This window comes from Macaca fascicularis, chromosome 6, assembly GCF_037993035.2.
Source record: "Macaca fascicularis isolate 582-1 chromosome 6, T2T-MFA8v1.1".
Classification (NCBI taxonomy): domain Eukaryota; kingdom Metazoa; phylum Chordata; class Mammalia; order Primates; family Cercopithecidae; genus Macaca; species Macaca fascicularis.
This window is the reverse complement of record NC_088380.1, coordinates 152,991,830-153,995,931: the sequence shown is the minus strand read 5'-3', so window position 1 is coordinate 153,995,931 and position 1,004,102 is coordinate 152,991,830. Positions and strand designations below refer to the sequence as shown.

The following is a 1,004,102-nucleotide window of genomic DNA, read 5'->3' as shown; positions in this document are numbered from 1 at the left end:
AATAATCTTTGTGTTATAAATAGTTCCCTTTCATACCAGATGCAACTAGAAAGTCAAAGAAAATAATGTTGTAGATGAAGAGAGGCATTATTTCTATTTTCTGGAGTGAGCACAGTGCTGCCAGTGTTCAACATTTTTTTCCCATTTCATGACTTCCACTGACACTGACTCATTGTGCAGCCCTGGTGATTTTCCATAAGAGGCTTGCCAACAATTGAAGGACCATATTTTTTCTGGGAGCAAAGAGAAATGATGGCTCTTTTTTACAACCTGAAAATTCAATAATTTCTAAATTTGTTTTTCAGAAAATTAATGCTATAGGCCAAAGTGAATGTCTTTCTAAAATTTTAACTTTGGTTTTTTGGGGGATGGGGGACAAGGGGAAGGAGAGCATTAGGACAAATACCTAATGCATGCGGGGCTTAAAACCTAGATGACAAGTGAATAGGTGCAGCAAACCACCATGGCACGTGTATACCTATGTAACAAACCCACACATTATGCATATGTATCCCAGAACTTAAAGTAAACTATTTTCTATTAAAAAAATAAAATCTTAAGTACTTTTTAAAATTATATTACTATAAGGTAGGATTTGTAAAATAAAGTATTATTGAAATATAATATCCCTGTAAAACCTGCACTTATCATAATTATATAATTATTTGGTGTGGTCTTTTATTTTCCATATATATTATGCTATTTTTCTATTTTTTCCAAAAATATATATTTTAACAAAATTGTTTTGTAACTTGACACTGAAAAATTAAATAAAAAACTAACAAGTATCTTGAATTTTATTTTTAAATATATGCATTTAATTTGGGAAGACTATATAGCAACATGTTTATAGCAGTAGAAGTCACTGCTGTTTTGTGAGACCAAGGTAATTTGCTTTTTTAAAAAGAAAATCTTTTTTGTAATTTCTAAGTTATCTTCAGCTAATACACATAACTTTTATAATCAAGAGGAAAGCCATAAAAATTACAGAGAATTCCAGTCCCCCAAATTGCAATATTTGTCTCCTTTGGGTACAATTGAATTTTTACAAATCAAATTCATTTCTCTTGGCATATTGAAATTACTTCTCTATGGTTTCATAGTTATTACTACATCCAGCCTAGGTTTTGCTAGAGCCAAATCCAGATTTGGGCACACATGGACATTTATTCATTTGACTTAGTTTTGTAGAAATATCTCTGTTTACATAGGGATGAACTGGGGCAGTGTTTCCCTGCGTTCTAAAAGTTATTATTCTCTCTCATAGCACAATATTAGTCCATTTCTCCTTCTAAAAAGGCCCCATGACTTATTGGTATGAACCAAATTAATGTGTTTCTGGAAATTAAGTCGTTATTTCCAACTATCTGCTGTGCTCATTAGAGAATCATGTGCTAATTCACTGTCAGACATCCTAGTAGTTTTCAAAATGTGAACTTTTTATTAGCCTCAACAGATTCATTTGTGGACTGGTTAAAATGCAGATACTTAGGTTTCAATCCAGTCTTTTAGTCAGAATGAATGGAAAATGGGTTGTGCTCTTCAAGTGATTGATTCTCATGCATACCTTTCAGTTCAGACAGTCTCAACTTTTCTTTCAAGAGCTGGACCCCATTCTGCAATTAAAAGTTTAGGTAGAATTATAACATATAAAATAACTAAAAAGAAGTCACTCTGGCTTAAGAGAGTTTTAAAAGCTTTACCTATTAACCCTTCTTCCCCTGACCTCTGCTATACAAGGTAATCCCTTGTCTTCATCTGTTGTGTGCTGCTGCAATAGAATACCTGATACTGGGTAATTTGTGAAAGAAAAAGACATTTATTTTCTCACAGTTTTGGAGGTTGGAAGTCCAATATCAAGACAGTGGAGGTTGGGGCCCAGTCTCTCTGCTTCCAAGATGACGCCTTGAATAGTGAGTATTCTGGAGGGGAGGGATGCTGTATCCTCACAGGACAGAAGAACAGAGAGGGCAAACCCACTTCTGCAGTTTTTCTTACAAAAAACATTTAACCATTCGTGAGGGCAGAGCCTTCATCACCTAAACACATTCCATTAGGCCCCACCTCCTAACATTGTTACATTGGGGATTAAATTTCTAACACTTGAATTTTGGAGGGAACATACTTAAGCCATAGCACCCCTGAAACACCACAGTTTGGGAGCCACTGATAATTCAGCGTCTTCAAGAATTCAGAGATCCAGAGTCCCTGACCTAAGCAATGGAGCCCATTAGAGTCTAACCTTCATAATGGCTGGAATTGCTTCTGTTTTGTCATTGACTCCCTCATGCATAGAACAGTGCCAGGCACACAGCAGATTCTCAGTCTCTATTTGGTGAATGAATAGAAGAATACAATATATAATAATTGAACCCACATTTTTATCATTTTTCTGACCATGATATTTAATTTTTACGTTGCTCATTTGTCAGATGAGGTTTGATTAGATAGTCTCTAATATTCCTTCTTTCTAAACACAGAGCATCATGAAGTTGAAATTCTGTTGTGGTGTCACAAAACCAATGTTGAAATTCAGTGTCTACAACACTTGAGACTTGGCTGTGATCTTCGGTTTTCATCATATAGAAGTTAGTACTTTTGGAGTGCAGATTATGTTCTGTTAAAATATTGGTTTCAATTTTAGTAGCAAAATGATATTCACTTATTATTTTTAAATTTAAACCATAGAGAAAGGTACAGAGAAAAGTAAAATCCTTCCCTTTGAATCCTTCTCTCAGGAAATAGCCTTCTTTACTTATTTGGTTTGTTTCCTTTCTAGCATTTTAGTGTGCACAGAGTGGTTACTCTTAGACATCTATCATATCAGAGATCTTCAGATTAACTGTATCGATAGTCGTTTTGCTGATCCAAAAACATTCTCAGGAAAAAATAAGATAAATCCATTAGTCTAAAGCAATTTCTATCCAAATTAGAGATAATTTGGAAAAAATAAAATAAAATGCCAATGAATCACTCTTTATTCTAAAAGAAAAACATTGCTTTGGCCTTTACTTATAGAAATACACAATAAAAAATGTAAAAGTCACTCAGAATCTCAAATTCTAAATAGACTATATTTTAAATGGTAACTTCCTCTATGTTATGGCTTGAATGTGTCTCCAAAATTTATTGGTGAGAAACTTCACCGCCAAAGCTACAGTGTTGGGAGGTGGGGTCTAACGGGAGATGCTTAGGTCATAAGGGTTCTGCCCTCATAAATAGGCTAATGCCACTGTAAAAAGGACCTGTCATAGTGGGTTCACTCTCTTTTGCCCTTCCTCCCTGCGTCACATGAGGAACAGCAAGAAGGCCTTCACTAGATGCTAGCACCTTGAAATTAAACTTCCCAGTCTCCAGAACTGTGAAAGAACTCATTCCTCTGCTTTTGAAATTAGTCAGTCTCTGCATAAAACAGACTAACAGAAATTTGTACCAGGAGAGGGGTGTTACTACAACAAATATCTAAAAATGTGGAAGCAACTTTGAAACTGGGTAATGGAGAGAGGCTGGAATAGTTTTGAAGTGAATGCTGAAAAAAGCCTTTATTGCCATGAATGGAGCATTGAGGGTAATTCTGGTGAGGGCTCAGAAAAAGAAGAGCTGTAGGGAAAATCTGAATCTTCTTGGATATTATTTAAGAGGTCATGACAAGAAGGCTCATAGAAATATAGACAATAAAGGTCATTCAGATGAGGTCTTAGATGGAATGAGGAATATCTTATTGGAAACTGGAGGAAAGGCCATTCTTGTTACAAAGTGGTGAAGAAATTAGCTAGCCAGTCACAGTGGAGCATACCTGTAGCCCCAGCAATTTGGAAGGCCAAAGTGGGTGGATAGCTTGAGGCCAGGCGTTTGAGACCAGCCTGGGCAATGAAGTGAGACCTCATATATACAAAAAATACAAAAATTAACCAGGCATGGTTGTGCACACTTGAAGTTCCAGCTACTTGGAAGGCTGAGGAAGGAGGATCGCTTGAGCCCAGGGGCTGGAGGTTGCAGTGAGCTGAGATTGTGCCACTGCACCCAGCCTGGTCAACAAAGCCAGACCCTGTCTCAAAAAACAAAAAAGAAAAGATTAAAAAAAATAAATTGGCTAAACTATGTTCCTGTTCTAGAACTTTGTGGAAGGCAGAGCTTAACAGCATGAATTAGGATATTTGATAGATGAAATCTCTAAGAAGCAAAGCATTCAGAGTGCTATGTGACTTCTCTTAACTGCTCGTAGTAAAATGTGAAAAGGAAAAATGATTTAAAGATGAATTTATAATCAAAAGGGAAACAAAACATAGAGAGTTGGAAAACTCAATCTGGCCATGTAAAAAATAAAAAATAAATGGGAGAGAAAACCAAGGATGTAGCTAAGCTACCATTTAATGAGAAGAATAGAAGGAAGGTGGGTGCTATTTATAAGACAATGGGAGGATGACCCCAAAAGGCATTTTATAGATCTTGAGGCTGCCCCTCCCATCACAGGCCCAGAGTGCCAGAGCCTTGGGGACAGAATGGTTAGGAGGAAGGGACCTAGGGGATACATTGGACCACAAGGCTCACTGCCCAAGGCTGCTCTAAGTCCCTGTTCCCCACATTTCAGCACAATGCTCCTCAGTCACATTAGTTGTGGCTCAGGGTCCAGGTATGGCTTGGGCAGTAAGCCTTGGTAATATCTAACTGGTGCTAAGGCATGCAGAGCACAAGAGCTGGGGAGGCATGACTTTCTCCATCTAGGTTTCAAAGGATGCCCAGCTCTCTGATTTATCTATCTCTCTTTCTTATTGCAAAATTGACATTTAAAAATAAAAGCAAAACCAAAATATATGTCACATTTTTTAATCCATTCATCCTGAGATGGACACTTAAGTTGATTTCATATTTTGGCTATCACGAATAGTGCTGCAATATACACGGGGATGCGGCTGTCTCTTCAACATACTGATCTTATTTCCTTTGGTTATATACCCAGTAGTGAAACCGCTAGATCATATGATAGTTCTGTTTTTCATTTTTTAAGGAAACTCCATACTGTTTTCAAGAATGGCTGTACTAATTTATATTTCCCACCAACAGTGTATAATACTTCCCTTTTCTCCACATCCATTTGTTACTTTTTGTCTTATTGATGATAGTCATTCTCACTAGGGTGGGGTGATATCTTACTATGGTTTTCATTTGCATTTCCTTGATGATTACTGATGTTGAGCATTTTTTTTTTTTTTTTGTATACTTGTTTGTAATTTGTGTGTCTTCTTTTGAGAAATGTTTGCTCAGGTCTTTTGCCCATTTATTAAATTGAATGATGTATTTTGCTGTTGAGTTGTGTTCCTTATAGATTCTGGATATTAACTACTAAGTTCTTGTTAGATGTATAATTTGAAAATATTAATATTTTTCCTACTCTGTAGATTGTCTCTTCACTCTGTTGATTGTTTCCTTTGCTGTACAGCTTTTTAGTTTGATGTAATTCCACTTGCCTAGTTTTGCTTTTGCTGCCTGTGCTTTTGGGATCTTATCCAAAAAATCCTTGCCCAGACCAAAGACATTTACACAATGGAATACTATTCAGCCAATACAAAGAATGAAATGCTGTCATTTACAACAATACGAATGAAACTAAAGGACATTATGTTAAGTGAAATAAGCCAGAGATAGAAAAAAAAATGTCTGATCTCATTCGTATGTGGAATCTAAAGAATCTCCTAGAAGTATAGAGTAGAATATTAGTTATCAGAGGCTGAGAAGGATGAGGGGAGGGATAAGGAGGGACTGGTTAACAGGTACAAAGTTACCTATTGATCAGAGAAATAAGTTCTGGTATTCTATTGCAGGGTCACTATGGTTAACAATATTGTATATTTCAAAATAGCTAGGAGAAAGATTTCAAATTTTTTCACCACAAAAAATGATGACCATATTAGTGATGAATATTCTAAATGCTCTGATTTGATTATTACACAATGCATATATGTATCAAAACATCACACTGTACCCTATAAATATGTATAATTATTATGTGTCAATTAAAAACAAAACAAAAACCAAAATAGTTAAAAAACTAAAATCGCCTATAATCATAACATTGAGTATTAGTCACTATCAACATTCTGATACATAGGTACATGTACATGTGTACATGGATATGTTTCTATGTTATATGTATATACATCCTCTATGTAACTGGCATGTAGAACATGTTTCATTTTATCCTTAGGCTATAGCTGACATTTATCATCTCCTCCCTTCACCACCTGTTCTAGATTTCCCTCATTCTCAGTCAGGTGGTTGAGTTACCCAAGCCTTCATAACCAGAGTATCTGAGAACTTGTTGGACTGTGCTTACTGCAGTTTCTGATTTACAATTACCACTGCACCTGCGAGTACCAAGAGATTCCTGAACCAAAGATTATGATTTCGAACTCCCAGCTCCTCAAGGTAATCAGGATCAGTAACTCTCACAAATATAGTAACTTTACTCCTTGCTTGCCCACTGATGTGAGAAGTCCTAAATAACCAGATGGTGGTCATAGTTTAAAGTTCAAAGTAAGCTTTACTGAATAGTGTTAAAGTTCCAATATCAGGAACCTGAACTTCTAATCCAAAAATTTCTAAATTCGTAGGGACAGAAAGCAAATTATTCAAGTAGGTCTCTAGCAGTTTTGGTAAGAATAGTTAATCCTATTTTCATCCTTGGTTCTCAACTCATGTATTCTAGTTGCTTGGGGACACAGCAGTGTATGGTGGCCTTTATTCAATGAACATGTGGCGTTTTGTAAGACAGCCATCAAACCATACAGGGTGTCATTCATACATGCTCCTTTGTTGCTCTGCTGCTCTTGTTATTAAATCTCAGGGCTGGTTTTCAGAATAGTTTCCCCATGGCTATAGGAGATTAAGACCATGAAATGGTTCCATGGAGCCGAAATGACTTTCACAGTGCATCTTGAGTTGATAGTTAATTAGTCTGAGACTGTTAAACTTTTTTCCCAAAGCTTCTAAAGCCTTTGGTAAAAAGTAGTTAACTTCACAATTCTTATAACTACCATTGTCCCTGTATCATTTACCTAAGCTACTACCACATGAGCCAATGCTTTGCCTTCCACTTCCATGTTATCCCAGTCCACCATTGCTGAGCATCTTGATGATTGGGAAGCATCCACTATCAGGGATGATCTTCATCCACTGACCACTGGCCAAGGGATCCTGATTGCTGTCTGACCAGTGAGTGATCCAGTTCTAGAATCCCACCCTGAGAATATGATATTTACATCCATTTCTTATACCGGCTGTCTAGGCTGTGTTCCTCTTAAGAACAGAACATAAAACAAGGGCCCTTTTGCAAGGAACCTATTTTGAAAAGTGATCCCAGGGATTAGGAATGGGGAGTGGAAGACTGAGAAGACTGGAACAGGGAAAGGGGGAAAGGTAACAGGAGAGTGGATTATTGACCTGGTCACCCAGTGGAGCCCCATTCCTCTGTGGAGCCTGCAGAATAGTCTTCAGTGTGGTCCACCTGAGGACAGACAAGGGGGTCAATTACCACTACATGTTGCTTCAGGCTATTAGAATCCCTAGTAATTTAATTCTCCCTCTAGACCGTTCCTGAACAGCATAGTGTAAATCTTCTATCACCAGTGTCTGGCACAAAACTTTGAACACAGAAGGTACTTAATAATAAATAGTTATTGAAAGAATGAATCCATGAATGTGCTCTGCTCTACAGTTATTCTGGGCAGAGAATGGAGTTACTGAAATGCACAGTGTACTTTGTCTTTCTCTTGGGTAAACTATAAATATTAACTTATGTCTTTTCCCCTTTTAACTAAAAAGTGTCAAATTTATTTTCTACCTCTCGACCACAGCTACACTGATGAAGTGGGCACTTCAGTGTCTTCCGTCCTTATTCTCTCTATGCATTTGGTCAAGTTGTTTAATTTCTCTGTTTCTCTGTTTCAATGCCTATAAAATGCTGATAGTTCTAGCACCTGCCCTGCATGACTAGCATGAGAATGATAAATAACAAGCCACAGAATATACTTTGCAAATAGGTACATGTTCCCAAAATGAGGCACTTTGTTCATAATATATAGTAACAGAAGCACCGTTTGGGCAGGGGAAATACTTGTGAGTATCTCACAGCTCCCACATCATTCTGAGTACATATTATCAGAGGCAATGCTGAAAATATTTAACAAGTCTCTGACCTGGACATTGATTAAACAGAGCAGTCAGTAGTTATTAACCATCATTATAGCCATACTGGTGTGTGCAGGCTGAATATAAGCATGCAACTCCTTCAGAACATTCCCAAAACACAGGATTCCTCTGGTTCCCTCCTAATCCCACTCCCTGTCTGCAGGTTTACCACATCATGGGGTGGTTCAGGATCGTACATAACTCTATGAAGGCAGATTCAGATGGAGACAGGCTCCTGAATGGTTGATAACAGAGAAAGGATAGTTGCTTCTGAGCAATAGCATTGATTATGGTCAGGGGAAGCCCACAGAGGCCACTCTTAGGCATTCTCCTTACAATTTCAGGGTATCAGGTGTGCTACTATTGAGAGGACATCAGACCCGCCTGGAGTCCACACCTCAGTTCTGCTCCCTCAGCTTTGAGGGACTTCCACCTCCCCTTATATAAAAGCCAAATGTCAGGGCAGCTCTCAGGCTACTGCCATGACAGTCTGACTGCATGGCTATCATCTGAAGAGGAAAAGTTTCTTTTTATTATTAGGTTGGTGCACAAGTAATTGCAGTTTACTTTCAATGGCAAAAACCACAATTACTTTTGCACCAACATAATAACTGTTGTGGACTGAATGTGTGTGTCCCCCACACAAATTCATATGTTGAAATCCTAACCCCTAATATGATGGAATTGGAAGGTGAGGTCTTTGGGAAGTAATTAGGTCATGAGGCTAGAGCCCCTGATGGGCTTAGTGTCCTTATAAGAAGAGGACGCAAGTCAGCATTTCCTCTCAGCTGTCTTTGCACCCTATGAGGATACATCTGGAAGGCAGCTGTCTGCAACCTGAAAGAGAGCCCTACAAGAACCTGACCATGCTGGTACCCAGATCTCAGATTCCTACCCTCCAGAACTGTAAGAAATAAATTTCTGTTGTTTAGAAGCCACTCAGTCTATGGTAATTTGCTATGGAGGTTTGAACCAAGACAGGAGGCACAACAGTGACTATCATAGAAAGCTTACAGACATCTGATTTCAGAATAGGGGCACACTTTTATGCACTGCCTCAGTTGATGAAACCAATAGCTAAACTATAACAAATTCCTACTCCATGATTGCAGGATTAGTGGGTGCATTTGAAAAGGGAATGAGGAAACTCTTTTGCATAATCTTTTTGCCTTTCTAAGTTCTCAATCTTCAAAGCTGAAAGCATGACCTTATAAATTTGAATCCCCAAAGACCATTCAAGATCTGTGCTGCTGGATTTTCTAATTCTCCTCCCGTGAAGCTTATCACATCAAAAAAGATTCTGAGATGTAATGGAAAGAATGTACAATTATAAGAGCTGATTTTATCTCTGGTCTGCTATTTTCCAACTGTGAGAAACTCAGCAAGGCATTCTACAATTCTGAAAGCTTCTACTCTTCTTCTGTACCAAGATCTTCCTTATATACTTTATAGCCTAGTGGTACCAACTGGTGCACCACGTTACTCTTGTACTTAGCATGAAGGGTTTTCCGGTGCATCAAGATGTATTCCCATACCCATGCCCAGTCCTCAAAGCAGCTCAGTTAGCTCTGGCTCTGTGGTATTCATAACATCAGGATTTAATGCTTCTGTCTGCCCTCTTTAGGAATTATTTGAGGGCATGTTTGGAGAAATGATGTCTAATGTAACATCTCAGAGTACCCCAAGATGAAAAGTAGCGTATGCAGCATTGGCACTCATGGATTTACTACAGCAAGCTGAGAGTGGCCAAGGAGACCTGCCTTATCAGCCAGCTGCAGAATGTACAGCTTCTCATTGTGGACAAAGAACAAACAGAGCTGCCAGAGGAATCTGTGTTTCAGGTGTCCAAGGAGCATGTCATGATGTTCAAAGTATGGCCAATAGGGATGGAGGACTGGGAAGCTAGATGGGAGTCCTGAGAGATGCAGCTGCAATTGGAGACCCAAATCTCTGTCTTCCCACATGGGGTCTATACCTATCCTTTTGCAGTGGATGGTGCCCCTTTAGCATTATCCAAACTGTCTGCAGAATTTCTTTAACCAAGCACATGTGTACTAGAAGTAGAAATTCCATCACTCCTTAAAAACATTTCACAGGAAGAGCCTGATAAGATTTATGATCTACTTTCATCATCAAAATATTTGTCAACAAGAGAGAGGAGCTTTTTAAAAAATTATACTCTAAGTTCTAAGATACATATGCAGAACATGCAGGTTTGTAACACAGGTATACACATGCCATGGTAGTTTGCTGCACCCATCAACCCATCATCTACATTAAGTATTTCTCCTAATGCTATCCCTCCCCTAGGCCCCCACCCCCTGACAGGCCTCAGTGTGTGATGTTCCCCTCCCTGTGTCCATGTGTTCTCATTGTTCAGCTCCCACTAATGAGTGAGAACATGAGGTGTTTGATTTTCTATTCCTCTGTTAGTTTGCTGAGAATGATGGTTTCTAGCTTCATCCATGTCCCTGCAAAGGACGTGAACTCATCCTTTTTTATGGTTGCATAGCATTCCATAGTGTATATGTGCCACATTTTCTTTAATCAGTCTATCATTGAGGGGCATTTGGGTTGGTTCCAAATCTTTGCCATAGTGAACAGTGCTGCAGAAAACAGATGTGTGTGTGTGTCTTTATAGTAGAATGATTTACAATCCTTTGGGTGTATACCCAGTAATGGGATTGCTGGGTCAAATGGTATTTCTGGTTCTAGATCCTTGAGGAATTTTCATACTGTCTCCCACAATGGTTGAAATAATTTACACTCCCACCATAAATTTTCTCAAGAAAGCCTCAAAACTATGTGTAAAAGAATTCCTATTTCTCCACATCCTCTCCAGCATCTGTTGTTTCCTGACTTTTTAATGATCGCCATCCTAACTGGCATGAGATGGTATCACTTTGTGGTTTTGTTTTGCATTTCTCTACTGACCAGTGATGATGAGCTTTTTTTCATATGTTTGTTGGCTATATAAGTGTCTTCTTTTGAGAAGTGTCTGTTCATATCCTTCTCCCACTTTTTGATGGAGTTGTTGGTTTTTTTCTTGTAAATTTGTTTAAGTTCTTTGTAGATTCTGGATATTAATCCTTTGTTAGATAGATAGATTGCAAAAAATTTCTCCCATTCTGTAGGTTGCCTGTTTACTCCGATGATAGTTTCTTTTGCTGTGCAGAAGTTCTTTAGTTTAATGAGATCCCATTTGTCAATTTTGGCTTTTGTTGCCATTGCTTTTGGTGTTTTAGTCATGAAGTCTTTGCCCATGCCTATGTCCTGAATGGTATTGCCTAGGTTTTCTTCCAGAGTTTTTATGGTTTTAGGTCTCATGTTTAAGTCTTTAATGCACTTGAGTTAATTTTTGTATAAGGTGTAAGGGAAGGGTCCAGTTTCAGTTTTCTGCATATGGCTAGCCAGTTTTCCTGGAACCATTTAATAAATGGTGAATCCTTTCCCCATTGCTTGTTTTTTTTTCAGGTTTGTCAAAGATCTAGATGTGTGGCATTATTTCTGAGGCCTCTATTCTGTTTCATTGGTCTATAGATCTGTTTTGGTACCAGTATCATGCTGTTTTGGTTACTATAGCCCTTGTAATATAGTTTCAAGTCAGGTAGCATGATGCTTCCAGCTATGTTCTTTTTGCTTAGGATTGTCTTGGCTACATAAGCTCTTTTTTAGTTCCATGTGAAATGTAGAGTAGTTTGTTCTAATTCTGTGAAGAAAGTCAGTGATAGTTTCATGGGGATAGCATAGAATCTATAAATTACTTTGGGCAGTATGGCCATTTTCATGATATTCATTCTTCCTATCCATGATCATGGAATGTTTTTTCATTTGTTTGTGTCCTCTCTTATTTCCTTGAGCAGTGGTTTGTAGTTCTCCTTGAAGAGGTCCTTCACATCCCTTGTAAGTTGGATTCCTAGGTATTTTATCCTCTTTGTAGCAATTGTAAATGGGAGTTCACTCATGATTTGACTCTCTGTGAGTCTATTATTAGTGTATAGGAATGCTTGTGATTTTTGCACATGGTTTTTGTATCCTGAGACTTTGCTGAAGTTGCTTATCAGCTTAAGGAGATTTGGGGCTGAAACAATGGGATTTTCTAAATATACAAGCATTTCATCTGCAAACAGAGACAATTTGACTTCCTGTCTTTCTATTCAAACACGCTTTATTTCTTTCTCTTGCCTGATTGCCCTGGCCAGAACTTCCAATACCATGTTGAATAGGAGTGGTGAGAGAGGGAATCCTTGTTTTGTTCTGATTTTCAGAGGAATGCTTCCAGCTTTAGCCCATTCAGTATGATATTGGTTGTGGGTTTGTCATAAATAGCTCTTATTATTTTTGAGATATGTTCAATCAATACCTAGTTTATTGAGAGTTTTTGGCCTAAAGGGGTGTTGAATTTTATTGAAGGCCTTTTCTGCATCTATTGAGATAATCATGTGGTTTTGTCATTGCTTCTGTTTATGTGATGGATTATATTTTTTGATTTGCGTATGTTGAACCAGCCTTGCATCCCAGGGATGAAGCTAACTTGATCGTAGTGGATATCGTTTTTGATGTGCTGCTGGATTCAGTTTGCCAGTATTTTATTGAGGATTTTCCCATCAATATTCATCAGGAATATTGGCCTGAAATTTTCTTTTTTTTCTTGTGTCTCTGCCAGGTTTCATTAACAGGATGATGCTGGCCTCATAAAATGAGTTAGGGAGGAGTCCGAGAGGAGCTATTAGAGCTTTGCAGATAAGCGATTTTTACAAATATTTGACTGGTAAAAAATTTTGTTTCAACATTTTTTATCACATACTTGAGCAAACAGGTGTTACAGGGAAGTTGTCTAATCTGATTTGAAGAGCTCTTCAGTCAAAAACTCTTTAATATAAGTTGTGTCAAGTTACTATGTAGAGGTTACACAAATTAAAGATTTAGAGCAATCACTAATACTTTGTATTTTATTCTCCTAATGCTACAATAAAATGTAATAAAATTTTCCCAAGCCCATTTAGATACTCTCAAATCTCTCTCAGTTTACTTAAGTGTTCTGCAGAAATGTTTTGATTTTTATTTATTCCTTAATGGGAAGCAGTGTGGAGGATTGCCTTATAGGATAGTTTTGAGGCTCTACTGAGAAAATTTATAAGAACATTCTATGTAAGTAGCAACTTTTATATAACACTTATTAGCCACCCTCAACACAATTTCTTCCCTCCTCAACAGCCCAGCTGAGGCTCCAAATACTTCATCAATATCTGCCTTGTTCACACACACACACACACACACACACACACACACACACAGTGGCACATAGAAGCAGACAGGGGCATGCACGTTTATTCATAATATCGTGGAAGCTGGAATCTTTCTGGGTTCAGTAGACAGAAGGCAATTCCTACCAATATGATTGCTCCAAAAGACATGGTCTGAACAATTCCGCAGGCCAAAACCTGGACACATACAACTGCTTCTTTAGTTTATACCCTCCTCTCCCCCTCTTTTTTTTTTCTTCATAGAGAAAACCTTTGAGGTCAATATGTCCATCCAGTTTTATCTTCTTAAGGATGTATTTTGTTTAAGCTTCTACAGATCAGGAGCAAGTTTGAGAACTCTGGGAAAAAGTATTTATCAGTTGGATAATGTAGATTTTATCCTCCTGTCCCAAGAGAATCAAATAATTTACTGCTACTTTTCTGGCTCTCTACAAAGTAGGTGAGGGAAGCAGGGCATTATAATCACAATTTCCATTTAAAACACAGGGACACTAAAGACATTGAAGAGACAGTATAGCATACTGGCTGTGTCCATTCAGTATGTAAAATGTGCACCGAATCCACCTGCTTTTTTAAAATTCCTTTCCTTCTCTCTTCTCTGATGTAACCTCAGTCTAAGCCATCATCATGCGTTACCCGAAGTACAGTTGTCTCCTAACTGATCTCTCTGCTGTGGCTTCCATATTTGTGTCCCTGCCAAAATCCATATTGAAACTTAATTCTCATGGCTGGTGGTGTTCAGAGGTGAGGCTCTTCGGGAGGTGATGAGGCCATGAGAGCTCTACCTTTATGAATAAGATTAATGCTTTTATAAAAGAGGTGCAAGGGAACTATTTGCTCTCTTTTTGCCCTTCTATCCTTTCTGCCATGTGAGGACACAGTGTTCATCTTGTCTGGAGGAAGCAGGGTTCAAGGAACTATCTTGAAAGTAGACACCAGGCCCTTTCCAGACCCCAAACCTGCTGGCACTTTGATCTCGGACTTCCAAACCTGCAGAACTGTGAAAAGTAAACTTCTACTATGTATAAATCACCCAGTCTATGGTCATTTATAGCAGTGGGCATGGACTGAAACACCCTCTCTCGATTGTTTACAATGTATTCCTCACATAATAACCAGATCACTCTTAAAAATATAAACCAGATTATCAGTCCCCTGATTAGAATCCTTCAGTGATTTCCCACCTTGCTTGGAAAGCAATCCAAGGTGTTGACCGTGGTTTACTAGGTTGGATGGGATCTGGCTCAGCGAGGTTGCCCCCCGCCTGCTGCTCTATGCTTAATGTGCTTCAGCCACGCTGAGCTGATTACTGACTCTTGTCTGCCCGGAGCCTTCATACTTCACAGCGTGTGCACTTGCAGTTCCCTCTGCCTAGCATCTCCTTCTGACCCTCACACAGCTTCTTCCTCAGCAGCCAACTCTCCTAGTACAAAGAATTTCCACGGCCATCCTGATTAGAGCAGCCCTCCAGCACAGGCGCCTTTCACTATAAAACTGCTTTATTGCCATCCTAGCACCATTTTTAGCACTCAGTCCAAAATATCTTGTTTAACTATTTGTTTCTGAATTTATTGTCTAACTTCTCCAATGAAAGATAAACTCCTCAAGAGCAGGAAACTTGTCCTCCTTTCTCACCACTGAGTCCCCAGCAGCTGTGAAAGTACACGACCAATAGTACTCATGCAATAATTATTTGCTGAATGGAGGAAGGAATGAATGAAGGAAGGGTACAATGCCACGCACTCTGTAATGGTTATAACAGCTTATTGGGTCAGTTTCCCCTGCTGGAGAGACGGAAAGAAAACAAGTAGAAATTGCTGAAATGCATGCTATTATGAAAGAAAATAGAATTTTTAAAACCCCCAAATCACTATGCCAAAGGGAATGTTAAACTGGCGACTGAGTCACACAACGCTGCCCTTGTTTCTTTCCTTCCCCAAAAGAGAGCTGTAATTTCACAACCCTGTGTCATAACCTCATCCGTAAGCCAGGTTACCACAACTAGGGAAGGCCACATATCTCCCCAGATGGCCTTCCTCACAAATTACTCACAAGGAAATTCCTTATGGTCCCTAAATCTTTCAGGATATATATTCTATCTATAAACTATCCCTAAAACCAAGTTCTGTTGAATCTCACCCTGAAATTGTCCATTACCAGCTTATCTTCACAGGTACAGGACAAGAATGAGAAGAGAAATCATCCTTTTGCCTACCCTGAGACAGACGCATAATTGACTTTTTCCTCTACTCCCCCTTTCACCTGTAAGTGCAGAATTACTGAGGCTAATCAGAGCCTCACAAGAATGTAAGGATTTGCCTCACTGCTTCCCTTCTCTTCCCTCTCTTTTATTCCCTTCTGCTTGCTCTTTCTCCTTGAAATACTGAAGCTCCTGAAACCCTATTCAGACAAGCACAAGTCACAGATGCTCCTGTGGCCTGTGTTTTTCCCTCCAACTTTGATTACGGTAATCTCTATCCATCGAGACATCAGTCTCAGTCACTTCCTGGTTAAGACTGTCAAACGGTGACTCTTCACCAGTGGGAAGTAGAGCCTGTCAAGAGAAAAGGAGGTAAAGAAACTTTTTTAATGTTCACTCTACTAACAGTCAAGCTGGTTTTCAAATCCGAGGCTTTGAAATGCATGGTCTTTTTGTTGTACAGCACTGACTGGAAGCGGCAGGTTTCTTTCACTTAAGGCATTGTCTAATAGCATAGTGATCTATATTAGTCCACAATTACGTAAAATGTCATCCACTCTCAATGGATCATTCATGGTGTTTGAGAACCATATTATTTTTGAATAAATATTACACTTTTCTTCCTGTGAAATTATTTCAAGTGATTTTGCCAAACCATGGGTCAGTGGTATGCTTATACCCTGATGAAATAAGGCTATATCTGTAGTAAATTTCCCATATTCTGGACCACAAAGACATGTGAGGAGAAGATGGGTACAAAAAAATGCATTTGGTTGGAAATAAGAAACTAATTCTGGGAAACAAATTTAATTGCCTGATTGGAAGCTATCCCAGATTTTTAAAAGTTACTCTTTGAAATAAAAGGATGCTCTAAGAAATTAGATGGCTGCATATAAACCATGGATGATTTCACCTCTCATCTCAGGAAGGACAGCCACTGTTGTGTAAGAGGTAAATACTCTCCCTTTAACTGTTAAGTTCTCAATTCAGAATCACAGCCAAGCAAGTAGTGTCAAAGTCTACAAACGAATCCAAGTACTCACTGGGCAAGAATTGTCTTTATGTGTCCTATTGTTCGTAGTATCAGCTCTAGTCAGTTCTATTGTGCCAAGTATTTTGCCAAGTGCTTCTGATATAATCTCATTTTGTTCTCATGGCAACCCTATTCTCCTATTTAATCTACTATGAAACTGCATCTCAGAGAAGTGAATTGACTTGCCCAAGGTCACATAGTTAATAAAAATCAAATTTTAGAAACCAAACTTTAAGTGGTTCCATTACACTCCCTACCTTTGAGGACTGTAGTATATAATGCCATGTTCTCACAGTTGAGGAATGTGCTGAATCTTTTAAATGCAAAAAAAAATCTTACAGCTAGTTCATTTTTCTGGCAATGTTGCTTATTATAGGCAAAAACATAAATTTAGTATATGTTTCTTATATTTACAGCTCATATGAACTTGGGGACTGAAGTGGCCATTCAAATATTCAACAAGTGCTGATAGTGTTTTAGGATATTGAAATAAATTTAAATATTTTTTAAATGTTTAGAGAACTTGCAGACCTCAAAAGTATGTCCCTGGACACCTCAAGAACCTGCAGATTCCAATTTGGGTAACATCTTCCACTGATCTGTTTGAACTGAAATGACAACATTACCGATTCATTAACTGTGTAAATTGGGTACCAGTTACTTAATTCTCTGTTTCTCCATCTATAAAATGGGAATAAAAAGAATGCTGCTCTCCTAGAGTTGTGAGGATTGAATGACAATGTATGTAAATTGCTCAACCCATAAGGTAAAGTTTAAGTGAAAAGCTCTATGAATATTTTCTGCATTATTCATATGATTATTAGGTGATTATGGTATGCTAAGTGAGGAAAGCAGAGATGCAGGCAACTAATATTACCCAGGGAAAAGTACTTTGTATCTTTATATACAAAGTACTCTTTGAACATAGACAAGACCTTGATAATAGCAAATTTAAATAGCTGGTAAGTGGCAAAGCTGGGATTCAAACCTGGGCAGTCTGGCTCCATATGTTGTGCTTTTGAGTTCTAGAAAGAGATTTAAAAGTTAAGTAGAAGAGAGGAATATCATCAGCAGAGTTGGTCCATCTGACTAAAACCCACACACTTAGGCACTGTGCTGTGTTGTCTCCTCTAGGTAATGCCCCACAAGCCTCAACTGTAAAAGCCCCATTCAGTCTTGGGGCATCTTTTCCTGGCGAGTGCTGCTGTTGCTCTGGGGTTCCTCCCACTTCACACATCACACATTTGCAAAGGAAAATAGTACTCCTGTGTTCATGCTGATGCAAATCACTTCGTCCCAGCATGAGCAAGCAAAAGGATCTAAACTGGTCTTCCTCTGCCACCTCAGAAGAGATGATTAGTTCCAGCACAAAGTTACAAAATGGAATGAGCTGTCAGCATTTAAATATCAGCAGGTTTTATATAATGATCCAGGTTTCACCATCTCCTGAAAAATCAGAGTATCTACTAACCTTGAGCCTCATACCCACACGACAACAACTGAATGGAGCTGAGCAGGAAAATGAGCATGTGAGCTACGTGTTGCCATAGGCTCTTTCTTAAAAATCTCCTCTGGCCTGGTTCACATAGGCATGAAGCATGAGACTCATGGAAAGCACTCCATGGATGTCAGCTGCTATTATTTAGGCTTTTGTTGTTGTTGTCTGGCTCATATCCCCCGTGTTTTTTCAGAGCCTGAAACTCAGGAAGTGTGGTAGTTTGTAAAAATAAAAATTGTCACTAATTTCCCCTCTGCTTGCATGCACGTTCCTTTGCAATATGATTTTGCTGCTCCTCCAAACAAGATGGGGGCCCATCTCTCCATCCTGTGAACCTGGGTTTGCCCATGTAACCTACTTTGGCTAATGGGTTATTGGCAAATATGTGGTAAGCAAGTGCTTGGGTGTTGGGGCCTGCTGCCCTGTCTTGCTGGCGGAAACTCTTGGCCACCACATGATAAACCCAAAGTAGTCTATTGGGGGATGAGTGACCATGTGGAGGGAGGGCCCAGCTATGTGAGCATGGCCATCTGAGACCGATGGACCAGAGGAATTAATCAGCCACCCCTGGAATCAGGACAAGTAAGAAGTCATTATTGTTTTAAGCCACTAACTTATGAGTTGGCTTTTACACAATAATAGCTACCTGACATGGAGGCAAAGGCTTATTAATGCCTCTACACATCAGATCCTGCAGCACAAGTGGTGTTTTCTAGACAGTCTTTAAATTAGGCGTTCTCTCCTTACAAATAAGGCCTAAAACAGGTTGACTCTTCTGTTTCAGTTTTTATTCCACTCTTACTGAATGAAAAAAGGACAGAAGTAAAAATCAATAGTAAGAGAATTTTTAAGGTGTTTTTATAGGTGGAGAATGAACATTTAGGTAAATATACAGAAAGCCAAGTTAAATACACAGAAATGGTACACAGCCATGCACTGCATAATGACAGTTCAGTCAATGACAAAAATATATAACCCATATACAAAAGTGTTCCCATAAGATTATAATACTGTATTTTTGCCGCTCCTTTTCTATGTTTAGGTATGTTTAGCCACACAAATCCTTATCATTGCGTTACAGTCGCCCACAGTATTCAATACAGTAACATGCTGTTTAACAAGCTTGTCCAACCCGTGGCCCATGGGCCGCATGCAGCCCAGAACAGTTTTGAATGTGGCCCAACACAAATTCACAAAGTGTCTTAAAACATTATGAGGGTTTTTTGTTTTGTTTTGTTTTGTTTTGCGATTTTTAAAAGCTCTTTGTCTCTTGTTAGTGTATTTTATGTGTGGCCCAAGACAATTCTTCTTTTTCCAGTGCGACCCAGGTAAGTCAAATGGTTGGATACCGCTGCTATAGGTTTGAAGCCCAGGAGCAATAGGCAATATCAGATAGCCTGGGTGTGTGGTAAGCTATGCCGTCATCTAGGTTTGTGTAAGCACATTCTAGGATATTCATACAGTGTTGAAATCTCCTTAAGACACATTTCTTAAAACATATCCCTGTTGTTAGGTGACACATGACTGTAAACTTTCTATAAATATGCAGAAAACATTAAGGTAAATATACAGAAACTTCTTACAGAAGTAATAGAATATATGAAAAACGCACATAATCATGTTCCTTGATAATTTTCCCAATTATGAAGACTTCATGTGCATATATTTTTCATGAAGTTATCACGATGGCAATAAATGCAATGATGAGAAGAAGAGTTTCTCTATTGAACTCTTATACACCCAGCACTTTTCTAAGGACTCTTACAGATTTTGTTTCTTTAATCTTCAAAACAACCCTATAAGGAACGTTTTATTATTGTGCCCATTTTACAGAGGGGGAAAATGAGTCTCAGAGAGATGGGGTAACTTCAGAGTTCCAGAGCTGGGACCTAACCTGCAGTTTTGTTAAAAGCCTGTGTTGTTAGCATCTGCATTTTACCATTTCCTTGTGATAGTAGTCATAGGGTCATTGTAATTAAAGGGCTTAAAGCCTCTAAAGGATGACCTGAATTTGAACAGAAGGATTTTCTAATTTCTTTCATCTGTTACGGGCTCCTTTGCAGAGCAGAGACACTTTGATTCATATCCACCAGGGGGCAGTCTAAGTCAGAGTTTGATTCTGAAATCAAGTCTTCTGAGCATTACTTGGCCGCGCCTTCACAGCTTCATTGCTACCGTTATTTTGTTTTATCTTGTTTTTCATTTTTAAATGCCTTGAGATTCCCCAGCCTTTCAGGACACTATTCTTTTTCAATCAGCAACGTGAGCCGTGAAAACATTGCTGGATAAAATGCCAGGATGCTTGCTTACTTTGTGGTCCTGCATTAGTGAATGACTCGTCGACCTTCGGAAATCACTCCGCTTGCGGGATCAGAATGATTTTAACAATGAACTGAAGAGGCTGGGCAACTTTTACGGATTACTTCGACTCTCACATTCGACCACTCCTAGTGTAGAAGGAGGCACGAGTCTTAACACGGTACGAACAAGGCTTGGGTGCAAGAAATGTCACATTTGTTGTTCATAAATCAAACTATTAAGTCCGCATCCTGCCAGATTGATGAGAAGTGTAATCTGTCATTATCGAAGCCCCCCACCCCCAACTTTCCCCACCTCGATTACAAAGGTGCCAAAGAGTCCAGGAGGTGCCTGTTCCGGGAGCCTCTGTCCACACTGGGTACCGAAGGATGTCCATTGTCCAAGCCTGTCTGCTCTCCTGAGATCAAGCACCTGCTGCTGTTTCTTGCCTGAAGGACCCTTGCCTGTGTTGGGAGTCTAGGCCCCTGTTTCTCCAGGTATGTCGCCGAGTCAGGAAGACTTTGATCAACAGCAGCAAAGACGTGTTAGAGATGAAAGCCTTTCTCTGGCTGTAGTAGCCCCAGCTAGTTGGGAGGTTGAGATGGGAGAATCACTTGAACCAGGAGGCAGAAGTTACCGTGAGCCAAGATCGTGCCACTGCACTCCAGCCTCGGTGACAGAGCAAGACTCTGTCTCAAAAATAAAATAAAATAAAATAAAATAAAATAAAATAAAATAATAACCCAGTTTGGGGTACGTCTTTATTAGCAGCATGAGAACAGACTAATATGGTAAAAGCCCAAATTTTCACTCAAAGGAGAAAGAAGGAAGAAAAGAGAATGGAGAGGAAGGGAATAGAGGAGAGCTGTCCTCAGCGACCTCTACTTTACCTTTGCAAAAATTCCTAGGAAAAGGAGATACAAAGGGCCTGGCTATCTTCATGGAAGGGGGAGAGAAACCATGAAACAAAACATATTAATGTTTAAATAAATAGTGCCCGGCCACTTCATAGGTCAAGAGTCTTGAGACTAAAACAGACAGTGTCTTGAACTATATTTAACTTGCACAGTCTTATAACCAAGATGCCACTCATTGCCTATTGGATGGTGGATTTTCTTTTGCAATCTGAAAGAGAAGACGAATAATGGACAGGATTAGTTTTTGAAACAAAATGACCAGTATTGAAGCTGAAAGTGAAGCCTAGCTGTGAATCCTGGCACCACAGCTTTCTGGCTGTGAGACCGTGGAGGATACTGACTCTTCCTTCTTCAACATGGAGGTATACAAAATCCGGATCTAGTTTAAAGGAATTTGCTGATTGCTTGAAATTGACTCAGTATCCTTATTCCTTCCCACCCGCAGGTGAGGCTGCAGACAGTTTCATGGAGTGCTACAGTCAGGCTAAAAAGAGCCCTGGCAACTCCTTTGTTGTGATCCTTTCTGCTCTGTCCCTCTGTCCACATATCCAGACCTCCTGACCTATCCTTGGTCCTGGGGGATTGATGCTTTTCTGGCCCTCTGCTTTATCTCTGAGTACATCCATTTGAATCCCATGTGTTACTCACTCTGTAATCTGAGATCTTGCTCAAGATTAAAAAACCATAACCCGCATTCGAAGCCCCAAGGCTCCCAAAATTGTCCATTAAACATAACAAATGTGGGCTGTACCAAGGCAGCTGTACTAACGCACATTCCTATTAGCAGTGCATGGTGGGTACATGAAGGACCTGCTCTTGTCCTTGAAAATATTTGGTACCCACAGACTTCTAGTCTTTGACATTCTGCTGCGTTTCAGCATGTGTGTGTTTTATCATTGTGGTAAAAAAAAAAAAAAAAAGGCATTATATGAGATGTGTACCCTTTTAACCCTCTTATGTGCATACTGCATTTTGATCATGTTTTTTAACCTGTGTATCCTGATTGCTAAGAAATTTAGCATTTTTTAAACAAGTTTATCTGGTTTTCTCTTCTGCAGTTGACTTGTTCAAAAACAATTTCCCATGTTTCTGTTGTTTTGGGTTTTTTTTGTTTACTCTTTTTATTTATTTATAAAAATTCCTTACATGTCCTAGATACTAGTCCTTTGTCTAATAAATGAATGACAAATGTATACTTCTAGTCTATAGCTCTTTTCATTTTGCTAATTGAACCTGTTGATGAAGTGTAATGTTCTAATTCTCTCTCTCTCTCTCTTTTTTTTGAATTGTGTTCTTTGTATCGTGTTTAGAAAATTTTTTCTGCACTGAAAAACTGGGTGGGATCAAATTTTAAAGAGCTTTGCCTCCACTGAAAAGACATGTCAAAGATGTTTTAGCTAATACTCCAAAAATTGACAATGACCATCTTAAGAATATTTGTTGTGTAAGTGCTAAGTCAACTAGTTATTCACAATAAAGACAATAAAGTTAGATTCCTACTTTGCACTATACTTAAACAATGCCAGGGACTTCAAAGTGCTATATGTGAGGGAAACAAAACTCAGTAAAATATATAGAAGAAAACCTCTCATTTTTCTAAAAGTTTTTCTTTAAACTTAAAAATTAAAAAAAGAAGTTGTTGGCGGAACGGGGTTGCGGTGGCTCACGCCTGTAATCCCAGCACTTTGGGAGGCCAAGGTGGGTGGATCACAAGGTCAAGAGATTGAGACCATCCTGGCCAACATGGTGAAACCCCATCTGTATGAAAAATACAAAAAATTAACTGGGTGTGGTGGCACGTGCCTGTAATCCCAGCTACTCGGGAGGCTGAGGCAGAATAATTACTTGAACCCGGGAGTCAGAGGTTGCAGTGAGCCGAGATCACACCACTGCACTCCAGCCTGGCAACAGAGTGAGACTCCATCAAAAAAACCAAAACATAAAACAAAAAACAATAACAACAAAAAAAATTTGTCCCCCTCCTGTTAGTCAGAAGGTATGATCCGATATTGTAGCTGCAATGAGTAAGTGTAACAAAGCAGAGATGGTGACAGAAGTGGCCGCACATGTGTCTGTCCACAGGTCAGGGCCAGATCACAAAGGGCTGTGGTGTTGGAATGTTGTCAAGGATAATAGACAGCCAGAGAGACTTTACATAGCAGAGTGATGTGATTATCAGATTCGCTTATAAGACCGCTCCAGCAGCAACAAGGTGCAGACACTGGAGGAGGAGAAACAGGAGTGAAGAACAATGATGAGAAGGCCATTGTGGTCAGCAAGGTGGAAGCAATGGGGCCTCGAGTCTGGGCAGTGTCTGTTGTGATGGGCAAAAGAAGAGGTGAATCTGAGAACTTTTAAGGATAGACAATGGCTGGGAGCTAGTGAATGTAAATCAGCTTCTTCCTGACCACAAGAAATTGGCCACCAAAAATATAAAATTTGGGGATGGGAGACACAGATGCAGAAACCTGAAGTCCTTATACGAGGTCAGTTCTGGGGTGGAATAAACCATTTCCATTTATCTGTTTCCTATTTCAAAACTCCTCTTTTAAGGAGACATAAGAAACGTCTATTTTTTGAGTGTTGGTGTATGATTCTTTGACAGCAGCATTTTAATACTAAAAAGTAAGTTATTTACCTTATTTTGCTAATATTTCTTGCTTTACATGTAAAAAGTAGAGGCTTAAACAGTCAGTGGCACTTCTCAGTGAAGGAAAAGGTGCTTCTGACTTACAGAGTAAGATGAATCCCAGAGAGCACAAGTCCATTTCAAGGAATTACGCTTAACAAACGTTAATTTGTAAAATGCAGTACTAGGAAACGTCTCTCCCCAGATGTCCCAAAAGTCAACATAAAGGTGTAGTGCTTTAGGAAATGAGACAACGAGGCGAAGATTAGATTGCCTTTTCATACAAAGTAGTTGGATGCAATAATATTCGTGATTTACGGATGAGACAGAGATTAAATATGCAAGTTTAAATGAGGATGTCCTAAAAATAATCACCTTCAAGAAGGGTGGAGGACCATCAAATTTTGGACAGAAACTGTCAAAAACTTGAGCATAATAATGTAAATAACATTTTTTTTTTTTTGAGACTGAGTCTTGCTCTGTTGTCCAGGCTGGAGTGCAATGGCTTGATCTAGGCTCACTGCAACCTCCTCCTCCCGGTTCAAGCGATTCTCCTGGCTCAACCTCCCAAGTAGCTGGGAATATAGGCACACACCACCACGTCTGACTAATTTTTGTAGTGTCTAATTTTATTAGAGATAGGGTTTCAGCATGTTGGTCAGGCTGGTCTTGAACGCCTGACCTCAAGTTATCTGCCTGCCTTAGCCTCCCAAAGTACTGGGATTACAGGTATAAGCCACTGTGCCCAGCCCATTTTTAAAGTTTTTATTACTTTTGAGGTCATCAGTGTTTTCCTATGACCACCCTCCCTTGCAGTGGACAATGGCTATCATGGTTTCAGGCTTCTCAACTACATAGCATATCATCAATACACACCTAATTGGTCCAAATTCAGTGAAATCTCCTAGTTAGGGTAATACATGGGCTGCTTGTCCTAAGTCAAAGTTAACTGAAAGAATCGCTATGTTCAGGGGACTGAAATTACTTTGATTAACTTAGATCTGTCAGTGTCCACCCTTGAACCTGGGGATGAAGGCAGCTTATTCTTGTATTAGTTTTCATGCTGCTAATAAAGACATACCCAAGACTGGGTAATTTATAAAGAAAAAGAGGTTTAATGGACTCACAGTTCCACCTGGCTGGGGAGACCTCATAATCATAGCAGAAGGCAAAGGGGAAGCAAGACCCATCTTACATGGCAGCAGGCAAGAGGGCATGTGTAGGGGAACTTCCCTTTATAAAACCATCAGATCTCATGAGACTTATTCACTATCATGGGAACAGTATGGGAAAACCCACCCCCATGATTCAATTACCTCTCACCGTGTTCCTCCCAGGACACATGGGGACTATGGGAGCTAGAATTCAAGAGGAGATTTGGGTGGGGACACAGCAAAATCATATCAATTTTTGCTTTTTTTTTTTTTTTTTTCCAGACGGAGTTTCGCTCTTGTTCCCCTGACTGGAATTCAGTGATGCAATCTCGGCTCACCACAACCTCCACCTCCTGGGTTCAAGCGATTCTCCTGCCTCAGCCTCCCGAGTAGCTGGGATTACAGGTATGCGACACCACACCCAGTAAATTTTGTATTTTTAGAGGAAATGGGGTTTCTCCATGTTGGGCTGGTCTCAAACTCCTGACCTCAGGTGATCTGCTCGCCTTGGCCTCCCAAGCTGGTAGGGTTACAGGTGTATCAATCTTAAAGTATAGGGCTGTCTGGGAAAAGGCTGGATACTGGAACAGTGATCTGAGTCCTGCTATGAAGGAAAGTAGGGAATACATTATCAGTCACAGCCTTATCAGCATGAGTGGGAGAGACTTGGCGTTTTCTAATTGTTGATGCCAGGTAAGGAAACTTAGCTGAAATATGGGTGTAAATATGAATCCCTTATGTCTTTATACTTCTCAGAGTTCTTTGACATTGAATCTCATTGGTTCTTCACACAACCTGTTGCAGTTTTCAACACAGAAAATATGATTCTCTCTCTTTTTTTTTTTTTTTTTTTTTTTTTTTTGCAGATGGAGAGACAGAGGGAAGAAGAGACTTGGAATCACTCCGTCCTGGCTGTGGGTCTATGAAAGAATGTGGTCTAGTGCTAAATACATTGAGTTTGAAGCTAGATAGCTCTGGTTTTGGGGAGCAAGTTATTTGATATCTCAGAGACTCAGTTACTTCATCAGTAAACAGAGATTAATTACCACATCCACCAGTAATGGCTATGGGAGTAGTAATAGGGATGATATAGGAAAAGCACTGATCACTGAATGATTCCAAAGACAGGTGCAGAGAGGTTCAGGCATCAGACAGGCTACCTGGGTCCAAATCCCAGCCCCATCATTTACTACTTTCATGGCCTTTACAAACCACTAAACTTCTCTCTGAGCTTCAATTTTCCCATCTGTAACATGGGAACTAATAAAATGAAACCTTCCTAATAAAGTTGCCAGGAGGATTCATTGAGACATTGAATGTAACGTATTTAACTCAATATAGAGTACGGGTGAGCAGCAAATAAAATTCAGGTGTTACATTTTAAGCACGTGTTCACCAAGGCTCCCAATTCAGGTGGTGAGGATTCTGCAATGATCAATTCCTCCTAAGGTATTTGTAAAATGACCCACCAGATTACGAACTATTCTTATATTTCCAGAACCCTTTGGATCTCTTTTACGTAACCTGGGAGAGCCATTATTTTTTATTTTTGGTAGAAGTGAAATCCTGCAGGAAAACGTGCTCCATTTTGGTTATTTCTGTTCTATCACAAGGTGGGCTGGATAGCAAGTTTTGGAAGCGCTGAACACCCACACAGAGCTGGCTGCTCTCAGGCGAGGAGGCATCTTCACTAAGGAGGTGAGTGAAAAACAAAACCCAACACAAATCATGCTTCAATTTATATCCATTTCCTATAGTTGGGGGAAGGCTGCAGTGCTATCTTTTCCTCATTTGAAAAAGAAAGTAGAACATTTGGTGTGAATAAAGGCTGTGGCAAGAATGACATGTTTGGACAGCTATTTCACACTCTTGTTAAAGGCATTAGCTTTTCTCCAGAATCAAAAGACAGAGTGGAGACCAGCCTTATGTCTAAATGTCAAAGAGCACTGAAATTCAAATACAATTTTTTATGCTCAATTTATAGGCCCATTTCACGTTTTTTGTCTTCTGTTTTTAATTGGTAAGCTCACAAAAGATAGGGATATGTCCTGCTTTAAAATTGTTTTCTCAATTAGGTCAAATGGTATTGTGTACAGAGATGCAGCTCTGAGCATTTTTCTGAGTCTATTTGCTTCTTAAAGACACGTCAGGACAGGTGTACTGATTGTCAGTATTTATTACAACCATGACATTCAAAAATATTTATTCAGATTCATTAAGAGCTAATTATGTTCACTACGGAAAATGGAGCAGAAAACACAAACAAAAAACTAAAAGCAATCATAATTCCAAACCAGCTGCTAACTACCGTAACATTTTCTTGTATATCTTTCCACTCTTTTACTTTGCATGTATGTTTTCATGATCATTGAGTTGTTTTAATGGGTGGTGCATGGGTGTGTTGGTATATATTTTACATATATAAGTATATAAGTTTGTAAGTATGTTTATATTTTAAACATCTTTCAATGATAGTATAAACTTTTTCTCTTTAAAATTTATTATTACAAATACAATTATTCTGGACATATAAAAAGAGGCCGAGAACTCCATAACAAATATGAGGTATCCACCACCATTTAAGAACAAATGTCATGACCAATCCTGTTGAATCTCTTCTCTGACTTGCAAACGTAATTACAGGTCTAATTTTGGCATTAATCATTTTTGTCAGGTGTATATGATTTTACTACAAATTTATGTTAGTTTAAGTATTTTTAGGATTTCCTCACTTGTTTTGAAATTTTATATAAATATTGTCATATAGTAGTTTTCCTGTAACTTGCTTTTTCCCCCCTCAGTGTGATTTTTTCCAGATTCATTTATATTGATCCCTATAGTTTTGGTTATTTTTAATGCAGTAAAACATTCCGTTTTATAAATATTTGTCACAAATTATTTGTCCACCCATCAGAGGATGAACATATGGAAGTAACTCTATATTCCAAGAAATGCAATTGCAGGGTTGTAGGGTATAAATAGCCTCAGCTTCATTAACTTTATATGTTGGCAAGTAGTTCCCCAAAGAACTGTATCAAGTCTTCCCCGAAGAATTGTATCAGTTCATACCATTAACATGTAAAATACCTTATTTCTTCAAATACTAAGTCTTTTAAATATTTCTGCCTATCATACAAGTGTGAAATGTATTTGGTTGCAGTGTTCGTGATCACTTTTATGACTACTGATGAGATTGAACACATTTCTTTTGTGCTTTATCTGTTTGAGTTTCTTCTATGTGTTCCATATAACAATGTTTCAAATGTATTACTACTTATTTTATTGACATTTAGAAAATATATGTGCATGTAGGATACACACACATGTATATAGGAGAATTAGATCCACGAAGATCAGGTGCTACAAAGAGTTAGGTACCAAATTATAAAGAAAGTAGAGAGGGATTGACCTGATACAATAGACTTGTGGAGAGTCTAATAGACTTGTGACTGGTTGATAAAACCTGGGGAACAGTGATCTAAATAACGGACAAAGAACAAACAACTAGATATCACTCTTATTTAAGCCAGAGGAAGAAAAAAATTCTAAAACTTTTTTTTTTTTTTTTTTTTTTTTTGAGACGGAGTCTCGCTCTGTCGCCCAGGCTGGAGTGCAGTGGCTGGATCTCAGCTCACTGCAAGCTCGCCTCCCGGGTTCACGCCATTCTCCTGCCTCAGCCTCCCGAGTAGCTGGGACTACAGGCGCCCGCCACCTCGCCCGGCTAGTTTTTTGTATTTTTTAGTAGAGACGAGGTTTCACCGTGTTAGCCAGGATGGTCTCGATCTCCTGACCTCGTGATCCGCCCGTCTCGGCCTCCCAAAGTGCTGGGATTACAGGCTTGAGCCTTTAGACCGCGTCTAAAACTTTTTTTTAACAGTTAAATGGAATATCCATTTAGAATTTGTCTGGTGGAAAGCTATCATGAGAAGTTATTACATTTTTTTCAGTAAAAGCCTTACTAATGGATAATGACGATCTTTGTTTGAATAACACCTCAACATTTGGAAAACTCTTGGTATAATCTAATTCTGCCATGAGGCAAACGACACAATCAGCCCTATAAAAGACAGTTAATATGTGAAGTAGGGAGGTAAGTAAGACTTGATTCTTGCCTTCAAGGAGCTCATAGCCTACTGATGGAGACAGAGGCACAGAATTTTATAATTAAAAAGGTACTTTTGGAATGTGGTGTTGCAGAGAAAGTGACCAATGCTACTATGTGGTGGGGAAAGGGAAGCTTTGCAGGGTGTGCGTGTCTCATAGGGTGAATAGTGCTTGGGAGATAGACAAAGAAGAGAAAAAGGACATTCCAGACGGAGAAGCACATTCCTAAAGGCAAAAAGAAAAAAAAAATGTTGAAGTGATGGGAACGTATTCGAAGAACAACAGAAAATGATTGTGGCTGCAAATTACTTGACATTTCTCTTGTTCAAAAGTGCAGTCTGCATCCCCCTCCTTGACTGTGAGAATCTTTGTGATCAACAGAATGCAGAAAAGTGATACTGCATGGCTTCTGAGGCTAGGTCCAGAAAAGGTGATGCAGCTTCCCACTTTGTGCTGAAATGCAGCGCTTGGACCTCAGAGCTACTGACTAAGAAGTCCATGCACTCTGAGCTTCTCATGCTGGGGAAGCCACGTGCAGGCATTCAGTTCCCAGCCCAGCGGAGCTTCATCCTGGCTGCAACAACAATTGTTCTCATGAGGAAGCCGTCTTGGACATCCAGCTCCATGGAGCCTCCACATGTCGCCAGCCCCATCTGACATCTCACTGCAACCACAGAAGAGCCTCCAATCAAGAACTGCACAGCTGAACCCGTTCTAAATTCTTAACCTCCAAAAAGCCATGCACAAAATAAAATGGTTATTTTGAGCCACTAAACTTTGGAGCCTCGAGTAGGGGAGAAGTTCCTTTGGGTAGGTGTCATTTTCCTAGGCTACCATCCATTTTCTCTTATTTTAGTGATAGCAGTCTGATTTGTGTGTGTTGTGTGTGTTTTGTGTGTGTGTGGGTGGGTCGGGGGTAACCCTGTTCTTAAGCCATGTAGTTCAGGTGCCTCCTGGATGTGCCTACGTAACCATCATATCCCCCCTACAGTACAGTGTTTGTAAAGAATTGAGCAAATAATCTAGGACGGACCACTGAGATTCTGCCTTGTGACTTCTGTTAAAATTAGTGAGAAAAAGTCAGTCTCTGGGCAGGCTGGGGTAAAGAGGGATTGCTAAACAGGTGCTAGGTAAGCCTGAAACTGCTGGGGGCCAATTTAGTATGAAGCAGGAAGAACCTAATAAGGAATAAAGTTACTCTGGAGGAAAGCCAAGCAGAGGATGGAGAGAGACAGCTTTGTGATGAGGCTGAGCTTTGGACCCAGTTTTGCCTGGAGCTTCAGCAGGCTGTTTTAGTTTCATAAGTTAATACATACTCTTTTTGATTAAGCCTATTTCAGAGGTGTCACTTGCATCCGGAAGATTCCTAATACAGATAGGTAAGATCAGGTCATGGAGGGCTTTGTGCCCTATGATGGTAAAGTTTTACTTTATTCTGTAAAGAATGAGAACTATATTTTAATCAGGAGCAGGATGATGAGACGTACACTTTAGCAAGACACCTGAATGCACCGAGAAGGGATATTTTGGTGTTAGGAAGAGGGAAATGGACTAGGAGTATATAGTGTTAGTTTAGGACATTATGATGCCAACTAATATAGCTTGTGGGATTGGAAATGCGATTTGAGAAATATTTAAGCCATGGAATCAACAGAATCCAGAGACAGGTTGTTTGTTGGGATAAGGAAGAGAAGAAGCAAGGATGACTTTTAGATGGATGGCTTATATACAAGCTGGACTATGTATCACTAACGAGAACATTAAGTCCAGTTTGTGTCTGATGACTCAGAAGTTAAACAACCTGCCCAAGGTTGTGTACCTAGTAAGAGCAGAACCGACCAGGTCTTTAGGCTCCAAGACTTTTGTTCTTTGAGTTGTATCAGGCCATTTACTATGTTCAGGCCACCGTGTGCACTGCACTCCCAAGAAATCAAAGCACATGGGGCTGCCTGCTTTTCAGCACATCATGAGGAAGGCAAAATTATTAACGATTTCTTTTGGTCCCCTTGCTGTGTCTGACTTGCTACCAAACAAAACCTCTGCCGCAGGGCATTTGTACGATTCAGGTTTTCTTGGCTGACTTATCAGCGTTTGTGAAAAGTACAGATGATTCTGTTCCAGCCTTTCTGCATTCTGACTTCAGAAGCTGATTACAGATGCAGACACCTGAAGGGAGGTGAAATCTATTTCCCAAGATGGCCTATTGATTGGTTCTAAAGATCAGAAGGGTGTGGCTTTTCAATACAGACAACAAAGTCTGGGAGTTTTTGCACAGTGGAAGAGAAAGGCAAGTAGTAAGGGTGGTAAAGTGCTCATTAGGAAGAAAAGTTAACCGGAAAACTTGGTTTTAAACCAAGGCAGGTATGAAGAGAAGGTTTTGAACTTTATGAAAAAGAGGACCAGAGAAGGGGAAGTGGCAAGCTGAGTGGTGAATGCTGCTTATCGTATATCCAGTTAAAATTTCTTGATCTCATTCTTCACCATCGTTAAAATACTTTAACGTATTTTATATACAATATCTGCTCCTCTCTAGTTATGTATTTTAAGTCTTTTACCATCTTTGAGCCACAATGATCTCAACTGTGAAATGGGACCAGTAACAGATTGCACCATAAGATTGTTGCGTGAAATAACGGCATGAATGTGCTTAGCCTGTTGCTTGTCACATGGAACCTGCACAGTTAATGCTTGTAGCCTGTAAATCTTCCCATCTTCTTCAGCAAGCTTTTATTTAATGATGCAGTTATGAATGGGAAACTCCTGCAAGAATGATCAGTGTGAGTTGGATAGATGTTAGATAGGACAGCCAGCACTAGGTTCATTTGAAGGAGAAAAAACTGAGGTTTTCAGAGGTTAAGTAGCTTGTGGCAAGGTGCTTAGCTGTCAATGAATAGGAGGTGGTTTTCTCCAGAGGGTCCCAGGTGAGATGCACAGGTGTTACCCAGTGCAGAATTTTGGTCGCCTTCACTTAACATGGTGATTTTTATCAGATGAGAAAGAAGACACCCTGGAATTGAGAAAGTGCGGTACAAGAGGAGGCCATTGCAAGGAGGAAAGAAGAGGCCCTGTGTGAGGCTAGGAAGACAGCACAGCAGTGAGCCCATGGCTTGCCAGGAAAAGATCAGAAATGGGAGGAGTGTTGTAGGCTAGTGGGACGTTCTCAAGCTTCGGATCAGGTGAATCTGTGCTCAAATAATCACTCCTCCATGTATTATCTGTGTGACTTTGAACAAGGTTGTGTAACTTTTCTAAGCCCGTTTCTTCAATCCTTTTTTTTTTTTTTAGATGAAATCTGTTGCCCAGGCTAGAGTGCAGTGGTGCAATCTCGGCTCACTGCAACCTCTGCCTCCCAGGTTCAAGCAATTCTCCTGCCTCAGCCTCCAGAATAGCTAGGATTACAGGCGAGCACCACCACGCTCAGCTAACTTTTGTATTTTTAGTAGAGACGGGGTTTCACCATGTTGACCAGGGTGGTCTGGAACTCCTGACCTCGTGATCCACCCACCTCAACCTCCCAAATTGCTGGGATTACAGGCATGAGTGACCGTACCCAGCCTTGTTTCTTCAATTCTAAAATGGATATAATAATGTCTTATTTAATTATCACTGTTAGCGTACATTGACCTATCCTGTAAAGTAACCATCCAGTCCAATTTCTTAGGAAATGCTCAATAAGTAATAATAATTAAGAGCCTAATTATTGTTTTTATTTTGGAGCAAGCCTTAGCTAAACATTTTCCCTGTGAAATAAGACTGTTTGAATGGGCATTAACCAATCTGGAGGGATGTATAACATTTCAAAAAGACTTATAAAACGAGGGATAATTTGCCAAAACTGAAAATCAATGCATTCAATGTTCAGCTGTTTTGACTGAGGACGTAGTGCAGGTAACAGACACTTGCAGCCCATCCCCATTCTTGTTTCAGTCCTGAAGCCAGGCGTGGGCTTAATGTGAGAGAGAGAAATAGGGCAATCGATGACTGAGCTTCAGAAATGGGGCAGAGCCAGAAATGTCTGTTGTAAATTAATTAATTTTAAAAAGTCAATTAGTGAAGATGTGTTTTTACATTTTGAAGCCACTACTTCCTGACTTGTCTGGCAAGCCTGAGATTAAGAATCACACTTTGGAGGTAAGGGAATACATTAGACCGTTCTTGCACTGCTGTAAAGAACTACCTGAGACTGGGTGATTTGTAAAGAAAAGAGGTTTAATTGGTTCATGGTTCCACAGGCTGTCTAGGAAGCATGGCTGGGGAGGCTTCAGGAAACTTGCAATCATGCAGGAACACATTACATGGCTGGAATAGGAGGAAGAGAGCGAAGGCGGAGGTGCTACACACTTCTAAGCAACTGGACCTCGTGAGAACTCACTATTATGAGAACAGCAAGGGAGCAATTCACCCCCAAGATCCAATCACCTCCCACCAGGCCCCTCTTCCAACTCTGGGGATTACAATTTGACATGAGATTTGAGTAGGGTCACAAATCCAAACCATATCACGGGACAAGTGATTGAAGACTCATCATTCTGTTCTGAATGAATTTTATGACCAACTTGCTATGTAGAGGGAAACATTTGCCAAATTTCACTCATAATGGGTTCTGCACACAGAACAGCTTGGATTCCGGTTAACCATTATTATTGTACAAGCTTGCATGAGTCACTTAAATAATTTGTGACCCAATGTATTCATCTGTAAAATGGAGATACTAATAGTAACTTGTTTGTAGCCTTTGGTGATGATTAAATAAGATTACTTTGTAAAGTGCTTAGACTGGTGTTTGGCATTGAATATATGCTCAGGAAATATTAGTCACTTTTAAAAGTTACCATCTCGGAAAGAGGACTGAGATTTAGCTTAAGCCTTGTAAAACTCCCTGTTGATAGTTGTGCTCATCTGCTTTCTGCTTCGCTGAAAGATTTTACAACGAAAAGGTGTGAATTGTGAAAACATCTTGTTTTTAAGTCAGCAACGAGTTGGGGGGAAGCTGCTAGTAGCACACGGGCTTTAGAAACTAAGACCTCATAGCATGAGGAGTGGGACGGCAACCACATTGAGAAAATAGACCTAGGCCAAAGAGATGGGCCCGGGGACTCTTGAAAGTGAAAAGTGATTTCATACAAGTTTAGACTTGGATCTCACAGAATGTGTCAAGTTAATATCTTCCCCTTCTAATGTGTGAAGACCACTTGAAACATTCCTGGCAAGTGGGAGTTCAGCCTCTTGTTTATTTAAATAAATTTTTATTTTAGAATAGTGTTCGATTGACAGAAAAGTTGCAAAGATGGTACAGAAATTCCTGTATACCTTGCTCTCAGTTTCCGCTACTATTAACATTTTACTTTTCAGCATGTAGCTCTATCACAACTAATGGACCAATACTGATATGTTATCATTAACTAAACTTCATAATTCATTTGGATTTCATTAGTTTTTCTTTAATATCCTGTTTCTATTCTGGGATCTCATTCAGGATACTGCATTACACCAAGTCAATACGAGTCCTTACGTTCCTCTGGGCTGTGACTGCTTTCTCAGGCTTTCCTTGTTTTCAGTGACCTTGAAAGTTTTGAGAAATACTGGCCAGGTATTTTGTAGAATGTCCTTCTTCTGGGATTTGCCTGATGCTTTGCTCATAGTTAGACTGGAATTAGGGGTTTGGGGGAGGATGACCACTGAGGTCAAGTGCCCTTCGCATCACATCACGGTGAGGGTGTGAACTGTTGGCATGACTCATCCCTGCTGTGGAACTGGATCACCTAGGTGAAGTGACGTTAGGCTTCCTCTTTGTAAAGTTACTCTTTTTTCTGCTTCTCCACACTGTACTCTTTGGAAGGAGTCACTCACTAAGTGTAGCCCATGCTTAAGGGACTGGGTAAATACGTTTTGCTATAGATGGTAAGAAGATCAACAATATTCACGAACACGTGTTATGGGCTTATTCTATGTGAAAGTCTACTTGACTCTTCCTATACATTAACTCATTTCTTCCTCAGGGCAGCCCTAAGGAGAAACCCAGGCTCAGAGAAGTGACCTGCTCAATGTCACCCCACTAGTGCCTGTGAGGGCTTAGTTTTAAATGCAAGGCTCTTTGCTTGTATACCTCTCTCCCATCAGTGGGGTTCCTTTTTTTTTTAATTGTACTTTAGGTTCTAGGGTACATGTGCACAATGTGCAGGTTTGTTACATATGTATACATGTGCCATGTTGGTGTGCTGCACCCATTAACTCGTCATTTACATTAGGTATTTCTCCTAATGTTATCCCTCCCCTGTCCCCCCACTGCATGACAGGTACTGTGTATGATATTCCATACCCTGTGTCCAAGTGTTCTCATTGTTCAATTCCCACCCATGAGTGAGAACTTGCGGTGTTTGGTTTTCTGTCCTTGTGATAGTTTGCTCAGAATGATGGTTTCCAGCTTCAACCATGTCCCTATAAAGGACATGAACTCATCCTTTTTTATAGCTGCATAGTATTCCGTAGTGTATATGTGCCACATTTTCTTAATCCAGTCTGTCATTTATAGACATTTGGGTTGGTTCCAAGTCTTTGCTATTGTGAATAGTGCCGCAATAAACATACGTGTACTTGTGTCTTTATAGCAACATGATTTATAATCCTTTGGGTATATACCCAGTAATGGGATGGCTGGATCAAATGGTATTTCTAGTTCTAGATCCTTGAGGAATCACCACACTGTCTTCCACAGTGTTCGAACTAGTTTACAATCCCACCAACAGTGTAAAAGTGTTCCTATTTCTCCACATCCTCTCCAGCACCTGTTGTTTCCTGACTTTTTAATTGGTATGAGACTTTTTAATTGGTAGAATTACTTTTTAATTCTAACTGGTATGAGATGGTATCTCATTGAGGTTTTGATTTGCATTTCTCCATCAGTGGGGTTTCTAAATGCTGTGCTTTGATCTATACAGTCTGGTGTTTCTTTTCTACTTGATAAATCAGACTCTCATGTTTTCTCAAAACTGGATATTCTTGCTAGGTTCCTGTGTGAGCTCAATGTGAATGCCATCATCTGCTCCCCTGCCTGGCCTGTGGCACCTGTGATGTGGCCTCTCAGACATGCCAGGTTGAACTTTGCTCCTGCCACACGCTGGGCCCCTGAATATGTCTCAGAGGTCAGCATGGCCTTGCCTCCAAGCCAGACTGTTCCTCCCCTAAATACATGATTTGCAACAGTGTCAGCTTTTATCTTTCATATATCTCTGGTGTTCATTTGCAGTAAGGAATATGTGGCAGCTTTTTTCTTTCTTTCTTCTTCTTCTTTTTTTTTTTTTTTAAAAAAAAGGCTAGTTGACTTTCATCAAGAATGCTTTATTCTATTTTGTTCTGAAATCCCTTGAGAAAAAAGAAGCTTTCCGTATGAAAATGTTCCCATGAACATTCTTTGGAGACAAATCTTTATATGCTATTAATGACTCTCTGATTATCTTGTGCTTTTCGTGTCTGTTCCCCTGTATTTACATGGGTAACTGAGAATCAGCAGCACCTTCAACAGAGGTAAAGAAAATCTCTCATTGTACAATAATAATTCAGCCTGTGGCAGGTGCCTATGGCAGGTTCGTAATCTTTCCGAGTCTCACATGATACATAAGGTCAAAATTTCTTGGTGTGTTTTTATTACAAAATATGAACTTGTGATGATAATAGAGAACCAGGTACAAAGTAAATAAAGAACATAGCCTGGGCTTGGAACTAGATGCCTATTATCGGTGCAACCCTTGGCTCAGTTTATGACTTTAGTGAAGTCACCTCTCTGTCCCTGCACCCGTCAGGTGTGACACCTTGTCCCTTCCTGAGACAGAGACAACTGCTATGAATGAAACCGCATTTCTAAGCCATGATGTGGCCTTTTTGCATATAAACACTACGGACATGGGAATATCAGACTCTGCTGGGCTCCACGCTTTTGATTATAGTGCAACATTATCTTTTATAAAATTGTGATGATAGTACATTACAGAAAGATGAAAAACAAAAAGCACACTCCTGGAGATGATAAGATGCTTTGGTTGAGGTCAAAAGGGTGGGCTCGATCAATAACTATAGCTTCCTCTTGACAATTAGTTTGATTATTACTAGAATTAGGTTTACAGGTCTGACCTGGGTCATTGCATTCGGGCAGAATGTATCTTGTATTTCCCAGAAAAATGACAAGACTTATAAATGAGCAAAGGTCTCTGTACCATAGTTGAGGAAAGGCCACAGAACTCTTAGTCATGCTGGGAAGTCAGAGCTGCCCAGCCAAAACTATCCTTAATTGCTACAGCTACAAGAAGTGAAAGCTCCAGTTTCTAGGGAAATTAATGTTTAATGATAAGCCGAGTACTTGAAAGAGTAGTTAAGGATGGAATAAATACTCCACTGAAGCAAGTTTTTTACTCACTTAGTTTTTGCTTCTATTTCAGAGAGATCCACTGAAGCTAGATGAAATGTGTTGTGTGTGTGTGTGTGTGTGTGTGTTGTGTGTGTGTGTGTGTTTCTCCCTGAGGCTTCTTTCATTTCCCAACTTTGCAATCATTGGTGGAATAGAGAGGATTCTGACTTAGGTATCCTTGGTTGGTTATTCTACTATGATTTCAGTTTGGGCCAGGGTATGTATTTGTGTGTGAATACGCTGTCATTGACTACTCATACTATTATAACAGCTGTGCCAAACACTGGTGGCTTCACACCTGAACAATGCACATGCTTCACATGCCTCAATGTTAACTGCGTCCCAATAGTCTTGAAATAAAATCTACAGAGTGAGGAGCAGAGCTGTGGAGTTAGAAAGAAAAGGAAGAGGAGAAACTGCTTTGCAATACAGGGACTCCATGTTCAATCACATCCCCCTGAGTGCTTTAAATCACATCTTGTAATTTTGTTGTTTTACACAGTCTACTTTTTAACCATGTAGCAATCTCATATGCTTATGCAAAGTCTAATTGTTATAAATGGAAACTTCAGAGAAAAATAACATGTCCAAGGTCTGATAGCGAGTCATCAGATCCTGAAACAGGAAACCATGGTTTCCAGAATGAACAGTGCTGAGTGAGCCACCTCTTCCCTGAAGCTGTATTGCAAGCCTAGTAATGAAACTATGTCCTTGTCCATACTGTGACAGGAATGCCCCTAGAGAAGCATGTCCATTGCAAGGATCACAGGTGTAAGAGTGAAAACAATGGGCATTCAGATCCTAGCTGCGCTACTTCCTAGCAGCAACCCTGACGTGTTGCCTAAGTTCTCAGAACCTTTGGTGGATAATAAGGCCAACCTTGCAGGGACACTGTATGTGGGCCACAATCAATTGTGATTTACAAAGGAAATCACATAGATTAACTATTGGCTTTCTGCTTTGGTGAATGGAGTATGTGATCTGTGGTGGAAGACCTGGATTGCTTGGGCAAGCACAATGGATATTTTAGAGGTTATAGGGAGAACACGAGAGGAGAGACCCAGCAACAGGGCAGTCACATAAAGAAAATTTTGAGAGAGGACTGAAATGTTTAATGATGGAATGACTTTAAATTGTGTTGTTTGGAATAGAGCAGCACTCTCCTCTGTTCTTCAGTAAACACCCCCTGAATTACTAATACTCTTGAAATTGTGCATGATGAGTGTAACTGAGTGTAATGAAAGAGAAACAATGATGTTCTGAGACATGACCGGGCTCCAAGCAAGCATGATCGGGAAGAGAGTCAGGACACAAAGTCTGTTCACAATGTATGTAATATATGCAAAATTCCTGCATATAGCCAGCATTCAGTAAGTGTTAGCTTATATTACCATTATATTCAAAACCCCTTGAACTTCGTGGTACTACTCAGAAAGAACAATATATGTTCCTGAACTAAGAACTATGCAGTGATAGCAGCCATTTCGTGGTTATCTTTTTAACAGATTTATGCAACAATCAATCAACTATTTACTGAGTTGAGCATGTGCTTGATACTGTGTTAGGTACAATAGTAGAGATAAACATCTACTTCTGCATCTCTATAGCCACATTCTCATACACATATGAGAATTGCCTTGAAGGTACTAATGGCCTAGCTGTAGAGAGACAAACAAAAAAGAGACTGCAATGAGGATCAAAGAAGGAATGTTTAGATCTACGGTGACTCAGAGAGGACTCTATTGGCTGTTATCCTCGGTCACATCAGGTAGTCTTCTGAAGGCTCCCCATCTTGCCCAGTAAAGCCAAAGTTCTTGTGTGGAACACAAAGTCTAAACTACCAGGTCCTTGGTTACCCTTACGACTTTATCTCCCAACCTATCACAAACACCTGTTTGTGTTTTCAGAACAGAAACAGAAATCCAGTTTATCTCAGTTGACTTTTGCCTCAGGACCTTTGCACTTGCTGTTCCTTTGCCTGGAACACATCTTGACAATGCATTCTCTGACTTCTTTGAGGAATCTGCTCAAATGTCATCTTATCCCAGAGTGCTTCCTTGACCACTATCTAAAACAGCAACCCTGACCCCCATCCATCTACACCTTATCCTATAATTCTTCACTATTTGTATCCCTCCCTGATGTATGTGTGTTCGTTTGTTTGATTGGCTGCTGTCTGCCTCCCCCTTCAGGATAAAACCACTGTGGAAAAGGCCATCTTTCATTAGTTCCGAAACCCCAGCTCCTAGGACAGTGCCATTTAAATGTTTGATTACATTCCATAACAATATCTTGAACCTACAATCAAGAATTATATAAAATATTTTAAAGCTTCAGGAAACATACATATTGGGTACAATGTATACTACTTGGGTGACAGGTGCACTAAAATATCAGACTTCATCCCTACACAATTCATCCATGTAACCAAAAACCACTTGTACCCCAAAAGCTATTGAAATAAAGATTTTTTAAGTGCAATGGATTGTAATGTAACAGAATACATTAAGTTTATTGAAATGTTTTAGATTCCCCATTAGGATGAACCTTTAAGAAACGTCTTATATCGTTTTGGTGTAGTGTCAAAGAATATCTACAACTCTCTAAAAAGGTTAAGACATTTCTCCCTATTCCAGCTATATGTCTGAATGAAGCTGGGTTTTCTTCATATACTTTGACCAAAACAATAAATTGCAGCAAATGAAATGCAGAAGTTGACATGAGAATCCAGCTGTCTTCTCTTAAGACAGACATTCAAAAGATTCACTAAAATATAAAGCAATAACACTCTTCTCACTTTTTTTTTTGAAAAGTATAGTTATTTTCATTAAAATGTTATTTATGTTTAAAATGTTTCATGAAATAATACTCTTATTATCTATGATATACTGTGATATTTTCTATTCTGTTTTATTCTATGTCTTTTTAAAAAGTGTTGGTCATGACCCACTAATGGGTTACAAACCGCAGACTTAGAACCATTCCTGGAAGATATTAGGCACTCAATACTAGATGCTGCAGTTCTATAAAATTGGTTATACACCATGAACTGAGTAAAGAAGCCATTCTTCAATGAAAAGAAGTGTGGTTGATGGATGACAAGGTGTGAGGACAGTAGGTACCCCAAATCTCATTGTTGCAGAGGAGTCTTTTAGAGCAGGGGTCCCTAACCCCCGGACCACAGACTGATGACGGGTCATGGCCTGTTAGGAATCAGGCTGCACAACAGGAGGTAGGTGAGTGAAGTTTCATTTGTATTTACAGCCACTCCCCTTTGCTCCCATTATCACCTGAGCTCTACCTCCTGCCAGATCAGCAGCATTAGATTCTCACAGGAGCAGGGACCCTATTGTGAACTGTGCATGTGAGGTTCTAGGTTTCGAATGCCTTATAAGAATCTAATGCTTGATGATCTGTCACTGTCTCCCATTACCCCCAGATGGAACTGCCTAGTTGCAGGAAAACAAACTCAGGGCTCCCACTGATTCTGCATTAGAGTGAGTTGAATAATTATTTAATTATATACTACAATGTATTAACAGAAATAAAGTATACGATAAATGTAATACACTTGAATCATCCTGAAGCCACCCCCTCCCAAGTGCATGGAAAAATTGTCTTCCACAAAACCAGTGCCTGTTGCCAAAAGTGTTGGGGACTGCTGTTTTAGAGGAAGCCCCAGATATATTAAAAAAGTAACTTGAAAACAGATTGTTGAATGCCAGATATATTAAGAGTTCTTTTATTAATTGCCAAATTAGCATTAGCTGGTTTCTGCATAAATGACTTAAATTCAAAAATCTTTTGAAGATCTTGCAAAAAAATTTAAGCTCTTTATTTTTTCTTATACCTTTATTACTCGGTCCAAAATAATGGTAGAAATCTTCACAAAATAGCCCTTTACTAAAATAATGCTGTTTTTGTTCCAAATACTGAAAAACCAAAAAAAAAAAAAAAAGAATTTTTTTTTTTTTGAGGAAGACGTTTATTATAAGCTTAGTTTACTAAAGTGATTAATTAATGTGGATTGAGTGCTTGCTAATTCTGTAACTTAATCATGGTACCATATCAAATCAATTTTTAACTATTCTCTATTATAAGAAAAACTAATAACATCCTCAGGAGAAAAAGGAAAGAAACAATAGCACATTAATTATTTACACATAAGATTTATTCAACTTTCAGATATATTTAAGTACCCTAATATGGAGGAAATATGATAATTAACATTTATTGAGCAGGTGTCAGGCAATATGAGAAATGCTTTATATGTATTAATCCCTTTATAATATGAGACAAATAACTGATTAGGAATACTCTAGCTACAAACATTAAGTTTAGCCATATAAAACTACTATTTTTGTAAGTTAAAAATATTAATTATTGACAACTTCATATGGTTCTAACCTAATAAAAGAGCACTTGACCTTAGTATTCTAAATATAGTTAATTTTTCTCACAAAAAGAAATTAAGAGATAAATGGCCATTGATAGTTGTCAATAATTAAGCATTTTTAACTTTACAAAACTGTATGAAGTTGGTTTTATAAGTCAAAATTCTTAATTATTGACAACTTCATATGGTTCCACCTGATAAAAGAACACTTGACTTTGGCATTCTAAATGTAGTTTATTTTTCTTACAAAAAAAGACATTAAGAGAGAAATGGCCACCGATAGTTGGCTATCAAGATTAGCATCTTAGTGAGTATCTTGGTCTCACTCTCATGCTAATTTCCTCATAGTTACAAGATGGTAGCTGTAGCTCCTGGCATCACAACTTCATTTAATTCAAGAAGAAAGAAGGAAGAGGGCAGTCACATATTTTCTTTTTCTTTTTTTTTTTTGGAAGGGAGAGTTTACCGAGAATCCCCCAACAGATTTCTGCTTTTACCCCACTATCCAGAAATGTAACTTCATTTCCCATGGCTAAACCTAGCTGCAAGAAAAGTTGGGAAAGAAACTATTTAACCTTTTTTTTTTTTTTTTTTCCTTGAGACGGAGTCTCGCTCTGTCCCCCAGGCTGGAGTCTGGTGGTGCAATCTCGGCTCACTGCAAGCTCCGCCTCCCAGGTTCACGCCATTCTCCTGCCTCAGCCTCCCGAGTAGCTGGGACTACAGGCGCCCACCACCACGCCCGGCTAATTTTTTGTATTTTTAGTAGAGACGGGGTTTCACTGTGTTAGCCAGGATGGTCTTGATCTCCTGACCTCATGATCCGCCCACCTCGGCCTCCCAAAGTGCTGGGATTACTGGTAAATACTATTTTCATAACCTCCATTTTGCAGATGAAGGAAGGGAACCCTTAGAATGTGTTGTCTGCAGTCTGGTGTGCAGCAGGGCCAGCATTTGAACCAGGTGCATTTTGCCTCCATAGTCTGAGCTGTCAATTACTGTGTTATACTGGATAATTTTGATCAATTATTACCATTTATATAAAATTTTAAGTCATAAAACCTTAATATAAGTTATGTAGTCATTTCTATCTTAAATGTAGATAGTTAAGGAAAAATTACCTCTTTGCTGATTGAGTTTTCCCCTCTCCTATCATTCATTAATGAGCTTAAAAGTAGTGACATATTCAAAGGTATATAGAGAAGCCAAACTGTAATCATATTTGGAGGGAGGCAAGAATAGGAAGAAGGAAAAATGAAAAGGAAGGATGAGAAGAAGTGGGAAGGGAAGGCAGGAAGGCAAGTCCTATGGGCACTTACTAGTTGAATGAAATCTCTGCTTGTCCAGGATAACTTGAAAGCAAAAAGTCAAGAACTTTAGGTTCTCCTTTAAAAAAAAAAAAAAAATTAGCCAGTACCATCCCTGCTGCTTCATGGTCTTTTTTTTTTTTTTTTTTCTCCCCAGAGACTGCCATGAGGCAGTGGCTAAGCAGGCAGGGCATCTCATCTCACAGCTCAGTTACATCTGTGGCTAGAACAGCACAAGTTGCTGAAGTTTGCTGCAAAACTTGAGACTGTTTCAGAGGAACTTTCTCCACTGTGCACAGATTGTCTGAACGGTAGCACCTTAACCAGGGCTAGAAATCATAATGAAGCATGAAAAGAACACTGGTGCAAGATCCAAAACAGCTTCAGTCCCAGCTCTGTCACTGTGACTAAAAACACAACAAAAACCTCTTTTTTCCTCTGGGCCCCAGTTTTCTCCTCCATAAAATAGTGGATTTAGGTGATATTGAAGATGATTTTAGTACTCATATTCTATATCAGCTGGGATTTGTTTTCAGGCAACAGAAATCTCAAAGAATTGAAGAGAAAGCTGAAGAACCAGTCCTTGGAAAGGACAAGAGTCACAGAGCTTTGGGGATCTGGGAGCAGTAATGAATGTCCATTTTGTTCAGCAGGCTTGCTTTCAGGCTGTTGGTCACCATCTAGAAGGGAAGCATCCGATTGACCTTGCCAAGGACTTCAAGCCCTCTTTGCAGGGGAATGACAAAATTCCCCTCCAAAATTGTACAATTGGGAAGGAGTCATTCTCCAAAATAGAACTAGCACATAATTAGCAGCAGAAGAAGGAATAAGTGTCGGGCAGATAAACACAATGGACAATTAGCCATGTGGTCTGAGTCTGGTTCTGGCTGGTCATCTTTGCCTCATTAATAAAAACAAAAACTTTCATTTATTGAGCACCTCCTATATGCCAGAAATGTTGCAGAATACACTAAATCTATTTTTCTTTAATCTTCACAAGTTAGGTGTTTGCCATCTACATTTTTGGAGGCGCTAATGAGGTTGATTTATATGCAGACATCTATGAGGAATCAATCAGCAAGTCATTTATTGGCAGCTCTGAACACTCCACTGCCCTCCATGTCCTCTGTCGTCTTCTAATAAAGCCTTCCCTTTAACTGTGGAAGTGCTTTCCTTTGGTGTTGTACAATTAGAATGTCAAGATGGCATTTCTTGGGAAAACTGATGACATTATTTCCTCAAAGGAATAGAGTCTAATACAAATTCTAATGTCTCTTTGTTCTCCCACCTTTTTCTTAAAAAAAAAAAACCCCTCTGTGTCCGTATTTGTACAGACATATTGCCATTCCAATTTCTATACCATGTAATTCAATAAAGGCAACAATCATAGCAGCTCTGTCGGGGGGGAATAACTAGAAATTTTATTATTTTGTCCTGGAGTAAAGATCTCTTAACACTGATATCCAGTCAATTGACATTCAAACGCAATAAGTTAGCACAGCATTTTAATAATTCACACAAAGTCCTTAGGTGCTTTGTCCATGAGAATAATTAACATCCCCTGCATCTGTGCACTTGGCAATCTTCTCCCAAAGCCTTCTGATTTGAATTGTGAAAATACATTTCCACGTGCTCTTTGCCAACACAGGGCTGTAAAATGCATCGGTAGGATTCCAAGCCTTGGGCTAATATTAGCATCAGCCTCTGGATTTTCCTTACGCCTTTCACAGATCACAATGGTAGTGTTCTGAGTTATTTCTATAGCTCTTAGGAAAGAACTCGTTGCTTTATCCCAAGACTGTCCTGTCTCCATTACTTTCCATTTTCCTGTAGAATATTGAGAGACTAAAACAGAATATAATTAAATTTTAAACTCATCAGTGATATGGGCTCAATGATCTGTCCCAGCTAAACAGAAGCTCTTGCCAAACTGAATGTCTTACTATTCCCATGTACCTCTTTCTAGCCTTGGTCTTTGATCAAAATTTTTCTCTGCCTGTCACAAAACATGCCTTCCCCTTTGTTTCTGGAGAGCTGATTAAAACACAGATTCCTGGGCCCCAGCCCAGAATAATTCTGATTCAGTAGGTTCATGGAAGGGCTCAAAAATTTGCATTTCTAATAAGCTGTCAGGTGATGCTAATGCTGCTGGTCCTAGATCATAATTTGAATATGGCTCTTACATATATTATGACAAGAAGAATTGCTAGTAGGAATCAATTCTGGGTTATGGCTTTATGATGAGGGTTTTTAAATGAGATGTAACTATCCTGAAGGTATGAATGAAATGTATGCACACATCCAAATTTGCAATGTATCACTTTATATGCTGGAATAATTTAGATAAACTACAAGTCATATGATAGCAGGAAACTGCAGAGAGGAAAAATGAAGGCAAACAGAAATAATCCCAGCAGGGATCTCCAGAAAAAATGGTGACATTGAGCTTCCATTTTTAAACTTGCACAATGAACAGGTGATAAAGTCTACAACCCTTAAAAGGTTGGGAATCAAATAGGAGATCCCAACTCCAGGGATCCCCAAAGGGCTGTATCTTCAAACTAAGGGGAAATGAGAAATCAACCCAGTGTTCAGATGAAACAGTACTGAATGAAGGGGAAAAATAGAATATATAAACATTTTCTTGAGATTTTCATAACTCCAAGTTAGTCCTTATGTGGGTTTGTGGCCAAATGTATATTGCTTGTAGTGTATAAAACATCTCCAAAGAAAAATTTGATAAAAAAGTTCTTCTAAATCAGTACGATACTATAGTACTATACAGGTAATATACCCAGAGAGGAAATGCAGTTTTTCTCTAAAAGAATGCAGCCTCAAGTCAAACCCTCCCCAAATTCCTACAGATAAATTTGCAAGGAACATGAACTCACAAACACATAAATATTCCAGTGCACACATACCTCTACATACATGAAATGTACATGGAAATAGGGCAATGTGAAAAACAATAGGCAGCAAAATAATACTTGCAAAACATATGATTTTGGAATTATTAGTAAGGCCAGTAAAAAAAATTTTGTAATGTGTTTAAGGAAAAGGTCATTTAATGAATCATCTTTGTATTTCCCAAATACTTGCATATAATGATTACTCAAGCCATATTAGTTGACCAAATAAAAAGCCAGATAACTGCTTCTTTAATGAAGAGCATCAAAATAGTTACTTACGTTCTCCCAGCAACAATCAGTTGGCATCAAGGAGCATATTACTCCTGAAAGTTATTAGGCTAGTAATCTTATACCCTCTTCGAGCCTGGTAGAGCAGCTCTTCCCACTAAAAGGATTATTTTTTCACAAAGTTAAATATTGGAAGGAAGTACTGAAGGAGCTGGTTTCTTTGTTAGTCCTGGGCACACATCTATTAATCTGAAAGACTTCCCTTAGAACTTTGACATAAGCTGCTAAGTCACTTGGTAGTGGAGGAGCAAGAATGGATGGCTGCCCAGGCATAAAATAAATCCAAAACTTTGATTGTTAGAAATAATACATATTTCCCCTAAAACTGAATTTAGAAATAGACTAAACTTGGGATTCATAGACATCTAGGGGAACCATTACTGGGCTTCAGGGGCCTGTGTACTTATGAAACATAAAAATTTACACATTTTGGGAGAGAAGACTCTGAATTTTGTTTAGATTTGCAGAGGTTCCTGAGTCCATGATCCCAGAAAATGTTATAGAAAGATTTCTTTCTATATTTTCCCCTTTAATAAACAGGGAAACTGAGGGCCAGAGAGCTAAAAAGATTTGCCCGATATCTCAAGTTCACACATGCATGTCTGTGCTCAGAATGCCAGTCATGCCCCAGGAGAAAAGTTTATCTGTGCAAAAATTTTTTCTTCAGTTAAGGCACCAAAGAGTGGGTTATGAGTATTTCCTGCTATGACAGCTCTGTTGAGAACATCTCTGAAGCTTGCCAACTTCCTCAATAATTTGTCATTTTAAAATGTATTTGTAAAGAACACATTAATTTCCTTATACTTTGCAAGGACGCTAATGTACAAATGCAGGATTTCTCCATTATGCTTGTAGTGTTCTACTTCAGGCATCCAAACCAGCACCTGGGACAGATCCTAAATGTCTATTGCCCAGCAAATACGTACATTTTTGTCAATGCTTGCACAGAAAACCAAAACCAGGGTTTGGCTTTGACAGTTTTTCAGAGTTGATCAGAAATCTCTAAAACTTGTAATGAGCCTGATGAGAATAAAGAGTTGTCTTCCCCAGAAAGATATAATCAAATAGCATTACAGATACCTTACAAACTAAGTTTTCCACAGGTCTATTTGCAAGTGTGGTTTGGTATAAAGACCACAAACTGGGTTTGCCACTTACTAGCAATGGGGCCTGAGAACGTCACTTAAGCTCCCCGAGCCTCAGTTTCTCATTTGTTAAATGAAATTGAATCACATTTAAAGTATATTCGGTATGATTTTATGTAAACCTAAGCATTGGAAAAGGCTGTTATTTCATTGAATATCTGCTGAAAAATTGCTTGGCCAGTAGAGGTCATGCTCTATGAAAAATGCGTGTTTCATGTATGGTTTTCCCACTAAGCACTTAAAATTGAAATTGTAAAAATCAAACAGGCATAATCCACAATGCAAGTAATGGTACTGCTTATCTCACTGGGTTGTTGTGAGGAGTGAATAGGTTACAATGACTGAGCCTTCCCTAAGGTTGGGACTGAGTTCTAGTTATCTTAGATATATAGATATACTGGATATATAGATATCCAGGCTCTACAAATTACCCCTTGTGTGATATTTGCTAATTTATTAAACTTTTCTAGCCGTATCTCTTATGGTATATAAAATAGAAATAGTAATAGTAGTAGTCTTACAGAGTCATGATGATGAAATCATTAAATAGGCTGGGCGCGGTGGCTCAAGCCTGTAATCCCAGCACTTTGGGAGGCCGAGGCGGGCGGATCACAAGGTCAGGAGATCGAGACCACAGTGAAACCCCGTCTCTACTAAAAATACAAAAAATTAGCCGGGCGCGGTGGCGGGCGCCTGTAGTCCCAGCTACTCAGGAGGCTGAGGCAGGAGAATGGCGGGAACCCGGGAGGCGGAGCTTGCAGTGAGCCGAGATCGCGCCACTGCACTCCAGCCTGGGCAACAGCGTGAGACTCTGTCTCAAAAAACAAAAAAAAAAGAAATCATTAAATAGCATATCCTTAGAACACTGGTAACTTTTTAATATTATTTTTGTCATGACCATCATCACTCATGCATAATGCCTATTTTCAGGCTTGGTATTTATAGATGACCAATGCTATTTTAAAATTAATTAATATTGAACAGTCAGATTGGCACATAATAGGTGCTCAGTAAACTCATTTTGAATGAGTGAATGAACTAATTCAGTGTTTGTCACATGGTAGGTGGTTGAAAACCATAGGTGGGTTTTCTAATGGCCCTACCTTCTCCTTGCCCTATCTTTGCTATCTAATCCTCACTCAGAGGAGCCAGTGACAGAAGAGGCTCCTGGAAATCCCAGACCAACTCTTCTCTTGGTTCTGCCTTAATCAGTGAGAAAAGTTTTGGCAAAATGAAAGGATACAGCTGCTGGAAATAGAGGAGGACACGATGCATGACTCCGCAAAGGAAAGGGAATATATCCCCTTGGTGTTGGCAGCCGCAAACCTGAGATGACAGACGCTGGCCAATTTCCATCCTCAAGCATAGTCAGACCTCTTTGGACTCCCTAGGCACATTTTGGTGAACTAAAGATGGAGGGGCTCTTCCTAAACCCCAACCTCCCAGACACTCTCTCATGAGTGGGAGAAAGGGACTTAACGATTCCCTGATTACCTACAGCCTCCCTTGGTAGCTGGGTAAATTCTGGCAGGCTGCTTCATTATCTGTGTGCTTCACTCATCTCTGAATTGGGAGTAAACGTAGTGCCTGCCTCATAGCATTGCTGTGATGAAATGTGTTAACACATGTAATGTGCTGAGAATAGTGCCTGAGATACAGTATCTGGTAATGCTAGGAGCAATGAATGCTGGTTATTACGAATTACTGTTCTGCTCAGGACACAGAATCTTTGAGCATAGTGTGGGAACAGATGGGAATCCACAGTTTCTTACTATGGAATGCTGGGACCTTGGAGTTTAAAGTCGCAGGCTCAATTCCTGGCTGTTCTACTTACCAATGAATTAACTTTGATCAAGAGGATACCTTGTCTGAGTTTCAGTTTCATCATCCTACATTGGATAAACCACCCACTTCCCTTCCTCACAAGACTTCTATGAGTACCAAATAAGACAGTGTATGATAAGTTGTTTCTAAGCTGTGAAGGATTTTGCTAACAGTTGGGCCTCCTCCAAGTACTCCGGCCTTCTTGTTCAGTGGAGATGCTCTGATGGTGATGCAGAGAAGGAGGACCTCAAGTGCTCCTCATGACCCTGTGATCCTAAGAAGGATTCATTCAGCTTTGGGCTGGGTATCTTGGCCCTTGTGTAGTCTGCGTGCAGTATTAGCCTGGCTTTGGCAAGGCAGCTCCACTTCTTTTAAAGGGTTACTTGGCTAGTTTTTGACTCCTAGCTTCTTAGATATGCTCATAGAAGGGAGTCTCATTAGCAAAGTGACGGGTCCTCTTAACTTTGCTAGTTTGACAACAATAATATCTGATTTATTCAACACCTGCTGTGTGTCAGGCCCTACTGTAGGTAACAAGGATTCATTAAACCCTGCCTTCATGGAGCTCAACTCCTTTTTAGAAACTGTTCATCTCAAAGATGAAGAAACTGAGGCCAGGGCTTCACAAAGGGGCTCATGCACATTATGTCTTGATTTTGTAGCTGAGCCGAATCCATAGCCCAGGTTCTCAATAGCAGTCCAGACTAAGCAAATTAATTCTCCCTTTCCTCCCTCTAATGTTACCTGTCAACTTCCAGCCTCAAAAGAATGTGGCATACAATGACTGTAAAGAACCATGAGCCTTTAGAGAATGGAATCATTATTTTACGTTGGACTCACTGCACTCTGCATTCTGCTGACAGCATTATTTTTGCCACACAGCTTTTTAACAAAAGAAAAGATGCTGGGGGCACAGCAGATAAGATTGCTAAAAACTTGCTCAGCATTAGGAGTGACCCCACTGCCTCTTGGGTCTCCACCTTTGCTATTTTCAGCTGTATCCTTTTCTCTGGCTTGTTGCCAAGATTTGGAAAGTTGCTAAACATTCAGGGGCTTTGTGGGTCTGGCTGTGCTGGCTTCCATAGCGAGGGGTGGTTCTGGATATGAACACGCTCCTGCACTAAAGGAAATGAGATTCCCCTATACAAACACCAGTGGCTCCTTGCCATCCCTCCTTAGCTTCAGCAAAGAATAGAACTAACAGGAAAACATAAGCTCACATTGAACATTTTACACCTTCAGTTTAAGTACTTAACCTTTAAATGTTCATTTACGCAGCACTTGTTTGTATTTGGATATCTGTGCTGGAACCAGCCCTGTGTGAAAGCCATTTACCACACGACCAGCTACCACCATTGAGTGTTTTCTGCCATCCGGTATGGTGCCCAGTGGTTTACCTGCATTAGCTCACTTAATGCTCACAAACCCCAAAGAGACAGATAAGGGTAATAGATAAAGATAAACATTTTGCAGATAAGGAAATGGAACCCCAGAGAAGTTAAATCCTTGTTCAAGATTGTACATTCAATAAGTGTCCGGCCTGGGACTGGTACTCAACTCTGCCTGACTCCCAAGTCTGAATTCTTTTTTTTTTGAGACGGAGTCTCGCTCTTGTCGCCCAAGCTGGAGTGCAGTGGCACAATCTGGGCTCACTGCAACCTCCGCCTCCAGGGTTCAGGCAATTCTCCTACCTCAGCCTCCTGAGGAGCTGGGATTACAGGCGCCCACCACCACGCCTGGCTAATTTTTTTTAGTTTTGGTAGAGATGGAGTTTCACCATGTTGGCCAGGCTGGTCTTGAACTCCTGACCGCAAGTGATCCACCCACCTCGGCCTCCCAAAGTGCTGGGATTATGTGCATGAGCCACTGCATCTGGCCCCCAAATCTGAATTCTTAACCAGTTACTGGGGCTGCCACTCCACGGACTTCTCATTGGAGGCATTCAACAAAAGGAAGCAGCATGGCACACTGGTGAAGGCCAGGTCCCTCCCAGTGTCTGTCATTATGCCAGTGCATTCACTGAGTTCCTATTCTGTTCTGTTTCTGGTGTTCAGTTATTTTTAATGGGATGAATATTTACTGCAGGGAAACTTCATTATCTTAAATTATTTTGTGGAAAGCCCAGGCCGTATTAGTGAAATAGAGTCTAAATATAAGACTATTATAAAAAGAATTAAGACAATGTCTCAGACTTCTCCATTCCTTCCAGTTTCCAGAGGGTCACTGCATACATATGTAATTTTCCTATATCCTTCAAAGAACACACAGCTGTTGACAGGGTAGAGCTCCAAGTGACTTCACTCTGAGTCACTGGCTTAGGGGTTGAGGACAAGTGTTTTGCAGTCAGATGAAAGTGAATTTGAGCTGCGGCTTGCCCATATCCAAGTGTGAACCTCCAGCAAGCTACTTAGCTTTTCTACGCTTCAGATTTCTTCATATATGAAATGTGCATAATGATCCCTTTCAAGGATTATTTGAAGGATCAATAAATAATGTAGTGACATTTTAGAATTCTTAGTATTACACTTGCAAAGAATAAACACTCATTAAGCCTTGGCTGTTGAGCTACTACTCACCCGATACCATCCATATCACATGCCCATGTCAATATTCAATTAATACCAACTACTGAATTCTATAGTGCCGTATGTCATCCCTCATATTTAGTATAATCATATATACTTAATAGTAATTATTTTATAATGTAAATTCACTAAGTCTAGGTTTTAGAATAACGACAATAATAACAGTAATGGGTTATACATTGAACATTTGCTAAGATCCAATACCTGAGCTAAATCTGTAATTTCAGAAGACAAATTGTAGACTCTGAGGTTTAAGATATTATGAATAATCATCATAACAACTAACATTTACTGAGCCTCTGTTTTGTATGAGGCACTTTCTTAGGACTTACAAACATCATAGCTCATCAGTCCTCATGATAAACCTACCAACTAGCCATTATTTTCCCACTGATGAGAAAAAAAACCTGAAACTCAAAAGGTCATGTAACTTGCTTAAGGTTGTACAACCAGTGAGTTGCCTAACCAAACCTGTCAGGTGTTAACGCTGCTGTGCTACCAATTGCCCTTCTGTGGCTCTTGCAATCTCCTTGGGGGACTAATTCCTTATTACCAAGGGGAGGTGGCCTTAAATACTAAGTTAAAGAAGGGATGAATAAGTTACTAGATAGAATAAGTGGTGTGTTAGTCTCTAAAGGCAAGAAGGAATTTGACTACAGTCTTCTTATTTTTATTTATGTTTGTATATATTTAAGATATACAACATGATGTTTTGGTATATTTATGCATAATAAAATGGTTACTATAGTCAAGTAAATTAACATATTATCTCACATGGTTACCATTTTGGATGTATGGCCAGAACACCCAAAATCTACTCTGTTAGCAAGAATTCTGAATATAATGCAATATTACTAATAATAGTCCTCATGTTGTACATTAGATCTCTAGACTCATTCAACCTACGTATCTCCAACATTGTATCCTTTGAGCTAACTCTTTTCATTTCCTCCCAACCTTCCACCCCTGGTAACCAGTTTTTTATTTTGTTTCTATGCATTTGACATTTTTTTTTTTTAAGATTTCACATACAATTGAGATCATGCAGTATTTCTCTTTTTGTGTCTGGCTTATGTCGTGTAGCATAATGTCTTCCAGGTTCATCGATGTGTGGCAATGGCAGGATCTCCTTTTTAAGGCTGAATAGTATTCCATTTTATGTATGAACAGATTTCAAAAAGTATATGGAATGGAATTAAAAATAAAAATGTATATAAACTTCTCAACATAAGCTACATCAAGTTCAAGACACTTGTAAGCAACGATACCAGTTATTTAGTCCATCCCTAAAGAACTGAGGGTCCTGGGAATTTAATCATGTCAATGCAATCTCTTTTACATGATTAACTGAAGAAAAATGGGTGCCCTCTAAAGATTTTTTAAGATTAGAAAAACAAAAAGAAGTCAGAGGGAAACAAATCAAGAGTGTAAAGAGGATGCCTAATGAATCCCCATCAAAACTCTTGCAAAATTGTGGTTTGATAAGAGGAATGAGCAGGAGCATTGTTGTGGAGAAGGAATCTCTGATGAAGGTTTCCCAGGCATTTCTCTGCTACAGTTTCTGATTTTCTCAAAACACCCTAATAATAAGCAAATGTTATGATTTCTTTGCCATCCAGAAAGTCAACAAGCAAAATGCCTTGAGCATCTCAAAACACTGTGCTATGACCTCTGCTCTTGACCAATCTGCTTTTGCTTTGAGTAGACATTTCTGCTTCCTAGTAGACATTGGTGTGATTTGTGCTTTGTCTTCAGGATCATACTGACAAAGCCATGTTTCATCTCCTGGTACAGTTATCTGGGGAAATGCTTCAAGATCTTGATCCCACTTGTTTAAAATTTCTATTGAAAACTCTGTTCTTGACTGGGTACAGTGGCTTATGCCTGTAATCCCAGCACTCTAGGAAGCCAAGATAGGAGGATTGCTTGAGCCCAGGAGTTTGAGCACAGCCTGGGCATCGTAGTGAGACCCCATCTCAAATAAATAAATAAATACATAAATACATGAATAAATAAGCAAGCCAGCCAGTGGACCAGCCGCATGTACTTGTGGTCCAGCTACTTGAGAAGCTGAGGTAAGAGGATCACTTGAGCCTGGGAGGTCAAAGCTGCAGTGAGCTGTGATCACACCACCTTACTTCAGCCTGGGTGACAGAGCAAGACCCCGTCTTGAAAAAAAGAAAGCAAGCAAAATCTGCTTTTTATCTGAAGCTAGACTGGATGCAATCGTTTTGGCACCCATCAAGTGGAAAGTTTGCTCCACTTCAATTGTGTAAGCTGAATCAATTGAGATGTCTCTGGTGTTGGCTGCTATTTCTGCTGTTGTCAGTCTTCTCCAATTAGAATGAACAGAATTATTTTTTGCAAATTGATGTGGACAGTCTGCTGCTGTGGGCTTTGTCTTTAACATCATGTCATCCCTTGTTAAAACTAGTTATCCATTTGTAAACTGCTGATTTCCATGGGGCATTGTCTCCATAAACTTTTCATAAGCCATCAATAATTTCACCATTCTTCCACCCAAGCTTCACCAACAATTTGATGTTTATTCTTGCTTCAACTTTAGCAGAATTCATCTTGTCCTCTAGGGCCTGTTTTCAAACTAATATCTCTATGAGCGCCTCAAACTACATCCTGTTGAAGCATCTTATAACGAGTTAGTATCAGTTAATTTTGGTGCAAAAAAAATTGAAATCCACTCATAGTTTTTTTCCTGGGATGCATTTCCATGAACTTTTTGAAGATGCCGTCACACACACACACACACTCTCACACACACACACACACACACACACACACAACATAATTTATTGATCTAATTATCTGTCAATGGATGCTTAGGTTGCTTCCATATCTTGGCTATTGTGAATAATGCTGCCATGAGCATGGGAGTTCACATATCCCTACGAAATATTGATTTGACTTCCTCTTGGTATATACCCAGTAGTGGGAATGCTGGTTCATATGGTAGTTCTATTTTCAATGTTTTAAGGAGATTCCATATTGTTTTTCATAATGGCTACACTAATTTATATTCCCATCAATAGTGTACAAAGGTTCCATTTTCTCCACATCCTTGCCAGCACTTATTATTATCTCTTGTCTTTTTCATAATCACCCTTCATTGTAGTTTTGATTTACATTTCTCTAATAATTAATGATGTTATTAAGCACCTTTTCATATACCCATTGGCTATTTGCATATTTTTTTTGCAAAAAAGTGTCTATTTAGGTCCTTTGTCCACTTTTAAATCAGGTTATTTGTTTTTTTTTCTATTGTGTTGTGTGAGTTATTCATATATTATGGATTTTGCAAATATTTTCTCCCAATACTCAGGCTGCCTTTTCATTTGGTTAATCCTCTCCTTATTTTAAAAAGCATTTTTAGTCTGTTTTTCTATACACAATTCATTTACCTTTCAGTACCGTTCCAATTAATCCCTGTTTTGTAGTAGATTAAGACAATTTTATGATACAGTTTTTCTTTTATCTATTATTAAATAAGTAATCAATAGTGGAATATTCCTACCATCTCCAAAGTATCAGAAACATTTTTGCTTGTCTTTAACTGTCTGGAACATTGACAACTGCACCCATTACGCCTTCGTATCTCAATTTTCTCCAAAGGAAGAAACAAACTGTTGGAGGTGGCATTTCAGAGCTAATCTCAGCTCTGATTCTCAGTGCGTGGGTGCTACGCTTGTATTCTTCATAGAAGCAGGGACAAGATTTATAAAGATGGGGAGAAGAACCCACAAACTGCTGAAGTATTAGCAATTGCCATCCAACCCTAAAGCACAGAGAGGCAAAGAAATAGCACTAATGGCTGACTCAGGTCCATTTTGCTTATCAAAGAAGACCCAACATATCAACACACAAATCATCTACATAATTAAGAATCTATCAAAACAATTCTGTTTCTAATTTTTCTCTTTTTGATACCCATATAGGTACTTTCTAGAAGCAAAGCAATGCATTCTCTGCAACAGGATAAAATCCTACCATATCTTGCCTCCATCACTTCCTAATCATTCAGTTTTAATAGTTTTAGCCATTAAGGTTGCTGTGGGTATTTAAAAAGAGAATGTATAGAAAGTGCTTGAATCATAGGCATACTCAGTGTTTTAAATGTTATTATCATCATTGCTATTGTTATTAGGATTATAATAAATTATGTGAAGCAGCAGATCAAATTATTGAATTATACATGTCCTCACTTCATTTTTTGTTATAATCTAAGAAAGAAGGAAAATAAAAACCATTAGAACTAGAAAAATGCCATTGTTTGGGTAGCTTTGAACTTCTGAAATATAGCATGTTACTACCCCTTTACAGCAGTTAAATTCTTCTTTGCTGAAGCACTTCTGTATTCATGTTTAGGCTCACTCAGACTAAATTTGTTTCCACTGTGAATAGAATAAAAATGACATGTGAAAATTCTCTCATCCCTATTTTTCCTTGTTAGTTATATAATATGACATTTTTAAAGACCGAGGGCTGGGATTTCAAAAAAATTCATTCTGTGAATCTCAAAATTAAGCAGAATGGAAATTTATACCTCAATGATAAAAGCTTAAATTGCTCAGAATATGTAAGAAATATTGGGAGCATGTTATTTGCTCCTCAACAGGATTTTAAGTTTCACAAAGAAAGATGTGAGACGGTCTCTCTTCCTTTTATCAAGAAGCTGTCAGTTTTCTGCTTTCAAAAGAGGCTTGATAATTGTATAAATACAGATTTTTTTTAGCTGAATATGGAATAAATGATCCATTTCAATACTGAATAATGAGATATTAGTGCCTAATAGGTAGAGCTAAAACATTTCCTGCTTACTATGTATGATTCATTGTAAGGGGTAGACAGTATAGGAGCATATTTATTTCTTAAAGTTCTTGTTAGTCACAAACAAAACACAATTGCTACCATATTTGAGACCCTACTGCGTATCAGGTCTTATGGTAGAAGTGTTATATATGTTATTTCATTTAGTCTTCTTCCAGAAGGTGAGATTGTTATTATTGTAGCCATTTTACAGCTTATAAAACTAAGACTGAAAGAGAAGTGGCCTCTGTGATTACTAGCTAGGACGTGCTAGGACTGGGATTCTAAACTGAGTTTCCTTGGCTTTGAAATCCACATTCTTTTCAGGAATGCCACAGCTCTTCTGTTTATGCTGGTTGGGTCTATTCTGCACCAGGGTTATATTCAGAACTAAAACATCTCTAGAAATGCACAAAGGCCAAGAAATACCCAACCTTTTCTACTGTTTGACCTGCATGAGGGCTGCCTTCAAGAATCTCTGCTAGCAGTCAGTGCCAGAAAATATCATTAAAACTCCATCAGTCCCCTGGAACAATCAAGTGTGCAGGCATATTTGATTGTTGAACAGATCTGAATGGAAAGGCATTTAATTTGCAAGCCCAGGCCAACTTACAAGAGATGAAAGAAAAAGAGAGTCTGCCGGTGAATTTCAAGATGCATTAAATGTACATGGAGCCAAGTCTACCTCCCTTCCCTCCATTTTGCTTTTTTGGGTCAAAAATCAGTTTTGCACAGACATATTTTGGAAACTCAATTGGAAAGCGTAACTTATAAATAAGTTGTGTGTGTGACCCACAGTGCCTTCCATATTTTAATTTGTAAGTTTAGAGCTTACAACCGTTATTTCTTCTGCTGTGCTCTTCTTGCTTAAAGCTAATCAAGTTTGCTATTCTCCAGATGCTCAGCTCCCAGTGGCCCAAGGCAGGGAAGCTGTCTGTGTATGAAGGTCCCAGAACTGGCAGGAAGAGTCATCAGATTGCCGTCTATCTGCAGGATGCCTGGCCTCCTAAGACCTTGACACTGTCCCCACATCTTGCTGCCAAGGAACCTCTAACTGCTCAGGATGCAGAGACAGTAATTCTCTACTCTGGCCTTCTACAGAATTTGACAGAACAATGAATGAGGTGTTCTCTCTACATTTTACCAGGGAGCTATAATAGCTATGGCACAAGTAATAAAGCTAACATGTGCTGAGCGTTTATTCCATGCCAAGCAGAGTTTGATCTGTGAAATGGCTCATAAAATTATCTCATTATATTCTTTCAACACTCTGTTGTCATCCCCATCCCCATTTTATACTTGAGAAAATAAAGCACAGAGAGGTTAGTAGCTTGACCATAGTTACATAGCTAGTAAGATATGTGTCCATTGGCCCAACTAGCTGGCCATCAGCATTCTGAACTACAGTACAAGCACACTAGGTTATCTCCTCTTCCTCCACTAGTGGCCTATCCAAAATTAAGAGAGAAATCCAAAGAAAGCAAACCAAAAAGGATGCTTTTGCAGTATACCTTGAAATCACTTAATTATTAGCAAAGACTTAATGAGCACCTTCTATGTGTCAGAACACTAGAGCATTGCTGTTCAAAAGAAATAAATATGTGTCATTTAATAAATTACATAGTAGCCTCATTAAAAACAAACAGGCCTAATTAGTTTTAATATATTTTATTTAAACCAATAGGTTCAAAATTTTGGTATATATTCAATATGACAAATTATTAATGACATATTTTATATCATTTTGTCATATTGTCTTCAAAATCCAATGTGTATTTTGCAGCACATTTTAATTTTGACTATCCACATTTCAAGTAATCAGTAGACATATGTAGCTGGTAGCTACCATATTAGAAAGCACAGCTCTGGATAGTTTCTGAGAGGTATAAATAAATGGTGGTTTCCACATCAAGGAACTAACAGTGGAAAAGGCAGACAACACAAGGCAATGATTGCAGAAATGTAAAAAGTGCGATGATAGGGAAGTACATAGAGCATGTTGGGATCACAGAAGAGGGACCTGTAATTCAGCCTATAACAGGGGGGCGGAATTAGAGAAAAAAATAAAAAGGAAGTCTGGTGGTCTGGCCTACCAATGTGTAATAATTAAAAACCAATGTAAGACCCTGTACAACCACTAAAAAGAAAAAAAAAAAAAAGAAAGAGCACACATAAACAGTCATTGAAGACCACATTTAGAAGAAGAATTAGCTCAGTAAACAAAATAAAAATTTTTTAATTTTTCTTTTTCAACTTTTAGGTTCTGGAGGTACATGTGCAGGCATTCCCTTGTTACATGGGTAAATTACATGTCACTGTTGTTTACTGTACAGATTACTTTGTCATACAGTTTATACGCATAGTACCCAATAGGTAGTTTTTTGACCCTCACCCTCTACTATCAAGTAGGCCCCAATGTCTATTATTCCCACCGTTGTGTCCTTGAGTACTCATTGTTTAGCTTCCACTTGTAAGTGAAAACATGCCACATTTGGTTTTCTGTTCTTGCATTAATTCACTTAGGATAATGGCCTTCAGCTATATCCATGTTGCTGCAAAAACATGATTTCACTCTTCTTTTTATGGCTGCATGGTGTTCAATGGCATATATGTACCACATTTTCTTTATCCAATCCATCATTTGTGGGTGTCTAGGTTGATTCCATGTCTTTGCTATTGTGAATAGTGCTGCAATTGAACATATTATTTCATGCGTCTTTTTGTAGAGTCATCTATAATCCTTTGGTTACATACCAAGTAATGGGATTGCTGGGTTAAATTATAGTTCCGTTTTAATTTCTTTTAGAAATATCCAAACTGCTGTCCACAGTGGCTGAACTAATTTACCTTCCCACTGGGAGTGCATAAGCATTATCTTTTCTCTGCAAACTTGCCAGCATCTGTTTTGTTTTGTTTTGCTTTGTTTTTTGAACTTTTTAATAATAGGCATTCTTACCAATGTGAGATGGCATTTCATTGTGGTTTTGATTTGCATTTCTCTAATGATCAGTGATGCTGAGCATTTTTTTACATGCTGGTTGTCTGTGAGTATATCTTCTTTTTAGAAGTGTCTGTTTATGTCCTTTGCCCAGTTTTCAATGCGGTTGTTTGGTTTTTGCTTGTTGATTTGTTTAAGTTGCTTATAGATTTGTACATTAGACCTTTGTTGGAAACATAGTTTGTGAATATTTTCTCCCATTCTGTAGGTCATTTGTTTAATCCGTTGATGGTTTCTTTTGCTATACAGAAGTTCTTTAGTTTAATTAAGTTCCACTTGTCAATTTTTGTTGTTGTTGTTGTTGCAATTACTTTTGGAGACTTCATTATGAAATCTTCACCAAAGTCTATGTCTAGAATGGTATTGCCTAGGTGTTCTTCTAGGTTTTAAAAAAGTTTTAGATTTCATATTTAAGTCTTCAATCCATTTTGAGTTGATTTTTGTATATGGTAAAAGGAATGGGTCCAGTTTCAATCTTCTGCATATGGCTAGCCAGTTATCCCATCACCCTTTATTGAATAGAAAGTCCTTTACCCATTGCTTGTTTTTGTCGCTTTGTCAAAAATTGGATGGTTGCAGGTGTGCAGCTTTATTTCTTGGTTCTCTAACCTGTTCCATTCATCTATGTGTTTGTTTTTGTACCAGTATCATGCTGTTTTGGCTACTGTAGCCTTGTAGTAAAGTTTGACGTTGGGTAGTGTGATGTTTCCAGCTCTGTTTTTGTTTCGTTTGGCTTAGGATTGCTTTAGCCATTTGGCCTCTAACACAAGAAAGTTTTAGAAATAACCTTCTCTGTGTACTTAAAAATACAAAATTCAAAATAAATAGAGAGAAAAGAGATCTGTAGAAGAGACAAGAGAAAGAGATAAAAGTGAGCTAGCACAGCTAAGAAAAGAAGTTGAAGACAAAATTATTCCAAAATTGAGACCCCTATTGGCAATAGCATGAAATTGTATAGATGCTGCTGAAAAAATAGTCACCTGAAGGACAAGCTATTTAAAACAACCAATAATACAAAGAGTAAAAGGTAAAAATAAAAGTGTGTTGAGAAAAGATGCCATGTTTAGAAAATGAGCAAGGGGAACAAATACATGGTCAGTAGTTACTGCAGAAGTACAGAGTACAACAGGTATTCAAAGGTGTGATGGGAAAGAAAGTAAAATACATTCTCTCTGGAAAAGAGGAAGATATAACTTTGTATATTAAGAAGGTACATCATACTCCTGGAAAAAAAAAATGGATAGAAAATGACTAGTACCTAGGAGATGAACTAGAAAAGAAGCTGAATGTTAAAGAAGGAGTCCTTTGCACGTCTCAAGTCAGTCTTATTCAGAGCAATGATCAGTTCCAGATGACAGTTGAATAATGTGGGCAAAGTCCTGGGAAGAGGAATAGAAAAGAGCTATCCAAGAATTTAAAAGGATCCCAAATTACCACTTATATATTGCCCAACAGGAAAATATTTGTAAACATGCATGGCCATGGGCAATGCAGCTCTGTTATTAGGTGGGTTGTGTCCCCCAACCCCCACCAAATTCATACCTTCAAATCCTAACCCCCATATCCCAGAATGTGACCTTATGGGAAATAGAGCCACTGAAGATACAATTAATTGAGATAATGTTATACTGGAGTAGGGTGAGACCCTAATCCAGTAAGACTGGTGTCTTCATAGCAAGGAAAAATTTGGACATAGAGACAGACATGCATAAAGGAAAGATGATATGAAGAGACCCAAGGAGATGATGGGCATCTACAAGATGAAGAGAGACGCCTGTAGCAGATCATTCCTCCACTTTCCTCCGAAGGAACTGACCCTGCTGGCACCTTGATTTCAGACTTCTAGCCTCAAAAACTGTAAATTTTTGTTCTTTAAGCCACCCAGTTTGTGGTATAGTCATGTATCACTTAATGACAGGAATACATTCTGAGAAATGTGTTCGGTGATTTCATTGTTGTGCAAACGTGAGAGTGTGCTTACACAACCCCGGATAGAACAATCCACTACACACCTAGGCTATATGGTAAAGCCTATTGCTCCTAGGCCACATACCTATGCAGGGCATTACTGTACTGAGTACTATAGACAATAGTAACACAATGGTAAGTATTTGTGCATCTAAACATACCTAAATATAAAAAAGACAGCCAAAATATGGTATAATAGATGAAAAACAGTACACCTGTAGAGGCACTTACCATGAATGGAACTTCAGGGCTAGAAGTCAGTGAGTGAATGTGAAGGCCTGGGACATGACTGTACACTACTGTAGACTTTATAAATACTGTGTACTTAGGCTACACGAAATTTATACATATTTTTCTTTAGTAATACATTATTCTTGGCTTAGTTTCACTTTTTATTTTATAAACTTTTGAATTTTTAAAAAACGTTTTGAGTATTTTGTAGTAACACATCTTAGAGCACAAGCTCATTTACAGCTGTACAAAAATCTTTTCTTTATATCCCTATTCTATAAGCTTTTTCCTATTTCTAAAATGTTTTATTCACTATTTTTCACTTTTTAAACTTCTTTGTTAAAAACTAGCATGCAAACACCCATTAGTGTAGGCCTACAGAAGATCAGGATTATCAATATCACTTGTCTTCCTCCTCCGCATCTTGTCCCACTAGGAGGTCTTCAGGGCCAGTAGCCATATGGAGCTGTCATCTCCTACAATAACGCTTTCTTCAGGAATACCTCCTGAAGGACCTGCCTAAGGCTGTTTTACAGTTAACTTAAAAAAAAAAATAAGTTCAAGGAGTACACTCTAAAATAATAATAAAAAGAATAGTAGAGTGAATATGTAAACCAGTAACACTTTGTTGGTTGTCATTATCAAGTATTATGTACCGTATACAATTTCCTGTGCTATATTTTTATAGACTGGAAGTGCAGTACGTTTGTTTATACCATCATCACCACAAGCATGTGAGTAATGCATGACATTTGATGGCTATGATGTCACTAGGTGATAGGAATTTTTCAGTTCCATTGTAACCTTATGGGACCACTGTCATAAATGTAGTTCATCGTTGGCCAGAATATCATTATGCAAGTGCATGACTGTTCTTTTTATGGCAGCCTTAGCAAACTAATACAAACTTTCATGAGCCTGTCTTGCAAAAACTTCACTATAGAATCCAGCCAGTAGAGAGATGAATTTAAAATACAGATCTGTAAAGACAGCAAATACTAAATCCTATGGCTAAACAACTGTGAAGGCTAAGGTTTCTATCCTACAGAATAGAAAGCAATGATTTAAAATATCAATAATATAAAATTAATAAGAAAATAAATTGGCATGAAAGAGATAAATGGAAATGCAAATCAATCAGTGTCCTCATCTTTCAAAGTCATGCCTCAGTAGATAAATGTCTAAAGTTAATACAGTGAAGAAAAATTTAAATGGCTAGGCTTAATCATTTTGGATAAAATTAGGAACAAAATAAAAATGCTTACGATAGTGATTATTTAACACCGTTCTCAATGTGTTTGTCAGTGCAGTTAGGTATGACACAGGAATTATGGTTATAAATGTTGGAAAAATCTCTTGGCACAGGACAGGATTGTTGTCATAAAATAGTAACTATTCAAATAAATATATAACACCCAAAATGTTTCATGTTAGAAATGAACCAAAAAAATACTTTAAAAATCCCAATTAAAATTGTTAGAGCAACAAAAAATGAGAGATAACTCTAGAAATAGTATAGACTATGTGTGAACAAAGCACTATTACCTGTTTAAAGACATAAAGAATGACTAAGTAGAATAATATACCATGTGCTATGGAAGACTGAATCCTGTAATATGTCAGTCAGTCTTTTCAAATAAATGTATATGTTGAATGTGGTTCCAAGTTTAAAAAGCTGGGATTGGGGCCAAGATGGCCAAATAGAAACAACTCTGGTCTGCAGCCCCCAGCGAGACCAATGTAGAAGGTGGGTAATTTCTGTATTTCCAACTGAGGTACCCAGTTCATCTCACTGGAAATGGTTAGTCAGTGGGTGCAACCCACAGAGAGGAAGCAGAAGCAGGGTGGGGCATCACTTCACCCAGGAAGTTCAAGGACCTGGAAGGACCTCCCTCCCTCAGCCAAGGGAAACTGTGAGGGACTGTGCTGTCCAGCCTGGATACTACTTTTCCCATGATTTTTGCAATCTGCAGTTTAAGAGATTCCCTGATGTGCCTACACCACTAGGGCCCTAGGTTTCAAGCACAAAACTAGGTGGCTGTTTGGGTAGACACTGAGCTAGCTATGGAAGTTTTTTTCATATCCCAGTGGTGCCTGGAACCTCAGCAAGACAGGACTGTTTACTCCCCTGGAAAGGGAGCTGAAGCCAGGGAGCCCAGTGGTCTTGTTCAGTGGGTCCTACTCCTATGGAGCCCAGCAAGCTAAGAACTACTGGCTTGAAATTCTTGCTGCCAGCATAGCAGTCTGAAGTTGACCTGGGACAATTGAGCTTGGTTGGGGGAGGGGCATCTGCCATTACTGAGGCTTTAGTAGGCAGGTTTTCCCCTGGCAGTGTTATGGAGGCTGGGAGGTGTGGACTGGGCAGAATTCACCACAGCACAGCAAAGTGCTTCTCTGGAGAAGCAGATTGCTTTTCTAGATTCCTCCTCAATGGGCAGGGCATCTCTTGAAGGAAAGGTAACAGCCCCAGTCAAGGGCTTACAGATAAACTTGCATCTCCCTGGGACAGAGCACCTGGGGGATGCAGTGACTGTGGGCGCAGCTTCAGCAGATGCAGTCTCTCCTGCCTGCCAGCTCTGAAGAGAGCAGCTGATCCTGACAAGAGGGATTCTCCCAGCACAGCACACCAGCTCTGCTAATGGACAGACTGCCTCGTCAAGTTGGTCGCTCACCCCCGTGCCTCCTAACTGGGAGAGACCTCCCAACAGGGGTCGACAACTCATACAGGAGAACTCCAGCTGGCATCAGGCTGGTGCTCCTCTGGGACAAAGCTTCCAGCGGAAGGAGCAGGCAGCAAGCTTTGCTGTTCTGCAGCCTCCACTGGTGACACCCTGGTGAACAGGGTCTGGAGTGGACGTCCAGCAAACTGCAGCAGACCTGCAGAAGAGAGGCCTAACTGTTAGAAGGAAAACAAACAAACAGAAAGCAACAACATCAACATCAACAAAAAGGACCCTCACACAAAAACCCTATCCAAAGGTCATCAGCCTCAAAGATCAAAGGTAGCTAAATCCACAAAGATGAGGAAAAAACAGTACTAAAATGCTGAAAATTCCAAAAACTAGAGTGCCTCTTCTCCAAATGATCACAACTCTTCTCCAGCAAGGGCACAAAACTGGATGGAGAATGAGATTGATGAATTGACAGAAGTAGGCTTCAGAAGGTGGGTAATAACAAAGTTCTCTAAGATAAAGGAGCGTGTTCTAACCCAATGCAAGGAAGCTAAGAACCTTGACAAAAGGTTACAGGAACTGATAGCTAGAATAATTAGTTTAGAGAGGAACAAAAATGACCTGATGGAGCTGAAAAACATAGCACAAAAACTTTGTGAAACATACACAACAAGTGTCAATAGCCGAATCAATCAAGTGGAAGAAAGGATATCAGAGATTGATGATCAACTTAGTGAAATAAGGCGTGAAGACAAGATTAGAGAAAAAAGAATGAAAAGGAATAAAGAACACCTCCAAGAAATATGGGACGATGTGAAAAGACCAAATCTACAATTGATTGGTGTATCTGAAAGTGACAGGGAGAATGGAAACAAGTTGGAAAACACACTTCAGGATATTATCCAGTAAGGTATTGCTCCTCACAAGAGGACATTAGCTGTGAGGGTCTGCCCGCAGACGCTGATCCAAATGACAGATGAATAAAATGTATACTAACATACAGATATTCCACTTCGCCAGTCCAGCTGAGGGTCAAGGCCACTCAGAGACTCCAAGGAGAGTCCTGTAAAGAATGGCAGCTGCGGCCCTGAATGGCTCCCACTCCAGGCATTTATTTAGTATACAATTAACAACAGAAGCTTGAGTAAACACATTTGTGGATAATTGACATAGTTAAGAGAATAGTTCTAAGAATGATAACCCCCCCCACACAAACACACACATCCAGAGGGCCATCTGTCTCAAAGGTTAGTTAATGAAGGTAGGGTAAACAGACTTAACTGGGGAAGCCTCTGTTGTTCCTAGCATTTACGCTATAACCTAATGCTCTAAGGTAAGAACCAGCCACCTTCAGCCTGTTCAAATATTACAAGCTATATAACCTTTAAGCCTTCCAAAAAAGTTTGTGACTATTCCTTATAACTTTCCCTAATATTTCTCTTTAATATTTCTGCCAACATCCTGAGTGAATCCCAACAATCCAGGAGAACTTCCCCAACCTAGCAAGACAGGCTAACATTCAAATTCAGGAAATACAGAGAACACCATAAAGATACTCCTCAAAAAGAGCAACCCCAAGACACATAATCATCAGATTCTCCAAAGTTGAAACCAAGGAAAAAATGTTAAGAGCAGTCAGAGAGAAAGGTCAGGTCACCTACAAAGGGAAGCCCACCAGACTTCTCTGAGAGAAGACTTCTTTCAGAGAGACAGTGGATCTCTCTGCAGAAACCCTACAAGCCAGAAGTGAGTGGGGGCCAATATTCAACATTCTTAAAGAAAATAATTTTCAACCCAGAATTTCATATCCAACTAAACAAAGCTTCATAAGTGAAGGAGAAATAAAATCCTTGACAGATAAGCAAATGTGAGAGATTTTGTCACCACCAGGCCTGCCTTACAAGAGCTCCTGAAGAAAACCACTAAATATGGAAAGGAAAAACTGGTACCAGCCACTGGAAAACACACCAAAATAGAAAGACCAATGACACTATAAAGAAACTGCTTCAACTAATGTGAAAAATAACCAGCTAGCATCAGGATAACAGGATCAAATTTGCACATAACAATATTACATTTAAATGCAACCTGGGCTAAATGCCCCAATTAAAAGACACAGACTGGCAAATCGGATAAAGATTCAAGACCCATGGGTGTACTGTGTTCAGGAGACCCATCTCACATGCAAAGACACACATAGGCTCAAAAAAAGCAGGGATTGCAATCCTAGTCTCTGATAAAACAGACTTCAAACCAAAAACAAAACAAAACAAAACAAAACAAAAAAACACACAAGGGCATTACATAATGGTAAAGAGATCAATGTAACAAGAAGAGCTAACTATCCTAAATATATATGTACCCAACACAGGGGCACCCTGTTTCATAAAATAAGTTCCTAGAGACCTACAAAGAGACTTAGACTGCCACACAATAATGGCAGGAGTCTTTAACACTCCACTGTCAATATTAGACAGATCAACGAGACAGAAAATTAACAAGGATATTCAACTGGAACTCAGCTCTGGACCAAGTGTACCTAATAGACATCTATACAACTCTCTAGCCCAAATCAACAGAATATACATTCTTCTCAGTACCATATAGCACTTATTCTAAAATCAACAGCATAATTGGATGTAAAACACTCTTAGCAAATGCAAAAGAATGGAAATTATGAAAAGCAGTCTTTCAGACCACAGCACAATCAAATTAGAACTCAGGATTAAGAAACTCACTCAAAACCACACAACTACATGGAAACTGAACAACCTGTTCCTAAATGACTACTGGATAAATAAGGAAATGAAGGCAGAAATAAAGAAGTTCTTTGAAACCAATAAGAACAAAGAGACAATATTACAAGAATCTCTGGGACACAGCTAAAGCAGTGTTAAAAGGGAAATTTATAGCAATAACTTTATAGCAGCTGCTATAAATTATCAGAAAGCGAGAAAGATCTGAAATCAACACCCTAACATCATAACTATAAGAACTAGAGAAGCAAGAGCAAACATGTTCAAAAGCTAGCCGAAGATAAGAAATAACTAAGACCAGAGCAAAACTGAAAGAGATAGAAACAGAAAAAACCCTTCAAAAACAAACAAACAAACAAACAAAAAAACAATGAATCCAGAAGCTGGTTTTGTGAAAAGATTAACAAAATACATAGACTGCTAGCCAGACTAATTAAGAAGAAAAGAAAGAAGAATCAAATAGACACAATAAAAAATGATAAAGGGTATATCACCATTGATCCCACAGAAATGCAAACTACCATCGGAGAATACTATAAACATCTCTATACAAATAAACTAGAAAATCTAGAAGAAATGGATAAATTCCTGGACACATACACCCTCCCAAGACTACATCAGGAAGAAGTCAAATCCCTGAATAGACCAATAACAAGTTCTGAAACCGAGGCAGTAATTAATAGCCTCCCAACCAAAAAAAGTCCAGGACCAGACAGATTGACAGCCAAATACTACCAGAGGCACAAAGAGGACCTGGAACCATTTCTTCTGAAACTATTTCAAACGATAGGAAAAGAGGGGGACTCCACCTTAACTTATTTTATGAGGCCAGCGTCATCCTGATACCAAAACTTGGCAGAGACACAAGAAAAAAAATAAAATTTCAGGCCAGTATCCCTGATGAACATAGATAGGAAAATCCTCATTAAAATACCAGCAAACTGAATCCAGCTGCACATGAAAAAGCTTATCTGCTACAATCAAGTCAGTTTCATCTCTGGAATGTAAGGCTAGTTCAACATATGCAAATCAATAAATGTAATCCAACACATAAAGAGAACCAATGACAAAAACCACATGATTATCTCAATAGATGCAGAAAAGGCCCTCAATAAAATTCAACACCCCTTCTTGCTAAAAATTCTCAATAAACTAGTTATTGATAGAACATAGCTCAAAATAGTAAGACCTATTTATGGCAAACCTATAGCCAATATCATACTGAATGGGCAAAAGATGGAAGCATTCCCTTTGAAAACCAGCCCAAGACAAGGATGCCTTCTCTCACCACTCCTATTCAATATAGTATTGGAAGTTCTGGCCAGGGGAATCAGGCAAAAGAAAGAAATAAAAAGTATTCAAATAGGAAGAAAGGAAGTCAAATTGTCTCTGTTTGCAGATGACATGATTGTATATTTAGAAAACCCCATCATCTCAGTCCCAAAACTCCTTAAGCTGATAAGCAACTTCAGCAAATCTCAGGATACAAATCAGTGTGAAAAAATCACAACCATTCCTATACACAAATAATAGACAATCATAGAGCCAAATCATGAGTGAACTTCCATTCACAATTGCTACAAAGGGAATAAAATATTTAAGAATAAAACTTACAAGGGATGTGAGGTACTTCTTCAAGGAGAACTACAAACCTCTGATCAAGAAAATAAGAGAGGACACAAACAAATGGAAAAACATTCCATGCTCATGGATAGAAAGATTCAATATCGTGAAAATTGCCATTCTGTCCAAAGTAATTTGTAGATTCAATGCTATCCCCATCAAGCCACCACTGACTTTCTTCACAGAATTAGAAAAAGCATCTTTAAATGGAACCAAAAAAGAGCCAGTATAGCCAAGACAATCCTAAGCAAAAAGAACAAAGCTGGAGACATGCCGCCTGACTTCAAACTATACTACAAGGCTACAGTTACAAAAACAGCATGGCAATGATACGAAAACAGATGCATAGACCAATGGAACAAAATAGAGGCCTCAGAAATAATGCCATACATCTACAACCGTCTGTTCTTTGACAAACCTAATGAAAACAAGCAATGGGGAAAGGATTCCCTTAATAAATGGTGTTGTTAGTAGGGCATGGTGGCTCATGCTTGTAATCCCAGCACTTTAGGAGGCTGAGGCAGGTGGATCACCTGAGGTTGGCAGTTCAAGACCAGCCTGACGAACATGGAGAAACCCTGTCCTACTAAAACTACAAAATTAGCCAGGTGCATGCCTGTAATCCAAGCTACTTGGGAGGCTGAGGCAGGAGAATCCCTTGAACCCAGGAAGCAGAGGTTGTGGTGAGGCAAGATCACACCATTGCACTACAGCCTGGGCAACAACAGCGAAACTCCTTCTCAAAAAAAAAAAAAAAAAAAAAAAATGTTGAGAAAACTGGCTAGCCATTTGCAGAAAACTGAAACTGGACCCCTTCCTTACACGTTATACAAAAATTAACTCAAGATGGAAAAATTAAAGACCTAAACATAAGACCTAAAACCATAAAAGCCCTAGAAGAAAACCTAGGCAATACCCTTCAGTACATAGGCATGGTTAAAGACTTCATGACTAAAACACCAAAAGCAATGGCAACAAAAGCCAAAATTGACAAATGGGATCTAATTAAACTAAAGAGCTTCTGCACGCAAAAGAAACTATCATTAGAGTGAACAGGCAACCTACAGAATGGGAAAAATTTTTGCAAAGGTCAATATCCAGAATCTACAAGGAACTTAAACAAATTTACAAGAAGAAAAAAACTCCATCAAAAAGTGGGCAAAGGATATGAACAGACACTTCTCAAAAGAAGACATTTATGTTGCCAACAAACATATGATAAAAAGTTGATTCATCATCACTGGTCATTAGAGAAATGCAAATAAAAACCACAATGAGATACCATCTCATGCCAGTTACAATGGCAATCATTAAAAAGTCATGACACAACAGACGCCTGCAAGGATGTGGAGAAATAGGAATGCCTTTACACTGTTGGTGGGAGTGTAAATTAGTTCAATAATTGTGGAAGACAGTGTGGCGATTCCTCAAGGATCTAGAACCAGAAATACCATTTGACCCAGCCATCCCATTACTAGGTATATACCCAAAGGATTATAAATTATTCTACTATAAAGACACAGGCACACGTATGTTTTTTTGTGGCACTATTCACAATAGCAAAGACTTGGAACCAACCCAAATGCCCATCAGTGATAGACTGGGTTAAGAAAATATGGCACATATACACCATGGAATACTATGCAACCATAAAAAGGATGAGTTCATGTCCTTTGCAGGGACATGGATGCAGCTGGAAACCATCATTCTCAGCAAACTAGCACAGGAACAGAAAACCAAACACCACATGTTCTCACTCATGAGTGAGAGTTGAACAAGGAGAACACATGGCCACAGGTAGGGGAACATCATACACCGTGTCTTGTCAGGGAATGGGGGGCAAGGTGAGGGAGAGCATTAGGACAAATACCTAATGCATGTGGGGCTTAAAACCTAGATGATGGGCAGTGGCCGTCAGGGAAATGAAAATCAAAACCACAATGAGATACCATCTCACACTAGTTGGAATGACGATCATTAAAAAGTCAGGAAACAACAGGTGCTGGAGAGGATGTGGAGAAATAGGAACACTTTTACACCATTGGTGGGACTGTAAATTAGTTCGACCATTTTGGAAAACAGTGTGGCGATTCCTCAAGGATCTAGAACTAGGAATACCTTTTGACCTAGCCATCCCATTACTGGGTATATACCCAAAGGATTATAAATCATGCTGCTATAAAGACACATGCACACGTATGTTTATTGTGGCACTATTCACAATAGCAAAGACTTGGAATCAACCCAAATGTCCATCAGTGACAGACTGGATTAAGAAAATGTGGCACGTATACACCATGGAATACTATGCAGCCATAAAAAAGGATGAAAAACCCATACCCAATATCATACTAAATGTGCAAAAGTTGGAACCATTTCTGTTGAAAACTGGGACAAAACAAGGATGTCCTTTCTCACCACTCTTATTCAACATAGTACTGGAAGTCCTGGCCAATCCTGGGTAAGGATTGCCCAGTCTTGTACAGTCAGGCAACATAAAGAAAGAAAGAGCATCCAAGTAGGAAGAGAGGAAGTCAAACTATCCTTGTTTTCAGATGACATTATTCTATATCTAGAAAACCCCATAGTCTTAGCGCAAAAACTTCTTAAGCTGATAAACAACTTCAGCATTGTCTCAGGATACAAAGTCAATGTGCCAAAATCACTAGCATTACTACACATCAACAGTCAACCTGAGAGCTAAATTAGGAACGCGTTCACAATTGCCACAAAAATAATGAAATAACTAGGAATACATCTAACAGGCGAGGTAAAAGTTCTCTACAAGGAGAACTACAAAACACTGTTCAAAAAATCAGAGATGACATAAACAAGTGGGAAAATATTCCTTGCTCATAGAAAGGAAGAATCAATATCGTAAAAATGGCCATACTGCCCAAGCAATGTATAGATTCAATGCTATTTCTGTTAAACTACCACTAAGATGCTTCATGGAACTAGAAAAAAACTACTTTAAAATTAATATGAAACTAAAAAAGAGCCCAAATAGCCAAGGCAATCCTAAGCAAAAAGAATAAAGTTGAAGGCATCATAGTACCTGACTTCAAACTACACTATAGGGTGACAGTAACCAAAACAGGATGGTACTGGTACAGAAACAGATATGTAGACCAATGGAATAGAATATGGAACCCAGAAATTAACCTACACACCTACAAATATCTGATCTTTGACAAACCTGAGAAAAACCAGCAATGAGAAAAGAATTTCCTATTCAGTAAATGGTGCTGCATAACTGGCTAGCCATATGCAGAACATTGAAACTGGATCCCTTCCTTAAATCATATAAAAGAATTAACTCAAGATGGATTAAGACTTTAATGTAAAACCCAAAACTATAAAAACCCTGGAAGACAACCTATGCAACACCTTTCGGGATGTAGGCATGGGCAAAGATTTCATGATGAAAGTAATGGTAACAAAATCAAAAATTGACAAATGGGATTTAATTAAACTAAGGAGCTTCTGCAAAACAAAGAAAACTATCAACAGAGTGAGCAGACAACCTTCACAAAAATGGGAGGAAAGTTTTGCAAACTATGCACCTGACAAAGGTCTAATACTTAGCATCTATAAGGAACTTAAACAAATTTACAAGAAAAAAAACAACCTCATTAAAAAGTGGGCAAATGACAAAACGCTTTTCAAAAGAAGACATACATGAAGCCAACAAGCATGTAAAAAAAGCTCAACATCACTGATCATTAGAGAAGTGCAAATCAAAACCAAAATGAGATATTATCTCACACAAGACAGAAGAGCTATTATTAAAAAGTCAAAAAATAACAAATGCTGGTGAGGTGGTGGAGAAAAAGGAATGCTTATACACTGTTGGTGGGAGTGTAAATAAGTTCAACGATTGTGGAAGACATTGTGGTGATTCTTCAAAGACCTAAAAACAGAAATACCATTCAACCCAGCAATCCAGTTACTGGTTTTATACCCAGAGGAATGCAAATCTTTCTATTATAAAGACACATGCATGCATACGTTTACTGCAGCACTGTTCACAATAGCAAAGACATAGAATCAACCTAAATGCCCACCAATGATAGACTGAATAAAGAAAATATGGTACATATACACCATGGAATACTATGCAGCCACAAAAAACAAGATCACGTCCTTTGCAGGAACCTGGATGGAGCTGGAGGTCATTATTCTCAGAAAAACTAATGCAGGAACAGAAAACCAAATACCACATGTTCTCACTTATAATTGGGAGCCAAATGATGAGAACACATGGACACATAGAGGGGAACAAAACACACTGGGGTCTATTGGAGGGTGAAGGGTAGGGGGAGAGAAAGGATAGGGAAAAATAACTAATGGGTACTACGCTTAATACCTGGGTGATGAAATAATCTGCACAGCAAACCCCCATGACACAAGTTTGCCTATATAACAAACCTGACATGTACCCCTGAATATAAAATAAAATTTATTTAAAAAGTGTTGAAAGGAAAGAGTAGTATATCCAGCAAATTTATCCATCATAAAAGAAAAAGAAATTAAGACTTTCCCAGACAAGCAAATGCTGAAGGAATTCATTACCACCACTAGATTGACCCTACAAGAAAGGCTCAAAGGAGTCCTAAACCTGGAAGCAAAAGAACAAAATTTACCATCATGAAAACACATCGAAATACATAACTCACTGGTAAAGCAATCACGCAAAGGAGGAGAGAAAGGATTCAAATGGATACCACTAAAGAAATCTACCAAACTGCACAAACAATGAAAAAGGTACAATATATAAAACAACAATAGGATAGAAACAAAATCTCACGTATCAATGATAACCTTGAATGCAAGAAAATTAAATTATTTACTTAAAAATATAGATAGTAGGCCAGGAACAGTGGTTCATGCCTGTAATCCCAGCATTTTGGTTCATGCCTGTAATCCCAGCATTTTGGAAGGCTGAGGTGAGCAGATTGCTTGAGCTCAGGAGTTTGAGACCAGCCTGGGAAACATGGCAAAACCCCATCTCTACAAAACAAACAAACAAACAAAAAAAAAATTAGCCAGACATCGGGTGCACACCTGTAGTTCCAGCTACTAGGGAGACTGAAGTGGGAGGATCGCTTTCGTGAGGAATATATATTATTTCTCTCTCTCTCTCTCTCTCTCTCTCTATATATATATATATATATATAACCATATTTACATATATATACACATACATGAACACATATATACACACACATATGCACACATATATAGATATATGAAACATATTAGAAGGCTATAGTAACCAAAGCAGCGTGGCATTGGCAAAAATATAGACACAGAGATCAATGGAATAGCATAGAACACCAAGAAATAAAGCCACATATTTACAGCCAATTCATCTTCAGCAAAACCTACAAGAATTTACACTGGGGAAAGGATACCTTCTTCACAAACGGTGCTGAGAAAATAGGATCACCACATTCAGAAGAATGAAACTGTGTCCCTATCTCTCATCATATACAAAAATTTACTCAAAATGGATTAAAGGCTTAAACACAAGTCCTGAAACTGTAAAAATACTAGAAGAAAATCTAGGGAAAACTCTCCAGGATATGAGTCTAGACAAATTTGTGATTAAGACCTCAAAAGCACAGGGAACCAAGAGAAAAATAGACAAATGGGACTTAATTACACTGAAAACATTCTGCACAGCAAAAGAAATACTCAACAGATGAAGAGACAACCTGTTTTATGGGAGAAACTCTTTGCAAACCCTTCATCCAACAGAGGACTAATATTTATAATACACAAGGATCTCAGATAACAGGATAACAAATAATCCTATTAAAAAGTGAGCAAAATGTATGAATAGACATTTCTTGAAATAAAACATATAGTCAATAGGTATATAAAAATGCTCAACATCACTAATCATCAGAGAAGTGTGAATCAAAACCACAATGAGAAACCATCTTACCCCAGTCAGAATGGCAATTATTAAAAAGAAACAAAATAAAAAATACTGGTGAAAGTGCAAAGAAAAGGGAATTCTTATGCACTGTTGGTGGGAATGTAAGCAAGTACAGCCTCTACAGAAAATAGTATGGAAGTTTTTCAAGAAACTACAGATGGAATTACCAGTGGAACCAGTCATTCCACTACTGGATATCTACCCAAATTAATGTATCAAAGAGATTTCTGCACTTGCATATTTATTGCAGCACTATTCACAATAGCAAAGATATGGAATCAACCTATTTCCATCAATGAATGAATGGGGGATAAAGAAAACGTGGCATATATACAAAATAGAATACTATTTGGTCTATAACAAAGTTTAAAATCATGTCATTTGCAGTAACTTGTGTGGAACTGGAGGTCATTGTTTTAAGTGAAATAAGCCAGGCCCCAAAAGACAAATATTGCATATTCTCACTTATATGTGGGCCCTAAAAAATTTGAATACGTGGAAGTAGACAGTGGAAAGATTGATAACAGAGACTGGGAATGGTGAGTTGTGGAGAGGTGGGAAGATGAAGCTAAGTGGGTTAGAGAGTACAAACATACAGTTAGGTAGAATGAATAAATTCAATATTTGACAGCAGAGTAGGATAAATATAGTTAACAAAAATGTATTCAGATGATGGACACCTTTAATACTCTAACTTGATCACAATGCATTATATACACTTGCATTTAATATGTGCCCTATAAATTTGTACAAATAAAAAACAAATTACTGTAGTAGAAAATTAAACTACAGAACCCTGCTGAGAGAAATTATTTAAGGCTTAAATATTCATAGATTAGATTTGAAGATTCCATATTGTTAAAATGTTATTTATCTCCAAATTGACCAACAGATAAAATGTAATCCCAGTTATAATCATAGCATATATTTTTTAGAAAATTGGTAAGCTATTCTAAAACATATAGAGAAGCAAAGGACTTAATTCAAATCAATATTGAAAAAGAAGAACAATGTTAGAATACTTGCATTACTGGACTTCATGACTTATATAATAATAGAGACTGTAATATTAATGGAAGAATTGACAAATAGATCAGTAGAACAGAATGCAGGCCCTAGAATGAAATCCTCATGGATGCTTACTTTTTCAAATGTAAACAGTAAAAATAAATAAATAAGTAAAGGAGAAAGAAAAGTCTTTTCACCAACCAAGTAGAAATAACAATATCCATTTTAAAAAATAAAATTCAACTCCTGTATAAACCATATAAAAGTTTAGAGTAAAATATAGCGGTGTATCTTCTTAACTCAGGAGTAGCAAAATACTTCTTGGGAAAACTACAGAAAGGAACAATCATGAAAGAACAAAAAAGATAAATTATAATTCTTCTACATGAAAAACTGCCTATCAAAAGATACCATTTAGGAAATGAATAGAAAAGCCACCAACTAGGATAAAATATTGTCAAAACATGTATGTGGCAAAAGGCTGATATCTAGGCCCTATTAATACCACCCCCCCCCAAAATTAATTGAAAGATCTGAACACTTGACAAAAATATATTAATGGCCAATAAACACATGGGAAAGTGCTCAGCTTCATTAATCATGAGGGAAATGAGAATTACAACTATAGGAAATGAATATATACCATTTGGAATGGCTAAAATGAAGATGACTGACACTAAATGTTGATGCAGTTGTGGAGGAACTGGACCTGTCATACGTTGCTGCTAGAAATATAAATGATACAATTATTTTGGAAATGTTCACACTACCTCTTATATAACTAAATACATACCCAAAAGAAAGAAAAATAGGAGTTCGCAAAAGACACGTACAAGAAGCCTTAGCAACTATATACTTAATAGCCCAAACTGGAAGGAGCTCTGGGGTTAATCAATACAAGAACAAATACACAGACTTTGGTATACTCAAACAATAAAATACTACTCAGCAATTGACAGAAAAATTACTAACATCTACAACAGAATGGATGACTGTCAGAAACATTATGCTGAGTGAAATAAAGCTTGCAGAAAAGAGTACATACTATACGACTACGTTTATATGAAATTCTAGTCCAAGTAATATTACTGTAAGGTGAAAAAACTTGAAGTAGTGGTTGCCTCTGGTAATGGGAAGGTGGAAGAGGCTATTGACTAAGAAGGTGTGTAAAGAAATGTTCTGGGATAAAGGTAATGTTCTGTATCTTGACAGGGGTTTGTATTACACAGGTATTTAGTTTTATCAAAACTTTGTGAATGAATAGTAAGGCCTCACTTAATGTCATCAATTCTTGGAAACTGTGACTTTAAGTGAAACAAGTAACAAAGCCAGTTTTTCCCCTCATCATCATTATAACAAAACCATGTTGAACAAACCGATGTTATTTGAAGACTTGCTGTATGTTGGTTCACTTAAAGTCAATTTGTAAGAACCTATCAACAACATGAGGTGAGGGCTTACTGTATAGTTTTAGATTTGTGGACTTTATTGTATGTAATTTTAAATAAAAATATTAAGCTGAAGTGCATGATATGCATAGTGAATATTTAGGAAGAAGCATTCCAATATTTGCAATTCACTTTAAAATGTGTCAGGAAATAAAATGATTTGGTGAATACATAGAGGAATAGATTACTGAATAGATATAAGTTAAAACAAATTTAGCAAAACGCTAATGGTATATGGGTTAGTATGTGGGTATGTGATGGTTAGTTATATTTGTTGACTTAAAAGTACTAAGGAATGCCCAGATAACTGGTAAAACATTTTTTTTCTGGGTATGTCTGTCAGGGTGTTTCCAGAAGAGATTAGTGATACGGTTTGGCTCTCTGTCCCTACCCAAATCTCATGTCAAATTGTAACTCCCATGTGTCAGGGGAGGGGCCTGGTAGGAGATAATTAGATCATGGGGTCAGATTTCCCCTTGCTGTTCTCATCACAGTGAATGAGTTCTCCTGAGAACTGATGGTTTAAAAGTGTGTGGCACTTCCCCCTTCACTCTCTCTCTCTCTCCTGCTCTGCCATGTAAAGATTGTGCCTGCTTCCCCTTCAACCTCTGACATGATTGTGTTTCCTAAGGCCTCCCCAGCATGTCTCCTATAAAGCCCGTAGAGCTGTGAGTCAATTAAACCTCTTTTCTTCATAAATTACCCAGTCTCAGGTAGTTCTTTATAACAGTGTGAGAAAGAACCAATACAATTAATATTTAAGTTTTTAGACTGAGTAAAGAAGACTGCCCCCATTAATGCAGGTGGGAATCAGGTTGAGGAACTGTACAGAATGAAAAAGCAGAGAAAGGGTGAATTTGCTCTCTGCTTGAGCTGGAACGTTCATCTTCTCCTGCCCTTAGGCATTAGTGGTCCTGATTCTTAGGCCTTCGGGTTTGGTTTGGAACTACATCACCAACTTCCTGGGACTCCATCTTGCAGATGGTAGATCCTGGGACATCTCAGCCTCTATAATCATCTGAGTCGACCCCTCATAATAAATCTGTATGTAGATATCTTTGTATATTCTCTCCTTTTCTGTGTATCTATATATCATACGGATTCTATTTCATTGGAGACCCATAATACAAGGTGTTTAGTGTAAAATTCTTTCAATTTCGCTGTGTGTGTGAAAATGTTATAATATTAAGAAGCAAAGCTTGAGATTTCTACTAGTAGGTTTAAATATATTAATAGCATTACCTGTCTGTCATTATTGTGTTGTGTGACCTTGAGCAACTCACTATTCTGTGCCTCAGGTTTTGCAATGTGAAATTGAGAAGAGTAAATTGTACCTGAGCAAGGAGTGGAAAGAAGTGACTAAGTGTGACACCCAAGAATCTGCTGTAGACACAATAAATGAGTCCTGTGCTTCACTCCTTAAAGCCATTCAGTAAATTTTCACTTAAATCAGAGAATTATAGGTTGTGGTGAGATAATTACCATAGCTCCTCTAAGACACTTCCCCTCCTTTGATTACTTTTCTCTCAGTCAAAGATAACAACATATATTCTATCTACATTATGGAATTTTTGTAAAAGTCAAATGTGTCTGGGTAAAAAGAAATTGTAAAATACAGCCTGTTATTAGAATCATGTACATTTGGATGAACAAGGATGGGCAAGACCAAGTATGCTTAATTTTCTGTCCCGGAGACTGATGTATATGTGCACAACAAAAGGGCACTACCGGCCAAGCATGATGGCTCACGCCTGTAATCCCAGCACTTTGGGAGGCCGAGGTGGGCAGATCACTTGAGGTCAGGAGTTCAAGACCAGCGTGGCCAACATGAGGAAACCTCATCTCTACTAAAAATACGAAAATTACAAAAATTAGCTGAGTGTGGTGGCACATGCCTGTAATCCCAAATACTCAGGAGGCTGAGGCAGGAGAATTGCTTGAACCGGGAGGCTGTGGTTGTAGTGAGCCAAGATCACACCACTTATTCCAGCCTAGGTGACAGAGTAAAACTCTGTCTCAAAATAAACAAACAAATAAAAGGCACTACTGAGTCTATCCTATGGCTTGCTTCTTCCAGAGGAGAATTAAAGTTTAAATATCTAGAGCCAGAATTTTGCAAAATTATGCTGGTCAAGAAAATCAGTTTCTATACAAATCCTCTTTCCTTTAGGTAGCCAGCAACTCTACTATGTAGAAAGGAGTTGAGAAGGGAATAATGTTTCCCTCCTGCATTTTCAGGGGAGAAATAGTCATTCTGATTAACAACAATCTTTGCCAATCTTTACCTGACTATTTACTCTTTCCACAGTAATATCAGTGCAGCCACAGACAGCCCTGAAAAGGAAGGCTAATGCAACCTCCTTCTTATTTGAAGACATTAAAATCCACACTATTGCCAAAGAAACCATTTGCATTAAAATTAGTGTCCATTCTATTAAGCACATCCATTACTCAACAGTCACACCCATGCAGATTTTTTCATGTAGAAGATCTTTTCTGAAAAACACTTATTTGCAAGTTGTTGATCAGTTCATTACATTGGATATAAAATTTCATGGCAACAGATACTTCAGCCCCGTGGATTTGCCAACAAGTGGAGAATTCCAAAGCTTTCTAAGGCTGTTTTATTCAAGGGAGGCCTATCTGACCAATGAAGAGATGTATCACTGTTCAAAAGGCTAAAAAGTCTGCTCCTCTACATGATATTGTCTTGAAGCATAAAATTGTACTGAGTTAACTTTACAGGTGCTTGTTTAATATATTTCTTTGTTTTAATTTAAGTTTCTCAAAGTAATATTACTTTTGATCATAACACCCAACAGTCATATTTTTTCTGCCATTGCTGTTTCAAGGGCTGAAGATGACAGTCGCACATATGACTTTTGAAAAAATTAGTCATTTTTGGTTTAAAGATGGGGCCAACATCTATGCCCCTATTGCCCCTATTCACTCTCAGAACAAAAGCGGACTGACAGCAAGTTTCAGTGATTCATTTGTTGTGTGAAGCCTTTTCATATGTCAGGGATTCAAAGAAGATGGCACAGGGAAATTACTAGTATAAATGGTGCTGATCCTTTTTCAGATTTTTTTTCCAAAATGTGTTGATTTGCTTCATGATAATAAACCTCATTTTAATTTCTGCTCTTAAGTATTAAGTTTACAAACTGTTTCATTCATCTATCCACTGAACTATTCATTTTGCCAACATTTAATAAGTGCTGAGTATGCTAATGTACTATATCAAGAAATGGGTATTTAAAAATCCATAAGGTATAACCCCTGTCCCCAAGAAGCTCATATTCTAACTAGGAAGATGACAAATAAATAGTTCATTACATTACAATATGAGATTTATAAATTTCATGTGGCATTGTTTATTTTTTCTAAATGTTATGCGGCAGCTAAGGAAGGAATTATTAGTCTCATTTTATAAATTTATAGCACACTGAGGCCCAGGGGTGTGACTTCCCCAAAGTCACACAGCTAGTTACAAGCTAAAACTGGCAGTAGAACTCGGGTCTTTTCTTTGCTAACCCACGCCTTTTTCTGTCGAAGCCCACGGTCTATATTTAGTGATTATGCCTACTGCTTTAGTTAACTTTGAATATCTACTTTGTGCTTAAAAAAAGAATCCAAATCACTTTTGCTTCAAGAAAAAAGCTGACTTTCGTAATTGCAAGTTTAACCAAGTACTAGAGTATCTATGCCTTGTACATAGATCATTACCAATTAAAGTTTGTAGAGAAGCTGATGTAGCTAATCTTGTAGAAAGTAATATGGTAAAATTGAAGCTAAGCTGCTCTGGATGCTCATGTACATGCCTAACAAAGTAGCCAGTTTGTCTCGAAGGAGCAGATCCCACAAGGGCATGTAGAGTATTAAATTTTAGACAGAATTTCTCATATTCTCAATAGGCTGAAAACGCTCTTGGTCCAACCTCTAGAACAAAGATTGACAAGCTAAATCCTTCAGTGCAAATTCAGCCTACCTCAACTTTTATAAATAAGGTCTATTTATAGACCATGACCATTCTTTTACAAATTGCCTGTGGCTGCTTTCACACTACAACAACAGAGTTGACTAGTTATAATAGAAACTGGCCTGCAGAACCTAAAATATTTACTGTCTGGTCCATTACAGAAAATCTTTGTCAAGCCTCGTTCTAAAATAAAAACTTTTTCTCAACCTTTCATACTACACAAATGAGTACAAACTGTTGCATACATTTGAGATAGAAAAGTGAACATCTGTATTAAGGAAGTTTAACAAAAATGTGCTCATATTCCTTAATATAGTAATTCCTCTTCTGTACAACATGGTGTTAGTTGACCAGTGATGGAGTGGATTAAATTATTGCTGAGCTCTTACTACATACAAGATGTGGTACTGAACACTTTACAGATGTAATCTCATCATATTATTACAACTCTGTAAAATAAGTATGATTATTATTTCCATATTACCAAAGCAGAAACTCTTTTAAGGAATTTAATTTCCCAAAATCACACCACTAGTAAATTATACACAATTTTGATACCCTGATTGTAAAGCCAAATGATCTGAAACACTGTGTTGTACTGTCCATGACAATAAAGACGAAGTGTAATGGTTATCTGTAGCTGTGTAACAAATAACCCTAAATTTAATGGCTTAAACAATCATTTTATTTTGTTGATGATTTTATAGTTTAGGGATTTGGGCAGAGCATAGTGGAAATGGTTCATCTATGCTCCACAAAGACTCGGGCGTTGTTGAGTTGCCTCAAATAGCTGGAGATGTCTGGAAAAGCTTCATTGACAAAGTATGTCTGGAGTCTTCATTCTGGTTGTTGGCTTGGTTCTTTGGTTTTCATCCATTTGTTCCTGTTGAGGCTAAAGTGTCCAAGATGGCATCATTCACTTGTCTAATACCTGAGCTGTGGTTTCTGGGCCAACTGGTGCTAGCTGAGCATCTTCCTCTTTCCACACAGTCTCTCCACATAGTCATCTTGGGCTAATGTGGCAGTTGCAAGGTATTCAGGTTTCTTACATGGCTTCTGGGTTCCCCCGAAGGGGTGTTTCAAGTGACAGTATATGGAGTCTGCCATGTTTTTAAAGTTTGTGCCCAGAAACTGGTACAGCATTACTTCCCCAGTAGTCTGCTGATCAAAGCAGTCACAGAGCCCACTTAGAATCAGGGAGTATGGGGAGTAGAGTTGAAGAATTAGCAATCATCTTTATTCTGCAATAAGGTTTTCCAGAGCCAGTAGTTTTGGAAACATTGATTAGATTATTGCCGCTAGATGATTCACAATATATACTTGTCTATTAAAGACTAATTCCCGGAATGAACAAAGCTGTTTTCCAAATATATTTAACCATATGATCTGATTTTTGCATTACAACTATTAATGTCTCCCAGCACTGACTTTATGAAATATTTTCTGAGAAAAATATTTTTTCATTTTCTAAGGAAAAATATTTCCTTAGAAATGAGATACAGTTTTATGCACAGAGGTCTTCTTTGCACTGATATTTGTGATATGGTAATGTAGCACACATCTCAATGTTGAATATCCAATATTAGGGAAATTATTAGGTAAATAATGTTTCAATAATAGGATATTATATAGGCATTAAAATTATGTTTACTGAGAATGTTCCCAGCTAAAATTGTATTTATATGGTAAAATGCTTATGCTGTATTTTGATTTCATTTTGATTTGTCTTAACTTTTTATTTTGAAATAGATGTAGGTTCACATGCAGTTGTAAGAAATACTACAAAGAGTTTCTATACATGCTTTGCCCAGTTCCCTCCATGGCAACAACCTGTAGAACTGTACTGTAATATTATAACCAAGAAATTGACATTGATGCAATCCACTGACATTCAGGTTTTCCCAGTTTTACATGTACTTACTGTGTGTGTGTGTGTGTGTGCTTATTTCTGTGTAATTTTATAACATGTATCTATATTCATGTAAAGACCAACACAGTCAAGGTACAGAACAGTAGAACAGTTCCATCATAAGTATCCCTCCTGCTACCCTTTTATAGAAACAGCACCTCCTTGTCCCACTTCTGCTGGAAGCCAGTGATGTACTTTACATTTCTGTAATTTATTTCATGAATCTTATATAAAAACATTCAGTAGCTAATCTTTTAAGATTGGCTTTTTTGACTCAGCATAACACTCCAGATTAATCCAAGTTTTTGCATGTATAATACTTCTTCCTTTTTATTGTTGAATGGTGTTCTATGGCATGGATATACCACAGTTTGACCTTTCAGAATTGAAAGACATTAGGATTGTTTAAACCTTTGGGCTACTACAAATAAAGCTGCTATGAACATTCATGTAAAGGCTTTTATTTAAATACAAGTTTTCATTTCTCTGAGATAAATACCCATAACTGGAATTGCTGGTTTGCATGGCTGCAATTTTAAGGGAAACAAAATGACAGAATTTTATATGAAAGCTATGCAAAAATACATAATAAAATACTAGAAGCAAATATATTCTGAATATTAGCAGTGGTTACTGCTTGCTGATAGAATTATGAATGATTTTTAAATCTCTTTATATTCCCTTGAATTTCCAAATTTTTCCTAAAGGCTTAATAAGAGTTTTCAAAAAAGAAATAAATGCATGTAAGAATGAAAGAAAAAAATACTGAAATAAAGTGACTATTTCTGAGTAATGGAATTAGATAATTTTAATTTTTTTTTTTTTTTTTTGAGACTGTCACTCTGTCACCCAGGCTGGAGCGCCATGCTACGATGTCGGCTCACTGCAACCTCCACCTCCGGGGTTCAAGCAATTCTCCTGCATCAGCCTTCTGAGTAGCTTGGATTACAGGTGCCTGCCACCATGCATGGCTAATATTTGTATTTTTAGTAGAGATGGGGTTTCCCCATGTTAGCTAGGCTGGTCTTGAACTCCTGACCTCAGATGATCCTCCCTCCTCAGCCTCCCAAAGTGCTGGGATTATAAGCATAAGCCACCACGCCCGGCCTTAATCTTTTTGAAATGTTTAAGAATTTTCCAAAATGTATTTGATGAAAATTTATTACTCTGAAAATTAGGAAAATCTGTTATCTGTTTTAAATGTTGAAATTGTTCTTGTATAACATATTTATTTTAGTCTTCATTTTTTCTATATCATTTCTGTTTGCAGCAAGTTTCAGAATCTCATACACTGACAAATGCTTATTCTATTTCCTATTGTATCCTGAAGCCCATTTCTGTACAAAATATACTACCATATATTTCTGTTTCAGTAGACATCTAGTGGCATCCATTATTCTTTTCCTAAATTTTCTACATCAAGCCAGAAGTAGTCTTTGGAGCCCTTGAAAATTAATTAAAGTTGTTTGGTCAAAGCATTCACACTTAACATTGATTAACAATTTTGAATCTTTCCAAAAACGACAGTGGCAAACAATAATTCAGCAGAGTGATGTCCTGTGTCTAGTGGAGTATATTAAGCTAAAAAATAAATTAGCAGCCAGTAACATCATTTCGAGCCTTTTTCAGTGTAATTCCCACTTCTCATCTGTTTCTTTTTGTTACTATATAAATGGGTCAGCCACCTCACTCAGTAGCCTATCACCAAACCATCTAGCAACTAATACTGATGTTATAGTTACCTTAAAAATAAAAATTTATAGAGTTTTGATGTTTCCCTAGCTAAGTTTCTATAGGTGAGAATTTGTTTGGTTTGTTTTTTGAGAAGGAGTCTCGCTCTGTTGCCCAAGCTAGAAAGCAATGGCACGATCTCTGCTCACTGCAAACTCTGCCTCCCAGGTTAAAGCGATTCTCCTGCCTCAGCCTCCTGAGTAGCTGGGACTACAGGCACCCACCGACATACCTGGCTAATTTTTGTATTTTTAGTAGAGACGGGGTTTCACCATGTTGGCCAGGCGGGTCTCGAACTCCTGACTTCAGGTGATCCACCTGCCTCGGCCTCCTAAAATGCTGGGATTACAGGCAGGAGCCACTGCTACCAGCCCAAAATTCAGTTTTTATCATACAAATAGGATATTACCTACCAGTGATGTTAAATTCTAAAACACATCTTTGCTGACTCTTCAACAGTGTGGCTTTTCTTAGCTTCCAACTTCATGAGTAGACAGAATTAATTCAAGTTAATTTTGAATAAAAAGTATATTGAACGTGGGCAATTTTCCTTCTAGAAGAAAAAAAGTTGAACTTATAAGAATTCAGTCTTGGAAGGAATTTACTGGTATTGATTCATTAATCCTTGTCAGAGGGACCTAAGTTCACCTCTCGTTCGTAGCTAATGGAAGAGATGAGCAGTACAGTGAAGGGCCAAGGAGAGTTAAGTGGCTTTGACAGGGCATAAGAAAATCAATGGTTCTGAATTTATAATATCTAATTCCCATGTTGTCTTATTCCATTTTGTGCTATTACTATAACAGAACACCACTGGGAAATTTATAAAGAACAGCGGTTTATTTGGTTCACAGTTCTGAAGTCCAAGATCAAGGGGCTCCGTCTGGTGAGGGCCTTCTTGCTGCATCCTCCCATGGCAGAAAGCAGAAGGGTAAGAAAGTATGTATGAAAGAGAGGGGAAGGTGGTCAAACTCATCCTTTTATCAGGAACCCACACCCACAGTAACCCACTCCCCTCAATAATGGCATTAATCTATTCATGAGGGCCCTCATGACTTAATCACCTCTGAAAATTCCCATATCTTGATGCTGTCAAAATGGCAATTAAATTTCAACAGGAGTTTTGGAGGGGGCATTCAAACCATAGCACATGTTCATGTTCAGATAAAAGTGAGACAAGAATGAACCTCATATCATATTTATGGCACCTTATTAGAAGAAACAACACTGGAGTGGGGTTAGTTTCTATTTTTACTCTGTCATTAACCCCCTATGCAAAGAGACCATTATTACCATTAAAAACCCATTGGGCCAAAAGTGTAGTAGAGCTGAAAATGGAAGGTAAATTACCTCGACAGGGCCCTGCTAAATCAGTTCTCCAGCGGATTCTGTAAGGGGCAATTTAAAATTCTTTAAAAAATGGGGCTGGGTGCTGTGGCTCATGCCTATAATCCCAGCACTTGGGGAGGCCGAGGCGGGCAGGAGTTTGAGACCAGCCTGGCCAACATAGTGGAACCCCGTCTCTACTAAAAATACAAAAAAAATTAGCTGGGCGTGGTGGCAGGCACCTGTAATCCCAGCTACTTGGGAGGCTGAAGCAGGAGAATCACTTGAAGCTGGGAGGTGGAGGTTGCAGTGAGCCGAGATTGCGCCACTGCACTCCAGCCTGGAGGACAGTGCGATACTCCATCTCAAGGAAAAAAAAAAAAAAAAAAAAAAAAAAAGAAGAAGAAAAGAAAGGCTGTATTTCTTCCATCGTATGGCTCCAGGGCTCAATGTATAATTCCAGGAGCCAAGAGCTAAGAATTTTTGCCATATTCAGACATGAATTATTTCTTTCCTGGTGTTTTTACCAAGAAACCTTTCAAGTAAGAAAGCAAAGAGCTAATGCTTATGGAAAACTTCTAGTTGGCACAGGCTGAAGCTAATCACACTAATGAGTAACTTTATATTCTGAAATTCCAAATCCCGTTTCAAATATGTATTAGATGGGGTTGACTTATGCATGCAAAACTGTTACAAGTTTCAAATCAATGGTTCATCTAGCATAGTGAATACTTTTCTTCCTCCCTCCCTCCCTCTAGCAAACATTTATTAAGCATCTTGTCAGCATATGTGATGCACTATACTAGGCATTGTGGCCAAGATGATAGGTAAACACATTATCTAAAGGGAGAGGCATGTTTCACATTTGCTGCTTCCATGAACCCAGTATATAGTTCCCTTCCTGACTCCAGATCGGATATTCCTCTGGGAATGACCCCGTCTCTATTTTTGGACCTGTGCTTTGTTTTACTCCATATCCACCCTGGGATGGAGCATGTGCCCGAGACCTAAACCAATCAGTGTATGCCATTACTTTGGGCAGTGATTGATTCAGTAATAGATACAAACCTCAATTTGAGCCCGTGAGAAGTCAGGAAATTCTCATGGGATCTTGAGAAAGATATTTTTCTCTTTGCATTAGAAGTGAACATGAGACAGGCCAGGTGCGGTGGCTCACGCCTGTAATCCTAGCACTTTGAGAGGCGGAGGCAGGTGGATCACAAGGTCAGGAGATCGAGACCATCCTGGCTAACATGGTGAAACCCTGTCTCTACTAAAAATACAAAAAATTGGCCAGGCGTGGTGGCAAGCGCCTGTAGTCCCAGCTACTCAGGAGGCTGAGGCAGGTGAATGGCATGAACCCGGGGGGCAGAGCAGCTAGGGAAAGTGTATTTTCTACTGCGTTTGTTGCTGTGAGAATATGAGCACAGCCCTCTAACACAAGGTATGAGCATACCTGGAAATAGCAGAGGGAAGTAGATCTGAGAGAGGGAAGCAGATCTGAGAGAGGGAGACTGAACCCTGATGGCAACTTGTGAGCCCCCAGACCTTGCTGTCCCTGACCTATCCCTGGACTTTAGGTTACATGAGCAAATAAATATCTTTATAGGGCTCAGAGTCTTGACTTATTCAATACCATCTTCACATATCAATATTTGTGGAACGCCTATTATGTTTATGGTATTAAAGTCTGCCTACAGGTGGCTTATTGATCGGGGAAATAAGTTTCACAAACATGGAAGAATTAGAGAATATAATGATTGCTGTTTCAGAGAAGGCAGACATCAATGTGGGCCAAAGGCTTTTGAAAGGAAGTGGGACTTGAGCTGAAAATATGAATTTATGTACAACCCACACTTCATTTTTTTCATGAAATATGTCAGCAGAGCATATTGGAGCCTTTTATTCACAGCAACACTGACACACACCTGCTCAAATAAATCGATGTTCCAGTCTCAAGTGACTCCTTTGAAAGGAAAAACAATTTCATTTCTTGTTATAAATAGAAGGAGTAAAAGAACACATAAGAAAATGAGGATGTAGAAAAGACATTTTAAAAGTGTATTAAGGTGGATAGTAATAGTGTAGTTGTAGTTGCCATGGGGGTAGTGGTGGTAGTTGGAAGAGGAGGAGGAGGAGGAGTAATGGTAATAGGATGATGGTATAGTAACAATAGTGGCAGTAAAATGGTGGTATTGATAGTGGTTACAGTAGTAATAAAAACATGGTTCTTACTATTTAGTTCTCACTATCTGGTGGCTTTGCTAAGAGATATATAGGCATTTTCTTATATAACCCTCACAACAGCCCTAGGAAGTGAATATCACTAATATCCTCACTCTAGATACAAGGCCCAAGACTGAGATGATGGGGTCAAATCTCAAAACTTGTGTATTTCACCACTATGCTATTCTGTTCCATTTCTACCTCTAAAAAGTTACCACTCAGTGTATGTATAGATATCTATAAAGGTACAAGAATATTTCAGACTTCAACTTGGATATGGCTTCTAAAGGCTGCATCAGAGGCAACACTGGACCAGCTATCATTTAGGGCCCTACAGTCACTGCGAGTGTCCCTGTAGTGGGGAGGCTATCATGCCAGTGAGAAATGGGTCAGTCTCCTCTGGAGAATGGGTTTTCAATAATACTCCATAATAATTGTTTCTGCAAAAGAATTTTGGGTAACAAATGCTGGAGAAATGATGCATTAGTGTCTTTAAATTTGAATGCTTTCTGGAGTGCAGTTTATGTGTTTTACTTGGTAAATACACATTGGATAGGACAATGATGTTTTGAAAACACCTCTTACCAAACCATGTTTATCAAATATAATCAAATTGAGTCTATTTGACTTTGTTTTGGACCTTCTGCTTTTTCAGATTCTTCAGTTTAACAGTGATTTTTAGATTCTGAATCCAATTCTAATATGTGACAAATAAAATTAGAGAGCATTTATTAAACTGTATTTGTAATTTTTCAACTATCCCAGTGGTTGTCTCCTGAAATCAGTTTTAATATTAAATGTAGTAATGAGACTTGGGTCTAGGAATCTGTTTTACTCTATTGTCTCCCTAGACTGGTGATGGTTGAATTTTTCATGTTGACTGACATTCCCTATCAGCCCCCCTGTATATTGACATCACCTCCATGATGTAGAAAACCTGGCCAATGAGACACCCTATTTCTAAGCCAATATATCAGAGAAATACAATAGGAGAGAACATTGAAGGGATGAAAACAATCTGATCAGAGGCAGAAACAAGAAAGTGCCTGTCTCCATGGTTCCCTGATTTATTCACTGTGTATGACTTTGAGTAACATACCTAGCCTCTCTAAGCCTCAGCTTTCACTTCTGCAGGATGAGAAGTGGAGCTCTTAGGGTTGCTGTGAGGATTAAATAAAATTGTACTTGGCACACCTTAAGTGACTAGTGAAGGCTACTTGCTATCATCATCATCATCATCATCATTTTAATTTCAGGAACGTAGAGATGGGAATTATTCAGATCACCAGCTAAGACAAAGATGCTGCCCTTTGCGTCTGCTGAGGCACATGAAGACCAGAGCCAGCTGATGACTCAGTCACTGTGCCCTGCAACAAAAGCCTGAGCAAGCAGAGAAGAGAGGGTGACTGGAGAAATGAAGAGTATAAGCTATAGGGGCAGATGTCCACATTTCTGTGAATAACAATAGCAACAGGGCAATGAAAACAATAGACAGGAAAATGACCCTGCTTTTCTGTAGGGTGCGATCTCAGGAGTTCTTGTTCAGTGTTTCCTGGGAGGATTTTAAATTCCCAGAAGACATCCTATATACTTTTTTGAAGGCAGACCAAGGGTAAGTAGTGAATAAATAAATAAATAGTCTTTTGGGTACAGTGCCCAGCAAACAAGTGCTATGCCAATATCTTTTAATTTTTTTAAAGACTATTGCTGCTGAAGTAGAATGGAAAAGGAGAACATCTTAAATTAATTAGGAAGATGCTTTTGACTGAATGGTTTTCCTCCAAAAATGATGTTTAGCAGTATGACTTTTGGGAGATAATTGGTTCATGAAGATAGGACCTTCGAGATGGAATTAATGCCCTTATAAAAAGAGAGAGCAGAGAGCTGGCTTCCCCACCCCTGACCTGTCAAGTGAGCATAGAGCAAGAAGGTGACCTCACCAGAAACTGACCATTCTGGCACCTTGAACCTGGACTCCAGCTAGCTTCTAGAACTGTGATAAAATACATTTCTGTTGTTTCAGCCACCCAGTCTATGATATTTTGTAATGGCAGCCCAGGCTAAGTCAGAGGGTTCTCTGCAGTCACTGATAATAGACACACTCCCTTAGGTGGAACAGGGCAGATGGGACCCTGAGACCAAGGTGGTGGCCAGAGCCGGAGCAGTGGACCCCAATTGGGCCCTGCAACAGCGCAGCTGAAAAGTCCACTCCCGCTGCATCAGAATCACCTGGGATGGGAGCAAATACTCTAGATTTTAAACATGTCTTCCAGTTGTTTCTGACAGGTGGCCTTGTGTGAGAGCCATGGGTCAAGTGGAAAGAGTCATTCAGCTTTGGATTGAAACTGACCCAGATTTTACAAACAGACGTTGTTAGGCATGAAGGCTCAGTTCATCCACTTTCTCCAAGAGACTGTATTTCTTCATATTGTAGAAAAGAGATAGTAAGAGTGATGCTAACATTTATTGAGGCCTGGCATCTTCTAGGCACCATGTGTCTATCACACATTATCTCATTTAATTCTCACACCAAATTTTGTTTTTTTGAAAATGAGGAAAATGAGAGAGAGAGAATCTAAATGCTTACTGAAAGTTCCACAGCTGCTAAATGGCAGAGTTAGATGCAAATGCAGGCTTATTAGTCGCCAGAGCGGCAGTTTCTGTGAGGGTTACTTGTGTGAATTTTCAAGTGCTGAGTATGTTAGCTGGTGTGCGGAACTTGTTCACTAAATTGTCGTAGTTGTTACCTCTGTTAAATATCAATCATCTTCCTCATTGTTATTTAGGACAGACCTGGGGTTAGTCTGGATTTCATTGCAGGCTCTCGTGGATTGGTTGTGTGGCCCTACACCACGGCAAAGGGCTTTCCAGAAAAACAGGTGTTTCAACTTGTCCCCAGATGGAAACTAGATCTCATAAAAGATAACAGAGTGGTTAATTAAGCCTTCTGATTTTGGAATCCAAAGGCCTGCATTCAAATCCAGACTACCAGCCACTAGCTATGTGATCTGGTCAAATTGCTTAACTCCTCTGTGCCTGTTTTTTCTTCTGAAAAGTAGACTTAATAAGAATTCGTCCCTCAGAAAGTGGTTTTAGGAATTAAGTAATTCTGGTAAAACATCTAGATGGGTGCCTGATAAATACTCAATATGTGGTAGTTACTATTAATATTTTTTATTATCTTTCAGGAAAAGTCTTTGACCTCTGTTACACAGTGGCTGACCCTGTTGCATGGGCGAGAACAATTTAGGCTATAAGCCATCAAAGTCTGCCTTTGATTTCTATTCCAGAATGGAAGAAAGTCTGAAACACAATTCACACGACCTTAAGTTATGCAGCATAGCCTCCTAAACTCAGGCAGGACGGCACCAAGGGAAGGCCAAAGCATGTGCCCTTTACCCAGCTCCCCTACCCAGATAGCTGTTTCAGCATTGAAGATCCAATTAGGGCCTGTCATTGCCACAGCAAATCTACACTCATTGTTCAGCTGGCGTTGAATCAGATTCTCGCCATATTTGTGAAAAATGAACAAATTTCAACTACTACATGATGGTCTCCTATACATAGGTACCTCTCACTGAACAGAAATGTGCTCCAGAGAATTTGAAGCTTCAGCAGTCTGTGAATTGAACCAGAAAAATAAGAGCTGAAACCCCACAAAGACCCTGAGCTGCCATTCATCTGGGGTTCCAGGTTTTTCCATCTTTAACTTTTATAGCCTGAAACATAAGGCTATTGATAAATAACTTATTAATAACTGCCACCATTTACTGGGAATTTACTATGTAGCAGGCAGTTACACAGCTATTTCATTTAATCATTATTCTATGAGTAAGTACTGCTATTATCTCTACTGAAGGGACCAGGAAACAAACTCAGAGGCTAAATAATTTATATTAATACTAGTTTGCACAGAAAAAAATGTGATGGAGCCAGAAATGGAATCAGTCAGCTTGATTCCAGAACTATGAAACATTAATTATAGTTTTCTCAGAAATTTTTCAAGTACTTGATTTTGTAAGTATGCTTTCTTCTAAAGTTTGATTTCTTGTCATTTTCAGAGATCCATTTATTCCCATTAATATAACATCTTTTGTGTTTATCATGAAAGCCAATGAATTGATCAGAGTCACTTTAAAATTTTGCTTTTAGACAAGCTTTGCCCAAACACATCCATTCCTACAAGAAAGGGCTACCTGGAGTGCCAATATCTAAGAAAAGATCATTTCTCTACAGAGACAGACGAATGGGGAGAGCTGACCAATTACCTGGAAAATACAATCGATGCCAGCAGGCAATAAGAATAATTTAAACCAATAAACTCTTTCCTCTCAACTGCAGAGTTGGGTGTAGGGTTTTCTTTTTCTGTCTTTTTGTTTTGCTTTCCATTGGTTGGGCTTTCCAAATAATTGTTCCATCTGTCCACTTCAGTTTGCCTGAGTAATCACAGCCAGAGGGCACTTAGAAGTCAAACGTCAGACATGCAGGGAAAACTAACGTGTGGGAGGCTGTGGGAAGAGAAATCATTGTCTGTTCTTTTTCTCTGCAGCTGGGCCAGGGATCTGGAAGTAAATTATAAGCACCAGTTGCCCCAGGGAGGAAGCTACTGTTTGGGAATGGAAATGGAAGAGGGATTTGTTGGACTCCACTGTCAGGAACGTTAGCTCCCAGGATCAAATGTGCTTAGCAATGGGATTAAGTCAAGAGATCACAGCCAAGCCAGAGATTAAAAGTGTGGAGACAGGAAATGAAAACCAGAATCCTGGGACAGCTTTTTTCTGTGCCATTTACTCTGAAGTAGGCCCCCTGCTGGTCACTGTATGTGCTTTAACTATTTTGATCCTCCCTGCAGTTCTGTTTCACAGATAAAGAAACTAAGGCCCATAGAGTTCAAGTAACTTGCCCAGGACCACACAGCTAGTAAATGGCAGAACGAAAAACTGAATTCAAGTGTATCTTAATCCAATGCTCCTGCTCTTATCTACTACATCTGTCTACTCTAAACCAGGGATGATGATCAAGGGAGAAACAGAGTCCTAGAAAGGACAAAGATGCAAAGGTGAGCCCAGATTATAAAAACATGGATAATATGTAATACATATAAAGAAATTTTACATGCATTAGAGGTAAAATGCTTAGATTTAAATACCAATATAGAATTTCAATTTATAGATGCACAGAAAGGTTTAGTAACTCACCTGAGGCCACAAAGCCAGTAAGTAGGTTAGTGTTGAATTGAACCCATGTCTTTGAACCTGGTCAAAGACTACACTCTTCGGTATATGAGGCAGCTTCCTTCCTTTCATACTATTAACTTCCAAGAAGAGCGAGTTAGTTCCGCCTCTTATAAATTATCTTCTACAGAATGCCATGTTTCTAAAGACATTTAGTGACAAAGATAGATTTGTCAAAATGTTACATTAAACAAGGTTAAGCAGAGTTCTAAAATCTAAGACGTCTCCCTGCGTCTAAGCTGCTAATATCCATTGTAAATATCAAGAGAAAGATAAGCAGAATGTTCCCAACTTAGTTGACCATGTAACCCTTTTCATTCTTTAGATAAAGGCTGGCCAGTGTGTCAACCATGGATGATGACTTGACTCCCATGTCTTTGCCTCTAAATAGCAAGATGGAGGGTATTTTAAAAACACCAGGAATCACACTGTTTATTGCCTAATACCTATATCTTATGTAGGCTGGGCTACCAACTGGGGAAATGATGAGTCTACCTTATTGCTCTCAAACTGCCCCTTCAGGACTCCACTCCTGACTTTTATTCTAAATGCCTTTATGTGAACCATCCTTCCCAGGTACACCTAGTCACATAGAGATCATTCTGTTTTGAATAAATATTAATTGAAAGTAATGGCTCCGTTTGTTAAACCATTTTATTGAAGAGCTCATGAAAAGGGAAAGTCAATGCAGAGAAATGCGTCTTTGTGCTGGACTCTTAAGCATAAGATCAACTTGTGCCTTGGGAAATGGATAGTAGCATTTTCCTTGCGCTAAAGTATAGACCACAAACTACTCTGACTACAAATAAAGCTGGCACAAGGGTGAGGGAGTTTCAGAGTATGATGCTGGGGGTGCACATTGTAGAGCTGGGATGGTCTGGCAGGTTGAATGAGTTCACAAAGGAACCCTAGAGTAAATTTTCAAGTAGACCTGTATGGAAAATTTAAGATTAGGCAGCCATAGTGGCATAACATTGAGGAAATTAATCTATAATATTATGAAGAAAGTGTATTTTTTCATATTCTACTAAACTTTGTAACAATAAAATAATATCAGCATTTAGGAACCTTGAATTGAAGGTCTGACCTGGACCAAAGGGAAAGAGGAGGCATTGATGCCAGGGGCATCTCCATCGGTCATGCCACCAATGGGAATCAGACTTGACCAAGATGAATGTGGAAGCAGTTGGTCCAGTTCTGTATGGAGTTGGAAGGCTCACTTCTTCACTCATTCGGGAAGGCTCACTTCTTCACTCATTCATTCGGTCATCCATTTGCCAGTCACTGAGTGTCTACTTCATCAGGCACTGTGCTTGGTGCCAGGAATACACAGAGAGAAATCGAAACAGCCACTGCTCTCATGAAACTGCACTCCGGTATGGAAGATAAATGTTAATCAAATTCAGACATCCTATTAAGTCAGAAAGCTTTTGCATAGAAACCTTACACAGAGTAAGGGGTCACAGCGTGTCAGGGTGATGCTATGTAACGCCTAGTTCATATCCAGCGGACACCTAAAACGTAACACAAATGAAATATCTTCTAACCTGCCTGTCCCCACCTCAGTAAATAACTCCATTCTTGCAGTCATATAAGCTGACACATCTTGGCATCATTCTTCACTACTGCCTTTGTTGTGTACCCAATGTCCAACACTCCTCACCATCTTCACTGCTACCATTGTGGTCCATTTCTCACTTGAATTATTGCACTAGCCTCCTAGTGACCTTTTTTCCCCCCTATTTTCACTCTTGTTTCTTTTCTGCACAGAAGCCAGAGTGATTTCTTTCTTAAAAGTCCCCAATGGCTTCTCATCTTATTCAGAGAATAAGGTAGAAATTCTTATAATGATAATGTCCTGAGTGTTTAAGCCCTATCTGACATGCTTTGCTTGCCACCGTAGCCTCTCTGTCTTTGTCTCCTACTGCTGCCCTCCTGCCTCTTTGCAGCCACTCCAGCCTCCTTATTGTTCCTGGGACACAAGCACATACCAGCCTTAGGGATTTCACACTGATGGTTCCTTCTCTCTGGGATGTCTTCTCCTAGCTGTCTGGCTCACTTACTCCCTTCTTTTAGGCCTCTATCCAAATGTTGCTTGTTCAGAGGGGACTTACCTGACTTTCTTTTGAAAACTTGTATCCCTGTAGCACTTTATTCCTCTCAACTAGTTTCTTTTGTCTTCATAGGTCTTACCACTACTTAACAACTCATATATATGTTTATCTCGTCATCGTCTATCTGCCATTGTCTATCTCATCACTGTCTATCTGTCTATCCTAGAATGTAAGTTTCATAAAAACAGCATCCTTGTTTGTCATATCCCCGCAGCCTTGAACATAGTTGGCCCTTAATAAATATTTGAATGACATATTAGACAAATAAATGATGCATTAAGAAACAGTACCACATTCGCCCAAAAGCTTGGAGAAATGGGCACAATTCCGATGACGTTCAGCCACTTCATCTCTCATGCTGTTTTCATTGTCCTTCCTACTGTCTGTTATTCGCGCATCTTCCTTTGCACAAAACTGTAGGAGACAGAAAGCAGCTCATGTCCTGCATATTGGGATTTCCCCCAGAAGCCCCTCTCCCTGCTGATTCTCCTGAATCTGGTTCACTGGGGCGTGTTCAACAGGTGAGCCAGGTGTCTAGTCACGTTGACACTTTCCCCACACCTGGTCATTTCAGAAGACACTCTTTCCAGTAACCAGGGCTTCAGCCAGAAAAGAGGTTTACCTCTATTTGGGAACTGTGTGGCCTGAAAGAACGAACATGTGAGGGGAGAAATTCAGGTCATTGAAAAATGGGCTACGAGCATTTTCTCCATAATGCCCCTCTCGACTGCCACCTCTTGTACTTGGCCTATATTTAGAGTTCAGAAAAATCTGAATTTACTTACTTACCATTATTAATGAATGCTTCATTTGCTAAAGGATCCCTGAGATTTCTTTTAACCAGCAACTTTCCGTTGTACCTGTAGGACAGAATTGGGGTCACAGATGTTCCGCCTGCTGTTTGGCCACAGAGGCACCTGATGAAGATGTCATGAGGAATAAGGGCTGGCTTTAGGATCGCTACACCTGATTTTTTTTTTTTTTCTTTCTTGGGTTCTTTATTTTTTTTTTAACTTTTATTTTAGGTTCAGGAGTATATGTGCAGGCTTGTTATGTAATTAGACTCATGTTATGGGGGTTTGTTGTACAGATTATTTCATCACCGAGGTACTAAGCCTAGTACCCAATACTTATTTTTTCTGCTCCTCTCCCTTTTCCCATCCTCCACCCTCAAGTAGGCCTCAGTCAGATCTGATTTCTGATTCCAGCTTGGCCACACTTAGCCACAGGCAAGCCCCTGAACCTCTCTGTGCTTTAGTTTCTTTGCTTATAAACACCTAAGCCGTGGGGCTGTTGTGAGGACTATTTGAGTTGTGCTTATCTCAGTGCCCAGCACAGAGCGTGTCCTCAACAGATAGTAGCTGCAGGGTTGGGAAACGTGTCTGTCGTGTAAAGGCAATTCAGCAGTCTTGTTCATGCATTTTTGTATGCAAGTTTCTAATCTGTGTTACCTCTGTGGGCATATATATCATGGGGATTTGTAGCTTTATTTTATAAGAAGCTAATATTGATCATGCTTACCTATTTTTCTTGGGTGCCTGCCAGAGGCTGCTTTGAAGTATATTTGAAATGGCCATCTCTTGCAGTATTTTCCATGCCTACAGATTCTGAGTTTTCACCTTGCACTTCCGTTTGCTGTCAGAGCATTATTTTAGCTTCTAACTTTGCAGTTTCTAATCATATCTACATTTTTCCACCACGAGGAAAGAGAATGAGAGTGAAGGACAGAGATAACACGTAAGGCTATACCTGCTTAGCTGCTGGATTTCCTTCCCTCTTATTTTGATGTGGCACTGTTTGATTTCCCTGTTTGCAAATTGCTTCTTACTTCCCATCTTGCCAAATTTTTTTATCATTTTCTTCTTTCAGAAAGGAAAAGAAACACAAACAACCAAATTTTATTTTCCATATAGTTTAATTGAATTGATGGCTGCTGTCACAAAATAAAATAAAAACCTCACAAATAAGAAGGCTGCAAATCCTAGGATTAGGCTACTTCTGAAGTTTTAAAAATTCTTCAAGGCACTTATTTGCAAATTCTACCCATTTGCATATTTTATAAGCATAATACAAAAATGTATTATTTATCAGGTGGTCTAGGCATGCTTGTGGAAAATGAATGGTTGCAAATTCAACCTTCATTTTAAAATCCTCATTGTAAATCCATCCCTCTAACTTGCAGGAAAACTGGGTTTTTCAACCCTAGTGTTTTCCGATTTACTTAAAATACTCTAGACTGCACACTGTGAGCAACTTTTCTTAAGAGTATGTGTCTGTAATTTGAAGAGAATGGCTGCCAATATACAAAATCACAAAACACAAAATAATTTACAATGTCAAAATCTCCTGATCTCATTGACCCCATTTTATCTGATCATCTCACTGACACCCATGCCAAAGATATTCTTGCAAGTTTTCAGGCAGAAGTATGATCTCACACTTAGACCATTTCAGTTGTCAATGGCGCAGTACTTGGGAGTTTCATGCCTCAATAACTTGTCTAACCTTTATGTACAGGCAAAAGAAGAAATCTGATTTGAGCTGTTGCTGGTTCCTGTTGAGTTTTGACTCCATGGGCCAGAAAATACCATATCCCCAGATCTGAGGCAATTGATGAGTGAATCATCATTACAGTAGAAAACAAAATTAAATGGGCATGCCATTGTTTGGCTTGTATTTTATGATTCAGTATCCATTTTAAGTATTCATTTTTAAGTATCCATTTTAAGTGAGACATTTTTAAGTGAAACATTTTAAAGTATCCATATTAAGTATGATAACTATATTTTCACATGATTGCTGTCTTTGGTGAAATGTAGCTAAGAGGCAGAAAATGCTGTAAGTGGAGGAGCATTTGCTAAAGCATCTATTAAGGCTTCCTTTTGTAAGGTAGTTTTCTTCAGGCACCCAGAAGACACACTTTTGTCCCTGTAGAGCCACATGATGTTTCCTGGACTATAGGGAGCAAGACACTGGTACAATGACAAAGTGCTGGTCCTCTCTTCTGGTTCCCTTCTGCTTGCCTGTCATATCACATATGTGACCACTGGTTTTGTATCCTGTGGACACAGCCTGTACTACGGGTTTGAAGAGCTGCTTCTCCTCCTATTGTAATTCAAATAATAACTTCCTGATCTAATAGATGCCAGGATATATTTTCAGTTCTAAAGGCATGAAGATAAATAAAACACAGATCTTGCCCTCAAGGATTTCAGAGTCCATAAACAGAGATGTAACTATATTGTACATAAATTCTAGCATAGTGCTATTTGTGTTTTGATACTTGAAATTTTGGTTGAAGGTTGAAAGTGGTGAGACAGAGGATGAGGAAAATGGATTGTACTGAACTGATTTACCTTTTCAAAACCTAAAAATGACTGTTTGGTTTATATTGTGAAAGAAATAAAAATGATGTTTAATTATACACAGATAATATCCCCTTTCTCCATTTGCATATGGGGTATTGGATTCAGCTGTAGCTGACTAAGCAGTGGCTTCAACAAATGAAGTGTTGTTGTTGTTGTTGTTTCTTCGTCACATGAAAAGCTAGAGGGAGGCAATTGCCATATTTGCTCCGAGGCTTAAAGACACCAGGGCTGAGGTCTCTGTAATCCTTTCTCTTTGGATTGCCAGAAGACTGCACAGCATCACAAAGATGGGAAGGGGAAAAAATAAATATACTATTGTAAAGTTTTTGTACTATATATGAAGTAATATAAAATCGCTACAAAACAGACTGGTAATTTAAAGATAAATACTATAAAACCTATAGCAACCATTAAAACAATAACACTAAGAATTGTAGCTCAATACTGAGAAAAGTGGGTAAAATGAAGTCAAAAAAAAAAAACCTAATATACCAAAAGAATTCAGTAAAAGGGAACAATAAAAGGTGCCACAGTAAAAAACAATAAGATGAATTTAAATCTAACTATATCAATAAGCACAATAAATGTGAATAGTATAAACTCTTCAATTAAAAGGCAAAGATATTTACTGGGTTTTTTTTTTTTTTTTTTTAAATTCAACTCTATGCTACCTACAGGAAACAAACTTCAAAAGGTACAAATAGGTTAAAAGCTAAAGATTGGGAAAAGGTACACCATGCTAATGCTAATCAAAACAGAATTGCAATGGCTATATTAATATAAAAGTGAATTTCAAAGCAAAGAATATTATCAAGGATAAAGAAAGTCATTTCATAATGATAAAGGGAGCAGGTTATCAGGAGAAAATAACAATGCTAAATATGTTAATACATATAACAACAGAACTTCAAAAATATAAAGAAAAAACTAACTGAAGTGAAAAGAAAAAATAAAACCAAATTATATAAGACTTCAATATTCCTCTTGCAACAATTGATGGAACAGAAAACCAGTGAGGATACAGAAGACTTAAGCAAACAATTAGCTGACTTGACCTAATTGGCCTTTACAGAACATTCAACAACAGCAGAATATACATTCTTTTTGGACGCATCCAGAGTATTTACCAAGATAAGCCATATTTTGGGCCATAAAATGTCTCAGTAAAATTTTTAAAAAGTAAATCGAATCATGTTCTCTGACAATATTGGAATTAAATTAGAAATTAAAATGAGAAAGATGTCTGGAGAGTCTCCCAAAGATTTCAAAAGTAAATAACATATTTCTAAATAAATCAAGGGTCAAAGAAAAACTCAAAAGGAAAATTAGAAATTATTTTGAATAAATAAAAATAAAAACCCAGTATATCCAAATTTATGGCATGCCACTACTTTACAAGAAATGTATACCACTAAATGCCTACATTAGGAAAGAAGTGTCTCAAATCAATGACTTCAGTTTTTACTTTAAGAAACCAAATGAAAACAAAATGAAACCCAAAATAAGCAGAAGAAATGAAATAATAATGATCTGAGAGAAAATCAGTGAGATAGAAAATAGAAAAACAATAGAGAATATCGATAAAACTAAAGTCTTGTTTTTTGGGAAGATGTAGCCAGATTGATCAGGAAGAAAAGATAAAAGACACAAAATACCAATGTTGGGAATGAAAGAGGTACATCTTTATAGATTCTTCAGATACTAAAAGCATAATAATAAAATATTATGAACAACATTATAACAGTAAATTAGAAAACTTAGATGAAATGCAGAAGTTCCTTGAAAAGACACAAATTACCAAAGCCACTCAAGAAAAAATAGATAACCTGAAAATATTATGTCTATTAAGAAAATTGAATTTATAATTAAAAAGCACATGCAAAGAAACATCAAGCGTAGATGACTCACTGGTGAATTCTCTCATATATTTAAGAAAGAAAGAGCACCAATTATACACCAACTTTACAGAACATTGAAGAGGGGCAAATAATTCCCAGTTTATTCTATGGGGTAAGCATTCCTTAATACCTATTACTTTATAGGTATCATAAATATACATATATATTTATTTATAAATGTAACAATTCTAAATAAAATTTTAACAAATAGAATCCAACAATATAGAAAATGATAATACACCATAGCCCAATGCAAGATTGCTCTAACATTCAAAGTTCAATTCATGTAATTCACTACATAAACACATTTTTAAAGGAAAAAATATGAGCACCTTACTAGATGCAGGAAAAAGATTTGACAAAATCAAACAAGTATTCCTGAGAAAAACTCTTAATAGATTAGAAATAGAATGGGACTTCTTAAGTAGGTAAACAGATAAACCCATATGTGAAGAATCTACAATTAACATCACACTGAATGTTAAAAAACTGAATGCTTTTACCCTCAAATCAGGAACAAATTAAGGATACCTAACTGCACTGCTTCTATTAAAATTTTTACAAGAGGTTTTAGACAATAAAACAAGGCAAGAAGGAGAAGAAATATAGATGGCAAATAAGTACAAAAATGATAGTTAGGGGAATGAATATTGAAAACACAGTAGCAAACCACGCATTTCTAGTAGAGTGGCTAATCTTAAAAATTTTGACCATACAGTATTAGTGAGGATGTTGAGAAACTAGAACTCTCATACATACTAGTGACACAATCACTTTGAAAAAGTTTTATTTCAGTAAAGTTTTGGGATACAAAATCAGTGTACAAAAATTGGTCGCATTTCTATAGACCAATAACATTCAAGCTGAGAAGCAAATAATGAACACATTTCCATTTACAATAGCCACATAAAGAAAAAAATAGCTAGGAATACAGCTAACCAGGTTGGTGAAAGAGCTCTACAATGAGAATTACAAGATACTGCTGAAAGAAGTCAGAGACAATACACGCAGATGAAAAACATTCCATGCTCATGGATAGGAAGTCTCAGTATTGTTAAAATGGTCATTCTACCCAAAGCAATTTACAAATTCAGTGCTATTCCCATCAAACTACCAACAACATTTTTTCACAAAATTAGAAAAAAAAATTATAAAATTCATATGGAACAAAAAAAAAAGCCCAAATAGCCAAAGCAATCCTAAGCAAAAAGAACAAACCTGGAGGCATCACACTACTCAACTTCAAACTGTAACTACAAGGATATAGTAACCAAAATAGCACGCTGCTGGTATAAAAACAGACATGTAGAACAATGGAACAGATTAGAGAACTCAAATAAAGCTGCACACCTACAACCATCTGATCTTTGACAAAGTCAATAAAAACAAGCAGTGGGGAAAGGATTCTCTATTTAATAAATGGTTGCGGGATAGCTGGCTAGCCGTATGCAGAAGAATGAAACTAGACCCCTTCTTTTTCACATATACAAAAATCAACTCAAAATGGGTTAAAGATTAAAATATAAAACCTAAAACTATAAAAACACTAGAAGAAAACCTAGGAAATACCATTTGTACATAAGCCTTGGTAAAGATTTCATGATGAAGTCACCAAAAGCAATTGCAACAAAAACAAAAATAGACTAAGTGGAACCTAATTAAAGAGCTTCTGCACAGCAAAAGACACCATTGAGTAAACAGACAATCTACAGAAAGGGAGTAAATATGCAAAAACTATGCATCCAACAAAGGTCTAATATCCAGAATCTATAAAGAACTTAAATTAACAAGCAAAAAACAACCCCATTAAAAAATGGTCAAAGTACGTGAACAGACACTTCTCAAAAGAAGACATACATGTGGCCAAAAAGCATATGAAAAAACGTTCAACATCACTAATCATTAGAGAATGCAAATCAAAACCACAATGAGATATCATCTCACACCAGTTAGAATAGCTATTATTAAAAAGTCAAAAATAACAGATGCTGCCAAGGTTGCAGAGAAAAAGGAATGCTTATAAGCCGCTGGTGGGAATGTCAATTACTTCAGCCACTGTGGAAAGAAAGCAGTTTGGAGATGTCTCAAAGAACTTAAAACAAAATTACTATTTGACCTAGAAGTCCCATTACTGGGTAAATACCCAAAGGAATATAAATTGTTCTACCAAAAAGACATGTGCACCTGTTCATTGTAGCACTATTCACAATAGCAAAGACATGTAATCAACCAAGACGTCAATCAACAGTGGACTGAATAAAGAAAATATGGTATATATATGCTATGGAATACTATGCAGCCATAAAAAAATTAGGTCCTTTGCAGCAACATGGAGCTAGAGACCATTATCCTATGTGAATTAACACAGGAAGAAAAAACCAAATACCACATATTCTCACAAGTGAGAGCTAAACTCTGAGTACACATGGACACAATGGTGGGCACAGAAGACACTGGGGTCTACTTGGAGGTAGAGGCTGGGAGAAACGTGAAGTTTCAAAAACTACCTACTGGATACTATGCTCACTACGTGGGTAATGACATCATTTGTACACCAAACCCCAGTGATACGCAATTTACCCATGTAACAAACCTACACATATACCCCATGAACCTAAAATAAGTTGGAAAAAACAAAGCACTTTGGCATTTCTTAAAATTGTTAAATATATGCTTATCATATGACCTGGCTATCCTACTATTAGGTATTTTCCCAAGAAAAGTAAAAGCATACACAAATGTTTCTAGTAGTTTTGTTTGTAATAGCCAAAAATTGAAAACAACCTAAATTAAGGTAAATGAATAAACAAACTATAATATATCCATATAATGGAATGCAAATCGGGCCTGGTGTGGTGGCTCATGCCTGTAATCCCAGCACTTTGGGAGGCCAAGGCGGGCAGATCATGAGGTCAGGAGTTCGAAATCAGCCTGAACAACATGGTGAAACCCCATCCCTACTAAAAATACAAAAATTAGCCAGGCGTAGTGGCATGCACCTGTTATCCCAGCTACTCAGGAGGCTGAGGCAGGAGAATCACTTGAACCTGGGAGGTGGAGGTTGCAGTGAGCTGAGATAACGCCACTGCACTCCAGCCTGGGCAACAGAACAAGACTCTGTCTCAAAAAAAAAAAAAAAAGAAAAAAAAGAAAAAAAAAGGAATGTAAATCAACAATAAGAAGAAATGAACAATTGATAATTGATACATGCAAAAACAGGAAATGATCTCAATGCTCATCAAAGGAAGCAAAAAAAAAAAAAGAGTACATACCATAGGATTGCATTTGTATAAAATTACAAAAAATACAAACTAATATATAGATACAGAGCAAATCAGAGGTGCCTGAGATTAGGAGGAAGGAGAAGTATAGGCAAAACAAAGGGCTAAAAAAGATTATGAAAAGGGCTTGGCGTGGGGGCTCATGCCTGTAATCCCAGCAGTTTGGGAGGCCGAGATGGGTGGATCACTTAAAGTCAGGAGTTTGAAAGCACTCTAGCCAACATGGTGAAACCTCGTCTCTCCTAAAAATGCAAAAATTAACCGGATGTGGTGGCGTGTGGCTATAATCCTAGCTACTCGTAGGGCTGAGGCCCCTTCGCTTGAACCCAGAAAGCAGATATGGCAGTGACCCGAGATCAAGCCACTGCACCCTGCCTGGGTGACAGAGTAAGGCTCCGTCTCAAAAAACAAAAAAAGGCATGAGGAATCTTTTGGTAGTTGATTATGTTTATTATATTGATTGCAATGATGGTTTCAAGGTGACAGTATATATGTCATAACTTGTCAAATTACACACCTTAAGTATCTCCCATTTATTAAATGTCAATTATACCTTCGAAAGCTTTTTAAAAAGAGAGGGTGGAAAGGACCGTATTAACTATTTATTAAAACCTTACTAGAAATAGTAGAACACTATCACAAAATAATTATTGTATATATGGAGAAGAGTAAAATACAATCTTTCAATCTTGGATACTTTTGAATTACACTCCAGAATGGTGTGCTAGGATGCATTAGGCAAGAAATAATGTGTCTTCTCATTTTCTCTGTATTTACTATACAGATATTTACACGGATCTATTTGAGGATATTAGGCACCTTCATTTCCTTTGATTGGTAAAATAGGGTGAGATTTCTAATGAGAAACTTTGCAGCATCATTATTTTTTTGAGAGTATAAAAACTTTCCTTTATTCAGTAAATTATTAGGATATAGGATCAAGAGCTCAATAGAGTAGCTCCACTGTTTCACCAATAGTCCAAGATTCCTTCACGTCTTCTTTCCTTCCTCATTCCTATTGCAAATCACCACAAATCCCTAATACTACCCTCTTAATAATCTGCCAAATGTAGCCACTTCCTTCCACCTCCCTTCTCTTTCTTCCAATAAATGAACTGTCGTGATGGTCAGTTTAGCCAATTAACAATTTTTCTGATTGCCAATTGAAATCCTCCAGTGAACTACACCCAGCAAAATGATCCAGTGATGGTTTTTGCATAATGTTTCTAATGGTGGATCCTGTGCAAAGGAAATGTTTGACTTTAAAACCTGATGTGCTTACTATCTCTGCTTGTTTCTGTTCTATATGAGCTCTCTGGCAAATTGGGGACACACAAGTGGCCTGTCTTTACTAAACACAGTGGCAATTGTCAAATATCAAGCAATATACAGGGTATAGAGGTGGAAAGTGAAAACTAAAAGCCTCTCTTTCTCACTGAAGTCTGAAGTCCTTATTTTTAACTGTCTCTGGAGTACCTACGTCTCTCCTTTTAGAAATTCGGCTTCCTAGATAGAAAAATTTCTACACCAAATTGGGACTGATGTGTCAGCAAGACATTCATTCATATTTCACACTAAGTGCCTGCCGTAAGTTATTGTGGTATCCTCGTAACAACAGAGAGGATTGCACCATTAAGGCTCTTTCTATGTAGTGAATATACATTTATAGCCTATAACATAATCAATTTCAAATTAGACTTCTCTCAGAGAAAATTTTTCTGGGCAAGGATCTCTCTCTCTCTCTCTCTCTCTCTCTCTCTCTCTCTCTCTCTCTCTCTCATTCTCCCTCTCCCTCTCTCTGCGGAGAGAAGCACACTGCTAGCACAAAGCCCCTGAAAATAACTCTTTACAGTCACCTCCCAATCAATAAGGAGCTTTATTTGCTGCATGTCACACTCTCTGTTCATTGTATTCACAAAGCTGAGTTGGCACAAAAGAGGCAGGACAAAGGCTGCCTCAACTCTGAAGGGCTCTGTGCAGGACATCAGAGCCCTGGGCTGGCTCCAACTCTGCTGTTAACTCACTGTGTGGCCATGCTCCTTTTGGGCTTCTGTGTCCTCTGCTTTTAAATGAAGCAGTTGGACCAAGTGATCTCCAAGGAGTGACCAGATTCAGAAATTTTCTATTCCATGATCCTAGACATGAGATAGGTACATGCTGTCTGTGGGCTGTGCTTCCAGCGATTCAGTAGGTGAGACTCGGCCCCCTTTTGAGCTGTGGAGAAGGAGAAAAGCATGAGCACCTTCCAGGATGTTTAGCCACTGGATCTGCATCAGCCTCCTGGTAGGGAATGTTGCTTGTGGACACCATTGCCATAGCCACTGATGTGTCATTTAACACTGGGGTTTAGGGAAGCTGTCAAGGTCTGCCATTTAAGAGAAACAAGTTTTCCTTTCTATGTTAGTGTAATTCTCCCAATCATCCGACTTTAGCAATGAAATACACTTCCCCAAAGAGAATTCATTAAATATAGATAGATATCTTGCCAAAACATCACCATGACAGGTAGCCTGGTGGTAAAAGAGAATCTGATATAAGAATGGGATTTGACCCCTTGGTGTCCTAGGTCTGCAACTGAAGTAATTATGGTGTTGTGAGTTCTTTTCCTTCCTAGGGTCCCACTTCCTAATCTGTGAAATGGTAAGCATGAGCTAGGTATTAAAGTGTCTTTCAGCACAAATATTCTAACCAGAGATTTACAAATTGGTGGCACCAAGACAACATTCAGCCCGCAGATATGATGTTTGCCCTAGGCTGTGTGAGCTGTGCTGTGTGAGTGTTCTAATTTGAACTTATTGAGAACATTTAAAAATGTGGAGTTATTTGAACATTTGGATTTTTCTCATAATAATCCAGATTTCTGGCTTCTTCTGAAAAACATTAGCCAATCTGGTCACACTGGGCTGAAAATTTTCATGGCAACTTTTAGCTGGAGTTGAATAGCTGCTGACCTTCAGGCAAAGCCTGAATCCTCCAGTTCCTTCATTCCTACCGCTTTTGAGATGATCACAGACTGAGATCAAGTGTCAAATCACTGAATATCTGACCTGGACAGCTTGTCTCATTTACATCCTAATCCATCCAGGCATTTGTGTTTTCAGCTGCTGCTTAGCACTTTTAGGAAAGAAATGGCATGTTCCAAACTTTCTTTGCATCACTAATTCCCTCATTTGGCAATAATATTGGTGGGAGACAGAAATTGGGTCCAATGGAAGCCTGCCTTGGACAAAACCACTGACGATATCTTGGCTGCCTGGAACCCTCACAGTAATCAACCAACTCTCATCAACCGAGCTTATGCCTCTGGGCAACCCTGTCTAGGAGTAAGCATCAGGAACTGGCATTGGTATGTAAATTGGTCACATTATTCCTTGTGAATTCACCAAGTCAGTAACTTCCATGATTTGGGTTTTTCAGATGTGAAATAAATTAATTTCACATATAAGCAAGGTTCCTCCTAGAGCTAAAATTCTCTAAAGTAGTACAAATATCTAGACATAGGCTCATATTTAAATATGCCTAGGTTTGTATGTATGCATGTGTGTGTTTCAGAGTTTCTTGCTTTAAAGTACATGTTTTGTGAAAATAGAAACAGCATCTACATCCAGAATCATTAACTAGTGATACAGGAACTGTGCCAGGACAAAAGTCAGCAGGAAATCTCATCTATAGCTAATGTTCCCTAAGACAGATGTGGTCTCAGATCTCAACAGCAGAATTGACTCAGTGTAGAGAGGGTCACTGACAACTCACAAGGAAGGGTAAGAACCTGTCAAAGAATATCTGATGCTGGAATCCAAGGCCAGAGCAGAAAGTACAAGCAAGGATCAGCACTGTGGCTGTGTCTGTCTATACACGAATAAATGCTGCCAAAGGTCTTCCTTCTCCCCTTCTAGGTGCTAATATTATTAGGAATTTTTAGCCCTGTGTCATCTTAAAGAAGACATTGATACTTTACTACTTGATATCAGAAACTGTATTCCAGCTCAGCCTTCCAAATGAGATTCTTGCTGTGAAGCCTCTCTGGGCTAAAGGGCCCAAACTGTCAAATGGGTATCCAACCTCTACACACTGGGAATACTGCAACTCAGACAGGCTTGATTGAAATTCCAACTCTGCCATGCACTAGGTGTGACCTTGAGGGAGTTACCAAAACTTCCTGAGCCTCAGTTTCCTCCCCTGTAAAATGGGGATGATAATAATGCCCTCCCCATGATTTATGTAAGAATAAAGCTGCTCTAAGTCAGGTGCTTAGCACAGTGTCTGAAATTTTCTCAGCCAATATTCTTCGTCTTTTTTTTTTTTTTTACTATGAAACCCTTTCGAATCAATCTTTACTACTAATAATAATATCCATTTTTAAGTTTCTTGACTGTGCTAATCACATTCAATATCCACAACTCTGAGAGATGGGTACTATTTTTATTGCCATTTAAGATGAGGAAACTGTCTCATTATGCTTAGAAACTTATCCCAAGTCAGAGCCCAATTAGAAACCCTGCCTAAGTGCAAAGTCTCTACTTTTAATGATGACTCTATAATACTTCCATCAAATAACCTGTCAACAACACTGAGAAGAGCATATGAGAGGCAATTCTCCTCTCATGTGGCTGAGCGAATGAAGGTTTCCATCTAGGAATTCAATACAAATCTGTGGCTGACAATGAAAATGACTACTCAGTTCCCTGTGCATTTTAAAGGTCAATTCGTTTTTGAAATTTTGTGAGTTTTTTCCCACTGGATTTAATCATTCTTAAATTCATACCATCTTCCAAAATTTGATTCTACAATATTCTCTTGAATTTTAAAACCCAGTTGAATTGAAGGGGGAAGTTCATGCTGTTGAGAAGAAAACTGGCACCCCTGCTATCCAGAAGTGTCTGTAAAGGACTCTTTTGAATATGTAAAGGAATTAGAATATCTCTTAGTATATGTATTACCATACGTATTGGCTACATATATTTGTAGAAACCAGGAGTCACTGGTTTAGCCCCATCAAGTGTCCAATTGGATCTGAAACAAAAATCCTCTTGGAACAAAATAGGCCACATTTGTCAGAAACTGACTCCCCAACTCTGTGTGAGCCACCCCGCCTCATCCCCAGCTTTGTTTTTTTTTTGTTTGTTTGTTTTGTTTTTCCCTACTCTGCAGTCAGCCTGACTTTGGCAAGCAGTCAAGAAGTGAACAAGAGAGATGGAAGTGCTCTGGGTATCTGACCCCTTACTGGCCACTCAACCATGCAAGCTGTGAAGCCCAGTTAAAAAAAAAAAATGTTGCCTTTCTTTTCCTCTCACCCCCTAACGAACTGCCTCTTTCTCTTCCCCACCATCACAGAAGGGAAACAATCAAAAGCATTAGTATTCCCGTGAAAAGGGCCAGTCACACAGGGGATGACTGCAAGCCCTTCGTAACCACTCCAAGACGCTGCCAGGGCCTGAGAAGGAACAAACTCCAATTGCTCCAGTTCAAACTGGTCCTGGCCTGGTCAGACGGAGGAGACAGAGCAGTGATTCACAGCAGGACGTGGTACTTGCAGACTGACCGTTCTCTCAGGACTCACTAGGGTCTCTTCTCTGACGAGATGATACCTGGTGTGCAAGTCTCCTTTTAGAAATGCATAGATTCTGCTATATATTTCTTTTCTTGTTGGTCTCCTAAGAACAACTGGAAGCTCTTACCTAACCTGAAGTATCTCCTTGTGTTGCTTTCAGGAATTGGGACACTCACCCAGGACACACTATGGTGCTTCAGTCAAGTGAAAGGCACTATCGAGATTGGGACCACAGAAGGTAGGAGAAATCCCCATACCCTTTTCCTTGCCTCCTTGGGAGTTTGTGCTGGTTTCAAAATTAAACACTTTCATCTTTGCTTTCACGAATCTAAGTCCCCACACACCCTAGAATTGCATTCTAAGCTAGAAATAGATTTAATAATTTCTTTCTCTCTTTATCTCCTGGTTTTTTTTTTTCTGTTGATATTTATTTTGTTCCTACCAATGAGGCAGCACTGAAATGAACTTTCAGTAAAATAGGTTTGCAGAGACAGAGGCTAAAGTAGGCAAGCCTTGTTTCAGGATGGTCATCAGCGCTGTAGAATTCTGAGTCCAAACACTTTAAGACTGTCAGTCATAATTCTCTCCCTTCCATTCTATGTGGAGGACCATTGGCAATACATGAAGTGCGGAGGGAGACTGAAGAATTCAAGTCTGGTCATATGACTTATGGGAACATTGAATCCCAATCTTAGCATATAATTGCCTTTCTGGTTCTCAGGAGACTTTCCTATTCCAGGGCCCTTTACCTGGGATAATGCATTAGTTTTCCTCCTCCTGAAGAACTGTTTATTTTTCTTTATTTTCTTCTTTCATAAGCCTGGGCTTGGAGACCCCCATGATTCTCCCTAAGGGTGTCTGCATTACAAAACACTGGATGACAGGCAATTGGAAGGAACTAGAATAGTACTTCTGGGTGTTTTAAATCATGGTTTAGCTCTTCTAGCAGAATGCAGTAGGGCTTGCCTGAAACAGATTTTGCTGCTTTGATGGTAGCTTTAGATTTTAGATGTGGTAAAACACAGGTGTAAAACTAGTTTTAAAGAATGATGAAGTGAACAGTTGACAGGATTGAACACTATACACAAACTAACATGCATAAATGCATGTGAACTTCAGGTCATTCTGTAGCACTTCAGTTCTGAGTAAAAAATGATTTGAGCAAAAATTAATCTGAGTAATTTGGAAAAGGTAGTTTATTTACAATCTTGCTATAATTCTTTTGTAGAGAATCTAATAGTGGGTGACCAAAAACCAAATACTCTATGTTTACAAAGTAGGAGAAAGCACACTAAAATAAATTAATAAATAAATCTATATAAAATTATATTTAAAATAAATTGACACAATGTTTGCACATATTTATAAGGTAGAGTGTGATGTTTCGATATGTGTATATTGTGTAATGATATCAAACCAAGATGATTAGCATATCCATTACCTCATACATTTATTATTTCTTTGTGGTAAGAAGATTCTAAATCCTCTCTCTCTTTTGAGATATACCATATGATATTGTTAACCTACTCACCCTACCGTGCTAAAGAACAAAACTTATTCCTCAGATCTGTTACTTTATATTTATTGACCAATCTCTTTCCATCTTCCTACCACCCCCCAGGCCTCTGGTAACCACTATTTACTATTCTCTACTTCTATGAGATCGACTTTTTTAGGTTCCTCATATGAGTGAGAAAATGTGGTATTTGTCTGTGCCTGGCTTATTTCACTTAATATAATGCCTTTCATGTTTATCCATGTTGCCACAAATATTTTATATATTTATATATATATATAAAACTGTATGTATCTATTCATCTGTTTATGGACACTCAGGTTGTGTCCATAATTTGGCTATTGCTACTAGAGCTGCAATAAACATGGGAGAGCAGATTTCTTTTCTATGTACTGATTTTATTTTGTAAATATAGACCAAGTAGTGGGATTACTGGATCTAATATTATATTTGTATATAGCATCCTCTATTTTTGAGATGAATTGTCAAATAGAGCCTTACAAAAGATCCTTCTAAAGCCCCTATGAAGACAGATAGAAACTATCAATCCCATTTTATGTCACCTAAAAAAAAGAATTTTGAGTGTCTTCTATATGACAGCACTGTACTAGACATTAGAAATTTTTTTAAAAAGGAAAGAAAAAAAATGACCTACTCTCTAACCTCATGGATCTTAAGAAAAGGAAGCTCAAGTGAATACATTGTTTCAAATCTTGGCCATGATTCAAAATCATTTGAACTTTTTAAATAATAGAGACTCCCAGGTCTCCAAGAGCTACTAAGTTAGAGTTTCAAGGGTCAGGGTGATACAATGTGTGTTAGTTTACCCAGTTAATTCTAATGTAGTGGACTAGCATTGGGCATCACAAAGCTAGAGGACTTGTTCCAAGTAATCCATTATTCTCTCACTCTGCACTTAAATCTTAATCTTGTCCTTGTGACTGGCTTCCCATCAATTATGAGAATTCGGAGTGTTTGCTGTAACTATAAGTCTTACCAATTGCAGACTTATTATTTGCTTAAGACAAATTATTAAGATAATACAGATACAGCATTGGCCATAGTGCTCAATACTTTGTAAGTACTCGATATTTGTAAGCTATTATTATAAATATTATTATAATTAGAGCTTCATTCTAAATTAATCTTCACCAAAACCTTATGACAGGTAAGAATTTTTATTCCCACATTACCTATGAGGATATTGAAGTCAAGCAAACAAACAAAAAATATTAAGTACATTGCCAAAGGCACTATAGCTTATAAATGGGTGATGCAGTTTTCAAACCTAGTCTTTGGGACTCCAAAGCCCCTGCTTTTTAAACATTGTTTTGAAAATAGAGACTCTGACTTAGTAGTCTGGAATGAAGGCCTGGAACGTGCATTTTACACACATGCCCTTAGATGATCATTATGAATACATGTGAACTGAAGATAGGTTGAAATGTTTACTGTGCACAATACAAAAGTAGCCTGCTTGAACTGACTGTTAGTTGGGTCAGAGTCAGGATCAAAATGACAATTGATCCCTATTTTGTTTGGAAAATGCACTTTAAAATAGTGAATAAAGGGAGAAACTTTTTTAAAAGAAGAATTAGGTTAGTCACAAACACACAGCCACTGGCATGGAGGTTCCCTAGCCAACATATCTTAGATGTCATTTAACCTGCACTAACACTGCCTCAATGGAAGTTGAATATTTGTTGAGTGAATTAATAAAAGACTTTCACTTGCTACTCGTTAAAAATCAGGTTTCCTTTGGTTTAATTGGCATAATCTACCCAAGTTAATTTTCTATACAATCAAAGTCAATAAAAATTATTCAGCTTTCCCTTCCATGTTACTTATTCCTATTAATAGCTTTTTCTATTTCAGTTCTATCACTTTCTAGCTAGTTACCTTGGCAAGCTAATGTCTCCATGCTTCAGTTTTCCTCATGTGCAGAATGGGGATAATAGTATAGTTACCCATTATGGCTATAAGGGCTAGGAGGGGGTGTGTGTGTGTGTGTATACACATATACATATATGTGTATATATTATATATATGCATACATATATGTGTATAATATACATATGTGATACATATATAATATACAATATTATATATAATACATATAAAATATATATTACATATTATATATAACACACATGTATTAATATATGTAACACATATAATACATATATAATAATATATGTTATATATAATATATATCAGACCATTACCAATAGGTTGTTATAAAATGTTCAATTTGCATCTTGGTGCAAGATACTTATGTACATCTTGGGTATCAAGTAGTAGACTAGAATTTTTTCACATGTCAAATTATTCTATAGGGCTTTAAATGAATTATACTATGAGTTCGACAATAAGCATTTGGTGAGTGCTTACTATATCCAGGGTACTGTCTCAGAAAGTAAGAAGGTTGTAAAGATAAATAAAATATAGTCCAAGTTCTCAAGAAATGCACCATTGAAGAGGAGACAGAGTATGGCCTGGAAGAGTAAAGCATCACATCAAATAAACACAAGGTAAAATGAGCTGCAGATAAAAGTACTTAGGCTAAAGACTACAATGCTTTGACTACCAGAGAGGTAGGAATCTCACACATTTGGTGGAGAAAAATAGACTTGTGGGAAGAAAACATTCAAGACAAACCTTAAATAATTTAAAAAACCATAACATTTATTCTTTTATTTTTCTGATTACTAAAACAATATATTCTCAGTGTAGAAAAGTTTAAATTTAACCAATAAAAATCAGAAAATAAATGTCATTCAGAAACCTACAACCCACAGATTAGCATTGTTAAAAATTTATGGTATATTTTTCTAACCTCTTGATTATGCATATATGGTCATTAATTGATTCAGTCAAGAAACAAGTACTGTGTATCAAATACTGTGCAAGGAATTGCTTAGTTTACATCAAACAATATCCATATTATTTTTTTTACCAAAATGGAGTCATAATGGAAATACTATTTTGTAAATTGATGTTTTTACTTAAGAATGTATAGGATCATCTTTCGTATAATAAGAGGTACATATACCCTAGTTTTATTTACCTAGACTTTCAATATTTATAACATTGTTATGAACACCTAATAGTAAAATCTTTACATTTATCCAGGAAAAGCAGTGTGATATAGTGATTAAGAGCATATGTTTCACAGTTAAAAATACCTGGTTCAAATTTAGCTTCACTACTTATGGGCATGGAGTAAGTTACCTCAAACTTTTCGTGATTCTATTTCCTGATATGTAAAATTGGGATAATAAGAGCTATCTTGAAGAACTCTTATGATAATATAATTAGACATATATTTTAAACAACATAGCACATAGACATGATTTAGTAATCATAATTAGCTACTGTGATTATGTCACTGGGACACATTCTCAAAAATAGCATTCCTTGGGCTTTATAGGAAGTCTTATGAGAGACAATGTGGCTTTATTAGAGCGGAGAAGGTGCAGATGAAGAGAAAACAGGTTCCAGGCTTGTTTTGGAGGCAATAGGCTGCATTTTAGGGGAGAAGTAAATTAAGGAATTAAGATAGTTTTCAGGTTTTAGCTTTGAACAACTGGGTGGTTGGTGGGCTCCAGTTACTAACACCAGGAAACCTGAAAAAGAAAGATATTTGGGGAGAAAAATCATGAGCTTTGTTTTGAACATAATTAATATGAAGTAGCTATGAGGCACAAAGTATAAACATCAAGAAGGAAGTTGTATGTATATATATGAGTCACATATATGTCTTAGAGAGACAGTCTCAGAGATGGAGATAGAACCTGGGGAGGCCTCAGCATGCAGATGGTGTTTGGAACCATTGAACTGAATGAGATCACATAACTTATGCAGATCATGTGGACATGCAGTCAACAAACAATTTTGATGACCTAAACTTTCACTGATATGCTGGTGGTTAGGATGCCATAAAAACATTGTTGACTTAGTTGAGTTATTGGAAGACACTTACACATTTAAAGGTTCTGATTTACCATGTGCAATGCTTGTATTTGATTTGCTTAGCAGGCGTATTTCATATAACATATGATTTCATTGCATGAAATTTTACATTATTTCATCATTAGAAGTACTTTATATGGAGAAATTGCCCACTCGATATCAGACAACTTCTTGAGACTTGGTGTCTGATTTTGTACATGGGAAAAAGAATTATCTGGTGCGGTTTCTGTTTTTATTCCAACTACAGCATATAACCATTTTCTTTCCGATACTGCAATTCTAGGGTGCTTTGTTTGTTCCTCATTCTACAGTTCTTTGATGTCTGTCAACACAGGTCACTTCATCTTATTCATGGGAAATAATTGTGATATTTATTCTGTTTTGCTACATGGGCATAACATTTTTTTCCTTCCCTCCCTCTGAAAAGATCACTCATGTAGAGGGAAGGATGAGGCATTCTATTGATTGTGCTTTCTAATGAGAGAAAAATATCAATGTGACTGTCGATGTGAGGTGTATTTCATATACCCTAAAGTAAAAGCCAACACCTGTGACTTCCTTGCAAAGAGGAATCCTCTATAACATTTGCAATAATGTTTCATTTTGCATGGATGTTTAAGTAATCCGAGGATTATAGGAATGATTTTTCAGCTTGCTTTCAGTGATTGTGACTCTGCTGTCAACAGAAAAAAAAAAAAACAAAAAACAACAATTGGGTTGTCTCAAAACAGTATAAAGACTTGTGACCTTCACCTCATTTTATAGAAAGAAGTCCGTGATTGACAAATAACCTTTCTTAGATGTTTAGATGTTTAGTTACAATAATTGTAACTTCACCCCATAGATCTTAGCCTAAATGATAGAAAACGGAATCTTACTTGCCTTGCTCTTCCCACTCCTGAATACAGGGTGAAGGGCTGGCACTGAGAAGAATTCCCATTTCGGGAAGAAGGAATCCTGTCTTTTTTGACAGAAGCTTTCTAAATCAACAACTCAAGGGGATTTTTAATTAGGCACCAATTTGAAATCAGATAATCCCTCACTTTAAACTTGGTTCAGCTACCCAGTTAGTGATCTTAGACAGGATACTAAATGATTTTCCAACATTATTGTTCATATGAATACCCTGAGAAGGATGTTAAAATGCATATTACTAGATTCTGCCTCTAGAGATTCTGATTCACTAGGTCTGGGACAGAGTCAAAGAACCTGCATATTTCACAAGCATCCCAAATAATTATTTTTATTTATTTTTATTTATTTATTTTTGTTTTGTTTTTTTGAGATGGAGCCTTGCTCTATCGCCTAGGCTGGAATGCAGTGGCGTGATCTCAGCTCACTGCAACCTCCACCTCCTGGGTTCAAACAGTTCTCCTGCCTCAGCCTCCTGAGTAGCTGGGATTACAGGCGCCCGCCACTACGCCCAGCTGTTTTTTGTATTTTTAGCAGAGACGGGGTTTCACCATATTGACCCAGCTGCTCTCGAACTCCTGACCCGTGATCCACCTTCCTCAGCCTCCCAAAGTGCTAGGATTACAGGCAGGAGCCACTGCACCCGACCCATCCCAAACAATTCTAATAGTTTGATCCAAGAGGCACTTTGAGAAATTCTGTTCTTTCTTTCCTTACATCAGAGGGCTATTCTAAGAGCAGAGAAGACAGAAAATCTGCAGGTGTTTTGAGTGCATTTAAAGGAAACAAGAATGCCAATAAATGTGAGATACTGTGCAGCCGAGTTCTCTGCCTCGGGCACGGAAGGGAGTGAAAACCTTTCCTCTGTGTGTGAAAAAGAAGTGGAGATCTCTTCTCTGCACCCAGTAGGCTACAAGGGAATTTCCTATGCAACTTCACTTTGCATGGCGCTCCAATCTGCCAGAAGAAAAATTGGACTGATTAGGAACAAGTTGTGCAAGATGAAAGCATTTTTTCTCAGCTGTGATGCAGAATGTTTTGATGTGAGAAGGCTTGCTGTACTCTGCAGGTGGGCTGGTGAGAAGTGAAAGCTGGAGGAAGGGAAGCAGGTTCTTTGCATAACACTGAAGGCAAACATCCTGTTCTCTTTGTAAGCATTAGGTAATTAAATATTTCCTAGCCAAGAAAGAGAAAAGAACTGTGACTATTTATTTCTCCTCTTCCCTAATGCCAATCACTTGAAATGTGTTTAATTAACAAATATTTATGGAGCACCTAGTATGTGCTAGGCACTGGGCTGGACGATGAGGTCAGTCATGGACAAAACACTGTTGCTCCCCTCCATTAAGCACTGTACACTTTCCTGAGGGCATCACCACATGGTTTTTAATGACAATCCAATGTGATTGTGGAGAGTACTAGAAAAAGAGTAAGTCACCCAACCCACACTGGGAACAGAGCAGGGAAGGCTTGCTAGAGTAAGATTGGCTAGACTGGAAGCCAATCTGAGACCTAAAGTAGAAACAGGAATTCGCTAGGACTTCTGGGTACATAGACCCACATTTTATTCATGGTTCAATTATTCTCTTGTGCTATTTGCTCAGGTTCCCTGGGTGATCGCCAACTTGGGAGGATGAAAGGATATGTTAATAAGATCTTTGAAAGTGCTGCACAATACCTGGCCAGGGTAAAGTAATGATAATGATAATTCTGTTTAATCAGGCTTCATGAGATCAGACTCCTTAATAATTGCTTTCAACATGTTATCTCATTCCACCTTTGCTGCAACACTAAGATATGAGGCAGGTGCCAGCTTAAGCCCATTTTACAGTGGAGGAAATTGAGACTCAGAAAGTTTAACAACATATCCATTTGCACACCAGTCTGACCTCAGAGTTGGTATTCTCAACTACTGTGATAGAGCACTCCTGGCAAGTAACCTGACACCAAGCAGGGGCTGAATAAATATTTATTGAATGAATATAGCCTTCAGTAACTAATAAATGTCAACCAACCAAAAAACATCAATATTACTGTTAATACAACAATAACGGATATTTTTAAAGAATCAAATAGCTCATTCAAAACAATCCATTATAGATACACAGAACTTTTCTAACTTTAACATATATGGATCATATATATCCTATAATCCATAGGAGATAACTAGAATCGGTCTTATAATCCCGCATTGCAGACAAAAAGATAGTATAGATATTATAGATAGTAGACCTAATTTTCTTCATAAATATGAGGAGGTGAAGGCAGCTAGAAATAAGTCTTAAATTGCCCAAGGTCTTATAGAGTCCAGAAGGCAAATTTTTGAATCCTACACCAGCAATTTTTTTACTGCTCATCTTCCGCTAGACGCACTGACTGTAAGTTTAAGATACGGTTGACTGTCTTGAAAATGCAGGGCACAGGACATCAAGGCAACTCAAGGGAAATCCATCATGCTTTCAAGATGCTTTCACTTGCAACAGAAAACTGCTATCAAAATATCTGGAACAGTAAAAGAATGACCTCTTCCGCAAATATCTACTGAGCACCTACTATGTGCTTGGCATTCTAGGCACTGGAGATTCAATAGTGGAGGGGCTAAATAATAGATGTAATAAACAAGTGGAATATAAAATATGAGGCTATAAATGCAAGAAAATAAACCAACAGGGGGTGCAGGGATATGGTGTTCTCTTTTAAATATGATGGTCAAGACTTCATGCAAAAGATGACATTTGAGCAACAATTTGAAGAAGGCAAAAAAAAAAAAAAAAGTCATGTGAATATCTGGGGAGTAGAGTTCCAGATAGAGGGAATAGCTAGTACAAATGCCCTGAGGCAAGAGCTCATCCAGTATGTTTAAGGACTGGACTTGTGGCCAGTGTATCTGAAGTTGAGTAGGCAAAGGAAGAAGTTGTGAAAGATGGAGACAGATCATGGCAGACAGATGCAAGACGGGGACCTTATAACCCATTAAAAATAGTTGGACTCCTGCCTGAATGAAATAGAGAGCCACTAGTTGAAAAACGCTCTTTCTAGCAGCAGCTCAATTAAGGGACCACTGTCAGAAGCAGGAATCGGTTGAAAGGTTATTGCAATAATCCAGCGTTCCACATAAGTCACAAGGCGGGGAGCCCCCGAGCTAATGAATTCCCTAGGTGAAGCGCAGCATAGAGGACTCAGATCCTCTCCATCTCCCTGCCTTGCTGTCTTTGGAATGTCAGCTTTGTCCCAAGACAACTGCTGCATGCAATTCTGGGCGTCACACTCAGATAAACCAACAACGTCAAGTGAAAGGACATTCTGATTTTTTTTTAAATAAACCTTTTCCCTCCAATATCCCTAGAAAATTTCTTTTGATGTCCCCTTTGCCACAGTCTAAGTCAGATGCCCACTTCTGTTTTTTGTTGTTGTTGTTGTTGTTTTTTCTTTTGAGACAGTGTCTCGCTCTGTCACCAGGCTGGAGTGCACTGGCACGATCTCGGCTCACTGCAATCTCCACCTCCCAGCAGATGCCCACTTCTAAGCCATCCATTGGCAAGGAGAATGGGATTAGCCTAACTAGCTTTATACAAATAGGCTTGCATCCGAGTTTGGAATGGGATCATCATCCCTGAGTGGAGGATGCCACAACAGAATCTAGGCTTTGCAGCAAGGAATGAGGATGCGATTCAAGGTAGTCCAACAATAGTATCAGCTACAGGAAAAAGAGACAGATAAGGCTTAACCAGTTCTATTGCTACCGCTGTGCAAAGGGTGGTGAGTTATTGGCTTGTTCTTGGTTAAACATTTGGCTCAGGCAAATCCAGACACCAAGCTTCTCTAGACTGACTCGTCTTGAAGCTGGGGCCTGAGGTGTGTGAGAAGAGCACTTGCCTTTTTGTAAATGTTGCTCATTAAGCAGGCTCAGCATCATCCTACTTACTGCCTATGTTGTTAGTTAATGGAATTTAAAAGCCAAGAATAAATAATTAAGCACATGGACATTGTGGGTGGTTCCTGTTTATTTGCTCAAGGTTTCAGTAAGCATTATGCCTTTTTCTTAGTATATTTATTTTTAGTCTATCATATAGAGCTTTAAAAAAGAGAGTATAACTAACTTTATACCAATTTGGTTGGAGTTAAGGATGTTGAATTTTATTCATCCATTTATTCAGTAAATATATATTGGGCAGTAGGTATTGGAAACACAGCAGCCCTCGAAATAGCCACAGTCTGTGATATTAATGGAGCTCACATTCTAGTGCAGAGGTGGACACTGGAAAATGCAAGCTTACAAAGACACAAGATATTTTCCAATGATGACATATGCTATAAAGAATATAAAATGGGCCTGGTGCGGTGGCTCACACCTGTAATCTCAGTACTTTGGGAGGCCAAGGCAGGCAGATCATGAGGTCAGGAGTTCAAGACCAGCCTGACCAACATGGTGAAACCCCGTCTCTACTAAAAATACAAAAATTAGTTGGGTGTGGTGGCAGGCGCCTGTAATCCCAGCTACTCAGGAGGCTGAGGCAGGAGAATCGTTTGAATCCTGTAGGTGGAGGTTGCAGTGAGCCAAGATCATGCCACTGCACTCCAGCCTGGGTGACAGAGCAAGACTCCGTCTCATGTGGGAGTGGCTAAATGAGGGAATGGGGAATGCTACATTATTAGAGGGCTTTTCTGTGAAGGGTTTTCTGAAGAGGTGACGTTTAAGCTAAGACCCAAATAATGAGTAGAAACCATGTTCAAAAAACCCATGGGAAGAGTGTTTAGACACAGGAAACAACAAGCGCAAAGACCCTGGACAGAAGCAATCCAGGCATGGCCAGAAGGAAGGCCAGGATGCCTGGATTGGTCAGTAGGGGAAGTGTCTATGTTGAAGTCGTGGAGGGAAGCAGAGGCAAGTTCAGGTGTGTAAAGCCATGGTAAATAATTGTGTTTTATTCTGGGTACAATGGGAAGCTTTCAGGATTCTAAGCATGGAAGTACTCTGATGTTTTAGGACCTAAATCCTAGGGCATTTCACCTCAATGGAGAATTTTCAGTAACATAATCTTCCTTATAGTTGTATTGTGAAAATTCAACCTCACCTCTAAACTCAACTATTTTTGTTTGTTTTGTTTTTGCTTCCAACGTAGAGGTCTTCATACCTCCCCTCTCGTAGTAAAATCCTGTCTGTGGTCTGAAGCTCACTGTGCTATCTTTGCCCAGGATCACCATTGGAATTTGTAAATGTTACAGTTTTGTTCAGTGCCTAAAAGCAATTTTCAAGGCATTGTTGAGATCACTTAAATTTGGCAGCCTTGAGACCTGACCATGTCCTTTCAGCTTACAGTTTAGGGAACATAAGATCTGTTGTTTTTTCATTTTAGTTTTTACTGTGGATGATATTTCCATAATTTTATTAGCTGTTTCTTAAGGGCCATTATTATCTATTGTTTCATGAGTGATTTTTCTGATTACGATTTAAAGCAACCTTTCCCAAAATTATGGCACAGTCATTTGTCCATGTGCACGTCTCACTCTACGCCATTAATCAAATATACCAGGTAATTTTATGTTGGCAGGTCTATACCAATGATATTCAAGCACTAATGATTTCCAAATATTGATATTAAGTCCCTATTTTCCAAGGAAAACTGATGGCAATTTTTTACAGCTTACCATTCACACATGCTTCAGAATTTATGTGCCTCTTCTTTTTTCAGTCAATGATTCATGTAAAGCACAGCTTCTCATCAGACATACCTGAGAGAGAATATTTTTCTAAAAAGTATTTTACAGCATGCTGAAGATGTGTTTTAAAAAGATTGCTCTTTAATAGCAGTTTAAACCAAATTCAGGAAACTAAAACAGAAAAAAATAAATAACAAGCTTTATTTTAAAAACAACTCTGATATTACTATTTAAAAACTTGCATTTTTTTCACATAAAGTAATACTCTTTGTGTTTCTAACAGAAACTTGAGAGCATTGGAAAGACTTTACCATAGTTAAGAGAATGAACTATGAACAGATGGCCTGGGTTTGAATCCCAATGAAACGACTTTCTGTGTCACCTTGAATAGATTGCATAACTTTATTTTGATTTAAACTCACTTTACTCCTCTGTAAAATGGGAAAATAGTAGTTTCTCCTTCATAGGCTTGTCATGAGGATGAAATAAAATAATCTAAACAAAGCACAGCACTTGACACAGAGTGAATGCTAAGTAAATGTTAGCTGTGATGCTAATGACAACACAGATAACAAGATAATAAAAATGACTCGTCATTCTACCACCCAGATCATTATTTTTTTAATGTTTAATATTTGCTAAGTTTAGTAAACGCTCTCTAAATGAACTTAAAATGGCCATCAGATCCATGTGTTTACTGAAAAGATTATTTACACCTGGGTCCACACAACGATTACACTTCATCTTTGGGAAGAGCAATAAACACCTGTAGAGGGTTCTACGAGCAAGTGGAAGGAAATTACAGACAGCAAGTTGTCTCCACATTATCAACAAACATGAACAATTAATTACCACTTCTTACACCTAATCCAAGTATTATTTACCCACATGATGTTAATGAGCAAATAGGAAACTGTGCGATTAAACACTTAGATTCATAGCATGTTGGAATTTGAAGGAATTTCCTTTGAAGGAAACTGGGAGATCTTTTCTGGAAGATCTGCCCACTTATAGACGGAGAAGGTGGAGTACAGAAAGTAAAACAGACACAATGAAGTTATGAGTTTCCTCTTCCACATTACCACTTAATGTTTCCACCACTCAGATTCCCCTGTGGCATTATGGGATAAGAGTCTCTTTGATATCCCTTCCGGTGGAAAGACAAAATATTATTCAGCCTGGAAAAAGAAAGCAAGCCTGTCATTTGTGACAACACAGATGAATCTAGAGGACATTATGTTAAGTGAAATAAGCCAGGCGCAGAAAGGCAAATGCCAGATGATCTCACATCTGTGGAATCTAAAAAAGTCAAGCTCATAGATCAGAGAGCAGAGTGGTAATTACTAGGGGTTGGGGTAAGAGGAGGTTGGGGATACAAAGGATACAAAATTTCAGGTAGACAGGAGGAATAAATTCAAGAGATATACTGTACAACTTGGTAACTGTAGTCAATAAGAAAGTATTGTATACTTGAAAATTGCTGAGTAGATTTTTAGTGTTCTCAGAAGTAAATAATAAGTATGGGAGGTAATGCATATGTTAATTAACTTAGCCATTCTAAAATGTATACATATGTTTAAACACCATGTTGTATACTATAAATTTAGACAACTTTTGTCAATTAAAAATAAAAACCTCCTGACCACCAAGCAGATGTTAGCATTTTCTACCTCTATTGTATCAGCCAGATGTTTTCTTTAACCTAGGTGGTGATCAAATGCACAAATACGAAAGGAGGAAAGACAGTAGCCCTCCAAGGGCCTTGGTGTGGTCTTTTGGCCAACACCCAGGCTAATCACAACAGCAGAGTGGTTCAGGCTGTGTATTTGGCTGTTGATGAACCCTGGCTTCCCTGGCCTTCTTTAAAGCCTTCCTCAGAAACTGCTGACATTTCCCAGTTTCTCGTGGGCAAAGGAGGCTTGATGATATTAAAAAAAAAAAAAAAATCATGATTAGAAATGGCTTTCTAGTAGTCTAAGAAAGGCATTAAGACAGGAGCTATGTCTATCTTATTTGTCTATTACAGTGCCTGGCACTTATTGAAAACTCGATAAACTTAACATTGAAGAAAAATGATAGTCAGCACCGAGCACATCTAACATGCCAGGTGCTAGGCTCTTGGTGTGTCAAGCACTTTTTAAGGTCTCACTTTTTAGCAGAGGCTGCATGACACCATAGTGAAGAACACAGGCTCCAAAAAGGCTCACCCAGGTTTGCATTCCAACAAATCTGCTATATGAGTATGGTATTTAATGTATCTGTGCCTCAGTTTCTTCATCTATGACATGGGGATAATAATTGAAGCTACATCCAGGGCTCTTGTGAGGACTAAATTAGCTAATACATGTAAAGTATTTACAATGCAGCATGGAATACAGTCAGCATTCAATAAATGCTTGCTCTGTCATTATTAGTGTTAGCACTAACTTACTCACTCCATAGGCCCTGTAAAGGAGATATCCCAATACCTAGATTTTGGCAGAGGAAACTGAGATTTGAAGAGCTTAAATGATTGAATGGTTCCTCCAAAACTATCTTTAGTCACCAGAAAACCTATGATTTAAACCTAGAAGGTAAACATTCAAGGGAATCAATAATATTCTATGTGGTGGGTAAGAGAGCAGGCTTAACCACCTGACTCTGGAGTCAGTCTGTCGGGTTTGATTCCAGCCCAAATCAGGACCCTGTTATTACCAGGTGTGGGTCCTGGAACAGGTTATTCTGAGCCTTGGAGTCCTGAGAATAATACATCCTATCTCACAGGGGTATAACAAGATTTAAAGGAGATAATGCTTGTTGGCATTGAGCTCATGGACCCACACTCACCAGGCGCCCCATAAACTCTTTCATTTTTGTCAATAGTAGCAATGGCTGTAGTTAACTCCAGTTGCTTCCTCCAAAAGCCCTCCCAAACACCCAAGAATCGTTCTTGGCTCTGCCTTCCTAACTTCCTTGAACACCCATACTCATGCACTCTATCACTAAGTCATATGCCATTTTCCCTCTTTTCTCTAAATAGGTCAGTATCTCCAATCCCTTGACCTTGCTCCAACCCCATTGCCACTATGTTACTTTGGACACAATCTTCTCTTCTCTGGATATTGGAGCAGCCTCTTTGGGTTACTCCCACTCTCCTTATTGTCTTGACTACCTCCAGTCTGTTCTTCACACTGTATCCAGAGTAGTATCTCCAGTGTGTACATATGTCACTTGCCTCCCAAAAAGCTTCATTAGGTTTCATTGCTCTTGGGATATCCCCAGCCTCACTCACCATTCTCCTCATGTACTCTCTGTTCCATGTGTCCTCTAATGCCATATCCCCTCCTCCAGCACTACACACATACTATCCCCTTTGCCAGAAATATTTTCACACTCTCTTTTTCTGGCAACCCCAGTTCATCATTCAAATCTCAGTTTTGGTTTCATTTTCCCAAGTAAGCCTTTCTTAACCCTGAACTCTGAGCTCGGTGGCCCTCGTAGAAGGTGCTGAATATTCTCCATCATACACTTGCCAAATGCATTATCATTTTCTTGCTCCTTGTATGTTTTCTCTATTAGTCCATACTCTGCATGAAGACAAGTCTGCTACAGCTACTTCCTGATATACAACTACAAGTTGTGTAAGCATTCCTAGTGCCCAGCACCATGCCTGGCATACACTAATGTTTAACAAATACATATTGAATAAATGCATGATTAAATAAATGAAAGAATACTAGCTTTCCAATCAGCAAGAAATACCAAGAAGACAGGAGACTCCAAGAAAATTCATTCTCGTGACCAAAGTGACATTTCTTACTGCTAAGTTCAACTCCTTGTCACTGCACTTGGTTTATGGAATGCCTTCTAGTTTAAATGATTTATCCTTAAATAGAGCTGCCATTTTTCAATGTGCCGGTATCAGTGGATGCCTAAAGATCTAGGTAAGACCAAATGGTAACAACCTTATATGGTTACGTTTTCAAAACACATTTACAAATATTATTTCATATACTAGATTGTTTTGATTTATATACCAGACCTGTGGGAGAATGAGGTGAGGAAACTAAGGTAGGAAGAATTACGCACAGATCTTGGTTCACCTTTCTTCTAATCAAAATATTATTTACCCTCATTATGCTGCCTAATGTGCAGTTAATGTGTCCATTATCACAGCCCAGGTTTCTGAGGCCGTATTGCTGTAAAGCAGTGATTCTCAATCTAGGGTGTGGGAGGGTAATTTTGCACCTCCGGGGATGTTCACTGATGTCAGGAAGCATTTTGGATTGTCCTGACTGGGGGATGGGAGGTGTGCTACTGGCATCTATTGGGCAGAGCACAGTGACACTACTAAACATCCTAAAACAGCCCCATCTCCCCCACATAACCACACAACAATTACCTTATCCAAAATATCAATAGTGCTTAGGTTGAGAAACCCTGCCATAAAGCAAAGCTCATAGACTGAAACAGCAAAGGAAAAGGTAATTGTGTAAATCTCTCCAGACGTAATCAAGATGTAGAGGAACTGGTGAGTACATACCCTGTTTAAAGGCATGAAGTTTGAATTAGAAAATATAATACTCTGCAGGCCAAACAGAACCCTCGTGCAAGCTGCTGTGAGCCGTGTGACACTCCCAGGGGAAGGTCCTCCCTGAATGAGCAGATCTGGTCCCTTACTGTAAGAACAACAGGTACAGCATTTTCTCCCCTGCTACCTCCTAAAAGATTTACTATTACGGCCTCTCAGAATCAAGAGGAAAGCTGGGTTAAAAGTGTTTTCTTGAAAAGACATTAAACCCAATTACTCAAGTGCCTACTCTGTATCTCTAAGGGGTAGCCTACGGGTCAGAAAACTAAGATCTTGCCACCTGGATTCGTGTCCTGGGTTCCTTTCAAATCCTCTAAAGTTCTCATCTGTCCAAAAAGAAATACGCTGCCTAATCCTGGGGAAGGCTCTAAGGTCAAAATAGATATCAGAGTCACAGTTATCCTTTTAAAATATTGTTTCATATCAGAATATTGGTTCCTTTTCATAATATTCATGATTTAATTAAAATGCAGAGATGTCTGGGAAGGAAGCAGATAGGACAATTTTTTTTTCTTCTGCAGAACAGGAAGCACATTCGGGATTTGCTTTGGAATGCTTTCTTTTTATGAAGGCTGTGAGGCATTATGTAGACTGAATAATTGGAACATTTTTTATCCCGCTTGGACAAGAAATGTTAAAGCCCACTATTTCCAAACGAGAGCTAATAAGTGCATAGCCCAAACACAGGAGCTGAAATCTGCTTTATATATTTAAAATATGTTTTTATAATTCTATTAATTTGTGGTAAATAGGAGAAAGAGTGAATTTGAGCTGTTTTAATAAAACTGATACTGTTACCTCTTACCAGAAGACTCTTCCCACTTATATCTTCTTACGTGCAAATTCTTCTTCTCCTTCATAGCCTATCTTAGATGCCACTACCTCCAGGAAGCCTTCTTGGATTCTGTCCCAATGTTCCATTTAGGTGCGAGAGTTTTCTACTATGCACTTTATCTGTTACTCTCTTTTGGCCCTTCTGTAATATTCATATATTTATTACTTAATTTTATATTTCTTTCCTATCTCCCTTCCCTTTCCTTCCTTCCTTCTCTCCTTCCTCTCTTCCCCCTTCTCTTCTTCCCCACTTTCTCCCTCCCTCCCTCCCTTTTACATCATATGCCTATACATGCATCTAATCTCACAGTCCTTGGCACCATGTCCTAGGAATAGCAAACTTTCAACACACGTTGGATCTCTGGAGGCATTGATAGGTACGTGTGCGGATTTGGCTAGATTTCTTCTACATGATTATGGTAGTCATTAGCAAACCCTTTCTTTCAAATAGGTCAGAGGTAAATTTGCCCAACCCTAATGAAATACCCACAAGTTCCAAATAAGTAGATACAAAATCTTGGTCTCAGTCTTGGTGCCATGTCCTATACGAGACTGTAGGGGAGATAATGTTCAGATCAGGCAACTCAGAGAACACAGTGGCATGGGACAGCCTGAGGGGAGGGGTGAGCGGAAAGCCTTTACTGGAATCTTACCTCCTCCACTTGTTTGCAGTTGACTTTATTTAATGTCCCTGTGTAAACTTCCTCATCTATAAACAGATAAAATAATGATATTTACTTTAATATAGGTTTTTCAGGAGGATTCCATGATATTCTAGGTATAGCACTTAGCAGAGTAACTGGAACCTAGTCACTCAGATGAATGAAGAACTCAGATGAATATAGATTTGGGTTTCCTCTTATTACTACTACCATCACACATCACTTGATGATGGGGAAACATTGTGAGAAGAGCATCATTAGGCAATTTTTGTCATTGTGCAAACATCCTAGAGTGCACTTACACAAACCTAGATGGTACAGCCTATTGCTCCTAGGTTACAACACCGTACAGTCCTGAATGTCACGGTCCTGAATACTGTGGGCAGTTGTAATGCAATGGATAAGGATTTGTGTATCCAAACATATCGAAATATATAAAAGGTCCAGGAAAAATACAGTATTATAATCTTATGGGGACACCTTCATATTTGCAGTCCACATTTGACCGAAATGTCATTAAGCACATGACTGCATTATCATCATCTGTTAAAATCAAATCATGTTTCCATGGCTCAGAAGCAAAACAAATAGACAAACAAAACCCTGTTGCCTACCTGCTCTGACTTCCCTTTATAAATTAGAAGATGTTATTTGTCTACTCTTTCTAGGTACTATGAGTGTTACTATAGAAAATTTGGTGGAAAACGTAATTGGCTTTATTGTGCTTTTCCTTCTTTCGTTCTTTTTAATGAGAGCCAAAATCTTCTGTTGTGAGGCACTGGGCTTTATTTCTCCCCCTGCTGCCTGGTAGCAGCTGCTCTAAATGGAGCCGACCCCCATCTTCAAAGTCCTCTTCAGTCTTATCTGTAGCTGCCCACCTCTCTCTTGCTTTAGTCACATGCCAAGAGAGCTGGCTGAATCATCAGTGCAGACTGCCAATCAGAAATATGAATCAACTCACTCTTGACTGCTCTGCAAGGTCTAGGGGATGCAACGAGTGAGAAAGACAACACACTACGTGTTCCCCTAGAGCTTATATTAAAGCAGTGAAACAAATGTTAAATAAACTATTTAAAAAATATGTAGGTAGTTAGTTAAATTAGAAGAGGAAATCTCTGTGAGGATAAATTGCAGGCTATAGTGGGGTAAATGAGAGGGCCAAACCCATTCCTTGGCCATTAATTTGTCTTTCAGCCTCAGCTCAAATGTCACCTCCTCCAAGAAGCCTTCCCTGACCATCAAGCAAAGCAGTCACTCTCTAATCCGTGGTCCACTTTATTTCCTTCATTCTACTTTTCACCACCTAAAATAACCTTGTTGATGTAATGGTTGTTTATTGCCTACCTCTTTCTTTGAGAATATAAGCTCAAAGAGCTAAACCTCAATATGTTATTTACTGCTGTATCCCCAACACCTAGAAGAGTGCCTGGCATTTAATAGCTGCTAAAAAGATTATATTGTATGAATGAATGGATAAATGAATTAACCACAAAGAGGATCCTCTTTCTTTCAGGCCAGAATCTAACAAGTTGTGAATTTCACACACTGGCTAGTGGGTGTAGGAAGTGTGATGGAAATTGTCAGAATTTTCTTTCTTCAGTTCAACTCAATTCAGCTCAGTTCAATCCAGCATGTACTTATCAAACTCCTGTTATGCTCCAGGCAGCAAACTTTGATCTCAGAATTCAGCAGAAAAAAAATCAAATTTTTTACCCTCTTGTAACTTAGAGTCTGGCCAGGGTGTCAGATACTAAACAGCAATTATTAAAGAATTCTAAGCACTTTACTGGATTACCTCATTTAATCCTCACAGCAGCTCATGAGTTGTATATGTTGGGAATGGTTATTATACCCAAAGAAGAGGAGTAGTTTTTTTTTTCTTTTTCTTTTCTTTTTTTTTTTTTTGAGAGAGAGTCTCACTTACTTTGTCACCAAGGCTGGAGTGCTGTGGTGTGAACATGGCTCACAGCAGCCTCAAACTCCCAGGCTCAAGTGATCCTCCTGCTTCAGCCCCCCAAGTGGCAGGGACTATAGGTGGGTACCACCACACCCAGATAATTTTCTGTATATTTTTTAGAGATGAGTATTCACCCTGTTGTCCAGGCTGCTCCCAAACTCCTGAGTTCAAGTGATCCAGCCACCTCGGCCTCCCAGAATGCTGGGATTAGAGGGGTGAGCCACCACACCTGGCTGAGAGTAGGTGTTTTATCGTCATGTTTACTATGGATTCCTTAGCACTATGCGCAGTGCCTGGCCTAAGCAGGTGCTCAGTAAATATGCTCAATAAGGAACGAGTATTTTAAAAGAGGAACATGGTGTGTGCGAGTCTGTAAGAGGGGGATTTGATCCAGTCTGAGGCGTCAAGAAACCTCTCCTTGGAGATGTAGCACTTCATTTAAGATTTGAAGAAGGAGTAGGAATTTGCTTTGCTTTGACTTAAGAGTAAAAACCTGGGCAGACTCATCCTGATTAATATTAAATAAGCTAATTTTTTTCCCTGGGATTTAGTTTCCTTCATAGCAAAATGTAAAACTGTAATGATGAACCTTCCCCCAAAGGAGGTTATAAAAACATACAAAGAGAATTATCAGGGTAACTTTTCTGTAAAACTTGGGCTTCAATGAGGTAGGCAACAAGACTGGAACCAGTGAGAACAGGCAGTTAGGAGACTCCAAGTCCATTGGCCCAAAGGCAGGGGCTCCAGCTGGACTTGGCGGGCAGAAATGATTGCTTCTGCTCTCCCAGGAGGTCAGTCTAAAGAAAAGCTTAGAGCAGCCTAGTCCAGAGCACAGCATTCAAGAAACTCCCAATTAATTGCTTGTTTGCCACTGTCAGAACCTGACATGCAGAAATCATCTGGAGAAATTTCTTGTCTCTGGACTCTGCTCTGCCACACTCAAGGGGCCTTCTCACATGGCACCTAAATGGGTCACCTTTATCTTTCCTTCCTCTGAGGCTCCTGGTTTCCCTTTCAGAGACCTCTTTCTGCTCTTCGGCTCTCCCTCCAGAAACCTCTGCCATTGCTTTAGATCCTCCCTTCTCCTTATAATGACACCATTCCTCTCCTCTCCTGGTGACCCTGCTCTTATCTGTGACGACATTAGATGTATCAGAGACTAATGCCACTTACAGAGTTAATGACTGCTAACTCTTCATTTGCTATGCCTCCCAGTAAGATAATTGCCTTTTAACAGGAGGTGTTTTTTGTTTATTTTTTTATAAATAATGCCTAATGCAAAAACATGGATCTCTAACATTGACCTTTTGGGGCTTTATAATCCCAAAGAATCTTTTCATATCCTCTTCCTGCTGTCATAGCCCATATGTGGCTGTATTAAAACAGTTCATTCATCTGTTTTTTCTGGAATATGCACTTCTTTAGAGCAGCAGTGGTATCTCATATCCTATGTCCCCATCACTCAGCCTGACACATCATCAGGGTGGCAACAAATTGTTGGATACGTGATTTAGACAAAGGTATTTGGAAAACTTTCCGTTACCCAAACTTGTCAAGCCAGAGTGTGAAATTAAACATCTTACTCCAGAGGTTCTCAAACTTTCAAGGAAGAATCACTTCTTATCCCCAGGGAATCTGGATCCACTGGCTTGAGGACTGTGAAATCTGCATTCTTCACTAGCTCATCAGGTGATTCCAGTGCGGAAATAAGGGATCTCTTGTGGATGAATTATTATATCCCCTCAGCCTGTTTTCTCTTCTGTAAAATGGGATTGTTGAGAGAATCAAATAGACAAGAAGCACACTGAAGCAGTTCAAATGGTGCAGTGCAAACTACCTGCAGCAGATTCACCTGTCCAAAGAAATTTCAAATTTGTTTTTTCTGCCTCTTGCCCATTCTGCATGTGAGTAAATAGGTGCCTAGGCCTAACACTAGATCAATCATTTAAGATTTGAATTGAAAACATATTTTCAGTTGAGGTCAAGAGGTATTGGCTGGTTTGGAGAGGCCTATTTGGGACTTGAGTTCTAGTCTCATTTTTTTTTTTTTTGCTTCTAATTGAGAAGACAGTATTTTGTCTGTTCTGTTTTGTTTTTATTGAGTTCTTTGCGGATAGCTATGGCTATAATCCTCAGTGAGTCTTTTTTTCACTCAGGAAGTAATTACTGAGTGCCTACTATTGACTTAGAAAGTATTCACTAAGTGCCTACCGTTTATTTAAGACTGAAATACACAATTAAAGTTGAAGCATGTCTATCTAAAAATTCCATAATGCCTTTGTTTGAATGATCTATTCCAGTTTTATGATAGGCTCAAATCCACTTCATTTGTGCTGTAAAGGACCTTCACACACACATAAAAAGTACAAAATATCTTCCAGAAGCTTTACCTATATATATTGATTTATCCATTCATCCATTCACTTACTCACCTAATATTTACTATCTACTTTGTGCGGGCACTGGGTGAGGAAGAAGGAATATAAAGATGAATTAGACATTGATCTTCCCCTCAAGAGTTTGAACTTTCATTATTTAGATAAGATAGGTAAGTAAAGTAATATGCCGTAATTAAGGGCTGGTACTACTGTTATAGACAATAGTAATTAAACTTAGGAAGCACTTACAATGTGCTAGACGCTGAGCTAAGCCATTTATATGAACTATCCTATTGTGTCCTCAACAATATCATTTAAGATTCTATTATTATCCTTGTTAGGCCTGTAATGAGGCTGACATATGTTAAGTAAGTTGCCCAAGATCACACAGTAAGTCAATGTCTAAGGCAGGATTAAACCCTGGCTGTCTAACTGCAGCATCACTCCTCTTAAGCACATCCCCTCTTCCACTACTCTTAGGTTGGTGCATGGCACAGAAGCTCAGAGAAGGCTAATAGCAGCAACACTGGTAGCTTATCACGTGCTTGCAATGTGCCAGATCTCTATGCTTATTGTCTCACTTCTTTCAAGAATACATGAGGAAAACCTTGCTATTGTTCCTATTTTATAGATGGAGAAACTGAGGTTTGCAGTGTTAAAGTTTGTTCATTTCTACCTGGCCACCAAGTGAATGCACTGGAATGTAAACTGTCAGGGTCAAATTGAACCCAAAGCCCACACTCCTTCCACTCTCACCCTGCGGGCCAGAGGTTAGATATGAAGTATCTCTTCAGAAGACACTCCTGCATATACTCTTGTGTTGCGAGTTTGAAATTACTCACGCAAACAAACCAGACCACTTAGGCAATGTTTAAACAGCACCTTACTTAGGATGGCCCTACCTTGCCAAGTCCTGGGTCTAAGGAGGTTATATGATTATTGCAGAACTAACTGGCCCGACTCTGCCAGCAGTTTGTCATCATGTCATAACAGTCCGAGAGCCAGAGAAGTGGCATACTGGTGGGGGAATGGATTGACATGACCATGGGCTGTTCTGGCACTCTAATGACTTTGTTTTTTCCCTCCTGGGGAGACCAGCACATTTCTCCAATGCTGAGTTAAGTATTTTTGTAAGGAAGAGAGCCCATAAAGGCTTAAATATTTTTCCATCAGATTTTCAAGGAACACTTTTATTTTTTTTTTATTTTTTATTTATTTATTTATTTATTTATTTTTTTTTTTGAGACGGAGTCTCGCTCTGTCGCCCAGGCTGGAGTGCAGTGGCGCGATCTCGGCTCACTGCAAGCTCCGCCTCCCGGGTTCCCGCCATTCTCCTGCCTCAGCCTCCCGAGTAGCTGCGACTACAGGTGCCCACAACCGCGCCCGGCTAATTTTTTGTATTTTTAGTAGAGACGGGGTTTCACCGTGGTCTCGATCTCCTGACCTTGTGATCCGCCCGCCTCGGCCTCCCAAAGTGCTGGGATTACAGGCGTGAGCCACCGCGCCCGGCAGAACACTTTTATTTTATTTTTAAAAATCTTACTCAGGAAAATGTTGGTTTTCTTTTATGGACATTTAAATCATTTCCTTGTGCCTCTGAATGCAGCATGAAGGACATTTGTCTCTTCCTCTTCATTATATACAATAGTGTCTTTGACAGATTTTATAAACCCCAAACTGAAGCCCTGTGCTTTCTTGCCTTCCAGTGATAGGGTTTCCAAAGTCATTATTATTTCATGGGCCAAAACCAAACCAATTCCCCATCCCAAATTACTTATACCTTGTGGTTGGTCATGTCCTTAAATAATATCAGTCTGTCTGTCTCTGTCTGTCTCTGTGTCTCTCTCTCTCTCTCATTTGAAATCTCAGAGTTTTGGTAAAGTTGTGTAATCCTTGGATCAACTTAGTTTTTCCATGTTTTTTAATGCCATCAGGGTACATGGATTGATGAAGGGTCAGTTCCTTTGGGTTTAGTCTCTCTTCCTGTGTTGTGGCTTTCTATTTGGAGAGTGAATAACTCAGAACTAAGTTATTGCTTCGCGGTTAAGGCTGGCAGGGGAAGAAAGAGGCAGCAGTGGAGCACAGAATCTGTCTGTGTTAGCCCTCTGTCACCGACTACTCAACCCAGCTTTGGGCTTCACCTAAATGATAAATGGTCCTATTGTTTGGGCTTTAGTATTTTAAAAAATAGAACTAAATCTAGATTAAGCAAGGACAGAGACCCATTTCATTGCACTGTACTTTAATATTCCTGAGATCCATGGCATTACGGGTAGCTCCTTTTAACAGCCATCTCTCTCCAGGGCGGAACACTATGCTGTCTTTGTTTCATCTGATCTTTCAGCTAAATAAGAGATGGTCACTTATCCTCACTACTCCCATATCCTGCTGGATTTCTCTTGCGAAAAGAGAAACTCACCACATGGGAAAAGGTAGAGGTTTCAGGCAGAGCATTTCAGCGTGTGTTTACAGGCAGGACTGACTTACTCAGCAAATCCTGCTCGGAGGAGCTTCAGCCAATGAAGAGGCTATATCCCGGCTTGCTTGGGGGCTTCTGAGTTTGAGCTGCATGCAGAAATGTAAGGCAGTGCTTCCTGGCGCTGATGGCAAAATGGGACCCATCGCCAGTTATTCCTCGGGCACCCCAGCTTTGCAAATCTGGGAAAGAACCTACATAAACATATTGGTGATGTAGCCAGCTTAAAAGGCCGAGAGAATCCTTATGGATTCAGGAGACTGTTTTTTTATGTAGATTTTTATTTTTTATTTGGAAGATGAAATGCTTCTCTCGTTACCTGCCTTACATCTTCAGACCTCCGAACACCATCCTTTCTTCCAGCTGCCACACGGAAGGTACAGACCAGAGAGGGAGAGTATCTTGGTGGGTGGGTGGGAAAAGTGGGCTGGTGTCTGACTTCCCACAGGTTCTGCTGATGCTGCTTTCTGTAGCTACTAGGTGACTGTCATTCCTGGCAAAAGCTTATATCCGACAGACTTAGATCTGCTTCTAAAATCAGTCTGTCTTGTACAAGGAAAGGGAAGCGTTTTCTGAAAAGCAGAATAATGTTGCAAAGGTAATCTCAAAGCTGACACAGCTAATTGGAAAATAACTCAGAAATATTTTGCCAATTTTCCTTGTTTCATTTACCATGCAAACAAGTCATTGGAACTCGTGTCAAGGAAAAAAAAATCAGTAGGTGCTGCCACATACATCTTTCCGAGCTCTCTGTTTTGTCACTGTCTGTTTGATAACTTGGTCCATGCCCAAGAAAGCAATTAGCAAAATAGAATTAGCTTAGTACATCACTAGGGACTGTTGATTGTTGGACTGGTTCACTTGGAGTCTGTACTTGGGTTACAGAGCAGTAAGAACACAGCTGACTTTCGGCACCTACAGGAAATGTGGTTTCTGGGGGTCCTAAGTTAATACTTTAAAGAGAGGGTAGGCTGAGCCTTCTACACCTTCCCCAGTTCCTGTTTTTTTCTGGGGACCTTCTCTGCTGCCTTCTAACCTAGCATGCTATGCATACGTGTATGTGTGCCTTGCAAACATTCTGGCAATTCCCCTTCAACTAAGCACTGCAGAATTCAACATTTCTATAGTCAGAAGCTGGTTATATGCCTTCTATATGTGATTTGCCTGTGTTTTAGATCTGACATATCCTAGAAAAAGAACAATTTCAAGAAAAGCAACTGGCTGGGCATTTTTAAGGCTTAAGGATTGTCCTGCTAGTGGTATTTGATTGAAAAGGGTTGAGGATGGTGAGGTGTTGTGACTCCAACTCATGTCTAGCCACACTGTCTTGGAACTGAACTGGCGACAAGCCTCTTCCGAAAACTCACTCTTGTCTTCATCCTCCAAGTAGAATCCTGAGATTGGGCGCTGTGTGTTTAAAATGAAGGAAGCATGCATTATACCATAAGGTAATTTTTTATTAGTACCTTCAGGAAAGGGAGTTAACATTTGGGATCACCCTTGAATTGAGACTGAGGGTGGTATTTTTCCTAGACATTGATATCTCATAGATTTTTTTTTTTACAGTTGGATATTTCCCTTTAAAAATGTATTGATGGCAAAAGGAAATGGTTCACTGAGAAATCTTTTCTTCCCCGTGGAGAGAAACTTAGTAAGTCCTTATCCATATTGAGGGGAGGAGAGGAATGGAAGAATGGCAGGGACCAAAATCTCCAGGAGAACTTTTCCAATACTAAAGATCTAAAGCCATAGAGAAACTGCCTAGATGACTTTTGTATTTCTGATTGGTTCTCTTGTCCTCTCCTGCCTGCTTAGACTTTGAAAATTTAAACTCTTGGTCTACTCAGTTGCTGTCTTGTGTATTAATCAGATGAAACATCCTATATCATACAGAAAAAAACCACTGCAACAACAAGAACTTTTAAAGTTGTTTGTGAAAATTGAATTTCACTGATTTATTTCATTAAAATGGAAACCCCATTTTGCTTATGTCAAAACAATTTCTGCTTCACCCACGATCACCAGATTTCAGGATGGGAGGGTAGAATGGCATGTATTTAAATTTGTTGTAAACCTGATAATGACAATGGGTAAGGAAAATAGCATTTGTCAAACATTAACATCATGGAGGAGGCTCTGGGACACAGTGGAAAAGACATGAGTTATGTGCCAAGGTGCCAAGGAAGCAGTGCCAGGTCACTTAATTGCTCTATGCCCAGTTTTAGCTATAACAAGGATGCTGAGATGAAATGTGACCATTGAATAAAGTTCTTTGTAATGCTCTGCACATGATAGGTGCCGTCTGTTTTTGAGTCCCATGCCCATGTGTTTTCTTAGATATTGAAGTTTGCTTTATTTTTCACATTACCTTAAGCAATGAGTGGTTTCCTCAAACACATCACTGTGTCACCAGAAACTAGTTATACTTACTTAAAGTTTGTCTGGGGAAAAAAATATCAGAATACGCCTGAGGTTGTGTTTGTGTGTGTGTGTGTGTGTGTGTTTATATCATTGGCAATCGTGTCACCCTGTAGTCTATACTAGAAAAAAATATGGCTGTGAACTTCACATTTTATTAATTTGAAAAGGTGCAGAATGAATAATGTGTGAATATCTCTGTGAAAGTCAAATAAATACAAATAACCCAAACAATCTCCTTAAGAGAAACTCTAGAACAAATTTAAGAGTTTCAACAATTTCTGGGCTTCTTAGGGGATAGAACCATCCTAATTAGAAAACTTGGCTTGTCTTCCCAACTTCTCTTTATCATTTTTTTTTTAATTCAGGAAGGCCATAGGCTTTGAATCTTAGCTCTGTTACATGTTAACTGAGAGATACTGAGAAGTTATTTAACGTCTCTGAGTCTTAGTTGCCTCATTTTAAAATATATATAACAATACTCCACAGGATAGTTGCAAAAAAATACATTCAGAATGAAATACCAGGGTGATAATAATAATAGTAATAACCAGCGTTCACTTGTATTTAGTGTATCAAAGGCATTATCTAAGCACATTATATATAGAAACAGATTTGTATATAAGGTAAATCAACAATATATGGTTCACAACTATTGGTTCCTTTTCCCTTTCCTCCCTCACTCTGAGCCCTCAAGCCTGCTTTTTCATCCATTAGATGGAGATTTGGTTCTGCATGTAGCTGTCAGAATAATTTTTTAAAAATATGATTACCTTACCACCCCACACTCTAGAACACAAAAACTCACATTTGAAACCTCTCTGTGGTTTTGTGGCCTGCGAGATCTGCATATTCTGACCCTGCCTGACTTTCCTGACTGGTGTCAAATACACTCTATCTTGCCTGACCCCCAGATACATAGGCCTTCTTTGGTTCCTCAACATTCTCCCTCCCACCATAGACTTTTGGGCTGCTTCTCTTTTCCTTCTGCCCCCTTGCCTTGTAAATTCCAACCTTCAACTCTCAGCTCAAGCTCAGAAGCAATCCTGACCCTCAGCTGATCACAGTTCTTAAAGAACTGGATTTCTTACTTCAAAGCACTTACGCTAATTTGTCATTATGGGGAAACCAATGTGACTGTTTTGTTAGTGTCTGCCTCCCTGCTGCACTGGAAGCAGGACCCATGTGTAACTGTCACACCTCCAGAACCAGAACAATACCAGGCACATTATAGGTGCTTAGTAAATTTTTGTTGAATGAAAGATGACAAATACCAAGGCTGTTGTATGGATAAATTTCCAAAACCATATGTGAAAAATATTCTGAAAAGCATTCACACCTACATGCACAAAAATTGTTTTTATCATTGTGGCTTGGGGAGCCTTCTGTAACCATACTTTAAGGAACTAGTTTTATTATAGTGTTCTTTAACTTGAAATAAGAAGATACAAACAGAAGCCAGGGCAACCAAATAGTGCAGATCCATAATCAGGGTTTTGCGAAGAGGATTGGACTGACTTCCTTCTCTGTGGACCTCATTAACGAAGCACATAACACCTTCCCCTTGGTAGGGGAGGATTCATCCACAGAAGTGGTATCAGAATTGCAGAAACAAAATTCCAATCATAGCTATAAAGAAGCCATTTAAGCCTGTAATCCCAGCACTTTGGGAGGCCGAGACGGGTGGATCACTAGGTCAGGAGATCGAGACCATCCTGGCTAACATGGTGAAACCCCGTCTCTACTAAAAAATACAAAAAACTAGCCGGGCGAGGTGGCGGGCGCCTGTAGTCCCAGCTACTCGGGAGGCTGAGGCAGGAGAATGGCGTAAACCCGGGAGGCGGAGCTTGCAGTGAGCTGAGATCCGGCCACTGCACTCCAGCCTGGGCGACAGAGCGAGACTCCGTCTCAAAAAAAAACAAAAACAAAAACAAAAACAAAAACAAACAAACAAAAAAAAAGAAGCCATTTAAGCTGGGTGTGGTGGGCACCTGTAGTCCCAGCTACTCAGGAGGCTGAGGCAGGAGAATTACTTGAACCTGGGAGGCAGATGTTGCAGTGAGCCGAGATCACACCAACGCACGCCAGCCTGGGCAATAGAGTGAGACTCCATCTGAAAAAAAAAAAGAAACAAAACAGAAAAGAGAGAGTCAGTGAAGTACAAGGAACCTTGCCTGATACTTTCTGGTGGATCTAATTTGGCACCAGGCAATGGAGGGCCTGTTATTGTTATCTAACAAATCAGTAGGGACACTTTCTTTTCCTAAAGGGACAAGGGTAGTGTGACTTGCCACGTGCTTCTTCCTTTCCCAAAATTGTCTTTCTCTCATTTCCATGCTGCAAATCTCTCCCCATGCTTGAAAACTCAGCTTGAGTCAAGTCTTTCTAGGAAGATGTCTTCAACAACTCCAAAAATGAAGTTGTTATTATGAGTCACACAAACCACAAGGAGAGTGGAAAGAAGAAATAAGAAGCAGCAGCTTCCGCACCATGGACCCTGTGGACCACTGGCTGTGTGCTAAGGGCTGTGCCTGTGCCATCTCATTTGCTCCTCACAACAGTCTCTCTTATTAAACGCCATTATCTCCATGTATATAGATGAGGAAACTGACTCGGATGCAACCTACTCAGGACCACAGCTAGTGAAGTGGTAGAGCCAAGACTCAAGTCCAAATTCTCTGAATCCCAAATCGGTACTCTTAATCTTTATATCACACTGCACATTTCCTTCTGAGTATGAGAACAGCCTTCAGATTACATTGAAACAGTCTGTTTACATGTCTGTCTCCTGAGTGGCCAGCAGCAACTTGTGCACAGGAATTCTGCCCTACTCATCTTCAGTCTTGGCATCCTGGTTTAGTACAGAGCTTGACTCTGAGTAGATGCTCAAGAAATCCTTCTTAAATGAAGGACTCAATGGGAGAGTGAATAAACAAACTGACCCATATTCTATCAACAATGCTCCTTCAAGAGGAGGACATATCTTAAAGCAAGTATCTTAGTGACACTGGAAGCGTGTTTGCTGGAAGTCCACACACACACACACACAGAGGGAAAAATAGCATCATATTTTTCTAATTCTTTGTTATATTATAAATAATAATAATACGAGAATAAGTAAAACATAGAACGCATACTATTTGCTAGGCACAATTTTACCATGTGTATATCAATGTAGGTATGGATGTGTTTGTGTGTGTGTGTGTGTGTGTGTGTGTGTGTGTCCCTAACAATTCTATAAGGTCAACACTGTTACCCTCATTTTATCCATGAGAAAACCAAGTCACAGACAAGTTAAATAACTAGTCTAAGTTGACACAGCTGTTAAATGCAAGGGCTAGGATTAGAACCCATGCAGTCTGGTTCCAGGGTACATGCTAAGAATGGATTCATTACTACTATATTTTGTGCCTTTTTCATATTTATGGATTCTTATTTTTCAAGTGTTTGAAATTCTCTTCTCAGTCCCCTTCACATATTTAGAACCAACCCACTCTTCATAGCCCACGTCAAACGCACATCCACCCACAGCTTTCCCTGACTACTCATTTTCTCATCCATCTCTCTCATCTTATAAATGCACACCTACATTTAAAGTCTTTTCCAAGTGCGCACAGCATTTCTCTGTAACATAGAAATAGTAATGTTCAACTCAAGGAGTTATTGTAAGAATTAAGTAAGGCAAAAACCTTACATTGTTTGATATCGCTTTACGTCTGAAACATATTTTTTGAATTGTATATACAATGCATAAATTATCCCTGCTCTCATCTAAGGCCAAGCCTCCACTTTAAGCCGGGTCACCTCCCCTCTGTCTTACCCAAGCACATCACTCCTGCACTTGTTCCCACTCTGCCAGCACCAAGGTTTTTCTCTCTACAGGGTCATGTTTTACAGTCCACACACATGCTATAAATCATCTCATTTTAAACACTGATCTCACGAGCCTGTATCTTCCTTCACCTGCTGCCCCATCACCTGCTCCTCTTTTCAGAAAAATGTCTTGAAAGTGTCATCCACACTCACTGTTGCCACTGCTCCTCTGATTTGCGCTTTCTATCATGCCACCAAAATTGCACTTGTGAGAGTCACCAATGACCACCACACTGCAGAGTTCAGTCATGCTTTTCCAGTCCTCTTCCCACTGCAGCCCGCAGCAACACCGACAGATGATTGCTCTGTCCTTCCTGAAGGGGTTTCTTGTCTTGGCCTCAAGACGCACTCTTTCTCTCTGTTTCTCTCTCCCTTGTAGTCTCAGACTCCCTGCCAGTTCCTTATCATCTTCCTAACCTGTAAACATTGAAGCCCAGGAATCAGTCCTCTCCTTAACATATACTTGCTCATAAGTGATCTCATCCACTCCTATGGGCTTATATATCATTGATTTAATTTCTATATCCAGCTCCAATCTCTCCCCTAAACTGCAGACTTGTACGTCCAGCTTCCTAGCCAACATTTCCAATCAGATGCATAGTAGAGACCTCAAAACAGACCTGTTGATTTCCCTCCTGAAAAAAAACCCCTGTTTGTGCAGAATTCTTCTCCAGCCTAGGAAGTAAGAGGGAACTCTGTTCTCCTGGAGACTCAAGCCAAAAACCTTGGAGCCGGCCTCAATTTCCTTCTTTCTCTCATATCATTCTTCCTATTCTGTGGTAAATCCTTTGGGCTTCACCTCTTAAAAATATCAGGAATCCAATTGCATCTTATCACATCCATCACTCAAATGTTTCTTCACCAGAGCATCCTTTCCTGGCCTTCCTATGTAAAATATCACACACACACATGCTCACTCCCTTTCTCTCAAGATTCTCTCTCTCTCTCTGCCTCCTTTCCCACCCCCGGTTACTTTTACCCTGTTTATTTTTCCTTCATAGCACTTATCTTTACCTGACCTGTTATACATCTCTTAACTTGTTTGTTGCCTGTCTTTCCCACTATAGAATGTACGTGACATGAATGCGGAGGCTTTCTCTGTTTTGTACATTTCTATATCTCCAGTAGGCAGAACAGTTTCTCCCACATATCAAACATATAATAAATATTTGTGGATTGAAAGCACGAATATATGAGGGAATGTTTACATTAAGTCTTAGGAATAAAGTGGGGGAAATGGGTTTCAAAACTAGACAAACCTGAATTCCAATCTCAGCACTCTTAATTACCTGCTGGATGACCTTCCATTACTCAACTGGTGTATTTCCTTCTCTAATGATAATATATTGAAGTATTGTTATGAGAGTGAAAAAAAGTGTTGTAAAACACCTAGCATAATGGCTGTGAATAGTCAACGAATGGGGCGTCACATTCTTCTTTCGTATTTCCCACTGCATTCACCACAGCAATAACAAAGGATAGCCCATTAAATGTTTTGCTTACCTACAAAGCTAGCATTTATTGTAGGCTCATTACTTGCCAGGCCTTGTGCTAAGTACTTTACAGTTACTATCTCTCAAAAATATTATGAGATAAGTACTATTCATTTTCCCTATTTTACAGATGAGCAGATAAGGCACAAAAAGACTGAGTAACCTATCAAAAACCACCCAGCCAAAATGTGATAGATCAGGGTGTGTACCCACACTGCCTGAGTCCGGAGTCCAGGCTCTCTGCTGCCCTACAAGACTGCCTACATTTCAGGCATTGTTCTTAGCACATGGATAATTAAAAGAAAAAAAACACTCATCTGTACTTTAAGGTACAGTGACTAGCAAGAGGGAAAAAGGCGTACGCACACAACTCTAACAGGTTTTAACCCTGGCTATGCATGGGAATCACCTCGGCAAATACACAGAGCTATCTCTACCACAGCCCTATTGAATTACATCCCCTGGAACTGGGCCCCCAGAATCTCAGTTTTTAAGCTTCCCCAAGTGAATCTTCTCTACAGTCAGAGGTAAGAACTCAGCAATGGCCAGCCTAGAGAAATATACTAAAAGCTCAAGGGAAGGGCTCTGGGAGAAAATCTCTCTAAAATGACAGTAAATCTGCAGCTGAAAAGAGGTTACTTTTGGTGAAGGCTTCTGATATCTGGCAGAAAAGTACCTGCCGTGGGAAGAATCAAGGCACTGTCATCTACCTAAGAGTTCAGTGAAACTATGTTGAGCACTTATTTGCTTCAAGGTAGCTGTGAATTTGCTTCAAGAGTTTATATTCAGGTATTGGCGAAAACATCTACCTAATATACAGAAAGTCATTTTATTTCCTGGCCTTTAATTTTATCATCTATAAAAAGGGAGGGAAATGTTGCATATATCAGACAAGTGCTTTGGTGAGTAAATGTGATCATTCATACCAAGTAGATGTGCATTACCCAGTGCAAATTAAGAGCTTAATAAAAATTAGCTATTATTAATACTCTTTATATTAGTAGAGGCCCCAGAAATCAGTTCTTGGCCTTTGTACATTTTGGGGGGTGGAGTTTAAGAAACTTTTTAAAAATTGACAAATAATTGTACATATTCATGGCATATGTTGTGATGTTTTGACACCTACCATGTACAGTGATCAGATTAGGGTAATTAGCATATTCATCATCTCAAACACTTATCCTTTCTTTGTGTTAGAAATGTTTAATATACTCCTCCCAGATATTTGAAGCTAATATAGTACGGTTAACTATAGTCATCATACAGTGGTATAGAACACTGGAACTTATCCTTCCTATCCAGCTATAAATGTGTGTCCTTTAACAAATCTCTCCCTATCCCTCTCTACATTTGTGTGTTTTGATACAACGTGGTGATAGGAAGAATTCTGGGCCTGCAGTTCAGAGTCATCTAGATTCCAGTCCTCTTCACACGTGATATCCCCTTGAGAAATTGACTAATCCTGCTATGCCTCAGAGTCAAACGACAATATAATGAAACTTGGTGATGTTGGCATCAGATTAAGGGATATGTGCTTTGGGAAGTATATCCCCCTCTTAAATCTTCCCATATTAAATTAGAAGTGGTAACCCATTTTCAGGAGTTTCTAATATAATCCATAAGGAACTCAGCAGAGGGAGGACAGATACTCAAGTTTAATAAAAACTAACTGAGCACCAGGCATTCTCCCTGTGTTATCACAGGAGGATGATTATCCCAAGTCTGCATGGTATTATCCACATTATACAGGTGAAAAGAGTGAGGGAGGACTTGTGAGATGAAATATTTGGTTGCAAATGCCTTTCACTTTGGAATCAGATAAACTAGAGTTTTAATTATGACTTATAGTGATTTATCCTCTGAGTGTGTTTTTTTTCAACTTTATAGAAGTAATAATGCTTCCTTTTCATGTTTAATTGTAAGAATCAAGACATTGAATGCAATGTGCCTGGTAGCCACCTAATAGATGGCACCTGTACTTACACTGACAGGTCTGGGTCTTACCAGCATGACATCAAGCTTCTTCAATTGCAAATCTGGGGTTCCTCCCACTTTGCTTGTTCCCAGCAAAAGAGGCTCCTGTTTTCATTCTTTGACTCTTTCAACCTACATCACCTTGACTGGTGTTTGCCTGTAACACACACTGATCAGTGCTGTTTTGATTTGTGTTTCGGGATCTATTTTTTGTCTTTGGTTTTTGTGCCCCAAGGCAATTCCTTCATTTTGACTCAATTTTATAAATCTAATAGAAAAATCACCGGCAGTGAAATCACTGCCATCGTTAGAGAGACAGGCTCATTAGTTTTCTGAGTCATTGTTTCTTCACTGGCAGACTGAACTGAGAGAAAAGATGGGCTGAGAGGGCCAAGGCCTTTATCTTCAAAAGTGTCTGCAAAAGCACAGTTAGTAGAAAAAGCAAACAGGAGGCAAATAAATGTATGACTTTGAAGATATGTATGAAAGCCTGCTCTGGATCTTATTGTTGATACATGAGAATGTCACTTTTTGGGAAATTTTGGGAGCAAATTCAGTATTCTGTGAACTGCCTTGCAAGAGCAGTTATTCATTTATTTATTCATTTATTCAAAAAATACAAACACACACATAAAGAACATCTCTATTATGTGTCAGATATTAGCTGGGCGATGGGTTCACAGGTAGTAAAAATAGATATGGCTCCTGCTATTATGGTAGGCAAATAAATTAACCTAATAAATTAATGTAAACTGTGAAAAATGCAGCAATGGAGAGGATATGACATTAGGACAAGATCTAATGAGGCTTTGTTATGCACAGGAAGATCAGGAGAGCTTCCCTAAAGAAGTGTCACTTGAGCTGAGATCTGAAGGATGAGTCAAACTTAACTAGGAAGAATGAGAGAGAGGATATTTTAGGCAAAGGAGAGTACGTTTGCAAGTTCCAGTCCCCAGAGGGTCATGGTGAAAGCAAGATTCTGAGGGAAAGTCATTGTAGCTGGAGCACAGAGACCAACATGGGGTACAGTGGAAATGAGGCTAGCAAGTGATGTGACCCTGTGTGCCTCTGTAACGTAAATTACAGAGTTTCATCTTAAGCCAGAGAACAACTGTAAATTATCAAGGGGTGTGCATTTTTTAAAAAAGAAAATATCATATTTGCTGCATGAAAAGATTTGTGTGACTGCTGTGAGGAAAATACATTAGAAGAGCTAAGAGCGGATTAGCACACAGTCATGCGTCGCTTAATGATGGGAATATGTTCTGAGAAATGCATGTTAGGCAGTTTCATCATTGGGGAAATATAGGCTGTGCTTACATAAATCTAGATCATAGGGCTGACTACACATCCAGGCTATATGGTATAGCCTATTGCTCCTAGGTTACAAACCTGTACAGCATGTTACAGTCCTGACTTCTGTGGGCAATTGTAACACAATGGTAAGTATTTCCATATTTAAACATATCTAAACGTAGAAAAGCTTCACTAAAAATACAATTTGAAAATCTTATGGAATCGCCATCGTATATGTGGTTGGTTATTGACCAAAATGTCATTATGCAGTACATGAATATATTTTAAGGGGTAGAACACACAAAACAGAGATAAGTGGTCACTGGAAACACTCCTTACTGTTACATTATGTAGAGTTGTAAATGGCTGTAGGTGTGCCCTCAAATTCCTGAATGTCTATCTGTGACTGTATCTGAATAGAACTGCTTTATAAACATGGAAACCTGTTTATTGTCTTGACATCCAGACAAAGAATTTTTTATTCTCAATGAGCAGTGGCAGAAACACATTCTGTTCTGTTTGGAAGTAGCAGTAAACATTCCAGGCATAGGGGTGAGTGTGCTCTTCCAGGCAGACCACTTACAAGAGCATGATGTTTGGAAGAAAAGGAAAGGCAGTCTTAGGACAGAACCACTAAGAATGTTTTCATATCATGTTTATTCAGCAAGATATAGCTGCTGCGTCAAAGCCTCCAGAAAGAATTGTGCATATGCTCAGTTGCATATATTCCTATAGAAACAGCAAAGCAGCCCTCTCAGGGGAGTTGACCAACAGTCACTCTTACAAGCCAAGGTTAGGATGCCACATCTACCTTAATTAATAATCTTTTCATTGTCCTATAACCCAGATGACAGGATGTTTAAGCATGGGAGTCGGAACCCCAAATGTAAACTCCTGCAGAAGCTAAGCACGTAGCATGAACCAAAAAAAAAAAAAAAAAAAGCATGATACTATCTGTTGTGAATTTGTGAGTTCAAGCCCTGTCTAAAGGCAACACAATTCAGTTTAAAAAACAAAAACAAAAAGAAAGAAAGAAAGAAAAGATATTGTGCAAGGAAAGCAGAGCTGCGCCAGTCCTGTAGCACACCTATTCCCATCCCATTAGAAAGAATTATAAAATTCCTATGCAAGAGAAGACTTCTGAATTCTTCTATGCCAGTCCTTCACAGGAGCCCTGAACCTCCTCGCAACACTCCTGACCAGATAGCAACAGACAGATCACCCCCTCTCAAACCTGGCCATTCTACTTCTGGACAATGCCAAGTATGCCTAAGTCTTTACATTGCACTGAAATCTAGTTCTTGGAACTACCAAATAAGAAACCTGAGGCCCTTTCCACATGAAAACTCTACATGAGAATGAGGAGGGTTTTCATATTCTGTACAGCCGAAAGATTTCAAATTCCTTCAAGCAGGGCCCTATGACTTCAGGGTGATAATAAGCATTTAGGTGGCTAGCCCTGTTGTGAGTGTTTTAATGTATTAGCTCACTTAGTGCTAATTACAGCCTAGTTAATGGAAAGCATTTATTGTGCTCATTTTACAGATGCAGACATCAAGGCCCAGAAAGATAATTAAGTTGCCCAAAGTCACATAGTTAGCAAGCAGGAGAGGTGGGATTTAGACCCAGGTAGGCTGGCTCCACACCTCTGTTCTCCCGCTTCTGAGATGGAAGGAAAACTCAGGCTTTACTGTCACAGTCCTGCATTTGAATAAAAGCTCCAACATGTCCCCTGGCCAACTGACTGCCCCTAACTAAGCCTCTGTTTCTTTATCTGTAAGGTGATGGTCATAAAATTTACTTCAGTATTGCTGTGAGATTAAATAAAATAATGCATGCAAAGAAGTAGCACAGTGCCTTGCACATACTGGGCATGCAGCAAAGACTGAGGAAGTAAATGGGTGAATAATTAAATGAAGACCTCCTGGCCCTACCGTCTTGTATTGGTTCACTAAGGCTGCCATAACAAAATGCCAGAGTCTGGGTGGCTTAAACAACAGTAGTTTATTTTCTCACAGTTCTGGAGGCTGAAGTCTCAGATCCAGTTGCCAGCAAGCTGGTTTCTCCTAGGGCCTCTCTCCTTGGCTTGCTGATGACCGCCTTCTAAACTGAGTCCTCGTGCGGTCTTTTTTCTGCATTTCTCTTCTTGCAAAAACACCACCAGTCCTGTTAAATTAAGGTCCCACCCCTAATAACCTCATTTAACCATAATTATCTCCTTAATGGCCCTATTATTAAATGCAGCCACATTTAATAATGTTGGGGGTTGGGGCTTCAAACTATGACTTTGCAGGGAGACACAGTTTAGTCCACAGCACCTCCCTCCCAAAGCTTTCTAACTCTTTGCCCCAATTCTCAAGCAAAAGACCTATTTTAGGTTGTCTTAGGAGTTCAGCCAGGAACAGGGAGTTACAGCATAAATAAGGACAAAAGACTAATAAACAGGTGTATAACATATTATCACCGCAAATCATTGTTCCACAATCCAGACTGTATAGTATTATTCTGCAGCCTAGAAATAATGCAAACAAGCTACAAGATATTAGCCCCTGATCTCCTCTAACTCTCCTCTTCACTCACCTCACTTCAGCCACACTGGCCTCCTTGCTGTTCTTCAAACAGACCACGTACATCCCCTCTCCTGGGGGATGTACACCTCTGTTTCCTCCTGAGGGCTTATCAAGACACATGCCTGCCATGCAGTCAATTCTTTATAGTGTATCCTTGAGGTGTTTTCCCCTCTTCACAGAGTTACTACTCAGGTCAGCACATTGTTCTAAGGTATTCCCAGGAATGTCAGAAACAGTCAAACCACTTTGCAGGTAAGTACAGAGGCCAAAACACCACCAGGTCATAGCAAAGGAAAGGGATTTTCTACTTGTGGCTCCCTCTGCCTGGAACGCTCTTCCCTCAGCCGCATGGTTCTTTTCCTCACTTCTTTTGTCTTTGCACAATCATCCTACATACAGGCCTTCCTGCCTACTTTGTCTGAAAAGCGTACCTCCCATCACTCACCCTTCATCTCACTCCCTAGATTTTCTTACTACTTGACATATTATGTATTTGTTTATCATTTCTTTCTCTTGCTAGACTGCTAGCTCCGTGAGAACTGGTTCTTTGTGTTTTTGCTCATTGTTGTACCTGGCATATAGTAGTGAATGATAAATCTTTGTTGGATGAATGAATAATCATCATGGTTAGTAGCAGCAAAAGGCTAAAAGTTGGTCTACCTTTTTCTAGGACAGTAGTTTCCAAATGTTAGCTACCATAAATAAGAATTATCTACAGTATTTGGCTTAAAATGCAGATTTGTACTCAGTAACCGAAAATCTGGGTAGTCCCAGAGCACTTTTAATTAGAAGATCTCAAAGCAATCCCCCACACTGTCATCAACAAAGCTTTGTCACTGAGGTGTTAGACACCATGAAGATATGCTAGAAAAGAGTTAAACAAATGAATGAAAAGCAAATAATAAAAATAAAGAAAATGAAGATCTGGGGACTTACAGCCCCCTAAAGATCTGAATCAGTAGATCCTGAGCTGAGCCCAAGAATCACCATCTTCAAGAAGTACCCCAGTGCCTTTTGAGGAAAAAACCCGAAGCATAATATTTCAAGAAACTTTGTCCTAGGATGACAAAGTTTAAAAAAAAAAAATGGCACCGCTGAACTTTGCGTAGTCTCCTTTCTTCTTCCATGTCTAGTTCAGGGTATGGAAACTCTGGACTTAGCACCAGGGAACAACGATGGTAGAGAAAAGGGGATTATATGTGCTGTTTATAATGCCCAGTTCTCTAAGTCTCAGTTGGAGAGAGCATAGCTGCAGACCTGCTAAAGGAAGGATGTTACAGGTGAACTCAGAAGCAAAGGAACAATGTCAGTTTTCTCCCTTGCCTGTATACAGAGCTATTTTCTAGATGGCTGCTGTAGCCTGTGAGGAGAGGAGGGCACCCACTGGCCCTTGACAGTCCTCATCAAGTCAGACAGCCAGAGTTGGAAGTGACATGGAAGCCCTTTTTAGATCCTGCCCACCATCTTGCGGAGAGGTTAACCCAAAACCACGGGTGAGCTACCCAAAACCACACAGAGAATTAGTGTAAACTACGAGGACTGAACCAGCCTGTGGACTCTACAGTGGTGTTTTGGCCTCTGTACTTACAAGCAAAGTGGTTTGACTGTTTCTGACGTTCCTGGGAATACCTTAGAACAATGTGCTGACCTGAGTAGCAGCTCTGTGAAGAGGGAAAAACACCTTAAGGATAAACTATAAAGAACCGACTACATGGCAAGCATATGTCTTGATAAGCCCTCAGGAGAGAACCAGCCTCAAGGTATTTTTAAATGGCTGAGGGAGGCATGTGTAATGGCACTATTATTTTACAGTTGTTTTTTTTTTAAAGGAAACTCATCTTTCTTTGAAAGTGGCCCTATTTACACACAGAATGAGCTGAAAAGACTCTCCGCTGTTATTAAGCCTTCAAGAATGTTCTCATAAGTGCTACCTTCCTCACACCGAGCACCTAACAGGGTAATTCAGGGCCAGGGCACATGTTACATGTTTGCACACACTGAGCCCCTGAAGCATCACTAAGTAATGGGCCAAGTCTGAGTGTTTTGAGCTCAGGGCTGGGGATTTGGGACAGTCATTTTTTATGAACTGGTTCTCCTACAATTTCTCCAGCCCAATCTCAAGCATGACCCTGTGCCAGCTTGCATTTGTCCCTGTCTGACTGACCTACGCTAAGCTTTCTGTACCTCCTGGGAACAGCCTCCTTCAAATTCACTTTATTTGCAGTTATTTCTAGTCTTCTGTTTGGAAATTGTGTTTTAAACTTTGATTCAGATAAATTAGAGCTGAGATGATAAATGGAAGTGATCCTATAGGTGAGGTGGTGGCCAAGGCTCTCATTACAATTCTCTGTTGATCCTCAGATATGCTAGGGTATCATACAAAATTATTTATTTGAATAATTATTTATTGGAAACAGCATTATCAGGTCATGGCACAGACCTCACCAAACTGATTAAAGTTTGAGGCTTCCAGTGATACCCAGTGTTCATTTAAAAACCCACTTGCCCAGCAAGACCCAATTTTATGGCAAGGAAGAAGAAAGGCATCTTCACTCTGTGAATTCTAGCTTTTTATAAGTGAGACTCTCAAAGCTTGCCACTTAACAGGGTAAACAAATGAAATAAGATACATAAAAGCATCTGAAACAGTGCCTGGGGCTTGGAAGGGACTCAATAAATGTTTCATTCTGCTCTTCCACCTGCCTTTGTCTACAGAGGAAATTTAGTGTTGGGCCATTTGTTCATCCCTTTATTAAGTATTACTTGAGCACCTACTATGTGTTGAGCATGCTTCTAGACACTGAGTATACAGTGCTGTAGAAGACAGATGGATCTCTGCTCTCATCTTACATTCTGGTGGGAGGAAATGGCTGATTAATCATGACAAGCATTAGGTCCAAATTAAGGTAGGAACTAAAAACAAGACGTGAACAAGGAGATTCAGATAAAATTGAAACGATGAACTTACATACATTTAACTGCAGAAATTGACTCCAAATTGGTCCTCCTGCAAGTAGGCTTCATAGATGGTCTCCATGGCAGGTTTCTGAGCAGTTGTGGCTCATTTGGGTGCTTATTGGTAAGTATTTTTCAGGCCCCAGTTGCAGATATCTCTTTTCCCATCTTGTACTCTAATTTTGCACAGGATAGTGGGCAGATGCATGATCCTGCACAGAAGTAGAGCCCGCTGGGATCTATCTGGGTCTTCAGACCCAAGGGACAGCATTCATTTCTTCAGTGTTTTTGAAGCCTCTGTGATGTACAGGCAGAGGTCAGGTTCTGGACCAATTACAATGAATACCGCCACCCACAACATGGCATTTGCATATTAGTAGGGGAAAATAGCCATGGGGAACATCAGTAACTTTTAAGATAGTGATAAGGGCTGGGAAGAACATAACAACAGGATAAATCATGGTAGTGACTGAGAGGTGATGGGCTACCAGCAATTGGGCAGACAGGGAAGGCATCTCTGAAGAGATGCATTTGAACTGAGGCTTGACTGATGGGAAAGGGTCAGCAACGCGAAGAGCCCAGTGGCGAGCATTCCAGGCAGAGGGAACTGCAAGCACAGAGGACTGGACAAAGGCTAGAATAAATTCAATATAGTATTCAAAGAATAGAAAGGTCATCGTGGAATACTGTATCTTTTCATGGTGGGGATTGCAGTTTTGTTTAAAAAAAATAATAATCTCAAATACTTAAGCCCTCCTACTTCATTATACTTTTAAAAGAAGCAGTGTATCTTAGTAGTTAGAAAACTTGGATTCTGGGGCAGTTTACTTAATCCTACAAGGGAATAATTTGGCCCTAGATCAGACCACCTGGGTTCAATCCTGGATTTTCTACCTACTAGCTAAGTGATGTTGAGCAACTTACGGAATCTTACTGTGCCTTGTTTGCCATAAAAGGGAGATAAGAATAATCCTATTGCACAGAAATCATTTGGTGATAAACTAGGATAATGAACATAAAGTGTTTACCAGCATAGGGAAAGTACCCAAAATATGTTGGCTATTATAATTCCTTCCTTGTTTCCTCTAGAAGTTTATTTTCTTGATCATTGTTGCCATCCTTTTGTCCCACCAGCTACTCATTGAACAGAAATCTAAACATAAAGTAGAAAATAGTTTCCCAAGAACTTTATAATTTGGGTGCAGTTGAAATCTTTGAAAAGTTATCAATGTAATTTAATAAAGGAAGTATTTAATGTAATTTAATAATGTCACTTAAAATTCTCATTAAATTGATTCTAGGCCCTGGAGAATTCTGTCCCCAGGGGACACTATATAGTATTCCTCCATCAAACTCATTCTCCTTTCCCTGATTTTTCATAGCTTTTATCACCCATTCATGTTATGCATTTACTTATTTTGTTGCTTAACTTATAAGAATGTAAGCTCTATGGGAACAAGGATTTGGCCTGCTCGTTCAATGAGCCATCCCCAGTTCCCTCTGATAGTGTTCAAATAATAGAGCTCAATAAATTCTTGTTTATTGAATTTATGTCTCTATACACCCCTAAAAAATATACCAGGAAGTGGGTCTGTTAATGGGTCAAAGAACCTTGGTTCTAAAAGTATCCCATAACACAATCTGAGTGCCAGTTTCTCCGTAACCCAGGAGGGCAATGACTCTACAACAGGAACTGATCTAATAAATACAAAACATTACATAAATTTATTACTTATTCCCTCAACAAACATTTATTAGGTCTTGACTTTATACCAGGCAGAGTATTAGATGCTGGTAAACAAGGGTAAATAAAAGAGAGTCCCTGGAGAGTACAGTCTTGTGGTTAATCACTCTAATTCTCATAAAAATCAATATTATCTGTTCTTATGAATCTGAAGACTAGAACCTGGAGAATAAATAAAACCTTCTGGCAATGTGCCTGTGAGTGGGCAGTCAGGAAATGCTGTTCCCGGTCTGACTCATCCCTCCTCACACCACTCTTAGGGTATTGGTGGTTTTCAGTACTATTCTATGCCATTCTACAGATGGCATAGATACATATCCCATGATACACAAAAGTTTCTCGCTCACTCAACACATACTTGTACACACACATACATCCCAATGTAAAATTCTCATTCAGCACCAAAATGAATGTTAGGAAACAAAGAACCTGAGTACACAAATGTATTTATGTATATATTTATACATATGTATATTTACAATTACATACCTATATATACATATACATATATGTACACACACACATACACCCCTTTCTGTCTCTCAGAGATTCAAGGATAAGTTCCCATCCTACCTTTTTTTTGCCTAACAATTTACTCACATGTAGCTAAGTTTTTCTTGGATCATAATGCCAGAAGTCACTCTGTCTTTAGCTCTTTCTGATTTGAATACTGGTTACCTAAATAAGCCTGTGGTATAGACTCTTTCAGACAATTGATTCCACTGCCCCTGTTGCTGTGACTTGCCTATCTTAGGCACATATTAATATTTTTTTTTCCTGAAGCTACTGTGGGTTCCTTCAAGAGTTGTATGCTGGGGTGGTTAAGCTGTCATTAGACTGCCCAGGTTCCCTGGGCTCTACTGCATGCTAACTTGGGCAAAGTTACTTAGCCTCTCTGGCATACAGTTTGCTCATCTAAAAACTTGAGTCATGATAAGACTGTATAGGTTTAATGTGGAATTAAATGAGCTAATTCATGTAGTGGTTAGCAAAATTTCTGACACATTTCAATAGCTTAATAGAATTTGTTGATTTTCTTTTTCATACTTCCTCTCTGCTGTTTCCATCACTTGCTAATCTAGGCACAAATTAAGCCATTACTAAATTTCACAAAATGTCTTTCTAATGCTATGTTTCAATGGATTTTAAGGGCAGGGTTAATTCTCCAAATGCATAAAAATAATTGCATTTAATCAAAACCACAATGAAATACTATCTCACACCAGCCAGAATTGCTACTATTAAAAAGTCAAAAAAACAACAGATGCTGGTGAGGTTGCAGAGAAAAAGGAATGCTTTTACCCTGTTGGTCGGAAGGTAAACTATTTCAACCATTGTGGAAGACAGTGTGGCAATTCCTCAAAGACTTAGAAGCAGAAATACCATTTGACTCAGCAATCCCATTACTAGGTGTATACCCAAATGAATATAAATTGTTCTGTTACAAAGACACATGCATGTACATGTTCATTACAGAACTATTCACAATAGCAAAGACATGGAATCAACCTAAGTGCCCATCAATGATAGACTGGATAAAGAAAATGTGGTACATGGACACCATGGAATACTATGCAGCCAAAAAAAGGAATGAGATCATGTCCTTTTCAGAGACATGGATGGAGCTGGAGGCCATTATCCTTAGCAAACTAACATAGGAACAGAAAACCAAATACTGCATGTTATCTCTTATAAGTGGGAACTCAATGATGAGAACACATGGACACATGGGGGGAAACAACACACACTGGGGTCTGTTGGAAGGTGGAGGGTGGGAGGAGGGAGAGCATCAAGAAGAAAATAGCTAATAGATGCTGAGCTTAGTTCCTGGGTGATGGGATGATCTGTGCAGCAAACCATCATGGCACACTTTTACCTGAGTAACAAACCTGCACATCCTGCACATGTATCCCTGAACTTAAAATGAAAGTTGGAAATTTAAAAAAAATAATCACTGTACTTTATACCACAAAATATTAATATAGAACACGAAAATTCTAAGAAAATTCATTGAGAAAAAGCAACAAATATTACAACACTTTGTGAAGTGATTTAGTATGATTATATTTTTATAGTACCAAATAACCAGGTAGAAAATTAAAATTTTAATCAATTATCTAGACACAAACTTTTGTTTTTCCTTTAGTTTTCATCAAAACATTTGCAGTTATATAAAGACAGACTCTTGGTCTTTGAGGTTTTTATCTTCCTAAGACTTTTCTTAACTATTTTTCTCTTTCCATTCTCTCCTATTTCAAACTAAACTTCTTGGCAGATGTAAATGACTTTCTACTTTGCATGTAATTTTGTTTCTTAGATAACAGAATAAATGGGTCAAGCTAAGCCCCAAGATTAAATGGTCTAGCAAAGTCAGTCTTTCTGATTTTCCTGAACTCAAAGTCTTTAGAGTGTACTTATTAGAGGGTTATTCTAACAGAAGACAAAGGGATTCAGAGTGAATGACCTGACTTTGGTTTGTCCTTCTGATATGGTTTGGCTCTGTGTCCCCACCCAAATCTCATGTTAAATTGTAATCCCCACATGTTGAAGAAGGGGCCTAGGGGGAGGTGATTGGATCATGGGGGACACAATCCCCCTTGCTATTCTCGTGATAGAGTTCTCATGAGATCTAATGGTTGAAACATGTGGCACCTTCTCCCCTCACTCTCTCTCTTTCTCTCCTGCTACCATGTAAGATGTGCCTTGCTTCCCCTTCGCCTTCTGCCATGATTGTAAGTTTCCTGAGGCCTCCCCAGCCATGCAGAACTGTGAGTCAATTAAACTTCTTTTCTTTATAAATTACCCAGTCTCAGGCAGTTCTTTATACAATAGCAGTGTGAGAACGAACTAATGCACCTTCCTTCTGGGAATGATGTTAAATGAGCCGAGTTAAGAGTTTGCTACCAAAGTTTCATCTGGCTGTCATGATATAAAGTGTTCTCTCTCCCTTCCTCTTCCTCCCTGCCCCACATCTCCCCCTTCTACCACCATCACTGATTACCAAATGGGTTGTTTAAAAAAGTTTCAGTCATCAGTCATTCAAAGTCTTTCTTATCATTACCTGGTTTTGTGGTCTTGAGAAACTAACGGAAACATTCCAAAACTCATACATCTTATCTATAAAGTGCACATTATAATAGGATCTAATTCAGAGGGTTGATGTAATAAATAAATGAGATAATTTAGCACCTTGACAGGAATAAAAGGTCAATTGAACATATACAATCATTATTATTACAAGAAATATGTAATAGTTCTATAAGAAGAGAGAGGGTATAGGCAAAGGAAAAAAACATGGATTTTAAACTTTACTTATTTCCTTTTAAGTAAAGAAAAAATAAACATGGACTCATTCCAAAGAAGTGACATTTAGAAGAGCAGTGGTGTGAGAGCTTGAGAGTATATTCCTTTCATTGTCATTCACTGCAATATTCCACAGATAAGTAATAAGGACCTACTATGGGTCATTATTTTATTATGGGTCACTATTATTTTAGATGCTGGGAAAATGGTAATGAACAAAACAAACAATAATAGGAAAAATATTCTAAATAAATAACTTGGGTTAGCTACAAAAATTGTGAAGAAGATAATACAGGATAGTGTGATAATGAAATACTGAGTGGCCGTTAAATATGGTGGTCCAGGAAGCTGAAGATTTGAAGGACATGAGGTCATCAACCATATAAAAATCAGGGGAGAGGATCTTCTAGACAGAGTGAAGAGCAAGTAAAAGGGACCTTAAGCAGTAATGAGCTTACTCTGTTAGCATAAAAGAAAGCAGAGCAGTGTAGCTAGAGCTTAGTTTGCAAGAGGAAGAATGATGAAGCCAGAGTCAGTATAGAAGGTAGGGGCCAGGCCATATATGGCCTTAAACACCATGATAAGAAACTTGGCTTTATTTTCAGTGTAATAGGAAACCTTTGCAGTTTAAAGTAGGTCAAGGACTTATTTTTTTTATTTTTAAGCTATTTGGTTGCTGTGTAGAGATAAATGATAGGGAAACAAGAGTAGGAGGCAGGAATACCAATAAGAGGCTATCACAGTTGGTGGACAAGAAAGGACAGAGGCTTGGATTAATGCAACAGCAGAGAAGCTGTAAAGAAATGAATAGATATTGGATCAATTATTTTGGAGGCAGAGTTGATAGGATTGCTAGTAAATTGGATAAGTTTAAGTATGGTGTCAATTGGGAAATATGAGTGGCATCCCTGTGATGAAGGCTTGACTTGCTATGTAGGCTTATAGATAGCAAAGAATGAGGATGCATCACCTCCCAATCCACCATCTGTCTGTATCCCAAACCACCTACAACCTTCCCAACCCCATTCCAGTCAGAAGTCATCTAAGCAAAAGGAAGTACAGTCTAGCTATGAGTATCTTCTCAGGTTCATTCCACAAATTGTCATTCATATTTGTTACTATGTTCTAGACTAAGTTATGAGTACTGGTCATACAGTAGCAAGCAAGATAGACACACCTCTGTTCCAGTGCAACTTATGTTTTTTGTTTGTTTGTTTGCTTGTTTTGTTTTGTTTTTTTGAGACACAGTCTCGCTCTGTTGCCCAGACTGGAGTGTAGTGGCACGATCTTGGCTCACTGCAACCTCTGCCTCCCGGGTTCAGGCAATTCTCCTGCCTCAGCCTCCCAAGTAGCTGGGACTACAGGCGCCCACCACCACGCCCGGCTAATTTTTGTATTTTTAGTAGAGACGGGGTTTCACCATATTGGCCAGGCTGGTCTTGAACTCCTGAACTTGTGATCCACCTGCCTCGGCTTCCCAAAGTGCTGGGATTACAGGCATGAGCCACCGTGCCTGGCCTGCAACTTATGTTCTAATAGGGGAAGTTGTACTGTAAAAAGGAAATACAACAAAATATCAGGCACCTAAAACTACTATGACAAAATAGGGATAGGAGAATATGTTAGTAACTGTTGGATTGCTACATTAGAATAGATATTCAAGGGCCTCTATTCAAGGGTATCAGAGTTCTGTTTGAGTAAAATTAACTTTAGCTATGTATCATCCATCCATGGAGTGACATCAAATAGGCCATGAGTTTTGGGAAGAGAACAGAATGAGAGGTGTAGATGGTAGTTAAAGCCATGCGCCTGGGTGGTTATTAAGAGAAAAAGTAGAAATTGAAAATAGAAGGAGGCCCAGGACCAAATACTTATTGGCCTGACTTCCTGATCAGTAATCTTCTCTACTTCTATAGTACAGCAGCTTTTAAATCCATTGATTGCATTCTTAATTTGAGTATTTAATATTTGTTTTCTTAACCTAAGGTTTTCATTTGTCACTATGGCATGGTCTCATAATTTTCAAAAAATTAAAAAACAGTAGATGTTGGCATGGATGCAGTGAACAGTGAACACTTCTACACTGCTGGTGGGAATGTAAACTAGCACAGCCACTATGAAAAACAATATGGAGAGTGTAGATATTCTTTAAAAAACTAAAAGTAGAACTACCATTTGATCCAGAAATCCCACACCTGGGTATCTACCCAGAGGAAAAGAACTCATTATTCGAAAAAGATACTTGCACAAGCATGTTTATAGCAGCACAACTTACAATAGCAAAATTGTGGGACCAACCCAAATGTCCATCAATAAACAAGTGGATGAAGAAACTGTGGTATATATACATATGATCGAATACTACACAGCCATAAAAAAGAATGAATTAACAGCATTTGCAGTGACCTGGATGAGAATGGAGACTATATTCTAAGTGAAGTAACTCAAAAATGGAACACCAAACATCTGTGTTTTCACTGATATGTGAGAGCTAAACTATGAGGATGCAAAGGCATAAGAATGCTACAGTGGACTTTGAGGACTTAAGGGGAAGAGAGAGAGAGGGGCGAGAGCTAAAAGACTATAAATATGGTGCAGTGCGTACTGCTTGGGTGATAGGTGCACCAAAATCTCACAAATCACCACTAAAGAACTTACTCGTGTAACCAAACAAAATAGACACACCTCTGTTCCAGTGCCATTCTTACAGGAGTAAGGCGGTATCACATTGTGGTTTTCATTTGCATTTCCCTAATCATTAGTGATGTTGAGCATTTTTTCATATGTTTGTTGGCCATTTATGTATCTTCTTTTGATAATTGTCTATTCATGTCCTTAGCCCACTTTTTGATGGGATTGTTTGTTTTTTTCTTACTGATTTGTTTGAGTTGTTGTAGGATGTTAGTCCTTTGTCAGATGTATAGATTGTGAAGATTTTCTCCTACTCTATGGGTTGTCTGTTTACTCTGCTGACTGTTCCTTTTGCTGTGCAAAAGCTCTGTAGTTTAATTAGGTCCTAGCTATTTATCTTTGTTTTTCTTGCATTTGCTTTGGGTTATTGGTCATTAAATCTTTGCCTAAGTCAATGTCTAGAAGGTTTCTTCCAATGCTATCTTCTAGAATTTTTATAGATTCAGGTCTTAAGTTTAAGTCGTTAATCCATCTTGAGTTGATTTTTGTATAAGATGAGAGACGAGGATCCAGTTTCATTATCCTACATGTGGTTAGCCAATTATCCCAGCACCATTTGTTGAAAAGAGTGTCCTTTCTCCACTTTATGTTTTTGTTTGCTTTGTCGAAGATCAGTTGACTGTTAAGTATTTGGGTTTATTTCTGGGTTCTCTATTCTTTTCCATTGGTCTGTGTGCCTAAATACAAAGCGTAGAAAATGAGAAAAAAGCCAAAAGATACATGGGATATAGTAAAAAGGTCTAACATATTTTTAATTGAGGTCCAAGAAGTATGACAGAGAGGTAATGAGCCATATCAATATTTGAGGAGATACAGACTGCGATTTTTCTAAAATTGATGAAAACCATTGAACTACAGATTTAAGAACTGTTATAACTCCAGTCAAGATAAATTTTTTAAAAAATAACTATGCCTAGGCACATCATAGTAGAACTGCTAAGAAATGAAACAACATCTTAAAACTCGAGACAAACACATACTACCATTAAAACAAAAACAGTTGGACAGCTGAATTTTTAATGAAATTATGGAACCCCAAAGACAGTAGAGTCACAGCTTTAAAATGCTGAAAGGAGCTAACTGCCACTCTAGAATGTTCTATCTAATAAAATAACCTTTAAGATAAAAGCAAAATAAAGATGTTTTTAAATGAGTAAAATATGAGATAATTTATTGCAAGGAGAGACATGCATTTAAAATACAGAAGTGAGTGAACAATAATGAAAAGTGTTGTAAGTTGATGGAAAAAATGACAGAAATAATAACATGTAAAGTTTAAAACAGGGGACAAAAATAACAAATAACAGAAGGAAGGGATTAAGGGAGTTAAAGTTTTTAAGCTCTCTTACACTTTGGGGAAAGTAGTAAGATAGCTAATATAAATTAGACTTTAATAATTAATAGATATATGCTGTAATTTCTAGTGCAACCAATATTTTTAAAATGGTAAAGTAATTCATGAGTTACAAGCTAATAGAGGGAAATTTCAGAAGTTAAAAATACATTCCTAGGCCAAAATAAAACAAATAAACCCTATGGTAGTTACATTAATTGTAAATGGACTAAAAAGCTAAAGGCTAGTTCTAGAACTGAATTTTTAAAAATTGTATTATCAATATGCATGATAAAATCTCTCAGCAAGCTACAGGTAGAAGGGAACATTTTAATGGGATATTTTCATAGAGAATATGAAAGTACTTATAGGCAAACTATTTAGAATAAATAGGTAATTTTGCAAGGTGTTCAGATACCTAATTAACATGTAAATTGAACTTGTATCTTCACATGATAACAACAAACATTTAAAATGATTTTGGGGGGTTATATCATTTCTAAGAGCAACAAAATATCAAATACTTAGGAATAAATCTAAGCAAAGAGGCTCAAAACATCAATACCAAAAAACTTTATTAGCAGAAAGTAAGGAAGACAAGTGACTAGAGGAATATATCATGTTCACAGATGGAAAGACTCAACATTGTAAAGTTGTTTATTCTTTCCTAGGTGATCTACAGCAACATGCAATTCTCATAAAAATGTCAGGATGGTTTTTGTGGAAAATGAAAAGCTAATTCTTAATTTATATAGAAATGTAAAGGGCAAGAAGCCAGCCAACACAATTGGAAGAAGAGTACAGGAATTAACCACTTATATTAGTCAGCTGGGGCTGCCATAAGAGAATATCAGAGATTGTGTGGCTTAAACAATATTGATTGATTTTCTCACAGTTCCAGAGGCTGGATTAAGGTGCTGGCAGAGTGGGTTTCTGGTGAAGCCTCTCTTCTTGGCTTGCAGACAGCTTCCTTCTTGCTGTTACCTCACATGGCCTTTCCCTTATGTGTGCCCACTTTTGGCATCTTTTCTTTTCTTATAAGCATACCAGTCCTATTGCATTAGGACCTCACTTTTATAACCTTACTTAACCTTATTTATCTCCTTAAAGACCCTTTCTCCAAATACTGTCACATTAGGAGGTTAGGGTTTTAATATATGAATTTGCAGGGGGACACAGTTCAATCTGGAACACCACCTATTAAGATACCTTATAAAGCTTCAATAATTAAAATACTGGGTATCAGATATAGGACAAACAAATAAATCAATGGAATATAATAAAGTCCAGAAACACACATTTATGTGGATTTCCAATCTTTGAAAAGATGACACTACAGAGCAATGGAGAAAATGTGGTCTTTTCAATAAACGGTGTGGAGAAATTTTGAAATTATTTGAGGAAAAATCATCTTGGTCCCTACCACAGGCACATAAAGCAATTTCAAATGAAATGTTTAAAATGTGTAAAATAAAATACTAAATTTTCTAGAAGATAACATAAAATATTGAAAACCTTAGGTAGGTTAAAATGTTTAAAATGACATAAAAAGTGATAATAATCATTAACGGAAATATTGATAAATTAGACTACATTAAAGTTAAATTTTCCTATTCATCAAAAAAAAAAAAAAAAAAAAAAAAAGAGTTAAGAGACTGGAAAGGCAAGCCACAGTGTAGAAAAATAAGTTAGCAAAGCAGGTGACTACCAACAGACTTGACATCAGATTATAAAGAACTACAAATAAGAAAGACTCTGACAGCTCAATAGAACAATAGGCAAGAGACTTGACAGGCATTTCAAAAAAGAGAATAAGTACTTGAAAATGTAGTCAATTCTATTATCAGGAAAATGCACATTAAACCCACAATGGAATACCACTACATACTGATCAGAATGGCTAGAATTAAAAGGACTAAAAATACCAGTGGTGGTTAAGGATATTGTGATACTAAAAATCTCATATGTGACCAGTGAGAGTATAAATTATCACAACCACTTTGGAAAATGGGCAAATCCACTAAAACTGCATATACACATACAGTTAATCCAACTATTCTACTAAGTATATATCCAAGAGAAACACATATATATATTCACCAAAAGACATGTATAAGAATGTTCATAGCAGTACTGTAGATGATAACGCTAAATGAAAACAACTCAATATCCATAAAAAATAGAATGACCAAGTAAATTGTGAGATATTTATATAAGGGATTGCTTACAGGAATGAAAATATACTGTATTGCTTCATTGATATACATTTCAAAAACAAAATATCGGAAGTCACGATAGTGTTTGCTTTGGGATAAAATGGGGAATGACTGAGGTAGGAATCCAAAGGTGTTTTTGAGTATTGGTTCTAGTTCTTGATCTAGGTGGTGGTTACATGGGTGAAAAAAAAATCATTTAATGCCTTTTCTGTATACATGTTACTCTTCAATTTAAAAAGCATAGTACAGTAACCAGGAGCTAAATCATTATTAGCCTTGGTCCTGCAGGATCAAGAAGGGAGAAGAGGTTACTGAATCCTAAAAATGAGAAGTCTTAATTGAGTTCTTTGCTTCTAAAGGAGCCAAGGTCTTCTGTTAAGAGGCAAAGCCAACTGAAGACCTTGCCGAAAAGAATATGTGTGTGTAAATATCTTCCACCTTCCCTCTTATCTCCTCTTGGAAATTCCTATAGTTTAAACCTGACCAGCAGTCAGAGAGCATGGAAAACTGTTGATAAAGTCAATTTCAAGGCTCTCGTCTGCCTGAAGTACAGACAAAAGCCACAAAATCCATGCCAGCAGAGTTGCCTCTTGTTAAAAAGATGTCCTGGAAGCCCCAGCCACTGACTTCTCTTATCTCTCATTGCCCAAATGAGACACTTAAGCACCCATAATTGAAAGTGAAGTTGAGAAAATGTATTTTTTAATGAACTTTGTTGGGACATAATTTGCATGCAATAAAATGCACCCATTTTAAAGAGTGTAATTCAAGGAATTTTAACGCATGTGTACTCCCATTGATCATCACCACAGTGAAGATACAGAACATTTCAATCATTCCAAAAAGATTACTTAGTGACCATTTACAGTGAATCTCCTTAGGCAACCACACCAATTTTTTTTTTTTTTTTTTTTTTTTTTTGAGACCGAGTCTCGTTTTGTTGCCAGGCTGGAGTGCAGTGGCGCAATCTTGGCTCACTGCAACCTCTGACTCCTGGTTCAAGTGATTCTCCTGCCTCAGCCTCCCGAGTGGCTGGGATTACAGGCACATGCCACCATGCCCAGCTAATTTTTGTATTTTTAGTAGAGACGAGGCTTCACCACTTTGGCCAGGATGGTCTCGATCTCCTGACCTCATGATCTGCCAGCCTCTGCCTCACAAAGTGCTGGGATTAGAGGCGTGAACCACTGCGCCCGACCCACTAATTTTTAATTGAGGTGAAATCCATACAACATAAAATTAACCATTTTCAGATGAACAATGCAGTGATATTTAGTACATTTACAATTTTGTGTAACCACAGTGACTTGATCATTATATGTTGGCTTATCCTTATAGAACTTGATATAAATGGATGTGTATTGTATGCGTTCCTTTTTGTCTGACTTCTTCCAGCAAAATGTTCTTGTGATTCATCCATGCTATTGCATGTCAGTAGTTCCTTCATTTTATCACTGCATAGTATTCTATTGTGTGAATATACAAAAATCTGTTTATTCTTTTACTTGATGATAGATATTTGTGTGGTTTCCAGTTTCTATTATGAAAAAAGCTACTGGGAACTGTGTTTTACAAAGCTTTTTGAGAACACATGCTTTGATTGCCTCTGACTAAATTGGAGTAGAATTGCTGGGTCATGTGGTTAGTGTATATTTAGTACTATAAGAAATTTCCAAACTATTTTCCGAAGTAGTTACACGCTCATCAGCAGTGTATGAGAGTTCCAGTTGCTCCACGTAATGGCCAACATTTGCAATTGCCACTGTTTTTAAGAATTCTAGTGAGTGTGTAGTAGTATCTTTTCATGGTTTTAATTTTTGTTTCCCTGGTAGCTAAAGATATTGAACATTTATTCATGTGCTTATTGGTCATTTGTATATTTTTGAGAAATATTTATTTAAATAGGTGTCTATTTAAAACAGCTTTGTTGAGGTATAATTGACATACAGTAAATTGTACATAATAAAATGCACAAGTACATAAGTTTTGACATACATAGAGAGATATATACACATGAAACTATCACTAATAAAGAGAATGAAAATATCTATTACCCTCAGAAAGTTTCTTGTGCCTCTTTGTAATCCATCCCTTTCCCTAGCCCTCTTTCTGCCATTATAGATTAGTTTGCAATTTCTAGAATTTTATACACATAAATATATAGAGTATGTATTTTTCCTGGCTTCTTTAACTCAGCATCATTGTTTTGAGATTCATCAATGTTACCATGTGTAGCAATAGTTCAATATTTTTGTTGCTGAGAAGTGTCCCATTGTATGGATATACCATACTTTGTCTATCTGTTGATGGATATTTGGATTGTTTCCAGTTTGGGGCTATTATTATATAAATACACTTGCTATGAACATTCATGGACAATTCTTTATATGGAGATCTATCCTTTTTCCCTCTGGAGTAGGTACTTAGGTGGAAAATGGTTTGATCATATGATAGGGGAACATTTTAAGAAACTGTCAAATTGTTTTCTAAAGTGATTGTGCCATTTTACATTCTCACCAGCAATGTATGAGAGTTCCAGTTCCTCAGCATTCTCACTACCACTTGGGAGAGAAAGTCTTTTTATTTTTACTCATTCTACTAAGAGTATAGTGGTATTTCACTGCAGTTTGAATTTATATTTCCCTAATGACTAAGGAAGCAGGGCATCTTTTTATGTTGTTATTTGCTTACTTCTAAATGCTAACATTTTGTTATGGATTACCATATCTGTTTCCAGTTTTAGTTTCCTCTGTGTCTTCTTTGGTGAAATGTCTGTTCAAATATTTTGCCCATCTTTCAGTTGGATTGTTTGCTTTCTTGTAATTGAGTTTTGAGAGTCCTTTATATATCCTAGATCCAAGTCCTTTTATCAGGTATGTGATTTACAAATATTTTCTCATGGCCTATGGTTTATCTTTTCATTCTCTTCGTGGTATCTTTTACATAGCAGAAGTTTTTAATTTTGATGAAGTTCAATTTATTAATGTCTTTTTTATAGATCATATTTTGGTGTCATATCTAAGAAATCTTTGCTTAACTTAAGGTTATAAAGATTTTCTCCTAGTTTGGGTTTTTGTTTTGTTTTGTATTGTTTTGTTTTGTTTGTTTGTTTTTTGTAAAGTCTTTGCGTGACTTTAGCATTGGGGTAATGGCTGCCTCCTGTAACATGTTGGGGATTGTTTCTTCCTTCTCCATTTTTTGAGAGAGTTTATGTAAGATTGGTATTTCTTTCTTAAATATTTGAAGGAATCTATCATTGCAACCATTTGGATCCACATTTGGGGGATGATTTTTTATTTATTAAAAATGTGATTTCTCTAGTAGATCATAGGAATTTTCAGATTCTTTATATATCAGTTTTGTTAAATTGTATCTTAGAAATTGTCTATTCCTCTGAACTGGAAAATTCATTAGCATAAAATGGTTATTTTCTTCTTAAACTTATTTTCGTCTTAAACTCTGTAAGACCTATAATGAGATCCCTTCTTTCATTTCTGATATTGTCAATTTGTTTTTTTCTCTTTCTCTTTTTCCTTCATTAGTCCAACTAGAGGTTAATCAATTTTATTGTTTTTTTTTTCAAAGGGCCTATTCGTGCTTCCATTTTTGATTCTGGCTCTTATCTTTATTTCCTTCCTTTTCTTCACTTTGGTTTGCTCAGCTCTTCTTTTTCCAGATTCTTATGGTGGTAGAAGCTTAGATCATTGATTTTAAAACTTTTATATTTTCTAACATAAGCATTTAAAGCTATAAGTTTTCTTCTAAGTGTGCCTTTATCTGCAAGTAATAAATTTTGATGTATTGTTTTGTCATCATTGCTTAGTTAAAATATTGTTGAATTTCTTTTCTGACATTTTTGAGCCATTGCGTTATTTAGAAATCTGCTGTTTAGAAAACCAAACACCGCATGTTCTCACTCATAGGTGGGAACTGAACAATGAGATCACTTGGACTCGGGAAGGGGAACATCACACACCGGGGCCTATCACGGGGAGGGGGGAGCGGGGAAGGATTGCATTGGGAGTTATACCTGATGTAAATGACAAGTTGATGGGTGCTGATGAGTTGATGGGTGCAGCACAGCAACATGGCACAAGTATACATATGTAACAAACCTGCACGTTATGCACATGTACCCTAGAACTTAAAGTATAATAATAATAAAAAAAAGAAAAAAAAAAGAAATCTGCTGTTTAATTTTTAATGTTGAAGGACATTCGGCTCTATTTTTTTTATTAATTTCTAATTTAATCTTTTGTGACCAGAGAGTGTTCTCTGTATGATTTTAGTCCTTTTAAATTCTCTGAGCCTTACTTTGTAGCTCAGTATATGATCTCTTGGTGAATATTCCACATACACTTTTTCTAAATGTGTACTGTTTTAGGTGTTGTGTGTCGTGTTTTTCAATGTCAATTAAGTGAAATTGGATAATAAAGTGTTTACGTCTTCTGCATAATTACTGATATTCATTCTACTTGTTCTATGAATTACTGAGAGAGGAATGTTGAAATTTCCAGCTATTATTGTGGATTTGTCTATTTCTCCTTTTGCTTCTGTTAGTTTTTTATTTACATTTTGGAAGCTGTTTTATAGGGCCAATATGCATTTCATATATTAATGTCTTTCTGATGCACTGACCCTTTTTATCAGCGTATTAGGGTTCTCCAGAGAAACAGAACCAGTAGGAGATAGATAGATAGATAGATAAATAGATAGATAGATAGATAGATAGATAGATAGATAGATAGATAGATGGATAGATATAGGAGGGGATTTATTATGGAGGCTGAGAAGTCCCATGATATGCTATCTGCAATTTGGAGAATAAAGAAAGCCAGTAGTGTGACTCAGTCTGAGCCCAAAGGCCAAGAACCACGGGAGCCAGTGGTGGAACTCCAAGTCCAAGGTCCAGGGCCTGAGAACTGGAGGGGCCTGTGGTGTATTGGTGTAAGTTCTGGAGATGAAGACCCAAGAACCTGGACTTTTTTGCCCCCTGATATCTGGGGGCAAAAGATGGATGTCCCATCTGCAGGAAAGAGAGCATATTTGTCCTTCCTCTACTTTTTTTCTGTCTGGGCCCTCAGTGGATTGGAAGATGCCAGCCCACATTGGTAAGGGTAATCTTCTTTACTCAGTCTACTGATTCCAATGCTAATCTCTTCTAGAAACACCCTCGCAGACACACTCAGAAATAATGTTTCACCAGCTATCTGTGTATCCCTTAACCCACTCAAATTGACACATAAAATTACCTATCAGTTATTATGAAATGCCCCATTTTGGCCCTGGCAATATAGCTTAGCCTGCCATCTGCTTGATATAATACTAAGATATCCCTCTTATGGTTATTGTTTACATCATATGTCTTTTTCTGTCCTTTTACTTTTTACCTATGTTTTTATATTTGAAGTATATATTTTTAGGCAATATTTAGTTAGGTCTAACATTTTTATACAATCTGTCAATCTACACTTTTTAATTGGTGAGCTCATTCCATTTTTAAATTTACCATCTTGCTATTTTCTCTATTTATCCATCTGTTCTTTGTTCCTTGCTTCTTCTTTTTCTGACTTCATTCATAGTAATTATTTTTAGCATACTATGTCCTCTATTGAATTCCTTGCTATACCTCTTTGTTTTGGTTTTCGTTTTAGTGGTTGCTCTAGGGTTTATAATATGCTTATCGCAGCGTATTATTCCACTTAAGTGTAATGTAAGAATCTTACAACACATCTTTCCCTTTCTGATTATTATTTCTACGCATGATATATGTATACATATGTGTATAAATATATGTATTCACGTGTATAAATATAATATATGTACATATGGCATAACAATTCATTGTTATTCTTTTTTGCTTTAATTAGCTTTTTTAGAAAAATTAAAAATGAGAAAATTATCTTTTATATTTACTGACATCTTATCATTTCTAATTTTTGTCATTCCTTTATTCCTCATTCTTTAGATATGAATTCACATCTAAAATCTTATGCATGACAATTAATTCACTGAACTTTTTTCTTATTTGAAAAGTTCTTTATGTTGCCTTCATTTTTGAGTGATCTGAGAATATTTTCCCTGGTTCTAGTACTCTAGACTGAGTTTTGTTTTTCCTTATTTCAACACTCTAGATATTCTACCATTATCTTATGGTTTGCTCTGTTTATGATGAGACGTCGATGGTAATTCTTATGTGTATTCCTGTACATAAGGGACTTTTTTCCCCTATTTTTAAGATTTTTATCTTTGTATTTGGCTTTCAGCAATTTTATTATGATGTTCCTTAGAAAAATTATCTTTGTATTTAATCCTAAGCAAATTTTATTGAATTTCTTAGTTCTATGGCTTTATTTTCTTATTAAATTTGGATTTTTTTTAAATTATTATTTTTTTTTTATGGAGTCTTGCTCTGTCACCAGGCTGGAGTGCAGTGGCGTGATCTCGGCTCATTGCAACCTCCACCTTCCAGGTTCAAGTGATTCCCCTGCCTCAGCCTCCCAAGTAGCTGGGACTAAGGTGCGTGCTACCCTGCCCAGCTAATTTTTTTTTTTTTAATTTTAGTAGAGATAGGGTTTCATTGTGTTGGCCAGGATGGTCTCAATCTCCTGACCTCGTGATCCACCCACCTCAGCCTCCCACAAGTGCTGGGATTACAGGAGAGAGCCACCCCGCTTGGCCAGAAGATTTTAGCTGTAATTTCTGTAAATATTTTTTCTGCCCACCCTTTATTCTGTTTCTAGAACTCCAATTGCAGTATGTTCAATGACTTGATATTTTCCTACATAACACTAATGGTCTGTTCATTTATCTTTTAGCCACTTTTTTATGTTTTAGTTTGAATACTTTATACACCATCTTCAATTTTATTGTTTTTCTTTTTTGAAGCTCATCCAGTAAATTTCATCTCAAACACTGTAATTTTTAACTACTGAAGTTCCTTTAGGTATTTTTTCATAGATTTCATTTCTCCCCTCAATATTTTCATGTTCTATTTGATGTCATTGAACATAATCTTAATAGATTTTTTAAGTGCTTGACTAATGATATCATCATCCTTACCATTTTTAGAATTTGTTTCTATTGACTGGTTTTAATCTTAATCATATCTTTGCATATCTAGAAATTTTTATTTGATGCTGAATATTTTTAATGTTATGTTGTTATCTAGATGTCTCCCATTAAAAAAATATTGGACTTCATTCTGATAGCAGTTAATTTATTCATTAATAATCATGCTCCTTTTAAGGCCTGTTTGCAAACTTTGCTTGAATGAATCTAGATTAGCTATCACCCTGTGGCTATTTTAGCCCTGCTGCTAAGGTATAGCCTTTCTTGGGTCTCCCCTCAACATCTCAGGTGGAAACTCTCTCAATTTGGGGTGGTTCTCATAGTTGTTTAATTTATACCTCCCCAGTATTTTAGGCTCACTGATAGTCACTCTTTGCCAAGCCTGTGGAGTCTCACACTGCACATGTGCATCTTAATATTCAACCAAAGATTCAATAAGACTTCTATTGCAGATTTCTCAAACTCTTTCTCTACTCTCTCCTCTCTAGTATCTGCCTCCAAATTATGGTTGCATGAAACTACCTGAAATTGTCTCTGTCTCCTCAGCTAAGCAAGACTGTCATGTTTTCCTTGGGTGCCCCTTTCGTACCCCAGGGTTCATCAAATGCCTTCAAACTGAAAGAGCAATTAAGTCTTTTTGTTTTCCTTTTTGAGGTGGTTACAGTTCCTTGTTGTTCATTGTTTGATATTCAAAAATAGGAATGTCTTTCCTGCATTTTGTACAGCAGTGGTTTTCTTGTTGTTTACAGTGGAAGAGCTAGTCTGGTACCAGTTACCCCACCATGATCAGAAACAAAAGTCAGAAACATACTGTTTCAACTCCACTTCTGTTAACTTACACTACCAATTCTGTATGTCAAAGAAGTTTGCAAATTTTTCATGACTATAAGAATTAATGACAATATAGCATATAGAATATCATAATACACCTGGAAACTTTAGTTATACAGCTCTCCAACTAAAATACTTTCCTAAGCCCTTGGTATTCGTGGAATTTGCTTGGTTTGATTATCCATTTCTTCTAGATTTTCCAGTTTATTTGCGTAGAGGTGTTTATAGTATTCTCTGATGGTAGTTTGTATTTCTGTGGGGTCGGTGGTGATATCCCCTTTATCATTTTTAATTGCGTCGATTTGATTCTTCTCTCTTTTCTTCTTTATTAGTCTTGCTAGTGGTCTGTCAATTTTGTTGATCTTTTCAAAAAACCAACTCCTGGATTCATTGATTTTTGGAGGGTTTTTTGTGTCTCTATCTCCTTCAGTTCTGCTCTGATCTTAGTTATTTCTTGCCTTCTGCTAGCTTTCGAATGTGTTTGCTCTTGCTTCTCTAGTTCTTTTAATTGCGATGTTAGAGTGTCAATTTTAGATCTTTCCTGCTTTCTCTTGTGGGCATTTAGTGCTATAAATTTCCCTCTACACACTGCTTTAAATATGTCCCAGAGATTCTGGTATGTTGCATCTTTGTTCTCATTGGTTTCAAAGAACATCTTTATTTCTGCCTTCATTTCGTCATGTACCCAGTAGTCATTCAGGAGCAGGTTGTTCAGTTTCCATGTAGTTGAGTGGTTTTGATTGAGTTTCTTAGTCCTGAGTTCTAGTTTGATTGCACTGTGGTCTGAGAGACAGTTTGTTATAATTTCTGTTCTTGTACATTTGCTGAGGAGTGCTTTACTTCCAATTACGTGGTCAATTTTGGAGTAAGTACGATGTGGTGCTGAGAAGAATGTATATTCTGTTGATTTGGGGTGGAGAGTTCTATAGATGTCTATTAGGTCTGCTTGCTGCAGAGATGAGTTCAATTCCTGGATATCCTTGTTAACTTTCTGTCTCGTTGATCTGTCTAATGTTGACAGTGGAGTGTTGAAGTCTCCCATTATTATTGTATGGGAGTCTAAGTCTCTTTGTAAGTCTCTAAGGACTTGCTTTATGAATCTGGGTGCTCCTGTATTGGGTGCATATATATTTAGGATAGTTAGCTCTTCCTGTTGAATTGATCCCTTTACCATTATGTAATGGCCTTCTTTGTCTCTTTTGATCTTTGATGGTTTAAAGTCTGTTTTATCAGAGACTAGTATTGCAACCCCCGCTCTTTTTTGTTCTCCATTTGCTTGGTAAATCTTCCTCCATCCCTTTATTTTGAGCCTATGTATGTCTCTGTGTGTGAGATGGGTCTCCTGAATACAGCAGACTGATGGGTCTTGACTCTTTATCCAGTTTGCCAGTCTGTGTCTTTTAATTGGAGCATTTAGTCCATTTACATTTAAGGTTAAGATTGTTATGTGTGAACTTGATCCTGCCATTATGATATTAACTGGTTATTTTGTTCGTTAGTTGATGCAGTTTCTTCCTAGCCTCGATGGTCTTTACATTTTGGCATGTTTTTGCAATGGCTGGTACCGGTTGTTCCTTTCCATGTTTAGTGCTTCCTTCAGGGTCTCTTGTAAGGCAGGCCTAGTGGTGACAAAATCTCTAAGCATTTGCTTATCTGTAAAGGATTTTATTTCTCCTTCACTTATGAAACTTAGTTTGGCTGGATATGAAATTCTGGGTTTAAAATTCTTTTCTTTAAGAATGTTGAATATTGGCCCCCACTCTCTTCTGGCTTGGAGAGTTTCTGCCGAGAGATCTGCTGTTAGTCTGATGGGCTTCCCTTTGTGGGTAACCCGACCTTTCTCTCTGGCTGCCCTTAAGATTTTTTCCTTCATTTCAACTTTGGTGAATCTGGCAATTATGTGTCTTGGAGTTGCTCTTCTCGAGGAGTATCTTTGTGGTGTTCTCTGTATTTCCTGGATTTGAATGTTGGCCTGCCCTACTAGGTTGGGGAAGTTCTCCTGGATGATATCCTGAAGAGTGTTTTCCAACTTGGTTCCATTTTCCCCCTCACTTTCAGGCACCCCAATCAGACGTAGATTTGGTCTTTTTACATAATCCCATACTTCTTGCAGGCTTTGTTCATTTCTTTTTCTTCTTTTTTCTTTTGGTTTCTCTTCTCACTTCATTTCATTCATTTGATCCTCAATCGCTGATACTCTTTCTTCCAGTTGATCGAGTCAGTTACTGAAGCTTGTGCATTTGTCACGTATTTCTCGTGTCATGGTTTTCATCTCTTTCATTTCGTTTATGACCTTCTCTGCATTAATTACTCTAGCCATCAATTCTTCCACTTTTTTTTTCAAGATTTTTAGTTTCTTTGCGCTGGGTACGTAATTCCTCCTTTAGCTCTGAGAAATTTGATGGACTGAAGCCTTCTTCTCTCATCTCGTCAAAGTCATTCTCCGTCCAGCTTTGATCCGTTGCTGGTGATGAGCTGCGCTCCTTTGCCAGGGGAGATGCGCTCTTATTTTTTGAATTTCCAGCTTTTCTGCCCTGCTTTTTCCCCATCTTTGTGGTTTTATCTGCCTCTGGTCTTTGATGATGGTGATGTACTGATGGGGTTTTGGTGTAGGTGTCCTTCCTGTTTGATAGTTTTCCTTCTAACAGTCAGGACCCTCAGCTGTAGGTCTGTTGAAGATTGCTTAAGTTCCACTCCAGACCCTGTTTGCCTGGGTATCAGCAGCAGAGGCTGCAGAAGATAGAATATTTCTGAACAGCGAGTGTACCTGTCTGATTCTTGCTTTGGAAGCTTCCTCTCAGGGGTGTACTCCACCCTGTGAGGTGTGAGGTGTCAGACTGCCCCTAGTGGGGGATGTCTCCCAGTTAGGCTACTCAGGGGTCAGGGACCCACTTGAGCAGGGAGTCTGTCCCTTCTCAGATCTCAACCTCTGTGCTGGGAGATCCACTGCTCTCTTCAAAGCTGTCAGACAGAGTCGTTTGCGTCTGCAGAGGTTTCTGCTGCGTTTGTTATTGTTTACTGTGCCCTGTCCCCAGAGGTGGAGTCTACAGAGACAGGCAGGTTTCCTTGAGCTGCTGTGAGCTCCACCCAGTTCGAGCTTCCCAGCAGCTTTGTTTACCTACTTAAGCCTCAGCAATGGCGGGCGCCCCTCCCCCAGCCCCGCTGCTGCCTTGCCGGTAGATCACAGACTGCTGTGCTAGCAATGAGGGAGGCTCCGTGGGTGTGGGACCCTCCCGGCCAGGTGTGGGATATGATCTCCTGGTGTGCCTGTTTGCTTAAAGCACAGTATTGGGGTGGGAGTTACCCGATTTTCCAGGTGTTGTGTGTCTCAGTTCCCCTGGCTAGGAAAAGGGATTCCCTTCCCCCTTGCGCTTCCCAGGTGGGGCGATGCCTCACCCTGCTTCAGCTCTCACTGGTCGGGCTGCAGCAGCTGACCAGCCCCGATCGTCCGGCCCTCCCCAGTGAGATGAACCCAGTACCTCAGTTGAAAATGCAGAAATCACCGGTCTTCTGTGTTGCTCGCGCTGGGAGTTGGAGACTGGAGCTGTTCCTATTCGGCCATCTTCGATAACTATCACATATGAATTTCTAAGTAGTTTTGTAGACCTAGGGATGAAGTCAACATGCTTCCTACCCCAATGAAAGTCAATGGTCTGATAGGACAAAAATTATTTATTAAATAATCATATAAATATGTCATTACAAAATATGTGTGCTTTAAATAAATGGTACAAGCAACTCTGAGGATACATCAATGGGGTGTCAGTTTTGATTCTCCAGGATCAAATACCAAGATGGAATTGAATGTGTTACAGGATTTATTAGAATAAATGACTATAGAGGAAAAAAGAGAGAAAATCTGAGTCAGGAGAGCTATAGAAAGTGATGCAAATCTAACATCTTTATGAGGAGAGGGTGAATGAAGGAAGATTGAGTAGAAAGAGCATCAGAGTTCAATGTGGCTCTGAGAACCTCTAGGCTAGGTTAATGGGAAGCCCCAGAGGAAAGACTGCCTTCTAGAGAAATCCTCTGTTGATAAGGAATGGCCAGATATAGTACCCATGCTGTGCTCAGTCATCCCTCACAGCATGTTTTCCTTGAAAGAAGATATGAGCAGTGTATTCCTGTAGCTCCCATACAGGAGAATCAGATCTAGCCTGGGAGACTGAAAAAGGCTTCCTGGGAAATATTTTAAATCATGTTTAAGTGATGGCTTTAACATCTCTTAACATGCTATAATGGAAAGAGTAGGTATTCAGATCACATAGGACAATATTTCTTAGACTAGTTGTTAAGACAAGAGCCACTTTGCTATATTTTTGGTATAGACCCTGGATGTAAAGCACACTATGCTTTTAAAATATCTTCTTTCAAAGTAATAGATAGGTTTTTTTTTTAAAAAAAAAAAAAGCAAAACAAAAAAGCAAAGTTAAACTATTTGGCCAGCATTAGATCTCACTTCGCCAGGTTTCGTGGTTCCATCCTTTCATTCAGGTCATTGTGAAAAATCTAAAATCTTCCTTCTCTCCCACTTTCATGTTGGTGGTGGATACTTTATACATATATTCCACTCTAAACATACTTTTGGTATTAACAAATTGCAAGGATGATCTGATTAACTTTCTTCTGTTTTGGTTGATAGAACAGTTGCAAGTAACAATTTATTCTGAATCTTTTCTATTTTAACTTGCTTTTCTTGACCTCAGTAGATCACAGTTGTATCTTCAAACAGCTACTGTTTTGAGTAGCTTTGATTGTTGAACAGCAGTTATTTAAATATTTATGGTCAATCTGTTCCAAAACAATACTGAAATCAACAGTGCACAGTTTAAGAAATACATAAAAATCAATGGGGCAAATTTATGTACCAGAAGATCTACATTTCTAACTAAGTGCCAGGTTTTCCATTTATAATTTTTGCAAATGAAACACTTTGGGTAGTCATAAATACTGACCTCTCTGAACATTCCTTTGTGAATTATGATCTTGCAGTAATAAACAGAGAACAGTATTTGATTTGTAGGCTGAACTATACAAAGCAAGAACTCAGTGCTAATGCTTTTGATCATTCTAATTCATTTTAACTTGCCAAGAGGGAGTTTTTTAAAATAATAACCACCATCATCTTCTGTTCTGAGTTTGCCTGATGTCTGTCTTTACATGTTTTTACCACAGTAGTTTACCTAGCATTGGGTCTGGCACCATGAGGACATCACTAAATATTTGTTTAAAAAGTTGGTAGTCCAAAGCCAGCATGGAGCACTGCCTAATTCAATCCATAACCCTTGTTCTCCTGCAAGGGGTCCCATGACAAATGAAACTAACACAACACCAACTCATACTCTGTTCCAGTCCTCTCCAGGTCCCAAATAATTTAGTTAACTAAGCTGGTTTTCTGATCATTATACCAACATTTACTGTATTTTCTAGAATCTAGATACATAATATTTCCTATTCAGAAAGGACCTTAGAAATAATAGAATCCAGTGATGACAAATATATTCGATTTTCTAAGCTCAATAAGGAAAGGTGTTGTTTTAAAAAAAAAATAAAAATGGGATCTTTTAAAGAGAGATGAAGGCATGAATACTGGACATTGACACTTCCAAATCAAGTCCAACTGTCCGTTCTAACAGATGGCCATCAACCTTATCTTGAATACTTCCAAGACAGGAAAACACTGCCTTTCATAGTGGCTATGTCATGATTGGATGGTAGAAAGTTGTTTCCAGTGGAAATCTGTGTTTCTGAAATTTCTACACTTTTATTTAGGTTCTGCGTTTTGAAGTCATACAAAATAAATTTACTCTTTCTATTCCGTATAATAGTACTTTATATATTTGACAAGTTTTCTGAGGTCCCTTTTCTTTTTGTTAGCTTATAGCCTCTTAGCATTTTTGACATTTCTATCTATGATGCTTAAAGCTTTCTAAGTGTGTGTGTGTATGTGTGTATGTGTGTGTGTGCGTGTGCACGTGTGCATGCATGTGTGTGTGTGTGTGTCCCAGACTATAATTCATCTGGGCCTGGAAGATTTCCTACATGCAAAACTACATGGTCCAGTCTTTATTATCTTCTAACTTATCTTGAGCCTTAATTGCTTTACCTTTCCAGCTTGAAGATCTTTATCTTTGTTAGGATAGATAAGCAACAGGAATGTTGGAAGCTTCTCTTTCACTGTCATCTGTTTACATGACATCATCTTTTCAAGCGGCAGGCTTACCCCTGTCTTGTTTTCCTTCTCACTCTAAACCTAATTTACAGTGCCTTTTGCCAAAGCTAATAAATGCTTTTTTGTTTGTATCTTACTTTATGTTGCACCTGCATTTGATACCATTGATCAATCCCTCTTTCCAGAAATTCTCTACCCACTTAGCTTCAACAAATTTTCATTTGATTTTCCTCTTTTCTTTCTCTTTGCATTCCTAATATGCTTCCTCTGTAGGCTCCTCCTCCTCTGCTTTAAATGCTGTGTTCACCAGAATTCTGGTCTCTACGTAAACTTCATCTTTGAGGTAGTTTACACACTCCCATGGTTTGAACCACTCTATATTATAATGAAAACAAATGTTATCTCCAGCTCAACTCTCTCCCTCCCCTAAGGTTAAAATGCTAAGTACAGACGTTCCAGTGTGACTGAAACTGAACTGTCATCTCCCTCCCACATGCCCAGCCTGTGTTTTGCTCTTTCTCTTCAAAGATGTCCTATGATTAGCATCACTGTCTGCACTGTCATCCAAATAGAAACCCAGGTTCCTCCTTCCTCCAAGCCCGTTCATACACCAATCACCAAATCCTGCTGATTCTATTGCCCATGGTTTTTGACTCCATTGCCTCTTGTATTATCCTACTTCTCTGGCTTGGGCATTCCATTTCTTTAGCTTGGAGTTTTTCAGTAACCCTGACGTGCATTTTTGTTTGTTTGCCTTTATTTTTGTATTCCTCAGATCTAACCTCTACCCTGCAGCCAGAGTAATCTATCCAAAACTTAAATCTGACCATGTTCTTTCCCACTTAAAATCCTTCAAGTTTCCCCTTTACCTGCAAAATAGAGCTCTAGAGCATGACATTTAGGATATTCTGTAACTTGGCCAACAACTCTCTCTCCAACTTTGCATTTTCCCACTCCTTGCTCTGGAATAGAAGCTGTAATCATGCCTAAATGCTTATGAAATCTGGCATATATCATGCTATTTCGGATTTCAAGTATTCTTGCCTTTGATTATGACATATTTTTCACCTGGATAGAATGCTCATTCTCTTACCTTCTTTTGACTAGTTTTCACTCATCTCTAGTAGTTTAGCTCAGCTTCCATCTTCTCTAGAAAATATTTTCCCAATGCAGAAGGATTGAATATACTGCCTTTGTGTTTCCCAAAGTACCCTAGGCTTGCTTCTATTTTCCTTACTACATATATTGATTTCACAATGTATCTGTATATGTGACTGTCTCCTCAATGGCAAGGCCCATATCTTTTTTATTTTATTTTTACTCTTTTATTTTCTTCCTTGCCCTTATGTTTTCTCAGACTTATTTTAGAAAAGCTTGGGTTGATATTTTTTAACTACAAGTCCTTTTTATATACAAGGAAATAAAATAAGAAAACCTAATGTTAGTAAGCTTCAAATTCTATGCTAACAACATCTTAGAAGTAAAACAAAGTCATAGAGGAATAGAGTTACTTGTTAGAAGATGATTGTCCCCACAAAAACTGCTATCATCTTTTTTTTTTTTTTTTTTTGAGAGAGTCTTGCTCTGTCACCTAGGCAGGAGTACAGTGGTGCAATCATAGCTTACTATAATCGTGAAGTCCTGGGTTCACACAATTCTCCTACCTTCTGAGTAGCTAGGACTACAGATGCATACCATCACGCCTGCCCAACTAACTTATAAAAAAATTTTGTAGAGACGGATCTTGCCATATTTCCCCGGCTGGTCTTGAACTCCTGGGACAAAGCAATATACCTGCCTTGGCCTCTGTGCTGGGCTAACTTTTTAGCAAGTATTTTTGTTTTAACTTAGGGGACAAAGTCATGGTCTTGGTTCTCAAATTATCTTAACACATATTTACTGAGTATCTATGTGTGTGTAGAGACAACTTAGACATTTATTCTGTTTTTAAGAAACTTACAATTTAACAGGAAATAATATACTCGTATTTCGAGGAAGAGATGATGGTGATGATACTGATAATAGATACTATTTATTGAAAAAATAAGGCATTTCCAGTATCTCAAATAATCTCATAAATCATACTGCAAGTAAACTATTAGCATTCTTATTTTATATTAAGAATGTATATTATATTATTTTATATTATATTAAGAATATATTAGGGGGGAGGGATTGCATTGGGAGTTATACCTGATGTAAATGACGAGTTGATGGGTGCTGACGAGTTGATGGGTGCAGCACACCAACATGGCACAAGTATACATATGTAACAAACCTGCACGTTACGCACATGTACCCTAGAACTTAAAGTATAATAATAATAAATAAATTTTTTAAAAAAAGAATATATTAACTATATTAGCATTCTTATTTTATGTTAAGAGAATGAAGACTCAAGAGTTAAGAAACATGCTCAAGGTCACATTGTGAAGGCATGCAAATTTATGCTTAACCGTAGCTATGCTCTCTGCAATACTGTGTTGTGCTATGAGAGTCAGCCAACCGTAAGACTCAGAGAAGGCAGAGACAGATGGTTTCCTGCCGGAGGAATCAGAGAAGGCTCCATGAAGGAGATGGCTTTTGATTTAGGCATTGAAATATGAGTAAAACTTGGACCTTCAGATAGGCAAATAAAGATATGGAGGTGGGAAACTGTATAGCACACACAAAGCAAAGCAAGGGAGATCAGTTTGAATGGAGCAAAAGAATAGCGATGAAGAAAATTAAAATGTCAGTAGAAGGTTCATGTAGGAGGTTCACATTGTTCCAACTAAGCAAGGTGAACTTCCTTTTAGAGTCATATAAATTCAATGAGAATTTTAGAACAGGGCAATGATATGCGATGAATAATACACCGTGGTCTATAAAATCAGAGAAAGGAGAGTCTGGAGGTGGTTCAGTCATTCATTTGACAAACATTTATTAAGCACCTTCTCTGTGTCAGGCACTGTTTTCTGTACTAGGAAACCTCGGTAAAGAAAAACAACAAAAATCCTTGCCCTCTTGGAGTTCTTCTAGTTGGAAGACAGACAATTAACCAATCAGCTGCTATATATAGGTTAAATATCCCTTATCAAAATCCTTGGAAGAAGTGTTTGGGATTTTGGATTTTGTTTTTTTTAATTTGGGAATATTTGCAAATATATCATGAAATATCTTGGTGATAGGACCTAGTCTATGAAATTCATTTTGTTTTGTATATTCCTTATACACATAGCCTGAGGTACTTTTATATAATACTTTCAATAATTTTGTGCATAGAGAGTAAGTTATATAGTTAGTTATATAGTTACATATAGTTTATTTGTGACATATATTGTGATATATATGACATGTTAAAGGGTGATAATTTTTACAGATGAAAGTTAAGCAATGGAAGAAAATGGAAAACTCCTACGTAGGGATGGGGGTGGAATTTATAATTTTAAATAAGGCTGTAAGGGAAGGTCCTACTGAGAACATGACATATAAACAAAGACATAGAGTAGATGAGAAAATAAATGATGTGAAAACTTGGGATAAGAGCATTCCAGGCACAAAGAACAAAATCAAAGGCCATGAGTGTGCCTGTCACATATAAAATACAGTAAAGAGGCCAAGTGGTTGGAGTGGGCTGAAGAAGGGGCAGTAGTCAGAGAGGCATCCAGAAAGGTCACAGGAAGGGAGCATGGCAAGGACTTTGGCTTTTTCTCTCAGTTACATGGGCAGCCACTGGAGGGCTTTGAGTAGAGAAGTGCCAAGGCCTGAGTCAGGTTTCTGAAGGATAACCCTGGCTTCTGTGTGAAGAATGTCTGAGTAGCGATGAGAGCAATGTCAGGGAGTCTGGCCATGAGGCAGCTCAGTCCAGGGTGGCAGCTGTAGAATAGGTTGGGAGTGGCCAGATGTGTGGACCAACTGGCTGTGGAGTAAGTGTGAGAGACATAGAGGAGTCTAGATCAGGGTTCCCAACTCCCAGGCCACAGACTACTACCGATCCATGGCCTGTTAGGGACCGAGCCACACAGCAGGAGGGCAGTAGGTGAGCAGCGGGCAAGCAAAGTGAATCTTCATCTGTATTTACAGCTATTCCCCATCACTTGCATTACTGCCTGAGCTCCACCTCCTGTCAGATCAGCAGAGACATTAGATTCTTATACAAGTGTAAGCTCTATTGAGAACTGTGCATGAGAGGGATCTAGGTTGCACACTCCTTATGAGAATGTAATGCCTGATAATCTGTCACTGTTTCTGATCATCCCCTACATGGGACCATGTAGTTGAAGGAAAACAAGCTCAGGGCTCCCACAGATTCTACATGATGGTGAGTTGTATAATTATTTCACTATATGTTACAATACAATAAAAATAGAAATAAAGTGCACAATAAATGTGATACACTTGAACCATCCCCAAACCATTCCCCCTTCCACCCTGCCCCAGTCTGTGGAAAAATTGTCTTTCACAAAACCGGCCCCTGGTGCTAAAAAGGTTGGGGATCACTAGTCTAACTGACTCTAAGTAGTTCATGTTCGCAATAACAACTGTTAATTTGTTTTTATGTATTGCTGGGTTTGTGTTTGTGTATGTGTGCTTTTTATGCACCACATTTATAGCCCTTTTATGTCAACTACAGAAATTGGAATTTCCTTCTGACAGATAAATGAATGCCCTTGTAAAGTGTGTGTTTATGAGTACGCACACATCACATTGCTCTTGATTAAGGTTCTTAACTTTACAAAGTGCGTTCTCATCTCGTTTAATGGTCAAAACATCTCTGTGTTAGAATGGTTCTAGTGAGTATAAAAAATGCTTAAATTATCTCCAGGTCCTATATCTTGAACCAAATATATATATTTGTGTATGTGTGTATATATGTATGTGTTTGTATGTGTGTGTGTGTGTGTATGTGTGTGTGTATATATATGTGTGTGTATATATACATATATATATATATAAAAAAATGTGCCTCAGAAAGTTAGGAAATAACCACTTTAACAATAATTTTACACTTGGGTAGTTGTTAAATTGGTGGTCATGTCTACATATGCAAAATATCTATATGTAACCTTAAAATCTGTGCAATATTAAAATGAATTGAAAACATGTGAAGTGATATCTTTAGGTTTGCAGATATTCTAAAATTTTGGGTGTAGCTTGCATGTCCTAAAAAAATCTCTTGTTAAAGAAAAAAATCTTTTGAGTTTTCCCATCATTTGTCTAGATGTAAAAGTAGGATGTGGATACCTCTGCCAATAAACTTAATCTTTCCTTCCACCTCATCCTTCATCTTATTCTTTTTAAAACTGTATACAATATGTCAAGTTCTAGATTAAGTATTAGGCTTTCAAAACAAAGAGGGTAGATTATCTGCCTTCAAAGAAATATGAATTATCTAAGTACGTATCCCCTACTTCACTCACACAAGGATTTAAAGTGTCTTACAGAAGTATATAGGCAAAAGGGAAAAAAATAAATAGGCGTGAGACTAAAAAGTAAACAAAGTTAGAAAAATAATGTGAAGCCAGGAATGGGATTAGTATAAAAATGCACGTCAAAACATTCTATTCAATGTTCACTCCAAGCTGTTTCCAAGCCAGGGCAAAGAGGAAAACAGAACCGGATTCACTGCTATCAACATGATGAAATCTCACCAGTTGCTTAGAAATAGTGCAGTTTTTCTTGATCTTCAATCAAGAGAACAGTTTCTCCAGCGGGTAATAAAAGCACATGACTGGTTTTTTTCTAAGCGCTTTCTAAAAGTAATGCAGCAATGGGTTTTATGGGGATCATTTTAATAATATTTCTTAGTTCAGACAGATTACACACCATTCAAGCACAGATCAGTAAAGAGGCCCAAATGGTGCAATCTAAGAATGATGTGAATATCACTTCCCACACTGTTGCTTTTAATAAGAATTGAGTAGCAGAATGATCAGGTTCTCTGGCCAGAACCTAAATTTCTGTTATTTTGTGTGATTAAAGTTTCACAATCAACAATACAGAAACTAGAGTTGAGCTCCTTCAGTGGGATATAAAGAACTTATGAAAGATGATGTGTGGAAATAGAAACCCTCAAACATCTGAGGTATGCTCCAAAGGAGGCTGACTCCCCTGTAACAACCACAGGGACATGGGAGTGGGGGGTGGGGTTGAGAAAGGCTACTTAGAAGAAGTGATTCTTGAGCTAGATCTCAAAGCATGAATAAGATTTTGATATGAAGAAGCATGGAAGCCCATTTTATATGGATAAACATCTCGACCTATGCAGAAGAGAGTAGGTTTACAGAGTATGTTGGCAAACAGTGGAAAGTCCTATTTAATTAGGACAAATGGTGATCAGTGGCAGGCATAAGGAAAGACAGCATAGACACCAGGGTGAAGATTTATGAATATACATTGGGGTGCCTATGTTTCCTCCCCCCTGAAAACCCCTCCCTTCATCTCACATGGCTTTCTAAAGAAATTAGAGCCCTGACAAAAAGTCTGTAAGTTGGGAGCACTAATTTATTTAAAAATTTGACAACTAGTCACTACATTTACACAAATCATGGCTTCCCTCTCAAGATCCAATGAATGTCATTCTCTGCTTCCTCTTTATACAAATATTTTTGTCCCTCAACATAAATGGGAGTGATTCTTGGCCTCTTTGGGAGGTACATTTATTTCATTGATGTTCAATAAATAAGAATTGATCCAAAGGTTTTTCTTGTTTTTCTAAAGAGTTTAGTTTAAGATTCAGCATTTCATTATATTAACCTTATGGTCAAATGTGTCTGGAATTAGTTCCTTCCAGTGGGTTCTTTGTCTCACTGACTTCAAGAACGAAGCCACAGACGCTCACGGTGAGTGTTACAGTTCTTAAAGATGGTATGTCTGGAGTTTGTTCCTCTAATGTTCAGATGTGTCCGGAGTTTCTTCCTTCTGGTGGGTTCATGGTCTTGCTGACTTCAGGAGTTAAGCCGCAGACCTTCGCAGTGAGTTGGCACATCTGGAGTTGTTTCTCTCTCCTGGTGGGTTCGTCATCTCTCTGACTTCAGGAGTGAAGCCGCAGACTGTCGCAGTGAGTGTTACAGCTCATAAAGGTTGTGCGAACCCAAAGAGTGGGCAGCAGCAAGATTTATTGCAAAGAGCGAAAGAACAAACCTTCCACAATGTGGAAAGGGACCCGAACGGGTTGCCGCTGCTGGCTTAGGTGGCCAGTTTTTATACCCTTATTTGGCCCTGCTCACATCCTGCTGATTGGTCCATTTTACAGAGAGCTGATTGGTCCATTTTACAGGGAGCTGATTGGTCCATTTTTACAGAGTGCTGATTGGTGCATTTAGAAACCTTTAGCTAGACACGGAGTGCTGATTGGTGCGTTGTTACAGAGTGCTGATTGGTGCGTTTACAAACCTTTAGTTAGACACAGAGTGCCGATTGGTGCGTTTAAAACCTTTAGCTAGACAGAAAAGTTCTCCAAGTCCCTGCCTGACTGAGAAGCCCAGCCAGCTTCACCTCTCAATTCCCCCTCTAAACAGGACACCCCAACTGCTGTTGAGAATTGGGCGATGACCACTCCAGCTACTTCCTGCTGGATAAGGGAGAAGAAGGGGCCCTGCGGTTGTAGTGTCCTCCAGAGGGGAACTCTTTAGGTCAGTGGAAGGGCCAGCAGGTCAGTCCAGGGGTCCTCGGCAGTTATTAGTTGAGCTCATTTGGGGTTCCATTTGTAAGACCATCTGTAGCTTGATGGCCTCAATTCTAGAGGGAACAAATTTGACAAGGAGGTTAAAAAAACAGGGCCTGAAGGCAAGTAACAAGATGGCTACCACAGGACCTAGAAAGGGGAGAAGCCATGTTGCCCAACTCCAGAGGTTGGTATGAGTTTGAAAGGAGTTATCTGATTTCAGAAGCCTTTTCCTGTAAATGCCAGGTGGCATCATGTACTATCCCTGACTGGTTAGTGTAAAAACGACATTCTTCCTTTAAGAAGGTGCAGAGTCCTCCTTTCTCAGCAGTGAGGAGGTCTAGGCCTCGATGGTTTTGGAGAGTCACTGCTGCCAGAGTCTATTTGGGATTGTAGTTACTATCCTTCCTGGATAGATTTTGTTATTTCTTGCAGACTGTCTGAGAAATCCTCTGAGAGTGTGGTAGTAGGATAATGAAATAGATAAACCTGCTATTCCAGTTTCTGTAGCAGTAGATATTCCTACTACCAGTATTAGTTGTATGGCCCTGTGCTCACGGACTTGAGCTTAGAGGGGCACAGATAGGGTCTGATTTCCATAAGATTAGAAGTTAGGATAATACATGTTACACTGTTAACTTTTTAAGCAAACTTTACTTTTGTTGAAAATCTTGTAAGTTTTAGATTTCAACTATCCTTTGCTATCAATAAGACCTCGTTCAGTCCATATTAACTTAGACTGAGTTCCTTAGATGGCTCCTTCCTGATTCTGTAAGTAATTTAATATTTGGCTGAGTGCAAACAACTCGCATGTTTGAGCAGACCAATTATTAGGTAATTTTCCTAACTCTGCTTCTACAAGAGTTTCCTTATCACTTACTGAATACCCATTGTATCTTTTTCCCTTAATTGCCAGGGAGGAACCATCCTGTCCTGAAGGGAGTTCCTCCTAGATGCGGTTGGACCTTTGTATGGTAATTAAGATTTAGATCCCCTGTTAGGAAACCTCCTGGGTTGAGGATTTTTGATAGGAAGGCTATGGGTTGTCAGTGGCCTCAGTGATTTCAGGCTATGCCCTTGTTTACGCTGACAACAAGGTGGTATTGGAGTGTTACAGGGTTATAGAGAAGACCTTCAATTATCAATTATAGGTTTTAAATTTACCCTGGCTTTTAAAGGAATAGGGTACACTGTTTTTTATTTACTACTTCTATCTCGTTCTCTCTCTTTGACTTATTTGTCTGTCTCTCTCTTTCTCTGACTCCCTCTTTGTCTCTTCCTCTCTTTCCTTCTTTGACTTTCTGTCTCTCTGTCTCTTCCTCTCTATGTCTCCTTCTCTTTGTCTGTTTCTTCCTCTCTCTCTCTTTCTTTGACTTTCTGTCTCTTTCTCTCTTTCTTTTCTGCTGCCTCTGCCAGCAGCTCATGCTGCTGTTCTCCCCTCTCCTTCCCCTTTTGATGGCTTCAGCAGTGTAAGACTGCCACCTCCTTGGGTTTTTGCACTGAGTGCAATAACTCCATGATTTCCTTGTGGTATTTAATGGGGGTTCCCCTAGAGGTTAGGAACTCCCTTTCTTTCCATATTGCAGCATGGGCATGTAGGATTAGATAAGCGTACTTACTATCTGTATGCACATTTATTCTTTTTCCCTTTCCCAGTTCTAAGCCTTGGGAACTAAGTGCCACTAGTTCTGCTAACTGGGTGCTGGTCCCTGGGAGAAGAGGCTTACTTTCAAGTACAGTTACATCACTAACTATGGCATAACCTGCCCTTCGTATCCCACTCTCCACAAATGAACTTCCATCGGTATATAGTTAAGGTCAGGATTAGCCAAGGGGACTTCTAAGAGATCATCGCGGGTGGCATAAATCTGGACTATAATTTGTTGACAGTCATGCTTGATTGGTTCCCCATCCTCTGAGAGAAAAGTGGCAGGGTTGAGGGCCGCACACATACATATTTGAAGCACTGGTCCTTCAAGGAGTATTGCCTGATATCTAAGTAGGTGGTTGTCTGATAGCCATAAACTTCCTTTGGCACCTAGTATGCCATTTACATCATGAGTAGTCCAAACAGTGAGATCCTTTCCTTGTATTATTTTGACAGCCTCTGACACTTAGACGGCCACCGCTGCAACTACTCGTAAACAGTGAGGCCAGCCTTTTGCTACTACATCAATTTGCTTACTTAGGTATGCCACTGGTTGTGGGGTTGTCTCATGAGTCTGAGTAAGGACCCCAAGAGTTATTCCTGCTCTCTCTGTAACATACAAAGAAAAGTTTCATCCTGTGGTAAGGCTTAAGACTAGAGCTTGAGTTTGTTCCTTCCAGTGCCTACACTTCAGGGTTGATTCCCTCCTCAAGCAGGGGACAACAAACGGGTAATTTGTTCCCCATATTCATGTAGATAATAGCTCCAGCTTTGTCTGATACATCCCTCTCTAATAAGGGCATGGGATTTTCAGGCATAACAAGAAAGGCATGTGAAAAGAGCAAAGTCTCCCAATTACAACTGATCAAGTGGGAGAAATACTTGGTTACAGGCTGTCCCGGGATTCCTTGGATGGTAACGGACCTTGAGGACAGTCATCCAGGACAGGAGATTAACACTGAGAAGGCCACGCCAGTGTCCAGGAGGAAGTCAATTTCCTGGTCCTCAATGGTTAAACGTACCCAGGGCTCAGCAAGGGTGATGACATGAGCTGGTGCTTGCCCAGGGCATCCTCAGTCCTGTTGTTGGATCATCTGGTTGGGGGATTCTGGCCCAGATAACCTTTGCCCTCTGGGGCAGTGTGCCTTCCAGTGATTGCCTCAGCATAGTGACATGGAAGAGGGAGTGGATTGTTTCTCACTGGATAGTCTTTTTTAAGGTGTCCTTGCAAACCACACTGGTAACAAGCCCCACTGGGTGATTGGCCTGCTGTTTTCTGTCCTCTCTGAACCACCAAGGTTTGTTTGTCTGAGGGCCATGACTAAGGCTGCAGCCTTTCTCTGATCTTGCTTTTCCTTTTGGGTCTGTTCCTCTTGGTCCCTATTACAGAATACTGAGGTTGCCAGGATTAATAATGCCTCCAGATTTTGTTCAGGGCCCAGGGTTTGCTTTTGGAGCTTTCTCCTGATATCTACAGCTGATTGGGTAATAAACTTATCTTTTAGAATCAGTTGACCCTCTAGTGAGTCGGGTGACAGGGGAGTATATTTTCTTAAGGCTTCCTGTAGCTGCTTGAGGAAGGCAGAAGGAGTTTCTTCCTTTCCCTGAGCTATGATGGACATCACTGAATAATTCATGGGCTTTTTCATAATTCTCCTTAGTCTTTCTAGAACACAGGTCAACAGATGTTTGCAACTCCAGTCCCCATGATCTGAGTCGAGGTCCCGGTGGGGATCCATACGGGGAACAGCTTGCTGACTGGTAGGGAATTTGTCCTTTTCTTCAGCTGTCATTCTGTAATTTACTTGACTAAGATACCAGGTATCTCCAAAACTCTTGGGCTGCAGCTAAAGCCACATTCTTTTCATTAAAGGCCAGGGTTTGACCTAACAATACCATGATATCTCTTCAAGTGAGATCGAAGGTTTGCCCTAGACCCTGTAGGACATCTATGTACCTGTCAGGATCATCTGAAAACTTCCCCAGGTCTGCCTTGATCTGCTTTAAATCAAAGAGGGAGAAGGGGACATGTACCCTGGTTGGGCCAAATTCCACTCCCCCCAACAGCTTGAAGGGGCCATAACCGATAGCCTGGGGGTTTTTGTGGTCCTTTGGATGTTTCTTTGCTTATTTCCTTCTGGGTGGGGGAGATTAGAGGAGGCTTATCATTAATAGGAAAGGGAGCTATAGTGAGGCTATGATATAGAAGTAAGCTGAGAGGTCCTCCTGTGGGATGCAAATTGCAAGCTTTGCATAGTTGTGGATTCTCCTTCAATGAAAAGAAAGCTTGGACATAAGGTATTTCACCCCATCTGCTTTCCCTCTTACAGAAAAGGTCAAGCTGCAGGATAGTATTGTAATTTATACTTCCCTCAGGTGGCCATTTTTCCCCATCAGAGAGAGAATATTGGGGCCAGGCCATAGTGCAGAAAAAAATGAGCTGCCTCTTTTTCAGGGTTTGCAGGTCAAATTGGTCCCAGTGGCTTAGGATGCATTTCAAGGGTGAGCCTCTTGATGCCTGAGTGTTTCCCATCTGAAAGACAAAACCACCTACTGTTTTGGTTTGTTTCCCACCCTGCCCAAGAACCCACAACAGTCCCTGGACCCTGCTGATCAGAATAGTTGTGCTCACCAATGCATCAGCAGAAACACCTCTTGCCCAAGAACCTGCAATGGTCCCTGGACCCTGGTGATTGGAATAGTTGCACTCACCGATGCAGCAGCAGAAACACTAGTTTTCCTCCTAGACCACAAAGAGGACTGAGAAAAGTCAGATTTAGTGGCCCTTACTGATGCATTCTCAAAAAGCTGTTAGAGTCCTAAGCATTCTCCTGCTAGTATTGGGACTTTACCCATGTCCTGTAAAGATGTTATGCCCCAAAAATGAAGTGGAGGGCCATACCCTGAGGGAGGGAAGGGATCTCCAGAGTTGGAAGAGTGATGCCTTTTGTCCTCACTTATATGAACAGGAAGGATACAATTTCTGAGGCTCCCCATATCCTAGATTCAGGAATAATTTTTTTTAGGCCTGCTTGTCTGAGGAAGGATCCTAAAATTCCAGATAGTCCCCCCTATGATAGGGCTTTTAGCAAAAATTATGTCTTTCTGATTTGTGAGCCTTAGATGCCTAAAGAAGGCAACAGAGTCCTGGAATTTATATTAGAAATCATTCTTATAGGAGAAACTAGAAAAGCGCCAGAGGCAGGGAGTGATTTTTAGAAGCAGGACTAGCCTCAGAGAAGAGAGGTGAGAGGAAGTTTGTCTGACAGGCATTAGGACCCAGGAGGCAAGAGTCAGGATAGATAGGATAGGTGGGTGAGTGTTGCTTGGGTGACATGACTTTGAGAGTTCAGCTCATGGCCACAGGGTCAACCAACTTGTTGTCGGGACCTCAGAGCTGAATGGCTTTCCTCTCTGTTGACCCTCGGCTCAGCCCAGAAGTACAGGAAAAGCGGAAGCTGGTTCCAAGCAAACCAACGCTCCCAAATCTGAAGAGTCGGGGGTTGTTAGAGAGCCCTTCCCCAGAAAGCCTGTCACCCATGTCATTTAATCATGCTAGTTGCTTTTAACTGGCTGACAGGTGCCTGGTATTTAGCCCCAAAATTCTAAGGAAAAATAGGACAGAATAGCAAGCCAAAGGGGTCTGATGGTACTCACTACTTGGCAATAGGCAATGGTCCCTTCATGGTCACCAAAATGTGTGTGGAATTGGTTCCTTCCGGTGGCTTCTTGGTCTCACTGACTTCAAGAATGAAGCCGCGGACCCACACAGTGAGTGTTACAGTTCTTAAAGATGGTATGTCGAGAGTTTGTTCCTCTGATGTTCAGATGCATCCAGAGTTTCTTCCTTCTGGTGGGTTCATGGTCTTGCTGACTTCAGGAGTGAAGCCGCAGACCTTCGCAGTGAGTGTTACAGCTCTTAAAGATGGCACGTCCGGAGTTGTTTCTTCCTCCTAGTGGGTTTATCGTCTCGCTGACTTCAGGAGTGAAGCCGCAGACCGTCGCAGTGAGTGTTACAGCTCATAAAGATAGTGCCAACTCAAAGAGTGAGCAGCAGTAAGATTTATTGTGAAGAGCAAAAGAACAAAGCTTTCACAGCGTGGAAGGAAACCCCAGCGGGTTGCCACTGCTGGCTCAGGTGGCCAGCTTTTATTCCCTTATTTGGCCCCACCCACATCCTGCTGACTGGTCCATTTTACAGAGAGCTGATTGGTCCCTTTTACAGAGTGCTGATTGGTCCGTTTTTACAGAGTGCTGATTGGTGTGTTTACAAACCTTTAGCTAGACATAGAGCGCTGATTGTTGTGTTTTTACAGAGTGCTAATTGGTGCATTTACAAACCTTTAGCTAGACAGAAAAGTTCTCCAAGTCCCCACCTGACCCAGAAGCCCAGCTGGCTTTACCTCTCACTACCTCTTTGGAATAAAGAAAATGCAAACCCACAATGGACAAATTGGAAAATCAGGAAAACCAAGAGGCTGTGTAACTTGATTCATAATATGCTGCCTTGAAGAAACATAAAGATTCCCCTTAGGCTTTGAAGAAATCAGTGTGAACTTAATCAGAAGGGAAACCCCTCAGGAGATGATTCAACCAAGCAACACTTGCTGATGGTGCTCACTGCTAAAGCCACACATTGTGTACTCTATGGGTGTTATCTCAATTACTATAAACCTATGTGATCAGTAAGTATTAGGTTTGTGCACAAGTAATTGCAGTTTTCACCATTAAAATTGGCAAATCCACAATTACTTTTGCACCAACCTAATACTTACTGATCACAATAGAGTTCACAATACGGGCATGAACTCTATTGTGAACTGTGCATGCGAGGGATCTAGGCAAAAACACCTAGATCCAACCTAATATTATTGAAAGTCTGCAGCTTCATTCCTGAAGTCAGTGAGATGACAGACCCACCAGGAGGAAGAAACGACTCTGGATGCACCATCTTTAAGAGCTGTAACACTCACTGCAAAGGTCTGCGGCTTCACTCCTGAAGTCACAAGACCACAAACCCACCAGAAGGAAGAAACTCCGGACACCAACCTAATATTATCTTGACTTCATGGATACGGAAAAACAAAGGCCCAGAGAGGCTTAGCAACTTCCACAAGGCTACATAGCTTGTAAATGGCAGAACACATTTACAGGAGCATGAACAAGGAGCTTGGCTCCAGAGCTTTTTCTCTTTATCGCCATCCCTACTGCCCCTCTGTTTAAAGAAGTTCAAACTTGAAGAGCCCTTAGAGGGTCATTTAGTTCAGTGATTGAGTGTGGTCCCCCAACAACAGGGATTAGAATCAAATGAATGAGGCACTCATCCTAGGTGCAAAATGTAAAGGGGTGCCAAAAAGCTCAGTAGTTATGATAAACGATATCCTAATGCCATATTTAGAAGAATCAAAAGTAATACAAAGGTTTGTGATAAATAAAATATCAAATGTAAATAAAACAGGATAGTTATCTTAAAGAATAGATTCCTCTTGGATTCCCTCTGTCTGTTAAAGGCACCGTCATCACAGCCTTGGTGTCTAAATCAGCAGCACTAGCAGCACCTGGCAATTTTTTTTTGGAATGCAGGTGTTCAGGTCCCATCTGAGTCCTCATCCATCAGAGGCTGAGGGTGGGGACCAGCAATCTGTATTTGAACAAAGCTTCTAGGTGATGCTGATGTAAGTTCAAGTTTCAAGACTTTCCCTGTGGCCTTTACATGTGGTATGTAAACCATTGGTCTGGCCCAATGACTTCATATGACACATGGGAAGAGGACATGTTAGCAGCACATCTGAGGATTTCTCTGTGAGTTTGGGGCCCTTTCTATTCTATTGCACCTCTCCCCACCCATTCAACTGACCAAGTGTGGTCAGTAATATGTTCTATGCCATATTTACCAGGATTTCCTGGGAATCTGTTCCTTTCTGGGAGACGAATCATTTTGCTTCTGTTTATTCCTGGTGTCATACAATCAAATAGAGAAGTCACATAAGGTCCCCTGAGAGGGACTGCTAACAGCAGTAATTTCCAACCTTAGTGGCTTGTGAGAATCACCTGAGGAGCTTGGGAAAGGACCAATACCCAGACCTCATCAGAATCTCTGGGGATAGGCCTTGAGTATTGGTATTTTGTTTTTTTAACTCCAAAGTAGATTGTAATATGCATTCAGGGCTGAGAATGAGGGGGCTGGCAAATGTGGGAGGATTCAGATCTGGTCTAATGTAATATTCACTGACACTGTCCACAAATCATAAGTTAGACGTCATTCTTACCACCTTCCTTGTTATCATCCTCTTTATTTTACATTTATTTCTGTGACCATTTAATCAATATCTTTATTCTACAGTAGAATTTGTGATGGCAGGAGCCTTATCTTCTTTTGTTTATCACCGAGTCCATAGCAATTAGCTAGTGCTTGGACATAAAAGGTGTTTCATAAACATTTGCCTAAACAATGTATGAACAGCCAAATAGACAATTATATGGGCCTGAAGAATTGCACAGGAAAGATCTCAAAACCAGAGACTGACTTTTTAATCCAGGCTCTGAAACTTTCTACCCCTGTTACCTTTGTAAAGGCCTTTTGCTTCTTGGGCTTCAGTTTTTTTAAACACTGAATCAGTGGTTTTTAAACTAGGTTTTGCTAAATCCCTCAGGATCAGTGAGTGATAAGGGGGAAAAAAGAGAAGGCTGAAGGGGCAAGTGGAATAAAGTCATTTTAATCTATTTCTGGGTAATTTCTTTTGAAAGAAGAGTTTAGTTACTAAAACAAAAATAGTTCGAAAAACCACTGGACTAGAAGTTACCTAAACTCCCTTCTGGCTGAACACTTCTGTAAAACTGGATGTTTTCCAAAGGAGACTTGACTCACAGAGTTCTGAGAAGATTGAACAGCTGGCAAGTCAGGTTTCTGTTTTTCTAGAAGGCTGCAAATGTGCGTGCAAATACAGGTGGGCTTTTCTTTTCAGGAAAAGCTCTGAAGCAATAAAGCCCACTTATTTAGTTGCATCTGCCCAAACAGAACAGACACGCAGACTGAGTCACTCCCACTTCCTGGGCTGGCAGTTTCACAGGCTTCCCAGATTGTCTGACTCAATTAAGGATATTTACTAAGAGCACATTCCTGGGCAGGTGGTTCAGTCTCCCAGCTGCAAAGATGATTGAAGCACCTGCATTTTCATTGTGCACACCTGAATTGTGCTCCCTGAAAGGTTCACCTCACTTCTCTTAACTCTCAGTTTTTGGGGAAAAACACAATCTCAACAAAAACACATTTTATTTTCATATTAATTAAAGCGCCTGTCCCAGGAATATGATACTTTCCCTGTGGCCTTTGTATGGGGTATGTAAAGTGAAGAGGGACTTAAAGTTATTTTCTGCTATAATGAGCCTTGCCTGGAGCTCTCTGCACCCTTGTGAGAAGGAGTGGGAGGCAGAGATGTGACCCCGACTTGTTTCACTAGAGTATAACTCAATTATCTGTTGTACCTTTGGGGTTTCAGTTTAGATTTCATTTAAATCAAAGTTCACATTGCTTTCAAAAAGAGAAAGAGTAGGTCTTGGAACCTACGCATTTAGAGGATGTAAATAAAAACCCAGCACTTATATTTGCTTAAGTAGCTGAATTTTTTTTTACCTAAGGTTTCTGCGTAATTTCTTTCCTCCTTTGTCTATAGAGATGTTGCTAGGTTTTGTGGAAATATCTACTTTATTCACAAAAATTAAATTCTATCCATTCTAAAAATTTTACCACATTATATTACTGAGTCTGCTGTTAGCTTAAAATAATGAACATATTCATGCATTATTTAGGAGTAGTGTTTTTCCTTTTATTACTCCATCTTTTAATTTATTGGTCTCAAATGTTAGCAGGCATCAAGATCACCTGCAGGGTTTGTTAAAAAGCAGAGTGCTGGGCCCCATCGCCAGTTTCTGATTCAGCAGGTTCAGGTTTGGTACTTGAAATGAAGTTGTCAGGGATGTGTAAGGCACAGCTGAAAGGCCATGTCCATGGGTGCTGTGCTTGCTCAGTCAGTCTTATACAGAATGTCTATCTGGAGGGCTTACTGCCTTGTGCAGGCAGCCCAGCTGGATTCCCTCATTCATACCATGGCTGCTGTTGATAGACACAAGTGTTTTTACCAGGGATCAGAGTAGAGAGTGGCTCTGGAAAAGGATTTGAGAATCAGAAGGGCCCCTCTGAATCCAAGTTATCCCCTTCTTCTTCAGACCTATCTCCATGGCTGCTCCGTGAAACCCCACCATTGTTCCTGGGTTTCTTGGTGAGGCACTGTGCCTTTTTAAAATGCCAGTACCTGGTGAGAAGATGGGGATACTCTGAATGTTTAACAACTGAGTACATTTCATACTGGCAGAAGTAAACTGGAAAAAAATCTAGAACTTTAGAGTGGGTGCAATCCCATGTTTGAGTCTTCTAATTTTAAAAGGTAGAAATGGAAGGTCAAAGAGGTTAAGTGATTCTTCCCAAAGACATAAAGCCAGTCTGCCTAAAGACAGTGGGGCAGAGGGGTTGGCATTGACCAAGTAGGGCAGGCCTGGAGGGAGACAGAATCTGGGGATCTGGAAAGGTCAAGGAGTGTGAGGCCTGGTGGGACATGGAGTGAGGAGAGGAGACAGTGGGAGGGAGAATGGATCCCTCCTGAGTTCCTTGCTGTTAATGACACCATCCATTGGGCCCCAGATTGGAAACCTCAGGATTGCCTTTCACTTGTTTCTCTCTGTCCTCACCCAGGCACCATAGTGACTTATCAGTAGTTTCCTCCTTTCCATTACCCCTGCCACTGCTGAAGTCCAGGCCCTCTTTGTCACTGTTCTTCTAGCCTCCTAACTCATTTTTCTGGCCCTACTGAAGTCAGACTTCCATACAGCCACAAGAATTCTCTATGGGCAAGCCATACTCCTATTTAGGGATCTTCAGGAGCTACCTAGTGCCAACAGGATAACAATCCCATCTTCTCAGTGTGGTGCTGAGTTTGCTCCATTTCCTTAAATCCACCTTGCTCTTTCACTTTTATTTCCTTACACTTTCTTCCATGCAAATATAGCCCACCCACACTGCACAACTTAGAAGTAAGTCCCTAATTATCTAATTATACCCTACACTTTCACACTCTGATTTTGTCTAAGTTACACCCCATAATAACTTCCTCTTAAAATCAAATTTTTTTTCCAGTTATTTAAGGCCAAGCCCCATTTGTCCTCTGTGAAGGCTTCCTCCTCTGCCAATTAGAAATAATTTTTTTCCTCTCTGATGACCTGAGAGCATTTTATTTGTGAATCTGTCATAGGCCTGGCTTAATTAATATCTGCATGACAGTATGCTTCTGAGCCCACCTGTACACACATCCTACTGTCCTTGGTCCTGAAAAATAACTGAGTGACTGTTTATCCTTATTCCAGGATTCCAATTATTCCTGCCCAACCACTCACAAAAATTGTCATTGAGTGTTTTCATTTTTTATCATGACTAGCGCATTGAAATTTGAACTCTGCCTCAGAACAGATTGAAGCCTGGCCTATATAATTGCTGGTTTTATATTGCTGGTTTTGAAACCTTAGGGAACTTCTGACACATCCAACAGTAACAAATTATTCCTGCTACCTCTAAGAAGTCAAGAAGGGGAAATCTTGCTCTCCTGTGTGCCTGCCCACCTTGTGTTTTGCTCGTGACTCCTGATATTTCCCCTGTTCTGGTCTTACTCCTATCATCTTGGGAATGTTTTATCTCTTATGTATTCTGAGGTTCACCGTCTTGCTCACTAGAATGGAAGTTGCATAGAACTTTCTTCTGAGTAATCAAAACACAATCCTGGCATGTAGTAGCAATGCAGGAAATATAGAGTTGAACCTGTGGGAAGGTAGGAGGTGGATACTAAAAATAACCTTTATTTCTTTTCCACTTTTTGGCAGAGTATTACTGTTTGCTTTAGAGAACTCAGAAATGCCCATATCATTCCTGAATTCAAACCTGCACATTCAGCCACAGAGAATCAGTTCTCAAAAGGCAGAGCCTGTCAGTGGTTACACCCCCAATTAAAATGCACACTTCCTTGTGGCCCCAGCCTCAACACAGAGTGTAGCTTTTTCTATAGACAGGTCATTTATTCCTTCTTTCAACAAATAATAACTGACTATGTGTAAGAAACTGGGCAAGTACTGGGGATACAACAATTAAAAAGGCAGGCACTGCTCCTATTTAATCTTAATATGAATACTGATTACTATGGAAACATATAGTTTGAAAGTAAAACCCACTGGGAAGATTCAGAAAAATCTCTGTGAAGAAGTGACATGTAATGTAAGGCTTGAATAATATGTATTAGACACCCAGTTCAAGATGGAGATTAGAGTATTTTGTACAAAGGGAATAAAATTGTGGAAACTCAAAGGTAAGACAGTGGTGACTTAAATCATTAATATACCATTGCCTCTGGGGACTCTCTTCTGCACCCACCTCAGTCTTGGGACAAGGACTCCTCCTATATATGTTCCCAAGAATTCTATACTTCCATCATTGCAGCTCTTATCACCCTGCATTGTAATTGCCTATTTACTTTTTGGTCTTTCCCATTCAATAATAAAATCCATAAGAGCAAGAACTATGTCTGTCTTGACTACCACTGCATCTCTTGCAGTTGGCACAGTGCTGAGTATGTGACACATTAAAGTAAATGCCCTGCGCACAGCCTCACTCCTTACCATTCACACGCATGCCTGCCTGGCTGCCAAACATCAGCATCTGAAGTGTTGGGCAGAGCGGGTCTTGGAGGCAAAGAGTCACAGGCCCCAGGGAATTAACACTCCTGGGAGCAGCCTCAACCAAGGACGTCAGGGTTGGTGGAAAATACTACAGTAGCTTTCTTCACCCTAAAGTGGGATAAGCCTGAGTTATATGCTCTACATGGAGGCTTAAACTCCAGTGGCCCCCTGTACTAAACTTCTTAAGATTTCATTATTCACTGGGGGCCCTCTGTTCCTTTCTGACTTCCCCACTCCCCTACCAATATTTCCTGGGATCACCTCCCATTAAAAAACAAACAAACAAAAAAAAAAACAAAAAACAAACAAACAAACAAAAAAAAACCACTCTCAACCAGATCCTTGACTCAGAGCTGGCTTCTGGGGGAAGCCAAACTAAAATGTTACTCACCAAATATAGATTGAATGACTGAGTCGCCTCCTGACTCAGCCACCCACTTATTTGCTGGGTTATGCAAGTTATTACCTCTCTGAGCCTCCACCCTTGTCCCCACTATCTCACCAGGTTGCTGCCTGGCTCCAGCAACATATGGTGTAAGAAAAGCCTGCTGGAGCTGCACTGAGTTGTTGAAATGGACCATTGCCCTGTCACATGCCCATCTGGCCCAGCTGGGACACAGCCAAGTAAGAGCCAAATGGCTAGAAGAGGTTTTTTGACTGTCTGCCTGGACCTTAAGAAGCCACAACTTGCTTAGCTATTCCTGAAGTGAGTCCAGACCCCGAGGGAAAACACAGTGGTTTTAATGAGAAGTAGTTTTCTGCAGGTCACACATAGCTCTGGGGCCTGTTTCTGCCTCCTGGCTTGAATAGCAGTTCTGGATCCTTAGAGAACAGCTACTAACTATGCTAGTATCCTAACATAGCGAGCCATAATCTAGTTTATATGTGATTTACACTTATTTAAAAAAAAAAAAACTGCGCTGGATATTTCTAGTTAATGTAACAATGACAATGATGACAGTTATGATGATGATAGCAAGTGTCATTTATTGAGCCCCTGTTGTGAGCTAGGAGGCAGTCCTGTAAGGTAATTACTATAGCCATCATTTTTACAAATAAGAAAGCTGAGGCTTGGAAACAGTCAAATTCTGCTCAGTATCACACAGTAGCAATTTATAGAGTCAAACTCGTATCCTGACGCTTATACTGTATATTCCTTATTAGATTTTTCCATCATCAGCTGGGTGCAGCGGCTCACATCTGTAATCCATGCACTTGGGGAGGCTGAGGCAGGTGGATCATGAGGTCAGGAGTTTGAGACCAGCCTGGCCAACATGGCGAAACCCCATCTTTATTAAAAATACAAAACTTAGCCGGGTGTAGTGGAGCAGCCTGTAGTCCCAGCTACTAGGGAGGCTGAGGTGGGAGGATTGCTTGAACCCAGAAGGTGGAGGCTGCAGTGAGCTAACATGGCGCCACCTCACTCTAGCCTGGGTGACAGTGCGAGACCGTGTCTCAAAAATAATTTGTTTTTAAGGCTGAGACCATTGACTTACACCTGTAACCCCAGCACTTTGGGAGGCTGAGGCAGGTAAATCACCTGAGGTTAGGAGTTTGAGACCAGTCTGGCCAACATGGTGAAACCCTGTCTCTACTAAAAATGCAAAAATTAGCTGGGCATGGTGGTGCACACCTGTGGTCCCAGCTACTCAGGAGACTGAGGCACAAGAATCACTTGAACCTGGGAGGTGGAGGCTGCAGTGAGCCGAGACCATGTCACTGCACTCCAGCACTCCAACCTGGGTGACAGAGCAAGACTCCATCTCAAAAAAAAAAAAAAAAAAAAAGATTTTTCATCACCAGAATAAAGAATTCAGATGTTCCCTGAAGACAGAGCTGCCACAGCTTTTCTTGATCTCACATATAATATCATCTACCATAGTACCTGTGCCAGCAAAGGCTGAGTGGAGAGCCTATGCTTTCACCTATAAAAATCTGTAATGAAATATCTCAACATCCCACTGGGGTGAGATCAGAGAATTCCATGTGGGAAGCCAGGACTTTATCCCAACTATGTTGTAATGAGAGCCCCCTGCCCTGAAGTGTCTGTGCAAACCATATGAGGATGATGCTGGGTTTCCACTCCCCCAACCCCGCTGCGGTGATTAGGTGCCCCTTGTCCTCTCTGTTAGGGGTATGTTATAAGAGGCCTAATGGAGAGTCAGAACTTTCACTACCACCCAGCAGAAACAAGGCCTCCCCGCAACATAGAGTAGCGCTGAAGGCCATGTGGGAAGCAGTATCAAGGAACTCATACTCCTTCCATACAAGGAGGTATATATGACAATGGATTTTGCATCAGATATTACAGAAGCCAGAAGGAAGTGGCTCAACATTTTTTCAAGTGCTGAAAGAGAACTACACTATGATATCCAGTGAAAATATCTTTTAGAAATAAAGTAGCTATCCAGTTTTCCCAACACCATTTATTTAAGAAACTCTCCTTTTCCCATTGGGTATTCTTGGCACCTTTGTCAAAAATCAATTGACTATACATGAATATTTTATTTCTGGGCTATCCTGTTAGTCTGCATGTGTGTTTTATGCCAGTACCATGCTGTTTTGATTAAAATAACTTTAAGCAATAGTTTGAAATCAGGTGGTGTAATAACTCCAACTTTGCTCTTTTTGCTCATGATTGTCTTGGCTATTTGGGATTTTTTTTAGTTCCATATAAATTTTAGAATTGTTTCTTCTATTTCTGTGAAAAATTTTAACATTGGAATTTTGATATGGATTCCATGGATTCTGTAGATTGCTTTGGCAAGAATAAATATTTTAACAATATTCATATTTCTAATCCATGAATATGGAAAATATTTTCATTTATTTGTGTCTTCTACAGTTTATTTTATAAATATTTTGTAGTTTTCAGTTTGCAGGTCTTTTACCACCTTAGATAAATTTATCCCTAAGTATTTTATTTTATTTTGTACCTGTTGTAAAATGAGATTGTTCTCTTGATTTCTTCTTTGATTAATTAGTTTTAGAATTTATAATTGACACATAATAATTGTACATATTTAGGGAGTGCAAGTTGATGTTTCACTGCTTGTATATACTGTATAATAATTGAGTTGGTGTAAAGCATTATATCCATTACTTTAAACATTTTTCATTTGTTTGTGGTGACAACATTCAAAATCTTCTCTTTTAGCTATCTTGAAATATACACTACACTGTTATTTGCTAAAGTCACCCTACTATGTAATATATGACCATAACTTATTATTTCTGCCTAACTGTAATGTTGTACCTTTTGGCCAACCATTCCTGGTTCTTCTCTCCCACCTCCCATCCCTAGCCTCTGGTAATCACTATTCTACTCTCTACTTCTGTGAAATCAACTTTTTTAGATTCCACATAGATTTATACATTTGTCTGTAGATGGGCATGTAGTTGATTTCCTATCTTGGCTATTATGAATAGTGCTGCAATAAACACGGAAGTGCAGATGTCTCTTCAACATACTGATTTCATTTCCTTTGTATATATATATACAGTAATAGCATTACTGGATCATATGGTAGCTCTATTTTTAATTTTTTCAGAAACTTCCCTACTGCTTTCCATAATGGCTGTACTAATTTACATTCCTACCAAGAGTGTACAAGCATTCCCTTTTGTCTGTATCTTCACCAGCATTTGTTATTTTTTGTGTTTTTAATGATATTCATTCTAACTGGGTCGAGGTGACATCTCACTGTGGCTTTGATTTGCATTCTCTTGATGATTAATGATGTTCAAGATTTTTTCATATATCTGTTGGCAATTTGTATGTCTTCTTTTGAGAAATGTCTATTCAGATCTTTTGCCTATTTTTAATCCTATTATTTATTTTTTGTTCTTTCTTTTTTTGCTATCGAATTATTGAGTTTCATGTATATTCTGAATAATAATCCATTGTCGGATGCACAGTTTGCAGCTACCCCTCCATAAGTTGACTCTTCAGTCTCTTGATTGTTTCCTTAGCTGTGAAGAAGTTTATTAGCTTGATATAATCCCATTTGTCTATTTTGTTGTCTGTGCTTTTGCAGTATTCAAAAAATCCTTGCCTACTCCAATTTCATGAAGAATTTCCCCTATATTTTCTACTAATAGTTTCATAGTTTTGAGCCTTGTATTTGTCTTAATTTATTTAGAGTTCATTTTGTTCATAGTGAAAGATAAGTGTCTAGTTTCATTCTTCTTCATGTGACTATCTAGTTTTTCCACCACCATTTATTGAGACTGTTTTTTCTCAATGTGCATTTTTGCCACCTTTGGCAAAAAAAAAAAGTTGGCTAAAAGTGCATGGATTTCTTTCTGGGCTTTCTATTTTGTTCCATTGGTCTGTTTTTCTATAAGTACCATGCTGTTTTGGTTACTATACTTTTGTAGTATATTTTGAAGTCAGGTAGTGTGATGCTTGCAGCTTTGTTCTTTTTGCTCAAAATTTATTTGGTAATTCAGGATCTTTTGCATTTCCACATAAATTTTAAGATTGTTTTTCTATTTCTGGAAAGAATATCATTGGTATTTTGACAGAAATTGTACTGAATCTGAAGATTATTTTGGGTAATATGGATATTTTCATAATATTAATATTTCTAGTCCATGAACACAGGATATCTTTTCATTTATTCGTGTCTTTTTCAATTTCTTTCATTAACGTTTTATGGTTTTAATTATAGAGATATTTCACCTCCTTGGTTATTATGTCTAGCATTTTTGTAGCTATTGTAATAGAATTGCTTTCTTGATTTCTTTTACAGATAGTTCATTATTAGCATATAGAAATGCTACTGATTTTTGTGTTGATTTTTTTATTTTGCAACTTTACTAAGTTCAGTTATTAATTCTAATAGTTTTTTAGTGGAGTCTTTAGGATTTTCTATGTATATGGTCATGTCATCTGCAAACAGGGACAATAGCACTTCCTCTTTTTAAATTTTGGATGCCCTTTATTTCTTTATTTCCTTCTCTTGACTGCTTGCTTTGGCTAGAATTTCTAGTACTATGCCAAATAAAGTGGTAAACGTGGGTATTCCTGTGTTGTTCTACATCTTAGAGAAAAATCTTTCAACTTTTGCCCATTCAGTGTAATGTTAGCTCTGGGTTTCCTTCATTGACCCATTAGTTGTTCATGAGCATGTCATTTAATTTCTATATATTTGAACAGTTTCCAAATTTCTTCTTGTTATTGTTCTAGTTTTATCACATTGTTATCAGAAAAGATACTTGATAGGGTTTCAATTTTGTAACATTTGTTAAGACTTGTGTTGTGGCCTAAAATGCATTCTATCTTAGAGAATGTTCCGTGTATTCTACAGCTGTTTAGTGGAATGTTCTATAATATCTGTTAGGTCTATTTGGTCTACAGTATAGTTTAATTCCAATGTTTCTTTGTTGATTTTTAGTCTAGATGATTTGCTCATTGCTGAAATTGGGTGAAGTCTCCTACTATTATTATATTGCAGTCAATCCCTTCCTTTAGGTCTGTTAATATTTGCTGTATATAATTAGGTGCTCTAGTGTTGGGTGCATATATATTTACAACTGTTATATCCTCCTGCTGTATTGAAACTTTCATCATCATATAGTAGTATTTTTGTCTCTTAAAATTATTTTTTACTTAAAGTCTATTTTATCTGATATAAGTACAGTTACTCCTGCCCTCTTTTGGTTTCCACTTGCTTGGTGTATCTTTGTCCATCCTTTCAGTTTTAGTCTATGCATGTCTTTATAGGTGAAGTGAGTTTCTTGTAGGCAACATATAGTTGGGTTTTGTTTCTTTATCTATTCAGTGACTCTGTGTCTTTTAGGTAGAGAATGTAGTCCATATATATTCAAGGTTATTATAAATAGGAAAGAACTTTCTACTGCCATTTTGTTGATTTCTGATTGTTTTATAACTCCTCTATTCCTTTATTCCTCTCTTAGTGTCTTCGTTTAGGTTTATTTTCTCTGGCAGTATGTTTTAAATTCTTGCTTTTTATTTTTAGCTTATCTATTATAGGTTTTGCTTTGTAGTCACCATGAGGCTTACAAAAAACAATGTATAGTTATTTTAAACTGATGATAACCTGACTTGAATGGCAAAGACAATAAAAGAAACAAAAAATAAAACTCTTTACTTTAACTCATCTCATCCCTGCATTCTGTCTTCTGGATATTTCAGTTTACATCTTTTTATATTGCTTATCTTTTAACAAATCATTATAGTTATTATTTTTAGTAGTTTTATCTTTTAGTACTTATACTAAAGATATGAGTGGTTACAGTATACACTTTTGTCAATGAATTTCATTTCTTCAGATGTTTTCTTGTTGCACATGTTACACATGTGTCTTTTTACTTCAGATTGAAGAACTCTCCTTAGTATTTATTGTAAGACAGGTCTGGTAGTAATGAAGTCTTTAAACTTTTGATGGTCTGAGAAAGTCTATATCTCTCTCATGTTTTAAGGATAGCTTTGCCAGATACAGTATTCTCAGTTGTCAGGTTTTTAAAATAATTTTGAATATATCATTTCACTCCCTTCTGGACTATAAAGTTTTTTTTCTGAGTAATCTGCTGCCAGACATATTGGAGCTCCTTTATATGTTGTTTTCTTCTTTTCTCTTGCTTTCAGGATCCTCCCCTTATTTTTGACATTTGAGAGTTTATTATATGCCTTAAGATAGTCTTGTTTGAGTTGAATCTACTTGGTGGTCTTTGAGCTTCCCCCACCTATTTATATCTTTCTCTTTTGAAAAGTTTTCTGTTATTATTTCTTTAAATAGGCTTTCCACTCATTTCTCTTTTTCTACTCCCACTTTAAGGGCAATGACTATTATATTTGCTATTTCGATACTATCTTATATAGCTCATAAGTGTTCTTTGTTCTTTTGCATTCTTTCCCTCTCTGTGTATTTTCAAATAGCCTGTCTTCAAGCTCACTGATTATTTCTTCTGCTTAATCAGTTCTGCTATTGAGACTATCTACTGTACTTTTCAATTGATCCATATTTTTTAACTCCAGGATTTCTGGGTTTTTAAAAATTAATACTTCAATATCTTTGCTAAATTTCTCTGATAAATTTCTGAATTCCTTCTCTGTGTTTTACTGAAATTTGTTGAGCATATTCACAATAGCTATTTTGAATTTCCAGTTTGAGAGGTCACACATCTTTGTCTCCCCAGGGACAGTCACTGGTATCTTATTTAGTCCATTTGGTGAGGTCAGATTTCCCTAATTGTTCTTGATGCTTGTGGATGTTTGTTGCTGTTTGGGCATTGAAGAATTAGTTATTTGCTTTAGTCTTTTCAATCTGTCCTTGTTTGTACCTATCCTTTTTCAGTGGGCCTTCCAGGAATTCAAAGGGCACTGACTGTTGAGTTCCCTAGGCCTCTGTTCACTGCAGCCATTTCGGCACTACATGGTACCCTAAACTCAGGTGTGTTGTAACTCTCTTGCATACTACAAGGTCCCCAGCCCTGGTGAACTTGGGGAAGATCAGGGAGAGCTCCATGAGTTCCCAGGTAAAGTTCCTCACTTTTCTGTCTTTCTCCCAGCTGGACTTTCTATGCTGCAAAGCCTAGAGTTTAGGGAGAGGTATTGTGGGCACTCCCATGGCTGCTGCAGCTGGCACCACTCTAGGTCACATCCTAAGCTCATGGCCTTCCAGACAAGTGCAGCACTGTGGCTTGCCCAAACCCCAAAGCTCAATAACTGACACTGATATTTATTCAGTGCCTAAAGTCACTTTAGTCAGCCAGTGGTAAAGCTGGCAAGGACTCAGTTTTATCCCTCCACAGTAGTGAATTCCCATCTGGCCTGAGGTAGGTCTGGAAGCACCATCCAGGAGTACCAGCCTGGCATCATAGGCTGTGGTGTTCTCATCCCTGTGTTTTAGTGTGGTGGGGTTGATACTGGGTGCCTAGACAAAGTCCTTATACTCCTCCATCTCCTTCCCCCACGTAGAAGTAGTATCTCTCTGTCTGTGTTTCACTGTCTGTAGTTTGGAAAGAGGAGATGCAGGTACTCCTATGGCTATTACAGCTGATGTCACACTGAGTTGCACCCCAAGCAATGGCCTTCCAGACAAGTGCAGCACCATGACTCGCCTAAGAACCATGGTCACTACAGCTTGCCTTCCACTGCAATTTATTCAGGACCTGGGGCCATTTTAGTCAGCCAGTGGTGAAGTGTTCCAGGGCTCAATTTCTTCCAGCTGGAGCAGGAGATTCCCTTCTTCCCAGGGATAGATCTAAATACACCCTCTGTGGATATTGGCCTGGAATCAAGAGCTGCAGGTTTCTATTTTATGTTATATTTTTCTGCCGCAAGTTGGTACTAAGTTCCAATGCAAAGCCTGACACACACTTTTCTCTCTCTCTCCTAAGCTGACAGATTCTTTCTCTGCACTGTGCTGTACTGCCCAAGGTTGGGGGAGCAGTGTGCAGGCAATGTGGGACTGTCCTTCCTCCACTCTCCAACGTGCCTCTTCTTGTTTATATGGTAAAACCAGGTAGTATGGTATCTCACCTGATTTCTTTAGTTCTTGTGAAGCTGTTGTCCTACATGAATTATTATTCAATTTGATGTTTTTGTTGGGGGACACTTGTCAGAAGGTTCTATTATGCCATCTTGCTCTACCTTTTCCTGTTCTCTTTATTTCTTTTTTTGTGTCGTTTATTGTTTTTGTATAGAAATGCTACCAATTTTTGTGATTTTGTATCCTACAGCTTTAGTGTATTTGTTTATTAGTTTAGCAGTTTTTTGAAGGAGTCTTAGGATTTTTTAATATAAAATTATGTCAGCAAACAGTGACAATTTTACTTCTTCTTTTTCTATATAAATGCCTTTTTTTGTTTCTCTTGCCTAATTGCTCTGACAAAGGACTTTCAATACTATATTGAATAATAAGTGATGATAGTGGACATGTTTGTCTTATTCAAGATCTTAGCGGGAAGACTTTTAATCTTTTATTTTTGAGTATAATGTTAGCTGTGGGCTTATCCTATATGGGCTTTATGGTGTTGGCTGAAAATGATTTAAAGACTTAAACGTAAGATGTGAAACTGTAAAGCTACTAGAGGAAATTATAGAAGCAAAACTACATGACACTGGTCTAGGCAATAATTTTTTGAATTTGACCCCAAAAGCACATATAACAAAAGCAAAAATAAACAGATAGGATTATATTAGACTTAAAAAGCTTCTGCACAGCAAAGAAAACAACTAACCATGTAGAAACAATATATGGATGAGAAGTAAACATTTGCAAACTAAGGCTGGGTGCAGTGGCCCACACCTGTAATCCCAGCACTTTGGGAGGCCAAGGCAGTCGGATCATACAATCAGGAGTTCAAGACCAGCCTGGCCAATATGATGAAACCCCGTCTCTACTAAAAATACAAAAACTAGCTGGGTGTGGTGGTGCATGCCTGTAATCCCAGCTACTCAGGAGGCTGAGGCAGAAGAATTGCTTGAACCTGGGAGACAGAGGTTGCAATGAGCCAAGATCACGCCACTGCACTCCAGCTTGGGTGACAGAGTGAAACTCCGTCTCAAAAAAAAAAAATTTGTAAACTATACATCTGATAAAGGGTTAATATCCCAAATATGTAAGAAATTGAAACAACTCAATAGAAAGAAAACAAAGAACAGAATTTTACAATGAGCAAGGGACTTGAATAGACATTTCTCAAAAGAAGGCATGTAATGCAAATAGTCAGCAGATACATGAAAAATGCTCAACATTTGTAATCACTGGGAAAATGCAAATTAAAGCCACAAGAAATATCCCCTCACACCTGTCAGAATGACTTTTGTTAAAAAAAAAAAAAAAAAAAAAAAAAGCCCAAGATAAGTGTTGATGAGAATGTGGAGAAACAGGAACCCTTATACACTGCTAGTAGAAATTTAAATTTATGGAAAACAGTATGAAGCTTCCTCAAAAATTTAAAAACAGAACTACCATATGATTCAGCAATCCCACTTCTGGATATTCACAAAAACATTAAAGTCAGTTTGTCAGAGAGATGTCTGCAGCCCCATGTTTATTACCACACTATTCACAGTAGCCAAGTTATGGAATCAGTCTAAGTGTCCATCAATAGATGAATGGATAAAGAAAATATGGCATATATACATCATGGAATACTATTTAGTCTTTAAAAAGAAGAAAAGTGTCATTTGTGACAACATGGATGGAACTGGAGAACATTATGCTAAGTGAAATAAGGCAGGTGCAGAAAAATACATGTTCTCACTTACATGTGGAATCTAAGATTATCAAACCCATAGAAGCAGAGAGTAGAATGATGGTTACCAGACCGTAGGGGATTGGAGGAATGAGGAGATGATAGAGCGTACAAAGTCTCAGTTAGACAAGAGAAATTAGTTGGGTGCTGGTCTTTTTTGGATAATTATTGCACTGCATGTTTAATATAGTTAATAATATATTGTAAATTTCAAAATTGCTAAGAGAGTAAATTTCGAATGTTCTCACTATGAAAATGATAAGTATTTGAGGTGATGGATACATTAACTAATTTGATTTAATTATTCTATATTGTGTTCATAAATCATAATATCACTTTGTACCACATAAATATATTTAATTATAAATTATTAATTTATAATAAAAATGTTTAGAAAGAATAAAGGGAAAATTAAGACATTTTCGGATCTTGGAAAACAAGACAATTTGTTACCAGCCAATCAACCCTAAAGGAATGATTAAAAGAAATCCTCTAAAGAGAAAAAACATGATAAAAGAATAAATCTTACCTTATGAAAAAGGAAGAAAAAAGACAATATACAAAAATGTGGGTAAATACAATTGATTTTCTTTTTTTTCTTGTGTTCTCTAAATTATATTTAATGGTTGAAGCAAAAATTATGACAATGTTTGATGGGGTTCTAAATTTATGTAGAGGAAATGTTTAAAACAGTTATAAATGGGGGAGAATAAAGTAATGTAAAGGGAGGTAAGATTTCTGTAGTTTACTAGAACTGGGAAAATGACGCCCCCGGGAGAGTATGATAAGTTGTGTTCATATAATGTAATATCTAGAGAAATCAATGTTTAAAAAGGTATACAAAGAAATGCTCTGGGCCAGGCGCAGTGGCTCACGCCTGTAATCCCAGCACTTTGGGAGGCCGAGGTGGGCGGATCACGAGGTCAGGAGATCGAGACCATCCTGGCTAACACGGTGAAAGCCGTCTCTACTAAAAAATACAAAAAAGTTAGCCGGGCGTGGTGGCGGGCGCCTGTAGTCCCAGCTACTCAGGAGGCTGAGGTAGGAGAATGGCGTGAACCTGGGAGGCGGAGCTTGCAGTGAGCCGAGATGGCGCCACTGCATTCCAGCCTGGGGGACAGAGTGAGACCTCGTCTCCCCCCACCGCCCCCCCCAAAAAATGCTCTGGAAAACATGATAGATAAACCAAAATGGAATTCTAAAAAATGTTCAAGTAGCCCATTAGAAATTAAGAAAAAGAAAATGAACCAAAAAAGACAAAAATAAAAATAAAATGAGAGATTTAAAACTTAATATATAAAAATTTAATTGAATCTAAATAATCTAAATACACCAATTAAAGGACAGAAATCAGCAGGGTTAATTGAGAAAACGTAAGCTAATAGTAGGCTGTCTATAAGAAACTAACTTTAAATATAAGAATATAGACAAGTTAAAAGTAAAAGGATGGAAAAAGATATATGAACACTAATCAGAAGAAAGCAGAACTGGCTACATTAACATGAGATAAAGTAGACTTTAGAGCAAATAAATTTAAAGAGACAAAGAGGGACATTATATAATGATAAAAGAATCAACTCATCAAAAGGACGTAACAATCCTAAGTGCATATGTACCACACAACAGAGCTGCAAAATATGTTAGGCAAAACTCATATAATTGAAAGGAGAAATAGACAAGTCTGTAATTATAGTTGGAGACGTCGACAACCCCTTTTTAACAATTGATAGGACAACTAGACAGAAAACATCAAGGATGTGGAAGAATGCAGTAATACTGTCAACCAACAGGATCTGATTGACATTTGTAGAACCTTACACCCAAGCACAGCAGAATGCACATTCTTTTCAAGTACCTGTGGGACCTAGACCATAACCTGGACTATAAATCAAACGTCATCTAATTTTAAAGAATTAAAATCGTATGGAGGGTGTTCTCTGGCCAAAATGGAGTTTACATTAGAAATCAATAACAGAAAAATAACAGAAAAATCTCCAAATACTTGGGAAGTAAATCACACACTTCATCAATGGGTCAAAAAGGAAGTCTCGAGGAAAATAAATATATCAAATAGAATGAAAATAAAATTACAACATATCAAAAATTGTGGGACCTGGCAACAAATGAAAGGCAAATTTATAGCACCAAATTTATAGATTAGAAAGAAGAAAATACCTCAAATCAGTAATTTAAGTTCCTACCTCAAGAACCTAGCAAAAGAAGAGCAAATAAGCCCAAAGCAAGGAAGAAGAAAAAAATAATAAAGGTAAGAACTGGTTAGAAGTGAAGTATTTTATATGGTTACTTTGGGAAGAATTTGGTTTTCCCTGGTTTGTCCTAAATTGGAAGTAGGAACAAAAAATAAGGAAACTCCATCACTGACCTAATGCTGACCATCTGGGCCGACTGCTGCACAGGTTGGGGTTTGACCTCTGGACTAGTTGCCACAGAGGTTGTGAGTCAGAGTTCTATTATTATTGCATATTCATTGTCTCAGTTTGTATATTGTATCTCTCAATTCCATTTCTATAACATTCTTGCAAAGACAAAATTATAGGATTGGAGAACAGATGAGTGGTTGCCAGGACTTAAGGAGGGGGTTCAAGTGGGAGGAAAGTAGATGTAAAAGGGCAGCATAGGGATCCTTGTGGGGATGGAAATGTTCTATGTCTTTATTGTATCAGTGTCAATATCTTGGTTGTGATAGTATATTATAGTTTTGCAAGAAGTTACTATTGAGATAAGTTGGGAAAATGATACAATTATTCTCTGTGTATTATTGCTTTCAAGTGCTTATGAATCGACAATTATCTCAAAAGAAAAGATATTTAATTAAACAAAATTTCCAAGAGAGAAGAGACTGGTTATCTTCCAAAGAATATCAGACTGACAACTGAATTCTCAAAAACATTAAAGGCAGAAAAAATTTCATTAAGTGATAGATTCAAATTGCTGAAGAAGAAAAAAAAAAACTAACTCATTATATAGGACTTTACCCAGCTAAACTCTCATTGAAGAGTAAAAACAAAATAGAAACTTCTAGTTGTGAGGACTAAGAAAATGTACCACCCAAGACTCTCCCTAAAAGAGGGATTGAAGTATGAACTTTAGTAAGAAGAAAATTGAACCCTGAATGAAGCAGGGGAAGAACTGAATCCATTACTTTAGCAAATATTTGTAGAGTGCCTGCTATGTGCCAGGTACTATGAACAAAATAGGCAGAATTTCCTGCCTGCCCTTATGGGGCTTAAAATTCTAGTGGGAGACATACAATAAACAAACAAAAAAATGATTAAGAAATACAGTATTTTAAATGTTCTGAAGTTTCACTGAGTCCTTTCTAGATGTAGATATCTTTTTATTTACTCGTTTTGGGATTCATCGTTTCTTGAATTTGAGTATCTGTGTAAAAAAAAAAAAAATGTTTAAAGGTCCTCCCCCCCCTTTCAGAAACTGATAGGTTACAACACGGAAAACTAGTAAGGATATAGAGTTTTTAAATAATTCAATTAACTAGTGTCATGTAACAAACATGTATGTATAAGGAATCTTGTATCTATACATTAGAGAAAGCAATTATTTCATGTATGTATAAAACATTCCAAAAATTGACAACATAAAGCCTCAAATTAGATGCAAAAGATACTGTAAATCAACTTAACAGAGACCACAATACCATAAAATTAGAATACATAACAAAACAAGAGAGATTAATCTATTTAATGTTCAAATCTTTCCCAGCCCATCTAGTTCCACAGTGAACAGGGATTCAACTCACATTTAGTTCAGGCAAGGGAGCCTGCATTCTCTCCCTTGAGCCTTCCTTCCTCTCTCTTCTTTTTCCTTGTTGCTGTTTCTTCCAGCTCTGTTCCTAATCTTAATCTCTGGGCTGGGTTGTCAGTCATCAGATTTCCCTTCTGGATGAGACTAGCAGGGAGGAGAGGGATGGTATAAAGGAGACAGAGGTTCACGTATTAAAAAAAAAAAACCTGAAGCATTTATCCTGCTAATTGATTTTCTCTTTGAATACCATCTCTGCTTCATTGTGCTCAGAGAACTTCTGGCTCCTTCCCTGAATTATAAGATTTCCTTCTGTTACCCTATCTTCAGTATATGCCCAACTCTAGGAAAGGAGTTGGAGATGTGGAAAGTCTACTCTGAAACGTAGATATATGCACACACTTTTATTTTTATCACAATGAAGTCATGCTCTACAAACTGTTCTGAATTTCTTTTTTCATAAAAATATATCATTGGCATCTCTCCATAGCAATAAATATATATCTATCTCACCTATAAATTATGGAATTAAATTTAAAAATTAAATTCAATTTTGTGGATATCTCAAAGTTGAAACCACCAAGCCATATTAAAAAATAAAACAAGTTTGCATTTGTGTTTGTATATATACACACACACGTACCATTTTCTCCTTTTATCTGCCATGGTTTTGCTCTCTGGAGTTTCAGTTACCTGTGGTCAATCGCATTGAGAAATAGGTAAGTAGGGTACAATAAGATATTTTGAGAGAGATCACATTCACATAACTTTTGTTACAGTATATTGCTATAATTGTTCTGTTTTATGAATTATTGTTGTTAATATCTGACTATGCCTAATTTGTAAATTAAACTTTATCATTGGTGTGTACGTAAGAGGAAAAACATTACATATGTTATTTGCACATATAGTTCAGTACTATCTGTGGTTTCAGGCATCTCCTGGAGGTCATGGAACATATCCCCTGTTGATAAAGGGGGACTATTTTGTGTGTGTGTGTGTGTGTATGTGTGTGTTTCAAGGTGGGAAGATTCAATATTAGTTCGTTGGTTCATTTAAGTTTTGTTTATTGAACATCCACTACGTGACAGTTACTACTGTAGGCACTGAGGATATAGCAGCGAATGAAATAAGTAAATTTCTTTGCTTTTACAGAGTTTATATTCTAGTGGAAGGAAACAGAAAGTAAATAAGAAAATTGTGTGGAATTTTATAAAATGATGAATTCTATGGAGAAAAAGAAAACAGAAAAGGATGAATAAGGAAATATTGAGACAGAGAAGCAATATTAGATAGATGGGCCAGAGATGTTCTTGGAAATGTATATGAGCAAAAACATTAAGAAGGTAAAAAAGCAAGCCAAGCAGTTAACTGAGGGAAATGTGTTTCCAGCCAAGGGAACAGCAAATGGAAAGGCACTCAGGTAGAAGCATTAGAGAAATAGCAAGGAGACCAACGTTACTGAAGTAGAGTAAGTAGAAATGGGAAAAGAGAGAAATGAAGCCATTCTTAAATACATCAGCTTTTCCTCCAGGTGAAATGGAGAACTACTGGAAGGTTTGGAGTAGAAGAGTGATATGCATGAACTAACATTTAATAAGATTTTTCCTGTCTGCTGTAATGAGAATAGACTTTACAGGGATGAAGTTAATGCAAGATTATCACTTCAGAGGCTATTACACAGGAACTTAAAAAGAGTCCATATAGCCAAGACAATCCTAAACAAAAAGAACAAAGCTGGAGATATCACGCTGCCTGATTTCAAACTATACTACAAGCCTACAGTAACCAAAACAGCATGGTACTGGTACTGAAACAGATATATTGACCAATAGAACAGAACAAAGTCCTCAGGAATAACACCACACATCTACAACTCTCTGATTTTTGACAAACCTGACAAAAACAAGTAATGGCGAAAGGATTCCCGATTTAATAAATGGTGTTAGGAAAACTGGCTAGCCATATGCAGAAAACTGAAACTGGACCCCTTCCTTACACCTTGTACAAAAATTAACTCAGGATGTATTAAAGACTTAAATGTCGTACCTAAAATCATAAAAACCCTAGAAGAAAACCTAGGTAATACCATTCAGGACATAGGCATGGGCAAAGACTTCATGACTAAAACACCAAAACCAATGGCAACAAAAAGCCAAAATTGACAAATGGGATCTAATTAACCTACAGAGCTTCTGCACAGCAAAAAAAACTAACATGAGAGTTAACAGACAACCTACAGAATGAGAGAAAATTTTTGCAATCTATCCATCTGACAAAGAGCTAATATCCAGAATCTACAAGGAACTTAAACAAATTTACAATAAAAAAAAAAAACCATCAAAAGGTGGGCAAAGGATATGAATGGACACTTCTTAAAAGAAGACATTTATGTGGACAACAAACATGAAAAAAAGCTTATCATCACTGGTCATTAGAGGAATGCATGTCAAAACCAAAATTGGATATGATCTCATGCCAGTTAGAATGGCGATTATTAAAAAGTCAAGAAACAACAGATGCTGGAGAGAATGTGGAGAAATAGGAATGCTTTCACACTGTTGGTGGGAGTGTAAATTAGTTCAACCATTGTGGAAGACAGTGTGGCAATTCCTCAAGGATCTAGAACCAGACATACCATTTGACAATGGTATGCTGGGTATATAGCCAAAGGATTTTAAATCATTCTACTCTAAAGACACACATACATGTATGTTTTATACAGCACTATTACAATAGCAAAGACTTAGAACCAACCCAAATGTCCATTAATGATAGACCGGATAAAGAAAATGTGGCATATATACACCATGGAATACTACACAGTCATAAAAAAGGATGAGTTCATGTCTTTGCTAGGACATGGATGAAGCTGGAAACCATCATTCTCAACAAACTAACACAGGAACAGAAAACCAAACACCACATGTTCTCACTCATAAGTGAGAGTTGAACAGTGAGAACACATGGACACAGGGAGGGGAACATCACACACCAGAGTCTGTTGGGGGGTGGGGAGCTAGGGGAGGGATAGCATTAGGAGAAATACCTAATGTAGATGACGGGTTGATGGGTGCAGCAAACCACAATGGCACATGTATACCTATGTAATAAACCTGCATGTTCTGCACATGTATCCCAGAACTTAAAGTATAATAATAATAATAATAACAATAATAATAATAGAGACTATTACACAGGAGGCTGAGGCAGGAAGATTGTTTAAGCCCAGGAGTTCGAGGCTGCAGTGAGCTATGCTTGCCCCACTGCATTCCAGCCTGGGGTGCCAGAACAAGACCCCAATTCTAAAAAAGAAAAAGAGGTTATTAAAGCAAAGGCTACTACAATAATCCAGGGATAATATAATGGGAGCTTGGACCTTGTTGGGGAGTGAAACATGATGACTGTTTTTAAGGCTGAATCTAATAAAATTTTCTGATGTGTTAGACATTGGGTATGAAAGAATGAAGGCACTCAAGAATGACTCCAGATTTGTTTTTTGTTTTGTTCAGGATTTTTTGACCTGTAGCAAAGACAAAGATGAAATGGGATATACTACTGGAGAAACATATATAGAGAGAAATATCCAAATACTATAAAATGTCAATCCTGTTCTTTTAATCTCTATGCTTGTTAGTTAGTTTTATGGGAGTGATGGGTAGGAAGGTGTTGATGGGGTGGCTGAGGAGTAGTCTAAAAATTCATAGTAAAATTTTCAGGAAGAATGAATATGTGAAAGTCACCAAGAAAATTTTAAATAAGAATAATAGTGAGGGGGCATTTGCCTGCTTACTCAGAACATAAAATTAACCTACGTTAAATAAATCCATATGGTACTGGCACCAGAATAGACAAATAGCTCAATGGAACAGAATAGAACGTCTAGAAATATATGCATATACATTAGAATTTGATATATGAACAAAATAATGTTACAGATTGATAGAAAGAAACCTTCTTTTTCAGTAAATTGTGTTGTGCCAATTGGCTAATTAGCTGGGAAAAAAAATTACAAGTTGCCCCCTTACCTTTGTACCATGTATAAAAATTAACTCAAAATGAATCAAAGACCTAAATGGAAAACATAAAACTATAAAACTCTTGACCGGGCATGGTGGCTCATGCCTGCAATCCCAGCACTTTGAAAGGCCGAGGTGAGTGAATCACTTGAGACCAGGAGTTCAAGACCAGCCTGGCCAGCATGGCAAAACCTATCTCTACTAAAAATGCAAAAATTAGTTGGGCATAGTGGTGCATGCCTGTAGTCCCAGCTACTCAGAAGGCTGACACAGAAGAACAGCTTGAACCCGGGAAGCAGAAGTTGCAGTGAGCCGAGATCATGCCACTTCCCTGCAGCCTGGGAGACAGAGCACAACTCTGTCTCAGAAATAATAATAATAATAATAATTTTTTAAAAATAAAACTCTTAGGAAAAACCCTAGGAGAGAAGCTTTATGACATTGAATTTGGCAATGATTTCTTGGATATGATACCAGGCACAGAAAACAAAAATAAAAATAGACAAATTGGATGACTTCAAAATTAAAAACTTCCGTGCATCAAAGGACACAATACAGTGAAAATGTAACCTATAGGATGGGAGAAAATATTTGCAAATTATATATCTGATAAGGGATCAATATGCAGAATATGTAAAGAACTCCTACAACTGAACAATAACAAACAATTTAAAAAATTAACAAAGGACCTGAATAGATATTTTGCCAAATAAAACATACAAATAATCAACAAGCATAGGAAAAGAGGTTCAACATCACTAATGATCAGAGAAATGCAAATCAAAATCACAGTATTACCTCACACCCATTAGGATGGCTGTCATTTAAATATAAGAAAATCATTATTGGTAAGTATGTGGGAAAATTGGAACTCTTCTGCACTGTAGTGGTGCAACCGCTATGGAAAACAGTGACAGTTTCTCAAAATATTAAAAATTGAGTTACCATATCATCCAGCCATTCCACTTTGGATATATAGCCAAAAAAAATAAAAGCATATTTGTATACCCATGTTTACAGCAGCATTACTCAAAATAGCCAAAAGTTGAAAGCAACCCAAATGTCCATGGACTGATGAATAGATAAACAAAATGTGGAATATACACACAGTGGAATATTACTCATTCTTAAAAAGAAAGGAAATTCTTATTCATACTATAACATGGATGGACCTTAAAAATATGCAAAGCAAAATAAACCAATGACAAAAAGAAAAATGCTATATGATTTTACTTATATGAGGTATAGGGAGTAGTCACGCTCATAGAAATAAAGCTAGAGTAGTGCTCACCAGGGATTGGGGGTGGGTGCAATGGAGAGTTGTTTAGTGAATATAAAGTTTCAGTTTGCAAGAGGAGAAAGTCCTGGTGATTGGTTGAACAACAATGTGAGTTTATGTAACACTACTGAACTTTGTACTTAAATGGTACATTCTATGTGTTGTATCACAATTGCAAAAGTTTTTAAACTTCTAAAATTTAAAAAAATAGGCTGGGTACGGTGGCTTACGCCTGCAATCCCAGCATTTTGGGAGGCGGAGGCAGGCAGATCACGAGGTCAGGAGATCAAGATCATCCTGGCTAACACGGTGAGACCCCGTCTCTACTAAAAACACAAAAAAATTAGCCAGGCGTGGTGGGGAGCGCCTGTAGTCCCAGCTAGTTGGGAGGCTGAGGCAGGAGAATGGCGTGAACCCGGGAGAGGGAGCTTGCAGTGAGCCGAGGTCGCGCCTCTGCACTCCAGCCTGGGTGACAGAGCTAGACTCTGTCTCAAAAAAGAAAAAAAAAAATTTATTTCACCATACACATTTTTAAAATTATACTTTAAGTGGTCAAAATTTGTTAATTTATTAAGCATGTAGTTTGTGCCTAGGATTATGCTAAACTTGAAAACACAAAGATGAATGTGACTTACCCCCAGCTCTTCCAGTGAAGAAATGAATCAATGTGACAGTTGCCTGAGTTGTACAGAGCCCTCCTAGGAAGATAGCAAGCCCAGTGATTCAGGCCACCAACCCCAGCCCTATCCAAACCCACCTCTGCCCTATCCAAACCCACCTCTGCCGCTTACTACCTGTGTGACCATCAGCTGGTTATTCATACTCTTTGGACCTCCATTTTCTAATCTGTGAAATGGGAGGAATAATAAACCCTACCTCATGGCTGGTTTTAAAGGCTATATAAATCAATGTATGTTAAAGGACTTAGAACAGTATATAGCACACAGAAAGTACTATTAGTGCATTAGTAGTAGTGTGAACTACACCTACTGTAGAACAGAGTCCTTTATTTTCTGTCTATTTTGACTTTTTTGTTCTTTTAAAATATGCATTAGTACTGTTATTCACCTTTAAATTCAAATGATACTTTCTTGTCCAGATTCCAAATAGATCTACAAAAGTTTACTATTTTCTAACTTAATCTACTTAGTTCTTTACTCTCTGGAGAAAACAAATCAATAACACTGAAAACCTTAAAATTATCATTTTGTTCATCTGCCCCCAGATTATTTCTTCAGATTTTAAAGAAGGATGGGCCTAGGATGGAACTCTAGGGAACAAGGATTCCTTACCCTATGGGTTTTGCAAATCTTGTCCTCTCAGATGAGTGCCTATTATCTATGCGCATTGTTCCCTTCGCTAATGTAGTGACTGACCCTGACAGAACTGTCCTCTCCAAGAACATGGACACTTGTATTTCTCATTTAGTTTTGATATAGAACCTTGTCAAAGATGTTTTAAAAATATAAGTAGGTTGTACCACTTACCTCTGTCATCAGTGTGCCTATGTACCACCTTAAAGAATCCTAGCCTCAAATACTATCTCCCCTCATATAATCAAGTGGCCATTTATCTCCAAACTGGGGTTGAGTTATTCGTGAGGAATTACAAGCAATGGAATTCTTCTCATAACCCCAATTTTGTAGCTCTAACTATAAAGTAATGCCACTAACCCAGTGTGACTCTGAGGATCAGCACCCTTATCTGACACTTAGCTATGGCCTGGGGCCGTGCTGCCCTTCAGCTGCTGTTGAAGTAAGGTCAAAGAAAGGGTAGCCCAACGTGCCAACAGTGGCTCAAAATGGAAATTGTGCCTGAAGATATTGAGGTCAATTTATGTGAACAATAACGTAAAATATAAGAGTTTGTGTTGCTTTGCTTTATCTGTCTCTATGGAAAGAACATGGGAATTTAAATTGTCCAGGGCTGAAGCCCCTACACATTTTTCTGGCAAAATGATCTATTGCTCATCAATAAAATAATGGAAAATAGTCCATAAATTGCTACTAGGGCAACCAAGTAACCACATGAAAAAGAAATAGAATCAAATCCTACTCATTTTTATACCTAAATAAACTCCAGGTGGATCAAAGACATAACATATCCTCAAAAAAGGATACCACAGAACATTTTTTAAAATCATCAAGAAATAGGTAATATATCTAAGTGTGACAAATAAACTACAAATCATAAAAGAAACTAATAAATTTTATTACATAAATTTTTTAAAATCCATATGGCAAAAACAGAACAGAAAAAATAAGAAACGATAAACTGGGTGAAAGTTCTTATTTTGCATTACAGAGAAAAGGCTTATTTCTCATAACAATTGACAAAAATAAAATTGATTAAAAGTTCACCAGAAAAATATCAAGAGAGTTCAGAAAGTATAGATGGTCCTTAAGCTTATGAAAAGATATCCTTACCTATAAGATAAATGCTAATTATGGGCTGGGCGCGGTGGCTCAAGCCTGTAATCCCAGCACTTTGGGAGGCCAAGACGGGCGGATCACGAGGTCAGGAGATCGAGACCATCCTGGCTAACACGGTGAAACCCCGTCTCTACTAAAAAATACAAAAAAAAAAAAAAACTAGCCGGGCGAGGTGGCGGGCGCCTGTAGTCCCAGCTACTCGGGAGGCTGAGGCAGGAGAATGGCGTGAACCTGGGAGGCGGAGCTTGCAGTGAGCTGAGATCCGGCCACTGCACTCCAGTCTGGCTGACAGAGCGAGACTCCGTCTCAAAAAAAAAAAAAAAAAAAAGATAAATGCTAATTATAATTACACTAAGATTTCCCTATTTTTTGTTTTGTTTTGTTTTGTTTTGTTGAGATGGAGTCTTACTCTGTTGCCTAGGCTGGAGTACAATGGCAGGATCTCAGCTCACTGCAACCTCCGCCTGCCGTGTTCAAGTGATTCTCCTGCCTCAGCCTCTTGAATAGCTGGGAAAATAGGCACCCGCCACCACGCCCAGCTAATTTTTGTATTTTTAGTAGAGACAGGGTTTTAACATGTTGGTCAGGCTGGTCTCAAACTCCTGACCTCTGGTGATCCACCCGCCTCAGCTTCCCAAAGTGCTGAGATTAGAGGCATGAGCCACCGTGCCCAGCCAACATTTCCCTCTTGAGTTTGGGTTTGACTTAGTGACTCATATCCAGAGATACGTGTGTGCAAAGGGGAAAAAGAGTAAGTTTACCACGAATGCATCTGGCAAATACTACCTTAACCAAATCCACAAGGTGACCGTCACCAGTGATAAGTCATGTTGATATCACCTACCATCTGATATGACATGAGGAGGGAACTTCACCTGTGAAGTGTTCCTTGCAAAAACTGTAACACCATTCTAATCATAAGACACATGTTTGAAAAACCCAAATTGAGAGACATTCTACAAACCACTGACCAGGACTTTTCAAAACACTTGAGGTCAGGAAGAGCAAAGGAAGACTGAGAGACTGTCAGAAACCAGGTGAGACTAAGGAGACGTGATGACTAAACACAATATTGCCTCCTAGATGGGATCCAGGAATATTAGCAGAAAAACTGTTAAAATCCAAATAAAAAAATAATAAAAAAATAAATTTCCCAGGAAGAATAACTGAAATGATAATGTGTCTTTCAAGTGTTAGAAGACTGCTATTAATAGTAATTAAAGTAATTTCTATTATTTTTACTTAAAAAAAAAAGAAGTTTAGGTAATAGTAATATATCAATGTTAGTTTCTTAGTTTTGATGAGTGTACCATGGAGATATGAGATGTTACCATGAGGGGAAACTGAGTGAGGAATATACAAGGATTTTCTGTACTATCTTTGCAACTTTTCTATAAAATCTAGAATTATTCCAAAATAAAAAAGTATATTAAAGATGTAATTTTTGCCTATAGGTACAGCAAAGATAAAAAGTTTGATAACCTAATATGTTGGAAATGTTGTAGGAAAATAGTCTTTCATACATTTTTGGAAGAAGTATAAATTGGAACATTTAAGAAGATCAATTTGGCAATATCTTCAAAATAACAACTGAATTATCCTTTGACTCGGCAGTTACATTTCAAGAAATTTAATAGATATACTGCTGTATGTGCAAAATAAAAAGACTATTCATCATAGCATTATTATAGAAAAAGATTGGAAATAACTTTCACATCACTAGGGACTTAATGAATTGTGGCGCATTCTTTCAAGGTAAAATTTGCAATTGGAAAATAAACTTCCAACATAGAGTGTTAAGTTTTTAAAAAGGCCAGGATGCCCTAGAGTGGAGAGTATGTTACCATGTATTTAAAGAGAAGGGGACACATGTTATATTTTCTTGTGTGTGCATTAAACACATCTGGAAGGGTAGACAAGCAGCTGGAAAATATCTGTTTCCAGGGAGAAACACTGGAATATGCCGAGGGGGAAAGAGATCTTTCTCTTTCCAGTGTGCCTTTTAGCACATTTTCAATTTTTAAAGATATAAATGTATGACCTACCACATTGCACCAAATCTCTGATGCTATTAATGAAAAGATGCAGCATTCTTTGTACAACTAAGAATAAAAAGTTGTCATTAACCTGTAGAATACCACTGATTATAAGATAAATCCTGATTTTAAATTGTGCAGCTTTGGAAATGATAAAATATAATTTTAAAATAACACTTTGAAAAATGTTTTGAAGGGATCTCTGTTTTGATATGCATAGAAAAAAAGTCTGAAGGGGGAGATACAACAAATAGTTACCACCATTATTTCTAAATAGTTGAATACTGTGATTTTTATTTTCTTCTCTGTATTTTCTAATTTTCCTACAGAGAAAAAAAACACATTTTTTTTATGATTAGAAAAGATTGTTAGTAAATTCAATGTGACTGTAAGTTTTACGGGGCAACTCCTAAGTTGCCTAGTTTGTGGTGAGGGAGTTTTTAAGAAGGTGATCTTACAAGCCACAAGTTCCCCACCACCACACCTCCCTTTACCATCTCCTTTGGAAATTCCTCTTCCTGTGACTTAAATATTCATTTCTGAAGGGTCTAACCTTCTGGTCTTCTTCTTCCTTCTTCCTTTTTCTTCTTCCTTCTTCTTCCTCTTTTTTTGAGACTGAGTCTCCTCTGTCCCCCATGCTGGAGTGCAGTGACATGATCTTGGTTCACTGTAACCTCCAGCCTCCCAGGTTTAAGCAATTCCCATGCCTCAGTCTCCCAAGTAGCTGGGATTGCAGGAGCCCGCCACCACTACCAGCTATATTTTTTTAGTAGAGATGGAGTTTCACCGTGCTGGCCTGGTTATTCTGGAACTCCTGACCTCAAATGATCCGCCTGCCTCGGTCTCCCAAAATGCTGGGATTACAGGCATGAGCCACCGCACCCAGCTGGTGGTCTTCCCTCGTTAGTCTGTGTATTTTGACACAGAAGCAGACTAATATTATAGTTCAGGGTGTAGGTTCTGGTGCCAGACTCACTGGTTTCAAATCTGGGCACTGCCACTTACTGAGGAGTCTTGAGGAAATAGTCGTTCTCTCTATGCCTCAGTTTCCTCATCTGCAAAATGGGAATGATAAGTATACCTACATTATAGAGTGTCAGTAATGATTAAAACAGTGGGAGGATGTAAAGAGGGTGGACGGTGCTGGTGGAGTAAATGACCCAGAAACTTCAGTGATTCTGATGCATCCTGGATGATTGCATCCACACACGTGGTTTCAGTTAGCATCTATGTGTTCAAGACTCCGAAATTCATTTTCCAGCCCAGATAGGTGCCCTGAGCTTCAGACATAGATTCAACTGCTTTCTGCATATCTCCACTTGAACATTCACTTAGATAAATGTAATCTGTCTAAAAGAGAACTCATCATCCTTCAGGTTAATTACCTGTTTCCCTACCACCATTTCCACCCATTCATTTACTTTGTTGCTTTTGTCAGGAATCTGAGTATCATTCTCGACTTTGTTTCCCTCAGCACTCCTTCTACCCCAAAATACACACAAATAATAGATCACTTTGTCCAGCAGGCACAACCTCCTAAATGACTCTTGATTCTTCTGTTCTTTGCCGTCCCTGTGGCCACTACCACCAGGCAGGCAACCTGCATCTCGCTCCTGGATGGCTGCAGTACCCTATAGCCTTGTCTAGTCTCTCTCTTTCCTATACCACGGGCAGAATGATCTGATAAGAAATCCAATCAGGCTGCCCTCACTTACGTAAGCTGTCAGTGAGTACTCACCATCCTTAAGACAAACTATTTTTAATATGGTTTATATGTGCTGGCTCTGTACTCTCCTCCCCCTAATCTTATCTGATGTGACCACCTTACCTTCAGCACTTTATTCAAGCCATAATGAAATACTGTGTATTTCTAAAAGTTTCTGTGGTCTGGTTTCACTCCAGTCCTTTGCACAGGGCCTTCCTCTATCTGGAACCCACTTTCCACCCTTCATATAGTTAATACTTATTTTTCTTCAGGTCTCAGATTAGATAATTTTGTCTCAGAAAGCTTTCCTCAAGCCCAGCTCTTGGTTGGATCTGCCTCTCAAGTGCTCCCATGGCATCTTGATCTTACTTCTTACAAAGCAGTTCACACTATGAGAGCTTTTCCCCAACTCAACTGTAAACTTCCTCAAGTAGGAGACTATGTCTAACCAGTAGTGTGCTGGAGTTGAGAAATACCAGCTGGCTGGAGCCAGTTGTTAAATGTCCTGGATTGTTTTGAACTGGTTGTTAAGCACAGCCATTATAAAATAGCAAATTATAGAAGTAAATATAGTATATTTAAAATGAAAATAATAAAAGCCTAAGACTCATTTCTTCCTAATTACAAGATTGTACTATAATCTATACTTTTGAGATAATATACGTTCATGTTTTACATCTCTCCTTAACTCCATGCTTAGCGGCAAAATATTGGTAGCTTGAAATTGGCCATGATGGTCATATTTGCACATGAAGATTGGCAAATGCTATAAACCAAGGCTTGATTTATTGTTAGTTAATTGTCTAGACTCAAGAAACTGATGGAGAAATGTTAATAATGCAGATTAAACTTTAAAGTGTGTCATAGTATCTGTGAAAAACACAAAAAGTTAAATAATTCTTCTCTTCAATTCAGCAAAGAAGTAGCTCAAGTAGCTCATGTCATTAACAGGTGACACTGATGTAGATCTTCGTAGTTTCAATCTTATCTTATTCATTAATGTAAAGGAAAATGCAACCAACATTCATTCATTTCAGCCCGAGACATAGCGAGCCGCTGGCCATCACTTACCAGCACCCCACTGTGTCTAACCCACTTCGGTGTTCCCAGCACCTGGCATTAACCTGAAACAGAGGTGATGCTTAGCAAATATATATTCAAGATAAGATTTGTCAATTTACAATACATAAACATATGAAAACATGAATTAATGAATACAAGGAAGCCCAGAATGTCCCTAAACACCATCACTGACTATTTCGTTGGAGGAAAGGTTCAAAAAAGGGTGGAAACTCTGAATTGATACCCATGGAATGTGGAATGACTTTGCCACTGTCCTTTGAGTGTTGCCTGAGCCCCTTTGCCCAGGTCAGCGATCCAGAAAAGACAATTCAATAAGTACAGTGTCAGGTTTCCCAAAGGGCATGTGGATAGCCCCTACATGACTTTCAGTTAACACATAATTGGCAGGATTGTTCTAGATTCATGGGGCCTTTGTTGCCTTCCTTTAGTGGTGCATGCGGCTTATATAAGCTGAGTGGGATGTCTTTGAGAAATGTCCAGACCTTGAAGGGAAAATTTTCGTCTTCTTCATCACTAGCTTGTTTGCTGCGGTGAGGATATTTTTGGTTCTTGGCTGAGTTGGTCTCTCTTTTTGGCCCATGTACCCCTAGGGAATAGCTGCTCCTACAGATGGAAACTAATTGAAGAGTAACCGTAGGCTGGGACTGCAAACCGGGAGGGAGGAGGGCTAGCTGCAGGATGCCTGACATCCCTATTTATTCCGACTTCAGTGCAGTTTCTGAGCTTAAACATTCTGGGAAGTGCTTTACTGAGTGGGGCTGCCCCTGAGGTTTTCTGAGAACCTTCCCTTACCTGATGGCAGCTAAGGGAATGTCCCAGATATAGCCCCCTAGGGTGGCCACTGGTGCTTAGGAGTGTATCCTGGAAGGAAACTGCCTGCCTAGGTTCAAACCAGGGCTCTGGCTTAGAATCCGGGTAACCATGGGGGAATTACTTAACTTCTCTGTGCCTCAGTTTCCTCGTTGATAAAATAGGAATAATATCAACAGAACCTATTTTACAGGGCTGTTATAAGGATTAAATGAGATCACTTGCACATAATAAAATCTTCAATAAATTGCAGCTAGTTTTTGTCTTTGAAGTGGAGATGCAGGAGACGTCTAGAAACCAATGAAGACCTGGCTACAAGAAAGACCAACTTGAGATTTAGCTTGGGAGAAAGGCTTCTTACAAAGGCTTAACCAAAACTCAGGCCTGGGTTTCCAGGACTGAATCAAGAAAGCTCTTTTTTATCCATACATCTAATAGAAGGCAGTATGTTGCAGTGAAAAGAGCCAGACCTTTAAACTTATACAAGACCTGGGTTTTAAACCTGAACTGAGTGACTTTCAGCAAATTGCTTCACTTCTATGAGACTCAGCTTTCAAATCTGTAAAATGGGTGAAACTGCAATAAGGATTTCAAAAGAGAGGATTAAATAAGATATGGCATTATAATGCTGAGCAAAGGGGAACCATGCTTGTTGAAATTGAAAGATCAATTCTAGGCCCTAGAAATTTCTGATCCTATGTGGGTGGTGACATTACTCCCACTAAGCAGGCATAAACAGGAACACCCCAATATCTCCCTGGGCATGGCTGCAAGTCAACAAGCTGAAATCAATGTGGACAAGATGGACACAACAGCCTCTACCATGTGTGATCAGCTGACCTGACACAACCTCCGCGATTTCCTTACCTGCATGTGTCCAATATATCCACTAGGTGGCAGTGTTCAATAATAAACAATGACAACATTAACGAGCCTCTGGCCAGCGCTAATACCGCAGGCAGCCTAAGGACCATTTGCTAAGAGCACCAACTACAGTTTTCCTTTCTAATGGCTGTACAGGATTCCAATTCCTGGCTTTGGTATGGTGGCAATTTTCTTCTCAATCTTCTTGCATTTTATGTCTGAAATAGATAATGTTTTTAATTGCCATAACCGACCACATATTATATGCCCGGGGAATGTACAAAGAGCTTTGCAAACATTATTGCATTGCATTGTTGTACCAGCTTTGCAGTGTATAGATGAAGGATCTGAGGATCGGCGAGTAACACCTTGCCTGGATGCACAGCTGGTAAGTAACAGTGCTGGGTTCAAACCTGGGTTTATTGGATGTCAGAGCCTAGCTATTAACCATCATGCTGTCCTGCTATGGATTTTAAGAAGAATTATTATCAAGATAAGTGTCATTAGTGCAAAGTAAATTATCTCTGATATTAGGGCATTATATTTGTATCCATATAATACTAGTATTCATACTACCAAGTGGAGGATTTATGCAGCACCCACCTGGAAACTGATGCAAAGCAAGCGGGGCCAATGACACTTCTGCTGACACCTCAGGACAGGGCAGGCACATAGCAGCAGAGTCTTCTGACTATGACTGACCGTTCTGACAAGGTGTCTTAGAGGAATGGAGGGCACACTGTCATTATTTTCTTCTTTACGGATGAAAAAAACAAGTCACAGAAAGGGAAAGTTGCTTGCCTGAGGTCCCACTGCAGTTCACCTGAACCACTCTCTGCGCTTTCCCATTATCCTGAAAATTGGCTAATCAGAGAGAACCTCAGCGTTCTGAACAAGTAAATGATAGTGTGATTCCGGGGAAGACCTTCTATGATATACTGGCAGATAGAGACAAATTATTTATATGTTTAAGAATTCTATAGCTTGAAAAAGATTATTATTTGGTTTCTGGGTAAAACAAACATATGGCTTAAATTTTCATCATATGTATTTTGAAGGGAGCTAGTGGATGATTTTCTTTTGGGAATCTAAGCCTGATTCTGCCATCAAACTAATTGAGTGACTGTGAATAAGTTATTCCTCTCTGGGCCTCAATTAAGAGGATGAGATTAAGAAAATATAAACGCACAGTTTGTCATGATATTCTGGTGTGTGTCCCCATCAATTCCTATATGTTTAGGTGATGGTGTGCTAGAACTGGAAGGGAAGTTAGAGACAAAATTGTATATTGTCTTCATTTAACAGATGGGAAAACTGAGCCCCAGAGAGAAGTGACTTGTTCACAGTCACCCAAATAATTGATGGCAGGACCAGGCCCAGATTCCCAAAAGAGGACCGTTTGTCAACTCCCTTAAAAATACAGGATATGCTGGCCTGGTGCGGTGTCTCACACCTGTTAATCCCAGCACTTTGGGAGGCCGAGGCTGGCGGATCACGAGGTCAGGAGATTGAGAGCATCCTGGCTAACACAGTGAAACCCGGTCTCTATTAAAATTACAAAAAATTAGCTGGGCATGGTTGTGGGCACCTGTAGTCCCAGCTACTCGGGAAGCTGAAGCAGGAGAATGGCGTGAACCCGGGAGGTCGAGCTTGCAGTGAGCCGAGTTCGCACAAGTGCACTCCAGCCTGGGTGACAGAGCAAGACTCCGTCTCAAACAAACAAACAAAGAAAAGAAAAATACAGGAGCTGAGAACTTAAACCAGAAGCCTTTCCAGAGTGGGCTCTTGTGGGCTGGTCTTGCAAGATAAAAAAAAAAAAAAAAAAAAATCCTGAAGTTAAAAAAATCTGCGAAGTTCCAAGTCAAACTATTTAGCAGGACTTGCTGGAAGCTTTAATATGCTAATGTTTATCATAAATCTCCCAAAAGGGAATTAGAGTATTTAGATTTTGCCAAGATTATTTAACCTGAAACTGTTTTTTTGATTTTTGTTTCTTTTTTTTTTTCTTTGACCGTCAGATCTATGAACAGCTCACACAACAGTGTTTAATGGAATGCAACTGGGAAACACCAACTTAATTTTTGTTTTCTCAGTTTTCCAACGTATTTGGTCATGGAATCTCATGTTTAATAGGATAATAGGATAAATGTTTTGGGGAGCATACTTCGGAATGGCTTCACTGAGCAATGGACAAGGCAAAACTATCTTTGAACCCCAGTGTCCTACCGACTTAAGGGTTACGTTTGGAGGGCCTGCATGCCTGGAGAAGGTCAAGTATCATCCGAGGAAATTCAGCCTTGAGAAGGGTAAATTATTCATACTAGAGAGCTGCCTTTGTAAGAGCCTTCTGAATGAGATCTGAAAGGTCAAGCTGTTACAATTGTTCTTTTTGGAGGACAACTCCTTTTATACAATATTTGAGAAATTAGCAGAGATAGTAAGAGTTTAATACAATGAGTTAGAGAATTAATGTCTTTAAACAAAGCCAGAATTTTAGGAGTCAGACCAATGTGGATTTGAATTTCAGCTGTGCAAGGTGTTAGCAGTGTGACTTTGGACAAGTTACTCTAATTGAACTTCAGACTTCTTAAAATGGAGATAATAACATTATGTAAAAATTGGGATAGTTTTCTCTATGGGAAAAGATGAAGAAAGGAAATTGAAGGTGCCATATATGTTCAGAATAATTGCTGATAAACCCCTTGGGGAAAAACCTGGGACCCCAAGGAAATGCTCGAGTAACACAGTTAAGTTCTCTGTAGGGCAAAAGGATAAGAAATTCCAAGTGTTGAGTGGAGGACTAACTTAGAAGTTCAGGCAGGAACCAGTGAGTGGTGAGGCGGAGAGCAAGACGGGAGAAGGGGAAAGAGGGAAAAACCTCACTTCACCCTCCAGATCCCTACTCCCTGGTGGTACTAAGAATAGGAACTCCGAGAAGAAAAATGTTTGGGAGGAATTTTCACATGAAATTCCCCAGGCGATGTCAGCCCAGTGTTTAACTACACAAAACCTCCATGAAGACAGCAAATCTCATGCAATGATTGCCTGCATTGATGATTTTGATTTGATTTGATTTGATACCAGGTTATAACCACCAGAGAGGGTTTTATAAGGACTCATAGGAAATGCCCCTAAATGAGAAGCTAAGCAAAGAGCTTGAGGTGTAACTTTCTACTATTTGTTCTTGAATAATTGCCCCAATCGAATTTGTACACATTGAATATTTTCTTGTTGAATTGCATCATCATCTCAAAGATGAGTCGGCACAGTAAAGGGGCCTGTGTTGTCTACTCAGCTCCTCTAAGAAAGTCTGAGTGCCTTAGCCAGTTGGTCAGTCCACTGGGCCTTGGTTCATTCACCTGTAAAGCAAGAGGTAGCAGGCATGGTGACTTACGAGACACATAATCTCGTAAAAATGAGTTTGAAGTCATTGAGACCTGAGTTAGAGTCCCAGCTCTGCCACTGTCTAGCTTTGGGCCTTTGGCAAGTTCCAAAGCGAACTTGAGGGTGATAAGAATCAAATAAGGTTATACTTGTAATTCTGAAATGGTATCTCTGATTGGTCATCAATTGGTATTGGCTCCAAGGACTTTTGCTTTAAGGTTTTTTGTTTGTTTGTTTGTTTGTTATTTTTTGTTTGTTTGTTTTTTGTTTTTTTTTTCCCCAGGCTGGAGTGCAATGGCCTGATCTTGGCTCACTGCAACCTCCATCTCCCAGGTTCAAGCGATTCTCCTGCCTCAGCCTCCTGAGTAGCTAGGGTTACAGGTGCGTGCCACCACACCCAGCCAGCTACTTTTTGTATTTTTAGTAGAGACAGGGTTTCACCATGTTGGTCAGGCTAGTCTCGAACTCCTGACCTCGTGATCCACCCACCTTGGTCTCCCAAAGTGCTGGGATTACAAGCATGAGCCACCATACCCGGTTGCTTCCTTATCTGTTTTTAATACACACACATTCTCTCTCTCTCTCTCTCTCTCTCTCTCTCTCTCTCTCTCTCTCTGTCTACCAAATTCTTCTCCCTTCTCCTGAAGAACAAAGGAGAAGGGAAACATTGGAAGCAAAGAGGAGGGAATGGAAAAGAGCTGACATGATCAATCTGAACTGACCCAAAGGGAAAAAACAAGTGTATTGCGCTTCACAGCCTGAGTGTTTCCAGGGCTCAGAATACACATGTGGAAAGAAGAGTCCCCACCATGTGCAGACTCAGAAGACCATACTAAATGGGAGTATGGGGGCAGGGATGTCGCAAAGAGTTTATTAACTCATTCCCTTCTTTTTGAAGCTCTAACTTGTCGTTTAAGAAAATTAATCCCAGACTAGCTAAATAAGCTTTTGCCAAAGTGTTTTCTCTTGAAAACACCTTAGATAGTGACTCCTTAATTCATTCTGTTCTCTGGGGACACACACAAGCAAGGACCAGGAATTGCCAAAGCTAAAGTGGGTCAGACCACTTTGTTTGACTAATAGGGACACCATAGAAAATCCCTTTTGGTTTATGATCCATTCCTTTGAAAAAAGCTCCTCTGTGGGGGACCAATGTCTTCCTAACTATGGATTCCTTAAGCTTAAATATCTAGTACTGATATTGGGCAGACTTTGGGCTGAATGCTCTCTGTAGATGACTGGACCAAATTATAATATTCAGGCTATAAAATGGGTTTTTAATGGGTTAATACTCTTAACATATAAAAAGCTTCACCAAACAAGTATGAGGAAAGGATAAGAAAGTGTGATTTATGAAAAAGAATAAATGCCTAATAATCATATAGAAAGGTGTTCAAGCTTACTAGTAATTAAAGAAATAAAATATTAAAATAACAATGTGGTGCTATTTTTTACCCATCAGGTAGGCAAAAGTTAGAATCAAAAATAATATTTACAGTTGCTACAGACAGAGCAAAACAGACACTTTTTTGGTGAAACAGTACATGGATACAAGCTCTCTGGACAATTCATCACTGTGTAGACCAGGCATTAAACATGCATGCCATTTGACTCTCAGCTATTCCACTTCTTGAATTTTATTCTAAGTAAATAGTCATAGAAACATGAGATTTAGCTACACTGGTGTTCATCATAGCCTTCACCCTTCCTAAGCTTTTTTTGTTGTTGTTATTTGTACAATTTAAGTGTTTATGAAGACGATATTGATACAATTATGGTACAACTGCGTAATGGAATACTCTGTGTGCTTTAAAAATGATAATGTAAATACATATTCACAGTGTAACTGGAAAAAAGCAAATCACACAACTAAGGTAATATTTCTTTAAACAACAACAGTAATAACAATAATATTGTTTTCACAAAAGGATAAAAGCTGAGGCAAGAGTTGTATAAAAATGTTAAGCTTGGTTGACTCCAGTGGGATGAAGAATAATAATTTTTACTTAAAATTATTTTTTCTCTATTCCTGGAATTTTACAATAAGCATACATTGGTTTTATAAATCATATAAATTAAAGCATCAGGGAGGAGCTGTGAGGTGTACCTTATACAACAAAAAAGGGCTTGCAGCTTCAGCATGCTAGAAATCATGCCTGTCTTTTTATTTGATTTGGAAAGTTACTACTTTTCCTCAAATATGTAAAAATCTGTCATCTAGGATCTAGGGCTGATCTCCTGCCTAAAAGACACATTGGCCAGAGCTCAGAGTCTAATTTGTTTAGGTTTGCCTACATTGCTTGGTCCATTTTCATGTAGGTCTAATGATTTTCCATTCTAATTACTGTACTTCTGTCTTCTGTCCTGCTCAAACTCTGAGTGACTTTTATTTAAAAGATCGTGCATAGCCGGGCTCGGTGGCTCACGCCTGTAATCCCAGCACTTTAGGAGGCCGAGGCGGGCGGATTACGAGGTTAGGAGATCGAGACCATACTGGCTAACACAGTGAAACCTCGTCTCTACTAAAGAATACAACAAATTAGCCGGGCGTGGTGGCAGGCGCCTATAGTCCAATTACTCAGGAGGCTGAGGTAGAAGAATGGCATGAACCCAGGAAGCGGAGGTTGCAGTGAGCCGAGATTGCGCCACTGCACTCCAGCCTGGGCGACAGAGCAAGACTCCCCCTCAAAAAAAAAAAAAAAGAGCCTGCACTTTGGGAGGCCGAGGTGGGCGGATCACGAGGTCAGGAGTTTGAGACTAGCCTGACAAACATGGCGAAACCCCATCTCTACTAAAAATACAAAAATTAGCTGGGCACGGTGGCCTGTACCTGTAACCCCAGCTACTCGGGAGGCTGAGGCAGGAGAATCGCTTGAACCCAGGAGGCAGAGGTTGCAGTGAACTGAGATTGTGCCACTGCACTCCAGCATGGGTGACAGAGCGAGACTCCATCAAAAAAAAAAAGAAAAAGAAAAAGAAAAAGAGTGTGTGTTTGTCTTTTCTTTACGCATGTAACCAGATAGTATCTGAGTGATGAAATGCCTTTTGTAGCAGAAAAAAGGACTAGGGACTATCCTAGATACTCTCAATAGAGCCAAGGGAATCTGAGTAAAAACCTAGGAGGGAGAATTATAGCCAGGTAGGGCTAAAACACAGCTGGAGGTAGATGACCTCTACTCATTAAGTCCTGGAACAATGTAGTATTATCTAACACAGCCATCCCTACAGAGGGTTAGGAAAGAAGGGTTTACAACTTTGCAATCAGCTAAAAGTGATCATGACATTTCACTGCTTAAAACTTATCAATGGCTCCTCCATGACTTTCAGAGTCAGGTTCAAAATGCTTAGCTTGGGAAATATGATCTGTCTCCTGCTGACCTCTTGAGTCTCTCATTGTCGTCTCCTACTGGGCTTCTAGTCTCCCTTGTTCTTCCTCAGTATGTCAGCTGGTTCTCCTTTCTGTATGTTCCCCCAGCCAAACCTGGAAAGCCTTGCATAGACAGACCCATCATCAGCCTCACAGCTCACTTACAGTGTTCTTGTCTATTTGTCTGTCTCTCCCATTCTCCTCTTCCCTCACCTGGCTTACTGCTGCTAAATTCTTCAGTTTCTGCACACAGTTCAAGCCTCTCTTCAAGGACCCAGAAGCCTTTCCGTTGTCCTCTCTGTCTCATCCCCAGCTGACTTAGCTCCTGCCCCCCAACCCTCCCTGCAGTTCCTCAGCACCACCACAGTGCATGCATTTATTCAAGTATGCATTTATAAATATTTGTATTCTCACTCTGCCAGGCAATGGATGAGGTGCTGGGTGGAGATAAAGCAGAGTAAGGCAGCGGCTCTCTCTTCATGGAGCTCCCAATTAATCATGCACTTGATACCTATACTACAATCACTGTTTTCTTCTGAGTCTCCACCAGACTGTAAGCTTTTTGAAGGCAGGGATTATGTCTCAATCCCCTTGGATTCCCCAGTCCCTGAAGGTGCAGGCACTCAGTAAACACACATCCATCATTGAACAATTGAATGAAAACATTAATGCCAAGAAGGCATGTTAGGTAGGGAAGTTTTGATTATTTACCATAAAATTTTATTTAGTTTCCAAGGACTATCATATTTGAAGGCAAAGACTTTAGACTTAAAATTTCTGGGTTTCTACTATACTCTCCCTCTGAACTAAATTGTAAATCTGGATATCAGTATATTTTCCTAGATATTTATTAAAACACCTCAAAAATGTTGGCTTTGGTTGGATTAAGGCTACTATGTAAGAACAACATGTGAAATAAGATCTCAATAGCTTTTTTGAATTGTTTGGATCCCACCTCCAACTACTTACTAACTGGATGATCTTGGGAATATAATTTAATTTCTCTGTGCCATAGTTTTCTCATCTCTGAAATGGAAACAATAGAACCCATTGCATAAGGTTGTTGTGAGGTTTAAATTGGTTAATACACACAAAGAGCTAAGTTCACACAAAGGCACTCGGAAGATTGTAATGATATAGTTCATGATCTGAAGGAAAGAGATCGGAGGCAGTATCATATACTGACTAATACTATGGCCTTTCAAGTTGGACAGTCTTGAGTTTATATGCTGGCTCTAGTGTTTATTAACTACATGATTCAGGATAAGTTACATAACCTCTCTGGATCTTGATGTTCTCTCTAAATGAGGTTTAATAATGGCTACATTATGGAAATCTTGTGAGGATGAAATGAAAATCATGAAAATACAGATTTAGTGTAATTGGCACATGAAGAGTAATGAATAAATATTATTTGGTATAGTTATGGTAATAAAGTAGTAAGTGGTTACAGAGGTAAGATGGCCAACACTAATTTTATGGATTCCTCATCTCTCCTTAGAAGGAAAATATGCCATACCCAGAAAGTGCTCATGGAGGCAGATCAACTAGTGATATTTCCTTCAAAAATGGAATGGAAAGATCTCTCTGGGATTGAAGCCTTTGGAATGAATATCAAGACAATTCAGAGTAAAGGGCTCCAAGGACCCAGATAAGGGCTAGAGACAGTGGCAGCTGAGTATCCTCAAGGGAAAATAAAAGTTACTTCTCTTCATAGATGGTGCCTGGAATTTGAAAGGGTGGGGCCTTCGGGAGATCTGCAATTAATGGCTGCTTGCTGTTGTATCTGAAGAACACTGGATATGGGTTGTTTGATTAATGTCTTGGCACCAGCATTTGGAGAAGGAAAAAAAAATAGGTGTTTGATGATCCTCCTCCAACTCAGATTTTCCTACTTCCCTCATTATCTGACCCTTTTCTCTCAGTCCTAGGTTCACTTTATATTTTGAGCAGATACATCTTTTTGACATGCAGTCAACACCTAGGCTGTAATTATAGTATTTTCTTCCTGCAGGATTCCCTGTGTTCCTTGTGAAGTGATATGTGTGAGACTGTAAACTGTGAACAAGGGATATGATCTTCCCACTTCCACTCCTCTGGACCTACCACTAGCCCACTGGTCTTCATACAACTTAGAAACTGAGACCATTTCTTCAAGATACAGTGTTACCATAGGTCAGAAAGTAATTGCAATAAATGTACAAAACTGTGATGACTATGGTGTGACTGGTGCCCTAAAGCTGAGTAGAGTACAACCTACATAACCATTTGTGTCAGGTGCCTATACCTGCTCCCGCTGCCCCCTAACTTTATCTCCAACAATCATGCAAATAAAGATGTATTTATTTGCTTATATCGAATCAACTGGTGCCTGCTGAATTTTCCCTGCTCTCTCAAGGCTCAACTTAAATACACTATTTGAGGAACCCTCTAACATCATTCTCTAAACTAAGTAGAATTCCTACTGTGCCCCCACCGCTTACAGCTAGCACTATGCATGGTACACACTTCTGTCATTCAATTTATCATGTCGGATTGCAGTCATTTGTTTACATGGCTGTCTCTCATTCTGAACTATGAGCTTCTAAAGCAAGACCACACGGGATGCTTATGCAAATGTAGATTTCTAAGTCTGACTGTTGATCTCCTAAATCAGAATTGCTGGGCATAGAATCTAGAAATCTGCATTTTTAAATAAGACTCACCTGGGTAGCGTATGTCCACTCCATTTTGAAGCTCACAGCTCTAGAGGGCAAGGCACATATTTACTGCAAGTGGTAAAATATTGGGCAATATGTTTTACTTGGAGAAAGACTTGGTGATTTATGTCTTCCCAATAATAAAATATTTGAGTTCCAAAATGTATTAGAAACTCTAGGATATGGCTATAGACTGAATGTTTCCGTATTCCAAAATTCATATGCTGAAATCTTAACCCCCAATGTGATGGTATTAAAAGATGGACCTTTGGGAGGGGATGAGGCCATGAAGATAGAACCCTAATAAATGGGATTAATGTCCTCAAAAGAGAGACTCCAGAGAGTTCCCTTGCTCTTTCCACCATGTAAAGATGTAAGGACACGTGAAAGATGGCCATCTGAAAACCAGGAAGAGGCCCCGCATCAGACACCAAATCTGCTGGCCCCTTGATCTTGGACTTCCCAGCCTTCAGAACGGTGAGAAGTAAATGTTTGTTGTTTAAGGCACTCAGTCTATGGTACTTTGTTATAGTAGACCAGATGGGCTAAGACAGATATATACATACATATGCATATTGTCTTCTGGAAAGAGGTAGAATCTCAAGTCTATGGACTGGTCTGTGTATTTGGCATGGGGGGACCTAGGGAAACAGATGGAGCGCACTCTGAGTTTGAAGTGGTTCTAAGCTATGCATGATGACAATATCCTGAGTTATTTCAAAAGCTGGCTGACTGAGTTGGATATATTTTTCCCCAAGATCAAAAGACTAATCTTTGGTCAAACAGAAGTGGATAAAATCTTGAGCAAGCTTTTTGGGGAGTGACGAGGGCAATTATTTTTCTGTGATGACAGTTCCACATAGTTGGGAATCAGATAGGAGAACAAAGAGCATGGGAGTCAAGAATGCAGGCAAAGTTTTTTCCATTCATGAGATTAAAGTGTAAAGGAGAATAAATTGTGCAAAAACCTTGTAATAATTAATATGAAAAAAAATTAAATGGAACTTTGATGGGAGAAAATTGTGGGGTTTTTTGCACTTATTTTTTTTAATCCCAAAGAACATGTGTCTTTTACCTTTGTTCTGCTTTCTAATGACTTTGTTGATATCCCTTCATAGATATTTTCTTAGACTTCTTAGAAAAAAGACTATTGGGCCAGGCTCAGTGGCTCACACCTGTAATCCCAGCACTTTGGGAGGCTGAGGTAGGTAGATCACTAGGTCAGGAGTTCGAGACCAGCCTGGCCAACATGTCTCTGCTAAAATTACAAAAATTAGCCAGCACAGTGATGGGCATCTGTAATCCCAGTTACTTGGGAGGCTGAGGCAGGAGAATTGCTTGAACCTGGGAGGTAGAGATTGCAATGAGATGAGATCATGCCACTGCACTCCTCCCTGGGTGACAGAGCAAGACTCTGTCTCAGGGAAAAAAAAAAATGTAATAGAAGGACTATTGTTAATGACAACCTATCAAGTGACCAGACGGAGGGACAGAATCTGTAACCTCTTCCATGCAGAAGTAAATCAGGACACCTGTACTCTGAAAGTAAGCAAGCCCCTTTGTTCCAGTTCTTCTTGTGTTGGATGTTAAAAAGACTCAGAATAGCACTTCTCTTGAGAATTACTTACCAAGCATTATTTGAATGGCTTAATTTTTATGGGTCTAGTACTACTAGGGTATGGAGACACTGTACAATTGATACTTCAGTGCTTCCAATTTATCTGGGGACATAATTTATGGTTTTCATTACAGAACAATTTAAAACATTGTATAACTGAGTGCTGTGCCCTATTGACTTGCTATTCAAAATGTAGTTTAGGAACCAACAGCATTGACATTACCTGGAGCTTGTCAGAAATCCAGATTCTCAGGCCCACACCTAGACCTAATGAATCAATATTTATAATTTAACAAAATCTGTAGGTGATTGATATGCACATCAAATACTTACCAGTGGATTCTTGGACCAGTATTGAGCTGGATGCATAAGAATCATCTGGGGGCTTTTAATTATTCAGATCCCTAGGCTCCAACAATAGTATACTATATTTTAGCACAATTGGTAGAGTATGAGTTCTTGGTAAAGACTGCTTAGGTTTAAATTATGGTTTTCACTCTCACTAGATGAGTTAATGGCCAAATAATTCAATCTGACTGGGTCTATTACCTCATCTATGAAAGAGGGAAATTATACCTACTTGGGAGGACCATTGGGCAGATAAGTTATTCATCATGGTTCTTCCTATACAGTAAGCATTCAAAGAAACTCTGGCTATTTTTATTCTGATGATCAGTGAAGTTTGGAAATGCCTACACTATGGGATTGTACCTGGTTTATTTTACTGATTAGAAAATACGTATTTTGGGGGTAAGAACTAAGTGAAGGAAACACTCAATAGCATCATTGCCACTATACCCTCAACTCAACATATATACACACACACACATATATATATACACATACACATACATATATATACATACACACACATACGTACTGGTGTGTGTGTTTCTCTAAAGATCTGGGCTCTCTTTCCTTTCTTTTAATTTTTTATTTTCATAGGTTATTGAGGAACGGTGGTGTTTGGTTATATGAGTAAGTGTTTTGGTGGAGATTTGTGAGATTTGGTGCACCCATCACCCAAGCAATATATACTACACCCTGTTTGTAGTCTTTTATCCCTCACCCCCTTCCCGCCTTTTCTCCCTGGGTTCCCAAAGTCCACTGTGTCATTCTTATGCCTTTATATCCTCATAGATTAGCTCCCAGGAATGTTTGGTTTTCCATTCCTGACCTGGATGAGATTGGAGACTATTATTCTAAGTGAAGCATGTCTTTTCAATTCATACATTTTCTGGAGGTCCAACTGATCTATTTTAAAACTGACATGGGAATCATTTCAATTAGTCATTCCATTTTAGCAGGGCAGTAGTTTTACTAAAGTATCCTTATATACTTTGAGGTCCTGGAGAACTAATACCAAGAAAACACCTTCCAGGAGTGAGGTTTGGAGGAGGGAGAGAGACTGGCTCTGATGGCTCCCCAAATTGAAAAAAAAAAAAAGATCTTTCTTGGTAAAACCAAACTATGTGATCCTGTCTTCTACAGGGAAATGCTGGCACAATGTGGTATTTATAGGGAAAATCAAATTGCATGCACACCTGCCCCCCAAGTCTACCTCACAGATACCAATTAGTAGATATTCATATCCCAATTTAGAAATACTGGAGACATTAGTTCTTTCTTAGTGAACAACCAAACTAGTTGATGCTACTAATTCTCTTTTCATACATCTCTACCTATTTTCTGACTTTGAATGTCTTATTAAAATATCCACATTTGTGTTTACAGGTATGCATTCTTACCTAGGAGTTTGGCATTGGACACATCCTCAGTAGCCGATAGTCGCTGAAACCTATTTTTAACAGTTAAATAGGAATAATAACTACTTCATGGGATTGTTATAAAATTAATGGGGATTGTGTTTATTGACAGGCTCAGTACAATGTTTAACACAGGCTAAGTATTCCATAAACATTGGCCATTATGCTATATTCACTTCTTCACTTGGTGGGATTCATTTTCTTCTGGCAATTTAGAAAATTCAATTTTGTATCATTTATATATTTTTGTCACTTAAATAACAAGTATTGGACCAACTCCACTAACACCTCTGAATTCATTTTTGCCTTTCCTCCCCTAACTTATGTGAGGTTCCCATCAGTTTGAAATAAAATGCTTGTACTATAGTAATATATGGCAACTCAGTGAGTTCTATGTTTGGAGCTGGTGTATCCATTGTGCCCTGGATGATAAAATTATACTCCATATGCCTTGGTAGCAGCCTTGCAAATGAACTGTAGTATTACATTTCAAACACATTATAAATTGCAAATATAGGTATGTCTGTGTAAGTGTATGTGTATGTATTCTGAATGCTACAGCTACAGGTCAAGCAAATGAGAAGAGTAAATGCTTTATCAGAAGCCATATTGCTGATTTATTCACAATCAGTAGTTTTGTTCAGATGCAGATTCATGTGCATTTCTTACTACATTTTCTAGTTTATAACTCAGTGCTCTGTTTTGATTAGCAGGAGGGCATGTAACTGAGTATCAGCCATTTGGCTTTTGGCTTGTGAAGCCAGGGATTCTAAATATTGTTTATCATTTTTGACATATTTTATCCATTAACTTCAGAGATAGGTTTTATTTTGAAACTTTGCAACTATCTGACTAAACTTACTATGATTTTAGTCCCCTATCCCTCTCACTTATTATCTGCTGTTTCTATTCATTTTCTAACATTTTGTCTGAAGTGGATAACCATCCAGGTCATCCATTTCCTTAAGCTTACAACTCTCACATACCTAGAAGCCAAGGTTAGTCACATAATCTCACTCCTTCATGCTTTCCACCCACCTTAGCAATAATTTATCACCAGACCAGATCTGGCAGTTCCAGACTATACAGATGGTATTACTGCCTTGCTTATAACATTGTATCTTATAGAGTTCTTCAGTTGCAAGCAACAGAAACTGATCCTGGCTAAAGTTAGCAAAACAGGACATTGTTGGCAGAACATAGGTAGTTCAGCACATTGAAAATCTAGCTGAGAAAGGGTTGGAACTGGGCAGCTAGGGTGTCTATGTCTCTAATTGATAGTCTCATCTGAAGGCTATTCCAGGAATTAATCGACCCCAACAATTTTCCCCATCCTTGTGTAGCTCAGCTCAGCGTCCAAAGTCTTGAGAGAGACAAAGTGATCATTTTAGCTTGGATCACATGCAAGGCATCTTGACTGACAGCCTCACTAAGATCACACACAGTGATGGAAAAGAGGTGCCCCATCAGGATGCTGTTGTCTGTCAAAAAGAGTGAATGAATGGAGAAAAAAATCACCAGGGGTACTTTATGGTGGTATCTTGGTTTGTAATAGTAAGTGATCATTATGCAAGACTTAGTCACCCCAAAGAAAGAATTTGAAAAATCAATAGTGCAAGAAAGAAAGGGAGAATTATTCCCTTACTCCCATGGGAAGGTATTGAAGATCATGATAATAGTATTTTCAGTTTACTCAGATAGGTAGAATTTTATTTATAGAATCTCAGCATTACAAAAGTGCTAAAGATTATAAATTTCCTTGATCCTCAAATGCCAGGGTGGATCAGCTCTGTTAAGTCACTGAGGATATTTAAAAAAAAAAAAAAAAAGAAAAAGAAAAAAAAAACAGATTCTATGTAAATTAGTTCAACCATTATAGAAGACACTGTGGCGATTCCTTAAAGATTTAGAACCAGAAATACCATTTGACCCAGCAATCCCATTACTGGGTATATACCCAAAGGTATATAAAACATTCTATTATAAAGATACATGTATGCATAGGTTCATTGCAGCACTATTCACAATAGCAAAGACGTGGAATCAACCCAAATGGCCATCAATGATAGACTGGATTTTTAAAATGTGGTACATATATACCATGCAATATTATGCAGCCATGAAAAGGAATGAGATCATGTCCTTTGCGGGGACATGGATGAAGCTTGAAGTCATTATCCTCAGCAAACTAACATGGGAACGGAAAACCAAACACCTCGTGTTCTAACTTATAAGTGAGAGCTGAACAATGAGAACACATGAACTTGAGGAGAAGAAAAACACACACTGGGGCCTATTGGGAGGGATCTGTTGGGAGATGGGGGAGTGCATCAGGAAAAATAACTAATGCATACTGGGCTTAATACCTAGGTGATGGGTTGATAGGTGCAGCAAATCACCATGGCACACATTTACCTATGTAACAAACCTGCACATCCTGCACATACACACTGGAACTTAATTTAAAAAATAAAAAAGGCATAAGGAACTTTCAACAGGGAATGGAAATGTTCTATATCTTAATCGTGTTGGTGGTTACTGGTTACCTGGGTATAATAATTATCAAAACTCATCAAACTCATCATTTGTACACTTAAAATGCATACATTCTGTACATTCTATTATACATTACACCTCAATAAAGCTGAGATTAAAAATAAACAAACAAACAAACAAAAAAGAGATTCCAGAGTCCCGTTCTCAGAAATAATGCTTTATTTAAATCTGGAGTTCATCTCCAGGAGTGAATTTGAAGAACTGCCAAGTGGTAGGTAGAGGACTTATATCAAAGGGCCATTTGCCTGGGCCTTTCAATCATGAAAAATCTCAAATTTAGATGCTTGACCTTATCTCTACCTGAGGTTGTATACCATCATAGTACTGCACTACCAGGATTGAAAGATGACTGCATTTACACCCTTTAATGTTTTATCCATATTGTCTAAAATTTTTTGGCACTAAGAATTAAATATGTCTTATATATCTGTTAATTACCTGGTAAGTGGCATACCTATGTTATTGTATCATATTTTGTGCTAACAGCATTAATTTGTCAATGTAAACCTTGGAAATTATACCATGACTTTAGTCACCCTCTTTTGACATTTATTCAAGCAAGAGACTTGGTCTGTCTTGGCGTCTGGGAGCATACAACTTGTGATGTTAGGTCCAGCACTTAGAGTCTTTCTAGGGATACTATGTACAGCCTAAACAGTGATTCTTTGGCTGAATATTTATTGTCACTACTTTTTAAAAGCATTAAAAAGAACTGTCAGTACTTGGAAAAGTACTGATGTTTGGCCCTGTCTCAGAGCAGTTGAACCTGAACTTCAGGGGATGGGCCCCAAATGTCACCATATTTCAAGGGCTTTCCAGGTGATTCACTGTGCTGCCAACTTGAAACTTAAAATTTTTTTTAAAATGTGACATTCTTTGGGATAAGTGGAACAACTGTCAGGCTCTGTGCTCTGTCTTTGGCAGTGATATCAGCAAAGATATTCATCTTTTAATGGTGCTTTAAAAAGCTAACAGTACTTCTTTAATATCATAAATTATCTATCATGTTCAAAGTTCCCTGATTGCCTGATTTTAAAATGTTTTATTTTTAATTTTTACGGGTACATTATAGGTGTATATATTTATGAGGTACATGAGATATTTTAATACAGGCATACAATACACAATAATCACATCAGGATAAATGGAGCATCCATCACCTCAAGCATTCATCATTTATTTGTGTTACAAACCTTCCAATTATAGACTTTTAGCTATTTTTTAAAGTACAATAAATTATTGTGGACAGTAATCATTCTGTTGTGCTATTAAATACTAGCTCTTACTTATTTTATCTAATTATATTTTTGGACCCATTAATCCCCACTCTTCCTACCCCCACTACCCTTCCCAGTCTCTGGTGACCATCATTCTACTCTCTGTCTCCATGAGTTCAATTGCTTGTCTTTCCGTGTCTGGCTTATTTTACTTAACATAATATACTCCAGTTCCATCCGTGTTGTTGCAAATGACAGAATCTCATTCTTTTTTATGGCTGAATAGTATTTTATTGTGTATAGGTACCATGTTTTCTTTATTCATCTGTTGATGGACACTTAGGTTGCTTCCAAATCTTGGATATTGTGAATAGTGCTGAAATAAACATGGGAGTCCAGATAGCTCTTTGATATACTGATTTCCTTTCCTTGGGAATATACCTAGCAGTGGGATTGCCAGGTGACATGGTAACTCTATTTTTAGTTTTTTTTTAGGAATCTACATACTGTTCTACATAGAGGTTGTACTAATTTACATCCCCACCAAGAGTGTAAGAGGCTTGCCTTTTCTCTACTTCCTCAGTGGCATTTGTTATTGCCTGTCTGGATGGAAACCATTTTAACTGGTTTTTATTTTAACTGGTGTGAGATGATATCTCATTGTAGTTTGGATTCGCATTTCTCAGATGATCAATGACATTGAGCGCTTCTACATTTGCCTGTTTGCCATTTGTATGTCTTCTTTGGAGAAATATCTATTCAGAGCTCTTGCCAATTTTTAAAATCAAATTATTAAGATTTTTTTCCCGTTGAGTTGTTTGAGCTCCTTATAAGTTCTGGTTATTAATCTCTTGTTGGATAGATAGTTTGCAAATATTTTCTCCCATTCTGTTGGTTGTCTTTTCACTTTGTTGATTGTAAAAAAAAGAAAAAAAAACTATTATGGAAGCTTAATAGTACCACTCATGTCAAATGTTAGCAAACTCCTAATTATCTGTAAGTACCTAGTACATGTATCACCTTCACCATGTAGCATTCCTTGACCTATTCAGGCAAAAAGTTATTATCCTGTCTTTTAGGCCAGGAATTACCCATGAAGCTCTGTTACAAGTACAGATACATGACCCCAAACCCAGTGTTTCAGAAGCTCCATGGGTGCCTCTTCTGAGATTCTGTGATTTTTAGCAAAGTCCTTAGGTGAGTCTTATGTACAGCAGTTTCGGGAAACATCACTCTATGCCCTCATGGTATGTGTGCATACTTCTGTTGTTACACATTCGCCCAATTATACTTACTTACCTGTCAAATGTATCTACTAAACCATGAGCCTCTTGAAAGGAAGGATATTATCTTAATTTTAACTCTCACATCCAATCATAATGCCCTCTTAATAGAAGTTTTTGTACCAAATGAATGAATATGAACAAATCTCCCCAAATTAGCCAAATTATCTTTAATGATTCATGATTTCTCATAGGAACACATGAATTTAAGAAAACAAAATTATAAAGATTAAGTTATTTCTTTTTTTCCCTTTGTTCTCTACTTCATATATAAGACTTAAAGAATTTAAGCCTTCTTTTCATTGTTGCATTTATATTTTTGTGTATGTACATCAGGCATTATTAGAAACTAGAAATATAATAATAATAGCTAATATTTATTGAAATTTTACCATCTTCCAGAAACAGTACCAAGGACTTCACATGCATTAAGTCATTTTATCCTCCCAACTAACCTATAAGACAAATAGGTATTAACATTATCCCTCATTGTATAAATGAGGAAACCAAGGCACAGACAGAATAGGTAATATATTTAAGCCAAACACCCTAGGAAGTAGCAGAGCCAGTGTTTAAACCTAGACAGTCTGCATCCAAAGACAACTCATGCCCTTAACAATGTTTCCTGCCTCTGAATGTTGAATAAACAAAATAGTCCCCAATCTTAAAGCCTCATGGGAGAGATGGACAGTCTCAAAAAGCATTTGCGTAAAGTGTTAAGGCTTTATATGGGGTAAGGGAAATGGTTATATTAACACAGCATGGGAAGTTTTAAATTTTGCCTTGAGGGGAGTAGGGGAAAAATATGAAGGAAGAGAACTTGGCTTAGGCACACAACCCTGTGTTCTCATGAGTGCATGCCTTTGCTTATGCCACCACTTCATTAGGAATGCCTTTACAGAGAAGGTGATTGGGTTGAACATGAAAGGTGATTAGTGGGATTTGGCCTTGAGGAAAAGAAGAGAATGCAAGGGCATTCCTTGTGAAGTGATAGCATAAGCAAAGGCATGGACTCATGAGAACACAGGGTTGCGTGGCTAAGCCAAGTTCACTTACAGCGGCTCCAAAGAAGGAAGTGGTAGATGGTCAGATGTGAAAGGACAGTGGTGAGGAAGGTGCATATAGCCATTAGATCTCTCACAGAAAGTCTGATCCAAAGTGATTTGAGCCACAAGAGAATGTATTGCCTCATCAAACGAAGTCACAAAATAGGGCTGGCCCCAGGTATATAAGGCTTTGAACCATGTGTTTAGTTAGGCACCTTGTGTCTTTCTTCTGGCCTCTCAACTTGGCTTCTGTCCCATTGGCTCTGTTCTCTGACTGCAGCTGTAAGCCTCAATCATCTCATTACACAAAGCACCAAGCTCAGCCACTGAGACAGTCCACTTCTCCAACAGTTCCAGAGAAAACAGGAAATGAATTTCATTGACACTGATTGACCAAATTTGAGTCACATGGTGGTCCCTGTTGATCCCAATCCAATCACTAGAGGACAGAATGCACAGATGTCTAAACCACACGTTCTGCCTTTGGAAATTATGAAGTAGGCGCAAAGCACATGCAGGCAGAATAAAGAAGAGTTAGACCCCAAAGTAGAATTAGGGTGCTGTTGTCACAAGAAGAGAGCATAAATGCTGTGCAGAAATATAACAAATATCCACTGAAGTTGAAGTTCATATTTTGAGAGATCTTGAATATTGTCTGTAAACTAATCCAGGCATCTGCCTCATATTATGGAATTTTTTCCTAAACCTTTAGTAATGAGCTTTGTCTGGTTACCAACTTTGTGTGGATCTCTGATTCTTTGGGGCTAAAACTGAAGAGCAGGTTGCTGTCTTTCCTTCAGTTGTGAGGATGTTCAACATAAAACAAGATGCAGGACTGAGCCTTGACTTTGACTTTCTTGAGGAACACTCAGGCTTTCTCTGTTGAGTATTTTTTAAAGCTGTCTAAACAGGTACCCCCACCCCCACCCCATCCACCCAATTCCCGTCCTATTGGCAGCCACTTTAGAGGGGAAGTGTGTGAGATGGGAATTGTTTAGATGGAAACAATCCTTCTGTAATGGCTTTGGCCTCCTCTGACATGAATTGAGCATTTACAGTAGTGAAGCCATGTTTTATTTATGTTATTTCCTCAAGACCTCTGGTTAGCTTCTCAATTTGCAATGGAAATTAGACATAGAAAAGATTTTATATATTCTACATACAATTCTCCATACATCCACATTCAGTGACAAATTGTAATCTTTTGGCCTAACAGTTCTAGTGTAATTTTAGATAATAAAAATATTCACCACTTACAGTTCTAGCTTATGCTAATAGACCCATAGTCATTAGAGATGCTGAGACTAAGCAACAGACTTGGGGCTCAGAAAAGTAACACTATTGATTGCACTGCCTTTTGAAAATGAAACTTGCAACGAGAGACTCTCACTTACACCCTAGAACTGGGAAGGAGGAGCAATTACCATGAATTCAAGCATCACTTGGCAAGTGAGCTCTTGTTGGTGTCCTATCATACTCCAAGCAGTGGTGGGGGGACCGGGGGAAGACAGATATCAGAGCCACCTTTGAAAGATGGGAAAAGAAGACTTGTCTCTCTGCATCTGGTACTGTTACAAGTTGATTGCTTCAGTGTGCACAGGGGTAGTTGGGCTACATGTGCTACTAGCTAATTGTATGTCCTTTTGTGTAAGGCTGTTGCTTAAGCGGTACAGTGTCTAAAAGGGAACGCAGGGATAAAGAGATTTTAGATAAATCACTTTATAGAATTCACGTGACTAATGGCTGGCTTGGCTCAGAAACTAAATTGTGAATTAGAATCAACAGCCCAAATGTAAGAAATCTCACTCAGCCTCTGGTCACCCTTCAGGCTCTGCACAATCCCAGTATTTGTCTTTATAAGGTAAGAGTTGCCAGCAGCTGATGACACACTGACCATTAGGCAGGGGTCCATAGTAACACCTGGCTATTAGACAGATCTGACACACAGCTCATTCTTGAAAACAATGGCTCTTCTTGCATACCATCAGTAACATTCTTTCTCAAATTGAATTGCCTTACACAATGATTGTCTGTCTTCAAAAATTAGACTCATGTGCGCACAATATAAAACCATGTTATCCCTGATGACAAGGTTGAAAATGCTTTCCCCCACTGTCCTCTAAACTTTAGGAAAACAAATTGCTATTTTTGTTTACCATTGCCTCTCCAGTGGGTGCACCCTGGGCACACAGCCCTTAAAAAACATCATCAGCAGCTGCTACAGCAGCATAACTCTAGCTCCTTGTTACAAAAAGCCTCTGGGTTGCAGTGGGGAGCAAGGTAGTCAATATATTGGACTTGGACAGTGACCAAATGACTATTACAATTCAGACCATGATTTCTGGCCCAATTCTGGAAAAGTATTTGCTTTCCAAGATAAAAATCTGTTTGGCAGAAAAGAAATGTTTGTTATAAAATAAAATCCATTTGGTTAATAATTATCCACCCAGTTTTAGGTTGCTTTCCTCATTTCTGTAAATAAAATTTCCTCCATTACCTCTCCCAGTGATTGATGAAAAGAGGATTTAAACGTTGAGGAAGGAACCTGAAGAACATACCCAAGTCTTCACTTCCCTGTTTGGTAATAGTTGCACCTAATGTCTTCTATTTTTCTTCCTGAATTAACTAGGTAATATAGTGTGTGGGGAGTACAAAGCAGGTATTCATCAGGAGTTACAGAGATTTAACATGGGTCACTGAAGTGCTGTATGTTGGCCTAATTTGAAAAATAATTCCACAACTATGGCCAACGTATACTAGAAGTCAGTTTGTCTATCTGTGTAAATGAAGTTTTTGCAAATCTTAAGTTAGAACATATTTGTCAAAGAGTCAACACAGTAAATTACAAGAGGGCATCTTTGGTTAAATAACAGAAGCTGATCTAATCACTAATTTGCAATACCTTTTCAATGAAAACAAACTATTAGACACCTCTGAGAGACCAGATCAGACATTTGTTTTCTTCTTCTCTATTATCCAGATGCCCTCTTTTCATCACAGTATTTCTTTACCTTTAATAAATTGTTTTAAAGATTGAGGACTACCAAGGGTGGAGGGAGGGCAGGGAAGAAAGGTTGCAAATGAATTTTACTGATAAAATCAGCCTTTCAGGTGTTATCAACTTGAAATAAATAGAGCTCTTATACCACCTACACAGTCTTCACACTCCTGTGAGTATTCTTCCTTTTTTTTTTTCTCTCTCTCTCTCTCTCTCTTTAAATCGTGGGACACAATTCTGCTTTCTCAGGAGATATATCGAGTTTCAATCAAACTATATAAAACCCAACCAAATAAAATCTGGTACAGGTCAACCACTGTAATAATGTGGAAAGGCTAAGAATGCTGCTGTTATTTAATCTTATGATTTCTCTGCACCTTTCAAATCATTTGGAGCTTCCCTGGGTTGCGTAATCTAATAATGAAAACAAAATAAGGTTGTGAGATCTACCTTTTCTTTTTTCTCTCTCTGATCTAAAGCTTGAAAATCTCTTTTCAGTCTCTTCCCTTCAATTAATGAAATAGTTTCCCACCCCACTCCCATCCTGCCTGGAGACACAATTGCCATGGTTACCTGGATACCTTTTCTCAAAGAATATATGTAGTGGCAATTCGGCAATTTAGACGTCTCAGCGTATTGCACTTAGGAGCAGTAATGAGACCATTATGGAACTACTTGTAGTGAAAATACCATTGATGTTACAGTCTGAGATTAAAACTTTAATTTGTATTCATTTACTCCTTTAAAGAGATAAGGATGAGGAGGCTGGAAGTTACTGACAGGAAATGTCATCCACTTGAGACAAGGTGTTGGGGCTACCTCTCCTTGAACACATGTCAATGAGGTCGAAATAATAGACAGAATCACCCACCAATCCAATACAAAGTTAGCAGTAAAAGGCCAGTGTGAAGAAGAGTGTATTTTGGGAGCAAGTGTTCCTCAATAGTGAATCCACGTGAAGGATCAGGGAAAGAGATATGCAGGGATATTGTCTTCATTTTATCTGGAAACAGTGCTTGTTTCAGTAAGCTGGATTTGGAGCCTCTCATATAACTCGTTACAGATTTTCTCTGGGGAAAGAATATTTCTCTCTGAGCTTATGCTTTTCTGCTATAAAAAAAAATATTAGTGCCTCTCTAAACCAGGGGTCTTAACATCAAGCCCATTCTAAAGAGTTGAAAGATGGTTGGCAAATAATTTGAACTACTGATAATCAAAAGGCCCAAGTGTGCCAAGATTGCAATTTAAAGAAAACACATTAAAATGGAGTCAAGATTAACCCTATAATGTCATTTGCTTTCTTACAACCTCATAGGCTGAATGGTAGAGAAAAGGGTTTAGTTACAGCAAGAATGCTGATAAATTCAATTATGAGTACGGAAGCTAAAAGTACTGCTTATTACCATGGCTCAACATTATGTCCCTGATTACTTTTTGAAGAGTATGCATTTTTCTGTGAATTAGTACAAAGCCTTTTATTAAACAAACCTGATCTCTTGGAAAGGCAAACAGGAAACACACTAAATTTCTCATTCACATTCCCAAACAATATAATTTTTAGAGTGACTTAGTAAAGAAATAAAACTCAGTTCATTCTGAAACTCTGGATTGCAATTCCATACCCTGTATTAAAAACATGTTGTGGATGGGTCAGAATTAGAAATTTATCAAAGTGTGAAAATACTAGATTAAAATTATGGATTTGGGACGGGCACGGTGGCTCACGCCTGTAATCCCAGCACTTTGGAAGGCCCAGGCGTGGATCACGAGTTCAGGAGATCGAGACCATCCTGGCTAACACGGTGAAACCCCATCTCTATTAAAAATACAAAAAAAAAAAAAAAAATTAGCCGGGCGTGGTGGCGGGTGCCTGTAGTCCCAGCTACTCAGGAGGCTGAAGCAGGAAAATGGCCTGAACCCAGGGGGCGGAGCTTGCAGTGAGCCGAGATCGCGCCATAGCACTCCAGCCTGGGCGACAGAGTCAGACTCCATCTCAAGGGGGGGAAAAATGCATTCATGTTTATTACCTAAGAATAAAGAAATACCATGGTTTAAAATTTCATTTAGGAGAACATAGAAATATTCATAAATTTAAAGTTTTTAACATATATCATACTAATACTTGTAATCTACAGGACAAAGAAGGCAGGAGAAACAAGAGTTCTTATGCATTATTGGTGGGAATGGAGTTACTCCATTCTTCCTAGAGGATAACTTGATAATTATGTATAAAAATGCATATTTTTCTTCTACACAGACATTGTATTTCTAAGCATGTATCCTAAAGAAGTAATTGCACAAGTGCAACTAAAAAGAGAAACAAAAAAACACATCACAGCATCATTTGTTATAATCTACACAAAACTGTAGACATCTTTAACTGCTTCTGTCCTTGAACTTGACTTATTCCTGCCGATGTAAGAAAAACAACATTTGTTTTGAGATATATTTGAAAAGACTTTCACCAAATTGTTAACATGGTTATTTTTGGTGGGAGGAATCTGGATGATTTTTAATTTCTTCTTTATACCTCTCTTTTTTACAACAAGCATGTATTAGTTTTACAGTCAGGCAACAATTTAGCTGTTAAGGGTTGAACATGTTCTCCCCAAAATATGTTAAAGTCCTCACTCATAGTACCTCGGAATGTCATCTTATTTGAAAAGAGTCTTTGCACATGTAATCTGAAAAATCAAGTTAAAATGAGATCATTCTGAATTAGAGTGGGTCCTGATCCAACATAATGTTGTACTCATAAGAGAGACACGCAGGAAGAAGATGGCCATGCAACCAGGGAGGCAGAGACTGGAGTGAGGCATCTACAAGCCAAAGAATGCCAAGATTGGCAGCAAACACCAAAAGCTGGAAGAAGCAATAAAAGGTTCTCCTCTACCAGTTTCAGAGGGTGGCTGGCCTTGCCAATACCTTGATTTCAGACTTCTAGTCCCCAGAACCACGAAAGAATAAATGCCTGTCATTTTAGGACACCTAGTTTGTGGTACTTTGTTACAGCAGCCCTAAGAAACCAACACAAAAGCAATTTTAATTTGGGGAGGAAATTTCACTTACTATACAGATGCAATAAAAAGTCTCCTCAGTCTACTATGCCATACATGGAATAGCAAACTCCACTATCAACTGTTCTGCATCCAATATAGTAACCTGAAATTGAATTAAATGCTCATAGAAAAAGGAAGTGAAAAGGTTCTATCAGGCAGGTGCAAAAGTAATTGCACCAACCTAGTGTTTTTTAGTTTTTCTACAGATGACATAAATGCTGAAGTGGTTCTGAATACATCCCTAGGCAACAGAAGCATCATTTTTCAAGGGCCCCAAAGACTCCTCCTTCTCTGAACCATCACAAATATTATGAAGTATCCAGAGATCTGTCTTATTGATGGACTACTTTAAAGAATTTCAGGTTGGCTTGTCATAATTTTCATTTTTTCCCTCAACCATATTAAATGTGACTATAACAATGAGCTGAAAGGAAAATTAGGTCCCAAGTGTTTTGGCATTTTTTCAGTATCGAAGGTCAACCACATAGCAGTGAGCCAGAATGCATTGTGAACAGACATATGGCATTTGTTGGGGAGGAGAAAGGGTGGGAGGAGGAGTGTCCTGTTTTCCAGCTGCCTTCTAAAGTCAGTCTTGATTGCCATAAAATCTTGTTGCATTTCATGTAGCCTCATAATCATTTTCTTTCTAAAATGCCCTTTGGTAATCTTGAGAACCAAGAAGACAAGTCTCCAGGAAACATTCCTTCTGATTGTGCTAGGTCTTCAGCAATGTAAAATTGAGGCTTTAATTGCACCAGGGGTGGACAAACATCCTAGTCCAGTACTAAAGTCTGAACACTAGGGCAAAGAACTACTCAACAAGGAATACTTCTAGGAGAAGGCTACAGCTTAAGGAAAGTATAATACTAGGCTGAAGTCGCTCATATTCTCTTTAGAGTAACTACACTAATACTAATTTAATAAAATCATACCTGTTTGGATGCTCATATGATAAGGAATTCAGTGGAACACAGCCAACTGTGGATGCATGGGGAGGATATGTATGCACCTAGTGTGATTTGGAAGATAACTAAGGGATCAAGGATTAGTCAAGCACTTGTGCAGTTTCACATGACAGAAACCCAATTCTATCAAGTTTATAACAAGAAAAAGAAAAGGGATTTTGTTGGGAAATCAAAGGGTAGAGGTGGCATCCAGTCTCTAAGGGCTTATTAAATATGTGTCTGTCACTGTGCTCCCTTTTTAGATATGTTCTCCTTGGGCAGTAGCCTTATGGTTTTTTTTTTCCTAGCAAATGTTCTTCCATCTGGATGTCTTCCATCTGGCCAGAACAAGTAGGTATAACTCCTGACTGGTGTTCTTATGGCTCGCAATCCAGAATGAAAGCAAAAAAGAGGAGAAAAATTCTCCTTTCTCTGTGTCCATATATAAATATTCCAGAGGAGTCCTCTGTTGGATTTGGAATAGGTGTTCACACTTGAGTCAACTATCCTGGCCAAGTAGATGTGGCGCTGTGATCATCCAGGCCTGAATCTGCAGCCAGGAGGGCAGGGCACTGAGACTTGTAACTCTATGAAGACAAAGTGGAGTGGAAAGGTCAACATGGAGTTCTGCTATCCAGAGAAAGAGGAAAGTGATGTAGGAAAGACAGACAGTAGATGCCCACTAGAATACTTTCATTTGCCAAATGCTAACTCATCTCTTCTTGACCTAGACTTCCATGGAGCTTGAAATCTTTGTTTTACTCTTTAGGTTACAACTATCATACATTATATAAAAATAGATGTAGATAGATGGATACTATATAAATATTCAAAGGTTACAAATGGTTCAAACCTTGCAGAGCTGACAAAAAGCAATGACAAACCAAACTCTATAAGCAAGTAAATAAAACTTGATTGCAAAATAAAATTCATACATGAGCTGAACTTTAAGGAACAGTTAGGTATATAATGTTGGGAAGTATAAGAATAGCTTATTTTTTAAAAGCAAGCTATACATAAATACAAAGCTACATAGAAAAAAAGTCAAAAAGGCAACTCACTAATTTGGGGATAAAATACAAATACCAAATGCATAGTTACAATTTTTCCTATTCAAGCAGGAATACTATGTTTGACCATTCAAAAATGTTTCCTCTATGAAGCAGGAGGTCCAGTTCACCTCATAAATAGATATAGTCAGGGTTGCATTTTCCCCTTAAAGTGGAGTCTAAGCCACCAAAATGTCTGTCTTTTAGAAAAAACATTTATGAAGAATTTTGAATGACTTACAAAACAAAAGTTGTGAATTTGTAGCAGTGTGGTTCTTAGAGATGGAGGATTTACCATTTAAGGCATAGCAAAAGTTGAAGCCTAAGCTTGACTTCTGCCCATCACCCTCTTTCCCACTCACAGGACCTAGAACATGACTTGCATGTGCTCAGGGTCTCACGCTTTGCCCCAGACCAAGATTACATCATAAAGATCTCATCCCCCAGACCCTCTGGCACCCTGAGGTAGAAATATTTATTTTCTCCTTTTAGGTATCAGCTTTTAAGGGAAAATTCCAGGTGATAAAGCTGTATTTCCTATTGGGAATCAAATAATCTTTTCACACCCTTTTAACCAGAGCCTCAGTTGGAACCACCTGGAGCCTGGACAGACTCATTTATGAGACAGGAAAGATTCAGGAGACTTCTTCATAAAAAAATAAAGTTTCTAAGACAAGGGAATTAATTTTCCAGTATTCACAAGTGTATTGTCCACTTAAAGGCCCATATCTGATTGCCTGAGCTCAGGAGTTCCAGACCAGCCTGGGCAATAGTGAAACCCGGTCTCTACTAAAATACAAAAAATTAGCCAGGCATGGCAGCATGTGCCTGTAGTCCCAGCTACTCAGGAGGCTGAGGCAGGAGAATCACTTGAACTCAGCAGGCGAAGGGTGCAGTGAGCCGACATCGTGGCACTGCACTCCATGCACTCCATTCTGGACAACAGAGGGAGACTTCATTTCCAAAAGAAAAAAAAAGAAAAAAGCTTATATCTAGCTAGTAGTTTTTCAATTAGAACATAAAATGATCAATCAAAATTGCTTCATCCAGACAATCTCTGTCAACATTTTGGTATATGTCATTCAAGATTTTAATTCCTATGTAAACATGGAATGTAAATATATTTTTTCACAGGAGTAGTTGTATAACAAATACTTTATTACCTGATTTTTAAAATGCAATATAACTTCTAAAATTTAAATTAGTATTTTTTTAACTTTAATTATATTTTACATAGAAAAACCAAACCCACAGCCTTAGAGATATAATTGCTAGGTCAAAGAGTTTGCAGAATCTTTTGGGCTTAGGTTGTTGGGCAAATTGCCATCCAGAAATGTGTAAGACTTCTCATTTTCTCTCATGTCAACCAGGGAATCAGTACGTTTTAGAATTTCTGACTATTTTGGGTGAGGGTTAATATCATCACCATGCATTTTCTCTTTAAAGACACATTTTTTTCGCATTTAATATATCTGAAATCAGAGTACATCTTGCAATAGATAGTGAGTTTATATTGTGCTGTAATTTAATGAACAGGATTTTTTTCTTTTTTAATAGCACTTCGAGTTTAATAACAGCATACCCTATAATCAATAGTGTGTTGGATTCCATGAAATACGGTACCTCAATCTAAGCAATTTTACGTTTTGGCCCAGTAAAATTTTTCCTTCCCACCCACAAGCTTCTGGGACCAGTTGCCCTTGCTAACTGCTTACAGAATGCTCAAAGTATGTAAATTCAATTCAACTTTTATTCAAGTCTCTCTGCATATGGCTCAGGGAATACAAAGACGAACATGACAGTGCTGAGAAAAACTTAATTAGGAAGGTCACTGCATAAAAACCACATAATGAATTTTCTCTCAAAACCTTTGTGGAACAAAGCAGAATATAAATAAATAAAAACATTCTACATACAGAAGGCAAACAGACATACATTTCAGATCATCTGTCCCGCACATTCCCTCTATTGTTGCAGATAACCAAGAGCTGTACCGAGCGACCTGCAGCTCCTTGAAGACATCCTGTTCTCTAAGCCTCGTGAAGGTGTAACTGCGGCTCACTCTAGCTCAAAGGATGTCTCCTTTCCTCACGCTTTTACATGGCCAACCCCTGATCAGCCTTCAAACCTCAGAGCAGAGGCCACCTCCCCTGGCAAGTTGTTCTGACTCCATCTTTCTCTTTCTCTGCCTTCTGTCAAAAGTCCCTCCTCTCTGTGGACCCACAGTTCTTCCACAGTACTTAGTACTTAAGTAACCCCTTAATAACACATATCAGAGTAACCCACTGACAGACTGTGAGGAGTGAGGAGGTGGCATGACATAAAGTGCGAAAGCAAGACTGCCCCAGCCCCATCCCAGCTCTGCCACTCACTACCTATCTTTGGGGAAGTTACTAGTAACCATTTTTTTTTTTTTTCTTTTGAGACAGAGTCTCACTCTGTCACCCAGGCTGGAGTGCAATGGTGCAATCTCGGCTCACTGCAAGCTCTGCCACCCTGGTTCAAGCGATTTTCCTGCCTCAGCCTCCTAAGTAGCTAGGATTATAGGCAGGTGCCACTGTACCTGGCTAATTTTGTATTTTCAGTAGAGGTTTCACCATGTTAGCCAGGTTGATCTCGAACTCCCGACCTCAGGTGATCCGCCTGCCTTGGCTTCCCAAAGTGCTGGGATTACAGACGTGAGCCACCGCGCCCAGCCTAGTAACCACTTTTAAATCTCAATTGTTTTATCCACAAATGGAAGTTTATACTGTCCAGTTCGAAGAATGGTTTGGAGGACTCTAATAAAGCATATGAAGCATTTAGCACAGAGACTGTCCATTAGACAGCATTGAAAACAAATAACACTGGCTCACTGGTGTGTCTCCCATAACAGACCAAGGACCCCGGGAGGGCATAGAATATGTCCTTTATTTCTATGATCCCCAGTTACCTGGCAAGGAATACATTCTCAGTACAGGTGTGTTAGAGTGTTCACATAGAAAAACCAAGCCCACAGCCGTAGGGGCTAAAAGAAATGAGATGACAGGCATCTCTTTTTGGCTCAGAGAGAGCTTTAGTGCTTTGTGCATGTCCTCCTACTAGCTCTGTGTACAGAGAGGTTCTGTTTGTTTGAGTCTAGTGATGTGAAAAGCAATCAAAAGGACTGTAAAAATCTCAATAGACATATCTTTTTTTTTTTTTTTTTGAGAAACCATCCTTCATAACTGTCTAGGGTTTTTTTTTTTTCCTTTTCTTTTCCTGCTTACAAGGAGTCTTAAGGCTGATAATAAAAAGAAGGTAACATGGATATTAGCAACCACTGCATTAGTTTATTTCATTTACTTCTTATGCCCACTCAGAGGGGGAATGGGATGATAATTTAGGCATCTTCTTAGGTAGCATGAATGACCAGGACAAAGTGTAATAATGGATGGGCACAATACCTAGAACCATTGTATCAAATGACTCCACTGCTTACAGAGGGAAATCTTTGCTTTCTTGAAACAAAGGACGGGGCTAAACTCTGACAAGAATAAGATACTGAGACCCATCAGGAAGTTACCCCACCCCAAAATGTCAATATATGTAGCTCTGCTGATGGCTAAACTGATGGTAGCAGGGCTTACTTTCCTGATACATTATTCCTTGTTGGAATGCCATTGTGTTTGACTGTAGTAACAGCAACAGCTGTAGCTCCCATGTATTGAGATATGGGAGGCACAGATATGCTCCATCTGCCAGGTACAGATATGCTTCATCATTTAATTTTCTGAGCAATCCTATGAAGTAGGTATATTCCCCATTACATAGATAAGGAAAATGAGGCTTAGAAGTGGCATAACTTGCCTAAGTTGCTGGGAAAGATCAGAACTGGAAATCAAACCCAGCTCTATCTGAGTCCAAGCATATGCGGACCTCAGAAGTTAGGTCTTAAATAGGCACAGCTTTAAGGCTTGCTCCCCGCTCTAGCCATGTTTTCTACCACCCTTTTCCAAACTTTACACTGAAGACATACCAAACTTCTTTTAGAATCTCCAACAGACTATGAGAACTTCTTTTTTTCTCTTTTCTTGCCCTCTTTACTTTCAATCCTCTCTTACCTGGCTCACACTTTCAGACCTCAGCTAAAATGCCACTTCAGGAAATGTATTTCCTGACAGCCTACCACCATCCCCACATATTGCTAGGTGGCATTGCTAAGTGTTCCCAGAGCTACTTGGCATTCCCCCATATTGGCATGGATTACATGGCATAATTACATCTTAGATCATTGTCTGTGTCCTTCATTAGATAGTGTCATAGTCCATTCAGATGGCTATAATAAAATATCATAAGCCGAGTAGCTTATAAACACCATAAATTTATTTCCCCTAGTTCTGGAAGCTGGAAAGTCCAAAGTTAAGGTGCTGGTAAACTTGGAGTCTGGTGAGGGCCTGTGTTCGGGCTCATAGACAGTGCCTTCTAGCTGTACCTCACATGATGGAAGGGATGAGGGTCTGTCTGGAGCCTACTATATAATGGCACTAATTCCATTCATGAGAGCTCTGCTCTCATGATCTAGTCACTTCCCAAAGGCCCCAGCTCCTAAAACCATCACCTTGGGGATTAGGATTTCAACGCATGAATATTGAGAGGCACAGATAGACTTTAAGAACTTTGAGGCCGGGCGCGGTGGCTCAAGCCTGTAATCCCAGCACTTTGGGAGGCCGAGACGGGTGGATCACGAGGTCAGGAGATCGAGACCATCCTGGATAACACGGTGAAACCCCGTCTCTACTAAGAAATACAAAAAACTAGCCGGGCGAGGTGGCGGGCGCCTGTAGTCCCAGCTACTCGGGAGGCTGAGGCCGGAGAATGGCGTGAACCCGGGAGGCGGAGCTTGCAGTGAGCTGAGATCCGGCCACTGCACTCCAGCCTGGGTGGCAGAGCGAGACTCCGTCTCAAAAAAAAAAAAAAAAAAAAAAAAAAAAAGAGAACTTTGAGGACTGAATCTAAGTCTGTCTGATTTACTGTTGAAACTTCAATGCCTAGAAACTAACATAAGTTCAATAAATAGTAGTAGGGAGAATAAATAAATGCATAAATTAATCAGTGGTAACTGATGGAGTATGAATGCTTTGCAGTAGAAGAGTGATAATTTCCCATCTATTTTTCCATACCAAAGGCAAATTCTATCTTCTCCATTATTCTACATTCAGATTACCCCTACCTATTTACAAACATTATCAGTTGGTGATCTGGAAGAAAGTGCTTTATGCTGTTAGAATAATAGTCCTTGTTCACCTAAGCAACACCTTTCAATAAAAAAAAAAAAAAAGTTTGCTCTCTGATTTCTCTTTTAGCTTTGAGGAAATTGGATACAACTTTCAAATATTTAGTTTTAAATGTTAAACTACAGCTAAACCTAGAAAAGTTACAGGTTTGTTTGTTGAGGCCAAAGCCTCCCCAGGCACCCAACATGTGCTTTTTTTTTTTTTTCCCACTTATGAAAAACTACCTCTTCTAATTCCAGGACACCTCAGAACCTCCGTTTGTCACAATAGGTCACACATTCTTAAATGGGTCTCATTCTGCTTCTCTCTGGATGCTTGGTAATCTCCCTGAAGCAGAAATTTCAGAATAAAGTGAGGTGGCCCTTAATGGTATCCCAAGTGTGGTTGATAATAGGTTTTATTTTTTTCTCTTGTTTTTTTCTCAAGAATCAGGCGCCATAGCCAAAATACTTATCTGAGAGAGAATGGGAATAAAAACTCCCCAATAATCATTTTTAAAATTTTTGATTTTTTAAAGAAATAATTAAGGTGCAGCTTTGACCTGCTCTGTAATCAGAGGATTGGGTTCCCTGGATACAGCCTTTGTGTTATTCTACTTAACCAAAGAGCAACTTGGGCATTTATCCAGGATACTCCTCAAGGATCTAATATGTTAATTGGAAAAAAAAGTCTTAGGAAATAACTTTACAACCAAAAAATTCATCCAATTGGAAACACATGGGATTATTTTCCAATCCCTGTTACTTGAAATCTCAGCTGCCAAAGCAAAGGATGTTAAAAAGAAATAAGAATTTCTCAAAGAGCAAACAGAATTAGTAACAATTCCAAGGTAGAATACAAACAGCTTTAATTAAAACAGCATACAATATAATTCCCACGTGGATATTTTAGCATGCTTAGTGCTGGTACAGGTAAAGAAACACTGTTTCCTAGGCTGCCCTTCCAGATTCTCAAGGCTTCTTTGATACCTCCACAGCTGTAATATCTCTGCTGGATATAGTTTTCTCCTCCTGCCCCCTTACTCAAGGAAGTCTTCTTGATCTACTTCAGCATTTGGTATTTCTCTGCATATACTAGGTGGTTAGTTTTCCTTTTCTCACTACTCTGTGACTTTGTTTATCATGATCACAAATGGAATGTATATAAAGAAGAAGAAAGCTGGGAGAAGATTCAGCTACCTGGGCCACTAGAGTCTTCAGTCTCTTCATGGAATCTATTGTCCGAAGATCTGTCTGTTAGTCTGTTCTCATGCTGCTAATAAAGACATACCCAAGACTGGGTAATTTATAAAGGAAAGAAGTTTAATGGACTCACAGTTCCACATGGCTCGGGAGGCCTCACAGTCATGACAGAAGGCAAAGGAGAAGCACAGGTACATCTTACATGGTGGCAGACAAGAAAAAGTGCCAAGCTAAAGGGGGAAAAGCTCGTTTTAAAACCATGAGACCTCCTGAGAACTCACTTGCTATCACAAGAACAGTAGTATAGGGGTAACCACACCCATGATTTAATACCTCCCACTGAGCCCCTCCCACAACATGTGGGGATCATGGGAACTACCATTTGAGATGAGATTTAGGTGGGGATACAGCCAAACCATATCAATTTATGAGGTAATTCAAATTATCCTTTCAAACCAGGATAGAAAGCTGAGGGATAGGCTGATAACTTGATAAACCCTAGAATACAATAGGCCTTGAATTCGAGAATCCCAGTTCCCTGGAGATTATTTTGTTCTACTTTAAGGAAAACAAACAAAAGGGAGTGATGTGTTGTGAATAGTTACTGAATAAATGGGTGGGCCAATCTAAACAATTCAGTTCAAGCATGCTAAGGAAGGGTCAAAGAGTTTGAAATTCTCCTGGTGCTTCAGGAAGAATGATGAGAAATAGTCCAGATTATTGCTGATGACCAGACATGGATTTGCTGCTGGAGGCTGGGGGGAAAATGTCTGGATTCATCCATTCACTCACACATGTGCATGCATCCACACATATGCCATGTGTGCACTCACACACAATTCTCTTCTAAATTAGTCTTCTACATTATATAGGAAAGGAACTTCTTTATTAGTTAAGAGAATTATTAGGTGTTTTCCATTTATAGTCAACTCACTGTGAACTATGGTATGGAAAGAATAAGCTAAGGTGGGGCTAATTAGAACCCATAGATATTTCTCAAACCTCACTTTGGACAATTTCAGTCCTTTCTACCATCCACCCAAGTTACTCCCAGGTTTTTCCCATACCTGCTAATAAGAAGCTAAAAGTGGCTTGAATTTTATTCCCAGTGTCTCATGTTTACCCTCGACTGGAGTTGCTAGGAATAATGAAATGCCTCAAAAGCCAAGAAAGAAGGAAGATGACATCTGAGTAAATCTCGATAGGCAAACAGTCAACCCCCGAATCTTTGAATTGGTGCTGTAGGGTACCCTTGACTGCGGTTAAGTTGATCAAAACAGCACTGCCCATCTAGAAAGAAGAGATTATTGAGAGAGGGTGCTATTTCTGGATGGTTCCAAGAAGGCCTATTGTGAACTAGCAGTCAAGAAATTTTGTCTCAAAGCTGCAGGGAGGTCAGCAATCTTCTTACCTCCATTTCCCATTGTGTAGCAGAAGAATAACGAGCAGATTGGATCTGCACTCAGAAACACTAAGATGGGAAACAAAAGCATGCCCACATAAAACATTTTCATCACATTGCCACTTGCCAATGTATTATTGCAGAAGGCTCTGGCTTGCATTACAGAGATATCACTTTCTCCTCCTTTCAACTATAGTCATTGAGAAGAGCACTAAAAAAAATTATCTTTAGCACAATAGAGAACAAAATATTCAGGCTAGTTGGCAAGGTCAAATGAACACCAGTGAGAATTTACATTCTCTGGACATGTGAGGGGGACTTTACGTATGGAAAAGGACTTAATTATAATATGGTGAGCAATTAAGCTTTTGCAAGTTAAAAGTAATACCATGTGGTATTTGCTGAGCATTCTCCTGGATGTTTAGCCACACCAAGAGACTAGTCTCTGCATTCCAAAAAAGAGAAAGGTGGGGTGAGAATACATAAAAAACAAATTTTAGACATAAAATTCTAATATCGACAAAGATAAATGAACTTAGGCTTCAACGAGAATGAGAACATGGGGTTCAAGAGAAACCACAACGTCAGTGAGTCCCAGGTACAAGCCTTTTCTTCTGCATTTTTAATTCATATTCCCCTATCCTCTGAGTTGACACTTCATGTCCACCTAACCCCACTGTCCTTTTTGTGAATGGTGGAGAGAAAAGATTACCACTTTAACCCGGGAAGCCTATTCAAAACAGGCTGGTCAATTCCCCCTGAATCATAGAACTGTGATCATTGCCTCTCTCTTTCCCTCCAGACCACAGGGGTTGCCACAATCCCTCCAGAGCCTCTTTTCTTTCCCCCAAGAAAGAATTATAAATTGAAAAGTCATCCCACAAATAAAGACCCAGAGGGGTTAGTGTTATTTAGAGCTACAAAAAAAAAAAAAAAATGCTATTTTTCTCCAGTACTTGACCAGCCACATGGACTTTTTATCTAATCCTGAGCAAGCCAAGCTTATTTCTCCCTTTACACATCTGTCCTTGTTGTTCCTTCTGCCTGTGCTGCTGTTCCTCCAGAGAGACCCTTGCTTGACTGGCTCCTCACTGACCAGCTCTCAGTATAAGCATCCTCTTCTCTGAAAATCCTTCTGGACTATTCAATCTGAAGCAGCCCTCCATTCCACTCTTTCCATCACATAACCCTGATTTATTTTCTTCATAATAGTGCCACTATCAGAAAATGTTCATCTATTGGTTTATGTGTTTCTAATCTGTCTTCTGCCTGCAGAACATAAATTCCATGAGACCAGGGACCAATTTCTAATCTGTATCCCCAGAGTCAGGGATAATAACTGGCAGATCACAGGCATTTAGATCATTGTTTAATTTTTTACATTGTGGAAGTTCTTACCATGTATTAGGCACTGTTTACTTATATTATCTTAATTCTAACCCCAAACCTGTAATATACATACTACCTTATTTTACAGATAAAAGAGCTGAGGCTTAGAGACATCAAATAACTCTTGTAAATGGCAAGCCAAGATATAAACCCTAGTAGTCTATCTCCAGAGCCCACATGCAAAATTGCTGCTTATTTTATTTATACAATATGATATAGAAATCTTTTTTTTTTGAAGTTTGAGCTTGTGTTGAATTTTTTTAAAATAATAAAATTAAGCCCATTTTTTCCTGTAGGACTTCTCATAACTTTTAATATGCTAATGTACCGCATGACTCACCAAGATAACTATATTATATCCATCATTTCCCAATCATTTTTTTTCTTTTCTTCTTTTTGTCATGGACTCTTCTTTTTCATGGAGTCTCTTGACATTTCTTTTAACTATGCTTCTCCTGACATTTCTTTGGAAAGTGTTCTCACATTCAGTGCATGTTTTCTAAAACTATATCAGAACCATAGATCTGCCGTTGACTTGTTCATTCAACAAATGTTTTTTGAATGTCTGTTATGTGCCAGGCACATTTCTAGAAACTGTGAAATGATATGTCACTGAACAAAAGTCCCCACCCTTTTTGAGTTACATTCTAGAGAAGGAGGAGACAGATGACAAACATTAAGGATAGAAAATAAGTAAATCATATAGTAGAAAGTAATATGCTATGAAAAGAATAGAAATGTGGGAATGAGTGAGAGGGATGTGGAAGGAGAGAGGTAGGGGGGCAGTGGGGACACACAGATGGGAAGGATAGGGTTTGCAATTATAAATACAAGGTGGGCTTCATTGAGAAGGTAACATCTGAGCAAAGACCTGAAGGAAGTGAGAGAATTAGTCACTTGGATATTTGAAGGAAAAGGATTTCAGGAAAAGAAAATGGCCAATGCAAAGGCTCCAAAAAGCCAGTATCATGTTTTCCAGAAGCATTAAGGATGCCAGCAAGGCTGGAAAGGAGTAAGAGGCAGTGTAGTGAAAGATAAGTGAATTGAAGAGGGTGGCAAGACAGACAATGTAGAGTATTGTAAGTCACTGGAAAACCTTTGGCTTTTTCCCTAAGCGAAATGGGAAGCCACCGGAATGTTTTGAGTACAAAACTAACACTATCAGCCTCATTTTTCGAAAGGATTTTTCTGGATATGATGTTGAGTATAGTATACCAAGGTTTAGGGATCACTCTAGGTGCCATGTTGAGTATGGAATATGAGAGATCAAAGTTAGAAGTAGTAAAACCAGTTGCAATAGTCCTGTGAAAGATGCTATTTCTCAGACTAGGATGGTAGCAGTGACAGTGGTAAGAAGGCACAGGGTTCTGATTTATTTTTAGAGTAAAACCAGCAGAATTTCCTGATGGTATGAGAGAGAATGAAGAGAATTAAGAATAAATCGATTTTTTTTTTTTTGCTCTGAGCATCTGAGCAGATGAATGAATATCAGTCAAGATGGAGAAAGCCTATAGGTTGAAGACGCCCCAGGTAGGAACAGTTCAGTTTTGGGTATGGTGACTTAGAGGTGTCCATTAGATTTCTAAGTGGAGATGGCATGTAGAGAGTTGGAGTTTGGGGGAGAGATCTGATCTAAAAAATACATAAACCTGAAAAGGGCCAATAAATGGATGGGATTTAAAATCATGAAAATCGATGAAATCACCAAAGGAGTAAGTGCAAATGTTCAGAAGAAAAACTGTCACAGGAGCTGAGCTTGAGGCACAAGTAAAAAAAGACATGTTCCTCAGGAAACCAACCCCAAGCCTTGACTGATATGTGGAAGCACAGCAGATAGTGTGATGAATTATACATTTCAGCTTTGGGGACTTGAAGGTGGCCAGGTATGGTGGCTCACACCTGTAATCCCAGCACTTTGGGAGGCCGAGGCAGGTGGATCACAAGGTCAGGAGTTGAAGACCAGCCTGGCCAACATGGTGAAACCCCATCTCTACTAAAAATTCAAAAATTAGCCAGGCATGGTGGCAGGCACCTGTAATCCTGGCTACTCAGGAGGCTGAGGCAGGAGAATCGCTTGAATCTGGGAGGCAGAGGTTGTGGTGAGCCGAGATCGCACCACTGCCCTCCAGCCTGGGTGACAGAGCAAGACTCCATCTCAAAAAAAAAAAAAAAAAAAAAAAAAAAAAAAAAAAAAGAAGAAGGTATGACTATGAGGTCTCATTATCTGAACCACATAATGGCTGCCTGGAGTTCTGTCTGAGGAAGATTCTGAGACCATGTCTAGGGTTAGTGGGGAAGAAAGTCACAGTCGTTTAGTGATGTGTGCTAGAGTTGCGACAGGTGTAACAGCATGCAGGCAGCATCAGATATCCGCCACTCCTTGCCTGCAGGAAAGGCCACAAGCCTGAGGATAGATGGCAAGCAGTGTTTAGAGAGTTCACTGAATGCTTTTGACTTGCTGCAAGTTAATCTGTGTGGTTTATATCAATCGTACTAAATAATCTGTTGCTGAAGTTATCTTACACACACAAGAAAGACTTTATTGCTCTAGAGCCACTAGCATGTGTTGGACTTAAGTGTGTGAAAGGGGAACAATGAAGGAAGAAGAGAGAGACAAGTCAAAACCCAAGGCAAAGAGTGGACTTTTAGCCATGACTCTAGGAGGAGGTTGGGTAAATCCTCTTCCCAAAATGCAGTGATAGAGCTATGGAAAGTTGGAAACTTCAACTATTTGTGCTCTGGAAATCAACCAAAGTCCTGTGACAATCTGAGAAGTGTTTATTTTTTTAAAAGCATGGGACATCACTCAGAAACACTGGGAATCTGAGATGTTCTGACCTAGGCCTCCTCTCATCCACCTCAACCCAGCCTATAGGTTCTGCCAACGTACAGCAAGCCATGATGACCAGTAGCTTCTCTGTAGATGTTGAAGGAGACTCAACCAGTTTGAAGAGCTGGGCAGTGCAGACACCAAGCAAAGTTGTCAATAGAAATGATCATCTTGGACGGGAGTGAGTTGGAAGGGCCATCGGCTCCAGCAGCCTGAAGTTGCGGTTGTGGTCAGAGACAGCATATTGCTGGCTGAGGCTGTGCATATGGGCAGTGGAGACTGAGGGGACAGAAGCCCTTTATATGCTTCTGGTTAATCCAAAGTCTCAATGTATGTGCATAGGAGACTCAAAAAAGTCCAGCAGATACCAGACTCAGGGGAGCTTGAAAAGAGCCTGAACTTTGTATATGTTCCTCTACCTGAAAATAGGTAAAAAAGGGCAAAGGATGGAAACCTTAGTGGTTTAAGGTGTTTGAACATAAATGATGTTCAATCATGAACTGACCACTAAGGCTGTACAGACACAGGAGCAAACTCTAGCAAGCCAAGGTTAAAAATAAAATCAGGGCCTGTAGTCCCAGCTACGCGGGAGACTGAGGCAAGAGAATGCAGTGAACCTGGGAGGCGGAGCTTGCAGTGAGCTGAGATCATGCCACTGCACTCCAGCCTGGGCGACAGAGCGAGACTCCGTCTCAAAAAAAAAAAAATAAATAAAAGTAGATAAATAAAAAATAAAATCAGGAATGTATATATATTTTAAACTAGCATAGGCATTAGTAGCCTAGGGAAACAGATTTCACGGATTTAGTCCAGGCAAGTTACAAACAAAATACCAGCAACAGCCACCATCAAGGGAAAAAAATATCAGAATTCAGGGTAGTTGCAATGTGTTATCTTAAATGTCACATTTTTAAGAAAAGAAAGTGTGGCCCATACTCAAGAAAAGAAAAACAGTTAATAGAAACTCTGTGTTACCAAATATTCATGGGCAAAAATTTCAAGGCAGCTGTTATAAATATTTCCAAAGAACTAAAGCAAACTATGCTTAAAGAATGAAAGAAAAGTAGGGTAACAAGAGATCAACAAATAGATTCTTAATAAGGATGTTGAATTTATTTTAAAAATACCAAGTGAAAATTCTATAACTGAAGAGTACAATAACGGTAATAAAAAAAAATTTCACTAGAGAGTTCAACAACAGCTTTGAGAGAGAAGAAGGAATCAGTGAACTATAAATCAATAGAAATTACTCAATCTAGAGAATGGTGAGAAAACAGACTGCAGTAAAATTAACAGACCCTCAAAAACCTGTGGGACAAGATCAAGCACAAAAACAACCACATCAGGGGACTGTCAGAAGGAGGGAAGAAAAAGGGACAAAAACCCTATTTGAAAAAATAATGGCCAAAACTTCCAAAATTTGGCTTTTTAGAAAATTAATCTATATACCCAAGTAGCTCAAATAAACCCAAACAGGATAAACAAATAGATCCACACTTGAACACATCATTGTCAAACTGTTGTACACCAAATCCGAAGAGAAAATCTTGAAAGCAGCAGGAAGAATAGAACACACCATAGAAAGGCGAGCACCCATGCAATTAAGCTGACTTTTCATCTAAAACCAAGGATGCCAGAAGGAAGAAGAATGGCAAATCTGTAGTGCAAAAAGAAAACAATGTCAAACAAGAATTCTGTATCTAACAAAACTATCCTTCAAATATGAGGGCAAAATAAGGACATTTTCAGATAAACAGAGACTGAGCAAATGTATTGTTAGCAGCCCTGTTTTACAAGATGTACCGAAGGAAGGAAGACCTTCAGGAAATGGTACTCTAAGGTAACACAAATCCCCAGGAAAAAAATGAAGAGCACTGTAAATGATAAATATGTGAGTTAGTATAAAAGATTCCATAAAATATATTTTTTCTCAATTTCTTTAAAAGACATAGGATTGTGTGAAACAATAATTTTAATATTGTAGTATTGGGTTTGTAACATGTATAGATTTAGTGTATAGGATAGTAATAGCACAAAGGAGGGAGGTGGGAATGGCACTATATTGGAGCAAAGTTCTTATATTTTCTGGAGTTAAATTACTGTTAACCAAAAGAAGATCATGATACATTAAAATGCATATTGTGAACCAACCCAAATGCCCATCAATGATAGACTGGATAAAGAAAACGTGGCACATATACACCATGGAATACTATGCAGCCATAAAAAAACGATGAGTTCATGTCCTTTGCAGGGACATGGATGAAGCTGGAAACCATCATTCTCAGCAAACTAACACAAGAACAGAAAACCAAACACCGCATATTCTCACTCATAAGTGGGAGCTGAACAATGTGAACACATGGACACAGGGAGAAGAACATCACATACTGGAGCCTGTCAGGGCAGGGGGTGTTAGGGGAGGGATAGTATTAGGAGAAATGTGTAATGTAGATGACAGGTTGATAGGTGTAGCAAACCACCATGGCATGTGTATACCTATGTAACAAACCTGCATGTTCTGTACATGTATCCCAGAACTTAAAGTGTAATTAAACATTTTTTAAAAAGTAATAAAATGTATATTGTAATCCTAGAGCAATTATTAAGAAAATAACATGAAAATATAGTAAATTAAGGGGACAATTTAAATGGCACATTAAAAATATTTATTCAAAACAAAGAAAGCAATCAAGTAGAAAGACAAAAGACAGAAAATCTAAGGCAGGTCTTTGGTAGAACTGTTATTCTTTTTGCTCCTTGTGATTTTTAGTAAAGAGGGAACTAAAAATCTATAACAAGCAGGATGGCCTACATAATTCTGGACACAAAGCAAAATGAAAATGTATGGGCCGTTATTCAAAAAGTATTTCAAATTTCAGGATGGTGAAAGCAGATCATAAAGCTAAAAAAGGAGGCCCTTCTGACCACAGGGTCCTGTGTGACTAGGCAAGTTGTTCATCCTTGAAGCTGGCCCTAATAAAAAGCAAGAGGTATCCCATTTCCTCACTCTCTGGATAAACCCCCTTTGGTGCCTCCCTGTTGTCCTGTCCTTTCTTATCCTTGTACCCAAAATCTCCAGTACTTGGGAAGGGCCCATCCTTCACAACCAGAAGTCCAAGAGACCAGATCCAAGGTGTTACTTCAACTTCAGGCAGCTACCATTATACTTTGGTGCAGATGGTTTTGCGTTGAAACCTGTAATTCCCTTATCTGTGCTGACTTTGTGCTTTTCAGTTGCAATTGTTCTTGTAAGCAAAGACAGCACGGGGGTGTCAGAGAAGAACATCATTATCTAAGTACCTGATATTTTCTTTAACTTTTATTTTAAGTTCACGGGTACAAGTGCAGGTTTGTTACATAGGTAAACTTGTGTCATGGGGATTTGTTGTACAGATTATTGCATCACCCAGGCATTAAGCCTAGTACCCATTAGTTATTTTTCCTGATCCTCTCCCTCCTTCTACCCTCCATCCTCCAAAAGGCCCCAGTGTGTGTTTTTCTCCTCTATGTGTCCATGTGTTTTCATCATTTAGCTCCCACTTATGAGAACATGCTGTATTTGGTTTTCTGTTCCTGTGTTAGTTTGCTAAGGATAATGGCCTCCAGCTCCACCTATGTCCCTGCAAAGGAACGAACTACCATTTCTTCTTTTCTGTGGCTGCATAGTATTCCACGGTGTATATGTACCACACTTTCTTTATCCAGTCCATCATTGATGGGTCTTTGGGTGGATTTCATGTGTTTACTATTGTGAATAGTGCTGCAATAAACATATGTGCACATGTGTCTTTTATAATAGAATGATGTATATTCTTTTGGGTATATACTCAGTAATGGGATTGCTGGGTCAAATAGTATTTCTGCTTTTAGGTCTTTGAGGAATTGCCACACTGTCTTCAATAATGGCTGAATTAATTTGCACTCCTACCATTCATTAATTCATTTGAAAATGTTTAATATATGTGAAACCCAAGAAGGGTTTCCCACAAACCCACTAGGGATTGTGCTGGGCTAAGCTGATCTGTTTATTAGGAATGCCAATGGTGCAATGATCTAACTGCGCAATGATCTCATCATGTTTTCACAATTAGGCTTTGTGACTGCCATAGAGAGAATCGACTCAAACACAGTTCACTAGTGTCAAATACTCTTGATAGCACTCTGGAAGATCATTGCCATACATCATGCAATCCGGTTCTACTTAGGCTCTGACAGGTACATTTTGCCTGCTTCAAGTTTGTGATGAGCTAGTAAGTGATCCCCCCTGGTCCTTCAGACCTCTGTCATACTTGTTTTTCTGGAAAAAAGGAAAGTAAATATGAGGATGAGCATGAAACAATCAAAGTTGTCACCTAGGTATATTGTGAATCTTTTAGTGTCAAGTCAGAGAAAATCTGGCTCAAAACCGGCTAAACAAAAAAAGAAAAGAAGAAATGTAGACTCTCATGTAGCTGAAACACCTGGAGCTGTCAAAGCCTTGGAGCAAGGCTTGATTACATGGCTCACCTATGTCATCAAATGCTTTTTTTTTACATTTTTCTTCTTGGCTTTCTATGACATTTTGCTTACTCCTAAAGCTGGATTCCATTATACTTCCAAAATTATTTCCAGTACCTTCTGGATCTTTATTATTCTACATGAATCTCCCACAGGGAGAGAGAACTTCTTCCCTCGTAGTTCTCTGAGCCAGGAAGCATTTTTTCCCAGAAGCCCCAGCAAACACCTCCTTATTTCTCACTGGCCTGAACTGAGTCTTCTTATTTGAACTAATCACTGCAGCAAAGCCAATCAGATGTGCTAATGGGCTTAAACCACCCAGAGTTCTACTCTAGAACTGAGAGTAGGGTGTACTTCCTCCAAGCCCATGGGCTGTATGGTAAAGGTACTGTTACCAGGATAGTGGGAGAATGCTATGTACTGAGAGGGTTAAACTAGCAAAAGCCCATTACCCCACCAATAGGAAACATTGACTATTGTGAAGTCAGTGGCCACCAGACCCTGAGCTCCGCGCCCCATGTGCTATGGAGTCTAGGATGTTGAAGAGAGCTGGGAGGAGGTGCCAAGAACATTAGGCTGCTTCCTACCATCTAGCTTACTCCAACATGTGAGTAACACCAATACAAATGAAAAGCCATCAAATGTGTCCAGTAGTGAATATCATCCTGGCAGACTCTGAACTAGGAGGGAGAGTCCTGGAGAGGTGTTTATTTTCTGATATAAAAAAGGTAAGGAGAGCTTTCATTTTGATACCCAGTACTAACAATAATCCTTGATATCATGCACACCTGGAAGAAAACAGAAAAGCAGAAACTGCAAAGGTTTAATCTTAACTACCAAGGGGATGCAGAAGCTAATTGATATTAAGATATTCATTCATTCTACCAACATTTATCAATGTCTGCTGTGTACTTAACCCTCAACTAGGCACCATATTAGATAGGTACAGTTTAGCATAGGTACAGTTTAGCATACAGGTTAGCAAAGGCTTTAGAATCTTTCAGACCTAGGGATGAATCCCAGTTCTGTCACTCAGCCTCTTTTAGCCTCAGTTGCCTTGTGGTAAAGTGAGGATAAACCTACCTTAAGTGGCTGTTGTAAATATTAAATGACAAGAAGAAATAAAAGTTAAATAAATTAAAGCATTCATCCAAGTTACTTGCACACTTATAGTCATAAGAAATGGTAGGTATCTTAATTAATAGTAGTAGTACTTGTTGTTATACTTGAATGGCTAGTGAGACATGGTCTGTGTTCTTGAGATGCCTTTCTAGGGGAGGAGGTGTGGAATGTGTACAGGTAATGAGTGTCAGAAGAGAAGCAGAGATGAACTGATATAGAAGTTCACAGGAAGATGAAATTTCTTCTCCATGTTGAGAGCTGAGAAGGCTCACCAATATGTATTTTACATGCAGAAGCTAGCAGGATGATGTCTAACTTTAGGTGACATCTTTCGAGTCTTTTCTCATGTCTTGCTAAGAAATGAAATCTTAAGTGTCAGTAAAAGGTTGTAAGAGAAAGATACATGAGCAACACTGACACTTGCATAAGCACGTGTGCTCTAGAGAAGGCGAGTTGCTGGATGTCTCCACTGCTCTGACCCGCCTCACATGAGAGATGAAATTGTTATTGCCTGTCCATGTAGCAAAAGGAGTAGCTGCTTGATTCATGGTTTAGTTGGGGCTATTAGGTTGTACTCCCAAAGGTATTTGATAATCTGTTCAACTGAGCACAGTCATTTGTCTTGTTTGCTGACTACTTAGCAGATGAATTTGTGATTTTGGTAATTACTATGTGAACGTTAATAAGACATGATATCTTTTATTAATTAGTACTTGGGGTTTCTTTTTCAAAATAGCAAAATCTAGATGATTTACAAATATTAATGAGTCACTAGTGTTAGTTTTGCAAAATTAACATTTGGAGGCTACTCACTCTAGAATAGTTTTCCCCTCTGAAGTCTTTTACTGAAGAACAAAGACCAGAGACAACATACTGTACTCTGCACCCTAGAAAAGGCTAATTAGGTCTGCTCAGGCAGAAATGGTTTAATTTAGAGATGTACTTATTTACACATTTTTCCATTTTAATTCTCTCCAAAGAGGTTTTGGTTGTGAAAGGATAAAATACTTTCAGAAAATTAAGTTATGCTTGAGGAATGATTTTCTAATAGAATTCTATGAGATTCAGACCTGTTTTTCAAATGTAGGGGGTACTGCAGATGTACCCACCCACTCCCCTACAAAACAAACAAACACACACACACACACACACACACACACACACACACACACACAGCATAAAAGGACACAACAGTGTGCTGGAGCAGCGTGCTGGAGCAGGTTGGCAGGAGCTTCATTCTGCTCTGGGGCTCTCTCCCCTGTAGCCAGCCTCTTCCTTCCATGTACACATGTACCAGCAAGCCATCATGAAAAGCCACTTCCTAGCAGGGACTGGCAGTCATGAGGTTATGCAGCAAAGAACAGCGTCTTTAGTAGGTTAACTCAGTCGGAAAGTACTTCTGAACAAAGCAATCAGATGGCACATTGTTACTGCCCTCCCTGAAGAACTCATTTAATGACTCTTAGAACAGTACCATTTCCTTTAAAGATCCAGATGCCTACTGTGCCTTAAACTGCCTGCACGGCCCATGGTTGACAGCTTCAACAAGCATTTCTTGAGCACTCACTGTGTGCCTCACACTGTATTGGTCCTGGTAAAGGCTTTATAGTGCACAGCAAAGACAGCCTGTGCCAGGCTGGGTGTAGAGCCCATGTTGCTGGTTATTACAGGAGTAACTATGATGCAGCTTGCTTTTGCCACTAAATTTAAATGAGCAAATAGACTCAAAGGAAGAGATTTTCATCTTTTCTGTTCAGCCACCTTTTCAGAAACCCAAATAATTCCTATAATGTAGGGATTATTTGTAATAATTACTATAACCTTCACTTAAGGCCTGATTATGTGCCACATATTATGCAGTTTACCTTTGTTTTTTCACTTCTCACAAAGATATCTTTGGTAATTACTTATATTTGTAAGCCCATTTTTTAGATGGGCAAATTCATGACTAAGATGTTAAGTAACTTGTCAAGTTACACAGCTATTAAAAGGCAGAGCTATATCAGTGGCTGCCATGATATGCAAACAGGTTTAGTTTAATTTTCTAAATAAATGTTTAATTCAGTGCCCAAATTTTTTTCTTATTACAAGTCACAAAATGAAACTACTGAGCTTTTCACCTGTAGAGTTGCTATTCTGGCATAATCTACAGATTAAACGTTAAACCCTCAGCTACATAGCAAGAATCTGGAGCTGTTGTTTGGGCTATTCATGGAGATGTCTTTGCCAACTGTGTCCAGTTGGGGCAGGTGAGTCCTTCAGGGGCACCCCATTAAAAGGGTGTATGAACATAGTCATCTGCTGCCCCACAAAAGTAGGCACTGGTATGGGAGGATGTGCGGAAGACAGAGCCTCTCTCAGCTGGGTGGTCTGTTGCTCTGGCTTTGTCTTTGTTGCCTGGGCAACATCTCTCTAGAATGTGAGAAACTCACTTTCCTTTTTGCATGTTGATCGGTGGGAAGGACTAACAGCTGTAGCTATAGGTTGCCTATTATCCACTACCACCTATAGTTGAGAAGCAGAAACCAGATTTTGGAGAGGTATACCATCATGCCCAGGGTGCAGAAAGATATTAAATCATCCAGCTTATTTTATGTAGTTCTGAAATCAGATGGGAAAAAGATCACGTCCCTGAATCCTGGGAGCTTTTTCTACCAAATTTTTCTGTAAGACACATATCCTATAGAAATATACTTTATTTTTCCTGTGATAACTGGAGGGAATTTGGAGAAGACAGTGTTATAGAGTAATTGTGAACATGAGTTTTGACATCAGTTCTTGATTCAAAGCTTGGCTTCACCGTATGCTAACTATGTCTTTGGGCAAGTTATTTAACTCCTCTTAACCTGTTTCCTCATCTAATAAATGGGAACATTCATATATAGATTTTGCATATGATTGATTTCTAATTATTTATTCAAAGTCTACTCTGTGTCAGGCATTCAGCTAGAGGCTAGTGAAACAACTGTGAATTAGAAGACATGGTGTCAGCCTTCATAGAGGTTAAATCTCACAGAAAAGGTGCATATTTAAATAGTCATTTCAAGTATAGAGTTACAAAAGAGTTTTTCCTCTTTTTTAACCATGAATGAACCTTGGAAGCAAACAACAGGGAAAACTTAACTAGCTTAGGGGTTGGAGCTAGCCTCTCTAGGAAAAAAATAGTAAGGTCTTAAAGGGAGGTATGAGATAATCTGGTGACTAGTAGGAGTAATGTGGTTACAAGGGAATGTATTTAAAGGCCTATAAGCAAGACAAAGTATAAACACTGGAAGAACCAAAAGTATAGATGAGACCAGACCATTCCAGAAAGGTGCAGAGTGGTGTTAGATGAAGTTGAGAGAGAGGCGAAAGTTCATGGAATCTTAGAGAGTCTCATAAACTGTGTTAAAACATTTGGACTTTATCCTAAAGGCAACGGGAAGTCCTTAAAGGATTTAAATGGGAGTGCTATATAGAGAAGTTGTGAGTATTGAATAAAATAATACGCACATATGCTTAGCCTACTATTAATACCTATTAACCTCTCAATAAATTCAAACTGTCATTATCATCAACTTCATCATTCTTAGTATTACCAACTTTAGGTAAAAGGTAAAAATCCTGCCCCGCACTATGGAAAGAAACTTAAGTAGTTTGTGGTGGAGGAAACATGTAAATCCTGAAAGGCTGGGAAAACCATTCTCTACTTGCAGTAATGCGAAGCCCAAGGCGAGTTTTCCTTCAGGTTTATTCTTCCTCCTGTTTCTTTGCTTCTCTGCCTTGCTACCTCCACAGTGAATTCACAGCTTGTTAAGCAGTGAAGTCATAATTCTTTCTGGCAGTTCTGTCATTTTCATAATGGATTCTTCGCTAGAGCCTAAACATACAAAAATGCAGGTAGACAAGATTATATGTTTTCAAGGAAAGCCAGGGCCAGGGGTGGGGAACTGCAGGGAGTATGAGGGGACATCTTACTGCAGGAAGTTTGAGGCAGCAGCTCTGAAAAGCAGATAGCTTGCATAATGACATGTATCCATCTGCATTGAGATGACTTTGTTTTAACCAGGAGGAGATGTCAGATTGCTTGGCATTTTACTGTGAAATAAATACCTTGCATCCTTGGGTAGCAAATAAAACAACAGGACTCAGTAAAAGGTGAGGAAAGCAAAACTTATCATTTCTAAGTTCATTAGCCTGCTCACATTCCTTCACCTCAGAACTTGCTACAGATAGATTATGAAATAAGATTGGACTAAAGAATTGAAATGCTTGATTTTGTCAGCCACTGTGGTATTAGAATATTGACTATGAGGCAGAAGATACATTGTTTATTTATGTGTAACCCATCTTATTCATAAAAAATGTGAAGGGACCAGGTCAATTAGGTTATAGAACCAACTCTACCATTAATTGTGTGCCCTTGGGCGTAACTTTGCACCTCTCTATCAATGAAGATCTTTACTTATAAAATGGATTTCTTAAACTGATAGACACCAATGAGCAGAATAAACATTTTTTTTGGCTCTGTGGCTCATATATAATGCTATACAAGGAATGACCTTTTACTGAGGCAGGCACTTGGTGACAAAAGCACAAACACAGATAATGGCAGTTGAGGAGGGTATACAGCAAGGATCAAAAAGTGGCACCAGAAGACACAAGCATTTCTTGAGCACCCACTCTGTGCTTCCCACTGCATTGGGCCTGGTAAAGGCTTTACAGTGCACAGCAAAGGCAGCCTGTGCCAGGCAGGGTGTAGAGCCCATGTCGCTGGTTATTACAGGAGTAACTATGATGCAGCTTGCTTTTGCCACTAAATTTAAATGAGCAAATAGACTCAAAGGAAGAGATTTTCATCTTTTCTGCCAAGCCACCTTTTCAGAAACCCAAATAATTCCTATAATGTAGGGATTATTTGTAATAATTACTATAACCTTCACTTAAGGCCTGATTATGTGCCACATATTATGCAGTTTACCTTTGTTTTTTCACTTCTCACAAAGATATCTTTGGTAATTACTTATATTTGTAAGCCCATTTCTTAGATGGGCAAATTCATGATTAAGATGTTAAGTAACTTATCAAAAGTTACACAGCTATTAAAAGGCAGAGCTATATCAGTGGCTGCCATGATATGCAAACTGGTTTAATTTAATTTTCTAAATAAATGTTTAATTCAGTGCCCAACATTTTTTCATATTACAAGTCACAAAATTGAAACTACTGAGCTTTTAGCCTGTAGAGTTGCTATTCTGGCATAGTCTACAGATCAAACGTTAAACCCTCAACTACATAGCAAGGATCTGGAGCTGTTGTTTGGAGCTGAGTGAGTATGAACTCACTCAGATGGATGAGGGAAGTCAATACAGTTTGGTTGTGGGACACGGGCTTTTAATCAGAAAAAACCTGGCTTGGAATACTCTGTCATGTATTAGCTGCATACATTCATTCATTTATTTCACATGTCTCAGGTACCAGTCATGTGTCAGATATTGGGTTTGGCTGTAGGAGTATGACAGCAACCAAGACAGATAAAGAAGAATGAAGGAAAATCACTTGCTTTATTTCTCTCTCTCATTCTCTGCCCAGCATGCATACTTGAAATCATTTGATTAAATATATAATGAGACCTACTATATACTCAAAGAGATAGAACTTTCTCTGAGCAGTCAAAAAAAAAAAAAAAAGGTAGTAACGTGTGGTTAGGATTTTCCTTGTTTTCACTCTTCTGGGTTGAAAAGAACTTGAATAACTCAAAAATTGAAATGCCTTTTAAAAGTATTAACCCTTTGCACCTTTTTGTTGTGGTTACTGTGGTGTTTCAAAACCAATATTTAAGTACAAACCATGGGTCAGATGCTGTGCAAACCTCTTCAAAGTGATACAATTTTTTATTTTCTTTAGAGATGCTATACTAATGCATTGTCTTCAAGGAGCTTTTAGTTTAACGGGAAACATAGCTCGCCCCAAAGTGAAAGTCATGCATCTTACAAGTCCAGTTTCTAAAAACATGACTTTTCCATCAGCCCTGGAGGGTGAGAATTCAGAGTAATGAGGCAGTAAGTTTTCTTAAAAGAGTTTCATTGCAAAAAAGGATGAGAAGAGAAAGATGTAGTAACAGTGTTGAAATGGAGAAGTTTTTTGGTTTTTGATTTTTTTTTTGTCTTGGTTAATGATTTTTAAATATTAGCAAGGAGGAAGCAAGCACAAGAATTTGGGCAGAGAAGAAGGACCCAACAACAGTGATTTTTGCTGCAGTGACTCAGAATGTAGCATAATATATAAACCAAATAGAATGGTATCCTGGAAAGGAACAAAGGCCAGTGAATCTATGAGTCAGTCATTAAGGAAATATAATGATTCTTTCTCTAAATCTGCACCTGAGTATGACAACTAAACTTAGGATAAAGGGACAACATCTTCAGGACAGAGGGATGAATGCCTGGAGTGCTGAAATTTCACAAGTGGCAATTGTTATGAAGGAATAGCAATGGGGGAGGGGTATGTAAATTGCACACATGTGTATGTGTTTGTGTGTGTGTGTGTGTGTAAATAGGTAGAATGACTTCTTTGGATTTATTGAGTAGGAGGGGAAGATGATGTATGAATGAGAGAGCGGTGGGCATGCAAAGGGCTATAAGAAGAATGTTTTGCATTGAAGCCAGGGTGAACAATTTGAATTTTACTCTGAGTCCAGGGGGTAGACATTGGAGAATTTTAAGTAGAAGAATGACATGATCTGATTCACATTTTGTAAAATTTTTTTCTGGCTATTTGGCAGAGTACAGCAAATTTCAAGGGGCAAAATTGGGATGTAAGAAAACCAGTGAGGAGGGTGTTACCAAGCCCAGATGAAAGATGATGGTGGCTTGGACCAGACTGGTCGTACTGAAGATAGATAAGGATATATCTGAGAGCAATGTAGTACATAAAACCTTGAATCTTCTGTTAAAATTGATATGGAGAATAAAAGAAAAGAGAAAAAAACGACATCTTGATTTTTTAGCTCTCTAATGTGTGCATTTTAACCAGAACATCTTTATGAAAATGACCTTTTTGGAAGCCACTGTTGATTCTAATGCTGAAAGTGGAAGACTGGTCAGGGAGATACATTTGAGCTGGAGAGAGACTTAGAGTATCTTGGCCCTAAATTGTACCACAAAAGATATGCCAACTCCCACTAGGTCTTGGATCTTCCATTTGGGCTACCAAATCTGCTGTCTACATCATGTAGCCAAAGAAATGGCTTTGTTCATAAAACCCAATGCTATTTTTATTCATCAACACATGACCTTTATTCTTTGCCCGTGTTCCCCTCTACTCATGTCTCATCCTTAAATTAGGGCTAACCAGGACAACAACATTTTTTTGCAGCAATAGCTCCTTTATACCATGTGAATGCCTAATTGGTTCCCAGATTTTAAGTACTTTTAAAAGCTGATTATGTCAGGAGATCAAATTTGTTAATATAGATACATACTAAGGTTGAAGATCACCAGAGATTAGTATGGTGTCCAGGAAATCATACAAGTCATTAACTTTTGGAGGTGATCTTTACATAGGCTGTAATGACATACCAGGATGCAGTGCAGTGGGATAACTGTGTGAACTGCCACCACCCTAACCACTGCTTCCCAAAGGACGCCATGGATGAACTCCTCTGAGTCCAAGTTACACAAGCTTGACAAACAGAAACCATGTGGCCTCTATTTTGCATTTCATCCTGCTCATAATAGAAGGTCTTCTTTAATAGGAAGCAAAAATATACAGCAATAAATCTTTAAAAGTATTGTAACATTCAAACTGTCAATATTGGTTTTAAATTATTGCATCATTTTCTGAAATAATGAATGTCATGAGTTGTAATTAATTTACATATGCATTAAAGTCCACTTTCAAAGAAACCCTCTTTGCTCTTTCAAACCTTGGAAATTAAATATTTATAGTTGTTGTGATTTCATATATACATAGTTAATATTGCCTCTCAAAGCCACCTGCTCTCCACCATATGTCATTTTCTTTGCTGATTCCTTATAACCTCATAGATTTGAAGTTGGATTGACCAGAACAAAAATCCTACCAAAGGCTACATAAGTAAAAAGTGAAAAGCACTGAGCTAGGTTCATTTTAGTAGGACGTAGGAGGTAAATGGGAAGTAAATAGTCCCATCACCTTTAAGTATCCCTTCTTACAGTTTAATTCACTAAAGGATTTAAGAGTTTAGCTTTTAGTCCTTAAAGTTGAATGACTGGGCAGTAATCAATGTATATTTATGGTATTAGAGAGCATTCCTCAAATTTTCCATCTCTTAATTCAGTTTATGTTTTTCAAAATAAAGATGAACACACAAACCAAGAACCATGCCTTGTGGAGTCCTCAGCTCAAGGCAAACTGGAGATCAGGAGACTGAGTGAGCTGTTTTAATGTGATGTTTAAAAAAAAAAAAACCTTGAAAATGAGAAAATCAAAAAGTAAAGAAGCCTAGAATATAAATAGAATATCAGTCATTACTGGAACTATATGTTGGCCTCTATTTCTTTCCATTTTTACTAAGCATAGAACTTCCTTGCATGTTTCTGCCTTGGATGTAGGGCTATTTTGAAACTGTGGGTTAAGATGGCCAGGCACTGTAATGGGAGAGAGTATCCTCCCTGCCTTTCTTAAACATGGGGTGGCTGCACGTGAAGACTACCTCTTCCAAAGCATCAGTCCTTTTCCTCTGCCTTCTCCTACATCCTGAATAGGTAATAATAATGATAACAAGGACAAACATTTATTTGGCACTCTTTGTGTTTTAAGCACTTGACTCTATGCTTCTAAAATCATAGCAAATAGACCTTTTCCGCCAAATATAAACTCATTCTTGTCTTCAGAACATCTTACCTGCATGGGCAGACAGGGCCTCCTCAGGACAACTGCATTCCAAAAAAAGCCTGAAATAAAGCATTAGGCAAGTATCTGCCTACAGGGCTGAACACATGGTGTTTTTAACAACATTTCCTGCAAGTTAGGTGAGAGTTTCTTGGCTATCGATAGGATTTGATCTTACCAGCATATAATCCCCAGAAGAGCTTGGACTTGTTTTTTTCCCATATGAAGGTAGTACTTGACACATTGAAGAGACTTACTTAGTGTTTGGTATGAATTAATAAGCAGATGAATGAATGAATCAAAAGTTGAAAGAGGCCTGGTGCAGTGGCTCACACCTGTAATCCCAGCACTTTGGGAGGCAGAGGCGGGCAGATTACAAGGTCAGAATTTCAAGACCAGCCTGGCCAATATTGTAAAACCCTGTCTCCACTCAAAATACAAAAAAAATTAGCCGAGTGTGGTGGCACATGCCTGTAATCTCAGCTACTCAGGAGGTTGAGGCAGGAGAATTGCTTGAACCTGGGAGGCAGAGGTTGCGGTGAGCGGAGGTCGCGCCACTGCGCTCCAGCCTGGGCGACAGAGGGAGACTCTGTCTCAAAAAAAAAAAAAAAAAAAAAAGGAAAGTTGAAAGAACAAGAGATCATGGATATGTCAACTCTGCGAGTATGCATAATGCCTAAGTATCCCTGCTCTATTCTTTCTTTCAGAATGCTCACTGTCTCCCCACCACTCTTCATGTGTATACCTCCCACTCATCATACAGATGTTACCTCAGAAAAATCTCCTCATTCAGGAAGTGGCCACTGATTCCTCAGATGATAAGGTTACTCTCTTTAGGGTATGCTGTACCTCTCTTACGGAATTTTCTCTTTCTCTTTTTTTTTTTTTTTTTGAGATGGAGCCTCACTCTGTCACCCAGGCTGGAGTGCTGTGGTGCCATCTGGGCTCACTGCAACCTCCGCCTTCCAGGTTCAAGCAGTTCTCCTGCATCAGCCTCCCAAGTAGCTGGGACTACAGGCACATGCCGCCACGCCTGGCTAATTTTTTCGTATTTTAGTAGAGACAGAGTTTCACCTCGTTGCCCAGGCTGGTCGCGAACTCCTGAGCTCAGGCAATTTGCCCACCTCGGCCTCCCAAAGTGCTGGGATTACAGGCATGAGCCACTGCATCTGGCCTCTTAGGGAACTTAATATACACTCTACACTTTCTTAAATCAGAGCTTTGTGCATGTGATTCACCCTCCACTGTGCTCAAAAAACCTTAAGTATAGGAAGTGTACCTTTATTCATTGTATATGCCCAACTAAACCTAGTGTGCTACACATTCTAGGCACTTGACAAGTATTTGTGAACTCATAAAATATTCAAAAAAAGTGGTTGCTTATGAAATAAAATTGGACCTAGGTGTGGCCATATAGAGGGAAGCGGTATTTGGGTTCACTATGAGAAAAAACAAGCAGTAAGAACTCTTAATACAAAAGGCAATAGTCTCCCACATGACGTAGTGTCTTCCTTGTCCCTGGCCAGGATAACCAGTGGCAATATTATTTTTATATCCTTCTTTAAACAATTACTTGTTATGCACCTACTGATTGCATGTTGCTCTGGTAAGGATAAATTGCCAACCAAACCAGAAAGGTCTCTGCTGTCTTGGAACTAACTTAGCATCTAGTGACACAGGGAGACAGTAATCCAATAATCAGAAAAATAAATCCGTAAGTACCAACTGTGATTTATTTTAAAAGTCAAGAGGCTGGGCACCGTGGCTTACCCCTGTAATCCCAGCAATTTGGGAGGGCGAGGTGGGCAGATCACAACGTCAGGAGTTCAAGGCCAGCCTGGCCGAAATGGTGAAACCCTGATTCTACTAAAACTACAAAAATTAGCCAGACGTGGTGGTGTGCACCTGTAGTCTCAGCTACTCAGGAGGCTGAGGCAGGAGCATTGCTTGAACCCAGGAGGCAGAGGTTGCAGTGAGCTGAGATCACGCTACTGCACTCCAGCTTGGGGAACAAAGCCAGACTCCATCTTAAAAAAAAAAAAAAAAAAAAGTGTCCGACAGAACTGATCTGGACCCTAAGGAAATGACGATTGAACTATGATATAAAAGATGAGGAAGAGTTAACTATATGAAAAGGGATGGAAAATAATTTTAGACTGGGAACAGCCTATGCAGAGGCCCTGTGACAGGTAGATGAATATGGAACATAAATTATTTAAGAACCCAAAGGAAGACCAGTGAGATTTTCAGGGAGAGCTTTAGAAGATATTGACAGAGAAGTACATGGAGCCAGATTATGCTAGGTTTGGGGGACATGCTGATGATTTTATACTATATTCTTTTAAAAATATGATTTTATACTATTTTCTTAAAAAAATAAGAAACTGCTGAAAGAATATAGTAACACGATCAAATTGTATAATACAGTGTAATATATTATTAATAGTAACATGGAGCATTTATTAAGTGCTTACTATGTGTCAGGCAATATTCTAAGTGCTTAAGTGTATTGTATCATTTTATCCTCACTATACCACCATGAGGAAGATTGCTATTACCATCACCCTTTTGCAGACGAGGCAACTAATGGTCAGAGATCTTCCCAGGACTAGAGTGAAGGAAGCGACAGCCATATGGCACAAAATTTAAGGATAAAGGTATTCACTGCATGTTTGTACATGTGCTATCCTAACCTTGCATAACCCCAAGAGTGAGTACTTCCTTTAAATCTTGCACTTGAGGCACTACACTTGTCTCACCCTTGCCTCAAATCTGGGTTAAGTAACCTATTCTGGGCATTGTAGCTCATAAATGATCAAACTAGCTTTTGCATCCATAGCTGTATAGCCTTCAAATTTTTTTATTTTTTGAAATTCTAAATGAACACCCTGCTACCCTTCTTGTTATTAGGCTCGTGAGAAAATGAAATTAGTTGCAATGAAAGATTAAATTTTATGTTAGACTTCAAGTTGTAAATAGCTAGGCTTGGCTGAAATGAATTCAGAGAATTCAGAGAATTCATTTCAGCCAAGCTGAAAACTGATATATTGTAGAATCCATCCCATAGAATGGACTATCTCAGCATTATTCAGGAGATGAGAAAGGATGAGTCAAATATTTAAAAAATAAACAGGGTTTTCCCATTAATTTTAAGCCAATGAAATGGAAATTAAATCTTCTAGCTGCAATTAGATAAATGGATGTCAATCAGATATGAAACTGCTAAAGAAATTAGCCATAGGGGTAGTCCTTAATCTGTTTGGGCTTTTTTGTGGAATGGTAGAAATGTAATCTGTTATCAGCGTAGGTATGATTGAATTATTAATAATATTGTGCAAGGCCACCTAGAAACCAGAGCTTGGGGACTCTTAAATCTATTCTAATTGAAACAGAGAACCAGCAGACTGGAAAAGACCCTGACTCTTCTCAAGATATGTCACAGGATGTGACACAGAGGACACGTGGGCTTGCAACACAGTGGCAGCTGCAAGCTGACCTCTTGGCAAATTTAATCTGTAAATGGATTCCTGTTTAAGATAGTTAATGCCTTCCATTATTATGAGGGCTTCTTTCTACATTTTGGAAATCCTGGTTAAAAATATTTCATGCCAGGTTATTATGCAGATTGCCTAGCTAACAGGGAGATTATGAATGCAAATAAATCAGGTTTTGAAATGAAGAGCTTTACTGACCTCTTAAGAGGGTAGTAATATGTGCATAATGGTGAGGAAAATGCTTCCAGATCATCAGGACAAGAAAAGGGTCACATTGTCATTCCTTGAAGTGTATTGGGGTTGGAATAAAAATCCAAGAATATCCCAGAAGCAAATGAACTGAATTCAAGAACTGCTCCACTTACTGATAAGTTAACCACTCTTCCCTCTGATTTTAGTGTGGCGGAATGTCATGGTCCAGGAGGATGGATGAGCTCCCCATGGGACCCCTAGTTAGTCTCTTAATTCCTCAGTGTAAATTTATGTTGTGGTAATAGCTGGTGGTCAGAAACAGCCAGGGTCACTCACCCTGCTACTTTCTGTGACCTCCCACTGCCCTCTCTTAGCCGCAGGGGAAATCTTCTCCCACTATTACTTCTCCATGGACCATCTGCTTTCCCTTTGGTGACTGCCTCCAGAAGCTGATCTGAAGGATCTTAAAGTAAACCCAGGATTAAAAACATGAGTTGAGCCCACCCCTGTAATCCCAGCTACTCGGGAGGCAACTCAGGAGGATTGCTTGAGCCCAAGAGTTCGAGGCTGCAGTGAGCTGTGATCAGGGCACTGCACTCCAGCCTGGGCAACAGAGCAAAACCCTGGGGAGGGAGGGAGGGAGGGAGGGAAAGAAAAGAAGAAAGAAAGCATGAGTTTTATATTGAGGGGAAGCTGGAATTGAATCCCAGGTCTGACACTGACTAGTGTAGGCCCTTGGGAAGTTTCTCGACACTCTAGGTCATCAGCTTCTTCAACTACTACCTGAAAACAATGATATGAGCCTTACAGGGTGCAGATTGCTAAACTTTTTTCTGTCCATGGAGCCCTTAGTGTCTCAGTAATTGTTTAACACACCCTTATGCCAAAAACAAAAAATCTAACAATTTCTTTATTAAGTAGTTAGGCCCAAACAGCTGTATACAAATATATGTTCAAAAAATTTAGAAGTCTTTTGAAATATATATATTGAGAGAAAAAAACAATAATTTAATTTTTAAGTAAACACCAAGTACTTACTAGTGGAATGTGTGTGGCTGTTGATTGCTACATAGTTCCTTGAAACTTGGAATCAAACTTTTCTCTTCCATATTGAATTTTGCACCATACTTAGTTGTCATCACAGCCAACCTTTACAAAGATCTGACATATAGTACACTCTAATGTTGCAACTGTGATCTACTTCAAGCTAATAGTTTATATGGTGTATCACAGAAGCGTTTCCCTCAAAAATTTAAAATCTGTCTTGGCTTTCCTGTAAGTTCGCTGTGGTGCCCTGGGGTGCCTCCAGTCACTTGGGGAAGCATGGTTATAGGTATCAGGTCGTTTGATTTAGAAGACAAAATGTGAGCATGAATATAAAGAACGTGGCTGTGGGTAAGCTTATAAAATTGTTGCTGCTGCTGTTCTGCTCAGCAGTTTTTCTCTATGATCATATTTGTTAATAAGGAAGAACAACATGATTTTTCCTTCTAGGGAATTCAATGCTGCCAACATTCGATCAGCCAGTTTGAAAGGCTAACAAAGCACTGCATACTACGGAAATGAAAGGCATGCCTCCAAGAACCTCACCATTTGGTTGAGGAGACAGAATAAACACATAGGACCCAACAGTGAACAACTCACAATTGCTAAATAATAAAGTAGTGTAGGATTTCAAAGTAGTAGAAAATGAAAGTGGTATGGGAAAAGACAAAAACTTAGCTGGGCCTTGACAAATCAACAACATTTATACAGGATAATGGAAAAGGGGGTTTCTCCCAAGTAGAGAACTTAAACAGTGTGAGGCATAGTGCATCCCACACTACAGCTGATGGGCTGGCCTCTTGCGGGGATGTTCAGGTACACCTAGTACTTTGCCCCTTCTCCAACTTGATGATGACCAGGCAACACAGAGATGCTGTTGTAGACTTTGCCCTTCTGTAAGGACATTAATCCACATTCTTTGGCTCCTGGGTAGATGAAATTTTCCATAATAGGAATATAAGCTGAACTTTGGGAACACTCATATGGGAACACATTCATTTTAACCAATGTCCTGGAGAAGCTCTGGGAGAGGAGCTGCTTGAGCTTAGCTTCAGGAAAATGCACATAGATGGCTTAAAATATGTAGTCGTAATAGTCCACCAGCTCACTTGTGCAAAAATGCAGCTTTATTTCTAGATTTTAACTTCTACGTCTGCTGATGGAAAAAAAATGTAATTTAGCCAATTCATGCCTATCCAATCGTCTTCAGACTTAAGCTGATAATTTAGGCTCTAAACATTCCATTTTATACCCACAAAAGCCTCCTGTACTTTCCTTCTTCCCTGTTGGAATGGCATCCTGCCCTATCTTCTGTCGTCACCACAGTCAGCCAAGGAGCCTCTTGCCTTTCCTGGTCTTCCCTATAGGCCTCTGTCCCTACGGCACCCCCTTCCTGTGTTACTCGTCCTATCTCCTGCTACAGTGTAACTCATCTGGTCTTCCTAGATGTAGATTGTCTCATTAAATTTAATCAGCTGCATAAAGTGCAATTGACATTTCAAAAAATGTTCTAGTTTTAAATGTACAATTCAATATGTTTTGACAAGGGCATACAGTGTTGTAACCACTGCCACAGTCATGAGGTAGAACAGTACTGCCCAAAAGACATATAATGTGAGCCACCTACATAATTTAAAAGGTTTCCAGTGGCCACATTTTCAAAAAATAGAAGAAAGATACATATATTGAAATATCACTGCGTGCCCCATAAATGTGATGATGCACAATTATTATGTGTCAATTAAAAATAAAAGGAAAAGGCCAGGCGTGGTGGCTCATGCCTGTAATCCCAGTACTTTGGGATGCCAAGGTGGGCAGATCACCTGAGGTCGGGAGTTCGAGACCAGCCTGACCAATATGGAGAAACCCTGTCTCTACTAAAAATACAAAATTAGCTGGGCATGGTGGCGCATGCCTGTAATCCCAGCTACTCGGGAGGCTGAGGCAGGAGAATCACTTGAACCCAGGAGGCAGAGGTTGTGGTGAGCCGAGATCATGCCATTGCACTCCAGCCTGGGCAACAAGAGCAAAACTCTGTCTCTAAATAAATAAATAAATAAATGGGGAAAGGTACAAGAAGCAGATGAAATTAATTTTAATAATATATTTTCTTTAACTGAATATATTCAAATATTATCACTTTGTTATAGAATCAATATAAGAATAATGAACTATTTTATCTCTTTTTCGCAATTCTTTGAAGTCTATTGTGTATTTTACACTTCCAACATATCTCAACTCAGACAATATATCTTCACTAGAAATATTTAATTTTTATTTAAAACATATAAAATTCACAGTTGAAAAAATAGGTTAAAATGTCCAAGTTGTTTCAAGCCTACTTACAAGCTTTCCATTATAACTTTTATTTCCATTTAAATTTGATTTAATTTAAATTATATGTAATTAAAAGTTCAGTAGCTACATGTGATTTGGGAGCTTCCATACTGGATAGCCCAGAGAACATTTCCGTCATCCCCAAAAGTTGTCTCCTGCTATTTTGAAATCAATCCCAACCTACCACCACTGGGCACTAGCAACCAATGATCTGCCATTTGACTCTATAGTTTTGACTTTGCTACAAAGTTACATGAATAAAATCAGATTGCACTTAGCCTTTTGTTTGACTTCTTTCACTTACCACATTGATTTTGAGATTTATGTATAGGTTATTTAATAGGAGTGAGTTTCTTTTAATTGCTAAGTACTATTACATTGTATTTATGTACTATACCATTCACTAGTTGGTAGGCAGTTGGGCTGTTCCAGTTTTTGGCTTATAAATAAAGCTGTTAAGAACATTCAGGCCAGGGACAGTGCTTCATACCTTTAATCCCAACATTTTGGGAGGTCAAGGTGGGACCATGGCTGGAGGATCATTGGAGGCCAGGAGTTCAAGACCACCAGCCTGGTCAACATAGTGAGATCCCATCTCTATTATAGAAATAAAAAAATTTAAAACTTAAAAAAAGAACATTCAAGTACAAATGTTTGTGTGGACATGTTTTTATTTCTCTCTAATAAATATGCAGGAGTAGATTGAGATAGGTTTTTATTTCTTCCTAATAAATACACAGGAGTGGATTGAATGGTGTGTGTTTAATTTTATAGGGGAATAACAAATATTTTCCAATGTGCCCTTTTCCACTCCCACCAGCAATGTGTGAGAGTCCCAGTTGCTCCATGTCCTCACCAACACTTGATATAGTTAGTCTTAGCAATTCTAGTAGAGATGCAATAGTATTTCACTGTGGTTTTTACTTTCATTTCCTTAATGACTAATAATATTGAGCTTATTTTCAGGTGCTTATTTGCCACTCATATATATCCTTTGGTAAAGTTTCTGTTCAGATATTTTGCCTCCATTTTTATCAGGTTGTCTTTTAATTATTGATTTGTAAAAGTTGTTTTAAATAGGCTGAATATAAGTTACTTAGCAAACATGTTTTGTGTATGTTTTCTGTGACTTTTTTGTATCTGGTTCCTGATATTAATGTTAACCTGCTGCTGTTAAATGTGTTACCATGACCTCCAGTACCATGTCCATGTTCTCATTTTGACTCCTGGCACCTTTGGGTTCACCACTGTGTTCTTAACTGCTTCTGCTTTTCTCTCAGGGAGCTGAAGCTACTTTTAGCAGTCTCTTTCGTTCTATACTGAGGCTACAAGACTTCAAGCAGATGTCTTCAGCCAGTCTGTATGATCAGTGGTTACAACCATTACTCAAGCACCATATTGGTTAGACATGAGGTTTGTCCAAGAAGCTTACAACCTCTCTGAGCTATACTTCAGGACTTGGGGAACAAGCTCCCAATACTGTCTGTGGAATTTTCCACAACTTTCCTGTAGTTTCCATCAGTTATCTCCTACCTCAGGAATGGGCTTGATAAGACTCATGAGAGGCTGAGTGAATGTTTAATCTCTAGACTAAGCCTACTGATTGTCCTACTTTCTGTCATTTGGTCAAACTTTGGTTTCCTTTCATAATAATGTTCTTATATAATAAACTTGCATTCTTTTCTTTTTCTTCCTCAGAATAATTACTAACCTTTCAATCTTTTAGGAACTGGGGATCAGTATTTAAAAGCAAGCTTTTGACCTTCAAAAATTTTTTTCTCCCTCTTAGGCACCAGACTCTTACAGTTCATGAGTTAGAAACTCATGAACAAGTATAATACTTTGGTCTTTCTTGTTCTATAGGAGTGAGAGAGAGAGTGATGTCTTTATTCTACAAATACTAGCCTACTACAGTTGGCTCTCTGTAGTTAGACAAGTCTCTGAGAAGACAATCCCTGCAGAGACAAGAATATCACTAATTACTCTGAGCCAGGAGACCCCAGAGCATATTTAGAAGATGACAATATAATGATCATTATGTTAGTCATGAAATGGGAAGAATCTACCATTTGGCACCATGTGGTACTGTGTGCCAACTCTGGCTTAAGCATTTTGTTCATATTACCCTATAAGGTCAGTAATTATTATCCCCATTTTGCTGTAGAGAAAACTGAGTATTCTGATACAACTTTAACTTTGCTGGGGTCAAAAAATCACTGGTATCGCAAGGAGTTGAACTCCAGGTTAATCTGATTTTAAAGCATGTACTCTTAAGCATTAGAACAGTGGTTCTTTTGACTGGGCGTGGTGGCTCACACCTGTAATTCCAGCACTTTGGGAGTCCAAAGGTGGCGGATTACTTAAACCCAGGAGTTTGAGACCAGCCCAGCAACACGGCAAAACCCCATCTCAACAAAACATATTTAAAAAGTTAGACAGGTGTGGGTGTGGCTGTGGTGGCATGTACCTATAGTCCCAGCTACTCGGGAGGCCGAGGTGAAAGGATTGCTTGAACCTGGTAGGTGGAGGCTGCAGTGAGTCAAGATTGCACCACTGCACTCTAGCCTGGGCAACAGAGTGAAATCCTGTCAAAAAAAAAAAAAAAAAAAAAAGAGAGAGAGAGAGAAAGAAAGAAAGAACAGAACAGAACAAAAGCAAAAAAGACAACCAAAAAACAGTGTTTCTCAAACCATTTGTTCTGAGGACCACCTTATAACCTTAAAAGTGATTGAGATCCTCAAATTTATTTAATTAATGTGGTTAATTTCTGTTGACACTTAAATTATTTATTAATTCAGTTAAAAATAAGAATAAACTCATTACATATTAACATTAATGATATACTTTTATGAAAATTGATATATATATCCCCCAAAATAGAAGAGTAGCATTACTTTATGTTTTTTATAAATCTCTTTAACATCTTGCTTAATAGAAGACAGATTCTCATATGTGCTTCTGCAGTCTGTTGTAATATCATATCATAGAGTGCCTGGGAAACCCTGCTGTACACTCGTGAGATAAAGAGTTACAAAAACAAATAACATCTTAGCATTATGAAAATAGTTTTGATCTATGGACCTCCTAAAGCAATTTTAGGGATCCCTAGAGGTGCTCATACCACAATTTGAGAATTGGTGCATTGAAGATAATTATAAATAAACTGATTCCAGTGTAGCAAAACTTTGTTATGTGTAGAGAAGAGGTACGCTCTGAATTGGGAAGTATAGATTAGGACCAGATCTTGGGAGGATGATTATCAGCTTAAGGAGTTTGAATGCTGTTCTCAATGCACTGGGGAACCACAGATGGCTTTTGGTTTGATCAGATCTTTGTATGGGGACAATTAGTCTGTCAATAAAATGGGTAGGATGAATTAGAAAAAGGACAGAGAAAAGGCCACCAGTTAAGAGCACTTTAACAAGGCCATGTGTGGTTGTGTATCTAGAGCCAGACCTCAGGATTTTTGTGACAATTAAATGTGTTAATCTATGTAAAATGCATATAACAAAGCCTGATCCATAGTAAGCATTGTTTGTATTAGAAGTAGTTGTAATAATTATTGTGGGTAGTAGCAACATTATTATTGCTATTATTATTTATATTATATGAGTTGTAATAAAAGCTTGAACTAGGCAGAGTTTGAGAGACATTTTGCAAAATAGTTCATAGGATGTAGTTGTTAATTGAATGTGTGGGTGAGGAAATAAAACAATGCTGAGATGACAGTATTTTGCTGTTTGACTACTATAGGGACTCAGGAAGTATTTTGACAGAGTTGATTTTTAATAAATATTTGAAAGAAAGGCATGGGGAGAGGAGAGGAATAGAAAGAAATGGAGACATTGGGGGCAAGGAAGATGATGTCTGTGTTTGTTGATTCTGAGATGCCAGTGGAGTGTGCACATCGTCAGGTCTTCGGGTAAGTCAAACAAACAACCATACATCAGTTCATGTCCTTCCTGTTTTCAGCTCTTCAGTTTTCATCACATTTTGAGTTGTCTTCTAATTTCTTACAATAGCCTACAGGCCCTGTGAGTTATGGCTCTAATTACCTTTCCAATTTCATCTTTGGCCATCCTTTTTCTCACTTACTTTGGCACAGTTTCAGTTCCTGAACCCTCCAAGCATTTTCCCATCTTGAGGTGTTTGCACTACTATTCCATTTCCTTCTAATGCAACCACCCATCACACCAACCATTACATAACTGGATTATTTGAATCGACTGAATTGTTACCTCAATGAAAAGTATTTTCCTGACCACTCTAACCAAGTAAATCTCCCTCTTCCTGCTTGCATTCTTCTCTTTCACCAAATTCTCTTCATTATCTTCCTAGACTGAAAGTTTCATGAGGACAGGGAATTTGTGTTGTTGACATAGCATCTAGGACCTCAGGTACAATGAATATTTGTTTCATGAGTTTGTAAATGAGATTCAACAGATAGGTTGAAATAGAGAGCACAGGAAATGTAGGGGAGTTTGTATTTTGGTTTTTGTTTGTTTGTTTGAGGGAGGGTCTCACTCTGTCACCCAGGCTGGAGTGCAGTGGCATGATCACACAGCTTACTGAAGCCTCGACCTCCTTGGGATAAAGCAATCCTTCCACCTCAGTCCCCCAAGTAACTGGGATAATAGGTGCATGTCACAACACCTGACTAATTTTTCTTTTTAATTTTTTGTAGAGTCTGGGTCTCACTATGTTACCCAAGCTGGTCTTGAACTCCTGGGCTCAAGTGATCCTCCCACCTCAGCCTTCCAAAGTGCTGGGATTACAGGAGTAAGCCACTGGCTGAATTTATTTGTACAGATATTTTATGTTAGCACCAATGAGTTAAATATTTGTAATGGAAGCTTCTTGGTCATATTCAACTTCAAAATTGGGTGCGCCTCAATTTGTAAAATATCTTCAGCTATATTTACATAAGAAAATATAGCTGCTATTCGCAATAGCAAAGATATGGAATGAACCCAAATACCCATCAATGATAGACTGGATAAAGAAAATGTGGTACATATATATCATGGAATACTATGCAGCCATAAAAAGGAACAAGATCATGTCATTTGCAGGGGGATGTGTGGAGCTGGAAGCCATTATCCTCAGCAAACTAATGCAGGAACAGACAGCTAAACACTGAATGTTCTCACTTATAAGTGGGAGCTGAATGACATGAACACATAAACACAGGGAGGGGGGAACAGCACACAACTAGGGACTGTCCATTGTGTGGGGGTGGAGCAGGGAGATGGGGGGCATTAGGAAAAATAGCTAATGCATGCCGGGCTTAATACCTAGGTGTTGGGTTGATAGGTGCAGCAAATCACCATGGCACACATTTACCTATGTAACAAACTTCACTTCCTGTACACATCTTTTTTTTTTTTTTTTTTTTACTGTCAATAATTATTTATTATTATTATACTTTAAGTTGTAGGGTACATGTGCATAACGTGCAGGTTTGTTACATATGTATACTTGTGCCATGTTGGTGTGCTGCACCCATCAACTCATCATTTACATGATGAGTTGGTATATACATCAGGTATAACTCCCAATGCAATCCCTCCCCCCTCCCCCCTCCCCATGATAGGCCCCTGTGTGTGATGTTCCCCTTCCTGAGTCCAAGTGATCTTATTGTTCAGTTCCCACCTATGAGTGAGAACATGCGGTGTTTGGTTTTCTGTTCTTGTGATAGTTTGCTAAGAATGATGGTTTCCAGCTGCATCCATGTCCCTACAAAGGACGCAAACTCATCCTTTTTGATGGTTGCATAGTATTCCATGGTGTATATGTGCCACATTTTCTTAATCCAATCTGTCACTGATGGACATTTGGGTTGATTCCAAGTCTTTGCTATTTTGAATAGTGCTGCAATAAACATACGTGTGCATGTGTCTTTATAGCAGCATAATTTACAAGGCTACAGTAACCAAAACAGCATGGTACTGGTACCAAAACAGAGATATAGACCAATGGAAGAGAACAGAGTCCTCAGAAATAATACCACACATCTACAGCCATCTGATCTTTGACAAACCTGAGAGAAACAAGAAATGGGGAAAGGATTCCCTATTTAATAAATGGTGCTGGGAAAATTGGCTAGCCATAAGTAGAAAGCTGAAACTGGATCCTTTCCTTACTCCTTATACGAAAATTAATTCAAGATGGATTAGAGACTTAAATGTTAGACCTAATACCATAAAAATCCTAGAGGAAAACCTAGGTAGTACCATTCAGGACATAGGCATGGGCAAAGACTTCATGTCTAAAACACCTGTACACATCTTGTAGCCTGGAGCTTAAAATAAAATTTAAGAAAAAGGAAAGGTTTGTTACAAGTATACATATGTATACTTGTAATACGTATGTACATATGTACGTACATATGTACAAGTATACATATGTATACTTGTAACAAACCTTTCCTTTTTCTTAAATTTTATTTTAAGCTCCAGGCTACAAGATGTGTACAGGTGTTTTAGAAGTATACATATGTAACAAACCTGCACGTTATGCACATGTACCCTACAACTTAAAGTATAATAATAATAAATAAATTAAAAAAATAAATAAATTAATTAAATAAAATAAAATTTAAAAAAAAAAGAAAAAGGAAAGGAAGGGAAGGGAAGGGAAGGGAACGAAGGGAAGGGAAAGGAAGGGAAGGGAAGAAGAAAAGAAAGAAAATATAGCTGGAACACTAACCTTTGAAAGTTGCCAAGGTAGCAACAATGACCTAATGCTCCTTTGCATATGGCAACAGTCTAACCTTGCCTCAAAGTCCCAGGAGTGAATGGTTCTCCCTATTTCTATATTGTATCTTCTATGCCCTATGAGCTGGCCTGCCTTTGTGTGTTCAAAGACCTAGTGATATACTCTGGAAGAAAAATAGCAGATTGGCTCAGGTGTGTTTTCTGACTGTGACACTTATTTTTGACACTTATTCCTTGGGTCGACCTATTAGTGGATCTTGTCTGTGGATGGCAAAAATAATGTTTCCTTTAAAGGAGTGTTGACAATCACAATAAAGCATCTAGCAAAGGAAGTGCATGGCTCAATAAATTTCAAGTTCCCCAGCCCCAGCCATTCAGTCAGTTGGTAGGTTGAGTATAGAAATCTTGTTTGAGTCATTATTTCATGGGACTTTGAAGTTGTCGTTTCATTGTTTTTTAGGGACCAATGTTGAAGAAATTTTCCAGTGACAATCTGATAGTTACTAACATAGACGTGGCCTGTGTTTTCCCCAGGAAACTTTTAGGGTATTCTTTGTATCCTTAGTGTTCACAATGATTATGTAGTTGTAGGTCTTTTAAAATGACCAATATGGACACACAAAGGGCTCCTTTTAATCTCAAACGCTCATTTTATTCAATTGGGAAATAGCTTTTTGAGTATTTCTTTAATAATTTCCTTATTTTTGATTTCCTAATTCTACCCGATACTTCTATTAATTGGATATGAGGCTTCACAGCATAATTTCCTAATTTAATATCTCTGATTTTGGCTTTATCTTTTTCTCTTTTTTTTTTTTTTTTTTTTTTTGAGATAGCGTCTCACTCTTGTCACCCAGGCTGGAATGGAGTGAGTGATACAATCTCAGCTCACTGCAACCTCTGCCTCCCTGGTTCAAAAGACTTTCCTGCCTCAACCTCCTGAGTAGCTGGGATTACAGGCACCCGCCACCACACCCGGCTAATTTTTGTACTTTTTGTAGACAAGGGATTTTGCCAGGTTGGCCAGGCTGGTCTCAAACCTCTGACCTCAGGTGATCCACCTGCCTCGGCCTCCCAAAGGCTGGGATTACAGGCGTGAGCCACTGTGCCCAGCCTCTCCTACTTTTTAAGAGATTTCCTTGACCTGTATATTTTAACCTTCTAATAATTTAAAAACAAATTTGCCATATTTTTTAATTGCATGGTTTTTTTCTTATTCTCTGTTTTCCTTCTTTGTATAGCATTCGGTTCTTGAATTGTAGATTTATTCTCCTTTTAAATGTTTCTGCACATACAAATTAGGATTTATTTATTTATTTCTGGCCCTAAAAGTATCTGTTTTCTCCAGTATTTTTTTTTTTTTTTTTGAGATGGAGTCTTGCTCTGTCGCCCAGGCTGGAGTGCAGTGGCCGCATCTCGGCTCACTGCAAGTTCCACCTCCCGGGTTTACGCCATTCTCCTGCCTCAGCCTCCTGAGTAGCTGGGACTACAGGTGCCCGCCACCTCGCCCGGCTAGTTTTTCTGTATTTTTTTAAGTAGAGATGGGGTTTCGCCATGTTAGCCAGGATGGTCTCGATCTCCTGACCTCGTGGTCCGCCCGTCTCGGCCTCCCAAAGTGCTGGGATTCAGTATGTCTTTTTATATTTGTTTATCTTGGTCTTTTTCCCCCTCACATTGTAGATTTTACTCAATTGACTAGATAATCTTCCTTTGCCCGGTCATATGTGAGAATGAATCAGTAGAACTGTCAAATGAATATGAATAGGACTTACCAACTAGTGAGTTTCATTATACAGTGAGTAGGCACAGAGATTACCTTGTATGTTGTAGTCCCTAATGCCAAAATGCAGAACGCTTTGCTCTGAAGACCCAACTCCCACACTCGTGACCTTAGTCCACCCCAGACCCTTTTAGTTTTCTTTCAAAATGAAGAACTTTTTATTGTATCCTCCCAGGGTGTGATGAGAAGAGTTGAACAGTGGGAATGGGGGGCAGGTAAATCCCTCTTCACACCCGCTCCATTTTTCACCCTTCATCCCACATCATCTTTGGCATTTCTAAATCCTAACTCTCCCTAGGTTTTTGCAAGATAGATGGGGGCCCTCCTTAGCTGTGCCCTCAATCTGTCATCATTCCTCCACTTACCTGTCTTCTCCCAGAAACACATAATATGCATCATTCACTTAATGACCCTCTTTATATTCTTTTCATTGTTCTGGGGCTGTATCTGCTTTGCTTCTTTACTATCATTTTAAAGAGATCTTGGGAAAAGGAGATAACAAATATATGCTCAGTTCATCATTGACCTTAATTTTCTTTTTCTGCTTGTTCTAAATCAAGGAGGATCATTACCTTCTTAAGAGGCTAAGCCAGCATTTCTTAGATGGTCCACTTCTATATCCTGAAACTGTAGTTTTAAAGTAGAAAAGCTATCTTTTTTTTTGACAGTCTGAGCCTCCACTTTTCCCCAATTACACTAAACAGCTTCTCTGCTTTCATGTATTGACAACCCCCACTAACGCCTTTAAATCTTGGAATATTCCGTTTTATTTGATGTGTGTAGGTGTATAATGTTCTGAGTAACAGGAAAGTGAATCACCGAAAAAAAAAAAAAAAAGAAAGAAAGAAAGAAAGAAACGGGCTTTAAAAATTCAACAACAAAATGTCTAAGGGTTTATTTATCGTTTTGTAAGATCTCACCACGACAGGGCATCTCAAACTGAATAGATTCTTTGAGAGAAAAAGTCGTCCTGGTGACTGTTTAGGTGTTCTTTTCAAATAATTATGGGAATTATGGCACTTTGATTCTTTTTGACAAATACCTAGTGTGTACTTACTGAGTAGAAGGCTGGAACAGAAATTTGCATAGAGAAATGTAAGTGGAATCATTATTGAGTAGAGTCAAGTAACGGTGGGTTTGAGCCCCACATCAGTCACGTTCTACTTTCTCTAAGATAGTTCAGGTCTCTGCGTCTCAGTTGCCTCAGTGATAGTTAATAATACCTCCTTCGGGGTGATCGCGAGAGACAGAGTTAATGTGTGCATAAAGACATGCATAATACCCGGCACTCGATAAGCACCTATCAAATTGCGGATGATTTGATTATGAGGTAAACAGGCTTTAAAATGTCATTGCCTACCCTCTTCTTAAAATTATGGGGGAAAAAAGCACTTCTTCTCAGACATATCAAAGTTTGTGTAACTCCAAAAGCCTAAGCATAGCCTTTCTTTAATGTGTTTCTCAGTTCCTCTGCTTTCATTTAAGGTCAAACAGAGCCAGGCGATCACGTAGACAATATTATCTAGCCCGATGAATTGTCAAACAGTAATGACCCCTTTGGAACGTTTGTTTTGCGATTTTCATAATTTCTTACTGAAGAATCACTGACTAGTCTGTGACATGACAGATTTTGATGTCTTCCAATTATGTACACATTATGGAATCTATGAATTACAGCTATTGTCCTTTCCTGTGGTGGAGATGGACTTTGTGGCTCTTTATTTGCCTAATGAGTTGGAGTCCAGGAGCTGGGCAGATGGAATTCTTTTGACATTTATTTCGAGAGAAGCCATAAACATATTACAAAATAGTATGAAAATATGCAAATATTACTAAATTTATAGAAACAAAATTTTTTATCTCAACCATACTAGTTAACAACTGCTTATAAACTGGGGCAAGAAATCAGTTATAGTCTTTCATTTAACAAACAGCCCTTATATACTGAACCCTACTATGCACGTACACGGTGATGAAACAAACAAAAAACCGCTGATGAGATTAAAAACTACTGTTTTTAATTCATGCATCCATTTAACAAACTTTTGTGTGTCCGTACTTCAGCACTGGGAATCCAATAGTGAATAAAAAACAGGCATGATTCTTTCATGAGCTTACTGTCTATTGGAGGAAACTTTTGCTAAATGAACATCCATAGGCATAGATATAGAGCTACACTGTGGTGAAAGTAATGAAGGAGACACTCGGTGCTGAGAGCAGTATTGCAGGGGGCCAACTCATCTGCATCAGCAAGAATTCTTTCCTCCTGAAAAGATGACTAATCTGAAATGTGAAGGATAAAGAGATATTAACTGTGGGTGAATGAAGAAGAAACACTCTGGAAGATGCAAAGGCTCTTCAAGTGGAGCATACATGGAGCTCTTGGGGAAGTGAAAGGAGGACAACATATTTTGACATAAAGGACAAAGGCAGGAGGATGTGTGAAAGAAAGCTCTAAATTCCTTCTCTTGTAGTACCCCAAGCTGTCCTTTTAGTTTTGCTTTCATTTACTCATTTATTCATTCTTTGATTCATTCAGGCATTCAATAAATGACTATTCCATGCCAGTTCTAGGGCCGGCACTATATTAGGTACAGGTAAGAGAGTGATTAAGATATAGCCCCAGCCCCAAAGATCTTACAGGAGAGAAAAAAATGTCAAGATGCTATGGGCCCTAGAGGAAGAGCACTATCCTTGGCCTACATTTAAGAAGCTCATGAATTAGCAGAGTTAGGAGGAGAAGGAAGATAATTTCAAGAAGTAGAAAAAGTGTGTACAAAGGTCTAGAGGCAGGCCAGGTGTGGTGGCTCATGCCTGTAATACCAGCACTTCAGGAGATTGAGGCAGGTGGATCACTTGAGCCCCGGAGTTTAAGACCAGCCTGGGCAGCATGAGAAGACCCCATTTCTACTGAAAATACAAAAATTAGCTGGGTGTGGTGGTGCACACCTGTGGTCCCAGCTGCTCAGGAGGCTGAGGTGCGAGGATTGCTTGAACCTGTGAGGTTGAGGCTGCAGTGAGCCATAATCGTGCCACTGCACTCCAGCCTGGGTGACAGAGCAAGATCTTGTCTCAAAATGAAGCATAAAAATAAAGTCCAGAGGTGAAAGAATGTTTGGCAAGGCCTATAAATCACAATAGGCTCTGCAAAGTTTCTTGTGTAGACTGTGAGGTCCTAATTAATAACAAAATATAGGTAGGAAGGCAGACAGTAGCCAATCCTTAAAGATCCATTACGTAGTATTAAGGGCCTTGGATTGTTTTCCTCAGAGTTATGGGAAGGCACTCAAGAACTTTAAGCAGGGCAATTGGCATGATCAGATCTGCGCTTTAGGAAATGATCACACTTGTGGCAACATGGAGATGGAATATTTGCTCAGAAGCTACTGCAGGAACACAGCCAGGAGATGATACTTGTCCAGGCTAACTTAGTAGCAGTGTACATGGATAGATATGGACAGATTGTTGTTGCCGTTGTTGTTGCTCTTTTGAGACTGAGTCTCACTCTATTGCCCAGGCTGGAATGCAGCAGTGCAATCTTGGCTCACTGCAATCTCCGCCTCCTGGGTTTAAGCAATTCTCATGCCTCAGCCTCCCAAGTAGCTGGAATTAGAGGCACCCATCACCATGCTCGGCTAAATTTTTTTTTTCTTTTAATTTTACTTTAAGTTCTGAGATACATGTGCTGAATGTGCAGGTTTGTTAGATAAGTATACATGTGCCTTGGTGGTTTGCTGCACCTATCAACCTGTCTTCTAGGTTTTAAGCCCCACATGCATTAGGTATTTGTCCTAATGCTCTCTCCAACCTTTCCTCCCACCCACCGACAGCCTCCAGTATGTGATGTTGCCCTCCCTGTGTCCATGTGTTCTCATTTTGTATTTTTAGTAGAGATGGGTTTTCACCATGTTGGCCAGGCTGGTCTCCTGACCTCAAATGATTCACCCGCCTCAGCCTCCTAAAGTGCTGGGATTACAGGCGTGAGCCACAGCGCCTGGCCTATGGACAGGTTTTAAGGTTGTTTAGGAATCTGGGATATATAGGACATGACACCTGACTGGATGTAGGGTAGAGGAAGATTTTCAAAATGTCTTCTGTGTTTCTGGAATGGGTCTACTAGGTGGATGGTGGGCACCACTCAAAAGGCAGAAAAAGAAGTGGGTTTCTTAATCCATGCATTTATTAATCTGTAAAGTAGACCTTATTTTAATCATCTTAGATGTTTGCCTACATCACAATAAAAGCTAAACAATTGACACAAAGAAGGCATTCAATAAAGCTCAGGAATCATTTTCATATATGAAGTTCTTTAGAAGAGTTAACCACTGGAAGTAGGAGACAGTAGTTACTGAAAATGTCAGAGACGCCTTTACAGAGCAAGTGAGCTGGGTCTTAAGTGAAGAGAAACACATCACTGGGGGATAAATGGATGGATGAGTGACAGGAAAGACATTCTTGGCGGAGAGCACAACAGGTGCAGAGCTCAGAGTTCTTCAAGAAACTGAAAATGGCCCACTGTTTCTGCAGCACAGGGTTTGTGAAGGGATTAACAGAAAACGAACTAGAAACCTAGGTTAGGAATAGATTCTAGAGGTTCTATAAAACAAGCAGAATGTCTGAGTGCAGGCCAGCATTTGACAAAACATTTCTGCAGAACACGGGTATTGTATAAAATGTAAATATAGACAAATTAACATGGAAAATTCTGATTTGAACAAAGTTAAATTAACTTTTTTAAGGCAGGATTTCTCAGAGGTTTTACATGTGCATTGGAAACCTACAGCAGAGGGCTACTATAGCATGAGGCTTTTTTTCAAACTGCACTTCTTTTCCCAGAACACTGATTAACAAACACCTCAAAAGACACTGATTCTGTGCCATTGGATTTAGGAAACTTTACACTAGGCAGTGAGGAGCCATAAGTTACAAAGATCATACTGACTTAGTGAGGAGGGTGACTTGGAAGGGGTAAAGACTGAAGGCTTGAAGATCTTAAGAAGTTAAATGAGATAGTAAGACAGAAAAATCATATATGCTAAGTAGAGAGAGGTGGTGGGAGGGACAGACAGGTGCTCACGTCCATGTGTGCATGTATGTTTTAATCAGGCACTGGACACTCAGCAAGTGCTATTTGTAGTCTGTAGAAGCTAGGGAAGGGTTTACAGGAAAATTATAAAGCTCTTTGTCAATATGAGGAATTATTATTTCAAACCTCTTTTGCATTTCTGATGCCTTTTGATGCCCCTATGTGGCATGTGTGCAAACCCACTATGAGAGAAGTTAAGAGAATTTGCTCATAGTTCCAGAGCTGATGGAATGCAGAACTGACCTTTGCTCTTCTAAGTCTGGGGCTCTTTTTATTCCATTGTGTTCCCTCTGAACTCAGACTCAAGCTGGGATTTGAAGGATAGGTAGGGTTTGCATGGGTTGAAAAAGTAAGTAAAAACATTTTGCTTCAGAGAAAAAGTACAAGAAAGAACACAGAGGCATGTGAATGGCATGACTGACAGTCTGGAAAGTGTCACTCTGCTAATGTCGGTAATCTCTCCATGAGTCTTCCCATCCTTCAAGGCAGAGCATATGACATGTGTAGTGGCTTAAGACCCACTCTTAGAAGGGTCCTGTGCTTGGTTTAATGCTCTGTTGTTGCTGTCTTAAAATTCCAAATACTTTAAGAACAAAAGACTCCCCCTTTTTTGATTTATGTACAAATTATGTAGTGAGTCTTGCTTCAAGGCCTAGGTCAGGTATTCTACTCATCTATTTTAACTTTCAAAGCTATTCTCACTCCACTAGATGCCTCTACATGTTTACATTGTGGTTAGTTCACACTTGGTTGGTCTCTTATTTGCACATAAATTGTAACAGTTATCTTTGCAATCAAGTCATGAGCTCCTTACAAGCAACTAGAAAGCCTAGTGCTAAGCACATAGTAGGCAGGTAATAAAAATTTGATGTTGAATGAATATGCCTCCATTAGAAGCCCACTGACATAAGTTTCATACTCCTTTATAATGAAACCATGAATTTTAGTTAACTTAAAAAAAAAGAGCAAATCTGTTAACATAATTCAAGGATGAAGACTACACAAGTGAATAAAATCCAGCATCCATGTAGACAATGAGAGTGTTCATAAAAATGACAGTATCCAACGCCTAATACCAAGAGTGAACATTTATTGGGTGTGCATTATGTGCCATGCATTGCTTTAGGCATTTCATTCCATTTTTACAACTACCCTATGAGTGGATCCTATTACTATCTTTGTTTCACAAATGAGATAAAACCAGAACATGATTAAGAAACTTGCCCACAGTAAAGATTCGACCTCAGGCAACTTGGTTCTCAAAAGTCATGCCTTTAGCCATTTGCCTGTTACACTTTACTGACCCATCATAGAAAGGAGACTCACATCTGGACTTATATCATTACCAGTTAAGTGCTGTATCTGTAAGAGCCACTTGTATTCTGTACGAAAAAATATGCTGGGGACATGAGAGCACTGTAATTCTAAACTTGCACTCAACTTTGAACCTTTCTTTGGACCCAGGCCTTATTTATTTCTCTCTCTCTCTCTCTTTTCTTCTTCCTATCTGTGAAATAGACATAATGAGTCAGCATTTGGAAGCAGGAAGTGCTCTAAACTGTGTTGCTGTTGTTGTTTTCCTGGGGAGAAAGTCGAAAGCCATCATTAAATTCTCAAAAGGATCTATGATCCTAAAATGTTAAAGTCACGGCTCAGGGCCTATGGTACTTTTCAAATGTAAATTTATGAACTTGGGTTTTCATCCTTTGTTCAGTCCTTGTAGGGCTGTCAGATGCCAAATGTAAATTGCAAAGGTCTCTATTTGCGGGATGTTTAATATCATTATTTTCACTCTATATTTATTCCATAAATATTTATTGAGTTTTAAAATATATACAACCTTGCTTACAAGTTCAAGGTCCATCTAACTCTTGAATTCTGGCTTCTGTAACTTATCACACTAGTACAGTAATGGCCAGAATGACAACCTTCTTTGCATAATGCCTTGAATTTGTCAACATGTTTCCCACATGATGAGCTAAGTTTACCATGTGCTGTGTCCTAAAGCTTCTAAAGCTGCCTATACTTTTCAGATTTCCTCCAAAGAAGGAGAGTGTGGCAGACCATGATGGTGTAGGTGAAGGATAATAGAACCAGTTAAAGATAATAGAACTGAGCATAAAGGCTTCCTACCCGGACCTCTATGGCTGTGGCTCAGGAGGACTGATACAGCTCCTCCTGCAGCATTTCCCTGGCCCACCACAGGGCTTAAAAGCAGAGGCAAGGGAGAAAAGAGGAACTGTGTTACTTTACAATTTTGTCCAGGGCTGGCCCTAGTGTCTTTTGAAAGACACTGGTAATTTGAAAGACAGTGGTAATTTCTCCTCTTGACACTGACCTTAGAATACTGGAGAGTTAAGCCAACTTAATTATCCAATAAGTTTGTATTAACCTTCTTAAGAAAAAGTGGTGCATATGCCACAAAACAAAAGTTAAGAAGAACCATTGTGTGTGTGCGGATGTGATCATGGGATTCAGGACACCAAGTCTCATGCTTGTCTGTCACCAAATTACCAGGTAATCTGGGCAAGTCGCATCTTTTCTCTAGGCTTTCCTCATCAATAAAACGATGGGCTAGACCTAATGCTCTCTAAGCCCACTTTTCAGCTTCAACTTTGCCAGATGTATGATTAGCACTGCCTGGAGTTAGACAACTGCTAAGTTTGAGGGTAGAATCCTCAAAACTGCGCTAACTTCTGACACCAATTACAAATTCAGAGGGTTTCTACAACTATTCTCATTTTGATAATTCACTAGAAGAGTTCACAGAACTCACTGAAAGTGATTATACTCACGGTTATGACTTATAGGGAAACGATACAGATTAAAATCAACCAAAGAAAGAGATGCATAGGGCAGAGCCTGGGAGAGGCTCTTACAAAGTTTCAATTGTCTTCAGGGGGCATTACCCTCTTGCCATTGACCTCATGCATTACCTCCCTGCCATTATCCTCCTGCCATGTGACAATATGCATAAAGTATTGTCAACCAAAGAAACTTACCTGAGCCTTGTATTTAGAGTATTTATTGGAGCTTGATTAGGTAGACATGATGGACTCATTGATTATATATATAATTGAACTTAGTGTTCAGGTCCCCTGATAACCATGTGACCCAAAGCTTCCACCCTAAGTCACATGGTCATTCTGGTATTGCCACCCCCACCCTAAGTTCCACTGGAGTCAGTCCTTACCCTAAACAAAGACATTGCTGTCATATATGATACAGATTACCTCCAAGAAGCCTAGGGCAAAACCTAGGCCTCTCTTTGGGCAAGAGTAAATCCTTTACTACATAAGCATTCTAGGTTTGTTATTCATTAATTTTCCTTCATGATTCATCCTTATTATTAAACAAACACATATACACTCTTTTATTCTTTCAAAAGATATATTAGCATAACTAGTAGTGCCAGGCACTGTTCCAGGTACTGCATATAAAGCAGGGAACAAAATAGTTCCTGTCTCCCTGGAAATTATGTTCTACTGGTATAATAACCAAAACCAAATAAATATATACAGTCTAGTTGCAATATGGGGATAGAGAGTGATGGACAGAGATGGAGGTGCTAATTTATTTTATACAGAGTAGTCGAGAAAGGTATCCCAGTGAAGTTGATACTGGAACAGACACCTGAAGAAGTAAAGCACTGAGCTATGCTTGTGTCTGAAAGAGAGGGAACATAAGATGCAAAGGTCTTGGAATGGGAATGTTCTCCTGTCTTCCTGTCCTGTCTTCCTTCCATGTCTATAGTGAGTGGTGGTGGTGGGAGGGGAGGTGAAATTTGGTGGTGCGGCAGGTGATAAGTGAAAAAAAAAAAAAAAAGACAGAGCTATGGCTGGAGCTAAATCTTTCCAGCATTTTAAGAAAGTTTTAGTCTGCATGTGTAGGAAGCCAATAAAAGGCTTTGAGCAGAAGTGACATGAAGTGATTTGCATTTAAAAGGACCATTCTGCCTGCTGCTTGGAAACTACTCCGTAGGGGTTGGGGGTGAAGGAGGATCAGAGACTGGTTCGAATCTATTGAAATAATCTTGGTGAGATAGGATGATAGTTGGAGCATGGTAGCAGCAGTGGAGATGGTGAGAAGTGGTTGATTCTGGACATATTTCAAAGTTAGAGCAGGCAGGATTGAAAAGATGGGAATGAGAGACTGGAACAGGAGGGTGGGACAGGGTATTGTGGGGCAGAATTAGGGATTGAGATGCTCTGTAGATGCCCCGTGAAATATCAGCTTGGCTGCTGGTGATATTGTTCTGGAGGTCTGGGGAGAGGTTTATGCTTAAAGTTCAGATTTAGGGTTTTGTTGTTATGTGAGTGGTAAGCTGTGGGACTGTGGACTTTGAACTTTGAACTCTAGGGTAGTTACACGTTTAGAGGTCACAGCAGTGAGGAGCTACCAAATGAGCCTGAGGAGTGTACACTGAGGCAGTAGGAGAATAAAGAGAGAGCAGTGTCCAGGAATCAGTGAAGAAACTGTATTAGGAAGGAGAGAGTGCTCAATTGCATACAAAACGAACTGTTTGCATGTATGAGTTAAAGACAATGGAATATCTAATTCAATAAGTCCTCAGATATTAATCCACTGATCATGTGACCACAACATTCTACTCTCCAGTACAATCTAAAAGACTACTAATGGTTCTCTACTAGATGCCTACCAACTATACCTTTAAATTTCTCCACCTTCATTGGTTATAATAGTGTCCAGATGCCCAGATATGAAAGTTCCCTTTTTGGCAGTGACATCTGGCTATTTGGCTTCTTCTCTTAGCTGGAATTGAAGACACAGGTGTTGAACTAAATAGTTGACCTATTAGGATGGTAACAATTACAGTGATGGAAGAATATATTACATCTTTCTTGTCTGAGTTTGTTATGTGGTATCATCTTACTATTAGAATCCTGGTCTTTTTGTATTTTATTTATTCAGCTTACTAGTTTTAGGGGAAAATGCAGATTGGATTCAAAAATTACTATTCTGTATAATATATATACAGGTATGTCTATATATATTTTCATCTTCAGTTTGTATAACTTTAAATAGCTCTGAGGCTCATCAGATTAATGTTATTTAGTTCAGTTTTAGCATTACATTCAAGGTCCTAGTAGATAAAAATTTATTTTTTAAAGAACACATTAAAATTCTTTTTGCAAATGGAATAAAAATTTTTAAATAGTTCCATTGTACCTCTGCTGTCCAATATGGTAACTGTGGTTACCAACCCCTAGAAATGTAGCTAGTTTTGAGAGGTCTTTTAGTGTAAAACACCAGATTTCAAAGATATGGCATAAGAAAAGAATTTAGATATGTCATTAGTAATTCTATATTGATAATATATTGAAAATATATTTTGACAGATTAAATAACATAATTTTATCTTCAAAAAATTCAAATATAAATATATTAAAATGAATTTCATCAGTTTGTTCCTCACTTTTTAATGTGGAAACTAGAAAATTTACAATTACAAATGTGGTTTGCATTATATTTCTATTGCACAGAGCTGTTCTATACATTCTGGTCACATATATGTTTTTATATGTGACCAGAATTGTTTCATGTGTCTCTTGACTTCCTGGTGTGAAGAAAATGGTTTAATCTTTTCTATACAAGTTTCATCCTAAAAAGTATTTCATGGAATTAAAAAATACTTATTTTTTTTTTTACTAAGTTTAAAATGATAATCTAAAAAATCCAAAATGATGCCAGAGTCGGTGGCTCACGCCTGTAATCCCAGCACTTTGGGAGGCCAAGGCAGGCAGATCACGAGGTCAGGAGATCCAGACCATCCTGTCTAACACGGTGAAACCCCGTCTCTACTAAAAGTAAAAAAAAAAATTAGCCGGGCCTGGTGGCAGTCGCCTGTAGTCCCAGCTAGTTGGGAGGCTGAGGCAGGAGAATGGCGTGAACCCGGGAGGCGGACCTTGCAGTGAGCCGAGATCGCGCCACTGCACTCCACCCCGGGCAACAGAGCGAGACTCCATCTCCAAAAAAAAAAAAAAAAAAAAAAAAAAAAACTAAAATGATGCATGTTCTAAAAATGTTTTTAACAAAAATATGAACACAAAAGAAAACTACACATAACCATTGCTAATATTTTGATACATTCCTTTTAGCATATGCACATTTTTTAACCAAAAAATTGTAGCAGTTGGCTTATTTTGGTTTATCATTTTTTAAACATCATGAACATCTATCTTTGTCACTACTTTTAAGCATTTCTACACTACCATACCTTAAGGATATAGCATACTCCATACTCCCTATAAGTAACAGTGGTTTATGATAGTGATAATTTTTAATCTTTAATAACAGCTTTATCGATATCTAACTCACATGCCATAAGATTCAAACTTTTAAACTATACAATTCAGTGATTTTCAATTATATTCAGAGTTGTGTAGCTATTGCCCCAAATTTATTTTATTTTATTTTTATTTTTATTTATTTGTTTGTTTGTTTGTTTATTTGAGACAGAGTCTCTTTCTGTTGCCCAGGCTGGAGTGCAGTGGCGCAATCTGGGCTCACTGCAAGCTCCGCCTCTTGGGCTCACGCCATTCTTCTGCCTCAGCCTCTTGAGTACCTGGGACTACAGGCGCCCGCCACCACGCCCCGCTGATGCTTTTGTAGTTTTAGCAGAGATGGGGTTTCACCGTGTTAGCCAGGGTTGTCTCAATCTCCTGACCTCGTGATCCGCCCGCCTCGGCCTCCCAAAGTGTTGGGATTACAGTCGTGAGCCACCTCTCCTGGCCGCCCCTACCTAATTTTAGAACATTTTCAACACCCCCAAAAGAAATCCTGAACCCTTTAGCAGTCATTCACATCCTTTCTTTTTTACCCTCAGTACCTGGCGACCACTAATCAATCTACTTTCTCTATCTAAGCAGTTGTCTATTCTGAATGTTTCACAGAAATGGAATCATACAATATGTGATCTTCTGTGTCTGGTGTCTTTCACTTAGCATAATGTTTTCAAGTTTCATCTGTGTTGGGGCATGTTTCAATAGTTCGTTCCTTTTTATAGCTGACTAATATTCTATTGTATGGACATATAAGATTTTGTTTATCCATTTATCAGTTGATGGACATTTTGGGTTGTTTCCACTTTTTGGCTATTATAAATAATACTACTACATGAACATTTGTGTTCAAGTTTTGGTGTGAACACATGCTTTCAATCCTCTTCAATATATGTGTAGATGTGAAATTGCTGGGTCATATGGTAACTGTGCTTATTATTTTGAAGAACTGGCAAACTATTTGTGGCTGCACTGTTATACAATCCCACAAGCAATGTAAGATTTGAGGGTTCTGATTTTTGCCACATCCTCACCAACACAATTGTGGTGATTTTCAACTGAGAGAATATTCATCCCTAACAGAGACAAGTAAGAGTCTAGTGGTGAGTGCTTTGGAAAGAGACCTCCAGGTGATTCTGTTGTGACCTAAACTCCCTGCAATAGACACACATGCACAACGTGCATACGCGCGCGTGCACACACACACGTACACACACACACTCACAATAGCTCAAATCGCAGTGGTTAAGAGCATGGAGTGTAGAGACAGATCATGGGGCAGAGCCAGGCTCTCAATTGTCTGACTTCGGGTATATTATTTACCTCTATTAGCCTCAGTGAAATGGAGATGATACTTACTGTATAGAGGCTGTTGTTAGAATAAAATGAGACAGTGCAAGTAAAGCCCTTACCACAGTGCCTAGTACATAAGAAATGCTCAATGTTAGCTATTATTATTATATGAATGAATCAATAATTTTTGATTATATGAACTCATTATAATTTGCCTAACAAATTATTTTGTTGGGCATTTGAGTTGTTTCCAGTTTTTCATGATTGTAAGCAATGTTCTTTAGAAATAATTTTATGGCTAAATTTTTGCCCCCATCCATGGCTATTTTCTTAGAATAAATTCTGTAAAGTGTTATTTCTTGGAATATTTTTTAAAGGTTTGAAAGACATTTCCCAATATTTATTCTTGTTTAAATCATACTACAATTTTACTTTGAGCAGTGTAATCAGGTACTAAGTATGTCCCTGGAGTGTTGCTAAACTGGTTTTGGAAATCCTCACCCTATACCTAACAAATACACTGTAAACTAAAACTTTCTTGCACAGGACAGACTAAATTTAACTCTAAAACCAATGATTGATAAGAGGTACAAGAAGATATTCTATCTCATGCTCTCAGATCTAGACTCTTGAGTTTTGTAACATTTTCCCCATTACATCAATATCCTCACTAGACAAGTAAAACAGCTGTCAATGAAATAATGCACAGTGGATATTTTTGCTTAGTATTGAGGCAAATCAAGGACAAGAGTAGGGTCACAATAGAACCTGAATAGTCAAAAGGAATGATTCCTTGAGAGTGGGCGTGGCCAAACAGTCCTACATTGTTAGGTCTAGGACCCTTATAAAAGCAATCACTCACAAGTCTACCATGGTAATTTCATAACCAGCCTGGAAAAGATCAGGCAAAGGCATCAAATTTCCTCTGATGGATATGGGAAACCTTCAGGGATAGGTAGGATTTCAAGAGTTATTTAACATTATGGCAGAAGTTTGGTTGAATGGTGGAATGCTCTGGAACTGACACAACTTGGGAGATTTATTATACAGAAATTGAAGAGGACTTTGCACGGATAACAGAGATAAGGGGAAAGATATATCAGCAAGTAATGTGTTTCTACTGCTAGACTGGTAAATGTTTAACAACTGGCTCTCAAAAAAAACCCTGAATTTACGTAGTGTTTTTAAAAAATTTTTCCATTATATAACTATGGCAGATTTCTGATGTTAAACTACCAACATGATGTCTCTCAAAGCAGAACTAGAAAGAGATGTGCGTGATCAGCAAAATCAGCTCTCAATAGCCAGTACCTACCAGCTTCAGTGTACCACTGTGTATTTTCATAAGTTTTTGTACTTGAATTTCAGTTGCAGAAACATTTACATGGTAAAATCCATTAAAAGTCCAGAGTCTAGAATAAATACGACACTTTGAGGACAAGAGGTTTTGTTTTCTTTTCTCAGGTTAAATGCCACATTAAAGGATCACTTATGTGGTATTACATGTTGTAGCATGCACAAACAGGAATTGCAAACTTGTTAGAAATTCAAGAGGTCATTCTCTGGACAGTCAGCACGTAAACCACCTTAGAGAGTTGTGCAATTGGTGCTTAGTGATCATAGAGAGAAAGTCCATATGATTCCACAACAGAGAAATGTGACTAGGTCTGCACATACGTAATGTCAAAGTCAAGAGAAGATAATCCCGATTCCTTTCATTTGCATAAGACTTCATGGTTTATAAAGGACTTTTTGCAAGATGATAAAATTTCATGTATCCAGTTTCTAGTTGTTCATTAAGACAGATTGATAGGCTGTAAAACTGAGGTTTCTAGGTCATTTCTGTTTACATGAACAATTGACTTGGAGTGCATCTCTCCAATTCTCTGCAAATGGGAGATCTCATGAAGTACTGCAGGAGGAAGAAGGGTCATTTTAGTGAAGCCTGGCTCTGAGCCAAACCTGGAGTAAGCACTTTGGTTACCTCTGAAGCTACCCAACAACCCTGTGAAGTAGCAACTATTGTTTTCCTCCATTTTGCAAATATAGAGGTTCAGAGATGTTAAATTACTCACCAAAGGTCATGAAATTTATAAATGCCTGAGCTGGGACACAAACCAGGACTGTCTGACATCTAAAGCCTCTATTAAGAATCTCCAGACTGGCTTAGGTCAAAGGTTTTAATAAAATTGTAGATATTTAATGTGCTAATTGGACAGAATGACCTAAAAGGTTCCCGTGTAGGAAGCATTAGCCTAAGGAAGGATAAGTGGGTATGTTGAGTGTTGGGGGAGGGGACCATAACAAGGGTGGTTAAAAAAAAATGTGTCCACATGCTGTCATATTGAGCTGGGTAACTTAAGAAGGCTGTGTAATTGTAATTGGCCTTTTCTATGTAAAGCATAAGCCTGAAATATGTCAGTCTTTCAGAGTTCCCTCTGCTGCTTCCTTTGAAGACTATGGCTCCTTTTACATGAACTGTAAATTAGACACTAAGTTCCATGACATCAGAGACCGACTACATCTTATACACTGATGTTGCTGAATCTCTGATCCTATCCCAGTGTCTGACATAGTTAAGTACTTGCACATTTGCTGAGCATTGGCGGTGGTGATGATGACGAAAGTAAATACTCAAAGTAATAGCAATGTATTTTTTCCACATATTATCTCATTTAATCCTTGTAATAACTCTATGAAATAAATACTATTCATTTTCCTAATTTATAGATAAGAAAACTACAGTTTAGGGAGATCTTGTAACTTGCTTGAAAACACACAAATAAGTGACAGAGAATGATATTGAAGCTTTGGCACTTAACATTGCACTATAGTCTGTTGATATAGAATGCATTTGCTGTATTTCTAAGAAAGCTCATGTTATTAAAATTAGATGATAGAATTTAAGTTCTAAGAAGAAAGAAACTCTGTTTTATATAAATCTATATCCTTGGCACCTAGAACAATTCTTTTTTTTTTCTTTTTTTTCTCGAGAAGGAGTCTTGCTCTGTCTCCCAGGCTGGAGTGCAGTGGTGCAATGTCGGCTCACTGCAACCTCTGCCTCCCAGGTTCAAGCAATTCTCCTGCCTCAGCCTCCCAAATAGCTGGGACTACAGGTACATGACACCATGCCGGCTATATTTTTGTATTTTTAGTATAGACAGGGTTTCACCGTGTTAGCCAGGATGGCCTCGATCTCCTGACCTCATAATCCACCCGACTCGGCCTCCCAAAGTGCTGAGATTACAGGTGTGAGCCTCCGCCCCTGGCCAGAATAATTCTTTACATAAGTGCTTGGTAAATTTTGATCGTGTATATGCATACAGGAATAAATCAAAACAATTATTTCAATAGGAATACAGCTTATGAGCTAGAAAATTTCCAGCTCACAACAGATAATTTTAATATGGGGGTTAGAGGTATGAAACCTAAATATTTAAGTAGGATATTCAGCAATTTATTCATTTGTTTAAGAAATGTTTGTCTCCAACAAAAATAATTAAGCATCTACTAAGTGCCAGTTAGTCAACAGAAAAGATCTAGTGAGGTCAGGCATGGTGGCTCACGCCAGTAATCTCAGCACTTTGGCAGGCTGAATCAGGTGGATCACTGAGGTCAGGAGTTTGAGACCAGCCTGGCCAACATGGTGAAACCCCAGCTCTACTGAAAGTACAAAAATTAGCTGGGCCTGGTGGTGCATGCCTGTAGTCCCAGCTACTCGGGAGTCTGAGGCACAAGACTCGCTTGAACCCGGGAGGCAGAGGTTGCAGTGAGCCGAGATCGTATCACTGCACTCCAGCCTGGGCGACAGAGTGAGACTCTGTCTCAAAAAAACAAATAAAATAAAATAAGAAAACAAAAGTAAAAGATCTAGTGAAAATAGCCACCAATAATAAGTAAACAAATATTATAAAATGCTGTGGGTCATGAAAAAGGCCAAAAAAAAATGTGAACACAGAAAACACCAGAGGTCGGGACTATGGTGTGGTCAGGGAAGGCCTCAGTGAAGCAGGGACAGTTGAGAGGCTGAATGCCAAGATGTGAGGAAGTGGCATAGAACATAGCATGCGGAAGTGCTCACCACTATTGGAAAGAACTTGACATTTTAGAGGAATAGAGAAGTGGCCAGTGAGTCTTTTGAAGACTGATCTCTGCAGCCTACTCCCATCTCCCCTACTCTCCCCCACACCCCCCATCTCCACAGTGGTGCACAGGGCTCTTTTCACTCCCTTACCTCCTTCACCACATGTCATTGTGTTAAAGCACAGAGCCAACAGCTTTTCCCCCCTTGGTTTTGGGTGGATGAGCTAGTTCTCTCATATTAGAAAAGAGTAGTTGGCCAAACGGAAACCTTGAAATCTACTTAAACAATAGAGACCTATCCAATTTGCCTTCTCAGAACTTGTGTCTTAGGAAAAATGCCTGGACTGTTGAATAAATGCAGGAGAAATTTTGCAGGATATGTGAAAAAAAAATGAAGAAATCCAGAGGCTTGATCTGTGGAAGGGACATTTTCCTCATTGGTTACAGTGGAAAATTCCTCAAGCACAGCCTGGCCAATGAGCCTGGGCCTACCTGATTCATCGCACAGCTCTGTCCCAATCTAGCCCATGATTCAGAAAGACAAGGGGGAAATTTTCCCAAATACTATTCCAAGGCCTCCTGAAACAATTTAAGATTGTTCCAACTGAAGGCATAATGTCTTCTCATCATTTTGATTCACTAAGAGATGAACGTAGCTTTTCCTCACTCTGCTCCTACTCCAAATAGTGCCAATATCCAAGAGAAGCTGCAATGTGTAACTACAAAAGGACTGGATGTTGGAACCTTGGTGATAGATACAGCTCATCCCATGGAAGAACAAGCCAGGACAACTGGCACTAAAGTGGATTAAATCAACTTGTACCCGTCTTCACCTGTTACTAAAATTTTAAATGTGGATTTTGAACAAACAAGTGCATAAGCCTTAACCACCAGATGAAAATAAAATGGAATCTATTGAAAGTTGAACTGAACTCCCCCCGCCCCCTCCCCCAAAACACACACACACAGACACACACACACACACACACACACACACACACACACACTATGTCAAGGAACATTTCTGCTCTTTTCTCCTACGGATATGCAGTCACTTTCTGGAGATGAGGACAAAGTAATTTTCTATCTACCAGAAGTATCCATACTGCATGGAAATCTAATGACAATTCCCAACCTCAGTTAAGGACTTGTTTTTCCATTTTTTTGAACTTCAAATACTTTCTAAATTGTGTTAGCTGAAGCATTGTATGTATATAATTAACTCATAGGTCCCTCTGGGCCCATCTAGCTAAACTTGTAGAGCTTAACTGAGCAAGACATTTGCTGATGTCTCTCCCTACAGTGATACCCATTGAAATGAATACCTTCTACAAGATGAAACCTAGGAAATGTCCTTTCCAAATTGGCTTTCTAGTGATTGGGGTTGATGTCTTTTCCAAATTAGCTTTCTAATGATTTGAGTTGCTTCATTAAGTGTTTTTGGTTGTTTCATAACAATAATGTTCTCCTTTTCTTGCAAAAGTAGAGTTTGAAATTTGGGAAAACATGGGTGGGGAGGGAATTCTATAATTTCTTCCTAGTTGAAGTAGCAAGACAGGTCTCTTTTCTGTATTATTTGGATTCCCGAAATTCCCCCAGGGTAGCAGTGGCTCTCTGTGGGCACAGGGCTCTTGTGCTTATGTTCCTGTGCTTCAGTGTACCTTCCACGCTGAGAGCAAATAGAAGGTGTTCCTGCACAAGCAAAACCTAATGGAAGGGCTGCAATAGTTTGTCCAAAACGAAGTGCAAAGGGCAAGGGAGAGTGGACTTTTTCAGACTGACCCTGTTTACTAGTCTCGTGCTTTCCTTCACCTGTGTAGACACAGATGCTTTATTGAACACCAGCCTCCTATAGTTAGAAGATATTTTGACTCTTAGGAATGGGGGAAGCAATTACGAAGTTCTGGCCCCTGCTCTCCCTCCTATTCCTAGTGGAGGGCTTAAGATAGGCTCTGAGCGGCGCTTTCCACTCTCTCCTCTCTTTCTGAAGCTTCCAGCTCCAAACCTCGCCCTTTAAATTCACCAAGGGACCACATGCATCATATAAGGGTGAGGAAAAGGGACCTGGATGTAGACTTCCTGACTATCCAAAGGAACCTACTTCTCTTTTCTGTCCTCAAGTGCAAGTGTTCGGAGAAGGGCAGTGAGCTAGGGGCTCTGGGTGCTAGCGTAAATGCAGCCCTTAGCTGAGTGGCGCGAGAGGGGAGGAGGTTGGAAGAGCACGTCTATGCATTCCACCTGAACCTGCAAGCTAGTCGCTTGCTGCCCAGGTGCCGATTCGCGGCTGCATGCGCCCCACTGCAGTAAAGAGCAACCGCAGCCTCTGCCTCGGCCACCACCACTGCTGGGAAAGAGTCCTGGGGCTGCTGACGCGGTTGGGAGGAGCCTCGCCTTTAATGCACCAGCCGCCTCCAGCCTCCTGCAGCAGCAGCAGCAGCAGCAGCAGCAGCAGCTGCGAGTGCGCGCGTGTGGGTGTGAGGGTGAGTGCGCTGGCGCCGGCCGCAGCGCCCTGCCCAGCTCCCCGCCAGCTTCCCTACCCCCGCCTGCCGGAGCCGCCCTCCCGTGGGACCAGCACCCTCATTCCGGCCAGGCAAGCCTGAATCCTGTCCCTGCCATCTCGCCACTGCAGCTCGGGTCCAGAAAGGCACCATTTTGTCGCGGCTGCCCGCTCTCCCAGGGGGAGGAGGGATCTTTTTTTGCATTTTGGAGCGGCTGCCAACGAGGGGAACCTGTTGGGCATCTCCCCAGACCCGCTTGTGAGCGCCTCCGGGGCGGGCGGGCGGGACCAGACCCCTCGGGGCACGGCGCATCTTGGCACCCGGAGGCAGCGGAGGCAGGCGCAGCATCCTCGCTGGGAATTGGAGCTGGAGTGAGCGCACCGCGCGGGAGGAGCCGCCGCAGCCTCGCAGAACCCGAGTGGAGGAGGTGACAGCTCCATTGCCGGGTTTTTATTTTTTTTCTCTCCGCCTCCCCGTCTCCTCCTCAGGCTCGGACCATGGTGCAGTCCCACTGGCTCCCCTGCCCCCCTCTCCTGTGAGACTGGCTGCGGGGAGGGATCATGGATACTTGTCTGCCGGCTTCTGGTTCCCACGCAAGTAAGCCTGCTGTCAATGGAGGAGGACATTGATACCCGCAAAATCAACAACAGTTTCCTGCGCGACCACAGCTATGCGACCGAAGGTAACGCCAGCCCCGCCGCATTCCGCCGTTGGGGCCGGGCGCAAGTTGCGGATCACTGTGCTTCGTGGGCAGCTGGGCGCGTAGTGGCGGAGACTCCTCCGGGCCCTGGGGCTGGGGCGGGGGCTCGGCTGGCCCCGGCAGCCGCCAGTGCACCCCGCATCCATCCGGGCTCCGCGAGGCGAGCCCGGCGTTCAGCAGCAGGTGGACCCGGCGCCCACGGGAGTTAAAATGGCCCTCAGGGATTAGGCTTTTCAGGGTGGGGCTCTCGCCCAGAAAGATGACCCCAGGAAGGCAGATGATCCCTTGCCCGAGATGTTTGCGGGGGTTTTGGGGGGAGATAAGAAGGGAGGGGCCCAGTAGGACCTTGGTACCCCCTCCCTGAGCGAAACGATGTTATGTCTCTCAGTGGCTGCAGGGAGGGCATGGTTTCATTTCCTGCCCATTCATCTCCCCGGCCGGCCAGGTTACCTGCTCAGACAATCAAAACCCCAAAGGCCCTTTGCAAACGGCCGAACGTCTTTCCTTTTGGAAGTGCATTAGCAAAAATAAAAAGGTGGCTGGGGAAATAGTGCTCTAGCGGCCAGCGAATGAGGCTGACACGTGGGGCGAGCAACGCGATCGGTGGGGCCTTTAAAAATCACCATTATGAATTCTGCAGCAGTAGTTTCTGCTGAATCAACAGCCAGCAGAAAGCAAGAGGGTTCAGCAAGCTGAGCTTTGCCAAGAGGTGAAATTGTCGTCTCTCCCTCTCTCCCAGCTTGTTCTGACATAAGCCCTAGTGCTGTGCGGGCAGGGAGGGCAAGTCAGCAGGTGGAATCTCATTCTTCCTTTTGTGTGTGAATAGAGAGTAGAGGCATTTTTCCCCCCAATGCCAAAACTTTTGCATTTTTGCTTTCATTTTCTACCTGTAGGCCTTTTATCCTTAGCCACTCCTACAAAGTGTTGCATTATCACATTGTAATATCCATGCGAGAAAATGTATGTGGAAGTTCTTTAGGACAATGTTGCAAGTTGTATTCATTTAAAATTATTATTCTTGGATGCTAACATTTCTGTAATATTTAATCAAATCAAAAGACTACTAGAGAAATGTGATGGGGGAGTAAAATAGTTCAAACTCTGAAAGAAATAAAAAGACACACACACATCTGGGGGTAAAGGTGGCATCTTCTATAAACATCCCTGGAAGTTCTAGATAGAAGGAATGCCCAGTGCTATTGAAAGTATATTCTCAATTTGCCATCATTTTTGGAGAGCATCAAGCCCAGTATGCCCATGGTGCTAGACAGATAAAGCAGAGTTGTAAGCTCTGGCCTCCAGGAGCTTAGAGATGGCTTTTAAGATGTGCAGTCCATCTCTCCCCTATCCAGAGCACCATAGTTACCGATTCTTTTTCTGTGCATGATGGCAACCTGATTGCAAGATGTTCTCCCTCAATCTTAGTGCTTTGTCACTGACTCAGTGACTTGATAGCATATGACTAACTCTGTAGCTAAGCATGTCATCCAAGAGAGAAGCTGGCCTTGGATCTGTTGGCTTTGGGGGGTAAATTTCTTTCTGTTTGTAACCACAAAGAAAGAAAGCTGCCTTCGTGTTTTCTTGTATATTACATTATGCAGGCAAGAGAAACTTAGCAAGCTGAGAAAATGACCAGAGTGGAGCTATGTGTATAGGAGTGTCAACTGTGAAGTGAAGAAATCAGTTTAAAATGGCATTCTTTTATTGTTTTCAGGGCCCTGGATATTACCTTTGTTCTTATTTTTATTCCATTTTTGAAAACTCTGATTCTGGATAGAATATCTAGGTTCATGTAGTCAACAATTAGATATGAGTTTATAGCAATGAGCTTTCTGGTATGTGAGAATCAACCTCTCAGATTTCTTTCTCTTTCTCAAACATATACACATACTAAACACACTTAAAACTAACAAACCTTTATTTCACAGAAGCTTCCAGGTTTTAAAATCTGATCTTAGAGAAGGTATGGAAAGAAAAGGAAAAGAGAACTTAAACGATGTAAATATCAGAAGTTAGATAGAGCAAGAAGTTCCCTATGGTTTTGACCTATTCGTTTCAGGGAAGATTCATGCAATTTTATTGCCAGAGGGGGAAGAGTCCCGGTTCTTCCAATGAATACCTTAAGAAGTGTTAGTATACCTCGAAAGAGCACCAGATCAAAAGACTCTGTTAAAATTATCCTCACTGGGGACTTGCCCCACAAGTTTTCTTCCCCCTTATTAACTTATACCCACTTACTGGGTGGGGAATTAGCTTCTAGCTCCTTCTATAGATCTTGCTTTTCTGTTTCCTTTAATATTTCTACATTTTCCTCCTATCTGCTCAGTTATGTCAGATTGTTCTTTTTTTCCTCCAAAATATCTCCTTCACATGTATTTCTGAATTTTTCTTCCGTTTGCTCAGATCATTCCACATTGCAGTGTTCTATTTAAAGCTGAAAGGTTTTTGCTGTGTAGTTAGTGTGAAGGACTCTAAACTCAATTTGCATTGTAAGTGGTGGCTGCAGGCGAGTTCATCCAGCTAAGAGCAATGCAAATGCTAAAGGACACTTTCACCCAAGCTCCCCTCTCTCAGTCTCTTTCTCTCTCTCTGTCTCTCTCAGAAGAATGCATGATGTGCATTTAATAAATAAATTTCCTAGGACTTTTTTAAAAAAATTCTGAGCATGAAAGTTACTGCCCTCCCCTACCTTTCCCTATCTTTCCTCCTCTTTTAAAGTTAACATCTTTGAGCATCTTCTATGTTCCAAGCACTGTGCTGAGCTCTTCATGTATAGCATTTCAATATATCTAAACTCTGTTAAATGGATGTTATCATTTCCATTTTCAAAGAAGGTAACTGATGCAACTGAGGACTGGAGATGTTACCAATTTGCCAAAAGTCACACATTGAATGGAAAACCTTGTCTTCAAACTCAAGCCAGTGTCTGAAGGCTAGGTTCTCCCACTAGGAAATTCTGCACTGCTTCATTTTCGTTTAGCTTCCAATCAGGTCTTATTATGGGAAAGATTGCAATGATTTTATCTTGGTGTGTAAGCTGTGTTGCCATCAGGCATAAAATCCTTTGCAGGGAGAATATGAAGTGTGTGTATGGGGTTATATAAAGGAAGGGCCTTGGGTGGGGTTGAAATTTCCCACAAAAATAAAGTCAACACAATGATTTGATTATTTATTTATTTATTTTTAAGATATGGAAATCCAGGATTCCTAACCAGGGATTCATCTCTCAAATCTCTCTATATATGGGTTTCCTGCTATATTTTTAGGCTTCAGTTAGAGCCAAGTAAAACCCTGTCTCCATTATAGCAGCCTGTGAGTTTTCTAGATTAATCTTCTACTTTCAAATGGGGCCACAGATAGAATGAATATTCTACATAGATGGGGTATTTTAAAATAACTGCCCTGTTCTTGGTTTCCTTAGCTGGAAAGTGGGAATAACAATAGAACCTATGCCAAAGAAAAATTATTTGATGCAGAGAAAGCACTCAAGCACTTGGGATATGCCTAGTACAAAGCCTACCCTTAATTCATTATAGTTGTTATTATTACTTAATATACTTGCTGGTTATATTCTGGCAACAAGTGGGTTCCATCTTCCCTCAGAAGCCTTTTTAAAAAAACTGTCTTGTTTATACATATTAAAGGAAGAACAAGTTTACTATTACAAGTAGCTCCTTTCAATTATTGATTCATTCTGCCTTTAATTCTTTCAACAAATATTGCAGAGGTGATACAGGATGTTCCAATACAGACAAGGTCTCTGTCTTCATGGATCTTTCAATCTAGCAGAGGAGACAGTATTAGACAAATAATTTTGCAAATAAATGTATAGTTACCAATTGTGACAAGTGATATTTAGGAAAGGCAGAAGATGCTTGGGGTCATAAGGTGGAAAGGTGAATCTAATTTAGATCGGGAGTTCAAGGACAGTCTCTCAGACAGCTGAAGCTGTGAACCAAAGGATGAATCTGCAATTAACAAGACCTGAAAACATTTTAGGTAGAAGAGACAATAGGTACAATAGCCCAGAGCGATACAATAGCCTAACTGATCCAAGGAATGGAAAGATGACCATGGCTAGGAGCAGAGAAAAGAGTGATAAAAATGAGACTGGAGTCTGCAGTTCATTTTGGAATGTACCAAAAGCAAGAAAGATTAATGCTAAGATACAGGGATGGGTAAATGGATAGACATATGATAAATCAAGTATAAAATGTTAATCACTGGCAGGCTGTGGTGGTGCATGCCTGTAATCCCAGCTACTCAGGAGGCTGAGGCAGGAGAATCATTTGAACCCAGGAGGCAGAGGTTGCAGTGAGCCGAGATCACGCCACTACACTCCAGTCTGGGTGACAGAACGAGACTCTGTCTCAAAAAAAAAAAAAAAAAAAAAAAAAAAAAGTTAATGACTAAATCAAGGTGGTAGGTCTATGGATAATCACTGTAATTTTTTTCCACTTTGCAGTCCGTTTGAATTTTCATAATAAAATGTTGGGGAAACAAAGACTGGAGAAGTATTCAGGGACCAGATCACATCAAGCCTTGTTGACCACAAGGAGTTTGGACTCTATCCAAAGATGAATGGAAAGTCATTAAGGGAGAAAGAAACATGATCAGATTTGTTCTTCTAGAAGCTTAGTCTGGCTGCTATGTAGGAGTTAGAGAGCCAGGCATGTAATGAAAAAGAATGAAAGGTGGGAGATAATTAGGAGGTCATGGTGTGCTCCAGGATGGTGGCAGCAATAGAGATGGAGAGAATTAGATGGATTTAAGATACATAATAGAGAAAGAATGCATTGCACTTACTTGATATGATTGGGTGCAGATGGAGAAGGTTATGTCAAGGATGACTCCCAGAATTTTGCCATGAAAACGGATGCGTAATGGGGCTCATCACTGAAAGCGGAAACAGACTTTGAAAACTGATTAGTTTGAGAAGACAGTGAGACATCTAGTTTCACAGTGAGACTTGCAAGTAGGCAATTGTATTTCTGGGTCTGAAGCTCAAAAGAAAGACCTGGACTAGATAATAAATTTTAGATTAAACATCACCAGCATATTAAAGGTACTTAAAACTGTATGAATAGATGAGATGCCTCAGATAAGAGCATTTCAGGGCAAAACTTGAACCAATGAGTGAGAAAGTACAAGGAAGCGGATCTTGGCTTGGTATGAAGAAATTGTAGCAAAAAAGTACCTCACAATAGAATAGGGCCTTGGTAAGCATAACTAACTACACACTGATATTATTCAAGTAATACTATAATATATGGCCATTTCTCAGCAATGTGGTAGGATAAGAAGAGTCCAGTCTTGGATGAGTTCAGTTTAGAGCGTCTCCAAACCTAAGATCTGAGTGATTTGGGAAATGCATTAGGTTTTTAGGGCCACAGAGAATAAAAGTGAGGAAGTAAAGGTTCCTCCTCCATCCTCCATTCCACACAAATTCAAGAAAAAGGGAACGTATGATGAATAAAGCTGGGAAAGTACATGAGAATGGCTTTTGATGTGAAGATGCTGGGAAGGCATTGAAAAAATAAAAGGGGGTAGTGTCATATGATGGAGAGCTGCCTCATAGTTCCTTAAGTTGCTTTGGTATTTGTATGCAAATGCCAGATCAGAATGCTATTTCCAATGCATATGGATGAATGTTTGAGCTCTCCACTGTTCTCAGAGAAACCTGAAATGCGAGGTGAGAAGTAGCTGCCTTACACTACTGTAAATGACCTTTCTGGGGATGGGAAATGTTCTGCTACTAAACATAATAACCAGAATGCATTGAAAATCACTAGAAAGTATTCATTATTAGCATCCAGGTCCCCAGGGGCAATCCCAAGCCATTTATGAGTGCTGGTCAGAAATGTACCAATGATCCTGGGGTGAATAATATTAGGCCAGTCCTGTCAAAATATTGATAATGCCCAATGAAAATAGCACAGCTGTAGACTGACATTCCTAGACTTTGGCATTTGCATTTAAGAAGAAATAAGGGTCCAATTTAGACACTTAGCTGAGGGAAAGAAACTAAGGTATCATGAGTACAGTCTATCCCAGGCATTTTCCTAGGTATTTCTTATGTTTACTCATTTAATCTCTTTCAACAACCCAGAGAGAATGGTTGCATTAACCCCATTTTTAAAATAAGAAATTTCGAGGTACAGAGAACCAAAGGAACTTGCATAACAAACACACATGTATTACAAACATACTCACTTGTAAGTGGCATAACCAGATTAGAGCCCATGACTCTGTGGATTCTAGGCACATGTTCTTTGCCCACCCATGCTGCTCAGGATCTTTTGGGGAAATGCAAGTTTTGCTCCACCCTCCACATATATCCCGTTGGTGCCTACTCAGTGCTGCTGGATTTACTTGATCCATCTTCTTCTCCTAGCACAGCAGTGCACATCTCTGGGCCTTTTCCATTATCCCACTGGGAGGGAGCTGAATTATCCGACCCAGTAACAGAATCCTTAGCTGACTTACTCCTGTAGATTTCTTCTGTTCTATAATAAGAAAAGAAAAAAAGCGTTTCTGGAATTGAGCAATGAAGATGTGAGAACTAGCTGGAAGTTTTTTGAATAGCCTTCTCCATGTCACTCATCCCTGATGTAGAATAGTAAGCATGCAGCTCCCGGGCTGAGCTGAGATGATCCCACTGGGCCATCTAGGCACCCACTCTCCCCAGCTCATGACAACTCATATAGTTGCCTGGGCCACAGCAAGAGGAGTATGACAGAGGCAGCTGTGGGATGGCAGATGTCCTTTTGCACACAAATATGTGGATGTCTGAGGCCTCACTTTGGCCAGAGTGGCTATCCAGCTGGTTCTCCTCATCTTCCATTAATAAGAAGATGATTTTGCTTTCACCCAACTTGTCATCTTTACCACCAAATTTCCTTCTTTTGCCTCTCCAATAGAAGTCTAGAATCAGGCTGAACGTCAGCTCCAATACAACTATATCACAGAAAACACAGATTATTTTTATAAGTTCACTAGGGACTTTGTCAGAAATAACCCAGGAACCTTTGAGTTCTTCTCCAAGTTCACTGTGGAAAGAGTTAATAGTGGGAAATATTAATATTTAATGTTCATAGTTTTCTTTGGAGAAAGGGTCATCCTGGGTAGTGGGAAGGGGTGTGTGCATGTATAGGGGGAAGTCAGACTTTCACTTCTGTGCTTTAGAGTTAAAAGACTTGATTGCTTACAACAAATGTTAAATGAAGGAGGGGTCTGTGTGTAAGGGGAAAAAAAGATGTGTGGAGTTTAGGAATCTAGTGGGGCCTCTATGAACAGGATTTAACCTGAGAAGGATGGGGTCTGTTGGACAGAGTGTGCTGAAGAGTACCTTACCTGCGGGAGGATGTGTTTCAGGTGTATTGGCCTTTGTGCTTGGTGTATTAGTCAGCTCAGACTGCATTTAAAAGAACGTCACATACTGAGTTGCCTAAACAAAAGAAATTTTGTTTTCTCACATTTCTGGAGTTGGGAATTCCAAGATCAAGGTGCCAGCAGGGTTGGTTTCTGGTAAGTTCTGTCCTCCCATGTATAGCAAACTTCTTGCTGGGTCCTCATGTGGCCTTTCTCCTGTGTGCAAGTATGAAAAGAGAGCAATCCCTGGCATTTTTTTTTTTCTTCTTGTAAGGGCACTAGCCCCATAAGACCTTATCCTTATGACCTCATTTAATCTTAATTATCTCCTTAAAGGACCTATCTCCAAATACAGTCACACTAGGAGGTAGGGCTTCAACATTTAGATTAGGGTGAAGGGGGGGTACAATTTGATCCATAATATTGGGGAACTGAAAACCTCCTCCATCAAGCATTGCTTATCACACTGGTATGGATCCTTGTTAAGTAATGAACCTGAAGTGGTCACAGAATGACAGGCCGCCTCCTCCACTTAATGTAGACGCATCAACTTGGTGTCCTTCTACAGACACACAAGGGTGTAGAGGCTGGCAAAGCTGTAAATGTCTCTAATACAGAATATTGCAGCAAGATGCTGCTGAGAGTTCCCAGGTGGTCTAAAAGATAGAACTTGAGTCCCTAAGTACAAAATACCACCAGGAAGGACCTTACCACAGTGGGAGAGCCACACAGGAAACTCAGTGAGACTAACATTGTTCATGTAGCTTTGTAGAAGTCAGGTTAGGGCTAGAGACACTCAAGGTGGGAGGTCTGTTGGTTCATTCCAACTGCATTATTGCAATTCACATTTCCCTCTGCCTTTATGTTTTTATTTATAAGTCAAATAATACTACATTCTTTCTTACTTAAAAGGATTCAAGCATGATAAGTAGATAAAGCATGAGTCACCCTCCATCCCATGCCCATCCCACTTTCCTATCCAAAGGTTGCCATTATCAGTAGTTGGTAGACTTTCTCAGAGCCATCTTTGTATTCATGCATTTAAATATACAGGTATAGATATATAGTTGGGGAGGATGTTTGCATAAATGAGTACACACTGCCTGTTTTATCTGCAATTTGTTTGTTCTTCTACTAGTAATATGTCTTCAAGATTTTTCCGTATCAGAACACCTACATCTGTCTCATGCCTTTTAATGGTTGCACAGTGCTCTATAGTATGACAGTACCACAGTTTATTTAGTAGTTCCCTGTGGATAGAAAATTGTTTCCAGCTTTTATATTACATAAGATGCTGCAGTGATTATGTGTATATGTGTTTTTGTTTAAATGTTCTCCTTCCTGATTTTATTATCTTTAAAGCTGAGATGACAGTTCCCATTTCTTAGCAAAACGGCAAGAAAAAATTAGAAATCTCTGGTATTCGATTTGTTTTCTGTGTAACTGTGGATCAGTAATGTAAACTAAAGAACCTGAATTTGCTAATGCAGAGAATGAGAATACCTGACCTACCTATTTATATGTGCCCAGTACTGTGTCTCCCAAAACCATTGTGGATTTGAATGTTAATAATTAATAATGACTGCTGGTAGTTATGGAGGGTTTTCTGTGTGCCAGTACAGGTTTATTTTTTATTTTTTATTTTTATTTTTTTTTTGAGACGGAGTCTCGCTCTGTCGCCCAGGCTGGAGTGCAGTGGCCAGATCTCAGCTCACTGCAAGCTCCGCCTCCCGGGTTCCCGCCATTCTCCTGCCTCAGCCTCCCGAGTAGCTGGGACCACAGGCGCCGCCACCTCGCCCGGCTAATTTTTTTGTGTTTTTAGTAGAGACGGGGTTTCGCCGTGTTAGCCAGGATGGTCTCTATCTCCTGACCTTGTGATCCGCCCGTCTCGGCCTCCCAAAGTGCTAGGATTACAGGCTTGAGCCACCGCGCCCGGCCTTAGTACAGGTTTTGAGCCTTAAAATATTTTTCTCATGTAGTCCAATTTAATTGTATAGGCTGATACTGTTCTTATCCCCCTTTAAATGAAAAGTTAAAGCAAAATAATATTATTACTAGTCCATTGTGACACAAGGGTGAGTAAAACAGAAGTCACATCCAGGTCTGTCTGATTCCAAACCCTGTATTCTTAAACTTGGCAAAAATTCATCACAATGTAGTAAATGAACACCTGTTTAAAAGAACAGTTATGATGTTGATAGAGAAAAGATGATTCATTTTTCTAAAAAATATTCTTCTGAATCAATCAATACAAGAGTCCAATTTCTACCAAGGATTTGAAAATGAACTGGGGGAAAATGGAAAGGCAAAATACACTATCGTAAACAGTAATGTGGAATGCACGTCAGAAGACCTGGGTAGGATTCCAGTCCTGCTACCATAATTTGTCACTTTTACTCTCTGGGCTTCAGTTTCCTAATCTACTATAATGAGGTTGAAGATGGGGGAGGGAAGGCATGCTCTCTACAGTAGGCTTTTCTGACTCTAAGTTTCTATGAGGCATCATTTCTGTATTTGTGATCATCTAGGTCTCTTTGGTATGTTCTATGTTCAACTCAGGGGTGAGACTGGGAAAACACAGCCATAGGCTTTAAATGACCCCAGAAATTCCAGGGTCAAATCATCCTTCTGGCAAGAAGGCTCTGGTGCAGCCAAGAGGCAGAGCCAGAAAGAGAAACTTCTCTTTGCCAAAAGCTGCTGCAGATGGAGGAGCCAGTCTGTCTGGGCAGCCATGACTTTGAGAGGAGCCATTTGGCAAAGTTGTTGGCAGGAGCTGCCTTGCAGCATGAATGCTGGAGACAGTCCTGGGCTGGAGTGAATCAGGGATGCAGCAAAGGTGGCTGGTGGAACAAATAACCATCTGGTGAGCAGGGTGCTGCTCATCTTGCCACACTGATGGGGAAGAGCAAGTGCCAATCAATGAGGTTAAGCTCTCAATGACATGATCTGACAGGCACAATAGAATTTCTCTCCTGCTATTTTATACTCCATGGAGCGGGTTATAAACTCCAAGGGAACGTAACTTTTTCTGAAACCAGGAAGGCCCCAATTTCTTCCACTATTATAAAATAGGAAAGAAAATTTAACAATTCAAACAAAAATTATTTATTGCCAAGTGCTATGTAGGATGTGCTGGGGCATATGGTAAAGTATGACTATTGTCTTGTTCTCAAACATCTCTCCATCTATTTGGGCAGGTGACACTCAGTTCTTCTCAAAACATAATTAACCACAGAAGCCAGGGTGTGTGAAACTGTGTCCTGTTTATCTCTCTATTATTATGAGGCAGCCAAGGTGGTGGAATCAGAGCCCACCTGGCTCTAGACACACCTCTGGCTATGCTAGTTCTGTGGCCTTGGGCAGATCACTTCATTTTGCTGAATGTTTTCTTGCCTACAAAAATATGGCAGGGGATGAGGCAACATGTTATTATTTATATGTGATAAATAAATAAATACAAAAGAATCCCTCTCTGGGACCAATAGTTGACAGTAAACTTGAAAAGTTAAGGCAAGGAGTCACAAAAAATAACATGCCATTTAAATTTATTAATTTCAATGAAAGGCCAGATGAAGAATCAAGGCCTTACCTTTGAGTATGGATTGGTGATTGGGGGTTGTAATATTTTTCTTGCATGAACCATACCCCAAATGACAAAGACCATGTCCAATTTTGATTTCCTTAAGGTTGAACAAGACCATAGATATCACAGAAGCAATCTTACTACAGAATCCTTCTAGATTCTTATGATTGTTCCCCAATTTTTATATCTCCTACTTTTAATTTGATGATTCTTTGTCAAGTCTTTTGAAATTCTTCGACTGACTTTTCATATGAAACAACCATCCTTTTTTTTACACTATTCCTCTCATCACCTTCCATGATATTTAATTAAATAACAAGTATAACTGGCATCAGGAGACTTGGAAACAAACACAAATGACTCTCAGTAAATATGCAACTCAACCTGAAGGAGCAGAAGTGTGCCTATGTACCAGAGATTAGCCTACTGAATTAGCTGTGAGTACTTATAAAGGATGTTGTAGGCCTGTTTTACAGAAAGAATGGAAGGCACTTTTTCTTCTTGGAGAGTCAGCTACTTGGAGGTCTGTTAAAAGGACTTCTGCTGTAATTATGATGATGAGGAAGAGCCACTATATACTGAGTGCTTGCAATGTAGCAGGAATCAGGTTAAGTATTCCGGATGTACTCTATGTTATATACTACGTATTATGTATCTATGGTATACTACGTATGATGTATATATTATATAGATGCCTGTGTGTGCATATATATGTGTGTGTGTGTATATGTATGTATCTGTGTGTGTGTGTATATATATATATATAAAATTTCAACTTCACAACAACTGTCAAAAGTATGTACAATTAGAGCTGAAGTAGGTGAGACTTTAGATCTTATTCACCATTGTTTATCCATCTCCTAGTATAGTATCTGGTGAAAAAGCACTCATTACACACTTATGGAGTGAAAGAGAAAATAGATTTCTACTTTACTGATGATAAAACTGAGGCTTAGAGAATTTGTGTCATTTTTCCCAGCATCAATCAGCAGATCCAGGACTTGAATGCAGGTATGTCTGATATAAAAATATATGTTCTTAAGAGCAAACTGAGGTACAATACAGTAATTTTTCTGTACAAAGTTTTTGGACATATACTTTGGATCTCATATTGCCTACGAATATCCTAATAGAATGAAACTTTGGTATTATCTCCATTTTATAAAAATGTGTCGATATTCTAGAACAGAGATCAGTAAACTTTTCCTGTAGAGGGTCAGATAATAAATATTTTAGGCTTTGCTGAGCATACAGCCTTTGTCCCAGCTACTCAATTCTTCCATTGTAGTATGTGGGCATGGTTGTATTCTAGTGAAACTCTATTTACAAAATCAAGGAGTAGCCTGTAGACCATCATTTGCTGACCCCCATTCTAGAAAAGTACTGGGAACCTAGTAGAGGTCCAAACAATGTTAATCTTGCAAGTGAGTCGCTGCAGTAAGTGCTAGAGGGAAGCTCACCTCACCAGAAGTGGTTAAGTGGGAAGGTGGGGCCTTAGTGGGATGCTGGCAGGTAGAGAGGGGTGGCAATGGCTTTCCTCATTGGAGGCAGAGTCTTGTGTGATGCTAGGAGGCAAAAGTATGCAAGGAAGATGGCATGTTGTTTTAACAAGTGAGCTGGAGATTAGAGATGTAACAGAATGTTTGACAGCTCATTAGAGTCCTCACACATAGTCATATCCCTTCTAATCAGTGTCTGTCCAATAGTTCACTCAGCAGTTATTTTAAAAATATTAATTATATATTAGGCACTATGCTAAAAAACCTAGGTATAAAATTTAAAAAAATTAAATGTAGACCCTGCTCTCACAGACCTTGCATTCTATTGGGAATAGATACATTAAAAAAACACATGTGAATATGAATATGAAACCTGTTAAAGGAGAAGGAAGAGATCCTCTAAGAGAATAAAGTACATGTTCATTGATGAAAATTTTGACTGTACAGAAAAGTCTAAAAGAGAAAATCAAATTTCCTTCTAGCTATGCCAGAGACAATCATTATAAACATTTTTGATGTGCTATATTTCCTTCCAGGCTCACTCAGTGTGTGTGTGTGTGTGTGTGTGTGTGTGTGTGAGAAAGAGATGAATGGAGAATGCTAGAATTATATGCAAAACAGCATCCTATATAGGGTTTATTTGTTTGCTTTTGCCCCAAACGCAAACTGTTAGCATTTTCTATAATATTCTATAATTGAACCACAATTTTGCCAGTCACCTAATAATGAAAGTTTAGGTTGTTTTCAGTATTTGCTATAATAATTCTGAAATATGTAAATAATATATCTGATTATGTTATAGAGTCAAAATCATGTCTTTGGTTATGTTGTAGAACAAGTTTCTAAAAGTAGCTTACTGGGTTAAATGGTATAAACAATTATGTTTCTAGATGATAGGAATAAATTACCTTCTAAAATGGCTATCCCAAGGAATACCTTTGTAATTACTGTAGGTGTTTTCTACATTTGTTCTATGCATATTTTGCTCCACCTCACATTGTCACAAATTTTCAAGGTGCTTAAGTTTATCCTAGGGAACTTACGTGGGGTGAAGATCAGAAAAAAATTCATAAAGATACAGCCATTGAATTTTAATTTGATCCCATTGCCCTTCTACCCCCCAAAGCTCCAGGTACTTGGACCCTTTCTGAGAGGAGTGGCAGGCTCAGTTCTCAGCCTCTGCCATTAAGCACATGGGTGAGTAGTTTGTTCCCTGGGATTCAGTTGCCCACCTATGTTAAATAAAATTACTTTCATGGTTCCAGGGCATCATTTGTAGATGAGTATATGGAACCTGGTGACCCAGAAATGTTAATTTTCTTCAAACTGGTGAGTAGGTAACTTCAAAGAATGATTGCCCCAGTATGACAACCAGGATGGTTGTTTAATGAGCTAGTCTCTCATGGGGTACAAATTTGACATTTCTGAAAACTGTGCTAACTTTTTTTTTTTTTTGGTTAATACTATGTGTGGTTGAACGCAATTTGAACCCAGGCAAATCTGAAAAAAATTAGACTTTAGCTATCATTGACTTGTGACTTCCAGACATCTCTAGTCTTCTCCCAAAACTGGCACTATTGTTTAATCTAAATGAAAAGTGCAGATCTTATAAATTACCACTGTAGTTAACATTCTATAGTTGAACCATAATTTTACCAGCCACCTAATGATGGAAGTTTAGATTATTTCCAATATTGCTGTAATAATTGTGAAATAGATAAATAATACCATGACTCTAAGTCATGTCTTTGGTTATTTTTTAGAACAAGTTTCTAAAGGCAGGATTACTGGATTAAATGGTATGAACGATTATATTTCTAGATGATAAGAATAAATGCCCTTCTGAAATCTCTGTCCCAAGGAATACCTTTGTAATTGCTATGATCCTTTTCCCTTTTGTTCTATCCATATTTTCAGTGAGTGACTTTTAGTCCACTGTCAAAGTATATTGGCTGTCTGCATTTCAGCAGTCTTTGGGGATTACAGTTGGGAGTCAGTTTGAAATCTCAATTCAGTTGGCCTGAGTATTTATTTAGAACATTGTTCCTCTCTGAAGTGTCTTGGGGTATTGAAAAAAAAATTAAGCTCTTTGAGGCATTTTTTAATTTAAAAAAGTTTATACAATATTTTAAAAATTATACACAGGGTAGCACATAAAATTTACAAGGATAGACGGATGGATGGATGGATGGATGGGCAGTTTAATGGATAAATATTTGTGGTGGTTAGTAGGTGACCCAGTTGCGTTCTCAGAGGACTAAAAGTGTTAAAGCATCTTCTAGAAACTCCAAGTTTCAGTGGAGATTTGGGGGTGCAATATTAAAATCTACTTTTCATCCTCTTCTTCTTCTGTCTTGGAGCCAAATGTAGGTGGGATTAATTAGAGTAGCACAGATCCGTCGGGACATGATTCCTGGAATTCATTAATGGTGCTAGTTTAAAAGGAGAAGATATGACAAGCAGAGAAGAGCTTCCCTAGAACCCTGAACTATCAGAAGAGATTAGGACAGTTTAGTGCTTCCAGCTGACATCTCCTGCAATGACTAACTTCTAATCCCTTTTCCCATTCTGTAGGATTAGCCTGGGTGAAACTGACATACTATGTTTTAGAAGTCAGGACCCTCTGGTCACTTAATACGATACAGAGGGAAGTTTTGGGTGCAGCTCCATTTGTGAACAAGATATATTTTTCTATAGGTTGCTAAGCACCCACCCGGACCTGAAAATCTCTGTGCACTGTGGAAAAAAGGAAAAAAAAAAAAGCAAAAGCAGTCTGATTATCGTATTGTACTTCGGCTGCCAACATGCTTACTCAGTCCTTAAGCTTCCTCAGCACAATTTGAGATGGAAATTTTCCGATCAGAATTTTTCCTATAAGTCTTAGAAACTTGGATTTGAGCCCACTATGCAAGCCAGGGTTTTTTTTTTTTTTAATTTTTTTTTTTTTTAATTTTTCCAATTACTTGACAAGCAGGTCGCCTTTGAGTCACTCACATGAATGGCCTTGATGCAGACGTTGGCAAATGCTGAAAAGGCAAAAAAAATAAAAATAAAAATAAAAAATTTCCTTTCTTTGACCCTTTAAGAAGATTAGTCTGTTCACAGTTTTCTCCTGTGCTTATAAACTTTCATGTTTCCTGCCTGTCCTCCTCGCATCTTCTAAGTCTCTCCTAACTGATCTTCAAAGCATTAAGACTGGCTTGTGCTGGGCCCTGACTACTCCAGGTCATTTCTGCTTCCCTGCCTCTCTGTGTGCTGTTTCCCCTTCCCTGGTACTTACAAGGCCTGCCTCCAGTCCACATTTTCCTGTGAAGTTTTTCCTGAATTCTTCAAGTTCTTTGATCGCCACAGCAATCCTATGAGCATATAGATATTTTCCCCATTTCACGAATGTGGCAACTGAGGTCCAAGTTCAGATACCTAGACCTAAAGACATAGATCCTGCACATCATCTCCCCAACAAGACATACACTCCAGGAAGACAGTGACCACGTCTTTCCCTCTAGTTTACCGTACAAAGGACAGTGCGGTTCTTGGCACACAGGTGCTTAGTAAATGGTTTTTTAATTTGATTTCAGTTTGAGAGTAGATTAATAGCATTTCTCTAGTTAGGACAGCAGCCAGTTACATATTCTTTTCTTGGGAGTTTAGACTTGCAGATCTCTCTGAACCACGTAAAGCCAGGTCCTCCTACCCCAGCTAAAGTTTAAAGATGCAGGAGAGGCTGGGCGCGGTGGCTCAAGCCTGTAATCCCAGCACTTTGGGAGACCGAGACGGGCGGATCACGAGGTCAGGAGATCGAGACCATCCTGGCTAACACAGTGAAACCCCGTCTCTACTAAAAAATACAAAAAAACTAGCCGGGCGAGGTGGCGGGCGCCTGTAGTCCCAGCTACTCGGGAGGCTGAGGCAGGAGAATGGCGTGAACCTGGGAGGCGGAGCTTGCAGTGAGCTGAGATCCGGCCACTGTACTCCAGCCTGGGCGACAGAGCGAGACTCCGCCTCAAAAAAAAAAAAAAAAAAAAAAAAAAGATGCAGGAGAGATGTGATCTTGGATTTCTGCAATCACTTAGAAACTGTACTGGCTAATTAAGATCATAATTGATTATTTGTTCTTTCATTCACTTATGTGTTTACGTGTGTGTTCTTTCATTATTTAACCATTCAGCAGGTATTTACTGAGCAAATGAAGCTTCATTCATATTACATGAGTTATTACATGAAAATATCAATAAGAAAAATTATGTGAAAGTTTATTAATATTGGCTATAAGGGGGATGAAAGCAGCAAGCCAAAAGAAAGAAAAAACGCTGTATTTTAAAGAAAGTGAAAGGTTGCTTCATCTACGATAAAAAGGGTGTGTAAAGTATGATTTATGTTATATAAAATTTTATTTGCATAGATAAAGAATTCCATGGAAAAATGGCTACAAAAATGTATTGATAGCTCAGGCTGATGAAATTTTAAGTAACTTCTACTGTTTTTACATTTTCTATAATGTATGACAGTTTTAAATAAATATATACATTGTTTATGTAATAAAAACAATAAGGCTGCCATTGTTGTGAGAAGCAATTCATGGAGTGTCTACTAATGTGACTCGTCTCTGGGATTCAATGTAGTGAATATTCACCTGAGTTCTTCCTTTTACTTTGAAGACACATTAATAATTCTTCAAATAAAAATCAGTTTGACGGCCGGGTGCGGTGGCTCACGCCTGTAATCCTGGCACTTTGGGAGGCCAAGGTGGGTGAATCACGAGGTCAGGAGAACGAGACCATCCTGGCTAACACGGTGAAACCCCGTCTCTACTAAAAATACAAAAAATTAGCCAGGCGTGGTGGCGGGCGCCTGTAGTCCCAGCTACTTGGGAGGCTGAGGCAAGAGAATGGCGTGAACCCGGGAGGTGGAGGTAGCAGTGAGCCGAGATCGCGCCACTGCCCTCCAGCCTGGGAGACAGAGACTCGGTCTCAAAAAAAAAAAAAAAAAAAAAAAAAAAAATCAGTTTGAATGCTGGAAGAGGAGTGATAAGTGAACACTGACTGTCAGATTCTATAGTAAGAATCCTTTTTAAGGTCTCTCACCTGAAGATCTAGGTGAAAGGGCTTTGGCAATGAGCCTGACCCTCAGGTTTATAGCCCCTTTGGTCCTTACCTCTTGGCTGCAACAAGAAAGGTAAGACGGTATCTCTTACTTCAGTCAATCATTTTATAAGGGGGACTAAGCAATGGTCTGGATGAGTCAGTGAAAATCAATTGCAATGATGGAAAACCCATCTAAGAAAAAATGTCCTAGAGCCAGTGAGTCAGAGCCAGCCCCTCTGCACATGAAAGATTTCAGTCTGTGTTTATTGACACAGAGGGTGGTTTTAATTACCCTGAAGGAATTTCTGGCATGTTTTGCCAAAGCCAGTTTTAAAATGTTTAATCAGTGGATTAGTGACTATCAGACCTACTGGAGAGGTCTGCGCATGGGGCAGCTGGGCAAGTGTAGTGTATTGCAATGAGGCTGTTAGTGACAGAGTATAGGTACATTTTGTCAGAGAAACATGGGAGAATACTACCATCCACTCATGAGACGATCTTGGCTTTAGAAAGTGTGGTGTGTTTTCTGTGTCAAAGGCTTGATTTCCTTCCTTGGTTTCATGAGCTAAGCAACCTCATGACCTCTGTTTTTGGTATACTGAAAAGGGAACATGGTTAAGATGGTCTAGAGCCAGAGTTTGAGTGATTAATCAAGCAATCAGTTCAAGCCACAACTAGCAACTTGAAAGAGTGAATATGTTTTTCTAAATTTCATAGGCCCAGGGAGAATGTATACTTAAAATAGCATGATTGCTTTTGTTTTACCTATTTGTGTGGACCTATAAAACATTTCAAGATGAGAGCTATAAAAGGAAAAGCAGAATGGTGGTGTCACATCACAAAGCAATTTTAATCTGCTAGATACCTTGAAAGGAAACCATAGCCCAAGATAAAGGTAAAATCACCAGAAAAAAAATTGTTTTCCTGATTTTTGTGTCTTTGCTCTTATATCTTTTGGTTGAATCTCTCCAATAAGATGTAAAAATACTTAATAGTGCTAAATACCATATTTTCTTCATCTCTCCAAGGTAAACTTCAGATAGAATTTCTCTTTTTTCCTTACACAAAACTGTCTTTCATACTACCTCCTTTCCCTGATGTTTTAATCTACAGATAGGCCATGTTCTACTCTCTAATGTAGACAAGCAAGAGACTTGGCACCTTGAAATTTGAATAGAAACCCAAAGGCATCTTTGCTACATTGAGCCCATGTTGTTGAGCTGCTATTTATGTACTGTTCATTTACATGGTAGTTTAGTGATATTCCTCGTTGCTTTCACAGAAAGGTTTATCAGGCTATTTCATACCTACATGAACTTATCTGGGGGTTTGCCAAGTTTACTGGCTCTTGACTCCTTCTTTTTATAAGATTTTTGTTTTGGGTTTAGAAGTACATGTGCAGGATTGTTAGATCTCTAAGTTGCATGTCACAGGGGTTTGCAACATGCAGATTATTTGGTTACCCAGGTCATATTTTACTCTCTTAACCATCAAAACAACTGATCAAATAGTTCACTTGTCTTTGGCACTGCTGATAGTTTTCAACTCTAAAGAATTCCCCCTTCCTCTGGCTTTTAAATTAGTTCATCAGTAAACCAACTTCACCAAACAGGTTGATACATTAGCAGCTAAATATTAGGCAAGGAAGGAGTTATATAAAGTGGTAATGCCATCTTGTACTTGTGGAGGGGTTTGTATTTCTGCAAAGTATTTTCACAGCTCTTGTTTACTCTGCACAACAAACATAAAGAGTAAATTGCCTTTCTTCTCATTTTCTCAGTTAGAAAACTGAGATCCAGTGGAGTTAATCAACTTGCCTATGATCACATGCCAGTTTATGGTGGAGAGAAGACTGAGGTTTAGAGACTGATTCATAAAACCAAGCTCTTTCTGTGATATCAGAATATGAGATAAATCAATAAACTCCTAACTAGATGAAATCTTACAGTCTTGGAAAAAAGTGCATCTGCTTGCTGACTCTCTGTAAGGCATTGACCACTAACATTTTTAGCACAAGTTTCTTTGGGTGGAACAACTTGGTGTGCCTTACACCTTTGATTTTGGGGCTTAGGCAGGGTTGTGTCTCATTCCTAAAGTCACTCATTGTTACTCTTGCCAAGTGGAAGAGTCTCTGGAACCACATTCCTGGACAGTGGTGCAAGCCTTAAAGCGCTAGGGTTTTGGTGATAATAAAGAAAAAGCCAATGGATTTAGTTCTATGTCATGGCTGTATATTGCGCCCAAATATCTAACTCACAGATATCTACCATTTGGAATCAGCAAGAAAATAGGTAAGAAAAACAATGGATTGATCATCACCAACACGATTCTGATCCCCAGAAACTAACATAAGGACAGAAAAGCAACATTTACTGAGTATTATGTGTATTTTTTGCCTCATTTCCATTTTATTATGTAAGCAGTGAAATCTTTGATAAAAAGATGGGCTCATTACTTAAATCCTCTTACTGCAGTTAACCCTATGTAAACCTAAGACAATAGTAGTAACTACCTTCCATGGTCGTTGTGAGGATTAAGTGATATAATACTTGTATATGGCTAGTTCAGTGCCTGACACAGATTAAGCATTCAATGAGTAGTTGGTTGTTTTTAGTAGTTTTAGATGACTTAAGTGGTCATAAGCATTATTTGCAATGGACTATGTGCACTTTTACGCTCCCAACCCTAGAGTTTAGAATAATGTGAAAAAAAGTAGTCAAGAAAACAGACTCTGGAGATGACTGGGTTTGTATCCTGGCCCCATCACTTACTAGTTCTTGGGCAAGTTATTTAACCTTGCTAAGCTCAGGTGCCTCATCTGTGAAATGAAGATAACAGTGCTTAACCTCATAAGGCTATTGTAAGTATTAAAAGTAACAGTGCCTGTAATGTGCTCAGGACAGTCCCAGGAACATAGTAGGTAGTAATTGCTAAATGATATTAGGCTGTATTTTCATTAATATTAGTACACTTATGTATATGCCTTAAGATATTACTGTTGAAAGACAGTTGTTCACAAAACAGAGGACAAATAAGTTAATACACTAACCTTAATCTTTGATCCAGTATCAGTACTGGCTGGTGGTGATTTGATCTCCTTTAAATAACAAACATAATCTGTTAGGTTGGATTCTTGTGTCAATCTAAACAAACTGCTGCCTTTTTCTGAATATGAAATAAAGCATTGAGGAAAATAAAATTCATTATCTGCTCCATGCACCATCAGGATATTTAAGGATAATAACTTTAAGATACTAAAAAATTAACAATAATGGATTAATTATGAACCTTTTTTTCTATATTAGTGGTATGTTGAAGCTTTCCATTAAGGCCTTTTTTTAAAATCTTACATGTTTATTTTGAATATTTCTTCTTATATTACCTTGTTCATAGCTTCTCATAGGGTATAACCTCTTAACTTCTGAACTCTTTCAGAGAAAGGGGGCTATTTCTAATGAGTGAGGTGACTTGCTTCTGCTCCTGAATAGTTCCTATTGCATAAAAGTTGTTCTGCACCAGAGCATCCTCTCTTTCACCCACTGCTCCTAGCCCTGCACCATAAAACCTTACCCCAAACACTGAGTATCCTGTCCACAGGACCCCGCTTTGGCTATATGAAGCCAGCCCTCCTAATCACTACAGCCTCTTCAAAACTCCCTAGATGCCATACAGCAGCTGTTTTCAAACTTTAACGTGCATTATTAGAACCACCTGACGTGTTTGTTAAAGACAAACTTCCAGGCTCCACCCCGTCAAGCTTAGAATAGGTCTGTAGGCCTGTGAGTTTGATTTTTTCAGTTTCCCAGGTAATCCTACTGTTGCTGATGATGATCACGAGCAACACTTTGAGACCCACGGCTCTACGTCTGTCTTCTCAAGCGAGAAGACAGTTCATTTCAGGTCGATGGGGCTGAGGCAAGGGAGCTTTTACAGTGTTGATTGTGTTACCTTGTTAGCCTGGATTTTGATGGGCCAGGAGCAAACTCTCCCAAAGAGATGGTAGGGGGTATGTAGAGAGTGTGTAAATGCACCTGTATGTTACCAAAAGTTGAAGCATCGCTACCTCCTGGAGTCTGGATCTGAACCCCATGTTTGTCACAGGAGCCAAGGGAGAACCCAAGACAGAGAATAGTGGCACAATAATGAAGCATGAATTATCCAGATGAAAACACCTATGGAAATAAAGGTATTCGTATTATTATTTATACCTACTCTTCTTGATAAAGTAGCAGTATAGAAGTGTTAAATAGTTCCAATTGCTTAAAAGTTGTTCCGTGGGACACAAATAAGTTAATTTACATTTTAAAAATAATTATTGTACATAGGAAGCATAATTTGATTTATTGTTTTAAGAACAAGAGCATATTTTGACCAAATGTACATGGGGATGATACATTATCATTGGTTATAAAATTACCAGGAGAGAAAGTGTTGGCTAAACAAGAATAGAGCCTGCTTTATTGATATTAGGTTTGTCGAATAAACTAGAGAACAAGGTAAATGTATTAACTGCTCAAACAAAGAAAAAGAGCTTTTGGGGTCAAGAGGCAAAGAAAGACAATATGGGCATCTTACTTTGAATATAACGAAAAATAAAAGTATCACTGAACGGGTAATTTCCAATGAGAAAATAGATCTAGAAATCATTGTGTAGGAAAAAACAACTTCTCACCTGTATCAAATATTCTAAAGTCCTTTCATTATTAACTCCTAAGTAGTTACACTTGATTTGGATGAAGCAGCATGGAGGCTTCTGCTAGGCTTTTTTATTCATTTCTCAATGCAGTGTGTGGTGAGGCTTTAGCTTTACAGCCTCCACATTTGGCTATGTTTTGTGGTAATGGAAAATAAAATTTAATCCAAAAGAACTGTATTTTGATTTAAGAAAAAGAATCATCAGAGATTCTCTTTAGAGGTGGAGTTTGTAACAGAGTTTGTATGAACCCTGAGACAGATCAAAGAGTACAACATTCAGAAGAGAAGAGCTCCCTTTAATAAAAGGAACGAAGGGGGAAAAAGGCTCTAGATAAATATTTTGTCATAGAGCTAATGAAATGTAAAAGGTGGTCACAGATCAAAAAGGGAAGAAAACAAAAAGCAGGTATGTGTGTATGTGTATGTATATTGTGTATGTGTATGCATATGTGTATGCATATATGTTTGTGAATATTCTCCACCAGACTATGGATAAAGATGTGTGAGGCATTTGTGTCCTAAGGGAACTATGCAATGTTAGCATTATACATTTATATAGACTCCATGCAGGTGACGTTTCTTAATGTTTTTATATAAAATAATAAAAGAGCAGGGTTTGTTTTTAAATAATGTTGGTGATGTGAGGTAGAGTTCAGCTCTTCCCTTGCTATTGAAAAATTACCTTTTGCTGTCTGGTCCAATTGAATTATATCTGTTGTAATTTCAATGTACGATTTTTTTTTTCATTCCTACCAACTAAGTAACACTTTCAGTGCATTTTAATATAATACTGATTGGGGTTTGAGTTTTTTTTGGTTTGCCCTTGATGATGTTGCTTTAATGAGATGAAACTGAATAGCTTTGAGTAGATTTCCCTGGAGCTTCCAACTTTTATGCCCCTTATTCCTCCTCCAAGATGGAGGGAGAAAAAAGTATTTTGTTATTTGGTCAAATTTTATGACTTGTGTTATATCAGACTCAAAATTTCTAAAAACATAAAAACTGTGAGAGACAGTTCAGATTCCAAATTTCAGGAGTTTCTTGTGAAGAATAGCCAGGATAAACATCTGCTTTTCACTGTGCCTCATCAAGTCCAAATGTTTCTAAAAAATCCCTTCAAAGTACAAAGACAGTGCCCTTCTCCAAATTTTGAGGGTTGGTGACTATATAAGCATTATGCACAGCTTAGTGATAAGTGTGAGGTACAAGGTGAGTGTGTGTGTATACACACGTCTGTGTTTTAATAGAATGTTAAGAGTCACTTCAAGGTGTCATTTTCACAGGTTTAGTTACTTTCTTCAGAAATTGAATCTATTAGAATTTGAGACAGCCTTGGTGAAAAGAGGTTGGTCAATATATACAAATATACGGTTAGATAAAAGGTATAAATTCTAATGTTTGATAGAGTACATGACTGTAGTTAGCAACAATGTATTGCATATTTCAAAGAAGCTAGAAGAATTTGAAATGTTCCCAACACATAGAAATAATAAATTCTCAAGGTGATCGATAACCCCAGTACTGTTACTTGATCATTATACATTCTGTGCATGTAATAAAATATCACATGTACCCCATAAATATGTAACATATTATGTATTTTTAAAATTGCCTTGAATTTTGACATGAGATTATGATCATTTAAGAGCAGTATAAGACATGAAGCCATGTAGGGCTCTCTGATTTTCTAAAATCCATTCCAGTGCAAAATAATAATTTAATGTGTGTCAGCAGATTGGTAATAAAGAGTCTGGCATCCATCCTTTTACTTATTAAGTATTTATTGTGCACTTACTATGTGTCTGATGCTGTACTCGGCGCTGGGGATGCAAAAGTTTAATATATAGATCTGGTCTCTACCGTTAAAGAACTTGTGGTTTAGTAGGGGACACATGCAGGACAACAGGCAATTATAATGCAGAATGAGAGGTTCTCTGATGAAGGAAGTACAAGGGACTGTGAAATGACATAAGAAGGGCTCATGAGGAACCAGATGGCTAAACTGAGACCTGAAGGCTGAGGAGGAGGGAAGAAGAATGAAAAGTATTCCAAGCAGGGAGAATGGTAGTCAAGACGACGGTTAGTCCCACCTCAGTTATTTAGTAATTGGGTGACTTTAGGAAAAAGTCTATCTTAGATATTTTATTTTCCTTATCATTCTGTGGGAGATGGAGATGGTGGCCATAGTGGATACTGCCGCTGGTGGAAAAAAATGATAGCAGTTAATATGTATTGAGCACTATTATGTGCCATGTAGTGTACTAAGCCTTTTCCATGCATTAGTTACCTAATTAGGGTTTTGAAATCACCTTTTGAGGTAGGCACCATTATTATCTGTTTCACAGATGAGCAAAGAGAAACTCAGAAAGGTTAAGAAACTTGCTCAAAGTCACCTTATTAGCAGTAGAAAAGCCAGGATTTGAAAACAGACAAGTTTAACTTAGAACCTGTGTTTTGCACTATTACTATACTATTCATAATCTAGCTTTCATAAGCTGATAAAAGATGAGCAGGATAATGGATTGAAAGGACTTTTTAAACTACATGGAACTCTATACTATCATTCTGCATTTTAAACTGGGGCATGAATCATGTGGTTGGTAGCTAGTCCAGAATAAAAAGTAAAAATGATTGCAGCAATATATGGGCTGCCATTTCTTGATTTGTTAGCAATGCCTCTAATTCTATGACCTCAACACATTAGTAGTCAAAAGTGGCATTTCCTAGGGGACATTTTTTGAAGCAACAGAACATTAGATAAGATGGACCATGGGTTTGCTCCTAAATGGCAACTGCTATGTTAGAAAGTTCTCAAACATTCCTAAGATCTTTAATCTCTGTTAATCACTCCATGCCCCTCTGTGACTGCTCAGCACAAAATGAAATGGAGGCTTGGCAATTATCCAATTCCTTTGAAGACTCTTGCCTCTTAATGCGGATAATCCAAAGCTCCAATTGCACTTTAAAAAATTCTAGATTACCAGGTTCACTCAGGTATACATACTCTCTACTCTGCCTCCACTTTTTTTGCCAAATAGACCTTTTTCCTGTCACTTCTATGTTTCTGGTAATTCCCAGTGTGCTCCCTGCATTTATCTCAACTCTAATCAGCCATTGTATTGTGAACTTAGGACAGTCTGTACAATTGTCCTGTAAGCAGGTCCATGTTGCTGGCCAACACATTAGCAGTCATTGGGAATTGTTGAGAATGTTTGGAGAGAGGTGGTCACACAATCTTTTGGCACAAAGAGCATGTCTCCACTACAAAGGCAAAGACTGGTTCTACAGTAGGTGGAACCACAATGAATCAAAATAATGAATTCTTCTGCATCATAGTTCAATTCCAGAGGCTAATTGTTAATTTAAGTCCTGCTCATGGCCTGATAACAGGGCTTTCCTTTTGGAAACTTGACTGAGCTAGTGTGAAAGGCAAGACTGTTATTCAGATATACTAGTGAAATGCAAACAGTTTCACATATTAATGGTCACTAATGACCTGTAGTCAGGCTATGATTTGTTAGGTTAAAAACAAAGGCACAATTAGTTTATTTGTTCAGGAGTGTAAACAGAGGGCTTTGTCAATCCGTAGATTGTTCTTCTCCATTGGAGACAGTAGGCTGGAGCATTCCACTTAAGCTGTGGCATTTGAGGACTGCATTTTCCTATCTTGAGATTCTCCCAGCTTCCTGTCCCCTCATAAGCCTGCAGCCTTGATCAAAAGGGAATGAAGAGGATGCTGTTATTGGTCCCCTTTCTCTGTGGCTTTGCTTTTTGATAAGTGAACCACTTTAATTTTAATTTTTTTCTTTCAGTTCCACTCTGGTCTCATGCTTCAAATAGCTAATTTTCTCAAAGCATCACCATTTCTTCAGCAAACATGTAACACATAATTGAGGTCAAATTATGCTCCAAATGCTCTCCTAGACCTCAAGACTTTTAATGATTATCCAGAGAGTACTGACCCCATCTGCAAAATTTACAACTTCTCCATAGGTGTCGTAAGATTTCCTGTACCACTAACTACTACTTGTAAGCTTATCACTAAAAAAAAAAATGAAGAATCTCTTGAAATGTAACAGCTGCTCTGTTGAGATATGCATCTTAGAGAGCAAGGCACTTTGATCTTTTGGGGTGCATCAAAGCTGACAATAGAGATTTTGAGGGATTATAGTGACTCCTTAGAAAGGGTATAAGTGTTTTGCCTACACTTATTTAATTTGAGAAAGTGAGTATATTTCAATTCTTAAAGGAAACCATGGCATTAAAACAGAAAATTATTTAATCCTTCATCAAGTAAAAAGAAAAGACTGTGATCCACCTTGTACCACAAAGCAATAATGATGCAGGTTATCCCAGTGAGGCGTTTGGATCACTTAAAATCATGATGAAGCAATGATTATGCCTATTATCTATTTTAATAAATGTAAATCGCTGTGGAGAAACAAACCATTTTATGCCACTTGAATCCTTTTCAAGGAAGCCTGAATCCTTTTTGCATGGCTTAGATGTATTACTGTCATTTTCCCTTCACTAGATTGAATAAAAGCACTTAAATCAGAACTTTGTTAGTGTACCCTCTTGTACTGTTTGCCCTAATAAATTGTTGTGATTTTAGTCTTTGAAATCCATATTTTGTAACATTTGCAAATTTATCTGTAGTCCCTTCCAGAATTGAGATTATGGGGTAAATTCAATAGTAAGTCAACATGTACATTATATGTGCCAAGCACTAGGGGGACAGCAGTGGAACATGGAACTCATGTGGAACATGATCTCTTTCCTTGTTAGCACTAATAGCAATCAGCAGTCATTTTATTTACTCATTTGTATGTGGTTTATCCTCTCTTCTTGAAGGTGAGCACCTGTCTCTTGGCTAGTGTGTATCCCAGGTTCTAACACAGTGCTTGGAATCTGGTAAATATGCTCAGTATATATTTGTTGAATGTTGAATGAAATCCAGGCCCAATGGTGGGAGCTTGAAAGCCAATAGTAGCATTTGGGATATTGTGAAATAAAGCAAAATTACTTGATAAACAGATCTCTAGGGACAGAATTAGGAGATGATCGGCACCATTGTGAACCTTTATTGCATGAGATTGTTTCTTCATGTCCTCTTATGTCTACTTGTATGTAATACTGAGTAATATTTCGATATGATAAAAAGGACCTCCTGTTTATTTGGAAACTACCAAAGCCTGGCAGTGATATTTATTATACTCATCCTTGGAGTGACCAATCAAATTTATTATGTGAAATGACATATTCTTCTGAATCCAAAGATAATTTTAATATTCTGGAAAGTCTTTACAGTGGTATGGATAGATTGTGTGGTCATGTTTCAGTCATTTACCTGATAGATGTTTATCGGGCACTTATTGTGTGCCAGGTATGGGGTTAGGTACCAGGAATATGGAGTGACAAGGCCCTCTGGGGAAATATATTGATAAAGAATAATAAACATAAATGTACAATTGCATCTGTGACAAGCACTCTTAAGGAAGAGTTAGTGGTACTCTGAGAATGTGTAGTAAGAGGATTATTGGACCCAGACAGAGAAGGCTTCCCTGGTGAAAGAATAATTGCTAAATCCTAAAGTCATCATAGGAGTTAGCTATGTTGAAGAGGGGATGGGAAGATGACCCAGGCAGGGAGAACTGCATGTACAAGGGCTTTATGGTAGTAGCAGTAGAGACTGTGTGTGTTCAAAGAAGTGAAAGGTGGCCAGTGTGGATTAAGTTCCCACAGGGTGAACATTAGGCAGAAGTCACATCTTGCGGAGTCTTGCAAAAATATATGAGCCGTTTTTACTTTTTATCTTAAGAGTAATAGGAAACCATTAAAATGTTTAAATGTGGGGAAGATTGGGGAAAGTGACCAAGTTTGCTTTTCAAAAATACTATTCTGGCTGCAGTACAAAGAATAGATTGGAAAGGGTCTAGAATAGATTTAAAGAGACACGTGCCTTATTCACATGAAACTGACACAAAATGTACATAATATATGCCCATGTGAAGCAGTCCCTGCATAAAGCATGTACCCTGGAAAAAGATTCAAGATGAGCTCCTCCGTGGTATAATACAGACCTCTTCAAATTCCTCTATGTCATGCACATACCTTACCCAGACATAAATTAGCATCATTAATGCAGAGTGTCACGTTAGAGCCCAGTTATACTTCCAGCTGATGCATCACTTTAGCACCTTTCTCTTTGTGCTTTACCCTCCACTTTCAAAGGCTGTTCTCAGGTCTTATTTTCCTTCCTAGAAGTGTGAGATTGGTTTTTCTGCTGTGCTATTGGAGTGATCCTCCACTTAGAGTCTAATCTGCCATGGCTTTGTGCCTGTTTGTCAGGAACTTCGAGGATGTATTAAGACATTATACAGGGTAGAAGCTCTGTTTTGACAATGATTATGCCTATTATCTATTTTAATAAATGTAAATTGCTGTGGAGAAACAAACCATTTTATGCCACTTGAATCCTTTTCAGGGAAGCCTGAATCCTTTTTTGCATGACTTAGATGTATTACTGTCATTTTCCCTTCACTGGATTGGATAAAAGCACTTAAATCAGACCTTTGTTAGTGCACCCTCTTGTAGTGTTTGCCCTAATAAATTGTTGTGATTTTAGTCTTTGAAATCCATATTTTGTAACATTTGCAAATTTATCTGTAGTCCCTTCCAGAATTGAGATTATGGGGTAAATTCAACAGTAAGTCAACATGTACATTATATGTGCCAAGCACTATACTTGGGATACAGCAATGACTAAAGCACTAATTCTGCCTTTAAGAAGCTTACAGTCGTTTCTCACTAGTGGAGTGGGAATTGACACATAAGCAAGAGGAGGATGTTAGAATGCTACATGTGGTAATGAATTAAAGTTAGAGACATCAACAAGAACCCCTGCTTAACTTTATATATACACAAGTGACTACATACAGAAATATTTATGTAGACATACATAGGGTTGTATGCACACATATATTTCTTTCTGTGTCAGCTGAGAGGGCCTAAAAGAGATGGCATCCCAGTAGCAACTAGCACCCAGATCTTGATTTCTAAAACCATTATTTAATAAAAGGAACCAGGAATTCTTGGAGAAATGTCTGATGCTACTACTAGCAAAGGAAATATATGAGTCTGGAGCCTCTTATAGAACCAGAAAATAAAGAAGCACTTAAAAAAAAAAAAAAGGAAAAAAGCCTGCGTTGATGGAGCTATGTCAAAAGGACACAGAAATCAACTGGAAGAGCTCCTAATGGCCAAAGTGGAACAATCTGAACAATAAAATATAGCATTGAATTCTATCTCAAAGTATAAAATCAATATCCATGAATTCATACTGGTATAAGTAAATGATTGAATAAATAGGAGAGAAGAAGAAAATCTCCCATGCAGAACTCCAAATAAATTGTTCCAATAACATACCTTTGAGGAAGACAGCAAGTTGGCATAGCTCCCTATGCCTTAAGGATGGGGCTGTACATCATGACTTCTTTCTAAGAGTACAGAGTACAGTTTGGAGGAGAGGGGAGTAACTTTACAATGGAGAAACCTGACAAACATTTCTTCAACCAGGTGATCAAGACCAACATGAACATAATGCATGTTGATAGTAGATACCCTTGATTGATGTGATAGGATGGAAATGGCACTTTATCTCTGTGTTCTTCAATAATGAGAAAAACGTCAAACAAATTCCACTGGAGGGGCATCCTACAGTATACCTCACTACTATTCCTCAAAACTGTCAAGATCATCAAAGGTAAGGTAAGTCTGAGAAATTGCCACAGCCTCAAGGAGCCTGAGGAGCCATGACAACTAAGTGTAATGTACCATCCTGGGTAGGATCCTAGAATAGAAAAAGGACATTAGAAAACTAAGGAAGTCTGAATGAACTATGGACTTTGGTTAATGATAACATATCAATATTGCTTCATTAATTATACAAATGTACCACACTAACATAAGATGTTCACAATAGGAGAAACTGCAAGAGGTATAGAAGAGCTCTCTGTACTATCTGTTGCATTTTTCTGTCAATCTAAATCTATTTTAAAAAATAAAATCTATTAAGATTTAAAAAAAACCAAACCCTAAAGAATAAGAAAATACAGTCTAGTGGGGGGAGCCAGTAAGTTGGTAGACAATTATAACACGGGTAAAATGACAGGAGTATGGACAGCTATTGGGAAAAACATGATGTGGCATCTAACTTGTCTTTTAAATCCTGATTTGACAACTTTGGGAAAATTCCTTAAACTTGCTGAGCTTTCATTTCCTCATCTCTAAAATGGTGATAACACCTGCACAAGTCAACATAGGCTTCCAAGCCAAGCCACAGGAGCTCGTATCCCCTGCTATGGGGCTGGGTGATTTACTAAATCCATCTGGGCTTTAGTTCCCCATCAGTGAATGGGATAATAAGAGAATAATATAATAGGAAAATAATAAGTACCTACCTTAAGGAGTTTTCTTGAAGCCTGAGAAAATATATTTGAAGTGCTTGGAACAAGTCTTGGCACACAGTACTTAAATGCTGCTGCTGCTGCTGTCTGCTCACAGGTTTGTGGTGAGGATTCAGTGGGAGAATCGTGGAGACTACTTAGTGCATGACTAGGTTTGGGCATGTGGCTTGTGTTCTACATCCACCACCTACAGAGCACAAGCCCCGTGGTAGGTTCCCGGAGGCCAGGAGATGCTTTCCCTTGCAAGGCAGACACCTATGTACCAGACATTCCTGCTACTTCTAACCTTAAGCTGAGAATAGAGTGGAAGTTGACCAGATAAAAGGAGAGTAATGGATATGGGTTCTGTAAAAGGAAAAAAATCCAAAAACCAAAAGAAGCATGGCACCTTTACAGAACAGTGGAGTTCAGAATGACTGGAGTGAGGAGCCTAAGAGGAGGAGGAAGTAGGCAAGAGGAGGAAGTAAGTCTGTATTATGTCAGGAATTAAAGGCTGAATTGAAGATTTGAACTTTATTCTGGGGTTAGTGGACAACTACAGGCAGGTCAAGCAAGAAGGCAACATGTAAGACTTTTACACTGTCTATTGTTGGAAAACAATGGGATAGAGGTGGAAGACCAGTTAGGAAGCTACTTCAGTTGTACAGATCAGTTGAGAGATTACGGTGGCCTAAATGATGGTTAATAGATGGAATTAGAATTAAAGGATTTGAACAGTAGGGTAAATAGTGATTCTAAAATTGTATGAAGATATTTTCCCACCCAATAGTCTGATGTATTATAGTTGATGATACTTGGACAATGTTCTAAGATCTACGTGAGATAAGAATACTGTAGAATAACATAAGAATTTAAGGCAGTGGCTTTGAGACTTCTAAATATTTTTCACCCTCAATATATACCATTATAGGCAAGTTTAAGAAAAATTAATAAGCATTAAAATCAGATTAACTCTGAAATGATGAGGGAATAGAGGAGTATTCTAGACTAGCATCACTCCAATAGAAATCTAACACAAGCCACATATGTAATTTTAATTTTTTTGTAGCTACTTTTAAAAAAAATAAAGAATACAGATAAAATTAATTTTTTTTGAGACAGAGTCTCTCTCTGTCACCCAGGCTCGAGTGCAGTGCCATGATCTCGGCTCACTGCAACCTCCACCTCCCTGGTTCCAGCGATTCTCCTGCCTCAGCCTCCTGGGTAGCTGGGATTACAGGCATGTGCCACCATGCCTAGCTAATTTTCGTATTTTTAGTAGAGATGGGGTTTCACCATCCTTGGTCAGGCTGGTCTCAAACTCCTGACTTCATGACCCATCTGTCTTAGTCTCCCAGAGTGCTGGGATTATAGGCGTGAGCCACCATGCCCAACTTTTTTTTTTTTTTAATGGAGTCTCACTCTGTCGCCCAGGCTGGAGTGTGGTGGCGCGATCTTGGCTCCCTGCAACCTCCGCCTCCCAGGTTTAAGTGACTCTCCTGCCTCAGTCTCCTGAGTAGCTAGGATTACAGGTACATGCCACCATGCCCAGCTAATTTTTGTATTTCTTGTAGAGATGGGTTTTGCCTTGTTGCCCAGGCTGGTTACAAACTCTTGGGTTCAAGCAATCCACCCACCTCTGCCTCCCAAAGTGCTGGGATTACAGTCGCAAGTCACTGCACTTGGCCAGATAAAATTAATTTTAATGTTTTAATCCAATGTATCAAACATATTATTTTAATATCTAATCAAAATGACAATTATGAGATGTTATATTCTTTTTCTCATATTGTCTTCAGAACTCAGTGTATATTTTACACTTACGGCACATTGAATTCAGACTGGTGTCATTTCAAGTGAGCAATAATGGCCCGTGGTTAGTGGCTACTGTGTTGCACAGTGCAGGTCTGGAGTTCCCAAAGTTAGTCAAAAGTAGTTTAGATTTATACTTGCTGGAGGAATTCTTTTTTAAAACAAGGTAATCAACATTCCTATTCCAGTATGTGCACATGGGAAACAGAATTTAGTGTACATACTCAAATTGCCTATTTTACTCCATGTATACTTTTCGAGCACTCACTGTATGGTCATGGAGCATCAACTATGTTAGCACGAGTGATGGTTCACACATTGGAGCTCCAATCATGAGCTGACCACACACGGTGTCTGTCCTTCAGCTTACACCTTTATGGAGGAGACCCGAATAAAACAGAAAATGAAATAGTCATAAATTTGCCAGGCGCGGTGGCTCATGCCTGTAATTCCAGCACTTTAGGAGGCCGAGGCAGGTGGATCACGAGGTCAGGAGATTGAGACCGTCTTAGCTAACACGGTGAAACGCTGTCTCTACTAAAAATACAAAAAATTAACGGGGCGTGGTGGCGGGTGCCTGTAGTCCCAGCTACTCAGGAGGCTGAGGCAGGAGAATGGCATGAACCCGGGAAGTGGAGCTTGCAGTGAGCCAAGATTGTGCCACTGCACTCCAGCCTGGGCAACAGAGTGAGACTCCGTTTCCAAAAAAAAAAAAAAAAAAAAAAGAAAGAAAGAAACAAAAAGAAAAAAGAAATAGTCATAAATTATGCTATGATGAAAACAAAAGAGGGGTTGAGATGCTGGATAACAATGATGAGATGGCTTTAGATGATTTCAGTTCAGATGACATAAGCTGGGAGATAAAGGATGAAAATGAGTCAGCCATACAAGAATTGGTGGGAAAGCTGATCAAGTAGAAGAAATAGCATGTCCAAGAGCCCTGAGACTTGTGTATGCAAAGAATCAAAAAGTGAGCGTGGCTGAAGGCTGGCAAGGGAAGGAGAGAGTGGTGTGAGATAAAGAAATGGACAAAAGCCGGATCTCATGGACTTTGTAAGCTGTGGAATGGAGTTGGAATGTTATTCTAAGGGCTGTGAAATCTACAGAGCTTTCAGGGAAGGGGCTTCTTGATTAAGAAGACTGCCTTAACCTCAGGTCACTGTGTAGACTAAAGGTAAAAATGCAATAAGCGAAAGTTGGAAGAAAGTTCTGCAATCTCACAAGGTTATTGAGAGAAAGATAGAATAAGGTAGTAAAAGTTCTGGAATGACAACATACTGATTTATAGATGCAAAGTGCTGGGAAGAAAAGAAGAAAGGGGGTTGTTAAACCCAGCTGGTTTTGTTGAGCTGCTCCTTGTAAAGGAATTGCATACTTTCAGTGTTCAGGGTGCTTTCTGAATGGAATCTTAAATTTGTTTTCAAAAAACTAAGTTGCACAGAATGGAGCTGGGCATGCAGGTCTTCTGCCCTCTCTGTGGTTTCTGGTTTTCCAGATAAATGGTTGGCTGTTCCTGACATGAATGCTCACAGGTGCATGATGACGTCTTGCTGAGGGTCCTGCCAACAGTTTGTGTATGTGGAGAAAGAGCAAGAATCCTAGGAAGCTAGGAGAGAAGACAGCCTTTTATTTGTCTGGCATTTTGGATGTTTCAGTATATTTTTGAAATCATTATCTCAGGGTCATGATAACTCTGTAAGATAAAAGAAGCAAGTAGAACCATTCCCAAGTTATAGAAGAATAAACAGAGGGTTTGAGAAGTGAAGGGTTAGTTTGTGGCCAAAATAGACCTTGAGATGATATCATCTAATTTGTACTTTTTTCTCTTGTGCGAGAGAACACCTGTGACTATTCTAATCCTACACCAATCTGTTACAAACCCCTCTTTTAGCAATGTATAAAATAAGGTCTAAGCTCATTGGGAATAAGTTTCCTTTGGGGCTATTTGAAACCTTATCTACTCTATCACTACAGGGTAAAGAGAGGGTGGAGTTGTTGTATATTATACATTATTGGTAAAGCAATTTGATTGTAAGCTTCAAAGTAACTGGGTTTATGTACTTCAGCTTGTATAGTGTTCAATAGGCATACAATGAATCTCACAACGTGTCATTAGATATTGAAGAAAAAATGATGTAATCAAGACCCAAATTGATCATTATTCACTGATCCTGGAACCTGGATAATTTTAAAGTTTTTTTTGAGATGGAGTTTCATTCTTGTCGCCCAGGCTGGAGTGCAATGGCACTATCTCAGCTCACCACAGCCTCTGCCTCCCAGGTTCAAGAGATTCTCCTGCCTCAGCCTCCTGAGGAGTTGGGATTACAGGCATGTGCCATCACACCTGGCTAATTTTGTATTTTTAGTAGAGAGGGGGTTTCTCCATATTGGTCAGGCTAGTCTCAAACTCCCGACCTCAGGTGACCCACCCGCCTTGGCCTCCCAAAGTGCTGGGATTATAGGCTTAAGCCACCACGCTCGGCCAATTTTAAAATATTAGAACAGAAAAAAAAATCTTCATTTAAAAATTATTTTAATATAATTTACTGAGACTGTCTCTGAGACAAACCTTCTAACAGTATTTAGTTGTTATTACCAGATCACAAGGCCGTTATCCTTAGCAAACTAATGCAGGAACAGAAAACCAAATACAGCATGTTATCACTTATAAGTGAGAGCTAAATGATGAGAACACATGTACGCATAGAGAGGAACAACACACACTGTGGCCTACCAGAGGAGGAGAGGTAAAATTAGAGAGAGGACCAGGAAAAATAATGAGTGGATACCAAGCTTAATACCTGGGTTATGAAATAATCTGTATAACAAACCTCCATGGCACACGTTTTTCTATGTAAAAAACTTGCATATCCTGCACATGTACCCCGAACTTGAAGAAAAAAAAGCATAGAGGTATTTTTTTCAAGTGTGTCTTATTTTTTTTCCTTTTTCTTGAATTATGGTTAGAGTATGGTTATTTGGAAATGAAATAAATGGCAAGTTGACCCTGGCAGATTTAGAATATAGGCTCTTATACTTTGGGGGATGTGTGGGGGTGGGAAGGAATCATGGAACCCCTTGAAAATTTGATTAAAGCTCTGGCTTCTCTCCACCGGGGAGAATTTGAAGAAAGCTGTAAATGTACAACAGGCATATAATTTTAGATTATGAATTCCCATGAAGTTGATTCCTCAGTGGCTGATCAAGCACTTCAGATTGAAGAAGGTGAAGGTTGGAGTGAACAAATGTGCACAATTTAACTGAAGATAAATATGCAGTACTTTAAGGGGAGGGTGTTGTATTCCATGCCAAGAATGGAATGTGCTTGTTTTGGCTTCACAATGATGTGGCTAGGGAATATAGACGAATCCCTGTCTCAGAGGACTCACCTCTGAAGTTTGCCCAGTCCAAGTACAATTTAAAATTTTAAAAGCTTTCTGATACCAAATCTCTCTCTTTTTTAAAATTTTTTCATTATACTTTAAATTCTGGAATACATGTGCAGAACATGCAAGTTTGTTACATAGGTATACATGTGCCATGGTGGTTTGCTGCACCCATCAACCCATCATCTATATTAGGTATTTCTCCTAATGCTATCTCTCCCCTAGCTCCCCACCTCACAACAGGCCCTGGTGTGTGATGTTCCCCTGCTGTGTTCATGTGTTCTCATTGTTCAACTCCTACTTATGAGTGAGAACATGCGGTGTTTGGTTTTCTGTTCTTGTGTTAGTTTGCTGAGAATGATGGTTTCCAGCTTCATCTATGTCCCTGCAAAGGACATGAACTCATCCTTTCTAACGGCTGCATAGTATTCCATGGTGTATATGTGCCACATTTTCTTTATCTCCCATTTCTGGGTAGTAAGAGGGGAAGCATCCACTGTCTGGGTTGTGATTATGTCCTGCCCATAAGGAAGTTTGGGAGGTTGGAATGAGGAATTTTCACAACCAGAAAGTGCAAATAGTGCATTTTCTCCCTCACTTCCTTTATTTCTCTTTTATTTCTTTTGTGTGTATGTGAGACAGTGGAAGCTAGTTGGACTGAACAGCTTCTTTAAAATCTCTACAAAGATATAAAAACCTGTTACCTTTTACCCAAGAGTAGTTAATGCTGCCTTTTGGATGAAATGGGACCCAAGTAAAATTTGTACTAGTGAATAATGAAGTAGTTCATGCAGAACTACATGCATTCAGAAAGAGAAGGCATTATTATAGCTGGCTTCTGCTTTGAGTTTTGGTGCATCTGATTTTTGTGCACAGGAATAATAGAAGACATTGAATAATCCTCCATAAGCTTCAAGTGTCTCAGCTCAAATTTCACTTTTTTCCCCAAAAAGCCTCCTTGACTTTGTCACCTCTCCTGAATCCCTACATTAGAGACTCTAGTTCAAAATTTAATGGTTGTAATACAGCATATTGGCCACTAACGTTCAATACATGTTTGTCTTGTTTCATCTCTTTGTTTAGCCTCCCTAAAGTTAGATGTTATATCTCCCTTACTGCAGAGTAATCTCCATCAGATTAAGGACATGTTTGTTTATTACTCTAATACCATCACAATGTCTCACACATTACAGAAAATGAATAGATTGTTTTTGAATGAGCAGTTCTGATACTTCAGCATCATTTATAGCTTTGATTTCTGTGCTACATATACTATACTTGCTGGCTGATAATTAAAATGAAAAGTAGTTTATTTTTGTTTTGTATAAAAACAAATTGGAGTCAAAAGAGAACTATTTGAATGGGGCAGTATCTGAGTCTGATTTTTTGAAGTCTGCCTGTCACAGCTGATGGACCTCCAAACCCCTTTGGGTATTTTAGGAGTGTCTAGATTTATGGAACTGTCTGTTGATTTTATTTTTAGTTATGTACTAGAGCTGTGCTTTTAAATCACAATTTGACTCAAAGGAGAGATTAATTTGGTTATTCAGAAGACAAGGAAAAGAAACTAAGATTTATTAAGCAACTACTGTATGCTAGGCACTGGACTTTATAATTTTAGATATGTTATTTCATTTAATTATAAGAGCCCCACATATAGTATTATATTTTCTTTTTGATGTTTAAAAAAAAAAAGATTCCAAGGGGTAACTTACTTGGACTTTAAGTTCTGTAAGAACAAAGTGCCTGGCACAGAGAAGTCACTTAATTAAACGTTTGTTATGTATATTCAAGGGTACTCAATCAGGCAGCAATTGATAAGCCTGCATTTGAACCCAAAGCTGTTGGTACTTAAAGCCCATCCTCTTTTCACTGCCACTGTTCCTCTAAATAGAAATTCTCATAGGAAAAAACAGAATCAACATAATTAACTTTTCATTTTAGCTCTTTGCTCTTTTAGCTCAGGCTACACAAGACTCAAATTTTCAGCATTTGACCTCAAACATCATTTTCCTCTGTTTGTACTATTTGCCCAGAGATGATGCTAAAGATACACTTGACTTCCTGGCAACAACTCAGAACAACTGTGTTAGAACATGCTCTTCCCCATACCCTAAGGAAGTAAAAATAAATGTTTGGAAAGAAGGATGAATAAAATTATAGAAATAGTGGCACTATTTGTATTATATTCTCTGCCCCTTTAGGACGGCAGGGGAGTCGCGGCTGTCCAAACACAGCCAAGAAGTCAGCAGGTTAGAACTTCATCATGTTTTTATCATTCCAGTTTTCAGACTTGTTTGTAATGTAAAGCTGACTCTCCAAGTTGCTGATGATTTTTTGGGATGGTGAGCAGGTTTAGCAAGTCCATTTCTTAAGTAAAAATGAGATAATATTAAATTAATATTAAATTTTATAGGACCAAGCCCTGTTTCTTACACTTACCTCGCAGATGACACAAAGACATGATATTTAATTTTTTTAGAAATTGCATATACATTTTATTTCTTTTATTTATTTATTTATTTATTTTTTTTGAGATGGGGTTTTGCTCATCAACCAGACTGGAGTGCAATGGCGCAATCTCAGCTCACTGCAACCTCCGTCTCCCAGGCTCAAGCAATTCTCCTGCCCCAGCCTCCCGAGTAGCTGGGATTGCAGGCACACACCACCATGCCCGGCTAATTTTGTATTTTTAGTGAAGACAGGGTTTCACCATGTTGCCCAGGCTGGTCTCGAACTCCTGATCTCAGGTGATTTGCCTGCTTCAGCCTCCCAAAGTGCTGGGATTACAGGTGTGAGTCACTGCACCCAGCTGCATATACATTTTAGGACTCAGTTTGAGTCCATATTTATTTGACTTGAGTATTGCATAAGTAATGTTTGCCTTCCTGCCACCCCCACAAGATCAAATAGACTAAGTAGGCACATGATATCTGAATGAAGAAGAGTATTTAGGAAGGCACGATTAGAACAAGCTTCTAACTGGAAGTTATAGGAAGGAAGGTTGGAAATCAGTATGTGGATGAATTTTCTAGTGTTCAGCCTATGAAAGAGTGGCAGGGACTGTCTTGGGAGATGATTTTTGCACAGGGAGGATGGACATTCACTTTTCAGAAATGTTAAAGAGTCTGTAGTGAGGAAGATTGGGCTAAACTTCTAATGCTGCTTCTGACTTCCCAAAATACCCTTTGCCTTGGGAAGGTAGTCATTTGTTTTTGTTTCTTATTTCAAGAAAACCTTGTCAGGAGAAATGGAAGAGAGGCCCAAGGTATAATATATGAGGAACTATTTAAGATTTGAGGGACAAATTAGTACTTATTAATCATAAATGTGTTAGTATATCACCTTCTTAACTCTCTTTGTAGCTCACCCTTCTGTCTAGTCTATACTCATTCTTGTTTTTGTATGCTCTCCTTCCCATTATGTAACTCTGTCCCATTCCTCTCTCCCTTCCTTCTCCCTTCATTCCTTCTTTCTTTCTTTCTTTTTCTTTTTTTTTTTTCTTTTGAGATGGAGGCTCACTCTGTTGCTCAGGCAGGAGTGCAGTGGCACAATCTTGGCTTAGTGCAATCTCCACCTCCCAGGTTCAAACGATTCTCCTGCCTCAGCCTCCCAAGTACCTGGGATTACAGGCACCCACCACCATGCCCAATTAATTTTGTATTTTTAGTAGAGACAGGGTTCCACCATATTGGCCAGGCTGGTCTTGAACTCCTGACCTCAAGTGATCCACCCGCCTTGGCCTCCCAAAGTGCTGGCATTACAGGCATGAGCCTGGCCTCCCTCCTTCCCTCCAACTCTGTAACCTTGGGAAATCCCCTAACCACACTGTACTTTACATTTCTCTCTTATAAAATGGTGATGTTAGTAGCTCCTTGAAAGTTTATCACAATATAAGTATTAGAGACTATATGCAAATACCAACACAGGGTCTGCCGAGCTGTAGGTAACTATTTTTAAAATTCTTCTTTCATTTATTCATTCAACATATAAAGATTTCTTTAACACCATAAGACAGGGGCATATGGGGCTCACTGTTAGGAGTATGAACACAGAGCCTACTTACCAGGGGCTCATAAAATAGTATTAGAAGAAAGACATTGCCATGTAGGTCATGATGCTAGGGAACAAACATGCCCCAGAACTCAGCTCAGATCCCCAGGTCCCTCCTAAATCAGTTTCTCTGATACCAATCTTCTCTACCTTCATCAATTTTAGAGGCAATTGTTCCCATTTTGAACTTCTTAGAACTGTGCTATTTGATAAGATAGCCATCAGAAGATATGTGAGTCTTGTGCATGTGAAATGTTGCTATTTCATTTGAGATGTGTTGTAAGTGTAAAAGACACACCAGATTTAGAAGACTTAGTACAAAAAACATATAAAATATCTCATCAATGATGTTTTAATATTGATTACATGTGGAAATGATATTTTGGATACATTGAGTTTGAGAAAATGTATTATTAAAATTAATTTTACCTTAATTTTCTTTTACTTTTTAATGTGCTGCTAGAACATTTTAAACCACATACGTGTCTCACATTTTATTTCTATTGAACAGTGCTGTCTTAGTACTTCCCTGTGCCACCTTATAACCACATCTTTCTTCTCCCATCCCTATGCAACTTTCTAACATACTATACAGATGCTCTTCAGCTTACCACAGGTTTGTATCCTAATAAACCCATCATTAAGTTGAAAATATCTTAAGTCAAAAAATGCATTTAATACACGTAATCTACTGAAAATCATAACTAAGCCTAGCCTACTTTAAATGGGCTCAGAACAACTTACATTAGACTACAACTCATCTACTACAAAATCATCTCATGCAAAGCCTACTTTTAAAGTTCGAATAGCTCATGTAATTTATTGAATACTGTGCTGAAAGTGAAAACAATGATTGTATGGATACTCGAAGTACATTTTCTACTGAATGTGTATCACTTTTGCATCATTGTAAAGTTGAAAAATCCTAAATCAAATCACCCTAAGTCAGAACTGTCTGTAGTTGTCATGTGGATTATTTTTGCTTCTAAATTTTAAACTCTTCCAGGATACTATTCCTCATTATTATTGATGCTGCTAGTTGTTGCCATAACACCTTAAACCAAGTCTTCAATACATATTTGTTGAATGAACAGATGAATAGATGGACAGGAGCTGTTTTCTGAGGTATTAGGAACTTCAGAGGAACATAATCTTCCAATGATTTTGATGCAGAAGGCAAGTTCCATGGCTGCAAATTGTCAAAAAGTCAACTTCTTTCATCAAGATAGTATGCCCATTACATTAAAAGGATCTAGCCAGAAAGCTAATCAATATATCCTAAAACTACATCTGTGACTGTAGCTATCTCTCTGAACTTTGGCAATGACTTGTTTCTACAAAGAACAGGTCTCAGAGTCCCACAAATGTTTGCATTTTGAAAATGACAGAGACCAGGTTATCGTTCATTAGGCAAAGCCACAGAACCTCAAAGTCTCTGCCTCCCTGAAAGCTGAGTCCAGACACAGGAGGAGCAGCAGTTGCTAAAGTATTCATCCTGAAAAAGCAGGCAAACAGCACTCTTCTAGGAGCTGAGCCGGGCCAGCTCAACTTTACAAAATACAAGTGGAGTCCAGTTCGTTGCAATGTGGGACAGTGCCATCTCTCAATCTGACTCAGCACCTTAAACAAAAGAGGTAAGAAAATAAATGTAATTCTTGCCATGCATCCCAATATTAAAGAGCCTTGAGAAGAGTGTGGGGAGCCACAGCCAAAGTGTACACTGTAAGTGGTTTCCCAGGAGTTTATACTCCAAGTAGATGGAGGGTATGTGTGTGGTCAGGATGAGAAGTGAGGTAGAATTTTTTTTCAAACATTGGAAAATGTAACCAGTGACATATCAACTACAGTAAGTTTGTTGGCAGCTGAATGAGGAGGGGATAGTAGGCAGAATTACTCTGAAGACCTTATAGGGAATTTTCTGTTACAATTGAGCAAATGATAAGATAAAGTAATAGTTATTGAATATTTATTATGTGTCAGGTATATTGTATGAATTATTACATATATATATGTATCACCAACAACCCGATGCGGTTGGTGGTGTTATCATCTCCTTCTTGCAAATAATGGAACTCAGGCTTCAGAAAGTTTCATAATTGGTCCCACAGCTTAAACTGGTGGAACTGGGATGCCAACCCAGATCATTAGGCTCTCATTAGCATAATGTCCAAGATGTCGTTGATGCAGAATTAGTAGCATCTGTTTTCTTTACAATAAAGTAGTTTCTAGTTAACGACATTGAGAGGAGGGAACATCGTCAGCCTAATTTACAAATGATGAATCCTTTACTAATGTCTGTACTGTACAGCATAAGCTGGAGAGGAAGCATGGGATAGTAGGAGATGGTTGGGCTGGCTCTGGAACCTGGGTCTGGATGGCCCAGGTCCTGTGACTACCTTTCTGAGCTTCTGTTTCTTTATCAGTAGACCGAGAGCTGGAATACACTGAGTTCTAAGGTTTTATATAGTGTTCTAATTCTCTGAGACTTGGAAACTTGAGGAAAAGGAGGGGTGTGAAGCAGTGATCTTTCCGCTCCAAGTTCAGTATGGACAGGTGGCAAACCAAAGATGTACATGTTTGCTAGAATTCAACACGCTTTGTGAGGGTGGGGCCCAGGCCAACTGACCTGCTGAAGTGGGCTCTGTGCTTCCTCATAAAGTGGTAGATTGAGAAATCAAAACATTCGCTGAAATTTCTGATTTAACTTGGCCATATTTCATAATTTCAGTATGTTTCTTGATGTATTTTTGAGGAAATATTTTAATATTTCCCTCAAAATATAAGTGAAAAAATAATATAATACATTGTTTATTATTAAATTGAATTATTAAGTCATCAAAATTTTTCTGCTAGAGTGTAACTACAAGTGAGAAAATAGATCCTTATAAATCTTTGAGCTTATCTTTCATTATGATTTCTGAAATCCACTTTTAAAACACAATCCATGCACCTGTTTGTTCATCACAGAACTATTCACAATAGCAAAGACCCAGAATCAACCTAGGTGTCCATCAGTGGTGGACTGGACTAAAAGAATGTGATACATTTACACTCTGGAATATAATACAGTCATAAAAAGAATGAAATCATGTCTTTTGCGGCAATGTGGATGCAGCTAGAGGCCATTATCCTAAGTCAACTAATGCAGGAATAGAAAACCAAATACTGCATGTTCTTATATATAAGTGGAGCTAAATATTGAATACACATGGACACAAAAGAGGGGAAAAATAGATACTGAGGACTGCTTGAAAGGAAAGGATGGAAAGAGGGCATGGATTGGAAAGCTACATAGTGGGTACTATCCTCACTACTTGGGTGACGGGATCGTATATCAAGTCTCAGCAACACACAATTTACTCATGTAACAAACCTGCATGTGTACTCCCAGAACCTAAAATTAAAGAGAAAAACAACAACAAAACACAATCCAAAGACTCTGAACTTTTGGAAAAATAATAAACATGTATAACTTTTCATATGGGAAATGCAGTCATTATCATTCAGAGCACCAATTAGCGTTGTGATCCTTGATAACCTGAATAACAAAGATGCTAGATGAGGTGAGACAAGTGAAATATTTATAACTAAACAAAAAAAAGTCATTTGATATAATTCAACTCACCAAGAAAGGCAGTGTTTAAGACTTTTGATTCTTGTTTCAGACAGGACAATTCTAAATTCCAGTTCTGCCACTAACTAGTTGTAACCTTAGTCAAGTCACCCGTTCTATCAGACTGTCATTGTTCTCCTCTACATAAAACATGAGTAATAATAATGGTACTTACCTCCCTGGACTTACTATGAGAATGAAATGGATTATGTATGTAAAGCACCTAGGACCTTGTCTAGTACAGTGTATGCCCTTAATGCATGTTACTATTTCTATTGTTAGAAGATAAGTAATTTATCATGGATAACAAGTATCCTTCTTAGCATTCAAGGTATCATAAAATTATATTTTTCCAAAGAATCATTAGACAATCCATAGTTTAATGTAATTGGATAAGTAGTAAGAGCGTTTGCCCAGGACATTTTAGAACCACGTTAGCTAACCCCTAGGATGAGCATGGAAGTGGCAGTCACTTCTTAATCATAAAGAGATAACCTGATTCACATGATGAGTTATCTTTAATTTCCCTGCAGTGTTATGTGAAAACAAATACAGCTCTGCACATTGAATATTATTTGATTTTGGGGGATGCCAGCTATTGATTGTTAGGGGACGAGGGGATCAATATTAATAAATGTCAGCTGTGCAGCTGGGGGTGGGGGAGGAGGATGGGACGGGGAAGGGCAGGGGGAGAGAGACAGAAAAAGAAGAGACACGGCCCACCTGATGCTCTAAGGACCATCTCATTACTACTCATTCGCCAGAGCTTAATATGAAAATGCCTCGGAGAATGGAGAAACGGTTTCAACATGTCATTCCCACAGTAGGTGAGGTGTCAAGGTTTCATAACCACCAAATGCCCTGAAGTTAGACACTGCCTTGTCACATTGAAAGCAAAGTCAAGGTGAAAAATGCCGTGTTTTCATTGCCAGTGTTGAAACAGGCTGGGGGAATTTAGTATGATGGTACAGACAGGTTTTGTTTCAAGGCAGCCTAAGAACTTGGTTTGCTTAGATCCTTGCATGTACTCTTGCTGTGACTAGTGAAAGACTTAAAGATGACAATGAAATTATTAGTAAACCTTCCATGAGAGGGAAAGTTGCACAGCAAAATCTCTCTTCTACTTGGGGATGTAGATAAAAATTCCCTTTGTAGAAAGTGTTCACTTAGAGCCTCACACATTGCACAAATATATAAGATGATCTGTTTGATGATGGACTTGATATATTGGTATTAAAGGCATTTTGAAGTGATGAGCTAATGTGGAAATTTCAGAAATGATAATGTTAGAAACTAAGTAGAAAATGAAAGCAGCCTGTGCAGTTTCAGCTGGAAGTATGTGGAAATATTTTAAGTTGGTGGCTCTCTGATATTAACTAAAGCATGAAAATGAGAATGAAATACCTTCCCTATCTAGTTTGCAAAGGGCTTGTAATATTAATACATACAGTCATGTATCAGTTAATGATAGGGATATGTTCTGAGAAGTGTGCCATTAGGCAATTTCATCCTTGTGTGAACACCAGTGTACTTACAGAAACCTAGGGTGGTATAGCCTACTGCACACCTAGGCTATATGGTATAGGCTATTGCTCCTGGACTATGAACCTGTAGAGAATATTACTCTTCTGAATAGTGTAGGCAATCATAGCACAATGGTAAGTATTTGTGTATCTAAACATAGAAAAAGCATAGTAAAAATATGATATAAAAGATTTAAAATGGCCGGGCACAGTGGCTCATGCCTGTAATCCCAGCAGTTTGGGAGGCCAAGACAGGTGGATCTCCTGAGGTCAGGAGTTCGAGACCAGCCTGGCCAATATGAAACTCCATCTCCACTAAAAATGCAAAAATCTAGCTGGGTGTGGTGGCAGGCACCTGTAATCCCACCTATTTGGGAGACTGAGGCAGGAGAATCACTTGAACCCGGGAGGCGGAGGTTGTGGTGAGCCGACATCACGCCATTGCACTCCCAGGCAATAAGAGTGAAACTCTGTCTCAAAAAAAAAAAAAAAAAAAAAAAAGAGTAAAAATACCACACTTACTTGTATAGGGCACTTACCATGAATGGAGCTTTCAGGACTGAAAGTTGCTCTGGGTGAGTCAGTGACTAGTGAGTGAATGTGAAGGCCAAGGACATTATTGTACACTGCTATAAACACTGTAAACCTAGGCTACACTAAATTTATTTTTTAAAGTCTTTCTTCAATAGTAAATTAAGCTTAGCTGACTGTAACTTTTTTACTTTATAAACTTTTTAATTTTTTTAACTTTTTGACTGTTTTGTAATAACATTTAGCTTAAAACACACACAACTATGCAAAATTTTTATCTTTCTGTATATCCTTGTTCTATAAGCTTTTTCCCATTAATTTTTTACTTTTTAAACTTGTTTGTTAAACCTTAAGAAACAAAAACCACATGTTACCTTAGGCCTACACAGGGTCAGGATTATCAGTGTCACTGTCTTCCACCTCCACACGTTGTCCCACTGGAAGGCCTTCAAGGGCAATAACATGCATGGAACTGTCATCTCCTAAGATAACAATGCCTTCCTCTGGAATACCTCCTAAAAGACCAGCCTGAGGCTTTAAAAAAAAAAAAAAAAAAAAAGACGAAGTCTCACTCTATTACCCAAGCTGGAGTGTCACCCAAGCTGGCGCAATCTCTGCTCACTGCAGCCTCTGCGTCCCAGATTCAAGGATTCTCCTGCCTCAGTCTCCCGAGTAGCTGGGATTACAGGCACGTGCCACCATGCCTGGCTAACCTGATGCTTTTTAACATTTTTTATTTTAAGTTCTGGGGTACATGTGCAGGATGTGCAGGTTTGTTACATAGGTAAATGTGTGCCATAGAGGTTCGCTGTACCTATCAACCCAGAGGCTTTTTTTTTTTTTTTGAAATGGAGTCTCATTCTATCCCCAGGCTGGAGTGTAGTGCCGCAATCTCGGCTCACTGCAACCTCAGCCTTCCGGGTTCAAGTGATTCTCCTGCGTCAGCCTCCCGAGTAGCTGGGACTACAGGCACCCACCACCACACCCGGCTAATTTTTGTATTTTTAGTAGAGACAGGGTTTCACCATGTTGCCCAAGCTGGTCTCAAACTTCTTACCTCGGGTAATCTACCTGCCTCAGCCTCCCAAAGTGCTGGGATTACAGGCGTGAGCCACTGTGCCTGGCAACCCAGAGGCTTTTTAATAAAAGTTAACTTTTTTTTATAAGCAGAAGGAGTACACTCTAAAATAATGATAAAAAGCATAGTATATATAACCAGTAACATAGTCATTTATTATCACGATCGAGTATCACATACTGTACATAACGGTATGTGCTCTACTTTTATACAACTGACAGCAGAGTAGGTTTGTTTACAGCGCCATCACCACAAACGCCTGAGTAATGTGCTGCACTCTGGCATTATGATGTCTGCAACATCACTAGGCAATAGGAATATTTTTAGCCCTGTTAAAATCTTATGGGACCACCATCACACATTGGTTCATCATGAACTGAAACGTCGTTATGCAATACACGATTGTACCACAATTGTTTTGTGAAATGATAGTATGGTAGCAAGTCACCTAATGAACTTGGAGACCAATAAATATTAAAGCTGACATACAAGTCGGATGCAATGGCTCACACCTGTAATCCTAGCACTTTGGGAGGCCGAGGTGGGTGGATCACTTGAGATCAGGAGTTCAAGACCAGCCTGGCCAACATGGTGAAATATCATCTCTACTAAAAATACAAAAATTAGCCAGGAATTGTTTGAACCCAGGAGTCGGGGGTTTCAGTGAGCCAAGATCGTGCCACTACACTCCAGCCTGGGTGACAGAGTGAGACTCCATCTCAAAAAAAAAAAAAAAAAGCCAATACACAGAAGATACTATTGGTTAAAAATACTATGTGATACATGCAGGTCGCTAACCAAGATGGAGGAAGAGTGAGGTAATATTTGTTAAGTTTCGGATACTGTTGGTTGGGCTTTATATACATGATCACATGTAAGTGTCATATTAACCTCATTGAGTGGATATGACTACGATTGAAGTCCTAATAGCTAATTTTTTATAGGCTTTAGCTTGTGGCAGATACTGTGTTAAACGTGTGGCTTAAATTATTTAGTTTACTTATTACATTCCTATGGCACACCTATGATTAGCCCTATTTTACAAATGAGTAAACTGAAGGAGATTCATCATGGTTTCTCAGCCAGAAGTCAAACTCAGATCTCTCTAATATTAGAAGCACTTTACATATAGCAGTAATAAAGTAAAATGTAAATAAATAACAAAAATAAGAATAAAAAAGAAACATCTATTGAACATTGACTGTATACTAGCCGTTGTACTACATGTTTTGCATAGAATATCTTACATAATCCTCACAATCCTATGATGTAGATACTCTCACGCTACCTATTTTATCTCTGAGAAAATACAGGCTTACCAAGTTAAAAAAAACTTGCCCAGGTTTACACAACTAGTAAGAGGCAAACATGAAACACAATGAGTGTGACTCTAGAACCTAAACTACTTGCCAATTTGCCTGCAATGAAAATAGATTACCAAAATTTTAGGCCTGTTTTTGACTTAAAAAGAAAAAAAGTCCTTCCTACAAAGTAGGGGTAGTTACATGAAAAAATGGAAGTCTGTAGGGATAGACTTCAGATTCTTTGGATAGTTTGAGACATCCTGGTTTTCTTACCCACCTGTATGAAACTGTAACCCTGTGCCTCTTTTACATAAGTCAGTTTTGCTTTGCAGGATTCTTTATATGGTGTCTCTATGAAATGGCCACAGCAAGTACTTAACATACCATTCTCTGTTTGCCAGAAACTTCCTTAAAGCATGAGAGCAGAGGGTTCCCCATTCCAGCCCCACCTTATCAGTACCTCTTGCCTTTAGCTGTGCTTGACTTCACAAGAACAATGTGATTTTACTCATGTTGCAAATGAAACAAAATGTGCTGAACACTTACCCATTTTTTAATATGATTTTTCATTGCACACAAGCATGCCCATTAATATTTCTATGCTTAAGCATATAACCCACATTTCTTTGGCAACTTACAGTTGTACTCCCACCAAAATATAACTTAGCCATTCAATTTACCAATGAGTCACAGATTTAAAAATAGGTTTTTTTCTTATTTACTTAGCAGGATATTATATTAAAAAAAAAAAAGAGTTGGTGTTCTTTGGCCCATAAGAATCATTCATTAATGTAATGGCATTAAATATGGTGGCCATGTCACCCTTGTCTTGCAGTATAATTTTCTTTTACTAGAATGAAGATGAACTAAAGCTATAATCACTCTAAATCACATTAAGCAGGTTTTTTAAAAAAATCTTTTCTTTCCATAAAAAGGTCTGTATTATTCAGCTCACTTGCCCGTTCTTCTCTATGTTAAGGAAAATATTCCTGATTCAAAAGACTGTCCTTTGTCAAAGTTTATTTTTCCTTGAATAATAGCCAAATTGTATTATTCCTGATTTTCTGTGTGATTACTTGGCATCATTTTACTAAATCATGGTTGTTAACTCATCTGGATGTCTTTGATTTTATAACCTGTGTAAGGAGTTATTTGAACATCAGAAACAGTGATAAATCACATGTGATTTAGGACCAGACCTGAGAATTCCAAAGAGGGGGAAATTCTTCAGAGAGTCTGGCTTACAATAAAACAGGATTGCCGTGTTTTTAGTGTTGTCTGTTTTGTGTTGAGGGGAAAAGATCATCCTTTTTGTCCATACAGTCACTCTCTGGTATCTCCATCTGGCTGTCTCTACAGCCTTGGGCCTCTTAGCTCTGAGTAAGTGTGTACCAGCAGCTATTAATAGCTGAATTCTACAACATTCTGCTGTCACAGATGGAATCTGAGCTTCTGAACACTAAGACCATAAAAACTCATTACAAAGAAAGCAGTACATTCTTTGGCACTTAATGCAATTAAGCTATCTATAAATAAGGAACATTCTGAAAGCAATGCACCAGCCCTTATTCTAGTTTGTAGATCTCACCCACTGATTTGGTCATTGATACAGAAGTTTCTCTTTTATGATGTTAAATGGATCTGAGTATTAATCTAAGAACTGCATCTGAAACAGCAAGAGAATGTCTTTTTTTTTTTTTAAGTAAAAGTAATATTTTAGGGTATAATAGAAAATTCCATTACAACAAAGAAGAGGGAAAATAAAACCTTGAACTAGAGAATGTGCATTATGGATGGTAGAATTCATGGAGATAATGCATGATCATGCAGGAGGGGGTTGCTCCTAACTTCCTTGAGCTGCAACTATTACAGCAGCCAGGACACCACCATGAAAGAAAGCATATATGATACTCTCTCACACACGCTCGCTCTCTCTCTCTCTCTCTCTCTCTCTCTCTCTCTCTCTCTCTCTCTCTCTGTCTCTCTCTCTCTCCCCAACTAGGCCATGGAGACTCCCAATTCTTTTTCCCCTGAGCAAGGCAGAGATTGCTGTCTTTCTCAAGGAACTGTCTTAATATTACTAAAGTGTAGGAAGACGACGGAAAAAGGGCTTAAAGTCTATTTCTGGGCCCTCTTTCTCCATTATCCCCTTTCCTTCCCAGTATTTACCAAGAGAATTAAAGGATTTATTAAATCAGATTAACTACTTGTGTCATCTGTTCTACCCTCAGTAATATCAGAGCAGCAAAGCCAGGAAAGTGAAACCCAACGCTGTGCATGGAGTCAATACTTATTGTATAAATGAATTGGAGAAATTTCCTTTATTTTCTCATTTTGTTAGAATGTGGATTCTATGAGGGCAATACTATATTGGTTTTGTTCACTTCTCTATCCCTAACATCTACCACAGTAAACATTCCTGAAAAACACATAAATAAATGGAGTTAAGACAGCTTGCAAGCTCTTGAAAGGGTTCATGCAAATTTCTTCTCAGCTCTGTGCTGAAGCACAATGCCTCAGCCTTTACATAAGACATTTCTAAAATAATTAACTCATGTGCTCTGGGTGCTCTTTCCCTTTTATTCATATTTTAGTTTACCTTACTCTATGCCTTGATCTATGGTCTGTGCTACATTTTTTTGTTATAGCTGAGAACAGAATTTCCAAACAAAATCTCCCAATAGTACTTTGAAAGTGATTCTCATCTGAAATATAAATTCACCTAGGAGCATAGTTGATCTCCTTGAACTAGAGATTTGAAAATTTCTCCTAATAGCCACGGAGTGAGGGTTGGGAGTAGGGGGTTTACAAGCTGGTGCAGTAATCCCTGACAATTCAGCTAGCTCATATTTTTATTACTGTAGTTATTCCAGTCATGCACATAAGCCCCTATGATATGCTTGGTCCCAAGGATACAGTAGTGAGTATGACAGAAAAAGTAGCTATACCCTTGTGGACTTAAAATGGGGGAAAAGAATGGGGAGGAAGCAGAAACTTAAGCAGTTTCAATAAAATGTAAGTGCTAACTTTAGTTCAAATATTTATTAAGCACCTGTGATGAGCCAGTGTTCCAGTAAGGTTGAAGACATAAGGTATAGATTTGAAAAGCCAATTAAAAATCTGTTAGATAGCAATGTAAAAAAAAAAAAAAACAGATATTCCAGGGCAATAGGTGATTTGTTGACAGATGTATGGTGTAGGCAGAAGCGATATGTACGCAGAGAAAGATTAAATTACTGTAAGTTGGAGCCATCTGTGAGTGTTCTCGGAGGAAGGGGAATATCAACTGGATCTTTAAGAATGGGAAGGATTTAAATAGATGAGATGTAATGGCACTAAATGCAATTTTTAAATTGTGTAATTATTAAAGTTGCTGAGGTTTGAAAAACACTTCCACCAGAATACATTTTAATTGAATTTCTTTATGCTGCACAAAAAGTAAGTTTTAGTTGGTTCATGGATACTGACTCGGTAAATTGGTAAGTGGTAAGTCAGTGTTCTTGTGATTCCAGGGGCTTGTCCAACCTCTGGTTTGTTGTATCATGGAAACTGGAAATTATCTTGGGTTAGATTCACAAAGCAAATTTTCTTTTATCCCCTTCCTCCTGAAAAACCTTATTTTCAGGGTGGTCTCTAAAATGCTAGACTTGGGCTCTCAAAAGTTCTACTTCAGAATAAGGGATCCAAGAAGTTTTGGCCAGCTCCTAAATTAACCTATACATAAAAGACTCATTTAGATTTAGAGGACTGTAGACATGATGGTTGAGAATGAGCTTTGAATTCAGAATAATTCAATGTCAAGTTTTGTCTCTGCCACCCTTTATTATGTTAGGCAGGTTATTTAATTATTCCTAGATCATTTACTTTAAAGAGAATGTGTTCAGATTAAACCATGACTGGGGCATTTTTAAAAAAGAAATGCCAAGTACTGAGGAGGTGGCAATGACGATGAGCTTAGAGATGGCTGAGACTTTGGGTATTAATCTTTGAATTATTTATGGGATATAAATTTTACAGCTTCTACATTTCTCTACTTTCTTTCAAGTGAAATTCTATTCTCCTTATGTCTATAACTCCTAAGATTCTCCTGGCATGAGATGGGTCCTTAATTCCCGTAGGCCTGTTCTGAATTGGAGGAGACAACAAAAACTTCAATTATTAATGCTATTCATGCTCTTTCAAGAATATCTTACTACATGTGATACCAACAACAAAAATGTGGCATGATAAATGCTTGCTTTAATAGCATGTCATAGCACACTGTCTTAGCATGTCACAGTTTGCAAAATACCTTAAAATATACCACTGCATTTAACGCTTCCAAAAAGTTAGTGACTTTCAATCACCTCTTTTTACAGTTAAAGAAACTGAGGCAGAAAAAGTAACTTGACTCAACCAGGTTATCAGCTAATAGGTAGAGGAGCCTAAATTTGAATTCAGTTACTTCAATCAGTCCATAAGTATTTCTTTTTTTTTTTTTTTTTTTTTTGAGACGGAGTCTCACGCTGTTGCCCAGGCTGGAGTGCAGTGGCACGATCTCGGCTCACTGCAAGCTCCGCCTCCCGGGTTCCCGCCATTCTCCTGCCTCAGCCTCCTGAGTAGCTGGGACTACAGGCGCCCGCCACCGCGCCCGGCTAATTTTTTGTATTTTTTTTTTTTAGTAGAGACGGGGTTTCACTGTGGTCTCGATCTCCTGACCTTGTGATCCGCCCGCCTCGGCCTCCCAAAGTGCTGGGATTATAGGCTTGAGCCACCGCGCCCGGCCCATAAGTATTTCTTTAACCCTTAAACTTATAGTCTGTTTGGAAAGAAAAAACACTTATGATACAAATAGAAATGTAAGCAAGTGCAATGATACAAATAGAAATGCAAGCAAGTGCAAATTGATGTACCTCAATGTGGTTATTAACATCTGAAGGGTAAAAGAGTAAAAGGAGATACTTTATTGAGGTAGCCTAAACAAATCAAAGCTTGTTAGGAAAGCAGAATATTAGGAGATACTATGTGTTTTCTTTTTCCAAATAAACGTGGAAGTGTGGGTCACTGCACTGTGAAATAACACATCGTTTCTGAATGTGTGTCTCCTGCTGAACCAAAGAGGAGAAACAGCTGCTTTCCCAGCACCATGGACAGCTCAGCAACCCTCTGAAGGGTTGTTCCATACACAGCATGAACAAAGTCTTGTCTGTGTGATAACATCAGGTCTGTGAAACCCAGCGGAACTGACCTGACCTTGTAATGTGAGGAACGTAAATTTAAAATATCAGCGGAGTTGCATTAAATGCTTATTCAGGAGGTTTCATTAATGTCAATAAGTATGAAACATTTAAAATTATTGATTTTTGACTGGGTGCAGTGACTCATGCCTCTAATCCCAGAACTTTGGGAGGCTGAGGCAGGTGGATCACTTGAGGCCAGGAGTTCAAGCCCAGCCTGGCCAACATGGTGAAAACCCATCTCTTCTAAAAATATTTTTAAAATTAGCCAGGTGTTGTGGTGGGCACCTGTAATCCCAGCTACTCAGGAGACTGAGGTGGAAGAATCACTTGAACCCAGGAGACAGAGGTTGCAGTGAGCTGAGATCACATCACTGCACTCCAGTCCCAACTCAAAACAAAAACAAACAAAAAACCCAACTTATTGATTCTTACATTTTTCTTAATTTAGGACTAGGAGAGGCTCAATTAATTATTGTGAAGTGTTTTCATACAGTTTTCTTTCTATCTCTGTTAAAGCCCATTTCAAAAATTACCACTCTACCACAATTGTGTGTCATGAGTCTACTTTTTCTTAGTGCACACTCCCTTCCTCTTACCCAACGCTTTCTCCCAAAACTCAACTATTCTGTGTATGGCCAACCCTCTTCTGTGATGATAAGAACCAAATGAAAAGCCATAGATGCTAATTCTGTAGCTATTGAGGGTGCCCTAGAGAGTCAAAGAACTAACTCACAAATTAATTGAAAATCATATAACATGGCTGCTATACCAGCAGTATCTGCCCTTATTGGCCTGAAAACTAGAGATGGTCATGAGGAACACAAATTGAGGCAACCTCACTATGAATGTGAACATCTTCCCCATGATTCTTTCCATGTCATGAATCTCCATCTGATTTTTAAGGCTGGGTTGGGAGGATAAGACTGACTCTATGTTCTAGGCTTTTGGAATAGAAATAGCCTCATGTTCAATAAGCTTTCTGCTTTTCAGTAAATTATGCTGCTATCAGATTTGACAGAATTACATATATACATTTCAAATCCTACTTTGTGTAGCTTCCTGTGGCATCTGATAGAGGGGAATTTGTGGCTTCGCTGCTTATAAATGAAGAGGACAGTGGAAACTTGTTGGGAGAGCACTTGAGTTTGTACCTGCATTCACTTTGCATGCACGTCTACCACCAGGGATCCAGGAGGGAAATGCAGTGCTACCCCTAAGCGTTCAGATGATACTTGCTGACTTGTAAGCAAGGACCATTACAGCATAGGTTTGGTTGAGCCAACTTTTCTTTTTCAAATTAACTTGAAATGAGGCAAAAAGGAACTTCTGTTTTGCTAGGTTTTGTAAAAATCACTGTTAACACACAGGTGGGCTACTGGGGGCTGTTATTTTTTTAAGTTATTAGAAGGAAAATTCAGAAAGTTAGAAGAACTATTTCATACTTTTGCTTGAAAAGAACAACATATGTTTGTCATGGATGATTGAATCCATTTCCAAGATTTTAAACTTTAAAGTGGACGAGGTACTATGACATTAGGAATGAGGTTACCAGATAATTTTGAAGTTAATTCTCGAAATTAGACTACTTGGAAAATCTGTTCTTCCCCTCTCAGTGCACATTCTGCTCATTATGCGGTGTGCCGTCTAAGTAAACTGTGGCCACAGAGCAAGTCCACCATAGGCAGTGATATGCAGGCTGTCAGATAAAATCTCCAGATTGAAACCAGAACAGGGGGCTGAACTCTAAATTGGAGAAGAAGCATGTGTAACCTCTTGGTTCACATGGAGGGAGTGTCTCCAGATAGTCCTTTTTGCCAAAAAACTCAGCTTTCCTTAAATATGAATAAAAACAAAAGTCTTTTGTTCTCAAGGATGTAAGAATGATGTTTACAATTTGCTCACTTCTTCCTACAAGTTCTAAATTTGGGAACTGCATTGCTTTTAGTTTTAAGGAGGTTATATAAATCTAGATGACAAAGGCATGGAAAGACTCATCTTGGTGCTTTAGTGGTGATAAGAGAAGCTTATTTCTTCATTTAGCAAATGTTTACTGAATATCTACTATGTATCACTGTTTCATGTATTGGTCATAGAGAAGTGAGCAAGATCAAGATTTCTCTCCTTTCTAGTAATATGCTATGGGAGGAAGAACCCACAAAGCAAATGAGAATTTTATATGTTGATAAATGGTATGGAGCGATTAGGACAAGTTAAATACATAGAGTGGGTGGTAAACAAATAGATGGAGAAGTATTCTTGACGGGACAACCTAAATAACAAAAAAATACCAAAAATGAAGAAAATTTAGGGAATGAGTACTTCCTGGAGAGAAAATAGTAAATGCAAAGGTCCTGAGGCAGTAATGAATGTGGAGAACATGAGAAACAGAAGACCAGTGCAACCTGAGTATAATGACTGAAAGAGACACAGTGATATGAGAATTAGGCAGGATCCAGACCATATGGAGGCTTGGAGGCCATGAAAACACGGCTGATTTTATTTGGAGAGCAAGGAGAAATCACTGGAGGGCTTAGAAACAAGAGAATTATATAATCTGAGTTATACTTTCCAGAAGATCGCTCTTTCAAATGTTCATCCTCATTTGCAAGGCTCTGCTCTAAATTGGGGAGCCAGTCCTTGTTCTGGCATCTTACCAATTTGTTATTTTACCAACTTTCTTTTCTTGTAAAATAAGCATATTTAGGAAAAGTACACAGCATAGTACAAATGATTGGATAGCTATATCATTTTTAGATGGACTCATTTTTGAAATGTGAGACAATGTTTTACATGGAAATAACACTCAAAGGCTGAGTTCTAGTCTTACTTGGGCTATGGATTCAGTGTGGATTCAGCACAGTTACTTATGTTCTCAATGTGTATTTTGCCATTGGTAAAATGTGAATATGAATATTAGTGGCTCCTTTGCTTACTTTACATAAATGGGAATTTACAATGTGGCATCATACTTGAATATACTTTTTATGACACTGAACCAGCTGAAAGCTAAATCCATTCATGTAATTAAGCTTTTTTTTTTTTTTTTGGCAGAGTACTAGGCACATGAGGTCTAAATAGTTTTAATAATAGTTGCCATTTTATTGAGTCTTAACTGGGTGTTAGAATTTTTTCACTTATTTCTGATTTCAACTATATTAAATAAGTGATATTATCTTTTTTTGAAGTGAGAAAACAGGAGCTTAGGGAGTTTACTTTCCCAACCTAGTAAGAGATGACTGAGGTTTCACCCTGACTCTGTTTGCCCCCAAAGCCTGTGCTGTTAAGTTCTGCTGCTTTTTAGGACTCCAGGGCTAAGCCTAGAGGCAGGGGTAGCAAACCTTCTTAGTACATTGTGATATACATTCACAAAGTGCTGTGACAGCCAGAGAAGGGAGAGCCATGCTTCGCTGGTTTCATGGGAGGGTGGGCTCATGCTTTGAGCTTGATCTACAAGGGTAAATCATAGCTTCAAGGGGACATTAATAGGTGGTATGACAGTGAAGAAAGGACGTCTCAGAAGATAAAAATAGCCTAAACAGACATCTAGAAATGGGAGAGAAGAGTATGGAATTGAGGGATGGCAGGTAAGTTGATGTATTTGAGGATTTGTGCTATAGTACATGTACATGTGTGTAAGCACATGTTGTCTGTGGGGATATATATATATGTTTTGGTGTTGGAGATTGTATATTTGTGTGTGTTTCTCTGTGGATATTTTTTAGTATGTGAGAAGGTTGTGTTGTGTGTGATGTGTGGTGAGTGACCTGGTGAGAAGCCAGGGTGTGGCTGAATGTGCCACTGTCAAGGAGGTGGAATGATGGAAGGAGGGAGGCCTATTAGAAGGCGATGCACTAATCTTGGTGAGAGATGGTGTGGAACAGGACTAGCACAGTACAGAGGGCATGGAGTGGAAAAGGAGATTTATGAGAGGGATATTTTGAGATAGAATTAGTAGGGCTTCTATCTAGGTCAATGGTGCAGCTGAGAGGTGTTCAGAATGAATCCTGGGTCTCTAGGTTGGCAATCTGATGGATGGAGTCCTAGGAACTTAAATGAAGAAAGTAGCAGCAGAGGAAGATTTGGAGAGAGGAGGAGGCGAAGGTCAATTTAGGACTCAGTAAGTTTGAGCAGCCTGACGTCCACATGGAGATGTCAGTGTTGCAGGTGGATTTGGAAATATGGTCTAGAGCTCAGTAGAGGTATAGCCTAGAGGAAGAGTAATGGGAAGAAAACATCCCCAAACAACATAGCGTTTTTTATATATAATATTGCAGTGGTGTGCTTTTGTGATTACATTGTTCATTTATATTGCATTTTAAAATTCCACTGAACACAGGAGGTTTTCTGAAGGAGTGTTTTCTGCCCCTAGGAAACTACTGGCCAATTCTCAATTATCCACAAATGAGAATCCATGCCAATTGCTTTTATTCTTTTTTTTTTTTTTTTTTTTTTTTTTTTTGAGACGGAGTCTGGCTCTGTCGCCCGGGCTGGAGTGCAGTGGCCGGATCTCAGCTCACTGCAAGCTCCGCCCCCCGGGTTTACGCCATTCTCCTGCCTCAGCCTCCCGAGTAGCTGGGACTACAGGCGCCCGCCGCCTCGCCCGGCTAGTTTTTTGTATTTTTTAGTAGAGACGGGGTTTCACCGTGTTCGCCAGGATGGTCTCGATCTCCTGACCTCGTGATCCGCCCGTCTCTGCCTCCCAAAGTGCTGGGATTACAGGCTTGAGCCACCGCGCCCGGCCTGCTTTTATTCTTTAACTGGCTGCTCCATTCTACCTAGCATGGTTTTTGTTTTGTTTTGTGTTTAAAATTTTTTAATGTTTAATTGACACACAATTATTGTACCTATATGGGTACAATGTGATGTTTCGATACATGTATACAATGTATAATAATCAAATTAGAGTAATTAACATATTTATCACCTCAGACATTTATCATTTCTTTGTGGTAAGAACACTCAAAATTCCCGCTTCTAGATGTTTTGAAATTACAATATATTATTGTTAACTATAGTCACCCTTCTATGCAACAGAACACCAGAACTTATTCCTCCCATCTAACTGTAGCTTTGTACCCATTGACCAACCTCTCCCAATCCCCTATTTCTGGTAACCACAATTCTACTGTCTACTTCTCTGAGATCAACATTTTTAGATTCCACATATGAGTGAGATTATGTGCCTATTTGTCTTTCCGTACCTGGCTTTGGCTTACCATAATGTTTTCTGGGCTCATCCATGTTGCTGCAAATGACAGAATTTCATTTTTTATGGCTGAATAGTACTCCATTGTATTATACGTACATACCACATTTTCTTTCTCCATTTATCTGTTGATAAACCCTTAGGTCAGTTCTTACCTTGCCTATTGTGAACAGAGCTGCAGTAAACATGGGAGTGCAGCTGTCTCTTTGGCGTACTGATTTCTTTTCCTTGGGATATACACCCGGTGGTGGCATTGCTGGACCATGTGGTAGTTCTATTTTTAATTTTTGACAAACCTGCCTAGTATGTTTTTAAGGGTATCTCTGTAATTTCTTTTAAAAAATCAAATTCATTTTAATATACATTCATACAAAAAAAACATAGTTAGAAAGCTAAATCTTATGGAGGAAACAATAAGTATTCCAAAGCTAGCTGGAGCTAGTTTTTAAATAGTACATTTTCTGGAATTACCTTTTTCACCTCCCTGTCTTTTTTGTTAGGAAGGTCAGGAGTTGACACTTTGCAATCTCCACATTCAAAGAGAGGTGCCATGTTGTATTCCATTTCAGTGATTCTGTCCTGTGATTGTGTCTCTCTCTGCATACCCCCATGCCACCCCAGTGTTCTATTTACCCCAGATTGATTTCTTGAGAATGTGCTCATCCTTAGGGTTTGTAGTATTAGAGAATCTTATCATGACAAAAGGAGAACTCTCCACATAGCCCACTGATAAACTGTTAATGAAGAAAAACATCTTTATCTCACAACACAGAAGATGCAGGAGAGCAGCAGCCTGGTGGTGAAAGTGATGAATCAGCTCAGATTTACAGATTCTTGGCCCCAAAATAGTTCATTTTCAAAATATATTATTCAGAGCAAGGCCTGAGCAAGAGAAAGAATTAGAGCTGATTTTCAGCTGGAAATTTTGTGCTGGAGAAGAAAGCCTGCACTGATTTGTAGGCATAACTGACCTTGGTAGGAGTGTTCGATTTTCAAATGCAGAGAAGGCCATCTGTTGGTTCTTGAGGGTAGGGGAAAGAGGCAGGATGATCTCCTTTACAGCATGCTGTACTTTATCCTTGGTCAGAAACTTTTGCAGGCCTTGCGCCAATTCTTCAGACACGATCTTTATATCGGGGAGTCAAAACTTGGAGATTAAAGTATTGGCTCAAGGTCACCCAAGGAATTCATGGAAGAAGATGGACTAAAACTCACATCTCCTCATGTCCAGGCCAGCATCCTTTCTATTAACCTGTTAATGTCAAATCCCTACCGTTACTTGCTCTATTATCTTAGCCAAGTTACTTAGTCTCTCTGAGTCTCAGTTTTCTTATCTGTAAAATGGAAATAATGAAACTATTTCATGGGTCACTGAGAAAATTACATAACCTAAGATGCAGGGGAATAGAACCTGCACATGGTAAAGTGCTCAAAATATGTGAGTTCCCTTGGAACAATGGGGTGAATATTGGTGATGTTCCTTCAAGATGTTTTCAAGAAGAGCTCAGTGACTTATAAATCTTGGGGCAGGGATGGGGACATCTCATTATATGGAATGAGAGTGAGGAGAAAATGCCCATCAACCACCAAGTAGAGGGAGCAGAGATTGAGTTGGAGGCATTATAAAAATCCTTGTGATTTTTTTTTCACTGATTTTTTTTTTTTAGCATAGATGAATGTCTCTGTAGTTTATTTCATTAATTATTCAACAAATATCATTTGGCTGTCTGATGTGCCAGACACAGTACTAAGAGCTACAGACACAGCATCTATCAAAACAGCTTTCCATGCCCTCGTGGAGTTTAAAATTTAGTGGTGAAGATCAAATACTTTGATCAAATAGTCACAAAAGGAGCATATAAACTCCAAGTAGGATGGCTCCTCTGTGATGGAGCCATCATAGGCCGTGCTGGGATAACCTGATCTAGTCTGACAAGATCAGGGAAGGCTGCCCTGAAGAAGTGATCTTAAAGGTAAGGTTTGGGCATAGGGCAGCCCTGCCAGGCAGACAAAACAGCATAGGTAAGGCCACGAGGTGGAAAGGGATCCATGACTTTGGAGAAAAGGAAGTGGGGTGGAGCAGTGTGAGCAAATGGGAGGATGGTGTTTTATGGGAGCCAGAGTCATGAACTGATTTGATAATTTTAAATTGGCATCAAAAAATTATTGTTATGAAATGGGTGGCAGAAACATTTGACTGTTGGTCAAAGAAATGAAACTGAGCCTAGATGAGAGATGTAAAGTAGAGCATACCACTAAGTTGTGAATAGTGATTGCCTTGGGAAAATGAGCTTGGAAATGGGGGAGACTTTTATTTTACATGTTTCCATACATTTTTGAAAAATATTTTACAACAAGCCTATGTTACTTTAGTCATTAAAAACACTAGAGACTTTTATGCAACAAAAGAAGCCTTTTCAAGTCCTGTTCCAGGATCTACATTAAAAGGGAAAAGGCTCACAATAAAAAAAAAAAAAAAATCGTGTGAGATGATGGAAATACCAATTTGCTTGATTTACCATTTCACAGTGCACATATATATTAAAAAATCACACTGTACACTATAAATATATGCAATTTTTATTTGCATATACATAAATTTATCATCAAAGTTTCTTAAAATGGTGGTGGTGGGATGGAGGTAGCATCTCTATCGTAAGTGGTGAGCACCTAGGCCAGATGTCCAAATCTGTGGGGAAGAGAAAAATGTCTTAGGCTTTCTGGTTAATGACATTGGGAATGTTTACCTTGGGAAAGAGGAGATTTGCATAAGTACCTGAAATGTCATTCTGGCTGAGTTTTAGGATGACTCACAGCTGGAAGGAGAAGGCAGAAAAGAAAGATCTTGACACTGTAGGTGATGGGCCAAATGTAATAACATGGATTGTGTGGGGATCAATGCCAGTATCTTTCCTGAGGTCTTACAAAGCCACCTGCATGCATACAGGGAGGGGAGTAGCCCTTGAGAGCAATGCTCATCACAACAAGCCTCCAGGGTCTTGGTTAACTCCAAGAGGAAGTCAAAAAGTCGTGCAGCTGCCAAGAAGAGGTGTACGTTGTTTGGCAGCATTGATAGAAATCTGTCTAGTTTAATTCTTAACCACTGGTATTCATCAAAATCACCTGACAGGCTTTTTAAAAATATGCTCAGGCCCCACCCAAACTGACTGTATTCAAATCTCGGGGAGAAGGGATAAGGAATTAGAACATGGATTTTGGAATCAGCTCCCCCATATGGGTCTCTGATTTTAAAAACTGACATAAGACTCTTCAGTGTTAAAGGAGCTACAATCTTAAATTTTTAATTTCTGAAATCATATTTAATAAAATAACCTGTGTTTTTATTTGATTATAGAAGTAATTTTTGCACCATGCAGTCTTCATTCTGAGTTTTCTACTCAAATTAGTTTTAAATAAAATTGAAATCATGTTGAATGCATCATTTTGTAATGTGATATCTTTTTTTAATATTCTGATATGGACATTTTTATATGCTCTTTAGCATAATTTTTAATAGGTGCATAAACTCTATTATAGAAGATGACCAAAATTTACTAAATTTTTATTGTCATATGTTTAGATCTTTTCCAAAATGTTGCAGTATTGTTGTTTTTGGAGATAGTCTCACTCCATTGTTCAGAGTGGAGTGCAGTAGTGCAACTGTGGCTCATTGCCGCCTCAGCCTCCTGGGCTCAAGTCATCCTCCCACCTCAGCCTCCCTGGTAGCTAAAATTACAGACTTGTGCTGCCATGTCCAGCCAATTTTTAAATTTTTTTGTAGAGCTGGAGTCTCGCTTTGTTGCCCTGGCTGGTCTCAAACTCCTGGTCTCAAGTGATCCTCCTGCCTCAGCCTCCAAAAGTGCTAGAATTACAGGCATGAGCCCACTATTATTAATAATACTGTATGTGTGTGCCACTACACTTTGGAGGGGAATATTGATATAGTGGAGTGGTCAAGATGGTGGAGGTTTCATAATCTTGGTATTAGGAATAGCTGAAAGAACTTTTATCTGGAGCAGATTTAGTGAGGTTGGAGGAGTGGTGAATATCTTCAAATATTTGCAGGGAAATCAAACAGAAAAGAAGTCAATTTATTTTGCCACCCTCAAAGGGCACCACTAGGAGCAATTGGGAAAATTTTCAAAAAAGCAGCTTTCAGCTCAAAGTAATGGATTTTTAAATAATGAAGAGTTTTGATGATCTTGCTATCCCTATCCTTAGGGATGTTCTAAGCATGAGTTAGCATTTGTAAAGAATATAATTGAGACTATTCAGATTCCTAAAGTGTGTGTGTAGAAAGGTGGGGGTAGGTTAAAATGGAGTCACAAACCAGGAGCCTGCAGGCTGCAACCCAACAGTAAAAGGATTTGTCCAGCTAATCAACTCTTCTAAACAATTCGAATTCAAATGCCTTTAGGCAGAACATTCACTCCTCAATTAGCTACAAGCCATGCTGCTCCTCCTATGTATTTCACTTGCGTTCACTCCTGGAGGCATTTAGTTTACCACCCCTAGTAGGTACTCTAAATCCTTTGATTATGTGAATCATTTATTCATTCAGATGCTTAGTGAGCACCTACTGTGTGTCAAGTATTGTGCAGCCTGCTAAGATAAAAATTAACCTAACAGATGGCGTCTCTGCTCTCAATAAGCATACAGTGAAAGTGTGTGCAGGAGTGTTGAATGAACATACATTGGAAGAGGAAATACAGCTTCTGTAATTAACTCCAAAAGGTCTTAAGACCAGTGATGATGTTAACAGCAGAGAGTGTTTTGGCTCGTTAAGAGGAGGAACTTTCATAATCCAGTTCACAAGGAAGAGAATGGACCTTGCTGGAAGCACTGGGTTTCCCCCAGCAGACTAGTGTAGGCAGCGCCAACATGCATATCCATCAGGGGTTCTATGGAGGAGATTCCAGCTCTGCAGAAGTAGGATAGATGGCTTCTGTGTCTCCTTCTACTGTAAGTGTTAGCAGTGGAATGCATCTGAGTCATGTGGCACCAAAGTATGTTACCAGAGGCAAATCTGTACAGGTCTGCAGCAACCTCAATTCTTGCCTCCTCAGAAGAAAGAATTCAACTGAGGGGCATAAGACAGAAGGAGAGACCAAGGCAGGGATGAAAGGAAGTAAAGTGCACTTGGAAGAGGGCCAAGCAGACAACTTGAGAGATCAAGTGCGCAGTTTGGCTTTTGACTTGGGGTTTTCCGTGTTGTCATACCTCTGGGGTCTTGCGTTACTTCTTTCCTGATTCTTCCCTTGGGGTGGGCTGTCTGCATGAGCAGTGGCCTGCCAGCACTCGGGGGGGACCACATGCACAGTGTGTTTACTAAAGTTGGGTACATGCTCACTTGAGATGCTTTTCCCCTTACCAGTCCAGTGTTCCTACAGGGAGGTCATCTGCCATTTTGCCTTAGTGCGCATGCTTGAGCTCACTCACGCAACTCCTGAGATCTTATCAGGAAGCTGCTGATCACCAGTTTCAGATGTTTCTGTCTATTGGGAGACTTTCCCATCTATTGGGTGCCTTTCCCTGGCACTGACTGTAACCAATTATTATTTTAGAGAGAGTTAACAACTGCCTGACCATCACCTGATGGTCTCCTGACATTCCTGGTGTGTGTTGCAGGGGAGCCCTCTCCTACTCTGTTCATTTTTGACTAGTTACCTACTGTAACATAAGGACTTGTCATCTTTGGATTTCATGTAGAAGAGCTACTAGGGAAGACAGCAGCATTTGAAGAAGTTGACAAATTAGAAAACTAACATTGTCTCCCCCAAAAAGAGAAAAAAAAAGACCGTAGGATATGGAGGGCTTTTGTTTGTTTGTTTTTAGCATTTTTTTTCCTTCAGTATTTATTGAGGGAGGGAGTGTTTTACTCCCATTCTGATGTTCATAATCTATTATAAAGCATTTACTGAGTGCATACTTTGTATGCACAGTTTCAGTCCCTGTTCTATGTGTCCCAAGTCATGGCTTTAACTGCCACAATAATGATAACTGCCTTATAGATATTCTTCAAGTGAGAGGGTTTAGCAATTTTACTTCCCTTTTTTTCTGCCTTCTCCTGAGTGTGGTGTTGTCTCCTCTCTGTTCTTACCACTTCCTGTCCTGGTCTAAACTGTTGCCACCTTGCCAGGACTCCTCCTGCTTGCTCTCTCCATTTCTGTCCCCTGTGTTCCTGGATTCTCCTCCTCTTGCTGCCCGTCAACCCTTTCTTTCTTTCACCAGTTTTCCTTCCTGCTGCTTAAGCAAGTCTCCTCATCTTTTGATTATTTAGCTATTTGGGAGGCAAACTCGTTCAGACGGCAGGTGTTCTAATAACTGAAATAGCAGCGGAGCAGAGCAGTGGAAAATAGAAGGTTTCAACTTTGAATTAGGAGATGGAGCTCTTAAAAAGGAGGTGTTTTATTGATGCTAAGAAATTTTTAAAATTATCTTCCCATGTGGCCTGCTTCAGCTCACTGAGGACTCGGGCAGCTGCCAGTGCCCACTTGGATTTGTCTCCATGGAACCAAGAGATTCATACCTCTAAGCGTTGCTTTCACTTGACTTCTACAAATAAGAGCCTGTTGGTTTTGGAGGGGCATACTGTTTGGTACAAAGTTTATAGGAAACTGTGCTTGAAGAAGCTGCTCCTCAGGTTGGGCATAAGGTAATATTCATTCTTAGTGACATTTTCAAAAACATGCTTCCAAATAATGTAACTCCAAAATTGTTGGTGTAGAAGTTGAATTGGTACGTGAGGTGCATGTGTTTGTGTGTCAAGAGAGTGTTTTTTAAATGATTATTAAAAGACTAAGATTTATTAGGTGCTTCCTATGCGCTAGGCACTGCTTCATACTCTACATATAGCATATATACACACATACTATATATAGCTTCATTCATAGTGTATATATGTAGATATATATACACACACACATATGTGTGTATATTAAAAGGCTAAGGTTTATTAGGTGCTTCCTATGCTCTAGGCACTTCTTCATACTCTACATATAGCATATATACATATATACACACACATTATATATATAGCTTCATTCATAGTATATATATGTAGATATATATACACACACACACACAGATAGACTAATAAAGATAGGAGCAATATGGCCAGGTGCCATGGCTCATGCCTGTAATCCCAGCACTTTGGGAAGCCAAGGTGGACGAATCACCAGGTCAAGAGATTGAGACAATCCTGGCCAACATGGTGAAACCTCGTCTCTGCTAAAAATACAAAAATTAGGCATGGTGGCGCATGCCTGTAATCCCAGCTACTTGGGAGGCTGAGGCAGGAGAATTGCTTGAACCTGGGAGGTGGAGCTTGCACTGAGATTGCACCACTGCACTCCAGCCTGGGCGACAGGGCGAGACTCCATCTCAAAACAAAAAAAAAAGATAAGAGCCATAGAGACTGGAAGTCAGTGAATGAGAAAACGCAGTCATGAGGTAGTGAAGGTGAAGGAAAGAGCATACACGAACTTTGCTCATAGACAAGCGTTCAAATCCTGGCTGGATGATTCACCAGCTGTGTGACTTTGGGCAAATTACTTGCTCTGAGTTTCCCCATCTGATGTTTGGCTGTGTCCCCACCCAAATCTCATCTTGAATTGTAGCTCCCATAATTCCCTCCAGTTGTGAGAGGGTCCCAGCGGGATATAACTGAATCATGAGGATGGTTTTCCCCATATTGTTCTCATGCTAGTGAGTAAATCTCACACAATCTGATGGTTTTATAATGGGAAACCGCTTACACTTGGCTCTCATTGTCTTCTCTTGCCCCTACCATATGAGTTGTGCCTTTCACGTTCCACCGTGATTGTGAGGCATCCCCAGTCACGTGGAACTGTGAGTCCATTAAACCTCTTTGTTTTGTAAATTGCCCAATCTCAGGTATATCTTTATCGGCAGTATGAAAACGAACTAATACACCGTCTGTAAAGGGAGATGTTAGTAACAATACCTGACTTTAACAAGGCTAATTATCAGGCTTGCAAATTATGAATGCAAAACCAGTTCTGGCACACAGTACCACTACCCACCAGTTTCTCAAGCCTGAAACTTGAGAGTCATCCTTGATTCCTGATTTTTCCTTACTCTACCCCCACACAACAGATTGGCTAGCAAGTCCTTTTTGTACTCCCCCAAAACATCTCACAGATTTCTTCACTTATCTCTATCCACAGTACTATGATGTGAGTCTAAGTCACTGCTATTTCCCACCTGCACTACAGAGCCCCTACCCCGTCTCCCTGCTTCCACTCTCTGCTCCATGTAACCTCCAATCCGTTCTTCACACTTTAGCTAGAGTGATCTTCTAAAAACATGAAGCACTTGTCAGCCTGCTGCCTCAAACCCTTCAATCATTTCCCATTGTTCTTAGTAGCAAACTCCTTACCAAGGCTCACCTTGCAAGATCTGGTCTCTGTGTGCCCACAGCCTCGTGGCCCACTCCTTGCTTACCAAGCTCTGGCTGCAGGCTAGCTGCTCCATCCTTCCAGTTTTAACTGATAGGTCATTTCCTCAGAGAGGGTCTTCTCTGACCACTGCTTCTAAATAAGGCCTCCTTTGTTCATTGCTACCATAGCATCTTATTTTTTTCATTCCCAGCCATTATTACAATTAATATACATTTATTTGGGTGCCTACTAGATTAAATACTTACCTTCCTCACTGGTTTGGCTGCTCTTTGAGACCCAGAACTATTCTAGTAGAGGCTTGATGAATTTCTAAATTAGCAGAGAAATTAAAGTTGGGTCTTCAATAAATGATAACTATTGTTTATTAATACCTGTCAGAGAGACGGCTGTGAAGTGTCTGCTTGTGAGCATTTGGCAAGAATTTCTGTCTCCATTATTTGCCTTAATTTCCAAAGCAGAAAGGCTGACAGCCACATAGAAGGCTTTACCCTGGCGGAGAAAGGGAAGGTCATTCTGTGTCAGTGGATCTACTACAGAAAGCTACCCGCAAAGCCCCTGACATTGGATCCATACAATACACCATTTCTAGGCAAGTCCTTGGTATGTCTTTTTGTTGCTGTTGGAAACTCGAGGACCCAAGGACATTCATCACTGGAGAAGTGGGTGCTCACACACACACACACACACACACACACACACACACACACACACCAGTGTTAGCAGCTGGCATTTCTGCCTCGAGGATTTTACATTTACAAGGTAATAATAAAAATGGTATTAGAAACCTGCAGATGGTCTGTCTTATAGAGATAAATGTTGATTGCAAACTCCAACATGAAAGTGGGATTGACTAGAAGTGTTACCAGGTAATTTAAGGTCCCACAGTGGATGTCCCTGCATATACCTTGGCAAGTCAATTCTGTTTTATTTCAGAGAGGAAATAAAACTTGCCCAGTTGGACTTTCTTTCCCCTGACAGAAATGAAGAGTTGTCACAGTGAATCATAAGAGCCAAGGCTGGCAAGGCTGGCAACACACGCCAGAGCCCCAGCTTCTGGGATGCTGTCTTTGAACTTGAAGTCAGGGTCAAGCTTTAGGACTCCCAGTTTGTTGGCTATTCAGGATTGGTCAGTTCTTCCTCTCCAGACAGCCTCTTACGTCTTAGTGAATGGGGCTCTGAGGTATCTTTTCTAAGTGTGTGCATTTAACAGTAGAGCTTTCAATACTGAGAAGCCGTGAGACAGAACAAGGCCAGTGATAGAGTGATAGTTTTCAGCAACTGGATTCTCTAAAACAACACTAGGCAATAGAACTTGCTCTGATGATGGAAATGTTCTATATCTGTGCTATTCAACATGGTAGCCACTAGGCACATATGACTGTTGAGCCCTTGAAATGTCATCTAGTGCATGTAAGAAACTGAGTTTTTAATTTAAATTTGAATCACTATATGTGGCTACTGATTAACCTATTGGACAGCACCAACCTAAAATATTGTATGACTGGGTTTGCAATAGCAAGAATGATGTGAGGACACAAAGGTGGAGTGAGAATATTTAAGAGAAGATAGCTGGGTGCAGTAGCTCACACCTGCAATCCCAGCACTTTGGGAGGCCGAGGCAGGCGGATCACCTGAGGTCAGGAGTTCAAGACCAGCCAGGGCAACATGGTGAAACCCCATCTCTACTAAAAATACAAAAAATTAGCTGGGTGTAGTGGTGGGCACCTGTAATCTCAGCTGCTTGGGAGGCTAAGGTGGGAGAATCGCTTGAACCCCGGAGGCGGAGTTTGTAGTGAGCTGAGATTGTGCCATTGCACTCCAGCCTGGGCGACAAGAGCAAAACTCCATCTCAAAAAAAGAAAAAAGAAAAGAAAAGAAAAAAGAGAAGAGAATAGAAGAGAGAAGAAAAGAGAAGAGAAAAGAAAGAGAAAAGGAAAGGAAAAGAAAGTACCCCAGGAGATTTAACCAAGAAGTTGGAGAGGGCATATCCCTGGTAGTTAAGCACGTACTCTGGTGTGAGTCAGATCTATATTCAAATCCCAGCTCTGTCATGTTCCAGCTTGGAATTTGGGCAAATTACATCTCCAAGATCCACATTTCTCATCTGTGAAATGAAGATAACAATAGAACCTACTCCGAGGGCTGTTTTAAATATGAAATGAGGTCTGTATGAAAGTACTTAATACTGTGCCTGGCATAAGTTATTATCTTAGCAACTTTGACATTATCTTTTAATATGAAATATGATCATCTTGTATATCAAAACCCACGTCTGGATATCAGTGTTGGTGAGCTTTGTGATCAGAGAGGAAAAGATATGGAAGAACGAAGACAAACTTTTCCTCTGCAAGAACTGACTGGTCTCATGTGACTATGCTGAAGTGCACTTATAAGCAAAAAAATACTACCATGCCTCCTTAGCCATGAATAGCAAGTTATGCCACTGTCTCATGAAATAGATGTTCTGTGACAGTGCACTACACTGGACCACTTACAGTATAATTATAGAATGAAAAATCTGGTAGAGATCTTGAAGACCAGTGATTCTGAAGCTTTTATGTACAAACAAATCACCTGAGAAGCTTGAAAAAATGCAGGTTCTGCTTCAGTTGGTCTGGGTGGACGTCAAGATTCTGCATTTCTGCCAGGCCCCCAGGTCTCCCACATGCTCCTAGTCTAGGGTCCATACTTAGAGTAACAAGGTTGCAGAGCACCTAGGTCATAAGACCAATACCCTCTTTTTCAGATGGGGAAATGGAGACCCACAGGGGTAGACCTAAGGTAATGAATGGGACAATGAGAAGTAGAGCCAAAGCTAAAACTAAGGTCCCCTATTGCCTGCTCCCCTGTCGGGGGCACTTTTGTACTTCCCCAGGTGGCGGCAGTCTCTTGCATCACGTGACACTCAGCAGTTGGCAAAACGACATTCTGTCATGTCCTTTTTCCATTTGTCAGCCAAGGATAACAAAAGGCAGAGATTACTCCACTTGTTCATACTATCCTGGTTGGTGACTGCTAGTTAAACTGGAGCAAAAATTCAAATATGCTGACTCTTCTCCCAGAGTACCTTCCATTATATCACAGCACCTTTGTTGCTTCATTTTTAATGTTGGGAAAGCTCCAGGCTGGATATGATGATGGCCAACAACATAAGCCTTTATAAGGACTTCGGGGTCAATCTGCATAGGAGACCACACAGCAAAAAACATGAAGGAATAGAAAGAGTCAGGTACCTCTTTTTTTTCTTTTTTCTATATTACAAGAAAGATTCTAGAGCCATTTTACAAGCCGAGCAATACCTTAAAGGTTATACACAATCTGTTTCCTGGAGGTATGTTTTATTCCTAGGGAGCCTAAAATTAATGACAGCTCTTAGTAGGAAAGGTGGAAATGAAGTATCAAACTGTCAGGGAAAAGAAAATGTTTCCTTGGTAGGGCTGAGCTGCACAGTTTCTTAAAACAACTTGGTGGGAGAGATTGAAACTTAGCCCAAGTCGTAGCCTCATCACTGACTCTAGGTGACCTTGGATAGAGGCGTGTTTCTGCTTGTGCACATGTATGTATGTGCGCATCACACACACTGTCTCTCTAGCTTCTCCATTTGTTCAGTGGCACACTCAGTTCATTTTGTCATCCACCAAATCTCACAAATGTATTTTCAGGATGAGTAAAATGTTACCTGCAAGCCTCCCAGAAAATTCTGAAAGAGTTGGCCTTTTTCTTGATGTTACTTCTTTATCGGCTTTAGTCGCCAAGGCAGGGATTTGACACTTTTCTAGGTCTTTTCCATCATATGACTTGGATTCTAGGAAATAAATGATAAGAACTAGGAAGTCAGACTCACTGAGCTGCCAACGATTAAGGGAATTTGGGGCCTCTGCTTGTCAGGTGTAGATCACAAGTGGAGCAACATATTTAGAGCTCCCAGTTGGCAAACACAGCCTTCCCCTTAAGCCACATCCCCTCTGCACAGTCTCAACTTGTTGGGATGCCTGGTTAGCCAGTAAGGTATCACTTATGTAAAATACCACTTTTAAACCACTCCATTTTTTTTCCTAAGGTGCAATTTGTACTACAGGCTCATCTGCTTTACCATATTCCATTGCTATCTATGAATTTCTTCATACGAACAACACAAACACAGAACTCATTGAATAAAGAGGGCTTTGGCTGGAGTGAAAATTAAAGTATGTTAGACAATGTCACTCCATCTTCTGCTCAAATATCTTGGATAAATGAGGAATGATCTATCTGCTTTCAGTTTTCAAAACCATTGATTTTTGTTGCAATTAGGCAACAAAGAGCTAGACCAGGCAGGATCCTTTCTCTACTTTTGAAAACAGCATTCAAGGATCCCAGCTGTTTTATTGACTTTCTCTAATTCCAAGAGTTGGGGGGAGGGGCGAATGTTCCTTGAGTCAGCATGCCATCATTGCTGGGTAAAGAAAAGAATGCTTCTGCAGTCTAGGGAAAGGTTTGCAGATGACCTCATGTGCAAATGGCTCAGGGTCCCCAAATGGTTTCTGGGTCCTCAACTTTCTATGTAATAAGAGCCATGGATATTTCTGAGCACAGTTTGACCTGCATTCTATTGATCTGAGCATTTGGCTAATCACTCTCTGCAATTAAATCCTTCTCCTTGCAATAAAGTTAATCTCTTCCCAGCACATAAAATCTGACCTCACAGCTTGAGGAGGAGAATTGCTGTTGTTTATGCTGCCATCTTGGGACCCAACAGCTTTATTTGGAAAAGCAACTCTTGGAGTTTGAGAAGTTATATTCCCCTCAAAGATTAGAATGCTTTTCTTCACTTCTGGATGTGAAGCCCCACCTAGGCTGGCTTGTTTCTGCCTAGCCTCGTTTCTTCTCGAGGACTCATCATGGAGTGTGAAGCATTAAACATGCTTTTCCTCAGGTGACCTGTTCCTTTTTGATTTCAAGGCCATTGGCACATATTTTGCAATTATTCTGTTTATCAGTTTTTGTTCCAGTTTGAAGACATTCATGTCTAATCTATAATAATATCAGAAAATCCACAGTCTCCATCCTACCTTCCGTTTAAGCTTTCTAAGGGACTCCTCATTGCTTCTAAACAGATTCTGATTTTGTCTTTCTAAACAACATCAGAAGAGTCAGTAATTCATTTGGCAAATATTTGTTGAGTAGCAAGTCACAACCGTGGCTCTCAAGGTGTTTATGTTGTTATTGATAATATAGTCAATTTAAAAGGCAATGGATCAGAGCAGGTGTAGAGGGGATGGAGGGGAGAGGGCAGGCAACAGAACTATGAACTTTGTACACAGATGGCCTTGGGTTCCAGTCCCGGGTCTGCCAGATGCTAGTAGTGATACCTGGAGCAAGTCATGGGTCTTCTCTAAGCATTGGATTCCTCTCATCTTTAAAAACAGAGATGAAAGTGCCTACTTCATTGGGTTATTGTGAGGATTAAATAATGTATATTAAAATGCCTGTAGCAATGCCCAGTGCATAGGAAGTAGGGCTCGATAAATGTTAGCTATAATTATAATAATTTTTTTTTTTTTTGAGACAGAGTCTCACTCTGTCACCCAGGCTGGAGTGCAGTGGTGCAATCTCGGCTCACTGCAACCTCCGCCTCCCAGGTTCAAGTGATTCTCCTGCCTCAGCCTCCCAAGTAGCTGGAACTATAGGAGTCAGCCACCATGGCCGGCTAATTTTTTTTTTATTTCTAGTAGAGACGGGGTTTCACCATGTTAGCCAGGATGGTCTCGATCTCCTGACCTTGTGATCCGCCTGCCTCGGCCTCCCAAAATGCTGGGATTACAGGCATGAGCCACTGCCGCCGACCGGTTAATTATATAATTATCACCTGATTTCCTCACAATAACTGCATGAAGCAGGCACTGTTATTTCCCGCTACTTTGCAGATGGAAAAACCAAGGCCTAGAGAGGCAAAATAATTTGCCAAAAACCACATAGTTTGTAAATGGCAGGCTTAAACACAGGGATGCCTAACTTGGGCTCGTATTCCTTACCATTACCCCAGGTGACTGGCTTAAGTTTCCTTTCATTTTTAGGAGCTGCACATGTCACAGGGCTTTGAAAATTTAATTTGCTAGGTCTGCTAATGATGACTTAAAGCCACATGACTTAGCTAGAATATAATATTTTCAAATATTCATTCTATTGTGTTTTTTCTCCCGATACCAAGTATTTCTCTTAACATAAATAAATTTTATTAAATGCCTAATTAAAACTGGTTAGATTCTCACTTATAACAGTTCTCAGTTCTGAATTTAAATTTAATGATATGTTAAAATATTAATGACCTTTATCTTTAAAAGTGTCTAAATTGTACTAAAGTTAACAAATGTGGCTGATAATCCCCAGCACTGTCTTAGAACATTCCCCGACATGAGGCATTTGCTAGGGCTTACGTAGTTCTAATGTCGGGTTTCAGACAGCATTGAGAAATACATGATGCAGGGAAATTTTACATTACAATTGCCTGGGGATTTGATCTCCTAATACTTAAAAAGTGTTCTAATTTCAGCTAAATAATAGTAGTTGTAAAGCATTTAGATGTGGATGGCGTTAGGCATGTGCTCTATGGAATAAATATGTTTTGGAGAGAGAAGTAGCATTTGGAGCATATGAAGGGAACAATTCATAAGCTGAATTTCACTCCTCCTCTCCCTGTGTATCCTGCTTTCTCTGACGTGAACATTCCTTATGGCTCTGGTTCCAGCTCCTTGAACATTTTATTAATGTTGATAGTGAGGACGGGAGTAAAATTTATCTGAAGCTTAGTTCTAATAGCCAGGTTGGACTCCTTCCAATTCCCCAGAAGTCCTGTGGGTTCAAAATACTTGCATAACTAACTAGTGCTGGCTTCTGAGCCTTGGGGCACAAGTTAAAGGCTTGATCTCCTTTTTTTATAAACATGTCCTTTGTGGAAAGACCTTGCTATATCCTTATCCCACCCCCACCATGATTTGGAGTGTCCAAGCTGAGGAAAAACTGTTTACCAACCTGCTGACAAAACCCTACTTGTAGGAAATCCCATGTCTTATCTGGCTAAATAACTTGGACCATATGTTCAGGTCCCAGAGCTTGGGATTTTTCAGAACAAGCTGAAATGTGCCTATTTGCATCACCTGGGGATATTGAAATTCCAAGCACAAGTTCATTTTCACATAACTCATTATGCTCCCTTGGATTTGGTGCTTAATGTGAACTTTGACAACAGATGGAATGAGATGATGTTTCAGGAGCACTTACTAATTCTTTTGTGTTCACAAATACACACAAATAGTGATAATATGCACTCAAAATTCCAAAGCCAGGCAGTGCCCTCAGGTATTCATTTGCCACCCCCCTGTTGAGTTCTTGGATAGAATTTAATTATCCAACAAATTTGGAGATAGCTATGCCAGATGTTGGGTACTGACCCAGACATTTCCAATGGAAGGATCCGATGCATTCTAGAGAGAGCAGGGAAAGCAAATTTGGGAAATAAGACTCTGGATGTGAGAAAAGAGGGGGTGAAACTGGGACTAGAGCTTGAAATTTGTGGTGACTTCCTCAGAGTCAGATGTTACTCCTTAAGCTCCAAGAACCACTGGGTATTTGTGAGGGTCATTCAGGAAGGTCTGAGAATATCACCTCCACCTCAGTTAGTCATAAAGAATCTCATCATTTGGACCCAGCCGAGGACACAGCTTTTGTCTGTTCACAATAAAAACAGAATTACCCCGTTGATTTGAATGACAGACACATGCAGCTGCTCCTCCCTTTCATTCCAGCATGGTTAAGTGGGGCCACTTGGAGCACTAGTTCATCTTCGAATTTGGGCTTAGCTCTGGAGAAGTTGTTATATTGCAGTTATAATTTGTTATTAATAAAATGTATTAATAGGATTATGATAATAGCCAGTGTTAAGTGTGGATTCTGCACCAGGCACTGTGCTGAGCACTCGTACATCCCTTTCACTCTCATAGCACCCTTATTAAGTAGGTAATTGTAATATTCCCATTTTATGGGTGAGTGAATAAAGCTCAGTCTTTTAACATAAATGCCTAAGGTCCTACAGCCAATAAGAGGCAGAGGCAGACGGCCTGACCCCACAGCCTGTATCCTCCCATCACCCTCAGCATGAACTGGATTTACTGATGGTGATTTCCCCATTCAAGGGCATCTGCTGTGCTCCAGTCTCCACTCAAAAGGTTATAGAGAGGCCCTATTTTTTTTTCTAGTTTTATTGTATATTTGACAGTTAAAATTGTGTATATTTAAAATATACAACTTGATTTGATGTATGTGTTATAAAATATTAGCCACAGTAAAATTAACATATATGTCACCTCACATAGTTACCTTTTTTTCTGTGTATATATGGCAAGAACACTTAATATCTGCCCTCTCAGCAAATTTCAAGTCTACAATACAATAACGGTAACTATAGTCACATTGCTGTACATCAGATCATCAGAACTTATTCATTTTGTCTAACTGAAGCTTTGTACCCCTTAACCAACATATTCTCATTCCCCACCCCCTCAACCCCTGGTAACCACTATCCTACTCTGTTTTTATGTTTAACTATTTTAGATTCCACATATAAGTGGGATCATGCAATATTTGTCATTCTGCATCTGACTTATTTCACTTTGCATAATGTCCTCCAGGTTCATCCATGTTGTTGCAAATGGCAGGATTTCCTTCCTTTTAAAGACTGAATGATATCCCAGTGAATACACACATATATACATACGTGTGTACACACGTATGGGATACATGTATATATACACACGTATATATATGTGTGTATACACTAGGATATCATGTGTGTCTATATGTACATGTATGTATATATGCATGTATTTATATATAATACATGTGTGTATATATATGTGTGTGTGTATGTACACATATACCATATTTTCTTCATTCATCTGTTGACAGACATTTAGGTTGCTTCCATATCTGGCTATTGGGAATGGTGTTGCAATGAACATGAGAATGTGGATCTCTCTTGGAGATCCTAATTTCACTTCCTTAGAGAGGCCCCCTATCTTGAACCCTGAGTCATTCCTACCACATCCAAGCAGTTAATTAGACTGAAGGGCAGGAGTACAGAAAGGTAGCCAATCGATAGATGGGCTTATGACTTTTTATGTGAACTAGTCCCCCCCAGCCCCCCAAAAAAGCATTAGCTGAGTCTATCAGATTTCTTCTCTTGGGAGTTGAGACTAGAAGAAAATACCATCAGGGTATTTAGCTCTGAGAACTTAAGATGAAATGAGACTATGAGATCAAGTCTGAGCTGTGAAGTAATGAGGCAGCAGTGACTATTAGAAAGCAGAGAAAATTCATTTGGTAGAGAGGGCATTAGAGAGTGCCCACCAAGAAGAAGGGTCTTGAGGAAGAAAAGAAATAGCCAGCAGCCTGGGATGCCCCTAACCTTGATGCTATTCTGGTACCAGTACACAGGCATCCTTACAATACACAGTTGTGAGGATGAAGTGAGATAATTTATATAAATTACCCAGTAGAATGCTTGATCCATAGATAGGTACTCAGTACAAGTCAGTAACATTATGTTTATTATTATTCAAAATTTTACTATAATTCATCTTCCATTTGGAAATTACAGAATATCCTCTCATTTCCAGTTTATCAAGATGCACGGAGCTAGAGCTATAAAAAGCCATATTCTTCCTTTCATCATTGAATTGGCTTCCTTAATTGTTATAATAATTCAAATTTCAGCTTATGATTATCTTCTTAGGTTTTTTTTCGGATCGATTCCACACCCACTAATGAACTATCGTGTTGAGCAATGGGAGAGCTATTCCCATAATCTGTTTCCCTCCAATCCCCCTTCTGATGCTAATGAGAAGTACCATGGAGACATCAGCCATTAGTATACATAGGCTGGTATAAATCATGGACTATGGATCATTGAGCATCTTTGTTGTAAAACAAATGGCCTGTGGTCAGTTAATCATACAAAGAAACATCTCCAGGGCCTCCTGGCTTTATTCATAACCCCTAAATTCATTTGCAGTTTTATAAACAGAACATCTGTTAAAATATGCAGAAATTACAATCATAGTCATTAGCAGAGAGCTATATAGCTTTGGCAGATTTTTCCTAAGCTTTTGATGGTGATCTCCTCTATCTGTGATTTGTGCTTCATTCCCAGTCTTGCTGAATCTCTTTTGTTCACCTCTGTTCTTTTGGGTTGCAGCACTTTTAACCCAAGGCTCATGAGTGGACATGTGTTGTCTCAGGCTGGATTGGCACCATGCCATTGTGCAGCATGGCAGAGTGACTGTAGCCTGTCGATACCTCCTTACAAAACTGTATATTTTGGGTGTGCAATATGCATATCTTCCAGCAGCCAGAAGCTGAGAAACCCTAATTGGTTTCACACCTCTTTTACTGACCTTGGACTCTTACAGTACTGGCATTTAACCAAAAGTAAATAGAGCTCCCCACTACCACCAGCAGCAGCCCAAATCTTTCATATTCATTCTGTCTTTCTGTTAAAAACTGTACTGTGTTAACAATTTAAATTAGGCTAGTGCAAATAACATCTAAGTCAAAGACAAGGAGAAATATGTTGATTGCTAGAAAACAAGATTTGCTCTGAGAACCTAGATTGGCCTCCTCATTGTTTAGTGAAGAAATCATTACTCCATGTAAGAACTGGGGAGTAAGTAAACTTTCTTTGGCCATTGCTTTGCTCTGGCTGCCCTGGAATGGGAATCAGAGGACATTTTCTACAGAAATAAAAAAGTCACCTCAGAGTACTCAGTGTATCTGTCACCTATTTTTATATACATGTTTTATAAATTCCCAGAGTCACTCTGGTTGAGCCTGACTAGATCCTTTTAAACTGGCTCACAAGGAAAAAGAAGACAGAAGTGAAGTGACTAAGATAGCAAGCTCTGAGGTCAGACAGACATGGACCTGATTCCCAGATCTACTATTTGTTAGCTGTATACCCTGGAGAAAGTTAATTCCTGAAGCCACAATTCCCTTCTATAATATTAGTGCCTACCTCATCAACTTATTGATAGGATTCAAAGAGATAATCCAAGCAAAGCACCTCGCTATGCCTGGAGCATTGTTAAGTGCTGAGTCAATATTAGTTGCTACTGTTGATAATTTTGTTTGTTCTCAGTATTAAAGCACAGTTAGATTATGTTAGGTGTTGATTTTTATCATCAGTAAAACATTTTTTTTATAAAGTACTTATATGATTTAAATGATAGCATTCATTTGTCTAAGAATAATCTAAGCTCCTGCTCTAGGCTCAGTATGCTGGTGAGTGTTGTATGGTGTGTGAAGATTTATCTTCTGAATACGCCTATCAATGGGTACCAATCATCTTAGAATGTATTACAGAGAAGATCCAAACCAAATACTGTGGAAGCTGTGGATTAGATAAATAAATTACCAGCTGGGGAAGGCTTCATCAGGGGAAGGTTGGGGAAGTCAGGGTTACAGCAGGCTTGACAGATCTCCAGTGATATGTGAAGGGAGAGAAGAGGGTAAGTCTCCTTAGAAGATGAAAAACAAAATGAGGCAACCAAGTGAAAAAAAATGGGATAAAGTAGACAAGGAAAGGGCCAATTTGCCTTCTAGGGGAATGAAAAAGAATTAGAGGGTAAAAGCCAATTAGAGGCTCAAAACCAGACTCACCAAGTCCCTGAAGATACTAGGGATAAAAATGGAAAGCTCCTGAGAAGGAGACTAAAAATAAGACAAATGCCTGTCTCGGATGGAGTAGTTACGGGAAGGGAGACTCTGAAAGGAGATTGACGGCTTGTCTGTCTATTTCTCAGCCTGTACCTGAGACAAGCTCCAGTTTTCTGCCATATTCATGGCACTTACTGGCACTTGTGGCTGCACAGCTCCCTGCCAACCTCTGAACTCCAGGAGCTAAGCCAGCCGTCTTTAGGCAGCCGCTTTCTTGCTTTCAAAAGGAAAATTGCAGTTGTGCGTTGGAGTCCTGAGCCCCAATTAACATGTCAGGCTCTGAAACAAACAAATACAGATAACAAAGAGGGAGATAATGTTTTAAAATTAGGTCTCAGGAGTCCCCCATTAATTTGGAGCTCACCAGACAGTTACTGCATGTTCAATAAATACCATTTGATGACAATAATGTGCTTAGCTGCTGGTAGTCGGAGATGCCTGGTTGATAGGTCTCTTTAAGCGTGAGGTTACAAATATACCTTGTTATATCGTACTCAGCACAGATCCAGTGTCTTTCAGCTTTACAGCTTTTGTGAGTATTAATCCCTCCGGAGGCCAGAAAGATGGGTGTTATCATCCTCCTGCTAAAAATAAAAGAAAGCAGGCAAGTTGATTTGAAAAATCCAGATGGTGAGTTCAGGATACATGGACTCACTGTATAATGTTCAATACACACAAAACCACTGCATAATCAAATACACTATGTAAATACCCAGAGGTTGTTTAGTGGGATAGCTTGTGGAAATGAAAAAATTAGCAATAGTGGCATGGATTTTTTAAAAAGCAATTATTTGCTTTATGTGATGACAAGAATCCACAGATGGTACATCCTTAAGTTCTTGAGTGTCTTGAAAGCTAAAGCAGGATTGTAGTCACACTACAAATAATAGCTGAAAGGGGGTATGTGAGAGCCCTTTATTCTGCTGATTACAGTGGAACAGGGCTTGTTATTGTATGGATCATGGTGGAGCACTTTCATGCTGTGAGGACACAGTGGGAACGTTGAGAGCTAACAAACGGTCAACTCCCCAAACTTTTGGAAGAGTTTAGCTGATTTGCTACTTCCACCTTAAAAGGTGGAGAACTTATGGGATGGGGTCACAGGCTGGTGAAATCAAACTGATTCTTCCCATTGCCAATGGTGGTATATTAAGTCACTCTCACTACTATAAAATTCAGAGTGTACTTTAATTAGTAGCAGTAATCACAAGGTGATGGTACTCACTAGGAATCAATGGCCTAACTAAGAAAAAAACGTGTGCTTCCTGGCCAGACTTAGAAGCTACAAAACAAATAAAGATTTTTGGCAGTGGTAACTGGGAACAGAGGCTTCCTAAATTTGGCTTGATTAGTTTCCTTTTCTACCCTAGGTTTGTAAATAGGACTTCCCAAATTGTACATTTGTTCATTCAGCAAATCCTTATTAATCATCAATTATGAGCCAGGTCCTCTGCTAGGTATTTGTATTGGAGAAATAGTATATTCTGTTGCTTATCTTTAGCTCAAAGATCTTGTCTTATTTGCCTTTCCTTTCCCCAGGGCCCTTGGCACAGTATATGGCACATTGTAGGCACTCTGTGAGTGTAAATTAAAAGAAGAAGAATGTTTTGCCATTTGTAGCTACTAGAGCAGTCAGATGCCAAGGAAGTGGTGTTCTATCTCATAATAACTTAAACTTATCACTTGGTAAAAATTGCATTGCACATAGTCAGGCCAGGTGGGTGGTTTTAAGTTCTGCTCACTCTATCCTTTGTGATGACTTCTGTTTGTGATGACTCGAGGAACAGATATTTATACACTTGGACATATGGGAGCACACAAGGACCCATCATTAAGATACCCTTTGTTTTTTTTTTTCATTGCCCAATTGGATAAGAAGAAGACGCCACAGCATTTAAAAATCCTCCTCAAATGTCAGATCATTGCAATGGCGTTTTTATATGGGTGTTATCTGTTGGTGTACCATTGTTTGAGTCAGCAGCAACACACTGAATGCCTACAGTGGAAGAGGTGAAACAGAGATGCTTATTAGGCAGTAACTAGGCAGCTGAGTTCAATAGTGGAATGCAAAGTGACAAAAAGTGGGGATAGTCTATTTGCAGGCATGTTTATACCCAGTTGAGCATAGATTAAAAATGTGCATAGATAAAAATGATAGTCACTAATGATAACAAAGAATTTATCATGTGCCAGATACTGTGCTGGTCATTTTATGTGCGTTATTCCATCTAATCTTCCATTTTTTAGTCATGTAAATTGACTTTTTCAGCTTTGAGACAAAACAGTTTGTATTTAAGTTGCACAACCTGATGTTTTGATATACTATACCTAGTAAAATGAGTCCACAATCAAGCTAATTAACATATCTATCACCTCACATGGTTATGTTTTGTGTTTTTTTCTTGTTTTGTGCATATGTGATGAGAATAACATCTACTCTTAGCAAATTTCAAGTATATAACACATTGCTAACTATAGTCACCATACTGTATATTAGGTCTCTGGAATTTATTAGGCCAACAGCTCCTGAATACCTCACTCCTCAACCACTGGTAGCCACCCTTCTACTCTGTTTCTATTCAACTTTTTTAGATTTCCCATATAAGTGAGATCATGCAGTGTTTGTCTTTCTGTGTGTGGTTCATTTCATTTAGCATAATGTATTAGGTTCTTCCATGTGGTCGCAAATGGGAAGATTTCCTTTTTTAAGGCTGAATAATATTTCATTTTGCATGCATACTACATTTTCTTTATTAATCTGTTGATAGACACTTAAGTTGTTTCTATATCTTGGCTATTGTGAATAATGCTGCAATTAATATGGAAGTTTACATATCTCTTCAAGATAGTGATTTTATTTCCTTTGGATATATACCCAGAAGTGGGAGCCTATCTAATCTCCTTAACAGTCCTTATGAGGTGGGTACTTTCACCAACACTATTTTAGAGATAAAGAAACTGATAACCTGCTTATGACCATGCAACTAAGAACCCATTTTCTTAATCACTACACTAAATTGCTGTGTAAACATTTAACATAATGTGATTAAGAAATTATTTCTTCTTTGCCCCCATATTTTCATTTTGCTCAAAAAAGTAGGGTGTAGGAGGAAGAAACCACTATTTGTTGTCTTGGTTTTCCTGTTTTAGAAATTAGTCCAGTCCCATTTGATTGCCTCCCAGTGGAACCAATAAATTGGATGAGTCAGTGGTTCTGGAAAAAATTCTTAAAATAAAACTGCACCATATTAATATGATTAGTCATATCACTAAAATAGAGACAATTCATAAGGACTGTTTTCAAAACCCTAAGTAAAAACATAAACCAATAGGATGTGCAAACAGTTGGTAATGGCATTTGGTATTGAAGGAAATCATTTGTGCAGTTACCTTTGATTCAAACCAAATTGGAAGAAAATATCAGCTCTTTTTTCCATGTTTTTCTGAGCTTACTCAACTGTACAATTATTGGAGTTATATGCGCATTTCTGAGAAGCTCTGTACTTGTCTATTTAGTCAGAACTAAAAAGGAAATGGGCATTCATAGCAACCCATTTTATTTATAGCTCTGCTTTGGCAGTTTATTGTACATATAGTCACTTGTTAGCATAAGTTAAAAGCTATTACACTTTGATTACAACGATCGTTAGGTAAAGTTATCTGAATAAGCTTGGGTCTCCACTGACAAATGAAAGATGTAAATTTCTCACACACTTTCAATGAGTGATTAGTGCAGACCTACCATTTGCTCTGCAAAGCTCAAGATTATTTTGTTTACTAACATGACTAAATAAAAGAAGATCAATTTCAATTCAAGTAGGAAATTGATTATGGTTGACAAAAGAAGACTGAAGACCTTCATAAAGAGTATCAAACTATTTTTCCAAGCTAAGCTATAGTCATTAGCCATTTGCAGATATCTTTCTTCGGTCACAATCCTATTTGTGAAGTTAAGATAAAGGCCAGTTTTTATTGGTCTTTGGGGATGGAGAGTTATTGGACAGAGTCAAACTAAGTCTATTTTCTATTGTAGCATTTCTCAAAAAGTGTTCAGAATTTCCTGAGACATGTGTCAAAATGAAATTTCTGAGCTCTACTCAGTATCTACTGAATCAATGTCTAGGCATGATCACCTAGAAAGCTGCATCTAGTGAATGTGACTAAGTGTGGGGACCACTGAGCAAACTGGTCTCCCTGTGTTTAGACACCTCAGCCCTTACCTTTGTCTCAGCATTGTAGTTGCAACTCACTATAACCCTAGAGACAGGGAACTGAATTCTTTTAGCTCTGTTGCCCACTCTTAGGTCCTTTATACTCTCCTTATTTCTAACCCTAAACATGTATCAGCTGATTTATAAATTCCACTTGGGAATAGGCAGCAATATTGGGTGATAGGAACACAGTCTCTAGAGTCAGACTGCCTGGGTTTCAGTCCCAGCTCAGCTATTTATATCTTTATACGCAGTTGAGCATATATGCTCTTGGCCAAGCTGTTGTGTGATCTTAACATCCATAAGCTTCAATTTCCTTAATTGTAAAATTAGGATAACAATAACAACTGACTTAACACAGTTATAGGGATTAAATAAGTGACTTAAATGAATTAGTACTTGGATCCACTCTTATTTACAATTACTCCCTTTATTATTTCATCTACTCTTGTGACTTGAAATAGTATCTATATGTCAACAACTCCAAAATTCATGTTTTTAGTCCAGTCCTGAATTCCAGATTTACTTATGCTACTGCTGCTTCAAAATTTCTATTTGGATGTCTAATAAAATATCACAGACTTAATATTTCCAACTGAACTCCTATTCATCTCCTGAATAAACCTTTTTCACCTACAGCTGTCCCTTCCTCAGTTGATAACAACTTCATCCTTCTAGTTCTTCAGGCCAAAAACTTTGCAGTCATTCTTTATTCACACTCCACATGTAATGCATCAGAAAATCATATTGGCTCTATTTTTAAAATCTACCCTGAATCTAATCTTTTTAGATCACTTCCACTGCTACCATGCTGATGCAAACAAGTATCTAACATACATTGTTGTAGCAGTTCCCTGCTTCCACTTTTACCACTGACCCCCAAGTCTCTTCTCCACACAGTAGTCATATTGATTCCTATAAAAAATTAGGTCAGATCATGTCACTCTTCTGTTCAAAATCTTTCAATGACTCCCCACCTCACCCAGTGTAAAAAAAGGGCCCTTATGATGGCCTGAAAGACCCTACATCATCTGTCCTTTGGTTTATTCTCTAACCTCACTTCCTACTGCTTTCTGCCTGTCCTATAGTCTTCTTGCTGCTGCTTGAACTCCTCAGCCCAGAAGGCCTTAGGACTGGCAGTTTCTTCTACCTAGGCTGCTCTTCTTCCAGACATCTGCATAGCCAATTTCCTTGCTTCTTCAAATCTTTAAGTGTTGTCTTTTCAATGAAGCCTTTCTCGAGTACCTATTTGAAATTGCAGTCCCCTTGCACCTTTAGCCTTTCTGATCTGCCTTAACCTATTCTACTGCTTCCCCATAGTCACCTTCTAACATACTACATACTTTACTTATTTATTGTTTGTTACATATCTCCCTCCACCAGAATCTGTGTTTCAAAAGGACACTTGTTTGTTTTGTTCATTGTTATACTCCCAACATCCTAGAATAGTACTTGGCATATAGTAAGTGGTGGTCAACTACATGTTGAATGGATGAATGCATGAACAATGTGGCATTGACTTAGAAGATAGTTTATAATTTCCCACAGGTTTTGGGCTGGGCTCTTGAACTATTAAACATTTTGTCACTGTATTAGCCAGGAATTTTTTGGTTAAACAGGCTAAAAAATTCTACTAAAAATTTGCTTAATCAAAAATTAGGCACACACACCTTAAAAGTTCTAAAGAGCACTAGTCTTGGGTAAGGCTTGATCTAGAGCCTAGCTATGTCACCCGGGTTCAATAGTCTCTGTCCTCTGATTTCTATGTAGACCCAGCAGCTGTTCTAGCCTCTCTGTGGTGGAAAATTGTCTGCCATAGTGCAGGGCTCCACATCTCCTTAAATCCTTAGGAAACATCTCCTAACATCTCATTAGCTGTGTTTGGATTCTGTTCTTATTCCTAAATCTATTCCCTATGTTCAGTAAGATGGAATACCTGATGAATTAGGCCAATTAAGACCTCACTGTCATGTGGAGGGAGGAATCAGCACCTCTCAAATTTTACTTGAGGATAAGAAAAGGGAAAGTCAGGGGATTATTGGCAAAAGAAGAAAAGAATGGGTTGCTGGGAGACAGCCAGTGGTCTGGTATAATAAATAGTAGTGAGTGTACGCTTATTAAATTAAATATGGTAGCATAAGGTTTGGGGATTCAAGCCAAAATAACATATGGAAGAACTGATGGATTTCTTCATTCATTCAAGAAGTGGAATAGCATCTGCAAAAGCACAGAGGTATGAAAATGTTTGACATGTTTGGAGAGCTTTGAGGAGTGAGTGTGAAGAGAGTAAAAGTAATATGTTGGAATCTTCTCAATGTAGCAGTGAAAATCTGGACCCAACTCTCATTGGTCCAAGTTGGATTTTTTTTTTTAATGCCTGAACCAATCACTGTTGCCAGGGGCAGGGAATATGCCAATTAGCTCAGGCCTTTAAGCTGTACAGACACACACGCACACGTGTACACACCACACACACAGACAGACAGCAGATTGGACTGAAAAATAAAAAATAGTATTTTCTTAATAGAAAAAGGGGAAATTGACACTGAGGAGGTATAAGAAGCTGAAAAAGATTGGCAAAATATCTCAGAATAGACCAATGGACTAAGATATAACAGCATGATAGTTATATGACATTGCACGTGGTACTAAGGTAAGATATGGTGTGATAGTCATAAAATTCCCTGCCACTTTTCAAAAAGACCCGCACCATTCTACTCCTTACTTTTTGTGTTATATATATATGTCCTTCCAAAGGACACAAGTAGAGAAACAGTTCCTAAAAGACAGGTGACTGGGCATAGTTGAGTCCTTCCTTTGCAGGTAGCCTCTCTTTGCCTTTTCTTCTTTTTCATCTTCCTTTGGGGTGTTTTGAATGGAGGAAAAGAAAGCCTAAACCTTGACGAATTTGCAGCATTGGTTGTGACTTTTGTCCTTTCTGCTCCACTCGTGTATCTACTCTACTAGAGTTCAGAATTAAAATGTGAAGGTCTGACTCTTCCTCAAGAGTTCATTTTATTCTGCCCCCAAAACACTATCCCACTTGCTTCCTCCTCTCTTCAATGCTAAATGAATGTGGACAATCATAATACAATGCTTCACTCTTCTTGCCATTGTAGGATTTTCAGAGAAGAAAATGTAGGTGTCTGAGGCAAGAAAAAGAAAGTGTGAGGTTTATCACAGGCGGATTTATCCTTGGGAGGGATATTAGGCAGTGCTGCCTTATGGCTCAGTGCAGGTGTGCTTATAGGTGAAGACAGACATTGGGGTATCTTTCTGTACTTGTTCCAAGGCCCCATCATATGCTCATCCCCCTTTGTGCACTGATCTCTGTTGCCTTGCTGGCATAATTAAGCACTCCCAATGCTACTGCCCCAGTTTCTAGTCTGTGGGTAGAAAGAGCTGCCCTCACCAGTGCCAGCCCCCCAGCATGTTCCCTCATTAAATCATGCATATGCTAATGAAGTGTGAAAATCAGCCAAATAACAACTCTTTCTAATCACTTAAGGTCCCAAGAGCAAAGGGCTTTTTTTTTTTCTCCTGTTCTCTTAATTTTGGGGTGGTTGTTATGATTTTCAAGCCAATCGGAAGCACAATTCTCTGGTGTTTCTCCTCTCCCAGTTCCCTTCCACAGAAATGAGGGTAATTGGCATTTTCACTTCTACCTCAAGTGAGAAGAGTCTTCAGGAAAACCAGTGACCCACTGTGCCCTTTTCATTTGCATCTGGGGCTGGATAATCCCTAGTTTTACATTCATACACAGAGCAGTCCCGAAGGGCAATTAACTAGACTACATTATTTCCTGCCCCCTGGAGGGCTAGTGTTTGAGAACATTTCCCCCAGAGATGGGGCATGTCAAGGCCCTTGTGTTGTGATTACATTTTACCTCTGCATTTCAGTCAACTTCCCTGAGACTTTGCCTCTCTACCCATTATCCTTGCAGACCTAGTAATATTCTCTGTCTCCCTGATCTGGCCCCTGCCTGCCTGACCATCTGCTACATCCGGCCATTTGCACATATCTCTTTTCTCTTCTTGGAAAGCTTCATCCACAGACATTCTTATGTCTGGCCTCTTTTTATCCTTCACATTTAGGCTCAGTTGTCACTCCTCAGAGAGGCCAGCCCTGACCACCTATTTAATATTAAATCCAATCCATTATCATTATCTTATACCACCTCCTCTTTATTCCCTTCAAAGCCCCCATCACTGATACAGTCCTATTTCTTAGATGTATTGCCTGTCTCTCCTTGAGGGCAGGGACCATGCCCGTGACTGTGTCGTTTACCACAACATCACCAGGCACATAGTAAATGTTCAGTAAATGTCTTTGTGTAAATCAACAGTGTTTTCTGAGTACCTTTGAGTGATTTTCATGTTGCAGTATAAGGTTTTATTTATTTGGCTGTTTCACCTGAGACTGTTTGCTCTAAAGATTTTGTTGTATTTTTGTATTTGTATTTGCTTTTCTATGTTAAGCATGTGTGATAGCTATATTATTAATACTGACCATGTTACTCAATTCTATAATCATTGATGATAGTGAACATGTTACTGAAAGTTTTATGGAGAGACTGAAGGGGTTATGTCACATACCCAACATCTTTTTTCTTTTCCAAGTCTTACTCATTTGCCCCCCAAGTTTTGGTTATTTTCTCTTTCCTTTTCACCCACATATTCACTCAGAAATCCTCCTTCCTACTCTTTTATCAAGACACAATCAGCTGTTGCCCTCAGATTCCACCTTACAGAGCAAAACAAAAACCTCACAGTGATCTCAACAGTGGCCACCTTTTGTTCCTGGAGCACGCTCCTTAGGGACCTGAGTTCATTCCAACATATTTGAATGAATAAATCACTGCATAGATGTTATCTTGGTCCCAACTGATCTGAGCCTTTCTTTCATTTTATTCATTTATTCAACAAATATTTACCAATGTTTGTGCCAGGTGCTGGGGTACAACAGTGAGCAAGATTGATTTACTGATGCTAAGGCCTCTGGAAGAAACTAAGAGGGATGAATTTAGAGGCCTATGTGAGTCAAAACCCCAAAGCAGAGAGTTTTGTTTCTGTTGTTGCAGGGTGTTTAATTATAACCCAAAGAATTATATTTACAGAGTACCCTTCACCATATATATATATACACACACAGACACACACACACACACACGTGTGTGTGTGTGTGGTTGTTGTTGAGATAGAGCCTTGCTCTGTCGCCTAGGCTGGAATGCAATGATGTACCATCTCGGCTCACTGCAACATCTGCTTCCTGGGTTCAAGTGATTCTCCTGCCTCAGCCTCCCAAGTAGCTGGGATTACAGGCGTGCGCCACCACGCCCAGCTAATATTTGTATTTTTAGTAGCAATGGGGTTTTGTCATGTTGGCCAGGCTGGTCTTGAACTCCTGGCCTCAGGTGATCTGCCCACCTCGACCTCCCAAAAGTACTGGGAGGCATGAGCCACCGTGCCCAGCCTCACCGTAGATTTTTAAAGTAATTTTCCAAATTGCTTAATGTTAAGATTGTAGGTTGCTCTGTCCAACCTAAAACTCCCTACTTTGGAAGTTACTGTCCCCCCACTTTTTCTTCTTTAAAGCAGGGTGTGCTAAAGAAAAAAAAATGTGGTTATTGAGTGTGGAATTTACCATTATCTCCAAAATTTGGGCAGAGAAGATTGAAGCTGAGCTATATTTTTTGGAGTCTAACAGGGAATTTTTTTTCTTCCTCCTCCAAGACAAAATATAGCTAGACTCAGAAGACACTATGTAGCCGAACCACATGAGAAAAGTAGAGGCAACTTGCACAAACACTCACACAATAGCCTGGAGGAGATAGAGAGAGGGATTCTCATTTCCAGCTGGAAAATCAGGCTTCCACTAAGCCTGCTCAGTTTTGACTTTGCCTCTGAAAGCAGACACAAGAAAGATATTTGTCACTCAACTCCTTAACTATAAGTAGAGAGAGAGAGAAATTTAAAAGCCAAAGATGCAGTGTTTCATTGAAGCAGCATGTTATTATCACACCTATTAAGATTTGAGCCTAAAGAAAGAAAGAATAGGCCAGACATGGTGGCTTATGCCTGTAATCCCAGCATTTTGGGAGTCTGAGGTGGGTGGATCACCTCAGGTCAGGAGTTCGAGACTAGCCTGACCAACATGGTGAAACCCCATCTTCACTAAAAATACAAAACTTAGCCAGGCATAGTGGTGTGCACCTGTAGTCCCAGATACTCAGGAGGCCGAGGCAAGAATGTGGGAAGCAAAGGTTGCAGTGAGCTGAGATCACCCCATTGCACTTCAGCCTGGGTGACACAGTGAGACTCCATCTCAAGAAGAAAGAGAAGAGAAGACAAGAGAGAAGGGAGAGGGGAGAGGTGAGAGGGGAGGAGAAAAAAGAGGAGAGGAGAAGAGAAAAGAAAAGAGAGGAGACGAGAGAAGAGCTCTGGTGGCCTAAGATATGAACTTTCCCTACAGACGGCTTTTGTTCAGCCAGTTAAAATATTTTAAATGAGTTGCCAATATTTGAAAAACATATAATTTTTAAATGTTAAAAAAATCTATATATCTATCTTCCCTCGACAAATCTGATCCTGTGGCCACAGTGTATACATACAGCCTTCATGGCCACAGTTAGCTGGGGTTGGCCAGTAGTGATCGCCTTGTAGATCCTGTAGGAGTATTCCAGGCTGCCATATTTCCCTTCCAGCCTGCTCCCCTCATGGAGATTATCTGCCTGGCATCTGAATTTGCAACCCTCAATAAAGGCCATGGCAAGGAAAATAAAAGGCAGTTGTAAGCACTATTTTTGTGTGTGTTTGATTTTTGACAAATCTAAAGTTAAAATCCCACATCTTCTACTAAAGATCCACATGGCCGTAAGAAAATCTATGCTTCAGTTTTTTATCTGTAAAATAGGGATTTATTATGAAAAATGAACAAGATAAACCCTAAAGCATTATGCATTTGACTGGAATTATTATAAGCATAGGTAACAAGAGTTGTTGTTAGCTTTATTATAAAGAAAAGCTTCCTGAGATGATTGAATTAAAGAAAATTTTAGAGGCCTCACCTTTTTATTGCTTTCAGGAGACTTTGTCTTTCTCTAAAGATTGATCTGTAATAAAAAGGAACTTGCTAGATCACATCATAACCAAATGTGTCTTCATTTTTTTCCTTACCAGTTTGGGAGGTTGTGGGGAGAGCCAGAGAGAATCAAACCAATATCATCTCTTTCCAAATGATACCAAGAAGGATTAATATGGTCAAAGGACTAAAAAAGCTATAAATTAAGAGCTCAGAGAAAGCAGAGGGCAATGTAAATGTCTTAAATTGTCTGGAAGTAACCTGGCCCCCATGAACAGCACTTCAGTGATAGTTGGTGGTTGTCAGGAGGCCCAGGTGGGTACAGCCAGGGGTTTCAGGAAGTGGCAGCATCTGTCTTCCTTATCAGGATGTGGGATAATCAGGAAGGTGCCAACTTCATAATTGGCACCTGGCTGACTGTCTCCAGGAGCACTTCACTTGGCAGCCTGGGTGAACCACAATAATGCATTTAAAGTAGTGTTTCCTGATGTGTGTATCACAGAAAAGTGGGGTGGGGGACAGGGTCTAGAGTTATCCTAAAGCTCAGAAATGACCCTTGAAATGAGTCCTTCTCAATAGTATCCTACATATCTTGAGTGATTCTTTTTTTCCTTTGGTTTATTATAGTTGTACTGATATATAGTAATTGTTCATATTTATGGGGTACATGTGATATTTTGATACATGCATACAATGTGTAATCATGATATCAGGGTAACTTGGGATATCCATTACCTCAAAGATTTATTATTCCTTCATGTTGAGAAGATTCCAAATCTTCTCTTTTAGCTATTTTTAAATATACAATAAATTATTGATAACTATACTCACCCTACCATGCTGTTGAACACTAGAAGTTATTTCTTCTATCTGACTATATTTTTGTACCCATTAATCCACCTCTCTTTATTCTCCCCTCCCCTATGCCCTTCCCAACCTCTGGTACCTGCCACTTTACTATCTACCTCCATGAGATCAACATTTTTAGCTCCCACATATCAGTAAGAACATGCATATATCGCTATTTCTTGATATATACATTTAATATATTTCTATTAACTCCTCACTGTAAAAAATAAGGATTTACTTCCATAACTTATCCGACTTTTTAAAAATTACTCCATTCAGATTTTTACTAGTTATTATTTTAGTTCTGTTGCTTGCCTTTGTAGCTTTAAATGTCACTGTGAAACTTCTATTTCTTGTTTCACCAACTTAAGCTATTAAGTTGTTTTTGTTTTTTGTTTCTTTGTTTTTGAGACAGGGTCTCACTCTGTTGCCCAGGCTGGAGTGCAGTGGTACATTCAAAGCTCACTGCAGCCTCCACCTCCTGGGCTCAAGTGATCCTCCTACCTCAGCCTCCCAAGTACCAGGGACTACAGGTGTGCACCACCATGCCCAGCTAATTTTTGTATTTTTTGTAGAGACAGGGTTTCACTATGTTGCCCAAGCTGATCTTGAACTCCTGGGCTCAAGCAATCTGCCCTCCTCGGCCTCCTAGAGTGCTCAGGTTACAGGCATGAGACACCGTGTCAGGTCAACTATTTTATCTTGACTTCTCACTGTGTTAGAGGGGAATGTTAGCTCCCATCTCCTTCCTCCTTTTCTATACTCTTCTCCTTTTATTATTGTCAGGGTTGATTGTGTTTATATTCTGTTTTGTAACCACTATTAAGGTTGAGGGTTTATTCAATAAGTTATCTCTTAAAGTTCAAAAGCAGTAAATAATAGTTAAACAATTTACTTTTTATTTATTGCTAAGTAAAATAGAGTGCTATGATTGCACTTTATTCTCCATGGGTGTGATGCACTCTTGGGTGATTCTTATTTTCTATTTGCTTTTTTTTTTTTTTAAATGGAGTCTCGCTCTGTCGCCCAGGCTGGTGTGCAGTGGCCGGATCTCAGCTCACTGCAAGCTCGGCCTCCCAGGTTTACGCCATTCTCCTGCCTCAGCCTCCCGAGTAGCTGGGACTACAGGCGCCCGCCACCTCGCCCGGCTAGCTTTTTGTATTTTTTAGTAGAGACGGGGTTTCACCGGGTTAGCCAGGATGGTCTCGATCTCCTGACCTTGTGATCCGCCCGTCTCGGCCTCCCACAGTGCTGGGATTACAGGCTTGAGCCACCGCGCCCGGCCTCTGTTTGCTTTTTTTGTTTGCAATCATACAGTCCAAAAGTTGATTCTTCATCTCTTTTATTCCTTTGTAAATTTATATCTAACTTATGTATGTCTAATCCTACAATTTCATGATTCTGACAAGTCAAGCATGTCTGATTCTGAACTCACCAGGAAACTGATATTCTGTAAAGTTAACATCATAGAACCTTCTTTTCTGATGTGGAAATATTTATTTAACTAGAAAAATGAACAATGTTTTAAAATCAACAGGGCAGTCATTCTTCTGAAGAGCTGAGATCCAGACAAAAAGAAATTGTATTGGTATGTTTGCGAACTTGAACTAGCACTTTTAATAGTACATTTAAGACCAACCTATAGAGTGTATATATTAATATTATATACATTATAGATTGTATATATTTGGAATTCCAGTGCTAATTGATATTCATTCTGATTTACTATTATGAGAAGGTGTGATACTTACTAAAGGTGTGAATAGAATAAATAAGATTGTAGTGGGGTAAAAATATCTAATCATCCCAAGGAATATTGTGTTGAATAAATTTTCCCATCAGTGTTATAAGAGCCAATATATTTCTTAATCAAAATAAATCCAGAAGAATTTTCATTCACAGCAATTTTTTAGGTGATATGGAAACATCCTTGACTTTAAAATAATAACTACATTTATTTTTTAAATATGTCAGAATCCAATCCAGTCATTTAGAGAACTGAGGCTGTCCTCTTCTCGCACTTTTAGTTGTGACTAAATTTTTGTTTTGTTTTGTTTCTAGCTGTTTACCAAGAAAACCTTTGCACATCATGCATGCTATTTACAGAAAAAAACTAGAAGTTGGAGACAATTTTGGGGAAAAATAGGCCGAAACGTTCAATGTTATTATTCACAATTAAAGAAGGAAAGGGTAAAATGTTAACCAGCTGAGGTTCTTTTTATTGCATAAGATTTTGGGGTACTCCGATCAATCCTTCACCATTTCGGTGCTGCTGCTTCCTTTGTGTGCCAAGTTTTATAGGTCTGGGAATTACCTGCTAAGCTAATATAGACAGGTACACACAGAAAGATATATGCATGCTCCTATCTTCCTTGATATTCTAATGTGATAAGTTAATAATGTCATTCTCCGAGGCAGAAGCACAGCCTTCTCGCTCCTCCTATCCTCCTCATCAGACAGTAGCAAAATTTCTGCAGTGCTCTGGGGTGGAATTGATATTTAGTGATTCAAGTCCTTGTTCCTCAGAGGCTTCATTTCCAGTTCGTGGGAAATTCTCATAACATCTGTCGGAGACTTGCAAATGCGTCGTCTGCAATCTTGTATCTGTTGACTATTGCAAAGATAAGCATCCACCTCCAAGAAGTTCCTTTTGGATGCTTTCTGTTAGAGGAATGTCAAAAAAATTTACAGCCTCTGATATTAATTGTTTTTTTAAATAGCATGATGTTTGCCTGATTATAAAAGTTGTATGGACTTTGGAAAATGGGGAAGATGCAAAAAGCATAAGTAGAAAAAGTGTAAATTACTTATGCTATTTTATCAACTGAAGAGAAAATGACAGGTCCAGAACAAGGGATGCTTAAAGCACCCAAAGGTATGTTATATGAAGATTTTTGTGGAAATTCTTATCTCTTTATTCAGTGCATATATCTTTTCAATGAAATCAGGGCTTATGCTATACCACACTATAACTTATGCAGAATTTGTAATGTTTGCAGCATCTGAAAATCTTCATTTTATTCCAGCTGATTATGCAGTGTAACCTGGGCCGTAAATTAAACCTGGGGATGAGACTATGACCATGCATGCTTCTGTATTAGGAATAGATCACACGTATGTCATCAAATACTCTTATGTCATGTGACTTTCAGTAGTTTATAAAGCCCATCACATTAACCTTAATTCATTTAACCTATCCTCTATTCTCAGATATTTTATGGTTTTTAGTTTTTTCAATGTTCTTAAAAACTCTTCCTATACCTACTTATCTTTTCATATTTTGGGGAAATTCACTAAAAGCAGAATTTGAGTCAGTGTATGTGATAGCAAGTTAAAAGATTTTTTTCCATATCCAATCTACGACAATCTTGTATCTACATTTCTAGCCACATTCCCCCTTCTTTCTCTCTCTCCTTTTCTACCTTCCTTCCTTCCCCCTCTGTTTCTCTCTGTCTCTCCTCTCTTCTTTCTTTTTCCTTCTTTCTTCCCCTGTTTCCTCTCCCTTCTTCTCTCTCTCACCCTTCAATTAAGTTCGGGCATTTTTATATATTGAAATAACCAAGAAAAGTTCAGACACCAAGGTAGTCACCATACATGAAGCGTAGCTTGAAAAACTATGGATCAACTCTTTAAAAAAAAAAAAAAAAAAAAAAAAAAAAAAAAAAAAAAACATGGGCAAGGATAAAAACAACTATTGAGTACTGATGTATTAGGTTTGAAGAATATTATATCCTTTGCTATGTATGATGTGACTTGTGCAAGAATTAAAAATCAAGAGAGAGCAAACAGGAAAATTTGCTAGTAACTGGAGGAATCAGGTAGTCATCAGTCAGGCTGAAGTGAATTTCTGTGGGCCATCTCTTTGGACTTTATAACTTTATAAATTGGTGGGTACACTCCAGGAACAGCTGCTTTAGGGGAAACTTAGATCCTGAGTTTCCTGGATGAATATAGAAACTGGCATATTCTAAATGTAAAGAGGATTCAGAATGGTGTCTTTATTTTTATTTGAAACAACATGTTAAGATCCTCAATAGCCATAGGAGAGTTCTGGTTCAATTATGACAATGGATAATGTATTAGTTTGTTCTTGCATTGCTATAAAGAAGTATCTGAAACTGGGTAATTTATAAAGAAAAGAGGTTTAACTGGCTCACAGTTCTACAGGCTGTACAGGAAGTGCGATGCTAGTATCTTCTCAGCTCCTGGGGAGGCCTCAGGAAACTTGCAATCATGGTGGAGGGCAAAGGGGGAGCCACTATTCAAATCGATGGAGCATGGGTCGGGGAGGTGCCACACACTTTCAAACAACCAGATCTCCAAAGAGCTTACTATCCCAACAACAGTACCAAGGGGAATGGTGTTAAACCATTCAACAGAAACTGCCCCCATGATCCTATCACCTCTCACCAGGCCCCACCTCCAACTTTAGGGATTGCAATTCAACATGAGATTTGGTGGTGACACAGATCCAAATCATATCAGTTGGTGATGAATCTGGATGGATCCAAAATGTATTTCATTCCTAGCATCTTTCTTCCTTTATTTGACTTTCAGTTGGATTTAATCTGGTTGTAATATCCTGAAATATTCTGTTTTCATAAAGTATCACATTGGGACAACTGTGACTCTGTGAAATGTTGTGGTAGGCTACAGGAAAATTCATTTTTTCCCACTGGTATTGATTAAGCAATACATACTTCTGGTCTAAAATTTTGTCTTTTTTTTTTTTCTTAGCTCAGATCTCTTACGTTCTGTTTTCATGAAAAATGCCTTGCCTGGGTATTATATGAAGCTAGGAATTTAGATGAGATTTGAAATGCTTGCTTGAGCATCACAGTTTTTCAAATATCCAGATTTCTGTGTTAACATAAACTAAATATCCAGGTGGTTGAGTGACTACACAAATTTGGATCGTTGGCATCAGATAGGCAAATGGAATATTCAAGTTGCCTTCTTCAAGGATACAGTTCAATAGACATACTTTCACATCTGTTTGTCATTAGTTGAGAATTATGAGAGAGGCAGGATAATGTAGTGGCTAAGAGCAAAGATTTAGACTTAGACCTGGGTTGATATACTCACACTACTGTTATGATGTGATTTGGGGCAGGTTTACTTAGTCTGTCTGTTTTAGTTTCTTCACTTATAACATGAGAATAATAATACATATATATATAAAAAATAGTGGCATTGTGTATGTAAGTGAAATAATTATATATGAAGAAGTTTACATAGTCCAGAGCAAATAATAAATGCTCTGTCAATAGTGTTAACTGTATTAACTGATCTCATCATTGTCTGGAATGTGGATGAGAATTGGAATAAAGTGATTTGCTTTGGCACTGAAAACTATATCTTCACAAAGCATAGATACTCCTCTCCTTCCGTGCAATTCTAACATGTGATGCCTTAGCCATTTTAGAAAGAGGTGATTTATATACAAATGAGTGACTGAGTGATCGAAAGAAATGAATACCAACAATGCACTTCTATGTTCTGGTATTTGAAGTAGATCTTGAAGAACAGGCAGAGAGAGTTGTCATGGACTAGCAATTGAGGAAGAATATCTAACCAGAGGGGTCACCAACAGCAAACAGCACAGGATTCCTAGTGATTAGTTTTCTTTTTATGTTATATATTCAACAGGCATTTCAGACTGTATTCTGGCCAGGCACTAGAACAAAGCCCATCTAATTTGGATATAGCATAGGATGGAAAGGGGAATATGCCAAACATAATTGTAGAAAATGTAATACTTAGAGTTTGGGCTTGATTCTGGCAAGTTGAGGGAGTCACTTTTGCTGTTGGACAGTCAGCCTTTAAAGCCTGAATCAGTATTCACTGCTGTATTCTCTGTATTCTTCGTACCACAGGGCCTGGATGGAGGCCTTCAGCAAACATTGGTTCTCAGTTTTAGGAAGATAGCAACTATCATTTTTAATCTACTTTATTATTACCTTACTGACCATATAAACATTGCCCATTTTAAAAAATAATTTAATGTATAAAATATCCCACAGTCAATTCATTGACTCATGCATTCAACAGTTATTTATTAAACATGTACTACTTCTCTGATTTTGAGGCACTAATCCCAGAGACAATTGAGGCTTTTTGTTTGTTTGTTTCTACCACAGCTCTACAAAGTGTTGGCCACATAATAGCTCAAAAGTAAATTGTAGTCACATACAAAGAAACAAGTGTTTTACTGTAGTAGAGAAAAATCTAACCCCATGTTACATCATCGTTTTGCAATTTTGTGTTTCTAAAAATACTTAGTTTGAGGTACTCTATGGAATACAAAAAAGCTACCTAATTTAGTGTCCAGAATCTCCAAATCTAACATAAACCAAAATTTGTCCACTATATGTAACTCAAAAGCAGACTTCACCTTCATCCCCAGCTTCATCATATGTGTATTATTAATCTAGGAATTTACACTATGTATGCCAGGCATTGGACTGAACAGAAGGGAGGGAGGCACACACCGACCTTATGCAGAGTCTATTTCAAATGTTTTCAGCATCTGAAAACCTTCATTTTGGACTAGCTAATTATACAATGCAACCTGAGCCATAAATTAAACCTGGGGATGAGACTATGACCAAGCATGCATCTATAATGTTCATGAGCTATAAGGTCATTGCAGAGAACAGCAAGGAACATAGTTGTAATAGACTGTTGGCCTCTAAGGAAATTATTAATTAAATTTTATCTTCTCCCCAGCATGCTTCAGTGGCACCACTATGAGTCTTTAGACCTGGGGAAACTACACCTCGGTAATAACCGGCCTTATCACCGGGCCGGCAGTCATTTAATATGCTTCTTTGTCTGACACCAATCATGAACTGCAGTGTGGATGTCAAGGCTTCTGCAAATGCCAATCGCACGCCTCACTGTACATCAGGCCCAGGGTTCAGATCTCATGATAGGAAATCCAAGAATCAGCCGCCAGCAGAGTAATCCATTTTCTGGAAACAAGATGTGGACAGTCTTGTTTCCAGCACCCAGCCCCTTCAGTCTCCCATGTTATCTCTGAAAGAGTTAAAATCACTCTCGAAAGACCAAAGTGAAGAGACTCAAGTGTCACTGTGTTTACACCATCTAGATGGAGTGCTATTTTTGAGTCTTTGGCTTAAGGTGCAGACTTGACTAGGAAAATCAGAGCTGAAATGTCATTTCCAGCTACTTTCTTTGAGAGATTTCCCAGATGGATTGGCTCAGCCCACGAATCAAATGGCATTTTTGTTGTTGTTGTTGTTTCTAACTGCTTGCTGTGTCAACCAGCTGTGTTCATCCTGCCCCACACTGGATCCCCCACATTAAATGTTTTCTGATCAGCTGGCAGCTGTTCTGAAGACACACAAAGCAGATTGGAGTCCGGTTCTGTTTTTCCATAGATGGGCAGCCCTGCCCCACTAATGGGGATTTAAGCATCTTCATTTTAGGCAAGACAGCAGGTAGAGAATATAAAGCACAGATGTGTTTGATTAGATTCTGAGTTTTCCAAATTGTTACTTAAATGTGCCTTCTGTGGCCCAGTTATGTATTCTGATGACTGTGCCATTTACCTCTGCTTTACAAGTTTGAGTCACTGACCCATCTCCTCTCTTCACAATCCCCTTTGTTATCAAAAACTCTTGATACAGGAAATCTAGGAGGACTGAAAATTCAACTCAAGAGACTTTGACTGAATGCCTGAAACATGGTGCTATGGCACCATCAGTGAGACCAAGAATGAATAAGACACAGTCCCTAGGAGGAAAAAATCAAGAAGTGACAACATTGGCAATAGCCATGACAATTTTTACCCAAATTGCCTCTGAGTAGGCTGTATATTTGAGGTTGACAGCATGTGTGAAAATTACATTCACATCTTTATTATGGTCTTCCTACTCATGTCATATCCCTGGGTGTTCTCCTTGGAAACACTTCTGTGAAGACAATTAGGGTTAGGAGAACTTTATTTTCCATATTACAATTTCATAGAGGAATCTGTTCCACTCTGAATTTTTAAAATCCATTTTAAGGTGATATGCTTTATGAAACCTGATAAGCTCTATGGAAATTTCAGGCAGGAGATTTATAGGAAAGAATATTTTCAGTAGAGACATCACCAGACTAGAACGGTAAATTTTTATCAGGAATGCAAGAACCCAAATTGCCATTTTCCATTGCCTCTGGAAAAAGGAAAATTGTTTAACCTTGGGAAAGTTTCTAGTTGTACACAATTCTCATAGAAGTTTAAACTCTTAAAAAGTGAAGGCCTTTGAGACCCTCATCTTGTCTAACATCCTGCCATGTGTATAAATTCCTTCTACAATTTCCCTGCTGGGCTACCATACGATTTTTTATTAGTATATTCAGTGCTGGGAATTTTACTCCCTTGTAACAGTGCATTCACTTTTTTAAACATTTATAGACATGGATTAATATGTTTAGGTAGAACTGATACAAACAATCTAACCAATTGCATTTTGCCTGTCCTAGCTATCTGGCCAAAAATATGTTTAAGTTCCAGTTTATAAGGGCCACTTTTCCTTTTCTCAATTGTGCATAGAAAAAGCAGGCATCTTTGTCTTGTTCCTAATGTGAGGATGTTCCCTTCTACGGTACTATTACAAATGCCAACAATTATGTTTATAATGGACTTCTTAATTTACCTTTTTATTGTGGTAAAATATACATAACATAAAATTTACCATTTTAACCACTTTCAACTGCATATTTAGTGGCATTAATTACATTCACAGTGTTGTGCAATTATCACCATTATTTCCGAAAATATTCATTACCCCAAACAGAAACTGCACCCATTACATGATAATTTCTCATTTCTCCCTTTCCCTAGTCTCTGGTAACCTCTACTATATATTCTATCTCTATGAGTTTGCCTGTTCTAGATATTTCATTCAAGTAGAATCATACATGTCCTTTTGTGTGTAACTTTATTCACTTAGAATATTTTTGAGGTTCGTCCATGTTTACCATGTATTAGAACTTCATTCTTTTTTATGCGTGGATAATATTTCATTTACATATGCACCACATTTTATTTATTCGTTCTTCTGTTGATGAAGACTTAGGTGTTTCTACCTTTTGATTATTGTGAATAATGCTGCATGAACATTGGTATATAAGTATCTATTTGAGTCACTGTTTTCAATTATTTGGGATGTATGCCTAGGAGTGGAATTGCTGGGCCATATCCTAACTCTGTGTTTAACTTTTTGAGGAAGGAAGCTGCACTATTTTACATTCCTTCCAGCAATGTGTGGGGATTCCAATTTTTCCACATCCTTGACAATACTTATTTTCCTTTTTAAAAATTATAGCCATCCTAGTAGATGTGAAACAGTGTCTTACTGTGGTATTTTTTGCATTTTCCTAATAATTAATAATGTTGAGCATCTTTTCATGTATATATTGGTCATTTGTATATCTCTTATAGAGAAACATCTATTCAAGTCCTTCGCCCATTTTTTATTTGGGTTGTTTGTCTTTTTGCTGTTGAGTTATAAGAGTTATTTTTATACTCTGGATATTAAACACTTACCAAATGTATGATTTGCAAAATTTTTTTTCCTATTCTGTGGGTTGTATTTTCACTCTCTTGATAGTGTCTTCTGATATACAAAGTTTTCATTTCGGTGAAGTCCAATTTTATCTATTTTTATTATTGTTACCTGTGCTTTTGGTGTCATATTAAATCTATTGCCAAATCTGACATCATACACATTTGCCACTACATTTTCTTGTAACAGTTTTGTAGTTCAAGCTCTTAAATTGAAGTGTGTAGTTTATTTTGAGTTAATTTCTTGTTTATATTTGGGTAGGGCCCAATTTCGTTCTTTTGAATATGAATGTCCAGTTTTTTCCTAGCACCATTTGTTGAGGAGACTGTTCTTTCCTCAATGAGTGGTCTTGACACCCTTGTAGAACATCATTTGACCATAGAGATGATGGTTTATTTCTGGGCTCTCAATTCTATATTGTTATATAAAACCATTGTTATTCCAGTACCACATCATTTTGATTAATAATACAGCTTTGTAGTAAGTACGTTTTGAAATTAGGAAATGTGAGTTCTCCAACTTTGTTCTTTTTCAAGATGTATTGACTATTCTTATATTCTTGGTCCTCTGAAATTCCGTATGAATTTTAGAATCAGTTTTCACATTTCTTCAAGAAACACCATTAGGATTTTGATAGGGATTGCATTGAATCTATGTGTCACTTTGAATAGACATACCACATTGGGGCAGCATTATCATCTTAACAGTATTAAGTCTTCCCATCCATGAACACTGAATGTGTTTCCATTTATTTTTGTCTTTCATTTCTTTAAGCAATGTTTTGTAGTTTTCAATGTACAAGTCTTGCACCTCCTTAGTTAAATTTATTCCTAAGAATTTTATTCTTTCTTATGCTATTGTAAACAGAGTTTTTATAAACTTCCCTCTCAGAGTGTTCATTGCCAGTACATAAAAATACAACTTTTTTGTTGTTTATTTGTATTCTGCAACTTTGCTGAATTCATTTTATTAGCTATGACAGATTTTTGTGTGTGTGTGTTCTTAAGGTTTTTAAATGTAAAATCATATCATCTGTAGGCAAAGATAGTTTTACTTCTTCCTTTCCAATTTAGATGCTTTTTTAAAAATTTTTCCTGCCTAATTGCACTGACTGGGTCTTTCATTATTATGTTGAATATAAGTGATAAAAGCAGGCATCTTTGTCTTGTTCCTAATGTGAGGATGTTCCCTTCTACTTCTAATGTGTTGAGGATTTTATCATGAAAGGATATTTGTTAGATCTTGTCAAATGCTTTTTCTTTATCAATTGAGATAATCACATAGTTTTTTTTTCCTTTATTCTATTAATGTGGTATATTACACTCATTGATTTTCATACATTTCATCACCTTTGCAATCCTGGGATAAATTTCACTTGCTCAGGGTGTATAATCCTTTCAATATGCTGTTGAACTTGGTTTCCTAGTATTTTGCTGATAATTTTTACATCAGTATTCATAAAGTATGTTGGTTTGTAGTTTTCTTTGCTTATGTTGTCTTTGTCTGACTTTAGTATCAAAGTAATGCTGGCCCTATAAAGTAATTAAGAAAGTGTTTTGTTTTTGTTTTTGTTTGGAAGAGTTTGAGAAGGATCAGTATTAATTCTTCTTTAAATATTTGGTAGAATTCATCTGTGAAGACATCTAGTCTTGGGCTTTTCTCTGGAAGAATTCTGATTACTGATTTCATTTCCTTGCTTGATACAGGTCTTCTTGGATTTTCTATTTCTCCTTAAGTCAGTTTTGGTGATGTCTGTGTTTCTAGGAATTTGTCCAATTCATCTAGGTTACCCAATTTGTTGGCATACAGTTATTCATAATATTCTCTCTCTCTCTCTCTCTCTCTCTCTCTCTCTCTCTCTTTTGAAACAGAGTCTCGCTCTCTCACCCAGGCTAGAGTGCAGTGGCATGATCTCAGCTCACTGTGGCCTCCATCTCCCGGGCTCAAGCAATTATCCTGCCTCAGCCTCCCAAGTAGCTGGGACTACTGGCATGCACCACCACGCCCAGCTAATTTTTGTACTTTTAGTAGAGATGGGGTTTTGCCATGTTGGCCAGGCTGGTCTCAAACTCCGGACCTCAGGTGATTTGCCCACCTTAGCCTCCCAAAGTGCTGGGATTATAGGCGTGAGCCACCATACCCAGCTTTATAATATTCTCTTACATCCATTTTTTTTTTCTGTAAACTCAGTAGTAATGTTAGTATACAATCCCCCAGTTTTTTTGTCTCTCTCATCATTAGGGAGGTTTTCCTTGATTTTTACTAACATCTGGATCCAAGAACCTTTCTGACATTTGGTCCTGGTTCTCAGACTTTATTATTTTTTGGTCAGTTTAAGATAAAAACACGTTGCTGATAGTGATAATAATGACAGCAATAATAACTCCCATTTACTAAATGCTTTCCACATGCCAGGTATTATATGTGAAATAGATTTCTATATCATCTCACTCAACTCTCAACCCCATGAGATAGGTATTATCATCTTATCCTATCAATTTTCAGAAAACTGAAACACAAAGTAGTTAAGTCATTCATCAAGTTAGAGTGTCCAGGAAAATCAAAGAAAGATTTAATTTTGCTTAGGATTAGTCCAAGGCTTATAAGTCCACAGAATTCACCAAGCCTACAAAATATACAGTTTTCTCTCTTGTTTTGCTTATGGATACTAAGATACCTTATTTCCTTCTGTGGCTGACATTACCTATTATGATGGGTTACAGTTGGAATGTTTACAGGTGGAAGAAAAAAGGATGAGGTATTTGGGAGAAGAGGTGGTCTGTGAAGGTAGGCTGTCAATAAGTGCTAAGAAAAACAGATTAATTGTATAAATAATTCAAATTAAACAAAAAACTCACGGCAATTAAAATTGGCCTCTATGGTAAAAATATTTCAGGAAAAGATGGATCAATGGGGAGACTATTTTATCTGAAATAGCTGTTGAGTTATGCCTTAATTTAAAAGTACAGAAAAAAAAAAGAGACAATTCTCAAACACTGCTGCTCAGGAAAGCAAGCTGAAAGGGAAGGTGGCAAAAGAAGGAATGAACTTTGATTACCTTCAGGCTCTGTATCATCCAATCCACTCACCCTATAATCTGTCAGACAATGTTTATTTTTGTAAATAGGCCATAATTCATTATTTTGTGCATGTGCTAATACAATGGAGAATGAATTCTGTTTCAACCAAATACTAAAAGTGGAGTTGTAGAATTGTGAGGCCATTTCCACTGCTTTAATTCAAATCTAGATCATAATAAACCACAGTCTGAAAGAAGAGCATGAAGCCTGGCTCTGCTTTGTGCAAGCCTTTTGAAAAGATGAAATGAAAAAGTTAAAGGAGAAAAGACACCAGCTCCCCAGAATTATATCAGACATATTAATCATGGAAGGTCCAAACGGAATTCCTGGAACGCAAACGGCTATGCAATATGGCCATTTCCCATAATTTCCAAGTCGCTCTCCATCAGCTGGATAATACTGTTTAATCCCTTACGCTGATTTAAAATTCCATCAGAGGGAAGTAATGTGTTTCTGTTCTGGAGGTTTACTATGGTAAATGAATTACTGGATTAACTTTATCTTCACTATTACAGGGGTCTTTTAGGTGCTAACACAATTTTAAAATAAAATAAAACAAAAACTCTTCTATTTGAAAATGCATTTTCCGCATCAGAACTCATTTGTGATGTTTATTGTGTGCTATTTGATATCTGAAAAGCTTAAATCTTGTCCTTTACAGGCAGAGGAGCCTTAGTAACAAAAGAGTAAGACAATCAAAACCCTTAAATGATACGGGATTAGTCTAGTGTTATGCCCAAGTGAGATCTCTATCCGTATTCCTTTGTGTATTTTAATTTTCTGATTATGAGCAATGTTGGTTGTTCTTAAATGTTTGTGGCCACAGAAACATTTGATCAAAAGAAACCTCACGGGCATAAATAAATAAAGCAGATGAAGACACACTAGTTGAGGAAAGTGGAGACATGGTTCATCCTTCAATGGTGGTGGCCCTTGAGGAGTTCCATGGCTAGGCCCCTGAAGAGCAGTTTTTTGGCTGCATTAGTGGAATGCATTCCACTAGAAAGGATTTAAATTCACAAATGCATTCCTATAAACATGCAAACAACATGGAAGAATGTAGACAAAAAAGTTGTTATCTCCTCTTTGACCCCACTCTGCTCTCTAGAGATTACCACCATGAACAATTTGGTGGGTATCATTCTGGATCTTCTCTCTGTATTTAGAAAGAAGTATATATGTGTTATTAACTAATATATAGTTTTAGGATATTAAAATATACATTCTATGTGCTGTAAGTTTTATATAGGCAGGGATATTTGTCTGTGTGGTTCACTACTTTATCCCCACTCCCTAAACAGTACCCAACATATAAATCATCAATAAATGTTTGTTGTGTTAGGGGATAAATAAATTATCCTGCAGCTTGCTTTTGTGATCAGCAATAGGTCTTGGAGATCTTTCCATGATAGCCCATATAGAAACTTTTTAAAAGTTGCATGTATTTTTTAGTATGGATATTCCAGAATTTGCTTTACCATTTTTCTATAGATGTAATTCAGGTTGTTTCCAATTTTCTGCTAGTATAAGCAATGCTGCAATGAACACCCATGAAAATGACTCTCTGTGTACATGTGCAAGTGCTTCAGTAAGATGACTTTTTTGAAGTAATATTTGTGCCTCTGAAGTTACACACATTGTGACCTCCTGTAGATTTGTGGATTCCTTTCTATTCTCCTGCAAGTGAAAAGAGCTTGGAATAGTTTTTATGGGCCAGGATATTGGGTATCTCATCCCCACCCACATTTCATTGGCTAGAAATTAGTCACATGCCCTCTTTTAACTGCAGTGGGGGACTGGGAAACATGGATTAACTATATATCCAAGAAAAATAGAAAAATCATTTGGAGAGTTTCTCACATGTCTGTCATAGCAAAAGAATGTAGCAAATGTTCTACCTAATCATGTGCCCAGCTAAAACTTTCTTATTGTTCAAGAAGGGAAGGACTGATATTGGAAGACAGCTCATCATCTGCCACTACTCTATTGACACTTGAGTTTGTAACACTTATGGAAGGCATCTCTGGGGCAATATCATCTATTTAAATCACATGTATCCTTCTCAAGAGTCATATTTTACTGAATTTTAGCCCAATCTGAGTATGCCTCAGGTCAACAGGCTCACTTGTAGCTGATCTAAAAATGACTGACAGCACAAGATGCATCTTTTTTAAAAAATTAGTAGCACCTGTTCATAAGGGATTTATTGTGTTCAGTGATCACAAGCTGAGACTTTATCATCTGTCTCCAGATTGTCAAGTCACTTAACATGGCCTTTGAAATTTCTGTGCTGGTGCTGAGTGATGAACAAGCATCAAAGAGGTATTTCACTGCTCATTCAGTCTTCTTGGCCACTGATGAGAGCCAGACCATGGGATTAGGCCTGCTTCTAGAATTCTGGCACTGGCAGCTTTGGGTCTAAGATATAAAGATATATCCTCCTCCTCCTTCTTCCATCTGATTTTATCTCATAATCAGCCAGCCAAAGTGAAACCTTGTTATAATTTCTATTTATTTGTATCATTCTTTATGCAGCAGGAAAGCTGTCTGTGGCTTTTCAAAATGCTAAGAAGAAAGCCTGGTGGAGCATGGACGGCCCATCATGCATAAGTAAATTCTGATTTTGATTAAAAAGAAAGCCACTGTCCATATGGAACTTTGTTTTCTTTTGAGAAAGTAAATAGGTTGTTCACTGTAGACTAAATTTGGTGTAGAGTTGCAAATCCCCTCTGCAACTGTTTCAGCCTCATTGAGCTATTTTTTGGCCCCCAAAGGCACTCAGCACTTCTCTGAATCCTGCTTTACTGACAACTCTTCCTGATAACAGCTACTATGCATTCTCAAGTCCCAACTCAGATGACACCTCCTGCGTGATGATACCTCCCAACCCACATAGCAGATTTACTTGCTCCCTCAACTCTGACTTGTTGCCCTTAACATTTTTCTCTTAGTAGCATAGTGCATTGCAGAACATTTGGACATAAAGAGAAGCATAAGAGTAGAAGCCTTAAATTACCTGTTGTCATACCACCTAATAATTTCTGTTAACCTTGTTAATACGTTTTCCCAATATATTTATTTTTATATAGAATTAAATATATTAGTTTCTTAGTAGTATATTGTGAACAATTTCATATCATTAAGGATTCTTTTTAATTGCAATAATATTTTAGTGTTCTGGCCTATGTCTAGGACAATTTTTGAATTCTTCATTTTTTTTTTTTTCTTTTAAGATGGAATCTCACTCTGTCACCCAGGCTGGAGTGCAGTGGTGCAATCTTGGCTTACTGCAACCTCTGCCTCCCAGGTTCAAATGATTCTCCTGCCTCAGCCTCTCCCGAGTATCTAGGATTACAGGTGTGCACTACCACGTCTGGCTAATTTTTGTATTTTTAGTAGAGACAGCGTTTCACCATGTTGGCTGGTCTCGAACACCTGACCTCAAGTGATCTGCCCACTTCGGCCTCCCAAAGTGCTAGGATTATAGGCATGAGCCACTACACCTGGCCGAATTCTCCATTCTTTTACATTTAGGTTATTTCTGATTTTTTTTTTTTGCTAGTATAAATAATGCTGACAAACATCCTTTTGATAAATCTGTGTATGCGTCCCTGGGTTTTTTTTAGAATTAATTTTTAGAACTAGAATAACTAGTCAAAGACAAGTATGTGTGTATTTTTAATGCTTTTGATAGGTTTTTCTAGGCCTTATAATAACACTTATCAGAATAAAATAATTGTGTATTTACCTGTTTTTAAATCTCACTTGTCTATAATTTCTTTCAGAACAAAGACTTGCTCATGTTTGTATTTATAGCATTTGGGATAGTGCCTAGCATATTACATATGTCAATAAATATTGAATAAATGAATGGAGAGAAATATTGGTAAGGTGGTTCACAGCAATTGAAGTTTAGTCATAAGCTAATATAGATCCTATGTAAAGCAGTATTTTCCAAGGTATGTTCCATGTCATTCCTTCATTCAGCAAATATTAATTAGCCTCAGATATTGTCTTGTACCTCAACAATGATTGCTGATCCTTACAGTGCTTGCAAATCTAGTGAGAAAAGCCAAATGCATTAAATAAAAAGAAGAAACGATTATAGTTTATGATAAACATGTAGGAAATAAACAGTATACTGCCATAGAACTGCACAAACTTTAGCATGTATCAGAATCACCCGCAGGGCTTACTAATACACATGGATTTGCCACACCCCAGAATTTCTGATTCAGCAGGTCTGGGGTGGGGCCTGAGAACTTGCATTCCTAACAAATTCCCAGATGTTCCTGATGCTGTTGGTTTTGGGACCACATTTTGAAAACTGTGATAGGGAGTAACATCAAGAAGGGCAAGGGAGAAGGTTGTGCTTTATTTAGGTGGTTACAAAAGCTTTCCCTGGTCTGTAATCCCAGCACTTTGGGAGGTTGTGGCAGGCAGATTGCTTGAGGCCCAGAGTTCAAGACCAGCCTGGCCAACATGGCAAAACCCTGCCTCTACTAAAAATCCAAAAATTAGCCAGGCGTGGTGGCGCGTACCTGTTTTCCCACCTACTTGGTAGTCTGAGGCAGGAGAATCACTTGAACCTGAGAGGCAGAGGTTAAAGTGAGCAATCCAGTCTCAGTGAGAGGCAGAGTGAGACTCTGTCTCAAAAGAAAAAAAAAAAAACAGTAACAAATCTTTGCCTGAAGATAAGATAGTAAGATAGCTAAGCTGACACCTGAAGGATGAGGAGCCGTAAAAAGTCTCAGAAACACTAGGCAGACACAACAACAAATCTCCAGGAACAGGAAAGAGCTGGGAGGAGGCCAGTGAGACTTGCAGATAATGAGGAAGAAAATAATAAAAGTCAAAGCTGGAGATGTAGGTCCGACATCCGATGGTATGGGACCTTATTGATCATGGGAAGGAGTTTGGATTTTACCTTAATGCAGTGGAAAGCCAGTTTATATTCTAAAGCGATCACTCTGTGTTGAGAGGAAAAAGGATGGAAAATAAGCAGGAGCTGGATGGAGAGACCAGATTTGGAGGCCATGACAGTGGACAGTGAGAGATGAGGTTGGTCTGAGCTGGGGAGTGAGAGTGGAGATGGTGAGAAGAGGAGGGAATAAAACTGTTAACTGTTTCACCCCCAGGAAGTTCTTGAGAAGCATTGGCTACAACAAAATTACAACCAGTTCTTAGGACTTGCATGGTGGCTCACACCTGTAATCCCAGCACTTTGGGAGGCCAGGGCAGATGGATTGTTTGAGTTCAGGAGTTCAAGACCAGCCTGGGCAACATAGCAAAACCCCATCTCTACAAAAAATAAAAAAATTAGCTGGGCATGGTGGCACGCACCTGTAGTCCCAGCTACTTGGGAGGCTGGGGTGGGAGGATTGTTTGAGCCTGGAAGGTAGAGACTGTAGTGAGCTGTGAGTGTGCCACTGCACTCCAACCCGGGTGACAGAGTGAGACCCTGTTTCAAAAAATGTCAAGAAAACCAATTGTTAACCGCTAGAGTTTTCAGAGCCTTTAAAATGACAGTGCTCACTGTGAATCTCTGAGAAGCTCTTTTTCCCCAGAGGACCACAGGTAATTGTTTCAAAAAATATATGGCTCTGGAAAAAGCTATAGAGACAGTCAAAAGATCAGCAGTTGCCAGAGTTTGGGGAGAGGGAGGAATGAATAGGTAAAGCACAGATCATTTTTAGGGCAGTGGAACTACTATATATGATACTGTAGTGGTAGATACATGTCATTCTACATTTGCCCAAATCCTGGAATGTGCAATGCCAAGAGTGAACCCTAATGTAAATCATGGACTCTGGGTGATAATAATGTGTCAATAGAGGTTCATCGATTGCAACAAATGAACCACTCTGGTGGAGGTTGTTGATAATGGGGAGGTTGTGCATGTGTGGAAGCAGGGAGTGTATGGGAAATCTCTATAGCTTGTACTCAATTTTTCTGTGAACTTAAAACTGCTCTAAAAAAAGTCCACTAAAAATACATACATGTATGTATGTATGTATGTATGTATGTATGTATGTATTGGAGTCATAATTTAAACATCAGCCATTTCAAAGCTTCTGGCTTTGTGTTGGCTTCAGCAGCATGGGAACTTGTTAGAAACACTTCCTACTGAAAGATTCACTCTGTACCAAGGAATAACCAGCTGCAGAGCCAGACAGTCTTAGGAACATGGTACCAGGAGCATTTCTGACCGTGGACTGCTAACCCCAGGCAAAGTATGAATTAAATGAAATTTGCTTACAGATTAATGACTGATGTGTCTGTGAATTCTTTGGACTCCCCAAACAGGAGACAAGGGGTGGGCCTCAGGGTTCAAATTTTGAAGGACATGAGCCACTTTTATACACTCAAATATTCCTGTTTTGTGATTTTCTTCTTGACCTAAACATTTAGTGAAGTCTGGACATATGCAAGGAGAAACTAATGCTACCTAAGATCATCTGTGCTGGTACTGTCTCTGCTGAGCACTTTTTTTTTTTTTTTTTTTTTTTTTTTTTGAGACACTTCTATGCCCAGGCTGGAGTGCAATGGTGTGGTCTTGGCTCACTGCAATCTCTGCCTTCCGGGTTCAAGTGATTCTCCTGCCTCAGCCTCCCAAGTAGCTGGGACTACAGACATGCGCCACCTCACCCGGCTAATTTTTGTATTTTTAGTAGAGATGAGGTTTCACCATATTGGCCAGGCTGGTATTGAACTCCTGACCCCAAGTGATTCTCCCACCTCAGCCTCCCAAAATGCTGGGATTACAGACATAAGCCACCATGCCCGGCCTTCTGCCAAGCTTTTTTATGGTGCCATAGGGCCCAGGGAGGTGTGGTAGCATTCACTGTTCCAGAAGCTAAGACAAGAACTTGCTATCTGTGTGACTTTGAGAACTTAACCTCTCTGAGCCTGTTTTCTCATTTGAAAGTATAAATAATCGAAATCACCTCATGAAGTACTTACAAGAATTAGTGAAATTACTCAGGGAAAGTCCTGAGCACAACATTAGCTATAATAATAGCTGCTATGTTATCAGAAGGAATTATGTGTTTTTTACCTCCGTCTTGGTCAGACGTTAACTTGGTTCTTTTCACCTGCGTGGAGCCTTTTCCCACTCCCCACTCGCTCCTTGCTTAGGGATTTAGTTCTTCCTCCTGTTTATTTGGGGTGGAATATTGTAGGGAGTGATATCTCTGGAAAATGGTAATTCATCTCGAATGCTAATTTAGAGACATTTTCTCTTTTTTTTCCCAGACATCTTTTTTAAACCTAAAAATACTGGAATTCATTTTTGTGGGAAGAATGGAATTTGATTCTTTATCATCAGCAAAATACATCAAAGACTACTAAGTATGTGGTACAGTAACTTTTCCTGAGCAGTTCAAGTTAGCAAAGACATCTTTATGCATTTAAGCTAGGAGCACATTACAGAAAGTATAAGGAGGGCTTTTCAAGAGATGCCATTGGCTCTTTTTTCCTCAACTATTAATGATTTAAGGATACTTATTTTCCTTTAAAAGAACATGTTTAGGTATCACCATCTTAATTCTTTAATCACCAAATGATAATAAATGGAGAGTCTAAAAAGGTCGGTCCAAAACAACCAGTTTAAACACTTTCCCAAAGTGACTCTCTTCTGGGCTTGAAAGTTACCAGCATGAGAAATTGTGATCCAATGGAAGGCATACGTGTGTCAGGGTGACTTAATTAAAGTCTCTCTGATGGCTGTTTGAGAGAACTAATGGGTTTCTTTGTCTAAATTCAAAATCTCCTATGATATTAAGCTTACCCCAATCACTTCCTGTGGTGCAAAATATGCATTAACTGTCTTCTCTACAAATCTGATGAGAAAACCAAGTTCTAAATATAATGTGTGCCGTGTTGGAGGAATCTGTATAGAAGTATTTGAGCCAGTGTAGTAGATGTTAAGAAAGAAAGCATGGTCTTAATTATTTCATGCTGGGCACAGTTTATTTATAATTTAGCATGTCAATTTAGATGTTATCAATAATAAGTCAGATGCTAACATAAACGGTTTTGGCCACTTCTCGTAGTATATGGTTGATGTTTTTCCTTCCATGTTCTGGGTACTGTTCTTCCAATGCAGGCTTAACTTCGAGGCTCAGAGGAATAAGGAGAAAGAGATAGATTTTCCTTATTTCTCATATGTTGTTTAAAACCCTTATGAAACTTTCTTACCAGAATGGTAGTGACTCTGAAAATTACCCTAGTACAAGGTGTGAAAACACACACTGCCTAGACGTGGATTTCCTGTGCTCAGTCTAGCTAAGGGATCTGAAAGCATTCAGATATCATATGAAAACGATATCTTATAATTTATGAATGTGAAATACAGTTATTATTTACAGCTGTGTTTCCAAGCAACCTTTTACATTTTGATGTTAAATTTTCTGCAGCATATAAGAAATCTTCATTGATTTGGAACTTAAAAAAAGATACATTTGTCATAAAATAATATGTATGACACACTTTTAACAAAATCTACGTATTCTTCTGAAACCTCTATTTACAACTATGTGTTTTCTACCAAGAGTTTAATTATTGGCCTTATTAACTCTTTTTATACCTGAGAATAATTAAATTCTTAATCGTACTGCAATGACATACAATTCAAGTAGCTTAATATTTTAGTAATAACTAGGAAGATCCGCTAGGATGGTTTAGATAAGGCAGAGTATGTCTGTGTGTGTGTGTGTGTGTGTGTGTGTCTTTCTCTCTCTCTCTCTCTCTCTCTCTCTCTCTCTCTCTCTCTCTCTCTCTAGAGGGATAGAGATGATCCATAAAGAAACATCTCTTGGCTAGCAAGATCACCTCTTGAGATTAGAAGAACTTAAATTATCTTAACTGTAGCAGACACCAAAAGGGCTGGGACCTGTGACATTCTCACTGAGGTTGCCTATGACTGAATGGAGAGGTATAATGGAGAGTAATGAACTCACTCTTGCAGGTACAGCAGAAGTAGACAAGTATGTGATCAGGGGATAAGGACTCTAGGGAGACAAAGAGCATGAGAGCTGAGAGATGCCTGCTTAAAACATTTTATCCGTTAGGGGAATGATTCAGGGTCCAGAAGTTATGTTTGATTGTATAATTACTGACTTGAGTCATCCAGAAGAGGCTATAGACTTGTGTATTTGCTTGAGTTGGAAAGAAATGAAGAAGTAGCACCCTAAATACTCTTATTATGAAATAATAATTTTCATTCCACCCTAAAGCCAAAGTGATGTATCCAAATGTAAATCTGTTCCTACTTAAAAACCTTCAGTGGCTCCTGGCTTCTCAGGGAAATTCCTTCAAAAGTGGGCCCACAGGGCTTTTGTCATCTGGTGCCTGCCCACCCCCACTCCAGACTCAGGTCCCTACAGCCCACACCTGGAGTGCCCCTTCCACTTTCCTTCATGGGGCCGGCTCCATGAAGTCCTTCAGACTCAAACCAGCTTCCATCTTCTCTGTGCTGAGCTGGTTTCCTCTCTCTGTGTGTTCTGCCACCTGTCCATTTATCTTTTCTGTGAAGTCTCTTTTAATAATTATATTAAAATTGTTGCCAGGATCAGTGGCTCACACCTGTGATCCCAGCACTTTGGGAGTCCAAGGCAAGAAGATAATTTGAGACCAGAAGTTCACGACTAGCCTGTGCAACATAATGAGACCCCACCTCTACAAAAAATAAAATATAAAAATTAGCCAGGCATGGACATGCCTGCAGTCCCACCTACTTGGGAGGCTGAGACAGGAGGGTCACTTGAGCCCATAAAGTCAAAGTTGCAGTGAGCCATGATAGCACCAGTGCATTCCAGCCTGAGAGACAGAGCAAGACCTTTTGGAAAGAAGGGTCCTTGTCTTACTCATTTTGGGGCCCCAGTCCTTAACACAGCAGGTGGCACATGACAGGTGCTTGGCAAGCATTCTTTTAACCAAACTGTGGGAAACCTAAATTGCTGTAGCTTTTATTTGTGTGGCTAATAAACTATTTTCACTGCATTTGGTCTTGCTTATCTCCTTATGAGCAGTAGAAAAGCAGTTGTAATAAGCTAACATTTATTGAGCACCAGCCAAGAGTCAGTTCATGTGTTGGGTATGTTACATGCATTAATGCTCGCTGAATTGCCAAAACAGTCATACCACTCTTGGGTAAGATTATTATCATCATCATCCTTTCCAAACAGGAAGCCAGAGGCTCAGAGAGGTTGAGAAACATACCGGAAGATCCCCAACCAGCCTCTGAACCAACTGCATTATTTCTGTCCTGTACACTAGGAAACTGCCCCTCAGTGGGTTCCCGTTTATCAAATAGCACATTTCCCTGTCTGTGCCCTGGAGCTATTTCCATTTCCTTCTTCATGTTTGCTTACTAGACCCTGAGCAGGTCATGGAGCCAAAGCACTTTGGATGTCAGTGACAAGGGTGTGATTCCAGAGTTGAAGGCTGATGTTTTAAGTGTACGTTCAGTTCAGGTTGTTATTGATTTCTCTCCTCTCCACTTTGTTATGGCCAAGTGCTCCAGGCAGAAATCTAGCAAAACAGGCTCACAGAGCTGCTCTTGGAGCCAGGCAGGTCACAGGTCACTCCACTGATGTGCGGGGCACATTAGCCAAATGACATAGGCTCAACTAGAAAACTCTAAGTGACTATAGTCAGATATTGGTGATATTCCACACATGTTCCTTATTACCTACTAGCCTGAAGCAGGGCAGACCTGGACTTGGTCTGGTTTGCTTCCAGGACAATGATGCTGGTCACCCAGGCCTTCTGTGAATCCACAGCCTCTTGACCACAACAATTACACTGCATTATAATTACTTGTCTGGGTGCCTCTCTTCACTCCTGTGAATTTCTTAAACATGATGGTTGGGTGCTGTGCATCCATATTTATTTATTCAAGTCACAATTATTAAGCACATGCTGTGCTTCAAGTTCTGTGCCTGACTCTGGATATATGGAGATGAATAGAATGGATTAGACCAGAATTCTGTTTCCAAAGAGTACGTAGATATGTAAGAAATAACTACTAAAAACTGTTGTGAGAATGCTTAGATATTTTTCACCTCTGTTACCCAAAATCTTAGCACAGCACCTTGAATAGTAAGAGTAGCGGACAGAACTGAGTGCTGACTGTATGCCTGGCACTGTGTTATGTGCTTTATATTCACTATCTCTTTTAATCCTCATAACTGTCTCTGTGCAGCTTTCGATACTATTTTCATCCCCATTTAATAGATGGGGAAACTGATGCCTTCAGAGAATGTTGAATTGAGTGAATTCAAGCGTAGTCTTCCCATTGAGCCCATGTTGTTCATAATTGCTTATTGTCGCTTCCTAAAATCTATGAAAGATTATTCTATATTCTGCAGTAAGCTGTTCTTCTGTTTTAGCCAATATCAGTAACTTTTTTCTTTAACGTTTTGTTCATTAAAGGAATTCTACCAGTCCCAAGAGCATGTTGTATGAAATCATATCATTCCATTATGTTTGGGTGGCCATTTGGAGTCAGAGCTGTTTAAGAAATACTGTCAGGCTAAGATGCTAAGATGTCTTCAGGCTGGAAGGTTTAGGTCCCCAGACAGATTGGAAATGTAGTGCTTGTCAGCTCCTTCTCCAGCCCTTCTCTGCCATCATTCCCGCATACACTCTGTAGAGAGCTCAGTGCAGTTTGCTATCTGACAAACATCCTAGATTAGCGAGTCCCATCTTTTTTTATCCCTCGTCAAGCCAGGAAAACACTACTAAATTAACTGTCACACATTAAACATGTTACACACCAGGCACCATGCTAGGTGTTTTACAAACATCTTCTCATACTGTAATTATTATTTTCCATCTTATTGATCAGAAAACTGAGGTTAAAAAAGAAATGAGACATGGCCAAAATTTGAGCGCAGGCCATCTGACTACAAAATCCAGACAGTTACAACCCTCAAATATTTTCTTCATACCCCTGGTAAACTTCAACAGCAATTTTTCAACCATGTGAGTCAAGGGTGGGTGAGAGTGAAGTCTGAGAAAGCACCCTGCCCCTGAGCCAGGTATTTCCAATGCATCCCTCACCCACAAAATCACAGCAGAGTATGCAGACCGTACTAATAATTCCAGGTACACCTTTACTTCTAAGGTCTCTTCTGACTTGCAGCTCCTCAGTCTCTTCCTCCTTTAAATCTAGAACATATTTGCTTTAAATTGTTTATTTTGATAATTCATCACATACTGTCTTATCACCTCACATCTTCCACCTGGGTGTATCTTGCCTGTCTTTTCCAGCAAGGCTATGAGTTGCCGGAGAGCAGAGAGTTCATTTCATCCCATAATAGCACATGGTGGCCACAAAGACACTTCATAAATGCCGCTCGTTTGCTTAAATAGAGGCGGTATAGTTTGCTGAACTCTGGAGGCAGACAAGCTTAATTTTCGACTTACTAGCCATGCAGTGAAAATTATAAAAATTCCATATACTTCAGTTCCTTCATCTGCAAAATAGAGATTAAAACAATACCTTATAGGGTTGCCGGGAGTATAAGAGGGTACGCATAAAGCACTTGGCATAGTTCCTAACATATAACATGCACTTAATAAATAGTAATTATTGATGTGATTACACAGCTGAATTTATTCAGTGTTTACTATGTGTTACATGCTGTACTAAATGCTTTGTATGCAAGTATCATTTAATTTTTACATAATATAAAAAGCACATTTAGCTTCAAACACACCTTTCTTGTTACCCAAGAGTTATTTAAGATTGTCAGATGCTCTGTCTTTGGAGTTGTGTCATAGGATGGGAAGGCACAAATATGATATTGTATTATACTATTGGCACATCATGTAACTGTAAGACTTATCACAATAACTACTAACAACAACTAAAGCACTGGAGTTGACAAATGTTTTGCTCTTTTATTTAAATTAATGTAGATTCAAAATAATTATGATGCCATCACTTCCTGTCCTTATACCCTTCATCACAAATGAAAAAAAAAACGAAGGGAAGAAATGAATTTGCCAATCAGAGCCACCTATATGGACACTTCATTAATATATGTTACTATAAAAAATAGGGTGTGTGAGTCACTGTCCCAGGCACTATGTGTAGCGTTAAATCTTGTAGGTCCTGAAAACACCTGTAAGGCAAACACAGCAGAAGCTGTTTTATTCAATGTGATCCGCGCCAGTGTTAACCATGAGTTATTCGGTGTACCAGTTTGTATGCTTTACAAAGAAATTAGAGCAGATTGGGGTGAGAAAACCTCACCCTACAATATTTCGTTAAAAAAAAAAATTTGGTACTAAATTGTAAGCTAAGGGATTTTTGGCCATATTCTTGAAAGTGTGCTTTATGCCTAAAACAGGAATCCTGTCCAGCTAAACAAACATATATTGAACATTGTCTACATGCCAGACTATGGGATGATTTGGGAAAAACTAAAATAATCAATTTGTGCATGTCCCCAGTGAGTAGGTCCTTGGTGAGAAAAATAAATGCATATCCTTATTGAACTGAAGTCTAGGGAGGAAGATAAGCAAGAATACAAACTGTAAAAATTGTAATGAGTTAGATGAAGATACCTGCAGAAGATGTTGAGAGTACAACAGGAAGGGATGCACCTAATTCAACTTGGAAGGTGGAGGCAAGGAGAACTTTCTAGAGGTGATACCTGAGCAGAGTCTTGGAGGATAAGTAAGAGTTTCTTAAGCCCACAGGGGAGGTGGGGGTGAAGGTGGGGGACAGAACAATCAGAATTCTATTGCTGATTGGCTGACTCTAAATATGTCAGTAATGTGCCTTTAAACTCAGTTTTAGTTTTCTGCGATGGATAATTCCTTTTTCCCGGAGTGTTATGAGGTTGGCTTAATTAATGTTTGTAAAGCTTTCAGTAATCTTCAGATAAAAGGTGAGGTAGAGGGGAAGTATATTACTTATTATCATAGCTTTACCAGCATCTGATCACATAAGGAAAATTCCCTGAAAGGTCATTTCTAAGAAGCAATATTATTAGTCTGGTGGTTCTTAAGCCTTATGTAACTTCCTGGAACAATGCAATAGCAAGGGAAAAGAAAATGACATCAACATGGAGATAATAATGAATTTAAATCATAAGCCTTATTTCCTTACTGCAGCTGCTGAGTATGAGACAAGCTTGAAGCTTCTAAACTTAACTCAGCCACTGCCTGGAAGCATCTAATTAAAAGTTTTCAAATAAAATAAATAAGTTTTTGTAGATAAAAGAGCAGATGGCTTAAGAAGAGAACTGAAAGACTGCATTAGGAAAGCATTAGGTTTTAATTCCATTTGGAAAAGAAAATTCCAGGTAAGAGAGGGCAGGGATAGGAAGTAGAAAAACCTAGGGGTCTGTAGAGACAGGATTAAGGCCTGTGCTATCATAAATGTAGCTGTGAAATTTTAGTTTGTGGGATAACTAAATTTTTCTGTGGCTCAGGATTATTCCTATGACTTACAGAAGATATTCTCTGTCTTCTGCAAACCAGTGTCCCTCCATTCCCCCAGAGAGGTTTCTGTTCATTCTTCCTTTCTTTCATTTGACACATAGGTATTAAGCTCCTAGTAGGTACTGGTACTTCTTTAGATGCTAAGGATTCAGGATAAGGAAAAATCAGACAAAGTTTGCGGCCCCTCATGGAGCCAACTTAATGGGGGAATTCATTCATTAGTGAACTGGCTATATTTCATATTTCATATATTAGTGAATTGCTATATTTCTTAGCAATTCACTAATATAGCAAGTGAAAATATTTAAATATTTTTAAATGTCATGTAAACATTTGCTGTTATTTCATCATGATAGTGCCGTATTTGTATTTTATTAATTTGATAAAATACTTGGACAGATGTCATAATTAATCCTCAGAACAAGCCTTTGAGGTAAAATGTTGGTAACTTTTAGCGAAGAGGAAATTGAAATTCAAAGAATGAGGGTTCTTGCCCCAAATCGCAAAGCTGTTTCATGGTAGAGCCGAAACTGAAACCTAGCTCCTCTGGTGCTAGTTCACCTGTTGCTTTTGCTGCTACAGATTGAGGCTTTGGGCAGTCATTGAAATTTTGGTTATCTATCATTTGTAAATCTCTAAGCCAAGGAGAATGCTTGTATGAGTAACTCCAGAGAAAGCAGACATCACTGATGTTAATGTTGAGAGGAAAGGGTGGCCTGTCAGGAAGAATATCACATAAACAGAACCATGATGTGAGCAAAATCAGCTGAGGAATAGCGTTGCAATGCCAAGCTCTATATCTGGACAGGTCTGAGTAGCTGAGAGGTTTCATGTCCTTCCTTGGTTGTTTTCCTTTGGACATCTCCTTATGTCTACTCAGCTTCATTTCAGGCGACCAAGTCATCAGAGTGCATGGAAGAGTTCCGCTTGGCCTCAAAGCTTTATGGAAAATGTAAGTTTAAACCCTGTAGGTTTTCTTGGCCTTCAAAAGCCAAGGTGATGTCAGGGCAAAGGGTTCCACTTGGGTGCAGATCAAGTCACTGGTTATTTCTGGAACTTTCTTGCAGTTTGGTTCCACAGGATAGTCTAAGTACCAGTGTGATTTGCGAAACAAGCCATATTCTTGTATTCCTTCCTTCTTCCATATCACACACATGTACAGATTTCAGAGATCCATACATAAAATTTCGGTCACTCCGGGGAAGACCCCTATGTCCTCTGTGCAAGATACATAGCAATTAGTGAGGCCATCTATGTTTTCCAGACACCCCTGCATGTCCAAAACAATGTCCTCTTCAAAGTCACCTCAAATGGGGCTTTCATTTCTCGCCTTCCACCCATTTTCCTTTAAACTCCAAAGCAGTTGTAGTTCTCTGCTGGTATGTGTCTCTTTCTTCTATTTTTGTGTTCCTACTCTGGTCCCTCCATTCCATAATCCTCAACCTACACGGCAGCCGGTACTATCTTTAAATATGTGTATGCGATAGATATTTATATGTGATACAATTATATATATGTTAAGTTTGTACTAAATGTCATAAATTTATATAAAACCATGTCCCCCCTCTGCTTCTAAACCTTCTGTGGCTTCCCTTTGTACACAGCACAAAACTGTCATGCTCCACCATGGCCTGGGCAACCTGCCTACCTCCCTCTCCACTCAGCCTCCAATTCCATTGCCTGTCAGTTCCTCACACTTGCCATGCTCTCTCCTCTGTCAGGCCCTCACTCCTGATCTTCCCCTGACTAGGACTGTTCTTCCTCACGTATTTTGAAAGGCTGGCCTTTCACATCCTAAAATAAAAGAAAACCCCATCTCACTCAGAGCTTCATTCTCTAGCTCCACTCTCTATTGTCTACCCTCCTTAATCTTGATTTTGTCTGCCTCCTCCACCAGCATGTAAGTATTGCAAGGAGAGGAACCACATTTGACATATCCTTGGAGCTTGAGCCTACCTGGCAGAGAGCTGTGCAGTAATTGAATAAATGGTGGATGTGTCTTGTTACCCATCCAGGCTAAAATGCACCTCACTGCACATACTAACAACAGTCACTGCACGTTGACTATGCATCAGGCATTCTTTTAAGTACACGACATGAATTCACTCACTTAATTCTCATGGAAACCATGTGATGCTGGTACTATTATTATCAACCCCATTTTTCAGACGAGAAAACTGACAAGTTAAATGCTTTTAAATATCTAACAGACAAATAATTTGCTCAAGACTTTGCAGCTAGAAAATGACAGAGCTAGGATTCAAATCCAGGCATCCCAGAGGCTACCTTTTAACTTTCCTGTCTTCCTGCAGAGAAGATTCACATATACTTTTCAGTTAATCGAAAGAAAATTGGAATACACACTGCAGCATGGGGAAAATAATAAACCTCACATATGCTGTAGTGTATTCTTTCCCAGGCTGGGGAAGCTAGCATGCAGTATCATTATTTCTTTAGTATGTCCATATGAAAGGAAACCAGAGTAATCTCTGCAGATGCTGGGATTGAAAGAATCATTGTCCACTCATCAGAAAGGATAATTAAGAGCCCCTCTGCCCATTAAATGAGGCAATGAATGGTAACTCACTTTGTAGGGTATAAAATCCCCTATAAATGTTATTCTTATTCCCAAGCTCTATGGAACAGCAGCTTATGTTACGAAACTACTGGTTCAGAATCTTTCACAAGTACTAAATCTACTCAGTAGTCAAGAGAAGGAAATGCCCCTGGTTTGTTCCTTCCTATCATCCTGAAAAATAAACAGCAATCCATTCTTCTCCTGCGTTTCCAAAATCCAGGGTCAGATATGCAAATATAAGTATGCAGGCTGCTTTTAAATGGTACATGAAAGGGATTTTTGAAATGAATGTGCTGTGATTGAATTTCTGGTCAGTCACCCAGAAGGCATTTTGCAGCTAAGCTCTGGACCCAATTCCACTGAAAATGCATAAGCTTTGGTGCCTGCAGCCAGTCTAGCCACAGACGAGGATGAGGGTCCTTGCCTCGGAACTGCTATTAAATGATGCAGACCCCCAGGCTCGAAGTTGAAAAACAAATTAGCACAAGCCTAAAAGAAATCCAGTACAAAGTTACTTTTAAAATACCTTTTGCATAACCTTACCTGACAACAAAACCTCTTTGATTTTTAAACCATTTGATAAAACCACAGTGCATTAATATGTAACTTGGCTTTTTCAGTAGAGCTTATCTTGGTCATTTTCAAAAGAATTTTGATGGTCTTTGGGAATACAAATATTGCCAATTGGTGTTGTCCAAAGAAAGGTCTCTTTGACCTGCTTTAATAATAGATAAGAAACATGAGTAAAAATGATCATTTATTATATATGACTTATGCTAAGGTGATTTTTAAGAGTAACTGACAGTTGGCTTTCTTAAGTAGGTTGGAGAGCTCCACCGATAACCTTGTTTATTATTAAATGAGTTTGCTAAGCAACCCTTTTACTTGGAGATGATCAAAGGTAAGCCTCAGCTTTATCTTACTTGCCATGAAATTCCAAAGTAGTGGAATTTTACATTTTATTTCTTCCCTTTTAGTGCTTTTTAAAATTATGTCAGTCAGTTATGCATGTATGAATGCTTGTATAACAAAAATAGAGACAGAACAGGTGAAGCTAATCTTATCCCCACCCTCCATTGCTCTCCTCTCCACTTCTCAGAGGTAACCCCTTCATCACTATGGCACATCTCCTGCTAGACCTTTCTCTAAACATTTGTCTCTGGGTGTATATTGTTAACTTATTTAAAAATTTATGTTTATATAAATGATATATTAGTTATCAATTGCTGCCACGAACAGTGTCTTGAAATAACAAATATTTACTATCTCTCACACTTTCTGAGAGTGAGCAATCCAAGGGCACTAAGCTCTGAGAGGTTCTAGTTCATGGTCTCTCATGAAGTTGTAGTCAGGGTCTAAGCCAGGACTACAGTCATTTGGAAGTTTGACTGGGACTGGAGGATGTGCTTCCATCATGGCTCACCAACACAGCTGTTGCTGGAGTCTTCTGTCCATCACTGGCTATGGACAGGAGGCTGCCACATGGGCTTCTCCACGGGGTTCCTGGAGTGTTCTTAAAACACAGTAGTTGGCATCCTCTAGAGTGAGTGATGGGAGAGTAAAAGAATGAAAGAGAGAGATCAAGAAGGAAGCCACAATACCTTTTTATTGCCTAGTCTTGGAAGTGTCACCTTGTCATTTATGCCATATTCTATCCACTAGAAATGAGTTACTAAGTCTGGCCCAAACTCAAGTGGAGGCGAATTAAGCTGCATCTCATAAGGGAAAGAGTATCAAAGAACTTCTGTATGTATTTTAAAACCACTACATATGGCATAGCGCACATATGCTTCTGCAAATTTGCTTTTTTCACTTAACAATCTTAGTTTTCCACGACAATACATGGGGGTCAACTTCATTCTCTTTAGTTGCTGCATACTATTCCACTACCTATTTAATCATTCTCTTCCTGATAGGTACACCTTGAGATCACTCTCAGACTTTCACTTCTGCAGAAGACATAACAGTGGGGGTACTTGCCTACTCCTCAGCACCTGTGCCAGTATTTCTCTAGTAAAAATGCATTGATGCGGAATTGCTGAGTTGAAGGGTCTGCTTGTCATAACAATTATGGCTAAATTGCCCTCCAGAATGGCTGTTCTAATTTCCAATCATCCTTCACCTGACACCTGGGGGGGTTGTGGCAGAACTTTGGTGGGCAAAATATCTTGGGGACTTTCAGATTATTTTTGGCCCTTTTCAAGCCTGGGTTTCTGATGAGAAATTATCCTGTCTGACACCCACTTTGCTCATAATTGCAACCTCTTTCATACAATTCTGCTTGATTTAAGCAAAAATCCAGAAGCTCATCCCTCGGGAGACAGGAAAGCTTAACTGCTGTTTACAAAGGACTTGGAGGTTTTCAGGTACAAGGTGCCCCTGGAGATTCAGGTTGATTACTGTTAATTCAAAACCACTTCCTCTATTATGGTAGCAGCTGAGAAGTCACATGCACAAATGAAGCATGTGGATTTCGATGCAAAGGAAAATGCCATTTCAGTAGCAGCTATTCCCAGACTCTGACTGAGCCTTCCTATGGCAAGTATTATTGATGCATAAAATCATCGAATCCTCTGGGTCCTCCCACTTCTCACTTATTTTTAGTTTAAAACCAAGCATCAGACCGACTTCCTTACATTCAAGCTGCCAAGTGTCCTTGGCTGGCAAGAATCTCCCTCCTTGTAATATCAATAATTAATGTCAGCTACCAATGCTGAGACAGCTGAACCACACAAAAGGAACTGGCCTGGTTCATTTCTACTTATTTACTGTGTCCGTCTTTGGTCAAAATGTTTGGTCAGATTCAAAATGGTGTGTCATCAAGGCAACCAGTACTTATTTATTCAATACACATTTATTGAGGTCCTACTCTGTGTAAGGTTCTATGCTGTCTATTCTCTGTGTGGGAGAGTAGTCACATGATTATACCCTCACAAATTTGAAGTCTGATGATAATTATTACCAGGCATTTTGCACTTCTTGTATACCAGACACTGTGCTAAGTATTCATGAACAATAACTTTTCCTTCTCATAGCAGCCCTGTTAAGTAGGTAGCATTCCCTTTTTACCCACATGTGTCGTGATAAATGCAAAACCCTAGTTCTGTCATGGAGCAGCTGCTTGTCTTATCCAGGTTCTGAACCCAGCTGAGCACCAGTGCGTGAGAAGGCTGTACTAGTTCTGCTTTTGCCAAAATGTGTTTCTTCCCACAAGAAGCTCCATGAAAAATTTGAATTCATAGCCACAGCATCTATGATTCTCAGAGGTCCCTGAGGCCCACAGTGGCTTCTCCTGTGGATCTCAGCTCAGAGAAGCTTCACCTGTGCTCCCCGAAGTGATTGGATCCCCAGATTACACACTTTCATACCTCCACGTATCTTTCCTTCAGAGTTATTACCACAATGAAAGTCTGTTTGTGAGATTATTTACTATGGCTCTGCCAGGCTGCTGGAAGCTCCATGAGGCTGCAGACGATGCTTTTTTTCTGCTCACTTTTGTTTTCCTAGAGTCTGGCACAGTGCCTGCCACAGATAATCAATACTATTTAATCCATTAACTAATTGCTCTGAAAAGAACTACAAACACACACACCCCCCCCCCCCAAAAAAAAAACCTGGAGACTTAACTTATCTCACACATTGCAAACCTCATTCAACAAACTTTTACTGATCTTATTCAAGATCCAGGCACTGAATTAGGTTCTAAAGATATTGCAATAAACTAAGCAGACATGGCCCTTATTCTCTTAGGGCTTGAATTTCAGTAGGGAATCCAGATGATAAATGAGTCAAATAAAATGAATAAGATAATTTCAGATATGTGTTAAGTCCTGAGAAATAAAATTAAAATGAGCAGTGCTGATAGGATGAGGGGTGGTCAGGGAAGATGTCTCCAAAGAGAAGACATTGGATTGAGACCTGAATCATGATCAGGAGCCAACATTGTGATGTTACAGGCACCGATTTTTTCATCTCAATAAATGCATCACTTACTCAGAGCAAAACTCCCGGAGTCGTTCTTGACTCCTTCCTCTCATACTCCAAGGCAAGTGCAAGGCAACCCTGTATCTCTACCTTGACAGTATCTCAAGCTGATCAGCCGTTCCCCACCCTCACTGCTACCACACTAGTCCAAGCTGCTGCCATCTCTCACTTGGACTTTTCTAATAAACTTGTAACAGGTTTCTATCCACCATCTGTTCTCTGTAAGTCAACTCATGTCTCCGTGGCTCCTCCCTACGCTGAGGGTAAAAGCCACAGTGCTAACCAAGGCCTGCAGTTTCACATGATCTGGCCTCCTCTCTACCCCCATTTCCTGCTGCTCCTCTGCCCTACCACACTCCCCTTCTTGCTACCCACAAATAGGCCAAATGTGCTCCTGCATCAGGCTCTTTGCACTTGTCGTTTCCTCTTTCTGGAAAAGCCCATGTGCTTTTGTGTTGTGCTCTATACTTCATTCAAATTCTGCTTATATGTTCACCAGAAGACCTGCCCCCACCCTCTAGGGGCAATCACCATTATTCCCTATGACTTAACACTGTTTAATATTTCTTCATAGAACTCATCACACAAGGCAGGATATTATCTATGTGCGTCTTTCTCTCCTATTAGAATGTAAACCCCATGAGGGTAAGAACTGAGTCGACTTTGTTTGCTGTTGTATTCCCAATACCTAGAATACCTATTTCTATTCAATCAATAGTTCTTGAATAAAGAGAAGAACAAAGGAAAGAATGACAAAACGCAAAGGCCTTGAGTCATAGTATGCTGGAAAGACAGAAAGAAGACAGGAATAGGGAGAGAAGAGGAGGCTAAAGATGCAGGCAGGGGCCAGACTACACAGGACCTTGTGAGTAATTAGAAGGAGTTCTGATTTTCTTCCAAGAGCATCAGAAAACTGTTCACCTCTGGGAAGCTTTTGCTTTGTAATTCCCAACAGGTGACATAACACTTGGAGAAACACTGAACTTTATGACCTCTTCCCCACTATGTTCTGTGATGCCCAGAAGTAAAGCTCCGTACTGTTCTTTAATCCTATCAATGTTTGCTCTGGAGGCAATGGATTAAATAGCACATGTTGAATAATCAACTGAATTAACCTTCCCAAGACTACCTCATGCCACGATTTGGATTCTCTGGAAAGTATCTCTTACTCTTTCCTAATGTGCTTACACCTTGGTTCCAAATGTCTCTCCTTGGAGTTGCTGTGTAAATCCACTTCCTTGGGGAGCCATCCCTGACCTCCCAGGGCAGAGTTCAGGATCCTCCTGCATGCTCTTCAGCTCCCACTGTTGAGAGCAGGCAGTGCTGCTTTGTGGTGTCTCTCTGCTGCGCCAGCTGGAGTGTATGTTCCCTGAGGGTGGGGACCTCCTTTATTGTCTCTAATTCTGAGACCACAGAGAGGCTGCTGGATCCAGTGTACCAACGTGTGTTTTTGAACTGTTTTATTTTATGTTAATTCAAACTAGGTGCCAACATTTTAGGTTTTTTAAAAAATAGATTTTTGGCTTATGTTGAAAATATATAAGCCATAGCAATGCTGTGCCCATGTTCTTAACAATGAGAAGACTTGAGTAGCAACTGCTCCATTCATAGGGGACCTGGCTTTCCTCCAGCAAGCCACAATCCCCACTGCTCCTTATTATGTTTCTAATGCTGAGGTCAAGGGTTCTTTGTCATTTAACATCTGACTAAGTTATTGTTTTCTTACAGTAGAAATATTCTGTATCCAGTCTACTATCACAAGAAGGCTGCATGTTCTTAAACCTGGTACATGGGGCCTCTTTTGAGCAACTGAATTTGTGACCATCGTTTCTCCTAAAATAAACAAGTGTTTATAAAGGCATAGGACTTGACTACCCAACGAGGCAAAGATGTTAATTCTTCCCAAATTGATATATAGGTTTAATGTGATCGCTATTAAAATCCCACCAAGATTTTTATAAATACAGATCTGACTACTCTAAAATGTGTATGGAAAGCCAAAGGAACCAAAATAGCTAAAAATCGTTTTTGAAAGAATAATAAAGTGGGAAGAATCAGTCTCCTTGATTTTAAGATTTATTATATGGCGATAGTATGAAAGACTGTAATACTAACAGAGAGATAGAGGCATAGATCAATGAACAGCGTAAAGAATCCCAAAACAAACCAACACAAATATGTTCAACTCAGTTTTTTGGGTTTTTTTTTTTTTTTTTTACAAACTTGCAAAAGCAATTCAATAGAAGAAAGATAGCCTTTCAATAAATGGCACTGGTGCAATTTAACTCCCATAGGCACAAAATTAATCTCAACCTAATCTCAATGAACTCAAAATGGATCACAGACTTAGATGTAAAATGTGAAGCTTTGTTCTTAGAAAAAAAAAAGGAAATTGGCCAGGTGCGGTGGCTCATGCCTGTAATGCCAGCACTTTGGGAGGCCAAGGCGGGCAGATTACGAGGTCAGGAGATGAAGACCGTCCTGGCTAACACGGTGAAATCCCGTCCCTACTAAAAATACAAAAACTTAGCTGGGCTTGGTGGCAGGCTCCTGTAGTCCCAGCTACTTGGGAGATTGAGGCAGGAGAATGGCGTGAACCCGGGAGGCAGAGCTTGCAGTGAACCAAGATTGTGCCACTGCACTCCACCTGGGTGACAGAGCGAGACTCCGTCTCAAAAAAAAAAAAAAAAAAAAAAAGCTTCAGGATCTAGGCTGGCAAAGAGTTCTTATGCTAAATGCACTGTCCATAAATTGAATCTCATAACAGTTAAACCATTTGCTCAGCAAAAGGTTCTGTTTAGAGAATTAAATGACAAGCTACAGGCTGGGAGAAAATACTTGAAAACCACATGTCAGACAAAGACTAGTTCCCGAAATATATAAAGAACTCTCAAAACAGCATTAAAAGAAATAATGCAATTAGAAAATGGGCAAAAGAAATGAGACATTTCACCAAAGATGATAGACAGATGACCAATAAGCACAGCAAATGATGTTTAACACTATCAGTCATTAAGGAAATACAAATTAAAGCACAATGAGATATCACTACATATCTATCACAGTGGCTAAAAATGAAATGGTAACAGTACAAGTGCTGGAATGCAGAGAAAGTCCATCATTCGTATATTTTTGGTAGGAATGTAAAAGGTACCTTCTGAATATTCTGGGGAAAAAGTTCTGGAAAACAACTTGGCAATTTCTTAAAAACCTAAAACATGAAACTATAATACCATATGACCCAAGAATTGCACCTCTGGGTATTTGTCTTGAAACAATAAAAAAAGTATGTGTACGCAAAAACCTGTATACAAACCTGTACACAATGTTTATAGCAGCATTATTCATAATTACCAAAAAACTGGAAACAACCCAGATGTCCTTAGCTGGGTAAATAGCACATGAAACTGTGGCACGTCCATACCATGGAATACCATTCAGCAATTGGAATGAACTATTGATACAATCCACAATCTGAATGAATCTCTAGAAAATATTGAGTGGAAAAAAAGCCAATTCCAAAAGCTTATGTACTATTGGGTGTACCTCTTCTTAACCCCAGGTAACCACTAATCTATTCTCCGTTTTTATGATTTCATCATTTCAAGAATGTTGTAGAAATGGAGAACAGATTAATGGTTGCCAGGGTTGAGGGAAAGGGTGGGGACTGGAGGGAAATTGGTGTGGCTATGAAAGGGCAACAGGAGAGATTTTTATAGTGATGGAAATTGTCTGTATCTCTACTGTATCAACGTCAGATCCTGGCTGTGATATAGTCCTATAGTTTTGCAAAATGTTACCATTGTGGTGGGGGGCAGCTGGGTGAATGTTACATAGTAACTCTCTATTATTTCTTACAATTGCATGTGTATCTCAAAAGCTTAATTTTTCTTTAAAAAAAATGTACACGCCTTGGAAACCAACCAGCCTTGGTTTTAAATTCCTGCTGTGCCACTTACTAGCTAAATGACCCTGGGCAGCCTCTTGGGGCCTCAGTTTCCTCATCTGTTAAATGGGGATCATAAAAGACCCATGCTCACAGTGCTCTGGAGATTAAATGAGGTAGTGCAGTTACAATGCTTAAGAGCTCGCCTGTGTTTGGCGAAGAGCTCAGTAGATGGGAGCTGCTTTTGTTGCTGTCACTGTATCACGTAGAGAATCCAGAGGCAGGTTCAGCCCTGGAACATCTCAGGTTAAACCATGCTTTGTGTAGAGCAGAGATTCCCCAAGTACCTCAGTTCATATCACCCTTAGTATCCTCCTAACTTTTTTCATGTTGTTCTTGGGCCAAAAAAAAAATTCACAACAGTTCTGTTTACTAAGTAGTTAGGTTCAGACTACTTAATAAGTATGTTTGCACTAACAATTTAGTAACTGTTTGAAAACATAGTAACGTAAATTGAAGAAATAATTTTATTTCATTCTTTTTTTTTTTTTGAGATGGAGTCTCGCTCTGTCGCCCAGGCTGGAGTGCAGTGGCCGGATCTCAGCTCACTGCAAGCTCTGCCTCCCGGGTTCACGCCATTCTCCTGCCTCAGCCTCCCGAGTAGCTGGGACTACGGGCGCCCGCCACCTCGCCTGGCTAGTTTTTTTTTTTTGTATTTTTTAGTAGAGACGGGGTTTCACCGTGTTAGCCAGGATGGTCTCGATCTCCTGACCTCGTGATCCGCCCGTCTCGGCCTCCCAAAATGCTAGGATTACAGGCGTGAGCCACCGTGCCCGGCCTATTTCATTCTTAACTACAATTGCTTACAATGAATTATGTGTCCCTGTCTGTACCGCTTCCCAAACCTTGGAATCAGATTGAATACTGTCACCTTCATTGTCTCCTCCATATTGATTTTGATGCAGTGCTTGTTTTTAATTATATTAACTACCAAAAATCCAGCTTTGCAAAAATACTTTGTAATTAAGGGGAATATACCATGCACTAATGTTGAAGTGGTAAGTTCCCTCATGCTATCCATTCTCACACTGTCTGACAGAGATTTAATATCACTATTGTTCACTCAAAATTTAAAATATCCTGCAGCATCCCTGTGAGTCTGTCATGATGCCCTGGAGTGCTTTGGTACATAAATTGGGAATTACAGGTTGAACAGTTCATTTTGGCCTCTTCCAGAGCAAAGCAAAGTAGACTCAGGCCCAAAGCTGCTCTACTGGGACCTTTCCAGTTGGAATGATCCATCTGCTGCTATCCACACCTATGTGTCCAGGATGGTCTCACAGCTAAACTGCCTACCATTGGGAGACACGAGCCATTTTTTCTGACTCAGCAATGGCAGAGATGATTAGGAATGGGATACCTTTTTTTTTTTTTCCTGGTATTCTAAAGATATTAAGCAATTTGGGAAGCTCCTCTTAAAATTGAATTCCGCATTAAGCACCTAGAAGGTGACAAGCACTGTTGTAGGTACTGGAGGCACAGAAATAAATTGAGCCTAGTCCCTAGCCCTTGAATAATTCTTCCTCCACAGATGATATGCATCATGATGTTATAGAAAAGCCCTGGAGCCAAGAGACCCGAACAAAAATTTGAACTTACCATATGAACTTGTTAGGTTGGCCTTCCTGAGCCTCAGTTTTGGTAACTGCATAATGGGAGTTTAAGTATCCCTACAGCACCTTTATCTCATAGCATTTAATGAGATAAATGCATGTAAACTCAGAATGTTATGATTAGCAAACAGCCACCATTTAGATGCGCTGCTTTTTAAAATCACTGATTATCAGTTCAAGCTGCTTTGCCCAAGAGTGAAAAGAAATCCAAACAACGAAATATATTTCTCATGCTTCTTAGAAGAATTGGGGATAGCAGGGGTAGGGCAAGGAAGAAAATTCCAAAAGATGTTATGACTGCAGTGAGAAATTGAGGAGCAGAGTTGTCCTAGAAGCCCTGTTCTCCTTTTGCAGGCTAGAGAATAAATACTTTGAGAGCTAAATTGATCTGCTCATCCTCCTGTTCCTTTCTCCTCTGGAATATGTCACTTGAAAGAGAACAACTTTCTGGCCTCTGATTTTGGCTATCACCCAGTGGCTGCTTTGTCTAATGATTGCTACATATGACTTTTTTTTTTAAACTCCCAGTCCAAAAGCTGTTTCAAAGTCAAAGTTAATACAGATGTTGTGTCATCCCAGGCATCAGTGATAGGTGTTGTTTAGTCAAGGTGGATCTGACTGGGATCTCTCTCCAAGAAAGTGAGATAATATGAGAGACCATAAAGCAGCTGTTAATTTCCCTCTCAAAGTGAGGGGGATTATGCACAGTGGTGGAAAACCGTTCTCTGCGTCCCCAACCTAATTGTCTTGATTAACACGCTGCATGGCCATCACAGGTGTAGCACATAATAGCACTATAAGGTTTTCATAGCCAGGCCAATTAAAATCTGTCATTGAGCCAAGAACTAACAGTGTGTGCATCATAATGCCAAAAGTCAAAATGAGTTCTCTAAATAATAATTGCTTGCATTTCTAGGACAATTTATCTTTTTTTTTTTTCTTTGAGATGAAGTCTCGCTCTGTCACCCAGGCTGGAGTGCAGTGGCACAATCTCAGCTCACTGCAGCCTCCACCTCCTGGGTTCAAGCAATTCTCCTGCCTCAGCCTCCCAAGTAGCTGGGACTATAGGCGTGCACCGCCATGCCTGGCTAATTTTTGTCTTTTTAGTAGAGACGGGATATCACCATGTTGGCCAGGTTGCTTTTGATCTCCTGACCTCGTGATCCACCCACCTCGGCCTCCCAAAGTGCTGAGATTACAGGCGTGAGTCACCACACCTGACCGAAAATTTATCGTTTTAAAGCATACTTTCTTTACCTCATTTTCTCCTCATACCAGAAGGCAAGCAGTTTAGGTGGGGAAACTGAAGTTCAAAGAGATTCAGTGACTTACCAATCTAGAGCACCCTAATAATTGTGCCAGGCTGCTCATAGTAAGTTCTTAAAGAATTTTCTCTTATCCCTATGACAATAACTAGCATTGATCTTTCACTTAACAGCTGACAAAATGCTGTTATATTTATTTTCTTTTTAGATCTCCTATAACAACCCTGCAAATCAGATCTTTTTTAGATCCCATTTTTATGGACAAAAAAGCTCAAAATCTTGGAATATTGATTGAAATCCTGTGTCATTTTAGAGTGAGACCTTGTTCAAGGGCACAGGGTTACCAAGTGGTAGAACTAGGATAAGAACTCAGGCCTGCTGGCTGACCCAGTGTTCTTCACATCATTCCATGCTTACAGTCTCTCTCTCTGCACATTTTAGAGTTGGGGGGAAACGAGTCAGGACGATTGACACTGAGCTGCAAAGACACAGGTTTCTTCTATTGCCACAGTGCCCAGCTTTGAGCAACTAAAGGGTTTTGGTCAATTGTGTGTTTTCCTATTGAACTGGGAATGGACAATTTATATTCTAAACTGAATATAAATTTGACCCTTGGTCTCTTAACTGCCTGATCTCTATGGTGTGTTTGATAAAGGTATTTTTGTTGTTTTACAGGTCACCCCCAGAGACCCTGAGCGATACATTTAAAAGTTCTGGGTGGCTGTGAATGACCATGAAAGTAGGAGATAAATATCTTAGCTGGCTAGGCAGACTAAGAAGTAGATAGCCTGCTTAAAGGAAAAGCAAGCTCTAAGCTATTCTCAATCAGATCCACAAACAATTTCTTGCAGTAAAATGTGTTGTTCTTTGTTTCTCAGATGAGGAATGAGGAGGAACCCCTCTTAGGCTCTTCTGATGATTTTTTAGGTTAAGGCTGAGCCCCTGAGTACAAATGATTGCCTGGCTTATATCCCAGTGCTGATGGAGCACACAGGATGGCTCCCTGGTGACACATGTGAGGGTAGGAGTGGAATTTCACATTTCTCACTGCTGGAACGGCAGTGTTTTCCACCCATTGTTCATTCTGAAAGCTCTCTTCAGTCCTAGCCTGTGTGTTGTCACTGGAGGAGGAAAGAGAATGAATTCTGTGTTCCCCACGGTGCACTGAAGCCTAAGGGCCAAGCTCCTTTCATCTAAAAAGCCAAAAATGATGATTTCCTCAAGAGCAAATGGCTCTCATTGCATCTTTGGCTGCAGAGACATATCTGTATCTGCTCTGTCACTCCATCCTGAAATCTGGGGTGTGGCTGAAGTAGCCATGTAAGAGCATTCACAAATAACCTCTTTTATTTAAAAGGTGGGGGTGGGGGGTGGTGTGGGAGGAAAATGTAGGAACAGCCTTATGTTCTATATTTTATTTCAGATTTTTAAATATTATGAAAAGGAAGAAGGAGAAAGCATCTATGCATGTAAATATATATTTGTAAGTTACTATGTATACTAGATATAGTTAAATAATTTTTTGCCACTTTATAATTTCCAGGCATGGTATGAATAAATCTACACTTGGCTTAACTTAATGCAGTTGAATTGATTTCTGTCTGCTAATCTGTGATTCTCTCTCAGTGGGAAATAATCAATAAGGTCAGTTGGGCCCACTTTTGCACGTCATTGGTTCTAGTTTTAATCTTGGTAATCCTGGCTGTAAACCACTCACTATGGAGGCGGATTGATTGGCAGCAATATTTGCTCAATGATTCTGTGGCCATATTTGAGGCACATTTTAGCTTATGACTTGGTGTAACTGTTTCTGCATTAGCGTTTGGTGCCTGTTTTCTTTCTTATACTACAAAGGGCCTATTGAAAGGAAGCTTGGGGAAAATCAACTTAACAGGGAGGGAAATGAAATAAGTTTTAAAAGGAAATAATAATAATAAAATTAAAGCACTATAGAGTCTTAGTGCTTGAGGAATTTGAATTGGATTAGACATGGGGATGGAGAAGGTCATAACATTTAGTCCAGAAGCAAAAATTGCCATCAAAGTCACTAAGCTACATTTAATCCCAATTCCTTCTCATTAGGTGAGTAGGAGCTACCTCACCTTTTCCTTCTTTTGTAAAGAATATCTTTTATGTATCACAAGTGAGGGGAGTGCTGAACATGATGCCTTCCTTTAGCCTCACATGATAGTTTTATAAATTTCTAGTGAAGTCACACATGAAGGGAATTTATAAATCCAGCATCACTGCCCAAGTCCTTTCAGTCCAGCATATGTTGAAAAACCCTATTTGAATGGTGAAAAGAGAAGGAAAATAATTCTTCTTCCACCCACCTAGCCATTCCATCCATCAATAATTCATGACAATCTTCAGACCAAAATACTGTCGTTAAAGAGAGTAAAATGATATAAGCAAAGTGCTTAGCATAGGACCTGGTTTGTGTATTACTATATTAGTTTGCTAGGGCTGCCATAGCAAAGTACCACAAAGTGGGTGGCTTAAATAACAGAACTGTATTGTCTCACGGTTCTGGAGGCTGAAAGTTCAAGATCAAGGTGTTGGCAGGGTTGCTCCCTTCTAAGGCTATCACAGAAAAACTGTTCCAGGCCCCTCTCCTAGCCTCCTTTGGTCTTCAGGCAATTTTTGGCAGTCCTTGGCTCGCAGATGCCTCATCCCACCTCTGCCTTCGCCTTCATCGCCTTCATGTGCTGTTCTCCCTCTGTGCATACCCATCTCTGTGTTTCAGTTTCCCCTTCTTATAAGGACACTAGTCATATTGAATTAGGACCTACCCTAATGACCTCATTGCAACTACTTCTGCAATGACTCTTATTTCCAAATAAGTTCACATGCCGAGATATTGGGGGTTAAAACTTCAACATACAAATTTTGGGAGGACACAATGCAACCCATAATAATTATTATCATTTACTATTGTATCTTCATTATTTGTTAGCTTTTCATAATTTCCTTTTTACTATAAATCTATTCTCTACCCTGCAGAGAATTAAAAATTTGCAAAAATAGGAAAAAGTAGGGAAGTGAAAAAATCAGAATATCAATGCACAGTGTGAATATCTTCAAGTAATGATGAACTGTTGGGCATAGCCACCATATTCAGGCATTAATGTTTCAGGTAAGAGGATCCAGAACAACTGGCCAGCCCAATCCAGTGAGGCAGCAGAGCTAGTCATTAGTTACACCCCAGCCATCCAGAGTGTTGGCAGTCTCTCCAATGGTAAGATTTTGGTATCCTTTCATACAGTGAGCAGGCAGGCAGCGGCCTGCCCAACCTCACCAGATGGTGTGGAGTCCCCCGCGTCACTGGCGTCATACGCATTTTAGATTTATTAAAAAGCCCACAAAAAAAGAAATACCCTTTGGAGCAATATAGTCTCAAATCCAACAATTTCCTGCAGTATCACAGCAAAGTTCCCCCCCGGGCAGCTGTTGAGATGGTTAGCCAGTAATTCTTCAAAACATTTTTCTTCTGACACATAGACAACATTTTCCTTTGTAAGAACGTGAAGGTTTGATTCCTCCAGAGCCCATTACATAGACAGATTGGCCCCTGAGATAATTATAAGAAGATAGTCTAATGGGTTCGATTAAGGAAATCCCATTACCTCCATGAAGAATCACCAGTGAGGTACAGACCCAGATGAGTCTTCCTACACACACAAATATAATTTCTTACCTAAAAGCATAGAAACACCATTCAGTTCACCTGTTTATATTTGGAAACTAGGCTAATATCGATCTGTCAAAACCAAAAATATTCTGTTGAACCAGAATATTTTTATTCTACTCTGCTTCAAAAATAATTTAGGATGACATTCAAGGATCTATCAAATATGACATGATAGACTACGTTAAAAGTTGGGTGGCCTAAAATTGTGTACTCTCAGTATCAGAATCCGGCCTCCCAGCACAGGCAGGAGTGACAGCTCTCACAAACCTAACAGGTGGTGAGCCAGTCCTTCTTGAGATGGCATGATTCTCAGAGCTCTGAGTTCTGTCCCCACCTCCTGAGAGGCAGTCGCCCCTCGCATTATACCCCTAGCTGTTGATTCCCATTTGCCCTGTAGAGGGGTGAGAGAGTGGAAAAATCCTTGGGTGTCCAAGAAGTATGACACCTACAAGGACACCATGAGTGTTTCACCCTCCATTCCTAGAAAGGCAGGATTTGTATGAATATGCAGCACTGTCAGCTCATAATTTATACCTTCCCCTGACACCAACACGTCCAACTTCAGATTATAAGTACATTTTTTAATGTATAAGAAAATGTTTTAGAAGGTGGAAAAAATCATTTTCATTAGGTTAAGACGCTGTATTAAGCTCATCTCTGTCCTGTACTCTGTTAGTGTCCAAGGCACATATGTACATGGAGAAAGGGGGGTTGCCTGCTAGATGAGAATCTTCCTTACTGCATGTGCTCTGTCCTTATCAACTAGGTTTTTTCAAAATCTCTCTGATAAGCATAGGAATTACCTGGGGAATTTTTCAAATTGCAGATGCCTAGATCCCCATTCCTAAAGAATCTGATTCAGTAGAACTGGGGTGGGACCCAGGAATCTGCATTTTTTTTGAGATGGAGTCTTGCTCTGTCGCTTGGCTGGAGTGCAGTGGCGCGATCTCAGCTCACTGCCACCTCCGCCTTCTGGGTTCAAGCGATTCTCCTGCCTCAGCCTCCTGAGTAGCTGGGATGGAATCTGCATTTTTAATGTGTTCCTTTGGTGACTGTGAGCTTCGTGGCCTATGAGACATAATTTGAGCAGCACTCTGCCCTCCTTTGATCTCCTTTCTTTTAGAACACTAATTTTTGCATTATTATCCTACCATCATTTTTTCAAAGTGAAATTTCTTCATGTTCATCTGTGAAAAAATATGCTCATTGTGAAAAAATAATCAGACAGTGTGAGTAAAAATCATCAGTTTTTTCAGCATTGAGATGGAATTGCCCTAAATGTTTTATGTTTTAATGGCATCTGTCAAGAACTTTGTGTGTGTGTGTGTGTGTGTGTGTGTATCTCATTTAAAAATATTAATTTGGCAGACCCAAATTTATGGAAAAGAAAGAGGGTGGTAGCTTCCACAAGACCTTTTTCTTCCAGCGATAACAACTTTTTCTTTGAGTTCTGTGACTCCAAGAGTTCTTCATTTACAACAGCCTCTTCCCACGGTGGTTTCAAAGCTCCTTATTTACACCTCTACCTGGAGCACTCTTCTTTAAAGTCTGGGTAGCTACCAGGTGCTCTTAATAACTTAGGAGACATAAGGGAAATTGCCATCTCCAAGATTCTTTTTTCTTGCAAACATTATCTTGTCACCACAGAGCTGTTCTCTTTTATCACTTGTACACCTCCTTCACTTGGAAAAAGTTAGGTCACATCAACATTTCACCTATTCATTTTTCTACCTTTGGTGAGAACCATCATTTAGCATTTCACCTCTGAGAAGTCTTTTCTAGCTAGAGAGGGCTCCCAACATTTCCCAAGGATCCCCATTTATTCAGTGCTTTGTAATCATTGTGAGGTCTTAGGTTCCTTTGAGAATCTGATGAAAATGATAATCTCTCATTCCTAAAATGAATGCATGTATTTGCACCCACATTTTTCCAAGTATTTTCAAGAGGTCCAAGGAATCTAGGTTAAGGATACTCCCTGATAATATGTCCTCAGCAGACTGAATTCCCTCAGGTCTAGAAAGGATTCCCACAGACATTATTCATTAAAAAAAGTATTGAGCATCAATTATGTAGCAGACACTGCATTGGGGTACTGGGGATACAAAGAGAAACATAGGAACCCTTGTTTTAAGGATCTCAGGATAGAAATGGAAGTAGATGGATAAATAGTGATCATGGAATGTGAGAAGTACCTGAAACACAGCAGGGCTACAGTAAAATGTTCTTAAATTATAATTGTGACTTCTTTCCTTAAAATCTTTGATGCATCCTCTTCCTATCATGCACAAAGACCTTCCTCATGAACCTCAAGCTTACTTCTCTAGTATATTCTGAACATGTGTCCTTCCTTTGCCCAGTCCTGGCACTCCATGCTTCCATCTCATTGAAATCTCTGTTGGTCCCCAAATGTACCATGCTTTATGAGTCTTTATATGAGTTGTCCCCCATCCCTGGCATTCTTTCCTCCCCATCCTTTTCCCTTTTGCCAGGCCAACTCTCATTTGTCCTTTAACACTAGGTCTGGAATGCTTTCTCCAGTATGCTTCCCCTGATTTCTCTAAATTCTATTTAGATGCACTTCTTGCCAAATACAGTGGCTCACACTTGTAATCCCAACACTTTGGGAGGCTAAGGCAAGAGGATTGTTTGAACCCAGGTGTTCAAGACCAGCTTGGGCAACATAGTTGAGACCCTGTCTTTACATAAATAAAAACTATTTGGGTACAGTGGTGCCTGGGCTCAAATGATCCTCCCACCTCAGCATCCCAAGTAGCTGGGACTACAGGTGTGAGCCACCACACCTGGCCTCCAACAACTATTTGTTAAACCAAATACACTGAAAGAAGATGGTGATACCCATAAATATAACACCTGACTGAAGAGTTTCCCATTTATAAATGTTTTCACTGGGATAAAAGGCTTATATACTAAATAAGCATTGTGTAATCACTGTATATTACTTAGGGATTATGACACACTGACAAGAAATAATGTGGCAAAAAAAAGTGGAATGGATCAAAAAGTACAAGCTTTAAAATCAGGCATACCTGATTCAAATTCCACCTCTTTTGCAGGCTTGACAAGTAACCTTCCGTTTATTTCATAGATATTTGTTGAATCATGCTCTGTGCAAGGCAATGTGCTAAGTGTTAAAGAGGTAAAAGTAAATATTCTCTACAATCTTGGAGCTTCCAATCACTTTCTTCAGGCTCTTTATCTGTAATTTGGGGCCAAAAATGTTTTCTTGGAAAGCTACTGGCAAGATGAAGCATAATATGTATCAAAATGCCCACTCTAGGTCTTTGCATGAAGTAGACACTCAATAAATGCTACCGGAAGGCACAGCTCCTATAATTTAATCAGGACAGGTCAATGAACATTCACAGTGCAGCCAAAGCTCTCTGCCAATATGAAGTCCACAGTAGCTATTGAGCCCTTGAAATGTGGCTAGTCCAAGTTGAGATGTGATGTAAGTATAAAATACACACCAGGATTTGAAGACTTACCATGAAAAAAAAGACAGTAAAATAACTCAGTAATATTTTATATTCATTACATGTTAAAAGGATAATATTTCAATAAATTGAGTTAAATAAAATGCTGTATATGATTAATTTTACCTGTTTTATGTTTTAAATGTTATCATTGGAAAATTAAAAATTATATATGGCTCACATTATTTCTATTCAACAGTCCTGGGTTAGAGAGGAAATGTACGTTATAGGTTCTAAAAAGAACAAACTGGAGATGCCAAAGGTGATCCAGAAATGTATACCACTAGGTAATGACTGAGCAGGGATGAAAACACAAAGCTGCATGAAAGCAAAGCTGCTTTCATGCCCTCATGGTGGTATTAACAGTAATTACCAGATTACACCAGAGTCAGAACATTCTCATTCACTTTAGTTCAAATACCAATTGTGGAATGTACCCATGTACACACCTAGAAAAGGGGGTGGTACTGGGGGCTGGGAGGAAGCTGGCAGAGATGTCCTCAAGCCTTACGATGGCTGCTATGATTCACTTCTTCATTTGGAAGCATGTTAAAGCAGATGGGCTTTAGACACGTGAGGTTTGGATGTCAGCATCATTCCTTCCTATGTGATCTTGGGCAAGTTAGTTATCTCTCCAGGCCTCAGTTTACTCATAATAATAACTAGATCAGAAGATTTCTGTGATGACTGAAGAAGCAAATGCATGTAAAACATGTGGCAGGGCATAACACCCAGTTGTTAGTTATTGTCACTCTATTAGTCTGTTCTCATGCTGCTAATAAAGACATACCCAAGACTGGGTAACTTATAAGGAAAGAGGTTTAATTGACTCACAGTTCAGCATGGCTGGGGAGGCCTCAGGAAACTTAAAATCATGCCAAAAGGGGAAACAAACACATCCTTCTTCACATGGAGGCAGGAAGGAGAATAATGAGTGCACAGTGAAGGGAAAAGCTGCTTATGAAACCATCAGATCTCATGAGAACTAACTCACTATCACAAGAACAGGATGGGGGAAACTGCCCCCATGATTCAATTATCTCCACCTGGTCCCTCCCATAACACGTGGGGATTATGGGAACTACAATTCAAGATGAGATTTGGGTGGGGGCACAGCCAAAGTATATCAGTCACCATCACAGCCTGTTTTATGTAATCATAAATAATAATGCCCACCACATATTTGGTATTCAATAAATGCTTGTTGAATGAATGAAATAGATCATCATCATCAAATGAAGCAATGGATGACTCTTTATTCCTGAAATTTCAGTGTCATCAGGTAGGATCCTGCTGCTATACCTCTAAATGTGGGTGTGTGTCTTGTAAGAACAGTCACAGCTACTGAGAACTGCTGACTAAGTTGTCTCTTGTTTTGACAAGTGTCCCTCAGCGTTGACTCTACCCTCAGGCCACTCCATAGCCATTCCAGCAATGTCCATGGTTTTATATTTCCCTTATGCTTTCCACTTTTCCATTATACCCGAGTGTGAGACTCTTTTTTCCCCCATCCAATTTAATCGTATAAAACCTGCTCTGATTTAGAATCTCCTTTGCAGCTAATCGAACTTTGCAGCATTCTATTAGCTCTTCCTGTTTGCTCTCAGCCCAAGCTGAGGCATCTGGGATTATTATGTAATAACCTGGGCTCATATCTGGTCAGTATATACCATCCCTTTTCATTCTGCAAATCCCCTCAGGGTTCTCTCTCTGTTTGCAAGGGGTGGGAGAAGAGAGTGGAAGGATTGTAGTGGGGGGTTTTGGTGGGAGGGGACTGTTTGCTAAGAGTTATTATCCCACACTTATCAGTATTAAACTGGATTTGACAACTCATAGCCTGGGATTTAAATGATCTAAATCCTTCTTCATTTGGCAGCCTGGTTTTACCCATTATTTATTGTGCTACCCAATTTATTATCATCGGCACACTCGGAGGCTTGGCCTGTGGTGTCTTCACAGCCAAGTGATTTATACAAATAATAAAAAAGATCGGGGTTCCTACCAATGAAATTCAAAGCAATTCCACCTCTCCTTTTCCTCTCATCTAGCTCAGTTCATCTCTTACACATTAACCCTTGGCCTTCTTACTTCTTCTCCTAGAGAAATTCATCCTCAGCTTCCTTCTGATCCCTGGAAGGAATGCTATTGGCAGGGAGAGGGGAAGGTAATGAAAGTGGCGATTTAGGTTGGTGCAAAAGTAATTGTAGCTTTTGCCATTAAAAGTAATTGCAAAAACTGCGATTACTTTTGCACCAGTCTAATAGAATTCCAAAACATAAATATCATCAGGTCTTTATATGGAAAGTACCATGCAAATCCTCTCTATACATTATAGGATTTGGTTGCCACACCAGCACTTTGAGGTAGACATTGATTTTATCCCATTTGACAGCAGAGGGTCTCAGTTTGAAATATGCTGCATCTCAATCTCACGAGGACAGGCAGAGTGGGAGAGAGAAGCATGGCCAGGGGGTGGGGTGTCTGGAACATGGCCAGGATGAGGGGTAATACTGATACCAAAACTGTAATGTAACATGAGCTTTGAAATCAAGCAGACCTGGAAGTGAATTCCAGTTCTTTAACCTATTGAGTTGTAGGACCATAAGTAACCAGTCTGTGCCTCAGTTTCCTCACCTGCAAAGTGGGAATAATAAAGTAGATAGGTAATTGTGAGAACTGAATGAGATCTTGTATATAGGGCATTTAACACAGTTTCTCCATCTGTTAAAAATGGCTAATGGCCAGGCTCATACCTGTAATCCCAGCACATTGGGAGGCCAAGGCAGGAGGAATTCTTGAGCCCAGGAGTTCAAGACTAGCCTAGCCAACGTAGGGAGGCCCCATCTCTACAGGAAAATAAAAATATTAGCCAGGTATGGTGGCATGCATCTGTAGTCCCAGCTACTTGGGAGGCTAAGGTGGGAGGATCTGCTTGAGCCAGGGAGGTTAAGGCTGCAGTGAGCTGTGATCATGCCACTGTGCTCTGGCCTGAGCAACAGAGTGAGACCTTGTCTCAAAAAAAAAAAAAAAAAAAGCCTAACTCATTTTATCTTCACAACAACCCTATGAGGTAATATATGTAAATCACTTAAAACAATTCCTGGAAATGCTCAATAAATGTTAGCTGTTATTACTACCACTACTATTACTACCACCACTGCTACTACTACTGCTGTTATTATTGTTTACTATTACTACCACCACCACTACTACTACTGCTGCTATTACTGTCATGAATCAAATTCAATACAAAATCAGTACTTTCCAGCTTGTATATTGCAAAGACCTTGAGTAGGGTCCTGGTAAGCTGAATTCACCCATGATAGTAATTACAGCCTATGCTACCATATAAATGACGTGTGTGTATGTGTCTCTGTGTGTGTGTGTGTCTGTGTGTGGTTTTGTTTTCCTTGCCCCAGATCTACTTATGGCCTTCTCAAACTGGTTGCTAATTCTAGACTTTGAGGGAAGTTTTGTATAAAGCTCTGGCCCAAGCTTAGAACAACTTTAACATGGGAATTCAGTGTCCTGTCATCTTATCTCTCTGGTCTCAAGCTTTAGCAAATCTACTTGTATTAGTTCACATGCTTCTTACTGAAAGCCAGATGTTTATGGGTAGCCTTCTATTCACTTACTTAGAATATTTACAATTAGAAAGTTTATTCATTTATTTAAAATATGGGCCAAGGGTAGCTCTGTTGGAGTATCTGCTATGTTGAAACTGGAAGAAGCCCCTCACCCCCAATTAATTTTATATCTTGCAAAACTATTTATGTTGGCATTGCCCCAACTAACCTTTAGCAATCCCATACTGCCATTGCTTTTTGACCACCCAGCCCTGTACTTTGGAAATACTGGAAGTTTTATCCCATGTTCCCACATAACTTGCACTGAGTGGGTTACTGCATATTTAGGGTAGAATGAGTAACCAGATTGTGGGAACAGCACCTCCCACTGATTTACATTTGTAAAGGAAGTGATGCTGAGAGTTCATGGTAACCTAGAAGTCCAAATTTGGCCCGTATTCTCTCTTATATCCTGTAGCTAGATCCAAGAGTAATGTTGAGTATGTAAAAATAATTTTCACAGTGAGTGTGTATCAGTAATTTATAGCATATAGATAGCATTGTTTCCAACACAACTTTGCTGAAGCAGCAATAGCAGAAGATGGGCTTTAGAATTGGTCTCCTTCACTAACTGTGTGGTCTTGAACAAGTTGTATAACATCTGTAAACCTGGAGTGCCCCAGCTACAGAGTCTATATGGAAGTAGAATCAATCTCATAGTGCTGTTTGAGGGGTAAATGAAAGAATGCTTTTAGAGTTTGTAACTGAGCACCTGACACAAAGTACTCAAATACTTGTTCCTTATTAGTATTTCCTCTTCTATTGATTTGCATATTCCTAGGCTTTTTACATACAGTAAAATTTTATTGATGTTGTATTTGTTGCCTAATATAGTCTGATGGCCACAGTGCTATTAATGCTGTTATTGTTTGTGGTAAAAATATGTTTTACCATGAGCATGGTTTCAACGGGAATTCACTTCCAGGTTTGTTTTACAAAACCTTTATATTTCCTCTTATACCTCTGCAAGATTGCCCTTTGTTCCTGATTTCAAGGCCATAGTCACTGTGGAAATTCCACATCATGCCTTCTTTCTATTTTTGTCCATCCTCCCTTTCCATCAGCTGTCACTTGGTTTTCACTTGCTCTGTGGAAAAACCATAGTTTCTGTGTATTAGCAGCTGGAAGCCTGAGGCTTCAGACTAAATATTATCATTTTTCAGTGCTGTAGCACTTGTATTAAAGAGGTCCTTGCAAACATTTTTATGAATGTATGTGTATTACAAATACTGTTTTCTCTTGTGGTCAAAAGAAGTTATTGAAATTCTGATTCTCATACTCAGCCCTATGCGGAGTGACTTACCTTTGACCTTTCACCATAAGTGAGAAGCAGAATAAATGAGTGATGATTTCAACTGCCTCCTCCTTTCTTGGGGTAATGAATGAGTCAGCATCAAGGACTCTGCCAGGAGGCCTGAGCCATAAATATCCCTGCAATCCATCAAAAATCTCTTCAGAAGGTTGTTTTTAAACCATAAACGGAGAAGGAGTTCCTGGACCCTATCTTAATCATCAAGTTAGTGGGAGATATTTATGCTTCTAACTTTCGGGTCAAAAAGAAAGGCTATAGCCAACAATATAGATAGAGAAATTAATATGACCTCATGATGAGATGGCAAACTTCTCATAGAGGAAAGACACACAAAAAAAATTCAATGAACATACCTATTCTGTCCAAATTCTTGTCAGTTGTGTCATGTTGTTTTCCTAAAACTTATTGAGGATTTATCAGATGCCAGGCAGTGTGCTAACTCCTTTATTTGCATTATCTCATTTCATCTGCACACCTCCTTCATGAAAAGCGGAAAGATTTTCTTCACTGTTGTACAGAGGAGGAAATTGAGAATGAGGGTGACTGACTCTCCCAAGGTTTTGAAGCTAATAGATGGCAGAAATGTGCTTTGACTCTCAGATCCATCTGACTTCAAAGCCCAAGCTCTTAATTACTCAGTTAAACTCTACAGGAAGCCATGGAAAATGAAGAGGGAGAGGAGAAACATATACAGAAATGCAAGTTGGCCTTCTCTCTGCCACATAAAGTACTCATAGTACAGTATAGTTAAGGTCTCTTGAAAAATAATTTTAATTTTTCATTAGCACTATAAGCAGAAAGCCAATGGATACTATAAGACCCTGAAAAAGTCCAGGCATCAGAGTCCTGAGGCTGCAGCAAGCATCAGGTACCCAGCAGTACCACAGATTTTGCAGCCATTTTAAGTGCCTAACTGGCAATAATTGTATATACCTGAAAACATCCCATTTTTGTCTCCATTCATTCTAACTTACTTGGAGTACAGTCTCCTGTCAGGCATGTCTTTGTGACACATGCAATATTTTATTTATGAGAAGAATATCAAAATATGATTGTTGGATTAGCTGATAGAGCATAGATTGGAAAAGGAGTCACCTGGTGTGTTGTATGTAGCTTCAGCAGGAAGATACATCTAATCTGTGCTTTTCTTTCCAAACTCACACCTCGTACATGGCTGAATCTTCCTCTCTAACCCTTTCTACTGTGAGCCTCAAAGGCCTCATCAGTTTCTTCTTGGAATGCAGAGAATATCTTTTGGCTACATTTCCTGGTCAGACTCCTCATGCCCATTCAGGCTTCCCTGACCACCTGTCTTTTTAATGACATAAGTATAATCTCCCTGTATTAGTCCATTTTTATGCTGATGATAAAGACATACTCAAGACTGGGAAGAAAAAGGTTTAATTGGACTTATAGTTCCACATGTCCAGGGAGGCCTCAGAATCATGTTGGGAGGTGAAAGGCACTTCTTACATGGTGGCAGCAAGAGAAAATGAGGAAGAAGCAAAAGTGAAAACCTCTGAAAAACCCATCAGCTCTCATGAGACTTATTCACTATCATGAGAATAGCACGGAAAGACTAGCCCTCATGATTCAATTACCTCCCCCTGAGTCCCTCCCACAACATGTGGGAATTCTGGGAGATACAGTTCAAGTTGAGATTTGGTGGGGACACAGCCAAACCATATCATTCTGCCCATGAACCCTCCAAATTTCATGTCTTCACATTTCAAAACCAATCATGCCTCCCCAATAGTCCCCCAAAGTCTTAATTCATTTCAGCATTAACCCAAAAGTCCACAGTCCAAAGTATTATCTGAGACAATGTAAGTCCCTTCTGCCTATGAGCCTTTAAAATCAAAAGCAAGCTAGTTATTTCCTAGATACAATGGGGTACAGGTATTGGGTAAATACAGCCATTCAAAATGTAAGAAACTGGCCAAAACAAAGGAGTAACAGGGCCTATGCAAGTCTGAAATCCAGAGGGGCAGTCAAATGTTAAGGCTCCAAAATGATCTTCTTTGACTCCAGGTCTCACATCCAGGTTACACTGATGTAAGAGTCTTAGGCAGCTCCGCCCCTGTGGCTTTGCAGGATATAGCCTCCCTCCTGGCTGCTTTCATGGGCTGGCATTGAATGCCTGCAGCTTTTCCAGGCACACAGTGCAAGCTGTCAGTGGATCTACCATTCTGTGGTCTAGAGGACGGTGGCCCTCTTCTCACAGCTTCACTAGGCAGTACCCCAGTAGGGACTCTGTGTGGGGGCTCCAACCCCACATTTCCCTCCCACACTGCCCTAGCAGAGGTTTTCCATGAGGGCCCTGCCCCTGCAGCAAACTTTTTCCTGGGCATGCAGGCATTTGCATACATCTTCTGAAATCTAGGTGGAGATTCCCAAACCTCAGATCTTCACTTATGTGTACCCACAGGCTCAATACCACATGGAAGCTGCCAAGGTTTGAGGCTTTCACCCTCTGAAACCACAGCCTGAGCTGTATATTGGCCCCTTTCAGCCACAGCTGGAGCAGCTGGGATACAAGGGCACCAAGTCCCTAAACTGCACATAGCATGAGGACCTGGGCCCAGTCCTTTAAACCACTTTTTCTTCCTGGGCCTCTGGGCCCGTGATGGGAGGGGCTGCCACGAAGGTCTCTAACATGGCCTAGAGACATTTTCCCCATGGTCTTGGGGATTAACATTAGGCTCCTGCTACTTATGCAAATTTCTGCAGCCAGCTTGAATTTTTCCCCCAGAAAATGGGTTTTTGCATAGTCAGGCTGCAGATTTTCTGAACTTTTATGTTCTGTTTCCCTCTTAAAACTAAATGCCTTTAACAGTACTGACATCACCTCTTGAATGCTTTGCTGCTTAGACATTTCTTTTGCCAGATACCCTAAATTATCTCTCTCAAGTTCAAAGTTTCACAAATCTCTAGGTCAGAGGCAAAATGCTGCCAGTCTCTTTGCTAAAACTTAACAAGAGTTACCTTTGCTCCAGTTCCCAACAGGTTCCTCATTTCCATCTGAGACCACCTCAGCCTGGATTTTATTGTCCATATCACTGTCAGCATTTTGGGCACAGCCATTCAACAAGTCTCTAGGAAGTTCTAAACTTTCCCATTTTCCTGTTTTCTTCTGAGCCCTTCAAACTGTTCCAATCTCTGTCTGTTACCCAGTTCCAAAGTTGCTTCCACATTTTTGGGTATCTCATCAGCAACACCCCACTCCTGGTACCAGTTTACTGTATTAGTCTGTTTTCATGCTGCTGATAAGGACACACCCGAGACTGGAAAGAAAAAGAGGTTTCATTGGACTTATATAGTTCCACATGGCTGGGGAGGCCTCAGAATCATGGTAGTAGGCAAAGGCACTTCTTACATGGTAGTGGCAAAAGAAAATGAGGAAGAAGCAAAAGTGGAAACCCCTGATAAATGCATCAGATCTCATGAGACTTATTCACTATCACAAGAATAGTATGGGAAAGACTGGTCCCCATGATTCAATTAACCCCCCGCCCCGGGTCCCTCATACAACATGTGGGAATTCTAGGACATACAATTCAAGTTGAGATTTCAGTGGGGACACAGCCAAACCATATCACTTCCCAACTGTTGGAGTATTACTTTGCTCCACATGAAGACAGGAGAGCAAAGTATTAACCTACAGGATGTGGAGTACAGCAGACCCATGGAGATCTGTTAACTCTGTGACTCTGAGCATGTAAAGAACATAATCTCTGAGCCCATTCTCTCTTCTGGGAGAAAAAATAAACACACCTATTCAATGTTTTTGCTGCTTAATAAGCGATAATCCCTCTTATTACTAAACATGGGGGAAAGGTCTTATTTAAAAATATTCTGTTTATAGGAGTCACACAGTGGAATGGATAATACTGAGAAGAAAATATTTTCCCCCTTCATGATTCTGAGCTCTCATAGGTAACATTTGCTACATTGGTATCTCTCCATTCTCTGTCCTTGCTTTCCTTTGGTTGGGGAATCATTGCATCTAAAAAAAAAAAAAAAAAAAAAAAAAAAAAAAAAAAAGAGTAAGTGTTTCCCTGGCAATCATATTCAGAGAAAATAAAACAGTTTTTTTTAAAGTGAGTTACTTTGTGGTATTTAAAATTATACATGCTTATTACAGAAAACTGAGAAATAGAATTATCTCAAAAGAGCAAAAGTAAAATTTTAAACTCCATCCAAGCACACAAATACTGCATGATCTCACTTATATGTGAATCTAAAAAAAGTCAAACTCATAGAAGTATAAAGTAAAATGGTGGTTACCAGGGGCTCGTTGTCAGAGTTGGGGGTTGAGATAGGTGAATGGGGAGCAACTGGGTATGGGAAGATGTTATTCAAAGCATATAACATTTCAATTAGACAAGAAGAATAAGTTTTAGAGATCTGCACAACTTGGTGACTATAGTTAATAATAATGTATTATATATTTCAAAATTGCTGAAAGAATAGATTTTGGGTATTTTATTTTTTATAATTTTTAAAAACTTTTTATTTTTGGACTTAGGGGTACAAGTGCAGTTGTGTTCCATGGATATATTGCCTAGTGGTGAAGTCCGGGCTGTTAGTGCACTCATCTAAATAGAGTACATTGTACCTGATAGGTAATAGTCCATCCCTCATCCCATTTTACCTTCCTACCTTCTAGAGTCTCCAGTGTTTATTATTTCACTTAAAAGAGTAGATTTTAAAATATTCTCACCACAAAAAGTGATAAATATGAGGTAATAGTTATGCCAATTAGTTTTATTTAATCTATCTGCAATGTAAATATATATTGAAATATCACATTGTACCCCATAAATATGTACAATTATTATTCATCAATTAAAAATAAAATTTTTAAATAAAAAAAACCTCTCATAATCCTACCCTTTAAGACTTCATCCACATCCTTCCTGTCCTTTTTTTTTTTTCAAATAAATGTTTAACATAGCTGTAGGAATCCACACTCTGGAATGAATGGAAATATCTATGAGCTAATACAATGAGACCTTGTTCTTGTCACTGTTTTCTATGGAATCAAATTCAGCATACAGCTGAGCAATTTTGAATTTCCTGAAGGGTAGTTTAGAAAATGAAGTTCCAAAAGAACCCCTTTGTAGAGGGCGTCAAAACACTAGAGTGTGTCTGTTCTATAAGATGAAACCTAGCATTCAGCAATCCTTCAGTTGTCCCTTCTTATGGGAACGCCTCCTTGAACCACGAGAAATCTCATCATGGTGTGTATCCTAGTTACAGAGCCATTCAAATCTAACATTTACATAGCCACAGAACTGGGTTTCCTCTTGAAATCTAGAACTGTATATGGCCCTCTATGCATCCTGATGATTCCCCAGAAGCATTTATAAACATAACCAACTTTTGATAATTTATACAGCAAAAGAGACTATAGGAAATCCTTTGTAAAGTAGATTTCTCAGATCAGATCCCACGAGCCTGAGATTCAGAATGGTTTTGTTGTTAAGATATTGACTCAAGGACTAGACTGTGTGGGTTTGAATCTTAGCTCCACTACTAACTGGTTTTAGAGTGTTAGGCAAGTTACCTAGCCTTTCAAAGTCTCAATTTCTTTGTATGTCAAATGAAAATAATAGGAATAAACAGATTTGCTATGAGGATCAAGTGAGTTCGTGCATACATGGTGCTTAGAAAAATGCCTAATGGGTTGTTCAACAAATATTAATTGTCACTATTGTTAATAATCAGGGTATGTGTGCATGTTTATACTTGGCCATACTCCCCTTCTGCACTATCCCAAAAGAGACTATAAACTCACTAGGGCCAAAAAGTCCTGTGTTCCACTCTTCATCCTCAGCAGCACCTAGGACAGTCATATCTAGTTTGTCATAGATGCTGAATACTCCCTAGTTGGCTTAAATTGGCCAAAATCCTGGTTTTCTTCCTGCTTGTTTGGCACCTAGTAAGTGCTTGGCTCCAGGCTCTGGGGGTGGGAATGCAGTGGTGGAAAAGGAGGCTTCACAGGATGGTGCCTGCTTTTTGTTCCTCCTCCTCTGGCATGATGGATTCTTCCCTTTAACCCTTTAATGCCTTGAAGACAAGTAATGATCAAGGCTCCAGGTAGGACTAGCAAAACCAATAGCTGCTGCTAAGATTTCAGTATTTATAATGTACATGAGATTCCATCTCTATCCAACACACCAGCCCACTGATGCTTTACAAGAAAGTCCTCAGCGCCTTAGAGTTAGCTTTCATAGTTTTCTTATAATTTTCAGCTTCCCATGTGCCATGCTAGGCACAAGGGTACAACAGTGAACAGGACAGACATGGGCCCTGCCCTTCTAGAGTCTAGTGAGGAAGATGGGCATAATGGATAGTAAGTACATGTGATAAGTTCTGTCAGGAAATGCACGTTGCTATGGGAATCTTAGGAAGGTCATGTAACTATTTTAACAAGTCAAAGAAGGCCAGTTATTTAGCTTTAGTAGGAAACAAAGCTCTCCTTAATAAAATATAAAGTAAGTGCCATATTGTGGGTTTGAAGATTTCTTTGTTCTATATAATCTGTATTTTCTGTGCTGAGAAGAGGATAGTACACTAAAAATCAGCATGTCTTGTAACTCAGTGTTTTATGGTCAACTTATAACACCTTCAACATATAGAAGAATTAAGATCATTATCTCCTAAGGCAGGCTTTCCAACATTTAGATGCATGCATGCATATCCTAGCTTCCAGATACTTGCATCCATTTCCCTATGGCTGGTTATTTTTTTCTAAAATGGGTTTTTTTCCTGCCTTCTGATAGCGTAGTGGCAGAAATACATAGTTTCTTCATGCTGTGTTTTTACTTTCCATTTTCGCAATAAAACTACATCACTGCAGAGGAAATCAAATCTAATCTGCAATATATTTAGCATGAAAGCAGTAAGAAGCATTAATTCACTCCAGAAAGAGCAAAATACAGTCGGGTACTCAAAGGAAGAATCACCATGGAAACTGTTTTCTTGAAATTCTGTGCTCTCCAGGCTCCAGGCATGACTAAGTGAAGAAAGGAAGGCAAAGGGAAGAGAAGAAATATTTTACCCTTTCTGTTGTCACTAAAAATGTTGCTGAAGAATTTCTATGAATTATTGATTACATGAATAGAAGTATATATGAATTAGAATTATGAAACTGTTGTCTTTTAAATGAGTGTGTAAAAGCACACTGAGAACTTGTTCCTCAGTGTTCTCCCTTCCTGACTGTCAAACCCCTATTGAGCAGTGTTCTCCCTTTCCTAACTGTCAATAATCCTATTAAGGTCAAAAGTTTGAAGAGAAGCACTAGGAATTGTGATGATTAAAGAATTATGTGAGCTAGAACTAAGGTACAAGGCGTTTGCATGTAACTCCCAGATAGACTTGCGTTTGTATACCATTTTGAGATGATTATGGTTTCAGAATTTTTTCAAAGATATTAAATATGTCAAGATCAGCGCAGCTCCTGCCTTTGGGACCGTGTTAATGGGATGTGATGGAATTTCCCTAAGGAACTTCTGGTAGATTAGATTCACTCTGTGTTTGTGTGCACATGTATATATCTAACAATGAGCCCACTCTTCTTGCTTTCTACATTTTTACCTCCTAATTTATAGATTTTTCTCACTGCAACTATACATTGTATTATAATAGCTCTGACAAGAATAGCTACCATGTGTTCAGTTTTCCCTGTGAGTCGATCACTATGCTGAATTCTTTGCATTATAACATCAAGAGCATAAGCTTTTATTTGGGTGCTATTGTGTATTATTTAGCAAAGCAACAATAAAAGCTCACTAATAAAATAAATGTTTATATTCTCATGTAACCCTCAAAAAAACTCTATGAGAGTCCCCATTTTACAAATGAAGAAATTGAGTTTTGGGGATGGCCATCGAATACACTGGATCGCAGAGCCAGTGAGTTGCAAAACCTGGAATTGAAATCATGTGGGAATCCTCAGTCCATGGGCTTAACAACACCACTATGTTTTCATTATCAAGGACGTAGACAACCTGCCTTTTTAATCTCTGTACAGGCTTATAACTGCCCGGGATCTGGACACGTAAGTAGGACCTTGGTATCTTCACAACAGATATGAATTGAGAATCTACCATTGTACCAGGCACTGTCCTAAATATAAAAATTGAAAATAAGATAACATCCCTGCTTTCAAGGAACTTACAGTCCTCAGGAAATGTTGGCACAAATGAATGAAACAGACAAAATAGTCAAAGGTTCAAAGAAAAAAGGGATTAATGAGATTTGTGGATCTGTTGAGTTTGTGTGGATGAATTTGTCCTGGCCCTCCAAGACGGGGAGGAGCTTCTGGAAGGTGGGAGGAAGAGAAATGAACATTTAGGGAAAGAAAACATGATTTTAAACACAGAGATGCGAATGAGTGAGAGGGGTTTCAGGACCTGTTAGAAGATCAAGGCATGTGTTTTTTTTGTTTTGTTTTGTTTTGTTTTAAATTTATTTATTATTATTATACTTTAAGTTGTAGGGTACATGTGCATAACGTGCAGGTTTGTTACATATGTATACTTGTGCCATGTTGGTGTGCTGCACCCATCAACTCGTCAGCACCCATCAACTCGTCATTTACATCAGGTATAACTCCCAATGCAATCCCTCCCCCCTCCCCCCTCCCCATGATAGGCCCCGGTGTGTGATGTTCCCCTTCCTGAGTCCAAGTGATCTCATTGTTCAGTTCCCACCTATGAGTGAGAACATGCGATGTTTGGTTTTCTGTTCTTGTGATAGTTTGCTAAGAATGATGGTTTCCAGCTGCATCCATGTCCCTACAAAGGACACAAACTCATCCTTTTTGATGGCTGCATAGTATTCCATGGTGTATATGTGCCACATTTCCTTAATCCAATCTGTCACTGATGGACATTTGGGTTGATTCCAAGTCTTTGCTATTCACTATTGTGAATAGTGCCGCAATAAACATACGTGTGCATGTGTCTTTATAGCAGCATAATTTATAATCCTTTGGGTATATACCCAGTAATGGGATGGCTGGGTCATATGGTACATCTAGTTCTAGATCCTTGAGGAATCGCCATACTGTTTTCCATAATGGTTGAACTAGTTTACAATCCCACCAACAGTGTAAAAGTGTTCCTATTTCTCCACATCCTCTCCAGCACCTGTTGTTTCCTGACTTTTTAATGATCGCCATTCTAACTGGTGTGAGATGGTATCTCATTGTGGTTTTGATTTGCATTTCTCTGATGGCCAGTGATGTTGAGCATTTTTTCATGTGTCTGTTGGCTGTATGAATGTCTTCTTTTGAGAAATGTCTGTTCATATCCTTTGCCCACTTTTTGATGGGGTTGTTTGTTTTTTTCTTGTAAATTTGTTTGAGTTCTTTGTAGGTTCTGGATATTAGCCCTTTGTCAGAAAAGTGAGTTTGAACAAGTACATTGACCATTGGTCCAATCAGTAAAGAACCATGAAAACTGGGGCAAGGAGGTTGGATTTTATCCTATCAACGCAAGTGACCTTTCAAAGGATTCGTGTGTTTATTCTGAGATGTTAACTACTTACAGTAAGGAGCATTATTCTTTTGTATTCAGCTTTTATACATGTATACAACCATGTCACCCATACCCACATAAAGGTATAGGATACTTTTAGGACTCCGTAAGATTTTCTTTTGCCCACCCTTACTTAATTCTCTCTTGCCCAGAGGTTATCAGTATTCCAACTTTTATGTGAGTATTCAAAGGGAAGTGATTTTTTTTAAATGACACTATGAAAGTTTAAAGGAAAGATGAATGACTGATGGGATGTAGCACAAAGTGTGGAGGTGAGAGGTTTCAAACAGGGAGACCAACAAGAGGATGTTATGAGGTTCACTCCCATTCATCCAGTCAATTAAATATTTATTGAACACTTATTATGTACCATACTCATACACTGGTAATACAGTGGTAACCAACATATGCTCTCTCAATGAGGAGACCAACAAATAAACAGTTATCTTATGGTGTAGTAAATGCTATAGTAGGAGGAAATATACATTGTTCTTAAAATGGGCATCTAACCCAGAATAGGAAAGTCGAGGAAGAGATGACAAATCTGAGGATCGAGGATGAATAGAGATTAGCCAGATGAAAGGGGAGACTGAGATGAGGATGGTCCCAGGCAGAGAAGCACAAAGAGGAGCAAGGACCTGTTCATGTTTAGTTAGTGGCAGCAGACAAGAAAGAAGTCAAAGAAAATATGTTTTTTAATCAAAAGAAATGGCCAAACTTAGTAATTATATTCTATCACAAGAACCATGTCAAACTGGGTTTCTTCAACACTGGTACTGTATATAATTGTGTTTCACACTATGTATCAGGCACTAACCTGATTGTGCAACATTGCAAAAAATTTCAGATGTTCAGCGTTGTGGGCTTTTTTATTATTGTTTATACTGTGGGCAACCCACCTGCTTGTCAGTCATTTCTCTTTGAAGTTGAGCCAGAAAAACCAGTCAGGCAGTAAGATTTCTAACATCTTTCACCTACTTCTGTTAGATGAAGCTGTTTTCTCATTCTTTGTAGCATATTTTTTAGCTTCCCCTTTTCTGGACTGGGCTGAACTGTGCTGTGCAAAGCAGCCAGGCTACCCCCTCTTCTGACTTTTAGTTTGTTTCCTGGGGCAGCTTTGAGAAGCTATTGAGTTTCCAACACTCATTTTTTCTCTCATTCATCAGCAGATAACTCAGTAAGCAGAAAGTGGCCTTTGTAGCCCCGCAGACCTGAGTTAAGTAAGCCCTAGCCTAAGTCTTACTGACTCTCTTTGTGACTTCAACAAGTTACTTAATGTTTCTAGGCTTTGGTTTTCTTGTCTGGCAATAATAGCACCCACTGCATATGGTGTAAATGTCATTAAAATCTAATGTTGTAAAAGCCCTAAGATAGTACCTAACATATAGCAGGTCTTCAGTAAATAGTATTTAGAGGTAGTAAAGTCGAGTGGTTTATAGCAAAAAGCTCTCAAGTGAGACTGTCCATGTTAGAAGGCTGGTTCTGCCAAAGGCTAACTGGGTTAACATAAGCTTCCAGTGGCTCAGTTTCCTCATCTGTAAAATGGGGGTGGTAATAATGACATCCACCTTATGGTTTTATTGTGAGGGTTAAATGAGTGAATGCATGTAAAGTTCTTCACACAGAGCCTGCTGTGTGAGTATGCATATCTCTACATCCTATATTAGTAGTGTTCCTGTTAACCTTAATAATTATTGTTATTTTTACATATTACTTGGCCCCATCTATGAGAATGGGAGAGCAGTACCTACCTATCCTACAAGGTTGTTGCAAGAGCTACTAAACAGGTATGCATGGCTCAGTGCCAGGCACACAGTGGGCTCCTGATAAATGTTTGTTGAGTGAACGAGAGCAAAGTGCTTCTCTCTAAATGATTTCTGTAAATGTTTCGCCTTAATGATCACCGGGAGCTTCCGCACAGGAGGAAGTGCCAAAGAAGTTCACAGGGCGGCAGCCAGGCTTGGGCCTGGTGGAATCCGATGATGTTGAACAAAATAGATTCAGATCAGTCTATTTCGTGCCATTGAAACTGTGCCAACGAGCAGCAAAATGTGATTTCATGTTGGGAGAGTGCCAGCATCCTGGTTTGCAAATCAAAGAGAATCCTACCTATTTCTAGCACCTTCTCTCTTTCTCCCCTCAAGATTCTTCTGTGTGGGTTTTCTTACCTTTGAAAGAGCCTCTGGATGTTTCACAAAATCAGGCCCCAGATGTTTGAAAGACTTTTGCAGACAAGGTAATCAATCCATTTGGTGGCCAGATGCTGTCTGAAAATTTTCCTGCTACAGCACTGCAAGTTTCTAAATTCATTAGAAACATAAATTAATTAAATCTAATCAACAGTGGGTGATGCAGAAGATTAAATAGTGAAAAACAAATACATTTCCAACTGGGTCAGATTAGAGGCAGAGAAAAACAGCTCCAGTTTGGAGGAAAATGTCAAGTTAACCCTTCATGTGATATTCTTGGAAAACTTTGCCAGGCCTGAGTCCCCAGGTGAGGCTGTGGTTCTTTCCAAATTAAGACTGCCCTGGTGGGTTGACTTTTCAAGAAATAATAAATAAATTATCTATTTCTAAAACATTCTGGAGTGGTCTTATTCTCTTATGTATTCACCGTAGTGAAAATCTCTATCATTCCTTTATCATGAAAGGTCTCTAGAGATAAGATTTGCAAGGGGCTATGCACTATGTATAAAGCAATATTTTTCAGTAGCATTCTATAGTCAGATAAATTTGGAAAGAGAGTGAAGTCTTCTTTACTCCACACTAGAATAAGTTACCTGAGTTCAGGATTGTCTGAACTGAATCTGTCAATATTCAGATTTAATATTGACTGTCAATACTGAATCTCCAGCACCAAAACGAACAGTGCCAGGCAAGTCCTTAATAAAATCTTAATGAATATCTATAAGTCCTTAGCAAATATCTGTTAATGTATGAATTGTGGGTGAACTTCTTTCTGACAGGACGACTCAATATTTACCCAGATAAATCCCCAAGATGAGGGACAATGTATGAGCTATTTCCCAACAGTGTTCAACATTTTCCCCCCAGTAAACAGCATCTTAAGGAACTAATGGTCCATAAGATATATTTTAGGTAACTAAGCTTTAAGGCATTGTTGTATAGTACCCCTATCCTTTGTCCCATATCCTCTACCTTCAGTCTAAATGAAACTGGAGAAGATTCAGGGTGAGTGAATAGTGAATTCATGCAGTCAACTTCTGGATAAGAGGCTGTCCTCCAAGAATGTGCTCAGCTTACTGGTTAGGCCAGCCCTTAGCTGTGATTTGACTGTTTTTTCATTCCACATGTGCACTTGCAGTGCTGATAAATGACCTAAGACTGTGGGGATAAAGGTGTTGCTGCCTTGCATGGCAGCCCTGTAGAGAAGTACCAGTTTGCAGAGGATACCACTCAATAGTAAAGACCAGCAGCTGCCTACAGATGCAAAGTAGCATAAAAGATGAAAGCAGAGAGGTAGAGGGAAACCTCAGGAGGGTAAATGGGAGATGGCATTTGACACTAAGGCTGGGGGTACACTAGGAAATGTTAGGAGGTGAGTAACTTCAAGACCTATGCCCCTCTAAAGGGAGCAGCTGCTTCCCCACTCAAGCTAGTAATGGCCATATGGGAATGCCAGCTCCATGTTGCCAATCTTTATTTTCCTAAAGAAACTGAAAAATCTCAATTGTTTAAAATGAAACTTTATACTTTTTAGATGGTAGAAACTTGTTCAAAATATTGGAAACCTTTGTGTGGGCTAATATTGCAATGTTAATAAACTAGTCCAAATAAAATAAATCTGCTTGTCAGATATGACTTATCCACTGCAACTGGTATCCTCTGGGCTATTTGGTCCTATGACGTGGAGCTGTGGAGACTTGCTCTGCCTTATCTGGGATCCAGATGAGTGATCCACTGGGAACAATAACAACAAATTATATATATTGAGTAGCTACAATGTGCCAGGCATCATGCTAAGCTCCTCCCCATCCTTATCTCATTTAATCCTCATAATTTCCCTCCAAAATGGCACCAATATTATTCTTATTTTACAGATAAAGAAACTGAGATTCAGAGAACTAAGTAACTTGCCCAAAGGCACATCACTTGTAAATGACAGAGATGAATGGTATATTTCTGACACCTGAAGTTAACCATTCATTATGTTACTTCTAGGTAAAATACTATCCTAACATTTAGTGCTTCTGCGTGTCAGGTACCATTCTAAGTGCTTTGCATAAATTTATGCACATAATCCTCAACATAATATCGTCTCCATTTTGCAGATTAAATAAGTAGGGGGCAGAGAGAGAGGTTAAATAATAAACCCAAGATTTGCCAGCTAGTAAATGTGGAAGCTATAATTTAACCCGGGATTACAAGACTGCTATTGATCAACTCTTAGAATTACTTCCCAAGACAAAGTCCTAGGTCAGGCACATAGAAGGTGCTCAGTAAATAGTTTTCAACAGACACCAAATCTCATTTTCGTCTTGGGATTCTGTGCTGCAGGTGTGGTTGTTGCCTCTGAGTAGCTGCTGTTTCAGCCATTATTTCATGTGACTCACTGGCAGCTGTCACTCAAGCAGCCTTCACTGTGTCACTTTGCTAATTCCAGGCATGCAGAGCAAAGACCGACAAGCCCTAGAAGCTGGCTCAGCCTCTAATGAACTGTCTAATCCAGAAATCCCTTCTCAGGGATCGGGCAATCCAATTCAAACTGCGTATGTGACTGAAATAGTTCACTGGGTCAGACTTCTTGGCATATCAAGATCTTCCCACCCAGTCTCTGGTGTTCAGTTGCCTTTCTTCCTGCAAACTGAAAGGGTGGAGACTGGTTTAGACAAGGGCTAGAATTTAAGTAGCAGAAGGGTGTGTGCACATTTTATAATGCTTGTGTTATCGTGTATATGATTAGCTCAGCATAGACCTTATTAACTAGAATGAAGCAAATGTGGACTTTATTGGTTTTCAAATTTTCATGATCTCATAGTTCAGCTACACTCAATCCAACTGAAAACTGAATGTATGTGTGTGCGTAAGAACAACATCAAAGGATATAATCCAAATGATCAGGCTACAAATATTAATTAATAAATATTCTAGAAAACCATACTTTTTTTTTCTTTTAGACGGGGTCTCACTCTGTCACCCAGGCTGGAGTGCAGTGGTGTGATTACAGCTCACTACAGCCTCAACCTGCTGGGCTCAATCTATCTTCCTACCTCAGCCTCCTGAGTCGCTGAGACTACAGGCGTGTGCCACCATGCCAGGGTAATCTTTGTGTTTTTTGCAGAGAGAGGATTAGAAAACCATACTTTTACTGAACATTGCTTGCATGTCTACTGTGTGTCAAACATTGGGCTAGGGGCCAAGAATACCATTGGTTAAAAAAAAAAAAATCAGCTGTGATTCCTGTGAATTATGAATTCTTGTGAATTATGTAGTCTTACAAGGGAGACAGACATTAACAATAAACACTCAAAACACATACATAATATACATAATGATGAATTCTGGTAGACGCATTAAAGGAAAAGGATCGAGTACTATAAAGAACAATGTGAAGACTTTAAAATAGGCTGTCAGAAAAGTCCACTCTCAAGAAGTGCTGCTGTTCAAGCTGACATTTTTTTAAATGAAGAGATGTTGGCTAAGGAAAAGGGAGGATGGGGAGTAGTTTAGGCACAGCATGTCTCCCCAAAGTAAGGGGGAAAGCAGGAAATTTATGAGATCCTGAAAGCAAAAGTGGGGCTAGAAAATGGTAAGGAAGGAGGTCGGGGGATAGTTTGAGAGGGAGGAAAGGACTCGTTTGCAAAGTTTTCTTAGTGATAACTTACCAAAGGTTGTATTACCCCAAAGCTTCCCCAAAATGGTGTCTAGTACATTTTACTGTTGATTCAAGTTCAATTGAAGAAGCAGGAGGTATATTTGAGGTTGTGGCCAGTGTTGAGTCTATATCTTCAGTGCTTAATGGTTTGATTCCTTCTGTTACCTGATAAAATATTGACATGTCATTTTTTTATTCCCCAAGAACTTTGCAGAAAACAATGCATCACAATCAGTGCTAGAAACCTGCTACGGTGTGTGTTGGAGAGAAAGGAATTTTGCCAATGCATTTAATAGTTACAGACTTTTTCAAGCTTGAAGCTTTTTCATATTCTCCAAAGGCAATAACTTAGGTTGTTGGACTCAGTACTTGAAATGTTACCCAAAAATAGAGTCCTTGGAGGTATGGAAATGTGATCTGATTTTTACTCCTTTCCTATCTGCTATTCCTAGAGAAAGCATTTCTGAAAATGGCCTTGGTGCTAGATTTCTCAAATACTGGTTTTGTTTCAGAGGTGTCCCAGGCTATAAGCCTATAGCAATGAACCATTAAAAATAATAATAAGTTGTAGGCAAAAAATGGAACATGTGTGACTTTAAGCTAAGCAGAGAGCTGTCATGTGCATTACACAATCCCACAGTCAGTTGTCCCCATGAGAATCCTAAATCTTCAGTTGTGAACCATTTATGTCATGTTTGCTATGCACAGAATACGATCCTAGGTACTGAAAAAGATGCTATCTACTAAAGAAATAAATATTATTCTGTTTTCAGGGAACTTATAATCTAGTTAAACAGATAACACATGCACAAAGTATATTCGAGCCATCTATTAACATTTATAGCATAATCCAATAGAAATGAGTCATGCCTGATAAGAAGATGCCAGCTAAGTTAGTGAAGTTTTAAATGTAAACTATCTTTACTTGGTTTCTAGAAAAGACTAATTTTCAACTGCATGTTAGAAGGGAAGGGAAACAGGATAAGTTCTAAGAGGATAAATTCCAGATTGAAGAATTGTTCAAGCAAAGGTCTGAATGCAGGGTAGTACTGAGTGATGGTCTCAGATCCCACTAGGGATCCAGAGGTTCAGAAGTACTGTGAAAATAAGATGCAGAATTTCACAAATATAAGTACATGCATGTTTATGGGGAAAGGATTTACAGCTTTTATTAGATCCTCAAAGAGGTCCGAGATCTCCTAAAAAAGGTTAAGAGCTAAATTGTATTACTAGAGAAAGGTTCAGATTTTACATTCTTTTATTCATCAAACATCAATTGTGCTTAGTAGAGTCAAAATTGAGTAAAATAGGAATTCTGTCCTTAATGAAATACATTTCAGTTAGGAAAATAGAACAAGTACACATGTAAATGACAATGTCATGGATCACACGTAAAAGTACAAAGAGTTACAGTTGTTGTGAGGAAGAAGGAATTTTTTTTCCAATCAATGAAGCTTAGAAAAGCTTCATGGAATAGTTGACATTTGAGCTGGCCTTGAAGGATTTGTGTATTTACTTTTTTATTCAGTCAGTAAACAAGTGTTTTTTGCAAACCTACTAGATGCCAATCCCTATCCTCCCACTATAATAATGCAGAAGATCTTGCCCACGAGGGACACGCTGTCTCAAAGAATGAGATGTCAGCAGGCACAATTAATGACAATAATATATTAGATAAATGAAATGGCGTGAACAGTTGGTCAGCAAAGATTGTATTTGCTTTGAGAGTCTGAGGAGTTAAACTTTGATGAAGTGCGTGACAAGGATGGAAAAGTGAAGATTGAGCCCAGAAGATACACTGGCGTTTTAAGAAGTAAAACCTGTAACTGTGAGTGAAAGATGAAAAAAGAATTTATATAGAAAAAAGAAGAGATAGTAGATGAAGAGAATAGGAACAAGAAATAATAGAAGGTGGAGGGAAAAGAAGCAGCACATAAAACGCAGTTTCTGAATGCAAAGCAAGTTTGGAACTATAGTTGGGTTTAAATCCCAGCTCCATGACTGGTCTTCCAAACATGGGCAAGTTATTTATCCTGTCTGAGTCACTATTTTCCCATCTGAAAAATGGAGAAGATACTAAAACTCATGGAGTTTGAGTGACAATTAAATGATATAACGTAAAACACAAAGCACAGATCATAACCAAAGTCGTTATCCAACGTCTAACGATGGATCTATAGATTTAGAAAGAGAGTGTATGTATATAGAGGCTCGAATGCTATGCCTGGCTTGCAGTAGACCAACTCAATAAATGGTAGTTTCAAAGAAAAACTATGCTTTTCTAAACTGTGCAGTGCTGGTGTTTCTCTTACACTGAAATGTCTTGAGGCCAAGTCAATAGCTAGTTAATTTCAGTGAGTCTTCTTTATGACAGTTGCAATTCTCTTCCTGTAGTCATACTGCAGTAAAGGAATGTGCAGCTAAAAGAGTTTTCTATTAAAGACTGACGTCCTGGAAGGGAGATCTACAAATCACTTGGAAAGTTCCTGGCACCATCACCTGGGTCTGACCATTTACAACGTGTCTGTAAATCTTGCACAGGGAAAGGATGAGAGTGTAGCATTTTTTTCCCCCACTCTGACAGACTTGTTTCTATAAGATGTTAAGGATACTGGTGAAAGTTAAGGAAGGCCAAAAGGAGGTCAGCCTACCCATGTGGAAGTGATCTTGTAGTAGATTTCTCATCATTTTAAAGTGTATATGAGTTAGCAGCCCTCTGCCTGGTACGCAGATAGTAGGTAGCTAAAAGAACAGAGTCCTTTCTGCTCTCAGCTTCAAAAGGAGAAGGTAAGAGAGGGAGAGATAAGTGGAAAGCAGAAAAGAGAGAAGAGGTGTGAGGTCAAGGGAGAGAGAGAGAAGGTAAGGAGGAAAAAACAAAAAAAAATCAAGTAGTCTTTTATTCATAACAATCACATGGATCTCTGAAATGCTGATATATGAGATAAATTCTTGCAATACTAAATGTTTTAAGAATCCTGTTAAACCTTATATGGAGAGAAGATTTCAATAGCATTTTTCTTACTATTCAGATTTTGGCTGTGGGTAGGATTTGAACCTGTACAGATTTTATTTCAAATGTTGGTGGTGACCAGTCCTCATTCCTGGCCTGTTCATCCATACATTTATTTTTTTATTCATTCAGCAATTCCACCTTCTTTCTTCTTCATTGTTATTTTTTTCCTGGCTTTTGGAACTTTCCCATCAGCATATAAACATGCGGTTATTTCTATGATATTGTAAAAGTACTCTCTTGATCCCACTTTCCTTACCATCTTTCACCTCATTTCTTTGCAACTCTTTGCAGCAAAACTCCTTGAAGGAGTTGTACATAGTCACCATCTTCAATTCCTCTCCTCTCATTCTCTCTGAAACCTACTCCAATTAAGTTTTATGGCCACCATCCCATAGAAACTATACTTTACTCAAAGTTAAAAGTGAGCTCCACAGTACTAAACTCAAAGTTTTACTCTAAACTTTTAGCTTGCCTATGAGCAGTATTTGACATGGTTGGTCACTTGTCTGAACTTAACTTGGTTTCCAGGACATTACATGTCTTTGATTTTCCTGTTATCTCACTGGTCATTCCCTTTGTTTTCTTCCTGGGATTTTCTTCTTCTCCCCCCAGCTTTTTCAGTGCTGGGGTGCCCTACTGTTCGGCTCTTGGTCCTTCATTTATTTTAATGTACTCATTCCCCAAGACCTCGTCTGGTCTTGTTGCTTTAAACACTATCTGAATGCTAATAACTCCCAAATTTATATCACCAGCTCAATCCCCTCTCCTGAACTCCAATTTCTTATTTCCAGTTATCTCCTCAACATCTGTACTTAGAAACCTCTAGCATTTTACATGCATAAAACTGAACATCTGGTCCCCAAAAAGCCTGATTTACTCACAAAATTCTCAGTGATGGCAACTCTAACATGCCAGTTGCTGAGGGCAAAAACGTTGGGATCATCCTTGATTCTATTTTTTCAAACCCTATAATCAATCCATCAGCAAATCCTCACAGGTCAACTTGCAATATCATCCAGAAAATGACCAGTTCTCTTCAACTCCACAGCCTACACCATGATTTATCTCCCCTTGATTATCTCAATACACTCCCCAATTCTACCTCAGCCTCTACGGTCTATTCTCAACACTGTAGCCAAATTGAGTCTTGTAAAAGCACATCACTTATCTATTTAGTATCCTTCCAACAGTTATCCCTTTCACTCTTTCATTGTGGTAAAATGTACATAACATAAACTTTACCATTTTAACTGTTTTTCAGTATACAGTTTGGTGGCATCAAATACATTCACATTGTTGTGCTCATTTGACTTTTAGTAACAGAGTCCTTGCTGTGTTGTACAAGACTCTATATCATCTGAACCTCTCATGTCTCCTACCTATTTACCCCTTGTTTGTTCTGCTCTAGCCACACTGATCCCTTAACACATGTTCATTACCCTCTTAAGGTCTTTCCACTGTCAGTTTCATCTCTTTGGAACACTCTTCCTAAGGATACCTGCATCGTGAACTCTTCCACTCCTTCAATTCTCCCCCATGAAGTCTGTCACAACCACCCTATTGAAATTGCAGCCTCCCTTCAAATACCAGTCCTGTTCATCTTACTCAACTCTATTTGTTTTCCATAGTACACAACATAAAATGTAATTTAGTATGCTCATTGATGATTGTATTTTCTCCACAACTAGAATGTAAGATCCATGAGGACAAATCTCTTATCATCTTTTAATTGATATTTCTTTAATATCTGGAACAGTACTTGACACATAATTGGTATGTTCAATGTACATTTGTTGAGTGAATAAATGGGTCAATGAATGAATTGATTAACCCTAAATCTTGAGACTTTGTTTGGAGATTCTAGCAGGGGAACGCAGCTACTCGTATACCCTTGACCAAAGACCAGTCCTCCTCTACTGGGGATGGTTGTGCTGTTCAACCCATCATGCAGCTCTGGAAGGGAGGCACACGGAGTGGTGAGGGAGGAAGGAGACACCTGCCTAGCCATCCAGATCATCCAAATCAACCCTGGCAATCAATGGGGTGACAGATGTTGCAACCAGATCGCCCTCATGTCCTATTAACATTAAGTATTTCCTGACTTTTCTAGTTTTAATATTATTCATTGTTATCTAAACTGCTACATGACCATGAAGTCAAATATAATAGATTTTCCAAATATCCAATTTTCAGTGGATAGATAAAAGCAGTAAGTATTTACTACACTGCCTTTATCCTGAAGAATATTTATTAAAGATTGGGTCCTGCTGCTGATGAAAATCAATGCTAGGTTATTCATTCTGCATTTTACTCTTTACCTACTGTGTGTACAGTATTGCATTCAGTGCTTTAAAATATGCATATTATCCAAAAGAGAGTATACTTTATAATATTCTTCAGAATACCACAACTCCTAGCCAGAAACTAGAAGGAGGGAGGGAGAGAGAAAAAAATACTAAATGATTCATGGTATTATAATTGGCACACTTGTTTCTAATACTTTCCATTTTATTTGCTAAGACCATTGAGAAACCATCATAACATAATAATACCTTGTGAACTATTAGCAACATATTTATTTTGTTTCACATCAGGACCTCATGTTTTAGAAGGAAGAAAATCAAATCCTTGCCTATCATATTCTTCATTCATTTCTATAGGCCCATCTACAGTTTAACAAAAAAAATGCATTGTATTTAGTGTTCAATTTGTCCTTTAGAGAAATAAAAGAGATTTATTGCATGCAAGGATATGGCTGAGATGTGTTTCCTTGAGTTCTGGTAAGGACTTCCTGCTTCCCTCTAGGAAAAAAAAAAAAATCTTTCACTTAAAAATCTCTATGATCAGAATCTTTGAACAACCTTCCTCCAACATTGTAATTGTATCCCAATATCCCATTACCTCCCAGTCCTCTAAACTGAGAGTTTCACAAAGGCAAGTACCAGTTGTGTTTATTTATTACTATATCCCTGGTACCCAGCCCAGTGACATGCACATAATAGGTGTTCATTAAATTGAATCCTTTCATCTCAGATGTATTTGCTCATCCACTCTGTCTTTCTTATTACCACCTCCATGCCCTCTCCCAAGTAGCACCCTATCTGGATATCCTCTTTCCCCCAACCCATCTGCTTTCTCTTCCTGTTATTCATAGGACTCTGAATCCCTGCCAATGCTGCAGAGGCTTTTTAGGACAAGATCTATTCTTTATTGAGCAATGTATCTCATTCTAAAATCATCAAACACTCACTATTTCAAATGAAAACTTTTTCTTCCTTCACATCTTAAGTAAATGTTTACATCTATCCAGCATACATATTTTGATTATTGGTACTTTGTTTAGGGTTATCCATTCTCTATATGTTTGTCCACTTTGGTACTGGCTCTCTTCAGCTCTCATTCAGTGATCCACTAAAGAAAAAAGATTGATTGCTTGATGACTTGTGAATATAGAAAAAAAAAAAAAAAGATTGAGAAGCATCTGTTATATACTAAGAGACTCAGCTAGGCACTGAGGGTTTAGTGGTGAACAAGTTCCTTGTAAAGTTTATGATGAAGAGGCTGAAACAGGCATTTAAATGATTCTAATATCATTGTGATAAATGCTAACGATTAGTGGTGATAACTTACAAAGGCAAAGTATGGGGAGCAATGAGGCTGCATAATAAAGGGAGCTGTCTTGGGCTTAAAAGAAGTCACACAGGGCTTCCTAAGGAAGTGATACCTGAGCCAGTCCCCAAATATGGGGAATTTTAGCTTCCACAAAGTCAATACCATGTCTTACTGACTTCAAAGCATCTGGCAAGCAAAATTTCTGACCAAACATGTGCCAGATGCCATAATATATGTGTTTGGGTAGCGGGTAACACAGGGCCTGCCCAAGAACTCCCATTTCCCCACAGATGTGAGAGCTTTCTCGTTGTGGACCTGGAGTCCTGCCGACTTTGGGGTCAGTCATAGATGTCCCATGTTGTGCGGATAATAGAACCGAATGATTGACAGAGTTTGTATTGCCTGAGCAGTTAATTACTCCTCTGCTTTTTGAAAGATTGGGTGACAGATGGTAAACACCTTGACAGCAGATTCCACTGTAAACCACACAGGCGTGTAGGCAAGTCTGGACTGCTATCAATTTCCCACTGGATTTTTCTGTACTCAGAGACGTATAATTTTTAAGACTCATTTGCCCTTTAGGCAAGTTTTGTTTCAACTATGGGAAAATTTTATCTTCTAGGCTTCTATGTTGCAAGAACTTGTTTTGAATAAAAGGCAATCTTTATCAACCCACATGTCCTTGGGTTGATTCAAACCTGTTTGGTGTTGGAGATTTGGTCAGCCTGGGGAAGCTGTGTGCATTTTAATGGGAACAGCATGGCATTCATTACTCACCTGCTTCCTACCATCTGGATTTTCACAGCTCAGCAAGCATGGTGGGCTTCCTGCATATTAGCAGGGAAAGCTTGGCTCCTAAAAAGGGTGTGGCTAGGTCCCTGTGAAGTCATAATTTTACAATGAACACCATGAATAAATTGGGGTTGGCATTCTATCCCAGTAAGCTGCTTTCATATTTGAATGGTTGAAAAATAATACACCAGCAGGGGAAGGAGGAAAAACACAAATCGTCTTAATACTGGGAATCAAGTAAGTGGGAAGGAAAATTGGTTGTGTGGTGGAGTGAAATGGAAATGTGCATGTGAGAGTTTGTGCAGAGATATTGTAAGGCAAGGGAGTTTCCAACTCAACATGCATTAATAACCTGGCCCTGTGCAAAGTGCTATAAGGAAAACAAAAGATGGAAAGACAGGTATAGTAGCATGAATTTAGTTGAATATAACAGAAAACTTACTAACAGTAGCTTAAACCAACAATTTCAGACATAGGCGGTCTTAAGGTAGGTTTTAGTTGTTCAACAGTGTCATCAAAGATATTGTCGCATTCTCCCATCTGTCATACTCAGCTTCTTAGCCTTTTAAAGTCCATGGGCTTATTACCTCATGGTCAGATGATGGCTGCCACAGCCCCACATATTATGAACACATTTAATTACAAACAAAGGCAAGAAGCAAGGAAGAGTATGGTCAGAAGGCCTCCCCTCACTTACTTACTTTTATTCAGGGAAGAAAACTCTCCCAGAATCTCTGTCCCCTCCTGTTTCCCCAGTAGACTTTCCTATATGCCTCAATGGCCAGATCTGGGTCACACAATTACCCCTAGCCACAAGGGAGGCTAAAAAGCAAGTATGTGGGTTTCCCAACCTCTACAGTGGAACAGTAGGAGGCAGGCAAGGAAGAAAGACACTGAACAGGAGTAGCCAAGGAAGAGTATCTGCCATGACACATCACCTGCCATTAATGGGCTTGATCTACAGGGTCAGACTGACATTTAAGCAGTGCCTATTTTTTAATACTGCACTTATGGTTAAGTAGGAAACAGCCATTGTGATAAGAGCTTGGGACTTGGAGCTATTGGACCCTTCTATCTGTATTATTTCATATAAGAGGTATACCAGCACCAGGTTGAAGATAAAACCAGTATGCACAGAATTAGTTAAGTGAAAGGAAAAGGATTCAGTATCCAAATACCAGACACTGGTTGGATGACAGAGGAAACAATTCTGGATCAAACAGAAAGTATGTATTATGCACAGTAGGTCAAGGATAGCAAGCATATGGTACGTGTAATCAGAACTGTGTATTCACTACTTCTGTCTTTAGGACCAAACTAAATGAGTGTGAGAAGCAATGTCAAGTTAAGAAAGTAATGCTACTGAATCAGGAACTCAAACATAGTTCCATTTAAAGACAAGGGCATAGGTGAAAAGGTAGAATACTTAATGGATAACCTAGTTTGGGTGCAGGTTGGCAAAAGTGTATTGATGGATTTTTTTTAACTCCATACCACTCAAACAGAATCCCAAATAGTAATAACATCTAGACAGAAATATTTAAAAAAATCTTTGCCTCTGTGTACTAAGAAAATAATTATTGGTGCCAAATCAAGTTGAGTCATATCAATAGAGATCAGTAGTGTTAAACCTGTGTATCTACACAGCATTTTTAACTCTTAGAAGCTCTTATATCTATCAGTTCATTTTATTCCCATAATTTTACTTCCTTTGGAAGAATTGTCCACTAAAAAGAACAGTATGAAGGAACTTTCTGGAGTAAATGGAATCGTTCTATATCATGATAGTGGTTATGGATATATATCTCTATGCATTTGTCAAAACCTGTAGAACCGGATGCCACATAAAGTGAATTTTACACACACACACACATAGATACACACACACACACACACATATATACATAGATATACAGATATATAGATTTTTTTTTTTTTTTTGAGACCAAGTCTGGCTCTGTCGCCCAGGTGTGAGTGCAGTGGCATGATCTTGGCTCACTGCAACCTCCGCCTCCCAGGCTCAAGCGATCCTCCCACCTCAGCCTCCCGAGTAGCTGGGACCACAGACACACACTACCATGCCAAGCTATTTTTTTTTTTTTTTGGTAGAAATGGGGTTTCACCATGCTACCCAGCCTGGTCTCAAACTCCTAAGCTCAAGCAATCCACCTACCTCAGCCTCCCAAAGTGCTGAGATTACAGGCATGAGCCACTGTGCCCAGCCTATATATAAATTTTAAATTTTTAAAAAGTTTTAAAGCTGCTAAGTGCTAAAATCTTTCATTCAGTTTGAAAACCAATTAAAATTGTTTACAAGTTTTAAATTGTTCAAGTATTTATGGTTATGGCAAAAAATAGAAAATACTGAAGATTTAGAAAAAGACCATAAGTAAATAAATTATGTACGTCCTACACCAAAACAGTACTATTTTGGATTCTCCTTGATAAACTTTTGTCTATAGAGAGAGTGTGTGTGTGTATGTATAGTCATTAACAATTACTTGTAGGAGAGTCCGGTTGTAAAGGAAACTTAGTTTTATATGTTAAGTGCCACCTTGTCATTAACAGAAGTTTCTGTAAGTGTACATATTGCTTTACCTGTTAGACAAGATATATTCTACCAAGAAGCATCTTCTCCACTTCTTCTGGAATCTCCGCCTAGTTCAGCCCACCTGCCTCCACTCCTGCCTCCACCATGTCCATCAGGGTGCAGAAGTCCTACAAGGTGTCTACCTCTGGCACCCGGTCCTTCTGCAGCTGCTCCTAAACAAGTGGGCCTGGTGTCCGCATCATCTCCTTGAGCTTCTCCCGCGTGGGCAGCAGCAGCTTCCAGGGTGGCCTATGGTGGGGCCAGTGGCATGGGAGGCATCACTGCCATCCCGGTCAACCAGAGCCTGTTGAGCCCCCTTAACCTGGAGGTGAACCTCAGCATCCAGGCTGTGAGCACCCAGGAGAAGGAGCAGATCAAGACTCTCAACAGTAAGTTTGCCTCCTTTGTCAACAAGGTACGGTTCCTGGAGCAGCAGAACAAGATGCTGAAGACCAAGTGGAGCCTCCTGCAGCAGCAGAAGAAGGCTGGGAGCAACATGGACAACATGTTGGAGAGCTATATCAACAGCCTTAGGCAGCAGCTGGAGACTCTGAGCCAGGAGAAGCTGAAGCTGGAGGCGGAGCTTGGCAACATGCAGGGGCTGGTGGAGGACTTCAAGAAGTATGAGGATGAGATCAATGAGCGTACAGAGATGGAGAATGAATTTGTCCTCATCAAGAAGGATGTGGATGAAGCTTACGTTAACGAGGTAGAGCTGGAGTCTTGCCTGGAAGGGCTGACGAGATCAACTTCCTCAGGCAGCTGTATGAAGAGGAGATCCAGGAGCTGCAGTCCCAGATCTCGGACACGTCTGTGGTAGTGTCCACCGACAACAGCTGTTCACCGGACACGGACAGCATCATCACTGAGGTCAAGGTACAGTACCAGGAGATGGCCAACAACAGCCGCGCTGAAGCCGAGAGCATATATCAGATCAAGTATGAGGAGCTGCAGACGCTGGCTGGGATGGACCTGCGTCTTACAAAGGCTGAGATCTCTGAGATGAACCGGAACATCAGCCAGCTCCAGGCTGAGATTGAGGGCCTCAAAGGCCAGAGGACTTCCCTGGAGGTCGCCATCGCAGATGCCGAGCAGCACAGGGAGCTGGCCGTTAAGGATGCTAACGTCAAGCTGTCCGAGTTGGAGGCCGCCCTTCAGCGGGCCAAGCAGGACAGTAGCTGCGTGCGTACTAGGAGCTGATGAACCTCAAGCTGGCCGTGGACATCGAGATCGCCACCTACAGGAAGCTGCTGGAAGATGCACAACATGAGTATCCGTACGAAGACCACCAGCGGCTATGCAGGTAGTGTGAGCTCCGCCTATGGGGGCCTCGCAAGCTCTGGCCTCAGCTACGGCCCGGGCTCCAGCTCTGACTCTGGCGCAGCCTCCAGCTCCTTCAGCCGCACTAGCTCCACCAGGTCTGTGGTTGTGAAGAAGATTGAGACCCGCGATGGGAAGCTGGCGTCCTCTGACTTCCTGCCCAAGTGAACAGCTGCGGCAGCCCCTCCCACCTGCCGCTCCTGCCGCTGCCCCAGAGCCCAGGAGGGAGGCCGCTGTGCAAGGAAGCACAAGGAACAGGAGATTCACCTGAGGAGGCCGCTGTACAAGGAAGCACAGGGAACAGGAGACTCACCTGAGGCTCAGCCCTAGCCCTCAGCCTACCCGCGGGGGAGTTCACTGCCTGGAGACCCCCGCCCCTTGTCCATGCCTCCAGCTACAAAACAATTCAATTGTTTTTTGTTTTGTTTTTTCTGTCCAAAATTAAAACCTCAGCTAGCTCTGCCAAAAAAACAAACAAAAAAAAAAAAAAAAAAAAGATATATTCTGAAATGAAAACACTTTGACAAAATTGCAATCATTTGACATAAACTGTTTTATTGACTGATTATTTTATAAATTTTATGACATATTAACATCTTTCAACAAGGTCATCTTGGCATAATCCCAGTAGGAGTATTTGGGTTTGGCCATAACCAGACTTCTTTCCTGTCCCCTCCCCAACCCCCTATTTGTGGAAAATATACTCAAATGCACTATTTCCGTTACCAAAACTTAGCAAAATAAACCTTATCAGAGAAAATGGATGCTGACTTTGGACCGTGAACCAGGACCCAAGAAGCAGACTACAGTTTTATATGGAGGGGAGGAACAACTGTAATTCCCATCAGGACGCCTGAGAATCCCGTTTGTTTAATGATCCACAAAGTAGTCATTGCCGGTCTAGCTAGAAGCCTCTGTGCTGGTATGACAAATGATACACATCCTACCTCCCCCACCACCCACCCAGATTCATTACCCATTAATCTTGGCACCCCAGCCTAGAAGTGACCCCGCAAAACCTTCTCAACACAAACCTGGTAACTATGATCATTTCACCATCGTCATTCACTATGAATTATATTTTCCATTCTTGTCTTAGCTGAAGGAGAAAACTACCAAAACCCCATCCAATCATCAGAAATAAAGCCAAGTATTGAGTGGGCAGAACTAGTCAGCTGATGCAAGTAGGGTAAATGACTTTATGATATTATCTACCAAATGTTTCTTAGATGAAAGATAAAACATTTAATGGGCTCCGAAAGCTAAATTGCATTACCCTTTCATTTCCATCTCTATGATTGATGTTGAGAGGTCAATGCTAGTGACCTGGTCAGTAAGATATTCCATCTGTAGGCTTTGAGTTTAGATCCTAAGTCTAAACTGAGTCTCCATTTTCTCAAAACAGTCTGTGAGCTGTATATCACCTAATAATATCACCCTGCTATGTGAGCTGTATATTACCTAATAATCCAGGTGCCTGCCTCAACTCAATTCTCTGGCATTGCATAGACTTCAGCCTAGCATGATACTGCAAGAGACTAGGGATGAACTAGGAGATTCCTCTGTTTCTGTAAGCCTCACAATCTTTAGCCTCACATGAGTATCACTGTTAAATCAATATCTATTATTCAGGTAAATAATACTTTATGTATGAAATTACCAGTCTAGAACTTTTGTAGGATGCTGAGATTGATTTAAAAAAAGCCTTAATAGTGCCTATTGAGCTAGAAATGGGGTTACCAGGCCACCATCTTGTGGAAATTAAATCAGCACAAATAGATGTGGAGCCGGGCAAATTTCACACTACCCAGGGTTTCCTTTAAAAATTGTCTTAACTACATTTGACCTTTCTAGCTGTTTCTGGCTTTTGTTTTTAGTCAATGTGTACTTTATCCACATCTATATAGAACAGAGGAAAAATGCTCATATAGTTTCTTGATCAACAGCATGATTAGGCTGAACATTTAATGAAATGTGGAATTGTCATATAAACTTATAATTTAAAGGTGAAAGCCGTGTTGAACTCGATGAATTGATTTCTGTTGATCATGATTTCAAATGATGTTATTATCTCTAAACTTGCTACCTTACTATTACTACATCCTATTTCCATATCTCAAAATTATTGTGTCTTGAGCAGTATATTTTCCAGTTTAAAATGCCTTACCAAAGAGCATGCTGCAAACAGAAGAGTATTTGTATCAGAAGTTTCCATATCTTGAAATTGGAATGTAGAGTGATTCATGAGTTTTGCATCAATTATTAAACAGTCATAGATGAAGATATGCAGAGATGGATGGGGCAGTAAAGTATTCCAGTTATACCTACTGGCTTAACAATGACAAATGAGTCAGGAAACATGAAAGTTCAAAACAAGTATTAACCTGAGCTGCCATGGCATATTCTCTGAAGGGAAGTAGACAATAGCATGATATAAACAGGTTCATTTACAGAGCAGCTGGCTAGTAGAATTAAAATAAAGGTAAGGTCTCTGCAAGAGGACTAAGGGATTTCAGAATCCTGCCATGCAAATCACCCTTTCTCTTACAAGGTTCTTGAGGGAGACATAGCATTGAAGAATAATAACACTTGGAAAACAAAGGAAATATTTTTATTACCTGGGACAATGCCTAATATTCCACAATGCAGAATTCTAATAATACTGGCTTAAATCATGTGACTTTGACTTGCACTTGAATCCCACCTTGTTTTGACTTGCATGAACCTTAAAGTGAGAGTAGAGACATTTTCAGAGTCTAGGAAGAAGGAAAATGTATGTGTCATCCCCTGGGAAAGCAAGTGTTGTTGTCCTTGGAGTAGCATCTTCTTGGCAACTGAGCCAAGAGCTCACGTTGGAAAAAGCTACTTAATTCTTTTCTGATACCCAACTTGTCCAAAAGGAAAGGCCCATCTTTAGTTCTCATTGTAAGGCCCTTGCAGCCCACCCAGAACTCTAGTGTTCTGCATTAGTCACTGTCCAGTGAAAGGGCATAGACTGCATGTAAGCAGAACCTTAGAACATAGCTCTAAGACAAGAGCTGAGCATTGTAAACCTCAGGCCTGGTTCCCACCACCCTCTCATTATTTCCTGCTACTCTTTCTTTCTGAGAAATGTGAGTATTTGAGCAGTTCAAGAGCCTTGAACTGGACCAGCCTTTGTACCGGACCAAAGACCAAGGTGAAAAGCAATAGCCATGCCTGCTTTAGGCTCTACCCAAATTGGGAAGCCCCATGAATAACCCTTTGACTTTTCACTCATTGAAAAGTCAGAAGCAGTGGTTAGTGTTAGAAGCATAACTTAGCACTGGTGCTTTCAAGCAGGGCAATCTGAGGCAACTGCAAATGTTAAGTAGATGCCTTCTCTCCTCTAAACATGGGAGTGGTTTGCTAAGATGGGCAAACTATAACAAAGGAAAGTGGTCAAATAACTCACTTGAGGTGTCTGACTTTCTCACTGGCTGGACTTTCTTTCTTCTCAATTCATGGGCATTGGTTACATAAATGGACCTTCTAAACTTACATCTGGAACTTAGTAACCATATTGCTTATTTTGTGTTTCCTTAAGGGTAGCATTCACTGGAGGAGCCTTCTTGAGAAAATGAACTAGATTTCTAGTTAACAGCATCAGTATTGGAATGAGATAGCCTATTCCAAATGAAGACTCTGTACACTAGAAGTCATAAACTGATAACCCACAAATCATATGCAGCCCACAGATATGATTATTTTTTCATTCTCATGGCATTGAAAAAAATACTTGCCAATGTATAAACTTTAAGAGATTTTTGCATAAAAGTCTTCATTTCCAGCTTCCTATATATACTTAAAAAATCAAAACATCAGGCAATACATGGCAATACAGGCAATCATGGCCCCAATCAGCTTAAGCTAAATAGCCACTTGTCCCTTTAAAGGAGACATACGTGGTCTTTCTAGTTCACTTGTGTTACTTTGTGGCCCTGTAGGGCTTTGAATTTGCTATCTATGAGATCAATCATCTAAGAAGTCAAAACAAGAAATCAAGAATTGTTCTTTTAAATGTGTCTAGCTTGAAAGTGACCAAGGTTTATACCTTATTTTTGTTAACTTCTGCACAATGAATAACCATAAGGAGCCTTTTCATACATGGAAAAGAACAGTTATATGTGAAGTGGAGAATTTTACACTACTTACCTGAACAAATCAGGCATACAAAGAAAATCCTGAAATGATGATATAAGAGTAAGATTTGAGATCAGAATTACTCAGGGGTAATTGCCTTAGTTTTCCACCTCACTGTTTCCCCTTTGCTTTCCTTACATAGACATTACCTTCAGAATGTTCCTGTCAAAGGCCATAGTCATAATTCCCCCTCCTCTTTTTTTTTTTTTTTTTTTTTTTTTTTTTTTGTATAACTCATTTGCACTCTTGGTAGCAATTGTTGGAGCCCTGCAGGGGAATAATTGTGGGGGAATTAACCTCTGACATTTTTCTAAAAATAGCCCTAATAAATCCAATCATAGGTAATTTACCTGTCCATGTTCCTCCAGGGGTAACCAGCATGGAAGAAAGACTTGGCAGGCTGGCATTCCGTCAGCAATTATCTGTGATCTGAGTTCCTGGTGCCTGTGCATTTTCTCTGATTAGAAGTACAGAGTACAAATTGCCCTCACTTATCTGCCCCTGTGACCTTGTTTTCTCAGCACCCTTCTCCTGGGGTTGAAATAAGGCATGCTCTTCCAAAGGATGCATTGGGCTCATAAAAAAAGAAGGGGCACGGGCCAAGCTGGAGCATTCGTCAGTTCCTTCCTTGAATTATTGACTGGCAGAGTTTTCCCAATTATTTCTTTGTGCTCTGTTCCTCCATTTTCCATGACTGAGCTTCAAGCGTCCTAACCCTGCTTCATCAGAGCCCCCAGGACTGATTTGAATAGCCACAACTGAAGCCTGTGTGGGGAAGATTCTTGGTGTAAAGGCCATGGGTGCATGAAGGGTGTGTGGTTGGTAGAAATCATCAAAGAAAATCACCATTTCCTTCAGCCATCATGAAGTTAATTTTCTCTTACTTAAAAAAGGGTCTAAATGTGCTTTTCCCTTTTATTCTCTCCAGATGTTCCAGGAGACCACAGGTCAGTGTGGGCATCTAGGAAATTTACTTCCCAAGTGCCACTTCTGGTGGCATTTAAAAACATAATATCCTTGTAAATTCCACTGCAGAGACAAAGCCCTAAGCCCTTAAATGCACAGAAAAGTATGTCTATTATCTATCCTTTCAAAGTAAGTGTGCAGTTACTTAAATTGCCTTTGTCTTCTTCTTTGCAGCTGACATTATCTCTACGGTAGAATTCAACCACACGGGAGAATTACTAGCGACAGGGGACAAGGGGGGTCGGGTTGTAATATTTCAACGAGAGCAGGAGGTAAGTGGTGGTGAATGCAAAATGCCCATTTTCTTCTCTTTTTAAAGGAGGCCTCCTACTGTTCTTTAATCCTTATGTGTCGCCCTTAACCTTGCTGCTTTGCTCGAAAACTAAAAACTGCCAAAAAGTCATTAACATCAAGAATTCTACATTCAGACTCATAAAAGCCCTGTAAAAGAGAGCCTTTTCTGGGCATGGCCTTATCTTTCTAAGTCTGGATGTTACACCTTCAAAACAACTTCACTGCTAGCCTGACCTGCAACATTCCATGGGTGCTTGTTGAGCATAACTCCTCCATTTTCAGTGGGATCTGTCATAGAGCCATTGAAATTCAGTCTCCCTTGATTTCAGGTGCTGCCAGAATATGTAGGAGGAAAAAAAAAAAACCATGGTTTATTTGCCAACAGAAGTGAAGAGGACAACTTGGGACAGGAGAGAAGAAAATGATAGCTCGCCTCACCAAAGGGATTAAAGGCCACAAACTGGCATCTGAGTAAAGCATATGACACACATCACAGTATCACTGTAGGTGACACAGAGGCTCCTGAAGCTCAGTGCTACATATACGACCATTTCTGAGCAGGAGTTCTAACTTCCAGTGACTCTCATAAACCCATTTCTTCCTGAGACACGGGTTCCACTAGGAGTTGTTTCTCTTTTTCATATAAATTGAGTTTTTTGGTGTCTGCTTCTGTTTGTCAGAATGGAATTATGGCCCAATTTGATTTCCTTGGCCTCCCCTGGCATGGTCTTGGAGCTTCCAGCAGGCCAGTCTGTGTTCTAGTAACTCTCCCATCTGCCACTGCCTGCCTCTGAGATTCACTGGGCACTCAGGAAGCGTGAGGGAGGCCCAGTGTGAGAGGAAGGTTTCACAAGAGACTTCCCTAGCAATTTAAAGCCTGCTTTGTGCCTCAAAGCCATTTGCGTTACACCTCCCCTCAAAAAAGGAAAGCCTCATTTAGAGGTGATATATTTGGTAATTGCACATTATTTGCAATTAATTTCTATAAGGGCATCGTAATCCCTCGGGGTTCCGTATAAATTCAAGTGTTCAGCATTAAATCAGGCAACCAGCCTATTCCATTGGCCCTGGAAACACGAAAATGTGGTTGGCAAGTAGAAACTAATAGCTCTTCGTGACCTGGAATTTTTCCTGCTTTTCCAGAGCTGCCTAGTGCTAATTGGTCTGGCACATACTACACACACTTGACAGTCTGATTTGGATGGTAGCAAATCAACACTCTTATAAATGTATTGTTAAGGTGGACTGGCTCTCTCTGCAAATGAGCAGGATAGTACCAAGTATGTCAGCATTTAAAGTCTTTTGAACACTGATTTTCAAACCTCCTTTTCCAGCTTTTTCTTTAAAAAAAAAAAAAAACCCAATTAGGTTCGCAGTGATGATAAAGAGGAACCGGAGGAGCTATTTAGCATAAATTACCCAAGGCAGCATGTTGCCAGTAATATTCTGCTCTACATTTTCTGTTAGCTATTTATAGGTTTCACCTATTTTAATTTAGTGAAATATTTGGGAAGCCTGATTCATTAGTGGAATGATGGGGGACACATTTTCTAAAGCAGGGTAGTTTTGTTCAATAAAAAAATAAATGTCAATGAGGATAAAGAACCTGCAATTAAGCATTAAGCTTTGTGGCCAGTCTTGGGATTAAAATGAGCACTAAATCTGAGAAACAAACCCATGTGACGTCATCTAGGACAGACCTGCTTTTGACTTCAGTGGGTGAACTCCAGGAGTGAATTCTTAGGAGGCACACAACCAGAGAGTCCGCACAAATACATTTCACACCCAGGGTTCAGCACTCTCGCTGGTCAGTAAGTTGAGATTTGGGTTTGGATATTTTATATCCACCTAGAAATACACAGTTGGAAATTAACCCTTTTATTAAGAGTCAAACTTCTATAACAAACGTTTAATAAGACTCATATTTGAATTTTTGAGTTTTTCAAAGCCTGCATCTCGAAGCTCTTGGTAATAAGGACCTAAAATACCTGAAATAAAACTTCCCTTTCCGCTTTCCTCTTCTTCTCCTTCTTTCTTTCACATCCTGTTTTTTCTCTTCTCTTCCTTTTTTTTCTTTTTCTTCCCGTTTCTGCAGACCCTTGCCCTTATGTTTAATTCTCTCATGTATGTAGTCCCTGCTGTTTGCTCATTGCATAATCAGTGCTAGAGGAAAGCCAAGAGGTAAAATCTCATCATTCCTTAATGATACAGGTAGCATCCCTGAGCTCCTGTCTGCTTTGTCACTCATGTTGGAAAGAAAAACAGAAAAAAGTAGCAGGGGCATATCTGATGCCCAAATCTGCTCCTTATGAGCTGTGAGACCTAGGGGAAGTCATTTAATATCTGAGCCTCTTTTGTCCATTTCCTTGCCCCGCCTACCTCAGAGATTTCATGAGAATCAGATGAGATCTTACAAGGCCAATGAAAGTCACAGATGCTACAACTTTGTAGTCTCTTTAAGGGCTCGATGTAAGTATTTACGAATGCCACTGTGGGATGGCTCACTCTGATGGGTGAGTGCACCATCTGTTAGGATGCAAAAAGAAAATATTAGAACTTCTATTTATATTGATTTTAAAATTTTGCTCTATTTTAATATATTTCTATGTATGCATTTATATATACTATATGATAGTACAGAAGTTCATGTGTATAATTATATTTTTTTTTCAGAGGTGCTAGTGGCCCTGCCCTCATCCCACCCCCAATGACTGCTAGAAAAAAGAGAGGGTTGGCGAGTTTTACAGTTGGCTACTATGATTTAATCGTTTGTGTATTTTTTTCCTTTCCTACAGAGTAAAAATCAGGTTCATCGTAGGGGTGAATACAATGTTTACAGCACATTCCAGAGCCATGAACCCGAGTTCGATTACCTGAAGAGTTTAGAAATAGAAGAAAAAATCAATAAAATAAGATGGCTCCCCCAGCAGAATGCAGCTTACTTTCTTCTGTCTACTAATGGTAGGTGGAAGTGATTTTTCCTGTTTGGTATTTTCAGTGATACAGTCGGCCAAACTATATATTTCAATCTCTCTTAACCTCAATTTTCCTTTGAACCGTGTGGGCTGTTGAAAAACTTAGAAATAACATTTGCAAGATGCTTAGCACAGTGCCTGGCACACCCAGATTAGGCCCTCACTAAATAGTAACTATTGTTTTTTAAAATATTAAATTTATGACCCAATTATGTGAGACCCATTATCTGCAGTTTGCAACTATCGCAGATGATTTGCAGGTGTTTTTGGAATGTGACTTCCTGTCTTAAGATTCACTGAATGTTATTCTGGGAATACATTTCAGGAAACTCAACATGTTGTCTCTGTGAGGTTGGCATATTGAATAGAAGTTATTAATCCCTGAATATATTTTAGGGTCTGCAAAGCAGATGGCTGTGTGTCTCTCTGACAAAAATTAAGTTCTAAGATAGGAGCACAAGGCAAGAAGAGATAGGGACTTTATCAAAAAAAAAAAATCAAGAAAGGGTTTCTTTCCCTATCTCCCTCCATACTTAACACCATTTGTTGGATGAAGAGGAGTTGACATAAATAGGTCAGAGAGAGAGGATGTTGGGTATTGAATAGAGAGACAAATTACATAATCACTGGGTAAGTCTTCATACAGTGGAATTACCTAACCTCCAGGTTCTTAAATCCTTGCTAAAAGAAACCACCTAAGCTCAAAACAACTTGGCATAAAGTCACATGTTAAAGGGTGCTAACTGAATAGCATAACAATTAAAAGGATTCATATTTAAAAATTAAACACCCTCTCCCAAGAACATGAGTTGGAGAATGATTCATTTTATCTCACATGTGAATCTATGAGGAATATACATTTTAATTTAAATCGAGAAGCAAGAAGCAAGGGATTTAAAAAGAAAGGGAAATGTTCATATTTCAAGTGAAAAAATAAAATGTCAATAATGTGATCAAACATACATGAATATTTTTAAAGACTGGAAGGAAATACGACATAAGGTTCATCATGATTAATTTTTGTGCAGTATGGGTAACTTGCCAATTTGTTCCTTTTGTCATTTTAATTTGTAAAGTTTTTACAATGAGTCTCATATTAATGTCATGGAAAAAAGGGGGAAGTTATTTAATGCATTGAACGCCAAATCTCTCAAATATAAAGCCAGCATAGAAGTCTAAAAAATTACAATTCGGATGCAACTGGTTTAGGGTTATCCAAGCATATCTCATCTCCTCATGACCAGATCTCTACTCATCTGTTTTTCCAGACTCCAGGTAGTTTGATTCTTTCTCATAACTGTATTTATTGTTCTGTTTACGTTTTGCAATCCTGATTTCTTGGAAGCCAAACCACATAAATTTGTTTCAATTTCTTTCCTTTTACTTTTGCTATTTAAGTTTCACTAACAGGCTTTGCAGATTCAACACTACTCGGAATAAAAGAGACTTATGATGATTTTGACTTACTTCAAGCAGAGGAAAAATGTCTGATTGTCTTCTATAGCTAACTTACTTTATATGATCAAATTTAGCCTATTGATTATTGCATTTAAAACTCAAGGACTTGGCCAGGCGCGGTGGCTCATGCCTGTAATCCCAGCACTTTGGGAGGCCGAGGTGGGCGGATCACGAGATCAGGAGATCGAGGCCATCCTGGCTAACACGGTGAAACCCCATCCCTACTAAAAAAACAAACAAACAAAAAAATTAGCCTGGTGTGGTGGCGGGCACCTGTAGTACCAGCTACTCGGGAAGCTGAGGCAGGAGAATGGCGTGAATCCAGGAGGCAGGGCTTGAAGTCAGCCAAGATCACTCCACTGCCCTCCAGCCTGGGCGACAGAGCAAGACTCCATCTCAAAAAAAAAAAAACCTCAAGGACTTATTAACTACTTTGTTGGGGAGGATGGGAAAAAAATCAGTGAAATGCAATGAAGATTAATTATATAGCATAATATTCTGTTAATTGAGTTTTTAAATAGTTTTTTGATTAAGAAGGATATTATCTTCCCATTTGGGATACTGTTTCATATGCCAACAGCATCTCAAAATGATTCTTCTAGGAAAAATTCCCATGTTCTTATGTAATTTTCTTTTTTATACTAATATTGAGGTTGAGAATCCCCCTTAGGCCAAATAGGTTAACATGCAAAAATTAATGGAAGACAATTGGAATTACTGTATAAAAGAGAAAATGAAGATAGATGATAAGATTGTGTTTAAAAGCTGCCACAAGTGATGATAAACTACCCAGAGAACCCGCAAGAAGAAAGAAAAAGTCATTACTCATATTAACAGTCACATGTTCCTTAGACTTTTTTATTCACAAAGCTTCAAGACACTGAGTCAAGAAAAATAGTGTGATAATAAAGTCAAGAATGACTCCAGGCAACCCAACCATGGGGAATTGCATTGAATTCACCTTCAATTATCTCTAAGAAAATATACTGCTTATCTTATTATAGTTAGGAACAATTTTACTTTCTGCTAGAATATATTTTCAACCTTACAATTTCAATAAAAAATAAAACCAATTCAATTGTGAATCTAGACCCTCAAATTATTTACCACATAAAAACACATTGTTTTATCTCATTTTCTACTTTAATACCTATAATGAGAGGGGGGATACACTGAATTTGTTTTTCTCACTATGACACTAGTACATGTTCATTGTAAAAAAAAAAAAAAATACAGAAAAACAAAAATAATAAAAGTGTTCCCATCCAGAGAGAACAACTGTTAAGTCTTTTAAAGAAAAAAGCAAAAAGACATGAATAAATCTGTTTGTTTCTTAACAGAAATATGATATATTCTGCAAACTCTTTTGTAACCAGGTTTTTATTAATATAACACTTAATAACAGGAATATCTTCCCAATTGTTAGTCTAAAATACCATAATGACCACATAGTATTTCCTTACATGATTCTTTTGTAGTTTACTAGTAAGCCTCCTACTATTAGTCCTTTAGCTGTTAACAAATTCTCACTATTATAAATCATATATACTATGTTATAGTATACATAATACATTCTATCCCTATAAGTATATTTGCAGGGATAGATGTTGGTATAGATAAATATGATTAGGCAAATGCATACTATAAACTAAGTATGTCATATTAAGTTTACTAAAAACAGTTACATAATTGTATACATAAATATAAAAAAACACAAAATTTGTGTAATAGATATCTCTAGTGGAATTAAGGGAGTTTTTTTTTACCTTTATTATTATTTTATTTTATTTTTCCCCCACCCCTCCTCCAATATGATTACTTGAATAACCATTCCATGTACCACTTGTATAACAAAAAGAAGGAAATAAAATGAGAAAATACAAAATCTGTATGGCAATATTATAGATTTGGATTCTACCCCCAAAGTACATAGAAAAAGTACTATAAGGATTTATGAAAAATGTTAATGATGATCGTCCCTGACTGAGAAGTTGTTGGTGATTTTTATTCTTTACGTTATACGCATGATTTCTCTGTTTCTCTGTATAGCAATTTATCATTCATGATAAGAAAAATATACAATGTTAACTTTGCAAAGGGGATAGGATACATTCCAAATCCACGCAACAAAAAAAAATTTGCTATTAAAATTGTGGGGATGTTCTAAGCCATAGCTGATCAAGAGCTAGTCACGTGACTGTATAAATATGGCCCATGTTCATTTTCTCACCCTAAAAAGCAGTTCGGTATGCAGCAGGATCTCCTTTTGCTCCTGCACAAGCCAGGGTGACTGCACAATTCAGAGCACACAAATCATACACTTAGCAGCCTTGCCAGTGTGTCAGACATGAGCAGCCCAAGTGATGCCCAGATACAAGAAAATGGGGCACTTATTTGCTGCTGAAAGCCCACTTCACAATGTGGTGCATTAAGACCTCCAAGAACAAGGCATTTGTTTCTGGCAGCTTCAAGGCGAATGGTACTGTGATCCACATCTCCTACTTAGAAGATCTGTCCTCCCAAAGGCATGAGAATTGGGAGGTGGTGGTGAAAAGTCAGGTGAGGAGAAGTGGAGGAATGAAGCAAGGGGCAAAAGAGGAAGGAATTCCCAGAGGGACGGCTTTTCTTCCCCGACAGTGTTACAGAGAAGAAATAGGATGTGCTGACATCGTCGAGGGATGAAGCTAAAGCTGTCAGAGCAACATGTTATTATGGCAGAATAGTTGCCCAATTTGCTAATTCTAATAAAAGCTGTCATTTGTGGACCATTATTAGAAGCCTAATACTGTGTTAAACACTCTCCATGCTGTGATTTATTTAATCCTCATCAGAGCCCCATCAGGAAGATACTGTTTCCCCAATTTACAAATAAAGAAACTGAGGCACCATCTTTCTTTGTAAGATTGAACTCTGAGGGATATACTCATACTAATTTTTTTTTTTTTTTTTTTTTTTTTTTTTGCTTATCTGAAATTCAAACTTAACTGGGTGTTCTGTACTTTTTTACTTGCTAAATCTGGCAATCCTATTTGTTGCTTAAGAAATACTAGTTATGGTTGGGTGTGGTGGCTCATGCCTGTAATCCTAGCACTTTGGGAGGCAAAGGTGGGCAGATTGCTTGAGCCTGGGAGTTTGAGATCAGCCTAGGCAACACGACAAAATGACGTCTCTATAAAAAATACAAAAATTCGCTGGGCGTATTGACATGCGACTGTGGTCCTAGCTACTCTGGAGGCTGAGATGAGAGAATCACCTGAGCCCAAGAAGTCGACACTGCAGTGAGCCATGATCACACCACTGCACTCCAGCCTAGGCGACAGAGACCCTATCTCAATTAAAAATAAAAGAAGAAGAGAGGGAGGGAAGAAAAGGGAGAGGAAGGGAGGGAGGAAGGGAAGGAAGAAGGGAAGGAAGGAATGAAAGAAGGAAGGAAGGAAGGAAAGAAAGAAGGAAGGAAAAAAGGGAGGAAGGGAAGGAAGGAAGGAGGGAGGGAAGGGAGGAAGGGAGGAAGGGTTATGTACCCACTGCCTGGGAATCCCCGTCCTTGGTCATGTGACTGGCATCAGAATGGGGATTGGGCCCAAGGTTGTCTAATTCCAAACCCTACCTTGTGCAGGACAGAGGAAGATACAAATAAGGCAACCAAGTTTCTGCCTTCAAAAAGATATGTTATAACAAGTATAAAAAAATGTACACTGGATCTGATAAGGAAAGCCCACTAAGGCATGTGGCCGGCAGACATGATTTGTTTGCCTGATCTTGTCTCCTTAAATAATTGAATTAGGCCAGGCGCGGTGGCTCACGCCTGTAATCCCAGCACTTTGGGAGGCCAAGGCGGGTGGATCACGATGTCAGGAGATCAAGACCATCCTGACTAACATGGTGAAGCCCCGTTTCTACTGAAAATACAAAACAATTAGCCGGGCATGGTGGCGGGCAACTGTAGTCCCAGCTACTTGGGAGGCTAAGGCAGGAGAATGTCATGAACCCGGGAGGCGGAGCTTGCAGTGAGCTGAGATCGCACCACTGCACTCCAGCCTAGGTGAAAATGAGAGACTCCGTCTAAAAAAAAATTAATTAATTAATTAATTAAAAGCCTGCATGTAGGGCATGCCATTCCAGCTCCACAGATCCTTTAGCCCTTTTTACTCATTTCTTTGGCCTGCATGACACGCGTAGGGAAGGGAGTTCTCATGGAAGTTCTGTAGGGATAGGAGTTCTCTGTTTCAATGCTATGGAGAATGACAGGTGTCATCAAGTTGTGTAAAGTGCTGGGGCAGTACAAAGCTGAGAAAGGTAGTTTCCAGCTGGAGACTCCATAGAGGCAGCAAAAGGAAAGGAGCATTTCAATGTATCTCCTTACCATTTTATTTTCCTGAATATTGATAGAAATATGCACTATGTAGGTAGATAAGATTTGTTCATTTGCCCTACTAATGTTTGTTGAGCAGCTACTATGTGCCAGGCACTGTTCTGGGTGCTGGTGGTACAGTGATGAACAAGGGAGATAGAATCCCTACCTTCAACAATTTTACACTCTAGTGAGACAAGACAGATAGTTATTTGATAAATAATCAACAGATTGTCAGGTAGTAAAAAGTATTATGAAGAAAAATAAAGCAGCAGAGAGGAGATAGAGACTGGTTCTGAGGACAGCATTTTTAGGTAGGTTTTACATAAGCCTCTCTAAGGTTGGGATGCAAATGCAAGAGAAAAGTAAAGAAGCGAATTACATGAAAAAGAGGGTAAAGGGCTTTCCTGGCAGAAGACACAGCAAGTGCAAAGGCCCCAAGGCTTAGTAAGCTGAGCGTGTACCTGGAGCTGTAGGGAAGCCACGTGGCAGGAGCCCAGTGAGTGAGCAGGGAGAGGGTGGACAGGGAGGTCAGAAAGGTGGAGAAAGTGGAGAGGACAGGTCATGAAGGGCCTTTTAGGACATGGTAAGGACGATGTGTCAGTGAGGTGAGATGCTAAAATAGAGATAATGGCACCTACTTCCAGAGTTATGACTGTTAAACAACTTTTTCATGTAAAATTCTTAGTTACATCGTAAGCTCTGTGTATGTCGCTACTCTTGTTATTCAATGTTCAATAAATGCTTTTATGGAATGAGCTAAATTAAGGTATACGCTATAGATTTAAGAGCCCATTGTCAGGGAAATCCATTTGTCCCAGCATAATGTATGTTTTTGTTTTGAAATATGAGCTCTGCCTTCAAATGACAAGGGATTTATGCACGGCAACCCTTTACGTGAGCCAGCTTCTGTAGCAATTCTCTCCAACCTTACCTCTTCCTCTTCCCACTACCCCCAGGAAAACTCCCTTATGAGCTTGCTTTTCACTATAATTCTGACTTAATCTGGTTGCCCACTGCAGATAAAACTGTGAAGCTGTGGAAAGTCAGCGAGCGTGATAAGAGGCCAGAAGGCTACAATCTGAAAGATGAGGAGGGTCGGCTCCGAGATCCTGCCACCATCACAACCCTGAGGGTGAGTGCACACGGTTGCCCTGGCCACCACGGTCAGGGGCAGGTCTCCTAAGGTTGGCCACATGCTGGTTGTTACTGTAGGTTGCAACTATAATGGGCCAGTGAGGGAACGTAGGCAGAGACTCAGCCTACCCCAGTCTCTCTGGTGGCAGATGGAGAAGCAGGAAAGGTGCCAAGCCTTCTAATGACTACAAATCCATGCTTTTCCTTTTGTCCCAGAAGACTTGCCCACATGGCCACTGCCAGACGTTACTATAATCTTAGCCTCTGTTGTTCACATTATCTAAAATGTCTTGAGCACCTTCTGTACTCAAGGTACAGGGATGAGAACCCAGATGGCGAGTTGCAGTCTTGCGATTCAGAACACAAACTTAATAATCTAACAGACCTGGCTTCAAATTCTGCCACTTACCCAAATTTCTCAATAGTCACTTAACCTTTTTGAGCTTTCACCATGCAAGTTAATTTTAGTTTCTCCATCTGCAAAATGGTGAGCACAGTACTTACTGCTGGTGGACTTATGAGGAAGAAATGCAAGAAGGATGGAAAACCCTTCCTCTATGGCTGGTCCTCAATATATGATCTCTACTCTTAGTCTGAGAGGCTTCCTTCCTGTTCTTCAGAAATACATAGTCTGATAAAGAGGAGTTGTAAGACTAATATACAAATGATTATGGCACTAAGTATAGTAAGATAAATTCATTGAGAGAGTGTTGGAGAGTTGTAGTTTGATCAAAGGAGGAAGAAATTATCTGTGGTTGTTGGAGACCAGAAAAGTTCAAATAGGAAAGTGGCATTAAAAACAGATTTCTCAAAGGGAATTTTTAAGGGAAGGGTCTCTAGATGTAAGGTAAAGTGGGTTAGGACTGGATGATGAGCTCAGTTATGAACACGTTCAATGTGAGCAGTAAAGCAGGCACATGTTAGGATAGCCCTAGCCCCAATGGACTTGTAAAACTGTGTAAAATATGTGATTTCAGACACCAGCAACTCTGCTAAAGACCAAAAGCAAGAAGGGAGACAGTGAAGCAGATGTGAGGAAAAGAGGTTCTTGTCCTATGTTTGAAAGTCAAAATGAGATGGTCATTGTATGCTTGATTAGCTCACTTGTTTTTTTGTTTAATAATTCATTTATTCATAAATCTGCTTATTCAGCAGTTACTTTTTGAATATAGACTATCTGCTGACCACCGTGCTAGGCTATTAGGTGTTTACCCTGTACTAATAGGTACATGGTCTTCAGTTGAGCTGCTTCTGAGCTCACAAGCATTGGTGACTCTCTTTCCTCTCATCAGCCTATGCCTTCAACTCTGAAGAACCTCCATTCAAGTCCACTTTATCAGACTGGGTGGACTTGGCATAAACCCAACCTTGATGCTCTGAATGTGCAGGGGTTTTGGAGGCTGGAAAGTAGAGTAGTGAAGAGTATTATTGTTGAGTCAGTCCAGTCTGGTTTAGAATTCTGGCTCCATTACTTTCCAACAGTGACCTTGGGCATATTACAGTCATGTATCATTTAATGATGGGAATATATTCTGAGAAATGCATTGTTGGGTGACTTCATTGTTGTGAAAACATCACAGAGTATGCTTATGCAAACCTAGATGGTATAGCTTACTACAGACCTAGACTACATTGTATAGCCTGTTGCTCCTCAGCTACAAACCTGTACACATGTTCCTGTGTTGAATACTGCAAGCAATTATAACACAATGGTATTTGTGTATATAAACATATCTAAACATGGAAAAGGCACAATACAAATACGGTATTATAATCTTATGGAACCAATGTTATTGACCAAAACATCATGTGGCACGTGGCTATATTTGAACACCTTGTGCCTCCAAAGTCTCATCTGTATAACAGGGATGATGATAGTCACTGCTTCCTGGAATTGTTGTGAGGATTCAATAAGTTATTTTGTGTAAGAAAGAGCTTAACCTGTGTAGTGCTGGCTCACAAAAAGCACTCAATAATGTTAGTTTCCTGCTGTTATTTTAGTATTAATAACATCATCATCACTATGGCTATTACTACCCCCTACTGATAGTGGGCTTATTAATATGAGACAATTCAGTTGTTTTTCCTTTTATACTTTTTATACTGCTGTATTTATTCTACAAACTACTCACCAATATTTACTAAGTGGCAAACACCGTACTGGCAATATAGCAGGAATAAGACTGTCTTTTGCCCCTTGAGACATGGTAATCTTATGGGGAAAACAACTGGATTAAGTGCCACTTAGAGCTTATACCAAGAACTTAACGCCCAGACTTTACCTTGCCCTTATTTGCTATGTGGATGGAATTTCTCAGATGCCATCTGTAAACCCCACTGTGGAATCCTACTGTCCATGGCATCCTATGGGATTTCATATATCTGTGCTTAACCCTGGGAGAATTCCATCCCTATGATAAAAAGCAGAGAAGGCCTATTCAGTTTCCACGAGAGCAGAGATCCTCCCCATGCCAAGCCAGTGATGCCAATGAAGTGGACTTCAGATGAAACAGAGAAGGAGGCCCTGAGGTGTGGCTGGGAGTTGGAAAATTCCAGCTCTGGTTCTCGCTTTCTTACTAACCAGCTGTGTAAACTAACTGATGAATCATCCTTCTTCCCTCTAAGCTTAGTTTCTAAGCTGCCAAGCAGAGGACCGGGAAATGCAGATTCCCGAGACCCATTCCAGAGAGGAGGTCCAAAGGAATCTGCATTTTCAACACTTGCCCCTGGTGGCTGAGACAAGGGGGGTCTGCTGTCACTGGACTCCAGCATCCCTAAGACACATTCGAGCTATCATTTTTATGAACCTTTGTTATTTTTCAATTATTTGAGAATTGAAAATTCTCAAATAATCTAGAGAGACATGTTATATTTGCTATATGATTATAAATATCAGTATCTGTATTTACCTCCTCTCCTTTCCTAGGTTCTCAAATATCCTGCATTTCAGTGTAAACATCCACACCACAGCACTCTTTAAACACTGAAAAGTCCAGCTTCCTTTTATTTTTGATCCCAGTGGTAGAAGAAAAAAAAAAGCAGGCAACCCTGAAGACTAGATTCAGAACAATGACTCCAAACAGAGAATGAGCTGACGTGATATTAATCAGACTATAATTTACCTCTTGAAATATGCATTGCCAGCAATTGTGTCTTTTTTTCCCTTCCCTGTACTATGATTACTTCTTGCTCACTTTCATAGTTTCCAGTTCTATGTGGGTATTGAGAGTGAGAACATTTAATAATGCCCGACAGCTAATTAATCCTCACTGTGTAATGTGCCTGTTCTGTTTCAGTGCTGAGAGACTCAGCTTTTCAAAGCAAGAATGTGACTGTATCTTTCATGTAAGACAGCCTTTCAAAATCAATCTCGTTACCAAAAGAGCCTATGAGAAGCATGTCTATGAAAACTATATCCCCTGCTCAATATCATAACATAAAGCAATAATCATGGTGATAATTTAATAATAACACCTTACAGTTGTAAAGTACCATTTATATTGCAAAGCATTTTCTTACCTAGTCCCTTGATTCATCTTCAGAATAGCCAGTGAGGAGGGCAGGATAGGTATTTAGCAGGTGAAATGCTGGTCTGCAGCATTTATTGATCATTTGTCATATCCCATGCACCATGCTGCACTCTATATCTGCATTAGCTATCTCAAAGGGTGTTAAAAAGCTCATTTAACAGATGAGGCTCCAAACAGTTAAGTAGCATACCCAAGATCATGCAGGGCTGAGAACCAAGCCTTAATCTACTTTGGTCTGGGATCTGAGCCCTTCAGTCCGATGCAGCCTCAGAGAGGGAAAATGACTTACCCAGTATCCCTCAACTGGTTATTCCAGGACTGGGACTACAAATCAAGAGTTAGGGCTCTTAGACATATACAATTGGGCATTTGAAATGTTTGTCTTAATAATTAGTGCCATTATTATTCCAGGTCAGGGGATCAATCGATTGATATCTATCTATCTATCTCTCTCTCCCTCCCTCCCTCCCTCCCTTCCTCTCCTTCTCTTCCTCTCCCTCCCTCCCACCATGACTCCCCCCTACCACTGTCCCCTCCCCCCACCACACACACATACACACACTTACACATTGGCTTTCCAGATCTCTGACCTCAGCAGTGGAGAAACAAAGGGCTTGAGGTCTCTATGCAGTTTTACTTCACAAGACCCTCCATGCCATTCTTCCCCAATCTCCCACTGCCCAGGAGTAACAGACCCTCAGAGCTCTTTCTAGGTAATGGGAACTCACCATTAAAGTGACTTAATCAGCCTGAAATGGAAGTTGGGTGGTGAGAAATCACACTTAGCATACTTCTCCCTGTAGGATGAGACTGCAGGTATTATTTTTCTCATTATTATCAGCTGCCAGTGCCCTGGGAACCTAGGCCAGGTTGAAATAGTCATTTTTACCTATTATAAATATAGAGTCTAGAAGTTATGAGCTCCCAAGCTGTGACTTGTCATAACCTTCCCAAAATGAAGGTGATGTGATGAATTCAATTTTTCTAATGAATTTTATTCAAACATGACTTACGTCAAATAAAAATAATTATAGCCACCATCTGTTGAGTGCTTCCTATGTGCCAGGTGCTAGATTTTATATCCTTAATATCACATAGTCCTCATTATACCTCTCTTGGGTAGGTTCTATTATTCTCTCCAGATCATCTGAAGCCATAGCCTACTCTGCGTTTCAGTATCTGCTCAAGTACTACCTAACAGGCCCTCCTAGGGTATCCCTATGGAAAAGAGCACGTACACATTTTCCATTCATTCTCTCTGCCCTTTTTTGCTTAGCTCTTGTCACTGTCTAGCATTTTCTTCGCTGTCTGCCTCTTCTCCACCCCCAGTAAAATGTAAGCTCCATGAAAGCAGGGACTCTGTTTTGTTCTCTCCTGCAGCTCCGGCACCTGGAACAATCCATGGCACATGGTAGGCATTCAGTAAATATCTGTCAAGTGAACAGATTACACAGAAATGGAAACCAAGTTTTAGAGTAGCCAAGAAGTTTGCCCAAAATCTCATGGCTAGAAAATGGAAGAGCTGGAATTCAAACCTCGTCCACATGACTCCATATCTGATGTTTTTCATTCTTATTCTCTACAGTTCTGCTTTTTAAGAAAATATTAATTGCTGAACATGGGGCAGGAATGTTTTATTATTGATTGATGTCTCTCAGAGCTTTTTATCAAAGCTTTCTTAACATATGAGCTTGATTTTGGTGGAACGGTAGGCGGGGGTTGAGGGCTGCAGAGGCTCTTCTGCCACAGGGTGGGTACACAAGGGAAGCCCTGATTTTTAGAGGAAAGGTCAAATGACATCATGTTTTACACAATAACTGCTTCTGTCTTCCTCTCGGCACAGGACACACATAGTCTCATGACTCTCCAGAACTAAACTTTTTCCACTTAAAATGACCCTGATGTTAGCCAATCCCATTGGTGGTGATTTGGACACAACCATAGGCACCGTCTAAGACACTTGGCCAACTGGCATTCAGTTTTACCAGCTCTGACTCCTGAATGAGGACTTCTTGAGGACCATTGCTAAAAGGTCATGAGATTAGGCAGGTTGACTGAAAAGACCAGCTAGTTTTCCCAAAGAGAGATCCTCTGAGTGAAACAGCTTAATTAACTACTTGATTTGTTTCCTAGAGAACTGATTAAACAGACTATTGGTTTAGGTTTACTAATAATAGCAACTATGCATGTTCAACCCTTCTTAGTGACAGGCTTGGGGCGCAGCTGTTTGATATCCATTCTTTATCATCATTCTGTGACTTAGGCATCCTGCCCATTTTAGAGATGTATAAACAGAGGCTCAGAGAGGTAAATACTGGCTTAAGGCCTTGCAGATAGTAAACAGCAAAGCCAAGAATGGAGTCCAGGTCTGTCTGACCCCAGAGCTCCTGTTCCTCACTATTATTAGGACTATTTAATGGCATGGCCCTTGATTTAAACAACAGTGAGGATGACAACATCTGATGTGCAGGACTTTTCCATGTATTTTGTATCTTAGTTAGTGCCTATGAGGCTACACACTGTACTAAGCATGCACCAGAAAGTGTGGTTCTTACAAAGATGAATGAAACACACTCTCTGTCCTTAAGGGGAATGCAGGAGACAAGTTATGAGTGGCTGAAACATAAAATGAATTCAATCAGTGGTTCTTAAATGATCATGTGCCTCATGGTCACCGGGGACTCTGCCTAGAATATAATTTCTGACCTCATCACTAGGGATGCTGGTTTAGAAAGTTTGAGTTGGACTCAAAAAAATGACATCTTTGACAGGGCCCCTCCCAGAAAATGCCCAGGTGATTCTGGTGCAGGTGGTCTCTGGACCACACTTTGAGAAATCATGGAGAAGGATAACTGTCCTGAGAAAAGCCAGATGATAACCATGGCAGTTCAGAAGAAGCACAAAGGTAGGAGACAGAGGATTAGGAAGGAGTTTCCATGATGCATCTGGAAGGTAGATGGGCTTTCACGCTGGACATCTCATTTGAGGCTCCCAAGGATCCTTTGAGGCATGCAGGATGTGCATTGCCATTTCTTTCTTTCTAGTAGTGTGGATGTGATTATCCCATTTATAAAAGAGGGTAACTGGCTCTAAGGGGCCAGGAATCTCATCAGGGTCACACAGCTAGAAAGAGGCAGAACTAGGAATGAAGCATGTTCTGTCTGTCCACAGCCTTTAGGCTTTCTTGCTCCTTCAGAGGTACCTATGTCATGATACTCATTCTGTGAGAAGGGGGAACCCCAGGCCAGATTTAGTGCAAATTATTGGTTGAGTCAGGATCAGCCTTTACTGCCCTAGGTTTTAATTTTCGGTATATGCTTTGATAACTGAGGCCTCTTAGGACATAGATACAGCCTTCCTCTACCATTTTTAATTTTTTTAGACTTCATTTTGTGATTTATTGCTGCTCTGGGAGCTTCATATCCAATCCTTTTATGGTTTCATCTTTTATTTCCTTACATTTGTTGCAAATAACAATGGCGTGTTTAGCTACTGCAGTGAAAAATCAATCAAGCCTATTCCATATTCACAGGCTTGCAATGGCACCAACAGCTCCTGGATTAGATTAACTTTGTGAATGTGTCATTCTGGTGCAGGTAATTTCTCAACCTTCGCTCCATCCTCCCCCTCCTGCCTCAGTGGGTGGATATTAAGATCTCTCATTGATTGACTGCCCCGAAAGTGAAGACTGGCATGTGATGTGTGTAACTCAGTGGGACGCACATACTCTGTGTTTATGAAAATAAATAATAATTTCTGTTATCATTATTGATTGCCATCATTATCTGATTGTATCTGTCTGTGTCATGGGGTTTCAGTTACGGGATCAGAAAGCCCTCTACGAGAATTCAGCCACTACCCTCACTGACAAGCCTTTGTGTTTTGACATGTTTCGCCTTTGGGGGATGAGGGTTGGGGATGTTTCTCTTCTGCTCATTGGCTAATATTTTTGGCTAATGTTCAGAGACATGATGGTAATTGAGTTCCATGTTAGCCAAAGGAACAGCTTCAGTTGGAATTAAAAGAGCAGCTAACATTTATGCTAATGTTCCAAGAACACTTTGCATGCATTGGTTAATTTACTCTTCAAGATTAACCTGTAACATAGTCACTGATACTATCCTTATTGTAGAGATGTGTTAGCTGAAGCCAGAGAAGTTAAAGAACTTGCCTTAGGTTAGACGGCTAGTAAGTGGTAATGCTTCGACTTGAGTGCATGTCTTTATGACTCTAAATGCTGCTGTCCTGCCTCTTATATTAAAATAGAATGCTTAGTATATGCATCTGAATATTCAGTGTAAGCCAAAACACATATGAGTAAGCAGGGGCTGGAAAACAACTTTGCAAGGAGATTGTAAAAGTTACTGGTGCCTTGGGCATAGGTGGGCTTTCTATTTTATTTTGGGAGAAGGCGGGGTAGGAAGGGTACATGAAACTAGGTCATGGCTTACCAAAGCTGGATGATCATCAGACTCTGGGAACATCTAAGTCATCCCCAACCAACTGACTCAGAATCTCCAGGAGTAGGGCCAAGGCACCCACCTGTATCACTCGGCCATATTCCTGACCATCCTGAAGATCAGCTGGATTTGAGACCCTTTGGCATAACGATCTCTCTACTCAAAAGTAGAGATTCTCAGATTTGATTTTTAAAATTCCTTCCTTTTTCCTCTTGTCTCCTCCTACCTCAAGGTTCTATATAGATTAGACTGAGGACAACATTATTATCAAAACGTGACTGCCTTTACACTAAGCAAGTGATTTGATTTAGAATGAGCATCCATGATGACTCTGTGATTGATTGTGAGCTGTTAGTGCCTTTTATAACTCAACTTCTTTCCCCTTCTTACTCCTGGTCAAGTCATGGGGGCAGCCCACTTAGTTGCCAGTGTGCTATAAGAGTAACACTATTGCAAACATTTATTAAGTATGTATTTTGTGCCAGGCCTTCTGCTAGGCAGGTACCATCTCACTATGCCCAGACGGCCATCTGTGGAGTGGGTACTATTGTTATCCCCATTTTGCAGATGAGGACATTTGATCTAGAGAGCTATAGCAATATGCTCATGCCTATAGCTACTCAGTGGCACAGCCATATTTTTAAACCAGGTGAAAGCTGACTCCAAAGTAATAACTATACTTTCTTACAGAGGTTGGGCTGATAAAGTCACTTGTTGAAGTATCTAGCATAATATCTTGTACCTATGCTTAGTTTATGTTAATCCCTTTCTCCTCTTTTTTCCCATCGTGTCTTTTACCTAGAGACTAGGAGTTTCAGGAAAGCATGATGAGTATATTGAAAAGTTCAAAGTAGTATTACATCTAGAGACAAGCAATTCATTATGCTTTGAATCTGCCTTTGTACTGACTCTCCTAAGCTGCCTTGCATTCAGAGTGTATTCACTGACAATAAAATATTTTCTTTCTTCCCAAAGGTACCTTTGTTATGCTGCACTTACCGTGTAGTAATTAGATCCAACATAGATGTAAATATAAGCAGAACCCTATACCTGGCTTAGGATCGAGTTCTCTTTGTCTTTTGCTCCCAAACCCTTTGGAAGGTGTCCATGGCTTCTTGAATGTGATAGGAACCAATAAAAGACACCTCCCATATGTACACTCAATGGCAGTGGCAAGCTGAGAAGTCCACTCGTGTCAGAAAAAGAAAAGAATCACATTACAGAAGCAAATCTGGATGTTTCCATGGCCTCTGGTGCCATTTACCTTGAGATTCCCTGGCCATAAAGCCTGGTAGTGTTCTAGGCTCTGACACATTGTCTTCCCCTAAACTTGGTTGTTAAATGGTCTGAATTTCAGAGATGTGGGAAGGTTGACAGGGCAGAGTTCTGGCCTTTTTAGGGCTTTGCAAGTAAGGATCTTGTCACTATTCCAACCTGATTCACACTGACCCAGATAGGATTTTCTCAAATGAGAAGTTATTAGAGTGATTCTCCCACCTTTTCATTTAAAGGGCTCTCTGTATACTTTTCAAAGGAAGTGAAAAATCAAGGTAATTGGATGATTGAAGGAGAGAATACTTTTATTTTCTGAATTTTTCAGATGAAATTATCTGAATTATGAGCATAATGGGAAAGATATTCGCCCCACACCAGGTCCCATTTCTGAGGTGTGAGCTCACTGTTGCTGGAGCAATGGGTGTGTCTCTGGTACCCGAAACTACACGTGCATGTGTGGGCGTGTGCAGGCATGGACATGGCACACAGTACCCAAGCAGGGCATTGCTCAAGAAGCCTAAAAATGTTAACAAAGTAAAGAGCTGACTTTTATTTATTTTTCAACTAGACTTTACTAATAGGATATCAAAAATACATGCCTAGATCCCTTTTTACTACTAGGTTATGCAAAGAACTAATTTGAAATCAGTAGAGGACTTCTAGGGCCTCTCCTTATTATGCATTAGGATTTTTGTAGAAAATAATTAGTGCAAATGGATTTGGAATCCAACTCAATAGAGGACATGATCACTTTGATCCTAGTATGTTGCAAGCCGGGCTTCGACTGATGCATTGATGTAAGCATTTTAAATACCAGTCCTTACCAGAGAAAAATATTTTAAATATTTCCCTAGGGGTAGTGTGCATAGCAAGATACTATCTTGTCTTTGATGCATAAAAACAAGATCTTGGTTGCAGAAAACTACTTACAAGGGTGGTTTCATGTTAGAGGAGATTGTTTTCAACAGAAAAATATATTTTATTCTCTGGTTTCCTTAGAATGGTTTAGCAACGAGGAAAGGAATTTTCTACCTGAAAGGTGTTAGGTTTGTGTTTGTTTGGATGGAGAAAGGTGGGTCACGCTCTTGTAGTTTGTTGCTGTGATCAGATGAGTTTATTTTCTTTACCAGAAAACTGTTAAAAGCAGTGGTACACACATGCATACGCATACTCTGTCTCACAAATGTCTCTGGCTCAAGTAATATGGGAAACTCTAGCTAAACACATTTAAGCAAATTTATTTACTTCAGGGTTTCTGGGAACTTTTAATATGATAATATGCAGTATCAAATCCAAGAAAGATATGTGGCACGAAGCGGTTTCCCCCAAACTTATTTGACCATGAAGAACTCTTTTCTCAATTCAGAGGATTACTGTTCTCTAGAACATTCTACTCCAAATGCAGTCCTTGGCCCGTGCCAGTACACAATGAGCTAAGGAGCTTGCACCAGAATATGAGTCATGTGTGCCACTAAGCCACTACATACTTCAGCTGACACTTTACTTTTCCATAGTAAGACTTTCTCAATGGATGAAGCAATGCACTGATTTTGGCTTGAGCTCCTATACCTTGTTATGGACCAGTAATAAACAGTTCATCAGTCTATTTTGAGTAGCACAGCAGTAGACCTCACTTTGGGAAATGCTGGCTGAAGGAATTGGATCAGTGAACAGGAGTTACCCTCTGGCAAGATTTTCATTCTGCCCTTACTGCCTTCCAGTCACGGAATCACCTGATGGTATAAGATTCTTACTAGCACTTCCCTCTTGACATTCAAGTTCATTAATATCAACTGAAAACATACTAGTGCCTGATATTGTATCAGGAACTTTGCTCGTTTGCTAGTGTAATTGCTAACCCCATGAGCTATGATCACCGTTTCACAATGAGGAAACTCCAGCATGTGGAGGAGGCAGTCCGTCCTCTAGCAAGTGGCAGAAGCACAGTTCACTGCTGCCTCTCTAACTGCAGATGCCTCATTCTTCACCACCATGTTACCTGGCCTCCCAACAGCAATGGCTTTTAACCATCTGAGCCATGGAGGCTTTATCCTACTTTAGAGAGTTCTTGAAGCAGAAAAGAACCATCAGCCCATCTAAAACCAATCACTGTTCACAAATGTTTCCTTCTGTCTAACCTAACATTAATCTTACCTGCTACTTATTTAAAAAGGATTCCATACATATAGTCATGATGGACATGTGTGGTCTCTGCCCTCAAGGGATTTGTAATCCAGTGGCTAGGAATCTTTGGTTTGAAAATAGTCATAACGGGCCAGGAGTGGTGGTGCACGCCTGTAATCCCAGCCCTTTGGGAGGCTTAGGTGGGTGGATCACTTAAGTACAGGAGTTCAAGACTAGCCTGGGCAATATGGTGAAACCCTATCTCTATAAAAAATACAATAATTAGCCAGGTATGGTGGTGCATGCCTGTAGTCCCCACTACTTGGGAGGCTACGGTGGTTAGAATTGCTTGAGCCTGGTGTAGTGAGCCGAGATCAGGACACCGAACTCCAGCCTAAGTGACAGAGTGAGACCCTGTCTCAGAAAGAGGAAGGAAGGAAAGGAGGGAGAGAGACAGGAAATTTTTTTTTTAAGTATAAGATTATAGCATGATACCATTAATGTAAAAAATAAAGCAATCCTGTACCGCAAAAAAAAAAAAATAGTGACGACATCAACTTCATTTGCCCTGCCTAACATTACAGTCAATCCCATTGTGTATTTAGAAACTGCCTGAGTTCTTTCTCAACATTTTATTCTGTACTCTGTGATCTCACATCGTCTCATTATTTTCAGGGAGTGAGAGTTCTGCAACATTCAATTAAATAAGGACACTGACTATTTAATGCGAAAACATCCAGACACAAGGTGAAAACTCTGTCCAATTATCTTCCCAGTTCAATATCAAATATACAGATGTTTAGAAACTTCTGAAAGCTTGAATTTTTAAATCATAGGCTCTCCAGATTCAAAGAGCATCTAAGAAAAGCATCCTATGAGGGAAACATAAGATTGTCAAAGCAGACAACAGGGCAGGAGTTCAGGAGTTATAAGGTTAGAGATTAAGATAGAAGTGACAAAACAAAGCCACACTTGGTTATCATTATTCCTTCCCATAGTAAAATCCTCTATGCAGATGGACTCAGAGGTGACCACCACACCAGTCCCAACTAGATATGCCCTTGCACTACTTGGCGGTCAAACCAATTAAGAACATAAGCACCACGTCGGTTTCTTGCTATGCATTTTAAAAAATTAATTCCACAAGCACTTATTAAGTCCCTACTGTAAGCCAGGTAGTATGATTAGCCCTGGAGTTATAGAAGTGAACATGAAAGATATGGTTCCTGCCTTCATGGAGCTAGCCGTCTCTTTGGGTTGGAAAAACATGCATAAAATGCTGCTAATGTAAAGCTGACAATGTAATGGGGCCTCTAGAGGAAAGGTGCATGGTGTACAGGAGAGCAGATTATAAGAAGAATTTGATCTTTTCAGGGAGAGCAGAGAATAATTTCCTGAGCAATTAATATTTAAACCACAGCAGGAGGAAGGTAAGAAGAGGAGCAGGAAGAATGTTCCAGGCAGAGGAGGTGGCATGCACAAAGGCCATCAGGTAGGAAGTCACACAGGAAAACACAGTGTGGAAGGAGTTGCCCAGGTGGCTGAATGCTGAGTGCAGGGGATGTGTGGTACCAGTAAGATGCAGGTGGTGAGGCAGCTTATGGCCAGATCATGCTGGGCACCACAGGTCTTGTTAAGGAACTCGCTTTTTTCTCCATGAGCAATGCAAGCCCTCACTTCTCAGTACAGGTCATTTTTTGGAACAGCCCTACTTTGCCCAGATAGTTACATGTTCTGTACCGAAGACAGGATGTTCGCCAAGGTGGAAAAGCCACCTAGATAGTTCCTGGAAGAAGAGTTTAAATTTAGGAAGCAAATGACATTTTGTAAGTTTGGCCATGTTGCCCTCTAGCCCCCGGCTGCCATTGTTTCGATACATGTCAGGGCATGGCCTCCACCGGATTTCTCCAATATTAAGGCGTCCTCCCTCCAAGGTGAATCTGCCCATGAGTGATTGAATTGTTTGGAGGGTCATAGAACCTGACAGCTCCCTATTACACAAAGGAAAAGATAAGCTTCCGATTAGTCCTGGGGCAGGAGGAAGCCAAGATAGAGTGCACCTGTCAGAACTGCTTACGACATATAAATCATTACCTCAATTTTCCGTGCAAGCAGTGGGCCAGAGAGAGAGAGAGAAAAGTGACTGAGGTTGGTTAACAGTGCAGAACCATAAAAAAGAGCTCCTGCTTTCCTCCGAAGCAGGATTTCCTCTGCTGTCCCTGCAAAGAAAACTGAGCCCCATGCCCAGAGGAATGACAGAGACAAATGCCCACTGGCTCCAGCAAGGGGCAATTTGTTTCTATGGCATTTGCTAACAGCGTTTACTGCTAATCTAACATTAACAGCCACTAAGGCTTTCCCAGACTTTAACAGGGAGCATGCTTAGTATTGTACTTGCTATATGTTTGATCCTAGATTTCTCTACTTTGTAATTGTCATAATGGTTGTTATTGTTGCCATTTTCCTTTCATTCACTGGGCAAAAATCTCTGAGACAGACCAATTGCAACTAACCTGCTATCCCACAGTCCAGGATACCAGGGTATTTATAGTGAAGTGGCGGGAACATAAAAACAAAATAAGATTAAATGAAAGATAGCAAGTCCAAAGATGCTCAATAAAGATTCAAAAGCTTAAGTTGATTGGGCAGTACCCAGATTTTCATCACAATTTATGTTGTTTAAAATACCAAGTATCAGCTGGGCGCAGTGGCTCACACCTGTAATCACAGCACTTTGGGAGGCTGAGGCGGTTGGATCACAAGGTCAGGAGATTGAGACCATCCTGGCCAACATAGTGAAATCCTGTCTCTACTAAAAATACAAAAATTAGCTGGGTGTGATGGCGTATGCCTGTAATCCCAGCTACTTGGAGACTGAGGCACGAGACTTACTTGAACCCAGGAGGCAGAGGTTGCAGTGAGCTGAGATCACGCCACTGCACTCCAGCCTGGCAACAGAGCAAGACTCTGTCTCTAATAATAATAATATTACCAATTATCTAGCAGAATGTGAGAACCTGAAATATCCTAGTTGGAGAAGCGCCAACACTGAGTAACTACTAACTTGTACAGCAAAACTCAAGAAATACTAAGTCTTGTGCTTCTTCTGGGCTACACTAGACAGAGTAGATAACACTCTGGGGGAGACTGGTTCATTCTTCAGAATAGATGTAAGCTCAGTTCCCAGAACTTTTGAGAGAGAGTTTGGTGAGTGGCACCTACATTGAAAGGGAGCCACGTGTTTGTCCAGCCCAGATATTCCTGCTGCCAATGATAGAAGAGACCTTTTATTCCACATTGGTATATTTTAAAGGGAAGCATATTCTCAAAATTACAACACAACCCAAGATGTATGAGCTGTCAATTACATTCCTTAGGATCAGAAGGGAAACATACAAACAGACCCTAAAAGTGCATCAAGACAGTACACAAAGGGATGTAGAAGCTGAGGGAATGAGTCACATGGATACCTTAAAATAAAACAAAATAATTATTTGTTTGTTCAAAATTGTGAGCAAAACGTTCTTACTGCCAGGAGAAATGTTGGGCAGACTTATTTCTACTTATTGTCTAATAGGGGCAGAAATCCCATAGTTGGAATCATTATGGGAGAGAGTCTAGGGCTTTAGAGTGACAACTCCAGGTTCAAATCCTAGCTCTGTCTTTGTATGACTCTGAATCTTTTACTTAAGCTCTCAACATTTCAGTTTTATCATCAAAAAGGAGGGATAATATTATTTAAAGTATCTCATAGGACTTGTTATCAGAAAAAAATATTAGCACAGTATCTGGCTTTTAGCACTAACCATTCAATAATAGGTAGCTAGCTCCAAGATGGAAATCAGGAATGCTCAGAACAGAGAGATAACTGGGAGACTCCAGTTGCTACTTTTGGACAGAAGAATACATTTACAAAAGAACACATAAGAGGGAAGAGACTTCTAACTTGGTTGTATGGTCAGAGTTTATTTGCCTAAGACATACTGATCTCAACATGTAAGACTTCTTAGTGATTATTTCCATCCCTTACTGGAAGGAAGTTCCCCAGAGAATGGGAAACTCTGCAAGTGCGGATCAGATGGTGATGAAAAATAAATCGTCATTTGAGATTCTGGGGATAAAAGGAGGTAAGTGAGTTCACCCTCTAATGCCTGTTTTTGAAAAATCAGTAAACTTTCAAGTTCTCGCTGAGCTAAGAAAGGTTATATGCTCAAGAGTCATTCCTTTCTAGGGAAGAAGCTGCAGTTATGTGAGTGGCCTCTGGGCTGATGGCAGCTACGGTTGTCTGGAAAGCTGTTAAAGTCAAGAGTCTAGTTTCGAATCTTCCTTTAGATTCTCTGCTTCAATCATTAGTCACCAAAAATGCAGAATTCTCAGCCTAGGCCATGGATTTCCCCTCAGGTTAAGGGATCCACTATCAAATATTAGATTTTCTGTCTTTATTTTCTAGTAGCAATAAAAAAAAAATCTTCTAAATAGGTTACTTTTCCTTAAATAAAAACAACCCCCCAAAAAGTTCTGTTGATATTTTCTCCTCTGTCTTGACCAGGGAAAAAGGGAAAAAAATATCTTTTCTTCCAGCACAAGTTCATTATTAACCCATTTAACATTTGCAAATTCAGATACAACATAGACATTAGTTCTGACTTTCCAGAAATCTCCCTCTTAATTGGACTGCTTTCCTATAAAAATCAACCTGCCAGCATCTGTGGTAAGATAGATTCTGGAAAAACAATGTGCCATGCCAAATTATCAGGTAGAATTAGATTGCGCTATATTTCTGTTTGATAACAACACTGTGCCTTTGCATAATTCTTGCTGATTATCAGAAGGAAAAAACCATAACTCAGACAGATGAGCTTTATTGGCATTGGTCCCTTCTAGGAAAGAAAGAAAAATGTATGAACAGAAGCATTTGCAAGTGCCATATATGTTGAGAGAATGAAATTCCAAACAGTCTGTAAACTTAGCTTCCCTGCAACCTTAAAAAATAAAAATGCCTCCCTATATTTGGTGTCATAACTCAAGATTTGGGTTTATCCCATTTTCTATATTTCAAGACAAAAAAATTTACATGCCTATAAATATATCTAGAATAGAATGTCATTTTAAACTAGAGAGTTCTCGTGAAGGAAAAAATAAATCGTTGGAGAGAGTTGTGAGTCAGAGTCTTTATAGAACTTGGAAATTAACAAGAAAGTGTTAAATGAATACTCAAATAGAACAGCTGCATGTACTACTTATAGAGGGAGGGAGGTTGGTCTGCCATCTTTATTTGTTTGCATGCTGAACCAAACTATGGTGTCCGTTTTCCCTAGCTGTCTTTATCCATCTCAGTTTCTGCAAGCAGTTTTCTCTGTTGGGATAGATAATGTAACTTTAATCTGGAACATGCGAACAAAGTCTGCTTATCCTTTTTGTGTCTTTCAAGCATTCCCCCCACCCCCGTGTCTCCAGCAGTATCCTCGAGAGCTTTTCTTTTGCCTCTAAGTCCAGATTCTACCCCTTTCTCTAGGAGAATCCACAAAAACCTTTTGAGCCCCTTCCCTGAGCAAATTCAGGACTTCTCTGACTACTCAAGACTCAGGAATATTTAGTCTCTGTTTCCTGTACCCCAAACAGCTTCAGATGTCCGTCAGTACCCAGGGGCAATTGTGTGGTTTGATCCTTGTTCAACATCAAAAACCAATGCTTTGCCTTTTGAGGACTGGAAAACAAGAATGTTGCTTTATAATCTTCCCCTGGGAAATTTACATCTCCTCTTGCCTCCTTGGATGTCTCCCATTGTGAAAGCGGCAGCAAATAATTTTGCTTCCCTATGTCTTTCTTTTTGGCACATTCTTACTTGTCGATCAATAAATTACCCCCTGCCAAGCTCCAGCAGCCTGGCTTCCGTCTTCACCACTTACATTTTCCTTTTGTGTTTAAAAAAGAGCTCATTATTTTTCTCTTAACCTCTAGTGAAATATTCCCTTTATTCTCTCCCTTTGTTTTGCTTATCGTTTAACTTAATGCTTAGTCCAACAGTCCCCATCTGTACCTGCCTCCGAGTCCTCCGCATTTTCCTCTTTAATAACCAGAAGTTAATGAGACCACCCTTGGAGTCACATGCTCCTTTTCTGATCACACCAGGATAAGGAAATGGGATTTAAATAGCAGTAGCAGGTAATACAATAGAAGAAAAGCCAGTCAGGTAAAACAGAGGAAGTAGTTTCGTGCTCTCTGGGATGGATAATGTCTCCTTTTATAGCAGTGCCTCAGTTTTCTCATCTGAGAAGTGAAGTCAGCCGTCACTTATAGTATCTGCTTCATGCAGTACTTGTGAGGATTAGATGAGATAAATTACATAATGTGTTTGATGAAGTGGCACACAGGAAGCCCACAGTAAGTATTAGACACTACTGTGTCATGATTATAGGAAGCAAACATAAAAGACAATCCTGCCCTTTACTAGGTTTGAAAGCTGCAGTTATACATGGGTGAGAGACAGAGGCATTCAATGTCCAGCCAGGAATCCCAGCTCTATTTGTTTATGCAAATAACTCATCAAACCCACCATTTAGCAGTTCTTAACTGAGAGAAGGTATGTGAAATAACATTGAACAACCTGAGGAAAGAGACATGTTTTTCTATTCTCAAGACCCAATATTTTGCCTGACACAGTACATTTTCTATAAATATTTAAAATCAACGTACATGAATCACCTAACATACCACCTTTGTGTACATCATTGTGATTCCCAAAGTCTGGGATATGTGTTTCTGTTGATACAAGACACAACTCTACGTAATATTGAATCACATAATTGAGGAAGTTACTCCTTTCTGTCCTGCTTTATAAATTATTATGATTACATCAAGCCCAAAGTCTCACTTTGATGTTAATATTTTTTAACCTCTCATAACACTTACAAATCTTGATTTTTTTAAACTGAGAACTGACCTTACACTCTGTCTTTTCAGGTGACTATATCTGGCTAGAATTTAAAAACAATTTTTATTGTATTTATTTTTATAATTCTTTTATGACAATTCATAGAAAACTGGTTTTCCATGTATTACAGTAATGTAAAGTTCCCTATGAAAGTAAAGTTAGTTAACTAAAAGCAAATCAGTTTAAAGAAAATACTAAGTGGGCCCCGGGCGCAGTGGCTTATGCCTATAATCCCAGTACTTTAGGAGACTGAGGCAGGCGGATCACTTGAAGTCAGGAGTTCGAGACCAGCCTGGCTGACATGATGAAACCCCGTCTCTACTAAAAATATAAAAATTAGCTAGGCCTGGTGGCACATGCATATAGTGCCAGCTACTCAGAAGGCTAAAACAAGAGAATTGTTTGAACCCGGAAGGCGGAGGTTGCAGTGAGCTGACATTGCGCCACTGCACTGCAACCTGGGTCACAGAGCAAGATTCTGTCTCAAGTAAATAAATAAATAAATAAATTACTAAATAAATAATAGTACAGGTAAAACAGATAAGACAAGAAAATCTGAAGGGTTTTTAGGACTGAGTTTTAGAAAGCACTATTCTAATTTTCCCTTAATTATTTGGAGAGCTTTTTAAAAAAAATCAGTATACCTAAACCTTACCTCAGACCAACTGAGTTCATCTCAAAGTCTGTATTTCCTCTTCTCTTTAAGAACTCTCAGGTGATTCCTATTTTTTAAAAAAACTGGTTTAGGAATCTCTGAATGAGAAAAATCAGATTTTGTTTTTAAATTATTTTAAATTCACTCAACAAACATTTGTTGAGTATCTATTCTGCATAATGTCCTGTGTCCTGGATGCCAAGGATATGATGGAAAATAATACAGATACTGTGTTTATAGATACTGTGTTCACTGAGTTTTTGCCTGCTTATGAGCTTTGCTTCTATGCTAAATTACAACCTGAAAGATATAAAAGTGTCATAATTTTGTGAACATTTTTTGGTTGTGATTCTGACATTGAGTTTACTGCAGAGAGAAGCCTGAAGCCAGCCTTATTTTCCCTCTAATACAAGAGGAATTCATTTTTAAAGATCTAGATAATCCATAAATCTTCTTATACTCAAAATATAATAACATCACCAGAAAAAAAATGCCATGGTATTGAGCATTCTCTGTAAGGTTCAGATGGTATTTGAATTCTAGTTCTGCTGATCCTGAGGACCTCATGACTTACTATGTCATTTAACCTCACTGAGCCTCAGCTCTTTAAAGTCTGTAAAATATTTATAGTATCAATCATGCAGGACTTTGTGAAGCTTAAAGGAGGTAACGTATGTAAAGCATACAGGGGACAGTAAGCGCTTTTTAAAAGGTCATTAAAGTGGCAGTTTTACAGAGGTTAGGTTCCAAAGTCATCCCATAAAGCAAGTACCAGGTTTGGTAAAAATACTCTTGAAAAATCCCATAAATCACCCATAAGATTTGTTTGTATTTATAAACTCTATATAGAATAATATATACATATAAATATATAGGATATAAAGAATAATGTAGAATATAAGCTATGCAAACAATATGAAGGGCCATTTGTGAAAAATACACTTCCTTAAACCTTAGTAACTTATTCAACATCCCACGATGCTCAGAGATGAGATCCACCCATCACCGTCGGTCTGAAGAAAAAGCAGATTAACTCCCCTCCCCCATCTCATACTCACTGGGACCTCTGACCCATTATTTAAATTTGTTTCCTTCCTTTGTTCATTTTATTCTAAGCATATATAGTTGAATTCACATATTAAATGCATATGTGATGCAATTCAGTACATAATTATATTCCTAGATTAGAGGCAAAATAAATACTCAATAGAATATAAAATAGGAAGTCAGGTACCATAATTTGATGTTCAACTACAGTGATTTTAAATGAACTGCACATTTGTTCTCTTTCCCCTCTCTATGATTAGTTTTCCCTTCTTTTTAGGTTTTCCTTTCCTTTCTGTTAGCCTCAGAGCTTGATGGTTTTTAAAGGAGGTCCTCTGCTTTGGCTATTGGAGAAAATAATTTATATTCCTTCCTTCAGGAAGAAAATGAATTAATGGAGTCTACAGTCCTCAAAGGCAATAACCTCCATCCATTCCACCCATGCCCTGCTTCCTTCCATTCTATGGCAATGCAGTTCACAACATTTGGGGGCAAAGAGGTCAGAAAGCAGTACAGAAATGGATGGCAACCTTGAAAACTTGAAGGGAATAGATAGGATTCAGAGTTCTAAAAGGATAGAGCATAGTGCTGGGACATGTGGAGAGAAAACTCAACCATTCATTTGTAGAAAGTGGAAACACAGCCAAAGTAAAGTTGCAGAAAAAGATCTCAGGGTTTTAGTGAATAACATAAAAGTGTTACTTAAAAGTAGACCAGGTGTAAGTCACCCCAAACAGTGCGTTGTTCCAGAGGAAGTAATTACCTAATTTTCTTCAGTTCAGGATAGATTCTTACTCTAATATGGTTTGAGGATCTAGTTTTTAAAAAGAATGTGATTGCCATGAAAAGGCCTCATAGCACTTCTAAGATTGGTAGGAAAGTTGGGGGAAATTATAAGGGAGCATTACATAAATGGGTTCATTGCCTAAAGAAGATTGACAGGCAATTATAACATTCTAAACCAAGTAAAATTTCTAGCTAGGGAATAGTGACCACTTGTGCTTTGCCTTCCTTGTACAAGACACTGTTAGAAATCTAGATTAAAACACTAGGAGCTCAAGTTACAAAATGATTCCAGGAAGGTTGTCAAAATAGTGACAGGTTGAAGAAGGAAGCTAGAGAATTAATCATTTTCTTTAGGACTCTTAAAAGTATACAATTATTCTTCATCATAGTGGGTACATACAAGAAAGGAGGAATGAAAAGAGCTCTGTTAACTGCAGCAGTCGGGTTCTGGGATGATTTAGGGATATGGATGGGGGGATAGAAGTGAAGTGAACAAAGGAATATCCTAGGAAAAGGTGTGGATGTGATTATGAATATGGGATGTCCAAGGGACAATGATGAGACCCAATTAGAGGGCTCTGATGCTTTCTTCTTCCCACTTTGTTTCTCTGCCTGCTTGTTTCCTTCTCTCCTTTCTGATAGCACTGAGAAATTGGGCTGAAAGTGTTATAAAATCTGGGCTGGAGTGACTCATTGGAGGCCATATTCAGACTGGTAAACAGATGAAGTCATTGGTAAAAAGAGGAGAAAGGGCCAGACATGCAGAGAGAAGGCGTTTAAGAGACCAGGTGGCCCCTAGGCGAGACAGACAAAGAGAGAAACAGAAAAACAAAGCATATTTTTCGAGGTTCCTAACAGCTTGCCAAGTCCCTGTTCTATTTCATATGCTCCATTTCTGTCTCGATGATCTGTAATATTTTTCTATCCTTCAATAATCCTTTTGGGTTTTTTTAAGTAAGTTTAGGAAGGTTTCTGTTCTTAAAATCTAAAGAGCCCAGACTAGACTACTACTTCACCTCTCTGCTTTCTTCTCTTTTTCCATTTTTATTTCTGAAAGCTTGGCATCTTTTTACTCTATAGAGTCTTATTTCTGCTTCTTTTCTCAGATACTCTCTTCTCTTGCTCATCCCATCCTGTTTACTGTTTATCTCCTTTGTGTGTGTGTGTGTGTGTGTGCGCGCCTATTCCTGCTCTCTCTCTTTGGAACCAGCAAACCTTCCTCTCTGGAGTTATTTCTTCTTCATCCACTTCATATAACAATTTATTTTCTAGAATCATTACATTCAAATTCAGCTCAGCCATTGGGGAAGAGAAGATTTAAGGTCTCTCCCACCCTCAAGCCTGAATTCAGAACATTGCCATTGTCTTCTCCACCTCCCTAACTCATTTGTTCATCTTCTGATCAATAGCCTTTATTAGACAGAAAAATCCAATTATTCAGAACCTACTGTTCAGTAGATTCCTACCACCATCTCCCACATTCACACACATACCATTTCCTACTTCCGTATTTTAAGAGAAAGTGACAGATCTAGGAGGAGAGGTTAGGAAATCACACTCAAGTTCAAAACAGTCAATAGTATAGAATAGATTCAACTTGGTATATTACTTCATTTGAAAAAAGACCTGGGAATTTTACTTGATGATATGATATGGACGATTACAAAGGGAAGTCTGTTTTAACGTACAGAAACAGAAAGCACATGTCTTCTTTGGAATAATAAATGCCTGTGTTCTGAACTGGTAGATTGTGTTCAGTGGAGCAAAGCATCTGTGGAGGCCAAGTGACCCTAACCATTATTGAAGTGTGAAGATTGGAGGCTGAGTCTTGGTATAATCTATCAAACTGGAGAGGAGATGGGTTGAGAGCTGTCCTCAAGTATCTGAAGTGCCATTGTGCAGAGAAAGGGAGTGGGCTGACTCCCTGTTCACTCTGGGAACAGGTGGACAGTTCAGGAAAACAGATATAAGCTCACAGGAATGAGGAAGTTGTGCTCATTAGAGATTCTTAAGTTTTCCCAAGAAGAGTCCAGTGGAGACTGAAGAATCTTAAGAATCCTGCCCTGACAAAACATTAAACATGACGTCTTCCCTTCCTTTTCTTACAAAAGCAATGCATGTTTATAGAATCCAGTCAAATAATACTATACTTACGGTTCCATATCTCAGGGTAACTAAGGTTGCTAGTTTGGTGTGTATCTTTCCATACCTTTCTCTGTATCTATGAATACGTATTTTAATATTAATGAATGAATAGATATGACTTTGTTTTGTTTACAAAACTGAGATCACACTAGACACATTACTCAGTAATATAAACATCCCTCCAGGCCAATTTACCTTCCTTGAAAGAGCTGCAGATATTCTAAAGCATAGGTAAGCTATGACATTAAATCATTCCTCCGTTAATAGATATTCACATTGTTTCTAGATTTTGCTATAACTAACAGTGCTACAATACATGTTCTTAGACATACAGCCATACCTTGTTTTATTGCATTTCACTTTATTGTGCTTCACAGACAGTATGTTTTTTTTTTATAAGTTAAAGGTTTGTAGCAACTCTGCAACAAGCAAATCTATTAGCACCATTTTTCTAGCAGCGTGTGCTCATTTCACGTCTCTGTGCCACATTTTCATAATTCTGGTAATATTTCAAATGTTTTCATTATTATTCTTGTTGTAGAGATCTGTGATCATTAATCTCTGATGTTAATGTTGGAATTTTTATGGAGTGTTTTGGGTCTCTCATTTTAAATCAAAAACTAGAAACGATTAAGCTTAGTGAGGAAGACATGTCAAAAGCCAAGATAGGCCCACCACTAGGCCTCTTGTGCCAAAGAGTTAACCAAGTTGTGAATGCAAGGGCAAAGTTCTTGGAGGAAATTAAAAATGCTACTCCAGTGAGCACACAAATGATAAGAATGCAAAATAACCTTCTTGCTGACATGGAGAAGGCTTGAGTGGGGTGGATAGAAGATCAAACCAGCCACAACATTTCCTTAAGCCAAAGCCTAACCTAGAGTAAATCCCTCTCTTTTGCTCTATGAAGGCTGAGAGAGGGGAGGAAGCTGCAGAGTAAAAAATTTGGAAGCTAGCAGTGGTTGGTTCATGAGGTATAAGAAGCCATCTCCATAAAATAAAAGTACAAGGTGAAGCAGCAGGTGCTGATGTAGAAGCTGCAGAAAGCTATCCAGAAGATCTAGTTAAGATCATGGGTGGTGGTGGCTACCCTAAACAACAGAGCTTCAGTGTAGACAAGAGAGCCTTATGTTGGAAGAAGATCCCATCTAGGACTTTCAAGTCAATGGCTGGCTTCAAAGCTTCAAAGGACAAGCTGACCTTTTCAGTAGGGGCTAATGCAGCTGGTGACTTTAAGTTGAAGCTAATGCTCATTTACCATTCTGAAAGTCCTAGGGCCCTTAAGAATTACACTAAATCTATTCTGCTTGTACTCAAAATGGAACAGCAAAGCCTGAATGAAAGCACATCTGTTTACAGCATGGTTTACTTAAATATTTTAAGCCCACTGTTGAGACCTACTGCCTAGAAAACCAGATTTATTTCAAAATATTACTGGTCATTGACAATGCACCTAGTCACCCAAGAGCTCTGATGGAAAAGTGCAAGGAGATTAATGTTTTCAGGCCTACTAATGACATCCATCCTGCAGCCTATAGATTAAGGAGTCATTTTTGACTTTCTAGTCCTATTATTTGAGAAATACATTTTGAAAGACTATCGCTACCAAAAATAGTTCCTCTGATGGATCTGAACAAAGTAAATTGAACATCTTCTGGGATGCACTCACCATTCTAGGTGCCATCAAGAACATTCATGATTTAAGGAAGGAGGTCAAAATATCAACATTAATAGGAGTTTGGAAACATTTGATTCCAACTCTCGTAGATGACTTTGAGGGGCTCAAGACTTCAGTGGAGGAAGTCACCGCAGTTGTGGTGGAAATAGAAAAAAAAAAATAGAAAAAAACTAGAATTAAAAATGGAGCCTGAAGATGGGTCTTAATTGCTGCAGCCTCATGGTAAAACTTTAACAGATGAGGAGTTGCTTCTTATGGATAAGCAAAGAAAGTGGTTTATTGAGGTGGAATGTACTGTGGTGAAGATGCTGTGAACCTTGTTGAAATAACAAAGGATTTAGAATATCACGTCAATATTAATAAAGCAGTGTTAATAAAGTTAATAAAGCAGCGACAGTGCTTGAACGGATTGTCTCTAATTTTGAAAGAAGTTCTGTGGATAAAGTGCTGTGAAACACCATCATATGCTATAGAGAAATCTTTCATGAAAGGAAGAGTCAATCGATATGGCAAACTTAATTGTTGTTTTTTCAAAATTGCAACAACCAGCTGGGCACAGTGGCTCACACCTGTAATCCCAGCACTTTAGGAGGCCAAGGCGGGTGGATCACAAGTTCAGGAGTTCAAGACCAGCCTGGACAAAATGGTGAAACCCCGTCTCTCTACTAAAAATACAAAAATTAGCCAGGTGTGGTGGCAAGTGCCTGTAATCCCAGCTACTTGGGAGGCTGAGGCAGAAAATTGCTTAAACCCGGGGGCAGAGGTTGCAGTGAGTCAAGATTGTGCCACTGCACTCCAACCTGGACAACAGAGCAAGATTCTATCTCAAAAAAACAAGATAAAATTAAAAATAAAAGTAAAATAAATTGCAACAGCCACCTCAACCTTCAGCAACTACCACCCTGATCAATCAGCATCCATCAACATTGAGTCAAGACCATCTACCTGCAAAAAGATTATGACTCACAGAAGGCTCAGATGATCATTAATATTATTTAGCAAAAAGTAATTTTTACTTTAGATATGTACCTTGTTTTTTTAGACATAATGCTGTTGTACACTTAACAGACTACAGTATAGTGTAAGCATAACTTTATATATACTGGGAAAACAAAAATTTGTCTAACTTTATTGCAATATTCACTGTATTGTGTTGTTCTGGAACTGAACTTGCAGTATTTCTGGGACATGCCTGTATATTGTTATATAGGGATGTTTTTATAGGATAGTTTTCATTAAAGTAGGGTTTACTAAGTCAAAAGACGTGTAGATTATTTTAACAGCTACTTCAAGATTCCCTTCTGAAAATCTTGTTGCAGTTTATGCTTCCATGAGTAAATGTTCATTGTTTATTCCATCTCCAGGATAGGATGTTATATTTTTCTTTTTATACATCCAACTGAGAGGCAGCATAGTGTAGTGGTTTAGAGTTAGGACTCCCTTGGCTGGAAATACTGAGTACCTGTCTCAGCTCCAGCAAGTACTAGCTGTGTGCTTTTAGCTAGGACACATTACTGCTTTGTGGCTCAGATACGCTGATCTGTAAAAAGAGGATGATATGAATACCTACCTCATAAAATTGTTATGAGTGTAAATGAATTAATAGTTTTAAGACTTATAACAGTGACTGGTATATAGTAAATTCTTTATGAGCAAAGTTTAAAAATTAAAAGATTCATCAGATTAATCTTCTATAAGATTAAAGATTTTAAAAATTTTAATTTGTATCTCTTTACTAATGAGTTGGACATGTTTCTTTTTATGTCTTGGTCATTTTCTTTTCCCTTTTTCTGAATTTTTCATTCATATTTTTGCCCGTATTTTTATTGAGCTGTTTGTCTTTTTACTAATTTTCATGAACTCTTTGTGTATTATAAATAGTAACCCTTTTCCTGTCATTTTTATCTTCCATAAGTGATTTCCTTTTAATGATTATAAACATAATCAGAATGTTTTAAATTAACATAAAAAACCTTCAATCAGTATAGAACTATAAAAATCATTTTAAACCCATGGTCTTAGTCTATTTTGTGTTTGTATAACAGAATACCACAGACTGGGTAATTTATAAGGAAAAGAAATTTATTTCTCACAGTATCAGAGGCTGGAAAGTTCAATATCAGGGCGCCAACTTCTTGTGAGAGTCTTCATGCCGCATAACCCCATGGCAGAAGCAGAAGGGCAAAAGAGCACGCCAGTGGGGGGCAGACATCAGTTTTTAACAAGAGGTCTTATTTGATTCTGATACTCGGCCAAGATTGGGAATCAGACAGTGCAACCCTGAAATGTCAATCTTAAATCAATTTGTTTCTAAATCAAAGTGTTGCTAGTAATTACTACTGCCATCTGTTGGTGGGAGGCAGAACTGACATGCTATGGATATCTACGAAAGGCCATGTTTTTTAAATTCTTAGAAATGCATCTTTGTGTTTATCCAGACCTTTTTAATGTAAATGACTTCTCAAGTAACTTCCAGCTGTAAGATTCTTGAAGTTAGTATCAAATTTGTATTTATCTTCTTAGTTCTATAGATTCCACAGTAATAAATGACAGAATGCAGTGTGATATTTCTGAGGCTTGGTCAATCTTCGGTGATCAAAGATTCAGTGATAAGTATCCTAATGATAGGAAAAAGTAATACTTCATCAATACCAGTTAAAAAACAGCAAAAACAATTTTTGTGATTAATCTTAACCAAACTAACCAAAAATTAAACCACTGCCTCTCCCAACCCCACTCTCCCCAGCTATAAATGTTAAATGAAATTTTCCTCTACTGGGGTATTTTAAAATGTCTCTTTTTTTTCTTGTGGCATTACACAATGTAAAACATCAAAGGAGATAACAGGAAAGGCAGTGAACAGGGAAACACACTTTAAAAAATAGTGATATTGGCATAAAAAGTAAGTGTCTGGGGAAAAAAATAAGATAAAACTGGCAGAATTACAGGTTTCTGCATGAGTTGGTAATTAGATAGTGAGTTTATCTTCTGAGAAAAAGGTATCTTTCCTCTCCTTTTCATAGTCAGGCCAAAAGAAGTCAAAGACACAAAGAGCATGAACATTTTTTGCCATGCAAACCATTTTTGATGCATTGAATTGAAAATATACACATTAATTTCCCAGACAGCTTTTATGCATTATATATTATTCTTATAGCTGGCCATAGGGGATAAGTCTTTCAAATATATATTTTATATGTCTTTGAAATATAGATATTAAACACAGATATTTGCATATATTTATGTATATATGTATATAATATATCTATGTATATGAAGTACTTTTTAATCCAAAATACCTTCATGAACTGAAACTTATTGCTGGCCTATTGTGGAAGTTAGTACTTGGTTTCTTCTATCCACTCTAGATTTGGACTGTGTTCCAGGAGAGTGTCCTTAAGACTTGGGTTTTTCAACCTTGGAACTGTTGACATTTTATGCTAGATAATTTTTTGTTTCAGGGAGAGCTGCCCTGTTCATCAAAATGAGTTTAGCAACATCCCTAGCTCCTGCACACAGATGCCAGTAACATCCGCTCTATTGTGGCAACCAAAAATATCTCCAGACACTGCCCAATAGCAAAATAGCTCCTAATTGAGAAACACTGATTTAGAGGATTGAATGCTTATGGCCCTGCTTTTGTGGGGTGAATTGTCATTTCTTTACAAACAACTTATCTGATTCCTCAATCTAAATTAGAGCCCCTATTTCTTTCTCTCATGAAACAATATACATCTCTTTGTAGCATCAGTGACAGTTTATAACAATGCATTTACTTAGAGACATTAGTGTCTTTCTTCCGTGTTAGACTTGAAATTCTACCCCTTAATCTGTTTTGTTCACTCTGTACACATACTACCTAGTACAGTGATTGGCACTTAATAAATGTTTGTCAAGTGAAAGAATATAATTCTAAGATCTTTAATGACTTGAAACACAAAGCCTGACTTGGTTCAAAGAGGTTTTTCTTCTCAGGCTTATTTCAATCTATATGACAAAGCCAGTAAAAGAAGAAATTAGGGACATATTGAGGCTGTTGAAGGGTGTGAGCAGGGAAATCTCAAAATTATATTATTTGGATAGGATTCCCAGGGGGTTTTGGCGGGGTGCTGGTGAGTGGCAGTTTCATTCTGGAAACAACAGCTCTGATATGTCACTGTAAGCCAGAGCCAGCCTATCACTCCTGCTTTCTGAACTCCATCCACCATTGATCCATGGAAGAAACAGGTTTTTTGACCAAAGCGAGGTTTAACGCTCCACTAATTCTTTGAGGGAAAATGCCCCGGAACCAGGAGAAAGATATCTATAGAAAATAAACATCAGTATAGATAGCACAAGAGGCCTTTAAATGCTTCTCTTCACATTTTTAAAAAATGGAATTAAGATGCATATTTTTTAAAATGAAAAATGACTGGCATTCTTCCTACTGAAAATGAAAAGTAATTTAATTTGTTAGTGGTTTATTTTATTTGACAGTCGTCGTACATACTCGATTTGGTTTGTTACACCGCATTACCCTTCAATAATGGGTACACACAATGTCAGACTCTGCCCCCCAGGTTGCTTTGATAATTGGATGAGCGTCCATATTGTTCAAGATTTTCATGACAATGAGGATGGAGCTATTTGCAAAACTCCTAACTAAGAGAGCTTTCAGCTTTTTAAGTTCTCAATAAAGTTAATTGCTATCCAATGACCAATCATTCCCCTAGCTACTTTTCCTAAGCAACCTTACGTTGTATAATCATGACTGAACTCCCTCGGTGGATGGAAGAGATGCTAAAACCTCATAGTCAATATAGAAAAGTCAGAAAATCTTCCCCAGGCAATCTTTCAGAATGAGCCATTTTTTTCTACAATTGGAAGTTAATGGTAAGAATGCTAATAATAGCTACCATAGGGGCTGGAGCCAGACAGCCGACATCCAGGGACAATTCTACCACTTGGCAACCATATGACTGTGGGCAAACTTCATGACCTGTGTTGCTTCAGGAGTTACATCCATAAAATGACAATGATCTTAGTACCTACTTCATAAGGCCATTGTGAAGATTCAATAACATGATGTGCATAAGTGCTTAGGACAATCCTGGCACAAATCATGTCTCCATGAATGTTTCTTCGTTAGACAGTATGTGTCAATCCTTGTGCGAAGTTCTCTTAACAGTGCTACTGAAGGTGTTACATATCCCCAACATTAAGGAAGGGAATACTGATATCAAGAAAGACTAAGCAACAAGCCCAAGGCCACATGGTTAGTAATTAGCACGGCCAGGATCCAAGCCCAAGTCCACATAACTCCAAAAATCCTCTTACACCATTCAAATTGTGTGCTTGTGTACCTCTAGAATTTTGAATAACTATGTACTTTCCTGAGCATTTTAAAGTAGGCAACTAAGCATTTCCATTGTAATGTTAAATAATTGCAGAAAATGTGATTTCAGAGTATTTTAACCGTTAGCAGTTTAAAACTTTTATATCACCTTTTTATTGCAGCCAGTGGGATTTAAATACCTCATTACTGAATACTCACCAAAACCCACTAAAAGAATATGTGAACAAATGTTTTTAAGTCAGAAGCTTTATATTATTATTTTTTCTTCTTCAAACATCTATTTTTACTGCATTTCCCCTAAATCATGTTAAAAGCTTTTTTGATCATTTCTATAACAAATATAGATGTAAATAGATTTTTTCTTTTATGAATATGTGACTGTAAGACTTTAAAATTATCTTCTGGGTTTAGTTGCTGCTTTGACTATTAATAGAACATAATACATCAAAACAACATAAACATATAATTCTGACAAATGATGACTAAATATAAAAAGTAAAATTTTATTAGAAATGCATATCGTAATGAGCTGGGGATGGGGGCGTCTATGGGACCTTGATTAAAAGTATCATGCAGATGACCCTCTCAGAAATGTTTATGAATTGCATAGTACACCTTGATAAGATTCAGGATAATTTAAGGTACATCTTCTATATCTTTCTTTTGCAAAAGGAAGAAGGAGAACCTAGGCTGTGGGTACTCCTGAGAAGATCTGATTTTGGGAAGGAGAACATGGAAGTTAGGAATGAAGAAATGAATTTCCTTAAAACTTTTTCACATAGTTCTTAGGAAGTCATCCACCACTACTGTTCCTGAGGGAACAGTATTCTCACTGAGGACAGCTGCTCTGTACCACCAAGCTGTATTCTTTGGAATTAGGATATTTACAGGAGGACCCAATGATCTCCCATTTTTATGACAACTCACTCCCTCTTCCTTGAAAATGAAGTCTGGGTGCCCCTTAGCTATTGGCTTTATCCCAAACCTATGGCAGTTGTTACTAAAAAGTCACGAAGGCTGTTTCTTGAAGGAAGCCCAGTGAAAAGGCAAGGTGATAAGTTTGAAGTGAGGCTGGAATCTGGAATTTCCAAGCCCCTCTGAGAGATTTACCATCTAGTGCCTCAAGATGGGATAACATATTCACCCTCAGGTTCTCCACTGGACCTCAAACCTGTGGTCCCATAGCACCAGGGTCAGGGTTTCCTTATACCTAGGATGAGGTGGACACCCAGGACTTCTGTTGTCATCTTTGTCTTTTCTAGATCAAACAGCCTTCCCAAAAGGGATGGTTTGAGTAACAAGAGGGAGGGGGTTACATATTGCCTACCTCCCCTAAGCTTCTCAAGGATACTCTGTGTGGCAACTTCTCAGCATGTAGTAGATGCTCAATAAATGTTTGTCAATGGCTTTATCTGGGGCCAGTGTGTGGTTATAACCTTCCTATGTGCGGTTCCTAATTGATGAGACAGAACCCACCAAACCCCATGACCTTGATATATACAGTCAGTCTAAATGTAGAGTAATCTCAATTATTTGGGGAGGGGAATGGGGAGTATCTATTGAACACTAACAAGAGATATGGAGCAAGTGTGGATTTAAACTGATACCAATTTTTTCAAAAGACCCTATAATGTTGATTATGTTGTATATATCACAATGAGCTGGGGACAGGGACGTCTACGGGGCCTTGATTAAAAGTGTCATGCAACTGTCCCTCTCAGAAGTGTTTATGAATTGCATAGTACACCTTAGTAAGATTCAGGACAAGTTAAGGAACATTTTCTACATCTTTCTTTTGCAAAAGGAAGGAGAACCTACGCTGTGGGTACTCCTGAGAAGATCTGATTTTAGGAAGGAGAACGTGGATGCTCCTTCCATAACAAAATTGATTATGCTTATACATACCAAGCAATGGTATTCAAAGGTTTGTCTGTTGAGGTCAATGAGATTTGACCTAGAGTTACTGAACAGCTACAATCCATCCACATCTTACAGACAGACATCTCTCTTTTCTTCCTTCTCCATGACGTCATCTTTCCTGTTCTTTATCTCCTGAATGGCCATCTCTTCTCTCTTCTCCGAGTCTTGCCTTGAATCTGTCAATTGACTGGGCTGCTGGAGGTTGCCATGGTAAACACAGCTGTTGTTTTTTCTCTGTGAAAAACTCCTCTCATGAAGGCGCATTGAGGGGAGTCCTCCGATGGCCTCCCCTTGCTGTGCCTTTTCACAGATGTTTTTTAAACTGGAGGCTTCGGGGGCTTCCTGTTTTCTAGGGCTCTACTCTGCTTTAATTGCATGTCTCTGAAGCAAGGCACCGTGACCCGCCAACCCCCACTTAGGTGTCATGGAAGATTGTGAAGAATGACTGGTGTGGTCACCAAATAAGCCAAATGACAGCAACATTCATTTTGTTAGTAAATGGGTTCTGGGAAGTGAAAGATGATCTGGTATTTCCCAAGAGAAGGGGCAGGAAAGATAATAAGAACCTGGGGGAGGAAGACAGAGCAGATGGGCAGAGACAGAAGGAATGGTGAGGGAGGATAGAGTCCCGTATCAGGCAGCTACTCACAGGTAGCCACTCACGCCTCCCTGAGCTTTCCTCACCCTCACAGCAAAGACGCTGGTCCGGCCCTGACTACTGATCCAACATCTTCTCCAACTGCCATGCTTCCTTACTCACTCCTCTCCAGCCATAAAAGCTCTTTGCTGACAGGTACAATGGCGCGTGCCTGTAGTCAGCTACTCAGGAGGCTGAGGCAGGAGGATCACTTGAGCCCAGGAGTCCTCGGCTGTAGTACCCTATGCTGATAGGGTGTTCACACTGAGTTCACATTAATATGGTGACCTCCCGGGAGTGAGGGATCACCAGGCTGCCTAAGGAGGGGTTAACCTGCCCAGGTCAGAAGCAGAACAAGTGAAAACTCCCATATTGATCAGTAGTGGGATCATGCCTGTGAATCACCACTGCACTCCAGCCTGGGCAACATAGCAAGACCCCATTTCTTAAAAAAGAAAAAAAAGAGAAAAAAAGCTCTTTGCTATTGTTCCTCCTGTACTCTAAGCACACTCCAACCTCAGTGCCTTTGCATTTCCTGTTCCCCCCGGCTGGAGTGCTCTTCCCCACAGAGCTGCATGACTCCCTCTCTCACTTCATTCAGGTCTCTGTTCATACACCACTCCCTCAGAGAGGCCTTCTATGACCACCCCACCTCAAAGAGCACACCCGCTGCTTGCTAGTCCCTTACCCAACTCAGGTTTTCCTCATGTACACATACACACAAGAACTTATACCCCACAGAGTGTTCACTGTTGTGGCCCCAGCCCCTATAACATATCTGCTATTGAGGAGGGATTTAATAAGTATTTGCTGAATGAATAACTAATCACTGACCTCACCACAGAAGCACAGTCACCCATCTGTATGTGTATACCTTGCTGTCTCTCCTCTGAGTTTGCACAATGCTGGTCCCTCTGACTGAAGCCCAGTTCCCTCCCCTCCCCATCCCCACCTCTCTTTGGGGACCTCCCACTCACCCTTCAAGCCCTGCCTAGCTTCATAGTCTTCTCCTTTCTGAGGTCTACCTTGGGATCCCCAGACAGGACCCCTTTGGCTGATACTGCCTGGGCAGTGCCTGATGACCTCCATGGCAGCGTGATCGCCCTTGCTGTCTCCCTCCCAAGCATCTGAGTGTGCTTTAAGCGACTAAGGGCATAGACTGCTGAGTCAAGGGGTGGAAGGAGTACCAGGCCTGAGCACTCGCCCTGCCTCAGACTCACTGCGAGCCTTCAGACACCTTCACCTTTCTGCCTCAGCTTCCTCATCTGTGCAATAGCGATTGTAACATCTACCAAGTTAACCATAGGATAGCAACAAAAATTCACTGAGGAACTGCTGAAGTGTTTAAAACACTCTAAGCAGTCAGTTGGGAAGGGGATAGACTGGAGGCTGTGCGATTTGAGGTGGGATGGTCATGGAAGGCCTCCCTGAGGGTGTGACATTTGAGCAGGGGCTGATTGAAGTGACGGGGGAAGCCGTGCCACTCTCTGGGGGGAAGAGCTCCCCAGGAATATTACAACTGAAATACATCTCTGTAAGCTTTATTGCAGATTAGATTCCGGCTGCTCTTTTGGGGCTGGTACATTATTTGGTTGATATTCTAATGTAATACTGGGTGTCCAGGCAAGACACAGGACTGGGATGCATGTCCTTTGAAAGCAGCCTAGGAGAATGAGCTGAAACTCAACCAGGACCAGAGAGGAGGGTGAAGCACCTGAGTCAGGGGACATCACTGAATTCCAGCTGCTCAACACAGAACCACCTGCAGGTAGGCCAAGGACTGGCCGCTCAGAGGGCCAAGGACTGAGCGCTGTTCACGCGGCATGTCCCTTGTCTCCGTGTTGGTCCTAGCCCCATCAACGACTCTGCCGAGGTGGCTCAGACAAAGTTTGAACTGAATTAAGACGTCCTGGCCTGATCTGAATTTTGTCTGGCTCTGCTTCTGTCATTTGACAAAAAGAGGTTCTGGTCCTGTGGAGGATGGTTCAGGCAGATGGTGTGTGGGAGCAGAAGTCTGGGACAGGAAGCAGAGACCCAGGCTGTGCAAGCAACCCTGGAAGGGTGACCATGGTGCTTCACCTCTTGGACCTCAATGTTCTCATCTGTAGATTTCAAGAACTGCCCTGGCTACTCGCTTTCACACTTTGCTTATCTACAGAAATAGTTCTTTCAGCATATTATTGAGGATGCAAGCATATAATACCAAGAATAATGAAGGAGGAGAGGCTTAGACACTATGGCCTCCCACTATAAGACTCCCACCACACACACAGATGATGTCCTACGAAGAGGCTCTAAGGGTCCCTCCAAGCCAAAATGTTCCCTGATTTGATGTCACATCCAAACACCACAGAACCTTTCCAAAGTGTTAGGTTAAACCACATGAGATTGCTGATATTTGACAATTTTTGACTTGCAAAAATGGCAGTTTTGTATTTCAACCTAATAGTTTCATTCACAGTAGTGGCTAGGTGTGCTCATTCAGGAACCAAATTAACTGGCTTCAGATCCCAACCCCCAGCTTATACTTTGTGTGACATTGGACTGGATACTCTACCTCCCTCCACCTCCCTCCACCTCCCTCCACCTCCCCTCACCTCCCCTGTAAAATGGGGCAAACAGAGGAATCTAGCTTGAAAGGTTAGTTACTGAGGGCGCTGGAGGAGATAACACCTTGGAGTTGGGTGGGGCAGGGAGTCAGGGATTCTAAACGCAGCGACTGGCACAGAAAGCTCTCCATGTATGTTTCCAGAAACAGCCCTAACAATTGCCTGTGGGCCTGACTCAGAGAATAGTGTCCAGATCTTCTTCCTGCCTGGCCTCAAAAGGAATATGTGGCCAGAGCAGAAGAAAAACACAGTCAACGTGGTTTCCTAATCAGTCCATCCTGTCCTGTTTGAACCACCAAACTTCCTCTTTGTCCTTGTGAGGGGAGTCACTGGGCAGCAGACAAGCCTTTACGTAGGCCTGGTACTGATGTTGGAATACCACGAGCGGCATTCAGCTCTCCATTCCCCCTGTCTTATCTGGGCAAAGCATTAGAGGCTCCATCCCCAGATACCTACATGGAGCCTTTCCCCATTAAGTGGTACATCATGGAATATGTCAGCCTGAATTAGCAGGCAGGCCCATCACATTAAGCTGAAGCTGTGGGCTGGCAGCTCCCACTCTGTAATACCTCTTATTCCTGGCTGCATGCTCCCTTCCATGTCGCCACAGCCACAAGAAATCTCTACAGACAATGTACACTAACCGAGAAGGCCCAGGGAAGAGTTTAGGAGGAGCCACAGGAAGTCCTGCGGATTCTATTTCTTTTGTGACTTTTGGGGTTCTGCTTTGAGCTCTGGTACCTCCTGACGGCAGAGGAACCATGTAGCAACCAAAAGCTTCAGGTGGGGAGCTCCTTTGTGACAAACTATAAAAGCATGGCACACATTTCTGAAAGAACAGATGCCCTGTTCAAATACCGTGAACACCTACAACACCTAATTGAGGTTTCTTAACCACTGCACTACTATGAATACCGCTACCATTATAACTACCAGTAACTAGTTATTCCATAAATTCTCCTGGCAATTTATGTCACTTTCAGAGCATTTATCACTTCCTACCCTGTATGATATTTCAATGTGGTGTGGTGCAGTGGAAAGAACATGCACTTTCCAGTCCCCGAATTAAACCTAGCTATGCTTCCTATAGCTGGGCAACCCTGGGCCAGTGGTGTAGCCTCTCTGTGCCTGAGTTTTCTCTTTGTATGAGTACCTATTTCACAGAGCTCTTGAAAGAATTACCTGAGATTATGTATGAAGAATGCTTGACACAGAGAAAATGCCCAGTAAATATTTCGGTGTAGAGTTTCTGAGGACAAAGTCACATTTTTATCCATCACAATGCCTTAACTCAGGCACGCCCTTAATTGATGTCCAAGAGTATATGATCTTCCCTTTAAAAATTCTACTTCATTCGTCCTTTAACTTGTTTTCCATTGTACATCCAGACTGATCTAATCAAAACCTGGATTTAATTATACCACAATCATTGCAAATCCTTTCCCTTTTTTACCCTATTCACTTGGAATAATGGCAAAACTTTTTGGGGGGTGTTGCTTCCTACCTACCCTGTCACCTCATCTCGCACAATAGCTCCCATCACTACTTCTATCTCAACTACAGTGACCTATCAGTTTTTCACTCTTGCTTTGTTCACCTCTACCATGGGACCTTTGCACATCCCTCAGACACATTCTCCCTTCCACTCCCCTCCTGGCCTGGTTAAATCCCTACCCATCTTTCCCATTCCAACACACTCATACATTCTCAGGAAAGCCTCTTCAGTCCTCCCTGAGCAGGTTAAATCCCTCTTGGCAGTATATCCTCTCTTTTGCACACCTAGCCCTTTTAATTATGTCTATCTCCCCTGACAAGAACAGGTATATGATGCCAGGACCTGTGTCTGGTTCTGCTCACCAGTTGAACCCCCGAGGACTTTGTGTGGCACTCAGTAAATATTGTTGAAAGAGTGGGTAGGAGGATGCATTGGAGGTCAGATCATCTCAACAAAACCCCAAACCACCCTTTGTGATAGTGAGGGCACAGGGAGCACAGTCACTGTTTTGCAGACAGTGTGACTGAGCTCAAGCTCAGGAGGAATAGGTTCGTTGCCCAGACCTCATAGCCTGTTGGTTAGTGGTGAATCTGATCAGAACCCTGGTCTCCCAGTCCCTGCCACACACACTTAAGCTATAGGGCCATTATCCATAATTGGGATGGGGGACCACAAAGACTTTCCCTCCATTTCCTAGTATTCAGAGGACCTCTGACCCTTCCACAGCCACACCTCAAGTCACCTCTGGTTTCTGGATTATCAAGTACCACATCTGTCTAGAATTCTGTGTTTCCTCTGAATCATTGATTTGATTTAAAAACTCCCTCATAGGTGAGTTAAAGTCCCTCAAGTCTGCACTGGGAGAATTCTTTTTTCTAAAAGGTTATGTTATGTTGGTGAGGTGACTGCACTTCAGAAAAGTTAACTTTTGTTTTTCTTCTCCTCGCCACCTGGGTTGAAGCCAATCCAGAAGTCAAAGTCTTAATCTGCCACCTGGTATCAAATCAGTCGGGGCTCAGTTGCAAGAAAATGATTTGCTTGAAAAGAAAATAGCTTTGGGTATTTTATTATCTTGTTTCTATTAAGGGACCACACCTGTGTTGTGGGGTTTTCTTTGTCTTTGGTGTTTTTTTTTTAAGTCTGTTCCCTCTCAGGCATTTGTGCTCTTACTCTCTTTCTTTGGAGCCAGTTCACCCAGAACTCAAAGGAGGAAGAGTGATAGGTCTTTGTTCACGTTTGCCAGAAAGACAGTCATGTATGGGGGACTATTTAGCTGCCGATTCTCTGACCCACCAGACAGAAATCATTTAATCATGTGTTCTCACTCACTCATTCAAGAAATACTTACTGAGAAGTTTTTATTTTTCAGTAAGGTGACCATATCATTAATGTCCAAGCTGGAACAGTTTTGCATGTAAAAGTGGACACTACCTGATTCGCACTCTAAGGCAAATATAAACCAAGGTTTTCTCAGGTCAATCAGATGTCATTGGGTTCCCTATGTATTAGTGGCTGAATCTGGACTATTAGAGTCTTGGGTGATGCTAAAGTTTCTCAAAATCCCCTTAAGGATTAAGGACAAAGCCAGGAATGGGTGTAGGCTTCCAAAGGCATGAGATGAAAAGACATAAAAGATAAATTTAGATTAAAGTTGGACTAGACATTTCTAAAATTTTCCCACAACTTCCTTTTTAAAATAAATTTCATGTTTTAAAAAAAATGGAACCATGTCTCTGGAAGGTAATGACTCCACAATGGAAGCCAAGTTCCCCTGAGATGAGGCTACCTGGAGGGGCTTAGAAAAATGTTTAGAATTTATAAAGAATGAAATTTTCCATCAGGGCTAAGTGATGCTGATATCTTTTGAAAGAGGAGGAACAGAAGGGAACAGGAACAGTGTGTGATTTGTTATTAGCCTCTTCTTTAACTTGGAGTTTCTTCAATGCGGCTATTATTTTGTGTGTGATAATAAATGATATTAGCATGCAAACTCTTTTCCTATGGAAGATCTTTGGTTCTGAAGTGATTTGTTTCTCTTGCATCCCAGGTGCCTGTCCTGAGACCCATGGACCTGATGGTGGAAGCCACCCCGCGAAGAGTATTTGCCAACGCACACACATATCACATCAACTCCATATCCGTCAACAGCGACTATGAAACCTACATGTCCGCTGATGACCTGAGGATTAACCTATGGAACTTTGAAATAACCAATCAAAGTTTTAGTATCCTTTCTTTGTGACCAAGAATCAACTGGCCTGAATCAAGAGTATTCAGGTACGAGTGGGCTTGGGGAAAATATGGAATAGAAATGCAACATCTAGCATTTGTGGAGAACTTGCCCCTTTTAAAATGTGCTGGCACCTATGAGACTCTTTAATCATAACAATAAAATTAGGGAAATATTGTTATTACAAGTGGCGAGCCAGGGCTAGCTCTGGATTGGGACTCTGAATCAATTCCTTCATAGGGAGGCATTTATGTGCCATGAATTAAAATTAGAGGTGATTTTATCAACAATAGGATAAGACCCTAGAGTTCAGATTCTTTCTCTGTTCCTTTCTCTATTAAAGGATTCACAAATCTGTATGGACTGCATGGACCACAGACATACTGGTTTCCATTATATCATAAGAGTGAAAATAATAGTGGCTGATATTTATTGAGTTCCAAGCACTTGCACTGGGAACTTTAAGTATAGTATCACATTTTTTACCTCATTGAAGTATATTATGCTTATAGAAAAGTACACATATTATAATTGTACAGTTTGATGAAATTTCACAGCTTGAACTCACCTATAACCAGCATGGACATCCAGAAACAGAACTTTACTAACAATTCTCAATCCCCTATCATGCCTCTTTATATTAGTAACTTCTACCCCCAAGGACATATTTGATAAAACAACCCTGTAATGTAAGTATCATTATCTCCTGTTTAATTAAAATATAGAAAAGTCTGCTGGGAGCAGTGGCTCATGCCTGTAATCCCAGCACTTTGGGAGGCCTAGATAGGTGGATTTCTTGAGGATTTCTTAAGACCAGCCTGACCAACATGGCAAAACCCCAACTTTACTAAAAATACAAAAAAGAAATTAGCCAGGCATGGTGGCATGCACCTGTAGTCCCAGCTACTTGGGAGGCTGAGGCAGGAGAATCGCTTGAACTCAGGAGGCAGAGGTTGCAGTAAGCCGAGATTGTACCACTGCACTCCAGTCTGGGTGACAGAGCCAGACTCCATCTCAAAAATAAATAAATAAAAATAAAAAATATATAGAAAAGTCAAAAAAATGCCAAATAGCTGGGCCAGTATTTTCACCCCCACTATGTTGACCCTCTATTTCATAGTAAAAATTGGTCATTTATTGAATACCTATCATGTGCTCCATTCCTCACAAACCTGAGGCATGAGATTTATGAGGAATGGTACTGAACAACTCAGGCAACTGAACAATTGACCTAGGTATCAATATGGAGTTTTCTTTTCCACTTACCAGCCTCCCCTACTCTAACTCCATCTATCCATGAGCCCTGCCTCTAAAATATATGTCAAATCAACTCATATATCCCTATCTCCACTCCTACCTACCTACACTAGCATAAGCCACTGTTGTCTCTCACCTCTGTGACTGCAGCAATCTCATCTGATCTCCATTCACTCTTGCTCTTTTATACAGTACAGACCCTTCAACATGTAATTCAAATATCATTCCTTCCCTGATAAAAAATAAAAAATAAAAAAATAAATTCCAGTAGCTTCCCACTGAACTCAGAATAAAATCCAAGTTATTTAACTCGGCCTATAAGATTCTACATGATCTGGAACCTGTCTCCATCTTTGATATCCAGTCATGTCACTCTTCCCTAATTCACTTTGTTTCAGCCAACTAATCACTTTTCTGTTCCTAAGTAAACCTTATTCTTCCAGTCTTTGCATTTGCTGTTTCATCTTTCTAGAAAATTTTGCCCCTAGCATTCACATGGCTAGCTGCATGTCACTATTCAGGCCCCAGAGGTACTTTTTCCCATTAACTCTTAGTATCTACCAATAACTCTTTATCCCTGTTATCATCATGGTACTTACCATGATTTAAAATTTTTTTATTTATGTATTTTTGGTTTCTTCATATTAGGATGTAAATTCTACAAGAGCAAGGGTTTTGTATGAACTATTGCTGTTTTCCAGTATGTGGAACACTCTGACACAGAGAAAATTATTGGACCTGTCAAGTTTGAAATAATAGTAGGGCATCGAAGTAGAGCTATCCAGTAGACAGTTGATCATAAAATCTAACCTGGAAATTTAATTTTAAGAGTTATAGTAAAGCTCCAAAAGTTTGTATATAGAATAGACCCCATAATGGCTCAAACAAATAAAAGATTATTTTCCTGTAAAGTCTAATATTGATGATCCCCATCAGCAGGCAGCCTCCTCCAATCAGTAATTTGGAAACTCGGGTCTCTTTCATCTGCAGCTCCCCAATGTTACCATGTTTATAGCATGACTGTAAAAGGGAAGGTCATGGAAGATCACAAGTGGGAGATTCCTCTGAGCCAGGCTCTAAAAAAGCATACATTCCATTGGCTAGAATTCAGCCACGTGGCCACCTCTTACTGCAAGGCAGCCTGGAAAATGTAGTCTGGCTGTGTGCCCAGGAAAAAAAAGACCCGGTTTTGGTACACAGCTAGCTAGTCTCCACCACAGAGAGCACTCAACAGTCTCCAAGGGCTTTCAGGGAAGGCAGCTTTAATCAGGTAGTGGCAATTATGAGATATATTTGGAGGCAATGAGAACTGACCATCAGGATCATGCCTGGCATCTTTTGTTGATCACGGAACAGACTCCACATGCTGTCTGGGCCTGCCTACAGATTTTGCCTGGCAGTGCAGCTGCTAATAGAATGAGTGTGGGTGGTGGTTCCCTTTCTCTCTATCTATTCCAAGAGCCAGAAATCTGCTCAGGCTCAGCTGGCTGTCACTCTGAGCTTCTGCTTCCCCAGTCTAGGTGACATGTTTTCTGAATTTTGCCTCTAGGCCTTCAGGGGGGAGGGGAGTTTCTTTAGGCATTTTGGGAGACAGATGCCTTGGGGAGAATGCAAAGGGGAAATATTAATAGTGCAGTTTAGGTTATATTCTGCAGATGTGTGACAGACTGCCAGATGCTGGCATACAAATGAGACCGTGCCATTCACCCTTAAAGCAGCCATATGTAAAATAATCATTGTCATCATGAGAATGATGATAAGTGATATCTATATAGTTCTTTTCAACCAGACCGCCCTAAGCACTGAGCCTCTCATCACTGAAGTATAGCCACCTCTAGGGTAGGAAGCGGCCATCTTTCAAAACAGCTTCAGAAAAATACCAGCCACCAGGCAAGTCTCATTTCCACAACACCCCTTATGCACAAAGGAGACAGAAGAAACATGGTTCAGGATAGCATAATGTGGGATTCCCAAAGCATAGTGTGGCTACTACTGGGAGTGATAAGCAACGTGCTTCTAAGCAATACATAGACTTTTTTGGTTTTTATATTGATGTATTTATTTAATGAATGTCAAAAAACATAACCATCATATCCTACAATTTCACAGATATTCAATATCTATTTAGATTACAAAGTAAGTATATGGAAAGTATTGAGTAAATAGTGAGACAAGTGATCTGGAGATATGGTTAGAAAAAAGTCATGACTTCCTGCGACTGGCGTTTGGTGTGACTTTGGCATTATGGTTGAGAACTCAGTCTTTAGAATCCAACAAGTGACAGAGTTCTCACCCAGCCCTACCACTTTCTGGCTGTATAAACTTTAACATGTTTCTTAATTTATCCAAGCCTCCATTTCTCTATTTTGTCATCTGTAGAAAGCAGCTCTATCAAAGAGGATTATGAGAATGAAATGCGCGCGCACACACACACACACACACACACACACGCACACATTTAGGGCAGCACCTTGCTAAGCCAATGCTCAGTAAACAGGACTACCACAATCATGATAATTACGGAGAGAAACAAGGAAACTAGAAAAGTTGAACATTAGAATGGTAGCTTTTATTCTGCTAAATTTATTATCTGGATCATCTTTTCAATTCTAGACTCTTCCTTTGGCTCTGCAGTTGGGTGTCCTTTGCAAGATGTCGCCCTCTACTTACTAGATGTTTGCAGGAACTCTGAGGTCTAGGGCCTTGTGTTTAGCACCAGATCAGAGCAAGGCATTGCTAAACCTCATGATACCTGGTCATGAATTCTCTCCCTTCCATCTGTAGCCAGTCTGTCCTTGTCTTGTGTAACAGGTTCTCACATAAACAATCAAACTTTGGTCTTAATAGGCTAACTACATCAGGACCATAATAAGTCATTAATAGATTAGTAGTTTTCTAGGACAAGAGACAATAGCAATAAATGAAAATTTATATTAAAGGTGTTGCTTCTTTATGAAAACTATGGTATACCTAGAATCCTTTGAACTCTTTTCTTAGGACTAAGAATGAATTGACCTGAGTTCTTACCTTGTCCAACATGGGATCTATTAAATAGACCCATAACAAGTAAAAATAACAAGCCCTCAACAACGATAAATTGAGCACCTAGTTTGTGCCAGGCAAGAAAATGAGAAAAAACAAATTTGCCACTTTCAGAGTAATGTTCATCAAATATACTGAGTATATAATTACAAACTGAGATAATTTCTGTGAAGATAGGGAATATGGTTCTATGAATGCATTTTTTTAAATCCTGCTATAGACCAGGGAAGGCTTTGCTGAAGAATTGATTAAGATCTGAAAGAGGAAGAGTATGAGCTAACTTGGCAAAGAGGTGTGGAGAGAGGTGTTCAGTGTGTACAGAGGTCCTGTGGCAGGAGAGAATATGACGTGTTGGAGGAACTCTAAGAAGGCCACTATTTTTGAAGCCCAGAGAGTGAAGTGGAGCATGGCGTAAGCAAGGCTGGGAATGGTAGCAGAAGCTTCACCTTTCAGAAGTCCAGTCTCTGAACATGAGACAGAGGAATTATCTGGGAGAAGCCAACTGGACTCTAGGGATATTTCAACTTTGACCTTGGTCCTAACAACCCTGTATAGCAGCCTCATTTTATTTGTCAACCACGCTGAGGCCCTGTTAGAGTCAATTCCCTAATTAAGGGACCACATAGCCTCAACTCTTGGCTTCCAGGTTCTAGCACTCATTACTAACATGGACAGCAACTTCCTTTTAATTCAGTGAGATTCTGTCAGGCAGGCTTCCAGGGGAGCTGTGGGGTCTAGCACAAGTTTCTCCCCTCTTGTTGCTTCAGTGGCTTTCACCCTGCCCAATACATATTTAATATGACACCATGTGTCTCTTTGTCAGTCTCCTCATATTGAGCCTAGGAATTGGCAAACACTCCATGAATATTTACACATTGGCTTTTTTTTTAAGCTCTTAAGAGAGGAATATCCCTTGGAGTCCTCTTTGGAGATTTCCAGTGTCTCATCATCAAGCAACATGTCCTTTCAGCTAATAAGATCTTTATGCTTCATAATCATTGCTTAATATCCAAAGATTAAATTTAGACCATGGAAAGAAAAAAAGACCTCAAAGCAACTCATGTCCCTAAAAGGAAATCAAACTCATCAAACAAATATGCTGTGTTCACACAAAGATATTACTATTTTCTACCTTCTGTATCGGCAGACTTTAAGTGGGATATGAAAAGCCTCAGCTGCTTTTGAATGTGGGCACTTTACCCTGGTAAACATAGATTCCACTCTTCAACTTGGCCAATGTTTATAATACTCAGCCCTGCAGAAAAGCGTCCTACTTGGCTCTCCTATCCTCAATTGGCTTAGACAGGAATTGGGGAAATATGCATGTCAGTATTAGCAAAATCAGCAGCAATGGGACAGAGGCATATGAAAGTCACCTCATAAAGGCAATGCATATAAACCCTATCCTTGGAGAAATATGTGTTTCCTTCAGAAGGAGGAATATTCACACCAGTGTAAAACTACTTAATAAATTATCTTTCCCATTATCTTGTTTGATAATCAAAATTCTTAGAGGCTGATAGGGTTATACCCATTTATAGACAAAGAAATAGGAACCCAGAGAGAGAAAATGACTTTCCCAAATTCTCTTAGCAAAATGGGAATAGAATCAAAACTGAATCCCAATCTCTGGGCCCCATTTTGTTACCATCACAATCTTTTTCACAATATTATCTCGAACTTTACCCATCGAGATGAGGTTCCTGGTCTCCCAACTCTCTCAAAGATGATTTTAAGCCAGGAAAACTGCTCATTTTTAATGCTTTTTGCTTTCTTTGTTTAATAATATGTATTCATTGTAGAGATTTGGGGAAAATGAAATGACCAATAATCTCACTACCAATTTTGCTGTCTATACATTGGATTTGCATCACAGTTGTAACTTAATGCTAGCTAATTCAACAATGTGGGTTCAGGGGAAAATAAAAGAAATTTAAAGAGCCAAAAACAATTTAAAACTCCTGATTTACCCAAGAATCTTTCTTCTTTTTTTTTTTTTTTTTTTTTTGCAACTTTCCTAAGGAAAGAAGTTCAGGTTCCTAATCCACTTTTTTTTGCATTAGGACATTCCCTTTATTGATATTATATTTAATACAAATCATACATTAATACAAGTTATTTTTTGGTAAATTACTTTAGCAATAAACAATTCACCTCTTACTCTGCTAAAAGGTTAGAACAGGGGTTGGCAAACTATGCTCCCAGACCAAATTTATCCCGAAGTGTTTTTGTAAGTAAAGTTTTACTGGAACACAGCCACATCCTTTCAGTTACATATTATCTGTGGCTGCTTTCCTGCTGCAACTGCAAAGTTGAATAGTTGTGACAAAGGCCCAAAAGGCTGAAAATATTTGCTACGTGATCCTTATGGAAGCTCGCCTAGGTTAGGATATGGACTCTCACACTTTTCTATTCATTTATACATCAGGCATATTCACAGATTATTTTATTTTGTATATAGTTGGGATTATACCATATGCATTTTTCTTTTTAAAACAATCTTTTATTTCCACAGGCTTTGGGGAACAGCTGATATTTGGTTACATGAGTAAGGTCTTTAGTGGTGATTTATGACATTTTGGTGCACCCATCTCCTGAGCGGTATACACTGAACCCAATTTGTCGTCTTTTATCCCTCACCTCCTTCCCACCCTTTCCCCCTGAGTTCCCAGAGTCCATTGTGTCATTCTTATGCCTTTGCATCCTCATAGCTTAGCTTCCACTTATGAGTGGGAACATACAACGCCAAGAACCTTCCTTCTATTCAATCTAGGACATATAGAGACATAATTTCCCTCTCCCTGTCCTGCTTTTACTGCTTAGTAGTTATCACTGCCTAATATACTGTGTATTACACTCATTTACCTTGTTTATTGACTGTTCCCTACTAGAATATAGGCTCCATGGATCAGGGGGTTTGGGGTCTGCTTTGGTCACTACTGTATCTCCTGCACCCAGAAGAGTACTGTCAGGGTGTAGATTCTTTGGAAACACTTGTAGAATAAATGAAGAAATAAATGAGTGAAAATGGGCCCTTCTCTCTCTTTCTCTCTGTCTCTCTGTCTCTCTGTCTCTGTGTGTGTGTGTGTGTGTGTGTGTGTGTGTGTGTGTGTGTGTGTGTGTAATTTATGTGGTCATAGTCAGACTGTATATACTTTGTACCTAAGTTTCCTTACCCAAAATAATACACATGTTAAGTATGGAACGTATCCTAAGTTTTTGTTTTATTTTTCAATATAGGGTCTCGCTCTGTTACCCAGGCTGGAGTGCAGTGGCACGATTACCACTCACTGCAGCTTCAACCTCCCAGGCTCAATCAATCCTCCTGCCTCAGCCTCCCCAGTAGCTGGGACTACAGGTGCATGCCACCACACCTGGCTAATTTTTGGTATGTTTGGTAGAGATAGGGTTTCACCATGTTGCCCAGGCTGGTCTGAAATTCCCGGGCTCAAATGATCCACCCCCCTTGGCCTCCCAACTTGTTGGGATTACAGGCGTGAGCCACCATGCCTGGCCCTAAGATTTTTTCCTGCCTGAAATATAACTTCATTAAAAGAAAATGTGGAAATAGTACTGATCATTGAAATCAAAATAAAAACCATTCATAAACCCACCCTGATAGAACTATCACTAATGTTTTGGTGTCTTCCCATTTAGCTCATCATTTTCAGAGTATAAGTTTTAAATGACATCATCATACTATCGTTAGAATTTTGTGCACTATGGTTTTTTACAGACTTGGAAATTTCACTGCAAAAACAATGTAAGGAGATATATAAAAATTCATCTAATCACTTCCTTCTGTATATTTATTTCAGTTGTCAATATTCTTCTAATATAACACTGGACTTTTGTTTTCATAAAAAGCTTTCTCTAAACTTGGGATTAGGAAATGATATTTGAATGGCCCCCATGCTACCTCTTACCATCCTGCCATGACCCTCTCCATTCCCTCATCCCACCGCTGATGAACCATTTATGGCTCTGGCTTCTCATTTGTTTGAAGTGGATCCCTTAAGGAGTGACCTCCTGGTGTCTTCAATTATTATTTTAAATGATGCCTCAGGCCACTGCCTGGCACAGCGGTGCCCTCACCTTCCCCTCTTCTGCCTTCCAAGCATGGAGCTCAGCTGCCAAGCTGGCTGTGCCCCCTCCTGTCCTCAGAGCTGCCTCCAGAGTCCCAGCAGAGAGCCAGATTAACCCCTTTTGTTAGCAGATGTAATTTGCCTGGGCTCAGCATTAATAAGAAATGCCGTAAGCGGTCAGGTCAAGAAGAACAGATCTGTCAAGCCCCAGGGTTAATTTAATAGCAATCTGTTGGCTGTCGGGGTTGTATATTAGCCATGAATTCAATGCTCTGTTTTGCTTTTGCCATCTAGTTATTTGGGACAACAGGGACATAATTTGGATAGAGAGCTCTAAAGGATTTAAAAAAAAGAAAATTGACTGTCAAAATGCATCATTCCATTTTCAAGATTACACATGGAGCCACGCGTTGCTCATCTTCTTTCTCCTTCCCTCCCAACATGAAGGGCAAAATTACATATGCTGAAAACATGGATTGCCCTTTAGAGCCGTGCAGGGGAAAATGCCCGGGTTTCTAGAGGATACAGATGTCGAATATCCTCTCCCATCATCACCATAAGTCATTTAATTTTTAGCAACTAGACTTCTCTCAAATGTTTCTAGAACTCACCAAATCCTCCAACAGGTAAAAATCCAAACAATCCCTTGTCAGGATTTTGTCCCAAATTCTGCTTCAAAAAAAACAAAATCTTAAAGCACATAAAAATTCTGGTTCTTGAAAATTCAGTCACCAAAGTGGTAGGTAAATTAAGAGAGCACAAGCCTAAAGCCAGAAGAGATGGGGCTGCCCTCTCAGATTAGCTGGGAGTCTTTTCAAGAGAACCAAAATTGTCACATTTTGGCCAGCTTTGTGAGGCCATTCCTCAAAGGAGGCAGAGGGGCATGGTGAGAAAGAACCCAGGCTCCAGAGTCAGACAAGCTTGGGTTCAAATCCCAGCTCTGCCCACTGTGTCACATAACCTCAAGCAATGTATCTGAGTTCCCTCGGCTGTAAAATGGAGCTGTTAATAGTTCTGCCCTCATAAGGCTGAGACGAGGGGCAAGGGGGACAACACATGGAAAGTGTTAGCACAGGGCAGACCTGGCCTCTGATCAGCATTAGCTACTGGCCATATCTTTCTCTTAAATTCAGAGTGATTAAAAAGAGGGATAATCGTGGTTTCTTCCTGGAACCCCTTTGAGTCAAACTAAACAAGCCCTCTACTCAAAAAGGAAGACTGAGACCTGCCGGGGGTAGGAAGCCAAAGGCTTGGGGATGAGGGCTGGGAGGTGGGTAGGCTTGGAAGGTCCAGTGAGAGAAGGAAAGATCCAGAGATGGCAGCTCTAGGCAGATATTGTGGGCACAGCCCCACTGGCGTCCTTGATGGCGGAGGATGTTCCTGGTTTCATAGACATGTTTAGGCACTTTGTTTTTGCACATTCTGACTTTGGGGCTTTATTTTTAGGTGGGAAAAAATAACTGTAGCTGTAGCACCTCCCCCTCCCACACAGCGAAGATCCCTTCCAGTTCAGCTTGTTTTTAGAGCTATACTGGTAGAGGTTGAGAAAGCTGACACCAGATTTTCTTTCCCTATTTTGAGAAAAGAGAAACATGTTCACTGGCACCGTGGGGTATCAAGGCTTGCTCTGGAGGATGAAGAAATCTAACAGCAGCTGAACGCTAACCTCTGTTTACCCAACGCCATGTCATGGCCATAGAGCCCAGGGCGTGGGTCAGTGGCTGAGAGAGCACCAGAGCTGCAGCCTAGAGCCTCCTTCTGAGGGGCACAGGCTCCTGCTCCAAAGCATGTGGTGCTAACTGCAATCATATTTATAACTCTGGCAGAAGTTGAGTTGAAAGGTAGTATTTTGTGAAGCCAGGAGACCCACATGCCCTGGAGACCCAAGTAATATTTGCATCTGTGTTTGGTGGGAGAAATTGTAGTAACATGTTAGCTCAGTCTCAAGCCAATTTTAGAAAGAACCCAACAGGGTTTATAAGAGATAATAAATGGGAAAGAGGCACAACCAAATACAAAGCCATTGTTGCAACAAATTGCATGTTGAAATGTTGTAGCAGGAGCATAGGTGATGTTTGATCATAGATATTACTTTGTTAGTGCTAGCGGGACTAAAAATATCAGTGCATTTTCTTGTACCACATCTAAACTCTAAGGAGGGGACTATGCTACTAGGTTAATGAAAAACATGCAAGACTTTCATCCATCTCAGTCTAATGGGGCAGTTATATCAAGTTATTGCTTGTTGATTCAATACATTGTTGTCCAAAATATGGTGCATAAACTCCTGGTACACTCATTTGCAACTATTTTATATATTATATAAAATATAATATATATAATATATATAAAATATATATAATATATATACACACAAATGCAATATATAATATATTGATCTTTATGCATGTTACTTAAAGTATAGCTACCTTATTAAACCCATGATTTTATGAATATTGGGTTACTGTTTAGATAAAGCTAAGTAAAGAAAACAGTGAATCAATTTAAAGTTGATCTGAAAGAAAAATGTCAAGTAAAACGTACTACCTGATGATGCACAGATAGGGCAAAAATCACAAAGGTGGCTCACAAGTGGGAAAAATCTAGGAAAAGTGGGAGTCCTGTTTGTCAGCTTCACTGTGTAGCAGCATCCACATCACAAGGCTCGTTCTTTGCAGGATGTTGCTGGGTCCTCAGACAGTGCCTCGGCCCCTCTGTGTCCTGATCCCCCAAGCTCTGAGTGGAGGTGTGAAGAGATCTGTACAAACCCACTCCTTCACTCATGCCAGACATCCTACAGAAGGGGGTTGTTTTCATTGAGTCACCTTCATAAATAAAAGAGTAAATGTTTCATTCCAATATACAAGGATATAGTCTTTAAAAAACAGAGGTATAAATCTTGATCAGAAAGGGAAATACTGAGAAGAAAAAACCCAGATGATAAAACTAAGGATATTTTCCATGGGACCCTAAAAATTTCCAACTAGATGGCTTCTTTCTGATACTTAAAAACTCCCTCACAAGCTGAAAAGCAGATCACAACTTACAGAGACTATAGAAGTCTTATATATCATACATGAAAGAAATGTTGCATAATTATGAAAGAGCACAGACTTTGCACCTGGGATGAAATCCTAGTGTTGTCATTTAGCCATGTGACTTGAGGCAAGTTACTTTATGCACTTGGAGCATCCGTTTCCACCCCTGAAAAAATGAGGATAAGGAAAATGCTGATATGTAGAGTTCTTGTAAGGATTAAATGAGATAAAGTACATGATATGCTTTGCACAGTGAATGGCCTATAGCTAGTGCTAAATTATTGGTGGCAGCTATTATTATTATCATCAACATATTATAAAGAAGGGCTTAGGGATTTCATGAAAGAGAGTGTGCACTCTATTATTATAGATATCACTTACCAGCCCAAGAATCCAGTTAAGGAATCAGACAAAATGAATTATTTGGTTATAATAGGACTAGTACCTTAATCATTATTATAAAATGAGAAGCAAAATCTTTGCAACTTGGTACATTTTAGCCTGATTGCACAAGCAGTTAACTTTAGTCATGAGTGGATGTCTTTTACATGTTTTTAGAGGATAAAACACAAATGAGGAGTCAAGAGACCTGAGTTCTAATGCTGCCTCTGACTACGGGGTAACCCTGGGCTGTTAAAGTTCCTGAGGCTCATCTCTCTGGGACAAGTTTATGATGAGGATCCAGCATGTGCATAGCAAATCTTGACATATTACACTAATGTAAGATGGTGCCATTGCTAATTCTACCCTTCCCCAAGTTCCTGCCTCCTTCTCCTGGTTTCTTCCTTGACTCGTCTGTGCCAGATATCGTGGACATTAAGCCAGCCAACATGGAGGAGCTCACGGAGGTGATCACAGCAGCCGAGTTCCACCCCCATCATTGCAACACCTTCGTGTACAGCAGCAGCAAAGGGACAATCCGGCTGTGTGACATGCGGGCATCTGCCCTGTGTGACAGGCACACCAAGTGTGAGTAGCAGCTGAAGGGAGGTGGGGGGACATGGCCACTGGCTCCAACATGCAGGGGGAGGGCCTGGAAGCTTATGATCTCCCTTTCTACACCAGACACACTAGGAGTAAAGAAACTACAAGTGGGAGTCAGCTCCGTATTTTATATTTCAGTAAAGATGAACATTCACGTTCGATTCCAAAACATCCAGAGATGAAAATAAATAAGACATGACCTTCATCAGAAAAGGTTTTAAATAACAGTGTGATGTGATCCAAATTATGTGTTAAGGAAATCATGCTTGCTGCCATGGGGAGAATGACTTTGAGGAATAGCAGGGAGACCAGTTAGGAGACCATTGAAGGGTGGCCTAGACAAAGAAGTGAGTGGAAATTGAGAGGGTAGATGGGTTCTGGACACATCTTTTTTTTTTTTTTTTTAATCCATGTAACCTGCACAGTACTGCACAGATCTTGGCAATAAAGTTAACAGGACTTGCTGAACTGCGTGGGAGGCTGAGAACATAAAAGGCATCTAGAACAGCAGCTGGGGGAAGGAACTGGTGGCTTCTTGGAGAGATTGTGACTATAGGATGCCAGAGCCACGTCGTAATGACCATGGTTTTTAAAACCCGAATTTTTTTCATCAAAGTCAGTGAACGGCCATAATAGTAACCAGAGGAGTAATATGATCAGAATTAGTTGTTAGGGAAATTGTTCAGACAGAAGGCAGAAGGATAAAGGTTAAATTCTGGCTAAGAGAACAAAGAAACAAGGAGACAGGTTAGGAAGCCACTATAATATAGATAAGCACTTCTTAACAGTACACCATTGAATCTTGTGCTACCTAGTTTTTTGTTTCGGGGAAGGGGCTGTCCTGTACATTGTAGGATGTTTAGCAGCATCTGTGGCCTTACCCACTAGATGCCAATAACACAAGCCCAGTTATGATAACCAAAAATGTCTCCAGACATTGTGAAATATCCTCTTGGCGAAAACATTACTCCCGGTTGAGAACCACTGATCTAAACTACAATTCATTCAGTCACAGATACAGCATGATATTCTTGTATCTACAATGTATTTGTTACAATAAAGAACTCTGAGTGGTACAGTGGAAAGGTAAGACTTATTTCCTATGCTCAAGGAATTTAAAATTTGGCTAATGAGGCAAGATGCACCCAAGAAGCATTTCAGGAACAATGTATAAGGCAGTTCAGTTTTAATACTCAAGTGAATGGTGGAGATAATTATGGGTTAGGTCATTCAGAGGGGGTTTAGATGTTCGAAACAGACCTCACAGGGAAGGCAGAGGCTGAGTAGATGACTGTTGAAGTACAAGTAGGATTTGGTTAGGTGGGAAACAGAAAGAAGAGTATTGTTGGCAGCAAGCACAGAATGGGCAAAATTCTGAAGTTACTAAAATAATGGAACTTTTGAAGAGTGTTAAATAAAAAGTGTCAGGCTTGGGGGAAAGGGGAATCTTGGGTTAATGAGGTTAAATAGGGATGATGGTTTATATCAGGTTGATCCTTGAAGATCGGATTCCAAAGTTTATGCTGTCATGTATTCATGCATTCAGTGAGTACTTATTTTATACCCAGAGTCTGGTTCCCATAGTATCCAGACCTTCTTAAGCTGTTCTACCAAACACAGTTGTGGTGGGGCCAAGCCATGAGCCCTGCTGCCATGGAAGGAGGGCACAGAGAGGAATCCTGTTCCCCCTGTGTGCTCTGGGTTGGCCCAACCTACCAGCAAAGGTAAAACAGCACATGCCTGGCAGAGACCGGCGACCCTGGGGGAGGTGCTGACCACAACAGATTTTCTTTGAAGCCTTACTTTTCTTTCTAAAATTTCATGTGAGTTTTACATTTCACCCCCATATAATATCTATTTTCACTTTAATAATTACATTTCTATCCCCCACTCTCAAATTTTAAACAAAGTTGATGTTTCTAAAAGATGTAACATTTATCATATGGTTTCCTATACTTTCTAGTATACCCCACATCCAGATATAGGAGGCCTCATTCATTTATTTATTTAATCAATATTTGTTAATCACATATTTTATGTCAGGTACTGTATCAGACTCTGGAGACACAAGGGTGAGCAAAAACAGACCTGGTTTCCTCCCTCTTAGAGCTCACTGTCTGTATTAGGGTTCTCCAGACAAACAGAACCAGTAGGGTATGTGTGTGTAAGTAAAAAGATTTATCATAAAGAATTAGATCACATGGTTATAAAGGCTGACAAGTCCCAAGCTCTACAGCCATGAAGCTGAAGACCCACGAGAGCTGCTGGTGGTGTTCTAGTCTAAAAGCCATCAGATACCGGGTAATCCCAGCACTTTGGGAGGCTGAGGCGGGTGGATCACCTGAGGTCAGGAGTTTGAGAGCAGCCTGGGCAATGTGGTGAAACCCTGTCTCTACTAAAAATACAAATATTAGCCAGGTGTGGTGGCACACACCTGTAATCCCAGTTACTGGGGAGGCTGAGGCAGAAGCATCACTTGAACCTGGGAGGCATAGGTTGCAGTGAGCTGAGATCGCCCCACTGCACCCCAGTCTCAGCGACAGAGCAAGACTGTATCTCAAAAAAATAAATAAATAAAGCCCTCAGGCTGAAGACCCAGGAAAAATCAGTGCTTCAGTTCAGGTCCAGAAACAAGGGGAGAAAAAAACAATGTTCCAGCTCGAAGGCAGTCAGGCAGAGGAGTTCTCTGTCCCTTGCAGGAGGGTCAGCGTTTTTATTCTCTTCAGGCCTTCTGCTGATGAGATAAGGCCCATCAACAGTAGACAGTACAATCTCCTTTACTCAGTTTATTAATGTAAGTGTTAAACTATTCCAAAAACACCTTTACAGAAACACCCAGAATTTCTAGCCAAATATCTGGGCACCTCATGGCCCAGTCAATCTGATGTATAACACTAACCACACTGTCTAAGGAGAGAAGATGTATTAGTTAGAGAATAGAAACAAATATAGTATCACAACTGCAATACATGTATAAGAGAGAGGCATGTGCTGGTACAAGTAGGGGTGATGAGGACTCAACAAGGCAGTGGCTGCTGAGCTGAGACTTAAGGATGGAGAATTGGATGGGGAGAGCCCAGGGAAGAATCATGCAGTCATACAGAAGCAGGAAGCCGGTCAAGCCACACACCCAGGGAGCCCCAAAACTGCTTCTCCCTCCAGCCTCAGCCCCACACAGCCCCAGAGAAGCAAAGCCCTGGTGACCGTCCTGAAGGAGGTTGAGGAGCCAGCTACTGGCCTTCAGGCCTCTGCCCAGCCCTGTCCTCCCACTCCCTATTCCAACACCAACAGAGTTCTGAATTGCAAGCTGCCAGCCTACTAATCTAATTAAGACGCAAAAGAAATTCATTTTCCCGACTCCTCCAAAGTACCAACCTTCTTCAGCGCACATCTCCCTTTGTTCAGCTGCTGTGGCTACGGGCCCCAGCTCCTGCCAGCTGGGAGAACAAGTTCAATCTGACCCCTAGCCTGACATTTCATATTGATTTTTTCCATCCTCCTCAAATGGCAGCCTGCAGTCGACCGCAGTTCAGCTGAGGTGTGCGATCGGAATTGAGACAGTTCATCAGAGTTCAAAATGAAAAGCAACATCGGCTTTCGGAGATGAGCACTGAGAAGGAGGGTATTTAATAACCATCAGCATTTAATCAAACTGCCGAGGAGAACCACGTTATCAGAGCTGCATTTATTAATTTCCATATGTCCCTCACTCTGCATACTCAGCGGGGGTTGGAAGGGATGATTCTTTTTCTCCCTCGCCTATTTTTTTCTACCACTTCTGGCGGTAGTGACAAGGGTTGTGTTTGCAGTTTAGATGCCTGAAACAATAGGGTGCTGATGGTGGCAGCACTTAGGTAGAGTAGATTATGCTTTTCCCTTTCCATGCGTGAGTATCAGGGTCTGGGTGAAGAAACTGGCCAGGTGTAATGGACACCAACCTGGGGAATGAAAGGAATTAAGCCTGAACTCCTTTCCAATGTTCCCCATAAATCTGGTCTCTGCTAACCTCTCCAGGCTCAGCTCCCTGTAGCCTGGCCACACTGGCTTGCTTCCTGCACTTCCATACATCCAGTCCCTTCCCATCTCTGGGCCTTTGCACATGCTCTTCTGCCTGGAATGCTCTCCCACCACGCACCCTACCTGTCTGGCCTGTACTGACTTTTTAAGTTTCTGAGAAAATGTCACTACCTAAGAGTTAACTTCTCTGTCCACCCCATCTGTACCTACCATCTCTCGATCTCATCGCTCTATTTTATTTCTTTATTTCTTTCATAGCCTCCATTATAGTTGTTTGCTTTACTTAGCCTCTGTCTTGCTGACTGGAATACAATCTTTATGAAGACAGGGACTTTATCTCAGTAATTACTGAATTTGTACAACATTTATATAGCACCTGGTGGGACTTCATAGAACATCTGTGGTGGAAAGGCAGGCAGATAGGAAAAGACAAGTGAAAAAAGGCACATTAGTTTACCAGGGCTGCTGCAACAAAGTACCATGGACTGCACTGCTTAAACAATTCAACTATTTTTTCAAAGTTCTGGAGGCTGGAAGCCCAAGATGAAGTGTTGGCAGGGTTGGTTTCTTCTGAGGTCTGTGAAAGAAGGATAAATTCCACACTGCTCTCCTTGGCTTGAAGATGGCTGTCTTCTCCCTTTGTCTTTACATCACCTTCCGTCTGTGTCTGTGTCCAAAATTCCTCTTCTTATGAGGACGCCAGTCCTATTAGATCAAGGCCCACTCTGTTGACCTTATTTTTTTTTTTTTTTTTTTTTTTTTTTTTTGAGACGGAGTCTCGCTCTGTCGCCCAGGCTGGAGTGCAGTGGCGCGATCTCGGCTCACTGCAAGCTCCGCCTCCCGGGTTCACGCCATTCTCCTGCCTCAGCCTCCCGAGTAGCTGGGACTACAGGCGCCCACAACCGCGCCCGGCTAATTTTTTGTATTTTTAGTAGAGACGGGGTTTCACCGTGGTCTCGATCTCCTGACCTTGTGATCCTCCTGCCTCGGCCTCCCAAAGCGCTGGGATTACAGGCGTGAGGCACTGCTCCCGGCCCTGTTGACCTTATTTTAAGTACCTGTTGAAAGGCTCTATCTCCAAATACAGTTGTATTTTGCAGTACTGGGAGTTAGGACTTCAATATATGAATGGGGTGGCGAGGCGGGGCGACACAACTCAGACAGGAAAGAGATAAAAGTCATCAAGAACACAAGCCCTGGAGCCAGCAGTTCCAGACATTGTTTCTGGGCCTCATTGCCGCCAGATGCCTGGGCAGGTGCTGATGTTGACACCTTCCTCCAGGAGGTAAGAGGGCAAAGAGGTCATGGACACAGGGCTCTTGCACAGCCCCTGACACATTTGAAGCACACAATAAGCATAACTTTTATTAAAGGTAGGAGAGAAACTAGATAAAGGACCAAAGGTTCAGGATGATAGAAACCTGTGCATTGGGTCTCGACAGTTTCACCAGGCGGGGTTGTCCATGTGTGTTAGGACAGTGATGCCTGGAGGCTTTCATGTGGTGCTAGAACACTTTCTTTCTGAACAAAGGGGACTTTAATTGATTTTAGAGGCATTGAGGTACCTGATTTCTATTAAAAAGCCAATCTTGAAGGGAGAGGTTCCCCAATAAGTAGGGTGTGATTTAGCAGCATAAAAGCAGGTGAAATCCTCAAGTGGGACTGGGAATGGAAAAAGGGATACCTTGAAAGGTCTCAGAGACTTGACTTGACAAAGACCTGGGGACACAAAGGTGTAGCAAGTGGAGAAATGCTTATGAATGTTAAAGCTGCATACGAAATGACAATCTCGCCATGAATGCAGCAAGGTCAGGATAAGTATATGTGGGCAAAGACAAGCAGAGGCTGTATGAAAGGGATGAGGTCAGGGGCCATGAAATGTGGGCATTTTTCTTATTTTCTAGATTCCCTCCAAGGTTGTTGTTTTACTTCTATAACTTGAAGAAAGTTGATGAATGACCGAAGAGCCCCACTGGGCACCTTACCTCCAGGGTAGAGATAGCAGAAAACATCAAAACTCCCTGCACATCCCAGCAGCCCCTGTCATAGGTACTGGGATGAGGCAAGGCAGTGAGGAGCCCAGCATGATGTTCCCTGTAAGCACAGCCCAGGATATTTTTGTTTTGTTTCTTCCCTCTGTCAAACCAAGCTGACAGTAGTGAGTTAATTCAGGGACTGGGTCAAAACAGAGGAGGAAAATCAACATAGTTGAGCAGCCACTATCAGCTTGTATCCATGGCCTAACTGGCGATCTTGAACAGGTTACCTAACCTCTGTGCTTCAACTTACTCACCTATAAAATATGGGTAGTGGAAGTGCTTACCTTGTAGGGTGCTTGTGAGGATTAAATAACACCCATGGAGCCTTAAAATGATGCCTGGTGCATAGTATAAGCATCATGTTATGGTTGGAGTGAAGATATTATCTTGCTTCCCTACCACAAGTGTCTTTTAAGAGTGGGAGCAGGAAGAGCAGCAGCAATCAAAACTAGTAATGTCAACAGCCTGATTCACAGCTAACTTCCATGACATTTTACTGTGTCCAGGAAGTAAGCCAAGTATACATGCATGAGCTCATTTAATCTTCATAACAACCCTATGAAGTACATACTGCCATTATTCACATCCTAGAGATGAGGCAACTAGCTAAAAGGGGGAAAGATACACTTATGGCCACCAAGGAGCAAGTGGTGAAGTTAAGGTTTGAGCCAGACCACCTGTAGCTCTTCAAGAAAACACCAAAAACCACTTATTCAACTAAGATTGGTTAAACACCTGCTGGTTTCTGCCTTTAGGGAGCATACCTTCTTGTGGGGCAGGATGAGAGAGAACATACAAATGTACAAATAAACAAGGTCATTTCAGACATGATTAAAAAAAAAAAAAAAAAGGCTGTAAGAAAATTAGCAGGGTCAGGAAGTAGTGGTATGTGGCAAAGCCTTTAAATTGAGACCTGTTATCAGAGGGATCCAAAGAGAAAGCCAACATCTAAGTGTGAAGGCCCTAACAGAGGAGCAACCTTGTGTGTTCAAAGAATAGATAAAAAGATCAGTGGATGAATACAAGTAGGCTAGGGACAGTGCAGAAAGTGAGGCCACGGCCAGGCATGGTGGCTCATGCCTGTGATCCCAGCACTTTGGGAGGCTGAGGCAGGCGGATTGCTTGAGGCCAGGAGTTCCAGACCAGCCTGGCCAACATAGTGAAACCCCATCTCTACTGAAAATACAAAAATTATCTGGGTGTGGTGGCGCACACCTGTAATCCCAGCTACTCAGGAAGCTGAGGTAGGAGAATCACTTGAACCTGGGAGGCATAGGTTGCAGTGAGCCAAGATTGTGCCACTGCACTCCAGCCTGGGCGACAGAGAGAGACAGAGAGGAGAGAGAGACAGAGGAGAGAGAGACAGAGAGAAGAGAGAGACAGAGGAAAGAGAGAGAAAAGAAAGGAAGGAAAGGAAAAGAAAGGAAAAGGGGAGGGAAGGAGGAAGAGAGGGAGGGAGGAAGACAGGGAGGGAGAAAGGGAGGGAGGGGAAAAGGAAAGTGAGGCCAGAGAGGTAGGCTGGGGCCAGATCATGGAGAGCTTTATGGGCCAGAGCAGAGCACTTGGATTTCACTGTAAGTGAGATGGGAAGCCATGAGATCGTGCTAAGAAGGAAGTGAATACTGTTTATGACCTTAAAAGAGTTCTCAGACAAGGGGTGCCAGGCCTGGAAAGCAGAGAGACCATTTAGAGGTTGTTGCCACAGTCTGGAGGAGACATGATAATGGTTCTGACCAGGGTGGGCACAGTGAAGTGGTGGTAAGTGGGCAGATTCAGGATCCCCTTAGGAGGTGAGGCTAAGAGGACTTGCTGAGAGATTGGCAGTGAAGAGGTGATGGAAAAGGGAAAATCTAAGATAACTGATAGGTTTGGTGCTTGAGTGACTGTATGGTACCATATACTGAAATGAGGAGACTGGGGAAGGAACAGTTTTGGCATGGAAAGACCAAGCATTCTCTTTTGGATGTGTCCAGATTGGAGATGTCTGTGATTCATCCAATTAGAGAAGTCTGGCAGACAATTAGATAACATGAGTCTGGAAGTCTGGGGAGAGGTCTGAGCTGGAGCTATAAATTTAGGAATCATGAGCATGTCATGGCTATTTTAAGCCATGGGATGGGATAATGTCAATTAGGGCAGAAGGTATGGTTAGAGAATAACTGAGGGCCCAGGAATGAGGCAAAGGCCACACCGACATTTACCAATGGGGTAGGGGAAAGAAAGAGGTGGTTTTTATGGATGATCAAGTATGAGCTGCCAGGGAAGTGAGCAGAAAACCAACACATGTAAGCTGAGAGAAGACAGTGATTTAGAAATACATTAGGATCAACTATGTCAAATGCTTCTGAGAGGGCAAGAAGGATGAGACGGGGGAAGTGATCATAGGATGTGGGCTCATGGAAGTCTTTGTCCATTAATTAGTTAAAGTAAAAGCAGTTAGCACACTGCCTGACACATAGTAGGTTCCCAGTACACGTTTGCTGAATGCAATCAATCGTGTGTGTGTAATGGCACAGGGTAGGTTCTGCAGTAGCATCTTAATTCCATTGTGGTTTGGGCAGACCTTCCTTCTTCCTCACCTGCCCCTCGAGCTTCCATCTTGTTGAGAGGGAATGTCTAGTGCTGGGGAATTGCAGAAGCTGAATCTGGCCAGGGAAGGTCTTGAGGGCCAAGGCAAGGAGCCAGGGTTCCCCTCAGCAGTAGCGATGGAGCTGCCCTGCAGCACCAATCCTTTGCACTGGCTCTACCAGCAAGTTCGCTGCCTGTAGACACTCTCTTCTAGCAGCAAGGCCCTTCTGCACTGGCAAGTCTGCAACCCAAGGATTGGCCACAGAAATCCCCTCCTTCAGATGACACCAAAGCAGCCTTCCTGTCCAGGGGCAGTCTGACTTTTTCATGCTGAGGGGCAAATGGCATAAGCACTTTAGACCTTAAAATCTGAGATGTTAGGCCAGACGCAGTGGCTTATGCCTATAATCCCAGCACTTTAGGAGGCCGAGGGGGGCAGATCACTTTAAGTCAGGAGTTCGAGACCAGCCTGACCAATAAGGTATTTTAATACCTTAACCCTGTCTCTACTAAAAATATAAAAATTAGCTGGGCATGGTAGTGCACACCTGTCATCCCCGCTACTCAGGAGGCTGAGGCAGGAGAATCACTTGAGCTCAGGAGGTGGAGGTTGCAGTGAGCTGAGATTGTGCCACTGCACTCCAGCCTGGGCAACAGAACGAGACTCCATCTCAAAAAAAAAAAATCTGAGATATTTCTGTGAACAGTGTAGTCATTGGAGAAAAAGCCCGAGTTCCAACAAGAAGAGGGCAAAGTTTGATGTCCAGTCCAACTATCCAAATCAGAAATTTCATTGTCTTCCAGGTGGGTGTAGTAGAGGGGGAGGGTGCTATTTTTGAACATTTCTGTATCTCATTTAATTCTCACAACAACCCATGAAGATTGGTATTAGTACCTCTAATTTACAGAGGCGGCACAGAGAGGTGAGGAAACTTGCCCCAGATCACAGTGGAGGACCTAAGATTTGAACCCATGTCGGTCTGCTTCCAGAAGATTTATTCCTTTCCTGGGCATCTGACAGGATAAAGAGCATGATGTTTTTCTAAAATCCAGAAGGATAATTTTCACAAGAGTCCATTTTATACAATCCCCATTTGGCTGGATTCCCCAGCCTGACAATTTTCAACTACAGAATTAATTCTGCCATTACACAGAACATAAAATCCACTCTCATTCTTCACCCTCATCTGCAAACTTAATTGCCAAGCCCTGGTAAGTAAGCCGCTAGAGCTCCCTAATAAACCTGTGGCTCATTCCCCAGGTCTCTGATGGAATGTGTCCAAAGACATCAGCTAAGACAGCAACTGCAATGAATCTTAAAGCCCCTGAGATTTGGCACATCTTCCAAAAGGGGTTCAGTATTGATCTGGGGTATAATTAACAGTATTTATTTCAGAGGAGCTTGGTTAGGTTAAAAAGACAAGGTCCTTTATTAAAATGCTTTTGCCTGATGACAGGATTGCAAACACACACAGACACACACTCCCCACTCTGGAGAAAAGCCAAAAGCCTTGCTGCATGGAGCAGAATCCACTGATACCACCACCACCCCCGCCTCACCCCCATGTCTGAAGCTGCTCTATCCCATTCAAGCTTAGCAGCAATTAACAGAGCAGGCAGTGCCCAAGCCATCAAGTAAAAATAGAATCCCTTCCCCCTTCTTCCATCCTCATTTCCATTTTTGATTAATTTAACCAGTTCTGTCAATTAGTCATCCTGGAGAATACAGTTGAGTGGATTTTGCTAAGAACCAGAAGGCTTATTAATTTTGGAAGTGAGTGTCATTCATTAGTAGTTAACACCTTCCCAAGTCTTGCCCTCTCCCTCACTTGGGGTCTTGAATGAGAAAGCAGTGAAGGCCAAAATTGTCTCACATACATGGCTGCAGCCCCTAAGACATGCAGAATGGGAAAGATTGGGGTTATAGATGGCTCTGGCCTTGGACATCCTAGGCCAGCTTACCTGTCATCATGCCCTGTAACAAGCTGTAACTAGCAAAGCAGCCACAGGCACCTGGCAGCATCCTGAATTCTAGGTTCAGGAGAACCCAGTCAAGGAAATGCCCAGAAATATTTTCCCCAGAAAGAGACATTGGCCTGTTAGAGTCTAGGGAGGGTGCTGGCCTCCTCTTCTCTGTATTTTGCCTATAAAAACCAAAAATTATCTTCCATTTTTTCAATTTGTAAATATGTTGCAACTTTTAAAATCTAAGTCTGTGTTTTATGACCATTTTTCCATTTGTAGTGCCAAGGAATTAATCTTTTAACATTCACACAAGTATCATAACAAGGTGGGAATTTTATTATACAATTGTTATGTATAATAGATCTTGTAACAGCCATTTTTTCCCTCCACAGAGAAATCAAAGTGTACCTCTTTCTCTTTGTATTAGCTTCCTATGGCTGTTGTAACAAATTCTCACAAATGTAGTGGCTTAAAACAACACTAACTTATCATGCAGTTCTGCAGGTTAGAAGTCTGACATTCGTCTCACTGTCTAAAATCAAGGTTTTGATCAAGTTGTGTTCCCTGCTAGAGGCTCTGGGTGGGACTGTTTCCTCACTTTCTTCAGCTTTCAGAGGTTGCCCACGTTCCATGGCTAATGGCCCCTTCCTCCATTGTCAAAGCCAGCAGCAGGGAGATGAATCCTTCTTACATCACATCTCTCTCTCTCTCTGTCTCTCCTGTCTCTCTCAAGGACCTTTGTGATTACAGTGGGCCCACCTGGGTAATCCAAGATACTCTCCCCACCTTAAGGTCAGCTGATTAGTGCCATAATTCTATCCACAATCTTTATTCCATTTTGCCATGGAAGCTAAGATATTCCCAGGTTCCAGGCATTAGGATTTTGACATCCTTGGGGAGCCATCATTCTTCAAGTTTCAGTTAAGGCATATTCCTCCAGGAAGACTTCCTGGACCCAAATAGGATTAAATGCCCTCTCTCAGAGCACTTAAAACCATACATTTAATTACCTCTTTCTATTTTGGTCTCTCTCACAGATGGGACCATTATTATGGCTAGACTCTTTTCTCAAACCTCCTTACCATTTAGGACAGCGAAAGTGCTAAAGAAATGCTTTTAGAGGTAAAACAACCATAGTCATTCAATCTGATAAATTTGCATCTGATAATTCTCTTTACACAGATGTAAAAGCTAACACTAAAGAGTAGTTGACTCACTGCTCATTTCTAGCATTAAGATTACACACACACACACACACACACACACACGTAATAATAAAATACCTACCTTGTTATATTTAACTTATGTTTAAATTTTTATTATTATACTTTAAGTTCTAGGGTATATGTGCACAACGTGCAGGTTTGTTACATATGTATACATGTGCCATGTTGGTGTGCTGCACCCTTTAACTCGTCATTTACATTAGGTGTATCTCCTAATGCTATCCCTCCCCCCACCCCCTCCCCACAATAGGACCCAGTGTGTGATGCTCCCCTTCCTGTGTCCAAGTGATCTCATTGTTCAATTCCCACCTATGAGTGAGAACATGCGGTGTTTGGTCTTCTGTTCTTGTGATAGTTTGCTGAGGATGATGGTTTCCAGCTGCATCCATGTCCCTACAAAGGACATGAACTCATCCTTTTTTATGGCTGCATAGTATTCCATGGTGTATATGTGCCACATGTTCTTAATCCAGTCTGTCACTGATGGACATTTGGGTTGATTCCAAGTCTTTGCTATTGTGAATAGTGCCGCAGTAAACATGCGTGTGCATGTGTCTTCATAGCAGCATGACTCATAATCCTTTGGGTATATCCCCAGTAATGGGATGGCTGAGTCAAATGGTATTTCTAGTTCTAGATCCTTGAGGAATCGCCACACTGTTTTCCACAATTGAACTAGTTTACAGTCCCACCAACAGTGTAAAAGTGTTCCTATTTCTCCACATCCTCTCCAGCACCTGTTGTTTCCTGATTTTTTAATGATTGCCATTCTAACTGGTGTGAGATGGTATCTCATTGTGGTTTTGATTTGCATTTCTCTGATGGTGAGTGATGATGAGCATTTTTTCATGTGTCTATTGGCCGTATGAATGTCTTCTTTTGAGAAGTGTCTGTTCATATCCTTTGCCCACTTTTTGATGGGGTTGTTTGTTTTTTTCTTGTAAATTTGATTGAGTTTTTTATAGGTTCTGGATATTAGCCCTTTGTCAGATGAGTAGATTGCAAAAATTTTCTCCCATTCTGTAGGTTGCCTTTTCACTCTGCTGGTAGTTTCTTTTGCTGTGCAGAAGCTCTTTAGTTTAATTAGATCCCATTTGTCAATTTTGGCTTTTGTTGCCATTGCTTTTGGTGTTTTAGACATAAAGTCTTTGCCCATGCCTATGTCCTGAATGGTATTACCTAGGTTTTCTTCTAGGGTTTTTGTGGTTTTAGGTCTAATATTTAAGTCTCTAATCCATCTTGAATTAATTTTTGTATAAAGAGTAAGGAAAGGATCCAGTTTCAGCTTTCTACTTATGGCTAGCCAATTTTCCAAGCACCATTTATTAAATAGGGAATCCTTTCCCCATTTCTTGTTTTTCTCAGGTTTGTCAAAGATCAGATGGCTGTAGATGTGTGGTATTATTTCTGAGGGCTCTGTTCTGTTCCATTAATGTTAAAATTAAATTACATTCCTAGGCACCACAAGTGGGAAAATGGCAATTTAAACAAATATGGACTAAGATTTTAAAAGTTGCAATATTTTTACAAATTGGAGAACTAGAACATAAGTTTTGTTGTTTGCAAGCAAAGTAAAAGAAAGAGGAGGCCATGAAGTAATGGTAATCAACGGCTACTTACTTATTCAACACATGTTTATTGTTGCTTCACATGTCCCAGGCACTGTTCCAGGCACTAGGAAAATAGTGACACCTGCCCTTGCAGCACTTTATTCAAGGAGAAGGAATCTAACAACACACACATAAATAAGATTGAGATTTAGTGAAAATATTTCAGGGGAAGAAGCAACAGCAAATGCAGCAGCTCTGAATCTGTACTATGCTTGGCAGGTCACAGGGCAGAAGGATCACCAGCTGGGCCGTGTAGAGTACTGTAAGGAGGAACAGCATGAGAGGAGGCAGGAAGAGCTACATGCAGGCAGTCCCCTTGCACAACACATAGCCCCCATTCACATTGTATTCCATGCAAAGGACTTGAGAGGGTAGACCTGTAGGCAATGGTAAGGAGTTTGGATATTACTGTATTAAGAGAAAATCCAGGATTGGTTTAAAGAAGATGATTTATTATACTTTTAATATATCACTCTATGGCTATTTAAGAATGAGGCATCAGGAGGAAGAGTAGATACTGGAAGAAGAGTCAGAAAGCTATCAAAATGTTCCAGGCAAGAGATGAGCATGGCTTAGACTAAGATGGTGACAGTGGAAATGGTGAGATTGAATTGATTGGGGCATGCTTTGAGTGTAAAGTTAATAGAACTGTTAAAAAAAAAAAAAAAAAAAAAAAAAAAAAAGATGTAGAGGGTGAAGTAAAGGACAGCACCAAGGACAGCTCCCAGCTTTTTGGTCTGAGCACACATCTAGATTAAGGCGCCACAGAGTGAGTTAACAATAACAGTCTGCAGGGGAAATTTACAAATTCTGTGGACTCTCAGATTCATGTTTTTAAAAAGGCATAAAATGGTAAAAATTGATATCTTTTGCTGTTTAGCCCTTTGCTATTTATAGAGCCCCTTCTCATTGATTTATCTTCATTGATCCTCCTGAAAACCCAGTAAGTTTGCAGTATCTCTTCCTTTTTGCAGCTGAGGAAATCAGGGTTTAGAAAACATTAAGTCTGAAACACTGACAATGATTGTTTTTTTTTTCTTATATCAGATAATGCATACAATGACCCTCACGACTTGCATGGCCCTGTAAGATGGAGAAGGGGGGATCTCTTGTGTGTGTAATTGACTCATGTTTAAGTATATCGGTTAATTTGAGCCCCCCATGCAGTTCTCATAATCCTATTTTGACAGCTCAGTAGGTAGCATCAATAACTGAATTGTGAGATCTGCTGTCCACTCAAGCAGCTTCCAGCCCCATCAGTGCAAGTCTCTTTATCTGCTGAATTACTCAAAGCACCTGCTGGCCTTCCATCGTTATCAAGCACAGACCAGAGACAGCAGAGGGCAGGGGAATGCTAGCCCCATGAAGCTCATAATGATACTTGCCTTTATGTTCTATTTTTAACCTGAACATAAGGATTTAAATAGGATTGATCTCATGTATGGGCATCCTTAAGCCCAGGGTCAAATAGCATATTCTGACATTTTTGTGCCATTTGAAAATGTCTGTAATGCAGTGAAATTGTCATTGAAGAGTTACATATGAGAAAAATAGAATCATCAAGCTTAGGAAAAAGACTGTGAAATCAAACAAAGCAATGAATTGGTCAATAAATGTTAACAAAGTATTGTGCTAAGCACAATAGATAGACAGACTTACGCAATTACTGCCTTTGTACACTTACCGTGGTGGGACAAGAGAATATAAAATTATGAAATGTTTCTAATATAAAGTTCATTTTCAATTGAATGTGAAATTTAGATTCCCATCATCAGAAAGAGAAAATGCTGACTAAAAAGTGTTTATGCTGAATATTGTTTTAGACTGTTGAAATAGTGATTTCAAATGTTCTTGTCCTCAGCATATCCTATGTGTACCCAAAAGTTCTGACGCGTAGCATTTTTCAGTTTCTGTTTATTGAGAATCTTTTGTGTTCGTGTCATTGTGGAGCCACAAAACTACAAATGTGTGTTAATCCAATGTACTGTTGCTTGCCCCTAGGGAGGTTATTAAGTACTGGAAGATTCCAAAGGCCATCCCTGACATTTCATGGATACTAAATTGTAGTTACTGAATGTATGAGTGAATGAGATGAAATCTAACATCAGATAAAAGGTGATACGTATCTCAGAATACACTAAGGCTATGAATTATAAGCTAAAACTCAGAATTGTCTCAATGTTAAACTTTTCTCCTGGAAGTTTTCCTGAAATTTGTATGATCTATATAACAGACCCCAGTACAAAATGGTATATTGAGTTACATATAAACTAGTTTACAGATAATGTCACAATATTTTGTGGTGCTCTGCCCCTTGACTTTTGTGTCTTGATCACAACTTGGGAACCTTGCTCTATAGAAGTTCAAAGGAGAAAGTGATTGTTTCCAACTGAACTTTTCAGAAAGAATATCAAGGGGTGGTGGAAGGTGGAGAGGGAGCAATGAAGCAGAGCCTGGAATATGGGAACGATTTTGCCTTTTATAGAATTTCAAATCCTACTGAACAACTTCCAGCCACTAGGTGGCTTTCAGATGCTCTGTTGAAGTTCATAAATGCCTTTTTAAAAACATGAATCTGAGAGTCCACAGAATTTGTAAATTTCCCCTGCAAACTGTTATAAAGGCCAGTTATAGGTATTCGTGAGATTCCTGTGACTTGGAAACTTGGCTTTAATGAAGATAGAAAGAGGTCGTATATCATAGTGGTCAATAGTGCTGGTTCTGGGATCAGACAAGCCCAGGTGTGTGTAACTTGGACTTAACTCCTTGGATTTACCCACTGTACACCTAAGTGTCTACCTCTATAAAATGGGGACAATAATGGAACATGCATTACTGGATTGTTGTGCAGATTCAGTGAAATGTCTGGTCCACAGTAAACACTCAATATTTTTTAGTATTTTATTATCAAAACAATTCAGAAACTTGGGGTTATAGATGAGAAAATTGGGCCCAGAAAAAGCATGTTGTTTACACAAAGTCAAAGATCTAGGCAAAGGTAGAGGGAGATTGAACCCAGGTCTAAAGTTGAATGTTGTTAATAGATAATACCTACAAACACTTCCGATCTTTGCCTCCGCAGGCCTGTTGGAGAGGTAGCCAGGGAAGCCACGTACTAGGCAGAGCACAGAGGAACACAAATATTTTTCTGCTAGAGTCTGTCCAGGCCTTGGGGTCCGTGTTTCTGCAGAACCTGCTGGGGGAGTGCTAGAGTACACTGGGAGGAAGTACCTGAGCAGCAGTGGAGATGGAAAGGCCTCTTACTCTCTAACCAAGTGCAAAATGAGAACTAAGTACAACCTGTATCTCCTTTCCCATAACCAAGTCATTAAGCAAAAGGGCTTGCTAACAGATAAAGCCTTTATTGTCTACAGTGATTATAAAATGTATCTTCTCTCTGCATCAGAGGACAGTGGCCTCAAGTTCTAGAGTGACTGCTGAAGAGAAGGATAGCCCACGTGTTGATGGTATGTCTGGAGCCAGTGGGAGGGCCTAGCAGGTAGTAGGTGCTCAATAAATTCACTGACTGTTCTCCACGTTGCCCCTGTTACATTGTGTTAAGTCGGTGAAGAGATGGCTCCACTCTGGTTAATTCTCTGTGGTTGGTGAGATCACATAGCTAATGAAGCCCAAACCCGCGGTTTAATCCTTGCCAGTCCAATTTCTATTTGCTGGAACTATGCCCTCAGAGGTGTGGGGCCGCCAGTGTCTGTTCTTAGCACCAGGTTGAAGGGGCCACCCTTTCTAGTCAGGGGACTGGAGGAAAAATGATGCTATATGAGATGCCGTAGAGCCAGACTTGGGTTTACATCCTAGCTCTGCCTCTTCTTAGCCTGTGACCAAGGGCAAATGACTCTCTGAGCATCATTTCTTTGTCTCCATAAAGAGTTTAGTGCAGCGCCTGGCAGATGGAAGACTGTCACTATTCGATGTTTGCAAACTCCAAGAACCTTTAAGAAACAGGTCAGTGGATTAGGAGCAGTGTTTTCCTGTAGAAAACCAGTCCTGGGAACACAGAGGCATAGTGCCGGATCCATGAGAAGACAGTGAAGCAGTGACCAGCCCACACCAGGGTCCCTCCAGGCAGTGCTTGGCCCATGCCAAGATGGACTGTCGTACTCAGCCATGAACTACTCACCTTGCTCTGCAGGGAGATCACTCAGCGGGAAGCTGCTCCTCTCTCCCTTTCTGTGCCTGTGCCTCTCATTGCAGTGATTATGTAGACAGCCTGGGAAACGGGGACAGCTTGGGAGTTCAGCACTGGCCTCTGCGGTGCCATGGCAACCAGCTTCCCAGCAATCACCCCTAATAATGGCCACTCGAGGTCTCTTCCACCTGGGCAGAGGCTCCCCAGGGAGTTCAGGCTTCTCTTGGAGTAGCTGCACAAAGCTACCTGTTGGGAACAAATTATGAGAGGGAAGGAGGGAGGGGAGAGCATGCTATCTCTTGGGGAGACACATGAGAAAGGAGGCAGACAAGAAGTCTCTAGCCTGTGATGTGTGGAGTGGGCCCAGGGGCCTGGGGATGCTGCCATTGGGTTCCCAGAGCCCACTGACTGTAGGAATGTGTAATTCCACAATGGGAGGTAGAGGCCCACGGATACCTTTGCCACTCACCAACCTTGCAGAGATTGAAAGACCAAATGTGAGTGCTCATAAAGCCAGCCGTCGCTGTTACCAGATTTCTTCATTAGGCTCCTGTCGAGATGCTCACTGCCAACTCATCATCTTGTCTGGACTGCAGCCGCCTCCCTTTCGGCTGCCTGCTGGAGAGAATGTGCTCAGAGGCCTCCTTCAATCAATATCTTTCCAGAATGACAGTTCTCAAAAAGGCACCAGTCCCGCTTGGCTAATAAATGATTATTCCTCACAAAAGAAGGACAAACAGACCTACAATTAATGAACTTGTCTGTAGATATTAGCCCAAATTCAGTCTTTAGATTGACAGGCGAACCCTAAGCCAAACACAGGTTTTTGCTCCCCCCTTCTTTAGATCAGATTCCAGCTGAGGCTCCTTCGTAAGAAAGTTCTAACCCCACAGATAATGAGCCTTCCAATGCTGTGCTCACTCAGGGACCATATGGTCCTTTGGGTCCCCGTCTCTCCAAGCTTCTGTTTCCTCAGCCATAAAATAGAGATAATTCTTACCCTAGATGGTGCCTGGCAGGTAACAGGTGCTCTCGTTATCACTGGTGTTGCCTTTCTGTGGGGCCAATTCCCTGAACTAAAATTTCTTAACTCATTGTGTCATTGTGAATCCTGAACAAATAATATTTAAAAATATTAGGAAGATTAGAAGGTAGCCAAATTAACCAGTAAAGAGGAAAAGATGCAATGGGCTGAGGTTGTCCAGGAAGGCTTTCTAGAAAAGACAGTGAGTCCTGAAGGTTGAATAGGAGCCAGAGAAACAGGGGAGCAGGGAGAGGGTAGGGAAGGAGCATGGATCCAGGCCCAGCACATGCCAGTGCACCACAGACATCACCATCATCATTGCAGGGAGTCAATCAGGTCACAGGCTGCGGCCTGCATAGCTTACAGAGGACGTAGGTTTGATCACACACTCAAATTTCTTTAGTTAGTTGCTAACATAAAAAAAATCAGAGTTCCTCAAAAAAAAATTTAGACTTTATAAATGAGACAATCTGGATATGCTGGCGCCCCATTTCTGCATGGCCGCGTTCAGCCGGAGCAGAGTGGAAACTGCCCCTTTGTTGTTTTGTTTGTTTGGTTTTTTTTTTTTTTAATTTGTTTTTGTTTTGTTTTTGAGACAGAGTCTTGCTCTGCTGCCCAGGCTGGAATGCAATGGTGTGATCTCAGCTCACTGCAACCTCCGCCTCCCAGGTTCAAGCGATTCTCCTGCCTCAGCCTCTGGAGTAGCTGGGATTACAGGCGTCTACCACCGCACCCAGCTAATGTTTGTAAATTTTTTTTTAGTAGAGATGGGGTTTTGCCATGTTGGCCAGGGTGATTTTGAACTCCTGACCTCAGGTGGAAACTGCCCCTTTTATGGGGTGTGGACACTCTAGTTTGCCACAGTCCCTGCTGTTCCCTATTGCTACCCATGAATGTGTCACCTATTTCACTACCTGCCTGGCCCCTGGAGGTAGGAGTTCTTCAACTCTGGTGCAAATGATGACTAGAGGGGTCAGACCTCAGTGGAGCATTTGAGAAGAATGAAGTAGAGAGTAATATTGGAATGTTGACCTAGGGCTTGATATGGAGCCCCTGAACCAGGACAAGGGAGTAGAACTGTTGGCGGTCAGTCATACAGAGTCACTGTAGATGTCTGAATGCAAAGTGGCACTGCTTTGGAAAGATTCAAATATTTAGCACATGGTAGGATTGCAGGTTGTTTCATGTTCTGCTGCTAAGCCCTGATGTCTCTGAGGAGTTTGGCTTGCTCTGCCTTTGCAGCTGCTGGGCTCTGGTTTTTCTGAACTGTGTCAGCTTATGGGTACAGCAGTGGCAGAAGCAGGAATGTTGGGAGGAAAGTGTTGCTGAGCTGGGGTTCACCAGCTCCCTTGGAAATGGTGAAACTCTCATGGCTTGTGCCCAGAAGCAGCCCACTCTGGCCTGCCTTCCCTGTCCAACTCTATACGGGCAGGTGCTGAAAGGGAGCTGGCCCTGGGGCCAGGGAAATAACAGCGGCTTTGCAGAGTTGAAGGGGGAACTCATGGACTTTGAGCCCTCCCTTTGTTGACTGACGGAGGATAGTTTTCTAACACTGCTGTAACAAATTATCACATACTTAATGAACTTAGTGGCTTAAAATAACATGAATTGACTATCTTCCTTACAGTTCTGGAGGTCAAAAGTCAGAAATGGTTCTCACTGGGCTGAAGTCAAGGTGTCAGCAGGGCTGTGCTCCTTTTTAGAGGCTCTAGGGGAGAATGGCTTCTTGCCTTTTCCAGCTTCAAGAGGCTGCTTGCCTCCCTTGGCTCATGGCCCCTTTCCATCTTCAAAGCCAGCAGTGACCAGTCTTGTCTTTCTCAATGGGGTTATTCAGCCTTTGACCCTGTTGCCTTCCTATTTCACTTATAAGGACCCTGGTCATTACACTGAGCCCACCCAGATAATCTAACGTAGTATCTCTGTCTTAAGGTTACCTGATTAGCAACATTAATTCCCTCTTGTCATGTAACATAACATAGCCACAGGTTCTAGGGATTAGGGTGTAGACTTATTTGGGGATGGGGGTAGTGGCATTATTCTGCCTACTACAGGGGAATTGATAGAGCAACTTTTCTTCCTTCAAGAGATGGCTGGGCACGGTGGTTCACTCCTGTAATCCCAGCACTTTGGGAGGCCAAGGTAGGTGGATCACCTGAGGTTGGGAGTTGGAGACAGCCTGGCCAACATGTTGAAACTCCATCTCTACTAAAACTACAAAAATTAGCTGGGTGTGGGGGCTCACGTCTGTAATCCCAGCTACTTGGGAGGCTGAGGCACCAGAATTGCTTAAACCCAGGAGGCGGAGGTTGCAGTGAGCCGAGATCATACCACCGCACTCCAGCGTGGGCGACAGAGTGAGACTCCACTTCAAAACAAAAAAAAAAAAAAGAGAGAAAGATGAGAGGAAGCCCCAGCCGTGGTAGATAAGAAGGCCCACTCTTTGTTGGGGAAGCACAGGCACAGTATCTCTCTTGCTCACTCTTGTAACCCTAGCACCTATCATAGTGCTTTACACACACTGGGTACTCAATACCTGTTGTTTGAATGGTATGTGACACTGGAACTTGTTGACATCTTTTTATGGGTACAGAGGTGTATATATTTATGAGGTATATGAGATATTTTGATTCACACATGCAATGAGTAATAATCGCATTGGGGTAAACGGTATATTCATCACCTCAAGCATGTATTCTTTATGTTACAAACAATCTGGTTATAATCCTTTATTTTTAAATGTGCGATTAAATTAATATTGACTATAATCACCCTGTTGTGCTATCACATACTAGTTCTTATTCATCCTTTCTATTTTTTTGTACCCATTAACCATTAACCCACTTCCCCCTGCCCCCCAACCTCTGGTAACCATCCTTCTACTCTCTATCTCCATGAACTCAATCGTTTTGATTTTTAGCTCTCATAAATAAGTGAGAATATGTGAGGTTTGTCTTTCTGTCCCTGGCTCATTTCACTTAACATAAAGACCTGCAGTTCCATCCATGTTGTTGCAAATGACAGGATCTCATTCTTTTTTATGGCTGGATAGTACTTCATTGTATATAAGTACCACATTTTCTTTATCCATTCATCTGTTGATGGACACTTAGGTTGCTTCCAAATCTTGGCTATTGTGCACAGTGCTGCAACAAACATGGGAGTGCAAATACTTCTCCAATATACTGATTTTCTTCGTTTGGGGTATATACCTAAGGAGTGGGATTGCTGGATCATATAGTAGCTCAATTTTTAGTGTTTTGAGGAATCTCCAAACTGTTATTCATAGTGGTTGTTCGAATTTTCATTCCCACCAACAATGTACAAGTGTTCCCTTTTCTCCACATCCTCATCAGCATTATTGCCTTTTAGATGAAAGCCGTTTTAACTAGGGTCAGATGACATCAAATTGTAGTTTTGATTTGCAGTTCTCTAATGATCAATGATGTTGAGCACCTTTTTGTATGCCTATCTGCCATGTGTATGTCTTCTTTTGATAAATATCTATTCAGATCACTTGTTCATTTTTTTTAATGGATTAGATTTTTTTTTCCTATAGAATTGTTTGAGCTCCTTCTATATTCTGGTGATTAATCCCTTGTCAGATGGGTAGTTTGCAAATATTTTTCCTTATCCTATGGGTTCTCTTTTCATTTTGTTGATTGTTTCCTTTGCTGTGCAGCAATGTTTTAACTTGATCCCATGTGCTCATTTTTGCTTTGGTTGCTTGTGCTTGTGGGGTATTACTCAAGAAATATTTGCCCAGTGCAATGTCCTGGAGACTTTCCCCAAAGTTTTCTTGTAGTAGTTTCATGCTTTAAGGTCTTAGATTTAAGTCGTCAATCCATTTGGTTTTGACTTTTGTATATGTTGAGTGATAGGGATCTAGTTTCATTCTTTTGCATATGGATATCCAGTTTTCCTAGCACCAATTGTTGAAGAGATTGTCTTTTCCCCCAGTGTATGTTCTTAGCACCTTTGTTGAAAATGAGTTCACTGTTGATGTATAGATTTGTTTCTGGGTTCTCAATTGTGTTCCATTGGTGTATGTGTCTATTTTTATGCCAGTACCATGCTGTTTTGGTTACTATAACTCTGTAGTATAATTTGAAGTCAGTTAATGTGATTCCTCCAGTTTTGTTTTTTGCTTAAGATAGCCTTGGCTATTCTGGGTCTTTTGTGGTTTCATATAAATTTTAGGATTGTTTTTTCTATTTCTGTGAAGAAAGTCACTGGTATTTTGATAGGGATTCCATTAAATCTGTAGACTGCTTTGGGTGGCATGGACATTTTAACAGTATTGATTCTTCCAATTCATGAACATGGAATATTGTTTCATTTTTTTGTGTCCCCTTCCATTTCTTTCATCAATGTTTTTTAATTTTCATCGTAGAGACATTTTACTTCTTTGGGTAATTCCTGGGTTTTTAATTTGTAGCTGTTGTAAATGGGTTTAATTTCTTGAGATTCTTTGCTGTTTGGCATATAGAAATTCTACTCATTTTTGTATCTTGATTTTGTATCCTGCAGTTTTATTGAATTTGTTTTCAGTTCTAATGGTTTTTTGGTGGCATATTTTAAGTTTTTTCAAATACAAGATCATATCATTGGCAAACAAGGATAATTTTACTACTTCTTTTCCAATTTGGATGCCTTTTCTTTCTTTCTTTCTTTCTTTCTTTCTTTCTTTCTTTTGTCTGATTGCTCTATCTAGGACTTTCAGTACTACGTTGAGCAACAGTGGTGACAGTGGGCATTCTTGTTGTATTCCAAATCTTAAAGGAAAGGCTTTCAGTTTTTCCCCATTCAGCGTGATACTAGCTGTGGCTCTGTCATATATGACTTTTATTATTTTAAGTTACATTTCTTCTATATCCAGTTTTTTGAGGGTTTTTCTCCTTCATTCCATTGATATGACGTATCACATTGATTGATTTTTATATGCTGAACTGTCTTGCATCCCTGGGATAAATTCCACTTGGTCATGATGAATGATCTTTTTAATGTATTGATGAATTTGGTTTGCTAGTATTTTGTTGAGGGTTTTTGTATCAATATTCATCAGGGATATTGGCTTATAGTTCTCTTGGTGTGTCTTTGTCCGGTTTTGGTTTCAGGGTAACACTGGCCTCATAGAAGGAGTTTGGAAGTATTCCCTCCTCTATTTTTTGTAAACAGTTGGAGTAGAATTGACATTAGTTCTTCTTTAAATGTTTGATATGGGCTTGTTGACTTCTGACAGTGTACCAGGCACTGTGCTACATGTCTTGTTTGTTTTTGTTTTTGAGATGGATTCTCACTCTGTGGCCCAGGCTGGAGTGCAGTGGCACGATCTTGGCTCACTGCAACCTACGCCTCCTGGGTTCAAGCGATTCTTCTCCCAAGTAGCTGGGACTGCAGGCACGTGCCACCACACCCAGCTAATTTTTGTATTTTTAGTAGAGACGGGGTTTCACCATATTGGCCAGGTTGGTCTCGAGCTCCTGACTTCGTGATCCACCTGCCTCGGCGTCCCAAAGTGCTGGGATTACAGGTGTGAGCCACCACAGCTGGCCTGTGCTACATGTCTTATTTGCTTTTATCTCTTTTAATTTTCATAACCATGCAAATAAGATATTGATGTCTACGTTTTACAGATATGCTGTATCTTAACAAGATAAGGAAAACTGACAAAGACAATCCAACCTGGAGATGACGAAGCCCAGGTTCTAGCCCCAATATGTCTGACTCCTAAGTCCATTCTCATGTATCAGCCTGAGAGACGTAACTTAGGAAAGCAACTTGCAGTTTAAGAAGTAATCTCATCTTCCAGCCTTTCTACGTGATCTCATGGTGCTATCAGTCCTAGGGGCCCATTGTCCCACAAAAATGCATTGATCACCCCAGGCATTTATTCATGCTGATTCCCCTGTCTAGATAGGATGCCCCCTCCTACCCCTCAAACACCATTATCAGGGCTCAGCAAACTATGGCATACAGCCAAGTCTGGCTCAAAACTTTTCTTTTTTACAACTCTAGCAAAGAATAATATTTTTACATTTTCAAATAGTTGAAGAAATCAAAAAGGAATAGTATTTTATGGCACATAAAAATTATACAAAATTGAAATTTCAGTGTCCATATGCAAAGCCTTCGTGCGGGATATATGCTTATCTGTTTACATATTGTCTATGCTGCTTTCACACTACAAAGGCAGAGTTAAACAGTTGCAATGGAGACCAAATGGCCCTCAAAGCCTAAAATATGTACTAACCTCTTATCTATCCAGTGCTTATTGATCATTTAAGGCTCAGCTTCTTATTAAGTCTTTTCTTGTCACACCAGCCCATTTGTTCCTCACTTCTCCCCACTGTGAATTTTTGGTCAGTTTTTCTTGTCTGGGAAAAAAAAAAGGTTTTGATTCATTATTTCTTAACTTTGAATGATTAGTTTGTTAAAAGACATGTTGTAAAAGAAGTATAGTAGATGCAGAATTATTTTGAAAAGTTATGTAAAACTTAGGGGCCAATATAATTTCTTCTAGATTAACTTCTCATGCTTCATCACACTGTGCATTGTATGCCTTGTCTTGTTAAAGTGTCACTGTCAAACAATTGTTTGTTGAATTAATGGAGGACTATATGAAAAGCAAACTGCAAGGGTTAAGCAACTTGGTTTCATTATTTCCCAATTCAGAATCCTTCATCTGAGTCTTAATACGATCTAAATTTGCAGTCTCCAATCCGTGTCTGGAGACTATGTCATTAGGCCCCTGGTAGCACAGTAGCCACTAATTAAATCTTAAACCTCTTCTCTCACTGTCCTCAGCTGGATAAAGGCCAGCATTGTCAGTCCGAGCGAGTTCTTACCCTCTGTGGGAAAATTGTTGGCCGTTTCTCTCATTGGGCAAAATTATTGGATGTGTCTTCTGTATAGTAAAAATTACTGGCTGCATCTCAATCGGCGAGGCTTTTCTCTCCAGGGGCAAAACTGTTGCCTGCATATCTCTGAAGGAAAATTGCCATCTGCCTCACTCTGTAGGAAAATTGCCAGTTGTGTCCCCATTATGGAGAAATTGTCAACCATGTCTCCAAACGGAAAAACGTGCCAGCTGCGCTTCCCTGTAGAAGAAATGTCAGCAGAAGTGAGCAATTTAAAGCCCCGCGCATGATTCCGAGGCAGTTCCTTTTTCATCATGAGTGGACCCTCATGTCCCCCTGGCTTGTTTCCTGGACTCTCACTCTCATCTGCCCGCGTCATCACAGCCAGGGTGGGGGTGACATTGAAATGAGACACTTGGACCAAGGAGGGTGTCTTTCAAGGGATAGTTCAGAAACAAACTAGTACATGTCTGTGTCACAGCCCAGACAGAAGACTTAGAAATCAGTATCACAACTGGTTCTTAAGATCTGCCTCAAACAGAAAAACACTTTAGGCTTTTGGACACATTGCACACCAAGCTTGCCTTAAGCAATGCCTACTTCTGCATTATGGCTGCCGTCCCTGTTGTTTTGGGTACAGACACTTTGCTAAGTACTTCACAAGCAAGATCTCATCCATCCTTACAACCGCCCTAGAATATAGGTACTACTATTATCTCCATTAAATGAAGCTTGGAAGGAGTCCAGCTGCTTGTTCAAAGCTCCATAATTTATAAGCAGCAAAGCTGGGGTTTCAACCCAGGCCACTGAGTTTGGAACCACGTGTACTGTTAGTCACCACACCATCTAAGACAGAGCCAGCATGTCTTAGATGTCCTGGCCTTCAGGATCAGTTGTTAGTGGCCTTGGACCCCTCCTAACCCCTCTACATGGGCATGAGTTCCTGTGCAATTAATCAAGGTCCAGTGTAAGGTCAAGAGAAAGGAGCCATGCCCAGGAACAGCCTGCACCTATGGTTACCTAATCTCTCTCTTCTCCTATCCCCAGAGTCCACAACCAGCTCTCTGCATGCCTCCTTTCTGCCCTTGCTCCAGTTGTAATGAATGCTGTTTCACTTTAGCTTTCTCTAAAGTTGGCAGTTTTCTTCTTAACTCCTTCTCTTATTTTTGAATTCATGAATTATTGAATTCAAGATTTTCCCTAGAACCTTATTTATTTATCCAGTCATCTGAGCCCTTTCAGGGCTCACACAAGATACTTATAGCTCCATGGAGATGTATTCATATCTGTACACGTTATAACAGAAAACACATCTGCACAAGGCACATAAGATAGCCTATGGAATTTTAAAGGCAGTATTCAGTTGCTTTTGACTATAGCAATATAACCCAAAGTGTATTCTGAGGAAGCCTGTACTAAACACTGAGCTGCAAATGATTTGCCAAATAAAAATAAAATGGAGTGGGGAGAAAGGTATGATCAAATAATACTCTGAAGTAGGATTAAAGCAGTGATTCTCAACCAGGTATAGTCACGCCCCCGGGGGACATTTGGCAATATCTAGAGACATTTTTGGTTGCCACATGTGGGCAGATGGAGTCAGCAGGGCATATCTAGTGAGTAGAGGCCAGACAAGTTGCTGAACATTCTATAATGCCCCAACAACAGGGTAATTGCATTGTCAACTCCCAAAATTGTCAAGGTTTCCCAAGCTTATTTGACCTTGGAATCTGGAATGCCTGACATATCACAGCTTGAACATTTTGCTGAAGTCACTTTGGAAAGGCTACCTAGAGTAGTGGGGATTAGGAAAGGGAAATTGAAAAGCCAGTGAAATTTCATAGATTTTAGAATCTAAGAGCTGGGAGGAACCTAGTAGGCAACCCTAACTCCTTCCTATTACGGAGAAGGAAACGCCCAGAGAGCTGACAGTGCTGAAAGCCACGCAGATGAGAGAGTAGGACAGAGGTTAAGAACATAAGCTGGAAGTATACTGAGTTCAAATTCTGGCTCTGTTCCTATTAGCTGTGAGTTGTGCCTGAGTTGACTGATTAGGCTAATTTGTGGAAAAGAGAAAGTACTAATACCTATGAATAGTGAATGAGTTAATACATGTAGAGCACACAGCACAAAAGCTCAATAGATAATAGGTATTATCAAAAGCCAGCCTGGACTTGTGCCCAGCCTGGATTCCAGCCCAGCATCCCTGAGTCTGATGTTCTTTCCAGTGTACCTGGATGGGCACAGGAAGAGGTGAGGAGCAGCAGAGGCACAAAAGTAGGAATATACAAGGTATATCTAGAATGTGAGGAATCCTAGTTTGACTTGTTTGAACAGGGAAACAATATTGACAAAGCAAGGCAAGGCCCAGTTGTGGAGGTGGTGTGACAGATGGGCAGAGTCAAGAGCCCATCTCTGCCACTGCCTAGCCGCATGATCCTGGGTGACTTACTGAACCTTTCCTCCTGGTCTGTCTCCTTATCTACAAATGAGAAGAGGATAGTACCTTCCTTAGAAGTGCGAGCATTAAATGCAATAATGTATACAAAGCTTGAGGACCAAGAAGTGGTAGCAAATGTCATTATTGTTGTTACTGTTACTATTGGGGTCTCCAAGACATACGCTTCTGTTGGTGAACCTGACATACCCCCAGTGGCTAGGACTGGGCTATCAGGATTCTCACCAAGACTGTTTCCTCACAAAGGGAGCAAAGCTCTTCTTGTCTCCCCCTTAGTTCTCTTCCCTCTCCTCTCAATGTCTCTATTTTCTGATAGCTAATTGGAAACCTTGCAGGTCAGCAGATTCTCTAGTGCCATGCCAAGCCAAGGGTCTCCGGGAGAAATGCTAGTGTTGATTTGTCTCGAGTTCTATCACTCAGGCACCAGATACTGTTGTACTACATGGTCAACAAATGTCTGATATTGGAGGGAGCACGAGAAGTAAATTTTATGGAATGCACACTGGTGTTCCATTTACCTTCCATTAGTCAGTTCCATAGCACCATGATTTCCCTCTGAGAACACAGTAAAATCTCACTTATTCACAACTGTAACCACATTTGTGTGATTGCTAAACATGTATCCCCTCCTCTATCCTGTGAGCTCACTGAGAGTAGTGCTGGATCTGTCTTGTTCATTATTGTGTCTTTAGCATTTGGTACAGGGCCTGGCACATATCCATCCCACACATAAAAAGTATTTTATTTGTGGACTCTAGCTAATATACTGTATTGTGCATGTATGTGTGCCTGTGCATACAAGACACTTAACTTATAAATGAATGCTCAGCAAGGTCTCGTACATGGCATCATGATTAAGAACAAAGATTTTGAAGTCAGACAGATCTGAGTTCAAAATGCAGCTCTACCTCTGTGTGTCCCTGGACTAGTTACAAAACCTCTCTGTGCCTTAGTTATCCACATATATAAAATGAGGAATCATAATTCCTACTTTATAGGCTGTTTTAACAACTAAATGAAGTAAAACATGTAAAGCACAGGGTCTGCAGTATTATAAGCTTCCCATCAACAGTAATTATTAATACTATTAAATGCTATTACCCATGGAATGAAAATAATTCCTGGAGTTGCTATTAAAACTTGAATATACATAGATGTGTCATGAACTGCAAAGTGCTATGCCAGTATATTATCTGTACCTTGCCCTCTGTGTGCTACCTAAAGCCAGCACTCCACAAATAAATAGTGGTGGGTTGATTGAAGAATTGTCATCTTTCATTTCACATCCATCTTGTGAAGGTGTCATTTTGAGGCTTTACAGCGTTGCTACACTGGCCTCCCAACATGCCAAGTATTTGGGAAACAGATTCCTATGTATAACATTAAAAGGCACCATAAATATATACAATTTTGTTGTCGATTTTAACATTTTAAAATAGATTTAAGTTTAAAGAAGAGAAAATGTAAACATTCTTTATGTCTTTTAAATAGTCCACAAGTTCTGTACTCCTCGGTCCCAAACTCTCAAGAGTCTTCATGAATAAGATATGACTGGCCAGCACAGAAGCAGTGCATGCTGAAAATGAAAATAGTGATGGCATGTACTGAGGACGTACTATGTACCAAGCTTATATGCCAAGCAATGTGGCTCCTCATTTTGCAGCTGGGAAAACTAAAGCTGGAGTACTAAATAAAATGATCACAGCTAGTAACTGACAGAGGCAGGAATTGATGATTCCAGAGCACAATTTGCTATGCTCATCCACTTTACTGCCTCTGGGTCAGGTGTTTTACTTGGAATTTCCAAGCCCCCAGTACTGAGATGGCTGTTAGTTGAAACTAATGTGAAAATTTTCTTCCCATCTAGTTCTCAACTATGAAGATACCAATCAGAATCCTGGGGCCTTCACTAATACTCAGCTGAAGCCCAAAAGATGAGGGCACAGACTAAGACATTGGGTCAGAGGCTGTAATGAGCCATGTTTTTCTGTTTCAATGATTCTTTTCTTAATTTGCAATTTCAATTCGATTGATCAGGGTTTTTGTTGCTATTCTCTTCAATCGTCCTGTGAAAATTAACATTTTGGCTTAGTTCACAGTTTAATTCAGCAAGGTTTGAAATGTAACTTATTATATACTTGGGCTCTTTATACAGAATTCATTACTGACTATGTCAGTGCATTGACCAGGCAGGAAAGAAGTAGTCTTGGAGGATGAGTTAACTCAGCAACCTGCAGGCCAGTGTTTGTTTCAGCCTGAAATTGTGATATAAACCCTTGTTGGGTTTAACCATACACAATTGCCATCTTTGTAGGTCAAAAATAATTGAATGTCAGCAACTGCATATGTTTCAACTTAATACTATAAATGCTAAGCACCCAGAAGGCAAAGAATCTGTTAATTTATCTGGCTTTGGCTCCAGTGAAGCAACAAATATTCATTGAACATTTGTGAGCAAGACTCTGAGTATGAAGATAAGACCAAAATCCTGTTCTCAAGAAGCTTATGTCCTAGTTGAAGAGATAAAACAAACTCATGAATTGTTAAAATAATAATGTGAAAAATGATAGTTTCATTGTAAGAGAGTACCTGAGCAAATACTAAATAAATGGGCAGACCAAGTATGATAGGGCTTCAGAGAAAAGAAAAGATCATTTGGGGTGAAATAATATGTAGCAGATGAGGTATATGAATCAAAGAGTATCTGGATCCATGAAGAAGGAATCAGGCAATGAATAGAAGTGGGAAACATGGAGATATACTCTATACATCCAACTTAAAATCGAGGTAGAAAGAAGAATTAGAGACAGTTTATGATGGGCTCTGATAACATACTGAGAAGCCATGCCTTCTTCCTGTAAGTGGAAATTAGCTGAAGCTATTGAGAGAGATAATAAGAGGCTGGATATCAGAGCAAATAGACAATTCACACAGAAGACATTGTGGGTTCAATGTACACTATTTGGCGAATGGTTACACTAGAAGCCAAGACTTCACCACTATGCAATATATCCATGTAATGAAACCACATTTGTACCCATTAAATTTATACAAATTTGGAAATATTGTTAATTTTAAAAAGACATCATAGCTACAGTTTACATACAAGGAGACCTAAGGCACAGAGAAGTATCTTGCCTAAGGTCACACAACAAGTAAATGACAGGCTGACCTTAGACCCAAGGCAGTCCAGCAAGAAAGCACCACCTTTTTTCTTTCTTTCTTTTGTGAAGACAGGATCTCGATCTGTTACCCAGGCTAGAGTGCAGTGGCCCAATAGTAGCTCACTGCAGCTTCCTTGGTTCAAGCAATCCTTCTTGCCTCATCCACCCAAGTAGCTGGGACCACAGGCATGCCCCACCATGCCTGGCTCACTGTTTATAGCAATGGGGTCTTCCTATATTTTCCAGGCTGGTCTTGAAATCTTGGGTTTAAGTGATCTTCCTGCCTAGGCCTCCCAAAGTGCTGAATACAGGCATGAGCTACCACACCTGGCCAAAGTCCAACCGTTAAACACCATGAGCCAACCAGAGAGATGAAAACATAAGGCCAGACAAAAACTTGTATATGAATAATCATAGCACTGTTATTCCTAGCAGCTAAAAAGTGGAAACAACTCAAATGCTCATCAACTGATAAATGGATAAACAAAATGTGGTATATTCATACAATGGAATACTATTCGGCCATAGGAAGAACAAAGAACTGATACATGCTACGACATGGATGAACCTTAAAAATTTTATGCCAAGTAAAATGAGCCAGTCAGTCCCAAATGACCATATATTCTATGAATCCATTTGTGTGAAATTTCCAGAATGAGAATCAGAAAGCAGATTGGTGTTTACCTAGGACTGTAGGAGCAGGCAATGGAAAGTAACTGCTAATGCATATGGAGTTTTTGCGGGAAGGTAAAGAACATAGTCTAAATTTAGATTATAGCGATGATTTTGTGATTATACTGAAAACCACTGAACTCTACACTTTACAGTTTGTGGTATGTGGATTTTATCTCACTAAAAGCTGTAAAAAAAAATTTTTTTAAGTATCTAAGATGACTCCAGGTTTTATGCAGTGACACCCAGATACCAAGGGAAACAGAAAAAGAGTTAGATGCATAGATCTGTCAGTGCCAGATCTATGAACGGGACAGGTCCCATGCCAGTCCTTCCATGAGAATTAAAATCCAGAAACTAATGACAGCTTTTTCCGCTACCAGAGAGATGACAGTTCTCTATTAGCAACTTACATTCTGCAGACACCAGCCCTACTTAAGGAAGACTCTCAGTTACACTGTTAGCTTCCTAGCCAGTCCAAACATGTTAGAGTCAGTTGATAAGGATTGCTAAATTTGTCTTGTTTTGCTTTTGTTCTGCAGTTTTTGAAGAGCCGGAAGATCCAAGCAACAGATCATTTTTCTCTGAAATTATCTCTTCAATTTCGGATGTGAAGTTCAGCCACAGTGGGAGGTATATCATGACCAGGGACTATTTGACCGTTAAAGTCTGGGATCTCAACATGGAAAACCGCCCCATCGAGACTTACCAGGTATAGAACCCCAGGCACCCATAGGTATATGGAACATTGCCTTCATGAGCTTTTAAGCCAACCCCTGCTTCCAAAGGTTTACAATGCAGAAAAATGGAAGGCAGTGCATGGTGATACATTCAGTAAAATGGTACAGGCTATAGTTAAGATAAAGGTGCATGTGGAGAGGCTAGAATTCAATGTAATTGATATGGACTGAGCACTTCATGTGGAATGGATACTATAGAGGTAAACAAATGGTCCTGCTCTCATGCAGCTTACCATCTGACGGAAAAGGCAGATGATGAGCAAGGAATTGAGTGTGCATCTCTGCAAGAGATGGTCCAGCCAGGTGAGAAAGATTTTCCCAAAGAAGTGACCCTTAAACTGAGTCTTAACTGCCATGAACTAGTCAGGAAATGCATACTCTTAAAATAATGTGTTCACATGGACGCAGAGAGGGGAACATCATACACCGGGGCCTGTCAGGGGGTGGGGAGCTAGGGGAGGGATAGCATTAGGAGAAATACCTAATGTAGATGACGGGTTGATGGGTGCAGCAAACCACCATGGCACACGTATAACAAACCTGCATGTTCTGCACATGTATCTCAGAACTTAAAGCATAATAATTAAAAACATAGTATGTTCAAAGGCCTGGTGTCAAGAGAAATGAGGTGTGTTCAGGGTGCTTATACCTTGAATATGAATCACAAAGGCAGAAAGATGAGCCTGGAGATAGAGGTAAGGGGCCAATCACTAGGCCCTGGTAATGTACAGTAGGCTGTTTTGCCTGTGGACTGGGTACAATGGAGGACCATTAAAGTTTTACACCAGGAAATGACATTGTGAGTTTTAGTTTTTACAGTGTGTTTCACTTTGCAGTTTGCCAAACAGACAATTTAGATAAGAGGAGATGATGGCAATTTGGTCTGGTAATGGTAGAGTGCAGATGGAAGGATGGGTAAGATAAAGAGTCAGTGAGGTTTGCTTACTGATCAAATGTACAGGGAGAGGAATCAAAAAGACTGGAAGTTTTGAACTTAAGTGTTAGGTAGATGGTGTAAATGCAAGGAAACAAAGGGAAAGGCATTTTTTAGGGTGGTGTTGTTGAAAGAGGAAGACCAGACTTTGAAGTAGAGAGGACTTAAAGAAGCAAAATCCAGGCAAGAGTATAATGAAAGCAAAGATCAAGTGGGGTGGGGATAAACTAACCCTATTTTAAGCTATTTGGGGTTAGATAAAAAGAAGTGGGGGGATTCTATACAGAAGGATTTGACTTACATTTTTTCCTTGAGATATCATGTACATATCATAATAATCGGCCTTTCAAAGCACACAATTTAATGAAACCACCACTATCTAATTCCAGATCATTTTCATCATTGACATTTTTAAATTAATATTCTGGTTGCGCTGGGGAGAAGAAACTGTGGGAGGGACATTGGAAGAGACAGGAGAATAGTTATAACATTCTGGCAAGGGGAAATAGTAGCTTAGATGAGTGTATTAGCAATGAAGATAGCCAGATTCTTCATATATTTCCAAGGTAAAAGCAATAGGGTTTGAGGACGAATTTGATGTGGGATGTAACAGGAAAAGAAAGAAGCACCAAGGATTACTCCAAAATTTTTGTCCTGAACAATTAGAAAAGTAGAGTTGCCAATTTATTTAGATGAGAAAATCGAGAGTTTGGTTTTGGCTCTGTTAAACCAGTTTAACATCCAAACAGACACAGCAAGTAGACAGCTCAATGTGAGTCTGGATATATTTAGCTTCAAGATATAAACCTGACACTCACAAGTATATAGAGGGTATTTAAAGCCATAGGACTGAATGAGATCTTCTAGGCAATTAGTATAATTAAAGAAGAGGTCGGAAAATAAGACCTAGTTGAGAATAGGAAGAGGATTTGGCAAGAGAGATTTGGGGAAACTAGCCAGTGAGATGAGAGGAGTGACTAGGAAGCCAAGTGGAGAAAATGTCTTAAGGAAAAGGAAGTCATCGACTGCCAAATGCTTTGCTGAATCAAGTACAGAAGACTACGAACTTGGATTTAGTAAGTGGAGATTACCAGTAACCTGAATGACAGAGGAACAGTAGTAGAGCAGTGTGAATAAATGTCCAATTGGAGTGAGTTTAAGAAACTGAAGATGATAACATAATGAGGACAGACAACTGTTTCAGTAAGTTTACTCTGAAGGAGAACAGAGAAATGGAAGTGTAGCTGAAAAGGGATTCTGGCTGAATGAAGTTATTACAGCATGTTTTCTGCTGATAGGAATAAGCCACTAGAGAGAGAGACCATTAGAGAGAGAGACCACTGAAAGAACAAAGCCCTTGAGGCAAGCCAGTGGGGGATGCAGTCCATTGCAGAATTGGCTGTAGACGGTAAGGTGCATAGATAATTCATCTGTCAAAGGAATGACAGCAGTTTTCATATATAGATGAAGTAGGTTTGTGAATTTTGTGATGAGAACATGTAGGTGTTTTCTTTAGTAAAATAAGTAGTAAGGTCATTAGCTGAATGGGAAGAAAGAAAAGGGGTAAAGTACTCATCTAAGAAAGAGAAATGTTGTAGGGTGGTAGGGTTGCTCAGGGATCCACTTGAAATTTACATAATTGATTTAAAGGGAGATTAACCTGTATGATTATGTTTCTTCTCAGCCACATTCACCTGCTTGATACAGGTAAAGAAAGGGTAGAAAGTAAGATTTAACCAGTGATAGAGTTGTGCCAAATGAGTACAATGGAAAGAGAGAGCAAGAAAGGCAAGTTTGTTGAATATATATGCTAAAGGAATGATTGTAATGATGTACTGCTGAGTCGAAGGTGGGCAAAGGGGAAATAATGAATTTTAAGGATTGATTGAATCAAGATACTAGAAGGAGTGAACTAAAAAGACAGGAGTTAACAGCAGCAGCAGGGATAGCAATGACAGGTACAGGGATAGCAATGACAAGGTTCATAATATGACCAAGGAAGCAAAGGACAAAACACATTGAATATGATGAGACTGAGTAAGAGAGAGACTAGAGTGCTCGAATAACTAAAAATAGTGACAGGAATAGTAATGGAAGAGAGACAGAGATGCAAACTTGCTTCAAGGAATAAGGATTAGGGACTCAGAACTTTTGATGGCTAAAAGAAGGACAGGTAGCAGGAAGCTTAGTTTGATGGCATGACTTCAAAGGAGTTGAGGACTTTAAATAGGAATAGTTGGCTGGAGCAACAAGGAGCCTACCTACCCAACATTGGCATGTGGAGTGAGAGCAAAACTCTAGCTACCACTTGAGTGTCTTCAGAGGAGATCCAAATTCCAGTCAGAGGAAGAAGAAGGAAAGGTTCAGAGAGGAGGTTGAAGACTTTGATGACTCTGTTCCAGCAGGTGCTAGAGAAAGGTTTGGGAGCCAGAATTCACAGCCATATATGTAGTGGAGATAGCTTTGTTTCCCCTGTGGTCCATCATATTCCCTATTATTTAGTGTTCCTGTCTCCTGAATCCTACCTTGACTTCAGGGCTTGGCTCCACATCACTTACCCCCAAGCTTTCATTTGCAGCCTTCATCTTTAGCCCAGGACTAGAGTCACCACAGTGTCCTCTTCCAGCTGCATAAGACAAACCTGATAGTATTCGCATCCTTAATGCAAAAGAAAGAGCAGTGGGAACTAGGGCCTGAGTGTGGCTGCTGGGGAGCCTTAACTAGGAAGAGGAGATTTAGGACAAAGCTAGTTTTAGAGCACAGCCATCTAACTTTTACATGAAGTAATTTAAAGATGGTAAACAAGCTCTGATTCAGTGAGCCTCCAGAACACCATGATAGGTTGTGAGGTCCAGTGGGAAAGAATTTAGTGATCAGTCAATAATGCCTGCCCTGAGCAAGGAGACAGGTAATGCTACTATTATACGTTTTCATACATGCATTCACAGATCTCAATCATGTTTCCATGAATAAAAGGCTGCAGACTTAAGTGTGATTAGCTATTTTCAAGTTTTCCCATAGAACAAGGGCTGGCAGACTGCAACTTGTGTTCCTAACCAGCCCCCTATTTGTCTTTGCAGGTAAATTTTATTAAGACACAGCCATGTACAGTCACTTACATATGTTCTACGGCTGCTTCCATGTGCAATGGCAGGGTTGAGTAGCTGTCACAGAGACCATACGGCTCACAGAGCTTAAACTATTTACTATCCAGCCCTTTGGAGAAAAAGTTTGTCAACACTTGAAATACAAGAATGGACCGACAGAGTTGGCTCTTTGTTTGCCTCATAGCAGTCCACTAACTGTATGACACTGGACTCCCACAAATAATGAGAAACACTGTATTGGGAGACTCAGTCTAGTGTCAAAAATCCCATGCACAAATTAATAGGATCATAGAAAAGTCATATTAGGAACATGAAGAAAGAACATTAAACAGGATGAGTTTTAAAGTCTCTCTTGCTCCATGCTCTAGAGGTTGCTCATGTGTACATCTTACCTTATTCTTTCCTCTGGTAGAAAAAGGTCCCTCTGGTTTGCCTAAGAAGACTTCTTTCTATGCAACAAAACATACATACAGCATACTTCACAGTAGACATTCTTTTTCTTTCAATGTTGTCAATTGGAGGCAGGTAGGAGCTACCCAGACCTTAGGTGTGGTGGAGGAGAAATAATGGTTCAGACTAGATTTTCCCTTGAGTCTATCCCAACTTCTATCTTTCAAGAATTATTTACAGAGCGCTCAGCAATGTCATTCCTGCTAATGGGCGTGACTTCCAAAGCACACATTTTGACACTTACAGAAACACCGCAGGTGAGTAATAAGACAAAATGCCAAAAGTGAATGGTGACAGATGAGGAAAGGTTTATCACAAAGTGGGCAGATGGAACTAGACCTTAAAAATCTTACCACTGCCAGGTTTATAAACCTTTACTGCTGTGCTCCCTAGGGAAGGTGAGTGAGTAGTTTATAGCAGAGATGCCTCCGTTAGGGCAGGACACAGCCTCACCCTTGCAGCCCCCAAATGCACCTAACAATGCCAACAGCACTGCCAGAGGGGTATTCCCTTGTCACCAAAGCACTGAAGCTGTTACCCTGACAAGGCCTGGAACTGTTTGGGAGTGAGAGAGTCAAGGTGGGGGAAAATTAATTTGCAGAATTAGAAATAACTTCCTCTGTCCAAATAACTCAGAGCTTTTCAAATACCCAAAACATCTAATGGAACATAGGATGAGCCTGACCTCGTTCCTTTACCCAAGACTAAGCACACAACTGAGCCTGAAGCTCAGCGTCCAGCAGAACTGTTGGAGTCAAAGGAAGAGAAAGAGCCACAGTTGCAGGAGAAAAGAGATTGAATCATCACTCTTAACTTAAAGTTAAACACCAATACCCTTGGTAGCCTCCCTCTGCTTTCACCTAGTTCTATCTCCTTCTCTCTCAACCTCACTTGAGTTCGTTATCACAGCTCCTGTCAAGGACTGAGGACCCACCAGAGCAAGCTGGAGGCAGGTTGCTAGTGCAGCTCAGAGTGTGCACTCCAGAGCCTGATACCGGGGCTCAGTTCCCTCCCCTTCTGTCACTTTCTTTTCTGTGTGATCTTGGACAAATGATGTCATATCTCTGTGCTTCATGCTCCATTAGAGTAAAGAGAATGAAAGGACCTGCATCATAAGATGGCTTTAGAGATGAAATGAGGTTTTGACAGATAAAGCACCTGGCTAATAATGACAAGCCAGCATTTTGGGTATGCCCGTTATTATTGCCACTCTGTGCTAGTGGGTTCAGGAAGGATTACCTTCAAAACATTGAACCCAGGCTACTACTCTCTGAACTTTATTCATCTATTTGGCATCTACATCTGAGTTGCTGAGTGTAGCTGGAGAAAAATATTCAACTATGCTTGATCAGTCTTATTTGACATACATGTTCAACAATGTCAAGTGTCCCCTGGTGCCTTCCAGAAATCTGACATTGTTTGCCAACCATTCCTCTCTTCCTGCTCACTCTCAGTTGATTTCCAGTGAAAGCAGCAGCATGGTTAAGAAAAACCAGGAAAGAATCTCCACATACTCCAGGACGGCACCTTTTACCTCAGAGTCTACTTGACAGCTCCACATGTAGACATCTCTAAACCATTGTACCCAAAAGTGAACATGGTACCCGCTTCCTTCCACTTGCTCAGGAGAAAGGTCAGGTAGTCATCTTTGACTCCTGTTTTTCTCTCCACACCTCAGAGTTGACCCAAGTCCTATCTGCTCTTTCTCTAAACAAAAGGAGAATCTGACCAGTCCCCATCACTGCTCATGCCCTGGTCCAAGCCAACATCTATCACTCAGGTTATAACTGGTCTCCCTGCCTTTGTCTTTGCACCTTTAGGATCCATTGCAACACAGCAGATTCAGCAATCCTTTCTGTGAAGTCTCTTCTTCCTCAGAATAAAGAACCTATGTAAACTTATCATCCTCTCCCCCAGCTGCTTACTCACCACTCCCCAACCACACTCCCTCCAGGATTCCTGCCTCTAGGCCTTTGTGTCTGCTGTTTCCTATGCTTGGAGAGCCTTCCCCTCACCCCAAACCCAGACATCACTGTGGCCTATTCATCTCCTGCAGGCTTCTGCTCCAATGCTGCCTCCTCCAGTGAAGCCCTGACTACTTGCCCTGTATAAAATAATACACCCCCGACAAGATCTCCCAGGCTCTTTTTCCATACACTTTTGTTCTATGATTTTATCACCATCTAAATGTCTTATTTATTTAATTGGTTATATAGTCTCTCACGTAACACTGGGTGGAAAGCACCACAAGGATATTTGGCTCACTGCTGCATCTCAAATGCATAGCAGGTATTCAGTAAATATTTGTTGAATAAAAGACTGGATGAATGGTGACCTCTAATGCCTGTGAGCAAATCAGCTTAGAAAATGAGAATCTACTTCTTTAGTCTTACTGGATGCCACTGTCTATACAAGCAAGCTTAATTAATCCATATCAGCTACATGAGAAACTCATCAACCCATCCTAATGTCCCACAGCTAGAAAGGGCCAAGCCTAGGTTCAGATCCAGGGCCGTCTGATTCAAGGAGCATGTACAAATGAAAGATTTAACAGCTCACATCAGAAGAGGAGGTGTTTGCAGAAATAATTACTGTTTAAAATAAGAACTGACCTTCTCGATATGTTTCCTTTCCAGGTTCATGACTACCTCCGCAGCAAGCTGTGTTCCCTCTATGAAAATGACTGCATTTTTGATAAATTTGAGTGTGTGTGGAATGGGTCAGACAGGTAAGAAAGGCTCTGTAGCTGAAGAACCTTCCAAAGGTTGTCTTGAAGAGGCTCGGGCAATTTATCCTAAGTAGAGTACAGCCAAAGGGAGGTCAAAATTGGGCTCCAAAACCTGGCTGAAATGCATAATGTCAGGCCTGGAAAGAAGAGAAGGATATAGTAAGGCCTTTGAATCCTGTTTCTGAACTGGCACAGATAACACTTTAATGGTAATAAGAAAGTCCTATCTTTTTCACACAAGACACCTCCAGCACTAGGTCAACATGCCTAAATGAAGATCACTTATCCACCAGCAAATTCCAGCCTGAACAGTTCAGATTACTGCCAAGTGGGCTTTCCAGATCAAAAATTATCCCTTGAAGCTGCTAGTGGAGACCTGGCCAATGGTCCTGGTGGTTCATTAACTGAATTCTAGTCGACCTCATTTATCACATTCCCTCAAAGTGATTTATTACTATTTTAAGGCCTTTGATTTGAACAGTGCTTCATAATACCTCCCAATAGTTCATTTTTAGTTTGACAGATACAAATGATTCTTTGACTTCCATGAGAACTAAGTGCAAGCTACCAGGGGTTGATTTCGTTCCTTGATGAAGGTGGCACCAATTATAGTGTTTGAAAGCATAGAAATTCTATTATGGCAGGACATTCAGACATTCAAGATTTCAGTGAATACAAACCATCTCTCTCACACTCAACCTGTTTCTTGGCTTTCTTTGCCACTGATCAAAATGAATCCCCTCCTTAGCAGGCTTGGAAGGAGTCCCCACATGGCAAAGGACCCAAGTCACACTGACCAGTTGGTATAGGACAGAGAGCAAAGCAACTGTGACATATGAACAAAATCCCCCACAGGGAAAAGAAGCCAGCCCTCTCATTTTATTCTTTATTTATAGGTATTGATTTATTCATATATTATTATTTACATATCTGTTATTATTGCTCAGATTTTTCCTCTATCTTAGCCTTGATTCAAAAACCACACTTATTAGGCACCTACTATACACCAAACACATTCATACACATCATTTTATTTAATCCCAACCACAGTCTAACAAGATTGTTTTCATCATTCTCATTTTACAGTTCAGGAAACTGAGGCTTAGCAAGATAAATTAATCTGCCCAACCTCATAAAGTAGTAAGTAGTAGAAGCAAAAGTAACAAGTGTAGAGTTTGAATCCTAAGATCAACACTTTCTATAACATTACAACTGGGAAATTTAATTTCTCTTTCAAATAAGGTTGATAGTCTTTTTTTTTTTTTTTTTTTTTGAAAATAATATCTCTTACTTGTTTAAAAATGAGTTGGGTCATGGGAGGGAAGCGAACGTCAAAGCACAGGAAGCAGTGAGGCCAACCAGCTGAATATTTATGCCCCAGAGTCAACCATATGTGGGTTTAAGGGTGGACTTTACTACCTACTAGCAATGTGACACTGAGCAAATTACTTACCTCTCTGTAAAACCCTTTTATGGGATAACAGAAGTTGAAACGAGATCATGGAGGCAAAGCCCTCAGTGCCCTGCCTGACAAGGTAATAACAGTCCACTCAAGGACACAGACACAGTTCACAGCATCAGTTTGATGGGCCAGAGTAACAAAATCTAATCTTTGCTTAATTTACCTGGTACAGCTGACAACATGCCCAAAAACACATCCTCCTTGCTGTGGCCCAGTCTTGTCAGCTTTTTCCTTCACCTCTCTATACATCCCAAATAATTTGAGAAACGGATGAGAGTTCCTGCTCTCCCATCTTAAGGAGCCAGTCAGAGCTCCACCCAGAAGTGAGCGGGAGCCAGCCCCTCCAGGGGAACTGCTGTGTGATGGCACTTGGGGTACTTGCAGATGCCCTGGTCCAAGGAATCTTTCTCTCCCCACCTCAGCTTGTTACCATGTCTGCAATGTCACCATTAAATATTGAGTACCTTGCCTCTGGAAGACATTGGGTGTTCGCCACTCTCCTGATCAATTGCAGCTATGCCTAAGAGGGGATAACTCTTGTAAAAATGTGGAACCCATCTGTCCATTAAATGTGGAAATAAAAACCATATAAAATCTTTTTATTTCTCCATCCCAGATTCTTTTAAAATTTGAATTTTCTTATTTGTTTCCCAGATAAGACCATGATGACATCCATTTTGTAGATGAGTTTTCTAAAAAGGCTGAATTCAGAGCTAGTTCTCGGCAAGGGAAACGATACGCCCCAGGTTCATGCACGATGCCACCAGCATCTCTCCCCCAACCGCACCGATGCCATAAAGCCTTAGAGGTCAGACGTCCAGGAGCCCCCTTGACAGTGGCCAAGCCTTAAACACGTACAACTGCTTATTGTTTTCAAAAATGTGTCTACTTCAACAAACCTCATTCTAGTCTCACATTCCTGATGGGAGGTAGGTAGGACTGGGATCATTAAAACCACTGGACACCTTTACTGAGCCAAAGAACCAAAAGGAATCTACCGAGCAAAAGCAAATTACAGGGACAGTTCTCACCATCCCTCATTTCCAAACCCAGCCAAAAAGCTCACTGCGTTCAGTGATTCAAAAAAAAAAAAAAAAGCCAACAATCACACTGCAGAGCCTGTTCTCACTTTTTGGTTTTTGTTTTTAGTAAAACCTATGGTGTCATAAGCTGCCCATAACATGGTATCATTTGCTCTAGAAAGACGACACAATGAAGATACGTCATTGCCTTTCTCCATAACACTCGGTCACTCCCTTTCCCCTCTATCTTGCAGTGTCATCATGACGGGCTCCTACAACAACTTCTTTAGGATGTTCGACAGAAACACCAAGCGTGATGTGACCCTTGAGGCTTCGAGGGAAAACAGCAAGCCCCGGGCCATCCTCAAACCCAGAAAAGTGTGTGTGGGGGGCAAGCGGAGAAAAGACGAGATCAGTGTCGACAGTCTGGACTTTAGCAAAAAGATCTTGCATACAGCTTGGCATCCTTCAGAAAATATTATAGCAGTGGCGGCTACAAATAACCTATATATATTCCAGGACAAGGTTAACTAGGTGGACAAGTTATTACTTAATAATCTCACATACTGAATACTAGTCAAACAAGTTTTTAAATGTTTCTTTGGGTCTTCATTTGATGCATTGACTTTAATTTCCCTATGCAGGAAATGATTGGAATAGAATTAAAAGGAGTCCAACATTCCCAGCTCCCCAGTTCTAAGAAACTTTTGTCAAACCCAATAGGTTTGGGACACTTCTGTTTAGAATTGAAAGCTGCCAGCTAACAGTAATTCTTCCATAGTTGACTTGAACTTCTGATGCTTTTATTGCCCAGTTTTCTCTGGTGGGTCCAGTGTTTTGTTCCTAGGTGTCTGCTGCGATAAAATGAGGTTGTCTGTAGTATTTAAGGAGAAAAGAAATAAGTTTTTTTTAATTAAGCAATTCCATTTGATTGAAAAAAAAACAACAAAAAATAAACACCGTTTACTCTTAGACAGATTCTTCTTGTTTTGTGAAAAACCAGAACTAGTCAGTATCTCCTGCCCCTCCACCATTTTTTTTTTCTATTTTCCATTTTCCTTTGAACAATTTCATTTAAGCCAGAGATTTATTGCATGAAGCTGAGAAGAGGATGCAGAATGACGAGGAAAGGGCACATCAACCCTGCTATGCTCTTTTTTTGTAAACTCCATAGAAACAGCCTGAGAATTTGGCTAGGAAACTTGAATGCTTCAGGGGACAGAAAGAGAGCACTTTCGACACAGTGCTTCCCAGAGTGAGCTTGGCAGGGCCAGGCGAGGCCAAATTCCATCTGCTGCCTTGTTACCCTTGCTTTTTGTGCTCTTAAATGGCTCCATATAATCCTCTACTTACATGTTCCTTGGCTTTTTTCTCTTCAACCTTTTCCAGCTTATTTATTCCATTGACTTCTAAAGGCCGAGTCCTGGTTGCTTATTATCTGGTATTCTAAATGAAGCAGTTGGAAGCAGTGCCACCACCCCTGAGTCCCTGAGAAAGGCTGGTCTGTTCTTTTTGGGTGTTTCTCCTAAGCAGCTCCCTCCCCTCCTCCTGGTTTTGGTAACCAAAAGTAACAATCCATCAACCTCCATTGTACCTAGAACAAAAATAGCCAATAAAAATGCTGATTTGTAAAGTCCAGTCAGGCACTTCTAACTCACCCCAAGCTCGCCATCTGGAAAAACAGACCAGAAGGCTGTCTTCTACAGAAATGAACTGTGGAGAAATCAAGCAGCTGTGACATGAAGTGAATGAAGTCCACTTGAAGCTGTGGAAGATGGTTCATCCTTTACCCCTGTTGAGGATCCAGATTTATAACTTCTAGAAAGCCATTTCCAGAAGGTTATATGTGGCATACCCCTGGGAAAGGCACTAAATATATGCAAAGGATTTATAAACTTAGAGAGGAGTGTAGATGGGTGGAGTCCAGAAAGCTGGGTCTGGGTTAATATCGCTACATCTGCATTGATGACTCATTTCTCCTCACTTCCATTCAGTGCAGGGTAAATGGTTTGAGATGAGAGTTTTTCATGGAAAGGGAAATTTTCTTTCAGTTTACAGATGTATTAGAAGTCCTGACTTTCAAGTGTAATTTGCTTTGGAGGAGAAAAAAAAAGTGAAAGAATCATATTGTCTCAATTCTAAGCTACTATCCATTTACTAATAGCTTTTTGGCAAGGAAATAACTGTCACCTTAGGTAAAAAAACAGTTTTGTAAGATGCAGCCCAATTTCAGGAACATTAAAATGTGAAAAAGTACATCTCAGAATTGAGGGAGCATGGGAAAAAAGACGAGACTTTCTCAGTATTACTCGTTTGTCCTGCAAGGAAAGCCTCTCCTTAGGCATCTCAAGTAAAGTGCCTAAGGTTTCTGGCCTGACTGGGACATTGTTCTTGGAAGAGACATGAGAGAGTCAGAAACTTCTGCCAGTCATAGAGAATGATGATACTGCAGAAGGCCACTGGGTTATTGGCCTTTTACCACCAACTTTCTTTATGGCCTTTTCTCCACTTCTCCAGACTCAGCTCCTCTGTCTGTACCGGGTCGGGAGTGGGGACCAATCATTGTATCTCAAACTTAAGAATCAACCCACATTTGTACTATTATTCATGTAACTTTTTTTAAGTCATCTTTTCTTAAAAGCAAGACTTAGCCTCTTCCAAAGAAATAATATGCATGAAATTTCAACTGTGATATGCTAGGTTTTTTTCCCTAACATGAATCACATAATTATCAATATAACAAACATGCACCCACATACCACCTGAAATCATTTTGTGAACCACCAGGAGCATGTGTATCAAATTTTGGGCCCCCGAGTAACCGATATGACAGAATATTTACGCCTTCAGGTGCATCAAAGATGATAGAGTCACCAGGGCCGCCCAGAACACACACAGGAATAATTTTTTGTCATGCTTTAAGGAGTTCATAGGCCCCTTGGCAGTTTATCTGTGAATTCCAAATAAAAGCCCCTACACCAGTCCAACACCTTTAGCACATAGATGTACAAACTGAGACCCAGAGTAGGATGAGTTTCCAGGGAAAAAAGAGCAGAGGGCAGCCATCCTCTCTTCCATCCCCTGCAAAGGATGCATTAGAGCAAACACCCAAGACTCCTGGACAGGAACAGGAGGGGAAAGCCCTAGAGATTAGGCCTCAGGGGGCAATAGCCACCACGATGTTTCACAAATTACCTGTTCTTTACCAGGTACTAAACTAGGTATTTTATATGTGTGATCTTTCAGCCCCAGTACTGGCAATACTTCTTAGTGGCACATAGAAGTCAGTCTGTTTTCCAGCTGACACTGAAAACTACTTGAAGCCTGATTTGCTACCTTGCAACAGTTGGTTCGATTCTAAGGGCCCTGTACTACTTTACCCTGCAAGGCCTGCTGCTTGGTAAGAGCCATTAGATTACAACTGGAGGGTGTCCATTGAATTAAGGAAAATGGAAGCCACGCCATCCTTGGCTTTTACCAAAACCATCCTCGTGCAACATTCAGTTCGTGACATTAAAAACAAGTAATGCAAAAAGCTAAACTTTGGTAGACATTCATGCTCTTCTGTCAGGAGGAGGAAGATTAGTTAGAAAAAACAAAAAAGGAAGACATTAGCCAGCATCAAGTAGTGGGATATACATAGGCAGATGGGCAGTGGGAATCAAGTTGCTTCTTAACTCCTTAAAGATTGGCTCCTGCCTTTATTCTTCCATTGAAAAAAAAAAAAAAAGCACCTTTAAACTTCTCATTGGTCTTGTAATTAATTCAACCAAATCAACATCTATTAGGCAACCAGCATATATAAGATGGAACAATTGTAAGATGGAACAAAGATGAAGCTAAAATTCTGCTAGTTCAGTGGCCCAATGAAATAAGTCAGCTATCTCCACTAAGCTTCCTTTGAACATTCTAGGGTCCATTATAATAAAAGGTATACCCTCAAATGCCCAATTTCTAAGGACTTAAAAAGCCATAATTTCCCTTCCTTCAAGCCTACAGAGCAACTGCCTAAATCTTCCCTCCCCTCCCCACCCCGGACCTCATTTCTTTTTCAGTCCCTTTGCTAGCTGCCCTGCAGGGATCAAGAAAGCCCTGGTAGGCCTCATAATGAGGATTTAGGGATGACACTACAGTCCACAGCCCGAATGGTGGAACCCTTACTAATTTCCCCTCTTTCGTGATGAATGTGTGGATGAAGCTGCTGTGTTTTCAATAATGCCACCCCCCTTCCAGAACAAATCCCCTGACAGTCGTTGGACATACCACCCTGAACGCACCCGATCTCGTCTGATCTTGGAAGTGAAACGGAGTCGAGCCTGGTTAGTCTTTGGATAGGGGAAATCTAGACATGCCACTGAGAAACATTCACACTGCAACCTGATCCACTGTGCATCCAACATGCCTTCATCCACCTCTTCCCCTGTATTTCTAAGTCAGTTCTCAGGGACTGGTTTCCAAGGGAGCAACCAACCTGGTCAGTGGAAAAAAGAAGGGACTGGGAGACAGGAAACGTGGGTCCTGCTCCTGGTAACCAAGGAAGTTAAGCTACCCACTCACAGTCCCTATGGCAGCATCATCACCTGTAAAATGGCCAGAAAGACATCTATCCTAGCTCAGAGAATTGTTATTAGGAGAACAAGAAATCCATTTACTTATAACTGTTTTGATAAGTTTAAAGCACCATAAAATAATAATAGCAACAACACTGATGGGTAATATACTATTGCTTTCCATGCCTCATCTCATTATCTCCTCCCCCAGACCCCATGATGGCATTAGTATTTCCATTTTGCAAATAAGAAAATAGACTCAATAGACTAAAGTTGTCAACCCAGCCAAGGGCACAAAGCCAGAGAGAGATGGAACCAGGACTCCAACTCAAGGTATCTGACTGTAAAGCCAGAGCTGTTAAAATACAGCTGTAACATACAATAGTTGCTAACATTTATTGAGCACTTACTATAAGCCAGGCTTTGTTCTACAAATTTCACATGTATTGACTTATTTACCCCTAAAACTCCAGATGCAGATACTATTGTTGTTCTGATAAATACAGAAACAAAGACGAATGACAACCAAATTTACACAGTTCACAAGTGACAAAGCCAGGCAGTTTTAGTCAAAGTTCTCATCCACTATCCCCATCATACATTATGTGTGTGTGTGTGTGTGTGTGTGTGTGTGTGTGTGTGTGTGTATGCATGTAGATGGAAGTTACTGATCAGAAAACAAGTCCCAGTAATGACCCATAAGCTCAATGAATTAAAGATTCATTGATTACCTGGGATGTGTCAGGCAGCCAAGCTCTAGACAAGGGGCTGGAGTTACTGAGATGTTTAAACCACTGGCCCCTGCCCTCCAAGAGATAACACTCACATAGGAGAAAGTGCATACTTCCATATTGTAAACATATTTACAATGAGGTATCTACGAAGGGCAGAAATCATGCAGAGGAAGAAATGGTTAATCAATGTGTGATAAGAAAAGGTTCTCAGAATGTGTCATCTAAGCAGAATTTTAACTCAATTTGCTCAACAAAGCATGGTACAGCATTTCTTTTTTTTTTTTAATTTATTTATTATTATTATACTTTAAGTTGTAGGGTACATGTGCATAACGTGCAGGTTTGTTACATATGTATACTTGTGCCATGTTGGTGTGCTGCACCCATCAACTCGTCATTTACATCAGGTATAACTCCCAGTGCAATCCCTCCCCCCGCCCCCCTCCCCATGATAGGCCCCGGTGTGTGATGTTCCCCTTCCTGAGTCCAAGTGATCTCATTGTTCAGTTCCCACCTATGAGTGAGAACATGCGGTGTTTGGTTTTCTGTTCTTGTGATAGTTTGCTAAGAATGATGGTTTCCAGCTGCATCCATGTCCCTACAAAGGACACAAACTCATCCTTTTTGATGGCTGCATAGTATTCCAAGGTGTATATGTGCCACATTTTCTTAATCCAATCTGTCACTGATGGACATCTGGGTTGATTCCAAGTCTTTGCTATTGTGAATAGTGCTGCAATAAACATACGTGTGCATGTGTCTTTATAGCAGCATAATTTATAATCCTTTGGGTATATACCCAGTAATGGGATGGCTGGGTCATATGGTACATCTAGTTCTAGATCCTTGAGGAATCGCCATACTGTTTTCCAGAATGGTTGAACTAGTTTACAATCCCACCAACAGTGTAAAAGTGTTCCTATTTCTCCACATCCTCTCCAGCACCTGTTGTTTCCTGACTTTTTAATGATCGCCATTCTAACTGGTGTGAGATGGCATCTCATTGTGGTTTTGATTTGCATTTCTCTGATGGCCAGTGATGATGAGCATTTTTTCATGTGTCTGTTGGCTGTATGAATGTCTTCTTTTGAGAAATGTCTGTTCATATCCTTTGCCCACTTTTTGATGGGGTTGTTTGTTTTTTTCTTGTAAATTTGTTTGAGTTCTTTGTAGGTTCTGGATATTAGCCCTTTGTCAGATGAGTAGATTGCAAAAATTTTCTCCCATTCTGTAGGTTGCCTGTTCACTCTGATGGTAGTTTCTTTTGCTGTGCAGAAGCTCTTTAGTTTAATGAGATCCCATTTGTCAATTTTGGCTTTTGCTGCCGTTGCTTTTGGTGTTTTAGACATGAAGTCTTTGCCCATGCCTATGTCCTGAATGGTACTACCTAGGTTTTCCTCTAGGATTTTTATGGTATTAGGTCTAACATTTAAGTCTCTAATCCATCTTGAATTAATTTTCGTATAAGGAGTAAGGAAAGGATCCAGTTTCAGCTTTCTACTTATGGCTAGCCAATTTTCCCAGCACCATTTATTAAATAGGGAATCCTTTCCCCATTTCTTGTTTCTCTCAGGTTTGTCAAAGATCAGATGGCTGTAGATGTGTGGTATTATTTCTGAGGACTCTGTTCTGTTCCATTGGTCTATATCTCTGTTTTGCTACCAGTACCATGCTGTTTTGGTTACTGTAGCCTTGTAGTATAGTTTGAAGTCAGGTAGCGTGATGCCTCCAGCTTTGTTCTTTTGACTTAGGATTGTCTTGGAGATGCGGGCTCTTTTTTCGTTCCATATGAACTTTAAAGCAGTTTTTTCCAATTCTGTGAAGAAACTCATTGGTAGCTTGATGGGGATGGCATTGAATCTATAAATTACCTTGGGCAGTATGGCCATTTTCACGATATTGATTCTTCCTATCCATGAGCATGGTATGTTCTTCCATTTGTTTGTGTCCTCTTTTATTTCACTGAGCAGTGGTTTGTAGTTGTCCTTGAAGAGGTCCTTTACATCCCTTGTAAGTTGGATTCCTAGGTATTTTATTCTCTTTGAAGCAATTGTGAATGGAAGTTCATTCCTGATTTGGCTCTCTGTTTGTCTGTTACTGGTGTATAAGAATGCTTGTGATTTTTGCACATTAATTTTGTATCCTGAGACTTTGCTGAAGTTGCTTATCAGCTTAAGGAGATTTTGGGCTGAGACAATGGGGTTTTCTAAATATACAATCATGTCATCTGCAAACAGGGACAATTTGACTTCTTCTTTTCCTAACTGAATACCCTTGATTTCTTTCTCTTGCCTAATTGCCCTAGCCAGAACTTCCAACATTATGTTGAATAGGAGTGGTGAGAGAGGGCATCCCTGTCTTGTGCCAGTTTTCAAAGGGAATTTTTCCAGTTTTTGCCCATTCAGTATGATATTGGCTGTGGGTTTGTCATAAATAGCTCTTATTATTTTGAGGTACGTTCCATCAATACCGAATTTATTGAGCGTTTTTAGCATGAAGGGCTGTTGAATTTTGTCAAAAGCCTTTTCTGCATCTATTGAGATAATCATGTGGTTCTTGTCTTTGGTTCTGTTTATATGCTGGATTATGTTTATTGATTTGCGAATGTTGAACCAGCCTTGCATCCCAGGGATGAAGCCCACTTGATCATGGTGGATAAGCTTTTTGATGTGTTGCTGAATCCAGTTTGCCAGTATTTTATTGAGGATTTTTGCATCGATGTGCATCAGGGATATTGGTCTAAAATTCTCTTTTTTTGTTGTGTCTCTGCCAGGCTTTGGTATCAGGATGATGTTGGCCTCATAAAATGAGTTAGGGAGGATTCCCTCTTTTTCTATTGATTGGAATAGTTTCAGAAGGAATGGTACCAACTCCTCCTTGTACCTCTGGTAGAATTCAGCTGTGAATCCATCTGGTCCTGGACTTTTTTTGGTTGGTAGGCTATTAATTATTGCCTCAATTTCAGAGCCTGCTATTGGTCTATTCAGGGATTCAACTTCTTCCTGGTTTAGTCTTGGAAGAGTGTAAGTGTCCAGGAAATTATTCATTTCTTCTAGATTTTCCAGTTTATTTGCGTAGAGGTGTTTATAGTATTCTCTGATGGTAGTTTGTATTTCTGTGGGGTCGGTGGTGATATCCCCTTTATCATTTTTAATTGCGTCGATTTGATTCTTCTCTCTTTTCTTCTTTATTAGTCTTGCTAGTGGTCTGTCAATTTTGTTGATCTTTTCAAAAAACCAACTCCTGGATTCATTGATTTTTTGGAGAGTTTTTTGTGTCTCTATCTCCTTCAGTTCTGCTCTGATCTTAGTTATTTCTTGCCTTCTGCTAGCTTTCGAATGTGTTTGCTCTTGCTTCTCTAGTTCTTTTAATTGTGATGTTAGAGTGTCAATTTTAGATCTTTCCTGCTTTCTCTTGTGGGCATTTAGTGCTATAAATTTCCCTCTACACACTGCTTTAAATGTGTCCCAGAGATCTGGTATGTTGTATCTTTGTTCTCATTGGTTTCAAAGAACATCTTTATTTCTGCCTTCATTTCGTTATGTACCCAGTAGTCATTCAGGAGCAGGTTGTTCAGTTTCCATGTAGTTGAGCGGTTTTGATTGAGTTTCTTAGTCCTGAGTTCTCGTTTGATTGCACTGTGGTCTGAGAGACAGTTTGTTATAATTTCTGTTCTTGTACATTTGCTGAGGAGTGCTTTACTTCCAATTACGTGGTCGATTTTGGAGTAAGTACGATGTGGTGCTGAGAAGAATGTATATTCTGTTGATTTGGGGTGGAGAGTTCTATAGATGTCTATTAGGTCTGCTTCCTGCAGAGATGAGTTCAATTCCTGGATATCCTTGTTAACTTTCTGTCTCGTTGATCTGTCTAATGTTGACAGTGGAGTGTTGAAGTCTCCCATTATTATTGTATGGGAGTCTAAGTCTCTTTGTAAGTCTCTAAGGACTTGCTTTATGGATCTGGGTGCTCCTGTATTGGGTGCATATATATTTAGGATAGTTAGCTCTTCCTGTTGAATTGATCCCTTTACCATTATGTAATGGCCTTCTTTGTCTCTTTTGATCTTTGATGGTTTAAAGTCTGTTTTATCAGAGACTAGTATTGCAACCCCCGCTTTTTTTTGTTCTCCATTTGCTTGGTAAATCTTCCTCCATGCCTTTATTTTGAGCCTATGTATGTCTCTGCGTGTGAGATGGGTCTCCTGAATACAGCAGACTGATGGGTCTTGACTCTTTATCCAGTTTGCCAGTCTGTGTCTTTTAATTGGAGCATTTAGTCCATTTATATTTAAGGTTAAGATTGTTATGTGTGAACTTGATCCTGCCATTATGATATTAACTGGTTATTTTGCTCGTTAGTTGATGCAGTTTCTTCCTAGCCTCGATGGTCTTTACATTTTGGCATGTTTTTGCAATGGCTGCTACCGGTTGTTCCTTTCCATGTTTAGTGCTTCCTTCAGGGTCTCTTGTAAGGCAGGCCTAGTGGTGACAAAATCTCTAAGCATTTGCTTATCTGTAAAGGATTTTATTTCTCCTTCACTTATGAAACTTAGTTTGGCTGGATATGAAATTCTGGGTTTAAAATTCTTTTCTTTAAGAATGTTGAATATTGGCCCCCACTCTCTTCTGGTTTGGAGAGTTTCTGCCGAGAGATCTGCTGTTAGTCTGATGGGCTTCCCTTTGTGGGTAACCCGACCTTTCTCTCTGGCTGCCCTTAACATTTTTTCCTTCATTTCAACTTTGGTGAATCTGGCAATTATGTGTCTTGGAGTTGCTCTTCTCGAGGAGTATCTTTGTGGCGTTCTCTGTATTTCCTGGATTTGAATGTTGGCCTGCCCTACTAGGTTGGGGAAGTTCTCCTGGATGATATCCTGAAGAGTGTTTTCCAACTTGGTTCCATTTTCCCCCTCACTTTCAGGCACCCCAATCAGACGTAGATTTGGTCTTTTTACATAATCCCATACTTCTTGCAGGCTTTGTTCATTTCTTTTTCTTCTTTTATCTTTTGGTTTCTCTTCTCGCTTCATTTCATTCATTTGATCCTCAATCGCAGATACTCTTTCTTCCAGTTGATCGAGTCGGTTACTGAAGCTTGTGCATTTGTCATGTATTTCTCGTGTCATGGTTTTCATCTCTTTCATTTCGTTTATGACCTTCTCTGCATTAATTACTCTAGCCATCAATTCTTCCACTTTTTTTTCAAGATTTTTAGTTTCTTTGCGCTGGGTACGTAATTCCTCCTTTAGCTCTGAGAAATTTGATGGACTGAAGCCTTCTTCTCTCATCTCGTCAAAGTCATTCTCCGTCCAGCTTTGATCCGTTGCTGGCGATGAGCTGCGCTCCTTTGCCGGGGGAGATGCGCTCTTATTTTTTGAATTTCCAGCTTTTCTGCCCTGCTTTTTCCCCATCTTTGTGGTTTTATCTGCCTCTGGTCTTTGATGATGGTGATGTATTGATGGGGTTTTGGTGTAGGTGTCCTTCCTGTTTGATAGTTTTCCTTCTAACAGTCAGGACCCTCAGCTGTAGGTCTGTTGGAGATTGCTTGAGGTCCACTCCAGACCCTGTTTGCCTGGGTATCAGCAGCAGAGGCTGCAGAAGATAGAATATTTCTGAACAGCGAGTGTACCTGTCTGATTCTTGCTTTGGAAGCTTCCTCTCAGGGGTGTACTCCACCCTGTGAGGTGTGGGGTGTCAGACTGCCGCTAGTGGGGGATGTCTCCCAGTTAGGCTACTCAGGGGTCAGGGACCCACTTGAGCAGGGAGTCTGTCCCTTCTCAGATCTCAACCTCCGTGTTGGGAGATCCACTGCTCTCTTCAAAGCTGTCAGACAGAGTCGTTTGCGTCTGCAGAGGTTTCGGCTGCGTTTGTTATTGCCCTGTCCCCAGAGGTGGAGTCTACAGAGACAGGCAGGTTTCCTTGAGCTGCTGTGAGCTCCACCCAGTTCGAGCTTCCCAGCAGCTTTGTTTACCTACTTAAGTCTCAGCAATGGCGGGCGCCCCTCCCCCAGCCTTGCTGCTGCCTTGCCAGTAGATCACAGACTGCTGTGCTAGCAATGAGGGAGGCTTCGTGGGTGTGGGACCCTCCCGGCCAGGTGTGGGATGTGATCTCCTGGTGTGCCTGTTTGCTTAAAGCGCAGTATTGGGGTGGGAGTTACCCGATTTTCCAGGTGTTGTGTGTCTCAGTTCCCCTGGCTAGGAAAAGGGATTCCCTTCCCCCTTGCGCTTTCCAGGTGAGGCAATGCCTCGCCCTGCTTCAGCTCTGCTGGTCGGGCTGCAGCAGCTGACCAGCACCGATCGCCCGGCACTCCCCAGTGAGATGAACCCAGTACCTCAGTTGAAAATGGAGAAATCACCGGTCTTCTGTGTCGCTGGCGCTGGGAGTTGGAGACTGGAGCTGTTCCTATTCGGCCATCTTGCTCCGCCCCCGATACAGCATTTCCAATAGGTAGACCAACATATACCAGAATATGAAGCAAAATCCATACGGCATGGGAACAGAAAGCCAACGTTTCTCTCCTTCCATTAGAAACACATTTTCGACATAGTAGAACTAGCCTACCCCTTTTTCCTTTTGCTCATCCAATAACAAATATTTATTAAACCTTATTTTTAGCACTGTATTTAAATGTAAATAGTAGATGGAAAGAATAAAAGGAAACCAATATTTCCTGAGCAGTTATTGTAATGACAGGCATTGGGAGAGGCACTGTTTTAAATCATTGTAATCACCTGATAGGTAGATGTATTATTCCATTTTTATAGTGAGAAACAGACTCAAAGCATTAAATGACCTAGCGGGAAGTTTTATCTAGATCTATCCTGTTGCAGATCCTATACCTCTTCTATCACAGTGATTGGTAATGCAGAGATACCTTGGCTTGATTATTTTCCCTAGCGTGGATACTCACAAACACACCATTTCTCTGTGACTAAACATTGCCTGACAGCTGACCAAGAATACAAATTTGGTCTGTCATCAAAGCAGAGAGTACAGTCAAGTGGCTCACAGGTCTCCAATTCCTGACTTTGACCTTATTATGACCGATTAACTGTCCCCCAATTTAGTTATTCCATGCCCCATTGGTTAAACTGCCAGTGGCAGAACCATCGTGATCTGCCATCTCTGCTGATTCCTGCCTCAGCTGCAATCAAAGCAATGATCACTGTCAGGCCAGAAGCAGGGGCTTAGCCACTGCTAAGACAGATCCCAGTCCACTCCCAGCCTTCCCACCCCTGCTGCTCATTCCCCAAAAAGTCAACCTGGGTTTTCCTGGGTGAACAGCTCCCACTGAACAGCTCCTGCTTGCCCATCTCAAGCCCTCTCAGCTGTCACTCCAATCATTTCGGCTGCTGCATTTGGTTTGAGAGAGTGAAGAGGACATTTCTTCAGAACTCATCTTTGACAGAAACCCAGAAATGTAGGAACAAGCCATGATTGCCATGATTCTTGCTCTGGTTGACTAGGGATGCACTCCCTTCCAGCCAGGGTAATACATTTTTGTGGGAGTCATGGAAGACTCAGGAAGCTGGAGTAGAAGGGAGGGGGTGCTGCCTCACTGGTAAAAGGAAAAGCAACATTTTGGAACTCTAAACGGCTGCTCAGTTGGGTGAATTTCATGCATTCATTCATCCATTCATTCATTTACTAAATGGTTAATGATTGTTCATGTACTGCCTGCCAAGCCCATGCCAGGGTGGTCTGTGGAAGCAGCAGTGACAGCTCCATCTTCACACAGGTCACAGACAGCGGGAGGTGCAGACAAACTCACAGGCAATGGTGGCAGTGGACTATCAAGAGCCCAGGATACCAAGCCTGCCAGCCTGCCTGCCTGGGTTAAAATCTGAGCTCCACCACTTAAAAGCTGAGCAACCTAGAAAAATGACAACCTCTCTCTGTGCCTCGATTTTCTTATTGATGAAATGAGGATAAAAATGACATCTATCTCATAAAATTGCTGTGAAGATTAAATGATTTAATATACACAAAGCTCTTAGAAGGGTGCCTGGCCCACAAATATGCATTCAGTGCACATTTCTTGCTACAGTTCTGCTAATCCTATAAAACATATGCACTATGACGGGTGTGTCTGGGTGCCAGGAGAACACAAAGGAGCACCACCTCATCCAGACCAGAAGCTTCCCACAGGAGGTGATTTGCAAGGTGAAATCTGAAAGATAAAGGGAGTGAGTTATCCAGGGGAAGAGAAAGGAAAAGCATATTCCAGATATTAGGATAGGACAGTGGAGGCAAAACAGCATATGCCATATGTATATTCCATATATATATATGGAATTCACAACACTCTGGTGCGACTGATTAGTAAAAAGCAGGAAGGCAGATCAAGAGAAATAAGGAGACATGGTAAGGTGAGTGGGCAGTAATGCATGATCTGAAAAATAATAATAATGCGTGGACTTAGTGAGGTTCACACATCAGGAGCTTCTTTAACAGCCAGGCTATGAGGCACTCAGATGAGGAGCTATGGTTTCCATAACTTAGCAAATACTTATAGTCCAGCCACAGGGGAGATAGTGATAAACTCAGCTCAAATGTCACCTCCTCAGAGACGCTTTCTCAACCACCCTTAGTTCCATGAGGACTGCATCATTGTTTAGGCCACTCCTGTATCCCCAGAGCACAGAACATTGTCTGGCTCATAGTAGGTGCTCAAAACTTTTGTTGAATGAACAAATAAATGTGTAAGGAAGTCAGGCACAGCACTTGCCCACAGGAAGCTTACAAGATGAGCAGCATGCCCCTGGGAGTTTGAATGATATATGGAGATACAAGCAGCATCACAGGACTGCTCAGAGGAGTCAGGGAATTAAGAAAAAACTGAGAGCCAGTGAGCCAAGATGTGTTAAGAGCAAGCGATCAAACTTAGATTGCAGTGTTAGTTAATAGAGCATATGTGTCCCTGCCTGATGCATTACCCTCCCTGCAGTAGTTAGCCTTCTGGGACCCTGCCAAGCATGCAGAAAGGTTGACAGCTTACAATCAATACCATGTTCACTGATGCAGGGAGCAACATTATCACATCCAAGATATTGCCCCCACACCCAGGCTGCAGCACTAAATATTCCCCATAACAAGGCAAAGGGAAGTGACAAGAGCTATTATTCTCAATCCTCCCACTTGGAAATAAGAGGTGAGAGAAACCTTCCCCTAGATGTTCTTAGGGGAAGGCAAGACAGTTCCCCAAAGAAATCTTTCAGAGCTGAGCACATGCCTAATACAGCAAGACAGGGATGGGAGAAGACTGGCATTTTCATTTGCCTGGGTGTCCACAATGTTGCAGGGGAAGCTCTGTGGGCAGCTGGGAAACACAACAATAAATTGGAGGGGGACGAACAAAAGGGTCAGTGGAGCTGTGTGCTGAGTGAATGCTGGATTTTATTCTACATGCCCGATTCACTCCAATGAGATAAACCTGACTTCCCCCAGTGTGGCCTTCTTATTTCAGCTTCTCTGACTGTGGCATAATTGAAAGTCATATTTCATATAGACCATTGGTTTTCAACTCCAAATGCAGGTAGCTTATGAAGACTCAGCCTGAATATATAAAGAGAACAGCAAACAATTATGGTTGCATATTAAAGACAATCTATTTCTCAGTAAAGGAAAGTCAAGTCAGTCATATTACATACTAGCCACAACACAGAACTGATCTGAAATATACTGTGGGATGGCCTTTCAGTCTACGCTGGACTCTAACAGGAAAAAGGCAGAAGGTGGTCAATGGTGCATTTATTTAATGGTGGGATCCATTTATTAAACCCCTCATTTCCTCCCTGACAAGAAGGACAATAGTTCTTATTATTCATATTATTTTTGAAAAGGCAGAAAGGTTAATTACGTATTGACATGGTTTGCATCTGCGTCCCCGCCATAATTTCATGTCAAATTGTAATCCCCAGTGTTGGAGGTGGGGCCAGGTGGGAGGTGATTTGATCATGGAGGTGGATTTCTCATGCATGGTTTAGCACCATCTTCTTGGTGATATTCTCGTGATAGTGAGCAAGTTCTCACGAGATCTGGTTATTTAAAGGTATACAGAACCTCCCCTCTGTCTCTCTGGCTCCTGTTCCTGCCACGTAAGACACGCTGGCTTCCCCTTTGCCTTCTGCCATGATTATAAGTATCCTGAGGCCTCCTCGGAAGCTGAGCAGATGCCAGCACCATGCTTCCTGTGCAGCCTGTGGAACTGTGAGCCAATTAAACCTCATTCCTTTATAAATTACCCAGTCTCGGATTTTTCTTTATAGCAATGCAAGAACAGACTAATAGAGCTAATTTGTGATGTTTCTTGATGAAAGAATCAGCTGAAACTCGAGAATTAATATACTCATTGAAGATCAAATATCACAGAAATTGAGAGAGTGTCCATCATGGAACAAGAAAGTTCAGCTCAAAAAGCTGATTTTTTCAAAGTACAAAATGAAGTACCATTTCAGGAATGGACCATTCACTCAAAGAAGCTCTTTACTTTGACCAGCACAGGGATGATTCACTAACTCCATTGTTCTCAAATGAATCCCACTGTGTCCCAAGAGAGACTCTGGGGAGGCTTCACCAAGAACAGTAATTATAGCTTTTCCATGTTCTCTAGCATTCAATAAATTCTTCCTAGTGTGACCCCTCTCTCTCACACACACACACACACACACACGCACACACAGCCTCAATGTCCCACTAACAGGCTTCTTTCCTCTCAGGGAACCAGCTCGGAATTCATTATCCTTCTTGTAGAAATGGAGGATGCTTCCCAGCTGCATAAGGACCCAACCTGGAAGCAAAGATTGTAAAATTTTTTATTGTATTTTACATCAGGACTGGGGATCTATTTACAAATTAAGGCTCCACTGGCCTGGTTGATAATAAGGTTATATGACTCCACATAAGATTGTAATGACTTCCTTTTTTACAGGCTCATTATTACATAACTGTCCAGGTGGTGAGCAGTAATTAAACATTATTGCTTTTGGAGACATTTCAACTTACTCAGGCACTTTTGTAACCCAGAAGGATGGTGACAACTTCACAAGGTTACATGAAGAATTACTCCAAGGCCAGGATAGAAACCAGGTCTTTTGAATTTCTAAAATAAGTTTTATTTCATTGTTATTGTTGTCTTTATTTTTCCATGTGCCTAAAACCAATGAGTCGACATCCTTGATAAGAAGTTTTAATTCCGACCTAGGAACATTCAGCATTTTTGCCTGGTGTACCATTCAAAGACAGGTCTGCAAGTGGCCCTGGGGGAAATGCCTCACACCAAGCCTCACTGACATCCGTGTTCACACAAATGGGCTCACTGCATTTATCTACCACATTAAATATCATTTACCCACAAGATTAAATGATATAATTTTGCCTTCCTACAGATCACCTGAGCAACCAAGTATTCCATACCTGCTCATATGTCACAGGTACAAGAGTAAGCTACAAACAAGGTACAATCCCTGTCCTTAAGGAATACCATCTAATAGGAATGCCATCTCAACCGGATGACTTAAATACAACGTGGTGCATGCAATAGCAGAAATATACATAGGTTATTATTGGTACACAGAGTTAGAACATCCAATCCCCTGGAGACGAAAGTGAATTCCACCTTCAAAGATGACCAGGGCCAATCAGGGGAGTACAAACATGAGCAATGGTTAAGAAGCACTATCTCTTTCTGAGTAGCACAAGCAGTTTGATTTTGCTGAAAGGAAAGACTCTTGGCTAAGACCCTCTCGAGTGCTGGTGAGGTAGCAGGGCCCAGATTGCAGAGGGCCATTTAGAGAGCTTAGACTTCACTCAAGCTGTGGAGTGCTGCTGGAAGATTATAAGAGAATTGTCGTTGTTGGGATCACATTTTTGAAGATCACTCTGGCAACTGTGTAAATGATACATTTGTAGTGGACAAGATTGAAGGCAGGGAGCCTACTTAGGAAGCTGTTGAAGTGGTCCAGGAGAGAGATTTTAAGAGCCGGAACCAGGGATGAGGGAAAAACTGAAGAAGTAAAATCAATAAAACTTAGAGAGTGATTTGATGAGTGCTAAGAAAGAGAAGTTGATTAAGATGCCTGGATTGGTAGCTAAGATAATTTAAAAAATGCATGAACAGAGATGGAGAATAAAGAAACAGTGGTAGGTTCAACGGGGAGGAAAACACAGACAAAGAGTCTAATTGTGGACATACTGGATTTGAGAAGCCAGTGGAGCAGAGAAGTGAAGAGAGATCCCCCAGTAGGCATCAAGATAAAAAGATCCTTCGCTGGGATGTTACTGAATATGATGGAGAGTTAGTCACCAGTGTGTGGTGGCCTTCACGGAGGGGATGACACAGGGAAAATGCAGAATCAGAATATGTTAATGAGGAGAGGACCCCAGGATACAGGGGAAGGAGACCACCCAAAGCAAAAGAGAAGGAGGCATCACAGGTACAAGGACCATTAGCAACAGATATCATGGAGATGGGAGATAAGAAAATAGAGCTCCCTCTTTGAAAAATAGTTTCTCCAAATCATGTTTAAAAAAAAAAAAAAAAAAAACCTGGTAGAAAAGTGGGTATGGGACTTGAAGGCAATTCACAAAAGACAATATTCAAAAGAATCAATGAACATAAAAAATGAGAAGGACTGACACTAACAAATGTTGGCAAAGACACGTTATATCTGGAACTCTCATACACTGCTGGCAAGATTATAACCCAGCACACTTTGGAAAACTCTTTGGTATTACCTAGTAATATTAGATACTCAGACTCTATAATCCAGTAATATATAAATCAATCAAATCAATCAATAATAATATATGACAATACATATAATACCATATGTTATACCTTATGACCCACTTTTAAGTATGTATCCAATAAATGCACATATATGTACCCCAGGAGACAAATTCATAGAAACACTATTCGCAAACCCTAAAATTAGAAAATACAAATGACCATCAATAGTAGAACAAAACAATATGTTCTTCCCACAAAATGGAACGCTATCAATGAAAAGGAATGAATGATAATTTTGCACAGCAACCTGATGAATCTTACAAATATGAGGTTGAGAAAAAGAAATCAGACAAAAGAATATATGCTTTCCAACTACAATTACATAAAATTCACAAACATGCAAAACAGGAGGATAGTGTTTAGGGTTGTCCTTAGGTGGTAAAACTGTAAAGAAAAGTAAGAAAGCGGTTACTTTAGAATTAATGACAGTGGTTGTCTCTAAGGGAAAGAAGGGACTATGACCAGGTGGAGGGATTTAGAGGGGCTTCAGGGAGGCTGACATGCTACAAATTTACCATTTTAAAGGATTTTCCCCTTATGATAATTCATTAAGTTCTAGATTTGTTCTTTGTGATTTTCTGTTTGTGTATTATACTTCATAAAAAGATAGTTAAAAGGTTAACACAGGGACCAAACACCCTAACAACATGAGTTAGGGTTTTCGGGGAAAACAGCCCCAAATGCATGTCATGAGCCCTGAAACGCCTCACTGCATCACAACCTAGGACAGTGTATTTATGACCACTGTGAGTCATGAAAAACATACTAAGTTAGTGCCACATTTGCAGCTAGACAAGATGAGGAAACAAGAAATGCATACGTAACAGAATAAAGGAAAGTTACAAAGGTTGCAGCAGCTTTGACTGAAAGGGAAGCAGTGCTAAAGTTAGCAGTTGGGGAAAGGTTTAACTTCTCTCCTTTCAGAATTCTTTCTCACTCTTCCACTTTCAATGATCTTTTTATTGACAATCCTTAGAAAGAATAGCCACTAATTAGCAAGCGGCCTCTCATGAGATGGGGGTAGAAATGTTGCCTTCCTGCATAGCCATCTGGGTACATTACTGAAATATTTCCATCCAATTTTTCCATTTACATCAAATATTTACATTCATGTAATTAAATAAACAAATGCACTAAATAGGCCATTATTAATACAATCAGTATTTGTTTTTACTACCCAGAATTCTGATGTTTTTCCCACAGTGAACTCTCTAGATGTCATCTTAGGATGGAACACTCTTTCTTGACTTCCAGCCACAAACCATGAATGAAGCTGACTTCCTTCCTAGTTTCAGGGATGGAGCAGCAGGGCTGGGCAGTGTAGTGATGACCTAAATCAGGCCAATCAGGGCAAGCAAGACTCAATTCCAGGGCTTCATTTGAGGAATCAGGGAACTAGGTATGTTCTTTATGAATGTGAAAAGAAAAGGATTAGGAGTGGGAGCAGCTGCAGCCATCTTGCCACGATGTGGAGCCTAGGAATGGTAGAATTCAACATAGCACAGTGGTTTAGAGAAAAGGTTGGTAAATTCTTCTTATGAAGGGGCAGATAGTAAGTATTTTAAGCTTTGCAGGTGATATGGTTTGCTGTGTGTCCCCACCCAAATCTCATGTCAAATTGTAATTTCCAATGTTGGTGGAGGGACCTGGTGGGAGGTGATTGGATCATGGGAGCTAATTTCCCCCTTGCTCTTCCTGTGATAGTGAGTTCTCATGAGATCTGATTATCTGAAAGTTGGTACACCTCCCCCTTCGTTCTCTCTTCCTTATTCTCTGGTCATGTAAGACATGCCTGCTTCCCCTTCACCTCCCAGCCATGCTTTCTATACAGCCTGCAGAACTGTGGGTCAATTAAACCTCTTTTCTTCTTAAATTAACCAGTTTCAGGTAGTTCTTTTGTAGCAGTGAGATAACAGACTAATACAGAATATTGGTACCAGAGAAGTGGGGTACTGCTATACAGATACCTGAAAATGTGGAACCAACTTTGGAACTGGGTAATGGGCAGGAGTTAGTAGAGTTTGGAGGGCTCAGAAGACAATAGGAAGTTGAGGAAGAGTTTGGAACTTCCTAGAGACTTGTTGAATAGCTGTGACCAAAATGCTGATTGTGACACAGACAGTGAAGCCCAGGCTGAGGTCGTCTCAGATGGAGATGAGGAACTTATTGGTAACTGAAGGAAGGGTCACTCTTACTATGCTTTAGCAAAAAGACTGGTGGCATTGTGCCCCTGCTGTAGAGATCTGTGGAATTTTGAACTTGAGAGAGATTATTTAGGGTATCTGACAGAAGAAATTTATAAACAGCAAAGTGTTCAGGATGTGGCCTGGATGCTTCTAAAAGCCTATTCCATTTGCATAAACAAAGAAATGACCTGAAACTAGAACTTATATTTAAAAGGAAAGCAGAGTATAAAAGTTTGGAAATTTTGCAGCCTGACCGTGCAACAGAAAAGAGAATATTTTCTGGGGAGGAATTTAAGGCTGCATAAATTTGTACAAAGAAGAGCCAAATGTTAATATCCAAGACAATGGGGAAAATGCTTCCAAGGCATTTCAGAGACCTTCACGGCAGCCCCTCCCACCACAGGCCTGGAGGCCTAGGAGGGAAAAATGGTTTTCTGGGCCAGACCCAGGGCCCTGATGTTCTGTGCAGCCTTGGGATGTGGTACACTACATCCCATCACTCCAGCTCCAGCCATGGCTAAAAGGAGCCAAAGTACAGCTCTAACCATTGCTTCAGAGGGTGCAAGACCCAAGCCTTGGTGGGTTCTATGTGTTGGACCTGTGCAGAAGGTGTGCAGAAGGCAAGAGTTGAGGTTTGGGAGCTTCCACCTATATTTCAGGGGGGATGTATGGAAATGCCTGGATGTCCAGGCAGAAGTCTGCTGCAGGGGCAAAGCACTCATGGAGAAGGGAAATAAAGAAGGAAAATGTGGGGTCAGAGCCCCCACACAGAGTCCCCACTGGGACACTGCCTAGGGGAGCTGTGAGAAGAGGGCCATGGTCCTTTAGACCCCAGAATGGTAAATCCACCAACAGCTTGCACTGTGTGCCTGCAAAAGCTGCAGGCACTTAACTCTAGCCCAAGAAAGCAGCAGTGGGGGCTGTCCCCTGTGAAGCAACAGAGGCAGAGCTTCCCAAGGCCTTGGGAGCCCATCCCTTGCATCAGTGTGGCCTGGATGTGAGACATGGAGTCAAAGGAGATTATTTTGAAGCTTTAAGATTTAATGTCTGCCCTGCAGGATTTTGGACTTGCATGGGGCCTTAGCCCCTTCATTTTGGCCAATTTCTCCCTTTTTGAATGGGAGCATTTACCCAATGCCTGCAACCCCATTGTATCTTGGATGTAACTAACTTGTTTTTTATTTTACAGGCTCATAGGCAAAAGGGGCTTGTCTTGTCTCAGATGAGACTTAGGACTTGGACTTTCGAGTTAATGCTGGAATAAGTTAAGACTTTGGGGGACTGTTGGGAAGGCATGATTGTATTATGAAACATGAGAAGAACATGAGATTTGGGAAGGGTCAGGGGGTGGTATGATATGGTTTGGCTGTATGTCCCCACCCAGATTCAATGTTGAATTGTAATTCCCAATGTTGGGGGAGGGACTTGGTGGGAGGTGACTGGATCATGGTGGTAGATTTCCCCCTTCCTGTTCTCATGATAGTGAGTTCTTATAAGATCTGGCTGTTTGAAAGTGTGTAGCACTTCCCTCTTTGCTTGCTTTCTCTCCTGCTTCACCACAGTAAGTTGTGCTTACTTTCCCTTTACCTGACACCATAATTGTAAGTTACCTGAGGCCTCCAGCCATGCTTCCTGTACAGCCTGCAGAACTGTGAGTCAATTAAAGCTTGCTGTACAGCCTGAAGAACTGTGAGTCAATTAAACGTCTTTCTTCATAAATTACCCAGTCTCAGGTAGTTCTTTATTACAGTCCGAGAATGAACTAATATAGCAGGCCATACAGTCTCTGTTATAACAGCTCAACTCTGTCACTGCAGTACGAAATCACCTATTGACAATATATACATGAGTGTGACTGTGTTCCAAACAAATACATTTATTTTAAAGTTACTTAAAATAATTTTTTACAAGAATGAGCACAGGTAGGATTTGGCACACAGGACATAGTTTGCCCAAGCCTGGTTTAGAATATGGCCTCTAGAAACAGACTACATGGATTCTTTTTTTCTTTTCTTTTCTTTTCTTTTTTTTTTTTTTTTTTTTTTTTTGAGACAAGTCTTGCTCAGTCGCCCAGGCTGGAGTGCGGTGGCGCGATCTGGGCTCACTGCAAGCTCCGCCTCCCGGGTTCACGCCATTCTCCTGCCTCAGCCTCCCAAGTAGCTGGGACTACAGGCACCCGCCACTACGTCTGGCTAGTTTTTTTCTATTTTTAGTGGAGACGGGGTTTCACCATGTTAGCCAGGATGGTCTCAATCTCCTGACCTCGTGATCCGCCCGTCTCGGCCTCCCAAAGTGCTGAGATTACAGGCGTGAGCCACCGCACCGAGCCTAGAAACAGACTACATGGATTGTAATGCTCAGTCCATCATTTGCACATTCCTGAACAAGTTACTTAATCTCTCTATGCTTCACTTTCCCTATCTGTAAATGGAAGTGATAATACTACTGCCTACCTCATAGACTCATTTTGAGGGTTAAGTGAATTAGTAAATGTAATGTGCTTATAAAAAACATCTGAAACATTGAAATGCTATATGTGTTAGCTGTTATTACCATTATTATCATGATAGTTATCGAAGGTGCCAAGAGACAGAAGCCCAGTCCCATGTTATTTGAGTCCCAGATCAAAATGAACTAAAAGCCGTTAGTCCAGCCTGTTTAGTTACCTGAGATAATAAATTCCCTTTTATGCTTATTTTGAGTTGATTTTCTGTCTTATAACTGAAGTCATCCCATCTGACTAAATGAGGGAAATTAAGGCAGGGATGACAATTCCCCTAACGCTTATAATGTAACTTCTCTCATTTCAGCACCCATCACAGAAATCAATCAATCACAGCATTCTCGCTCATTGGGCCCAGCGAGGGCCTCAGACATGTTTTTCCCCAAAAACAGGACTCTAAGCAATCTTTATTATTCCATCAAAGTCAGCATGCAAAATGAAATGTCTCTATCCCTGCTTTAGGTCAAGAATTCTAAGAGTTGATCCCCAGTAATATTAATGAGCTTTGTAAACATCCTCCTATATATTTTTGTAATAGATAAAAATTTTCCAAAAATACTAGACATTCTTAGGTGCGTGGTCTCTTTTTCTAACTCCTCACTTGTGAGTCCCCATACTATTTCAAACCCATATACTTTGCAGACAAACTTGGGAGCTGTATTAGTTCTTTCTCATGCTGCTATGAAGAAATAACCGAGACTGGGTAGTTTAGAAAGTAGAGAGGTTTAACTGACTCATGGTTCTGCATGGCTGGAGAGGTCTCAGGAAACTTATAATCATGGTGGAAGGCACCTCTCTAGAGGGTGACAGGAGAGAGAATGAGTACCTAACAAAGAGGGAAGGCCCCTATAAAACCATCAGCTCTCATGTTAACTCACTATCTATCATGAGAACAGCATGCGGGGAAACTGCCCCCATGATTCAATTATCTCCTACTGGGTCCCTCCCAGGACATGTAAGGATTATGAGAATTGCAGTTCAAGATGAGATGTGGGTGAGGACACAGCCAAACCATATCAGGAGCACTCTACAGCTCTTTTATCTTTACAAACTGACTTTCTTCAAGAAGGTGCTTAATAAATGTTTTCCTGAAAGAGGTCAGCAGAGGCTGCTAAAGAACAAGTTTCTCCTCTGACCCAGGAAGTGATAAAATTAATAGACTTTAAAATGTACAGTGTCACTGATGTATGTAATGTCATTAATCTATGGTGGAAAAACAATGGAATAATTAACTTGATGTGTTTTACATTCATGAAGTAAGGGGCTTTTAAATTCAGAATACAAATGAGCCAAGAACCTTAATACTTTGCTTTTTCTTTTTGTTGTTGTTGTTGTTGTTTTTGTTTCTTTTTGACCCTCATTCACCTTATTTATTTCAAAGTGGTTTAGATTTTTGTAAGCCCTTTCAACTTAGATGACAAGGCCAGCTATTAATAGACTTAAAACCAAGCCATCAGGCAGTACTCCACAGGTGTTAATGTGAAGGTTTTTTGTTTATTTTATTTTAAGCTCTGAGGTACATGCGCAGGTTGTGCAGGTTTGTTACATAGGTAAACATGTGCCATGGTGGTTTGCTGCACCTATCAACCCATCATCTAATTATCAAGCCCAGCATGCATTAGCTATTTTTCCTGATGCTCTTCCTCACCCACCCTCAACAGGCCCCAGTGTATGTTGTTCCCCTCCCTGTATCCATGTGTTTGTATTGTTCAGCTCCCACTTATGAACGAGAAAAATGATGTTTGTTTTCTGTTCCTACATTAGTTTACCAAGAATAATGGCTTCCAGCTTTATCCATGTCCCTGCAAAGGACATGATCTCATTCGTTTTTATAGCTGCATAGTATTTCATGGTGTATATGTACCATATATTCTTTAACCAGTCTATCATTAATGGGCATTTGGGTTGATTCCATGTCCTCACTATTGTGAATAGTGCTGCAAAGAACATACACATGCACATATCTTTATAATAGAATGATTTATATTCCTTTGGGCATATACCCAGTAATGGGATTGCTGGGTCAAATGGTATTTCTGGTGCCAGGTCTTTGAGGAACCACATTGTCTTCTACAGTAGTTGAGCTAATTTACATTCCCAACAATGGTGTGAAAGCATTCCAGAATCTCTGGGACACAGCCAAAGCAGTGTTAAGAGGGAAATTTCTAGCACTAAATGCCCACATTAAAAAGCTAGAAAGATCTCAAATCGACATGCTAACTTCACAACTCAAAGAACTAGAGAACCAAGAGCAAACAAATTTCAAAGCTAGCAGAAGACAAGAAATAACCAAGATCAGAGCAGAACTGAAGGAGATAGAGACATTAAAAAAAAACTTCAAAAACTCAACAAATCCAGAAGTCAGTTTTTTTAAAAAAACAATAAAATAGATAGACTTCTGGCTAGATTAATAAAGAAGAAAATAGAGAAGAATCAAACAGACTCAATAAAAAAATGATAAAGAGGATATCACCACTGAACCCACAGAAATATAAACAACTCTCAGAGAATTCTATAAACACCCCTGTGCAAACAAACTAAAAAAATCCATAAGAAATGGATACATTACTGGACACATACACCCTCCCAAGGCTGAACCAGGAAGAAGTCAAATCCCTAAATAGACCAATAACAAGTTCTGAAGTTGAGGCAGTAATAAATAGCCTACCAACCCAAGAAAGCCCAGGACCAAATGGATTTACAGCTGAATTTTACCAAAGTTACAAAGAGGAGCTGGTACCATTTCTTCTGAAACTATGCCAAAAAATTGAAAAGGAGGGACTCCTCCCTAACTCATTTTACGAGGCCTGCATCATCCTAATACCCAAACCTGGCAGAGATACAACAACAAAAAAAGAGAACGTCAGACCAATATCCCTAATGAACATCGATGCAAAAGTACTAAATAAAATACTGGCAAACCAAATCCAGCAGCATATAAAAAAGCTTATCCACCATGATCAAGTTGGCTTTATCCTTGGGATGCAAGGCTGATTCAATATATGCAAGTCAATAAACATAATTCGTCACATAAACAGAACTAAAGACAAAAACCACATGCTTATCTCAATAAACGCAGAAAAGGCCTTCAATAAAATTCCCTTCATGTTTAAAACTCTCAATACATTAGGTATTGAAGCAACATACCTCAAAATAATAAGAGCCATATGACAAATTCACAGCCAATATCGTAATGAATGGGCAAAAGCTGGAAGCCTTTCCCTTCGAAAGTCAGCACAAGACAGGAATACTTTCTCTTTTCTTCAAAAATACAAATTAGTGTATTGCTAGCAATATTCCAAAACCCCAATTCTTAACCCACATGGTAAAAATACTTTACAATTTCCCGGAAAAACTACTCTGGTGTGTACCTTCCTCTCAGATAAATATAGATGTCATCACTTTGTTAGGAAAACCTCCCTAGTAATTGTACAGCTGTCTATGAACTGTCTGGAGCAGTGGTTTTCTAACTTGAGTGTGTGTTGGAATCACCTGGAAGGCTAGATAAAAGATTGCTTGGTCCCACTTCCAGAGTTTCTGATTCACTTGTTCTGGGGTGGAACTTGATAATTTGGATTTCTAACTAGTTCACGGGTGATTCTGGTACTGTTGTTTTAGGGACCACGCTCTGGCTAATGACTTGCTCTAGCTAGAGGTCTTGCTCTAGGCTACTGGTATTCAGTGAAGTAAAAGGAAGCCTATCTTCACTAACCTATACTTTACACCACTCTGATCCATTCTTTACACCATGGGTCCCCAAGCCCCTGGGCCACAGATCAGTACTGGGATCAGTTAGGAATCAGGCCACACAGCAGGAGGTGAGCAGTGGGCAAAGCAAGCATTACCTCCTGTGCTCCACCTCCTGTCAGATCAGCTGAGGCATCAGATTCTCAAAGGAGTAAGAACCCTATTGTGAACTGTGCATGCAAAGGATCTAGGTTGCATGTTCCTTATGAGAATCTAGTGCCTGATTATCTGAGTTGGAACAGTTTCATCCTGAAACCATTCCCCCACCCAATTCACATGGAAAAATAATCTTCCACAAAACTTAACCCTAGTACCAAAAAGGTTGGGGACCACTCCTTTACACTGCATCTACAGTTACTTTCCTAAAATATGAGTTGAAAAAGGGACTTTCTTCCTCAAAAAGCTCCAATGACACTTTATTGCTCATAAATTTCCAAAATCTTAAAATCTTTAGTCTCACATTCTAGCTCTTTTATAATCTGATTCCAAGCTTCCCAGTGTTTCCCCCCATACACCCTGTTACCTGTCCTGCAAATACTTGCTATACCCAGCCAAGCCATATTTATTTATGCCTTAGGACTTTGCTCATGCTGTTTCTTAAACCTGTAACATCCTTTTCTCCTTCCCCATTTATTGAAATCAATGAAATCAGAATCACTATGACTGATCCCGACTGCAAGTAAGAAGACCCTGGCTCCACTGGCTTGCACAGTACTGAAAATTATTACATCACAGAACAAAACGTCTGGAGATAAGATGGCTCCAGAGATGGTTAATTTGGCAGCTCAAAGACACCATCAGAGACAAAAGTTATTTTCAATGTATCAATCTGACATCCTCAGTACATGCTCTTATTCTCAGGCTAATTCTCATTAAGGTCACAAAATCTTTAGCAGTTTGAAATATCACATCCAGTCAAAAACACATCTAGCAGGAGAAGCAGGAACTTCTTGAAAGCCTCTTTTTGTCAATTAAAAAAACCCCAGCAATGATCCCATCCTATTTCCTTGGCCAAATTGTGTTGCATTCCCACTCCTAAATCAGGCACTGAAAAGAGGTTTGAAATTACCGTGATGTCTTAGACCAGGTGTATTAGTCTGTTCTCACACTGCTATAAAGAACTGCCCAAGACTGAGTAATGTATAAAGAAAAGAGGTTTGGCTGACTCACAGTTCTGCATGGTTAGGGAGGCCTCAGGAAACTTACAATCATGGTGAAGGGGAAACAAGCACATCTCACATGACAGCAGGTGAGAGAGAATGTGAGCACACAGGAAACATCAGGGAAAACTGCCTTATAAAACTATCAGATCTCATGAGAACTCATTCACTATCACGAGAACAGCATGAGGGGAACCACCCCCATGATCCAATCATCTCCCACAAGGTCTCTCCCTCAACACCTGGGGATTACAACTCAAGATGAGATTTGGGTGGGGACACAAAGCCTAACCATATCACCAGAGGTCAACAAACTTTTCCTGTAGAAGGCTAGATAGTAAATATTTTAGCTTGTGTGGGCCATATGGGCTTTGCCACAACTGCTCAGCTCTCCCCATGTAGCACAAAAATAGTCATCAATAATACATAAACCATTGAGTGACTTGTTCCAATAAACTTCATTTACAAAAACACGTGGCAAACTGCTTGGCCCAGTCAGCCACCCCATGGTTTAGGCCAAACAAGATCAATCTGTGAGTCATGCTGGAGAAACATAGATCCCCCCAAGAAACATCAGAGATCTTCCAGGAAAGAAGGAGGAAATGGCTTTTCCAAAGGCAACCAGCAGCATCAGTGGGGACATCCTTCAAGCCCTAGCTCAAATGCAACAAACAAAGGCTTCTCTAACTCATTTCAGACTGAATTAAACTCTCCCAGTAAATTGCTTAGATCTCCATTTGGAGTTATTGTAATGTAGCCAACTGACACAATTGTCTCCTTGAATAAAGAACAAGCATCTTCAGGGCAAGGTCTGTGTTACACATCTGTGTATTTCTTGCCTTTACCCCCACCCAGCACTATATGGAACACATACAATTATTAAATATTAATGTAATTAAAACCATACAAATATATAATCCATGAAATAGTCTTCAAATGCTTGGTTTCTTTGCCATTGACCTTAATCTACCAACAGTTCATATGTCACAAATTGCACCATCTACCTGCATCCAGAAGTTTCAGTTTGACTCACAGTTCCACATAGTCCAGCAGAGATCTGTTTGTACAATTAAGAAAGGTCATTCTGTCATGGCAATCTATACATACCTCTGTATTCATTTTTCTATGCTGTGTAACAAATTACTGCAAATTTAGTGGCTTTAAACAACACAGACTTATTATCTCACAGTTTCCCTGGGTCAGGAGTCTGAGTAAAGGTTAGCTAAGTCCTCTGCTCACAAGGTTGCTAGATCTGGGGTCTTCTTTCAAGCTAACATGGAACTTGATAAACCATTTTCTTGCAGCTATAGAGCTCACGAAGGCTGTGTCTTCCAGGTCAGCAGGAAAGTTTCTCTCTCACACTTTGACTTTCTTTTGACTTCAGGAGGGGCTCAGTCCCTTTTAAGGGCTCACTTGATTAGGTCTAGTTCATCCAGAATAACGCCATTTTTTGTTAACTCAAAGTCAACTGGTTAGTACGCTAAACACAGGAGTAATATCCCATCATGTTCACAAGTCCCGCCCATGCTCAAGAGGAAGGGAATGCAGATGCAAGGGGGAGGGCACACACCAAGGCATCAGGAAATTTAGCCATCTCAGAATTTTGCCTCCCACAGCCAGGTGCAGAGGCTCACACCTGTAACTCCAGCACTTCGGGAGGCCAAAGCAGGGGGATCACTTGAGGCCAGGAAACCAGCCTGGGCAAGAGAGAAAGACCTTTCTCTACCAAAAAGAAAAAGAAAAACACACACACACACACACACACACACACACACACACAAGAATTCTACCTCTCATAATTTCTATTACGATGCCTAACCCCACAATATTGACACCTACATATTTAACTATTTGTCCCCCTACTGAAAAGTGGTCATTTTTCCTCTATGTCCTCAGTACCAAACAACCAAAAGATACTCCATAAACACCAAATGGACAAACAAGCAAATGGATGAATTTGGCCTTATTATCTCTCAGTAGAGGCTTTTCTTTCACATTCTTGATTTAAAAGCTTCTGGAAAAAGTAAATGGGCCAGGCGCGGTGGCTCATACCTGTAATCCTAGCACTTTGGGAAGCCGAGGCAGGCAGATCACTTGAGGTCAGGAGTTGGAGACCAGCCTGGGCAACATGGTGAAATCCCATCTCTACTAAAAACACAAAAATTAGCTGGACGTGGTGGCTCACACCTGTAATCCCAGCTACTCGGGAGGCTGAGGCAGGAGAATCGCTTGAACCCAGGAGGTGGAGGCTGCAGTGAGCTGAGATTGTGCCACTGCACTCCAGCCTGGGTGACAGAGTAAGGTTCTGTCTCAAAAAAGAAAAAGTAAATGATACGTTTGATTACACATAAAGAATACATAGGAAAACTGAGTAAGGAAACAAATCCATAAGCAAAATTCTATTGACATGTGGACAACGCTGGCTTCAGAGGATTATGAACTCTAAATAGTAAATATTATTCAGATGTTAGTCAAATCAGAATCAGGATTGCTAAAAGATTTGACACATGGGCTTTGACACTTGTGCTTGACCATATCTTACGTTTGATCACAGTACTTTAATTTATTACTTCATTATTATTATTATTCAAAGCTTACTCTGCTATAATGTCCTGTGGTCCTATGCGAGGCAAAACTATTTCTCTCTTGTTCCCTACTGCACCCTCAGTGTTAGCCCAGTATCTGGATGCTAGTGAGTGCTCAACAAAATAGTTGCTGAGTGAGTTACCAAAAACTCTACGAAATGATTATGCCCATTTTGAAGCTAAGGGAACTGATGCTCAGAGAAGCCAGTGTCTTGCCTAAGGACACACAAATAGAGAGACAAGATTTCAACCTGAAGTCCATACTTTTTTTTTCTTAGATGCAGTCTCATTCTGTGGCCCAGAGTGGAGTACATTAGCACAGTCTCAGCTAACTGCAACCTCCAACTGCTAACTGAACTAACCTCCACTCACTAACCTCCACCTACTAACTGCACTAACTTCCACCTGCTAACCTCCACTCAGCTAACTGCAATCTCCACAAGGGATTCTCCTGCCTCAACCTCCTGAGTAGCTGGGATTACAGGTGTGTGCCACCACACCCAGCTAATTTTTGTATTTTTAATAGAGACAGGGTTTTGCCTTGTTGGCCAGGCTAGTCCCAAACTCCTGACCTCAGGTGATCTGCCTGCCTCAGTCTCCCAAAGTGCTGGGATTACAGGTGTGAGCCACCATGCCCAGTTTGAATTCCACACTCTTGATCACTCATCTATAAAGGCTTACAGTTCATCCATGCAATTACCATATCACAGTAACTTTCTGCATTTTTAAACTGGACTTGAATGGGCCCAAGTCTCTTAAACCAAAGCCTTTCCATTAGTGTACCAATTCCAGGTCTTACAGGTATCTGCTTGCTAAACGAGCTTGTTCCAAGAAAGCTGGGAAAGAGGAGTATCGATGATAACCAAGGCCTATATTTATGTCAGCTACCCCTCTGTACCCTTCTCTTAGGTAAAGGAAGGAAGAGCATTGACAAATTCACTTAGGACTCACTTGAGGAATCTCCCCTAGATGCCAAATGGTTCTTGAAATTGTCACCACCATTCTGAAAAGATCTGGGCCTTCACTTGACCAAATCTCAAGTGGACATTTCAATTCCTTGGCATAAGATAAAAAATAAATCCATAAAACATCTGCAAGGGAAGCATTAGACAGTTTGTGCCAGAGATCTGGGAAGTTGTGTGCTTGAAAAATATTTGCATATAGAAATAGGAGTAGGCTGGCAGAGAGTGTAAATGTGATGGGAACTCTCTCAAAATACACTAGTGAGAATTGTGAAACTAGCGTATGACTTCTCCCCTCCATGTTCACAGCCACACATTCGGTCACCTCCCAGAGTCCCTGCACTTGGCATCAGAAGTCTTTTCATGACGTGTTTTCAGAAGAAATAGAATCAGTAGTGCTGGAAATCTCCCTATGTAGACCCATTTTCAGGTGTCCACTTGGCTCAGCCCTTAACCGTGTTTCCCCCGCCCCCACAAGGACACACCCCTAGCTGCCATGTTTTTATTCTTTGCCCCCACCTAGTGGCCATAGCTGCATAGACCAGAGTATTATAAAAGACCATTGAGCAAAGCCTGAATCACACTTGCAGGCTAAAAGATTACCATTCAGTTTGGTCTGGTTTCTTGTGGAGGGGTGTGGATCTGAGCATGAGGGGTAGCAATCCACACTTGCTGCGTAAACTGCAGTCATGCCTGCTTACAAGCCATCTGTTACCAGTCCACGAGGAATTAAGGACAGAAACTGAGAGTAAGGAAGCACTTAAGAACCTTTATAGCACTTCGACAGAATAATTTTATGTCTACGGAATCTAATAATAAAAAATCAGGGCTTGTTTTATTTCATTTTAGTATAACTCATTTTTACTGTGTTTTAGCACAAATAGTTTGCAAAATGCTGGGTTTTAGAGATGCAAAAGTAGATCTGCAGAGAGAAAAGGCAGAAGCAGATGTTTGTGAAAAAATTCTTATTTCCAGCCCATTCCTGGGGCCTGATGACATCCATTCCCTTCAGTTCCAAAAAAACATTCCTGAGTCCTTACAATGAACACCTCTTTTATTGCTTAAGCTTGCTCAGTGAATTTTATGGGCCTTGAAACTAGAATCCTAATGAATATACTTACACCAATCTCTGGCAGGGGCGGAGGGGAAAGCCCCAGTCGTCTTCATCCTAGTTTTCCCAAGAAGTTCTTCTAACCTGAGATTCCACCTCAAACCAATCCAAAACAATGATCACCTTTTCATTCTCATCCTTGCCTAGACCCTCAATTCTAAAATAAAATGGTTTTTTAATACAGGAATCATGGAGAAGAAAGAAAAATTACTGAAACCGTTAAGGGAGTTAGTAATTGTGTATGGAGAGACTACTCAGTGCTCTCCCTGAGTGGACAAGTATGAGCAGATACACAAAGGCTTGCCATATGATGCTTGCATCATAGTGGGAGGGGAGAAACCACAAACAAATTTTTAAATAAGATAGTTCCAGAGAGTGATACATGCAAGGAAGGAAATCATATATGACAAGGAAACACAGACCAGCCACTCAAAACTACTAGATAAGACAAGAAGAAAGGTGAGGCAGAGAAGACAGCCTCATAATTATAATCAATGCCGTTTATTAAGGGGTTAACTCTGTGCCTGGCACTGCTAAGTATTTTAAATACCCTCACAACAAACCTATGAGATAATGTTATTATCCCCATTTTATAGACGGACAAATAAGTTCCAAGAGGTTTCTAACTTGCCCAAGATAAGAGCTGGGAAGACATGAAGGAAGAGCATGAATCCAAATGCATCTTACTACAAAGCTCATCCCCTTAACCACCTGTAAAGAATAACAAACCAATAAGGTGAGTCTTTCTTTTGGTCACCCAGAAGCGTCTGGTTCAGACATTGTTGCTTCCTGGCAAAAAGGACAATGAAATCTTTTCAAATACATGTGCTCTTCTGAAAATCAAATACAAGGGCCCCCTGCTCAGTGAGGTCGGCCTGTATTTCTTAGTAGAAACTGAGAGTAGCCAACTGCTAAGGGCACATAAAAGCTATTTTTTGAGAAACCATCTCAGAACGGAAAAAGAAAGAAGGTTGAATCTTATGACATTATTTCCCCAAACAGTGGTGGGGAATTGTTGTAAAATGTCTCATAAAATCCCATCATATGTACAAATGGCATGGACTTAAACAAGCTGAACAACGATTGAGTCATTGAATGTTTGGGCTGGATTTCCAACCGCCAGGAGAGCCCCAGGCACAGTTCTTTGTTTACAGGTGCTGAACAATCCATCACAACCCCTCCTTTTAAGCCCCGTCCTTCCTCTCCCTAGGCATGCCTCTCTCACCCTCCCTCTCATTCCCTTGATAGCTTAGGGTATGTGTTTTCTAATATCCGTTTCAGGTGACCAAAGTCATCTATCTTTCTGGACCTTATTTATAGGTAGGCAGATTCTAAATTTAGGACTCTCTAACCAGCTCCAGGCAGACTGCTTGACGTCCAAGCAAAGAACAAAGATGAATGCAAGAGCACTGGGTGACTTAAGATGTGCAATAGATTTATGGAATGGTGGCTCTAGTCCAATTAAAAGAAATAAAACTTCCATTCTAATGCCACTACCCTAGAATTCACACAATCTAAAATAACTGTTATTGACTTTACCTATACTTTGTCTATGAAATAAAAGTATACTAGATCAATCAACATTTTCAAGTACTTTAGTAAAATTAACTCCCTGAAATTATATACATTCATCAAAGAGTCATATTTGGCCAGGTTTCACTAATAATAATATTAAGTACCCAATAAACATCAGCATGTATCAGATCTCATCAGATTAAGTTTTACCACAAGCCTGTGGCATAGATACCATTGTACCCACTTTAAAAAAAAAAAAAGGGAAGAAAACTGAGGCTTGGCAATTAAGTTTGCTGTCCAAGGGCACAAAAACCAGGCAGACACATGATTCAAATCTGAATTCAGAACCATCAAGCATACCTCAAATACTGGAGCACCGGGCAAGGAAGCTGCAGAAGAAGTTGCTATGAAGGGGAGAGCATTCAATCAAGAGAATGTCAGAGTTCCCTTACATTAAACAAGGTCTCAATATTGGGTAGAACTCTAGAAATGGTTTGATATTCTCTTAAATTCCCCCATACACAAACACACTTCATTCAATAGCCCCTAATGTCTAAGAACGTGGGCTTTGGAGTTGGATAGTCCCAGTTTCTGCCATTTTACAGGTTGTGTGGCCTTTAGCAAATTATTTAACCCCTCTGAGTCTCATTGCCCTAATCATCTATCAAAGGGCAATAACAATTGAACCTGATTCCTAGAATGGTCATGAAGATTAAGTGAACAGTATACATAAAGAACTTAGAACATGGTAAGAATTCAATAAATCATAGTTATTCAAATGACTGGCTTATCTGATTCTTATCACCAGCTGAGTATGGCAAAATATCAGGAGCTACCATGTCGTGTTTCATTTTAACAGGTGCAAGATTTCTTTATTCAAGTCAATAAAAACAACAGTAAAAGCAACAGCAGCAACACCAGCTACTTTACTTTTTATTGAGCATGTATCTGCCAGTTCCTATATGACATCTCTTAAAATATTCCTAAGTGCCCTAGGAAGTCAGTTTCCCATTTTACAAATAGGGAAAGTTAGCCTAAAAGATGTTAAGCAGCTTGCACAGCTCATGCAACCAAAGAGGACAGAACCAAGATCCTAAGCCTAGAGCTCCTAACCAGCATGCCACACATAGCCAGCATGCTACACATAACCAGCATGCTACACATAACCAACATATTATTCAATGAAACACTAGTCCCATGAGAGAATCTTCAGGGCAAAGGGGAAGGGGAGGCTCTGTGGTCATAGGAATATGAGAATGCCCTTGCCAGGAACACCACAATGGACACTAGCATAATAATTCTCCAAGAAGTCTTTCCATATTCCCTATAGGGACTAGCACAGGTTTGAGCACTCAGTAGGCTACCAATAAAAGGCTCTAAATAATGCCATCCCTGCTCAAAAATATTCAGCCCACAAAACAGAGAACCTAAGAAGAGAAAGCCTAGAGCATAGAAGAGATGAGAGGCTCATGGAGAGACATAGCTAATGAGAAAATCCTCAAGGCAGAAAAAGGCTGATATATTATGTGAGCCAAAATTGCCAGATTTTTCTAGATTTGAGGGTAGCCAAAACCTAAAACCTGTAAAACACCTAGGAGCCATCCTCAGTTTCCCTCACTCCATTCTTGCCCACACTGAATCCATGGGTGGATTCTCTCAGTACACATAGGACCTGGCACCAAATTCCAGAGCCTCCAGAAAAACTCACAACGCCATCTATTTATTGCCATCATACCACTGATAACTATCCTGGTCCAAGCCACCATCATCTCTCACTTTAACCACTGCAGGAGCCTCCAACTGCCTTTCCTGCTCCCATTCCTCCCCACAACTACAACCTAGTCCACACACAGCAGCTACAGTGACCTTCCCACCACCACCATAAATCAAAATATGTCAAGCATCTACATAAAATCCTCCAGCTGTACTTAGAATACAATCCAAATTTCTTATGAACTCTTAGTTCTAGACTGCACACCTCTCTAATCATCTCACACCACACTTTCCTGCCACACTCTCTCCTTTCCTGTTTGTTGAACGACCCCGTCTCTTTATCATAACAGGCTTGAACTCACAGCTCCCTTGCCTGGAACACTCTTTCCCCAGATCTTCACATAACTGGCTCTTTCTTTACCTCCACTGTCATATCCTCAGAAGGGCCCTCCTTGACCTCCCATCCCACCCATCTTCCGTGGCATCATCACCCTCACAGCACCCACTGGTACCTGAAATGTCCCATGTGCCTGCCTTCCATCGTTCCCACTGAAATGCAGGCTTCAACAAGAGCGGAGGCTTCCTTCTGGTTCACAGCTGCTCCTCCGTAGCATGTAGTAGGCATGCAAGGAGCAAGGAGTATTTATTGAGTGAACAGATGGTTAGATGGTTCCTGTGTTGGTGCTTCTTTGAGCAAATGGAGTAAAGGGGTCACATCTAGTGGTAGGAAGGAAGACAGGGAGGCAGAGCAGCACCTGCCAGACCAGGCCTCCAGAAGAACCATCCACAGCACAGAGCCCTCCAGAGACACACATACCTCACCCACGAACCCTCAGAAACTCTGAAGAAGAGTTCGGTGTCCCTCCCACAAACTGTGGCATTAAAAAATAGGCAGCTTTATGAGGTGAGGGGACTCAGAGTTATGCAATCTAGATTTTCTTTTTTTTTTTAATTTATTTATTATTATTATACTTTAAGTTGTAGGGTACATGTGCATAACGTGCAGGTTTGTTACATATGTATACTTGTGCCATGTTGGTGTGCTGCACCCATCAACTCGTCATTTACATCAGGTATAACTCCCAATGCAATCCCTCCCCCCGCCCCCCTCCCCATGATAGGCCCCGGTGTGTGATGTTCCCCTTCCCGAGTCCAAGTGATCTCATTGTTCAGTTCCCACCTATGAGTGAGAACATGCGGTGTTTGGTTTCTGTTCTTGTGATAGTTTGCTAAGAATGATGGTTTCCAGCTGCATCCATGTCCCTACAAAGGACACAAACTCATCCTTTTTGATGGCTGCATAGTATTCCATGGTGTATATGTGCCACATTTTCTTAATCCAGTCTGTCACTGATGGACATTTGGGTTGATTCCAAGTCTTTGCTATTGTGAATAGTGCTGCAATAAACATACGTGTGCATGTGTCTTTATAGCAGCATAATTTATAATCCTTTGGGTATATACCCAGTAATGGGATGGCTGGGTCATATGGTACATCAAGTTCTAGATCCTTGAGGAATCGCCATACTGTTTTCCATAATGGTTGAACTAGTTTACAATCCCACCAACAGTGTAAAAGTGTTCCTATTTCTCCACATCCTCTCCAGCACCTGTTGTTTCCTGACTTTTTAATGATTGCCATTCTAACTGGTGTGAGATGGTATCTCATTGTGGTTTTGATTTGCATTTCTCTGATGGCCAGTGATGACGAGCATTTTTTCATGTGTCTGTTGGCTGTATGAATGTCTTCTTTTGAGAAATGTCTGTTCATATCCTTTGCCCACTTTTTGATGGGGTTGTTTGTTTTTTTCTTGTAAATTTGTTTGAGTTCTTTGTAGGTTCTGGATATTAGCCCTTTGTCAGATGAGTAGATTGCAAAAATTTTCTCCCATTCTGTAGGTTGCCTGTTCACTCTGATGGTAGTTTCTTTTGCTGTGCAGAAGCTCTTTAGTTTAATGAGATCCCATTTGTCAATTTTGGCTTTTGCTGCCGTTGCTTTTGGTGTTTTAGACATGAAGTCTTTGCCCATGCCTATGTCCTGAATGGTACTACCTAGGTTTTCCTCTAGGATTTTTATGGTATTAGGTCTAACATTTAAGTCTCTAATCCAGCTTGAATTAATTTTCATATAAGGAGTAAGGAAAGGATCCAGTTTCAGCTTTCTACTTATGGCTAGCCAATTTTCCCAGCACCATTTATTAAATAGGGAATCCTTTCCCCATTTCTTGTTTCTCTCAGGTTTGTCAAAGATCAGATGGCTGTAGATGTGTGGCATTATTTCTGAGGACTCTGTTCTGTTCCATTGGTCTATATCTCTGTTTTGGTACCAGTACCATGCTGGTTTGGTTACAACATACCAGAATCTCTGGGACACATTTAAAGCAGTGTGTAGAGGGAAATTTATAGCACTAAATGCCCACAAGAGAAAGCAGGAAAGATCTAAAATTGACACTCTAACATCACAATTAAAAGAACTAGAGAAGCAAGAGCAAACACATTCGAAAGCTAGCAGAAGGCAAGAAATAACTAAGATCAGAGCAGAACTGAAGGAGATAGAGACACAAAAAACTCTCCAAAAAATCAATGAATCCAGGAGTTGGTTTTTTGAAAAGATCAACAAAATTGACAGACCACTAGCAAGACTAATAAAGAAGAAAAGAGAGAAGAATCAAATGGACGCAATTAAAAATGATAAAGGGGATATCACCAACGACCCCACAGAAATACAAACTACCATCAGAGAATACTATAAACACCTCTACGCAAATAAACTGGAAAATCTAGAAGAAATGGATAATTTCCTGGACACTTACACTCTTCCAAGACTAAACCAGGAAGAAGTTGAATCCCTGAATAGACCAATAGCAGGCTCTGAAATTGAGGCAATAATTAATAGCCTACCAACCAAAAAAAGTCCAGGACCAGATGGATTCACAGCTGAATTCTACCAGAGGTACAAGGAGGAGTTGGTACCATTCCTTCTGAAACTATTCCAATCAATAGAAAAAGAGGGAATCCTCCCTAACTCATTTTATGAGGCCAACATCATCCTGATACCAAAGCCTGGCAGAGACACAACAAAAAAAGAGAATTTTAGACCAATATCCCTGATGCACATCGATGCAAAAATCCTCAAGAAAATACTGGCAAACCGGATTCAGCAACACATCAAAAAGCTTATCCACCATGATCAAGTGGGCTTCATCCCTGGGATGCAAGGCTGGTTCAACATTCGCAAATCAATAAACATAATCCAGCATATAAACAGAACCAAAGACAAGAACCACATGATTATCTCAATAGATGCAGAAAAGGCTTTTGACAAAATTCAACAGCCCTTCATGCTAAAAACGCTCAATAAATTCGGTATTGATGGAACGTACCTCAAAATAATAAGAGCTATTTATGACAAACCCACAGCCAATATCATACTGAATGGGCAAAAACTGGAAAAATTCCCTTTGAAAACTGGCACAAGACTGGGATGCCCTCTCCACCACTCCTATTCAACATAGTGTTGGAAGTTCTGGCTAGGGCAATTAGGCAAGAGAAAGAAATCAAGGGTATTCAGTTAGGAAAAGAAGAAGTCAAATTGTCCCTGTTTGCAGATGACATGATTGTATATTTAGAAAACCCCATTGTCTCAGCCCAAAATCTCCTTAAGCTGATAAGCAACTTCAGCAAAGTCTCAGGATACAAAATTAATGTGCAAAAATCACAAGCATTCTTATACACCAGTAACAGACAAACAGAGAGCCAAATCAGGAATGAACTTCCATTCACAATTGCTTCAAAGAGAATAAAATACCTAGGAATCCAAATTACAAGGGATGTAAAGGACCTCTTCAAGGACAACTACAAACCACTGCTCAGTGAAATAAAAGAGGACACAAACAAATGGAAGAACATACCATGCTCATGGATAGGAAGAATCAATATCGTGAAAATGGCCATACTGCCCAAGGTAATTTATAGATTCAATGCCATCCCCATCAAGCTACCAATGAGTTTCTTCACAGAATTGGAAAAAACTGCTTTAAAGTTCATATGGAACCAAAAAAGAGCCCGCATCTCCAAGGCAATCCTAAGTCAAAAGAACAAAGCTGGAGGCATCACGCTACCTGACTTCAAACTATACTACAAGGCTACAGCAATCTAGATTTTCAAATTCACTCTTCACTACCTGCCACTGAGGTCAGTATAATCCCTAAATCACAAAATGAGGAAGGTCAGGCTTGGAGAGGTTGAGTCACTGCCTAGGGTAGAATCTGCGCCCTCCCACCAGATATAGAATATTAGAATCTGTCTGCCAACCATTCTAATATTTACCTTGTACCACTTGCCATGTTAATTGCCCACTTTTGGTATAATCTAGGGCTGTAGAAAATAGTTCATTGAGGAGTCAACTGAGAGAAAAATATATTTTTCACACATATCAAACTCAAGGTGATAGCAGAATTAAGAAGAAACGTAGAAGTACTGTGTTTACAGATTCATTTCACCCTTTTCCACCTCTATGCTTGATGGGGGGTGAGGCTGGGGATAAAACATCCCTAAGAGAAGGTCTGGCACTCGTGCATTCCAATGAGACCACCACAGAGGAGCCAGCACCGAATTCCAGAGCCACTAGGGAGTATGCTGGATTGGAATTTATAACCTTTAGTTTTCCTGACTCCTCTTAATGTGATTTTTCCCTGCAATGATATCTCTGAATGATGAATAATTGACATAATATTCAACACGTATAAAGATAGATGTGTTCACAAGGCTATCAATCTATCCATTTTAATGCTTCCTTTGCCCACAAACCTGATGGGCCTAGAGATGAATGGGGGAGGGGAGGTCCTGCAGAGCCTGGGAATGAAGACGATAGAATAGCCTCAAATTATAGTGTTTTCAGGATTGTTTTGGGGTGGGGGAGAAGAACTTTGGTTCAGTGGCACCTTGTTAAGACTCTCTGGGGAGTCACTAGTCAGGCAGAGAGGCAGATCCCAGTGATGAATGGACTTCTCAGACCTTTTTTTCTTAGTACCTTTTCTCAACCATAAAATGACTGAAAAAAAAATAGATTTAGGAACAGACAAAAAGATACACACGGAGATGTATACATTCATATATGAATACATGCACACATACAGAGATACACACACACACACACACACATACACACACACACATACACAAACAATCTGAGCCTGGCAAAAGCCTGCTTAATTTTTAGAAGGTCTGCTAATTTTAAAGGCTGCTTGCTCCCTGTTTAGGTTAAAAAAAAAAAAAGTAAAATGACCTGCAGGACAAGTTTTGTCTTTAGAATAAGAAAGATAGGGAGAATCTACTAAATTAGGGGGACATGGTATTTTCAGTGAATCTTGGGTAAATGTGAATAAATTTCCCAAAACTAAGTTTTGATGAATACTGGTAAGACCTCTTTTAACTCTCAGACATTGGCCGGGCATGGTGGCTCACACCTATAATCCTAGCACTTTGGAAAGCCAAGGAGGGCGGATTGCCTGAGCTCAGGAGTTTAAGACCAGCCTGGGCAACATGGTGAAACCTGATCTCTACTAAAATACAAAAAATTGGCCAGGCATGGCAGCGCATGCCTGTAGTCCCAGCTTCGGGAACCTAAGGCAGGAGAATTGCTTGAACCTGGGAGGCAGAGGTTGCAGTGAGCTGAGATTGTGCCACTACACTCCAGCCTGGGTGACAGAGCAAGACTTCATCTCAAAAAAAAAGAAAAAGAAAAGAATTATCAGACATTATAAGACCAACCCAAAGACAAGCATGTATTATAATGTTAGAAATTTCTCAGCTTGCTTTTATAAATAGAATCCCTTTTAACCCATTCGGTTAACAGTAATGGGAGGTAAGAAGTTAGCAGTGAGAACACTAATACATATGAATACAAGATGTTGAGGTTACTGTTACAATAATTATTCTGTTCTATAAACTTTAAAATTTCTAGTATACCTATAAAATCCATTCCCCCAAGTGGCCAATAGAATTCCAATTTCATGTTTCTAACTATTATATAATTTTGTCACTTGGCATTCTAGGATCTTGAACTTCTCAATTAGTCTCAAGGTGATCAAATTGCCTATCTTTTAAAATAATGATGAATGTGATATAGAGTCATCTAAAATAATTCCAAAACATTAAGAATCTTAGTCATTAGGACAGAATTGACAGATAACATTAACTGAACTCTTATTTGTGCCAGACACTGTGCTCACAGATTTACCTTCATTGTCCCATATAACCCTTACACCACCCCATGAAGGGTACTATTAACCTTACTTTACAAATGAAAAAAGTGAAGTTAAGAAATATTAAATTGTCCTGTACTAGGTAAGTGGCAGAACAGAGTTTGATCTTGCTCCCCATCTTATTCTATTTTCTGTGCTGTAATTGAATACTCAAGACTGAGTAATTTATAAATTTATACAGAAAAGAAATTTAGTTTTTACAGTTCTGGAGGCTGGGAAGTCCAAGTACACCATGCTGGCATCTGGTGAGGACCTTCTAGTTGCATCATAACATGGCAGAGGACATCACAGAACAAGAGGGCAAGAGTGTGTGTGTGTCAACTCAGGTCCCTCTTCCTGTCTTATAAAGCCACTAGGTCCATAATGGGGAGTTCCACCCTGATGAACTTATTTAATCCTAATTACCTCCCAAAGGCCCTACCTTCAATCAGCATAAGAATCTGGGGATTAAGTTTCCAATACATAAAATTTGGGGGACTCATTCAAATCATAGAACTCCCCTACCCACTGACATTCTGACAGTAAATGCTCTTAACAATTACATGATTGTGTATAAAATTTCTAAGTGATTGATATGGTTTGACCATGTCCCCACACAAATCTCATCTTGAATTGTAACTCCCATAGTCCCCAAGTATCATGGGAGGAACCTGGTGGGATGTGATTAAATTATGGAGCAGGACTTTCTTGCACCATTCTCATGATAGTGAATGAGTCTCACGAGATCTGATGGTTTTAAAAACGGGAATTTCCCTGCATAAGCTCTCTCTTCTCTTGTCTGCTGCCATGTGAGACATGGCTTTCACCTTCTGCCATAATTGTGAGGCCTCCCCAGCCAAGCAGAACTATAAGTCCAATAAATCTCTTTCTTTTGTAAATTGCCTAGTCTCCGGTATGTCTTTATCAGCAGTGTGAAACTGGACTAATACAGTAAATTGGTACCAGTAGAGAGGAGCGCTGCTAAAAGACACCTGAAAATGTGGAAGTGACTTTGAAACTGGGTAACAGGCAGAGGTTGGAACAGTTTGGAGGGCTCAGAAGAAGCTAGGAAAAGGTAGGAAAGTTTGGAATTCCCTAGAGACTTGTTGAATGACTTTGACCAAAATACTTATAATAATATAGACAATGAAATCCAGCCTGAGGTGGTCTCAGATGGATATGAGTAACTTGTTGGGAACTAGAGCAAAGGTGACTCTTGTTATGTTTTAACAAAGAGACTGATGGCATTTTGCCCCTGCCCTAGAGATTTGTGGAACTTTGAACTTGAGAAGATGATTTAGGGTATCCGGCGGAAGAAATTTCTAAGTGTCAAAGCATTCAAGATATTACTGGGATGCTGTTAAAGGCATTCAGTTTTATACAGGAAGTAGAATATAAAAGTTCTGAAAATTTGCAGCCTAACAATGCAATGGAAAAGAAAGTTCCATTTTCTGAGGAGAAATTCAAGCCTGCTGTAGAAATTTGGATAAGTAATGAGGAGTCAAATATTAATACCCAAGACAATGGGGAAAATTTCTCCAGGCCATGTCAGAGGTCTTCACAGCAGCCCCTCCCATCACAGGCCCGGAGACCTAGGAGAAAAAAAATGGTTTCATGGGCTGGGCCCAGAGTCCCTGTGCTGTGTGCAGCCTAGGGACTTGGTGCCCTGCATCCCAGCTGCTCCAGCTGTGGCTGCAAGGGGCCAATGTAGCACTCAGACCATGGCTTCAAGGGGTGCAAGCCTCAAGCCTTGGCAGCTTCCATATGGTGTTGAGCCTGCAAGTGCAGAGAAGTTAAGAATTGAGGTTTGGGAACCTCCGCCTAGATTTCAGAAGATGTATGGACATGCCTGCATGCCCAGGCAGAAGTTTGCTGCAGGGGCAGGGCCCTCGTGGAGAATCTCTGCTAGGGCAATGTGGAAGAGAAATGTGAGATCAGAACCTCCACACAGAGTGCCTACTGGGGCACCACCTAGTGGAGCTGTGAGAACAGGGCCACTGTCCTCCAGACCCCAGAATGGTAGATCCACTGACAACCTGCACTGAGCACCTGGAAAAGCCGCAGACACTCAACGCCAGCCCACGAAAGCAGCTGGGAGGGAGGCTGTACCCTGCGAAGCCACAGGGGCAGAGCTGCCCAAGACTGTGGGAACCTACCTCTTGCATCAGCATGACCTGGATGTGAGACCTGGAGTCAAAGGGGAACATTTAGGAGTTTTAAGATTTGACTGCTCTACTAGATTTCAGACTTGCATGGGGCCTGTAGCCCTTTAATTTTAGCCAATTTCTCCCATTTGGAAGGGCTGTATTTACCTAATGCCTGGACCCCACTGTATCTAGGAAGTAACTAACTTGCTTTTGATTTTACGGGCTCATAATTATGTGGAAGGGGCTTGCCTTATCTCAGATGAGACATTGGACTGTGAACTTTTGAGTTAATGTTGACACGAGTTAAGACTTTGGGGGACTGTTGGGAAGGCATGATTGGATTTGAAATGTGAGGACATGAGATTTTGGAGGGGCCAGGGACAGAATGATACGGTTTGACTGTGTCCCCATACAAATCTTATCTTGAATTGTAACTGCCACAGTTCCCATGTGTCATGGGAGGAACCTAGTAGGAGATTATTGAATTATGGGGCAGGTCTTTCCTGCGCTGTTCTCATGATAGTGAATGAGTCTCATGAGATCTGATGGTTTTAAAAGTAGGAGTTTCCCTGCACAAGCTCTCTCTTTGCCTGCTGCCATCCAAGTAAGACGTGACTTGCCCTTCTTTGCCTTCCGCCATGATTGTGAGGCCATTTGGAACTGTAAGTCCATTAAACCTCTTTCTTTTGTAAGTTGCCCAGTCTTGGGTATGGGTTTATCAGCAGCATGAAAACAGACTAATACAGTGATCGAACTCAAATACATTATTTTGGGAGGAAATGGCAGAAGGAAATCATTTGTAAGCTGATTAAGTCTAATATGTGCCCTCAAAAAACTTGCAATTTACTTTTTTTAATTTAGAAAGACTTTTTTTTAAAAAAAAATTACAAACCCTTGTGTTGAGGGCTGACTTTCAATAGGACACAGCAAGGAAGCTGTTCTGCCACATACAAAACCCCAACCCAGAAGTAGGTCATCTACAAATGGTTTAGTGCCAGGTTCCCCATGCAATCAACTTTTTATTTACTAAAATTTCTGAAAACAATAGGCTTATTACTAAAACTTCCAACAGAACACAAACTATTTTTATTCTTCAGTCAGATCAGAACCAAGTGTTTACTTCAGGGAAATTTGCCACCAATGAGCGTTGGGTAGTCTATAAACCCCCTAAAGTCAAAGTCAAATGTATCTCTACCTACATGGATTTCTCTGGAATAAAAGTCCACAGCTTTTACCAGTTTTTCAAAGGGTTCCAGGACCACTACACCAGAAATAGACAATATTTGGATAGTGAACCTAGAAAAGGACTCCTAGAAATTTCATCTTCCCCAAGGTAATAGAGGTGCGTATCAACAAAGTAGCAACATTTCAATGGGAAAAAAGTAAGATTACATTAAAGGTACGTGATTTTTAACTTACAGCTGTCTACCTTTACTCATATAACAATATAACTCTTTCTTCTTGAGCCAACCAAGCAAGGTTTGGTACTTAGCCTGTTTCAGAGAGTAAAGATTCTTCTGAATTACTTTTGGCCCTGGGCAATTTTGTGGGCGTTGTGATAACACATAGCTTTCCCAGATTCACACTTGTAATCTTCACTCTTTGACACTACTTTAAGAATAGTAGCAAAACGTTATAGTAAATGAAAATATATTTTTAATGAAAAAAGTAGAGTATTGAACAGTATACCTAATATGTTTTCATTTGTATTTTTAAAAAAGAAATGAAAAAGAAGAGGTGAGAGAAAATATACATATTTGCTTGTATTTATATAGAACATCTCCTAAAGCTTACACAAGAAACTGCTAACACTGGATGCTTCCAGGGAGGAGACAGGGTAGGCAAGAGATAATTGTTTACTTTCATTACTTTTGAATTACTTTTGAAGTCATTCAAATGTACAATTTTTAGAAATGCTTTCAAGAAAATCAAAGAATAGTAAGATTGCATTTTCATTTCCTATTTGGTTAAACTCATTATTTCTATTTTTCTTAACTTACATATATGCCACTAGAAGTTTACTAGCTTCTTTCTAAAGTCAACCGGAAGTTCAAGCACATGAATTATCAAACCAGCCTCTCAGAATTGAGAAAACCCTATCAACTATTCTAAAACATTTTGAAAATTCTGCTGCGTTTAGTTGCAATGTATAGCAATTTATATATACGATAACTTTTGATTCAATATTGCACAATAATATGAATTTCTGAAGACATTTAAACCAACAATGAGATATCCACATGCTATGGTATGAAGGTTCCCCCAAAATTCATGTGTTGAAACTTAATGCCTAAGAGGAGGGACCTTTTGAGAAGCAATTAATTATAAGGATTACTGTCTTATAAAAGAGGCAATATAAACTAGCTTAGACCCTTTTGCCCTTCTATCCCTACCAGCATGTGAGGACAGTGTTTGTCCCTTCTGGAAGATACAACAACAAAGCGCCAACTTGGAAGCAGAGACCAGGCTCGCATCAAACCTAAACCTGCTGGCACCTTGATCTTGGACTCCCAGCCTCCAGAACTCTGAGAAATAAATTTCCATTCTTTATAAATTACCCAGTCTGTGGCATTTTGTTATAGCAGCACAAATGAACTAAGATATCATGTTTAATTTACATTTATCTTAAATCGTGCTGCCAAACAAATCTCTCAGCCAAGGTGACAATCAATGAACAGATTCCTTCTATGAACTCCAAGCTTGAATATGAACAAAGACAGCCTCTTATCTGTCACTACTCATTTCCTTGCCTAGTAAGTTTCTTTTGGTATTAACTCCAGCTAGTAAGTTTCTTTTGATATTAACTCTAAAAAACATCTCAACCTCAGAAGTGTTAAAATGGGGACTGGGGAGGAAAAGAACATAACACACCCACCAGAGCAGCCAAATTTGAAAAGAGAGACAATACCAAATGTGGGCAAGGATACAGAGTAATTTGAACTCACATATTTCTAGTGGGAATATCAAATGGTACAACCACATTCAAAAACAATGTGGCAGTTTCTAATGAAGTTAAATAGCACCTATCCTATGACTCAGAAATTTCACTCCTGAGTATGTTCCCAAGAGGACATACATGAATGTCTATAGTATCATTGCTCACAATAGCCAAAGATGGAAATAATCCAAATATCTATTAGCAAGAAAACGAATGAACTGTGGTATATCCAAATAATATAATACCTCTCAGCAATTAAAAAAAATACTACATGCAACAACTTGGATAACTATCAAATGCATTATGTTGAAAGAAGTTAGTCACGAAAAAAAGGAATGCATACCTTATGATTCCATTTACATAAAATTCAAAACCAGACGAAATAATCTCCACTGACAGAAAGCATATTATGATTGCCTCTGGCATGAGGAAGGGGTTGACAGCAAAGGGAAATGAGGGCAGATTCTGGGTGATAGGAAAGCTCTGTTTTACAACTTGGGTGATCTTACATAGATGTTTATATTTGTTGAAATTTCTCAAGCTGTACATTTAAGATTCATGCATTTTACTCTATGTAAATTGTCTATCAATAAAATATTCTTAGCATTTGAAAAATTCACATTACAATAAGGCAAGGTGTTACATAGTTGTTTGTGAATCTCTAATACCCAAAGAATGAGATAGAAACTGAGAGATCTAAGCGGTTCTAAAAGCAATGAAATAGGAACTCTATCAAATGCAAAAATCCACCTCAGTTCTGACTTTACTGCCTTGATCCTGGCAATTTACCTCTATTCTGTCTTTATAGAGCAGCTCCACTAGATCTGTGATTTTGTCTTTTAGTCAGCACATCTTACTCTTTGAGAATCTATTTAAGCAGTGGACTCAGCTCCAGAAAAATGAAAATACATAAACCATTTTGCATAGGATCCCAGAGGGTCATAGATGATCTGAAGCCCATCAAAGATGCCAGGATAGGTGGCCCTGGAGAGATGTTTTCTCAGACTCTTCAAAGCTCAGAGGTTCCTTGTTAAATTATAAGTTCTTGTTGTCTAAATCAAACCAATGGCCTCTAAAATGCAAATTAGTTCATTGGAATATGGAAGTATTTATTATTTTAATTAAAAAATACATATTATGCTTTAGTAATATCTAACCCATATGAAGTTAGTAATAAATGACTTATAAATAAATATATATAGGCTGGGGATTCCTGCTCAAAAATTATATATACAAAGATATATGACCTAAAAATGTTGACCTTGCTCTTGTATTTTAGACCTTTGAATTTCATGGAATTTACATGGAAATTTCATGGAATTCCCAATGTTGGGAATTATTTTTATTTTTACCTTTAAAAAATGACCCCCTACCTTTATTATAATTTTAGAAAAGAAAAATAATAAGGTAGGAAAGATATAGTCTCGGGATTTAAAAAAATCTTTAAAACAATAAATTATACATAATATATTATCTTGATTTTTCAAATTTTACTGTGGAAGGGAAAACTTCACTGCAAAGCATCTCTAGGGCACAGCCTTAAATGCCAATCTCATTGAATTTCAACCCTATTTTATTTTGCCGCCACCAAGCTCAAACACATGAAAAAGAAAGAGCTCAGGAATTTTTTTACTATCAAATACCCATGCCCCTTTTCAGAGTAAGAATTTTACTTTGGTTACATTTAAAAGTTAGACTGAGTAGATCAGAGTTTTCACTTTCTGTCTGCCCTCTCTGGCTATATAGAAGACCCACTGGCAGGCAAAAAAAAAGAAAAAAGAAAAACAAAAAAGCTTGCTGATTGACTAACAAATCTCTCAGGACTTACAAAGCAAAGGAATTCATAAATGTATCCAACAAAATAATCTCGGATGGCCACAAAACTGAATCTACACAAAACTGCTCAGTGACTTGGAACCCTGTACGTTTCACTATCCACCAAACCTTGAGCAATTGATCCTCACCAAATGCTCCAACAGCCCGTGCTAATTCCCCCTTTCACAAGTAATACATGAGATAAATAGATGTGGCGATGGGAGGAGATGGGACTCAGAAGAAAAGTGTTTGTTTTTACCTTTAGACCGGGCATTGGCCAAATCCAGCCTGCTGCCTGTTTTTGTATAGCCTGCAAACTAAGAATGGCTTTTATGTTTTTCATTAAAGAAAATGAAAAGAAGAATGTCTCATGACACATGAAAATGATATGAAATTCATATCAATGTCCATAAATAAAGTTTCATTGGAACACAGTCCTGCTCATTAGTCTACACATTGTCTACGGCTGTTTTGCACCACAATGATGTAGTTGACAGAGACCACATGACCCACAAAGCCTAAAACATTTACCATCTGGTCCTTTATAGAAAGAGTCCACCGGCCCCTGCTCTAGACTGTAAGTATCCAAAGGACAGAGACCATGCTCCTGTGGTCAACTTTTTGTTATATTTGCTGTCCAGCGTCTATCACCTTCTTTGAGAAGACCCACCATGATTCCTTTCAGGAAAAGCCCCTCCCTCCCTCTCTATCCAGTTCTTTGGGTGGAGCCCACCTCTGTAAAGCCAGTGGATGCACCAGCTATCCTGGGCTTGTCAATGGGGGTGGGGACACTTGATTCAGCCATCCAGAGCAAATCCTAGGACCTTTGAGAGTTAGCTCACGTTTTCCCAGGACATGAAGCTGAACAGGTAGAATGGGAACTGCTGCCATCTTGCTGCCCTGAGAGAGAGCTTATTGAAGAACTGAAGTAACACAGAGCAAAAGCAGCCACAGGAGAGAGAGAAGTCAGGTGCTGACTACACCGTTTGAGCCTGGATCATGCAGAGTCTGAAGCCAAATCCACTCTTGAACTTTTTATTACGTATTCTCTAGCCTAAACTCAGGATCATTTTTGCTCAAATTTGTCTGAATTATATTTTCTATCATGTGCAATTGAAAGAAAAAAATAAAGTCCTAACCGACGCAGTCCCCTTCCCACTGCATTTCTGGCTGCACCCAGCCCCACAGCATGAACACAGGAGGATACTATAAATGCCCACGAAAGAGGATGAGAGCCTGGAGAACTTTGAGCTAGGAGGAGAAACCCTGAAGTACTTTAGAAACCCTGAAAGGCAAGATGAGTAAGAAAAAACAGCAATATCAACAATCATTGAGTATCAACAACCAATGATTGTCAACACGTGTCCCACACTGTGCCATATATTGTTGCAATCTTGTGTCTTATGAAAACTTGCTAAAATCCCCTGAAATGAACAGAAACTGATGCTCAAAGAGGTTATTTGTCAGACGGCATACAGACAGGAAGAGATTTGGTACAAGGTCTGTCTAACTTCAAAGCCCATGCTAATGAATCTTTTGACTATTAGAGATTCCCTACCCCAAAATAGGTCCAGTGAGATAATGCACCCTGCCAAGGTCATGGGAGATAACTCTGGAGTCAAAATTGGGTTCATGCCCTAGTTATTCCTCCCTCTGTAATCTTCAGCAACTGACCCTTCTGAATTCCAATTTCCTTACCTATAAGTAATGGGGTTGGAATGGGCACAGTGGCTCATGCCTGTAATCCCAGCACTTTGGGAGGCTGAGGCGGGTGGATCACCTGAGGTCAGGAGTTTGAGACCAGCCTGGCCAACACGGCGAAACCCCATCTCTACTAAAAATACAAAAAAAAAAAAATTAGCCAGGCATGGTGGCAGGCACCTGTAATCTTCGCTACTTGGGAGGCTGAGGCAGGAGAATCACTTGAACCTGGGAGGCGGAGGTTGCGGTGAGCTGAGATCGCGCCATTGCACTCCAGCCTGGAGACAAGAGCAAAACTCCATCTCAAAAACAGGAAAAGAAAGAAATGGGCTATATCTGCCTATATCAAAAAATTTCCTTGAGAATTAAATGACTAACAAATATAAAATTCTTAGTACAGTAATTGACACAACGCAGGAACTTGATATGTGCTAGTTTTTTGCTCCCATGCCTTGGTTAGGTCAGTGTGATCCTGTTTTCTCGGAAGTCTCCACTCAACCCTAGCTCCTCACAACCACAATTCTGCAAAATTCCTTCCAAAGGCAAAGGCACATAATCAGCTGCTTTTGTGGGACCTGGAGCAGGCATTAGACACTACAAGTCAATCCTTCATGGGCTCCTATTAATGAATTGAGCTTTTAACCAGTCTGATGCAGCCAGGCCTGCAGTTCCCAAGCTGAAGCCCATTAGCATACATAGCTCCATTTACTGATAAATGCATGCAATTCATCTCCAGCGTGTCACTGTTTTATAGCTGCTTGCTGACTTGGGGCTCAAGTGATGAAGTTTAATGCAGTTGTGGTTTCTTATTTTTAATTGGAGCTTTAGATTTCAAGAACCAAAAAAAAAATGGTGTTTAATTAAAAATCACTCATGTTTCTTAGCTTGCTGGGATGTAAAAATAAAATTTAAAACAATCACTCATGGGTTTACAATCCTTTGGTTCATTAAAAGGGTGGAAAAGGGTCTCAAGAAAGGAAATCTAATAGATCCACCTGGGTAAAGAAAAATCAAGGCAGCTCTTATCTTGTTAAATGAAGAAAACAAAACCTAGTCATGTGTCTTTTCTGAAGACTAGGCTATCCTGTTGTCCTTCTCAGATGTGTAACCATGTCTGATGGACCAGGTACACAGAGCAAAGAGTCCATTAACTTGGCAGAGGCCAGTGGAAGAATCAGATTCTGGTATCTGACGTCTGTGGGTTGAGTCCTAGCCCTGCAACATACTCATATGTGACCTTGGTCAAGTTACTTAATTTGTCTGAGTTTCAGTCTTCTCTCTTGTAAAACAGAGATAATAATGTACCTGATTCACACATGTGGTAAGGTACTTGATTGCAAACAACAGCGTTCAGGTTAAAAAAAAAAAAAAAAAAAAGGAACTTCCTAGAATCTATAGAACCACAGGTGTACATGCATGGAAAGCCAGCAGGAGCCACGAGTGCCTTGAAGGCTAGGCATTAAGAATATTTGTCCAGATGCTGCTGCCGGCAGCACAGATGGACTCTACCGCCCCTTGCCTCTGCCCTTTATGTCTTGGCTCCTGCTCAAAGAATCCAACACAGGTGTCTGGGAGGCTAACCTGTCTGCTAGAGGTAGGAGAGGAAAGGCGGGGCACCCCTGGAGGTAGGGCACCACCTAGATTCCTTTTCAAAGGGAGATGCTCATGAAGATGCACACAAAGGCAACTCTCCCCACAAAGAAAAATGTCTGTGACAACAGGATTGTGGTGAAGGATAAATGAGATAATGCACAGAAAGCCCTTGGCAACTTACTAGAATGTAGCAGATGGCCAGTAAATGACAGCTATTATTATTGCTATAATTAGCATTATTTTTAACAACTACCATTCTGGCCACCAGGGATGATACAGGCAGATGATAAAAATAGACTCATTTTAGCTGAATTCATGATGGGGGTCGTGGGAGAGGGTAGAACTATAGACATTCAACATACAGCCCCAATGTCTCTGAAGAATGACACCCAAGAATATCAAGGCCACTCATGAACTACCCTTAAAACCAGTGTCAGCCTGGATACTGGGGCAGAGAAGGGGGAACCCCTGCTCTAGAACAAAACTGGTGCTCTTATGCCAGCTCCTCCCTCTCATTTTCCAGATTCTACTCCACCACGAGCAGGCTCCTCAGCTCTGCACGTGAGGGTTCTTCTGTTTTAATGACTTGCCTCAAGTCTCATGTATAAGAAAGATGGATCGGAGGTCCTCCCGGGGCTAATATGCAGGCTCAAACCTTGTAATTTAAAAAGGACACGGGTATGGCTGCGCATTGTTTGCATCAAAAATATAGCTGAAGTCTAAATATTAGCTCAGTGTAACTATGCAGAAAATGAAGCCTGACATGTCAATTAATTCTTTGCATCTCTCTGCTATGTACAAGGGGGATTTTTTTTTTTTAAAGAGTAGAAATCTCACCATAGGTTCAAGTCATATTAGTCAATGACTTATAGCTGAAATTAAAAGTGAAATATAGTACCTTGGAAAACTGTAGTCCTGAAGTCACTGATATCACAGAGGAAGAGAACTGTTTCTTTTTTGTTTTTGTTTTTGTTTTATTTGTTTGTTTTTTGACAAGGTCTTGCTCTATGATCCAGGCTGGAGTGCAGTGGCGCAGTCTTGGCTCACTGCAACCTCTGTCTCTTAGGTTCAAGAGATTCTCCTGGCTGGTGAATGGTTCTCTTTAAAGCGTGTGATGTGAGCTGCCTCTGGCAGTTCTAAACTGTCTTTGTGCTGCATGGTCCTTCCTCATAGTCAAAGTATAGGATGGTGTGTAAATGATGAACCTGGGCTCTTGGAAGGGTCAGAAGGGCCTTCAGGCTTCCCCCAATCCCCAAAAATGAAGTCATATTTAGTATTGGGTGAAATTAAGAAAAATTTAGTGTCAAGTTAAAGGTTATTATAATGTAGAATATATAATTATTTAGAGATATCCTATTCCACACTCCCCATCACGCTAAATATTTGATCTGTCCTAATATATTCAAATTGTAATCCAAATTGTAATAGTAATAATGCTAAATTATGGAATTAATCAAAATTTATTTAAAGCTAGGCACAGTGATGCATGCCTATAATCACAGGTACTCAAGAGGCTAAGGCAGGAGCCCAAGAGTTTGAGCTCATCCTGGGCAACATAGCAAGACCTTGTCTCTAAAAAAAAATAAAAATAAAATAAAATAATTTTTTTGAAACACGGTTTCACCCTGTCACCTAAGCTGGAGTGCAGTGGTGTGATCACGGCTTACTGCAGCCTTGACCTCCTGGGCTCAGGCAATCTTCCTGCCTCAGCCTCCCAAGCAGCTGGGACCGCAGGTGCGCATCACCATGCCTGGCTAATTTTTAAGTTATTTGTAGAGATGGGTCTCACTATGGTGCCCAGGCTGGTCTCAAACTTTTGGGCTCAAGTGATCCTCCCACCTCTGCCTCCCAAAGTGCAGGGATTACAAGCACGAGCTACCACTCCCAGCCAAAAAAAAAATTAATTTAGTTCAGAGTTAATGTACTAGATAGTCATTCCTTCATCCAAACAATAACTATTCAATGTCTGCTATCTGCCAGGAATTGCATTGAGTTCTGGGGATGCAATAAAGAACAAAGGCAGCCAGGTACCTCAGGGAGTTTCCAGGCTAGAAAAAGAAAAAGATAGTCCAAAGAAATTCAAAGTAGTAAAAGTTATCATTGCTATTAGAGGGGAGCTAGAGCTGCTTCTCTAAGTAGGTATGACAAACAGGCTGGGGACTGAAGAATGAGAGTTGGTATCTAGATGAAGAGTGGATGGGGTTAGGTGGGAAAAAGGATATTTTATCAGGCAGTGATCTAACTTTCCTTACCCTCCCTCCTTCCTAGGAAATTCAAAGTCTCCAAACATTATCATCAGTAATAGTCTGATAAGTATATATATTTCTAGACCCACCCCTGGTGTGCCAACAATCTTCAGGGCAAAAATTCTCAAATGGAAATGGTATTGTTTAAGTCTCTATAGGCAAGACAATGAAGATTATACAAATGAGTTTAAGGTCTGGTTCATCCCTCCCCTCAATGGTACCCAATCTAACTTTAAAGACAAAACAATCCATAAATAGTTAAGAAAAAAATATCTAGGCTGTTTAAGGCAACAAAAGAAGTCATTTTTTATTCATTAAACAAATATTTATTTAGCAACTATGAACAAATATTTATTTAGCAACTATGAACTCAACATTGTGTGGGGAATAAAAATGGCTAAGATCCATGATAAATCAATAAAGTTTTCAATGGGTCTTAAGGGGGAATAGAAATTGGATTGGTAAGAAAGTGAAGAAATATAGCCCAGGGAGATGTAATGATGGAAATAAAGTCAGAGAAAGGAGAAAGACGTCTTTAAGAACAGCAAGGAATCCAGTTTGGTTGCAGCTGAAGACTTGATGAAGTTGGCCAACTTCCATCCACCTGTACTCATGGACAACAATGACTGATCTCCACATTCCTCTTCTCAGGTCCCAGAAATCTTTCTCACAGTTCTCCTAGCAGTCATTCCCAATAAACTGATATATGAAGCCTGTCTAGCAAAATGGTGGCACCACTGAGAGTAAGAGTAGAGGGGGGAGAACTAAGAGAAAAGGAAGAGGTTAATTTGATTTACTGGTAAGGATGTGTATTTAGGAGCAAGCTAGTAAAATTCAGCAGACCTATTAACCTGGGAATCAACCCCAAAAGGTACTTCTAGATCAGCATTCACACAACTGAGCCCTCTTTGGTAGAGAAAACCACAAACCCAGGCTACTTTGAACAAATATAAATAAGCTTTTCATTGAAGAGACTATATAATTGCAGAGAGCAGGTAGCAAATTGAATGGATGCAGAAGCCTGCTAATGGACGGGGATAAGGGTATTTCAAACTTTAGTCATTGATTTAACTCCTGTTGGCATAAAAGAGGTGTTAAAAGATACTACAACTAACATAATCTAAAATAGTGTGTTAGCTAACACAAATTCAAGATAGTATATATAGTGTAAGTATAAGGTAATGTCTATTTACTGGTTAGAGTTTAGGCAAGAAACAAAACCACTCTAGATATCTTGAGTAGAATGGGGTTTGATTCGGAGATTAGGTATTTGCAAAATCACTGGAAGAGTTAGTGAATGGAATATAAAAGGCTGCTTCTAGGCTTTCGTAGGAGTCATAAGTAGTCGTCACTAAGTATTTCCAGCTCTCCGCCTTCTGAGAACACTTCCTAGCCCCTTTGTGGTTGAATGAGACATGTGACTTTTCTTGCCTCGTAGGGTTATACATTTCTTCTGTTTATTTCCCTCTGTATGTATAAAGTACTGCAGAGCTTCCTTTTCCTAGCAATAAGATCTCCAAACCATCGTCCTTATTCATGGGCATTTATAGTACCCTCCTGAGTTCATGCTATGGTGCTGGGTGCTGGGTGCTGCTGGGAACATTGATTTTTGAGACAGGGTCTCACTCTGTCATCCAGGCTGGAGTGCAGTGACGCAATCGCAGCTCACTGCAACCTCCATCTCCTGGGTTCAAGTGATTCTCCCACCTCAGCCTCCCGAGTGGCTGAGACTACAGGTGTGCACCACCACACCTAGCTAATTTTTGTATTTTTTGGCAGAGATAGGGTTTAACTATGTTGGCCAGGCTGGTCTCAAACTCCTGACCTTAAGTCATCCACCAACCTTGGCCTCCCACAGTGCTGGGAGTACAGGTGTGAGCCACCACGCTCAGCCGGGAACATTGATTTTTGAGAGTAGATGACATGTTTTGCTTTTAGGTCACACCATTTAGTTGCCAGCACAGTCTTTGTAGGCCTCTGCACCCCTCTAGCCTGATAGACCAAGTTGATGGCTGCTCCATGAGTCTAGATCCTACAGTGAGGCGACACAAAGCACAGCCCCAAGGCAATCCACAGTAGGCACACAGCACAAATGAGAAATAAGCCACCTAAAATTAGGAGGTTGTTTATTACCACAGCAGAACTTTACCTATGCTGACTGAAACAGGGTTTGACCTCCAGATTATAAACTACCACAGCCACCACCCAGACAACAGGAGCAGTGACTGTCACTAGGAGGCCAGGCCATTGAGGCTTCTGTGGCTACCGCTACTGCTGAAGCCACAGCTTCCCCACACCATGAAGCTAAAGAACACAGAGTGAACCTGGAGCCCAGCTGCTGCCAGCACTCACACACATCAGCAGCACAAAATCTCCGGAAAAAAAAAAAAATGACCTTTGTCTTCCTTCTACCTTCAAAATCTCAAGGGCTTCTCCTTGCCAGAATCTAAATTGCATCTAGAATCCTAATGGCCAAAGGGTCAGGGGAGTGTGCGTTTTTGGCCTTCTGGTCCCTGTGATGGAGGAGTCTGGGGACACACACAGCGATGGAAACAGATGTTGAGTGCCAACAAACAAAATCTAGCACAAATCCTCAAAGTGTGCTCCAGACCCCTCTGCATCAGGGTCACTGGGGTGCCTACCACCAGATGCCAACCATACAGAGTCAGACTTGTGGAGACCTGGGGATCTGCATTTTGACAATGGTCTAGTCTATGGAAGAAGGGATTTGCCCTTAAGAAAGGAAAAAAAAAATAAAAGATCCAAAGTATTTAATAAAATGACTCCTACATAAAAATTGCTTTACCACTTTAATGTCCCCTGTAAGTTTTGTGTTTCTTGCATAGTTTCAAGTCCTATTAAAGTTGTAGATTAATAGTAAGCAAACAAAATCCAACTCTTTCATTTTAAAAATAAGGAAAATGAAGCATGGAAATGTTAAGAATTTTGCTTAACATTAATTTTTTTAGTAAGAGAGACAATTGTCTAGACCAAAAAAAAAAAAAAAAAAAAATGATTGAAAGCCAAATAAATTAGATTTGGCCTCAGAAGACATGTCTATTCACCAGCCACCTGAGTATTACCCACAGAGAAAACTTTTCATTTAGCAGCTGCAAATGGGCAGGCCTCAAGCACAGATGTACTTTGCTATTCTACACAGTATACTTTTACAATTTGAGCTAAGCCAGGCATGGTGGTTCATGCTCATTATCGGGCACTTTGGGAGACTGAGGCAGGATGACCACTTGAGCCCAGGAGTTAGAGACCAGCCTGGGCAACAAAGCAAGATCCTGTACTTACAAAATAACTAAATAAATAAATAAATTAGCCAGGCATGGTGGTCCACAACCGTAATCCCAGCTACTCAGGAGGCTGAGGCAGGAGGATCCCATGAGCCCAGGAGGTCAAGGTAAGCCATGATCATGCCACTACACTCCAACCTGGGTGCCAGAGCAAGGCCCTATGTAAAAATAAATAAATAAATAAAATCTGAGCTAATATCTAAAATTTAAGAAATTCCACATAAAAATCCATGTATTTGGTTTCCCTTGAAAAATTAAACGGTCCCACTTTCCCAGCTGACAACAACTGACTCCTCTAAGAAGCAGCTGCCAATCCTCAAGTCCTTACCGCCCATCCTGACCCCAACTGACCCCCCAGACTCCCTTCCAACTGTGTGCTCTCCAGTTTGCTACTGTGCCCACCTATTTTCCTGTAAAAGGTAGATTTTTACTCCTGTAAAAGGTAGAAATAAACAGCTAACTGACTACAATCCAAACGCCAGGAAGAAGGGTGCGATAAGGTTGTGCCAAGCGTTTATTGAAAGTATTTGGCTTGATGACGCCACCCTCCACCCCACTCCACCCCTATATTTTTTATTTAGAGAACTATTTGCTCATGGATCTTTAAAGAACCCAACAGTGTCTTCTGGAAACTCAGAGCGAGGGACACTGATATTTATCATCATGCTTGAAATAGTCTTTCTTGCTGTAAAGATTCTTATACCTTTATGCTGATCAAAAAAGTAATAGAACAAAGACCCGTGAGGCGGTGCAAGTTCTTACATCTTCCCATTTCATTCACTTTTACAACTTGCCTGGCCCCTGGGGACGATTTGGCACTCTGGCCTTAAGATACTTTGTAGATAGATTTCTGCCCCACGGACCTGTTTGCAGCCTGCAGTCCGATCTCTAGTTGAGGTGAGCCCCCATCTGGTCACCTGCAGAACAGCACCCAGGAGGGCCAGCTAGCTCTTATTCTGTCACACAGGGCAGCACTCCTCCATACAGGACACCACTGCGCTGTTTGAGGTAATTAGTTTGGCTCTAAAATTAGCAGTTAAATAAATGTTAATGAACAGCTGTTCCCAATAAACAGGATAAATTGAAATTAATAATTGCCGTATTCATTTAACAAATGAATTACCCACTTTTTAAATACACCAACATAACACATGTGTGATCTCCTGCCAAGAGGGGCCGGTCTAGGAAAATGTACTTAGTGGCAAAACAGGGTAACCCGGGAGCCAAGCAGGGCAGATGCCGTGCCGCCCACTCTAAAGATACCAACAAAATGTGTGATTGCTTTCTTATTTTTATTCCTGTAAAAGGTTGAAATAAATATCAGATTAACTACAACCCAAACACCAAGAAGAAGGGAGTCATTGCATTTTACCAAGGGTGGGGTAAGACTGCGTCCAGGGTTTCTTGAAGGCATTTGCCTTGATAACACCACCCCCCACCTCACTCCACCCCTATATTTTTTATGTAAGGAACTATTTGCCTGTGGATCTTTAAAGAACCCGACTCTGTAGCATCCCAGGAGTAGAAAATTGCTAGCAACACTGAATTATAGAGCAGTGAGAAGGGCAAGAGCTTTAGAGGGACAATCTAGGCTCAAGTTCTGACTACACTAATTACCTCAGTTTCCTCATCTGCACAATGGGAACTGTGAGCTTTGCGTGAGATCATATAGGTCAAGTAGCTAGCACAATGTTTAGCACCTAATAGTTCTTTATTGTAATACATATTATTACTTTTCCTCTACGTTGTAAATGACAAGCAGAGTCTAAGGAACAAACTTACAAGTAAACTAAGCCTTGATCTGCCGGAGCCCCACGGGTCGATGGTGCCAGGCTCTGTCCTGGGCAGGAACACCAACGTGAACAAGACAAGGGCTCTGCCTAGAGGAGCCCATGCTCTCGTGTCCTGGTGTAACAGGCACGTGAAACATGGACATAACAAGCAAGAACATTTAGGCGCATGCTGTTAAGAGACTAAAAAGGGACAAAAGAAGAGTGGCTGGGGGACTTTAGCTGCAATAACAGGAACATGTGAGGGACCACCACTCGAAGGAAAAGTTAAGCCAACACCTGCATGTGACTGGAAGCCTGCCATGAAGTCTCCACGAAGAACATTCTGGAGAAAGAGCAAATGCAAAGACTCTGAAGTGGTAACAAGTACCAGCATATTCCAGCGAGAGGGTGAGTGTCATTAGAACTTAGGGGTATAGCCAGGTTCCGTGGCTCATGCCTATAATCCCAGCACTTTGGGAGGCCGAGGCAAATGGATCACCTGAGGTCAGGAGTTCAAGACCAGCCTGGTCAAAATGGTGAAACCCCATCTCTACCAAAAATACAAAAATTAGCCAGGTATGGTGGCGGGTGCCTGGAATCCCAGCTACTCGGAGGCTGAGGCAGGAGAATTACTTGAACCCAAGTTGCAGTGAGCTGAGATCGCATCATTGCACTCCAGCATAAGCAACAAGAGTGAGACCATCTTTAAAAAAAAAAAAAAAAAAAAAAAGAACTTAGGGATATTAGTTTCTGAAGATCACTCTGACTGTTAAGTAGGACAAAAGTGAAAGGAGGGAGCTGAGTTAGAAGGCTCTTGCAGATGGTGGCTTCTCCATAAATTGACCCAACCTACCTCATTCCATGCAAGAGGACCCTTTCACCCCAGAAATTCCAATTACACATAGTTTTCATTACAACATGGAAGGTCATTATTGGTAGACAGCATTATAGCAAGTACAGAGTGAGTTGTGCACACTCTCTCACCAGCTAGAAGTTAGATCTGGAAGGCAATCACTGGGCCACACTAAGATCTTCTTCACCTGCTTTGTTGGTTCCTTTGTCCCCCTCCCTACTCTCGGCATACGCACAGCAAGTTATTAGCATGCTTTGCAGGTGGAAAGACTCAATAATGGTTTATGCATCTCACATTGAAATACCATAGGCAGATACAGTATTTCAGAGTGGTAAAGAGACCTTGGTTAGCTGGGTCTGAGTCCAAGCCCTACTGTTTTCTGCCTGTGCAACCTGGACAATTTACTTAACCTCCCTCATGTGTCAGTTTCTGTCTCTGGGAATGGGGAAAATAGCACACAGTTATTGAGGAGGAGATCAACAATAACAATGGAAAGCACATAGCATGTAAGGGTGTCGGCCTACAGTAAGCCTTCAGTAAATATCAGTGCTCAGTCATAGGCCTGCAGCACACAGTTCTCTCTGACGGACACAAATCCTGTTCCAATGATGATCAAGCTGTGGCTGTAAAATAGACTGTTACATCAAATTAGAAGCAAAGTTAATGATAAAATTAATTCATAGACAGGATGTTTGAAGTTTTATGTTAAAAATGAACTTATGGGTCTGGTGGCAAACTCTTACGTCTCAGCAGGCATTTCTTTGGAGCCAGTATGAAGTGTTTAAAACTTCATAGTTTTCCTATTCGGCAAGATGGCCGAATAGGAACAGCTCCAGCCTCCAGCTCCCAGCGCAAGTGACACAGAAGATGGGTGATTTCTGCATTTTCAACTGAGGTACCAGGTTCATCTCACTGGGGAGTGCCAGACAATCGGTGCTGGTCAGCTGGTGCAGCCTGACCAGCGAGAGCTGAAGCAGGGCGAGGCATCGCCTCACCTGGGAAGCGCAAGGGGGAAGGGAATCCCTTTTCCTAGCCAAGGGAAACTGAGACACACAACACCTGGAAAATCGGGTAACTCCCACCCTAATACTGTGCTTTACCAAGGGTCTTAGCAAATGGCACACCAGGAGATTATATCCCATACCTGGCCGGGAGGGTCCCGTGCGCACAGAGCCTCCCTCATTGCTAGCACAGCAGTCTGAGATCTAACTGCAAGGCAGCAGCGAGGCTGGGGGAGGGGTGCCCACCATTGCTGAGGCTTAAGTAGGTAAACAAACCCTTGGGAAGCTCGAACTGAGTGGAGCCCACTGCAGCTCAAGGAGGCCTGCCTATCTCTGTAGACTCCACCTCTGGGTGGAGTCTGACAGCTGTCTGACAGCTTTGAAGAGAGCAGTGGATCTCCCAGCATGGAGGTTGAGATCTGAGAACAGATAGACTGCCTGCTGAAGTGGATCCCTGACCCCTGAGTAGCCTAACTGGGAGACATCCCCCACTAGGTGCAGACCGACACCTCACACCTCACACGGTGGGGTACATCCCTGAGACAAAGCTTCCAGAGCAAGAATCAGACAGCAGCACTCACTGTTCAGCAATATTCTATCTTCTGCAGCCTCTGCTGCTGATACCCAGGCAAACAGGGTCTGGAGTGGACCTCAAGCAATCTCCAACAGACCTGCAGCTGAGGGTCCTGACTGTTAGAAGGAAAACTAACAAACAGAAAGGACACCCAAACCAAAAACCCCATTGTTACATCACCAGCATCAAAGACCAAAGGCAGATAAAATCACAAAGATGGGGAAAAAGCAGGGCAGAAAAGCTGGAAATTCAAAAAATCAGAGTGCATCTCCCCCTCCAAAGGAATGCAGCTCATCGCCAGCAACGGATCAAAGCTGGATGGACAATGACTTTGACGAGTTGAGAGGAGAAGGCTTCAGTCGATCAAACTTCTCAGAGCTAAAGGAGGAATTACATACCCAGCGCAAATAATCTAAAAATCTTGAAAAAAGAATGGAAGAATGGATAACTAGAATAATCAATGCAGAGAAGGCCATAAACGAACTGACAGAGATAAAAACTATGACATGAGAAATGCACAAGCTTCAGTAACCAACTTGATCAACTGGAAGAAAGAGTATCAACGATTGAAGATCAGATGAATGAAATGAAGTGAGAAGAGAAGTCTAGAGAAAAAAAAGGAAAAAGAAATGAACAAAGCCTCCAAGAAATATGGGATTATGTGAAAAGACCAAATCTACGTCTGATTGGTGTGCCTGAAAGTAAGGGGGAGAATGGAACTAAGTTGGAAAACACTGTTCAGGATATCATCCAGGGGAACTTCCCCAACCTAGTAAGGCAGGCCAACATTCAAATTCAGGAAATACAAAGAACGCCACAAAGATACTCCTCGAGAAGAGCAACTCCAAGACACATAATTGTCAGATTCACCAAAGTTGAAATGAAGGAAAAAATGTTAAGGGCAGCCAGAGAGAAAGGTCGGGTTACCCACAAAGGGAAGCCCATCAGACTAACAGCAGATCTCTCAGCAGAAATGCTACAAGGCAGAAGAGAGTGGGGGCCAATATTCAACATTCTTAAAGAAAAGAATTTTAAACCCAGAATTTCATATCCAGCCAAACTAAGTTTCATAAATGAAGGAGAAATAAAATCTTTTACAGACAAGCAAATGCTGAGAGATTTTGTCACCACCAGGCCTGCCCTACAAGAGATCCTGAAGGAAGCACTAAACATGGAAAGGAACAACTGGTACCAGCCATTGCAAAACCATGCCAAAATGTAAACAGCATTGATGCTAGGAAGAAACTGCATCAACTAACAAGCAAAATAACCAGCTAATATCACAATGACAGGATCAAGTTCACACATAATAATATTAACGTTAAATGTAAATGCACTAAATGGTCCAATTAAAAGACACAGATTGGCAAATTGGATAAAGAGTCAAGACCAATCAGTTTGCTGTATTCAGGAGACCCATCTCACATGCAGAGACACACATAGGCTCAAAATAAAGGGGTGGAGGAAGATCTACCAAGCAAATGGAGAACAAAAAAAAGCAGGGGTTGCAATCCTAGTCTCTGATAAAACAGACTTTAAACCATCAAAGATCAAAAGTGATAAAGAAGGCCATTACATAATGGTAAAGGGATCAATTCAACAGGAAGAGCTAACTATCCTAAATATATATGCACCCAATACAGGAGCACCCAGATTCATAAAGCAAGTCCTTAGAGACTTACAAAGAGGCATAGACTCCCATACAATAATAATGGGAGACTTCAACACCCCACTATCAACATTAGACAGATCGAGACAGAAAGTTAACAAGGATATCCAGGAATTGAACTCAACTCTGCACCAAGCAGACCTAATAGACATCTACAGAACTCTCCACCCCAAATCAACAGAATATACATTCTTCTCAGCACCACATCGCACTTATTCCAAAATTGACTACATTGTTGGAAGTAAAGCACTCCTCAGCAAATGTACAAGAACAGAAATTATAACAAACTGTCTCTCAGACCACAGTGCAGTGCAATCAAACTAGAACTCAGGACTAAGAAAATCCACCAAAACTGCTCAACTACATGGAAACTGAACAACCTGAATGACTACTGGGTACATAATGAAATGAAGGCAGAAATAAAGATGTTCTTTGAAACCAATGAGAACAAAGATACAACATACCAGAATCTCGGGGACACATTTAAAGCAGTGTGTAGAGGGAAATTTATAACACTAAATGCCCACAAGAGAAAGCTGGAAAGATCTAAAATTGACACCCTAACATCACAATTAAAAGAACTAGAGAAGCAAGAGCAAACACATTCAAAAGCTAGCAGAAGGCAAGAAATAACTAAGATCAGAGCAGAACTGAAGGAGATAGAGACACAAAAAAACCCTCCAAAAAATCAATGAATCCAGGAGCTGGTTTTTTGAAAAGATCAACAAAATTGGTAGACCACTAGCAAGACTAATAAAGAAGAAAAGAGAGAAGAATCAAATACACGCAATAAAAAATGATAAAGGGTATATCACCACCGACCCCACAGAAATACAAACTACCATCAGAGAATACTATAAACACCTCTATGCAAATAAACTAGAAAACCTAGAAGAAATGGATAATTTCCTGGACACATACACTCTCCCAAGACTAAACCAGGAAGAAGTTGAATCCCTGAATAGATCAATAGCAGGCTCTGAAATTGAGGCAATAATTAACAGCCTACCATCCAAAAAAAGTCCAGGACCAGACGGATTCACAGCCGAATTCTACCGGAGGTACAAGGAGGAGCTGGTACCATTCCTTCTGAAACTATTCCAATCAATAGAAAAAGAGGGAATCCTCCCTAACTCATTTTATGAGGCCAACATCATCCTGATACCAAAGCCTGGCAGAGATACAACAAAAAAAGAGAATTTTAGACCAATATCCCTGATGAACATTGATGCAAAAATCCTCAATAAAATACTGGCAAACCAAATCCAGCAGCACATCAAAAAGCTTATCCACCATGATCAAGTGGGCTTCATCCCTGGGATGCAAGGCTGGTTCAACATAGGCAAATCAATAAACGTAATCCAGCATATAAACAGAACCAAAAACAAAAAACACATGATTATCTCAATAGATGCAGAAAAGGCCTTTGACAAAATTCAACAGCCCTTCATGCTAAAAACTCTCAATAAATTCGGTATTGATGGAAAATATCTCAAAATAATAAGTGCTATTTATGACAAACCCACAGCCAATATCATACTGAATGGGCAAAAACTGGAAAAATTCCCTTTGAAAACTGGCACAAGACAGGGATGCCCTCTCTACCACTCCTATTCAACATAGTGTTGGAAGTTCTGGCTAGGGCAATCACGCAAGAGAAAGAAATAAAGGATATTCAGTTAGGAAAAGAAGAAGTCAAATTGTCCCTGTTTGCAGATGACATGATTGTATATTTAGAAAACCCCATTGTCTCAGCCCAAAATCTCCTTAAGCTGATAAGCAACTTCAGCAAAGTCTCAGGATATAAAATTAATGTGCAAAAATCACAAAAATTCTTATATACCAGTAACAGACAAACAGAGAGCCAAATCATGAATGAACTTCCATTCACAATTGCTTCAAAGAGAATAAAATATCTAGGAATCCAACTTAAGGGATGTAAAGGACCTCTTCAAGGACAACTACAAACCACTGCTCAGTGAAATAAAAGAGGACACCAACAAATGGAAGAACATACCATGCTCATGGATAGGAAGAATCAATATTGTGAAAACGGCCATACTGCCCAAGGTAATTTATAGATTCAATGCCATTCCTATCAAGCTACCAATGAGTTTCTTCACAGAATTGGAAAAAACTGCTTTAAAGTTCATATGGAACCAAAAAAGAGCCTGCATTGCCAAGACAATCTTAAGTCAAAAGAACAAAGCTGGAGGCATCACGCTACCTGACTTCAAACTATACTACAAGGCTACAGTAACCAAAACAGCATGGTACTGGTACCAAAACAGAGATATAGACCAATGGAACAGAACAGAGCCCTCAGAAATAATACCACACATCTACAGCCATCTGATCTTTGACAAACCTGACAAAAACAAGAAATGGGGAAAGGATTCCCTATTTAATAAATGGTGCTGGGAAAATTGGCTAGCCATAAGTAGAAAGCTGAAACTGGATCCTTTCCTTACTCCTTATACGAAAATTAATTTAAGATGGATTAGAGACTTAAATGTTAGACCTAAAACCATAAAAACCCTAGAAGAAAACCTAGCTAATATCATTCCGGACATAGGCATGGGCAAGGACTTCATGTCTAAAACACCAAAAGCAACGGCAACAAAAGCCAAAACTGACAAATGGGATCTAATTAAATTAAAGAGCTTCTGCACAGCAAAAGAAACTACCAGCAGAGTGAACAGGCAACCTACAGAATGGGAGAAAATTTTTTGCAATCTACTCATCTGACAAAGAGCTAATATCCAGAACCTACAAAGAACTCAATCAAATTTACAAGAAAAAAACAAACAACCCCATCAAAAAGTGGGCAAAGGATATGAACAGACATTCTCAAAAGAAGACATGCATACAGCCAACAGACACATGAAAAAATGCTCGTCATCACTGGCCATCAGAGAAATGCAAATCAAAACCACAATGAGATACCATCTCACACCAGTTAGAATGGCAATCATTAAAAAGTCAGGAAACAACAGGTGCTGGAGAGGATGTGGAGAAATAGGAACACTTTTACACCATTGGTGGGATTGTAAACTGGTTCAACCATTGTGGAAAACAGTATGGTGATTCCTCAAGGATCTAGAACTAGAAATACCATATGACCCAGCCATCCCATTACTGGGTATATACCTAAAGGATTATGAGTCATGCTGCTATAAAGACACATGCACACATATGTTTATTGTGGCACTATTCACAATAGCAAAGACTTGGAATCAACCCAAATGTCCATCAGTGACAGACTGGATTAAGAAAATGTGGCATATATATACCATGGAATACTATGCAGCCATAAAAAAGGATGAGTTCGTGTCCTTTGTAGGGACGTGGATGCAGCTGGAAACCATCATTCTCAGCAAACTATCGCAAGAACAGAAAACCAAACACCGCATGTTCTCACTCATAGGTGGGAATTGAACAATGAGATCACTTGGACTCTGAAAAGGGGAACATCACACACTGGGGCCTATTATGGGGACGGGGGAGGGGGGAGGGATGGCATTGGGAGTTATACCTGATGTAAATGATGAGTTGATGGGTGCTGATGAGTTGATGGGTGCAGCACACCAACATGGCACAAGTATACATATGTAACAAACCTGCACGTTGTGCACATGTACCCTAGAACTTAAAGTGTAATTAAAAAAATAAATAAATAAATAAATAAATAAAACTTCATACTAACGTAATTAAGTACAGGCAAAGTTAGTAAGACAGAGCTGTCATGCTGATGGGGAGAGAGAGGGTGTAAAATACTATAGCCAGTTGAGAGGGGTTTTTCTTTGTTTTTGTTTTTGTTTTTTTTGAGAAGGAGTCTCGTTGCCCAGGCTGGAGTGCAGTGGTGCAATCTTGGCTCACTGCAACCTCCGCCACCTGGGTTCAAGCAAATCTCCTGTCTCAGCCTCCCAAGTAGCTGGGATTACAGAAGGCACACCACCATGCCCGACTAATTTTTGTATTTTTAGTAGAGATGGGATTTCACCATATTGGTCATGCTGGTCTCGAACTCCTGACTTCAGGTGATCTACCTGCCTCAGTCTCCTAAAGTGCTGGAATTACAGGTGTGAGTCACCTCACCCAGCCAAGAGGCATTTTTCATACATCTTTTAAATGTGCATGAACTTCAATCTACCAATTTCACTTCTTTCTTTTTTTTTTTTAATTTTATTTATTTATTTATTTATTTATTTTGAGACGGAGCCTCACTGTCACCCAGTCTGGAGTACAGTGGCACAATCTCGGCTCACTGCAACCTCCACCTCCAGGTTCAAACGATTCTCCTGCCTCAGCCTCCTGAGTAGCTGGGACTACAGGTGCCTGCCACCATACACAGCTAATTTTTTGTATTTTTGGTAGAGATGGGGTTTCATCATGTTGGCCAGGATGGTCTCGATCTCCTGACCTCATGATCCGCCCACCTTGGCCTCCCAAAGTGCTGGGATTACAGGCGTGAGTCACCGTGCCCAGCCCAATTTCACTTAATATCTGTTCTGGAATATGACACCCATGTGTGCACAAGAAATAATATTTAAGGGTGTTCACTACAGTACCATTTTCTAACAGGGAAAAGCTGGAAATAAATGATTAGCTCATGAGGAAATAGCTAAACAAATTATATTTTCATAATCAAAATACTATGCCGCACTGAAGGAAATGTAGAACTATGTGTATTAATAGTCCGAGATCTCTAAAACACATTGTGCTGGAAAGAACAAGCTACCGAATTATATGTGTGGTGTAAAATTAATGCTATTACTTTTGTGCACACGTTTGCATGGCAGAGATTGCTAGTTGCCTTCTCTCTGCTATTTAATAATAGAATTACAATTTTATTTGTTGTAGCAATGAATTCAGCTGAAAGACAACAGCTCCCAGCATCTCTTGCAGCCACTGCAGCTGTATGACTGAACCCTGGTCAGTGAGATGTAATTAGAAGTGAATGCAAACAAGGCTCCCTCCCTTCTTTCTACATCTGGCCTGGGATGCAGATAGAATGACTGGAGCTTTCATCACCATTTTGAACCAGGAGGCAACCTTGAGGGTGGAGATCGTGAACAAAGGGTAGCAGAGTGATGGCCAGATCGCTGGTAATATCGTGGAGTCACCATATCAGCCCTGCACTGCCTGTCTCCAGACTTTATCTGAGAAAAAAACTTCTAACTGGCTTCAGCTAGTGTTATTAGAGATTTTCCTATCATATGCAGCTGAAGGTAATCCTAAATCATACAGTAGGCAAATCCAACAGTTTGCAAATACGCGCACTAAACTAACATCAGTTGTTACCTTTCGGGACAAGAGGATAGGACTGCAATTATACGGAGCAGTCCAAGGAAAATCGAGCTCTAGCTCCATCTTCATGTTTAAATTTTTAGGAGAATTCATTTGCACAACTAAAAACTGATTTTAAAATAAAAGAAATATCCATTTAAATTAAAGAGACAGCTGGCAAAGCAGCCACTGAAGGGGCTCAGGACCTCAGGGACTCCAGTGCCGCTCCTCACTGCACCTTGTAGAAGCCACAAATGACTGGATGGGCCATTTTAGCCACCACCTCCCCAGGGGACTCTTACCCCGACTGTCAGCTGGGTACTCGCATCAGAGACGCTTCACCTGTGGACTGACCACCAAAACCATCCCACAAGCAATAAACTTGGTTCCTTCCTGATAAAAAAGAACCTCAGCGGAGCTATGTGCAGGGCTTTGTAGTCATCGAATCATGAGGCCCCAGAAGGCAAAGGTGAGGTTCAATCACCTTCCCGTCAAAGAACTATTCTCTCTTTCATGATCAGTATTTCTAAGTTGGGAGGGAGAGGTATGGAAGTGACAGAGGTGAGCAGGATGCTCGGTAGCCCTGTGTGTCACAAGGGATGTGGTACAATTCCATCTTATGGCATCCACGAGCCCAGGAAGAAAGCACACTTCACATTCCGCTGCTCGGGGTATTTCCTCAAATAACAGTGACATGGGAAGTGAATGGAGCAGTGGTAGAAGGATGTGGGGTGTGTCACTAAAATTTTAACTCCACATTCAACTCATGTTCACCAACTTCAGATCAGGAAGAAGCCTTGGCTATATCGACAGTGGGATAAAAATGACGAGGAAATTTTCCCGCTCTCAACGTGTCTGTCCTCATTCATTCCCAAATTTGGCAAAACCGCAACCCTAAATAGCCCAATTGTCACCTTGCTTTATGCCCACACCTACAAAGCCACACCTTGCCAGACGCGCTACATGAGCAGGCAGGCTAGTGTCATTTTAAGTCAGCATCCCCACTCTCAAATGCCGTTCTGCTATTTCAGAGCAACCAGGTCTTAATCTGTCCCAATTCCTCAAATCTTCCACCCTCAATCCCCGTTTTAATTGAGGGCCTCACTGCCACCATCCCCCTACACCCCTATTCCCCAACTCAATCAAGAAAATGAGCCAGACAGCAACTCCCACCGTCACCACCTCCAAATGCAAAACCCTCCCCTACACCTACACCTTCTGCTGCCTCTGCTTTCTCATGACAAGAGAGGACCACCCTCCCCATTGAAGTCTTTTTCCCACCCACGCGATCTGGATCCCCTGCCCTCTGTACTTCCCCACTCCACTAGGGGGCCAAGACCCCAGCATACATATCCGTCTTTCCTTCTCCATTGCATCATTCCCTCCAACATATGAATTTGCTCTAGTGAAGGAGATAGGCATGGTGCTGTTAATAGGAGATTTGATCTTATGTGAAATATCAGGGAAAGTTTTCCAGAGGCATCAGTGCCTGAACAAAGATCTGCAGGATGAGGAAGAGTTACTCTGAGGAAGAATGGAAAGAATCATATTCCAGGCTGTGAGGCCTGCATGTAAACGCACCCTGTGATGAAATAAGGTGCTTTGAAACTAATCTGTTACAGTCTCCCCTGCATTTTGACTTGCAAACATAAATTCCAAAGAAGGAAAGTCTTTCAGATACTTTTTTTTTTGAGATGGAATCTTGCTCTGTTGCCCAGGCTGGAGTGCAGTGGCATGATCTTGGCTCACTGCAATCCTCCACCTCCCAGGTTCAAGTGATTCTCATGCCTCAGCCTCCCGGAGTAGCTGGGACTACAGGCGTGCACGGCCATACCCGGCTAATTTTTTTATTTTTAGTAGAGATGGGTTTTCACTAGCCAGGCTGGTCTCAAACTCCTGACCTCAGGTGATTTGCCCTCTTTGGCCTCTGAAAGTGCTGGGGATTAGGTGTGAGCCACCATGCCTGGCCTCAGATACTTTCTTAACAACCAGGCAATCTGTACCTGTACTATTCCATAGGGTAGCCAATAGCTTTAAAACAAAACTAAATAAAATTAAATATTCAGTTCCTCAGTTGCACTAGCCACACTTCAAATCAGACAGTGGAAATATAGGACACTTCCGTCATCACAGAAAGTAATCTAGGACAGTGTTCACCTAAACCACTAGGAGCAGGAAGGTACATATGAGATTCATGAGAAGTTGGGGTTTTGTTCCAATTTATTTTTAAATTTATTATTTGGGTTATTACAGAAAGAATCAGTAAGCTAATATGTTAGATCTGTGATTAATATCACAACGTTAGCAATTTCCTTCAACAAACATGTTAACAAATGATGTTTTCCCTGTATATTAGTAGTTTCAAAGTTGTAGGCCCACAATCCTTGGAAGGTAACTATCAAAACCAACCACTGAAGATACAGGAAAGTTTTTTTGCTCTTTTTAAGAGAGCACTTAGATTTTTGACTTTAGGTTGGGCATGGTGGCTCATCTTTGTAATCCCAACAATTTGAGAGGCCAAGGCATGATGACTACTTGAGCCCAAGTGTTTGAGACCAGCCTGGGCAACATAGGGAGACCTCCATCTCTACAAAATATTAAAAAATTAGTCAGGCCTGGTGGTGCATGCCTGTACTACCAGCTACTCAGAAGGCTGAAGTGGGAGGTTCACTTGAGCCCAGGAAGTCGAGGCTGCTGTGAGCCATGATTGCACCACTGCACTGCAGCTTGGGCAACAGAGCGAGAGCCTGTCTCAAAAAAAAAAAAAAAAAAAGTCAACTTTATGTTGATAAGATAATCAGTACAGATTTAACTCCAATTTTATAGTGCCTGGTTTGTCAATATTCTCTACCTTTTCCCTCATGGCTCTAAATAAATGATAAAGAATAATCCTAACTCAGAAACACCTTTGTCAACATCATCTTCACTCAATTTTCTTGTCATGTACCTTCAAAACTTTTTGCCTGTATAACACTAATCAAAGCACTATTGGGAGGAGGACGGTACCTAAAATAGTTTTGCTCCAAAGCTCCCAGGTGGAAGAAAACATGGTAAACACAAGGTCAAGGTGGCTGGAGTGAAAGATGAAAAAATCAGGAGGAAAAGGCATGGGCCAACCTCTGTATCTTTTTTTTTTTGAGACAGAGTCCAGCTCTGTCGCCCAAGCTGGGGTGCAGTGGCGCGATCTCGGCTTGCTGCAACCTCTGCCTCCTGGGTTCAAATGATCCTCCTGCCTCAGCCTCCCAAGTAGCTGGGATTATAGGCACTCGCCACTGCACCCAACTAATTTTTGTATTTTTAGTAGAGACGGGGTTTCATTGTGTTGGCCAGGCTTGTCTCAATCTACTGACCTCGTGATCCACACAGCCTCCCAGGTACCTTCTTTTTTTTTTTTTTTTTTTTTTTTTTTTTGAGACAGAGTCTCACTCTGGTACCAGGCTGGAGTGCAGTGGCACAATCTCAACTCACTGCAACCTCCGCCTCCCGGGTTCAAGCAATTCTCCTGCCTCAGCCTCCCAAGTAGCTGGGACTACAGGCACACCACCACGCCCAGCTAATTTTTGTATTTTTAGTAGAGATGGGGTTTCACTATGAAAGCCAGGCTGGTCTTGATCTCTTGACCTCGTGATCCACCCACCTAAACCTCCCAAAGTGCTGGGATTACAGGCGTGAGCCACCACGCTCAGCCCAAGCTATGTATCTTTAACCTAATGTGTGATAAGAAGCCACTGAAGGATTTAAGAGTAAAAGAGAGGAACACCGAAGTAGGAAAGACTTGATCCGATCTGAGTTTTGAAAAGATGACTGTGGATTCTATGTGCTGAGAAAGGACAATCCTGAGGGAGACCAGCATCCAGGCAGATAGGCCTATTAAGAGGCAGCTGCAGCAGGAATTGAAAGCAAATCCTGGGTATAGCCAGAGGGTCACTACAGTACCCAAATCAAAAGTCAAGAAACCATACTGACAAGTGTGGAAGTGGTTACAGGGAAACATGACAGAATATTTAAAAGTCAACCAATCCCCCAAAACCTGCAGTGTGTGATCCTGCCCACAGCAGTAGGCAAAGTGATGGATTTGTAATAAATGCTCAAAAAGTAATTTATTGCATGGAGGAAAATTCTTGTCTAACAGGTCAACCTCTATTATACTTCAGGATTCCAAACTGCAAATTTCTTTTTTTTTTTTTTTTGAGACGGAGTCTCGCTCTGTCACCCAGGCTGGAGTGCAGTGGCCGGATCTCAGCTCACTGCAAGCTCTGCCTCCCGAGGTTTACGCCATTCTCCTGCCTCAGCCTCCCGAGTCGCTGGGACTACAGGCGCCCGCCACCTCGCCCGGCTAGTTTTTTTGTATTTTTTAGTAGAGACGGGGTTTCACCGTGTTAGCCAGGATGGTCTCGATCTCCTGACCTCGTGATCCGCCCGTCTCGGCCTCCCAAAGTGCTGGGATTACAGGCTTGAGCCACCGCGCCTGGCCCAAACTGCAAATTTCTTAACACCTTGAAATTTTCCTCCCAATGGAGACTGCATGAATTTCCCCTGAAATGTTAAAGCAGCTCTACCTCTGTTTTCTATAGTATTCCCCTCTCCTCCCTTTTAAAGAAATGCTATGGAAATGTCCTTTTATACAAAGAGACAAATAAGTCTGGGCCAAGGATAATATTCCTAGGATACTGTAGGGCTTGGCAGACCATAGGTCAAATTCAGCCCACTAACAGCTTCTGTTTTTCTTTTCCCCAAGCTTTTAAATAATCTATCTTCTTTAATGCATATATATATATTTTTTTTTTCATTTTAAGTTCTGGGACACATGTGCAGAACGTGCAGGTTTGTTACATAGGTATACATGTGCCATGGTTGGTTGTTGTACCTATCAACCCGTCATCTACATTTTAGTCCCTGCATGCATTAGGTATTTGTCCTAATGTTCTCTCTCCCTGAGCAACATTTTTAAATCAGAAAATTTCACTAAGAACTCTGGAATATTTTCATCTCTTGAAAAATCATAAGCCCCGACCCTGCAACACTAGGGTTTTCTCTCCACAGGCAACTATCAGCTAGAACCAAGTGCAAGCCAGTCCTTTCAAGACCTGGATCCCCTCTCCAGTTCACTAAGGTCTCCACCACCCACACCAGCTAAGCACGAAGTCACGCAGGTTACACAGCATTTGTGCTCTCAAGTTACTGGACTCTGCCGCCCTCTCTTGGCCAAATCTGTGCAACTGTAGAAAACTACCAAGTTATTCAGGCCTGTTACCACTTGCAAATAGATCAGCCACTAAAAACCAAAGTTCTCTTTATCCATATTCCTGACCTTCCAGCATCAGATGATATGTATTCAAGAAACGTAAACTAGGCTGGGTACGGTGGTTCACGCCTGTAATCCCAGCACTTTGGGAGGCGGAGGCAGGCGGATCACTTGAGGTCAGGAGTTGGAGACCAGCCTGGCCAACATGGCAAAACCCCGTCTCTACTAAAAATATAAAAATTAGTCAGGCATAGTGGTGGATGCCTGTAATTCTAGGTCATCAGGAGGCTGAGGCAGGAATCACGTGAACCCGGGAGGCAGAGGATGCAGTGAGCTGAGATCATGCCACTGTACTCTAGCCTGGGTGACAGGGCGAGACTGTCAGAAAGCAAGAAAGAGAGAGAGAGAGAGAGAGAGAGAAAGGGAGAGAAAGGGAGAGAAAGGGAGAGAAAGGGGGAGAGAGAGAGAGAAAGAGAAAGTGAAAGAGAGAGAGAAAGGGAGACAGAGAGAAAAAAAGAGGGCGGGGAGGGGAGGGCAGGGTAGGGCAGGGCAGGGCAGGGCAGGGCAGGGCAGGGCAGGGCAGGGCAGGGCAGGGCAGGGCAGGGCAGGGCAGGGAAGGGAAGGGAAGGGAAGGGAAGGGAAGGGAAGGGAAGGGAAGGGAAGGGAAGGGAAGGGAAGGGAAGGGAAGGGAAGGGAAGGGAAGGGAAGGGGAAGGGAAGGGAAGGGAAGGGAGAAGAGAAGAGAAGAAAAAAGAAAGAAGACAAGACAAGACAAAATTTGACCTTAACAGGATACCACTTAAAAGTGAATGGGGAGGTCGGGTACAGTGGCTCATGCATGTAATTCCAGCACTTTGGGAGGCCAAGGCGGGCAGATCACGAGGTTAGGAGTTCAAGACCAGTGGGGCCAACATAGTGAAACCCCGTCTCTACTAAAAATACAAAAAAAAAAAAAAAAAAATTAGCTGGGTGTGGTGGTAAGTGCCTGTAATCCCAGATACTTGGGAGGCTGAGGCAAGGAGAATCACTTGAACCTGGGAGGTGGCGGTTGCAGTGAGCCAAGAGCACACCACTGCACTCCAGCCCAGGCAACAATGTGAGACTCTGTCTCAAAAAAAAAAAAAAAAAAGTTAATGGGGACACTAAACATCAATTAAAAATTTCTCTCTTATTACACTTTGGATTTTCTGAGGGGGCTGGGGCAGAGGGGGTCTCAATCTCTGTTGCCCAGGCTGGAATTCAGTGGCATGATCATAGTTCACTGCAGCCTGAAACTTCTGGGCTCGAGCAATCCTTCCATCTAGGCCTCCCAAGTAGCTGGGACTACAAGTGTGCGCCATCACGTCAAGCTAATTTATATCTATCTATATATAATAGACATAAATTTATTTATATATATCTCTATATATCTAAATAATTTTTAAGGTGGGGTCTCACTATATTGCCCAGGCTAGTCTCAAACTCCTAGCTTTAAATAATTTTCCTGCTTTGGCCTCCAGAGTAGCTGAGATTACAGGCACAAACCACCACCCCCAGGTTATACTTTAAATTTCTGAGGAGAATTCAGGATGGCTTTATTTATGTAACAACGCTTTAATCTTTCCCAAAAATATTTTATGTATTAAATAATTTCCCAATACATATTTTCCAAATTAAAGCATATTAATTTGGTCCCAGAGTTTTCATGAGCTGCACTGCATTTAGCTGTCCCAAAGATTGTGGCTTTAAACTTCTTGTTGCAGCGCGGTGCTCACAATAGTCATCGCAGGAGCCAAAACAAAACAGGAGGCCCTTTGTCACTGAGTTACTGCGAAGTACAACTCTCCAAGCAGGGAGAAATCACCACCTCAGAGGGCATTCCCAATCTGCATGCAAATATTTTACAGCCCACTCCACCTTAATACTCTTTGAAAGCTGTATTTTGAGAGACAAATACTCAATTAGAGAGATTTCTGGTCTATTTTTCACTACCATTGTCTTCTGTCTAGAAGATAAAACATGACATGAAAGTTAATCAATGCTTTGATCTCACCCTGCAAGCTAATCACCACATTCCCAACCAGCAGCAGGAACAGCCAAAGAAACCAAAGAGCCAAGCAAATTTTCTTTTTTTTTTTTTTTTTTTTTTTTTTTTTGAGACGGAGTCTCGCTGTGTCGCCCAGGCTGGAGTGCAGTGGCCGGATCTCAGCTCACTGCAAGCTCCGCCCCCCGGGTTTACGCCATTCTCCTGCCTCAGCCTCCCGAGTAGCTGGGACTACAGGCGCCCGCCACCTTGCCCGGCTAGTTTTTTGTATTTTTTAGTAGAGACAGGGTTTCACCGTGTTAGCCAGGATGGTCTCGATCTCCTGACCTCGTGATCCGCCCGTCTCGGCCTCCCAAAGTGCTGGGATTACAGGCTTGAGCCACCGCGCCCGGCCGCCAAGCAAATTTTCTGCAGCTGAACTGGAAATCGAAAGGCAATTGTCAAGTGCTCCCTAATCAAAGACTCCTGTGGTGGCACGGTAAACCCCACAGTGGATAAGAACAATCTGAATTCACGAAAACTGAGAATACACATATGTTTGCTTACAATGAGGGTGCTTTAATCTTTTAAACTCCTAGTTTTCTGGGAGTCCCTGAGACCATTTCAGGAGACCACAAAATCAAAACCATTTTCTTTTCTTTTCTTTTTTTTTTTTGAGGCAGAGTCTCACTCTGTCTCCAGCCTGGAGTGCAGTGGCCCAATCTCAGCTCACTGCAACCTCTGCCTCCCGGGCTCAAGCGATTCTCCTGCCTCAGCCTCCTGAGTAGCTGGGATTACAGACACACGCCACCATGCCCGGCTAATTTTTATATTTTTTAGTAGAGATGAGGTTTCACCATGTTGGCCAGGCTTATCTCAAACTCCTGACCTCAGGTGATCTGCCCGCCTCAGCCTCCCAAAGTGCTGGGATTACAGGCATGAGCCACTGCTCCTGGCCAAAACCATTTTCTAATAATACTAAAATGTTATTTGCCTTTTTCATTCTCATGAGAGTACAGTAGAGTTTTCTAGAGGCTACAGGATATGTGATATTGCAACAGATTGAATGCAAAAGCAGATAAGAGAATCCAGCTCCATTCTATCAAGCCAGATGTTAACGAGATCTGCAAAAACATAAAACAATATCACTCTTCTTACTAAATCTTTTTGTTTTAGGAAGTGTGGTTGTTTTTAATGAAAATATTACCTATATTAACACATAATGGATTCATTACTATTGTTTTAAAATCAATTAATATTTTAAATTTTTCTCAACTTTAGGTTCTAATAAGGTAAATATTAATAGATACAACCCACATCAACAAAAGTTCTTTGGGATCCTCAATAATTTTTAAGAGTGTAAAGGGGGGCCGGGCGCGGTGGCTCAAGCCTGTAATCCCAGCACTTTGGGAGGCCGAGATGGGCGGATCACGAGGTCAGAAGATCGAGACCATCCTGGCTAACCCGGTGAAACCCCATCTCTACTAAAAAATACAAAAAACTAGCCAGGCGAAGGGGCGGGTGTCTGTAGTCCCAGTTACTCGGGAGGCTGAGGCAGGAGAATGGCGTGAACCCGGGAGGCGGAGCTTACAGTGAGCTGAGATCCGGCCACTGCACTCCAGCCTGGGCGACAGAGCGAGACTCCGTCTCAAAAAAAAAAAAAAAAGAGTCTAAAGGGGTCCAAAGGCCAAAATAGGTGAGAACCACAACTTTAAGCAGTTTTCTTATTCTTTACTAGATTAAGCAAGCTGAAAACTGATTTCATTAGAAAGCATCCTTTCTGCAATAATCAGTAATCCAAAGAGTGGGTCCAGGGTTCAGAATTCAGCCCTCAAAACTACTACTCCCAACAGGCCTCAACATCCCACCTCCGCTTGCCAAAGCCACAGTCTTTAGTTCCTCAGTTGAGATAGTCCATTCCAATTTACTTGTTCAAAGACCATGCTTTATAGCGATTATAATAACCAAAAGTGAAACAGGAGAGCTCCCCGACCCCTCTCACAGGACATGGGACAGGGGTGTGGCTTGTGGACTCAAACCCCTTACAGGAGGGGAAGCACACAGATATGCAGGTGCAGGAGCCAGAGTGAGTGCCCCTGGGCTCTGGCCCCTTGGTAGCATCTAAGGGTGGGTGACTGCAACTCCCAAAGCCCAAGTGGGCCTGGCATTTGTTAAAGTTTAGCCTCACCATCCATGGACAGCTTAAGTGTTAAACCGCTCAGTGCTCTCTCGGTACCCAGGTCTTTGTCCGGCACCCAGGAAGGATCAAGTCACACAGGGACTTGCAGGATGAATGTGGGGGTTTTACTGAATGGTAGAGGTGGCTCTCAGTGGGATGGATGGGGAACTAGAAGGGGTATGGGGTGGGAAGATGATCTTCCCCTGGAGTTTGGCCACCCAGCGGCTGATCTCCTCTCTGACCATCCCCAGCCAAACTCCTCTCGGTGTTCAGACATTCCTTCTCTTCTCTCTGCCATGGTGTTCTGCCATTCTCCTGTTCCTCTCCTCAGCTGCTTGTGGAGCCTGGGGTTTGGGGTTTATATGGGTACAGGATGCGGTGGGTCTTGGCAGGCCAAAAGGCAACTTTTGGGCACAAAAAGCAGGAATGCCTGTTCCCACTAAGGCTGCAGGTTTCTAGGCTTGAGAGTGGGGCATTTTCCAGAGAACCGCCCTCTTCTACCCAGTATTTCCCTGTCTCCTGTCTGTTTCAAAAACATCCGTTTTTAACATTTGATGAGCACGTACCATCTGACAGGTGTTTATCCTTCACAATCTCACTAATGAATTCATGAAAGGTGCTTCAACATTGCCTGAAATGTGGTAAACCCTCATTAAACATTAGCGATGATGGTGACGGTAGTGGTGGTGGTGACCTTACAAGAATCCCATGAGAAATGTATTAATATCATTCCTCACTTGTAGTTGAGGAAACTGAGGCCCAAAAATATAACTTCCCAAATTCACACTCTAGTTAGTGGCAGAGCTGGGATTCCAACCCAGTAAGTCTAAGGTCCATGTGCCAAACACTTCTGCTATGCTGTACACCAGGGAATCTCACACGTCACCATGGAGATGACTCATCTGAAGTTTAATTCAGATTCTGATTCAGGAGGTCTCGGGTGGGGCCTGGGATTCTGCATTTCTAACAAGTGCCCAAGCTGTGCCGACGCCACTGGTACTGAAACCACAATTTAGTAGAGGGTTGTACACCTCCTCTTTCACAGGCATCCTGAACCATTTTTTATCTATGTGTTCATTTTCCTCTGCCTATAACACTCAAATATGCTTATGCTAATTAAAAATATTTTTCAATAGCTCCATCTATGTCCCATTCAACAATAGTCCCTAGCTTTCTTTCAACCTCTACTTTTATATGCTACTCACTGAGACCACAAACTGCCCTCTGAACACCAAATTCAGGTTTTCTCCATCGCTGAACGATCAGCATTTTCAGTTACCACAAGGGGGCAGTGCCCACTACAACAGTTCAGACTCGGCAGCAGTATCTCAAGTAGAGTTGTGGAATTGTACAATTACATAAACATATTCTTTTAAATGAATAGAAACGAGGAAAATAAAAATAAGAATGCAAAGTTATACATACTGTATGAGCACTGACGAGGATTTCGGGCTGAATGGACCCCTGGTTTCATTCATATTTTTGTCATATTCCTTGCAAATGCACAAACACATTGGCAGTCATTAATCATGCATGTGTCTGACACTTGAAAGTTTGCAGACATCTTCAACTACACTACCTCATACAATCAATGGCTTCCTTTTACCTGTATAGATTATGTACTCTTTGTGAGCCATACCTCAGACTTCCATTGCTTCCACTATGTTAATAATAGAAAAATCTAAAACCTTGATTTATCTGATTTATCAAATATCTTCCCTCTCTCCCTGCCTTGACTTGCCTTTTACGAGAAGCAGGGACATCACTAAGTGACTCAGCTTCATTCTAAAACACAATGTTATAGATCAAATTACATTCCCCTAAAAATTCCTATGTTGAAGTCCTAACTCCCAATATCTCAGAATGTGACCTTATTTGAAGATACGGTGTTTACAGAGGTGATCAAGTTAAAATGAGGTCACTAGGTGGATCCTAGTCCCATATAATTGGTATTCTTATAAAAATGGGAAATTTGGAAACAGCGAGAATGCCGTGTAAAGTAAAATCTTGCTTTCATGTAAAGATGAAAGTGGAGATTAGGGTGATGCATCTACAAGCCAGGGAGCACCAAAGATTGCCAGCAACACCCAGAAGCTAGACGGGAGGCATGGAGCAGGCATACCCCCACAACTCTCCGAGAGAACCGAACTTGTGACACCTTCATCTTGAACTTTAGCCTCCCGAACTGTGAGACGATGTGTTTGTTTCCTAAGCCACCCAATTTGTGTCACTTTGTTATGGTAGCCATAGCTACTGTACGCAACTTACACAACTACTACACACAAGTTACAGGCATGAACTGGCATCGAAGCTCCCCTGTATAATCCGTAAGGTGACCATCATCTTCAGAATGATGACCCTATAGCAGGGGGTATTCAATAGTTTAAAGAAAGATAACTAAGTAAAGTGAACTAGGGCATTTTGAAAATATTTTTTTAGATCAAAAGAAGAAGCAAAATGCTTTTCACACTGCCCTATCTCTTTACATCTTAATTAAATTCAGATTTTGCTGTAATTCCACTATAAACAGTTGAAGAACTAAATATATAAAAATTTTACAACAAGCTTGAACACGAAATTTTTTCACTGAATCGCTTAAAAGTTGATTAAAATAGCTTCCTTGGTCCATTTATCCCAAGCAAGGAAGGTGGAACTTAATGAAAAGAAGCAAGGCTGCTTGTAAAAACAAATTTACAATGAAATTTAGTAGACTCTCATTCCAAAATTATATACGTGTATATAATAATGTATTTATAAGCATGCAGAAAGGTATCTAGGCCAGGTGTGGTAGCTCACCCTTGTAATCCCAGCACTTAGGGAAGCCAAAGAGGACAGTTGAGCCCAGGAGTTCCAGACCAGTCTGGCTAACATGCCAAAACCCTGCCTCTACCAAAAATACAAAAATTAGCTGTGTGGTGGCACATGCCTGTTATCCCTGCTACTTGGAGGCTGAGGCATGAGAATCACTTGAACCCAGAAGGTGGAGATTGCAGTGAGCCGAGATCATGCCACTGCACTCCAGCCTAGGCAACAGAGTGAGATTCCATCTCAAAAAAAAGTTTTCTTAGAAAGACATCTATGGAAGATTATTTACCAAACTACTATTTTTGTTTTGTTTTTTGGTTTTTGAGACAGAGTCTTGCTCTGTCGCCAGGCTGGAGTGCAGTGGTGCAATCTTGGCTTAGTGCAACCTCCGACTCCCAGGTTCAAGTGATTCTCCTGCCTCAGGCTCCCGGAGTAGCTGGGATTACAGGCACATGCCACCATGCCCGACTAATTTTTGTATTTTTATTAGAGACGGGGTTTCACCATGTTGGCCAGGATGGTCTTGATCTCCTGATCTCATGATCCACCTGCCTTGGCCTCCCAAAGTGCTGGGATTATAGGCGTGAGCCACAGCACCTGGCCCCAAACTACTATTTTTACAGTAAATAAGGCTGCGGATGAGAGAAGACTCAAATGAGTTGTCTGGGTTTTATTCGGTACAACCAGTGAAATAACCACTCAGCATCCTCTTATATACATTTCTACCACTCAACAGCAGCTGATCTCATACCTCCCTTGGATAATTCATTTGGTAGTATTGCACATATCAGAAAGAAATCCTATTTTAGAGACAAGTTAGTGCTTTAAATGCCAAAACTAGACTGCCTGGGATTAAATTCCAGGCCTATCACTTGCAGGCCTCATGACTTAGAATCAGTTACTGCATTTACTTCTTTTCATCTGGAAGATGGACACAGTGAAAGTGTTTAAATCCTAGAGTTTGTGTGAATGGTATACAAAGGACCTGGTACTTAGTAAGCCCTCCTTAAGGGCAGGATATTTATGATCACTATTTGAACTACATTAATAATAATTTTTAAACCTTTGCTTTTAGTTCTGTGAAGGTGTAATTGACAAAAATTATATCTATTCAAAGTGTACAAAATAATGTTTTAATATACATCCATCCCTAAGTGTCTGCTGGGGATTGGTTCCAGGACCTCCCTCAGATACCAAAATCCGAGGATGCTCAAGTCCCTGATATAAAATGGTATATATTAGGTTGCTGCAAAAGTGCCAACCTAATAGTATTTATATACAACTTATGCACATCCTCCCATATACTTTAAAGCATCTATAGATTACTTGTAATAACCAATGCAATGTAAATACTATGTAAATAGTTGTTATGCTGTATTATTTAGGGAATACTGACAAAAAGTCTGTACATGTTCAGTACAGACAAGTTTTCTTTTTTATATTTTCAACCCGTGGTTAGTTGAATCTACATACAAGGAACCCATGGATACAGAAACCAGACTATATATATATTATACATTGTGAGATGGTTACCACTATCAAACTAATTAACATATCCATTCACATACTTTTTTTTTTTTTTTTTTTTTTTTTTTTTTTTTTTGGTATTCTCAACACAAAGAAAAAAAAAAGCCAGGAACAATAATTCTAAGAGACTGCTGAAGACCTACTGACAGTTCCTTGCCCAAAAGTAGATGCTGTCATATTTATCACTTGCTCAAGACTGGGTAAGAAAAGAGCTTGAACTAGATTATGCAAATAAAGCCTAAACATGTTTCAACTCTCCATGTAGCTCCTGTGTCCACATACGTAGAAAATGCAAAAGCTACAGCAAGTTTTAAAGCAAGTTGAATGATCTCCAGTGTCATTTGGTGTTTACGTGCAAGGAGAGTTCTTTTGAAAAAATAATTGCTGAGGCTGGTTCTGAGCAGACATGAGATCCTAAAGCATGCCCCTTCTTCCCCAGCCTATACTCTGTCTCTCATAAAAAAGAATTCTCAACAGCCATTTGAAAGATGTAGATCTGGGCCGGGCGCGGTGGCTCAAGCCTGTAATCCCAGCACTTTGGGAGGCCGAGGCGGGTGGATCACGAGGTCAGGAGATCGAGACCATCTTGGCTAACATGATGAAACCCCGTCTCTACTAAAAATACAAAAAACTAGCTGGGCGTTGTGGCGGGCGCCTGTAGTCCCAGCTACTCGGAGGCTGAGGCGGGAGAATGGCGTGAACCCGGGAGGCGGAGCTTGCAGTGAGCCGAGATCGCGCCACTGCACTCCAGCCTGGGTGACACACCGAGACTCCGTCTCAAAAAAAAAAAAGAAAGATGTAGATCTGTATTGATAACACAGAAAGTTAATTATGACATAATAAGAAGAAAATCAAATTTTCAATGGCATCTAATAGGATCTTTTCAAAATTACATTATGTATATAAAATGTATTTGAAAATATGCAGAGAGATATCTGGGAGGTATCACATCTCACCTTTCCCACGTAGCCTTCCCTGACCAATTGATAAACTCCTGCTTCTGAGCTTTTAAACCTCTTTCTAGAGTCTATCAGTGATTCATATATGTTAATATTAATTCATTTCAGGGAGGTTCCTCAAGGGCCACAACAGTAAGTGAGGAAGCTTTGGAAAATGGGATCATGATTCCACTCCAACGCTTGCTTCAAACTATATAGCTCTCCTTTTATATATTGCAGACACTGGACTTTTGCCTGAGATGTGATCTGAAAATATTTTTTTCACAATTAAAGAAAGAACACCTCTGGCCCATGACATGAATTTGGTACTTGCTTTACTACATTTCTAATCATATCCTCCTATGCAACATGACAGATGACAATTTCACCAAAGCCCATCCTCTCTCCCCAGAGTGGCTTTGAAGACTTGACAGGACCTTAGTCCCACATCTTTGATTTTCCCATAACTTCTAGAATGGCTTCATAGATTCTTGTTGAATGATTGAAGAGTTCTTCAGTTTGGACATTTATCTTTAGAGGAGACTGTCAGACTAACCAACACTCCAGATATTTCTACCAAAGACTAAGACTCACTGGTCTACCAATTCTCATCGGCTCCTCACATGACACCTAAAATCCTGTTTTACTATTACTCCCCTTCACAGAGATGCTCTCTTTTCAGAAGCATTTTTGCACTTAAGGCAGGCAAATTTGGGGGCCCAAGGAAGGCAATGGAGTTCCTTTCTTAACATGCCGCCAAGCTATGAAGTTAGAGTTGGAACTAGAATACTGCGCATTCCTTCCCCAACTCATCTGGCCCTAGGATGTCTGCAACACATATGAAGATGCCATTCCACCTGCTGGATTCTGTAGTCATGGAAACCGCTCTCGTTGGTGCTGAAGAGAGCATCACAAGCACACTGGCTCCTCAAGGTGGGCAAGGTACGAAAAGAGTAATATACCAAAAACCTTCAATTGTACACTTTAAATGGGTAAATTGTGTGGTATATAAATTATATCACAATAAAGCTGTTTTCTCAAACAAAAGAACATGACAAAATTCAATGTACAAGGTTGTCATGACAATGGAATTTTGATTTTTTTTTTAAACAACTAGGTTTTTCCCTAAATAATAGAACCCATCATTTAGTAAGAACTTAAAGCAGGCAATACTCTACAAAAACAAAACACCTGTAGCCGGGGATGGGCTTATTATGTCTAAACTAGATTTTAGCCAGCCTGGGCCCCTATCTTAGCGCTTTACTTGCTGAAATATCTGTTCTTTTAAAACAATGTACTCCTTTTTAGGGAACCATGTCATCTTCATGGTGGAGAAAATCAATCCCCACCAGCTCTCTAGGGTCTTTTTGGCTGACCCTAGAGCCAATGAGGGCCCCTCATTGTATTGTAACAAAAATCATAACTGCAATTATTATTTTATTACAACAACTTTAAAAACTCTTGGGATGAAAAGGGGCAGCTAAAAGAATGCAGTGCATCAAAATATCAACCACAGTTGTGTTCGGATATGACTATGAAGGATTTTTTCAAGAAAATAAAGTTCTACCTAAGCTATCGCAATACAGTCATCTCCTTATGTTCTTACTAACCTTTTGCTTTCCAAAGAGCCATCGCATCTATGTCCAAATTTTGTTCTCCATAAAGTTTAAATGAGCAGTTATTAACATAGACTCCCTCCCTCCAAAAACAAAACAAAAAAAAACAAAAAAATACCTGGCAGAAAAAAGTGCAAGACAGGGTGGAGAGGAAGATGCATCCACCTGGCAGCTGAGATTCCTGGACGCCAGCTTGGGCCTTGCTGACATAGGACAAGTCACTCTCACAGTCAGAGCATCTGTCTCCACGTGTGGAATATAAAAGTTTGACCCAGATCATTCAAAAGAGACTCTTTCTGATTTAACAGTCTCATTGCTTGGAAATAGCGTTCAGATCTCCCAACTCCAAGTACCTGGCTCTCACAAACCCAGTTCTGTGGAATTTAGAATTTACAGGGTAACCATCAAGTCTGAAAACATAAGCAAATCAATAATAAATGGCTTATCAATTAAATAACATGATAAAATTATAATCTACATCTCCAGACTTGACCACCGTGTAACTAACAGCACAATCAATCTTCTTCCGTCATCTTTCCTACAGCAGGACTTCAGGGCTACATAACCAACAGCAAAAGTAGGAAGGGGGTCTCTTGTAGCAGTAGCCACTCAGACCCAGCCATACCTATGCAGACACTTACCTTAGAGATGAATATCACTTGGCTTGCACCTGTATTCTGGAACGGCACTCCAGGACACCAGACACTAAATCCTGGACATGTCACTCAGGAAGGTCCCACAGCCAAAGATACTCCACAAAAACAAAATAACTGTAGTCCGAAAAGGAGCACAACCTGGGGACTAGAGAAAGGAAGGCTCAGCAAAGCAAAGCAGTCTGAAAAGAAAGAAACACTAACTGTATATTATGGCCTTTTCAACATTGCATGTAGGAGTAAAACTGGTGCAGAACTGCAAAGTTGAGGGCTCACTCGTGCAGCGTCCACAGAGGGAACTGAGGTACGCTCTTCAAACACTTAGGCCTGCTAGCCAACTGCAGCTGGTTGGTGAAGCTCAGCTGAATCCACTCTATTTCACCAGGCGCTTCACCTGCCATGTTCAGAGCCTGAAAACTTATGGGTAGAAAAAGATGTTAACTCTCAAAGCCCTGAAATAAACAACGCTAACTTCTCTGATAAGCAATAGCTGTTTTCTGGTGCGTCTAATACAGGGGTACTGAGTACACAACAATAAGCTTCAAAAGGCTCTCGCAGAGATGAGTAAGTGGGTGCATGACTAAGGTCTCAGCTTAGGTATCTTTTCTAACAGGGAGCCCTTGCCTGACCCTCCCACCAGACCCAGCTCCTGGTTTAGACCAGGCATCCCTCTTCCAGGCATCCACAGCAGCCAGTACTCTTCAATGAAAATTTAACTGTCATTGAAATGTCTTATTTGTTTATTCATCTCTCCTACTAGATTGTAGCTCCTCAAATAAAGGGACCCTTTATGATCCTGGGCTCCCAGAGTCTAGCATCGTGCCTGGCACAGAGAAAATAGCTCAGGAAGCATTCACGTTAAGAAAGGAGGTACATACACTTTATATTCTCAGTGTCAAAGGCTCAATAAATGCTTGTTGAACTAAACTATACTAACGTGAGAACTGCACTTCTTAAAGAACAGTACTGCCCACAGCTGCTTTGGTGCGGCAGGATCATGGAAGAGATCACACAGGTAGTAAATGACAGAGTTGGGATGGAAACCCCTGGGAGAACAGCTCTGGGGTGAGACTTCCGGAAGTTTCCATCCCAACTCTATCATCTACTACCTGTGTGATCTACAGACCCACAGGCAAGATACTGCATTTCTCTATGCTTCCATGTCATCATCTGTAAATAAGGGTCGTCGTACGCATCTCCAGGAGTTGTCATGAAGGTCCAAGTGCCTGGAATGCTCAGCTCAGAAGGTGGAACTTATGACTCACTCAGTAAATGACTGCCATTGTTATTACCCCTTCTCTGGAAATAAGCTACAGGGTAAACTTTGCCCAGCCCTAGTAAGAGGTCAGTCTTAGCCCTGCTTTGACCAGAAGCCACTTAAAAGTCTGGTCACAAACTTGCTTTTTCTGGGTTCTTTTGAAGATCAAGCTGGCTGAGGTGCCCTGTAACTTGCATATAAAGCAGAATTGTGTGTGTGTGTGTGTGTGTGTGTGTGTGTGTGTGTGTGTGTGTATGCCTACAGCTCAGATGTTCAGTTGTTTGATGACTACTTCTCAATATCCAAAGCCTACCTCCTGGCAACATCACTATGAGTGGTATGTGTGTCAGGAAAGGGACACAGCTGGGACATTTAGGGTTGGCAGCTGCTTTGTGGCTACAGCCTTAGCTTAAGTGTGGAATTAGAGAAGGCTCGTCTGAAAGACCATTTCAAGCCAAGGACACTAGGCATCAGAGGGACCCAGCAAATTTTGTGTCTCAACATTCTGAGTCTCCCTTTCTCCTGCTCCCCTCGTACCCTTTCTCACCCAGCACTGTCCTTTCACTTGGTCCCTCTAGACCACAGTCTCTTTCTTCATAAACTATTTTTTTTAATCAGTCAGAATAGGCTGCTGTAGCTCATACCTGTAATCCCAGCACTTTGGGAGGCCGAGGTGGGCAGATTGCTTTTGGCCAGAGTTTGAGACCAGCCTGGTTAACATGGTGAAACCCCATCTCTATTAAAAATACAAAAAAAAAAAAAATACCCAGGCATAGTGGCGGGCACCTGTAGACCCAGCTACTCAAGAGGCTGAGGTTGCAGTGAGCTGAGATCGTGCCACTGCCCTCCAGCCTGGGCAACAAAGCCCTCAGAAAAAATAAAAATAAATTAAAAAGTCTCAGAATAGAATATCCATTCGGCTGGAGGCTACTCAGCATTTCAAGAGCAGGGAAATCTGCTCTTTACCTTTTCTCCATCCCAAATAACTCCTTTCTTGGAAACAGCTTTATTGAGGTATAATTTGCATACCATAAAATGCAATCATACATTTTCATCACCCCAAACATATCCTCTGTTCCAATTTGCAGTCACTCCCCTTTCCAACCTCGGGACCCAGGGAACCACTATTCTACTTCCTGTTTTTATAGATTTGCCTTTTCTGGACATTTCCTGTTAATGGAATCTTACCGTATTTTGTTGTTGTTGTTGTTGTTGTTGTTGTTGTTGTTGTTTTCGTCTGGGTGTTTTTATTTAGCATAGTGCCTTTGTTAATCCATATTGTAGAATTTATCATTCCTTTTTATTGCTGAATAACATTCCATGGTATGAAGGTAGCCACTTGTTTATCCATTCACCAGCTGATAAACATTTGGGTTGTTTCCAGCATTTTGGGGGGATGAGGTTGTTTCCAGTTTCCATTTCAAATACTCTCAATTGTTTTTAATTGTTCTGCTCTATCCACCCCATCCATATCATTTCTCCTTAGAATCCCTTCTATCCAACAGGAGAGGTTCAGATACTAGGCACTTCCCCAAAATAAATAAAAATAAGAAAACCTGACAAATGTTCACCACACCTACAACTGAATTCTATATTTTAAGTGGATATGCTATAAACAAAGATTCAAATAACTTCCACTTATAATGCAAATAAAGACTTCTTTTACGTTTGCTAGTTACATTTATCCTTTATATAGAAATAATTTTAAAATGCAGAAAATGTAGATACAAGCTACATATAACATCCATCAGATACTCAGATGTACAAGTGCTAATATTCAAAGTAAAATGTGAAACTTGAATAGTATGCTCTGAATCTTTATATGCCCTCCAAAATCACATGTTGAAATTTTCAGCCCAAGGGTGATGGTATCAGGAGGTGGGACCCTTGGCAGGTAATTAGGTCATAAGGACAGAGCGCTCATTAATTAGGACTAGTGCTCTTATAAAAGAAACGCAAGAGAACACCCCTCCACCCCTTCTACCCTGTAAAGACACAAGGAAAACATGGCCATCTATGAACCAGGAAGTAGCAGACAACAAATCTGCCAATGCCTTGATCTTGGACTTCCCAGGCTCCAGAACCGTGAGAAATAAGCTTCTGTTGTTTAAGCCACCAGTTTATAGGATTTTGTTATAGCATCCTGGTGGACTAAGACAAATGGAGTAATGAGGATTGCCGAGGGCGAGAATTCCTTTTTGCTACAAACACATAATCTCACTTTGATTATTGTGGTTAATGATAATCTAGGAAGAAAACTTATTTGTAATTCTCAAATCATTCAGAAAATTATAATACATATTTATATATGTGTGTATGTACATTTATATGTGTATATACAAAGAGAGAGGGGAAAAAAAGCAAATGTGGCAAAATATTAATAATTGGTGAACCTGGGCCGGTGCAGTGGCTCATGCCTGTAATCCCAGCACTTTGGTAGTCTGAGGCAGGCAGATCACTTGAGGTCAGGAATTTGAGACCAGCCTGGCCAACATGATGAAACCCTGTCTCTACTAAAAATACAAAAAAAAAAAAAAAAAAAAAAAATAGCCAGGCATGGTGTGTTGCACACTTCTAGTCCCAGCTACTAAGGGGGCTGAGGCAGGAGGATCGCTTGAATCCATGAGGCAAAGGCTGCAGTGAGCCAAGATTGCGCTACTGCACTCCAGCCTGGGCAACAAAGTAAGACTCTGTCTCAATAAATAATTAATCGGTGAACTCAGATGAAGTATATAGGGCAATTCTTTGTGCTCTTCTTGCATTTTTTTCTATACATTTGCAATTATTATTTTTCTATTTTTTGAGACAGAGTCTCTGTCTGTCACCCAGGCTGGAATGCAGTGGGACCATCTTGGCTCACTGCAACCTCCGCCTCCCAGGTTCAAGTGATTCTCCCGCCTCAGCCTCCCAAGTAGCTGAGACTACAGACATGTGCACCACCGCACCTGGCTAATTTTTGTATTTTTTAGTAGAGACGGGGTTTCACTATGTTGGCCAGGCTGGTCTCGAACTCCTGACCTCAGGTGATCCACCCGCCTTGGCTTTCCAAAGTGCTGGGATTACACGTGTGAGCCACCGTGCCCAGCAGCAATTATTTTTAAATAAAAAGTTAAAATAAATTTCCCCCAAAAGAGTGGAGAAAGTTCATTCTCATTCAGTCCAGTTTGTCTCTAGCTGGAGCACCAGGAGATGCTTCCCTGAGTCAGTACCAATAGATTTGGGAAGTGCCACATGACAGTCTTTAGTTTCCCTCAATTGTCTATTAAGAATCAAATTTCCATGGTATTAAAGGTGGCTTGAACCCATTTAGCTTTTTGTCTTATACAGCTTCGGGAGCCTTGAATATCATCATCTTGAATATATAAGCCACAATGTGAAGTAGTATATTTGTTTCTTGGTTCTGAATGAATCTCTTCAACATACATCAAGTGGAACTACCTTCCTCATAGTCTTTAATCTGCAAAACGTTACTCTGCTCCCTCCCCCATTTTCTTCCCTGTAAGACAGTGTGGGCCTCTTCACATCCGAAAGTGATGCTTGTTGAGACTTAAGGATATTTCATCCTTAAATAGTTACTGGGAGTTACTGTGCCTTGCTGGAATAAAGTGTTGCCCCAATTTACTGTTCTATAGGAACAACTACTTCCCAGAGGTAAAAGGAAGGAAAGCAAACGGAAATAGAAATTTGAACAAAGAAATCCAGCACCACTGACCACTGTCCCAATAGCTATACTGATCAGCACTTATTTATTGAGTTCTAGGACACTGAAGAATTTTAAAACGTTAGACCCTTCCTTAGTTGGGAAAAATTGATGAAAGCACAGTACCAGAATCCAGAGGTCTGAGTGCAGCAGCATACTCTCCTGTATATCATGTTTAGCTTTTCTGACTAGCCACACTCAGTGTAGCATGTATCTTCATATCAACCCCCAAACACCGTTCTCTGAACATTTCGAGCTCCTCTAATCCCCCCAGAGTATCCATTGCTTATTTTAAAATTTCAAGGCTAGTTCTACCAAATCATCTTATCTGAGAATTTTTTATTTCTAGAGACAGAGGATCACTCTGTCTCTAGATAGAGTGTGTACGCCATCATGCCTGGTTTATTTGTTTCTTAGAGGTGGGGGCAGGGGTCTCACTTTGTTGCTCAGTCTGGTCTTGAACTTCTGGCCTTAAGCAATCCTCCCGCCTCCACCTCCCCAAATTCTGGGATTACAGGCGTGAGCCAGTGTGCCCAGCCCAAAATTATTTTTACCAACTTTAAAATATAATTTTTTAAAAAATCTTAAATGCCTTCCACATAGATATTGTTGATTTTTCTTTCATTCCTCTTGTCATGGTAAATCCTCTAGGAATGCTCTCTGAAAAGCAGCTTTAATTCATCATGCAGTTGCCTTCATCACCATCACTTGTTGAAAAGTCTTATTAGTATGTAAAGCAGTTCTAATTTGGAGCTCTAAAATTACCTCTAAAAACTCATAATAAACTGAGAGTCATCCATAATTAGATTTTTTTTAATAGGACTTCTAACTTGTTTTCATTATCCAGCTGTGTTTGATCTCAGCCAGCTGTTGATGGGACTGAGGTGGTTGTAAGGGTTGGGGAAAAGAAGAGGAAGCTCATCTCTGCAGAGTGGGTGGGGGAAGCTTTAGTTCTGTTTAAAACACTGGTTCTCAAAGTGTGGTCTCCCACCCTGCAGCATCAGAGTCTCATGGGAACTTGTTAGAAATGATTTCGTGGGTCCTACTCCAGACCCACTGGATCAGGCCATCAGGTGAAGTTCAAAGAACTTGGTTCAGATGTAGTGTTCACTAAATTACAGACTGCAGTCAAGATTTTAGGAACAGCTGGTTGAAAATAATTGCCTTCACTGGCTCTAGTGACCCCCAAGGAACATACGCCATTTACATGTATGTTCTCTTCATTCATCATTTATGGGTATATTTGTATTACTCCACAGGGCTGACGATTTGGTATTAGACTTGCTAATGAGCAGCAGCCATGTGGTCCTGCTATCTGACAGTCAGTACAGTCACAAGTATATTGTATGCAGCAGAGAAGAGCTTAACAGCCAGCCTCCATCCACATTCTGCTCTCAGGAAATAAGCAAGGGGAGGATCCAGAGGTGTCATTTGACACTGACGACGCAGTACTTATTTCCTATGCAAAAGAGCCCAGGCAGGAAGACAAACCTAAATAAGAAGCTAACTTCTGTAAGAAGCTGTGAAGAGTGATGCTGGCAGCTGCCTTTGCAGACTCTAACTCCAGCAGCATGAATGTGTCCTTTGCTCATCTCCACTTTGCCGGAGGGTACATGCCCTCTGATTCCCAGGACTGGAGAACCATCATCCCGGCTCTCTTGGTGGCTGTCTGCCTGGTGGGCTTCGTGGGAAACCTGTGTGTGATTGGCATCCTCCTTCACAATGCTTGGAAAGGAAAGCCATCCATGATCCACTCCCTGATTCTGAATCTCAGCCTGGCTGATCTCTCTCTCCTGCTGTTTTCTGCACCTGTCCGAGCTACAGCATACTCCAGAAGTGTTTGGGATCTAGGCTGGTTTGTCTGCAAGTCCTCTGACTGGTTTATCCACACATGCATGGCAGCCAAGAGCCTGACAATCGTTGTGGTGGCCAAAATATGCTTCATGTATGCAAGTGACCCGGCCAAGCAAGTGAGTATCCATAACTACACCATCTGGTCCGTGCTGGTGGCCATCTGGACTGTGGCCAGCCTGTTACCCCTGCCAGAATGGTTCTTTAGCACCATCAGGCATCATGAAGGTGTGGAAATGTGCCTCGTGGATGTACCAGCTGTGGCTGAAGAGTTTATGTCAATGTTTGGTAAGCTCTACCCACTCCTGGCATTTGGCCTTCCATTACTTTTTGCAAGCTTTTATTTCTGGAGAGCTTATGACCAATGTAAAAAACGAGGAACTAAGACTCAAAATCTTAGAAACCAGATACGCTCAAAGCAAGTCACAGTGATGCTGCTGAGCATCGCCATCACCTCTGCTCTCCTGTGGCTCCCCGAGTGGGTAGCTTGGCTGTGGGTATGGCATCTGAAGGCTGCAGGCCCGGCCCCACCACAAGGGTTCATAGCCCTGTCTCAAGTCCTGATGTTTTCCATCTCTTCAGCAAATCCTCTTATTTTTCTTGTGATGTCAGAGGAGTTCAGGGAAGGCTTGAAAGGTGTATGGAAATGGATGATAACCAAAAAACCTCCAGCTATCTCAGAGTCGCAGGACATACCAGCTGGCAACTCAGAGGGTCTTCCTGACAAGGTTCCATCTCCAGAATCCCCAGCATCCATACCAGAAAAAGAGAAACCCAGCTCTCCTTCCTCTGGCAAAGGGAAAACTGAGAAGGCAGAGATTCCCGTCCTTCCTGATGTAGAGCAGTTTTGGCATGAGAGGGACACAGTCCCTTCTGTACAGGACAATGACCCTATCCCCTGGGAACATGAAGATCAAGAGACAGGGGAAGGTGTTAAATAGATTTAAGTTTCAAAGCAAAACAAATTGTGATTATTGTATTTACTTGTACTGCTGCTTATCAATATTGCTGACTTTACAAACTGTAATACAATTATTACCATTAGGAATTACAAAAATATTTCACAATCTACACTTTCCAAATGTGCAATGTGGTAAGTAGAGAACCATGTTAGAATAGATAATTATGTTTCAGAATTAGAACCTGGCTTCCCAAACAATTTAATTGTTTAAAGATGTTGCTGTCAAAGTGATTAGATAGCCCGGCTATTCTGTCATTTGTTCACAATGGTTTCACTGGGTACCCCCTAGGACCAGCCCTGTAGTGGACCGGCTGGAGCCTGGAGTAGAGGTTCTGTCAAAGCTGAGCCCCTCTACCTTCAGTTTCATCCTGGACCTGCTAGTCCTAATTTTACCTACCAAATTGTATTTCACATAACCAAAGCTCAAAATCTACTTTCACTTGAGATTTTTAACACATTAATGATAAATTTTAGTTATCTTCATTTACTTAATAAATGTTAATTTACTTGATGAAAAGTCCATATCATCATGTTCATGACTGAAGGTCAAAGAAAAAGAAACAGCACCTGATTCCAATTCTGGACTAATTTCAACCCATGGCTGGTTCTGGCTAAGTTTAAATAAATTCCAACTTATACTAAAGCCTGCTTCAGTGAACTTTTTAAAGCTACCTGAATGAGTCTTCAGTTTCTGAGAATTTTAGCAGCTTTCCAATGACTTTCAATAGTCTGATATGGGGGGGAAAAGTACTTTAAAAATGCCCTCTCTTCACTTCCAGAATGTGGGACAGTTATTTTTCTATAAGCAGAAATGTGTTCCTCTTAATATCTCCTTTCTCCCAAGATAAACCATGGTTAATGATATAGGTATAGCTTACTCCTCAAATATAAATAGAAGATGGAGATGGTGATCTTTCTTGTTAATGGTACTAAACTTACCCTCACCCATAACGCTGAACTTGAACCCTACTCAACTTTTAAAATACTATAGGATTTCTAAGTTATAAAAATAATCGAGCAACCTGAGAAAGAGATTGATGTTAAAAAGAGAAAATCCAACAAACACAAGACAGAATTTGGTTAAGAATACAAAATAAAAAGCATAAGGGCAATGCAGAAAGAAAAGCAGTAAAACTGTGTACCCAGACATATGGTAAAATTTGAGTAATAGGCAATAACCATTCATTTTATGGCAAGGTAAAACACACCCAGTAAAACATGATTATGATACATTTCTTCCCCTTTTAAGTATAATGATATTCGTCCATGATGCTTGATTACTTTGTTATAGAACTCGGGTATTTTCACTGAAAGGTTCCCTCAGAACAGAAAAATGCCTTTAGGGCAAACGAAGCAATGCAGAATCTGAAATATAAAGAATTATGTTATGGAAAAAAAAAAGATGTTGTTTTTTATGTTGTGTATGGGTTTCCGGATTCTTTGCTTTTTCATAAGTGGTCATAGTTTGCTTTTTAACACAGGAGGTAGGGCTATATTCTTTTTACTTCCTTCATTACAAATTTTATGTAAAGCTCATGTATTCAAATACAGTAAAATTTAACCCAAGAATCCAAAATATTGTTTTGTGATATGGTAGTTACAGAAAGGATTATCACTGTCTGTGATTATTTGAATTAATAGTTTTTATGTTCATTATATGTAGTAAACTTAGGATGTAAGCTTCCAGGGTTTGACACTTTAAACTTGTAAAGAAATAAAATTACGTTTTACTTCAGATTGTTTCTGGAGATTTAAAGCTGTCTTTGTCTTGAATTATCATTCCAAAATCATTATTAGGAACAATGGAGCTTTATGGGGCCATTTGACCTTAACACTGGAACATGTCTCAGAGTGAACTTATTTTCAGAGTTTGCTAACAAGCACCAAATCAAGATGCAGACACTGGAACAAAGAGTAATCACAATGAACCTTTCATTAAGAACCTGATACACAAAGTAAGTCCTGACTTGATCCCTTAAAAAATCTGCTTAGAGAAGTTTGATTTGTGTCTTATCTGCTCAATCCCGAGCAGATACTTTTAAGATAAAAGTAGGAAATGAGAACAGATATCACCAAACTGTTTTCTTCTCACTTCTCTACTATGAGAAACAATGTAGTAAGTGGACAAACAATACTATGTGGAATTCAGAATAACAAAATAAGGCATTCTGGAAACTTTACCCTTGTGAGACAGTCATATTTCTACATACTACATTATAGTTGTGCTCCTCTTGGCAAGCACTTCAGTTTCATTCCTCAGAGTACTTAAAAATCACTCAATGAACTTATAAAATGAACTTCAAAGAAAGAGAAAAAAGGAAACAAAACAAGGCCAGGTGTGGTGGTTGACACCTGTAATCCTAGCACTTTGGGTGGCTGAGGTGGGAGAATGGCTTGAGGCCGGGAGTTTGAGACCAGCCTGGGCAACAGAGTGAAACCATTTCTAAAAAAAAAAAAAAAAGCCAGACATGGTAATGCGGTAATGCATTCCTGCAGTCTCAGCTACTCAGAAGGATCACTGAAACCAGGAGTTCAACATTACAGTGAGCTATGATGGCACCACTACACTCCAGCCTAGGAGACAGTGAGATCCTTTGTACGAATTAAAAGAAAAAACATATCCTGTTTATCAACTTTATAGCTGAAGACCTTAGTCTGATCAATGCCAGGTTCCTACATACAGAGTTCACAAAATTTCTATGATACTTAATAGATTTAAGCTAAGAACTATATAACATGAATGTGAATGCGTGTGTCTGTGACTATACACACAACATACAAACACAGATCTGTTGGTATTCCTTCTTTCTAGGATTTGTTACAATCATAGTGGGTAAAAGATAATGGAAAATAAATTATTCTATTAATATATATATTTTCTTAAACATTTATTTATGTGGCACTCTGAAGTGAGCAATTTATGAGGGGATAAAATAAAAAGATTTGTTTTCAACTCGGGAGGTAAAGCTAGATATATCAATTTGGAACCGATTCATGGTGTGACGCACACATGTTGAAAGAATGCCAAAAAGGTGCAAACCATCATACAGTACAAAGGACAAAAACAAAAAAAACCCCAGCATCTTCTTGCTTTGAGGCAATAAGGCACTGCTAAAAAGACTTGAGCACCAAAATGATTCTCTACAAATTCTTTCCTTTTTATACTGCAAATACTAATTATATTCAAACCTTTAAAAACTAGGTAATACTTAAGATTTAGAGTCAACTTACTTTGTGCGAAATTCTATTTGCTGCTTTTTTAAAAATCAGGTTAAAATAAGCTCTTAAAAATTAAGTAACAATAATCATATACAATACAGATATATAAAAAGGGTTGGTTTATTGTAGTTCAAATACATAAACTGAACATTCAAACATCTTAAAATTAAACTTTAGCAACAAAGTTTAACATTCAAACAGGAGTATAGTTTACAAGAAACACCCAGAAAGGTAATTTGTTGTCTAATCCAGAATATTGATAAAGATCACTTAATGGTGAATAAAATATGTTTAACCAGTGGTTCTATTCTGGCCAACATGTTAGTTATGACCGTGGTTCCATACCTGAGAAGAAATTACTACATAAATCTTCTCTTAGGCTAAACAACAAGACTTGGTCTATAATTCAGAGGGGATAATCAAAGCACGTAAGTGAACAAATAAAACTAATCTGATCTTTAGAGACAAAGGTAAAAGTATTGTCCATTATAATAATCGTAGCCTCTGGAAGATAAGAATTCAATTTTCAGTGTCTTCTCTTTTACCCGCTTTAAAAAAAAAAAATCAAAACAAAACAAACCCCAACTCAGGTTTTCTTGGAGTCTGTAGTATTTGCATCTGGCAAGTTCAAGCCACAAATGCTCTTACTTCTTGCATGTATTAACACTGCTAGGAAGAACGTCACCAAGTCACTGACTTCCACACCTCATAAAAGGATGAATTTTAGCTTCAAGATTTTAAGATTTACTAGAGACAGCCTATATTTGAGTATGTATGTCAGTCATGCCACACAAAGAAAAGCATAAATATTTCCAAAGTGTTCTGTTCAGAAACTGTTCACAAATGCTTCTCCTTCTGTTTGTCAGATGGTTTTGCAATAGGTTGACTAATGCACATATATGTAAAAACCTGAAAATTGGCTCATGCAAGCATTTTGAATAGATACCCCTGTGGAAGAGTATTTAGAATTATTTTGTTGATCGTCTCGTGGGCTCTGATGCTGTAGGTGGTGGGGGTGGACCCCGGCGATCCAGGTCATCAACATATGCCACAATCAGTTTACGCCTCTCCTCTGGCACACAGTCCAGTACTAAATACCGTTTGTCATTCTGTAAAATTTTTTCTACATCTTTCAGGTGCTGATCAGATTCTTGGATTAATTTTTTGGATCTGAAATAAGAAAAAGAAGTCCAAGAATTACTGACGGCTGTTCACAGGTCTTTCAGAAATGAGCTGGAAATGTCCATCTAGTTCCTAATTGTGTTTCCACTTTTTTTTTTTTTAAGAAAAATTTCACTGCAGTGGTCACCTTTGTAAGTCGCCTCAGCAAAGACTCCAAGGAGTGAAAGGGCCTCAGAAGCTGAATTACCCTCCCACCCCTAGTGGTGGTCCCTCCAGATCAGGGCTGAGGGTGGGTGGGTAAATCTTGCCCGTGCTGTACCTGTTCTGTGGATGAACAGAGGACTTCAGTCTGCGGGGCTGCCAATCCCAGCATCTTTCACAAGCTTTCACTTTCACATCTTTCACTAAATTAACTATAAAAATGTAGAAAGAAGTCTTACTTCACATCTAATTTAAAAGCCCAAGCTGATGCAAAACATTAAGGATCCTGACCAAAAAATCCAAATGACAAAATATCTAAAAACCACACCCTCAGCACTATCTAGCCTCCCGTGCACACACCCTTTATTAAGATGTTTCAAATTTCTCTCTTAAAGAAGAAAAGCTGGAGCATGAAACAAAAATGGTTTCCTGCATACTGACTGGTTAAGCAATGCAAAATTGTTTTCCTGATGATAAATTGTTAGGGGTGGGTTTGCTACAGAGAAATCTTTTTTATAGGCTCTAATTTCATAATTTACAATTTGCATTTAAATGTACCCAGCAAAATGCTTTCCTTTGAGGGGAAAAAAAAATGTTTATGCTGAGCTTACATAGATGATTTCATGCTTTAGAATGATCTAACCACACTGAATAGTCTTCAGAGGAGGCAAAGAACTGATAGTGAAAGATTATTTTAAAAGACTTTTCATGAAATACAATTCTTATGTAGTTGAGGGTATTCCTAAAAAAAGCAGTGAAGTAAAAAAAAAAAAAAAAAAAAAAGGTATGTATTAAAAACTGGATGGGTGGGTAACACAAAATAAGAATTGACATCTGGGCCCTTTCTTTAAAAAAAAAAAAAAGTATGGTAGATATAGGCTGTATTTGACTTTGGACAGAAGTTGGCATCTTCTTATCCCTAAAAATTAATAATGTGTGTGAATGCAAAGAATGCTCTGACCATTAGAGTAAAGACTAGTAAAGAGAATGACTGCCAATATGAAACATTTCATTGCACACACCTATATGTTATAAATTTGGTCTCTTTCAAAAGCGTCCTGAAGTCAGCTTTGGCTGTGATATATTTGTCTCTGATATATTCTTCAAATTCTCTTTGTTTTTTCTGTTAAAAAAAAAAAAAAAAAAAAAGTTAAGATTATGGAAATAAAGCCCACTAATTCCAAAATAAACATCAATTATTTATTAAACAGTAATGTTTAGGTCACATAATAAAATTCAAATTTCAAAAGAAAAAGGCAACAGGGTACATTTTGTTCATATATAAAATTCATTAAATCACATAATCTGCAATGCTCATTTTTGTGGCATATAGAAAGAATGAGGAATCATAAATTAGTAGTGGCTGAAACTTGAGAACTTCCTATGCGCTACACTGCTGAGCATTTTATGAGGATCATCTACTTCAATCTTCATAATAACCTCATGAAGTGGACACTTAAAAATAAGGATATTAAGGATTAAGTGTTCACTTCCTGCACACTGTATTTTTAACTTCAAGAACAAAAACAGTAATTTGTGGATACAGCAACTGTAGGTTAACACTCAAAACTTAACTTACACAGTACTGAGCATTTAGCTTTCTGGCAAGCCAAAAGTCATAAGATGAATAAACTCTTTGGACTTAAAAAATACTTTATTATCAATTCTAAACAGTCAGAAAAGTTGGAAACTGAGACTGGGTCTACCCCTCTTTCCCAGTCATGCATATTTTATGGTCCAAACATCTACAATCCAATAGACTTTGAGGGGGAAGAAGATTAGATTTATGAGTTTTTATAAAAGATGCCCAGACCTAGAGAAACCAACCAGGAAAGAGGAATGACATAAAAGAAAACAAATAAAAGGCCTAGGGATAAAATGAACTATAGTAAACAACACTTTCTTAACATCATTCACTGTTTCAGACCTTGAAGCATATGAGAACTAGCGATCTCGTTACAGGGTTCTGTTAGTCAGGCTTAAGAGTCAAGTGCTTTCATAGTTTGGTACCAATTGCCAGCCTAAATCTAAATATGTCTGTCTAGTGGTACCTGACTAAAATAAAACTGCAGCTTCATTAAACCTCTAAGATCCTAAAATACAAGCTTCACCCCAAGCATTAAAATGTTAAACTTTCTATTGTACTCTCTTGCTAATTTATCATGCAAGAAACAAAACATGAACTTAAAAATCAGATTCATTTCTCATACACTTAAAAGTAATTCACTTAAAACAATCAACTTCATATTTAAGTATTTATAAATTGATAGTAAATCTTGACACAAAATCCTCTTACCCTGTCACTGGAGGAGAACTTAATACACCGAGGATCTTCCTTAATGATTTTTTTTACTTCTTTCCACGTGGATGTTAAGGTAATCTTTGAAAAGACATGTGAATAAAAAACATAAATACAACTCACTTTTACTTAGGGGGTCAAACTGCAGCACATATGGTACATAATATTACACACTGACCTGCGATCTCTTGTAATGCCCAAGCGTAACTGGACTAGTTAGGGACAGGGAAGCAGCGTTAATGCAATTTCTTTTTGTTGGCTTGCCACAAGAGTTATTTTCATGGCCATACTTTCAAGGTGGCCTAAGACAATCACCTGCAAACCCTGTATTTACATGGGCAAACATCGTAACTTCTGAAGAAACCATCACCAAAAAGAGAGCAGATAAAAAGGAACAAAACCTGGATAACAAAGCGTACAAACTGCCGAACAAGAGGCCACAGTACCAAATTGAAAATGGATCAAAAGAAGAAATTTGCTAAATCTATTATCAGGAGGGATCACTGACCACACAGCTAAGGACATTTTGAATTACTATAGGAGCAGTTATGAATGTGAAAACTAGAAAGAATAGGAATTTCTAAATAATTAAGAATACCATAATTTTTTTAAATCAGAGAATTGTCATATAACGAATTCCAGTAATGAATCTAAAGACCATGACACTAAAAATCATATCAATGCTTTGCTTTAAGAAATTACTAACAAAGATTCATCCAGATTAAAATGAGAAAAATAAGAGACTCTTACCGCAGAAGTTTCATCCAGAAGTTGCCTAAAGTGCTCCCTCTTTTTTTTGGTAAGTGCTTCAATGTGTTCATTAAAAAGTTTCTCTTTCTCCTCTCTTTCCAATAAGGATCCAGATTCCCAGCGGTGATCTTTTCGGAGGGTCCTACGAGTATCAGACCATGACACATCTGAAGAACGTACCTGAAGAAAAAAAATTATATATATATCACCAAAGAGACTTATCTGAATGTCTATTTGCACTTCCATGTCCACTGCAGCATTATTCACAATAGCCAAGATACGGAATCAACCTAAGTGTCTATCAACAGATAAATGGATAAAGAAAATGTAATAAATATACACAATGGAGTACTACTCAGCCTTAAAAAAAAGAGGAAAATTCTATTCATCTGTGGCATGGACAAACCTAGAGGAGAATATAAGTGAAATAAGCCAAGCACAGAAACACAAATACTGCATAGTCTCACATTTGTGGAATCCGAAAAAGTTGAACTCATAGAAATAGAGAGTAGATAGACGGTCACCAAAGTCTAGGGGGTAGGAGACAGGACGAGGGAGAGAATGAGGAGTTACTTGTCAAAGATAAGGAAGTTTCAGAGAGACAGCAGGAATAAGTTTTGAGATCTACTGTACACCAGGGTTAACTAAAGTCAATAATGTATTCTATATTCAAAATAACTGACAGCAAATTCCAAATGTCTCACCACAAAAAATTACAAGCAAACAAAGTGATGAATATGTTAAACAGCTTTGGTTTAATCATTCCACATTATCTACCTATATGGAAACAGCAACTGTACCCCGTAAGTATATACAATTATGATTTCTCAAAACAATTTTTAAAAAGAAGACAGCATAATAGAAGGCATAACAGGTCACGCTGGCTCACCAACCAGCAAAAAGATATGCTTCATTGGTGGTAATGGCATTAAAAGTTAAGCCACACTACTGCCAATGTGAAGAAACACAGACTAAAATGACAGAAAGGTAAGAAAAGAAAAAGATAAAAACATTTATTTAACCAACACTTACCAAGCATCTAAATACAAGTCAGATAAATACCATGCTTCACAGTAAGATTACAAAATAAGTAAGACGCTATCCCTTCTTTCAAAGAGCTCACTTGAAGAAAAACAAGGATAAAAAGGCCAGGCGCCGTGGCTCACGCCTGTAATCCCAGCACTTTGGGAGGCGGGTGGATCACCTGAGGTCAGGAGTTTGAGACCAGCCTGGCCAACATGGCTAAACCCCATTTCTACTAAAAATACAAAAATTAGCTGGGTGTGGTGGCGCGTGCCTGTAGTCCCACCTACTCAGGAGACTGCGGCAAGAGAATCACTTGAACCCAGGAGGCAGACGTTGCAGTGAGCCAAGATCATGCCACTGCACTCCAGGTGGGTGACAGAGACTCCATCTCAAAACAAACAAACAAAAAAAAAACCAAAAAGGATAAACATGTAAACAAATAACTGCAAGTACAGGTAATAAGTGCTGCAGAGTCATATGCTGAGCAGAAGGGTGGTCTAAGGAACAGTGAGATCGAATCTGCCTAGATGGGTCAGGAGTAGCCTCACAGGAGAGATATTTGAGCGTACCCTTGAAGAACGAGAAAGTGTGTCACTGCAACAGGAACACTTCCAAATCATTTCAGGTAGAGGGACTGCCATGAGCAATGGAAGGATGGTATGGTTCATTAAGCATGTTCAGCAAGGCTACAGTTCAAGGAGCAAGTGAAGAAAGCAAAGGTGTTTAGGAAATATGAAGGTGGGAGGTAAGAAATGAACCATCTTTTATATTATGCTAAGGAGGCTGAATGTGACCTGCAGGAAACTGCTGGGAGTACAGAGAACCTTCATCCCCTGCAAGTAACCAGGAGAGTGACAAAATTAGATTCGTTTTTTATGAAGATTTCTGTGACTGCAATAGAACAGATAAATTTGAGGGAATGTTAGAGGTAGGGACAGAAATTAGGAAACTACTATAATTGTCTAGGGTGTAGGACAAGGTTGTCCAACCCGTGGCCCACAGGCTACATGCAGCCCAGGATGGCTCTGAATGTGCCCCAACACAAATTCATAAACTTTCTTAAAACATTATGAGATGTTTTTTTCTTTTTTTTTTTTTAGCTCATCAGCTATCATTAGTGTTAACGTACATTTTTCTTTTTGAGACGGAGTCTCACTCTGTCACCAGGCTGGAGTGCAGTGGCACAATCTCGGCTCACTGCAGCCTCCGTCTCCCAGGTTCAAGTGATGCCCCTGCCTCAGCCTCCCACGTAGCTGGGACTACAGGCACGCGCCACCACACCCGGCTAATTTTTGTATTTTTACTAGAGACGGGGTTTTGCCATGTTGGCCAGCCTAGTCTTGAACTCCTGACCCCAAGTGATCTGCCCGCCTTAGCCTCTCAAAGTGCTGGGATTACAGGCGTGAGTCACCGTGCTCAGCCATGTTAGTGAACTTTATGTGTGGCCCAAGACAATTCTCCTTCTTCCAATGTGGCCCAGGGAAGCCAAAAGATTGGATACCTCTGGGTAGAGTAAGAAACAGATGCAAGGGAAGAAATCAGAAGTGACAAGAGTAAAAAGTTCCACTGAAAAAGAGAAAAGAAATAGCATAGGAGAGATGTGACAAAGAGAAGCCACCCCCAACTCCAAAAAATATTAGCAAGTAGGACAGTAGTCTGGGGGCATTCACTGTAGGGACAAAAAACCCTACATACCTCAACAACCCGGAGGGGTAAGGGAGAAAGATTTACAACAAAGTTTCAGGGTATCTCCTGGGGTCAGTTACACCTCCAGTCCTCAATGTCATACCATCTACAAGTATAACTGATCATCACAATGATGGCCCTAAATCATCAACAAGAAGGTTAAATTGTGTTCAGCACATTTTGTTTCTCACTATGGCAGGTAAGTGTGTGGTATGTCGACTTTCATCAAGAATGATAAATAATAAAGTTGTGAGACTAAATGATTATGACTTTCCATATGTGCAAAATGCCTAACTTCTGAATTTGTTAAATAACTAGGGTTTTTTCCTATAGTAATAGTACTAATACCAAGTATTCAATTTTTAAATGCTTTATAATTTAGCAAATTATCTCCCTCAGAATTGAGTAACATTAAAATATTCATAACAGTAATATAATAAATTTCCAATATCCAGTATGTTAGAGAAAAAAAGTAAAATATTAACATATACCATATCAGACAGAAGAGCTTTGAAATTCTGGATAGCTTCTTCTCGTTTGTGCTGCTCTCTCTCTCGATCTATTTCTTTTGTTTGTTCTGAACGAGCCTTTTGAACCTCCCTTTCTCGTTCTCGAAGGCTTGCCTCAATGCGGGCTTGCCTTTCAAGCTCCTTTTCTTTTTCTGAGTCTAAATTCTGTAAAAGTAAAAATTACATTATCCTTCTTACCAACTCCATCAAAGTATGTTTTTACAGAATAACCAGCTTGCCAAAGAAAAAATTCCAAATCTAGTTTTTGCCCAGAATATACCTAAACACTGTGTGTTTAAACACTCTCGTCTCCAAATCAAGTAGACTCTCATGTTAAGAATACTAACAAGAAAAATTCCAAACCCCCAATAGAAAAATCCCCAACAACATATACCCTTAAACACAAGTTAGAATTGTATTATTCAATGAAAGCAATACAAGTAAACACAACAGTTACCTTGGCTATTTTTTCAATGTACTGTTTGAAAAGATCTTCTCTCATTGATGAACTATCTACTGCTTTGTAACGTGGATCACTTTCTACTTTGTCTTTTACTTTGCTCCATCGAGACTGACTGTCCAAGTGATGATTAGATAATAGTTCAAAGAAATCCGATTTAATCTGTATTTTGAAACAGGTAGTGGGATGGGAGGGAAAATAATGTACCATGAGAAATTCATCATATCTTAAATATTTACAACTAGAAAAAAAATTCACTTACCTTAAATATGAGAATAGCTTTTAAAATACAGGCATTTAGAGTAGAATGAATTACAGTAAAAGATCAGAAGGGTTCTTTTACTAGAAATGTAAACATCAACAAGCATATAAGCTTTCATCTAAAATTTGCCAAATTCAAGATAAATAATACTTTATAAAGAAATTATTCAAATATAGAAAAAGGCTTTTTCAGATTGTTGATAACTTCAGATCTCAGAACTGCCATGTATTCATAGGGAATATAAATTTACATCGAGCTGCATTTATTTTTAGCTAAGAGTCAGGCTTATGAGCTGATAATACTTTGATATCAACATGGTAAAAATGATTTATTTAAAAAACTATATGGATAAAAATTTTGGCCATTGAAATTAATAAGACATTTAAAAATCACTGCAAGTCATTACAAACTTACACTGTCAAATGTCTAAAATCAAAATGGGGTAAAAATTTGTATTTTGGTGAAAAAAGGCAGTTGTACACCTTGATATGTGAGAAAGTTATAGAATTTCTATGTTCATAATTAACCATTACTAAAAAATTGCATTCAGATCTATACTTTTTAGCATTAAACATGTATGCCTATACCATTATAAACTCAGAATGTAAGTGTTTATCCAGTATTATACTCAACTGAAATACCAAGTTAATAACATTATATCAAAGGTATTAAACATTAATCCTTCAGTATCAACATATACAACTACTTAAAACCCCTCTCCAAAACTGTATTTCTTATTTATTTAAATAGGTGAGGAAAGGAGTAAATGAGATATTTTTATGTACGTCTGAGGGCCTAATTGTTTTAAAATTTAATCCCACGTATACTACTTTGTACTTCTACCACAGAAGATACCCAAGATAACCAAGGTCATTTCAACAAAGGATTCTGACCATATTAAGAACCCCTCCCTTCCAGTAGGAATTGAATATGGACCTTCCCACCTGATCAGGGGAATCAGGATTTAAAATGTGTGTGCACAAAAATATATGAATCATTCCTTCTGCCTAGTCTAACACTATCATTTCCCCTTACAACTTCATTTCTCCTACTGGAGGATTAAAAGTGAGACTGAGGCCAGGCACGGTGGCTCATGCCTGTAATCCCAGCACTTTGGGAGGGTGAGGTGGGTGGATCACCTGAGGTCACGAGTTGGAAACCAGCCTGAAAAACATGGTGAAACCCCGTCTCTACTAAAATTACAAGTTAGCTGGGTGTGGTGGCAGGTGCCTGTAATCCCAGCTACTCGGGAGGCTGAGGCAGGAGAATCGCCTGAACCCGGGAGGCAGAGGTTGCAGTAAGCCGAGACTACACCACTGCATTCCAGCCTGGGCAACAAGAGTGAAACTCCATCTCAAAAAAAAAAAAAAAAAAAAAAAAAAAAGTGACGTTGATGTCCTTTCTGGAAAATACTTTTAAGGTTTTAAGAAAGAGAATATCTGCATCTGAAATGTTTCTAAAGACAAGAGCTAATCAGCTGTGGATTTCTCCACTACTAAACTTGGCCTTTCACTTTGAACTAGTAAGAAATACTCATAAACCCAGTATTTCCAGACAGTGATTAAGAAACCACCTGATGTAGTGATGTAACTTAAATTTTTCTGTTCATCTTGTCTATTTTTTATCTGACATGATGAATACCAAATTCCTAGATGCATTTGACAACTGGAAGGCAAAATTTACAAAATTTATGTTAAATAAAACATGCAAGTTATATCAAATAGGAATCTTTCTAAGCCACAGGAATTTGTATTAGCTTAAAACAATTTTCATATGTTAGACATGAAACCTATAAAGTAAGGATTATCATATAGGTTTTTAAATGTGTGATGTATAAACAAGTGAACTTTAAATAAAATTAAACTTTAACTTCCTTTCATTGTGGACATTACCATGACAGGTTATAAATGGCTTACTAAGGCTATCAGTATGAGAACAATTGCCTGACAGCTGCATAAATGTCAAAAAATGTCATTTACCATTAGCTGCAATTCAAGGCCTTATTATTCTCCCCATTCCTTACTATAATGAAAATAATTTATTCACAGGAAATTTAAAAGAGAGGGAAGAGAAAAATATGTCAATTTCGTAACAGTGGATTAACTCCAATTACGTACAACCTCAAATGTGCTATATAAAAGGTAAAGTATTTGAACCACAATTCTATAAAAATTGGTTATAATATTACAATAAAATAGCTTAAGAATAGCTACTTTGGCAAACAAAATAATTTTTTTTTTAAATCCCACTCTGTTGTCCAGGCTGGAGTGCAGTGGAACCATCAAAACTCACTGCAGCCTTGACCGTTTGGCTTCAAGCGATTCCCCCACTTTAGATTCCAGAGTAACTGGAACTACAGAAGCACATCACTACTACCAGCTATTTTTTTGTTTTGTTGTAGAGATGGGGGTCTTGCTATATTGTCTAGGGTGGTCTCAAGCAATCTTCCTGCCTCGGCCTCCCAGAGTGCTGGGATTACAGGCATGAATCACCACGCCTGGCTGATAATTAGACTTTTAAAGGCATTTTTTAATAAAATGGAAATCTAGTAGTTAAAACTACATGAAAATGATGCTCTTACTGTGAGAATGACTTTACCTTGAAAACGTTACTTAAGAAAAACAAGAATTTCACCAGAAGTCAATGTTCTTCACAGGTTTTCAAAACTAGTTTTAAAATTAGTTTTAAACCTTCAGTATTCTAACTATCATAATGCTACAAAGACCAGCTGGAGAATTACAAGAACAAGGAAATAAATTCTAATACCATGCTACTGGTACTGCTCTTGCTATCTAATTACAAAGTTCCAATGTGATGTTTTTTTTAAGTATACACAATATATTTAAGAACAGTATAAACAATACAGTGGAAGTCATGAAAGAAAAATGATAAAACCCCATAAACCAAATGTGCTCAAAATGTGAATATAAAATCCACTATATTTAAACCCTTACTTTAAAGATTTCTGCTTTGATGGCCTAGTTAGTCATTGATTTTGCATTCTTTAAATTGGCTGAGAAAGCTTCACTTTAGCAATTTCCTGCCTTTTTTTCTTTAATCTAGTAATGGTATAAAGCCAAACCTGTAATTTAGAGAATTAAGATTTTTATAGTCAAAATAAAATAAAGCTGAATATATTAAATATTAGATTTATTTAATTTAGATGTCATATCTGTTTAATTTCTTTTTTTAAATTAACACATTCTGGGCACAATTCTCATCACTTCATAAGGAAAAAAGACTAAAAAAATGTAAAGTACCGGAACTGCGGGAGGCTAAAGTCACCACACAGAGATACCAATTCTTTCCTCACTAGGGAATCCCATAACACTTTGCGTGTCAGTGATTGACAGCTGTCACTGAACTGATTGACAGGCCGCACAGCACAAAACTGTAAAGTCTATCCACTTGTTATAAAACAGAATACATAAAATAGTTATAAAAAAAAGTGTTTAGAAAAAGAAAATCAGTTACAAATGCAAAGATAAATACATTTAATTTGTATAAAAGCAATCATACAAAATCAAACAATCACTTATTTACTTGGTTTTCTTAAATAGGTTATTCTAAAAGTCAAAAGTAGCAAATAATTCATTAACATGACTCTAATTCAACATATAAAATTATGTAGTAGAATTTGATTTTACACATTTCCTCTGAGAAGCATAATCATTTTTTAAGTAAACAGTGAAACAATTCTGGAAAACTCACTTGGAAGCCAAATAAGTTGGATAATTAGGAAGTTTCAGATATTTCTGATAAAAGCTGTTTTAGTTAATACTGTTACTATTTTGAATCAAAGAGACTTCTTCCCAGGAGTAGCATTACTTTCAAACAACATTCCTTAATAGAACTTGTAATATTATAACTTTCTAGAATAAGAGGTAATTGTAAATGTCAATGATTAGGCTCCAGAGGTTATTTTTCTACATTCACAAAGCATACCGGGACACTAAGGAAAGTGGCTGCATGTTTTGATGGTTCACACACCACTGGGGTCATCTCCCTACTACTTTGCCTCCCCAGTGGTAAGCTCCTCTCCACTCCTGACGCTGCTATCAAATGACATTTGGAATTCATTCATCTTTAATAGCTGACCTTTAATTCTGATAAGCAGTAATTTATATGTAAGATATGTTTACTGAAAGATTAGAAAGTCACTAAAATGCTGTCTTTTAGAGGGCAAAAAAGATAAAGAAGCTCTTTGAAATTCAAATATTACCACCTATAAAGAATCCTGAAATCTTAGAAGGCACCACCAAGCAGGCAGTCCTAACAACCCGTTCTGAGTTTACCAGGCATCTTAATATTAATATAATTTAAAGCAAAAGTATATAGTTTAGTGAAGCTACTAAAATAAGCATTACATAAGTAAAGTGATAGAATACATACATACATAAATAATTATAAAAGCTAAAAGAACAGTCCATGTAGGTCCTATTATTTATGCTGATGGATAAGGTTAGACACATTAACACCAGCACAGTCCTTTCCCATTCACACTCCCATCAATCACACCACTGGAACTAAAACCATCTTACCTTCTCACCTCTGGTCTTCGAATCTTCTTTCTCTTTCTTCCTAGCAGCGGCCACAAACTCATTAAACAAGGCTTCTCGGTCTTTCATCTTTTCAATTGCTTTGAATCTTGAATCTTTAGCATGCTTGGCTGCAAATTCACTAAAAGTTGCTCTGTAACAAAATTACAAGTGTGCTAACTTTGGCAGTTACTTCTGCTTGTATAAAGGCATAGCAGAAGATACCATTTTTCCAACAAGAGTATATGACAAAGAGACACTGGGACTCAACATCTACCTAACAGTGAACACTAGGTTTCAGAAAGGAGTAAAAAGAGGTAAAGAGCAAAAATGTGGTTAAGGGATTTGTATGCTATCAGCATAGAATTAGAATATTTATTATAAAAAAAAAGAGAGATCACAGAGTAAAGAATTTGCATGCCTCAAGAGACAAGAGCTCATCAATTTCTACTCTAAGATGAAGCTGAGTCCTGCCTCCAGCCATAAGAGAAAAATTTTTATTGGATTAGCTGTCTTTCCATACACGACTATAAAACTGGACAGAAGCATATGAGACAACTGACTTCAAGGAGTAGACAACAGAAAGAGTAAGACTGAAATGTCTGAAAGGGAAATTTATGAGGTGCAGAGAGAGCTCAAGTCCAAATAGAGTACCGTAGGCTTAATGAACTGGAGGAAGCAAAGATTAGAGCTTGGGTGAAGAGGAATCTGTAAAGAGAAGGTACCCAAGAAAAATCCGCCTTAGCGATTACCCATGAGTCCACAGCTAAGGCCACGCTGTGTAACAGCAGGGAAAGATCACTCTCTACATCAGGCTACTACAGGATTAAGAAAATAGAAGAGATAACAGACAGAGTCAGTAGTATTAAAGGGAGAATAGGAACAGGCCAACAAAGTCCACAAAAGATCCACAAGGAAAACAGAGCTGGAAGGCTAAAAGAAACATATTACACTTTCAGAGATTCACACTAACATAAAGTCAAGCCTAAAGGTGGCAACCAGTAAATGAACTGCCTACTGAAACAAAAACATCCACTTTTCAATGAAAGGTAACAGACTCCACGGTCTCTACATATTAGCCACAAAGTCCAATATTCAATCAAAAATCACTAAATATACAAAGAAATGTGATCCACAGAAAAATTTTTTTGAAGTCAATAGAAACTGAACCCAAGATGTCCAGATGTTGCTATAAGTAGACAATAACTTTAAAATAACTATTACTGGCCAGGTGCAGTGGCTCATGCTTGCAATCCCAGCACTTCAGCGGGGGCAAGGTAGGAGGATCATTTGAGGCCAGGAGTTTCAGACTAGCCTAGGCAACAGAGTGAGACTCCGGCCGGGCATGGTGGCTCATGCCTGTAATCCCAGCTACGTGAGAAGCTGAGGCAAAATAATCTTTTGAACCTGGGAGTCAAAGGCTGCAGTGAGCCGAGATCGTGCCACTGCACTCCAGCCCGGATGACAGAGCAAGGCCTTTTATCAAGAAAACAAAAACAAAAAAACATAGCGTGGCCAGGCATGGTGGCTCATGGCTGTAATCTCACCACTTTGGGAGGCCAAGGCAGGTGGATCACTTGAGGTCAGGAGTCCCAATACCAGCATGGCCAACAAGGTGAAACCCTGTCTCTACTAAAAATACAAAAAAAATTAGCTGGGAGTAATGGTGGGCGCCTGTAATCTCAGCTACTCAGGAGGCTGAAGCAGGAGAAAAACCTAGGAGGCAGAGGCTGCAGTGAGCTGAGATCACGCCACTGCACTCCAGCCTGGGTGACAGAGCAAGACTCTGTCTCAAACGAAACAAAACAAAACAAAAAAACACCACAGTGAGGCTCTGTCCCTACAAAAAATTTAAAAATTGGTTGGGCATGGTGGCACACGCATATAGTCTCAGCTACTCAGGATGACTGCTTAAGCCCAGGAGTCCGAGGCTACAGTGAGCTGTGACTAAGCCACTGCATACTAGCCTGAACAACAGATCAAGACTCTGCCTCTTAAAAAAAATAACTAAATAAACAAAACTGTTATTATTACCCTGAAAGAATCAAAGAAAAACAGGTTCAAAGAACTGAAAACATGATCTAAAAATGAATGAATAAGGAGTTTCAGCACAGATGCAGAAAATAATAAAAAGAACCTAAAACTAATGAAAAAAATTAACTGGATAGGATTAACATCAGAGTTGACAATAGAATAAAGAGTCAATTATATGAAGTTAGATCACTAACAATTATCTAATCCAAAGAGGAAACAGAAAAAAGACTGAGGTAGGGGAAACAGTCTCAGGGACATGTGAGATAATATCAAACACTAATATATGTGTGATTAGAATCCCAAAAGAGGAAAGAATGAAGGAGGGCAGAAAAAGTACTAGCCAAAAACTTCCCAAATTTGATGGAAAACATCAATTTATAAATTCAAAAAGCTCAGCAAACTCCAAACAGGTTAAATAAAAGGATGAGGCTTATGAGGGCTAATAAAAGGCTAATAAAGCCTTTTTTATGTTTTAAAAAAGAAGTTTCTCCATAAATAAAAGGCATTATAAAGCTTTCATATATTTGGTATATATTTTAAATATTTGAAGCTTTCACAAGTGGCACGATCTTGGCTCACTGCAACCTCTGCCTCCAGGTTCAAGCAATTCTTCTGCCTCAGCCTCCCAAGTAGCTGGAACTACAGGTGCCCACCACCACGCCTGGCTAATTTTTGTGTTTTTAGTAGAGATGGGGTTTCACCATACTGGCCAGGCTGGTCTCAAACCCCTGACCTTGTGATCCGCCCACCTCAGACTCCCAAAGTGCTGGGATTACAGGTGTGAGCCACTGTGCCCAGTCAAGAATTTACTCTTATAATTAACAAGCCTATACTTAGCATGGTTTTAGAAGAAAAAAATAAAGATTAGCCCATTCAAAAACTAGTTAGCTATTTAAATGCAAAAATAAACCATTCTCTTATGTGTTACAACAAAGATTATATTTTTAATTATAAACAAAAAACTGGCCAGTTAATCTCAATTTTGAATTTAAAACATCAACTGAAGGTTAAAAGTATCCCTCACAGCTAACATTTATTATTTATTTTATATATATACATATATGTACATATATTTTGAGTTTGAGACGGAGTCTAGCTCTGTCCCTCAGGCTGGAGTGCAGCGGCGTGATCTTGGTTCACTGCAAGCTCCGCCTCCCAGGTTCACGTCATTCTCCTGCCTCAGCCTCCTGAGTAGCTGGGACTACAGGTGCCACCATGCCCGGCTAATTTTTTTGTATTTTTTGTAGAGATTGGGTTTCACCATCTTAGTCAGGGTGGTCTCGATCTCCTGACCCCATGATCCACCCGCCTCGGCCTCCCAAAGTGCTGGGATTACAGGTGTGAGTCACCACACCCAACCAGCATTTATTATTTTTAAGCTTTGCTGACCAAGGCTAGATTCTAACAATCTTTTGTATGCAACCAATACTAATCATAATATCTAACGTTAATTCAACATTTTTAACAAAGAATATATTGCAAATCTGGTTTGAACAACAGATACATAACAATAATAAAATGGCATGGTAAAATAAAAATGTATATTCCAGAAAACGGATCATATGTAGTCCATTAAATGTTTTATTTTCATGATAAATTAAGCACTTCGCTTTATAATTTTAAGATAGAAAAAGCAAGTATAGGTTGGGCATCCCAAATTTGAAATCCAAATGCTCCAAAATCTGAAACTTACTTAGTGCCAACAAGACATTCAATTCTGATTTTTGAATTTGGGATGCTCAGCCAGTAAGTATAATACAAATATTCCAAAGTTAAAAAAAAAAAAAAAATCTGAAATCCAAAAGACTTCTGGTCTAAAGCATTTGGGATAAGGGATAATCAACCTGCATTGCTATGATTAAAGAATAAACTATGATTAAAGAAAAAACCTTTCAAAAAGTGGAAAATCAATATGTAAAGTGATAACTGAATTATTTTAGGCTTACTTCTATCACTTATAGGTAACAGGTAAAATACCTGACACTTTTTATGAGAAAAGACTAAAGTGAACCTTTAGCATTAGATTCCCATGGAGATGTTTTCTTATGACTTGTTTCTTAATTGTGAAAAAACTACTTTAAAACAAACAGGATAAAAAATATTTTGGAGGGAAGTGGGTAACGGTTAGTGGTGGGTGACAGGGAGATAGTAGTGACAAGAAACCGACCACGGGAGGTATGACTTAAATTTTCATTAAAAAGAAAAAAGACATACAAGACACACGCACAGTTCAGTAATTTCCCCCTTTCTTTCCCGTAGGAACAAACTCTGGTGCTCTATATTTACTAGCTCTACTAAAAGGTTCTGCAATATTTCTCCCACTTAAAAAAAAAAAATTAGGCCAACAGACAATATTTTCTCATATTAAAGTTTTTCCTCCTTGCATTCTTCTAGGACTAAAAATGGTCTTAATTTATATGCCAGAGTTGGATATATCAATATAACAATACAGGACAATGCCCTTAGTGCCTGATCGTTTCATTTTATGAAGTAACCTGCGTAGTACAGATCACTTCAACAATTCTACCTGCCTGAAAAGAACACCAGTAGAGTACTATGATATGGTAATACTTAGTCAGATCTACTAAAGGGAAACCTCTTTGGAGTTTCAATTATTCATAGACCCATATGGAGTTTTAATAAATATATTCTGCTGAATGATTTGGAAATAAGCTGCAGACATCTTAAGACTTCACTTAGAAATATTTCAACATGCAACTCCTGAGAGTAAAGTCTTTTTCCTCCATAATCACAATACCCAAGAACATTACTATTTCTCTAATAACATCAAATATCCAATTCTTACCAAGTGTCCTCAATTGCCCCCCACACCCCACCAAAAGTCTTTTATAACACAGACTCAACTATTTTGACCCATGATTTCACTCATTCTTTTGACTCAGAAATAACTCAGGGACTCCCTGGAAAGTCTGAACCTCTATTACCCCTGAAGAATATTACATTCTTAATATCACAAACACTCTATTAGCTTTTATTTCTAAAACTTAAATACCATATTTCAAATACAAAACTGTAATACTAAACATACCTTCTTAAACAACATCACTCCTACCTCCACAGACAAAATTAACTATTTATATAAGATGAACCTTTATAGTAAGTGCCATTTAACCAGAGACTCCATGATTCTACTCGACAGTTTTAGAATACTGAAGTATTCACAGTAACCTAACACCATTACTCTTACGTCTAAGTCATAAATAAGAGCAATTCCCCCTGCCTATACAATTCTGTGCAACACTGAAATCTAGTTGAAATCCCAGCTTCACTTGGGTGAGCTACCTAATTTGCTTATCTCATGTAAAACAGGTATCACATAAATACCTAAATCAAACTACCTGTGCTGAAGACTGAATATCTGTATGCATATATAAAAAACTGTATGCTTTCAGTCATGTTTACATGTATGTATAAATGCAGACATACATGTTTTAAAGTGCAAATAAGCACATAAGATATCCAGTAACTATTATTATAAAGTTAGGCAAATAAATTTAAAATGTCTCACTGTCTTTAGCCCATTATATGTATTTAATACATATTATCAATCAACTGAAAATGTCAGACACAACCATTTCTAGACACTTAGAAAATTTTGAAACTGAAGTGGTAAAAGGTCCTTTACCACTTCAATTTAATCAAAATAATGTTCTTCCTCTGCAACTTAGTATGTATAAATCTTTACAAAGATGGGGCACAGATTTTCTATCATATACTAGTTTCTAAAGAACTTATTCCCCCAGGGAAGCACTTAAATCAAAGGTATCTTTCTTAGAGCATTTAGGATTCCTCTAAAGGAAACAAGTAAGAAATAAAGATTAGAAATTTTAGCAAAAACCGATAATCAAATAAGGAGCTTTTAGTGCCCAAATAGCCAAAAAATATGTATTTTTTAATTTTTAAAAACTGATCTTAGGAGAAAATAAATACACTTTGATATTTAAGGGAAACAAACCACATACCTTGGATTAAATTTTGCTTCTTCCATCATTTTTTTGAAATCTTCCTTGGCTTGCATTATTTTATTTTTCTTTTCCCTGCGTTCTTCCTCTGCCCTGGTCTTTACATACTGATCAAACACCTATTACAAAAATCAACAAATTTGACAAGTCAATCTTTCATATAGGTAATTTAACTACCAAATTATTGGACAATGTCTTTGTCCAAACTATACCAGGAAAAATATATTAACTGTAGATAATTATACACAGATAATCTATACCAAGTTTCACTGTAAAGCTTCATTGAAATATTACACAAGCATACAGCTCTCTACTTAAAGGGCTTCAAGAACGAAAGAAAACAGCAAAAACCCTCTTTAACTTTTTTCCAGATTATAAATTAAATACATGATTATTATAAACATTTCAAGAAATTCAGAAATGCGTAAGAGAAATCACAGTCTTCCCAAATCCCTTTTAGAAAGAAATATCAATGGTATGGAATCTGTAGTATATTTTATTTCTGTGCTTCTCTTAAGACCTAAGTATTTTCACTACAATGTAATCATGCTTTTCATTTATTCTATATTTCCCCCACTTAATATAGTCAAGATAATGAACTGATCATCTATTTACCGCCTACTTCACACCCTATAAAATGACAGAAGAACTTCTTTTTTAAGTAACAAACCAACAATAATAAGGAATTGAGAAAACAAACCCCAGCAACTTGCAAAGCTGATGGGACAAGCGGAAAACGACACGTGACAGATAAGAGAGCACTCAACATAACCTAGCAGTCAAGAAAAACAAAAAGGCAACTCAATTTTTTTTTTTTGAAACCAGAATCTCCTCAAACAACTCAAGAATACATAGCATCAAATATCTATGGAGGTGAGGATGGGGTATAGCTAAAATAAGGAGTATTTTAAGGATGAAAAGCTATTTAGTAAGTTGTTAAATTGCTAGATTCCCTCACCAACTTAATGTTTCTGGGCACTACCACTTCTGAATGTAAAAGGCAAGTGACTATTCTAAAGCAAACAATTAGCAAACTATGGCCTACGGGTTGTTTTTATACAGCGCAAGAATAGTTTTTACATTTTTTAAAGGGTTGAGGGGAAAAATAGAAAATTTCATGACACATGAAAAGTAAATAAAATTCAAATGACAGTATCCATAAATAAAGCTTTAACTGAACAGCAATGCTTAGACCCTTACGTATGTCTATAGGTACCTGACACTTAAACAGCAGTTACACAGTTACAATAGAGACCATATGGCCCACAAAGCCTAAAATACAAATTATCTGACTTAAAAATTTGCTGACCACCTGCTCTAGAAAATAAAAGAGAGTGTCTTTGAACTGGGGGAACCTGAATTGGGAGCGAATAAGGCAAACCAAACTAAAAACATGGAGATCAACCAAACACATACCAAATACTAAGAAACAGTTTTCTCAGATCCAAAGCAGAGAGATCTGTGCCCTCCAGCCAGGAGAGTAGGTCTTTATTGGGAATCTGACCAGCCTAAAACAATGGACTCCAGGGGTTCTCAACAAACCAGCCTAACTCACCCTACAGCATGTTTCTCAACCTTGGCACACTGATGTTTTCAGCAAGATGTATACCAGCATCCCTGGCCACTAGCCACTAGATCCCAGCAGCACTCCCTTCAATTGTGACAAAAATGTCTCCTGGGGGCAAAACTGCTTGTGGTTGAGAACCACCACTCTGCAGCATAGCCCCAAAGCACGAGGGCCCACCTAGACACTAAGAACACCCAAACAGGCCGGGCGGTGGCTCACACCTGTAAGTCCCAGCACTCTGGGAGGGCAAGGCAGGAGGATCGTTCTCGCTCAGGAGTTCAAGACCAGCCTGGGCAACATGGCAAAATCCCATCTAAAGAGAACAAACTTAGTGGAATCAGAAACTATACAGAAAAATAAAAACTTAAAAGAAAAAAATGTTCCTAAACAACCTCACAGAGCTAAGATAATGCACCCATAAGATAAGAAAAACCTCAAAAAACATAAAAGAACTCCGAGAAATTAAAAGACACAATAAATTTTAAAAATCTAAATACTTGGTTGATAAAGGCAAGGAAATTATTTAAAAAGTTAAATAAAAAGATAACGGTAATTAACAGGAAAGCGAAAAAACTTAAGGACCAATCCACAAAAGCAAATTCAAATTCTGTCCCAGAATGAAAAAACAGAGAAAAATTAACACAAGAGAATTTCCCATAACTAAAAGAGCTGTGTTTCCCATTGAAAAGGTCAGCCAAGTGCCCAGCACAACAGACCCTTCCTCTAGGAAAAACACCACTATGGCATTTCAGAATACTAAGGACTAAGAGAGCTACATACTTAGAGGGAAAAAAAAAACAGATTCTCATATAAAGGAACACGAATGGCTTCAAAAACAACGAACACTAGAAGCAGAGCAATGCCTTTAGCTGGCCAAACAATTCCAAATAAGGGTACAACAAAGGTTTTTCCAAGTATGTTAGGCCTCAAATGAATTTTCCCTGCACATTCTCTCAAGAAGCTACAAAAAGGAAAAGACTTACTATGTAGGGAACAGGTCTACAAACATCTTTGTAACAAGTACAACAAAATGTTCCAAAATACCTTCGACATCTTCCCAAGTCAATCCATGTATGTCTACCAATCTTCATCTACTGGGGGTCTTGGAACATATCCTCCACAGATGAGGGGGGACTTGGAACATATCCTCCACAGATTACTGTATCTATGATTACCTGACCAGTCCCCTGCTAGACATATAAGTCATCTTCAATTTCCTCTAAGTATAGCACTGCAGAAAACCTTTTGAAAGTACTTGCATGCTGAAGAGAGGGAGAAAGTTGTTTCCAACTCTTTTCTCAGTATATACTTACTTTTAAATAAAAGTATTAAATGACACATAAAATTCAAGGGAATTTATATTCACTTTCCTTTGAGAATCTAGAAAGAACTTCATATTCCCTCTGCTGTGCTACCCTAGACCAAGGTTAGGAATCACTCTCTAAGATAAAAATCTCATAAAAAATTAGGGGTTGTGTTATGCTTCCAAGTTGCTCCTAATTATTTGTGTCATGCTTCCCAATACACTTGGCCTTATGTTCCCTATGTTAAGTGATTATTTTCATAACCTCAACTCATGAGCAAAATTTCATAATAAATACAATGAAAATGAGTAAATTTTAAAAATAATTGTTAAGTTCACTTTTATAGGCATGAACAAAAATGTATATTAAAGGGCTATGCCCTTTAAGCCTTCAAGGCAGCTCTGGAGCTCTGGAGTGCTTGCAATGTTCCATTTTTTTGAACATGATATATTCATTTTGTGAAATTTCACTTACGGTTTTATCTTTTCTATATGTTTCAAAATACGTTTACTAAAAATGTCTCCATTATTTGATTCTCATATTTTTAATTTCACAATGATTCAATGACAAATTATTCAGTAACAGTGGCCTAGATGGTTGACAATTCCGAGTAATCGTGTTGGTAACACAGTACCATACTGTAATACTGTCAATATTAAAAAGCTCTGAATAACAAACGAGGTATCAAAAAGTTTATTTTGGTGTTTTCTCTTGGAGTTCAAGGGCAGGGCTTTATTTTTTTTAACTGACAAATAATAATTGTACATATGCATGGGGTTACTGTGTTTCAATATATGTACAATCGAAACGTGTTTAAATACATATCATGTAGAGTGATGAGATCAAGATAATTAGCATATCCATCTCAAACATTTATCATTTGTGTTGGAAAAACGTTCAATATCCTCCTTCTGGCTCTTCAAAACTACTTATTACTGTTAATCAGTCATCCTACAGTGCTACAGAACCCCAGGACTTATTCTTCCTATCTAGTTTTAATTATATATGCTTTAACAAATCTCTTCCTATCCTCCGAGTTCTCCCTACCCTTCTCAGCCTCCAGTAGCCTCTGTTCTTCTTTTTACTTCTACTACATCAACTTTGTTTTGTTTCCACGAGTGAAAACATAGGATGTTTATCTTCCTGTTCTTGGCTTATTTCATTTAACATGACTTCCAGTTCCATCTATGTTGCTGCAAATGACAGGATTTCATTCTTTTTTCTGGCTGAAACCCCATTTTCTCTTTCCAGTCATCTGTTATTGGACACCCAGGTTGATTCTGTATCTTGGCTACTGTGAACAGTGCTACAATAAACATGTGGGTACTGGTATCTCTTCAATACAATGATTTCTTTTCCTTTCAATACATACCTGGTAGGGGGATTGCTGGATCATATCATTGCTCTGTTTGTAGTTTTTCGAGGAACCTCCATACTGTTTTCCATAATGGATATACTAGTTTAAATTCTAACCAACAGTATATAAAGAGTTCCCTTTTCTGAGTATCCTTGCCAGTATTTGTTATTTTTTCCTCTTTTATATAAGCCTTCCTAACTGGAGTGAGACACCTCACTGCTGTTTTGATTTGCATTTCCCCAATGATTAGTGATGTTGAGTATTTTTTCATATATTTAGTGGCCATTTGTATGTTTTGAGAAATGTCTGTTCAGATCATCTGCCCATTTGTTAAGATTTTTTTTTTCTGTTGAGATGACTGAGTTCCTCGTACATTTTGGACATTCAATTCCCTGTCAAATAAGTAGTTAGCAAATATTTTCTCCCATTCTGTAGGATGTCTTCACTGTTGTTTCCCTTGCTATGGAGAATTGTTTTGATATAACCCCATTTGTTTATTCTTGCTTGTGCTTTTAAGGTCTTATTTGTAAAACCTTTTCCCAACCAATGTCTGGAATCATTTCCTCGATGGTTTTTTCTAGTAGTTTTCTCATTTCAGTTCATACAATTAGGTCTTTGATCTATTTTGAGTTGATTTTCAAATACGGTAAGAGGTGGGGTTCTAATTTCATTTCTTCTGCATATAGATTTCCAGTTTTCCCAGTATCACTTAATGAAGAGACTGTTCTTTCCACAGTGAGTGTTCTTGGCACCTTTGTCAAAATAAGTTGGTTATAAATACATGGATTAATTTCTGAGTTCCCTATTCTGTTCCTTTGGTCTGTGTGTTTTTATGACAGTACCATACTGTTTTAGTTACTACAGCTTTCTAGCACATTCTGAAGTCTGGTACTACGATACCTCCAGCTTTGTTCTTTTTGCTTGGGATTGCTTTGGCTATTTTGTCTTTTTTGGTTTCACAAAAATTTTAGGAATTTTTTTTTTTTTGAAACAGGGTCTCATTCTGTTGCCCTGGCTGGAGTGCAGTAGCAGTCATAGCTCCCTGTAACCTCAAATTCCTGGATCAAGTGATCCTCACGCCTTAGTCTCCCAAGCAGCTTGGACTACAGGTGCACGATACCACACCCGGCTAGTGCTTGTATTTTTTTGTAGAGAAATCTCGCTATGACAGTCTCAAACTCCTGGCCTCAAGTGATCTCCTGCCTTGGTTTTCTAAAGTGGTGGGATTACAAGCGTGAGCCACCTTGCCTAGCCAGATTTTTTCTTCCAGTGACATTGTTTAGAATGTCACTCGTACTTTGATAGAGACTGCACTGAATCTGTAGATTGCTTTGGGGAGTACTGCCACTTTAACAATATTAATTACTCTGATCCATGAGCTTGGGATGTCTTTCCCTTTGTATCCTGTTCAGTTTCTTTCATCAGGGTCTTAAAGTTTTCCTTATGGGGGTCTTTCACCTGTTTGGTTAAATTTATTCTTAGTTATCTTATTTATTTGGTACTACTGTAAATGGGATTGCTTTCTTGATTTTTCAGCTAGTTCACTGTGTACAGAAACACTATTGTATTGGATATTTAGTATCCTGTAATTTTATTGAATCAGTTTAGCAGGTTTTTTTTTTTTTTTCGAGAGAGTCTTGCTGTCACCCAGGGTGGAGTGCAATGGCACAATCTCGGTTCACTGCAACCTCCATTTCCTGACTCAAGCAATTCTCGTGCCTCAGCCACCTAAGTAGCTGGGATGAAAGGCATGCGCCATCATGCCTGGCTAATTTTTCCATTTTTAGTAGAGATATTTTTAGTAGAGATGAGGTTTCGCCATGTTGGCCAGGCTGGTCTTGAACTCCTGACCTCATGTGATCCACCTGCCTTGGCCTCCTAAAGTGCTGGGATTACAGGCATGAGCCTCCACGCCCAGACTGAATTTATCAGTTCTAAGAGATTTTTGGTAGCATCTTTAGGTTTTTCTATAGGTAAGATCCTGTCATCTGCAAAAAGAAACAAGTTGACTTCTTCCTTTCCAATTTGGATACCCTCTATTTCTTTATCTTGCCTAATTGCTCTGGCTAAGACTTCCAGTACTATGTTGAGTAAGAGTGGTGAGAGTGGGTATCCTGTCTTGTCTCTTTCCAGTTCTTAGAGGAAAAGCTTTTAAAATGTTTATTTTGAAATAAGAGAGAACTTATTTTAAAGTGTTATTAGCATAACTACTATCTATGTCAGAACCTAGTAGCATCCTATATGGCAATGGTCTAGTTTTTGTGAAAAATGGTTTTCAATTAAAATTTGTCATAACAAACAAAAACATTTCAGACCCCTTAAGTGACCTTTATCAAAGGAAAATTCTAAGTTAAAATTTATGGTTACAATTATATAAAATATATCTTTTATAATGATATAGCATGTGCATAAATCTACAAATAACTAGAAAAGGAAAACTGAAATATAATTTTATATTACGAGGCATTTCCAGTGAAGTTACTAGTGTTTTCTAAATCAAAGCACAAACTGCAAACATGAAATTACAAAGTGCAAATGTGTAATGTGTAACCTAGCACCTTTCTGGTTGTTCACTTTATACTCTTAGGCAAATAATAAAACCAAGTATTCAAAAAACGTGTTTATTTTTAAACACCAAATGTTAACTACTACTTCTTCTCAGTTCTTACATTCTGATTATTGAGAGAAGAATTCTATTTAAAAGGCACGTGAGGCCAAGGCAGGTGGATTACTTGAGGTCAGGTGTTCGAGACTAGCCTGGCCAACATGGTGAAACTCTGTCTCTACTAAAGATACAAAAATTAGCCGGCCATGGTGGTGCACGCTTGTAATCCCAGCTACTTGGGAGGCTAAGGTGGGAGGATCACTTGAACCCCAAGAGGCAGAGGTTGCAGTAAGATGAGATGGCGCCACTGCACTCCAGTCTGGGCAACAGAGCAAGATTCCATCTCTAAATAAATAAATACATAAAATAAATAAATAAATAAATGGCATGAGAACTTTTAACTACAGATTTTATTGAAAACAGAACACTAGAAGAATAGTTTCTCTTTTCAAATGTACTTCTATTAAGGAGATAGCACCATCAGCTCATAGAATGCTTCAAAAATTGGGAAAGAACTACAGTTCTCAATATGTTACTTATAATTTCACTATAACACTCAGTACCAGGAGGAATATGTCATAAAAGTTTTAAAGTCTTCAGAGATATTTAGATTAGGCATTGTTCCAGGCACCACAAATAAAGCAACGAAGACAAAGTTTTTATCCTCATACAATTTATATTTTGCAGGAGGAAGAGACAGATAATAAAAACACAATTTTATATAATTAGAGCCATGAGCACTATAAAGAAATTAGAAAAGGCAAAGAGATAATACTTAGATTGATTAGAAGGCACCTGGACAAGTACCTTAATGAAATGAAGCTGGCTATGCTAACACCTAGAGGAAAAACATTTCAGGCAGAAGGAATAGCAAAATACCAGAATGACTGGCTTGTTCAAGTAATATCAGGGCCAGTGTGGCTATAATCAACAAACACTAAAAAAGACCTTCAAGAGGTATACAGGGATAAGTATATGTAGAATATTAGAGACCATGAAAATAACTTCAATTTTATCCTCAATGAAATGGAAAGCACTAGACAGTTTTAAGCAAGGGAGCAGTGACTTAATTTAATATCACTTAAACTTTAAAATTAGTCTGGCTGCCATGTGGAAAAAGAACTTGACTAAAGAGGAACAACAACAGATGGAATGAAGGAGATCAACAACAGGCTACACAGATAAGGGTTGCTTATGGTGGCTTGGATTAGGGTGTTAATGGGGGAAATGATTATTAATAAAAGGTGAGATTTTGAAAATTTTTTGAAGGTAGATTATAGATTTGCTGATAAGACTGTAAAGGAGCAGTGGGAAAAGTAAGGAATCAAGGCTAATTTATAAATTTTGATAGGGCCATAAACTGAAATGAGAATAAAAAATGCACACAGAGTTTTTTTGTTTTTTAAAAAAGACACAAAGCTTAAAATGCAGATGCAAATACATTAAGGAAGTTATGTCTTTCTATTCCAAGTACTAAAATACTTATCTGGCACACTGTAAATTTTCTCCCTTCAATCAAGTCCATGATTAGACCTACATGCATAATGGCACACACCGTGTGAAGAATTATTCTAATTGTTATAGTAAAAATATCAAAGATGGGCACTACTGTTACCAAATGAAATCTTACAGCTTAACAGCACTATAGCAAATGGTTCCATATACTCACCATTTTATGGAGATCAGTGTCAGGATAGTTCAGGTAATTCAGAAATTAAGTAAGTTGGAAGTGTGCAATGCTTTAGAAGAGGCAACCATGAAATGGTATGTCACTGAATCATTATGGGAATAAAAAGCAGCACTAATTCAACAGGGACCCTGTTTTTCTGAGTTTATGATGAAAACAGATATTTTAACAGATGCTACTTAGATGTGAACTTTGTATGTGTAGTTGTGTATGAGACATAAACTTATGTTCCAGTACAATCTACAGGACACACACACACACATATATATGTAAATACTAACACATAATGGTCAAGAAGGCTGTTCGGTATTCAATAAACCAGTGTTCAATGGTAGTCATATCTACTGGATGGGATTACAGTGGCCTTTTTTTCTCCTTTATACTCATCTGTATTTTGCTATTTTTCTACTCTAAATTTGCATCATTGGCCCAAAAAAGCAAATTAGTAAAAGCATTTGAAATCAATTTTAAAACCATACTACACATAACCTAGGTGTTTGAGGCATAAGGACAAAAATATCCAAGAATTTTGAGGTAGAAATGTCCACACATAGACACACAGTATGTTCTAAGATGCAAGACTATGTTTTTGAATGCTGTATCAGAAAAAAAAGGGATGGTACTTTATTCTTCATAATTTAAAAACTATGTTGGCAAGAGATATACATTCTTAGTTAATGCCATTTTCCTTTTACCTGTTTTCTCTCTTTAGGATTGAGAAGTAAGTACCGGGGATCAAAAACTATCTTGTGCAACTCCTTCTCCCATGTTGAAAAAGCAGACACCTTTAAAATAAAAATGTATTGCCTCATAATTAAGTTTGCTCTATAAATATAAAGGTCATAATTTTGCTTGAAATCTACAGGATATCTGTTTATAAAGGAGACATAAAACCATACTGAAGTTTCCATCACTAATAAATGACAAGCAGTGGGAGGCTAGCAACAGCAAATTTCTACACTAATTGGCTCTGAACATTCCTATATTATATAGAAGTAACACACACTTAATTGCTCATTAAAATAACCACTACTGTGTGACATTTTAAAAATCAGTACATCAGAAAAAGCCTTGAAGATTTGTATTTTGATTTCTCATGCTTGCTCCAATCTTGTGAACAATGTTCTGATTTAAAATTGAACAATTTTACTTATTCAAATCAATCTGTGAATATAATCAAATAGTTGAAATCCCTTCTCAATTAAATTGCAGATAATAATATCACAAAGTATCAGTTCTCCTTTAACAAAAGCCATTCTGAAGATATTAAAGGAAGAATAATCATATATACCTTACCTATCCCAAGCAGTCCGCCATTCTGTAATGTTAATACTCGTCTTATATTACTCACCACAATTTAATGACCCAATAAATGTTAAGTGTTATTTGTACTTAAAAGGACAGTAAAATGGCATTTAGTTAAATATGATAAGATTAGCCAAGAAAAAGGCTGTTGCAAAAAATGTACAGTAATTTTAAAAATCCCCTTATCCCCCCCCATAACATGAGCACTAACCTTAGATTTGACCTTTTAGCAAGACATATTTATATTACTTATACAAAACAGAAATATCTCCCCCAAAGATTGTTTTCTGACCCCTCTCTCTAGCAGCATGTCCTTGAACTGCTTCATTCGAGCCTCCAGAGGGACAATGGCCCTTTCTCGGGCAGCTTTAATTTCAGCTTCCATGGCAGCTTCTTTCTCTGAGTCAATGTCTTTATTATCATCTCTCCTATAAAAAATAAAATATAAGACATCAACTGACAAAATATTAATTCTCAGATCTTATTAGAAATCTTAAAATCAAAGGAATTTTCAAGACTCACTACTGAGCAGCATATTTTTGGCAAAAACAAATTATATTGAGGATTTCAAATGAACTCTAAGGAATAAACAACTTTCATAATAACAAAATTAAAATGGGCTTCTAATGATTTACAATGGCTACATTATTAGGAAAAAAAATACACCTTTAATGTGCTGTCTCTCCCTGACACTGGTTAATAACATAAAAAGGGAACAATCTTACTTAAAAAAAAAAAAAAAGTTTAACACTGCAGCAAACCTCTATGTGTCAGAATCAAACAGCACAGAATATAATTTTTTTAGTTCTTGAAATATAGAAAAAACAGTATTTTCCAAAATGTTTTACATTATAAATACATAAAATATTTTGTAAAATCTAATAAAAATTGGTATTAACTGGTATTATGTTTTAGTAATCTCAAACATTTATTTTAAAAATAAAACTAAAATATCTGCAATCTTGGCCAAGTGAATACGTAAGATATATACCTTACCTACCTGACTTTTTATTACTCACTTTCTGGGTGATAAGTTGAGATTTAAGTTGAAGGACAGGTCCCAGAGAGCAACATGGGCCCAGGAGTAGTTAGGTGGAATTAGAACTGTTCATCAATGACTAAACTACTTCTTGTTCCTCCAAAAATGCACCTCAGGGGTAAGGGCAACCCTGTTTCTGTGTGGTACTCAAGTGAAATTGTAAACATGGAATCATGGCACCTCTCAAACATATGCACTACGAAAAAGGCCCATTCATGTAAATAATCCAAAAAAGTATGTAATTCAATAATATCTGGGTGTATATTTCAGCAGATCTTCCTTCTTAAATATGATCTGCTAAGCATATTTTTAAAATTGGCTCTTACTCCCTATGCAAACTTAATGGAATCAGGACAACAGAACATGTGGAAATTCAAACGCATGCTATACAGGGAACTGTAGGTAGCCCCAGAAATTTAAATGGAACTAAGGCTAACCCACAAATGCAAGTGAGAGGTACTTAGCAACTTAGGGAATGAATCAAAAGAAATAGAAGACATAGTCCGTGACCTGCAGGAACTTAGCGAGATAGTCTGTGACCTAAGATATGCACAAAACAAACAGGTAAAAGCAATTTGCCAAACAATATACCCTCTTATAATAATAATTTTAAAACTATTTAAATAGTTAAGAGTTAAGACATCCAAGAAATATAATAACTAATGAAAACAAATAACCTTTATAGAACTATACTAAATGAAAATGTCACAATACAAACTATCACTATCTATCTCAATAAAGGAAATAAAAGAAAAACTAAGCCAGGAAAAATAGGCTTTTAGCTTTGTACCTAAATAGAGAAGCTCGGGCAATCCACATAAAGGACTTCTTTGACATTCTCCTGATAAAAGCAGTTAAAAACCTTACAGAGTTGTCTATAAGAACAAACAATTAAAAACAACCTAAAAGTTTAACATCGTAGGAACATCCAAAATAATGGTACATAAACAGAATGAATACAGTCATTTATAATAATTAACAAAACAAATGTCTTATTCTAGGTATTTTTTGTTTTAAAAAAGCACAAAATCAGTTAATTACAACTAATAAAAATTACATTTGGTCAAGAACTAAAAAGTCAATTGCAAAAATCAGAATAGCTACGTTACGCTGATAAATTATGAGTGATTCTTTCATATCTTTTATGTTGTTTCCAATAAAGAAATTTTTTTAAAAAGAACTACCCTTTATAGGGGTTGTCTTACTGATTTATTTGCCATAATTTGGCTGCATTCAATCTGTCCTTTTCAGATAAGGACTACGATTAACCAGTTCCTGTTAATGTCTTCAAACTTTCCTTTTTGCTGCTAAATAATGGTCCCATTCCCCATACATGCATACCCTCTACCCCATCCTTCCCCCCACCATAACATTTACATTTTACCCAACTCTAGAGCACTGGCCAAGCTAATGCCACTACTTCTTAGCAGTCTCTTTCTCGCAGAGCACTTCCTAAGCTTATGGGTTCACTCCTCACCAAGTAGTAATGACCAGACTCAAGGACTAGGTAAAGTTACAAGATAACCATATACAGAGGGAGAATTCTGTGTCTGTTTTTATGAGATCTCTGGAATGGTATCTACTGGGGTCTAAATAAGGGAGGAAACGAACTTTTTATAAAATTGAGAACTAATAAATTTCCAAAAAGAATTAATTCCAAAACTATAATTTGACTTCATAATACATATATGAATACCCAAATCTTTTACAAATCTAGCAAAAAAAGGGACACATTTTCTTTCTACAATGAAAAACAAAGCTATTTACTATCAGGCCTGAGAGAGCAATCATGCCTCCTAACAACATTCACATTACCTGTCCCTTCCAATCACAAATTATTACCAAATCAACTTTTAAAAGATATAATCTACCTCAATCAAATTGTATATATTACTTACTTCCGTTTTTTTGCTTTAACAGGCTCATCTTCATTAATTTCTTCCATTAATTCTTGTTCCTCTTTAACTATAAGACAAAATTTAATTAAAATATTTAGGCATGAATCCTTCTGCTAATCACTACCAGAACACTTGCTTTAATAGTATTAAAAAGAAGCTGCAATTTATAGTCAGTTCACTCACTTGCACTCATAGAGAATTGCCACTTTTGGATCGACAGCATTGTCGGAGTTGGGTGCCCTGGCAGAAACATTTCAAATATTGTTACAAAGTCATATGCATATATTCCACAAACATTTCTTTTTAAAAATTACTATTTATATAACACCTCTTAATCACCTCTTAATATTCATCCCTTTATAAACCATTAAAGCATAATTCTATACTTCCCCTATCCTCCCTTTACATTAAATTCAATTCATTTTGAAATGCTTCTTGCCTAAACCTTAAATTTACAAATATATAAAATAAAGCTTTCTTGATTCAGGATTTATAGTACCTTTTAACGATGCATGTTAATGTATTTATCAAATGAATGAATCAAATATTTAAAAACAAATTCATGAAAAACAAAAGCAAATCACATATTGTTCCAACATCATTCAATACCATAAAGTATTATTATCATACCTATAAAACAAGTATTGCTGAAGTACCTTCAGCACCAGACAGGCAAAGTTGCACTGATTCAGAAATCACTTATAATTCAGCATACATATAATGCATGAAAATGTCTCAATGACTATAAATGATACACATTAGGATTTATTTCATTAGAAGTAGTAATAATTCATTTATCTTGCTTCTATACCACTTGGGGGCCACAGTTCTATAAAAACACAATCATATCAATACAATGGCAAATTACCAATAAGAAATATACAACAAAAATTACGTACAAATAATTGTACTCGATATATTGGAATGCCCTCTGAATATGAGGTAGATTAAAAGATAATCTCTTAGTAAGGTTTAGGTGTCTAGTCTCAGGAATATAAGGGGCTTACCATCTAATTCAAAAGACTGAGATTTTTTATTTTTTAAAAATTTGTACTGTATTATTTCAAGAAATATATTACTAGTCACAAAAGGTGCTAAAAGGCCCACTGAGGAGCATTTTAGTAGTACTGATAAGCACTAAGCAAGTAGCAACACTACCAACCGTATCTTGGACTAACTGAAAATCTTGAGTAGGACAATAAATCAAAGACACACATATTTTACAAAGCACAGTCTTATCCAAATTCTCTCCATATTTTTAATCTCTATTATTTCACTCAAACTAGGATAGCAGTCTCTTTTTTCTAACACTGCTTATATTCTTTGAAAAATAAAGGGTTGCTAAGTGACCTCCACATTTTCTATCAAAATATAAAAGAACGTTAAAATCAGTGGATAAGTTCCTAATTTAAAACTTACTTAGTTTCTTCAATTCTTCCATTCCTTTTTTATGAGGGGGCTCCTGAATAATTTTGTCAACATCTGCTCTGCCAATCAGATCATCAGGCCGGTCCCACATAGAAAGACGAGTGGTGGGATTATAAAAGAAGACCCGCTCATCACCGGTCCAAACAACACACCTAAGAATTGATTCAAAATATCATTCTCTTATGTTACGGAACATATTTTATAGCTAGGACTTCTACTTTCAGCCTGTTACAAGTGGGGAGATGAGGGTACTGAAGAACGACATGTTCTTATTACCAATAGTTATTTACAGAGAACCAAATGTGGTTTTTACAAGATAACTGAATGACTCAAGTAAAAATAACTGATCAACATATTAATTGAGAAAACCAAGAAATGCAAAGCAATTTGTGATCAGGGATTAGAATGCTTAGGAATTTGGTTTTGCACACTCAATTTGAGAGTACTAAATTTTAAACTATCAAAAAGAAGGAGTTTAATGGCAACAATAATGCTATTAAGCAGTTCTAAAGCTAAAGAACAGATATAGCATCCTACCTACTATAGTTCCTAATATTTCTTAACAAACCAAAACTACAAACTCAAATGCAACATTCTATGAAGACTTTAAGATCTAATTATATCTAAAATAAAAAGTAAAGGGAAGGCCCAGCACGGTGGCTCAGGCCTATAATTCTAACACTTTGGGAGACCAAAGCAGGAGGATCACTTGAGCTCAGGAGTTTGAGACCAGCCTGGGCAACATGGTGAAACCACATCTCTACAAAAAATATTAATTAAAAAAATTAGCTGGATGTGGTTGCACGAGCTTGGATGTGGTTGTACCAGCTACTTAGGGCTGAGGAAGGAGGATCACCTGAGCCCGGGAGGTCAAGGCTGCAGTAAGCTGTGATCACACCACTGTACTCCAGCCTGAGCAACAAAGTGAGACCCAGTTTCACCAAAAAAAAAAAAAAAAAAAAGGTAGTAAAGTATCAATTGCACTAGGGCATCGTACACTACCTACTACAACCCACTGGTCCTGTTAATTACAATTAGAAAACTCAAAGAAAAAAAAGGAAAAAAAACAAAACACAACTACATTCAGACTCTGTACAGTCTTGATGGACAAACATAAAGCAATAGGGAGGACAGTCAAAATTTAGAGAAACAACTGCAAGGGAGTAAATCTCCCATTTCACCCACCTCGTAGCTCTGCCCTGAGCATAATCCCTGGTTGCAGAGTGGCATGGTTGCAATAGCATGGCAGCTAAAACTCCAATAGAAACTAAGTCTATATGACCTGATTATCAAGTTATTCAACAGTTGTCAAGTCCAAGGTAACTTACAAGTTGAAATGATCAGACTAAGCCTCCTATGTTGATAGTCAAAAACTCTAAAGCAACAATAACCAGACCTCCCTGAGATAAAGAAAAACACACTTAAAATAAATGAAAAGAGTTCAGTAATGAAACATAAACTACAAAAAAACAACCAAAAGGAAAATTTAGAAATTAAAAATGACTGAAATTAAATTTCACTGGATTGGCTCAAGAGCAGAATGGAGACATCGGGAAACAATCAGTGAATTAGAAGATGGATCAGTTGGGCAAGGCAGCTCACACCCATACTCCTTGCACCTGCACTTTGAGATGCTGAAGTGGGAGGATCACTTGAGGCCAGCAGTTTGAAACCTGCCTGAGCAACAAAGTGAGACCCTCCATCTCTACAAAAAATAAAAAATTTTAAATTATCCAGGTGTGATGGTGTGCACCTATAGTCCCACCTATTCAGGAGGCAGAAGGCTGAGGCAGTGAGCTATGATCATGCCACTGTACTCCAGCCTGGGTGACAGAGCAAGACCCTGTCACTTAAAAAATAAAAATAAAAAATCAATAATTAACTATCTCATCTGAAGAACAGAGGAAGTGGGAACAGACCCCAAGTCTGAAAATTAGTGAGGACCATGAAGCTCCAAATTGAGGGGGTTTGGAGTTGGTTACCAGCTTTTCACGTACAATACTCAAACAGAGAAACCACAACCCAGGAATATATTCTTGGAATACAGACTGTTTTCATAACTTTGAAACCAGGTAATATTTTCCATAATTATTTTTTTTAATGAGCCTGTGTAACAGTCAGTGGAATAATTATATAGAAATTATACAGAAAACAATTATTCCAAGTGCCTTTAAAACACAGTAATTTGATTATGCATTCCTACAGTGATATGCCCTAAACATAACAACAACAAAAACTATCTTCAGTAATCATATTGTTAGTGATAGTTTTGGTATTGTTACTCAGTGACATGTGTGAGAAAAGCAAATGATTAGGTCACTATCATTGAGAAACAGTATTTTCAGCAAGAAATGAGATACTGAAGATTGATGATGAGGTTCAATAAAAATCTTGAGGTAGATCTAAATGGGAAGTAATGCTATGAACTCATGCTGTATCTTTGAATGTGGGTACCTTCCAGCGGTGTCTACCAAAGAAGTCTAAAAATAATGACTAATACAGTTGCAAACTATCCAATTCCCACAAAAATGGCAAGGGCCCCCTAGAGAAACGGCTGAATCTAGGTCTGAGATAGGAAATATACAAGATAAGCCTAGAATGTCTTGTCATAGAGGAAAGCAGGGAAGCTATAGAGGATTGTAACAAAAAAAACCTAAAGAGTCAGCTGCAAGAGCCTTCTCCTGACCAAAGAGGAGACAATTTTAAACATCAATAAGGATAAAAACTGTAATAGATTAAAAACATAGAAAATATATTTAAATCTATGAATTAATAACACTCAAACCAACTCATTATTCTGAAAACTGCTAAGCCCTTCCCTTCCTATACAATTTGTACCTCTAAGTGACCAACAGTGATAAGGGGAAGTATCTCTCTATAAGCATCCCAGTTAATAAATGAAAAGGGAATAAAAGAAATACATTACCATTACTTTCAACCCTTCATGCGGTTATGCCTAGTGTTCCATTATTGGAATGCTAAGCTTGTGGGATTTATATCCTATTGCTTTTTCATACAAAAAATTTGCACAACCTTCAGCATAAATGGGTTACTGATTTAACTGATCTTGGCCAGAGTTTTCAATCTCACACTGCTGACATATTGGGCTAGAGAAGCAATTCTTGTTGGGAGCAGTCCTGTGCATACAGGATATTTAGAGCATCCCTGGCATCTATCTGCTAGATGTTATTAACACCCTCCAAGGCTTGACAACCAAAAATGTCTCCAGGCATTGCCAAATATCCACTAGGGGCAAAATTACTCCTAGTTGAAAACCTCTGATCTATGCAATAATCATCATCACTTATGAACTAGGCTTGCCAAAAAGATTAAATTCGAATCTGATCACACTTCTACACCTGCTTGCCTGTCTGTAGGAAATTCAGGAATGGAGGACCCTGTATTAAACAGTACCATGGAGGACCCTATTAGACAGTACCATGGGGACAAATCTAGATTTGGGAACACTATAGGAAAAACATTTATTTCTTCAATAACAAAAACAAGGAAAAGAAGTTAGAAGGGAACCTATACATTACAAGACTTCTGAAACAAGCCAAATCATTGCAAAGTGTGGATTGCATATAGATTAAATAAGTTGGAGCAGGAACAGGAAAGGAAGCACTGATGTGGCAAAAGAAAGAAAAGGGAAAAACAAGATAAGAGGAAAATAAGAAGTAGACAGGCATACCTTAGATATTGTGGGTTCGGCTCCAGACCACCAAAATACAGCAAATATTGCAATAAAGTAAATCTCAAAATTTTTGTATTCCACCATATACAAAAGTTATATTTACATCATGCTGTAGTCTACTTAGTGTGCAATAACATTATGTCCAAAAGAACCAATGTACATACCATAATTTAAAAATACTTTATTGCTTAAAAAATGCTAACAATCATCTAAGCTTTCAGCGCATCATAATGTTTTTGCTGGTGGAGGGTCTTGCCTCAATCTCTTGATGGCTAATGACTCATGAAGCTGGTGGTTGCTGGTAACTGGGGTAGCTGTGGCAATTTCTTAAAATAAGACAAATATGAAGTTTTCTACATCAATTGACTCCCCCTTTCACAAAAGATTTCTCTGTAGCATGCAATGCTGTTTGACAGCATTTTACCCACAGTAGAGCTTTCTTAAAGTTTGGCATTAATCAGAACGGAAGCCCCCTGTTGCTGCTTTATCCACCAAGTTTATGTAATATTCTAAATCCCTTATTATTTCGACAATGTTCATGGCATCTTCACCAGTAGATTCTATCTCAAGAATCCACTTTCTTTGCTCATACATAAGAAGCAACTCCTGACCCATTACAGTTCTCTCATAAAATTGCAGCAATTCTGGCTCATCTTCAGGCTCATTTCTAATACTAGTTCTCTTGCTATTTCTACCACATCTGCAGTGACTTCCTTCACTGAAGTCTTCACTTCCTCAAAATCATCCATGAGAGTTGGAATCAACTTCCTTCAAACTCCTGTCAATGTTAATATATGGACCTCGTCCCATGAATCACCAGTGTTATTAATGGCATCTACAACGGTAAATTGTTTCCAGAAGGTGTTCTATTGACTTTGCGAGATCCACCACAGGAATCACAATCTGTGGCAGCTATAGCCTGATGAAATGTATTTCTTCAGTAATAAGACTTGAAAGTCAAAATGACTCCTTGATCCATGGGCTGCAGATTGGATGTTGTCAGCAGGCATGAAAACACCATTCATCTCCTTGTACATTTCCATCACAGCTCTTGGATGAAGAGGTGCTTTGTCAATGAACAGTAATATTTTGAGAAAAAAAAACAAAAAAAACAAACTTCTTTCTGAGCATTAAGTCTCAACAGTGGGCTTAACTCAGTAAACCACACTATAAACAGATATGCTGTTATCCAGGCTTTGCTGTTCCATTTATAAAGCACAAGCAGAATAGATTTAGCATCATTCTCAAGGGCCCTAGGATTTTCAAAATGGTAAACGAGCAGTGGCTTCAACTTAAAGTCACCAGAGAGATGGTGAGAGTCAGTCCATCCTTTGAAGCCAGGGGGTGACTTCTCTCTAGCTATCAAAGTCCTAGGATGGCATGTTCTCCCAATAGAAGGCTGTTTCATCTACACTGAAAACCTGTTGTTTAGTGCAACTGCCGTCATCAATAACCTTAACTTGATCTTCTGGATAACTTGCTACAGCTTCTACACCAGCACGTGCTGCTTCCTCTTGCACTTTCATGTTATGGAGATGGTTTCTTACTTAAATCACATGAACCAACCTCTGCTAGCTTCCAACTCTTCTGCAGCTTTCTCACTCTCAGCCTTCACAGAACTGATGACAGGTAGGGCATCTCTTGTGGATTAGGCTTTGGCTTAATGAAATGTTGTAGCTGGTTTGATAATCTATCCAGACCACTCAAACTTTCTCCATTATCAGGAATAAGGCTTTCTTATCATTCTTATGTTCACTGGAACAGCATTTTTCATTTCCTTCTTTTGCATTCACAACTTGGCTATTTAGCCCAAGAGGCCTAGCTTTCAGGCTATCTTGGCTTTTGACATGCCTTCCTCACTAAGCTTAATCATGTTTAGTTTTTGATTTAAAGTGAGAGGTATGTGGCTGGGCGTGGTGGCTCATGCCTGTAATCCCAGCACTTTGGGAGGCCGAGGCGGGCGGATCACGAGGTCAGGAGATCTAGACCATCCTGTCTAACACGGTGAAATCCCATCTCTACTAAAAATACAAAAAATTAGCCAGGCGTGGTGGCACATAACTAAAATTCCAGTTACTTGGGAAGCTGAGACAGGAGAATTGCTTGAACCCAGGAGGCAGAAGTTGCAGTGAGCCAAGATCGCACCACTGCACTCCAGCCTGGGCAACAGAGCAACACTCTGTCTTTAAAAACAAAACAAAAAAAAAAAGACACACACACACACACACACAAAGTGAGAGGTATGTTGACTCTTCCTTTCACTTGAACACTTTGAGGGCATTATAGGGCTACTAATTGGCCTTATTTCAATATTGTTGTGTCTTGGGGAAAATGGACACCTGAGGAGAGGAAGAGAGATGGGGAACTGATCGCTGGAACAGTTAGATCACACACATTTATCAACTAGGTTCACCATCTTACATGGGTGTGGTTTGTGGCACCCCAAAACAATTACAACAGTAACATAAAAGATCACTGATCACAGATCACTGTAACAGATATAATAATAATGAAAAAGTTTGAAATATCCCAAGAATTACCAAAATGTAACACTGAGACACAAAATAAGCATGTGCTGTTGAAAAAATGATGGGGTTGCCGCAAAACTTTAGATTTTTAAAAACACAGTATCTATGAAGCACAAGATACTGGAGTACTATAAAATGAGGGATGCCATACTTAGATTGAAAGACATAATTTTACACAGTTCTATAAATGTAATTACATAGTGAGTAAACATGCAAAAACAAATTTAAAATATTTTAAACAAAAAGTAGATTCAGGATCTCACAGTGGTCATGTCTATAATTATGAAGAATACACATTAATGGAGAGTACTAGGAAGACACTTGTAGTAATTGAACTTCAGTTTTGAATAACTCAAATACAACAAACAAAGGCCAAAATATTCAGTAGATAAAAACATATTTGACATACACTTTTTAAAGTACTTTTCCTTTCTACAAAAGAAACCATGTAACAATCAAGTATGATTTTTAAAAATTACTACTTGAGCCAAATACATACCACGGAGTACCAGGAATAGGAGCAGTAGCAACTGGCTTTGCCTTCTGGGCAGCCTTTTCTTCTTCAGTCATCTCCTCTTCTTTGGGCTCCTACAAGAAATGAGATTATTCTAATTAGTATCACATTAACTATACCTGAATGTTCCACAAAAGTATGAAGGCAAACAGCTCAAAGTGCAATCAACACAAAATCTGCTGCTAGAATGAGGAAAGGAGACTCTGAGTAGGAATTTCTAAGAAAGTTCTAAATCTTCATCCCACAGAAAGAGCTGAATTTCACAATAGCAGAACCCAGCAGCAGCAGCTGGTCCTATCTTATAGACTCACTAACCATGTGCTTAGGAGCAGATATGGAGTACAGACCTCTTCATTTAAGGTTGTTTCTTATTTCTGCTAACTTTCCTACTACCAAAACCTGACTACCACGGTCCTTCACTGAATAAAAAACTCCTTTAGTGCTATACATGGATCTGGCTATGCAAGAACACAAGAGCAGAAAGGACAGATAAAATACATCTAACATTCTCCAAATAAGAAGTTACACTTATAATTTTAACAAATACCAGTCAGTTTATAAGTCAGAAGGTTAGAGATCAGGTCCAAGCTCTGGTCCAAGGCCCTGTCTTTCTATGGGTCTCAGTTCAGTACAAGAAGTAATTTAATGACACTTTCAAAGAAAAAACTGAATAAAGAACTTGCAAGAAACCTAAAATTTCAGAGATCAAATATATAACAATTATTTTTAAATCTATCAAATAGATACTCACATACAAGTAAGCTGTAGGAAACAATTAATGTGGCTCCCAGGTTAATGGGTCATGGCCCTTTACCTCCTTTATCTCCTTTATAGGCTCTTCTTTAGGATCCTCCTCCTCCGTCTCCATTGGCAGAGGCTCTTCAGAGGGTTCTTTAATTGGCTCTTTAATCTTCTCTTCTAACTTTTCTATTAAAAAATTAAGATAATGTCAAAGGTTTTGATGTAATTTTCTAAGAACTTTCAGAGAATAAGCAATTAAAATATTCCATTCCCAAGTATTAACCATAAACATAAAATGTCCTTCTTTATAATATCTTTGATTTGAATCTTATGTAATGCTCAACTTCAAATACCTTGCTACACCAATCAGGTTAACTCTCTGATTTGAAGACAACCTACTGATTTTGAAGGGACATTAAATCTTTCAGGTCATTCATATATCATTTGTAGCAATCATTTATTTTGCTAAAAGGGATAAGATACTAAGATACTTAGGAACAGAAAAAGGGGTTTGATGAGGTGGGCACACTGACATGTAGCTATAATCCTCAGCTACCTGGGAAGCTGAGGCAGAAGGAATGCTTACGCCCAGGAGTTCAAGACCAGCCTGGGCAACACAGTGAGGCTCTGTCCCAAATTTTAAAAACAACAGTAATAACAGGAGCTTGTGATATAAAAAATTATGAATCTTCTACATCTAAGATTCTAAGGGCCTAAATTTTTTTCTTCAGAACACATAAAAAAACACATTCCTTCCCGATCTGTATTATCAATCTCAATAATGATTACAATAATTATGCAATATAATTAGAAAATTCCTAACAGTAAAAATATGTACATACATATGTACATATGTATAACAATTTCTCCAGATGGAAAAAATGATAACATGTAAGTAGAACTAGTTTTTAAAATAAATATTTATCAATTCAGTAAAAATAATCCAACGACTGTGTAATTAGCAAATCCCTCAAATATGTTAAAAAGAAATTAACTCAGAACTTTAAATACCATTCTACTTATTACAGTTTATACTATTTCCCAAGTCATTACAACCACTATATACCTTTTTCCTTTAGTTCTTGGGGTTTTTCCCAGGTAGATTCTAATGTTCTATTATTATAATAATATGTCTTCCCATCTGCTGTTTTATATTCAGTCCATTCAGAAACTGCTGTTGCTCCAGCTAAGGTTGCAGGTGAAGCTGCAATAGCAACCTGGGGATGTATCATGGGTACGATAGGAGGGGCCATTCCTGGCAATACACCTAAAAAAAGAATAATAAAAAATTAGATCCAAGCATCAAACTGCAATACAAAATAAACCTCTAAAATATGAGCTAAATCTTTCTATTAAATATTAATAAATGAATGGACCAGTTGGAACAAAACAAAAATCATATAAAAAGGTGACATAAATACCACTTAATTCTATTTCCCTGGATTTTTAGTTCTAATGCCTAAATTCAATTAGACACAGAAATTCAACCCTTAAAAACAGTCAGAAATTTGGGTCTCACTTATGAAAAAATCTTAACATAATAAATATTTAAAAACATGGTATATTCTCTACTTATGAATAGAAATATATTTTTATAAAGATAACATCAAATTCTAATGAAGACAACAAACATATTTACTACAGATATTTCCTGAGGCAAAATTATTTTTAATTTTAAGGTAACTAAAAGGGTATGAATATTCTCAGTTTTATAGCAAATGACTGAGTTTATCAACTCTGAATGATTAACTCAAATATCCTTATACCCTTTGTTTACTCTTTTCCTAAGAGAAAGCAAAGCTCGTCTACTTTTTAGAAGACAAACCAAGATTTACATTTTTTACAAGACAGCTAAATAAGTTGGTAATATATAAGTAAAATACTATTAAAATAAGGATATGTGAATCAAAACTGGAAAAAAAAAAGTCCTCAAATCCTATACTAAAATTTAAGTTTCAGGTAGTTATCTTACTTCAATAACTTTAAAATGTATACTATACACATGTATTCACACACATATACTCACTAGCATGCAAGCATAATCACATCACTTTACACATGGAAATGATTTTTTTATATTTAACTTAAAAACACACATCAAAAATAAAATTAAATGTTATGAATATGAGAATGAAGTTGTTTACACTTATTACATAAATTAAGATACAAAGTGATCTGACCTTATTTGTTTTTGTGAACCAAAGAAGCTAATACTACAGGCAATTGGGAAAATTAAGTGTTGGCCAAATATGACAACTGCATTTATACTGCTCATTAAAAAGAAAAATATAAAAAAATCCACTTACTTGGGCAAAAAATAAATAAAAGGATAAACAACAACATTCACTACCATGCCAACTTACAGACAAAACAAACTAAGATGGTTTTAAAAATTACCGGTCTTGGTGGTAGCGACTGTCTTTACATACGGGCAGCTGACTATTTGCATCATTGCTACACCTGTAAAATGGATAAGCAAGCATACGTTGGAAAGCTGCCATTGTATGTCGGCTACCACTGGGATTCAGGGAAATAATTTACCACTACAATTTAGAATGCTATTTCCAATGAAAAAGACCAAGAATGGAGTAAAATTTCTTTTTGTTTGACATTTTGTGGGAAGTGCTGCCAAATCCAATGACACTAATTCTAAATGATAGCATCAATTACCTTTTTTATCAAACCAGCTCTGAATATATTGAAGGAGTCTCAAGAGTTTAAATTCAACAAAAGAAAGCCCCTTCATTACACATACATAACAAATTCTCAGGTGGGTCATTTTCCCACAGGACATCAAACCCATGCTGCCATTGCTCAGACACCAGTAAAAGGCAGATGCAGCATGACACCGACAAGACACTTTCTCTATGCTGCTGCTAAGTTGAAACTACATGCAGGAGCTGAGGCATGGAGTACAACCATGCAGAAGTAGAAAAGGAATAAGCTAGGGTTGGTGAGGAGAGGAAGAAAGTAAGGTATGAGATGGATCCAAATATTCCACTGCAAACAATACTTTAAATAAAAGAAAGGCAAAGATGAAGAGGAAGATAGCATTTCACTAATGCCAAAATATCCATGTTTAGTGCCTGCTCTATGGAACCCCATGGGCTTGGAACACTGTGGAAGCAGGATTAAACATTAAGAAACATTCAGCCCCTTTAATACCACTAATGACTATATGGGCTGATAGCTGCAAAAACTTCTATCATTTAAGCTGACTAAAGAAGTAGTAATTGTATTAAATAATGAAAATTATGTACAGTTCTTAGAAGAATGAAGACTCATCATGATGCATTACAATGGTGACTTTTTAAAAAGAGAATGAAAAGCTGGAAAACTAAGACTGATTAACTGAGGAAATTAAAAACTTTTAGAGGAAAAGGCCAAAGTCTGAAGTATAGGGTCAATAATTTTTACTTTTTTATTTTTTTCTGCTGAAAAAACTAAGCTTAGTTTGGTACCCTGTAAAAATTAAAAATAGTAACAATAAACTATTTTCCCCACTAAAGGACAGGAAAAAAATTTTTCCTACCTCTGAGACTAAAAGTAAAATTAAACTCCTGGGTTTGTATAAAATTTAACTATGTTCACACACGCAAACAAAAATAGTGTCAATTATTGAAAAGTACCTTTATTTCTTAATTACTATTTTATATAAAGAATATTTAAAGTAAACTTTCTATTAACTTTTAAACTAAAATAAAAACACTGGATGAGGAAAGCATGCTGAATAAAGTTATATGTATAATTTTATTTTCCCTAATCTTGAAAGAACGCAATGGAAAAATTCATTTGGTTAACGAAGTTACAGCATGTATTAAGTTTAATTAGTATAAATATTGCCATCTGCAGAAGCACTGAACCTACTAAACTCAGCACAGGAAATTCAATTCTTATGAACATATGAACTTTATTCTTAAAGACTGTTCTCCAAAACCGCCTTCCAATAAATAATTTTAACTATACAACTTATGCAGAAGAAAATCAAATCTATTCATACGTAGGCTTAACCACCATTATTGAAAACCAGTTGGGCTAGCAGAACTCTTCTATTTGACTATCAACATACAGACCATATAGAAAGGTCCTGTGTTTCTTCCCATGCTAAAAAGATACACTGAAGTTTCTCTCAAGGTGATTACATGCAGATTGTGAATACTCACAAAATAAAAATCTAAATTTTTAACCTTTTTTTTTAAAGGGAGCATTTGTTCAATTTTCCTACAACTCTGTCCTCAAATTATCATCTAAGAAATGAGAAAATTCCCTTCAGGATTCTGGATGATTCCAATGTCACTGACAGTTAAGTTTCTCAAAATTCCAGATAAAATTTTATAGTTTTAGAAGTAGAAATCCTATAATCCTAGACCTATTTATGTCCAAACTCCACTCCCTACTTTTGTATTTTACCTAATTCTTCCACTCCTTCCCTTCATCTTGTTTGACTATCCCTTCCTCAATCATCCTCATTGAACCCAGACAAGGCTATTTCAAAAAGAAATTAAGCTTCCAACACAAATTACATACAAATCCTTCCCGTTCACTTTATTGCTGAACTGAATTAAAAGGGAAAAACCAGGAGACACAGATCTCATTGTTTGTATAACCAAATATTTGGGGAAGAGAAAAACAAGTCTCCTTTGTCCTTGTATTTTACTAAACACCTTGTAGGACTGAATTAAAAGGGAAAATGAGAAAAGAGAACAAATATTAATACCAAAAAGTCTTAATAAACAAACTAATATTTGATACTAATATATCACTTTTTTTTTTGCGATGGAGTTTCACTTTTGTTGCCCAGGCTGGAGTGCAATGGTGTGATCTCGGTTCACAGCAACCTCCGCCTCCCAGGTTCAACCAATTCTCCTGCCTCGGCCTCCCAAGTAGCTGGGATTACAGGCATGCACCACCACGCCCAGCTAATTTTGTATTTTTAGTAGAGACGGGGTTTCTCCATGTTGAGGCTGGTCTTGAACTCCTGACCTCAGGTGATCTGCCTGCCTCGGCCTCCCAAAGTGCTGGGATTACAAGCATGAGCCACTGTGCCTGGCCTAATATATCACTTTATATGACACTCACTCTCTCCAAAGAAATATTAAGACTATCCAATTCAAGTTCTCTTCCAACCGACCCCCAAAATTCCCTAATGGCTGCTGTTTATTGAATGCTTTCTACTGCCAAACTTCACAGGTATTGCTTCATTAGGTGACTCAAATGGTCACCACCACCTGTCCAAATTTTTTAAATGATGGAGCAAGCAACAAGGGAAAATATGACATCAAAATGAAGCTAGAGCCAGAGGGATTTTATTGTGAGAAACTTCTACTTTCTATAGTAATAAATTTTGCTGTTGTGTACCTTTCATCCATTAGTCCTAATTAAGAATCTCTAAAGAAAAGCAAAAGTTGTTCAAATGACAGCCTTTCAAAATACTTAAACAACATTACCATGCTACCTCTCAATCTTCTCTCTACAAAATTAGCAACCCCAGCTCCTTCGGATCACTCAGAATCCACGATCTGGTCTTAATACTGTCCTTAACCCTAAAGCAGACCAAAATTACAAAAAGAGGTTGTGACAAATATCAAGCTATTCTCCATCTATCATTTAGTTTTCCCAGAAAAATTACATATAGAGAAAAGTATCCAGCTGCTTGTCTTAAATTTAATCTAGAAAAGGGATAATCCCTAACAGTAGAAAAAACATCTTTTGTTTTCTTCTTTGTAAACGATTTGAATTTCTTAAACACCACATAATGGGCATTTAATTATCTAACACTACATCAACAATGTATAAAAGGTTTTCCAAATCAAAAAAATACCTGAAATGTTTAGTTTCTTTCTTGACAAGGTATATCTGAAGGTGTCCTTTTCAGAATGGTCACAAAGAAAAAGACAACCAGTGCAATAGTGATAATTAAGATGTATGCAAATCTAAGAAACAGATGTATCACAACTCTATTCTTACACAGAAACAAGTATAAAAAAGTAGCAATAAGTGGGTGGCATGTGAACTTGAGAGATAAGGCACCTAAGTTCTATTCGCCTTTGCCACAAACTAGCCCTGTGAACCTGACCTCTCTAAGGTACCAAAACTTTCAACTATAACACAAGGAGAATGAACCATGGATCAAGGATTAAATGTGTTTGACAAAAACTAATGCATTCAAATTTGGAATGCCCAACACTATCATTTTTAAACCCTGTGGTAAGAGTTCCACTCCACAATATTTCTTAATTCTTTCTCAGAAGTTTTAATGACGTCTCTTAAGACAATATAACACATTAATTCACCATAACAATTTAAACTTTTAAATTATGCACATTATGCTTTACTTCATAACTGTTACAAGGGAACCTTCTAGTTCCTGTTTTACATGAATTGTTTTATAGTTAAGTCACTCATATTTTCTTAAATTCTTAAAATTTCTCAGCTTTTTCTTAATAACTAAGCATAGTTATTAAGAGCTTACTCTCTGGATGTGGAGGGCACAGGCTCAAATCTCAGCATCATCACTTATTAGCTATGTGATGCTGGGCAAGTAATTTAACCTGTCTGTGTACCTATCTCATAAGATGGTTGTGAAAATTAAAGCAGTTAATGCATGTAACGTGCTTACAACAGTGCACTGTACATAAATCACCCAACTTGTATAAGCTACTGTGACGTGATTTCTCAACTTCATAGACTTAACCCTTCAAAAATATTGCATTTAGAACATTATTTACATGAAAAGATGATCATTTTTAACTCGTTGAGGGCATTATTCAAAATAAGTGTAGCTTTAAATGTGGCTCTAATTTTAGGACATGTAAACAACAACAAAAAAAGGACATTTACCAAAACTTAAGAGAAAATATTGCAGTTAGCCATGAATCTTTCAAAAACGTTTCAAACAGGTGAGATTCAAGGCAAATTTCAAACGCAACAGACACATGAGAACAAACTAACTGACAATATGAAAACATAGCTGGAAAGACTATTATAATCTGTTGGTTTACCTGGAAGTGGAATTGGCATGCCAGGAAGGGGAACACGAAACGGAGGTACCATTACTGGTGGAAAAGCAGGTATTGCTGTTGTTGGCTGAGGTACTGAATGAGGAACAGCAGGAGGTAACGTCTGAGGGTGCGGCTGGGGAACAGTTTGCACAGGTGTAGCTGTAGGAGCAGGAGTTGAAACACTAACTGTAGGCGTGGCAACTGAAACAGCAGAACTTGGGGTCTGATCTTGTGTTGTGGGTGCTGATAAAAGATAAAACAAAAACATGTATCACTCCTTCATAAATCATTTTACTATATTCATTCATTCACGCATTCAGTAATTTAACTATTTAAGGGACCATTCTATGCACTGCAAGAAATCTGTCAAAAGGTCTCATCTTCAAGAAGCTTGAAAATAGTTAAATGAAATTTACAAAGTAAAATGTGATAAACATATAGCAGTATAAATCAAGACCCAAAGAACATTTCTAACTGTGAGAGGGTATAGAAATTATATTGGGATGCTGAGCCTTGAAAAATTAAGATTTCAACAAGGAAAATAGCAGGAGGGAGGAAGAAGAAAAAAATAAACTAGTGAGAAAAGTATGAATAAAGGCAAAGGGTAAAGAACAAAAAGGAATTGTTTAGAAAACTGAAGGCAAGCAGTTAATGAGTGAAACAGTAGGCATACCAACAAAACCATGTGTGGCTGGAAAGGTGGGCCAGAAGCAGAAATTAGAAAGCCTTGAACAAAAGGCTAAGGTGTATGCCCTTAACTGGGTAGGAAAAGGGCAGAACTGAAGTAATATAGAGAAAATGATCTAGGAGAATACAAGCTAAAATACATTAACAGTAGTTACCCTCTGTGTATGCCTCTTTCACATTTTACTATTAATATATATGTTTTGTTAGACTTTGAACTTTTTATAAGAATGCATTCGCATTATTTGTGTGACTTCGTGAAGGTAAATGGGGTATATAGAAAACTAAAGGTTCCTATATGGAAGAGTAATAAACAGGTTTCATTTGATGAATTAACCTCACAGATGCATAGGAAGAAAAGAATAGAAAAAGATAAGCAAATAACTAATGACTAACTGGATATGAATGAATGGAATCAAAAACAACTCAGGTTTCTCTCATTATTTTTAAAAAATGAAAAAAACTGAGGTTTCCATTGTGAGAGACCAGGAAAATGTGAAATTCCGGATCATTTGGGGTCTGCTAACACATTATTTTTAAATATCGAAAATAAAACATTCTATCCCTAGCAATTGCATTTAAAATCAAACTAAAAACTAAAATCCTTATTTTATACTTTTCAAAAAGTTTCAATTCTCACATGTTACAAAACAATTTTGTAATTTATTCATAACCCGTCTAGTTCCAAAATAAAATTCATTTTGGTAATTCATTGGTAACAAATACTTCATCTTTTTTTGATGTAAAGAAAAAAATGTCTACCTGTATTGGACTAAGAATGAATTTGTCAAATGAAATAAAATGAAAACAGTGCTTTCCCAATCTTTATACCAATTTTGTTCTAAACAAAAGCACACTGTTTAATACAAACCACCCAATAATCCAACTGACAACAAAATCTGTCAGTATTTTTTTCTAGCTTCTAATAATGAAAAACTCACTTAGGCTGGGAAGATGTGAGCAATTTCATACTTGTTAATGAGGGACTCACCTTGGCTAAATAGACAGCAGGGCCAAACAAGTATCTTCAGGGGCCCAGGAATGAATTGTTGGTCTAGCATAGACCTAGCCTTAGGGTACAGTATCATATTAATATAATTTTATAACAGTGTGAAAAATACAAAGTACATGCAACATTTGCCCAGTCCCATACATATACCATTTAGCATTTGTAATCCACTATAATGGCTGAAAACGTATCTAGTCATTGTTCCCAACTTCCCTGAGAAGTAGGATTTCTTCATCATTTTTCACGAATTTGCACAAACTGAGTTTATGCTCAACTGGGATTAAAATATATTCTTAATTTGTAGTCCCATTTACCCCATAGATCTATATTGTAGTTCAGAAAATTAAAACTTAAATATTATTATAGTATTCAGATAATTGCTAAAATTGTGATCCAAACTACTATAGTCAGGAAAATAAATAAGGGCATCAAATTTCAAGTGGAAAAGAACACAAATGGAGATGACAAAAAAATATTTCTTCAACCCATTTCTCTTACTTTCCAGCACAGCATTTTCTGAATTTGATTAGTAGCCATGAGTCATGACAGGAAAAGAACAAAAGCAATAAAATAATGGGAAACTGGGAGAATGGTATCTAAGACTTCAGTGGGTAAATTCCTACTAACTTCATTTGCTAAAGCGACTAGTGAAGCACTAGGCCTCAAAATACACTAACCCAGTCTCAGATCTTAACTAAAAAAGACAAGTGACTATATATAATAAACGGAGAAATATTAAGACTGCAGTATGACAACGCTTTATGATACTGAATCAAGTAAAATAAAAACAGACACTGGAATATGTAGACAACATCAAAATTGATGTTTAAAAGCAGTAAAAAGAATATGATTTTGCTATTTTATATTTCTGGGAATAAAGTCCTCCAATCACTGAAGAATAAAGCAAAACTGACAAACAGGACAGAAGACAGCTATGAGCTTACTGACACACCACTCTGAAAACAGAAATGGACTACATATAGTATGGTTAAGTTATCTAGCTAATCACTTTTCTTAAAACAAAATGAAGTACTACTATTTCTCCTTTCTAAGAATGCAGGAAAGACAATTTAAGCAACACAGACCCTCCACATAAAACTACATTGCTTTTATTAATCCCCTTCTCCCATTACTGCCACAGGTCCCCCATAAAAACTGGTAGTCTCCTGCGTTGCCAGAGGTTTGGGAGGCACTAAGCCTGTAAAAAGGTAAAGACCCTTAACAAACTAGCTAGTATGACTGTTATACTTTCATATCAAAATTCACCTTAGCTACAAAAGCAAAGACTTGTAAAACACTATTCACATTTTCCTGTTCAGTACATTTCCCCCACAAACTATCTAAAAACCATTGACAGGATCTTTAAAGGCTATCCCCGTATTATATGTACCTTACTTAACTTCTTCAGTTGCTTTTTATCAATAAAATAAATTCAAATTTGAAGCCAATGTGAATTAATTTCTCTCTTATACATATTTCTTACACACTAATAATTCCCAAGTCCCTGAAGTAATCACAAAAAAACCCACATTTTTTTCTTGATTCTTATCAATTATCCTGGTAGTAAAATAATACAAATTATAATCAAACTGTAGGAACAGCTGTGTATCTTCAGACAAGTGTCATAACAAATAATCGAATTTTTAAAAATCATTATTTAAGTACTTTTGGACTTAGTCTCAACCTGCAGAGTAAGGAGTAATATGCATATATTAATACAAAAAGAAAAAAAGAAATAAACCTCCCAAAAAGAAAGCAATATTTTCATATTAATGACAATCTTTTAAGCCAATTAACAGCTGTGTCCCTCTCTTCATCCCTGAAATCTGCTATTAATCAACTCTCACCTTTTCAGAAAAGATCTATTCTTTGAGCCTCTGTGAGTTTATACCTGAAAATTCTCCTGCCTTTCTGACTGCTGCCTTCTATGGCAACTCCTCAATTTACCTACTCGCATCCCAGTCTAGAAACTACTCTAAAAGAGATTACTGAGAAGTTCCTAATAAACCTCCCTGATTTCATCACCACCCAAAAAACCAACACCAAAAAAACTTGCAAAATACTGCATTTATACAGACCCCCGGTACCTGTCTTACCTATTTGCCTAGTTCTTAAGACCCTTCAAAATAAAACCCTCTCACCTCAGAAGTTTCCTAAAAACCCCATAAACTACACTTATCATTTTCCTAACCTTTATTCATGTTGCTTCTCCTATCTGAAAATCCTTTCCTTACCTGTGAACCTACTTAAACCCTACTCTGTTTCCTTCATGATAAATACCCATATAGTCCACCCACTCGTTTCTCCACTTCCCAAATTCTTACATCTTTTTCACTGTATAGTTTTGCACACCAATATCTAATTGTTTCACATGTGTTACTCTTGCCTCCTCGATTAGGAACACTGGAAACTCTGTAAGGTAGGGACCAAGACGCACACTTATTTTGCAAGCCCACAATGCCCGGCATTACTATTGGCCAAGCGGAACAGCTAACTCTGCACTTTCTCAACTTAGCTTCATGAATTGCAACTGGGCAAATACTTCCTCCTATTAATATAAATTCCTGTTTTCCTCTAACCCAAAAGTTTTAGTGCCAAAAATGTACTTTAAATAATTCTGGTATTAAAGGATAATACCAGAAACACTGGGATCAATATGAAATGTAGTCCCCTACTGGTTCACCTCTCTAGCCCCTATATAAAAACACATGCTGGGTGGTACTCACTTGATACTGTCTGCGCAACTGAAGTAGCAGTTGTTGTGGTAGAAGTGGTAGAGGAAGGGGTGGATGACGACGTTGAAGTGGATACTGCAGGTGCTGGGCTACTGGTCGTAGGGGTGGAAGCTCCAACTGCTTGTGCTTGTACTTGTGCCTGGACCTGGGCCTGGACCTGAGCCTGGGCCTGGGCCTGAGCTTGTGCCTGAGCCTGAGCTTGTGCCTGGGCCTGGGCCTGCGCCTGGGCCTGGGCCTGCGCCTGGGCCTGCGCCTGCGCCTGCGCCTGGGCCTGGGCCTGTGCCTGGGCCTGGGCCTGCGCCTGGGCCTGAGCCTGGGCCTGAGCCTGAACCTGGGCCTGGGCTGCAAGCATAGGTGTCAGTTCTGATTGCTGAATAACCTTAACTCCATCTGGCTTGGTCCATGCAGATTCACGTGTCCGAGCATTATAATAATAAACCTGCAGTAGAAGCAAAAAATCAATGGTTATCATAAAATCTGTCAATTATTATTAAAAACAATAATGGAACCATATTTTATCTTTAAAGCTATTTAAAAATAACATAGGGCCAGGCATGGTGGCTCATGCCTGTAATCCCAGCACTTTAGGAGGCAGAGGCAGGTGGAGCACTTGAGGTCAGGAGTTTGAGACCAGCCTGGCCAACATGTTGAAACCCTGTCTCTACTAAAAATATTTAAAAATTAGCCAGGTATGGTGGCAGGCACCTGTAATCCCAGCTACTCGGGAAGCTGAGGCAAAAGAATCACTTGAACCCAGGAGGTGGAGGTTGCCGTGAGCCGAGATCGCACCACTGCACTCCAGGCTAGGCAACAGAGACTCCATCTCAAAAATAAAAAATAGCCAGGTGCAGTGGCTCACGTCTGTAATCCCAGCACTTTGGGAGGCTGAAGCAAGCAGATTACCTGAGGTCAGGAGATCGAGACCAACCTAGCCAACATGGTAAAACCTCGTCTCTACTAAAAATACAAAAATTTAGCTAGACGTGATGGTGGGCGCCTATAATCCCAGCTACTCAGGAGACTGAGGAAGGAGAATTGCTTGAACCCAAGAGGCAGAGGTTGCAGTGAGCCAAGATCGCACCACTGCACTCCAGGCTGGGTGACAGCACAAGAAGCCATCTCAAAAATAAAAAAATAAAAAATAAAATAACTTAGGGCCAGGCACAGTTGCTCACGCCTGTAATCCCAGCAGTACTCTGGGAGGCCGAAGTGGGTGGGATCACCTGAGGTTAAGAGTTTGAGACCAGCCTGGCCAACATGGTGAAACCCTGTCTCTATTAAAATTACAAAAATTAGCCAGGCATGATGGCAGGTGCCTGTAACCCCAGGTACTCAGGAGGCTGAGGCAGGAGAATTGCTTGAACCCTGGAGGTAGAGGCTGCAGTGAACCAACATCGCACTACTGCACTCTAGCCTGGGCAACAGAGTAAAATTTCATCTCAAAAAACAAAAACAAAACAAAACAAAAAAAAAATAAGTAATTCCTCCCCACAGCCCAATTTTCTACAATGAGCACATTGTATTTTTAACACCCAAAGGAAAACCCATGTTATATGCAGAAATTCAACATAACAGACCTGAGACAGCTATCCGTAGAAAGCCCTGCTGGCCCTTATCTGTAGTCTGAGAACTTGGATTTCAGGAGGGTTGACATTCCCTTACTGATAAGAATGGCTCGATGTGCCTAAACCAGTTATGCAAACAATGCAGTATATGCTGAACACCTGCTTTCCTTCTAGGAGCCTGAAATTTAGTATGTGCTAGGCAGATGGTACCAAAGTGACCAGAAGCTTCCAGAATCACAGGTAAATGTGTGTTAGCACTCCAGGCAACCTTATATCTGCTGCACAAAAATCGAATCCAGTCAGCTTCTCCTGGAGTCTTACCCCATTTCCCTGCTTACCCAAGGTTCATTCTTAATTGACAATATCACTGATCTCAATCTGCCAGAACTCTTTTTTACTCCTCTGTCAAAAAAAGACAACTTAAATTATATTTTATAATTTACCTTTCCATCTGGAGTTTTATTTTCAACCCATATCTCCTCCGTAGGAGGTAGTGCTGGAGTACCAGGAGCAGTCACAGGAGGCATTCCTGGTGGAAACATCATACCCGGAGGAGGAGGCATGGAACTCATGGGTGGAGGCATGAAAGGTGGTCTCTGTTAATTCACAAGGACAGTAACAGTCACTTTAATTACTTTTCCTCCAAATTATTACTGAATTCTACTCAAAAGTAAAACACTGTAAGAGAAACTAGTTTTATAGTCTATTCAAATACATTCACCTGTCGTAGAAGCAAAATGTCTGCAACAAAAATTACCGAACTAGAAAGAAACACATCAAACTACTAATAGTGGTCAACTGTGGGTTATAACACCGTCACTGAATTTTGCTCTCCCCTTTCTATATGTTCTGCTTTTCACACACACAGCGCTGGATTACTTTTTTAAAAAAAATTCATTTTTGGCCGGGCGCGGTGGCTCAAGCCTGTAATCCCAGCACTTTGGGAGGCCGAGGCTGGCGGATCACAAGGTCAGGAGATCGAGACCACAGTGAAACCCCGTCTCTACTAAAAATACAAAAAATTAGCCGGGCGCGGTGGCGGGCGCCTGTAGTCCCAGCCACTCAGGAGGCTGAGGCAGGAGAATGGCGGGAACCCGGGAGGCGGAGCTTGCAGTGAGCCGAGATCGCGCCACTGCACTCCAGCCTGGGCAACAGCGTGAGACTCCGTCTCAAAAAAAAAAAAAAAAAAAAAAAAAAAAAAAAAAATTCATTTTTATATACTGTTTTAATACCAGGCACATCACTGTCTCCACAGCTTCTTGAAGAATCCTTCAAGAAAAAGTTTTCACTGCACATAAAAATGAGTTTCAAAATTAAAAAATTGACACTATGACATTATAAAAACATTTTGAGCAGGGATTTAAAAGATTTCCTCTATAATCTATAAGTAACATTAAAATTCAATTATCAAAAGCACCTTAATCTGGATAATGGAATTCAAACTATGCTAATAATGTGAAGCTGTACTTTACTTTCCTAAAAATTTCTTTCCCATACTCCTATCTTTCAGTATCAGTTGAGTATCTTTCAGGCGTCAGCACACCAGATCTAAGTTACACAAAATATCTATCCCAAATGTTTCATGAGCCTTTGGCTGAAAATCACTTGGACTTAATAAAAAGTAAAGCCACACATATTATTCAAGACCGAGAAAGGCATGACAACATTAGAAAGTATCTCAGCACAACATTTGATATATTTCAATGAGAGGGTTACATTAGTTCATTACATTTTATAATACTCCACAAGTAGGTTTAACTCTTAAAGGCACAAATTAGAACAAATTCACATGTTAAAGATTATACCAGAATAAGTTAAAAAGCTATTTCTTATTCTAACCTTGAAGCAAATATAAAACCATTTAACAATGTGTTTAAAGGAAGGAGAGGCTATTCGTTATTTGGAAGGCCATGAAATTATTCAGCAAAGTATTAAAACCTGTCTGTTTCATAACCACAATCCTATCTAAACAGAGTTAACATCATTTAAATGGCACATCATTGTCTTCTTCTATTTTTAGTATAATTCATTCTTCACTGTCTAAGCTAACGGAAGGCAGATGATACCACTATATTTATTTGGTTTCAGAATTATACAGGCTAAACTAAGAAAACATAGATACATACTCAAATAAAAAAAATACAATCCCAAAATGAGACATTCGAGAGTTGATACCTTCATGACCTCACTTCAGACAGCAAGTCTGGATACAATGGAGAGGAATATATGCCACAGGTTAAAATACCACAAGTGTTTTTATTTAAAGAAATCCCCTAATAAATCTTTCTCAAAAATAGTAAGATAACCCTACTTTTCCCCGCAGGGGAGAAAAAAAATTCTACTGTGCTTATAAAATGTGTTTGCTGTCACTTTCCTGGGGACAATAACTACTCAGGAATATATATACATATATTTTTAGACTTGCTGGCAACATATATCATTGAAAACAAATTTTCTCCACTCAAAAATATCTTAAGATTTCAAACTTCATTTCCCACAAAGAAGATGTATTACTAAAGCCAATTCACAGAGCTAAAGGTAAGTAAAAACTATTGACTCCTGGTTTTATACATATACTTCTCTATCACCATTTAAAGTTCTATTGAGAATTTCCTTAGTAATTACTGCTACCACTAATTTAGAAGAAACATATTAATATATGGATCTTCTCTTTAGCTCCCATTTTCCTACAAACTGAAACTATTTAAGAATATAAGTTGTTAAATCAAAACCCATATATAATATTGATAATGATGCTAACAAAGAAATGGCAACCTCTACATTCTTTACCTGGAGGTGTGGAGGGCCCATAGGTGGAGGTATCCCTCCTGGAGGAGGCATTGGCGGCATATTAGGATCAAAAGGAGGACGTCCAAAGGGGGGCCGTGGTGGTGGTGGAGGGCCTCGCATCATACCAAAAGGTGGAGGAGGTCGCATCAGAGGTGGTGGGCCTCGCATCACTGCATTTGGTGGGGGAGCCGGACCTCGGAACCTCAAGGCCTGCTGTTGGGCCATCCTACATGGGAGAGCAAGGAATAAAGTTTTCTTTCTTAAAATTACAAAAATGTAGCTACTGATCTCTAATTATATCAAATTTAAAAGGTTCTTAAGTCTAACTGGAGTTGGAAAGTCATCATTTTGCAACCATCATGATAAAAACTACATCAATGGGCCGGGTGCGGTGGCTCATACCTGTAATCCAGCACTTTGGGAGGCCGAGGGAGGATCACCTGAGGTCAGGAGTTCAAGACCAACCTGGCCAACATGGTGAATCCCCATCTCTACTAAAAACACAAAAATTAGCCAGGTATGGAGGCGCACGCCTGTACTTCCTGCTACTGGGGAGGCTGAGGCAGGAGAATCACTTGAACCCATGAGATGGAGGTTGCGATGAGCCAAGATCATGCCACTGCATTCCAGCCTGGGTCACAGAGCAAGGCCCCATTTCAGAAAAAAAAAAAAAAAAAAAAAACTTACGTCAATGGATGATCTAGTCTGGATGAATGATCAAGGGATGCCGAGTCTAGGCAAAAATTTAGACAAGGGGGTTATCTGGATGATCTTAAAGTTTTTACCCACATGCTGCTTAAAGTTGCAAGAAAGGATGAACAAAACAAAACACTCTAGGTAATAAGGAAATTGGGTAATACCTGGACCCTGTGATCAAAACTAATTATCATCTAAGAAGGACAAATAATGTGTGACTGAGAGGGATACAACATCACCTATTCCAGCCAAAAATGTATAACCTCAATCTAATAATGAGGAAAATATCAGACAAACTCAGAATAAGAATAAGGAATGTTCTTTCTTTTCTTTTTTTTTTTTTTCGAGACCAAGTCTCACTCTGTTGCCAGGCTAGAGTGCAGTGGTGCAATCTGGGCTCGCTGCAACCTCCGCCTCCCGGGTTCAAGCTATTCTTCTTCCAACTAGATGGGACTACAGGCGTGCGCCACCATGCCTGCCTAATTTTTTTTTTTTTTTTTGCATTTTAGTAGAGACAGGGTTTCACCATGTTGGCAATGGTCTTGATCTCCTGATCTGCCCTCCTTCGCCTCCCAAAGTGCTGGGATTACAGGCATGAGCCACAGCGCCCGGCCAGAAGGAATGTTCTTTCTATTAAAAGGGGGATGTGTATTCTTCAGAAATGTCAGTGTTATCCATAAAAGACAAAGAAATGCGTGGAAATGCTCCAGATTAAAGAAGTTTAAAGAGACACAATAACACAATTTTTTTTTTTTTATAAGAGACAGAGTTTCACCATGTTGGCAAGGCTGGTCTCGAACTCCCGACCTCAGGCGATCTGCACATCTCGGCCTCCCAAAGTACTGAGATTGCATGCATGATCCACCACACTCGGCCAATAACAACACAATTTTAACTCTAGATTGAATTCTGTAATAACAGGAGGAAACGCCATACAGGGCATTACCAGATCAACTGACAACACTGGAATATGCACAACATATTAAAGTATTATTACAAATTTATGAAGCTGATAATTAGGCTGTAGTTAAGTAAAATAGTATCTCTATTCTTAGAAAATACTGAAGTATTGAGAGGTAAAAAGCCATAGGTACACCTTACCCTCGCAGTTCAGAATAACAAAGAGGAGGCATGTGTGCACGCAAATAGTAAAGCAGAAAAGGTAAAATATTAACATTGAATACACTCTAGCTTTATTTTTGTGACATTTTGTAAGTTTGAAATTACTTCTAAACTTTTTAAAGGGGGCAGGGGGTAACTTAGGACATGATCAGTAGTCTCTATCTAAAGGGAAAGCCTTTCCCTGTAGGGCACACTACCTCACCACCTCTCACTCTCAACACCCTATGTATTTTCTCCACAGCATTTAAGCAAATAAGTAATGTCACATGAGATAGTATTATCTATCTCTTCCCCCAAGTGCTTTTGTAAAATAATTATTAACTCTTAAAAGTGCTTACTATGAGCAAGGCAGTGCTTACTCTAAGCTCTTTTCAAATATTAAGTCTTTTAATCATCAAAACAACCCGATGGATACTATTAATCTCAGTTTACAGATAAAGAACTAAAGCAAAGAAGTCACTTGTCCAAGGCCAAACAATTGGTTCAGTATTAAAGCCAGGATTCAGGTGGCCCATGGTGGCTTGTGCCTGTAAACCCAGCACTTTGGTGGCCAAGGCAGGCAGATCATTCAAAGTCAGGAATTCGAGATCAACCTGGCCAACATGGTGAAAACCCATCTCTACTAAAAATACAAAAAAAATAGCTGGTATTGCACGCCTGTAATCTCAGCTACTTGGGAGGTTGAGGCAGGAGAATCGCTTGAGCCCGGGAGGTGGAGGTCACAGTGAGCTGAGATTGTGCCAATGCACTCCAGTCTGGGCAACAGAGCAAGGGTCTGTCTCAAAAATAAATAAATAAACAAAATAGAGGATTCAAACACAGGCAAATGCCCCTTTCAGAGTAGGAATTCTGTTCACTCTTGTATCCCTAGCACAGAGATTTGTACATAACAGGGCTCAATAAATATTAATATCAGTATTTGCTGCATGAACCACTGAATACCTAGGTGATACTGTACCCAAACTGACTACCTATCATGGTATTCCCAGTAGCTATTATACATCTACATTATACATAAAAAATCTACATTTCTGTCCTCAAGAGAGGAATTAACATTTATATTCTTTACATATTTGAAAAAAATCATTCTTATAGTCTCTCCTTACCAGGCTCTTTCAACTTTCTGACATTTTTCAACCCTCTGCTTATAGACTACCCTTTGAACTTTCTCTAAATTTACCACATCATAGTTCAATTCTGAGACACATCAAAAAAAACCTAATAAAGAACCAATTTAGGCCAGGAGCAGCAGCTCATGCCTGTAATCTCAGCACTTTGGGAGGCAGAGGTGGGTAGATCACTTGAAGCCAGGAGTTCGAGACCAGCCTGGCCAACATGGCAAAACCCTGCCTCTATTAAAAATACAAAAATTCACCAAGCGTGGTGGTGCACGCCTGCAGCCCCAGCTACTTGAGAGGTTGAGGCATGAAAATCACTCAAACTCGGGAGGCAGAGGTTGCAGTGAGTCAAGATTGCACCACCGCATTTCAGCGTGGGCAACAGAGCAAGAATCAAGTCTCAAAAAAAATTTAAAAATTAAAAAAAAAAAAACTAATTTGCCTTCTGGACTTGTTTACAATCCTGGCATAACAAGGATTACACCAGGATTGTAAACAAGTCCAGAACTACTATACCAAGTATATTTAATCAAATTTGCAAATGATCCTACAATCCAAAGGTTAGAAAATATGAGTTAAAAAGGAATGTGGGCTGGATGCCACCCGGTGGCTCACGCCTAGCACTTTGGGAGGCCAAGGTGGGTGGATCACCTGAGGTTAGGAGTTTGAGACCATCCTGGCCAACATGGTGAAACCCTCTCTACTGAAAATACAAAAATTAGCCGGATGTGGTGGCACCTGCCTGTAATCCCAGCTACTTGGGACGCTGAGACAGGAGAACAGCAGGAACCTGAGAGGTGGTGGTTGCACTAAGGCAAGATCACACTACTGCACTGCAGCCTGGGAGACAGAGCAAGACATTGTCTAAAAAAAAAGAAAGAATATGGATTGCATCAAAATAGTCAAAAGGTCTTTTTCAAATTATATGCATCCCCAAAAGACAGAGGCCACTGTTACTGAAGGAATGTCCAATCTTTCAGGGCAAAAAAAAAAGTTGACCACCAAGGAAAGACACTCTGTTTCAGGCTTGAGAGTTAATAACGTACCCTACTCTTAGATTTTCTTTCCATCTGCCTCTCCTTTTTTTCAAAAAGTCTACAGTATTCATTTCTCTACAATTTCATACTTCCTGGTTACAGCTTGAAGTTAAGTATTTAAGATCCAGAACCATAAAAAAGCTCTGTTAGGACTCTGTCTTTTGTTGTCAGGCTAGTTACATAATTTCTGAGTCTTGAGCTTCCTCAGATGTGAATGAGTGAGGAACAGAAAAGGTATCTGATATCTCTGTTCAATGAGATAATCCCAGTGAAACATTTAGAGTGGTACCTGGTACATAGTAAACTACTTCAACTATCATTACTTTCATTCCCCCACAAAACCTAGCAGTGTTTATCTGTAAAAGGCATTTCACTATTAATTTGGGATGGTTTTCAAAAGTCTGCCACTAAAATGGTGACAAAATTCACATAATTTCCTTTTTTGAATGGCCTAAAGTTGCCATTTTCTGATGTTAATTACGCACAGAACATGGGCTGGGCTCTTCATGTCATACTGCTTCATCACAACCACCTCACCAGAACCTGCAGTGAGGATTAAATGAGCTAATAAAGTACTTGGAATAGTGCTTAGCACTTAGTGCTATCTAAGTTATTAGCTATTATTACTGTTTCTGTAACATTAGTACAGTAATAGTACTGGGAAGTGTTAAATAGTATTAATATTAGTAATGTTAGCTATTATTACTATAATTATTATCAGGCCCTGTATTACCTGGCCCACATTAACCTTTCCACAAATTCTACTCTTTTCCTTTAAATATTTCAAGTTTATTACTTTGAAGCCTCTGCACCTGTTCTCTTTGCCTGGCATGTTCTTCCCCAGATTTTCACATAACTAGCTCCGTCTCATTATTCAGCCTCAAGTTTAAATGTCAGCTCAAACTGCTTTCCCACTTCTAGCCTCTCCAGGCCCTCTCAAGCTCATTATTCTCAATTTGAGTTTTCAATTATGATAAATGCTATGAAGAAATCTCCCATTTACTTCTGAATTATCTTTAGCCACTAGTATATAGTTCCCTTTAGTATACTGTTGCAACACATTAAAACACATTATTGTTTTAATAATGATAGTAAAGTTCCTATATACCAGTATGGTTACACAGACATTACCCATATTAACTCTTAATCCTCACTACAGCCCAATAAGGTAAGTTTGGCACCATTTTTACAGAGGAAATGACAGCACAGAAAAATAATTTTCTTAAGGCAGCTAGTGAGTGATAACACCAGAATATTCTTATTCTCATTTTATAGATAAGAAAATTTAGATTGCAAGTATCTTAAGTATTGATAGGTAAACAAAGGCCCTAGGGAAAGGATCTACACAAATGACTCTGGAAGTTACTTTAATGGCATTTGGAATGTCTATAAATTTTCCATCTATTGTGGTTTATATTCCTACCACTTACAACCTTTCTGAATAACAAAAGCCTACTTGCATGAATAAAAATAACAAAAATATTTCACAAGATCACGGAAATACAAACATAAGGTATTTTTCTATAACAGAAGTACTCTATCCAGATATGCAATCTCCCCAATGCTAAAGACAATATTTTAATTGGAGGGGCAAGAAATAAAAAGATGCTACTGACATATGAGGGGCGAATTCTATAAACTGTGATTGAGGAGACCTGAGGTTTAGTCCAGACCCTGCCAACTACCAGCGACCTTGTGTAAGTCACTTCACACTTACAGGCAGATTTAATCATCTGATGTGGTTGATTTCATTTACAATTTAGATGGCTCTTACTTAAGCTGGAAGCTCCTGCAGGACAAACGTCTTTTTTTGGTCTGGTTCAGGGAACTACTGCCAGCAACTGTCACGTAGTACACAATAAATGTTGGCCCAGTAAGTGAAGTATCTTTAAATCTCCTATCTTCATTTATTTACAACATAACTACAGAATATCTCATTTGTCAGGAGGTTATAACAGACACACCATGAAGTACATTCAGGATACAAATACAATGCAAAAATTAAGCCCCAACTTCTGCCATCAGAGAGGCCACATACACACCTAATTTCATGACAAATGCTAAAATAAAGATCTGTACAGTATGCTCTGCAAGCAAGTTCCAATCCAAGAGGCTACGGTATAAAATATTTGCAACAGGGCACATTCATTTGCAAATTAAAGCCCTATTCAAATCAGTTGTGCAACATTAATAAAGTCTAAACGGCTTTATTAATAAGGATGTTTTTAAAAGCTTTAGAAAGATACTTTCTAAAATGCAAAAGAATGTTCCCTAATAAATCCATCTGAAACTAGCTAAGTAACCTCCCTTTAAGACCGAAATCAAGAATAAGCTTGGCATAGCTAATATTGGAAGATCCTGACAATTCACCTTGATCACTCATTAATACTGTATACATCAGGAGTTTAAAGGATTTCAGATGTGTCTCTGAAATAAGACAAAATTTAATTTCTGCCAAGGTAGGGATTTGTGTGTGTGGCCATGCAGAATCTGAAAGGCATTTTCCTCTTCTAAAACCTTGAATAATAATACCCATTTCCTTACACAATTTCATCTTAAGCTCTAGACAGTATCAAGAGTCCTCATAATCTACACTGCTCTTTTTCATTTTCAAATGTTGACAACAGCACAATTCAGAATAGGAGGTGAACATCCGAAATGCCATTTCTCCCATACAGAAAAAAAAAAAAAAAAGTACCATATACACATAAAGCATAACACCTCTTTTCCTCAAAAACCACTGACCAAAAGATTTCTCCAGGTCACTCTTATTTTACCAAATTTTAATTACAAATTCATAGGCATTGAGGTTCCAGGGGAAAAAAGGTCACTGCACTGGTCAGGGAAATGGCACGAGTAGTAGACAAACAGAATGCCAATCGGGATTGCAGGCTCTGAAACCTGACTGCCTGAGTTCAAGCCACTTCCTGGAGCCACAAATCCGCCTATGCAATCTTACTCTACTGACTCAACCTCCACGAGGCTGTTATCTCACCCGTAAGATGGGCGAGTAACAACTGAAGATGCCTCTGGTCTGTGGCCTGCAAAATGTTAATAGCAACTACTCCAAAAGGTGGTCTTGAGGATTAAATGAGACAAACCTAAGTAAAGGGTTTACTGGCACACGGTAAGTGCCTAATAAGCGGTTGCTACTGTTGTTGGTACTCACTACTACAGAATAATAAGGAATAAAGGGATGAAAAAAGGAAGAAAAGCCACTGAAGTTAAGAAAGGCAAGCGATGAGGGGGATGAAATGAAAGGGCAAACGTGGGGAGCCCAAATGGCCGGGGAGGGCGTGGAGAAGGCTTAGCCAGAAGTGGCGAGCGGTACAAGGGAAGTAACTGCGAAGTGCAGGGACGTCGATGAGGAAAACCAGGCCCGCAGCGGAACGCGGCCGGGAGACAGACTGGTCGGCCGAGACGGAGGCGACACGCGGCTGAGGCGGGGCCCAAAGGCGGGAGCACCGGGCCCGGCCGGCTGGCCGCAGGCCGCGAGGGGCGGCGGAGCCCCAAGAAAGCACGAGGAAGCAGCCGAAGAACCCGCAGGAGGCCCTGGCCCAGCCCGGGCCCGGCTCTCATTCAAGCCACCTTCCCCTTCCCCCTTCTTAAGCCCCATGCGGTCCTGGCCCAGGGCGGCCGCGGCTCCGCTACCCACCGTCCGCCCCGGATCTCCACATGGCAGGTCTAGCCCCTGGGGCTCTCGTGAGCAGAGATGTGAGGGAGGACAGCGTCCCTTACCTGAGCTCCCCCGGGTTGAATCGCTCACCGTCGCCCCCGTCCCCGCCACGCTCCGCCATTACAGAGGGCCGCGTTCATCCACCCGCCGACCCAGCGTCCCTTATTGGCTAGAAAAATCGTCAATCCCCAACAAGAGAGGAGGAGATAGCAGAGGCCTGAGATGTGGTTGGTTAATATTTCCATCAATCTTCGAGATGGGGGCGGTACCTTCCTTGCTATTGGGCAAGGGGCCCGCCGACTTTGAAAGCGGTATGAAGACAGCCAGTTGATTGGTGGCTCGGGGGCTTTATGGGAAATGTGATTTTAGCAGTGAGGAACCGCCGGCGCCCTCTCGCGGTAGGCAGAACTAAGTCCTCCCACGTTCGGCTCGGCCTGCGGTAGCCACGTGTCTGTCGGCTTCCGGGAGAGCCAACTGTGAAGCCATATTGGCCAGTAGTAGCTCAGGCGGAGAGCATTTCCACTGGGCAAGCCAATCAAAATCGACCTGGGCCTTGCGTAAACCAATTGCACAGTTGCTGTGTAAAGCCGCTATTCCCTAGCTTTACAGTAGCAGGAGTCAAGTCACCACTCAGCTCTATATACATGTTATTAAATAATATATTATTAATTACAAGAATGCCTCCCAAATTATACTAAATAGTTGCAAGCGAATAGGTGTTATAAGTTGCTGCATTAGGAAAGGTAAATTGGTGAAGGCAAGCCTCTTTGCAATTTACACCTTTGCCATCTCTCACTCAATCTCATAATGTGCTTGTCTGAAATTAGGACACCCAGAATACCAGACGATTCTGAATATTTATTTCGTTTTTCTAATTAACAAAAAAAAAAGTTTAGGATTTGGGGTTTCAAAGGTACAATGAAGATGAGCCCTTTTATTAAAGTCCTAAAATATTAAAATAATACTAATAGATAAATTTTACTTGGACCATGTAAGCATGTCCATGTCGCATGCTTACCATGTTTGCTAACCATGTAGCAAACCCGGATCTAAGTACGTCCCATACGTTAACTCTTTTAAGATTCAAAAATCACTAAGAGGTGGATAACATAGTCACTGTTTGTAGATGAGCTTGAGGCACAGAGAAGTTAAGTAGCTTGCCCAAGGTCACACATCTACTAAATAGCAGAGCCTGGTCTTAACCCCAGTCAGCGTAGTAGCAAAACACCACTCCTAAATACTGTGAGCCTAAATAATTGGATACACATAAAAACGTGTGCACAAATGTTCACAGCAGCAATATTCATAATAGCCAAAAAGTATTGTAATAACCCAATAACCATCAGCTGATGAATGGTTAAGAAACATGGTATAACTGTACAATGAAATATTGTTTGGACATAAAAAGCCACATACAAAAAGGCCACCTGTTGTATGATTACATTTACATGAAATGTGATGAAATTACATTGCATTTCAGGCAAATCCATACAGACAGAAAGTAGAATAGTGGTTTCCAGGAGGTAGAGGGGAGTGAGGAATTGGAAGTGACTGCTAATGGATATGGAATTTATTTTTCAGTGATAAAAATGTTCTGGAATTAGCACTAATGGTTGCACAACTTTGTGAATACACTAAAACCCATTGAATTCTATACTATTTATTTGCTTATTTTGAGAGGGAGTGTCACTCTGTCACCCAGGCTGGAGTGCAATGGCATGATATCGGCTCACTGCAACCTCTGCTTCCTAGGCTCAAGCTATCCTCACACTTCAGCCTCCCAAGGAGCTGGGACCACAGGCCTCTGCCACCACATCCAGCTAATTTTTTATATTTTTGGTAAAGATGGGGTTTTGCCATGTTGGCCAGACTGGTCTTGAACTCCTGAGCTCAAGTGATCTGCCCACTTTGGCCTCCCAAAGTGCTGGGATTAAAGGTCTGAACCACTGCACACAGCCAAATTGTATACTTTAAAAGGTGAATTTTACTGTATGTGAATTATATTTTAATTTAAAAACATCATCTACACTGAATTCCAGTTAAATATTTAAAATCAATTAAATATGATAAATTGTGATAAAGGCTTCACACAATTCTGAGCATGAGTAATTGGAGAAAGAGAGCATGGTGAAAATTTTGTTAAAGATGTGACATTTGAGGTTGGGTGCAGTGCCTCAGGCCTGTAATCCCAGCACTTTGGGAGGCCAAGGAGGGAGGACTGCTTGAGTTCAGGAGTTTGAAACCAGCCTGAGCAAAATGGGGAAACCTCATCACTACAAAAATCAAAAATATTAGCCAGGCATTGTGGTGCATGACTGTGGTCCCAGCTACTTGACAGGCAGAGGTGGGAGGGCCACTTGAGCCCAGCAGGTGGAGGCTACTGTGAGCTATAATTGCAGCACTGCACTCCAGCCTGGGATGCAGAATGAGACACCATCTTAAAAAAGAAAAAAAAAAGTGTGACATTTGAACAAACTATAGTTTGACCAGAAGTTGGGAGTTAGATCCCTTTTTCAACATTAGCTTGTATCCCCAAGTTCTGGTCAATTATTCTGAAAATAATACTGGTATAGATGGCTTATTACAAACTAATCCCTACCAAAAAAAAAAAATTCAAAATGGATACCTTATAGAAAGTAAGTCACTAGCATATATAAGAGATGAAAACAGGCTGGGTGCAGTGGCTCACACCTGTAATCCCAGCACTTTGGGAAGCTGAGGCGGGTGGATCACCTGAGGATTTCGAGACCAGCCTGGCCAACATAGCAAAACCCCGTCTCTACTAAAAAAATACAAAAATTAGCCGGGCATGGTGGCACGCACCTGTAGTCCCAGCTACTTGGGAAGCTGAGGCAGAATCGCTTAAACCTAGGAGGCAGAGGTTGCAGTGAGCCGAGATCTCACCATTGCACTCCAGCCTGGGTGACAGAAGGACACTTCATCTCAAATTTAAAAAAAAAAAAAAAAATGAAAACAAACTCAGTCTGAAGTCAGTCTGAAGAAACTCCTTGCAGGTATTAAAATTTTATTATCTGATAGTTTTTATTATGTTATTTTAATCTACTTTAAGATATTTATATTATAGAATAATCTTTTAAATAGATTAAGTATATACATATGTATATCTATCACATGTATATGATAATCATATGTGTACATGTATTTCATTATTTCATTGCTATAGTGTATCCCCATAAATATGTCCTTGAAATTCAGGTAGTTTGAGCTCAATTGTTATATACAACATATTGCAAATATCTGACTTGAACTATGTCTATACAGCTTTTCTAGAGTGAACCATTTTATTGAATCAAAATGAAAAAGGAATTGAAGAGATTCAGTGCATCTTTTAAGAGACCAAATGGACTTTCCTGTAGTCAAAGCTTGATAACTATTAGGATACCGACAATGTACACAACTATACAGAACAGAATAGCAAATACCACCCTTGTTCCATTGATAACCATTGAATTATAGACCCCCCACAATTAGCATATCAAGATGAAATGAAAACACAATGTTGGCTTCAGACAAATTAATTCATCAGGGCTTAGGTCCTGCTGTGAAGACACTCATCAGAATTGGCTCTTGAGAACTGGTTCCAATGCAGAATGAGGCTTTAAGAAAATAACTGCCATTTTTGAGTACCTATCTTAAATCCATAGGAGGTACATTACATACACTATATCCAATCCCTTCGGCAGCCCTGCAAGGTGGATGTATTGTCCCCAATTTACAAATGGGGAAACTGAGGCTCAGATAGATGATAGGACTGATGCAAGGTGACATTCAGATACCTGAAAAGAGGGGAAGCTAGAATTCAACCAACCACATGTGTGTCTAACACCAAAGCCAGTTAGAGACCACTAAATCCTGCGTCTCACCCAAATCACAATGTATAATGTCTAGACTGTAAATGCTTTAAAAAGACTGTTTTCCTGGCTGAAGCCCCAGTTCCTAATAACACACTTATTAACCCATAAACTGTGCAGCTGTGTTATTCCTGACTGGAAATATTGGTCTTTGAAATATTGAAAGAGATCTTGGAAATAAAGAATCCCAGGCTGGGTGCGTCTGCTAGCTCCCTCACAGGCAGTAGAGCTAGCAGTTGCTAATGAGCTTTGGGGTAAATTAGATCAGGATTCTAGTCCTGGCTCTACCAACTACTGGCCGTATAATCTTGGGCAAGTCACTTCTCACAGCTTCGACCTTTTTATTTGGAAAACAAAGAGTTGCCCTGAGATTTCATAAGTAAACTATTTACCATGGCATAGGCAGCAACTAAAAATCATCAATAAGTAATATTTGTTTCCATAGTTTCTATAGGGCTGCTATGGTCTGGATATTTATGTCCCCCCAAATTCCTATGTTGAAATTTTTACCCACAAGGTGATTGTATTAGGATGCGAGGCCTTTGGGAGGTGACTAGGTCATGGGGGCAGAACCCTATGAATGTGACTAGCATGCTTGTAAAAGAGGCCCAGGAGTGACCTCTCGCCCTCTTCTGCCACATGAGGTCAGAGTGAGAAGGTCGTCTGAGGAAGCTAGTTCTCACCTGACACCAAATCTGCTGGCACCTTGGCCTTGGACTCCCCAGTCTCTAGAATGTGACAAATAAATCTCTATTGTTTATGAACCACTCAGTCTATGGTATTTTGTTACTGCAGCCAGAATGGACTACAAAAGGGCATTTTGCTAGCTAGTGCTTTACCGAGAAGGTCAAAATCAAGGTAGGGTCTACCTTTTTGCATATATGTAAGTGAAGACAATGAGATAGCCAAGAAACTAGGACTAAATGAACAATATTACTCCATGAATAGGAAGTGTCATACTAAATCAACATACAGGATTATAGCAGAAAATAATAATAGTAGCTTACATTTCCTGAGCTTGTAGTATGCTCAGCATGTTACATAAGCATCTCATTTAATAAGTAATATTTATCAATCATTTCCTACATGCAAGGCACCGTTTTAAGCACTTTAAATGTACTAACACATTTGAAACTTTACAAAAACCCTATGAGGTAAGCATTGCTATTATTTCTATTTTACAGATAACAAAGGCACAGAGAGATTAAGTAATGCATCCTGAGTCACACAGCCAGTGAATGACACAATTGGAATTCAAACCTAGGCCTCCAGGCTACAGAGTCCACATTCATAACCAATCTGCTCTACTCCCAATCAGCAATTAGACCATAAAGTCTCCCCAGGCTTCTGCCATTCTGTATGGATGTCTGTGGGCAACAGGTAATACTTCTCCAGATGACATCTGCATTGCATCTACCTTCGAACTGTCACTTCATCAGCCTGTAACTTACGGAATTCAGAACAAGTTCTAACCTCTCATCCCCTAATCTCCATTAGATCTAGGATGTAAGAAAACTCAGAAAATGTTGTTATATGTTCAGCTATTAAGTAGTATCAGCATATAGGCTGCTTGGATGGGGCTGAGAATTCCTGAACTGAAGTAAATAATTGCATCTTTGTGAGTATATTGAGTCAGTAATATGCAAGTGTTAATATCATTCTATTCACCTTTTTTTTTTTTAATCTATAGAGGTCAAATGATCTACTCAATCATGGTGCAGAAATCTATTCTAGTCATGACAATGTTTTGGTTGTAAGGAAAAGAAGCCAAATGAGCATGAGGGAAATTAATATTGGTGAGAAAACAAAACTAATCAATTCTGTGGACAAGAGGTCTAGTTGCCATGACCTTTATAGGGGCTGGAAAGCTTTGAGGACCTACAGCGTTTCCCACTCTCTTCCTTTCCTTCTCAGGGGCCACATGCCTTCTGCTCTCTGGTTATCTTTGCCTGTTTGCTCTAGTCTCCTCTTTCTGTAAACTCACTTTCTCCTCTCACTCATCCTATTCAACGCGGATGTAAAGGCAGCATCTGACTCACCTCCCAGTCTAGTGTCCACACATCACTGCCAAATATCTGAATATCTATAGGTAAGAAGTCTTCCAAGAAGAAATCTAACTGGTCATTGGGTAGCCAGTGTATTAACTGGTGTTGATTTGTATGGCCATCCTTGTGCCAATTTTGTGTAATCAGAGTAAGGCCCAGAGCAGTGCTGACCTTTTCAGAGTCTGAGTTGAGAAAGGCGATGCCATCTGTTTTCCATACCCAGCCCAGATGATTCAGCGCTTCTCCCAGATTAGCTTCCACCCTTGCTCCCTCTATTCTCTTCTCTGCAAAACACCCAATTAAGCTTCTAAAACAGGCTCTGCTTAAATCCTTTCCATGGCTTCTTATTCCCAATAGAAAAAGAACAGACTTTTGACATGGTCTTTGTAGCCCTATATCATGGCCATCACTACAACTTCATCTTTCCTTATTGCCTTCTAAGTTCTAGTCAAATTTGGTTTCTTTCCATTTTTGAAAGACACTCATGCTTCTTACCTTAAATACTTATCTCACGGGTTTTTCTCTCTGCCTATAATGTTCTTCTTGCCCTCTTTCACCCTAATAACTGTTTCCTATCTGTATTAGTTACCTATTGCTGCATAACAAATTATCTCAAAACTTAGCAGGTTAAAGCAACAAAACATTACTTCACAGCTTCCATGGGTCAGGAATCCAAGCACAGTCTAAGTGCCTCTGGCTCAAGACCTCTCATGAGGTTGCAGTCAGATTGCCAGCCGAGATCGAAGACTCACCTGATGTTGAAGGATCTTCTTCCAAGTTCACTCACCTGGTTTTTAAAGCATGGCAGTTCCTCATAGGTTGCTAGACAGAAGACATGCCACACATGGGCCTGTCCATAGAACAGATCACAACATGACAGTGTCCTTCTCCCAGCACGAGCAATCTACGAAAGACAGAGAATGCTCAGGATGGAAGCCACAGACTTGTAACCTTTTGTAAGGTTCAATATTTCAATAATATTGGGAGTGAATTTCCATCACTTCTGCCCATATCCGTTCATTAGAAGCAAGGTGTGGCCGGGTGCAGTGGCTCACGCCTGTAATCCCAGCACTTTGGGAGGCCGAGACGGGTGGATCACCTGAAGTAGGAGCAAGACCAGCCTGGCCGACCTGGTGAAAACCCATCTCTACTAAAAATACAAAAAGTAGCCAGGCATGGTGGTGCATGCCTGTAGTCCCAGCAGAGAGCCGGGATTGCACGACTGCGCTCCAGAGTGAGACTCTGTCTCAATTGAAAAAAAAAAAAAAACAGGCGGGGGGGAAGAAGAAACAAGTTGAAAAGTGTAGACCACACTCAAGGAGGGGCTGAATATCAGGAGGTGGGATCACTGGGGGCTGCCTTACCTATGACACTGTCTTTCAGGTGTAAGTTTATGAAATGTTTTATATATTTTATCTTTTACCTTACTGCTTTTCCTGCCAACTCCCTTTATTATAGTTAATGCTGAAGGCGTTTTTATTTTATTTTATTTTATTTTATTTCATGCTTTTTTGTGTGTGTGGTTTTTTTTTTCAGTTTAGTTTCATGTTTTCGTTTTCCTTTTTGTTTTTGTTTTTAGAGCCAGCGTTTTGCGTTGTTGCCCAGGCTGGTCCCAAACTCCTGGGCTCAAGAGATCCTCCCACCTTGGCCTCACGAAATGTTGGGATTACAAGCATGATCCTCCACACCCAGCCCTGAAGTATTTTTAAAGTAAATTATAGACATCATAATATTCCACCCCTAATATTTGGAATGCATCTGTTTTTTTTAACGCCCAGTTTTCTACATAGCAAAAATTATATTTTCACACCTAACATAATTAACCATAATAGCAAATCCATATTCAAATTTCCTCACCTGTCCCCAAGATGTCCTTCCAGCTGGTTTGGCCAAATACGTATCGAATTCAGAACCAAGCAGTATATCTGGCTGCTATGCCTCTTAAGACACTTTTAACCTAGAACAGTTCCTTTTATCATGATACGGACTTGCTGAAGACCAGGCCTGTTTCCCCTCTGGATCTGTCTGATTGCTTCCTCCAATCCTTGTGTTTCCTATAAGCAGGAAGATAGATCTGAATATTTGACCAGATTTAAATTGAACATTTTTATCAAGGGAACTTCATAGGTAATCCTGTATATTCCAGTTTCAATCACAACAGGAGACACATATGGTTGTCCCATCCTAAGTGATGGTAAGATTAACACTGAGTTAAAGGTGATGATAGCTCAATTCTATTATTATCAGAATATTATCTGCATGATATTTACTTTGGCTTCATACATATGTCGGTACCCTGTCAACAGGGTGAGCCTATCACTTATAATCCAAACTGCCACATTTGACATTAAAAGGGGCACTATTAATAATTACACTTGGACAATAGTCATAAACTAGGACCATCTCTGGCAAAATGAGATGAATGGTCAACGTACCTGTCAACCATTAACCTAACGATTTAATGATTTTATCCTTTCCTGAATCAATACTTTCCTTACGGGTGGCAAACTAATGATTTTTCCAATTATATATTACCTTCCACATTTGCTCACTGACAGTCTTCTGTAAATTAGAGATTTCCTTCAACAACAGAGGCTATTTAGTTACCTGAAAATAGTTTCTGTTTTAAAAGTGAATAAATGCTTAATTCTTTTTCTTTACTTACCAACTTTCAAAATAAAAAGATTGAGGCCAAGGCAGTTGGATCACCTGAGGTTGGGAGTTCAACCAGCCCAGCACACATAGTGAAACCCTGTCTCTACTAAAATTAAAACTAAAAAAGAAATCAGTATCATCAGTGATAGTGTACACCCCTGACATGATGTGGTGAGAAGGCCACTTCACCTCTATGGTATTCTTCTCCAAGATCCACAACCTCAGTCTAAAAGTTGTGGAAATATTAAACAAATCTGAATTGAGGGACGTTCTACACAACACCTGATCAACACTCTTCAAAAGCGTCAAGATCATGAAAGACAGATAAAGAGTGAGAAACAGTCACAGTTTGAGGCAACAAAGGAGGCATGATGACTAAAATGTACTGTGGTGTCCTGGATTGCATCCTGGAACAGAAAAGGGGCACTGGTGGGGAAAACTGAGGAAATCCAAATAAAGTATGTTGTTTAGTTAATATTGTAAGGGCCAGGCTCACACTGGTAATCACAGCACTTTGGGAGTCTGAGGTGGGAGGATTGCCCAAGCCCAGGAGTTCAAGACCAGCCTGGGCAACACAGCGAGACCCTAACTCTATTAAAATATAATATAATATAATATAATATAATATAATATAATATAATATAATATAAATGTATATATACACAAAACCTTTGTGGTTTGATCAATGAACCATGATTATATAATATGTTAATGTTGCACAGTGGTTCATGCCTGCCCAGCACTTTGGGAAGCCAAGACAGGTGGATCACTTGAGGTCAGGAGTTCAAGACTAGCCTGACCGAAACAGTGAAACCTCATCTCTACTAAAAAAGTGCAAAATTAGCCAGGCGTGTTGGCGCACACCTGTAATCCCAGCTACTTGGGAGGCTGAGGCAAGAGAATCGCTTGAACCCAGGAGGCGGAGGTCTCAGTGAGCTGAGATTATGCCATTGCACTCCAGCCTGGGCAACAAGAGTGAAACTGTTTCAAAAAATAAAAATGAAAATAAATATGTGAATGTTAAGGGAAGTTGAATGTGGACTATGTCTGTACTAACTTTGCTACTCTTCTATAAATCCAAAATTATTTCAAAATAAAAGGGTTTTTTTTTGGTTTTTTTTTTTTTAATTTTTGTTTTTTTGAGACAGGGTCATGCTCTGTTGCCCAGGCTGAAGTGCAGTGGTGCAATCAAGGCTCATGGCAGCCTCAACCTCCTGGGCTCAAGCGAACCTTCCTCCTCAGCCTCCTGAGTAGCTGGGACCACAGGTGTGCACCACCACACCCAGCTACTTTTTGTATTTCTTGTACAGACAGGGTCTCACTATGTTGCCTAGGCTGGTCTCCAACTCCTGGGCTCAGGTGATCTTCTCTCCTTGGCCTCCCAAAGTGCTGGGATTACAGGCATGAACCACTCTACCCAGCCCAAAAGAAAAAGTTTTCTAAAATCTGTTCTAAGTGTTCAGATAGCTAGTTCTCAAAGGTGCTAAGTACCTTTGAGAAAGGTGAAAACCACAGGTATACTATGATGTATGCCTCAGTTTGTCAATCTACAAAATGAGAGGATCAAGATGCTCATCTAATGGTGAGCACAAGCAGTACCCAGTGAGGTGTCCCCAGAAAAGACTCAGCTAGCTGTGTGAGTGCCAAGATAGCTCGCAAGGTACGCTTCACCTCGAGAAACACATGTGGTTAAGGATTGCACTCCTAGCTTTCCAGTCCCCCTGAATAGATTTTTTTTTTTTTTTAGCAAAATGAGCCTGGAAACAAAGTCAGTAACACACACATTAAACTGAACACTCAGCAGGGCGTGGTGGCTCACGCCTGTAATCCTAGCACTTTGGGAGGCCAAGGCAGGAGGATCCCTTGAACCCAGGAGTTCAAGACCAGCCTGGACAACATAAGGAGACCCGGTCTCAAAAAAAATTATAAACTGAACACTTAAAAAAATTATCTTCATAAACCAGAATACCAATATATTAATCTATGAAAGAAATTACAACTGTCAGGTGGACCAGCTGCTCCTGTCCTCCCTGTGGGCAAACACACATAGCAAGCAAAATAATCAGAACGCAGTTCAACGAGATTAGAAGCAGAACAAGGGCAGAATGTTATTTAATTTGAATTTTTAATAGCTTTGGGCCATGATAGCCTGATAATTCATATTCCAAATAAAGATACACCTTCTACTTGAACCAACTGTGCCTGCCCTTGCATTGGGAAACTCTCTGTCCTATCCAAGAACCTCTTCCTTATATAGATAGCTAAGCCTACTTCTCCAGTGAGGAGGATTAAAAAAAAAAAAAAGAAGTGTGTTCTTTTCTGTTGTGCTTTATAGGAAACAAAACAAAGAGAGGGAATTGTTTTGATTATTAACATCATTGGCTGGTTAAGCCGACAGACAGAAAATGGTTAGTAAATTCATAAATTTGCAGATCCTTAAAGCAATTTCACGAACCACCTGGAATCTGTGAGCCATAGATTAGAGTACCCTGCTTTAGGTTGACCATCTATGTTTGTTTCCACAATTTTTTCCCTATAAAATACCACATGATTATTTAAGTTTCCACTTATTAAACAATGATCATATTTGCTAAGATTACCCTAGTTTGTGTTTTTCCTAGAATAATTAACCATACATTTGCAATCTCTTCATTTACTAACATAGATACTATATCTAAGTACATTGTGTATGCATTTTACTAGTTTAACTCTCAGAAACTTTGAATTTGTCCCATAGTAATTAATAATACATTTATAGTCTCCTTGCTTATTAACATAAATAATCATATCCACTCTATAAAGCCAATGCTAGTTCTTTCACTGAACATGGCCAGGTCGGGGGCAGTAAGTGGGGATTTTCTCTTATCCTCTTGTATCAACAACAATTATCTCTTTCATGGTTCATTCCGATTATAAATTCCTACCATTAAAATTTTTCGTTTCTCAAAGTTAAAACAACAACAATAACAAAATCTCAGGAACATTACATAGCAGCAGTAGTTAAGACTATTATAATGCAATTATTTCATATACTTTCATATACAATTTCCCCAAATTGAAAGTGTAACTTATCACCCTGAGAAGTTACAAAAGCAGTTGATTGACAAAGTAAAAGGATCCTCGAGATCATCTTGTCCATCATTGTTTGTCTACAGATGAGGAAATAAAGGCTGAGAGTTTAATTTTTAACTTTTTCATGGTCACACCTCCTGTTAGTGGCAGAGACAGGACCAGAACCCAGATCTTTACAATATTGTGCTTCCTCAATTAAATTTGACTGAAAGTGTTGTTTGCCTCTTACAATGTTCTAAACTCAACACCTTCAGTGTGTCATTAACCACACCAAACTCAGGACAAGGGGTAGGGTAATAATTTTTTCATTGCTATAGCAATAACTCACTATTTTAGAAGTTACTTAAACTCTTCTCCATTACTCAAACATGTGAGATCAAGTGTTCCAATTTGGGGTGTAGAAGATAATCCTCCATCCATTCATTTGTCCATTTGGCAAACATTTAAGGAACACTTATATTGTGCCCGTTACTATCATAGTTGCTAAAGACACAAGAGTCTTTATCCTTGAAGCACACAGTCTAGCAGAAGTAAACAAACAAACTGAATATTAGCCAAGACAAATGGCTAGTAATTACTAAGTGATTAGCTCACGCAAGCCTGGAATTTCTCATTTAATTCCTCATGACAGTCTACATACCACAGCTACTAACTAGCCCCATTTCACAGATGAGGTAATTGAGGCTTAGAAAGCTTAAGCGAGTTGCCTAAACTCATACAACTTAGGTGGGGTAGTCTGGCAAGCTCATACTACTGCATTTGCTTTGAATCTTTATGTCATACTCTTTGTAGTTAGGCAGAAACACAGAATCAGGGACTGTTTGGAGGGAGACTTCATTGTGAAGGTGGAAACTGAGGAAGTAAACAAGAACCAAGAAAGGATGCATCAGGGACAGCATTTTTGAAGTAATTTTAGGAACTTACAAGGACGTCATCAAGACCAATGCACTAGTGTACAGGGGAGCAGCAGGAAATGGACCTAGAAAGGAGGATGGGGGTTATATTTTATTCTGCAGATGACACGAAGTTATTATTTAAGGGTTTCAAGTATGGGAGTGACGATTAGATTTGCTTCTTAGATCACTCTGACTATAGTGAGAATAATGAATCAGAGCAAGCTTGCAGCTGGGGAGACAGTAGAACGTTGTTGCGATTAACCATGATGAGACCTTGACCGAAGGCAATGACAACGAAGATGGAGAAAAGGAGACAGATTCAGGAACTATTTAAAAGGTAGAATCAACAAAACTGGGTGATGGATTGGATTTGAGTAGGGAAGCTTTAGGCAATCTTAAGATTTCTGACTCCAGCAGCCTGGGTTAATACATTAGGATAACTTACCTACTTCATAGATCAAGTCTGTAGTTATTAATGGCGAAAACCATAATTACTTTTGCACCAATCAGGACATATTCTATATAGATTTATTCTGATTTTAGATTTTGGATTATGCAGTATCATATCCAAACACCCTTGCTGGTGAACTCTGTTATCACCAGATACTATGGGATGGTCAGAACAAAATAGAAAGCGGACGAATGTAGAAATCAAATGATTTATGCATAACCCAGTCACTTGCATCAGAACATCAAAATTTCAGGAGCTTTGAATAAGTTCCCAGAACTGTTGTGAAAGATCACAAGTTCTTTAATGCGGGAGAACACGTTAAGCCAAAACAGTCATACTTAACAGTAAATAATAAAGCAAGTAACTATTAGTAGAATCCCTTATTAGTGAAACTGCACATTTGTTTATTCAAAATTATTATTCAATAATTTTCATCTGATCTTAGTCAAAAGGCCAAGAAGCATTTATTCAATAATTTTCATAACTCTTCTCATTTGTACCAGTCCTATAGTAGGAAATTGAAACACTGGCAATAAGAGCCAACTCCTCTTCTTAAGAATCTTAGGCCAGTAAAAAGTAGAGGTTCCTCTTCAAAGACCTTCCTCCCCATCTAATTAGAAATAAATAGTAACTTCTTTTAAAAAGCAAAATTTATTCAAAAACCTGTGCTAACATTCTTAAATATCTGCTAGCCGTATTAAAAAGTCAATGTACTTTATGTTCTTAGCTCTCATAATTTAGCCTAAATATTTGCCCTGGCATGCTTATACTGGTCCAAGCAAGCATTAGGCCATAGCCTGTTCTTCTTCCTTATTTAAAGGTATTTTTACCTTTCTCAGCATTCCACAGTTACTTCCTCCTTCCTTTGTTCTCCTCGGCCTTTGCCTCTTTTAAAAAGTTCTAAGTTGCTAGCCATTCGGGACAAATACAGAATGTGAGGTCCCGTTCCAGCCAATGGAAACTGGACACAGCAGTACAGTAGATGCGTCAGGTTGTAAATGACCCTGTCTCCTTTGTTCAGTGTACTCTCGTGGCAAAACTGCTGGTGAGTGTACCCTTTCTGCAGAAAGTATACAAATGGCCTTGCTAAAAAAATTAAATTTATGTTCAAGTACTATTTCTTTATGGCACCGGAAAACAAGCATTTCAAACAGGCTCTAATGAGAAAGACAAAGGGAATTGTGGCACAGATGATAAGCATTCCAACAGCAATTAGCTCAGATGCTGGGAGTCCCAGTAGAGGGTCAGGAGACCCAGCTTTGTGGGCAATGGTCCCCTCCTTCTCAAGGTCAGTCTGACTCCCCTAAGGAAGCATATAATGATGTTAGGCACAGAAGGTGTGGGAGGGCATTTCAGGTGGCAGAAAAGCATAGAATGAAAGAACATTTTGACTCACCCCAACATTTTGTTCCAGGGGACGTTTGGATGCTGCAGTACCAAGAAGTAAGCAATCAATATACAAACACAGCTGCATCTTCTCAGTCACAGGCTGCCTGGGTGTGAATCCCCGATCTGCCTCTTACTAGCTGTATAATTTGAGGCAATTTATTTCCAGTCTTTGTACCTCAGTTTCCCCATCTTAAAATAGAAATGATAATTACATCTCTGCAAAGAGTTGTTGTGCAAATTTACAAAAACAACAACAACAACAACAAACATAAAAAGTGGGCAAAGAACATGAACAGACACTTTTTTTTTTAGACAGAGTTTTTGCTCTTGTTGCCCAGGCTGGAGTACAATGGTGCCACTTCAGCTTACTGCAACCTTCACCTCCTGAGTTCAAACGATTTTCCTGCCTCAGCCTCCTGAGTAGCTGGGATTACAGGCATAAACCACCATGCCCAGCTAATTTTGTATTTTTTTTAGTAGAGACGGGGTTTCTCCATGTTGGTCAGGCTGGTCTCGAACTCCCAACCTCAGGTGATCCGCCTGCCTCGGCCTCCCAAAATGCTGGGATTACAGGCGTGAGCCACCATGCCCGGCCTATGAACAGACACTTTTTGAAAGAAGACATGTATGCGGCCAACAATCATATGAAGAAAAGCTCAACATCACTTATCATTAAAGAAATGCAAATCAAAACCACTATAAGATACCATCTAACACCAGTCAGAATGGCTATTACTAAAAGGTAAAACAAACAAAAAACAAAAACAGATGCTGGCAAGGTTGTAGAGAAAAAGGAATGCTTACACAATGTTGATGGTAGTGTAAATTAGTTCAGCCACTGTGGAAGACAGTGTGGTGACTCTTCAGAGACCTAGAGACAGAAATAGTATTCAACTGATCAATCTCATTATTGGGTATATACCCAAAGGAATATAAATCATTCTGTTATAAAGATACATGCACACGTATGTTCACTGAAGTACTATTCACAATAGCAAAGACATGGAATCCACCTAAATGCCCATTGATGATAGACTGGAGAAAGAAAATGTAGTACATATACACCATGGAATACTATGCAGCCATAAAAAAAGAAGGAGATGATGTCCTTTGCAGGGACATGGACAGAGCTGGAGGCCATTATCCTTAGCAAACTAACACAGAAACAGAAAACCAAATACTGTATGTTCTCACTTACAAGTGGGAGCTAAATGATGAGAACACATGGACACATAGAGGGGAACAACATACACTGGGGCTGTTCAGAGGGTAGAGGGTGGGAAGAGGGAGACGATCAGGAAAAATAATTAATGGGTACCAGGCTTAATATCTGAGTGATGAAATAATCTGAACAACAAACCCCCCATGACGCAAGTTTGCCTATGTAATAAATCTGCACTTGTACCCTGAACTCAAAATCAAAGTTAAAAAGAGTTGTTGTGAAGATTAAATGAATATAAGCCCATTTCAGGTGTTTAGAACAGGGCTCATAAGAAGTACACAATAAATATTAGCTATTACCATTACCATCAATGTAATTTTTACTCTTAAAATTTTATTTCCTCTTGCTATCTTTATCTCTGAGTCTTCATCTCTGTTTTGCCTAGCTCTCTCTGTTGCCTAATGTTGTTCAATTTTCTCATCCCATTGAATAAGAAATGAATAAATAAACCATTAATCTGCTGTTCAATTTATAATGGATATTTCTGGCAAAATTAACCAACACAAATTAAAACTGAAAATGGCTATGACTGATTGTATGTGGTAAAAATGTGATATTGACTAAAAACGGAGCAAATCTTGAAATGCAGATCTGCAAAATTTGACCCAGGAAAATTGGATCTGGTAGAAATAAGTTACTGAAGAAACCTCACACAAATAATACCTAAAACTGGTACAATTTGATGCAGACAGAACTCTTGATGATTAAATTTTAACTCTAAAATTTAAATAAAGAACTGTCAGACTTTATAACTTTAGGGCAAGCACAGTGGCTCATGACTGTAATCCCAGCACTTTGGGAGGCCGAGGTGGGTGAATCACTTGAGCCCAGGAGTTTCAGACCAGCCAGGACAACATGGTGAAACCCCATTTCTACAAAAAATACAAAAATTAGCCTGGCATGTGGCACATGCCTGGGGTCCCAGCTACTTGGGAGGCTGAGTTGGGAGGATCAATTGAGCCTAGGAGGTTGAGGCTGCAGTGAGTCGTGATCATGCCACTGCACTACAGCCTGGGCGACAGAGTGAGACCCTGTTTCAAAAAAAAAGAAAAAAAGAAATCACTTTAGGAAACCAAAAATACTTAATCCCCAAAGTTAAAACAATGTTAAGTAATATAAAAATTGATTCAAAAATGTATTGGTGTTTATTATTTATCAAGGCTGATTATTATGTTGAGTTTATTGGCATTTATTGGGGTTATTGGTGTTTGTTTCTGAAATTGCTCTCTCAATGAGCAGGCAATAATTTTGCATAATTTTTATTCAATGTGAAAATGTCATTAGGGTCCAAAGGATAGGGGTCAGGATGGGATTATGGATCAAGATGTGTGTGTGCACATGTATGTGTGGTGTGTGTGGAAGAAAAGTTAAGAGAGAGCAAAAGGCAGAGTGGCCCCGGAAGTGGAGCAGCATGCAGGATATGCCCATGCTATTAGGAGCCTCGGTTTATCCTGGTTGATGTGCCAGAGCAGAGCAGCATACAGGCTTCAGGATCGTGCCACCGTGAATTTAAAAAGGTCACAGGCTATGTCGCCCTGTAAAGGTCCCCACCTCCCCAGCCTCAGCCTTTTGATCTCAACATGAGAATCATCGTAGTACTCACCTCAACAGGTTATCAGGAGGACCACAAGAGCTAATGTGCTTGGCAGGCACCTGGCATGAATCAGCCTTCAATATTGATATTAGCCACAATTATTTACTATTGTTTTACTTTTTAAGTGTGGATGTGCTCCCAGAAGAAGTTACTCACCTAGCTGCCTGTCTGCTAGATGTATAACTTCTTCCAGATGGGGTCTTCATATCATGTTTCTTTGCCCCCAGCCTGGTTTCCAGAATCCCAGCACAATGTCATGCTTATTATAGAATACCAGCGATTTTTTAGCTGAATGTTGACTGGACATGAAAGAGAGAGAGAACTAAAGGGAGAAAAAGAAAGAGGTTGGGGGTCAGGGCTGTGAGACATATGGGGTGCATCAAAGGATTGCTAGACAGATGGTAAGCAGGGGAGCAGCTCAAGGCAGAGAGAACACCTGGGCTATGTACTAATTAGCTGACAGGTGGGTCAAGGATTGGAAAAAGTAGGAAACAGTATGTTGTTTATTCCCCGGAATCAGAGGCTGCCTGAGGCCAGGTTCACTAATGCCCCTACTCCTCCTGGCTAAGTTCTGCAAGTTCAGAATGCACTCCACTTCACCTTGAAGAAGCCCTGGGCCAGGGGACGGAAGCTTTGCTGACAGATTTGATAACTGGGCCTTTCACTTAAGGTTCTGAGCCACTTTGGCCTCAGCCAGCACTCCACTTCTTCCAGTCATGTCTTCCCCGAAACTGAAATACAGCTTGGAAAGACAGTCCGGTGCCCTCACTGTCGCTGTGGCTTCCTCAAGCCATGACACGCTCTCTCTTTTATGAGCCTGCGGGGCTGTAATTCTCATCACCTGACATTTATGGGAGGCTTCGTATTAGCAAACGGCTTTATGGCCATTTTTATGAGGGATGCCTCTCTGAGCCCTGTCATGTGTAATCACCCAGACTGAGCAGGAGGAGAGAGCACGGCGGACAGGCAAATGGCCCTGACCCACTGACCAGCAAGGAGCCGGGGATGGAGCCTCTAGGTGCCACTGCTCTTCAAACGTGTGTCATAGCTGATTTTCTTGTCCTCACAGCCTTGGCATCTCTCTCCATGTCACTGTCCTCCACATCCAACCCACCAGAGGTTCCTGAAGGTGAGACCACCAAAGCCACCTCATATCCATTCATTCCTGTCCATCTTCCCAGCTTGACTCCTGCACAGCACCACCTGGCTCTGTCTCCTCCTCTTGCCCTGCTGCCCTACTGTCCATCATCCACACAGAAGACAGAATAATTCTCTAGATAATTTTTGTTTTGTTTAGTTTTGAGATGGAGTCTCGCTCTGTCAGTCAGGTTGGAGTGCAGTGGCGCGATCTTGGCTCACTGCAACCTCCGCCTCCCAGGTGCAAGCAATCCTCGAGTCTCAGCCTCCCGATCAGCTGGGACTACAGGTGTGTAGCACCACGCTCAGCTAGTTTTTGTATTTTTAGTAGAGACAGGGTTTCACCATGTTGGCCGGGCTGGTCTTGAACTTCTGACCCCAAGTGATCCACCCACCTCAGCCTCCCAAAGTGCTGGGATTTCAGGCGTGAGCCACTGCGTCCAGCCTCTCTAGTTGCTAATAAAGTTATTCAATGTATGTACTTTTTAAACTTTCTGATATTTCTGGGAAAAAATCTTTATTGATACTCTGTAGCGAGTATGTACTATTAAAAGGAATAGTCCTTGAAAGACAAAAATAGCAAATGCTCAATAGCTTCCTCTTCTGAATAAAATTTATACCAAACAAAATCCAAGCTCCTGGGCAAAATACTGGGACCCTCTGTGAAGTGGCCCCTGCCCACCTCTCTGGCCTCTCCTCCACACAGCCCTCTGCTCTTGCACTGAGTTCCAGGACCCAGGGAGCACTTTTCTGCCTCTGGAGTTTACACCCACTTCTCGCTCTGCCTGAAAAGCTTTTGGCCTCTCTCAGCACATCTGGCTTTGTCACAACCTTCCATTCTCAGCTCACAGGTCAATCTCAAATTGCCTGCCCACACCCACCCCCCCATCGCGCACACACACACACATACACACACACATCTCCATGTTACCCTGTTAATTACTTTCAGAGCACTTTCGACAACCTTACAATGTTTCCTGTTTGTTGACATACAAAATTGGTCTCCTTTGGCAGACTGTAAGTTTCACGAGAAGAAACACCTGGTCTGTATTTTTTGCTCCCCTACTTAATGCTTTGCACATCACCTGCAGGAAGTATAAGCTGAGTAAATAGGTGTTGGAAAAGTAAATGAAGAAATGGAATGGTAATTGAAAAACCTCTCTCTCAAACCACATGTTAGTCTTCATTTTAATCAGTAGAGGGCAGCAAAGACTTTGCACTATCTAACTTTTCTGGCGTTTCTACCAGAAAACTTATTCTCCTTTGCCCAGTAGTAGACTCTGGTTGTCAGGAATTTTAGGAAAACACTCAGCCTTACAAACTCTTCCTTCTCCTTATTTCTGGAGTTGTCTTCACTCTGAATTATTTACAGGTATTTTTGTTTTTTTACGATTTCAGGCTGACAATGCTCCTTAAGAAAGGAAAGCATGTGTATCTACTAAACCAAAAAAGGAAACCCCAGTGGCCTGGAGCCTGTACCTGCCTGCCCGACGAATTACTGGGGAAAAGAGATGCTTATATCATATCCTACAGCTGTTCAGGACTTAAGGCTTGACAGCTCTCCCTTATGGTGTGTGGGAGGGGTAGGTACCAGAGAAGCAGCTGCTACGTGTGTTATGAGCACTTGCAAGAGCAAGTTGTGCGTGGGTTTATGGTTCTGTCTTCTGTTTGCATCTGTTTCTGCTTATTCCATCTTCTCTTTTACACACCCCTACCTTCCACTCCCCAGGGCAAGAATTTCACCATCCCCCGCCTTTGTGAGCTCCCATGGTGGCTTCACCCAGAGTACACCCTAAACCCAGGTAATCAGCAGTAGAATCAGTGTCCACCCTGTTTTAGAATGGTATTTTCTCTCACCCTCTGTCCAATAGATATTTAAGAGTCCTCCTACATATTAGGCACGGGTTTGTGCTCTGTGAATACCGACGCTCCATTTGGTGGGAAGGCCCATTACAGAATCAAAAGAGGAGCATGATTTCTCAACCTCAGTACTATTGAGATTTTGGACAAAGTAATTTTCTGTCATAGGAGCATTCTAGGATGTTTAGCAACACCCCTTGCCTCTACCCATTAGATGCAAGTAACATCCACCCCCCAAGCTGTGATAACCAAAAATGCCTCCAGACATTGCCAAAAGTGGGGGTGGGGAGGAATTCCTACCCCCAACCTTGAGAACCAGTACTTTAAGGGGATCACAGTGGATGCCGTTGGGATATCTTTCCGGCCTCACGTCAATGACCCCTTTCTCCTAATACTCCTCCTCCTTACCCCCTACTTATCTGTTGTGACCTGAAGCCAATGGACTTGATGGATGGGACATCTGACCCAACTTAGGCCTCTCAGCTTCTCTCCTCTGGGAATTTGAAAGTAGGACTGAGGGACTGTCTACTATATGGCCTCTTAGCAGCGTCAAAACTTAAATGAGAATTCGGGAGATGTGGGTGGATGTATAATAACATTGGAGACCAGATGCAAAGATATCCGCTTATCTACTGCAGAGATAAGAATAAAATGCTCAGTAGAGAAACACAGAGACAAGAGTCAAAGAGAAGCCAACTGGTGCTAGCACTTTCTAAGGCCTGGCTACACTTCCTACAATTCTTGCCTTGGATAGTAAGACATTCCCAAACATTTATAACTAATTCCTCTTTGGTGCCAGGGCAGTCTTTTGTTCTGTTACTGGCCAATAAGGAGTCCTCACTAGTCCATTCTAGGTGGCCCAGAACTGAAATCTTAACCAGAAGATAACAGGGATCCAGGCAGTTGGGGTAGCCTAAGGGCAGCTTCACTGACTCAGACCATGTGCTCTATTCCACTTTCCCTACCAAATGGCTTCCTCACCCTCTATCACTACAGGTATAGAGATGGTGTTCTCTCTTGTCTTAACCTTGGCTTGTACATGGCTCGTGTCCTCAACTTCTTGTCCATTCCCCATCAGCTGGACTACTTACAGCACACACAATTTGGGTTTCTAGGCTCAGTTTCCTGAGCGAGGGAGTCTGAATGGCTCATGTGGCCAACACCGCTGGCTGCCCACTCAGCAACCACCCTCCTCATCAGGTTTGTTCAGGTGAACAACCTCAGGTGGTGAATATATCATAGGTTTGTAAGAGCACTGAGAGGTAAGGGAATTTTGCAGGGCGGGGGGGGGGGGTGGATCATGGGAAAGAGCATTATCCCTGCTACAAGAGGGTGAGAACTGAGGGGGAGCTGGCCCACCGGCTTGCTGCCTGCTTTGGATATGTCACATGAAGACATGATGCGTGACACCATTGTACCTATTGTGCACCCATGAGGCAAAGCCAAGAGAATGACAGAGAAACTGACAGAAGAGGGCGTCAACATCCTTGAGCTGACAAACTGACCAGCCCTTGAGCCATTTACCTTCAGACTTCTTGTTACATGAAGTATCCTTAAGGTTTAAGCTACTTTGACTCGGGTGTCCTGTTACTTGAAGCCAAGAGGATCCTGACCGATATAGAATAGCTCGTCTTTTCAGGCCATGTGGCTTAGGTCCTAGGTCTCTAGTTGTGAATCTGTAGGTTGACTGCCTTGGGGCCAGGCATCCACTGGCAGTCCACATGTTTATGCCTCCCTAACTCCCAACCTTTTATTTGGAAAATATTGAAACATACAGAAAAGTTTAAAAAGAAAATACAATGAACTCTCAAATATCCTTCACCTACAATCACCCCCTGTTAACATTTCACTACACTTGTTCATTGTACATAACTCCATATACATATATGGGTGTTTTTCATAGATAGATAGATAGATAGATAGATAGATAGATAGATAGATAGATAGATAGATAGAGGTGTTTTTTGGCTGAATATTGGAAAGTACATTAAAACTTTATGAAGCTTCACTCCAAAGTACTTTAGCATTTACCTCCGAAGAAACAAGGACATTCTTCTATATAACCAAATTGTCAATATAATAGACTCAACATTGATATATTATCTAATGTTTTAAAAGTCTTATTAAATATATGCAGCTTTTCCCCCAGTAATGCCCTTTGGAGCTTTACTTCTTTTGTTTTGTCTTAGTTTTGCCTTTGTTTTTGTTTTTATCCGGGATTCATCAAGAATCACATGCTGTTTTAGCTGTCACATCTCTACAGTCTATTTTGTTTTAAAATAGTTCTCTTGCCATTTGTGGGGGAATTGGGAGAGGGCCTTCAGGTCAGTTCTTTTTATAGAATGTTCCACAATTTGGATTATCTGGTTATTTCTTCAGAATTAGATTTTTAAAATTTTAGCAAAAACTTCTACAGAAACAATGTTGGGTGCCTCTCAGTGTTCATAGCAAGAGGCATATGATACCACTGTGCCCTATTATAGTTGATGCTAAATTTAATCCTCTGATTACGGTGTTGTCTGCTAGAATTCTTCACTGTAAAGGTATATTTCCCACTTTATAATTAATAAGTAATCTCTGGGATGCTACATGGAGGATATGAAAATATCTTGTTCCCCCACAACTTTTAGCCATGTTCTAGCATCCATTAATAAATTTTGACTTAAGCAATTATAATGTCGGTGATTGCAAAAATCACAATTTTTCTAATCCTATCATTTTGTCCACATTTACAAGCTGGCATTCTGCTGTTTAAGAAAATGCTGTCTCTTCTCTCATACTCACCTTTTAATGTTCTTGAGTATCACTGTCAACTAAGAACAATCATTACCATCAGTTTTCTTTTCAATTCTCAATTTGTCCCAAATTAGGCCAATGGGAGCCCCTTCCAGTTGGTCTCTGTGTCCTTCTGACCTATGCCCATCGGTTTTGAGTACTTCTTTACTTCCTTCACGATTCTGTAGCAGAGGAGGTCCCAGGCTCATCTTGCATTTTCTTTGCTACAGACATTGAATCAGCCATTTCTCCAAGGAGATTCAGTTTCTTTTAGTGGAAACCTTCAGTTCTTAGGGAAAAAATGAGTAGGAAGAGTGCTCTTGCTATTGGAGTCTCATTGCCTCTAGGCCCTTTTAGTAGACAGAGCCAGAAAGTGTATTTTATTTAAAACCATTAATTTATCTGAATCCCCCAACTCCAGTCGAATACCAGTAGTTCTTCCTCTTGTCCTCCAGTCCATATTTTTATCTTTTTCATTTTTTTGAAATAAGGTCTTGCTCTGTTGCCCGGGTTGGAGTCCCATGGCAAGTTCACAACTCACTGCAGTCTCAACCTCTCAGACTCCAGTAATCCTCCTGCCTCAGCCTCCCAAGTAGCTGGGACTTCAGGTACATACCACCTCACCCAACTAATTTTTTCTTTTTTTATAGATGGGGTCTTGCTTTGTTGCCCAGGCTGGTCTCGAACTCCTGGACTCAAGTGATCCTACCTTGACCTCCCAAAGGGCTGGGGTTACAGGTGTGAGCCACTGCGCCCAGCCCATATTTTTATCTCTCTTTTCTCACAGGAAGAATGCTGGTTTTCATGAACATCACTATATTTACCCTTTTGCTCTCTTCTATAATACTCAATAACACTAGACTTACTACAACAACACCACTACCAACAACAAACCTAACAAAGTTCAAGATTACAGTTTTTAAAAATTCCTTAGAATGTAGCCCACTTAAAAGTAGAGGTCTGTTTAAAAGCCTTTAAACCTTGAAATAGGTTCATTTGTTTCTTTTTAAATTCAACATTAATGTTTTCCTATCCTTATTGATTTTCTATATATACATATATATATATATTTTTTTTTTTTTTTTTTGAGACGGAGTTTCACTCTTTCATCTAGGCTAAAGTGCAATGGTGTGATCTCAGCTCACTGCAACCTCCATCCCCCAGGTTCAAGTGATTCTCCTGCCTCAGCCTCCCGAGTAGCTGGAATTATAGTCCAAGTCTGAAGATCTAAGAACGAGGGAAACCAATTGTGAAAATCCCAGTCCGAGAGCAGAAGACAGATATTCCAGCTCAAGCAGGCAGGCAGGAAGCAAAAAAGGGGCAAATTCCTTCTTAATTTTCTTTTCTTTTCTTTTCCTTTTTTTTTTTTTTTTTTTTTTTTTGAGACAGAGTTTCGCTCTGTCACCCAGGGTGGGGTGCAATGGCGCGATCTTGGCTCACTGCTACCTCCACCTCCTGGATTCAACTGCCTCAGCCTCTCGAGTAGCTGGGATTACAGACACCTGCCACCACGCCCAGCTAATTTTTTTGGTATTTCTTTTGCTTTTAGTAGAAATAGGGTTCACCATGTTGGCCAGGCTGGTCTCATAATCCCGACCTTAGGTGATCTGCCAGCCTTGGCTTCCCACAATGCTGGGATTAGAGGTGTGAGCCACCGTGCCTGGCCTCCCTGTCTTTTTGTTCTACTCAGGCCCTCAGTGAATTGGATGATGCCCACCCACTTGGGGAGGGCCATCTATTTAACTGAGTCCATTGATTCAAATGTTAGTCTCACCCCAAAACACCCTTACAGAGACATTCACAGGAATCATGTTTAATCTGGGTACCCCATTGCACGGTCAAGTTGACATAAAATTAACCGTCACATACACACACATATATTGTTATTTAGCCTTTTTAAAAGGAAATATCTACGTGTATTTCTTTGCACATTACTTTTTTCACTTCATATTATTTTCTGTTATAAATATGCAGGCCTTTTATAGCACCAGTTTTTCATTATGTGATTTATTTTATTTGTTCTCTCAATATATTTGGTATTTGGAAGGGTTTTGTTTTTAATGGTTACTTTTATACTTACGCTAAAATAACCTTTGTTCCCCCATCTTATTTTTGTTATTATCTATTGGTTTCCAGCAATATCGAAATTAGTTCATTTCTTTTTTATTCCCTCATCCCTATCCATCAATATCTCATTTGAATAAACACCTTTTTACCACATCAGTAACTATAAAACAATCAACAAGAATATTTTATTTTTTATCTCTCTCACCATTTCTCCTTTTAATTATTATACAGTATCTATTTTGCCTGGGTGTTTGCTCTTTTTATAACCATCATAGTTTTATGGGTAAAGGTACATCTAATGTTCACCATTCATTCTTATGCCAGTATCTTTCCATTTTGGTTGTCTTTTAAAAATCTTTCTTTAGTACATTCCTCAGGAAAAGGTACATGGGAGCAGTATTCTCTGGTTCTTTTATGTACATAAAAACTTGTTGCATTTGGCTACCTATAAAATCTCTGGCTCATATTTTCTTTCCTTGAGTATCTTCAAGGAATGTTAAATTCATTTCTTCTGGAATGATGTCTAATGACAATCTTATTTCCTTTCCTATGTAAGTGACTTGAGATTTTGACTAGTTGCCCAAATATTTTTTTCCTTTTACTATAAAGCCCAGAAGTTGTTTTAGAATATATCTTGACCTTGTTCATTCTAGATTTATTTTGCTAGGTACTGATGTCAGTCTCACTCTTTTTTCTTTCTTTCTTTTTTTTTTTTTTTTTTGAGATGGGGTCTCACTCTGTCACCCAGGTTGGAGTGCAGCAGCTCAATCTCAGCTCACTGCAGCCTCCACCTTCCCGGCTCAAGTGATCCTCCCACCTCAACCTCCCAAGTAGCTGGGACTACAGGCGTGTGCAATCATGCTCAGATATTTTTTTTCTTTTTTCTTTTTTGTAGAGATGGCATTTTGCCATGTTGCCCAGGCTGGTCTCAAATTCCTGGGCTCAAGCAGTCCTCCCACCTCGGCCTCCCAAAGTGCTGGGATTATAGGTATGAGCCACAGCACCTAGACCCAGTCTCTTTATGATCTTAGGAAAGTTTTCTTGAGTGTTAGCTTTTTGAGTTTAAATTACTTTTAAATTTCCATCTTTATTTTTTCTCTGTGGCTCTTATACATATGTTGAATATTCTTTGCTTATTTTCTGTATCGACCACTTCCTTTGGAATCCTTCATTTCTCTTTAATGTATTGAAACTTTAATTTTACCTTCTATGTAAGGAATTATCTGTTGAATTTATTCACTGTTCTGTACCTTCTATTTTAGTTTCTATATCCGAAATAATCCTAATTCTGAATTCTCCTACATCCTTTCTAAGATTGTCTAATTCTGACTTGTATAGTTCTTTTCTACCTAATGTTGTTTCATTAGCCTTTTAGCACATTTTGAAATAGTAAGTCATACTTTTCAACAGTTTCAAAAACATGTCTTTCTGATATGCTTTTATTGTTATTCTGCCTTTTTTTCTTAGAACTTAGTGTTGATTTTGAACACAATCTTACATATATATAAAATATATATTATATATAATATCTATAAACTATATATAATATATAATACATTATATATAATATATATAAAATATGTAATACATTATATATAATATATATTATATATAAATATAAAAATATATAAAATATATAATGTATTATATAATATATAATACATTATATATATTATATAATATATAAAATATATTATACATATATATTATATATATGTATTATATATTTTATATATATATATAATTTATTTTTTTGAGACAGAGTCTCACTCTGTTGCCCAGGCTGGAATGCAGTGGTGCGGTCATGGCTCACTGCAGCCTCAATCTCCTGGGCTTGGTCACCAGGTTGGAGTAGAGCAGTGTGGTCATGGCTCACTGCAGCCTCAACCTCCCAGGCTCAAGTGATCCTCCCCTCTCAGCCTCCCGAGTAGCTGGGACTACAGTTGCATGCCACCACTCCCAGCTAATTTTTCTATTTTTTTGTAGAGATGGGGTTTTGCCTTGTTGGCTAGGCTGGTGTCAAACTCCTGGCCTCAAGTGATCTGCCCGCCTCCGCCTCCCAAAGTGCTGGAATTACAGCCATGAGCCACTACACCCAGCCAAAAAATGTATTTTTATGTCCTTATGTATTTTGACATATGGTTCCTCTGCTCTTTTATCTAGGCCTTCTTTTCTCTTTATCTCTGTCACCCCGTGCTTCCCCATGTGGATTCTGCTCTCAGAAGTCTACTCTTGGTTTGAGGCTTTCTTCTCCAGCAGAGCTTTGTAATTATAAAGGTCCACAAAGTCAAGCGTCAGCACCTTCAGACCTTACCTTGGGCCCCATACACCCATATCTTCATTGGAGTGTGCAAAGACCCTTCCCAATTTCAGTAACTGTTCCCAAATTGGTCTAACTCTGCTTTTGAGTGAGTACCTACTACCAGTTTTAGAATTCTGTCTCAGGTCTGTCAGATGCCTCATTCCTCTCTCCTGCATAGACAATGTGGATCTTTAGTTATTGTTGGTGGTTTTTCTCCACCTGCTCATATTTTGAGGTTCATGAGAACATCTTGTTCATCTAGATTTTATTAAGATGTTGACTTTGGGCCTTGGATTTTGCTATTAGAGTTGATCTGTTCTTTTTTATGGTGACAGGGGGATTGGGGAAGATTTTAAAACCTTGCTGTCGCTGCTGTCATCTTTTCATAATTTCCTCCATTGATTCATTTGCTCATTCATCTATTTAACAAATACTTTTGAGTCCTGAATTGGAACATCATATGCCTCTTCAGATTCTCTTGTTGCCATTAACTTTGAGAACCCAGCTGATTATTCTGCCTCAACTGCCACTGTAATTAACTGATTCCATTTATACCGGTATGATTCTACCATCTAGAGCTGATCATTCAGTGTTTGGGCAGGGGGGGTTGAAGAACCCTCCCCTCAGCTACCTCTGTGCAGCCACACCGAATAGCTACATGCCCTGCATTTAACCTATAATTATGTAATACAATAACAATATACACATATAATAAAATTAGGTAGAAAAAACTATATAATAGTTATATACTAGTAATAATACAAGCTATAATTTATGACAAGCTATAATTAATCCCTTTTAGATATACAGTTTAATGAGTTTTAACAAATGTCTACAGTTGGCCTGGTGCAGTGGCTCACGCCTATAATCTCAGCACTTTGGGAGGCTGAGGTGGGTGAATCACCTGAGGTCAGGAGTTTGAAACCAGCCTGGCCAACATGACGAAACCCGTCTCTACTAAAAATACAAAAATTAGCTGGGTGTGGTGGCAGGTGCCTGTAATCCCAGCTACTCAGAAGGCTGAGGCACGAGAATCACTTGAACCCAGGAGGTGGAGGTTGCAGTGAGCCGAGATTGTGCCACTGCACTCCAGCCTGGGTGACAAAGTAAGACTCCATCTTAAAAAAAAAAAAAAAAATTGTCTACAGTTGTGTAACTATAATAAAGATGTAGACTATTTCTATCACTCCAAAAAGATCTCTAGTGCCATTTTATAGTCAATGCTCTCTTCCAACTCTCTTCCAACCCCAGCAATCACTGATCTGATTTCTGTCCCTTCAGCTTTCTCTTTTAGTGAATATCATATACATAGAATCATACATGTAATATTTTGTGTTAGACTCAGCATAATGCTGTTGTGGTTCAGCCATGTTGTTGCACATATCAGCAGTTAGTTACATATTATTGCTGAGTTATACTCCATTGTACAGAAGTACCCCCGACTTATTTATCAAATCATCTATTGATGGTCATATGGATTGTTCCCAGTTTTTAGTGATTACGAATAAAACTTTTAAATATTTGTGTACGCATCTTTTTGCAAGCTATGCTTTCATTTTTCTTGGGTAAATATCTAAGAAATTAATTGCTGGGTCATATGGTAACTTATGCTGTGTCATATGGGTTCTTTAACTTTATAAAGAACTTCCAAACTGTTTTCAAACATGGCTGGATCATTTGCCATTGACACCAACTATGTACAAGACTATTTTTCATTAATTATTAAAATCTGACAATACAACACGAACCAATTCTCATTATTTTAAAAAGTCAAGCAATACACAAATGCAAAATTCTCTTTTCTCCTTAATCCCTCTCCACTCCTTAAATGTGACTACTGTGATAAGTTTGGTATTTATAAATATTCTTGCTTATACTGAAAAGAACTAGATGCTCTTTGAATTCACCCCTACCCTCCACCACCAAGTTCTAATACCTACTGCAAAGCATAATATGGTGGCAAGACTATCACCCACACCCAAATTTGAATCCTTGATCTGCTACTTTCCAGCTCCAAACAAAGCTTGTATACACACACACACACACACACACACACACGGATACAAAGATGTGTATGTATCCATCTTAATTGTACATGTAGATCATATATATGACAATAGGAGGGATTTATGTCTCATAATACATTAAAATAAATATAAAAGAAGGTATTTTATATTTATTTTAAAATAAAAATAATTAAATATATAAATATATATACTTGAGTTTCTATTTGCCATTCCTAATTAATATAGGTTTCTAATTTTTCTGCCATTTGTGAGCAGGAAAGCTTAAGACACTAATGTATCAAACTGCCTTGGATTGCAGACAAGACACATTAGTATAAAATTTTCATCTAGAACTTTTTCTAGATTGTCCGGAAAAGTCTTTAAGAAAGCTTTCAGAATATGAAAAATAGGAGCAGGGACTAAGTGATCCTATAGAAGATGTGTGTAGTTAATTTCTAACACTTATGAATTAGCTATATTAAATAAATAAATAAATAAATAAATAAATAAATAATTTAGCTGTATTGACCAAATGCAGTCATGAATTTAAACACAGTGAAAACCAAGTAACCTATCCAAGGATATTTGCTGTAGGATTTTTCTGATGACAAAAAAACCAAATGCCAATCAGAAAGGAATTGGCTTTTAAAAATACTGTAATCAGGCCTGGTGCAATGGCTCATGCCTATAACCCCAGCACTTTGGGAGGCCGAGGGGGGCAGATCACCCGAGGTCAGGAGTTTGAGACCAGTCTTGCCAACATGGCAAAACCCCGTTTCTACTAAAAATACAAAAATTAGCCAGGCATGGTGGCACGCGCCTATAATCCCAGCTACTTGGGAGGCTGAGGTGGGAAAATTGCTTGAACCCTGGAGGCAGAGGTTGCAGTGAGCTGAGATCGTGCCACTGCACTCCAGCCTGGACAACAGAGTGAGACTCCGTCTCAGAAAAAAAAATAGTTATGAATAAGTTATGAATAATAGTTATGAATAAGATAAACTTAATAAATTGTATGTAACAACACAGAAAACAGTGCATAATATATTGTTAAATGGAGAAATAAGCTTCCCAAAGTTTTCATATTATAATCTCATTTATATATATTTTTAAATTTTGTATAAAATATGTGTGTGTCCAGCCTGGCCAATATGGTGAATCCCCATCTCTACTAAAACTAGTCAGGTGTGGTGACACACACCTGTAATCCCAGCTAGTCAGGAGGCTGAGCCACAAGAATCGCTTGAATCTGGGATGGGGAGGTTGCAGTGAGCCAAGACTGCACCACTCCAGCCTGGGTGATAGAGTGAGACTCTGTCTCAAAAAAAAAAAAAAAAAAAAAAGTGTGTGTGTGTGTGTGTGTGTTAGTACTTTTTAAAGTCTAGAAAAATAAACAACAAACTGGTTACATGGTAATTTATTCAAGTACTTGTAGGTAATTTATTCAAGTACTATTTCTATTTTATACATGTGGGTTATACATATAAGTAGTGTTGGATTTTTTTTTACTGAACTCAGGACAGCCCTAGATCTGATAAGGAGGAACCCCTACCTTAGACTTATGTTTAGAAAAGACACATAAAAAGGCAAATGTATTAAAGAATATATGAAATCAGGTGACCATTGCAGATACCCTAAACAACCACTCTGGTGACTAGCACCATTCAGGCCATAGAAAATGCTCCTCAGTCCTGGAAACACAAGACGACCAACCAAATGTCATGAAGAATCACGGGTTGTGCTGCTGCCAGCATCACAAAAGGACACTACTGAGGAATGTGAGTGCAAGGAGAATTTAAGCTGTGGAAGCATTTAGGTAAAAGACAAATTAATATACTCATCAAATCTTTCTTCTCAGGTGTCATGAATGCCATAGATTCTTAGAAAATAACACAGCATTTCCCAGGGGTAACAAGCATCCATTTTCTTGCTTTCTTCAAGTTCCAGTTTGTGGGTGTGTAAGTACTCACAAATTACTGCAGTGTTTGCAGCAGTTACACATAGCAGCTAAAGAACCTTTTGTAATTTAAAAAATACTACTTTTAATTTTTTATTTATTTATTTATTTATTTATTTATTTATTTTTTGGAGACGGAGTCTCGCTCTGTCGCCCAGGCTGGAGTGCAGTGGCCGGATCTCAGCTCACTGCAAGCTCCGCCCCCCGGGTCTACGCCATTCTCCTGCCTCAGCCTCCCGAGTAGCTGGGACTACAGGCGCCCGCCACCTCGCCCAGCTAGTTTTTTGTATTTTTTAGTAGAGACGGGGTTTCACTGTGTTAGCCAGGATGGTCTCGATCTCCTGACCTCGTGATCCGCCCGTCTCGGCCTCCCAAAGTGCTGGGATTACAGGCTTGAGCCACCGTGCCCGGCCAATTTTTTATACATTGTCTAGACATAGCATGCTTGAAGCATGAAACATTGAATGTAAAAATTGCAGATAACTTAATGTTTATGAAAATATGTAATGAGTAAACTAAATTTAAAACTAAGTAAAAATTAAGCTTCATTTGAAATTTTATTTAAATATTAGTATTCATGAATCACTAGTTGTATTTTACCCTTAAACTTTAATCAATAATTTTGGATATTTTAGCAGAAAAAAGTAACTTTTTTGACTAAATAGGAAATGTTTTTAATTTTTTAGTATTTTAACATTTACTTTAATGACATTTTTGATGAAATATATTCGAATTTGGAACCCTTTGAATATGATTACATTTTATCTTAATTCTTTATCTCACCAAGAATAAGAACAAGTTAAGATTGTGCTAGACCTACAAAATGTGAAAGTGAAGCTCAGAAAAATAAGGATGGAAAAGAAAAATGAACATATTCACCAAGGTGGTCAGCTGTAATTTTTTTAAATTGTGAACTCCTGAGCATGACCCACATACAATTCACAAACATTACAAATTCCTTGTTCAGTGAAGATTTAGTCACTGAGCAAAACAATGAAAATAAGAAAAGTCTTCTGAGCAAATCCACAATTTGAACAGATCAGATCAAACACCTGTAACTTCATGTTCTTTATATGAAGTTTCTTTCATGATTAAAACAAGACAATGAAAAAGATATTTTTATGTCAAATTCACAACTCAAAGGAAACAAGTGCAAGTGTGGCCTGCCCATTAGATGATAAAGAAATTACAGGGAAATTGGCAAATTTGACGAGAAAGATTAAAAACTTTTTGCTTCTTTACTGTTTATTGGAAGGTGATCCTAGAAAAGTATGTCAGAGCTTTCTGAAATCTGAGAACATTTCCAGAAAAACATAAGTTGATTTAAATTATTGGTTATAAATTTTTCATTGAATAAAGTTGGCAGAAAAGTTAATATTTTGTATTATTGTAAACTTTTTTTCCCAATGGAGAAAGAAACTGTAGAAACTTTTTTTAAAGTTTTAAAGACAAAATATTTTGTTACTGTTATTACATATTTCAGTCTGTCTTCACAGACAGCTTTGTCCAGTGAAAGAATCTGTGACTGGAAATATTTAGGTTCTCAATTAAAAGAATACAAAATGTTATTTGACCCCGACCCAAAAAAATGCACATGCAAATACTAGAATGGATAAAGCCTGAAACAACAAAAATGATCAACAGTATTCAACAAATAAACAAAAAAAACTAACACACAATATTGCTGTGATATTCTTAAGAAAACAGTATTAGATGTGCCATACTTAGGCAAGCTTGTGTGGAACAGCAACAGTGCGATCTTCATAGAAAACAATGGAAATGTTCTAGTCTAGGAGAAAAAATAACTTTCAAATTTGATGCCAAAATAGCCACACACATAACATAAATAAAAATGAATTTTAGGCCAGGTGCGGTGGCTCATGCCTGCAATCCCAGCACTTTGGGAGGCCATGGCGAGCGGATGACCTGAGGTCAGGAGTTCGAGACCAGCCTGGCCAACGTGGCAAAACCCCGTCTCTACTAAAAATACGAAAAATTATCTGGGCATGGTGGCATGCGCCTGTAGTCCCAGCTACTAGGGAGGCTGAGGAGGGAGGATCGCTTGAACCTGGGAGGCAGAGGTTGCAGTGAGCCGAGACTGCACCACTGCACTCCAGCCTGGGCAACAGAGCAAGATCCTGTCTCAAAAAAAATTTTTTTGAATTTTAAAAGATCATATTTCTTTAAATGGACAATTCAAAATACTATTAAATGTGACAAAAGATATTATTGGTACAATTTTTAAATTAATAGTAACTAATTTAAGTAAATTATGTTAGGACAAAATCACACTGACCAACTACTATTTATCTTCTGATGTACCATCATCTGATGATGGGCAGGCACATTTGCATCTGATAGTTCATCAGATGATAAAAATTGAAGTGAAAATTGTGTGTGTTGTTGATTTTATACCTATTGTAAAAAGTAGAATTGAAAATACAATTCTGAATTTTAGACATTGATTTCAAAGAATAATGATGGCAAGCTAATGATAATGGCAGTTGGTAAGGAACAAGCATTTGTTATGAGCTGTGTATGATGCATAGTTTGAATTTCTTATAAAGGGACATGTTCTCAGCTGTGTCAAATAGGTGGTTGCATCTTCGGAACAATTAAACAATCACATAGGATATTTTCTGTATCTGTCCAAAGAGGAAACAACTTGAAAAAGCTGTTATATTTGTCACTAAAACACTTTTGGACACACAAAGGTAATGCTGACTAAAAGCTATTAAAACAACAAAATTTAATTTACACCAGATAACAAGATGCACTGGAAGAGTATGAGAAATAAAACATAATCCTTAAATAAAAAGAATCATGGTCGGGCGCGGTGGCTCACGCCTGTAATCCCAACACTTTGGGAGACTGAGGTGAGTGGATCACGAGGTCAGGAGTTTGAGACCAGCCTGGCCAACATGGTGACACCCCGTCTCTACTAAAAAGACAAAAATTAGCTGGGTGTGGTGGTGGGCGCCTGTAGTTCCAGCTACTCGGGAGGCTGAGGCAGGAGACTTGCTCGAACCTGGGAGGCAGAGGTTGCAGTGAGCCAAGATTGAGCCACTGCACTCCAACCTGGGTAACACAGCAAGACTCCTTCTCAAAAAAAAAAAAAAAAAAAAAAAAAAAAAAATTCATGATCGTTTTTTAGATTTTTAATTTTAGGTTTGGACATACATGTGAAGGTTTGTTACGTAGATAAATGTGTCACAGGGGTTTGTTGTACATACTATTACATCACCCAGATATTAAGCTCAGTATCCAATAGTTATCTCTTCTGCCACTTCCTCTCCTCCCAGCCTCCACCCTCAAATAGACCCCAGTGCCTATTGTTTCCTTCTTTGTGTTCGTGAGTTCTCATCAGTTAGTTCCTACTTACAAGTGAGAACATGTGGCATTTGGTTTTCCATTCCTGCATTAGTTTGCTAAGGAAGGAATCATGATCTTTGGCAGAAAATTATTTTTGAATCTGCACTATCAACAGTTATTTGGTAGAAACTGTTGTTTTTAATGATATTAGCAAAAGCTTGCAGAAATTCCAAAAACTTGAACCAAATAATGAGTTTGGCTCTTTCGCCTTTTTATAATTAAATTTTTTTATTTAGAGAAAATAGTTACTCTAAATTGAAATAAACTGCATATGAAATATGTAACAAATGTGACATTTCTATAAAATATAAGAAAATCAGAACAAGAAAACAAAAATGTTTGCATCACTATAAAAGAGAATATGCACATACAAATAATCCCCAAACTAATATCTGTTGAGACCACTTTAAGGTTATTAAAAGTAAAAAAAAGAACTTACCAAAATATTTTGTGGATCTGGATATTGTTTTTAGAGAAGGTAAAAATTGCAATGTAAGTGATAGATTTATATTATGAAATTAAAATTTTTATAGTATTTTCTATTATAGCAATAATTTATTATAAGACCCCATCATAGTATTTGAACTTTATATGTAAAATCCATTGCTAATTTCTGAATGTAAATGTTACAATAACTTTGACAATTTCAGTTGCTATTGACTTAACAGCAAGTTTTCTCCATGATGAGATTAATTTAAAAATAAGAATACCATGGCTAAGAAAGGGTGTTGAATTTGGCATTATTATCTTTGAACATAAATTATGTAAAAATCCTGATTGTAAGAACGTAACTGTAATTTTGCTAAAATGAAGACAAGAAAAAATAATTTTTACAGAGCAAATATATAGTCATGTATGAATTATGTATGCCTTTGTTATTATGCATCCAAACATCAGCCAAACAACAGAACTGCCAGTTATGTGCAGAAAACTAAAGATCAGTCAACTTTAAAATTTGCTGATATTCAGTCATATGAAAAATAGTTCTCAACTTTGTTTCAAAAGTAGAAGGATACATCTTTTTTTTTTTTTTAACAAACTGTTTGTTTGTTAACAAAAAAGTTAACAAACTCTAGGCCCACAAATTTAGGGGTAGGTCTGACTGAGCATATGTTAATTTTATAATTAGTGCTAGTAAGAACTGCTGTTTATTAAATGTTTATTATATGTTGGGCACTGAGCAAAGTACTTTTTATACAGTAGCTCACAGCACCTCTATGAGTTAATTTCATGTTGTAGCTAAGGAAACTGAGGCACAGAAGGGTCAAGTTACTTCCCCAAACATCGTCAATCAGAATCAAGTGGACATTTACTATACCTACTCTGAGATGGGACTGCCTGTTAAAGGCTGACAGATCACTAGGAAATATTCTTTATAAATGCAAGGCCTCTGCTGGATAATATCTGTCCCTCTACCCCAATTCATGCAGCCTGAAACTCCACCATTATGCATTGATTCCTCTTGACTTTAAAGCCTTTTCAGTCTCCAAAAGAAACCAGTGGAAATGCAAATGCCCCCAGGGGGTATAAGAGGACAGCATATTAAGCCAGTATTACTTCTCCTGTATTTTCCACCAAAGTAACCCATCAAACCAAGAGTGAATTCTTAACCCCCAGGAGTCTGAGGACTCAGCCCAAAGGATTTTGATCAATTTCTTTTAAGTCTTATGCTGTCTATTTAAAATCATGCCCTATATGCTTTTCCATACTACATATATTTTTAACATAAAAATGTTAGCTCTTCAAATAAAAATGATGCTTCACAATAGACTCCATGTTCATCTTGGAGTTCAAGGACTCCATGGCGTACACACTCCTGGTTTGTGAAGCAGAGCCTTAAACTACTGTCAGTGGCCACCACTGTGGAGTTTCCTTAACCCTCAGCTGAGAGGAAGACCCAGCAGAAAATGGAGAAGAGAATAAAGGCCTCAAGAAGTGGCAATAGTGACGAGAGGGGAGGAACTAGAAGTGACAAGGTGCCTGGGGTTACCTGCTTCCCAATTTGGTTGAGGACCTGTCCTGTTGGTCTTTGATTTTACTCAACTTTCTTAGTCATTTCAAAGCCTCCCTTTGACTGCTTTAAAGGGAGGTAAACTGTCTGTCATTAGAAATGTGCAAGAAGACTAGACAGCTGCTTGCTTTGACAGCTATGGGTTGAGAGCAGGGACAGTGGGCTTCAATCAATGAATAGAGGAAACTTTCAAATTTGATGCCCCATAATCCTGATATTTTGTTACTTCTCTGAAGCATGAGTTTCAAGAAAAATATACTCAATTCAATAAATATGTATTCGGCACTTTTCTAAGTGCCAGATGCTGGGCAGTGGTGGGCAGGACAGTCTTCCAAAAACTCATAGTTTGCGGGGGAGAGACATAAACAAGCAGGTAGTTCAAGTACAGGTTACAGGTTCTCACAGAAGTACAGAAGTTATGGAAGCTCAGTGGAGGGGCACCAGGCTTGGATCTTGGTAGCCTTCCAGCAAGAGGTGACATTTAAATCAAGATTTGAAAAATGAGTAGGAATTTACTCAGGTCCTCCTGAAAACCACTGCAGCTAGCTTCAGGATTAATTTCAGGTGGTTTCACCAGATCCCTTCTCTGTCCTGCTACATGTTGTTCATTCATTCTACTTGTCAGTTCAGGATATTGAGGGACAAAAGGCTGACTTTTAATTACCAATTGTAGTCATTGAAGATGCAGAGAGGACAAGTGGCCCATCCCCACTGTACGAAACTACACAAGCGATGGGGACCAGACGCCAGGTTTTTGGCATTAAAGTTACCAGGCAGATCCTAAACTCACTTAAGATATTCGCAGCTGTTTAACCAAAGGGAAGAGAGGAGGGTGATTCATGGTGCGTTTGCCTCCTGGGCTGTGAACACAAAGGAAAGAAAATGTTGTTAAGGGAAGAAGCAGGCTCCTCCTTGCAGTAGTATGTTTTTCGGTCGTCATGAGGTAGACAGCAGGGCCAATAACACAGCCTGCAAAATTTCCAGCTGGAAAAAAAAAAAAAAAAAACCCTTTGAAGTGGTTAATGAATACACTCTTTTTAACTTACTCCGATCTCATTGCTGAGAGCTGTGCAGTTGCTCCTGGGCAGAAGTTTCACTAATGTAGGGATGTTGACTGGCCACTGCATCAAATATTTATCAAGTCACAGATGGGAATCTACAAAGAGTTTGCAGAGAGGTTTCGTGTCTCCCTTCGGTTCTAGGGGAAGCACGTCAGCACTGCAAAATGCAAGTCCACAAATACACACTTTTAAGCTTATGCATAGGGTTGCTGACCCATTTTAAACAGGTTAAATGGGGCCAATTTAAAGGGATTCTCTTTTCTTAAAGTAAAAGCAGCATGTTTTCATTGTAGACATTTAAAAAAAATCCCTTACACAAAAAGAGGGAAATGGAACTCACTTATAATTTTACCACCCAGACCTATTGTGTATTATACATCTTTTATTTTATTTTTTATTTTTTCCTGTTTATAAAAGACTCACTTTTTTTAACTTTTAAGTTCAGGGGTACAAGTGCAGCTTTGTTACAGAGGTAAACTTGTGTCATGGAGGTTTGCTGTACAGATTATTCCATCACCCGGGTATTAAACCTAATATCCATTAGTTATTTTTCCTGATCATCTCCCTCCTCCCATCCTCCATCTGACATCTTTTAAATAAAAATTAAATCATATTGTATCCAATATTCTGTATGTATTTTATTCTTTTGCTTTTCCATACTTGTCTCATTTAACAACACATTCTTACCATTTTGCATAATATTGAGTATTTTTGTACAATATATTTTCATATATTTGCACAGTATTCCAGTGTATAAATATGCTATGATTTACCTGGCCAACCTGTTTCCATTCGATATTCGTGTCTAGCTTTTCTATGCAGTAAGTGATTATTTTAATGGAGATCTTTATAACCAAATAATTATTTGTGCCCAACTATGATATTTTATCTGACAAATTAATGAAAAAGGAATTGCCAGGTCAAAGAGTTAGCCTGATATACCAGTTTATATTTCTGTCATCAGAGGATAAGAGGGGTAGGGCTGCCATTCTTAATGGGCTGTCAGCTTGTCCATCTCAACTAAGATGGTCTAAGGTCACTGAGAGGTAGATATTGGTCTAGGAGTTTGGGGGTTGGTTGGTTTGTATGCTTGTTTGTTTTTGTAACAGCCTCCTTGAAACTTGAACGTTTTTCCTCTTTAATTTAACAGCTATCTTATTTCTCTGGTCTCCCATCTTTATTTAGTTACACTGGAGAGAAAGAAGGATCTCTTCAATGGTAAACAGCAGCGCCTGAGTTCAATAAGGATTTATGGCTTGCTGTTTTGCATTGCTAGTAACCACAATTATAATGCTGGGCGTATCAATATCTTTTTCCTCTAGCAATAGAAGGCAAGCTGTTTCCTGCAATTGAAGTCTCCTAGAACAGAAGTTCGCTGATAGAAAAAAATAGGGAGGAGGGGGGTTTGGTAGGATAAGGTCACTAGCTTTTTGTTTTTCCAAGGAAAGCTATTGGAACAATCACAATCAGCAATGGCCATCTATTATCATAAACCAATTACTAAAGAATGGGCATTATAACACACTCACGCTCGTACAAAAATAAATGAATAATAAGAAAGTTTCAGAATAAAATACCTTCTTACCTAAGAAAGAACAATTGGACTTCTTGCACTGACATATACACTGTCCTTATTTTTTCTTCTCGCAAATGATTTGAAAATATCACTTTGGATTGGCATCAGTCTCTAGGCCTTGGCCTGAAAGTCACCATCTTAGAGGATTGTGACCATGTCTTTTATTTGGAGCAGGATCTAAACCAGTCCTTTTCCTCCTTAGACAGGAAAGGAGAGGAATCCGCATTTTCCCTTCCAGGAGCCTCTTCCTGCTTGCTTGGTCTATGAGGTGTTCCCAGATTGCAGTAATTTGGGTACCGTTTTCATGACTTGCACATACCCACAAGCTACTTATTATTTATTTAGTATTTGTTTTCAATGAACACTGTTTTAACTTCAAAAATACATTTATTTCAAAGGGAAACTTAATATCTCAACCATAAATGGAAAACCAATATTGCTTGTCATAAATAAAGCAAACACTGATATTAGATTCTAGCTTCTCAGTTGTGCCTGCCAACAGCTCTGAGCCAGAGTCCTGTGCTTTCTTGATTTCTAAGGAGAGAAAGAGAGAGAGGTTAGCAAGTGAAAAGTGTTAAAGATATATTAGCACAAATATGAGACTTTGCCCTTGACAGAGCTGAAATGATTGAGGCAGATATGAAATGGAGATACATTTCTCACTAATTGAGGTCACCATTTTGATGCTCTGTGAGCCACTGGTAGGTGTCCCGCAATTGAAAATACCAACAAAGTGGAAAAAGAACTGGATTTGGTTTTGAGCCCTGCTTGGCCACTGCTGATAGCAAATCTTTGGGCGAGTCACTTCACTTCTTAAGTTTCTCCAGCTGTAAAATGAGATGATAATTATTTATATCTAACAAGAATTGTGAAGAATAAATGAGAATACTGAAAGCATCTCGTAATCTCTAAAATGCCATACAAGTCATGAAAACATCATCCTCACTTGTGGAGCATTTTTATTTATGAGCATCAGATCTTTTCTCCGAAGGCCCAGAATATACTGACAGGCCCAACAATCACTATAGCCTAAAATAAGTAGATGAAATAAAGCCTTTAAAAATGAATTACTGGATCCCGTATCATTTGGAATAGGTCCTTGAGAATTATAGTTATTAGGTGCAGTGGCTCACTCCTGTAATCCCAACACTTTGGGAGGCCAAGGTGGGAGGACAACTTGAGCCCAGGAGTTGGAGACCAGCCTGGGCAACATAGCAAGACCCAGTCTCTACAAAAAATTTTAAAGTTAATTGGGTGTGGTCGCAAGCACTTGTGGTCCCATCTATTCAGAAGGCTGAGGTGGGAGGATCACTTGAATCTCGGAGGTTGAGGCTGCAGTGAGCCATGTTCATGCCACCGTGCTCCAGCTGGGGCAACAGAAAAAAAATATAGATAGATAGACAGATAGATAGATAGATAGATAGATAGATAGATAGATAGATAGATAATAGATAAATATAGATATATGTATATATAATTATTTGATCAATGGCTCTAATTAGCAGGAACCAGGTCTGGCTTGTTCACTTCTATATTCCTTGCACCTACTTCAGTGTCTAGCACATGGGAGATTTTTTTTTTTTTTTTTTTTTGAGACGGAGTCTTGCTCTGTAGCCCGGGCTGGAGTGCAGTGGCCAGATCTCAGCTCACTGCAAGCTCCGCCTCCCGGGTTTACGCCATTCTCCTGCCTCAGCCTCCGGAGTAGCTGGGACTACAGGCGCCCGCCACCTCGCCCGGCTAGTTTTTTTTTTTTGTATTTTTAGTAGAGACGGGGTTTCACCGTGTTAGCCAGGATGGTCTCGATCTCCTGACCTCGTGATCCGCCCGTCTCGGCCTCCCAAAGTGCTGGGATTACAGGCTTGAGCCACCGCGCCCGGCGGGAGATTTTTAATAAATGGTGAATGATACACTCCTAAAATAATGTTGAATGAAAAAATGAATGAGTGAATGAATTAGTGAATGGCTAAATGAATGAGATTGCTTCTTATACTAATATTAGACCTTGGTCTTTGTAATAGATATCTGTTGTTTTTTGCCACCCAGCACTGTATTAATCATATTTTTTGTTTTATGTGTTTTATGATGCTTCAACATCTTGGGGTCTGGTGGACCTGGGGAGGGACTGCCCACGCTGGGGGGTAGCTAATTCCTAGAGATAGCAAACTTGCCTTGGAGCACCCCTGTGATATGCAAACCAACCAATCCCTAGTCCATATCCCCACCCACCTCCTTTCATTAGGCTATTGCGGTCCAGGATACTATCCCTCTGCCCTAAATCACCCAAGGGTCAGGTACTAGACAAGGGACTACCCTTTCACCCAGAGACCACCCAAATTATTCAAACCATGCAATCCTAATTCCGCCCAACTGCTTACACTACCTTACCCATTCTTTCTCTTAAAAACCAAGGATAAACGTTTCACATGAGCTTTCCCCTCCCTCCCACCTCCTGCCCAACCCTGGTGCCTCCCCATGTGGTCCTGCATGGCATGGTAAGCAACATGGTTCCTCCTCTTGGGAACTATGAATAACAAACTCTTGTCAATGGCAATCGCCCCCGATCTGTTGGCCACACCTTACCAGGGTAAAAACAAAATCCCTAGTACATTTTAAAATAAGTACTAACCTTGAGGGCTCACCCCAACTCTAATCTCAATTTATTATTAAAAGGGAGTGGCTCTCACCTCCATTTAATGGAAAAGTATACAACTCAATCAACACATGACATCATGATTGTCTCAGAAATTGACACATGACCACACTAAAGTTGCAATGAATCTTTTTCTGGGACAAAATCTCATATGTGTTTTTTTCCCCCTCTTAGATTGGAAACGGGAAAGATGTTAGGTCTACACCTATGCAGTAATTTTGCTAGCTAGAGGCAAAAAGCCTGTTTGAAATGGAGCCAACCAGTAAAAGCAATGCCAAGAGACAGAGGGAGAGAAATCAAGTTCTGATGGCATCATCTGAGTCAACCCTACTCCTGGACTTTTCAGTTATCTGTGTTGAAGCCCATTTATATTGGGTTTATTGTACTTACAAGTAAAAGATTCCTGGCTGGGTGCGGTGACTCATGCCTATAAACCTAGCACTTTGGGAGGCCGAGGCAGGTGGATCACAAGGTCAGGAGTTCGAGACCAGCCTGGCCACATGGTGAAACCCCGTCTTTACTAAAAAATAAAAAAATTAGCCAGGTGCAGTGGTGGGCGCCTGTAATCCCAGCTACTTGGGAGGCTGAGGCAGGAGAATTGCTTGAACCCAGGAGGCGAAAGTTGCAGTGAGCTGAGATCATGCCATTGCACTCTAGCCTGGGCGACAGAGCAAGACTCTGCCTCAAAAAAATAAAATAAAATGAAAGAGAAAGGAAGGAAGGAAGGAAGGAAGGAAGGAAGGAAGGAGGAAAAGAAAGAGGAAAAGAAAGAAAAAGAAAGAAAGAAAGAAAGAAAGAAAGAAAGAAAGAAAGAAAGAAAGAAAGAAAGAAAGAAAGAAAGAAAGAAAGAAAGAAAGAATCCTAACTTATGGGGTCTTCTTTTTCGCTTTTCATGATGCCCAAAGCCACACATGGAGATATTTAAAACTGTACTTTGAACTAAGTCAGTTCCATACTTAGTGTACGCCAGGCACTGTGCAGGATCCTAGGGATACAGCATCTAATAAGACCCTTAAAGAACTGCAGTTTGAATGGGAAAACAGCCATGCAAACAAGGGGAGAGTGCAATAAGAGCATAGAGGTTCAAGCAAAGGCAGTGGAGTTAGCAAAGGAGTAGTCAGATCTGCCTGGAGGTCCTCCTCTTCTTCAATCCTATCTTAGTCCCAGCCTTGGCTCAGGAGGTTCCTGAGTGTGTCTCCCACTTTAAGGAGGATCAACCGAAACATTGAGTGCGTGCTGCTTGTGCCACTAGGCCCGTGCTCATTTCATTCTTTCAGTTCCTTTATAGAGAACTAGAAGAATTACCCCCTCATTCCTCTATTCAGAGGCTTAGCAGGGACAAACAACCCCACCCAGCTCAGTGGTAGAACCTGAACTCAAATGAAGGCTGTATGACTCCAGAGCCCATGCACTGCACTGCTATGCCACTCCCCAGTGTTTGCTGAGTGCTCACCGTGTGCCAGACTCCAACTCCAGACCCCACTCCAAAATTATAAAAGAGAAAGTAGCATTGCAGAAGTATTTATTTATTTTGAGACGGAGTTTCGCTTTTCTTGCCAGGCTGGAGTGCAATGGTGTGGTCTCAGCTCTGTGCAACCTCCTCCTCCCAGGTTCAAGTGATTCTCCTCTCTCAGACTCCCAAGTAGCTGGGATTACAGGCAACTGCTAACATGCCTGGCTAATTTTTGTATTTTCAGTAGAGACAGGATTTCACCATGTTGGCCAGGCTGGTCTCGAACCCCTGACATCAGGTGATCTGCCCGCCTCAGCCTCCCAAAGTGCTGGGATTGCAGACATGAGCCACCGTACCCAGCAGCATTCCTTAAAAAAAAAAAAAAAAAGAAAATGTTTTTTCGGATGGTTCTTACTGTGCCACCCAGCAGGAGTGCAGTGGCACAATCATGGCTTGCTGCAGCTTGAACTCCTGGGCTCAAATAATCCTTCGCAGTAGCTGGAACTACAGGTGCGCACCACCATGCCCAGCTAATTTTTTAAATTATGTATAGAGACAGGGTCTCTCATTGTTGCCCAGGATGACCAAAATCACTCCTTATTGTACAACAGAATTTGCTATTGGATTCTCTTACATTATATTCCCATGTGTGTGGAAAACAATAGGCAACTTAGAAAAATCTTTTTTGACACACAAATTATTTTGAAGACCACGGCTAGTGAGTACAAGGTAGTGTACCTGTGTATGGGCACGCCCTTGCTCAGGACCCCGAACTGCTATCTGAGACGTCTTCACCTGGCGATCCTCTGAGAGATGGAGCAGCCAGATGCAGCATTAAGTGGAGAAGAACCTCCTGGGCCCCAAGATCAGGATTGCCTGCGGTTGAATAGGGCTAGGCGAGATCTCTGACTGACACAGGTCAGCGAATTGTGCCTTTGCTTCCAGCAGAGCATGTGGGGCTTCTGAGGATCTCAACGTGCCTGATGGGGGCACCGGAGGCAGCCTGAGCCCCAGGCATACCGGCCACCTTGGCAGATTTCCTTTTTAAGCTTCATGTTGGCTTGTCAACCTCATCATCCTAAACCCGTTAAACAAACAATTTATTAGACTGGCAGCCCCTCTGGATGCTGCCAACTTTTATTTAAGGGACTGTTGGCTTTTCCATTTTTGACTATACTGTAATTATTTTCTTTCCAGAGGAAACAGGGTGCATCTTTCAGCTTGGGGAAGAAGTGTATTACTATATGGATGTGGACATGTAATTCATATGCTGGCTATGAATATTCATAGGCTCTCTTAGACATATCACATCAAATCTGTGTGAGGGAATTAGAATTTCACTTCAAAATCAAAGCTGAGTGGGATGCTTTTAAATCAGCATTAGGTTTTTATTATAAATGAATATACTTATATTAAATTTGGATTTGAATTAGATATAATTCACACAATATATAATTAGATAACTTGCTTTCTTCCCTTAATGGTATTTCTTGAAGACCTTTTTATGATCATTTAATTTTCATCTTTTGAAATAGATGTGAATAGACACAGTGGATTTTGTAACACATTACTGCTTCCTTTATTTCAAAATTGCTATTTTAGGTTTCTTGACAACTGAGAATGATTTTTTTTTGGAGGGGGGCACTATTTCAATGATTGGTCAGGAAAATTGGGATTTCACTGCCCTGTTTCAGTTCCTGGAACTCAGTTTTTATTCCTGTAGAATTCTGTTTTTTATTGTTCATTTGTCATAAGAAATATACAAGGCTTAATCATAAGAGCAACTGCCATTTGGCAGTGCTTACTCTGTGCTATGGACATCACAGCTTGTTCAAGACTCTTCACAAACCTAGAGGGCTGATACTGTTTTTTCCCCTCACTTTATAGATGAGGAAACTGAAACTCAGAAAGATCAAGAAATCGTTGGGAGGCCGAGGCAGGCAGATCACCTGAGGTCAGGGGTTCGAGACCAGCCTGACCAATATGGTGAAACCCAGTCTCTACTGAAAATACAAAAATTAGCTGGGCGTGGTGGCACACACCTGTAATCCCAGCTACTTGGAGGATGAGGCATGAGAATCACTTGAATCCAGGAGGCGGAGGTTGCAATGAGCTGAGATGATCATGCCATTATACTCCAGCCTGGGTGACAGAGTGAGACTCTGTCCCCACCTCAAAAAAAAAAAAAAAAAAAAAAAAAAAATCTTACCCAAGAAATCTTGCTAGTGAGAAAAGGAGTTGGGTCATTTGGGTTATAAACTGAGTCCAAAGTCACGCACTTAATCTTGGCTGAAATATTCCTTCATTCCACCAACATCTACTAAACCCCTCAAGGTGCCAGCTGCTGCTCCCCACAGTGGAAGTACCATGGGGAACAAGATAGACCAAGCTCCCAGCTCTCACAGAGCTTATTACCTACCCAGCATCCCTATCGAACCTGAACGGCAAACCTGGACTTTCACCCACAGATGTGGTGGGAGGGCCACGTCTTGGATGTAACCGGATTCCTCGACTGGTTCGAAACCAGTGCTGAGCATTTCTGAGTTGAGGGCTGGGATTTATTTCAATGCCTAGTGTGGTGACTGAATCATTGTAAATCCCTTAAAGGTATTGGTATTTGGAGTTGTTGTTTGACAGTTAAGCCTTCAAAAAAGAAAGGGGGAAAAGTTGCTTCCGAAGAAAACACTTTCTTTAAATAGCCCTTTAATGGCGTTTCAGCTTTGGTTTTCCTCTTGATCTGCATTTGCTCTTCTTCTCCCTGCACTTGCAAGTGCCTGACATAACACAGGATGGTTCAGAAGGGACTGCCATCTCGTAGACCGCCTCCCACACATTTCCATCCTTCCCTGCGGTAGTCAAGGACCAGGGCCCTGGCCCCTCCCACTCTGGAGGCTGTCACCTTCTAGACTGGCTTCCCTCTCCTCCCCGTCCCCAAAATAAAACAACAGGGGAGATAAGACGGTTGCTACCATCTCAGGCCTTGCCGTCATTTTACAGCACTGCCTCTTGATCAGCAAAAGAGGGGAGATGAAAAAGACCCATCAGCCCCGCCCGCACTTTCCTGTCTTGGTCAGAGCTGTTTCTTCAGCCTCCAAAGCATTTGGAGCTTTCTCACAGCAGGAAACTAAAATGCTTTTTTCCCAGACATGATAGCTTAGGTCCTCCCCAAGCAATGAAGACCTGTCTGTCTTCCATTGGAATCTTTCATCTTCCCTTATATTCCCTTCTTTTGGAGCTTCTTCAATAATTGATGGCATTCTGAGCGGCACATCCATGGCATCTGCACAGTAGAATCAGGGTGGGAAGGACGGGGCAGAGTAAGGCGACACGGCTGTGGTCCCTGTCCTAGCTTCAGCCCTGTTCTCTTCTTTTCTGGATGCCCTCCTCCATCTCCCATGCCCAGCACACTGTCCATGAAAGGGGCTTGTCTTAGGTTCTCTAGACTCATAGGCTGAGACGGAATTCTTGTGTAAATGATTAATTGAGGGAAAGTCCTGAGAAGAAACCTATAGTGAGGGGGTGGGGATGAGGAGAAAAGCAGTATGGGGCAGGAGAAGGGGCTGGGCAAAGATGGGGTTTAGGAAAAGTCTAGCCTAGACCTGGTCCCAATGGGAGGTCTGCGGCATCCGCTGCATCTCAGAGGCTGCCCTGCCCAGCTAAAGGGGCTGGGCTGTTACACTCTCCCATCAGTCAACCAAATGTCACGTGCTGCCCCAGGGTGGGGTAAAATGTCCCAGGCACCTCCCACCAAGAGGCCTTGGTAACCAAGGATAGTGCTTTCAATAAATGAACAAGCATGTGAGCCGCTAGCAGCCAACATCTGGGGGATGGGTGCTCTGTGCTGGAATGATTAAGCAGTTCCATTCATGCTAGTGACATCCCTTAATGAGCTCCCCTACCTCCCTCCCTCTCTTCCTCGTTCTTTCCTTCGACAGATATTTATTAGTAAACCAATCGTCTTGGAGTTTAGAGTCTAAGTAAGGGGGCAGGTAGTCAACATGTAAATGAATGAGCACAAAATAATTCCAAATTGTGACCATTGTGAAGAAATAGAGTACCACGGGGAGGATAACAGATGATGGGGAAAGAGACTTATTTTAGGACATCAAGGAAGGCTTCTCTGAGTAGGTGACTTTCAAGCTAGGACCTGAAGTGAAGAGAGAGGAAAATTCAGTGGTGAGAATCTAGGGTGAAGAGGATTCCAGGGAGGACAGGCAGCAAATTCAGGTCCTAGGAAAGAGGTTTGTGTGTTCTGAGGACTGATGCAAGATGAGAGATGAGTTGAGGGCATTTGGCTGGGCCCAGATAATGCTGAGCCTTATAGGCTGTGGGGAGACGCTTAGATTTAATTCACTTGCAACTGGAAACCTTCGAAGACTTTTAAGCAGGGCAGTGATGTCAGCTGGATATTATACAGTTGGATTGAAATTTTACTCAACCACATTCATATGTGCAAAAAAAAAATGTGGTTTCTTGACTTCCTCACATGGATCCAGTCTTAGACATTTCCTAACTTAAACAGAAACTTGACTTTTCAAGATTCATATCTCAGTCTTTACTGGTCTAAACAGTCACCTTTCCAGAACATGCCAGGATTTGGTCTATCTCCTCCCCAAGATGGCCCCTGGGATATGCGGAGGTTACACACAAGTCCTTGTGGTGGCCAGGGAAGGGCCTTAGACCTATGTGTAGGTCCTTGTGAGGGTCTCAGAATCCCCTCTAGCCTCTGCCCTTGCCCTCCTGAAGTAGGATTTTCCCTGATCCCTTCACAGGCGAGAACTAGAGTGTGGACACTGGAACTAGCCAGCTGCTTCGGCACCGACAGGGATGAACTCCATGCTTGAACTGCTGTGTTCAACCCCTCATGGGCGGGCACACACAGGTGAGCAGGTGCAGGAGCCTGGGTGAGCACTTTTGGGCACTGGCCAGAGTGAACTTTGTGTGGGGCCCTGCAGCAGTGTCTAGGGGGCTGCCTGTGAACCCTGAAGACCCAGAGGGAGTGTTACGGTCAGCGGTCTTTTAGCTTTGCTGTCTGCAGATGGTTTAAGTGTTAACAGCTCAGTGGAGTGTCAGTGTGACAGCCTTTTGCACTGTGCTCATGCCACCCAAGTTCTTGTCCGGTGTCCAGGAGGAATGAGGTCACACAAATGAATTGAAGATGGTAAATGCAGGGGATTTTATCGCCCATGAAACTGGCTCTCAGGGGAAGGCGAGTTGAAAAGGGGATGGAGCAAGAAAGTCATCTTCCCCTGAAGTCGGGCCGGACTCCTCTCCAAAGCTACGCCATCAGGCTGTCCCTCTGAAATCAGACCACTTCTCTCCAATGTCCTACCATCGTCTCTGCTTCTCCTCCTTCTGCTTCTGGCTGCTTCTTCTCCCTCTGCTTCTGGCTGATCCTGGGGTTTTAATGGGCACAGGATTGGAGGTGGGGTGAGCCATCAGTGGTTTTAGGAAAGGCAACATTCGAGCAGGAAAACAGGGATGCTTCTCCTCCCTCTGCTTCTCCTCTGCTTCTGGCTGAGCCTGAGGTTTTTATGGGCACAGGATTGGAGGTAGGGTGAGCCATATTGGTTTTGGGAAAGGCAACATTCGAGCAGGAAAACAGGGATGCAAGTTCTCACTCGGGCACCATTTCCAGGAACTCACCCTTTTCTGCCCCAAATTTCCCTGCCTCCTGTCCCTGTCACTCTTTCATTGCTTCCCTACTGCAGAAAGCTGTAGCTATTGAGCCTGCCTCTTTTAGCCCTGGTAGTGTTCCCCAACCTCCAGCACCCCAGCCGCATGAACTCGCCCCAACCTTGGTCTTGCTAGTGCTGCAAAGCTCTCTGCAGTCTGCCCTTGGCTCTCATTCAACTCTTGACTTGAGGGTCAGCATTGCAGCCCACAGCTTTCCATGATCAGTAAGTTTTCCAAATAGCTACATTATATCCCTCCACAGAGCACATGGGAACTTCTGGACACTTTCCATGCTGTAAGGGAGCCAAGGGTAGACGTTTTGTGATTTAACTCTACCTACTCTTGCCATGCCACCACTTTTACCCTAATGTGGCTGTTCCACATTTATCTGGATGATACATGGCAAGGCAATCTCCTTTCAGAGTCCAAATCAGAAGACTGACTAATCTACCTAACAGGAGAGATGGGGCACATATGCTTCACCGTCTATGTCCCCTAATTTTAACCCCAGTCCCCTGGAGTGAAACAAGTTGCTTTCCCTTTTCTTCAGCCTCTGGTATGGACTCTCTGCCTCACTTTATCCCTCCTCCAGAAGTAACATCACCATTCACTCTTAACAGAGGTTACAGGGGCAGATTGGCTGTTTGAGACCCTCCTTTATGGGGAAAAGAATGATACACTGGTTTAATATTTTAAAATTATGATTGCTGTTATAAATAGTATAAAACTATCACTCCTATTGCAGTGCAAAAATGGAAGGGGATAAAGCAAAGATACCAGTTGGAAGCTGGTTTGCAGCTCTCCAGGGAAAAGGTGTTAGCAGTTTGCACCGGAGCTGTAGTGGAGCTAGAGAGAAGTGACCAGACTTGATACATATTTTGGGAGTAGATCTGACCAACAGTGTATTTAATAGGGATTCATTGAGTGCAAACTCTGAGCAAGGCCCTGGAAAGACACAAAGATGAGGGCATGGTCCCTGCACTAAAAATGCCTACGAAATGATAGGAAAGAAAAGACTATAACACTAAGTTAGCTCTAGCTAGAATTGTGTATAAAGGAGATAAGAAGTGGGAATCACCAAGGGTAGACTTCTTAGGTCCAGTGATAGTTAGTGGATTTCAATATCACCATCCCTGTAACACTTGTGTGACTGTGGGTAAGTTACTTAGCCTCTCTAAGCCTCAATTTCCTCAAGCAAAAAAAAAAAAAAATTGAAATAATAAAGTCCACTTTATAGGGTTGTATGACGACTCAATGAGATGATATGTAAACCACTTAAAGTATGCACTGGCTCATAACATATTTTTTATCATCAAACAATTTAATTAAGCACTAATATTAGCCATGTGCCCTTACTTTACTTCCCTATAATGTACTTCCCCCTGACGGTATACTTTTTTACATCCACAGGAGAGAGTCCAGACCATGCAGTGTTCCATGACAAAGATAATGTCAACCAGTGGCTAGCATCCATCCAGCACCACCTGGCTAACGCTTGTATAGAGGCTAAGAGCTGACCCGTGCCATTATGAAGCCCTGGATCTGATTGGAAATGAGGCTTTATGTGTATGAATAACAAACAACATAAGAGATAATTCGACTTAGTGATGCATTCAACAAATAATTCTTGAAGGTATACAGGGTGATAGTGGGCTTATTCAGTCCATCCAGCTGCCCTCCTTGGGAGACGTTATCAACCCATTTTACAGATGAAGAAACAGACTGAAAGGGTAAAGTATTTACTCAAGACCACACAGCTAATAAGTAATGGATATTGGTGTGACTCCAAAGCTCACATTTTTATGTGTTATCAGCCAGTCAGTAACTACTTATTGACTGTCAGCTGTGTACCAAGGTAATGTACTGAGCTCAGGTTACTCAATTAGAGCTGATCAGACTTTGTGACACAGACATGAAGAGGAGAAAAAAGTCACACATGTGTTGTGACTGGAAGGAGCGCTGGGCATTAAATGGGGCACAGACCAGCTTGTGTGATTCTGATACAGGGGATGCAGCATAGCTTAGAAGCAAGGTTTGGAGGCAGGAAAACCTGAGCTTAATTCTAGCTTTACTCACTAGTTGTGTCCTATTGGCAAGTTTATTTTCCTCTCTATGCCTCAGTTTCTTCATCTAGAAAATTGGAGAAAATAGCTACTTCTTAGGGTAACTGAGAGCATTAAATGAGTTGGTGTATGTGAAGTGCTTTGTCAGTGCCTGACACAGTCACTGCTTAAAAACGGTAGCTGAGCAGGGCACAGTGGTTCATGCCTGTAATCCCAACACTTTGGGAAGCTGAGGCAGAAGGATCACTTGAGCCCTGGGGTTTGAGACCAGCCCGGGCAACATATGGAGACCCCCATCTCTAGAAAACATTTTAAAAGTTAGCTGGCTGTGGTGCACACACCTGTAGTCCCAGCTACTAAGGAGGCTGAGGTGGGAGAATCACTTGAGCCTGAGAGGTCAAGGCTACAGTGAGCTGTGATTGCACCACTGCACTCCAGCCTGGGTGACAGAGAGAGACGCCGTCTCAAACAAACAAACAAACACCAAAAAACGTAGCTGCTGTTGTGATAGTGGATAAAATTGGGTATAAAAGGTAGTGAGCAACACAGGTTTACATTTCATTGTTTTTTGGCACAACCCAGCCCCATGAAAACTTGTGTAAGTTGAATAAACGTATCTCATGAATGTGCAGTTTAATTCTTGCCTGCTCTATCCATTTAAATTTGCCCTGTGGAGAGAGTTTAACTTCTGGATGACAATTTAGACAGGCCTTATGTTCACCCCCTGCCCCCAGTTAGGCCTGGATTTGGGGAATGGGCTGTGCTAGGCTTCTTTAAGTACTTCTAATTCTCAACCCCCATCCCTGACTCGTCAGGGTAAGGGAGCAGGAGAGTTCTCCCAATAGTACTGCTCAGTGCTCCCTAGAGAGGGCAGAAGCGTGAAGCTGACTTCCTCTTCAGGGGCTTTCATGGGTTCTTGGGAGGCCCCCATCAATGCAGATTGCTCGCTTCAGTTTCCTTGACATGAATGAATGCATTCCTATTCTGGCTGATTGCTCATGGCTCCACCCATAGCCCCCGGGCATCTTGGATTCCACTTCCAGCTTCTGTCCATCAAGGTCCCCTTGCCTCTTCAGGTGGTCCTCTTGGGTAGCATCTAAGATGGCCCCATACTGGCTTTCTTTTGCTCGTGGTCCGTATTTGGTCACAGGAAACACTCATGCATTCTTTGCTCCATTAAACTCCAGGAGAGGAATTATTTCTCAAGTTGCAGCCCTCCAGTCAGGGGCCAGAGGCCACTCTAGCCAACCTCATTTCCCATCCTTAAATTTCTGAGACACAACTCACACCTGTCCACCGTACACCACAAACAGCAAAAGACTCATTTTAAGCTCTTTGAGCTATCTGCTTAAAGTCATTTTCCTTAGGCTTCAGATAAAGTGCAGCTCCCACCCCCTCCTTGGGGTGAAGAAATCCTCTTCAAAAATCCTCTGAGTGCCAACTCCTGGCTTTTTTACACCCTTGAGGTAAGTGAGGGGTTTCTCAGTACCTACTTTGAAAATGTTTGTATTTTGTTCCAGCACCTCCCTTTAGAAGGTCCCTCTGCCAAATTTTCCCTTTTAATGTCTTATTACACTTAGAACTCAGAGAATGAGCTAATGACTCATCCTCCCTGGTGGTGGGTGGGAAGGCGCCCTTAAACAGCCATTACGAGCCCTTAGTTCTTGTCCTAACCTCAGTCCAGTTTCTCCAGGTGACCTTGGGGCAGCCCTTTCATTGCTCTGGGTCTCTGCTTCTCCTCTCAGTGAAATGGAAATCAAATCTCTGTTCTTGCCCTCTCTCCAGGGAGGTATTGTGAGGAATAATAAGGCAATGCCTATAAAGTGCTTTAAGTACTTCGGGGAAAGACGTTGGCTAAATACCAAATGATAATAATAACACCGTCATCATCATTCACATTATTATTCATGGGTTGAGAGGAGAAAGCGGTTGCTGATGGTGTCTTTGCTCTGTGGGAAGAAGGACTTCAGGCCCCAGGATGTTCTATCAATAAGTCAAAGCCAATAAATAACGAGCACTGGAAGTGGAAGTTATCTAGCCATAAAGGCTGAATGTACATGCCCATTTGTATTTGAAATGACAACAACCGATCCGATTTCTCATTTTTTATTTTTATAGCTAGTGTTCAGAGCAGCTAGAATTGAGGGGAAATTGCATTTCTTTTCAGGGGGATAGGGGAGCAAAGGGCTCTTTTATTTTATATATATATATATCATATATATATAATCATATATATATGATTTTACTACCCACCACTCTCTTGTTAGAATGCTTTTTTTTACTCTACTCCTCCCAAACCCTCACCTCTACTATCCATTCCACTTATTTCTGAGTCAAAGTTCTAATCAGCAGACAGGTTGTCAGTGGTAGAAGATGAGCAGAGAGGATCAGAAGTGAGCCATGGGGAGAACCAGACTCAGAGCTTAGAGAAGAGAAGGAAGATGCTCCCTCCCCTAAACCTCTGATCCAGTCTCAGTTGTTCATCAAAAAAGAGAGTCACATACTTCAAGCACTGTGCTAGGCACCAGAGCTAGGTTGGTGAACAAGAAACAACTCCTGCCAGAATTTCAGCCCCTTAAAATCCTACAAAATCAACTTTGGGGGCCAGGTAGGATGGCACAATTCAGTGAACAGCAAGGCCTTTATCTGGCAATGTAACTCTCAGGGGTGATAATGTCGTATGACCTTGAGGTGCGTTAGCCCTGAATGAGTCACAAGTTTACATTTCTGGTTTACATTTCTGTTTTCACCACCACCCGAATGAGCAGCGTATGGTCAGGAATCCACAAGATCGCTCCCCAATGCACACACATCTTAAAGCATGTGGCAATAAAAGCTGTGGACTTCAAGAAGACAAGGTTTCTGTTCAAGTGCACTGCTTCCCTCTTAAATTTCTCTGAGACCCAGTTTATTGATCTGCAAGTTGAGAATAAAAAGAGTGGCTCCATATACTTTCCAGACGTGCTGTGGGTGTGAAAGGAAATGATGAAAGCAAGGGTAGCTGTGAACTTCTACTCAGATGGAAGTTAGGAGCTGTGGCAGAACTGCTGCTCACGTTGTGCCAGGCACCTTTTTAGGTGAACTAGCCCCTGGACCTGTATCTGGAGATTTAAGCACTAAGCCAAGCTGCCTGGGCAATGGAGGACTTGCTATGTTCTGTTCCAGGAGCCTGTGGGTGTTGAGGGAATAGGAACTCAGCTTTGTTATCTTTTTTGTTTCCAAATTTTATACAAACAGTATTTTTTTCTGGTTATAAAAGTAATACATAGGATCTTTGTAAACAAAAAGTTCAGACAATAAAGATATCAGAAGAGATTTTAAATATTACAGAGTATTGCCTTCCAAACTTTTTGGTGTGCATTCACACACATATTTTTTCCCCCAAAATACGGGACCTTCACTGTTTCGCAATCTGCCTTTTTGCCTTAAGAATGTGTCCTGGCCAGCTTGCCACTGCCTTATTTAAAAGGCTCTCTGACCAGGTCTGGAGCTCTCTTCTTGAGACATAGCATCCCCTTTGAGCTCTTCCAGCATCCTTTAAGGTCTCTTTGATGGGGTTCAGTCACTCCCAGTGGCTACAAAAAATGAGAAACTTCCCCCAGCTCAAAGAAATCCAAATTGGGTATATTTACAAGCCCCGCTTGCTAGGTTCTGAAACATTGACATCTTGTCATTTTTCCCCCTCTTTTTCAAATTTCAAGTTGCAGTTTGATGTTGAATTAAAAATGTTGCCAGGGGCTGCCTGCAGGGCCCTCAGGCTAAAACAGTGGCAGCATCTGCCAGGGGAGACCCACAGGTCCTTCTTCGGACCATGGCAACGTACAGCTGGCATCTGAGCCCAGCAAAGGAGGGGAGAAACGTGCATGTGAAGGGAAATTCAAGGATCACTACTTTTTTTTTTTTTTTAGCCGACCTCATCAAGTGCTTATCCATTTTATTTGGAGTTTATGACTTAATGCCCATGGGGCATTTTGTGATCCGATTTTTCCAAAAGGATGAAGAGAGAGCAGCAACTTGCAGGAGAAAGGTCAGACCTTGTTAAACAACGCGACTGAGAATGAAAATAGGGGCTCCACGTACTTTCCAGAGGTTAAATGCCAGTCCTCATCTCAGGACCCTGGATGAATCATATGAAGGGGACAAGCGTGGAGTTTATCAACAAATTTCTTGCATGCATTTGGGGTGTTTGCTGAGAAATTCAGATGAGAAAATGCATGTGGACATGCTCTGGAAACAGGAAAGCTTTCTGCAGATGAAGCCCTGAAGTCTTTTATATGCTTATTTAAGCACAGGACTGCGAGGACTCATGTGGAACTGGAGACAAGAATCGCCTCTAGAAAGAGGAGCTGATTTGCTGGGAGGCAGCAGAGGACGGGACACTTGTTCTTCGCTCTAGATTGTTTCCTTTCTTCTGCATTTTGTACCATGTATCTGATGTACCTTTCAACATAAAAAATAAAGAATCAACAAATAAGTACTTTAGCTTAAAGGACTCTTGGACCCTGGAAACATCCTGTAGGAAAAATACTCTTTGGCAGTGACAGCCTTTCCTTACTTGTGAAATCATGCTTAAGTCCACTAAGTCTTTTCACTGAACAACACTAACGGTTTCATTATTTCCTACAAAGTACTTTTTGTTTAAAAATAAAAAAGAGCGGCCGGGCACAGTGGCTCACGCCTGTAATCCCAGCACTTTGGGAGGCCAAGGCGGGTGGATCATGAGGTCAGGAGATCGAGACCATCCTGGCTAATACGGTGAAACCCCGTCTCTACTAAAAATACAAAAAATTAGCCAGGTGTGGTGGTGGGCGCCTGTAGTCCCAGCTACTCGGGAGGCTGAGGCAGGAGAATGGCGTGAACCTGGGAGGCGGAGCTTGCAGTGAGCGGAGATCACGCCACTGCACTCCAGCTTGGGCGACAGAGCAAGACTCTGTCTCAAAAACAAACAAAAAAAAGCATTCAAATCAAAGAACCAGCAAAAGTCTTCCATTATTACTGTCTTTATAATAATGTGCCATGTATTTTCTGACCATGGAAAAGAAGTGATCGCCTCAGATGGCATATATGGCTATTAATTAATGAGACTGGCTTCTGCACAGGTCTTGTGATTGTCACTATATTACTTATGCTGTACCTGTTATATATAAGTAATATTATATATCATATACTCATTACTAAGTCATTCTAGCTCATTCTCAATCCTAACTGTGCTGCCTTGGACATTTACTAGCTGTGCTGCCTTGAACAAGTTACTTAACCTCTCTGAACCTTCTTTTCTTCACATGTAGAATGGTGCTAACAGTAGCAACTGCCTCAAAAGGTTGTTATGAGTTAAATGATACTGCATAGGGCCTGACACGGTAAGTGGTCAACAAACACTATTATTATTAGTGTTATTTTTATTACAACTATCCTTGGAGATAACCAAATGTTGAAACCTCAAACTGATCCATAGGTATGATGGGGAAGAACAATGGCTGTAAAACAGAAAGGAAGCAGTATGAAAGAATGCTTATTTCCTCAAGGCCTACAAATCTTACTGAGCAAATCCACACAATTCTCATAAGCAATACCTTGCTAGGTGGCATGCCTCTCAGAGCGTCTTTATCCTGATTTTATTTTACTACCCTTCCCATCATATCTTTCTCCCCACCTGTTGTCTTTCACAAAAGCAGTAACAGAGATAGCCATTGTATCCTACGAATGCCTGAGATTTAGCCTTTCACTGCTCTAGGCTGAGAGCTGCTCCTGGTGATAACTGTGGTAAATGATGAGTGCTGGGGGAATACATGAAGAATAAAGGTACCTAAAAATTGTTTATTCTTTTTTCATTCCTTCAACAAATAATTATTGAATGTTTTCTGGTGACAACCGCTCTTTTAGAAAAGCTGTTTTCAACTAGGGACTATTTGCTCCCCCAGGGGACATGGGGCAACGTCTGGAGACAGTTTTGGTTGTCACAACTCGGAGGCAGTGTACTACTGGCAGCTCATGGTTAGAGGTCACAGATGCTGCTAAACATCCTACAATGCACAGAACAGCCTCCTACGTCAAAGAGTCATGCAGCCCAGAGGTCAGTAGTGTCAAAGATGAGAAATCCTTTCCATTCTAGAGGCTTGGGAAAATTACATCTGAAAACAAAGTTCCCTGCTCTTGTAGAATATAAATCCACAAAGAGTCAGAAAATAGACAGTAAGAAGAATAAGTAAATTAGAAAGTGATAAGTTTTGTTTTTTAAAAAACACAAAGGTAAGCAGGTAAAGAGAATGAGTGCTGGGCCTGGGGAGTGTTATAGAGGATGTTCATAAAGGGAGGTGGTGAGATTTGATCACAGATTTAAGGGAAGTGAGAAAGATAGGCAAATAGATGTCTGTGGGAAGAGCATTCCAGGCAGAGGGAAGAGCCGCAGCAAAGATCCTAAGGCAGAGTGGCCTGGCATGTTCACATAACATCAGGGAAGTCAGTGTCTGGAATGCCATGAGCAGGGAAGAGGTAAAGAAGATGAAGTCAGAGAGTGGGCAAGACTCCAGTCCACACAGGGCCTTGTGGGCCACTGCAAAAACTTCAGTGTTTACCCTGAGGGAATGGTTCTGAGCAATGATTTTGAGACATACTCTGACTTCTAGTAACTGCTCTGTTGAGAACAGAACAAGGAGGGGCAAGGGTAGAAGCAGGGGAACCTTTTTGTTAGGAGGCTATTGTAAGAAATGACAACATCCTGGATTAGGGTGGTAACCGTGGAGGTGTAAGAAGGGGAAGATATATTTTGAAGACAGAGCTAACAGGATTTGCTGATGAATTGGAGTGAAGAATGACATGATGGGTTTTCGTCTCAGCAACTAGAAGGATGGAATTATAATACACAGAGATGGGAAAGGATGGCTGGGCTAGGGCAGGTTTAGTGAGGATGACCAGGAGTTCAGCCTTGGACACATTAAGTCTCAAGTGTCTATTAGACACCCAAGTGGAGATGTTGAATCAGCAGTTGGATATATAAGTCTTAAGTTCAGGAGGGAGATGAAGACTGGAAATGAAGATGTGTGAGTCAACAGAATTGAGACGGAGCATGATAAGATGACCAATATAGTGTGTGTAGATGGAGAAGAGTTACAGGGACTGAGCCCAGGACACTGCAGTTAAGAGCTTGGAGAGAAGAAGAGGAACGAGAGAAGGAGATTGTGAAGGATTAAGCAGTGAGATAGAAGAAAATAAAGAGAACGTGTTATCCTGAAAGCGAAGTGAAAAAGTTTATCAAAGAGAAAGGAGGCATCCACTGGTCAAATGCTGCTTATGGGTTTAGAATGATGAGGACTGATTATTAACCATTGGCTTTAGCCAAATGGAGGTTATCAGTAAACATGATAAGAGCAGTTTGGAGGAACTTGACTGAATTGGGTTCAAGAGAGATTGAGAGACTGGGTGCAGTGGCTCACACCTGTAATCCCAGCACTTTGGGAAGCCGAAGCAGGAGGATTACTGAGCCCAGGAGTTCAAGATCAGCTTGGGCAACAGAGCAAGACCTGATCTCTATTTTTTGAAAACAAAATTTTTTAAAAAAGAGAGAAATTGAGAGAAGAGAAGTTGAAGACAGGAAGCATAGACAACTCTTGAGAAGTTTTGACAAAAGGGGAAGCAAAGGAGTGGGGTAGCAGCTGGCGGAATGGAGTCAAGAGAAGGTTTTTGTAAGGTAGGAACAACAGAGCAAAAAATGTGTCATAGAGAATAAAAATTTGATTATGTGGGGAGAAAGGACAGATTTGCTGGAGTTATGTCTTGAAGTAGGTGAGAAAGAAAAGGATGTAGTTCAAAAGAAAAGGAGTCGGCTTTAGATAGTGTATGAAAAGTTTGTCAACAATAACAAGAAGGCAGAGTAGATGGAGGAAAATGGGAGGTTTAGGTTTGGTCGCTGATTGCTTCAGCTTTTTCAATGAAGTATAAAACTGACTCACCAGTTAAAAATGAGGATTGCAGAGAAGACATTGGAGACTTAGAGAGGAAAATGTGTAAAATAGTTGCCTCGGCTATAGGAGAGTGAATGAATCCAGGGCAAATAAAAGGTTGCTTGGCAGCATAAGGAGCCACTTGAGCTTCAAAGCCATCCTTTTAAGGTAAGACCTGCCAATGTGGTTATGGGATTTTCTCCAGCACATTCAGCTGCAGGGATACAGGTTCAGAGTAGGTAGACGATTTTCATTGAGTATGATGAAGTGTAAACAGGAAACACAGTAGTCAAAGATATACGTAAAGGAAAATTATAATAATTCCTCTCAATTTAAGCTATTCATGTTTTAATAATGCACATTTTTATAATGTGCATATAATCTTATCACATAGAAGTAGATTAAAAGCACTTTGTTGAATCAGCCAGATCCCAAATTTGGCAAGCTTTTCATGAATTCATAGAACCAACATAGGTCTGGAGATGTCATCTAGTCTTCTCTTCTAGCTGCTTTGCTAAGCAGCTAAAACGCTCACTGTTGTATTTTTATGTCTCCTGAGGAGATGACATCATTCCCCAGAAGAGCAAGACTAGCGTTTAACTCAAACTTATAGAAATATTTTTCAAATAGCTTAATCAAACTTTCCACGCTTCTATTTAATTATTTCCTCTTCTTGCATTCTTGGTAGTGATAAGGAGTAACTATTCTTTTATGTAATTAATTTTAGTTCATTCAACAAATGCAGAATGAGTACTATTAGCTAGATACTAGGTATACAATGGTGAGAAACCGTGGTCCCTGATTTCCCCCAATTTCATAGTCATGTGGCTAAATACGGATGATTTCAATGTGCTGTAACAAGGAATATGACTGGGGAGGAAGAGTCTTACATGAATACATAACAGAGGCACCTAACCCATTTGAGGAGAAGAAGAAAGGAGGGAAAAGCTCATGGAAGGATTGCAGGAAAAACAGATGCAGAAGTTTAGAAGGAGTTAGGTGAAAAGAAGGAAGGATGAAAGTGTTCTAGGCAGTAAGAACACGTGTGAGAGCCTGATGGAGACAGAGAGCAGTATTTGAGAGTTCATGGTGCCTAGAGCACAGGGAGGCAAAAGAAAACAGATGGAGATGGGGCTGGAGAGGCTGGCAAGAGCGTGTTGGAAGGTTAGCCATTATATCAAGAATGTGGGCTTCATCTTAGGGGCAGCATCGTTGAGTTTAAACAGACATCATTAATTTGTGCTTTGAAAAGTTCACTCTGGCAGCTTGATGTGGATAAAAAGTTGGAGGAAAACACCTGTAGGGACAGCAAAACTCGCTGGAAGACTGTTGCAGTCATGGGGGTGAGAGACAATGGTGGCCTGGACTAGGCATATAGCAATGGAGCTGGAGAGAAATGAATGGACTCACAAGATGTTTCAGGGGGCTGAATTGACAGGTCTTGAGTGATTTATTAGCTTTGGAGAGTCAAAGAAAGGGAAGAGTCAAAGAGGATGCTCCAGTTTCTGACTTTGAAAACTGAGTGGCTCATTATACCATTTACTGAAATATAGTACATGGAAGAATAAATGTTGGAAATGTTGGGATTGAGGTGGTCTGTGACATATCCAAAAGAATATTTCAAAGAGCAGCTATACACAGGATCTGGAACTTAGGAAGGAGAAAGAGAGGTGTGGGGAGAGGCACATTAAGAATTATTTGCAAATATATGGTAATTGAAACCATGGGAATGAAACAAGCCATCATCTGTGTTGGGTATGGAGAAAGGAAGACTTAAGTCAAAGCGCTGGAAAGTATCAACATTTAAGGGAAAGGCAGAAGAAGGAACCTCCAAAAGAAGCTGAGAGGAAATCAGCCAAAGAAATAGGAGGGTAAAATCAGGAGAATGTGAAGTCATGGAAGTCAAAGGAAGAAAGTGTTTGGGAAGAAAGAAGTTGTCAACAGTGTGAAATATTGTCAAAAGGCCAAACAATAGGGCTTGGAAAGAGCCCTCTGGATGTAACTGTGGCAGCTGAGAAGGCAGAAACCAGACTGCAGTGAATTAAGGAGTAACTAGGAGATGAAAATTCTAGACAACAAATGTAAACAATTATTTGAAGAAACTCGTTATACCTATATGCAAAGGGGAATTAAAAAAAGAATTGGGGCCAAATCTTCACACAAATTCTCTCTTAAAAGACACATTGGGCCGGGCGCGGTGGCTCAAGCCTGTAATCCCAGCACTTTGGGAGGCCGAGACGGGCGGATCACGAGGTCAGGAGATCGAGACCATCCTGGCTAACACGGTGAAACCCCGTCTCTACTAAAAAATACAAAAAACTAGCCGGGCGCGGTGGCGGGCGCCTGTAGTCCCAGCTACTCGGGAGGCTGAGGCAGGAGAATGGCGTGAACCCGGGAGGCGGAGCTTGCAGTGAGCTGAGTTCCGGCCACTGCACTCCAGCCTGGGCGGCAGAGCGAGACTCCGTCTCAAAAAAAAAAAAAAAAAAAAAAAAAAAAGACACATTGATCCCAGATGTCAAAATATCTCAAGGAAAACATTTTCATGTGAATTTCCAAATTTCTAAGATAATTTCTTTTTTTTGTTGTTAAATTAAGGACAGGATCTCACCATGTTGCCCAGGCTGGTCTCAAGCTCCTGGGCTCAAGCAATCTGCCCACCTTGGCCTCTCAGAGTGCTGGGATTATAGGCATAAACCACTGCACCCAGCCGAATTTCCATGATAATTTCCTCAACTTTCCATGTTGAAAGCACCAACTCAGCCAAAGAAAGTTATTCTAACTCATCTCAAATTTCCTTTCTTGGAACAAAATTATATTTCCTTAAGTAGGCTCCAAAAATCTATTACCCACTAGTTATTTTTGTGATTATCCTCAGAATGGTTTCTAAATTCAAGTTTCTCTTTAACCATTGAAACATCATGAAATGGAAACACAGCAACATGAATTATAGGAGGGCGACTCATCAGCTAGGTGATAGGAAACTGACTAAACAAAAACAAAAACCAAAAAAAAAAAAAAAAAAAAAAAAGGAGAGATTTATCCAAAGGCTATGAGAGAGCTCACACAAACAAACACACAAAACTAAAGTACCAGAAAGGACAGGAACCAAAGGAGTTTTGGGCACCTGTGTGGCAGGAACTGCTAAGAACTCTCTCTTAAAGGTAGCACTCTCAGGATGCAGGCTGCTTGGGTCACAAACTAACCTTTGTCTAGGGGAGAGAAGGATGTCTTAATTGACAGCCCCATGAAGAGGAGGAGTGGATATGTCCCAAGGAAAACTGAGGTGCCGGAAGAGGGAATAGAGACTGGGCATTCACCACATCCCCAAAGAGATTCAAGTACCGGAGTGTTAAGCTGCATGCAAGATCTCATGTAGTTGAGCCTTGAATAATAAACATTTAAACCAAGATTTCCTCCAGTGTAGCTTTTCTTGGCAGCAGCACCCATTCTTTGGCTATAATTTCTACCTGCCTCTTCATTGTCTATCTCCTTCCTGGGCATAAATATACAGACAAATCTCCATGTGTTACAGCAGAACATGCTGTTGCCCTCCCTCTGGTCAATCTTCCTCCTTCCTCCGAATTAGAGTTTCAAATCCCAAAATTCAGCCTGGGACATTGATGGATGGAGCATGTGAGCTGTGCACCTCCCCTACCTGGCTCATTTGATTAGTGGAGACAGCTGAAATAGGAAATTCAGGCCCCAAAGTATGTTTTGAGTCTGGATGATTCCATTTGGCTGAATCCCCAGACAGAGAAACTGGAGAGCAATCAAATATCCACTTTTCTTTGTGCTGGGCACATGTAGCAGGCTGAGAATTCTAATGCCTTTGTAGTTAAATAACCTTGTACACTTCCTTGTTATCCCAGACTAGAATTGGCCTGTATGTATCCCAGTGATCGCTTAATTGTATGCAAAAAGAAATGTCAAGATCTTTTTCTTTTTAACTTAATTCTAGAGAAAGAGTTGCAAAAAGGTTATGGACAAATATGACAAAGTAAACAACAGGTGTGTTTCTGGAAAGATACATGTAAATGATTTGGGGATTTTGTTGTTGTTGAATTAACAAACACCCGTTTTTCTCTGGGCTCCCAAGTTTGGAATGGCCTCATTTCTGCCTGAGCTTCAGTCTTCAGAGGCATGATAGTGGGGCAGTTAACAATTATGGCTTTCGAAGACGGAATTTAACTCTAGTTTTTCCTAGCTATATTCTCTTGGGCAAGTTTCTTAATGTTTCTGAGCCCCATAATCGATGTTTTTAAAGTGAGGTTTGTCCTTGTCTTTGTGAGCAATGCACAACAATGCACAGTACTTGGCACAAAGTAAGCACCCAATAAATTTTAGCAGTTATTGTTACTTTTAGCTCTACATTTCTGTGTGCCATGCATGTTTATTGCAGCACAGTTCACAATTGCAAAATCGTGGAACCAACCCAAATGCCCATCAATCAACGGGTGGATAAAGAAACTGTGGTATGTATATATATGATGGAATATTAGTCAGCCATAAAAAGGAATGAATTAACAGCATTTGCAGTGACCTGGATGAGATTGGAGACTATTATTCTGAGTGAAGTAACTCAGGAATGGAAAACCAAACATCGTATATTCTCACTGATATATGGGAGCTAAGCTATGAGGACACAAAGGCATAAGAATGAAACAATGGACTTTGGGGACTTGGGGGGAAGGGTGGGGGGGCAAGGGATAAAAGACTACTAATAGAGTGCAGTGTATACTGCTCAGGGGATGGGTGCACCAAAATCTCACAAATCACCACTAAAGAACTTACTCATGTAACCACATATCACCTGTACCCCAATAACTTATGGAAAAATAAAATAAAATAATAAAAATTTTAAAAATAAATAAAAATAAATTTCTGTGCTATCCACTTATGTTAAGCAATTAATATCTTGAAACAATTCTTTTAAACATTATTGTGAAATTAGAATGTTTATTGTAGAACATTTACAAAATATAGAAAAATAATTTTTCAAAAAGACCGAAAGATTGCCCTTAATCCAACCACTGAGAGATAATGATCCCTAACATTTTGATTTATCTGTGCATATAGACGCTCTATTTTTTTTTTTTTTGAGACAGAGTCTCGCTCTGTAGCCCAGGCTAGAGTCCTTGTGGCGCGATCTTGGCTCACTGCAAGCTCTGCCTCCCAGGTTCACACCGTTCTCCTGCCTCAGCCTCCCAAGTAGCTGGGACTACAGGTGCCCACCACTACGTCTGGCTAATTTTTTGTATTTTTAGTAGAGATGGGGTTTCGCCGTGTTAGCCAGGATGGTCTCGATCTCCTGACCTCATGATCTACCCACCTCAGCCTCCCAGTGTGCTGGGATTACAGGCGTGAGCCACCATGCCCGGCTTAGATGCTCTTTTAATACTCAGTCTTTCAAAGCACTAAGAGAGGCTGGGAGCAGTGGCTCACACCTGTAATCCCAGGACTCAAAAACAAAAACAAACACAAAAGCAAAGTACTAAGAGAACTGTTAATTAAAGGAACCCTGCTCATATAAGTGAATTCTTTAAAAAAAAAAATTATTGAGATGTAATTCATATACCATACAAGTCACCCTATAAAAGTGTACAATTCAGTGGTTTTTAGTACATCCACAGAGATGTGCAGCAATGACCATTATCTAATTTCAAAATATTTTCATCATACCCAAAGAAACCCCAAACTCACTAGTAGTCACTCCCTATTCCTCACTCTCCCCAGCTCTTGACAACTAGTAATCTACTTTCTATATGGATTTGTCTATTCTGTACATTTCATATAAAGGAATCATATATAATATGTGTTCTTCTGTGTCTATCTTATGTTCTTTAGCATGATGTTTTTCAAGGCTTATCCATTTTGTAGCATGTATCAGCACTTCACTTATTTTTAGGGCTGAATAATATTCCATTTCATAAGCATCATACAAATTGTTTATCCATTCATCTAGTTGATGGACATTTGAGTTGATTCCACTTTTTGGCTATTACGAATAATAATACTATGAAAATTCATGTACACATTTGTGTAAACATATGAAGTGAATTCTTTTAAAAAGTGAAAACTTTAAAAAAATCTATAGTAGATCTCTAAAATGTTTTTCATAAAGCAGTTTAAATTTATTATTATTTTCAATGAAAGATAAAAGCACAGAGAATAGTGTAATAAAACCAAGGACACACCACACAAATTAACAAATTTTAAAGTATTAGTCCCAGGTCGGGTGCGGTGGCTCACTGTAATCCCAGCACTTTGGGAGGCTGAGGCAGGCGGATCACTTCAGATCAGAAGTTCGAGACCAGCCTGGCCAACGTGGTGAAACCCCATCTCTACTAAAAATACAAAGAAATTAGCTGGGCGTGGTGATGTGCTCCTGTAATCCCAGCTACTGGGGAGGCTGAGGCAGAAGGATCACTTGAACTCGGGAGGCAGAGGTTGCAGTAAGCTGAGATCCTACCACTGTACTCCAGCCTGTAGGCAACAGAGCAAGACTCCATCTCAAAATAAATAAATAAATAAAAGTATTTGTCCCAGACCCAAATGTTACAGTAGATATAACTTTTGAACCTCTTCACCATTCCATTTCCTTCCAGCCCCTTGAAGTAACCACTATCTTAATGTAATTAAGAAGGCATTTTTGGCCTGGTGTGGTGGCTCACGCCTATAATCCCAGCACTTTGGGAAGCTGAGGCAGGCATATCCCTTCAGCCCAGGAGTTCAAGACCAGCTTGGACAACATGATGAAACCCCATCTCCACTAAAAATACAAAAATTAGCCAGGCGTGGTGGCATGCACCTGTAGTCCCAGCTACTCGGGAGGCTGAAGTGGGAGCATCACCTGAGCCTGGCGGGGCGGAGGTTGCAGTGAGCCGAGATTGTGCCACTGCACTCTAGCCTGGGTGACACAGCAAGACCCTGTCCAAAAAAAAAAAAAAAAACAAACTATATTTTTGAGATTTATTGGTGTTGCGACACATAGATCTGTTGCATTTATTTAATCTGTCATACAGAATCACATAATCAATTTACCCATTTCCCTACTGCTGAAACTTTAGGTTGTTTCTTGGTTTTCGTTAATGTAAACAGTGGTGCAGTGAACATCCCTCTGCATGTCTTCTTGTGTCTCTAGATGTGAAATGACTGAGTTATAGGATATGCACATCTTCAACCTTAATAGATATTGCCAAATTGTTCTCAAAAGTCAAGTTTCCTTCTTTGGGGGCACGCTTGTGCTAGTTATGTCAACATTGTTGGTTTAGACTATAAATTCTTTGAATGTAGGGCTCATCCAGCTTCTAACATGGACTGAATGGAAGAATTTGTCTAGGGAAATTGTGGGAAGGTAGAAAAATAATACAACGTACACTGTGCTATGGGTTGAATTGCGTCCCTGGAAAAAAAGATAGTGAAGCCTTAACCCCCAGTACCTATGATTGTGACTTTAATTGAAATAGAATCTTTGCTGATGGTCAAGATTACTGTGTCCTTATCAAAATGGGAAATTTAAACAGAGACGTGCACACAGGGAGAATGCCAAGATGAAGGCAGAGATTGACAACACCTTCATGGCATGCCAAAGATGTCCAGGAAAACATCAGGAACTAGGAATGGATTTTCCTTCCGAGTCTTGAAGGAGCCAACCCTATGGACACCTTATCAAGGAATGCTAGCCTCCAGAAGTTTCTGTTGTTTAAACCACCCATCTAAAAAATTTGGCTAGATACGAAATTTTTGCTAAGAAGTACTTTGTTACAGCAGCCCTAAGAAACTAATACATACTGGAATGAGTCATCCTGGCATCCAAATTAAGCATCAGTGATCTGAGGTTGGTGAATATTTCAAATCTGCTTTGGCATCAATTTCTCTTCCTTTTGCTACCCTGGATTACTTCTTTTTTTTTTTTTTTTTTTTTTTTTTTCTGAGGCAGAGTCTCACTCTGTCGTCCAGGGTGGAGTGCAGTGGCATAATCTTGGCTCACTGCAACCTCTGCCTCCCAGGTTCAAGCAATTCTCCTCCTCCCTCAGCCTCCCGAGTAACTGGGATTACAGGTGCACTCCAACACGGCTGGCTAATCTTTGTATTTTTAGTAGAGACAGGGTTTCACCATGTTGGCCAGGCTGATCTCAAAATCCTGACCTTAGGTGATCTGCCCCCCTCAGCCCTCCAAAGTGCTGGGATTATAGATATAAGCCACGATGCCCAGCCTGGATGATTTCTTCTTTGGCTGCTTATTGTTTTTTTTTATGTTTGTTTGTTTGTTTTGAGATGGAGGCTTGCCCTCTTGCCCAGGCTGGAGTGCAATGGTGTGATCTTGGCTTACTGCAACCTCTACCTCCTGGGTTCAAGCGATTCTCCTACCTCAGCTTCCCAAGTATCTGGGATTACAGGCGTGCACCCCCACGCCGGTTAATTTTTTTGTATCTTTAGTAGACATGGGGTTTCACCACGTTGGCCAGGCTGGTCTCGAACTCCTGACCTAATGATCCGCCCGCCTCAGACTTACAAAGTGCTGGGATTACAGGCGTGAGCCACCGCGCACAGCCTTGCTCTTTTGTTATTTAGGCCTAATTCCATCCACCGAACCCGGAATTTTCTTTGATCATAAAACACTTGTACTAGCCATCATCATACTCCAGGAGTATCTTGCCCATTGGATCAACATATCGTAGACATTCGAAGTAGAAAAATAATGTCCTTGGCCAATATTTTCTTCCTGTACATTCTTTATTGGCAAGTTTTCTCCAAGGGTTTCCTCTGGAATCCAGGAACACCTTGGAATGAAGAATATCTCTGATGCCTAATGCGTCCTCCACATGAGTAGCCCTCTGTGGGCTGTAATATTACAGTGACGCTGTAATATTCAGCGTCACTTAATATTAAAAGTAGAAAAATAATCTTACAAATCAAGGAAGAAAGAGATGGATGCTCTCAGTTACACTGAACAATAACTAATCACAAAAGAACCAGTTATAGTTTTTTAGATTCTTCTAAAGGCAGCTCCTTTAGAAGAATCAGATGCCCACATGAACCTCAAATATTACGTTTGGCTTCTAGGACAACTAAACTCTTCGGTAAAGCTTAGGGAGGAGGGGTAAATGGCAGCATTTAGCTTTTGTGACTGAACTGTGGGGCCTTGGAACCCTTCCACCCACTTGAAAAACAGTCGCCCATCTGACATTAATAGAAAAAGACCATTAAAAAGCTTTATGCTATTCTGTTCTCCTGGTTCTGGTCCCTCTTTGCCTTTGTTGCTGCTGGCATTTTATAAATTATGGATGCGCCTAGGTGCTGCTGCTCCCGCGTTTCCTCTGTAGTGCCGCTCGCTCCCCGCGCCTGCATCGCATCCTTCCTCTGAGCAAAGGACTGCGCGGCCCAGACCCCACATCAGTGTAATTAGCGCGTCGCACACAGCTCGGGTGTCAGGACTGCTTCCACTCACTGCCAGCCTTCTGCCAGCCCCTGTCATTCACGAGAAAGTCAGCCAGGCGGCGGCAAGGCCAGGAGCGCAGGCCTCCACAGCAGGGAGGGGAGGCTCAAGGTGGAGCCTCAAGGTGGAGACGTGGGGTCCCCTGCTGCCGGCCTGGGTGTGGGGACAATGCTGGGGTTTGGCGGCTGCCTCAAACGATGTCTGATCACAAAGTTAGACAATGGGGAAAGGTGTGACATTCATATCTGCCCCTTGACTGGTTACAGGGGAGCTTGAGGAGAGGTGGATGTAAGGTGGGTGGAAAACTCCTAATGTGCCTGCAGCTGGAAGGGTTTTGAGGGAACCACCAGACCAGCGCTTGCTGCTGCTGATGAGATGTGTAGCATCGGTGGTGATGGAGGGTTATTTGGGAAAGCATGCTAAAGAACATTTTTTAATTTTTATTTTAATGGATTTGTTTTATATATCTACATTATATATCACCAACTCACAATTTCATGGGTTTTGTCAAAGTAGATATCTTGCATCCAATTTTATTTTAAAGAAAAATTAAATTATGCACAAGTGATGTGCAGATACGGCAAAGATGATAAAGAGCACACAAATGACAGAGGGAAGTTTGGGAAGAACTGAAAGAGGGCCCGGGATTCTTAATTGTTTGGAGGGTCATGAATCCCTATAAGAACTTGAAGAGGCCAAGCACAGTGGCTCATGCTTGTAATCTCAGCACTTTGGGAGGCCAAGGCGGGTGGATCACTTGAGGTCAGGAGTTTGAGACCAGCCTGGCCAACGTGGTGAAACCCCGTCTCTACTAAAAATACAAAAATTAGCCAGGTGTGGTGGTGGGTGCCTGTAATCCCAGCTACTTGGAAAGCTGAGGCAGGAGAATTGCTTGGGAGGTGGAGGCTACCATGAGCTGAGATCGCACCACTGCACTCCAGCCTGGGAGACAGAGCGAGACACCATCTCAAAATAAAAAGAACTTGAAGTTGAAGAAAGCAAGTCCCCGCCCTCCCTGACAAAAAAAAATACATACACACAAATTTGATGTGCAAATGCAAAGATTTCACAGATTCCTGGAAGGTCATACTTTGACCACCTAAGGATATATGGACTCCAGATTAAGACCCTGTGATCTATACAGTGAGCTCCTCAAAGTTAAAAACTAGGCCTTATTCATCACTGTACCCAGGCACATAGGAGATCTTCAGAAATGTTTGCTTGGGCAGGCACAGTGGATCCCACCTGTAATCCCAGCATTTGGGGAGGCAAGAGGACTGCCTGAGACCAGGAGTTTGAGACCAGCCTAGACAACATAGCGAGACCTCTTCTCTACAAGAAATAAAACTAATTAATTAAAAAACTTAGCTGGTGTGGTGGTTTGTGCTTAGAGTCCCAGCTACTTGGGAGGCCAAGGCAAGAAGATTGCTTGAACCCAGGAGTGTAAGGCTGCAGTGAACCATGATCATGCCACTGCACTCCAGCCTGGGCAACAGAGCTAGATCCTGTCTGTAAAAATGAAATAAATCTGTCATTCAGATCCTCATTTTCTTTTTTCAAGAAATGAGCCTGGGGCCCAGAGTGATCAATGAAATTTGTCCAAGATCACAAAGCTTAGGCAAAAGCCTATGTCTTCTGATTCCCAGTTACTCCACTGTCTCCCACCATGCCTATGTTTAATCCCGAAACCGCCCCTCTACTTCTTTCACCCTTTGCCTCCATCCCCTCTAGTGAATCTATTATTTTGGAATTCCACAGATGGAAGAAAAAGTAGGTGAGAAAGGAAGGCAGAAAAGGATCAAAGATGTCAAGTTTGCTCCAGGCCCTTTCTCATGACACCCCCACCCTACTTTCACCTGAAGCACCAGTGGAAGGGCTGCTCTGGTCAATAATGGAGATACGAAGAGGGCAGTGACCCCAGGGCAGCCCTCTGTGCCATTTGTCATGATGGCATGGAGTAAGGAGATGTGTATATAGGTTTAATTTCCTTGGAGTGTTCTATCTACCTAAGCCCTTTCCCGGATGGTTATGAGATGCACACAGCTTACATAGGAGACCCATTAATGCTCTGTCTCTGGGGTTAATATTTAATTAGACAGTTTAAAAAATGCATACTATTACTGAGGAGACTACCTCAGTGCTTGTCTCTTCCCTCTGGGATGCAGTGTTCAGACACAGAATTCTGAACCCTTCGTGGTTCCCATGGAAACCTTCACCACTGGTGACTCCAGGCTGAACGCAGGGGATGGCAGAGGCCTAGTGAAGAGTCCAGAAGTAGACTTAAAGAGCTCTGGAATCTCCTCTAAGGGTTCAGCCAGAGGCCATCTGACTGGCTCTGGCTAGTACTGGGGACTTTATTCTTCCAAAGGCAGTCTATCCAATTTTTGGACCACTCTGATGGTGTCAGACGCCTTCTGTAGATTGAGCTCAAATCACTTACTTCTAGTTGTCTCAGGTCAACAATGTGTGGCCACAGAGATCAAGTCAAATTCTTCTTTCATGTAAGTGCCTAGCTATCATTATTTGAGCATCTCTTATATGTGTGCAGATACTGTGCTAAGCAATTTATGTATACATCTCATTTGATCCACACAACAACCACATGACATAGGCATCATTAGTGCGTCATTTTATGGACAACCTGACCAAGGCTAGGGGGTCAGCAACCACCATAATGGGATTCCCACACACCCAAGTGTGTCTAAGTCTACATCCCATGCTTTCGACCATAATGCCTCCTCCCTCTCACTGCTTCCCCTCAAGCACCCTTGAGATATTTCTTTTCTTTTTTTAGGCAGGGTCTTACTCTGTCACCCAGGCTGGAGTGCAGTGGCGCAATCATAGCTCACCGCTGCTTTGACCTGCTGGGCTCAAGCCATCCTCCCACCTCAATCTCCCAAGTAGCTGGGACCACAGGCATGTGCCACCACACCTGGCTAATTTTTGTACTTTTTCTGTATAGATGTGGTTGTGCTATGTGCCCCAGCTGGTCTTGAGTTCCTGAGCTCAAGCAATCCTTCCTCCTTGGCCTCCCAAAGTGCTGGGATTACAGGCATGATTACAGATGAGCCACCATGCTCGGTACTTGAGATATCTGAGGTAAGCACCCCTGTCTTGCCTCTGCTCCTCCCTCTCTGAGGGTTCTCTTTTCTGGGCTAAGCTCCCTCAGTCCCTTTAGCCAAAAGAACATGGTTTCTGCCTCTCTATCACTCACAGGCAACACTGGGGATTCTCCTGTACCCTGCTCTAGTTGGTTAGTCTGTGCATCCAGGTACTCAATGGTGGAGTACCACCTTCTACGGTGGAACCCACACCCAGCCCAGCTTGCTACTGGTTGAGAGTCCCATGGGTCTTTTATTCCCTCATTCAGAACAGAAATTGCAATGTGAGATGGAATAAAATTTCTATTGGAAACAGAAACCTAAACACATATATGTTCAGGTTTAACTCAAACCCACGTGCATTTTGGTTGCTTAAAATCTTCATCTGTTAAGCCGTGTTTTCCAATCTTTTCCCTTTGCATTTGTTTGGAACTGTATATGAATTTTTAATTTGCATTCCTGCCTATTTAAATTCTACCCTTAAATCTAGTTCACCATTCCAATCTCTTGAGATCTTTCAGAACTTGGTACTCATTGAATTTGTTTCTCCCAACTCTGTGCTGTTCCTGAATTTGCCAGCCTTCCAGAATTTGCCAGCCTTCCAGATTTCTGAGTTGATGATAAACACCGCACAGGAGACATGAGGACAGAACCCTTCAGTGGAGACCTGTTGGGATATTGCAGGGGCTTTCTGTGCCCTCCCTATGTGTGATTTCAGCGCTGTGGTGGGTAGCTCTTCGCACAGGGTCACTTTATGTGCCCCCTCTGACGTCTGTCAGCTATTCTGCCTTCAGGCTTTCTCCAAGGCTAAGGATGGCACCTAGCCCAGGCACACCATAGTTGGGCATAGGAGTGAGTGGATAAATGCCCAGCTTCCCATCTTTCAGAGGGACAGTTCCACTGAGGCACAATGTACCTTGTTCCTCAGAGGGTCTCCAGGGAGGCTGGGCTCCAGTTGTGCCAGTGATAACCAGCCCAAGGTTATCAAATGTATTTATTAGCTTTTCTGCATTGTATCTCATTTTCCTCATTCTTTCAGTTAAGCTTCCTGGGATCACCTACCAAAGAAAACATCTGACCCAAGTGTATATCTCAGTCTTTGCTTTCAGGAAATCTAAACTGCGGCAGATAGAGGTAACAAAGAGATAGAGAGTTAGATCATATCTGATTTCATTTCACGACATCTTTTTAAAATGAGTGTTCATTTAAAAAATATTTGTTTAAGTTCTTCATTAAGAAAATAATATATAAAAAAATGTAGAGAACTGAGACAGGCTTGGTGGCTCATGCCTGTAATCCTAGCACTTTGGGAGGTCTAGGCTGGCAGATGGCTTGAGTCCAGGAGTTAGAGACCAGCCTGGGCAACATGGCAAAACCCCGTCTCTACAAAAAACTTTTTAAAAAATTAGCCAGGCACAGTAGCACACACTTGTAGTCCCAGCTACTTGGGAGGCTGAGGTGGGAGGGTCACCTGAGCCCAGGGAGGTTGAGACTGCAATGAGATGAGATCAAGCCACTGCATTCCAGCCTGGGTGTCAGAGTAAAACCTTGTCTTAAAAACAAAAACACAAAGATAGATAGATAGATAGATAGATAGATAGATAGATAGATAGATAGATAGATGATAGAACTGAAGGGAAACAAATCTAGCCATAATCCCACCACTTTGATAAAATTACTAGCTGGCATTTTTACATGTTGTATTTCTTTTCCATCTTTTTTCTAGGCATATTTCAATATCAAGAGAATTACACTCTATATACCACCTTGTATCCTACATTTTAACTCAATGTCTTCTTATTCATAATATTATGAAGTCATCCTAAAACCGTCACTTTCTCTTTTTTTTTTTTTTTTGAGACAGAGTCTCACCCTATCACCCAGGCTGGAGTGCAGTGGGCCGATCTCGGCTCACTGCACCCTCCGCCTCCTGAGTTCAAGCATTTCTCATGCCTCAGCTTCCCGAGTAACTAGGATTACAGGCATGTGCCATCATGCCCAGATAATTTCTGTATTTTGTGTAGAGACGGGGTTTCACCATGTTGGCCAAGCTGGTCTTGAACTCCTGGCCTCAAGTGATCTACCCACCTCAGCCTCTCAAAGTGTTGGGATTACAGGTGTGAGCCACCACGCCCTGCCTGAAACTATTACTTTCAGCTTCATTGTTTAATAATTATCTCCTGAGCAACATGGAAACACGGCAAAATCCTATCCCTACAAAAAAAAAAAAAAAATACAAAAATTAATGGCGTGTGCCTGTAGTCCAGCTGCTCAGGAGGCTGAGGTAGGAGGATTGAGCCTGGGAGGTCAAGGCTGCTATGAGCTGTGATCATGCCACTGCACTCTATCCTGAGTGACAGAGCAAGACCCTGTCTCAAAATAAATAAAAATAATAATCTCTTCTTTGGTCAGTCTCCCAGGAGTCCCTGTCCTCTTGAGGGCTGGGTCTATGTCTTACCTTTTTCTTCCTGGCACTACCTCAGTGCCCAGCACACAGTAAGTGCTCATGATGGCTCGTGAAATCAATGAGCAAACACTTCATAGTCTACCTGGCATTTTTGTACGTGAGCTGTTTCTAAATTTTCAGGATTGCCATTCATGCCCTGGCGAATGTATGGTATTTAGAACATCTTGGATATCCTGTCACCCCTTGTCTTTCTGTGTCTATGTTGGCCTTATTCATATCACAAACCTGGGCAATCTAGTTCATGTGAAAAGTGGTGGAGCAAACAACTCAGAACATGCTACCTGTTCCGTTGACTCTGCAACTTCCAAGCAGGGCAGTTCGACTTGGATATACAAACCCAGTCAGTAACCCTAAACTTGCCATCGTTATTGGAAATTTCCTTTAAGGTTATTCCATGCTGAGTAGCACTCCAGGGGTTCCTGGAAGGAAACACTTTAATTTCTTCCATTGATCACAGACATGAGAATATCCAATTTATTTACCTGCTCACATCACCTAGTTTTCAAACGGCTCCTAAATACAGTGCCAATAAATAAATGATTATCCAGTAATAGGTCAAATTTATTTTTCACTTCTAAGGTGCCAGGTACTTTGCATATAATTTTCACAGTACAACTCTCTGAGGTCACTACTATTATTCTTCATATTAAATAAAGAAAGAAATGGGAACCAAGAGAGGTTAAGTAACTTGCTCAGGATTACACAGAAAAATAAAGTATAATTTCATTTACAGAATAAAATATTTTTTATCAATAAGTAAATATTAGCTTCCAGGACTGGTTCTCTGCATACAAGGAAAAGTGACCCGCTTGAATGATATAACCCAAGGGATATTAAAATATTGTACCACCCCAAAACTTTACCTATCGCTTTATACTGCCATGGGGCCTGGAGATGCCATAATGAAATTACTTTTTGACTTATGGTACCGTCTGCAGACAGTCCCGAAAGAGAAATAGAACTGTCCTAGTAGGGGCAGTATATTAAGACATTTGCACACATTGAAGCCAGGCGCAGTGGCTCACTCCTGTAATCCAGCACTTTGGGAGGCCGAGACGGGCAGATCACGAGGTCAGGAGATTGAGACCATCCTGGCTAACACGGTGAAACCCCGTCTCTACTAAAAATTACAAAAAATTAGCCGGGCGTGGTGGCGGGTGCCTGTAGTCCCAGCTACTCCGGAGGCTGAGGCAGGAGAATGGCGTAAACCCGGGAGGCGGAGCTTGCAGCCAGCAGAGATCGCACCACTGCACTCCAGCCTGGGCGACAGAGCGAGACTCCGCCTCAAAAAAAAAAAAAAAAAAAAAGACATTTGCACACATTAATACGTCAACCCTATTTAGGTTGTCAGATTAGTTAACCCTGTGGTTCTGGACTCTACAATGTACCCTGCACATTGTAACTATTCTTCCTCAACAGCTTTTGAAACTATCGTTGCCCAGACCTCACCTGCCCCCTTGAGATTCTGATTCAAATGAGCTGAGCTAAGGCACAGGCAGGCTTGAGAACCCCTGAACTAACTGACCATTCTATCACTTTCTAAGATCCTGAACAAAATTGAAATATAGAATAACTAAGCTTTGTTGAGAATGTCTGTTATGATCCTGAGTAAAAGGGCAACTCCCAAGCTCAATATGTAATTGAGAAACACTCAAGAACAGCAACAAAATGGGGGTGGAAAAGCATTGAAAATCCATTTTCCCCATTTCCCATATGTGTTTGCCTTGGACCAACCTGTTTCACTAGAGCTTTATCTTGGAGCTCTGGGGACCTTTTTTTTTTTTTTTTTTTTTTTTTTGGAGACAGAGTCTCACTCTGTCACCCAGCAGGCTGGAGTGGGCGCGATCTTGGCTTATGAAACCTCTGCCTCCCAGGTTCAAGTGATCCTCCTGCCTCAGCCTCCCAAGTAGCTGGGACTACAAGTGCCTACCACTACGCCTGGCTAATTTTTTTCCATTTCTTTTTTTGTCATTCTTTCATTTTCTGTCTGATTATATATAGTTTATTTGCTGAACTCCTGTCCTAGGAATCTTAGGCTGCATTCCTAGAACAGGGTTCCAAGGCGTAGGCTGCATATGGGGTGGGAATAACACCAACCAGAGGTGAAATTGGGATAAAGCCAAGCAATTCATTTGGCTCAAGTGTCACTAGGAGGGGGACAAGCGGAGAATCAGAAACTGGGCCTGAAGCAACAGGAAGGGAACTGTAGAGTTCAGGATAGGGGGAGGAGTTTTTGAACAAGGGAGAGGAGGCATGCCCTGGAAGCATTCTCCAAGGCTCTTGCACATAGACAAGGACGGCTTTAATAGCCATCCATGGCATGATCTCAGGTGGGAAGGGAGCCATTGAGGCCACTGAGGCCTCTGAGCCAAATAGAGAATTCTCCCACCCTAGCAAAATTAGCCTGGCAGCTGAAGAAAGCATGATTGCCTTTGTGTATTTTTAGAAGATGAAGTATTGAATCCCACTGCAGAAGTAGTGGTAGAAATAATTAATTTATTGATTACCCACTTGCTAGGCATTCTTCAATGTATTTTATTATCTTAATCCCTACAATAACTCTATAAGATAGTTACAAGCATGACTTTCTGGGATGGATATGGTCAATTGGTACTTAGCACCAATTTCCACCTTCTTTGAGGGACCTTTCTGTTTTCCAAAGGCTAGAAAACTAGCTCCTTTCCTGAATTTCTTGCAGTTAGGGTCTAGATGTGAGCTAGATTCCATGGAGTAAAAGCATCTGGGCAAGATTCAGGGGGCAGAAATGAGGGAAAGGGCAATTTCCTGCTATGTTTGCTGTTTTTCACCTTGCAAGAAAAATTATGGAGATACTAATGTCACATCTACAGCTTTCAGAGGCATTTGTAGCAGGGTTGACAACTGATTTCAGTGGTCCAGTGTCCAGATACTTGCAGTGGCAGTGGAGGCTGATGTCCGAATAGTGTGAATAGTACCTGAGATGGTGTGTTCTGGACCTCGGGTACTCCGGTGGCAAGCTGCTGGTTCCTCACCATCCTGATTGTGAAAAAGGTCACATAATTATCTGCGATGTTTCAGGAGCCATTTCTACATACGCAATCTAGAACCCCGCCTTCAGCCCTTCCAATAATTTTTAAAGCACTTAATTCCAGTGTTAACTCCCTTTGTGCTTCAAAATTCCTATGGTGATTTCTGATTCTTGCATTAAATTTTTTAAATACAGATGAGGAAATGGCATCTTAGAGAGTATTTTAAAAGGTTGTCCAGCTAATAAGAGGTAGATCAAGAACTCTATGCCTCATTAGATTAAAAAGTGCTCCAAAATTTAGAACTAGAGTGAAGAATTCATTGGCTATATTTCTAATAGGTTTGACAAAGCAAAGTACTACAGAGCCAAGTTCACATGTACTCTCTTCCCACTTTTAAACCTATGAGTTGCACTTGTGATTGTGGTAAGTGCTTAACTTAATTGGTTTGCATCCATGCCGGGACCTCTGGGATGCCACTTACATAACTCATCCACAGAAGTCTGTCTTGCCAATAAGTACTTGCAGAAGGCTCTCACTCAATAGCACATTAAACACAGGGCTCTGTTCCCTGTAACTAGCTACTTACCTACCCTAAGTCTTAGAGTCAGAGGAGCTGAGGACAAAGGAATCATCACAGTACTGAGAACGTACCATGTGCCAGATATTGTTCTGCTAGTTCACATTATTTTCTGGCATAATCCTCACAGCAACCCTGGGAGGTAAGCATGGTTATGATCCACATCTTAAAGATTAGAAAACTGAAGCACACAGATTAAGTCATCTGCCCAAGTTCACGCAGCCTGTGAGTGGTAGAGCCTAGATACCAACGCAGTAGTCTCTTATTTATAATGCTATACCGTCTTCCAGTCATACTCAGAATGTTTTAAGTTTTTCTGTACCATGGTAAACTGCATGAAATCCTCTCTATAGTGAGGTCAGAAATAAATAAACAAAAAAATAATAACGCTTTGGTGGCTTCCTTTAGGATCAGTCCTTCTCTGCTTTGCTTCTTTCCACCCCAGCTCCAGCAGGAGGTGCCCTCTTCCAGGCGTTGATGAGGTGGTATTTCTGTTTTTTGTTTTGTTTTGTTTTGTTTTGTTTTTTTGAGACAGAGTTTTGCTCTTATTGCCCAGGCTGGAGTACAATGGCGCAATCTCGGCTCACCAAACGTCTCCGCCTCCCAGGTTCAAGCGATCCTCCTGCCTTAGACTCCCCAGTAGCTGGAATTACAGGCATGTCTACCACGCCTGGCTAATTTTGTATTTTTAGTAGAGACGGGTTTTCTCTATATTGGTCAGACTGGTCTCGAACTCCCCACCTCAGGAGATCTGCCCGCCTTGGTCCCAAAGTGCTGGTATTACAGGCATGAGCCACCACTCCCGGCCAGGTGGTGTTTCTGAATAAGCCGGACCAGGACATGATCAGCTTCACCACAACAGTTCCTCATGGCTACACTTGTTTGCTCCATTCTTCTTTCTGTCAGCAAGTAACAGTCAACTCATACACAACGGTTTCCCTTTCCGTGGGCATACAGGACGCAGACAGGTACCATCACAGCACAAACATGTGGGCACAGAGAAAGAAATAAAAGATATTACTAGAAAATGGTTAGACTCAGCAATTTCATGAAAATTTAAAGTCAGAGTAAACACAAGCCTCTCTAATTAGACAGCCCTCTTTCTCCTGACCAGCGTTTCTACCAAACCTCATTTATCCTAGAAATAGATCTTCACTAAGGCGAGCATCTTTTTAAAATTCTGCACTACAGAGAGCCAGACTAAGATGGTTCTGTCGAAATTACAAAACACTATACTTTCAAATAGCTGCTGAATTATTTAGTGACTTTACACTGTCCAAATGCGGGGCTCTTTGGGTAGACAATGTCTTGGTTTCCCTCCTATCTCTTTTGTTATGACATTCAGTAAATGGAGAGATATTGCCGTTCTTAATAATTTATAAAATAATAATCCACATTAAGGATCAGGCTCCTCTGATAGGTTTGGGGTTTCAAATCAGGTAGTCAAGAGAATGAGAAGCTCAAAATTCTCCTCTAGTTTAGTTCTGTGACTGGTCCCAGCATACTCAAGCTTAACTTTTCAGTATTTGCTTCTTTTTCATCTCAACTTTTTCTCCTTCCTTGTGTGGTTTCTTGAACTATAAACTGTGCTTGCTGTCACTTCTTGGCATCTGACTATCTGGTTTGGCCTTATGATGAAATATGTCCTCTGAGAAGCAGAGAGCTGAACAATGTGTTATTGTCATGCACTTGACATTTCAAAGTTGCTTATTTACTTTGGCAAAGTCATTCTTTTCCTCACCTGTTTGGAAGGAAAGAAAGAAAAAAGGAAGGAGGGAAGGAGGGAAGAAAGGAGGGAGGGAGGGAGGGAAGGAAGGAAGGAAGGAAGGAAGGAAGGAAGGAAGGAAGGAAGGAAGGAAGGAAGGAAGGAGAGGGAGGCAGGGACGGAAGGAGGGAAGGGAGAAAGAGAAAGGGAGGGAGGGAGGAAATGAGGGAGACAGGGAGAAAGAGAGGAAGGAAGGAAGGAAGGAAGGAAGGAAGGAAGGAAGGAAGGAAGGAAGGCAGGCAGGCAGGCAGGCAGGCAGGCAGGCAGGCTTATTTAATATTGGGAGGCCAGTGCGGTGGCTCATGCCTGTAATCCCAGTACTTTGGGAGGCCAAAGCGGGTAGATCACCTGAGGTCAGGAGTTCGAAGCCAGCCTAGCCAACAAGGTGAAACCCCTTCTCTACTAAAAATACAAAAATTAGCCAGGTGTGGTAGTGGGTGCCTATAATCCTGGCTACTCGGGAGGCTGAGGCAGGAGAATCGCTTGAACCGGGGAGGCAGAGGTTGCAGTGAGCCGAGATCATGCCATTGCATTCCAGCCTGGGCTACAAGAGCACAACTCCGTCTCAAAAAAAAAAAAAAAAAAAAGATTGGGATTGGCTTGGGTGTGTGATCTCCTCTCTCCAGGGTGCAGATGCATTCCCTCACCTCCGTATATAATTTATAGCAAGATTCATGTGAATTCTGTGACAGCTATAGAAATTATTAAAATGAACAGGCATCTGCTTATCTAGAGCCAGGGAGTTCTAAAAGCTCTGCCAGTTCCTCAAGAGCAAGGATCCTGCCTTTTTCATCATTGTTCCCCCGACAGGATTTAGTACAGTGCCTTGCATGTCCATCCAGTATGCATTAATTCAGAGCTTACAGTTCTCACTGAGGATATACAGAGAAGAGTAAGACCTAGAATGTCAGCAGGTAAACAAATATTACAAGTATGCTAAGTGCTATAAAAAATCTCATGTACACAAGACTGTGGGAGAACAGAGAAAGGAGCCACTGACTGATTCCGCCTAGGGAAGACAGGGAAGTATCACCCAGGTAGTTGCATTTAGGCAAGGACTTGAAGGATGGATGGAGGGAACAGCATGTGAGCTACAGCAGCTGGAAAGTATGACACAATGGGGATACAGTGACACTTCTGAGTATTTGGAGCAGAGAGTTCCTGCCAACTATAAGTGGAGTGGAGGCTGAAAAGATAGGTAAAGGAACTTGTGTAACATGCTTCAGATTTCCTGGGAGTGTTGGCAAGAGTTGGGGGAACAGGCAGTTTCGCGCATTACTGGTGAGTGCACTCAAGGTGTAACCTTTATGGAGCACAAATTGGCAATATCTACCAGAAGTAAAAATGTACATCCCTTTTGACATGGCAGTTATATTATACATTTAGGAATTTATCCTATCAATATATTGTAAAATTACCTGTGAACAAGATTAGTTATAATAGCATTGCTCACAAAAGCAAAAGACTGGAAAAAACAAAACTCAATTCTATTAACAGGGATTAGTTAAACAAATTATGGTACATCCATAGAATGGAATACAATGGATAATTGTCAAAAAATCAGTGAATTCCTTATATACTGACGGGGAATAAACTCCAAGATATAACGAGTGTAATAAGAAAAGTATAGAACAATATGCATTGATTGTTACCATCTAGAGAGAAAAAGAATACACAAATCCATAAATATGTATTTATACACACATACATAAACATGTATATGAGCAAATATAGTCTTATAATTAATAAAAAGTCTCTGGAAAGATGCACAAAGACATTGATAATAGCTCTGGGTGGATGGGAAGAGTAGAAGAATTTTTGCTGTATTCCATTATGCATCTCTTCAATTTTAAACTATGTGAATGTAACACCTAGTCAAAGAAATTGAATACAATTAAAACTTTTTTAAAAAGAGGTATGACAGAATCAGACATGTTATTCAGGAGCATGAGGACCGTGAGGATCAAGAACCAGGAGGAAAGAGACCAGAGGCAGAGAGACTAATTCAGAGGCTACTGCCCACACCAGTCATGAGGTGGTGGCGCCCTGAACTCAGTGGCAGCAGATATGGAGGAAGGGCACAGATTTTGGATATCATTTGGGGGTGATTTTACTTAGCTTATTTTGGCCATTTACTATAGCCCAGGCAGGAGCCATTTTATTCCTCCTACCAGCACAAGAGATTTTGTGGGGTTTGTGTGTGTGTGTGTGTGTGTGTGTGTGTGTGTGTTTATTTTCACAAGTCCCATAGTAAAGAGTCCCATTTTACAGAGGAAGAAACTAAAGCTCAGGGAGATTAAGTGACTTACCGAAAGTCACACAGGCAGAGTAAATGGGTTCAAACCCCAACCCCCACACCACACTGGGGGCCTCTGTTGCAGCTGAGTGAGTAACCAGATCCGGGGGCAACTGCTGTGATTAGATAAAGGGAGGAACCTGGGAGACAGCATGGAAGCCTTCTGGCAGCTGTGAAAGACCGCTCTAGCTCCTGAGGTCATAGATAGCTCTGAGAAAGGGTATGTATCCTTGTCTGTGGGCTAGAATTTAGAGCACCCCTTAAGGGGCCTGTGGTTCCAATGTCTTGAGATCTACTCCAACACTGGGAAAAGTCCAGACCTCCCTAAGGTCTACTGAAGCCGGAGGCTCCATAAGACTCAATTCTTCCAGTCTCCCCAGCAGGGATTCAATTCACTGGCTCTGGGGGCTTGCCAGGGCAAGATGGGCCTCTCCCTCCCCAGCAGGAAGAGCTAGAAAGGGGTTCCCCGGGGTGCCGTTTAGCTGGAATGGGCTCCATATTTTCCTCTCCTATCTCCCTGCAGTATCAAGTGTGTGACTATTGATTTCCTCCCTGCATTTGTTTTTGTTATTCATTATTTATGGGATCATTTTCCATCGTTCGTGCATGAAGGCAAATTTTGTGTAAAAATCAATTGAGTGAGCACCGCCGATGGCTTGTTGCGTTCTCTTGGCTTTCATCTCTGAGGCATCAGTTCTCGGGAGATGCAGAGCAGGAGATGGGATTAGGAGCATGCCAGAGTGGGAAGGGGAGGTGAGGACAGGGCAGGGTTAAAAACCTGCCTTCAGAGTCCTAGCCTGTGGAATCACTTTTCATCCCTCCAATATTCTGTTGAGCTCTCCTGGAAGTCTACGTAAGGATTCATGTGTTCCTGCCCTCATCTCATCCCTACTTCCCTTGTCCCTTTGCCAGGCTGCCTCGATGAAGGGGTAGAGTTCCAGCTGTAGAACAATTTCCATTTCATATAGATTTATTTCAATGTAGAAACCCATAGAACCCTTCAGGATTGAGGCTTGGGGGCCTGCTCTCTAGTGGCTCACCCTGAAGACTCTAGGGAAGTCACCCTGAAAGATCAGACAAGGGAGAGTGGGACTAAGAGCAAGGCTGACATTTAAAAGCATCTGCTGTATGTCAAGTCAGGCTGGATGCTTTGCTTATATTCATATTTGAGCTTCAGCGCGAATATGTGTGAGGTAAGTGAGAGTGAAGAAAGGAGCAAGGAGCCGGGCGCGGTGGCTCATGCCTGTAGTCCCAGCACTCTGGGAGGCCAGGGCGAGTGGATCACCTGAGCTCAGGAGTTCAAGACCAGCCTGCCCAAGATGGTAAAATCCTGTCTCTACTAAAAATACAAAAATTAGCCAGGCATGGTGGCACACATCTGCTGTCCCAGCTACTTGGGAAGATGAGGCAGGAAGATCACTTGAGACCAGGAGGTCAAGGCAACAGTAAGTTATGATAGCACCACCGCATTCCAGCCTGGGCAAAAAAGTGAGACCCCCACCTCCTTCCCTGCAAAAAGAAAAAAGGAAGGAAGGAAGGAAGGAAGGAAGGAAGGAAGGAAGGAAGGAAGGAGGGAGGGAGGGAGGGAGGGAGGGAGGGAGGGAGGGAGGGAGGGAAGGAAGGAAGGAAGGAAGGAAGGAAGGAAGGAAGGAAGGAAGGAAGGAAGGAAGGAGAAGGAAGAAGGAAGGGAGGGAGGGAGGGAGGGAGGGAAGGAGGGAAGGAGGCGTGGGCAAGGGATTTGGTGTCAGAAAGTCTTGGTTAAAGTCCCTATTAGTCTCTTCCTAGATACATGACCTTGGATGAGATATTGAACCTCTCTGGGCCACAGTTTCTCACTTGTAGAATTGGGATAACATTACTGCTTACCTCACACGAGGCCCTGCATTTAAGGGTCGGTGTCTGTGGCTCATGGTAAAGACTCGATCCCTAAAAGCTGGCTCCTTTATTCCTCCTCTCCCAGCTTAAATGTCACTTCCTCAGAGAGCCCATCCCTTTCCACTCTAGCTATAGTGGGTCCTTCCAACCCTGGCAGTGACCTTCTGTCATACCACCCTTCATTTCCTTCTTGTGTGCATCACGATCTATACCTCTCTGGATTATTTGGGAACTGCCTCATCTCTCCTCATGCTTCAGTTAAAACATATGCTCTACGAGGACATGAACTTGAGTGTCAGAACCTAGTACAGTGCACATGTGGCAGGTGGTGGATTCTCAATAAATTTAAGTTACTATTGCCATCATTCTCATTTTCTTGATGGGGGAATAGAGGCCAGGCTGAGTAACCTGCCCAAGCATCACTAGGTAGGTGGCACAGCCAGCATTCCCACCCAGTGTGTCTGACACCAAAGCCATGCTCTTTCTCTTCCCCAACCGGTTTTGGTTTTTTGTTTTTTAATTTTTGTTCAGAGTCTCACTCTGTCACCCACGCTGGAGTGCAGTGGCACAAGGTTTTGGTTTTTTGTTTTTTAATTTTTGTTCAGAGTCTCACTCTGTCACCCACGCTGGAGTGCAGTGGCACAAACTCCACTCATTGCAATCTCTGCCTGCTGGGTTCTCCTACCTCAGCTTCTGGAGTAACTGGGATTACAGGCATGCACCACCACACCTGGCTAATTTTTATATTTTTAGTAGAGACAGCGTTTCACCATGTTGGCTAGGCTGGTCTCAAACTCCTGACCTCAAGTAATCCACCTGCCTCGGCCTCCCAAAGTGCTGAGATTACAGGCATGAACCACTGCGTCAGCCCCACTGCCCCAACTTTCATGTTGCCACGAGATCAAATTCAATGTTTGGCAAAACTAGAAACTGGTCAAATGTTTTTTGCAGCACTTCTCCCTCTGCCACATCCTCTTCCCTTTTTAAAATCTACTTTTATAGTTTGGCAGTGGTCAGCCAAGATCTGAGGCTACATTTCTTAGCAAGTGTTTCTGACTGACTGAATAATCAATCCTCAAAAGAACATTCTCCTGTACTTCCCAGGGCCCTGGAGCTGCCCAGTGCCATCCTAGCCACTCCACACTGGGTTCAGGATAGGTCTCAGTAGGGCACGGTACTATCAAAGGACAACCTTACACAGACCATGAGTCACAGAAAAGTTTCAACAGCTCTGCTCCTCACTGAGTCCATAGGGGATGGGTACACAATTTGTAAAATTTAACATGGTTCTTCAATTTTTCAAATGACAGCTTGCCTGGGCTACATGGGAATTTCTCATTCACTCAGAGTTTTGGCTAAGAGTCTGTCCCACTCCTCTTGTAGAAGAACATGCTGATCTCCATTTGAAGAGGCTTCTAAACACCAGAAGGGATACGGCTTTCTGGGGGAAGGTCTGTGGGCCAGAGATGTGTTTTGTTTTAAGAGAAAAGTCAGAAAGACAAGGAAATCAAGATTCTACCTCCCAACCATCCAGGACTAAGGTCTCTCCCAAAGATCACCCACGTGGGCATATATGACTCAAGGAACAAGAGGCAAAGCATTCAGGATGCCTTTAGAAACCTTAGATCTAAGAACCATCTAAGACTGAGAAAGACTTGGGATAGAAAAGACCCAGAAAATCTGGGAAACCCCCGGAAGACATCTAGACCAAGGGTCTGCAAACTATGACCTGACAACCAAAGCTGGCCTACTGCCTGTTTTTACAAATAAAGTGTTACAGGAACACAGCCATGCCCATTTGCCCATTTATTTCCATATTGTCTATGGTTGCTTCTGCACTGCAATGGTAGACTTAAGTAGTTGCAACAAAAATTTATGGCCACAAATCCTGAAATATTTACTATTTAGCTGGTTACCGAAAAAGTTTGCCACATTGTTTCCTAAACTGAGTTCTGAGAAACACTAGCATCCCTGGAATCATGGTTATTAAGGAAAAAAGAAAAAGTGGAAGAGGTTACCATTTGGTCAAATACGTTTGAGAAATGCTCCATTCTGAAAAGACTAAAAAGCTTTGCAGTTAAAACAAACAGCAACAACAACCAAAAAAGTACTCTTTGAAAATTTCCCAAGTTTATTTTATTTGTCCATGGGATATTTTCTATGGTAAAACAATTATGTCTGGAGTTACCAGTGGTGCATGTATGCAATTTGATAAATATCTACATAGCTCATTTATTCCAAAATGTCAGTCATTTTATGACCTTTTCGATATTTGCCAATTGTGTGTACAAGCCACATACTATTTATTGAATGTATTTACTAAACGTTTTTCTTTAATTACTCCCTTTTAAAACTTGGTCTCAACCAGTCAACAATATCCATGAAATTATGCATTCGAAATACATGCATGTATGTGTGTATATAGGGGGGTGGGTAGAGCTATAAAAATAGACATATTGTTCTGTATACCCACTTAATTATCTACATACTACCCATGGAAGATGACATAACACACTTTAAGATATGTTGGATAAGTTAAATTAATTAAAAATCCAGTTCCTCAGTTGCATTTGCCACATTTCAGCTGATCAATAGCCACATGTGCCTGGTAGCTACCATATTGGATTGTGCAGATACAGAACATTTCCATAATCTCAGAAAGTTTTACTGGACAGCACTAGGCCTTTCTAGAATCTTTTTTTTTTTTTTGTGAGACAGAGTTTTGCTCTTGTTGCCTAGGCTGCAGGGCAATGATGCGATCTCGGCTAAATGCAACCTCTGCCTCCCAGGTTCAAGCGATTCTCCTGCCTCAGCCTCCCGAGTAGCTGGCATTATGGGAATGTGCCACCAAGCTTGGCTAATTTTGTATTTTTAGTAGAGATGGGGTTTCACCATGTTGACCAGGCTGGTCTTGAACTCCTAGCTTCAGGTGATCTGCCTACCTCAGCCTCCCAAAGTGCTGGCATTACAGGCATGAGACACCGCACCTGGCCTCTAGAATCTTTTAAAACTACTCAGTACTGTTGCTTCCCTCACTGTCTCCACCCCCTACTGAATTGTTTATAACTCTTCCAGCAAACCCTGAGGAGGATAGCTATCAGGATCAAAGCCAATGCTCTTTCTTCATCTTATCTCCTCACCAGAGACAACCACCCTCCCCCAAATACTCTACTTCTCTCTCTCTCTCTTTCCTTCTCACACACACACACACACACACACACACACACACACACACACACCCTATACTCCAATGCCACCTATTTCTACCCTTTGGTCTATACAAGAAAGATCCAGAGCTGCCTTCGGGGACCCAAGAGCCAGCCTAGAACCTACTAGAATGGCAAAGACTGAACATGGGAGCTTCCTCATTCTGGGCTGCAGGCTCTCAACATGCAAAAGAAAAAAGATTGGATTTGATCAAATATCACATGTTTGTGATCTGTGAGCTACATCTGGCTTACATATGTGTTTAGTTTGGGCCACGTGATTTTTAAATTTTTATTTTATGGTAAGAGAGATGAGGTGATATCACATTTTAGAAATCTAAATTGCCAGCTTCTCAGGAAAAATCACATTTGCTCACATTCTGCTAATGTCTCCACACAGCAATTACCAGCTGATGCTAAGTAACTTCTGCCCCCTTAAAGCCAGGCACATGCTAACTGGTTAACCTCAATCGGCACCACTCTGCTGCCCAGTGCCCAGTGTGTGGCTATTCAAGGATATTACAGTGTTTCTTTTTACCTATGTGAGAATTATGTAATATGTGGCACAATAAATGGGGATACACTGGTTTTCAGGGACTGTTTGAGCCCTGTGATTGGAACCTGCATTTATTAGCAGGCTTGATGAGTACGGGTTTGGTCTGACGTTTTCCTAAATTTGAATATCTTCAAGCCTGTGATATCTTCTTCCCATGTAACATATTACTTGGCCTCTAGAGAAATGGTACTTAATTTTAGAAGAGGTCACAGAAAGCTGGGCGTGGTGGCTCACGCCTGTAATCCCAGCACTTTGGGAGGCCAAGACGGGTGGATCATGAAGTCAGGAGATTGAGACCATCCTGGCTAACACGGTGAAACCCCGTCTCTACTAAAAATACAAAAAATTACCCGGGCATGGTGGCGGACGCCTGTAGTCCAGCTGCTAGGGAGGCTGAGGCAGGAGAATGGCGTGAACCTGGAAGGCGGAGCTTGCAGTGAGCCGAGATAGCGCCACTGCACTCCCGCCTGGGCAACAGAGCGAGACTCCATCTCAAAAAAAAAAAAAAAAAAAAAAAAGGAAGAAGAAGAGGTAACAGAAGCCTTTGGGAATTTGATAAAAGCTGTAGACTTAGTAAGGGTGGTAATGGACACATAAAGACACAAACTTTTGCATACAGTTTCAGGGGATGCAAAGACACCCCCTCGCCCCCAGCACATCCCTGGCTCTCCGAGGAGTCCTCAGACCTTAATTCAGAATCCCTGCCCTGGAGACTTCCCCTTAAAGTAGGTTGTTTACATCAGCTCCATTCTCTCCCAAAACTTAATCTTACAATAATAATCAAAGAATATTTAAAGCACAAGCCTACAGGGACAAAGACAATGAGAAAGAAAACAACTGCCAAAAAAAAAAAAAAAGCTGGACACTGGAAAGTAAATAGGTAAGAGGTCATTGGTATAACAGACTCGAGGTCATTGGTATAAGAGACTCAAGAAAGCGGAATCCTAAGTCCACAGTGGGAAAAGCTGAGAAGCAATGTGAAATGCACAGCAGACTGTCTACAAGACTTGTAAAGTGACAGTACCACTACCTCTGGAAGTGGGAGTGAAGATAAGGCCGCAAGTGGGCAGATTAGTTGAAAGTCTGTTTAAGAAGCAGTTAGATCCCAGTTTACCTCCCCTACTTGGCACAGCGGGCAACTGCCTTTCCTGAAACTTGGCAGAACACTGGCAATTTATTCATTGGAAACTTTTTTTTTAAAGTCACTGTATTTGGGACACCAACCATAGTTAAGGGTGGGAAATCATACTGAAAACAGAAGGATTACTAAAATTATACATTCTAAATGTTGAAAACCCCATTCCTCTTCCTCCACTCAGCATCTTGAACATAAGCAGCCAGACAAACATACTCCAAGCAGGAAATTGAAAGAGTCTTCTCTGAGAACCTAGCCAGTCCAAAAAAGAAAAAAAAAACCACTACCATTAGGGAACCCCCAAGGAAAGAGCCCAGCTGGTTCACCCTAAATAGCACACCAAAGTTGGCTGCATGTGGTGGCTCATGCTTGTAACCCCAGCACTTTGGGAGGTAGACACAGGCAGATCAGTTGAGGCCGGGAGTTCGAGACCAGCCTGGCCAATGTAGCAAAACTCTGTCTCTACTAAAAATACAAAAAAATTAGCTGGGTGATGGTGCATGCCTGTAATCCCAGCTACTCGGGAGGCTGAGGCACAAGAATTGCTTGAGCCCACGGGGCAGAGGTTGCAGCGAGCCAAGATCATGCCACTGTACTCCAGCCTGGGCTGCAGAACAAGGCTCTGTCTCAAAAAAACAAAAGAAAACCAAAATAAACAAACCTAACACGGGTGCACACAGCCTTCAATAAACTTTTTTACCCAATTAACTAAACAGTATCTAATACAAGGAACCAAAATAGATATGCTGAAAATATTGAAAAGCATCTTGGAGAAAGCAGACTGATGGAAGGAGAAATTGAAAAGAAACTACTAGTGACACTCTCAGAGGTATTACTGAAGATATGGCATTCATGAAACAAAAATATTTTTTTCTGGGCCCGGTGAGGTGACTCACTCATGCCTCTAATCTCAGCACTTTGGGAGACCAACACAGGACAACTGCTTGAGCCCAGAAGTTTGAGACCAGCCCAGGCAACATAGCAAGACCCATCTCTACAAAAAAACTTAAAAATTAGGTGAGTGTGGTGGTGTACACTTGTAGTCCCAGCTACTTGGGAGGCTGAGGTGGGAAGATGACTTGAACCCAGGAGGTCGAGGCTGCAGTGAGCTGTGTTCACACTTCTGCAATGCACTCCAGCCTAAAAGAGCAAGGCCCTGTCTAAAATACAATAAAATAAAAAAATAAAAACACAAGAAAAAGAAAAAGAATTAAAATTTTTTTTCTTAAATTTAATGTGCAAAAAGATCTGCTAGAACCTTTTTAAATGACAAGAGAAATGAAAAACCCAATAGAAAGTTTGGAAGATAAAATTGAGGATGATATAGTTTGCTTTATTTGACTCCCTCCGAATCTTATGTTGAGATTTGATCCCCAGTGTTGGAGGGGGGCTAATGAAAGGTGTTTGGGTCATGAGGGCAGATCCCTTGTGCCATCTGTGAGGTAATGAGTAATTTGTCACTCCATTAGCTCCTGCAAGCTGATTATTTAAAAGATTCTGGCTTAGGATTGTCTTGGCAATGCGGGGTCTTTTTTGGTTCCATATGAACTTTAAAGCAGTTTTTTCCAATTCTGTGAAGAAAGTCATTGGTAGTTTAAGCTGGAGGCATCACGCTACTTGACTTCAAACTATACTACAAGTCTACAGTAACCAAAACAGCATGGTACTGGTACCAAAACAGAGATACAGACCAATGGAACAGAACAGAGCCCTCAGAAATAATACCACACATCTACAGCCATGTGATCTTTGACAAACCTGACAAAAACAAGAAATGGGGAAAGGATTCCCTATTTAATAAATGGTGCTGGGAAAATTGGCTAGCCATAAGTAGAAAGCTGAAACTGGATCCTTTCCTTACTCATTATACGAAAATTAATTCAAGATGGATCAGAGACTTAAATATCAGACCTAAAACCATAAAAACCCTAGAAGAAAACCTAGGTAATACCATTCAGGACATAGGCATAGGCAAGGACTTCATGTCTAAAACACCAAAAGCAACAGCAACAAAAGCCAAAATTGACAAATGGGATCTAATTAAACTAAAGAGCTTCTGCACAGCAAAAAAACTACCATCAGAGTGAACAGGCAACCTATAGAATGGGAGAAAATTTTTTGCAATCTACTCATCTGACAAAGGGCTAATATCCAGAACCTATAAAGAACTCAATCAAATTTATAAGAAAAAAACAAACAACTCCATCAAAAAGTGGGCAAAGGATATGAACAGACACTTCTCAAAAGAAGACATTCATATGGCCAATAGACACATGAAAAAATGCTCATCATCACTCGCCATCAGAGAAATGCAAATCAAAACCACAATGAGATACCATCTCACACCAGTTAGAATGGCAATCATTAAAAAATCAGGAAACAACAGGTGCTGGAGAGGATGTGGAGAAATAGGAACACTTATACACTGTTGGTGGGACTGTAAACTAGTTCATCCATTGTGGAAAACAGTGTGGCGATTCCTCAAGGATCTAGAACTAGAAATACCGTTTGACCCAGCCATCCCATTACTGGGCATATACCCAAAGGATTATAAGTCATTCTGCTATAAAGACACATGCACACGTATGTTTATTGCAGCACTATTCACAATAGCAAAGACTTGGAATCAACCCCAATGTCCACCAGTGACAGACTGGATTAAGAAAATGTGGCACATATACACCATGGAATACTATGCAGCCATAAAAAAGGATGAGTTCATGTCCTTTGTAGGGACATGGATGCAGCTGGAAACGATCATTCTCAGCAAACTATCGCAAGAACAGAAAACCAAATACCGCATGTTCTCACTCATAGGTGGGAAATGAACAATGAGATCATTTGGACACAGGAAGGGGAACATCACACACTGGGTCCTATTGTGGGGGTAGGGGGGAGGGATAGCATTAGGAGATATACCTAATGTAAATGATGAGTTAATGGGTGCAGCACACCAACATGGCACATGTATACATGTGTAACAAACCTACACGTGTGCACACGTACCCTAGAACTTAAAGTACAAAAAAAAAAAAAAAGAGAGACTCTGGCACTCCCCTTCTCTCTCTTGCTTCCCCTCTCCTCTGTGAGCTGCATACTCTGACTCCCTTCACCTTCTGCCTTGGGTGGAAGCAGTCTGTGGCCCTCACCAGATGCAGATGCCCAGTCTTGAACTTTTCCAGACATCACAATCAGGAGCCAAATAAACTTTTTCTTTATAAACTGCCCAGCCTCAGGTCTTCCTTTATAGCAACACTAAATGGACTAAGACAGAAGAAAACACAAAGTAACAAGAAGGCAAAAAGAGAAAAATAGTACAGAAATATAAGCAACTCAGAGAACCAACCCAGTTGGTCTAAATCAAAATAATAGACATTCCAGAAATATAAAAATATGGAACTAAGAACAGAAAACTTCAAGGAAATAATGCAAGAAAATTTCTCAGAGTGAAAGTTCTGAGTTTCAATATTTAAAAATTGCTCAGCAGAATAAACAAAAAGAATATACCCTATAAGCTTCCAGAAAGTTTTTTTTTTTCCTGCAAAAATCAAGAATGAGAATGACTGTGAGCAGGCCCAGAATGCAACTAGTTTAGCCCGAAGCAGGCCAGAAGGCTCCAATGGAGTCTTCTTCAAGATTAAACTGATAGACCCCTTCGTGTGTTTGAAAGTCTTGGCCAGGTGCGGTGGCTCACACCTGTAATCCCAGCACTTTGGGAGGCCAAGGTGGGTGGATCATGAGGTCAGGAGTTCAAGACCAGCCTGGCCAAGATGGTGAAATCCCGTCTCTTCTATTAGCCAGGCATGGTGGTGGCCACTTGTAATTCCAGCTTGAATTGCTTGAACCCCGGAGGTAGAGGTTGCAGTGAGCTGAGATCACGCCACTGCACTCCAGCCTGGGCAACAGAGTGAGACTCCGTCTCAAAAAAAAAAAAAAAAGAAAGTCTTGAGAGGAGATTTACATAAATGGTGAGTGTTTAGGGTTAATAATAGGCATGCCAAAAAAACAAAACAAATGGCCGGGCGCGGTGGCTCAAGCCTGTAATCCCAGCACTTTGGGAGGCCGAGACGGGCAGATCACGAGGTCACAAGATCAAGACCATCCTGGCTAACACGGTGAAACCCCGTCTCTATTAAAAAATACAAAAAACTAGCTGGGCGAGGTGGCAGGCGCCTGTAGTCCCAGCTACTCGGGAGGCTGAGGCAGGAGAATGGCGTGAACCCGGGAGGCAGAGCTTGCAGTGAGCTGAGATCCGGCCACTGCACTCCAGCCTGGGCAACAGACCGAGACTCCGTCTCAAAAAAAAAAAACAAAAACAAAAACAAAAAAAAAAACAAATGTTAAAAGCCCTAATTATTAATTCCCAGAAAAATTAAATACCATGTAGCAAAGGAAAAGCAACTATAGTATTTTACATGGCTCAGCAGTAAAGGTTGCTTACACATAAAACATGAACACTGAATATTAATATAATCAAAACTAAGATTTGACTGTATTGGAATGATGAGGAGATGGGAATCAGGGTAGGGAATGAAAGAGAGCACTCTCCTCATCTTTATTACAGGAAAGTGAATAAAATGCCTAAAACTGAATGATCAAGAAGTAATGACATAAACATGACATTTAGAGGTAGTAAGATAAATATCAAAATAACCAGCTAAAAGCGTCGAATGTGATTGCCTTGAAGAATCCAAGGATAAGAGGAGGAAGGCTGAAGGATAGTTCTTTTTTTATACCAAGCTTTGCTAAACTATTCAAATCTTTAAACTCTGTACACATATAACATTGATTTTCAAAACAAATTAAAAATACAGGAGTCCTGCTCTGACTCTTGGGAATAACATAAGCATTGCCTAGTTTCTAACTGTATAGCCTTCTTGGTCAGGGAACACAGCCTGTGACCACTCCTTGGTTGGCATCAAATCTCTCATCCTTCAGAAAAGAGGCAGCTCTTCTTATACCCCTCCCACCTTTTGAAACCGTACAGGACTGGGTTTCAACTCTGAAGGGGTCAACATACAGGTCAGCAGTTGGTTTGTTCTGGAGAAGATGTGCCTCTGTCTTAACACTCCATGTACAAAGAGGAAGGCCACGGGAAAGTTTCATCCATGCAGTTGGTAGCCAACAGGGAGACAGAGGGACTGGCTCCATCAGTGAAATGGTCTAATTTGGTTGCTAGGAACACACCTTCCTCTCCAGTTGTTAACTTCCTCCTGTCATAAAAAAAAAAAAAATACATATATATATATAGAGAGAGAGAGAGTCAAGTTCCATAACTTGGTGCCACCTGATGTTAAGCTAAATCACAGGGCTTCGGAGGCAATTTTCTGTCTCTTTAGCTCCATGACTTTTCTCTCTGAAGAGGAAATGGGGAGGAAAGGAGGATATCACTCATAGGTTACATAGTAGGCTAACAGGGATATTTAGAAAGGTTGGGACTGGTTCCCAAACATTATAGAGAAGTCAAGATAAGGTTAACTGGTCAGCACATAAATTGGTGCTGAATCCTAGGAAATGAGGTACCACTAGTGTCCAATTTGAGTGTAAGCTTCATGCAGGCAGAGGCCGAATATCAAATTCTCCTCTGAGTTTCCAGCACCTTAAGCAGGGCCTATCACAGAGCAGAGTAATGTAACCTTTATTGAATTCACTCATTATATTTCCAGACCATGGCTGTTTCTGAGGAAGCCAGCTATCTATACAAAAATCAGAAGAGAACCCATTTTTCTTCCGTTCTTCAGTCAACTTGTGCTAGAAAAAAAAAATTTAACAACACAAGTTCCTCAAAAAATTAAAAGTTAAAAACTGAAATACCATATGATCCAGTAATCCCACTACTGGGTATATAGCCAAAGAAAATGAAATCATTTTGTCGAAGAGCTATTTGTACTTCCATGTTCATTGCAGCATTATTCACAATAACCAAAATATGGAATCAGCCGGGCGTGGTGGCTCACACCTGTAATCCCAGCACTTTGGGAGGCCAAGGGGGATCACTTGAGCCTGGGAGTTCCCGACCAGCCTGGGTAACATGGCAAACCCTGCCTCTACAAAAAAACAAAAAAATCAGTCTTAGTGGGTGTGGTGGTGCACACCTGAAGTCCCAGCTATTTGGGAAACTAAGGTAGGAGGATCACTTGAGTCCAGGAGGCAGAGGTTGCAGTGAGCCAAGATAGCACCACTGCACAACAGCTCAGGTGACAGAATGAGACCCAGTATCAAAATATATAAGGAATCAACCTAAGTGTTAAGTGTCCATCACTGGGTAAGTGGATAAAGAAACTGTGACATACCTACACAATGGAATACTGTTCAACCTTTAAAAGAAGGAAATTCTGTCATTTGCAACAACGTGAATGAACATAGAAGACATTATGTTAATGAAATAAGACAAATACCACATGATCTCACCTACATATGGAATCTCAAAAAGTTGAACTCATAGAAGCAGTGAGTAGAATGGTGGTTACCAGGGGCTAGGGTGGTTACTGGGGAGGAGCGGTTGTCCGAGATGTTGGTCAAAAGATACAAAATTCCAGTTAGGAGAAATAAGTTCAAGAGATCTGTTGTACAACATGGTGACTAGAGCTCATAACAATGTATTTTATTCTTGAAAATCTCTTTAAGAGAGTGAATTTTAAAGTGTTCTCACTACAGAAAATGGTAAGTATATGAGGCCACACAGACATAGTTTAGTTCTATTTGGCCATTCCACAATGTATATATATTTCAAAATATCATGTCATACATCACACATATCTATAATCTGGGGGTCAATTAAAACAAATATATAAATGTATACTTCAGGGTATTCATAATCATTTTATTTATTTATTTATTTTGAAACAGACTCTCACTCTGTCACCCAGGCTGGAGTACAGTGGCACCATCTCAGCTCACTGCAACCTCTGCCTTCTGGGTTCAAATGATTCTCCTGCCTCAGCCTCCTGAGTAGCTGGGATTACATGCCCGCCACCATGCCTGGCTAATTTTTGTATTTTTGGTAGAGACTGGGTTTCACCCTGTTGGCCAGGCTGGTCTTGAACTCTTGACCTCAGGTGATTCACCCGCTTCAGCCTCCCAAAGTGCTGGGATTACAAGCGTGATCGGCTTCATAATCATTTTAATCATTCTATTTATTTTATGTTGGGTCAAACAAAGATCTTTAGAAGTGCCCAGCACTGAATACTTTGCTATCCTTTCCCCTGTATGTAATTAAAAACAAAAATACTACAACATAAAATACAGGAGAGGAGGCCTGGCACAATTCTGAATTTGACTACTAGGATGCTTTTTTTCTTAATACCAGCTAGTGAAGCCTTCCAACGCACCTTTTCTTATTTTGGATATTTTCCCCTTGCAAATACCCTAAGTATATGTTTAGGCTGCGTTTATGTGATTAAGCCCTGTCTTGGAGCTTTCTTTCTTTCTTTTCTTTTCTTTTTTTTAATCTTTCTTTCTGTCTTTCTTTTTTTTTTTTTTTTTTTTTTTGAGACAGAGCCTCACTCTGTTGCCCAGGCTGGAGTGCAGTGATACAATCTCAGCTCACTGCAACCTCTGCCTCCCGGTTCAAGCAATTCTCATGCCTCAGCCTCCTGAGTAGCTGGGACTACAAGTGTGCACCACCACGCCCGGCTAAATTTTGTATTTTTAGTAGAGAAGGGGTTTCACCATATTGACCAGGCTGGCCTCGAACTCCTGGCCTCAAGTGATCTGCCTGCTTCGGCCTCCCAAATTGCTGGGATTACAGGTATGAACCACTGCCACTGGCCTTAGCGCTTTCTATATAGCCTATTGCTTCTAGATACACAAAGGCTCAAATGAAAACCTAAAAATAGCCAGTAATCTTCCCAAGCACTTTGACACTGTGTGATCAGGAAAAAGGAGACAAGGGGGGAAACCTGAGGAGACAGAAGGTCTCGCTTTTTTGTCATCCAGGTTGGAGTGCAGTGGCATAAACATGCTGACTACATGCAGCTTCAACCTTCTGGGCCCAAACAATTCTCCCACCTTAGCCTCCCAAGTAGCTGGGATGACAGGTGCACAGCACCAGGCCCGGCTTATTCTTTAAATTTTTGGTAGAGATAGGGTCTCACCATGTTGCCCAGGCTTGCCTTGAACTCCTGTGCTCAAGCGATTTGCCCGCCTCAGCTAAAAATGGGAGAGAAGATAAAGCCAGGCCAGCAGACAAAAGGCAGTGAAGGCCCTCAGTCTAGTTCCTACTCCACAAAACCATTTTTAAATGACAGCAACATTTCCTCGGAAGTCTTTACTTCTCCCTATGCTAACACTATAGACTGAAAAGTATTTGAATTTTTTTGTTTTGCTTTGCCTTTTTTTTTTCCTTTGGGACAGGGTCTTGCTCTGTCGCCCAGGTTGGAGTGCAGTGGCACAATCACAGCTCACTGCATCTTCAATCTGCCAGGCTTAAGCAATCCTTCTGCCTCAGCCTCCTGAGTAACTGGGGCCACAGGCATGCGCTACATGCCCAGACAATGTTTGCATTTTTTGTAGGGATGGGGTTTCACCATGTTGCCCAAGATAGCCTTGAACTGAGCTCAAGTGATCTGCCTGCCTTGGCCTCCCAAAGGAGGTGTAAGCGATTGCACCTGGCCTGAGTTTTTCTAATATAGTAAGCTGATAAAGGAATAGAGCCTAATATTTTTATCACTATCAACTTTAAATCTATATCTTTGTATTCCAAAGACAAATGGAAAAAGTAAAACTATTAAAATAATATTTCTATTCCAGGCTACTTTAAGGAAGTTGTAAGTTTTTTTGATGAGCTAGTACCTTTATATTGTACACCGGTGGGCTCTAGGAATGAACAATCATTTATAGCAGCATCAGCTCTCAGGATGGAAAGAGATGTCATCTCACTACCCCCACTCTCCCTGACAGTATAACTCACTGGAATCTCTGCTCGAATCCTCAGACAGGGGCTCACAGAATGGCCCTCGCCTTCAACTGTGTTGACTGCCAGAGCCTTCTTCCTTGAAAGGAGCTGAAATCTTTTTCTCTGTGTGACTTATTTCCTATCTAGCTACACCCCTGGGGCCCCATAAAACAAACGTAAGCCTTCTTTCACATAAAAGCCCTTCAGATTTCAGCCTTAAAAACACAAGTCCATTTTCTTCTACAGGAGTAAGCTTGACACCACTCTCAAGGCAGACCATCCTGGTTTTAACATCTGGGTTGTAGCATTTATAGTTGTTTGACTTTGGACAAGTTGTTTGACTTTCCCATAAATATTTTTTATAAATTTGCCTAATTTATAAAATGTGTAATGTAATACATATACTTTACATAGGTATATAAAACATTTTAGAAAGGGAAGTATTTTGAGTATATGAACACTGAATACCTTTTAAAACTCCTTTCTTGGCAAGTTGCAGTAGCTCACCTGTAATCTCAACACTTAGGGAGGGCAAGGTGGGAGGATCATTTGAGGCCAGGAGCTTGCGGCTGCAGTGAGCTACAACCATGCCACAACACCCCAGCCTGGGAGACAGAGTAAGATCCTGTCTCCAAAAGAAAAATGAAATAAAATTCCTTTCTTTCCTTCACCTTTTGAGGGACAGGGTGTCATGAGAAGGAGAGTAAGCAAGAACAACTCATTCACTGACTCAAGTTCAAATATTTGTTAAATAGCTATTCTTCTAAAGTGATTGGCAGAAAGGTTGTTTATTGTTATTTACCATATATTGACTCAATTGCTTTTAAATATCATCCTTGCCCTACAACAAAACAGTTGCATTAGAGTTTATTTCCAACCTGGGCTACTTGTTCTCATGAGCCACATGTCAGTGTGCAGAATTGCGGTTGTAACCAAAGGTTCTGAATGCTGCATCAGTCTACTCCATGACACGCAGTAGTGTGTGTATGTGCACACACACGAGCTCGTAGACTGAATGTTTGTGCACCCCCAAAATTAATATGTTGAAGCTCTCATCCCCAGTGTGATGGTATTTGGAGCTGGGGCCTGTGGGAGGTAATTAGGTTATAAGGATGGACTCTCATGAATCGTGTTAGTGCCCTTTGAAGAAGAGACATGAAAGAAATGGTGTCTCCTTCTCTTGGCCATGTGAGGACACAGTGAGAAGGTGGCCATCTGTAAACCAAGAAAATGGCCCTCGCTGGACATCAAATATGTGGCCACCTTAATCTTTAACCTACCAGCCTCCAAAACTGAGAAATAAACTGTTGTTTAAGCCACCTTGCCTGTGCTATTTGTAACGGCAGTCCAAGCTGTCAAGTTCACGTGCACATTTGGCAAAATAGTCAGAGATGTGTTGTTGACATGGAAGGCAAAATATATAGCATCTTTAATGAAGTAAAAATTGACATAAAACTTGTGTTTCAGAACATATACCCAGACTCCAGTGTGAGGCACTTCGGTTGAAAAAACAATATGTATAAGAAACTTTTTCCTCACTCTGGGCAAGAAATCTTTTTTTTTTTTTTGCAGGAAGATTGTGAAAAATATAGATTCCTGGGTCCCTAGAACCACAATGTCACATTTTCTAGCAAGAGGATCTCTAAGAACTCTTCCCAGCTCACATGCTAGGATTTCATATGTCTAACAGTGAAAGCATAAAATATTTGAGTCAATATTATTAAAGCCCCTCTTGCGATGGAAAAACCCTACTGTTACAGTCCGAGAAATACAGGTCTTCCCTCATTAACCTAACACAATTAATAGAAGAGATTGGGCCATCCTACACAAAGCCATAAGCAGTAGTAAAATGCTAAAGGCAAAAACAACTAAGAAGTAAAAAGCACAGAACAGACAGAAGTTCTAGAGAGTTAGGGATGGAAGAATTGAAGGTAATCCAAGTTTTAATCATTTTACCTGGGCAATCTGACCAGTAACTCAGACCCCAAAGGCTGAATAAACTCACAACTGCAAATATTAACACAAGTCAGAAGGGCAGAAAATGAAGGTCTGAGAACAGAGAACAGGTGGTCTGGTTAGCTGGTTTTTTTTTTTTTTTAGATGGCGTCTCATTCTGTCACCTATGCTGAAGTGCAGTGGCAGGATCTTGGCTCACGGCAACCTCTGCCTCCCGGGCTCAAGTGATTTTCCTGCCTCAGCCTCCTGAGTAGCCAGGACTACAGGCACCTGCCACCATGCCCAGCTAATTTTCGTATTTTTAGTAGAGACAGGGTTTCACCATGTTGGTCAGTCTGGTCTCAAACTCTTGGCCTGAAGAAATCTGCCTGCCTTGGCCTCCCAGAGTGCTAGGATTACAGGCATGAGCCACCGTGCCCAGCCAGCATTTTCTTATCTGTGGACTCCAGCCAGAGCTGGGGCAGGTTTGGGTACTACCTTGCCCAGCCCACAACAAACCACAGTCCCTCTGCCCCTAGACCTACGGATGGGACTGGGTCTCCCTAGACCTACTGATAAACTGGCTTGGCTAAGCCAGGACTATTTAGTCTAACAAAATGTTTTAATTTTACCCCACCTCACCTACCCACGCTGCCACTTATTTTTAAACTTACAAACTGTTAGTATTTTTATTTTTTCAATGGGGGGTAAGGATTTGGGGGATCTCATTTCTACCAATGATCTTAGAAGCCTGAATTCTGGGAACCCAGGAGACAGCATACTTGATAGCCCTTCTCCCAGCTCTACTTTGATTGTACAACTATCTTTTCACAAACGAAATAGAAGAATAAAATAAGCCAAAATAAATATAAACATAAGACATGCCAGTGTCTATGCTGATTAGCTCACATAATGCTACAGCTGGCAGCCTCAGAGATCATCTGGTTCAACCCTCTCATTTTTCCGATAGGGAAAGAAGGGCTAGGGCAAGGAAGTCCCAACTCAAAATCTCAATTCTGCCTGTTGGCAGAACCGGTTTAAAAAATTTTTTAACCTAGCTTATGACCCCTAATGTGGTGCTTTTTTCACTCCACCATGCTGTCTCTTGGGAGACTGTCTATTGATCTGAAAAATAATTTTGTCAAAGCCATCTGGAGTCTTTATTGGCAATTGACTCACCATCTAATTGGCACTTTATTTTTGCCTTCAGTAATATTCTTCCCAGTTTGGGAAACTGGGTTCAGTACTTATGAGTATTTGACCCTAAATTTGGATAGTCAGATAAAGAAAGCCCTTTAGTTTGCCTCGTTTGGGGGGGTCTTAACCTGGGACCCAGGAATTTATGGATTGAATCAGGGGATCCATGACTTCTAGAAGTTAGCAAAAATTTTGAGTGCACAAATGTGCATTTATTTCTGGGTTAGGAACACAGTTTTCTTCAGATTCTCAAGGGATTCCATGAATCCTCACCAACATTGAACTACTGAACTATCTGGTTCAATTTCTTCCAGTTAGAGTTGGGGAAACTGAGGCACTGAGAAGTGAATAGACTTTCCAAGGTCAAACAGAACAGAGTAAAGCCTAGAACTCGGATCTCTTTGTGTATATTTTACATCCTTTCTCGCTACACCAGCAGGCCTGTGTATCTGTATTCTCACACGAGATGATTCTGTTTCTCTGAGCTCGCTCTGTTCCAACCCATGTTTTCTGCTACAAGAGGAATTCATTGAAGGGGTCTGTAGGGCTCAATACAAATCAACCCAAGGCCAGGAACAGCAGCTCCCTGTATCTCTCCCAACGGTAAATCAAGATCACCACCTTGGAGTTCTGTCAAAGATTCCGAGGCCCTCGGCTCCCTCCCACGTGGGTGCTCAGCTGGAGTTTCTGCAGTCTGGAGTCTGGTGCTCAATCCCAACCCTTGGTGAATTATTTGTTTTTTTATTTTTATTTTTTGAGACGGAATCTTGCCCTGTCACCTGGACTGGAGTGCAGTGGCGCATTCTTGGCTCACTGCAACCTCCACCTCCCAGGTTCAAGCGATTCTCCTGCCTCAGCCTCCTGAGTAGCTGGGATCACAGGTGCCTGCCAGCATACCTGGCTAAGTTTTTTTGTAATTTTAGTAGAGACAGGGTTTCACCATCTTGGCCAGGCTGGTCTCGAACTCTTGACCTCGTGATCCACCTGCCTCGGCCTCCCAAAGTGCTGGGATTAGAGGCGTAAGCCACTGCGCCCAGCCACCTAGGTGAATTATTAAGTGATGTCATCAGTGTTTTCCCCAGTTCCGTCATAGCTGTGTACACCAAAGAAAAATTCCTCTTACTAGAGAAGCGGCCTTACTGGGAGGAGATGAAGGAGCAAAGAGATCTTTAAGGAAATTTAGTAAAATTAAGTACCATATGCACTGAAGCATCCAGTAGATAAAGGTACCTCCATTATAGATATAGTATCTAATTACATAGCAATAACAGATAGGCTGCTTTAAATTATATTCAGAAGGAGGTGGGATAGAACTCAAATCAACATATAAACCCTCTTTAGCTTTATGAGTAGGCAGTTTTTATACATTATGATGTCTGTACCTCCAAATTAATTGTTGGTTAAAAAAAAAATCAGAATTTTGCCAGGCATGGTGGCTCCCTGCACTTTGGGAGGCTGAGGCAGGTGGATCACCTGAGATCAGGAGTTCGAGACTAGCCTGGCCAACATAATGACACCCCATTTTTACTAAAAATACAAAAAATTAGCCAGGTGTGATGTAATCCCAGCTATTCAGGAGGCTGAGGCAGGAGAATCGCTTGAACCTGGGAGGCGGAGGTTGCAGTGAGCCAAGATCGCACCACTGTACTCTAGCCTGGGCAACAAGAGCAAAGCGCTGTCTCAAGAAAGAGAAAAAAAGAAAAAAAAAATCAGAAGTTTCAATTGCCCACTCAATTCATTATTTTAATTATTGATTTTATATAAAACTTCCTATGATCCTTGGTGTGGAAAGAATATTCAAGATTATTGTATCTCTAATTTTCTGATATCATAGCAAGAAGTTAAAACACAATGACTAAGAATGACAAATCAAGAAATGTCAGCCAATAAAATATCTCTGGAGTATGCATAAGAAACTGACAATGATGTTTACCTTCAACAAAGAGAACTGAGTGACTTGGGTCAAGGAAGAAGAAAGACTTTTCATGGCAAATCTTTTAGTTCTTTTGAATTTGAATCATGTGTTATTTCATTAAAGTATTAACAAACAAACCTTGAATTTTGAGAAAAGAAATAGTGCCAAAGATATATTATTTAGACATGCAATTAACTACCAGAAGAAGCAACTAAAAATGGTTGAGGGTGGGGGTTGGTCAAATTGCCCTCCTGTATTATTCCATTTTTAAATGACATGCATAAATTAATTTGACCATACATAAAATGCATTTATAAAAAACAGAAAAGAAAATCACCTCTAACCAACTGGTTTTACAGGTAAAGAAACTGAGGCTCCAAGGTGGGGAGATACTATCAAGGTGGCAGAGTTTAGATGCACACACTTGGTTATGTCTCAGCCCAGAGCTTTCCTTAACATGGTCAGGGACTTTTTGAGTGGCTGGTGTGTAAATGCCTTCTAATTATTATTATTAGATGATTACTATTAGATTAAGACATTTTAAGGATATTTGAATAAAATTGACCTCTCCTTATTTTGATCCTCCGTGCTAATAATTGTACCCTTTTTTTATTTATTCAATTACAAGCAAATTGACAGGAGACATTTATATGAGGCAGCTTAAACCCCAGCTAATGGAGTGCCTAATGACTAATTGATCAGATCCCAACCCAGAGAGCAGCCCTGAGTGGCCTAAAGGAATTTATGCAATTAGTTTAGGTTTGGTAGAAATTGAGTGCATATGAAAGTAAGCTTTTTATGGTCTTGATTTACGAGGGCTGGACATTAACTATATCTGCCAAGAGGTGAGCAGCCCAGCAAAGCCTCAGGCGTTGGGGGGCTCTGTTACAGGCAGGGATGTTGGGATTTGGAGCGGTGCTGATGTCTGTTTTGGGAGGGAGCGGGAAGGAAAGTGGGGAAAAGAAAGATGGTGAAATTAGAGATGGGATTCGGCCAGAGACCTCAACGAAATTATGGTGGTGCCTCCCACCCATGTAATTCAAAGTAAAAACAATATTAAATGCTAAATATCTATAAAGAAGTCCAACAAAAGTCTGACTTTTCTCAGGATGAACACTTGAATTTGTGTGTGTGTGTAATCCTAAAAATCAAAGTCTTTTAAATATGAAATTACACATACAGTCTATAAAAAGAGAGCGAGCGCAGTTTCTGTCCCAGTTTGCCTCCAGTGGCAGGCAAGGCTGCGCAGGGCTGAACTGAGGGAGGGGGCAGAACTCTGACGGTTTATAGAGAAAAGTATAAGCAACGGGTGGGGAGGATCCAGAGCCGCGCGGACCCAGCAATCGCCCCTCCCGCGGTCCAGGGGACTCCTCAGGCCGGGACGCCGCCGAGGGGAAGCCCCCATCCGGAGGCGCCGGGAGGAGCCGGAGAACCCTGACCCAGCCCGGGGAGCCCGGGGAGCCCTGGGAGTTGCGCTGGTGCGGAAGCGCCGTCCGGGGACCAAGGGAAACCTGATTTGATCGGAAAAGAGCGATCGAAGGGGAGACTAATTTGCCCTCTGGAGTCCTCGCTGGCTCCGTCTGTCCGCCGGGGCGGGGTTACCGCGGCGGCTCCTGACGCTCAGCGGAAGAGAGGAGAGGGGAGAAGACGACTCTGCGCGCGCCCGGGGACGCGGGCCCCCTCGGCACCTGGGGGTCAGAGTTTCGCGCCTGCGAGGCTGGAGGGAAGCTAAGAGGGGCTGAGTGAGAGACACGCGAACAGACGCACGCGGACAGGGCGGGACACGCGAGAGGCGCGCGGGACACAAAGGCGTGGAGGCTCCGAAGCCCGGCGAGGACAGCGGGCGTTCTCGGCTCCCACCACCTCCTCTGCTCGCGCTGCCTAATCTGGTGCCAAATCGGACTCACCTGCTCCTCCTTCACCCCGAGGCGGTCCGCTTCCTCATCCCAGCCGGAGGTGATCTCACTTGAGAACGGAAGAAGCAAAGACACCGGGTTTTTTGCCAGGTCTCTCCACTAAATGGCTGTGTTCACGACTTGTCCTGGCCAAGTTACATAAACTCTCTGTGCCTCTATGTTCTCATCTGCAAAATGGGATTAAAAATTGTACCTACTCATATGGTGTTGTTTAGGAACTAACAAACGAATGCGCTAAAGCGCTTGGAACAGTACCTCGCATAGGGGAATCCCGCCATACGTTATGGTTATCAGTACTAGTCATTTATCCAGCAAAAATTTGTGGAGCGCTCGTTCTGTGCGAGGCCCTGCGTTGGGTTCAGGGAGGCAGGGGTGGACTGGGTAGGTGCTATCAGGATGTCTTAAAGTCTAGGAAAGAAATAAAACGGGTGGTGTGATAGGGTGATTGGAGAAGAGCTGTTTTAGGTAAAAGGAGCCAGCTAAGTCCGTCCCGCTCTCTAGGCCTCACTGCCTTCTTCGATTAAAAAAAAAAAAAAGACGGCTCTTAGGCGTTCTGCCCTCTGGCTCAAACATTCTGGCGCCGGAGCCAAAAAGTGGGAACAGGGCGGGGAAGGGATGTTCGCTGGGAAAGAGGAGGAGTCCAAGAGCCCTGCTTCTCCTTCGCCCTCTGGCGCCCCGCCCCTCCTCGCGAGGAAGCGCCGCGCGAAGTCTGGAGAGGCTGGATGGTGCCCGGGATTCCGCCAGGGAGGAGGTTCCGGGCTCCAGGAGCCGCTGACCGGGGCCAAGCTTCTCAGGGAGCTATGTATTCGCACCAGGCACTCCCAGGGAGCGAATACTTCGTCCCTTGCGTAGCTGGGACGCAAAGTGTGCAAAGCGGTTTCTTTTAAGCTTCTGTCTTGCCCCTGACAACCATGCCGAGAGCTGACAGGCACTGCTACCCTGACCAGACTGTGGCTCACAGAGGGCAAATGTTGATTCCACTTGACTCCAAGCCCTGAACTTGCCCCACAACGCTGCCTTCACTTTTCTGAGTGTGAGAAATGTTTTAAAGCGACGAAATACGTGTCAGACCTGGCCTTACGTGATCTCATTTAATCATCAGAGCAATCCTGAGTCTTTTTTCCAGTTTTTCCAGTTTTACAGATGAGGACACCGAGGGTCAGAGCAGTAAGGTCACTTACTCAAGTAAGAGATGGAGCAGTTATTCCGCCCCAGGTCTGTCCACTCCAGAGCCGGAGCTGTTTCCATCTCAGGAAGAAAGTAAAAGAACTGGAACTCAAACGTCAGGCACACTGGGCCAGGCAGAGGTCACTCCCTGGTCCCCCCTCCCTGACTCTTTCCCTAGGTTCCAAGGGCCATGTCACAGAGCAACCTCTGTGTACCCATAATCACCAAAGGGTGAAGCACAGTGTCTTCTATTTAAACAAGAAGGACACTGGCTACCTTTAAATAAAAGCCTGTGATGCAGACCTTGCTCCTGATCCCCATTCCCAGGAAGACTTGCCTATCCCTGATGGCTCTGTTCCTCCCTACAAACCCTTGAATCCAGAGAGGATTCGGCTGGAAGGGGTGCTTTCATTTTACAAAACAAAAGCCTAATTCATTCATTCAACAGACATCTGGTGTCTGCCACTCTAGGCCAGACCTTCAGCAGAGTGCTAGACATGAAGTAGTGAAAAAAACTAAGATGACTTAGGCACATAGAGAGGAAGTCGCTGGCCAGAGATAACACAGTTCAGGAACCCAGGACTCCTGCCACCAAGTTCTGCCTGCCAGGGCTTTAGCCACGCTGGAATGTGTATACCTAGCTCATTCTAGATGAAGCCCCTGTTCCAGCCAGGCAGTTTCCAAAGTCCCACCCTCCGGAGGCCTGATGAAGGTTTCTATGCAAACACCCCCAAATACTGACTTCATTTTCTTTTGGTACAAGTTAAAGACTCAGCTGAGTCTTGGACCGTGCGTGTTGCAAGATGACAGAATTAGGAAAGTGAAAACCTGCTCCAGGTGATCTTAGGAGACACCCTCAATTACTCTTCAAAATAAATTTGGGGAAGTTTTACAGCTGGCAGCAGAGGCTTAGAGAAGGCGATATGACTTGCCCAAGGTCACACGATTCGGACGCATACTAGGCTTGTGTAAACCCCAAACCTGCTAGTACCACCTCCCCTACCCCCAGAGGTCTGTGCCTCCGCAGGACGAGTGGCAGAGGCGACTGCACAATCCTGGGGAAACCACATCTCCGGTTGCTTCCTGAGCAAGCCGAAGAGCGAGGCGACGGCGCCGGCCCGGCGCACTTAGGAGGAGGGAAAGGGTGTAGCGCTTCGCTGACCTGGCTGCAGCTCCGGCCTGCAGGTAAGAGCTGGTCAAAATTCTCCTGGGCGCCAGGGTCTCCGGCGCCTGCAGAAGACTAGGCGCAGAGGCACTGCTCGGAGACAGGACCTAGTGCGACTGGACGGTCTTGGAGCAGACCTTGCGCTCAGGAAACAGCTCCTCTTATCCCCGCCATAAAAGTCTCCCAAACTTTTGCTGTTGTCAATTAAAAAAAAAAAAAAAAAACCAAATAACGGCAGAGAACTTTTCGAAAAGAGTATGGAGGCAGATTTCCGTTTCTCTCCCGAGCCCGAAAATGCGAAGGCTCTTCTTACCTGCAGGAAACCTTGCAGCCCGCAAAAGCGCGTCCTTCTGGAGCGCTTCGCTTCGGTGCGGGACGCTCACGGTCGTCTCCTCTGCAGCCTGGCTGGGCTCCGGCCCTGTGTTTTATACCACTATAGGCAATTAATATTGCATCAGCCGTATTTTAAATTTTCAAAACCCACAATATAATGTAATGGCATAAGGGCATTTATTATTAAAGGACACCCGATGGAGAGGGAGGTGGAGGAATCGCTGGGGCTGTTGTGCAAGGCGGGGGTGAGGGGCTGAGGCCCAGGGAGCTGGGGGAGATCCGCAAGTTTGCTTATGTGGTAGGGGGTGTCACACTGCGCGGAGGGCAAACCCACTCTGCTCCGAATTTCGGGCCTTGGTTTGATGCCCCGGAACTCTTTGAGGACGAAGCAGGGAAATGTGCAGATGACTCCTGGACTTGGAGCTTTAAATTTTAAATCAGGAAGGCGTTTCTACGACTCGCAAATAAAAAGAGGGAGCGGAAAGAGAACAGGGAGCTGGCATCTATGGAGCACCTATTATGTACAGGGCACTATGCTAGGCGCTTTGCAGCAGATATAGCAGTATCCCCACAAAGAAGCCGAGGTGGACCACAGAGTGAGTAACAACCTGGATGAAAATTTCAGATGAATTTGAAATTCCGAGGGGACCCCACTAGAATGTCACAGCGAATACTTTTCTCCCTCTTTGCCTCTATTATCTCACCTCCTCTCAAGCCCTTTGAATCTTTTAAAATAATTTGTTGCCTACTAAGCCCAAGCACTAGTAGAAGTCTTAAATGAACAATCTTACCTAGTTCTGACAATAACCTTGTGAAATAAGCATTGGTCTCTTCATTCTGCAGACAAGCAATCTTGTTGGAGAAGGTTTAGAGAAATTAAGAAATTAGCCTCAGGATGATTCTGCCAGTGAGTGGAGGCATTGGAAACTCGAATCCCCATTAGTCTGGCTTCAAAGTTTACTAGCTAAGTCAAATTGAGCAGAGTCTCATAGATTTGCAGGCAGGGAAGCATGGAAGGAAGTACCTTGAAACCTCAAGTTCAGACACAAGCCTCAGGGTCTCCCACGAGGAGATCCAAGTGAGTCTGCCATGGAAGAGGAGTGGGGAGAGGGGATGGCTGGGGGCTGGTCAGCAGAAACTGACAGTCCGGTCCTTTGGGGTTCTCCCTTTTACATCCTTTCCAAAGCTAGTACCCCTTAGCCTCTGAGAAAAAATAAAACCACTTTGATTCGGGTTGAAAAATAAAGCATTTATTTTAGAAGTTAATTCAAGGGGTAAAGAGAGAAGAAAACTTAATATTTTATTTGCATCTGTTCAGAGAAAGAAACCAAAGGTCACACAGCAACACGCAAACTACATGAAGCAACGAAAAAAAATAAAATTTGGGCTAGAGGGGCTAGGGTGAGAAGGGTTCAGGCCGCTGGTCCCACTTCTCTTCCCTTACAAAACTATAAGTGAACTTCCACCGAAAGATACCCACATAAAGGGAATGGAAAGAAGCATAGTTAAATAAATAATAGGAATTAACGATGTTAACAACAACAGTCATAAAAAAGCGCAACGAGGTTAGACGTGTTGAAAGGACTTGCATATAATGCAGAGAAGTTACAGTCACTTTCCAGCAGCTGACTCCACGCTGAGCTGGCAATCTGGCAAGAACAGCTAGCTGGGGTCAGAGAGTCCTCAGCCGGCATGAACACTACCAACTCCCGCTATCCAGTAAGCAGTAATTACCCCTCAACACCAGTAGGTAGTGAAAGATGGTCAGAGCTGGAGCTGGCAGCTGCTTACAAACAGCCAAGCGATCCCAGAATTTTCAGTCGCCAGACTGGACCCACCTCTTTTGGAGTCGTACTCACCACGAAAAATAGCAACTTGGAGCCCGCAACTCCCTGCATACTTTCCCTGAACCTAATCTTCATGCTACCTTATGAGAATTTACGGCAAAACAAAGGATAAGATGAATAGAATTTAGGCAAGGACGGGAGTATAAGGCTATCCTTTGGAAACATACATGTACTTTATATACTCTAATAAATCTCCAGTGCACGTTTGTGCCCCCCTTAGATATCCTAGACTTTGTGTTATTATGGATCACTTCCTTTTTATCCCTTCACCCCTTGCCTGATCGCGCTTAACAAAGTGGCGTTTTCACCCTAGCTTCGGGCGGTTGGGCCAATTCACTGTCCTCTGTTTTGGTGCTCCTGCTCCGAGGTCGTGCGGCCCCGTGCGCGAGGGCAAATTTCAGCACCACGGACAGCACAAGTACCCTCAGGCCCGCCCTTCTGGAATATTTTCCCAGCGCCAAAACTTTTTTTGGTGGGAATAGAAAGGAAAGAGAAAGAGAAGGCCGGAGGCAACCAAGCGGGACAAAAGGAGAAAGTCTGTGGCTTCGGAGGAGAGAACCTAACCTGCCTAGGAAACGCCCTGGAGTTCCCAATAACCATCCCCCTAACCCCGGAGGGATGAGCACTAGGCTCTCCCAGCTCCCGACGCTGCGCCCTGCCGCAGTCAGTGGACAGCCGAATACTTCATTCGTTTCTGTTTCTGTCTCTGGTTGCAGAACCAGACTCTCACCACGTTCTTTTTAAGGTCCAGTTTCTCAGCGATGGCCGCAATCTTCTCAGATGAAGGACGTGGCTGGATAGCGAAATAGGCCTCGAGTGAACGCTTCTCCGGCGCCGCGATGGACGTGCGTTTGCGCTTCCGTTCGCTGCCGTTGAAGAGCTCTGGCTTGCTGTTCTTCTCTCGGTAGGCGGCCTCAGCCTCCTCCAGCCAGGCCTGGAGCACCGGCTTGAGCGCGATCATGTTGTTGTGCGAGAGAGTGAGAGACTCGAACCTGCAGATGGTGCTTTGGCTCAGCGAGCCCACGCCGGGGATCTTGAGATTAGCCAGAGCCGCGCCCACGTCCGCCTGGGTCACCCCCAGCTTGATGCGACGCTGCTTGAAGCGCTCGGCGAAGGCTTCCAGCTCGCGCGGGTCTGACTCCACGTCACTGAGGCATGCGGGCATGGCGCTGTGAGGCGCCACGGTGTGCGGGTGACTCATGCCCATGGCCTGGTGCAGGTGGCCCATGGCGCCCAGGTGGTGTGGATGGATCTGTGCGGGCATCACCGAGTGTTCCGGAGCGCCCAGGCCGCTCACACTCAGCGTGGGCGAGATGTGCTCCAGCAGGTCGCCTTCGAGGCCCTGGTGCACGGCGTGGTGCGGGTGAGAGGTGAGCGCGGCTGGGTGGGAGATGGGCACGGTGGACGAAGTGGACGTGCAGGGCACGCTGCTCATGGTATGGTAGGTGGCGTCGGGCTTGAACGGATGGTTCTTGCCGTGGGAGACGATATCCACCGCCGCCAGAGCTTCGGCGCGTGCCAGCAGGCTCTCATCAAAGCTTCCAAATATATTACCCTGCAGCTGCAAGCGAGAAGGCGCACAGCACGGTCAGTAGGGAATACTGTCAACACAGGATTAAAACACATTTTCAAGCAACCGAGATGCCTCTCCTCAAAGCCCAGGTCATAAAAATTAATACGGAGGCAGCAGCTCTGCTGGAACAGACGTGTGGATCAGAGACATGAATGAGAGAGAGAGAGCGCCGGGAGAGAAAGCGGGGGAGACAAGGAGAGGGGTTCAGACAGCGGCGATTGTTCTGGGCGACATGAAAAAAACATGAAGCTAGTGCCTGTCAAAAAATGTGCCTTAGAGCGGTAATTATGCTCCACTACGTACCTGCGGGGCTGGGAGACAGACTCGGCGCATGGCCTCGGAGCCGGAGTGCAGGCTGGAGAATTTGGGTTCTTGCAGCACCGGGTGCATGCCGAAAGGCTGCTTGGAGTTCATGGCCATCATCTTCGCGCTCCTGGCAGGGTGGCAGCGGGGGACATGGAATCAGGCTTGTCTAGCTCGCTCGCCGCGCTCCAAGTGAGCGCTGCTCAGCGCCCGCGCTCCCCTCGCCCTCTCGCTCGCTGCCTCCCCTCTCCCCCACCTGCTTCTTCACTCATCTTACAAGCAGCCTGCCAGGAAGGGCCCGGGCGCGCGCAGGCGTGCTCACGCGCCCGGGACTCGCAGGGGCGGCCCGGGAGGTGAGGCGAGACAGCAGCCAGCGGCGCGCCTTTCTACGCCCGCGGCGGCCACCCCCTCCACAGCCTTTATACCCGGGCCAGGCCTGGCCTCTCCCAGTCCGCCCCGCCCCGCGTGGCTCCAACCCGCCCGACCTTTCGGATTCTTTCTTCTTCGTGGACTTCCCTCCCCCCATGCCACCCCAAAAGTCCCAATCCTCTCGGTCCTGTCCCAGCTCGAACTGCCAGGATAAAAGGACAGCCCTGGGCTGAGCTGGGGCAGGAAGTTGACCCTACTCCAACTTCCCCTCCCCACCACACACACACACACACACACACACACACTCCGTCGGCCCGGCTGCCGCCAAACTGCCCATTTCCAGGGCGCTCCTGGCCTCACGCCCAAGCGGTCCACCAGAGTCCGGTCCCGTGGCGCAGCGAGGAGGCGCCTCCAAGCGCCCAGACGGGCCCGGGGGAGGGTGAGAGGCTGCCAGAACGAGCCCCAGGTGACCCCTGCCCCCACTCCCCCAACCGCGCTCTGAGGTAGAGGTAGGGGCAGTAAGGTAGGGGCCTTCTCTGTCCAGGAGTGGCTTCCTCCCCACGCTTGCCTTTCTTGCTTTCATTTGAGGGAGGCAACTTGGCCCACTCTCTCTTTTTCCAGCCCTTATGGAGTATTTTTTGAATAGTGACAGTTTAGGATGGCCCTCCAGGCCCGGGAGTCCTTCAGTGCACTTTTGCTGGGCAGCCAGAACTTGCAAGCCCATTCCTCGTGACAACAGTTACCGTTTGAGAGTCCCTAATATGCGCTAGACAATTTAGAGTTTGCCCATGGGATTCTCATACCCACTGTATGGAGTAGGTGATGTTATCCCGTTTTACAGACGAGGAAATCAAGGGTCAGAGGGGTTAATGATTAGCCCATTCACTCACTCACCCAGTTATCTATCCATCTTACAAATATTTACTGACAGCCTACTGCGTGCAAGGCGCCTTAGCCTCTCGGTCTTCCTTCCCGAAGTTTCGGAACTTGAGGGCTCTCGAAGTTAGTACTGCCCGCCTCCACCTCCCCTAGCCTCTTTTTCTCTCTACTTCCCTCTTCTTTCCTCTCCTTTCCCCCGCACTAGTAAACATCGTGAATAATGGATGGGGAATCCTGGACCGCGGCTACGCTGCACTCCGGTTCGGAGAGAACCCCTCCGCGTGCAGCTGTAACCCCTTGCCAAGGCCACTGCGTCCGCTGGGAGAGCGATCTTCGGGGCTTAGAGACCTCACCGTGCCTGCTATTATGCAGGGTATGTGCGTGCCGGCTTTCCCAGAATCTGAAAGAGGTGGGGTGGGGTGATGGAGGGGACCACCCCTTAGCCCAAGAGGAGGCCCTGACAGATCCGGGCTCCCTCTTCCCCTCGGCGCCCTCCAATCGCTTTTCTCCCCATACGAGCCAGTCCTCTCCGCTGGTTCCCGCTCTGCGATGGTGGGAAAAAGACTCAGCCCAGGTGCCTAGAGCCAAGCGCAGCCCTTTCGCTGAAGCCCTCTGAGCCTCGGTTTCGGCGACTCTTAAATGGGAATTGCACTATCGTCCGCCTCCTTGGGTTCTGGTGAAAATGTTCAGAGTTAGGGTAAAAAGAAAAGCATTGAGCCACGAAATCGGTGCTCAGTCAACTTCTTCACAACCTGGTGCCATAGGGCTCGGGCCCTGACCTCAGATTCAAAATGCGCCTCTGCCTCTTTCCCGCTGAGACCACGACATATTCTCAACTTCTCTGTAGTGCGGTGTCCCCATCTGTAAAATGGGGATGATCATTTCTTTCCCATTGATTGTTGTGAGGAATGCACTGGGATAAGCACATGGAACAGTGCCTGGCACATTGATATCATTGAATGGTATTCATATTCCATATGAATATTCATGTTCCTCTCTTCTTCCTCAACTTAAAGAGAAAGATGTGAGAGTGGGGTTGGCCCGAGTCATCCCCCTGGTGCCCGGTTTGTCTGCAGGTGCATACTGTGGATCCTTGCTCTCCATTCACCCAACACCTGGATTGTGCCAGACCCCATGCCAAAGGCTGGGACACAGATGTGAATCAGATTCCATCCTGGCACTCAAGGAGTCACCGGTCTAATATTCACTTCAGAAAGTTAACTCTAAACTTGCCAAGCAGTAGAAGGGAGGTAGATTCATGAACAAGACATAGAGCACAAGGGTGGCGGGATTCTGGAAGTGCAGAATACACATCAGAACCATGGGCTGCAGGAGGGCTGGATTTGGGGCTGCATTCTGACATATTATGGGTGACCCTGACTGCACCTCAGTTTACCTACAAGGAGTGGGCTGGATAAGATGATTGCTAAGCTTTAACAAAGACTTCTAGCTTTAACAAAAGACTATTATTCTGGTTAATTTGAATGAAACATATTTTCAGCATGTCAGGAACTTAATCTCCAGGGACACTCAACTCCCCAGCGCTGAATGCAGCATTATTTTATCACTCACTAGGATTTAAGACCACTCAGTCTTTGTTTTCTTCCCAGAGCTGGAAGCCCAAAGGGAAAGGGGGAATGAAACAGAGAGATACATGGTCTGTATCTTGCCTGGCCCCATGATGCCCTGAGACCCATACTCGCTCCATAATACCCTAGTTGTCTGTGAAGCTGAACCCCTAGAAACTGGGAGAGAAAGGATTCATATCCATTCTCTTTCTCTGCTCTGTCCTTTCAGGGGTCTGGGAGATACTGGCCAGCATAGAGGTCAGGCATGAGTCAGAAACAGAGCAAAACCAACTGGTCCTCGCACGCCTCCAAAGTTGACCTTCACCTTACCAGCCCCTAGTCCAGCATCCCCAGGCATTAGGATCACAAATCAAGAAACACACCTGTGTCTGGTCCTGTGTGTTTTAGGGTTTTTCCCATCTTCCCCTCTAAGAAGGTCTACTGGCTGTTCTAGGCAGCCAGCGGTGAGACCACACCGATCCTTAAGGACCAGTCTTTTTGAGAAGGCCTTGGAGATAACAGACTGGAGACTGGAGAAGAAAAGAGGGACAAGACCATAGAGAAAGCAATTGGAAGGACAGCCTTAGACAACAATTCGTAACAGCCTCTACACTTTCCAGAATTTGTAAACTTAAATTCTATAAGGTGCAAAACTAGTAAAATAAATGAGTAACTTTATCTGGGTGGATAAAAGGAAAGATTGAAACTGTGGTAAACTAGAGAGCACTTACCCACCCCCTACCACCACCATGGCATTAAATTACAATCACACACACACATACACACACACACACACTCATATCACTTATGGACCAAACGAAGTGTGTGAAGGTCCATGTAAGGACTATGTGGGCATTTATGCAAGTAGCATCGAAGGGAGAATTTTCCCCATTCAATAAGCATTTCCGACTACCTACTAACAGCAGAGTCTTGTGGAAGGCCTTGCAGATATAGAAGACACTGCTTCAGGAGCTCAGAGTCTAGTAGAGACATAGATTTGCCACATGTAAGGCTAAGTCAGGGCACAAAGCACTATATCCTCCAGAAGGACTAGCCTTGTAGAGATGCAAAGCAGGTAGGGGCCTGGGGGCAGATGCATTTTCCTGTGGGCCAGTGGTTCTCAATTTTAGTATAAGTAGGAACCATCTGCAACCTCTTAAAATACAACACCACAGGCCCACACCCAGAGATGTTGACCTCAAAAACTAACGTGCTTGTTAATAGACATCCATGATTTTGGATGCAGAGGATTTGGGACTCTCAACTTGAAAAACTTAGTCTAGACCCTCGTCACCTGCATTATTATTATTATTTTAAAATCCTGCCCTTATTATGTAAGTTTCATGAAGACTCAAAGAGACTTTTCCTTCTTTGAGCTTCCGATGTCTTTTGCATCTTCCCTTATTATCTCTTAGTAAGAACGTGATGTTTTATGGTCTCTGATCCTTGAAGAACTGTCTGTGTTTCCAGTGCCTATGTCTACAGGCCAGGCAACATTAAGAGCTTGATGTAATTCATGTTGAATTAATGAACTCTGGCCAGGGGGGTGCCGATGATGATGGTGACAAGAAGGGCCATTTATGGAGTGGCTCCTATGTACAAAACTCTGAGCTAGATGCTTTAGAAGTGTTGTACACTGAGTCTCCAAAATCAAGCCTGTAAAATTATCCCCATTTTACAGATGAGAAAAAGGAGGCATAGAAAGACTGAGTAAGTTGGCCAAGGCTACAGAATTAGGCAGTAGCTGCATGGGGATGGGAACCTTGGTTTATCCGACTCTGGAGCTCAGGTTTGTTAGTTAGTTAGTCCTAACTGACATCCCGGACTGGCACTAGTTATCCCATCTCCCAAGCCCAGGGACTGAGGGAGTAGGGTGAGCAGGTTTTACTTCTTTTCTTGCTTCCGGAGGCTGGCCAGGCTCCAGGCATGCTTCCGGGCACAGGTTGCACTTGGAGAAGCCAGCAGCTACCCGCACCCACCTTCATTCCCAAGCCCCACATTGGAGAGTTGGAAAAGGGGCAGGGAGGGTGGAATGGGAGATGGCCCCGATAGGAGGGCCGAGCTCAAGATGCCATCGGGAGGCGAGGCAGCTGGTGGGGCTGCCTGGCCAGGTGTTCACAGCCGCCTGACTTGCCTTCCTCTCCCTTTCTCTGGTCTCCTTTCGCAAACTTCTCACATGTACTCGCCGCCTGCGCAGCTGCTGCCGGACTCGTCTGTCTGCCGCTGCCTTGCATTGTCTGCAAAGGGGCTCAGAGGATCCGAGACGCCCAGAGGGATTCAGGGGCCAGAGGCCGAGCGTCCATGAGGGCTCGGCACGTGCCTGGAGCCCTCGCTTTCCCCTCCCCAGATGCCCCGCCATGGACAGAGCCCTGGGACTCAGGCAGTAGGACTCCAAACAGGTTCTTGCCTCCTCAGTTTCCCCATCTGAAAAAATGAGTGGACCCAGCTGAAGGATCTCTGATACACCTTCCTACTTTCGTTCTTTTACTGAACATATATTTATTGGGCAACTATAAGGCAGCCACCATTATAGGAGATAGAAATTTAGCTTTAAACAAGACAGACAACCCCTCACTCCCACTCACTTCACTCCCACCTCCCACTCACCTCAGCCCATGGAGCTGAGGCTTCTGCAGAAGGTAAGGAATAAAAGAAGATAGCCTTGGATAGTGATAATTGCTACAGAGAAGATAAACCAGAGCACTGGAATTGAGAGCGTATGGGTAGAAAAGGAAGGAGTGACCTTTGAGCCAAGGCCTGAAGGATAAAATGGAAGACATAAGGAACAGCACATGCAAAAGCCCTGAGGTGGGAGCCAGCTCAGGAAGTTCAAGGAAGAGCAAGAAGGCTCAAACGGCTGGAGTGTACTGGGTGAACTGGGAGCTTTCTGATGGCTGTGTAGGAATTGGGCTGTCAAGGTCCAGAGTAGAAGAGAAAGGTTTCCAGCTTTTCTGGATTTATTCTACTGCTTCATGGAGAATCAAGATCAATATTAAGATCTGAGGTGCCATTGCTGAGGAGGCTATTTCTAATCATTTCCTACATTCAGGGCTTGGCTGTTTTATTCTGCCCCCTCCACCCATAGGCCCTGCTGTGTGTTCATCTTTGAGCTCCAGACTTGAGAATATCTGTGTCATCAACAGCATGGCTAGCTCTGTGCTATCTGGACTCAATGAGTCCATCCTGGAAGATGAGGACTGATTTTGCTCTCCTCTTCTGCAGGTCATAGACATCTTAAAGTTCAAAGCTGTAAGGTCAATTCCCCATGTGACCTAATGGGTTTTCATCTCTTCCATGGCCAAAAAATTAGGTCATTTCTCTTACCCAGCCAGCTTGAATGTTAAGAGGTGGTGGACAGAGCACCGGAGGTGTGGATTCTAATATGGGTACATGGCTAACCTGCCAGGTGACCCTAGTTTCCTGGCCCTCATGGGATCTGAGCCTCAGTTTCCTCATCACTACAAGAGGGTTAGGGAGACAGGCTCCATTGTCCCCTCTGGTGGAGATAAGTCAACATTCTAAGTGTGGATCTGGGAAAGAGGATGGAAGCCAAACCCGTCATCATAAATGGAAATCAAGTTCTGATGGTTCTGTAAGGTCCTCTACAAGTAGAGCTCTGTTGCCTCACGTATTCATCAAATACTCACTGACCTCCTCTGTCTCCAGCTTATGCTAGGTCTGGGCATACAGTGATGAATGGGTTCCACGTGATTCTTGCTGCAAGAAGTGCAGAGTCTGCTGCTGACTTATTCAGCCCTCGCAGTAACTCCCCAGAAGTGAACATTATCCCGTCAGCCCTTCTTTGTAGGTAAGGAAACTGAAGCTCAGAGAGGTGAAGTAACTTGTCTACCAGTACACACCTCATTGCTTCGTGAGCTCTTATTCAGGTAGTGGTTCTGTACATTCTGTCAGTTAATTTTCGCAGAATCCTACCTATAAGGTAGGTACTGTTATTCTCCTTTTCTACAGAGGGAAGAACTAAGACTCAGAGAAGTTAAGTGAGCTCCAAGATATCACACTGAATAAGTGATAGGGATAGAATCTGAACTCAGGTCTGCTGATTAGAGACCACAGGCTTTTGCCACATAGTATGCAGTCTCCAGGAAAAAGAAGCAAAACTTCTTGCCACTCGTTGACTTCCCCCTTAAGCCCTGGACCCAGCAAAGAGAAGCAGAGCCTTTAGCCAGTAAAATAAAACAAAAACTAAAAATGAAAAATAAAAGAAGAAGAAGAAAAAGAAAGGTAGAAAAGAAAAAGAAAGAGAAGACAAGTGAAGGCTTTGCTCCCATCAGGGGGGAAATCGGCATCTTGTCGCCTAGCTCCATGCCCTGATTTATGATAAAAAATTTAGAGGAAATCATTTATATTTTAAAGGATCTAAATAGCTGCATGAAAGTTTTATCTAAAGTGCCACTGTATTTATAGGCAGTTCTTCCATGCTGGAGGTAATTAATAGATGTATAAATCACAGGCCTCCCGGCTCCCCTGCCTGCCTGGCTGGATGGTGGTGTGGGTCTTGGTACTTGGGGGCCATGTGAGATGGGGCAGAGAGTTGCAAAGAGATGGGCACCATAATTCACCCACATAACCCCACCCGTTGATTTGGGGAGCCTTTGCTGAGGTCCCAGGATTAATTCCCACTACACTGGTAGATGCAGATGGGCTGCGGTTCCCCACTGCCCAGCTTCTAGTCCCTTTCAAGAGTTGTCAAAAGAGAGCCTGAGAGGCCAGCCCCCCTTCTCTGCCAGCCCTGCAGGGCCAAGGAATTTGCCGCTCCAGTCTGGCAGGTTTATAACTCCAGGAGGTCCTGTTCAATGAAATGCTGGGCTCTCTCACTGCTCCACCCCAACTTTAGCCAAACAACCCATTTCTCCCTCTGTGCCCCCTGCTCAACATGCCACGTGCTTGTTTTGGAAAAGGGAGTCAGTTGCAAGAGGCCGACAGCTCTCAGCTTACTTTAATTACGGCTGTGAAATATTGATGGTTTTGGCTCTCTCTGTGGCTGCCACACCTTAACGAGCAGGGAGAGAAGCCCAGGGACGAACAAGTTAAGGAAGGCCAGATGGTTTTCCTTCAGAAAAGCCATACAGACCGAGGGAGGTGTCAGTGCCTGAGATCATCATGGAGTCCTAAATAATTGATGGGTCTCTTGAATTTGAAAAGGAAAAAAAATGCACCCAATTGGAAATAACAGTGATGACTCATTCATGGTTGAACCTTTGGAAATGGAGGGAGAGTGTGTTCACCTGGTGGGCTAGGAGTGGAGAGGCTTGGGGACAAAGAGCAGCCATCTTGGCCCTCTTGCTTCATTGAGTTCCTTCCAGCAGGCCAAACTGAGCAGCCTTCTCAGTTGGATGTAGGGCAGATAAAGCCTTCTTCACATAAACACACTCCTTTTTCCTCCTTGGGGGACCAGAGGTGGTAGGCATTCCTTATGAAGGAGAAACTAAACAGCTCTCTTATTTTAAAGCTCTTTCATTTCCCATCCTCTGGTAATGTATCACCAAAAAGTAGGTTTAAGAGAAACTTATACAGTTACCTCTTTATTTCAGTATCATCTGTGGGGTTTTGTTTTTTGTTTTTTGGCTTTGTTTTTTGCTTGTCCTGTAGCCTTAAACACAGCACTACTGAAAGTTGCCAGCCTGGGGAATCAAGATATTTTGATCTAGTGAATTCCTGTGTGGGAGCTGAAGAAGGTGGATTGTTGATGGTGGCACTGGTGGTGGACACCTCACATTCCAAGACCCATGTCTTCTGTCTGGTTTAAGCCATTTGGGGTGAACTGGAGTAAAAGATTATGTCAGCTTTTGACATGATTTGACCTTGACATATTTTAACACGTTAGCCCAGAGGGGTTTTGCAGACTCGCTGTCACCTTACTATTCATCACTTTACAAACAAAACAAAATACTTACAGCAAATACCACCCCACTCTGTTTCTTCCAATGTATATTTATTTAGAATTTATTATATTTCTCAAACAACTTTTTTCAAACTAACAAACAAGACAATGAAGGTCTGACCCAATCATGGGGCTTAGCATCTAAGTTCTAGTAAATTACAAATATGAAGAACCTAGAAGCTCTTCTATATGATTTTTTTTTCAGACTTTGTTTTCTTCCTGTAAGAAGGGTAATTTATCCATTTTTCTGCTCTTGCATCTTCCTGAGCAGTGTAGAAACTTTTGCATGCACTTGCAACTGAGTCTTTTAAAATTCAGAATCAAGTCTGGTGGTAAGTAGAAGGCTCTGGAAATGGATGTCATATTCTAAGGGGCTGTAAACTTCACAATATGGTAGATAGGTACTCTGTTACATTTCATTTCACGTTTATAACCTCCTTTTTCTCCAAAGAGCACATTATACATAACCGGCCAGTTTCATTGCCAAAGGAAATGACTGCATCGTTTGTGAATAAGTGGTAACTCTTCGTGATCAGAGAGATTTTGATAACTGCTATGAGTAGGGGGTGGCTATGTGGTGGAGAGTGGCCAAAAGGCTTGCGTGAGTCAGGCAAACCTTTGAGTTGAGAAGACCTGAATAGGAAGAAGGAACCAGCCATATGACAACCTTTAGGAAGAGTCTTCTAGGCAGACAGAACAGTTAGGGCTGCACCTCAAAATGGAAATGGGTTTGCATGCTCAAGGATCAGGAAGACGGCCGCTGTGCTGGAGCCAAGAGAACAAGGAGGAGAGGAAAGGGAGATGAGTTTGGAGAACTGAAGAGATGAAATAAGACTTTAAAAACCATGGTAAGCAATTTATGTTTTGTTCTAAGTGCAGTGCAAGGTTTTAGGCAGGATAGTGTATTTTGATTAAAAGTCTCTTTAAAAAGGGCCAGGTGCCTGTATTCCCAGCACGTTGGGAGGCTGAGGCAGGTGGATCACTTGAAGACAGGAGTTTGAGACCAGCCTGGCCAACATGGTGAAACCCTGTCTCTACTAAAAAACAAAAATTAGCTGGAAGTGGTGGCACACGCCTGTAATCCCAGCTACCCGGGAGGCTGAGACACAAGAATCTCTTGAACCCAGGAGGCAGAAGATGCAGTGAGCCAAGATCATGCCACTGCACTCCAGCCTGGGCAACAAGACGAGACTCCATCTCAAAAAAGAGAGAGAGAGAGAGAGAGAGAGAGAGAGAGAGAGAGAGAGAAAAGTGTCATAAAAGAGACAGAACTCAGAATAGAGGCAGGCAGGTGGCAGGGAGGTTTGTTTTCCCCCGATAGACGCACGGCTCACTGTCGCACTTCCTTCAGGTGTCAGCTCAAATGTCACCTTCTCAGTGAAACCTTCCTGCATTTCCTCTCCTGTTTTATTTTTCTCTGAAGCACTCATCATCTTATATACCTTATAGCTATATTTTATTTAGTAGTCTACTATCTATTTTCCTAATAGAATATAAGCTTGATGAGAGCAGGGACTTGACTTTAGACACTTCTGTATGCTTACTGCCACAAAAACTGCCTAGAGCTCAATAAACATATGCTGAATAAATCAATTAACCTGAGCTGAGTTTTGACAATATCAAATTTTTATATACAAAGAGAGTCACTGTCTGTACCATCGGAGCGGCATATATTTTGAAAAGTTTAGCTCCATCCATATCCCCTTTTCAGACCCCCATGACTAAGAGGGGAGGTCACATAGATTTTTTGTGGTCTTAGAAGGTATCAAAAGTGAGTGGCCAATGTGGACATCAACCTTGCCACATAGCATGGTCCCATCGTTCTGTGGCCTTCTTCTGTTCCTCAACCATGCTAACCTCATTCCCATCTCAGAACCTTTGCCTTCATGGTCCACTATTTAGAATCTTCTTTCTTCCACTTTTTCACCTGGCTGGCTCCTCCTAGTCATTCAGTTCTTAGCAAATGTCACCTCATCAGAGAGGACTTCCCTGACCTTCCCTGATGGCTGATCAAAATTAACTACCATCTACCCCATGCCCGGGTCAGTCACTTTCTATCCCATTACTTCATTCTTACGTTTCAACCTAGCACTTACTACTACCTGAAAATAACTTGTTTCTTTACTGGTTTACTTTTGTACCAAATCACCTGTGAGCTGTCACTAGAATATAAGCTCCATGAGAGCAGACAAGGCTAACCTTGTTTGTCATGAAATCTACAGCGCCTGGCACACAGGAGATGCTCAATATGCGTACTGAATGAATGAATAAATGAATAAGTGAGTCAGACAAGCAAAGTTTGGCCTGGGGCTGCAGAGTAAGTGATTGGCATTGCCCTGGAAACTCAATTCCCAATGCCCTCCTCCCGCTTAGACCACATTGCCTTCCCGATGTATGTGGGAAAAGATACCTGAAAAGATAAACAAGAAGAGCTGAAACTTTTCTAAGCCCAAACTAAAGGGGAAATGCTGAGCTCTTGTGGAGGAAAGAGGAAGCGTGTCCTGGCTTGGGGAGGATCACTGCTTCCTTTGTTCACCTGAGCCTGTGGGTCAAGAAAGCAGATTTCTGACATCATAAAACTGATTAGGACAAAAAAAAAAAAAAAAAAAAGTCGACACTGGCTATGACATGACTGTTCCATTGTACAATCTGATCGAGGAAATGTTTCTAGGATTACCCAGACAGTCAATTATTCATGAGCTAAACGTCCAGGCATCAATTACCTGGCTTGATGCTCTTATTCATTAAGGAGATTGAACAGCCCAACTTAACAAAGCTGGAGAAAGTTGCTAAGTAACAGAAGTTACCTGACCAGCCACAACACTGCAGCCTCCACAATATGAGTCGTTTCATGGCAAGAGAGGGTCTGGGGATCACCAGCAGGCGAGATCAAATGGTAAACCCCACCGGGGCTAGCTTCAGCTTTAGCAAAGGGAAGGAGGCTGAGGGTGGACAGGCTAAATTTGGAGAAGGCAGAAGGAATGTGCAAGATATAAACTAACTCATCTTCTCCAAACGAGGTGGGTGTTTGCCAGGAGGAATACGAATATTTCACCACACAAATTAATTACTATTTAAGTAAGAAGTCAAAGATGCTTATCAAGCATTTAATGAACGAAAGCAAACTACAAGTATAACCAAGATTTCCCTGGGTGATACAGATTCTTGGGTTTTCTCTTCAGGTATCCATCTCAGAGTGAGTCTAAAAATCATTCTAAGGATAAGGAAATTTATAAGCAGGATATAAAAGTTTATATAGAAAACACCGGGCTTTATTTTTTTTTAATTTTTTTTTTAAACCGACAGTTTATTTGGGCCATGGTTGAGGACTGTGCCCAGGACACACTTCCCAGGTTGCCTTGGGGAGTGTTCTGGGGAACAAGGGGGAGGCTCTGGTTTTCAAAGAAAAAAGGATGAATCAGGAGAGGGGATATTACAAAAGCTGTTTGTCAAGAATTCTCTTTGGCTTACAAAAGTAACATTGGTTAGTAATTAGCTACACATTGTTGGACCAACCACAGGATGTACGGCTTCTTTTTTTTTTTTTTTTAATACTAAGTTCTAGGGTACATGTGCATAACGTGCAGGTTTGTTATATATGTATACTTGTGCCATGTTGGTGTGCTGCACCCATCAACTCATCATTTACATCAGGTATAACTCCCAATGCAATCCCTCCCCCCTCCCCCCTCCCCATGTTAGGCCCCAGTGTGTGATGTTCCCCTTCCCGAGTCCAGGTGATCTCATTGTTCAGTTCCCACCTATGAGTGAGAACATGCGAACACAGGGCTTTATATACTCAACATAATTAACTTTCTCCTTGTAGAATCTTCCTCCACTTTATGTAAAACTATACTCCCCTCGACTACTACCTCCAGTGCTTGTATTACTTTTATCATCAGAAAAAAGGCTTCTATATTTTTAGACTTGAGCATGTAGATCTTGAAGAAAGGAGTTTGTGTTTTGGACTTCAGTGCATACAGCATTTGACACAGGGTCATCAAAATATCAGGATGCTCACCACACCTGATGTGTTGACACTAGACACAGGGTGGGTATAGGACCGGCTACATAATTTGCAGGGCCCAATGCATAATGAAGGATGGATCCGGCTGGGCGCGGTGGCTCATGCCTGTAATCCCAGCACTTTGGGAGGCCGCAGCGGGCGGATCACGAGGTCAGGAGATCGAGACCATCCTGGCTAACACGGTGAAACCTAATCTCTACTAAAAATACAAAAAATTAGCCAGGCATGGTGGCAGGCACCTGTAGTCCCAGCTACTTGGGAGGCTGAGGCAGGAGAATGGCATGAACCTGGGAGGCGGAGCTTGCAGTGAACCGAGATCGCTCCACTGCACTCCAGCCTGGGCGATAGAGTGAGACTCCATCTCAAAAAAAGAAAAAAGAAAGATGGATCCCATTGTTCAGAAATTATTAAGAATTTCCAGGTGGCAACAGCAGAGCATTTAATCAGGTACAGGCCCCCTAAGCACAGGACCTTGTGCAACCCCAGTTTGCACACCTGAAGCTGGCCCTGGGCTGTAGGGTTTGGAGCACAGGCTTCCAAGTGAGATGCATCAGAGTGCAAGCCCGTTTTATCCTTACTGTCTGTAAGTCTCCATGTTCTCATTTGTAAAATGGAAATAATAATAGGGTTTTGTGAGGATTAAACAAGATCATGCCTGGCACATGCTGACCACTTCATCAGAGATAATTATCTTTAATGCTGTGGAAATGTTAATGACAAGTCAGTGACTATGGGGCCAGGCTTTGCCAAGCCTGGTGCTAAGCACCTGCATAGGGTAACTTCAATAGAAGCACACACAAAAAACAAGGCAAACCCCTTTCTCTTCTCACTTGGGTATCACCTAGTCTCAGTGTTCAGTGGAATTCCTTTCTTCCCACAGCTATTAGCATCTAAGAAGGACCTGATTTGGGTTGATGTAAATATTTCATGGGAGGTAAGGCTGTTGCAAGTTTGATAACTAAGGTTCATTCCGTGTCAAAATAATTTGGTTCATTTATTCATTAAATACTTTGATGGTCATACTGAGCACCTGCCTTATCCTGAGCACTTCGCCAGACATTGAGGAGGAAGCAGATAAATTACATACAATTCCTATCCTCGGGGAGGGGGAATGGGCATGGGGACATGCATTCCGGAAAATACTGCCACCAGCCCTTCACATGACTGACTTGCTCACATTCTTTTTTTTTTTTTTTTTTTTTTTTTGAGATGAAGTCTCGCTTTTGTTGTCCAAGCTGGAGTGCAGTGGCGTGATCTCAGCTCACTACAACCTCCGTCTCCTGGGTTCAAATGGTTCTGCTGACTCAGCCTCCTGAGTAGCTGGGATTACAGGCGCCTGCCACCATGCCTGGCTAATTTTTTTTTTTTTTTTTTTTTTTTTTTCCACTAGAGACGGAGTTTCACCATGTCGGCCAGGTTGGTGTCGAGCTCCTGACCTCAGCTGATCTGCCCGCCTCAGTCTCCCAAAGCGCTGGATTTACAGGCGTGAGCCACCATGCCCAGTCTCACATTCTTTTAGATGTCAGCTCAAATGTCAGCCCCTCAGACAGGTCTTCCTCAACTACCCCCCTACCAAGAAGACTACCCAATGACCCTGTCACACCACCCCATGTATTTCCTTCCTAGATCCTATTGACTTATTTGTAAACTGGGACCATGTCTTGTTCATCTCTGTATCTCTAGAACAAAGACCTGACTTGCATAAGAGAACAGTAAATATTTTTCAACAAATTAATTAATCAAGTCCTAGAGGGATTTGATGGTGACATGGGAACGCAGAGGATGAGCATGGTGCTCTGCCTATAGTCATTACCGAAGGAGGTGCCATTCACAGGAGATGCCATCTCAGATGAGCCTTGAGGGATGAGAGGCAGCTCGATGGGCAAACAAAGGTGGGTGGATCCAGATTGAGGGGACAGCATGTACAAAAGCAAGAGGCCCAAGAAAGCTCAGGAACCACAGGTGTTTTAGGAGGCAGAGGGGCAAGGGTCAGGTGACAGGAGGAGCAGGAACTAGATCCTGAGATGGAAATGGGAACCAGATCACAAAAGATCTTGCATGCAATTCTGAGGAATCTGAGTTGTATACTGTGGGCAATAAAGCATCTTGCATGTATCTGCCTGCCATATGCCAAGCATGAGCTAAGTACAAGGGATACAGCAGTGAGCAAGACCTAACATGGTCCCTGCCCTCAGGGAGCTTACCTTCTAGAAGGAAAGACAGACATGACATAATTATGATTTTATCATTAAATAAAAATAATCAAAAGCACTGTGATTACACATTACAGAGAAGAACAGGGTATGATAAGAGTCCATAACAGGGAGGTCTAACCTGGTCTAGGATTGCAGAAGCGTACTCCCCCACCCACAGCACCCACTCCTTTTGACTTTCAAATCTCCTGAAAAAATCCATCGCTTGATGCCAAAAGTTAGCTTAAATTTTTCCTACATGTGCCAATGGGGAAAAAATATTTCACATATCCTGATGAGCTCAATTAGTCCATTCTCAGAAGGATATATTTTGTCTGATGCCATTTATATACAATTTTAAAATGTGCAAAATGCTATTATTGTCTATGGATACATACATATAGTATAAAGACAAAGGTAAGACTGATGAGCACCAGGCAGTATGGTGGCTCCTTCCAGGACAAGGTTAGGGAAAAGAATATCACTGGGGAGGTTCAACTGTTTTTATAGTGTTTTATTTCTAAGCTGGGGTTAGAAACATGAACTTATTCTCTACACATTTTATAATTTGAAGTATAGTTTCACTTTCTAAGAAAAAGTTAACTAGTCTATACTGAGGAGTTTTTTTGGTTGTTGTTTTTGTTTTGTTTTGTTTTGTTTTGTTTTTGGAGACGGAGTCTCGCTCTGTCACCCAGGCTGGAATGCAGTGGCACGATCTTGACTCACTGCAACCTCTGCCTCCCTTCTCCTGCCTCACACCCTCCCGAGTAGCTGAGATTACAGGTGCCTGCAACCATGCCTGGCTAATTTTTGTATTTTTAGTATAGACGGGGTTTTGCCATATTGGCTAGGCTGGTTTCAAACTCCTTGCCTCAGGTGATCACCCACCTCAGCCTCCCAAAGTGCTGGGATTATAGGCGTGAGCCACTGTGCCCAGCCTACACTGAGTATTTTTTATTAGCCATCATTACCGTTAAAGAAATTGTATCATCTGTTCTTCAAAAGAATATAAAAAAAGGAAATATCCATGTGGTATGAATTCTCTCACGTATTGCAGGGTAAATAAACTCCAAGCCCACACACATTTTTAGGTAAAAACTTTCCTGGGCCTGTAAGTTCTTATCAGGGCTTCTGTATATAAAACAAGTATATAGGAAGAAAGGAATGCTCCTTTTATTTATTTTACTCTGTCCTTATAAAAGCAACTCTTCTTCTAAACTAGGATCCTTTGGTGACTGGCCGGACCCCTGGAAATTTTCCTTTATCTTTATTCTGAAAACAGGCAACTAAAATGAAAAGCAATCCAGCAAAAGCAGAAATAGCTGGAACCTCAAATTGTCACCAACAATGCCAAAGCCTAGGCGCCAGTGGAACAGCTCCCCAATCAATGGTTAAGTACATGGGAATGACTGATCTTTTGCCCTGTCATAAATGGCTTCCAACTCTACCCCTCAAAGGGACTTCTGGTTTGCCAACATCTCAAGGTCTATGACTAAGGTCAAAGCCAGACCCTGGTAGAGGAGGAACGAGGGACTTCATTGTTTTCAAATGAGTCCATGGTAGATCTCTGTGGCAGTCCTTAAAATAGCCAGTGAGGAGTAGGTGGACTGGCAGCCAGTTATTGATCATTCAACAGAGTGCTAGCAGCTGTCATTAGGCCAGAGTAATAGACCATGTACCCGCCCTCCCCTGGCAGAATACATTTCCCAAATCCTTATCACAGGCCCAGAACTAAAAGCCCTAACTAATTTGCTACCTCAGCAGCACCATGACTAATAATATCCTCTGATAAATTGAGATAAATGATGTTTGGAAGATGGACAGTGCTTTCTAGATTGACAACCCAATCCTAGGAGACACAAAGGCGTCAAGCCATCATCTGGAGTGAAAGTCTATAAAACTATCAGCAGTAGAAGCTCTTTTCCACCCTGGACCTGTTTCTAAGGGCCTATTCAACTGCTAAATCCATCCACCCATTCATCCATCAAAACATAGTTTAGTGTCTATCTGTGTTAGGTTCCATTTTTGGTTATGGGATATGAAAATGACCGAGATTCTGCCCTGGAGGAGGACACAATCAATGTCGACCACATACACCACTGGAAATAGAACATGGCCTAAGGTTTCTTGGGGAAAAAAAATCTCTCTCCAGCTTTAATATGCCAAGTTAACTAGATGATGAAATAATTGATGAAGGTTAGATAGTCTTGTCCAGGAATGACCAATAGGTTTGTTTTATCTCCTGTGCCACCTATATTCAATTGGTGGTGGCTGCCTGAAGAATTGTGATAAGAATGATTCTGAGCATGAGTTCAGGTGGTAAGAAAGAATACTGTGATCAATCAGTGATGTCTGTTACAGGTGAAGAATGAGAGAGTGACTACACATATCTGCTTTCCCTGCCGTAGTAAAAAGATAACAGGCTAGAAGCTTTTGCCGGATACCTGGGAGATATTACGGCTTTGATTCCAGATCACCACAATAAAGTGAAGATTGCAATAAAACAATTCACACAAACTTTTTTGGTTTCCAATACATATAAAAACTGCATTTATACAATACTATATTCTATTAAGTATGCAATAGTTTCATGTCTAAAAAATGTACATAACTTAAAAATACTTCATTGCTAAAAAATATTAACGACTATCTGAGCCTTCAGCAACTCATAATCTTTTTGCTGGTATGTGACCTTGGCTCAATGTTGATGGCTGCTTACTGATCAAGGTAGTGGCTGCTGAAGGTTGGGGTGGCTGTGGCAACTTGTTAAAATGAGACAACAATGAAGTTTGCCACATGCATTGACCCCTTCTTTCATGAAAAGTTTCTGTATAGCATGCAGTGCTGTTTGACAGCATTTTACCCACAGTAGAACTTCTTTTTTTTTTTTTTTTTTTGGAGACGGAGTCTCGCTCTGTCGCCCAGGCTGGAGTGCAGTGGCCGGATCTCAGCTCACTGCAAGCTCCGCCTCCCGGGTCTACGCCATTCTCCTGCCTCAGCCTCCCGAGTAGCTGGGACTACAGGCGCCCGCCACCTCGCCCGGCTAGTTTTTTGTATTTTTTTTTTAGTAGAGACGGGGTTTCACTGTGTTAGCCAGGATGGTCTCGATCTCCTGACCTCATGATCCGCCCGTCTCGGCCTCCCAAAGTGCTGGGATTACAGGCTTGAGCCACCGCGCCCGGCCAGAACTTCTTTTAAAATTAGGGTCAGTCCTCTCAAAACTTGCCACTGCTTTATCAACTAAGTTGATGTGATAGTCTGTAAGAAATTCCTGTGGTCATTTCAACAATGTTCACAGCATCTTCACAAGGAATAGATTCCATCTTAAGAATCCACTTTGTTTGCTCATCCATGAGAAGCAGTTACTCATCTGTTAGTGTTTTCTTATGAGATGGCAGCAATTCAGGCACATCATCAGGTTCCACTTCTAATACCAGGTCTCTTGCTATTTCCACCACACCTGCAGTGACTTCCTCTGCTGAAGTCTTGAACCCCTCAAAGTCACGCATGAGGGCTGGAATCAACTTCTTCCAAATTCTTCTTAATGTTGACATTTTCACCCCCTCCCAGGAATCACAAGTGTTCTTAGTGCTATCAAGAATGGTGAGTGCTTTCCAGAAGGCTTACAATTAACTTTGCCCTTATCCATCAGAGGAATCATCATCTTTGGGTAGCTATAGCCTTGTGAAATGTATTTCTTAAATAAGAAGACTTGAAACTTGAAATGATTTCTTGATCCATGGGCTGCAGAGTGGATATTGTGTTGGTAGGCATGAAAACATTAAACTTTGTGTACATTTCCATCAGAGACCTTGGGTGACTGGATGCATTGTCAATAAGCAGTAATATTTTGAAAGGAATCTTTTTTTGGGGGGGTAGTAGATCTCAACAATGGGTTTTAAATATTCAGGAAACCATACTGTAAAAAGATGTGCTGTTGTCCACGGTTTTTTTAAATACAAGTCTTGCTACACTGACCAGTCTAGTCTCAAACTCGTGGGCTCAAGAGATCCTCCTCATGTAGCCTCCTGAGTAGCTAGGATTTCAGGCTTGTGCCACTGCAGCTGGCTCACCCAGGCTTTGTTGTTCCATTTATAGAGCACAGGCAGAGTAGATTTAGCATCATCCTTAAGGGCTCTAGGATTTTCAGAATGGTCAATGAGCATTGACTTCAGTTTAGCGTCACCATCTGCATTAGCCTCTAATAAGAGAATGCATCCTTTGAAGCTTTGAAGCCCAGCATTGGTTTCTCCTCTCTAGCTATGAAAGTCCTGGATGGCATCTTCTTCTAATAGAAGGCTATTTCATCTACATTGAAAGTTTGTTGTTTAGTGTAGCCACTCTCATCAATTATCTTAGATTTTCTGGATAACTTGCCGCAGTTTCTACATCAGCACTTGCTGCTTTACTTTGCACGTTTATGTCATGGTGATAAACCAACCTCTGCTAGCTTCCAACTTTTCTTTTGCATAGAATTGAAGAGAGTTAGGGCCTTGTCCTGGGTTAGGCTTCGGTTTAAGGGAATATTGTGGCTGGTTTGATCTTCTATCCAGATCACTCAGGCTCTCTCCATATCAGAAATAAGGTTGTTTCACTGTCTCACCATTCCTGTGTCCACTGGAGTAGCACTATTAATTTCCTTCAATACTTTTTGAAGTTCAAGATGAGTTGTGTGGTTTATAATCAAATGTAGCCCTGGGGCCTTGCCGCACCCTCAGCAGCAGGGTTCTCTGATCCCCCACATCACAACAGTGGCTACTTTCTGTGATGTTGACGATGATGATGAAGATGAAGATAGTGATGGATACTGTGTCAGGCACTGTTCTAGAGGCTTTACTGAGATTTCTTTATTTAATCCTTCCAACAGTCCTAGGAGGTAGATTCTACTATTATTCATAACCAAGAATTAAGAGGCTAAACAACACCCAAGTCCACAGTGTAGCTGCCTCCGTCAATGAGGATCATCTAAAAGCAAAGTCCGTTGAGGTCTCATCCTTTACACTCTAATACCACTCATCCTAGAAGTCTCCAGGCAAAGAAGAATTTATACCTCAGGTTGGGAGTTAGATTTAACAATTCTACATGCTTCTATAGCTTGGAATTCTGTAAATTTAGGCCCATGAACACAGAACATTGGTGTAAAGGGCCATTGCTTTAAGCCGAAGGGTTTTTTTTTCAGGAACAGGCAACTTGATGGAACCAAAGTGAGCACAATCAACCCTAGAATGTTGTACTTGTATTATTAATAATTTTAAAAAGTATTTTGGATTATTAAGTTATAACAATGCAGCAAAAACTAGAATTTTCCCCCATTTCACTCTCATCACCTGTTTCTGTTCCCAGAACTCGTAAAATTTCCATTTTCTAATATCACATTTTACAGAGCCCTTGTCCATAATGTAGACCACATCCTTTTAGCATTTACATCCTAGCAGGTAAATAACATTAATTTTAAGAAGTTCCCATCATATGCTTCTTAAGAACTAGCTAAAGTCTATATATAGTGCAAATGCTTGGGCCTGTCTAGACCACCAAAAGGAACTATTCTGACATAGAATATTGGGGAAAGTTTGTTGAATTGACAGCCCCCTTATATCCATTGTTTTCAAAATATCTTGTTGAAACTTCACATCTTAAACTGTGTCCATTTTGCCCACAAAGCAGTTATAGAGACCTATAGATGGACAGCATGGGCAAATGGAGCTCAACTGTTCGGTCCCCATATCAGCTCAAGCCTAGGGGCCAGAAAGTTCTACCCTTGCTTAGGAAAGTTACAGAGGGTAATGTGTCTGCATTTATAGAATAATATTTAGTATCTAAGCATGGGGCTGTTTTCAGGGGGAAAAATAAATGTATATAGGCAAAGTGCTCAGTGTCCAAAACATTTAGGCCCTCAATAAATGGTAGTTGTCACCATTTTTGTGGTGGTGACAGTGGCTATCATGGGCATTTTTCCATAACATGGTATCTTTCCCTCACCAGTCTTGGCCATTTAATGACTGCATAGTATTCCCTTGTAGAGATATTTTGTAGTGTATTTATTCATCTGTATTTTCTGAATGTCTTCGAGTATTATGTATCACATAAATAATAACATATTTTTTAACCGGTACTTGCAGCCACTTGTTCTTGCTACCAAAAAGATAATAATCAAATTGAAAAGTTATCTATTGAGTACAATGTTTATTATTCAGATGATGAGTACTCTAACAGCTCAGACTTCACCATGACACAATATATGCATGTAAGAAATCTGTACCTGCACTCCCTAAATATATTTTAAAATAAAATTTTGAAAGATAATCAGATATTGTGGCCAGGAGCAGTGGCTCACGCCTGTAATCCTAGCACTTTGGGAGCTCGAGGTGGGCGGATCATGAGGTCAGGAGTTCAAGACCAGCCTGGCCAACATAGTGAAACCTCATCTGTACTAAAAATATAAAAAAAAAAAAAAATTAGCCACGCTTGGTGGCGTGCACCTGTAATCCCAGCTACTCAGGAGGCTGAGGCAGGAGAATTACTTAAACCTGGGAGGCGGAGGTTGCAGTGAGCCAAGATCACGCCACTGTGCTCCAGCCTAGGTGACAGGGTGAGAGTCCATCTAAAAGAAAGAAAGAGAGAGAGAGAGAGAGAGAGAAAGAAAATCAGATATTGAAAGTAAAGTACTCATGGCTGGGCTCGGTGGCTCACACCTGTAATCCCAGCACTTTGGGAGGCAGAGGTGGGCAGATCACCTGAGGTCAGGAGTTCAAGACCAGCCTGGGCAACATGGTGAAACTCATCTCTACTAAAAATACAAAAAGTAGCTGGTTGTGGTGTTGGGCACCTGTAATCCCAGTTACACGGGAGGCTGAGGCACTAGAATCTCTTGAACTCAGGAGGCGAAGGTTGCAGTGAGCAGAGGTCGTACCACTGTACTCCAGCCTGGGTGACAGAGTGAGGCTCTGTCTGAAAAAAAAAGAAAAGAAAGTACTCATTAAACATACACATTTTTAAATACAAATGTGCTATTTTTAGGATTATTGAAGACAGTCTCACCTAGCTGATCTTTAAATAACAACAAATTTCCTACGTTGTTACTAAACATCTTAGAGAGACTTAGCACCGAGTGACACCCTTCCAAATTGAGAACATTAAATCTCTTTGTATATTCTTTGCAATGTTTAGCAGTAATCAGACTGCAGAGATTAATGTTATGCTGGTTAACTCATGTCATTAAGAGCCCAAGTGAGAATTTGAGTCTGAACCCTTATGTAAACATGGGGTCCTCAACAGTGTCTCCTATTCTATACCTGGATGGGCAAATGAGCTATTTGAGAACCCACAGAGACATATAAATAGGCATAACTATTTGGGGAATCATGAGGGCACTGAAAGATAGTTTCTTATCTATTTTATTTTGAAAAACATCTAAAATATCAAATAAACTTTTTAAAAGCACAAAATAATTTCAAAGCTATTGTAATGGATCTCTTTTCACAAGATACAGGAGTTTTTGTTTGTTTGTTTGTTTCCTGAAACGGAGTTTCACTCTTGTTGCCCAGGCTGGAGTGCAATGCCATGATCTCAGCTCACTGCAACCTCCAACTCCCTAGTTCAAGTGATTTTCCTGCCTCAGCCTCCCAAGTAGCTAGGTTGACAGCTGCCCGCCACCACGCCCAGCTAATTTTTGTATTTTTAGTAGAGACAGGGTTTCACCATGTTGGCCATGCTGGTCTCAAATTCCTGACCTTAGGTGATCCGCCCACTTTGGCCTCCCAAAGTGCTAGGATGACAAGCGAGAGCCACCGCACCCAGCCTGGAGTTTTTTTGTTTGTTTTTTGTTTTTTGGCAACTGGAATATATCACATATCCAGCTCTAAAATTAACTAAAAGCTTTTATTTTTCATTGGAAGTTTCATTGAAGATTTTCTGCAAGCCATGTTTCTCTTCCAAATGTGTGAATAAGTTACAGCTTTGCTACACATTTTACTGTGTCTTCCTGTTACTTTTGGTGTGACATTTGCCTTGCTTTGTTTTGTTTTAAGACAGAGTCTTACTCTGTCTGGAGTGCTGTGGCAAGATCTCGACTCACTGCAACCTACACCTCCCAGATTCAAGCCATTCTCCTGCCTCAGCCTCCTGATGAGCTGGGATTACAGGCGCCCACCACCACTCCCTGCTAATTTTTGTATTTTTTTAGTAGAGACAGGGTTTCATCATGTTGGCCAGGGTGCTGGCCTCCCAAAGTGCTGAGATTACAGGCGTGAGCCACTGCACCCAGCCTGCCTTGTTTTAATCAAACAGTTATTTCAAAGCCTTTGAAAGGCACTGGTGTGGGAGGGAGAAACTTTAGCCAGCAACTCAAGCAACACTTTGCAAAGGGCCATTTCAGTCCACCGCAGAGGCCATGAGAGCATGGAAGGATTGTGCCATCACAGTGCATATATCCCAGCCCTTACCCACAGGATCCATTCTACTATTTTCTAAATTAAAATGTAACTGTTATACACTTTGTCTTTGGCATTTCAGACTTGCGTCTGTAAAACTATGGTGTGACTTAACTCCATCTGTGTCATCAAGGTGTGTGGGGTAGTAATAAAGTTGGTGCCTGAGTCAAAATGGGATGTGAGAGAATCGACGTAGCCAACTCCTGAAAAGAACTTCAGATACAATAATAACCTCCAAAGAGTTTTTCAGTTCACAGATTTGGAAAACAGAATGTTTGGATGAAATGTTCACGGGCAGTTAGAGTTGTTCCCCGCGGACCCATCCATGGATGTAGCCCACCGTAGTGGCTGGTGCTAAAAACTGCAGGTGTAGATAAAACTGGAGGGCCTTCTATCAAACTCTGGCCAAGAATCTTGCAGTTTGGGAAATGCCACATGAGGATGTGTTTGCAACAATTCAGAAATGGCAGACAAGAAGCAAAAAACAGACTTTTCCTACACAGCGGTCCAGCAGGTACACACAAAACACATAGTTTCAGAGGGGATACACACATCAGCTCCACTGGGAGACGGTCTGAGATATTGGCTTAAGAGCACCAGTTCAGGCTGGTCACGGTGGCGCAGAGCTGTAATCTCAGCACAACTTTGGGAGGCTGAGGCAGGAGGATCACTTGAGGTCAGGAGTTTGAGACCAGCCTGGCCAACATGGTGAAACCTTGTCTCCACTAAAAATACAAAAAGTAGCCAGGTATATTGGCACATGCCTGTAGTCCTAGCTACTCAGAAAGCTGAGGCAGCAGAATCGCTTGAACCCAGGAGGTAGAGACTGCAGTGAGCCGAGATCATGCCATTGCACTCCAGCCTAGGCAACAGAGCAAGACTCTGTCTCAAACAAACAGAAAAGCGCACCAGTTCTAGAGTCAGAGGGACATAAGCTGGAATTCCAGGCTGTGTGACCTAGGGCTAATTAATTAATCACTCTGAGCTTCAGTTTCCTCATTTGCAAAACAGGAACACTATTAGTACCTGCTTCACAGGGCTAGGTGTGAGTGCTTATTACGATTGGCACAGACAAATAAGCCGAGGTCACATATGCAGAGGCTATTCCACCATTAGTCATGTCCCCCAGATCACACATGATAAAACGACAGCAGCGACAGTGCTGCTGCAAGAAGAAAAGTATGAATTTTAAAAGACTATAGGAATTTGTGAGGGCCACCAGAGAAGTTTGCTGGACTCCCACAATCCCCAACTTATAATTGGAAAAATACAACTTTTCTCTATAAAAGTTATTTTTCTTGGCCAGACGCAGTGGCTCACTACGCCTATAATCCCAGCACTTTGCGAGGCTGAGGCGGGTGGATCACCTGAAGTCAGGAGTTTGAGACCAGCCTGGTCAACATGGTGAAACCCCATCTCTACTAAAAATACAAAAATTAGCCAGGCGTAGTGGCAGGTGCCTATAATCCCAGCTACTTGGGAGGCTGAAGCAGGAGAATCGCTTAAACCCAGGAGATGGAGGTTGCAGTGAGCCAAGATCGTGCCATGGCACTTCAGCCTGGGTACAAGAGCAAGACTTCATCTAAAAAAAAAAAAAAAGTTATTTTTCTTACTGTATGTTTATTATTATGGAGACATTAGAAAATATACAGAAGTAAGTCAGACATGGTGGTATATACTTGTAGTCTCAGCTACTTGGGAGGCTGTAGTGGGAGAATCTCTTTAGCCCAGGAGGTCGAGGCTGCAGTGGGCTGTGATTGTGCCACTGTACTCCTGCCTGGGCGACAGAGCAAGCACTTGTCTTTTAAAAAAAGAAGAAGGAAAAAAAAGAAAATATGGAGAAGCACAAAAAATGCAGGAAAAGCAATTCACAGTCTAAAATTACTCTCACATTTTAGTACATATCACTTCATGTATTTTTTTCTGGACATCCATATTTATTCATACAACTGTTAATTCCTACTACCTTCTTTCTAAGGTCTCTCTGCCCTCAATGTTTCCTGTCCCCAAAATGGTACCACCTTTGCCTAGTTGCTCAGGATAGTATTTAGAAATGACTTTTGGTTTTTCCCTTTCACAAATCTCACCACCTCCAAGGACATCACTCATGTCCAGCCAACCAACATCTCTTGGCTTCTAACTGAACTCCCAACTTCTGCCCTTACCTCCCTGTGTCCCTAGTCAATTCTCAAAATAGCTAGAGAGATCCTTTTTAAAAGAGTTTCATCTCATCATACCCCTGATCAAAACCTTTCAATAGCTTCCTAGCACACTCGGAATAAAATCTCAAGACTTTCTCAGGGCCTACAAAGTCCTGCAGGTTCTATTCCCCTACTCCTCACCCCTACAATATTATCTTCCTCTCCACTTCCCAGTCCACACCCTGCTTCCTGTTCTCCAAGCACAAGAATTGCAGGACCCCCCCATCTGAGCTTGCACACCCCTCTGTCTGAAACTCCCTGCTGCCAAGATGTGCACATGACGTGTTTTCATGCGGGTCTCTGTTCTTCTGGTTTATTGTCTGTCTCCATGCCAAGAACAAAACTCTGAGAGAGCAGGGGCTTTGTTTACCTCATTCACTGCTGTGATTCCAGGTTCCAGTACCGTGTCTGTCTCATAAGAAATATACACCATAAGGAGAGGCTTGGTGGCTCACACCTGTAGTCCCAGCATTTTGGGAGGCCAAGGCAGGAGGATAGCTTGAAGCCAGGAGTTCAAGACCAGCCTGGGCAATACAGCAAGGCCCTGTCTCTACAAACATTAAAAAAAAAAAAAAAAAAAAAACTTAGCCAAGGCCAGGTGAGGTGTCTCACGCACTTTGGGAGGCCAACGCGAGTGGATCACCTGAGGTCAGGAGTTTGAGACCAGCCTGGACAACATAGTGAAACCCCATCTCTACTAAAAATATAAAATTAGCTGGGCATGGTGGTGGGGACCTGTATTCCCAACTACTCGGGAGGCTGAGGCAAGAGAATCACTTGAACTCGGGAGGCAGGGGTTGCTGTGAGCCGAGATTGTACCACTGCACTCCAGCCTGGGTGACATAGTAAAACTCTGTCTCAAAAAATAAAAATAAAAATAAATAAATAAATAAACAAACTTAGCCAAGCATCGTGGTGCACAACTATACCCCCAGCTATTTGAGGTTGCTGAGGCAGGAGGATCACTTGATCCTAGCAGTTCAAGGCTGCATAGAGCTATGATCACCCCACTGTACGTCAGCCTGGGTGACAGAGCAAGACCTTGTTGAAAGAACAAAAAGAGGGAGGGAAGGAAGGAAGGAAGGAAGGAGAGAAAGAAAAAAGAAATAAGGAAGGAAAGAAAGAAAAAGAAAGAAAGAAAAAGAGAGAGAGAAAGGAAAGAAGGAAAAGAAAGAGAAAGAAGAAAAAAGAAGAAAAGAAAGAAAGAAAAAAGAAAGACACCATAGATGAGCGAGACATTGACTCAGAATAGCAGATGTAAAACTACAACTACGGTAAGTGATAAATATGATAGACAGGCTGAGTTATGCTACAGTAACTAGCAGCCCTCAAATCTCAGTCGTTGAAAATAACAAAGAATTGTCCAGATGCAGTGGCTCACGCCTGTAATCTCAACACTTTGGAAGGTCAAGGCAGGAGGATCATTTGAGCTTAGAAGTTCAAGACCAGCCTGGGCAACATGTCAAAACTCTGTCTCTACAAAAAATACAAAAACTAGCTGGATGTGATGGTGCATGCCTGTAGTCCCGGTGGAGCCCGGGAGGTCGAGGCTGCAGTGAGCCATGATCATTTTACTGTACTCCAGCCTGGGCAACAGAGTGAAGCCTTGTCTCAAAAAGAAGGAAAAAGAAAGAAAAGAAAAGAACAAAGAATTGTTTGTTGTTTGTCACAATACATTGCATCATACATCAGTGGGATGTGGGGCGGTCTCTGCCCAGGTCACCCTACTCAGTGATGAAGGTTGACTGAGCTTCTACCATCACACAGTTGCCAGTTCAGGAAGGGGAAGAGATTCGAGCAGATTGGACTGTTCCTCAAAGGCTTCTACATGAACTGATACTTGTCATTCCTGCTCCCATTTCGCAGGCCAAAGCAAGTCACATGACCGCAGTAACTCCCTGGAGGCAAAGGAGCATGATTCATGTGCCTGGAAGGAGGAGAATTGGAAGTTCAGGGTAAGTCAGTGGGGACAATGTTAATGTGACCTGGGACTAGACATGGCTTTCTTGGCTGGATCCCTGGGTCCCCTATTAGGCCATGCCTACAGGTCCACAGCGCTGGTGGGTGGCAGGTGGCTCCAGCCCTGGCCTGGCTGGGGCTCCCTGATGCCTGGGGCCTCCCCACCCAACAGCAGGCCTGGGGCAAGGCGCACTAGGATAAGTGTCAGCTAGGCAACATCAAACTCAAGCACAAGCATGGCTGAATCTGGCAGCTGAGCAGGCCATAAATGCCCGTGGGTCACGAGTCACTGGGCCATTGAGGTGCATGAGGCTGCCACAAGCAGGACCCCCATTAAATCAATTTTCTTGCTTGTTGCTGCTTCTGCAGGGTGCTGGGGAGCAGGGGTGGCTTTTACATGGGTGCTCCCCAGATTCTGTGATTGGCCCAAGAGGGAGCAGTTTGAGTGAGACAGGAAAGGGGAGTAGGAAGTCATTTCTTGGCAAGTCCCTTGTTATGCTTTTGAATTAGGAAGGATTTTGAACACACTCAACACACCACAGAACGGCACAATGAACCCCTATCTACTCAGTATGATGCAGTGCTGACCACCAACTGCCCATAGCCTGCCCTACCCCCTCGTGTGTTCCTTTGAAGCAAATCTCAGGCATTGGGTTATTTTTCCCGTAAATATTTGAGAATGTATCTCTCCAAGATAAAGACTCTTTAAAACATAATCACAACACTTACCACACATAAAAAAAATTATTAATACTTCCTTAATATCAATAAATTTCTAGGCCGGGCACGGTGGCTCACGCCTGTAATCCCAGCACTTTGGGAGGCCGAGGCAGGTGGATCACTTGAGGTCAGGAGTTTGAGATCAGCCTGACCAACCTGGTAAAACCCCATCTCTACTAAAAAAAATACCAAATTAGCCAGCCGTGGTGGCACATGCCTGTAATCTCAGCTGCTTGGGAGGCTGAGGCAGGAGAATCACTTGAACCAGGGAGGCAGAGGTTGCAGTGAGCCAAGATCGTGCCATTGCACTCCAGCCTGGGCAACAAGAGCAAAACACCGTTTAGGAAAAAAAAAAAAGAATTCTACTAAATGTTCAAACAAAAGAAGTATCCATGAAGTCTGCAAACAGGAGAATGCATAATGGTTTACTGATAGTACAATTTGTGACAGAATTCCATTATCTTACTTCCAGAGTTTTGGCTACCTGGTATTTGGTGAACGGCACTAATGACTTTCTCAGTGTCGTGCAGAAAATGTCTGTCGCCTCCATGGTGACTCTGAGAACAAAGAACGGAGATCCTGAATCCTTTTTGTGGGATCACGCTTTCCTGAGAAGGGGATATTTGAGCTGACGTCTGAAGGATGTGTCACTAAAGGGACAGAGAGAACTTCTTGGGCAATGGATCTGTGGTGAGGGGAGTCATTGAAAGAAGAATCAAGGGGACAATAATTGGAGACAGGGGAAGAGAGGCAGGCAGAACCAGGGTTCTTGCACATTTGTGTGATGGTGACAGTGTGCATGTATGTATTATTTTTACAAAGCAGATATTGAACCCAAATTGTTTCACAGCTTGCTTTTTTTTCTTTAACTTAACATTATATCATACACAACTTTCCTTGTCGTTATGAATTCTAATATACATTCTTCTTTTTTTTTGAGACGGAGTCTCGCTCTGTTGCCCAGGCTGAAGTGCAGTGACACGATCTCGGCTCACTGCAAGCTCCATCTCTTGGGTTCAAGCAATTCTCCTGCCTTAGCCTCCTGAGTAGCTGGGATTACAGGAATGTGCCACCATATCCAGGTAATTGTTGTATTTTTAGTAGAGATGGAGTTTCGCTATGTTGGCCAGGCTGGTCTTGAACTCCTGACCTCAGGCGATCCACCCGCTTCAGCCTCCCAAAGTGCTAGGATTACAGACAAGAGCCAGCACACCCAGCCCACATTCTTTTTAATGACAGCATATAACCCCATTATATAGTCAAGCCATGATTCATTTATCCAATCTCCTATCGTTCAACTTTGAAATAGTTTCCATTTTTTCACTACAGTAAATGACACTAAAGAGAAGACCCTTTGTAATTCAGTCTTTGCACTCTTCTACTATTATTTGCTTTGGATAAATTACTCAAACCACAATTGCTGGGTAAATGGGTGTGCACACTTTCAAATTCCTTTCTCTCTCTGTCTTTCCTTCTCTCCTTCCTTCTTCCTTTCTTTTTGTGAACTGCCAAATCAATCTCATAAAAATCTTGCGCCTCTTTGTACTCAAAACCAATATGACTTTTCTTTAAATGTTAAGACAATGGAAAGTCACTTTATTTCACTATTTTCTAGCACAATACATTATACCAGAAGTGAGGGAAAATGTTGGGAGGAAGAGATCTCCAGTTGCTCAGGGATATTTCATTGAGACAAAACAGCAAAACTCATCTGTCAGGCAATAGTTTCCAGTAAGTACCCATCATCTATCCACAGTATAGATCTCTCTGGCAGCAAACATTTAGGTGCCATATAATTCAGGAGTCATTGTCGAAACCGATCAATGGGTCTTGCACATGATAACAAGCTTTCACCTGCAATTGAGAGCTGGGGAGTCTGTGCCTCTCTGTAGAGCAGCCTGGACCGTGAATGGCAAATCACCATTCAGCCCTCGGTGAGAGGCAGCACTTTCCGTTTCAAGACCAGCCCTGAAGCAGCGGAAAAGGGAAGTCGTGTGGCTTTGTGGTTTGATTAGAGGACTGGGCCATTACAACTTCAAGTTCTCTTTGGGCTCTGCCAATGACTTCTCCGATGGCCTCAATGCAGTCTGTCTCTTTTTTCTCAGCAGTAAAATGGAGACAAGAATGCTAGCTTCTTCCACATAAAGAATACAACCAAGTACTTGAAGACTTTTAACACATCTGGGCATCCATAAAGGAAACTGTTGCCCAAGACAATTCATTTTTTTTTTTTTTTTAAATCACCATTGTAGAGGTTTTGTTGCTTCGGAGAAATCTAAGTTTAATGGTTATGTATAAGAAATGGGGCAAGCTGGGCACGGTGGCTCACACCTGTAATCCCAGCACTTTGGGAGTCAAAGCGATCACTTGAGGTCAGGAGTTCAAGACCAACCTGGCCGACATGGTGAAATCCCATCCCAACTAAAAATACAAAAATTAGCCAGGCAAGGTGGCAGGTGCCTGTAGCCCTGGCTAGTTGGGAGGCTGAGGCAGGAGAATCACTTGAACCTGGGAGGCAGAGATTGCAGTGAGCCAAGATTGTGCCACTGCACTCCAGCCTGGGCAATAGAGTGAGACTCAGTCTCAAAAAAAAAAAAAAAGAAAAAAAAAGAAATAGGGCAAATTGTCTCTTCCCTGTCTCCACTATGACCAAGTAAGCATAACACTTTATATTAATTAATTACATATTAATGTTTTCATATTAAAATATGAAGCTCGTTGGAAGCATGAAAACAAGGTACAAGAAATATGTGTTTATAATTAAGGAAAGATAATAACTTATTGTTGAATGAAAAAGATAATGAAAGTTATATGATCATTTTTGAAAATTGTGAGCACATATATATGTAATACATTCACATAATTTAAAAAATCTAGAGGCATACAAAAAAATTTCAGGTGGTTGTCTGTGGATTTTCCATTTCTTCCGTTGGCCTGTCTCTATTTTCCGATTTTTCTACAATGAACACTTGAGTGCTAAATGAATTACTTGAGTGCATGTGAATTACTTGAGTGCTAAAAATTATTTTGAAGTAAGTGATGAATATTTTAGAGGGCAATGATCTTTGTGAACCTAAATAGAAAATAAACCGGGAAGCTTTTATATTATATATATGGACACAATCCAAAACTGAGTAATATGAAATATTTGTTTTCATTGGAAAGTAAGTAAATCAAGAGGAGCAAGCATTTCCTGACTTGAAGTAGACATGTTCAGAGACCTGGTTAGGAACAATTACTGACTTTTGTATAACATCTTAGAAAACTCTGTCTCTAACTGTTGTGACAGATCAGGTTCTCCTTCTCTGCAGATGATGCAGATTTTAGTTCCAACCATAGACCTGGTTGAAGGTGAGACGGAGCATCTAAATACTCATTTCCTCTTCATATTCTAGTAGCAGTAGACAACCCAGCACCTAGCACCGTGAAGTCTCATGTAACACAAGACTCTCCTGCCAGAACACACAGGCCCATGTATACCCAGTACAAGCCTATTGTGCTAAGTAACATGGAGCCACATGGGGTCTCCATTCATGACCACCACGATAACAAGCCTATATATGGTGGCTGTCATAGACTGCTTGCTCATACCACTCCGGGGGAGAGATCAAATACAATACTGAAAGGATAAAATAAATAACTGCTTTTAGCCTACCCCTTCTACCGGGATGCACTCCACTTTTGCTTTGAGAACGAGCGCTTTCTGAGTGGAGACAATCTTGGTGAGCCTGTCAATCAAGAGTCCTACCCTCTTCTGGCTGATGGTTTGACATAGGCCAGGCCCATGTTCTCTACACAGAAACAGGATCTTGAGTGCACTGACAAGAACTGCAGGAGTTCAACCTGAAAGTACAGTCCCAGCTGGGCGTGGTGGCTCACGCCTGTAATCCCATCATTTTTGGGAGGGTGAGGTAGGTGGATCGCTTGAGGCCAGGAGTTTGAGACCAGTCTGTGCAACATGGCAAAACCCTGTCTCTACTAAAAATACAAAAACTAGCCAGGCATGGTGGTGTACTCCTGTAGCCCCAGCTACTTGGGAGGCTGAGGCAGGAGAATCACTTGAACCTGGGAACCAGAGGTTGCAGTGAGTCAAGACCATGCCATTGCACTCCAGCCTGGGCGACAGAACGAGATTTTGTGTCAAAAAAAAAAAAGAAAAGAAAAAAGAAAAAAGAAAGAAAAAGAAAGAAAGTACAGTTCCTTTATTCCTGCTTCTTCTGAACTGTCTGCTTTCTGTCGTTCCTTGAGATTTTCAGCCTTTCTTAAATTCTGTAAGCTACTCTATATTTCTAGTAAATTTTCTTTTTGTTTAAGTTACACTTAGTTCCTATTGTCACAACCAAGGAACCCAAAGAAATACTAAGCCTCATTTATGGACTACTTTCCCATCCAGCCCTTGGATTCACTGCAAAGTCACAAGATGACACCAGATAATTGCATGTGCATTTTAAAAATGTGTGCCTGGAGGCTGATGACAAGAGGTCAGAAAATATCTATTATTCACTGAAAATGCAATGAATGCAAATCAATGTGTATTATAATACTCAACTACAAAAATAGCACACTTTTGAGATGAAGATGAGTCCCCACTACTATAATCTGCCATAAGAAGAAAAACATTCTGAAGTGTAACTAATGTAAAATAAGCTGGAATCCTGCAAAACATCCCCCAAAGCCATGATGATGTAGTAGCAAAAGTTTTAGTAACCCCTAAGTAAAGAGTGCTGAAAAGAGAGAAGGGGATAAAAGAAGCAAAGATGGGGCAGCATATACAAACAACTCTAGGCTGAGAATCAACAGAGCAGCTCTGTAGGATGTAATTGTGAAGCTGATGACTTCAGGAATTTCTAAACAGCATCACTCTGATTAAGAAGGGAGACAGCATATATTATTTCTCAGCTCTCTCTTTCTTTGTCCAGATTCTCAGAAGACAGTCTGGCTGATTCTACCCACTAGTGATTGCTTTCCCCAAGGTTAGGTGTTCACCTACAGTCCAATCACCTGAGGCCAGAGAGGGACAGGGTCATGTAATATAAGAAGGTGCAGAGGTCAGCCCTGAGGGAGGAGAGGAGAGTTATGAGAAGTGATGGCAAGAGCCCAGAAGGAGATATCAATTTTACCTCTGTAGCAATTTTAGAACAAGAGGGGGACTAGAGAAGAGGTCCCCTGTTCAACTACCTGACCACGTTATCACCTATAATATAAACTTTAAGATAGAAAGGGTTGGGCCGGGCACGGTGGCTCGTGTAATCCCAGCACTTTGGGAGGCCAAGGAGGGCAGATCACGAGGTCAGGAGTTCAAGACAAGCCTGGCCAACGTGGTGAAACCCCATCTCTACTAAAAATTCAAAAATTGGCTGGACATGGTGGCAGGCGCCTGTAATCCCAGCTACTCGGGAGGTTGAGGCAGGAGAATCGTATGAGCCTGGGAGGCGGAGGTTGCAGTGAGCCGAGATTGCGCCATTGCACTCAAGCCTGGGTGACAGGGCAAGTCTCTGTCTCGAAAATAAATAAATAAAATGAAGATAGAAAGGTTCATGTTAGATCATTCTCAAGACCCTGCCAGCAATAAAGCATTGTGGCAAAGTTTCTGCACAGTTTGAAGATTACTTTGTTAGTACACGAAGAACATTTATTCACAGCATGAATTTCAGTTGGGGCAGGCATATTGTATGGTGATAAATAGAGCATAGACTTTGGAGTCAGGCTCCCTGAGTTCAATCCTGGCTTACAGTGTACCTCTGGTTTCATGTAAGCACTCTAATACCACTTTGTATGTCTATCATGAGAGATCAATGAAATCACTGATGCAAAGGACTCATTGCAACGCCTAGAATTTTATTATTATGAGATATAAAAATCCCATTGTGAAGTTAGCAGGGAAAAAAATGCATGAACAAAACCATTTCTCTCTTTGCCTGATTTCAGTTTTTAATCTTATCATGAATTCATAATCGGCTATCAACCTTTTGCGACAGAAATCAACGCAATCTCAGAACTCATTATTTTTTTGCCATGACCTTCATTTAGGCTAAATGAAGTGAACAAAGCAAAAATCTCTATTTTATCACAGAAGCATTGATAATTGATTGTTTTTTAAGTGATGAGGGAAAAACAAGGGCATTTCTCACTAAGCCCTGGTTCACACAGGGAATGTGAACACTGACTCCCTCCTGCACTGCTCCCCCCACCCCTGCTCACACCCTTCCTGCCTCCTGCCTGCTGTTAGTATCTCTCTAGCACTGTCCTAGCTCCTGTGATGTACCCTCCCAGGACTAGCTTCAATAGAGGGAAAAAATACACTTTCTATTGATTTCATTTCATATACATTTATGCCGTTGGTTGGCTGCTTTTATGTTACATCCAACCTTCAGAATTCAGGTTGGATATGTCATGTCATGATGTGCAGGAGGCATCGCGGCGTCAAAAAGAGACTGAGGCCTGCAGAGAGAGCGCCCCTGGACTTTAATGGGAGCCAAGTACATTCAAAGGGAGAATTTTGCTTTCAGTGTATTTAACACTGCTTGCCTGGAGTTCTGCCTCCACAGGGGCTAACATCTGTGTAAAGACAGCAGGGAGAGGAGCTCCTGACCTAGGCCCTGCTGAGAACAAAGCCAGGACACCTGAGAATTGAAGGGCTCCCATCCTTTAAAGCTTTCCTAAGACAAGCATTGCTTATCATTCTCCTGCATGTCTTGGTGCTTTTACTATCCATGCATGCATCACTAAACAATTTATCCATAGCATCATTGTGCAAGTTTATAAAGTTGATATAAATGGCATCACATTATATGCATTCTATTGCCACTTGCTCTTTTTGATCAACATTATGTTTCAGAGATTTATTCACATGGCTCCAGTTCATTCATTTTAATAACTGCATAGCATTTTATTGCTCATAATACGTTTCATTTCTTGAGTGATGGGTACCTTTGGTGTTTGTTATATCCTCCTCTAAACTTTATAGGAGTCTGAAATATTTCATGATATAAAAAATAAAGTGAGTGCTATCATTTGGGTTTTTGTGGATAACATAATACTTCTGGCTGTTCATGGCTGTCCGAGTAGGCAAGAACGTGCAGCTTCCCACACATCCATACTCCTGGCTCTGTAAGCTTGAGCTCAGCCAGTAATCATTTTGTAATAATACCTAGTATTTATTGAACATTTTTGCTATGCGAGGCACTGTGCCCAGTGCTTTCAGAGGGTGATCTTGTTTAATCCTCATAACAATCCTACAGGGAGGAGGGTGTCATTATTATCCTCTGTTTATAGCTAAGAGAACTGAGGCTCAGAAGTTTGGTAACATGGCCAGCTTCTCACAGCTAGGAAGGTGCAGAGTCAGGATTTGAAAGCAGGCCTCTAGGATTTGTGTTCTCACCACCATACCATTGCTTCCTAGTTGGGAGAGTGAGGGATGCCTTTCACTTGGTTTGGATGCTCTCGGTTTGCCTGTTCCCTCCCGCAAGATACTCTTAGCCAAACACCAATGGTAGGACAGAAACGTAAAAGGAGCGCTGGGATTGTAACCTTCATCCAAATCCTTCTTCATTACAGTTTCGGTGAAGAAACCACCCTTTCAGATGGTTTAATCTACACATTAAAATAGTTCCAAGAACCAGACACTACCCTAAACCCACTTTCACCCCACCGAATTTGCCCAGCCTCCATCCTTCCAAACAAGGCTCTCTAGGGCTTGGGACCTACCACAAAGGTTGGCTGACAGACTTTTTGGGGCCAAATCTTTAGATCTTTGTGATTTTTCTTAAATTAGGTTATACTTAAAGTCATTGTCATCTTATTCTTTTCCCTCATCACTTGTCTTCTTTTTTTGCTTCCTTTTCTTTAAATGCAAATAGTATTTACATTATTTAAGGTGAGGATCTAAAATATGCCAGTTTCATAGTTTCATCTTAGTATTTTTTAAAAAAAATTTTGTATATATTAGGAGCCTTTAAAACGGACATGGCCTGGAAGACTGAGAAGGTTTACTTTGACTCTGGTGCAGACGGAAGGTCCAGGGTCTTTTAGGTCCCACTGTGTGCTGAGAATTCCATCTGATGCCCTGGATAACCCTCAAGCCTTTGCAACAGCCAGACTAAATAAAGACTCTTGGATGATTCCGAACTCACTATCTGTGGAAGGCCTATTAAAGGGTAACATGAAGGGTATCAGTGCTTGTGTTTGTTTGTTTCACCATATGTCCAGTCCAAATTAGCACTGGCTGTGGATGAGTAACCACTGAAAACTGCTGTTGCTCAGCCAAGCTGACAGGTGACACTTCTCAACTGCAACCTTCCTCCAAAACCTAATATTAATTCTATTCTGCAACTGTGCTACCAAAATCCAAACCAATCAGTGTAAAAACAATTAAACTTCATGCCTCTGAAAAATCATCGTCTGATTAATCAGACAAGATTGCTTTTGGCCAGGCACGGTGGCTCACACCTGTAATCCCAGCACTTTGGGAGGCCAAGGCCAGTGGATCACTTGAGGTCAGGAGTTTGAGACCAGCCTGGCCAACAAGGTGAAACCCTGTCTCTACTAAAAAACTACAAAAATCAGCTGGGCATAGTGCATGCACCTGTAGCCCCAGCTACTTGGGAGGCTGAGGCAGGAGAATTGCTTGAACCCGGGAGGCAGAGGTTGCAGTGAGCCGAGATCATGCCACTGCACTCCAACCTGGGCTGCAGAGTGAGACTCTATCTGAAAAAAAAAAAAGGTTGCTTTCTAGCCAGGGATCTGATCTGCTATTTTAATAATTTCAAACATTCTGAGCAAGACCGCTGCTCCTTTTAAAGGACTGCTGTAACTTCAGGCACTTGTGACAAAACCTGGGTGAATTATTAGACAATTTCATGCTGGTTTGCAGAGTGATTAAAACAAGTGGCCTTGAATGATAGCATATGTTATAAAGAGATGGAGCCTTTCAGTTATAAAAGATGTATCAATCAGGGGAAAGCAAATACAAATTAAAGTTTGATGAGCAATTGGATATTAATTGCTACTAACTCTGCTTTTTATGTCACTTTGATATGGAGTGGATCATAAACATGGTAAGCGATACTAATAATGTATATTCACTTCAATACAACTTTATGGTTCCATTTATTAAAGAAACCAATATTGGGATTGAGTTGTGAATGCACGAGTGTGCACTTTTCCTGTTGTATACCTTCATCTAACTCTTGCCGGGCAGGCTCTCCACCACAATCTGCAGGGTACATTACAGTTGCTTAGACATCTAAGAGTCATTGCCTAGCTTTTTCTTTATGCATCAGTTCTAAATTACAGTCGAAACAAATGTAACAGCAAACTAGGGCTTTATATTTTTTCTGGAGTTTTTTTTGGTTTTAATAAGTTGCCTGCTCTTTACTGAATTTAGACAGCAATCTCAAGGGAAGGAAAGTCATCCTGATGTCGTTAAGTAGACATCAGGTAGACATCAAGTAGACATTGTAGTGTAGATCTATAAATAGCCAAAATGTTTTATATCAAATACAACCCAATTTTTTCTCGAATATAAAAGTAATTTTTTTAATTTTAAAAATACAAAGATGACACATAATCAGTAGTAAAAAAAAAAACCCTATATTTTTCAAAATTAAAATGAAAGTTTACTGGATAATCAGTTTTATAATGTCCTTTTCTCCTTTAACAATCCATTGAGACCATTTTTAAATTTTTATGTTACCTGGATTCATAGCTCAGTTCTGCCATGTCTTTACTATGTGATCCTGGACAAATTACTTAACCTCTCTGTGCTTCCGTTTTTCTTCTGGGTAAAATGGGCATAATAATATGTTCCTTAAGGATCATTGTAAAACTAAATGAGACTTTTTAAAAACATTCTTTAAAATAATTATTTAACACTTAGCACTATGCCTGACAAGTCCTCAAAAAAGTTAGCTATTTTTATTATGACAATATTATTTATAATGGGTGGGGTCTATTCAATCATATTGCTCTCCTATAATTTATTTAATCAATTTGCTATTGCTGGCCCTTCAGGATGACACCAACATTTCTCATTAATACCTGGCATTATTACCTTGAGATAAATCCTCAGGAGCCAGTATGCCTAAGAGAACTTCTAGGAAATACAGCTTCTCTTTCCTGCAATGGTTGCCATTACTCAGAGTTGTAGCACAACCATTTGGGAGATATGATACTTTAGCACTACCTTTGAGGCATCTACTTCTGTATAATACACTTATCCTACTAGTTTAGTTGTTGTTTTGTTTTTAAACCATCCACAATTTGCCTTTGTTTGGGTGAAGTGTAGCCCAGTTCGGAGCTAGGCTGAACAATTTTCTTGAGATCCCTGAGAAGACCAAGCAGACATTCTGCTTTGGCAGGTAACCTTTACCTACTCTATGTGTCAGAACCAAACACATACTTATGTGCATTTGATTTTTTTTCTTGGAAGAAAACCTAACTATTAATTAGGCTAAAGCCTTCAAGCAAAATATTTCACTAGGCTATTTGCCTCAGAACCTATATTTTTATAGCCTGTCCATTAATTGTGAACAGATTATTTAAAAGGGATATATATTAATAAATATTAAGGGTGGAAACCAAAAAAGTAAACCAGGACAAAGGTTCCACTGTATGTGTATCACCTCAGAGGGGACCCCCAGCAGGCAATGAAACGGGGCTTTTTCACAAAGCAAAGGGAGGAGGGATGTCAGGGGCGGCACTAGGCAGGATCCTGGTGTTTTGAATCTGTTTGATTAAAAGGCAGGTTTGTGTACAGAATTAGAGAAACAAATCATAGAACGGACACCTTGTGATGTTAAGCCCCTTCACAAACAAAAGACATGTGTTGCATCTCTTTAAAACAGGTTTTCTTTTATTGCCACTGATGGATTGGGATGTCATAATTTTCCCTCAAAAGTAAATGGCCTATTTTCAAAGTAGGCGGAGGGTCTGTGCTCCTTATATCTGTTCTTAATTCAAGAAATATATCTAACTGTAGTCTAACAAGAGTCAGTCTCAGAAGAAATTAATGAGGAACATCCATTAATTATTTATGCTCTGAAACAGTAGGTCTGCTAATGTTTCTGCTAATCACCAAAGCAAAACAGATGTATCTTCATAAAGACAATCTTGAAGAATAGAACGAGTATAAAAGAGACACAAATAGAAAAAAGATGTATATGTATGGCGATGACAGGAAATAATAGTGAGCATCACTGCTCCTAAGACAAGCATAGAAAAATTGTCAGAGAGAGTTCTGTTCATGATTTCTAGCGTTTAAATGTTATAGTAAGCAATAATAGTAAGAGTTAAGTTTATAGGGGCTAAAACTAATGCTAGAAAATGAAAAGAATTAGACTCCTACTTTTTAAAAAAGCATTTAGAAAACTGTCCAATTTCCATAAACATTCTAAAAGCAGCATCTTTCATGGATGTTAAATGAATGGTAAGATTGTAAATTTTAAAATCATCATTTACAAATACAAAATTATTCAAACCTTTATTTTTGCCTCCATACAAAATTGGTCAGAATTGAATCTGTCAGTCACTTCACGGAGTTGCAAAGATGGTGTTAACATGGCCCCCTCATGGTTCTGTGATCTGCAGTATGGAGTAGTATAGTGGAGCCATTTCTGAAACCAGATCATCTGGACGTAAAGTTTGACTCTACATTTACTAGCTTTGTAACTTGGGTAAGTTAACCTCTCAGTATCTTAACTTCCTCACTGGCAAAATGGAATAATAAGAGTACCCACCTCAAAAAACAACAACAACAACAACAAAAAAAAAAAACAACAAAAAAAACAGAGTACCCACCTCAAAACGTTATAAAATGAGTTCTTAGGACAGTCCAAAATAAGTGCTCAGTATTTGTGAGTTATTATTATTATCATGATGGCCTTATTATAGTCAATATATGAGAATGACAATGCTGGGTATGTTTCATAGAATTCACATTTTGTATGGCTGCAGCTTTCACGATGGAATGATAGTGACAGGCTCCATGTTGCCTCCTAATGCATATTCCCGGTCATGATGTTGCTTCTCACAGTCCTTTGAATATAATACAATTCCCTTCACAGTCTAAGGGAGATTTGCAGGATGGTTGGTATCAATGTGGTGATCAGTACAGGGGCCACAGGAGACACGGCTTGAAAACTCGGTCCTTTTTCCAGTGGTCTGCCTCCAACCCATGCTGGAGACCGGGGATTAGATCCTTTCAATGGCACTTTTATCACTCAGATCTTTTATCCAAATTGTCACAGGGGGATGTGCCTTTGCACTTCTTTGGAAAGGTCACCTATGTCCTGCCTGCTGTCATCAGTATATGACATCAGTGATTCTAGAAAATACTTCCCATTCTGCATGCCAGAATCACTTGGAGAAGTTTAATATATATATTTAATAATATATTTATTGTCCAGGCGCAGTGGCTCATGCCTGTAATCCCAGCACTTTGGGATACCCAAGTGGGCAGATCACTAGAGATCAGGAGTTCGAGACCAGCTGATAAGTTTTATTGTTTAATAAAACACAGAAGTGACATAGAAAGCTTTGGCTGTATGTGGGTTTTGTTTTGTTAGTACAACTGATGGCATGTGGGCTTTGCCCAGCCCTGTGTATTTTCCCCACATTTTGTAAGCTACTATTCAAAGGCAGTGATTCTTAACATCTGGGTCATTGCACATTTGACCTAAAGAGTGTCATTTATGAAAGATCCACTGTCATAAATGAGGGTGGATTTGAGGTTATCCCTTCTAATGAAATCACTCTCCCTCACCTGCATTCTCTAATGCTTTCTTGCATGGAGAGGAGAGGCACTTCTATTGCTGTGCATAAACTGGCATTCTGTTTAATCTCTACAGCAGTCTAGGGAGTGAGTGCCACTGATAGTGCATTTAAAAAGGTGGTTGAAATATTGCTTTGCTTACCAGAAAAAATTCAGGGGTGGGGGGCTATTTTTAGCTCGTCATGACCACGTATGCTCACATGATCGTGCAGTACCTACCGAGTAGGGTACAGCAAGACCCTGCTCTAGTCTCCAGCAGGCCAACGGCATGTTCCCCTATGAGCCAGAATGACTGTCTCACCTTTCAAGCTAGAACCCCTCACTGGCACAGGTCCTCCTTCATCCCACAATCGACCTCTCCCTAATGCCCCTGTGCCATTTCCTCTCTGCCTGCTCAACTGGGATGGCCTCAGCCTCGGACTTACAGGAGGTTTAGAAGAAATAAAGACATGAAACAATACAAGAATAGTAGATTCCTTTGATATTATCCTCCGTTTTCCACCCACCCCCATGAACATACCCCTTTAGCATCAATGATCCCAGAAGCAGTTGTTAGGATGTGAAATTAAAATAGAAATACCACAAAGAGAAGACAGCCTATGACCAAAAACCAAGCTCCCTGGAAGTAGCACATTAGCTCATTCATCCAAATGTGGGGAAAATACACAGGGCTGGGCAAAGCCCACATGCCATTAGTTATACTAACAAAACAAAACCCACATGCAGGCAAAGCTTTCTGTGTCACTTCTGTGTTTTATTAAACAACAAAACCTATCAGCCATGTGACAGGCACTGTTTTTTGTACACAGACCAACTGAATTCTAAGAGCTGCTCATCTGTATGGCAACATTTAGGTCTTTCTACCCACACCGGCCATGTTTCTATTTCCCTCTCCACATATTCCTGATCTGCAGCACATGCTTATTTGCTGTATTGTCTGTAAAAATGTGTACGCTCTCGCAGAGCAGAATGCAATTCATCTGAAATAGAAACACGAACACTTTATAAACTAGGAAAATGAAAAAAACACGGGGGAGTGATGTATACTTTGATGACTACCAAAACTGGTGATACTGATGAGTTTTCTGCCACATGGTAGCAAAACTCTCTAAGGTGCCTTTGCACATATTCAAAATTTCCAGACCACTTTTTCACGTATCACAAACTTCCTCTCGGGTATTTTTACTCTAGGACAGATACTATTACCTTAAAAAAGCAACATCCAGAACTGCACCTATTACTAAAATATCTACAGAATATTTAAAAAACAGATAAACCAGGTATGGGAGAAAGAAGAAAATTAAGCAGCTATTCTAGAATTTATCTTCTTCCCAGTGTTGCCAGCCTCTGTCAGGAAAAAGGAGTTAACTTTCATAAAAACCTGAGCTACTAAGGTTATGCAAAATCAACGTGTATGGGGAGAAATAGCAAGGATGTTTCCTCTGTGTTTATCTTATAATTTATTATCCTCCTGAAACAAATGTGCAGATGACACTCATTTGTTCCTGACATAATGTGGTAGGTGGTAAAGTTCTTCAAAACTTGTGTAAGCTGCTTTTTAGTATTACTACCAATTCATGAAGTAGCAATAGCAAATTATCTTTACCCACATGAAAGTCCCAGTCTCTCATGCACTTTGTAATCTTAATTACAATAACTTTGTAATCTTATTTACGATAACTTTGTAATCTTTGTATTCTCTAGTAGGAAGTGCTAGAACAACGTAAAAGTTTGAATGATTACATAATCCTTATATTTGTTGCCTGAAAAAAATGTCTCCTGTTGGCTATAAAATAGGCTTACTTTTTTTCTGCAGGTGCTTATCCTTTAGGGTGAGAGTGGAGTGTTAGAATGGAATCCACAGGTAATATTAAAAAGTCCCTTCCCCTAATGCTCCAGATCTAGTCCAGATAAAGTCATTATTAAAAATTTCACACCTGTTATCCTGTTTTGATTTGAAATTTGAAGAACAACTTTGCCTCCGGCTTCTGGGTAGTCACATGAAGTTAATCACTGCAACAACAAGAAAGAAGAATAAAGCAGAAAACGAAGAGGGACTCCCTGTGAATTAAGCATGGTGCCCCTGGCTATCCCGGAGGAAATCAATGTGACCACGGCCTCCCTTCTTCTTAAAGGGGTATCCTGTGAAACCCCGTCTCTACTAAACATACAAAAAAACTAGCCGGGCATGGCGGCGGGCGCCTGTAGTCCCAGCTACTCGGGAGGCTGAGGCAGGAGAATGGCGTGAACCCGGGAGGCGGAGCTTGCAGTGAGCCAAGATCACGCCACTGCACTCCAGCCTGGGCGACAGAGCGAGACTCCGTCTCAAAAAAAAAGGGGGAGGGGGGAAGGGTGGGTATCCTTTGCTGTGGGGAATGGGATTTAAAAAAAAAAGGTTTACAATTTTATGAATAGAGAGATGATGTCCTAAGGAAGTATAAAATTGAGATATAAAAACAGCCTCATAGAAAAGTCTTTCTCTGAGAAACTATTTGCAAACTATGTATCCAACGAAGGACTAGTACCTAGAATATACGAGGAACTCAAAAAAATCACCAAAAGAAACCACAAATAATCCCACTAAAAAGTGGGCAAAGCGGCCGGGTGCGGTGGCTCACACCTGTAATCCCAGCACTTTGGGAGGCCGAGGCGGGCAGGTCACTTGAAGTCAGGAGTTCGAGACAAGCCTGGCCAATATGGCAAAACCGCGTCTCTAACAAAAATATAAAAAATTAGCCGGGTGTTGTGGCGCGGCACCTGTAATCCCAGCTACTTGGGAGGCTGAAGCAGGAGAATAGTTTGAACCGGGAGGTGGAGGTTGCAGTGAGCTGAGATCACACCACTGCACTCCAGCCTGAGAGACAGAGCGAGACTCCATCTCAAAAAAAAAAAAAAAAGAAAGAAAGAAAAACCAAGTGGGCAAAGGTGGCCAGGCGTGGTCACTCACGCCTGTAATCGTAGCACTTTGGGAGGCTTAGATGGGCAGATCACTTGCTGCCAAGGAGTTTGAGAACAGCCTGGCCAACATGGTGAAAACCCATCTCTACTTTACTTAATAATTTAAAATAAATGTATAAAAATAATTAAAAAATTTTAAAGTAAGTAAAGGATATGAATAGACGTTTCTCAAAAGAAGATATACGAATGTCCAACACACATGAAAAAAACGCTTAACACCACTAATTATTAGGGAACTGCAAATTAAAACCACAGTGAGATACCATACCACCTTACTCCTGCAAGAATAGCCATGATTAAAAAGTTAAAAAACAATAGATGTGGCGTGGATGTAGGGAAACAGGAATGCTTATACACTGCTAGTAGGAACGTAAATTACTACAATCTTGATGGAAAACAGTGTGAAGATTCTTTAAAGAACTAAAAGTAGATCTTTAAAGAGCTAAAAAGTGGATCTAACAGTTGATCCAGTAATCCCCACTGCTGGGTATCCCAAGGAAAAGAAGTCATTTATATGAAAAAGGCATTTGCATACATATGTTTATAGCAGCACAATTTGCAATTGCAAAGATACGGAACCAATCTAAGCACCCATTGACTAAAGAGCTGATAAAGAAAATGTGCCGTAAATACACCATGGAATACTATTCAGCCCTGAAAAAGAATGAAATAATGTCTTTTGCAGCAACTTGGATGGAGCTAGAGGCCATTATTCTAAATGAAGCAACACAAGAGTGGAAAAGCGAAAACCTTATGTGCTCACTTATAAGTGGGAGCTAAGCTATGAGTACGCAAAGGCATACAGAGTGATATAATGGACTTTAGAGACTCAGAAGGGGGAGGGTGGTGGGGGTTAGGGATAAAAAACTACATATTAGGTACAATGTACACTACTCAGGTGATTGGTGCACGAAAATTTCAGAATTCACTACTATAGAATTCATCCATGTAACAAAATCCAAGTGTACCCCAAAAGCTATTGAAATTTTTTAAAGGGAAAAAAATACCAATCTAATAATAAAACAAAAAGTAAGTAAAGTCTCCCTCTGGTCACTTTAATAGTGTGGCATGTTAGAAGGGAAGAGGGGAAACAAGCACAGATTCATCATTTCCAGACAAAAAGTGTGTCTAGTTTCTATTTGCGTGTTTAAAACATTTTTGTCTTCCAGGGTGTTCAATAAATCAATGTGCTTGCTTAAATGGTTATAATAGAACTCACTAAAAAAAGAAATGTTTAATCGTTTTAATAACGATTATTTTCACAGTGTGTATCATTTGAATACTTTTGTAAAAGTTACAAGATGAAGAAAATGACAGCTTGCTTTTTTTTCCTGCCTTTTATCCAGAAACACAAAGTCCACGAATGACTTGTGAAGTTATTTCACATACTTTGTACTAATGATATATCTATTCAATAGCTATTCTAGTGTCCCCCAAACAAATCTATTCTATATACAAAACAGTTTCATCAGTTTTTCTATTTGAATTGTTTTCCTTTGGCCACACTCTATAACATAATTCATTGGCCAGCTTTTTTACACAAGTATACACATTTTACAATTTTTTTTTTTTTCTTCTGTCTCCCAGGCTGGAGTGCAATGGTGCGATCTTGGCTCACTGCAATCTCTGCCTCCTGGGTTCAAGCAATTCTCCTGCCTCAGCCTCCTGAGTTGCTGGGATTACAGACGTGTGCAGCCATGCCAGGTTAATTTTTGTATTTTTAATAGAGACAGGGATTCATCATGTTGGCCAGGCTGGTCTCCAACTCCTGACCTTAAGCGATCCCACCGCCTCGGCCTCCCAAAGTGCTGGGATTACAGGCATGAGCCACCGCGCCCAGCCACAGAATAGTTAAGGAAATATCTCATTTTCTATAACTAAGGGATTCACACTAAAGGATTTAATGGGCTGAAGCAGATCATGTAACAGACAACAGAACAGCCAGTAAGGGTCATTCTGAAGTGACTCTCTTAAATAAACACCCAGAACAAAGAGCCCAATACTAGGGAAGTGTTTATGCTTTTATGTGGTATGAGGAAAACTAGAAAGAAAGGATTCTTATTAGGAAAGTGAGCCCCTTCTACCATCTTGGGAAGTGATTTGTAAGACTGTTAAAACATGCTTTGACACACCTCATGACTACATGTAATGTGTACTTACAACTGATACGGATTAGAAAATGTCGTCACCTATAGCTGTCTTTATCTAGTTGATTATCATGGTATACAGTATTATAGAAATACAGAGGTGCCAACTCAGGTATGCAGTATACCTTTCTCTTTTCTTCAACATTGCTTACACATTTATTTAGGTGGTTCCACAAGATTTAATAACCAAGGTAGAAAATTCAATTGCAGTTGAAAATAACTCGAGACCATTTGACGAAGCTTAGATCTGCTGATAGTGATGTACATTTCACAAAATACTTTCAGTGAACTCTCATTTAATGTTCATTGCAACCCTGTGAACATTAAATGGGTACTAATATTATAATGTTCATTTTATATGAGTAAACTGAGCCTTCTAAAGACTAAGAAGATCAGGGGCAGAGACTATACCTGTGATGCTAGTGCTTTGGGGGGCTGAGGCAGGAGGATTGCTTGAGCAAGGAAGTTCAGGCTACAATGAGCCATGATAGCACCACTGCACTCCCACCAGGCAGCTTGGATGACAGAGAGAGACCTTGTCTCCAAAGAAATGAAACAAACAAAACAAAACAAAACAAGACTAAACCCTGTTCACAGCTCACGCAAGTAGCAAGAATTGAGATGTGAGCACAGTATCAAGCAATGGTAAAAAGCCCCATTTTGATGTCAGACATAACGTGGTTTTAACTGTTGGCTTTGCTTTGAGACCATAGGTGACACAACTGCTCTATGCCCAAGTTTCCTCTTGTACAAAAAAAGAAAAATAATAGTATACTTCAGAGTTGAATAATGTTTAAGAAACTTTCTGCAAAGAGTAGATGAAACTTCTTTGACATACTTGGGGGCCTCAGGAGACCACACAGCACCATTCTATTGAGATGACTCCAAATAATTTTCACATGAATGGCTAGAGTGCAGAAATGTATAATTTATTAGGATTTAAATAAATCAGGGAGAAAAGTGCTTTAAAGTTATTGGTAGAAAATTTTCAGAAAATAAAGTTATAATTCTAAGAAACTAAGTTTCTACGTATAAAATTCTTCCTTCCCTATATTTAACATTTCAAAGCAAAATATGCTGAAAAACTCTTTAATAACATGCATTTTTTTAAGCATTCGATCACAGTAAAAGTTTTAAAAAACACACATGACATACTTCTGGAATCTTCACAGAGGAAAAAAAACACACGACATAATCCAATTTTATTTTTAGGGTGAAATACCTGTCTTAAAACATGTGCTGTGTGGCCAGCAGAATGTTATAATCATTCTCTTTTGTCTCAGCAATTTTCCTGATACAATTATCATATTGGAAATATTCCCTAATGCTACAAAGTTTGTCAAGAATATAAGACTTTTTCATTGAACCTCTTAGAACATGCCTAGTTTTCTCATGGGCTGTCAAAGAACAAAAAGTCCCCTCTTCTTCAAGGCCACTTACATCTTTTTCTTTTTTCAGATGACTATTACCATAAAAACTACAAGTCAATAAACATTTCAAAGTTCTCCAAATAGCAAAAATTAGAAATTCGTAAAGATTTGGAATGATCTAAGAAATGTGAACATGTAAAAAAACAACTCCCCAAACAGAACAATGACATGAACATCAGTTTTATTCACTGAGAATAATTCTTTTTAAAAATCTATGGCATAAACATAACTATAAACGAACACTGCTATTCTCAGCACTTTTTGTCTAGAAAATTCAGTGTTCTATATGAAAACATCATTAAATTAAAGCATGTAAACTTATTTATGTACAACATGATTTTTTTAATGTGAAGGTTAAAAGGAAAAAGACACGAGAAATATTGAAAAACACAAAGAATCAAGGTAGAAATACTGCAAGATTATCATAATTCAATTTGTCACAGGGAAAACATTTAAAATTGAAAACAAAATAACACAGGTTATGATATAGCTAAATTATTGTGAATGTATCAAATTGGCTGGCTGTATATTGTGGAGGTCACAGAAAATTACTACTTTAAAATGTTCCCCCACAAATTAACATAAATAAGCTGTTCTCTGTGGTTTCCAATATGCTACCTAAAAACACAGTGTTGCTCCCCAAGGGAGTCTGGTTCCAATCCAAGGCAGATGAGAAAGATGGAGCCAGAATGGCAGCGTTTGACAGACACTAATAAAAAAGACCAGTGACATTCTACAGACTTGGCAATATTCCGTTTTATTAGAAGCAGTGGAGCACAGAGGTTAAGAACTTGAGCTCTGGGGTCAGACCTGTGTTCAAATGCTGACTCCACCACTACAGGTTGTGTGACCTCAGGAAGGCAAATTTATCTCTCTGAAACTGTTTTCAAAGCTGAATAAGGTGGTAAGAACACCTTCCTCAAAGGCTATGGTAAGCACAGAATGTAGGCAAACGACTCACTCCACTAATTGGGTCACAGTCTGCATTCAGTCCATGGGTTATTTCTTCAAAGTGAGTTTAAAATTATCAATCAGGTTAATTCAAAGTATTTGTTTGGTACCATGGTATTATAAGAAAGTCAGGTTTTATTGCTTAAGGAATTCCAAAAGAAAAGTACATAGACAAGGGGGTAGAAATACTGAAATGTGTAACTCATAACTCCATGATGAGTTCTGATTTCACTACTTTGCAGACTTAATGGTTTTCTCCTTTGCATTTCTGAATATATGGGAATATTCTTATGGACATGTCCCCAGTCTTTCTTTTCGCACTTTAGAAACTGGGAAAGGTCAGACATGTAAAGAGACAAGTGACACACTTGCTCAAGAGTAAGAAAAGTGGCAAAGGCAGTTAGTTATGTTTTATATAGGGCTTATCTATTTCTTATATTTCTTATAAACTTATAGGGATATGTTTGAAAAAGGTGAAATTCAGTGGCACGTTAGAATATACATTTTTTTTTAAGGTATCAAAATTGGTTCGTTTTAAATTGTTGATGGCTAAGGTGAACTCTAAGTACAAAATTTAATTCAAAGCCAAATAATCTCTTACTGATTTATAGTTGTAGTTGTGGGCCAGGCACAGCGGCTCACGTCCTGTAATCCCAGCACTTTGGGAGGCCGTGGCGGGTGGATCACGAGATCAGGAGTTGGAGACCAGCCTGGCCAATATGGTGAAACCCCGTCTCTACAAAAATACAAAAATTAGCCGGCGTGGTGGCACGTGTCTGTAGTCCCAGCTACACGGGAGGCTGAGGCAAGAGAATCGCTTGAACCTGGGAGGTGGAGGTTGCAGTGAGCTGAAATTGCGCCACTGACTCCAGCCTGAGCCACAGAGCAAGACTCCATCTCAAAAAAAAAAAACAAAAACAAAAACAAAAAAAAACTGTAGTTTTATGGACTTCACAGCTTTTTAAAAAATATACAAATAATTACTGCAGTGATTTGAATTGCATAAAATGTAGCACCAATATATCAATATTCCCATTCCCTTCCCAAGACAAGTAATGACAAAAATATAAAACCGTAGGCAAGCTTAAAAAGTCACTGAGAAGTTGTCTACTTTAAAAATTAAAAACTACAAAATACTCTTCAAGAAAAAACATCAAGTAAAAAAAAAAAAAAAGGAAAAACAGAAGTAGTAACATTTTATATTCAAAATAGTTTCTACAATGTCACGGCAAGGAAGACAATGACTTTAAAATGCGCTCCATCATGCAACTCAATAGGCTAATTTTCCAAACTGTAATTTTGAAAGCCAAATAGTGGGAACCTGACAAGATTTTTATCTAATAGGATGAAAATATCAGGTGCATATTGGGTAGGTATTGTTTTGTAAACTTTCGTTTTGTGTGTATATACTGGGTTCCAATGCAAAATGTGTCTCATTTTGAGTTGCTGTGAAAAAAGATTCAGTCCCTGCTCCAAGACCAAAGTTTGCCTTTTGGAGCCCCCTGCAGGCTCTAAATGTTAATAATGTAAATCCTAAAGTAAATAAATAGCCCTACTGTTGGAGGGTGGTTCAGAAATTACCATTCAATAATTTATGCAGGAATACATGTTTACATAGATAAATAGGCAGCATTTGGTCTAAGAACTCAAACTGACTATGTGAGTAGTCTCAATCTTGAAGCGAAATTATCCTCAAGAAAAAATTAATTTGGCAAGGTCTGTATTAGGCCTTACTAATTAAATTTAAAATTAGAAGAAATATATCAATACCTCACAATAATAGAAGTCTGGAGGCAAACTAAGAAGTAAAATCGCAAGGATTTTAGGAAACTATTAATAAGACACTCATCTTTATAAGGTTTTTACAAAAGAGTGTTAACAATTTAATCAACAGAAACGGTTAAGTGCTGAAAAGGCTTGTTTCCGCCCCTATACTTGCCTTCAAAGAATACAGTAAATTACAATTTTGAACAATCAAGTGCTAAACCTGAACTCCAACTCTACATATTATTTTAAGAACTAGTAGGTCACCACATCAAACTAGTAAAACTATGAAGTTGGCTGGGGGTGGTAGCTCAAGCCTGTAATCCCAGCACTTTGGGAGGTCAAGGTTAGAGGATCACTTAAGGTCAGGAGTTCAAGACCAGCGTGGCCAACACAGTGAAACTTTGTCTCTACCAAAAATACAAAAATTAGCCAAGATTGTGCCACTGCACTCCAATCTGGGCAAAATAACAAGACTCTGTCTCAAAAACAACAAAAAACAAAAAATACCTCTATGTAGTGGTTAGAAAACTGAAGTGGAAGTGAGGTCAGAAATTCAGGCTTATCTTTATCTAAAACAAGCTAAGGGGTCTTCTTTCCTTGCTGCTCTTTCACAAAAGATAATTTAATATAAATGCAAAGACAAAGTAACAGCAATGTTAATCATGCTTATGTTAATGAACACCACCACCACCACAATAAGAAATGCTTGCAGAAGCTTAAGAGTAGATGCAAACACAAATAACTCACAATCTTCAAACACTATTCTGACCTTGATTTCACCCTGTATCAAATTGCCTATCTTAGAATGCTGGAATGGTTTAGTTAACCTAAGGTCAACTGCAGAACAGGGAAGAGGCCAAATGGTAGATGATCCTGTTGAAAGGAGAGATCTTGGCAATAAAATCAATTTAGCATAAATGAAGGTGATTCATAATACAAGCAGTAGCAGTAGATTGCCTTTTTTTTTTTTTTTTTCTTTTCTGGGTCAGTTTTGGTTGGTCTTTCAAATTAGGTCTTTGAGACTAAAAATGAACATAAAATGAGCAGCTCTACACAGCAAGGTAATGTTGGTCCATTTAGTCTAAAGCAACCCAATCATCCAATATCCCCACATGTTGATAAACACAATTGTATCTATGTTTACAGTAACATATCTAGATCCAGATTTGATTGTATGCTGGGGCTTATGATTCAAAATTTATCTTTGGCTTTAGTACAATTTACTTCAAAATCAGTAAAAATATCACATAAAATCATTAATTTCTGTTAATGAAAGCTCTGTTTTAGTAAAACATTTGATTTGTTCAATAGATGTAACTATGTTCAGAATTATGCCTCCTCCCTCCAAAAAAGTCCCAAAACTAATGTTTATTGTAAATATATTTAGGATTAATTATGATCTATTCAAAGCAATGGTGACAAACAGCTTATCTGCTATTTACATAATATATAAAATAAATTTTATTTGAAAAGAATGAAAATAAACTTTACTCTCGTTCTTTGAGTATTTTCTTGTATAAGCTGAAATTTAAAGAATGCTCCTTCTTAAACAATGCATAATCATTGGAAGGGGAATTTTATAATAGCATTTTTTTTAATGGTAAAACAAAGTGATACACTTCCCTTCTCTCTCATCACCACCCAGTCCTTAGTACATAAGATCACTACCTACTCCTGTTTGTCCCTTACAAATCTTCGTCACATTCAGAACTGATTTATCTTTAAATCATCTCTTGTAGGTGTTTTTTCCCTTCTCCTATTCTACTTAAGGAAAATGTCCCTCCTACAATTGGCAGGCATAATGAATATCCTCAAGACAACATTAAAATAATTGCTTTCATGAAACTGTTTTGTGCTTTTTATCTGGGATACCTAAGAACCATCCATGAACAAAATAATGTGGCTATCAAAGGTTACTTACAAGTAGCATTTTAATACCTTCTCTTTCATTCTCCAGGTTACTCTGTTGAGAAAGTTATCCTACTTAATATTTAATAGCCAGTGACTTCAAACCCAACTTCATATTGAATGACATTCTCTCGTTTATGAACACAACATAAAACACACATACATGGCCACTACTCACCCACTCTCACAAGCAAGCATACACACACATTTTCTTTCTTTCCAGAACAAGCCAGAATTACAGCTCTTTTGGTGATTGTTATAATTTTTGGAATGGTTCATAAATTTTCCAAATTCTTTTAAATTTGTATTACTTTCATCTTTTTTTCTTTTTTTTTCCAATTGTGAACCATTCCATATTGCATCTTTATTGCAAAAGTCAACATGCTTCTTAGAAATTCAGATTGTAATTGATAAAACAAACATTACATATATGAATTTAAATGTATAAACAGTTAGAAATTCAACAATATCTCCTATTATACTATTACACAAGATCACAATTTTGTAAAAACTATAATACAGGCATACTATACATCAAGAGGAACCACTATTCCTTTTCACATGATTTTTTTCTTTTTTGAAAAAAATGACTCATCACCAAGGACCCTTTTCACCTTAACAGGACTGCTTTCCAATTTATCATCTTAGCTGGTAACAATATTTCTTCAATGTTATACAATGAAATTGAGGGAAATTTTGCAATACTTGGGGTTACCTTTTTATCTTGGACAGTAATCCAGTAGTATATCAGGCTGACCTAATCAACTGGTGGCTATTATTGATACATATAAATGATGTCATACACATTAAGAGGAACAGAATTTGCCTTAGATGCTGTATGTTATTTCTGTAAATAAAGATGCCAAGAAAACATGTATGGCAGTTATTCACTTTTAAGTGAAATTCTAACAGCTGAAGATTCGATGGTGGAAGTAAAATATCCCAAAGGGGGCGGGGGATATATATAAACTATTTTACGCTAACCTTAAGTGTTCCAATATTATAATTAACTCACTTTAAATTCATCTTTGAGTCAAACATGTTTTAAAATTCTTTGAAAGCATACTTTTAAAGTATTTTTAGTCCTGTTTAAGGTGTACTGAAAACTTTTATAGAAAGGGCCTCAAATCTTACTGAAAAAACTGTTTTTCACTTTAACACATCTCTTTTTTATCCTCTGCCCCCAATACTAAAAAGTCAAATTTTCAACTTTTTACTGATAAGATGTTCATTTTGAGGTCAAAAAAATCATATGAAAAGGAATCTCATTCTGTTGAACTGTCAATCTACTGAAATTTTTCTTACAGTTCCATTTATTTACTGTAATTTTCAGTTTCCAAATACAAAAATACAACAATTCTTATTGAAATCTATACGCTGGTAGTTTTAGTACACAAAAAGAAAAAAAAAACAAAAAACAAAACACCCAAACAAATTATTTACAAAATTATACAGTTTAAGAAAAAGCTTTGTACAAAAAATATATAAATCCTTTGTTCCCTCTATCACGATTAAACTGTCAGGACTCAAAATATTCACCACAATGAATCTTTCAAAATATATACCGACTGAGCCACAGACATCAAGAAAAATTTCATTAGAGATGATGGAGGAGTAAGGAGCAAGATTGTGTACTCTAGATACACCATTCTAATGTTTTCCTTCTTTTATAAGCTTATTTTACCTTCAGTGTTACTAGAAATATAACAATAACCTAGAAAGAGGAAGTCCTTATTATTATGAAAGAAAATTATATGAACTTAAAAAGGACCCTGGTTTGACACATCAGTCCAGGAAAACACGTAGAAGAATAAAGATTATCAGAACATGGGATTTAACTTCTTATAGCTAAGTAAATCTAGAATCCTGATGGTTTTAAGTTCTTGAGTGAATAGTTTCTATTTTGAGAAATAGTCTTTACCTCAGCAAACAAAATCTTTGACATAGTGGTCACCAAGAACCTTTTGGAGCCAACAGGAGGTTTCAATTTTTCATACCACACATATATAAAAACAAAGATGTGTATATCCTTGAAAAAGTGATGGCCTATGTACATTAATCATTTTATTTTCCCAGGGGTCAGTACAGTGTAGTGTTGCTCCTCTGCTTTTCCATCTAACATTCAGAACACGAGGACATAAATTTACATATATATTTTACTTAACAGATACTCTATACAGTGTACAGTAAAAATGCACACAGGAAACTCTACTGAGGGATGCATATGTTCATGGATAGCAACAAACTACAAAATTATGAAAAAATAAGGTCATCTGATCAAAGTCATATATGACTCCCATTTATTACTAGTATACTCAGCCCTCAACCCCCTCCCACCCACCTCCCACCCCCAGTCACCTCACTATCATGGTTTTAATTTAGGAAAAGAATTTCAGACATTTTAAAACCCTTCTGTGTAACTATAACTGAACTGAAGCTTCAAAAGAGGGAGAAAAAAAAAAAAGCTGGTGATTCTCTTCTCCCCAAAATCCTTTCATCATTCTCATCAAAACATCACTTATTTATCCAGGTACTGGTTTGAACCTTTTATTGGAGACTGCCTGCGGTTGCCCAAATGAACCACTTATATCAATGATGACGAAAGTCAGGCCTATTAATAGAAAGGCAAGAGGAAGAAAAGGGGGATGAGAAAGGGGCAATAGGTGAAAGCCTTTTACATTCTGAGTTATAAAAATTTTTAAAAAGACCAGCCGAACCAGCGCTCACTAAATATCAAAGCAAACTAAGAATCAGTAGCTGGAAAAGTCCAGGAGTTCATATGACAAGAGAATGGAAATACTATAGAGCTAGCTACCATTGCTGTAGCATTTAAGAACACACAGTTTGTTGTGATTTTCACTGAAATAGTACTACCACACATAAAAACCATGAAAAACAAATTTAGACTGAATACAAATTGGGCTCCTCCAAAGTAAAAAAAAAAAATTAAAATAAACATATTTTTCTTCCAAGACCACTCTTGAAAGCAAAAGGGTATTTTAATTACAAATATTTCCTACTGTCTGATGACCCATCCATAATAACTGAGAGTTAAAAGATTACAGGTGATTTTGACATTTAATTAAACTTTATCAGTAGATTATAATCCAAAATAAAATTTCTGAACACCCTGTCATTTACATCATAATCCAACACCAATAGCAACAAAAAAAAGGTGGTGTGGAAAATAAGGCTCTAGAGATTATCCATGTCATTGCTGTGGATCTTCACAACTGTGTAAAAGTCACTAGGCCTTTGGTGCTTTAATATCATGTACAGTTATGAGATGTGTTTAAATAGCAAACTTGCTGTTCTTGAACCTACTGTGTTGAAAAGAAAAATAAAAAAAATTTTTTTGGCTCATTGACTTCTTTTAAATAATTTTTAAAAGTTGTTCTTCTAAACAATATTCCTAAAAATTATACAGCTAGCATCAGATTTCATCTTCGCCATGAGCGAGACTCATATTCATCTTCATCTTCATCGTCATCATCAGGCAAAAACAAATCTGAGGTTTCTGTTTCCTGAAGAAAGAGAGGTTAAAATCTGTTTAGTGGCACAAGAATGGTAAGTAAAATGCTTTTTACGCCAAAGGACAAACAGGGTAGTATATAAAGCCCAGGCTAGATTTCATAAGGGATGCATGCAGGAGTATCTTTCAGGGCAAAAAAAAAAAAAAAAACAACCCCAAAATATTTTTGTAAATGAATATAAATTCTTCTCCCCTGCTAATTTTGCTACTTTTAATAGGAGATTTCTACTCTAACATCATCAGGAAAATAATGTGGACATTTAGTACAGAAAATTAAAGACTATGAGATACATTTCTGATAAATTAAAATTAATTTTATTCTATTAAAAATTAGGAAAATAGGCCGCCGCGGGCATCTGACAAAACACACCAAGTTCGTGCGGGACATGATTCGGGATGGGTGCGGCTTTGCCCCATACGAGCGGCGTGCCATGGAGTTACTGAAGGTCTCCAAGGACAAACGGGCCCTCAAACGTATCAAGAAAAGGGTGGGGACACACATCCGCGCCAAGAGGAAGCGGGAGGAGCTGAGCAACGTAAAGGCCGCCCTGAGGAAAGCTGCTGCCAAGAAAGACTGAGCCCCCTCCCCTGCCCTCTCCCTGAAATAAAGAACAGCTTAACAGAAAAAAAAAAAGAATTAGGAAAATAAATGACCAAACACCTAAATCTTTGTTTTATATCCATCCAATCGTTTGTGAGAGGTGAATATACTAGCTTCCCCATGACACTGATATTCCAAATCTTACATAAAAATCTAAAATCTTAGACAAAGTAGATGTATCTGCAAACACTACCCAAACATCATGACTTTTTTTTTTCTTTTAATCTGGGGAAATTTCTGCTTTTGCTGTGTAAAATTACCCATATAGTGAGAAGACACTTGATCAAACTATAAATGCTAGGCATCTTTTAAAACCAAGATTGTCATATAAATCAGGAAAACCTCGCAATGTAGCCTAAGTGCTCACTAAATAAACTAATGATAAATAACAGAAGTAAAAAAGCAAAATAAATTCTCATATATTTTAAGAAGTTGAGGCCGGGCGCGGTGGCTCAAGCCTGTAATCCCAGCACTTTGGGAGGCCGAGACGGGCGGATCATGAGGTCAGGAGATCGAGACCATCCTGGCTGACACGGTGAAACCCCGTCTCTACTAAAAAATACAAAAAACTAGCCGGGCGAGGTGGCGGGCGCCTGTAGTCCCAGATACTCGGGAGGCTGAGGCAGGAGAATGGCGTGAACCCGGGATGTGGAGCTTGCAGTGAGCCGAGATCTGGCCACTGCACTCCAGCCTGGGCGGCAGAGCGAGACTCCGTCTCAAAAAAAAAAAAAAAAAAAAAAAAAAAAAAAAGAAGTTGATTATTCAGTACTTTTGTTATTGAGGTCTTTAGTTTTCCAATTCTTTCCTCTATGTTCAATTTCTGCACACTCATTTTAACTAATTGTACACAGAAGGAAAATAAGAAACTCAAATCTATTACTATGGAACTTGAATAAAAAAAAGAGAAACCGACCAATTAAAGCTTAATTTGTTTATGTAATCTCTGACTTTATTCATCAGAATAAAAATTTCTAAAGCCCAAATAAATCCAATATAAATGTAAATAAAAAAGAACAGTCTTTCCTATACCAGAAGAAAATAATCCCCAAGACAGCTTTTTATGTCTCTAGACCTGTTTTAATTCTCTAATAAACATCGAAACTGGTCTTAACCCAGTATTTATTTTTAAATTTATACTATTTAATATCATAAAAAATACACAATTGAAAAGTGATCTAATTCAACTCTTATTTCCAACCATTAAATTTACCTCCTCCTTGACTTCTTCTTCTTCAGTCTCAGTGGATATAGATGGTACCTTGGGCTTGTGCCATGATATCTGTAGCCGACGGTCTTTAAATTTTGGCCCTTGGTTTGCAGCCTAAAATATATATTAGAAGAACATACAAGTTTGCACTCCAATTACTAATGATTTTTGCAAATTCTGTGTTATTTAAAAAGTATAATATAGGGCAGGGGAGAAATCTGTTAAGGTGGCTCTACAATCTCCAATGAGAGCTAAAAAACAAAATAAAGTCCCTTTTAATTAGAGCAACTATATATTCTGGTTTGCCTAGGATAACCCATGGTTTATATCTGCGTTAGGTACATGTTAGCATCTGTTTTGGTTGAAGTAATACTTTTTTTTCTAAGTACAGTTGCTCTACTTACAGAAGTCATGATGAGGACAAGAAATATTCTTAATACATGTATTGACTTTTGGCTTTGATATCTACATACATAGACTCAAACCTTAGAAATAAGTAATTTTTTTAAAGGTGAATCATCTGCTTATTCATCTCACTGCATCTCTTACAGCCCCACCTATGTTTGATAAAGTTCTTCCTATTTCCAATTCTGAAATGCTATACATTAATAAGCACCTCCCAGCTCATCTATGCATTCAGTAAACATTAAATACACCTAATAATATCCTAACTCATAAAACTGCTCCGTTTCAAATGTGTTACTTGGTACTAATTTTTAAACATTTTTTTCTCCCCAGCAAATTCCAATAAGGGAAAGCAAATTTTAAAGACAAAGCAACACAGACAAGGGAACAGGGATCCAAAGTTTCAAAAAAGTAAAAGCTTAGCCATCCCTAAAGCTTTCCTATCAAAGGTCCTCATTTATAGAACTGAGGGTTCTGAAAAACATAACAGAAGAGACTCTTTTTTATTTGGGCTTTCATTCTAGTCTATCTAGCAAAAATCATTGTTAAACCTCTTGAAGCATTTGCCAAATGTTTCCATAAAACACTTGGAGCATAGCATGGTGTGAATGTACATTAGGGCAGACTCATAAATCCATTACTGCCTGCACAGACTTCATCCTATGTTCTAAGAGAAAAATTCCCACCATTCCTTGCAGGGTCTAAATGCTTATAACCTAACACAAAACATTATGACTCATGGGACATACCAAACTGATGTATCAAAATAGCCCTACCAAATATATATATGTACCTTTTCTTTTCTTTTTGAGACAGAGTCTTGCTCTGATTCCCAGGCTGGAATGCAGTGGGAAGATCACACTCACTGCAGCCTTGACTCCCTGAGTCCACGTGATCCTCCCAGTTCAGCCTCCCAAGTAGCTGAGACCACAGGCATGCATCACCTCACCTGGCTAATTTTTTTAGTTTTATAGACGGGGTCTCCCTATGTTGCCCAGGCGGGTCTCAAACTCTTAGGCCCAAGCAATTCTCCCACCTCAGCCTCCCAAAGTGTTGGGATTACAGGCATGAGCCACAGCACCTGGTCTATATTTACCATCTTTTAAAAATCAGGTAATGTATGTAATAGAGATCCTTTACCCTTCCTCTATCCTTTAACACACAGCCCAATTACAGAGAGGCTTTCCCTGCTTGTTTTGTTCATTTCTATATTATTTGAATTTCTAAATAAAAATGCATTACTTTTATAATCAGAAAAAGTAATAAAGATTTTTAAATCTGTAATAACCGTGTTGCTCTCCAAAGAGGATAAGAGCTCTGTCCTCCAAAAGGAATAAGGCATTAAATGTATTGCATACACATTATTAAAGGAAGAACCAGAAATGTATATGCAGTCTGAAATTAAGAAAAATTTCTACTATCTAACTTAACAAATCAAATCAGCAATTAGAATAAAGATATGACGCTACCAAGTTAAGAATTCTCATACACAAATGGTGAGAATCTCAAACTGATTCTAAACTGGTAAGAATCTAAAACTGATGGGGTTCACTACGCAATTCCACATACAGTCATCATTTGGTGTTTCTGGGGGACTGGTTCCAGGACTCTCTGTGAATACCAAAATCCATGAATGCTCAAGTCATTTACATAAAAGTGTAGTATTAGCATATAACCTACACACATTCTCCCATATACTTTGAATCCTCTCTAGATTACTTATAATACCTAATACAATGTAAATGCTATGTAAATAGTTGTTATACTATATTGTTTAGGGAATAATGACAAAAAATGTACATGCTCAGTACAGATGCAACCATTCATTTTTTTCCTAATATTTTTGATCCAAAATTGGTTTAATCCATGGAGGTGAAACCCACACATATGAAGGTCCAACTGTATATCCAAGAGAAATGTGTGTACATGTGTAGTTAAAAACATGTATAAGATAGCAACACTGCTTACAAAAGCCACAAAGTAGAAATAACCCAAATATCCATCAATAAGAGGATGAGGCTGGGCACGGCAGCTGGCACCTGTAACCCTAACACTTTGGGAGGCCGAGGTAGGGGGATCACCTGAGGTCAGGAGTTCAAGACCAGCCTGGCCAACATGGAGAAACCCCATCTCTACTAAAAATACAAAAATTAGCCAGGTGTAGGGGTGCATGCCCATAATCCCAGCTACTCATGAGGCTGAGGCAGGAGAATCGCTTCAACCCAGGAGGCAGAAGTTGCCGTGAGCCGAGATCGCGCCACTGCGATCCAGCCTGGGCAACAGAGTGAGACTCCATCTCAAAAAAAAAAGAGGATGAAAAATAAACTATAGTATATTGATGCAACTATTATATAGTAATAAAAATGGCAAATTAATGTTACATGTAAAAACATGAATAAGTCTCACAAACATTAAACAGAAGAAGCCAAGCACAAAAGAATACACACTGTGTGATTCCATTTATATAACATTTTAAAAACAAGCAGAATACTACTGTAATATTTAGGAATGCTCATTTAGGTGATAAAACTACGGTCAATTCTCATTACGTGCAGTAGTTACGTTCTAAAAAGTTGATGCAAACATTTAATTGGCAAATACTGAGCCACTAATCATAGGGGAAATAGAATTAGATTCTTACGAGCCTCTAGAGCAACCTTGTCCAACCTGAGGCCCACGGGCCACATATGGCCCAGGATGGCTTTGAATGCAGCCCAACACAAATTTCGTAAACTTTCTTAAAACACTATGAGATTTTTACTTTTTTCCGCTCATCAGTTATCATTAGTGTTAGTGTATTTTATGTGTGACCCAAGACAATTCCTGTTCTTCCAATGTGGCCCAGGGAAGCCAAAAGACTGGACATCCCTGCCTTAGAGGGTCACAACATTTTTGTCAGCTTATCAACACATACTTTGGTTTTATGTGTTTCCATTGACAGACATCTTATTTAATACGTATTACTGATTCATTAACATTGAACTCATGGCCAAAAGCACTGACTTACGCCTGAACAAAGCTTAACTAACACATGTATCTTTGTAAGGCACATCACAGCCTTGCACTTAGGAACACTAGACAGGACTTTAGAACTACATTCAGGGGCCATTTAAAATAAAACAGTGTAATCACCAAGAAAACAAAAAAAATTGAGAAAAATGTGGCACTAAATAGACTGCAAAGGCCGGGCATGGTGGCTCATGCCTGTCATCCTAGCACTTTAGGAGGTTGATGTCAGGAGTTTGAGACCAGCCTGGCCAACATGTGAAACCTCGTCTCTGCTAAAAAATACAAAAATTAGTGTGGTGGTGGGCGCCTATAATCCCAGCTACTAGGGAGGCTGAGGCAGGAGAATCACTTGAACCCGGGAGACGAAGGTTGCAGTGAGCCAAGATCGCGCCACTGCACTCCAGCCTGGGAGACAGAGCGACACTCTGTCTCAAAAATAAAAAATAAATGAATAATAAAATAAATAGACTGCAAAAGGGGCATTTGTTTACAGTATAAAAGCTTAAACAAGAAGGCATAGTGCCACCTTATTTCTATCTCAGCTGAAAACGGGCACATGAGGGGACTGGCAACTGTGTGTATGTCTGAGAAAGACCACGAAAGCAGAAGTACTGATTTTGGGGTTACAAATAAATTTCAGCGAGTAGATGAACTGGCAAATATGGAATCTGAAAATAATAAGGATTGACTGTATAAAGAAAGCAAGGTGTTCATCATAAAGTGAGGCTAACGGTTACTGCTCTGAGAAGGAGAGAAGGTAGATAGAGGCTGGGAGAAGCAACAAAGGGGATTGGGGTATTGGAAATGTTCTATTTCTTGACCTGAGGAATAAGTATATTAGGTATTTGTCTTCTGATAAATCACTGAACTGTATGTTTATGATCAGTTTAGTTGGTTTTTATAAACTTTTTTAGGTGACTATAGGTATAACCTTTAAAAATTTTAAGGAAATAGGCTGGCTGCGGTGGCTTATGCCTATTATCCCAGCCCTTTGAGGCTGAGGCAGGTGGATCACCTGAGTTCAGGAGTTTGAGACCAGCCTGGCCAACATGGTGAAACCTCATCTCTACTAAAAACACAAAAATTAGCCAGGCGTGGTGGCGCATGCCTATAATCCCAGCTACTCGGGAGGCAAAGACAGGAGAATCCCTGAACCTGGGAGGTGGAAGATGCAGAGGGTTGGGATTGCACCACTGCACTCCAGCCTGGGTGACACGTGACTTGAGACTCTGTCTCCAAAAAAAAAAAAAAATTAAAGAAATATCAGATAGCTAAGATTTTTATGTGAAAAAGGCAAGGTTTGGAACACAGCCCTGTATTTATAATATGATCACATTTTGGTAAATGTTTTTAAAGTAAGAAGCTTTATATATGTATTCTTACATACATAGTATTTTTCTATAAAGATACCTAAGAATAGTGACTATCTTTTAAGAATGGACAAAGATGAATAAAAGGGAGATTTTAGTTTTATTAGTCATACTTTTTTTTTTTTGGGAGACAGAGTCTTGCTCCATTGCCCAGGCTGGAGTGCAGTGGCGCAATCTGGGTTCACTCCAACCTCCACCTCCTGGGCTCAAGCAATTCTCATGCCTCAGCCTCCCGAGTAGCTGTGACTACAGGCAGATGCCACCACATCCGGCTAATTTTTGTATTTTTTGTAGAGACAGGGTTTTGCCATGTTGTTCAAGCTGGTCTCGAACTCCTGAGGTAATGTGATCCACCTGCCTCGGCCTCCCAAAGTGCTGTGATTATAGGCATGAGCCACCATACCCAGCCCTAGTCATCCTTTTAACCATTTGCATATATTATATTTTTATAAGGTTTTTTTTTTTTTTTTTTTTTTGAGACAGAGTCTCGCTCTGTCTCCCAGGCTAGAGTGCAGTGGTGCCATCTCGGCTCACTACAACTTCCACCTCCCAGGTTTAAGCGATTCTCCTGCCTCAGCCTCCTGAGTAGCTGGGAGTACAGGCGCATGCCACCATGCCTGGCTAATTTTTTGTATTCTTAGTAGAGACGGGGCTTCACTGTGTTAGCCAGGATGGTCTCAATCTCCTGACCTCGTGATCTACCCACCTCGGCCTCCCAAAGTGCTGGGATTACAGGCACGAGCCACCGCACCCGGCCCTAAAAAGTACTTTTTCAAAAAATCTAGGATTAATCTCTTAACATATCTGTTACTTATTAAAGTACCTAATTGTTCTACACATACATATATATTCTCTCATATACACATCTAAATATGGTTTAAAATGATAAAATATTGGGAAAAAATGGGATGTCCATCAATATAGGGCAGTTCAAATGTAGTACGATACATCTGTGCGATGAAATACCACGCAGTCATTAAAAAGAACGAAGCAACACCACATGCACTAGCATAGAACAATCTAGCAGTCTAATATATATGAAGTAAAAAGTACATATGGCAAAAGGGTGTTGTATAACATGCTACCATTTTTATAAAAGAGAGAACAAATAATATATATATATAGTGAGAGAGTATCTTTAAGCAGATATATGAGAAACTGGTAACAATAATTGTCCACAGGGAGTGAAATTGAGTGACTGGAGGTAGAAGGGAATCTTATTTTTCATTGTATACACTTTTACTTCTTTTTCATTTTGTTTATATGTGTTGGCCAAGGAAATAATTCAAATAAAAATATATATATGTGAATATGAGATCAACTATATATACCATAAATTAAAAATTATATGCATATTAGGGTTCTTGGTAGAAGCTGCTCTAAGAGAAATTCATGTAGTCCAGTCATTTTCCCAGATTAGAAATTGACACCCAATCTATGCTAGTCATCATATATCAATCAACTGACTGACAGATAAAAAAACAAACTTCAAGTCTATATGAGGGAGAGCAAACACGTACTCTCATCCAATGTCACTACAAGTACAAATTAGTACAACAGTCTGAAGGGTTATTTGGCGAGCTGTACCAAAATTTCAATGCCTGCCTTTGATCCAGTTATCTCCTTCCTAGGAATCTACCTAAAGCAGTGGTTCTCAATTGGAGACATCACTCTAGCAGGTATTTTGGTAGTCACAGTGACTGAGAAGCACTTATTGGCAATTAATAGGTGGTAGCCAGGGGTGCCAGAAGTTTTACAATGTGCAGCACTGTCCCACATAATGAAAAATTATCGGCCAGGCATGGTGGCTCACGCCTGTGATCCCAACACTTAGGGAGGCTGAGGCGGGCGGATCACGAGGTCAGGAGATCGAGATCATCCTGGCTAACACAGTGAAACCCTGTCTCTACTAAATATACAAAAAATTAGCCAGGGGTGGTGGCGGGCAACTGTAGTCCCAGCTACTCAGGAGGGTGAGGCAGGAGAATGGCGTGAACCCGGGAGGAGGAGGTTGCAGTGAGCCGAGATCATGCCACTGCACTCCAGCCTGGGTGACAGAGCGAGACTCCGTCTCAAAAAAAAAAAAAAGAAAAATTATCCCAGTAAATATGCCAAATCTAACACGATGTATATAACATTGTTCATAATAGTGAAATAGTAAACAACCTACCTAATTCATCAATAGGGAGTTGTACATAAAAATTATGGCATATTCTTACAATAGAATGCCTTTAAATAAGACAAATGTATACCTATATTCATAAACATGAACAATTCTCCATGATACACTACGGATGAAAAAACAAACTCCAAAACAGCATAGGTAGTATGTATACGTATGACAGATACAGGTGCTAGAAAGATGTTCATAAAAATGTAATTGATAAGATTTCAAATTCGTTGTGCCTTCTCCTTTATAATCTGTATTGTTTGAATGTTTTAAAAGCATCATCTTTGTAAAGAAATTTTCAAAATTAAGAGAAAAAAATTAAGGCAGTTTAGAGTTTCAATGTCTTTATGGGTCATAGAATTACTATTGCCATATTTCACTCCTAGAACTAGCTACGAAAATTATATTTTCACCTGAAGAATCCTGATCACAGTAAAGCGTGCAGAAAAGGTAAACTCCTGATCACTTGTGACAGATAACAACAGTAAATGGTCATGGCTCACAAATCACCTATATTATCTTTTAATTTTTAAGTTGTTTTGTAAAGATAGGGTCTCACTATGATGCCCAGGTTGGTGTTGAACTTCTGGGTTCAAGCAATCCTCCCACCTCAGCCTCCCAAAGTGCTGGGATTACAGGCAGGTGCCACTACGCCAGGCCTACATTACTCTTTTAACAAGGTCTGATGAAGGGCAATCAATGAAGCACTATCTAAAAAACTTTCTCCACATGTTAAATACAAAGAAAAGGCTAATTTTTGTTGTGGAAAGCACAAAAGAAAACTATTTGCCTAACTATAAGGTATCATTTCCATGTACAGTAACATTCTCAAATATATTTTTCATATACTTGGAAGGTGGGGGAAAATCCCTGTCTAGAGAGGCTGTGGGGAAAACCTAACTATGTGCGAAGTCTTTAGTAATTACAGCAGAAATACTCAGTTGCCTTATATGAAGTTTCAGGAATGGCAGGAGTGAGAAATTAGAGGTTTTATCCAGTAAGAATATAAAAATTATAACAAATTATATAAATATTGTGGGAGCACAGGTTCTAAACAGTACTTTAGAGATAAACCTCTTTCTTAAGACTCAAAGGGACTTCTGGCTAAAGATGGGGAACTGACCATCTGTGGTATGCAATTTCATACCCTTCCCCAGACCCCCACTGAAATGACAGTAGAATAATTTATTTTTTTAAGGTATAAATTTGTAAGAAAAAAATAAAACACAACAAGGTCAAAAAAAATGGAGCGGTGGGAAGCAGAAAGACTAATGGGAAGTCAATATATAATGCTTAAAATTTAAAAATCAAAGCCGGGCACGGTGGCTCAAGCCTGTAATCCCAGCACTTTGGGAGGCTGAGACGGGCGGATCACAAGGTCAGGAGATCGAGACCATCCTGGCTAACACGGTGAAACCCCGTCTCTACTAAAAAATACAAAAAACTAGCCGGGCGAGGTGGCGGGCGCCTGTGGTCCCAGCTACTCCGGAGGCTGAGGCAGGAGAATGGCGTAAACCCGGGAGGCGGAGCTTGCAGTGAGCTGAGATCCGGCCATTGCACTCCAGCCTGGGCAACAAGAGCAAAACTCTGTCTCAAAAAATAAATAAATAAATACGTTTTTAAAGGCAGCAAAACACTGTCAAACATTTACACGGTTATCATTTTTCACTATTACATGCACTATAATGAGCATATTTATAGCTGCCATTTGCATACAACCATAACCCACTTATGGTAAGTTCTTAGACTATTGAAGAGCAAACTCTGAAGGACTCCAGAATTCGATTCCGAATAACTTCATTAAAATCCATCCATCATTTTTTCATATAGATACGGCTCACCCATGATCCTTTCATAATCATTAAGAATAGAAGAATATTTAAAATACAGATTTTACCTTGGCCTCTGTGAGATACAAAAGACCTTGAAGAACAGTTTCCTTTTATGTTTGCTAACTCTATTCACAATAATGCCTAAGCATATGTATTTCTGTATTTCAAAGAAAGCATACTATATTGCCCAAGTAGTTATTATTAGGGAAGCATGCTCCTCGTACTCAAGACCCTATCTGACAGCACGCTATCAAACAAGAAAACAAAAGAGCCATCCAAACCAAAGGAAGTGTTTTGTTCCTAAGTTACCTCATCTGCCTTAGCTTTGCTTGCTCTTTTCCTAAGTGTCAAGACATAACCACATCTGCCAACTGAATGCCACACTGCAGACTTGTCAGGTACATGTACATAAAAATTGGTTATTATTAGATGCTTTAGAATGGTTCTACTTTTCAGAAGGAAAGAGATCCATTTGAGCATGACTTCTGGGTTAAATTTTAAACATCTACATATAGTCTCCAGTGACCATAGGAATGAACATGTAGCTGTCTTCCTAGTAAGATTAACTATTTTTTGTAACTGAAACTTTCTGCAATGAGTCAAATTTGTAGAAATTCTGCTTCACATAATCCAATATCACCTCACCAGAACTGGTATTCGTTCTACATGACCAATTTATTTGGCAAGGAGATTTTAATTTTATAAACTAAACCTTAAAAGACAAAAATCAACATTCGGGCAGCCTTCACAAAAATACCCTGCACTTGTATAGTGCTTCGCCATCCTCTTTACTCCTCAAGAAGTCACTTAGAGCTATCCTCCCACTTTACAAAAACGGCAAATAAGGGTTACACCAGGGAAAGAACTGGGTCAAGAGTGAACCATTCATAACCCAGAGGACATTCAAATGTGGAATGTCCTTTTCATAACAGCCTATCTTCCCCAAGAATCAGGATGAAACAAGGTTAATGGGCATCAAACTAATAAAAACACTTGAAGTGAAGCCTTGCTCTTTATGATTTCCCTCACTATCTTTAATATTTTTTGTTTTCTTTTTGAGATGGAGTTTCGCTATTGTGGCCCAGGCTGGAGTGCAATGGCACTCTCTCAGCTCACTGCAACCTCTGCCTCCCAAGTTCAAGCAATTCTTCTCCCTCAGCTTCCCAAGTAGCTGGGATTACAGGTGCATACCACCACACACAGCTAATTTTTGTATTTTTAGTAGAGATGGGGTTTCATCATGTTGACCAGGCTGGTCTCAAACTCCTGACTGACCTCAGGTCATCCACCTGCCTCAGCCTCCCAAAGTGCTGGGATAACAGGCATGAGCCACTGTCCTGGGCCATCTTTAACATTTAATAGGGCTAAAAATATTTCCTCTCAAAAGAGTTGTTTGAGGAATAGGGAACCTAGTTATCTTGGTTCCACTATTTATTAATTATATGATTGCTGTTGACATTTTAAGTTGTGGTGTTCACATCTGTTGTACACATAGGATTTCACATGTATACCGTTTTACATGTATTTCACATTTATACAGTCATTTAAAATTAAATGCTATCATGTATGAAAATGTTCTAGCACAAATAATGCTCAATAAAATATTTACTGAATGAATGAGTGCCTGGAAAGAGTATATACTGCATATGTCCAAAACAGTAAAGACATTTGCCTGTAGCAAACCTATCTGCATGTTTGCCTAAAAGTAAGGGGTTGTCACTACATACAGAATATAACTAAATATACCTGTTATCCTAATAAATTCTTTCTTTGAATTTTGCCTCTATCCCAGACTGTTTCACTATTAACTGTAAATACCTGGTAAGCCATGTAATAAACCTAAAACAAGCATTAAGTATAGCTTTGAAACAACTTGTCACTACAAATGCACTTAAGTGGAGTATTATGGAATCAAAAGCAAGAGCTGCTTCTTGACTTTTAAATATATTAAATAGGCATTTGGTAGTATTCATGTTTTTTACAACTGATTTTTCTAATCTACAAAACATTTGACATTTATACACACTGCAGCAAGGAAAATGATGAACACAGTGTTTTTACAGTTAGCATTTGCTGTTTTAAAAACTTACTGAGAAATGTTGAAGCAAGTCTTCTTTTTCTTCCTCAATGAATCCTCCAACTGTTAGTGCTTTGGGGCGATGGTCCACCACCATGTGATTTAGTGAGCCCCTTCCTCTTCCTCCACGCCCTCGGCCTCTTCCTCGACCTTGAGAGGACATGGTCTTTCCTCGACCCACAGGTAAAATACCTAACCGTGCAGCCTGAATAACAACAAAAAGTAGAATGCAGCATATATTGTTAGACTAAACCTTAAAAACAAAGGAAAACTTTTTTTTTCTTTTATTTTTTGAGATGGAGTTTCACTCTCGTTGCCCAGGCTGGAGTGTGATGGCGTGATCTCGGCTCACTGCAACCTCTGCCTCCCAGGTTCAAACGATTCTCCTGCCTCAGCCTCCCGAATACCAAGTAGCTGGGATTACAGGTATGCGCCACCACACTGGGCTAATTTTGTATTTTTAGTAGAGACAGGGTTTCTCCATGTTGGTCAGGCTTGTCTCAAACTCTTGACCTCACGTGATACACCCACCTCAGCCTCCCAAAGTGCTGGGATTACAGGTGTCAGCCACCATGCTGGCCAAAGGAAAACTTTTTTGAGATGTTAAATGTGGTGGGGCACTAACTCCTTTTAAATCTCACCTCAACCTGTAACTGACTGAGTTTTTTCCGTAATTCTGTGGTGTCTTCTCCTGAGGACAGCCTCTTGTGGAGGTCCAGTTCAGTATCTAATAACTCCTTCTGGGCCTTTGGAAAAATTGAAAATAAAAAGGTATTTTTTAGATAACTTACAAGATCTTCTCCAGAACATTATAGTTACACAATGACACAGAGAATGAGAGGATGCAATAAACATGGGTGTTTTGAAAAAACTAACTTTACAGATATAGTAGTGTCAACATGTAAAAAGTAAATGGGTATCAGTGAGAAATAGTAAGCATTAGACGGCTTAAAAATCAGATCCTAGGAACAGACACCTGAGATGAGGGAGCTCAGAATAACTGTCACATAATAAAGTATCACAAATGAAACACAAAAGAGCAAAATAAATTATATAGTAAAAATGTATTTATAGTACAAAAGTAACAGCTACATAATTATTACCAGATTGGAATCCATAACTGTTGCCATTCTCTTTTTTATTAGAGACAAATTATTTATCAGTCTTTAAGAGACATGACTGCCAGTGATATTTTTCACCTCTTTAATTTTTAAAATGTGCATATATATTTTCTATTAATTAGAAAAAAATTCAATAAAAAACATTTTTATTATACTTTTAAGAAGAAATCTTAAACATTTTATGTTTCTATACTGATAGAGAACCATAATTTCAAATTTAATGTAATATTGCATATAACAATTTACATTCTACATATCTGACAAATTTATTACCAGTTCTGAGAGGACTAGAATTGTCTATAATCACACCACAGAACTGTGGTATAATGGAACCACTGTCTAAACCAAGTACAGGCAAGGAAACAGATAGAAATTAATAAAATTAGACTTAAATAGATCTAGAACTTCTGATTATTCTTTTTAATAACATGCCACATTTTTACTCATATGAATAGGCCAGGCTACTTTTTTAAAAGGATGGTTTTATTACAATACTATTACAGCATTAAAAAAAACACTGCTGAAATGGGAAATACCTCTTTCACTACCATCACTCTAACAGTGTCATCTTCAGCAGGGAACCAAAATATTCAGTTAAAAAACACATCTCTGTTCAAACAGGGTATTATGAACCTCTTCCCAAAAAGGGTACAGAGAATCTGTACAAACACTTAAAAAAAAATTGTGGCAGCTGGGTGCAGTGGCTCACACCTGTAATCCCAGCACTCTGGGAGGCCAAAGTGTGAGGACTGCATCTGAGGCAAGCCTGGGCAATATAGTGAGACCTTGTCTCCTTAAAAAAAAAAAAAAAAAGGCCGGGCGCGGTGGCTCAAGCCTGTAATCCCAGCACTTTGGGAGGCCAAGACGGGCGGATCACAAGGTCAGGAGATCGAGAGACGATCCCGGCTAACACGGTGAAACCCCGTCTCTACTAAAAAATACAAAAAAATAGCCGGGCGAGGTGGCGGGCGCCTGTAGTCCCAGCTACTCGGGAGGCTGAGGCAGGAGAATGGCGTAAACCCAGGAGGCGGAGCTTGCAGTGAGCTGAGATCCGGCCACTGCACTCCAGCCTGGATGACAGAGCAAGACTCCGTCTCAAAAAAAAAAAAAAAAAAAAAAAAAAAGTACTATAATCAGGATATATTTAAGTACAATAATTGTTTGCCTATATTCCTATTAGGATATTAGCTACCTAAGGGTTCCATTGTACTTTCAAGGTGCCAGGCACGTGGTAGATGTTCAATAACCCTATGTTAAATAAAAAAATGCAAATAGATACCTCTGTTTTTGTCTTCACTTTAGATGGTGTGGAGACTGCAGAAGATGTTTTTAATTCATCTTTTAATTGTGAGATCTTCTCTCCAAGCTCTTTCAAAGTCTTCATTATATTTGCTCTTTCTTCTGGTTTCATGTTTTTGTTTTTTTCTAACTTGGATATTAACATCTACGAAATAAACAGAAAAAGGTAAAACCATGCTTAATAAACTTTAATATAAAGAAGACTTTAAAAATCACGAATAATACTTTTAAAATCAATTCTATACATCAATTCTAGCATGCAAATAATGAGTTCTTGTTTTACCTTTTGGCATTCTATTTGTTTTTCTAACACTTCTTGTCTTTTTTTCCTCATATCTTGTTGTAACTTCATTGCTTCCTATATAAGTGAAAAAGAAATTAATACAGATAACATAATTTGCCACCATTCTCAACTCATTTTTTCTGGGTCCTCCCTGAGACAGACTGTCCCCCTAATAAAAAAATAGCTGACACCAAAGATGAAACCTTTGAGTATATTTTCTCTAACACTTTCAACATAATAGAGTTTATAACTGTACTTAAAAAATATTTAAAATATTGGACCTAATTAGCTATCTCTATGAGATTTATTGACTTGAATGACCTGAATGTCCTTATGAAGAAAAACAAAAGTTGTTTTCACTTGCCAATGTAATAAGCTAAATCCTTATTTTTGAAGTTTAAAGTTTAAAAATGTGAGGCTAGGCATGGTGGCTCAACCTGTAATCCTAGCACTTTGGGAGGCTGAGGTGGGAGGATTGTTTGAGTCCAGCCTCAGCAACAGAATGAGACCCTGTCTCTACAAAACAATGAACAAAATTAGCCGGGGCACGGTGGCACATGCCTACTCAGCTACTCAGAAGGCTAAGGTGAGAGGATCATTTGAGCCTGGTACATCAAGGCTGCAGTGAGCCATGATCATGCCACTGTACTCAACCTGAGCCACAGAGACCTCGTCGAAAAGAAAAGAAAAGAAAAAGAAAAAAATGACATGCAGCTATAGGTTAGAAATGATAGAGTAGGCCGGGAACAGTGGCTCACACTTGTAATCCCAGCACTTTGGGAGGACGAGGCAGGTGGATCACCTGAGGTCGGGAGTCCAAGACTAGCCTGACCAACATGGAGAAAATCCGTCTCTACTGAAAATACAAAATTAGCCGGGGTGTGGTGGCGCATGCCTGTAATCCCAGCTACTCTGGAGGCTGAGTGAGGAGAATCACTTGAACCTGGGAGGCGGAGGCCGTGGTGAGCTGAGACCATGCCATCGCACTCCAGCCTGGGCAACAAGAGCGAAGCTCTGTCTCAAAAATAATAATAATAATAATAATAATAATAGTGTAAAATCTATGGATTTCACCAGGAAAATTGTGCCTCCCACCCTCCTGTTAAATCTCTAATTATACTGAGATAGTACATACAAATATCTATTTAATTTGGAAAACCCTATGTGAACTTAATAGGATGACAATGAAACTCAGAACTGAATCATATAGATAATAATTACAAAAGTGTTATATTTTATATGAATTATTATCTACCTAGGAATTTTAAAAAAGAAAATAAACCCTAGAATTGGAGGGAATAATAGTGTATTTAAAAAAAATTCTGAATGGCAATTGTGAAACATTTTTTTCTGTATGTCCATCCTTTTTTTTCCAAGTGTACATTAGAGAAGCTATATGAGCATTATGATGTCATGCCCTACCGACATGAACTGATTTAAAAGTGATAATGTAACCACTTAACAATTCAACGCATCTTTTCTTCTGTAAGGCAAGAAGAATCAAGACTGTTACCTGTTTTTTTTTAAGCACTTCTTGAACATCATGAGATTTAGACCCTGAACAGAGCTTTGAAGGTGTCTTTAAGTTTGAGGAGCTGTAAATCAGTTTTGGATGGCCTGGAGTTGAAAATATCTAAAAGATAAAGAAAAAAAAAAAGCACACACAAATATAATTATATCTAAAGGAAAAAAAGCACACACAAATATAATTATATCTAAAGAAAAAAAAGCACACACAAATATAATTATATCTTAGAAATGCTTAGAGTAATTTTTTAGAAATGATGCATATATTTCTACTCTTCTTAGGATTTAAATTTTCTTTCTACATTTAAAAACTTCATTATAAAATCTAGTTCTTTATTCATAAATTTGTCACCCAAAAGATAAAAACAGCCTTACTGCCCTCCTGTTAAACACAATTTCACAAAATACCAACATCAGACAAAGCTGCTCTTGTGACCATAACAGATCAAGACAAAATGAAGACCACTCCCTAATCATGACTGAACAGACAAAAACATGAATGCTATCCAAACCATAAAATGACTAAACATAACGTTTACGCCAGGAATGACTGCTGCTTCTTTACCATTTACTACTTTAGCCTCATTCCAGGTAAGATTTAGTAAGATATCCTATTACAGAATTTATGCCTGTTTCCTTAAATCCTTCTAAATCATCTAACTTAGCCGAAATCCTAAAATAAGTCCTTTTGGCACACACAGTTGCATTGTGTGTACCTCTCACTGAATAATAAGTTGAATTTGTTTGGCTACAGGTGGTATCTGGCTGGAGGGTATCATAAGTTGTTTTTTGTTAGGTGAAGTGCCGAACAAAAACCCTTGTTTCCAATAACTGAAAAATCCTTCTAAGAATTCAGCTACGTTTTTTTTTTTTTTTTTTAATTTTTCCTTTCTTCCTTTTTTTTTAAAGACAAGGTCTCACTATGCTGCCCAGGCTAGAGTGCGGAGGTGCAATCACGGCTTGTTGCAACCTCAGTCTCTTGGGCTTAATCCCACCTCAGCTTCCTGAGTAGCTGGGACTATAGGTGCGAGCCACCACACCTGGCTGGTTTCTTTTCTTTTTTGTAGAGATAGGGTCTCTCTCTGTTGCCCAGGCTGGTCTCAAACTCCTGGGCTCAAGTGATCCTCCCACCTCAGCCTCCCCAAGTACTAGGATTAGAGGTGTGAGTCACTGTACTGGTCTTCTTTGAAACTTTTTAATTAATTTTGAATAATATAAGAGAGAGAGAAAATAATAGTAAGAAATCCATGGAAAATTCAATCTCATAAATAATATATCCAAATGTAAGACTTCTCTCAATCACCACATCACTTAATTATCATCAAAACTAAACTAGTTTACACAGGAAAGTCCTGCATGTACCATAAGAACCTTGTATAGCTGATGTTCATGTTATCATTTATTTTATTAAAATGGCAACAACTAAAATTTACTGAGCACTATTTATGTGCTACACATTCCCCTCTTGGGCTTTTTTTTATTAACATAAAATTAACATTAAAGTTTTAATTCCCATAGCAACAGCTAGTAAGAGGCAGGTTAAGTCAGTCAGGGCCATCTGACTTGAAACTCTTTAATCACTTTTTTTTTTTTAAATAATGGAATTTTTGAAACACACAAAAGTACCAAGCAGCAACAATAATCAATATATAAAATAATCTTCTTTCATTTATATCCCCAACTAACTATATTCTTATCCCAAATATCATATGATCCGTAATATTTCAATTATATCTCTAAAAGATATGGACTCCTTTCATTTTTCAACATAACCACAATACTATCACAATATATAGTTAAAAGGCAATAACACTTCTTTAATATTAAATATTCACCTCTCCAGTTCCAGCTTGTAATTTTCTAAACAATTTCCTCCCATTTGAAATGGGATCTATTAAAGTCCATGTAAGTATAACTTGTTGTATCTCTTTGAAGTCTCCTTTACTTCATAGTTTCCCTCTCCATCTCTTGCTTTTCGTTGCAAATTGTTTGTTGAAGAAACCAGGTGACTCATCCAGTAGTACTACCCCACAGGATTCTATGGTACCCTTGAAGATGTCCCTCTCTCTATACCCCAAATTTCTTTTAAATTAGTGGGTAGATCTAGAGGTCTGATCAGATTCGTTTTTCTCTTTGACAGAACTCTAGTATTCTCTGACACTCTCCTTACTTTCTAGTTTGATACCATATTCTAGGCTCATCTGCAATACTGCCAGTCTCAGGTCTGGAGACAGCTATTTCTTCAAGGTTCCCTGGATCCCTTTGAGTGCTAGGGATGCTCAATGACTGGGCTGGTCATTGTTTCTAGACCTTTTCAGTGAATAGAATTGGGAAACGTTTGGGGCATATTTCGTTGCCTTTCTTTCCCTTTAAGATAAAATACAACCTGAGTTTATACTGATAGTTTCTATTCAAATGCAGGACTACAGCGTATTTACTTAATCTTTTCTATCTTCTATCTCTCTTTTCAGCCACACTGAAAATCTCAGTTGTGAAGGACATCAGCATAATTCCGCATTTTAATTACCCTACAATGTTCACAGATGGGTTTCAGAATATCAACAATGCCAATGTTGATATGATTTCTTTAAATCGTTTTTTGTCCTCAGGGTATATCACACTAGGAATATATCATCAAATCACTGTTTTAAAGCACTCAATGCAGATATGCTAGTTCATGGGTTTCACTTTTCTTTTCACTTTTTAGGGATTACTTCTATTTCATTTAATTTTACTTTATAATTACATTCAGAATTTATTTACATGGTTCCAAGTCAAATCTACAAAACAAGACATAATCAAAAGTCATCTAGCTTCTTCTATACTTGCCATAACCACAGGATTTAAATAATATGAATTATCTTTTTGGTTTTTTCCTGTTATAAGCAAATACTTCTCTGTGTTCACTGCCTCTACTTTTTCACACCAGCAGTAGTAAACTATGTATTTTTTCTTCCATTTTGCTTTTTTACTGAATATATTCTGATAATCACTCCATAGTATGTATAAAAATATTCTTCATTCTTTATATAGTTGTATATTTACTGTATAGATATACTACATTTGCAGTAACCAGTCCCCTACAGATGGGCATTTGGGTTGTTTCCAGTCTTCTGTTATTATAAAGGGTATATCATTACTAGCCTTGCACATATGTCTATCTATATTTTGGCTAGTATACCTTTGACATAGATTCTTAGAGGGAAGATAACTAGTTTAGTAATGCATATACATAATTTTGGCAGATACTGTACTGCCAAATTTCCTTTCATGAGGGTTGTATCATTTAGTTTTTTCAATCAACATCTAAATCTCAGATCCATTTGGAATTTATACTGGTTTATGATATAATAAAAAAAAAAAGGATCAGATCTTATTTCATCTTTTCCCTACTGGCTATCCAGTTATCCCAATACCATTTATCAACATGTCTATAACTTCCCCACTGATCTGGGACACTTTGTTATTATATAATAAACTCCTATGTGCAATTGAGTCTATTTCTAGATTTTCTATTCTGTTCCACTAGTCTTGTCTATTCATGAGTCAATATCAGGTTGTTTCAGTTACAGAAGCTATATTGTATTTTTTGGGATAGCATGCATTGCTGCTCTTCCTCTGCAGTTTTCTTTGCTTTTTCTGCTTATTTTTCTTTTTATTTAGCTCTCTTTGTAATAATCACCATGCTCAAGAGTTATAGTATAGATATATTACTAAAAATAAATTACTTAAAACATATTTCAAAGTTTGGTTTTTTTACTATGACAGAATACCCTTCACTAAATTCTTAAAAGATGAAATTAAAGAAATTAACTAATAAAGACACTTATCTATTAATAAATATCTAAAATTCGGCTGGATGCAGTGGCTCATGCCTGTAGTCTCAGCACTTTGGGAGGCCGAGGTGGGTGGATCACCTAAAGTCGGGAGTTCGAGACCAGCCTGACTAACATGGAGAAACTCCGTCTCTACTAAAAATACAAAATCAGCCAGGCATGGTGGCGCATGCCTGTAATCTCAGCTACTCAGGAGGCTGAGGCAGGAGAATTGCTTGAACCCAGGAGGCAGAGACTGTGGTAAGCCGAGATTGTGTCACTGCACTCCAGCCTGGGCAACAACAGCGAAACTGTCTCAAAAAAAAAAAAATTAAATAAATAAATAAACAAATATCTAAAATTCTCAAATTCCTACTTCACTTTGTTTTTGTTTTTGTTTTTTGAGACAGTCTTGCTCTGTCACCCAGGCTGGAGTGCAATGGCGTGATCTTGGCTCAATGCAATTTCCGCCTTCTGGGTTCAAGTGATTCTCGTGCCTCAACCTCCCGGGTAGTTGGGAATACAGGTGCCTGCAACCACGCCCTTCTTATTTTTTTGTAGTTTTAGTAGAGATGGGGTTTCGCCATTTTGGCCAGGCTGGTCTCGAACTCCTGACCTCCGTTGATCCACTCACCTTGGCTTCCCAAAGTGCTGGGATTACAGGTGTGAGCCACCACGCCCAGCCTCCTACTTAACTTTGAATAGGAAAAAAATTTCACTAGCAAATTTCTGACTGCAACATGGAAATTAGAGAGGTATACCTGCCACACTTAGGTTAGCTGTCACAACTGTCTTGACTGTCTGGCTGATAACTAATTTATTTTGTTAATTCATTGAATGTTTCTAAATATATCTGAAGCTCCCAAAAATGCCTACCTGGCAATCTTCTCCAGCACCACCAGACTGATTCAATAAATGTGATGCATCACTCTGGTTACCACCTGCATGTCCAAGACGATGTTTAACAGGAACTTTGTTAAGAACATATGCACCTGATGTCTGTGGTTTGCTCATCATCTGCATATACAAAATAAACACTTATGTGGCAGAAGTTTAAAAACATGCCTAGGAATGATACAAATTTAAGATGATTACTCTAGGGAAGAAGATAAGAAAATGGGAATGGGAAGGTGCTTCCATTATCCATAAGGTTTTATTTTTTAATGACACTGGTGAATATACAAATGATTGATAGATTATTCATACTTTTGGAATGTCTAAAACATATCACAACAAAATGCATGCACCTACACACAAAAAAACAACTATTTTTTAATGTTTCCTCTGGTATGCAATGCTCTGAAAGAATTAGAGGGTCGGCCGGGCGCGGTGGCTCAAGCCTGTAATCCCAGCACTTTGGGAGGCCGAGACGGGCGGATCACAAGGTCAGGAGATCGAGACCATCCTGGCTAACATGGTGAAACCCCGTCTCTACTAAAAATACAAAAAACTAGCCGGGCGAGGTGGCGGGCGCCTGTAGTCCCAGCTACTCCGGAGGCTGAGGCAGGAGAATGGCGTGAACCCGGGAGGCGGAGCTTGCAGTGAGCTGAGACCCGGCCACTGCACTCCAGCCTGGGCGACAGAGCAAGACTCCGTCTCAAAAAAAAAAAAAAAAAAAAAAAAAAGAATTAGAGGGTCTTGGCTGGGCACAGTGGCTCATACATATAATCCCAGCACTTTGGGAGGCCAAGGCAGGTGGATCACCTGAGGTCAGGAGTTCAAGACCAGCCTGGCCAACATGGTGAAACCCCGTCTCTACTAAAAATACAAAAATTGGGCAGGCATGGTGGCATGCGCCTGTAGTCGCAGCTACTCGAGAGGCTGAGGCGGGAGAATAGTTTGAACCCAGGAGGCAGAGGTTGCAGTGAGCCAAGATTGTGCCACTGCACTCTAGCCTGAATGACGACAAAGCGAGACTGTCTCAAAAAAAAGAAAAGAAAAGAAAAAAATAAGAAGAATTAGGGGGTCTTAACTGACAGTGGCTTAATATGAATAACTGTGAAATGATCACCTCAAAAACATAATGCAATATTGGGCTGTACTAACAGAACCTGTCTAATGATCACCATGAAGGTGATAGTACGAACTCTTTTCTACACTATTCATCCAACATCTAGGGGAAGCATTCACCTTTGGGCCCTTACATGAAGTGGGATACAAGTGGGATAACTGAAAGAGAATTTAGATGCAAATGAGCAGGATGATAAATGGAGTTGACACCATGTACTATAAGGAATACTTTTTAAAAATCTGAATGCATTTACTCTAAGCATGAGATTTATCTAGGTCAGTATCTGAATGGCTCTGATGTGCGGTATTTTGTTCTTTTGTTTTTTCCTTCCTTCATCTATTCAATCAAATATGTTTTGAGCAATATGTACCAGGTATTGTTTTAGGCACTAGGGATAGAATGGACACAACAGGCAAAATTCCAGTTCTCTTGGAGCTTCTATACCCATTTTTAGAAGGAATGTATAATTTTTTTTACATGAGAAACAGGAGGGCAAATGGGTGACACAAAAAAGACTGATTCTAATACAAAATAAAGAAATAGCTCTACAGTCAAAGTTGCTCAGTGGTAGATGGTTATTACACTTTAGTGTGCATAACAATAACTTAAGAGTACTTGTTAAACATGTATATTTATAGGCCCCATAGCTAGAGACTGACTCTACACAGGTTTGAGAAGGTGAAGCCCAGGAATTTGCACCCAGGTAAGTGATTCTGATGTAAAATAGCACGTCTCAAACTTTAAGGTATGTAAGAATCACTTGGAGAGCTTGTTAAAACACAAATCCTTGGGCCCCACCCATAGGGATTCTGATTCAGTAGGATGGAGTATGGCTCAAGAATCTGCAATATTTCCCCCAAGAATCTGCATTTCTAGTAAGATCCCAGGAGACCAGATGCTGCTGGTCTGCGGTTCAAATTATGAGTAGCTCTTATGTAGAAGACCCAAGGACCAGGAACTGAAAAATACTGATCTAGAGGGTGTAACTAAAAGAGCTTTAATTCCCAGTGAACCAGATTACCTTCTGGATACCTCCGTGCACTGTTGAAGGAGCGGACTGGGCCACTAGCACCTGCTGCTGATGAAGATGCTGTGGCAGGTGATGATGCTGCTGTGAGAGGTGACTAAGTGTTTGCTGTTGTTGCAGGAGCAGCTGTGCTGAGGACTGTAGTGTCGGTTGCTCATTATTTTCCCTATGCCACAAGACTCGAATGAATCGGTTGTTTAGAACTGCTTCTGTGCTAGAAATGGCTTTCCTGGCCTCCTCATTGGTAAGATATTGGATTAGGGCTGCTTCTGGATCACCCTTAAAAGCAACCTTGAAGAAAATAAAACAATATAAATTCCCAAAACCAAAAAATAGTCAAATAAATTATGACCCATTGCTATGTAATGAATGTTTTCCCCAAAATACACATGTTGAAGCCCTAAACTCCAATATTACTGTTTTGGAGATAGAGCTTTTAGGATATAATTAAGGTTAAATGAGGTCATAAGGGTGCATCCTAATGAATAGTATCAGTGGCCTTAAAAGAAGAGAAAGAAATCTGCCCCAACCCCCTCTTTTTCTTTCTCTGTCTGCCATGTGAGAATGCAGCGAGAAGCCAACCATCTGCAAGACAGGAAGACAGCACTCCCTAGGAAACGAATCATCCAGCACCTTGATCTTGGACTTCCCAGTCTCCAAAACTGTGAGGCTACCCATTCTCTTTCAGGAAGAGATTGCAGAAAAGAACCAAATGAATTCACAAGAACAAACATGGTTTAACAAGTCCATCATAAAACTGGATATACAGATATATGGTGGCATTTACAGCACTTAGAAGAGATAATCAGAATAACCACTGACTCATTTAAACAAGGTGAGCTAACAGAAATTTTCCCAAGACCCATAAAATGCCTGGCTTCTGTCACTGACATAGCCACATTTACCTGGATATTAACAATAGTTCCAAATTTGCTGAAGTGTTCATTGAGCTTGGTAATGTTGTTCAATTCCTGAGGGATTTTCTTGACTTCTAATTTGGTGTTTGTATACTGATTCTTTCGTAAGAACCCTGGTTTATTTTGATTGTTATTTCCTTGCCTAAAAGGAAGATTAATACATCTTAGTTAATTCTCCTACTTCATGACTAGCCAAGAGATAAAACCACAAAGAATTTAGGTTTATAATTTTTTTAAGTGCCTTTTGTGGATGAGCATGGTGGTTCACACCTATAATCCCAGAAAACTTTTTCAAAATCCTATGAAACATTATATTCAAAATTCAAACCACAGAAAATATATTAAACAACAAGAAACAGGTTACAGGCTGGGCGCAGTGGCTCATGCCTGTAATGCCAGCACTCTGAGAGGCCAAGGCAGAAGGACTGGTTGAGCCCAGGGCTTCCAGACCAGTCTGGGGAACATAGTAAGACCACATCTCTATACAATAAATTAATTGCATTGATTAATTTGTTTAAAGTGCCTTTTGTGAGCCCTTAACATTCTTCAGAAATTACTAAGCAATTTTCACATTATTCTTTTTTTTTTTTTGTAGACAGAGTCTCACTCCATTGCCCAGGCTGGAGAGCCGTGGCATGATCTCGGTCCGCTGCAACCCCCACCTCCTGGGTTCAAGTGATTCCCTTGCCTCAGCTTCCTTAGTATCTGGGATTACAGGCACACACCACCACGCTCGACTAATTTTTGTATTCTTAGTACAGTCAAGGTTTCACCATGTTGGCCAGGCTGGTCTCAAACTCCTGACATCAGTGATCTACCCGCCTCGGCCTCCCAAAGTGCTGGGATTACAGGTGTGAGCTACTACGCCCGGCCGACATTATTCTTATTACGTGAGAATAGAAAAGGTGAAGAGAAAGGTGAACAGCAATAGATTACAAAAAGAAAAGGCCCAACTAACACTTAAAATCATATGCTAAAAAGATCTAACATAAAGATCTACCACAATTATCAAGGACTCTAACATCATTAAATTAAATTAAGGCTAGAACATCATCTTTTTTTTTCTTTTTTGAGGAGTTTTGCTCTTTTTGCCCAGGCTAGAGTGCAATGGTGAGATCTCGGTTCACTGCAACCTCCGCCTCCAGGGTTCAAGTGATTCTCCCACCTCAGACTCCCAAGTAGCTGGGATTATAGGCATGCACCATTACACCCGGCTAATTTTGTATTTTGGGTTTCTCCATTTTGGTCAGGTTGGTCTCGAACTCCTGACCTCAAGTGATCCGCCTGCCTTGGCCTCCCAAACTGCTGGGATTACAGGCATGAGCCACCGTGCCCGGCTAGAACATCATCTTTAATGGCTTATTTTCAACTTCTGCAAGGGTACTAAGCTATTTTCTTCACCATTTATTTCATTTTTTTTCTTCTTTTCTATCCATTGCCAGTGTGTCAGTAATTTTTAATATTGGGTTAGGTATAGAAATAGGTAGGTACAAATTAGAAATACCTTTCATGGGCCGGGTGTGGTGGCTCACACCTGTAATCCCAGCACTTTGGGAGGCCAAGGTGGATGGATCACCTGAGGTCAGGAGTTCAAGACCAGCCTGACCAACACAGTGATACCCCATCTCTACTAAAAATACAAAAAATTAGGTGGGCATGGTGCTGGCACCTGTAATCCCACTACTCAGGAGGCTGGGGCAGGAGAATCACTTCACCCCGGGAGGTGGAGGTTGCAGTGGGCTGAGATTATGCACTCCGCCCTGGGCGACTCCGTCTCAAAAAAAAAAAAAAAAAAAAAAACCCTATTATAAATATTGTTAACTTTTTAATTTTTACAACATTCTAACAATGTCTTCTAGAACCCTAACTTCAAGATACCTAGTTTGAAAATCATTAATGACAAATCTTATTTTTATGAATTTACTAATGCAAACAACAATAATAATTAGATGCTACTAATTAGCAAATTATCTTACTTTCCCAGCCAAGGTTTCTTTGTGAGTGGCCCGTCCAAACCACTCATAGCTCTTTTTCGACTATCTGGTTCAAGAACTACTCTGGTTATGTTGCTGTTAATCGAAACAGGAACTGGTGGTTCAGTCTGGATCACAATGTTAGCAGCTGTTGGAAACAAAAATTCAAATTACTGAGTTTTTCAGGAGTCTCAATGATTAATATATTTAGTCTAAAAGTTAAAAAGTACTATTAATAGCTCAATTACTTTCATTTCTCTTTTAGAAATGCCTAACAGAGAAAAGTTACAAATGCCTTTTTCTATAAAAACTAGAAATCCATGTTTCAAAACTCAAAGTTAACCTCGATGTAATAAATGACTCAGGCATGAATGATCAATAGATGAAAAAAGTACTGGTGAAAGGTTGTTGGAAAACAAGATACTTATGGTGCCAAAGTAACACTCCAAAAATTACATTTACAATGGAGAGCTCTGGGCCGGGGACGGTGGCTCACGCCTGTAATTCCAGCACTTTGGGAGGCCAAGGCGGGTGGATCACCTGAGGTTGGGAGTTCGAGACCAGCCTGACCAATGTGGGGAAACCCCGTCTCTACTAAAAATACAAAAAAATTAGCCAGACATGATGGTGCATGCCTGTAATCCCAGCTACTCGGGAGGCTGAGGCAGGAGAATCACTTGAACCCAGGAGACGGAAGTTGCGGTGAGCCAAGATTGCACCATCGCACTCCAGCCTGGGCAACAAGAGTGAAACTCAGTCTCATAAAGAAACAAACAAACAAAGAAACAAAAACAATGGAGAGCTCTAACAATGATCACCTTATGCAAGCAATCAAACTTAGCACCATTAATGGACATTATTTGCCTCCTGGTGTGATTCAACAAGAAGTTAACCACATCATAAGAATTACATATTATTATGGAATTATGGTTTTATGTGTGGCAATAATACTGTGCTTATATAGGACTGTCTTATTCTTAGATATAAGGTAAAGGAGTTAAAGTTTCACAATGTCTACCACTAACTTTCAAGAGATTCAACAAAAAAAAGTGAGTGGAGAGAAGAAAGAAAAGACAGCATTCATGCCCAAAGGTAATAAAATATTACTGGTAAATCTAAATGAAGGCATTCAGATGTTTACTGTGTTTCTTTTGATTTTCTATAGGTTTAAAGGTGGGAAGAAAATCCAAAGCCAGTACTATAAATTGACAGAAATATTCTAAGAATCTGTCCTTACAATAAATAACCTGTGGGTAGGAAGAGGTGTACTGAACAAAACAGAAATTAACAACACAAAACTATGCCTATTAAATCCTGAGTATCTCTCTTAACTTTAGCAACTCCACCAAGCAAAGAATAACCCAGAGCTGAATGCCGGGGTAGGTATATGGTTAGGAGTTGGTACATTTCATTTCATCTTTGTCAGGGAAATTATGATGTAAAGATTCATTCACTTGACATTTAGCTATGTGACAGCTCAGCAACTATAGCAGACCTTGGGTATACATTGGTGAATAAAATAGACATGATCCTTGCTCTTGTGGGACTTGTGTTTCAGAAGGCTAATGAAGAAGACAGCAACTGTGATGGCATAAAACATTCTAGAATTTGAGATGCCATTATGTTCTCCTTAAATAGTTTTTATCATTACCAGCTAACATTGCCTAATGCTTTTTTTTTAAATTTAATGAAGTGTGTCATATTAAAGGAAGGAGATATAACTAAAGGTTAAATGACTTGCCCAAGACAACAAAGAAATCCTGTTGTCCTGTTGTATACAAAACATGACTTCTACTCTGAATTCTAGTTCTGGCACTTAACAGCTGCGTGACCTTGGGCAAGTTCTTTAAACCTCTCTAAGCCTCAGTGTCTTTACTTGTAAAAGGGGAGAATAAAAACAGAAACATGAGAGACAATAATATATATGAGGCTGGGTATGGTGGCTCATGCCTGTAATCCCAGCACTTTGGGAGGCCAAGGTGGGATCTGGATCACCTGAGGTCAGGAGTTCAAGACCAACCTAACCAATATGGTGAAACCTCGTCTCCACCAAAAATACAAAAATTAGCAGGGTTGTAGTGGCGCACACCTGTAATCCTAGCTACTCAGGAGGCTGAGGTGGGATAATCGCTTGAACCCGGGAGGTAGAGTTTGCAGTGAGCCGAGATCACGCCACTACACTCCAGCATAGGTGACAGAAGGAGACCTTGTCTCAAAAAATATATACATATATATAAAAATATATATATATATGAGAAGGCATTTGGTGTAGTCTTCATACAAAACTTGTTATTCTTATAGTGGTAATAGTGTTATTAATGGCAGGAAAAAAAGAATTAATAAAGCTAGGATAGAAAGAAAGATCAGGAAAATGCTAGGCTGGGCACAGGGGCTCACACCTGTAATCCCAGTACTTTGAGGTGCCAAAGTAGGCCCTTCAATGATCAGTTCTTTGAGGAGGAGATCAGTAATTTCATCTATCTATACACAATACCTAACACAGTGCCTAGCAACAAAACTAAAACAGCCTGAAGTCCTACTAAAAGAAGTAGTTAAGTAATATTAGTGTGATTTGTATGTAAAAATAAATATATTCTAACTATAGCTTTAAAATAAACTTTGGAGATAAAGTTATTTAAAAACATCTGAGATTAATACATAGTACCCTTCAAAGAGATGATATATAAGTAATTTGGACCTTAATTTCCTCAAGCGAGGCCAGAAATGCAAATGTAATAACTATATCCAACTACTGCATAACACTTAGCATCAGAAAAAGTTCAAGGTATTCTCACCTCTTGGATTTGCATCCATATCTCCAGATGTTAGGCCAATCAGATTGGGACGCTGTGTCTGTGTTCTTGAAAAGAACTGTCTGTACTGAGATCTACCAGAACTAGTAATACTAGGAGCTTCTGGGTTGTAACCATCTGGTTCATATGTATCTGAGGGAAAACAAAGCAACAAAACACACAACAAATCAGAGGGAGGTTAAATCATCTCTCATTGTTCTAAAATAAACACTTGCTTAAAAAACATATATTCTCCAACAAATATAAATACATCAACCTATAGTCACCTCTCAGTATCTGTGAGGGACTGGTTCTAGGACCCTCCCACAGATATCGAAATGCACAAATGTTCAAGACTTTTATATAAAATAGGGTGGTGGTATTTGCATATAACCTAGGTAAATCCTCTTGTATACTCTAAAACATCTCTAGGTTAATTATAATACATAATATAAATGCTATGTAAATAGCTGTTATGGATATTGTTTTTAAAACTTGCATTATTTTTAATTATTGTATTGCTATTTTTTATTTTTATTTTTTCTGAACATTTTCAATCTGTAGTTGGTTGAATCTGCAGATGTGGAACCTGAGGTGAAGACTGCATTTCTCTTTGTGTTACAGTATCTAGACACACCTTTTGAAACTGAAAAAAGAATGCTCCTATTACAGAATATAGATACATGCATCTATTCTTAAATACTGGTATTTTCAGATTCACTCACCTACTCATTTCTGCTCTATATATTAATTACCTTATCCAAATGTCAATGCACATTTTTTTTTAATTTAAAAAAAATAGAGATGGGGTCTCGCTATCTTGCCCAGACTGGTCTTGAACTCCTGGGCTTCAGCCATCTGCCGGCCTCAGTCTACCAAACTGCTGGCACTACAGGTGTGAGTCACCGTGCCCAGCCCAATGCACATTTGTTAATACAAATTTTTACAAACACAAACACCATATGTGAAGGACTGAGTTTCCTCTGTTATCTGTCATATCTCCAATGTCTAGGCACCTTTTTAATTGAGGTGAAAAGAAAATGTATTCATTTGGTTATCTGCACTTCTTCAAACTAGAGACAGACAGCTGGTTTCACACATAAACCATATTTCAAATAAAACAGCACACGCGCTCACATACATGTCAGTCACTTCTATGATTTAGAGTATAGAAGTGATTCAGAATATAAGATCAGCAAATTATCCTCATTTAGGGGATCCTCCTGGCCACTACAGGCATTTGAGTCAACGGTCGATAAATAGCACAACTAGGATTCAGAAGTCCTCAATCCAGAAAATGTCTCACCCCCAATACTCTTAGATTAAACCTCTCCCATGAATATTATGCTTCTCCCAACTTCAGATTCACCAGCTAACTTCCTTCTTGCACAAAACATCCACAAGCTACAAGGAGGCAATAATAATAAAATGCTATTAAAGCACAGGTGATTCTGAGATATCTAATATAAGAACTAGAACTGCTGGCTGGCATTCCTTCTCTTCCCCCCACCCCCACGTTTCCCCTTTTTCCGGGTTTTAAGAACAGCTCATGGAATTACACAAAAAAGACATCACTAGATTAAGAACTGTCTCCCTCTAATAAAACGTTAAATTATGTTGAAAAGTAATCATTTGGGGCATTTGTACTGTCCTCCTCAGAGAAGGATGGAACAGAAAATTTAATAAATTATTATCACAATGACATTCCTATTAGAGATTTTTTATTTCATTCCTAAGGCTTGCATTCAGTCTCAAAGTTTCCTGATGATGATTAATAAAACCAAATAATTGGGTCAGGTGTAGTGGCTCACGCCTATAATTCCAGTACTTTGGGAGGCCAGGGTGGGTAAATCACAAGGTCAGGAGTTCGAGACCAGCCTGACCAACATGGTGAAACCTCGTCTCTACTAAAAATACAAAAATTAGCTGGGCTTGGTGATGCACGCCTGTAATCCCAGCTACTCAGGAGGCTGAGGCAGGAGAATCGCTTGGACCCTGGAGGTGGAGGTTTCAGTGAGCCAAGATCACACCCTTGCACTCCAGCCTGGGTAGCAGAGTCAGACTCCGTCTCAAAAAAAAAAAAAAAAAAACAAATAAAAACAAATAATTTTGCCTCAATGGTTACAGGACTATGATTATAGTTATCTGCCGAAGAGTATTTTGGGGGCTTCATACTTAATTATTTTAGCTTTTGCTCTAACTTCTCTTTATAATTTTTTGTTTCTTTAAGACAACTAAAGACAGTATTTAATTGTGAGCATTCCCTCCTGATGGAAACACACTGTAATATGTCTAGCTTAAAAGTAAATCTAACATAGTTTCTTATTAAATTTCAACGTGTTGAAGAATGATACAGTTTGAAAATGATATGTAAAGTAACAGCTTCCCTGGTTATGCCAACTCTAAAAATTACATGCAATATAACATACAAAATGAATACTGCTTTATCTTTTTAAAAATGGATCAGCAAATTATGATTAAAAATTTTCAGTTACCACTTGGCACTACTGACAGAAAATCTCCTACAGTTAAGACTGCAGAAAGTTTTAAAGAAGTTACATAATCAAATGACCTTGTGCTATAAATCCTGGGAATACACAGAACACCAATTAACTTAAAAGCCCTTTAGTTAATTAAGATGAGTAAGATCTAAAGGCAAAGTGAGAAAGGGTTAAAAACACCTCATGAAACACCTACAAAGCACTCCACAGATCCTTCAAAATACCTATGTCAATAGGACAAAAGAATTTTTAAGAATCGCTACATTATACACACATACAAGGGGGAAAAGGACCATACAAGGGGCAAAAGGACCATATAAGGGGCAAAAGGGAAAAAAGGACATGATCGGCAAGAAACCAGATGTTTATTTTCATTTTGTTTCAAAGAAAAATTAACCTAGTTTATTACAATGTATAACTAATCAGAAAACATTCAAGTAGATATTATCTTCCTATCTACCTGATTAGAAACTAGCTCAAGGAACTAGCATCACTTTGTTACCGAGGCACTGAAAGTAAATATAGAGGACACCAGAGATGACAGATACACAGGCCTAATCATCTAGCAGCCACTAGAGACAAACCAAAGAAGCAAAGGAACAGAAAATAAAACTACCTATGAGCTTTAATGGGACTTTATGACAGCAGATCAGGATGCCAGGTCACTGCTTAGGCTGGCCAGCTTAAGGTAAAAAAGATCAGTGAGGTGGATGGCCATCTGTAGCAAAGCTTACCTGGAACCAGAGGGGTAGGGCTGGAGACTGAGGTATGGTACCCAATGGAGGATCCCATGAGGTTTCGAGGTGGCACCAAACGAGCTGCCAACAGAGGAGGCGGTGTCCCCAACTGAAGTCGCTCAGATGCAGCAGCACCATGTTCACGAGAGTACATGGGCTGTCCTACAGAGGAAAGAATAGGAGGGCAGCTGGGAATGAGAGTCACAAGCTTCTCTTAGGTGATGATGTGTTTCCTGAGACTTTGAGCCAAAAACAGAGAAATTAAACCAACAGGAATAGAAGTACAGAAAGATGTCCCTGGGATTCTTTCTAACTCAAGAAAGAACAGACATGCAACTGGTTAGGATCCATCGAGGTATAAAGAAAAGAATAAGAATTAGGTAGTATATATAATCTCCATCTTTTCTGATCTTAAGTGGAGAACACTACATGCTAATTGTATCCAAAGCTGAACAGTGAACCATATCAGGTTATTAGAAAAAGGAGCCCTGAGCTACTAATTATACACAATTTTTCTATCCAATGAGATATGCAGGTATGAAAACTGTCATATCCATTAAAAAGAAAACCACCCCCCTCCAACCAACCCACATAATTTCAGGTTTGCACAAAATATGCTTCCATATCTAAGGGCAGAATAAAAGAAAAAGGCATTAAGAACAAACCACTACCTGCATACCTTCACAAAGAATAAGAAATGCTCCAAAGAAAAAACTAAAGATAGTGAAAATGTGTTATCTCTGTGAGCACATGGGTAACAAAAATTGAGAAAGGGAAAAGGACAGGCCAGGCACAGTGGCTCACGTGGCTCACGCCTGTAATCTCAGCATTTTGGGAGGCTGAGGCAGGTGGACCACGAGGTCAGGAGTTCAAGACCAGCCTGGCCAAGATGGTGAAACCCAGTCTCTACTAAAAATACAAAAATTAGCCAGGCATGGTGGCAGGCACCTGTAATCCCAGCTACTAGGGAGGTTGAGGCAAAGAACTGCTTGAACCCGGGAGGTGGAGGTTGCAGTGAGCCAAGATCATGCCACTCCAACCTAGGCGACAAAGTAAGACTCTGTCTCAAAAAAAAAAAGACAAACAGACCAGCACAGCACTGGACACATGAAATCATCCTGGATATTAAGAAGCACTTTTTGAAAGAAAACACATTTAGGATTTATATATAGGCTGATGCAAGAATGCACACACAATGAAGCCAAAATCTGAAGAACGGGATTAGAAAAAGACAAGGTGTCAAGGAGCAAAATCCCTTTGGGTGTCCATTTAATAGTATCTTTTTCACTGATAACCCCATTTGAGACGTATTTATAAGATTTAGTTATTATATATGTCCAACATCAGACATTTACTATGTGACACAAGACAAAATAAAGTGGATTTTGAGGTTTTTTTTGAGACGGAGTCTTGCTCTGTCGCCCAGGCTGGAATGCAGCGGCGCTCACTGCAAGCTCTGCCTCCCAGGTTCACATCATTCTCCTGCCTCAGCCTCCCAAGTAGCTGAGACTACAGGCGCCTGCCACCACACCTGGCTAATTGTTTTGTATTTTTAGTAAAGACAGGGTTTCACCATGCTAGACAGAATGGTCTCGATCTCCTGACCTCGTGATCCACCTGCCTCAGCCTCCCAAAGTGCCACCGGGCCTGGCGTCCAGCCTTGAATTTTTTTTTATACCTGGTGAAATGTCCTTAAAAGCTGTAAAATCCCTAAATATTTTAAATGCACCTTAATAAGACAGGAAAGGAACCACTTGGTTTCATAGTAAGTCTCTAAAGGGAATATAGAGATGCTAAACTTCACTACCCTTTTCTTCCTATATAAGAAGCAAAAGAGGAAGTAACAAATCATCTGTATAACTGTGCACTTAGCATTAACCCTTTTAAAATTTACATTTCTAATGGATGTTGGGCTTAATACCTAGGTGGTAGGTTGATCTGTGCAGCAATCCACCATGGCACACATTTACCTATGTAACAAACCTGTACATCCTACATATGTCCCCTGGAACTTAAAAGTTGATGGGGAAAAAAAAAAGTACATTTAAAAAGAATCAGCTAAGTATTACACTGCAAAGCAATTTAACATATTTTTTTTTCTTTTTCTTTTCTTTTTTTTTTTTTTTTTGAGACTCTGTCACCCAGGCTGGAGTACTGCATGATCTGGGCTGCATGATCTGGGCTCACGGCATGATCTGGGCTCACGGCAACCTCCGCCTCCCAGGTCTAAGCAATTCTCCTGCCTCAGTCTCACTCTGTCACCCAGGCTGGAGTACTGCATGATCTGGGCTCACGGCAACCTCCGCCTCCCAGGTTTAAGCAATTCTCCTGTCTCAGCCTCCCGAGTAGCTGGGATTTCAGGCGCCTGCCGCCATGCCCAGCTAATTTTTTGTATTTTTAGTAGAGGCGGGGTTTCATCATGTTGGCCAGGCTGGTCTCAAACTCCTGACCTCAGGTGATCCACACATGTTGGCCTCCCAAAATTCTGGGATTACAGGCATGAGCCACCATGCCTGGCCCAGTTTAACATATTCTCAACGAGGTGAACAAATAGTTGTAAGCACACAATCAATGGCAGAGAATTACTTGTGAAGAGTGACCTATCAGCAGAATGAAGTAGTATGTTAAAGAGAAAAACGGGGCCAGGTGCAGTGGCTGACATCTACAATCCCAACAATTTAGGAGGCCAAGGTGTGAGGATTACTTGAGCCCAGCAGTTTGAGACCAGCCTGAGTAACATACTGAGACACTGTCTCCACTAAATATTTTAAAAATTAGCCACGCGTGGGGGTGCACGCCTGTAATCCTAGCTATTTGGGAGGCTAAGGCGGGAGAATCACTTGAGCCAGAGGGTCGAGGCTGCAGTGAGCCACGATTGTGCCACTGTACTCCAGCTTAGGTGACAGGGTGAGATGCTGTCTTTAAAAGAAAAAAATTTAATTAAAAAATAAAAATACATAAATACATAGAAAAATGGGAAGTACAATCTTAGTCTTTATGACTACTTTAAATGTATGATACATCACTCAATGTACTGAGTGTATCTAATTAATCATAGCTGTCTCAAAGTAAACTGGAAACCAAAAGGCTACTTTGCCAAATGTCTGTTTTTAAAACTACTGACAAAGAACATACAATTCAAATACTTTAGAAAGGCCGAGCACAATGGCTCATACCTATAATCCTAGCACTTCGGGAGGCCACGGCAGGTGGATCCCTTGAGCTCAGGAATTTCAGACCAGGCTGGGCAACATGGTAAAACCCCATCTCTACTAAAATTACAAAAATTAGCCAGGCATGATGGTGCACATCTGTAATCCCAGCTACTCTGGAGGCTGAGGCACAAGAATCACTTGAACCCAGGAGGCAGAGGTTGCAGTGAGCTGAGATCGCGCCACTGCGCTCCAGTCTGGGTGACACAGAAAGACTCTGCCTCAAAATAAAAAACAAGGCCGGGTGCGGTGGCTCACGCCTGTAATCCCAGCACTTTGGGAGGCTGAGGTGGGTGGATCACGAGGTCAGGAGTTCAAGACCAGCCTGGCCAAGATGGTGAAACCCCGTCTCTACTAAAAATACAAAAAAATTAGCCAAACGTGGTGGGTGCCTGTAATCTCAGCTACTTGGGAGGCTGAGGCAGAGAATTGCTTGAACCCAGGAGGCAGAGGATGTAGTGAGCCGAGACCGCGCCACTGTACTCCAGCCTGGGTGGCAAAGTAAGACTCCGTCTCAAAAAAATAAAATAAAATAATAATAAATAAATTAAAATAAAAAAACAAATACCTCAAAAAGATGGCAATTAATTCAAATGTAGCCTGACTTTCTTAAACAATTCCTACTGAGTCTCTAAATACTACTTATAAAAGCAACAGAGTTCTTTAGACAAAGGGCCAATTCTAGGTCAGGGCAGAAAATCTGTAAGATGAGCCTGGTACTTCCTTGGTATACCTTGTCCTTCCAGACGCAAGAGAGTTACCAAAGACTGGCATGTCAAAAATTAAAAAAAAAAAAAAAAAAAAAGATCAGAAGCCAACATGAAGAGGCTCCCACTGATTAAAGATGAGACAATCTGAACATCAAAAAAGACTATAATGGAGTGAAACATATCAAGTGTTAAAAATTCATGAGTTCATAATGATACTTAAAAAGAAAAAAACAAAAAACCAGGAGTTCCCTTTGGAAAAAACTAGGCAATCAACTCATTCTTTCAATTGATAAATGAAAGAGAATACATATATCATGTGTCTTCTGTAAAAACTGCATTTCAGGTTAACCAAATGGTTGTTACAGTCAACTATATGGAATGCCAGCAATAAATGCAGAAGAAACTATACATTTAGAGTTTCATATACAACGGCAAATCCAGGCGATGATCAAAAACGGCTGTTGAAACCATCAAGGAAGTTTTAAAATGAATGGATCAGGATGAAAACACCTCTACACACTCATCAATATTTATAATACAGAAAAGAGACAACCAGACATCATGAGCATTATAATGCACTGTGTAGGAAGTACATAACGCTATCTATAAAATGTTCTTGCCAGAAAAAGAAAAAAAATGAATCTTATCAAATACCTAGCTCTAACTTCCAATTTACAGGGAATACAGGGGACAGAGGAATGTGTTAGATGACCCCAGAACATGAATCTGCCAAGTCTAAAATGTGAGAAAATTCTTCAGGACAAATGATCTGTTTCTTCAACAAATAAATGCCAAGGGGGGGGAAAAAAAAGTAAGGAATATTTCTATAAAGACTTAAGATATCAACTAAACGTAAGGTATAACTCTGTTTGGATATAGCTTCAAATAAACCAGATATAAAAGGGCATTTATGATACAATTGGGAAATATGAAAACTAACTGGATATTTCACAAGCAATAGTAAACTGTTACAAATTTTGGGGGGACTGTGATAATAGTACTGTGTGTATGTATGATTTTGTGTGTATGTATGTATAATTTTTATCTCTAAAGATACATAAGTTGTTACAGATAAAATGCTGTTATGTTTGGGACTTATTCTAAAACAATCATGTCATTAAGCTAAATTTTGAGGAGTCATAAAAGAAAAACCAAAAATAAAAACTAAGGTCGGGTGTGATGGCTCACATCTGTAATCCCAGCACTTTGGGAGGCTGAGGCTGGAGGACTGCTTGAGCCCAGGAGTTTGAGACCAGCCTGGGCAACATTGGGAGCACTCATCTCTACAAAAAATTTAAAAATCAGCCATGTGTGGTGGCATGCATCTGTGCTGCCAGCTACTCATGAGGCTGAGACAGGAGGACTGCTGAGGTCAAGACTGCAGAGAGCCAAGATTATGCCACCGTACTGAAGGCTGGGTGACAGAGCAAGACTTTGTCAAAAAACAAAAACAGAAAAAACAAACCCCACAGCACTAAAATAATCATCAGGAGTAGATTATGGATGAAGCAAGATTAACCACATTGATTAACTGTTGAAGCCAGAAATAAGTACATGGAGATTCACTACATTATACAGTCTACTTTTATGTATGTTGTATTTGAAATTTTCCATAATAATATGTTTTCTCTTTTAAATTTGAGATGAGGTCTTACTATGTTATCCAGGCTAAAGTACAGTGGTTATTCATAGGTGTGATCACAGCTCACTGCAGCTGGAACTCCTGGCCTCAAGGGATCTTCCCCTGCCTCAGTCTCCCAAGGGGCTGGGACTACAGTTACATGCCCACACGCCCAGCTACATAATAAAAAAATGTTCAATATCAAATAGGTTACAGTAATGGTGAAGATCAGTCTGTCAGAATTTATATTCATTCAGTTTAGTTTTGGTCAGGGTAGAGAGTTTCCAAACTGCAAACATCCCAAGTTCATGTTCTCATCTTAAATTGTTAATATAGGTAACATGCCTAATATCAATATTTTCAACTTCTTAATATTAACTCTAGTCAGAATAAAGACAGCCTTTATTCAACCTAAAATTTTACCCACTCTGTATAATTTTCCTGATTTTGTCTTTAAGAGTATTCACAGGAAAAAAATGATAAGTTTTAAGCTAAAAACTCAACTCCAGAAAAAATAAAAAGCTACATCTTCCCAATACTGGCCATATTTATGTGTCTTCTCAATTAGAATACAAGGTTCCTGGTACACTTGGGAAGTTCCAAGGCCTAAACAGTGCCTGATGCATAATATAAATCAAACAGTCACTTAAAGAAAAAATGAAAGCTTAAAGTACCCAAATGACAATTAAGTATTTCTTTGGATGAATATCTGTATGTTGAAACAGACAATATCACAACTAATACAACATGAATCAGACCAAACACAAGGGGGAGAAAGCCTCTAGACCAGCAGTCCCCAAGCTTTCTGACACTAGGGACCGGTTCCATGGAAGACAATTTTTCCACAATTGGCGGGAGTGGGTGGAGGTGATGACTTTAGTTTGAAACTGCTCCACTTCAGATTATCAGGCACTGGATTCTCATACAGAGTACGCAACTTAGATCTTTCGCATGTGCAATTTACAATACGGTTGGTTCTCCTATGATAATTTAATGCCACCGTGACCTGGGGGGTGGGGACCCCTGCTCTAGACAATATACAAGGACTCTATTAGACACTGACTTACTTTTCTAGCCATCAAATCCATTATTCTACATAGAAATATTGTGTATGCCACAGAATTAAATGAGCAAAACTCAAATTTAGATCTATAGTGTTTTAACAATTTTATACAGTTAGTAGGAAAGTATTTTCTGAAAGATAAAGATTTATGTGAATTCATATTAAGACTGGACAGTTATCTTCAACCTAAGAATCGGTCTCTAGAATCCAGGATGTTACCTACTACTCTTACTTTTTCACACATCCAGTACAATGAACAAACTTAGCAGTTAGAAAGTATCTTTACTATGCTTCTTCAAGAAGCAGAACAGACCAAAAGCAAGGTAGAAAAGATAGTATATTTTACTTAATAATAGTCTTGTAAAAGCCAAAGTATATACTGAGTTGGTGAGTTAAAACTTGGAGGTTGCAGTGGTACAGCTCTTTAAGATTTTATCTAGCAAGTTCTCTGGTCTCCTTTCTAGCAAGTTCTCTGGTTCTTCTTTCTCTAAGAAACCCCCACGCAAAAAAAAAAAAAAAAAAAAAAAAAATTAGGGGTCCAAATGCAATGCCTCAGGTCTGTAATCCAAGCACTCTGGTAGGCCAAGGTGAGAGGACTGCTCCAGGCCAGGAGTTTGAGACCATCTTAGGCAACACAGCAACTCTCTACAAAAAATTTCAACATTAGCTGGGCATGGTGTGGCATGTGCCTGTACAGTCTAGTTATTTGGGAGGCTGTGGTGGGGTGACCACTTAAGCCCAGGGGTTCAAGGCTGCAGTGAGCTAGAATCACGCCACTACACTCCACCCTGGGCAACAGAGCAAGACCCTGTTTCTAAAAAAAAAAAGTAAATAAATAAATAAATGTTTTTAAAATTGGGGTAAGCTGGGCGTGGTGGCTTATGCCTGTAATCCCAGCACTTTGGGGGACTAAGATGGGGGGACAGCTCAAGCCCAGGAGGTCAAGACCAGCCTCGGCAACACAGAAAGATCTCATCTTTATAAATAATTTAAAAAATCAGCTGGGCATGGTGGCGCATGCCTGTGGTCCCGACTACTCAGGAGGCTGAGGTAGGAGGATTTCCAGAGTCTGAAAGGTTGAGGCTACAATGAGCCATGATGCCACCACCCTCTAGCTGGGCAGCACAACAAGACTCTGTCTCAAAAAGAAATAAAGAGGGCGGGAGCATGGGAAAATTTTAAGTACTTCAGAGGAAATAGTTGATTTTAACAGTTGACTACTGTCTTTACACAAAATTCCAAATACAGTTCGTTATTTAAGTTATTTTCACAGGGTCTATGACATTTTAACTCAAGAAAAGTAACAAAATTTCAAAGTCTTTTCTAAATTATAATCAATTTTTTTTTTTTTTTTTTAAGACCGGGTCTTACTTCTCTCTGCTGTCCGGACTAGAGTATAATGGCACTATCTGCAGCCTTGAACTCCTGGGCTCAAGCAATCCTCCCAACCTTGGCCTTTGAATGTGCTGGGATTACAGGGGTAAACCACTGCATCCAGCCAGTATTAACTTTACCAGGAACTGTGTATATCCTATTCAGTTTTACAATCAGGTAATTCTATTTCTTATTTTAACATCCAACTTTTCTTTCTCCAAAACAAGTGACAACCGCAGCCTAAATGAGTGCTTTATTTCTCACAGAATTAGTTCCTTTGTTACCTGGGGTTTTTTTTTTTAGCTGTAATAGCAAAATAGTGTAATGAGTTTTCATTTTGTGGATTTTTTTAAATCTATTTCTTTCCCACTATTAGATTTTTAGATTCTTGGATGACCATTTCTTATTTATCTGTATATTCCTAGTACCTAACATGGAGCAGACTCCAACTCCTACCTTCAAAAATCCAGATTTCGCTTTTCTGTGTTTACTTTGGGTCCTTATTGATATAATTTGTACAACTAAACACCATTTGATATGCATTTTCACCTGTATTTTCTGGCTGTGAATTTTAATATTAATTTTAATAACAATAAAATATCCATGACTTAACAAACTTTCCCAACTTGTTTAACTTTTAAGATAGCTCAAGTTCTCATTACACACTGAAAACATACATATAGCTTTTTACTTTATTTGAACCAAACTTCTAATCTTTTTGAAATTACCAATTATAGTATAAGTTGAGTATCCCATATCCAAAAGGTTTGAGACCAGAACTGTTTCAGATTTCAGATTTTTTCATTTTTGAATCTCTGAATTATAGTTACTGGCTGAACATCACGAATCTTAAAATCCAAAATCCAAAATGCTTCAATGAGTAATTCCTTTCAGCATCATACTGGCACTCAAAAAGTTTCTAATTTTGGAGCATTTCAGACAGGGAATGCTTGACCTGTATTTAGAAAAATAAACTTGAACAATGTGAAGGATTCAATTGTCTGACTTAAACACAAAAATATTTTTAAAACTATTTTATTTTATTTATTTTTTTGAGACGGCGTTTCGCTCTTGCTGCCTAGGCTAGAGTGCAACGGCGCAATCTCAGCTCAGTGCAACCGCTGCCTCCCAGGTTCAAGTGATTCCCTGGCCTCAGCCTCCCCAGTAGCTGGAATTACAGGCGCCTGCCACCACAACCAGCTAATTTTTGTATTTTTAGTAGAGATGGGATTTCACCATGTTGATCACGCTGGTCTCAAACTCCTGACCTCAGGTGATCTGCCTGCCTTAGCCTCTCAAAGAGATGGGATTACAGGCATGAGCCACCACTCCCAGCTCAAAAACTATCTTAAAATCAACTGAATAGAAAAATATTAAAAACTTATTAGAAAAGTTAATAGAAGGATATTAAAAACTGAGGCCAAGAGTGGTGGCTCACCCCTGTAATCCCAGCACTTTGGGAGGCTGAGTCGGGAGGATTACCTGAGGTCAGGAGTTTCGAACCAGCCTAGCCAACATGGTGAAACCCTGTCTTTACTAAAAATACAAAAAAAATTAGCCGGGCTTGGTGGTGTGTGCCTGTAATCCCAGCTACTGGGGAGGCTGAAGCAAAAGAATTGCTTGAAATCAGGAGGCGGAGGCGGAGGTTGCAGTGAGTTGAGATCGCACCACTGCACTCCAGCCTGGGCAACAGAGCAAGACTCTGTCTAAAAATAAATAAATAAATAAACTTATGCCTGACAAACTATACTACACATCTCCCCCTTTTTAATGTTTAGATTATCAGGAACTCTACTAGTTTTCAAAATTTCTCTATAAATTTTAGAATCAGATTTGACAAGAAAGAAAACCACACATTTCTCTGCATAGCAGACTTCTGAAGTGTTCAATATGAATATTCTATAACTTTCAAAATATTCAGTTGCCAACCAATCAAATCTGTTTATCAATACTGATGCAGCATAGAAGACAATCCTCTAAAGCAGTAATTCACAAATGCTAATGGGAAATTATCACCTTTTATTGGTCTAAGACAAAAATGGGGGGAAAATGTAGTGTTATTTCATGAAATCAAATATTAAAAGATGGAGTCAGGCATAGTGGCTTATGCCTATAATCCTACCCACTTTGGGAGGCCAAGGCAAGAGAACTGCTTAGACACCCAGCCTGGGCAAGACAGCAAAACCCTGCCTCTATATACAAAAGATTTTTTTTTGTTTAATTAAAAGATTGTCCTTGAGGTCGGGTGTGATGGCTCACACCTGTAATCCCAGCACTTTGGGAGGCTGAGGCGGGAGTATCAATTGAGCCCACAGTTTGAGACCAGCCTGGGCAACAAAGCAAGAACCTGTGTCTACTAAAAATTTCAAAACTTTTAAATAAATTTTTTTTAAAATTATCCTTATGTCCTTTCTTCAGTTTAAAAATGTATTTTTAAAATTAAAGTAAGATATTTTCATATACAGACCTTAACCTGCCAAAATAAGAAACTGCTAACTGTACTGGTCCCAAGAATTTTCTTAGAAATGTTACCAGTCTTAAATGAGTTTAGAGGCTGGGCACGGTGGCTCACACTTATAATCCCAGCACTTTGGGAAGCTGAGGCAGGCAGATAACTTGAGGCCAAGAGTTTGAGACTTGCCTGGCCAACATGGCGAAACCCTATTTGTACTAAAAATACAAAAATTAGCTGGGCATGGGGGCCCACAACTGTAGTCCCAACTACCCAGGAGGCTGGGGCACAAGCTTAAACCTGGGGGGTAAAGGTTGCGCCACTGCACTCCAGCCTGGGCAACAGAGCAAGACTGTCTCAAAAAAAATAATAATTTGGAAATACAGTTCTCAAAAGCCTTTACTCATCTATCACAAAATAGTCTTACTTTTAAATAAAACAGAAAAATGGATTTCAAAAAACATGAGATCTAATTAATCTTATTCACCTTGGCTCCTTAGTGTCTGGCATGATGCCTGACACATAGTAGACATTCAACAAATATTTGCCAAATTAATTTATTTATTAAGCTAAGTCACTGAAATAAATGGCAACTGCCAGATTTTTAAAAATTAAAACCAAATGGAATATTTATAGAGTGAGTCACAATGTTAAATTTAACAATATAAAAATAAATGGTAATTGCCAGATTTTTTTTAAATTAAAAAGATGGAATTTTTATCATGAGTCATAATACCAAATTTAACAGCATAAAAATATGCCATCTGCTACACACTCTGGAATAAATAGTCCACTTTTTCATATTTACAAGTCCAAAAGGCAAACAATATTAAGAGCTGATTCAGGGGGAAATAGATAAAAGAGGCTTCGCTATAAATTGATAACGGCTGAAACTGAGGGATAAGTACAAAGAACTTCATTATACTGGGTACACCGGAGTTCAATATACTGTCCTCTTTACTTTTATATATATTTGAGATTTCCCATAATTAAAAAATAAGTAACAAACATGTTCTATGAAAAGATACTATAGCCATCAGAATAGAGAGAGATACTAAATATGAAACAGGAAAAACAATTACTTAAGTATCAAATGTGATTTCTGTTCTGTAGAAGCTCAGTTGAATGTAAGATTTACGTATATTTTAAAAAATCAAACAGTAGGCCTATATATATGTCATTATGTAATAAATGCTTTTTGGTATTGTAAGAGTTTAAAACAGAGCAATAGGCAAGGCACAGAGGTTCATGCCTGTAATCCCAGCACTCTGAGAGGCCAAGGCGGGCGGATCACCTGAGGTCAGGAGTTTGAGACCAGCCTTGCCAACATGGTGAAACCCCATCTCTACTAAAAATACAAAAATTGGCCAGGTGTGGTGGTGGGCACCTGTAATCCCAGCTAACTGGAGGCTGAGGCACAAGCATCACTTGAACCTGGGAGGCAGAGGTTGCAATGAGCTGAGATTTCACCACCGCACTCCAGCCTGGGTAACAAAGTGAGACTCTGTCTAGATAGATAGATAGAAAGAAGAGAGCAATAATGTCTTCCAAGTATACTTAGAATTTGGGCCTAGAAAGAGGTGAAGACAGAGTATATTGGTAGGAAAGAAGATGGGGGCGGGGGGAGTTGAGTCATGACATGGGCACAGAAAGGGTATAATTGGCATGACCAGAGAAGGTGCATGTTGAAGAACAGTGGACAAAGATTGCCAAGAAGGAAGAGGTAGATTATTGAAAGAGTTAAAGGCCAGTAACGGTGGCTCATGCCTGTAATCCCAACCCTTTGGGATGCTCAGGTGGGAGAAACATGAGCCCAGAAATTTGAGACCAGCCTGAGCAACATAGTGAGACTCCATCTCTATAAAAAAATTTTTTAAATTAGCCGGGTGTGGTGGCACATGCCTGTGGCCCCAGCTATTTGGGTGGCTGAGGTAGGAGGATCACTTAGCCTGGAAGGTTGAGGTTGCAGTGAGCCAAGATGGCAGCACTGCACTTCAGCCTGGGGAATAGAGTGAGACCCTGTCTCAAAAAAAAAAAAAAAAAAAAAAGGCCAGGAGTGGCAGCTCACACTTGTAATCCCAGCACACTTTGCAAGGCCAAGGCGGCCAGATCACTTGAGGCCAGGAGTTTGACACCTAGCCAACATGACAAAACCCTGTCTCTACTAAAAATACAAAAAGATTAGCTGGGTATAGTGATACATTCCTATAATCCCAGCTACTTGGGAGGCTGAGGCATAAGAATTGCTTGAACCCGAGAGGCAAAGGTTGCAGGGAGTTGAGACTGCATCACTGCACTCCAGCCTGGGTGACAGAGCAAGACTTTGTCTCGAAAAAAAGAAAAAGACAAAAAAAAAAAAGGAGTTAGAAGCCCTAGAGAGGGGTTTATTGATGGCTCAGAAAGAAATGGTAGCCACCAAAAAGTTCTCTTAAGGAACTTTCATGGTTGGATTTCTCAGGAAAATTAGCTCAGTAGCATTATGTGGTATGACTTAAGGAAGTTAAACATAAAACATAATGGTGTGAAGTAGGCTGCAGTAACAATCCAAATGTGAGGTGATCTAGAGTGGATGACGGCACAGGCCAAAGAAGAAATAGAAACGGATACTTCAAAGAAAAAAGATATTTTGATTAACTAGATGTAAAAAAGCAAAGCAATAAGTCAGACCTGTGAAGGTTTCAATTCTAGACATTAGGTGGGTGTTATTCCATTGACAAAAACAGGGATGGTCGAAGGTACAGATTTAAGAAGTTAATATATTTGATTTCAGAGTTTGAAATTTCAGGAAACAATAATAACTACAATAATATACTAATGAATCCTTATAGCTTACTAGTGGCTAGGCACTTTTTTAGATGCTTTAGATGTACTAATTTATTCCTCAAAACAACCTTAATGAGGTAATATTACTCTCATTTTAAAGAGGAAATTGAGCTACAGAGAGGCTAAGCAACTTACTCAAGGTCACAAAGATAGTAAATGATAAAACCAGGATTTGAAACTGGGCTTAACAAGTTTGCTGAATTGCCTCTCCAAGACATGAAAGACATACAGAAATGTTTAGAATGCAAAACAAACTTTATGATAAACACAGTTACATAAAAGATGAACATATCCATAAAGTTACCTGGCCTTGTTAAAAAAAAAAAAAAAAATCTTCTAATTTGACATTTTTAACAACCAACTACCTTTTAAAAAAATGTTTTTGAAGAAAGTAATTTTTTAAAGCTTTAGTAAACAATAAAACACCTAAGAAATAAAAGAGAATTAGGATTCAAGAAAAATGGTTTTTTGTTTGTTTGTTTTGTTTTTTCCTGAGACAGAGTTTTGCTCTGTCACCCAGGCTGGAGTGCAGTGGTGCGATCTCAGCTCACTGCGACCTACGTCCAGGTACAAGCGATTCTCCTGCCTCAGCCTCCTGAGTTGCTGGGACTACAGGCATGCTCCATCATGCCCAGCTAATTTTGCATTTTTAGTAGAGACAGGGTTTCTCCATGTTGGTAAGACTGGTCTCGAACTCCCAGCCTCAGGTGATTTGCCCACCTCGGCCTCCCAAAGGGCTAGGATTACAGGAATGAGCCACTGTGCCAGGCCCAAGAAAAATCTTCTAATTACAATTAAATGTGAATGTTACAAACAGCCTAAATACAGAATATTACAATTTAAATGATGCTCTCTATCTTCATTTCAGTATGCAAGTTAATTATTAGGCATATTTAACCCGCTCTTTTGTATACTTCTTAGGAGATATATCTTACATTTTAGAAAATCAATAGGATAAACAATTTTTTAAAAAAGCATCAAAATAAATTTCCTTTAGAAGGACTTGACATTAGGCTGGGCACAGGTGATTCACACCTGTAATCCCAGCACTTTGGGAGGCCAAGGCAGGTAGATCACCTGAGGTCAGGAGTTTGAGACCAGCCTGGCCAACATGGTGAAACCCCATCTCTACTAAAAATACAAAAATTAGCTGGGCACGGTGGCACGTGCCTGTTGTCCCAGCTACTTGGGAGGCTGAGGCAAGAGAATCAGTTGAACCTGGAAAGCAGAGGTTGCAGTGAGCAGAGACTACGCCACTGCACTCCAGCCTGGGTGACAGAGAGACTCCATCTCAAAAAAATAAAAAGGAGAGAATAAATGTTACTACTCCATGGCAGAGTAAAATTCTCCGAAACAGAAAGCCCTGCCTTTCTCTCCCATATCACACAAAATTAAAATATGTCTATATAGCACAAACACATGATAAACTGTATTGTGAATACAAATATAATTTTTAGAATCGATAAGAACAGAAACTATTTACAATGTTTTAAAGGGTAATACTGATATGAGACAACTTGGCTTTTCTATACCCTGTCAATTTTAAGTCAAACAACATGTACTTACGTTCTGAAACTGTGTAAAGGAGGTTCTGGGGCAAAGGAGGAGGTAGTCTTGTTCCCACTGATGCAAGATTGGGCACTGCACTTGTCCCAGGCTGGTCACGGCTGTTTATCAAGCTTGATTGTGTTATGGGTGGTCCTACATAAAGATAACAAAAAGTGAAAAGTACAGCATTAATATTTCCTCATACAAGTACCAGGCCAGGAGCAGTGGCTCACACCTGTAATTCAGAACTTTGGGAGGCCAAGGCAGGCGGATCACCTAAGGTCAGGAGTTCAACACCAGCCTAACCAACATGGAGAAACCCCGTCTCTACTAACAATACAAAAATTAGCAGGGCGTGGTGGCACATGCCTGCAATTTCCAGCTGCTTAGGAGGCTGAGGCAGGAGAATCACTTGAATCTGGGAGGCGGAGGTTGCAGTGAGCCGAGATCGCACCATTGCACTCCAGTCTGGGCAACAAGAGCAAAACCCTGTCTCAAAAATAATAATAATAAAAAAAAAAAATACCATCGTAGGCCAGGCATGGTGGCTCATGCCTGTAATTCCAGCACTTTGGGAGGTCCAGGCAGGCAGATCACTTGAGGTCAAAAGTTCGAGACCAGCTTGACCAACATGATGAAACCCCATCTCTACTAAAAGTACAAAAATAAGCTGGGTGTGGTGGCATACGCCTGTAATCCCAGCTACTTGGGAAGCTGAGGCAGGAGAATCACTTGAACGTGGGAGGTGGAGGCTGCAGTGAATCGAAATCACGCCACTGCATACCAACCTGGGCAACAGAGAAAGACTTCGTCTTAAAATAAAGAAAAAAATACCATACTAGTACTAACTTGGATGCTCATTTAAAATACCTAATTTGGCTCTGAACAGAATTAAGGAATTTGATATATGCAAGCTTAAGCACTGCGAGTTGTATAATTAATTAAAAGAACATTACTTGTTCTAGAACAGACAAATCTAAGGTGAAAAAAGGCAGGACAGGTTGCCTCTATGGGTGAAGGTGGAGAATGGCTGAGAAGAGGCTTCAGGAAACTTTCTAGGGTGATGGTAAAGTTCTACAGAATTCAAGTTAATGATAAGCATGCTTATTAAGTGTACTGATGTCTGCAACATACTGTGAAAAGCATGAACAGTAAAAATGAGAAACGGGAAAGTATGTGCTAACATAAATACAGTAAATGCTAATTGTAGAACCTGGATGGTAAGTACACAAGTACAATTCCTTCAACTTTTCTATTTGTTTCAAACTTTTCATAGCAAAATGTCAGGAGAAATGGTATTCTTGAATTTAACTTTTAAATAGATATGTTCCCACATTGAGATAATGTTCTTTATTTTAGAATTTCCATATATAAAACGATGTTGCTTTATCTGGGAAATAAAATCTCAGCTTGAGCTTCACAATTATACTGTTTATGTGATTATATTAAATATTCACATATGGGCTGGGCATGGTGGCTCACGTCTGTAATCACAGAACTTTGGGAAGCTGAGGAGAGCAAACTGCTTGAGACCAGGAGTTCAAGACCAGCCTGGGGAACATGGTGAACGCTGTCTCTACAAAAACGTCCAAAAAACTTTAGCCAGGCATGGTGGCACACGCCTGTAGTCCTACAGGAGGTTAAGGTGGGAGGATCCCTTTAAGCCTGGGAGGCAGAGGTTGCAGTGAGCCGTGAGCCAAGATCTCCCCACTGCACTCCAGCCTAGGGCACAGAGTGAGATCTTGTCTCAAAAAAAAAAGAAAAGAAAAGAAAAAAAAATCACAAATGCTACGTTTAAAAAAAAAAAAAAAGTTTCTATAGGCCAAACATATGCATTAAATCCCTCCAAACATTTACCAACTTTAATAATAAAACATATCCGTTTATTTTTTAGGGACAAGGTCTTGCTCTGTCATACAGGCTGCAGTGCAGTGAGGCCATCACAGCTCACTGCACCCTTGACTTCCTGGACTCAAACAATCCTCCCACTCCAGCCTCCCAAGCAGCAGAGACTACATGCACCCCCCGACATGCCTGGCTAATTTTTGTGTTTTTTGTAAAGCCAGGGTTTTGCCATGTTGCCAAGGCTGGTCTCAAACTCATAAGCTCAAGTGATGTGCCAGCCTCAGCCACCCAAAGTGTTGGAATTACAGGCATGCACCACTGTGCCAGGCCATGAAATGTATATCCTACAGAAAACTTTACTGCAGGGAAGCTCAGGATCATGCTAAACCATTTTTATAATTTCTGTAATTATAATTCTATAATTGAGTCTATAATTTCAAAATAAAATGTTAAAAAGAAATTCATCAAAAGTACTGCTTAAACTGAACAGCGATATTTCTAAAAATAAAAATTTGCCATCTTTATTTATTTTTGAGACAGGGTCTGGCTCTGTCACCCAGGCTGGAGTGGAGTGGTGCAATCTCAGCACACTGCAACCTGTCTCCCAGGCTCAAGCCATTCTCCCACCTCAGCATCCCAAGTAGCTGGGACTACGGGTACACACCACCATGCCTGGCTAATTTTTCTATTTTTTCTAGAGATGGGGTTTCGCCATCTTGCCCAGGCTGGCCTCGAACTCCAGAGTTCAAGTGATCCACCCACCTCAGCCTCCCAAAGTGCTGGGATTACAGATACAAGCCACCATGCCCAGCCTAATTTGCCATCTTTTAATGTTAAATGTCTTCAAGCAGATAACGTTTTATATCTTTGCATACATGAAAACAATTCATTCCATAATTTTTTCAATTACTTTTTAAAAATTTAGTCTTACTTCTATTTCTACTATGTTGGCAACTGTTAATAATGCTTTTTAAATGACCATTTTAAAACATTTCTTACTCCTAATTTTGGTGGACATGATAATGGCATATTGATTTTTTTTTTTTTTAATAACAAAAACAAAAAGTCCTTATCAGAAAGGAGATCCATACTGAAGTACATACTGGTGAAGTGACATGACATTTAGAATTTACTCCAGCAAAAAACCAACCAACCCAAAAAAAGTTTATGGGAGAGAAGGGAAAATAAATGAGACAAAACAGCAGAATATTGATCATCATTGAGGCCGGATGATGGTACATGCAACACACATACTATTCTACTTCTAAAAATGTCCTTAATAAAAAAATTTTTTTTTAATATTATTTCAATATTCTTGAAGGGATTTTCTTTAGAGACTGGAAAATTTCGTAAAATTGCTAACATGTTTTTTCTCTGACATCTTAAAAACTAGCTTTCTTGACCAGGCGTGGTGGCTCATGCCTGTAATCCTAGCACTTCGGGAGGCCAAGGCGGGAGACGATTGCTTGAGGCCAGGAGTTCAAGACCAATCTGGCCAACATAATGAGACCCTGTCTCTAAAGAAAAACTAAATAAAAATAAACAAATAAATACTGGCTTTCTTAAGATGGGAACTAGATTTGACTAGAGGTCAATACAGGTTAGGCCACTACACACAAAATTTACACTGTGGTAATACAAACAACACTATGCAATAATGGATGGAAAAAAGAAAAAAATAGCATCTTAATTATGGGAATATATTCCAAATTATATTATTACTCTATTTCTCAAACACTTTAAAGAAGTGTCAAGTTAGCTAAAAGGGATGGGGTTCTTCTAAATAGAACACTAAAGAAAGAAAAATTCAACGAATATATACTTACTTGGTATGGGAAGCACAACGGATGGTGGAGGCTGACCATGTCCTTGGGGAACAGGAAGTCTCATACTATGGCCAGGACCTGGACCTGGGCCCGGACCCGGGCCTGGACCTGGGCCTGGGCCTGGGCCTGGACCTGGCATTGGAGGCATTAACATTCCAGGAGGTGGTGGAGGAGGAAGCCCAGGAGGAGGGGGTGGGAAAGGAATCATACTTGGCAGAGCAACTTCATCAACAACTAGGGGATCATTTCCATGATCAAACTGACAAAGGTCACCAAGTACACAAAATCCTCTTTCTGTGGAATAAAAAATAAAAAAGGAATCTTATTATCATCTACTTAGAGTTCAGAAAACAACAAAACATGTCCCTGAAAAACCCACCAATCTCATTTACAAAGTAGTTTTCTCCAAGGAATCCAAAGTCTCAGTGTTACTCTGTTAAGCATCACATATCCCCAAGGTAGAGGCAGATGTACTCTCTACTTTTTATACTATGATACTATGACTTGTTGAGACGGCAAATAAAAGAGTCAAGAACAGGTTACCAACTACCATTATACTAAACCATTTGCAATTAAGTTTTCATAATAAAAACTCAGATATTTTAAGCGAATATCAATTTAGCAAAGGCTTGGGGTAGGGGAGAATAAGGGCATTGATCTAGATTATTTACTCTCAATCTATTCTCATTATTCTAAAGCAACCATTATTGCTGCATCTGGAAGCTGAAACTTTCAAATATTCAGGTGGACATTATGTACCAGGTTATCATTTGCAGTACTGTTCATAGTAGAAAAATAATAGAAACATCCCAAACATACATCAATAAAGAATAAGTTAAACACGTTTGTACATAAAGAATACTAAGAAGTAGGGCTGGGCGCAGTGGCTCACACCTGTAATATCAGCACTTTGGGAGGCTAAGGCAGGCAGATCACCAGGTCAAGAAACTGAGACCATCCTGACCAACATGGTGAAACCCCATCTCTACTAAAAATACAAAAATTAGCTGGGTGTGGTGGCACGCGCTTACAGTCCCAGCTACTCAGGAGGCTGAAGCAGGAGAATCACTTGAACACAGGAGGTGGAGGCTGCAGTGAGCTGAGATCACGGCACTGCACTCCGGCCTGTTGACAGAGCAACACTCCATTTAAAAAAAAAAAGAGAAAAAAAAGAATACTAAAAAGCCTAAATAAATATTGAGGAAGCTCTTTATGTTTTAACATAGGATGAATGCCAGGAAATACTGCTAAATGAAAAAACATTATGCAAAGTATGAGTAGTATACTAGTATTTATGTTAAAAATGTGGGGAAAATATGTGTATGTATTTGCTTACGTACATATGCACAGACTATGTTTGGAAAGATAAACAACAAATTGATAACATTACGTTGGCCTTGGGAAGGAGTACTCTGTGGCTGAGAGATTAGGGCGAGAATGAGGTAATTCTTGAATTATAATTTGACTCTATTTCCTACTTTAAAATAAGTAAAATGTAAAAACATATGCATTCTATATTTATAGAAAAAAATTATGATGTCTGTGACTTGCCTGAAATAATACAGGCCACAGAAGTGAGTGGGAGTACACATTAAACAACATTCCCCATGAGTTGGTGCCTATTTAAATGATGTAACAGATACGCTGGGGTTAAGCCTACCATTTTGTCAGCGTTTATGAATATATAAATACTTCCATAATAAAAATTTAAAAGAAATACACACATACCAATTCATTCATTCAAATGGAAAGTTGGCAAATCAAACTTGTAAGTAACTTCTACAAATTCCCAGCACCAAACACTACTCAAAAAAATGATAATTCCTGGCTAGGCATGGTGGCTTACATCTGTAATCCCAGCACTTTGGGAGGCTGAGGCAGGTGGATCACCTGAGGTCAGGAGTTCCAGACAAGCCTGATCAATATGGTGGAACCCTGTCTCTACTAATACAAAAATCAGCCGGGCATGGTGGCTCACGCCTGTAATCCCAGCTACTTGGGAGGCTGAGGCAGGAAAATCGCTTGAACTTCGGAGGCAGAGGCTGCAGTGAGCCAAGATTGTGCCACTGCACACTAGCCTGGGGGACAGAGCAAGTCTGTCTCCAAAAATAAATAAATAAATAAAATTTTTTAAAATTACAATTACTAGCATCTATGAAATTTTATGGTATACTACGGTATACAGTGTTTGAAGTAACAATGAGAACAAGAAAACAAACCAAAAAAAATCTAAAAAAGGGTAAAATTTAAATATTCTCTCAATGAGAGCCAAACCATTAAATCAAACAAGTAAATAAGCATATGGCAAAAGAGATTCTCCTCCCCATTCATTCCTTTTAACAAAATTTGGACTACAGGCACAGCACAGTGGCTCACACCTATAATCCCAGCACACTGGGAGGCTGAGGTGGGCAGATCACCTGAGGTCAGGAGTTCGAGATCAGCCTGACAAAAATGGTGAAACCCTGTCTCTACTAAAAACACAAAAGTTAGCCAGGCATGGTGGCACGCGCCTGTGTGTGACTTGCTGGAAATAATACAGGCCAGTGAAGTGAGTAAGAATACAGATTAAACAACATTCCCATGGGTTGGTACCTACTTGAGAGGCTACTTGGGAGGCTGAGGCAGGAGAATCGCTTGAACCCAGGAGATGGAGGTTGCAGTGAGCCAAGATCAAGCCACTGCACTCCATCCTGGGCGACAGAGCGAGTCTCTGTCTCAAAATAAATAAATAAAATAAAATAAAATAAACTGGACTATAACTAAAAGATATGCAATATATGCAACGTTTGCTTTGCTAGTACTTTTGGGCACAATATGAGAAAAGGTGTTGATTTTTACCATCATAATCTCTGCATCGCCTCTTTGGTGGTAGGTTTCGACCAAAAGAATTGGAAGAGCTATGATTGTTATAGTAATTAGACCAACTCTCAGTTGTGTTTTCAGAGTGGTGAGCAGGTGCGATCACTGTAACAGTGCTGGGAATAGACTGTGCCCCAGAGGAATACTGCTCAGAAGAGTTTGGAGGTGGTGCAGACACAGGTACATAGGAACTCTCCAAGTCATTCCTTTCGCTCTTAAACTTTGATCTTTCCCTGTGCTCTGTTTGGAGACAAAATTAAAAACAGAAAACAAAGAGATCAGATATTTCATGTTCTTAAACTATGTTTATTTTCTCACATAGAAAACATGAGAATGGCCGGGCACGGTGGCTCAAGCCTGTAATCCCAGCACTTTGGGAGGCCGAGACGGGCGGATCACGAGGTCAGGAGATCGAGACCATCCTGGCTAACACGGTGAAACCCCGTCTCTACTAAAAAATACAAAAAATTAGCTGGGCGAGGTGGCGGGCGCCTGTAGTCCCAGCTACTCGGGAGGCTGAGGCAGGAGAATGGCGTAAACCCGGGAGGCGGAGCTTGTAGTGAGCCGAGATCCGGCCACTGCACTCCAGCCTGGGCGACAGAGCAAGACTCCGTCTCAAAAAAAAAAAAAAAAAAAAAAAGCAAACATGAGAATGTTGGGTGCAGCACACCAACATGGCACATGTATACATATGTAACAAACCTGCACGTTGTGCACATGTACCCTAGAACTTAAAGTATAATAATAAAAAAAAAAAGAAAACATGAGAATGTTGAATTAAACTTATCTAGCTATCCATATTTCGCACTGCTCTCTTTATTAATATATCCTAAAAGCGGGGACATCAACATGTGACATATCTTGGGCAAGAACTTATACAAAATCATCTTTTAGCCGGGCGCGGTGGCTCAAGCCTGTAATCCCAGCACTTTGGGAGGCCGAGACGGGCGGATCACGAGGTCAGGAATCAAGACCATCCTGGCTAATACGGTGAAACCCCGTCTCTACTAACAATACAAAAAACTAGCCGGGCGAGGTGGCGGGCGCCTGTGGTCCCAGCTACTCGGGAGGCTGAGGCAGGAGAATGGCGGGAACCCGGGAGGCGGAGCTTGCAGTGAGCTGAGGTCCGGCCACTGCACTCCAACCCGGGCGACAGAGCGAGACTCCGTCTCAAAAAAAAAAAAAAAAAAAAAAAAAAATCATCTTTTATAGTATCAACATTAGTCACACTTACAAAAACAGTCAGCTTCTCCACAGATATTTAATAAGAAGGTTATCTAAGAACTGACTTCCAAACTTGTATCTCAGAAAATGAGTGGTTGGGATCCCAATAATCTACTTATTTTATCTTTTTAATTTTATCAACTTCAAGCACCCTTCCAGCATATCAATTACTTTTAGAAAACCAAATGAACAAAAAAGAAAAGCAGGCAACCCTCTCCCTCACATGATAGCTTTATTGATTAAAGGACATTTGTATCCATTAAACAAAATGAGTTAAGTCTAGACATGTACAATACTTGAACAGCTCCTTTTTAATCAAACTCCTTTGATTCCATCCCCAGAATAGAGCCCTGTTTTCTAACAAAATGAATATTGAGTTTCTTGAGACAATTCCAGTTTTTACATTGCTTAGACATATTAAAGGTACATCTTTCTTTAAGAGAATTTCTTGCACCCTTGTGATAGAGACAGATACACAACTACAGAGTTTTTAGGGGGACACTCATCTACTCACCAACATTCCTATTTGGATCCCGGTCTTTGCTGCGCCCCCTACTTCGGCTTCTACTACGACTCAGGCCTCGGCTCTTACTCCGACTCTTACTCCTGCCTCTTCTCCAGTCATACTTCTCACGGTACAATTCATTCCGCTCATAGTACCGGTCATAGTCTCTCCACTTCCCGTCTTCTCTTTTTTTCTCACGTGTCCTACAATATACAGATATAAAAGCCATATGCAGGCTATAGAAACCAAGTCTGCAAACAAATCTATAGTATAATACTACTCTTGAGTCATAATATCTACGCTTTTTTAGAAAGTTGCAAAACTACCACATAATTCCTCTAATCAAATATATACAGAGAAAAAAAAATCCCTCCTGCAATTATGGGTGGGGAGAAATGAAAAAAAGAGGTGAATCCAAAGTATGGGGAGAGATGAGCAGAGGAAAACAGAAAATTTGAACTAGAAAAGAAAAGAGGCTCAAAACAAAGTGTTCCTAAACAAAGACCAATTTTTGATGTTAGGTTGATGATTCAATATACAAGTTGTACTACTTGTCATAAAAAATGCCATGGATGATTTTAATACTGAGCACCCCTAACCAAATGGAACATTTCATTAATATTCTCTAAGGGGACTGCTCCCACCCCTGAGCTCTTGGGGAAAACACATAATAATGGCTGTTTATAAAAGGAACAGAAAGTAAAACAAAGAAAAAAACAGAAAGAATGAAAGCAAGAAAGGTAACATCTTTCTTTAATGAGTTTACAGAGAGGAGTTAGTATATATATTAAAAATCCCTTGCAAGGCAACTAAAAAGTGAGTCATCAGTATCTTCCTAATTAAAGATAAACACAAACCTTCGTTCACTAGATTCTGAACGAGTCTTCTGGGGACTAGGATACTTCTTTTTTCTGCCATCTCGTTCTTCCTCTGCTGGCTCCTGAAATACCTATATGAAAATATTGATTAGAAATAAGAGTAGGGCCAGGCATGGTGGCTCACACCTGTAATCCCAACACTTTAGGAGGTCCAGGTGGGAAGACTACTTGAGGCCAAGAGATTGAGACCAGCCTGAAAAACACAGCGAGACTCCATCTCTACTAAAAATAATAAATAAAATAAGTTAGCTGGGCATGGTGGCATGCACCTGTAGTTCCAGCTATTCAGGAGGCCGATATGGGAGGACTGCTTGAACCCAGAAGTCGGAGGCTGCATTAAGCCATGATCACACCACTGCACCACAGGCTGGGCAAGAGAGTGAGACCCTTCTCAAAAACAAACAAAAAAAAGAAATAAGAATGGTCCCTCTTGGTTGGGCGCAGTGAGTCACACCTATAATCCCAGCACTTTGGGTGGCTGGGCAGGCGGATCACTTGAGGTCAGGAGTTCTAGATGAGCACGGCCAACATGGTGAAACCCCATCTCTACTAAAAATACAAAAATTAGCCAGGCGTGGTGGCATGCACCTGTAGTCCCAGCTACTCGGGGGGCTGAGACAGCAGAATCATTTGAACCCAGGAGGCGGAGGTCGCAGTGAGCCGAAATTGCGCCACTGCACTCCAGCCTAGGCAACAGAGCGAGAATCTGTCTCCAAAAAAAAAAAAAAAAAAAAAGGATAGTCCCTCTATAAATTATGAAATATGTCCATCTACCTAATAATATTTCTGGCGCAAGAGAGGGCACAAGTAAATACACTAAAAAAATAAAGTCAAATCATACCCAAAAGAGTTAGGCAACAGCAGAAATAAAAAAGATGCTCAGATTACTTCAACAAGCAGTAGGTTAATTTTTTAATGTTAATTTAAAGTAGGGAAAGGTAGTGTAGGAAAAGTACAAATAATTCATTCTTCAAATTAAAATAAAACAGCAAATCTCCAAGTACCATATAGTAAAATGGTTATGTTTTCCTCATTATGAAATACATATACATATATAATTAATTTTAGTAGCTCTTCAGATTTTTTTCATAGGAAGTGTTTTAGGAAAAAATGGTTAAATTAATGAATGCTATAAAACTAAGTAATTCATGTAAACTACGGAAAAATTGTATAGGAACTAATGGAAATATTAAGGTTTTCTCTCAAAGCCTAACAGTCAAAATTGACCAGAAATACAAAGAGAACAGTAATTTTTTTTAATTTAATTTAATTTTTTTTTTGAGACCAAGTGTCAGTCTATTGCCCAGGTTGGAGTGCAGTGGCGCCATCTCAGCTCACTGCAACCTCTGCCTCCCAGAAAACCAGTGATTTTTATTATTGTACTTGAACCAAGTTTATCTCAAACCAAATATACAGTCTTTACTAGAGAAAGGTGAAATAAAGTAATTTGCAAGAGTTAAACAAATACCCATCTATGGAGAATCTCACTGACAAATACACAAATCGGGAAGTGAGTGAATGGACTTAGGAGATAATTTAATAAAATTCAGGCAACATAAAATGGCAGCCACAATATGGCAACCATATGGCAGCAAAATCACTACACAGTCACTAGACTACATTTAAAAATCATTCTCTATCCTAATTCACAGGAAATACAGAGGATGTATTATTCCACTGGGATGCAAACAGCAAAATCCAGACAGTAAAAACTCTACAGGACAAATGATTGAATTTCTTCACAAAATAAAATTTAAGGAAAAAGATGAGATAAAGAAAAGAGGAATGAAGGCAGTGTGCTTCATTAATCATGGCACATGTCTACCACGTTGTTTTTCCAGAAGCAGGATGAGTTGGTGCCAATGATCCAAATTCTTTTACCCTGGTGATCAATAGTCTAACCAGAAAACTACTAATGGAACCCAATATGGCCAAAGACCAAGGAAGAAAGTTAAAATGGGTAATCCCTAGATTTGCTTCTCTATACCCTGTTAGAGCAACTAAGCACAGACCAGAAAAAGACAATTAACCAAAGTTGTGTGCCACCTCAGACTCCTTTCCTACTCTATTATCTAACAGAAATACTATAAACAATTATGTTTATGCACTATTAAATGAACTATAATTTATTTCAGTAATTGCAATTAAGTTATGTATAAAACCCAGAAAATGAGAAGTGCCAGAAAGTTGTCATTTGGGGTAGCTCTACACAGAAACTGGTATTATCCATTTTTCACAATTCTCAAAATTGTATCTACAAAGACACAAATAAGACAGTATAACAGTTTTGTTTTGTTTTTTAACTGTTCTTTCAAAACTCAAGATAGGCTGGGTGCAGTGGCTCACAACTGTAATCCCAGCACTTTGGGAGGCCAAGGCAGGTGAATCACCTGAGGTCAGGTGTTCTAGACCAGCCTGGCCAACATGGTGAAACTCCGTCTCTACTAAAAATACAAAAAAATTAGCCGGGAGTGGTGGTAGACACCTGTAATCCCAGCTACTTGGGAGGCTGAGGCAAGAGAATTGCATGAATCCAGGAGGTGGGGGTGGCAGCGAGCCGAGACTGCACCATTGCACTCCAGCCTGGTCAACAAGAATGAAACTCCATCTCAAAAAAATAAATCAATAAACTCAAGATAATGCAAATTTTCTCTTATATTCAAATCAGCTGCCTCTCAAACAGATACATCTATACCACTGAAATTCAATGACTGTAAAAAAGTCACAAAAAATTTTAACTTATAAAAAACATAATCTATACCATAGACCAAAAATTATATACTATAATGTACCAAAGAAAAATTTCTGTGAAAGTTCTCAAGAAAGATTTCTTCCAGCCCTGGCGGAGTGGCTCATGCCTATAATCCCAGCACTTTGGGAGGCCGAGGCAAGCAGGTCACTTGAGGTCAGGAGTTTAAGACCAGCCTGGCCAACTTGGTGAAACCCCATCTCTACTAAAAAAAACACACACACACACACACACACACACACACACACACACACACACACACATAAATTAGGCAGGAGTGGTGGCAGGGCTTATCATCCCAGCTACCCAGGAGGCTGAAGCAGAATAATTGCCGGAACCTGGAAGGTAGAGGTTGCAATGGGCTGAGATCACAACACCGCACTCCACCCTGGGCGACAGAATGAGATTCTGTCTAAAAAAAAAAAACCGAAAGGTAGCCAGGCACGGTGGCTCACCCCTGTAATCCCAGCACTTTGGGAGGCCGAGGCAGGTGGATCACGAGGCCAGGAGTTCAAGACCAGCCTGGTCAATATGGTGAAACTCTGTCTCTACTAAAAATACAAAAATTAGCCAGGCATGGTGGCACAATGTGCCTGTAATCCCAGCTACTTGGGAGGCTGAGGCAGGAGAATCGCTTGAACCCAGGAGGTGGAAGCTGCAGTGAGCTGAGACGGCACCACTGCACTCTAACCTTGGGCGATGGAGTGAGACTGTCTCAAAAAAAAAAAAACAACAAACAAACAAACAAAAAACCAGAAAGGTTTCTTCCTATTTCCAGTACTCGAAGACACATTAAACAAGCCTCTCCAATTTTGAGAGAACTTGATGAGATAATTACAGGGCATGATATATATATAAAAAAAAAAAAAACAGACAGCATTCTCAGTTGATCTTAATTAAATATAGCCACATTTTTTTCTTTTAATGTTGGATCAGGTCAATCAGCCTAGCATTTAAAAATGAATTGGAAATAACTAAACGATACCTAATCCTTAGAATCAATCCTGAAAATGGAGAGGAAAAGAACATGCTATAAAAAAGAAACACTTGGGACCAGGTGCAGTGGCTCATGCCTGTACTCCCAGCACTTTGGGAGGCCAAGGCAGGAGGATCGCTTAAGCTCAGGAGTTCAAGATGAGCCTTGGCAACATAGTGAAACTCTGTCTCTTTAACAACAACAACAAACTTTTTTAAACGGAAATAAAAAAAGGACATTGCCTGGTAAATTGATAAAACTGAATACAGATAATACATTAAAATACTATACGGATGTTAAATTTACTGAACTTGATCGCAGTATCATAAGTTACCTAAGAGAATATTACTTATTTGTAGGAAATACACACTGAAGTACTCTACTTAGGGGTGAAAAGACATGAAGTATGTGACTTACTACTCAAATGACTAAGAAAAAAATCATATGGATATTTAAAGAGAGCAGATGGGGCAAAGTTTCAGTAAATATATCTAGAACACCTATAAACCCAGAGCTTTGGGAGGCAGAGGTGGGAGTCTGAGACCAACCTGGGCAACATAAAGAGACTCCATCTCTACCAAAAAAAAAAAAGTTTATCTAGATAGATGTCATATGGGTGTTTTGGATACTATTCTTGTAATTTTTTTTTTTTTTTCTTTTTTCTTTTTTCTGAGGCAGAGTTTTGCTCTTGTTGCCCAGGCTGGAGTGCAACAGCACAATCTCGGCTCACTGCAACCTCTGCCACCCCAGTTCAAGTGATTCTCCTGCCTCAGCCTCCCAAGTAACTGGGATTACAGATGCCTGCCACCATGCCCAACTAATATTTTGTATTTTTAGTAGAGGCAGGGCTTCCCATGTTGGCCAGGCTGATCTCAAACTTCTGACCTCAGGTGATTTGCCCACCTAGGTCTCCCAAAGCACTGGGATTACAGGCATGAGCCACCATACCCGGCCTCTTGTAATTTTTATTTAAGTTTAAAATTATTTCTAAATTAAAAATTCATTTTACCTTCAGAATAAATGTAATAAAAAAATTAGGAAATATTTCTGCATGATAACCAACATTTATGTGCCAGGCACTGGACTAGAAACCATATATATACACACACATAATCTCACCTAATCCTCCATAGGCACTACTCTGATCCTCATTTTACTGATATCAGAGTGAGACAGAGAAGTGAACTTGTAGAGTTGTTATTATAACTCACACAACCTGATTACAGAATCCACATTTTTCTATGCTATATTGTCTGTATATAAAAGGAAGTACAAAGAACTCTGTAAAATTTCCTTCTTGGCTCAAACAATTAGGTTACCATCTATAACCATGTTTTTATACTTCAATATTATAAAAACATTTCTAAAGTCCTCTTTCCAATATTGACAGTGATGTTCACAATTAAATTAACTATTTTTTAAAACTCTATATAATCAAAAAGTGTAACTGGTTTCTCCATACACATGCAAATGTGTTACCTAATGATTTCTCTTGAGGATTTGTTAACAGTTCACTATCAGTCAATCTCTCTATATTTAACCAAGTTTTCTTTTTCTAAAAGTCACTAGATAAGATTTCTCTGACTTCCTCAATATTGCTAAAATATTTCTTGGATCTCTAAACAAGCTATCTGAAACTTTTCCAACTCTTCAGTCCAAGCAACTACGAAATCCTGATGAATAATCTGTACCATGCCTAAAATCCGGAAACTTGAATCAATACGCAATTACTTTTAAAAGGCTCAACTTCCAACTAAGGATACTGGTGACAGAATCTAAGAGGCCCCCAAGAGCAGGAGAAAAAATTTGCATTACCTCTTCTTTAATGTCTTCTTTTTCTTGGACTAGTGGTTTTGGCTCAGGCTTAACTGGTTCCAAAGGTGGAAGGTAGTTCTTAGTATAGAGACTTTCGAACAGTTTGTCCACAAAACCTGAAGTTTCTAAGGAGAAGAAATAACATTTACATATTGTGCAAACAAAAAACAAAAATTTGACAACACATTGTCAGCAAAGCTTAGGAAAACAGGGCATCTTGTACACTGCTGGTAGGACTAAAAATGAGTCCTACCTTATGGAAGAGAATCCCACTTCCAGGTTTTAAAATCCTTCTGACCTACTTGCAAAATAATATATAAGATTATTTGTTGGAGTATGTAATAGCAAAAGATCGGACACAACTCAAATTTCCATGAATAAGAGACTAGTTAAATAAACTATGGGATATCTATACAATAGAGTACACGACAGCTATAAAAAGAAAGAATACTAATAATACCTGATCTCGAAGATTTAAGAGTATATATTTATATGTGGTTCTATCCATCTGCATAAAGAAACTGAAATAAAATAAAAACTGACAAAATTGTGTACTGTAGGTGGGAACGCGGTGGACGTAAAAGAGTAGAAGACTTTTACGGTATACCTCTTATTGTTGGATTAAAGGCACTGCCAACTCAAAAAACTTAACTGAAAATTGTTTTAAATCAGTTAAATATTTATTGATATGAAAATGATACGGCCGGGCACGGTGGCTCAAGCCTGTAATCCCAGCACTTTGGGAGGCCGAGACGGGCGGATCACGAGGTCAGGAGATCGAGACCATCCTGGCTAACACGGTGAAACCCCGTCTCTACTAAAAAATACAAAAAGCTAGCCAGGCGCGGTAGCGGGCGCCTGTAGTCCCAACTACTCGGGAGGCTGAGGCAGGAGAATGGCGTGAACCCGGGAGGCGGAGCTTGCAGTGAGCTGAGATCCGGCCACTGCACTCCAGCCTGGGCGGCAGAGCGAGACTCCGTCTCAAAAAAAAAAAAAAAAAAAAAAAAGAAAATGATACAAAACTAACTTTTTGTGTTTTACTTAAAGGGTGCTCTGTTTGAAACTTTCTCAGACAACTGAATGGGAGAACCAGATGAATTTACTAAAAGTATTAATGTCAAATATTTATACTGCCTTTTTTTTTTTTTTGAGACAGAGTCTTGCACTGTTGCTCAGGCTGGAGTGCAGTGGTGCAATCTCAGCTTCAATCCTCCTGAGTTCAAGTGATTCTCCTGCCTCAGTCTCCTGAGTAGGTAGGATTACAGGCATGTGCCACCACGCCCGGCTAATTTTTGTATTTTTAGTGGAGACGGGGTTTTACCATGTTGGCCAAGCTGGTCTCGAACTCCTGACCTCAGGTGATCTGCCTGCCTCGGCCTCCCAAAGTGCTGGGATTACAGGCATGAGCCACCACGTCTGGCCTATGCCTTATTAAAACCAAATCTAATTAACTTTGATTGGTCCTACCCTAAGGAACAGCTAAAGAGCATATTAAAAGCACAACACAAACTCTGCTTACATTTCAATTATTACATCTTTTACATAAAACCTATTTCTAAAATGTTATCTTTTCTATAGAAAAGTATCTTCTTATAAATTTCTTTATACTACTGATTTGTGTAGTAAGCATTTTTCCATGATTATAAAACTGTTAACTCTCATTAACTATTACATATAAACTTAAGATAATCAGACCCTTCAAAGCCTCTATAATAAGAATACTTTCACTTATAATTATTTTTTAAAACAATTTATAACACGTTATTATCTTTTGTAATCTGAAAGACACATAGCTCAATTTGTAAAAAGCAAAGACAAACATCTACTATTAAACAATATTCTCTGGGAAACCAAAGTTTGGAAAAAATTAAAAATAAAAAATAAAAACAATATTCAAGGTACACTATTAAATTTTTAAAACATTATATATCATTATAAAAGAGTATGCTCACTTAATACTATTTTAAGATGCAATATAAACATAGACATAATTCTACAGTTGCACTGTCCAATATAGTAGCCACTAGTCACATGTAGCTCTTTAAACTTGAGTTTAAATTAATTAAAATTAAATTTAAAAGTCAATTTCTGGTCAGACGCAGTGGCTCATGCCTGTAATCCCAACATTTTGGGAGGCCAAGGCGGGTGGATCACTTGAGGCCAGGAGTTTGAGACCAGTGTGGCCAACATGGTGAAACTCTGTCTACTAAAAATACAAAAATTAGCCAGGTGTGGTGGCGCGTGCCTGTAACTCCAGCTACTCAGGAGGCTGAGGCAGGAGAATTGCTTGAGCGCAAGAGGTAGAGGTTTCAGTGAGCTGAAATTGCAGCACTGCACTCCAGCCTGGGCAACAAGAGCGAAACTCTGTCTCAAAAAAAAAAAAAAAAAAAAAAATCAATTTCTCTGGCCTATTAACCAGATTATCAAGTGCTCAATAGCCACATGTGGCTAATGGCTATTGAAATGTAAAGTACAGATGTAGACCATATGCACAAAGTTCTATTGGACAGTGCTAGTCTAGAAAGACATATACAAGCTGATAACAGTGATATAAATTTATCTCTGGTGGCAAATTTATGGTTACTTATTTTCTTATCCTTTTAAAAATGTAGTGTATAGTTCCTTCTCATACATATTACTTATGTAATTTTTTAAAATTACTAAAATCCTTTCTAACTTTTTTTGAGATGGAGTCTTGCTGTGTCACCCAGGCCTCCCAAGTAGCTGGGACTACAGGCAACCATCACCACTCCTGGCTAATTTTTCTGTATTTTTTTTAGTAAAGATGGGGTTTCACCGTGTTAGCCAGGATGGTCTCGATCTCCTGACCTCGTGATCTGCCCGCCTCAGCCTCCCAAAGCGCTGGGATTACAGGCATAAGCCACGGCGCCCGGCTAATCCTTTCTAACTTTTTATAACAAAGAATTCTTAGACGTCTAAACATTAATTTGGCCTTTTACCCCAAATATCTTTACCATGTTTTGCTTTCTCTTTTATCATGGTTCTGCATTTCACAAGATTCATCTTTAACGTAAATTAAGTAATGTAAATTAACACATTTAGAAAAGAAAACATCTGTACTGGGGAGGAAATTAAATAGTTGTTATACTGGGAAGAAATTCTGTCAGTATTGTTTTGTTTCTACAAAAAGAGCTGTAAAATGCATGAAAAAATATGTAATCCTATGTTTTAGATTGAGAAGCCATACTTACTTTTCTCTTTCACAGTAAATACTTATTTTAAATGATATCTTCTCATCACCAATAGCTAAATCAACTGATAAACATATATATATATATATATATATTTTTTTTTTTTTTTTTTTTTTTTTTTTGAGTCGGAGTCTCGTTCAGTCGCCCAAGCTGGAGTGCAGTGGTGCGATCTCAGCTCAAAGCAACCTCTGCCTCCTGGGTTCAAGCAATTCTCCTGCCTCAGCCTCCCGAGTAGCTGAGACTACAGGCATGCACCACCACGCCCTGCAAATTTCTGTATTTTTAGTAGAGACAGGGTTTCACCATGCTGGCCAGGATGGTCTCAATCTCTTGACCTCATGATCCGCCCGCCTGGGCCTCCCAAAGTGCTGGGATTACAGGCGTGAGTCACCACGCCTGGCCCATTCAACAATATTTACTGAACATCTTCCATGTACCAAGTACTGTAGGTTCCAAGTCTCCACTCTCAACCAAATGAAAGGCAAACAAAGGGTAGAGAGACAGATAAACAGGGAAATAAACCTATGACAGGTGGTGACAAGTGCCATGAAAACAACAAAACAGGAGTCAGGCACAGGGGCTCATGCCTTGTAATCCCAGCACTTTGGGATGCCAAGGTGGGGCAGTTGCTTGAGGCAAGAAGTTCAAGGATCAAACTGGGCAACAAAGTGAGACCCCAACACTACAAAAATAAAAATACACAGATATAAAAATAAATAAAAAAAAAAGTAATAAAACAGGGTTGGAAGGAGGAGAGTGGATGGAGGCATGGAGTATACTATACTACACTGTATGTAGAGCACTCAGGGGAAACTGCTTTGAGAAGATGACGTTTGAAGAGACCAGAAAGAAGCGAGGGAAGAATCCATGTTTCAGGCAAGGGTAAAATGAGTTCAAAGGGCCTGAGTTGGGAACATGTTTGCCATAATTCAAAAAATAGGTGGTAAATGTGGCTAGAGTGGAACAAGTGAGGGGGAATGATAGGAGATAAGGTCAGAGGCAACAGGGGAAACCTTGAGGAAGATCTGTAGACCATGGAAACGGATTTGGTAAGATGAAAAGTTAAAGGCACAAAGAGAAGAGGATCATGTACATCTCTTCTTGGATATTAAGAAGCCCCATCCAAGGGGGGGAAAAAAACTGATGAGCTCATCATCTTAATGAAAAGCAAGAATAAGTAGCTTCATTATCCTTAAACTGTTATTCCTCAATCATCAAGTAGGCTTCGTCAAAAGCTGCAAAAGACCTAATCATCTAAAAAGCATTAGAGCTGCCATTGCCTTAATAGAGGAAAGCAGCAAAGAAGAAAAGGGAAAAAACCAGTTCTAACAAAACATGATAAATAATTAAGTATGAATGGGTATATTCAAGTATTCAAAGGACTCTGACTACTTTCTTTCCTATCAAGCTTATATCTCCAAGACTTTTCAGGGAGTTTTAAATTTAAAATCTTTACTTCAATACTTGATTGAAGGCCCATAATAATTACCTTTTTGTAAAAAGACATCAAGTTGATCAGCACAAAAGGCTTTTAATTCTTTCTCAGGTTTGTCCTTCTTGACCAGTGCTACAACATAGTTGGCTAAGGCTGAAGGATCAGCATCACATCTAGTTAGACAAAGAGAAAACAAAAATTTTAAAAAACACTTTTTTTTCAAACAGTTGTGTCATTAATGAAGTAACCCTTATTTTGGAAAATGAGAGATCAAAACTATTCTAAAAACTGACCACAAACACAGGCAACTTTTATAATAAACATATACATACTGCGAGATTTTCCTTTTGCATTTATTTCTACAAAATGACTAGTATGTCTTTTATTTTTGAGGTTCTAATTATACCAAGGATCTTGGGTGAGCTCTACATTTATTTGTTCTCTCAATGATAATAGGGAAAGAGTGGCAACTGATCCCTAAGTTGCTGTTTGGCTCCCAGCTATAGAAGCACTGTCAGTAACACCTTCAGGAACTATCTGTTCCAGGTGATTGATGAGCAAAAGGAAGGGAAGTGATAGAAAAATTTTATCCTCTCCTCAAGACACCTCTCCTGACACCACAGGCACCAGTATCTAAAAATGGCTATCAGCCCTTTGGATAATCTCAATGAGTATCTTAAAGATCTTTTTAAAAAATAAGAACATGAAAAGAATGGCATTTAAATATTATTGGCAAATGCTTTAGCAGCTATAAGAAAGAAAGATCTAGGAGTTAGAAACAGAAAGGAAAAGAGAAGTGGTGAAAGGACAGCAGAGATAACCTTTACCTACTTCACATTTTTTCTAGTAAGTAAGCCAACACTAACACTCAAAATCATCTCCTATTCCAGGATAGCTCATAATCCTTGGGTTGTCAAATCCTGATGGATAGTAATCTGTCTGAATCAAGGTTTTATGTACATCACATGAAACTAGAAGTTTTCTTGTTGTAAACATATATATACACACACAAATATAAAATATTCTAGACTTTCTGATGAATACATAATTAACACATATCCTTCACAGTATGGTTATGGAGGTAAAATGAAAACATTCAGGCTGGGTGCAATGGCTCAGGCCTGTAATCCCAACATTCTGAGAGGCTGAGGCAGGAGAATCACTTGAGCCCAGGAGTCCAAGACCAGCCTGGGCAACATGGCAAAACCCTGTTGCTACAGGAAATACAAAAATTAGCCAGGTGTGGTGGTGCACGCCTGTAATTCCAGCTACTCCGGAGGCTGAGGTGGGAGGATGCTTGAGGCTGGGAGGCAGAGATTGCAGTCAGCCGATATCACACCACTGCACTCCAGCCTAGGTGACAGAATGAGACCCTGTCTCAAAGAAACAAAAAACAAACAAAAAATTCAGAATAACAGTAAGTAAAACCATTATGCAAGCAAAGTGATTATATAACCTAAAAAACACTATTCAAATCTAACTAATCTTGCTCTATAATTCTCGGGCCTTCACTGCCAGCCAGAAAGTTAAAAGATTTCAGCTCACTTGGGAGGCTGAGGCAAGAGGACACCTTGAGCCCAGGAGTTGGAGATTGCAGCAAGCCATGATCACACCACTGCACTCCAGCCTAGGCAACAGAGTGAGATCTTGTCTCCAAAAAAAAAGAGGCTTCAGCTCAAGAATATCAATCACATTTCCAATAACTTTGTGAGATTAGTAAACAAAATAAAATCAAGCACCAGTACTTTTACTTCCTTCTAGTTTTTATACTTAAAGTTCGTAATTCAGTAACACAGGTTTTTTTGTTGTCACTATTAACATTGTCATGGGAAAGTCTGGTTCTTTAAACATTCATGTGCCTGGCGGGGTGCAGTGGCTCATGTCTGTAATCCTAGCACTTTGGGAGGCCGAGGCAGGTGGATCACCTGAGGTCAGGAGTTCAAGACCAGCCTGGCCAACATGGTGAAACCCTGTCTCTACTAAAAACACAAAAATTAGCCAGGCAAGGTGGTGGGCACCTGTAATCCCAGCTACTCGGGAGGCTGAGGCAGAAGAATCACTTGAACCCAGGAGGCAGAGGCTGCAGTGAGCTGAGATCATGCCATTGCATTCCAGCCTGGGCTACAGAGCGAGACTCCATCTCTAAATACATAAATAAATAGACAGACAGATAGATAGACAGATAGTCAGTCAAGGCTGGGCATGGTGGCTCATACCCATAATCCCAACACTTTGGGAGGCCAAGGCAGACTGCTTAAGTCCAGGAGTTCAAGAACAGCTTGGGCAATATAGCGAGACCCAGTCTCTACAAATAATATAAAAAATAGCCAGGCATGGTGGCACATGCCTGTAGTCCCAGCTACTCAGGAAGCTGAGGCAGGAGGATAGACTGAGCCTAGGAGGTCCAGGCTATAATGAGCCATGATCACACCACTGCCCTCCAGCCTGGGATACACAGTGAGACCGTGTCTCAAAAAATAAAAAATTAAAGAAAGTAAAGATTTTTCTTAAGTAAAAAATAAGTTACATTTTGGAGAATTATGAACAGATAACCTTAGTAAGTCCAACTGCTAAATTCTAAAATTTATATATATATGTGTGTGCCTGTGTGTGTGTGTATATATATATATATATATAGAGAGAGAGAGAGAGTGTGTGTGTGTAAACTTGAATTTGCTAAGAGAATAGATCTTTTTTTTGAGACAGAGTCTTGCCTGTGGCCCAGGCTGGAGTGCAGTGGCTCAATCTCAGCTCATTGCAACCTCCACCTCCCGGGTTCACGCCATTCTCCTGCCTCAGCCTCCTGAGTAGCTGGGACTACAGGTGCCCACCACCACGCCCAGATAGTTTTTCGTATTTTTTAGTAGAGATGGGGCTTCACTGTGTTAACCAGGATGGTCTCGATCTCCTGACCTCGTGATCCGTCCACCTCGGCCTCCCAAAGCGCTGGGATTACAGGCATGAGCCACTGTGCCTGGCCTAAGAGAGCAGATCTTAGGTGTTCTCGCCACACAAAAAAAGATAGCTATATGAGATGATTATGTTAATTAGCTTTTGATATATATGCACATTTCAGCATTTGTATGTATATCAAAACATCACACCTTAAATGCATACAATTTTTATTAATAAAATTTTAAATTAAAAACAAAAATAGTGAACATATAGCCTTTCTATCTTCAAAAAACATTATGGTCCAGTGTGGTGGCTCACGCCCATAATTCCACACTTCGGGAGGCCAAGTGTGGGGATTGCTTGAGTCCAGGAGTTTCAGACTATGGCGAAACCCATTTCTACAAAAAATTAACCAGGTATGGTGACATGCGCCTGTGGTCCCAGCTACCCAGGAGGCCGTGGTGGGAGAATCACGTGAGCCCAAGAGGCAGAGTGTGCAGTGAGCCAAGATTGTGCTACTGTACTCCAGCATGGGCAACAGAGCAAGACTGTCTCAAAAATAAAAATAAAATAAAAATTATACATGCCAGCAGGGCGCAGTGGCTCACCCCTGCAGTCCCAGCGCTTTGGAAGGCCGAGACAGGAGGATCAAGAGGTCAGGAGTTCAAGACCAGCCTTACCAAAATGGTGAAACCCCATCTCTACTAAAAACACAAAAATTAGCCAGGCGTGGTGGTATGTGCCTGTAATCCCAGCTACTCAGGAGACTGGGGCAGGAGAATCACTTGAACCCGGGAGGCAGAGGTTGCAGTGAGCAGAGATCACGCCGCTGCACTCCAACCTGGGTGACAGAGCGAGACTGTCTCAAAAAAAGAAAAAAAAAAATACACATGCCACGCTTACCCTGATTATTCTATAAACACCTTAAAAAACAGCTGTGTAGTCCAACTTAATTTCACCCCGAGAACAGTAAGAAATTTTTGATCAGTGTAGTTCTAGTCAACACTCATATGGAGGAGAGAAGGGGAAAAAATTATATTTCCACCTTTATGTAGAAAGTTTAGTTCTTGGATAAGGGTAGTCTAACACAGAAGAGAAAGACTTAGAAAAATAAATAAGAATGGCACAAAATGGCAACGTTATTTTCTCTGGTGTTATAGGAATCTTCAAGGAGTCTAATGATCTGATAGATTTAGTGCTGGGTATGGATAATAAGGTTTCTACATGTGAAGAATGGGCAAAACATTCAGATATTGGATAACTGAAATGGGTTTAAGAAACCCAGATAATGGCTGGGTGCAGTGGCTCATGCTTGTAATTCCAGCAGTTTGGGAGGCTGAGGCAGGAGGATCACCTGAGGTCAGGAGTTCGAGATCAGCCTGGCCAACATCGTGAAGCCCCGTGTCTACTAAAAATACAGAAATTAGCCAGGTGTGGTGGCATGCACCTGTAATCCCAGCTACTTGGGAGGCTGAGGCCGGAGAACTGCTTGAGCCTGGGAGGCGGAGGTTGCAGTGAGCCGAGATCATGCCACTGCACTCCAGCCTGAGCGATAGAGCGCAACTCAAGTCTCAAAAAAAAAAAAAAAGAAAAAAGAAGAAGAAAAGAAAATAAACCCAGATATATTTTACATATATTTAGTATTCAGACTCTTAAAAACACACATTTTGATACGATAGTTTTAAAAATCAAGATGAATATACAGAAAAGTAAAATAGAGTAGAAAAGGTTAGACTCCAGGAGAAGAGAATGATCACAGATTCTAAACATTTGTTTAATGTGAGGAAACAAATGATTGTCAATAACTGACAGAAATCTGCACCAAATACAACAGCATGTTTACAGCCAAAGGAATAGGACCATTTAAATTTAACGGCTCCTAACATGTATCCATAAAGTACGCTCTTAAGAAAATTATAAGTCTAAAATAATAAGTCACACTAATTGAATAGTGAAACTTAAATACATTGGGGAGTTTTGTGCTTTAATTTTCTAGACCTTCATAATTATTCTTATTCTTTCACCCATTGATTCCTCACTATATAATCTCTAAAACACAGCCATGATAGTGTAGCTACAGTATCAATGCTAACTACTCAACAAGACTTCCAGAAGTATGTCACAAAAATCTGAGTACAACTAAGACTCTTGAGAATATAATACAAGTGCGGTATCACGTCCCTTTCCTGAAAATTCATCACTTCCTTCTTCTCATACCCAGGAAGAGTACTTAAAATCTTTTAGCTACTTTATTTGGAACCAAAGCTTATGGGAATCCACTACTGCTTGACTATAAAAACAAGCATATTTGGGGATGAAAGAGATTGTAAAATTTGGGATCCACGACTATGCTAAATAAACATGTCTCTAGACAAAAAGGGACTTCTATTATAACATGGAGATTAGAAAAGACAATAATACCCATTTTAAATTACCATTCTACTATAGATTTGTAAATCTGTAAAGATAAATTAAGTGATCCATTTAAGATCAGGCAGACAGCACATCTGTGGAACTAAAAATCAGCTGCAATTCCACACAAGTAAAATCTGTTTCACAAGCATGTCTTTTTCTTATGTATATCTGCAAGAAAAATTAACATATCTTAAGTATCAACCAACGGTTACCTTTTAAAGAATCAACAAAAGAAATTTTCTAAAGGTTAATGTTACTTACAAATAGGACTCCTTAAAATTCACACCTTGTATAATAACGTTTTAAGAACACATCTCAATTATCTTTTAAGTTATTTTAAAAAGTCAACAAATTTTTATCAGAGTAAGCTAATAGAAACATTGCCCTAAAAATGCCTCATCTGTAAAAATCTCAAATTTGTCTTTTTCCCCTTTTAATGAAATCTCTATTGCACGTATATTACACAACTGCTGAGCCAGTACATAAGCTTCACAGAAAATTTCAGACATACAATCATAAAATCAAAGAGTAAGGTCCTATATCTTTGGCCCCAAGCCAAAAAACACTACTGAAAAACCATTATCATTTACTTGCTTTAGGAAAAAAGCCAAGACTACTTAGACCTTTTCCACTTTCAGAAAAATTTACATGTTTCTGAATATGGATCTAATTTTAAGTTCCATCTTAATGTGCTCTTTCTTTCAGAGGTGAAATAGCTAATACATGTGCTTCTGAGCCACAGGTAAAAAAAATTATATCTCCTGATCTTAATGTGTATCAACAGTCATTAAAAATATCCATATTCTCGGTGGGGCGTGGTGGCTCATGCCTGTAATCCCAACACTTTGGGAGGCTGAGGCAGGTGGATCACCTGAGATCAGGAGTTCGAGACCAGCCTGACCAACATGGATAAACCCCATCTCTACTAAAAATACAAAATTAGCTGGGCGTGGTAGTACATGCCTGTAATCCCAGCTACTCGGGAGGTTGAGGCAGAAGAATCGCTTGAACCCGGGAGGCAGTGGTTGCGGTGAGCTGAGATTGCGCCATTGCATTCCAGCCTCGGCAACAAAAGCGAAACTCCGTCTCAAAAAAAAAAAAAAAAAAAAAAATCCATATTCTCTGATCAGTAGTTACACTTATGAGAGACCAGACTAAGGAAATAAAGGCAAATATAGAAAATACTACTGGCACCTAAAGCTACACACACATAAAATGTATTTATTATATAAAAACAGCATTACTTTTTAACAAAAAAAATAGTGCCAAGGTAACCATTCTCTTATTGTTGGATGTTTGTGAAATATTAGACATCCAAAGTGATGGTTATTAGCTGCGCATGGTGGTAGGCGCTTGTAATCCCAGCTACTCAGGAGGCTGAGGCAGGAGTATCGCTTGAATCCATCCAGGAGACAGAGGCTGCAGTGAACTGAGATCATGCCACTGCACTCCAGACTGAGCAACAAAGCAAGACTCCATCTCAAAAAATATATATGTAATATAAAATACAATATAATAAACAAATGTTTTTTTAAAAACTTATGGTTATGGCCAGGCACAGTGGCTCATGCCTGTAATCCCAGCACTTCAGGAGGCTGAGGTGGGAGGATAGCTTCAGCTCAGGAGTTCAAGACCAGTCTGGGCAACATAGTGAGACCCCCATCTCTAAAAAAACAAAATTGGCTGGGCGCGGTGGCTCAAGCCTGTAATCCCAGCACTTTGGGAGGCTGAGACGGGCGGATCACGAGGTCAGGAGATCGAGACCATCCTGACTAACACGGTGAAACCCCGTCTCTACTAAAAAATACAGAAAACTAGCCGGGCGCGGTGGCGGGCGCCTGTAGTCCCAACTACTCGGGAGGCTGAGGCAGGAGAATGGCGTGAACCCGGGAGGCGGAGCTTGCAGTGAGCTGAGATCTGGCCACTGCACTCCAGCCTGGGCGACAGAGCGAGACTCCGTCTCAAAAAAAAAATAAAAAAAAATAAAAAAATAAAAAATAAATAAATAAATAAACAAAATTTAAAAATTAGCCTGATGTGGCGGCACGCGCCTATAGTCCCAGCTACTTACGAGGCTGAAGCGGGAGGACTGTACAATCCTGGAAGGCTGAGGCTACAGTGAGCTATGACCATGCCACTGGATCCTGGAAGGTTGAGGCTACAGTGAGCTATGACCACGTCACTGCACTCCAGCCTGGGTGACAGAGCAAAACCCTGTCTTGATAAAAAACAAGGGCCGGGCGGGGTGGCTAACGCCTGTAATCCCAGCACTTTGGGAGGCCGAGGCAGGCAGATCATGAGGTCAAGAGTTCGAGACCAGCCTGGCCAACATGGTGAAAGCCCGTCTCTACTAAGAATGCAAAAATTAGCCAGGCGTGGCAGCACATGCCTGTAATCCCAGTTACTTGGGAGGCTGAGGCAGGAGAATCACTTGAAACCGGGAGGCAGAGGTTGTAGTGAGTCGAGATCACACTACTGCACTCCAGCCTGGGCGACAGAGCAAGACTCCACCTCAGGGGTAGGGGGAATAACAAAAAACAAAAAAACCAAAGTGACGGTTATAAAAGCAACATATACATGTGAAAAATGCTTCTAATGTAATGTCAAAGAAATCAGAATTTTACAATGAGTTTGACTGTAGCTATATAAAAATTTATACACAGTCAAGCCTGTAATCCCAGCACTTTGGGAGGCCGAGACGGGCGGATCACGAGATCAGGAGATCGAGACCATCCTGGCTAACACGGTGAAACCCCGTCTCTACTAAAAAATACAAAAAACTAGCCGGGCGAGGTGGCGGGCGCCTGTAGTCCCAGCTACTCGGGAGGCTGAGGCAGGAGAATGGTGTAAACCCGGGAGGCGGAGCTTGCAGTGAGCCGAGATCGCGCCACTGCACTCCAGCCTGGGTGACAGAGCCAGACTCCGTCTCAAAAAAAAAAAAAAAAAAAAAAAAAATTTATACACAGAAGAGAAACTGAAAATAAATACTAATAATTTTGTTTTCTCTATTTTCTATATTGTCATAATGCAATAATACTTTTATTTTTATTTTAAAAGAATGAAAGTAAATTTTTTAAAACAGTCTGACTCTGAGATCTGTGTTCAGATTATTCCTTTGATAAGACCATACTGGGCCAGGCCCGGGGGCTCACACCTGTAATCCCAGGGGCGGATCACCTGAGGTCAGGAGTTCGCGACTAGCCTGACCAATATGGAGAAACCCCGTCTCTACTAAAAATACAAAATTAGCCAGGCGTGGTGGCACATGCCTGTAATCCCAGCTACTCAGGAGGCTGAGGCAGGAGAATCGCTTGAACCCAGGTGGCGGAGGTTGCAGTGAGCCGAGATCGTGCTATTGCACTCCAGTCTGGGCAACAAGAGCAAAACTCCTCTCAAAAGAAAAAAAAAAAAAAGACAAGACCATACTGGACAAAGTAAGTAAAAATGGAGTTGACTTTCACATTTGTTAATACCTATTAAAGATATACATGTATTGGTACTTTCAAATGAAAACTTTCTGTCTTAGTCTGTTTGGGCTACTATAACAGAATACCTTAGACTAGGCAATTTAGTATTTATTTATTTTTTGAGACAGGGTCTCATTCTGTTACCCAGGATGGAGTACAGTGGCATGATCATGGCTCACTGCAGCCTCAACGTCCCAGGCTCAAGTGATCCTCCCACCTTAGCCTCCCAAGTAGGTGGGACTACAAGCGTGCACCACCATGCCCGACTAAGGCTATTTTTTTTACTTTTTTGTAAAGGCAGAGTTTTGCCCCGTTGTCCAGGCTGGTCTCGAATTCCTGGACTCAAGTGATCCACCCACCTCAGCCTCCCAAAGTGCTGGGATGACAGGCATGAGCCCACAGTTCCCAGCCAACTAGGTAATTTATAAACAGAAATGTGTTGCTCACAATTCTGCAGGCTGGGAAGTTCAAGATTAAAGCATCAGCAAACTTGGAGTCTAGTGAGGGCCCATTCCTCATAGATGGTACCTTCTATGTCCTCTCATGGTAACAAGCAGGCTCCTTACATTTTTTTTTTTTTTTTGAGATGTCCAACATGAATTTTGGGGGGACAACAACATTCAGACCATAGTACTTTCATCTTCCTTTTAAGTAATTAGGGGCTTTCATGAATGAACATGATGTGGAAGAAATAACCCTAGGTTTATTTGGGAGGAAAACATATACATACATTCATCAGTTGCAAATACCATTTGGGTATTTGGACGATAGCTCCTGGTATAGTAACCACCAGCTAAATATATGCGCAAAATTAGACTACTAAAAACTTCTTTCTTTTCTAATTGTCAATTACCTATATATACATATGAGAATGTTCATTCATTTAAACATATACTGAATGTTTACTAAGTGCCAAGCATATTGCTTGGTAATGGAATTACTCTGAACAAAACAGACCTTGCCCTGCACTCCCATGGCCAAGAGGTAGACATGCAAACAAATAATTACAGTACAAAATAACAAATTGTATAAAAAGATATTAATAAGGAAGTAAGTAGCAACATTGTGAGAGGATAAGAGAAGACAGTGGCAAGAAACATAGGGCTATAAAAGCAACTTCTGGCTTCTAGCCTATAGTTATCGGGCCAGGAAGGATGAAGTCAGACATCTTTAAAAGGCAGACCAAAGGACATAAGAATAAATACATTCTTAAGTTAGTGGACTAAAACTTGCCAAGAAGTCTTCTGGCCAAAGTTCTTTTCTATGAAATCATGAATGGTATCCTTAAATCCTACAGCACTTTAGAGGCACACTAACTCTCTGAAGCCACTAAGTACACTTAGAAAATTACCAATTCTTCCCAAACTTAAGAATATACCTCAAAATACTTATTTAACCCGTAGTTTATTTACCAGGTGGTCAGGTCTAACAATTGCTAGATGATTATTTTTCCTCCCATTTGGGCAACTGCAGAGATTACCATCCAGAGTTCAATTTGAAAAGGACCGCCAACATAAAGCAACATGTAAACTCTAGAGTTCAACCAAAGTATACGCATCATGATCACTGAACCCATAAATATGAACCAATGAAATAAACTTATTCTATTAACCTTATTGCTGCCTTTTCTATCACACTCCAAGCTGACAACATATTCAGTCTCCCAGTGCACTTTAAAAGACACTGATATGGCCAGAACTCACAAAAACCGCACATCAAGTCTATGACTTTGACTAGCAGTTCCTGTTGCTACCTATAGCACCTGCAATGAGACTCTAGATCTGCCTTGTAATAGACTGATTATTATTATTTAAGTGGCAGTGGTGTTTAACAGTAATAAGCAAAATACTTTTGTAGACAGTTTCACGTATTTTCATACTCCAAAAACCATAAAATGTTGTTTATATTTATAGAATGATTCAAAGGTACACAAACCACTTAGTCTACATTTTTAATACTCATAACAGACTTGGTGAAGTAGGTAAAAGGCAAATAAAATTTAATTCTGTTTAACAGAAAAAGGTAGACAATTTCTCCTGTCACAGAGTGAATCAGAAACAGATATGGAACTAGACATTAAATGCCCTGATTCATACAACGTCTATTAAAGTAAGATAGACAGATGCAAACTGTCCAAAGAGTTTACAAATTCCACCATGCTTTTTAAAACATACACCAAGAGAAAGTTTTACACTAAGCCAAACAAGCAGCAGTGAATAATACATATTTATACATTTTATATAATATAAATAAAACATTCCCCATTAAATACAACATGTTTTGATAGAAATACAGGTTACTGAAAAATGCTTGCCTGATCTTTTTTTAAACTTGCAGAAATTTATTTAGTGATGCACTTATCTCCTGAATTTAGTAGAACCGTACTTTAAAGGGGTTCACATACTTACAATGAGCAGTTATTTCTGACAGAAAGAAACCATGACATCTCTAAATTGTGCATGATCCCTACACAGTCTCTATGACTAGGATATCTAGGATATTTTGAAAGTGAGGAAAGATGAAGGCCCCAAACAAGAACTGAGTCTAGTTTACTCATACAGCTGTAGGGAAAGAGAGAAACTTCTTGACTGAGATATTGGTTTCCCTCCCTTTTACTGCACTGCCAACAAAAATGGTGGTACTAGTTTATTCCAGCCAGTTAAGGTGTCGTTTCTTCCTGTCTCCCTCCTGTCTTTCCTCTAATAAAAGTAATAGATGTGTTTGCTACCTACAAAGGGAATGGAAGATGACAGTTATAAGCTCTACTAGCCCATGACATTACTAACTAGTCCATAGGGAATAATCAACTGTAAACTAGATTGGTTTAGAAATACCTCCTATTAGGCCGGGTGCGGCAGCTTACGCCTGTAATCCCAGCACTTTGGGAGCCGGGTCACCTGAGGTCAGGAGTTCAAGACCAGCCTGACCAACACGGTGAAACCCCATCTCTACCAAAAATACAAAAATTAGCCAGGCAAGGTGGTGCATGCCTGTAATCCCAGATACTTGGGAGGTTGAGGCAGGAGAATCGCTTGAACCCCGGAGACGGAGGCTGCAGTGAGCCAAGATCGTGCCACTGCACTCCAGCCTCGGCAACCGAGACTCTGTCTTGAAAAAAAAAAAAAAAAAGAAATACCTCCTGTTATATGCATATGTTTCACTAGGGACAAGCTGTAACATTTTAAAAATCCCCCAGGAATTGGAAGCTTTTATAAATTTAATTTACTGTAAACTAAGTTAAATAAGAAAATGTGATAGAAAATCATGTGCACACAGGCCGGGCGCAGTGGCTCATGCCTGTAATCCCAGCGCTTTGGGAGGCCGAGGCAGACAGATCACAAGGTCAGGAGTTCAAAACCAGCCTGGCCAACATAGTGAAACCCCCTCTCTACTAAAAAAACACAAAAAATTAGCCAGGCATGGTGGCGGGCACCTGTAATCCCAGCTACTCAGGAGGCTGAAGCAGGAGAATCACTTGAACCCAGCAGGCGGAGGTTGCAGTGAGCGCCACCGCACTCCAGCCTGGGTGACAGTGTGAGACTCCATCTCAAAAACAAAAGCAAAAGGAAAAAAAAAAAATCATGTGCACAGCTATAGTTTTGATTCCAACCTAGCCAGTGCAACTATACTATCTCAAAGCCTAGCAACTGCTCTGAAATGCAATGTTGTAGCAACATGCCAATCTGCCATGAAAATTTTCTTGAATCTGGAATATGCAAAAAAGTAAATTTACAAACACAGCCCACTTTAGCATATCATTTATTACATTTTAGGATATCTAAACAAACAAAAAATCTCCCATGATGACATACTAAGGATAAAAATATACATGGTATCTGCATTTACTTTATTATTATTAATATCTCCATTCAAAACCATTACTTAGGCGAGTTAAAAGTAAGTATTTTAGGCCAGGTGCAGCGGCTCATGCCTGTAATCCCAGCATTCTGGGAGGCTGAGGTGGGTGGATCACCTGAGGTCAAGAACTGGAGACCAACCTGGCCAACACGGTAAAACCCCCATCTCTACTAAAAATACAAAAAATTACCCGGGCATGGTGGCAAGTGCCTGTAAGCCCAGCTACTAGTGAGGCTGGGGTAGGAGAATCGCTTGAACCCAGGAGGCAGAGGTTGCAGTGACCTGAGATTGCACCACCAAACTCCAGCCTGGGCAACAAAAGCTAAACGCCATCTCAAATAAACAAACAAACAAATAAATAAATAAATATTTTAGCCTTTTTTTTACCCTAAATAACAAAAATTAAAAAAAAAAAATAAGCATGTGAACTTTAAGTTGAATATATAACTCAAAAAGAGAAACTAAACTCAAGTAATCATTTTGAAAGATAATTTTTACTCATGAAAATTACAGAATGATCATACTTATGAGTCTAAGTAGCTTTAGAAAAAAAAAAAAGCCTAAGCAAGATGAAGCTCCCACCCAGACTAACTCTCAACATTAAGGGGGGAAAAAAAAACCAAAAAGCACTACTCAGAGTAAAACATCTTAGGGAGCTTTAAAAAAAAAAAAAAAAAAAAAAAAAGAAAAGAAAAAGCAAGTAACTACAAGGCTAAAAGTTGTTACCTTCTATCCAAGACATAAAATGTATGTTTAATACTTCTTAAAAGGATATCTACTAACAAAATTAAACTTGTATGGAAAGTAGGCTTTTTTTTTAAAGGCATCAGAGCAGCAGGAATACAAAATAAAGAGATGTATTTTTTCTTTTTTAATCTTAACATGAATAATACTTTTCTTATTTTTATTATTTTGAGATGGAGTCTGGCTCTGTCGCCCAGGCTGGAGTGCAGTGGCACCATCTCATCTCGGATCACTGAAACCTACGCCTCCTGGGATTCAAGTGATTCTTCTGCCTCAGCCTCCCCAGTAGCTGGGACTACAGACACGCCCCACCACGCCCGGCTAACTTTTACATTTTCTGTAGAGACGGAGTTTCACCATATTGGCCAGGCTGGTCTCGAACTCCTGACCTCATGATCCGCCCACCTGGGCTTCCCAAAGTATTGGGAATAGAGGCGTGAGCCACCGTGCCCGGCCACATGAAGAACACTTTAAACATAAAGATATTTTTCTTTTTTCAATCTTTTCCCATATACGGTCAATTTCACTACATCCATTTTATTTCCCACCTTCACCACAAACCATTTCCATCTTTGTGCCCAAAACTTCATTGTAGGGGTGAAAAAACCCCTATTCAAGAGACCTATATTCTTCTAAAAAACCTTCGAGTGTGTTCAGAAGTCATTTTCACTGAAAAATTAACAGGGAAGTAGCTTGACACTGTCCCCCAAAAGCTCCTTTATCATGCCTCCACACCTCCCAAACTACTCCCTATCTTCACCTCTGAAAAACACTCAATTTTCCACTAATGCAGTCTGACCTAATGAATCGAAGCCTGCACATCTCTTCTTCTATCCCTTTCTTTCAAGCAGAAAGCCCTAACCTTCAATAAGAGAATAAGCAGAAGCAAGGAGGAGGCAGAACATATCCTTTCCTTTCCAGTAACTAGCCATACCCCATTCCCCCAAATAAACACTCCACAACCCTAGCCTTTAAAATGGTTATCAAACATGGCCAGGTCCAGTGGCTCACGCCTGTAATCCCAGCACTTTGGAAGGCCAAGGCGAGCGGATCACCTGAGGTCAGGAGTTCGAGACCACCCTGGCCAACATGTCTCTACTAAAAACACAAAAAATTAGCTGGGCGTGCTGGCGCGCGCCTGTAGTCCCAGCTACTCGGGAGGCTGAGGCAGAAGAATCGCTTGAACCCGGGAGGTGGAGGTTGCAGTGAGCCGAGATCGAGCCACTGAACTCCAGCCTAGGAGACAGAGTGAGGCATTGTTTGGGAAAAAAAGGTTATAAAACAAACAAAATGTTGATACCTCTATTACCTCTTTCAAGCCTCCCAAGAACATTTCTACTAACACTACCCAAAATATTTTTAAAAGACCGGTCTCATTCTTTTGAGTCCCTCATCCTACACCCCAATTATCTTCAGGGGTCCTCTCAATCTTACAAAAACATTTACAAAACTGTCCTCTCAATCGCACAAGAATATTTACAAATCTCTTATTCTTTCTACCGCTCCTTTTATTCCTCCAACACCTGTATCTAAAAATCCCTATATGCTGTTAGGTACACTCCCCCACCAATAAATGCTGCATACCAGTGTAGCCCTTTCAACCCTCAACTAAACTTACAAAAACCTATTTTTTCCAACCTTCATGTATCTAAAAGTCATCAGTTCCTCTAGCACTATCGAGTCCTCAATAATACTTTAAAATCCCTTAATATCTTTGCTACCACACTTATCACGTCCCCAATAATTTCTAAAACCCTTCAAATGCCACACATCCTTTCCATCTACTCCATAGTATTTTTCAAATCCTCCAATATTCTTGATCCCTTAGAACTCACCAATAATAGCTATATAGTTTCAATGTCCCTGCTATCCGCTTCTGCCCTCATATTTCGAAAATGCCCTCGATATTTTGCTTGTAGACCTTTCAGTCCCAGAATAATAATGTTTATCAAACCCTTGATGATATTCTGCTATTCCCTTCGACATCCCAATATTCACATTTCAAAAATTCCTCAAGAGCCCTGCTACCCCTCTCTCAGTTCTCAAACAGCAATGTTTTAAATTCCCTTACTGCCCCTGCTACCCCTTCCAACACCCCGATATTTGCGTTTGAAAAGCCCTCGCTGTCCTTGCCTGCCCCCCCAGTCCCACATCCACGGTGCCTCTCCGTCCCCAGCGCTCCTCTTCCACCCTCAGCCCCACCACAATGGTGATAGTACTACAGGGAAGGCGTCGCCGGGACCTCCCGGCCGCGGCCCCTCAGCGCCGCCCCCCACGCCGCCTCCCCTCCCCCACGCCCCCGCGGGCCCCCAACGCCCACGTTCGCCGGCCCCGGCCCAGCCCGGCTCACTCACATCGGCTCCAGTAACTTGGCCAGCCAGGACTTGAGGGCATCCACATCCTCTATGAGCATGGTGCAGGGAAGGCGGGCTCGGCCGCCGCTCTTCTTCAGGCCTGCCGTGGGTCTCCACTACGCCGCCTCCTCACGTTCCCTTCACAGCTCCCGGTGCCCCAGCCCACCGGGCATCTTAGGAGACTTCAACCTACTCCCCCGGCCGGGGCCTAACAGGAACTAACCCAAGAGCCCTCACTCAACCTAGCCCGAAGGTTGAGGTGGGCGGGAGACAGTGCCGAGTGGCAGGCCTGAGAACCAATAAGAGAGAGAGGGCCCTGAGGGCAAGACCAATGAAAAGGCTCGCTCGCCCCGCCGGCAGGCCGTACCCAGTCAGGGAGGAGAGATATAGCAAGGTAGGTGGAGAGCTTACGTGAACTCCTGGTGCAAGATGGTATCTTGGAAAAGGTGCTTTGCCTCTTAAAGGGGCAGCGGCGCCTTTTTTTGACCACGCCGCCGCCCGCCGCGGAATACTGGTGTCTGCTGCTGGGAGTGCCTGGGGGAACCCGGCGAGCCCCTCAGCCTGGTTCCTTCCTCTCGTTTTTCCTGGAAACACACACTCGTGTCCCGAAATGACTCAGCTGTAGTAAATCTGCAACACAACGTGCAATACGTTCACGTTCGACACATTGCACAGAATGCAAAATTTTACTTTTTTTCTTTACACACTCATGTTGATCGGCACTCACGTTTGTATTTTTTGCTGCTCTGCTTTAATTACGCAGAATGTTTCTGACAACCATACCTTGGAATCCAGTAATCGTCATTTTTAAAACGTGGCGCACGGATGTAAAAGGCTGAGGCCATTTCAATTTTGCTAGTATTATTAATAAATGTTGCTTTATTTAGAAAGAAAAACGACTCCAATAGTTTGGTTCTAATTATCTTTTCATTGCATATCTAAAATTCAGTGGTTGGGGGACGGGTAGGGAGAATTTTAATCAGCAAAGAAGGATTAAAAAAATAATTTTAAAGAAAAATTAGACACTACCGATATAGTCAACTTAACTTTCTAGTAGGTGAGAAATTCCTTCTGGAGTTTTGAAATCACTGTTTTAGCACTGATGTTAAAATGCTTACCCAATAACATATACTGAGTCCCTGCAATTGCCAGCACTGAGT

General features: G+C 39.8%; 5 protein-coding genes, 1 long non-coding RNA gene and 1 pseudogene across 67 annotated transcripts; 3 read left to right on the top strand and 4 right to left on the bottom strand.

The window, feature by feature from the left end:
- Positions 1-110,087: 110,087 nt before the first annotated feature.
- PPP2R2B (protein phosphatase 2 regulatory subunit Bbeta) lies at positions 110,088-594,275 on the top strand. 31 transcript variants are annotated; one of them, XM_065546926.1, is made up of 13 exons: positions 110,088-110,200; positions 110,386-110,463; positions 156,183-156,254; positions 336,095-336,179; positions 489,601-489,619; positions 489,813-489,910; positions 492,728-492,893; positions 499,739-499,851; positions 538,525-538,702; positions 550,934-551,098; positions 583,403-583,572; positions 590,728-590,819; positions 593,558-594,275. In XM_065546926.1, exons 4-13 carry the CDS (start codon positions 336,156-336,158, stop codon positions 593,835-593,837), a joined length of 1,305 nt encoding a protein of 434 aa, XP_065402998.1. In that variant the 5' UTR covers positions 110,088-110,200; positions 110,386-110,463; positions 156,183-156,254; positions 336,095-336,155; the 3' UTR covers positions 593,838-594,275. The 31 variants fall into 31 exon arrangements, with proteins under 31 accessions (XP_065402998.1, XP_073850636.1, XP_073850640.1 ...); XM_073994535.1 differs by having other exon boundaries at positions 110,088-110,265; XM_073994539.1 differs by lacking the exon at positions 489,601-489,619 and adding an exon at positions 314,245-314,438 and having other exon boundaries at positions 110,088-110,265.
- Positions 483,270-484,825, top strand: LOC102124857 (keratin, type II cytoskeletal 8 pseudogene; annotated as a pseudogene).
- Positions 572,747-627,748, bottom strand: LOC141407079 (uncharacterized). Its single transcript, XR_012414231.1, has 4 exons — positions 627,506-627,748; positions 576,555-576,806; positions 575,960-576,083; positions 572,747-572,852 (listed from the first exon to the last, which is right to left on the bottom strand). It is a non-coding gene; the product is annotated as an uncharacterized lncRNA (long non-coding RNA).
- Positions 627,749-685,449: 57,701 nt separating this feature from the next.
- Positions 685,450-688,439, top strand: GPR151 (G protein-coupled receptor 151). Its single transcript, XM_015452086.4, has one exon. The coding sequence runs from the start codon at positions 685,458-685,460 to the stop codon at positions 686,715-686,717; it is 1,260 nt and encodes a 419-aa protein (XP_015307572.3). The 5' UTR covers positions 685,450-685,457; the 3' UTR covers positions 686,718-688,439.
- A 1,619-nt stretch (positions 688,440-690,058) lies between these two features.
- TCERG1 (transcription elongation regulator 1) lies at positions 690,059-754,072 on the bottom strand. Of its 31 annotated transcripts, none has more exons than XR_012414221.1 (25): positions 753,989-754,072; positions 746,278-746,503; positions 743,931-744,083; positions 741,914-742,361; positions 737,495-737,737; positions 732,891-732,953; positions 731,560-731,760; positions 730,567-730,679; positions 729,738-729,826; positions 723,008-723,168; positions 721,772-721,828; positions 721,589-721,655; positions 720,481-720,531; positions 718,944-719,079; positions 718,042-718,131; positions 708,827-708,945; positions 702,813-702,963; positions 701,532-701,678; positions 698,007-698,171; positions 697,532-697,714; positions 694,329-694,508; positions 693,576-693,659; positions 692,302-692,402; positions 691,398-691,491; positions 690,059-691,126 (listed from the first exon to the last, which is right to left on the bottom strand). XR_012414221.1 is itself a non-coding variant. In XM_073994522.1 (24 exons), the coding sequence occupies exons 5-24, from the start codon at positions 739,237-739,239 to the stop codon at positions 690,925-690,927; spliced, it is 2,526 nt and encodes an 841-aa protein (XP_073850623.1). In that variant the 5' UTR covers positions 739,240-739,248; positions 741,914-742,361; positions 743,931-744,083; positions 746,278-746,503; positions 753,989-754,072; the 3' UTR covers positions 690,059-690,924. The 31 variants fall into 31 exon arrangements, 14 of the variants coding, with proteins under 14 accessions (XP_073850623.1, XP_073850625.1, XP_073850626.1 ...); XR_012414219.1 differs by lacking the exon at positions 701,532-701,678 and adding an exon at positions 693,757-693,902; XR_012414218.1 differs by lacking the exons at positions 691,398-691,491; positions 701,532-701,678 and adding an exon at positions 693,757-693,902.
- Positions 754,073-862,202: 108,130 nt separating this feature from the next.
- On the bottom strand, positions 862,203-864,869 carry POU4F3 (POU class 4 homeobox 3). The gene is made up of 2 exons (XM_005562446.3): positions 864,698-864,869; positions 862,203-864,382 (listed from the first exon to the last, which is right to left on the bottom strand). The coding sequence occupies exons 1-2, from the start codon at positions 864,815-864,817 to the stop codon at positions 863,486-863,488; spliced, it is 1,017 nt and encodes a 338-aa protein (XP_005562503.2). The 5' UTR covers positions 864,818-864,869; the 3' UTR covers positions 862,203-863,485.
- A 52,248-nt stretch (positions 864,870-917,117) lies between these two features.
- RBM27 (RNA binding motif protein 27) lies at positions 917,118-1,003,167 on the bottom strand. 2 transcript variants are annotated; one of them, XM_005558140.4, is made up of 21 exons: positions 1,002,943-1,003,167; positions 987,264-987,382; positions 982,563-982,687; positions 977,002-977,093; positions 976,154-976,347; positions 974,395-974,655; positions 971,554-971,847; positions 967,901-968,035; positions 953,077-953,241; positions 949,845-949,994; positions 947,053-947,197; positions 945,065-945,218; positions 944,154-944,450; positions 941,998-942,138; positions 937,293-937,412; positions 935,780-935,854; positions 935,477-935,641; positions 933,718-933,822; positions 933,090-933,281; positions 922,217-922,327; positions 917,118-920,397 (listed from the first exon to the last, which is right to left on the bottom strand). In XM_005558140.4, exons 1-21 carry the CDS (start codon positions 1,002,999-1,003,001, stop codon positions 920,314-920,316), a joined length of 3,183 nt encoding a protein of 1,060 aa, XP_005558197.1. In that variant the 5' UTR covers positions 1,003,002-1,003,167; the 3' UTR covers positions 917,118-920,313. The 2 variants fall into 2 exon arrangements, with proteins under 2 accessions (XP_005558197.1, XP_005558198.1); XM_005558141.4 differs by lacking the exon at positions 953,077-953,241.
- Between the last annotated feature and the right edge of the window lie 935 nt (positions 1,003,168-1,004,102).

Bases quoted from the DNA above. Each gene is read 5' to 3' on its own strand.
- RBM27 (XM_005558140.4), bottom strand. From the start codon at position 1,003,001: ATGCTCATAGAGGATGTGGATGCCCTCAAGTCCTGGCTGGCCAAGTTA. The intron at 953,242-967,900 runs GTAAGTACATGT...TTTCCTCTGTAG, and splicing joins CCTTTACACAGTTTCAGAAC to GACAGCCCATGTACTCTCGT. The intron at 933,823-935,476 runs GTATCTATTTGC...ATTTTTCCAAAG, and splicing joins AAGTGAAGACAAAAACAGAG to GCCCAGAAGGAGTTATTAGA.
- TCERG1 (XM_005558142.4), bottom strand. From the start codon at position 754,047: ATGGCGGAGCGTGGCGGGGACGGGGGCGACGGTGAGCGATTCAACCCG. The intron at 744,084-746,277 runs GTAAAGAATGTA...GTGAATTAACAG, and splicing joins TGGGCCCTCCACACCTCCAG to AGACCACCTTTCATGCCTCC. The intron at 729,827-730,566 runs GTAAAGGGCCAT...CATTTCTTGTAG, and splicing joins CTATAAAGGAGATAAAGGAG to GAGCCCAAAGAAGAGGAGAT.
- PPP2R2B (XM_005558149.4), top strand. From the start codon at position 135,467: ATGCTTCTCTCGTTACCTGCCTTACATCTTCAGACCTCCGAACACCAT. The intron at 499,852-538,524 runs GTGAGTGCACAC...CTTGCATCCCAG, and splicing joins CCACCATCACAACCCTGAGG to GTGCCTGTCCTGAGACCCAT. The intron at 551,099-583,402 runs GTGAGTAGCAGC...TTTGTTCTGCAG, and splicing joins GTGTGACAGGCACACCAAGT to TTTTTGAAGAGCCGGAAGAT.
- GPR151 (XM_015452086.4), top strand. From the start codon at position 685,458: ATGCTGGCAGCTGCCTTTGCAGACTCTAACTCCAGCAGCATGAATGTG.
- POU4F3 (XM_005562446.3), bottom strand. From the start codon at position 864,817: ATGATGGCCATGAACTCCAAGCAGCCTTTCGGCATGCACCCGGTGCTG. The intron at 864,383-864,697 runs GTACGTAGTGGA...TCTCGCTTGCAG, and splicing joins TCTGTCTCCCAGCCCCGCAG to CTGCAGGGTAATATATTTGG.